The sequence below is a fragment of the Heloderma suspectum genome, chromosome 2 (assembly GCF_057233095.1).
Source record: "Heloderma suspectum isolate Gila_16-S chromosome 2, 16-S_ref, whole genome shotgun sequence".
In the NCBI taxonomy this organism is placed as follows: domain Eukaryota; kingdom Metazoa; phylum Chordata; class Lepidosauria; order Squamata; family Helodermatidae; genus Heloderma; species Heloderma suspectum.
The window spans coordinates 281,737,652-282,891,084 of NC_139459.1; the positions used below are offsets into that span (position 1 = coordinate 281,737,652).

Here is a 1,153,433-nt window from a genome sequence, read left to right on the forward strand (position 1 = left end):
CCTGGAACTGCATAGAATTGCACCCTAAAACAAAAGAATTGCTCCAAACCACGGGAAATGGCAAATGGGGTTCAGCATAAGCAAGAGTAAAGTGATGTACAATGGAGCAAAAAAAATCCCAACTTCACATATATGGATGGTGATAGGAAAAGGTTCTTGGAGTTGTGGTGGATAACGTGAAGATGTCCACTCAGTGTGCAGCAGCTGTGAAAAGGGCTAGTTCCATGTTCGGGATTATTAGTAAAGAGACTGAAAATAAAACTGCCAAAATCCTTGTGCTTTTATATCGATCCATGACTCACTTGGAAAACTGGACAATTCTGGTCATCAGACCTCAAAAAGGATATTGTAGGGCTGGGAAATGTGCAGAAAAGGGCAACTAAAATGTTCAAAGAATTGATGCAACCCTTTGCAGAAAGCTTCCATTTGGGGGCTTTTTAGCACAGGAAAAACGTGAGTGGGGGACATGACAGTGATGTAAAATTATGCAGTCTGAAGAAAGCAGACAACTCTTTCATAACACTCAAGCCCGGGATCATCCAATTAAGCTGAATGGTAGGAGATTCAGGATAAATGGAAGTACTTCTTCACACAGTACATAAACTATGGAATTTGCTATTGCAAGATGTAGTTGTGGCCACCAATTTGGATGGCTCTAAATGGGGATTAGACAAAGTAATGGAGAATAAGGCTATCATTGGTTACTAATCCTGAAGGCTATTTGCTACCTCCAGTATCAGAGACAGTTTGCCTCAATACCAGTTTCTGAAGAACGTGAGTGGAAGGGTCCTATTGCATTAATGACGTGCTTGTGGGCTTCCCATTGGGGCATCTGGTTGGCTATTGTGCAAACAGAACCCTGGACTAGATAGGAGTTTGGTTTGATGCAGCACTGCTGTTCTTACATTCTTTAACCCTCTTCCCCTTTTTGTCACTATACTTGTGAGAAGTGGGGGTCCAGAAAGGGAACTATCACTCAGTGCTAGACTCACCCAAAAGAGAATCTCTGAAGGAAGGGGCATCAACTGAGATGTGAGGTGGATGGCGGTAATGCACAGTGGATGAAACACTAATGAAACACCTCTTGATCAGTGAGGTCTCTGAACCAGTCTGCCTCTACATGCTGGGGTGTTCACATGGCATGACAGCTGACTGTGGGTTATTTAACCCATGGTGAGGCTGTGGCATGTGCAGGCTATGTGCGGCCGCCATTTTGAATATGCAACCCCTGCTCAGGGGTTGTCGTGTTGTACAAACCCAGCAAGTGTGAGTTATGTAAGGATTAAACAATGGCATGCCACAGCAACCCCAAGCAGGGGTTGCATATAGAACCTGGCACCCACAGGCACTGCAGCTTGTCCTGGGTTAAATAACCCAGGACAAGCTGCAGGATATTGTCTGAATCCATTATGTGACAAAACATTCAGAGGACTCACCTTGTCCTGGGCTGGAATCCACTTTAATTCCAGAAGGGGGTTTTCAGGAATGTATACACTGCTTTCATATTCTAATTCTGCAGAGACCACCTAGACCTAAGGATTTCTTTTGCAGAAGTGGTTTTGCCCCAGCCACAGCAGGGCCTCCAACAGAGAGACAAAATCCATTTTTTCTGTGGTTCCTAATGTCATTGGAGCTCCAGCACCTTGGAGCTAGTGTTCTCTTGGATCCTACCATTGCTCCTGATGTAAGTTTTAAGGCAGTTAGGAAGGCTGTCCTACTTGGCTAGAAAGTTCCCTCAGCTGTACAAAGCAGCTGGGATCCTTGGGATACAGCAGGAGGCTTTGACTGACAGGAGGGAGTATCTGACTAAATTAAGTGCATGGGGGAGAGCCAGCCTGCCAGAGAGAAATCCTGGCTGAGGACACAGCATGACTGAATCTGGATAGACAGCTTGAGTGTACAGCAGGACACCAGACTGCCCTCCTCAGCCAGAAACTAGTCACAGAGAGACATAGTAGAGAGGTGAGCACTTAATAGAGGTTAAAGGAGTGGTGGTCAAATCGTGGTTCTTGCAGCCTTCTAAAATAGTAGTTACGGAGGCCAGCAGCCCTGGCCATCTTATAGTTCAAGTACTGGGTGGTAAGGCTAAACCTGCATTCTTATGGAAACATACACATAAGTCCTATTGAACTCAATGGAACATTTGTTGTTGTTTATTCACTCAGTCGCTTCCGACTCTTCATGACTTCATGGACCAGCCCACGCCAGAGCTTCCTGTCGGCCGTCGCCACCCCCGTCGCTCCCCCAAGGTCGAGTCCGTCACCTCCAGAATATCATCCATCCATCTTGCCCTTGGTCAGCCCCTCTTTCTTTTGCCTTCCACTTTCCCTAGCATCAGCACCTTCTCCAGGGTATCCTGTCTTCTCGTAATGTGGCCAAAGTACTTCAGTTTTGCCTTTAATATCATTCCCTCAAGTGAGCAGTCTGGCTTTATTTCCTGGAGTATGGACTGGTTTGATCTTCTTGCAGTCCAAGGCACTCTCAGAATTTTCCTCCAACACCACAGTTCAAAAACAACTATCTTCCTTCGCTCAGCCTTCCTTATGACCCAGCTCTCGCAGCCATAGGTTACTACGGGGGATACCATTGCTTTCACTATGCGGACCTTTGTTGTCAGTGTGATGTCTCTGCTCTTCACCATTTTATCAAGATTTGTCATTGCTGTCCTCCCAAGAAGTAAACGTCTTCTGATTTCCTGGCTGCAGTCAGCGTCTGCAGTAATCTTTGTGCCTAGAAAGACAAAGTCTGTCACTGCCTCCACGTTTTCTCCCTCTATTTGGCAGTTATCAATCAAGCTGGTTGCCATAATCTTGGTTTTTTTGAGGTTTAACTGCAACCCAGCTTTTGCACTTTCTTCTTTCACCTTCGTCATGAGGTTCCTCAGCTCCTCCTCACTTTCAGCCATCAAAGTGGTATCATCTGCATATCTGAGATTGTTAATGTTTCTCCCAGCGATTTTAACTCCAGCCTTGGCTTCATCAAGCCCAGCACGTCGCATGATGTGTTCTGCGTACAGGTTGAATAGGTAGGGTGAGAGTATACAACCCTGCCATACTCCTTTCCCAATCTTAAACCAGTCCGTTGTTCCATGGACTGTTCTTACCGTTGCTACTTGGTCGTTATACAGATTCCTCAGGAGGCAGACAAGATGACTTGGGATCCCCATACCACCAAGAACTTGCCACAATTTGTGATGATCCACACAGTCAAAGGCTTTAGAATAGTCAATAAAACAGAAATAGATGTTTTTCTGAAACTCCCTGGCTTTCTCCATTATCCAGTGGATATTGGCAATTTGGTCTCTAGTTCCTCTGCCTTTTCTAAACCCAGCTTGTACATCTGGCAATTCTCATTCCATGAATTGCTGGAGTCTACCTTGCAAGATCTTGAGCATTACCTTACTGGCATGTGAAATAAGTGCCACTGTTGGATAGTTTGAACATTCTTTGGTGCTTCCCTTTTTTGGTATGGGGATATAAGTTGATTTTTTCCAATCTGGTGGCCATTCTTGTGTTTTCCAAATTTGCTGGCATATGGCACGCATCACCTTGACAGCATCATCCATGGAACATACTTGGGAGTAAATATAGCATTGTGCTGCATAGAGGTTAACCCCAGATCTCAGCAGTTATCCAAGCATCACCTTTTCCCATTTGAGCCACCATTAGAGTTTGGTGAGGCTGTTGCTGGGTGGCCAGCCACTGATACCGAACCAGAAAACATTGTATATTATCTGTGAGTGGCTTGAAATTCTAGCCGAGTAAGTACCCATGGAGAACAAGCAGAAAAAAAGTGTTCACACAGACAGTCAAGAAGGGAACAAGGAGTGTAAAGGAATTTTACAAACTGATTTGAACTAAAAGGTCAATTCAGTTATGGAGAAAGTTAAGGCAATGACCAGGTCAGGCCATACTGGTTTTGCTCTGACCAGCATCAATCTGCATAGCATGAGTGAGCAGCATGGTAAGGTGCTGCAGCAGCCTTTGTTTTGCTTCCTCTGCCCCAGCAGGTCTGCCCTCTGAGGAGAAGAGGTGTCATCACTGATGTGGGATTGTGGCAAGCACAAGTCAGCTCAGGCCTCACCTGTCTTCCTGAACTATAAGCCAAGTTGTGGCCTTTAGTTTTTACAATTAGTTCATTAATTAACAATTAAAGGTTGCAGTGTTAGGAAAGAAGGGTAACAAACTGGTCAGTGTAATATTGTTGTAAACCATTTATAGTCTGCTCTGTAGGACAAAAGTGGATGGGAGCAGCTGTAAGGGTTTAGTACCAGTGCAAGATTGTACATCTGACGTACTGAAGCAGTAACTTAGGACAGCAAAACCATGGTGGTGCAGCTGCCAATGCTTTTCTCAATTAAAAAGTGGGAAACCAGGTAGAAGGCAGGATCATCTTCTCTTTCACAATAAGGCCAATGAGACCCTCACTTATGATACTACAGCCAGAATCCAAGTGGCAAGGCTATATTCCAAATAGATCTCTGAATATGAAGCAGGAAAATGATACTGACTGGTTTGCATTAATGCAACTGCTGCTACAGCACTCTGATGCAGACAACAATAGGCTGTAATTTAGTGTGCTACGTAAACAATGCTTCTTGGTCAAAAGAAACTGTCATTCAAGAAATAAAGTTTGCCTATATTTAATTATTTTTTTTAGAAAAGTTATTAACCAAACCTTCAATGACACCACTAGGACACTTTCAATTTCTGCTACACTTTTATATTAATTGTTAGGCTGCAATGCTGAACAGAGTTAAATTCTGTTGAAGTCAATGGGTCCTGTCTTTAAACAGACATATTTGGGAGCAGGGTGTAAACCTTTAGTGCAGGAAACTAAAGCCAAAAATGACTTCAAAACTAAAGAATGAGTCCACAGTATGTGCAGATTCAAGCCAATCTCTATTGCCAGGACCATACCAACTATTTCCATGTAAATATATTTAAGACTGAGATGTAAAAGAGGACATTGTCAGCACCCCTCCTTTTCCTCAGCCCCTTGTTCTTTAGTAGAGCTGCACTGAATGTTCACCTCTTTTGATTTTCAGGCCAAACATAATGCTTTCAGGGGCAGGGTAGAATTCCCCCAAGCCCTAAATTATGCAGACGATCCCATTTGCTGTCTTAGTTCCTTGATCTGCACCTATCCCCCCTTATAATTACTTGGTTGTCATCTTGCTGGGAATAATCACATGGACAATCCCAGCCAAAATGACAATCACATAATGAATGAGATGGCATAACATCACCAATAAGTTTCAGAGCTAGTTCAGAGTGAGAGCAATGGTTCCTGAGCTGGAGAACATTTTTGAGCCCTTTCATAGCAATCATAACAAGGACACTTTTTGAGAGTGCCAAAAATGTTTGAGACGCACCCCTGTGCAAGCTGTACAAATTGAGCTCACACTGGTAATTGTATTGAAAATGTTTTGGCCAAAAGATGGCGCCCAGCCCACAAGCCTGACAGAGAGCAAGCACAAGGGAATTGTTTGGCCAAAAGGCAATAGGTCTGGCAAGAAGAAAGAGGTGCCTTGGCAGCACTTGGATAATGGCAGTGTCTCTGGTCTTCAGGCAGCCTCTGTGATATCCTGGGAGTTCACATGGAGTCTAGTGCAGCTTTAGCAGCAAACTCTTGACAGCCAGCAGCCACAAAGGAAGATTTCCTCTGGCAGCTGAGATGTCTAGTAAGTAAAGAAAACTTTCGTGACTGGGCTTGAACTGCAAGACCTGATGGAAGTGGCCTGCTGGCCCCGACAGGCTGAAGGAGAGCATTGTTGGAAGCAGCAGGCACCGAGACAGCTGTGGGAGATATAATAGGCTTATTTATGCAGAAATCAATCCATTATATACATACGGGTGCTGCCATCAACCTTTAGAGAACTGGGTTTATATTCTGAATTAATATTTTTTTCCCAACTTTAAGGCTCATTCTTTGTGAAAAGCATCACCACACATGCAAGTTATAGAAACCCAGCTCTCATTCTGTATAGCACAATATCTTAGTAAAAGTTCAATGTCCTATGGAGTCCATAGGACTCCGCACCAACCCCCAATTCTAAGCAAGGCATTCTGTTTAGGGCTCACCTAATCTGTTGATAGTCACCTTAATGGCCCATTGCTTCTTGCTTCAAAACCCACCATTTAGGAATCAGAAGGGGCATTTAGCAACAGAAAATAATTTTGGAAGACACCAAGGGTTGGATTTTAAGGTCTCTCTCCTGGATATCTACATCAAATTGAAACAAATTTAGGTTTGTGTCATAATCCTTTTTTTATCACATTCCCATGTTTTGACTTGGTATCAACGGCATCGTTAGAATCTGATAAGCAGCAAAGGGCCAAGATAACACACACCATGATTAGGATCACAGTGAGAGAACTAGACTTGCCACTGCAAGCAGATTCCACTAATTTCTGGAGTACAGAATGAGTATATTGTTTCAGCAAGAAACTGGTTCTAAAGCAGCACATACACCAGGCATTTCTCACCCTTGAATCTTTTATTGATTGGTATACAAGCAGCACCATTCATAAGTTGAGCCCCCAAGGCTTTTATCCATTGGGTTCTCAAGACAGTCAAGTTAAGAGACAATCCCAATTTTAAATACCAGAAGGGTCAGTCTATACTAGTAGGCCCAGTTTCTTTTGAGGGCCTGCTCTGGAGAATGTATTTGACTTTAAAAACAGACCATTTACAGCAGGAGTACACATGCCCCCACACCAAGGAACTTCAACTACTACTCAGAGAATTTCCTGCTACGTCCTGCCCAACTCAAGGATGCCCCCCAGACATACACCAATGCCTCGCTCATGCATGTAAATGCACACACACAAAACAAGGGTGGTCAAAGCTATGGCTGTCTTCAGCAGAAGAGAAACCTGAATCCTGAGATGTGTTATATCCGTGGTCTCCATATTTTCAGTACCAAGGGCTAAATAAAGGGCAAGAAAAGGTGTCTCTGTATTTCTTTCTCCATGGGGTATTTTGGTCCCTTGAACATTACTCATACAAGGCTGCTCCTCATTATATTGCTTTTTACTGTCCTTGTTTCTTCAGAATCAACCATAGCCCAAACAGTAATCCTAGAGTAACCACTGGAATTGCAATAATGATGTGTTTTGCTCTACATGTTATTCCCTGTATATCAGAAAAATCACCAAGAATTCTCCTGCTTTTCTTTGGGTTGTGTTATTGTAGTTTTCCTTGGCATTTTGATTTTGACCACATGCAAACAAGGTTTCTGTCCAATTACTCTTTTCTCCTCGCTCAGATCCATCTGAGATCGAAGGCAACAGACGTTATTCTCCATAGTTTTGTATGACCACAGTCTAAGCAATACCTGCAGGCAGAGGGTTCCACTTTGTCATCAGTTTTACTGTTATGTGGACCAAAACAAAGACAGATTAAACCAGGGTTGAGTAGATTAGACCAATCCATGGGCCTCCACAGTCAGAGTCCAAGAGAAATTAAAACAAAATTGTTTTCGAAGGAAGGTGCTTGCCAAGGACACCTCTCTTCTTGGGAATACATCTGAGTTTGAGGCCACTTTGGTTGATCTTGTCTATGTTAAAACAAAAGTCATCTCTAGATCCAAGCCCAGATAATACCACTCAGCCAGTCCGTAGGTACCGTGGGTACAAAAGTGGCATTAGCATCTTCGCACTTTGACAGCAGCTGCTACAATAGTACTACTAAAGTTCCCATCTTCAGACACATCCCACAGGCACCTCTTTACTTCCCTACCTGATCCCATTGTGTCATGCATGCAACAACTCTATTAACCACTCACTCCATGGGGAGCACACACACACATGCACCAATCATGGGCTCACAAAGAGATCCACACATCCCTGTTGTCCCTTCCCCACCCCTCCAGAGATACATTCAGCCCACAGACAGTCCCAGGATCACTTCATTCATAGTCGTCTTGGCTTCACTGCTTCTCTGCATCTGGTATCTTATATTTACTGGAGTGCTGGGTCTGGGATGGGGCACTTTGTCAACCTGGAGTGCGAGTGGCTAGAGCCTCTTGCATCTTTTGGCGGCAACAGGTATATTTCTGCAGGATCTGCCGAACATGCTCCTCTTCTTCACGCTGCAAGATGCGCAGGAAATTCTGTAGCTCAGGCATGCTAAAAGCATCCCACTGCAGAAGTGTGAGAGAAGGAAAATAGTGACTGCAGTGTTGATGGCAAGAGAGCTCACATTATGGAGTCCAGAAAAAAGAAGCAGAACTTTAATAGTAACTAGGGAACCTAGACTTGGGTCAAGAGGTGCAAGTGATCAACAGTGTATGTATGTATGTATGTGAGGGATTATGCAAGGTTGGCATCTGTATTTCACAACTCAATGCTCATGAGCTGTTTTGAAACACCTACACAGGTAATTAGTGTTCTCAAGCTTCCAGGGAAGGTTTTAGTTTAGAGAGTGCATTTGGTGTTAACAATAAGTGCTAGGACAATCCTATGGCCACTGTAGACCAGGCCCTTGTACAGTAGTTGACATTTTTTGGTTGGCTCTAGGAACTACTTTACTGAATGCTCAGCCCTTATCCTCAGGACACACATCTTCTGGGAGACATCAGATGAATGGATACTTGGAAATGAAGGATAGCAGCTGCTCTTAACCAGTGAGCTGTATCTGCCACTTTAGTTCCCAGTTAGAAAGCCATAACATGGGCTTTTCTGGAAGGTTCTGAATCCCTAAATATGACTGGGATCCAATTTAGCATGTTTGATTTCAAGTTTTTCCAACAGCCAGAATAGGACTAAACTATTTGATTAAGAAAATGTTTTAGGAAAACAAAAACAGTAAAGGGAAAAATCCATAAAGAACATTTGATGTGATTTAAACATTATATTCAAACAAATGCAAAGCTTTACTTGGAAGATTTTTAAAAATTGGAATGCTTATAAATATTTTAAGAGATAACGCCATAGCACACACTTCCCTCATTATTTAATTTTTTTAATTAAAAATTAAGGCACAGGAAGCTGTTAACATATTAATTTTTGCCCAAAGAGCTGTGCATAACGTGTGTAGACACGTCTTAGGAACAGTCACCTGAAAAAAGTTAATTGCAACACTGAAATTGCCAAATGTTATTTGTATTGTATTCATTCATGTTATTTTATGGAATACATTTTTAGATATTTGAAGTTTTCTGCAGAAAAAAAACCACAGTACTGGAAATTTTCTACTCCACATCACTTGTTATAAACAATCATGCAACTGGAACTAGGAGCCCAAGGCCCAGTACCCATCTCTGTCTAATGAAGTCAAGACAAAAGCTGCACAGCTGCTTGACAGAAGTACTTACAGACTTTGCCTCACTACCAGATAAATCAGTAGCCAGCCCCACATGACTTGCCACAGAGCCTCCAATACGCCATCAGTAACTATACTCACATTGACTTCTCCTGTCTCGTTCTCCTTCAGAACAAAGCTGAGTGCCTTTTCACTAGGGCCAGCTAGCAGTCGGAGACGCAGGGGCTGCTCCTCATCAGAAAGCTTGCGGAGATATACTGATAGACAAGAACATCAGAAAGGGAATTAAAGAATTCAATCCTCTGGACAGGACAGCCTGGCCCTTATCTACTATTTACTTATCAGTCTATTGTCTTCCAGGAGAGGGTGCTGTTAACACACTACTTTTCTGTTTCCAATTTCTCTCAAAAGAGAATGGCTGTTCACACTACACAACAGCCTGTTGTGGGTTATTTAACTTGCAGTAAGGCTGCAGCATGTGGGGGGTGCATGCGGCCAGTGCACGCGGCCACCACTTTGCATATCCAACCCCCATTCGGGGGTTGTCTTGTCATGTGAACCTGACAAGTGTGAGCTATGAGAGGGTTAAACCCAGGACAGACCATAGGTTATGCGATGGCTGTTTAACCCCTGCATAACCCATGCTCGCTGGGTTTGCATGACACCTCAACCCCAGAGTGGGGGTTTGATAAGAACAGTGGTGGCTACAGGTGCTGCAGCTTGTCGTGGCTTAAATAACCCACAACGAGCTACACTGTGTTGTGTGAACCAGGTCAGAGCTACAACAAACAGGTCAGGAGAAAAAGATGTGAGGGAGATTCAGCTACTCTTCCTTCCAGCCCATCTCAGAGGCAACATAAAATTATAAGACAGACTCTAATGCAGGTTTGTAATTAATAGTAATAAAACCACATTCTTAAATAGAGCTTCTCTTCTATACCAGCAGATAGTTTACAAATGAAGTCAGGATTGTACTTACTATCTTCAAGAGAAAGTGAACAAACTTGCCCTGGGTGATCTATGTACTGTCTTCTCCCAGTCTTTTATTCTAGAGCTCAATGCATTAGATTACATCACCTGGTTGCTGACAATGTATGAATAAATCAGCCTCACAAATCAGTCTGCAAAAGTTACTGACCCATAAATTTTACTAGGCTGCCTGCCCACACATACTTAAGCTGGTAATTCATGGCATTAACAGCCTAAACAAAGAAACAACTCTCTTCCAGTTAATAAAACCTTTTCTTCCTAGCTGCTTGGAAGCAATTCTTACTTGCTGCAGGGTACCAGGCAAGTGGCTATTTACAAGCCTGGAATAAGTTACATGCTGTTTTTTCATGGAGTTGGAAAGGAGAAAATCAAATACCTTGGTCATCCTTTTCAGTTCTCTCAAAGAGGGCAAACTTGCGAGGGTTGTCAACTACCATGAATTTCTTGAGCAGGGCCTCAATGACTTCACTGGCACGTGTACGAGATATTATATGCAGATGCTTGATTGTGTCCTTGGGTAGGTAGAACGAAGTGCGGCGCTTTACAGCCTGGCTGCGCGAGGAGCTCTTCCTGGTGTCCTGGATGGAGGGTGCCTTCTTATTGGCAGGTACTGAGACAGGCCGGATTAGCTTTAACTGTACCTTTATGAAGCCAGTGTAGGAGCCATCTTTGTTCTGTGGGAGTAGAGGTACAGTGAGCTGTGCAGAGGGATCACATGGCAGCAAAACTCAGCAAGAACCAGAACAGGCTTTAGGTCACAGCCTCTCTGAGCAGCAAAGAAGGCAAGATGAATTCCCACAAGTTCTAGAGAGAGCTCTACATGTAGCTTTTGGGAGAGGAAAAATATGGACTGGGTTTTTACACTTGCTGGAACAAACGCAAGATGCCACAAAGTTAGAAGTATACCATACCATAACCTTGGAATGATTACTATATAATATTTTTAAAGGATGCAGTGGTGGGACTGGGAAGGCAGAAACAGGTGTTTGAAGCTCAGGTGTCAAGTTATTCCAGGGCCCCAAGTTATAACTCTCCTGAAACTTACCAAGCTCATGAAGAGGTTGCTGTTGATCTGGCTGTTATATTCTTTTATCTTCTGCTCAATCTCCGCTTGGGACAGAACAGGTTTCTCCCAGTCAGTCTGCTCATCCTGTAGAAGAGTTGGCAATCGGCAATCTTGAATTAGTCTACAGCTCAGTCCCTTTCAGTCCAATCCTTGGGGTGCAAAGGAAGGACAGAAAGAGCGCACTCTTGACGTTCTGCTAGGCCACTATGATCCCTTTTGGTAATACTGTGAGGCTGATTTTCCCATGATGTACAGCATAAATTCCCTTGCCTGCTTGCCAATGGCAAGCCCCTCCCCAGCTGAGTGTTCCAACACTTCCACCGAAGTGCAGTTTCTGTGAGAAAGAATCTACTCAACTTTTCCTTCTCCCCAACTATACCTTGCTCCCCCCAAATTTTCCATGGAGAAAAGGAGGGGTGGTATCTCCCCCACAATCTGGAGTGTTGCAGGAGACTTCAGCAGCACCTCATTGTTGTTCCTGCCACCACCTCCTAGCATAAGAGAGAGAAGCCATCCCTCCTTTTCCTCCACAGAGGACAAAGAACAGAGGAGAAAAGGAGAGGTGTGTTCTTTCCCTCACGCTGAGCTTGTGTGTCAGGCAGCAGCAAGGTGTTGTTTGTATTTTCTACAAAAGCACAAGGACAAAACCCCTTTCCACAAATTCACTGTGTATGCCATGTAACTCTTGGAAGAGAGGGAATGGTGGCAACCATAAATAATACCTTGGCTAGTAAGCCAAGATTTGTGGACCCTTTCTATACATTAATTTATAGGTTTACTATTGAACACACTATAACCCAGGGGTGGAGCCCTCTATCCAGATATTTCCTTTCAAAAAGCCAGGCAGCTGTCTGTGATGCGCAGTCTTACTAACATAACCTCTTCTCAGGTCTCACAGCTGCCCTCAATTCTGCTAGATTATGACACCAATTATACTTGCAATTTAAAAAAGCATCTGCACTCTTACATTTATTTAAAGTATTGATACCCCACGCTTAAGCCAGAAAGGCTCCCAGAACAGCTTATAGATCAATAAAGTCCCTGCCCTCAAGCTTACAAACTAAAAAAGACATGGCACAAAAGGAAAAAGGGATGGGATGGGAAAAGGAAAACAAGGAAACTCAGGCACCAGTTCTTAATATTTTGTAGTTTTTATAATGATTAGCTGCAATGCAGCCAAAGGTACTGGTTTACTTATCACTACCAGCTTAAACAGTTCAAAGAGGAAGAGCAAAACATTGTTGGTCTCTCAGCTGAGCCAAGGGAGTGGACTTGATTCATATTTCCCTCTCTGCTGCAGCCCAATGAAATGGCTGTTGGATGATAACTTATACAACCTGGACTCTCAGAAGGTGCCCCTGCAGAATCCCAGAACTGCATTTTAAACTTCCTTCGATTCAAAATGCAGCTTGGAAATTTGACAGAAGTGCTATTTGGTGTGAGAATAGCATGTGCTCACCAGGGGCATTTTCCTGTTAGAAAGCACAATACGAAATCTCCAAACTGTTTTTTTTTAATTCAGGGAAATTTAAGGAACAGTTTGGGAGTTCTATACTAACCTCCTTGGAAAGCTAATCCTGAGATCCAGGTGCATTTGCAAAATACATGCGCACTCCCCTTTGGATGATGAACTTAGGTAACAAAAGTGCACCTATCATGAAATACAGTGGTATGAGTTGAGGGGAACAGCATAAACAACACTAGTTTAGCTATAAGCAATTAAATGATACAATGGACCAGATGTCAAGTAAAATATGGATAAATTGCCAAGAGAAACTACAGGCCTCAGGCAAAGCCCTAATTCTACATTCCATGCCACCCCACTCCTTTGCTTGTCCCAGGGTTGATTAACTCACTGTACCAAGCTGCAATTCTTGAACAGCTTCCTGATTTCCATTCTGTTGCAAATGGCATATGACAAAATCCTTCTGTGTATGCATCACACATGTGGGTGTCAACAGAGAAACTGAAATAATCACACCACACCTTCATTTGGTGTTATGGCTACCCAGTTACATGACTACATTGGCCTCACAATTAATATGCAAAAGACTGAGGGTCAGGACCCTATTACTACCAGAAAGGCCACAAGGTATACTTATACTGCAGATTGTAGCATCTCACCACCACCTCCATTCCTAGAAACTGCAGAATAGGTATTCAGTACACGATAACCATGAGTAGAGGGGGCCTATTTGTACTTAATCGGTTGTAGCCGTGCAAATAGAGCATTAATCCACTTGCTATTTTAATAACTAACCTAGCACTAGCGTTTCTTATTTCTGGTAACTAATGAGGCAGAACATGTTGCTTGAGAGTACCCTGAGTGAGGACTCCAAGACTGCTGCACTCATCTGCCTTGAGTCACTGCTGTACATAGCAGGCTGTTTGTAAAGGCAATACCTGTGAATACACACACTAGCATCGTACCATCATGAAAAAGTAGTTTTGTTTCTATAGAATGGTAATATTTAAACTCCAAGGGATTTCACAATATGGCAAATAGAATATTTTGTGTAGGATAGAGACATGGTGCTTTAAGAAGCCACCACTAGGCATAACGGGAAGCCATATGGCACTGAATCTGCTTCAGCATACAGAAAAGGTAGTCACCCTAGTTGTGAAGTACTTGCAGGATTTATCGGAGCACGCTGCAAGATTTTCTGTTCTGGGCCAAAGCATACAAAAATGGAAGGAAAACCATTTTGAACTTTTACAAGGATGCAACCTGTGCTTCAGCAATTGTGAACTGTGTGGTATAGCTATTTTGTGTAGCTCCTGCTTTGTACTTCAATGCAGTTTGCCATGATTTTGCCTTTAACTGTGGTACAATGTGGGTATTTGTTCCAAGGATCTGGAGTTACTTTGAATATTGTCACCATGCACAGTAGTAGCATTTCCAAATAGTATCTGGATGATCATAACCTTCTCTGGTCTCCTTTGCTAATAAATGTAAGAGGAATATTTAACCCTACTCAGCTTCTTAAAGACATTAAATCCTCACATTAAGAACTAAATGTACATCCCTCCTCCAGCTGAACACCAGGAATCTCTGCTGTATAAATTCTATTGCATCAAGAACACAGCAGTACCACTCCTAAAGTGCAACTCCTTTCCACCTATAGAATTACATGCACAAAATGCAAACCCTCCTACATGCCTACCCAAAATTGGTTTCTCTTTCACAGCTTTTCAGCAGAAGTTAGTTGCTCCTGGTTGCATCAGCCTTTTTTCCTGTTGACATCACTCTCTTTGGTGGGGGAAGGGAGACTGTGGGGAATTCCAAATGAGATCACCAAAACCCAATCAAAAATCTCCAGGGACTACAGGAAACCACTTCCTTTCTCACTGCAAGAGTAACACATGAGCAAACAGAAGTGGGAGAGATCGGTTCCCATTTCCAGGAATATGTAATCAAGCTACACAGTATACATATGTTGGAGCTGCACACCATTAGGCATTTAATTTCTGTCTAATTAAAGCCAGTGTGGCACAGTGATTCAAGTGCTGGGTTTGGATGTAATCCTAGATTAAAATCCCTATAGTTTGTGAGCTTTGGGCAAGTCACTATCTCTCAGCCTAACTACCTCACAAGTTCATGAGAGACAAAATTACTGTGAGTTCCTTGGAAGAAGGGTGGGATACAAACCTTACAAACAATATAGATACATTTAGCTGGAGACATGGAGCCAAGCAACTATGTGTTAGCGAGGCACTTACAATTTGTTCAATTAATAAGCTTATATACCCCTTTTCAACAGAAATCAGGGCAGTTTCCAATAAAAGATACATAATAAAAACACTAGTAGTAAAAAATGAACACAAACATCAACTACAATAGCAACAACAGCAAAGTACCACAGAGAGTATCAACACTGGTACTAAAGTTCCATCAGATTTTAAAAGCCTGGGAAAATAAAAAGATCTTTGCCTGGCAGTAAATGTAGGCACCAGGCAAGCCTCCCAGGGACAAGAGTTCTCTAGATGGCATGCCACCACAAAGGAAGCACTTTCTTGTGCTGCCCACTTTACCTCATTTTGTGGAGGCACCCTGAGGAAGGTCTCCGAAGCAGACTGCAGCACACAGGCACGTTGCAGTGCATGAGGGGGAGCCGAAGACATTTATGTGGGTAGCTTAGGCCCAGGTCATGTAGGGCTTTAAAGATAAACACCAGTACCTGAACTGTGCTCAGAAGTGGGCCAAGAGTCAGGACATTTCCCTTCACCCAGTCTGTTAGCAACCCAGTGGCTGCATTTTGCACTAATCTACAAATTTTATGCTTATGCTACAGTAGGAATTGTGGGTAACTCCCAGGGAATAGTTCCCCTTCCAAATCTCAGCAGCAATGTCCTGAGAGATTCCATGCAAAGGGAAATAGACTGATGTTTCTTGGATATACCTCATCTGAGTGGCTGTTCCTCCCAGCATTGGCCAAGACCTTTTCTCCATGCTGAAGTGTCTTCCAGCATGGAGAAAGTCAAAATGAGCAGTGGACAAGGCAATGGCCATGTCCACTTATGTCACCTGGCCTGCAGAGGGCCTGGCAGGGGGTAATGTGATTCTCCACCTGAAAACATTTCTGCAGCCCTGTGGTAGACATTGTTTACTTGGACTTCCAAAAGGCTTTTGACAAAGTCCCTCACCAAAGATTCATGAGCAAACTTCGCATGTATGGGATAAGAGGAGAGGTCCTCCTACGGATCAGTAACTGCTTAAAGAACAGAAAGCAGAGAGCAGGAACAAACTGTCAATTCTCACAATGGAGCGATATAAACAGTAGGGGATTACAAGGATCTGTATTGGAACCTGTGCTTTTTAACTTCTTCATAAGTGATCTGGAATTAGGAGTCAGCAGTGAGGTGGCCAAATGTACTGATGACACTAAATTATTTACAGTAGTTAAAACAACATGGGATTGCAAATGCTCCGAAGGATCTCTCCAAACTGGGAGAATGGGCATCGAAATAGCAAATGCGGTTCAATGTAAGCAAGTGTACAGCGATCCACATTGGGACAAAAATTCCAACTTCATGGATATGCTGATGGGATCTGAGCTGGCGGTGACTGACCAAGGGAGATCTTGGGGTTGTGATGTTTGATGTCAACCCAGTGTGCATCCTCTGTAAAACTTCTCTCTCTCTCTCTTGGCAACAGCAGAAGAAAATAGGAGAGGCAAGAGTGTGAGAGCATCATGAGAGCCTCCTGAGCACACTTGTGATGGGAAACTCCTGCTAGAAGGAAACTGAAAACCCTACCATTTGTTCTATAAACTGATGGAAGGGGATTTGGTAAAAACTCTCAGGAAAAATACTCTGCTCCTAATGAAGTCTTGGGAGTGACCATTTAACCCTGCACTTCAGTGAAAGGCAGAGACAGAACCAAGACTGAGAAACCTGGTTTGCACATTATGGTGGCAATTCCAATTGTTTAACCTAGGAATTGCAGGGACGAGAGGAGTGCGCAAGTCACGTGCTTGTCATTTCTGCTTTTAATTAACAACCCAGGAATGCTGGGGTTGTTTCATGACATGCAAATCCAGAACCTCTGTGTTGTTTAGAGTTTCTGGGTTCACACAGCACCAAACAGCTTCCTGGGTTGTTAAGTAAAAGTAGAAACAAGCGCGGGGCTCACATGCCCCCATAATTCCTGGGTTAAGCAACTCAGGAATTGTGCTGTGACATCCGAGATTTCTTCCACTTCCAAAGGACATGTTTATTTCTGATTTGCCCTACCATCAACAGACGTGGGAGTTAAGCCTTTCCTACCTGCTCCATTCTTTCGCTGTCCATCAAAGGCAAATTCCATCACGGGAATGATGCTGGACGGCACAGGTGTTTAGTCTGATCCAACAAAGCTCTTCTTATGTTCTTACTTTTCAATTTCCCACCCACCCATCCCCACCATAATTCACATTTTATGACTGGAGAACCAAGGCTGAGAGAAACTAACTTTCCTTTCATAAGAAACCTGCTTATCAGTGGCCTTCAATGGCAACAGGACTTACTACATGTTATGCCACAGAAAGTTTTGTAATACCATATCCCCTTTAATGGTACCATGCTATTCCCCCTCTCCCATTATGATTGTGTTTCACATCAGAGTCTGGGATGATTCCACTTTAGTTCTCTTCTTCTGACAGAAGTAAAGAGATAAGGAGGCATCAGAAGACAACAACAGACTAAACAGAACAACTAATTATCCTAAGCCTTGACAATTCTGTTGCATTCTCCTAAGGAGTTCTTTTGCTATTTACACCAGTTGCTACATCCCACAGTGGGAGGAAATATATTTATCCTGAGGCAGAATACTGGACATTTATTATTCTTGTGTATGGGACAAGACTGGCATTTGCCCCGTCTTCCTCTTCAGCAACTACAGGATTCCTTGTGTGCTGTTGTGGTCAACTCCTCCCATGTTTTGCTGCCCATCAGTTAACCAGGCACAGATTACAGTCTTGATGTAGGAAGTTCTACAGAAGAGTTATTTGCCTGTTAATAGACCTGCCATTCACCACTCTGCAGAAGCTTATAAGGAATCTGACAAATCCAGTGAAGCCTAAATCATGGCTCAATTGTGGGAAGCTGGGTGTGTCAGGGTGAGGTGCATTTCCCATGCACAAAGATATAACCCAAGAAACAAAATGGGAAGCTGCTGCATCCTGTGGAAAAGAGCAAGAGGAAATCTGCAAGGGTGGAACGAACAAAGGGGAAGATGGCTCTGGATAGGATGGGAAGGGCTGCTCTCTCCCACCCTCCGCCCCCCAAGCTAGGGAAGTCAGGGACACAGGCATCCTGTTTACAAGACAAAGAACTGTCTTTAGAACCCAATCCCATTTTAAAAGTTAGAGCACACTGCTTTTATGAAGACAACCGTGGCCTGTATTACTATGGTATCTGAAGCACCTCACAAATTTCTTTACAATAAATAATACAAGCCAACATTAGCTAATGGGCAGAATGTCAATTTGGACCTGGCTTGCTTAGGCATAGATACCCAGGACAACCCATGTTCTGGTAGTCTCCAGATTAGACTACTGCAATATGTTCTACGTGCAGCTGCCTTCAAAGATCTCTGAAACTTCAGTTAGTCCAAAATGCAGTTGTCAGGGACCAGCTCAAAGGAACATATACTGCCAGTTTTAAAACAGTTACAGTGGTGGCCAGTCCATTTCTGAGAAAAATGCAAAGTGCTGGTGCTTACTTATAATGTCCTATATAGCTTGAAACATAGGTACTTGAAAGACCATCTTCTCCCACAAGAACATGCCCATGTACTGAGGTCACAGTTAGAGGCCCTCCTCTGAGTGCTCCAGCTCTCTGGAGTTAGGCAGGTGGTGACTGAAGACAGAGCCTTCTCAGCTGTAGTGCCCTGTCTTTGAAAGACTCTCCCCAGGGAAGCTAGCCTGGCATCCACTCTTAAGTCTTTTCAGCACCAGAGAAAAACACTTTAATTTTCTAAGGCCTTTTAAAATGTCATCTCTTCTGGTTTTATTTTGCTGCTATGAATGATGCTCTTATGCTTTTAATGGTTCTGCCATTTTAATGTTTTTGACAAGCTGATCTATTGGGTTTTTTTTAATTAGCAAACCTAAGAGTAGCATACTAAAGGGTTGGATATACTTTTAAAAATAAAAAACCAACCGGTAGTAACCTACAACAGCTAATGTCACAGTATCTTTTTCTTTAAGGTTACACAGTACTGTAATTTTATTTGGCCTCAGTTCTCCATCTCTGAAGGATAATAATGCTCTATATCAAGTATCCCGGTGAGAATTAAATAAGGTTTATAAAATGCAAAAGCATCACAGGATTACTTTCATGATTTGATAGACTGAAGCAGAAGGAAATTGGGCTCTTTGTAAAGAATGGTCAAATACTTGTAATTGAAACTGTGATATTTATTTAAGTAAATCACCGTTATTTATAAGGAGAAATAAGTTCTTCTTATTTCATTACAATAAGCTCCTCTGAAAATTTCTTCCACAAGTATCAGAACTGAGTGACTATCAATTCTGAAATACATTCCAAGCTATGGCTATATTTTCAAATTTGTACCCGCTGACATTGACCTAGTTTGGACCAACAACAACCCAACAAAAGCCATGGCCAAGTGGGTGATCATGCAAGTTGCATCCGGCACACACTGTGGTTTAAACAAGCCACCGTGGCTTTTTAGCCAGTGATGATTTCTGAACTGGCCTGTGTGCCTATCCTGAACCAACTATGCAAAAGGGTTGTTTTATTCCTAGAAGCCTGGGTAATCAAGTTCCTGGGATATTTTTGGGTCCAAGTATGAATCTTTTTTTGTATGTAAAGGATAACTTAAATGTGCAATCCTATGGGATTGCCACACTCTAGACAGAAGCAATCTTGGATGTTTCTGGGTATCCTATGCCCTGCCAGGCTGCTGCTAACAGGATGGGAGGAACAAAAGAGGTGATTTTCACCTTTCCATTTCCTGCCCCCCCTCTAGACATGCCTCTGAGGAGTCTACAGGAGTCACGAGTGGGCAGGGATAGAGCTGGAGAGGCTACAGTACAGATCCGACCCTGGCCTCTCCCCTCCCCTCCCCTTTTTGACCTCTACAAGGTCATGCAAAGTCGCTTTTGCGACCTTGGAAAGCAGGCACCGCAGCTCTTTCCACAGATGCTGCGAGGAGGTGGGGGTGGGATTAGATCTCAGATAATCCCCTCCCAAAGTCATAGGAGTGTCTATGGCTTTTGGAGGGGGACTGTGACATACCCTATTGTCCCTGGGACACTCTCCCAGGGACCATAGGATTGCTCTCTAAGTTTTGAAAATTCTGCCCCACTATACCCCTGCTTGCAATGAAGATTCTCTACTACCTGCATGCTTCTGTTTACAATTAGACCTCTTCCAAAAGACCCATGTTTTTTAGACAGACAATGGGCTCCTTCCCACCGGGCTTTTATCCTGTGATTGAGATGGCTTCTTCATGGAAGTTTGCAGGCTCTTTATATAATGCAGTGACCCTGCTGTGACCCTCCTGCACTAAATGCCCTTTGTTCCATTTTTAATAATTGCAGAGAAACAGCTATCAAATTACCCCGTTGTGTTCCGCTTCCTCTCCCCACTTCCTCTTCGTTGAAAGCGCAAAGAGTTAAAGCACAAGAAGAGGCGTGAGATCAATGACAGATAATGAAAGACTTGGATGACAGGGTGGAGGGAGAGGAAGCGCATGTAAAGGGAGTCAGTTGCGATCCTTCATTTAAAAGGGAAGCAGAAAGCCCTGTTTTAAATGCAGGATTTTAGCCTGGTGTAGAAATGCCCACTAATTCATGGGGTTGATTGCACCATAGGTTAAAGCAGTTGAATACCTTACCCTATGAAGGAAGAATTCAGGAGTGTTCTCTCATATGCCTTTAAAAATGTTGAAAATTACTAAGCAGGAAAGTTAACCCCTAGAATGACTAGGTGAACTTCCAGGTGTTGGCATTTGTCACCAATACAGGGAGCATGGGACCATCAGCAATTGCCCTACAAAGATCAAGCTCTCTCAAAAAGGTCCCCACTCATTCACAAAAGAAATGTTAGCTCTGGATAATTGCTGGACTCCAATTTGATATAGCCTCTTGGCGTTAAACAGGGATGCGTCATTGCTCCAACCTTATTCGCTATCTTCATCACTATGATTCTACGCCTGGTTGAAGGGAAACTTCCCACTGGCGTAGAAATCATATATCGAACAGATGGAAAACTTTTTAATCTCAGTAGGCTGAAAGCAAAAAGTAAGGTAATTACATCCTCTGTCATAGAACTTCAATATGCTGATGATAACGTAATCTGCGCACATTCAGAGGAAAATCTCCAAACTATCCTAAGCATCTTCACAGAAGAATATGAAAAGTTCGGCCGCTCAGTTAACATCAAAAAACCCAAAGTGCATTACCAGCAAGCACAAACGAATCCCTCTGTAGTGCCATCAATGCAGCTTAACAGTGTGATGCTGGAAAATGTCGATCACTTTTCTTATCTTGGCAGCCATCTCTCCACAAAAGCTGACATCAACGCTGAAATTCAGCATCGCCTGTGCCCTGCAACTGTAGCATTCTCCCGAATGAAACGTAGAGTGTTCGAGGATCGGGACACTCAGAGGGAGACCAAAATGCTCGTTTGCAAAGCCATTGTACTACCGACCTTACTGTACGCCTGTGAAACATGGACCATCTATAAATGCCACTCCCAACTTCTTGAAAAACTCCACCAACACTGCCTCCGAAAAATTCTGCAAATTACTTGGGAAGACAGATGGACTAATGTGAGCGTACTGGAAGAAGCAAAGACCACCAGCGTTGAAACAATGAGTCTCCAACATCAACTTCGCTGGATCGGCCATGTTGTTCAAATGCCTGATTATCATTTTCCAAAGCAGTTACTCTATTCCCAACTTATAAATGGAAAATGGAATGTTGGTGGACAGCAAAAGAGATTTAAAGATGTTCTTAAAGCTAATCTAAAAAAATGTAACATAAGCATTGAGAACTAGGAAGCTCTAACTCATGAGCATTCCAACTGGAGGTCAGCCTATATTAAAGGTGCTATGGACTTTGAAGAAGCATGAGTACAGAGCGAAAGAGAGAAATGAGCTCAGCGGAAGGCACGTCAAGCAAACCCTCACCGTGACCGCCTTCCACCTGGAAACCTACGTCCTCACTGTGGGAGGCTGTGTAGATCCAGAATTGGCCTTTACAGCCACCTGCAGACCCACTGCTAGAGATTAATGTGTTGATTGACCTATCTTCTATGAATCCGTCTAATCCTTTTAAAGAGTTATCTATATAGATTCTATTTTTGGAAGACAATCTTACTCGGTCACAAGTGATCGCCATGATGATGATAGCCTCTTGGCTGCTTTGCTCAGGCCAGGCCTGCTTTGTTTTTGCTGTATTTCTTTAGAGCAGTTTTGCACTATATGTGGCTCATCTGCAAAGAAAAAACAATGAAGATAGCCTGTGGTAATCACCCTCAGTGACCCTCACTGGTCTGTCTTTTTAATACTACAGGGTTGTGCAGGCAAAGTAAAAAGGAACTCAATTTCTACTGAAATAAATAGCCACATATGCATAACAGCCCTGCTGGATCAGACCAAAGCTCTATCTACACTAGCAAGGTTATTTCCCACAGTGGCCAACCAGATGCCCCTGGGAAGCTCCTGAACAAGTCATGAGGACAATAGCCTTCTCCCGTTGTTCCCCACCAAGCCAATATTGTTCCATGCTAGTGGGTGGGCCATAAAAATGATTAAAGGGGCACAGAGGTTGGGAAGCAAACCTGGAATGAAACCTGCCCTACTTTCATGACCGTGCATCAAAAATTAGGTTAATACCAAGCTGAAAGCCTCTAGTATGTATACATGGGAACTACAACCACCCCCTTTGTATTTGGGCTGAACGCTCTGTGGCTATCCTATCAAAGGAGGGTGTTCTCACTAGCAACTTCTGAATAGATCTGTGGCTACCTCACCTATTGGAGTTCTCATTAGGTTACCTGGGCCTGGTTCTAAAGAGACTGGGTGGGTTTGCACGTCACTTTAAGCCATGGTGATTTATAAGCTACTTACAGTAGCTTATTTTGAAAACAAGCTACTGTGATCCCTCACACGATCAGACAATTAAGCTACACAGCATGGTTTATTTCCCCCCCTCGCCCCTCCTCCCTCTATAGTCCTCCTGCTCAGCTGGGATGGTATCCCAGTTTCCTTTGTGGTGGAACTCATATCTTGCCACACTTCCAAGCTTGATTTCCAAGCCTTTCACTTATTTCCAGCTGCATGCACCAAAAAGGGGATGGGGGCTCTAAACCCTTGAAAGTTTGCAGGAATGGGACAAAAATTCATACACAGCCTCCCCTCATGGGAAGGCACCTGATGCACAACCCAAACCCTGCGCAATTACAACACATGTGAGCGAAACACCTTGGCACCAAAAAGGGGGTAGCGGCTCTAAACCCTTGGAAGTTTGCAGGAATGGAACAAAATTTCATACACGGGTTCTCATTGCAGGGAGGCACCACAGACAGAACTAAAACCCTGCATAGCTATGCCTCTCTGTGGGAAATGTGGGGGTGACTCTTTGGAGTTTGCAGGGCACACCACTGAAGGAGGGGAAGGGGCGGAGACAGGCAGAGGGTGCAATCTGTTGCTAGGCAGATCTCTGAAACAGAGATCACCTGAGAGGAACAGAGTGAAGGCAGTGGTTTTGACTGCTCTTTCCAGGTGACTCTGTTGGTGATCTGTTTAAACCACTCTGGAGCACTAGACAACATGATAAGCCATGATGGTTAAAATAAATCTCACTGCAGACTATGGCTTATCAGGGTGGCTTATTTTGGCTAAATAAACCACTGTGGTTGGGGAAAATCGCTCTCAGATGACACGATAAACCATCATGGCTAATTCAGAAAAATAAACCAGCGTAGCTTATTGTGTCACATGAACCCAACCACTGTGTGGAAATCTGGCAATCCCAAGGGCTTTTCAGCCAAACCAATGACTTGTTTCACTGGAGTTAATGTTTCAAGGGTGTTATGGGTGTTCATAACTGAAGATGATTAAAGGTAATCTGGCCAGCTCAGGTAAAAGCTAGGTCAAAAATGTGATCTCATTCAAACTTCACTTATCTGCATTTAAGTTCTAGCCTAAACTTGCAATGCTTTTTAAAAGTATTGCCCTTTTAAAACTTACTTTTAACTAGGTCTTGAACTGTCATGATAGATTGTGGATTGACATATATTCTTATCTGTTAGGATTAACATGACAGATGCAAATGATGCAGAGAAAGAAAGTTGTGTGTTCCATGACTGCACCATGAGCAGACAGAAGACATAGCACTCACCTTAGTAGAAGAACATTTGAACTATTTCCTAGCTTACAGCCGACAAACCTGATTTTTCCCTAGAATATTCTGTTACCTGGGGTTTTGTTAACTTTTTGTCAGTTTCAGTTTTCACTGTATCCAAAAGCTTGGTTTACTCTGCAAATCACTAAAGTTTCTTTGCAACCAGAAAGACTAGAAAGGCCAATGGCCCCCAAATTAATCACTAATAGCTCCTCTTTCCTGCCCCCTGGAACTATTGGTGATACAACTTCCATTTCCTTGCCACTCCCTCTTCTTTGCTCTCCTGACTCCAGATAAAAACATGTTCAAGTTCTTTCAAAAACTGAACTTTGGCAGAATGAGTCAGGCACATAAATCCATTAATTGCCTTATCAATGCTTATTACAGGGTTCAGCTTCCTTGATGAAAAAGGTGTAGAGGCTCTCTGTCTTTCTCTCTCACAAACAGCTTTCTAAAGTTTATTTCATAATCCGAGAGGCCAACTCAAGAGATTGTAACTCTTCAGAATCAGAAATTCCAGGGCATTTGGTCCCTCAAGAACTGTAATTGCTGTTAAAATTATAGAAGTTCTTCTATCTACTACAGTACAATTATCTGATGTAACATGTACTAGCAGAAATTATCGTTGCTCATGCACACTCAGAAATAACTATCAGAAACATCCCTCCCTCAGTTCATATATTAGTATGAAACCATTAGCTATGGCCTTCTGGCCAATTCAGCTTTCCAACACAGCCCTATTATAAAAAAAAGCTGCTCACCCCTTCTACAGGTAAACTAGTTCATACATGACATATCAGCATTAAATACCTCAGTCATCTCCTGAGGCTCAATATTTATTATTTATGTAGTATTTAGACTGTATTTCGTATTTAGACTAGGGTATTTAATACAGAGATGTCATGTATTAACAGTTTATAGTAACTCCTCTTGTGATCCAGTGTGGGCCTTTTATTATACCTTATGATAAAAACTCATTTCTGTTGCCCAGAAACCAGTGCTGGAACTGTTCCCAAAACAATCTATTTGACCATATACAGACATACATGCCAGATGAAATAAGAATAGTATAGGTTAAGCCCTGCATTCTATGCCATTAGGACACTGCCTTTCTGCATGAGGTCGAGGAGACACCCAGAAACTAATGTTTGAGAGACTTGCAAAGCAAGCTATAGCCAACATGCCAATTCTGTTTTGTCCAACTCCACAACGGAGCCTCTCTCACTGCAAGCAAACCAAAGGATGTCTTGGTGCCCCAGAAGATTATGCTGGAGGCAGACTCAGCATAAGTTATCAGCAGATAGCAAGCTAACCAATAGGGACTAAAGAACATCTCAGTTTCCTCTTTCACTGGATCTGGTGTGCCTGGAGGAAAAAAAGTGTACATATTTGAGAAGTCTAAGATTGGATCTCAACCAAAAAAATTTACTCTGTACTACCCACATCCCCTGGTTAATGAACAGGGCTCAGTGCAGGAATTCCAGACATATTTTCCCTATCCTGTACAGATTAGACAAGTTGTACATCTCTCTTCTGAACTTTAGAATAGCAAGTCATAATGGTTGAGTTTTACAATACCAAATGTCATGCTATGGCCAAGGGAGTGTAAATGCATGTCCATTTCAGCCCTTCTGAACCACTCCATGCTGAACTCATAGTAGATGCTATATTAATGGGTTAACAGTTGCTAATTCCATTTCTCAGGTCTGAGAGACTTGCTAGATCTGGACATTAAAATGCATCTCTGATCCTCTGCCAACTTTCCCCCCCCCCCGCTTTCCCATTCTTTTGTTCCTCCCACCCTTCTCTTCATCTGATGCAGATGGGCTGTATTACCACCCTGCTCTATCATCCTTAATCACAGATGACTAACACTTCCCCCTTCCAAATCTGCCTTCCAAAGGGACCTATTGAATCTTTATCACACTCTGGTCATACACATGGGGATCCCATTTAGCTGTTAATCTCATTAACTCCAATGCAAATAAATCAAAAGCAAGATCCACTGGGAGCAGAGACAGAATTAAATGGCTCTTCATCTCCAGAAAACATTATCTTTGGGCTCTGTACCCCTCTAGGGAAGGCTCCAAGCAGTTATCACCATGCAGACAAGCCCAGGCTGCCTTTGGATGCATCTTGCACCTGGGTGCCCACAGCCACATTGGCTCTGAATCCTCAGGCAGGCTCAGCTGTTGATGGTTACACAATAGCAGCAGCCAGGCTGCTTTCTTTCCTGGCACACTGGCAAGGAGCATGTGGTAGTGTGGAGGAAAGGTGCTTTGAAGGCACTGCCTTTCTGCAACCCCCCTCCCCAAATCAAGCAAAACCATTCTTAATATGGCACCACTCTGCATTTTCATAGTATTACTTAATGCCCTTAAAGGAAGTTTAATAAGTTCACCCACTTCTTTGTGTAGGCAGTCATATGACTATAACAATCTGAAGATTTCCAGAGTGAATTTCAACATCACCGATTTGTATCTTGCCTGTACCTATATATAAAAGCCAGGTCCCAGGTGTCTAGCACAACCAAGAAACAAACCCACTGTTTGGCTACGCAAATAACAATCACTCATTGTAAACAGCAGAGGTCAACTGGAGACAGTTTAACCCCCATGCCACTGCCATCTCTGAGTGTAACATGTTACTTTCTCCCATATGAATGAATGGTTGCTCTTCACTCCTACGGGAAAGTAAAGTGCTAAACTTGAGCATACTTGCAGTGAGGGCAAAAACCTATCACCGAACCATGATGTTCTGTAGCCTAGCTCCCAATGACAGAAGTCTTACAGGTGTTAAGAGTGTCACACTGATTTTCCTCAGCAGCCCTTGTAATATACAAGCACACCATGCCCATAATAACTATACTAGTTATCTGATGACACAAGATATTATCTATGGCAGCCATATTCCTCACAAATAGTACTGACAGCACAACACTGGGAGACAGAGAGAAAGAGAAGGGAAAGCAATGGACTAAAATATAAAAGGCATGTCTTCAGATCTTGCAAAGTATACTCCTGTGTGGGACCTGGACTCATTTGCGATGTCCCATAATACGTATTTTCAGGAGAGCTCTACTACCATTTCACAAAGACAAAGTGCAGTGCAATCACGAGCAGGACTTAATTTGCATACCCCAGAATCTGTTCTGGAAGCTCCAGAATATATACATTAGCAACCAGAGCGTGGGATGAGGGACAAGGCTTCCACCTTACAGGGTGACTGTATTCCAGGCAGGCTTGAGCCTATGGTTGTTGTTGTTGTTGTTCAGTCGTTAAGTCGTGTCTGACTCTTCGTGACCCCATGGACCATAGCACGCCAGGCCTTCCTGTCCTCCGCTCTCTCCCGGAGTGTACCTTTCCTTTAAGAAATTAAGTACTAATTCTAAACAAGGTTTTAGAATTAGTAAACACCATGAGGAAGAGGAAAAAGATGCAGGTATTTTGCAAGAACTGAGAACCTTAATAGGCTATATAGCTGTAATATGCATTAGCATCTTTGGTAATGGACAGCTGCTATCTTTACAATTTTACAGAAGCATGTCTGAGGCACCAAGCCTGCCCCAAGCCCAAAGTTTGAATCAGTGGCAGAGCTAGAAATAAATTTGATTCCAGGGTTCTTGGTCTCTACCTTATTTTGGCCTCTGGACAATGCTCTTTCCTGCCAGCTGATATAAGCAGAGTCTTGTGTGAGATATTGACCATGGTCATCCCCAAACAGCTTACTTATTGTGTAGAGCTGGGTTTGAAAAATAAGCTAATTTTCAATACTTCATATAGGCAAAAGGCACTGGCAGTACTTAGGTGGCAACAAGTCAAGGGGTTTTCCCCTTGGAGATCAAATATATTTCAATTTCCAAGTTGCAATGCTTTGAAAATGGTGTAACAAGGCACCACATATCTGAACCCAAATAGTCAGAAGAATAGTAAAGTGGTTTCCAAAAAACTAGAAAAACCTCTTGGGCTTTCATTTAGTGGCTGCACATATCCATGGATATCTTCATTCCAAGCTTACGTGGGGTTACCCTTGAAGACGGTTCGGAAACTGCAGCTGGTACAGAACGCGGCGGCTCACCTGATTAAAGGCAGCCGCCGGCGAGATCACATCACTCCAGTGCTGAAGGAGTTGCACTGGTTACCAGTTGTTTTCCAGGCCAAATTCAAGGTGTTGGTTTTGACCTTTAAAACCCTATATGGTTCCGGCCCAGCCTATCTTAAGGAGCGCCTCCAGCAGCACCAGACAGGCCGCTTAACAAGATCAGCCTCAGATGGCCTTCTCTCTGTCCCATCAGCCAGGACAGCTAGACTGGTGGGGACGAGGGAGAGGGCCTTTTCTGTGGTGGCCCCCACTCTGTGGAACTCCCTCCCTAGGGAACTCCGCCATGCCCCCTCTTTAATGAGCTTCCGTCGTGCATTAAAAACGTTGTTGTTCAGGCAGGCATTTGGGGTGGGTTAGGGTATTTTAGAAAATGTTTTTATTGTAGAATTTTATTGTTTTAAACTGTTTTTATTGTATGTTGTACATCGCCCAGAGTGGCTGGGTGACCAGCCAGATGGGCGATTAATAAATTTAATAATAATAATAATAAAAAAAGCTTATCTCATCATACATAAACCTATAGCAGGGAATGTTGCACAACAGATTAGCTACGTTGATCTTCCCACCCACATATTCGCTAGGGCCTGGCCCATCCAAAATGAATGTGAATGACAGTTATGTCAGCTTGTTGTCATCATATTGTAACACCGTGTGGTAATCTCATCTTGTCCCCACGTGACCATTCACTTATTATTCTTGAATGAAGTCTGTTAAGTTGCGATAGTGGCTTAAGGCTTTCCGGATGTAGACCCTTCTAAGCCATAATCTCACACCTGTTAGTCCCTCCTCCTCCTAGTCAGTGTGTTTCTCCTTTGTGGTGGTGTCTGGGCGACACTGTCTGAAGTGGCAGAGGAATTTAACTAGCACAGAGACAAAACCCATACAACTGTCCCCTTCTCAGTTTACTGCCATATACATACTACTCGTTTTCCCACCTTGAAGTGTAAGAAAAACAAAGGTGATACAATCATCCAGCTGGGACAAAACTAAACACGGTACCAGCAAAATCAACATTAACCTCCATATCCGTTTATCCATTTTGTCCCCATTTCATGTGCTTTGGAGCGCAGCCATTGCTCTCTCAGTGGAGCTCTACCAACACTCCACATAACTCTCCCATCTGGTATTCAGTTCTTCCTTATTTAATGGAAATTGGTACCCTTAACTTAGAGACAGCCTCCCAACACAAATACGTTCTGGCAATCTCTTTTGACTGGACCTGGAAACTAGCTACCTACTACCAAACTGCTACTGTATGTAAGGTAATCAGTCATGCCCCCCCCCCCCCATTGGCACCTGAAACAGCAGACAGGCCACACTGACCATTTCTGAGCCAGCTTTAAGCTGGAAAAATAAATGAAGTTACCTCTCCCCCCATCCCCGTTCACTCCTGCTTTGTCTTTTTTCCTGAGCTGTTCTCCAGGGAAGGTTGACCCTAGATCAGCAGGAGCTCATTCACTTTAATTAATCGCTGTTGGGGTGGGGGTGGGGTGTTACACTTTGAAATTCCCGGTGATTTTGTTCTTTTATCGGCTTTCTGGAAAACCAGGTACACGTACAAGATAGCCACGAGCGGGTGTCTATCTTTTACGTGTATCTCCCCCCGCCCCCCCGTAATCGACTATACTCGGGAGTTGGGAAGGCCTTAACACGGCGGGGGAATCGATTGCGTTCACGGCAAGATGTAGGCGGGATAGTCGTGCGGGGCGCATCTCGCACAGCCAGCCTAGAACGGCCTCTTTCGGAGACCAGTGGGGAGAGCGGAGGCACAGACGCCCGGGTCTCAGCAAGGGGAGGAAGAGGAGGGAAGCAGCGCGCGCGCCTCACCTTTTCCTTGTGGGGCTTGCGGATGAAAGAGGTTCGGGCCGTGAAATACTGCTCGAGCTCCGAGTCGGAGTCTTCTTGGCTGCAGTAGCCACTGCTCGTGGTGCTGCTCCAGGTCATCTCGAAAGACGGGGTGGTCGCCGCCTCACACTCGCTCATGCCCAGCTTAGCCGGAGGAGGAAGACTTCTCTCTCGCACTCCCGGCTACGCAGAGGAACCGGTTCTCCCTCGCTCTCTCTCTCTCTCTCACACACACACACACACACACCGGTCTCCTTCGTCCCGCGCTTGGAGGAGCCCCGACCTCACCCACAGACCAAATTTCTCCGCGTGGCGAGGACCCCGCACTGCGCCAGAGAAGGCGCGCCGGCTTCAAGCCCTCCGGACTACCGCCGCAATCTCCTCCTCGCGGCGAGCGGGCAATTCAGCGGGCTCCCTAGGGACGATAGCGCCGGGAAGGACAAGGCTGCTGTACCTGCCGCCTGGGGACCCCCGACAATGCGACGACCGCGCGCTCCCGGCCGAGCTGCTCGAGCGGCACACACAAGGGTTCCCTGCGGGAGCAGCGTCAGCGCCGCACCCCCCCCCCCCCGGCAGCCGTTGGGATTGAAACGTATACAGTCTCCGCACGCGCCTGCCTGATTGGGCGAAGGGCGGGGCAACGGGAGCCGCTTCCCTGGCGCGGAGCTCGCGCGCCCCGCCCCTTTCCTCTTCGCCGCGGCGGCAGTGATTTCATCCCCAAACCAGCCGCGCGAGGTGGAGTCGCGCTTACTGGCTTTCTCTTCAGCGCGCCTTTCAGGTCCTCCCGGAATAGCAAGCCTTTCTCCCTCGCCCCCGCCCTCTCTGCTCTCCTCCACGGTTCTGCCAATAAAAGTTTCAAGGGCTGCCGGCTGTAGGACCAAGAATTCTGTGCGTGCGTGTGTTTGTTCAGCCTTTCAAAAGCCCACGGATTCTCCTTCCTGCTCATCGGGGACAGATGTTTTCTAGCACAGCATGGAGCCTATAGAACATCATTTATTGTGTTTTTCATTATTTTCTGTAACAAATGGGACTATTGCTGCAACGCATCTATATCTTGCAGTCATTCAGTGTACTTGCTCCAACAACCAACCCTATTTCCAGTATATAGACTGGAAATCTATAACTTGGAAATAAATAACTTGTCCAAGGCCAAACAAGTCTGGTTGGTTTACACATGCACAGAATGAAGTGGTAGAGTGGTCTACACCACTTCAGACTGCAGGTATTGGATACATATTTCAGTGCTCCCCCACATAAACAGCTCCCTGCAAGAAGAAAACTAGTAAATCAGGACAGAAGTTCTAGTCCTGAGTTCCTTGCGAGAGGGAGAAAGGCGGGGTATAAATGCAATAAATAAATAAATAAAATAAATAGTCCATACCCATCCCTCTCCCTGCTGTGCTAGTGATCTGTTTACGGGTAAATTTTGTGCAAGGGAGCATTAAAAATGTGATCACAGACCTGCAGTTAGAAATGATAAATGTTCATTCTGCTGCTTTATGCATGAGTAGATCCAGCCATGGATTTGTTGTAAAGTAGCAAAGGTTCCTTGTGACACAGAGAATTAAATCCAGATGTCTCCCTGCCCCTAGGTTGCACTATGACTGTTCCACCATTCTTCTATAACTAGCTCCATGCTGGCTGCGGTTCTCCAAGCAATTCATGGAAACATGAACAGTGACAGGAAAGGAATTCCAAGCAAGAGGGCTTTTAAGGCATAGTGGCTTAAATTACAGGACAGGGCATAGCAAGAGGTCAAAGAGATAGAAGAATATAGGACATAGAACTTTGAGGGGTACAATCTGGGATTTCCCCCACATACATTTCCCTTGTGTGTGCATGCCTATCTGTCTTGGGAAGTACTGTTGCTAGGCAGTGTGATTCCACAGCAGAAACTTTTACTCCAGCACATGGCCAAGGGTTAACTGGCAATGAACAATCTCAGCTGAGCTAATGGGTCTTGCATCTCTAAGTGCTTGCCCTTTCAGCACTCCCTGTCCCCAGGGACATGTTAGCAGCATCCAGCCCCAGCTGTAGCAAGAAGCACTGCCATAAGAGGATGGAATTGGATCTGCCAGGACCATGTTGAAATTTATGATCCCCTCCCCTTTTCAGCTAAGTCTGAACTTGTACTGAAAATGCAAGCTAAATTCTGTGTATAGTGAGGGAAAGACAAAGGTTTCCCACATATCCCAATAGGAAGATTTTCTCAAGCAGACAGGCCAGGCACTGATAAAATCACCTTCCATTGCTTACAATGTGTGCCTGTTGCTATACTAAATATAAGAGAAGATGAGAGAAACATGGCAGTGCAGATACAAAGGAAAAGGAGTACTTAGTGTAGAGCAGGGATGGGGAACGCTGGCCCTTGAGATGTTGTTGGACTGCAACTCCCATTAGCCCCAGTCAGCATAGCCAATCATGAGAATGATGATGGGAGTTGCAGTCAATATATGGAGGGCCACATGTTCCCTGTTTCTGGTTTAGAACGTTCCTGAACATCTTAGAAGGATATGCATACCTGGATAGTACATTAAAAGCCCACTTTGCAGGGGCAGGTGTAGTTCCCTGCTTTGGTACAGACTTCCACATTCTTAATGTTAATTGGTAACATGCTTAGCCCTGCTTTTTCAGTGGTATGGCATTACTAAGGTTGTTATTTGACATGATCCATTCAGACATTTGTATCGCGAAGAACCCGGTGCAAAAGTTACATATTTATGTACAAAACCACCTTACTGGGTCAGACTATTGACCCATCTAGCCTAGTATTCTCTACTCTGACTGGAAATGGCTATCCAAGGTTTCATGCAGAGGACTTTCCCATCACCCGCTACTGGAAATCCTTTATCTGGAAATGCCAGGGATTGAACCTGAGATCCTTTGCATGGCCACATGCAAGTTCTTGTTATGGAGAGTACCCTGCCATTCCAGATACATTTTCTTCAGTGCAGAAGGAGCTCATTGTCTTTTTACAGCTTGCATAAGAGTCAGAACTATTTGCTTACCACATTGGTGTCCTTTTCCACTGTCTGCTCATTGCATTCATTCTGATCACTGTCTTGATATCTGGGGCCACTGCAGTCAAGCCGGATTAGGGCACGGCATCGGTAATGACAGATAAACTTGCAGTCTACGGAAAATAAAAGGAAGAGAAGACATAAGGCAAGAGGGGCAAGTTCAGTCAGAAAAAGAACCCACAGGTTTAGTCTGTGAAAAGAAATGCATTTCCCAGGACTCTGGGAGTCACCATGTGCCAGATTTCTGATGTGTGGGAAAGGGGAGATCAGATGTCATTTCACGTTACACAAACTTTGCAGCTGGGAATAAGCAGGAAGGGGCTTGGGGGCAGGGGGAAATGATACTAGAATCAAGTAGCAATTTGTCAATTAGGTCTCAAACTGCCCAGCACCTCCTTTCATCTAATTCCCAGGAAAATGCTAAGCACTGAGATATATTATAACAAGGGCTAGTATTCATTTATTTTAAGTCTTCTAGCCTGCCTTTCGGTCATCATCCCCCCCACCCAGCCACCCCAAACAAGGACTCAAGGCAGCTTATACAACCTACAGATCTGTATACCAGTCATCTGCTCTTGGAGGCATGTGATTACACCAAAATCCTGGTTAGCATTTCATTTTTACCATCTCTGTAATTTTCATTTTAAACTTCTCTGCCGTCACACTTAATATGCAGGCCTAGTCTCCAGGGCACTGCTTTAATGGGTCCCTGCGCTATAGTGATCCCCCACTCTTCAAAGAAACAAGCATGAAAGAGCCTCTCTGTCCCGAGGCATCACCTTTCCTTGGCAGGCACTCTGCCGCCTGCCAGCATAAAGGCCTCATTTTAAGAGGCAGCCTGCACTGATTATTCTCTGCTTGGATGGGCTGGAACTGCTGCATGGGATACATGCTCATGTGAGAGGAATGCCTAATGCCAGTCACATGGTGTTGGGGCACAATGCTGCCCTCAGCAGGAGCGCTCCACTTGCCTAGGGCTCAGTATCTACATTCTGGATAGTCTGTGCTTATATCTTGAACTGGCCAGAATAGAATTGTAACTGATCACATACACGCATGGGCTTGTCCATCCCTCGCCCTCCCCTGCCCCCATTTTCTTATGGATCCTTCCATAACACAAGATAACAATGGTACAAGCACGGGTGGTTTAGCATACACTTTCTAAGGGCATTTCTTCAGCAGCCTAAAATCCTGCATTTAAAACGGGGCTTTCTGCTTATGTTTTAAATGCAGGATCACCACGGACTCCCTTTACATGTGTTCCCTTTCCCCCCTCCCCATATCTGAGTCTTCCATTATCTTTCATTGATCTCGCTCCTCTTCTTGCCACTTTAACTCTTTGCAGGGAAGAAAGTGAAGCGGAACACAACCAGGTTATTTGATAGCTCATTATCTGCCATCTATTTAAAAACGGAACAAAGGGCATTTAGTGCAGGAGGGTCATGGCAGGGTCACTGCGTCATGTAAAGAGCCCGCAAACTTCCATGAAGGAGCCATCTCAATCGCAGTCTGTTTCCCGCCTCCCAGCTGAGCACAGCAGAGCAAGCTGCTCCAGCTGGTCCAGGGACTACAGAAGCAGGCAAGCTCCCAGAGAGAGAGCGAACAGGGGGAGCAAACAGGAGTTGGCCAGAGGAGTTGCAGTGGTTGAAGAGACAAAGGAGACAGAGGCTAAGAGGTAAGTGGGCTGCAAGAAGCCCAGGGGGCTGCCCTTTATCCTTCTGATTGGCTGTGAGCTCACCAGGTGCTTCTGAGAAGCTCCAACTGAATAGGACGGGTGTGGCCTGAGTACTCCCAGCAGCTGACTGGGCGGGAAGCTTCAGTCTGTTTCCCGCCTCCCAGCTGAGCAGAGCAGAGCAAGCTGCTCCAGGGACTACAGAAGCAGGCCAGCTCCCAGAGAGCGAGCGAACAGAGCGAGCAGACGGGGGAGCAAACAGGAGTTGGCCAGGGGAGTTGCAGTGGTTGAAGAGACAAAGGAGACAAAGGAGACAGAGGCTAAGAGGTAAGTGGGCTGCAGGAAGCCCAGGGGGCTGCCCTTTATCCTTCTGATTGGCTGTGAGCTCACCAGGTGCTTCTGAGAGCTCCAACTGAATTGGGGGTGTGTGGCCTGAGTACTCTCAGCAGCTGACTGGGCGGGAAGCTTCAGTCTGTTTCCCGACTCCCAGCTGAGCAGAGCAGAGCAGAGCAGAGCAAGCTGCTCCAGTTGGTCCAGGGACTACAGAAGCAGGCAAGCTCCCAGAGAGCGAGCGACCAGAGTGAGCGGACAGGGGGAGCAAACAGGAGTTGGCCAGGGGAGTTCAGCAGGGGAGGTCAAGGGGGAGGCCCCTAACTTTTTTTTTTAATTTTTAATTTTTTTAACTAACTTTTTTCCATTTATTTGTCTTGTAACACACACTTTCACACCAGTGGGACTCTACTTTTAACCTCTACTGAGTAGAGGAGTAGGCACAGGCTAGTCTAGAACAATCACAAAGCTAGACATAAAAAGGGAAAAGAGGCTATGGAAGGACAAGACTCTCCAGTGGTGGTGACCTGCAAGGTGTGTGCAATGTTTGTTTTCTTGCCTGAGAACAACATGGCCTACACCTGCAACAAGTGCAAGTTGATCACGCTGCTGGAAGAAAAAGTAAGTGGCCTCGAGCGGCGACTGTCAACCCTCCGGGGAATAAGAGAACATGAAGAGCTCTTAGACAGAATGGGGGAACTACAGCAGCAAAGAGAAGACCAGAAGCTTGAAGAGCAACAGCAAGATGAGGCAGTGGGAAATGCTGAGGTGAAGAAAAATGGAGTAGAGGATACTCCTTGGAAAAGGGTGACAGTTAGGACAAGAAGAACTAGATGCCACTCTGCACCAGTGGAAGCAGCAGAGCTGTGGAACCGATTCCAGGTACTTGCGGATGAGACTGGAGGACAACCTGCAGAGGAAGAATCACAGGGGAACCTGCACGAGAGTGAGCAAGAGGCTGAAGGTCAGTCAAACAGAGGCGATGAAACCCAGGCCTACAAGAAGAAGAAGAGAAGAGTGGTAGTAGCGGGAGACTCCTTGATGCATGGGATTGAGACCCAAGTATGTCGCGAAGACCCGTGGACTCGCCAGGTATGTTGTCTCCCGGGAGGACAGATTAGAGACGTGACTGAAAGGTTGCCTGCACTCATAAAGCCCACTGACAGGTATCCCTTTCTTCTCATCCATGTGGGAACAAATGATATCGCCAAGCGGAGCTACGAAGAGATCACGTCAGACTTTGAAGCTTTGGGAAGGAAACTCAAGAACTTTGGGGCCCAGATAGTTTTCTCATCCATCCTTCCAGTAGTTAGAAGAGGGATAGAAAGGGAAAGAAAAATACTCCGGGTGAATGACTGGCTACGAAGGTGGAGCCGACGAGAGAGATTTGGATTCTGGGACCACGGGCTATACTTCCTGGAAGATGGGCTGTTGGCTAGGGACGGGTTGCACCTCACAAAGGATGGGAAGAATGTGTTTGGCCACAGCATGAAGAACTTCATCAGGAGGGCTTTAAACTGAATCCTACGGGGAAGGGAGATGTAATGTTAGGGGTAACAATGGACGTAGGCGCATGCACTGCAACGGAGAGAACAGCTCTGATAGTGCCCAATAATAGTCTTCAGACACATGTAGGAAGAAAGCCAGACTATGAAGCACATGGTCTTCGATGTCTATATACTAATGCCCAGAGTATGGGAAACAAACAGAACGAACTTGAACTCTTAATACAAGAAGGAAATTATGACCGGATAGGTATAACTGAGACTTGGTGGGATGATTCTCATGACTGGAATACAGCAATTGAAGAATATAACTTGTTCAAAAAGAACAGGAGGAACAGAAAGGGAGGTGGGGTTGCACTGTATGTGAAAAATACATATCTCTGCACAGAAATACAGGAGGAGGAGCTTGGTAGCCCCATTGAGAGCATCTGGGTTGAAATAAATGGAGCAAATAATAAAAGGAACCTGGTGGTCGGAGTCTACTACCAGCCACCCAATCAAGGAGAAGACAAGGATGAAACTTTTGAAAAGCAAATAGCCAATGTTTTAAGGAAGCATGATGTAGTAGTAATGGGGGACTTCAATTTCCACGATATTTGTTGGGAGACAAATTCTGCAAAACGTGGCCACTCCAGGAAATTCCTCGCTTGTGTGGCGGATAACTTCCTCCTACAGAAAATAGAGGAAGGAATTAGAGGATCGGCTATCCTTGACTTGATCCTAACCAACAGAGATGACTTAGTGGATAAAGTAGCAGTTACAGGAACTCTGGGGGAAAGCGACCATGTTGTACTTGAGTTCTTGGTTCTAAGGGAAGCAAAAGCTGAGTGTAGTCAAATGCATATCCTGGATTTTAGGAAAGCTGATTTTCATAAACTCAGAACAATGATCAGTAAGGTCCCATGGCAAGCGACGCTAACGAGAAAAGGAGTCCAAGATGGGTGGGAGCTTTTAAAAAAGGAAATTCTCAAGGCACAATCACAAACAATTCCAACAAGAAGAAAAGGTGGAAGACAAAAGAAGAAGCCAATGTGGCTTCACAAAAAGTTTAGCGATGACCTGAAAACAAAAAAGGACACATATAGGAAGTGGAAAGAAGGCCAAGTAACAAAGGAAGAGTACAGGCAGGTGGCACAGAATTGCAGGGATGGCGTCAGGAAGGCTAAAGCTAAGAATGAGCTGAGGTTAGCGAGGGATGCTAAAAACAACAAAAAGGCTTCAGCTACGTGCATAGTAAAAGGCAGAGGAAAGAAATGGTGGTTCAGCTATTAAATAAGGATGGCAAAATGGTAACAGATGACAAAGAAAAGGCAGAGGTGCTCAATTCCTACTTTGGCTCAGTCTTCTCCCAAAACAGGGTCTATGACCCCCCTGGCAAAGGCGAAGTACAGGCTGAAGGGGCAGGATTGCAGCTTGAGATCGATAGGCATATGGTCAAGGAACACCTCATTACTTTGAATGAGTTCAAATCTCCAGGGCCAGATGAACTGCATCCTAGAGTCATAAAGGAACTGGCAGAAGAACTCTCAGAACCGCTGTCTATTCTCTTTGAGAAATCATGGAGGACGGGGGAAGTGCCAGATGACTGGAGGAGGGCTAATGTAGTCCCTATGTTCAAAAAGGGTAAAAAGGAGGAACCTGGGAACTACAGACCAGTCAGTCTGACATCAATCCCTGGGAAAATTCTGGAGCAGATGATAAAGCAATCCATCTGGAAGCACCTTGACAACAATGCAGTGATTACTCGAAGCCAACATGGATTTGTCAAAAACAAGTCCTGCCAGACAAATCTGATCTCATTTTTTGATCAAGTCACCTCCCTTGTAGACCGTGGGAATGCTGTAGACATCATATACCTCGACTTCAGCAAAGCTTTCGACAAAGTGCCCCATGATATCCTGATGAGCAAACTAGCTCAAAGTGGGCTAGATTAAACAACGATCCGTTGGATCCACAGTTGGCTACAGAATCGGATTCAAAGAGTGCTTATCAATGGGACCTTCTCAAACTGGGGAGAGGTAACGAGTGGGGTACCGCAGGGCTCAGTCCTGGGCCCAGTGCTCTTCAACATTTTTATGAATGACTTGGAGGAGGAGGTGCATGGAATGCTGATCAAATTTGCAGATGACACCAAATTGAGCGGGATAGCTAATACTTTGGAAGACAGAAACAAAATTCAAAGTGATCTGGATAGACTGGAGCACTGGGCAGAAAACAACAGAATGACATTTAATAGGGATAAATGCCAAGTTCTGCACCTAGGAAAAAGAAACCAAATGCACAGTTAAAAGACGGGGGATAGATACGTGGCTCAACCACACTACAAGCGAGAAGGATCTTGGAATTGTTGTCGATCACAAGCTGAAGATGAGCCAACAATGTGATGTGGTTGCAAAAAAGGCAAATGCTATTTGGGGCTGCATTCATAGAAGCATAGCTTCCAAATCCCAGGAAGTACTAGTTCCCCTCTCCTCAGCACTGGTTAGGCCTCATCTGGAGTACTATGTCCAGTTCTGGGCACCACACTTGAAGAAGGATGCAGACAAACTGGAGAGGGTTCAGAGGAGGGCAACAAAGATGATCAGGGGACTGGAAACAAAGCCTTATGAAGAGAGACTGAAAGAACTGGGCATGTTTAGCCTTGAGAAGAGAAGCCTGAGGGGAGATATGATAGCGCTCTTCAAGTACTTGAAAGGTTGTCACAGAGAAGAAGGCCAGGATCTCTTCTTGATCATCCCAGAGTGCAGGACACGGAATAATGGGCTGAAGTTACAGGAAGCCAGATTCCGGCTGAACATCAGGAAAAGCTTCCTGACTGTAAGAGCAATACGACAATGGAACCAATTACCTGGGGAGGTGGTGGGCTCTCCCACGCTGGAGGCCTTCAAGACGAGGCTGGCCAGCCATCTGTCAGGGATGCTCTGACTTGGATTCCTGCATTGAGCAGGGGGTTGGACTCGATGGCCTTGTAGGCCCCTTCCAACCCTACTATTCTATGATTCTATGACAAAACCCTGGTGTGAAGGAACCCAAAGTGTGTTGCTTAATGTAAAATATCTTCCACTGGTGCGCGCACACACATTGTAAGATGGCTTCTGTTATAATGTTGAAAGGGCAACACACTCTTTTCAGAGAAGGCACATGTTCATGCAGGGGTGGCCATCCATATAGGTGAACTAGGCAGTCGCCTAGGGCTCTGAGTTAAGTGGGGTGCCAAATTTGAAGGAAAAAATACATGTGCGTACATAAGGAATACGACTGAGGCTGTGGAGGGGAGCGAGGTGATGCGGGATATCTTCCTGTTCTGCTGCTGCTCTCAGTTGGAGGCAGGGAGCAAGAGGCTCCTCAAGAGCAGCTGCTTCCTTTGTCCTCAGAGGGCTGAGCCTAGGGGATGGCGGCACCTTGCTGGCCATGTTGGCCAGAGAATGCAGCTGGGACCCTTCTTCCAGGGACTTCCTTTGGGCGTTGTGGATAGGACTTCTGTTCCTTCACAGAGTGGATGGCTGCACTCGTCTCTTTTGTTGATTTTATCAGACCCTCTGTGCTGACACAGCGCTTAGTAAAAAATTTTTTAAAGGGGGTTTAATATTATAAATGATAATATTTCTGATTCCGAAGATGCGGGGGTGGGGTTGCCTCTTTATTAAACAGAAAATAGGGGCAAAATGTTTCCCAGTTTACCAAAAACCTCATCCTAGATCTGCGGTTGGGGGGGGGGGGCAATTGCATGGCAATTGCCTAGGGCAGCAGCTGCTGGCCACTAGGCCAGATCTACACCTTGTGTCATACCATTACCCATCATGGTAACGCTATATCCCTCTTGTGCATTTATACCTCGTAGGACACACAGTGACGTTTATTGCAGTATTTTGGATAATGTGGACTAAAAAGCAGGAAATAAGAACATAAGAAGAGCCATGCTGGATCAGACCAAGGGTCCATCTAGTCCAGCATTCTGTTCGCACAGTGGCCAATCAGCTGTTGACCAGGAACCCACAAGCAGGACATGAGTGCAACAGCACCTTCCCGCCCATGTTCCCCAGCAACTGGTGTACATAGGTTCAGTGCCTCTGGTACTGGAGGTAGCCCATAGCCATCTAGTAGCGATTGACAGCGTTCTCCTCCAGGAATTTGTCTAACCCCATTTTAAAACCATCCAAATTGGTGGCCATCATTACTTTCTATGGTAGCGAATTCCATAGTTCAACTATGTGCTGTGTGAAGTAATTCCTTTGATCTGTCCTTTTTTCCAAGCTAAACAATCCCAGCTGTTGTAACCTTTCCTCATAGATGAGATGCTCCAGCCCCTTGATCATTTTAGTTGCCCTTTTCTGCATTTTCCAGCTCTACAATATCCCTTTTTTGGTATGATGACCAGAAATAACACTACAATAGCAGTATATATATGTGTAATGTGCCCCAACAGTTATCAGTGCTCTTCAATACCACTATAAAGCAGTAGTGTAGATCTAGCCATAGTCTAGAGCCGTCCCTGGGTTCATAGAAGGCACACTGGAAGCAAGCTGGGAGAAATATGGCACAAATTTCTGGAAATCAAGTATAGCATATTCACATCTTGTGAAAATCCGTGTCCTCAAAAGATTATTCTTCTGATGGATTCTATTTCCAATCCTTGTCTGGCACGTAAAGAACTTCCCTCTCTACTATGCTGGTATAATAGACAATGCTGTAAGCGCAAAACCTTTCAGTATCTGCAGTTTCAGCAGGGCTTGATTAATCATTATGCTACGTGCAAATTGGAGTCTTTTGTCCACTATGATTATCGGAGAGCCTTTCCAGATGTGTTTTTTTCATGCAGGATCAGCATAGCTATTACTAAACAGTTGAGCACAATCCAGATGGCACCTCTGCAATAAGCACTTTTGTTACAGAAGAATTGCCCTTTCCAACCATTCAAACACTCTATTGAGTTGCTGGGGAAATGCAATTATTTCCCCAGAAAGCACATTTTCTAGGATTGTAAGTGCTGTGTGAAATGTGGCATTGACACCCATCAGCTAACTCTGGTGACAGCTCTGCTTCCCAGCAACACAATTCTCCCCACCAACCCAGCACCATTTTGTATACTCTTTAAAAACAATGCTATATTATTTTTTTAAAAATCTTAAGAAGTTGAGTGCTCCCCAGCTGCACTGTTAGACTGAGCTAGTGCTCATCTAGCCTTTTACACTCACTCTTCCCAAGGTGATGAACAGGACTACCAGCAAAACTACTCCCTGCATCATAATCTCCCTTCCTCCCCTTTTCTGCTCTGTGCACTGGTTCTATCCAGGTCTGCGGTGGACATGCCCCTTGTCTATTTTTAAAAGTAGAACTATATGCAGCATGGCTATACTCCTTCCTCACCACAGTGGAAATGTGAAATCATGGCACTAACACTGAAGATAAGAACATAAAAGCAATGGGATGGAGTGTGGGGTTAGGGTTATAAGTGACTGGTGAATGGCCATTCAGACGAACCCCTCGACATTTCATCACAATAAGAAGTGCTCTGCTGGATCAAAGCAAAGGTCCCTCTAATCCAGCTTTCTGGTTCTCACAGTGGCTACGACCAATTAGATACCTCTGGGAAGCCCACAAGCAGGACATGAGGGCAATAGCCCACTCCCATTGTTGCTCACCAGCAACTGGCACTCAGAGACATATTGGGTGCATTCACACAACACGCTAACCCACACTCAGTGGTTGGGCATGGGTTGTTTTGAACCGCAGGTTCTTTGTTGAAACATGAGGTAGTATGTTGTCCGAACCCAGGACATTTTCTGCAGGGTGGCTTGTTAAGCATGCAGTGTGGCTTATTTTTCTCGAACAGCCCATGGTTTGTTGCTGGGTTGTTCAGGGTGGTTAACAAGCTACACTGCATGGTTAACAAGTCACCCTGCAGAAAATGTCCTGGATTCGGACAACACACTACCCCATGTTTCAACAAACAACCCGCGGTTCAAAACAACCCGCGGTTCAAAACAACCCATGCTCAATCACTGAGTGTGGGCTACCATGTTGTGTGAACCCATTGCCTATGAATGTAGAAGTTGCATATTAACTATCATGAATGCAGAACCACTGACAAACTTATTCTCCATTAATTTGTCTAACCTTTTAAAGCCACTGGAAGACCTGCCTTCTTATTGCTCTTCCATCATTTAAACTACGAGACAGAACAAAATGGAGAATGCAGGAGAATGGATCTAGATTATATTTCATACAAGAGGTTTGTCACACCCTTGACCTGACTGTCTTAAGCCAGAAGCTTCTAGTTCCTTCTTATTAAAAGGTTTAGAGCACAATCCTATGCATGTTTAGACAGAAAAAAACTTACAACCCTCAGCATTTCCCAGCCTACCATGTTGGCTGAGGAATATTGGAAGTTGTAGGCCTTTTTTCTGTCTAAACATGCACAGGATTTCACCCTTATTGGCATTTTCTGTCAAATACACATATACTGTTTAATCAAAATATATTGTTTTATCAATGCTGGAGTTACTTTACATGGACAAGGTTTCACTGTCTGTTGAAGGAAAGATTATTGCTAATGGTCCTGGCAGAAGTTACCATCTACCACTGAACTTGACAGTTGCTATTGATAAGATTAATCAGGGCTATAGGAGAAAAGAGGTGTGTGTGTGTGTTTTAACTTTGGAACTGTGCATTAAAGACAGTTTGGTTAACACTGTATGTTTCTTGCTTAAGAAATTGCTCACAAAGATTCTATTAACCCAAAAGAATAGAAGGAATTTAGTAGTTAAGGAAACTGAGTTGACTTTCACATCAGCTGGAATCTATCACTCTTGTGCAGAGACCATGACTAGCCATCATCAACTCCTCTGGACTGATGCCCTCAGCTGTCTGTGTTCTTAACTATCTCAATAAAGCTAGAGCTGCCTTTATCTGTGGTTCAGTGGTGTCTGGACAGATTTATTCTTTCATGAACTACAAAAGTTGCAGAGATCAGGCTCTGGGCAATAGCTGCTTCCACCTCAAGAACCATAAAACCAAAGTTTAATAAATGAATGCCTCTCTCACCTACCCATTTTGCAAAAACAAATCTTTATTTTCCCCAAGCAGTCTTTATCGCCAACACAGATGCTGATTGCAAGCCTGTCAGATCTTTGGTTTTATAGCTTTCTTTTCAGAAATTGAATCACAGTTAAGTTTACTTTAATAAAAAGGATCTTTTTGGCCTATAGGATGGTGAAGAAAATAATGAAAAGTGAAAGCAATGTGTGCCATCAAGCCTCCTAAACCAGAAGGCAAATATAATTTAATCTGGTCAGACCAACTATGATTTTGGGGCTTAACCCAATTTGTGAACGTCAAACTGCAGGTCCATCACTAGCCACAGACCTCACAGGGGTGGGGTCAGAGAAGATGAATCACACTGAATAATGGAACCACAGAGGAATAGCCCGACTACATCAGGGTACCAACAGGGTACATCAGGGTACCAACAGCACAACAGTGCAAGTACTGGTGCAGCAGAACAGCCCCTTTTACTATGGGATTGAGCTGCCAGCATGATCTTCAAAGGGATTCTTTTAAGAAACTCTTCAGCGGCAGAAATGAAGGTCCAACAAGCTGTCAGCCTTTGCATCATTCAAGGCCAGTGAAGCCCAGTTCCACACTGCAAACTGCTCAGCTACGTTAACTCGACTTTGCCTATTCTTTGTCTGTTAATTTCTAGAGAAAACACTCTGACACCCTCTAGTGACTGAAGCAGTGACTTCTGCTACAAAGCATTAAGAGCATGCACTTCTATTAGTATACGCCCCACTCATTAGGATGCACAAAACTAGATTGCTTTATTCTGGATTAGTTAATCTGGAATAGTTTCACCTCTCAATCCATATTCATAATCACGAATAGATTAGCATCAAAAGGAATAATCTACACTACAAATCTAATTTACACTGGACTAATCAACCCTTTTAAAATCAAATGTTTATTCTACCCGCACTCTGGAGGCAGAACTGCTCTTAACTGAAGGATTGCCTCAAACAACCACTTCTAGGACTGAGTACCCAAAAGTATCCCAGGCAATCTGCATTCTTATGCAAATCTGACTTTATCTACTATTTCCGTCTTCCCTTCTGGATCCTGAATCAATTTTTTAAACCAGCGATAAAGATCCACAAAGATTTAAAAAAGCAACTCTAACAATTCCACTATTAGGTCCAGCTTTAAAATTATACGACCAACTTGGATGGCATTTTACAAGAGGTGGCAAGTGTGCTGCAGCAATTGCCTCACAAATCTGCTGCTGCAACTACTACTGGTCAACATGTATTTAGCAGCAACTGTGTGCTAGAAGCTGTAGAGAATTGTTAGCCAATAACAATCTTGAAAAACTAGAGCAAGTTCTGCCGAGGATCAAATATAGAGATACCAGGCAGACCCATGTAACTTGGGACAGAAGGCAGAATAGACAAGAGTCAAGAAAGGGTTCACAGGGTGTATGGCAAGCAAAGGCAAAGTTCTAGAAACAGGTAAACTCAGGAGTAACGTCTGCTAACATGCATAGTTAAGGAGCTCTAAGTAAGACCCTCTGATCACATTTCCAGTAGCCATTTCCTTTTGCTTGGCATGCTGGAAGGTTGTGGCCAATGAAAGTAGGACAATCAAATTAGTCTCAACCATTCCTCATGTTGGGTGCAGCTGATAAGTTTGGAAGCAAATCCTAACTAGACCATACCATTTATACTGTCCATGCTCATACTGTCTTTGCAATAGATGGACAAGACAGAAGAGATGCCATCTTTGTTCTTGACAGAGGTTTTGTGCCTTTAACAGTTTTTTGTGTCATAAGAACATAAGAAGAGCCATGCTGGATCAGATCAAAGGTCCATCTAGTCCAGCATTCTGTTCACAGAGTGGCCAACCAGCTGTTGCCTAGGAATCCACAAGAAGGACACAAGTGCAACAGCACCCTCCTACCCATGTTCTCCAGCAACTGGTGTACATAGGTTCACTGCCTCTGGTACTGGAGGTAGCCCATAGCCATCAAGACTAGTAGCCATGGACAGCCTTTTCCTCCAGGAATTTGTCTAACCCCCTTTTAAAACCATCCAAATTGGTGGCCAGCAGTACATCCTGTGGTAGCGAATTCCATAGTTTAACTATGTGCTGTGTGAAGAAGTACTTCCTTTGATCTGTCCTGAATCTGCCACTAATCAGCTTCATGGGATGACATTGGGTTCTAGTATTTTGAGAGAGGGAGAAAAATGTCTCCCTATCCACATCCACATGCATAACTTTGTACACCTCTATCATGTCTCCCCTTACCCTCCTTTTTTCCAGACTAAACAATCCCAGCTGTTGTAACCTTCTCTCACAGGGGAGATGCTCCAGCCCCTTGATCATTTTAGTTGCCCTATTCTGCACTTATTTCCAGGTAGAAATAAAACAGGTGCAGCTTTCCTAGCCCCTAATGCACCACAAACATGCAGACTCTGGGAATACCTGGATTTGCAGCAAGTGTTCAGTTCATCACATATTCACATAGACTGCAGTCACTGTCAAGAGTATTTCTTTGACATCAGTGAGGTAGATGGATTTGCCTCTGCTACAGATATTGTCATCACCTTGTAACAAGTAATAAATAATTATCTCCTGGGTTTGCCAGTGTCCTGACGTCTCTATTAACAGAAACAGAGAACCCAAACCCCCAAAGCTGTTGTTCCAGACTAGGATAGTTGAACTGTTATGTTTTGAGCTGTCTATAGTTCAGTACTTTGGGAGCTTTTAGCTGCCTGTTTACTCCCTATATTAACAGATTAAAACACTTTTAAACAAGTGTACGCTCAAGATTGTTTGGTGGGTTGCAATCCAGGTTTAGTACTAACATTAATTATAGTACAGGAATCTTTGAATCTCTTTCTTTTATTGATACAAATATACATTCCCAGTTAAAATACAAGTAGTGAAGTATTTAAAAGCAATTAAAGCTATATTTCCTAAGCATTTCTTGCTGTTACAAAAGAGAGCATTGCTGAGTCAATTTTGCTTACCAAGACTTCTCTATATAGTTGTTTGGCAGTATCACAGCCAAGGAGCTTCAATATTAAAGAAGCTATCTGACCCCCGAATCAGACCATATTTATACAGTTTCTAAAATACTACTTCACTGCCAATATGGCAATATTAAATGCTGTTTCATAAATCTAAGTTCACAATCTTGATTTCTAAAAGAATCTCTGGTGATCAAAACACACAAAGAAAAACTTAAACATATACTTTTCAAGTTAAATACGATTAATTTTGATATATGCCTTTGGCAAAGCCATTTCTTACTCAGAGTTTACTAATTAAACCGAAGTACATAATTTTTCTAGTCATCAATATGTCAGATTTAATGTTTATACCTTTGTTGTTCAGTCGTTCAGTCATGTCCGACTCTTCATGACCCCATGGACCATAGCACGCTAGGCCTTCCTGTCCTGCGCTCTCTTCCGGAGCGTGCTCAAGTCCATATTCATTGCATCGGTGATGCTATCTAACCATCTCATCCTCTGCCGTCCCCTTCTCCTTTTGCCTTCAGTCTTTCCCAGCATCAGGGTCTTTTCCAGAGAGTTTTCTCTTCGCATTAGGTGGCCAAAATATTGGAGCTTCAGTATCTGTCCTTCCAATGAGCAGTCAGGGTTGATTTCCTTTAGGATGGACTGATTTGACCTCCTTGCAGTCCAGGGGACTCGTAAGAGTCTTCTCCAGCACCACAGTTCGAAAGCATCGATTCTTCGGCGCTCAGCCTTCCTTATAGTCCAGCTCTCACAGCCATACGTTACTACTGGGAAAACCATAGCTTTGATTAGACGGACCTTTGTCGGCGAGGTGATGTCTCTGCTTCTTACTATGCTGTCTAGGTTTGCCATAGCTTTCCTCCCAAGGAGCAAGCGTCTTTTAATTTCATGGCTACAGTCACCGTCTGCGGTGATCTTGGAGCCCAAGAAAATAAAATCTGTCACTGCTTCCATTTCTTCCCTTTCTATATGCCAGGAAGTGATGGGGCCAGATGCCATGATCTTCGCTTTTTTAATGTTGAGTTTCAAACAGCTTTTGCACTCTCCTCTTTCACCCTCAACAAGAGGATCTTTAGATCCTCTTCGCTTTCTGCCATTAGGGTGGTATCATCTGCATATCTGAGGTTGTTGATAATTCTCCCGGCAATCTTAATTCCGACCTGTGATTCATCCAACCCAGCATTTCTCATGATATACTCTGCATATAAGTTAAATAAGCAGGGCGACAATATACAGCCTTGTCTTACTCCTTTCCCAATTTTGAACCAATTGGTTGTTTCATGTCCGGTTCTTACTGTTGCTTCTTGACCCTCGTACAGGTTTCTCAGGAGACAGGTAAGGTGGTCTGGTACTCCCATCTCTTTCAGAATTTGCCACAGAATTTGCCACACAATCAAAGGCTTTAGCGTAGTCAATGAAGCAGAAATAGACATTTTTCTGGAATTCTCTTGCTTTCTCCATGATCCAGTGAAAGTTGGCGATTTGATCTCTAGTTCTGCTGCCTCTTCGAAACCCAGCTTGTACTTCGGGTAGTTCTCGGTTCACATACTGCTGAAGCCTAGCTTGTAGGATTTTGAGCATCACCTTGCTGGCATGTGAAATGAGCGCAACTGTACGGTAGTTTGAACACTCTTTGGCGTTGCCCTTCTTTGGAATTGGAATGTAAACTGACCTTTTCCAGTCTTGTGGCCACTGCTGAGTGTTCCAAATTTGTTGGCATATTGAATGCAGCACTTTAACAGCATCATCTTTTAGGATTTTAAATAGCTCAGCTGGAATACTGTCATCTCCGCTAGCTTTGTTGTTACTAATGCTTCCTAAGGCCCACTTCACTTCACTCTCGAGGATGTCCAGCTCAAGTTCAGTGACCGCACTATCATGGCTATCAGGGACATTCAGATCTTTCCTGTATAGTTCTTCTGTGTATCCTTTCCACCTCTTCTTAATCTCATCTGCTTCTGTTAGGTCCCTGCCCTCTTTGTCCTTTATCATGCCCGTCTTTGCACAAAACGTTCCCTTGAGATCTCTGATTTTCTTGAAGAGATCTCTAGTATTTCCCTTTCTGTTTTCCTCGATTTCTTTGCATTGTTCATTTAAAAAGGCCTTCTTGTCTCTCCTTGCTATTCTCTGGAACTCTGCATTCAGTTGGATATATTTTCCCCTTTCTCCCTTGCTTTTCGCTTCCCTTCTTTCCTCAGCTACTTGTAAAGCCTCATCAGACAGCCACTTGGCTTTCTTGCATTTCTTTTTCTTTGGGATGAAAGAAAAACCTTGCTGCCTCCTGAACAATGTTATGGACCTCCGTCCATAGTTCCTCAGGCACTCTGTCTATCAGGTCTAATCCCTGAAATCTATTCCTCACCTCCACTGTATATTCATAAGGGATATGATTGAGGTCATACCTGAATGGTTTAGTGGTTTTCCCTACGTTCTTCAATTTAAGCCGAAATTTTGCAACAAGAAGCTCATGATCTGAGCCACAGTCAGCTCCAGGTCTTGTTTTTACGGACTGTATAGAGCTTCTCCATTTTTGGCTGCAAAGGACATAATCAATCTGATTTCGATATTGACCATCTGGTGATGTCCATGTGTAGAGTTGCCTCTTGTGCTGTTGGAAAAGAGTGCTTGCTATGATCAGTGTGTTCTCTTTGCAAAACTCTATTAGTCTTTGTCGTGCTTCATTTTGTACACCAAGGCCATGCTTGCCTGTTATCCCGGTTATTTCTTGACTTCCTACTTTAGCATTCCAATCTCCTATGATGAAGAGGACATCTTTTTTGGGTGTTAGTTCTAGAAGGTGTTGTAGGTCTTCATAGAACCGATCAACCTCAGCTTCTTCAGCATCAGTGGTTGGGGCATAGACTTGAATTACTGTGATGTTGAATGGTTTGCCTTGGATTCGTACTGAGATCATTCTATCATTTTTAAGATTGTACCCCAGTACTGCTTTTCCCACCCTTTTGTTGACTATGAGTGCTACTCCATTTCTTCTAAGGGATTCTTGCCCACAGTAGTAGATATGATGGTCACCTGAATTAAATTCGCCCATGCTTATCCATTTTAGTTCGCTGATTCCCAAGATGTCGATGTTCAATCTTGCCATCTCATGTTTGACCACCTCCAGCTTACCTTGATTCATTGATCTGACATTCCAGGTTCCTAAACAATATTGTTCTTTACAGCATCGGATTTTCTTTTCACCACCAGACACATCCACAGCTGAGTGTCCTTTCGGCTTTGGCCCAGCCGCTTCACTCTTTCTGGCACTACTTGGAAATTCCCTCTGCTCTTCCCCAGTAGTATATTGGACACCTTCTGACCAGAGGGGCTCATCTTCCGGCGTCATATCTTTTAGCCTTGACACACGTTCCATGGGGTTTTCTTGGCAAGAATCCTGGAGTGGGTTGCCATTTCCTTCTCCAGCAGACCACATTTTGTCAGAACTCTCTGCCATGACCTGTCCATCTTGGGTGGCCCTGCACAGCATAGCTTATGGCTTCACTGAGTTAAGCAAGCCCCTTCGCCACAACAAGGCAGTGATCCATGAAGGGGCTTTATACCTTACAAATTATTTTTTACTCATTAATTGATAAGCAAAATCTTTAAGTTCACTCTGACCCTGAATAATACAGTTTGATGTCTCTCCATTTCTCACATAATCCTTTTAATTTCTGGTGATTAATTATAATTTAGCATTCTCTCTTTGAATATTAGCCAAACTGCTTTGCCAATTTCATTTTGATAACAATTACCTAAAGTTCATGGTGAACTCACTTTGTATCCTCCCTGTTGGTACTAGTTACCTTATTATATAATTCTCTTTATTCCTAATTACTTTCTATGCAATGTGCTTATTACCTGGGGCTTGTAGCTCCAAGACAAGACAGCTTTTGCTTGTGTATGTGTCTGTGTGTGTGTGTGGGTGAACATATTGAGAACTGTGCCACCAACCTTTTGTGGCAGATCCATGAGAGAACGTACGTCCCATTTAAATAAATGGGGCAAGTTAGTCAAGACTCATCGATTTCAATGGGACTCAAATTCAACTCACTTAGTCTGGATCCAACCCATTATCCTTTTGGGAAAGGGGATTAGCACAATTGCAATCTGAGGCAAAACCATTTGGATACAGAAAGTATGAAGAATGTTAACTACCAGTGAACTAGAGAAGCCAGCTTATTTCAAAGACCTTCCTCTTACAGGGAGCATCCTAAATACATCATAAGAACATAAGAGCCCTGCAGGATATGATTAGAGGCCTATTTAGTATAGCATTTTGATCACACAGTGGTCAATCAGCTGCCTGTAGAAAACTCACACGTAGGACATGAGTGAAACAGCCCCATCCCAGCTGTGTTCCGCAGCAACTGGTGTACATAGGCATACTGCCTCTGATACCGGAGGTAGCATGTAGCCATCATGATTAGTAGTCATTGATAGCCTTATCCTTCATGTAGTAGCTGCCCTCAGCAATAAATCAACTCTGACACTACAAGCCTTCAGAAGAAAGGGAACACACCTAGGATCTACAACAAGAATGCACACCCTCTGGCTCCCAAGGCCTTTACTGCAGCCCCTCACAGGCATCCTGTCTCTCACACACACTGAATTCCCCCTGCCTGTACACTCTCCTCCCTCCCCAAGAGATCCTCATACAGATTGCTGTTTCCCCACCACTGCTAGAACCAAAGAAAGAGCTATCAGTATCAGGATTGCTAGAATATATGTGCAAGTGTGTGTGTGGCCCCTGACCTCCAACTCAATATTACATCAGCCATTTAGGGCTGAAAAGGTTGTGCACCTCTGATCGACAAGAGCCCTAAAACTCTCCCAAGCACCCAGCTGCCTTCTTTGAGAATCCAGTGCAGAAATGAAGCCATTTCTAGACTTCAATATTATGCCCTGAAATCCCATCTGTCTTCATACATATACCCACACATATCCCCCAAACACCATCTTTCAATGGCAGATAAAAAAAGACTAGCATATCTTGATTCATCTCTGATCCAAGCAAACTTTGTTCAATAAACCTTCTTTCCCCAACATATGCTCTGATTGGTAAGACAATTGCAGGAACTTCTAAAAGGGTAGCAACTCCGGTTCCAATCATGTCATGAAAATGGATGCGGTCACTTGGCTAAGTGTTGCCATTGACCTTCAGAATTCTGGGACCATTATCCTTTTGTCTGGATTGCAAGATAGACATTAGTTGTGGATTCTCTGTAGTCTCACAACTGGGAATACCTATGACTGTAGGTCATTTGAGGCGTTATAGCCAGGATTTACCAGGTACCACCATATTGTGATGATCATGAGCAGCTAGACTGTAACAAGCATATAAATTCTCATCAAGGATGTTCTGCACTGCTGTTAAACAGAGGAACCCTACCCCTTAGAAGAGTTAGTCAGTAACAAAGGACGATGTTGAAGAGGACCCAGTTCTGCTACAGTCTGTACAAACCAACTCCCAAATCACAAGTTGATCCAGATGATCAAAATTGTAATCAAGAATGAATGTATTGGCATGAACCCTAAAACTGAATTAGATATAGATTAAAGTCTGTATTCATTCAGTCATTTCTAAATATGTGTAGCTGCAGTATATTATACACTAATTAGATTTTTCATGCATAATGAAACACAAGCTTCGTACACATTTTTCTAAACTTGCATAGGAAAAGTGTCACATGTGAACTGCCATAGGGCTGTGTTTTTAAGAATAGGTGAAAAGTGTCTATCTTAGTCTTTGCTGTCTGTTTAGAGCTGTAATCCTATGCATATTTTCTTAGAAGCCTCCACTGACATCTTTGGACTTCTGGGTAAATAAACATGCTTAGGAAAGGGGTACAAGGAAGTACAAACTTTTTAAGCTGTAGGCATTCAGTTAAAATCAGTGGTGCCAATACGGCAGAAATTTGGGGCAGAAGTTCAGAACCCCTCTGAGCAGAATGAGCAGGACAGCTCCCAAATACAAAATGTCTTACCACATTTTGATGCTAACCCAACACCAAACCATGGTTAACTGCTGGTTATTTAGCCCCTAAACAACCCAGTGGCCCAGGACTGGACAACACACTCAGCAAACTATGAAGGAGCCGCCTATGGGTTGCTGAGTAAAAGCAGAAGTGGCCGATGCATGGGAAAGAGTATGCCCGCTCTCTCCCACTCATGCACGAGAGCCCATGGGTTAAAGAACCCATGGGCTGCCACGTCGTGTGAACTAGGACATTACCATCTAAAGAGGGGGGCCTTGCAAGTCCAGAATATAAAATTACCTAACTGCGCTACTCTGTGTATTATTTGAGGCCCAAACATCAGTGCCTCTGGAACGTAAGAACTTTCCAAGGTGTGTGTCTTTCAAGCATCCTTGAGCCAAAATATCACTTATTTTTACCTATCCTGTCTCTCTCTCTCTTAGATTTGTTACCTTTAAAAATTGTATTTTTTTTTTCTTGCAGGGCTCTTATACCTTTAACAGCTGCAGGGCAAACAAAGTTGCATTTTCTTTCACCAATTTGAGAAGTGATGGGGAAGCTTCCCCTGTTGAGTTTCTGGCTGTACTACACAGCTGTTACAGGAAGCCGGCCGGAAAAAAGGTAGCAACCCGATGGGGGCTGTGGAACCAACAGGGCTACGATATTCTGAGCTACCTGTTACACTACTGCCGCCTCTGCTGCTGCTGCTGCTACTAGTTCTCCATTTGGCAGCCGCACGCAAGCTCTGCGCCTAACACTCTCTGCCCTCCTGTTTCTCCCAGAACCTCCTGCGACCACAAGCCTGGCGAAGGCCGCCACGTGCGGCGGGAGGCTGGTACTCACGGACGCATTGCAGGCGCTTCTTGTAGACGCCCCAGATGAACTCCCCGCACAGATCGCACCAGGTCGGCTGAGTTTGCGTGCAGGGCCTGAAGACGTGCCCCTCGCCCAGCTCCTCGGTCAGTTTGGGGTCTCTCTGGCCGCCCAGGAGGCGGATCTGGCGCACGCGGCTCAGGATCTCGGGCACTTTCCCCGGCGAGATCCTCAAGGCGTTGGCCCGCTCCAAGCGGACGGGGCGTTCGGACGTGCCTCTCGGGCCTCGGGTAAGGTCCAGCTGCTTCTCCAGCCCCAGGTTCTTCAGCTCGATCATCTCCTGGTCCGTGGGCCGGTTCATAGCCACCTCCTGGGCCGAGGACGTTAGCGAGGAAAGGGCCTGGAGACCAGCTCAGTGCCCCCATCAGGGGCCGAGAAACATTCCCACCCCGCCCGCGGTGCTCGGGAGCCCGGTCGCTGCGCGGAGCAACACAGCCTCCTTCCCTGCTCGCTCCTTCCTCCTTCCACTTTTTTCAGTCAAATTTCACTCTTTTTCTTCTCTCCGCCCGTCCCGTCCCCCTCCCTCCCCCTCCCTCGGTTTTAAAGCAGCCAGAAAAGTCACAGGCGATCTAATGGTCGGAAAGATTAGAGCTCAGTGGTGCCTCCACCCCCCCACCCCCCAGCAAACGGGAGAGCTTTCTTGGCTTCACAGCATCGGCCTTCTCGGTACAATAATCGTGCGCTCTGTAAGAGAGGAGGAAGCCGGCGAGGATTACATTTCTGCAGGCTGCACGCAGAAGTGCTGCCGCTGGAGTCGTTGCTCTTTCTTGCGCGCAAACAAGCAAGAGGAAAAGCCCCCGCTCCCCTCCTCCTCATTCATGTCTCTCCTCCCCACGAGTGGAAAAAAAGAATGTACAGGCGGTGCCGCCTCAGCCTCGGGGGTGCCGCTCCCCTCCCTCAGTACTCGCCTTGGGGCACCTCTGGAGCAAGAGCTGAAGCACGGGCGCCCCAGCGCAGGCTCACGGAGAGCGGCAGCCCGAGACAGCCCTCCCTGGACAGCTGCGCGGTGTCGTTTGCGGGGGTTAGACCGGCAGAGGCTGTCCGCGGGGCGGGGGGATATATTGTGCAGGGGAACGAAAAAGGGCGGGAGAGACAGACAGACAGAGGCGTGGAGCGGCGCGGAGAGTTTAGCAAAGACTTGAGAGTTTTAAGATGAGAGGAAGAGGAAGAGAAATACTGAAAGGCTCCACAGGAAAGCAGCGGTGCTTCCAAATGTCCTTCATCCCGCCAACTGCATCAGCGGGAAAGACCCCTCCAGGGAGGCTGCTATTTCCCGCGGCTCCTCAAGCATCTCTTTTGCGGCGGGCGGGGGTCGAGAGATTCCCGCCTCCCCACTGCGTGTGGCCGTCGGCCTCTGCTCGCACCGAGCGAGGCTCTTTGGCTCGCCCTCTGGCAGCTGCGTTTCTATAGCGATGCCGCTGGTTTTGAAAAGCAGGCGGCCGCAGCGCTTCGAGAGGCCAGAGCCTGACGTCAGGTCTGGAGAGAGAGGGAGCCAGCAGGACGACGGCCCGGAGAGACAGGCAGCAAAGGACCCACCTACCTTTAGAGAGCAGTTTGCCGTGCTTGGGTGTGCGAGAGTGAAAGAAACTCTTCTGGCGATCAGTTTGGGCTTCAGCTGGCAAAAACATAGGCCCCCTTCTTACTCCTAGGATTGGCCCTCGGGGGTGGCAAGGTCAGGCGCTTGCTGGGGCATCAAAACTGGCAAAAGGACCACTACCACCTAGACAGCTGCCGTTCCCACTTTGCATAGCGCATCCAAGAAAGTCAATCAGGATTGCTTGGTCTGCACACTCCACTTCTTCCAAGTGTAGGGACCCACAAAAGATGCCTTGACTGAGGCCCACCAAATCCTGGGGCTGGCACAGTTGCTATGTTTTTTCCTCTCTTGCTTTGAATAGCTTTCCCCCCTTTAAAAACACACACCCCAAATCAACCAAACAAACATATAAAGGAAAAAGATTTTTTTAAAAATCTCTCTTGTTTAGAGATTCAAAATTACAAGGCACATTTCAATATGCAATAAATGGCATCAATTATTCAGCTAATAAAACTGGTGAACATATACAATCCATTAATTTCTCATTTCAGTTATCTCAAGAGATCTAATATGCCATTCCTTTGTTCTCTCACAGAAAATGTTGCAACAAGTTTCTAATGTCTGCAGCAATTTAAAAAAGTGGCAACACGTTTAACAGCTCTTTTAAAGCCACCAGCTTTAATGAAACCAAATCCCTAATCTTGAAAAATTCCCACACGATTTGTTGTGCAACTTGTACTGCATAATGTCTCACTACTGAATCTCTATTCTCTTCAGACTTCCTGATTTTGGAAATCATAGAATAGTAGGGTTGGAAGGGGCCTATAAGACCATCAAGTCCAACCCCCTGCTCAATGCAGGCGAAATGCTGAATATTTCCAGCACTTTTGAAAGGTCCCAATCATAAAGTAGGCATGTAGAACCTCAGGGCCAGAGACCAAATCCAGCCCTCTGGGGTTCCCCATAAGGCCACCCACCCACCCCCAATGACCAATCATTTGGTGGTTTCCTGGCTTTTGTTCAGTTTTTCTCCATTATGAAAGATTGAAATGCCCATCCTAAGGCTTCATTACTGTCAGTAAGAGCTTTAGGGAGCAATTCTATGGCTGCTAGACGCTGTCTAGAGGGCTATAGGATATGCTCTTTTCCAGGAACCGACCTCGGAGCCCGCACTCCAAGGTCGGTTCCCGGAAAACCTACCTACCCCCATATCCACGCTGCCTCCGTGCTTGGAAGAGGAGTGCAGAGTGACTGAAAAGGGGTGGGGGTGGGGCTGGGGCTGGGGCTGGGGGCGTCCTGGGGCAGGTAGAGTGGAGCTGCATGTACAACACATCCAATGTGTGGTACAGCAGCCTCCTCTCCCAGTCAGCCGCCCCGCCCCCCCGCAGCTAGACAGCCGAAAAGGGCTGTCTAGCAGAAAATAGCAGGGCAGGAGAGGCACGGAGGGAACAATCCCTCCGCCCCCGTGCCTCTCCTGCCCTGCTTTGGGTAGGTGGTTGCCTCTGAGTTCGGAGGGGACTGCCTATCTTGATAGGATTGTGTCCTTAAGCTACAATATGTTGCCGTTTTGGCCCCACTGAGCACCCCATTTGCCTTCAGCCCCACCCACCACTGGAATGCAACCCCCAAAGCTTCTCTGAAATGGAATTTGGCCCTCCAGCTTTACATCAGGGCTGCTTTACCCCTGATGTAAAGTTGTAACTTAGCAGGAAAATCGAGTCCTCCTCCTATATTCAATCTATACATCAGGATCTTTTCAAGTACTGTTTACTCTCACAACTACATTTTTATGAAATAGGCTATCTGAGCAGCCTCTAGCTGAGCTGTACAATTTGCGGCAGTAGGAGGACTACCAAACCATTTGTGGATATTTTGTAATTGCTTACCTATTCCTTCATATAAGTGATTATTGTGTAAATCTTACCTTTGTATTTTATATGACTGTTTTTCTGAATGGATTTGTTTTACTATATTCAACTTTGTATTAGCAGTCTTATTTTACTACACTTTACTTTGTATTTGAATTACTGTTATTAATATAACATCACAACTCCTCTTGTGTAATAGATATTAGCCATTGCCTATTATAATAATTTAAGGTGCAATCCTATGTATTAGACAGAAAAAGTCCTCCAATTCCCAGCATTCCCCAGCCAGCCGTGCTCGCTGGGGAATGCTGGGAATTGGAGGACTTTTTTCTTTCTAAATATTTATAGGATTGCACCGTTAGATGCTTACCCTGCTCTTATTTTTTGTCCTTGTGAGCTTTCCTCTCTCATCCCTGTTTTCCCAAATAAATTGTAACTGGCAGTGCTGTTGGGACTGCATAGATGTAAACAATTCTTGCCTAGTGCACAAAGAAAGCCTCCTGTTGTTCAGCTATAGAGACAAGTGTCAGGGAGCAAGCATCATAGCGGCGTTTGAATAGGACTCTGGACAGTATCTGTTAAAGTGATGGATCTCGATAAATTACCTGTCATGTACATGCTAAGAGATGTCACCATCTGGAATGATTGTGCTCTTGCTGCTTGCATTCTACCGAAGTCAGAAACCAACAAGCAACGCATGGAGATTTTGGTCAACATCTTTATTCCCTCCCCACAACACTTCCTGCCTGTAAACAGATCTCTATCCTTTGTCTTTGCTTAAAACCATTGTCTCATTTTTTATCCCTTTCATGTAGTTATAATACTCTGGTCTCCCTTAAGTCTTCTATTAAAGCGTCTCTGTGGTGTATAGATATATCATTTCCTATTGACTTCCTGAAGTCAGGGTTGCTCCTCAGTCTCATAATTCCCCCTGGTGGCATGCAATACCCCAAAACAGAATTACTAAGGACACTTCTGCACGTAAAGTCTTTTGGACCATGTGTGAATTAATCCAGCATACTGAACCACAAAGTGGTTCATAAACAGCCTACTTTTAGGGTACTGTTTCACATTATTTCAGTAAATGCATGTTCCTATATCCATGTTAATGCAAGGGAAGGGGACATTACATAGGTGGACTGGCAATTCCCCATGCAAAATAGCCTCCAAGGCCATTCTCCCCACAACCAGACTTACTTCTGATTTTAGAACTGACGTGTGTGTGTGTGTGTGTGTGTGTGTGTAGAATCTCAATAACAGCCTTGGGAGGCATTTGCAGGGAACAATCCTCAGGTGAGCACTCCTGCCCCGCCTGCTCATTCTCCCCTGCAAGACCCCCTCCCATGTATTTGAATTTTGAGGAAAACGCAGGATTGGGACCACCACATTTCCCACATAACATGTAGTTCTGTCCTTAGTTAGGTTGCTGAGGGCACATGAAAGCCTCAAAGCTGCTACCTAGCCTTTCCCCCTTCGTATCATGCTGTTCTGGTAACACAGTGGTATAGCTGGAAAAGGTGAGAAGAATTAATTGGCTTTGTCAGCCCACTCCACACATAGACCGAGTCTGAAGTGGTGCCACGGATCCATACATTTTGGCTGGCATTTGCTTCCAGCCAAATTTGTGGTTGCTATTGTTTGTGCGGCTGTGCCTGTCCCCGTTTTGTGGAGAGTTTTTTTCATTGACATTGCACTGGGCTTCAGATACATCCAGAAAGAGTAAGGTCATGGGCATGGTGGGCTTCTGAGGTGCTCAGAAGCAGCCAGTTCCTCTATAGTGTAGCATGGAGGGATGACTGTTAGTCCTTCTTCCAGGCTTGAGCTCTTGGTCCAAAGACAAGAGTGACTAGGAGGATGAGCTGTCCCATCTCTCTCCCAAGCCTGGGAGAAGGGCTGGATCTCTTACATCACTCCTGTTTTAGCAATATGCTGTAGCCTTGTTGTCTGGTGTACACAATGGCACAGCTTGGCTTGAGCAGCCCCTTGATGGATGAAATCACTCAAGCTGATTTTTATGCTGCTGAGCAAAACCCTTGGCAATGTTCCTGCCAAGACCCTATCGCTGAAGGTGTTGACTGCGTCTCATCCATAACAGGCTGTTGCTGGTGGTTACCATGGAACTATATTGTTGGGTTTGCTTCTTTCCCTAAAAATCATCTCCCAGTTTGGAATGGAAAAAAAAATTAAGCCAGAGAGAATAATACAGGCTTCTTCCGTTTGCTCCAGGGCACTGCAGTCTGAACTCTTGGAAGAAATAGAATGCATGTGAATAATTCCAAAAATACTCTATTTTTAGAAATTGAGAGGCTAGAAATTGTTCTATTTTTGCCATTTCCTGGGAGTAAGCATCTGCCAGGGAAAGATTACATTTGGAGGGATTTCAGTCGTGGACATTTTAGTAATTTGGCTGGTTTTCCATGTGTGGAGACTTTTATTTGTTGCCCCTTATAATCTCAGGATATTGAGAGGATTGTTTCCTTCCAAACCATGCAAGCAGCTTTGTACTTAGCATTTCTGAGCTATACATTTTTTAGGTATTTAGTGATTGGCCCATCATCACAGCAGATGTATTGATTATGATAAGCAATGTAATATTTTATAACATTGTATATCCATAATAATGACTGACTTTAATGTTGCAGACTTTACATGGAGAGCAATCAGTGTCCACTTAGTATGTTTATACAAACACACACACACACACACGGGTCAAAATCCCATGTACTGTACATATATGGTACCACTCCTAGAGTTGGAGCTCCCACTTCCTGTGCTTTTATCAAAATGTGTGTAAGTTTAACAGTGCAATTCTATGCACATCCACTCAGAAGTCACATTTAGTTCAATAGGACTTATTCCAAGGTGTGTATAGGATTGCAGCCTAAATATATTTATTTAAATACCCACTATTATGCATATAAATGAAAAATAAAAGAGGTGCATTTGAGATGTCAGAGTGTGCTGGAAGTACTATCGTATCAGAAGATATATAAAGAACCCAACTTTTACTTAAAATAACCTTTCATTTTTTGATTGAACAATTATTTTAATATTCAGAGGTAGCAATTGTGCTAGGCTAAGCTAGACTGCCATTTCCAGATCAGGGCTATTCCTGCCATGGGATTCCTAGGCTAGTGCAGATTGAAGGCATTCTACTCACTGAAGCAGACTGCATTTGCCCTCTTGTCCACACTCAGCTTCTCTGCCTCTATTGCTTTAAAGCAGGGATGGGCAACTTGTGGTCCTCCAGATGTTTTGGTCTATGACCCATCAGCCCTAGCCAGTATAACCAATGGTAAGGGACCATAGGAGTTGTTGGTCAAAACATCTGGAAGCCACAGGTTGTCCACTTCTGCTTTAAAGCCATGTTTTAAAGTCTGTCTGTTGCACATGGTTCAAATAAATAGAGCAGCAACCAGATTATATTAATACCATAAGGTCCACTAGGAATAAGTTGGGACTATGCACCCTTGGGTCTAACATGGAACATTCTCCTTAACCAATTTTCTCAGCTCTAAAGCAAGGGAACATAAAAAGAAAAGGAAAAAGTTATAAAAAGGAAAGGAAAAAGTTAACCTGTATTATGTTGTGTGGGTGTGATGTGAGATGGACATCTTTTATAATTTGATTGCTTGCTAATGGAGAATGATAGCAAGCAGATAATGTAGATGGCTGGTGGCTATTAGCTAGCAGCTGGGACACACTCCACATATCTGGGTGGGGGCTTGGGAGAATGTTGGGAGTTTAAATGTAACCAGCAAAGGAAACAGAAATCTGAATTGTGCAGCTGGCTGAAAGGAAGAGCCTGGGATAGGGTTCCAAGTGCTGTTTTGCTTTTGTGGGAACTGATGGCAGTTCAAAAACTAGTGCTGTCTGGATGCTTTCCTGCTCAATATGAATCTTTAAGTTTATTTTTATATGGTTGTTAGCATTTACTATGTAACAAAGAAAGCTGCGAAAAAGCCACTATAAAAATCCTAGCAATGTAACCAACATATATGTTTGTATCTGTTCATCAACAGATATCCCAAATGCTTCGCTTTGAAGAAAAGCAAAACAAATATACCATGCTGGCAGCAGCAGCCATGTCACTTCAAGGTAGCAGCAATTGGTGATATGTGAAACCACTGTTGTGGCAGTAGCAACACTTTAAATGTCCATTTTAACATCAGCCAAGCCAGCCCACTCCCATGTCTCAGCTAGAAAGGACTGAGGCTTTTAACATTAACACAACTGTTGGAACGTTATCCCCTCTTGTGGCTTGTAGTTTGGCTGTCCCCTTCCTTCCTTCCAGCTGGCTAATCTGTTAAAAACCTATTTACAAAACAATGACCTCTAGTTTGCTGTTCTCCACTTTCTTGGAACAAGACATGTTAGCAGCATATGTGATGGAAGCAAAGCGGAAATTGATAAAGGAAGAGATTTCTATTATATGGTATTATGTGTGTGTCACTCCTTATTTCCCTGCCAGAAAACAATGCTCGTTGCTTACACAGATGATATCCCCCGAAGACCTTAAATTGTTTCATAATGGAACAATGTCTTGTTATCCCAGTTATTGTAATGTAGAAAGCTGAGGCCCAGAAAAGTAATTTGCCAATATATAAAGAGATACCCTGGAGTGGAGTCAAATCTAGAGCCTTATGATTCCCAAATTCCCTTACACTATTTCCCTGAATGTAGCAATTCCCTTTAGGTGGGGTGGGATGCAGTGTGTGTGTGTGTGTGTGTGTGTGAGACAATAACAGCCCCAATTTGTTTTTGCTTTTTTACTTCTACTGCCTCATAAGTATTGAGACTTCACAAATCTCCAGGGCCAGATGAGCTGCATCCTAGAGTAATAAAGGAACTGGCAGAAGAACTCTCAGAACCGCTGTCTATTCTCTTTGAGAAATCATGGAGGACAGGTGAAGTGCTAGATGACTGGAGGAGGGCTAATGTTGTCCTTATCTTCAAAAAGGGTAAAAAGGAGGAACCTGGGAACTACAGACCACTCAGTCTGACATCAATCCCTGGGAAAATTCTGGAGCAGATGATAAAGCAATCCATCTGGAAGCACCTTGACAACAATGCAGTGATTACTCAAAGCCAACATGGATTTGTCAAGAACAAATCCTGCCAGACGAATCTGATCTCATTTTTTGATCAAGTAACCTCCCCTGTAGACCGTGGGAATGCTGTAGACATCATATACCTCGACTTCAGCAAAGCTTTCAACAAAGTGCCCCATGATATCCTGATGAGCAAACTAGCTCAAAGTGGGCTGGATGAAACAACTATCTGGTGGATCCACAGTTGGCTACAGAATCGGACTCAAAGAGTGCTTCTCAATGGGATCTTCTCAAACTGGGGAGAGGTAATGAGCAGGGGACCGCAGGGCTCAGTCCTGGGCCCAGTGCTCTTCAACATTTTTATTAATGACTTGGAGGAGGAGGTACAGGGAATGCTGATCAAATTTGCAGATGACACCAAATTGGGCGGGATAGCTAATACTTTGGAAGACAGAAACAAAATTCAAAGTGATCTGGATAGACTGGGGCACTGGACAGAAAACAAAAGAATGACATTTAATAGGGATAAACGCCAAGGTCTGCACCTAGGAAAAAGAAACCAAATGCACAGTTACAAGATGGGGGATATGTGGCTCAACAAGACTACAAGCAAGAAGGATCTTGGAATTGTTGTCGATCACAAGCTGAAGATGAGCCAACAATGTGATGTGGTTGCAAAAAAGGCAAATGCTCTTTTGGGATGCATTAACAGAAGCATAGCTTCCAAATCCCGGGAAATACTAGTTCCCCTCTACTCAGCACTGGTTAGGCCTCATCTGGAGTACTGTGTCCAGTTCTGAGCACCACATTTTAAGGAGGATGCAGACAAACTGGAGAGGGTTCAGAGGAGGGCAACAAAGATGATCAGGGGACTGGAAACAAAAGCCCTATGAAGAGAGACTGAAATAACTGGGCATGTTTAGCCTTGAGAAGAGAAGACTGAGGAGAGAGATGATAGTGCTCTTCAAGTCCTTGAAAGGTTGTCACAGAGAGGAAGGCCAGGATCTCTTCTTGATCATCCCAGAGTGCAGGACACGGAATAATGGGCTGAAGTTACAGGAAGCCAGATTCCGGCTGAACATCAGGAAAAGCTTCCTGACTGTTAGAGCAATATGACAATGGAACCAATTCCCTAGGAAGGTAGTGGGCTCTCCCACACTGAAGGCATTTAAGATGAGGCTGGACAGCCATCTGTCAGGGATGCTCTGACTTAGATTCCTGCATTGAGCAGGGGGTTGGACTCAATGGCCTTGTAAGCCCCTTCCAACCCTACTATTCGATGATTCTATGAAATAAACTGGCAGCACAATCCTATACAATGACCTGGTTCACACAATGGAAAAAGGACCTGTGGTTTATTTAAGCCACAGTGGACTGCAGTGCATGACAGGCAGGTTTTGAATATTTGTGTCATCCAAACCCAGGGACCCAGGTTTATGCAAGGGTTGTTTAATCCATGGTTGTTTAATCCATGGTCGATAACCCACAATCCCTTAATTTGGACAACACAAGTTGCAGCTGGGGTTTGAATATTCAAATGACCACCTGTACACACATGTGAACTGGCCAATGGGGCTTGCTGCTAGGAAATTTTATATAGGATTGCAGCCTAAGTCTTGAGCTATAGAATGGAGACAGGGAGGAGAGCAAGTTAACAAAAACATTTAGACTCTGTAGAGGAAGTACAACTCCAATATATAATATTTATTTCCCCCTTTGTAAGCAGAAAGTGTGCAGTGGACCCCTCAAAATCAAGACTTGCAGCTAGAAGGGAGAGGTTGTTGTACACCCCCAAAATAATGTTCACATGTTTGCAGAATGAAATTAAGTTTAGACAATGAACTCTTGGGATAACAAAGGCGTTCTCCTTCTGCCACCACTGGAGCAGTGCTCCAGAAACAGCTCCATCTCAGGGGTGAAGCAACTTCCCTAGACTGTAAAACAACTTGGGAACTAAAGAAGCTGTGGAATAAATAGATTCTGTTTGATAGCTTTTTACTCAGTTAAGACTAAGTACCTGGATTATACAATTATATCATGGTTGAGTTAACCAGTTCAAAAGCACATTTGGCACTAGTTAAATGGTCAACTGCTTCTTTTGCTCCACACTTCAATATAATTTCACTACTCTCAAAGCGCAGCACAGAATTGGATAGTCATGGAATTTCTAAATTAAGTCTGAGCTGTGTAAATAGTTTGTGCATACCCACCCTCCCTCTAAGGGTGAAATACATAAAAACACAGCAGGGACAGCTGGAATACTTAAGTAGACAGGGGTAAGAAAGGTACTAGAAATCTGGGAAGTTATATGTAGTTGTATCATCATCATCAAAAGCTGTGTGAGCTACAGGTGGCTCCTTTATCACTGAAGACATCAAAGGAAAGATGAAATAAATAAAAATATTATAGTCTTGGTCACAGGCTGGGTTCTTCTAGTGCTCATAGCTTATTAGAACAATGAACATACATTTTCATAGTGCCAGGCTAAAAAGAAGCATCATCAGCAGAGATAATGAGAGCTTCAAAAAGAATATTTTCTGTAGGCAGAAAATGTATTGCTCACAAAGAAAAATGAAAGGGTAGAAGAGAGGCAGCCGTTACTCAGATTCTGAACAACAACCTCAATTGTCATATGAACTTGATTTTTCCTTAATATGCCAACTGTCAAGACAGTTAGATCTGAACAGGAAATTTAGGGGAAATTCCGGTTTGGATTTAAATTGATCTTGGTTTCTATCAGTGTTATAATTAGCCAAAGAATTAATTCACCTCCAGTGCTGAACTTAATTAGACAAGCTCAAATTTGCCACTAAACCTCAAAACAAAACATCCTTTAAAAAGTCCTTTCATCATCTTCCCCACATAAGATTATCTGGCCAGTATGATGGTTAAATGATGAAAACTGGGCAGTGCGGCCACTGAGGTCAAGAGACCATGAAACAGCAAGTTGACCACTTGTTTGCTTTATGTGTTGCAACATGACTAGTCTTTGGGTACTTCCGCACAGATTGCTCTTAGCATTACCAATCAGAAGACATTGTACAGTTATTTAATCTTTCCCTCCTTAATGGCTTTTTTGTGAAAATAGATGGAAGAAGCAATGGAAAAACCCTGGAGGGTTACACACAGAAGACAAAGATGTCCGGACTTCCCATAAAATTCTGTGTATGAGGCAATTGCACAATGAAAGCCTAGTCTGGAGGCACCCTTAGTCTCAATGGGCAAGAATATAGTTCAATGCATAGATTCAGAGTTGTCAACCCAAAAGATCCTCTTACCAAACTCCTTGATCAGACACCATCCACTCACCAGTTGTCTACACTCTACCAATCCATCTGTAGCCCCAAACTGTGTGCTACAACTGGATGTGAGATGCTTACAAAGCAAATATAACTCAAGCAAGCCAAATTAAGCCCCACACTATGAGGGAAGGCAGTGTCACAACTCAATCTGAGAATTTGTTCCTATCTCCCCAAAACTTCCAGAGCCACATATATTTTATGCATGTTTCAGCTAAGTTCACATATAAGGGGCGGGCGGTGGGTCTACTCTACACAAAAACTAGTGGGAAGAGGAAGAGATTGAAAGCTGCCCCTCAACTACCTTACCCAGCTTTGTTCTACCTTGAAGCAATTTTCTTCCTGCTTGGCAAATACCTGGTATCAAAACAAGGCTGGAGAAAAACTGCTTAAAGCAGTGAGGCATAGCAAGTCAAGGCAGGGAAGGGTCAGGTTTTCTCCCCTCCCTCATGCGGTCCTTTTTGTGTAAAGTGCCTGAGCACAGTAATGGACCAAATGAGGGCCCATAAACTGAGACTCAGTCCAGACAAGATGGTGGTATTGTTAATGAGTGCTTTGTCTGCCCAGCTAGGTGGCATTCAATCTGTTATGGAGGGCATTGCATTCCCCCTAAAGGATCAGGTTCACAATTTGGGAGTGCTCTTGGATCCAGCATTGTCACTGGAGGCACAAGTGGCCTCTGTGGCTACTTTTTATCAGGTTAGGCTCATATACCACCTACAGCCCTATCTGGACAGAGATAGCCTTGCTACAGTTATCCACGCTTTGGTAATCTCCCCGTTGGATTCCTGCAAAGCACTGTATGTAGGATTACCTTTGAAAATGATCCAGAAACTTCAGATAGTCCAAAATAGGGCAGCAAGACTGTTAATTGGGGCTGGACAATATGAGCATATTACACCTGTGCTTTGCCATCTGCACAAGCTTCCAGTCCATTTCTGGGCACAACTCCAAGTGCTATGATTAACTTTTAAAGCCCTAAATGGCTTGTGAACAGGTTACCTGAAGGAGTGTCTCCTCCATTCTATACATACCTGGACTGTAGGGTTATCTTCTGAGGCCCTCTCTCTGAGTGCCTTGCCAAATGAAGGGCCTTTTCAGATTAGGAAATGTCCTCCCCAGAGGTTGCAGAAATAAATAGGTGACACCCCCATCCCCCTGCTGTGAATAGGGCAGACACATGCACAGATGTCCTGATGAGTCTGAGCAAAACTGATCCAAGGGATCAGTTTCCAAGAGCAATGGGCAGCAGTGGTGGTGGGGATTGATAGGATTCTTTGGCAAGCACATTTAAGTAACTGAAGAAAGTTTTGTTTCTTTAGATCCTGGAAATGCCTAAGCCAAGAATCAATATTAAGCACTTCTTTGGTATTCTTGAACAAGAATTCACTTCATTCCCATGGGACTTCTTGCTTGAGGTTGTAACTGACATATAGCACCATACTCCTAAAAAAATCATAAATAGACGATTATTTGTTTAATTTTTAACAAAACAAGGAATAAATAACAATCAGCTTTCTCAGCAGCAACGAAGATGTCATGTGTTTTACTCTCAACTGTGAAACCATACAGCTCAGAAAACTGAACTTCATTAATTAACCACATCCTTTCCCCTTCTCCTCCCTTAGCTTTTCACTCAGTGCTTCTAAAATAACACTCTGCAATTCAGCAGCTAGATGGGATGGTCTGTAAAGCTGCCTATCAGCTCCCTCCACTCTTCTCACCTCAATAGTACAAAAGGCACGAAAGGTAGTTTGACACAGGAAAAGATTTGCAAATGCCAAGGCCTTGATCTGGAAAAAGTTAATTGCACTTAACATTCTATTGAACTAATTGGCTTACATTAAGGCCAAACTACATGTCACACTCAAATGTAACTGTAGTCCTTACAAACATATATTTAATGCTGCAGAGGCGGCGGAGGTGGGGGGGAGCTGTGTAGGTGGCTGGTAATTTTGAGCAGGTTAAAGATTGGGCACTCCCCCTACCTGTTGCTTCTCTGCTTCCAATCATCCCCCAACCCCCCAAAGCAGCTTTTCCTCTCCAAAAAAGGGTCACTGGGCTACAATTATATATGTTACATGTAAGACAGGAATTGGTGGGCGCATGCAGGAGAGAGCAAGCATGTTGCTCATCACTTCTGTTTTCAATAAACAATACAGAAGTGACCTGTTCCTGGGTTATTGCAGGACATCCAAACCCAGACACTCTGCGTTGCTTAGGGGTTAAACAACACAGAATTAACCCAAAAATAGCCTATGGCAAACAACCCAGGAATTGGCTGTGACATGAGAACCGGGTCAGAATGTGCCTGTATATTCCACTGTGCTGAAAAGTGGGTTGAATCTGAACAAGATTCATGGTACTGTAAGATTTTTTTCTCATTGAAAAACCAGACAGTGAAGTCTGATCTTGACAGTGTCCAAGAGCAAATAAATGCATGTGAAAAACAGTTCAGAAGAGGGGATCTGGTTTTAGTGACGACAATCTTTCAGAAAGGCTCTTTTAAAAATTAAAGGCAGGGTTTTGTTCTCAAAGCAGATACAATGGGCAGCAGCGAGTGCATCTGTTCAGAAGAAAAGACTTGCAAGTCAATTTCATCACTTCTGCTGTTATTTACTGTTGCAGAAGCTCTAGTTAGTTTTCGTGCCATTGGAATGTGGCAGGCCCTTGATCTAAGGCAATATGCAAAATGACCCCCAAAGCTTAAGAATTCTGAATGACAAAATGAAGAATAATCTCTGCTTGAAGCACAACTAAAATTCAGCTCTTCCAAATTCCTAGGGAATTCAGTACTAATCAGTATTTGTCACTGGTGTATTTGGAAATAAACTAAATCTGCAGCTCTCAATCACCAGTGTAGGAACAGTCCAGCAGCAATTCATAACCTCCACAATCCAGGAGACACATGCAGCTGTGATATCTTGAGATTCAACTGGCATAGGAGAGAGACCAAGCCTTATGACCCTAGGAAAGTTTCTCTACTAAGTGGGCTCAATTTGATCTCTTCTAATGTCTGAGAATCATGTTCCTCCTTTCCAGGCTATATTTGGCTACGGTCTGTTGAATCTGATGATCATGAGGCTTCCTGTATATGTTGTTAAATGAAATTCTGAATTTTGCCTATCTATTTTGTCTATCTGCCAAAGGAGGAACAGGAGAAAAATCTTCTGCCCACAGGAATTAATTGGTGGGTGTTGCCTGTATTTGTACATCTTCCTGTATTTTCTTCAGGGTATCAGCCATCACGTTGCAAGCTTTCTTGTGCTTCTGCCAGTGCTGCACCTGACATTCTCTGCAAAGGTAAAAGAGATAAAAAGAAATGATGATGATGAATTTCTTGGACTCCTTTGTCAAAAAATACTCAAGGTGACACAACAAAATAAAAACATACAGAACAATTATCCACAGCATATATATCCATCCCATAAAACAATTAGATCATCAGTGACAACCACAGACAATTAAACAACACTACCTAACCTGCTGCATTAAAACAGCCCATCATATGCCATCAAATGCTTGGGAACAGAAGTCTTGACATGGCAGTGAAAAGATGACAATGTTGGTGCCAGGTGGGCCTTGCTGGGGAGAACATTATTATTATATAATGGGGCGGTGGGGTCACCACCAAAAAGGTCTTCTCTCTTGTTGGCATCCACTGAACCTTCCTCAAAGGAGGCACTCTGAAGAGGGCCTCAGACCTTGATTGTAGAGTACAGGTTCATACCGGGAGCGGCGATCTATAAGGTATTGCAGTCCTGAGCCATATATAACATGTGTGTAGCAATAATAATGAGCATGGGGTTCAGAATTGACTAGATATACTAGTGTGTAAACTATGAGAGTGGAGCCTCCCTGACAATTTAACAGCTGGCCATTCCACCAGAGGTGCTATGTCTTGCCTTCAATGCCCCATTGGAGAACCTTTGTAGAACATTCTTGAAATGGAATTGTCTATTATTGAACTTAATGTAATTTTAAATATTGCTTTATTTTTATATGTAACCTTGTTTGAGCTTAGAAAAAGTGTTGTATAAACATTTTAAATCAGTATTTACCTCTAGATTAGCTGTTTATATCTCGTAGTGGTCAAAATATATTTTCTAATTCTGGTTCGGATGGATAGAGGAAAATTGGAACTGGTGCTGTGCCAGCTATATCGAGCAGTGTCTCATTACTGTCAATCTCAATGTAAGTGTCAAGGAGTGAACTGGCCCAGGAATATATTCCTTCCCTATTAGGGTGACTCCATAAATATGTTCATTTGGGAATGGGGCACCATGTTTGTGGTTTTTAAACTCACATACAGATAAGAAGAAAGTCTGTTATCCATCACATACACCTCCCCAGTCAGCACAATACACATTATTATGTTTTTTTAAAAATAAGTGTAGTTTGTGGCTAAAAATATAGGCTATCATGAGCCTGGAGTTCCATGGTTCAAATTTCCTCTCAGCCATAAACTCACTGGGTGGCATTAGACAAGTTACTACTGCTCAACCTCTGTCCTTCATGTGCAATGTGAAGATAATAATACTGGCCTACTTGACAGGGGTGTTGAAAAGATAACTGGGATAATAATATTAAGTGCTTCGAGCTCTTTGGGAAAAGAATTAGATAAATATCAAGCATCATTAAGAAGATTTCTCCTATGAATAAGTCTTCTATTCTGGTTTGTGGACAAAACTGCCTGGGAAAAGCAGAATCCAGGGGGAGATTCATGAGGAATAATCTGCAACATATGACCTGTGTCTTCCACTAAACCTTGTCTGGAAATGTAAGTGTGAAAGTAGTGGTAACAGTGAATTTTATTATTGAAACATGACACACAGGATACTCCACCTACTGATCCAGCTAACTGAACAAGGGGCAGATAGCAATACCATTAATCTGTACCACTGGCATGACAGATAAGAGAATCACAATGGTGTACTCTAAAATGTATTATCATCCCTGTAAGACATGAGGCATAGTTAGTTCAAGTGGCTTCCAATATATGTCATCTATTAATTAATGTTTACCATTTGAGCTCTGTTTGATGAGCAATGGGGGGGGGGGCACAAACTGGGAAACTTAGGAGAATGGATCTGAATCATTTCTCATATAAAATACTTGTCATCCCCTTGTTGCTATGAAGAAAAAAAGGACTGTAACTAGCTGGGGTCTCCCCCAATGGAAACTTAACAGTCTGCATTAGTGACATGGTTCTGTCTGTGAAGCAAGTAGGAGGAACAACCCATCTCAATAGAGATCATAACATTAAAAACATCCTTACAATTTAAGGCAAACCCACTAAACATGAAAACACAAAACAGCAGCAGAAACAGAACTATGATATATTTAAAATATTTAGAAGACAAAGACAAATTAGAACAGCATATTAAAAATTACATATTAAATGGTGTCCTAAAAAGGAAAGTCTTCATCAGCTTCCCAAAGGTCATTAATGAGGAAGTGAGATGGGTCTTCCTTAGAAGGGAGTTCCAGAGCATATGTGCAGAAAAAAATGGTTCTCCTTCATGAACTACTAAGTTCCAGAGCTCATGCTCTGGGCAACAGCTACAGTAAAGTTAGAGCTTTGCACAAAGTAAATTTCACAACTAATGAACCAGGGAAGCAAGTTTTTGCATTAATTGAAAGTTAGTAAAATACCCAGTGGTGTTTACAACACAAGCTTCAAATTAATGGCTTCTGCTTTCACTGATCTTCCAATAGATCAGTAAGGGCTCAATCCTATGGATCCGCCCTTGATACGCATAAGCCTCTGAACTTGGAGACTTATGAATATCCAGTGAAGAGTGGGAGGTGTGGCGGAGATGATCCTTGCCTATGCCACATCTCCCATTCTGCATTTCAGCTAAACAGGCTTTTTCACTGAAGCTAGCATACGCCGGCCTCTCTGGTCCCCTTCCCTCCCCACCCATTTGAATGTGCTCTTTACCTCCTCTCCAAGGTCGGAGAAGCCGTTGGTGCAGTTCTCTCTGTGCCAGCTGCGAGGGATAGGGGTGGGGAGCTTAGATTCCTGGATCCGAGATCACAGCACTGTCTCCGACCTCAGATCCAGGAATCCGAAATATCCTGTGGCCCCCAGATTCTGTCTAAGAGCCATAGGATTTCTCCCTAAAGGATTCAAGATAATATGGCACATCTCTGATGTTAGGTGTACTTACCGTCTGCAATACCATTCGTTTCGGCAACGGGAGCAGCGTTTTGCTGCCTCACAGCCACACATTCCACACTTAGGTTTGTCTGGGATCAGGGCTTCTATTACATCTAGGTTGTATGTCTTTGCCCATCTGATTTAAGACAGAAAGCAGTTTTCAGAAAAGTCTACATAGACAATTCCAACAGTTACTCAGTTTTTGAGAACTACTACAGGTTGGAACTTATCCATCTAAGGGTGAAAAAGTTGTAGGACTTTTTTCTGTCTAAACATGCACAGAATTGTGCCCTCAGACTGATATCACATCTAGTGGACTATTAAGTGGTATTTAAGGGAGTTGATAACTAGTTGAGTTTAGTGCAATATGAGGACAAAAACATATATACATTATTCCCAATCTCGAGTTAAAACAGTGTAATAATTTATACTATTGTAGGCTGTGTACACAAAGACACCACATCACTGAGAAGTGTCTTTCCAAATAGTTCCTTACATCTAGAATAGTGAACTAGTATTCAGAAACACCACCAAATTAGAAATAATTAGGGATTCTTGAAGATGTTCAGCTAGAAGTGAAAGAAGCAAATTCAGGAACCATTTCCTAATTCTAAAGGAGCTTTTTTGCTTTGGACGCTTCCAACTGCACCAGATTCTATACTGAGGACAATAATGTAGTCTACAACTTGGTCCTAGAAAAACAATTACCAGACCTGGATCCTGCCATGTAAGCAAGGTGTGTGTGTGTTCATCTTGGGTGTCCAGGTCCAAGGTGGCAAGACCAGGAGAAACAAGATGATACATCCTGTGAAGGAAGCCTGTGACAGGGAGCCAACTCCCTTTGTCAGAGAAGCTTGTCATGATATGTTATGGCCCATTGCTATTCAAGAGTCTCTTATGGGTCTGGCTATTGTTCTTGCATCCTTAGGTAATGCACAGGTTAAATTCCTGTTTGACACTTTCAAAGGCCCAAGTGTGTCAATTTTAAGTTCTGACAGACTGCAAACAGAATTCTCTAAAGACTGCTTTCTGCATGATATTATTCCTACATGAAGGTAATCTCACATGTGTGAGGAGGTCTAAGATTTTCTAATTTGACTACAGGAAGTCAAATTGCAACAGTGGTCTCTAAACCTAGCTGAATTTTCATTTTTTAGTATGTGAGCTTTCAGGTAGGTTCTGAGCATCTAGTGGGCTATAATGAAGACTGGCCACAACAGTAGTTTTGACACAGTAGGAAGTTGAGTATGGTGAAATCTTACCTGCAAGCCTGGCTTTTCAGTTCCTCCTCTGAAGGGCTAAACATATTGTTTACCTGGTGCTTGGCAATTGCTTGCCATTTTCCAGAGTTCTCTCCAACAACTCGGTCCCAGATTACAGGAACCTACCAGGAAAATAATGAAAGGTGTATCTATCTCAAGCAAGGGATCCAAAAGTAGTAATAATTCCTGGGATCTAGCAGAATACAAGTACATCTGTAGTTGAAAAGCATCAACTTACATCAAAGAAAACTGCAGGATGAATGTCCTTGTTTAACTGATAAAAGGAAAAGGCTAATGATATATCTGAATGGGGTGGGACTTGAAGGAACATTGAACAACTTTATGTAATAGTGGACAAAAACCAAACAGAAGAAATTGCAGTATACTTCTTTAAGATGCCACATCTTTCTTCTGAATCATTAAATGTTTAACAGCATGTTCTCCTTTTCTTGCTGAACTGCTTGTCCATCTCTGCCTACTTTTCTGAAACTTTGTCCTTGGTTTTTATCTCCTAAATTCTTGTTTTCCCATCAATAGACACCATGCCAGCACCAGCTTAGGCCACAACTAGCATGCAGCTTTCTAAGCTAGAAATGCTAAACTAGAAATGAGGGAAGCCCTGCCCAGAAAAAAGAAGCACCGAGTGAAAAACTAGATGCCCATTTACCTATTAAACAAGAGTGGGTAGGGGTTTAATTTTTATATCAAAATGAGCATGGGGGGAGGGGATTGAAACCTGCTCCTCCCCCACCTTACCTTTTCCCCCAGCCCTTCAGGTATCTCTTCTGATATTGGAGCTGGCTCAGGAGAACAGCTTAAAAGCTTCCAAGGGCAGCAAGTTAAGGAAAGGAAGGGGGTAGGTTTTGCTCACCTCCCACCACATGCTAATTTTGATATAAAAATTAGACCCCATCCCACCCCTGTGTTATAGGTAAACTGGCAAGCATGTGCAGATCTGGTTTGCCCCTGTTGAGTTTTCCAAAACAATTCCTAGTTGCACTGTGCCAAACGTATTCCACAACATGGGGACTAATAAAGTCCTTGGGAAGCTTGTGAACGTCAGGTGTGCTGAATCAATCAAGGCTACGGCTACTAGTCATAATGCCTATACATCACCTCCAGTATCAGAGGCCGTATGCGTCTGAATAGCAGTTGCTGGGAATCATGAGCAGGAGGTTGCTCTAACTGCACTAATGTCATGTTTGTGGGCTTGCCACAGGCAACTGATTGGCCACTGTGGAACAGAATACTGGATTAGGTAGGCCTTTGGTCTCATCTAGCACAGCTCTTTTTACGTTCTTATGAATCACTGCGCCAGACATCAAGATTCACTGAACATTCTAAAGCCATCTCAGTGCTGAGCCTACACAGCTTCAATTGTAAGGAGACAGAGAGAGAGAGCACGCTCTACAACTGGTGGAGTTGCTGACTTAGGTTACACCACTAGTGTTTTTTTTAATTCTTGTGAATATGTCCATGGATGAAACAGGGAAGAAAACAAAACGTTTATTATAAAAATAAAATATAAGGGGGAAAACCACCCCCAAAACAGCCAAGTGAGGACCAAGCATGCTGAGTGGCTACAGAATGCTGTCTGTGAGGGGAGGAAAAAAACCAGAAAATGGAGAGAGAGGGAATAGAATGGAGCATGGCCGGCTGGCAAGCACAGTGAACAGGAGAACTCTGTAGTGCAACATTTTATTGCAGGTTCCACTTGTAATAATATATTTGCAATCAGTGGTGGCACCAGGAAAAAATTCTGGGGGTGCACAGAAGGGGCAAAGTATATTTCTAGGTGAGCGAGCTGTGTCCCATACGTTAAGATTTCTGAAAGAAAAATAATGGTATATTTACAATATAGTTTGTAGTGTTCAGACCTTCAGAAAACACAATACCTGAATGCTGCAGAAGTGAGAATTCAGAAACAGGTCTCAAATACTGTAAGTTTAAAATAAATGATGAGAAATGTAGCCTGGAAAATGGGCTTGGTAGGTCTCAAAAATCTGCCACATAGCTAAAATGTACTTAAAATAGAACTTTCTGTAATTTGTCAGTTCTCTGCAAAGGAACACCCAGTCGTGGGCTTTCAAATATGAGAGAATATTCTGGCAAAAGGCAGCTGTGATGAAGTTCAGGCTTTAGAGGAAAAGTTGCTGTTTCAAAAACGCTAATGCCCCTACTGAATAAAAATAGCAGTGCAGAGACTAAGAGTAAAGGACTGCTCTGTAGAGAGCAAGAAATGGAAAAAGGCCTTTTCATAATTGCTTGGCATGCAGATAGTGGGTGAGTTCATGGCTTGCTTGGAAGCTTGCCTTGCCAGGATGTGCATAGTATAGCTGCAGCCATCTCTCTTTCTCCCTCCCCCGCCCTCCATCTCTAAGAATGCTGACTCTCAGTTACTGGTACCAATGTAAACTAAGAGGAGAATGACAAGACTAGAACTGTCCAACAGTTAAGAATTTTGACACAAACACACTAGATTCAGCAATTTTGCTGCACATTGCATATTTTAACTATTGAATCAAGAAGTGCTGTAATTCTGATTGTGTTAGGAATAAATGCATAGCTACGTTTGATATCCAGTTGGTCTGTTCGTTTCAGGCTTCCTCTGGGAAGTGCTAAATCTCTGTTGCGCAAGAGGTAGGTCCTGCTTGCGCAATGGAATTGGCAGGACCCACCACTTGCACAACAGAATCTGTGGGGCACAAGAGAATTGGTGGGGGCATAAGTTCACCATTGGATTCTGCCCTATTTAATGACAAAATGAAGCAAAATTTAGGAGGCGGAATAGGAACATTAATAAGATGTGGCACTGAGTATACCTGCTCTAGTATGAGGTCCTTCTTGGGTGGCTCAGGATCTGTCACAGCAAGATGGCTCAGGAATCTCTGCATCTCTAAAAGATTGGGGAATTGGTCAATGACGACTTCAGTCAGGAAAGCACGGAGCTAAACGTAGAGATTATGATAAGATAAAACATAAGCATTAACAAATGATTAAAAGCACCTGCATGAAAATATGCAGCTCTGTTTTTTTCTCTTCAATCTAGGTGCTGGTTAAACAAAACAATGAATTTGGCGTTAGCAAATCTCCGCTGCTCAACAAAAACCTGAAAACAACAATACAAGGAGGTAAAAGTTCACCACACACAGAATGTTAAAGAAGCCATCAGTTAAGAGTTCTGCAGTAGGAAGCTTGCTATCATCATCTTTCTATGCAAAAAGGCAGAACTGATACAAGCAAACAGTCCTCCAGCTCCCATATTGAGCTGATGGAGTGGCAGTCAGGGAACTGAAACACCTACATTTTTACATCCATGGTAGCTTGCCTTATCCTGCCATTCAGTCTCAATCCTGACTGTAGGGAGAAGAGCAGCTTCCTTGTTTATTCAATCCATGGCCATCTAGACTGAAGCTCTTCCTGCACATTCAATTTTTTAAAAGGGCAAAATGAGCATTTGCTTCTCATTTACTTATGTTTCCTTCCAAGGTACTTTGTTGTTGTTGTCAAAGTACAGCATTTTTTGGAGCACAGAGTGCAGTCCTTATACCTGGGAAAACACAATATTGTTCCTGGATGTCACATTCACTGATATTGCAATTTTTGTAAACTATGTTTGCACAACTATTATGGGCACCTATTACTACTGAAATTACTGATGAGTGACACAACTTGCTTCCCCATGTCTGGGACATTTTGTGAAGCTTGTTTTACATTAAAAAAAAATCTTAGGAAGCTGTGTGCTCCCCTGCAGTACAATTTCTACACAGAAGTAAATGCTGCTTTTGAGTGTATTACAGAGCAATTCTAACTGGGTGAGGGGTGGACTGAAGTAGTGCATGATCCACCACTTCCAAAGCCTTGCTAGCTTGTGCTGACTAGGATCGGAGGTGGTTTGTCTCCTCTTTGTTCTGGCAGTTCTTTATTTTTAAAAAAATTAAAGTTAACTATGCCAGCTCCAGGCTAGCCAAGTTGAGGGGCCTGATCCTGGGGAACAAAGGGGCGTAAGAAGCAAAATGTAAGAAACAAAAACTGTCATACATTTCTAGAAGGAAAGACCATCTTCAATAGTTGGTATATCTTCAATGTTTTCTTTTTCTGTAACAAACCAGAACAAAACCAGCCCACTCCCCAAATAAATAAACAATAATGCCCATAAGATACAGTCCAACAGGTAAAAATATCCTCAACTAACTGAACAATTAAATGTTTAATTAATTAATCTACCAATTACCAAAAGGCTTGCAGCCCTTTATTAGTCTCAGTTGTGATAGGTCATTTGATGAAATATCAATCATTCCTAGTCCTGGTTCCTGCTACACTGTTTAAAGCTGGAATTGTATATCTAAGTATGCCAGATTAAACATGATGAGAAGAACACATATGTAGTCTGCACGCCCTGCAGTCCTGTACCTTCAGGAGCTGGCCTTTGTTGAAGTTATTGAAGTTGTACTTGCGCTGGCATTCTGAGCTAAGAAGCATGTTATATAGAGCGATCCACACTTGCCCATCTAACTTAGTAATCTTCACATGGTCTTCAGGGGGTACCTCATACCAGGCACCATTCTCAAACTTCTTCAGCTTCCCTGGGAAAAAAGAGCTGACTGTAATACAATAAGATCTTTTACTACAAGAAACTGTTTAAATGTGATAGATACAGAACAAGCAGGTAAATATTCATCCCAAGAAGGATGAAATGTTGTTCATGCAAATATGACTGCATTAGTCTAAATAGAAAGTAAAGGTATCCATTCCAGGTTATCAGTATGGTATAATTTGCACAGTTGTTCATGTCCAGTTTGTTTCCTATCCCTTTATGAAGTCCTTCAGGGGCTTAATGATCACAGGAATGTTTTTCTAGTTCTGCAGCTGTGTAAGGGGAGCAAGATGCCTCCTTGTTGGGGCTTCCCTTTTGCAGAACTGAAGCATAATTTCTCCTCAGTTTCTCACAAGCTGGATGGTTCAACATCTTCCAACATGCCTTTGCATTCTAGATGTTTTTCTTAAAATTTATTTGAAACCTCAACTGAAATTAAAACTTCACATAGAAATAATAAATGGCCATTCTAGACTCCAACTTCAGTTCTAGACAACTGGATTATCATCAAGATAATTCGCTAAGGGATTCTTTTAAGGTTCATTTCAAGAGATTGTGAACTTCAAGCTCCCCCTTCAGGTCAGAACAGCATGTCCCAGTATGGGAATGCATCTTTAGCATGAGTGACAAATTATACTATGCATAATAGAATGTGACTCTCCACAGAAAAGAAATGTTTAAAAGCCTCCAGGTATAGTAATGCAAGCTGACTCATTGTTGAGCCTTAAGAGTATATTGAAATCAGTGCCCCAGTCAAATTTCATTTCATTTCAGTCTGTCCATTGGCATTCCCAAACATCTCTTATATATACATGCTTCCTCCTCTCATGATTGCTTGATCAGCCAATTTTTAAAGTGCTGAACATGCACAATGACAGCTTGCTTCTTGAAATGACAAACTGCACACTCATACATATTTGTAAGGGAAACTTGAGTAGGCACCCCAGCTTGTTTAGTGGACGATCATTTTTGTACGTCATTGATCTTTTTATCTTTGTGTGTGTATTGTAAACACATAAAAGGCAGTACATGAACAAAGAAAAGGTCAGTAAAAGATAGCAAGGGACAAATAAAAATAAAACAAAGAAAGAAACCAAAACAAAAGGGCTCTGGTAAAGATAGGCCTGATGAATCATGCAAAAGGAGCAGAGATATAAATTTTGGACAGTGATGGAAAATAAGTTACAAAGGCATTTCGTAGGCATAATAATGTCAACACATCAGTTGCCAGAAGGGCAAAAGGGTAGGGGGAGGACCCTGGGGTTTTGTGGAGGAGCTCTGTGATGTCCTAAGGTCAGCCCACAAACAACAGAGGACTCAACCAACAGGAATACTTATCATCCTTTAGGCAATAAAAGGATCTACAGGAACAAGAACAGCTCTTTAAATCGACCCCCTTCTTAATAGACCAAGAAACTGGAATCATGGCAATTTTCACTGTTCCATCTAGGTGTTGATGGAGACAATCTCCAATCCATAATACACACCTTCTTCACGATAGCTCCATGGACAATGCTCTACCAACTGTACCAAAAGACATGGAAAGTTGTGGGTATTCAGCATCCTTGTCACAGCACTCACTGGCAAACTGACAAAGAATATGGGCAGAGAAAAGGGATGTGTTAAAGATGGCAGTTCTATGCAATACAGCAGCTATTTTTCCCCTCAGGTTTCACAATTCTTTAATTAATATGCAAAAAAATTAAGTGACAAAAAGGAGGACCTCAGATGTAGTTCCCCTTCATGGATCACTGCCTTGTTGTGGCGAAGGGGCTTGCGCAACTCAGTGAAGCCATAAGCTATGCCTTGCAGGGCCACCCAAGACGGACAGGTCATGGCAGAGAGTTCTGACAAAATGTGGTCCACTGGAGAAGGAAATGGCAACCCACTCCAGGATTCTTGCCAAGAAAACCCCATGGAACGTATCACAAGGCTAAAAGAGATGACGCCGGAAGATGACCCCTCAGGTCGGAAGGTGTCCAATATGCTACTGGGGAAGAGCAGAGGGTATTTCCAAGTAGCGCCAGAAAGAGTGAAGCGGCTGGGCCAAAGCCGAAAGGACACTCAGCTGCGGATGTGTCTGGTGGTGAAAAGAAAATCCGATGCTGTAAAGAACAATATTGTTTAGGAACCTGGAATGTCAGATCAATGAATCAAGGTAAGCTGGAGGTGGTCGAACATGAGATGGCAAGATTGAACATCGACATCTTGGGAATCAGCGAACTAAAATGGACAGGCATGGGTGAATTTAATTCAGGTGACCATCATATCTACTACTGTGGGCAAGAATCCCTTAGAAGAAATGGAGTAGCACTCATAGTCAACAAAAGGGTGGGAAAAGCAGTACTGGGGTATAATCTTAAAAATGATAGAATGATCTCAGTACGAATCCAAGGCAAACCATTCAACATCACAGTAGTTCAAGTCTATGCCCCAACCACTGAGGACGAAGAAGCTGAGGTTGATCGGTTCTATGAAGACCTACAACACCTTCTAGAACTAACACCAAAAAAAGATGTCCTCTTCATCATAGGGGATTGGAATGCTAAAGTAGGAAGTCAAGAAATCACTGGGATAACAGGCAGGCATGGCCTTGGTGTACAAAATGAAGCAGGACAAAAGCTAATAGAGTTTTGCCAAGAGAACATGCTGATCATAGCAAACACTCTTTTCCAACAGCACAAGAGGCGACTCTACACATGGACGTCACCAGATGGTCAATATCGAAATCAGATTGATTATGTCCTTTGCAGCCAAAGATGGAGAAGCTCCATACAGTCAGTAAAAACAACACCTGGAGCTGACTGTGGCTCAGATCATGAGCTGCTTCTTGCAAAATTTCGGCTTAAATTGAAGAACATCGGGAAAACCACTAAACCATTCAGGTATGACCTAAATCATATCCCTGATGAATATACAGTGGAGGTAAGGAATAGATTTCAGGGATTAGACCTGATAGACAGAGTGCCTGAGGAACTATGGACGGAGGTCCGTAACATTGTTCAGGAGGCAGCAACGAAATCCATCCCAAAGAAAAAGAAATGCAAGAAAGCAAAGTGGCTGTCTGATGAGGCTTTACAAGTAGCTGAGGAAAGAAGGGAAGCGAAAAGCAAGGGAGAAAGGGGAAGATATACCCAACTGAATGCAGAGTTCCAGAGAATAGCAAGGAGAGACAAGAAGGCCTTCTTAAATGAACAATGCAAAGAAATCAAGGAAAACAACAGAATGGGAAAGACTAGAGATCTCTTCAAGAAAATTGGAGATCTCAAGGGAACGTTTTGTGCAAAGACGGGCATGATAAAGGACAAAGAAGGCAGGGACCTAACAGAAGCAGATGAGATTAAGAAGAGGTGGAAAGAATACACAGAAGAACTATACAGGAAAGATCTGAATGTCCCTGATAGCCATGATAGTGCGGTCACTGAACTTGAGCCGGACATCCTCGAGAGTGAAGTCAAGTGGGCCTTAGGAAGCATTAGTAACAACAAAGCTAGCGGAGATGACAGTATTCCAGGCGAGCTATTTAAAATCCTAAAAGATGATGCTGTTAAAGTGCTGCATTCAATATGCCAACAAATCTGGAACACTCAACAGTGGCCACAAGACTGGAAAAGGTCAGTTTACATTCCAGTTCCAAAGAAGGGCAACGCCAAAGAGTGTTCAAACTACCGCACCATTGCGCTCATTTCACATGCCAGCAAGGTGATGCTCAAAATCCTACAAGCTAGGCTTCAGCAGTATGCGAACCGAGAACTACCGGAAGTACAAGCTGGGTTTAGAAGAGACAGAGGAACTAGAGATCAAATCGCCAACATTCGCTGGGTCATGGAGAAAGCAAGAGAATTCCAGAAAAACGTCTATTTCTGCTTCATTGACTACGCTAAAGCCTTTGATTGTGTGGATCACAACAAACTGTGGCAAATTCTTAAAGTGATGGGAGTACCAGACCACCTTACCTGTCTCCTGAGAAACCTGTACGAGGGTCAAGAAGCAACAGTCAGAACCAGACATGGAACAACCGATTGGTTCCAAATTGGGAAAGGAGTACGACAAGGCTGCATATTGTCACCCTGCTTATTTAACTTATATGCAGAGTACATCATGAGAAATGCCGGCTTGGATGAATCACAGGTCGGAATTAAGATTGCTGGGAGAATTATCAACAACCTCCGATATGCAGACGATACCACCCTAATGGCAGAAAGCGAAGAGGATCTCAAGAGCCTCTTGTTGAGGGTGAAAGAGGAGAGTGCAAAAGCTGGTTTGAAACTCAACATTAAAAAAACGAAGATCATGGCATCTGGCCCCATCACTTCCTGACATATAGAAGGGGAAGAAATGGAAGCAGTGACAGATTTTACTTTCTTGGGCTCCAAGATCACCGCAGACGGTGACTGTAGCCATGAAATTAAAAGACGCTTGCTCCTTGGGAGGAAAGCTATGGCAAACCTAGACAGCATAGTAAGAAGCAGAGACATCACCTTGCCGACAAAGGTCCGTCTAATCAAAGCTATGGTTTTCCCAGTAGTAATGTATGGCTGTGAGAGCTGGACTATAAGGAAGGCTGAGCGCCGAAGAATTGATGCTTTCGAACTGTGGTGCTGGAGAAGACTCTTACGAGTCCCCTGGACTGCAAGGAGGTCAAATCAGTCCATCCTAAAGGAAATCAACCCTGACTGCTCATTGGAAGGACAGATAATGAAGCTGAAGCTCCAATATTTTGGCCACCTAATGCGAAGAGAAAACTCTCTGGAAAAGACCCTGATGCTGGGAAAGACTGAAGGCAAAAGGAGAAGGGGACGGCAGAGGATTAGATGGCTAGATAGCATCACTGATGCAATGAATATGAACTTGAGCACGCTCCGGGACAGAGCGCAGGACAGGAAGGCCTGGCGTGCTATGGTCCATGGGGTCACGAAGAGTCGGACATGACTGAACGACTGAACAACAACAGATGTAGTTATGCTAGGATGCTTACAACCTGTTACCAATAATGAAGAATGCACACCAGTAGATATTAGTGCCAAAACCCATACTGCCATACTCTGTGTTCCAGGACTAAATATACTCCAACACTTCAGTTGATGCATACTTCAAATGCTTAACACCATTATTCAATGAATACAATAAAAGGTCACCACTATTCAGACGAGGATGTCATCAAGACTTTTTCTGGTGGTATTTATACCAATGTTAAAAGTCAGATTTTTAGGGAACAATTAGAAGACTGTGCCACCACTCTATAATGAAGATCATGGGCCCTAGGTCAGGGCCTTACTAGCATGACTGATAATCCAGACCTGGTCATAATGACCTCAATCTTCCATCAGTCCAAACACTGGAAAATATAAATCAAATTCAGGGTCAAGTACAGCTATTCTTGACTGTGCCACAACCTTTCCATGGACCATCAGTGGTCTGCATACCACAGTCTACGAACCTCTGAACTAGGGAATTTAGACAGGGGAAAACCTCACCTCTTCTCCCAAATACTTACCTTAGTTCCTCCAAGAAAACTCAACATACCTCTCTACCAAACCAGTAATGAAACGGAACACAGATAGAGCTTTCAGTGAGATCTCAAACTCCATCTCTTCAGCTTGCTTCTTTAACTCCTGAAAGCAGCAAGAGTCAGAACACTTTTTATCTGGGCAACTGTAACGTGTTGTACATAGGGCTTGTAAGGCTGGATCGTTATGCAAATAGGACGTAGATAATGCTGACACCTTTAACAGCTTTAAGGTGGAGGTCATAGGACCCAGACATAAGGGTGTGTTTTGAAGCAAGGGGACCCAGGCTAACTTTCAGCTAAAGGCCTTCAGTTAAACATCAGAAATGAACATCTAGCTAAGCAGAAGCACTTTGTCCCAGATGTGTTAAAAACAAATGTCAGCAAGTAAATTAGACAGTGTCATGTAATAAGATGGCCTAGACTAATCAGAGGAAACGGGGGAGAAGTGGGGACTGGAAAACAAGAGACCACAAAGGCTAGAGAATGGTGGGGGGAATGGATATTGGCAAGTCTCACTGCCATCTGTAACCACAAATAAAAAGCAACTGAGATATGTGGGGGCAGAGCTTTGCATATAGGGGAATGATCTTGAGGGTCCCCAATAACCAATGAGGGAGCTTAAATCATTTTATTACAATTTTCGGCTCATGGGATAGGGGCTAACAAAAGCCCAATAACATAAAAAGTAGTGTGCCTGACTTTCAGCATCCTGTTCCTGACTCTTGCTTAAGGAGCGCGTCATGCTTACTCTGAGTCCTGGATCAGTGCAGGACCTCTGTTGACCGATATTTCAATTTGCTACTTGAAAAGAAATTGTAAGACTAACCTCCTTTCCTTCCTTCCCTTTCTGTACTTGTATGAGTGAATTCTTTTCTTCTGTTTTCAGTAAGATGTATCTCCTTTTAATCAACCTTGCTGTAGAAGTGCATTCTTTCAGTCAAAAGGGTAGTTCTCAAATCCTGAGTCCATCTTTATTCTCCTTGGGCAGGATTGTAGGGTCCCCAGTGGGACTTTGAAGCATAACAATCAAAACCAACCCAAACAGATATACTTTATTTCCCCTACAGACTGCCTTTTAAGATGGTCTGGAACCTTCAGCTAGGGAAGAATATGGTAGCAGGAGTTTTAACTGGGACCAGATGTTATGAGTAAATTACACTAGTCTTTTCTCACTGTCACAGGCTTCCTGCACAAGCTCTATGCAGCTTGGGACCTGATGTAACACTTCCTCCCATATGCACCTACCTGTTCCTTAAGGTCATCTATGAAGGCCCCTCAAGTTCAGAGGGCAGCCTAAGACTTTTATTTTTTATTTTTCCAGGCCTTATAAAAACTATCATGATCCTGTTATTTATTTTAATATCTGATGAAGATATTCATAGAATGTTTATATTTCTAAAGATCTCTTATATATTTTATTTTCTGTGGTACTGATGCTCCTGTCATTTCTTGGTTTTTAGGTCCTTGATTTGCATACTATCTATTGCACTGGTATTTGTGTTTTTGTACAGAGTCTCAGGATTTTAAAAGATTTCTATGTTGGATTTTTATTGCATTATTGTGATGTTTCAGCCAATATTACTAGGGAATTTGTTTTAATAATAAATATAATATAAATATGAATATTAAATTTACAGCATGGAGACATCACTTGAATTTTCCATCTTGGGTGTCAAAAACATCTTACATTTTCCATTCACCCAAAGAGATCATCTAAAAGTGAAGGATTATGCCTTTCACCCACCTGCATTGATGCGGGGTTGGCAAGATCTGCAGGCTGAAGCTTCTGTACCATTGGTACCGTTCCACTGGCACTTTGAGCTGCTAATAAGGTCATCTTCCGATGGCTGTAATCTATCAAGTCCAGAATGGTATCCTCTGCTGATTCACAGATTTCCTGTACAATGACAAAAAAACTCAATTCTGCAGAAGAACTGGAAACAATCTTCCAAAATAAAGGCACATGACAAGACCACCTAACAGAGCAATCTTATGGTCTCTGGGAGGGTGTCCCAGGTATGCTGGGAGTCAAATTGTGGCTGAATACGTAAAACTTGCATTGTGAATTCACACAGAATGTTATACAAGTTTGCCAAGCTTTGCTTGGATTTGAGAACATGGTTGCAGCCAGCTCATGGAGGAGCTCTAAGCAGAAGAACGATTTTTTTGGAGATCCTACAACGTTTTTAAATAATAACATTAAGACGTTTTTCAGCACTAAATCACAACATGTAAGTAGACATTTTAAACATGCTCTGATGAAGAGTGAAGCAGAGGCAGGAGAAGTGACTTGTAAAATAACAGCTGGAAGCAAGATGGCATGCAGACTGCTTTAACTGGCTTTAACTTGCCATTTTCATATAATAAGATATGTAGTCTTTCAAACTTCATTTAAAACTTGTAATCGAGGGATTAGAAGGATTAGAGTCTAACACTTATCCCCTGGACCATATTACTGCACTGAGATGTCTCCACTCAGAAAATTATCATGGTTCATCTGCAGTGATCTAAATTATCATTTGGATTTTTCTTGCTGTTCAAGACCTTTGACATAAAGTCTAAACTTTCTGCCTACCTTGTGAAAGAACACTGTCTCCAAGAGATTAATAACTGAAGCTTCATGACGCAGCTGAGACAGAGAGAATACAACAAAGTATGTTGTCATAAAACATTGGGAATATGCAAGCATTGTCATAATACAAGGGAATATGCAAGAGGAAATAAGAAATAGCATTTCATTTTGTGCCATGTTGGTGACGTAAACTATCAGAGGGCACAAGGCACACAGATAGTCTGGACATCACACAAACCACGAATGAGCCGCAGTACTCCCCCGACCCCACCTCTGGCACAGCCACAAGGAGCAGTTCAGAAGCATTTGCTTCTGTTTTTGCTTAACCACAGCTTCTTGTGTTGTCCAAAGTGACAAACTGTGATTAATGTTAACTATGATTTGTTTGCAACAGGCCAATTTGTATTACATACTGAAATCCAAACTGTAAACTGATTTTCTGTATTCATAACAAGAGATTCTCTCCTTGATTTGCACCCAAATGAGGTGCTGCTGTCTGGAAAGGGATAATTTGCTCAGGCAATTTAGAGACTCTAGCTTTAACAAAATAATTAATTTTCACAGAAACTTATTTGAAACTTACTTGAAAAAGCCTTGTAAGAATTCTACATCAATTTTCTTACCAGTGATCATTCTGGGATGCGCCAGGCCAAGCTAACTAGCTGAGGCAGAAGTAACATTTTGTGAAACCATTTTACAGAGTGCTCCATGCTATAAACAGCAGTATTATGCAGGGTTCCATCTAAACCCTTCCCACACTTACCACTAAGTATATGGGAAAGGTGCTTTTTGGTTTGAAATCCTCCAGCCTGCATAGTATAGGGAAGATCTTTTGCTTCCAGATCTCCACAGTTATTAATTCCTCAATGAGAACTGGGATCTACACAGAAAAAATACTGAGCGTTAGCAAGCTCTTTCCAGCTTAAATATAAGGTCTACAAGGTCTGGGTCAGAATCAAATGCCAGGAAAAATGCAGGACTTTGGCTATATCCCTCTGCTGTTTTACACTCACACAGAAAACTGGTCCAATGAAGGCAGAAGGCATTTTCTCACTTTACTTCTACTTCTGTTCACGTGATAGACATTATTTGCAATGAGGAATAAAGGCACATACCCCTTGGATGGAACATGCATCCAATATTCTCTTACATTCTGATCCTAAACAATTTCTCACTTAGAACTGCAGCCTTAGGGTGCATAGATAAAATCACGGAGGAGCAATCCTATGGCTGCTACTCAGTGGCTAGACAGCCATAGGATATCTTGTTTTCTGGGAACTGACCTTTACCCTCCTTCCACGCTGCCTTGCAGGCAGCGCAGAGAAGCCTCGTGCTCCACGCTCGCAAGAGGAGCGCAGAGAGGCCGAAATGGAGGGTTCTGGGGGGCATTCCGGGGAGGGCGGAAATGCCTGCACGACACATCCTATGTGTTGTATTGCAGCCTCTTCCCCCGCACTGCCCTCCCGTCACTAGACAGCCAAAAGTGGCTGTCTAGTGACGGGAGGGCAGAGACAGCCAAAAGTGGCTGTCTAGCCGAAAATGTAGGGCAGGAGGAGACGATCCCCTCCATGCTTCTTCTGCCCTGCATTGGATAGGCGGTCACCTCCAAGTTCGGAGGCGGCTGCCTATCTGCATAGGATTGCGCCCTTAATGGTGTTACTTCCTAATACTTAACCAGGGATGGGAAATATATGGCATTCCATATGTTGTTGGACTGCAACTTCCATCATACTTCATCACTGGCTAGGGCTGATGTGATCTGCAGTCCAACAACATCTGGAGGGCCATACATACTACACACTCGTGTAGTCACACTCGGTACTTAAAGAGTGCTGAAGAAGTAGACTATTTCTATCCTGTCAATGAATGCTTACAGGTGAGTGGAAATTGTAACCACCATTTATGGTTGCAATTATAGGTTGCAATTATAATTATAGAATTAATGGTTCATTTATCTGGAATACAAGTGTATAAGCTTGTGCGTTTCTGAGTGTAAGCATACCAAAACACATAAACAGTAAGTGAAAGCAGCTCTCTTGAGCAACTATACAGAAGTACCAAATAAAACACAGTTCATCTTTGTTCATGTGAACGTAGCATCTGTTATGTGCCAATGATTTCCTTTCGTTCTTACATTTCTATACCGCCCAATAGCCAAAGCTCTCTGGGAGGTTTTCTTGTTCTTCCCAAGATGAATGTACCTTACCTTGGCATTGTTAACCAGAAGCTCAACGAGGAGCTGCTCATGCCCAGAAGAAGCACTCAGTATGGCCTGCATGTTCAGCTTCTCAATGTACTCATGTTGCCGTAGCCACCTAGAAAGTAGAGTGAGAACAGTTACCACTTAGATTCTATCCCTGACTAGTGCTCCATCTCTTCTCAACAACCACTCTTTTTACATTCTATTGCACAGGACTATACCTCTCAAGTGTACCTGATTTCAGGGGCATCCCTAATTTAATACTGGACAACCATCCTTTGTTAAATGATTGCTTGTTAATTAGTCAGGAAAATTTCCTGAATGGGAATTAATGACTAGAGATTTCTCTTCCCTTCCTTTGGAAGGTAAGACCCTTCAGCTAATGGGAGAGGCAGAGAAGTTGTTGTTACAGTTCTTAATTGGGAGACAGAGCCAACAAGGCTGTGAGTTTAGCTGAATTGGAAGCAGTAGGGAGTGGGGAGTCCAAGGGTCCAAGCAGCTGCTCTCCTTGGGAATCTCATGCAGGACCAGTAGTTTTGTTGCCTGCTATAGGAGTATATTGCTTTCAATGTGCTTGCATATTTGTAAACTAACAAATGCTGCAATGACACCATAATTCTTTCATCTGAAGGAAACTAGATCCTGTTGGAGTCCCCTTGGACTTTTCTCTACTTGGGGAAGTGGGGAGCACTTAACACTATTTTTAGAACTTTACTTCACTCATATTTATAACCACAACAGCTGAAGACAGGAACAAGAGTGGATTTGCCCCCATATTTTCACAATGCTTCTGGGTGAAATGACAAGTTCTAAATCGAGTTTCTCACTACCTCCCCAGGCAGGGCTCCTGGGCTCTCTGTCCTAGCATGAGGAGACATGGGAAGGTGCTTTATACATTTAAAGCAGCGATGGGGAACATACGGTCCTCTAGATCAGGGGTTCCCAACCCCCGGGCGGCGCACCGGTACCGGTCCATGGCCTGTTAGGAACCTGGCCACAGGAGGGGTGTGTGAAACCCCCTTACCTTGAGTCCGTTGGGGGGGGGGAGGTGATCCGTCCTTCCCCCCCGGAATCCTCCCCGGCCCCAGCCGGCTCTGCTCCACGGTGAGTCCACAGAGCTGCTGGCCAGCTCCGGTCGCTGGCGGATTTCCAGCCACTGGGACGCAAATGGCGTCCGAATAGCGGACGCCATTTGCATCCCTGTTCTTCGACCTGTTCTTCAAGTATTACTGCAAAGAAAAGGGATGCAAATGGCATCCGCTACGTGGATGCCATTTGCGTCCCAGTGGCCGGAAATCTGCTGGAAAACCATCCCCCCCCCCCCCCCCGTTCCTTGGAAAAATTGTCTTCCACGAGACCGGTCCCTGGTGCCAAAAAGTTTGGGGACAGCTGCTCTAGATGTTACTGGACTGCAAGTCCCATCATCCCTCACCCTTTAGCTATGTTGCCCAGGGCTGATGGGAAAATGCAATTTCTGGAGGGCCGCATGTTCCCCATTCCTGGTTTAAAAAATAATGTTAACAGTTATATGTCAGGCAGCAATCCAACTAACCTGTAAATCCAATTACAGGCAAGTCCAGTTGTTCAGTTGCTACCTGTCATGCAGCTGTTAAAGGCACAGGAGCCCCGCCAAAAAGAAAAGAAGTGGTAACTGTAAGAACCAGCGGGGTAGCTGCTCTGGAATAACATGCCACGCAAAAGGGAAGCCTCTCTTCCTCGGCCTGCTCAGCCAGCCTGGAGATACGCTGCGTGTGTTCCTCCCAGAAGCTCCTTCCCCGCAGCGGGAGAATAGTTCAAATCTCCCCAGCCTCCTCGTACCCATAATCTCCGATATCCCGCAGCTGGAAATTCCTCAACGACTCTACCAACGCTTCGGCTTCGCCGGGCAGCAAGACGGTGGGCAGCAGCTCCTCCATGGAGGCTTCGAGAGAGACCCAAGGCCTGACGCTGTCACCATGGAGACGAGCACGGCTGCTGCTGGAGCCGCGCCCTCCAGCGGCGCGTCCTGGCCACGGGGCCCGCCGGCCGAGCCGCCAGCTACGTCGGCGGGCGGGGGAGAGAAGGAAGAATCCTCGAAGCAGCCTTCCCCAACCTGGTGCCTTCCAGATCCTACAACTTCCAGGATCCCCTTAACTGGCTGGGGGTGGGGTTTCTGGGAGTTGTAGGCAAACACACCTGGAGGGCACCAGGTTGGGGAAGGTTGCCTCGTCCACAGAAGGAGGGCAGCCCAGCAATTACTGAGGGTTGCAGTGTGCTGTAGGGCAGGGGAGACCCGGATTCAAATCCACACACAGCCATGAAGTTTGCTCCTTGACCTGGAGCCAGCTACTCATTACTTCAGCTTAACCTATCTTGTTGTGAGAGAAAATGGGTAGCAGGGGGAGAGTTCCTTGAAGGAAGGTGGGCCGGGGGGTGGGGGATAAAAATGTTCTGAACATACAGATTTAACCAGTGTTTAAATCATACGAGGAAAGGTGACCGGTTTAAGCTGAACTGGGAGTCACACTGAAGCCCTGAATCTATTAGAACCATAAAACCTGCTTAGATCCAAGGGAGGAAAAGTCTTCCCTCCCAGCCATAGTACAGATTTCAGAGATGTCAACATTTCCCTCTCTCCACCCTGTCTGGGCTTTGAATCTGAAGTATCCTATTTACTACAACAAACTGAACCAGCACGTTCAACTCTAGAAAACAGATGTAGAGGATCACTGAGACTGGAAGAAAGGCTCAGTTTGAGGTCCAAAATCCTTTCCCTTCTTAAACATCAGGGCTCAGCTCTGGAAATAAAGAATAACATATTATCTGAGCATGTACAAAATGCATCTTTCCTCAATCAGAAAGTACAACCAGCTCAGATGCAGTAGGGCAGGGGTGGCTAATTTCCAGGGGTTGGGGAGTCACATTCTCCTCCCCCCGCCCCGAACCCACCAGGGGCCTACTGTATTTGCCACCAAAATTGCAGCGAGGGGGGCAAAATGACAACTTTGCTGGGAAACAAGGAATGTGCTTCTGGGAGTGTGAATCTGCTTCCAAACAAGGGACACAGTACTTTAGCAGTGGTGGGGGCTGTGCCTTACCCACCCTTGCATTAGAGAGTACCAGTGTGCAAGAGAGTTCTATAAAGGAGGATACTGACCTAATATATTTCATATAACAATGCTTCAAACCCAGAGGTTTGGATATACAAGTTGTGATTCATGGATAAAGCAACATCAGATCTTAAATTACAGACTCCAAGTGATGAAACATGGACCGCTTCTATTTCAATGCAAGATTCAACATTTGGTTCCTCTCTTCACTGCTGCTGTATTTACATTCCTAATCCCATAGAAAAATTTTTGATTTACATTAGCCTTATCAAATACAAAAAGATGTCCATAATAATTCTTCATCACTATCAGCAATCCATAGGAAGTACCCAAAGTAAAAATGAGAACAGCACAACTATAACAAATATAACATTTCCAGCTTTATTTGTACGATTTTATTACAATACTTTTTCATTTAGCACTTGAAGGAGAGGAATCATCTGCTTGCTTTTTACTTACATGACAATGCTAGATTCTTTACAGCAAATCAGCCTTCCCCACTCTAGTGCCTTCCAGATGTTTTGGATTACAGCTCCCAGCATTCCTGATCATTGGCTATGCTGGCTGGGGCTGATGGGAGATGAAGTCCAAAACTTCTGGAGAACACCAAGTTGGGGAAGGATGCAAGAGATGTTTGGCCAGAGTTAGTAACCTTTTTTGCTAGAAAGGCAACAAGAGAAAGGATGAACTGTGAACACTGGAAGGAGCTCATGATGAGATGGGCCATCCTGACTATCTGTGTTAAAAAAGTTGGATTTTGCAGATGGACACTGTTCATTTGCTAAAGGAAAAACAAAGAGGGGACAACAATAAGTAGGTTAGCCTTTTCTATCCCTTCAGGACAAACTACACTAGACTTTGAGCAGAGAAGCAGCAGGTTAAGTGTGAGGACTTAACCCATTCCACACCAGCCATTCTTCTGCTCCAAATTCTCCTGAGCTTCTTTTCCCCTTATGGGGGTTGCAGATGCATTTTTTCCCCTTGTGAACATGCATCTGGATCCCCCATGGGGTAGAGCAGCTATGGGGTTTTGAAGAAAAAATACCAGCACAGAACAGAAGAAACACCCACCTACCACAGTGCTCTAAATCATAGCCCTCCGAAGCTTTGTTTTATTTAAAAACAAAAACCACTTCTTCATACATATTTGTGTGCTTTGCTCCTCAGCGAAAATGGGATCTATGCTCATCTTCACTAAGCAATTCAAAAACATCCAAGTCCATCTAGCTCACTCTTTCCAGGCATTACTGATCCGAAAAATGTCTATCATGCCATACAGTTTGAGCCATGTGCTTTTCATGATCTCAGAAGAAGATCTGAGGCAACCTCAAAGTCCCATGCAGCCCAATAATTGTTAATAGAACATGATAAATAATTGTCCTGTTTCTTGGATTCATTTCCAGCAAACAATTATATTGGGATCATTCTCCAATCTTTCATCCAACTCCCGATAGCTCATTCCTAAGGAGGAAGCACAAAATAATGGTGAAAAGATATTTAGAGCTAACATGACTCTATCTGAAGACTTTAGATGACATAAGCAGAGAGAGAAGCCAATTTCAGAGAGGCTGAAAAAAGTTAAGCATCCAGCTCACGTCAAGAGTGTACCTCGCTATTCTGACTTGTTTTCATTCAAGTTAGAAGTTTATTTTACTTCTTCATCAAAGCCATCAATTTATCCTCACCTATTTTAGTGTTTAACTCTATTTGTCTGCCAAGTGGCAGAAAGCATGCTGCCTCCCGCACACTCGTCGTTTCTGCTTTCAGTCAACAACCCAGAATGCCCCATTCCTGGGTTCTTTACGTGACATCTGAACCCAGAACTGAACCCTGTTTGGGGGCTAAACCCTTCTTTGTTAACAAGGGAAAGACAGCTGCTTCTCTTTTGTGCACCTGGACGTCGCCATTCCAAGACCATGCTACCCTCTTGTATTCTTTAAGACTAACTCCCTGAACTCAAATGCGATTCCAAAGGCCATGCTGCTGGCAGATGCTCACCTATGTTTAGTCGGCTGAGACTCAGTTCTAGTACCTCTGAACCTCTGAACTCAAGGTGATTCAAAAAAAGGGTCTTGCAATGATAAATGTAGCCTGACTTTGGAATCTCGTCTTTGGGTGCCCTTTATCTGCACTTCCCCACTGAGACAAAGTTTTACTGCCCAACAGAATGGGAAAGACTAGAGATCTCTTCAAGAAAATCGGAGATCTCAAGGGAACGTTTTGTGCAAAGACGGGCATGATCAAGGACAAAGAAGGCAGGGACCTAACAGAAGCAGATGAGATTAAGAAGAGGTGGAAAGAATACACAGAAGAACTATACAGGAAAGATCTGAATGTCCCTGATAGCCATGATAGTGCGCTCACTGAACTTGAGCCGGACATCCTAGAAAGTGAAGTCAAGTGGGCCTTAGGAAGCATTACTAACAACAAAGCCAGCGGAGATGACAGTATTCCAGCTGAGCTATTTAAAATCCTAAAAGATGATGCTGTTAAAGTGCTGCATTCAATATGCCAACAAATTTGGAACACTCAACAATGGCCGCAAGACTGGAAAAGGTCAGTTTACATTCCAATTCCAAAGAAGGGCAACGCCAAAGAGTGTTCAAACTACCGCACCATTGCGCTCATTTCACATGCCAGCAAGGTGATGCTCAAAATCCTACAAGCTAGGCTTCAGCAGTATGCGAACCGAGAACTATCGGAAGTACAAACTGGGTTTCGAAGAGGCAGAGGAACTACAGATCAAATCGCCAACATTCGCTGGGTCATGGAGAAAGCAAGAGAATTCCAGAAAAACGTCTATTTCTGCTTCATTGACTACGCTAAAGCCTTTGATTGTGTGGATCACAACAAACTGTGGCAAATTCGTAAAGAGATGGGAGTACCAGACCACCTTACCTGTCTCCTGAGAAACCTGTACGAGGGTCAAGAAGCAACAGTAAGAACCAGACATGGAACAACCGAGTGGTTCAAAATTGGGAAAGGAGTACGACAAGGCTGCATATTGTCACCCTGCTTATTTAACTTATATGCAGAGTATATCATGAGAAATGCCGGGTTGGATGAATCACAGGTCGGAATTAAGATTGCTGGGAGAATTATCAACAACCTCCGATATGCAGACGATACCACCCTAATGGCAGAAAGCGAAGAGGATCTCAAGAGCCTCTTGTTGAGGGTGAAAGAGTGCAAAAGCTGGTTTGAAACTCAACGTTAAAAAAACGAAGATCATGGCATCTGGCCCCATCACTTCCTGGCAAATAGAAGGGGAAGAAATGGAAGCAGTGACAGATTTTACTTTCTTCGGCTCCAAGATCACCGCAAACGGTGACTGTAGCCATGAAATTAAAAGACGCTTGCTCCTTGGGAGGAAAGCTATGGCCAACCTAGACAGCATAGTAAGAAGCAGAGACATCACCTTGCCAACAAAGGTCCGTCTAATCAAAGCTATGGTTTTCCCAGTAGTAATGTATGGCTGTGAGAGCTGGACTATAAGGAAGGCTGAGCGCCGAAGAATTGATGCTTTTGAACTGTGGTGCTGGAGAAGACTCTTACGAGTCCCCTGGACTGCAAGGAGGTCAAATCAGTCCATCCTAAAGGAAATCAACCCTGACTGCTCATTGGAAGGACAGATACTGAAGCTCAAATATTTTGGCCACCTAATGCGAAGAGAAAACTCCCTGGAAAAGACCCTGATGCTGGGAAAGACTGAAGGCCAAAGGAGAAGGGGACGGCAGAGGATGAGATGGCTAGATAGCATCACTGATGCAATTAATATGAACTTGAGCACACTCCGGGAGAGAGCGCAGGACAGGAAGGCCTGGCGTGCTATGGTCCATGGGGTCACGAAGAGTCGGACACGACTGAACTACAACAACAACAAAAGTCTTGCCTCAACCAAAGACAGTCTCTTCTTCTGACCTTCTTTCTGGATTTACCCTGACATTAAAAATTCCTGCATCTCAACCCAGTGCTCTGAATGAAGCATAAGGAAGGAAAAGTATAAAAGAAACACACAGAGCCAGCTTTCCAATTTCCACTGTGTCTCCCCTCCCTCCTCCCGCCGCAAACCTGAATCTGGTGGTGCCAAATTTGAGCAACTCCTTCCCATGGGAGGCCTGCTAAGCTACATCTTTGAATAGCTTTAAACAGCTAACAAAGACATGTGTGTTTCAGCAGGCTTTTGGAGTGCAAGTTTCATTGTATGGGTTTATATGTTGTTTTTTCTGTTATGGGTGCTGGGGAAATTTATTTACATATTTATATTCCACTTTTTAAGACAAGCATTCACAAGTAGCTTGCAATAACGTAACAAATACAATTGTAATTTAACACAACAATCGATACGCAACCATTTCATGAAAGCAAGCTAACTATAATTACAACTAACCCAAGTATTATTGCCTTTTAGCCATTTCTGCTGCTGACTATTTTATTGCTATTTTACACTGTTTTTTATTTGATTTTGTTTCCTGCTTTATTGACTATACACAACTTTGTATGTTTTTATGTGTAGACTGATGTAGACATATGTTTTACCTTACCTGTTTTACAGCAGATCTCATCATAGCTATGACAGCCTGTGTACAGCCGTGCTGGATGACTTCTTTCATCCCGGGCTACTTTCACAGGATACTTCTGGAGTCGTCGAATAAGGCCCTTCATCAGACCAAACTGGATGAGCTTCCTGAGGAGGAATAGAATATAAAACAAAAGCAGACAAACATAAAAAGGCTGTGGAAACCAACACTTAAGGCTAATTCTGTCTTTTCTTGACTATCGGAGTATCAAGTACCATAGGCAGCATGGGAACTTGTGCCGGGGGGGGAGTGCTGTTGCACTCATGTCCTGCTTGTGGGTCTCCCATGGGCAGCTGGTTGGCTGCTGTGTGAACAGAATTGCTGGACTAGATGGACCTTTGGTCTGATCCAGCATGGCTCCTCTTATGTTCTTAGGCTACTTACCACACAGAACATTACTTTTTGTATTTTTGCAACTAGTAGAGTAAGAGTTTTATCCCCAAAGAGCAGTGTTCACATTATGGGAAAAGAGGTGTGTGTGTGTGTGTGTGTGTGTGTTGGGGGGGGGGGGCTTAAGGCAGGGCATGCACCCCACTCACTGGTTCCCTCCAGTTACAGCCAATTCATGGCACCCTGTAGACTTTTAAAAACAACGGCTAAGGGGACTGTTACAAAAGGTAGCAGGGCTGGCCCCCTGTAATTCAAGCAGTACTGAATAATTCTTAGGGGAAAAAAGCACCTTCCAACCTTTCATCTACTCTCTGGAGTTGGAGGGTATAGCGGCAAATGAGGTCTCGAACAGTTGTGCCAGGGCTCAACCCACAGTACAGCTGGAAAATGTCTCTCAGGCTGGCTCGCTTGTGACCTATACAAAAGTAGTAAAATAAAACCAAGAAAATATCCTGAAATGTCTGGCAATCACACCTAAATATATCGTAATGTTACTTTACAAAATGTTAACAATTTATCACGGAATTTATATATATCGTATGCAAACTAGCATTTGCAACTGAATGCCATTCATGAGCAATGACAATAAGATGTGCAATGCAGACAAAAATACCCTACATATATAGAGCAATCTAAAAAATATCATTCAAAAGTGCTATACAAATGGCATTCTATAACAATGGGGGCTAAAAATAACACACAAAATATTCCAAAGTGTCAGGCTAGATGCAAATTCATGAATGCTGGCAAATGTAGTCCATAGAACTGCTACTGTCGACAGCACTGCCAACAATTCAATAGATTCATTTGAATTTCTTCGTTTGGATCTGAATGTCGGCCAGTAGCCAATGTATTCATTTTAAATGTGATACATTATTCATACAATTATTTCAGAGGTGGACTGACAACTGTATAAATGCAAACATATACTAGAGTATCTTAGTAAAGAGCCCCTTACACAAGTAAGCCTTTATTTTATGCTAAACTCCCCAAACCATATAAACTCCAGGAGGAGCAGCTGGGATGCTGGTCAAGGATAACTACAAGGTCATAACAGATGATTCCAGACTACTACAGTCCTTATTAATCTTAGGCTGCAATCCTATACATCCTTTCCTGGACATAAGTCCCATTGCACTCAATAGCACTTACTTCTGAGTAGATACATATAAGATTGCACTGTCAAAACCACCTCCCATACCTGGTTTTGTGACATATGAAAGACATTCATCTTGGAGACATTTATCATCCACCAGGTCCTGGACTCTAGGTGTTGTGCAATATACATTTGAGTACTGAGGACAAAGTGGGAAGTATCAGTAAGCCAGCAAGGGTCATGCTACCACTAGAATTCACACTGATTGCTAGACAAAAATATCTTAACAGCAGTATACAGTGGCATGTAACCAGCATGACTGCTAGACTGAAGAACATCAACATTAAGATTACATGGCAAAGTGCATCTAACAGCAGAACAGGATACTGGCACTTGGTCTAGCATCTAATGCTAGGTTTTCTTTAAAAATTAATTTTAAAATTTCACTTTGCTGCCACAAATCATTTATCTTTTGGGTAATTTTACCAACACCTCCTGCTGAAAACCCCCTTAAAGGCAGGAGAATCATGAGGCCCCACTTGTGTGGTTTACATTCATAATGAGAAAAATTAATAAAGGGGTTGTGATAAGATTTGCCCTGAGTGCTTTCAAACAGCACATAAGCTTTCACAAAATGATGTGAATCAATGTTTTAAAATTAAATACAGTTTTGATGGTCACATATTGAGGCCTTAAATAGTATAATTTATTTTTGCTTTAAGATGTAGAACTTGGATTCTTGAATCAGAGAAATGTTGCCCTGTGGCCTAAAACCTGCAATTATGAACATGCAAGTTTTGGTAACTAAGTTAGACTACTCTAGCAATGGACAAAAAGCAACGAGATAATTGCATGTACTTTCTAATTAAATGAACGTGGTGAATGTGGGAAATTAAAGTATTTCTCTATCAAAGACCATTTGCCCACATATATAATTTCTTTTAAATGGGTTTTGATTTGTCCCATTTTTCTAACCTTTAAAATATCACCGGCCATACTACCAAACTACCAACATGTGCTGCATTACAAGTGGGGCTCCCTTCTTTATTTAAATCAGAAGCTGGTACTTTAAGAAGTCAATTAATCTCAATTCTTCTATTTTGAAGTTTCAATAGTAACCCATTACAATCAGGGACTGAGTCTGAAAAGAGGAGAGAAATCAAATCCACGAGATCAGTGCCCTCTCTTGGGATAGGGGTCCAATTCACACATGCATGTACATTATTTAATTTATCATCACTTGATTACTTTGAGCTGAATGTGCAAACTGACTATTGAAAAGCAATCGTCTGATATGATATGAAAGTTCTACCTTTGCAGTTTTGATCTGTGATGGCTCACTCACATATGCAAGTCACCACTTGTTCTTGCAGTGATCCAGTGAACCAGACATTCCATTGTTTAAAATCCAAATTCCCCAACCACATTGAGACACTTATCCATTACACTCACCTGAAGGATAGAAACTAAAGTCACTACTCCATAGTATCTAAAAAAAAACAGGAAGGCCATTAGAAATTAACCAACACACTGAAGTTAATGCATGTTATGAAGAATAACAAGAGCGCAGGATCTACTGGTATGCAATGGTGAAAATAGTATCTGAGATAATTTTGATACAGATCCCATAGTAATTTTGTTGGGAGTATTTTGAAGATTTGGCATTTGGACACAATAGATGGTTTATTTATAGGAAATATATTAGCTATGGCCAAAATAGTGTTAGGGGGGTGCTGGAAAAAAAAATTCTGCAAACCTCAAAATAGCCAGAACTTACTTTCTAAGAGGGTTGTGGTCAGAGTTTGTTCTTGACTGGAATTTGCTACATTTCTTGACATGGAAGCCTTTCTCCCTAATCTCAGACATGAACAGGCTTCCTGTGGTGAATCGCCACAAGGAAGGGGGAGGCTGCAAGTGAACATAATGCAGCAACAAGAAATGACTGGTATGTGGAAACGAGAGCCAAACGAAAATGTGACATGAAGCACATGACTCAGAGCATGTCGGGGTTGTTGTTTTTAATTAAAAATAATAATCAATAGCAGGCCACCCCTTTGGTTTTAATCTGAGCTGCAGCATACAGGGTAGGGAGGGTTTGACCCTTCCCTCTCCAGTTCACCCCCCCCCCCCACTATTGCCCCAGGAAAAAAGCTCACATTGATATCGATGGGAACCTTTTCTCAGGGCTGATAGCAGCATGGGGAGGAGGAAGGGAGTGGTTTTCATCAAGATTGTGGCTGGGCAGGGAAAGGTTAAACCTGCCCATGTACGGTTGTCCTGATAAAAAAAAATCAGGCCCTGCACACACCCCATTAAAAAGGAACGTGCTTTAAAGTCACATTTCTGCATCACATCTAGTGTGGCCCATTTTCAGAATAAGAGAGTTTTTTGTTTTGTTTTACAGAACAGACTCTGAGAGGGGGCGGAAAGAAGACTGAGCAAAAGGACAACAGGGCTAAGATTTCTTGTACATAAATATTCTAACTTGTTTGTGATCAAGCTCAGTAGCCCTTCTTTTTTTGCACCTGGCACTTACAACAGGTTCTGGATGGCAATTCGGACCAAATTGAGCTCCACATCTGCTTCAGCTGATATTTTCTGAACATGCCGAAAGCCATCAATGTATGGGAGGATCTAGGAAGAGAGTGTGTGTATATAATGCAAGGCTAAGGAGAGATGCATGCACATATGCGTAATTTTCACAACATTTTCACAAGCTAAACTAAGAAGGAAAGATAATCTCATAACTGGAAGGCTGACATTTATGTAGAAGTCCAGAGTGACATCTCAACTCCCTCTGCAAAGAGATATTACCTTACATTTTAAAATATGATCATTCACCTGGAAGCTCAGGCACAGGGCAGCAATTATACAGTAAGAACCATATAAAGCGGGTGAACAGGCCTTGTGGGACCTTCTTTGTTTTTTACTAGAACCCTTACAATTGGAGAATTCTGAGCCCAAGAATTCATTTTGCATACCAGAAGCGAACTGAGCTTACATTCCTGAATGGAGTTTACAAAATCCACTCCTGGTTACTTTTAGCTTTCCTCATTTCAGCAGCATAATGGGGGGGGGGGGATTTTGTGGCTACTATGGTTAAACAGATTGGGAGTCAGAAATCTGTGTTGATCAACTGCAAGCTGCCCGGAGATCTACCAGCAGATCTAGATCTACCTTCTGCCATCCGTGGTATAAAACATACTGAATATGTGAACGTTTAGCATCTAAGAATGTTTGCATACAACTGCGTTATTTCTTCTTCTATAAAACTGAACCTACAGGATACCGTTTCTAGTGTGTACTGTGAGAGATGTGCGATCCTGCCCAATGGCCAAGCAATGTGAAAAGGGGGATTTTACTCAAGAAGCAGTAATACGAAACGAACAATATAAATACATTTCAGCGGTATTTAGAGCTGCCTGTGAAAGCTTATAGAATCCTGTTATCAGAAACCCTTCTCATAGTTAAATTCTGGTGAATAAACTTCCTATTTGTAGGAAGATGTGTACTATTTGTACTACTCCATGCTGATTTAGAAAGTGACCCAGTAAACAGAAGAATTACTGAGACCATGAGCTTCTGTTAAAGGGATAAAAAAAACACATATACACGGGGACCTGGGTTGCATGGAATGATGGTGAACTGTGGGTAATTAACCTAGGATTTGCTGGGTTGCATGCTGTGTGCGAGCTGCTTCTACCTTGCATAATCAAAGAAGAACTAATCTAACCTATGATTAGTTTTCAGGTTAACTTTGGGTTGTTTAACCCACAAACAACCCAAAGTGTCTGGGTTTGCATGATGTCAAGGAAAAGGGAAGGAGGATCCCAGCTGCCGGGACTGGCCCCAACCTCCCTGCAAGGGAGGACCACTCAGGACCCAATCTTGGGGTCCCCTTCCCAAAAATAACAGTAGCCACCACCTTAGGTCAACAGGCACTGAAATTAGCATTGAGGTTATGCAGAGAGATCACACCAACTAAAGGTTGGATAAAGGTTTATTAAGATCAAAATAAAGGGGTAGAGGGAAAGGGAAGAATGGAAGTAGCAAGTTACACAAAGCCAAATCACTTAACTATAAACAGAGAGCTTCATGAATGCACACCCAAACCAAAATAATAAATCTATCTGGCCTATCCTTGCATACCGAAGTATGGATCTCCCTGGATAGCAACCAGCCGTCTGTAGGTCCAAGACCACCAGGATGGAGACCCCATGCCTCGACTTCAGCCCACTTTTAAAGCCCAGCCCTGGCAACCCAGGGCAGATTTTGCTTCAGCCAATCACTGGCTCAGTCCCTGGGTGGACCGCCGGGGCCTCCGAGAGGCTGGAACCCCCCCCCCACCTACCTCCAGCTGTTGGCGCTTTCTAGTTAGCAGGGGCTGCGTCTGGCCTTGGGCAAAGGGCTGAGGAGCCTCTAGATTGCACACAATCCCAGGTGGTTACCTCTGACGTGACAGCCTGACCCAATCTTAATTTATTTATTTATTTATTTATTTATTATTAAATTTATTAATCGCTCATCTGGCTGGTCACCCAGCCACTCTGGGCAATGTACAGCATATAATAAAACAGTTTAAAACAATAAAATTCTACAAATAAAAACGTTTTCTAAAATACCCTAACCCAACCCAAATGCCTGCCTGAACAACCACGTTTTTAATGCACGACGGAAGCTCATTAAAGAGGGGGCATGGAGGAGTTCCCTAGGGAGGGAGTTCCACAGAGTGGGGGCCACCACAGAAAAGGCCCTCTCCCTCGTCCCCACCAGTCTAGCTGTCCTGGCTGATGGGACAGAGAAAAGGCCATCCGAGGCTGATCTTGTTAAGCGGCCTGTCTGGTGTTGCTGGAGGCGCTCCTTAAGATAGGCTGGGCCGGAACCATATAGGGTTTTAAAGGTCAAACCCAACACCTTGAATTTGGCCCGGAAAACAACTGCTCACCAGTGCAACGCCTTCAGCACTGGAGTGATGTGATCTCGCCGGTGGCTGCCTTTAATCAGGCAAGCCGCCGCGTTCTGTACCAGCTGCAGCTTCCGAACCGTCTTCAAGGGTAACCCCATGTAGAGTGCATTACAGTAGTCTAAACGAGAGGAGACCAGGGCATGTACTGGCGGAAAGCAGGCCAGTATCCTTGACACATGTCATGTGATAACTTGCAATTGGCCCGATTGGAATTTGATTATGCAAAGCGGAAGCTGCTCACGCCCGCGGCACCATTTGTGCTATTACATGTGAACGGACCCACATACTGTAATCTAGACCTAAACCAAACCTAGGAAATTAAAACTGCACTCTTATGCATGCTTGCTTGGAAATAAATCCCATTTAACTCCCATTGTTAAATGAAAATCATCACTGGGAAAATGTAATTTGGGCAGTCTGATCCTATACATACTTATTCAGAAGCAAGCCCCATTAAGTATGTATAAGATCAAATTGCCCAAATTACATTCTCCCAGTGATAATTGGCCAAACTCATGAAAATCTGAGGCCAAGTAGGATTGGTGTGTGTGTGTGTGTGTGTGTGTGTGTGTGAGAGAGAGAGAGAGAGAGAGAGAGAGAAAGAGAGAGAGAGTCACCGGGGGGGGGGGGATTATCTCCACCTCCCCAACACTGCTTCCGCGACACTGTTCCTGCCCAGTTGTGTGGACCAACCTGCTGAGTGGTGAGGTCCCACTGCGAATTGAAGAAGTCATCCTTGTCTTGGGTGAAAACAGGAACATCATATTCCTGCACAATGGGGGGATCTGGACGTTGCTCAATCACTTTCAGGTGAATGGTGTTGGATTCGTCTGTAAAAAGGAGCAAAGTATTTGTTTATGTGTTTATGTGTTTGTGTTTATGTGTTTGTTTATTAATCGCCCATCTGGCTGGTCACCCAGCCACTCTGGGCGATGTACAACAATAAAACAGTTAAAACAATAACATTCTACATTAAAAACATAATAAAAAATACCCTAACCCACCCCAAATGCCTGCCTGAACAACCATGTTTTTAATGCGTGGCGGAAGCTCATTAAAGAGGGGGCATGGCGGAGTTCCCTAAGGAGGGAGGTCCACAGAGTGGGGGCCACCACAGAGAAGGCCCTCTCCCTCGTCCTCACCAGTCTAGCTGTCCTGGCTGATGGGACGGAGAGAAGGCCATCCGAGGCTGATCTTGTTGAGCGGCCTGTCTGGGGTTGCTGGAGGCGCTCCTTGAGATAGGCTGGGCCGGAACCGTATAGGGCTTTAAAGGTCACAACCAACACCTTGAATTTGGCCCAGAAAATAACTGGTAGCCAGTGCAACTCCTTCAGGACCGGACTGATGTAATCACACCGGCGGCTGCCTTTAATCAGGCAAGCCACTGCGTTCTGCACCAGCTGCAGCTTCTGAACCATCCTCAAGGGTAACCCCACATAGAGCACATTACAGTAGTCTAAACGAGAGGAGACCAGGGCATGTCCTACTGATGGGAGCAGATGGTTGGGAAGGTAGGGGCGCAGCCGCCTTATCAGATGGAGTTGGTACAGTGCTGTCTGGCTCACGGCTGACACCTGAGCCTCCATGGACAGCTGGGAGTCTAAAATGACCCCCAAGGCTGTGGACCTGGTCTTTCAAGGGTAGCCGTACCCCATTCAACACCAGGTCAACATCCCCCAAACTCCTCTTGTCTCCCACCAGAAGTACCTTGGTCTTGCATGATAGAGAGAAGTCATTACAAGGTTGTACAATCACAATAGGCGCTGCTAGAATCTGGAGACATGGGCCTCTGCACTGCTCTTTGATACAAGGACCTTCTCTACATGGCACAACCACACTGGCTCCACTACTGGAGCACCCAAGTTACAACCACGTTACTGATTATTACTAAAGATTTAAGCCAAAAATATATTAGCTGAATTCTTTGAAGTCTGAATTTGAGGGCATTGCTTGTTTCCTAATCAAAGAGTGGTCAACTGCATGGCCAGGGACAGGTGGTGTGAGCAAAAAGATGCCTAGTGAACCCAGATGCAGACTAGGTTGCCTGACAACACAGAGCAACAGGAAATTATTAGACCTATTCTTCTCAACATCAGATGGTGTGAAGTTCTGATTATTCAAATAAGGATAATCAGCAGATCCCCTTTTTTCATAGTCATTTATGATGAGAGCCAGAGTACAGCAAAATAAAGGGTTCTGCACCTCACAAATATTTAGTTACAAGAACTGACTTAAAAAGGACCAAAGTCCAACTTTTCATGGATCTTTGCATTGTTCTCTTGAAATTAAGATAAACTGTGGGCATCAAGGCAGGATTTAATATTCACTTCATCCCCCTTTCCTTCTCTTCAGCAGCACCATATTCTATAGTAGCCTTCCCCAGCGTGGTGCCCTCCAGATGTTTTGGACTAAAACTCCCAGCATTCCTGGCCATTGGCCCTGCTGGCTGGAGCTGATGGGGATGAAGTCCAAAACATCTCAAGGGCACCAGGTTAGGGAAGGCTGTTCTATAGTAACCAGACTACTTCTAACTTTTAATACCCGAGGGACAGAAAAGGAGGGCCAACACCACAAGGTGAGTGCTCTCATGTCCTGAATGTGCCACGCTGCCATCTTCCCCTGCATTTCCCCCAAGAACCACAAGCTTGTATTTTGATATGCTCCTTTTCAAGTTACAACGAGTCTGTTGACAATACCTATCGGCAGGGTGCACTTGCCCGTGGCATTCAGTTCCTCAAGTAGGATGGTCATGATGGGGATCAACTTTTGTTTGCTCTCGTCATTGGAAATGAAGCCACTCTCAAGCTAGGAAAGAACAAAGTCTATGCTCAGCCTCAACCAAACCTTAAATATGCCATCACTAGCGTGGACAGAGTAAATCCCAGACTCGAAGAAAATAAGCCTTCTTCGTGCAGAATACATTTGTATATATTTTCAGAGCAATAACAAACATGTTTATACAGTAATGGAAGCAACCTCTCCAACTCTTGCAGGATTGGTACAGATGCTACTATGGCATCGTACCAAACTTGCAAGAGTTGTGTGATATTGGTACACAAATGTAATGGGGAGCGGGTAGGAAGAAGAGATCCTTGCTTCTAGGTGAGCAGTCTTGAAGCAAGGTAAAAAGCTGTTTACCTTTTTAAGCAAACAGAGAAATAAACAGGAGATGTGTACTGGCTATGGAGTGATGGAGAAAATATACAGCCTTGAAATATTTTTTTTTTAAATCAAGGAAAGGTTCTTGAAATGGCAGGACACTGTTGTAGGGAACAAGGTAACTGTGCACTGTTTCTTTTTAACAGGCTACAAGAGAACTCTTGGGGTGAAGCAGATATGCACTCACACTTTGCCTGTTTAAAAATAATCCCAAAACTGCATCAAGAAGGGACAGTGGAAGTGTTGTGCCTGGCCACCAGCAATGACACTGGTGCTGTCCAATAGGTGCCTGTGACAGTCGCACACACCTGTCACAATATCACTGGTTCCATGTTTGGGTGGTCAGTTTCAGTTTTTATCAGGTGCCACCCAGTGTCCTACACAAATTCTGAAAAATCTGGCTTGCCACTGACCAATATACTACAGAAGAAATAAAGTGGGGGAGACAAGGGAGCTTCCACGTTGCTAAAATATATAATCTGTACACAACCTTGTGTAGAGAAGCATGGGACAGAATACTTATCCTATGTCTAACCTCTAGAGTGGTAAGATAACCTGCCAGTTTCTTCACAATAGGTTCCAGTGCACAGGTCTTAGCTCTAGCATCACAAACGAAGCCAAGGTTGAAAAGCAAGGCATTCCGGCTATATTTTTTATGTTCAATACAGACTGGGCAACCAATTAGCTTTTTTTCCATAGCTGTACTGTGAGAGAGAGAGAGAATGTTTAAAAGGTTATTAAATGTAATTTGTATGGCACTCTGCAGCATACAAAATGCTGTGCAACTGTATTTCATTTATCACGTAATCGCTCACTGTTGTCATACATTTGTCCCTCTGCAGAGGCCATCCAACTAGTTTTACACACTGATGGTCCTTCCCAGGAAGAATAAAACGGCCTTGCTATCAGCCTTGCCTAACCCAGTAACTCCAAACTCTTGTTCTCAGTCCAGCTATGGGCCATGCAAACACAGAAGCAGGCTTCAACTTATGTATCCCTAACCGGATGGGAAAATTAGGTGCACAAATGGGTGCTGCAGATGCAATTCCCATGTTCAGTCCAGCAGCCAGGACTGTGCGTGTGCAGACTTTCCGAGCCTGGGGATGGATTAGTCCTTTCCAAGTGATCAGCCAAATTGCTGATTATCTGACAGGACTACATGTACACAGGGCCCTGGCTGCTAAGTGTGCTTCGACGGATTGGGGCTTGTATTCTTTGAGTGGATCCCCCCAAGTGAGATTTGCTCACTCCAAGATGGCAATGTTTCTTCATACCACAAATTGGCACTTGCTTCTTACTGGATTCCTAATTTATTCTGGTTTCCATTATGTTATCACATTTCTAGATAGCCAGAGTGTCCCTGTGCTTGATTTTAGATCCCTAGTTTTAACCTCAAGCAGTTTACTAGACTGGCGACATGACAAACCTGGAAACTCATCTCCTTATGGCCCAGCTTTATCATGTCTACTCAGAAATAAGCCCCAAACAAGTCAATGGGATTTCCCTTGCCCAAAGTGATGGTATATTAAAAAATGAGGGCAGAGTGCTTAATTTCTAATAAGAGAAGTGCAGGCAAGGAGCCGGGCCATCTGCATTGGAAGGAGTAAATAATAAATTGATGGGAACAGGCTCCAGTTGATTCAGAGGTGGGGAAAACCTCTGCATACATACTCAAGGAAGATTCTTATTATGTCATACCTTTTAAACAGGGCCAGTCGAAGACACTATCACTTGAGGCATAGTAGCAAATGGCACCTGTCACATACCCAAGTCAAGGTTGGGAGGGACCGTAGCTCAGTGGTAAAGCACCTGCTTTGCAAGCAGAAAGTCCCAGGTTCAATCCCCAGCATCTCTAGGTATGGCTAGCAAGGAATCCTGCCTGAACCCTGGAGAGCTGCTGCCAGTCAGCACTGACAATACTGGGCTAGATGGACCAAGGGTCTGACTCAGTGGGCCAGTTTGCATGATCGCTGCAGCCCACCATGGCTTATTTAAACCACAGTGGGTTGTGGTGTGTGCCAGCTGCCCTTTCAAATATTCAGGCTGCAGTGGGCGGTCACTGTGGCTTATCGTGTCATACATGTGGCTTATACAAGTGTTAAACAACGCTCACATAACCCTAAAACAGCCCATGTATAAGTCACCCTCACCGGGTTTGCATGACACAATAAGCCACGACGCCCGCCCACTGCAGCTTGATTATACAAAAGTATGACTGAAATGCGCTGTTACTCACCGTGGCTTAAATAAGCCAAGGTATGCTGCACTGATTGTGTGAACCCGGTCAGTATAAGGCAGCTTCCCATGTTCCTAAGGTGCATGCTAAGGCCAACTAAGTTATTTTGGCAAGCAAAGGCAGAAAGTCCCATCAACACCTCTCCCCATTCCTTGCGGTAATACAACCACCACCACTACCAATTTTTTAATAGTATTCATGTTGCCTAATAGTAGGGCTGGTCCTAAGAAGGGACAAGGCCAAAGATGGCAGAAATGGTGCTAAATGGGCATGTTTAAAGGAGGAAGGGTGAACTACCAGACTCACATGGTAGTATCTGCAAACAACGTTTTCTATTTACATTACTGCTGGGTAGCACTTACACTGTGATAAGCTTGTTTTGCAGTTCAGGTTTGGTGATGATATATACCTGAACTGTATCAAAGAGCTCTCGGGAAATGAAATCCTCTGGTACCTGTGGAGTCAAAAGAGACAACTGCAAATCAAATGAGTGTCAAAAATGCAGATGTACCGACTCCAGGGAAAGCCCAGTTCCTAAGCTTGGGCAGTGTTGCCGAACATGTTTTTGTAGATCCATGTTTCCTTGTAGTCTGAAAAAGCCTTAGGTATTTTTATTAAGTGGTGTAAGAGTAAATACTTTGTTTCAATGCCATGCACATGTGTGGTTGCCTTGCTGCTCAGGGAAAAGCCATGCTGCAGAAGGAATCACTTATTTGTGAGGAGGTAGCAGCTTTGGTTTTTAAACAAAGGCGGTACGTTCTCCAGCACTGCAAAAGGAGAGTGTACAGTTTGAAGTAAAAGAGGAGAAAGATTTTAAAAGTGTGTGTGTGTGTGTGTGTGTGTGTGCGCGCGCGCGTGTGTGTGTATGGGGGGGAGAGATAGCTGCAGAAAAGGGAGTCACTTTGGCGCAGTTTGTGAAGGACACTTCATTAGTGGAGGGGCCACAGCTCAGTGGGAGAGCCCGGGGTTAGCATGCAGAAAGTCTCAGCTTCAATATTTGGTACCTCTGCCAAAAGGAACAGGTAGCAGGTGATGGGAAAGATCTCTTGCCCATGATCCTGGACAGCCACTACTAGTCAGAGCAGGCAATACTGGGCTAGATGGACAAACAGTCTGACCTGGTTGAGGGAGCTTCATGAATGCCCCACATCTGTAACTACATCATTCAATTTGTAACAAAATCTCTAGTACCACTGACCTGGTATGTTATTTTAGGTCCAAGGGTCGGGTGGAATTCACTGAAAAAGATACACTCAATTCTGCTACTGACTTCCATGGTGATATCTGCAAAAGATCCAGTACGCAGGACTCAAATAGTGGAAAGAGATACACACAATACACAGAACCGACAAGGCAAACACAACTCTGAAAGGTACCAATCCTTGGAAGAAGTTGGTAGGTTCATCTACCAAGGGAGCAGTTCTATGCATGGTTAGACAGAAAAAAGGCCTACAGGTCCCAGCATCCCCCAGCCTCGTGCTGGGAGTTGTAGGCCATTTTTGCTCTCTAAACATGCATAGGATTGTGCCCTAAATCATGCATGATAAACACTGTTCCAGTACCATATCTGTCTTTTGAGCTGGTTAGAAGCAACCAGGTGTGATAACTTTCACAAGAAAAACCTCTTAACCAACATTTTCTTATGAGTCTGCACGGTGCTGGTAGACATCCCTCACTTCTAGATGGAGCAGCCTAGCTTGGACAACTGGCTTTGTTCATTAATTATAAGCGAGTCTGTTGGAATCATCCATTCCATTTAATACCCACACCATACCACCACCAAAAATAACTGCTAGTAAAGAGGCAGGCAGATCCCTTCAATTCTTTTTTCTCCTTAGTCCTGACAGAGGTATCTCAAGGAACCCTACATCTCAAAGGAATTATCCTTAAAGGGATATTATTAAACCATTTTTAGACATACCTACAAAGCCTACAATTACTGATCAAGGAGGTCTGGTGATTTATGACTGTGCCTCCATTTACAGTCCACTTATGACATATACAAGTGGGATCTGCAGCAGAATGTGGCAGTACCCTCATCCACTAGCACAGCCTTCCCCAACCAGGTGCACTACAACTCCCAGCATTCCTGACCATTGGCCATGTTAGCTGGGGCTGGTGGGAGCTAAAGTCTGGAGGTCACCAAATCTGGAGGGCATGAAGTTGGGGCAGGCTGCACTAACAGGAGGAATCTCATTCAGGGTTCCAGACAGCTAGCTATTCCCTCTTCCAGAATATCAGAAACTGTAACTCTGTATAAGCTGAGAAGTCTGTTATAGGGTAGCCTATAAATAAAGAAACCCTCTTTCCTAGTTATCTTTTCCAGCTGACACTCTGCGTTCTGAGACTCCTGGAGGCCAGTGAGCACGCTCAGTCTTCACTAGGATTTTTTGGGGGCAGAGGTTGCCCCGTCTGAGACTTCAAAAACATATTTTGTAACTCTACATACCTTGAGGTTCACCCAAGCGTACCAATAAAAAGGTAAAGGTGTCCCCAACCAGTCGTGTCCGACTCTAGGGTGCGGTGCTCATCCCCGTTTCTAAGCCGAAGAGCCAGCGCTGTCCGAAGACGCTTCCGTGGTCATGTGGCCGGCATGACTGAACACCGAGGTGCACGGAGCGCTGTTGCCTTTCCCGCCGAAGCGGCACCTATTTATCTACTTGCAATTTCTTGCTTTTGAACTGCTAGGTTGGCAGGAGCTGGGACTGAAGACGGGAGCTCACTCCGCCACGCGGCACTCGGGTCTTGAGCTGCTGTCCGACCTTCTGGTCTGCAGTTCAGCTCAGCGCCTTAACCACTAAGCCACCGCGGCCCCTATAAGCGTACCAATACCTCCCTCTTATTCCTGGCCCTGCTTTCGCTGAAATCCTGCTAGTACCTGAGTTCACTCTTAGAGGGCACAAGTGGGCCCTACAATAAAACGTGCTCCTAGTCAGAGTTCCTTTCAGTCAGCCAGACAAGCCCTGCACCAAGATACTCCATTCCGCCGCCCCCCTCCAATGGACCATCAACATTCCGCGGCTACTGAGCATGTTCAGTCCTCATTGGGCTTGCTGGAGGCGAGTTTCTTTTTCACTCCCGTAGGTTTTATTTTTTTAAGATTTTTTGTACTTCTGCAGACCTCAGCATTCCTCTGAACCTATCAATACCCCCTCTTGTTTCTCAGTGCTTTGGCTACATAATCATCAGCGCTCATCATCTGAGTTCACTGTTAGGAGTGACTGATGATCTATCTAGCTAGGTTTACCAAGCCTTCACGCCCCTGACGAACTGCACACCTGCTGGCCTTTATTTAACGTGCCTCCAGACTCTGCTGCAACAGACTAACACAAATACCTAGGTAATATCCCACGTTAGTGCTACATAAAGTAGTCCCATTGAAATGAACGGGGCTTGAGCGAGCTGTCTAGAATCAGCCTCAGAAAAGCTCCCTGACCCTGAAATCTTTAGCCAGGTGCGGGCACAACGCCGAAGGGTGGAAGGCCCCGGAAAGACCCGCTCCCTCCTCCCCGGGTAGCCAAACAGTGAGACTGAAGGAAAAGCTCACCTATTGCCAAGAGAAGAGCTCGTCGGAGACGCGCATGCGCAAACTTCACTCCCAGCGGGCAGAAAGAGCGCATGTTTTTTCTACTCAAGTGTGCGAGTGGGAGGGCGAAACACCGGTGTTACAGCGCATGCGTATGTCACCGCCTCGGCTGGCCTAGTAAGAAGATGGCCCTTCCGCGGATATGCGCACGCAGATTTCTCTCTCTTTCTTTTCGGGTAATAATGCTAATAAACGTGCCTCCTGAGCTTGACGGCTTGATTTGACAGGATTCCCCTGTGATGGACAGCACGGCTCAGCCTCTCAGGCGCAGGGGCTGGTAGGAGGGGAGGACCGGCCCTAGCCAATCAGAAGGCGGCGTTTGCTTCCTCAGCTTCTCCCGGAGTTGCCTCTCCCTTGCGATGCTGCCGTTCCAAGAGCAGGTGAGTGAAGCCCGCCTTCCTTGGGGGCCTTGCTCGGTCACTGTCGGAGCCGGGGAACCCCGACTGACCGGCGGGCAGCCTTGGTGGAGATCTCTTCCCTCCACAGCTGTTGGGGCGGGTGGGGATATTCCTGTATCCCAGCCTTCCCCAACCTGGTGCCCTCTAGATGTGTTGGACGTCAGCTCCCATCATCCCCAATTAGCATTGGCCATGATGGCTGGGGATGATTGGAGTTGCAGACCAATACATCTGAGGGCACCAGGCTGGGGAAGGCTGCTGTATCCTCTATCCTTGCTTGGAATATCTCCAGCACTTGAAACCCAGATAGCTCTTGCTACTCATAATCCCGGATTAGTGGAAGGGGTGGTCTTGTCTCATCCGAAGACAATGGACAACAGTCCTCGGACCCTAGGGAATTTCGGACCCGCACTCCCAAACTGGGTCTAGAAAGTATGCACCCTCTGCTCTGAAGGATCCGTGGCTTTTTGTTCTTTGGCAATCCTTGTATCCTTCCTTGTACCCCCCGCCCCGAAACCAAGTGAGTCTGTAGCAAAATTGGGCGTGAAGTGATGAAGCACACGGATCTCGCCCTCCCATCCAGAGGGAGATGTTGATCAGGCACTGAAATAATAGATGGTGAGGTTGGAGGGGCGGGGAGGGGCATGGGGGATGGTGTCTATCCACCTCCTCTCCCTAAGATTACAGAGCAGGATTGTTGCCCTGATACGATGACTGCTGCTGTATTTGTGATGGCAGGTTTAAATTAAAGGGATGGATGGTAAGGGCGAAAACAGTTGATTTCCGTCCTGGAACTGACAGTGGTCTTATTACTGCTTTAAATATGCTAAAATGTCATCCGGTTATTACAAGATCAAACGTAGAGGGTGTGATTTTAGCATTTAGAGCTTCCTGGGTTTGAACGCTTGGCTGTGCCAAGCGAGGGAGATGAGCTTTCTCCCTCTGAAAGGGGAGTGTCCAGTCTGGCTGACAATGTAATTCTGTGTTTGAAAAGATGTCCTCATCTTCTCCCAGCTGGGCTGTAGCCTCAGTGTGGCCTAGCTCCTTTTGTGTTTATCAATTCCATTCTCATTCCTTTGTTAATCCCACAATGTTGTTCAAGTAAGTAGGTGCATAGTTAAACTATGGAATTCGCTAGTAGTGATGATGGCTACCAGTTTGCGTGGCGTTAAAAGGGGCTTAGACAAATTCATGGAGGATAAGGCTGTTAATAGCTACTAGTCATAACAGCAGTATGCCACCTCCAGTATCAGAGGCAATATGCTTCACAATACCAGTTGCTGGGGAACATGAAAGGGAGGGTGCTATTGCACTTGAGGGCTTCCCACAGTCATCTGGTTGGCCACTGTGCAAATAGAATGCTGGATTAGATAGGATTTTTGTCTGATCCAGCAGGGCTCTTCTTAAGGTGGATCTGTAGAGGGTGCAAAGGATGGAGTAGCTGGGCTTGGACCCAGTTCAGTTTTCCACTCAGGGCCACTTCACTTGTTACAAAATCCCTGTAGAGAAAGCAGTGTTGTGTTGAAATAGGTGTCCAAGCCACGTGTATATAGTCATTTAAGATGATTGCAGTTGTGTGAATGTTGCTGCATTTATAGAAACTGGGAACCTCTCGTTGGCCACAACTTTCCAGTGTGTGCATATGCAGCAAAATACATGTACATATGATCACCATATGTTATTGGTCATCTATCTGTTCAGGATGCATATTTCATTGAGGGATTTTGTGACATCTGAAGCGATCCTCAGCCCATGATGATTACTGAGTTACCTTGGGCAAATTTCTGCCTCTCATCCTCTTACAAGGCTGTTATAAGTATGAACTGAGCTACTGAAACATTAGTAATAATCAGATTAGTATTGTAGTTCGCAGCTTGTGTAAAAGTTGGGAAGAATCCATTTGGATGTTCCATTCATGCTTGTGGCTGAAGATTTGTTCAAAGCACTTCATTATCTTAAATAGGGAACCCCATGAGAAAAGCTAGTGTGCCCTCCCCCTGCTCTTTGGTTCTATGCTGCTCAGATCTAAATATAAGCCCCTCTGTGGACTAACAGTATGCCTTCACATGACAGATGCCTGCACATGTTAATAGCATTACACCCTGGTGCAGTCCAAGTATACAAGATTCTTGCTGTAGTGAAATGAAATATGAATGTGAGTCAACAAGCTTTCTATACAGAAACCATTATTATGCTAAAGTCAAGACAAACATTTGCATTCAGAAGCCAGTAATAACAGAGCTATAATGCTCGTAGTGTTTTCTGCTATACTGGCTTTGTTGATTGCCAATGTCTCCTTGTTTTTCCATGGTGGGAGACATGAATCCCACACTGCATGGCTACTTCTTCTCACTTGTTAGAACAGCTTGTTTGGAAAGGTGCCTGTTTCTATCAGGGATGCTTCTGGTTGTGCACTGACAGTGCAAGAGACGATAACAGCAGCTTGTTGAACCCTAACGTTGCAATTCTAAACCTATCTGCACCTGAATAGTCCTCCAGTTGGTGACGAGGAGCTACTCTGGTCTTAGTAGTTTATCTCAGCCCTCCTTCAGCCACCAAACTTTCAGTACTAATATTTAGCCAGTTTAATTCTTGACAAGGACGAAGCATCTGCTTAGATTTGTGGCCCATCTCATGCCAAAGGTGCAGGGTGGACAACAGCTTCACAGGAATAAAGGATGCCAAATAGATCCTGGTCCTGAAGGCTCCCAGTCTAAAGGCCACAGCAAAATAAAGAGAGGGAAGCATCAACAGAAGGGGTAAGGGGCAGCTGTTCTCCTAAAATTATTTATGCACATGCAGGACAGAATTCTGCATAGACAAATGTTTCCCTAAACAGTCAGTCCCTCTATTTCTGATCTGCAGGTGTGAGTGCCAATGCATATGTAGCCAAAACAGCACCACCCACACACAGGATGGAGGTATCAGCAGTCTTGGTGGAGCCCTGAGGTTTGCAGAAGTACAAAAAAAAAAAAAAAACTGGTTAAAAAAAACTTCTAGGGAAGTGTAAACCCCAAGGACAGCCCACTGAGGACTGAGAGTGCTCAGTGGCCATGAAATGCTAACTGACTGGGATGGGGGACAGAAAACTGGGTGGGAGGGTGGAATGGAGTACCTTGGAGGAGGGCATTGCTGGCTGAATGGAGCACTAAACTAAGTATTCCACACAGACACATTTTGTTGCAGGTTCCAGTTGTCTACGCTAATAAGTGTTCTCAGTTCTCCAAGTGCCAGTTCTTTTGCAGCTAAAACAGTACCATCCAGGAGGAAGGGATCAGCTTGCCTGGGTAAATACCTGAGGTTTGCAGAAGTATAAAAAATCCTGAATTACTTTTCTAAGGGGGCAACAAGCCCCCCCCCCCACAACCCAATGAGGACTGAGCATGCTCAGCAGGTATAGAAAGCTTACTGACTGCTGGAAGAAAAAAGTGGAAAATCAGGGAGGGTGAATGGGAATGGAATTAAGCAGCTGGAACCCTGAACAGAAGCACTCCACGCTGTGATATTGTTCTGCAGGCCCCACTTGTATCATAACATTACAGCACAGATGTTGCCATTACAAGGAGAGAGGGAGGAAAAGAAGCACGGCCATGAAGGAAGCATGGATATGAAGGAAGAGTTCAGCCACCCAAAGTTAGTGACTTTTGTGGCAGATCGCCTAGGCACTGATGTGGCAACTCTAATGTGCAATGAGGACCTCTCCTGGTCACCTGGGTGTTTCTTTGGTTTGTCCTTAAAACTCACCAGTGAAACTTATTTCTGGGTTGCGCTGTTTAATGACAGCTTTTATTGAGCAACTGCTTTTCTTAATATTCTCTTCCCTTCCCCCCCCTTTCCACCAGAGAACTAGCAAAAGTGTGAGAAGAGTGATACGTTTGTTGCTCTAAGGAGATAGTATTGTATAGCTTTCTTGTGTCTTGATGTGCTGGGGAAGCTGATCCGTGCTGCACACAGCATCAGGAAACCCGGAACTGGTGGACAGTGGAAGGTCAACATCTTGTAGAGCGTGGCGGAGAAGACATGGCTCTGACCATTGAAACGGAATCGCGGATATACCGCTCCCTCAGGGCTGCCTTTGGTGTCGCCGCACACTTTGTCTCGCTTGGATTTACCGTCTTTGTAGCTGTGCTTGCCAGACCTGGATCAAGTAAGTAGGGAGTGATGGTAGATTCATGGATGGGTACTCTCCAACAGCAGTTCATAAGGTCGAGAAAACGAAGGCGTGGGCAGGAATTTAGGAAGGAATGCACCTATGCCAAGTTCTGTCCCACATGTGCATCAATAGTGTGAGCCATTTGAAAGTCAGTAAGACTTACAGTCCAGTCCTTCCAGAGCTGATTTCAGTGGGCTTAGGCCTAACTCTACACTGGATCAAGCTGTTAGGCTTTTGAATCACCTAAGTGCTCTTTGACATTCCTGCTCTGAAATAGGATTGACATAAAACTGCAGGGCCTAAACCAAGGGTGGGCAACTTGTGGCCCTCCAGATGTTGTTGGACTTCAAATCCCATCTTCCCTTCCCATTGGCTGTGCTGGCCAGGGCAGATGGGAGTTGCATTCCAACAACATTTGGAGGGCCACAAGTTGCCCACCACCTGGCTTAAGCTGACCCATTCCTTGTCAGCTTATGGCTACTGCCAGACATAATGCATAGGATAGCTGTCCCAGTCCAGCAAAAGAGACATGATGTACATTGGAATATGCACCTCCCCATCCTGATGCTCTTCCAAACCGTTTGATGCAAACAGGGACATCCAGGGCCAGCAGTTGTGTTATGTGTAACCACTGCCTGTGACAATGGCTAGACTGGGGTCACTGTAGACTGGCTTGTGAGAGTTTGGCCAGTACACTTTAGTACCAAATAGTGCTGCATTTCTGTTTTTCCATTACCGAATGCAATAAGTGAGCTTTGTCACAGTAAACTGATCCTTCGACTGCAACGTCTCCTATTATCCAGTTACAGACCTGGATGCTTTGCGAGAATAAACTTTCAGCTTCTCTCAATTAAGTCCCTCAATGAAATAAGAGTCTTAAATGCAAGCAATGACTTTAGATGAGATCACCTGGGCCCATTGCCAGTGATGACTAAGGGTGCAATCCTATACATGTTTAGACAAAAAAAAAAGTTGTGCAACTTCCAGCATTCCTACAGCCCTACAAAAAAGTCCTACAACTCCCAGCATGGCTGGCTGGGGAATGCTGGGAATTGTAGGACTTTTTTCTGTCTAAACATGCATAGGATTGCTCCCTTAGGAACTTTGGCACAGGCCATTGCATACCGTGTTGCAATGTCACAGGACACACCACTCTTGCACAAAATAATTTTTCTTTAAAGGGATATGCAAGTGGTGTCATATCTATGTTAAAAAAAGCAGGCTTTTGTGGCGCCTTAAAAAACAAAAGGATTTAGGGTTGGATCCTGGATCTGCTTTCTGTTTGTGGAAGGTCCCTCCACCTGATTTTTGGGGATCTCCCTCACACACCATAGTTCACCCCATTCAGTAGGTTCTCCTGACTCTGTGTAGCATTTCCAGGGGACGGGGCGGGGGGCTGCCCTGGGAAGGAGAGGCTGGGGAAGTCTGCTTTCACCAGTGCAGTTAATCCAGCTTTAATCTCGATCCAACGTTTATTGTGCAGCATAAGCTTTCATGATCTAAAGACAAGCAGTTTATGCCACTGTAAATGTTAGTCTTTAAGATGCCACATGGTGCTTTGTTGTCTTTACTGCTACAAACAAATATGGTCACCCTTCTGGAATTTATACAGTTTGTTTGGAGTGGGTTCCCCACTTCCGCACAGTACTTGTGATTTTATAGTCACTTTATGTCTTTTTGGGGGAGCACAGGTTTTGTTTCTCCCTCAGCCTCATGTGAGAGGGAATGGCAAAAGTTATTAGATCCAAAATGGAGGCACCCAGCAAATTTAGGGTGCTTCTAGGCAAAGTTTTTAGTGTGCAATTGCTCTACCTCAAACACAGAATTTTATCAGGGCTCCAGATGTTGTTGTCTTCCACCTGTACCGCTCTCAGTGTTTTCCCACTGCTTCTTCCATCATTTTCTTACTTATCCCTCCACCCCGCCACACACAAAATGTTAAGGAGGGAAAGACGGAATCGCTGCACAGTGCATCTTGACTAGTAGTGCTAGGAGCCCTCTGTCTGGAAGCACCCTTAATAAAATGTGACAGTGTTTCTCTTCAGCAGTAACAGTGATTTGTGATTTTGGCACACTTAGGATTTTCTTGCTTGTAAGCTTCCCACAGGCAGCTAGTTGGCCACTGTAGGAACTGAGTGCTGGACTAGATAGGCCTTTGGTCTGATCCAGCAGGGCTCTTCTTGTGTTTTTATGTCACACAAGTAGGTTACATCTAAGATTCAAATGGATGTATCTCACTGGAAGAGTAGGCAGTATATTTTCAGCTGTATGCTAGTTGATCAGACTGCAGGGACTCATTTTGCTCTCCTTTCTTTCCAGGTCTGTTCTCCTGGCATCCTCTCCTAATGTCTCTTGCGGTAAGCCAAGCCAAAAGCATTCTCTGCCACCATTTTCCCAAATAACTAACTATAATCCCTTATCTTGTTTGTACTGGGGGCTGTTCAGTTCACTGAACATTCTGGGACATGGGTAGTGAGGGGGATTTGTTACTAACTTATTACGGAGTCAGAAGATGGTCCAGGCACCAAGGAGCAGAGAAACAGGGAGGTGATGCAGCTGCTCCTTCCTGTTTGTGGGTCTGGAATCCAGAATTCCCTGCTGGTAGTTTTCTAGTTCAAAGCTATGATTAAAGCACGCGATAATTATCCCTAGCGTCTATCGCCTCCTATTCTGAGGGATGGGGCTCACTGTAAAAGTTGTGTGCCTCCTTGAAAGAAGGGAGCAGCCTATGAGAGATCAGTGTCTGGTCAAGTATCTGATGGAACTCTCCAGGTTATCCTGATAAGCTAATTATTGGGGGAAATGCTTACAATGGAGGATCTCTCTTTTTGGCTTCTTTGGGAATGAGAGCCCTTTTTAGTGGCTAACTTTAAGCTGGCAAACCATGGTGATCTGTCTCCTTCTGCCTCTCCCCAGTTTTCCTTCCTGATGACAGAAGCCCTGCTGGCTTTCTCTCCGGAGAGCTCCCTGCTCCGGTCCTTCTCCCGGAAGGCCAGGGTTCGCTTCCACTGGGCTTTGCAGCTGCTCTCCCTCACCTGTGCTCTGCTGGGCTTGGCCATCATCAGCTATAACAAATACCTCAACGGGAAGGACCACTTTGTCACCTGGCACAGCCAGACTGGCTTGCTGACGGTGCTGTATGCGAGCCTGCAGTGCATGGGCGGGCTGGCTCTGCTCTACCCCAAGCTGCTGAAGAACTGGACCCTGACCAAGCTGAAGCTTTACCATGCCACGTCGGGGCTGATAGGGTACCTTCTTGGCTGTGCCAGTCTGATGCTGGGGCTGTGCTCCTTGTGGTTCACCACATCGGTGACTGGCGTCTCCTGGTATCTGTGTTTGCTGTGTCCTGTCCTCACCAGCCTGGTTATCATGAACCAAGTGAGCAATGCCTACCTCTACCGCAAAAGGATCCAGCCATGACAGCCATCCTGGAACAGACCCCTTGTGGGATCCTTGAAAAGAGCTGCAGTGTTCCTGCTGAAGGGCGCTGGGACTGGAACATCTCTTTTTACCCGCCTATAACTTTGAATGGCATTTTAAAATCTAGACTGACTCTCCCCACCCCACTGTTTAAATCCTGGAGATGCCTATACTGTTGAACCAGCTTCTTTGCAGCACCAGGGCCCATGCAGTGTTTTGTGCGAGTATCTCTGGAAACACAGCCTTGCCAGTGCTGCGTAGTAGTCCAGTCGGTGCCTCCGTGCAAAAGAACGACAGACGTATCGCTGAGATGTTGCCAGATCTGGCTAGCGGCTGGAATGGAAAGGAACCTCATCTTCTGCACGGGCACACATCTCTCTTGCCCTAGCTTCCTTCTGCCTGGGCAAGGGTTTGGGCTGCAGAAGGGATGCAGGCTTGAGGAAGGGATAAGCGTTTTTTAACATTCCATCTGAATGGGGAGAGGGCTGGCTTCTCTTCAACACGGTGCTGTTGGTTTTTTAAAGTGAACGTAAGAGCTTTTCCTTAAAAAAACCACTTGTGGACAAACTGTATGAAGTAAGCAGCATTACGAGTGACTATGTAATGACTTGACTCATGCAACAGCACAGCCCGCCGCGGCTTACTTTACCTACGGGGCGTGTCACATCATGCTAGGCACCTGTGCGTGCCATTTTTGCCTGCTGCTTGGCTTGCAAACCCAAGCAGCAGGGAGTGTTTGAAGGTTAGACAACCCTTAAATGACCCCTGGCTTGTTTTGGGGTTATTTGAGGATTGTCAAGCAATCCCTGCTACCCGGATTTGCACAACACAGCAAGCAGGGTGCCTGGCATGATGCGACAGTCCCATGGGTAAATTAAGCCATGGTGGGCTGTCGTGATGTGCGAAGTGGCCCAATGCATGCTAGTTAGGGGCTAACACCACATTACATGTGGGGGTGCAGGGGAAGCTAGAAGAAAAAAGTGGCAGAGGAGGAGGTGGGTGCTGAACCCTTCTCCCATCCATTGTTTTTCTGGGTTTCAAGTGCATGTAGGGCAGCCTTCCCCAACCTGGCGCCCTCCAGATCTGTTGGACTACAATTCTCAGCAACCACCAGCCAGCCATGCCGAGAGTTGTGGTCCAACACATCTGGAGGGCACCAGGTTCGGAAAGGCTGATGTAGGGTCTTGTTACTTTCTATCTCCATATCATTTTAAAGGGGGTGCCCCAAATGGTTTACTTTCACAAGTTTAAGATCCCTCCCTCAACCTTTCTTAAAATAGCAAAGTGTCTGTGTCAATGCAGACAGCCCACCTCACTGGCTGATCAAAGGACTGGGGCAGAATCTGTTTCTCTATTGTTTCTTCCTCCCCATTCCTCAGGCATATTCTTTCTGTTATACATCTTTCCCACCCTACCTCTCAACCTCTCTGGTGTTTTCGGCCTTTCTGTGTCATCTGCCACTAGAGAGAGTTACAGCCCAATCCTATACATTTTTACACAGAAGTTAGATCCGTCATTCCAAAGATATGTCCCACTGAGTTCAATGGGGCCTATTCCTGTGTAACTATACATGGGAGTGCAGCCTTACTTCTTTACCTGTGCCTGCCTCAAGTTCCATCTGGGACTGGAAAAAATGGTGAACCTGCTGCTGTCGTTGCCAGTGTCCCCTCTCCATCTGCCACCTCTGTTCTGGTCCCTCCTTGGTTGTGGCCTTGATGTTGTTGTATTTTGCAGAGAAACCAATTGTCTGTTTCTCTGACAGAATCATGCTACTGCATGGTTCTGCAACAAGAAATGACTTCTCTGTGAAAGATAGCACAACTCCTGGAAAGAAGAGAGGGAAGTCATAGCAAGAGCTTCTCCTCCATTTCCCTACTGGAGACTATGTAGAATGGGCAGAAGTTGTGATCCTGCGCAGTTACATGAAAGTAAGCCCCACTGGCTTCGGTATTTCCAAGTAAACATGCATAAAATTGGGGTATAATCAAATCTCTTGTCGTCCTCTCCTACACAGTTCATCTTGGGCTCTTTCCTTCCAGTCCGACTGACACATGTAGTGTTCATGGTGAGGCCAAAGGCATAATACTAGGTAAGATTAGGACTTCCTCCCTGAACCTCTTCCTTGGTGGTGTGTTGAATTTGGAAGCGACTCACCAGCAGGCTGCAGCTTGGTCAGTTATAATCTCTCATGCTATATGAAGTCTACAAGGGCTAGCCTAGTCTGCTGTGTGAGATCTTGCATGGTTAAGGGGAACAGGGGCCCTGCGATCACATATGCCCAGCTCCCCCTCAAGGGGAAAAGGGAGGTTTTGCTCAGCTCTTTCCCTTCTGGGTGACCAGAGACCTTGAATCCTGACTTTCACCTTCATGTTGTAGGTGAATATTGGCCTCGTTTTACATAGTGGTAAAGAGGGCTGATGTTCAATGGTTGCTCAGTAAATCAAGGATAGAGGTTAGAATAGTACCTGCATGTGTGTCTTTCGGCTGCAGGCCAGAGACCAAAGCTCCCAAAAAATTTAGGGCACAACCCTATGCATGTTTTGACAAAGAAAAGGCCTACAACTCCCAGCTGGCTGGGGTATGCTGGGAGTTGTAGGCCTTTTCTTTGTCTAAACATGCATAGGGTTGCGCCCTTAATTGCTCAGTGCTTGTTAATAGGCAGCCCCAATAGGTCCTGCAGCCATAAACATAGAAGCACAGCACTATAGTACACAGAGGTGCTCTCCTTTCCTCACAGACTTAGGACTACAGCTTTCATCACCCCAGCCAATGTAGCTAATGACTGTGCTGGTTGGAGATGGTGGAAACTGCAGTCCAAAACATCTGGGAGGCACCAGGTTGGGGAAGGGTGGGTAGAATGTGCTGTATGACAAGTACACATGCAGCAAAATGCACTTGTGTGATCAGCACTTTTGTAGATCTACACACTTAATTCCTACATAGAAGGGCTTTCTGCACAGGTATGGCGAGACACATGAATGGGCCCTCAGCACAGACAAGTTTCTATGGCTTGTGCTGAGTAAGCTATGGGCTACAAGTCACCTTATTGGATGGTACTTTCTCCCTTGTTCTTGCAAGGCAAGGATCAACCCCAGTTGCTTCCTTTTTTTTTTTTTAATAATTAGCTATCAGGACAGCAACCTGCTTACTCCCTGCTTTCTTTTGTTTACTGCAAGTCAAAGCATCTTCAATAGCAGTACACCTGAAGGCTCCTGCCAGCCATGGCTCCTGGGAGCTGGTCAAGGAAAGGTGTCTTTGTTTTGCCTGCATTCTCTGGCAAGAAAAAAGGGAGAATGGCCATTGTAAGGCAGGGGGAAAATGTGCAAAGCCGAGGCCCTTGCTTAATAGGATGAAAAGATCATAGTTGCAAAAAGGAGTTGAGACGTCAGTCCTGGTCCAACTAAAGTCAGTTGTGGTTAATCTTGTTGAAACCAATGAAACAAGGTGACTACCTGGTCCCATTATTTTCAAGATGATCTGCATTTAAATGTCTGTAGCTTGCAGCAGCACGCACCTTAGCTATCCTGTGCAACATCTTTTGTTGCAGTGTACACTTTGCCATGCAGTATTAGGGAAAGCTCCCACCAATCTTCAAAAGAAAAGCGGGGAGGAAGGGTACCTGGTGATCGTTACTAGGGAGGGGGCATTGTCTTCCCACCATTTCTTTATGTGTGTGAGACCAGTTGTCTCATTGACAGCTGCAATGGGCATTATGTCGTTTGAAATGCTTCTTTCACCCTCATTACGCATAGTCATTAATCTGGCTGAAACAACAACCCCTGCTTCAGGAAGAGCTGACACAGCCTTGTCGCACATGCCCTCTGGCGACCTGACAAAAACAGTTGTTGGTGTGATGGGTCTGTCTGCCAAGCCTTGAGCCTGATCAAGGAAAGATAATTTGTATTCAAGAGTGCTCTATCAAATAAAGCTTTTAAACAGCTGCAGTGGTTCTGGCGTGTTGCTAACTTGTTCATTTTCATTCCCTCCTGATCCACTTGGCATTATTGCGCAGTGATGGGGGAATGTTGTATCGCCAGCTGGAAGGGGGCTTCTAGCCATTATGGAAGTGTAACAACCTCTTAGCTAGTCATTTCCATTCAACATATTCCCTTTAATTTTTCAAGAATCCTGTGCTCAACCCTTCTCACACATACTCTCTTTTATGAGCACAGTAAGTTGCATTTTAAGAAACCTTTCATTAAGCACTTTCAAGGGATCGAGTAATAATTTAGCAGTCAGATTGGCCAGCTACAAAATTAGTTTCTGCTCATCACAGGCAAAGGATGAATTCCCATATATCAGCTCCTCAGGCTCCTTTGCATGATAAGCAGAGGTAGGGTTGCCACTTATCAGCAATTTTCTGCCTAACCACTATTAGGTATTTTGTTGAACACAGCAGGTATTTTGAGTGTGAAAAAGAGAGGCTTTTACGCTGTTATCCACAACCACCAAAACTCACCAGCTCCTTACCAATCAAAATTCCTCCCATCCCTAAGATGTGAGCTAAGCCACAGCAACTTGAAAACTAAAATTATTAAAAATGCATTCTGTCAAAACCTAGAGGAATGAGGGGGTTGTCATTTCCTGACTTGATTTCAACCAATATGGAAGAGTTGGTTTAAAGTAGCACAGATTAAAGTAGCACAATCACTTGGGGAAAGTGTCCTCATAAGGTTGGAATTCATGATCTTATGGAACACTAACAGAGAGTGTAGTTGAGCATGCACCTTAAATTTCAGGAAATATGCTATTAATAAGCTCAAGGAAATGCTAGGTAGGATTCCATGGCTTGATGTACTAATTTGGAAAGGAGTCCAAAATGGCTGACAGTTCCTGATGAAGGAGCTACAAAAGGCGCAAGCACATACAATTCCAATGAAAATGAAAAACGGGAGACATCTAAAAAATACATGGTGGGGCTGCATAAAAAGCTTAGTGATGAGCTGAAAATAGAAACAACACATATAAGAAATGGAAGGAAGGACAGGTAAGCAAGGATGTGTACAGATGAGTAGGCCAGACTTGTAGAGACAGTGTCTGAAAAGCTAAAGGTCAGAATGAACCAATGCGAGGGATACTAAGAGCAACAACAAGGGCTTTTCAGGTATGTTCAGTGCAAGAGGAGGGAGGAAACACTAAGCCCAATGCTCTGTAGGTATGGTGATATTGTCAGGGTTGGATTGGAGCCCAGAGAGCCCCAAAGCAGTTCTGATTCTGAGGAAGAGATAGAAACCATGGGAGAGGAACCCACGCGCTGTTCAAAGGAGCAGCCAGGGGGAGAGCCCCTCCCGGTACACATTCCTGAGAATGATAGTGACCTGGCAGGGAGAGGGAGGCGCAACAGCAGTTTCTGGACGCTAGGCACCAGCGCAGCATCAAGCGGAAGATGGTGGGCGCTGAGAGGAGGCGCTCAGCCCGCTTGGTGCGACGGCAACAGTGGCGCCCCGATGCCCCACGGGAAAAGGGTAGACTCTCTCCTCCTAGTCCATAAGTACAGAGGTTTCCCGCCTTCCCCTTGAAAAGGAGATCAACCGATTCCTAAGGTTAGAACTCCCGAGTAGGCAGCTCTCTTAAGTCTCACTCGTAGGATCAAGCAATTAGCATCTGTAAGCGTCATTAGGTTGAATGGGAATAAAGCCTTGGAAAAGAGCCCTATTGTCTGCATGTTGATTTTGGCTACCTGAGGATTTCAGAAGGCAGCAGGGGCGACCTCCTGACAGCTTGATCTCCCTTTCGAGGGGAAGGCGGGAAACCTCTGTACTTATGGGCTAGGAGGAGAGAGTCCACCCTTTTCCTATGGGGCATCGGGGCGCTGCTGTTCCTGTCACGCCAAGCGGGCTGAGTGCCTCCTCTCAGCGCCTGCCATCTCCCGCTTGACGCTGCACCTGCACCTAGGCTGCAGAAACCCAGGCTGCAAGTAACAATGAAATTCAACAGACAAAATGATATCTTTTTACATTTACGGAAAAAAATCAAATCTAGGTTGAGGGATATCTAGCTTAGCAGTAGTACATGTAAGAAGGATCTTGTGATTTTAGGCTGCATTAATAGGACCAGAGTTTCCAAGTCATGACTTTATTCTGTTGCACTAGTTAGACCTCACCAGGCATACTGTGTCCAGTTTTGAATGCTGCACTTTGAGGATGTAGACAAATTGAAATGGGTCCAGAGGAAGGAAACAAAAATAATCAGTGGTATGGAAAACCAGTTGCATGAGGAAATGTTATAGGAATTCAGTATGTTTAGCCTAGAGAAGACTGAGAGGAAAAATGATGGCACTCTTCAAATACCTAAAGGACTGCTCTCACACAAAAGAGTGGTAAAACATGTTCTTTGCTGCCCTAGAGGGCAGGTCTAGATCTAATAGACTGAAAAGTTACAGGAAGGTACATTTTGGTTAAACATTAGGGAAAACATCTTCACAGTAAGAGCAGTTTGACAATTATATTTATTACCCAGAAGGGGGGCTCCCTTGCTGGAGATGGAGTTCACTATCAAAATATGTAGTGATGACGATGACTTCTAAAGGAGGCCAAAATAAAGGAGAGGGGACTAGCTACTAGTCACAATACCTATAGTATATACTAGCTCCAGGATCAGAGGCAGCATATTTCTGAACACCAGCAGCCAGGGAACAACAGTAGGAGAAGGCCATTGCCCTCACATCCTGCTTGTAGACTTCTCAGAGGCATCTGGTTGGCCACTGTGGGAAACAGGATTGCTAGATCAAACCAAAGATGAGATAGGTCTTTGGTTTGATCCAGCAGGGCTCTTCTTATGTCCTTCTGGGGTCTTCTAGTGGAGACTGATCTGTTAAGGATGCTCCAGCTCTGGATTTCCTGCAATGCGCAGGGGGCTTGGACTAGACGGCCTACAAGGTCTCCTCCAACTCTTTTTCTATGAATGTATTCCTTGATCTACTAACGGAGAGTTTCTCCACTAGTAATCATCATGCCCAATATTACCAATAGATGGCACTACAACAGTGAGTGATGGTAGAGATCTAACAACTATTTTTAGCACTGTGCAGAAAAGAGCTGTACTGGGAAGCCTGTGGTGCAAAATTCTCCAATGCCTTCAATGGTGCTCCTTCGCGAGTGTTGTGATTGAAAGACGATAGCAAAATAACAGGAAGAGCCTAACTGCTATTAGAAGCATTCATCAAATGCAGAGGGGTTTTGCAGCTGCTCTTTTAATGCCATGACAATTCTCCTTGGTACTTCATAAAGGATGGGATGCTACTGAGGCAGAAGTCAATGGCAAGGAGACACTGGCTAGTTTGAAGATACCTGCTGGTGCTGAGAACTTTTTCCTTACACAGTAGTCCAGAATCTCATTTTTTAAATGACAATTCAAGCTGTATTTACTCAAGTTTCTTCCTGTGATTTTACTAGTTCCTCTTGGTTATCGCTAAGGAAACACCAAACAAAACAGTGAGAGTACTGCTGGCCCATAGGAACCGATGCACCACCTGCAATTCAAACATCCTTCATAAAATAACTTTCTATAGGACCCACTGGTATGAACAAAATTTCATCCACAAGGTAAAGTTGTAAGGTTGTATAGATGGATGACTTCTCACATACATTCTGTTCTCTTGTTGCAACAGAGCAATATTAGAAAAACCTCAAATGATTTCGTATCATTCAGTGAAAATTTAGGTAAGTTGACAGGGATTTGCTATCCACGCTAGACCCCTTCATTAGTGAGAGTGAGAAAAGACTTAAAAAGAAGGATCCTACAGAAATAAGCTCCAGGCATATGTTATTAATATGCATCATTTGGGCTTCTAGGCACCAGAATTTCAAGAACAGGGCTTTTGGGCTTGTTGTTTATTCGTTCAGTCGCTTCCGACTCTTCGTGACTTCATGGACCAGCCCACGCCAGAGCTTCCTGTCGGCCGTCACCACCCCCAGCTCCCCCAAGGTCGAGTCCGTCACCTCCAGAATATCATCCATCCATCTTGCCCTTGGTCTGCCCCTCTATAGCTTTTGGGCTATCCTGCTCCTAAAATGGGCCCCCAAAGTCCTTTTCAGAAGATCAAACTATTAGAACTCCAAGACCCCTGCCCAGCACTCATCACCAAAGCATCCAGCCCGTCATATGAAGCTGCCTTATGCTGAAGCGGTCCATCTAGACGAGGATTATGTACTCTGACTGGCAGCAGCTTTCCAGGGCCTCAGGAAAAGGCCTTGCTGCTCCTCTATTTTTTCTGAACTAGAGACACTTGTCACCTTCCGAGTCAGAGAATAAGGACCCAGCAATTGGGAAGCACAGAAGTACAAGCTTCAAAACACCAAACTATTCTTTTGAACCCAAACAAAGATGGTGTTGGAGGGCAACCCTTTGCCTTGCAGCATGCCAGCTGCAACAGTCATTTAAAAAAATTCTTATAAAATGAAAATCAGGAATGGCAGGGATCCTGGTTGGTGCCAAGAGAGGGTGTCTGTGGGCACTTTCATGCCCACGTGCACCATGCTGGAGACCCCAGTAACACAGTATCGAGGCAATTGTCGCTACTGTAACATTATGTTGGCACAGCTCCCTGGTATTGTTCTTGGCTTCCTTGCCCAGCCTTTACTATCTGACCAGTTTACTTAGGTCCTTGTCAGCTCACTTCTCTGGACCATGTATAACCACTGGCCACCAACTGCCCTGGATTCCCCTAAATCCCCATTGGCTGGGTTGTCTGGAAGAAGACAGAAGAAAAACATTTTTTTGCTTTTTTCTGGGAAAAGAAAAAAGGAAAACCTATTCTTCCTGTTTTTCCCTTAACCTTCACATCTCTAGGCACCTGAAAAGCCAGACATCTGCACTCATGTGATTTGCTGCCTCAGCACAGCCAAGATCAGATACACAATTTAGGAATTGTAAATTTAGGCTTTTTGTAACTTAAACCTAGATCTAAGGACCAAGTGCTTAAAGTTAGGCTCTGTCAGTGTGGCAGTTTGAAGTGCCTTGAAATTAAAAATGGAATTAATCCTTCCATGTAGGACATTGTTTGCATTAAGTGGAAGGAAGGAGTATCCCAAATGTTTAAGAATAGTATTCTTCGTCTCCTTTTTGTCTTTCTATTAACCTACCAAAGCACTTTATGAACACCATAATATCCATAAGTACACAGCTGTCTTTTACCATGTCACTTGCCAAAGGAAATGTGTACTGTGTGAAGCAGCACAGAACAGGTGCCTATTAAGCAGATTCATATCAAACTCTGCAACATCTAGGGCTCAATAAGTGTGTTGTAGTAGGTAGACTTGGACTGGGGAGACCTTATTTCAAATCTCCACTCAGGCTTGAAGCTCCCTTGGGTGAACTTGGGTCAGCCTAGCTCACCTTACAGGGCTACTGTGGGGAAAACCCTATGTAGACCATCTTGAGCTCCTTGGACCAAAGCAGATTAGAAAGGTAATAAATAATTGAAACTAACTTTATCTGAAAAAAGTTTAAAGGCTTCAGAAATGAACCAGCAGTCCTTCCATCTTCTGTCCCAGTAAATCTAATCCCTACTCTAACTTTGTTCCTATTTTCAGCCTCATTTCTGTTCTCCAGTAGGAGCTTAGACTTAAACAAAAACCTGACTTGTGCAAGGAAGCCCACTGAAGCAAGCAAGACTCAACATTCAGGAGCTTTAAGAATAGACTAAAAATCTAAAACTTTGTTATTGCGCTTAGTATTGCAGTATCGGCTGCAATTAAAGTGCTTTGGTACTCCCAATAAGGAGTTTATATGATCAAAGAAAGGTAGGTTTACAAAGCCAGCCAAGAGGCACTCTTTGAAAGAACTGTTTATTGATACTGAAATTTGTGTATTTCCTGGTTGACAAAAAACCTTCTCATGTGGTCCTTTAGAAAAAAAAATCACAACATTGTCTCTCACTCTTTTCCCATTCTGCTAAGTGTCCCCCCTACCCCCAGTCCTCCAGCTGGGAGAGGTGTATGTTTTGGGGGCTAGGTGTCAAGGCAAAACATCTTAGGGCTTGCTGCCCCGCAAAAAAGCATCTCAACCCAGAGGAGAGGAAGAGGGCAATGATCTAACCAAAGAGAAAAGGCAAGCATCAGAGGAGTTGTCAAGAGGCCCACAAAAAGCACCTTTAAAAATAAAACAGAACTACCAACATATATTCTACAGTAGCAAAAAATTCATTCTGATAGCCCCTGAATGCACTGGCACCCCACCTAAGACAGAAGCTGATTTACCACTTGAATCACTGCAAAGGGAAATGAAGAAAAACCAAAGGTTAAAGAACAGAAATAAAATTAATTCCCTCTAGGAGTCCTATGGAAAGTCTCAGATGATGCTTTTCCACATGGTAGTTCACATACTAGAAGCAAACTGCTCTGAATTCCTAAAACCTTCACTTTGAAAAATGCAAGGGGTGGACTTAAGTGGTTACGCTGTGATTAAAAGGCTTTTAACTGCTGGTCATGTGAAAGCATAATCCAGCAGACTATTTTGGCAGGGCTCACCAGGGTTACCAAATATGGGGGGGGGGGGAGGAAGAAGGGGGGAAAGGTGAATACAGTAAAGGATTTGTAAAGGATTTTTTAAAAGAAATACTTGCTGATTTGATCAATAACAAAACCAACTCTGGAAGGAAAAAGGGAAGCTATAGTTATTTTTTGACAACCACCGCTACTAAGATAAAATGAAATCGAGAGAGAAAGTGCCGTATCACTTGAGCTTGCTCTGTGATGCCTTGGTGGGGCTAATATAATAGCCTGGCATTTAGAGCTCAAAACAGGAGCTGATTCACCAGTACAGGGCCCTACACAGATCAACCAGAACTGCCACCAAAAGGAGCTACGCACAAACATACATGTGTTAATAGCCACAATGGCAGCTACTGGTTAAGGGTGATTTTGCAGGGCTTTTTATTCAGATAGATGCTCTTTACTGAGCTGAAGAGATGTGCATTCTCCCTCCTTCCCTGCCAATTCTGAGTAATTCTCAATGTCAACAGCCCCTATGAAGAGAAGAACCAAAATCCCAGGTGTGTGCGACAGTTAACAGTTTTCACCAGAAGAGTCCTGAGACCTGGCATCAGCCACCTGTGGCTAATAAATGCTGAAAGGAAGGAGGTAGCCTCTCAGGACCAGTAGACATAGTGTTGCTCCCTGAAGAACAGGCAGCACTGTGAGGGAGAGCATGTGAAGGATCATTAGCAGCTCTGACAGACAGGAACAGGCAGGAGAAGAGAGTAGATACTTCATGGTCACAACTGAGAGGGGGCATCCTCAAAGGTAATGATGCTGGATTCCTGGCTGGTGGCTTTTCCTGCAGTGACAAAGTCCCGGCTCTTCTCAGCTAGCAATGGAGTATCGGCCTTGAGACTTTCTTCATCATCGTCCTCCATGCTGGGCCACGCCGACTGATCTTCCACACGCTTCAACCGCTCATTCAGTGCCTTCAGGGCCAACTGTCTACAGAATGAGAAAATAATCTAAGTTGAATGCAGCTTAGTCTGACTGTTATGTGATGTGTTTCACGAAAGGCAAGTCTAGTGCCAGTCACCAAAACAGCCCAGTGCCCCTCTAAAGATGAGGGGAGCAAAACTACTCCAAAATACCATACGTTGATCCCGGATCACTATTACATCCCTCCCCTACACTATTTAATCCATCCACTGCAGGACTAGTTATTTACTGCCAGCGTTAACATATAATGGACCCACATGCAAGAATCTCAATTTCTGATCAGGGTTTGGAAGTTTGTTATCTACCATTGCTTAAACATTTCCATAACTTACAGAAGTGTAATACTAAATAAATGAGGAAAAGATGTGGTATAAGGGGACAAAAAATAATTTAAGGGGAGGGGGAGTGCAGGAAGGGAGGGTTCCAAACATTGTGCAACAGTGTAGTTCTTTCTTCTCCTTTTATTAGCCTGTCAAAGCACTCCAACTTACTTGGTGCATGCATAATTATATATTCTTATATAAGCTGACCACTTTTCATTTATGTTCTATGACCCCTTTTTAAAAATAAGTTCACAAACTGCAAAATCTGATGGTGTTCCTGTACATTCAATCCTGGGTGGCAACTTCTTCTCTTCCTTAAATAAGATATGGGTAAAGACAAAGGAACGGATGTAGGAATGGACAAAGGAATGGATGTAGGAATGGACAAAGGAAGGCACAAGAAATAAACGAAGTCAGAAATGTCAAGTACAGTCACAGGGGTCTACAATTTTTAGTTGGACATCCCTGTCACTCTGCTGACATGTTCAGATGGAAAGGGCGGATGTGTGTGCGGAAAGGCTGTGTGTGCATATATTCATGCACCACCAGGCACCAGTGTCCAGCGCCCCTTCCCAGTCTTCCTGGAGGAAAAGGCTGTGGGGAGGAGTGTGCACTTTTGGGTGTCCTATGCTTTTTCAGGCTGCAGCATCCAATGTTCTCCTCCCACTTGGTCTTTCTAGAGGGAAAGGCGCCGGGGGGGTGGGCGGGAAGCATGCATTGTTGGCGGTAGCATTGAGCACTTCCCCCTTCTTGCTCTGAAGCAGAGAAAGTCAGCAGGGGGTAGGGGTCACCAGTTTGGCCCTATATGGTTAGAGTTGCTCAGCACCTTCACCACACAGCTGAACAACCCCCAACCTTCCTCCCAACGTGGGTAGGTGGCAGGGATCACTGCGCAACCGCTTGGATGATCTGGCCCACCCCTGCAACTTCAACGTTGTGAGGAAGGTGGGCTATTCAACATGCTTGTCAGAGAGCAGCACCACACTCATCATGGCAAGCATATTTGCTGTGGCCTGATCACCCAAGCAACGTTTTTAGCTTGCTCAACTGCAAGCTAAATCTTATTGTCCTCACCGATGCTTCGGAAGAGGAAAATATAACCCAGAACACCAGAATAATGATGGCAGAAAACAGAAAAATCAGTGAATGGTAGGAGCAACATGACTGATAAATTCAGGAAAGAAAGAAAACCTGGGGATGGGGGAGAGAAGGAGACAGAAAGAGCAAAACTTCTAGTGGAGGAATCTAGTGATGCAGGTTGATAATTCATAAGCCTTCTACAAATGCGAAACTACAAACCAAAATTAACATGAAATCTCTGTATATGTTCTTAGCCCATTATATCCTCCCTCCACAGCAGATAGGCAGTAATTTCAAGCCCGCATGCAGCTATACAAACTTCTGGTTTAGATTGCCGTGTAAAAAAAAAAAAAAGTTTCTTATTTAAGTTCTGTTTCAACACTGATGGAAATAGTCCCTCCCTTTTCCCTTCAGGTACACGATCTAGCACTCCACCCTTTCAACCATTCATTCTGGATCTACACCCAGACCACCACAGCAGCTTCAGAAATTGTGCATGTTTGCAAAAGCCTTTCATGCCACAACACACTCTAAAGCTCTAATTCATGCAGTTTGATACAATGGGCCTGTTTGCCTGATCAAACAAGCCATGCTGGGCTGCAGTAATCGTGCAAACCAGGTCAATGGCATACACAGGAAAACAGGGTTAGTAACTCTTTCTTCCAGATGTGCATCTCTTGTTATCCTCCAACTCTCCCCAGCCTCTGACATCAACAGCTCAGGATGGTAGTTCTAGGAATATCAACATTTGATTTGCTGGACAAACAAGTACCAAAAGCCAATGAGTAACCCAGCTCTTAACTTCAAGCCCAAAAACATAACATGGAAATAAATCCGACTGAAATCAATATGGAGATTTACTTAGGATTCAGGGCAATCTGACAATATTTATTTAGAAATTTGATATCCCCTCTCTCTACTGTTAAAAACGGCACTCAAGGTGGTTCACATCAAACTTGGAAACAAAATATTAAGTTCTTCTGATGATCTATCAACTTTGGTAAAAGAAGAAAAAAAAGATGACCTTTTGCTACATTCTGCCTACTTCTAACTTTAGTAAAATCAAATATTAACTTCAACCTCAGCACCACGTAGCATAGTACATTCCAATCAGACTCAATCCTCCCATCTGTTCTGGTCAGAGTACTGTGTCCCTAAACTGTGAGCTGCACAATAAAGACTTGTTATCAATTACTTCAAGCAGGTAATTAGCTCTCTTTAACCCTGAACCTGTCAAGGTTTGAAACTCATTTAAAGCAAGGCTGAGCCTCCAGCCTTGTCCCCAGGTGGAAGATACATATATAGGTGTGGCAATCACTCAGATCACTGACCTGCTTTAGACAATGAAAGGTTCAGTATGAATTATAATCCTCAAACAGGACTAACCAGGATTAATGCAAAGAAAATTTGCATTTTTTTAAATGTGTGCCAGAAGTCTATGAAAAGCTTAATCAGATTTTAAAGTGGACACTCACTACTAGCTTTTAACTTGAGACTTTGCAGAAAAAGTTTTGCAGAACATGAATTCAGTATATGAACCAAAAACAGCTTTTACAATTTTGCTTTTTTATAAATATTATTTGGGAGCGAATGCAACTACGGCTGCAATTCTACACACACTTATGTGGAACTAACTTAGTTATGACTAGACATGTATAGGATTGCACTGTTACGCTCACCAATTTGATGCAGGTTTCCAAAGGAGTCTAATTTTATTTCTTTACCTTCAGCAGTGCTGTTCTCATGTTTAGTTAATTACACATGCTTTTGCTGGAACAGGCAAATAGTTAAGAAACAACTTTTAAAAAAGAGTTTGCGTTTTAAAGCGAGTATCTGGATGGCTCAAACATTTTGGTATAGATTCTGTGCACAAACGTCCAGCAGCTTTTCTTTTCTTCATTGTTCTTAACTAGATACTGTATTTTCAGGGCTGCTTCACTTTGTTACAGACAGCCCCTCCATTTCCATAGCACCATTCTGCAATATGTGAAAGGGAGACAACTATGTAAGTATATGAGAAAAACCTCAGACGGGACCTTGGTATTAGCATACAAAGCCTTATACAACTCAGGACCAGGTTACCTTACAGAACATCTCCCCCTATACAAACCTCCCAGGCCACTACAATCTTCAGGGGAGGTCGTATTGTCCATGCTGCAGTCTATGGTTTTTCGTTTGGCGACAATACGGAGTTGGGCCTTCTCTGCAGTGGCACCTGATCTCCCCCTTAAGTTTATCAAGCCTCAAAACTGGTGTGTTTTAGGCACTTCTTGAAAATGTACCTGTTTATTTTGGCTTTTCCCCAGCCACAAGCTATCTTTGTACCAGCTTCATATTATTTTGTGTGTGTGTAGTTTTTTTTGCTTGTTTTTAATTTTTTGTAAACTGCTCCAGGATTTGTTTCAAATGAGAAGCAGTATATAAATATTGCTAATAAATAAAATAAAAGTAATATTGACAAGTAATATTGACACATGTCTGATAGAATTTTTGATGCCTCTTCAGATGAGTGTATGCAACCAGATGGGGAACACCCACCTAGAAGCTGTGGGTGTTCCCCATCTGGTTGCATACACTCATCTGAAGAGGCATCAAAAAATTCTATCAGACAAGTGTTCTATGTTGGGACAGGCCAGCATATGTTGTTAGTTAAATCATGGGACACACAAAGGCATTTTAAGTACATCAGACTGAATCCTGAAAACATATAGGTCAACTCAGTTCTTAGTCTTGTACAAAAATGAAAACATTAAAGACCACATTAAGTACACTGGGACAGGAAGTTTAAAAAAGGATTATTTAAAATCTAAATTGTATGATTTAAAAGTTTAAATCTATGTCCATTATACATCCAAAAAAATTAAGTTTGTGAGTAGTACCCAAGGGAGTAAAAAAGACTATGATTTTTAACATGGATAAATCTGAAGTATGGAAACTGACACTTTCAAATAAAATTATATTGGAGGAGAGTTTGTAATTAGATGAGTTCCTCCCTCCATTTCCTCTCCATCATTTTTCAACACTGATCACACGTAGCCTCCAAACTAGTTCTGTATTTCAGGAAAAATTACCTCCTTCGTTCTGCATCCTGAGGATCTGTTCCAGGCAAGCTGATAGTAATGGACGAAGGGGCACCAACATCATAACGTTTTACTGTTTTCCGACAGACTTTCACTTTCACCAAGATGCTGTGCACAAGGTTTGCCAGCAAGCCAACTACTGGTTGGAGGATCTCAGGGAAGAATGTGGCAAACGCAAAGTGGTCTGACATATCACCACGTCCTCTGCTGTGCCTCTGGTAAAAACGGAGATATATCCAACTGGAGAGGGCCCCAAAACCGTAAGAGGCCAAGACATTGCTTTCAATGAGGGTGGTCAATCTCAAAACTGCCAGGATCAGGAGCAAGAGCATGGGAACAACCTTCATCCGCACCTGAGGTATCTTCAAGACAGTACTGTCACCCATGGTTTGCTTGAGGGCCACTAAGACACCACCAAGGAAGCCCAACATGCCATAGATGCGAACGGTAAACAGGTAAGAGAGATTGAATGAAGCCATATAGGTAAGAAGATAAGCAAAGGCCCCCAGGAGTCCAACAGAAACATTCACCACTGCAAAAAAGATCAAAAGTTCCAGGGCTCCCCATAGTGGCTCCAGTAACCTTCCTGCCACAACTATAGTGGCTAGGCTCACACCTACATCCCAGATATGTTTCTCCACAACACTGTGGGTTGCCAACGTCCAGATCCAAAAGTTGGGTGGGAATAGATAGCCTGGTGTCACCCCAAGTCCAAACACTGTGTCCACAGCAAAGGAGAGAAGGTAGAGCAGAATGACGATGGCACAGATGGACTTCACCACCACACTGGTGCTGGCTAGTGCAGCCAGGAAATGTTGCCGAGCTACTGGAAGGTATCTGTTCATGTTTATACCCGAAAGGCCTGCCCCACAAGTCGGGGTCCTAGATCCCAGAGTCTTGGATTAGGGGCAGGGGAAGGATCTAGTGGGCAGGAAACCCCACTCTTTTATTAGCGCAGATTCACTATCAACTCCATCGTCTTCTTCCACATACCACCCAAATGGGGTTGACAGCTGCTTACGCCACCGGCCTCTATATTCGGAAGGGGGAGATTACCCTCCTTATCCAGCCTGGCCCCAAATAGAAAACACCAGCGCCCCCCCTTCCCTTGTTCCTGGACGCACGGGACCCTCTCCCGCACCACGCTTACGACCTTGCCGCACCGAAGGAGCCTGGCACCGCCGAGAAGGTTTCCTGCGGAGAACGAAGCGAGAGGAGCGGCGGCTTCGCCGCTCACCAGGCGGCGAGGTGAAGACGGCGGCTTACTTTCAGGAGCGGGCGCAGCCGAGCCTCTCGCAGCCCCATTCAGTCCGACGACGGGGGCGGAGGGCTGTCGAGGAAGGCCTCACCTCAGCCCCTCACGGGGCTCTTCCGCCGCCGGAAGCTGACGCCTCCCTCACCCACCCTCTGGTGAGGCCGACTCCCAGCTGCGCCCCCAGGTAGGCGCCCTCACCGCTGCGGCTGCTTCCTCCTCCAGGCCGGGACTCCTCTTCTCAGGGCCTCCACTCAGACGCAAACAAACAGCGCGACTGCGCACGCGTGGCTGTTCTGTGTGCTGCCCGGTGCACGCCGGGAAATGGAGGTTCAGCTCCCGCGTACAGCCAGGGCTGCCCGTGAAAGTAAGACTACCAGTCCCAGCATGCACTGGGTTACAGCGGCTGCGTATGGAAGCGCGGGAGTGCTGGGTGGGGACAAAGAGGAATCTGGGCGGCGGAGGTTTCTCTGGCCACCGGATTGTGAGGAAGGGAGGCCGGCGGGGGGGCCTGAGCCTGATTGGCTGCTCAGCAGTGCTGTGGGTGTGGCTGCAGCAAAGAGGCTGCTGGTGCGCTGGGATCCTAGGCACGCCTGCTCAGAAGTAAGCCCCGCTGAGTTGCATGGGACGTACTTGCAGGTACGTGTGCGTGTAGGACCGCAGCCTGAATCAGGCGCCGCTGGGCGGGGCGCGGTTGTTCCGGCCCAAGGCGCGGTGTTCTCTGGCGGACAGCTCAGACCACGTAGCAGAGAGGCGTCACCCACGGAGGGCCCCTGCCGGGGGCTGTCGTTTCCTTTGCCTCCTCACGGCAGCCGCTGGCGGCGGGGAAAGCGCGCGTGGGCCGCCTGGCGAGCGACGGACCCTTCGCGGGCCGCGCTTGCTGGTGTGGGGCGGAGGCGCAGGCGGAGCGAGAGCAGCCCCGCGGGCTTTCCTTGACGAGGGGGCGACGGGGCATGTGCAGCCGCCGCTCGAGCGCATGTAAACCCCTCAGAGTTTCGTGGCACCTCACTCCCGAGGTCAGCGTCTTAAAGACGGACGCATTGATTCTGGCATAAGCTTTCGGGGACGATAGTCCCTTTCATCAGACGCATGGAGGAGCTTCATGGGGAACTTCAGAGTTTTTTATTTAGCACATAGGGTAGGTGGGGCGGGATTGTAAACAGTGAGGTCAGAAGGAACTTCAGTGGGGCAAGTACTGATGGTGACAAGCCCTTTATTAACCATGTTCATTTACAGTGCAGATGTTGCTGACAACTGACTCACCTGGTACCGGGATGTTTGTTAACATGTGTTGCGATTGTCACTGTCTGTACCTTCTGCGCTGAATTTCCTTCTGACCTCACAGTTTATCATTTTTCCCCACCCATCTTATGTACTGTATAAAAATCATAACTCTCTCCAGAATACTCCATGCATCTGATGAGGTGGACTACAGCTGACAAAAGTTTATGGCAAAATAAAGCGGTCTTTAATAAGGTGCCGCAAGATTCTCTGTTGCTTTTGCTGCAATAGACTAACATGGCTATCCTCTGGAAATCACACCCAAGGGTAAATGTGGATCCGTGCCTTAGGTGCTCAGCAAGAGAGAGTGAGGAATTTCTGAGCAGAGCCAAAGGCTGCAGCACTAAATTCCTTGTTATCCATACTTATAGCTGTGCATTTCCTGGCAAGTCCTATCTTTCAAATGCCTGTACTTCTTATGCTGAAATCCTGGGCACGCTTACTTGCCAGTAAGCCTAACTAAACTCAGTGAGACATACTTTAGTGTAAACACACATAGGATTGAGCTGTGTAGGATACAGGAGCTGGCTTCAAAGACGGTTATTCCAAATCTTCATTTTTATCTGACACATGAGGAGTAAAACTGTGAGGTTTTCAGGCTGGTGAGGAAAATGAGGCTCAGAAATGCTTTTGCTGCTGTGCTGTTACTTTCAGCCCCAGCATGAACATACAGGGTTTCCCTTGCTTTTAAAGAAGTGCCCAAATTTTCAGAACAGCACAAAACTCCTGAATCCAATGGACCTTGGAGCAGGCACCACATGGGGGAGGGCGGGGGGGATGTAAGCAGAAGTGGCATTTCACAACTATAAGTGCTTGCGCAGTCGAGGCAGGCTGGGGGAAAACAGCGGGGTGTGAGTGTGTGCAATGTGGAATGAGGACACAGGGGAAGGGTTAAGCAACCCCTCTGATTCTTCCCTGCTCCAGAGTTAGCGTTGTGTCCTAAGCAAGCTTCATGAGTTCTCTTGGTCAAGATATACCTTTTATTTCAGTTATTCCTGATGAATTGCCCCCTGGTGGATGTAATGGCCACTAAAAAGTTTGTGTCTGTAAACCCTTTGCATGGAATGCAAAAATCTATGTATCTTAAATATGCTTGCTTTTTCTGTTATTTGAGGAGGGAAGGGAAAGCACAATTGTGAGCTAAGTTATAAAGCTGCTTATTAAAAAGAGATAGAAAGTTCTGGTTCTGGCTCACTGTGAGAATGCAAAGGTGTATACCCACAAAATACATTTCCACAAAGATAAGGTCCAAACAGAAATGGTTTCAGCAAAGGTGATTAATAGCATGATTCTTCAGCTCCTGGAAACACACAACAAAACATGTGATATAAACAGCAATCAACAAAGAGTCTTGTGGCACTTTAAAGACTTATTGTGACATAAGCTTTTGTGGGCTGGAGCCCACTTTGTCCAAGAAAGCGAAGTTTATGTCACAGTAAATCTGCCACAAGACTCTTTGCCAGTTTGCTACAACAAACTTAACACAGCAGTCCCCTTAGAGGTTAAAAAAAGAAGTTTGATTCCTCTTCATTGATTCAAAATCCGTTCCCCAAAGACTGGATTAGCCAGTATGCTATGGAGTAGAGACCAGCCCAAGCTGGGGGCCCTGCATTTCTCTTGTCTGTCTGGGAGTGCCTAGATGGAGAAATACTATGTTTTCACACAATGGGAGAAAAGTGGGTACATTCTCTTACGTTGTGGCAAATTTCATGTTGTGTGAGACATGAACGATGCTGGTGTATGTTGTGTATGATTCATTGTGTGTGTTGTTGGAACTCTGTGTTCTGATATAGTAATAGTTAACATTTGCATGTTAACTTTGAATGCTCAAGCCACTTCACACATGTTATCTCAGTTTAGTGATGTGGATGGTTAAGAGGAAGGTAGCTGACAAGTGTGTGTCCCTGTCCCTCCACCCCCCACAAAATTTGGTTTATCACAGGCTTTCTGTGTCCTTTAAATGAGCAGTGTTCATCCCTCATTCAACAATAACATCTCCTTCAGCACTTAACCACCAAGGAAGTGTTTAGATGTCTGTCAATCCATGCTGTCTGCCAACAGAGCTCTCAAGTGGAGATCCTTCTGATTCAGCACCTCTCAGTTATTCAGTTATAAGGTAATCCTATTATCTGTGATATGTCATATATACAAGACACTGAGCTGAAGTGATGAATTGTGATCCTTTAACAAGTGAAAAGAAATAAAAGAAATCATGACCTAAATGTCCAGGGTATGGATGCTTACTAGCTGGAATCTTGAACATGGATCCAGATATATTTAATGCTACTCCTTTAGTTACTTTTGTTACTAGCATTAGCCAACAAAACAACATCTGGTATGAAGACAGTTGCAAAAATGATTTCTTTCTCTGAGACTTCTTTCAGTAGCACTCTGTTCTCTTGACCATATTCCTTGAATCAACAAAAAATACTGGAGACTATGTGTAGCTTCTGTTTTGATTTGTGCTATGCAACTGAAATTAGTTCAGCATGGATATAGAAATGTGAAGGTCCAGAAAAAACCCTGGAAACATTTGGAAAACAACCGGTGTTTTTCCAAGGACTGTTTTTGTTATTTTTCTGAAAAAATTGAAAAATTGAACAGCTTTAGATTATGAAATATTTTCTTTTAGCATTTAAGACAAAGTATTTATATATTGTTAGCCAGCCTTTACTCCCCGAAAAAGATTTCCAAAACTGTGTAATAAGAATACTTTTACTGAAAGACTAGCAATATAAATTGTCTGGAAATAATGAAGCCATGGGGAAAATACATTTTTTAATCCTTTCTGTAAGATTCTCAGCATATTTAGTTCTTTCATTCCTTATTAAAATTATTGATCTAAAGTGTATTTTACTGATAGACATTTAAGCTTAGTTTCCCAACATTAAAGTAGAGTTGCATGTGCATTCAACCATTGTGCATTCTTGACAGTAAATGTGCATTCTTGACAGCTTTGGTTTTGTTCTATATAATCCTGTGTTTCTGATGTTGTAGCAGTCATTTAATGTAGCTCTAATCTATTCAGACAATAATTACAAACTTCATGAGTTTACTTTCAAAAGTTTTAAAATATAATGATAATTTTATGAGCAAACTTAGGGCGCAGTCCTCTGTCCGCTAGACAGTGGTTAGATGGCCATAGGATCTTTTGGTTTATGGGAACTGACCTTGGAGCCAGTGCTCCGAGGTTGGTTCCCAGAAAATTGCCTCCCCACCCCCACCACCTTGTAGGCAGCACAGTTCGTCCCCGGCTCCGTGCTCATAAGAGCAGTGTGAAGCGGGGGAAAAGGGGGCATTCCTGGGGGTGGGGAGGGGACAGCTGGAGCATTGGTACAGCGCTTCCTATGCACCGCCCTGCCTCCCCCCCCACCCCTGCCCTGGCTAGACAGTTGAAATCGGCCATCTAGCTGCTAATGCAGGGCGGCCGGAGTGCAGAGGAGTTCCCCTTCACATTCTGCTTGCCCTGCATTGGATAGTTGGTCACCTCCGAGTTCGGAGGCAGCCAACTATCCCTATTGGATTGTGCCCTAAGTCATACATAAAATAACTATAGGAAAAGAAAGGCTGCTTTATGTTCCTGAAGTACCCCTCCCCAACCTGGTGCCCTCCAGATGTTTTGGACTACAGTGCCCAGCATTCCTGACCATTGGCCATGCTGCCTGAGGCTGATGGGAGCTGAAGTCCAACATTTCTGGAGGGCACCAGGTTGGGGAAGGCTGTCTTAAAGCAACAAAATGACTTTAGATCTGTAAAGAGTGCTAAAAAAATGCTTATTTTTCCATTTTTCCAAAATTTCAAATCCCCCCCCCCATTTTTTTCCCCATGGCCTCAAAATTTCTGGAAATTTTACATCTCTGCATGGATGTCTAGGCATGTAGACATGTGTTTTCTCTGTAGCTTTTGTCCAAACAATTGTCTTACTACTGTTTAGACCACTGTGACCAGATTTGTCTCCAGGAGTTTTCCTATGGGAACAGTTTTTGCATGAGAAATGAACATTAGTTTCTCATTTGTTACACACAAGTTCTCAATGCTGCATGAGCAGGCAGGAGTGGTTGCATTTTATAAGCACCATAGAATCATAGAACGGTAGGGTTGGAAGGTGCCTACAAGACCATCGAGTCCAACCCCCTGCTCATTGCAGGAATCCAAGTCAGAACATCCCTGACAGGTGGCTGTCCAGCCTCATCTTGAATGCCTCCGGTACGGGAGAGCCCACTACTAAAAGCATTATGCTCTCTCCTCAAAAAAATAGCCATGTGTTTGCCTGAATGTCATGGGCACCTGTTTATTAGTGTTTATAATATTAGTGACAAGCTACACTTCACAAATGTGCCTGTACAATTATGTGAATTTTTAAAAGTTTTATTATTTTTAATATTATGTGGAGGTATGTAGTCTTTTGCAGAATAGCTCCACTGCATAAGTAGAAACCAAAAATGTATTTCTTCATTTCTTTATTACAAAAACCAGCAAAGCTACTGTCATCAGTGCTCTATTATTTTATTAATCTTTTTAGGGCGCAATCCGATCGGGATAGGCGGCTGCTTCCGAACTTGGCGGTAACTCTCTATCCAATGCAGGGCAGGCGAAGCATGGAGGGGATCGTCTCCTCTGTGCTTCAGCTGCCCTGCATTTACAGCTAGACAGCCGATTTCGGCAGCGCAGGAGAGGGTGGAGGTCAGTTCCCGGGAAATGACCTGTCCTATGGCCGTCTAGCCACTGGCTAGCGGCCATAGGATTGCTCCCTTAGTATATTTTTGTTTATATGTATACCATTCTTTGGCCCAAAGAGCTTCCCAAGCAGTGGGCAGCATTTCCAGTTTGTTTTTAGATTATGGGGCAGGCAACTTTATGCTCTCCATATGTTTTAGACTACAACTCCCATAATTCCTGACTATTGTCTGTGCTGGCTCGGGCTTATGGTAGGTAGACCAAAACATCTGGAGGACATCAGGCTGCCTACCCTGTCCTCATGCTTGTTATATGGCAGTCCTGTAGTGGTTTGCTCTGCTCTCTTAACTAGGCCTGCATTGACAATATCAATTCAGTTTCTGTCTCATTTTATTACCATGCTAATAGTTTCTCTTTCAGAGCTCAACCCCATATGTTCGAAATGTATTCTTACTGTGCAAACAGCGAAGAGAGCTAGTTAATGGCTCAGTGGAGGAGACAATCTACAGAATTTGCCTTGAATGCAGATTTGCAGTCTAGTTTTGAGACGCATTGATAAAGTGACAGTATAATGCATTCAGACTCATCAGATCCTTCAGAAAGCCCAGAAGAGGTGGCTGAAGCTTGACGGGCTCTCATTATACTTTCCAGGTCCCAGGGACTCAAATCTCTTCTTGTTTGGGGCTTATCCTATATCTGCTTGAACTCATGAGATGCTTGCCACGAGTTTCAGCAGGAAGTAAATGGGTTCCTTGGCCATGGCTAACATTAAGTCAATATAGTTCAGCTGATCCAAATGATGCAATCAAGCCCTGGAATTCAAATTCATCCTCTTTCTTAAACTCCACTACAGAAACCATTTTATGTGAAGACAAAGGTGCCTCCATGAAACTGCTGTGTCACCTTTTACTGTCAGTTTTTAACAGAAACAACCTCATAAAAGATTGCCAAACCCAGGTGACTAAAATTATCCTGATTTTTCCCATCTCTGCCTCCAGGTGGCTGGGCAGGGTAGCTATAAAATGGAAGATAGGTGCTCTCTGCCCCCTGCTACCACTGTGTTACCAATGAGTAGCATAGGTGAGTGTGGACAAGTCAGTTGCAGAGCAGATAAAACTTAAACACCATCACCATCCACAAAATAGCATCTTATTTTGGATACTTCACAATAATCTCCAAAGAATGTTTTCTGAAAATGTCAAATTGCATGATATTTTACTTTTAAACCTGTATCTTTATATATTTACCAGTCTGCTTATGTAACCAGCCTGCTTGGCAAGTCTTTTGTGTACCTCAGTATGAAAGGAAAGCACTTCTAAGTTGTTCTAAAGTTCTGGGCAACTATTTCAGCGTTTTAAATTGGAGGGCAGTGGGGGCCAGTTAGTGGGCCAGGGCTAGGGCCATGAAACCCTAGATGCTTACTTACCTGTTTCTGACAGTGTGGTAAGGTGGGGGAGGAAGGGAAGCAAGATTCACCTGCAAAGCTGGCTCAGAAGCTGGGGAGAGGAAGAACGTGAGCTGCACACCTCTTGTATTCTCTTGGCCGCCGCCGCCTCTCTATTTTTTAAAAAAATTCTTCTTGCCTGCTGTGATTACAGAGCCTGCATCTGTTCGCTAAGGGGACTGAAAAATGTTGGCCTTAGAGAGGAGTGCCTTCTAGTCCACCCCCTTTCTTTCTGCCAAAGAACCTGCCTCCTAATGCCTGGATTGAAGAACACTTATGTATTTGGATTAGTGCCAAGTAGGGAGAATATCCTCTATGTGGGGGTTAATTAACCAACACAAATAAAACAGTCAGCCCCAGATCAAGTATGGGTTTAACAGAGGGCTAAAATAAATCACCTCCCAGCATCCCCACCCAGTTCGGAAAGTAGACCGCAGCTTGAAATAGAACCCAAGAGTCCTTTCTGAAGCTGGAGCCCGAGACTCCATTTATTCTTATTATTTTCCCCCTCATGATTGTGGCATGAGAAATCAGCAGCAGTAAATGTGAGAGCGCTAGACAAAAATGGTACCCTGCCCATCTCACACCTTTGTAAACCAGTAAAAGAGCCACTGCATTTGAAGTGAAAATATGAACGTTATTTAATAACTGATCCTCTGTAATAAACAATTTGAAAATATTTTACAAGGAATCACACACACAATATTTTACAAATATTTTAGTCTTTTTTTAAATTTTCCAACTCTTCTGTACAAAAAAAAAATTAAAATAATAAAAAACCTTTTGAATTAATGGAAAGAAAACTTTTCAGATGAATAGTGATAGGAATAGGATCCCAGCAGCTGTTAAAACAGCTACTTGTTGTTTTGCTTTTTTTCTTTTGTTTTTTAACTTAAAATATAATATATATATATATTTATAGTTATGTATATTTCTGGTTTTTTTTTCTTCATTTTTCTCAAATGAGCAGCACCCAACTAGACTACAGATTTACATACACTCCTGGTAACACAGAGCCAGCCATCTGGTCAAAGCACAGTTCCCATAGACATAACCAAACATACATTGAAAAAGCTACAAGCAAAATGACCTTTAATTAATCTTGCTGTTATTGTTCTCCTCCCTGCCCCCTTGGCTCTGGAGTCAAACTTCCAAGACTGTGTCAGGGTCATGGACTTCCCCCTCCCTTTCCCACCCTTTTACCCTACCACAAATGGTTTTGCTCAAACAGGTTTTAGAACGGACTAGGCATGTTGAGTGGTTTGAATCACTGCTGTGTCTCACCACTGGGAACCCCAAGAACAAACTGGCGCATAGGAAAGACTGGAGCCTAGCCATTGCCCAGTCCTTTCAGTTCTGCTAGACAGAAGGTCCCTAGCTGGGACTGACTACCTGAAAGATTGTACTGGCTGCTTCCAACTACAAACGTACTGGCCAAGTCTGCTGCCCCCAAGAGACTCCTACGTTGTTCAGCTTCATCCTCTGTCAAGCTCCTTTCCTACAGCCCAGAATTTAGGAAATCAGCTTGATGCCCAAGTCCATGACTAGAAGCATAGCCTCCCCACTACTATTTCCGAAAGCCTTTCTTTGCTGATTCTAGATATTCCTCTATTTCACGTTAATATTCCTTTATTGTCTCCCATTTCATGCTCTTTCACTTCCTTTCCAGATACTGTTTCTCCATCTGAACAGTTTGGGAAAATACTGCCATTCCTTTACTACTATAGGGTCATTTACTACATTCTCCGAGGCTACCCATTTCCCTAGGCTGGAGATAAAGACCAAGCAACCCAGTCATGCTCTTGGTTTCCTTTCTCCATTCCCAATCTGTCTCCCCTCCTCAGTACCATCTCCATCAGTGGTACTCTCCGGTGGGCAAAGCTGAAATGGAGACTAGAAGAAGACTTAATGATATAGGGGTGATTCTGACTGTTGGGGACATAGTTCTGACCACTTGGACACTAGGATCACCTTCAGATAATACGTACTGTGCTGGGAGTGGGCTTTCCAGCCCTCATTTACATTTCTGAACAGCTACTGCCTAGATCCACCATGTACACTTATTTATACGTATACCTGAAGATCTCAGTCTTAACAGGCAAACATCACTACTGTAGCAGGGGACTAACCAAGGTACTTGTTTCCATCTTCAGACCTGCACATATTGCAATGCCATCAGCTCATGCACAAACACCAATCTTCCAGCAAACAAAAAACTTGAAAAGAACCATCCACTTGGATTGAAAATAGGAGCACATTTTCTCATTTTAGGGAATAGTTCACCATCCAAATACTTGCCCTCCTTGGCTCTGAAACCCAGAGAAACAAGGCCTTTGTTTCATCCTTGTAACCATTATGAAAAATGTGAAGAAGGGGTACTGTTGGACTGAGGGATGAGGAATAGGAAAGAGAGCCCTTCCAGCCCAGCTCCCTTTGGCTTTAGCCCTGAACAGTGGCATCTAAGCATGGCTTCCACAGACCTCACAAATGAAAGGAGTTGGAGGCAGGGCAGCATGTCCATCACATCTGGCTCCGCGACTGGCCAGTCAAGAGGCTGAATCCCCTCTGATGCTCAGGTGTGCTCAGGGTAAGTGCTAAAAGTGGGAAATGTGCCATGTTGCAATCTGCTCTGCCTGGTGGGCTATGTGGAGATCTTCCATTCCATCTCCAGTGCTCTCTGTTCAGCAGTCTTCACTCCCCTCTGAAAGGGAGACTAAAGCCAGCTTCTGGTAAAGTATAGAGCTGTCATTAGGAGAGAGATGCTACAGGGAAATACAGAAACAGGCTAAGCTTTTACCAGATAATTCATCTTCCTACTCTCTGCCAGGTGGCCTGGAGGTTTAATGCACTACAACTTCAGTTGAACAAATGCCATAGTCATTAGCAAGGATTAATTGAACTCTCTAAACTACAAGTAAAGCAGAGGCCCAAAACATATAGGTAGCAGTCTTTAGGACCGGAACAAGTCACTGGGAGACTGCCTAATTTGTGATGTCGAACAACTGCTGCTCCATCACAGCTAGAATGGATCTTGGGTGGATCTTCCATCAGCAGCTCCCACAATCTCTGTGCTTTGCCCTCCAACTGTAACCCTCGGTGTGGAAAGTAGGTCATTGCCTTAGGCTGCATACAGATGTATATGTGTGCTTCAGTGCTGAGCCGCCTGTTGAAGCACACTCATTATGTTTTGTTCAGATGTATTCATCTCTCCCAGACTGAGCTGAGGGGGAACCAGTTCTACATAGTGGTATCAGAAGCTGGCTGTATATGGCACTGATTGGCTGGAACGCGATGCCACTAAATCATCTCCCGTCTTGAGCAGTTTTTCAACATTTAAAACATTGATTCTGGTTTGTTCTTTGAAAAAGGGGATGAATGTACATTTAAGATTTTTTGAAAACGCGGGGGAGGGGCGAGCCTGAGGACTGATTCAGTGCTCTAATCAGTGGCACGTGTGCCCTCTTCACAGCAAAGGTAGGTGGAAGCAAGGTCAGCTCAGGGGAGGAAAAACTAGGGGAATTTGAAGGCATGTTTGTGCAAATTATGGTGGCAAAGCACCTAGCTTTTGCTTTTCTTTCTTTTTTTAAATCCAATCCTTGGGTTTGCAAGGGCTCAGCTAGACTTCATAGCACTGGTGCTGATTTATATGAATGGCAGAGTGTGACACATTGCAAATTTGTGATGAGGCTTTGTTAGTGGAGTACAAGTTTGACAACAACATCAGCCAAAGTTCAAACACCAACAAAAGATGTCATTTTGATCCCAGTGGACATTAAACTAGGTCTTGAGTGACTGTGTGACAGCAAAAACAACTGAGTCTTTATCTGTCCATGATGTGGGTATACATACTGCCGGTGTGGTAAGGTATTCATAAGCAGGGAAAGGCCCTTTTACAAAATCAGCTCTTGCTGCACAGATGACAAGCACTGCAGGCCCTCTTCCATCTCTTGTAAGTACATATGCTCTGAGCCTCAGCTTTCTCCAACCTGATCACCGTATCTGTTACTATGCAGTACACCCTACGAATGGGGGCTCCATAGCACTAGCTGAACAGAGTCACAGACAAAGTGGCATAAGGGAGACTAGGGTGGAATGAGCCTGGGGGATTTCAGCCAAGCACACTACAGACATCACAAAACAACCACAATTTGGCACAATTTGGTAGTCTCTGCTCAGGAGAGACCAGCGAGATCGTGGGAGGGTATCCACGACCAGTACAACTGATCATTACTGGGAGTATTCAAGCAAGAATGGTACTCTCTCTACTGAATGTCAGGTAGAGTCAGCTATTTATATCTTCCCAGTTTACATCTCTAGAAAACTATACAAGGCCAATGAAGCAAAACTATTACCCTTAGCACCAGTGGTATTTCATTGTATATATAAGCCTGTTGGAAAAAACAGTGAGATACTTGGAAGGAGAGGTCTTTTCAGCTGCTGATTTGGAACACTGGACATTCGGAGACGGGGGAACCACATGTAGACAGAGAAATTGGGTTGAAGCTGGTTTTTGAGAGATTAAGCAACTAGTTCCTTCCTGGTCTCAAGCACAAGAATCACTGGAATGAAAGCATATGCACCAAAGTATGGCTGCCAAAGATCTACTTCTATATCTCTCAAATACTTTTTCTACATTAAGACAGTTTCCAGTTGCATGTGTTTGTGTTGTACTATCGTATTTATTATAGCAGTGACGTGACATCCCCTTCCACCCCCTTTCAGTTCATACCGGACCAAGACTAGCATTCTCTGAGGATACACCTCCATGGCCTACTTTGGGACTGTTTGAGCCCATCAAAACTTCCCCAGATGTACCACATTTGTAGGGGTCCATTTCCCTGGCAATGAAACACAGTTGTGGGGTGACTACAAGTGGCAGACTCTGCATCACACTTCAGATGTGACCTGTGGATGTTGCACCTCATTTTTGGCAGGAGATTTACCCCCAAGCTCCTGGTTTAGTATTAAGGCACCAAACCAAGATCATGAGACACACTGTGAACTTGTTAATCGAACTGGGTTGCTTTCCTTGCTTGCAAACTTAGATTCAAATAACGGTGATGATATTGTTTGCTTTCTAGATTTCCTTGCAAAAAGCAAATGAAATTCATAAAACTTGGATTATTCAAGACAGGTAGTATGTCAAGGTTTGGATTAACTATCTCGAACAGACTTGTTAGAGGAAATGAGCAGGTGAAGTCGAAATGAGGCACACCATTGTGCACAACATTTCAGATTGCTACCATCACACTAAGCTGCAAGGAAAGTTCATCATGGTTACTGATGTAGTAATTAACTGCTTCCCACTGATGACGTTGCATCGCCCTGTACTGTACACTGCTGCAGCTCTTCACATTGCCCAGAAACGAATCTCAGCTTGTGGCTCTCACGTAAAGCAGAAACAAGAGGATCCTTCCCACTTTGCTGGTTACTCCCAAGTGCAGAGGCAGTGCACTGGGGGACATTTGGCTGAAGAGAAGGAGATTCTGGAGTTATCTGGGGACTGAAAACCAGTTTATATTAAATGACAATGTATGTTTATTACTGTGTGTGCACAAGTAACAGGCACAAAGGCTGGTAACTTGCCCAAGGCAACTTCTAACCAACAGGCAGCTTTTGAGGAGAGTGGGTGATGAATTTTAGCTTTACTCTTGTTTTCAAATCTGCAACAGATTGTCTGGCTGCTGTCAATAGTAATAATCCCAGACATGGAATGTCTGAAGTGTTCTGTGAGTTTGAGCTGAGTGGCAGGTGTCACCTTAACCTTCACTAGCATATTTACCTGCTAAAGTACTTAGACATGAAGATGATCAGCTCTCTGCAAAACAGCTGCTTTTAGAAGCCCCAGTTGTGCCCCATTCATCAACACATAAATTCCAGTACTAGATAGATTGAGGGCACTATAAAGGTGCAGTTAAGTTTCTGCACAAAGTCCAGGAAAAAAACCTTTGGCTATCACCATCTTAGTTTGGTTTGGCACAGATTGCTGCTGCCAGTGTGGTGGAGAATATCCTTTAGAAGAAAAGGGACAGTGTGAACTAGAAAGAAGGTCCTCTTTATCTTGGCCAAATCCACTGTTGGCCCATCCCAAGAGCAGGATACTGCAGAAGTGAAGTCTTCACAGTGATATGTGGAGCACAATAGATCATCTTGTTTTCTTGATTGATTCTAATGCTTCTGGGCCCAGTAAGGAAGAAACAGGAGAAGTAAGGAAATGATTGGAGGCAGGGATTGCTGGGTTTGGGCCATTTTGGTTGTCCACTGGAATTACTCTACCTTGCTGTTCATTTTGCTAAAGACGGTGAGAGCCACTGTACCTCCAACCACGCATGGGCTACTAGAATGGCGTGTTCACACACTTCATTCTCCCCTGCTTGCTCTCCAAGTCCTCTTAGTATGGAGTTAATTGGTTTAAATAAATAATACCATAAAATTCAAGTCAAATCCTTTTTTTTCTTTGTGTCTGTGTTGCTGACAATAAATACTATAATTTGTCAGGCTAAAATGCTTGGAAATTAGATGTAGAAAGATCTAGCTTAAAATCTTCAGGCTAAAAATAATAATTTAAAAATTGGTCTGAGATGGGATCTAACTATTGAGAGAGTCCGCAATGATGGCCTTGGAAAACACAGAGTGGACTGGGTGGCATGGAGATGCTGTGGTGACATCCTAGGATTACTTTGAGTTTGATAAGCCATTGGAATTGGCTGAAAAGTTAACTAGACTACAGAATCAATTTGGCAAGAATATACCATTTTTTCTGTTCTATTGATTTTTGTTGCGGTTTCTGTTTGCATGATTGGGATGGGAAGACAGATTGTTTCAAACACAATAGTAATTTGTCAGCATTGTTGATTAAATACTTTTAAGACAATAAAATGACGAGAAATCTTTTGATGAAAATCGACAAAGGTCTCCCAGAATTCCACAGATTCAATGGGAAAAAAACCAAGAGGCCACTGTTCTTTGTATTTGGCCAACAGCTCAGTGGATGGAATGGGGAGCAATGAACCAAAGCTCAAGGAGGTTCACTCTCTGGAGAAGGTCACGATGGTTCATGCTTCCCCAAGTCTTGCTCAGAGCTCTGTGTTTGCACAGATGTGCAGAGACACTGGAAGGGCAAGGAGAGGATGAGGAAAAACGAGAAACAAACAATGAGAATAGCTTCTGGATTTCTGAGTGAAGAAAGATGGTCCTCATGAGTGAGTGCTGCGGTGTAACTAGAGTTGATGGGACTAGGCAGCTGCCCTCCTCTGGCAAGTCTGGAGGGGGATGAAGATGGCGCATAAAGCAAAAATGGATGGGCTAGAACTAAATGGATGTTTCAAAGGCAAGACGACAAAGGCAGTGGATAGCGACTGGCAGTCAAATAGAGGAGGAGGAGCTGCAGAGATAACAAGATATTCAAGGAAGGTCTAAAGGAGGCCCCTCTGCCGCAGTCCGAGGTGTTTTCCTGTGGAAACAAAAGTGAGAGATTTGTGAGATCTGGCCATCCTGTGCATGGTCAGGGATCAGTTACTTTTTTGTTGCCGCTCCTTGCACATGTTACAAGGTGATTTTCCTTTTGCAAGGAAAAAGCTGTTTTATCATCAATCTTCGCATGATTCTGCGGAGATATGATCTTAGGACATATAATCTCAGGAGATAGGATCTCCTTAATATGCAATCTAAATGTCTGGGAATTTGTACTGAATATATTCACAGTGGGGAAGGAAACTTCCAATTTTTTAAAGGTAGAGCACTGAAGCACAGTAGGATTAAAAGGACATGCAGATCAGCTTCTCTTAGGAACAGCTGGTTAAAGTCTTTTCAGATGGAGTAACAGCTTAGAGGTCCATTTCTGATTTTGTCAATAGAAATGAAAAATGAGTATTTCATTAAAGAGATACTCTTCCTCCTTCCCAACACCCCTGTTAATGTTTCCTGAGGTACTGAGGTATTGTTCTTGAGAGTCAGAGTGGTATGGTGGTTAGAGTGTTGGACTGGGGAAACCCAGATTCCAGTCAGCCATGAAGCTCACCGGGTGACTTTGGGTCAGTCACTGACTCTCAGCCTAACCTACCTCACAGGGTTGTTTTGAGGATAAAATGGAGAGGAGGAGGATCATGTTCACCACCTTGGGCTCCTTAGAGGAAAAGCAGGATATACATGTGACCAATAAATACTGGGACAGAAGTTGCAGGGAACATTATTCCACAGCAAATTTGCACCTGAATGAGTAGGCTTGGCCTTGAGCACTTGTTCATGAGTAGATCAGCTAATGGGCTAGTGCTCCAGCTTGCCATTTCAAGTGGTGAACTAACGGAAGCTCTCCATACCAGTAGATTGGTTTGAGAAGGGAAGCTCCAGCAGGCTGTTTCAGCCCTTGGCTTCTCAGATTCTAGGGTATCCCGCCCCTGGGGAAAAGTCACTTCAGATGTATCCATGCAGTCCTTGCACCCATAGGGCAGTATTTTTTTCTACGTACCGTTTTATTGTAGTCAAAACAAACATGGGGACCTTTTCGATACCGCGGCTTCTCTACTAGCTCACATTGATTGCGATCTCCCGGTGGAGCTTTGCATTGTCAAGGAAATATAGCAAAAGGCAATAAACATGCGATAGAGCAATGTCTTAAAATTCGTTTAAAATAATAAGATTGAGAAATACAACACAAATTTAGCATTTTCAAATGTCTCCTAGCATTTGAGACGGCAGAGTTCACCCTCTCGAACTATGAGGGCTAGTCACTTTGAAGTGGGGCCTGCAACAAAATGTTTCAGGATAGAGTGTGCCTGTTCAGCGTTCCAGTCAATCAGCCAGCCAGTGACCTAGCTGTGCACTTTTCCGGAATATTCCTTTCCACCCCACCGCGATTTCTCATTCCACCCCCTCCATCAGTCAGCCAGCATTCTGGGGCTACTGAGCATGCTCACTTCTCATGGGCTGTTTTTGTCCCCCCCCACCCTCCTTTAGGGTTTTTGTTTTTAAGAAAACGTACTCCTGCAAGCCCGGGAGGGTTTTTGAGCCTGCTGATTCCTCCCCTCTTATGCATGGATGGTGGTGTTTGGGCTACATAAGGTCCAGCACGAGGAGAACTGAGTTAACGAGGAGTATCTAGTGAACCGTACAAATGGGCATGTTGTGATTTTAGCATCTAGGGCCCTTGGAAGAAAAAAGTGTGAAAGTGCTACCTTGTGAATATTCTCTATTCTCGGTATGTTTCAAATGGTTCCCTATATATATAAACCAGCCTTCCCCAACCTGGTGTCCTCCAGTTGTTTTGTTCTAAAATTTCCAGTATTCCTGACCATTGGCCATGCTGACTGATGATGGGAGTTGAAATCCAAAACGTATGGAGGGCACCAGGTTGAGGAAAGCTGATCTAAACCATGCTCAATATGACAGCAGAGGTCAGCAGTACAGAGGGTTGATTTGACTGACACATGGCCCTACTGTTCTGCTGGTTCCTTCTGCATAGGGCACATTTTACTTTCTGCCCTTTCCCCGCCTCTCTGCAGTGCTGCTCTCTGCAACACTTCCTTTGTCTCTGAAGGCCAATTCCAAAATTGTGAGTAGCACCACATTCCCCTGATACGAACTGGTAGAGCTCCTGTTCACACAGAGAGCTTCTCCACACGAGGTTAAAACCCTGCACCCTTACCAAGGCTTCTGCTTCCGGATTCCTTGTGGGATTAAGATCACCTCTTTTACACATGGTTGTTTTCTGAGTTTTTTCTTTCTGTGCAAGGTCCATATGTTTCATTATGCAGCCGCTAGATGGCACTGTGATAAAGTGGGATTCTGGAAATTCACCAGAAATTTATTGCACTTCAAAGTGTGATAAAATCTCTTATCACGTTATCCCCGTTGAAAATTATGCCGCTATAATGGCAAGAAAGCGTAGGAGGGGTCTTGGAGGTTGACGTCGTTGTATAAAAGACCTGCAAAAAGCTGTGAATGACCAGTCACAAGCGCACAATAAAAGCCTTGTGTAGAAATGCCTGTAGTTACAAATTCCCCTTCCACATCTATGCTACAGAATAAGATCTATAGGTATGGAGTCTCCATGTTTCCCTTGTGGGATCCTGTTCATGTGAATGTAATCTAAAGATCAGAGTTATCACATGAAGTCTATCCAAGGAGGCATTTATAGAAGCACAACAAAAAACCATTGGTGGATGATCATTCTCCCTGTGAAAAAAATGCCATGCCAGTGCCATTGAAAGTGATCAGTCTTGTGCAGCAGAGCTGAACATCAAAGGATACCCTTTATCTGTGCTTGGAGAAGCTTGGTGGATTCACACTGACTGCATATTGGCTTTTCTGCTACAACAAACAGAAGGTTGGTGCTAGCCAGCCGTTGCGCATGGAATAGCCTGGAGAAAGAGAAAGCAAAGGGTGGGGGTGGGAGGATGAAGTGCTGCTATCATGCCATTTTTGCTACTATTACTTACTCCAGATTGTCACAACTCAGCTCACACAATGAAGGCTAGAGTTACATTTGATCTTATGGCAGAGTACACATGTCCAAGTACAAAATACACGCAGATCATGCCAAATATGTGTGGCATACATGTTTATTGTTATCTGCTGCGTTCCCATCCTAAAAACATGCCACTGGTACTGGAGGAGGGATTGGGACCCACTTTCTATTTGGACAGAAAACATGACAAATGATACATGCATACACCATTTCTATTTGCTCAGGGTTATGCTTGCTTCTTTATAAATACAGATTTAGGGCAAAACTATGTTAAATGCATTAATGGATTGTAGGGATATAGAATTAACTGGTGATTTTTCCTTAAACCACCTGTTTAAAATGACCAGTTCCCAGTAGCTGTTTACTGAAATGTGGGGTGGGATAGGAGACATGGCTGCCTTGGCACTGAGTTGCACTGACTTCCACACCCACAGACAATGGTTTAAAATACAATATAATTTTTTTATTAGAAAAAACTAGCATACACACATGCCTTTAATACTTAATACAGAAATCAAAAAATAGAATAATCTTACTATATTCACTGATGAAGGCTCTGTCTTACTTCAAAGAACTTTTGTGTAGGCTTGGAAAAGACCCTAGGAATCTTGAATGAAGGCAAAACATGGCATCTGGGCTGAGGCTCTGTTTTATATCCTTGTGCTCTGCCAGTTTCCATGCCTATTTCCATACTTGGCAACTACTATGTTTTAAGCTTGCGGATTGGTTATCATAAGGTAGTCTAGCTCCTTCTAAGCTCCTTCTAAGCCCCTTACTCTAAATCTAAGTGCCTCCCATGTACCAATGTCATTGTTGATGTCTTTGTTAATTCCAAAGGACCTCAACCTCTCCTTAAGCATCCTGTCTTTGCACCGTGCTGTTGGCAACTTGTCTATTTAAAAAAAGGTGTACCAAGCACAAGCATTTCCCATAGGCTTCTTCCTTCAGCAAAGTCAAATGACTCTGCTACCCAACAATCACTTCCTGAAATTCACTCTGGATCAAAGTAGGCCCATAGAACTAATCTTTGGCTCTCTCAGCTATTCCTCCTATGCCTATCTATACTGTGTTATGCTATCTATGCTGCTCTTATTTGTAAGCAAAACCGTAAATAAGATCAACTACAGTGCCTTTCCCCTTCATGGATCACTGCCTTGTTGTGGCGAAGGGGCTTGCGTAAACTCAGTGAAGCCATAAGCTATGCTGTGCAGGGCCACCCAAGATGGACAGGTCATTGTGGAGAGTTCTGACAAAATGTGGTCCACTGGAGAAGGAAATGTCAACCCATTCCAGTATTCTTGCCAAGAAAACCCCATGGAATGTATCACAAGGCTAGAAGATATGACGCCGGAAGATGAGCCCCTCAGGTTGGAAGGTGTCCAATATACTACTGGGGAAGAGCAGAGGGTATTTCCAAGTAGCGCCAGAAAAAGTGAAGTGGCTGGGCCAAAGCCGAAAGGACACTCAGCTGTGGATGTGTCTGGTGGTGAAAAGAAAATCCGATGCTGTAAACAACAATATTGTTTAGGAACCTGGAATGTCAGATCAATGAATCAAGGTAAGCTGGAGGTGGTCAAACATGAGATGGCAAGATTGAACATCGACATCTTGGGAATCAGCGAACTAAAATGGACAGGCATGGGCGAATTTAATTCAGGTGACCATCATATCTACTACTGTGGGCAAGAATCCCTTAGAAGAAATGGAGTAGCACTCATAGTCAACAAAAGGGTGGGAAAAGCAGTACTGGGGTACAATCTCAAAAATGATAGAATGATCTCGGTATGAATCCAAGGCAAACCACTCAACATCACAGTAATTCAAGTCTATGCCGCAACCACTGATGCCGAAAAAGCTGAGGTTGATCGCTTCTATGAAGACCTACAACACCTTCTAGAACTAACACCCAAAAAAGATGTCCTCTTCATCATAGGGGATTGGAATGCTAAAGTAGGAAGTCAAGAAATCACTGGGATAACAGGCAAGCATGGCCTTGGTGTACAAAATGAAGCAGGACAAAGGCTAATAGAGTTTTGCCAAGAGAACACGCTGATCATAGCAAACACTCTTTTCCAACAGCACAAGAGGCGACTCTACACATGGACATCACCAGATGGTCGATATCGAAATCAGATTGATGATGTCCTTTGCAGCCAAAGATGGAGAAGCTCTATACAGTCCGTAAAAACAAGACCTGGAGCTGACTGTGGCTCAGATCATGAGCTTCTTGTTGCAAAATTTCGGCTTAAATTGAAGAACGTCGGGAAAACCACTAAACCATTCAGGTATGACCTCAATCATATCCCTTATGAATATACAGTGGAGGTGAGTAATAGATTTCAGGGATTAGACCTGATAGACAGAGTGCCTGAGGAACTATGGACAGAGGTCCGTAACATTGTTCAGGAGGCAGCAAGATTTTTCTTTCATCCCAAAGAAAAAGAAATGCAAGAAAGCCAAGTGGCTGTCTGATGAGGCTTTACAAGTAGCTGAGGAAAGAAGGGAAGCGAAAAGCAAAGGAGAAAGGGGAAGATATATCCAACTGAGTGCAGAGTTCCAGAGATTAGCAAGGAGAGACAAGGAGGCCTTCTTAAATGAACAGTGCAAAGAAATCGAGGAAAACAACAGAATGGGAAAGACTAGAGATCTCTTCAAGAAAATCGGAGATCTCAAGGGAACGTTTTGTGCAAAGATGGGCATGAGAAAGGACAAAGAAGGCAGGGACCTAACAGAAGCAGATGAGATTAAGAAGAGGTGGAAAGAATACACAGAAGAACTATACAGGAAAGATCTGAATGTCCCTGATAGCCATGATAGTGTGGTCAATTAACTTGAGCCGGACATCCTCGAGAGTGAAGTCAAGTGGGCCTTAGGAAGCATTCCTAACAACAAAGCTAGTGGAGATGACAGTATTCCAGCTGAGCTATTTAAAATCCTGAAAGATGATGCTGTTAAAGTGCTGCACTCAATATGCCAACAAATCTGGAACACTCAACAGTGGCCGCAAGACTGGAAAAGGTCAGTTTACATTCCAATTCCAAAGAAGGGCAATGCCAAAGAGTGTTCAAACTACTGTACAGTTGTGCTCATTTCACGTGCCAGCAAGGTTATGCTCAAAATCCTACAAGCTAGGCTTCAGCCTTGTGATACGTTCCATGGGAGTACCAGACCACCTTACCTGTCTCCTGAGAAACCTGTACGAGGGTCAAGAAGCAACAGTAAGAACCAGAGATGGAACAACCGATTGGTTCAAAATTGGGAAAGGAGTACGACAAGGCTGCATATTGTCACCCTGCTTATTTAACTTATATGCAGAGTACATCATGAGAAATGCCGGGATGGATGAATCAGAGGTCGGAATTAAGATTGCCGGGAGAATTATCAACAACCTCCGATATGCAGACGATACCACCCTAATGGCAGAAAGCGAAGAGGATCTCAAGAACCTCTTGTTGAGGGTGAAAGAGGAGAGTGCAAAAGCTGGTTTGAAACTCAACATTAAAAAAACTCAGATCATGTCATCTGGCCCTATCACTTCCTGGCATATAGAAGGGGAAGAAATGGAAGCAGTGACAGATTTTACTTTCTTGGGCTCCAAGATCACTGCAGATGGTGACTGTAGCCATGAAATTAAAAGACGCTTGCTCCTTGGGAGGAAAGCTATGGCCAACCTAGACAGCATAGTAAGAAGCAGAGACATCACCTTGCCGACAAAGGTCCGTCTAATCAAAGCTATGGTTTTCCCAGTAGTAATGTATGGCTGTGAGAGCTGGACTATAAGGAAGGCTGAGCGCCGAAGAATTGATGCTTTCGAACTGTGGTGCTGGAGAAGACTCTTACGAGTCCCCTGGACTGCAAGGAGGTCAAATCAGTCCATCCTAAAGGAAATCAACCCTGACTGCTCATTGGAAGGACAGATAATGAAGCTGAAGCTCCAATATTTTGGCCACCTAATGTGAAGAGAAAACTCCCTGGAAAAGACCCTGATGCTGGGAAAGACTGAAGGCAAAAGGAGAAGGGGACAGCAGAGGATGAGATGGCTAGATAGCATCACGGATGCAATGAATATGAACTTGAGCACGCTCCGGGAGAGAACGCAGGACAGGAAGGCCTGGCGTGCTATGGTCCATGGGGTCACGAAGAGTCGGACACGACTGAACGACTGAACAACAACAACAACAAGGCTTCAGCAGTATGTGAACCGAGACTACCAGAAGTACAAGCTGGGTTTCGAAGAGGCAGAGGAACTAGAGATCAAATCGCCAACATTCACTGGATCATGGAGAAAGCAAGAGAATTCCAGAAAACGTCTATTTCTGCTTCATTGACTACGCTAAAGCCTTTGATCGTGTGGATCACAACAAACTGTGGCAAATTCTGAAAGAGATGGGAATACCAGACCACCTTACCTGTCTCCTGAGAAACCTGTACGAGGGTCAAGAAGCAACAGTAAGAACCAGACATGGAACAACCGATTGGTTCCAAATTGGGAAAGGAGTACGACAAGGCTGCATATTGTCGCCCTGCTTATTTAACTTATATGCAGAGTACATCATGAGAAACGCCGGCTTGGATGACTCACAGGTCAGAATTAAGATTGCCGGGAGAATTATCAACAACCTCAGATACGCAGACGATACCACCCTAATGGCAGAAAGTGAAGAGGATCTAAAGAGCCTCTTGTTGAGGGTGAAAGAGGAGAGTGCAAAAGCTGGTTTGAAACTCAACGTTAAAAAAACTAAGATCATGGCATCTCCCCCCATCACTTCCTGGCATATAGAAGGGGAACAAATGGAAGCAGTGACAGATTTTATTTTCTGGGGCTCCAAGACCACCACAGATGGTGACTGTAGCCATGAAATTAAAAGACGCTTGCTCCTTGGGAGGAAAGCTATGGCACACCTAGACAGCATAGTAAGAAGCAGAGACATCACCTTGCCGACAAAGGTCCGTCTAATCAAAGCTATGGTTTTCCCAGTAGTAATGTATGGCTGTGAGAGCTGGACTATAAGGAAGGCTGAGCATTGAAGAATTGATGCTTTTGAACTGTGGTGCTGGAGAAGACTCTTACAAGTCTCCTGGACTGCAAGGAGGTCAAATCAGTCATTCCTAAAGGAAATCAACCCTGAGTGCTCATTGGAAGGACAGATACTGAAGCTGAAGCTCCAATATTTTGGCCACCTAATGCGAAGAGAAAACTCCCTGGAAAAGACCCTGATGCTGGGAAAGACTGAAGGCAAAAGGAGAAGGGGACGGCAGAGGATGAGATGGCTAGTTAGCATCACTGATGCAATGAATATGGACTTGAGCATGCTCCAGGAGAGAGCGCAGGACAGGAAGGCCTGGCGTGCTGTAGTCCATGGGGTCACGAAGAGTCGGACACGACTGAACGACTGAACAACAACAACAATGCCTTTAAAGCTTCCTACAGTATTTAATGTGACTATTTTTTAAAACTAAAAATAGCTGGCCACCATGGGTTGGAGAAGGATCCGAATAAGTGTGTGTGTGTGTGGGGGGGAAGTAACCATTCCCCTCTGCCATGGTTCTGACAAAAATCTCTCTGCCCCCCAGCTCCTATTTGCAGAGAGATTTTTGTCAGGACCATGGCGGCAGGGGGGGGAATGGTTGAACCTTCCCTCCCTCCCCAATATGGTTCTGATTGCCGCTCCCCCCACCCCCAGCAGCTATTTTTGTTTTAAAAGTTAATCATATTATATGCAATAATGTAGAGAGCCAGTGTGGTGTAGTGGCAAGAGTGTTGGACTAGGAGCTGGGAGATCCGGGTTCTACTCCCCACTCGGCCATGGAAGCTCACTGGGTGACTTTGGGCCAGTCACAGACTCTCAGCCCAACCCACCTCACAGGGTTGTTGTTGTGAGGATAAAATGGAGAGGAGGTGGATAATGTAAGCCGCCTTGGGTTCCTTGCAAGAGGAAAAAAGGCAGGGTATAAATGCAATAAAATAAAAATAAACGTATAGTTTGGCTCTCTTATTGGTTTAACAGTCATTCTCTCCCCCCAGGGCACCCTGGGAAATGCAGTTCTCTGATGGGGGGCTAGGGGCTAACAGAATCTCACCACCCGCACCAAACTACAATACCCAGGATATTTTAAAGTGTATCAGTTTGCCACATAGACATCCCCTTCAGTATTCAGAGCAATATTGCGTATGACTGGACAGTAATCCATCTGCAAAACCCCAAGAAGGACTCTCTGGGTGCTCCCGGACAAGACTTGTATTGTGCAATCACCCTGCTTCAGTCACTGCATTTTACAGGGGGTGGAGGACCAGATGATATTTTCCTCCAGTTGCAACCTTCCCATGTTTCCCACGGCTTCTTCCATCTTTTCTCCTTCCAAAAAAAATCTGCTAAGGAGGAAAAGATGAAATAGCTGCACAGTGCCTTTTAATTGATAGCACTGGAAGCCTCCGTCCGGAAGCACCTTCTGTTATTTTGGCTAAACTTCCAGTCACAGCTCTCCATCAGTTTCTGCGATGGATAGCGCTAACCCTGGTGGCCATCTTTTAGTCCTGTTTAAAAAGAGAGACCTGAGCCAGGGCATCTTACCACCTTCTGGATATCAACAGCTTTGGTGAGCTACTATGAACCTTTATATCAGGGACATCTTCCACTGACCTGGAGCAATTTCCACAGTCAATCATGGTGTTGTAAGTGGAGTCAACTGTACTGAAGTAGTATTGGGTCTGCTTCATGATGCAGCTGGTCTCTTTGGACTCCACGCTATCTGCTGTGACATCCTCTGTTAGGACACACAACACTTATAGTGGGATGTAATGGAAATAGACACTTGGTTTATCCTTCCTAGCTCATTTAAATTAATAGTGCACAATACACGTTTACTCAGAAATAAGTCCCAGTGAGTTCAGTTAGACTTACAGGTAAGAGTGTATAGGATTGCAACCTAACTGTTCTTCTCTAAGGTTATGTCTGAGCTACTGACTTTTTGTGGAATCTGCTACTGATAATTGTGCAAGAAGGTAGACAAAGAATCACACTGCATCCTGTGATCTGTCACCTGCTCTTCCAGTTTAGCCTACCATTTGTCACCTTACACATAAGTTGGTACCCTACTGACAAGGTATACACATTGCTGTGATTGGTCTAGACAGATATTTTGCATTTTCCATCAACCTGGTAATTGTTTCACCTGACCTCCCCACCCCCCAATCCATTACCGAGTCCCGATATGTTTCTAATGGTGAATGTGTGCCACTAAACCCATTTGCCATAGACATCTTGCTTGCACCTGCTAATTTTTTTATAGCAGAAGCTAAATTCGGGTACTTCATTATCTCCTGCCCCTCACCCCTTTTGGCACATTACATCAGGTTTACTGGGGTGAAAATTCAGCTGTATCTGAGAAATATCTATGCCTGTAATTCTGGGTGGAGGAAGTATGTATATATGGAGAATTTGCATTATTACTGGGGCAGTGAGACCAAAACCTGAGATGAAATAAAATGCAACACAAGGTCAAACCTTAAAGCAGGCATATCAAATGCTTGGGGACCTGATAAAACACTTTAAGGGTCCTTAATCAGCCTATAGGACATTCACCACACCCTACACAAATTACTGAACCATTTTGAGTGCCCGGAGCTGGATTTCCTTAGTAGGCCAGAGGCCTGACTCACTCGTAGCTGCGACTAAATGCCACACTAAAATGTTACCGTTGCTGTATTTGTGCTATAAATGTTTAGAGAATAGGTAACTCGTCATAGCTGCAGGGACCATTTATAATGCTTCCGACTGCACAGTCTAATAGCGCAATTGTATACATGTTTACTCAGAATGTATGTTCCATTATGTTCACTACTAGGTATCATGTTTAGGATTGCAATCCAGTTGAGGTAGAACTGATGCTATGAGTTCTACCTCATAGTCTATGGATTATAGATTTGACACCTTGATGTCTACTGGATAGGGAATTTGGCCCTTCAACCCCATTTGAATTTGACCAGTAACCATTTTTTCCTAGATGTACTCCACGCAATATTTAAAGACACGAATGTGTGCTTTTCTGCATTGTTGATTAATAGCTTTAGCAATGAATCCAAGTTCTTGGTAATAGGGGAAAAGCTGGCAATTCCCTACAGTTCAGTATCATTTTCCTTTTCTGAATCTAATCCAACTATATAGTTAACCTATAGTGCTCCCTCAATGCCAACTCATCTCTTTGAATGGAATAAACCAGCAAGGACCACTTACCTGTTTGAAACCAGCTGTTGTAGGTTAGTCCATACAAGAACTGCTGAAATAGAGACCTTGTGGAAGGAAATGGCAGAAATGTTAGCTGATACTAGAAGAAAATCAGTGCATGTCACCAACAAAACCAGGTTCCTTGACTTAAGCAACTAAAAAGATATGATGATACATATTTTATTAATATAGGCTCCAAAGCATGTAAAAAGCCAAGGAACCCCTAGATCTCTACTGAACTTTTTGAAATATTGACTTTGCAAACCTAGAACAGCTCTACTACATGCTTCCATCTGTGGGCTCTATTATTATTATGCCCAATGTGCTGCAGTTCTGTTTTGCTATAAAACCTAAGCTTCTTCAGCTCATCCAGTAAATTGCAAGGGAAAGACTTACCATGCAGCTGCTGAGGTCCACCAAGCCAGGTTCAGAAAATCTGCCATGGTTGGCTGCATATGAAGGGACAAAGGAAATGTGGTTATTAAGAGAACAGTAAGCGCAAGCCCAATGTTATGCAGTTTCTCACATGCTCAGGACCAAGCATGGAGCCTGGAGCATTCTGTAAAGGGTTGATAATTCCTCAACATTTTATTGTATTTCTGTGTACCTTGACTGGGTATAAACATGATCTGTGCTCATATTGCGGGATGAAAACTGATTTCCACTAATGGTGCTTTGTTATTGATAAAGAACCTACAAATAATTATACATAGAGATCCACTGGATCATGAGGCAGAGAGGATAAGAAGTTGATGAGAGTTGGAGTGACCCAACCACGAGCATGGCAAGGACAGCAAGGCTTAATATTAGCAAGATGATGGAGGGCAAATATTGTAGTAAAGTCACCGTACCAGGCATTGTATTTCCTGTGACACAAGAGCCCGAGTACTGATTTTACTTTACTAGACAAAGATCAGATACTTGAAACATCTCAGTGATTAATAAACTATGGTCTGCAGGCACCAGCGGTCCCTTGTGTCAAATGGTCTGTGCTGTGTGCCTGTAATGGGTTGTATCCAATTTAATCCTACTTAGAGTAGACCCATTGAAATGAATGGGTCTTACATTAGACTAACATTGGATACAACCCAATGAAACTAATAGAGGATTGTTCCTCTTATTAGTTTCATTGGGTTGTACCCAATGTTAAGTTTAGTCCAAACAAGAATGAACTATGATCAATACAAATGTAAAATTTCTGCACTCTGATGCAACTGCACTGAATGCACGGAATAAAGGGGATAGGGAAATGCTGCTGTGTAATGGGTAGGCATTGTACATGCTCTGAATCACTGACAGTTGTCTCAGTCAAAACGCTACTATGCAGGCCCAAAGCAATTCTTATAGCCGCCATGTGGGAAATTGTTTGAAAGACTGCCACATATTGGCTGCTTGATGCAGCAAATGTGATGTATCAGAGCCACTCATCCTATGGTTCGCCTGCAATCCACGCCACTACCAATTGCGATGTATGTTACATTTTCATATAACATCTTCCAAATTTCAAATCAGCTTTTTGTTATCTACACGGTGGCCTGCAAAATTGCTATGGGATTCCATATGTTCAGACCTCAAACAGAATTCTCAGGTTTATACTCTGATCTTTCACAAACTGTAGTATTCATCTCCCTATCTAAAAAGCGCAGTGATCCCCGTCCCTACTAAACTTTACATTAATACCACTGAACATCCTTCCTCTGTTTTTTGTAATAGGAGAACCTCTTGTTGTTCTAAAAAACCTTGATTTCCCTGAACAGTGGTTACTGTGGCTGCATAATACCAGTTGTTGTCTAGATCTGAAGGAAATTCCCACTTATGCATCCAATGCTCCAACATGCAGCGAAGGCTTCACAGCATAAGAGCCATGACTCACCACATATACCCTGTGTGCAGCACCTCCTGTATTGCTTGGGGCTTCCGGATCACAGGCAGATTGAAAGTCATATGATTCCTTCCGTGTGAAGAACGAATTGTTGTAGAGAGCAGACATCAGGTGAGCATCCACCTCGCTGAAGAACTTTCCTACCTGCAAAGAAAAAAAGAAAGGAATACTCATCTGCTGTATCAAGACTGCTGTGCATTTCCCCACCAAGTTACTTTTTGCAGCAATGCTGTCACTCCTCCATTTTCATACATAACACAATTGAAATGGTCTTAAACAGGAAATAAGGAGTAATGAATGAACTGCACTAAACATGTAGGAAATAATTTTTGAATATGCATAATTAAGACATTTGGCTATTAGGCAGGAGTCACAGTGGAATAAATAAAACATTCACTTCTGCATAACTGAAGTGTGTAGGAGGCCCTGCTTTTGGGAGCACCATCGAAACACTTTCCTACAGAAAAAGAGCAGCTTACCTGGAACCAGTAATCTTCCTGGTTGGAGAGCACCAAAAAGCCCCCATCGTCAATGAGCACACAAAGGAGGTCCTGCAAGAGTGAAAAACACTTGTGTTTTGCAGGGCAGCGACTTCTAAATTCTGGTCCATGGACCAGCATTAGCCCTTTAGCAAAGCACTTGCCGGATTGCCTCTATATGGAGCACAGGCAACATCCTTGCAACACCAATGGGCATAGCTCACTGAATATGTGATTTGTATACATAAAATCACGGGTACAATCCTTGCATCCCCAGCTTACAAAAAAAGGATATCAGGTTGCAGAGATGGGAAAGACTGCAACTTGAAACCTTAGAAAGCTGCACAGTATGCCATACTGGTTAGATGGATCCATGGCCTGACTCTGTATAAGGCAGTGTCATGTGGCTTTGTCTTTTTAGTTACATACCAATCCAAGAGAAAAGATGGACATAAGAAAGAGAAGGGACACCCTTCCAGTGTTCAGGCCAGTCAGGTTTCAGAAAAACCACAGGGTAGGATCTTCTACTCATCTATTCTTAATCCATTTATGGGGCTTGCATGTGTGTAAGGATCAGGAGAAAGGTAGTCTATGAGGAAGCAAATAGTGGTGTTGGAAACGGAGCCTGGCAGGTAGGGGCATGTGTGTTTGTAGAGAATTATTGTGCCTATGGCAATATGTACATATCTCCTTGAAACCGTTTTCTTTCAATATGTCACATAATAATCACATTTTAAAAAAAATCTGGTGGTATATTATTATTTGTGGTGGTATATTATTATTTTTGTGGCCCTATTAAACATTTCCAGTGCCTCGCTTTAAATGGTTAGTTTAACTTATATACTCTAAACTCGAGTGGGTTTTATGGTAGTCCTCTGGTTCAGGAAGTAGTTATCTAGCTGCATTTCCCATATGTACCTTGTAATTAGCCTCACAGTCCATCTCACAGCTTGTGGAGGGGTCGCACTGCAAAACCAAAGAAGATAAGCAATGAAATTAAGAGAGATCTAAACACACATTCAAAGTGGTTTACTGCAACCCAGAACATGAAAACATATCTTTCAGAATCACAGATCAACAGATTTTATAGTCAGAAGGGGATTGTGAGGAAGTAATGAGGATGATTTGACATCGTTATCCATACTCTGATAACATCCAGATTAGATTGCTAAAATGTATGTGGGGAAGCCTTTGAAGACTATTTGGAAACTTAAATTGCTTAGGAATATGGTAGCCTGGTTGTTAACTGGGACTTGCTGAGTGCAACATGTCTTAGTAGTGTTGAGGTCTCCCCAAACTTTTGGGGTTGATGGGCATATTTGGAACTTTGATGGAGTGTTATGAGCACTCTCACAAAATGGCTACTGTGCAGGGCAGCTTGCCCATTCATAGAATGGCTGACATGGTGGCCATGGCTAATCACAAAACACCAATTTCCCAATGGCAAACTGGTGAGACTAAAAGAAAAGTAACCTGCTCAAGAACCTAAGTACAAGGCAGAGGTGGGGGCTGAGCTCCAAAATAGAAAACTCTTTTAACCCCAAATAAAGATGGCACTGGGGGGCAGCATTTCACTTTGCAGCATGGCAGCAGATAGTTAAAAAAAAAATCTTAAACAAAAACTAAAATCAGAAGGGTCAGGGAGCCTAGCAGGTGCCAAGAGAGGTGTCTGTGGGCACATGCGTGCCTACGGGCACCACGTTGGAGAACCCAGGGTTAAAAGATCTCCACTGGATTCCAGCTCATTTCCAAGCACAATTCAAAGTGCTGTTTTTGAGCTACAAAGCTCTAAATGACTTTGGACTAGGAAATTTGATGACAGAAGACCTTTGCACATATGAACCTGCCCATCTTTTAAGATCCTTTTCCAAGGCCCTGTTGTGTGTGTCCCAGCCTTCAGAGGCTAAGCAGTTGGCTACCAGGAATCTAGGCCTTCAGTGGTGGCACCCTGTTTATGAAATACCCTCTTCAGAGATATTAAGGTGGCTTCAACTTTAACATCTTAACACTCTTTTATTCATACAAGAGGGTGTTATTGGAAAGAACTGGAAGATAAAGAGGTGTTGCTATGAATAGGCGGCCTCTTTCAAGAACAGTGATATAGAGATAACCTCTAGGGATTCATACAACATCAACAGAGAGAAGCTGAAAAGTTCGTGATGATTGCCATGCTGCAGCGCTACAACATGTGGGGCCCAGCATGGAATTCTGAGTGCTCCTCAGCTCCAACCACAGCATATACAAAATACAAGTGCCCAGCTTCTTTCCCAGGAAGATGTTCTCCACCACCTACTCTTCGTGTTCCCAGCTGATCCCTTTCCGTTCGGTTACTTGCAAGGACTTTAAATTTTTCTGCCCAGGCCTCCAGGTCAAGTTTCACTCCAACCACTGGGGAAAGAAAAAGATCTTCAGCTTAGACAAATGTCCTTCATTTTTTTGTCTAAAGACATAGGCTTGGTTCCTGAATACTGCAATCATAAGACAGCTTGCGGAAGAAGTCTTTCCTGCCCCTGTCTCCTCACTGAAGCTCCCAGAGTTCCCCTGAAAAGCCTCTCTGGAGGGTCAGGAGATTCTCCTGAGCAGAATGGGAGGAGGGGCTGCTGGAGAAGGGCAGATCACCCAAAACCAGGTGGAGGAAACTTGCACGAGTACAAGCCAAAGGCATGCACTCAGCTTCTATGCCATACTCTGGCCTTGGTCACATCCTTGTTTCTTCCTGTCTGTCTATGCAAGTTGTAGACAACTGGGATATCTTTCTCAAACCCAGCCTGCATGTAATATTTTCACTGTCACTTCTTCCTTCAGTGTATGCTTGTCTCCAAACCAAATGCAGGAAGTGAAATTAATTCCCAGCCATTCAAGACTAGAGAAATGAGGAGACTGAAGATCAGCTGTTTGTGTCTGCCTGGAACAAATTACCATTCTAGGTTTCAAAGCACAGCTATTATTTGGCGAGGATTTTTTTTAAGGCTGTACATTTTAACAGAGTTTTGTTTTCTTGTGAACTAAATTAAAAAGGACTGAAACCCCTTTACTGAACTACAGGGAACCTAACTTATGAAGGAATTTGTCTCAGGACTATCTTGTAAAATTCCTCTTTCTGTTTCTTCAAAGCTATCATAATTATTTCAGAGCATGACAAGTTATATCAGGGCCACTTGTACTTTCAGCCTAATGTAAGGGTTTGTTAACAATAGTCCAGAGAAGTCCAAGCAGTTGTTGTTCAGTCGTTCAGTCGTGTCCGACTCTTCGTGACCCCATGGGCCATAGCATGCCAGGCCTTCCTGTCCTGCGCTCTCTCCCGGAGCGTGCTCAAGTTCATATTCATTGCATCGGTGATGCTATCTAGCCATCTCATCCTCTGCCATCCCCTTCTCCTTTTGCCTTCAGTCTTTCCCAGCATCAGGGTCTTTTCCAGGGAGTTTTCTCTTCGCATTAGGTGGCCAAAATATTGGAGCTTCAGCTTCAGTATCTGTCCTTCCAGTGAGCAGTCAGGGTTGATTTCCTTTAGGATTGACTGATTTGACCTCCTTGCAGTCCAGGGGACTCGTAAGAGTCTTCTCCAGCACCACAGTTCGAAAGCATCAATTCTTCGGCGCTCAGCCTTCCTTAGAGTCCAGCTCTCACAGCCATACATTACTACTGGGAAAACCATAGCTTTGATTAGACGGACCTTTGTCGGCAAGGTGATGTGTCTGCTTCTTACTATGCTGTCTAGGTTTGCCATAGCTTTCCTCCCAAGGAGCAAGCGTCTTTTAATTTCATGGCTACAGTCACCGTCTGCGGTGATCTTGGAGCCCAAGAAAGTAAAATCTGTCACTGCTTCCATTTCTTCCCCTTCTATATGCCAGGAAGTGATAGGGCCAGATGCCATGATCTTAGTTTTTGTAATGTTGAGTTTCAAACCAGCTTGAGATCCTCTTCGCTTTCTGCCATTAGGGTGGTATCGTCTGCATATCGGAGGTTGTTGATAATTCTCCCAGCAATCTTAATTCCGACCTGTGATTCATCCAACCCGGCATTTCTCATGATGTACTCTGCATATAAGTTAAATAAGCAGGGTGACAATATGCAGCCTTGTCGTACTCCTTTCCCAATTTTGAACCACTCGGTTGTTCCATGTCCGGTTCTTACTGTTGCTTCTTGACCCTTGTACAGGTTTCTCAGGAGGCAGGTAAGGTGGTCTGGTACTCCCATCACTTTAAGAATTTGCCACAGTTTGTTGTGATCCACACAATCCAAGGCTTTAGCGTAGTCAATGAAGCAGAAATAGACGTTTTTCTGGAATTCTCTTGCTTTCTCCATGGTGCAGCGAATGTTGGTGATTTGATCTCTAGTTTCTCTGCCTCTTCGAAACCCAGCTTGTACTTCAGGTAGTTCTCGGTTCGCATACTGCTGAAGCCTAGCTTGTAGGATTTTGAGCATAACCTTGCTGGCATGTGAAATGAGCGCAATTGTGCGGTAGTTTGAGCACTCTTTGGCGTTGCCCTTCTTTGGAATTGGAATGTAAACTGACCTATTCCAGTCTTGCGGCCATTGTTGAGTGTTCCAAATTTGTTGGCATATTGAATGCAGCACTTTAACAGCATCATCTTTTAGGATTTTAAATAGCTCAGCTGGAATATTGTCATCTGCGCTAGCTTTGTTGTTAGGAATGCTTCCTAAGGCCCACTTGACTTCACTTTCTAGGATGTCCGGCTCAAGTTCAGTGACCGCACTATCATGGCTATCAGGGACATTCAGATCTTTCCTGTATAGTTCTTCTGTGTATTCTTTCCACCTCTTAATCTCATCTGCTTCTGTTAGGTCCCTGCCTTCTTTGTCCTTTATCATGCCCGTCTTTGCACAAAACGTTCCCTTGAGATCTCTGATTTTCTGTATCCAAATTGGAGATCCAAGTGCTTCTAGATGGAAGGTTCTAGTGCTATTAATCAAAAGTCTTTGCAACTATTCTATCTTTTCCTACTTAACAGATTTTTTTTTTTGTAGAAAGAAAAAGGGTGGAACAAGCAGTGGGAAAACATAGTATCACAGAATCATAGGGTTGGAAGGGGCCTAAAAGACCATCGAGTCCAACCCCGTGCTCATTGCAGGAAGCCTGATTCCCAGGCGGTCTCCCATCCAAGCACTAACCACAGCTGACCCTGCTTAGCTTCCGAGATCAGACAAGATGAGAGGGTTACGAGTGGATGTCAACTGGACCTAGGGATATCGGAGAAATCCACAATGGAACCAAATGGGTTTGGATTTTTATGAATGCGACCTGCAGATTCCATAGCGGACTGGCTTTTCCCCTGTTGGGTGGATTCTGTGGACTTGCAGACCATTTTTTTAACCTTTGGGAATTTTGCACAAATTCTGTAGTAGAAAAATATGCAAAAATTAAGAACAGCTGAAAATGCACATTTTCCCGTAGGCTAAAGTGTGAAAATGCACATTTTGGGGGAATTTGCGCAGTTTTGCGCAAATTCAGAAACTAAAAAAAATCCGATTCCATCAGTGGGCAGATGATGGAACGAAATGCACCTGACAAAACATAAATGGAACAGATTTTACATAATCCATACATCCCTATCTGGCCCCCCTTTGAAATTTTGTGTATGAGACAGGGCATTTGCACAATAAAAGCCTTGTCTGGAAACACGTCAGTGCACTGGACTTTATGTTCCTAGTAGACATCTAGAGCAAACCAAAGACTCTGAGACAAAGATCCAGACAGAACAGCCTGACTTTCTTACCTGCAGGTTTCAGGTGCCTCTCATCAATGTTGAGCTCCACCGCTGTACTAACAAGGATCCCAATGGTGTTGTTTTCCAGCTCCAGCCCTCTGTAGCTGGCTATAGGGAGAAGAGGAAAAGAAGATCTGCCATCCTGTTTGCTATGGGGGATGGGAATGGTAACATGACTGCTATTAAGAACTCTCTGGGGTCTGTGACAACGCCATCCCTACCTCTCTTCATGGATTCATGAAGGGTGGGGGGCTGCCTTTCTGCCAGTGCCCACTCCCCTTTCACCTTGGTGATAAAAAAAAAGGCTGCACTTTACTTTTTATGAACCTCCTATCTAGTCACCTATGAAGACAGAACACTTTACTGCTCGGGCTCTGCCCTCTGCACATGATGCAGATAGTAACCATCCTATATGGCAAGCAATGTACCACATTCTTCCATTCATTTTCTACTCAGTAAAGATCCCTAATGCAAAGTGGCGGCTCCCTTATGGGGCAAGAAGCTTCATTTGGGAAGACCAAAATTACTGATCTGTAGAAATGATGGGGATCATATTCTAAGAGTTCTTTAGGAAGCATGGGATGATCCAGATAAGGGAAAGCACTATGTAAACACTAAATATCACTGTTTTGTCTTTGCAATAAGCCCTGTGTCTCTTAGTACAGAGCCAGACGCTTAGAGGGAGTATCCAAGTAGAGGGCAGAGGAAATCCATCCCAACTGTCTGGAGATCCTGTGTAGAGTTACACTTACACTCCCGGAAAGGTGGTTTAAAGATGTAGCCTTTGTTATCTAGGCTCCTCCGATAGAAGCTGGCATTGAAGGGTTCCTGTTTTTCTTCCCAGTCTTCAGCAGCTCTTAAATGAAATCACACAAAAACAAGAGAGAAATGATTCTTAAAATGCCTGAAATATTCATTCTGCCCCACACATCACATACCTTTGGCATAGATTTTATTTTCCATAGAGGTCAATCCCTAAATGAAGTGTATTCAACATGGCTAATGGCTATGATCAAATATGATCGAAAGCTTTTACAGTGGTGATCTCCCCATCTGCTCTCAGGGTTACAAAAGTTGAAATGTACATATGTTCATATGTTTGATATAACATTTTCAGAATGTAAACAAACAATATATTTCACCTCTGAATGTATAGGATGGCATTTAAGCCATAATTCCCTTTAATGAGAACTAGAATCTTGTCTTTTGAAAACTGAAGCTGAATTAATTATTTTTTAGCAGGCCTTCACAAACCGAGCAAAATGAATGCGTTGCAGCCCACCAACTATTTACTGTCACCATCGAATAGTTTTCATTGTGCATAGAGATGAGCACTTAACAAATCTACTGTTTTTGCAGCCCCAGGCATACAGAAAACTGGAATGTTTATCAAGCTCCTGACAGGCTTGGTGAGTCACAGGTTATGTGGCTCATTTTATCGTCTCCTGGTCAGGCTTTATAGATAATTATCGGCTTTCAGAAATCTCTAAAATCACAAGGGTGATGGTTAAAACATAACAGCTGGCAGCCTATATTCCTTTGAATGCCAAGGGCCTCTAATCTTCTTCTGAATCTTTGCAAGCTCAGCTATATTAAACAACCAATAATAATATCCCTCTGAAGAAAGTAGTTCGCGATACAAAGGAATTACACCTCAGGAGTGACCTTCAGTGACACAAGCAGTTCAGTAGAGGAAAGGACCCCTAGGAGTCTATGAGGTTTTTAGTGGCCACACTCTGACAGTCCCTTTTGCTCAAAAAGAAGCTTCTTCAGCATCTTTAAAGGGCAGGTCTGCAAACTGAAATGCATGGCCCTGCTGGTTACCCAAGAATAGGGGTGGGGAACTCCCCCCCCCAGCATTCTATTCTGCATTCCCTCTAGGTAATCTGCCAGGGGCAGCATGCCAGTGGTGATCAGGACCAAAGACACCCCCTTCCTCACTTTCTTCCTGCCTCCCCTTTTCTCCCTGCCCCTTCCTCCCTGCCCAGCGAGGTCTGAACTGCTCGCTTGCAGAGGGCTTTTGAAAGTAGGCTGAGGGATGCAGGATGCCCACCCCTGCCCAAGATAATGGTTGGGGATTAGCATTCTGTCTACCTCAGTGGTTTATGGCATAATTATTTTTTCAAAAAACCATTCACATGCCAGTATGTGCTGGGACACACGCACTTGCTTTACAGTTAAGCGCATGTTGAACTGGCCCAAATCCCTGGGACAGTTGTCCACAATCTCTATGCTGAAGCATTAACTAGCCAATGAAATGCATGGTGTGCTGTGGGTAGAGTGTGCACCCATAAGCAAGTGACCTTTGGGATCTAAATGCACTGGCCCCAATACAACTAGCCTTGACTACGTTCCATCAAAAGTAATTCACTTCTTCTGTTAGTTTCACTGGAGCAGGCAGAGCAATCCTACCCCCTTGGATGGCCACCCGAGAGGGTTTAGGATGGGGTGTAGGTCCCACTCCACCAGCCGGGAACAGTTCTAGCTGCCCTAGAGGACCCAGTTAAGCCCACTGAAAGCTCTGTGGGTGTAAATTTACTGCTGGTGGTGTTTCCACCAGCAATAGGCAGCAAAATGTCTCAAGCGGGGTGATCTGGGGCTGGGGCAGGAGGAGGACAGAGGCAGCCTTGCATGCAGAGGATCCAAAGCCCCTTTGTCAGCCAGAGAGGTGCCAAGATCAGCTTCTCCTGCTATCAGCTTCTCCTGCTATCCCAGCCTGGAGCTGGCACAACAAATTTGCCTCCTCAGTGGTGGTGGGGAAACGAAGAAAAACAAAACCATACGGCACAGAGAGCAGCAAGTCCACCTGCCCCAGGCCGCTTGCCTTGGCTGGCGTGAGCCGGCAAGGGTTTGGGCGTGGTGGACGATAGGACACTTTGCACTCCACTCCTCCCCAATTTGGGATTGCACTTTCAGCCATGACTAACTTTGGTTGGATCGGGGCCACTAATTGCTAATTTCAGGTGACATCTTCTGGAGGAAATGTGCACCTCTAGTACTCACAGGTCAAAAACTGTTCCATGTGCACCAAGGGGAATAGACTATGAAGAGTGAGACAGAGCAAAGTACAGCTAAGAATGCGCAGGGCCTCAGAGACAAAAAGCCACTGTGGGCTGCATGTGTCCCCTGGACTACTTTGTAAATGGCACTGATCTAGCCAGCGATAAAGGGTTTTCATTCATATATGATGTTATACAGAGCATGCTTCCATGCTCCAGTCAATTCTGCAATTTAAATAGTAAGGTCATTAGAGCTATGTCTCCTCCCAAATCAGATGTAGGTAACAGCAGGAATTAGGGAGGTGGCTCAGCATATCAGTCTATGATCTGCAAGTTCCCTTAGAGATTTTATTACAGTAAGCAGTATGTAAGTACTACTACTACAAATAAATATAAATATAAAATAAATACAGAGTGGAAGAAGGGGAGAACTATACAATACACGTAGTTCCATGATTATTCCCAGAGGGCCAGCCTGAGTTTCAAGGGCAGGAGGAAGGAAGCTATTTAACCCCTCCCTGTCTCTAGACATCCAGTTGTATACTAGCACCTACAGATCACAAGGCAAACAAAAAGGGCCACTTACTTGTTAGGGAAAACGCGGGTGATGCCACCATCAGTTGCAACAAACACAGCTAGGAGGCTATACCTGCAATGAGGCAAAGACAGGAAGTTACAATAGCAAGGAATCAGCATTAGGCCAACATCCCACTTCTCGCTGATACATCTTTGTAATGTAAGTTCAGCAAACATGTTGATCCTTACAGCTGTAGTATGTGCAGCAAGCTTCCAGTTAGCGGTGCCTTGCCTGTACCCATGGTGGGACTCTTAGCAGCACATGCTTCCCACCAGCAGTGCCTTTGCCACACCCAGCGCAAACCCCTGTGTAGCGCAACCTCTTTCCTGGAAATTTCCTGATCCTGGTGTTTACTATGACATGGTAAATTCACATTACCATAGATCAGCAGTAGGCAACTCCCAGTATTGTTGGGCCGCTGCTCCCATGATCCCTCACCTTTGGCCATACAGCTAGGGCTGATAGGAGTTGCAGTCCAGCAACATCTGGAGGGCCACAAGACACCCACCCCTGCTGGAGATCGTTAAGGTCTGAACTCCCTGACCACTTGAGGCTCTCCGTGCATTGTCAACTTGATCTCCAAGGCTTTGGGTTTTACCCATTTGCATGGGCCTGCTACATTTGCATGGCAAAAGAGAGTTTTGGCGTGAAGCCTGCACTGTAAAAAAGATGTATCTGTTCCCTGTTGGAGGATCCTTTCCTTGGGGTGCCAAAACACCCCTAGAGTATCTGACATACTACTGAACTGAAATTGTATTTACGTGTTTAGGTCTTGGTCCTTCCATACTCTTTCCACCAGCTGTTGGGTGATCCCTGTGTCCAGGATAAGGTTGTGAAGAAGGAAGTTATCACCTTGAAAGAGAAAGAGAAGATGCATGTTCCCAACCCAGAGGCTTGCTTATCAGATATTCATGAGTACAGTTTCTTGTCATTTTAAGGGTCGTGGGGAATCCATCTTGCCACCTTGCTTGTCTTCCTTTCACCTTGAAATGTTCTCTTTCCACTTGCTTCAGCAGTGACTAAACTGTGGCACAAAGCCTGCAAAGCATGGTGCGGACACTCCACAACGCTCACTAAGTAGTGGTTTGGATGTCCTACACAGGTGATGTTTGGGTGAGAGTTATGGGGTTGCTGTGTGATCCTTATCACTTTATTACTAATCATATATATTCACTTGATGTATGTTCACTACTGAAATAAACTCTAGAGCAGATGGGTAGCTCTGCAAATATATTCCAGTACTTCCTAGTTATATGCCATTCCTCAAAATGTTGTCTGTGACTCTTCTCAGCATTGTCCTCTCTGCTCTCCCAATACTGGAAGTCTACCAATTCTGCTGGTACCTAACCAGCTCAAAGCTATTGGTCCTAGTGTTGTTCCAGCCCTTGGCTTCTCATGTGGCTCACAGTTTAGAATGCACCCTTATAAGATCACTAGCTAAAAAGTCTTAGGTAGCATGGGGGGAAACGGGCTCCATATCTTTCCTCCTTTCATTTCATATTCCCTTTCCTCCTCCTCTTCCCATCCCACCCCTTTTGTGTCTTGTCCTTCCCCCTTATTGAAGCTGTGAGCTTTTCTACGTGAGGCATTTATTGTGCACTTGTCATTCCCTACTCATGTTGTTTATGGGTTGTTTAGATGATGTCATGACCTGCCAGTTTCACTTCTGTGCCTAAAGAGCACTTTTGGCAAGTTTTTTAAGAGCAGGGAAAATGTGGTACTATTTGTGAAAGCGAAAGAAAATGCTTTTTCCACTTGTGTAATTACCCTATTCCGCTATACCACAGTGCCACCTAGAGGTTATATAGCAGAAAAGCAGGAAAGGAAATGCTCTTCATGTAGTGCTTGGAACTCACTTCTGTGATAAAACTGAAAGTAGACACAGCAGATTAACAGCTTCATGTAGAAAAGCTCTGTCTCTGGCATCAGTGCCATTTTCCACACTACTGCTTTCACATGGAGGCAAGTACACATGTCTTTTCTCTCCTTGCTTGGCATAGTGGTGGTGGGCAGCAGTGGCAAGGAGGCTACAGGCCAGGGTAAGCAACCTGGTGCCCTCCAGATGTTTTTGGAATACAATTCCCATCAGCCACAGCCAGCATAGCTAATAGTCAGGTATCAGGAGTTGGGATAGGTTGCTGTAAGCCTTGCACAAAACATGGCCTAGAGTAGGTGTAGGCAACCTGGTGCCCTTCAGAAGCTTTAGACTACACTTCCCAGCATTCCTGACCAATGGCTATGTGGTATATTGGTTAAAGTGCTGGACCAGGACTCAGGAGATGTGGGTTCTAGTCCCCACTGGGCCATGAAGCTTACTGAGTGACTTTGGGCCAGACAACGACTTTCAGCCTAACCTACCTCACAAGGTTGTTGTGGGGATAAAATGGAGGAGGGCAACCATGAGTTCCATGCAACAGCAAAAAAGGTGGGATATAAATGTGGTAATAAATGCTGGCTGAGGCTGTTGAAGTCCAAAATATCTGGAGGGTACCAGGTTGGAGACAGCTGGCTTGGAGCATCCCTCTCATGGCACAAATAAGTCCAATAAGTCCTCCTTCCCATTTTCTTGCCCCATGTAGCAGTGGCAGTACGGAAAGGAATACGCTGAGCTTTCCCCACCCTCGCTTGGTCCATGTAGTTATTGGTGGTGGTGTTGCTGCTGACGGAGACATGCAAAGCACAGAGGTAGATTCCTGGAGTGCTTTCATTTCTTGGGCATGTTAAGAATATAAAAAAGAAACAGATGTCTCAAACTGTTATTTCTATTATACACAGGGTTTGGAAGGGGACCTCTAGGTCATCTCGTCTAAACTCTCTCTCAGGAAATATACTTTAACACCTGAAGTATACTTGAGAGGGGCTGTCCAGACCCTTTTCTTTTTAACCCACTGAGGAAGGACATTCCATAGCCACCTTACCTATTTTATTATTTATTTTTTACCACGGAATTGTTTTATCGCTAGAAAAAGTAACTCACATTTAATAAAAACATACACCATGTTCTTGCGATGTAATCTCACTCCTTTTTCTGCTATTCATGGGGAATGATTTGTTTGCCTTCTGGATCTTTCTCTCAGGATCAGATTGGCTGTATATATGTGGTGCTTTTGTGAAATGTACCACTAGCAACAGAATCCAAGAACACCAGAATCTCACATGGGCCATGACCCAATTCAAACCAGGCCAAGATTGGAGAGAGAGTTGTGTACCTGGTGGCATATTCATGCTTGGCAAGCAACATTACTAAGTGATTGCTGTAATCCTATGTACACTTCCTGGGCGTGAGCCCTGCTGAACTCTATGAGGCTTGCTTCCAAGTAGACATACACAGGATTGCATTGTAATCAATTAATCCTGTTGGATATTACCAATCATTTATTCTCCTTTCATGACATCCAGCTGATACTACAGTCTTTCCCAGAGGTAGGTTTGTGCTAAAATAAGCCACCTTAACTTTTCTTCAGACACAGTCATAGAGCATGTTCTGTCTAAATCAGGGGTGGAGAATCTGTGTCCCTCCAAGCAACACTGTACTCCAACTCCCATCACCTTGACCATGGGCTATACTGGCTGGGGCTGATGGGAGTTGGAATCCAACATCTGGAGGCCCACAGCTTCCCATGTCTGAATAAAGTTTTAGTGAACACAAATGTTGCTCCATTAAAAAAAAAGTGTATATTTTATTTTAACACGTATCTTTCAAAACAGTAGTAATCCCTTCTTAGTTTTTCCTGGCTTCTCTCACCTAAACAGTGCGGAGTGTTTCTTGGGAGGAGGCTGTCTGTCCAGGGCATGCCCCTGTGGTACTTACATTGCTTGGAGTCAGGCGTCACCTTTTCCATGAGGGCGATAAAGTTTTCCAGGAATTCAGTGTTGTTATCCGACAGGTTGAGGTCTTTGCAATATTCTCTGGGGTTATGATGAAAAGATTTGTAGTTTGGAAGGATGAAAAAGTTACGGTCAGTTTTCTCTCTCTTAGAACTGGGATAATAATGACTTTGTGTGCAACGTGGGTGAGGCAGTTACCCAGACGTGTTGCTGTTGTGCATTAAGAGCACCTGTTCAATAATGTCTGCCTACATGTTTGAGATGAGGGATGTAGGGATAAGGAGAATTATTTAGTAACATTCATATCCTGACCTACTCAATAAACTCAGGGGAGCGGTTTCCAGTTCGATGCGCATTGTGTACAATGAATTATCAATACCTACATGTAATTGGAACATATTTTTTATAGATGCCTTTAAATGTCCATGGGAGGAGGGAGTAAGTGGGGGAAAGGCACATATGCAAGAGACTGAAATATCTCCCAACAGATCTCTACATGGAACATACAAGTGTGCTGTTCTGTGTGACGGGGGCCTATTCTGATGCAAATGGTCACAGGATAGCAGCATGCTTTAAAAAAAGGGTGATATTGGGTATCTCACGCTATTATAGCACCTCTCAGGAACAACCAGAAGACTATAAAATAATATGGAGTCAATTTATGCAGGAACAGCAGGCAGTCTTTGGGAATTTATTGGCCATATAAAAATCTGAAGCATTCACTCATTTCTGTTGTTCACTGGTGCTATCAAACACCATCTGAATGGGCTCCTAATGCCACCTAAGGCACACCAGCATTGTGCGAAACCACACCATGACTGCTTTCTTGAATTTGTGCAGTAACTATGCTGCCCCTCTAAGGATTCAGTGGCTAAATTAAATTCCTTTAAGAACTGGGGCTTAATTATACATGTGGCTTCATTAAACTTCTTTAGAGACTGAAAAGATCTGTAGCAAAAGTAGATCTTCCTTCCTTCAACCTGATCGACTTCTGTGAAGTTCCAGAGATGCCTACTTTTACTCTGACTTGCAGTATAGCCCTGGGAGATAGCTTTGTGATGACCCTAATTACAGAAGCTTTTGTTTTTCATCAAGCAACTTTGGAAAAAAGCCATGGGATCTCAAATAATTTTGGTTTTGTGATTGTTCTCTTCTGATCCTCCTTTTTCTTTAGCTTTGGTCATAATTTTCTTTGACCCCTTTCTCTTTGGTTCCTTTAGAAAGATGGGGCCTATAGGGAATCATAGAATCATAGGGTTGGAGGGGGCCTACAAGACCACTGAGTCCAACCCCTGCTCAATGCAGGAAGCCTGATTCCCAGGCAGTCTCCCATCCAAGCACTAACCAGGGCTGACCCTGCTTAGCTCCCAAGATCAGATGAGATCGGGCGCATCCAAGTAAAGGTATTCTTTGGTGGAAAGCCAAGGGTGCAAAGGTGATGTTACTAAAAGCCCCATTTACTCTATAAGTAACAACTGGTTTCTCTAGAGCAGGGGTGGGGAACGAGTGGCCCTCCAGATGTTGGACTGCAACTCCCATGATCCCACACCATTGGCTGTGTTGGCTAGAAATCATAGAATCATAGAATAGTAGGGTTGGAAGGGGCCTACAAGGCCATTGAGTCCAACCTCCTGCTCAATGCAGGAATCCAAGTCAGAGCATCCCTGACAGATGGCTGTCCAGCCTCGTCTTGAATGCCTCCAGTGTGGGAGAGCCCACCGCCTCCCTAGGGAATTGGTTCCATTGTTGTATTGCTCTAAGAGTCAGGAAGTTTTTCCTGATGTTCAGCCGGAATCTGGCTTCCTGTAACTTGAGCCCATTATTCCGTGTCCTGCACTCTGGGATGATCAAGAAGAGACCCTGGCCTTCCTCTCTGTGACAACCTTTCAAGGACTTGAAGAGCGCTATCATAGCTCCCTCAGTTTTCTCTTCTCAAGGCTACACATGCCCAGTTCTTTCAGTCTCTCCTCAAAGGGCATTGTTTCCAGTGCCCTGATCATCTTTGTTGCCCTCCTCTGAACCCTCTCCAGCTTGTCTGCATTCTTCTTAAAGTGCAGTGCCCAGAACTAGACACAGTACTCCAGATAAGGCCTAACCAGTGCTGAGTAGAGGGGAACTAGTACTTCCTGGGATTTGGAAGCTATGCTTCTATGAATGCAGCCCAAAAGAGCATTGGCCTTTTTTGCAGCCACATCACATTGTTGGCTCATCTTCAGCTTGTGATCCACAACAATTCCAAGATCCTTCTGGCTTGCAGTGTTGTTGAGCCACATATCCCCCATCTTGTAACTGTGCATTTGGTTTCTTTTTCCTAGGTGCAGAACTTGGCATTTATCCCTATTAAATGTCATTCACAGTCCACAAGGGAGGTTACTTGATCAAAAAATGAGATCAGATTCGTCTGGTAGGATTTGTTCTTGACAAATCCATGTTGGCTTTGAGTAATCACTGCATTGTGTTCAAGGTACTTACAGATGGATTGCTTTATCATCTGCTCCAGAATTTTCCCAGAGATTGATGTGGACCTCAGTAGCACCTGGAGGGCCACGCATACCCCATCCCTGCTCTAGATTGCACATTCCAGTTGTAAAAACAAGAGCAGGATAAAACGTTCTTCCCTGTGAGGCCTCAATTCTGGTTAATAGTGTTTGATGGCATGCATACCACAGTGACTTCCATTACATACTAATGGAAATTAGGCACCTGAGCTCTAGGTATTATGAGTGATAGAACACTGTAATCAAACAAAATCTTTGGGAATAATATACCTTACAGTCTCCTAAATGAAACTGTCTCTGACCTGCTCTTGTTAGATTCTTCTTAAAAGAGAAAATGTATCCTCGAATAAACAAAATAGAGGGACATGAGGATAAGTCATAGCTGCCTACAAACAAAAGAGGTATACACAGTGACAAAAGAGGTATACAATTATGTAACGGGCCAATTTATGCAGCCCTAAGCCTTAACTCATTGAGATGGCTCCTGCCAATTATCTTGCCAGGCTCACTTTAAGCAATCACTCCAAGATCCCTTCCTTGCAAGCTGCTCTTACAGGGCATTCACTGCTTGTTTGCAATACAGAATGGGCACCCTAGGGTGGCCGTTGCTTTAAACAATGTCACCACAGACCTTTCTGCATGTCTGCATATAATTGCTTTTGACTCATCATACTAAATGGCAACATACAGGAGATAAGAGATAACTGTAGTCATCTGCCAAGAAAGCAGGCAACAATAACAGTTAAATGTTGGCTTAACATTAACAAGGGGTTTCTGGAGTTTGAATGGACTAAGGGTGGAACTACAGGTTAGCTTGGCAAACCCTAGTTTCCCCCCGAAATGTATTAGCCAGTTAACAGTAATGCCTTGGGGGGATTTGCTGGGGAAAATAAACAGGAGGGAGAATATGGTTACTTCTTCCTCTGCCCACCTATTCACACCTGCAACTATTCCCACCTTCACTTAATTTATTTCTGCCTAGGAAAAATAGGTGGGGGCAGCCAGGGAGAAGTTGTAAGGAACACCCCCTTCCCGCCACTGCTCCTTAACTGCAAATACGCTTCCCGGCCTCACATCAGCACTACGAGACCAACACAGGACTGGAAACCCTGTATTTCCTCCAGAACGCATAGCTTCACCCCCCCCCCTCCCCCGCCGCCAAAACCTGCTTGGATTAAATATGAGTGGACCACACTGTAATCCAATAGGGCGGAGAGAGGTCATGAGTAGTAGCAGCAGCAATTTTCCAAGGAGAAAACAGAGGAGACCACCAGTTACGCACTGGGGTGACCGGAGTCTGAAGAACTCCCTCGAGGGCACTGACCTTGAAGGCAAGACTGCCCAGCTTCCTTCTTGCATGACTTCCCCATTGACCTTGGGCTTGTGGCCAAATCCTTTTCCCTTGGAGGTAAATTCCTTTTGTAAAAGGGGGATACGGGTACTTACCTGCCTCTTTAAAGGGGGAAGAGGCGATATGCTGCTCAGGTGACTTGTGAATGGAGCTAAAGAGGATTACCCTCGCTATCCTGCTTTAACCCAGTGGTTTGTCTCCTCCAAAAACAAGATAGAGCAAAAGCTGCAAACTCTAATAATTACATCTTTTTTTGTATTCACCTATGCTCAGTTCCTGTCTTTTGTGGACAAAAATCTCTGGTGAGTCAGCTGACTTCATTTTGAATCATATTAAATTTGCAAAATGCTTCTCCCCTAGAACTCTACTCTTTGAGGAAATTGGGAGACAGGAGAGGAGGGAGTGGAGAAGGAAAGCATGGGAGAAAACACCAAGGATCTGTCTTATTTGTGGAACAAATCGATATTCCACAGTGCACAGAGATTGTCTGGACGGTCACAGAGAACTGCTCTTCACCATAGCAATAAGAAAATGAGATGGCCAGCCATGCTTTACTTCAGAATTATGCATGGGAAATACTGCTACACACATTTACGCATACAGACTCTAGACAGATCTGTACCCTTCATTTAGATAGATAGGTGCTGACTCTTGACCGTAGGAGGACACATATATTCAGTGCAGAATTGCATTACATCTCATATTACAAAAACAAAAAAAGCACCCCTATCCAGATGAAATTTGATGCTCTTAGAGACCCCACTCTTCTAATGGGTTGCTTTATATGAGTGTAAGCCTCTATCCCTGTGTGTGCACATGTATATGGAGGATGGTGAATCATTCATAGAGCCTGCTACAAATAACAGATCTATCCCTGGCCCTGTGCCAGTTTACTACTGTCTCTGGAGGATTTGCATGAGCTGCAGCTGCAGAGTTCTAATGAACATTGCTGGCTTTGCATTGCCAATAGCTAATGACTAAGATGGAGACCTGCATGCTTGGCCCCACTCCTCATTGCCTCCCAAGAGTAAGTGTAAAGGCACACTTTCATTTAGGGGCTGATTTCTCTGGGTTCATGGCAGTGTCACGTTGGACTTCCTGAGAGGGTGGCCAGATGAAGAAGCGGACAGGGCTCTTGCACCTTCAGTTGTTGTGTAGAAGAGGGAATTTCAGCAGGTACAGCTTGCACGATAAGCTACACTTGCTGAAATTCCCTCTTCCTCAAAACTGTTGAAGGTGCAGGAGCCCTGCCCACATTCGCATGTAGCCCACCCTACCTGTTGCTGGAAAAAATGCTAATGAGTTTGCCAAGCACAGCTCCAGAGGCCTCAAGAGTTTCCTACTGTTGACACTAATGAAAAATAAAAATAATACAGGAATGGAAAAATGCTGTACCAAAAACATCAGACCGGAAGGATTCTTCATGGGGGGCATCCAAACACTGGAAAATTGTAGCTCTTTCTGTACAGTGGAGATAACTCACAACCCCCTTTTTTTGGAGTTAATTGCTCATACAGAACAAATCATGTCTGCTATTGAGCATGATAAATACTAGATGAACTGGGCCATGATTCTGATCAAATAGCTGCTCTGGCATACCTTGAGGCTCAAGGCAGCTAAGCTGCCTAGATGGGTGCTGCACCTGTAGATGTTTAGCTGGGCTAGATAAGGCAGGAATGAGCCCTGCCCTGCTCTGCTCAGCATCTGCAAACTGCACACAGAATCAATTCAATGTATACAAACATAATCTCAGCCTTGGCTGTTAATCACCTGCAATAAATCTTTAAAGGAGCCAGCCTGCAGTCTTCGAGAATTGCTCTTTGCCAGTAATGTTCGTAGGGCAAAACTCCCAGCCATAGACACTGCCCCCCCCCAAGTGTGAAAGTGCTATGGAGAAACTCTAAGCAAATGTGTCTTACAACTGCAGGCCTCCCTTCTGCTAAAAGATATGCAAGAGACCAAAAGAAACTGAATATAAGGAGGCTTACATAATGGGTGAGCAGTGCATGAATTCTTAACACACGGAGCAAGAACGAATCTAGTTTATTCCCTATTGCATCCTTTCCCAACCTGGTGCCTTCCAGATGTTTTGGACTTCAACTCCCATCAACCCCAGCCCACAAGCCAATGGTCAAGAATGCTGGGAGTTGTAGTCCAAAACATCTGGCAGGCACCAGGTTGCAGAAGGCTGAGCCCGATTATATCATAGTTCTCAAAGGTGGGTAATGCATGGATCTACCTTGTAAACCTTGCCTTTCCCAAAAAGCTCTATCACCTGGGTTCAAGTCCTGACCTGAAATAACAGTGCTGCAGTGTTTTGGTGACCAAATAATAAATTATTCAGCAGGTATGATGCATCCCATAATTATAGCCCCTAAACCGATCAAGACAAGAAAGCTATATTTCAACCCAAGAAGCTGTATTTCACTTATAGTGAGTGGTAGAAGGGCCAGGTTCTGAGGCAGACGGGACTCTTGTACCTTTAATAGTTGTGTAGAAGAGGAGATTTCAACTGGTGTAGCTTATTATGCAAGCTACATCTGCCGAAATCCCTTCTTCTATGCCCCTATTAAAGGTGCAGGAACCCCACCCTCTTCTGCATCCTAGTGACTGGACTATTAACTGTTGCACAGTACTAGCATTGTGAATCACTGGAGGAAGGTGAGCTCTAGTTCCATCAGTATATGTTGGACCTGTTATTTGGTTCAAACTCACTGACACACTGTAGTTGAGTCAAACTCTGTAAGTGACACACTGCTTTTGTGCCTAGAGGGCTAAGAAAAACAGCAATGTAGATGCATAGATAGACAGTGCACTTCATTGAGACCCCATGATTGCTCTGGACAAGCCTTTCTGTTGGGCAGACACACTGTGGAGTCAGGTATTGGTCACAGAAGCCTCAAGGCAACTGTTCGTGCTTTCCACCCATTAGATGCCAAAAATGAATTTGCATTAATGCAATAGCACTTAAAACAGGTTTGTATGAAGAGTTTGGCAAAGATTCTGGGTTCACCTGTAAATGTGTATAATCACATTTTAGCAGAGACAACTGAGAGGCAGGTCTATTCTGTACTGTTAAGCTCTTGATTTTGCATCAATATATTGCACGTGCTTTTGCATGAATATAAAATCATCCTTGATGCCCACAACATTTTGTGTGTCAAAGACCTGCAAATACACAACACTGCATCCACCTATATATCTACACAAATGTATACAGATATATGTGCTTGCACAACCACAAATAGATCATTAGTGATATATGGTTTCTGAAAATTACCGTGGGCTATTGGCCATATTAGTGCTGATGAGATATCATACAGTCTCATTAGCAGATTGTCTGGTATTATTGGTGTTGAAGGGCTAACAGATGAACCTAATGCACATATTCATTTTTTTATTGCCTACTTTGCATTATAAAATAATCCCATGACCCTATGGATTATGACTTGATGGCACAGGGAGTTTATCTCTCCTTATATAGCAATAGATAGCCTGATTAGACATTGGGCTGTAAGGACCGTTTTCAGGAGAGGGGAAATGTTTTTCTTCAGTCTTCCCTTTCATATTATTAAAAAAGCCTAACCAAAAAAAAGAATTTTTTTTTAAAAACAAACTAACATTAGAGTCTTGTTTACATTTCATAATGGATGAGATTTTAAACACGTATTTGGATCCTGAATGTATAAAACTCTCCACTTATATGATGTATGCTTATGATGGATAGCTCCTTAGAGCAGATAAACAAGAACCTTGATAACCATCTGCAGTCACTAAAGCTATTACATCTCCTGCTCGCTTCTAATACTGGACAGGATGTACAAATGCTTGGTATAAGAGCAGTGTACCTTTGGCTGCAATCCTATATACACTTACCTGGGAATAAGGCCCACTGAACTCAATGGGGCTTACTTCTGAGTAGGCACGTATAGGAGTACACTGTCAGACTGATCCTATCGTTGCATAAAGAAAAGTTAAAACAGCTACATTCCATTCTGTATTATTATAATCTGCAAGCTGAATTTGTGAGGCATTAAATTCATTTCCATTTTCTCAGCCCATATTAAAAGAGAGGTAGGGTGGGCAGATGCAGCAGAGGACAGGAATTTTGCATCTTTAACAACTGTGTAGAAGAAGGAACTTCAGTAGGTGTCACAAGAACTAACACCTGCTGAAATTCCCTCCTCTACACAACTGTGAATGATGCAGGAGCTCTGTCTTTGGCTGCATCTGGCCTCCTTAGGTAGGAAGGACCAATAGTATCTTACTATTGACCTTCCACAAAGCACTGGCCATTCTAATTTCATCCAGAAATTACTGGTATAATGTAAGCTTGTGACTGACATTACACTGTCAATAAACCTCACAGTATTTGCTTATTTGTTTCATTTTCAGTCCACCTTTTCTCCAAGGAGCTTGGAGGGTTCTTGCCCTGTCTGATTTTACCTTCACAACAACTCTGTGAAGTGAGTTAGATCAAAAGATAGCTCAAGGTCAATCATGGCTGAGTGGGGATTTGAATTTAGGTCTCCCCAATCCTAAATCCCAAACTCTAAACATGACTCCACACTAGATAATATACTTCCTCTTAAAAGAATTTAGGGAAAAATTGATTCAGAGGAGTAAACTTATAAAAGATGGCTGTTGTGATTTCTTATGTATTGCAACAGAATATGTTCTCATTACTACTGGATTTCATATGACCTCAAAAAAGGTCAGTAGCAATACAGTGTCTTTTTGATCCATGTACATTTTAAAATAATTTCTGCACAACAGTGGCTTTCTAAAAACTTAGTAGCATTTTCACACACACAAAATGGTGCAGCAAATATTTGTGAAATTCAAAAACAGATAAAAGTGAGCCAGATCTATCATTTCTTTTAAAGAAAACATGGGCAAAATGCCATTTTGGTGTTAAAAACTGTTCGGTCAACAAATCAGAATCAATAGTGTGCAATACATGCCCTAGCCAACCAAGCTGAATAATGGGATATTCAGTTGCAAAATACTGGCTGAAATTATTCGAGAGGAAATCTAAGTAGAGTTGTATGAACTACTTTCCTGCCTTCTATAGGGCACTTTTGGCTTAGAGAAAATGTGTTTATCATATACATTTTTGTCGTTGCGCTTTGTTTTGTTTTTTGGAGATTTAACTAACACAGTGTCAGCAAACTCAGCAAAATCCAAACATGGCTGTCTATTGTTTTATGAGGATTATTTTCAGAAACTATACCTATATGTATGCATACATATATTTTTCATACGCAGGCATACATATATATATATATATCTATGTAATCTTCTTATGTAGGTGAGTGAACAGAAGGCGGGACCACTGTGCTGCCAACCACAGTGGTGTCTCCACAAGGTGCAGGTGGCAGCTGTAGTCTTGAGAGTGGCACACAGGCAGACGACAGACACAGAAAGAAGGGGGGAGAATGATCAAGACTTTGGCACAATGAGGAGCTGTCAGCTCTAAGAGAGGTGGGAGTGATGGAGTAGAATGCTTAAAGGTGCAGCAGGGAGGGATGTGGGGATGAGAAGGGGAGTTGAACCAGTCCCGGGATCGGTGTTGGGGGAAGAGTGGTTGAATGGACACCTCAGCAAGCTCACACGCAAAGCTACCTTGGAGCAATGAATACATGTCCCTCGGACTCAAAGCTGTTTGGCAGCAGGTATTCAAAATCTGCAACAGAAAGGGAACGTTATCCGGCGGGGGTTTGAAATGGGGGAAGAAGAAGGCTTCAGTCTCAGGATGTGACAGAAGAAGAAGAGAAAGAGAGAATGGGGTGGGGAAGAAAAGGAGAGAGAGAGAGAGAAGTATAAACAAAAGAGGCAAAACATCTGACTAGTTTTAACAAGAGAGAAAGGAGAGAATATTCTTTGGTAACTAGCATTGTACAAGAAGGAAAGTTATAGCCAATATGTTGCCAACATTTGGAGGATTTTGATATTTGATTGCATATTCGTTAAATTCTATAATCTGAAATTAAATATATTTGATCAGTTGTATATGTATTGCTTTGGGGCTAGACAGTTACATATACACATGTACACACATATATATCCTCATACTTATATATGTATGTTGGATAGGTTGTATGGGCATCTCTCTCTTATTATGATATTAACAAAGAAAAGAAATCACATGCTCTGCTCATACGGAAAGAGAATTACTAAAACAATATTTTCTAATAAAAATTATTTTTCAGGCATCAACATGGCCAAACCAGTGTCCTTTATGAAGACAGTCCAACCAAAGACTTACCCATCGGATAGAGGTAAAATGCAATGCATTGTAGAGGGTGCAGCAACTGCCTTCTGGCTCAGAGTGGTCTCAAAGCACTACAATAGCCATCCTTCCCTTGTCTGAATATGAAACAGATCCTCCTGGATTTCATAGGAGTAGTCAGATATAACCAAAGCATGTGGGGAATGGTCCCTGTGCTGTTCCATGGTATGGGCTGAATGCTCATATTCTGTCTCTCAGTTTCTGAGAATTTCTGGCGGCGGGGGAGCTCTATTACACCCTTGCCCAACCTGGTGCCATCCAGATGTTTTGGACTACAACTCCCACCAGCCCTGACCTTGCTCCTGCCAATTGTTTTAATTGGATAATTAAAATTAAACAAAAATGAAACTTGTGGAGTGGGCCCTTCAAAACACAGTCACACTTAGCAAAATATTACTAGTCAAACGTGTAAGCATTTTTTAGGAGGTGCTCTGTACAATAGTAGCAATTTCCTGAAAATAATCCAGCTGAGGAGAAAAATAAAACAGTAAAAAAGACGTTTCTGTTGTATAAATTAGAAGTATTTCATGGCTTCCCTGGATGGCTGTGGACTGGTTGCTTCTTCAACAGCTGTGTTAGTACAGCTGAGCACCTCTTGCACATGCTTTCTTCTGATGTTGCTTAATCTGATATGTTCCCTGTTTGAACTTCCAGCCTTCCCCAACCTGGCACCCTCCAAATGTTTTGGACTACAACTCCCAGCATTCCTGACCATTGGCCATGCAGGCTGGGGCTGATGGAAGTTGAAGCCCAAAACATCTGGCGGGCACCAGGTTGGGGAAGGCTGCCCCAGGTAAATGGAAATTGGGCTAGACCAGTGCCTTCACCACTTGGAAAAGCTCAGCTGGTTGAGACTGTGTGGACACAATAGTCAAGAAGTAAGATCTCATTGCTTATACCAGTGCCACAGAACAGATTTTCACATGGGCTTGAAGTTACATCTGGTCAGATTCATTGTGAGTTTTCCTCCACTTGTCCTCTAGCCATTGTCCATGCTGCCGCATCAGGTGCTTCCCAACATACAACTGAGGGCTTGAGCTCTGGCTAGACAAAAAGGGCATCTAGGAGCTTTTGTGTCACCTGCCCAAATTAGTTACTTATTCCAGGATTCCAACACAGCATTAACAGGATAGCTACTGGAGGCAGTCAGATACTCCCCCAACATCTGTGGAAATAGGATGAATCCATTAACAGTTGGGGCTGGACCATCCTAACTGGTCTTCCACATCTCGAGAAGTTTATAATTATTGTGAACCACACCATAACAAGGTGGTGACAAGCTGTCCATGACAAAGACAGAATCACCCACACTCACAGCTCATCCCCAATCTGGTGCAGAACACCAGGTCCAATGTGTGATTGCACCTTTAATGCACACTAGGCCAGGCCCATTGTTGCTATGACATACTGTGCTGTAGCTCTTAAAAGGGACTCGGCATGAAGGTTGAAGGGCCCAGAACGAAAAGACCTGAGACCACTTCTGCCAACCCAGCCAGGGGGGCAGAGGCAGACAGTACACTCCTAGAATGGGGGGGGGGGCGGGGATAAATTTTTCTATCTTACTATTCTGCCCCCTCCCTTCCCCTAACCCAGCCACATTTTGCCAGGTCCATAAACACCAGCCTCTGCCAGACACATCTGAGCTCTAATCACAATCCCCACAGCACAGCACAGCAGTTAGCAATAATTAATTAACATTCTAAACTTGGCAGCAGGACAGTGACAGCTATTGAGAACACACAGAATTAATTGCACACTAGAATTTACTCTAAATTAATGGCTTAACTAAAAAAAAAACCCTCCAAGGCATGTAACACTGTGCCAAGCAAGGATTAAAAAAACAGTGGAGTAACAAAAACAGTTTTGTTACTGGCAAAAATAACAATAATAACCACAAAGGAACACCACCGCCCCTGCTCTTTCCGAAGTGGAATTAATCAGTGATATTACCAGGATGGACTATATATACCACTGTCACTGGGTAAACCTACAGTGGTAAAAGCAACTCACAGAGTAACACATCACCCACTCTCGCTGGTTGTACTGTAACTCAGTCCAAACAGAAGCTGAATACTTATCTTAATCAAAGGAAAGATTCACAATAAATAAACTAACTGCCAAACCACGCCCACTGAACATCTCTAATGGAAGGCCCAAAGCGATGGTCCCCTTAGGCCAGGGGTGGGCAGAAAGTAGATCTCCAGATGTTTTGGGCTTCAGTTCCCAGCATTCTTGACCACTGACTATGCTGGCAGGGGGAGGGGCCAGAGCTCAGTGGTAGAGCCCTTGCTCTGCATGCAGAACGTCCCAAGTTTGATTCCAGGCATCTGCAGGTAGGGCTTGAAATAGTCCTGCCTAAAACTCTGGAGAGCGGCTGCTGGTCAGTGTTGATAATACTGGGCCAGATGGACCAATGGTTTGCCTCAGTATCAGGTAGCTTCCTATGTTCTGGGAGTTGAAGTCCAAAACACCTGGAGATCTACCTTCTGCCTACCCCTGCCTTAGGCAATACTCTTTCAGTGCCAACCTGTTGGCACCAATGCCTTTGGCAAAGTCCTCTGATTTTAACTGCCCTTTCTGGATGCACACCTGATCAAACTAACCTGGGGCACCTGCAGACCCTTTCTAGTAGGGCAAAGGAATGGAAGGGGTAGACTAGGGTGTCCAAGGAGGACATGGATTCTGCAGCTCTAATAGTTGTGTAGAAGAGGGAACTTCATGAAAAGCTACACCTGCTGAAACTCCCTCTCCTGCCAACTATAAAAGATGCAGGAGCCCTGTCTCCCCTGTATCTAGCCACCCTGGGGTGGATGCTGACTTGCAGCTGCCTGTAGGGCCAGGATAGAGAGGCAAGCCCCATGGAGTAGCACCTGGGGGTGGGTATCTCAATATTGAGTTCCTGCTGCCAGTCTGCTATGTCTTCCAATGGCCTTGCCCCCTGAACCACAATGAGTGCTGGTAGGACTTCCACTGGGCCAAATGCTAGCCAGTGAATCTCCCAGCAGAATCGCAATACTGCTGCCTCTTCTGCATCTGAAAACAGAATACCTTTGCACAGCTTCCACTAAGGAGCAGTGAAATGATTGAGTCTGATGCTTTGGGGGGGGGGAGGCTGTTGATATCTCCAAAGGAAACTGTGGGCAGTTACCTGGGGATCAAGTAGCAGTTTAACACACTTCTCAGTTACATACATCCTTCACCACTGTGCAGAGGCAGAGTACAGGAGCTGGTTTTTAACCATGCTACAAACTACATGTATTAACTCTGACATAAAATTCCATTCTTCATTTGTTCACTAGGCTATTTTTATTGTCACAGCAATAAACTGGAATATTTAGAGTACTGACTGTACTAAACCTACACAGTTCAGTAGGGGCACGACACATTTCGTATACAAGACTTTCTTCTCCTGAACACTGATGCACTGACTTACTGATGCGCTACTTTGAAGACTGGAGTGAAAGGAAATCTTAGCAACTCAGCAACATTTTATCCAGGTGAAGCAGATGAAGCACAGTTTGCCTTGGATACATTTATAGGATTCTTACTTAACATTGTATAAGAACCTGTAGTAATCCAATTCAACTGCTTGTTTTTTAGATCTTCTTTCTACTGAATTGCATAGCATTTTAGCTCTTCATTCAGCAGCCTGAAATCTTTTGGCTTGATGTTGCCTGACTCACCATTGGTGTTAAAAAGGAAAAGAAAAGAGAGGGATAGCTGTTGCAGGCTTTCCTCTGAAGGACACCCACTCGCTTTTAGTTCAAGCAACTTCACCACAGTGGTATTTTTGTATGACCTGAAAATTGTCCCTTCAAATATACCAATATAAAGAGACTCCTTGTGAGACCACTAAAACGCCTCTCCTTCCCCCACCAATGTCTCCCACAATGCATTGCAAAACATATGTGGCCCTTTGTCAGGGCAGCACAGCCATAGGTTGGACTGTTGTTTTCGAACAGGACTGTAAGGCAGGGTCTGAATACAAGCCAATGAGAGGAGGAAGAGGAAAGGAATACAAAAACACTAAGTAATTATTCCATCAGCATTGCCATTACAGGGTCACCGGGTGCAGGCAGCTCAATGCTGATAGAACAGGGCTGAGGACAACAGACAGCACCCTAGTGCTTGAGACCAGGTCTCCACTGATAACTCCTTAGTGCCATCATGTATGAGCTACCCATGTCGGATGGTGTTGCTTCCTTTCGCTATGTGTTTATGGAATCTATTTACTTTTTCATCTACCTGCACAACCCACCCTTCCAGTGATTAAGCCATGAAACCGTACTTGGCTAGGCGACAGAATCAGTATGGAAGTTAATGCACTTTACTGGAACATCTCAGTGATTCTTGATTCACTGGTCCAGGCAGTAGGAATGCAGCTCTGGGGAGGCAGGGATAATAGGGTCACATCTTTGGTTATATGGAGATAGCTCTCCATTTCAGGTTCATTTGCTCTTGTGTGGCTCACAGTCAAATAAGGAACCTCTCCTAACTGTCCTTTCATGCCACATAGCATGTGCTGTTAATTGATCACATGGACTTTGCCATCTCAAGCTATTTTAAGTGTCAGATTTATATGGGTATTACTGACTATGGAGATCTTGAATCATGGGAGTAATTGAGAGCACAGCTGGCCCTGTTTCCAGTTTCTCTCGACAAGATTCGATTCCAATCACTGTTTTCATATGTCTGAGACCATTATACATTACAGTACCTTATGACTGCCCTGTTTCCCATTGTCAGCTTTTTGCTTTTGCTACTGAATGGTCTATACGAAATCTGTTCTTTTTCTGTTCGTGTCACATAGCTGGATGAAGTGCTGCAGCAGATGCTGAGGGTGCACATTCATAACACAGAACCCTCATCAGGGATGTATGAGAATTTTGTTTATGTTATGTCCTATTCGCAACTTCAAATTGCAAATGCAAGCAGGAGAACATGTTCTCTGAAAATGTTTGCAAATTATTGAATTTGTGTTCACGCTCACAAAAATGTACATTTTCACATTTAACTTTATGGGGGGAAAGTGCGCATTGTTGGTATGCTTTTTTAAAAAAAACATGCATTTTCCCGTTCGAAATGCGCATGTTTCCTGTTTGAACAAAATGAAAAAAAGCACAACCAAACACAGGAAACAAGGTGGGACAAGCATCAAATTGGTGTTCAGATTATCTGGGCAATTGTGAAAATCGCTTGCTCTCCCATCCCTAGTCCTAACAACACTGGTGGGAAACATTCTACCGCAGTGTAAACCTAGGGCAACAACCTACCCCAGGAAGGTTTATGAACTCTGTTATTAATCAGTTGACCTTGGAATTTCATTGTGCAAAGCTTCCAGGTCTCCAAAAGGTCTCCTTCTATTTGTAAGTCAAATGTACACATCTCCATACATGTGTGCAGGTGTGTGTGACACCAGTGTCTGCAAATCCTATTTTGTGTTTAAACTGAAGTGTAGTTGCTCTGCAATTCTTAGGACATGACTCACAAGAAAAAAAGGAGGAAACAGAAATCTATGAAGGTTCAAGCTCTATTCACAATGTCCACCCTTCTAACTTAGTTTTCTCTAGAGGATGCAGAGCAGTTCCAGCCCAGTTGCCCAGTTCATGGAACTACGTTGCCAGAAAAGGATTGTAATTGGATTCCAAAGGTGCTGGAGCAAGTGAATTGTGAGAAAAAGTACCAGAACAAGTTTCATTTAATTGTCTTGGTGCTGTACCCCCATCTCTCCTGGAGGAATCACTGGGAAACTCAGGGAAAGTGAACGCTAAGGAATCATGGCTGAGACTACTGTTAATTATGAAGCCTGCCATGGAGATTATGACTCTTTGGGAACAACTCTGACCTGCATGCAGTGTGGACTGTCTGAGATTTCTGCTTCTCCTGTGTTCACTCAGTGTCTCCTGCACTCAAGAAGCCTTAACTATTTTCTTGTGGAGGTGATATTCCAAACACTCCTGAGCCTGAAGGTCTCTGCACAGCCCTGTCCCATTCAGATTGAGCTGTCTTTAAGAGGAAGGTAAGCACAGGAACAAGGATAGGGTAAGATTTGTTGGGGAAGTGTGAGACAGGGGAGGAAAAAAGGAAGACAGGGTGGGGGAGATCTTTTTGAAGGGAGGAAGAAGAGCAGGATATTAAACTAGCTACAAAAAACCTTTATTGAATTCAAACATAACAATTCCATATGAAGTTGGCTCGTCTTTAACGATACCGGATTGAGTCTCTGAGCAATGCACAGGGAAGGAGTGGGGAGATCAGTAGTGGTGAAGCTATTATGAACATAACAAGACATGTTGCTTTCAAATAAAGGGTGAAGGAATTTGAGGGAGTGGAGGAGGAGGAGAGCAGGGGAGGAACAGTTTGGTGGTGGTTTGCAAGGTTAGGCGTGGCAAACGGGCAAGGTAATGGGCAAGCAGGCCGGGTGAGTGGCAAGGGGGAGCGGTGAGGTCTGGAGTGAGGGGTGGGGGGTACTGGAGACGGGTGGGGAGAACGGGGTGGTGGAAGGGTAGTGGTCTAAGACTGAAAATACTTGCCCTTCAATTTGCTTGGTACTGTGTGAATCCATCAGAGAGAGAAAGCAAGAAAAAACAAACAAAAAACAGAAAACAAAAAAAGGGGGGTTGGGTGGAAAGGGGAAGGGGGTACAAACAATATTTTATTCAATTTCTGTTTGAATAAAAATATTGTGTATCATAATCATACCAAAAGGAAACCTCTTGCAAAAAACGACATGGAAAAGAAACCAAAAAAAGAAGAATAAGAGTACCAATAAAAAGGCCACAGTAATAAAATAATAAAAATGTATAGATATAACTAGATATATAGATATATATTATATAACCAACATAAAAAATGAAATTCAGTAGCAAACAGTTTGCAACAGTCTTGATATAGAAATGTTCTTACTGAGTTAGCAGACCATGCAAAATTCAAGATTAACGAAGGACGCACACAGAGACGGAAGGAAAGGAAACAAAGGGACAGAGGAGAAGGTTAGGGTATAAAGGGACCAGTGCCTATATGGGAAGTGTGTAGGGTGTGGTTGTCTTTAGTGAGAGGATCTAGGGTGTGGAGGAACCGTGGACGCAGCTCCACTCGCAGAGAAGGCTTGATTTTTCAAAAAATGGTTTAATGCTGATTTTATTTGCAAATAAAGCCAAAGAGATCAGGCCTTGCTGTTGTTCATGGGGAAACAACGTTTTATGTCAGCTATGATAACTTTAAAAAGAAAAACCTACTGAAAATTTGTGAGCGACCTTCTGAAGAGGAGTAGCAGCAGTGTAGTTGAGGAGGGAAATGTCACATCTGCATATTAAACAGAATGCAACATTCAGGGGAAAAGCTGTAGCTCAGAGGTAGAGGACCTGCTTTCTATGCAAAAGGTCCCATGTTCAATCCCCAGCATCTCCAGGTAGGGCTGGGAAAGACTCCAACCTGAAACCCCGGAGAGCTGCTCCCAGTCATCGCAGCGACAATACTGAGCTAGACAGACTCTGTATAAGGCAGCTTTCTATGTTCTAACGTGCAGGGACGCTGTGAGTACGAACTGCAGGCTGTCCCAGTTAGGCTGGATTATTATTATTAAAACCATCAGTTTTGAGTGGTGGGTGCTGCTGCTCAATTGGAAAAGGGAACTGAAGAGTGTTGGCAGCTGTACATAAAGCCCTGGGCCAGGTGCCAACTCTGTGCCAATATAGTCATATCAGTTGCCATCCTGGTCTGGTTATGCTGTTGACAGAGCCTTTCTCTCTAGTTCCATTACTGAACTTGAAGCAGTCGACTGCAGATTTCAGAGAATGAAGGAGGGGAGCAACTATTGTGCCATTTAGAATGCATTCTCAGAAGTCAGGGCCCCAGGCAGTCGCTCTCCTCTATAACGTGTAGCACACAGACATCTTATTTGAAGGAGATGACAAAAAATCAGAGACAGTCACCAGAGCAGGATCTCATAAGGAACTCATAAGGATCTCATAAGACTTCAGGGAGAAAAGCCTTCTTCTGTTCTAGGTATTTGTGAGGGACGCTTTCTCCCTGAGATCAGGTGGTATGCCATGACAGGAAGAAAATAACTAATCCAGTGGAACACACACAGGAAACCCCATCTGATTGCTGCTACAGTCCTCTCATGAGCATGTGTCACCTCAGAAAATATGGGGGAGGGATCATTTTGTCAAAGCAGCACCCACATCAAAATGTACATGGAAATTTGGCAGGCCAGGGAAAAGACTTTGCTAGGATCCTTCTGCCTTATGTGGTAACTTTCTATGTGCATACAATGCGTAACATCACAGTATTTTCAAAACAGCAATTTGTGAGGACTGTAGCATGTGCACCTTAAAATGTTTGAATGAGCGTAGACCCACCCTTTGTGCTTTGGACAACTTGAATATAAATTCCAGAATACAGATTGATCTTTGTTTTAGAGATATATGATACAGCAGGCAGGGATGGTGAGCATACTCCTGTTTAGTTGCCAAAACACCTTTCTGTATGTAGATTTTCAGAACATGTGTTACAATGGAATCCTGTATATGTTTACTCAGATGTAAGCCCTACTGAGTTCAATGGGACTTACTTTCAGGTAAGTTGGTATTGGACTGCAACTTAAGGGCACATTCTATGCATGTTTAGATGGAAAAAAGCCCTACAGCTCCCAGCATTGTGCAGCCAGCATGCTGGGAATTGTAGGAATTTTTCCATCTAAACATACATAGGATTGCATTCTTAATGTCTCTATGTAGATGGGTTAAAGCCTATTTAAATAAAAGCAAACAAACTGATATCAGGTCAAGGCTACCGAAACATTCTGGAAGATATTGGCACAAGGTAATGCTAAAACTGCATCATTTAACATATAAGCTACTGAGTAAATGTATTCTACTGAAGAGAAACTCCACTCAGCATGAAACTTTGAGTAGCTACAAGTAATGTGGTGTGGGTATGGAGTAGGGGACTTAAGGGTAAGGGAGAGAGAAAGAGAAAGAGACAGAAAGAGAAAGAGAAAGAGGAGAGAGATTACAGAGCCAGAGGGATAAACCCAGGAAGAAAATGAGTGGCAGTCAGAATCACTCAGAGCAGGCTGTGAGAAACTCCCATGGAAGACCCTCACACCCTGTGATGAGAGAGCTGATCCCAGGATCACACACAAGGGGAGGCTAACACACAAGTACACAGATTAACCGTAAATTAGTTAGGAAAAAGAAACCCAAAATTGAAATTAAAAAATAATAATGGTTTAAAACAAATATAAAACAAAACAGAAAGAAACATGCGAACTTTCCCAGCTTTCAAATTAACTGGCTGCTACAGAGTTTATCATCTAGTACATAAAAAGCATATAAAGCAGCAACTCAACCTCATCTCCCCTGGATGTTTTTAAGGTTTTATGCAAAGTATCATGGGAAATCTTCACATCCCTGGAAAGCCTGCATTATTTTTCCAGGAATAAAATAAAACCTCCTTCTATGTGTAGGGTTGCTGTTGTTCTTCATTTGATAAACTTTTTAAAAACTGGCTTTTATATCATAAGTTTGGCATTTCATTTTCTCCTGTTAGTCATCCTTAGGCTAGCTGGCATGTTCAGGGTTAAAGGGCATGTGAAAGGTCAACAGGAAAAGGAAAGTGTCTACTTACACTTCACCTGGAGAATCTGGTCACTTAGGTTAGCTCGGATGTAAAAGGTGCTGTAGCGCGGCAAGACTAAACCTAGGCTGGTGAAGGGGAAGGGGGAAAACAGCATTTTTAAAATGGCTGCGACAGCATTTAAAATAGTTTTTCTAGATGCCAGCAATTGCGAATTTAAGTCTTGGGCAAATGAAACCATAGAGATGTAGCATATTGACCACCCAATCTAGCACTTCAGTGAGCTATTGATACAGATGAGCAAATCCTAAGATGGCCTTTGCTTACGTCAGGAATGGAGCATAGATATGCTTGATGTACCAACATCTGAAAAAATGCTTGCCCAGCGGACAAACTGGATATTTATCTAACACACAGAACCTGCTGGGAACACACTGGGTAGCATCCAATGTTAGTCATATGTACAGTAGACCCATTGAAATTAATGGGACTTAAGTTAGTTGTGACTAATTTAAGCCTCATTCATTTCAGTGGGTCTACTTTACATAGGACTAACACTGGATATCACCCAGTGAAGCCATGTGCTGGGTGCTATGCTGCTATTGTTGCCTCTAGTTATTCCTCTGGGTTACCTAGAGATTGCCAGGTTGCATGTGGGAAGCCTACGGCATTGGTCTAACAAAAGTCACATTCTTCTGCTAGGTATCCCCAGTGTGCTTCCTTCCCTGGCAGGAGTGTTGTAGGGCAGTGATGCAACCCTCGAATACAGGGAGGCACGGGCATAGACTATGGCATGGGAGGCATGCTCATGGGAACATGGTGGAGCTGAAGAAGTAGAGGCATAGATCAGAGGAGGGCACACAGGCCCAGAGCTCTGTCTGGGCAATCCAAGGAGCGATGTTTTGCAGTGATCTTATGATTGGGTCCATTAGCCATCCTATGCACACAGCTCATCCTAAGACTCAGACTCACAAACGTTTTGTGCAGCAAGTCTTAGGGAAGAGTGTATCTGGAGACACGTGGCAAACACAATAGATTTCTTATTCTACATTCTGATTCTTTAGGGCAAGAAGTCCTGAAGGATCAGATAGCTTGGCTAGATGGGTTTTTCTGCCTAGATTGGGTCAGGCAATCATTCGGCTATATCATGTCAGATCAGCTGCACTAGGAAATCCCTGGGGAATATGTATATTTGCAATAAACAGCTATGCACTAGATGGCAGTCTCTCCCAATATGTTCAGGTTTCAGAGCTCAAACAGTTGGCACATGGAGCTGCCTGATGCTATTCAAGTAGGCCAGCTCCCTCATTTAGGTCACAATTTGAAAACATAGAAATATGCCCATGCCTTAAAATACATGATTGTCCCTTGGGAAGGGTATTATGCACTGGAAATGGATGCATGTTACCTTCAGTCATTACATTTCTACACAACTTAAGACATGGGTGTGCACATAATAATATGGAATGCACATCCTTGACACAGATGCTTAAGTATCTTATATGGGTCAGCATTCTGCAGGTCAAGAAAGGCCACCCCCACAGCACCTCTTCTCTGAACTGTCCTTCACTCACTGCAGCTGAATAACTGCCTTTGCCATACTGTCTGATGCTCCATTGGTTTTTGTATTAGTCTTGCTAATAGTGTGTTGTATCCCACCTAGAGCTAGAGTTTGTTATCGAAAGGATGGTCTGGAAAATACCATAAAGGCAATTGCCCATTGAATCCTTTTTATGTGCAGGGGCAATTTTTCAAAACAACTAAAAAGGTCATACAACTGTCCCACTACAAATCTTATGATAAAACCTCTTCGGCTAACATTTAATACCACCTCAGCAATGGGCATTATTGCCAGGTCCTTATAATAAATATTAGGTATGTAGGATTCTGAAAACCAAGATCAAATGGCAAGATCAAATTTATTCCTTCTGCCTCTCTTGTCTGGATAGGAAAGCTGGAAAATATGACAGCGGTGTGTGTCCTAACGCAGGGGTGCAGAACCTCAGGCATGGGGTCCCAATCCGGCTTCTGGGTTCCCAAGAAGGCCACACGCCTTCCTCCTGGTCCCACCCCTTTTCCCCAACCACTGAGCATTTGGTAGTTTCCCAGGTTTGTGTAGTTTCTTCCTCCTTCTGAAAGGTTGCAATGCTGCTCCTAAGAGCTCAGCTACTGGCAGGAAGAGCTTTACGCTACGATATGCTGGCATTTGTGGCCCTGGCCATTTTGCCTTCAGCCATGCACACCATGGGCATGCTTCTCCAAGACGGAATCCAGCTCTTGGCCTGAAAGAGCTTCTGCACCCCTGCCCTAAAGGCTGAGACACATGAAAGTAATAAGCTGAACTTCCCTCTGTCCGTCGTTATCTTACAAACCTTGCTATTTTTAGGTGTGGATGATGCTAGTTAGATGAAAGTCAGGATCCTTGCACATGACACATGGGCAACAGTGGCTTAGAGAGTGAAGGCACAATTCATCAAGTGCCTCTGCACACCTTCAGCAGTAGCCTGGGCTCTGACTCCAATGAGGAGGAGCTTGCCAGATCTGCTGGACCAGCATCACTGGAGGCAGAGCTGCTGGAAAGTGACCCAAGTCCCAGCTCATGACCAGGCTGAGCCTGTTGGATTGGAGGCCCTTGAGCTGGGGCAGGGGGCTGAATTGGGACCTCCACTGTCTGAATCCTCAGACCCTGCACCCCAAAGAAACCATCTCCCTCCACACTAGGGACCCTATGCACTCCCATGTTGGCCTGTCACCACAGGCAATATGCCTGGAGGGAATTGCCCAAGACGAGGCGGAGTGCTAGGCTCCAAGGCAGAGGTCTGATCCTTTAAGGCCTTCTACACCTCAAGAAAGGGGCAGAGCCTAGGAGGTGTGCTCTGGCCCTCGAGGAATAAAAGGCTCCGGTGCAGGACTAGATCTGTCAGAGCAAGTTGCTCACTTGGAGCTCTCCACTGCCCAGGTCAGGATGCTGTCATTTCAATGGGGCTTGGTAAATGCCCTTGCAAACCACATTCTGATGCAGAGAGGATGTACAGCGGAAGAGTTTGGTGGATTATGTTCCTGTCAGGCAGACTGCACCATCTAAGCCAACTATAGCATTCCCAGTTCTTATCCATAAAATGATCCTTCCTTCACCCACACCTCTGATACCCTTTAGCCCCCCGCCCCTGCAGAAGTAGGCAAGTTGTGAACCTCCAGGTGTTTTGGCCTACAACTTCCATCATCCCTCACCATTGGCTATGCTGGCTAGGGCTGATGGGAGCTGTAGGCTAAAATATCTGGAGGGCCACATGTTGCCCATCCCTGCCCTAGGGATTCCCATTCTCAGGTATCCCTTAAAATTCTGAAGCATTACATTGATCACCATCCATGGTGGAGGCTCAGTTGAATAGGACAGAAGAAGCCATTACTCCATGCTCTTCCTTGCTAGTTCCTTACCTGTAGTTTGTGCTTTTGATAGGTGCCCAGGTATAGGTCCTGAGGACTTTGTCTATGTATCTCTGTAGGTTCAAAGGCGAAGAGATAGAGTCAGGATTTATTTATTATTTAAGTCAGGACTTTTTTATTCTTTACATTTACTAATTATATTTATTCATTTTAAATACTTTAGGCCATGCTTCAATAAAATTATCAAGACATCTTACAAAAAATAATAAAAATGTAAATATAAAACCATGATTAACATTCAAGAACTAGTGAGATATGTTCAGTGCGATCAGTCCCAGCTAGTAACCTTGCTGCTGTATTTCATGCCAATGGAAATTTCCAAGAAGTATTCAGAGCGAGTCCCACATACAATGCATTGCAGTAATCTAGTCTTGAGGTTACCAGTATATGGATAACAGTGGTCAGGTGATCTGTGTTTGGGAGGGGTAATAACTGAGCACCAGTCTAAACTGGTGTAAGACACTGTGTGCCATGCAAGCCACTTACGCCTCTAGGGACAATGCCAGATCCAAGAGAACCCCTAAGCTATGAACCTGAGTGTTCAGGGGGAGTGTGACTTCATCCAGACTAGATTATCTCCCTCGTCAGGTGAACCTGAATCACCTACCAGCAGAACCTCCATATTATCTGGCATGAGCTTCAGTTTATTGGCCCTTATCCAGTCCATTACTAATTCCAAGCACCAGTTCAGCATTTACACAGCTCCACCTGAATCCAATAAAAATAGAGCTGGCTCTCATCAACAGATTGATGACACTGCACCCTAAATCTTTGGATGACATTACTCTGTGGTTTCATGTCAATGCTGAAAAGCTTGAGAGATAAGATGGGTCTCTGTGGGACCTCTGTGACAAATTCCTATATTCTGAATAGGTGAACAGTGCCACCTTGAGTATCTACAATTTGGCAGTGCAGTGAAATCCTGACTCCTGAATAGACAGATATCATGTGTTTTATTTCCCAATACACTTCCTCAGGTTAATCCTCTTTTCCCCAATAGTCTATGTGGTTGGAACTGTAATCGTTTTGTAATATAAGTTCAATATCCTTCTGTAATATAAGGTTAGAATCTTTAAATAATCTTTAGAATCTATTACTGACTACCTAGTCCACTTGTATCAGAGATGGAGCCTCTTTCACAATTAGTTTCCAACAACAATCTGTCTCCATTAGGAGGCTGGCTTTTACTGGCCTCAAATCCCCATAACAAGGTGAAGCATCACAACACATTTTTGTCCAAATCTGGATTCCAAAGATGCTTGCGTGTTTCCTCAGATTATTTTTCCTGCAAGGAACTCCACACATGATTTGAAACCCATGATTCTACTCAGGTAAATATAACTAGCTAGCTTAAATTGACTTTTCTGAATTTTATTTACATGTCTCTGTGTGTGAGAGACTGTTGTCTCTGCCTCCACTCCATTCCCAGATAAAATTATTTACATTTTGGCATTTGGCTTCATTGGTTTATAAAGGTGTTCCTCTCCGGAATTTCTCACTAAAATCATCTCCCTCTGCTAAGACTGCACAGTTGTTAAGCTACCCACTTCGTGTTCTAAGAAGACTTCACAATGTTCTGTAAGTTTTGATATCCTCTAGACTTCGGGAAAGTAAATCCAAAACTCTTTTGTTGTTTCTCCTAGGGTTGGGCTGAAGGGAGGGGACATTTATTTATTTATTACATTTCTATACCGCCTCATAGCTGAACCTCTCTGGGCAGCTCACAAAAATTAAAACCCCAAGGTACCGCATTAAATGATATAAAAGCTTAAAACTACAATATAAAAGTAGAACCACAATAAAACCTAGCAGGAATGCAGAGATTTAAAATACAGATTTAAAACAGAAGAGCTAAAAGAGCAGAATGCTAAAATGCTGGGAAAATAAAAAGGTCTTCACCTGGTGCTGAAAGGAGTACAACATGGGTGCCAGGTGAACCTCTCTAGCTGCTGAGTGTTCAGGCTCGGATTAGCCTGTGGGAACCCTTTCAGAAAGAAGGTCTGCAAGTAGGGAAAGCTCCCCACTCCCATGTCTGCCACAATCTCATATTACAAGTACCAAGGGGCTGAGCAATAGTCTCCAGCACTCCCTTCTGGAATTGAACATCAAAGCAGGAATGAAACCACCCAAGTACAGTTCCTCCAGTTCCCAACCTAGCTTATCCAGAATAATACTATGCTTGATGGCATTGAAAACCACCGACAAGTCCAGCTGAACAAGGAACGTCACACTCCCCCATCCCTCTCCCAGCACAGGTCATCCATCAGAAAAACATAGGCCTGAAACCAGACTGAAATAAAGATAATCAGTTTCATCCCAGAGTAACTGGACTTGCCCAACAAGCACCCACTCAAGCAACTTGCCCAAGAAGCGATATTTGTGAGTGACCAATAGTTATAATATTTGGAGTCCCGGGAATGTTTCTTAAGGAGTGGTCTCACCACTCCCTCTTTTAAGGTAGGGACCACTCTCATAATGAAGCACTAATCACCTCCTGGACCCAGCTGATCACTCCCTTTCTACAAGATGTGATAAGCTAGGAAGGACAAGGGTTAAAAGTACAGGTGGTTGACTGTACTCTCCCAAGCACCTTGTCCACATCCTCAGGCTTCAACAGCTGAAATTCATCCAACAAAATCAGACTGGACACTGGACACATCTAAAGACTGTACTGAAGAATGAAAGGTGTTAAGTTTGTAGCAAGTGCAAGCAATTTTAAATTCACAAATAAGTCACAGAGGGCTTCTGCGGGTTCATCCTCCCCTGACAGTCAAGCTGGAGAAAACCCTGAACCACATAGAAAAGCACTCAGAGGATGTAATGCTGGTGAAGTATTGCTTCTTAACCACCATCACCAAACATAAACAGGCTTGATAATGAGCTCTTACTTATGTTCCATTGGGCTCACTGTGAGTCTTCCAACATCTGTATTCCAGCCATCTTTCCAACTGCTTCATTGCCTGTAGCTACTCAGAAAACCAAAGAGCAGATTGGGCTCCAGTCAAGAGGAGAGGATGTTTAGGAGCAATTGCATCTACCACCTGAGTAATCTCCATATCCCACAGGGTGCCCCAGGCTTCAATAGGAGCAGCAGCCATGCCAGTCACAAACTCTCCAAGGGCTCTCTGGAATCCATTTGGATCCATCAGCCTCAGAGGGTGGACTACAGAGGAATAATAACTGGAAGTTTAAATCTCAGTAGGAAGTGATCTGACCATGACATGGAGGTAAACAAAAAATCCTCTAATCCAGATCACAATCCTGTTCAGCCAAAACACCATGTCCAGTGTGATCTGCCAAATGTGTTCGGCCAATAGCATGTTGGGTCAGCTCCATGGATCTTATGGCAGCCAACACTAGGACTGGCAGAGATTTTTGTTCAATTTGCTTTTTGGCAGGAACTGACCAAATTTGCTCTTCATGAATATGTGAATTTCTGAATTTGAACCCAGTTTTCCTTTGGTTTTCACACTTCTGAATATTTTGCAATGCAGTTCTCTGTTTAAAAAATGCATACAAAAACGTACACATTAGAGAAAATTGCATACAAAATGCATACACTATGGAAAATAGCATTCCAACATGCATTCACTAGGAAGAACTGCACACAAAAATGTGCAGCTTAGAATAGCATATCAAAAGAAAATCATGTATTTTTGTCCAAACCTTAAAAAGAAACTTTGCAGATTGATGCAGAAATGAGACAGAATGAACTTGTGATTGAAAAAAAATCAGAAGTGAGAGAAAGTGGTATGGACTGATTTGTTCATTCCTACCCAACACCAGTGATAAGCTCTTAAAACTGCACCCAACTGGACATGAACCCTGGAGAAGGAGAGGAAATCTTTATAGACTACAGAAACCCCACCCCTGCCCCACTGCTGGTTCTTGGCCTATGTTGATGCTGTACCAAAAATAAGACGGACAAAGGTGAGGTAATCACCTCCCAGCTTGTCCACTCACATTTTGGTAATGTAAGCCAGGTCAGCCCTCTCATCTAGGATCATGTCCTGGATGACTATCATTTAATTTGAACTGACCTGATATTAAAGAGAAGCACCACAAGGCTGGAAGGAAGATCAGCACAGCAACTGAGGAACTCAAGTTCCCTTGGCTGGAGGAAGGACTGGAAAAGGAGAGGAATGTCATGACCTCCTTTCCCCTTGAATGGCATGTCTAATCCCTACTGGTCTATCTACCTGAAACAACCTGAATAGGGGCACCTCTATCCCCTCCCAGATCAAAAGTGCCCAAGCACAAACTAACTGCTCTGCTGAACAAAAACTCCATAAGTTGACGATCATAAACTATCAGGCCAGGATGCCAGATTTCCTTAGGGACACTGTAATGAAATCTTGGTTGTAATAGGACTTATCCCAAGGCACCGCCAGTATTTTCATACCAGATGTACTCAAGGGAGGGACCATATAGCTCCATGGTAGAAGACAAGCTTTGCCTGCACAAGGATTCACGTTCAGTCCCTGGCATCACCAGTTAAAAGGACATCAGGCAGCAGGGCTGGGAAAGGCCTTGGCTTAAGACCTTGAGAAGCCATTACGAGGCAGAATAGAAAATGCTGGGCTACATCAAGGCTAGGCAACCTGGTGCCCTCCAGATGTTTTGGACTACAGCTCTCATAATCCCCGACCACTGGCTATGCTGGCTGGGGCTTATGGGAGATGTAGTCCAACATTTGGAGGGCACCAGGTTGCCTACCCTTGACCTAGAAGGGCCAATAGTTTAACTTAGTATAAGGCAGCTTCATAAGTTTTCATGTTTAGTCCCAGCCTTCCTGCATCTCTTCTCTATTCAGTATAGTAATAGGCTAACTATAATTCAGTCTTTTAAAAATCTGACAGCACAGACCATCCCTCTCATATTGTCTTAGCTTTCCCAAGGTCCACAACAGGCTTTTACCTGATCTTGGGACTTGATCAGAGTCCTGATGTATCGCTGATCTTTCATTCCATCTATCATGCTTCTCCGGATCTGGGGGGAGAGAAACATGAAGTGGGGTTGGGTACCACACAGTGTTGAATGCCAGAAGTAGCACATGGGAACTGGACACACCTCTTACCCCTCTCTCCTTCACTTCACCTCTCAAGAAAACCTTGACATGGGCAATGAAAATAGAAAAACTTTGCCTGTATTCTCCAACCAGATGCTGTAGAAGTCAAGAGCCCTGGCCTCATTGATGGAGGTAGGATTTATACCCTTGGATGTTCTCCACTCAGCCCCTTCCCTCCCTCCCTCTGCTGTTTCTCTGAATTCTGTCAAAATCTCAGGGCATACGTATGCTATTGGCCAAAGAACAGATCCTATCTACAAGCTCTGTGTAAAATGCATCATGATTGTAACTCTGGAATAAGTGGACACACCTTTAAATGCAGTTTCACACATGACAAATTTCCTTTGCAGGTTATCATTCTGATGTACCAAACTGCATGTGCTACCTATATAGACACTGCATGTACATGTGGCAAGAAGCCATGTTTAGTGGTGGATTACTCTGGCATGTGACAAAGTAGCCACGTATGTAATTGTCACACATGATGGTGTATATCCAGGGAATATGCCATTTCCTACGTAAAAATGTAAGAAATGAATCATGTATGTATATGTGCAGAGGTCATTGCCAATTGCCACCATTACTGGTTGGCTCCTGTTGTAATGACAGCACCTAGTTGACTAAGGAAGATGCATTGGTGTCTGATACAATATTGGGGCATATCTGGAAAGGTAACAATGGTGGAATCTTTCTTTGCTGCAGTGAGAAGAAGGCTATAGTGATGCCATTAGCACTTTACATTTGGTGTAGAACTTTGTCCACATGGTAAGAATTAATGTGTTGCCTGCATTTATCTGCCATCTCCAATGCACCACTTACGTCCTCTTTGTTCTCATCCTCTAGTTCAGCATCAAGAAAGTCTAACGTCACAGGTTCCTGGAAATTGATGATCTGAAAGGAAAATGAGATGGTGAATGGGTGAGAATCTCAAACCATTGTCTGGTGCGCTGTAAGTATGTCAAAATTGTCCTCGTTCTAGACCTTCTCACAGCATGGATAGTATGATGCCTTGCCATTCATCACAAATTATAATGTTCAGCCATCTGAAATGCTGGCAGGTTGTTTTTAATTCCCTCATTGGAGCATTTTTTCCTGCAACAGTGGAGAAACAGTCTGTTGACAGAAAGTCTCTCTCTCTCTCTCTCTCTCTCTCTCTCTCTCTCTCACACACACACACACACACACACACACTATCCCCTTGCTTGCATCTCAGACTGTCAGTTATAGGGGGAGATTGAACTGGAAGGATGTGTTAATTTCACAAATAAACGCATCCTTCCAGTTAGATCTCTGGCTATACCAACTTTTTTGTGAGCTGCCAGAACCCCTTGAAGATCAGGTGGGGTGTAAACGTTTTAAAATAGATACCTATTTCTGGCCCTTTGTGGTGTGAAATCACCCTCTCCCACTCGATAGTCTCAGATGCAGGCAGGGGTGTATGTTGTTCTCTGCCAAGTAGTCCTATAGGTGCGGGAGGGAGGACTTAAAAAGGACACTCTGTTCCACATGTTCCAAAACCTCCATGGCAGGAAGGGAAAGACAAAAATGTCTCTCCTGCCTTGTATTGGAGGCCTCCCTGTATTCCTGGATCAGCCTGGAGCCCAACAGAAAGCAGCAGGCCCTGGATCCATTCTGAAAATGCTTCTGCTCCTGCCAGAAGACTTGGTGGGGAAACAGGGCAGAATTCTCCACCATCCTCACATTTTGCTGTTGAGGAAATAGAAGCACGGAACGTACATCATCTGCTGAATCATTCTGTTCAGTGTTGTCAAGACAGCACTCAGAGGAGACCCTGACAGATCAAGATGTCCAATTAAAGGTTGTTTTGTCAGAACCTGGCCTAGAGGTTCCAGAACAGGGTTTTGTATGTCAAATGCTATTCAGCTACAAAAGTGAAATAATAATTCCATACTGATTTCTCTGTAGGTAAAATATCCAAACTATACAAGGGATCAGTTCTGGGAGATGTGGATAGAATTCTTTCCCATCCCTGTTTCATTCCCCTCATAACACTCGTAGAGACCAGAAACTGGCCTTCAGATCTATCCCCCCTCCTCAATGCTGCACCTACATTCAATTGCTGGAGTTCGCTGGTGGTTTTTTTTGGAAGCAAAGCAGAACCATTCACAGCTAGATAGATTCCACAGGTGTCCAGAAAGACACCATCCATCCATGTGCCAAGAGAACCCATCACCTAGAGTTGTGTATGTCAAAAGGGAATAGTGCCTCTTCTTGAATGGAGGTATTTCTGCAAAAGTTGATTAAGTTCAGGCCAAACACACAGAAAATGCAAGGAGTCCTGGCTGGTGGTGGTCCTACTGCACTGAGCAATTTAAATTGTTGTTGATCAGTGCAGGACTGAGGTGACTAAATAAATTGCTGCAGTTTCTGTCCATCTCTGCCACATCACCTGCCTATTAATAATGCTAATGAACTGAGCTGGAAGTTTCTGCCAATGAAACATCTCTCACTTTGATCGGTGCCATTTCTCAGTGCCCTAATTCCTGGCTGGCCTTTTAGTGATAGATTTATTTGACTAGTATCTGAGCTGGAAGCCAGTTTCCCTTGACCCACCCTGATGGATACAGAGCTTCCCCCAGGGTAAATTAGCCCAGGGTTCCTCATTCATTCCTTTTCTTTTGTTTAATATCCCAAGGATGTAATATTTCATACAGGGGTCCAGGTAATTCTTGTCTACACCTGCCAGGAGTGGAGAGGAAGTCCATATATCATATTCTCAAGACATGCCAATTAGCGCTTTGTCGCTGACAGGAACACCATTTCCTGCTCCACATTAAGCACAGCAAATGGGCCCCAACACTGGAGTGGTGAATAATTAGATGAAAACTAGATTCACTGAATCCCTGAGTGCCTTGGGATCAACCCTGCTGTCTCTCCAGTCACCATTTATCAGCCATGTTAGATAATCATGTTGTAATAAACTGGTTTTGTGGGATAGGTTCCAGCTTCTTCCTTCTGATGAAGTGGACAAGGTGCTTTCATCTGTAAGGCCAACCACCTGCTTACTTGCTCCTTGCCCATCTTGGCTCATTATGAGCTGCAGAGAGAGGCTGGGTGAGGGGAGCAGGGTGGTGGTGAACGCCTCCCTTGAGGAGGGAGTGATGCCATCAGCTCTCAAGGAGGCAGTGATAAGACCGCTTTTAAAAAAGCCCTCCTTGGGTCCCCAAGTTCTGAACAATTTTCGCCCAGTCTTGAATCTGCCATTTGGGGCAAGGTGACTGAGGGGGTGGTGGCGATGCAGTTGAAGGCACACTTAGAAGAAGATGATTATCTAGATCCATTTCAGTTGTGCTTCAGGCCTGGGCATGGGACAGAAATGGCCTTGGTCGCCTTGGTGGATGATATGAGGAGGGCTTTGGATAGGGGCGAATGCTCCTTCCTTGTTCTCCTCGACCTCTCAGCGGCTTTTGATACCATTGACCACGGTATCCTCCTGGACCGCCTGGAGGGGTTGGGCATTGGAGACACTGTATTGCGGTGGTTCCGGTCCTTCCTCTCCGGCAGGTACCAGAGGGTAGCACTGGCCGCTCACTTATGGGGTGCCACAGGGTTCCATCCTCTCCCCAATGCTATTTAACATCTATGTGAAGCCGCTGGGGGCTATCATCAGGAAGTTTGGGGTGTAGTGTCATCAATATGTGGATGACATGCAGGTCTACCTCTCGTTTAATTCTTCACCAAGGATGGCTGTAGAATCCCTATCCAAATGTCTGGAGACAGTGAGTGGCTGGATGGGGAGGAATAAGCTGAAGCTGAACCCTGACAAGACCGAGGTACTTTTGGTGGGAGACCAAAGGAGGTTGGGGGATGTTGACCTGGTGTTGAATGGGGTACCGCTACCCTTGAAAGACCAGGCCCACAGCCTGGGGGTCATTTTAGACTCCCAGCTGCCCATGGAGGCTCAGGTGTCAGCTGTGAACTGGACAGTGCTGTACCAACTCCATCTGATATAGAGGCTGCGCCCTACCTTCCTGACCATCTGCTCCCATCAGTAGAACATGCCCTGGTCTCCTCTCATCTGGACTACTGTAATGCACTCTACGTGGGGTTACCCTTGAAGATGGTTCAGAAGCTGCAGCTGGTATAGAATGTGGAGGCTTGCTTGATTAAAGGCAGCTGCCGGCGTGATCACATCACTCTGGTGTTGAAGGAGTTGCACTAGTTACCAGTTGTTTTCCGGGCCAAATTCAAGGTGTTGGTTTTGACCTTTAAAACCCTATATGGTTCTAGCCCAGCCTATCTCAAGGAGCGCCTCCAGCAACACCAGACAGGCTGCTTAACGAGATCAGCCTCGGATGTCCTTCTCTCTGTCCCATCAGCCAGGACAGCTAGGCTGGTGAGGATGAGGGAGACGGCCTTCTCTGTGGTGGCCCAAACTCTATGGAACTCCCTCCCTAGGGAATTCCGCCATGCCCCCTCTTTAATGAGCTTCTGCCATGCATTAAAAACGTGGTTGTTCAGGCAGGCATTTGGTGTGGGTTAGGGTATTTTTAGAAATATGATGTTTTAATGTAGAATTTTATTGTTTTAAAACTGTTGTATTGCTGTACATCGCCCAGAGTGGCTGGGTGACTGGCCAGATGGGCGATTAAGAAATTCAATCAATCAATCAATCAATCAATCAAACAAACAGGGTACCATTGTGCAATCCTATGCAAGTCTATGCAGAAGGAAGTCAACTGAGCTCAATGGGGCTTCCTCCGAGGCAAGTGGGTATAGGATTGCAGCCTAAATCTTCTACTTTTTGGAAACAGAGATTTTGAAAATGGAGACACTTTTTGAAAACAGAAAAGGGAGCTAAATTTCATATATTGATTCAAAACAACCAACCAAATCTTTGGCTACAGGCCTAATTTAAAACATTCTATGACTGATCATCTGCTCTCAGCAGATATAACATCCATGAACGTTCTGTGAAAGACATCACAGCATGTTTCTGCACTTAATAATTTAAAGGAATACTTTGTAAGTCTGTGCATCTACTGTGAAAACAGTGGAAGGTCAGTGTGGTTGAAGAAAAATATTCACATATGGCCTGGGTTAGAAAAAATTGTGTTGCAAGGAGGCTAGAAAAATAGTGATCTAGGGATGCTAATGGCTAGAAATTGAGAGGGCAGAGAACCAAAGAGACAGACGGGGGCCAGGGCAGGGGGGCTGAGGTCTTCACAAAGATCCCAGGGGAAGACAGGGCTGTTGTGTTACATTGACAGACAGGGGTGGGGCCAGATAAGTGCAGAGGGATACATTTCACATACTGATTTTAAACGATTAGGCAAAGTTTTGGCTGTTGGTCAATAATAACAACCATCACCTACACTCTATAGGCAGGGAGCACTGATGCTTTCGGATATCATATTTGCTTTGTAGTTAAATGGTGGCATATGGTGGTAAATCTATGGCTCAGTGATAGATAAATATGGATGGTGCCCTTTGTTTGGGACAGCTGTTTGTATATGCTTTCAATCTGATGGCAAATTGCCACCACTAACATTTCCACCCAACTCATTAATTCCCAGCTAGACAGCACTAAGTAGCCGCCGTTAGGCAGATGCATCCATGATTCACACAACGGCAAGAACATTTTGCTGGAAGAATGAAATGGGTCACTCCTTATTACATTTAAATTTGAAGGAAAAAATGTCAGTGGCCTATGGATATTTTCGTGGGTGCATGTCATGATGAAAAGTGGAGACAGGCAGCAGATAATGCCCTACAGACACACACGAAGACATTTTGTGGAGGCTGCTAATGCTACAGGGCATATGGGATGAAAGCGCACATAATCTTTTGTTGATGATGGTGGGTGGACAATGATATTCAGAGGAGAAGAAACTGCTCTTACCTGGGGTCGTAGATTTGGGTGTAACAATACATATCCATTCAGATCAATAGCAAATACATAGCCGTTAGCCCCTAACTGGATGGGAAGACAAAACAAGAAGGGTTTTGAGAAACAAAACGAGAAACAAATGACAGCTCAAATAGAAAAGAAAGAGCTGAATTGCATTAAAGTTCCCTGCCATGATCACAAAGAAGTCTACAGATCTCTGTGCCACCACCTCTATTGCCTCCTCCTCTAAGACCCAACCCTGAGCACAGAACAAATGTTTATAAGGTATTCTAAACCAAAGGAGCAGATTTCCAGTTCTGTTCCTACAGAAGAGGTCCCATCAACAGGAGCTAGGTGAGGATGATTTGGAGTAAAGAAAGTAATTAGGAGAATTCTGTGCAAAGATAAACCTCATGCTAATTCTCAAAGAAGTCCGTCTTCCCTGCCTGCCTGCTTTTATCATGGCTGAATCTGTGGGGAGGCTGGAGTGTGTAAGAATCCCATTCTGAGGGAAGGGCATCTATTCTTTACGCACATTGTATCGCGGTGTCAGCTTCTTAATATCATTCAGAGCTACGTCAATCCCCACAACACCCAGGATGAGCTGGTTCTGCAAACATAAAAACAACAAAGATAGTAGTTACATTCAAATCTGAAATCATGCTAAACAGGCATAGTCTACTAGAGATGTACTCTCTATTCCAAGTCTTTGGTCAGAAGCAGTGCTGGGCAGCCTTTTTCCTGTCAAGGGCAATCTGTCGGGGGCCATCAGTGATGGGCCCAGCCTAAGTCACTGCCCACCGGTGGGTAGGGCCACAGCCAAAAGTGTGTCAGTCATTCCTTTTCTCTTTCTGCCACCCCCTTTTCTCTCCTTTCCTGCCCAGTGGGCTGCCAGGGAAGGGACAGATTGCTCTTGCCAGAAGTCGGAACTGATCATGTGCAGAGGGTTTTTGAAATGAGGCCGAAGGCCACATGAAATTAGATTGAGGGCCACATGCAGCCCCAGAGCTGCAGATTGCCCATCCCTGGTCTAAAGATAAGGACAGAACATGGCATAGCTTAGCTACATAGCAAAAAGTCTAATACTCATGCCAGAAAAAGAAAATCCAAGTTGAAGAGGGTGGTAGAATGACACTTCACACTCCCAGAGGTTTCATATCTTGATCTCCTTATTACTGCCCCTTGTGACTTTCTTTGTTTTTTCACATGTTGAACTAGTCTTGTACACTAGTTCAAGTACACATCTGGATTGCACAGTCTCCCCAAAGGAAGTAAAATTATGACATGGTGAGCCAGTGACCATAGGTTTGAGTTCATCCAGGACTAAATCAACATATGTGATAACTTAACATCACCATGTAAACAAACTAATATGTCCCTTGGATCCATGTTATAGTTTCCACTTATCAGACTTAGGTAAATGTGATGTCAATAGCATCCCAGAACTCCTAGGAGACTGTCTACCCTTCTACTGTTGAAAGGGGAAATCCGCACCACAAGCTATGGGAGGACAGAGAAGTTCTCCAACAATCCCCTGCGGAAGGAAGCAGCGGAGGAGGGCACTGGGGCCAATAGCAGCCCACCCCAGTAGCAAATGGCACCTTTGCGGGGGTGGTGGGGGTGGTACGTGTCTTTGGTCAGGACTGCAGCACAGGTGGAAAAATTTAAATCCACCTCACCATGTGCCACGGTCCTGACCCTGAGTAAGACCCCTTATTTAACAAAAACCAAAATACATAGAAACAGAAAGAATCGTGCATTTCATATATTGTCTGGTTTGGCCCTTTGTAGCCGTATTCCAGGATATGCCATTCCCAAACCACTCAGGAAAGTACATTATGGTTGTCAGAACAAGTCTGCAGAAGTCAGTTGTTGCTCTGTAATGTTACTGGAATCTCTTATGAACTGAGAACAGTGGGTGACTCAGTCCAGTTACATTGGCAGTGAAGGTTAATTCTAGAGTTATCTGTTGCCAGTTGCTGCTTTTCACTTGATACTATGATTTTTGAGGATTTCAAATTCTCTGGGATGAAATTCAATCTCAATCTGAGACCTGCATTGCGCTGTGTGATGCCTATGTGCTGTTTTCCACAGGACAAAGGAGTTTCTGGTCCCTGAACAGATGCAGACTGAGTCTACCAAGTTCTAACCAAAGTCTAGGGAAGCTGAGGAAGACTGCTGCACGCTCAGGCATCCTCCTGCCTATGGGAATTGTGATGGAAGAACCAGCGAGAAGCACCCAACCCAGTCCAATAACATCCACATGCTTCAGGGTTGCTAGATTTTATAATGTCCTGACATGAGCAGCAAAGAGAGGTGGCCTCAGCACTCACACTGGAGAGCCATGGGAACCTAGAGGGTGAAAGCTAATTTCCTGCGCTACACAATTCAACCAGTAAGTGACCCAGGTAATCAGACCTGGCACTGTCTAGACTGGCTCTCAATCTATAGGTCCAGGACAGAAGAGAGAGTCGATCTTGCTTGGGACAACAGAGAAGCTTAGTCCCTAACCCCCAGGCAGGATTGTTCAAGAGGGCTGTATGTCTGGCACATGGTCTTCTGGGATGTAGCCCAAAGCAAATTGATCCCAGTAGCTGTGCAGTGCAGGGCAAACAAGGGCCTTCCCCAAGATTGATGGGGACACTGACGTCAGTCCCTTCTCAGGCTCTCCTGTCCTAAATGCATATCGCTTTAAGTACATCCTTCTTTGACAGGGACACCAATGCCTGCACCTGCAACAAGCCACCATATCAAATGCTACAATGCACAGCATGGGATAATTGTTGCAGTGGAGCTGCCATGCTGCTTTATGAGGCAATAACCAGGCTCCCTGGAGAATAAATGGCTTGGTCTTTGGCCTTGTCGCTTACCAAGTTGAGAAACAGATCATTGCCTGCTTAAAAACAAGCTGACATCAAATGCCATGGCAGCTCTATTACTGCTAATAAATCTAAACAAACACGAACGCAGGAGCACAAGGCAGCTGAGACAGACAATGGACACATGCTGGTATTCTACTCACTGGGGAGAAGGGAGGCATTTCTGATCTTTTTAGTGAAGCTCATTTGTCTGGGAAGTCAGCTGCCATTGTGAAGTGTGACAAATGTCCTTGAAATACTAAAGGCATAGACACTGCTGCTATGTTGTTGTTGTTGTTGTTGGCTTACATGGGGCTCCCACTGATCTCCAATCCAGGTACTGAGCGGGTCCATGCCCTGCTGACCTTTGGCAATATTGCAGCACAGGAAGCTCCCAGACCATTCACACAAGGCCCATGTCTTACGTGTCTCATCGCTAATTTGTGCTCATGTGTTTTGGATACATCACTGCACATTCTCTGAACGACAGCACAACAATCCTATTGCTTCTCCCTTCCTCCGGTGATATAACTGTGGGCTTAAAATGAGGTTAGATGACTTGACAAGACAGTATTTATCCAATGAAGTTGGCATTTAAAACAGGAATAACTGGTGAAATTCTTTGTCCTGCCTTATGCAGAAGTATGGATTAGAATCATAGAATAGTAGTAGGGTTGGAAGGGGCCTACAAGGCCATCGAGTCCAACCCCCTGCTCAATGCACGAATCCAAGCCAGAGCATCCCTGACAGATGGCTGTCCAGCCTTGTCTTGAACGCCTCCAGTGTGGGAGAGCCCACCACCTCCCTAGGGAATTGGTTCCATTGTCGTATTGCTCTAACAGTCAGGACGTTTTTCCTGATGTTCAGCCGGAATCTGGCTTCCTGTAACTTGAGCCCATTATTCCGTGTCCTGCACTCTGGGATGATGGTGAAGAGATCCTGGCCTTCTTCTCTGTGACAACCTTTCAAGTACTTGAAGAGTGCTATCATATCTCCCCTCAGTCTTCTCTTCCCAAGGCTAAACATGCCCAGTTCTTTCAGTCTCTCTTCATAGGGCTTTGTTTCCAGTGCCCTGATCATCTTTGTTGCCCTCCTCTGAACCCTCTCCAGTTTGTCTGCATCCTTCTTAAAGTGTGGTGCCCAGAACTGGACACAGTACTCCAGATGAGGCCTAACCAGTGCCGAGTAGAGGGGAACTAGTACTTCCCAGGATTTGGAAGCTATGCTTCTATGAATGCAGCCCAAAAGAGCATTGGCCTTTTTTGCAGAAACATCACATTGTTGGCTCATCTTCAGCTTGTGATTGACAACAATTCCAAGATCCTTCTTGCTTGTAGTGTTGTTGAGCCATGTATCCCCCATCTTGTAACTGTGCATTTGGTTTGTTTTTCCTAGGTGCAGAACTTGGCATTTATCCCTATTAAATGTCATTCTGTTGTTTTCTGCCCAGCACTCCAGTCTATCAAGATCACTTTGAATTTGGTTTCTGTCTTCCAAAGTATTAGCTATCCCGCCCAATTTCGTGTCATCTGCAAATGTGATCAGCATTCCCTGCACCTCCTCCTCCAAGTCATTAATACAAATGTTGAAGAGCACTGGGCCCAGCCTGAGCCCTGCGGCACCCCACTCATTACCTCTCCCCAGTTTGAGAAGGTCCCATTGATAAGCACTCTTTGAGTTTGATCCTGTAGCCAACTGTGGATCCACCGGATCGTTGTTTCATCTAGCCCACTTTGAGCTAGTTTGCTCATCAGGAGATCATGGGGCACTTTGTCGAAAGCCTTGCTGAAGTCGAGGTATATTATGTCTACAGCATTCCCACGGTCCACAAGGGAGGTGACTTGATCAAAAAATGAGATCAGATTCATCTGGCAGGATTTATTCTTGACAAATCCATGTTGGCTTTGAGTAATCATTGCATTGTTTTCAAGGTGTTTACAGATGGATTGCTTTATCATCTGCTCCAGAATTTCCCAGGGATTGATGTCAGACTGACTGGTCTGTAGTTGCCAGGTTCCTCCTTTTTACGCTTTTTGAAGATAGGGGCAACATTAGCCCTCGTCCAGTCATCTGGCACTTCCCCCGTCCTCCATGATTTCTCAAAGAGACTAGACAGCGGTTCTGAGAGCTCTTCTGCCAGTTCCTTTATTACTCTAGGATGCAATTCATCTGGCCCTGGAGATTTGAACTCATTCAAAGTAATGAGGTGTTTCTTGAGCATATGCCTATCGATCTCAAGCTGCAATCCTGCCCCTTCAGCCTGTACTTCACCTTTGCCAGGGGGATTATGTGTACATTGTCTCTTCTGGTATGTTTTTAAATACTTATTGTTCTTCTCTTATATGAAGGAAGAATTTACCTCCCTGTTGCTATACCTAACTTCAGGTTCCTTTACACTTAATACATTGGCTGGGTATGCAGCCTTTGGATCTAATTTTATAATTTTGTTGTGCAAAAGCAATGAAGATAGACAGGACAAGATGGTGGTTGAGTGATGGGTTGGGTGGCTATATTTGCTCCAGAAAAATCCCATCCAACTGTCCCTCTATCACATGGGCAAGCAGCCTTTTTGGGCCACATTTGGCAATTGGAGAAACTGTCTCAGGCACCAACACAAAATGTCTGCCATGAGAGGCATGGCTAGTCACAAAGGGCAAGGAACTTGCCCAAGAGACTTCGCAAAGCAGAGATGGGGTCTGAGCTCAACACACTGAACAAGTCCTATGAACCCACAGTTCAGCTCCAAGAGAAACCCATTTCACAGAAGGCAAACTCTTTTTCTCTTCCCACCTTCCTGCCAGACACCTCATTCCTCCCTATCTCTTTTTCTCTTCCCACCTTCCTGCCAGACACCTCATTCCTCCCTATCTCTTTTTCTCTGTCACTCTGGATCATCACCCATAGACACACTCTCTCTTTGTCTTGGTGACACCTTGGTGGACACCAGGAAAGCTATCCAGGGGCACGCTGGTGCCTCTGAGCATCACATTGCCTATTCCTGCTCTATCAGTTTACCATCTTGCCCCATGCTTCCTACTTTTGCATGTCACAAAACTGGTCAGAGAGACTGAATACTGGGTTGATTTAGAACTGATTTAATGACATGTGAAAACACCCTTTTCTGTTTACAGTTGTTAGGGTACCATAGGCATGAAAGACAAAGAACAAAATAAACCTTTGTGTAGACACTAGTTCCTCTCCCTCCCTCCCTGGATGCTTCCAGACAGAGGGCACCTAGTACTATAAAGCAAAAGATATGGTGTAGCTATTCCGTCTTTTCTTCCTTAACAAACTTTTTGTGGAAAGAAAAATGATGGAAGAAGCAGTGGGACAATACGAGGGGGTTACAAGTTGAAGATGACGTCATCTGGACCCCTGTAAAATTCCCTGTGCATGAAGCAGGACAAAAGCCCAATTTGAAACTCTCTCTCGTGCATGCGTGCATGCGCGCACCCCCCCCTCCCAGGAAGCGAACTTCACTAACCATTGTGGATCCCTGATCGCAAGTTTGGAGCAAGGGTAAAATCAGCTATAAGCCAAAGTTGAGATGGGGGCACCTTGCAAGGTGAAAACATACCTTCTGTCCATTGCTGCCATCCTCAGTGAGGTTGAACACTGGCAGAGTGCCTGTCACCACCAAGCCCAGACCCTATCAAGAGGAAGAAAGTATGATAAACACCAGGAACTGCCCACAGGAGACTGGCCAGTTCAGGAGGTATAACAGTGTCATTGATGAGCGGAAAGCGGAGCAGGCACAGCCTGTTTCCTGAAGGAAATCGGGGAAGAAATCAATCTTAGAATGCTGGGGTGGGGACACTGAAGGAGCCCATGACAGCAAGTAATTCCATCTAATTGAGTTGCAACGCGCCGACCAAACCAGCAAAAGAACATGAACCTAGAAGGCCAATTGTGGGACCTTGCAAAGCTGTTTTTCTTACCAGAGCATCCTGATAGACATTAGTCCACTGAACCTGTTTTGCTTTGTCCCCTGCCAAGACCATGGGTCTTCCAAGAACATCCAGGTATTCCTGTAGGAGAAGGGGAAGAAAGACACATACATACATTCACCTCATGGAGGAAATAGGATGTATAGCATCTATACTCCCTCTTTCTCTCTCTATTGGTGCCACTCTTGAAGTGAGGAATATTTGGTCACATTAATTCCTAGCTTGGGAAAATACATCATTGGCATAACTGGAGGAGCAGACTGCTGGTAACAGTTTAGAGCGCCATCGGAGGCTTGAAGACCACTTCTCATCCCAGGACAGAGGCCTGCTTGCTGTAGCAAGAAGGATGTTATCAGTGCCCTACAGCAGAATGCATTTAAAGCATCATGGAAAAGCATTACAAAAGGATGGAAAAGGAGAATGAATTGGCCAAAAGCCTGACATGAAGCTTTCGGTATTGCAAATTGTCTTTCATACACAGCCAAGTGTATTGCTCACTTTTGCTTATTACCACTGTCTTTCCATGCTCATAGCTGCAAGTGTATTGGAAGTAGAAATCTTTTCAGCAAAGAAGGGGATTTTCTGGAGGACAATCCTGTTTCACAAGGCTAGAAGCATCCTCAGAAAATGAGTCCAGCAGTGGGCTTGCTAAGTACTTAAAAGGCCCAGGGCTCAGGCACATGGGACACAAATTTGCATAAAATTTGCTTACACTAATTTGTATGGCTAGAAACACATTTAGGACAGCTTTCAGAGAAACAAGCCCCCACCCAAAAAACTCTGGTTCTTGCTGTCATGGCTTACTCTGAGCTATGGGGTGCTAGCAGGAATGTTTGGCCCAGTACACCGTAAGCTGATTGGGCCCTCCATCCCACCTACAATCTGTTGTCAAGGACTGCTGCTTAAGCATATATTAAAACTAAAACAAGTCTTGTCCAACATGGCTTCTCTCTCTCTCTCTCTCTCTCTCTCTCTCTCTCTCACACACACACACACACACTCAGTTCTACTCCCTCACCCCATCCAGCTACTGCATGTATGTACTGAGAAATTATAACCCAGTCTTCTCTCTCACTGATTTCCAGATGTGGGGACAAAAAACAGAGGAATACTATTTGTAAATTTCCCAGATATATTTTACTATTTTGCTGTTATCCTGCCCATTCCTCAAGGAGTTCAGGGCAATGTACACGGTTTTCCCCCATGCCCATTTTATCCTCCTCACAACAACACTAAGAACAGTGGATGATCTTAGACCCTGGACTTAGAGACCAATCCTATGACCTCTGGACAGCATCTGAGGGGCCATAGTACATAGTGAATCTCCCCCTCTGGGACCAGAGGCACAGCTCTGACCTTGGAGGAGGAGATCTGGCTGTAGATCTTCCCCCTCCATCCTCCAAGCAGCTACAAGCCACTACGGAAAGCTGTGCAGTGGCTCCCTCTCCCAAGGTTGGGAGAAGGAGGGGCTCTGACCTCAGGAAAGGATGGAGAGGCTAAAAAAGACTCCATCACTCCTCCTACCCTGCCAGCAAGAGCCTGGCAGGGCTTAGGATGGACTGCGGGCTCCAACATCAGAGCCCTCCATCCTTTGGGTGTTTTTCTCATAGACTCTTAGAGAACAATCCTATGGTCCCTGGGTGAGCATCCCAGGGACCATAGGATGGCTTTGATTACCCCCTCCAAGGTCAGAGACAGTGCTCTGAAGGGGGCATCAGCAATCTGTCCCCACCCTTGCCCCCTCACAGCCAGCACAGAGAGAAATGCTCTGGTTGCTTCTCCAAGGTTGGACAGTCGACCTTGGAGTGGGGGAAAAGGGGGCATTCTGGTGGGCAGGGAGGGGAGGAAGCTGGAGAAGCCAGGATATGATTTATCCTGCGCCTCCCCCAGCCTCCTTCCCCACCCCTCTGAAGCCCTCTCACTAGATGGGCTGATATGTTAGAGAACAACAATAACAACAACACTGTTTGACAAACTTGATAAAAAAATATTCGGAGCATGTACAATTTTGCATTTTAAATTAACTTAAATTATAGCACTAACATGACTACAGGAATAAAATGGAGTTTGCTTTTACTGCCTTCATCACCTGCCATGCTCTGGGTGGACATTTGTCCCTCTGCCCCCGTGCCCTGGCTTGCAGGGCCTTGTGAGGTGGGTTAGGCTGCAAGGTGACCAGCCCGAAGTCACCTCATAAACTTCATAGTTGAGCAGGGCTTAAGCACTACACCTTATTTGGTTGACTACTGTCAGAAACAGAATGTTAGACTAGAGTGAAGAGTGAGTTGCCCAAGGCCACCAAATGCAGACAAGGCAGTGTGTGTGTGTCTCAGTCTCCAAACGTCAGACTGCCTGTTGACCCCACATAAGTTGTAACACCACAGCCATTTTAGAAAAGGCAAACTCATTAATAAGCCACACATACCCACTCCATTCAAATCCATTCCTTTCAGTTGATTTACTCCCTTCCCCATTAAATTATCTTGCATATCTTCCCAACCCTTCCATTTATTCATCACTCAGTTAATTCAGGATGTTCCCAAATTCAATCTCCTTTCAATGCATCTGCTGAAAGACTGAGAGCCACCTTCCTGCTTGCTTCTCCTATTCCTCCTTAGCAGATGCTGAATTACAGCAAAAGAAAGAAAGAAACAAATAAACAAACAGAAATCAGTAGTGCACACAGCTAGGGGCACTATGCAACATATCTGAGGCATATGTTCCATAGTGCCTCCCCCACCCCTCAGCAATGCCTCTGAAGTCCAGCATGGAATTAGGGTGCAGCTAACTATAAAAAAGCTGGGCAACATTCGATGACAGTCTGAAAAATCCAGCCAGAGATGTCACTCATCCCTCCTGCTTTCCCCCCAAATGAACTGGCCTTTTTGAATGCTTCAGCTGAACACTTGAAAAGCCTTGTCTTTTGTTTTTGGTTTAGTGTTCAGATGGAATACCCCCAAAGCCCAGTCAAGCCACTGCTCCTCCTTCCCTGTTTCCCCTTTCCCCAAGGCAGAACACGCACACACATTATCCTAGGGAAAAGGGAAGGGTATGGTAAAGGGCGTGGTCTCTTCCCTCTGTCCCACAGGCAGATGAAGATCTGGTAGACTTCGGCTGTGAGCCTCAGTTTAAATCAGGCCATGCTGAAGAGGGATGGGCCTGATTTGAATTGGGCTGCCTTACTCAAGGGGAGTTTGCATTTTGAGCTTTCTCCTCTCGAATACTCACCCCATCTCTAAACCCAACATTTCTCTCTAGAGGTAATGAGGCTGGGTTGAAAAGCACATATATACAGCTATTGAACCATAGTTCAAATGTTGCTCAGTTAGCCAAGGCTAAGCTCTTGAAGGCAGAACACCAGAAAAAGAAAACACAAAAGGGACAAGATAAGAAGACAGCTCATTTCGAGAGAACACAGCATTTTAAAAAAAATGGTGTGAAGGCAAATCTGGGTTAAGGAGTAAGAACGAGAACTGTAGGCTGGGGGAAAAAACCTTGAGGAAAGAAACCTTGTATAAAGGCTAACTCAAGATGCAAATGGAAGAGAGGCTTCACTATAGAACAATAGGTTGACCCTGGAACTGCAGGCCAAAAACTACTGGATTCTGTATGTCCCTGAGAGACTGTTGTTTTGTTCTGGGAGCGAAGAACGTAATTGTAGAGGTTGGCTTCTGTTCAGAAAATGCAAGTCAGCTGCAAAATACTATTTCTATTGTGAGTCCAAGAGGAAAATCCTTATGAGTGGAAATAACAAGTCCCTTACACACATCTCAGCTATCTCTGCTGCACTGCTAATAATACCCTGAGCTGAGTGGGGATCAAGTATCTCCTGGGTCTTTAATGGGACATCTGCCATGTGGAATATTGAATGGCGCTCCATTATTTCCACCCTTCAGATTGTCTCTGTGTAGACAAGCTCAACCACTAGAGCAGACACTGCGCCACAACTGGCGTGGTCTACTGTTTAGTGATGTCCACGTAGTATGTTACGATACAGGCCGAAAAGGAAACAGCAACCATACAAAAAGAACTAACCTCTGATTCTTGGACATAAAAGACGACATAACCCCAAAGGCATGAATCTCCAAATCACCATTACATGGTGTCATGTAAAATAAAAATTGCAGCAACATCCACAAGTGATCAGCGCTGACCCCTTGTGCAGGCTTTCAAAAGCAGCAAGCGCCCCCCTTCTTTCGTGTATCTCACAGAGGACACTTGGACAGATCAAAGCTTTCCAAAACAACTGAGATCCTGGTTGTGTAAGACTGGGCTTCTTCCAACAAGTTTCAAAAGGGCAGCTAAAATTTCCTGCCACCATTCTCAAGAATGCTAGCCTATCTTCGAAGTACTTTGTGTGTGTAAAAAAAGGGTGAGACTTAAGTGCTTGACTCCTTCTCATTGAAGGACACTTCAAATGTTACAAAAATCCCACCAGGGAAAGCATTTTGTACATGTATGTATAATGGGGGAAGCATGTCTGCACAGGAATTAGCATGCGATTCAGGTGTGTAGGCTGTCTCGCGTGGCAATTGTATGTACATGAGTTACACTGTATGTATATCTGCTGGAAAGCTACAGACCACTCTGACTTTCCAGTGTGTGTACTTGACAAGGAAATACACACCTGTGCAGTACTACATGGGGGTTGCATACTAATCCCTGCATGGAAGTAGGAATTTTGTCATACTTGAAGCAGTCCCAATACTCTGCATTTCCGGCACTTCACGGATGTAAACAAAGATAGCGCTGAGTAATGACCAACCTCCTTTTGCTTCATTTCCTAACCTGTTCAGCTTCAGGAGAAAGGTTAAAGCCACTGAGTGAGCACATGACTGCTGAAAAAACCACAAGGGTGATGGAGGGAGAGCAGAAGAAAGAGACAGAGGGCTTCTTCACACGGAGCTTTTATCCTGCTATTGAGATTGGCTACTCACAGAAGTTTGTGGGTCCTTTAGATGATGTTGTCGATCTCCAGGGCATCTCCCACACTAAATGACCTTTATTCCGTTTTTTAAAAGATCGGAGATAATGAGCTATCAAATTACAGCACTTGAGTTCCCTCGTGAAAAAAGAAAATCCGCAATAAGAGGAGCTAGACCACAGCCCCATCTAGTGGCTGTGTAATGAAACATATGGAAGACTCAGATAAGGGGGGAAAGGCAGGGGGAAAGGAAGCACAGGTAATGGGAGTCTGTAGTGATCCTGCATTTAAAACGGAAGCAGAAAACCCTGTTTTAAATGTGGGATTTTAGGCTGGTGTAGAGATGCTCAGGGAGGTGAGCCCTGTGCTGATGTGCACTGGAATCTGTCCTCTTCATGATCCCCAAGGAATGCTATGTAAGCAATGGGGAGGGCTGGGGGGAACGAATGGCAACAGTGCTTCCATGTGCTGAGAGCTGTATTTGCCGCCTGTTTGTCTTTTGTAAGATGTTAAGGGAGAGTATGCGCCAATCAGTCCTCGCTGTCAGCATGAAGGAAACACGCCCTTTCCCCAAATTGATTAACCCTCCCTGCAGGTTGCCATGGTGAAGTAAGGCAGACATGAGCTTCAGCCCTGAAGCACTAGGGGAATGTATTATTTCTGGATGATTTAATACATGGGAGAGAGAGATGTAAAGAGAAAACAGCATCCCAAGGAGAGGACGGAGAGACACAAGCAGAGGAAGGAGGAGTGATAGGAACAGAATTATTGAACGTCAGTGTAGAGGGAAGAGTTGGTGAAAAGGGAAAACTTATACCACATCCTTGAGTTCACACACATGTAGCTTGGGTTTATTATTGTTCTGGGAAAACTAACATCTCACCTTCTTCCTTCTGTACACTCACAACCAAGTTATTTACCTACTATTGCTGTTCTTCAAGAGTAGGTGATACACCATCCTATATACTGTGCCACCACAGCCAGCTACTTGGAGGAAAACCCTTCTAAAGCTGTGGAGAGGCCCTTCTCCCTAACTGGAACATAGGAAGTTCCCTTACACGGAGTCAGACCATTGGCCCATCTAGCCCAGTATTGTCGACACTGATGAGAAGCAGCTGTCCAGGGTTTCAGGCAGGATTCTTTCCTGGTTCTACCTGGAAATGCTGGGGATTGAACCCGGGGCCTTCTTCATGCAAGGCATGTGCTCTACCACTGAGCTCCAGCCCCTCCCTATACTACCAGTAGCCTGAGGTATGTGGGAAAGTATATATGGGGTGAAGCCTTTATCTCAACCTTCATCCAAGGAGCTCAAGATGGTGTACATGGTTGTCTCGCCATTTTAACAACCATGTGAGGTAGGTTAAGCTGAAGCGAGAGATGGGCCCAAGGTCATCCATTGAGGTTAATGGCTGAGTGGGGCTTGAACCCTGGTCTTTCAGACTAGTCCAACACCCAAATGAGGAGATAGGCCAGAGTATGGCTTCGAATGTGCTGTTCTTAAAGACCAAGTTACAGCTAAACAAATTTTGTTTTCTTTGAGTGGTGCTGTACACAGTGACACCTATGGGTGACTAGCAAATTTCCAACTGAGGAAAGTTGAAAAGAGCCCATATAGTCATGGACTCCAGGAGGCAGCAAAAACTCTTAACGTGTCTCAGCGACATATTCATAGAATCATAGAATAGTAGGGTTGGAAGGGGCCTACAAGGCCATCGAGTCCAACCCCTGCTCAATGCAGGAATCCAGGTCAGAGCATCCCTGACAGATGGCTGTCCAGGGATGTAATTATTCCAATGATAGCATAATAAGAATGTGCTACTAGACCTGATGGCTATAAGCTACCTCCAGTATCAGAGGCACTCTGCCTATGTACACCAGTTGTGGTTTTTCTGTGGGCAGCTGGTTGGCCACTGTGTGAACAGAATGCTGGACTAGATGGACCCTTGGTCTGATCCAGCAGGGCTCTTCTTATGTTCTGATGCTGCTGCTCCAGCAGTGGCAAGTAGGAATGTGCTGTTCCTCCCACCTGCATCTAGAGAGTTCCTATCAGTGACTAGGCACACTTAGACCTGGGAAATGTAGTTTTCCTCAAGTGCTATTGTGTATGTCAGTAGCGCTTGGAAAAGCTAAATTTCCCAGCTCTATTAGTGGAAGCACCATAAGGGAGAGGGGACATCTTTCCATTCTCCCCTCCTGCTTTCTGCAGCCATAGCAGCACGAAAGGAAGTGGGCAGAGAGATGGGGAGGGGGTTGGAGGCTTGCACTGGGTGGAAAGAAGGGAGGGGTGCTGAAGATTCATGGGTGGCTTGATGGGTGGTAGAAATGATTCTCCCTTCCTGCATTTGGGTTTCCTGAACTTCCTTGGGAAAGGCTAAAACAAAAACAGCCTCCGTCTGCCCACGCCACCCACCCAGGATTCTCTGAAAACTAAATGCTTTCCAAGCAAGCTGTAGGGATCTTGCTATCACTAATTTGAATATCACTTGTAAACAGAGTATAGGGTTGCTCCCAGACAGATGGCTCTTAGTGCTAATAAATCATTGCACTTCCACTGTAAGCTACAAACAGAATTGCAATCAACATCCCACACTAGCAGGAGATATTAAGGCACTTTCAGTGTGTATATCTGTTCTCTTTCAGCTGATGAGCCCAGTTGCACTGAGGGCCTAGCTTCGCGGAGAGCCTAGCTTTGCTGGGCACTATGAGTCCCAGTTCATACAGAGGACATGGGGCAAATCATGTTCCATGGATTCTGACCAAACAGGAGTTAGGTTCCCAGAGAGAAAGGAGCACAAATACAGCAGCACCATGGAGAGTTCCAAGTGATGCTGGAGCTGGAAGCTGGACAAGATGATCTGCATGTTGCTACATCAAGAAGCAGATCGTGACTGAGCCTTAGGTAGAGTTCTGACTTTCTTTAGGCTGGCTAGCCCACCTCACTATTGACTGAGCCCTTCTCCTTTAAAGGGGCCTGGTCTGTTTCAGCTGCATTGGGCTGTGACAACACATAATTGCTAGATCCTCAGAATCTGAGGATGACAACATGACTTCCTGTGGGCACAGGGGAGCTGGTCCCTGGGGCCTTCCTGAAGAACTAGGTCCTAAGGAGGTGGGAATGTCATGATGCCCTTTTGTTACCAAGCCCTCTCCCATGTCTGTTAACTCAGGAGCTTTGTCCTCGGAGGATGAGGGGTCAAGGTCCTGGATGATGACAACATCCCACTATTTCCCATCCACACCAGTGTCTTTATTGCTACTCCGCCAAATTTTTTTTAAGGGGCATGGTTTTGATGTGGATAGTGACTTTTTGGGCAGCTGGTACTATCACAGCTCAGCACACATGCACTAACCTCTTTGCAGTGGGTGCCATTTTTATGCTTTCTGGCTTTAAAAAAAAAAAGTACAATAGCAAAATACCAATTAAACGAAAGGGTGCTATAGAGCTATACTGTTATAATTATATGTAACGGCATACACACATAAAACTGATGGTGGGGAAAATGCTTTGTTATCTCCATTTTAGCAAGGTAGTTAATGGCACTGACTGGAAAGGGTTGCCCCCTCCATCACTTATTAAATCTATATATTGCATTATGGGGGTGTAATGCTATTACTTTTATTTAAGCGGCATTTTGCTGTTTAAATATATATATCTATATTGTTGTTCAGTCGTTAAGTCGTGTCCGACTCTTTGTGACCCCATGGACCACAGCACGCCAGGCCTTCCTGTCCTCCGCTCTCTCCCAGAGTGTGCTCAAGTTCATATTCATTGCATTGGTAATGCTGTCTAGCCATCTCATCCTCTGCTGTCCCCTTCTCCTTTTGCCTTCAGTCTTTCCCAGCATCAGTGGCTTTTCCAGTGACTTTTCTCTTCGCATTTGGTGGCCAAAGTATTTGAGCTTCAGCTTCAGTATCTGTCCTTCCAATGAGCACTCAGGGTTGATTTCCTTTAGGATTGACTGATTGGACCTCCTTGAAGTCCAGGGGATTCGTAAGAGTCTTCTCCAGCACCACAGTTCGAAAGCATCGATTCTTCAGCGCTCAGCCTTCCTTACAGCCCAGCTCTCACAGCCATATGTTGCTACTGGGAAAACCATAGCTTTGATTATGTGGACCTTTGTCGGCAAGGTGATGTCTCTGCTTCTTACTATGCTGTCTAGGTTTGCCATAGCTTTCCTCCCAAGGAGCAAGCGTTTTTTAATTTCATGGCTACAGTCACCGTCTGCAGTGATCTTGGAGCCCAAGAAAATAACATCTGTCCCTGCTTCCATTTCTTCCCCTTCTATATGCCAGGAAGTGATGGGGCCAGATGCCATGATCTTTGTTTTTTTAATGCTGAGTTTCAAACCAGCTTTTGCACTCTCCACTTTCACCCTCAACAAGAGGCTCTTTAGATCCTCTTCACTTTCTGCCATTAGGGTGGTATTGTCTGCGTATCTGAGGTTGTTGATAATTCTCCCTGCAATCTTAATTCTGACCTGTGATTCATCCAAGCCGGCGTTTCTCATGATGTACTCTGCATATAAGTTAAATAAGCAGGGTGACATTATGCAGCCTTGTCGTACTCCTTTCCCAATTTGGAACCAATCGGTTGTTCCATGTCTGGTTCTGACTGTTGCTTCTTGACCCTCGTACAGGTTTCTCAGGAGACAGATAAGGTGGTCTGGTACTCCCATCTCTTTCAGAATTTGCCACAGTTTGTTGTGATCCACACAATCAAAGGCTTTAGCGTAGTCAATGAAGCAGAAATAGACGTTTTTCTGGACAGAACTCTATTAGCCATTGTCCTGCTTCATTTTGTACACCAAGACCATGCTTGCCTGCTATCCCGGTGATTTCTTGACTTCCTACTTTAGCATTCCAATCCCCTATGATGAAAAGGATATTTTTTTTGGTGTTAGTTCTAGAAGGTGTTGTAGGTCTTCATAGAACCGATCAACCTCAGCTTCTTCAGCCTCAGTGGTTGGAACATAGACTTGAATTACTGTGATGTTGAATGGTTTGCCTTGGATTTGTACTGAGATCATTCTATCATTTTTGAGATTGTACCCCAGTACTGCTTTTCCCACCCTTTTATTGACTATGAGTGCTACTCCATTTCTTCTAAGGGATTCTTGCCCACAGTAGTAGATATGATGGTCACCTGAATTAAATTCGCCCATGCTTGTCCATTTTAGTTTGCTGATTCCCAAGATGTCGATGTTCAATCTTGCCATCTCATGTTTGACCACCTCCAGCTTACCTTGATTCATTGATCTGACATTCCAGGTTCCTAAACAATATTGTTTTTTACAGCATCGGACTTTCTTTTCACCACCAGACACATCCACAGCTGAGTGTCCTTTCGGCTTTGGCCCAGCTGCTTCACTCTTTCTGGCGCTACTTGGAAATTCCCTCTGCTCTTCCCCAGTAGTATATTGGACACCTTCCGACCTGAGGGGCTCATCTTCCAGCGTCATATCTTCTAGCCTTGTGATACATTCCATGGGGTTTTCTTGGCAGGAATACTGGAGTGGGTTGCCATTTCCTTCTCCAGTGGACCACATTTTGTCAGAACTCTCCGCCATGACCTGTCCGTCTTGGGTGGCCCTGCACGGCATAGCTTATGGCTTCACTGAGTTATGCAAGCCCCTTCGCCACAACAAGGCAGTGATCCATGAAGGGGATATATCTATATACACACATGCATATATATGTGTGTACGTGTGCGTGTGCGCGCGCGTGAGAGAAACACAGGAAGCTATGCACTAAGGGCTTCTGCACATGTGGAGATTGCATTACTTTTCAGTCCTTCTAAAAACAGTCAGACTTCCCCTGATAAAAAGAAAAAAAAAGATAGAAGCAGCACAGGGAAAACACAGGTGAGTTACAAATGGATGATGAAGTCATGTGGACTCCCCCCCACACCATAAAATGTGAGTAAATGAGCCATGGTGATTCCACAATAAATTCTCATCTGGAAGCCACCCAAGTGGCCGGCAGCTCACCAGTCCTATCACACTTATGCTTTTAGTGAACCAGGTGATTGGTCTATTTTAAAAATACAAACATTGTGGGCAGAATTATTCATTTCAGTTTTTCCATGAATCACTTTGCAAGGGTTCTTGAGTAAAACCCTCCCTGCTCGCTGTCAGAATAAATACCTGATGGTTGTCAGAGGCTTTGGTTTTGTCAGGCATATATTGTGTATTTGGTTATTCCAAACAGACAAGTAAAGGCAAGCGGCCTTTAAAAACATACTTAATAGCAGGCACAAATGAGGCCAATAATTTAACATCTGGCACTGCTGCATGGCAGCCTCGCTTTACTACACTAATTTCTACATTGTAGCAAATGCTTCAGATCTGGGATATAAATGGCCCCATTACTCTGCCTGATCTGCTTCTCTCTGAGACCTCAGGCAGATGAAATCTGACGTTTCTGATGACAGGCTGTTTAATCATAGGTTCCCATAATTGGACTAGAGACTTAAGGCAGCTGAGAGTCCAGTTAAGTGTGATTATTCGATGGGCATGCTTGTTGTCTCATTTGCACATCAGTGGAAGACACACAATGGCTGCTTGCTGATGCAAGGGGGCCTCTGAGAGACAGACTGATTAAATGCCATCAGTGTCTATTGCTGCCATAGCATGTCTTTGGGCATCTCCTCTCTAATAGGTGTTAAAGGTGGAAGGAATTAAGCAACGAATATTGTACAATAAAATGGTCACAACTGAGTGACAGTAGCTGAGATATTTTCCAAGATCGTGTAAATCTGTTTACAATTCCTGCCAGATCTTCAGCTGGTATGAACTAGTACTGAAGCATGCTTTTTAAAAAAATCAGTGAAGGATCTGGGCTTTACCTGCTTTTCCAATTAGTGGATACACCTATAATTAAGGGTACATAATAGCCGCCTTCAGTGCCAGTTTTCTTAGTAGAAAGGCAGGGAATAAATCAAATCAGTAAGATACATCCTCATTATACATTTAAACAGATATTAACATATTTGTATCCATCATCCTCAAAAACCATGGTAGGTTAATTTTTGGTAAGGGTGCCGAGACTTTCTTATTAGAGATCCCCAGCTGCGATCCCTAGGGCTCCTAGGTGGAAAGCTAAGCTGCAGTCTTGTGTAAACTTATCTGGAAGTAAGCCAAACTGAATGAGTGAGGAGGGTATAAATACCTGAACTACTTGTTCATAAGAATGCTACCACAGTAGGGCTGTCTCCACAACTTAGCCCTCTTGAACAGTAAATAACCCCTGCCTACAATTTCTCCTTTATGTATTATGCCAGGGGCGGGCAAACTGAGCAATCAGTTCATACCTCTGGCAAGAGTGATCTGTCCCTTTCCTGACAGCCCACTGGGCAGGGAGGAAGAGGGAGAGGGGAGGGGTGTCGGGGACAGAGGGAGGGAGGGGGAATAGGGTGGTCCCACCCACCAATGGCTTCCGTCCCAACCACTAGTGGCATGTGGCCTCTGACAGATTATCCTCAAGGGAATGTGGCCCTTGACAGAAAAAAAAAAGGTTCCCCATCCCTGTCTTATGCCTACAGGAGCAGCAGTTTGCAGGCTGGTAGTTCAGGTTTGTGTGTATTCATAGTATATCAACACACACTACTGTTTAGCATGCAAGCTGTAGTGTATCCACAGCTAGCTGAAACTGGGGGTTTTTTGGCAAGCAATTTAAGCTTTGGGGGGGATAGGTAATTCAATATTCATCCATTTTGTTAATTATCCTGGATTTTTAAAATGCTAGATGTTTAATGCTCCATGCATTTTTATTTTAAGAAAAGGCTGGTGGTGGGATGGGTGTGGGGGAAACATCCCAAGAGTTTCTAACACCCTACACAAAAGCTAAACATCATTTTTTTAAAAAAAAATTCTGGTCAGTTTTGAAGAATCACAGGTTCCTCTCTCCCATGTTTTGTCAGAGAAGGTTTCATATTGTCTGACTGGGCCTATGGAGAGATGGACAGACACTTAAAGATGCTGCTGAAAGAAAGAGGGCATTGTGCCACAGACTACAATGAGGAATCAAACAGCTAATTTTCTGGCAATTCCCACCGGAGCCTTAGAAGCCGGGCTGGTGGGGAGTGTGCATATTGGCCCAATGCGAAGTCTATCCCAGGTCTCCAGGTGGTGCTCCCAGTGAGGGGCAGCAGATGTTCTACACAGGAGGAAGGGTTCATTAGAACAAGCTCCAACTGTACACATAATTATCTACGATGCCCTGCAGCTCCCCATGCTTCTCTCTTCTCATTCCAAAGACACTTTCATCTTTAAAGAGAGCAGTGCACAGCCAGGAAAAGAAGTGAGGAGGATGGTGGTTCAGAGCTGTGCAATTTGCAGCTCAACTGAGAAAAAAGCACATTTACTGGCTGACTTAGGAGTGATGGGGTCTCTGCACAGGCGTGTGACTGAAGGCAATGAGGGTTGCCAACACCCATGTTTCTGTGCACACTTATATACCTATCCACGTGTACACACACAATCATGTCATTTAACTTTCATGTAGACACAGATATGTTCACATCAATCAATATGCATATGTCAGTATTTGAGTAGGCACTCATAAAGGAGCAAATGCATTCATGTACATGAAATATTTCAATACTGAAGACAGATACACATATAATAATAGGTGAGCACCAATATAAATAATATACTAAAACACATGGTTGCACCAATGTGCCCAGACATTTAAGTGATCATAAAGACCCATGCAGGTGCTGGCAGCTGACATGTTGTATACACCCACGCTAGAATCCATATCAGCACTGGCAGCTGCCGCCCAAACGTATTGATTATTGCACTCTTATCTGTCAAGATAAAAACAGACCTATTTATCCCCCTAGCTTGTATGCTGTTAGAAATATTAGGTAGAGGCCATGGAGAGGCAAAAACCTGATACCTACCTATTGGGAGCCAGGAAGTGTAGCCACAAGGTAAATTTACACATGCATGATCATAATTGGTCAACTGCAACATCAAGTGATGACTTAATATGTGAAATAGCCATCACCAGTCAAAGGACACAAAAAGAATTTTCATATTACTTGACGTCACTTCAAACATCACTTTTCAGTAGAGGCGGTTCACACCTTCAGTGCCGAGTTATCGAATAATAGATGGTGAGATATCAAGCGATGCACATGAATGTATAAATCAGTCCTAGGCTAAAGAAAGACTCAGTTGTTCTGCCCGAACAAAAGGATGCTGAAGAGACAGCTAAATAGTCAGGCTATGTTCCCATCTGGAACTCACAAAATCTGGGTGGGCTCAATTCTTAATCTGCCATATATTTTTCTCATTCGACAGGCATTCTGATGAATGTGGGACTGGGAAGAAGCAGAGATGGCTGTGTTCTCTATGGTAGCCAGTACATCCACATTACTACTAGGCAGTGCCTATCTGTGCTACATACTGGCTGTATTTGGACAATCATACTTTGGCTTAATGTCAAGATATGAATGAGCTTTTTGGCCATGCATGCAGCCCCTTCACTTCTCTCTTTGTGTGGGCAAACAAGCAAGCCAGGAAGCTGGTCTGGGACTGTTTAGTTTATGGAAAAGGCAAGTGAGAGGAGACATGACAGAGGTATACAAAATTATGCATGGTGTGGAGAAAGTTAGGGAGTTTTTCTTTCTCTGTCATAATACTAGAACCTGGGATTGTCCCATGAAGCTGATTGGTGGAAGATTCAGGACAGATAAAAGGAAGTACTTCTTCACACAGCGTATAGTTAAACTATGGAATTCATTACCACAAGATGTGGTGATGGCCACCAATTTGAATGACTTTAAAAGGGGATTAGACAAATTCATGGAGGAGAAGGCTATCCAGGGATACTAGTCCTGATGGCTATAAGCTACCTCCAGTATCAGGGGCAGTATGCTGGGAAACATGAGCGGGGGGAGGTACTATTGCCTTTGTCCTACTTGTGGGTTTCCCAGAGGCAGCTGGTTGGCCACTGTACAAACAGAATGCTGGACTAGATGGACCCTTGGTCTGATCCAGCAGGGCTGTTCTTATGTTCTTAAGCCTTCCATTAACTATAGTTTCTCATTTTGTCCAAACTGAGATCAATAGTGAATGGCTTTGGAGCAAGCCAGAATATGAAAGCATGAAGTTGGCTTAATAACATGACTTGTTCTGTGGCCATTAACCATAATTTACCAGTTCAGACCAAATGGGAAATTATAATTTATTGAAAAGTTCCTGGTTTGTTTGCTCCCCCTGTGAAGGGAGAAGGGGCTGCATGCACCCCAAAAGGCTCTTTCATATCTCAGCTTATGAAGTCCAAACCAGCAAACCATCCCAAGCATCTTAAAACCTGACCTGAGCATGAACCAGCCATCAGCTGAGTCATAAGCCTCTTTGGGGTTAAAAAACAGGCACTACTAAAAGAGTATCTCAAATATGCGCCGTCTTAGACAGCCTCATGCCATCCACCCAGAAAAAGAGAAACAACAAAAGAAACAAGTCTATCTGATAGCTCAAGATGAAGACTAGACAACATTTGGGTTGGGGCGGGGGGGGGGGGCTGCAATGGTCATGCGCCAGAGGGGGGAGAGACACCAGAAGACCAGCCCTGCTGGGAATGGATAGAAACAAGGCGCAGGGAAGCGTGGCGGATGCGTCTGCCCTTGCTTTTGCAGGCCTTGGGGGAGTGGCTTCAGCAGCAGCAGCAGGAAGAGCCAGCTGCAGCACCTAGGGCTGCTGCCTTGTTCAAAGAAGAGGGAGCAGGGGAGGTCCTCGGGGAAGAAATGGAGTATTGTGAATGTGCAGCTCAGACACCTGGGGAGTTCTTGTAAAACACCAGATCACAAAGGAAAGCCTTTAGGCCAGCAGTCCCCAACCTTTTTGGGACCAGGGACCGGTCCGTGGAAGACAATTTTTCCATGGACCAGGGGGGGATGGGACTGGGCTGCAGTAGGGGTGTGGGAACCCCCCTTACCTTGGGTCCACGGGGGGGGAGGCAATCCATCCCTCCCCTCCCCCCCTGGGATCCTCGCTAGCCCTGGCTGGCTCTGCTCTGCAGCAAGTCCGCAGAGCTGCCGGCCGGCTCCAGCCGGGGGAGGACTTCCGGCTGCTGGGACGCGTAGCGGACACCATTTACGTCCCTGTCCTTTGCAGTAATAGGCTATTACTGTAAAGAACAGGGCTGGAGCCAGCTGGCAGCTCAGGACTCGCTGCGGAGCGGAGCCGGCCAGAGCCGGCGAGGATTCCCGGGCGGGGGGGAGGGACGGATCGCCTCCCCCCCCCGCAGACCAAAGGTAAGGGTGGGTTCCCACACCCCTACTGCGGCCCGGTCCCTAACAGGCCACGGACTGGTACCGGTCCGCGGCCAGAGGGTTGGGGACCTCTGCTTTAGGCAACGTCATCCTCCTCCAGGGCGTCTCCCATGCTTTGTGACCATGATCACAACTTTTTTTCCTAATGAAGTAAGTGTGGCATTTTTTCTACATGGCTTCTATAACACCATAGAAATCTCGTGGAATTGTGCAATTCTGCTATACCACAGCACCACCTAGTGGTTGTATAATGGAACATATAGAAAGGCAGAGAAAGAAAAACCCTGGAAAAAAAGTGTAAAAGAACCGATCTTATTCCTGCAATGAATCCAGAAGCAGAAGGCCCGGTAAAGGTGCAGGCTAAAAGCTTCATGTAGAAAAGCCCTTTGTCTCTGAAGTGAGCATGGTTAGGAGGAGAGAACTTGGCTCAGTTAAAGTATGCCCTTTTGCATGTTGTCTTTGAGCAGTTTCCTCCCTCCCACAGTTGCTTCAGGGACAACAGGAGAGACCAACCATCCCTTTATCCCCTGATGGGAATGGGAGAGGGCAGGATTGGACTCCAAGACTGTGCATTCTTTTGGCATGTTGTCTCTAAGCCCAGCTCCCTTCCTCCCAGCAGTTGCTTCAGGGATGAAGGGAACATTCAGTCTTCTGTCCCCAAAGTGAGTATGGGAGGGGGGATTCGGTCCTCAATTGACCCTTCCAATAGCTGATTCATTGTGGAGTAAAGGAAAGGGGACAAAAAAGGGCTCCTTTGCCCTCCTTTCTTTCTCCTGCAGTTCTTTGCATCTGTCTATGCAGAAAGCCAGTTCCCAGAGTTCTGCATGTCACAATCTATCATCACACCAAGCAATCCGGGCTGTGGGGAATGCAGCAACAGGCAAGTTCAGTTCAGTTCTCAGTGACTCCCACTGTGTTCTGTGGAACAAAGGAAAAGGGATACAATCTGGGACACACTTTGTGGGGATGAATCTGGTGGGGATGAGGGAGAGGGCCTTTTCTGTGGTGGCCCCCACTCTGTGGAACTCCCTCCCTAGGGAACTCCGCCATGCCCCCTCTTTAATGAGCTTCCGTCGTGCATTAAAAACGTGGTTGTTCAGGCAGGCATTTGGGGTGGGTTAGGGTATTTTAGAAAATGTTTTTACTGTAGAATTTTATTGTTTTAAACTGTTTTATTGTATGTTGTACATCGCCCAGAGTGGCTGGGTGACCAGCCAGATGGGCGATTAATAAATTTAATAATAATAATAATAATAATAATACTTGAAAAAGGTCAAAAGCTGACCCTTACATCTGGTCCCTGGGGACAGCAGGGGCTGTCAAGCAGAGGAAAAGCAAGGACTCACTGGGAGAACTCATACTAGCCCAGGCTGGCAGGTCTCATCTAGCCCCATTCTCTGAACACCAACACCATTTGTACTGTAGGACATAAGCTCCCCAACAGAGAGGCAGTTCTCTCTGGGTACTTCCAGACAGACAATTCCTAGTGCTACTGGTCATGCCCTGCTAGAGGATTCCTCCTCAGAGGAGGACCCAGGGCCCACACTCACTGACAATGCTCAGGAGCCACCTATAACAGCACTCCAGGAGGCCCCTGGGCCCTCAGGGGAGACTGCTGAGGGTCCACTCCCCCCCCCCCGGAAGAAGGGAGCTCTGCTTCAGAGGCAGGATGGCTACCAAGCCCCATGGAGTGATGACGCCTGAAGCGGCAGGCCACCGTCTCTTCACCAGCTTTGGACCCAGCTACCTTTCCTCCCTAGTGCTCATTCTGATGGAACTCCTGTAAATTAACTTGGACTGCCTTTGACTGAAGTTCTTGCTGAATCCTTTTCTGCCATCCCTAGAGCTCCCTCTGACAGGATTCCTGTAATGAACCATGGACTGCCTTTGACTGAATCCTTGTCTGCCACTGTACTCTGGGAAACTGTGCTGGCCTTGACCCTACATTGCTTTAACCTCACTCCCTGCCTGCTTTTTGACTGGTCTCTGAGGACGGTGTGGGCTTCAACTGTGGGCCATTGATCACTATCTTAGATCCTCTCCAAGTCCAAGCCTTTGTAAACAAGACACTACCAATCAGAGACATCGTGCAGCTATTCTGTTCCCCCCCCCCTTTGATCGTTCGTGGGGAGGGGAGAAAAAAAGACAGAAGAAGCAGTGGGACCATATGGGAGGGCTGCAAGGTGGAAGATGGCATTGTCTGGGGCCCCTGTAAAATCCCGTGAATGAGGCAGGGCGATTGCTCGATAAAAGCCTCCTCTGGAAGCACCCTTTGGAGGCAGCAGGCTGCCTCCAACAGAGGCTCTGTTTTGGTATCTGTGATAAGAATGTGATTAAAAATACCAGTTTTATTTGCTCTAGAGGATACATTTAAGCTGAGGAATTACAGGGGTCAGGTTGCTTAACCCTTTCCCCTCCAGCTGTTTTCTCTCAGTGGGAGGAAATGTAGAGGGGAGATTTTGACTAGAAAAACAGCTGAAGGGGAGCAGTCTTCACTATCCCTTTGCTTAATTGGCAGGCTCCAAAGCATCCCCCCCCACCCCCACACACATCATGGGGGAAAGATAGATATGATTGTGTGACACATATTAAGAAGAAGTCAGACACGATTCTCAAGGTGACACCAGGGACTTCCAAGAGATAATGGCTTACAATGTTGGGAGAATCCCACCAGATGGCACTCTTGCACTGTTCCAGACTCTCCCTAGTAGTAGCATTCAGTGGAAAATGCATCAGCAACCCATAGGGGAAGCTCCTGTCAAAATCCAGACTCGAGTCACCAGAAATAAATATTTAGTAATGAGCTATTAACCTTTATGGTTCCCTAAGGGGGAGTGGACATGCTAAATACCCTGCCTCAAAACTGTGCAGGATCCTGCTGAGCTACACAGAAATGCATCTTGCCAGGAGGCCGGAGGGACCAGCATGGAACTCCAGAGTCGGCTTGGGCACGTGCTGGGTAAGAAGGAGAGTTGGACAAATTTACTTCCTGGAAGAGCTGGGAGCAGAGGACGTCGCAGGCCTGTGCTCAACAACAACAAAACAAAAGGGAAGAGAAAGGAGCCCGGACTGATTCTGTTGAGCTTTGGGCATCAGACTACAGGCAGGGGAAGAGACAGGTCTGCTGGCAAGACTCACACTGGTTCAGGATGACTGATCCCAATTCCCTGTTTTCTGTCCTGCAAAGCATTGCCCATGTCCTGACTGTAGCTCCTCCCCTCCCCCTCCCCTACACTCTAGCCCCATCAGAAGCACCACAAGGCCACCGAATTAATCCCCCCTGCCTCAAGGCAGCACTTTCTGCACACCAGTCTCTTGCCTACCAACTCTGAATCACATGCCCTTTTCCACTCTGCTCTAAACAACAGTAGGCAGGGTTAGCACTCTCTAAAAAAACATGCTAAAAAAGGCAATTCATCTTGCCTTTTGAATTCCTTCATCCGCAGTGTCTACATGTTACGACACTTCAGGTTTGCAAGAGGCAAACAGATGCCTCAGGTTTGCAAGAGGCAAACAGATACCTCAAATCAAGGATGTGAACTTTAGTCTTCCTTCCCTCTGCAGCTACAGGCCAGGCACACGTCTCCTTTCTGCCATTCTTTCTCCAGGTTTTCCTTCCCCTCACAGAGGTCTTCTGCTCTCCATTCATTCTTCTTAGCCACTACCTCTCCCAGCCTTATTTTCCTACCTGGCCTCTACGTCCCTTGTTCTGCTGCTTTCTCAGACCCATCCCTCTTTACTCCAGCAACTTCCACTCCCCCCCCCCCGTGGTTTTAAATATATATATTTTTAACCTTGCCGCACTGCCAGAGGCTTCCCCACCACTAGCACCACCACAAAAAGCCCAGGCAGAGCAATCCCACCAGCAGGGCCAGGGAGATCTGAAGGCGGAGGAACTACACTATCAAAAGTCCTTCTAGGCACACACTGGCAGGGTAGAAGGGAGGGAGGAGCGGCACTTTCCTTCCTCCCTGTTCTGAGTTCGTGGTGTGTTTTTTTAAAAACAGTACCGCCCTCCCATTGGAAACACTGGGGGGGGGGATTATGTATGACAGCTCTAGCGCTAGCATACATTTCCCTACCTCCATGTTGGGGGCATGTCTGGGAACCCCAATGTCCCCTGATACTGGGGTTCTCCCTGATCTACCCATTTTGCCTGTATCATAATCAAGGCTCTGACATCAGAGAGGCATGGATGGTGGAGGTCTCCGTGCGGGCTGGGAGGGTATATCTGAGGTCAGATCTCCCCCTCCAAGGGGGGGCCCTTCTCTCCATCCTCGGTGGGAGAGGGCCAAACCATCCTATGGCCCTGGGATCCTTTCAGGGACCACAGGACTGCAGCTTTGATAGCTTTACCATATTTATTTATTGTTCCTTTTGTATTCCAACTTTCCTCCAGGGAGATTATGCTTTTAATCCTCACAACAACCATGGCAGGTAGGCTAGACTGAGACTTGACCAGAGCCATCCAGTGAGCTTCAGAGCAGGGATTTAAAGCTCCAAACCGGTGTAGGCTGGTAGCTCCGATGTCAGTGGGGCGGTGAATCCACTCCAGGTTTCAGTCAGAACTCTGAAGGAGCTACCCAAGGTGTGCCTTTGATAGCTCCTTTAGAGTTCTGACTGGTTTTGACTGAAACTGGGAGCGGATTCACCGCCCCAGGGACATCAGAGGCACATGCCTCCACTGGTCCAACCCCAGTACTCTGGCAACAGCATTTCACTGGCTCTTCAAAGATTACATGGTTGTGGCCTTCCTGTGGAAAAAGAAAGAGAGAGGGAGCATCTTGATCCTATCCCAGTTTGGGGCTTGGACATAGCAATTCCACCCTGAGTGGCCTTGATGTGCTTCCCCTCTTAGGGGAAGAGGGGAATACCTGGGTCTTAGGTATTTACTTTAGGTAGTGTGGAGTTTGGCTATTAGATGTGGGATGGATAATCCCCCCACCCCCAAAGAGACCACAAAATTTCAAAGAACAAAATTTTACGATTTTACTGAATACAATGTTATTAAAAAGTTTAAAAATCTGAATGGAAACACATACGCACAAAGTACACACAAAACCATATAAGGAACAGGGTAACAAAACAACGATGGATAAATGCATCCAGCTAATCTCAGTAGACTATGTCCCTACTTTATCTAGGTCCCTTATCCAAGCCATATCTTACAGTCATTGGTCCAGCTTCCTCTCTCAACCAGTTCTCCAGTTCCAGCAGCTATTGACTCTTTCTTTCCTCCAAGACCGTGTCTTCTTTCCTTCCTTCTTTTTGCTTCTCTGCCCCTCTGTCTTTTTTCCTTAGGCTTTTATCTCTTAAAATTAGTTTCTCTCTCTCCCCATCTCCAACCAATCACAAGGGTAGTTTCTTGTTCATTTCTGCAAACTAAGTTTCTATTTCCTGAGTTAAAAATTCTCTCTCTCTCTCTGTCTCACATCCTCCAAATTTCTGTTGAACTGTATCCTGGCTTCCTGAGCAAACTTCCTGATAGGTCTAATTCTAACCAAACTTTTGACCCCTAAACTATTAACCTTTTCATTGAAACTGGCTAGCACACATACACACACACACAAATGATTTAACCCCATAATATCCTGAAACCAAATTAAATACAAAACAGAGGACAGTTCTGTTCCTTCATAATGGCATAGGAAGGGAGGGTTCAGCTTTCCTTCTCCCCAGGACAGGAGATTATCTCAGCTTGCATTAATTCTCTCACCTGTCCACCTTTGCTGCCTTTTATTAGAATACTACCTGCACCAGTTTCCAAGAATCTAACAGCTGGAAAAAGAAGCATACAGTAGCTGTCACAGGGGCTAATATGCTGACAAATTTTCGCACTAAAAGCAACAGCTTGTATTGCTGCTACTACAGCCAAACTGCCTTGTTATCTACAGCTAGATAGTGTCAAATCTGTATATTCTCTTCCAGGGCTTGAGAAGCAAGGAGAAAGGGTCAGAAAAACACTATTGAAAATAGGCTCTGGGAAGAGATTAGGACAGAAACTACAGATTGTTCACTGACTGGAACAATTGACTGAAACAGTCCTTAAACTATATCCATTCTCTCTCTCTCTCTGTCTCTCTCACCCCCACACACACACCCCTTTGCCCCAGTATAAGCTTTCTTTCTCCATATTTTCACCCTTCTTGTCTCTGTCTCTCTCTGCCCGCCCCACCACCCTCACTCCCCATTTTCCCCTTGGCTTTTGGCCTGAAGATTTAGGCATCATTTGAATGGAAAGCTATTAGCTCTGCCTCGTCACCCCATTTTCAGGGTACTAATAACTCATCCCATGCTCCCTCTCTCGCACACCGCTTGTTGGCTCTAATAGCTTGATAGATCGAGCCGTTTGGCTTGCTCCTCTGCGTGCTGATCCAAGCACGAAGTTTTAATAATTAACCACATAAATACAAGTCCATATAACAAGCATGTGAGAGTTTGCCCCATTGACATATCTATGCAGGAACACCAGGGGGCCTTATAGGTTAGATATTACCAGAGCTTTGTGTGAATAATATGAAGGAATCTGGGGCCGTTACAAAGAGGGCATATAACAATTTTCTGTGAGCCAAGAAGATGCAGTGCTGGAATAACATGGGCTTGCAGGTTAGTAATGCAGGCACCATGCAGAGCAATGCAATCAATACTCAAACCCAGAATAATGGGGTGTTCACACGACAGCTCTCCATGCTTTCAACTTGGCACTATAATGCTAATTTGGAAGCACAGGGAATGTATAGGAAGATTCTCTTAAAGAAGCGGCTACAATTCAGTGGCAGAGCACTGATGCTTTGCATGCATGAAGTTGCGGGTTCAATTCTTGGCATCTCCAGTTAAAGCAGCCTTCCCCCAATCTGGTGCCCTCCAGATGTGTTGGTGGCTACATCTCTGCTGAGGGCTCGGGGGTTTCTCTGCTTCCACCTCTGAGGCAGAGTCCTTGTCCTCCACAGGTGATGTCCTCATGGTAGCATCCCTGAGGGCTGGGGCTTCTCCTAGTCTACTGGCAGATCCTGAGCATTGCTGGTGTGTGTGTGTGTGTGTGGGGGGGGGTTTCCTGGTCCTCCAGCTATTCTTCTGAGAAGGAGTCTTCCAGTGGGGGCATGGCAGGCTGAGTTAAAGGATTTCAGGTAGCACAGCAGGGAAAGACCTTTGCCCGAGACCCTGGGAGAACTGCCACCAGGAGACAGTAATGGGACAGACATCTTCTTATTTTTATAAGAATAAGCCTGTTCCTCTGGGTAGATAGAGGAATACCAGCCATGTCTTTTGCACAGTTCATGATGCTACTGGGCTGACCCTCTCTGTGGGGTGTGGACTGACCATCAAGGACATGGAAGGGGGCAATATCAGCCTTTCAGTGTGTGTTGGCTCTTGGCTGTGGGGATCAGACAAGTCTTAAGTGACATTCTGAGCCCTTTTAAAATGGACATTAAAATGTCCCTGAAGAGGAGATCTATGGTTGCAAGCAGCATTGTTTGCTTTTCCTCAGGAGCCTGGTTTCAAAGGACACATCACTTCCTCATCTGCTCTCAGTTATGCTCTTTACATTCCGTAATAGTGGTGTTCCTCCCAAGATCCAAGAAGTGCAGACTAGATTTTTTATTCCTAGTTAACATCCATGCCGGCTTTTGGCAAGATGGTAGTAGAGCCCGATGAAGTAGGGTACTGGCCATGGCACACCCTCCACTGAAGGCAATCTTTAAACCCAAAGTGCATAAAATATGCACACTAACCTAACCCGAAATAAATACGCTTTGATGTAGGTCATTTGATTACGGTCTTTGCCCTTTATTATGCAAAATGACAATACAGATGGAGGCAAAAGTCCTTTAAGCTAGGAAAGAATGCGCATATGTTGGACATGCAGGGTTGGACCCAGACTTGTGCTCAGCCAGCTGGAGAAAGAGTGCAGGGTGGCAATGTTCTTTGATGCCCCCTTCCCTTTGCAGCCCCCAGTGCCACGTCCCAGGCTGTTCTGGAGGGTTGAGGACTCTTGGGGAAAGTGTGGGAGGTGGCGCTGAGGGCTTCAGGGGAACTGGGGGGAAATTGCTGTCCCGACCCCTTCCTCCAGTGGGAAGCCTCCGCTGTATCCTGGCTCCCTCTTCAAATGGAAGGAGCTCTTCTGTTCCCTGGGGCATGTCTGGATCCAATCCACAGTGTTTTTCTTTGTTTTCTTACCTGTGTGTTGATTCGGATGGCCCCAATGGAGGGAATTTCAAAGTAATAACCTTTAAAAATGAAAAAAAATTAAATAAAATTAAATGACACAATGAACTTTAGAAATGCCTTTCAGTATGGCAATTTTTAACAAGCTTTCAGCACTAGCCCCTCCCCGCTGTTAATCCAACCATATTCAGCATCCCAGATGCAAGCCACAACCCAGCAAAGAGTTAAGTGTGTGTAAGTCCATTGATTTCAGTAGCCTAAAGTGTGGAATGGATGTGACCTGAACAGCTTACTGTTTCAGATCCCAAAGCCTGTTAGCATAAGTCCAATAAATGCTGCTAGAACTATTTGCGCATAACTCTAACAAATTTCAGGGGCAGTAGACCTATGTTTGCAATAGTTGGGAGCAGAGGCTTCTCTTTCTTTTTGTCATCTTTAAAGCAGCTTTTACAGCCATAGGGAAGTAGCAGTGGCAGGCCTAGCGATGTCTTGGGCCATTTTGTCCCACAGTGCGTCTGCACCTCCCAGGGGAGGTATTGGGGCTGCTCCCATGCAAATACTGGAAAGAATAAATAAATAAGGCAGCTGCCAAGTGTAGTAGCCAGATCTGGAAAGAGCCACTTGCACTATGACCTGTCATAGTTTAAACTGCATTACGGTCTCAAGCTACGTGTGAATGAACACATAGTACAAAGCCGGTGTTAGGCAAACACTGAGATAAAAAAGACCTGAGATAAAAGGGGCCCAGCTCAGCTCTCAGAGTGGTGGTGTAAATTCTGTGATGTCACTCTAGCAAATCTAAAGCCAACGAGAGTCTCGCAACAGAGTTTGCATTTCCCTGGAGGTTTGTAGGATGTCTGAAGGATGGTTACCCAGCACAGGGAGATTTTCTTTAACGGGGGGAAATCTCCAGTTCATTTCTCTCTCTGAAGGAAAACTTGGCCAGAGGCCTGGTTTCTCTTGCAGGCAGAAACAGAATGCACACCAGACAACAGGTGTTGAGCCTGTGGAAGCTGCTCTGCAGCTGCTGTCCAGGACGGCCTCTGCAACCTTCCTCATCTTTCCAGGGGGAAGACTGCAGGATGGGAAAGGCATGAGGCAGGCTAGAGAGCGGCAATAATAATAATAATAATAATAATAATAACAACAACAACAACAACAACAACTACAGTCCATTTAGCACCCGAGGCTCTCAACGCAATGTCTGTTGCTCTATCCACCAATCCATGGCATCCATCCATCGAGCACATTAGCGGCACTCTACCCAGTGCAACTATCAGCCTATCTATCGCATCTGTGAACCTGGCTGTCTACAGTGCAATCCATCACTCGACAGCATCTGCCTATGCAGTTACCATATCTGTTTAGATGTCCCCATACAAACTCTATAGTCCTATATTACATTGTTATGTGTTTCTCTCTGGCTTTCTTCATTTTCAACTATTTCATCAGCAATAAATGACTTGGTGTGCCATTATGTTCATTTAATTTTGTAGATAGGGAAACCGAGATATTAACAGCCATCAAGTGCCAAATGATGGCTGATCTAGTAAGATGTGGCAATTTCTCTCCCACAATTCCTGTTCAGGCAGCAGATTTAATTAGCAATCTGAGAAAAGTTGGGCCACGCAGCAAGTCAGATGGGCTTCTGTTGCCACATTCTTGAGATGTACATTTGGCTGTAAGCAGCGTGGGGCTTACTATGATCCCAGCCCCCACTGTACCGCTGTACAGAAAGACTGCTACAGAAAGACTGCTCTAAGCCTGGCTGCCCAGGCCCATCTGAGGGTAACGTGACAATGTAGTCATATAAACCCAAGTGCCACTGCCTGCAAGAAAGGGTGAGTCTTTCTCTTGGTTCTAATACAATTATTGCTACTGCTGAGCATCCATTTAGTGCCAACGGTGGGGTCAGTACTGAATAGGGGTACTCTTCTTGCAATCTAGAAGAGATGTAGAAAACAAGGATGGGGGAAACACCAGGAATTGCAGGAGAGTACAGAGAGAGGTAGGGGAGTCTCAGATGACACAGGACAAAAGTGTGTCACATACGTGGGCCAGGTCCATACATTGCAAGAGTAGCATGGTAGCCACTTGGCTGTGGTGGATCCCATGCTACTCCAGTAACATTTTGAAGGCAGAAATCACATGGGACAGGTTGATCATAAGAGTATTAACCATGCCGGCATCAGTGGCCTGTGTAGGATGGGGGATTATGGCACAGATCAGCCCCCCCGCACATGATTCCAGACTTCAGATGTTTCTAGGAAGCTCTGGGATCCAGCTATAGGAAAGTGGTAATCATGCCACTCCAGTGATGTATTGTTATGGGAATGCCCTTCTCTCATACCACATTACGGGGGTTACTATCTTCCTAGGCTTTTCTGGGCTTGACTGACTGCTTGACAGTGTTTTGATGGCTAGTGGCAACCAGCTACTTGACACCCCCCTTCTGATATGGTAAGTAACAGCTTGGCAGTTTGTAGGCAGTGAAAGGAGACAGAAGTCTGAGTTTTTGTCTCTGAATGGCAAGGAGGATCTTAGGGGGACCAAGAGCATGCTGTGGCTGCTACTGTGGTAGTGATGCTGCTTTACAAGCCACCAGTACTGCCCATCTAGATGTGTGCCCACTCCACCTTCATTAATGTCCTTAAATCTCAAGTATTCTCTTCTCACGTGAAAGGCTGCTCGTGGAACTTCCTGATGCTCAGGGAACTGGGAAGCTTGAAATACTATGAACTGACCCTTACATGTAATGGGTGAGAAGGGTTCTTCCAGACAAGACTTCTATGGTGCCACCTGGCCTCCTTCACGGAATTTTAAAAGATGAAGTTGGGTACTGCTTCAAGATGAGGCTTTCATGGCACCATCACCCTGTCTCATTCAAAGAATTTTATGGAAGATCCAGATGTGGTCTTCCACTTGTAACTCTCCCATGTTTTCCCATTGCTTCTTCCATCTTTTTTTCTTACCGCAGAAAATCCATTAAGGAGAAAAAAGACAGAAGAGCTACAGAATGCCTTCCTCATTGATAGAGCTAGGAGCCCTCTGTCTGGAAGCACCAAAATTTACGTGTGTGTGTGTGTGTGTGTGTGTGTAGGGAGTCAAGAAAACCTGACTCCCATTTATGCTGCTTTCACCAACAGAAAATATTCCCCCTCTCAATGCTTAGATTTCTGCCCTAGTGCTCCTTGTCAACTAGCTAATTTTTGCACCTCACTGAATTACTGGAATAGAAAAAGTGGGATCCCTCTTCTCATAGTCTTAAATTATACGCCCTTTTTATTCTTGTTGATAAACTTAAGGCGGCAGCTGGCAATATCTAACAATAAGACATTCCTCTTGCTATATCTGCCTAAACTCATCTCTCTCTGTTTTGGGACCTCCTACTGTTTTCAGTGGAAGCCCTTCCTACCTGTGATGTCACTACTGCTCTCCAAGTGCCTTTGACGTCAGATACAGAGGCCTGAGGGACTAGCAGCATGAGAGGGCAAAGCTCTCAAGGAACAAAGCTCTTCCTCCTCATGCCATTCAGAACAAAGGGCAGAGGGAGAGAAAAGTCAAGAACAAAACCTTCATAGGAAAGGGTGAGGATACCAAAAAAGTTCCCAAAGAGTCAGCGAGAAAATGGAGAAAGACAAATGAAAGCTGCAGCTGGGTCAAATGTTCACCAAAGATTAAAATTAAAAACAAAAACAAAGCCAAAAGGAGCTTCTTAGCTTAAATGGTTGCCAAAATCTTTGCCTTTTTAAGGAGCTCTCAGGAATAAACTAGATGTTACGTGCAATTTGCATCTAATGAAGATTTGATCTTTTTTTTAAAAATGAAAATTAGCCTTGGGAGATACAGGTTTGAGTGAATGAGCTGTATTTACAAGGGCAAATAAACATCAGCAATCCAGTGGGTGGAGGAGAAGCAGCTGGTGGGGGCAATTCTCAGCACAGAAGTGGCTGGTGGGGTATTAAGCACCTCCCCCCCGCCTCTGCTCAAACCCTTTGCTTCCCAGGGCTGCTTTTCATTAAAAAAATGTACCTCTGTTTTGGGGCTTCAGCACAGGTATTTGCATGTAACATGTAGTTTAACCATTACCACATGCACCACAGTACTGAAGGTGTTGGCATTCATGTCTTCTAGAAACCTATAGTCTTTAATCTAAAGGCCCTGCCAACCAATTCCAGATGGGTTTGACAAGCATTATTCAGTGATGAAGGCACTCCACTCATGCTGAAGTGGGATAAATCCCAGATGGGCAGCCATGTTTCAGTTTGTTGTATAGCAAAAAACAACCAAGAGTCTGGTAGCATATTATCGTAGACTAACAAATTGATTGCGGCAGAAGCTTTCCTGCCTTTGCCCTCTCTTCTTTATTATTACTTCAAATGCCCTGGAGCTGAGCACTGACAACAGGTTCTGGGGCTAAACCCTGGTGAGTCCTGGCTCTGTACAAATTAATTAATCAAGTTAAGCAGTTGAGGCAGGAAACGGTTGTGCTTCTGGTGTGGAGATCTCCATGCCTGATTTAAAAAAAAATAAAAATAAAAATGCTGAAAGCAGATTCTGACAATTGCTTATGACATTATTTGACTTGATGTGTTCTGGAAAAAAGAACATGTAAGGAACTGGCCAGGAAATGGCAGTAGCCGCATGTCTGCCTGATGTGAGTCTATGACACAAATCTAGCAAAGCTCTGAGAAGCTTCTCTTCACAGCTCCTCCAGTGGGATGAAGCAGAAATCAAAACACTTGCACACATACAACAATGTGCAATGAAGGCTGCTAAGATGCCCTGACACAAGCACAGCAAGCATCTTTAAAATGTAACAGGGATTGTAACATCTGAATCACAATGAGAATTAGCTACTACATGTACAGCTTATCTAAAGTCACCAGTCAGGTGAGGCTCAAAAGGGCAAGAAAGCAAAGTAGATGAAGAGGAGAAGAGGAATTTGGGCATGAATGACCAACACTATTCCCAGAGGACAGGACAATGGGAAGATGGATTACTGTAAACCAGAAGGTTCCCAGGCCTCTGGCACCTGCTGACAGATACAGGAGGTGTAAAAGGGAAGCCTGGGCCGCTGCGCAAAAGGGCACTGAGACAGTCTAGGAGCAATGAGGGGCAGAGACAGGAGATTTCAGATACAGAGGATGGTGAGCAAGATGAAAGGGGGCAGAAAGGGAATGGGAGGGGAGGACAGCTTCAGAGACCTGTGTAAGGTACAGGCAGCGGTTGCCACGTTGGCCTCAGAGAATCAGAGATAAAATAGGTTAAGTGATATCCTATCTATTAGTAAGACAGCACACAAGCTTTTAATGGTAGCAGCCACATTAAAACCTTTAATTTGTGTGACATATGATCTTGCATACTGTTACTCAAGCAGAAAGTTACCCACTGCGATAAATCACCCAGGGTGCTTCCAGATGAGGCTATTATTGTGCAATCATCCTGCCTCATTCATGGAATTTTACAGGGGATCCAGACGTTGTTGTGATCCACCTGTAACCCTCCTGTGTTTTCCCACCGCTTCTTCTATCCTTTTTCTTTCCACAAAAAAATCTGTTAAGCAGGAAAAGACAGAACAGCTGCACAATGTCTTTTGACTGGTGGTGCTAGGAGCAGTTCACCTAGATAAGCCTTCCCCAACCTGATGTGTTTGAGATGTATTGGACTACAGCTCCCATAATTCCCAGCCAGCATTGCTAAAGTTATGCTGGTTGGGAATTATGGGAGCTGCAGCCCAACATGTCTTGAGGGCACCAGGTTGGGGAAGGCTGACCTAGATTCAAGCTCCCTTCATCTATTCCCCAGTCTTCCAGCTGATGGAAAAGCATATGCATGTCTTGTCGACTGGCAAACGATTATTCCATATAAATTAAACTGGCAAAAGATAAGCAGCAGTACGCTAATCAATTGATCCTTCATATCTGGGCCCATGAGTTATGTGATATGTCCCCTCCAACCTAGAGGCATGGGGACATAGGAAGCTACAAGGTGAGACTATTTGCAACAGACACATTAAATGCAACTGTGCATTCAATGTATCATCTAGTTTGGCCACAAGACTCTTTGGAGCTATATTTAAAACTCCAAGGGCAGCATCCAACAATGTCATTCTGCAAACTCAAATAGCACTAGTAGAGCTCTGCTGAATCTTTCCATTGTGCAAGCAGTTGCCTGTTATGCTTGTGCAAATGGTTGCGCAAGTAGTTGCACAACTGGTTGCACAATGCATTGTGCAAGAATTGTACGCGACGCATTGTACATGGAATAAGAAAGGTTGAATAAGGAATGTCGCACAATGGGTTGCACAGAATAAGAAATGTTGCACAATGGGTTGCACAAGCATAATGCACCACCGCTTGCGCTACCGTGTGCACGCAAACATAACTTCAGTTGGATTCTTCTCTTGCACATAGTTCAGAACCTAGTTTCTGCTAGCGCATTTGCAGTAACAGAATGACACATTTGGATACTATCCCAAACTTTATCATTTCTTTAAAAAGCAGATAGCAGATACTTTCCAACTCTCACTGCTGCCAAAATTAGCCTAAAAACAAGATTTACAAAGCTACTTTATACCAAGCCAGAGCACTGGTCCATCTAGCTCAGCACTGTCTCAGTACTGACTAGTGGTTCTCCAGGGTTTCGGAGAGAGGAGTCTTTCCCGGCCATACCTGGAGATACCAGGGATTGAACCTGGGATCTTCTGCATGCAATGCATGTGCTCTACCACTGAGCTATGGCTTTCTAAGTCCATTGGATTTGGAATGAGGGGAGGGTTGACTCAAGATTTTTCACATTTGAGATTACCAGAATAAGAAATGTTTTTTTTTCTGTATTCATGCAGATGTCACTGTGTTTACTGGGTGAATTCGCACATCACGCTAAGCCACCCTGAGAATAAGTCACAGGGGATTGCTTGTTACTCCTGACAGACAATCAGGCGCTCTGTGGCTTCCCATGGCCTGTTTCCCCGCTCAGTTCTTCCACCTGCCCCCGGCATGTATCCCAGGCATCTTTGTGGCAGAACTCCTTGTTTCCTTATTCCCTGCGTCAGCACCCTTTCTGCAATTGGTTCACTGGGCTTGCCAGCTCATGAGGGAAACTCCGTCCATCCCGCCTAACATTGCCAAATGCATATAATTTTCTGAGCTTTTGTGAACATCATAATGCATTCACAAACTTAAAAAAAAAGGGTCTTGAGCACGTGGGCAGGAGCGCAAGACCACTTGTCTGCTATTTAGCTCAGCATACCAATAGCCGTCTCTTGTCAATGTCCTTGTCAATTTCATCCTCCAATTCTGTGCTTGCTTTGCTAGTGAATACACCCTCACCCCCACCAAGGCTGCTTTATATACTACCAAAATAATTACACTGGCCCAAAAAACTCTTTCTCCTGCAGCTCCCCCTGCCCCACTTCGTGCTTACTGCTTCCCTCCACTGGTCTCTCTTGCTACCTGTCAGATATACATCTGGCTTACACAGCAGTGACGGGGATTAGTAAAGAAACACACATTTCAAGGCAGACAAATGAGGTGGATTGGTAAATATACACAAATTTAATGGCAGAGCAGTAAAGCGGAGGGGAAAATTGCACAAATTTCATAGCAGCAGACTTTCAAATTTGCACAAACCCGATTTTTTTAAAAGGTTACGAATGTGTTCAGGATGTCCTTCTCAGCTTTTAGGAGCACAGAGTGGAGGGCACTGACAAGGAAAGGAGGATGGTGGTGGCACTAGTGAGATTCTGAGGCAGGGGTTTTACTGCTCTTGTTGGGCAGCTCTCTAGCCATTCCCAACAACCCATGATGAAGTTACCGTGCTGGGTTTGGACATCACAACCAGCCACCTGAAAAGAAGCCACCCTGAACAACCCAACAACAAGCCATGAGTTCTCAGGTTGGCTTATTTGTGGAAAACAACCCACGATGAAAAAACCACTCTGGGTTTGAACACCATGACAGGCTACCCCGAAACAACCCACGGTGACTACCCCGCAAGGCCTATTGTGTCATGTGAGACAGGTTATCATCTTCATGCAGAAATTAGATATATTAATCATGCTGATTACATAGAATTAAGCTACAAAGAATAGCTGTGGCCTCCTGGCTCAGAGGAGGAAGTTGTTTACCTCAATCTCAATCTCTGGAAAACTGAAAGTTCACTTTCCCCACCAGTCTTCTGCCAGCAGAGAAAATGTCCCTCTCTTCCCCCGCCTCCCATAAGAAAATAAGAGGACCCCTACTGAATCAGACCAAAGCCCTATTTAGTACAGAATTCTGTTCACACAACAGCCAACCAGCTGCCTTTGGGGACCCCACAGGTAGGATACGATAGGCTAACTAGTGGTAATTCTGCCTAACTCTCCCTACCTTTGTTAGCACAAGCCATCCACTGCAGGGGAGTGACATCATAGTTATGCTGTCCGACAGAAAAGGTGAATACTCGTACCTGTGAAAAAGAACAAGGAGGATTTATTTTTAATCAAGGAAAGGAAACTGGGAGCATCCATCATTAAGCACAGAGGCTTCCCCAGTACCCTCCCAACCCATAAAACCAATGACTTTGTTTGAAACACAAGCACACGTAACCTACAAAAAAGAAATCCATTGAAACAACAACAGATGCTCTTGTCAGTTGGAGATCCTTTAGCTAAGCCCGGAGGTACCTACTAGGGACCTGTTTGTATGACTGCTATCTGCATAGTAGCTGCTTGTCAACTGCCTCCCTGTGGCTAGCCAGATGTGTGCAGTCCCACCACACACCAAAAAGTTATTTTTTGAGCACTTGCTAAGATGGCACCTCAAACACTATCATGTGTCTGATCTCGCCTGATCTCGGAAGCTAAGCAGGGTCAGCCCTGGTTAGTACTTGGATGGGAGACTGCCTGGGAATCAGGCTTCCTGCACTGAGCAGGGGGTTGGACTCAATGGTCTCATAGGCCCCTTCCAGCCCTATGATTCTATGTGCAAAGCATCTGATCTTGTGCATGGTGGTGGCTGGCTGCACCTAACCAACTGGGTAGAACCAGGAAGCCAACACACACAGGAGTTTTCAGGGGGCTGCTCTGCGCCCCAGTGCCTCACACGCAAATGTGCTAAATTGGCTGTGCCTGAAGAGTATATTACATGCTCTGCGGCAGTGTGGCTTGATGAGCCCTGCATGTAATTTTAAAACCTGGTGTTTGGAAACTCAGCTCATGATAACTGTCTATATTGCATTTAATTAGTAAAACAGAAATTAATTGTAAATTTGTACCCTGCCTTCTCCAAAATGCACAAGGTTGGCTCACAACACTGTAACAGCCTTGACAATATTAAGTTTTTGATATATTCAAACATCAATTCCCACAACTACTGGGTGGGTGGTAGTGCAGGAAAAAATGCATGAAAATGTGGTTGCATTTTAGGTCCTGCTCATTGATTGTGCTTTCTTCTGTAGTGGTGTGGCAGAAGCAGAACCCTGTGGATGATGGCAATGGCAGTGTTTTCAAGCAGCTGTCACACGCCCAACAGACACATGGATTGACCCTGAGAGGAAGTAGAGCTTCAAGACTTCAGCACATCTCAATTCATTTTTATAAAATGCCTAAATTATGCTGGGCATTGTTAAGCAGTGTTCTTATGGAACAACACATCTGCACAGCTTCATGTTACAGAAAGAACTCATGGGCTTGGCTGCCATAGCCAGGAACCCCCCCCCCCCATGAACTGTACTTTAAAAATACCCAAGATTTCAAGCAAAATGAATTTGGCAAGCTGGAAACAACAACAGCAACATGACAAGTTGACCAAACAACATTTCTGAATGAAACGTGGTTGGGATCTAGGTTTACCTACATATGCGCACAAATGGGAACCTGAGAGGAATGACAGAGGGGATGCAGAGAGAAGGGAAGAAGGAGATACCCTTCCTGGGGCCTCCTACCCTACCAGGGATCTTTTCCTCTTTACCTTGGAAGGGGGAAGGCAGAGGCAAGAGCCTCACCCGCAGTGGCATCATGGAGCCATGGAGCCAGGACTCACAGGGACGCAGGCCCCACACTTTTCTTTATTAGCAGGGATGCTGACATCATCTGCCACCCCACTTCCCCTCAGAATTCCCTGTTCTTTCTAAGCTTAGCTCAGCCCTCTGAGCTTAGCACAGTAGCTATAGGGAAATGAATTTTCCCAGCAACAATATATTGTTCCCTGTTGTGTAACGCAAAGTACTTTGGGGTAGTTTGGTCTTGAGTGGGCAATTAAGACCCATTAGCTTTACAAAAGACCTGCTCCTGGTGGAGATGAACACTGCTAGAGCTGGTTTGTTGAGATGGATCAATACAGCTGCTTGTGTTTTTGGCCTCTCCTTGGGGGAGTGCTTGTGGGGACTGTCCTGATGAGTGCCGGAAGATGAGCCCCTCAGGTCGGAAGGTGTCCAATATGCTACTGGGGAAGAGCAGAGGGTATTTCCAAGTAGCGCCAGAAAGAGTGAAGCGGCTGGGCCAAAGCCGAAAGGACACCCAGCTGTGGATGTGTCTGGTGGTGAAAAGAAAATCCGATGCTGTAAAGAACAATATTGTTTAGGAACCTGGAATGTCAGATCAATGAATCAAGGTAAGCTGGAGGTGGTCAAACATGAGATGGCAAGATTGAACATCGACATCTTGGGAATCAGCGAACTAAAATGGACAGGCATGGGTGAATTTAATTCAGGTGATCATCATATCTACTATTGTGGGCAAGAATCCCTTAGAAGAAATGGAGTAGCACTCATAGTCAACAAAAGGGTGGGAAAAGCAGTATTGGGGTACAATCTTAAAAATGATAGAATGATCTCAGTACGAATCCAAGGCAAACCATTCAACATCACAGTAATTCAAGTCTATGCCCCAACCACTGAGGCCGAAGAAGCCGAGGTTGATCGGTTCTATGAAGACCTACAACACTTTCTAGAACTAACACCAAAAAAAGATGTCCTCTTCATCATAGGGGATTGGAATGCTAAAGTAGGAAGTCAAGAAATCACCGGGATAACAGGCAGGCATGGCCTTGGTGTACAAAATGAAGCAGGACAAAAGCTAATAGAGTTTTGCCAAGAGAACATGCTGATCATAGCAAACACTCTTTTCCAACAGCACAAGAGGCGACTCTACACATGGACGTCACCAGATGGTCAATATCGAAATCAGATTGATGATGTCCTTTGCAGCCAAAGATGGAGAAGCTCTATACAGTCAGTCAAAACAAGACCTGGAGCTGACTGTGGCTCAGATCATGAGCTGCTTCTTGCAAAATTTCGGCTTAAATTGAAGAACGTCGGGAAAACCACTAAACCGTTCAGGTATGACCTAAATCATATCCCTGATGAATATACAGTGGAGGTGAGGAATAGATTTCAGGGATTAGACCTGATAGACAGCGTGCCTGAGGAACTATGGACGGAGGTCCGTAACATTGTTCAGGAGGCAGCAACTCAATCCATCCCAAAGAAAAAGAAATGCAAGAAAGCCAAGTGGCTGTCTGATGAGGCTTTACAAGTAGCTCACGAAAGAAGGGAAGAGAAAAGCAAGGGAGAAAGGGGAAGATATGCCCAACTGAATGCAGAGTTCCAGAGAATAGCAAGGAGAGACAAGAAGGCCTTCTTAAATGAACAATGCAAAGAAATCGAGGAAAACAACAGAATGGGAAAGACTAGAGATCTCTTAAAGAAAATCGGAGATCTCAAGGGAACGTTTTGTGCAAAGGCGGGCATGATAAAGGACAAAGAAGGCAGGGACCTAACAGAAGCAGATGAGATTAAGAAGAGGTGGCAAGAATACACAGAAGAACTATACAGGAAAGATCTGAATGTCCCTGATAGCCATGATAGTGCGGTCACTGAACTTGAGCCGGACATCCTAGAGAGCGAAGTCAAGTGGGCCTTAGGAAGCATTAGTAACAACAAAGCTAGCGGAGATGACAGTATTCCAGCTGAGCTACTTAAAATCCTAAAAGATGATGCTGTTAAAGTGCTGCATTCAATATGCCAACAAATCTGGAACACTCAACAGTGGCCACAAGACTGGAAAAGGTCAGTTTACATTCCAATTCCAAAGAAGGGCAACGCCAAAGAGTGTTCAAACTACCGCACAATTGCGCTCATTTCACATGCCAGCAAGGTGATGCTCAAAATCCTACAAGCTAGGCTTCAGCAGTATGTGAACCGAGAACTACCGGAAGTACAAGCTGGGTTTAGAAGAGGCAGAGGAACTAGAGATCAAATCGCCAACATTCGCTGCATCATGGAGAAAGCAAGAGAATTCCAGAAAAACGTCTATTTCTGCTTCATTGACTACGCTAAAGCCTTTGATTGTGTGGATCACAACAAACTCTGGCAAATTCTTAAAGTGATGGGAGTACCAGACCACCTTACGTGTCTCCTGAGAAACCTGTACGAGGGTCAAGAAGCAACAGTCAGAACCAGACATGGAACAACCGATTGGTTCAAAATTGGGAAAGGAGTACGACAAGGCTGCATATTGTCACCCTGCTTATTTAACTTATATGCAGAGTACATCATGAGAAATGCCGGGTTGGATGAATCAGAGGTCGGAATTAAGATTGCTGGGAGAATTATCAACAACCTCCGATATGCAGACGATACCACCCTAATGGCAGAAAGCGAAGAGGATCTAAAGAGCCTCTTGTTGAGGGTGAAAGAGGAGAGTGCAAAAGCTGGTTTGAAACTCAACATTAAAAAAACGAAGATCATGGCATCTGGCCCCATCACTTCCTGGCATATAGAAGGGGAAGAAATGGAAGCAGTGACAGATTTTACTTTCTTGGGCTCCAAGATCACCGCAGACGGTGACTGTAGCCATGAAATTAAAAGACGCTTGCTCCTTGGGAGGAAAGCTATGGCCAACCTAGACAGCATAGTAAGAAGCAGAGACATCACCTTGCCGACAAAGGTCCGTCTAATCAAAGCTATGGTTTTCCCAGTAGTAATGTACGGCTGTGAGAGCTGGACTATAAGGAAGGCTGAGCGCCGAAGAATTGATGCTTTCGAACTGTGGTGCTGGAGAAGACTCTTACGAGTCCCCTGGACTGCAAGGAGGTCAAATCAGTCCATCCTAAAGGAAATCAACCCTGAGTGCTCATTGGAAGGACAGATAATGAAGCTGAAGCTCCAATATTTTGGCCACCTAATGCGAAGAGAAAACTCCCTGGAAAAGACCCTGATGCTGGGAAAGTCTGAAGGCAAAAGGAGAAGGGGACAGCAGAGGATGAGATGGCTAGATAGCATCACGGATGCAATGAATATGAACTTGAGCACGCTCCGGGAGAGAGCGCAGGACAGGAAGGCCTGGCGTGCTATGGTCCATGGGGTCACGAAGAGTCGGACACGACTGAACGACTGAACAACAACAACAACTTCAAAATTTACCATGACACCTCTGCTCACCTGATTTTCTTTCTCTGTCCCACCCTTTCCCCTCTCCAAGGGGAGGTGTGAAAACAGTGGGGAAGTGGCTTGCCTTCCCTCCTCCTTCTTCACTCATTGGTTGTTATGGGTGGGGTAGTGTTGGGGAGGGAGTCCCTGTAATGTCGCCCTCCCCAACCCGGTGCCCTCCAGATGACTTGGGACTACAACCCCAGTTCGACATATCTGGAAGGCACCAGGCTGGAGAAGGTTGCTGCAATGGGTTGGGAATGCTCAAGCCACCACTAACCCAGAATGTATTTTAGGGGCTTGAGGCTGGGCTCGCAGACTGACCCATTCCCCCCCTGAGTGAAAGCCACATGCACAATGATCACTGGGGGGAGGGTCAGTTAAGCAAGCTAAACTGACTGCTGCTCCAGGATCCGTTATGGGTGTGAAGACCCCCTTTCTTTGCCTCCACCCTCAAACAGTGTGTCTGTAGGACAGAGGTTGAGCCAATCCCCAACCTCTCCACAGAATCAACAGGTCCACAGGGAGCCTGTGCACCTGTTTATAGGTTATCTGAGAAGGGTTTGATCCAGGGGTCCCCCAACATTTTGGGTCGGTGGGCACATCTGGAATGTTGGGAAAGCGTTGTGGGCGCTCTCATAAAATCGCTGCCATGGTGGGCATGTCTGATCACAAAACACGCACTTCCCAGAAGGCAAACTGGTGAGACTAAAAGAAAAGTAACTTGCCCAAGAATTAAGTACAAGGCAATGGGGGAGGGGTATGAGCTGAAAAACACAAACCCACTCTTTTGAACCCAAATAAAGATGGTGCTGGAAGGCAGCCCTTTGCTTTGCAGCATTCCAGGCTCTCGGTTAATTTTTTTTTTGGGGGGGGACCACCAAACCTTAAAAAATAAAATAAAAAGTTAGGAGGGACAGGGAGCCTGATGGGTACCAAGCGAGGAGTTCCTGAGCACATTGGTGCCTGTGGGCACTGCATTGGAGACCCCAGGTTTGATCACATCAGTTGAAGGACTGAATTCCCCACTGAATAAGAATTTGGGGAGAGAGGTATATTTAACTCCCCCCTCTACAGTTTGGTAATGGATGCTACCACTAGAAACAACCCTTTGCTGCCCCTGCTTGCCCCCACACCCAATTTCTGTCCTCGCTTGTCTGCATGCAGGTGAACTGAGTTTGGAAAATAGGATATTAACATGCAAAGGTGATTTTCCAGGTCCAAGGAATCAATCTGAAGGTGTGAGTGCTTTGCAGCAACTGTGCTAATACTGGGTAGCAGTAGGATTCCTATGAAGCATTAGTCTAGTAGGCGAAACATCTGTGAGCCAAAAAGTGCAGTGTTTGCTTTGGCAAAGCACTTCACTGCCCTTTAGTATTCTGCAACCTGGGGTAGAGCAAAAGGTGCTTTAAGCACACTATCCCATTTCTCACTCTTGAGAAACATTCTTCAAACCAAACTCCATATTACGCTAGTCATGAAGCGTGTAGCTGAGGGTTAGCTTTTTATTTACCCTAGTGTAAGCATGCAGGCTCCAATTCAGCTTGGGATCCCCCCCCCACATTCCCCCCCCCAAATCTGCCCCCTATGGGGAGGTTAAAAAAGAAAAATCTCCATTGGCGACAATGGAGTGGGGGAGAATTTCGGGGAAAAGATTTCAGGGAAAAAACAGTGTAGGTGTGTGGTGGAAGATTTAATTCTCTCCACTCCTGTTGTATGGTGGTCTCAGTCCAAATTGGGGCTGGACGCACTTAAACTAGAATAAAAAAAAAGCTAACCCTGAGCTACATGCTTCACGATTAGCATGTGCTGCTCGGCTCTAAATAAGAGCATCTTTTGTAGAAGATGTCAGAGGGCGACACCCATCTCCTTTCCCTCTTGTGAATAAGGAGGGAGAGAGAAGTGTGGAGGATATAAAAGTTACCCTATTCTGAGTCCAATCTACCCAGCAGGCTGACACTTCTATACACCCTTAATTCCTAAACCCAACAGTGTTGAGAAAAGTACCCTTTTTTCCTGTAGTAACAGTCTGTGAAAAGTTTCACAGGAAGTTCTGTCCACCTTCTTTTCTGGCACTTCAAGGTCGGTGCAGGTAATAAAACCAGTGCCAGCATGTTAGACGCACCATTAAAGGGGCAGTGGCTCAGTACAGGAGCAGACAGGCAGGAAGATCAACTGTCTAAATAGCTCACACCAAATGAGGCGGAATTCAGCAATAAAGCATGAGTTAGCCACTTCCCCTGTCCCCGTGACTGAACTAATGCTCGTCACCCAGCTGGTTCCTCAATTATTTGGTCATGTTTCTCGACTCATTTATAATATTCCATATGCAAACATTTGAGGGTGGGCTGACGCTGCCTTCCACCCCTCATTGGCTCATGCACAGATTCTAGCTGGGAAAGCTCATCACAGATTAAGCAAGTGAACAAGAGGCACATTATGACTTTGCCTGCTCTCCCTCCTAGCCTAGTTCAGGGCTCCATATGGTACATTAGGAAGACGCACCATGTGATGGAGGCACAATATATGCTATTCTGTTTATTATGTTTGGTACTTATCTTGGCCACCATACCAGATAATTGTGTAATACAGGCCTGTCAGAGCCAAAGGCTAAAGTTGCAGCCTGTGAAAACACTGCTGTGAAGTATGTATCGGGAGCTGTTCAAAAGAAGCCCTTTGGCCACTGTTCTGTTCAGTTTGGCATTTTCTGTCAGATAGTAGGAAACTTGTGGATTTCACCTATTTCCTTTTCCTGGCACTCAGACAGAACCGAATTTACAAGTTCAGTCATCTTTGTTGAATCCAACATGTAACCAAATGCCTTTGCGCTGGTTAAAAAACTAACAAACCCTGACTCATAAAGTCCCTAGCTATTGAAAGGTTTTATGCTATCAAGGAGAGTGGGCTCTTTCCCTCACCCCCCTGGTTAGGAGCAACTTGGGAGAGGCCATTTTGGAATCCAGCCTGTCAGACGCTGTGAGTGAGAGGCTTGTTTTGCTCTCTAACCGACAGAAAGCCAACAACACTTATCTACAACAGTATGGTAATTTTCTTTATAACTAGCTAGTTACCTTGACCTGAATAGTATTTTCCATCTGTAGCTAACAGATGCTTCATACATTATGGCATGGAACAGCTTTACATGTTTATATTAGAAAGGATGCTATTTTTGCATTAATTTTTTATACATCTGACTTTACGTTCTGTTCTAGTTTTCCTGGATGAGTCTGCTTGTTGTTTAAATTACTCATGTCCTATGAGATTCAAAAACTCATATATCTGATGTTGGCCTATGTATGTAGTGCGTATGGGGAGAATTTGGATTCCAGGGTTTCAGTGAGGGAATAACTTGCTTCTCCTGGCCCAGGTTCAGTGTTGTCATGGAAGGCTTAGAGGATATACTAGTCAGAAAGTTAGACCAAGCACTTTATTGTCTCTCTTCAACAAGAACAGAACAGACACAGAAGACTCCTGAATGCAGCCAGATACAACTAGGTCCAGTGCCACCTAATGACTATACTATGTAGCGACACTATCCACACAAATGTGAATTCCCTCAAACCTTGGCTGTAGATCTACGGAGAATGAGGGCTCTGTGTGTGCAACTTAAGTTAAGTTGCAGTGTGCAGCTGCCATCAGCAGCTCAGAAAATCAACAACTCCTGGGACGGAAGAGAAGACTGAAAATCAGCTCTTGCCTGCTAACTGCAGATAATATCTGTATATTTAGTATCTGCTTTTAAATGCTGAATCACATTGCTGGCCAGCCGGCCAGTGGGGTGAGGCTGTGGGACTCTTGGCACAAGCAGACTCCAAAAGGCTTTCCCTGGCTTTACCAGCAAGCAGCTCCCACTGTACACGCTGGCACTGGAGTTGCTTGGCATTTGCACCACGGTGGAGCCTCTATGTTCCCTGCTAAAAAGAGGCTGACTTACTATGGAGGGGTCTGTGGTCCACAGCAACACACTAAAACATGGCCACAAACTTCAGCAGCATGGAATCACCACAACCCTTTCTATTGGTTATGAAGTAAGAATCTACTCCATTTTATACCATTGGAACAAAGCAGTGAATGGAACATGTGGTCTTTTCTCTTACGGGCTTAGAGCAGGAGTGGGCAACTTGTGGTCCTCCAGAAGTTTGGCCTACAACTCCCATTATCCCTCACTATTGCTTATGCTGGTAGGAGTTGAAAGCCAAAACATTTGGAGGCCCACATGTTGCCCACTTCTGGCTGAGAGCTATCAGAGAGCATAATTTCCAGGAGTATCGGTGTGTATGCACGCTCTGGAGGATGTGACGTGTTCTGACAAAAGACAGCATGCGTTTCCCCTGGGACAGCCCTGCGGGAAGCACAGGAAAGCTATACTACCTGCTCCCTGTTGCAGCACTCCAAAACCCTGAAATGAAGGTATGTGCGAAGGGCAGTAAGAATATCAGCATCCCCATCCCACCTGGGACATGATCGGGTGACCTTACAAGAGCAGCGTCAGGAGCGCTGTGGCCAGGCTGGGGAGACTCACCGTCTTGTTGGGCCAGTTGTACTTCTCAAACACATCCTGCACTCGATCTTCCCCTCCATCAGTGAACATCATGATCATCTTATTGCAATTAGCCCTTGTGATGTTGGACTGAAATGAAGAAACAATTATCTGAGTGAATACAGCACTCGAAACCAAGGACATGGCACTAAAAAAGCATGATGGGAACAGGAGGCCAAATATGCCTGTACATTTAACATTTGCTGGTTAAAATACAAGCATGGGCAGGCAACATCAGCGTTGTGACTGTATTATTCAGAGTAACCATCTGGCTGGGGAGAAAAAGAATGGGTGTGGTTGGGTATGGGTGTATGTCCAAACGCAGCTGCCCTCTCTGGGCTTGAATCGGGCTTATTTGAGACTACTTTGGACTGTTACTTTTAATTACCTGAAGGAGGAAGGGAACAGGAGAAAAAAAGACTGATGCACCCATGTTAAAATCATGTACATGTAGACGGAAGCCACACCTAGCTGCACACTAGTAAAACAGACAAGAAAGCAGTGGTGGTGTGTGTATGCATACACACGAGAGTGTGCTTCCTTATGTAGGTGTGTAAGTACACACGCATTATGCATATGGCTGTGAGCAGAAAACCTTGAATCCTGGAGCTGCAGGTTTCTGCCTCGTTCCCACCCCCATCCTCAGTCCAAGGAACTGGCAGTGAGGGATCTGTTTTCTTTAGCTGCTTCTCCAGGGGTGAAGGTGGTGCAGATGAACGGGGAAAAGGAGGGGCTGTCGGGACAGAAATTATGTGGTGGCTATTACCGCACAGCGATTAATAGGGCTATTCATCTTTATTTTGCCCAACGTCACTGCAGCCCATCTGATCCAATCCCTCTCAGGTGGGCCCTGCTAACTTTCTAAGGAAATGTAAGAGGCAGCTGCTTCCACTGAAACTTAAGTATCGGCCGCTGAAGCTTTCCATTTATCTAGGGAGAAGCATACAGCACCAGTGCCCTGTCCCAACAGAGCCCTATGCTCTAGACACAGTGATCCACACATCATGAAGAAGAATTCTGATGCTCCCAGCCCCATCCCCTACGTTGCAATCACTGTGTCATTGGCTAAAAGGTGCTGGGAATGTGATGCAATAAAATATATGGATGGATGGAGCGCTAGTTATGGAGGAATTTCCTCCAGTTCCAGCATCCCTCCCAGAAGGCAATACCCAACATGGTAGAGCGGCTAGAGTTTCAGACTATGACTGGGGAGACCCAGATTCAAAGCCCTGCTCAGCCACGAAGCTCTCTGGGTGACCTTGGACCAGTCACTCCCTTTCAGCCTGAACTACCTCACAGGGTTGCTGTGAGGATAAAATGGTGTGCAGGAGAGCCTTTTATTCCACCTTCAGTTCCTTAGAAGAGAGGCAGGATAGAGACCTAATAAATTAATGCATCTCAATATATACAATGTGCCTGTGGTGCTGTGGCCGCACTTTAAGCTGTAGCATCTTTGTTAGCAAGAGAGGCTGCACTCAATTTTGAAAAGGTTCCTGCACATCAGGCATCTTGGTACTTGGAGCTGAGTGAGGAGATAATGGCAGACTTCAATTCTATTTAAGATGGTGCTGCACAACGTCATTTTATCTCTGAAGCTTGTGTCAGAAAGGCTAATATTTTGGGCTGACGTGTGATACGAGTGTGTGTGTGTGTGTGTGTGTGTGTGGGGCAGTGGGTAGGTGGGTTGGGGAACTTCAAAGAGAGCAGAGAGGTCCTTATCCATGTGATTTGTTCCAGCGTTTCCATTGTGTGCAGCCACTTTTACTTAAGAGAAGCTGGTGCTTGGATCTAAGGTGGGGTCCCTTATTAAGACCTGCCTTTGGAGACAGAAGCTGTGGTGAAGATGAAGAGCACAGAGCTGCAGTCGGAAGACTGAAAGACTGAAAAAGCGAGCAAAGTGAGGAATTTGTAAATGCCACCATGCATTTGTCTGCATGGAGAAAAGGGACAGCATTTAGTGAAACTGCTGCCCTCTCGTTGCTGCAGGGTCAAATAAGTGATTACTGGGAAGTGACTGATAAAAATGGTTAAGGAAACACTATGGGCAGAAACCCATGTCCAGTCCATGGAGTTCACTGAAAAGGATCCACTGAACAGAATGGACACAAAAGTATGAAGCTAGATTCATAAACAACTGCTTTTGGGGGGCTTATGCTAACCCCTGACAGCATTATTTATTCCATTTTAATCTGCTTTTCTCTAAGGAACGTGGAGCAGCATGCATGATTCCTCTCCCCATTTTATCCTCACTATAACCCCGTAAGGTAGGCTAGGGTGAGAGCTGGCGACTGGCCCAAAGATACGTGGCGAGCATCATGGCGGAGTGGGGATCTGAAGCCGAGTCCCTAGTCCTGGTCCAACGTATGTTCACTCAGTGTGTCGCCAAAGGAGATGTGAACTAGTGGACGAGACCTACAGGGCATTTCTCATGATACTTTCCCCCACTTTGTATGGGGAAGCTTTTGGAAAATGATTCACATGGTAATATAGGAATAATACTATGTATGTCTGACAACACCTGCGGCCCACAACGTTCCAGGGTGCTCCTCTGTTGCTCATACATCTTGGGGCCAAATCAGACACAACATCAGAGATGTGTGAATGCATTTCGAGTATCTTCCCTCCCTGCTAAAAGCAGCTATCTTGAGATGGGCAATCTGGATAGGGGCTGTGGAGTGGGGGAGACAGTGGGGTTCCCTGCACAATACAGCAACAACACTTTTAAGAAAAAAAAAGGCACTGGAGATTAATTCACACGTCGCCAACATCACATCTAGTCTGACCTTCCATCCATAGCCCCTCAGTCCCCCCTAGGGATGTACAAGAATTTCGTTTCTGCTCACAGGCTATGCGAGTTTGCCCTGTTCGCAACCCTGAATGCAAGCGCAAGAATGTGTCCACTGAAAATGTTTGCAAATTACCAAATGTGTTGGCATTTGATTTGTGCAACTTTCCCCATTTGATTTCCAATTTCCAAATTTGCACCAATTTCCAAACCAGCCCCGCTTTAGACTATAGGGGAAATTTCTGCAACTTTGGAAATTTGTGCAAATGTAAGTTTTTTGTACAACCTTCACATTTGATCACTGTTTTGTGCCATCTTCCTGTTTGTGCAGAATGATCAGCAATGGCGAATGAAGAATCCTGGCAAATTCAAACGTTGCTCGTTCAACCATCCCTAATCCCCTCCATACATTTTATTTGAATTCTAGGTTTCCTCTCCTCACAATCATCCCACCTACTCCAGCACATACCTGAACCTGAACCCTGTGCTTACATTTTGCAGCTGTTCGAAGGCATACTCAAAGCCTGCCTTGTAATCAGTGGTTCCTTGAGCCCCCATTCCTTCCACGTCCTCTTTGAAAACCTTCTTGTTGCGGATATTTGCCTGGACTAAGTGCTTGAAACAGGAGACAGGCTGTGCCTTTTGGTTAAACTGGAAAGAAGAGAGGGAATTGCAATGCATTAGAATAGGCAAGAAGACAATGCAAAAGCCATGAATTTGATGTCCCCCCATCCATGTGTTTAATGCAGCCTTCCCCAACCTGGTGCCCTCCAGATGTTTTGGATTTCAGCTCCCATCAGCCCCTGCCAGCATGGCCAATGGTCAGGAATGCTGGGAGTTGTAGTCCAAAATATCTGGAGGGTATGAGGTTGAGGAAGGTTGGTTTAGTGAATAGCAGAGCCATGCATGTTTTGAACAATACAAAGACAAGGCTATCTTGATCCTATTGGTGAACTCAACCATCTATGCAGACTGCTGAGAAGGTTACCAGCACACACATTCCAGCTCAAGCTGGGAAGGAAGGGAGCCAGGCTGGTTGAGGTATGTGTGTGTGAATAGGGTGCAAGGAATGGCTTGCTCCCACCACAGGGCTCCCACTCTATTTTGGGAGTGGTGATCAGCTGAAGCCAGCTTTGGGAGGAGGTGCCCTGATACTGTGAAGCTTAGCTGGTACTGATTCTCTGCCCTCAGGTTGTGGAGGAAGACTAGTGAGCGGTCATGGCCCTCCAAGATATACCACCACTTTTTGCATCATTGGGTGTATCTACACTAAAGATTTAAGCTGAATTAAATCTAGAAGCCCTGGGAATTGTAGTTCTTTTGGGAGGGGAGGGAGCTAGGGACCCCCAACAGAGGTTTATCATTACCTCGGCAAACTGCAATTCACAGGATTCTTTGGAGGAAAGCACAACAGTTAAAGGGACGTGAGATGGTTATGTTCGTAGCACAGATATGCCCACTATGTTCTTCCTCCAAGACCTTTGTTTCCCTTTCTTTTATCTTCACAAAAATCTTGTGAGGTAGATGAGGCTCAGAGATGGCGATTGGTGCAATGTCCTCCAGTAAGCTTCATGGTTGGGTGGGGATTTGAACAAGCTCTCCCTTAAACTTGGCCTGACCGTGAGCTTTCAGTGTTTCTCAAAGAACAAATGGTCTGGGGAAGATATTTATGGTCTCCCCATGCCCCTTCTGAATGCAATATTTGCAATTCACTGTCTGAAATGCACAAGGCAAGAAGGGGAAACAAACAAAGAGGTTTAGAACAAAACCTGTGAGAACTGGGGGAAATGGATGGCTGAAATCAACAGGCTTCTCTTTCCCTTTGCAGAAGGCCAAGGCCTTTTTATCGAGGGGGCCCAATCCTGTACCCAGGTTTCTATGGGACTGTGGAGGAGTTCACTGGCATCAATGGAATGATGTGATTTTTCCTCTCTCAGTGTATGACTGAGAACAGAAGGAATTTGATGAGAGCACAGCTGTGATTACCTGAACACCTCCAGGCATGCTTTCTGCAGGACAATTCAGCACCTTATTACAAGATCACAGGCCCAGTTAAGTGGGCACCCTGCACAAAGCTCCTGTTCAGAGAGGGCTGACTTCTCACTCCGAGAGTTTGGCCAGGCGGGCGAAGTGAGAAAGCTCATTTTTGCTTATGGTTTAGTTTGCTCGAAATATGGAACATTCATTTAGGGGGCAGTGATCCAGCAAAAGTAACGAGGCTAGACTTGTTAATTAGCATAGGCATGTTCCTTGCCAGACAGCAGGCACATGATACAGAGAATGACGGAGCTCTTCATTTCCTTCTGATATGCCATCTCTTTAGGCTTGTAAAAAGCCTCTTTAGGGAAAAATAAAGTTGCCAAACTTTTACCAATGAGGAAGAGGAATGGATTTAATTTGAGCCAGGGTTCAAATTAAACAGGGCTTAATACTCATGCTAGATGTTAGGCCTAAAGCAACCTTCCCCTACCTGGCGCCTCCCAGATGCACCGGATTACAGGTCCCGGTATGCCCAGTCAGTATGGCTTGGCAGAGGGCGATGGGACTTGTAGTCCAACACATCTGGAAAGCGCCAAGTTGGGGAAGGTTTCCCTAAAACATGAAGTAACTAGGAACTAGAGGATACCTTTGTGTTGATGAAAACTGCCTTTCCCTCATCACTGACTGACCACAGTCAGCCATATTCATCTGATATTAGGATGTTGAACATCCAGAGCAAAAAGGGCACAATGCCCCCGCCCCTCACCCCAACAATTTTGCATCACAGGAAGTTAGCACTGGGCATGATGGCTCCACTGCCTGGGCGGCAGGCATCCGAGACAAGGCTGCCCTGAACCACTCCTCTCCATTTTGCCCTTGAATCATAGAATAGTAGGGTTGGAAGGGGCCTACAAGACCATCGAGTCCAACCCCCTGCTTACTGCAGGAATCCAAGTCACAGCATCCCTGACAGCAGTCCAGCCTCATCTTAAATGCCTCCAGTGTGGGAGAGCCCACCACCTCCCTAGGTCATTGGTTCCATTGTTGCATTGCTCTAACAGACAGTAAATTTTTCCCGATGGTCAGCCAGAATCTGGCTTCCTGTAACTTGAGCCCATTATTCCATGTCCTCCACTCTGGGAGGATCGAGAAGAGATCCTGTCCTTCCTCTCTGTGACAACCTTTCAAGTACTTGAAGAGCGCTATCATATCTCCCCTCAGTCTTCTATTCTCAAGGCTAAACATGCCCAGTTCTTTCAGTCTCTCCTCATAGAGCTTTGTTTCCAGTCCCCTGATCATCTTTGTTGCCCTCCTCTGAACCCTCTCCAGCTTGTCTGCATCCTTCTTAAAGTGTGGTGCCCAGAACTGGACACAGTACTCCAGATGAGGCCTAACCAGTGCTGAGTAGAGGGGAACTAGTACTTCACAGGGTTTGGAAGCTATACTTCTATTAATGCAGCCCAAAATAGCATTTGCCTTTTTTTGCAGCCACATCACATTCTTGGCTCATATTTGCATTGCCCTTATTTTCGCCGTAGTCTACGTAAATCTTTATGTAGACTAGATGTGCCAAACTAAGGAATGCAAATGGCGGCGCCCCATAGGCGCCGCCATTTGCGTACACGCTTTTTTTTTTTTCAAAGTCACCCGTGATAGGCTACGTGACGATTTACATAGCCTATCACGGCTGACTTTGGAAATCTAGCCGTGATAGGCTATGTAAATCGTTACGTAGCCTATCACGGGTGTGTGTGTGTGTGTGTTTTACTTTACTTTTTTTTCGCAGCCGGGGAGACGGGGCGCTCCTCCCCGGCCTAAATTTCAGCGGCGAGGGATGGGGCGCCTCCCCCCCAGCCTGAATTTCGGCCGGGCGAGGCAGGGCGCCTCCCCCCCCTCGCCTGAACTTTGGGGGGAGAAACGAAGTGCCTCCCCCCCACCGCGAAGCAAGCTGCGGGACAAGGTAAGTCCCTTTCGTCCATCCCTATATTCAGCTTGCGATCTGCAACAATTCCAAGATCCATCTTGCTTGTAGTATTGTTGAGCCAAGTTACCCCCCCCCCCATCTTGTAACTGTGCATTTGGTTTCTTTTTCCTAGGTACAGAACTTGGCATTTATCCCTATTAAATTTCATTCTGTTGTTTTCAGCCCAGTGCTCCAGCCTATCAAGATCACTTTGAATTTTGTTTCTGTCTTCCAGGGTATTAGCTATCCCACTCAGTCTTGTTTCATCTGCAAATTTGGTGGCCATTAAGACCTCTTTACCTGTGTTTTTTTAGGTGTACAGCTAATATGTTTCATGTGTTCACTCCTAAAAATGTAAAGGGTGACTGCAGCAAACCCGTTTGTAAAAATCTGTGCTATACAGGCAGCTGAGATTGGCTGGAGCTCCCTGTTGAGTGGACATGCAGTGACAAACCCAAGGTTTGCTGCTGTGTAATGTGACAAATGGTCCTGAGATACATAGACCTAAAGAGTCCTATCCTGGTGTCACATTTTGAATGAGCAGCAACTCTACCCATGATGTGCCAGCCTATGAGATCCTAGCCCACTCTGAGCTCAGGAAAATGGCTGTTTTGCCCCTCAAGATTCTTTTTCAGTGTTGTTATCCTTGGTGTCTAGAGTAGAGCTGGGGAACCTCAGGCCCAGGGGCCAAATCCAGCCTTTCTGGGTTCCCCAGGCAGCCTTACCCATCCTCCTGGCACCCCCTTTCCTCCAGCCACCATTTGTTTGGTGGTTTCCTGGCCTCTGTGCAGTCTTTCCCCCTTTCTAAAAGGTTGAAATGCCTCTCCAGAGGCTTTGTTACTGGCAGGAAGAGCTTTAAGCTACTGTATGATGGTATTTTTTGCATTTTGGGTCCCATCCCTTTTGCCTTTGGTCCACCCACTACTTGAACACAGCCCCTGAGAGCTTCTCTGAAATTAAATGTGGCCCTCGGTCTGGAAGGTATTTCCCACCCCTGCTCTAGAGGAATAAAATTCACAAGGGGCTGTCAAAGGAAGGGCAGGTCATAGATGGTTATATTATCTCCAGACCAGCTCAAGGTGAAATGGATTTAGGAAAAAAACAGAAGAAAGAGTGAAGTACCCTGCAGGTCATGGCTGGGCATCAAAGAGGGTTGTGTCCAGTATCAAGAACTAAGAATGGGAAGGATGCTGTCTAATGATGGGATGATGGATGAACACAAATTGACATAGCTGAGAGGTTTGGACAGCACATCATAATTTCAATTCTTTCTGCTGAAATGACATGTTCTCTAATTGCAAAAACAAGAATGCTTCAGATGTAGGTAGGTGCTTGACCAGGTTGTGGCAGCTCCTCTGTGGACATGGCTGGATGACATGGATTATCTGATTCCATTTCACAGATTATCTAGATCCCCCCCCCCAAAATCTGCCTTTTGTCCTGGTTTTGAGGTTGAAACTGCCTTGATCACTCTCTATATTTCCAGAAGAAAGATACAAAGGAGTACAACTCCATTGATTTTCCTCAACCTCTCAGTAGTTTTGATATAATCAACTGTAGTACTTTTCTGGAATACCTGTTTAAGATGGGAGTCGGGAGTACTGAACTCTGATGGTTCTGTTCCTGCTGGTAGGTTGACTCCAGGATATGATACTGGGGTGGGTGACTCAGCTCCATGGCACTTATGCTGCGGGGTGCTACAGGGTTCTGTCTTGTTATGCTATTTAAGTGAAATCACTGGGTAAGGATGTCTATGGATTTGGAGCGAGCTGTTATCAATATGCTGATGACACCCAGCTTCTTTTCTCCTCCTCCTCCTCCTCCTCCTCAAATCCAGGTGATGTGGCAGTTATCCTTAACAGGTGCCTGGAGTCAGTAATGGGCTAGATGAGGGATGATAATTTGGAGCTCAATCCAGGGGTGCTGTTAATAGCTGACACGGTTGGCCGTGGAGGTGGTACTTGGTCTTTTCTGGATGGTATTGCACTCCACCTTAATCATGCATGGGAACTGGTGGCCTTAAGGGTCAGGCTTGTACCTGGAGGGTGCTTTTAGAAGTAACCTTACTAATGGACACCCAAGTGGAGTGCCTTTTACCAACTTTGCAATGCTAGCTGTGACCTTTCCTAGAAAAAAATATATACATATATAGTCAGTTATCCATGTCCTGGTAACTTCTAAGCTACAATTACTGCAATGCACTGTCTGTAGGACTGCCTATTAAAAGCATTTGGAAGCTTCACCTGGCCCAAAATATGGCCACCAAGATATTAATTGGGATCCACCACATTGATCATATTTCACCCATGTTGAAAGGTCTGCCTTCACTACCATCTGGTCTGCTTCCACAAGCAACTAAAATGACCTTTACAGGCAATGCTTTTAGCCTATCAAGATTTATAACAGCCTGGAGCCAAGATGTCTGAAGGACGGCCTCCTTCTGTATCAACCATCCCCATGAAGGTTCCTCTTCCTTGGGCTGTTTCCAGCAGGCAGTTTCTGAGCGAGATGAGAGCGAGAAGCAAGGCCATTCTACTAACCCTGCTGAAAGGCTACTTAATTTCTTTCCTCTTCCCATACCATTCCCTTTTTTTGTTATCAACTGAGGCCATGCTCTGAATGTCCACACCTTGAGCAGCTAGTTAGGTGGCCACCAGGGACAAGGCCATCTCAGAGATGCAGTCCTGATTATGGAACACCCTTCTTGGACATATCCACCTGGCACCTACATTACTATTTCTTAGGCAACAACATATGAAAGCTGTTCTGTTCTCCAAAGATTCTGGCAGAATATAACTACGGAATGGTACATAGTATTTTTAATTAGTTATTACTTGTAGTGATTTTAGTCTTATTTTGTATTTTTTCTTGGATTATTTTCATTTTGTTTGCAAGTTGCCTTGGAGACCATTGGGGGGAAGGTGGGGTATGCATAAATAAATAATATTGTGACTCTCTTTGCTTAAAATCCATGACCCTTCAGCCCAGCCTGCCTCAAGACTCTCATGCATGGAGCAGGCCTGGTGTTTTCCTCCCTGAGGACTGAGGTTTTATTTTGGAAGCATTTGAGTAGTTGATGTGATGCAATTTGACAGATGATTACAGTATTGCTTCTCTTTGCCACTTCAGCAGAGCAGAATCCTAGGGAAGACCAAACCTTTGCATTCACATCCTCCTGTGGGATGAGCTGAGGTTGAAAATATCCATGAGAAGGAACGTGGAAACCAATCATCTTATGGGTGTGGGAATGCCTCACCCATGTGGACTAAATCTTAGGTGAGGGATGGGAATATGAACAGGCAGAAAGAAGCTGCCAAATAAGGGGCTGTAATCCTCAGATGTTGCCCCCCACTGATTCATCCAGTCTATTCAAACCTTTTGAGAAATATAGCATAAAAGCTAGGGATGTACGAACGTTCCGCCACGGATCTCGGGGAGGCTGAATGCCAGCACATTTGGCCCCCCGAAATCAGTGGCGGAACGGCCTGCCCCCCCCCGGAACGGGACTTACCTTGGGCGGATCTTCCTGGCGGCGGCAGCTCTGGCGGTGGCTCTGGTGGCGGGTCTGGCGGCGGTTCGGCAGCCGGTCTTCCGACCGGCTGCCACCGCCACCATTTCCAGGTTAAAAAAAGAACAACAACAAAAAAGTGATAGGCTACGTAAAGATTTATGTAGCCTATCACAGCTAGATTTTAAAAAAACACCGTGATAGGCTACGTAAATGTTTACATAGCCTATCACGGCTGACTTAAAAAAAACCCCAAAAAACGCGTGTACGCAAATGGCGGCAGCCATGGCCGCCGCCATTTGCGTTCCTTATTTTGGCATGTCTTAGTCTACGTAAACATTTATGTAGACTAAGACGGTGAAAATAAGGGGAAAGCAAATAGCATAGCGTCTACGCTATTTGCGTTCCCCTTATTTTCGCCGTCGTAGTCTATATAAATGTTTACGTAGACTAAGACGTGCCAAAATAAGGAACGCAAATGGTGGCGGCCATGGCCGCCGCCATTTGCGTACGCGCATTGTTGTTATTCTTTTTTAAATCAGCCATGATAAGCTACGTAAACATTTACATAGCCTATCACGGCTGACTGCAGGGACACAAACGGCAGCAGCTACGGCCGCCGCCATTTGCGTCCCTGCTAGCCAGCGGCTGGATGTCCGGCTGCTGGCGGAGCCGGCCAGCGGCTCCGCAGAATCACTGTGGAGCACAGCCGGCCAGCCAGGATTCCGGGGAGGGGGGAGGAACAGAGCGCCTCCCGCCCCCCGATGAGGATTCCGGGGGGAGGGATGGAACGCCTCCCCCCCATCAGCATAATCCCCGAAAGGTAAGTGATTTTCGTACATCCCTAATAAAAGCTGCCATTTTGCTCTCTGAAGACATGATGTCTGTAGAATGAAATTATCCAAACATACTAAGGGTCATCTGTATGCACTCTAGCTAGGGCGGGGCTGACTCTTTAGTTCTCTGTACAAATACCAGATTCTGTGCCCTGCCCTCCTTATTTCAGGTTCTGCAAACATGGTGTGAGAACAGAGATACAGAGGGTGCTTCCAGACGGAGGGCTCCTAGCACTACCAACCAGAAGGCATTGGGCAACAATTCTGCCTTTTTTTCCTTAACAGATTTTTTGCCATAAGTGGAAGAAGCAGTGGGAAAACATGAGAGGGTTATGAGAAGATGACAACGTAATTTGGACTCCTTGTAAAATTCTGTGAATGTGGCAAGGTGATGGTGCTATAAAAGCCTCATCTGGAAGCACTCATAATTTGAGCAGTGGAACCACTGCATACTTTTGGTCAGATGTAAAATCTCTGGGACTGAGAGGAGGGGGAATTGGTATTGTCAGTTTGTAACAGAAGCCAACTGTGATTGGCTGGTGCCTGTGACATCACAGATCCACCACCTTCTCCATGGAGCAGATCTTCAACTCCAAGATGTGCTCCAGAGTCTCATGCAAGATCATTAAGTGAATTTCATGACTGAGAAGGGTCAGTCCAGTCCAATTTTTTATCCATCCCACCGCACTGATAACACTGGACCTGGAATATGCCAAGTATGTATCTACATGCATCCATCATGAGCTTTAGTAAGGAATGAAGTGACGAAAAAGCAACCTGTGTGGATCTCTTGAGTCATTAACATCCTTGAAAGGAAATGTGAATTTAATGCCATTCCTTAAGACCCTGGGACAGAGGGTGTAATGCACCATGGGTTTCCTAGGTGCACAGCAGAAAAGTATCCATATGCTCTAAACTACTCTGGATTGCTTAAATATACTAAAGGGCTGAACTGCAGTATCACAACTTGTCCCAAGAAATACATTTGTCTGGAAGGAGGTCAGCTCTGCTAATGATGCCTATTTTATTCCTCATCTTCTGTGTGAAGGAAACAAAAACACATGCCTGCTTCTAGGTATAATATTGCCACAGTCCAGGCCTAGGGACTCCATGGACTCCACAGCTAGCTAGCCACATGCTTGTATGCCAAAGTCCTCCCTTCGTTTACCAACATCCCCCCAGCCTTCACCACAACGCACCACCTCGTGCAAACAGAATAGTCCGTCAAAGCTGGCATGGGGAAAATGGCAGTAGAAGGATGTAATTTATTTCTTGCAGGTGTGTTTTGTCATTTGCAATCGATCAAAGGCAGAGAGCAGCCGGGAGTGCGGGAAAAGGAAAGGTGACAGAAATGGTAAACTGGGCTGCAGGAGCCGCATGAGGCAGAGGCCAGTGCCTCTGATGGGCGTTTCCCTCGTCTTTCCCATTATACACAGAAATAAATATAGCAAAATAAAGAGCACACTTGTTTTCACAGGGCTGATGTGGCATTTGGGCTTGAGATGCTTTCAGAACTCATTTTCTAGAGAAGCAGTTGTTTAACTCCTGGAGGCTGGAAAGTGCAAGAGCAGGCATTAAAAGCTCCACATAAAACCCAGGAGAATGGCCTATCTCATTATGAAGCTCACCTCCCTGTCTCTCTACTGAGTTGCTAGTCATTCCACCCTTACCTGCCCCCGCCAGCACCATCATGCTTACTTATTATGCCTTTTCATGAACCATAGAGGCGGACTGAAAGAAGCCCTGAGCAAATGCTACATACATGGACCTCAGCGTGAATTGTGGTGCTCAGCTTCTCCAAAATGGTACTCATTATCAACAACAGGGAGAATTAATTAGTGAAACAATCTATCAAAGGTTTTTATCTATATTTTATTATTAATTATTATTATAGAATTAATGTGAACCACTTAGGGATTTAGTGTATTAAGGTGATATAAAAGTATTATTTATGAATAAATGAATAAATATATTATTTTCTTATTATGACAATGTAAATGATCACACATCATTATCTATGGTACACTTCTACTGGTTGTCTTTCTGTGTGGAAGATTTGCTCTAGTTCAATCAAATGTTCTGCATTTGATGCAGGAATGACAGCATTAGGGTGTGGTCTGGACTGGTAAATATTATGCATTGAGGAAAAACACACAGATCCAGGATCTGTCTTCTGTGGACGGAACAGCTCCACTCGCAGAAAGTGCCTCCACCTGATTTTCAGGGATCCCCCCTCTCCCTGTACCACAGCTCACCTCATTCAGCAAAGTCCCCCAAACCCTCTGTGTAGCATTTTCAGGGAGCTGGAAGGGTTGTTGTGAGGAGGAGGGGGCGGGGAAGTCTGTCCCACCAGCCCAGTTGCCTGCACCTAAGTCTGGATTAACTCAATAAAAAAGATTCACATTATATATTTTAATTGGACAGACTGCCTTGACAGGATAGGGTAGCAAACATTACTCAGGGCAAAATAACTCAGAAGTGTTATGCTTTACATTACAAAGCAGTTGGGTTCTCTGTGAATTGCTGGAATACAGATTGCTCACCCAAGGCTATGTTAAAGTGCAAACCTGCAGGCCAGGTAGCAACGGTCGACCTTCAGATAGACTTGATAATTAGAACTATCATTGGAGAATTTCTTTCAGCCATTAAGGAAAAAGTGCCTATCACCTTGTGGTCACAAAGATGCCTCATGCAGAACATGACACATGGACAAAATGTCAAGCTCATGGACCGAAGTCCTTTCTCTGAGATCTAAACCAGACTCTCTCACTAAGTTACAAATGTCCTGACATTCCAATGCCATCATGCTGCAGCAATGTCAAAGCCTTTCCCCAGCTGATTATCTTGTGGTGACTCACAATGGCATTGGACACATGCATCTTTACTGCCATACTTGGTTTGTTTGCATTGAGGAAGCAGACTGCAATCAGAGGGCATGAAATTGTGGCACACAGAAACTGCCACGTAACGATTCCTTATAGACTTGTACACACAGTTCTCATCTCCGTTACACTGTTATTTAGCAGCTAAGGTATCCACTGTAACTTAGCATGGAGGAACAATGAGGTTAGTTGTCCTTACCGAGTATCTATATAACAATTATGGTGTGTTGGCTAGCAATGAAGAAAGGTTACAGCATAATTAGTCCCATTCAATTTTCCTCTTTCCCTGAGAAAACCACACATACTGTATATATGACCATCAGCGTGTGCACACAGCTCAGTCTACAGGTTGTGTAATATGGGCCAAACCCACCTTTGCAGCTGTAAGCTATAGTCAGATGAGGATGTCTAAAATTCTATTCTTAAAAATATCAGATTGTACATCCTGAAAATTGAATTCACTCTTGGAATATTTTATGCAAATCTGTATAGACTCTCTTGTTTTGCATGCATTTCCCCCGCTTCAAAATCCTAGTTGATCATTCCTATTTTTTTTTGTCAGGGACTGGGATAAGGACTGGGAAAGGAAGGCTGGGACAGAAATAACAGGGAAGGCAAGAAGCATATAGGACAAGGGGAAAGAAAAAATGGAGCAACTATAGCCACGTTACTGATTCACCCAGAACCTACTGTTACAGATGCCAGGGGGCACATCAGGTCCATGGGCACTACTGATACTACGGGGCACATTAGCATTCACCGCCTCCATATCATATCTTTCCTGCCTCTTGTTCTCCCGCCAACCACAGACAAAGCACTCACTGAAGCTACATTAACGTAGTCATCATCCGAGAGTGTGTCCAGCATGTCATAGACTGACGTCTTCATCAGCTTCAGTGTCAGGCCACTAACGCTGCCGCTCCTGTAGCAGAAGAAGAGAAGACACAGCTCATATTGCTTCTCTAATAACTTCCGGTGAAAACAAAGTCTTCTGTCACTATCTCATGGGGGGGGGGGTCTTTCCTTGTTGGTTAGGTGAATGTCCTGAACACTGACACCTTTCCTGGGCCCCCCACATGCCTTTGAAGTGCTATGGCCTTTTTATTGGGAGACATCTTTGGAATGAGCAAGTGAAAATGTCACTGAAAGTAGCTACCTCTGGGGCTAGCTAACACTCACACGTCTACGATGATCACCATGTCCTTTGGAGACGAGGCCCCCTGGATGTACCTGCATGAAGTAAAGACATGGCTAAAGTCAGAATCAGGTCCCCAACAGCCTTTGGGATCCGTCAGAGCACCACAACTAATCATCACTTTATTTTAATATGTTTAATGCTGACTTTTAAAATCATATTTTCTACATTTTTAGTTGCTCAGTTATTTCTTTCTTTTAAATGCTGGATTTTTGTTGCTGCTTTACAAAGAATACTTTAAATGTGTTTTGTCATTGGTTTTATTGTTTTTGCTTTCATTATGAACATCACCCTGAGAGCTTTGGATACAGGGAGACTCATACGCTGAATGAAGGAAAGCATAAATAAACAAATAGATAGTTCAATCAAAGGTTTAGCAGGCTGAGGCAGCTTACCTCAGGTGGCAGGTTTCAGGGCACTACTAAAGAGAAGTAGACACCAATTATTTAGTTTATTATTCTTATATGTACAACTTGGTTGGCTTTTCTGCCTCAGGCACCAATATGCCTTGGGCTGGGGTGGCACTGCTAAAGGTAGAGATGGCCCCTAAACATGCTAGAAAAAGAAAGGTGCTGCTACCAGCACAATAATTAGGGAAGTTGTGTATATAGTATTCATGTGGAGGTGTCAATTCACATAAAGAGAACCTCTACTTATATTCAGTGAGGCTACTAAAGGCTTGCCAGCAACCAGACACGCCCTTAAAGCTGAGGGAATCATGGGAAGTGGGGTGAGGAAGAGGAAAGTGCTACCTCATGACTGAACTGTCCCTTAGAGGGTGGAAATGGCAGCAGTTTAACACAGTGGATATGAAGGAGGAATAGGCACACTCCTTTCCATTTGGTCTCTGATCCATTTGCACATCCTCGCCTTTATAATCAAGAAGCTTACAAAAATGACGTTTTAAAAATTGGAAGCAGACACAACCTTGCTTTTCATATGAGGTTATCACACGACTAACAATGAAATTATGATAGGTTGCAAACTTGTGCCCTCCTGATGTAATCCTATCACATAGTGGTCTTTCTCTCCTCTCAATAAATTCATGCTATGGCAACAGCAAATGCTTTTCTTCTAGTGATGTAAGACTCACTGCAGTCCAAACTATGGAGGTGATGAAAACTGGATTGTCTGAAGGTGGAAGAGTATTTAAGTACGATGTCTATACAAAACTGATTTATTTGTGTTCCAGATGAATCCCAAGTGTGAGAACAATGACCAGACTCTCTCCTGCCACACCTAATTCTTCATCGGATTATGCTCTTCTTTGCACATGCTCCACTACTTTGTAGGGCTTTGTAGCCCTGAGACAGAGAGCCTCACAAAATGGAAGGTTCGCTTATGAAATAAGCCTGAACGTGTAATTTGGACTGTGGCTGCTTTTATAACGAAAATTTACAATAACGAAAGGTTATTGTATGCACAAAAGTGGAAGAATGAAATAATACCAACTGCGAATGAGTGGATTATGAAAATGATGGAGCTGGCAGAGATGGCAAAACTGACTACTACAATTAAAGAAGGATCAACAACTAAATTTATGTTAGACTGGAAACCTTTTATAGAATTTGTACAAGAAATAGAGAAAAATGATATCTGTGTATCTGGATTTTGAACTTTGAGATGGTTAACTCTCTTTTATTGTTGTTGTTAAAATTAGGAGAGAAATAATATGTCTGTGAACTCAGTGTATGATATACAATCAAGATAAGAATTAGAGAATAATAATGAGCATTTGTTGTGTAGGTGGAGCCAAAGGTAGATACCTTATAATCGTAAGAGATATTTTACTGTATGTCTATTGTGTATTTATGTTGTTGTTTTGTTTTGTTTAAAAAAAAAAAAAAGCCTGAATGTGTCATTTGGACTATAGCTGCTTTAGCTCCATTGGCAAACAGTTAAGACTGGTATAAAACCAGATTTCCTATGAAATCCACCCAATTTTGTTAATGTGTTATCTACTGATCAATTCTGGAAACATTTAAATGCTCTCTTTACTAAGCAAACTTTAAAAAAATTGAACAGCAACCCTTGAAAAAGACATTAAAGACAAAACATATAGTTCACTTACAGGTATTTAAAAATGTAATTTAAAATACTATTTCCTATTTTTTATTATTTTTATGTTAACATTTGACAAATAAATCAATGCATTTCTTTATTATTATAATAATAATAACAATAATAATAATAATAAATCAGCTGTTACCTCTGAACAAACATTCCCACCTGAAAGGTCAATTCAATAAACGTATTTGCTATTTTTTTGCTGTCATAGATTTACAGGTGGGAAAACCCACATGTATAAAACATTACTGTGCAATCAAAGTTATATATAAAATACAATAAAGCATCCCTAAGATTATTAAATTGTGGGTTTGCTATACCATCATAAAATATTCAGATACTGCAGAGATGACAAGAAGTATGTGCTTTGGAACTATACTTAATGTTAGTATGAAGAAAGAAAATACAGGTTTCTTTGTCAGAATTTCTGTATAGATTTTTATTGTTCTTGCCTACAGTAAGTGAATGGCGATGGGTGGAACCCAAATTTGTGATTGATGAACATAACAACATAAGAAGAGCCATGCTGGATCAGACCAAGGGTCCACCACCTCACTGCTCACTCCTAATTCCAGATCATTTATGAACACGCTGAAAAGCATTGGTCCCAATACAGATCCCTGTGGGACCCCACACTATTTACTTCCCTCCATTGGGAGAATTTACCTCTTATTCCTACTCCCTGCTTTCTGTTCTTTAACTAGTTACTGATCCATAAGAGGGCCTGTCCTCTTATTCCATGACTGCTAGGTTTGCTCAGGAGTCTTCGGTGAGGGACTTTGTCAAAAGCCTTTTGGAAGTCCAAGTAAACAATGTCTACTGGATCACCCCTATCTACATGTTTATTGACACTCTCAAAGAACTCTAAAAGGTTAGTGAGACAAGACTTACCTTTGCAAAAGCCATGTTAATTCTTTTTCAGCAGGGCTTGTCCTTTTATATGTTTATTAATTTTATCTTTAATAATGCCTTCAACCAATTTACCCAGAACAGACATTAAGCTAACGAGCTTGTAATTTCCTGGATCGTCCCTGGATCCGTTTTTTAAAATTGGTGTTATATTGGGCATCTTCCAGTCCTCTGGTATAGAGGCTGATCTTAGGGACATCTTGCATATTTTGATTAGAAGATCAGCAATTTCATATTTGAGTTCTTTGAGAACTCTAGGATGGATACCATCTACGCCTGGTGATGTATTTGCTTTCAATTTATCAATAAGATTGAGAACTTCATCTTTTGTCATTCATATTTGCCTCAGTTCCTCAGACTCCCTTCCTGAAACCATCAGTTCAGGCACAGGTATCTGTCCTATATTTTCTGCAGTGAATACAGATGAAAGGAATTCATTCAGCTTCTCTGAAATGTCACTGTCCTCCTTCAGTACGCCTTTAACTCCATTGTCATTATCATCCAAGAATAAGTTCATACTCAGAGTGTTCTGCCCTATGGAAATCCATCTTGTGCATACCATAACCAGTATAATGCACTCTCAGAGCTGAAGTCTTAATTTTGTCATGCAGTGCATCTCTTGCTGACTATACTACGTCAGATTGCAGGTGGAAGATCATATGTCTGGATATTCCTTTACATCACAAAAAATCCCTTAGCATGGTAAGCTAGCATATAGGGAGAAGGTTAGGCTGGAACATATCTCCATGCCGTGCCAGTTTTCTTTGTTTTCTCGATGTAGCATGTTTTCTTTGTTTTCTCCCTGGTGCCCTGGGAGACTGCAGAAAGTGCGCAGGGAATTCAGAGAAAGGAGGGAAAGGTGGTGGTGGTGGTGGTGATACATTTTGCTTAAACTATGCCAGTCTGTAACACAGGTCCTCCATACAACATGTGAGCAAATTATGCAGAAATTGATATTTGGAGTACTACTGTGATGAAGAGACACACACTCCCACTTTCCTTATGAGGTAGAACAGGCTAAGAGCTGCTTCCTTCTTAATTAATCAACAGCTACAGCACCCACATCAATTCACCTTAGACTGAAAATATGGGACTTCAGACTAAGATTTTAGGGAGCGGGGGAGAGGAGGACTGACCTTTCAGCCCCCTATAAGTAACCAAGCAACTTCAGACATGAGCAGCCAGCACATGTGTGAGACTGTGAGCAATGCTGGCTGGGAATTATGGGAGTTGCAATCCAACATATCTGGAGGGCATCGATTTGGGGGAAGGCTACTGTATGGTCTCTGTCACCAGTCAGGAGACCAAGAGCCACATGGAGGCTACACCCTCTGCCTCCTGGCATGTTCATCATAGCAAAGGAGAGATCAGCCTTGCCCCATCCATCAGCCAGAGAAGGAGCAGCTGCAGGGAGATGCTCTCCCCTCTGCCAGAACGCACATTTATAACAACTTTGTAACTCAGAACGAGTGTCTGGGTTTGCTTTTTTTATTCCTTCCTCCCAATCCCTTTTCCTTTTGTGTCATGTCTTGTAAGTGTGAGGGCAGGGATTGTCTTTTGGTTGGTCATTGTAAGCTGCTCTGGGAGCCTTTTTCTGCTGAAGAGTGGGGTAACATGCTTCAAATAAATAAATACATAAATATTTATTTGGATTGCAGCATGTGCCAGCAACCATTTTGAATACTAAATCCCCTGTGAGGGGCTGCCATGGTTTGCTGTACCATCCAAACCCAGGAGGCAGGGGTTGCTGGAGGGGCAAACAACCCTTAAATACCCCTACAACAGATCGTGGTTATTTGAGGGTTGTTTCCCCCTGCAGCCCTGGTTTGGAAGAAATGGCAAACCACAGCAAACCCCTCCCAGGAGCTGAATATTCAAAATGGCTGCCAGCACATGCCACAACCCACTGTGGCAATCCTGTGAACCCAGTCACTGATTCTAATCAGGCCTGCACAACTTGTGTCCCACCGAGCCAAATGCAGCCCATCAGCAATATATAATGCCCTGCCAGGTACATAAGAGCCCCCTGCCCCCTTCTTTTGGTATTTCTAAGCAGGCAGCAAACACAGAAGCCTCTGGTGCATTTCCATACATAGCTGGTCAGCTGTGTTTAGCTTGGTGGGCAACAAGGTGTTCTACATATAAGGCACTACTGGTCTGGTGGTCATTCTTCAGCTGCGAGAGGCTCGATTGCAAGAAGCATTTCAGAGCCACCTCTGTACAATTCAGCCTGATAATGCACAAGGAGCTATCTGCGATGGACCAGTGCAAAAAGCAGTGATGGAATTGCAGGGCTCTCCCACTTACCTTTTAAGACAAGCCCCTTTAGCTACTCTTTTTAGAAGGCTACTAGGGGAGATGGATTTGGCTGAGTCAGGGCTGGGGTTTGTGGGTTTCAGTAAGGGCCCTCCTACCCTTCTCCCTCAAATCTGAGCTCTTTGAGAGAGAGAGAGAGAGAGACAGAGACAGAGAGACAGAGAAGTCATGGAGTTTTCATCACTGTCCTTTGTATGGTACAGACCATAGAGGGACATAGCTTTAAAAGAGCATTATAAAGCCTATAATTGTGCCAGAGATACACATTTCCAGAACAGTCGAGACACGGGCTGTTAAGAGCACAGTGGTCAATAACGCTGCTATAAGTGGATAATGTTATATTAAATTTTGGAATTGTTACATACACCGATGAAGAACGTATACCAAATCATCCATATATTAACCCATGGCCCCAATAAAGCAAGCAAAAGAGAAGAAGCCAGAGGGCAGTGCTAGATTTCCTTGAATGACAATAAAGAGATGTGGAAAGACTCTGCAAAGTGATAGTGACCTGCCGCTCAACATGGTGTCAGCTTAATGAGCTCTAAATGCTAAACTCTTCCATCATTGCAATTCCTTTTTTAGCAGAGATGATTGTGCTGACACATGTGTATATATTAAGATTCTATTTACCCCCCTGATGTTTTCAAAGGCCAAACCTGATTAGGATATTTTTAGCTATTGGGAGGAAGAAAACCACCTTTGCCTTTGTAAACAATGAAGAAAACCTTTTCAAATCACCTCTATTTTTTTTTAAAAGAGAGAACGCATTAAACCTAGTTATTAGGGATGTGCACTGAATTCAGCTGAAGCCTGAAGCCCAAGCCAAATTGGGCCTCTTCAGACCATTTCAGGTACTTCTTGCAGCAAAGCAGGCTTCCCTCCAAGGAGAACAGAACCGAAGCTGTACCCTACATGAGGCTCTTGATTTGGCTTCAGAAAGGCAGACAGCATGTCTCCAAAAATAGTGTCTTTTGCTTTCTCCAAATGCTGATGCGATGGGAGAGTAGGGTTGAGTAGCTGACGTAGGGCACATTTTACCAGAGGTATCCAGTCACGGTGCTTTGGGGGAGGGCAAGGATGGGACAGTCAGATGGCCATTCTTCCAACACCACCAGGCTTCACTAAGAAAAAAGCTTTAAACTGGGGTTCAGTCATCATAACTCTCTAGCCTCTGCACCTATCTTACTGACATTTTGCAGGTTTCATGCCTGGAGACACCTCTATGATATTTGCTGTTTTCATACAAGTTGCCAGAACAACCACACAGGAAGGGAAGTGGAAGCAAATCAGTTCTCCCCTCCCCCAGATTTGAGGGGCCCCCCACATGAACTGCTGCACCTATCCTTCTGAAACTTTGGGTTTTTCTTCTTCTTTTTACTTAGGGGCACCTTTAAACTGTCTCATGTTCAGAACAGTGGTCTATAAAGAACGTAGAGAGATAAGCACATCCTCTTTTGGATACCCTCAAAATGTCAAGGCTGCTGTCACACAAAACCCACTGTGTCTATTGACTTGAAACTTGGCAGGCTTGAATCTCCTCAGAGGGAGCAACTATCTCTCCAAATGTCATCCAATTTTGCCAAGAAATAAAACAAGTTATTGGTAATGATTTCTGAATTTGCATACAGGCATATAAATTAGCCTTATATAATAAGTTTGTAAAATTTATTATAAAATAAATTTGTGCAAATTTGTGACCTCTTTTGTCTTGTTGTTGTTGTTGTTGGGGTAAATCATATTTTTTAGCAATAGAAAAGTGGCCACTCTGTCATGAAGCTCATTGGATAATCTTGAGCTTGTCACTGATCCCTCAGCCTAACCTATCTTACAGGGTTGCTATGGGGGTAAAAAACTGGGGGGAGGGAAGAACATGTCACCAACCTTGAGCTCCTTGGAGGAAGGGTGGTATAAAAATGTGATCATAACTAATAAGGTCTATCCTGGGATGTATTAGAAAGACAAGCAGAAGGAGCAGAATACTAACCCGTTACATGGTCCTCACCTGTGCTGTATTGACATATCTGTAACTATATGTATATCTGTCTACACACAGAGAGACACACACAACCTGTCTCTAAGAAGGCCAACGACTGCTGCATTTATTTGATTTTTACCTTTAAAGGTGGCCTAAACATATTTTAAATTAATAAAAATAAATATTGCATTCTTTAGTTTTAAAAGCTCAGAAAAGAGAAAAGAAAATGGTAATAGTAGAGATTATACATAAAATGTAACCTTCTTAATTTCCTCTTCAGAAAGAAAATTTGAGAATTCAAACACCTGTTAACCAACATCTGTGGCCACAATATAGGAAAGGGAATTTATGTATGCAAAAAGGGCTTTCCCATCATTGGCTATCAAGTTTAATCTATATGTAAGTGAAAAATTGCCAAAGAAGTTCAATATAGCCAAATTTGACTTCAAAAGGAAAAAAAAAACTTCTCTGAAATGAGGGGTCTGGTATAAAGGAAGTTGACAAGGGAAGTCAAGAGGGTCTCTCCAGAATGCTTGAGGGTTACTCAAAACCACAATATCAGAAGCTCAGCTAGCATGTATACACAGATCAGGAGAGAAACCACCAAGTCCAAGAGGTCACCAGGATTGTTAATGAGCAGCATCAAGGAAGATATTAGAAAAAGAAGGCTTCCTTCAGAAAATGGAAGTCTTGCCAAAACAAGGAGAACAAAAATGAACACAAACTTGAACAAAGAAATGCAAGCAGAGAGTAAGAGATAAAAAATGCTTTTTGAGGAGCATATCATTAATAACATTAAGAACAACAATAAAAATATCTTTAAATACTTTAGAAGCAGGAAACCAGCTAGGGAGGAAGTTGGACTATTGGATGACAAGAGGGTTAAAGGAATACTAAAAGAGGATACGGAGTTTGCAGAGAAGCTGAATTGATTTTTTGTGTCTGTCTTCACTGCAGAAGATGTATGACAAATACCTATGCCTGAACTGACATTTTCAGGAAAGGAGTCTGAAGAGCTAACAAGTGATGGTATTAGTGACCAGTGATGAAGTTCTAGACCTTATTGACAAAATGAAAATAAATCACTAGGTCCAGATGGTATCCATCCAAGAGTTCATAAAGAACTCAAACTCTTCTAATGAAGCTGCTTGTTTTGAATGGGGCGGGCGGGATTGCATTTCCTCTGAATGAGCAGGTACCTAGTTTGGGGTGCTCCTAGATCCCGCTTCACTGGAGGTCCAGGTAACCTCAGTGTTATGGAGTGCCCATTACCAGCTTTGGTTGGTGCACTAACTATGCCTGTTCCTGGGTTGGGGTAGCCTAACCATGGTGATCCACACACTGGTAACCTCACAATGGGACTGCTGCAATGTGTCCTATTTGGGGCTGCCCTTGCACCTGGTTCGGAAGCTTCAGCCAGTGCAGAATGCAGCAGCTAGGATGCTCTATGGTGCACTAGCTATACACACACTACATCTATATTAAAAGAACTGCACTGGCTGCGTATTAGCTACCGAGCCATGTTCAAGATTTTCTTGCTGACATTCAAAGCCCTAAACAAATTGCGGCCAGGATACCTAGCTGACTGACTTCTTTTTGAAGTCAAATGTGCTTGTGTTGGATTTCCTTGGCAATTGTCCACTTACATATACATTAATTTTGATAGCACTGATCAGTTCAATAACATTTATGTCTCATGCCAGGTCCTATATGCCACTTAGATTTAAGTCGCCTCTGGTTGGTTCCATGACCTACTGTTCTAGGGTACAGTTGTTTAGGGTAGGGGTAGGCAGCAGGTACATCTCCAGATGTTTTGGTTTTGAACTCCCATAAGCCCCTGCCAGCATGGCCAATGGCCAGGAATGTTGGGAGGTGAAGTCCAAGACATGGAAGATCTATGTTCTGCCCACCCCTGGTTTAGGGTATTTAGAGATTTCAGCTATTTTTTTTAATGCAGCTTGAACACTCCTTTACCTAGTTCACATTTTCTCCTTTGCATGTCTCCCTAATTTCATTCTTATCTCATGATTGTTGCAGAACCCAGAGTCAGAGAGACCACGGAGTGAAGGAAAAAGAGATTCTTTATTTAACGCGCGGGCTTAAGGCTGGAATCGTTTCCAAAGAGCCAGAAGCCCCGATTTACATTAGCACATTGGTTTTATAGACATTGTGACACATATGAAACGGCTCCTCCTCCCCCTCCCGCATGGGGTTGCAATCCTCAACATTTTTCCTCCTAGCACCATTGTTTATAATACAAGAACTGGGTTATAGGGTAGCCATGATAAGGAGAGAACAGAAGAGAACAGCAGAGAACAAGATATACAGTTGTATGACCTTTGACAAGATAAGGAATTCCTGTGTCTCGTCAGCTTACAACAATATATTCAAGGGAGAAAGAGCTCAGCAAGAACATGAAGCATGAGACTGCATGAGGCTACTTAGTCTGACCCCGATATGGCTGCTACATTCCCCCCTTAAATGCATAATTTCATTACAATTATAGCATTTCTGATAACTATACAAAGCTTTTTGTGACATACATATTACTTAGCCTCTTGTTGGGCTATTAGAGCATAGAGGGCAGCAGTTTTACTAGCTGAGACATAAAACAGATTGGTTAAACAGCGCATAAGACAAGGAACGCAGAGACATAACAGAACTTTTATGAACAATACTGGTAGAATTAGGATGAACAATGCTTTTAAGCCAGCTAAGATCTGGAAGCCAAAGGGTCAACTAATTGAGCTAATTGTTTTGTTTTATTGTTTTGTAAGCTACTATATTGTGCAGCTTGTTGATTTGTTTATTTACAGCATTGCCATTATCAGTTAAGTTAAAACAACAGAGCTTTTGGTGTGTCTCACAACTTAAATGATGAAGAAGGAAGAGGTAATCTATACCAGCTCTATTTTCTAGAACTGCACCTCTTAGATCACGCAACTCTTTATTTAACAATGACAATGCTCGTGAGGTGGCATTTATGCTTTTGGCTAAGCTGCAAGCTAACCAGTTGTTCTTTAGACCATTAGCCAAGGCTAAACCTGGAACCCCAACTAGTGACATTGCTAAGGCCAATTTTTCTGAGTCAGAATATAACTGCACATGACCATTACAATTTTTAGTTAGTTGGAGTGCTCGAGGCTGCCATTGACGGATTTTCTCGGGCTACAGGGGAAGAATTGGCACCAGTTCAATTGGCGGCTGAGGCAACATGGGTGGTTATCAGACAAGTTGGCAGGAATGAATGACCAAGTGCGGGAATTACATGTCTAAAACCATCCATGAGGCAAAAGTATGTGGGCATCATTAAAAGATATGTTTTGAATTTTATTACAGTGGAAGGGGGCCAGGGATAGCTTTGTATTTTCTGGAAAAATTTTTGACAATTAAGCATTTGTGCACACGTAGCATTTGTTTCAGCAATGATGGGGGTGCGTAGAGTGAACTCTGTAGGGGGTAGGATCTTTGCAACTACGCCCCAATTAGCATTTTGGGAATAAGTTAAACTTACACCATAAACTCTTAACATGGTATCTTTTTGAATTTTCCCAGGATGTCTACAGACAGGTATTAGGCAAGAGCTAATAAGCCTGTTTGCAGGTATACCTCTTGGCAAACAAAAATGTTTTACTCTCGTGATGTTAGCCAGGTGAAGCCAGTAATTATCAGCAAATCACTGGGACAAACTTCTTTTTCCAGGGGCAGACCCCCCTTTTTGCACCTTATTAAGAAAACACAATGCAACACTACTAACACTACAACACGCATGTTTGATCTTCTTTGGGATCTGACCGTACGCTGGGCAGCTATTCACCTGGCAAGCTGCAGTAGGGTCTAGTCCCCTTCTTCAATTCTCCAGTTGCAGGTCTGACCGTACGCAGGGGGACAGTTTCCCGGTGTGTCCACAGTAAGGTCTAGCCTGAGTCTTCTTACTGCTTTTTCAGAATGATTTTTAAAGGATTTTTAGGATTTCTGTTTACAGTCTACTCTCCCCCTCTCGCTCTCTTGACTCGTGTCCAATGTATCTAGGGTTTAACTCTAGCTGCTTTCATAGCTGTGGGGGTGGAAAGTATGACAGTTCTGAGTTCTTTCCATCTGGGAGTCAAAGGGTTATTTTTTCCTCTTTAACTCATACTTTAACTCTTGGTTGGAAAGGATGAACTTCTGTGATGGGAATGGCTTATTTTCTAAGACAAAGCTACGCTGGGCTTGAAGAACTTTGTTTAGTGTTTGGACTTCTTGTTTAAGGCTAACGTTTGCTTGCTTTTGATGCTGCTCCAGTGTCAATCATGAAGTCAATGTCACTGCCCCTCACAGTCAATGTCACGGCCCCTCTCAAGCTGTCTCCCTCTTCGCCCATTCTGGCCTCTTTGGTTTTTTTTCCTTTGTGTATTTGATTTATTTTATTTGGGCATTCATGCCACTAATGTCCATCTTGTCCACACTGGGCACACTGGTTCTTTTTTTAAGAATCTTCTGCCTCTGCCGGGTCTTCTTCTTTTTTTTTTTTCGTTTACGTCTTCTTGGGCCTCTGGGTCAAGGGGGGTGTACTGGCGATAGGCATTTGAAAGACGCTCCAAGTACGCTCTGGGGCCTCGGTGGCACCTTGCAGCACTTTAGACACTTTGGTCATATTAACTGACTTCTTCATACCTGCTTTCATGGCTTCTAACAGCAGGGTTTGATACTGGGTGAGGCGCTCTAGCCCAACTTGTGTTTTGGGATTCCAGCAGGGGGGGGTTACTTACAAGGAGACTTTATTGGGTAACTTACAGCACACAGGCGTACTTAATTTTTGGATCAGACAGCTTCTCTGAACCACGAGCTATTGCACTAAATGGGTTTTTATACTATACATGTTACCCATAACACTAGCAAGCATTTTCAGCATAGGCTAGAAGTGTTTGGTTCTCAGGCACAGCTTCCTGTAAACAACTTCGCTTCCCAAAGTGCTTGATAACACTTTTTATTTATTAGTATGGGAAGACAAATTTTTTCTCTTTCTTTTGCTTTCTTTTTCTTTGCTGATCTGCCTGTATTGCAGATCATGTTTCAAACTTTTTATATAAAACTTTCTGCTCCATGCACCAGCCTTGTCTCTTTATTTGTCTTTTTCAAGTTAAACTTACTTAAACTTTTCTGCCTTACACTAGTCCCACTGACACACATTTGGGATAGGCCCCTCCTCTCCCTCTAGCTACATCTTCTTCATTTTAAAGAACTATTACATTATTGTGGCTACTTTACCCCAGGTAATAAGCTCCAGGCACAATCAGCTGCTTTTAATTTACCCTGGGGGCAACTATGGCCACGCTTCTTTTTTTACAAATGTTTTTTCTTTGCCTTTTGCCTTTTCTTTTTCTCTTTTCTCTATCTGTCTTCTACTTTCTCTATTCCTTCTTTTCTACTTGCTTTTGTCTTTTCTCTTCGTCATCCATTGGGAACCACACTTAGTATCATTTGGAGTTGCAACTAACACTAATCTGCAAATATCACATATACTTTATGATATCTAAGAAATCATAAAATATATACAACAAACTTTTTCTGCAATTTAACACAATGAATGGAAAACACTTCTTGCATGGTAAGGCATGATGGAGCAGATCCAGCAATCATACTGGTCTTCTGGCTGAAAGCTCAGGGCCCATTAAAATCAAGGGACGGGCATACCCACACACGCAGAGTTCTAGGTCACCATTTTTGCATCGGCAACTCTATGCTGCATGAGTTCTGGCAGAAGGAAATCTAAAAGTCACAGATCAAACTCAGCCTGCTGTACACTGAGCTGACTACAAACATAGACACACGGTCCACAGCGATGAGAGTTCAAGTTTATCAAAAGCTTCATAGCACTGTCCATGGCAAGTCTTTGACAATTTAAAATTTTAGTTCATGTGCAGAGTGTCTCTAAAAAGCCCAGACATTGATGGAGGCAAACAGAGAAGGCTCTGGGCAATGAAGATGCGATGTTTCCAGCAAAGGCTCTCCACTTTTGCATCAGTTTAAAAAGGGGAAGTGTGGCCCTACACCCCTTCTGACAGACAAGGGCCTTTAACTTTTTAGCAAGGCCTCTGTCTAAACAGAGCGGCACAGCTCAGCTCTCTAGCCGTGACACTTTAACCTGGGCAACTCCTTTGTAAATTTTATTTTACTTCTGTCAGGTTCTCTCACAGACATTTTAAAAACTTACTCTTTTTTTTTTTTCTTTTCTAACCTGGTACACGAAAGCACTGAAACACTGAGTGCCGAAACTCAGGACGCTGGGGGGTGATGGGCATCGCCTTATACTTGCATTTTTCAGGCAGCCATTAATCTTCGTGGAGGCGGTGGGGTGATTTGCAGGACTTCAAAGGCAAGCTTCTCAGTTTGTTTGTATTTGTAAATCCCAAGCTTAAAACAGGACACGATGAGGTACAGGGCAGCTAAATTCTTGCTTTGGCACGGGCAACAAATAACTCGGGTTAGCTTTCTTCGCTGGGGTCTCAAACAGGAAAACAGTCTTAATTTAAAGTTGTAACATCACTGACAGCGTCAGCCAGCCAGCTACACAGATCTCATTGTTTTTTAAGACAGTTGCTCCAATATTTTCTTCTCAATCAGGTTGGGTCTTTCAGCTTACACAGTTTATTGCAGCTTTCAGGAGCATGGCAGTAGCGTGATTTTGGCTTGGCCAGGAACATGCTGTCTGGTTTCTCGGTCTCTTTAGCACACATACTTAGGCAGTGTAACACTGGACACTCAAATCAGTGAGATTTCTTCATTGCAGGGAATCCCACGGCAAAAGCTTAATGGTTACGCTCTTCAGAAATCATATAGCTGATGGTCAGTAGCTACAGGCTCTATGCAATTTTAACACAGTTCAAAGCTAAACATGGTTACCTTGACAGAGATCTTCAACATGGTCTTTCCGCTTCATTCTGCTTTGGGACAGTCTTATGGCACACTTTTCACTCGAAGAGGGGTCTAGCCTGTGCTCTGGGGGCTGATTCTTCACCTTTATTTTCTATTTTGCCTTCATCTTCTGAGTCTTCATTTTCAGTTTCCATTTCTTAGGGATTTTATCTCAATTAGGCGAGGTGATGATGTTGCACAACTCAGAACGTTGTGGGCAATTTTCCTGCCCCCCCTCTCTCGGCGCGCTAGGCTAACAGCTACTTCTTCGGCCTTACACTCTCATGCTCCCACGCTTTGTTAAAAGCCAGACTGTCCTGCAACATTTTTCTAATTAACAGCCTCATATCTTGTTTTTTTTCCTCTCAGCTCGACCTTGAGCTTTTTGCTGTTTTCTCTCTTTATTCTGAATCTTTTTTTAAAAAAACCTTTTTCCTTCTTTGTTTGACATACATCTCAAGGGGGTGCAAGGTTTGCTTCCCCCACCACCCATAGCCTCCCTCCTAAATTGAAGACAGACACAATTAGGGAATGGGAATTGGTCAGTGAGTAAGGGGTCTCACTGGCCGACACAAGAGGATTTTTCACACCACGCACTTTGCTACTGGCCTGGGCACCCGGACGGTCAACGGTATGCGTCAGAAACCGCAGTAGCCACTCACACAATCATCAATCTCTCCACTACATCCATATGTCCCTGCCACCCACTTTTCCCACTTTTTACCAGAGCGGAAAACGGCTTCCCCAGCTTCCTCAGCTTCCTACTGAGTACTGGCGTGCTAGGTACTGGCGCCCACTCGGGGGTGTGATCAGGCCCCCCTTCTACCCGCAAGGAGTAGGTTCTTTTGTATACGTATACCACCAACACTGACCTTCTTCATAAGGCGGGGCCCTCTTTTTTTCTGCCCAGTGGCCTTTCTCCCTAAAGGCGGGGCCCTCTTTTTCCCATATACTTGCCTTTCTCCTGAAGGCTTCCAATGTGGGTTTCAACTCAATTGCAGCTGCGATACAGGCAGGGCTCAAGTTCCTTCCTCCGCTTCCCAGGGTTCTCTTGCTGCTCACTACCGTTTGGGCGATCCCGGTGCAGGCTTTCTCCCATTCACTCGACAAAAAGGTCGGTGGCGCCAAGAAAGGGAGGCATGCGCCGAGCTCGTCCTCCTGGTGCGGCGATCAAGAGCAGGCAACTGCCACCTGTCTGGCTCAGAGCCTGCCACATCCGAGTCACGGCACCATTTATGTTGCAGAACCCAGAGTCAGAGAGACCACGGAGTGAAGGAAAAAGAGATTCTTTATTTAACGCGCGGGCTTAAGGCTGGAATCGTTTCCAAAGAGCCAGAAGCCCCGATTTACATTAGCACATTGGTTTTATAGACATTGTGACACATATGAAACGGCTCCTCCTCCCCCTCCCGCATGGGGTTGCAATCCTCAACATTTTTCCTCCTAGCACCATTGTTTATAATACAAGAACTGGGTTATAGGGTAGCCATGATAAGGAGAGAACAGAAGAGAACAGCAGAGAACAAGATATACAGTTGTATGACCTTTGACAAGATAAGGAATTCCTGTGTCTCGTCAGCTTACAACAATATATTCAAGGGAGAAAGAGCTCAGCAAGAACATGAAGCATGAGACTGCATGAGGCTACTTAGTCTGACCCCGATATGGCTGCTACATGATCACCCCAAGCATTTTGGTCAGGGGAAGTGACTGTATGTTCCCAGTACTTTGAAGGCCTGATATTGCTACCCACAGTGATTCTGTGGCCATCACTACATCTCCACACCATGCATACTTTTGTACACTTCTATCATCTTTCCCCTTTACTCACCTCTTTTCTTAGCTAAACAGTCCCAGATGTTGTAACCTTTCCTTGTAAGGGAATTGCTCCAGCCCCTTAATCATTTCAATTGTCCTTTTCTGTACCTTTTCCAACTCTACAATATGCTTGTTTAGGTGTAGTGACCAGAACTGGACACAGTATTCCAAGTGTGGCCGCACGCACCACAGATTTGTATACGGGCGGTATGATATTGGCAGTTTTATTTTGAATTCCTTTTCTAATTATACCAAACATGAAATTTGCCTTTTTCACAGCAGGCTTGACATTTTCATCGAGCTGTCCACCACAACCTCAAGATTTCTTTCTTGGTGAGTCACCGCTAGGTCAGATCCCATCAGCGTATATGTAAAGCTGGGATTCCCCCCCCCGCCCCCAAGTGCATCATTTTACACTTGCTTACATTGAACTGCATTTGCCATTTCGATGTCCAGTCTCCCAGTTTAGAGATATCCTTCTGGATCTCCTCACAATCCCTTTTTGTTTTAACCACCATAATAATTCAGTGTCATCAGCAAACTTGGCCACTTCACTGCTCACTCCTAATTCCAGATCATTTATGAACAAGGGAGATGGTGGGGAGGGGGGATTGATTTTCCCAACAACAATATATTGTTGTGAGCTGTCTCTGTGTAATGCAAAGTATTTTGGGGTGTCTTGCTCTTGAATGGGCAATTAAGATCCATTAGCTTTACAAAAGACCTATATAATACACACCTGCATAGGAGAGGATGGGTGGGTGGGGGTGAGGTGTGTGTGTGTGTGTGAGCGTATATGTAAAGTTGGGATTCCCCCCCCCCCGCCCCCAAGTGCATCATTTTACACTTGCTTACATTGAACTGCATTTGCCATTTGGATGTCCATTCTCCCAGTTTAGAGATATCCTTCTGGATCTCCTCACAATCCCTTTTTGTTTTAACCACCATAATAATTCAGTGACATCAGCAAACTTGGCCACTTCACTGCTCACTCCTAATTCCAGATCATTTATGAACAAGGGAGATGGTGGGGAAGGGGGATTGATTTTCCCAACAACGATATATTGGGAAATGGGTGGATGGGTGGATGGGTGGGTGGGGGGTGAGGTAGGTGTGTGTGTGTGTGTGTGTGTGTGTGTGTGAGAGAGAGAGAGAGAGAGATGGAGATGAATCAACATAGCTACCTGTATGTCTAGACTCTGCTTGGCTGTGTGGTTATGGGGACTGTCGTGATAAGCACTTCAAAATTTACTACTACGCCACTGCTACACCAGGAAGATGAACAGGGAATCATGTCAAGGAGAATCCAGGAGCATGGCCATCTATTAGCTAAGGTTTCGGTACAGAACTCTTCTACATGCTGCTAACACTGGGGTCTGGCCATTCCTCTGCTGAGCCTCATTTAAAGGGCTGCTCCAGTTTCCACACACGTTGTAGCCTGTCTGGTAGATTTTCTTTCAGCTGAATCTTGTAACATCTTCCCCAGCTTAACCACTTCCTCCAGGGTAATAAGGGGTGAGTGTGTGCAAAGTCAGTGGAGTGAGGCGACAATCAGGAATGCTGGCTCTAGGGGATGCATTTTTCCTTTTGATGCTCGCAAGTAACTGACAACCCAAGAATGGATTTTTAGTTCTTTTACACTCTCTGGTTTGCTCTTACACTCAGCTCATCCCTCTTTTTACAGCTTCCTCATTTTTATGTGACAGAAGACACCCTCTGGAAAGTTGCTCATGGACCGAGAAGCATACAGCAGTACTGTCTGCCTGCCAAGCTGAGTTACCCCTGACACCACCACCATTAGAGCACTCCCCATTAGAGTGCAAAAACGCACTCCGAAGCATGAACAATATTCAGTCTCTGCTATGGAAACAGCACACCCAGATGCACAAACCAATATGCATGCACAGAAATGCACACTCTAAGCTGTACTAAGAGTCAAAGTAGAGTAGAGTCTAGGATATCTGCGATGAGATCTCAAATGGGTTTCCTTTTGTAAGTTCAAAGCATTTGGAGGGAGGCTGAATTGGATAAGAGGAATTACACTGGGGAAGGGGGTATTTAACACTTTCTTCCAGTGCCATTTTCCTGATCTATGTCACCTCTGAAGCCCCGTCCTGTGTCCTGTATTTGTCCTGTGGGAGAAAACATTTAGGTATCTTTGTAGTTTGGCCTGGTACCACTATATTCCACCAATACCATACTATATGCTACCAAGAGTATTAGTATACCATAATAGCTAAGAGTCTAAGCTACATACCAGGAAGTCCCAGGTTCAAATTTTGCTACAAACCCATTGGGTAACCTTAGCTAAACTACTATCTCCCAGGTTCATCCCCCTAACTGAAATATAGGAATCACAGTACTGATTTACCTTACATGTAGATTATTATATATATTACAGCATGATGATGTATTCGAGTCTGAATATTTGAAAGTGCTACGCAAATACTGCTGCTGCTGTTTACACTGTGACTTCTTTCCAAAAGGGAGGGGTACATGTAAGCACATATATATCTCCTAGCCTTCCACACGGTATAGAAATACTATGGGTAAAATATCAGGGTTGTAGGAGCTCAAAGTGCTGCCCCCAATTTTTTTATACGGGCCCTGGGCATTGTAAACACTGATTCTTTCCTCTTCCAAGAGAGCTGCTGTATGTAGAACAGCTGGTGTTATGAATGAAGCGTGCAGGTTGACTAAGCCAGACTCCCAAGAAAACTTACTTGTAAGTGTAAGTCTGACTGCACTTAGTAGGGTTTACTTCTGAATAGATGTGATGTAATATACACAAATATACATAGGAGGCATAATTTATGCAAGTCAGGGAATTTGGGTTTTTGAATTCTAGGATCTGGAGTTTCAGTGCAGAATTCCAGGGACGCTCATAGGTAGGGCACTTCTCAGCTGGTATGCAGGAACAGCACTATTCGATATTCACCTTGACAGAGCATAAAGGTTCCCAAGGTGTCATTTTATGACCTCACTATACCAAGCATATACAGTACAGCATACAAATGCATGATGGAAGAAATATTTCTTCACACAGGTGCACGGAATCATAAAAGCTGCTCAGACTCTGCCTGATGCCTTCATACTATTACTTCTTGAACTTTATCAACTGAACCAGAGGATGCCACTGTTATGGCTGTAATAAGCAGGAAGGTTATCTTCCAACAATCCAGAAAACTATAACCACTTTTGTGTAGGTGGCTTGGTACGATAACAGTATTTGGAGGGGCAGAGTAGAGAGGGAGAAGGGCACGCACCGCCACACAGGCATAAATCCTGGGAGCACATGAAGGGGAGTAGTTTTGGTATCCACCCTTGCAGTGCTACCTATGACTGTGTGTTATTTGCTCCCTAAGAACTACACTTCATCTGAGTGCTGATCAACTGCATATCAAATATGAGTACATACGAGGAGGGTCATGTCAAGGAATGCTCCACTTAGCTCTGTTAAAAATTCATGATGATGTTAAATTATAAGTAAAGCTTGAGACAGCCCTGGCTGATGTTTCCTCCCATGTCTACACAGACCCTGATCCCTCCTTCAGAGAAGCTAGAGGGAGATTTGATGGCGCTGACTGGCTCAAACAGGATCAGCCCCAGCATGAATTAATTAGTGCTTAATTACTGTCAATTACTCAGCATTACTGGGAATTGCTTGTAAATGGACAGCCTTTGATTGCTAATCCCAATTACTAATGTTATCTAATTGGGAGTGATTATATTTTCTTTGGGTATGATGCTGAGCTCTATGCCTCATGTATAGCGACGAAACACATTGCTCTCTCTTCATGCATTATGGCATGCGATTTGCAGCTGGAAATAGACCATCCCACAATCTTTTTCTCTGCCTGTTCCCTCCTGGGACAGGAATGCAGTGTCACTGAACTTGTGGGAGTTGACTAGAACCAGAGAATTGACCCTTAAAAGAGGTTTTTAATCTAATTCAAAACTGAAACCATGCTCCAGGAACAGGCCAAGGGGCCCAGATCATATCTTACCGTAGGTGTTTGCATGGTGGAGGAACGGCACCCCCTCCCCCACACAGAGGCAGTGATGTATGAGCCAAGGCTTTCAGGTGTGACTGTATGATTGCATGAAGTCCTTGTTTGTGCATCCCATCTCCCCTCCCCCCTCGCGCCAATTTTAAGGGACAGAAATGGCATGAATTGGGCCTCAGCATGATCAAGAATTTGTGTAGAGGTTCTGGCTTATACATTACCCTAGTGGTGGGCAACCTGAGGTCCTACAGCAGCATGTGCTCCTTGGCCCAATTTCAAAATACCTCTGTGAGCAATCAGTTCAGATCTCTGGCAACAGTGGTCTGTTCCTCTCCAGGCAGACTACGGGGTGGGTAGGAAGTGTGGGGGGGAGAAGAGATGAGAGAGAGAGGGAGAGGAGGTGGGGGCTCCACCCACCACTGGAATGCAATGCCTGACAGAGCACCCCTTAGAGAATGCAGCTCCCAAAACAGATCCCTCTCCCTTGCATTAGTTCCTCTGGTTGGTGGAGGTGAAGGGAGGATGTTGCTTCTGCATCATGTGAATGCCCCAAGAAATGTATGCGCTAGGAAAATAAATTTGGCCTGCCTGTTGAATTTGAACAAGAAGCAGAACTAAGGGAATAGCAGAAAGTACATGTTAAAAGCTATGTTTATAATTTTGTACACTCAAAACAGCAAAAATGGAATATTCCTTGTTATTATCAAATATATCAAAATAATGAATAGACACAGCATTGCACCCAAATGTTCTCCTGCCCAGATTCATGAGGAAAATAAGGAAACCAACCCACAATAGCATAGATTGGAAGTGAAGAATCCCTAGTTCAGTCTACCAAAGAATGCAATATTAGGCTTAAGACAGTGATCAAATTATGTCATTGGGTCCCACCAGGTAGAGAAGTGGGTGCCACAGTAATAATAAACATTACAATATAGATAACCTTATAATACTTTTAAAAATAGGAAACACCTCATCACCAGCAGCAGTTAAGAGCTGTCTCCTTCCCAAAATGTCATGGTTCTTGTAGAAAATTATACCACATTTTGGCCACAAAAAGCTACAGCTGGGTAACTTTAATCATTAACCTGCATACATAAGCCTCTAGTATAGAAGTAAGTGTGCTGTATTTAGTAAATGACTTGCTCAAGGTCATCTTTCCCACACATCTTCACAAAGATGACAAGGGGTGGGACCATATTTAATGTAGTAAATCTTCATCATAATTAGCACCAAGAATAGACAGGCACTTTCTGTACTATGTCTCTCTAGAGCCATAGATGGAACTGATTGCTACAGAACAGTCCATTTTCCCTTGGCAATATTGGGTGTGGGCTAATTCTGTTAACATATTTCTCCCACCAGCATTTTTATTTAATGCTTCACATGAGGGCCAAACTAAATGTGACGTAGAGTTCCCCATCTCTCTCCTCATCTCCTTTAAATGAAAAGTAGTCTTAGGAGGCTGTGATTAGTAGAAGAGTGGGGGGGGGGGTAATCAGTCCTTACACTTCCTGATATTTTGTCTGGGAAAGAGCTGTGGCTCAGTGTGGTACAGCACCTCTGTTGCATGCAGAAGGTCTCAGGTTCGATCCCCGGCATCTCCAAGTAAGGCTGGAAAAACTCCTGCCTGAAACCCTGGAGAGCTGCTGCCAGTCAGTGTCGACAATACTGGGCTAGATGGACCGAGGGTCTGACTCAATATAAGACAGCTTCTTGGGTTCCTATGTTTGCTAAAAGTTATCCCTGGCCGGCTGCTCCACGGAGCTGCCACGGAGCACAGCCGGCCTTTCGAGGATTCCGGGGGGAGGAACGGAGCACCTCCCCCCCGGCCAGGATTCTGGGGGGAGGGACGGAACGCATAATCCGCGAAAGGTAAGTCACTTTCGTACATCCCTACTGATTACACCATCATAGTTCAATTTGCAAAAGTCTCCACAAATAATTATATCCTGCACTTGGCAAGGGAGGTTGGAAGCCTTGCCAGGAAACAAGATAAAGTTATGTTATTCTAAGACTACATCAAAGAGGTGGCGAATAAAAGAAGGCAATTTATCAATGCAAAGAATATGGCAAAACAAATGAACTTATAATATTACTTAACATATCCTGCTATACTTTGTATTGTGTCTGAAGGTCAGATGAAGAAGTTTTTAAATCATGAAATGGCGGAGGCTTGGCTTAACGTAAAAATGTGTGAGAATTCCGTTACAACCCCATGAACTGGAATCCTTAAACAAGCTTTGTTAACTGTTTGTGCTTAGTCTATATGACTCAGGCTAATTCAAAAGATAAATGATTATATTTATATTGGTTTATTCTCCTTTATCTTTTATATTTTCTCGCTTTTCTTTATATTTATTTTAAAATAGATAATATATCTAGTATAAAATTTGTTACTGATGGTTGAAGGTATATATTAAGTTTTATATATATATTTACTATATATATATTTCATTATTATTATTACTACTACTACTACTACTAATATAGGCTTTTAGGAATTAATTGTAGACCTGTTTCCTTGATATAAGATTGATGATATGATATAGAAATGTAAGGATGTTTATTAAACTGTAAGATTGTTAAGGTTATAGATACAGTTTTTAAAATAGAATGGCATCGGAGGCCGGGGGGTGTTGGAGTTTAAACTTAATTTTTTAAGGGGGAGGGAGAGGGGGACGGAAGGGGAGGGAATTTTTTTCCTTTTTTTTCTTCACTTCCTTTCCTCCTCCCTTTTCCCCTTTTTCTCTTTTTTTCTTTCTCTCTTTTTTCTTCTCTCTTTGTTACTGTGGTGTCCTCATCAAAATATTCTACTGTTGGGAAACTGAAGTATTGATTAGGTGGTTGGTAATTTTGGTGTTGTTTATTTCATTTATAAAAATAAAATTAAAAAAATTTAAAAAAGAGAAAAGGACTCTTTGAAATTTGGCAGGTTCAGTCAGCTCCATAGGAGCTGCTATGTCTCCAAATTCCATGCACTTATGTGGAAGCACAAAAAAATTATAGCTCTTTGCTTTGTCAGATTTTTTTTTGAAAAAAGCCAATTTTACCTGTGGCTAGCACAAAAGCCACTGGACCTAACTGTGTGAAATTTGGCAGGTTTAATCACCTCCATAGGGGCTGCCAGCTTACCAAATTTAATGTATTTATCATAAAAACTAAAAAAAAAGGCCATTTCTGTTTTCCAATGCAAGTCAATGGGAAAACGTAAAATCCAAATTTGGATTTCTGAATCTTGTGTCAGATCTGGAGTCCAAAGCAGGTTGGATCAAGTCGAAATCAGTCCAAAGTGGACTGGGGCCAAATCCAAAGCTCCAAGTCAGTCTCTGAAGTGGGTTGGGGGGAGGTGTCCATGCACAGCCCTACTAACATCATCCTTCCAGTGCAAGCCAAAGAGAGCCTAGATCTCTATGAGGATGAACCAAAGAATCACAGAGTTGGTGGAGCCTTGGAGGTCATCCAGTCCAATCCTCTGCTTGATGGAGGGAATCTGTAGCATTCCCAACAGATGGCTGTCCAGCTTCTGCTTGAAGACCTTCAGTGAAGGAGAGCCCACCAGCTCTTTAGGTAATTGTTTCCATTGTTGAACTGGACTTCCTGTTAGGAAGTTACACTTAGGGTGCAACCCTATACATGTTTAGACAGAAAAAAAAGTCCTACAACTCCCAGCATGGCTGGGGCATGCTGGAAGTTGGAGGACTTTTTTTTGTCTAAATATGCATACGGTTGCACCCTTCATGCTGAACTGTAATGTCATCCTCCTGTAATGTGACCTGAATAGATCTAGTCCTGCCCTCTGGGACAGCTGAGAACAAGTCTTTGGCCTCTTCTATGTGACAACACTTCAGGAAATTTAGGAGTGTTATGACGCCCCTCCCTGCGCATGCCCCCCCTTTTCCTCTCCAGGCTAGCCACCTCCAGTCCCTTCACCCTTCCCCACGGAGTTGCTTTTCATTCCCTTGACCATCACTGTTGCCCTCCCCTGAACCCATTCCAATTTGTCTACATCCTTCTTAAACTTGACAGTTGTCACATTTCCCTTTGCCCCTGCTGTAAAACTTCAAAAGCCAAATCAAAACACAGACAAGAGACTTCAATTCCAAGGCTTTTTAATCCACTTAATTTAATGGATCATTGAGATGCTAATTGTCAGTGACCCACAGTCTACAAAGGAATACCTTCAGGGAGTTCAAAGGAAAACTACGAAACCTGCCCATGCCCACCGTTTGAGGAACAAGCTTGCTGTCCTAACTTAAGGGGTGGAAGTGGGGGATCTGTCTCTATCTTGTGAGGACTCTAAGCGCAGCTGTTCCCGCCGGGCCAATCGGGCAGATGGCCTAACCTCCGCCCCTGCCATTTCTCTCTTGTCTCTGCGACTGCGTCTAGTGTCTAAGAATTCAGGTGATAGCCCCCCTTCTCCCTGTTCGCTATCTCTCACAGGGATGGGTAAAGAGGGGCCCTCTCCATCCAGCTGTGCCTTTGAAGCTTGAGGAGTAGGCCTATCCATCTCTGTCCAGGCCTGGGAAATTTCCTCCCCCATGTTTTGCGGTTCCTCTTCAGACTCTGAGCTACTCTGCCAATCGTTGTGCTCAGGGGCAACCCTGATATCAGTATTGATATATTTTAACTCTCACCCACTGTAACATTAAAGCTGATTCCTCAGTGAGAGGAATCTATTCTTCCTTTTTGTCTAGGGAAGATAAAACCAGATTAAAAATAAATATAATTTAAACAGACACAGGCAAACTGGATTATATTCTCCTGTATGGACATTATGCTTCAAAGAAAGATGAAGTTATCTCTGTATTATGTACCACACAGAACCATGTTAAACTAAACCCCACAAAACTGTACTTTGTCTGAATTAAGTGCACATCAGATCAGTCCTTAAATCAGATGCATCTAACCGAACCAATACCATTTCAGTTAAACACTGTCCACCCAACTCACAGTTTCTGTTGCATAACTCCTCCTTGCCCTAGTGTGAGAACAAATATAATATACTAGAAGGCACTGGTGCGTAAAACACTAGGTTGTATATCTCCACTTGGAGTAGGCCAATGCCAGAAAGCATTCAAAGTGTTGATAGCTGGCCAGTGTCTGCACTAACAACCTCACAGGTGGTCTGAGTCTCTGAGAAATTAAATGGATGGTAAGGAAATATGGGGACAGATGGCTGGCATCAAAGGTGAACCAGTCAGGCCTTGACCTGTGCCCACAGAGGGAGGGGGGAAACCACAGAATGGGAGAGGAGACATCGCATGTACTCCTCTCCTGAGAAACGCTCCTTGGCAAGGCAGGGAGGGCAGAAGAGTTATGCCCTTAAAGGCTGACTAAACATAAAATAAAGTTGTTGGAAGGGGATGGTTATTTTAATCCCCTTCCTTCATGATCATCATATACCAACCCCTCACTTTGCAAGGAGTGTCTATCAGGTGAGAGGTGGTCTTTGCACTGGTGTGGAGCAAGTGGGTGAAAGGGCCAATGAAAGGTCAGGTTTGAGAGATCCAGGTTCTAGTCCCCACTTAGCCATAAAGCTTACTGGGCGACTTTGGGCCAGTCACTGACTCTCAGTGTAAACTAACTCACAGGCTTGTTGTGAAGATAAAATTGAGAGGAGGAGGAGGAGGTTAACTATGTAAACTGCCTTGAGTTCCTTGCAAGAGAAAGGTAGAATAGAAATGTAATAATAAATAACTAAAGAGAAGGAGAAAACCCAAGAGAGAGAGAGTCCACAAGAGAGAGCGCACAAGAGAGAGGGTGAATGGAGAAGAAAAAAAGATATGCTGCAAAAAAAGAAAACAAAGTGGGGCTCATATTACAAGGTGGGATTAAAGTTGGATTGTGTATCTGAGAAGACTGAAGACTAGTCTGCTGAATATAAAAGTGCTGGGGAACGCAATTCGGAATGACCTGGCAGAATGGACAAACACATCCTTCAGTGGGATGCAGGTATAAGCTAAAACACCTTGCTCCCTCCAGGAACTCCAACACAATTACCCAGCAAGCTTTATGCACTTCAGTAAAGGCCTCATAATAGAATGCAAGGCCTGTCAGTCTTCTCTCCACTCTAGCCCTAATAACCTGCAATTGAGGAAAGTTAATAATTAATGTGGAGCAATCGTCAACAATTAACCGGAATGGCGCAGTCATTAATTTTCTCCCAAAGGAAGTCCCATCACTCTGAATGTTCCTTGCCACTGCTCAGTCCTGTTTGTCAAGGAGGTGACATACCATGGCTTAAAGTACAATTGCTCGTTTGGCCGGCTAGTGTTTGGAGATGAAAGACAAGTGAATATGTAGACAAGGGAAAACTCATGAACATGTTTTGGTTTTTAAGGCATCATCACATGTGCTGAGCTGAAGTCATCTAGAAGTCCTTGACTTTACACAGAGGTTGCCCAAGATCTATTCATTCATTCATTCATTCATTCATTTCATTTCTATACCATCCAATAGCCGAAGCTCTCTGGGTGGTTCACAAAAATTAAAACCAAGGAGCACACAATAAAACAATATAAAATATATAAAACATTAAAACCACAGTGTAACAATACAACCAGACTAAAATCAGACTCAAACCTAGCAGCAGTGCAGTAATTTAAAATACAGATTTAAAACAGCAAAGCTAAAAGTCTAGTTCATGAGAGTAACCTGTAGCTGCATAGTAAGCTTGGAACAAACCATCTTACATTCCACTCTCACAGCTAAATGATCATATCAGCCTATGTATAAGTTTTCTTTCCATCATTAACTAAGCATGTCCCCACAGAGAAGCTGAGCAATAAATAGGCTGTGGTTGACCAAATTATTTGCTGTCACCTAGAGCACCTCCAAGGACAATGTTGATAAAACTAGCCTTGTGATTCCTTAAAATATCTGTATTGCATTGTGTCAGAACAGAGACCCTCAAAACAGAGGCTGCAATATCCCATCTTTGCTAAGGTTCTTTAAGAAAATCTGTAGGAAGTCGCTGCTCTACAAATAACCATATGAGATGTCTTCAGTTAGAAGAATGACACATAAAATGAAACAAAGCCGACAGTGAAAGGAAAGGGCTGGAAGGTATTTATTTACGGTTCCTAGGCAGCAGCTTTTCAAGGCAATTTCTAAAGTGTGCTCTTAAGAGAAAGAAGATTTAAACAAGGGAACTTCCACTGCTTGGAGAAGAACAATCTAATTTGGTGCTTTACAATATACGTGTGCGATATAAGAAGTGTTGCATTTGTGTGGCTGCCTACAGATTATCTAGGGTGAACTAAGAACATAAGTGCCTGTTGAATCAGACCAAAGGTTTATCTAGTCTAGCATCCTGTTTCCCACAGTGGCCAACCAGATGCCCCTGGGAAGCCCACAACGATGAAGGCAATACCACCCTCCCATCTGTGTTTCCATCAACTCTTATTCAGAAGCATGGTGCCTCTGATCCTGGAGGTAGCATATAGTCCTCATTACTAGTAGCCATTGATTTGTCTTTAAGCAGATAGACACACAAAGCACAAAAAACCCACGTGCTCATATGCAGATTACACTCCTAAAACAAATCTAGTGTGCGTGAGAGAGAGAGAGAGAGAGAGCGAGAGCGAGAGAGAGAGAGTTTCTCTTATATGGCTTAGCCTGCAAATTAATTTCTTGGCTTTTCCTTATGGACCATGGCTAGGAGACTTCTGCTCAAGACGATGGGCAGTTCTTGCCAGTCAAGGTTTGCAATGTTGACACTGATGTACTACTGGCCTCTGACTCACTATTAATGGGCCAATTTTCACATATTGGCAATGGTGCAGGATATATTTTCTTGTGGCTTCTTTCCACATTCTTTCAATACATAAAGGAACCATTTGTTTATTTATTTAAAACGTTTATATTCTGCCTAACAAATTTCATGGCAGCTTACAAAAGGGAAAAGGGTGTATATACAATACAATAAAATACACACACACACAACACTAAAAGCACTATTATTATGCATATCTGTGTGGCCAATTATGTGGTTCCTTCCTGCACAACAGTTGCCTGAGGGCCACATTCCCAAAGTAGTGTGGGACAAAATCAAAGCAGGGACATTTTCATGTGCCTTCCAGTAAGGGAAAATTGGCCTTTGACCACTAAATACTTAGATAAGCATTTTATATATTTTACAGTTTTATCTTATATTTTATACAGTTTGACTGGGTTCATTTTCTCTCATGTTCATATAATTTCAGGTCCCATATGCTGAGATAATTTGAAAATCAGGCTGGATGCGATTCCAAGAAGAATGACTTTTACCTGGTCTCATTTTGGACAGAAACTAAACTGTTGTGAAATTTCAGCAATAATTCTTTGTAGGGTCAGATGTAATGATCCAGCTGCTAATAGAAAGATTGCCTTTTCAGGTGATGTGTAGAGGTACCTTCTCAAGACCTCTCTGCCTGGAGCCTGCGCTTTCAACTCCACCACCCTGCTGCTGCATTAATGCACATGCAGAATGAAAAAGATCAGACCCGCATTGCACAGCAGAGAGAGTCTTATCCATCCTGCAGGCAGCCCTGTGGTGACTGTGCTTTGTCTGTCTCCAGATAAGCGGGGACCTGAAGTTTAAAGGACAGACTTGAAACGGAGCTGCTGCTGTTTATGCAAATGAAGGCTATTAAAAAGGAAGGAAGGAAGGAAGGAAGGAAGAAAACCATCTCTGACTCAGATATTTTCCCCCTTTGCTGCCCAGCCAGGGCTTCCTGCTCAAGATGTGCCCCCCACTCCCGCATGGCTGGTAAATACTTGTTTGAACAAGGAATGCAGCCTGTCAGGTGAGAGAAAATGCAGGTAACAAAAGGAAAGTCATTCACCCCATGGGGGAGAAACAGAGAGACCTGTCTTGGACACAGGCAAAAAATCAAGCGTGAAAAGAAGGATGTTTGACTACAATCTAAAAGTGGCATGTTGTAAAGCAAAGGTACCGTCATTTCTATAATTTCCCCTGCACACACACACTGTAGGAAGCCAGAGCTGTTCTGCCGATTTACAAGAGCTCCAAAACAAAGGGAGGAAAATTAAATCCTAAGTACTCTGCACTTGCACAGGCATAATAATTAGTGCTGCCAACCCAGTGCCTTTTACCTGGACAAATCATAACTGATTCAATCATGCTTAACTTGGTGTGTGGCTAAATGGATGCTTGCAGCTTTCACATAAATGCAGCTTGTTGTTGTGTGAAGCATTTATCTCTCTGTCCTTCTGGATCTGATTCTTGGGAGTCATTTGTTTTTTGTTTTTTCTCCCCCGACCTCCAACACAAAAAGCAGATAGCTCTACCAAAGCTGTCTCTGAATAAGGACTAAATGTACAGCTGCAGCTTCAGTGGGAGGGTGGAGGATCCCTGCCCCATTTATCTGTATCTAAGGTTATAATCTATCTATCTATCTATCTATCTATCTATCTATCTATCTATCTATCTATCCATCCCTCCCTTCTCCAGATACGCAAAGGGAGGGAGGGAGGGGGAGAAGCAGACGAGTGCCACAGCTTGGATGCCCCTGCCTGTGTTATTGTATCCATTTTCCAATGGCAACGATGTGTGAAATGAAAATTGGACAGAGCTGGCTGCTCACAGACCTGGAATTTCATACAGACTGGTTGAGGGAAGAGTGTGGGGGTTGGAAGCAGAGACACAGAGGAGATGTCAGGGATGGGAGGGAAAGGCAGAGAGTTTGCTGGATGGCTGCATGCACCCATAGCCTGGGCAAATCCCGCTCTGGTTTAATAGACCCTTGCAGTGGCACTGCCGGGCATACTTTGCTCATTTACATTTCATTACTCAGAATGCTCTGTTAGTTCATCATAGTTGAGACAATTTACAGGAACAGAAAGCCTGAAGACAAACTTGAAGGTGCTCAGGAGTCTCCACCCCTCCCCCGCCCACACACGCCTTTTGCTAAGTTCCAACAGCCTGTCTGCCATTTTACAAACACCTCACAGCAGTCAAGCACAGGATAATCTGCCCCTGTGCACGACAGATTCTCTGCCTCATGCGTGACATGTACTCTGTCATTCCTGTTCTCACTCTCACACACGTTCCTTATCTCACAAGCCATGGGGCTAAGGCAGGGATGAAGAGATGGCAATGATTCTATAGACAATGGTTGTCCTTCCCCCTCATTCTTACCTCTCTTACCATACCCAGGGGGGTGGCAATATTGGAAAGGGCAGTCTAATCCACACAGAACCCCTCTCTTGCCTGCTCCTGACAGAGTTCTCCTCCTGCAGCAGTACTACTGAATATTCTTTTAGGCTGCTCCCAGCTCCGTAATTCCATAAAATCACAAAGGTCTCATTTGGATGTCATGGTAGACCAGGAATCCTGACTTAATCAGCCATGATGCCCCCGCTTCACTCCTTCCCTCACACAATCAGGTAAATAACAACCTGGAAAAGGGTAGCTTCTTAACCATAATCCTGGGTTAGGGTGTAATGCAAAGCTATCCCTTCCTGGTTTCTTTAGGGAGAAGCAAAGCAGGAGCAACTGGGCTACGTGCACCAGCTCAGTGCTTGTTCACATTCAACACATTAAGCCAGCATTCTTGGCTTAATGTGTTGTCCAAATGTTGACAAACACATGATTATATCATGACCTCTGGTTTTAGAATTTTCTTTACAACTACATTGGTGTGATTGTGGAGAAAAAGGGTGAGCATCTCAAGAGAACTTGAAGACAAAATTGTAGCATGTGCTCAATACTCAGAAACCCAAACACTGACATAGGCAGTTAGATGCCATTCCTGCTTCTTTTGGAAAGCTGAACAAAGACAGATTAATGGGACCTTGCCCATTTCTGACAGATATGCATGCATGATTATTTTCTTTGACACACTACTTTGAGGGCCCATTCAGACAATCATTTCTTTGCATAATGAATATATGAACATATTGCTCATTTGTTGCAGGGCATCCAGAGGTTTTTCACTCTAGGTAGCACTTTTATTGCATTTTTGTAGCACACAAACGACAATATATTGTTGCTGAGAAAATGCAATGCGCCCACTCCAAGTGAATGCTGTCATTGCTAATGCAATCGTTACGTTAAAACGATTACGTTAAAAGTGGTTGCCCGAGTGTCACAGACACCTATTTGTAGTGACGTAATTCTGCCACTCTCTCAGTTCACGTGTTCCGCTCTGTGACCTTTCCCCCTCCGTTCTTTGCTGTTTCATGAGCCAGAGGGCTCACCCACATATGTGCTGTGATTTAGCACTGATGTATGTTAGCCTCCCCTCCCTTCCAAGTTCCTCCAGTGGCTGTGCATTCCTCTTCACCTGTGCTGGATCACAGAACCCTACGAGCTTTGTTTCCTAAGGTGAATAGCAGCAACAGAGTTCTTCCTCCATGGCAAGGCTTTTTCCCTACTGTGAGGCTGTTGCTTCTATTGCCTGGTGCCCTCCCAGATGTTTTGGACTACAATTCGCATAAGCCCCAGCCAGCATGGCCAGTTGTAGAATGTGTGGACCTGATATCAGATTATGGGAGAATATTGTGCAATTGGAAGTGTTGTTGGGATAACCACTGATTGATCACCTGGGTAAACCTTAATAATGTATACAGTTCGACCTAGTGGGTTCCAGACACAGGGCTCCTAGCACTAACAATCAAAAGGCATGGTGCAGCTATTTCTTCCTTAACTGATTTGTTTCCTGTAAGAAAAAAGACGAAAGAAGAAGCGATGGGAAAACACACAAAGGCGAAGGTGAGAAATTGAAGATGACACTGTCTGCACAGCCCCCTTGTGAAATTCCATGAATGAGGCTGGGCAACTGCATAACAAAAGCCTCATCTGGAAACACCCCTGGGCAATACAGGAGGGCGCATGATGCTGTTTATGCTAAAGCAGATCTTAACTCAACCCTGGCAGTGAGAGAGTAAGAGATTTCCTGGAAGTCCCAAGAAAGCTAAGCTGAACTTCCCCAAGGAAGAACAAGATAGGGATGGGAGACAAATTCACTGGGTTTGCATGAATGCACACAAAAATGCATACAAATTTTCATGCCAATTTGTAAAAAATTCTCAAAGTTTGAGACAAACCGAACATCAAACTGGAAAAATTCTCAAAGTTCAGGACAAACCAAACTTAAGATGAGAAAAATTATAAACTAAGAGAGACTGAAATTGATAGATTTGTCCATCCCTAGAACAATATACAACTATAAATAAGGACACGGGAGATGTGCTTGACTGTAAATTTTTGATGCAGGCCCACTGCTAACAACTCTGAGGCTAAGGTGTGCCACTGTTCCTCGGGTATACAATTTAGTGCCCACCTGTTCCAGTTTGGCACTTTTACTTTCCACTTACCATGGCCTTCGTCGGACATCGTACAGGTCAATCTTATTGGGTGCCCTCCAAGGTGTGGCTGCAATGACAACGGGAAATAACAGCTGTGATATTTTTGTAAGCACAGAAGATGTTGATACAAATATATATGTGCCTTACTTGTTAAGATTTATACTTTAGTTTTTCCTTCCTCTGAGAAACTCAGGGGGTTGGACTCGATGATCTTGTACGCCCCTTCCAACCCTATGATTCTATGACTTCTATGACTCCTCAGAGCACCATTCTCAGATTAGGCTGAGAAAGAATGGCTTGCCCAAAGCCAATGTGTGTTATCACGAATATCATTCTAGGCCCAGGTTTATCAGATCCCATCCCTAAACCTTCTATTCATGACCTACCTTGCAGGGTTATTGTACACAGGAATGAGAGAAAGATGGTAAGAAATGGAGCAAATTAAAAATGTTAGGAGGTTGGTGAAGAGCAGTGGGGAAAATAAAGGACTGAGGACAGTTGCAATACTGAAGAGGAGCCAAAACAGGGTGAAGGCAGGTGGCAAGACAGAGAAAAGGGGAAGAGAGCAAAGAGCTGAGCGTAGAAAGAAAAGCAAGGATGTTGCACAGTTTCCTGCTAAGAGGCACTCAACACATAGCTTTAAGCGCACAGAGCTGGGAGTTAGCTTCAAGGTGGGCATCAGTGACCACCGCTAGGCACCTCGTACTTTGGTAGGCCCTCCCCAGCAGGCTTACCAGGCAGCTGAACCAGCATCAGATGGACAGCAGTGGTAGGAATGTTTGAATGCACTGAGTACCTGGCCAGGTTTAGGGAAGAAACCATTCTCAGAAGCTTTTTGCTTTCTGGAAGTCAAATGTCCTTCTTCAGGGGCAATCGGCAACCTGCGAAGGTGAACTGTTTTATGGGAATAAAAATGGCAGTTCCCACGCAGCCAGCCAGGTGGTCAGTGTACCAGAGCCCTGCATTTTTTTCAAAGGGGGGCCAGGAAAAAGAAATTAAAGGGGCGCCTAGGTCAGGCAGGCATCAGTGGTGGGCCCTGTTGAGACCTTGGTACTGCCCAAGGATGTCAGGCCCTGCTGCTAGACCCGTTATCTCATTGCTTACATCAGCCTAGCTCTTAGGATCAGCAAAATGCTAAGCTGGTTGGTGGACAGGACGAAGACCAATGGTCCTTTTTCTCAACAAACTGCAATCACATCTGCCAGGTAGCCCATACTGTGAAATCCTGGATAGAAAGAGAGGGCAGGAAAGGAAGGGATGTGCAGCCATCATTATCGTCCATCTAAAGATGCTCTTGGCAGTGCTAGTACTGGACCTCATTGCACCAGTCTTAATAGGACCAATCTTTAACAATAATGGCACAGGACAAGTGGGAAAAGTGTTCATTTCTACTGTGAATTACTGAGAATTACGCTACTGTCCCTACTACATCAGGCACACCTTCTCCTTCAAATCATGTGTCACTGCTCAAATCCATAATTGCTTACTTCCCACCTTTCACTTTTGAATGGGACAAACCTGGGTAGAAGCGTGTCACACCTGTGGCACTACCAAAGACCTGCCACAGCAGAGATGGGTCTTCTTTTCGGTTTTCAACAAATACGTCCTCCAGGGCTTCAGTCCAGTTTAGCTCATTGAGGATTACAGTGGCTGTAAGAGACAGAGATGGAACAAATTTGGAGACCAAAAGGTGGATGTGATCATTCACTGTCATTTAAAAAACATAGGATGCTCCCATGAAAATATTTAGACACAGTGGTGCTGACCTCTATCCACATAACCCCGTTAGTAGAGCTGTGAAGACTGACACTAGCTGAGGAATTGTTGTGGACAATACACGGCATCCCTTGTTGGGCTGATCGTCATCAGTTCCATCACTTGAAGGAGCTGCACAGGGAACGTATCTGGTGTGTTCATGACCACTCCCTCAGTTTTTATTTATTTATTGCCATTGTACCCTTGCCTTCCTATAAAATATGTCTAAGGTGGATACTGACAGTAAAATCCACAATAAAAAATGAAATATAACAATATAAAACCATCTAAAAATCAAATAAGAGTATATCAATACAGCAGCCAGTTAAAAGGCATTAAATAAAAATACAGGTTAAAACACAGAGTAGCGGAGAAAACAAATCAGCTCTGTAGGCCAAATGCCTGCTTAAATAAATGCAGGTTTTGCCTACTGGGTGGAAGATCATGCTATTATCTTGATAATATCTTCATTAATACCACCTATAAATGTGTTTACATGACCAAACAGCAGCCCATTAATTTAAAAACCACAGTTGGGCAATATTTTTTATTAGGACTAACCAAACTTCCACAAAAATATGCAAGCTTTCAAATTCTCTGGAACTCTTCATCAGGGTAGAGAGTGCAAAAAGCACGGGGGGGGGGGGAGAAACAGACATTCCAAAAATTGGGTGAGATGTGATAGCCATGTGGTCTACAATTTAGATAGACCCAGCCTCGAAATGGAGAATGGCAAAGTGAATGAATGAGTCAGTGGCAGGTGTTTTAGGTATCAGATTACACCTAGCTATGCATTTTGGGAGAGAGGCGCAGAAAACCATTTCTGAAATCACAAAGTCTGCTGACTCTGTAACTCTGAACTGCCTCTTGCTTTGAGCGAAACACCATTGCTACTCCTCTCTCCCAAAATGCACTGCTAGGTGTAATCTGATACCTGCAATGCTTACCATGGACTCATTCATTCAGTCCTAATAAAGGTATTGCCCGACTGTGGATTTTGATTTTTTTTTCTCATGGACCAGCATGGCTATCTTTGCCATTTTATTTATTTACAGTAGTGATAACTGGATAACTATGTGCAGGACATAACGTTATAAGACATGGATGGTATAAATCATATCATCATTTGACCCATCAGATTCAATAAATAGTATAGAAAAACATCCTAAATAAATCTATATGACTTCTCTCTAGACTAGAATAAAACTAAATTGATGGTATTTTATTCATTCTTTAGTGTCAAAATGGAGGTAACTGTAAAAACAAGAAGAGCATTTACAAAATTAGATCAGTGGATCTGCCTTCTTTTGTGGCAAGTGATGTGTTATATACACAGATAAATGAACAGGGAAAAGTGGAGTCCATCCACGTCATTTGTACCCATGATTAGGAAGCTGAACTCAGTCTTACCACCCAGACTTGAAGATTAATTTGGAGCTCTTCCTTTACAACTTGCAGATACACACTCAGTGGCTTGCTCTGCTCATGTCAAGCCTGTCCACAGCCAGACACAGCACAGACACACGTGACTGGATGGAAATTTTATTCCAGGCTCAAAGAAAATCAAAGCCTCCTGAAGAATAGGAATCAACACACCATGAAGCACATTTGTCCCCCTGGCCACGTGCAGCAGATGGGAAAGAAATTGCCTGCATCCCCTTTAGGAACCACATCCAAGCTTCTCCCCTATAAGCCAGTTCCAAAGAGACACCAAATGAGGGGCGGGGGGAAGACCCTACTGGGGTTGGTCCCATTCTGCATTCATGGTGGCTTCGTGTCTAATGCAAAAGCAATTAAGACGCCGGCAAACAGAGGTTTTAAATTATTCAGCTATTAAGGAAAGTAATAAGCTCAGAGGAGCCTGACTGTGATTAATCAGCTGGGGCCAGGATTTAAGGAATGTTCGGAAGTACAGGCATTTGGTTACTTGTCGCCGCCAGTCTGTTCTTTTTCTCTTTTTTTAAAAAAATGACACCCCCAACTCCGCAAGAAGCCTCTAATATCAGCACTCAAGGGGAGAGAATCAAATGGAGAGGAATTTCTCGAAAACTGTAGACTCAGCTGAGGTGGGGGAAGATGGTTTTGGAGTGCAGTGGTGGTGTGAGCCCCACAGATCATCAGCATTCCAGTCAGTCTCTCATATTCACTTTGAAGATCACATGTTGTCCTCCTGTAGAAGATTTCAGAGCGTTCTAAGAATAGTCCAGAAACACACTTGACAGGTTTCATCAGCTGAATTGTCATAATTTCTTAGTCAAGAAAAATGGAACATCTAGGCAGGCTCAGAGATGGGTCCAAGGTATCACAGAGAAGCATCACAGTGTGTGCTACCAGATCCTGGAGATGTCTAAGGTGACAGACACAAGAGACTATGTCATGCCTTTGTCAGCTCATACTAATAACAGCTCCTTCCCTTCTAGACCTTTGGAAATGCTCCCAGCTCAGATAAAATAACCAATTCCCCGCCTCCCTTTGCAGCTCCTGTGGGGAAATGCTTGAGTTTTGTCGTGAATGAACTCTGGCCCGATGTCTTTCATGTTCTCATACATATATCAGTCCTTCCCTGTGGCTTTCCCAGCAGCTGTATCCATTATCATGCACACATATTTCCGAGATTGCAAAGTAGGGATGTCAGAGAATTCAGCCACGGATCTCGGTGAAGCCGAATGCCAGTGCATTCGGGCCCCTGAAATCTGTGGCGGAACAAAGCCCTTCGCCCCCCCGCCCCGTGAAAGGTGCACGAAACAGGACACCTACCTGCTGCTGTTCGCACTGCTTTGCGAATGGTGGCCGCGGCTGCCATTCGCTTTTTCATTAGAACCGTGATAGGCTACGTAAATACTTACATAGCCTATCATGGCTAATGCAGGGACGCCATTTGCGTCCCTGCGGAAACCGTGATAGGCTGCGTAAGTATTTACATAGCCTATCACAGCAAAAAAAAAAGGGAACGCAAATGGCGGTGGCTACGGCGGCTGCCATTTGCGTTCCCTTTTTTTTGGCCATGATAGGCTATGTAAATATTTACGCAGCCTATTACGGCAAAAGAGAGGAGCGCAAATGGTGTAGTGGCTGCCATTTGCGCCCATCTCTTTTGCCATAATATGCTACGTAAATATTTACGTAGCCTATCACGGCCAAAAAAAAAGGGGAACGCAAATGGCGGCCGCTGTAGCCGCCATTTGCGTTCCCTTTTTTTTGCCGTGATAGGCTATGTAAATATTTACGTAGCCTATCACGGCAAAATACAGGGACGCAAATGGCGGCTATGGCAGCCGCCATTTGCATCCCTGTGCAGGCTGCCCAGCGGCCGGATGTCTGGCTGAGGGCGGCCCCGGCCGGTGGCTCCACAGAATCGCCGCGGAGTGGAGCTGGCTGGAGACAATTTCGGGTGGAGGGACGGAGCGCCTCCCCCGCACCGCGAATGTCACCCTTCGAAAAGGTAAGTGACTTTTGTACATCCCTATTGCAAAGGCACCCCTCTGTATGCCCAAATGAGATCACTCTCCCCACAGAAGGGGGAAAGGATGTGACCTTCTCCCTTCAGTGCTTGGAACATGACTCAGAAGAGATTTCACAAAGCTCACAAGCCTGCCAGAATGTTAACACAAAACATGGAAATGCTCTTTTCACTAGCCACTGCCACAGAGTTTATACCCAGAACTGGAGTGTGGTAATATCTGAAAATGGGCAAGCACCCCACACTGTCCAACTCTGAACATAGCTTTTGACAGTGGCTTAGGAATGGTGGATGTTAAACCAAGTGGCAAAAACACAAACGTAGTGCTGGGGGAATGTGATGGGATGGGTGGGGGATATTGGTGCTATGCAAAGGCTAACTAAATGGTTATTATTTCATGTGCTCCTAAATGCAGGCATTGCTTAGGTAATGTGCTACTGTGTTTGTGTTCAGTGGATAAGAGAACTACACTTCCTAATGGAAGCAAGCCAAGATTACCATGCAGCACAATGGATTGGAGTGCAAAGCTGAGATCCAACTAAATTAGCTACAACCTGTTAATGTTATCGCTCAGCTCACTCAGCTCGGTTTCCACTCCAAAGATGGACTACCAGCCTGATGGGTCCTGCCTTTCTAGTTGCTACAGAACTACATGGGCACAATCTCATTCCTTCACAGACAGCTGGGCTTTTTCCCTATGGCAAATCTTTATTCCACACTTTCACAGTGAGCCAGTTCCATGAACAAGGGAGAAATACATTTCTGTGGAGTTCCCATAGCTTGAGGACAATTTGGTATTCTTTTCCCAATTGTTTCTAGAAAAGTTTTACACATAACTCTTTCAACTCTTTCTAATCATTTTGTGATTGGTCAGATATAATAAACATTGTGAGATCCTTTCAAGAATCTCGTATAGTAGTTTATTATCCAAGAAAAACAACAACAACAACATCTGTGTGGACAAAAAAGAATTTTTCATCTCCAGCATGTTTCTGCCATCAGTCGATGTTGTCTGATCCCCAGAGTTTGTTTATGCTGCTGCTGTTTTTAATAAGGTAGCTGTTTGTTTGAAATTAATGTTGAGTTTTATGATGTTGTAAGCTGCTTTGTGGGCCCAATATGGGACAGAAAAGCAGCACTGAAAGATTTATGAGAAATAAATGCCTAAGGCTTTCCAAACTGAAGATAAACTCCATCTTGGCTGACTCAACAAGGACTGAGCTGAAGAGAGGGGTGGTGTCAAGGTTCAGCATAGTCGGGCACTTGCTGAGGGCCCTCACTCCAGAAGGGGGCCCACTGACGAGAGCTCCTCCTCTTCACCACTGCAACCTGCTTGTTCGCCAGCCTCTTGCTCTGGCCCAGGCAACGGTGGTGGTGAGGAGGAGAAGGAGCAGCGGGTGTCACGGCCTGTTTGCACCCTGGCTCTCTGCTTGGCAAGCAAGCAAAGGATAGCAATAATGCAGAGCAGCAGCAGCAGGCGACAATGGCGGTGAAAAGGCAGACTCAGTAAGGGAGAGGGAAATTAAGGGTGTCTTGCCCAAGGTCCCCCCAAAACCTGGAGTCAGCGCTGCTGAACACTTTGGTTTGTTGGTCCTGTGTAAATTGGGATCGGAAGAAGGCAGCAACAACAAGGCTTCCATACAGCATACTAGGTCGGGTATCCAGTGGGACACTTGGCCCTTTCTGTGAGCAGAAGCCTCAATGGGTAGCCAGTGACCTCTATCCAGGCATCGTTCCTCCAGTAATACGAACTGCAGATCCTTAACGTAAGTTTGACTGAAGCAGAGGGTGCAAGAGAGCTTATTACAAAGATACTGTCCTCACAGGCTGTGGGTGGAACTAAGCGAACAGTAAAGCAGCTCCTGAACAAAACAAAAGCAGACTGGATCACAGTGAATAATGAAAATGCTCTTAGGGCCAGTCGCTTTCAAATGTCAGTGCTGTCAAGAGGATGGATTTGTGGAGAGGGTGACGGTTGCCCAATAGGATTCTTTCACACAGCCGGGGAGCTTGCGGCTTGCTGCAGGAGCTTGAGTGTATGAATTGAAAGCATTACATGTAGTGGGTGTCATCAATCCTATCTGCTTCTTTGAGAGTTGACGCGTGGAGGGCTTAGTCTCTGAGTGCAATGGATTCCTCCTGTATTTCAAAGTGTGTGTTCATGTGTGTGTTGAGGGACACTTCTGCGCTTACACCCCCATTGCACATACATGGGAAGCCTGCTTATGCGGGAGTGCTGAGTGTGCATCAGAGCACCCACAGAGCTTTAGGCTGGGGGCACAGTCCTTACTTATGGGACATCATGTTGTTTCTCATTCAAAACCCCATGTGAAATGGCTTCTTTGACTCTGGGTTAGCCTTTATTTCAGGCTGCTGAAATAAAGGGCATGATATTGCATTATGTATTTTGAGAAACAGTGTATGATCTCTGGTATATATTTAGCTCTTCCAGAAATTCTTCCTGCAGCAACCTCTCCTCTATTGAACTCTGTTATCCTTACTACCCTTTGATCAAAACCCTAAGGATCATTACAGACCACATACTTGGCCAGATGACAAATGAATCACACACCCATTTTTGTTTTAATTCTACTTTGAAAAGAAATAACTAATAATTTCCTTCTGATTACCAAGACAATTCTAATAAATGTCAGGGGTAGATGGATGGATTGGGTGTGTTTGTTTTCATGTTCAGGTTTGGGTCAGATTCCTGGTGATAATGTTTACAGATAACTATTTAGGGTTGGGATTTTTGTTGCTTTTTAGTCAGAATATGTTTTAAATATTAATAAAAAGAGATCAGGTAGAAGCCCTCTTATCAAAACCTTTGGAATACAAATCTTTTGGTCCTACAAATTTGATGAGTTACAGAAGGTCCTCCCTTAACCCAATATAACATCATATGAAAAGTATGTACACTACAAAAATGAGGTTTAATGATCACATGACTTGGGCCTTTACACACTGGCCTCTGTGTGTTGGCCCCTTGGAGCAACAGGCCCATGGACAGGGCAAGCAGGTGCAATTCCTATCCTCCATTTCATGTAGAGTTTGAGCATCCACAGAGGGTTTTTCTGTCTGATACAGGGTGGCTCTGTTTATACTGGTCTTCTTCAGTCCCTCAAACAGAGGGTGATAAATGGCCTGTGCATTTTTGTTAGCCCTCGAAAGTTTTATTTATTTATTTTTATTTATTTAAAATATTTCTTGGCCGCCTTTCAGGGCAGAAAATTTGATTCCATGGTGCACAGCAGGGGCAGTGACTTTTAGCCCTCCAGATGTCGCTGGACTGCAATTCCCATCAGCCCCAGCCAGCACAGCAAATGGTGAGTTGTAATCTGGAGGGGCACAAGTTGCCCACTCCTGGTGTAGAATCTAGACTAAGGGTGGGGAACCCCAAGCTTGGGGGCCAGATCTGGTATTCCTGGTATCTCCAGGGTACCCCAGAAAGCCCTGACCTTTTCCCCCAACCACCGATCGCTTGGTGGTTTCCCTGATTTTGTTCAGTTTTTTCCTCATTCTAAAAGATTGCAATGCCTCTCCTAGGGCTTAGCTACTGGCAGTGAGAGCTTTAAGCTAAAAGGTGCTGGCATTTCTCCCTTTTCACCTTTGGTTCCACCCACCACTGGAATGCAGCTTCCAAGAGTCTCTCCAAAACGGAATTCGTCCCTCGGGCCAAAAGGGGTTCCCCAGCTTTGATCCAGACTTTTGCACTCTTGCTAGGTTGATGCACATGCAGCTGTGGATGTGAATCCCATAGTATCCCAGGTCAAGAGGGAGCTGAGCCTGTACCGTAGAACTTACACCAACTTTTCACTGATCAATATTGAGTTGGCAGGCTACATCTCACTCACCCTGATCCACTGAACTGGGACAGTCAGATGATTTGCTGGTCTGGTAAGCAGATGCTGAGAACAAAGGGAGGGCCAGCTTGGGAGCACCCATAGGCATCTGGCTAGGTGCTGTTGGACACAGAATGGACTGGACAGGTCTTGGTCTGATGCAGCATGGTAATGTTTGTGTTCTTATGCTTCTTATGTAGTGTATGAACAATGCAGAATGGAACCATGGGTAATATGCACCTGGTCTGTATTACTTGCATTGAAGCATAGCGTACTACCAATACTGTGGTTTTTGGGGTTTTGTACCTGCTTTGGGATTATTTTATAATGAAAAGCAGGTATGTATAACTAATTAAAGCAAGCAAGCTTATCAAGGACCTGGCTGCCACAGTCATGTGCAAGCTAGAGGACAGAATCTGGGCTTGGTCAAGATGCTCCCCCTCTATTACCAGCTACACCAGGGGTGTTCAACTTCCATCCCACTAGAGGCCCCAATCCAGCCTGTGGAGGTTTCCCTCCGACATCCTGTCCCTCTCCATATGTAGACAGGGGTGATCCGGTAGACATTGTTTACTTGGATTTCCAAAAGGCTTTTGACAAAGTCCCTCATCAAAGACTCCTGAGCAAACCTAGCAGTCATGGAATAAGAGGAGAGGTCCTCTTATGGATCAGTAACTGGTTAAAGAACAGAAAGCAGAGAGTAGGAATAAATGGTAAATTCTCCCAATGGAGGGATGTAAACACTGGGGTCCCACAGGGATCTATATTAGGACCAATGCTCTTCAACTTGTTCATAAATGATCTGGAATTTGGAGTGAGCAGTGAAGTGGTCAAGTTTGCTGATGACACCAAATTATTTAGGGTGGTTAAAACAAAATGCGATTGTGAAAGCTCCAAAAGGATCTCTCCAAACTAGGAGAATGGGCATCCAAATGGCAAATGTGGTTCAGTGCAAGCAAGTGATGCACATTGGGGCAAAAAAATTCCAACTTCAAGTATAGCCTGATGGGATCTGAGCTAGCGGTGACCGACCAGGAAAGAGATCTTGGGGCTGTGGTGGACAGCTCAATGAAGATGTCAACCCAGTGTGCGGCCACTGTAAAAAAGGCAAACCCCATGTTAGGAATAATTACAGAAGTAATTGACAGTAAAACTGCCAATATCATACTGCCCATTTACAAATCGATGGTGTGGCCACACTTGGAATACTGTGTCCAGTTCTGGTCACCACACCCCAAAAAAGATATTGTAGAAATGGAAAAAGTGCAAAGATGGGCAACTAAAATGATCAAGAGGCTGGAGCCTCTCTCTTATGGGAGAAGGTTACAATAGCTGGGATTGTTTAACTTGGAGAAAAGGAGGGTAAGGGAGACATGATGGAGGTGTACATCCATCATGCATGGTGTGGAGAATGTGGACAGGGAGACATTTTTCTCCCTCTCTCAAAAGACTAGAACCTGGGGTCACCCTGTGAAGCTGATTGGTGGGAGATTCCGGACAGATAAAAGGAAGAACTTCTTCATACAGCGCATAGTTAAACTATGGAATTTGCTACCACGGGACGTAGTGATGGCCACCAATTTGGATGGCTTTAAAAGGGGGGTGGACAAATTCCTGGAGGCTCTCAATGGCTACTAGTCCTGATGGCTATGTGCTGCCTCCAGTACCAGAGTCAATTAGCCTATGTACACCAGTTGCTGGGGAACGAGGGCAGGAGGGTGCTGTTGCTCTCATGCCCTGCTTGTGGGTTCCCGGTCGACAGTTGGTTGGCCACTGTGTGAACAGAATGCTGGACTAGATGGACCCTTGGTCTGATCCAACGTGGCTCTTCTTATGTTGTTAAGTCCTTAGAGGAATCCCCAATGTTATCTCTGATAGGAGGCAGCATTAGGTATTCCTGTTTGTGTGCTACGCACTGCCTCCAGGGGGATGGCACATGAAGTAAGTGCCTGACTCAGCCAGTGCACAGAGTGACTCCTCCATGCACTGGCTGAGTGATCCTTTGCTTGCTGCCTCATGGGGACGGCACGCGAAGGAAGCACCCGACTCAGCTGGTGTACAAGTCCCATTCTCTGTGCTGAGAGAGACACAGAGCTCCATGCAGCTCTCAGCACAGAAAAGAAAAATGGACAGGGTGGATGATGTCAAGGGAGAACAGGGGCTTGCAGGGTGGAGCCCTGTCCTCTAATGTCATTCTGCATGCTGGGCTGGTCGGGGGAGGGGCAATTTGGTCCCTGGGCCAAAACTGGTTTGACATAATTGCCTTAGGGCTAGGAAGGTTCAACTGCTCTCTTGCAGCCTGGACACCAGGCAGAAATATCTACCTGGAGAATGAGAAGCTCTAGCCCCAGAACCTGATAGTCTTGTTGCTATCTTATGGATAAGACTCCCATTTATTTGAATATCTGATTGTGGGGAAGGAGGGGTGGATATATCACTCTTTCACCTGAATAAGCAATGCTGGATTTCTGTGAGAGGGCTACTGCAGTAAAATTTTGATTATATTTCTGTTGTTGTGATGTTTTGTTTTGTTTTTAAAAAGGAAGCATATGAGAGTCAGTCTATCAGGGATGTATTCTGTACAAGTCTCTTTTAAATCACTGGGAGCTGTGAGATGTCTTGTGCAACTCTCTGCTGCATTTTGTTTCAAGTTTACAGAGCACCCATAATTGCAACAGAAGTCTAAATGCTGCTTTCTGAAAGAGTTCAGAATCTTAGAGATGTGCCTTACCACATCTTTTGCTGCAGTCTCAAATATTTAGCGGCCTTTTGTGCCTCATTTCCCCTAATGACTGTGGTGTTGTGCCTCATAGGCATGATTTGATGATAAATGCGTTAATATTTGTTTACCAGCCATTGCTGTGTGAAGCACCTTTTAAAAACTCCTACAAATAAAGGAAATCCTTTACATTTAAATAACTCCATAGGCACATTTCTTCCACTTGGGAGATACATTTTTAAAATAATTACTATTTAACTTCTGTTCTCTGCCTTCCCAGGAACCTGTGTGTTTTGCCCAAGGCAAGAGACAGATCTCAGTTACAAGTGGCCTTTATGTTTTCAGAATGGGGCTCAGTCATTGCTTCTTTGTCCCGGAATGCTAGGCGTACTCTGATACCTGCAACACCCACCAGTGGCTAATGCATTCAGTCTGCAATCTCCATCTTGAGATTGAGTCTAAGCTGCAGATGTCATGGCCACAACATTTGGCCTAATTATTGTACCATTTTTTTTCTTAAACACACACACACACACGCACGCACACACAGAGTTTTTGTAACATCTAGCCTGATGAAGAGTTCTGGAGACCCCGAAAGCTTGCACAGTCTTTTGTGACATTTTAATTGGTCCCAATAAAGGTATTGCCCAACGGTGGATTTTGGTTATTTTTTCATGGACTGGCATGTCTATCTTTGTTTTTTTATATTTAATTCAAGTATGCAAGACACAAATATAGAGCATGTCTCTTCCTTTATAACACTGATGAGTTATGGGGTGAGCAAAAAGTACTTTTATCTGTTCAGGGTTGGATGTGGCCTAGCACCTCATTTAAAGGGTTCTTAACCTGTGTATCACACAATCCATGCTTGCAGATCACTGATCTATTCCAGGAAAGCATATTTGCCCCTTCTCATAGCAGCCAGTGAGGGGGGGGGGATTTTTATGGGGACCACATCAGCAGAGGAAAGAGCTAAACATTCACTCCCCATGTGCTGTGGTTCTGATGAAAATAGTCCCCCAAGTTTCTATTAATGAAAAAACACCCACCCACATATGTGGTTGCTAATGATGAGTTCAGTGTCATGTCTATTTTGGCCGCAAATGGGTTTCTGTGTGAATAAATGCTTTGGTTCATGCTGTGTCTTCTGGAACAAAACAGCCCCTACATGAAAATATATGTTAAAAGACACAGATAGCCCAGTATGTTAAAGAACTGTTTTGCAAGTGTTCATTCACATTCCCCTGCCCAGAAAAAGAGTATGATCTGAAGACATTTTCCCTTCCCAACATTTGGTTAGCAGTTGATGTGGAGCAAAATTTCACACAAATTCTAAGTTTAGTAAGGTTTTGGAATTCAAATTCTTAAATATTAAACACTTTTCAAATTCAACTTCGAGGGAAAGTTTTCAAGAAAACCTAAACATTTACTCTTCTTGATGAAGTGTAAGAGAACACTGTTAACTTTTAGCTGATTTCTAAACTCAGCAGCATGCAACAATTGGGGAGAAAAGTGAATTTCCTTAAACAATTTTAAGCTCAGAGTTTTGCTTTACAGTTCTTTCTCCAACGCTTGTGCAGTTCTCTAGTACAGTATCACAAAGCATGTGTGTTGTTCCTAGGCTGTGCATTGCAGGCAAGTGAGTCGATTAAACTATGTAGGGGCAGTCTGCCATTTACCTGCACAATGGACTAGCACTATGAGATGATGGGCCAGTCATCTAGAGTCCAAGCAAGAGAGCTCTGGCCAAAAGAGGGCTTCCTGATATCCCTGATTAGATTGAAGAAAACAGGCTCCAGGGCCTCTGCAGTGGGGTGGAGGCCTGAAGCCCTTCTTTGTCTTCTTAGCATGCCTTCACTTTTCTCTTCTTTGATTTTCCTGCCTCCTGGCAGTCAATCAATGAGACATTACACAGCTTAAGATTCTGCATTACCAGGGCTAAGAAAAATGCTTCATGTATTGATTACCTTCAGTCTATACAACAGAGTGGAGGAGGGAAAACAAAATATTAATCTCTCCAAAGTCTCCCACAGCCTCTCTCTTTACATCTGGTTAAAATGGGCAGTGAGCACTGTAGCTTTAATACTCTCAAGTAGAATATCAGCCCTGTGCAGAAATTCTGATCTATTTGTGGGATTTGTGATCGCGCTGCCGCCCAACCCCCTCGCATGCTTTATGTCCATGTGTTGGATGGCACTTGTGCACAGAGGCCAACACAAATAGGCTCCAATGTGCATCGGCTCTGACTGCACAAATTGTACCCACAAAATTAGAGAATGGACAGTCTTTAAAAGAAAGCTCCATTTAGAGAATGTTACAGCAGTCAAGCCTGGAGGTTACGAAGGCATATACAACAATGGCTTGGTCACTGTTCTCTAGGACTGGCCACAGCTGATCTATAGTCAGAGCTGATAAGAAGAACTCCTGCCACCTGGGCTTTCTGGAGCACATCCAGATCCAGGAGGATCCTGAAAAGTAATAAAGATGTGCACAGCTGCCAGGTTTATCTGAAATAATGAAAGAGGATGTCTGTATGTCAGTCCAGTCTAAATGGATGTTTGTGGGCACACACAGTCTGGACTTGGGTGAGAGATGGATAGTCTTAAGTGAAGTGTACATCACCTTGAGTAGAGGGGCAATCCAAAAATATTCTAAAGAAATACATAAATATGTGCATTGCACATCACACTCTTTCCACAGCTCTAGAAATGTGATAGACTCAAGTTTTGTTTTGTTTTGACTGGGTTTTTTTTTTAGTCTAACGGCCCTCATATATTTTATTGACTTAGAGATGAATCCCACCTTGACACTGAGTTTGCTTTATACAACTAGTTCCCTTCTCTTTCAGGTTTGGTCCTGAATCATTTTTGCAGTCCTATGCATTACACCAGGAAGAGGATATCATCTTTTTGCTGGCAGATGCAGCTGAGAGCAATAACTACTGTGCCACTATCTCAGAAGCTGTTTCTCAGTGAAATACACACCCATCCTAATGTTATCAAGTATACTTCGTATGATTCCTTGTTTTACTCTATCTTACTCTATGGGCGTTTTCCATAGGGAAAAGTATTAAGATAAAATGGCTGATTTCATGAGAAGGACTGTTTTGATGCACTCAGAGATGGAACTGACATTAACTCTTGGCTTACAGACATATCTTCATATCACTATTTAATACTATTTTGGTAGCACAGAAGAGCCAAGCAGGTCTGGATACCAACAGGAGATGCTGAGCATATCTTCAGTAATATATAGAGGAAGACTTTCAAAGCTACCTGTGCAAAAAAATAAAGTTCAGATTTTAACTCTCCCTATGTACCCTCAGCCAATGGCAATTTCCAGTGAAATCCAGCAACTGTGAGTGTGCTGGATAAAATCCCCTAATCCCTTCTGTCAGATATGGCCAGAATTTCAGAACAAACACAGAATGCCACTAATTTAAGGACAGTTAAATCCTGTGAGAATTCTAGTAGTTAATTTCCCAAGGAATATGTGTTATCTAGTGATCAATCACTGCATTTTCCCCGTAACACTGTGCTCATGCAAGCTGCTAATGGTGTGATATGCAGATGATACACCTTACCTAGAGAGAGGTGGGCAGGGATATGACAGGTGTGGGGAGAAAACCTTGCACAGTTGCACTGGGTAGACAGCCACAAGACTTTTTGACACCTTCCCTTGCCCCAAAGAAAACTCTGAATGTTAGACATCCATCTCTTGGGAAACTCCACTTGATTTTTTTTTAAGAGGAGTTCTTCATACTTGGAGTTTTCATGCTCAGAAATGCCTTTCAAGTACCATCTGTTGCCTCGAGCCTCACTTCATTGAAAACATAGCACAACAGCAAGATAATGAACTCCCCTGCCTGAGATGCCATTCTAAACCCTTGTTTGTGACAGCTCCTTTCTAATCCATAAACTCCTTAGGTACTTCTCTATCAAACCTCTTCTTGAACATGGCCCTTGGACCCTTTGTCCACCTTTCTTGTACTCCTTTCCCTCAGAAAGGGCCTGGGGGGGGTAACCTGGACAGCTCAAACCAGCCCCTCCACCCAGGCAGAGAGACAGACTCCAGGCCACGCCCCCCTCCCCACCCTTCTCTGGGAAGTGATTACAGATTTAATTAAAACTGGCACAGTAAATAAAACACATATAAAATGCAATTTGTGTGTGTAGTGACGGGTGACTATGGAGGGTGTTATATTAAATGTTTTAATTAGCATGCCAGCTAGAGATAGTGCCCCTCCATTGCTTCAGTGCCAAAATCCTCGGATGAGGGTGGAGGACTAGGAATGTGCCATACAAGCTCCAGGTTGGCAAGTCAAGAGGAACAGCTTGTTCATTTCAATCCCATTACAACCTCTGCTTGTGTCTCCTGCAAAAACCACTGCTGCTGCCTACCACCTATAGCAGGGAATTGAGGGATAGTATTAGGGAGATGCTGAAATGGGTTTTACAGTTCAGCAGTGAGAGTTTTGAAAACCTAATTCTGTGCATAGGCTAAGATCGTGGCTTGCTTTTACAGAAGCAATTCAAAATCAATATCAAATAGATCACACAGAACATCATATTTATATAACAAAGAGTCTTGTGGCACCTTAAAGCCTAACAAATTTATTCTAGCACAAACTTTCGTGGGCAATGTCCAATTCAACGCTGTTAGTCTTTAAGGTGCCACAAGTGTCTTCGCTGTTGTCTTCGCTGCAACAGACTAACCCTCTGGAGAATACATTTACATATACAGCCAAGATATCATGTATCCATCCCATTTTCAGCTGCTGCAGATTCCAGCTCTTTATTCATAAAGTCATAATCTGCCAGTCAAATGGCAAGTGCATTAGCCTCCACCTCATCACTTCCATTCGGCACATAATAACACTTAATGTCTGTATAATGCTTTCAAGAGTTCAAAGCACTTCAAATGCATTATCTAATTGTAATCCTTACAACAACCCTGCAAGGTAAGTCAGTATTATTGTCCTCCATATTGCAGATGGGTAGGGGTCTGAGGCTGAAACCAAGCGGCTTGCCTAAGGCCACCTAGTGAGTCCATGGTGGAGGATGGATTTGAACCAGGAACTTTCTGATTCACAGCTCAGTTTCTTAACCACTATTCTACACCAGATCTTTATAGCTCTACCTTCCCATCTGTGTTGCAGGTTCACATTCCCTCCCTCCTTGCCTCCCTCCTTCTGTGCCGGTCATAGCCGTGCTTCTGTCAGAGGTGGATGTGGCTTCTAACATGGTTAGCTTACATGCCACAGTTCTCTCCATTGTTGTCAGTCAGCAGCTTCAGGGGGACAGAACATGCAGGCGGGGAATCATCACAGACAGGGCCATCTGGGAGGGTTGCCTGATTTTGACCAGAATATATCTAGCTACGAGATTCTAGCCCAACACCTTACAGAGAAACAAAGCATACTGTTTTAGGAATAATTCTGTGGATGAACCTAAGGTACAGGTAGGTATATATGGGAGGAGGCATTCCATCAGGTACCAAGGGCTCAAGCCATGAAGAGCTTTATAGGTCAAACCCAGCACTTTGAATTGGGCCCAGAAACAAATTGGGAGCCAGAGAAGGTGAGAGATGACTGGCATAATGTGATCATAATGCCTGGTCTCAGGCATAAAATTCCCACAGCCATCTTTTGCAGTAAGTGAAGTTTCCAGATCATCGTCAAAGACAGGGCCACAAATAACACATTACAATAATCCAATGGGAGGTTACTAGGGCATGAATAACTGCAGCTAGGCTATCCAGCTCCAGATAAGGTTGTAGCTGGGATACCAACCAAAGCTGGTAAAAGGCACTCTGTGCCACAGAGGCCACTTAAGCCTCTAATGACAGTGATGGATAAGGAGCACGTCCTCCTCCCCAAGCTATGATTTTTTCAGTGGGAGTGCAACCCACTTTTGAACAGTTTAAGCCCCACTCATCAGGTCTGAGGAACTACCCACAAGCAGTGCCTCTGACTGAGCTTCAGTTTGTTAGCCCTAATCCAATCTATTATCTTAAACAGGCACTGACAAGTCCATCACCCCCACCACCTCACCTGGCTCTGAAGAGAAGTAGAATCAGAGCTACATGTCATCTGCATACTGATGACAACGCACTCCAAACTCCTGAATGACCTAACTCAGGCATTTCATGTAGATGTATGGTAGACAAGAGATAAGCTGTCAAAGAGGACACTTTATGGAAGCAGAGTGGTTAGATTAAGCCTGCAAATTTGTAGCAGGAAACAGTCATTTGGAAAACCAGCAAGATTCCAGTTTGGCATATTGCAGACACAGAGAGAATAGATCTTCCTGGGTATATTGTAAAGAGCCACAGAGATGGCAAGAACAACAAAGTCTTATGGCACCTTAAGGACTAAGACATTTATTCTGGAATATATGGGTGCTTTCCAAGGACCCAGAGAAGAAAATATAAAGAGGACCTGGGAGGAGTTCTAACTGGGAAGTCTGAGTGTCCAGGTTCTAGAAAGAGGTACCAGAAACCCCAAATAGAACCAGAACAGCAGCTCAAAGTCCATGCATCCTCTCCAGTCCAAGAAGTTGCACAATTTTCATTGCCTCTCTCCCAGTAGTCTTATCTTATACAGATTTCCATTCAGTGTAGAACTAGTTTTAGTTCTTTCATTAAACAAAACATGTCAGTTCAGATAGTTCCTACCAAGGCCAACTGAGTGTCCTCTCAAATGCATTTAAGAGATTAGTACAGATGTATCTAGATTCTTCATGGATCACTGCCTTGTTGTGGCGAAGGGGCTTGCGTAACTCAGTGAAGCCATAAGCTATGCCATGCAGGGCCACCCAAGACGGACAGGTCATGGCAGAGAGTTCTGACAAAATGTGGTCCACTGGAGAAGGAAATGGCAACCCACTCCAGTATTCTTGCCAAGAAAACCCCATGGAACGTATCCCAAGGCTAAAAGAGATGACGCCGGAAGATGACCCCTCAGGTCGGAAGGTGTCCAATATACTACTGGGGAAGAGCAGAGGGAATTTCCAAGTAGCGCCAGAAAGAGTGAAGCGGCTGGGCCAAAGCCGAAAGGACACCCAGCTGTGGATGTGTCTGGTGGTGAAAAGAAAATCCGATGCTGTAAAGAACAATATTGTTTAGGAACCTGGAATGTAAGATCAATGAATCAAGGTAAGCTGGAGGTGGTCAAACATGAGATGGCAAGACTGAACATCAACATCTTAGGAATCAGCGAACTAAAATGGACAGGCGTGGGCGAGTTTAATTCAGGTGACCATCATATCTACTACTGTGGGCAAGAATCCCTTAGAAGAAATGGAGTAGCACTCATAGTCAACAAAAGGGTGGGAAAAGCAGTAATGGAGTACAATCTCAAAAATGATAGAATGATCTCAGTACGAATCCAAGGCAAACCATTCAACATCACAGTAATTCAAGTCTATGCCCCAACCACTGAGGCCGAAGAAGCTGAGGTTGATCGGTTCTATGAAGACCTACAACACCTTCTAGAACTAACACCAAAAAAAGATGTCCTCTTCATCATAGGGGATTGGAATGCTAAAGTAAGAAGTCAAGAAATCACCGGGATATCAGGCAGGCATGGCCTTGGTGTACAAAATGAAGCAGGACAAAAGCTAATCGAGTTTTGCCAAGATAACACGCTGATCATAGCAAACACTCTTTTCCAACAGCACAAGAGGCGACTCTACACATGGACATCACCAGATGGTCAATATCGAAATCAGATTGATGATGTCCTTTGCAGCCAAAGATGGAGAAGCTCTATACAGACAAAAAACAAGACCTGGAGCTGACTGTGGCTCAGATCATGAGCTGCTTCTTGCAAAATTTCGGCTGAAATTGAAGAACGTCGGGAAAACCACTAAACCATTCAGGTATGACCTAAATCATATCCCTGATGAATATACAGTGGAGGTGAGGAATAGATTTCAGGGATTAGACCTGATAGACAGAGTGCCTGAGGAACTATGGACGGAGGTCCGTAACATTGTTCAGGAGGCAGCAACTACATCCATCCCAAAGAAAAAGAAATGCAAGAAAGCCAAGTAGCTGTCTGAGGAGGCTTTACAAGTAGCTGAGGAAAGAAGGGAAGCGAAAAGCAAGGGAGAAAGGGGAAGATATATCCAACTGAATGCAGAGTTCCAGAGAACAGCAAGGAGGGACAAGAAGGCCTTCTTAAATGAACAATGCAAAGAAATCGAGGAAAACAACAGAATGGGAAAGACTAGAGATCTCTTCAAGAAAATCGGAGATCTCAAGGGAACGTTTTGTGCAAAGACGGGCATGATAAAGGACAAAGAAGGCAGGGACCTAACAGAAGCAGATGAGATTAAGAAGAGGTGGCAAGAATACACAGAAGAACTATACAGAAAAGATCTGAATGTCCCTGATAGCCATGATAGTGCGGTCACTGAACTTGAACCGGACATCCTAGAAAGTGAAGTCAAGTGGGCCTTAGGAAGCATTACTAACAACAAAGCTGGCGGAGATGACAGTATTCCAGCTGAGCTATTTAAAATCCTAAAAGATGATGCTGTTAAAGTGCTGCACTCAATATGCCAACACATTTGGAACACTCAACAGTGGCCGCAAGACTGGAAAAGGTCAGTTTACATTCCAATTCCAAAGAAGGGCAACGCCAAAGAGTGTTCAAACTACCGCACAATTGCGCTCATTTCACATGCCAGCAAGGTGATGCTCAAAATCCTACAAGCTAGGCTTCAGCAGTATGCGAACCGAGAACTACCGGAAGTACAAGCTGGGTTTAGAAGAGGCAGAGGAACTAGAGATCAAATCGCCAACATTCGCTGCATCATGGAGAAAGCAAGAGAATTCCAGAAAAACGTCTATTTCTGCTTCATTGACTACGCTAAAGCCTTTGATTGTGTGGATCACAACAAACTGTGGCAAATTCTTAAAGCGATGGGAGTACCAGACCACCTTACCTGTCTCCTGAGAAACCTGTACGAGGGTCAAGAAGCAACAGTCAGAACCAGACATGGAACAACCGAGTGGTTCAAAATTGGGAACGGAGTATGACAAGGCTGCATATTGTTGCCCTGCTTATTTAACTTATATGCAGAGTACGTCATGAGAAACGCCGGGTTGGATGAATCACAGGTCGGAATTAAGATTGCCGGGAGAATTATCAACAACCTCTGATATGCAGACGATACCACAGAAAGCGAAGAGGATCTAAAGAGCCTCTTGTTGAGGGTGAAAGAGGAGAGTGCAAAAGCTCGTTTGAAACTCAACATTAAAAAAAAGAAGATCATGGCATCTGGCCCCATCACCTCCTGGCATATAGAAGGGGAAGAAATGGAAGCAGTGACAGATTTTATTTTCTTGGGCTCCAAGATCACCGCAGATGGTGACTGTAGCCATGAAATTAAAAGACACTTGCTCCTTGGGGGGAAAGCTATGGCAAACCTAGACAGCATAGTAAGAAGCAGAGACATCACCTTGCCGACAAAGGTCCGTCTAATCAAAGCTATGGTTTTCCCAGTAGTAATGTATGGCTGTGAGAGCTGGACTATAAGGAAGGCTGAGCGCTGAAAAATTGATGCTTTCGAACTGTGGTGCTGGAGAAGACTCTTATGAGTCCCCTGGACTGCAAGGAGGTCAAATCAGTCAATCCTAAAGGAAATCAACCCTGAGTGCTCACTGGAAGGACAGATACTGAAGCGGAAGCTGAAATATTTCGGCCACCTAATGCGAAGAGAAAACTCTCTGGAAAAGACCCTGATGCTGGGAAAGACTGAAGGCAAAAGCAGAAGGCGACGGCAGAGGATGAGATGGCTAGATAGCATCACCGATGCAATGAATATGAACTTGGGCACGCTCCGGGAGAGAGCGCAGGACAGGAAGGCCTGGTGTGCTATGGTCCATGGGGTCACGAAGAGTTGGACACGACTGAACGACTGAACAACAACATCTAGATTCTGGCCTCTCACAGAGAAGAGTTATGAGCAGGACACACCAGTGAGCGGCACATCTAGGGAAGGGTCAAGTTTTGGAAATTAGACTAGGTCTTCCATAGTGCTATGCAGAATATTGCATAAAAGAATATGTAACAAGAAATATTCCACTGAGAGCCAGTAGTCCTGGATTTGTACCATGGAGTCTCAAGTTCAAATTCCAGCTCAGCCACAAAGCTCACTGGGTGTCTTTTGGACAGTCATTCTCTTTCACCCTAAACTCCTGAGGATGAAATAGAGTAAACTGCTATGAGGAAAAAAAATGGGGAAAATCCATGCACACCATTATGAGCTTCTTGGAGGAAGAGCAGGATATAAATGTGGAGTTGGTTTAATGCTGTCATCAAATGCTATCCCTTTCCAGAGAGCCATAATGAGATGAGTGAAGGGTGTGGCTCTCTGAAACTGAGTGAGGAAGCATTATTTGTGATGTGCCAATAAGGGGAAGGAACCATAGTCCAGCAATCTGAGTACACATTTGAGAGCCAGGAGAGATAGGGTTTTTCTCTTTGGCCAAGGACTTCTTCTGTGACCCCAGGCGTACTAGCTGGGAATGATGCGAGTTGCAGTCGGTTGGGTGCTCTCCAGATAGTTTGGACTAGGATATTGCAAGTATGGAGGGCTTAAAGACATCTTAAAGGCAAGTATGATCAGCCATGATAATTGAAGTATCCCAAACAAGAAAACATGTGGAAACTCACACAAACCTCTGGTGATGTAGGAGTCACACCTCTGTGGTACACTCCCACACCATTGCAATATATATATATATATATGTGAATATTGGAACCAAATGGGTGGATCCAGTTGTGTGGGAGGGAAGGCTATGGACAGTTAGGAAATTCCTATGTGATTGTCCCCAACCATATGATTCCAGTATTCACACAGATACTGCAATGGCATGATACTGTATAACAGAAAAAGTGCCCATGCCTCTTAGAGGTATGTGTAAATGGGTCTTTAACTTTTCAAGCTAGGGTGCTTGCTAAATGTTTCTTTCTTGACATGGTTGGCCACTACTGAGAATTAATAGCAAGATATAACAATTAAGTTTTCTGCTGAGTTCGGCCACTAGATCAAACAACAATTATCTCACCAATGTAAGGGATATAGGATATAAAAAAGGCATAGAGAGAGTTAAAAGGCAGGGGCTGTCCTTGGTGCTGAAAAAAGACAGGCACAGCCCCCTAGATGGCAAAGCACTTCCCTTCTGAAACAAGATGCAAGTTTAATGAGGAAGAACTCCATCACGGACTGATGTACTCATGATTTTCTGGCTCATTTAATCCTACTACTTAGAATGTCTTTGTAGATAAATGTTGAATACAGCCCACACAAACTTAATGCCACCTGGCCAGTGACCCAATTCTCAAGGGATAGAAAACCAACAACTTTCAAGTGGTCAGTGGAACAAAGTGGCTATCTCAACATGTGGGAGAGAAGGGAGTTTTAAACTTGCATAAAATATGGAGCTGAGCCAAAACAGACACACACACGTGTACCATTTTTGTGCTTCACACAAAGACATCACATTTTGGGGAGGGAGCAAAGGTTGCAGAGGTCATCACTTTTGCTAAGGCAACCAAGCCAATGTTCCCTGTTTTGCTATACTGTACCGCAAAGGTGGACAATGAAACAGCAGCATAGCACAGAATGTTGACTCAGTTGTCTTGACAACAGGGATGTAATCCATTCCCCACTCATGGAGAGTGAGGGCAAACCAATTGGCTTCATTTGCCCTCAGTGACATTATCATGCTACCAAATCTGATTAGCTGCATGATACTGTGAGGACACTGCATTTCCTTCATGGTTCTCTGATTGGGAAAGAAGAATGCCAGAGCTAAAAAAGAAAAGAAAGAAAAGAAAAGAAAAAGCAGCATCACCAGGGAAATAAGAATGGCAAATTAGTACAAGCAGCAGCTAATAAGTTACAATCTGGGAGTTTGGGGAGGAAGATTTTGCACCCTCCCCAAAACCCCCTCCTTTTGTCTCAAAAATGTTTGAGGGCAAAAATTCAGCACAGACGTTAATATATGCCACTATCCATTTTAAAAAATAACAATTTTCTTGCACAATTCCTGATAATGGACTGTAACAAAATTCTGTACTTTTCAGTTTTTGCCAAAGAAGAAAAAGCAGGCTGTTTCCCTGTAAGCACTATCATTCAAAACATGTTGCCTTCAAAATGTATAAATTCCACATTATTATTCAAGCACAGTAGCACCAGAATAATTAAGGTTGCATCAGGAATATAATGGGGGCTAAAACATTTAATATCTCCAAAAATACACGATCAATCTTAATGAAACTTTCTAGGGGGTTAGTTCCAAGGACTTTTCAATTTTCTAAATAGTTATGGTTTACAGCGCTTGAATGTTAAGGGGCATGTGCTGGGGTTTTGAAATATGAGAAATGTGTCCCAATTCGCTTTTAAGCATTATTTTTGCAAAATACTTAAAGAAAATGCTCCAGGTTTGTTTTGTAGGAGCCTTATGGCAATAGTTTAATTTACATGGTGGTTTCAGTGAATTTCAAGTGGGCACAAATGTCAACTATAGGCATTTGTTTTCTATGCTGAAAACAGTGGACCGAGTTCTTCAGATATTTCCCATAAATAATTTTGTTGGCATTATTCTTTGAGTGGAAAGAGGTGACCACTTGCTATGTAGTAGCAGCTTTACAAATTACTGGTGTGGCTTTTCCTACCTGGAGAAGGTGGTCATCTGTAGCTTCTGAGTCTACATTCCCATGATCTCACCACTGATCAGAAATCTAGAGAAGTGAGTGGTGGTAGAATAATGCTGGTTTTACTGTGCGGTTAGAAGCTACAAAAAAGCACCTCACCACTCAACGAGTTTTGAAGCACCTATTATATGGGTAGTGGTTGTCCATTCCTACCATTACACTGTCTACAAGAGGGAGAAGCAGAAAATGGAACCAGTCTTCTCAGGTCTACTGCAAAGGACAACCTGATGACTGAAGTAATGCCAGGTTGCAGCAGAAGGAACCTGAATATTCATTAAGTGAATGCTGAAATGGCATGGGATACATCGTTCTCATTGCTTTCTTTCCCCCTGCCCCCACTGCAAGAAAATCAAGATTTTGCACAACTTGCTGCTTTAAAAGGATATTTATATCTTTAAAATAAGTAACTTACAACTAATGAGAATGCTATCAGAATTAAATTACGCTGCTCCTAATGCTCAGTTTTAAATGTCATTACGGGTGTATACTGAATTGGTCATGAGCAAGTAGTCAACTTGGTAAACGGAGCTCTCTTTTAAAGTTATTTTCTAGACATGTTAACATTGTACCTGGGGGCGGATTCCAGGGATGGGAAGCAGAAGTGCATTCCTGTGTGCTGCCCCCTGTGCCAGATCAAACCGTAAGGAGGAGGAGCCCCACAAGGGTTAGGGAACTTCTTGCAGCCCTCACAAGAGACCTTGACTTAACAACTGGGCTTGGGAAGCTGGAAGGGAGGAGCCAGATGGACTGAGGTGCACTGCCCACCCCCACCCCAATACTGCTTAGAGGACTGCCCTTCTTGGTACCCTCCCCTTCCCCCTGCCTCAGCCTTGCATCACCAGACCAGGCCTTCCACTTGGATGGACACAAGCAAGTGGAGCTTCTAAACCAGCCAGCGATCGCAGAGGGAGAAGTGAGTCTGCATGCAGAGGCCTTCCTATTACTATTCCATGGCCAGATATGAAGTGGTGCACCCAGGCTGGAGTAGCAGCACATTTTTTTCTATATGTACACAGGGCGGGAGCTATGAGCAACGCTTGCATCTGGCCACCAGAAGACCTCTGCACCTTGTCTTCTGTGCATGCACCCAGTGGTGTGGATCATGCTCTTGTTGTTTTAAAAGTTCAAGCTGGAGTTCGGTATTTTCATCAAAATGTTAAAACGTTTTAAAATCTCATGTTTTCAGGGACAGGTTGAAAACTATCATCCTAAAATGGTTTAGTGGTTTTATGGTTCATGTGTATTGCTTTGATTGGAGGCTTTTTGGTTCTAATGTATTAATTCTATTTTACTGTACTGCTATTTTTCAGCTGTGGAGTTTGAATATCATATGTCATCTCAGATGCCTTTGGGCAATTTTGGAAGTATTAAGGCTGGCCTCCTCCATTCTAGAAATGTTTACCTTTCTCGCTGAGATGCAGGAAATATATCGGTACTGCTCACAACAAGGAACATGAATAGGTTTCAGACTTATACAAGAAGTAGTATACTAAGGTTAGCTTTTAACACTTGTTAAGTACCAACAGTGTGCTAGGCAATGCAGAATTCAGTGTAGAACAGACACAATTGACTGTGTTGAGAAATTAACAGTGAAAACAATTTTTGTGGGAAAGGAACATTCTAGAAGATTTTCTCCAACAATGCACTCATCACATTTTGTTTTCGTCTCATTTGGGCACTTGCATCCTTCTCTGCTTTCCGATTTACTACATCAGCCTTCCCCAACCTGGTGTCCTCCAGATGTTTCAGACTCCAACTCCCAGAAGCCCTAGCCAGCAATGTCAATGATTAGGAATGCTAGTAGTCATAGTGCAAAACATCTAGAAGCCAGGAGGTTGAGAAAGACTGTACCACACTGTGATTTAAAGCACAGACTTAGACATGCCCACTCAGAAACAGATCCCACTGAGTTCAGTGGGGCTTACTCCTAGGTAAGAGGGTAGTTATAGGATTGCAGCTTCAGCTGCCAGATGGTGATTTAGTTGTAGCAGCTAAAATCTATTTCTTCTCCTACCTCTGTCAGGGCTGATTCACATTTGCGTGCACATTCCTTGGCAACTCACAATCCAGTATGTGAACTGCCTCCATTATATATATTTGTAGTGATTCTTGGTTACATAAAAACTGTGTCTATGGTGTTTGTTCTGTGATAGCTCTTTCACACATGTAAGTCATCAGTTGATGTAGCAATGATCAAATAACTAACATGCATGTGTGAACACACCCACACTATTTCCCTTATATACATATGTACATGAACACAAAGAAACAATGTGAAGATTGTTGGTATGCCTCAAATTATGGTTTTTCTCCTGCTCATCCAGACACTTCACTGGATTGTAAATCCCTCCTCAAAACACTCTGCGATGGTTGCTCACTTTCCTTCCTTCCTTCCTTCCTTCCTTCCTTCCTGCTTTGCCTCATTCTATTCTGAAAGTCCCTGATCATATATAATTTGCTTGCTTTGGAATACGGACCATAGTAATTCACCTACACTTTTTACAGGCACCACTTTAAAACAACAGCAAATTACTCACATTTCCCCCCCTCTCTCTTAAAGACACTTGTCAGGTAACAAGAATGACACATAAGCTCCAAGGAAACACGTGCCACTCTTCACTGCCCCTTGCCAAATTCTTATGTTCTGCCTAACCTGTGTCTGAGAACAAAGCCGAAACCATGACCTCTGTCTATATGCTTAACTGCAGTTGATACAGTTCCACACCGAAATCAGTGAAGCCGCTTTGATGGGAAGCAGCTGAGAGTATGTCCAATTAAAGGGTCACACAAACTTGTCAGTTCTGTAAGCCCTGCCTGTGACTTCTTACAATCTAATTCCAAGCCATAATAAAAGAAAACTGGATCTAGGAACAAGCTACATCAATGCCTATTCACATGATTTGTCAGCCTACACCAGCTGCTGCTTGCCCAAAAAACCTCAATCCAGCTTTTGACCCCAAACATCAGCTGCCAATCAAATGGTGGTTCTCTACAGCTTTTGACTCTATTTGGTTGCCCTTGGACCTCTTCCTCACTCTTCCATCACTGATGGCTTAATCTAAGCTATGATGAGCTAACTCTGAGCCCTGGAACACGGAAACAGTAACACCAAACAAACCTCATCTTTCTGAGATTAGAGCTAAGGGCTTCCAGAGGAGAGGGCAAATGTTTCAGGCAGGGCTGGCCAAAGATATTTTGCTGCCAGAGGCACAGCAGCAAATACCTCCCCCTCCCCCAGCCAAGTGCATAATACCCAAGGCCAGCCAACTTATTCTGGCACTGGAGGCAGAAAATACCACAAGCACCTCTCCCCCTCCCTGGCAGTAAAAATATATAACAGCAACAACACTAGATTAATACATTAACCAACTGACAATTTGCTGTCCTTTCATGACACCCCAAACCAGCTGCCTAAGGTAGCTGCCTCACTCTGCCTAATGGTAGGCCAGGCCAGGCAGACTTGAGATGCAGTCAGCTCTGTAGCCAAGGTGGGACAAATGGGTGCATCGTCCCCACCAAGAGCTGTGCTTTACCTCCTCACCCCCAGGATTTTTAAAAATTGTCATTTTAATTTGTGACATGACAGACAATGAGCCTCCATTTAAAGAATGACAGCTGGCTTTAAGAACAGGAGCAATTTAAGAATTGGACCCTCTGAAAAATTCAGTGAATAAGGCAGGGTGAATGCACAACAAAAGCCTCATCTGGAAGAACGCCCCAAAATCTGCTCACTCGAGACTTTCCCTGACTGAGGGTGGATTTTTCAAAATCACTTAAGTGATCATGAAAAACCCACACAGCCTGTATAGTAACATGACCCTTGAAGACTTAAATATTAGAAGTTTGTATTATGGGATAGAGTTAGACTCCACTCCTTGGACTTTCCTTAGCTCTGCTTTTCAGTTTCAGTTGTGTTCGCTACCCGGCCAGCAATAAAGAAGTATGTTTGTTTGCCTGCAGTAAGAAGAAAAAGAGGTTGTTTATTCTGCACTTGTTATGATGAGTACAGCAGGATTGGGGGCTTATTGCTAAAGGGTGAAATAAAGAGATAACTCAAAGTGAAACTGAAAAAATATCTACCCTAAATTACTCTTTACTCTTTTAAAGCACTCACTGTACTCACTATCATAGCAGCTATTTTTTCTTCTTTTTCTTGAGTACTTGATGGCAAAGGATGGAAACAGCCCTAGAGGGGGCTGTCTTCAAGAGCGATTTAGTGCCAAGTTAGGGCAGTTGAAGTTCCTTCATGACAGATGACGTCATCACCAATCCGCTGCCGACCAGCCACTTCCCTCTTGAAAAGCCGCATTTTCTGAAATTCCTTTTATTCTGACTTTTTTTTACTGAAAGCGGCTCCCTCGTAGTTTTAACACAGTGTGCTATGTCTGCCCCCCCCCCTTAAATCTGGGGTGTGCCTCTGTGACATGGCAGTGAAGTGGTCAAGGGGGTGGGATGCCCCATTCCCTCTTGTTTCCCCAATGGAAGTAGCTTTTCCCATTCCCATTGAGAAAATCCCCAGTGACCCTCACATTACTACAGTAGTGCGGACACTTAATCACCTTAGGTAGCCTGCTTTTAATCTTTAACACATCCCCCCCTTTTGTGCATGTTCACTCAGAAGAAATAAATCTCACTCCTATGCAGTGAAAGCGTTAAAGGCTAACTTTAGCAACTTGTCCTAAAACTCTTTCCTGATGCTCTCTTAAATTGCTATTGCTATGTTGTGTTTCTTTGATGTTCTGTAGTTTCTCTGTTGCTATGTAAAGTCCCTTTTCTGCTTTATTGTAGTAAGGATCTTTCAGGTTTTAGGGAGCTTCTCAGTGTGAGCAGGGAGAAGGAAAAAGGGGGAGGGTAGAAGGGGGTTGGAAGCAATAGACAGCAATGCACACATGGGGAAAAATGGGGTGGGAGCAATAACTCCACAGCAGATTGCTGGGATGTGGCGAAATTGGGGTGGGGTGGGGGAGCTCTCAGGAACCTTCAGATGCTACACTGGAGAACTGGGGATTTTGGTTTCTTCAGGGAAATCTGCACACATGGGGAAAATTAGTTGCTCTCCATTCATAATGTAGTAGCAGCAGGGAGCCTGGACAGGTCCAGGAAACAGGGCTCTCTCATTGGTTGACCATCCCCTGCCAGTTTGATGATGTCCCGTTCTACTCACCCCCCCCCCCCAAGTATGTTCCTTTCAAGTGCTGAAAACCAGATTTTAAAGTTACACTACATCCGGTTTATATTACTTCTTGTGTCCCTGACAGAACAAAGCCGATTCCATGAAAATCCAGGTAAGATTTCAATGCGCTTCTCATTCATTTGTCATGAAGATCCCCCCAGGAATAGAAACACTGCTGTGTGCACTACAGTTTGCTGGCTGGCTGGCCGGCCACCTAGGCTGTAACTAAGGCCTAATTTCTGATTTTCCCAATGTGTGGAGCTCAACATGAGGCCTTTTCAAGATTGCTGAGCAGAAAAATCAATCCAGCAACTTGTTAAAAAAAAAAAAATCCAATTGCTTTCCACAATTAGTTTCCAATCACTTAGTACTTTATATAGCAAGCAGTTAAAATGTTTTCCCTTGATTGTCCAACAGGAAGGAAAATCTGAAGGTCAGGAACAAGACTAAAAGGAGGATCCTCAAGGAGGAGTTAACAAACACACCCTAAAGTATTTATTTTCTCTCTGCTCTTCTCTCAACTTGTAGCATGGACAAGTTTGTTTTTCAGGTGGAATCTAAAAGTGATACATAATCCCAGATCAAAGCCCAGCTCAGGAGCTTACTGTGATTACCAAAGTAGTTCAGTTTATGAAGAATTAGAACACAGCAAGAGACCACAGGGAAAAGAGGACTGTAGCTATAGGCAAAGCCAAGTTTTTGAGTCTGGTATTCCTGAAGATCTTTCAAAAAAAGGTGAGACAATTTCAACAGATTAAACTTCATTCATACCCAAAGAACACTCTCCACCTTTGTGGGGGAGGGGGTTGGCTGCAGCTATGCACCTCCCTCAACACAAAATTCCCCACCTAGAAATGTGGCTGCCCCCACCTAACAAGGAAGGCTGGCTACTGGGCTGGATGCAGTACATTTTATTTTTGGGATTGGTCACTGCTTGCACTGTGATAAGTGAGATATTCTTATGTCAAAGACGAGTGAACTAATTTTTCTTCTATGGCATGCTGTAGTTTTATTGGCTGAAATACAGTGGCATTCATTTTCATGGTATATGGGGAGACAGCGTTTGATGCATAATCTTATTTTCTCTATCTTGGAGGCCTCACTGAACTTTCCAGTGGGTATATGAGCATCCTATACACTAGCTGACAATGCATACAAGTTTCTAGTGCTGTGTGTGACTTGGTCTCAAACCTCTCTGTCCTTGAAGAGTTGAGCTTGTATTCCTTCCCACCTAGTGCAGTCTGCTGCAGCTGTCCTCCATCAAGATCCTCAGAGCCATTCTCATTAGTTAGATGGAGAAAGCGATTTCTTGGTGCCAGTGGTTCAGAATGCCTTCTGACTCCCCTGTTCCTGACAGTCACAGTCTTCCATGCAGTTTCTCCCCTGTTACACTTATCTTCTTCCCTTTCAGCCTCTTTGTGCTTCTATTTATTTATGTATCATTTTTATATGGCCACCCATTATCACACGTTCTCTGCGCGGCTTACAAAACGAAGAATAAAGTACAATATTAAAATACAATGCAATGATTAAAATACAATAACCCCCTCAGTAAAATGCATTTTCTGTCTATAAAATACTGTCTCCTGTCCAAGAAGTCCTCATCTTCTTTAATGAGGCAAAGTCTGGAAACCTGCTCCTGCAGTCCTCTTACTTTCTCTTCCCGCAGAGCAAATAGCTCGCCTGTGTTTCAGGCATGGTCCCTTGTGCTTTTAGGCAAGAAAATCAACACAGCACACACACTGCAGGTTACTACCAAAGAGCCCTCGTTGCCCACCTTCTTAGCTCTTGTTTATGTCTTAACCTTGGCCATTATTAATGAAGTAGCCTTTGCTTCTTCCTTCATTCACTTATTGCTTGAAGATTGTGTGAGTTCCTGCAATGTGCTGCTGATCTGACCTGCTGGTGGGGAGAGCATAAGGGTGGCAAAAAGCCCGAGTTCCAGCCAGCTCACAGCTGTCTCTGGTGTCTTCAGCTGAGGTTGCTCAAATGGTATGCAGAGGAGCTGCTACCTCCACCGACCTCCTGTATACAAACACGTAAGCTATGGATATTGCTTTTGTTATTACGAGTGATGAACTGCACATCTCCCTTCCCATCCTTGTGCTATTTTCTGACCATATTTGTAGTTTTCATTTAAAATACACTGCAGATTGACCAGTGCCATGCTCTCCGGGAGAGCTCACATAGCCTTAAAAAGAGGAAGTCGGGAACACTAACAAGACTACCTCTGTAGCAATGCCTGACCATTTTAAGAAATTGTGCAATCACCTTTGCAATGCTGAAGGACAATTTTTTTGCCCTATTTAAAAAAAAAAATGGCACAAACATGATTCCCTTCTCCCACAGCAAGACTACTCTTCTGCTCCCCCATAAATTATGTCTGGAATCAATGGCCAATCTCACAAAATCTAAAATGCAGTGAGGATGCCCTTTGACACTGTCCCAGTAAGCCCTAAAAAAGAGATCTTGTGGGCTGAGACTTTTGATTCCCCCCCCCTTTTTCTTATCTCTACTTTTTGTCTTTGTACACAGAGCATTTCCTGAAACTGTGACATTGTTTGGAAGTGGGTTCTGGGCTATTATCCAGAAATAATAGGCAAAAAGGGCATAAAATAGAGTGTCATGCTTCCTTTGCTTCCTCAATTATATTTTCTACTCTAATTTTCTTGTTCGCTTCCTAAGTTTACATTCCACGATTTCCCAGAGCAATAAGCTGTATGCTTCTCAGGGTCAACATTATATTGCTTTAGGGTTCTTATCAAGCACTATGTAGTTATTTGCACTAGAAATTGTTACTATTAACAACAGTTGTATTCATGGGACCTTGAGTCCCAGCAAAATTAATATACATGGAAGAGCAAGGCATCAACAATTGATTCTTGCAATAACCTTATTCCTCTGACAGCTTGCTACTGAGAAGAGGATTGAGACAGGGTCACACTAGAAACATGTTGGTTTTGCTTTTGCATTGTTAACTAGTGTATAGGACACTCCTATAACCATTGGTAGTACACAAACTCAAGTAGAAAGTTCAGGAGTCCTCCAAGATAGAGAAAATAAGATTCTGCATCAAACAGGCTGTAGGGGGCGTGTAATCTTCCTTACTGCTTTTCAAATGATGTGATCACCAGGTTAATACAAAGCCAAGGGGCAAACATTTGCTGGGATCCCATTTTCACTCCATCTGCAACAGTCCAGTCCAGAGATGGAGTTTTCCAGTTATTCATTCTATCTCCTTTTCACACATGAGAACAGTTTTCCCCAGCATGGTGCCCTCCAGATGTGTTGGAGCACAAGTCCCATTTCAGTACAAACACTCCAGGTGTAAGAGACCTACACAACTGCACCAGACCAGTTAATTACAAAATGTGTAGTGATTAGTGGTACAATTAAGCCAATTGATTTTTACAAAACAATTATAAACAGTCAAAATTTCAAGACAACTATATCAGTTATGCTCGTCAGTCTACAGAACCCAGAACTTCAGTCGAAACAGAAATGCACAGAACAGGTGTGTTTCTGTTTCAACTCTATAAAGTCTTCATAAGGTACTCCTGTAGACATAACAATAATAAATTGCAGTATCTGATAACGTTGAAGAAGAAGAATTTCACTTCCTGAGTGGCAAATTCTTTCAGTGGTATACTGAAGGCAAAATAGCCTCCTTTATTTGTGGTTTAAGAGTAAGGTAATCCCTCTGATTTTTTCTAGCTCACCCTTCCTAGAATGTGTAGATACTCTCAAGACCAGTCACCAGACAGACAGGAGATGCTGCCCCATCATCCCCAGCCAGCATGGCCATTGGGAATCATAGTCCAACACATCTGGAGGGTACCAGATTGGGAAAGACTGCTCTAGAATCTTTCACCAGTTCATTCTTCAGGAGAAATCTGCATCTTTCTGAAGATCAAAAGAAGAGCTTTAAACCAGGCCCTCCAAGCAAAACAAACTGGCATTAATGAAGATCTGCTCATCCTCTGGGCCTTCCTATGTGTATTCAGATCTCTTTACAAGGTCTACTCTGCAAGGGTCTGTATCCTACATTCTAATAATGATTCTCGTCAATCACTTTAAACTTGAGTGATCCATAGAAAGATACAGAGTGTTTAGTCTGATATCAGGAATTTCTGCAGGTGGTGGATCAGTGATGTCAGTGCTAGGGCAGCACTGAATTTTCATTCATGTAAACGTGAGGCAAAGGGGGGCTTTCATGGGTGAACAACCTCTCCCTGAGAAACAAAACAATATGTCCGCTGCAGCCATTCGCTGTGCTGGTTTTCCTTGTGTGCTGCTGTTCCAGTGCCAATTTGGGGAGTGGGGGGAAGCAGGCTCCTTTCTCCCTAAGTGATCCCAGCCAAGGAAACCATGCTGGGAGCACAATGACATCTTGGCATCATGCAATCGATCAGAGATGGCTTTCTGACATCTGTTAGGGCAAATGAAGCCAATGCTTAGTTTAAATGTGGATTGGAGGGAATCTCCTAATGTCGGATGCAACTACACTGCATTTGGACCCATTGCTTTGGCGGCAGGGAGGCAGTCCCTCCCCTGGCAAACATTTTTGTCACACTGCATCCTCCCTCGAAGAGCTGGGAACCCAAACATCATTCGGTACAGCCCTCCTGTCACCTGCCAGCCAGCAGCCCCTCAGTAACACATAACCTGTCTGGCACAGAAAGATTAAACACATCTCTGCCACTTCACACCTTCCCCAGGTAAAGGCTGGTGCTAATTGCCCCATCCTGAGCATCCCCTGCCTTCCTGCCACAAGGGCTGTTGGCTAACTCCATGATAGGTGTGTCAATCAAACCCACCCCTTGCCAAATGGCATAAAGCATGGCACAGTGCCCATTTTGAGCTGTTCCCCTTTGATCCTCTCCATCTGTCACAATGCCTTAAGAAGCACCAGGAAGCACCCTGTAATGTAACGTAAGTTACTCTGATTTGCTTATTCACTACAGATCTTAGCTAGACTAGGATACCTGGTGTAGGATTTGTTTTCTTGTATGTTCTCACTACTTTCTTTCCCCTATTCTAGTCTTGTCCTTTACTTTAATAAATTTATTTAATTGGATTACTGGGATGGATTGCTGTTCCTATTTGCAACTTCAAGGGGTTGGTAGTTCCTCCCCCACCCCCAATGCTGCCTAGACCAATTCAGTTACGCTTGCTGAGTAACAAGGCAGGCTGAGTGCTGGCCAGTGAAGACTGCGGCTCAAGCCTGCTGCCTTCCTCCTAAGTAAATGCTAAAGAACAGAGAGTCTCTGCTTATTCTCCATGTGAATTACCTGGTGAGGAGGTTTTGTAAACCACCCAGAGAGTTTCGGCTATTGGGTGGTATAGATGAATGAATACTTGAGGAATGGTGGTGGCAGCACGTAGAGAGCTCATGGGGTACATCGCTTGGTGTCCTACCCTGGACAGCTACTGCTGAGTTACTGCCATTGCATGGATTCTTGACAGTACCCTTCTGAGTTCTCTGAACAATTGCTGAAAAAGGGAAGCTTTTGGGGCGAGGGTGTTGGGGTTTGTTTGTTTTTTTGCACAAATGTTTGCAAAACTCAGTTCCCCCTTTCAGCTCAGGTCTAGTCAATACTCCAGGAATGAGTATGATAGTGGGAATATACTCACAACAGACGGGCTCTCTCATGCATGCCTAATTCAAGATGGTATTTACCTTCTACTTGAGCACATGAGGACCCAATTCCTTCTATCCTTCCTTTTTCTTTTTAACTAGGACTGAGGAGAAGAGTAGCCAAGTTGGACCTGGCAATTTTTAGCCCCTTGCTTTCGCATTATTGCATTATCGCATTATGCATTATTATGCACTATGCAGAACAGCAGGAGGGCTTCATGAAAACAGGATGTGAAGATAATGGGCGAGATCTCTTGGTTAACAAAGCAAGTTTTGCCAGGAGTCACTCCAGGGACCACAGGACACATTAAGATAATATGGTGTACGTGAAGCTTGATAAGGCATATAATACAAATTCTCAGGAGATCTTCTCAAAATTAATACAGCCTGCCCTAATATCAGCAGCATCACATAGAATGCAAAAACTCTTGGAATTACAGTGATGTATCAGAGCGATGCACAAACCTTTGGTAGGTGACAAAGCTCGCTGGCATCATTGGTAGTTCAGGCTGATATGATAACAACTGCATTAGTAAACCTGCTGATAAGTTATACTGTGATTCTCAGATAACAACAGTGAATTAGGAGGAGCTGCAAGCACTAATCATGCAGGAAAAGCAATAGAAAGGGATACCAGGTACATTAGAGCAAACATTATTACCAGTCTCTGGATTCAGAAAAAAAGAAATGAGACTTGTCTGCCTATGGCTTATGTCAATCTTGCCCTGGAGAGATCATTAGTACAGTTTGGACCAAGATGCCATTGAGCCAGATGCTGTCACTGACAAGTACTACAGGTATATCAGTATGGCCACAGTCTCTTAATCCATATGTGAATGCATCATTCTTACAACTCTTTCTCATACTTTTTTTCTCTTTTTCTCTTTTTGCACACTACTCTAATTTGTTATTGTCCCACTCATAATTAGTTTGTACACCAGTCCAGTGCTCTGTTCTGTCTGGCATCTTGGGGTTCTTCTAAACAGGAGTTTTTAAGAAACAAAGATCCCTTGCTGAAACCCTCTCCAACTCTACAATTCGATTGTTTTCAGAGCTTCAAAAGTCCTTCCTAACTCCCTAGTCAAAGCCAACAAAAATGCTGTTTCACAAGATCAACAAAGCCATATATACTGGACAACTGATATTGTTGCCACAGATCTATGGCAACCCTTCAGATTATCCAAACTGACCCCCAATGCCGCATACAGCCTTGTAGCCAGGGTGGGGCCGGTGGGTGCAGTGCCCCACCTAGAGCACTGCTTTGCCCCATCTGGGATTGGGGGAGGGGGGAGGAAATGTGCTTTTTACTTCAGTTCTAATTTATGACAGCTTCCATTTAAGGCAGGGGTGTTGAACCTCTTTCAGCCTGACAGCAGAATTCAGTTTTGGAGAAGCTCCTGGGGGCAGCATTCCAGTGGTGGGTGGGGCCAAAGGAAAAAGGGGTGGGGCTTTAAGTAAGAGCTTTAAGCTACTGTACTGTACCTTAAGAGAGCAATCCTATAGCCCCTGGACAGTGTCTTGCGGGGACATAGGATTGTCCGGTTTCCTCACTTGGAGCCCGTAGACAGGGCTCTGAGCTGGGAGCCAGGAAACTGCGGTCCCCGCCACCTCCCCTTCCCCCTCGTAGCCAGCGCGCGGAGAGAACTGCGCTGGCTACCTCTCCAGGCTTGCAAAATGGAGCACAGAGATGGGGAAAAGGGGGTGTTCCTGGGGACAGAGAGGGGAAGAGACTGGGGACATAGGGCTATGAGGTATCCCCAGCTGTCCCCAACCTCCTTCCCTCCCCCTCCTCAAGGCCTCTGCCAGACAAGCGAAATGCAGACCGGGAGGTGTAGTGTGCCTCCTGCTCTGCATTGGATACTCATAAGCCTCCCAGTTCAGAGCCTTACAAGTAGCCTGGATGGATCCCATAGGATTGCGCCCCAAAGCTCTTGCTGCCGTAACAAAGCCTTAGGAGAGACATTTCAACTTTTCAGAATCGGGGGGGGGGCTGTGCAAAATCCAGGAAATGGCCAAATGAGAGGTGGTGGGGCAAAAGGGGTGGGGACAGAGGGAAGGGACGTGGCCACCTGGGGATCCCCAGAGGACCAGACTGGGATCCCAGGAGGGCTAGGTTTGGCCCCAGGGCATGAGATTCCTCACCCCTGATTTAAAGAATGACAGCTTGTTTTAAGAACAGGAACAATAGTTCTTCAAAGAAGGAATAGTGGGTGGTGCTCCCTCCAAAAGTACAATATGACTCTAAAGGTCTGCTCACTCAAGATTTCCCCTGACAGGGTTGGCTTTTCATCATCCCAATCAGCCTATTTTTACTTAAGTGATCCTGAAAACATGACTCTTGAAAAGTTAAATATCGCAACTTTGTATTATGACTCCACTCCTAGGGCTTTCTTTTGCTTTGCTTTTCAGTTCCGTTTCTGATCTCTCTGCCCAACCAGCAATAAGGAAGCGTGTGTGTTTTTGCACATGAGAAGAAGTGAGTAACAGCTTGTTTCTTCTGAAGCGGTTATCACAGTGAGTAGTGCAAGGTCAGGTGCTTAAAGGGTGGAATAAAGAGGTAACTTAAAGTGATCTGGAAAAATACCTCCCCTAAGTTATCCATTACTCTTTTAAAGCATAATATACTCTCAGTCTTAGAGGATTTTTTTCCCCTGGAGCGCTTAGTGATGGCAAAGGGAGAAAACAGAGCCCTAGAAGAATAGAAACACTGCTGAGCACACTACAGTGAGCCGGCCGTCCACCTATCCTTATTTCTGATTTTCCCCTGAATGTGTGCACAGCACACCTTTTCATGGCTTCTGGGCAGAAAAATCTACCCAGCAACCAGTAAAACATTTTAATTGCTTTCCAGTTGCTGAGTTACTCCTTCAGACCAATTTACACAATTTAAACCAACAATACCTTTGCTCTTATCCTCATCTGAATCCTCTCTAGGAGCCATCCTCTATGTGGCAGTTGCTCTGTGACTAGGGATGTACGAGAGTCACTTACCTTTTCATGGATTCTGTTCATGGTGGGGGGGAGGCGTTCTGTCCCTCCCCCCAGAATCCTCGATGGGGGGGGAGGTGATCCGGTCCTTCCCCCTGGAATCCTCGACGGCCGGCTGTGCTCCGCGGCGGCTCCACAGAACAGCCAGCCAAGCCCAGGCCAGGGCCATCCGCAGCCGGATTTCCGGCCACGGAGGGCTCTGGTAAAAAACAAAACAAAATGCGTATGCAAATGGCGGTGGCTACAGCCGCCATTTGCGTTCCTTATTTTTCTTCATCCTAGTCTACGTAAATATTTACGTAGACTAAGACGAAGAAAAGAAAGGGGAACGCAAATAGCGTACCGGGCGCTATTTGCGTTCCCCTTTCTTGTCTTCGTCTTAGTCTACATAAATATTTACGCAGACTAAGACAAAGAAAAATAAGGAATGCAAATGGCGGCGGCCGTAGCCGCCGCCATTTGCGTATGCGTTGTTGTTGTTTTGTTACCCAGATGTGATAGGCTACGTAAGTCTTTACGTAGCCTATCACGTCTATGGGGAAAAACAAACAAACACAGACTGCAAATGGCGGTGGTGGCAGCCGGTCGGAAGACCAGCCGCCGCCGCCACCACCACTGCCGAAGCCGCTGATGGAGCTGCTGCTGTCCGAAACATCCGCCCCAGGTAAGTCTCGTCCCGGGGGGGATCGCGGGGGGCGGGGGGGTGGCAGGCCGTTCCGCGATTGATTTCAGGGGGCCGAATGCACTGGCATTTGGCCTCACTGAGATCCGTCGCAGAATTCTCTGACATCCCTATCTGTGACTATAACACAGGGGTGGGCAAGCGGAGGCCCTTGACCTAACTTCATGTGGCCCTCAGCCTAATTTCAAAAGCCCTCTGCATGCAATCAGTTCAGACCTCTGGCAAGAGCAATCTGTCCTTTTTGTGGCAGCCTGCTGAGCAGGAAGGCAGTGGAAGAGAGAGAAATGGCAATTCTTTACTCACTTGTGAATTTCTGTTCTCATCGAGTGAAGGAGGCCAGCTAGTACGGGGAAGGCCCTGCCTCTGGGGCCAAGAAGGCAGTCTCCAAGAAGAACTTCCAGTGGAGGCAGGGCCTTCCCCAGGCTCACCAGTTAAGTCTTCCAAGTCTTTGGAACTCCTCGGAAGCCCTCTGTCCTGACGGACTTGGACTGTGAACCTTGGTTGATGAACAGGCTGAGGAAGCAACAGTGCTAAAGCCTGCCTAGCCTAAGAATCACCTAGGAGGTGGCCGGCCTGGGCGGGCCTGGCTGGCCTCCTTCACTCGATGAGAACGGAAATTCACCAGTGAGTAAAGAATTGCGTTTCTCCCGCCGAGTGCAGGAGGCCAGCCAGTACGGGGATGTGACAAAGCAGTTCATCCCCAGGTCGGTCAACAAACCCTTAGGCCAGCCCCGCCTCTAGGGTTGTAGAACCCTCTGGAAGACCCTCCTGCCAAAGGCACCCTCTGCAGATGCAAAAAGTTTGATTTTTAGTGACATGTAAATGCATGCACGGATGACCACGTGGCCATTCTGCAGATCTCTTCTAGCGGAGCCCTCCCCCAGAAGGTTGCTGCTGTGGCCATCTCCCTAACCGAGCAGGCCAATATTCCCTCCGGGACTGCTAAGCCTCTGGAGGTGTAAGCCAGGGCAATGCACTCACGTAGCCAGTGTGCCAGAGAGGCTACTGACATCTTCTTGCCCATGGAGGACAGTCTGAAGGACACAAATATGGCGCTATGTTGCCTGTGGGGCCTGGTCCTATCTAGGTAGAACTTGAGGGCTCGCCTGGCATCCAGAGTGTGCCACTCCCTCTCCTGGGGGTGGAAGGGTGAGGGCAGAAGGATGGGATGAGTTCCTGGGCTCTGTGGAAGTCAGAGTTGACCTTGGGGATGAAGGCTGGGTCCGGGCAGAGGGCCACCTTGTCCCTGTGAAAAATACAAAGCTCCTTTTCCACCGAAAGAGCCCCCAGCTCAGAGACCCTTCTGGTGGATGTGATAGCCAGAAGGAAAATCATTTTGAGGGTCAACACCTTAAGGGTGGCAGCCCCTAGGGGTTTGAATGGGCTTTGGACAGTTCCTTGAGAACAGCCTTGAGGCTGCACGTGGGGAACCTCCTCACTGGAGGACAGTTGATCAGTGAAGCCGCCCTAAGGAACCTCTTAATATGGGAGTGAGAACCTAGCCCCCCCAACTCCCCTAGTATGGACCCCAAGGCAGAAACCTGCCTTTTAAAAATACTTGTTTTGAGGCCTGCTGACAGGCCCTCCTGGAGGAATTCCAGGATATCGTCTATGCTGGTGCCTAATGGGTCCCTCCTTGTAGCCTGGGCCCAGAAGACGAAAGCCCTCCAGGTGCGCTCATACGATCTATTAGTGGAGGATTTCCTGGAGGCTAGGAGGGTGGAAACCACCTGTGAAGAATAGCCCTGGACCCCTAGCAATTTCTGCTCAACTTCCAGGCGTTTCAGGAAACCTGGATCTTGGTGAGTGATCAGGCCTTGAGTCAGTATATTTATTTATTTATTTGTTTGTTTATTTCATTTCTGTACCACCCAATAGCCGAAGCTCTCTGGGCGGTTCACAAAAATTAAAACCAAACAGCACACAATAAAACAATTTAAAATATATAGAACATTAAAACCACAATATAACAATACAACCACAATAAAACCTAGCAGCAGTGCAGGAGTTTAAAATACAGATTTAAAACGGCAAAGCTAAAAATTTAGAAAGCTAAAATGCCTGGGAAAATAAAAAGGTCTTCACCTGGTGCCAAACAGAATACAATGTAGGTGCCAGGCGAACCTCACTAGGGAGCTCATTCCAGAGCCGGGGTGCCACAGCAGAAAAAGCCCTCCTCCTAGTAGCCACCTGCCTCACTTCCTTTGGCGGGGGCTCACGGAGAAGGGCCGCTGATGATGATCTTAAGGTCCGGGCAGGCACATATGGGAGGAGGCGATCCTTCAGGTAACCTGGCCCCAAGCCGTTAAGGGCTTTGAATGTTAACACCAGCACTTTGAATCGGGCCCGGAAATGGACTGGCAGCCAGTGCAGCTGGAAAAGTACTGGCGTAATATGAGCTCGCAGGCCAGTCCCTATTAACAATCTTGCTGCCCTATTTTGGACCAGCTGAAGTTTCCGGACCGTTTTCAAAGGCAGCCCCACGTATAACGCATTGCAGTAATCCAGATGAGAAGTTACCAGAGCATGGATAAGTGTAGCTAGGCCATCTCTGTCCAGATAAGGGCGTAGTTGGTATACCAGCCTAAGCTGATAAAAAGTGCTCCGTGCCACTGAGTTCAGTGCCTCAAGTGGCAGTAGGTCATGCCGGGGCGGCAGGGTTAGTAGCTTGACCATGGATAGGTTTATAAGGTCGGTGTACCATGGTCTCCTCAGTCAATTGGGTGCTATCAGGATTACTTCTGCCTGCTCGTCCCTTAGCTTCAGTATCACTTATGGGATGAGGGGCAGGGGAGGGAAGGCATAAAGAAACCCCCCGGGCCAACTGCTGGTCAAGGTCTCTGGGAAATACCTCCGAAGGGAAAAGACAGCCTTCCTGGGGCTTTTCCTTGGGCTTGTCTTCCTCTGAGGGGTCTCCCTCCTCAGATTCAGATGAGCTTGCTCTGGGGGAAGGGGATCTGGAGCTTTGGGAGTCAGAGCAGTAGGCTGGGGATGAGGATGGGGATCTGGCCCTTCACCTCCCTTCTCTACATCTCCTTTCTCTGGGTAGATGGTGACAAGGATCTGGAGTGCTTCCTCCCGGAGGAGCCCCTGCTTGAGGTGGAGCGGGACCTGCCCGAGGCCTCCCCCCTCCCCCTCTGCCTGCTTCTCCTGGAGTGGGTGCAGGGGGTGGAGGGGGCATCTGCGCCTCCATTTGGAGCGTGATCTGTTGCGCTGGATGTTCATGGAGCTGTAGCTGGAAGAGTGCGAGTGGGTGCGTTGCTTGCGTTGGGCCCTTTCCCCGGATGTGTTCCTGTGGGAGTGGTCTCTGCATCTTGTCCCCTCCATGTGGGGAGGCCTTGTGTCTGATTTGGCAAATGTCCTCCTCTAGCAAATCCAGCATAGATCTTTCCCTCTCCTGGATTTGGGGGGGGGGGGGGGCTGGCCCTCAGGGTTGGGCCTATAGCTGGGCTCCAGGCCCCTTGCACTTTCCTCCAGGGGCTCCTGTGATGGGGAAGGCGGTGGACTGGATTCCTCCATTTCCCACCCTTTCTAGGGCTCCTAATGGGGGTGTGGACCTTGAGAGGCTTGCCCTGGTATCCCTTGCCCAGGTGGGTGGGGGGAGAACGGGGTGTGTGTGCGAGGGGCCTTGCCGCTGCCTGACTCACCCTCTCCAGGCCGCTCCTGATCCTTGGAGGGAGGGGGGCAATGGAAGCCGCTGTTGCCGACCCTTGCGGGCTCCGGTGCCTGGTGAGGTCTCGCTCCACCACATCCACATGGTTGTTGGTGGCCAGGGGGCTGATAGCAGCACCTGCCTTGACCGTGGCTGAAGATTCTCTCTGCTTTGCGGGGGCGGGGCTGGAGCGCTGAGGCTTCCCCGGCATCTGTGCAGTGGCGGGTAAGAAGCCCAGGGCTTCTTCCATGAGGCAGGAAGAAAAGCTGGCAAGCATGAGGGAGGCCCCACCTCCTCCGGAAGTTCTTCTTGGAGGCTGCCTTCCCAGTCCCAGAGGCGGGGCCTTCCCCATACTGACTGGCCTCCTGCACTCAGTGGGAGAAAAGGAGGTGGCAGAAAGAGAAAAGGGGTCATCCACCCACTTTAGGCTCTGGTTCTTCTCACTGCTGGCTTTGGCCCTGCCTGCCACTGGTGTCCCCCGCCCCACATTACCTGAGAGGGTAAAAAGGCTGCCCACCTCTGCCGCCATGTAGCTGAATTGCCAAGCAAATTGCTCTCATAGTGCGGAATGTTTTCATGTTACCATCAGGGACGTCTGGCAGTGGAGTAGCGACTCTTCACATTTGGTGGAATACCCATATGACAAGAAGTTCCATGTGGTGGGTTGAACAGGGAGACCAGCCCTCATTCAAAAGTGTTTTGAAACCATTGTTTCCAGATGGAAAATCCAACCCCCCTTGTTATCCTCCATGATGATGATGATGATTAAATAAACAGGCTATAAATCCCAAGTGTGAGTTAATCTCCAATTTGATTTTGTTCCGCAGCACTGTGTTTTGATTTATGTGGGTTTGGCAGGGCATCAGTGCTGGTTCTGCATTAGGAGCAGGAGGCTGAAAATCATGAATATTTCATCCTGCTCACCCACCCTGAGGTCTCCTCCCCCCAAACTCATGATTTGCTTCATTAGCTGCTCGGCCTGGACTAGATAGGTAATAAAACTAATTGCCATTTCTAATCCAGTGATGTCAGTGCAGTGAAATTATTCCACTGATGTGGTTCTCCATTTCTATACATTTCTGTTTGCAACAAGTCTATATAGGTACATGTTGGAACGTGTTGTTAAACATGTTAGGCAGGACAGAGACAACCACTGTGAGATCTCAACAAGAGAAAGGAAGGGATCATGTGTAGGTGTGTTCGTTTGCACTCTTTGTTCAGAAGTAAACCAGAAATGTGTGAGTTAGACCCACAAGGATCAACAATCAAACATTTAGAACATCCCTGCATCAGGAGACAGACCGACTTTCAAATCCAGGAGATCTCTAGTTTGACTCAGCTAGCCAAGGTTAACTCCATGCCTTCTATCACTGTTAAATTAGACGGGATTAGCCTCTCTACACAACAATGTTAACTTGAGTTTAAAATGGAAACACACCTTCTCAAGCTTATAGTCTGGCTGAAAGGCAATAAAAGTTAAGCTTCTGTGTCATTTTGATTAGGTTCCTAAGTGACTTAATGGGGAATTTTTAAAGGCATATTCAAGTCTCAAAGCTAGCATGTGCAATCCCGATATTCAAAGCAGCCACTAAAGGGAGACCAAGAGCTATACTTCCCACAGAAGGCAGGGGACAGGGATTTGAGCTCCCCCACCCCATGGTTGGAATAAGGTGTGAAAGGAGGGGTGATGTGAACTCAGTGGGCAACTGTACACTGAAAGGCTTTGCGGCACACCTGGCAGGGGAGCCCACATCAGCCTGTGAATAGTCTGTGCGCACATTCCCACCTGCTGCTGCTTGCCCCGCTTGCCTGAACTATGCCTGAACATCAGCATCAGCAGCACAGAAACATAATCAATTTAAACAATGCTCTGGCTGCTGGCGAGAGTGGAGGGAAAGGGCCACAGACCCTTTCACGTGGATTTTCCAGTGGATAAGAACAACAGCACGGACTATGTATCAGTCATAGCACACAGTGTGAAAGGGTCACATCTCCTCTACGAGCTCATGACAGCTTGCGTTCTTCGCTAATAGTTGTGAATGGGTGCAAGCATACACTGACTCATTAAACAGGCCTGGGACTAGGCAGGCTCTTTTTATTACATCTGAGTGAATGAACACAACTAACGTCTGCGCCTTTCTCCATTCAAGGGATCACTCGGAAAGAGGAACCCTGTTGGACTCCACTACATGCATACAGACGATATACAGCAGCCTTCCCCAAGCTGCTGCCCTCTAGACATTTTGAACTACAGCTCCCAGCATTCCCGAGCATCGGCCATGCTGGCTGTGGCTGATGGGAATTGAAATACAAAAAATCTGGAGGACACCAGCTTGACATACAGGCTCAGTGCCTTAAGAAGAGCTGTAGCAGCTCCCCATGACCTACCCTCCTCCTGGATGGGGCCAGGGAAGGCTGGCATTTGTCATCCTGATTCTCACCCTGCTTTCATGGCCATTCCTATTTGTGACTGCGCCATGTCGAATGCTAATGAAAAGTAGCTTTCACAAACACAAGCAGAAAGTTGGGCTTATACAGTACATTTTGACGCAAACTCCAAGAGCCCGCTTTGTCTGCCTGCAAAGCTCCCTCAGACCCAAGCAAGTTCACAGCCTTCGTAGGCCCCAGTTACCACCCGGCCCAAGAAAAGTTTTCCCCTTCTACCTTCCCATGGCAACACAGAGACAATTCCTGAGGGGGTAACAAAGGATTCAAAGCTCCCAGTGAAGATTCAAGGCCCAGCGGTGGCTGTTTCAGAGCTAATGAGAAGGAATGAGTTTTCTACCCACTGATGAGCCATGCAGGGACAAAGCACTAATTGGACTGCAAACAGGCAGCAGCACTAAGCACTTTTGAAAACACCTAGGGCTTGTTCCCAGAGGTCTGTACATCTGTCGGAACTGTTTACACCGTGAAGGTTTTCCAGCGCGAAAAACCTTGTGATGGGCGAGACTAGATGGAGAGCTTCAGCTCTCGAGTGCCTGTGCAGGAATTTTAAGACCCTAATGACCCCAACAAATCTCTTTTTCATACTTACTCATGTGCACAGCACATGCAGGCACATCATTCCACAGCTTTCCAGTTGCTAGAACACTGCCAGATAGCAGGGCATGAATTCGAGTGGACTGTATGAAGAGACCGCCCTCTCTGTGCATTATCTTACCTCTCTATAAAAATGCACAAAGCCTGCAATTCTATGGATTGGGCACTGCAAGTTACCACCTGTAATCTGTCATCAGTTTCTCTTGTTTCTTTGTCTACTCCCCTAGTTCAAGAGCTGAGATGTATCTGTTCCCTCTGGGATAGGCCAGCTACTTCACAGTTACACCCGCTCCCCCCCCCCCATGTATAATACCAGCAGACAGAAATGCAATGTAAGCAAAGCAGACCGGGAGTGTGCCAAATAGAAACTAGACTGCCTGTAGTGCAAATTATACATGTAGCAACCTGTTCTGGAACTCAGCATTTACTAAGACAAGCTTCATGCCTTTCATTCCAAGAAAGGAAGCAAAAGTCAGAGGGAATGACCGAGACAAGGTCAAAGTAGCAGCCTCAGATGCAGCGTGATGATACCAAAGGCTGCACACACGAAGACAAGCCATCAAGTGCGGCACTGTGACACACAGGACAGGCATTTTCAATATGGTGTTAGGGGAAATGGCTGGGCCCCATATTAATTAGAATGGCAACTGCACCTTTAAAAAGCCAGAAAGAAGCCGTTATTTGGACTACTGCCTAGGCCAAAACCATTCTTTGTAGCTTGCATGGGAAGGAAGGCTCAGTATGGGTGTGGGACTTTTAAAGGCAGAGGAAGATCAATACAGGTCTCAAAGATGATCAAGATGCCAAGATCACCAAGGGGCAGGCAGCTCATCATAAAAAGTGATGTAGGTCATCATAAAAGTGATGCAGGTAACAGCACCAGGATAGAAAGCAACGGCTGGTTTTGGTGGAGGACAGCTAACAGTCTATAACAGGCCCCACTACTGTTTCTTTAGGGCTCTGAGAAATGGACCTTTAGGGGGCCTCTAACATTTGCCTGCAAACCCTAAATTCAACCTGGTGCCCTCCAGATGTGTTGAGCTATAAATGCCATCATCCCCAGGCAGCATAAACCCACAAAGTTTTGAAACTCATCAGGGGCCGATCTACACTGCGCCCGCCATCACAATGAATTTGGTGTCCTGTCAGGTTAAATGCTCTCGCGTTAAAACACGATTATCCACACTCACCCATTTTCCCCATTGCAGTGCTTTAGCAAATGCATGAGCTTGGTTCACACTCGAGTGCTGTGCTGTTTTCCTGCTCTTAAAGACGGAGGCTCTCATTGGAGGATCAGAAACTCTTCCTGTTTCTGCTGATTCCACACCCACCATGCTCACAGCTCTCGAGGGCCCCATGTTGTCTTCCAGCTACTGATCGCATAGCTTCCTCAGCACTCAATGTTTCCTCAGCAACAAGCAAAGGGCTGGATGTGCACGCACTTATCTGATCTTGGAAGCTAAGCAGGGTCAGCCCCAGTCAGTAGTTGGATGGGTGACCGCCTGGGAATCAGGCTTCCTGCACTGAGGAGGGGGTTGTTCTATCCCTCCAAAAAGACTAAGTTTTACCCCCTTCTATCCCCCACTTCAGCTGGGTTTTTTTTTAAATTAAGGCATTATCTTCGAAGAATTGTGGCTTCTCCGTGATTTTTTTTTTCTAATTCAGGCATGGTCTTCGAAGATTTGAAAATTCGAAGATTCAAAAATTTGAAGTTTTGAAGCTTCAAATCTTCGAATCTTCAAAGATCATGCCTGAATTAGAAAAAAAAAATTGTGGAGAAGCCATGATTCTTTGAAGATAACACCTTAATTTTTTTTTTAAAAAGCCAAAGCGGGGGATAGAAGGGGGTAAAACTTAGTCTTATTTGAAGGGATAGAACAACCCCCTGCTCAGTGCAGGAAGCCTGATTCCCAGGCGGTCGCCCATTCAACTACTGACTGGGGCCGACCCTGCTTAGCTTCCGAGATCTGACAAGCGCACGCACATCCAGCCCTTTGCTTGTTGCTGAGGAAACATTGAGTGCTGAGGAAGCTATGTGATCAGTAGCCGGAAGATGACATGGGGCTGTCGAGAGCTGTGATTGGACAGGAGGGAAATACAAACACCACTCAGTATGGACAGGCAGGGGAGGGGCTACAACCAGATATGGTAGCGAAGGCGGAAAATCAGAGCACATTAAGGGGAAATACCGGGATACCAGGGTATTGAAAGCGGGAGCACGGAAGTGGGAAATTCTGGTTCCAATTCGAGGCGGCTACTGTGAAAGACGGGCGGTGAAACCTCATTGGAAGCGAAAAAACCTGTAAGTGTAGATCGGCCCCAGGTCTGGCAACACTGAGCTCAAGATTTGACATTTGGCTCAGGATTTTCCTCCTCTCTTGCCTGTTATGGTAGCAAGATGCCCATTTCCCACTACAGCCAACACCAGGCTTGACCAGCACATTAGGGCCAAGGTATTCTTCTCCTTCCCTGCATTTTCAACCACTGGAGCTACAGAAGGCTCTTCTTCTTTCTTGCCAGAGGCATGCTCTACCTCCTTATGTGTAGTTCCTAAACATTAGGATCAGCTCTAATTAGTATTTTATGGCCAAAGGGGAGGAACCAAAGGCAAAAGCAGCAGGGCCAAAATACCAAAAATACCAGCATATTTTATCTTAAATCTCTTACCTCCAGTAACTAACCCTTAGGAGAGGCACTTTAACACTTCAGAATGGAGAAAACACTGCACAAGAGCCGGGAAACCAGGAAACGTTTGAGGGAAGGGGGTGGGGCCAGGAGAAGGGGTGGGGCCATTTGGGGAACCCTGGAGGGCCAGATTGGGACCCCAGGTGGGCTGGATTTGACCCCTGGGCTTGAGGTCCTGCGCCACTGATCTAGGTAGTACAATGCCTTTCTGCAAGACAGCGCCGTCTTCTCACCAGCAGTCCAGTCTGTACAACCAGGCAATGGAGAGCCATAAGCAGTCAACCTGCGCCACGCCTGCCCAGAAACAGCCCCAGAGCACTCAAGCACAGGGCAAAAATCTTTGGGTTCCTTGGTGACCTTTCAATGACGGCTGGATTTGGGGTGGGGGAGCAGATCTGATCAAGCTCAGTTAAAGTTTTTCTTCAACAAGGCGCAAGGATATATTAATCAAATTCTCTTGTCTGTATTACATAGGAAGCTTGAATAGTTCATCTATGGTGTTGTCTCCAGTCTTAAAATGAAGGGTTCTGTGAAAAGGGGGAACTCACAGCCTTTGTAGATGTCTGTAGGTATCTGCACAGCAGCATAGGAGTAGTTAACCTTGGTTTTAAAGTTGTCATCATCTGTGAAATCCAGCTTCAAGGAGTTGGACTTTTCCCTTTCAATTTCTTCACCCTCCGGATCATCCTGGGGAAGGAAAAGCAGACAAGTCATAAAAATGGGGCGGGGGGATCTTCTCAACAGTGGAATGAGAAGTGCATTGCAGTATTATCTGGATTTCCATGGAATCGGCTTTGGTCCATCAGGGTCACTCAAAGCAAGATAAGCCGAGTATACCATACCTTTAAAATCCAGTTTTCAGGGGTCACACAGCGCTTGAAAGGAACATACTTCCAGGTGGGGTGAGGGGAGTAGAACTGAACATCATCAAACTGGCATGGGCTGCTCAACCAATGAGAGAGGTTTGTTTCCAGGCTCCCCACTGCTACTACATTATTATGAATGGAGAGCAACTAATAAGCTCTCTATCAGAGCATCCCCCCCCCATTTCGCCCCGTTCTACCAAACTGTCATGGAATTATTCCTCTCTCTCCTGTTCCCAATGTGTACACTTTTGCCTTGAGAAGCCAAAATCTCCAGTTCTCGCTCCCCCTGAGAGCATCTGAAATAGACATCTGAAATGTTTTAACAGAAAATGTTAATACAGTAGCAAATTCCATTTGAACTTGTTGGATGGATGGGAGGATCCACAGGAAACTCCCCTCGCCAAGTAGGTCAGTATTATTTTTAATGCATCCTTCTAGTGTAAGTGAGTGTATCTCCATTAAAATCTGATTTTTCTCACAACAATTGTGCAAGGTAGGCCAATAATGATGATGATGATAGGGAACTGAGGCTAAGAGACAAGGGCTTGCCTAGGGCCATCCAGAATGTACCTGGCTGAGTTGGGTTTTGAGCTGGAGACATTCAGCTCATAGCTCAGGCTCTTTAATCCCTACACAACATGCCACCACTAGCAGCATTTCCTCGAAGCAACGGTCTTGTCCCATTCCTGAGAGAGTGTGTTGCTGGGAAACTGGGACGTTTACTCCTGAGCCCTCCTCAAGCAAACTCCATAGCAACAGCAGGAGCAGCAGGAGCTCTGGCTAGAAAGTGCTGGGACTGGAATAGCTGCTAAATGCAGATTTTCTACATCAGGCAGAGGTGGCTTGTAAAGCAAACTGGTTGAGAAGATGCTGATTCCTGGCTCATTTCGTGGCTCTGTTTAACCTTGCCTCTCTGTTTTCAGCATCTCGGCAGGTATTAAATCAGACAAAAACCTCTTGAAAATCAATTAGCAGCAAAAGGCGACTATCAAAGAACAAATTAAAATGGAGTGGAGCTTAGTGCTCTGTCAATAAGCAATGCAAACAATATTTAATTATGGTAGACAGAGATGGCAAACTCCCCGCTGCTGAGGCTGGAATATGCGCCTGCTCTTTCACACTCCACTTCTCTCTCCCCCTTCCCTGTACAGATTGCCACAGCTTTGGCAGTCAAAGTGAAAGAAGGGCTCATTTCTTCTTTATAAGGAGATTTAATCTGTCTGGAGAAGCAAAATATGTTTTCTTCTTGGAGCCTCAGAATGAATCGTCTGTACAGGCAGGGATAGGTGTAATTGAGAAGAGTAGGATTGCAATTTTTGGACCCACATTTTCCTTGACATCAGCCTATCTGGGCAAAATCTTGCAGGGGGAAAAAAGGCTTGTGGGGAGAATTTGCATGGAAAAGTAGCTAGCAGTGAAAGAGTTAAAGCCTCCTCTCTGGCCACTTTTCCACTGAAAATCCTGCCTCCTGAAGATGCATTCTCCTCATGCAAGGGCGGACAACTTGTAGCCCTCCAGATGCATTAGCCTACAATTCCCATCAGTCCTAGCCAGTATAGCCAATGGTGAGATATTATGGGGGTTGTAGGCCAAAACATCTGGAAGGCCACAAGTTGCCCACCCCACCAACTGTTGGCATTTGATTTACACTTGTTTGGTGTGTTAGATCCAGAGATGGCTTTAACAATAATTAAATAAATCCATAAAATTATACATGTTTGAACATGGGGATGTGTTAGTAAGCACCTGGAAGGCAACATGATGTGGTGGCCTGGCTTGGGTCACAAGCTGTGCAGGCCTTGGCTAACCCAGATCAGGAACTGTATTCTTAAATGTTCTCCATCACATTATCTTAACTATGAACAGGGAGACCATGCTGTATTTGAAAGAGGATAATTCACGTGGTTCTTTCTAACCCTAATATGGGCTGTTTCTCACACTATTTTATAGGGCAAAGTGTACTTTTGTCTGTTATGATTCACACATGTCTGAAAATACTTATTGTAGTGTTAAATAGTACAGAAGAGAATGAGAGAAGGAGGAGAAGGAGAAGCAGCAGCTTCACAAATGTGCCTTCTGTTGGTTAGTACAGAATATTTTAATGAATCCCCTTGTGCACATCTGCATGGAAGCCTTCTGCAGTTATTTTTCTAACTTGGAGAAGGAACTTATATAGGACTTGTATGCATGTATACAAGTCCCTTCTATGAACCATGGGCATTCATGAAGAAAGCCACTGCTGCACATGCACAGGAGGGGCACAAATGAGGTTTGTTCCTTTGCGACTCCCTTTCGCACTTCCTCTTCTTTGGCTGGGACTCAATGAGATGGAAGAGAGGACAGCTGTGCTGACACTAGCAATTGCACAAAGCATCCAGCGGGTGGAGATGGGGTTGAGAGTATGTTTGGGAGGATGGAGAAAGAGCTTGGCCCAGGAAACAGGGGAAAGGTATGAGAGGAGATAGGACCATGGCCTCAATGGCCCAAGATGTGCGAAATCTGTTTTGGGCTAGTATTAATGATAGGCTACATTATCTCTGAGAATCAGTGTCTAAATCTGATCAAACATGGGTCCAAGATTGCAGTATAATGCGTTGGAAACTCAGAAACTATGCCATCTTACTATCCAGCCTTTTTTCAGATTATTACATTGTGTAAACCCGAAGTGGGCAACCTATGGCCCTCAGCCTAATTTCAAAAGGCCTCTGCATGTGATCAGTTCAGATCTCTTGTAAGAGCAATCTGTCCTTGTCCTGGCAGCTTGCTGGATGGGAAGGAAGAAGGAGAGAGAGAGAAAAGGGGGTAGCAGAGAGAGAAAAGGGGTGACCCACCCACTTTTGGCTTTGGTCCTGCGCACCACTGGCTTCGGCTCCACCCACCGACCTGCCAGATTATCCAAAAGGGAATTGACAGAAAACAGCTTGCCCATCTCTGATATAAAATAATGCTCCACTGTGAAAACGAACTACTTATCACTCTCATTCCTTTATTTGTACATCTGCTTGCCTCTCCCCATTCCACTCCCCAATGCCTCTGGTCCATTGGTTAAGGGTTCTGAAAATCCAAGCAGACAGGTAGGTCTACTGGAACATGTTTATCTGTCTGCTTGTTGTCATCTTCAAACAATTCCAAGATGAATGTCTTCCATTTACAAAAGCCATGCCTCTACCCTAGCATATGGCATTTAAATAAGAGGCTATTTGTTCTAATGTTTAATAGAGCCTTTATTAATTTGCCTGGGTGCAGCAGTTAGGCCTGAAGGACTAGGACTAGGTTTACCTCCACAGTCCCTTTGAAAAGGTTGGTGTTATATTAGCTACATCCCAGTCTTCTGGTACAGATGCTTCGTTTAGTGAGAAGGTTATATACTGCAGTTAGTTGTTTTGCCATTTCATATTTGAGTTCCTTCAGAGCTCTCAGATGAATGCCATCTGGTCCTCGTGACATATTACTCTTTAATTTATTTGCTCTAAAATACTTCTTCTGACATCAATTTATGACAATTTCTCTGCTGCTGGTATCTCCCTGATGTCATCTGCAGTGAAGATTGATGCAAAGATTTCCTGTAACAGAGGTTCTCTGTATTAACCATAACTTTCTTTAATATGCTTTTACTCTGTAATGGTCTAATGGCTTCAGCCATTTTCTAGCAGACTTTCTGTTTTTGATCTACTTTGAGAAGGCCGGGGGGTGGGGGGGGGAGAACATAAAGGTTTCTGGTATCGACTCTTGAAATGTGCTTGGCCTCTGTTGGCCCTTACTATAGATACACACCTGCAATAGTTGGTCCTTACAGAGCACAATCCTAAGGGAATGCTGCTCGATAGACAGAAGACCCTGAGATCAGAGCCCTCTGTCTACCCTATGCCTGGCTGGCAAGAGCCAGGCAGTGCAGGAGGAGGATGGAGGCGAAATGCTTCCTGTTCCTTCTTTACTTTTACAGCTAGATGAGTCAAGAGGCTCGTCTAGCTGGTTTACCTCTTGGGGGACAAAACAGAAGATGGAGAGGCTTTAGAATCCTGCACATCCTGCTCTGTCTTCCTTCCTCCCCTCTCTGCCCACCAGCATGCCCCCTTTTCTCCCTCTCTGACTTCTGTTAGGATGTCACTGTCGCAACTGTGAAAATGAAGCTTTCTGCAGTGGCTGGAGGTAGGGTGGAGGGGGAGATCCACAATAAGATCTCCTCCTCTTCAGTAGTTGTAAAAGAACGTAAGAAGAGCTCTGCTGGATCAGACCAAGGGTCCATCTAGTCCCTCATTATGTTCACACAGTGGCCAACCAGCTGCCCACGGGAAACCCACAAGCAGGACCTGAGTGCAACAGCATCCTCCCACCCATGTTCCCCAGCAACTAGTGTTCATAGGCATACTGCCTCTGATACTGCAGGTAGGATACAGCCATCAAATATATGCTATAAGATATATACTATATCTCTGACAATGGTCGTGGAGGAGATCTGCACCATCTTCTGGCTCCCCAGATGCTGCCTGGGAACCACAGGATTGCTCCGTTAGTCATTCTTACTGGTGCATGAAGTCTCTTTTAAAATAGAAGTTCCCCAGCCTTTGGCAGTCTCATTTCACTACGGCTGATTCTTGCTGGAATTCTTTCAAACTGCTGGCAGGCTTCTTTAAAATCTGAGGTGAGTCCTTATTTAGATCCTGGGTTATGGTGTATTTGTGTAGTTCCCTCTGCGACTTGCAATCATTTTGCCTTTGTAATGGCTCCTTTTCAGTTTTCTCTCCTTACATGAAAGCTTTCTGAGAATGTATAGCGGGAGGCTTTTATCTGTGACACTGAAGGCTAGAAATATTTTCTACACCATTAATAGCCAAAATCTCCTTCGTGAAAGGGTCCTTCTGTGAAATAAAAAATGGAGACGCTATCTACAGATGACCTGCATTTCCCAGCTATAGTAGCTATGATTTTAAGAAAGCAACTAAAATGATAACTCATTGGGCACCAACACCACCCCGGGGACGTAAGCTTGTTTTCTGCTTTTGCACAGCAGTTCATAGCTTTAAGATTTGGGCTGGAGAAATACAATGGGACAATGATTACATATCAATTATTTCTTCTGCGGAAAACCTCCGTTCGTGGCAGAGCATCTGCAAGCTTTCATCTGCACCTACCCAGTTCCAAGACATGCCTTGAAAAATCTTGGCATAGGACCCAAGAAATGGAAAACAAATGTATTTTATTTGCTCCCTTGTTTCCAGTCCTTTCATATTTTACTATCACATGTGTGAGACTGCAATCATGAGGGCTAGAAACACTGTGGTTGGGATTACTGGGATTCTAATGAATGCTTATAACTAGTGGATCACAAGGGGCAATCTCCCCTACTCGGAAGCATCTTATGAGGAACACAGGACAATGTTTCATCTACTCATTGGTTTATCTACTCACTGTCTGGCAGTGGCTCTCCAGGATTTCAGGCAGGGGTCTTTCCCAGCTCTACTGGAGATGCCAGAGATGCTCTCCCAATAAGCTATGGGCCTTCCCTGTTATAAAGCAGTATGGTCACACAAAAACAGTGCTTTGGCACCTGGCAGGCCACAATACATGGCCAGTGGGCTATATTCAGTTTGGCAAGTCATAAATTGGCCAGGCCTAAATTAGATTCTGAGACAGTGGGCAGGGACTTGTTCATTTTTTTAAAAAAATCTATGCCCAGTGCCCAGTATATGTTAGAAGAGACACTTTTGCAAACATTGGATTATTATTTTACAACAAAATGTTCAAGGGCCTTCTTTGCTGACAGAAAGCAAGACTGATTGATACTCTGCTGTATTCAGACATCATGTCCTTTGATGCTAGAGGTCACATACTGAAATCATAAACGATATTGATGGTACTGAAGCAAGGGCTAATTTTAGCCTGATGAAGTATGACTATGCATCTCCCAGCAGAGAACCTCTTCTTGAAGAATGCTATCTTCACAAATGACATGTTAGAGTCCTATTTATTCTTTTCTGCTTTGGGTCATGATGAAATAATAATAACAGTAACAACAATAATATAAATTTAAAAATGAAGAGGCTGACTTAGGTGATCCTGAGCCAGCATAATATTGTGGCACAGTACAGAGCAGTCAGATTCTAGAGAGAATTTATCTTTCCTAAATTCTGGCCCTTTGCTGTGAGAAAAAGAAGCACTCTGTTTCCCTGTGCATGGCTCCTGCTTTATGACAATCTGCTGTGTGAGACTGTGAGAGGTTTCCAGGGCAATTTGGCTGGCAGCTGAATCCTTTCTGTACATCATATCTTCCCTGTTCCAGCACATCTCTTGAGAAACTGGAGTGTGGTATTTGCAAAATCCAAGTATTTGAGAGTTAGCTTCCTGCCAGGCTTGTCTAGTGCCAGGGATCCAACCAAAAGTGCCATAAAGCCAAAAAAAAGAAAAAAAAGACACAGAGGGCCAGTAATTATTGTGAGTCCACAGGCTAAAATACTCATCTAGTTTCTAAAAGCTTCTCTGTTTCTTCCAACCACTGAATCTTTCCTGAAGTAGGAATGCCAAGAGGGGCATTAGAAACAAAGGTCTATATGACATAGCCCCTGCTTCCAATCTTCTCCAAGTACATTTCACACCTGATGGTTCTTTCTGATTGCAACTGCAATTATCAGATGTATTGGAGACAACAGAAGCAGGCCTGAGGTCAGATCTTCAAGAGAACGTAATAACTGCTTTCTTTGATGAGACAGAAAGTCCATCTAGACTCCTATGGTGGCTGGACAGATGCCATCTCAGACTGATATTGCATGATGGGTAGGAAGAGGATAAACAAGAAAGCTAGAGGACCTTCAAGCCTATTAACTGACAAATAGAATAATACTCCATAGTTTGATGGCGGTACCTTTCAGAAACATGACAGTCAGAAGAAAACAAAATGTCCTTCTACCATAATGTTGTGGAGCTGGGTGAGGATACAGCAGTGCAACAGAGTCCCACAGAACTAACAAATACCACAGAACCTTCAAAGGCTGTTAAAGGCACAGCTCAGCATTTCTGAAAAGACAAACACTGGCCTGGTTCATATGTCACAATAAGCCAGAGTTCCGGGGGAACCCTAGTTTATCATTTACGAGATTGCTCCCACTATCAGTGGGAGTCAGTAACCATCTTATAGACCTTCTGTCCATAGTTGGTTTACTGTGACATGTGAACCAGGACCTCTGGCTTGTCTCTTCCCTGACAATGCTGAGAAGTAATCCACAGTTTGTTGTTGGGTTATTTCTCTGGCTTGTTGGGGGAGAGAGACAAGCCAGAGTTCCTATTTGGCACATCATGCTAAACAAACCATGGGCAGAAGGTCCATGGGTTATTTAGCCCAGGAGCCACTGAGCAGTGTTTATGAGCACACTGCTCATAAACAATAAGGCAGGGTTCTTCTGGAACCCTGGCTTATCGTGATGTGTGAACTGGGCCACTGCCTGTACCATTCAATTAAATGCACCACTGCTCTGTGACAGAGAACATTCATTATACACCTGCTGAGGAAATACCCTAGGGCAGTACATTTGTATTGTCTCGTGTGATTTAGCAAGAGGACACTTAACCCCAATGTGGGCAAAATGCATCACTGCAGCTGCTAATTTAAAGAACACAAAATGCATAACACGGAGGGAAGGAGTATGGAGCTCTTTAAAGTTTCACATCTACCAAAATATTCGCAACAGCGGTATATTTTATGGAATTATATAGAAAAGTAGTTTCAAAATTAAAGCTTCCCTGTTAAAACAATGTAATGAAATTGGTACACAGTAAGTATAAAAGCTGCATAGTAAAAGTAGATAAGGGTTTTTTAAAGTACAGAAATGGAAGTGTATGTATTCATTATGCATCCTCTGAACAATGACATCTGCATAAGCCTATGCTATTGATTGGTTGGATGTAGACTATTTCTCTGTCTAAATGTTCTTGTTACTCACAGACCTGGTCCGCACAGCACAGCAGGACTCATTGTGGGACCTGAGGCACCCACAGGCACCACTTTGAAATTCAATCACCACTTGGGAGTTGTTCTGTCATGTGAACCTGGAGAGTGTGGGTTATGCAAAGGTTAACAACCCTCACATAACCCATGGTCTGTTCTAGGGTTATGCAAGGGTTGTTTAATCTTCGCATAATCTATGCTTGTCAGGTTTGCACAACGTGACAACTCCCGAGTGGGGGTTGGATATCCAAAATGGTGGTCACACAGACCCTGCATGCACTGCAACTTCACTGTAGGTTGAATAACCCACAGTGGGCTGTCATGAAGTCTAAACTGGCCTGTAGTAATGGATTCAGCCATTCTTGTATTTATGCAGTTTGTCTAAATGCTTTTGTGTAAAGGCATACAAAGCTATATGACTGCCGCATCGCTTACAGAGCCTCAGTTGCTAAAGCATGGGGAGTAGACAAAGGTGTGTGTGCCACGCAGCCTCCCCTGCACCCGAAAGCTAGACTGCTGCCCTCACATGCAGTGGAGGGTGCTGTCCCATTACCACTGTCGAAGCAAGACTCATCGGCCCATCTGGTTGGCTGTTGTGCATGGAATGGAAGAAGGCTGCCAATTCAAGCAGGAATTCAATTCAATTTCAAGCAGGAAAATGTGTTAGGCCAGCCCTGATCCCTTATCAGAAATAGTGCCAAACCACATCAAATTCTCATCTTGCATTACCCCTTACACCTTATATTGTACTCCTGCAACATGATGCACAGAGTTTGATCCCTGAAGATGTTACAGAATGGGCTCAAAGCCATACCGTCTTTGTTTTAAGCAAATGGTTAAAAACCTAATCTTAAGCATTTGTGCAAGCTTATTTTATTGTTATACTGGCATTCACCACAAAGCTAGTGTAACATTATATGAGAATGGTGAAATGTATGGATGCAATGGTTGATAACCCCATCCTAGGATCAAACCATGGCATCTCCAGGTAGGACTTAGAGCCACCCTGTCTGAAATCCTGGAGAGTTTATGCTAGTTAGTGTAGAAAAGCACAATGCTAGGTGGACCAATGGTCTGTCTTGGTATAAGGCAGTTTCTTATGTTTCATCCCACATAGCAAAATTAAAACCCTTGTCACCTAACACAGCACCTAATTTAATATGTTTCTATGTGCTTACAGAGATATTTGTCAGGTAGGGGGTATGTGCAACATGTGGCAAAAGGCCACATGTTCAGTGCTACTAATGAACCACATCTTCCCTCTTCAAAATAAGCTTTTAAACCCTGGGGTACACGCCATACAAAATGCGACTGGAATTAAATATAAAATGTGGATTTCTAACACATCATAATTCTACTGAGAAGGATTATGAAATGCTTAAACTCCATGTTCTATTGTTCAGTATAGTACTATATCCACTGAACTTGAGACTACTTCTCTAAGACTACAAACCTAAGCTAGCTGGGTAGGGAGAAAGTCCCATTGAACTCAAGGCCATATTCATAGTAAACATGCTTAGGATTGTGCCGCTCATCTCAGAAACTGAGTTGATGTCAGGAGTGCCCTTGCTGCCTTCTGTAATCCTCAAGTAGCTAGAATCAACACGCAGACAAAAGGGCTCTTTTCCAAGGCTTTATTTCCATTCAACCTAATGACGCTTACAGATGCTAACTGCCTGAGCCTAAGTGGAAAACTCAAAGGAGCAGCCTACCAGGGGATTCTAGCTTTAGGGAATCAGTTGGTCTCCATTTGGAGGAAAAGTGCGGCAAGCATCTGAACTTAAGGAGTAGGAAGGGAGAGTCCACCCTTTTCCCGTGGGGCATCGGGGCGCAGCTGTTGTCATTGCGCCAAGCAGGCTGAGTGCCTCCTCTCGGCGCCCGCAACCTCTTGTTTGTCTCTGTGCCTGCGCCTCGTGTCTAGAAGCTCAAGTTGTCCCTCCTTCTCCCTGCCAGGGTCACTGTTGCTCTCAGGAATGTGAGGGGGGGGCTCTCCCTCCAGCTGCGCCTCTGAAAAACGAGCGGGTTCCTCTCCCACGGATTATATCTCTTCCTCAGAATCAGAACTGCTTTGGGACTCTATGGGCTCAGATCCAACCCTGACAATTGATTGACTGGTGCATCCTCTTGGACAGCAGACCTCCACAGTTCAGTGCTACAGAGTAATGGAAAGTAAAATGCTGCTTGCTCCATATGTGCAAAAGGGCTGCAGAGTGGTGAGTTGGACCCATAAAGACTGGCAGAGATGTATGAAGGGAACCAGGAGTGGATTGATGAGAATACGGATCAGAGCTTAGAGGTGGCAACACAGACATGCAGGATCAGCTTGCTCTCTTCCAGTTTGGCTCTCACAGTGTGTAGCATAAACTAATCTTGTTTCTATTAAAATCTTGAGTCTTTGATCTTTTACACGGGTCTCATTTTACTCTGACCAACTCAGTTGCAAAGGTGCAAAATTTAACTCAGCTAACACCACCACATTAACAGCATACACATAAAATCACTCTTACTGCCTTGAAGACATCTTGGTTGATGCAGCCTTGTGCAACAGGCTAGTGATCCAAAGTGCCTGTCACATGCTTGCCTGTATGGATCCACAGCTAGAGCATCGCCTTGCTTGCAAGCAGCTTATTTATAGCAGGTGACATTTCCGCAGGTACAAGGTTGCCACTTACACCAGAGGGAGCGAAAGTGTTACATTCCTAAAATCAGCCCCTGCCCTCCTTGCCACGTCATGCCTGCCCCTGACAGGTGCCAATTATGGCATCTCACCACTGCAGACACAAGCAAGGGGGCGAACCTCCCACTCTGCAGTTCGTCTCAGATGACAGAGTCTAACGATATAATTGGAGCGATGTTGAGGAGGAGAGCAGAAAAATAAGAGGCAGCAATTTAATCCTGCAGGTGTGTAAAAGGGGGACTGTGGGGAGGGAGGAAAGACAGTAGGCAGTTCTGTGTATTGCTTCTGCCAATCAGACTACAGAGGAATGACTGGCTCTCAGGGAAGCTGCTTTGCCCCCCATGGTGGGCAATGGCCATCTCTGAGGGAGGCCAGCCCAGCTGTGACCACAAGGAAGGCAAGAACGGGCATTACAGGCAGGTGGGTGGAGTTAAACTGGCATGGCACAGTCTCATAAGCACCAGCTCATTCTCCCAAAGCTCCCTTGTCTTATGAAAATTAGTGCTTAAGTTATAGCAGATGAACAGTGCAAACCTAAGTGGAGTCGGGGAGGAGCAAAGCAGTGGGTCAACCACCTCATTCCAAGCCCTGCCAGCCAGGACAGAGGTGTGTATGGAGCAGTTTCGTTGGGCTTTTCAGCTTGCTGGATCTTTTTATTTTAACCCCCCTCCCCCCGATTTGGAAACAATGGGGGGAAATTAGCTATGACAGCTCCAGGCTGACATAGCTAAGAAGCCCAATTTTGGTCCCTTTTGTGGGGAATAGAGGAGCTTTGGATCAAGCAGATCCAAAGCCAGCTCCAATCCACCCCCAGAACACCCTATTTCAGGGCCTTATGTTTCCTACTGTTGGTGGAACTATTTCAGGGCCTTATGCTTGCTCCTGGGCCACCTGGGCAGATGGAGCCTCTCTCCAGCAGAACTCCTCTCCCTAGCAGGAGGGCACCTCCACCCCATCTTAATCCTTCCCAGCTGGTGGGTTGGAAGTCCTTTGCCCCTTCTGAAAGAAAGACAAGGTTTCAATCTTAAACATACTGTTACACTAACCCCAACTTCCTTGAGCGGTGAGCCAGGGGCGCAGGCGCTCATGTGGGATTGATTTCCTTTGGAAGGAGGTCACTGGAGACTTATGGCATTTGGTTGAAGACCCAGCTATGGCCAGTCATCTCCATGACAAAAGATGTACCTGGTAACTTTTCCACCTAGATAAAGGGAGTTCCAGTAATCCTTGGGACTCCATTTACCCTCTCCTGTCCAAACGCCCGAACAACAACAATACTCATTCGGAAGTGGTTCCTGCTAAAACCAACTTATTTCTAAGTAAATTTACCTCTCGCCCATAGAGAAAGCATAGAATTTTTGTGGGAAATGACAGATCTCTTCAAATGCTGAACATTTTGAAGAGAGGCAAAGGCACTTCTTAAATCTGCTCTTTCTGTGAAGCTAAAGAAGAGCCAACTACTGAAACACTACAGTGAAACAGAGTCTTTTCCTATTACTCTCTTTCCTAGATCTTTAGTCTTGAGAGGAAAGTCAAAAAGTTAACCAGACTTTTTGTTAACCAACTCCCAGCATTCTTAAAGGGTCTACAGACCTATGCATCTCCCACTGTAAAATCAGTCTTCCCAACTGGAGCACCTGGGTGGAAAGAACCAAGGAAAATAGGTGAGTTTTACTCTGTACCTATGACCTACAGATATGGAGGCGCAGATGATTTCCAAAGTGGTCTTCATTATCTCTGCCCTACTCAGGTGTTACCAGGTATTCGTTTGAGCCTACAAGAGTGACCTGCTGGAGGATGTACACTATATTTCTAGTGCGGTGTTCGTGAAAATGATTCAGCAGAGCCAACATGCCTTGTGATGATCAGACTGAAATTTCTCTCAACAACACTGGGCCTTGTTGAAACTGTTGTGTTTCCCTCCACCACCTCTTCCCATGTCTAAAACAAGCAGCATTTAATTTTGCTTTCAGTATAACGGGGCCAGAGCCTTATTGCTGTCACTTAATAATCCCCAGCTCTTTGTGTTTTCACACTGCGAATGGGTGAAATGAAAGAAAGCAAAAGCACTGCAAACAGAAATACCTGCAATCTGCTTTGGGCTGATTTCAGGAATGGGAACTTCCACTTTTGATCTATGAACATGAATCTATTTAAGGAAGAGATTTTGTCTTGCAGAAGAATATATGCGCCCTGTATAGGAACAGAAATTTTCTTTCAGGATCTTTCCACCAACACAGACTTTAATGTTAGAAATGGGAAGTATATTTACCTCTTTAATGAGCTTCTGCCATGCATTAAAAACGTGGTTGTTCAGGCAGGCATTTGGGGTGGGTTAGGGTATTTTTTATGATGTTTTTAATGTAGAATTTTATTGTTTTAACTGTTTTGTTGTTGTACATCGCCCAGAGTGGCTGGGTGACCAGTCAGATGGGCGATTAATAAATTTAATAAATAATAATAATAATATATTGTGAGGAGCCATCAGCCAAAGGCGGAAGACATCTTGCTTCCACTAGAACTGGGGTATTTCTAGCCTTCTTTGAGGTGAGAGAGGGCCAGCCAACTTTAATTTCTCTTAATATGCACATATTAAAATGTATGAATAAGCATTCACCTGCACTCAGAGGGATCAAGGCTGTTTCCCAGCACAAATGCTTCCTCCCACTTGCAATGGGAGACAAAAGACCAAATTTCCCTTGTGACAGAATTCTTCACTGGGGGTGGGCTGGGGATGGTCAAGCCTGTAACAGACTAATCTCTTTGGTAATTTGGAAAAATGATGGGCCTCTTTGGGTCAATGCTCCAAACAGCACGAGATCTCAAACCAGATGTTGCAGCAGGCGCCTCGTGAAGCCCCATCCGATCATTGACTCACAAACCTAACAAACCCTAGATGCCAAGGACTCGATATTCTCTAGGTCAGTGATTCTCAGCCATTGGTTTCATGGCCTGCATTCAGCTCACAGAAGAATTCTTGGCTTGGCAGGCACATACTGTCTTCACCTGTATGGCTTTCCTGTTAACTGGCAAGTACCCTTTCAACCAGTATGAAGCACAAAGAAGACTGCCACGTCTTACTAGCTCCTGCAAACTATGTACTGGGAGAGAACAGAAAGGCTAGTTTCTTGTGCTTGTCTATTCCCAGCAGTTCAGAAAAGAGGAGAAGTATCCTTTCCACTGGTGTTTCTATGAGAGGAGAACAGGAACTGTTTGTTCCATAGTTGGTGTTCCATATGGAGGAAGCATCCAATATCTATACCATATTATGCAAACTTTGGGAAGAGGTTAACTCTATCAACACTAGGATGGTGCCAGATACTCTGCACTTTATGTATTTTCTGGTCTAAACCTAGCGATTTCAGTGGCATGGAAATTTCTTAGTGAAAATTGCATTTCAGACAGGTATTTTTCACTTTTCCAGTCCTGTTTTGTATGATTTTTGCCCTGACTGTGGCTTCTTCAGAACCACTTTCATCCAGTAAGAAGGAAGAAGCAATCAGGGGTAGCAACTTGGGTGTTTCCACCTAAATGGCTTGGCCCCAGAGGCTCTGAAAGACTGCCTCCACCCTTATCAGCTTGCCTGAAATCTGTGCTCACGCTTGTTGTGTGTCCTACCTCATAGAGAATTCAGGCTGGTGGGCACTCATAACAGGGTGTTTCGTGTAGCAGCACCCCAGCTGTGGAACTCCCCACCCGCAGCCCCAGGGAGGTTAGGCTAGCCTCCTCCTTAGTGTCCTTTAGACAGCTCATGAAAACTATATTGTTCCACTGAGCTTTTAATGGTTAATGCCACTCTCTGTTTTTATCATTAATCCACAGTTTTAAAATATGTTTTCAGCTTTTGCATTTTGTATTTTACTCTTTGTATTTTTACTACATTGCCCCAAGCACTAATTAAGTGGAGGGGCGATCCAAAAATATTCTAAATAGATAATAAAGAAAGAAAGAATCAGGAACCAGGTACTGAACAGGAAGATGCTACAACACAATGTAGTCAATCAGATTTGGCTATGTGAAAATGCCACTGAACAAAAGTGAGAGGAATTGCAAAGCAATAGCAAATTAAACAAACCTTTGTTGTTGTTGTTGCTGCAAGAAATGCTGAAAAAATGGTTAAATGTGGAGGCAGTTTTTGGCACTGCCAACAAACATTTGGGGAAAATAGTGAGCACTTGGCTACAACCTGCATTTGGTTGTCTTGCTACTAATAAAGTGAAAGAAAATAGTGAGCAGGTCTGGTTCAGCCTTAATTGAAACCATTTTCAAATAAAAGAAAAACAGATCTCTAGGATCAAGCCATGATAAATGAAGACCCTTATTTTATTTTTGTTCTTAAGATCTTTGTCTGAGAAGGGCCTTGTGCAGATTGGCAGGTTGAACACTTCTACACTGATGTCAGTCAATAAATGTTATCAGGCACAACCCATCAAGTGTGTCTCCATTTCACATCAATGGGGACACAAAAGGGACTTGCACTCATCATATTTATGTCTTAGGTCTCTTGGCTGTCATTTGAAGGCTGCTTTGCTACTTCACTTCAGATAAGCATCCTCAAATTCCACTAGGAACCAGCATCTAGTCACTTCTATTCCCAATAGAAGAAAGGAGACCAAATAGAAAAACCTTTCTGTATTATAGCCTGCAAGCATAGGAATAATGTTCTCCCAACACTACAAATGTAGCAATAGCTTTCTCCACAGCAAGGGAGAATAATAGGTTGGATATGCAATGTTTACTTTTTAATTCCAGCAGATGTACTCAGTGTAAATGCACCATATACAAGGGTCTTAATGGAGCAGCTCTAGTAGCTTGGAAAGATTCAAAGCCCAATTACGTTTTCAGGAGCCTCTACCAATATACAACACAAGAAACAGCTGCAGTTCCCCTTAAGGGGCAATTCAGTAAGCTAAATATAACAATGTAATAACACAGAGCTAAATTCTCATCTTTGCTATATTATTGTACTGTATATTTAGAGAACAGAACAATTTGAGATTTCATAGGCAAGGAGCCCCCTAGGTTATCTAATTTGCCCTCCTCCATCCCAAAGGTTACACCACTGTACCCTGCTGTTGATGAAATAAATAAATACAAAAACGATACAAGCCAAAGAGAGGGAAAGGAGAACCATGGTGAACTAATCAATGCACCCACCAATACTGAAGATGTAAAAACAAATGACATTACAAAAGGGCAACTTCTTAAAAACAGACCATTATACAACTCTAATTGGAATCAGGAAGGCTATTACGTTTTAGAAGTCTGCATTGTTTTCTTCTAATTTATTGTTCATTCTAGAAGGACAATATGTGTTTGGAAAGACTGGACTCGCTCTATAATGTTGGAAGCTTGCAACATTCTTCATTCACTTTGACATTATTTCTTATGACATACGTGATGTTTTGAGTTTCAATGACATATCTGTGTAATTATTTATTAAATAATCTGATTTGCAACATTTTTCACCGGTGTGGCCAACCTTTTTGACAAGTGAGCCACAAATCAAATCCAGAGTATGAAAGAGTCCCTCTCTAACGTGCTTAGTATATATATAGCACCCTCTGCCTTTGTGTACTTTTGCCTCTGAGCTGAGGAACAGGCAGTGATACAGTGCATACAGTGTGGGCCTAACTCTATGGCATAGCCAGACAAAGGGGGGATCTTGCTCCTGTCCAAGGATACCCCAATCCCCCGTTGCCTGTGCCACCTCTGGCACCTCTGCATTAATATCTCTTTTCCTCCATTTTTACTTCACTTGTCTAAGAACTCATCACTCTGTCATGCCTGTTCCATGGCTAAATATGCTCTCCTCATCACTACTGTTCCTGCTGCTTTCAGTGCTAAAAAGCAAACGTTCATCATCTCCCCCCTTCCCCCCAATGTTTTCATTTTTTATTCACTACTTCCAACGTGCTGGAACTATTGTGTGTAATTACAGACCCTCAGTTCATCATTATTCTGTTGCAACATTCACTTCTAAGTTGTATTCTTTAGGACTTGCTGCAATCTGACTGTCTTCGTTCATATGGGAAGAAAGGGAGGGAAAATACTGGAGCTGAGCTGACATTTTCAGAGCCTTAACTTTCAACTGGAAACCTTATATTTCATGGAAGAGGTAATATCATTAGAATTCCCATATGATCTAGAACAGGGGTCCCCAACCTTTTTGGACCTGTGGGCACATTTGGGAATTTGAAAAACTGCTTTGGGCACCACCACAAAATGGCTCTCACAAAGAATGTGGCTAATGGCTGCCATGGGGACGTGGCTTGTCAAAGGTGAGCTAAGGAGGTGTCTCGGGGAGAGAAATAGTGAGGCTATTGCTGGGAGGGAGGGGGAAACAGCAAGGCAAAGGGATTGAGGGGAAAGCAAGGCAAGAAAGAGAAAGACTGCCCTAGTATTTTCCAAACTTTTGATTAAAAAAAAATTGTGAAGGGGGCAGAGAGTGGAAAACTTTGTGGGTGCTGTTGGAGGTCCTCACAGGTGCTATGGCATCCATGGATGCCATGTTGGGGACCCCTGATCTACACTGCTTGTGCCTCCTCCACAGTGGTTATGGGAGAACTGTCCTCCCATGCACACCTGCAGTCTGAAATGGTACAGTCCAAGGAAGACAGCACTATGTTATTTCTCATCCTGTGTAGAGCAGCCCTTATGGCAGGGTTGGGCAACCTTTGGCCCTCCAGAAGTTGTAGGACTGCAAGTTCCATCAGCCCTAGCCAGCATAACCAGCCACACTTTTCCCATCCCTGCTTTACTGGTTAATGAGGCATTTTCTGGATCTGGTGGGTGAAGGAGGACCACATGGTGAAGTCTCCAAGTAGTCACTGCAACAAAAGTCACAGTGCTCAGCCTCAGCACTTCTTTTTTCCTATCTGCCTCTCGCAAGCTTTATTTACACACCACTTGAGAATGGAAAATGCACTACACATTCATGATGGTGGCAGTACAAAGACGGAGCAAGTAGATGAAGTTGTACCATGCATACAATTCCGCCAATATGGAAAGAAAGACTAGTAAATCAAAGGAACTGCTTTGCTGATCTAAGGTTACTTCCTCCGTATGTGACATGAGGTGTCTAAAGGTGACGTCTCATGGTGAAGTGTTATCTGCTCTTATTGAAATGACACCTAAGTACATACAATGGAGCCTGTGTTCATTCTTCCCCTGTTTATCCTCACTTGCCTCTTCCTCCTCTATCAAAATCTAAACTGTAAGCTTCTTGGGGAAGAGACCTGCATCTCTCTCTCTCTCTCTCTCTCTCTCTCTCAATTTGTGTGCGCTAATGTTACTTGGTAAAGTGCCATGCATATTGATAAGGCTAAATAAATAAATAAGCTCCCTAAACCTTAGTGTCTAATGCTTTTAAATGATAATAGCCTGATCCTTCCTCTCCATGTGATTGAATATATTTTGACATATGAGATTTATAAGGGTGATATTTGGTGATGAAATTTTATCTTTTTGAATCTCAATATCCATTGATATTATAAAAAAATTATGTCCTGATGTCCACAGTTACTTGCAACCAAGAAGCTTAAATTCAAATATCAATACCCATCAAAATGGCTAAACATGCACACAAACACACTGAATTCTCCCAAGCCTAATTAGGCTGCTGGCAGTAGAGTTGTAAGTTGGCTGACAGCAGCATCATTTAAAACTTGTATTTCTCTGATGCTTTTGCCAACTACCTGGTCTTTGTCAGGTATAGATTTCTTCTAAGTGATGAGCATCCTCTCCAGTAATGAATTAGTCCTGATCCTAAAAGTGCTCTAATTTGCCTTGACGCTGCCTTTGATTTTGACACCTGAACAGGCTTTACAGAAATCACCTGTCTTTCTTCTATCACAACTGTATTGCTACAGGAATCCCCAAAGACAGACACTGATGTTATTATAAGAATTAATTTAAGCTAGTAATGAGGAAGTGAATTCTAAGTGAGAAAAGAAACAAGGGTAAATTTTTCCATGTGTAAATTGTAGATTACTCTGAGGGCTCAGTCGCACATTACAAATCATGGAGAGATGGGATAAAGATTTTTTTTCTTTCCTTCTCTCATAATAGGAGAACTTGGGGTTACCTAATAAAACTGCCTGGTAAGTAGGTTAATAAGGTCAGATGAAAAGAAGTGTCACAGTGCCCTCAGCCTGACAAAGCTGACATTTTAGCTTTCCATGTAGTGGCTGTAAACACTGCCTCCATTTCACACAATCCATCCTGTCATGTCTAACCTGTAGCCCCCCTCAGATACATATAGCTGTCTGGCTGGGAAAGATTAGGCACATCCCTGCCATTTCTCACCTTCTCAAGGTGAAAGGCTGGCACTAACCGCCTCTTTCCTGAGTATCCTCTGCCTGCGTGACTCAGGGCCCACTGGCTAATTCCATGGCAGCTGTCAATCAAACCCACCTCTTGCAAGACAGAATAAAACATGGCTCCATGCCACCTCCATCCACCTCAGCCAACTCAAGAAGCTCTAAGGAATGTCAACAAGGGACCTTGATGTAAATTGTTCCCTAGCTTACCCTACATAGATCTTAAGAAGACGAGGTTCTTGGAGCAGGATTTGTTTTCTTGTGCATCCTCACTACTTTTTTCCCCTCTCTTATTTTTATGCTTTAATAAATTTACTTAGTTGGATTATTTGGCTGGATTAAGTTCCTTATTTGCACCATCAAATGTAGATTGCTTTCCCAACGCCTGGGTCATGCTTACTGAGTGCCAACTGGAGCACTCAGTTAGGGAAGGGAGGATGGGTTAAGGATCTGGCCAGCAGAGACTGGGCTTAGCTGGCTGTCCCCACTCCAGGGTGCATGCTAGAGAATGGAGAGTCTCTGCTTGGTCTCAGTGTGAACTAGCTGATTAAGAGCAGTGCTGGCAGCAAATGGTAGAACGGTGCAGTGTCCTACCCTGGAGGACTAGCTCTGGGCACAGCCACTGCATGATCTTGACAGGAAGTACTTCTTCACACAATGCACAGTTATCATGAAATTCATTGCTACAATGTGTGTTGATGGCCATAAGCAGTGCAATAAAAGGCTTGCTCAGCTTTACGTTTGAAAAATGTTGCAGTTCATCTCCATGGGGTACTAATAGTGTTAATGATGTCTCATTAAATGGCAACACTGAAAACAACTGATTACTGGTTGTGTTGGCAGAAACAAGGTTACTTCTGGGGGAATGTGTGAAGGGCAATATATAAAAATGGAGTTACACAATTTGATCCCCCAAAAAATCAATGGATTAGGCAGGTGACTTATAGTGAACGATCTGAAAGCTTCAGCTGCTGCAGAGTGTAATGACCTCTTCCTTGTTAGGGAAGGAGAGATGTGATAATCTCCAGCTAAATCTGAAGCAATTGTATGAGTTGCCAGTTAGCTTCTAGATGCAATTCAATGACAGTGCAATACTATACACATCTGCTCAGAAGTAAATCCCATTATGTTCAATGGGATTTACTCCCAGGTAAGTTTGTATAGCATGTATAAGATAAAGTATTAAACATTCTGGGTTCTTGTGGAGAATCAAGGTCTGAGATAAAAAAAAAACTATTTAAATGTTATGTAAATATAAATCCCAGAATGTTTTATGGCATGTACTATTGGTTTGATTATATTTTGGTTAACAGTGAGAGGTTAAAAGGTTATCTCCAACTGAAGTACAACTGGTACTTTATATGCAAGGCTTAATGGTGGCAGCCTGCTGTCAGTAAAGTTGTTACAATTACCTACAAGGAAACTGTTATAGGCCTTAGTGGTACACAGTTAATCTTGTCAGTGTATATACTGGATGGAAGGATCCCAAAGGTCAGGTTTTGATAGGCCTGTTAACAAACTTCTATTGACTGTCATTGGCTCATAAATATAGGCCAAAAAAACTGAAAGATATTGAGGTGGTAGATCATTGGTCAGAGGGTCCTGACTGAGAGAGTACAAAAGGGGCAGTCCCAAAACTGCTGAGGGCCAGTGTAAGCAGTTTGGCCAGTATAGGCAGATAAGAACCTGAGGAAAAGGGAAGCAATAGCAGTAGCAGCAAGGCCAGGGGAAAGGGAAGGAGAGTGGCTGGAATCAGTGAAGGCAGAAACTATGAGAGCTAGTGAGAAGATGATGACTCTGGAGGTAGTTCTCTGAGAAAACTTCTGGCCAGATGGATAGTGAGAGACAGTTGGCCTCAAGAATCAAGAAGACTTTGAAGGATGCAACTAAGTGACTTCTTCTTTCCAGGTCCTGGTCATCAATTTCCTGACAAGGAAGACTTCAGGAGAAGCTGAAGCAAGCCTACCTGAAAGATCTTTCTTCTCAAGTATCTGAGAGTCCATTGTGAGAGGCAGCCGAGAGACCACCATAAGAGATAGCTGAAAGACTGGCTGGGTTCACACAACAGGACAACCCACACTCAAGTTTGTGTATGGGCTGAACTGTGGGTTGTTGCTGATCTGTGGGTTGTTGTTGAACTCTGGGCGGTTGTGTTGTGTGAACCCAGCCATACTAACAAACTATGATTTGTTAGCATGGATAGTTTCAAACAACAGAACAACCCACATTTCAAAAACAACCCACACTTAACCCATACTCAACATTGAGTATGGGATGTCGTGTTGTGTGAACTCAGTCACTGTGTTCAACCCTTATCCTTCCCATGTGTTTTGGACTAAAGGGAGAACTTCAGGTCTTATCTTCCTGCTCAGTCTGAGAGAGCTAATAGAAGAAGTAGGAAAAGGGTAGTTGGAACTAGATTTTAATTTGGGAAGTGAATCCGGATAAGGTTATAATAGTTTCCTTAAAGAACCAGTACCACTCTAAGGAGCTAGTAGAGTATACTGATAACATTTAATCTTCTATATTAGGCTTTTGTTGTTCAGTCATTCAGTCGTGTCCGACTCTTCGTGACCCCATGGACCATAGCACGCCAGGCCTTCCTGTCCTCCGCTGTCTCCCGCAGCGTGCTCAAGTTCATATTCATTGCATCACTGATGCTATCTAGCCATCTTATCCTCTGCCGTCCCCTTCTCCTATTGCCTTCAGTCTTTCCCAGCATCAGGGTCTTTTCCAGAGAGTTTTCTCTTTGCATTAGGTGGCCGAAATATTTCAGCTTCAGCTTCAGTATCTGTCCTTCCAATGAGCACTCAGGGTTGATTTCCTTTCAGCTTGACTGATTTGACCTCCTTGCAGTCCAGGGGACTCGTAAGAGTCTTCTCCAGCACCACAGTTCGAAAGCATCAATTCTTTGGCGCTCAGCCTTCCTTATAGTCCAGCTCTCACAGCCATACGTTACTACTGGGAAAACCATAGCTTTGATTAGATGGACCTTTGTTGGCAAGGTGATGTCTCTGCTTCTTACTATGCTGTCTAGGTTTGCCATAGCTTTCCTCCCAAGGAGCAAGCATCTTTTAATTTCATGGCTACAGTCACCGTCTGCGGTGATCTTGGAGCCCAAGAAAATAAAATCTGTCACAGCTTCCATTTCTTCCCCTTCTATATGTCAGGAAGTGATGGGGCCAGATGCCATGATCTTCGTTTTTTTAATGTTGAGTTTCAAACCAGCTTTTGCACTCTCCACTTTCACCCTCAACAAGAGGCTCTTTAGATCCTCTTCACTTTCTACCATTAGGGTGGTATCATCTGCGTATCGGAGGTTGTTGATCATTCTCCCAGCAATTTTAATTCGGACCTGTGATTCATCCAACCTGGCGTTTCTCATGATGTACTCTGCATATAAGTTAAATAAGCAGGGCGACAATATGCAGCCTTGTCATACTCCTTTCCCAATTTTGAACCAATCGGTTGTTCCATGTCTGGTTCTTACTGTAGCTTCTTGACCCTGGTACAGGTTTCTCAGGAGACAGGTAAGGTGGTTCTGAAATTCTTTCAGAATTTGCCACAGTTTGTTGTGATCCACAACAAACTGTGACTACGATTTAGCGTAGTCAATGAAGCAGAAATAGACGTTTTTCTGGAATTCTCTTGCTTTCTCCATGATCCAGCGAAAGTTGGAGATTTGATCTCTAGTTCCTCTGCCTCTTCGAAACCCAGCTTGTACTTCCGGTAGTTCTCGGTTTGCATACTGCTGAAGCCTAGCTTGTAGGATTTCGAGCATAACCTTGCTGGCATGTGAAATGAGCGCAATTGTGCGGTAGTTTGAACACTCTTTGGCATTGCCCTTCTTTGGAATTGGAATGTAAACTGACCTTTTCCAGTCTTGTGGCCACTGCTGAGTGTTCCAAATTTGTTGGCATATTGAGTGCAGCACTTTAACAGCATCATCCTTTAGGATGTAAATAAGATTTAACTACAAATAAATACATTGCTATAACAATTAAATCTGTATCTGTTCATCATATGCCTATAACTTCACTATTACATAATTGATAATGTGCTTTAGAGGATACAGTTTTATTGGAAATTTTATGGTGGCAGCAGAAATGTAAGGGATAGAGAATGAAGATAAATTTATAAAATACTTTAGGAGGTAGGATTAGTGGGCCAGATCTTCCATATTTGCTGAGATATAATTCCCTGTTTCTCCAGTTTTGTGGGAATTAAGACTCTCTCCTTGAGAGTCCTGCATACCTGAAGGACTCCATCTCCTCATATATGCCCACCTGTTTTTGAGGCCTGCTCAGTGTTCAGTCATTATTCAGGGCAGATACTTCAATGTAGTGGCCCCAACCTTTATCAAATCAAATAATGATGTAGATCTATCTTAACCTTAAGGATATTCTGCAGATATTGTAAAATGGAGAGCATTAAATTTGGCCTAGATTATATAAATGTTAGATTAGGATATTTTTAGATGTTTTAAAAAATAAAACAGGTTCAATAGTTTTTTTTTTAATAACCTCACACCATGGTGGACAATAGGTAAATAGGTCGAGAAGGTCTACCAAAATGGGCGTGCAGCAGAGGGATAATGACATTGTTGGATTTCAGTTTTACCACATTAAGGTAAAATGATATGAAATGTTATTTGCCTAGTTTTTGACAAATTTTGTTGTTAGCCTGAAGCCAGGTAAGAACAAGCTGCTTGATACAAAGGTCCATCTAGACCAGCCTGTTGCTTCCTATAGTGGCCAAACAGATGCTTCTGAGAGGCCTGCAAGCGGGGCAAGAAGGCAAATACTCTCTCCCATCGTTGCCCCACAGTGACTTATATTCAGCCTCTGAATCTTTGGGATAGACCCATAGCTCAGTGATACAGAGCACATGCGTTGCATACAGAAGCTTCTAGGCTTAATGTGGATTGGCCAGGTAGCAGGTGATGGGGGAGATTGCGGCCCAAGACCCTAGAGAACTGCTGCCAGTCAGAATAGACAATACTGGGCTAGATGGACAAAGAATCTGACCTGGAACAAGGCAGCTTCCCATGTTCTTAACCTGGAGATTGCATACAGCCATCATGGCAAGCAGCTATTATCTTCCATGAAATTGTCTTATCTTTTAAAGATGGCCATCCCCACATCTTGTGGCAGCAAATTCCACAAATTAGTCATGCATTCTATGAAGACATACTTTCTTTTATCTGTCTTGAATCTTCTGCCAATTGGATTCACTGGATGACAAAGAGTTATAGCATTGTCAGAGGAAGAAAAACGTGTGACTGCTTTCTCCACACTATGCAGCAAGATGGAGAGCCTTGGACCAAAATGAAGAACCATCCCTACTGATGCAGATTTCTTCTTCTTCTTCTTCTTCTTCTTCTTCTTCTTCTTCTTCTTCTTCTTCTTCTTCTTCTTCTTCTTCTACACTTATAAAGCACCTAATATTTTCAAAGTGCTGTACAGATACTGAAAGATAAAACAGTCCCTGCCCACAATCCAGGCTCACAATCTAACAGACACGATACACAAGGAAAAAGGAATAGGGAGGGAAGAGAAAGGAAGCATTGGAGCAACAGCTCCTTCTCTGGCTGATGGATGGGGCCACACTGGTCTCAGTTCTAATAGGTGTACTTCCTTGAAGAGGAGGGTGAAATAAGCTCCACACAGCTGCTCCTTCTCTGGCCAATATATGGGGCCAGTTGTTCTCCCTCTTGCCACGATGTCCTTCCTGGCAGGCAAGGGATGCAGCCTCCCAGTGGCCCTTGTTCCTCTGGACAATGGATGAGGCCAGCATGTGCTGCCTTTCAGGCTTCTAGTCCCAAGGCAACTATCAGTTGGAACTGGGGAATAATTCATGAAAGTGGTAGTTTCTCTTGAATAAATAAGACAACAAATAATCTAGGTAACAACTGATAGCCTGAATCACAAGATGGACTCCATCTTGCTGCATGGCTGCCTTGAAGTCTGAAGTTCTGAATGCTCTCTTGCAACAGACAACTCTGTTCAAAAAATAATCCAAACAATTCATGCTTCCTCCTAGGGTTAATGGATTAATCAACTCATTCTACCACCCGATTAATGCTTTAACCAGCATTTGCCCTAATGCATCTAGCTTCAGAAGAGCACGCTACACTGGAATTTCAGCTAGTCACAACACGCAGAAACACTGTCTCAGCTCTTATAGCTGCACAGGTTATAAATAACGATCAGTCTATCTCGCTTGTTTGCTTCTTTAAAAAAAACTTTGCCAAAGGTACTGTTTAGAGATCTTTCTAGACCATTTATTTTTAAATTACCAGCCAGAGGAGAGGAGGAAAAAAAAAAAAAACTTAGACCGATTGCTTATCAGAATGAAATCCAAATGTCACATTAGTTGAGAAAGTTGGGAGATTAAATTTTCCAATGCCCTTCATCTGCTGCTGACATTTTGGGAGCTTTCCTCCCCCTCCCTTTAGTGCCTACTTTTCAGTCTTAACATCTTAAAACACACACACACACAACCCAAACAAACGCTGCAAAGAAAGCCGCTCGACAGACTGGGCTGCTAGAATGCTTCTTAGAAGTTAATTTTTCTGTAGGCTTTAGCTTTGACCTTAGGATTGCAGCTGGCTCTTTGCATGCATATGCAAGGTATTTCTTGTAGGCTTTGTGGAATAACATTTTAACTAGAATGCTTGCTTTAAAAAAAGCCATTAATTTAAGCAGGTCAACTGTTATTATCATTTAATGCGTGTTTACTGGCTTATGGCCTGTGGTTCTTTCTTTCAACATGTTTTCTTCCATCTGTTGAAGACCCACAATATTGTTAAACCTGACACTACAAAAACCATCTCCAGCCCATAACCTTGTCAGAATTATTATTATTTTTTATCAGGTTGGTTTAAAATAATAATTCAAGAAGAAACGCAACAAGTGGTTGTTAGGCTTCTTTCTTTCTGTCTTTCTTTCTGTTTCCTCTTTTAGGCAATAGGGGTAGCCACAATCAATCCTACATGAGAATCAAAGATGCCAATGTATTAGCCAATCAAAAGAGTGATATCACTTTATCACATCTACTGCGAATACAATTCAATAATGCTAAACTATTTCGAGTTAAGTCCTGTCATGCCAGATCTTTTGTGGGAGCAGATTTTTATTGCTGGTTCTCTGCTTCAACCTGGCAACAGGCTTGGTTTCAAATGCCTGTGTGTATTGTGACCAACTTCAGTTGCGATCTTCGCAGCTCGCAGAGGAACTCAAGACTAGGGATAGTGGATAAATTCTAGACGGACTAAAATGAACTCGGATTTCTAAGAAACCAACCTGCGGAATCTGCTGTGGAGTGACCCCCTCAGGCTGCGCGGAGTCTGCGGACTTTGGGATTTTTTTTTACTTTCCTAAAATTTACGCATATTTCTTCATAGGAAAATATGCACATTTCTGGTGAATGGGGGTCAATATGCTAAATTTTACATATTAAGGTAAATTATGTACATTGTTACAAAACCTCTTGTGCAATTATTTGTGTATTTTTCTGCATGATGGGAAGAAAAATCACACCCGTCTGTGAGCGGACAACGGAACAAAAGGTGCTTGACAATCTACGAAACGCAGATGGAGCAGATTTTACACAGTCCGTACATCCCTACTCAAGACAAAACTGTGGAAACAAAATTCTCAGAGAAGAACCTGATCCTAACACAGGGCAATCCTAAGAAGGCAATCCTAAGAGGGGCTGGGGAGGGGAATGAGAAGTAGAGGATTCCCTACTATTTCCCAAACCTTGCTAGCCAAGGTGGAAGGAGTGTGGGGTGGTCTTACTTGTCCCTAGCCCACACAGATTTTTTCCCTTCTCCCTACCCTATTGGAGGGATGAGGAAATTACCTGTACCAGCTCCAGGCTGGCACAGAAGTGGGATCCAATCCTGAGGTCTCACCGGCAAATGAAAGGTTCTGGGATCCTGAGGAACCAAGGCCAACTCTGTCCTACCCCCCACCCCCCACCACATCCCATTTTACAAAGAAGCAGCAATACTGTTAAGTAACAACAGAATTTAGTCCAATGTAGCATCCCCGTGCTTGCATATTACACAGTGTTGCCTCTAAGTATTTGGACTAGAGGATACACCTGGAGTAAAGCACACGTGTTTACCTTCTCTGAATGGCTATCCTTATGGAGACTAAAAGAGAGTGCTTGCCAATTGATGGCTGCTTCCTGTCAAACCCACCATTGAGCAAGCAGCATTTTCTCTCAGTCTCCCTCACCATGGAATGCAGTGAGAGGCAGGTGAACACGCCAGCTTGCTCTCTCCAAGTTGACAATTATTAACCATTCTGAGAATGGTCCATCTCCTCCTAATACAAAACTACCTACAGCTACTTGTCAATCATTCTCCTCCATCATACCTACCTATACTAACCTGTTACAGCACTGTGTACCATACAGAAGGGGAAAGCCACCATGAATATGTTGTTTATGAGGGCCGCTTACAGGGGGCATGTGACTGCCTTGCCAGGCTGTTGGGACCAGGGAGAGGGACTTCTCAGTAGCCGTGCCAAGGCTCTAGAACCCCCTGCCAAAGGAGGGCCATCATTCCCTCTCCTTAATCTGCTTCCCACAGAAACCTAAAACCGTCCTGTTTAGTAGGGCATTGGGGATACGAATGGTTTCAAGCCCTGTACTAAACTGTGTTTTAATTTGCTACATTGATTTTTTTTCATTGCTGATGTTTAATTGTTTTAATGGCTGCTTTTTATCTTTTTTTGTTGTATTTTGCTTTAAACCAATTAGGGCGCAATCCTATAGGTGCTAGTCAGTGGCTAGACGGCCATAAGACTGGAGAACTGCCCTCCTGGAGAACCGCCCTCTACCCCCTCCCGTGCCGCCTCGTAGGCAGTGTGGATTGGCCCTGCACTCCATGCTCAGAAGAGTGGCATGGAGCGAGGGAAATGGGGCATTCCTGGGGGCAGGGAGGTTGGAAGTGCTGGTACGACACTTCCTATTTCTCATTGGGCATCTCCACTACACACTCTGAGGTCTTGTGGCTAGACAGCCGAAATTGGCCATCTAGCCACGACAGCAGGGCAGCTGGAGCACGGAGGAGATGTGCTCCTCCTGCCCTGCAGTGGATGGGCAGTCGCCTCCGAGTTCGGAGGCACCCCCCATAGGATTGCTCTCTCCAGGTGCAATCTTATGCATGTTTAAACAGAAAAAAGTCCTACAGTTCCCAGCATTCCCCAACCAGCCATGCTGGCTGGGGAATGCTGGGAGTTGTAGGACTTTTTCCTGTCTGAACATGCATAGGATTGCACCCTTACAGCACAATCTGATGCATATTTACTCAGAAGTAAGCCCTGTGAGTTCTATGAGGCTTACTCTCAAGTGAGTGTGCATAGGGTTGCATTGTTAGTAATTTTGTTTTTATTTGCTTTTAACTTGTTGTTAGCTTGAGATTTTAAAGGAAAGGCTGGATGTATATGTTTTAAATATATACATTAGAATGAAGAGTAATTTTTATCATCTTTGCGAGGCAATCTCTGGCCTCTGTACAACATATATTGTTTTTGTGATTTGGCTGGTATGTGTTTCCCTGCCCCATGACATGTTGCTTTGCGTTGTTCTTTTAGTGGGACTAGGACACTATCTCTTGAAGGTTTGCTGAGTTTATGTTGCTGGTATTAAGAAGAACTGACTGGTTGTTCTTACAAGCTCGCTACTATGTAGAATGAGAAGCCAACTCCAGCTATAGCACCATGCAGAAATAATGTCATTGTTTCTTGTGTTCAGAAGTCTGGTTTCTTCATCAAGAAAACAGCACACGTCTCAGTAGTTTGGCCTGGAGAAATGGTTAGACCCCTGCAATTATTGCTTTCCCTCAGTGCAAAGCATACAGTTTCATGAATTCTGGGAGTGACCCAGTAGAACTGAGTGAAAGTGCCCCCTAGACACTTTCTGCACAATCCTATGCATGGCAACAAAGAAAGAAGTCCCATGGAGTTTAGAGATGAAGAGATTCTGGAGCAGATGATAAAACAATCCATTTGTAAGCACCTTGAAAACAATGCCGTGATTACTCGAAGCCAACATGGATTTGTCAAAAACAAGTTCTGCCAGACAAATCTGATCTCATTTTTTAATCAAGTCACCTCCCTTGGAGACCGTGGGAATGCTGTAGACATCATATACCTCGACTTCAGCAAGGCTTTCGACAAAGTGCCCCATGATATCCTGATGAGCAAACTAGCTCAAAGTGGGCTAGATGAAACAACGATCCGGTGGATCCACAGTTGGCTACAGAGCTGGACTCAAAGAGTGGTTATCAATGGGACCTTCTCAAACTGGGGAGAGGTAACGAGTGGGGTGCCGCAGGGCTCAGTCCTGGGTCCAGTGCTCTTCAACATTTTTATGAATGACTTGGAGGAGGAGGTGCAGGGAATGCTGATCAAATTTGCAGATGACACCAAATTGGGTGGGATAGCTAATACTTTGGAAGACAGAAACAAAATTCAAAGTGATCTGGATAGACTGGAGCACTGGGCAGAAGACAACAGAATGACATTTAATAGGGATAAATGCCAAGTTCTGCACCTAGGAAAAAGAAACCAAATGCACAGTTACAAGATGGGGGATACGTGTCTTAACAACACTACAAGCGAGAAAGATCTTGGAATTGTTGTCGATCACAAGCTGAATATGAGCCAACAATGTGATGTGTCTGCACAAAAGGCAGGTGCTATTTTGGGCTGCATTAATAGAAGCATAGCTTCCAAATCCCGGGAAGTACTGGTTCCCCTCTCCTCAGCACTGGTTAGGCCTCATCTGGAGTACTGTGTCCAGTTCTGGGCACCACACTTGAAGAAGGATGCAGACAAACTGGAGAGGGTTCAGAGGAGGGCAACAAAGATGATCAGGGGACTGGAAACAAAGCCCTATGAAGAGAGACTGAAAGAACTGGGCATGTTTAGCCTTGAGAAGATAAGACTGAGGGAAGAGATGATAGCACTCTTCAAGTACTTGAAAGGTTGTCACAGAGAAGGCCAAGATCTCTTCTTGATCATCCCAGAGTGCAGGACACGGAATAATGGGCTCAAGTTGCAGGAAGCCAGATTCTGGCTGAACATCAGGAAAAACTTCCTGACTGTTAGAGCAATACGACAATGGAACCAATTCCCTAGGGAGGCAGTGGGCTCTCCCACACTGGAGGCGTTCAAGACAAGGCTGGACAGCTATCTGTCGGGGATGCTCTGACCTGGATTCCTGCATTGAGCAGGGGTTTGGCTCGATGGCCTTGTAGGCCCCTTCCAACCCTACAACTCTATTATTCTTTCACGCTTAAGGGAAACTGTGAGGTCACCACTCTTTGTGGGAATACTATTTGTATGAAGAAGGCTCCTGTGTGACTGAGGCAATTTTGACCAAGTCAGCTCAACCCTGCTGTAAAAAAAGGGAAACAGAGGTGTTGTGCTGGTTTGGTTAAAATAGCCACACCTATGCAAGGAACTAGTCCCAACTCTTCCTCTTGATAGGGCTTCATTTTTGAAAAATGACATGCTGAGCTGGGGTATTCTCCAGAATTTGCTGATTGAAGCAGACTGCTTCAAGTCACTTCATGGTAAAGTTGATCCTGCACTGATCTTCATTTTTCCTCCTAAAATAGTGCTTTGATCTTCATTAACAGAACTGGAGCTGTTTATGTCCCCGGTGTATCAGAGAAGACTAGCCATAACTCACAGGGCTCCCCAACGTATGAAGTATTTATATCCTGCCTGACATGTTGTTCTATCTGCACTTGATATGCCATTAGCAGAGTGGTAGAAATATTATGATTTATTGGCAAAGTGCTTTTTTATATGTATTTCCTGCTGGCCTGGTATAAATATCTGATATTTATAATAATTACACCGACAGCATCAACTCATGATTCCAAGGAGACCGTCTGGCTGCCATGAAATTGATCACATTTATGAGCTCCGTTTGCACACTGGCACTGACAGCTCCAGCACCTCCCATTCTCAGGAGTCCTTAGCAGTGCAGTTCATAAACTCCTGCTGATTGTATGGAAACCCATCCATTTGCATTGCTTAACACACCCATTGCTGTAGCGCCTCCAATGCATCAATCACATTCTTTGTGCCTTGAATTTTAAATTCCTTTATAAGAAATGAAATGGAGGGGAAAAGCCATAGAGTAACACCCATTTGCTCAATTTTCCAGCAATTTCTCTTGTCCTTTCCCCTGCATTGTTATTCTCCATCTCTGCCCCCTGCATTGGAAATATGTGCAAAGCTACCCCATTTTTGCCCTATCCTAACAGCCCAATTTTAAACATGTTTACTGAGATTTACTTCCTCGAAAACATGCTTAAGATTGCAGCAGCTGTTAGGGTGGGACTGCCTATTATGTCACACATAGTTCCTAGATTCTTCCTCTTTCTTAGATATAAAATTGTTGCTAAGGCTGTAATTCGATGGCTGATATGGGCGGGGGTGGGTGGGATGGGGGTTTTAAACACTTTTCACTAATGTAGTTTTCCTGCTGAAAATAAGCCTCCCATAAGCTGCTGTTACTCCTGCTGGGGAAAAGTTGCTTGCATCTTTCCCTCTATGGGGGCAATTTTCAAAAAAACTCCATGCAAGGGGAAAGGGTTAGGAAGCCCCTTTCCCCCATATCAGTCTTCCACGTCAGATTTCAGCCTCAGCAGCTGTGTTGCATAAAAGACAAAACCATCTAAAAAAAGAATCACACAATGATACATAACATGAATTCTGCCATGACCCTGACGCTGATAGCAAAAGACAGACAGCCTGTTAAGAGGGAGAAAGATATATACAGATTCTATTTGATTGCAGAGATCAGTATGATTTTAGGAAGGTCTTTCTTCCCTAGGACAGATTTTCCCTCATAGTCAGAAGAAGCTAGGAAAATAGAAACAGAAACATCTCTGAATGCAGTGAAATTTGAGAAGCCTCTAGCTATTACTTTCAACTTTTCAAGTTCAACAGCTTGTGTACGAAGAGTCAAGCTTCCAGGCTGTGTCTGTGTGATCCCTCACATCAGATAGCCATTTGTACCAGCACAGGAGGCCACCAAAAATGTCAGTAAAGTGAATGAAATACAAAGCTTACTCATGTTTCACTAAAGAGTGGAACTAGAATGCCCTGTGACTTAAAAAGATCAGACCTTAGGAATGACTGATACAAAGGTGTCCCCCATTTACACCGTAGAACACGATATAACTGCATCAGTCCTGCCACAAGGGGAGGATCAGCTGAGAAAGAGGCTTGCCTGATATTTTTTTTTATATCCTAGGACATTAATGGCATCACTGATCAGACAGAGAAAATGAAGACCTTTGCATATGGAGCAGTGGAAATCAGTGCAGTTCTAGTAACATCAGTGGAATACGGCCAGTGTAAGACAGCTGGGGATCTGGCCCAGAGAATTTTGGCCTCTATTATGGTTTAAACACTGTCTTCCAACCATAAACATAATAATAAGGCTTGAAAAAATAACTGCAATTTCCTCCCATTCTGCTGGTGGAATCTAACAGACAATGTTAGTTAATGTGAACACTTTCTGTGGATAAACATTGAGACCCTCTCCTACTGGGAGAGTAAGGAGGATTTTTTCAAAACATTTAAAAACAAATCTTGCATATCTTGAGTTCCCATGTACAAGTAACCTAGCATCCATTATCTTTTAAAGATTTAGATGTTTTTTAAAAGAAGAAGTCCACAATCAGAATTACAGTGGACTGAACCACAAGTGCAATGAATAGAAATCTCATTTCTATTTCTCTCCGCGTTTATATCTGGCATAAGCTTCTTGAATAAAGTCACAGTTTTACTGAATAGGCATTGTCTGTCTGAACTAACGTCATCTGAGGAAGATCATGCTCAATTTAAATTTTAAAATGGATGTTAAGAAAAATGGAGGATCTGTGGTTTTTCTATTTAGCTCACTGCACACAATTTGGTATCTTTTTAATTTCATCATCATCACCACCACCACCATCACCACCACCTTTTCTTTAGTGTTGGAATAAAATTAACTGGAATATTGCTGAGAGAAGTAATAGGGTGTAATAGAGTCTGAGGCACAGAGAATGCTACATGTGTTTTTAATAGGAGAAAGACAAAAAAAACCCTAAAAACTGATAATACATAACGCAAATGTGTAACGATTTCAGGCATCATCATCAACAAGCAGAAAATGGAGTGCTTTGGTCTATTACTAGCTCTGGATACTGATTTGCTAGTCTTCCCTCTTTCTTACGGCCTAGAGTTCATGAACTATCAGAAGTCTGATTAATTTTTAAATATTTGGAGAGTTCATACTCTAGCATTAATGAGAGCTTCTGTCCTCTACAGAGAACAAAATGGAAGTTGACAGACACCATGGGGTAGTATCCAATGTTAGTCCTATGTAGAGTAGACCCATTGAAATGAATGAGACTTAAGCTAGTCAAGACTTACCTGTCCTATTCATTTCAGTGGGTCTACTCTACATAGGACTAACATTGGATACTACCCTATAGGCCTGCCACTGATGGCTCCCTGTGGAAAGGTCCAAGTCAGGTCTCCTTGTGGACTGTATTCTTTGCCAGAGATGAGTAGTTTGCCTCATGCAGTTAGGACCTTCTATTTTAATATGATCTTGTTATGTTTAGTGTCCCACAGGTTTCTTACACCACAACCCAAGCCTGCTTTATATACCTTATCTTTGAACCTCAACGCAAACAAACATAGGGTAGAATCCAATGCTAGTCATGACTAACTTAAGTCCCATTCATTTCAGTGGGTCTACTCAACATAGGACTAAGATTGGATTCTACCCATAGCTTCATGGACTGATGTAATTTTCACTTCACAGTTTCCTCAGGCAACCTTAGCACAGAAGTAGCATCGTAAAGAGCCATGTCCAGGAGCCAGTCTACATGGAAACAGGTTTTGAGGCAATTCTGTTTAAATACGGATTTTCCTGATATTGAGTTTGCTCCTCCCGGGGCAAACGGTAGCCAGTAATGTGGTGTATACATTTATAAAATCCATTTGCATGGGACAAACAAGTAGAACTGAATGTCATCAAATGGGTAGGTGCGGGAAAGCGTGGAGGCTTGGTCTTTGCTCCCTGTGCTCAGTGAAGCTTTTAAAATCAGTAAGGGACAGGCAGTGACTGAGTGCAGGGTCAAAACGGCATCTTTTCAAAGCAGCTCCCCTTTCCTGTGCTCAGTGAATATTTAAAGAGACAGGCAGCAACTGAACACAGGGTTGAAACAGCGTCCTTTCAAAGCAGCAGGGCTGACTCCCATCCCCAAGGCAATGAGTTACTTCTGGGTAGCCATAAGCTTCCGCCCCATGCAACATCTACATGAAACCGTTGACTGTGGTCATCCAGAGATTTGGGGTGCATTGTCATCAGTACGCTGATGACACACAGCTCTATTTCTCCTTTTCATCTTCTTCAGATGAAGCTGTGGATGTGCTAAATTAATGCCTGGCTGCAACAATGGACTGGATGAGGGCTAATAAACTGAAACTCAATCCAGACAAGACTGAGATGCTGTTGGTGGGTGGTTCTTCTGAGTGGGTGGAGGGTGCTCAACCTGTTCTGGATGGGGTTGCACTCCCCCTGAAGGAGCAGGTTTGTAGCTTGGGGGTTCTCCTTCAGCCATCTTTGTCACTTGAGGCTCAAGTGGCCTCGGTGGCACGGAGTGCCTTCTACCAACTTCAGTTGGTGTCTCAGCTATGCCCCTATCTGGATAGGGATAACCTGGCTTCAGTTGTCTATGCTCTGGTAATCTCCAAGTTAGATTACTGCAATGCACTCTACATGGGGCTGCCTTTGAAGATGGTTCAGAAGCTTCAGCTCATGAAAAATGTGGCAGCCAGATTGATAATGGGGACCAGAAGGTCCAAACATATAAGACCGACTCTGGCCTGCTTGCACTGGCTGCCTGTATATTTCCAAACCCAATTCAAGGTGCTGGTTTTAACCTATAAAGCCTTACATGGCTTGGGACCACAATACCTGATGGAGTGCCTCTCCTGACATGAACCTACCTGTACACTACGCTCAACATCTAAGGCCCTCCTCCGGCTGCCTACATGGAGGGAAGCTCAGAAGACGGTGACAAGGGAGAGGGCCTTCTTGGTGGTGGCCCCCAAATTATGGAATGATCTCCCCGACGAGGCCTGCCTGGAACCAACATTGTTATCTTTTTGGTGCCAGGTTAAGACCTTTCTCTTCTCCCAGGCATTTGGCAGCATATGATTAGTTTTAATTGATCCTGGAATGTCTTAGAGTTATGATTGTTTGTTTTTGAGATTGTTTGTTTGAAGTTGTTTTAGATATATGTTTATTTTGTGTATATTGTCTGTTCATGTGTTTTTTATGTAAATGGTTTTTAATCTCTGTATACTGTATTTTTAATGTTTTTAATCTTTGCAAACCACCCAGAGAGCTTTGGCTATTGGGTGGTATAGAAATGTAAATAACAACAACAACAACTCTTCCCTTCCACAAATCAGCACCTCTTCCACCATTCCGTGCTGAAGCCAGCTGAGGAAAACCTGCCACAAAGAGTTTCAAGAAACCTCAGATTTAGGGCAAGAAATGCCACATTAGCTATGGGGAGGGGCGTGTGTCATCTGACATTATTGACTTGGGGGTGGAGCAGAACCAGCGTAAAAGCCCAGCATAGTACATACAGCTCAGTACTAGCCACATTTACTTGGGAGTAAGCCCCACTGCTTGCAACTTAAATGCACAAGTGTGCAGCCTAAATCACTGCTGCAAGACACAACAATGGCACAATGGAAATGGAATCCTGTGACAGCCTCAACAAGAGATGGTAGTGAGCTCATCACAGGCATTACTGTCATGGTGCTTAGTTGACTGCTAAGGAGTTGTGAAGCAAGCTGGCACAGTTGCAGAGAAACTTGCCCAACTGTCTTAATTCAACTTGGTGCTTCAAAACCTTAATTCACCACATCCACTTTAAATACTTGTCAGCTCAGATTTTTGAAAAAAAGGAAAAAAACACTTTTGTAAGAGGAGCATAGCATAATTCCAGAAATACAGGGTAACTCCTATCTACGGATGTCAGAGAATTCTGCCACAGATCTCGGTGAGATTCCGAAATCTGTGGCGGAACAAAGCCCCCTGCAAAATGGGCCTGGAAAGGAGCACCTACCTGCTGCCGTCTGTGCTGCATTGTGAACGGCGGCCGCGTCTGCGGCTGCCATTCGCTTCTTCCATATAGCCGTGATAGGCTACGTAAATACTTACGTAGCCTATCACAGCTAACGCATGGACGCCATTTGCATCCCTGCGGAAGCCGTGATAGGCTGCGTTAAGTATTTACCTAGCCTATCATGGCAAAAAAAAGGGAATGCAAATGGCGGTGGCTATGGCGGCCACCATTTGTGTTCCCTTTTTTTTGCCGTGATAGGCTACGTAAATAGCCGCCGCCATTTGAGTTTGCTGTTGTTGTGGGTTTTTTTGCCATGATAGGCTATGTAAATATGTACGTAGCCTATCATGGCAAAATACAGGGACGCAAATGGCGGCAGCTATGGCAGCCGCCATTTGCGTCCCTGCAGGCTGCCCAGCGGCTGGATGTCCGGCTGCGGGTGGTCCCGGCCGGCGACTCTGCGGAATCTCTGCAGAGCGGAGCCGGCCGGAGAGAATTTCGGGGGGAGGGACAGAGCACCTCCCCCCCACCGCGAATGTCACCCTTCGAAACGGTAAGTGACTTTCGTATATCCCTACTCCTAACCCATATCTGACAGAGCAGCCTTCCCCAACCTGGTGCCCTCCAGATGTGCTGGCTTGGAACTCCCATAGTTCCCAGCCAGCATGACCAATTCACTATGACGAAGTCACCTTCCAAAGGCCACGCTGGCTGGGAATGATGGGCACTGAAGTCCTACACATCAGGAGGGCACCAGGTTGGGGAAGGCCATGGTAGAGGGTTGTTTTTGCCCTAAAACTGATGGCTAATGCCCTTCATAATTCTAATCCCATCTTACGTAACTGTTGATAATTTAGTAGAAATGTTTCATATGAGAACTAGCAGTCAACCGGACAAGTTTTTTTTTAAATTAGTAGTTCATGACTAGCATGATTTCTTGTTAATTAGAGAAGGAGGGGCATGTTAGACAGAACCAAGGCATGTTAGGAGGAACTAAACATTGCATTTCCATAGGCAGGAAATATTTAACTTCTGTGCCATTGGTGAAATTGCTATAGGAGTTAAGGTATCCTGGTGTCAAAGAATGCTGATAATTTGGAAAGAGAAAGGAATGATAAATGGTATGGAAAACAAGCCTTAAATGAGCAGCGGATAATGAAAAAAATTATTTATAGTGAATTTGGAAGGTGAATCTCCACCACTGATTTACTCTGAGCTAGCTGCGTGATGAGGTCGTTAGGGATACATTACATTGTGGCTATTCAGCAGCCACCCCGGAGCTTATTAACTGGATTTCCTGAGACTGCTTTTCCTTAAGTCAGGTTCTCTGTGGTATAGTTGCTGTGTGCCCCAACCCCTGCATTTACCTCGGTAGTGTCTACTCAGAAGTAACTCCCATTGTGCTCAATGTGGCTTGTCCCCTGAATGCCCACATCAGAATTTAGAGATCCCCCACAACGGAAATAGCAGATTTTAAAGCACTAATTCCCTAAAGGCTGTAAAGTGCTTTACCAAAGCTGTTATTCTCCAGTGTTTGGTTCATTGCCTTCAAAAGTAATTAATTCACACCTTTGTTACAGCGATTCTGTGCACCGTCAGGTTAAAATGGGAGCTGGTTTCCCTGTCCCCCTGTGTTTCCTGTCCCTTCCCAGTGCAAACCAATTAGTGTCTACTCAGAAGTAACTCCCACTGTGCTCAATGAGGCTTGTTCCCAAAATGCACTCCCAGAGTTACTGAGATTCCCATGAATTGAAATAACGCATTTAGAAGCTGTGGTGTCAAAGCTGTGAAGCTTCAATTGATTGCAGAGGAGCAAGGTGCACACTGTGTCATTATTGTTGTTGTTTTAAGGAAGTAACTAATGCTGGAAAAAAAAACTCTCTGGAAAAGACCCTGATGCTGGGAAAGACTGAAGGCAAAAGGAGAAGGGGACGGCAGAGGATGAGATGGCTAGATAGCATCACCGATGCAATGAATATGAACTTGAGCATGCTCTGGGAGAGAGCGCAGGACAGGAAGGCCTGGCGTGCTATGGTCCATGAGGTCACAAAGAGTGGACACGACTGAACGACTGAACAACAACAACAACAACAACAACTAATGCTGGGGGAGAGAAAGACAGATTGTTCCCAGCTTCAACAGCTTCGAAGCAGAGAGAATACTGAGTTCTTGCACTGATTGTTGTTTTAAGAAAGTAAGTACTGTAAGGGTGGGACAAGGGAGAAGGAGATTGATTTTTGACACAGGAGGAAGATTTTATCAAAGGAGGGGGGGGTGCCTGGATGGGAAGGAGCCTCTTTTATTGGTCAAGCAGCCTCTGCCTGTCAGATGATGTTTATTCCAACCCCCCCCCCCCCCCCCGCGACTCAGATGTATATTATGTGAAGCAACTTAGAACAGAGCGATGCACTGGGCCCTGCCCAGACAGAAGCTAGCGCCTTGAAAAATGTGGGTAAGCCACTCCTTCCTTCTCCTTCCGTTGTTGTGGAGACACAGTCTTTGTCACAGTAAATTAACACCCTCCCAAGAGAGAGGGAAGTACTGTATGAGCTTGATGTTTGAATGGAAAAGTATAAAATGAAATGGTATCTGGAAGCGAAAGTTAAAGAAACTCAAATTAGAACAAAACATTTTTTTTAAATCGAGGACAAATAAATACTTGCTAGTACAATCAGGGTAGGCTCCAGATGTTCTGTCAATACTGGTTGTTGTTGTTCAGTCATTCAGTCGTGTCCGACTCTTTGTGACCCCATGGACCATAGCACGCCAGGCCTTCCTGTCCTGCGCACTCTCCCGAAGCGTGCTCAAGTTCATATTCATTGCATCGGTGATGCTATCTAGCCATCTCATCCTCTGCTGTCCACTTCTCCTTTTGCCTTCAGTCTTTCCCAGCATCAGGGTCTTTTCCAGAGAGTTTTCTCTTCGCATTAGGTGGCCAAAATATTTGAGCTTCAGCTTCAGTATCTGTCCTTCCAATGAGCACTCAGGGTTGATTTCCTTTAGGATGGACTGATTTGACCTCCTTGCAGTCCAGGGGACTCGTAAGAGTCTTCTCCAGCACCACAGTTCGAAAGCATCAATTCTTTGGCGCTCAGCCTTCCTTATAGTCCAGCTCTCACAGCCATACATTACTACTGGGAAAACCATAGCTTTGATTAGACGGACCTTTGTTGGCAAGGTGATGTCTCTGCTTCTTACCATGCTGTCTAGGTTTGCCATAGCTTTCCTCCCAAGGAGCAAGCATCTTTTAATTTCATGGCTACAGTCACCGTCTGCGGTGATCTTGGAGCCCAAGAAAGTAAAATCTGTCACTGCTTCCATTTCTTCCCCTTCTATATGCCAGGAAATGATAGGGCCAGATGCCATGACCTTATTTTTTTTAATGTTGAGTTTCAAACCAGCTTTTGCACTCTCCTCTTTCACCCTCAACAAGAGGCTCTTGAGATCCTCTTCGCTTTCTGCCATTAGGGTGGTATCGTCTGCATATCGGAGGTTGTTGATCATTCTCCCAGCAATCTTAATTCCGACCTCTGATTCATCCAACCCGGCATTTCTCATGATGTACTCTGCATATAAGTTAAATAAGCAGGGTGACAATATGCAGCCTTGTCGTACTCCTTTCCCAATTTTGAACCACTCGCTTGTTCCATGTCCGGTTCTTACTGTTGCTTCTTGACCCTCGTACAGGTTTCTCAGGAGACAGGTAAGGTGGTCTGGTACTCCCATCGCTTTAAGAATTTGCCACAGTTTGTTGTGATCCACACAATCAAAGGCTTTAGCGTAGTCAATGAAGCAGAAATAGACGTTTTTCTGGAATTCTCTTGCTTTCTCCATGATGCAGCGAATGTTGGTGATTTGATCTCTAGTTCCTCTGCCTCTTCGAAACCCAGCTTGTACTTCCGGTAGTTCTCGGTTCGCATACTGCTGAAGTCTAGCTTGTAGGATTTTGAGCATCACCTTGCTGGCAGGTGATATGAGCGCAATTGTGCGGTAGTTTGAACACTCTTTGGCGTTGCCCTTCTTTGGAATTGGAATGTAAACTGACCTTTTCCAGTCTTGCGGCCATTGCTGAGTGTTCCAAATTTGTTGGCATATTGAGTGCAGCACTTTAACAGCATCATCTTTTAGGATTTTAAATAGCTCAGCTGGAATACTGTCATCTCCGCTAGCTTTGTTGTTACTAATGCTTCCTAAGGCCCACTTGACTTCACTCTCGAGGATGTCCGGCTCAAGTTCAGTGACCACACTATCATGGCTATCAAGGACATTACTATCATGGCTATCAAGGACATTAAGATCTTTCCTGTATAGTTCTTCTGTGTATTCTTTCCACCTCTTCTTAATCTCATCTGCTTCTGTGAGGTCCCTGCTTTCAGTCAATACTGGACACTCCCTTAAATGGTCCACTTTAGCCAAATACAGTTTAGTAGCTGTGAATGTCTGTGTGCATACTCATAGAGGGGTGTTGGCAGCTCTCATCCTGGGGAAAGTATTCAGCTTCCACTGAGACGCTAAGGAGAGCAGGGATGGACATGCAAGGCTTGACCAAAAAGAAGGTAAGTGAGGCAAAGGTGGCTGATGATAGGGGTTGTGGGTACTGTACACTGAAGCTCAGGTATTAGGGACAGAATAGGAAGTGGCATCACCATGCTCCTATGGTTATAATAAAAAAAATCAAATGATCAATAATCAAACTATGTATATTTTTGGGAGTAAGATCTGAGATTGCTTGTGGCAGGTGTGGAGGTCAGGAGGCATGTCCTTGTGCCAGAGCCACCACCTATATCAGCGTGAATCTTTCCAGCCATGAGGAGGGTTCACAAACTTCCCTGGTAAGTGTTGGTTTGTGGGGAAGATAGCAGGGAGCGAATTCTTCCAGCTTAGCTCAGGGGATCTTTGCTATTTTTTTCCTGCCTGAGCCAATGCTCAGCTGGAAAATGTGCAAGACTCACTGCTCAGCATTGACCTGGCAGAGAGTTCAGTTGTAAAAACAAATACTAGTAGAAACTCAAATATAGACAGATACTAACTAGAGTTAATACAGACACAGCATCAACCAATACTAAAGAGAAGATAGGCCTAAATGATGTCAGTAATCCTTTCTGACCTTAAAAATCCATCTATTATTAAACCAATCAACTGTAAGCTGTGTTTCTTTAGGAACTCTTACATTTCTGTCCTTTATAGCACCATAAATTCTCAAGAGCACGGGAACAGGCATGCCTGGGACAGAGATTTACCACCTTGTTCTCAAAACTACTCATAATTATGCACATATCTGAATGTGCAAAAAAGGGAAAAGAAATAAAAGTAGAGGCTCTCTTTTCACATGCTATGACTTTTGGGTTCAAGGCCAAAAACACTGGCTGAGGAACTCAAGCAAGACTGAAAACAAATGAGAAAAAATGCATAATGAAGAAAGAGATTGAGAGCAGAGGAAACATGATGAGGCTGTTATTAATGGAAACAAGAGTGTTTGCCTTAGAACAGGTTATTAGATTGCCTTCTCCAGATGCACTTGCATAAGATGAATGCTAGAAACTGGAGGAAACATAAGTAAGAGGGTTTGCAGGCCAAACTGTAGGTCTTGTATCATGGGGACAAGGATAGAAGAAGACCTCATGCCTTCCCATGGCTTCTATATGAGCATCCTCATGTTTAGTCCCCCACACTGCCACCACCATTTTCAAGCTGCTTCTCTGCACAGGTTTGACTTTTTCTGGTGTGTGTGTTTGTACACACAAGCATGTGTGACATAGTAATCATTCCTCTCAGGCATTTAAATACTTCCATCTTAGAAGAAACATCCCACTCCCTATTACATTTGTAAGGTGGAAAACTTGCTTGGTTGTTTGTTTACTTAATTGTATTCAGTAGTTTTGATGTTGGTCTTTTATATTGCTTGGATGATGCATTGTTACCTGTGATTCTCCAGTATCAGGCTACTGGAAATCTGAGTTTACCCCAGCCCAATCCTAGCATTGTTAGGATTTCTCCTGGGAAAACAGGCTGACCGCTCAAACTCCAAATCTGACTTTGGGCAGGTCTCAATCACTGCTCCTTGTCTTCAGTTACCAGAACAGACCTTTACAAGCTGGGTCAGTGGTATTTCCTCATACTTTTACTTTGGGCATCTCCTTATGACAAACTTATGCACTATGGCCTCAGATTTTTGTTGCTTTGTCATAGCATGCAGATTGTTCTTTCTAAACTTTTGTTTACTGCTCAGCTTTCCTCATTTGGATTTTAGAAGGCTATTGTTCATAGAATCAGAGATGAAAGAAATCTCTGAAGACATCTATTTCAGCTCCTATAGCAAGGAGTTGGTATCAATTCAATCGTAACAGCACAACTTCTTTTTAAGGTGATCACAGTATTCACACAGGACTCTGTCCTTGCCGCACAGATCTGTCACTAATAATCCTATGAAGCTTCAGGGACAATAGCTTTCTCAAATGTAGACAACAAGTGCTTTGCGTTCTGTCACCATGTTGAAATAGTTCAACTTCTGTTCTTCTTGTTTTTGTTGGCCATTTGAGGGGGCCCAGGGACCTCCATTGCACCAGCATTTATTTTTCACCCAGAAAGACCCCAAAGTGCTCTGCAAACACTCTATGGACAAAACAATGCACCCAGTTCTGAGATGAGTTAAACCAGCGGCTGATGCTTGTGAGTTGTTTTGAACAGAGCTCTCTCCAAGTATTCACATTACAAGCAGTAACTAGCAAAGGCCTATATCCTTGGGGAATTGAAGCTCTCTGGTTTATACTTAACATGCTGATTGCCAGAATTACAGGATGGCTGTGCCGGGAGGAGGGTAGAGAATTAGATTCTGTCTCTAATTAGATGTTTGCTCTTCATTTGAATTTCAGATGCCAGCTTTAATTTTAGAAACTTTCCCAGGAAGCAAAGTGACTTTCTCTCGCAAAAGTGCACCTGGCTCTTTCAGGCTTTGTCTGATGGGCTGTCACAAAGTGAGCACAGAGTGGGCCAGCCACTGTCTCTTCTACTGTAGGTCCAAGGGGCAGGCCCACTGCCTGTCTGTTTCCAATGCACAGGAAGTCCATGCAAAGATCTCTTTGGCCTTACCTTATCCCAGCAAACGTATGACCTGCCCCATGCAATGTGAAAAGATCTTTCAGACCAACGGTGCCTTACTCAACACAGAAAACCATCTCTTCCAGATAGAAAACAGTCTATGCTGGGATAATCAGCTGAGAGGGAATATATGACAGTTTGATTATGAAGATTTGGCAATGTCATCATCATTACATGAAACCGAATGTAATCTTGTAGAGAATCTCGAGCACTCAAGGAGATAGAAAGCTGCTATATCCAGCCTGCAGTTAGTGAGAGAACACGTTTTCACTAGCCTCTAAATTCATAATGAGTTATGGGCTTTTCAGGAGAGAAAACGTTTTTATCGGGATGCTAATCTATTGTCTGAAAGTCTGATGAACATGATTTGGCATCATGTTCTTAATTTTAGAGCTTCACAGTGCAATCCTATGCACATCTGCTCAGAAGATGGTCCCACTGAATTCAACTAGTTTTACTCCAGGTAACAATGTTCAGTAGACTTCTCCAACCTGGCATGTTGGACTACAACTCCAATCATCTCCAGCCAGCATACCCAATGGTCAGACTGGCTGGTGTTGGTGGGAGATATAGTTCATCACATCTGGAGGGCACCAGGTTGGGGAAGGCTGGCGTACAGGATTGCAGCCTCAGTGTGAATTCAGCATTTCCTACCTGCAAGCATTGCCACCGTAGGTTTGCAATCAAATGACATGAGAAAAGGGTGGAACAGACTGGAATCTATGTTTTTCCTTCAGTATCCAAAGCACAACTCCATTTCCCATCATGCACTGTAATTTCTCAAGCGATTTCACTGTGATATCCCATGCCTACATCTAGAGTACCTCAGTCCTCTCAGTAAAAACTACATTTCTTACGTGTCTTATTATTTTTCACAAGACTTCACGGAAAGGCTTCAGTGCTTCTTATCTGAACACAGTTAAAAGCAAAAACAACAACAGCCAAATAAAGTTTTAAAAAGTCAGATAAAGGTGCCAAATCTTTTAGAAAATGAAAACATGCACAAATGTATTCCTATTTTGACCCCCGACACACCCACCCCCGTCGAGACTGATGAGCAATTTTTTCCCACTTCTAAAGTGCTGGGGAATATTTGTAATAAGTAAAAAGGAGTTCTTAACTCTGTAACATGTTGTTCACCACCTTCAGTGTAGATTCTGCATTTTGGAGCCAACAGAATAAGTGTGAACTTTGAACATTTGGGGGCAAAGAAGACAGCGCCATTCTAACTTGTAGGAATTAACATGGAACCCATTTACTACATAAAGCAGAAGTGCTGGACAACGGGAAGGTACTTACGTATTCCGTGTCAGCCTTGGAGTCATAGTATTCAATATCCTCTTCCTGCAGAATAAAGGGAAAAGATATAAGTATGGAACAAGGTCCCAGAGGGAGGTTTTCAATGTGACCACACCAATAAGGTTGGCAACTTTTTATTTTAAAATGTCTGCTATTTAGGTGAAGTTCCTGGTGAATTCTAGCAAATCAGAGGTGAAACCCATAGCAAAAGCCTTTGGATCAATTCTAAAGCTGGTGCTGGGACAGACAGTGGGCTTGTTTTCCACTGATGGGTGAAGGAGCCATGCAGGGAGGCAGCTGTGATGGGAGTCTCCGCAGAGGCAGCTGCCATACAACCACATTCTCCATTTTGTGTTTTTGGGCCTTTGGCTTCTCTGTATCTCTTGGCTCAACAGAGATAGTAGAGCAGGGACAGCTACAGATCAACCACACATACAAACAAACAGCAAACTGGCCCTGGCAGTTTAGCACATTCCTGTTGCCTACACAGTTAAAGCATGTACACAAAGTAAACATGATTCTGTTTTTGTTTTCTGTAAAATAGCGATTCTGCTTTTACCCCCAAACATCTAGCAATCAAAGCCATCATACCTAGCTTTTATAGAACTTTTTTGTGGCAACTAACCCAGAGATAAGGAAGAAGGAAAACCAGCTGGGCCATTTTTTCCTTAGTCAGTTGGCAACCCCAGTGCTCAGACAGAACATGACTTTTTGCTAGACATGGTAAACAGAGTGGGCTGATGCCAGGAATTGAACCAGGGGAGCTTTTCTCGGCAAAGCACGTGCTCTGCCATCAAGCTACAGTTTTTGCCTTGGTCCTGCTTTGCAAAGAAGCAGTGGCCAGACTTTGAAGCCATGGGATGGAGCTGGAACGTGTAGTTCAGCCCTTGAGAAAAAGGCATCAGCATTCATCCAATGTTTATCACAAAACAGGCTGTGATACACCTCACTAGAGAGCTCCACCAGCTCAATGACAAGCAATCCAGGCAGGGATGGAGGGGTTACATTTCCAAATCTGTGCTACTGTATGGAAAGTTCACTATAATCCCCGTTTGACTGGTGGGGTGTATGTGTGTGCACTAATGGTGGAGGAGATCTGAGATGCTAATAACCACTTCTCCTACTCACAGCCACTAAATAGGCAATGAAAAATCAGGGAGTTATTTCATCATTCCAATGAAAAACTGCATGTCATTCATTTGCAGTATTTAGAAACTATTTACATAGAAAGGTCTATTTCAGTTCCTCTTACCCAATGCTAAGACATGCGGCAGCTGATAAAATCCATAAAGGGACAGGCAATTCCGAGAACAGTAATACTGTCAAAACAGGATTTTCTTTCAATTCCATCGAAAGGGGTAATTAACAGGCACTCAGCTTCTCTATTCTGCATGCAGGAATGGTAGTGGAAATGCAGCAATGCAGCAGCAATGGCAGGATATTTGCCTTCGGCAGCATGCTCAGCGCCACCAGAACAGCCATTCCACAGCACAATGGAATCATCGAAGGGCCCTGAAATTCTGAGACAGAACTATTCCCAAGCAAGATCACTCCTCCTGCTAGGAAGGTGGGTACCCTCCTGCACGAGGACATGGGAGGTGGTCTGATGTGGTCAGAAAATGGGAGAAAGATCAGGGCAGAAGGGGTTTCCTGCATAATCAGGGACCTCTCAAGCTATGCAGGAAATTTGTACTTAAAAAACAAAGCACATAACAGGGTGCGACGAGCGATGGAGGGCGTGGAAAGGAGGCATAGCGCCTGTTTGGCACGCAAGCAACGGCTGCCTCCCGCGGAACCAAAAGAATCCTTTCGTCTGTGTCTTGCGTTGGCTATTGGAGTAGATTGAAAGAGGCCGCTAGGGCGCTCCTGACAGCTTGATCCCCGTTCCTCTTTTCTCTCTCTCTCTCCTCCTACTGCCGAACGGAGGGTGCCAGGGACCCGGCGGTGCAAGCTCTGGCACAAGAGAACCAGATGCTCCGTGATCAAGTGGCTCAACTGATGACTGCCATGCTTCCACCTGCCAAACTCAATTTTTTGCCAATTTTGGTTACCACCCCAAGGCTTTCCCGTCCACCTTAGCTTCCTCTTCGGTGCCAGTGGCCCATGACATTTTAGAGGAGTTGTGAGCGGTACACCACCTCTTACGGGACTCCCTCAAGCAAGCCAAGAAAGCCTACAAGGCCTCTGCAGACCGGCGGCGCCAGCTGGGTCCATCTCTGCAACTGGGGGACTGGGTTTGGTTGTCCACCCAATACCTCCCCTCTTGCTTGCCCGCAAGGAAGCTCGCGCCTCGCCGCATGGGGCCTTTCCAGATTACGGCCCAGATTAACCCTGTTGCTTTTCGCCTGGCTCTCCCCCCCTCCGTGAAGATCCATCCTGTTTTTCATCGGTCCTTGCTGTCCCCCCTGGTTTCTGGTGACCCTCATCGCTCGGTCGGTTCCCCCCCCCCACTGCCAGTGCTGGTGGAGGGGGAGGAGGAGTTTGAGGTCGCGGAGATTCTAGACTCCCGCCTTTCTCATGGTCGCCTGCAATATCTAGTGGACTGGAAGGGGTATGGGCCAGATGAGCGAACCTGGGAACCCGTGGAAAATGTGCATGCTCCATTGCTGCTGAGGCGCTTCCACCAGCTGTAACCCCACAAACCTGGGGCCCCAGGGGAGGAGCACGAGGGGGGGCCTCATGGGAGCGGGGATGATGTCAGGGTGGAAACTGAGCTGATAGAACCCCAGAGCAGTTCTGATTCTGAGGAGGATCAGCAATCCGTGGGAGGAGCCAGCTCATCCCTCACAGGCACAACAGCTGGCAGAGATTCCTCCTGCCGGCATTCCTGAGATAGCGATCCTAGAAGTGAGAAAGTGTGGGAGGAGGGCTTGCTAGATGCTTGATGCAGACGCAGGGAGTGACGAGCGATGGAGGGTGTGGAAAGGTGGCATAGTGCCCGTTTGGCGCGCAAGCAACGGCCGCCTCCCGTGGACCCAAGGGAAAGAGGGAGGATCTCTCCCTAGCCCATAAGTTCAGGGTCTTCAAGTGATTTCTCCTACAAACGGGGATCAACTGCCTACTCGGAGCATAGGCTACTCTGCTGTTCATTGCTTAGTTGCTGGTGATTAGCATCTGAAATGAAATTACAACTCATTAAGTTGTAAAAGGATTAAAGCCTTAAAAAGAATCCTTTCGTCTGTGTCTTGAGTTAGCTATTGGAGTAGACTGAAAGAGGCCGCTACGGCGCTCCTGACAATCGCCTCCTTAGCCATAGTTGTTCTATTGCCAATGTCTAAAGATTCCTTACAAGCAGGTGTGTGAGTCTCGTTAGAACGTGTGCAAGATTGTACACGGGTCTAACTAGAGCACATCACGTAACACCTGGCACAGTTAAAAATCAACTGAACCATGTGCATGTAGCCATTCACACAAATGGTTTACCAGGTAAAGCTATGTCCATTTAGTTGTTTCATGAGTGTCATGCCACATGGGTGGCTGAATCTCTGGACTGGAAGCAGTAGAAGTTTCTGGGGAACCCTTAGATCTAGTCTGACCAATTCCACTTCAGGCCAGACCTGCTTTATCATTCCACTTTTATGCTCCTTGCCACTGACCAAGAATCTGCGTCACTGGATGCTGATCCCAGTCTACACCTACTCAACAATGCTATTACCTTGTGAACCTCACCAACCTCACCCAGATGCCAACCTGTTGGCTAGCCTGGTAACCATGCTCATAATGATTTGGGGGCAGTGCTCAGGGGGTAATCTCACATCACATACCTCTTGATGTGTGATTAATTGTAGAGCAAAGCATGGCCCTCCATTTCTTCATCATGCAGCATTACGTTAACGGCAATGGAGGAAGTATGAATAAATTGACCGTATAATGACTGGTATGCGGTCACAGTTGTGCAGAGGAGAAAAGCCACCTTCACACATCATTCACATGAAGGGCGTGCCACACAGAGAAGGGGCAGTGGGGCTGCACCAGTGCCCCTAACCCCAGTATCAAGCAACTCCCTGCCCCCACCCCCTAACATCCATGTGTTGAGGATGGATGACTCCCTGCATAATGGATGCTTATGTTCATAGGCTTCCATGTGATCAGGAATCCTGATCATGCAGGATTCCTGACTGCATGGAAGTCTACCAAGTAGGCTTCCCCTGTGCAGACATCCATGCTCACACACAGTCATCAGCGGGTGGAGAGCTGTGCAACTGCACTGGCAGTGAAGCAGTGGCACAGCCCTGCTACTCTTTCTATGGACGGAGCCCCCATCATGCAAATAACACATGGAGGGGGCTAAAGAGAAGCCAAAGTATGGTTCCATGAACTTGAGTGAACATTCTGCTGCATAGCTCAGTCAGCACTGGCAAAAGATATGTCATTTTATCCCCGAGTGAGCATCTTCTCCCACATGCTGATTGAGTTTAATAATGAGACCACCTTGACCAGAGGTTAGATTGGCCTCTACAGTCAGTCAAGCTTTTACCATATGGGAATAAAGTCATCTCTTTTAAGACAAGTTTTTCATCTCTAAATGAGCTGGGAGTTGACTTGGTACTCTGTGTTTTTGTAGTCTGCTAGATGAGTGGAATCATTGGATTTTTTTATTATTTTAATCGCTGTTTTATTAAGTTGCATTTTAAATGTTTAATTGTTCTCTGCTTCGCTCATTTGTATGCATTGAAAAAGTGGACTCTACATTATCTCAATAAACAACAACAAAAATTATTCTAGGAGCTCATGGCTCCCTTAGAACTTTACAAAAAATACTGGACAACGATTTACATTATTGACCACAAGTTCAATTTTCATGTACACATACATCTTAAGATGCAAATTCTCCTACCCAGAACTCCATGCTTTGTCAGTATTACCAGCTCTGTCATGCTGAGCAACTTTCACAATAAACTGAGAGAGACTAACTCCTCATTGGAGTTATCATGGAGACAAAACCTGCTCAGCTAAAGTGATTTCCTTTTCCTTCTGCCGGCTGCTAAAGCTGCTAAAACTCAAGCTGACAAAAATGCTTCAGCTTAAGGCGATCTGTGCCAATTACTTAGGCAGAGAGCAAGAAATTCATCAATGGAGAGATGTTTGCTAGCTGGATATAAAGGACTAGGCATAAGCTTATCTTTAACTTTTGGCTGGAAACTCACCCTCCTTAACAGAGATTACCATGTTTTCAGAGTCATGTGCCTCTGACAACTTCTAAATGTATTCACTGATTTAGTCTGTGCTTAGTTATAGTTTGGAAAGGAGATTATTGGTATTTAGATCAAACTGACCCTGTATCCAATGTGGGTGAGCTAATCTATGGGAGACAGAGGTTAAATTCAAGGCTGGAGAGGAGATGAAAGTGAAAAGGAGTGACTTGGAAGACATAAAGACTGGTGGTCTTAGGGAACTGACTGATTTTTAGCCACAATCCCCCATCTTTTAAAAGGGAATACTGGGAACTGTTGGTTTGAGGCCAGTTCACAAGGTCAGAGTGACAATATCAACTGATAAACTACCTCAAGAGGTGGGCAATGAACCCAGCTACACTCCTAAACTCACTTTGAGAACACTGATTGAACACGGATTCTCAAAGTGAATTTAGGAGCATACCAAGTTTCATCTTAATCTAGGCAGGTGATGGTTACACACACAGAAAGTGGTTAGGGCAGTGGAGGCTGGTGGCTCCAATTTCAGTGGGGCTATGAATCCATTCTGGGTTTTAGTCAGAACCAACCAGAACTCTAAAGGACCTACCCAAAGTGCTGAACCCTACCCACCAATTGGTTTCAGCACCTTGGATAGCTCCCTTATTGTTCTGGCTGGTTCTGACTAAAGCCCAGAATATATTCACAGCCCCACTGAAATTGGAGCCACCAGTCTCCACTGGGTTAGGGTGTGTTTGGGGGAGGAATTCAGGCTTTTGAAGAAAGGGAGGTACAGGGGACAGATCTGCAAGATTGTGCACCCTGCTTTCTATCCCTAATCTCAGAACCAAGCTTTGGTGTAAACACATAGGGGGAAAAAACACAATTTGAAGAATCAGTTTCTCCAACCAGTACAGTCTAAAGCAATCTTCCCAAATGCGGTGCTCTCCAGATGTGTTGGACCACTGCATGAGTCTAAAGCATGAATGGACAGAAGGCAGATCATGGTCTATGGATGGACCACTGACCACTTTCCAGCGGGCCATTTTAAGCGTGCTGGTTTATAGGAGTCTTCCAAAAGATCCTCTCTTAGGTGAACCTTGATCTGATCCAGCAAAGCACTTGTAATGTCCATAATCAAGAATGCATGCTCCGGATCACAAAACACAATTAGCATGCCTTAACTGAAGAGGTCCTGAGTATGAATCCTCTCTTTGTCAATGTGGAGGATGCACTTATGGACTGGGGAGGGGGCAGGGGGAATTTGCGGGGAGAGTAATCTATGTAAGAGTGACTAGTCTCAAGTGTAGAAATACTATTGACTACATCTCAGTGGAAATTTCTCTCTGCTGGGGAGATCAATGGCTAGACTAAATCTCCACAAACACCAAGAACACAACAGTAAAAAGTAACAGTGCACTTTTTGTTTTTAGAAATATATAAGAAACTGGGAGAAGACATTCCCAAATGGATGGATGCTTAATTGTGCTGCAGTTTGTGTGAAGGGAGGGTTATTTATATTTATTTATTGCATTTATATCCTGCCTTTTTTCTCTTGCAAGGAACCCAAGGCAGCTTACATTATCCTCCTCCTCCTCTCCATTTTATCCTCACAGCAACAACCCTGTGAGGTGGGTTGGGCTGAGAGTCTGTGACCGGCCCAAAGTCACCCAGTGAGCTTCCATGGCCAAGTGGGGACTAGAACCCGGATCTCCCAGCTCCCAGTCTGTCACTCTCACCATAGGGTGTCACCATAGGATTTTTTTTAATGGACATTTAAATATTGAGAACATATACCTTTCAGATTATGCTAATTTCAAAATGGCCTGAATTCCTAGGCATTATATTTTTCCCGTCAGAAGATTTAAAACATGCTGTTTTCAATTTTGTTTCTTCTTCCAAAGCAGCAGAACTTCTCCATCTCTGGATCATGGAGATGGTATGCCAAGGACCCCTCATGTTGCAAATACTTCCTCTCTCCTAATCCTCAGATGGACTTTAATATTTCTTGCTTGTATGGTATGTGATAATCTGTGACTGGCTGCCTCTGAGTCTTTGTGCTGTGCTAATCCCTCAGCAACTGAGATTTGTGCAATGCAGTCATGCTGTGAGATCAGATCTAATGGAACCAGAGGTGTGTGTGTGTGTGTGTGTGTATAGGGGAGATTTGATTGGGCAGAAACATGTGGAGACTTTGCAGTTGATGGGGTTCTCATTGCCAAACTGGTATCCCTCCTCCCAGGTTCTGCATTGATACAGAACATGTAGCCATGCCCATATACATTTTCATACATGCACGAACACTCTGAAAACAAACCTAAAAAATGGTTAAACCATTAACCAAAGTTAAAAGCAAATATGTTGTTTTGCGAGTGAAATATTGGCCTTCCCCAGAATACCTGTCATAGGAAACTTTCAGAATTCCTATTGCAACACTCCTGTCACTGCCCAATTTTGGACATTGTCAGTTTCAGCTCAGACTAATATTTCCCATGGGATGTGGCTTTAGGCCTCCCAGGGTACACTGGCTGATCTTAGCAGAAGTACATGGAAATAAAACAAAAATTACAAGATGCTATGCATTTGCACTTGAGGTTGCACTTCCGACAACATATTAGAATGTTAGAATTATAATGTGAGATGAGGATCTCTGCTGTGACATAAAGAGGCAGAGTTACCCAGGAAGCGTGTAAAGTTTGCATTTTCCTGGTTTGTGAGGATTTAACCCACTGGCAGACAACATCCCCCTAACACTTCTCTGAGTCCCATTTGCCATTGATTGTGTTCTATTAAATAATGGTAGATTGTGATGCATGCCAGCCATGGTGCTATCACACCATTCAAATTAGACAATACAGAGCAAGACTTAATCTATCCCGTGCTTGTAGCATAGGGCACACACAATATGCAGAACATATTAAGCTTCTTGATAATAGATTTCGCCATGCACAGTGTCCTGTCAAATCACCTCTTTGTAAAGCCCTGTTAAGCACTGGCAATAAAGACAAGCCAGGTCCCAAAATCTGGCACCTGGCGTGGGATTTACAATATCACTCTACATTTATTTCATCTGTTTGTCCTCTCAGCATGGGGGAATATATGTCATAGGCTCTCTGCATGGGGTGTGCGCAAGGACAGTTACACCCATACACCTGGGTTCTGGTGTTGGAAATAAAACTGCAGCACTGCAGTCAGCTGTGGCATAGATAAATTATTTATTTATTTATTGCATTTATACCCCACCTTTTTTCATCTTGCAAGGAACCCAAGGCGTCTTACATTACCCTCCTCCTCTCCATTTTATCCTCACAACAACAACCCTGTGAAGTGGGTTGGGCTGAGAGTCTGTGACTGGCCCAAAGTCACCCAGTGAGCTTCCATGGCCGATTGGGGACTAGAACCCGGATCTCCCAGCTCCTAGTCCAACACTCTTGCCAATACACCACACTGGCTCTCATAAATTATCTCCTCTTCCATTTGATGACATGGAAGGATGGAGGCTTCCATCCCTGTTGAAGACCTCCCAGCAAATTTCTGAAGGTCTAGGTGTGAAGAGGCCTTGCTGCCATATCATAGTACCACCCAAATAGGGAAGCCCCTCTTCCTGCTATATTAAATAGAGAGCTGGTGTGGTGCAGTGGTTTCAGCACTGGCCTTGGACTTGGGAGACCTGGGTTCTAGTCCCCACTTGGCAGTTAAGCTCACTGGGTGGCTTTGGAGCAGTCACTAACTTTCAGCCTAACCTACCTTGCAGGATTGATGTGAGGATAAAACGGAGAAGAGGAAGATCATGTATTCCACCTTGGGCTCCTTGGAAGAAAGGCAGGATATGAATGTAACTAACTAACTAACAAATAAATAAATCACCCCTTGCCACCTTACATATATAGTCGCATTAGTACCTAGAGGCACACCACTGCTAGCTGAAGCTCAGCTAGTAAATGGAAATGAGAGGATATTTTCCCATCTATTTGAACTGCAGCTGGTGGAATCTTCAGGAGCCTCAGTGCTACTTTTAGCTTCTCTGCAGCACATTATCAATTCGCCTGTGTGGGACTCACCTGTCATCATGATGAAACAGAATGACAAACTGCAACTTTGCTGCTAAGTGGGGGCATCTGCTTCTAATTACACAAGTGTATGCTGGACTGCCGCACTGAGCAGTGAAGGACCCCAGTGAGGCACAGGGGAGTCGTTGCAGACATCAATGAGTGATAAAAGAAGGAGCACCACTTCAGTAATAAATTGTCTCTCCCTTCCCCCAACACTGCTCATATAATGCATACAGAGAGGTATAGAACCATGTACACACTGTCTTGGCAGTCATCCAGTCACTTCACTACATCAGAATCGCTGTTGGTAGGCCTGGGCGGGATTCATATACTGTATTATACATTTCTAAACATGTTACCTGGAACCAATGGCAATTTTCAATTTAATACTGAGGCCAAAAATCGGAACCGCTCTTTCTCTTTCCCCCCAAAGTGCGGCTGCCTTCACATTTCCATTATCATCAGTAGATCCACGCCAGGGAGCTACCTGGTTCCTCAAATAGAATATTTCCTATATGAAGAAGGATCAGCGAGCTGAGAGCTTTCTCTGTTGCCTTGATACAACAGACAAGATGATACAATTGGGGGGTGGGTGGGAAAAAGGAAGCACTGGCTTTCAGCATGAAGCCCTACAATGGGTCTGGTTCTTCCAGCAGCCAGAGAGACTCAAATTTGCATTATAACGAAATACTAAAAGGGAGAGAGAAAATGAACTGATGCTGCATCTTCCAATTCCTGCTGTTTAAAAAACCTAGTCATTAAAGGAAGTGTACTTATTAATTATCTGTGATTTGTTGTGAAATGCTGTGGGGTTTACAACAACACGGAAAGTAAAAGATAAATTAATTTATATTCCCTTTCCTTCCTTAGACCATTTCTGAGCATCCCCCAGCCCCACAGGCAGTTCTGTGCCCTTTCCCAAAGCTGCTGTTTTCCCAGGTTCTCGGCCATCTGCACTTCATAATTAAAGGAATCCCCGGGGGACCCGTAACACAAATGAGCTAATTTCATGTTTAATGATCTTTAATCAGAAGTGAGTGTGACTAACAACAGTCATCCAGAAGGTGCTTTGTTGTTCATTTTATCTTCCATCCTTCCCTCCAAAACCCCTAAATTCTACTCTGATGTGTGATGCCACAGCTTCTACAGAGGCACAGAATAAAGCTGGGAGCAACGCAGCCGCAAAAGGGAAGTGGTGATTAAAGAGATGTGCAGTGACAAGCAGGCTGAAAATATCCAACAGGCTATGTCGAATCCCAGCTCTTGCTTCATCCAATGCACTTGCGGTTTGCAGAATTTTCAAAGCAGGCCCACACAATTTGAATGCATGTGAGGCTGCCTTATACTATTAGACTATTGGTCTACCCAGCCCAATATAGTCTACTCTGATTGACAGCCACTTTCCCATATCTTTCCCAAACCTGGTTAAAAGGACTTGAGGTCCTTTTAACTGGAGATGAACTTTTTTCTTTTTTCTTTTAACCTCTGAGCCGCAGGCACCCTCCAGGGACACTATATACACTTCCTGTTTTCTGTTGCTTGGCTGAGAATGGAAAAACGGGAGGGTTGACAAGCACAAGGCAAGCCATAATACAGAGATGGTGGGCTGCATTCAGCTTGGTGGGTCGCAAGCTATGTACATGGGAATGTTATGCTGGCTAGGTTAGTCATGTAACCTTCCCAGGGATGGATCTCTGAGTAGGTGTGTCCTACATTCCTATGTATGTAATTCCCTTCATGGATCACTGCCTTGTTGTGGCGAAGGGGCTTGCGTAACTCAGTGAAGCCATAAGCTATGCCATGCAGGGCCACCCAAGACTGACAGGTCATGGCAGAGAGTTCTGACAAAATGTGGTCCACTGGAGAAGGAAATGGCAACCCACTCCAGTATTCTTGCCAAGAAAACCCCATGGAACGTATCACAAGGCTAAAAGATATGACACCGGAAGATGAGCCCCTCAGGTCGGAAGGTGTCCAGTATACTACTGGGGAAGAGCAGAGGGTATTTCCAAGTAGCGCCAGAAAGAGTGAAGCGGCTGGGCCAAACCCGAAAGGACACTCAGCTGTGGATGTGTCTGGTGGTGAAAAGAAAATCCGATGCTGTAAAGAACAATATTGTTTAGGAACCTGGAATGTCAGATCAATGAATCAAGGTAAGTTGGAGGTGGTCAAACATGAGATGGCAAGATTGAACATCGACATCTTGGGAATCAGCGAACTAAAATGGACAGGCATGGGCAAATTTAATTCAGGTGACCATCATATCTACTGTTGTGGGCAAGAATCCCTTAGAAGAAATGGAGTAGCACTCATAGTCAACAAAAGGGTGGGAAAAGCAGTACTGGGGTACAATCTCAAAAATGATAGAATGATCTCAGTACGAATCCAAGGCAAACCATTCAACATCACAGTAATTCAAGTCTATGCCCCAACCACTGAGGCCGAAGAACCTGAGGTTGATCGGTTCTATGAAGACCTACAACACCTTCTAGAACTAACACCAAAAAAAGATGTCCTCTTCATCATAGGGGATTGGAATGCTAAAGTAGGAAGTCAAGAAATCACCGGGATAACAGGAAAGCATGGCCTTGGTGTACAAAATTAAGCAGGACAAAAGCTAATAGAGTTTTGCCATGAGAACACGCTGATCATAGCAAACACTCTTTTCCAACAGCACAAGAGACGACTCTACACATGGACATCACCAGATGGTCAATATCAAAATCAGATTGATTATGTCCTTTGCAGCCAAAGATGGAGAAGCTCTATACAGTCAGTCAAAACAAGACCTGGAGCTGACTGTGGCTCAGATCATGAGCTGCTTGATGCAAAATTTCGGCTTAAATTGAAGAATGTAGGGAAAACCACTAAACCATTCAGGTATGACCTCAATCATATCCCTTACGAATACACAGTGGAAGTGAGGAATAGATTTCAGGGATCAGACCTGATAGACAGAATGCCTGAGGAACTATGGACGGAGGTCCGTAACATTGTTCAGGAGGCAGCAACGAAATTCATCCCAAAGAAAAAGAAATGCAAGAAAGCCAAGTGGCTGTCTGATGAGGCTTTACAAGTAGCTGAGGAAAGAAGGGAAGTGAAAAGCAAGCGAGAAAGAGGAAGATATATCCAACTGAATGCAGAGTTCCAGAGAATAGCAAGGAGAGACAAGAAGGCCTTCTTAAATGAACAATGCAAAGAAATCGAGGAAAACAACAGAATGGGAAAGACTAGAGATCTTTTCAAGGAAATCGGAGATCTCAAGGGAACGTTTTGTACAAAGACGGGCATGATAAAGGAAAAAGAAGGCAGGGACCTAACAGAAGCAGATGAGATTAAGAAGAGGTGGAAAGAATACACAGAAGAACTATACAGGAAAGATCTGAATGTCCCTGATAGCCATGATAGTGCGGTCACTGAACTTCAGCTGGACATCCTAGAAAGTGAAGTCAAGTGGGCCTTAGGAAGCATTACTAACAACAAAGCTGGCGGAGATGACAGTATTCCAGCTGAGCTATTTAAAATCCTAAAAGATGATGCTGTTAAAGTGCTGCATTCAATATGCCAACAAATTTGGAACACTCAACAATGGCCGCAAGACTGGAAAAGGTCAGTTTACATTCCAATTCCAAAGAAGGGCAACGCCAAAGAGTGTTCAAACTACCGCACAATTGCGCTCATTTCGCATGCCAGCAAGGTGATGCTCAAAATCCTACAAGCTAGGCTTCAGCAGTATGCGAACCGAGAACTACCGGAAGTACAAGCTGGGTTTCGAAGAGGCAGAGGAACTAGCGATCAAATCGCCAACATTCGCTGCATCATGGAGAAAGCAAGAGAATTCCAGAAAAACATCTATTTCTGCTTCATTGACTACGCTAAAGCCTTTGATTGTGTGGATCACAACAAACTGTGGCAAATTCTTAAAGTGATGTGAGTACCAGACCACCTTACCTGTCTCCTGAGAAACCTGTACGAGGGTCAAGAAGCAACAGTAAGAACCAGACATGGAACAACCGAGTGGTTCAAAATTGGGAAAGGAGTACGACAAGGCTGCATATTGTCACCCTGCTTATTTAACTTATATGCAGAGTACATCATGAGAAATGCCGGGTTGGATGAATCAGAGGTCGGAATTAAGATTGCTGGGAGAATGATCAACAACCTCCGATATGCAGACGATACCACCCTAATGGCAGAAAGCGAAGAGGATCTCAAGAGCCTCTTGTTGAGGGTGAAAGAGGAGAGTGCAAAAGCTGGTTTGAAACTCAACATTAAAAAAAATAAGATCATGGCATCTGGCCCCATCACTTCCTGGCATATAGAAGGGGAAGAAATGGAAGCAGTGACAGATTTCACTTTCTTGGGCTCCAAGATCACCGCAGACGGTGACTGTAGCCATGAAATTAAAAGACGCTTGCTCCTTGGGAGGAAAGCTATGGCAAACCTAGACAGCATAGTAAGAAGCAGAGACATCACCTTGCCGACAAAGGTCCGCATAATCAAAGCTATGGTTTTCCCAGTAGTAATGTATGGCTGTGAGAGCTGGACTATAAGGAAGGCTGAGCACAGAAGAACTGATGCTTTCGAACTGTGGTGCTGGAGAAGACTCTTACGAGTCCCCTGGACTGCAAGGAGGTCAAATCAGTCCATCCTAAAGGAAATCAACCCTGATTGCTCATTGGAAGGACAGATACTGAAGCTGAAGCTCAAATATTTTGGCCACCTAATGCGAAGAGAAAACTCTCTGGAAAAGACCCTGATGCTGGGAAAGACGGAAGGCAAAAGGAGAAGGGGATGACAGAGGATGAGATGGCTAGATAGCATCACTGATGCAATGCATATGAACTTGAGCACACTCTGGGAGAAAGTGAAGGACAGGAAGGCCTGGCGTGCTATGGTACATGGGGTCACGAAGAGTCGGACACGACTGAACGACTGAACAACATTCCTATAGGGTTTGTTTTTTGTTTGTTTTTTTCAAAACAACAAAGATAATTGGTTTTAATAAAATTTCCTTGTGCATGCACAGACCAGATAATGTCAAGATGGGATCCCATGAGAACCAAAACTTAGATCAGAATTAGACACCAGGGCTAGATTTACACTAGTGCTTTTTACCAGTACTGAAGTGCAGGGATAACTGTTGGGGCACATTACACATTCCACTTTTCTAGCATTGTTTCCCGCTTTGTATCCCATGTTATCCAAAATGCCACAACAGCTGGTATTGTGTGAGCTATGAGGTACGGACGTGCAAGAGGGACATAGTGTTACCATGACGGGATTACATTGATATGACACGAGGTGCAGATCTGGCTGTGGTTGTACACGCTCATGCATTCAACCTTATACAGAGATGTACACGCCTGTAAGTGCCAGTGGGCCTGAACCAGGGAATGTGGCAGCAGGTTCCAGGCACCTGATTCTCTGCATCGACAGACAGCTCACAGGGAGAAAAGCTGGCTGGTCTGAGCCTTGCTGCTCCATGGTCAGAAAGACAGATACTGAAGCTGAAGCTCAAATATTTTGGCCACCTAATGCGAAGAGAAAACTCTCTGGAAAAGACCCTGATGCTGGGAAAGACTGAAGGCAAAAGGAGAAGGGGATGGCAAAGGATGTGATGGCTAGATAGCATCACCGATGCAATGAATATGAATGGGAGAGAGCGGAGGACAGGAGGGCCTGGTGTGCTATGGTCCATGGGGTCACGAAGAGTTGGACACGACTTAACGACTGAACAACAACAATGCTGCATCCTAAACCTGTCTTATCCATGTACATCCAGGCATGAGAGAGGAAGGGAAGGTAGCTGTCCTGTGTGGGCCCAGATGGACTTTGAGCTCCCAGGGAAGTGAGCTGCAGCACCACATAACCAGGTAGTGTTGCAGCAGATGCAGTACCATCACATTCACCAAAAGCAGGTTCCAGGAAGTAAAACAAAGGGAAGCTGAACAGAGTAAAATCTGATCAGCAAGGTTCAAGCTAGACAGAGCTGATCAGGACCTTTGACAGACCACTAGCTGAAGGCTTCTCACCTACAGCAAGGGGAGCTGTTGCTTCAGCACAGTGCAGAGGCCTTGTTAGTGGTTATAAAAGCTGGCCAGCCTCTACTGGGAAGCTATGTGGGATCTCAAAGGGACATGCCTTTATTCAATATTCATGGACTCTAACAATGAGGGAGTGATGGTAGCTGCACCAGGAGAACGTCCCTTAATCCTATGGGCCAGGTAAATCCAAGTCATCCTCCGAGCTGGAGAGAGGGTTGAGACCATTGAACAGGACCATGGCCAGCTGCCTTGGCAATACCCTAGGAACCCAGTACACCATTTCCACTTACAGGGGCTTATGCAGGGATAGGACAAGGTATGGTTCCACAGACCTTACAAGGAAGTTGTCAATGCCAATGGGCAATCACCCCTTGCTGGTCATGAAAGAAACAGTCTGGAATGGGAAATATGTTGATGTATTCTCACTCCTAATCAGGGAACTGGAAAGCAAGAATAAAAGCTAAGGGGGACACTAAGTATTAGGAGAAGGTCAGGCTAAGCAGGCCAATCACAATTGGGCTAGTTGACTCTTGGGGTTCATTACTTGTACAGGCTCAAAAACATTCCCTCCCCTTGCCTTAGAGTTTGAAGGTGTGTGTGTGTATGGGGGGTGTTTGTTGACAGATAAGCCTCCAAGGATTATTGGGCTCGAGGAAAAGGGACTGGAACACTCTTGAGGGCAGCCTGACCCACCCACCCACCCAAAGCTCATGGACCCCAGGGGTGATGGCATGAACAGTTCTCTCTCTAAACACATGCTGTATCTATAAAAAGCCCAAATTAGTGCTTGAACTGATACTGGGATCTGAGCCAGGTGGGCTCGCCCTGAAGATAGGTGATGATGGCGCATCATGAGAACATAAGAATATAAGGAGAGCCCTGCTCAATCAGACTAAAAGCCTATCTAGTCCAGCACTCTGTTCATACAGCGGCCAACCCAAGAGCTTATGCCTACACTGAAGGTTGGGGTTAAGAACTAGTTATGACATTGTAAACAAGACCCATGTAAAGCCTTGTAATGTATTTTTAAAACTGTCCCTTATTTGAACTCAATACTGGTGTTGTCGTCTCTTTGCGGTGTGTGTGTGGGGGGAGGTTGTGGGCATTTAGAATATCAGCAGGCTGCCTCAGTGCAGTGCAGCCTGGAAACATAAGGCAGACTCTCACTAAAGACAAAAGATGTGTCTTAACAACAGACTTATATTGGTTGCTTGCCACTTCAACTGTCATGGCTTCCTTGTCCTACATTTACAGGAAATGTGGTATAGTGGAAATGCTGAGAATTCTTTGTGAGATATCCCTAGCCTCAATCCCTTAAAAAAGTATAGTTTCCATGGTTCTATGAGGAGGGATATTTAAATGTTTCTATGGGGAAATCAGAAATAAGGAAGTCTTCACCTGGTGCCAAAAAGAGCACAAGGTAGGCGCCTGGCAAGCCTCTCTGCAAAGTTAATTCCACTGAGAGCCAGTGTGGTGTAGTGGCTAGAGTGTTGGACTGGGAGCTGGGAGATCTGGGTTCTAGTCCCCACTCAGCCATGGAAGCTCACTGGGTGACTTTGGGCCAGTTACAGACTCTCAGCCCAACCAACCTCACAGGGTTGTTATTGTGAGGCTAAAATGGAAGGATTACGTACACCACCTTGGGTTCTCTAAAGAGGAAAAAAAGGCGGGATATAAATGTAATAAACAAACAAACAAACAAACAAACAAACTCACTCAGGTGCCACAACAGAAAAGGCCCTCTTCTTAGTAGCCACCCACCCCATTTTCTTTGGTGGGGGCTCCCAGAGAAACACCACTGGAGACCATTTTAGGGGCCAGGCAGGTATATATGGGAAGAGACGATCCTTCAGGTAACCTGGCCCCAAATGGTTTGGGGCTTTGAATGTTATTACCAGCATTTTGAGTTGGGCCTGGAAATGGACTGACAGTTACTGCAGATCTAAAAGTACTGGCATAATATGATCACACTGGCCAGTCCCTGTTAACAATTTCACTGCCCTTTTTGGACCAGCTGAAGTTTCCAGACTGTTTTCAAAGGCAGTCCCATGTATAACAAATTACAGTAATCCAGATGAGAGGTTACCAGAGCATGGACAACTGTACTAGGCTATCTGTCCAGATAAGGACATAGTTGGTATATCAGCCTAAGCTGATAAAAGGTGCTCTATGCTACCAAGTCCACCTGTGCCTCTAGGGACAATGCTGGATCCAAGAGCACCCCCAAACTATGAACCTAATCCTTTAGGTGGGAGGGCAACCACTCCAGAACCGGTTGAAGATCACTTAGCCAGGCAGATGAACTACCCACCTACAGTACTGCCATTTCGTCAGAATTGAGTCTCAGTTTATTGGCCCTCATCCAGTCCATTACCATGCCCAGGCACTGATTCAGAACAGCCGCTGCCTTACCTGGATTTGATGAAAAGATAGATAGAGCTGGGTGTCCTCTGCATCGTGATGACACCTCAGTCCATGATCCAGATAACCTCGCCCAGTGGTTTCATATAGATGTTGAACAGCATGGGGGATAGAACAGAGCCCTGTGGAACCCCATAGCACTGCTGCCAAGGTGTAGAGCACTAATCCCCCAGCACCACTTTCTGGAATTGGCCATCCAAGTAGGAGCAGAACCACTGCAATGCAGTGCTGCCAACTCTCAACCCAGACAACCAGTCATAAGGATACCATGGCTGATGGTATCGAAAGCCTCTGAGAGGTACAAGAGAATTACAGGGATGCACTCCCCCTGTCCTTCTCTTGGCAAAGGTCATCCCACAGGGTGACCAAGGCAGTTTCCATTCCAAAACCAGGCCTGAAGCCCAAATGAAATGGAGAAAAACAGTTAGTTAGGAAAAACAGTTAGACAATTAGATGTCTCAGTAGACCAATTCCAGTGTTAAAAAGTGGCAAGTACAGAGGATAGTTCAGCACTCAGGGATATAAGCAAGATGAGAGGAGACTGAGAAAGAGCAAATTCAGCTGCTCTAGTATCAGAAAAATATTATGAAAGGGATTTCCCCAATAGGATCAGGAGTAACATTCAATTTTTACTAAGGAAAAATAGTTTCGAACTGAGGAAGAGAACAAAAAGGTGTTAATAGCAAACTGGTCCTTCCCATAAATATAGTACAGCTTTATCTTGACAGACTTCTGAGATACCTGGCTGAAGGGGTGTGTGTGTGTGTGTGTGTTTGAGAGAGAGAGAGACAGAAACAGAGAGAGACGGAGAGAGAGAGACACTATTTGTTAGAATTGGGTAAGACTCGCAAAGGCTGTCATGCCAATGAAGGTCTCGCAGAGGTGACTTGCAGAGAGCACCAGCACAGAGGTGAGTAAACAAGAGTCTTTGTCTTTGCCCTGATGATGTCATGTTCAGCAAGCACGGCAGCCTGACACTTAAATCTGGTGAGTGCTGTGGCCAAGCCCTGCAAGTTGGCGGCTGTGCTGGTGACAGCCGGCGACTGCACGCTTGTGCCTACGGCAGAGTAATGAGGTGGCAGAAGAGTGAGCAGTGGTGCAAAGCAGAGATTTCCTCTGCTACATATCACCACCATCCATTTGCAGCTGGTTATCGGAGGACCTGGCAGGCAGTGACACTCCCCGCCTGTTATCTCTCCAGCAGCAGTGGGCTGCCCTTTGACACATCCTCCCTCTCTTTTTTCCTGCTTCTAGATGCATACAAACATAGGCGCTGGGGATGGGACCTCAGATTAATAGAAAGGACTGAAGGGAAGGAGGAAAGGTAGCCAAGGGAGTTGGCATTCCTTCTTTTCTCCTGCAGTCCCTTTCAAAGCTCTAACGCTAACCACCAGGGAGCAACCATTACCTCCTACTTTCTGGCTAAATACCTGGTTTCCATAGAAATCTCTCACTTTTTTCTTTTAAAAGAGCAGAAAAGGAAATGAAAGAAAGGATGGTTTAGGCTATGCCTCCCTCCTGCTGCACTCTTGCAAGAGTAATAGCCATTGACTGACATAACATGGCACGGGGTATCCAGGAACGGCTACATTTCCCCCCACTGCGCAACCCCAGCTATGCTCAGCTGCCAAGAATCCTTGGAAACTGCTACCTACCTATGCACCATAAAGATGTCTAAAAGCTTTCAAAAATGGATTTTCCATTTCATGTAATAATCAGACTCTCATTGTAGTCCACAGACATTGCACAACGGTGAGAAGCAAAAAAAAAAAAAACACCCCCCCACCCCAAACCATGGCATCAAAAATTCAGGAGGAAAAAAACGCATTTCAAACTAAAAAAAGGTGTTTGCTTTTTTAAAAACAAAACTTACAAATAAAACATTTGGACGTTGTGAACTGAAATGCTGTATTTCGATTTCACTTTGCGTCACAACACTTCCATTTGATTGACAGTTGAAAGAAAAAAAGTTTTAAAATGTCAACTGAAAAGAAAAATAGCCTCTTCTAATTCAGGTTTAAAATGGATACATTTTTGAAGGTGTAATGTTTATATGAGGTCCTGAAATAAGATTACATGGAGATCTGAAGTGCTGATGAAGCTTAGCAACTCTTTCATTTTCTGAACGTGCCTCTGCCTTTCCTGTATTTATTTAGATTTTAGCTGTGAAGGTATCAAAAGCTAATGATGTTCAATCTATTGTCTTAAATCAGCCTTCCCCAACCTGGTGCCCTCCATATGGGTTGGACTGCAACTCCCCTCTTTCTCAGCGAGCATGGCCATGCTGGCTGGGAATGATGTAAGCTGCAGTCTGACACAAGTAGAGGGAGCCAAGTTGGGGAAGGCTGCCTGAAACACTTCTCCTGGTGACACATACATGAACCCATATCTATTTTAGTATGCCCAAGTATATGGGGTTGAAAGGATATGGGGGATCCTCTGACAATGCCTCCTACACAGCAGCTGGGTGGAGCCCTTTGGCACGTGACAGGAGGTTGTGCCCTTGGCCAAACAGCCCTGCAGCATTCCAAGCTCAAGGCTAACCGAGTGAGAAGGAAAAGACAGGGAGGCATGGCTCCATTGCCACACAGACGTTTCCTCCCCTGCCAGGAAGCCTGGATATGCCAGGGGGTGTCGACAGGAGGTGGGGTGCTTGTCAAGCCTGTAGTCAGCTGTTTGTAAGCCATCCAGGCACCACCCCCAGTGAGGAGCTGAGGAGAGAGGGGAACTTGGAGGACTCAGGGTGATTTAACCCACCCCCCTTTCATGACTGAACAAAATGGGAAGTTAGCCATGGAGGAAGTCAAGCTAGCTACTCCCATTCATCATTAAGGAGAGAACATATGTAAACAGATGCACTTTTCCAAAGGTTTTGTTCCTGATGTTTCAAACAAGTGATCTAGTCATTAGGCTGGCATAGCACAATGGGCGGGTTCGCACATTACGCTATGACAACCTAGGAATATACCATGATGGATCGGTTGTTCGCTCAGACGATCAGGCGCTCTGTGGCTTGCCATGGCTTGGTTCCCCCCTCATTCCTCCTGCCAGCTCCCAGCATTTATACCAGGTGCCTTTGCAGCAGAACTCCTTGTTTTCAGTCCTTACATCAGGACCCTTTCTACAATTGGTCTGCTGGGGTTGCTAGCTACTGAGGGAGACTCACCCCCCCCCGCCCCGCATCCGATAGCCAAATGGTTGCCAGCTGCCACACATACATTTGGATTACAAAGCAGTGGGTGGGATTGCTAGATACCCAAATGCCATGGCAAAGCAATAAAACAGGGGAAAATTGCACAAATTTCAAGGCAGAGCAGTAAAAATAAAGGGACAATGTGCAAATCTCTGGGCAGAGCAGTAAAACTGAGATGTGAATTGTACAAATTTCAAGGCAGAGCAATAAAACTCAGGGGGAAAATTACACACATTTCTCAGCAGCAGGCATTCACTCCTGTGCACTTGCAATAATAAAACTAAAAATAAAATAAAAATAAAACTTGCGAACATGTTTGGGACACTCTCCAGTATCCTTTCTTCTTGATGTCTAGGATCTCAGGGTGGAGGGCACTGAGAAGGGATGAGGGAGGATGACGGTGGCGGTAGCGAGATCATGAGGAGTGGCAGGAGTTTTCGCTGCTCTTGCTGGGCAGCTCTGTAGCTGTTTTCAACAACACACGATGAAGTCTCTCTGCTGGGTTCAGACATCACAAGAAGCCACCATGGGTATGAGCAACCCAGAAACAAGCCATGAGTTCTCAGGGTGGCAAGTTTGTGAAAAATAAGTCACCCTGTGGAAACCACATCAGCTTTGCACAACACCACAACTCACCATGGCTGATTAGTGTCTTCTACATGCAAAGACGAACTTGGGCATAAAGCAACATCCATCCAGTGAACACCCCCCACCCATCCCACAGAATACCAGGCGGGCAGCAAGTCCATTCCACCCATCATCCCATGTTGAGGTGTGGAGAGAAAGTTAAGAGGCTGTGGCCTGAAGAGGAAGGTATAAATACCACAGATAAATAAAGTGTGGCAAACTGTTCCTGATACGACTGGGCTAAAAATGAAAAGGAGAAAAAGGCTTAAAATTCTCATGTCTTCCATACATAGAGCTGTATCTTCAGCCTATCACGTGGCGGTGAAGGCAGCAAAAAAGGAATATTATGCTGCCTCCATCGCGTCTGCAGAGTGCTGCCCCAGGAGGCTGTTCCAAGTGGTCCGGAGCCTGGTCGGTCCTGTGGCTCCGGAACCACTGGAGCATTCTAAGGCCTCCTGTGAGGCTTTGGCAAGGCACTTTGCAGATAAAATTGATCAGATTAGGTGTGTTACTCTGCACACTGTGGATACAGTTAGTGAGCAAGAGGCGGCCTGTGGCAAACCGGTTTTGTGGGATCGGTTCCAGCTTCTTCCTCCTGATGAAGTGGACAAGGTGCTTTCATCTGTAAGGCCGACCACCTGCTTACTTGATCCTTGCCCATCTTGGCTCATTATGAGCTGCAGAGAGAGACTGGGTGAGGGGATCAAGGCGGTGGTGAACGCCTCCCTTGAGGAGGGAGTGATGCCATCAGCTCTCAAGGAGGCAGTGATAAGACCGCTCTTAAAGAAGCCCTCCTTGGATCCTCAAGTTCTGAACAACTTTCGCCCAGTCTCAAATCTGCCATTTTTGGGCAAGGTGATTGAGCGGGTGGTGGCGGTGCAGTTGAAGGCACACTTGGAAGAAACTGATTATCTAGACCCATTTCAGTCGGGCTTCAGGCCTGGCCATGGGACAGAAACGGCCTTGGTCGCCTTGGTGGATGATATGAGGAGGGCTCTGGATAGGGGTGAATGCTCCTTCCTTGTTCTCCTCGACCTCGCAGCGGCTTTTGATACCGTTGACCACGGTATCCTCCTGGACCGCCTGGAGGGGTTGGGCATTGGAGACACTGTATTGCGGTGGTTCCGGTCCTTCCTCTCCAGCAGGTACCAGAGGGTAGCATTGGGAGAGGAGGTTTCGGACCCGTGGCCACTTGTGGGGTGCCACAGGGTTCCATCCTCTCCCCGATGCTATTTAACATCTATGTGAAGCCGCTGGGGGCTATCATCAGGAGGTTTGGGGTGCAGTGTCATCAATATGCGGATGACACGCAGCTCTACCTCTCATTCAAATCTTCACCAAGGTTGGCCGTAGAATCCCTGTCCAAATGTCTGGAGACAGTGAGTGGCTGGATGGGGAGGAATAAGCTGAAGCTCAACCCTGACAAGACCGAGGTATTTTTGGTGGGAGACAAGAGGAAGCTGGGGGATGTTGACCTGGTGTTGAATGGGGTACGGCTACCCTTGAAAGACCAGGTCAGCAGCCTGGGGGTCATTTTGGACTCCCAGCTGTCCACGGAGGCTCAGGTGTCAGCTGTGAGCGGACAGCGCTGTATCAGCTCCATCTGATACGGCAGCTGCGCCCCTTCCTTCCCGACCATCTGCTCCCATCGGTAGTACATGCCCTGGTCTCCTCTCGTTTAGACTACTGTAATACGCACTATGTGGGGTTACCCTTGAAGACGGTTCGGAAGCTGCAGCTGGTACAGAACGCGGCGGCTCGCCTGATTAAAGGCAGCTGCCGGCGAGATCACATCACTCCAGTGCTGAAGGAGTTGCACTGGTTACCAGTTGTTTTCCGGGCCAAATTCAAGGTGTTGGTTTTGACCTTTAAAACCCTATATGGTTCCGGCCCAGCCTATCTTAAGGAGCGCCTCCAGCAACACCAGACAGGCCGCTTAACAAGATCAGCCTCGGATGGCCTTCTCTCTGTCCCATCAGCCAGGACAGCTAGACTGGTGGGGACGAGGGAGAGGGCCTTTTCTGTGGTGGCCCCCACTCTGTGGAACTCCCTCCCTAGGGAACTCCGTCATGCCCCCTCTTTAATGAGCTTCCGTCGTGCATTAAAAACGTGGTTGTTCAGGCAGGCATTTGGGGTGGGTTAGGGTATTTAAAAAAAAAAAAATATGGTAAAATTTTATTGTTTTAAATTGTTTTATGGTGGGTTGTACATCGCCCAGAGTGGCTGGGTGACCAGTCAGATGGGCGATTAATAAATTTAATAAATAAATAAATAAATAAATAAAATACATTTATTCAGCTCTGTTTGGGGGAAGGAGGTTGGGGTGTGTGTGTGTGTGTGTGTGTTTTTAATATCCATGACTATTATAGGGAAATTACTCCAGAATGTTGCTGCTCAGACTAAAAACTTAACTAAACAGTATAATAAGAAACTAGATTATTGCAGTGCACTTTAAACAGTGCACCTATTGCACTATTAACCTTTGCAGAAATTGCACTATTAACCTTTGCACTATTAACCTTTGCAGAGGCTATACATGGAGCCAAATTCCACAGCTGGTTGCTGGCAGAACACTGTGCCAGTGCTCTCTCATATGTGCTAGTTTCATGGCACTGTTTCTGACCTAAAAGCCCTAATCAGCAATAATATACTAAGGCTGCAATCCTATACTAGGGATGTATGAGAAATTTGTTTCAGTTCATTTTTGACCAGAATTTACCCAGTTGAAACCTCCTGGACCTGAATGCGGAAATAAGTGCACTCTGTGGTCAAGGTCTATACATTTCCAAGCTTGCAATGCAATTTGCAGAATCAAACAGAAGTGTTTAAAAATTTGTCATTTCAAAAACGTGAATGAAAAAATGTGTAGTTTTGAAAAATGCACTTAAAACACTTTAATCAATGAACAATGTATACATTTCAAAAATGCATGCAATTCCTACATTTCAAAAATGTGCACATTGAAAAATGTGTATGAAAATGCTCATGAATTGTGCAAATAAAGTTCACAATCTGATATGGACACAACTGGGAACAAGCCTCAAAGTGGAATTCAGAGAACCTCAACAAGCTCAAATTTTGCTAATTCACACATCCGTATCCCCTACACACCTACCTGGGAGAAAGCCCAAATGAACATAGTGGGATTTACTTCTGAATAAACATGCATGAGATTGTACTGTTAAAAGACTAGTTCACTTCCTGAGCAACATGTAAGATTAAACAAGAACAGCTTCATTGAGGAGAGGAAAACAACAGGGAGACAATCCTACAGGATGCTTAATCCACTGTGGAACTCCCTTCACTAGATAAAGCCAAACTCTGAACATCTTCTGGAAGTATATTAACTTGTTATCTGGGCTAGATTATTTTAATGACTAGAATTAAGATATTATAGGGTTATAGTTGGAGTAACTATGCTTAACTGGATTTCATGGGTTTTTCTCTTGCTATACATAAATGCACATAAAGATAAAGGTTTACAAAATACAGTTAAGCGGAGTATACAAACACAACACAAGCTAGCCACAATTAAGCACTTTTATTCTATGCATTCCAATGGACAAGTTAAGTGTGTGTGTGTACCTCACACATAGTATGTGTGTGTGTGTGTGTGTGTACACAGAGAGAGAGAGATACACAGAATTGGAATCAACCATCAGCCTGCAGGATAACAATTAAAATAACATAATGAGTCTCCTACTGCCTCACTATCTCTCACTTCTTTCCTGATCCTTTTCCAACTCTGCTTTCCCTTTTTAGTTTCATGTTCAGCTTATTGTAGGTAAACCCATCCATTTAACGTCGATCTGTTTTGTGTATGTGTGTATACTGGTCCCACTGTGAGGAGGAAGGTGTGGGGACTGTGGTTACATACAGAGCAAAGCAACCAACTGATGGTTGGAGTTGCTCACGAACACTCTCTGACTGAGATGCTTGAACAGCACAAGCCGCAGCCAGCCCTGCAGGGCCCAGTGACGCCAGCCAGCCAACGAGACACTCGGCCAAGATATCCTTAGCCAGCCAAGACACCTGCTACCACCAACAGAACTAATGGAAGCAGTTAGACGTTGTGATCCTTGCAGGTTAAAGCACAGGGATGGTGAGAGATTATACGTCGTTTTCTCCTCTTTACAGGGGGCTCAGGGAGCCAGCAAGATATTTAAGAATGACACCACCAAAGCTGATTGGGGATGGAGCTATATGAAGGGATGTGTTACCTAGTGCAGCCTAATGGATTTAATGGCCTCCCAAAATGTGTATGTGAATAAGCGCGACTAGAGGGTGGAATCCAAGGGGGTGCTTATGCCCCCGTTGATTCCTTTCTGCAGACCTGCCTCCTACCAGAATCGAGCATTTCTGCTCATTTCAAGTTGCCCCTGGAAGAACTAAATCACTGTTGGCAGGGGCCGCATGCGGAACACAGTTGGCAGGGCAGAAGAGAATCGGCAGGGGCATAAGCGCCTTGCTGGATTCTGCCCTATGTCTTAGTTAGGCAAGTCTCTCTAGCCCTGTTCAGGCATTCGCCTGAATGTGTGAGGGCTTAAAGTTGGTAGAGGGTCAGAGTCTAGCACTCTGGCTCTGCCTCCTATGCCCCTAGATGTGCTTCAGGCAAGGTCTGAAAGGGACCTTCATTCACTTGAACATGCGCAAGACTCTCCAGGCAATCGGGACCCCTGAGAAGGCAGTTCAACTGAATGCGAGCAGGGCTCCCTTTCAGACCTTGCCAAGTCAACACGGCAAGGTCTGAACTGAAGGGGGTGGGCCCAGCATGCCTGGAGATGTAGGGGGTGGGCCAGCATGTGCAGCCCCAACTCTCTAACCACTTCAAGTCCTCCCATGTTCAAGGGAAGGCCTGAACAGGACTTCTCTCTGTCCGTCATTCAGATTTACTAGACAAGTATATAAGAAAGGGGACTAACTCCTAAATGAAAATAAAGCTGTGGCTTTGTAAGCTTTACAGAAAAGGATTTTATGCAATTCTAGGGAGTTCATTTACAGATAATGATAAAAAAAATTCTTAATTTAGTACATTTCTTAGTTGCTTTTCAAGACTGCCATCATCCAGTGCACTAACCAGGGTGGCTTATAGAACGGTATGAGCTGCTAATATTATTATTATTTATTTATTTACAATATTTATATACTGCTCCACATCAAAAGATTTCTGAGCGGTGAACGGCAAAAAGAATAAAACACCATGTTAAAACAATTAAAACATTTTAAAAAGAAACAAGTTCTGATAAGACTGAATTTAATAAACTGCAGTTGGTCACTCAAGGAAGGCTTTCTGAAATAACAATGTCTTCTGGAGGCTCTGGAATCATCACAACGTTAGTGCCTGCCTGACCTCCAAAGGCAGGGAGTTTCACAGGAAGGGGGCCATCACACTGAAGGCTCTTTTCCAGGTAGAGTCCAGCCGGGCCATGGGCCCATGTGGAACCACCAGGAACATGCCCTCTGATGACCTTAGTGACTGGGCAGGTTGGTAAGGGAGAAGGCGCTCTCTCAGGTATCCTGGTCCCAAGTTGCTTAGGGCTTTGTACACTAGTACTGATACCTTAAACCTGGCCCAGTAACTAATAGGTAGCCAGTGCAATTCCCTCAGCAAAGGAGTTGCATGCTGAAAAGGGGGTGGCTCCTGACAACAGCTGAACTGCGGCATTCTGCACTAGCTCCAGCTTCTGGACCAGCCTTAAGGGCAGCCCCAAATAGAGCTCACTGCAGTAATCCAGTCTTGAGGTTACTAATGTCTCTACCACCGTGGTCAAGCTATCCCTGTTCAGGAGAGGCCATAGCTGGCAAACCAGGCAAAACTGGTAAGAGGCACTCTGAGCTGCTGTGGCCACTTGGGCCTCCAGCAACAATGATGGATCTAGAAGTACCCCAGACTACGGACCTGGTCTTTCAGACGGAGTGCAACCCCATCCAGAACAGGCAATCAGCCTAACTCCCGGACCTGGGAACCACTCACCCACAGGGCTTCCATCTTGCAAGGATTCAGCTTCAGTTTATTGGCCCTCATCCAGCCCATTACTGAGTCTAGGCACTGATCCAGGACTTGTACAGAGATTCAGATCTTTTGATTCAGATGTCACAGAGAGACAGAGATGCGTGTCATCAGCATACTAATGGCATTTAGCTCCAAATCCCCTACTGACTGTTCCAGTGGCTTCATACACATGTTAAACAACATAGGGGACAAGATGGTGCCCTGCGGAACCCCATAGCTCAATTGCAAAAGGGCCAAGGAAAAGTCACCCAATGTTACTCTGTGAAATCGACCCCGCAAGTAGGACTGGAACCACGGTAGCACAGTGCCTCCGATACCCATCCCACGGAGTTGATCCAGGAGAACACCATTGTCGATGGTATCAAAACTAATGAGAGATCGAGCAGAATTAACAGGGTTGCACTCCCCCTATCCCTCTCTTGATAAAGGTCATTCATCAGGGCGACCAAGGCTGATTCAGTCCCATAACCAGATCGAAACCCAGACTGGAATGGGTCTAGATAATCAGTATCCTCCAAGAGTGCCTGCAGTTGCTCCGACAAAACCCTCTTAAGTGCCTTCCCTAAAAAAGGGGTATTTGCGACTGGGCGATGGTTGTCTAATATCATTGGGTCCAGAGTGGGCCCACTTGTAGGCACAATTAATTATGGTCCCTGTTACCAAATGCCTTCTCCATGCACATGTACAAGCATACACATATTTAGAGATAGACCTGTGTAAGGGACCTTTGAACTTTGGACATCGTGTGTCTTGGCAGAGGTGACCCAATAAGGCATACATACACTGGTCTCTTCAAAAACAGGTGGATTTTACAGAATGCACAAGAATAAAATATACACAGTAATTACTCTTTGAAATTAGCTGGTTGGCACAGGCACTATATGAGCTTTAAAATGGACCAATTAGCTCGTATATTATAAACAAATGCATACATATTAAGCAAATGAAACAAAAGGCAAAATGAATAACATAGACATCCATGCACCAGTTTCAAATCGTGGGGAAATTAGCTCAAAGCCCTGCTTGGCAACTAAACTGAAGGCTGTGGTACACAGAAGACAAGGCCACAGACATGCATGGAGCATCCAGGTTGGACTGGCCTGAACTATGGCTTTGAGGAAACTGCAGGGCTAGGAAAATTGGGGGTCCTAACAATGCTAGGAGAGAGGGAAAAAGAGAGACAGAGACAGCATGGTTCAGAGAGGTGCAACTGCAAGAGCAGAGAAGGGAAAAGAGCTCACAGATGCTTGTCTTTAGCAGTGGGCAGTGTGCCAAGGCAGTCTTTGTGCACAGTTACCATGACAAAAGAGGAGGGAAGGATTTGGGTTACCTAGATCCAATACACAGACGCACTCCAGCTTCCAGCACACTGTGTGCTATCTGCTCCCTGCTGTTTCCTCTTTCAGATGTTTATTGTGCAGAATGGACTCTGGAACACATTGCGTGTCAAGCCAACTTCTCCAGATAATTTAGCTTGTTCACAATGGAGATGAAGAGGAAACAAGTGGGATATCGTACAAGGGAGCCTGGCCATAATCTTTCCCACTGGATGACCAGGGCAAGGCTGCAGTAAGGTGGCTTCCAACCAAAAGCTGGTTTTAAAATAGGCTGAATCACTAAGCACATTCACTCAAACACACAACAGGAAAGTGGGTCCAGGAGTGGAGGCTACACTTTGTAGAGAAAGGGCTGCTAGAAGACAGAATGGGGCTGAAATATGCCTTTTCAGTGATCCCAGTGGATCATTCTTGAAGATGGTGCTGTGTGTGGTGTGGAGAAATGCCCGAGGCTGCAGGAAAAAGGAAGGCTTGAGAAAGGCAGCAGTCGGGTCATAGTTTCAGCTAGAGTAGGGACCTTGGCTGCCAGAGTGAGTGCCTGGGAAAAGGGGTCTGACCAGGTTTGGACAGAACCTTGGGTTTTATGGCTTAGAGTGATTTGAGTAGAGGAATGAGAGCCAACAGATGCAGTCAGGACAACTGAGCTTGTCACACAACCAAAGTGCTTTCAGCAAAATGCTACCTTGCCTTCAGATAGCTTCAGACCAAGTGGTTTCTGCAGCAAAGAGGTACCTAGCCCTTGGGTGGACAGGAATGTTGTAGATCTGAAGTCTGGGGTTCTTACAGAGTTTAAACAAAGTCTACAAAGGGACAAAAGTTCTGGATCCAACCAAGGCAATAAAACAAAAGAGGGGAGAAGACTTTTGGGAACAGTGAATATTGGTTTCAGACAACTAGAAAAATGGGCGATATGACTTGTTGCTAAAGCCATCAGGGGTCTCAAAAAGGCTAGTTTAGGACAGGCAAAATCTAATCAAAGCAGTGCCGTGCAGAAAGTGCAGTGCTTCAGGTTGGGGAGATCCCCATCCAACTACTGTACTTATCAATAATTATGCCAAACCTGGAGGGAAGTCACTCTGTGCCTGGGGTATACTCATATCTAACTTCCTGACTGCTGTGAATGATCTAATCATGGGGCATTTAATCTGTGCGGCTTGATTAGATGGTCTTACTAAATCTGGGCCTGGGTATACGACCAAGGGTTAAGAACATAAGAAGAGCCATGCTGGATCAGACCAAGGGTCCATGTAGTCCAGCATTCTGTTCACACAATGGCCAACCAGCTGTCGACCAGGAACCTACAAGCAGGGCATGAGCGCAACAGCACCCTCCCACCCATGTTCCCCAGCAACTGGTGTACATAGGCTTGCTGCCTCTGGTACTGGAGGTAGCACATAGCCATCAAGACTAGTAGCCATTGAGAGCCTTTTCCTCCAGGAATTTGTCTGACCCCCTTTTAAAGCCAACCAAACTGGTGGCCATCACTACTTCCTGTGGTAGCGAATTCCATAGTTTAATTATGCGCTGTATGAAGAAATACTTCTTTTTATGTTCCTGAATCTCCCACCAATGAGCTTCATAGGATGACCTTGGGTTCTAGTATTTTGAGAGAGGTAGAAAAATGTCTCCCTATCCACATCCTCCACACCATGCATAATTTTGTAGACCTCTATCATGTCTCCCCTTACCCTTCTTTTTTCCAAGCTAAATAAAAAGCTGTTGTAACCTTCTCTCACAGGGAAGATGCTCCAGCCTCTTGAAAATTTTAGTTGCCCTTTTCTGGCAACTAAAATTCTGCCCTTTTCAGCTCTACAATATCTTTTTTTAGGTGTGGTGACCAGAACTGTACACAGTATTCCAAGTGTGGTTGCACCATAGATTTGTATAGGGGCACTATGAGGTTGGCAGTTTTATTCTCAGTTCCTTTTCTAATTATGCCTAACATGGAGTTTGCCTTTTTTTATAGCGGCCGCACACTGGGTTGGCATCTTCATTGAGCTGTCCATCACAAGATCACCCCAAGATCACTTTCCTGGTCAGTCACAGCTAGCTCAGATCCTATCAGGCTATACTGGAAGTTGGGATTTTTTGCCCCAACATGCATCACTTTACACTGGCTTACATTGAACCGCATTTGCCATTTAGATGCCTATTCTCCCAGTTTGGAGAATAGGCATCCTTTTGGAGCTCTTCACATTCCCTTTTTGTTTTAACCACAATAATTTGGTGTCACCCACAAACTTGGGCACTTCACTGCTCACTCCTAATTCCAGATCATTTATGAACAGGCTGAAAAGCATTGGTCCTAATACATATCCCTGTGGGACCCCACTATTTACTTCCCTGCATTGGGAGAATTTGCCATTTATTCCTACTCTCCACTTTCTGTTCTTTAACCAGATCCTGGTCCATAAGAGGACCTGTCCTCTTATTCCACGACTGCTAAGTTTGCTCAGGAGTCTTTGGTGAGGGACTTTGTCAAAAGCCTTTTGGAAGTCTGGGTAAACAAAGTCTACTGGATCACCCCTGTCTACATGTTTATTGACACTCTCAAAGAACTCTAGAAGGTTAGTGAGAGAGGACTTACCTTTGCGGAAGCCGTGTTGATTCTTTTTCAACAAGGTTGACACCCTCCTGGAAAAATCACTGGCTAAATGCCTTACTGTTCAGCCTGTCCTGTAAGTTCTCCATGCTTTGACTTACTCTGTACTAGGCTGAATTTCTTAAATGCAAAATTCCAGAGGTTAGCCAGAAGAGATAAGGAATTATTTTTCAACAAGCAATGCGCGGAAGTGGAAGAAGATAATAGAATAGGAAGGACAAGAGACCTCTTCCAGAAAATTAGAAACATCAGAGGTAAATTCCAGGCAAAAATAGGTATGATCAAAAACAAAGATGGCAAGGACCTAACAGAAGCAGAAGAGATAAAGAAAAGGTGGCAAGAATATACGGAAGATCTGTATAGGAAGGATAATAATATCGGGGAAAGATTTTATGGTGTGGTCAGTGAGCTAGAGCCAGACATCCTGAAGAGTGAGGTTGAATGGGCCTTAAGAAGCATTGCTAATAACAAGGCAGCAGGAGATGACGGTATCCCAGCTGAACTGTTTAAAATCTTGCAAGATGATGCTGTCAAAGGGATGCATGCCATATGCCAGCAAATTTGGAAAACACAAGAATGGCCAACAGATTGGAAAAAATCAACTTGTATCCCCATACCAAAAAAGGGAAACGCTAAAGAATGTTCAAACTATCGAACGGTGGCACTTATTTCACATGCCAGTAAGGTAATGCTCAAGATCTTGCAAGGTAGATTCCAGCAATTCATGGAATGAGAATTGCCAGATGTACAAGCTGGGTTTAGAAAAGGCAGAGGAACTAGAGACCAAATTGCCAATATCTGCTGGATAATGGAGAAAGCCAGGGAGTTTCAGAAAAACATCTATTTCTGTTTTATTGACTATTCTAAAACCTTTGACTGTGTGGATCATAACAAAATGTGGCAAGTTCTTGGTGGTATGGGGATACCAAGTCATCTTGTCTGCTTCCTGAGGAATCTGTACAACGACCAAGTAGCAACGGTAAGAACAGACCACGGAACAACGGACTGGTTTAAGATTGGGAAAGGAGTACAGCAGGGTTGTATACTCTCACCCTACCTATTCAACCTGTACGCAGAACACATCATGCGACGTGCTGGGCTTGATGAAGCCAAGGCTGGAGTTAAAATCGCTGAGGAAACATTAACAATCTCAGATAGGCAGATGATACCACTTGGATGGCTGAAAGCAAGGAGGAGCTGAGGAACCTTCTGACGAAGGTGAAAGAAGAAAGTGCAAAAGCTGGGTTGCAGTTAAACCTAAAAAAAACCAAGATTGTGGCAACCAGCTTGATGGATAACTGGCAAATAGAGGGAGAAAACATGGAAGCAGTGACAGACTTTGTCTTTCTAGGCGCAAAGATTACTGCAGATGCTGACTGCAGCCAGGAAATCAGAAGACGTGTACTTCTTGGGAGGAGAGCAATGACAAATCTTGATAAAATAGTGAAGAGCAGAGACATCACACTGACAACAAAGGTCCGCATAGTTAAAGCAATGGTATCCCCTGTAGTAACCTAGTGCTGCGAGAGCTGGGCCATAAGGAAGGCTGAACGAAGGAAGATAGATGCTTTTGAACTGTGGTGTTGGAGGAAAATTCTGTGAGTGCCTTGGACTGCAAGAAGATCAAACCAGTCCATACTCCAGGAAATAAAGCCAGACTGCTCACTTGAGGGAAGGATATTAAAGGCAAAACTGAAGTACTTTGGCCACATAACTAGAAGACAGGATACCCTGGAGAAGATGCTGATGCTAGGGAAAGTGGAAGGCAAAAGGAAGAGGGGCCGACCAAGGGCAAGATGGATGGATGATATTCTGGAGGTGACGGACTCGACCTTGGGGGAGCTGGGGGTGGTGACGGCCGACAGGAAGCTCTGGCGTGGGCTGGTCCATGAAGTCATGAAGAGTCGGAAGTGACTGAACGAATAAACAACAACAAAATGTCTTTGTACATGCTTTGGGCTGAGCAGCTTACTAACATCCCATGAATATTTCTTAACATCACAAAAGCTCAAGCAGTAACTGGGGATGTGGGTTGTAGGTGAAATGTATTAATCTGGTACTAAAAGGGTTAAGTAACATTGCTAACAAAGAGTAAAGATGGTTAATTTGATCTGGAATGGTTGAATGACCTGAGTGAGGGTTTTGGGGAGACCTACAAGAAGAGCCCCTAAAAGACCCCAGACTCATATTTAAGAATCAGGTTCTGAGGTTAAACAGGGCTGAATTTACAAAAGGAAGGTGACAGCTTTTGGTCCAGTCTAAGATAGTAGTATATTCACAGTCCACAGGCTGATGAGCAGGCCAACAGGCTTTGAATGATATCTGGTTGATGCAAATTCATTGAGGGGTTTCAGAGCCTTTTGATGAAAAACTATTAACCACAGCCCAGACCAATAATACTTCCTGCATACGATATGATAATGAGGCAAACTTCCATTCCTATTTATTTCCTGTGTCTTATATCCATAAAGAGGCTCTCAAGCCACTGTAATTCTGTTTCTTCTACATTTCAATTTCTGCCCTGTGCTGACCTTCACGACAGATGCAAAAGCGCTAATAGGCAATTAATTAAAAAGAAGTGAGAGCATTCTGTAGAAACTGCAGGGTGGCCCATTTTGCCTGCTAGTCAGATGAGGCTCATATTCCAGTCAGAGCTGTGTGAGACACAAGCTTTGACTGAGCCTGGCAGAAGCTGGGACTGCCTAGGAAACTCTCCAAGCAGTTGGACCAATCCATGTGGTAAACAGCTTTCAAACTTTTAGGCCAGTGCCATTGGGTAGTGTTTCTAACACAGTGTTTTGTGTCTTGTGAAGCAGCCCACAATGAAGGGAGGAGAAGGGTAGCTGTAAAAAGTGAACACTCCAAGCAAAAATAACCAAAGAGGAATTTGTGATGAAAACGTCACTCATATGCTACAAAAGTCTCCCACTTGTTCTCAGGGAGGCAAAATATCTAGCCTCTGGATGCACAAGATCATGGTTACTTTGGGGTAATTTGATTCACTGAAACATTTTTGTTCTGTCCCATAATCCTCCTGTGAAAGCATTCATATCTCTTCAACAGGAACACTATGTGTCATAGATGGTTACAGAAACTTTGGAACTGGAATGAGGATTGGCTAAACATTGAACATGTGAAGAAGCTGCCTTATACTGTCAGACCTATGGCCCAGTTTCTATGGTCTGCTCTGATTGGCAGTGGCTCTCCAAGGTCTCAGGCAGAGATCTCTATCAGCATTGCTTCCAGGGGCCCATCTGCATGGGAGATTTTCTCTGATCCTGCTGTGGCTTAAAGTCATTAGGGACACGTGACATCGCGGCCACTTTGGAGCCAGCCTGGGGTTTACCTGTGGGGAAACCACATTTTTGCAGAGTACTTTTACTGTGTTGTTTTTCTTAAATTCAGCTCTCCTGTGGTTCAGCTACTGTGTGCCCATCCTTCCACTTTAAATTGGGTATGGTCAGGGCATTCCTAAGGGTGTGTTTTTCACCTGGCCATGCCCTTCATAACCTAGATAACTAAAATAACGCACCTGCCTTTCCAGCACATCAAAGCCCTAGAGCGCTCTTTTAAGCCTTCAGAATCGCCCTGCACTTCCATTTTGCCAGTGGGAGTAATTAGCCTCAGTGATTATGCACTTCTCTGATGTTTGTGTTACTGCTCTTCCCCAATGTTGTGTTAAATCGCCTTCCCAAGTCACTTCTCTGATGCATAAGAGGTTTACTGGAGTGGTTATCTGGTGAGGTCTCAGGATCATGGAAGCCTGTCATTGTGAACAGGGAGAAAGTGCTCAGAGAAGGGGAAAGGGGGGTGGGAAGCTATAACACCATGACAGTTTGCTGGAATGGGGCAAAATTGGGAGGATGCGCTCAAGGTGAGCCTTCAAGTGCTGCACTGGAGAATCAGGGATTTTGGCTTCTTCAGGGAAATCTGCCCACATTGGGAAAAATGGGGTGGGAGCAAAAGCTCTGCAACAGTTTGCTGGAATGGAGCAAAATTGGAGTGGTGGGCTGCTCTCATAGGGAGCCTTCAGTTGCTGTACTAGATAATTGGGTTGTTTCTAGAGAATTGTGAATTAGTTACTCTCCATTCATAATAATGTAGTAGCAGGGGAGACCCTGGACATTGCCTGGGAAAGAAACCTCTATCATTGTTTGAGCAGCCCCTGCCCAGTTGATGACGTTCAGTTCTACTCCCCCCACCCAACCCAGGAGTACGTTCCTTTCAAGTGCTGTGTGACCCATGAAAACCGGATTTTAAAGGTACAGTACACTCATTTTTTCTTGCTTCATGTGTCCCTGACGGACCATAGCCACTTCCATGAAAAGTGGATAATACTCCAACGTGCTTCTCATTCAGTTGTCGTGAAGATCCCCCCCCCCCCCCGGCTCTTTAACTGGAGATGCCAAAGATTAAACTTAGGACTCTGTACATGCAAAACGTGTGCTTTGCCTCTGATCTATGGGCCGTCCCAAGTGCTACAGCAACACTATATGTGGAAGAGATGGGAAGGAGCGCACTTTATGACTTTTAATTGTTTTTACTGTTATAGTGGTCTAAGGAGTTGAGTTCATGGCAAAATGGGGATTTTTTGTTTTTATTAAAGCTCAGGTGATGTTTAGTGCTGGGGTTAGCAGTACTGATGGTGGAATGTTACGGTAACTGAGCTTTATTCCTGGACTGGAATAAGAGGGTTTTGACAGTTAAAGGGGAGAGAGAGATGTTTTATGACAGTTGGAAGTTGAAGGGAGGAGTTGGGCTGGAAGCTGAGGGAAAAGGCGTTCAATATCTTTGTGTGTGCTGGTTTGATTATTTACTTGGCTTTGGAGGAACATGAGCTGTTAATGTTACTTTATAAGAAAATAAAGACATTGTTATTTATCCAGCGTGGCTTAATAGAGATCAATACCCACATGAACTAGAGCAGGCAATTCATATAACAGCAACATAGTTGCCCTGTTATACTTAAGGGTACAGGGTAATGAAAGAGAAATACCTCAGGTGTATTTATAGCTTTGTTGGTTCATGACAATTTTGTGAACTCCCAGAGAGCTTTGGCTTTTGGGCAGTATAGAAATGTAATAAATAAATCAATCGTAGTGGGCTGGTAATTCCAGTGTTAGAATTCTCACTTCCACAGGATGAGGCATCATAGAGATTTCTGGGACAAGGGATGAATGGAGACTGTATTGGAAAGAAACATGAGTTGGGGCAGGAAAAGGGTTGCCCAGGGAGGAAGATAATGAAAAAAGAATAAGAGGAAGATGGGAAAGGTTAGAAATGAGTTTGTACTTGAGGCAGAGGCAAAATACTGGCAGAGAGGGTTAATGTTGGGGGGTGGTTGCTGTTAGGAATGTTAGATTACAATCCTATGTACAATCCTATCTTGGAAGTTAACCCCATCGCACTGAATGGGGATTACTTCTGAGTAAATTTATGTAGGATCAGCTTCCAGAGGGGTAGCCATGTTAGACTGATTTGGAGCAAAACAACAACAACAACCAAGGAGTCTTGTAGCACTTCTGAGACTAACAAATATATTATGGGATAAGCTTTCATTGACCACAATCCACTTCCTCTGAAGTATTTTATGAAGCAGATCCATGAAAGTATATGCCATAATACATTTTTTTAATCTGTAAGGTGCTACAAGATCTCTTGCTTTTTATGCACAGGATTGCACCACTAATCTTGTTTCACTGTATTTAATTATATGTTAAACACTGAAAATATTGCAGCCCATTCTGAGCCTTTGGGATATATTGAGATAGAATGTGAACAAACAAACATTTGTTGGAGTTGCTAAAGCAAACAGCCCACAGTCATTGAAAAAAAGAGGTAACAAGACATGACTCCCTACCTCTTCTGGACTTTCTCCCCTGGAGCAAAGCAGCCTGCCATATCCATTTTGCACTATTGTCCTAAAGGACAATTCTGCAAAAGTAGTTGAGCCAAGCTTCCTGTGACCATCTGGAGGTCTGCTCATATGTGATATGCAGCTACATACAGTAAGGATGGCAGAGCCTATGGCAAGATAATGGGATAATATCCACAGATTAAACTCCAATTTCACACTGATTTTGAGGGGGAGGGGCATGGATCTAAATACTTCAATACAATTAGTTCTTAGCTGTACAAGTTATATTACAATTAGGAAGGGATAAAATGTGATAATAGCTTTTTCCTGCCACAGAGCTTTTGTATGAGGGTAAATCCTTTCAGGACTGTAAGATACTCAGACACTTAGAACCATTCAGCATAGACAGCTTAGAATCAGACTCTGCATATATTCATCCCAGATATCTATAGACGAGACTTATAGTGAGGCCAGTTCATGTAGATTTAAGAATGACTGTCTTGTGATGCTTTTCTCTTTGTTGACTGAGATCCAGGGTGGTGCTGCACACATTTCTCTATTATCTCTTCTCCTGAAAGGCCAAACTAGATAATCCTTTGCTTCAGGTCAATATATCTTCCGGGGAGTTCTCCCTAAGTCCTAAAGGGTCACACTGCTCATCATAGACTACTATGTAGGCATTTTAGCAATCAATCTGGATGATTCCACTAATTCCTGCTGTGTTGTATTGATTTGGGTCTCTTCCATAATCTCCAGCTACGGGTTTCATTCGCCCAAGTAGCATGGCCCCAGTATATACAAAGCTCTGAAGATTTAGCCTCTGTAAAGACTTAATTGGCTTGCAAAGGGAACCTTAATTTTCTTTTGATTGTCCTGGTTAAAAGGAAAGGCAGACAAACAAACTCTGGCTCCCACAGCTAAGCTCAGACTTTAGTCTCAAACTGCTAACTCCTCTTATTCTTTCTACACACCTTTAGAAAGGATGTCCCGGCGTCACAGTCATACAGGGACAGTGAAGAGTTTCACAGTTCTTTGAAAACCTATAAACCAGCCTTCCCCAACCTGATGCCTTTTCCAGATGTTCCAGCTTCCAGCATTCCTCATCATTGGCTATGCAGGCTGGGGCTGATGACAGTTGATGTCCAAAACATCTGGAGGACATCAGGTTGGGGAAGGCTGCTATAAACAGATTTGCCCCCTTGCTCCCTAGGGCATCCGGACCACAACTGGAAACAAGAAGTTGGGAGATGGAGTTTTCTCCCTAAAGTTTCCTTCCAGAGGAAGCCTCTGTAGATCAGTTGTGCTTGCACTCGGAGATTTTGGGGTGGGAATGTCAGAACTGGGAATAACTTCTCCCAGGTCAGATTAGTTAATCATAGAATCATAGAATAGTAGGGTTGGAAGGGGCCTACAAGGCCATCGAGTCCAACCCCGTGCTCAATGCAGGAATCCAAGTCAGAGCATCCCTGACAAATGGCCATCCAGCCTCGTCTTGAAGGCCTCCAGTGCGGGAGAGCCCACCACCTCCCCAGGTAATTGGTTCCATTGTCGTATTGCTCTTACAGTCAGGAAGTTTTTCCTGATGTTCAGCCGGAATCTGGCTTCCTGTAATTTCAGCCCATTATTCCGTGTCCTGCACTTTGGGATGATCAAGAAGAGATCCTGGCCTTCTTCTCTGAGACAACCTTTCAAGTACTTGAAGAGTGCTATCATATCTCCCCTCAGTCTTCTCTTCTCAAGGCTAAACATGCCCAGTTCTTTCAGTCTCTCTTCATAGGGCTTTGTTTCCAGTCCCCTGATCATCTTTGTTGCCCTCCTCTGAACCCTCTCCAGTTTGTCTGCATCCTTAAAGTGTGGTGCCCAGAACTGGACACAGTACTCCAGATGAGGCCTAACCAGTGTTGAGTAGAGGGGAACTAGTACTTCCCGGGATTTGGAAGCGATGCTTCTATGAATGCAGCCCAAAATAGCATTTGCCTTTTTTGCAGAAACATCACATTGTTGGCTCATATTCAGCTTGTGATCGACAACAATTCCAAGATCCTTCTCGCTTGTAGTGTGGTTGAGCCACGTATCCCCCATCTTGTAACTGTGCATTTGGTTTCTTTTTCCTAGGTGCAGAACTTGGCATTTATCCCTATTAAATGTCATTCTGTTGTTTTCTGCCCAGCACTCCAGTCTATTCAGATCACTTTGAATTTTGTTTCTGTCTTCCAAAGTATTAGCTATCCCTCCCAATTTTGTGTCATATGCAAATTTGATCAGCATTCCCTGCACCTCCTCCTCCAAGTCATTCATAAAAATGTTGAAGAGCACTGGGCCCAGGACTGAGCCCTGCGGTACCCCACTCGTTACCTCTCCCCAGTTTGAGAAGTTCCCATTGATAAGCACTCTTTGAGTCCAATTCTGTAGCCAACTGTGGATCCACCGGATCGTTGTTTCATCTAGCCCACTTCGAGCTAGTTTGCTCATCAGGATATCATGGGGCACTTTGTCGAAAGCTTTGCTGAAGTCGAGGTATATGATGTCTACAGCATTCCCACGGTCTACAAGGGAGGTGACTTGATCAAAAAATGAGATCAGATTTGTCTGGCAGGACTTGTTTTTGACAAATCCATGTTGGCTTCGAGTAATCACTGCATTGTTGTCAAGGTGCTTCCAGATGGATTGCTTTATGATCTGCTCCAGAATTTTCCCAGGGATTGATGTCAGACTGACTGGTCTGTAGTTCCCAGGTTCCTCCTTTTTACCCTTTTTGAAGATAGGGACAACGTTAGCCCTCCTCCAGTCATCTGGCACTTCCCCCATCCTCCATGATTTCTCAAAGAGAATAGACAGAGGTTCTGAGAGTTCTTCTGCCAGTTCCTTTATTACTCTAGGATGCAGTTCATCTGGCCCTGGAGATTTGAACTCATTCAAAGTAATGAGGTGTTCCTTGACCATATGCCTGTCGATCTCAAGCTGCAATCCTGCCCCTTCAGCCTGTACTTCGCCTTTGCCAGGGGGGTCATAGACCCTCTTTTGGGAGAAGACTGAGCCAAAGTAGGAATTGAGCACCTCTGACTTTTCTTTGTCATCTGTTATCGTTTTGCCATCCTTATTTAATAGCTGAATCACCATTTCTTTCCTCTGTCTTTTACTATGCACGTAGCTGAAGAAAGCCTTTTTGTTGTTTTTAACATCCCTTGCTAACCTCAGCTCATTCTCAGCTTTAGCCTTCCTGACGCCATCCCTGCAATTCTGTGCTATCTGCCTGTACTCTTCCTTTGTTACTTGGCCTTATTTCCACTTCCTATATGTGTCCTTTTTTTGTTTTCAGGTCATCCCTAAGCTTTTTGTGAAGCCACATTGGCTTCTTCTGTTGTCTTCCACCTTTTCTTCTTGTTGGAATTGCTTGTGATTGTGCCTTGAGAATTTCCTTTTTTAAAAGCTCCCACCCATCTTGGACTCCTTTTCTCGCTAGCATCGCTTGCCATGGGACCTTACTTCTCATTGTTCTGAGTTTATGAAAATCAGCTTTCCTAAAATCCAGGGTATGCGTTTGACTACACTCGGCTTTTGCTTCCCTTAGAACCAAGAACTCAAGTACAACATGGTCGCTTTCCTCCAGAGTTCCTGTAACTGCTACTTTATCCACTAAGTCATCTCTGTTGGTTAGGATCAAGTCAAGGATAGCCGATCCTCTAGTTCCTTCCTCTACTTTCTGTAGGAGGAAGTTATCCGCCACACAAGTCAGGAATTTCCTGGAGGGGCCATGTTCTGCAGAATTTGTCTCCCAACAAATATCGGGGAAATTGAAGTCCCCCATTACTACCACATCATGCTTCCTTAAAACATTGGCTATTTGCTTTTCAAAAGTTTCATCCTTGTCTTCTCCTTGATTGGGTGGCCGGTAGTAGACTCCGACCACCAGGTTCCTTTTATTCTTTGCTCCATTTATTTCAACCCAGATGCTCTCAATGGGGCTACCAAGCTCCTCCTTCTGTATTTCTGTGCAGAGATATGTATTTTTCACATACAGTGCAACCCCACCTCCCTTTCTGTTCCTCCTGTTCTTTTTGAACAAGTTATATCCTTCAATTGCTGTATTCCAGTCATGAGAGTCATCTCACCAAGTCTCAGTTATACCTATCAGGTCATAATTTCCCTCTTGTATTAAGAGTTCAAGTTCGTTCTGTTTGTTTCCCATACTCTGGGCATTAGTATATAGATATAGTATATATAGTTGGTGGGCTTACAGGGAGAGATGCCTTCCCTTCTGGCATGTTGATTGCAGATTTAAATTGTACAGATTTGTTTTGAATTTAATAATCAGAAATGAGATATTATATTTTGCTTCATATTATTATCTTATTGTAGTTATTTACTATGGATTGACTGATACTATTTTCCTATTAATTTGGTGTCTTTAGTATTTTTATTTCTAGACTTTTGTGATAATTGTTAGTGAATTGTCCAGCTGTAGTATACTACTGCATTTATTAATATGAGATGTTTTGATGGCGTATTGAAATGCTGATATGTTTATATTTTGCTGTTACGTTTTGAATTGTTAATTAAGGGCGCAATCCTAGCCAGCCATGTTGGCTGGGGAGTGCTGGGAATTGTAGGACATTTTTCTGTCTAAACATGCATAAGAATTTACCTTAGTTGTCTTAGAATACTTCTGTTCTATTTTATTATGTATTGTTATCTTAACTTATTATAGTACTTTATTATGATGCTTTTGTGAGCTCATTTGGGGATGGTTTACCATGAAAATGTAGCATCCACATAAACTGATGGTAATGATGGTGGTGGTGATGGCGGCATGTAGCTTAGCTAGCTTGCTTGAGTAATTCAAACTTATTGTTCTGCAGTCACTTTCTGTGATGCATCTGCACTTAGGTTATGTTCTAGATTATGGACATGGTAATTTGGACTGGATGGTCTTTTTATTCCTTCCAACTTTTAAAAATGTTACCATTTGATTACAGTAGGCATTAATTATGATATTTTAAAGTTATTACATGCTTGGAAGCATTGGGTGCACTCTGACGGAAATGTGAAAGGTTTCAGATCATTAGAAAAATCTTTCTAAACAGGTACTTCCAAATTTGCCTCATAATTTCATTTTAGGTGAAACTCAGTGGCCGCTAGGGGATGTGCAAAATCCCACTGAGGAATACTGCTAGTCTTGAAACTCTTTTTGCTTTGCTTAGAATTCCTCTGTTGTTTTACCCCAGCTGGAATCTCAATCTTTTTCTTTAGCCCAGTCTTCCCCAACCTGCGTCCCTCCAGATGTTTCAGACTACAATTCCCATCAGCCCTAGACAACATGACCAATAGCCAGGAGTAATGAGTGTTGTAGTCCAAAACATCTGGAGGGACACTGTGTGGGGAAAGATGCTGAAGGCAAAATCAGATGGCAACTCTAACTAGGGATGTCAGAGAATTCCGCCACGGATTTCGGTGAGGCCAAATGCCAGTGCATTCGGCCCCCCGAAATACGTGGCGGAACTAAGCCCCCCCCCACAAAATGGGCCCGGAACGGAGCCTACCTTGGTCAGCCGTTCCGGTGCTCCTCGAATGGCGCCCGTGTCTGCAGCCGCCATTCGCGCATCTTTCGAATGGCCGCAACAGGCTACGTGAATACTTACATAGCCTATCACGGCTAACGCAGGGACGCCATTTGTGTCCCTGCGGAGACCGTGATAGACTACGTAAGTATTTCCGTAGCCTATCACGGCAAACTAAAAAAAAAACAGCGTCCGCAAATGGCGGCTGCTATGGTGGCCATTTGCGTTCCCTTTTTTTCGCTGTTTTAGCCTACGTAAATAATTATGTAGGCTAAAACGGCGGGAAAAAAAGGGATGCAAATGGCGCCCACTATGCTATTTGCATTCCCTGTTTTTTTCGCCGTAATAGCATATGCAAATATTTATGTAGGCTAAAACAGTGAAAAAAAGGGAATGAAAATGGCAGCCGCCATAGCCACCGTCATTTGCATACGCTTTTTTTTTTTACCTGCAGGCTGCCCAGTGGCCGGATGTCCGGCTGCGGGTGGCCCCGGCCAGCTGCTCTGCGGAATCTCCATGGAGCGGAGCAGGCCAGATTAGGATTTCGGGGGGAGGTGCGGAGTGCCTCCCCCTCACCGCGAATCACCCCGTCGAAAAGGTAAGTGACTTTCGTACATCCCTAACTCTAACCCAGAATATAATGCATATGAATAAACTGTGGACTGTGGATCACCATCACCAGAATGTTATATTTTCTCTTTGAGAAGATCTAGGAGCCATTTATATCTGAAATCTGTCATATTTCCACTAGAACACATCCAGTGCTTTCAAGTATGTAATATTTTTGGACACTCTCTGCATCTGGGTTTTAGCCAGTTTAGATTTTATCTTGCACCCAATTGAACTAAAGTTAGTTGTGCTAGTCAGTGCAAGCCCAATAATCTATACATGTCTACTCAGAAGTAAGCACTGCTGACTTCAGTGGGACTTATTCCCAAGTAAGTGAATATAGGAATGCAGCCTGTGTTCCACTGAAATCAATGGGAAAAAGCCATAACTAACGTACTAGTGTTTTCCAGTGGTGCGCTCAGGGCATGACTTTGGGGCAGAAGCTCAGGGCCCCACTCAACAGAACAAACAGAAGAACCCCCAAATGCAGCAGGGCTGGTTTACTACATTTTGAAATGACCACCTAAAGATAATTAATTCCAGAATCTGAAATTACCTCAGTGCACCACACCAGTTGTCAACGGAGTTCCCCATCATGACTAACAATGGATGGATTGGGGTCATATTATTTTATTGTTTTAAATGTATGAATATGTGCAGCTGTAATCTTCCTTGGGTCCATTATATGTAGAAAGACAGGATATAGATGGAGTTAAATAAGATTAGTTAAATGATGAACTCTCAAATCCAATTCAGTGTTTCATGATTGATAAGAGTCTGGCTTATAAACATAACTAAACCCACTGACTTGAAATTGTATCTGTTCAGTGCAGCACTTTAAACAGCTTGTGAAGCTAACTCTCATGTCCAGATGTCAAGATTGCAATGAAGATGGGCATCCACTGCACTGAATACCTCACGTGTCCTATCCATCAGTCAGCGGAGACATGTGATGGGTTCTGGCATGCCTTGAAGATATAACCTGGCTTATTCCCAATCAGATCTTTTTTATTATTATTACTTTTACACAAATTGATCATGAAAAGGTAAATATGGAGGTGTTTGCCTCTTAGATAATTGTTATGCCCCACAGGACTAAATAAGGAGCAGGGCAGAATTTAGCTTATGGTAGTATATTTGCTATGCAAGATGCTTTGCAAAATTATGTGTTTGATAGTGACATACTGCATGGGCAAACAGTGTAGCTATTATTTGTACAGCTGTAACTCTCATGTTGCCTCAGGCATTAAATGCTTTAAAAATAAAAATGGGATGAGGGTAGGGAAAAGAGCGAGGCAACTGGCCCCAAAGTGTGGGTAAATGTGACACACAGCATTTCGATGAGAGAGTCACTGACTCATGTCAGGAGTGACTGAAAGCAATTATCAGATGGCCTATGGGAAATCAGTGGTTGCTCCAGAGTCTTTGCCCAGTTGCCAAGAGATGTTACTGTCGCACATACATGATATCTTAATTGCCCTCTTTGTTTGATAGACTTAAATTGTAAGTGAAATGCTGAATATTTGGATCTGGACACATGAGAGGGTGTGGAGGTGAGATTCTGGAGTGGATAGTTTTACACTAATCTTCCAATTGTCCAGTTTTTCAGTTTGATCAACTTTATTTACAGCCACACAATGGAGAAATGGACATTTGGCATCCACGATTTTTATTTTCTTCAGAAAGACATGTCATGGCATTTTGGTGGCTTTGCATTGTATGGGTCTGCTGTTCAGCAAGCAAGCAAGAAGTGTCTGAGTTGAATGTCATTCCTTGCCTGAGGACTGCAAACATTGGGACGTGCACAATTTCTCCAGTCAGCTGAATGCTCCCTTTCCCTTGGCCAGCATTTCTAGTTTGCAAAGTTCCACCTTTTAGAATTAGGTGCTTATCTGTTCCATTTTCTTTCTCCCATTGTGTTAAATTTTGGACATCCTCAATGAGGAATAATTAAGGACGCAATTCTATGCATGTTTAGACAGAAAAATGTCCTACAGCTCCCAGCATTCCCCAGCCATAATGGTTGGCTGGGGCATGCTGGGAGTTGTAGGACTTTTTTTTATGTCTAAACACGTATAGGACTGCACCCTAAAAAAGGTTGTTGTCTCTGTGTGGGTTTTACCAGAGACTTCAGGAGAGTGGTTGAGCTCCACTGACTACTTTTCATAATGCCCTCCTGAAAATGTAAGTCTTGAGAGCATCCATTTATTCTCAGTTATAACTGCTTGCTGCAAAGTTTCCAATTCTATTTAATAATTTGCTTCATGAGTAAGATGCACCTCACAGATTTATTCTCCATCTCTGCAAACTTATAAAAAGAGAAGATCTAAAGAATTATATTTGTTTGCCCTTGATGTTTTAACTGTAAACTGTTTTATCAAGTGGCGCCATGCCAAGTTTGAATAGCAATGGCTATCTTTCCTGGAAAAATATGTTGGCCACCACTGAAATGAAATCCAAATTAGCTATCAGCTACTATGCAGAAATATTTGAGAATCCATGAGTTATTTCAGATTCTGCCATGAATGAAATGGTTTGCTAAGTGCTTATACATTTAGGTAAATGTAATCTTATGCATGTTAAGACAGAAAAATGTCCTATAACTCCCAGCATTCCTCAGCCAGCCATGCTGGCTGAGGAATGCTGGGAGTTGTAGGACATCTTTCCATTTAAACATGCATAGGATTGCACCCTTAATAATTCCAATTTTCTCCTCTTCTCGCAGCGCATAGACACACACACACACACACACATATAGGAGCTACTACTGTAACTACTGAAGTCTGATATGTTGCTAACAGTATGAACTAAAGGAACTGGAGTGATCTTTGCAGGATCAAGGGCAGGTTGAGAAGATGGAAGAACTGGGCCCTTGCTGAGATACACTGTAGGAAGAACTTTATTTTAGGCCAAGAGATCAACCCAGAGAGTCATGGCAAGAAGGATATGCCCTGAATGGCAAAGGAATGAAACCTGGGAGGTGGGTTGGATGTCCAGGGGAGAATCATCAGTAGGAGTGGAGCAGGACAAGTGCAGGAAGGTTGAACAGGATGTGAGGCAGCAATATGAGTTAAGTAAAGCTGGATGTAGGAAGACTTGGCTGGGAGAATGAACAAGAGCAGCAGCAGAAATGTCAATATACACTGTACTTGGATCTAAAAGGGAAACAAAGCAGGATAGAAGGTTGTACATGTCAGGGAACCTCATGGTTTGAATCATAGCCCTACTTTGATGTGCTACTGAGGGACAACCTAGATGTGACTGGGCAGACATGTGTAGTGTTATGTATGCATCTGCCTGCTCACATATAAAGCAGAGCTGGAAGGGGTGGGTGGTTTCTAGTCTTTACCTGAAAATATGCACAAAGTAGAGATAAGCAAAACTCCCCTGCCTTACCTCACTTCCCTGCTTCAAGGGATTTTCTCTCTGTCCAGCCCATATTGAAGCAAGGGTAGGTAGAAATGATTTAAAGCAAAGGAGTGCAACATCGTAAAGCAGGAGAGGGGGAAGTTTTCACTCTCCTCCCTGGCATGCTCCTTTTAATGTACAGACAAGATTCTCTGCCCCATTTTATAGGTGAAAGAGGCAGACACTTTGGCATAACTGAAGGCTGCATCTAGTTTAGCCCAGAGACTGTGTGTGCCTACGGGCTTCTTCATGCTGAGCTTTTATCCTGCTATTGAGATTGCTCACTCATGGAAGTTTGCGGGTCCTTTTCATGACGTCGCCAACCTCCAGGGCACATCCAGAGGTATTTCCTGGTTATTTCAGGATCCAGATCTAGAATAGATCCAGAAATAATGAAGTACTAAAATACGTCAGATTGTTGCACTATTAAAACAACCACCAGATGGCGCTGTTTCATTGAGTGCTATAGAACCTTGAAAATAAAAACTTCCCCTCTCAACAATCATGTGGTCACTGTCTGGGAGCCTACTGTAAACGCGGAAAGGCTCTATAACGATAGGACTTCAGATCTTTTCTTTGATGTATAGGCAGCCACAGTCTCAGAGCCCTCTTCAGGCACAGAAGGGAATTTTGGTGCGCAATATTGGCTCCTGCTTGGCAGGCAGTATGACATTTATGAATTGGCCGGGCTTGCGATTTAAGCTAGAGGAGCCTCATCTTCTGCCCTAGCCTGCTGTCCTTCACTTTCAGTTGCTTCCACTTGTTTCCAGCTGCTTCATACCCTCCAGGCCTGAAGTCAGAAATGGTTGCAAGTAGAACTGGCCAGATCCTGACAACACAGGAGAGTTGACTAGGAGGATCAGCTGGTGGCTTGCTTCACAATGGGGAGACTCTCTTCTTTAGGGGGCAAAAGGATCAGAGTGTGGGTTTTGATTGCCCGTCAAGGTAAACACCCCCCGCCCCAATGGCCTATCAAGCTGGGTATCTGGCTGAAGACTGGAGGACCAAATTTCATTGTCTGAGATACCCACATGCAGCGGACAAACAATACTAATGCAGTATAAATCTGACCCTATTGCAAGATGCAAAGTTCAAAATTAGCCTGACATAGCACAATACTTTGGCTGAAGGAAATCTGAGGACGGCAAGAGCAGGGGCTTAAATCATGCCTGCCTCTCCCCCAGATTCCTGCTTATTATTTCCTTTCTGCTGCACTCAATGACATGAAATGCAAAATGTATTGCCACACACAGGTGGAAACAGCTGGCATAATCCACTTTGGCTTCTCTTTTTTAAAAGCAATTTTCTCTCTCTGCTTCTCTGACAGAGCTAGAAAAATATTTGTGACCCATCAACAGGTTTTTTCTTCCCTTGGAGAGGGCATTTTATCTGATCTTCACTCCTGACTACTTTTTCTTTTAATGGAGTCTCTCTATGTATCAGCTTAAGCCTTGCTAAGATGAAAAATAGATAATTCCCTTTATGCGACTCTCTTTTCTATAATATGTAATGCATCTTGCTGTAGCTGTCTGCCAATAAAGTGTGGGGTTTTGTTTAAAGCCAGCCCTAATTTGACTGGGTTCATACTGCTACCTTGTAAAACCGGCGATCAGTCTTCCTCAGAGCAAGACTGGGGCAGCAGAGACCGCTACTAGTGACATCCATTCCGAAAATTCATCAGTGCGTGCAAATAATTTCCAAGAAGTGAAATAACATGAACATGTAAGAAGGCAGAAGATAGGAAAACAACACTGTAGTTCTAAGAGAATCTTGTTTATTGGGTAGTATGTCCTCTGGCCTTCCCCTGATTATGTTTTACTGCACTGTTCTGGTTTGTAGCTGCAATTGTGTTGTAGGTTTTTAATCCTGTCTAGGGCAGGTGTTTTATTTCTGGTGTTTGTTGTTTTTTATGATTTTTTTGCTGTTTTATAACTATCATTTTTATTATATGGGATTTTATTGTTCTGAGCCACCTGCCCTGAAAGGGGGCCTACAAATATTTTAATAAATAAAACAAAACAAACAAAACGAGTGACAAAAGTGTTCTGTGTAGCATGGAAACAGCAGAGGGCTTCCTCTCATACCACTTGCTATAAAGGTGGTTTCAGGTGCATATCCATCAGTGACGACTGCATCACCATCAGGTGACAACATGCTCATGTGAATGAAGCATCACAGATCAAGCTCTACAAACAGAAATTTCAGATTACCTCAAAGACTAATGCTTTTCAAAGAAAGCAGTTCACACACTCAGTTGTGAGTCACCAAAACACTAAGAAATAAAATGATGTATATGTAGGTGTGGAACAAACCACATTTTGAGATGATCACCATAAAGCAGTCATTTTAAAAGGAACATAAATCTTCTATAGTAAGCAGATAGACAAATGTCATTCTGCCTTTTGCATATAACTGTTCTCTTATGGCAAGGGTGGGCAACCTGTGGCCCTCCAGATGTTGTTGGACTGCAGTTCACATCACTCCTGACCATTGGCCATGCCGGCTGAGGCTGATGGGAGCTGGAGTCAGAGAACATCTGGCTAACCACAGGTTTCCCATCCATGGTTAGAAATGGGGGTGTCTCGGACCATGTTCCCATGCCAGCAACATTGGTAAGTAGCTTCTTCTCTGTTTCAAGAAGAGAAGGAAAAGCCCCTTCCCTGATGTATTTCATTTTCTCTTAAAAGTGGATGCCAAAGTCGTGGGTTTCCGCCCTCCCCACAAATGATTTTCTTGTTTTACTTTCAGTCAGAATGATTCTACAGCATGGTTGGTGCTTTAACACAGGAATTTGCAGTGCGCTCTCATGGCATAATGAAAGCTGACATTATATCAAACACAATAAAGAGTCTCAGTTGATGAAGATCATTCCTGAACACACAAACCTATTAAACCAAAGGAAAAAAATATTAATTCTACACACTCGCCAGCCAAAAGAAAATGTGATTTGTTATCTAAAAGGGAGTTATAAACACAGCTTCAATGCACTTTTTGTGCTGTAATGAAAACTGGGTTTGAAATGGCAAGATGATTGCAAATTAGAGCATTTGGTTTTATTTTCTAGCTTTTTAGGTAAACCTTCCACAAGGGCAAGTGGAAGGTTAAAGAGACAATCTTTCTGTTCTCTGCCGATAAGTGGGCTCCATAATTAAGGGAGAATAAAAAATGAAATGGGGTGCTGAGCTGCATTTGCCCTTCTTAACATGCTTTGAACACAAAGGATAGACTACAAGTAATACAGCTCTGGAAATAGCGCGATGATAGGCATCATATGTATATATACATAAATTAGCACATATGCCCTATATGCCTACTATATATGGTATGCATATTTGACACACATTTTAGACATTATCGATATAATAATTCTGTGACAATCATAAACTATTGCAGCTACTCTGTCCAGAGAATGAAATAAACCCTGAAAACTGGACTGAACTGTGATTTTTCCCAGAACTGGAACAGATCCTGCACCATTATTTGAAAGTCTCTGTTGAACCTGAATTGTATCAACATCCCTCAAGCATTTCAGGTTGCCAGTCAGCATTACAGTGTGACAAAAACAGTGATAAGAAGATACACACCTTGGTCACATGCATCATGAAGATTTTCATGCACTTGGGCTTTATCTAGGCTTCTCAATAGTTGTGTCCAGACTTTGGGACTTTTAAAATTAACTCCCTTTTTTCTTTAAGCAGGCGTTTGGCCTAATAAGCAGATTTGTTTTTCTCTGCTGCTCTATTTTAATCTGTATTTTTAAAATTTAATTAGGTTTTTAACTGGCTGCCCTTTTTATTATAAGATTACTTGCTCTTACCTGATTTTATAGTGCTATGTTGCTAATGTGACATCGCAAGAAGGCAAACATCAAGCAAACTAGAAACCTGAAAAGGGGAAGACTCTTCCACAGAATCACTATAGGTGACCGGGCCCCCAAAATAATTTAGTACTGGGACATGCTATTATCAAGAGCAACTCAAGGTGATCTTGAGATGGAGAATGAAATCAGGGAGGAATCCAAACGAGGAAGTGTTGTAGTAATGGGTGACTTCTATGTCATGCATGGATAAATGCATGTTCCAGTCATGACAAAGAGGTTACATTTCTCAATATGTTAAACAACTGTTCCCTAGAACTGTGTAAAATCTGCTCCATCTGTGTTTTGCGGATTGTCAGGTGCCTTTCATTCCGTCATCCACCCACAGACGGATGCGAATATTTTTTTTCGTCATGCAGAAAAATACCGAAATATTTACATAAGTATTTACATAAATATTTATGTAAGCATTTACATAATTTACCCTAGTATGTAACATTTAGTGTATTGTCCCCTATTCCATTCTACATTTCCTCAGCAGAAACGTACGTATTTTTCTACGGATTTATATGCACAAATTTTGGGAAAGTAAAAATATCATCCGAAAGTCCACGGACTCTGCGGGTCGCTCCGCAGAGGATTCCACAGGTCGGATTCTTAGAAATCTGAGCTCATTTTAGTCTGTCTCGAATTTCTCCAGCATCCCTACCTAGAACAAATGGTCATGGAACCAACCAGATGGGAGGTAACCCTGGACTTAATCCTAAGTAGTGCTGCTCAGGACCTAGTGCAAGATGTGAGTGTTGTCAAACCAACTGGAAACAGTGACCACAGTGCTATAAAATTTAATTTATATCTAAGTGGAAACACTGCCATAGAAGTCCAACACAGTCACATTTGAGTTCAAAAGGAGAAACGTCTCTAAAATGAAGGAGCTGGTAAAAAGGAAGTTTAAAGGGGAACTCAACAGGCCTAGAATCATAGAATCATAGAATAGTAGGGTTGGAAGGGGCCTACAAGGCCATCGAGTCCAACCCCCTGCTCAATGCAGGAATCCAAGTCAGAGCATCCCTGACAAATGGCTGTCCAGCCTCGTCTTAAAGGCCTCCAGTGTGGGAGAGCCCACCACCTCCCCAGGTAATTGGTTCCATTGCCGTATTGCTCTGACACTCAGGAAGTTTTTCCTGATGTTCAGCCGGAATCTGGCTTCCTGTAACTTGAGCCCATTATTCCGTGTCCTGCACTCTGGGATGATCAAGAAGAGATCCTGGCCTTCTTCTCTGTGACAACCTTTCAAGTACTTGAAGAGTGCTATCATATCTCCCCTCAGTCTTCTCTTCTCAAGGCTAAACATGCCCAGTTCTTTCAGTCTCTCTTCATAGGGCTTTGTTTCCAGTCCCCTGATCATCTTTGTTGCCCTCCTTTGAACCCTCTCCAGCTTGTCTGCATCCTTCTTAAAGTGTGGTGCCCAGAACTGGACACAGTACTCCAGATGAGGCCTAACCAGTGCTGAGTAGAGGGGAACTAGTACTTCCCGGGATTTGGAAGCGATGCTTCTATTAATGCAGCCCAAAATAGCATTTGCCTTTTTTGCAGCCACATCACATTGTTGGCTCATATTCAGCTTGTGATCGACGACAATTCCAAGATCCTTCTCGCTCGTAGTGTGGTTGAGCCACGTATCCCCCATCTTGTAACTGTGCATTTGGTTTCTTTTTCCTAGGTGCAGAACTTGGCATTTGTCCCTATTAAATGCCATTCTGTTGTTTTCTGCCCAGCACTCCAGTCTATCAAGATCACTTTGAATTTTGTTTCTGTCTTCCAAAGTATTAGCTATCCCTCCCAATTTTGTGTCATCTGCAAATTTGATCAGCATTCCCTGCACCTCCTCCTCCAAGTCATTAATAAAAATGTTGAAGAGCACTGGGCCCAGGACTGAGCCCTGCGGTACCCCGCTCGTTACCTCTCCCCAGCTTGAGAAGGTCCCATTGATAAGCACTCTTTGAGTCCGATTCTGTAGCCAACTGTGGATCCACATGATCGTTGTTTCATCTAGCCCACTTCGAGCAAGTTTGCTCATCAGGATATCATGGGGCACTTTGTCGAAAGCTTTGCTGAAGTCGAGGTATATGATGTCTACAGCATTCCCACGGTCTACAAGGGAGGTGACTTGATCAAAAAATGAGATCAGATTTGTCTGGCAGGACTTGTTTTTGACAAATCCATGTTGGCTTCGAGTAATCACGGCATTGTTGTCAAGGTGCTTCCAGATGGATTGCTTTATGATCTGCTCCAGAATTTTCCCAGGGATTGATGTCAGACTGACTGGTCTGTAGTTCCCAGGTTCCTCCTTTTTACCCTTTTTGAAGATAGGGACAACGTTAGCCCTCCTCCAGTCATCTGGCACTTCCCCGGTCCTCCATGATTTCTCAAAGAGAATAGACAGCGGTTCTGAGAGTTCTTCTGCCAGTTCCTTTATTACTCTAGGATGCAGTTCATCTGGCCCTGGAGATTTGAACTCATTCAAAGTAATGAGGTGTTCCTTGACCATATGCCTGTCGATCTCAAGCTGCAATCCTGCCCCTTCAGCCTGTACTTCGCCTTTGCCAGGGGGGTCATAGACCCTCTTTTGGGAGAAGACTGAGCCAAAGTAGGAATTGAGCACCTCTGCCTTTTCTTTGTCATCTGTTATCATTTTGCCATCCTTATTTAATAGCTGAACAACCCTTTCTTTCCTCTGCCTTTTACTATGCACGTAGCTGAAGAAAGCCTTTTTGTTGTTTTTAGCATCCCTCGCTAACCTCACCTCATTCTCAGCTTTAGCCTTCCTGACGCCATCCCTGCAATTCTGTGCTACCTGCCTGTACTCTTCCTTTGTTACTTGGCCTTCTTTCCACTTCTTATATGTGTCCTTTTTTGTTTTCAGGTCATCCCTAAGCTTTTTGTGAAGCCACATTGGCTTCTTCTGTTGTCTTCCACCTTTTCTTCTTGTTGGAATTGTTTGTGATTGTGCCTTGAGAATTTCCTTTTTTAAAAGTTCCCACCCATCTTGGACTCCTTTTCTCGCTAGCATTGTTTGCCATGGGACCTTACTGATCATTGTTCTGAGTTTATTAAAATCAGCTTTCCTAAAATCCAGGGTACGCGTTTGAGTACACTCGGCTTTTGCTTCCCTTAGAACCAAGAACTCAAGTACAACATGGTCGCTTTCCCCCAGAGTTCCTGTAACTGCTACTTTATCCACTAAGTCATCTCTGTTGGTTAGGATCAAGTCAAGGATAGCCGATCCTCTAGTTCCTTCCTCTACTTTCTGTAGGAGGAAGTTATCCGCCACACAAGTCAGGAATTTCCTGGAGGGGCCATGTTTTGCAGAATTTGTCTCCCAACAAATATCGGGGAAATTGAAGTCCCCCATTACTACTACATCATGCTTCCTTAAAACATTGGCTATTTGCTTTTCAAAAGTTTCATCCTTGGCTTCTCCTTGATTGGGTGGCCGGTAGTAGACTCCGACCACCAGGTTCCTTTTATTCTTTGCTCCATTTATTTCAACCCAGATGCTCTCGATGGGGCTACCAAGCTCCTCCTCCTGTATTTCTGTGCAGAGATATGTATTTTTCACATACAGTGCAACCCCGCCTCCCTTTCTGTTCCTCCTGTTCTTTTTGAACAAGTTATATCCTTCAACTGCTGTATTCCAGTCATGAGAGTCATCCCACCAAGTCTCAGTTATACCTATCAAGTCATAATTTCCCTCCTGTATTAAGAGTTCAAGTTCATTCTGTTTGTTTCCCATACTCTGGGCATTAGTATATAGACATCGAAGACCATGTGCTTCATAGTCTGGCTTTCTTCCTACATGTGTCTGAAGACTATTATTGGGCGCTATCAGCGCTGTTCTCTCCATTGCAGTGCATGCGCCTACGTCCATTGTTACCCCCAACATTACATCTCCCTTCCCCGTAGGATTCAGTTTAAAGCCCTCCTGATGAAGTTCTTCATGCTGTGTCCAAACACATTCTTCCCAGCCTTTGTGAGGTGCAACCCATCCCTAGCCAACAGCCCATCTTCCAGGAAGTATAGCCCGTGGTCCCAGAATCCAAATCTCTCTCGTCGGCACCACCTTCGTAGCCAGTCATTCACCCGGAGTATTTTTCGTTCCCTTTCTATCCCTCTTCTAACTACTGGAAGGATGGATGAGAAAACTATCTGGGCCCCAAAGTTCTTGAGTTTCCTTCCCAAAGCTTCAAAGTCTGACGTGATCTCTTCGTAGCTCCGCTTGGCGGTATCATTTGTTCCCACATGGATGAGAAGAAAGGGATACCTGTCAGTGGGCTTTATGAGTGCAGGCAACCTTTCAGTCACGTCTCTAATCTGTCCTCCCGGGAGACAACATACCTGGCGAGTCCACGGGTCTTCGCGACATACTTGGGTCTCGATCCCACGCAGCAAGGAGTCTCCCACTACTACCACTCTTCTCTTCTTCTTCTTGTAGGCCTGGGTTTCATCGCCTCTGTTTGACTGACCTTTAGCCTCTTGCTCACTCTCATGCAGGTTCCCCTGTGATTCTTCCTCTGCAGGCTGTCCTCCAGTCTCATCTGCAAGTACCTGGAATCGGTTCCACAGCTCCACCGCTTCCACTGGTGCAGAGTGGCGTCTAGTTCTTCTTCTCCTAACTGTCACCGTTTTCCAAGGAGTATCCTCTACTCCATTTTTCTTCTCCTCAGCATTTCCCACTTCTGCCTCATCTTGCTGTTGCTCTTCAAGCTTCTGGTCTGCCCTTTGCTGCTGTAGTTCCCCCATTCTGTCCAAGAACTCTTCGTGTTCTCTTATTCCCCGGAGGGTTGACAGTCGCCGCTCCAGTCCACTTACTTTTTCCTCCAGCAGCGTGATCAACTTGCACTTGTTGCAGGTGTAGGCCATGTTGTTCTCAGGCAAGAAAACAAACATTGCACACACCTTGCAGGTCACCACCACTGGAGAGTCTTGTCCTTCCATAGCCCCTTTTCCCTTTTTGTGTCTAGCTTTGTGATTGTTCTAGACTAGCCTGTGCCTGCTCCTCTACTCAGTAGAGGTTAAAAGCAGAGTCCCACTGGTGTGGAAGTGTGTGTTACAAGACAAATAAATGGGAAAAAGTTAGTTAAAAAAAAAAAAAAATGTTGTTAGGGGCCTCCCCCTTGACCTCCCCTGCCGAACTCCCCTGGCCAACTCCTGTTTGCTCCCCCTGTTCGCTCGCTCTCTGGGAGCTTGCCTGCTTCTGTAGTCCCTGGACCAGCTGGAGCAGCTTGCTCTGCTCTGCTCTGCTCAGCTGGGAGGCGGGAAACAGACTGAAGCTTCCCGCCCAGTCAGCTGCTGGGAGTACTCAGGCCACACCCCTCCAATTCAGTTGGAGCTCTCAGAAGCTCCTGGTGAGCTCACAGCCAGTCAGAAGGATAAAGGGCAGCGCCCTGGGCTTCCTGCAACCCACTTACCTCTTAGCCTCTGTCTCCTTTGTCTCCTTTGTCTCTTCAACCACTGCAACTCCCCTGGCCAACTCCTGTTTGCTCCCCCTGTTCGCTCGCTCTGTTCGCTCGCTCTCTGGGAGCTTGCCTGCTTCTGTAGTCCCTGGACCAGCTGGAGCAGCTTGCTCTGCTCTGCTCTGCTCAGCTGGGAGGCGGGAAACAGACTGAAGCTTCCCGCCCAGTCAGCTGCTGGGAGTACTCAGGCCACACCCCTCCAATTCAGTTGGAGCTCTCAGAAGCTCCTGGTGAGCTCACAGCCAGTCAGAAGGATAAAGGGCAGCGCCCTGGGCTTCCTGCAACCCACTTACCTCTTAGCCTCTGTCTCCTTTGTCTCCTTTGTCTCTTCAACCACTGCAACTCCCCTGGCCAACTCCTGTTTGCTCCCCCTGTTCGCTCGCTCTGTTCGCTCGCTCTCTGGGAGCTTGCCTGCTTCTGTAGTCCCTGGACCAGCTGGAGCAGCTTGCTCTGCTCTGCTCTGCTCAGCTGGGAGGCGGGAAACAGACTGAAGCTTCCCGCCCAGTCAGCTGCTGGGAGTACTCAGGCCACACCCCTCCAATTCAGTTGGAGCTCTCAGAAGCTCCTGGTGAGCTCACAGCCAGTCAGAAGGATAAAGGGCAGCGCCCTGGGCTTCCTGCAACCCACTTACCTCTTAGCCTCTGTCTCCTTTGTCTCCTTTGTCTCTTCAACCACTGCAACTCCCCTGGCCAACTCCTGTTTGCTCCCCCTGTTCGCTCGCTCTCTGGGAGCTTGCCTGCTTCTGTAGTCCCTGGACCAGCTGGAGCAGCTTGCTCTGCTCTGCTCTGCTCAGCTGGGAGGCGGGAAACAGACTGAAGCTTCCCGCCCAGTCAGCTGCTGGGAGTACTCAGGCCACACCCCTCCAATTCAGTTGGAGCTCTCAGAAGCTCCTGGTGAGCTCACAGCCAGTCAGAAGGATAAAGGGCAGCGCCCTGGGCTTCCTGCAACCCACTTACCTCTTAGCCTCTGTCTCCTTTGTCTCCTTTGTCTCTTCAACCACTGCAACTCCCCTGGCCAACTCCTGTTTGCTCCCCCTGTTCGCTCGCTCTGTTCGCTCGCTCTCTGGGAGCTTGCCTGCTTCTGTAGTCCCTGGACCAGCTGGAGCAGCTTGCTCTGCTCTGCTCTGCTCAGCTGGGAGGCGGGAAACAGCAAATCTCTTCAAAATGCATTGAGGTTTCTTAAAACCACAATAGTAGAAGCTCAGCAAGAATGTATACCACAGATTAAGAAAGGTAGCGCCAAGTCTAAGAGGTCACCAGAATGGTTCACAAGCAGCGTCAACGAAGCTATTAGAGAAAAGAAGGCTACCATTCCACCAAATGAGGAGAACAAAAAGGAACACAAACTCACACAAAGGAAATGCAAGCAGACACTAAGAGGCACAAAAACATATTTTGAGGAGAATTTAAGTCAAGGCTAACAATAAAGAATTTTTTAAATACTTCATAAAGAGGAAATCAGCTAGAGGCAGTTGAACTGCTGGAAGACAGTGGAGTTAAAGGAGTACTAAAGGAGGATAAGGAGACTGCAGAAAAGCTGAATGAATTCTGCAGAAGATGCTGGGTGGATACCTGTCCCTGAATTGATGGTTTCAAGAAGGGAGTCTGAGAAACTGAGGCAAATAGTGGTAACAAGATATGAAGCTCTAGAACTTACTGACAAATGAATCCAGATTGCACTTCCAGAAGTTCTTGACAAAATCCAAAGCATCAGGGGTGCAACTTGTGATATGTGTACATAAAACCAAATTCTGAATTATGCAAATACAAAGTGAAAATCCCATAGAATGAGGAGGGATACTTCACCAATGCAATCCTCACCAATTTTAATACAACTCGACAGCACAGACCTTTAGCTAATGGATAACACATTTTAAAGGACTGAATAAAGATGGTTTAAAAACCAAGCTTTTCTTGTCAAAGATGGAACAATTCACCACTTCCAAGTGGAAAACATGCATGAGAAACTGCAACTGCTTTGAGTTTCCACCAAGCCTCAGGGATGACAAGGTCTGGGTCCCAAACATTAGTAGGTAGCTAGGACATCTTCCTTATTCAACACATACAAGGAAATGAAGCAGCTTACAGGGATCTGCCAAGAAGAAAGAATGGTTTGCTTTGCTGATGTACAAACATCTTGTCTTAAATCACCACTGTTATTGAAAGAAAGTAGTCTGACATTTCTGAGATACTTAGAAACCTTTCCTTTCATGAGAGCTTCAACCTTTTATCATTTTTGACAACATCACATTCAGAATGGAGTTCAGGTTTGGGTGTACCTGCAGTCAAGACTGTGCACAATCATTTATGTAAGATTCCCCAGGTATTTCTGCTGGTAACTGTCCTGGTAAAATTCCAGTTTAGCTAATTATAGTGTCAACCTAATTCCTCCCAGCAGTATCAGATGGATGAGATGCAATTTGTCACTACATCACCTGGACTGTTGTGTGATGTACTATTTAATAGTTTGCTGCATTCTATTACAGAGAAAAGGGATTCCTCTTTGAGTTAGCATGTGATTAGAAAGTGTGTGAAGTCCCTGAAGGACCCCATATACTGACTTGTTATAAAAGACATCTAAAGTCCAGTTCTGATGTGTATGGACAGCTGTACTGTATTCCTGGCTTTAAACCCAATATGAATCTGGAATAGCTCCCTGGTTTTAATCAGAACAACCCTGGATTTTTACAAGGCATAAAGTAGAAGGTATTCTTGCTGACCATAAAGATGAATTTGGTAATCATATGAACAAGACCAAAAAAGTGATGTTTGATGAGCACGCTTTAAATTGATATTTGCAGATGTACATCAGCACAGGCAATGAATGTTTTGAAGTCCCTAGGGTAGGGGTAGGCAACATGGTGCCTGTGAGCACCAATATGTCCCAAACATCTTCCTGGGTGCCCACGGAGACAAACTACTCCTCCCATTGTTTATTTTTAATTTTTTTAAATTATTTCTTAATGGCAGCTGGGATTGCTCCAAAATGACATGGGAACCTCTAGTTGCTGCCATCTTAATTACCCATGAATGCCTCTGGGGGGGTTACTTGTCCTTTTGAATGGCCATGCCCATCCGTCGCAACCATTTTACAGCTGTGCTCATGACAGTTTCTCAAATTTCCAGATGTGCCCATGGACCCCAAAGGTGGCCTACCCCTGCAATCTGTTCCCTTTTAGGGGTTCACTCTACATTTACTATAATGAAGCCTCTTCAAATTTGGCTAACATACTTTGTAAAATATGCAAATTAATATGATTCAAATGAAAAATCTCACTACTACAGGGTTTCTATATACCTATGGAGAAAAATATGAAAGATATATAATATATAATGCTGCAGAATACCTCCTGGAAATCCAGTGCAGGAATTGGTTGATAAGCAATTTCCAGATTTCCTGGAAGTCCTGGAAGTACAATGACAGTAACTACTACCACCACCTCCTTCTCCAAACTCCATATTACAAGTTTCGCCCATGAAATTGAGGCTGCAATCCTATACACACTTATCTGGGAGTAAGACCCAATTCAGTGGGATTTACCCCTGTGTAAACATGCATAGGATTACATCTGAGGTCTCTTTCCCACCTAATTCCAGTGGAACTTCTAAGCGTACAGTGTCTTGATCATTTTCCACAGGATAAAGCAACCAGCTGTGTGTATTGCAAGATGACACAATGTCTATTTATAATAAGGGGATCTGTTTGGAAAGATCAGTCTGTTAAGGCAAAACACAATTCAGCAAATGTAATATTCCAGATCTGCTAGGAGAATGCATATACTGTAAAATATTGGTGCATGTGTACATGTTACCATGGAGTTCTTACTATAACCTTCCTCTGTTTGAGTTCCTTACCTAATGAGAACAAATACGTTAGTGAAAGCTGCTCATTGGGATACCAAGGAAGTGAGTTATGTTCAAAAACATATTGTTTTGCTCCATATAAGACATTCACATCAATATATTTCTTCATGGATATGATCTGGGACAAGAGAGATTGAAAGGGGAGCAGGATTGGGAAGACTGGAGCTTGGAAAATGAAGAAGGCAGTGGAGAAAAGCAGGAGAGAAACAACAGTAATAAACATGTTAAGCAGGAGAGAAACAACAGTAATAAACAGTACTCATCTGGAGTACTGTGTCCAGTTCTGGGCACCACACTTTAAGAAGGATGCAGACAAGCTGGAGAGGGTTCAAAGGAGGGCAACAAAGATGATCAGGGGACTGGAAACAAAGCCCTATGAAGAGAGACTGAAAGAACTGGGCATGTTTAGCCTTGAGAAGAGAAGACTGAGGGGAGATATGATAGCACTCTTCAAGTACTTGAAAGGTTGTCACAGAGAAGAAGGCCAGGATCTCTTCTTGATCATCCCAGAGTGCAGGACACGGAATAATGGGCTCAAGTTACAGGAAGCCAGATTCCGACTGAACATCAGGAAAAACTTCCTGAGTGTCAGAGCAATACGGCAATGGAACCAATTACCTGGGGAGGTGGTGGGCTCTCCCACACTGGAGGCCTTCAAGACGAGGCTGGACAGCCATTTGTCAGGGATGCTCTGACTTGGATTCCTGCATTGAGCAGGGGGTTGGACTCAATGGCCTTGTAGGCCCCTTCCAACCCTACTATTCTATGATTCTATGATTCTATGTTATGAAGCAGAAAACAGCTTATAAAGAAGTCAACTTTTAAAGGCAATTTATATAATCCTGCCAAGTACATATAAATGGGGAAATAGCTCTCTCTGCAACCACTAAGCATTTCTTTAAATGGGACAAATAGCTTCAGAAAAGGGTTTTGAATGCTCAGACAAGCTTACAAAAAATAACACTGATAATGATAGGCAGTCCACTTTCAGCACTGAAGTCGGGCATCTGGAGATGCTGAGTATGTATTTGATGAAGGCATATGAGGATATCTAGTTTCCACTGAGCACTCTTCCCTCTTTCTCAGTTTCCCGTTGGGTTGAATGGGGCAGAGACTGGTCAGTGTGGCCAAAGAGACAAAGACTGTTGTTGTTTGGGTTTTTATTAAGCTAATTACTGCAGTTGTGTCTTAATGCCTCCCTCTTGGCTTTCTAGTGCATCTCCTTCTGTTTTATGAGTGGAGGCGTGGGGGCTGATATTCTTGCTGTCAAGCTTTGTAAACATCAGTAATATCATCCCAAGGTAGTAAAAATGTCTGCATTTTCTTCCAGCTACTCAAATAACAAGATCCTTAAAAACAGGAATAACACTGGGTAATTTTTATGTACCCTTTTTGGCATCGAGGCTTTAGAGATTAACTTGGAGTCTTAAGTTATTTATTTCAAAATGTACAAAATGCTTCATAGCTCCTATCTAACGTGTGCATTTGAACAAGGACGCCTTGAAAACCTTTCTGAAGTTGTATATTGGCCTTCATTCATAGGAACATGTTTTAAAATTGTTTTAAGCTATCCAGACAATGGCTAGAAATGTTCTTTCCAGGAGAAAAAAAAAGACTCATATTCAGAACTAGAATTTATTGGGTAAAAAAGTCAATAAAGCTTTAGGTTGGGAAGACCAATATGTCTCCAAGTATAATGCTCTCTTGAGAATAGGGCCTTCTTCTGTGGAAGCACACTTCTCTAAATAAGAAGTAAGGTGTGTAGGATATCCTAAAACTGGGTGAATTCTGAAGTTCACCAGTGGAGATTTGGGAAAGGACCTCTGTCATGGTGGCCTTTACTGGGCTTGGGCATGTGAACTCAAGTCACTGATGCCATCAACCTGCACACTGTACAAGGCTTGGGCTTAGGGCAAGGGTGGCCCTGGTCTGCTATACGTTTGGATGTACCAGTTATCCTCAGCCAGAATAGGTGGGATTTGCTCATCTGTAGAGGTGTGCAAATCATTCCTTCCCTTGCTTCAAATTCCAGGTGATGGTGAGTGTGCATGCCACATGTTCCTTTGTGAAGCCTATGCTGCTCCACTGTAGGTTTTGATATAAATTCCCTACTTTAGCAGGAGTTGAGGGTGGAGATGCTTTCCCTAGGAATGCTAGCTCACTCTATGATAATGTTGTATACCTTTGATTTACATTCATTTTGTGGTTTAAAAGTTGCCCTCTGCTGGTGGAGACTATATTGAAAACAAGATCTCTGTGTTTTTTTTAAATACTAAGGAAAGGCCTGCTAACAATATAGGCCCTTGGGAGGGGGGATGGGCCCCGATGACAGTGTGGATTGCCTGATTCTATGGTATTCTTAAGGAAAGGGCCATGGCTCAGTGCTAGAGTGCATGCTTTTCATGCAAGAAGCCCCAGGTGTAATCTCTGGCATCTCCAGGTAGAGGTGGGAAAGACCCTGGCCTGAAACCTGGGAGAGCCACTGTGAGTCAATACATAGCAATGCTGGGCTAGACAGACCAGTGGCCTGGCATGGTATAAGGCAATTTCCTATGCTCATAGGGTTTCAGCTGTTGAAAATCTACAGAAGGCTGCCATAGTGTCCAAGCTGATATCAAAAATCACAGCGGCATTCAAGATATCAGTTGACCCCTGACAATTGCCAAAGCAGTGCCTGACCAGCTGCATCTCCTGACTCAGGCATCCATAGCTCTGATTCCTGCTGGGCAGTGCAGACAGCGTTCAGAGATGACTCACATGCCATACTGTTCTGGGCCCCTTCAGCTCCAATGAAGTGCATTTCACTCCACTTCAGTCTGCCCTGCCACAAGTGCATACCAGCTTCAAGACCTCCTCTCTCACTGAGGACTTTCCTACGGCAGGCTCAAGCCCCCAAGGAATCTCATTCATTAGTGTGGACTAGGACAGTGCACATGCTCTTCCTACAACGGGGCAAGGAAAAGAACGTATGTGACGCTCCCCCATGAGCAAGCCAGACACTGAAAGTCCAGCAAGCCCAGAAGTAGCTTACAGGTTGACACAAGTCTAAACCCACATGCAGGTGCAGTCATGTGGAGGAAAACTGAGAGCCAGTCCGGCGTAGTGGACAGAGTGTTGGAGTGGGGCTTGCGAGAGTTGTTGAGAGGATAAAATAGAGAGGAGGAAGATCACTTACACCACTTTGGACCCCTTGGAGGAAAGGTGGGATATAAATGTAACAAACAAACAAGCAAAACCGTAATACAGGGAAGTGAGCCTTAGTGTGCAGAATTCATCAGAGGGGAAACCTATGCACAACAGAGGCACTGGCTCCCACAGAATGCTTTTAGTAGGTTTAGCTGTAATAAGAAGCAAAGAACTGATGGGCAGATATCTTTGATCTGTAGCTTCTGGCTGGAAGCCACCAATAAGAGACTAGATGGCTCTTCAGCTCTGCGGTGTTTGCTCATTTGCAAGGGGCACATAAAGGAAAATTACAACCCCCCCAAAAGCCACCTTCTTTAATTTTTATAGGTACATTTTGCACCTGTTCCTCATCTAAAAGAAATGGTAAATGGATGGCTGAAATCTGGAGAACAACACTGCAGTGCTCACTCCAGATCAAAAATATCCAATAGACCAGCTGTCCAGGAATATGCAAGAGGAGTGGGGAGTGTTACTGCTGCTTTGGCCTCTTTTAACCTTCCTCCATTTCACAGCGGTTTGCTGCTACTGAATTGGTTTTAGAATCAGAATGCTTCCTGTGTGCAGCTACAGCACTGGTTATGTATGAATAAAGATTAGCTAATAGTACCAGAACTACAGGAATATACCTTCTAAAGTAAATAACGAAAAAGAACAAGTGCTTGAAATGGTTGGAAGTTCCAGTTCTCCCAACTGGGGAATGTTCTGTTTCTTATAGCTGAAACGTTCAAGGAAATGCACAGGGTGGCAAACTCTAAAGACAGGCAGTGTTGTTACAATGGAAAGAATTCCACATCCAACCTCTTAAGGTCCCTAATCTATGGTCCATTTGTCCTTTTATGGTCCATTTGTCCTCTCACTCCCAAGAAGACATGGAGCTGGAGTCTCACATACCAGCCGACAGGAGTGGTTGATGGATTGCAGCAGCACCCCTCACTCAGACACAGAGCCACAGGAGGGAAACAAACAAGGTCTGTCCAATTGTGTGTGATTCTAGTAACTTTTCCTCTCAACTCACCTGTGTCCACTGACTACAGAAGAAGCTCAAGTCCCATATATGTAACTGACAGCCCTATGCATTGGGCACTTACTCCTCCAATGAGGGAAACAAAAAGAAATTCTTAAGTGTTAGAAAGACTTCCATTCCATCTGCTGATCAACTAAGGCTAGAAATAGACATTACAGAGGATATGTAGCTACTGCTGAAAACAACAGATCCAAGTCGTGTTCTCCTCCTTTCCTTGGGAATGTCTGCTAATACAAAATGCATGAGGTGAAGTCATCTCCTCGCAAGTTCACTCACTCCTGCAACCTGCAGCCAACGAAGTAAAGCAGGGATGGGGAAAATTTGCAACACCATAACATTACATCTTATGTTTTCTATCACTAGAGTGGGGGAGGCACAGGGCTGCTGTTTTATCCTGTGTAATTCCAACCTAGAATGTGCACAGATTTAAGGGCAAGGGAAAGCCACCCACCCTTAACTGCCTTTTCACATTAATTTATGGCCTCAAACTGGGAATTGGCTCCCAAGGACTTTTGCTGTAGGAAGCTCTTTTTAACCATCCCAATGCTCTGTCTTTATGAAATAAATAGTTCACTTGTCCTCTTACTACAGAAATGTCGGGTGGTGGGGGCTGGGGTGGTGGAACAGAACACATGTGTGCAAGTTAGAATTCAGAGGCCTGTATTTCTATGTAGCCGGAGTGCAGGGAATGCCCTTCACCCCTTTCTAAGCACACAACTGAAGGTAACTTCAAAGTATGTTGCTCTTGTAATCAGAAACAGAAAATGCTGGTTTGTGGTTAATATAGGGGGGAATGAGGGGGCGAGTAAAAGAAAATGGAAGAAACTTTCCATGTAGGGATCACGGTTCTGACTGATTGCCCAGCCGATGATTGCTGGAAACAGCCTACCAGTCGCTTTCACTCCAGCTCTTGTTTCATTTCCCCCTGAACTTCCATAGCAACCCATCTGCAGTGAGTGACTCTAATGTTTAATGGTCCTGCCATTAGCACTAATGCATTCCAAACACTCAGCATCTGCTGTCGCGCATTCAGATGGAAACACAAAAATAACCACGTTCGGTGCAATCTGTCATAAATTCCAGCTTGAGGTTATAAAATGACATACTGGGAGAAGGAAAGAGAGAAATGGCCAAAATTAACAAGTCACTTGGTTAAAAAAAAAAAGGAAGAAAAAGATGGGAAAGTAAATACACAATCAATAAATAAGGAAGATATACATGGTGTAAAGGGTCATCAGGAAAAGAATAGGTTTGGTAATATCTACCCAGAGCTGTCCAGAGGGAAAAAAAGCAGAGAGATTCAGCTCTCCAAGGTACTGAGTTAATATTCGCTGGTCATGCCAGTCAAATGTGAATAGAACCTGGAACACAAATAGAGGCCACAATTGTTTGGAAATAAACTATTGTGGCATAAATAGCCTCTGACAGATAACACCAGTGGATGCAAAAAGTTGAAAGCACTCTGACATGGTCACCTCTTCTAAAATAGCTGCAGATCAAGGTGCCACCCTAATATCAGGACAGGACTGGAATATAATGTTAAGCAATCATAAATTAAAGTTAGAATTAAGGTGGCTTTCCAGGCAGATACTAATAGGATAATATAACCTAGGAATAGAAAAAAAATACTTTATTCAGTTGATGTGAAAAAGAGGACACATATGAGGCAATTCAGCCTCTGTTCTTTGGAAAGTTTTCCTGAAGGCGAATGAAAATATAGTATGTCCTAGCTATTAGTATCTAAGGCCTACAACACCTTCCCCACACCAAACCCAGCATTTATTCTCCCCCAGTTGTCATTCTGATGTTTGCATTTGCTTTTTCCCAGTAAAGAGACAACAGAGATCATAATCACAGGATGCAGGTAATAACAGGATCTTTTATAATTTGAAGGGTTCCCCCTCCCCTTTCAAATAATGCTCATAGTGGCTGTGGGAGAGATGGAGGATATGTATACACTTGATTTGCATAAGAACCTAACATTTTGTATATGTTGGAAAGCTTCAATAATAATTAAAAAATGGCACAATTGTGAGAATGGGGTGAGGTTTCTACTTCTAATAAAACGTAGGACAGGAAAATATATGGGTTGATTTAGGCAGGCCATTCAACCGTCTGATATATTATCTCTTCTGATTCTATTACTAGATATTTCACAGAAAAATAAGGTTCTTTCCTATTTTTAAGATTGGTTAAAAGGCCTGTAAGTTTATAAATATGTTTTCTAATATGAAAGATGTTAAAAGGGCTTCCTCTGTTGGGGCACCCAAGCTGTAGAATGGTCTTCCCAGAGAGGCTGGCCTGGCATGGAGTGTGCTGCCTTTTCAGTGCCAGGTGAAGGCCTCTGGTCTTTTAAGACCACAAGTCTTTTACATTTGAAATGTGCATCTGTTTTATGTTCTGTTTTAATTTCTGCTGTTGTTTTTCATTTGTTATGAGGTTGCTATTGTTTTTGCCTTTATTATTGTTATTGCCTTTAATGTTTTAAATCACAGATCATGTTGCTATCACGGTTCCTTGCTTTTGTTTTGAGCAGGGGGGCGGGCGGTTGCCTTAGAATGCAGTCTTAAACAGACTTACTAGGGAGCTCCATGGAACACAGTGAGACTTACTTTTGAGTTAGCTTTCATATGTTTAAGCTGTAACATTATGAGATTGGCACCATCTTTAGGCACTGGCAACTGAGATGCTGTGAAACGTAAGTATCTCAGATAATTTATTTATCTTAAAGAATAGATGTTCAGTTTTCTCACTTAGCCAGCAAGATACGATTGCAAAACCGGCAATGAGTGCTTGGATGAACTACATATACTGCACAATCCTATACAGAAGTAAGTCCTATTGTTCTCAATGAGGCTTACTCCCAGGTAAATGTGTATAGGGTTGCAGCAGAGATGCCCCTCGCTCCTATGCATTTTGCGGGATCATAATAAAGGAATTGCCAGCTCTTGCTTTGCTGAGCTGCAAATTATTCCAGCCGCACCAGTTGGGGGGTTGGGATCAGTGGATGGGGTATGCTATGAAGAGTGTCCCAGGTATGCAAGAGAACAGCTCTGGGCTATCCTGATAAAGCAGCTCTGCATTCTGCAGGGAGGTGCCAGAGCATATCGGATTTGGGTGGCTTGTTCCTAATTACCTGCGTCCTGATTAACTGGTACGATTGGTACCATTAAAAATATTTTCCTGAGAATTTCTGAACAGTTTGTAGCATAAAATAAGCTAGCAGCCCACAGGCATGAAAAATCATTTTAAAGAAGATAATTAACCTTTTTATACCCCTCGCAGGCACTGAATCAGATACGGTTGATGCTGGCAGTGACCAAATACCCCTTTCCATCTGTGTGATGCTTAGTGGTCTGTGTGGAATGAGGCTACTATGGCTATCAGTGGAGCAAGGGTGGGTTTCTAGCCTGCTGGTCAGCACATTACACTTGCCTCTTTCTTTGTGCCTGATCCACAGAAAAGGCGAATGTGATACAAATCAGGCATAAAACCCTGCATCTTTCCAGCTTATGTTAGAGTGATTCATGCTGTCTTGTGGGTTACACACAGTCAATCTGTAAAAGCTGGAGTCCATGCAGGGTTACTCAGAAATATAGCAATAAGTTCAATTTGGATTGGGGCTGGGGTTTTCATGCACAGGACTGCAGTGCTACTGAAACAAAGGTTATCTACTTGTAGGGGGTCTGAGCAGAGAAGCAGCGTGCTGAGTTGCTCTATCTAAACTCTCTATAGCAGAGTTTGCTCTATCATCTAAGCCAGTCTTCCCCAACCTGGTGCCCTCCAGATTGTGCCAGACTACAACTCCCATCATGCTCTGCTGGCTGAGGATAATGGGAGCTGTGGTCCAATACACTCTGGAGGGCACCAGGTTGGGGAAGGCTGATCAAAGCCTCTCCTTCAGGAAAGACTGCACACAGACTGTTCCTACTGGGGACTGGCATAGACTATTAGGTGGTCAAATCAGCCCCCTTTCCTTGTAGTAGAGTCACCTGAGTTATAGGCTAGCACAGCGGGCAGGTCTAATATTTTATTCAAAGTGTTGCACTCAGTTACTGACAAGTCTCTCTGAAATTATTGCCATTATATTTAGACATTGGGAGAGGGGAAGGATATCTCAGATCAGGAGTGATACTCTCCGGGGCAGAGGAGGACCAAATGAGCATGAAGAGTTGGAGGCATCACCTGCCAAATTTGAAGGAGGGCACCCACGGTCTCAACGAGGCTCTCCTGTGATGCATTCCCAGCTTCTCAGTCAGGGTGGACAACCTTCTGGGGACCATGGGCACATTTGGCAATTTGAGAAACTGACCTGGGCTCAAGCACAAAATGGCTGCCATAGGAGGCATGGCTAGTCACAAAGGACAAGTAACCTGCCCCAAAGACTAAGTGGAGGTAGAGGTGGGGTCTGAGCCCCAACAAACTATACAACCTCTTTAAACTCACACTTTTCAGCGCCATTAGAAACCTGTTTGTTAATTAAAAAAAAAAATGTTGGCACCAAGAATGGTATCCAGGAGCACACTTTTGCCTGTGGGTGCCATGTTGCCTACCTCTAGGTACTGCTGCTTCAAAGGAACAAGGATTGACAGGGACTCACCTGCAAAATACAGGATTTGCCCTTTTTCATCATGCCAATTCATTGAAACTATTAGCCCATCGCCTGGCCAGCATGAGGCTGGGGTCACAGGTGACCATATCCAGATCCAGACCTGCAGTCCACATTTTTCCAACTCAGGGATCTCAGGGGTGAGATGTATAGTCAGCAGAAAGTATTGCACTGATGAGCAGGCAAGGTCAGAAGGCCAGCACCCCATCCAGAGGTTTCCTACTGTGGGCCAATCTGCACATCCAGGGCTCATCCAATTTTGGCTGGCTTTAGTAGCCAGACAAAATGTGTGGCTGCCAGAACCCTTGCCCATGTGGGAGCAGGATGGAGGCTTGTCTCTAGCTTCAAGCTGATGAGGGTGCTGGGCCAGAGACCATCTTCCTCCACAGTGCCAACCATCTTCCTCCACAGTGCCAAACTGTCAAGGGCTCCTTGGAGGCCTCTCTCAGTCTAATCCAGTAGCCAAGTCCAGACACAGACAAATGGATTCCTTTCAAAGCTTTATTCTTCTTTTACAACTTAAGAACTCTACTGTTAGCAACTAGATCTGAGCAGCAGAGTACCTATGCCCTAAGTTGGAACAGTTGGTCCCCGTTTGAAAGGGAATTACTGGCAGACCCCTGAACTTAAGGACTAGGGAGAGTCCCTCCCCTTTTCCCTTGGATCCTCTGGGTGCAGCCGTTGTTTGTGCGCCAACCGGGCACTACACCTCCTCTCTGCGCCCTCCGTTTGGCGTCGCTCTCTGCATCGGCGTCGCGCGTCCATCAAGTCTGCTTCCCGCGCTCTGTCACTCCCAGGACTGCTATCTAAGCTAGGAATGCTGGTGGGAGGAATCTCCGTCAGCTGTTGGCCCTGGGAAAGAGGAGCGCGCTCCTCTCCCAGGAGCGACTGCTCTTCCTCAGAATCAGAACTACTCTGAGATTCTATGGGCTCAGTGTCCACCCTGACACAAACATGCAGTATGACACAGACTAGCCTCAGCCTTCCTCTCCAGAGCTGTGCTGCAAGAGAAGGTGCTCCAAGTGGCAGAGAAGCACAGCACGACATGGATAAGCCCCAGCCCAATTCCCAAAGGTGGGAGCTGAGGAGAGAGCCTGGAGTTTCTCCCCAAATCCCACTGTGCTTCTGAGGCCCTGGGAGTGCCTCTAATGTGCAGTGCAACTCCCCCAACCCCCGAGGTTTATCATATTCACCAGAGAGGGAGAGACACCAATAGTAAGAGTGAATTTGCAGACAGCCCTCTTCCCTGCTGCACCTAGAAGGGCTGGGACTGGACTAGGGATGTATGAGAAATTCATTTCAGTCCATTTTTGATCAGGACTCACCCAGGATTCAAGCCTTCTGCATCAAACAAGGGCTCAAACAAAATTTGTGGTTGAAGTCCGTTCATTTCCAAGCTTGCAATATGATGCACCCCCCTCAAATGTGTTCGACAGCATGCGTACGTTTGGAAAATGCACATGAAAGTACACACGGATTTTGATGCGAAAACAAAAGAGCAAAGATTGCAAACTGACATGTATATGAGATGGAATGAGCTTCAAGGTAGAATTTGGAGAACTTCAACAAACTCAGGTTTTCCTTGTATGCACACCCCTAGCCTGGACCGTGGGGCACACAGTCCTGGGCAGCCCATTAGACTGTAGCACCCCAGACTATCCCATCATCACTTTGTGGGACCATGCTCCGGGATGACAAATCTAAAAGGTGGCCTGAGCTACCAAGGCCAGAAGTACCAAGGTAAAGCATGGATGAAAATGCTAACATCAACGAAGCACTGGGGAGGAAGAAGACAAGAATAATGACTTGAGAAAGAGAAACAGCAGGAAACATGCATTTTTCCAGGACAACGTTATGAACAACATTGATTTTGAGCTGAGGCCATAACTGTTCTTCCTTGTTGGGAAACAGCTTGAAGAACGGAGGCATAAAATCAAAGTTTTATTCTCATACTAGCAAGAGAGCAGCTGTTACCAGCCCAGGGGAGAATGCTTGTGTCCAAATGAGGAAAGGCGGCCCATGGTGGATGCATCTTAGAAAGCACCCCTGGCTCTGCATTAACACAGCATGTCCAGCTAGCATAAATTTTGCATACTTCGCAGAGGCATTCTTAGAAAATAAAGCTGGTCGGTAGTTCTTGCTCGTTGCTTTGTTCTGAAGTGTGCCCAGCCACCCAGAAAAAGGTATGCTGGGCGTGGTTGGGTGTGTCCTGAGGGGCTAGGGGAGGTGGTGGGGAACAATGGGGGTGTTCTACCTGTGCTTGGTGTGTGTGTTGCCTTTTTAAAAATGTTCTGTATGTATGTGTATGCTTTAGCTGATTTGTTTTGGCATGGTGTGTGCTTTCTCTGGGTTTGTGTGTGTGTATATGGAATGTGTGTTTTCCCTAGGGCTTTTTGTGTGTGGAGTGTATATTGTGCCTGGTTTGTGTGTGCGTCTTTCTCTGAGCATCACCCATTTGTCTTCAGTGAAATGGATATTTAGTTGTGCTTCCTGGGAGCAAATATGGGATTTGCCATTTGGGGTCAGACCCCACCTCTGCCTTGGACTCAATTTCCTTGCCAAGTTACTCGACTCTGAGCCTTATCAGTTTGCCTTTTGTGAAATGGGCATTGGAGCAGAACATTGTGAGTACAGAAGAATAGGTCTGTGTTTTGAAACTCAGACCTCACCTCTGCCTTGTACTTGTTCTTGGGCAAGGTACTTTCTTTTAGCCTTACCAGTTTGCCTTCTGGAAAATGAATGCTTTGTGACTGGCCATGCCTACCATGGCAGCCATTTTGTGACAGCAACTACAACACTCTCCCAAAATTCCAAATATGCTCACTGGCCCCAAAGGGTTGGGGACCTCAGGTCCTATGCATACTTACTCGGGAAAATCCAAAATAAATGTATGCATATTGATGTGTCAGTACCTAACGTGTACAATAAGCATATGAGCCCTTCTTTGTCTAACCTTTCTATTTATATTTGTAAACATTAAAATCTGTGAGGTATTCAAATACTTCAGCAAACAAAGCAAGATTAAATATATACCCTCACAGAGCATAACAGTTAGCTTTAGCTATTCATACAATCTCATACATGAGTTCCTTTTTGTATCATTACTGCCATCCCCTCTTCCCCTGCCCCCACTCCACAGGACTTGGAGAGAGAAAAAACTGTAACCATTCCTCAGAAAAGAGTCTGGTTCATTCTCTCCCTGTGCTCTGTAGAGAACCAATGTAGATAAGCTTCAAGATATCTTGCATCCCAGTTCCTCAACTAGGGAATGGAGACGAGCAGCACTCTCTGTCTATAGAAATATGCATAAGAGAAAAAAGATCCTTTACTCTAAGCATCTAGTCCTTTGGACTGGAAGTATAGATCAGCTGGAGAAGTTAGAGCTGAGCCAGAACTTCCACCCAGCCTTTTTTTGGCACAGTTAGTGGGGTTTGTGAGGAGAAAAACCCGCTCGGGTCCTGAAGTTCAGTCCATGGGAGATAGTAATCTTTTGTCTTTATAATGCCTTTGTGAACAATGCAGCCAAGCCTCAAGAGGGACAATGGAAAAAGGTCTTGGATGACCTCATGTATTCCTGAACATACTAGTACCCCGTCATCTACCCGGAAAGCAAACAAGATCACCCTACTACACATGAATGTCCCCAAATTCCCTCCCCTACCAGCAAAGGTGGAGTGGGATGGGGGCCTTAGGTGAGGTAAAGCACTAATAAGAAGTACTCATACCACGTCCTCCAACATTTCACAGCTGGAATAGGGATAGCTGTGTCCTTCTCACACCAAGGATCACTGCTTGAGCACCCCCACTCCACTATCACACATTGCTGATGCCTTTTTCTCCCTCTTGTACATTGTTTACTCTGTAACTGCCCTGCACTGGCTTCTGGAACAGCTGTGATAGTAAATTGAGTGCAAGAGTTCACTTAAAGGAACAACAACTCAAGAATGCTTAACAGAATGTTTAATCTCACAATGCATCTCTGGTTGTACTTTTATAGAATAGCCACTACAACCTACAAACTTCCAGCAATATTTTCTGTTTTGATACGCAGTTATTTGGGATGGGGGTGGGGGAGATGGGGAATGAAAGGAAAGCTGTTAAACTCTACAGCATGTGTGTGAATATAAGCAATTAAAAAGGCACCCTCAAATTCTCTACAAAAGGTGAAATACGGAGAAAATGGGGGCACTGATTTATCAGGGAGAGATAGCAAAAAACAGAATCTGCCTGTCCTTGAAAAATATGCCAAACAAAGGTTCTACGTCTTAGCAGGCAACAGTTTACAAAAGGGTGAAGATTTTTACCAGTCACAGTTGGCATCCCTCTCCCTGCACATTACATGGAGGTGGGGGAGACTGACAGGGTCCAGGGCACTGAGGGAATGGGAGGATGGCCAAAGACACCTAAAGGAAAAAGACCTAAGATTCTGGTGATAAATAAATATAGAGCAAGAGTTATAGAAAGGAGTACCCGTCTCCCTTCTCTCCCTCCACTCAGAACCTTTTCTGACCAGCTAAAAAGATCTCACTTAATACTGCAGCACTGTGCTGTGCAAAATCTATGAAAGAGTGTAGCAGGGCCTTCCCAACAGCGGCCACAAGATTATGAAACTCCCAACTGAATGATTTTGCCTGTCCAGTCTGAGCCCAAGCTTTTTATAAAACACTGTAAAATATTTCTCACAATGGTCTTTAGTGGTGGTGCTTGTTACTGTTAATGCTAGCTTTAACAGATGGTTTTATATTCTGTTGCTGTCACATATTTTATTGTCACTTTTTTAAAAAATGGCTGAATTTTTTATTACTTTTGCTGTAAGCAACCCTGAAATCTAAAGAACTGAACTCGATATAATCTTTTGTAACAGTCACAAAAGCAGCTGAGTGCCTGGGTGTGACTGGTGAGATCATGATGAAATACCTGCTTATTGATCTGCATGGCCTAAAGACATCAGCAGCCCTTTTCCATGGGCTGGTGTGAAATGAATCTGCCCTACAATGACTCAGGCCATGCAGGCAGAGGACGGATTTTGGAGCCATCATCTGAATGTTGCCTTTTGGTACCAGAGGAAATTTTCTTCCACTGCTGCTTATCTGTAATTCTGCAGAATCAGCACCATCTCCTGCTAATCAAGGCAGGCAGCTCCTAGGACACTCAGCATGCAGAGCAAGGGGACCACAGGATGTTCTAGCAGCGGAGAGCAGCTGCAGCAGCAGCAACTGCAGTAAGAGGATTTTTAAATCATTGAGGGTTTTTTCTGAGGTTGGAATGCCAGGATGAGGTGTATATATGGGGGGCTGGGGGAGAGGGAAGACTGAGGAATGAAGGGTGGGAATTAGAGAAGAGATGCCAGAGAATTTCTCTTTCCTGTTCATTCCTTGGTTGCCTTTTTATTCCATTTTCTGCCTGAAATTGTAGCAGGACTGAGATAAATCATATGCATCTCAGCTTGTCCCATATTTACTTTTCTGGCCATAGGCTCGTGCTCAGTGGACACAGCGATGCCCAAAGGGTTATCTGGAGTTACTGCAAAAGAAGGACGAATGGAGCAGAAACAGTCCCCAAAATGAGAAAGGGGAGGGAAGACTCCAGGGCATACACAGAGTGATCCTCTCTTAACTGCAGATGCTTACCAGACCCCCCCCCCCCAACTCTAGTTAAGATCCACACCAATTGGAGAAATGGAGGTCAAGTCCAGGGAAGATGCCAAAAGTTTAATCTGGAGCTGGTGACCTCCCAGAGAAAGGGAGGGAAATAAGGGTTGCAATGATACTGGAAGCACTGCAGAGGGCTAACCATTCCCAGCTCTCCAATTCTGATAAATTGCTAAGCTTCTGGCTTGCTCCCAGTCTTCAAAGACAAGCTGGTTCTCTTAGTTCCTTTTGCTGTGCCTCATGAGGGTCAAAGTCAGGCAGCATCCCCTTGGAGCCACAGTACCACACATGACAATTTCCTAAACTCCCAATATTTTTGAGGAAGAAAATGTTGAGAAATAGTATTTTCGAGAAGGAGACAAATAGGTTGGAAGTGGCACAAGAAGGATGAGCTAGCTAGCCATGCATATCAGAGATGATGAAGGACAGCCGGTGTGGAGTCTTTAAGCTCCTCTTTATACTGGGGTTTCTGAATGTTTGAGATAACAGAGATGAAATATGATTTGCTAATGTTTGCATGATGGCACAACGCCCCATGGGTCTCAAACAACAGGCAAGGAAACATCTATGGCTTAAGGGGAGAAGAAAGTCACAGACAGAGGCCTTTGCATTGTTCACTGAGGTCAGTGCTTTTTGCTGTCACCAGCACAGGAGGAAGTTTAGGTACCTGCCAATGGCAGATAACAGCAGCCAGCATGGTGTCACCCTACTGAGGCTGTTTTGTTTACTTCACTCCATAGCAAATCTGCCCCCTTCCCTTGCAGCAGTAGCCTGAGACACTTTGATTAGACTTGGCTGTGCACAGGCAAAGAGGGGAAATGGGGTGTGACCTCAAACTCATTCAAAGCATTCATCCACCAGGTGCGTAAACTGGGCTCATAGCAGTTAAACATATTGCTATGGCTAGAAGATTTGCACATCCATGGGAAAACTCTAGGATCACCCAGCCTGACCTGCATAATGCCAAGAAATTCATTAAGTGACTCTTGAATCAATCCTATTACTCATGATTAGACTTACGTTTCAATAGAAACGTTCAGGCCCAATGTATTGATTGATCTCCCTTACTGGGTAGGCTGCTGCAACTGTTAATCATTTTCAGGCTTTATAATTTGATATCATAAAATTAAACCGGTTAAGATTCAAGTTCCATACCTTGAATCTATCCCTCCTTGTTTCTTTAGAAACAGCCATGAAAAATCCTTAATGGCCTCTGGGGGAAACTAAAGAGGAGAAACCTGTGTTGTACCTGCTAAAATGTATATGCAACTCTGGCTGGAATCAACATATCATATGGTGGCTGCTAAAAGAAAAAAATCCCACATGGCACTTCTGATCATGCAGGAAACTTAGGAAGGGGCCGTAGCTCCATGGTAGAGCCCCTGCTTTGCATGCAGAAGGTCCCAGGTTCAATCCCCGGCATCACTAGGTAGGCCAGGAAAAGACCCCTATCTGACACCCTGGAGACAACACTGCCAACCAGAGTTAAAAATACTGGGCTGCATGGACCAATAGTCTGCCTCAGTATAAGGCAGCTTCCTATATTCTTATCTCTTATATTTGTAGCTTCAGGGGAGATAGTATAACTGAGCATTACCATGCCCACTGCTTACTCAGATGAAACGCCCGGCTTGTCTTTGGGCCACTAGTCACGGATGGCCAGCATTCCATGCAGTTAGAGCCGGTGCAGAGCATATTTTTTGGCAGCAATCAGACAGTAAATAGTTGTGTGCTCTACACCAGCTCTGGAATGGTGCTGGAAATGGAATCTCCCACACCAAAACATTCCCTTCTTTTTGAGTGCAGAACGGTCACTCTTGAGATCTCCTGCTTCCTGCCACATTGGTGGGGCAACCATGGAGATAGAGTCCCTGCCTGAGTATTGCAAGTCTCTCCCATTTGCCCTATTAATGGCAGCCACCCCCATGCCCCCGATGCTGGCAAACCAATTGCTTGAGATGTTTAGTATGACCAGAAACTACAGTTTTGTATGTCATGAAAAGAAGGCTTTATATAAACTTGCCTCAGATCTCAGAAGGATTCGGACATCTAGTTTTGGTAAGGTATTATGATCATTATTTTGAATGGCAACATCCTCCTGCTGTATCAGTGATAACCTTCCATTGCTGGCTTTTGGTGCCCTCCACATGTGTTGGACTACAACTCCCGCCATCCCCAGCCAGTAGAACCAATGGTCGCTTGGCTGGGGACGATGATAGTCCAAACATGTCCGGAGGGCACCAGGTTGGGGAAGGCTGCTTTAACTGGTGTCCTGAAAATCCAAAACCTGTAACGGTGTTGACAAAAGTTTGTAACTTCCTAATGTGGAACATACACTGGGTTACTGGCCATCATCAGCGGCCCTTCTCCGTGAGCCCCTGCCAAAGGAAGTGAGGCGGGTGGCTACTAGGAGGAGGGCTTTTTCTGTTGTGGCACCCCGGCTCTGGAATGAGCTCCCTAGTGAGGTTCGCCTGGCGCCTACATTGTATTCCTTTCGGCGCCAGGTGAAGACCTTTTTATTTTCCCAGGCATTTTAGCATTTTAGCTTTCTAAATTTTTATCTTTGCTGTATTTTAAAATCTGTATTTTAAACTCCGGCACTGCTGCTAGGTTTTATTGTGGTTGTATTGTTATATTGTGGTTTTAATGTTCTGTATATTTGTATACACAATGTTTTATTGTGTGTTGTTTGGTTTTAATTTTTGTGAACCGCCCAGAGAGCTTCGGCTATTGGGCGGTATAGAAATGAAATAAAATAAATAAATAAAATTACTGCATCTAAGAAAACACCGGGCAACAGCAGGCCAGCATCCAGGCCATCTAGACTGATGGTGGGAGGATACAGATGGATCTAAAGCCTAATTGCTATATTATTACTGAGTTCCAAGCAACTAGGCTGGTGTCCATTATAAGCACCAGATTGTAAAGCTGAATGGTCTCTTTGAGGCACTGATGCTGCCAAGCTGGGCTAGGCTCAGAAGCAGGCATATCAAGGGACAGGTCAAGGTGGAACATGCAAACCTTGGTGCTATGGGGTTGATCTGTCTTCTCTTGAAACAATAACTTTTGCTGCTCTCCACATGTCCGCTGGCAGCCTTGCTGTTTGGAAATGCAGAAAAGCACTGTGGCTGCTCTCTGGCTCCCTGAGCTTGTGCTCTAGTGATGTTAATAATATCTTGATGGGAGCTGAGCTACTCCTGTGGGAATCAGGGCTCAGAGCTAGCGGTTTGGAGTTGCCAATGAGGCGACCTTGGAGGCCAGACACGTTGCCTGCCTTCCAAGGAGAAAATGGGCCATCTGTGGGCATTTCTCCAACACGCTGAAACAACAAAATCCACATGCTTTGGGATTTGGTTTAAAGGAAATGGGAGATGGAAATAGGGAAGCCTAACCTAAGTGGAAGGGATTGTCCTCTGTTCTTGCTATAGGCAGCAGAAGCTCAAGGCCATCTTTGCTCCTAATATATCTTTAGTCAACTAATACTTGGGGTATGTCCACTGCTACTGAACCACATACAGTAGAGACAGAAATAAAATGTGGTATCTACCCTATCATTGGATTAGTTGTGAGACCAGCTGAATTGTATAGGCTTAAATAAATGCTATTTCTTTTCTGAAGTTCACCCACTTGTTTGTAAAACTGAGATTTTTAGAATTATCATTATTATAACAATATGATGTACAACACCACAGACAGTAAGCATATACTTAATTTTGAGCTTGGAGAAACATGAAGACAGACTGAAAAGCCCAGGTTTGCTAAGCTCTAGAAGAAAGAGCACTAAGTGGAGTTATGATAAAATATATGATATTACCAAAGATATTGAGATGGTAGACCAGAAACCACAGTTCAGCCTGCCTCATAATGCAGGAACAAATATATACTGATTTAATTAAAATAAACAAATTCCAAACTTATGTAAGAAGATTATTTTTTCCTATGAAGACTGTAGCAATATGCTTGAAGTATAGAACTCAGCAAGGCTCACATAGAATTCTGATACAAGGATACTGAGGTTAACCAGAATTAAATAAGTTTCTCAGTTTTGAACAGTGGTTCTGAATCTCTTACTTCATGGCTTTAACAAGTCCTTAATCACTAGGAATAGATTGATGGACATCAGTGGAAAAGTTAATTTCACACCTGCTCTTCACAGGAATCTTATCCCTTCTCTGGATGGATGGGCAGAATCACACATGACAAGTATTCCTCATTGTCAAGCATGGCTCCCTTTTTGAAAGCTGTCTCCACCATTTAGGACTGCAGGGGAAGAGGTGACGGGTAGGATGCGATTCCAGTAAAAAGCCAACTAATTTTTTAAAGCTTAAAATTTGAAAGCCAGATTGCTTCAGCAGCATTTGTTACGATCATTTTGTATGTTTTAATAATTCATAGTAATAGCAAAATTACCCAGCATAGGAAAATAACTTCTGAAGCAAAGATGTTTGTGACTTTGGCATGCTAACGAAGCACTGCATAAATACAGGCTTATAAGACAAAATGCAGAGAAGTCAAGCACAGTGGATAGCAAACGCTGCCTATCAACAGACAGCTGCTGCTGGTGTTCATGTTAAGGCAGCAAGTTTATGGTGATAAGGTGTGCAGAGGGAGCAGAGGCAAGTCACCATGCCTGTGACACCGGTGCAACCACCTTCCACACAGGGCTCATAATGGAAATGGAAGAACTAGCGGGAGGAAAAACATTGTCATTTGAGCCCTAGGAAATGCAGTCACTCCGCAATGGAAGCACATCCTCTGGGAAACACCTCTGGCTCCTGTGCAATCATGGTGCACTCACCATACATAATGCTCCCCTCCTTCCCTAAATAGAGCATCGCTTCTGATTGATTTATTATGACTTACTTATTAAGGCAGTTGGCCATGCTGCTGGAGGATGATGGGACTTGTACTCCAACATACCTGGAGGGTATCAGTTTGGGGAAGGTCATGTTGGGGCTCCTCTGAGTTCCATTATTCTCTTACCTTTTTCCCCACCCTCCCTATTCCTCCATCCACTACAGGCCCTGTCCCTGCCTTGTTTTTCCTCCTTCCCTAACAGAAATTTCAAGTGAGCCATCAGAGGGCATGGTGGGTTACACATTGCCATTCGGCGTGTGTCTCACCCCTTTGTCTTTTTCCAAAATGAGACTCTGGTTGAATCTCAGGTCTCGAACTCACTCAGGTGTAAAGTTATAACAACAGACTAGTAGTGCTCAGAGTGCTTGCCCTTTGATCCTTGAAAGAAGTAAAAGGAATGTCAAGTTGCCTGGCTAAAAAAGAAGGTGTCTTGCTGGAGAAAGCAGAATGGCAGGTTGTGGGATGAGCCCAGCGCTGCCGTAGAACAGCTATCAGGGTGGGGGCAGGTGGAATTTCCAGCCCTTTAAGGTTTTTTACAGTGACCTTCAGTTGTTGCTCCCTCCAACTCTCTCCCTGTGCTCTAAGTAAGCTTAACAAAAGAGATTTTTTTTAGAGGCAACCAAGTGAAAAAAGCATACTTTCAGCAATGAATCCATTTACTGACAGCCAGGTCAGGATTTGATTCTGTTGATGAGGGTCTCTCTCAATATTCCTGGGTACTCACTGGGTGACGGTGAACAAGTCACTACCTCTAAGACTAACCTACCTCACCTGGTTGTTGTGAGGGTAAAAATGGCACAGGGAAGCATGTACACAACCCTTAAATCCTGGAGGAAAGGTGGAATATAAAAGTAATAAAGTGAAATAAAATTAAACATACATACACAGAGACACATACATACACAAGAAAAAGTATCTTACAGTATGTTATAAACAGTTCAAACTAAGCCTCCTTAGCATGTAAAATGGCCAGCTGTGCATTGCATATTTCTTACCGTGTGTGCACCTTTAAATACATGCACTCTAAAGACAAGAGGCAGCCCACCAAGCCACTTGGAAATTAAAGACACAGACACCTGTGCACACTTGCGTGGAAGTAAACCCCACTGAACACAGTGGGACTTAGTTCTAAGTAAACATGCCTAGGATTGTGCTATAAATCTTGAACATTGCTTAGGAAGCAGTTGCTGCTGTGAGTGGTGCAAATATCATGTTAAGAGTCTGGACACAGTGCTGTCACAATCTCTCTCTCACTCACTGACACACAGACCTGGTTCGCACAATCACAGGTGCGATAGAGTACTGGCAGTGGTGGGCCAGTACTCTACTGGCCTACAGATGCCCTCCCTAGCATCTAGAATTGGCTAGTGAGGGCATGGTGGCTCACAGGCTCGTTAACCAGCCTGTGCATGCCAGTTGCATGCCAGGGGGATGTGCAGAATTACCCTTGCTGGTGCAATTTGTCGTGTTATCTGAACCCAGCCAGAGTGGCTGCATGACTTGGGTAACAAGCCACTCAGAAACCATGGGCTGTTGTAGGGTTATGCTAATCCTTCCTCTGGCACATGCAGTGGGGGAAATAAGCCACCGCAGCTTATTTCCTCCTCCATGATCGTGCAAACTGGCCCAGAGTCTCTCTTACAGCTGTCCCCTCCCACCTCCCTCATTCTCTTTCTAGCATAGAGAGGCTAATTGCCTTCCAGCCAATGCCAGCTTGTGAGGCTCCTTCTGCCAGGTACACTGTGCTGCTGCCTCTTCCCAGCTGCATCTGCATTATCCCTCCTTTAACCTTTTCTTTTTGTAATTCAGCTGCTGGGCACATGCTGCCTGCCCTCATAGCTGCTGGAAAGCTCCATCATTGACTTTTGCAGTTGCTGCCTCTCCTCACAAACCCCAGCCTTGTCTCTCTTACTACTTTCTCTCGCTCCAAGCCAAGGGAAGGGTAGTGCATTCTCAGTCTGACAGGGAGAATTATGGGATGGATGGATGGATGGCTATTTCATCCTATTTGGTCTTGGTGGCTATGGTTTGTCCCATCCTCTGCTTATTCTGCAGGATGCGGGCTTGGGGACCTAAGATTTCTGCCCCAAAGTTACCATCACTGCCTGGGAAAGTGAGGTCTGTCTAGGGATGTATGAGAATTTGATTCTTGCTCACAAAACATGCAAGCATCTCCTGTGGACAACTCTGAATACAATTATGAGCATAAGCATATGTCTGTTGAAAACGTTTGTAACCAGCTGAACATGTGCTCACATTTGATTTGCACAAATTTCCTAAATTAATGCAAATTCTTAAATTTATGCAAATTTCCCCCTGTAAACTGAATCAGCCCCACTTTAGTCTATGGAGGAAATTGTGTAAACTTAGGAAAATTGCACAAATAGAATGGGGGGAAGTTGAGCAAATTTCATATCTAATCACTGCTCAGTTTGCGCAATTTCCCCATTCACGTAGAGTGAGCAGTGAGTGCGAACGTGAAAGGGAACCAGGCACAAGGCGAACAGCAAGACGATGTTTGGAGGATCCTGGTGATCTTGAACAGTGCTCATTCACCCTTCCCTAGGTCCATCCAACAGGTTGTTCATTCACCCATCCCTAGGTCCATCCTACAGGTGAGTCATCTCATCAGGGTTCAGCCCTGATGTGGTGACTTACTCCTTGGACAGACCCCAGCTTCCGTGGGCAGTGGTGGGCCAGTACTCTAATGGCCTATAAATGCCCTTTCTAGCATCTAGAATTGGCTAGAGTATGAACACAGACCCTGAGATAGAAGGACTATTGGCAGTTCCCAGTGATGCTCTTCTATAGACTTTTTCAAAGTGCTGGTATTAACCTTTAAAGCCCTAACTGACTTGGGCAAGGTTACCTGAAGGAGCTTTTCCTCCAGCATATACCTACCTAGATCCTAGGTCATCTTCTGAGACCCTTCTCTGGGAGCCTCTGCTGATGTCAAAGATAGGGCCTTTGTGGAATGCCCTCTTCAGTGAGGCTCACCTGGCATCCACATTGCAATCTTTTCAGCACCAAGTGAAGACTTTTTTTTTTTAATTCTCCTAGGCTTTTTAGTCTTTTAACTCTAAAAATGTATTAAAGTGTTTTAGATCCTTGCATTGCTGTTGGTTTTACATTGGTTTTATTCTGTGGCTGTTTTAATTTGATTTAGATGTTACATAACATTTTAGTATGTTTATATTATGTTTCTCCTTGAGAGAGGGAGAGGTGCCAGCCAATTTAAAGGAGGTGGTAATTAGCCCTAACCTGGAAGATGGTAACAACTATAGGCCAGTTGCCAATATCCCCTTCCTGGGCTTGAGTGGCTGGTTGCTGGCCAACTCCAGACACTCTTGAATAAAACTGATTATCTAGACCCATTTCAGGCAGGCTTCAGGTCTGGTTTTAGAATGGAAACTGCCTTGGTCACCCAGTGAGATAATTTTTGCCAAGAGAAGGAGAGCAGAAGTGAGACCCTGTTGATTCTCTTGGACCTCTCAACAGCTTTTGATACCATCAACCACAGTATTTTTCTGGACAGGCTATCTGGGCTGGTGCTGGAGGTACTGTGTTGCAGTGGTTCTGCTCTTACAAGGATGGGTGATTCCAGAAGGCGGTGGTGGGGGATTATTGCTCGGTCCCTAGGCAGTTATGCCATGGGGTACTACAGAGCTCTGTTCTATCCCCCATGCTGTTCAACATCTACATGAAACCTATGGGGGAGGATATCTAGGGGTGGGAACTGAGGTGTCATCTCTATGTGGATGACACCCAGCTATATCACTCCTTTTCAGCAAAACCAGGTGAGGCAGTGGCTGTTCTGAATCAGTGTCTGGGCATGGTAATGGACTGATGGAGGTACTGTTATTGGACAAGATGGAGGTACCGTTATTGGGTGATTCTTTTGCCCGGATGAGTGATATTCAACCTGTTCAGGAGGGGGTTGCACTCCCCATAAAGGATTAGGTTTGTAGTTTGGGGGTGCTCTTGGATCCAGCACTGCCACTGGAAGCACAGGTGGCCTTGGTGGCATGGAGCACCTTTTATCAGCTTAGGCTGATATACCAACTGTGTCCTTCCCTGGGCAGAGATAGCTTGGCTACAGTTATCCATTTTCTGGTAGCCTCTCGTTTGGATTACTGCAATTCATTATACATGGGGCTGCTTTTGAAAATGGTCCGGAAGCTTCAGCTGATTCAAAATATGGCAGTGAGATTGTTATCAGGGACTGGCCAATTTAATAGTACTATGCCAGCTCTTTATGAACTGCACTGGCTGCACTGGCTGTTTCCGGGCACAATTCAAAGTGCTGGCATCAACCTTTAAAACCCTAAACTGCTTGGGATCTGGTTACCTGAAGGATTATCTCCTGCCATATATAACTGCCCAGACCCCAAGATCATCTTCAGAGATCCTCCTTTGGATGCCCCTGCCAAATGAGATAAGGCAGGTATCGACTAATGAGTGGGCCTTTTCAGTGGTAGCACCCTTAATATGGAAAGGTCCTCCCAGAGAGGCTTGCCTGGTGCTTATGTTGTAGTCTTCAGCACAGGTGAAGACCTTTCTATTTTCCCAGGCTTTTTAATCCTTCAGTTCTAAAACACTGTGTTAGTGCATTTTTAGATCTTTACACTGCTGCTGGATTTTATGCTGGTTTGTACTTTGGTTTTATTCAGTTTTAAACTTTAAGGTTTTCACATTATGTTTTACTATGTTGCATTTTATGGTTTTAAGTTTTATTTTATGAACCATCGAGAGAGCTTTAGCTAGAAATGTAATGAATAAATACAATTATTATATGTGTGTGATTTTTATTGGTTTTAACCTTTATTTTGTGAACCGTCCAGAGAATTTTGTGAACCACCCAGATACTAGTGCGCAGTATAGAAATATAGTCAATAAATAAAATCTGGAGACTATGCCAGGACGAAAAGGAGCCACTAGCATCAGGGAGATTTCCTTTCTGCTGCCCCTTCCCATCTGTCAGGATGAGTGGCTTGGCTAGTTTGAGTTTCTTTGGGGAATTTATTTGCACTAATGCTGCCTCTGAAAGGAAGAGAATCTCTCTTTCCTTTTGTCTTGCTGTTATAATCTGAATGCATTTCCAAGCAGAATACCACAATTCCTTGCTTTAGTGCTGCCATAATTACAAAGTCAAATGCAATCATTAAAAAGCAACATTTACTTGACACCATCTTAGATTGCTTTTCCTCCCCCCACTCCTGAACCAACCCCAACCGAAATGAGTTGCATCAAATAATATACAAATGTGAACGCCAAGGGAAATGCCTGGCTACCACTGTCCTCTTGCACACAAGAATCACGTCCCATCCTCCCCGCAAATGAACTGAGCAACCCCCCCCCCCAAATGTAGGGCCACCTCTGACCACATAATGCCTCTTGGGCTACTAAGATGGCAAGGTGGTAAACCCTTTGAGGATCTCTCTGCAGGAATGCGAAAGCAATGTTTTTAACTGTTAGCTTGACCTTCACCTTCTGTCTTCTGACTAGTCTTATTACCTGTGCATGTAGACAAAGGCAATACTAAAAATGAGCTCAAAATGACTTCATCCACTTTCATTATGGCAGGCAGGTGCCAAGGGACTGACAGACAAGAAGCAGGGCATCCGTGTATGAACTTGAGAAGACAGAGCTTGCTTTAAAAATCAAGGAGCTATAAAGGAAGGGGAGTGGAGGCACAGAGGAAGAAGAGAAAGAAAGTAGAGGAGAGAGGGAATGATAACACAACGGCTGTTTGTGAAGAAGTGTGAGAATAAAAAACAGAGGGGGACCAATTTATTTTAAGCACATGATTGCGTCCAAGCAACTTTTTATCTGATGCCTTAAAAATATTTATCTGATATATTTAGGGCCGCACATTGTTCACTTATGTTTTTAATGGACATGGGCTAGGGATGGCCATTGCAGGGAAATCTGGCCCTTTTGGGGCTCACTGGATTTCCCCACAGCCCCTGGTTCGGCTTGCATTTGCCATGGGCTTTTTCATTGAAATCCAAGGATTTTCTCGGATTTTTTTTTAAATCACAATTTACGCAAATGGCAGGCGCAGTTGGTGACTTTATGCAAATTTCAGCCATAATTTGCTTAATTTGTGCAAATTGCAGCTGCTTAATTTTGCACAGACTGCGCCTGCTATTTGCGCAAATGGTGGGCACATTTTGTGCAAATTAAGCATATTATGATGGCAATTTGCGCAAATCAAACAAAATGCAGTCACGTTTGCACAAATTAAGCAAGTTACCGGTGCAATTTGTGTAAAATACGTGAACTGCAGCCGCAATTTGCATAAATGGCGACTTTAAAACAATCAAACAGACCTGAAAATCTACAAGCTGGCCCAACTTGATGCAGATAGAGTTGGGACAGCTCGTGAGTAAGCGATCCAGAGTCGGGAGGGGGGCACAAGCTGCTGAATGCTCAGCGAACTTCACCCTTGGATGGATTCCTCCGACATCCCTAACTGACAGAGTCTGTGACTGGATTCATGTGCAAATACAGAACTACAGTAAATATTCCTGTCACTGAAACAGCAATAGACAGCTGTGGATCATCTCCTCCACACCTGTAGACAGAGCTATAAGTCGAAGAGGGAGAAAAGAGGGCATGCTGATGGACGGGGAGTGGAGAGGGGAGGCCGCGACATGCAATATTTTATGGGATCTCCAGCCCCTCCCCACCCACCAAAAGGAAAGTCAGCTCAGGGGCCCATCTAGCTGCCTTTTACATTTTAAATGGAGGAACAGAGGCTCTTGCTGGCAGGGCATAGGATAGGCAGAGGGCTCTGAACTTGGAGCTCTGTGTCTACTGGGAATGCAACCCATAGGAATGTGCCCTGAAAGAAGACTTGTGAACTCCAGAGCTGCTCCTGGAGTGTCATGACCATTCATAAAACTTCTATCACACAGACATATTTATCAGAGCTTTCACATAAGTCATACTTACTTCATATTAGATCTGCACATAAAGACTCATTGCAGCAGTTTTTTTAAAAAAGTGCACCTGTGAGAAGGAGTCTTTTCCACAGAAAAGAGATTTGGAGACTCACCCTGATGTTGTCTTGCCAACGATGGGCCTTCTGAAACTTTTCTGCTGCATCAGCCAGCCTCTGAAAGCAAAAGAGGAGAGAAAGGGTGAGTCCATAAAAAGGAAATGTGGATTGCAATAATGTATGGGGACTTACTTCAGCCCTGCTCTATCACATGTGAAACTCACTACAGCATTCCTGCAGCTTATGAGGTTGCAAAGCATTTTCAGCATCTCTACTAAGGCAGCTCTGCTATGAAAAGAGATTAACTGAAGGTTGATGGGTTCCCATGACCATCTTCTATATGCAAATCTGATCTTGTTTAATTAAATGCATGCTCAAAGTGGTTAAAAAAACCCCTTGTGCTTTGATTGTTTTGTGGCCTGTATTTACTTCTCTTTGTAAGAGTAATTGGCTTCCACTGGCATATGTGGTGAAAGAGATAGACTGCAGAACGTGTCCCCTAGTTCCAACACTGGAGTCTAGAATGGGGTCCAAGATCTGCTATCTTCTCAGTAATGGCTGTAACTGTAGCCACTTCATTTCTTCTGTGAAATGGAATGGCTCTGATTAGATTCTATGGAAGAATGTAAAGTGGCTGTAGTTTAGAGATGAACCCAAAGTGTGTGTGTGTGTGTGTGTGTGTGTGTGTGTCTGGGGGGGGTTGCCATATTTGAACCTTGTCCTTAACTGTAGCTCTATAACTATCTTCCCCAGAAGTCAAATGTCATTTCACTCTATGGGACAAGTCATTTTATTCCATGGGAGAGTGTGTGTACTAGTTAAGTCAAGTCCGATTTGTGCGCTTTTTCTGCAATTGCTGCACTCAAAGTGATTCACACTAAATACAAGTGCACTGATGATAGTTGTCCTATTCTGGCATTACTTACTCAGGTGAGGGGCTGCCCACCCCCAATGTCTACACATTGAGCATGGATGTTTAAAGCCTGCATGCATAGATTTCCCCTCCTCAGGCATTCATGCTTAACAAGCAGACACGGTGGGGGCAGGGCTGGGGGGCATGCAGTGGCAGAGGTGGTGCTTGTCAGCAAAGCCCTATACCCCACTCACACATTATTTCTACATGCGAGTAAGAAGTGCTTGAACAGGGCTAAGATCATTCCCAGAAGTGTACTAGAATTTGGAACCCTCCATAGGAGAAGAAAGCAAACTGTACCAGAAGTTCATCCAGTCCAAGAGGTACACCGTTGAACTGACACCTGTTGACCTAATCTTAACATGCTCATTTCCCTCCAAACTGGCCTACTGTGACACCTATGTGGCAGTGCCATCAGCCAACATTACTCCAGGTTAAGTAGGGGGCAGGCGGATCTTCAGGACCTGTGCCTCACTAGCCAATTGTAACCCATGGCCAAAGGGAGGTCCTGTGGCTCCTTAGTTTACTGTGAGGCCTGGTGGAGAACACCCACACATACCATGTCTGTTGTGGGGATGGAGTGACAGTCCTGCCAGCCCAAAGGCTCAAAGTGATTTTGTACAATTCATGTCATAAATGACTGAAGAGCAGATTTCATTGCTTAACAGGAAGTTATAGCTAGAACCAAGCCAGCATGCTGAGTTATTGGTGAAAATAAACATCTTTCAGGGTGTTTCCATGACAACAGAAGGAGAAGGAAATGGAGGAGTACAGGATTTTTTTTAAAGGAATCAGCTTTGCTGCGCTTTGGTCCATGCGGATCTCCATGAGCGAGTGCTCCGCACCAGTAAAAAAAATAGCTTCACAAAACATACACCCAAGTGGGGGCAGGGGTTGGAGTGAACATCGTCTGACTGGCTGGGGCTGCTCAACCAATAAGAGAGGCTTCCCCCCTCCTCCCCTTTCTCCTTTCCCCTGAAGGTCCAGATGCACCTACATTTCAGGAGCAAGCCTCATTGAGCACAATGGGAGTTACTTTCGAATAGACACATATATGCTTGGGCTGGGAAAGATGGGGGGAAGAACACAGGGATGAGAAAACAGCCCCCTTTCTAACCAAAGCGATACTGCACAGGATCTCTGTAACAAAGCTGTGAAGTAGTTTCTTCCTAAGGCAATAAACCAAACAACGGAGAATCAGAGCCTCCAGACAGCGCTTTAGAGCATTTAGGGAATGTGCTTTAAACTGTGCCATTTCAACTGGCGGCGATCTCTGTAAATTCTGATGTGGGCATTCTGGGGACAAGCCTCACTGAGCACAGTGAGAGTTACTTCTGAGGAGACACTAAATGGTTTGTGCAGGGGTGGGAAGCACACAGGAAACACCCCTTGACCAGGGGTGAAAGGCGCACCCCTGGGCAGGGCTAGCATACCCGAGGTCAATGCGGGGGTCGGGGCACACAGCAACTATACCACGGAGAACCTGACTTGAGGAAAAGAATTGGACTTTAAGCAGTCTCTGAAAATCTGGGCTCGAAGTAAATCACTAGTGGAGACACCCCCTTTGTCTACGCAGAATCACTCTAATTTGGTGTTTATGGGCTTTAGCAGGGTGGTAATTTTGGCCAAGCCCTATTTAGTTTTCCTTCCCTTTGACAGATGATTTTTACACTGTCAGTTCAATCTCTGAGGAAAGCCAGTGTGCGCACGCTCAACATCCATCCAGTCGCAATGCACCAGCCATTCTTGGGAAGCTGCTGAAGGGGGGTGGGGGTGAGGAATCAGGTAAGGTATCTGAACAAGCTCTTCCTTTAATTACAGGCTGCAGCAAGAACCTCCAGGCTGAGATAGCATTTAAAGACAGCCTGACAAGATCTAATCAAGCGGGATGTTAAATGCAGATGCAAGATGCCAGCTTCTTTACTTAAAATGTATGAGATTTAAAAGGAGGTGAAAGAAAGAAAAAATATCCAAAGCGATTTTGTAGAGTTTGCAGTTCAAGTGATTGCAGAAGCATGCCTCATTACTTAGCAGGAAGCCATGGGGCAGGATTTCAGCACTGTCAAGAGGGTACATCATCTCCGTGCTGCGTCTCATCATCCCAGCAGCCCCTTTGGCCATCAGGAGCTTGAAAAGGCAGGAGGCTCAAGTGTTCTTGGAGAAGGTCAGAGACAATATTGCTATGGGTTTTCCTATCAGATTCCCGTGAGAAGGGCTATTCTACTTGGACAATACCTGGCCAGCCACTTAGGACCTGACAAAACAATGTTCACAGCCTAGTGATAGATTGCCATGGGAACTAAATAGTTGGCCAGTTGCTTCTGGATACAGGTTAATCTTGGGAATATCTTGAAGGGGAAAAGCTCATCAGAAAAAAACCATTCCTTTCTTTCTCCCTCCCACTAGCCAGGGGGGAGGGCAAGGTGTCAGTGTGAAGAAAAGACTGTAGAGAGAAACAGAGAGTGATTTTTGGGGCTCTGGAAGCATCTTAGGGTGCTCTTTCCCTCCCTAGAGATCTGATTTAGGAACAGTGGACTTTGGCTGTCTGTCAGAGGGTTTAAGCCAGGGTAGGCAACCCAGTGCCCTCCAGATGTTTTGGACTACAACTCCCATCAGCCTCAGCCAGCAAGGACAATAGCCAGGGATTATAGGAGCTGTTGTTCAAAACATCTGGAGGGAACCTGGTTAGCTACCCCTGGTTAAAGCTGTGTGTCTCCTTATATCCACTTGCATACTTGTAAGTACACACAACTATTACAATTACTATTAGATTCTGGTAACCTCTTCCCAAAGGAAGCCAAATCTGGGTAAGCGCTGTGTCCCTACCACTCAAGAGAAATGTGGTATGTGTAACAAACAATACATTGTTCTCCTCCTAGGGGTTCAGCACTCACCTATCGTTTAATTTTTTATTTTAGATTTATTTACACCTTTCAGAATAATAATCCTCCCAAAGCAGCATAGAACAGAATAAATAACAATAAAACCCACCCCCAAACCATACACCACAGAATGGCAAAAAAACAAACAAAACGCAGCTGCTGTAAAATATACATGAGCCAGCCTACAACCAGCAATAATGACGTTTTCTCATGTTCAGACAAGAAAAACAACAAAATAAAATAGGGCTTGCTTCCAGGCAGCAGACTACTAAGGCAACACTGTAGCTTTGACCCTTCAAATGGAGGATTCAAACATTCAAGTTCTGGGCTGGGAATGTTCAAGCAAGACATCTCGTGCCTGGCAGGAGCTATTCCAAGTAAAGCTCATGGAAATTGTTCTTGACACTGCCTCTTAAAAATGCTTGTTGAAAAGTTTCCATAGTGCAAAGGAGGGAGGGAGGCGTTTGAAGGAAGACATGGAAGGTTTCCAGGAATGCACTACTCTGTTTGACCCTTTCAGCTTTTCACCAGTCCCCAACCCTTTTCAAACCAGTCAGGAATGTCAGGCCCTTTTCTCCACCAAATATTCGCAATTGTTATCTCAGTCTCTCCCTGTCTCTCTTTTGCTATCTTAATTGCAAACATTTGGGTATTTAGTATCAGTTCCAAAGAGACATCACTGTGTTACGGGGGTGTGTGTGTGTGTGTGATGGTGTGCGTGTAACCTTTCTACTATCATTCTTGCTTCTTTAAGTGCTGTTTGTCCTCTGGTTAAGACTGACTGCTCCATGGAAAAATATCCCTCTCTTTTGGCAGTGCTACACATTGCAACTGCTGTGGGAAACACCTGTTACACTAGAGTTTTCTGCAAGAAACGCATACAGTATGGTAATAACATATGGATCTCTCTATCTGCATCTATACATAGTCTTTAAAGACTGGGAAACCTGGAATAACAACAACAACAACAACAACATGAACTAGGCCAGAGAAAATCCTTCAGCAAAACCACACTTCAAAACATGGCAAAATCAACAAGATTCTATGCCTTTTCTTGAAGAAACTACTGTAGACTGTTATCTGAGGCATTACATTACTTATATAGACATCCTTGTCTATTTCCAAACTGGCTCAGTCAGAAGCAGAGCACAACCCTGACATCTAAATATCACGAATCTGCCCCCAACATATCAGGATATTTTCTTAAAATTGTTACAAACAAATGGTTTTTAGTAATTGTTTTGTTGTTGTTTTTTTCTAATTTCAGGCTTCTAATGCTGGCAGAAATCATATTTTCAGATTTTTCTCCATAGCCCTGAGGGCTTGAAACTCACATTTAAAAATAATACTCAGGTCTCAGCAGACAAGACAATGAGGATGTTTAAAAGCAGAGTATAGTGAATACCACCAAGAGAAATTACAGTCTGAAAGTGTCAGTCTCTTTTGGTCAGGGAATCTCCCTGTGGCTGGCATTCAAAAATAGAAAGAAAAAGAGATGCAGTTGCAAAAGTATATGATTGGACATTAAAATACTGTTCAGAGATATTCTGTGCAAATTATTGTCTTGCTTTGTTTTAATATTCGATTGTTGGTATCACTACCCACTACACCTCATGCTCTGGAGTCCTTTCCCTGAATTGGAGCAAACATGTGGACTAGCTACAGGAACAAGAGTCAAGGCAGGGAGGCGGGTAGGGATGGATCAAAATGAACAGAAGCTACTATGCATCCTAAACATCCTAGGCACAGAAACCCCCTACATTAACATGCTCTTTGGGCAAAAACATGATGACTTGCAGGGCAGCAGGAAGAACAAATCTCATGCTTCCTCTTTGCATTTCTTTCTAGGGTCAAAAGCCAAACTCAGGAAGGGGAGAATGTGTCAGTTCTTCAGAAATCTGAGCCCCATTCAGTTGTTCAGTACCTGTGGGTACTAAATGCATGAAGGGTCCAGCATAATTGCATGGAGACAGCCTTGCCCCTTCAGCCCCCAGGTGATTTGTTATCAGCATGAGCCTGTAGGGGGGACTCTTCTACATGTGTAGGTTTCCATGTTGGAAACCCTGTGCATCCAGAAGCAGTCCCCTCCAGAAGTATGTTGGTTACATGTCATTCAGTGGGGCCAAAGCTGGTGTCTGTGTGATCATTGAGGAATCAGGGTAGCCCTGTGCATTCCCACTGGCCCCTTCACATATTTAGAAATGAATATCTGAACAGGGCTGAGGTGAGCAGAAATCAGTTGTGCTTCCCCTTCCCTCGGAAGGTCGTAATGTTTAAAGCTACCTTTTCTACAATCTGATCAGAAGTAAAAACCTGTTAGCTGTATGACATATAATATGCACGGGCACATAAGGGGTTCTGCGGCTCTGAGAGTGCAACTTCAGCACCAGGACTCCCTGTTTATGACAGTTTTGCTGCCCATCATTTAAAGTCAAATTATGTCTTGAGGATTTGGGTAGTTCTTGGTCCATAGGGGCAGGGACCTCCTGATCTACAGGTCTCTACAGCTATAGTACAGAGAGAGTACCCACTGCAAGACACAGTGCACACATAACGCTAACCCATGGTTTATTTAACCCATGGTTTGCTGTCCTACCCAGAGTTTATCTGGCAGATGATCGAACAAATCATGGTTTGTTCTCTCAATCCTTTGCCCTTTCTCGCCCTGTTTCCCAAATGCCTTTGCAGAGCTATAGTGGCTCTACAGTAGTAGAGCTGTAGTAGCCGTGGTGGCTTAGTGGTTAAGACATTGAATTGCAGACCGGAAGGTCAGCAGGACAGCAGTTCGAGACCCGAGTGCTGCATGACTCAGTGAGCTCCCGTCTTCAGTCCCAGCTTCTGCCAACCTAGCAGTTCGAAAGCAAAAAATTGCAAGTAGATAAATAGGTACTGCCTCAGCGGGAAAGGTAACAGCGTTCCGTGCACCTCAGTGTTCAGTCATGCCGGCCACATGACCACAGAAGCGTCTTTGGACAGCGCTGGCTCTTCGGCTTAGAAATGGAGATGAGCACCACACCCTAGAGTCGGACATGACTGGTTGGGGACACCTTTACCTTTACACCTTTTAGTGGCATATAGAGCAGTTGTTGTTGTTTTTGTTTGCTGCTTTTGCCTGCTGTCTCTGTAGCCTGGCAAAACAAACCATGAAGAACCTATGGTTCTGGATTTACACGTAATGACCATCCATGGTTTAAACAATCCAGAATTCACAACCCAGCAACAAACCATGGGTTCTCTTTCTGGGTTGTTTGTGGTTAACAAATCATATTTTGTTAGTGCAGCTTGATTCGCACATCACAACAACCCAGAATTCAACAAACCATGGGTTAAATAAACCACAGTCTAGTGTTATGTGCGAACCAGGTCAGTATATAGGTGGATCAACAACTGCACTATGTACCAGGATATCACCTAGAGCTTGGAATTTTCTCCTAGATATGGTGCTCTTAAATTCATATAGGATAAGGCTAGCAATGGCTACTAGCCATGATAACTATATATTATGTCCAGATACACACACAGAAAGCCTTTGAATACCAGTAGCTGGGGAATATGAGTGGAAGGGTGGTATTGCATTCGTGCCCTGCTTATGGGCTTCCAATATGCAACTGGCCACTGTGTGAACAGAATGCTGGACTAGATGGGACTTTAGTTTGATTCAGCATAGCTCTTCTTATACTTTTGAAGGTACTACAGTTGTTTCTAGAGGACTCTCTGTTTCTGAAATGAAAAAAAAGTTTATATACTGTGGCATAGAAATGGGCAGATTAAGGTTTCTGTCATCTAGGAACTACTTTTTCCTTCTCTGCTGTCCAGCCAAAAATGTTCTTTCTCCAATACGTGCAGAAGAGAGGTGTGTGAAATCTAACTGAAATCCATCAAACCTTTATTTGGCACCCAAATGCAGGCAACTTATTTTAATGCTTTCCATGGGCTGCCATTTTGTTGTCTGTTGTTCAGCTGAATGCAAATGCATATGGAACCATTTCAAAGGCAGCCCATGGCAGATAGCACAGTTCCCCATAATCCTATGCAGTAGAGCCCAACAAAAGAGACATGGGTGGGTGGAGGGGAAAAGAGAATTAAAGTGCAGATAATTGATTTGTATAATGAAATTGCTCAGAAGTAGCAGTAGTTGGGGTTTTTAATTACGCTGAAAGGTGTGAATGTACTGAGGCCAGAGACTTCCGGAGGGATCAATTTTGCATCAGCAAGTAAATTAAAAACAGAAAGCAAAATAAATGACAGCCCCCTTCTGGCACCATCAGCTTCTACCTTGGTTCAGAGAAGTGAATGTTGTCAGGTAAAGAGAATAACTGCAATTGTGCTTGCAGAGCCCACCTTAACCTTCGAGGGTATGCAAGTCAATCAGTGAGGGCAAATGTGTTTATGTCACAAGGGTGTGTATTAGAGAAGAAGAAAATTAAAGTGTTTGTTTATTTTATGGTATGGATGAAAGGTCACATTGAAAGGCTAGAGAGTGGAAAAGAGGGTAGAGGGGCTACAGAGACAGAGCTTTTTCTTTTTTTAAAAGTACTTTTTTTTGTGATTACTCAACATTAACATCATATATATAATGTCAGTTCCCAATTCTTCAACATGCTGAATTCATCTAAAAATAAAAAAGTGGGGATTGTATGTGAACTTTGCTTTTGAAAAAAAAAAATCTATCCCTTATTTTAGTTCCATGGTAAGTTTTTAAACATTTGGGCCTGGTTTGAAGATCAGCTCCTATAAATGCTCATATTTCACCCAACACTGCAAATGAAAATGGTTTAATTTGATTGCTGCTTTTTTTCCAGTACTGAAATGCCATGAGGACAATCTTTCTCATGAATATCCTCACTCGGCAAGCTCAAGGCAGCGTGTTGTACAAAGTATCTAACCACATGTGCGCTGTTTCACTGTAAGCCTTGTAAAATTGGGCACAACTCACAAACACACACACACACACAGATGTTTGCTTTGGCATGAACATCTGAGAACCTCGCACAGTGCTCTATCTGGAGCTCTGCAGTTAATCCATGTAATGAGCAGGACATTGGCTTGGAGGCCACCAAGACAAACATATTGCAAGGAACCTACTTAACACATTACTGCTGCAGACCTCCCTGGAATACATCAAGGTTTTGGACACCATAGGCTTCCTCTCGACTGCCAGCAATGACAAAAAAGCACACACAATACTATGCACCTCACCAACTATCTTTTGTGATCTGACAGAAACTCCGCCCCACCCCTCACAGCAGTTCCAGGCAGGGCTTTATCGCGCTCCAGTATGCCACTGGGCTGTGTTTGGCTTGGTAAGTCAAGATGTGCAGGCATGTTCCAGGCAGCGCTCCTCTGTAGACCAGACCTTTCCCACCCAACAATCTTTTCTCCCTTTGCCCATGCAATTCAGACCACAATGTGCAGCACAGGCAGCAAGCAGGTGCACTCCAGAACAAAAGTTCCTGCAAAACAAAATGTTCCTGATTACTCAAGCAGGTCAAACAAAGCCATGTGCAAACATGCGCATCTATCAGGGACATGAACTCCTCTGACTATGGGAAAAATTAATTCCGGATTCCCAAACTGATCAGTCAGAGAACTTAAGTGTGAGCAAAACTACTTCACTGTACCTTCCAAAAGGAATATTTTGGAGAGATGCATTTCTATGCCCCCAATATCTTATTGTTAGTTCTGGCAGTCTCTAACGTCCAGTGGATGGAGGTGGAAAATGACAAGCTGTCTGCAGATCTGCAAGTGATTACCAAACACTCCTGGCTATCTCTCCATAGATATGACCACCACCCCTTTTAATAGGATAGAAGTTCCTCGGATGTAGCAGCTTAGGACTAAAATTTGTGCATATCTGGAGCAAACATAAGTTCACTGTTGTTTTTTCTCCCATACAGAAAAGCCCATCCATGGATCCTCCCCACAAGGGATATATTATTCAGACACAATAAGACAGCCATGCATGGTAAACTAAGAAGTAATTAGAACCGCCATGAATTAACAATTAATGCTAGTTCTGAGGGTAGTGATAACATCACTGTTGCATTAGTAATTGGTAGTGTTAATAAGCAAAATATTCTACATTCAGCTGCAAATGGTCATTGGTATGTGTGTGTGTGTGTGTGTATGTGTGTGTGTGGTGGAGATATAGCTGAACAGCAACCATTTCAAATTTGCCAGGGGCCATAGGATTTTTTGGAGAGTGTGTAGAGAGAGGTCTGCCCTTGGAGAGGGAGACCTGAGCTGGCATAGTTAATTTCCCTCCCATTAGAATCAAAGAGAGGGAAAAGAGAAAGAAAGAAAGAAAGAAAGAAAGAAAGAAAGAAAGAAAGGAAGGAAGGAAGGAAGGAAGGAAGGAAGGAAGGTCGGTCCAAAATGACCAAATAAAGAGGAAAAAAGCCATCTATCCGTCCCCCCCCCTCAAATCCAATAGTATTCTAGGTACCAGCTGAATTCAAGGTTTAGCTAAAGTCAGGACTCCTTTGGGAATTATCTATACTGATATCATTTTCATAACATTCTGTCAAATATAGGCATGACCAAGAAACAATGGACTCCATTGCATTCGATGGCATACAGTCAATGAGATGAAAGTTCAGGTGGGGCAGAAACAATTGCCACTGCTTCTTGGCCTTCACTGCCCTCTTAGGTTTGCCATACTTCAATACTGCAGTGACAGTACAAGCCATCACCGGCAGAAATCCACTGCCAGGGTCTGGATTCTAGTCCTAACAACTCCTCTCTTTGCCTACCCACTTCCTTCTACCCAGTCGTGCACGGTTCCTCCTAGGTCAATGGGTAGTTTTGTCTCAGCCCTACTTTATTTCTGCCTCATCCATTCTCTGAATCAATAGACCTTCTCCATTATTACTGAAATGTGTGGCTGGGGAATCACATGCACCCAACCCACATGCTCATTTTATAAGCCTTAAACAACTTGAAACTGGAGATCATTTCCTCCTCTTTAAGGAGCACCCCTCCTAAATGAACCTGCCCATTCATGGAGATCAGTGGGAGAGGTCCTTTTGCATATTTCACCACTGCCTGAAGTGTGATTGCTGGACATGCAGGAAAGGGCCTTCGCTGCTGTGGGATGGAGGAAGATGTAGAATTTCATGGCTCAGGAGATCTGTTTAGTCCTTTCTTTATTGGCATTCTGCCATCAGTTTAAAATTCTGCTTCAGGAGACCTTTGGCCAGATTTATTTTGTTTCCTCCAGAGTATGTCTTCTTAAATGTGCCACTGTTTTCTGTGTTGTGTTTTCTTGTATGACTTAAAAGTATTCCATTGTGTGTGTGTGGGGGGGGGGGGTGTTGCTTCGCCTCATCCTCTAATGCCACAGGCAAGGTACACCAGTGAGGTAGCTGTCATAGGTTTGTCAGTGGCCCCATCTATGGGTCCCTCAAGGTCCCTTATTGCCAAAGGGCCTAGTGTAGCCTCACCAGGGATGTAAGGGGTGCCTATGGTGGGGTTGGGGGGGTCTTATGGGGTTTTCAGCCTCAGAACCTTCATCTGGGGGGGCCTCCTGGTCTCAGGCTAGGACAAACATGACATTGGGCTCCTGACAGTGTGACAAAAGCCCTCTGTATGTACAGTTGTAATCATGGGGTGGGGGTGGGGGGTGGGATGTCTTTCAGAACTTATAGAAAATGTGTGGAGATAGGGCATGTGCAATCCTGCTCTAGGGATGTGCAAATCAGCAAAACTCGAGCTTGCCAAAGTTCTCCGAATTCCATCTTGACGCTCGTTCCGACTAAAGTCCAGTCATCTGGCACTTCACTTGTCCTCCATGGTTTCTCAAAGATAATAGATGGTGACTCTGAGAGTTCTTCTGCCAGTTCCTTTATTACTCTAGGATGCAGTTCATCTGGCCCTGGAGATCTGAACTCATTCAAAGTAATTAGGTGTTCCTTGCCTATCAATCTCAAGCTGCAATCCTGCCCCTTCAGCCTGTACTTTGCCTTTGCCAGGGGGGCCATAGACCCCCTTTTGGGAGAAGACTGAGCCAAAGTAGGAATTGAGCACCTCTGCTTTTTGTCATTTGTTATCATTTTGCCATCCTTATTTAATAGCTGAACCACCATTTCTTTCCTCTGTCTTTTACTATGCACGTAGCTGAAGAAAGCCTTCTTGTTGCTTTTAGCATCCCTCACGAACCTCAGCTTGTTCTCAGCTTTAGCTTTCCTGACGCCATCCCTGCAATTCTGTGCTATCTGCCTGTACTCTTCTTTTGTTGCTTGTCCTTCCTTCCATTTCCTATATGTGTGCTTTTTTGTTTTCAGGTCATCTCTAAGCTTTTTCTGAAGCCACATTGGCTTCCCCTGTTGTCTTCCACCTTTTCTTCTTGTTGGAATTGTTTGTAATTATGCCTTGAGAATTTCCTTTTTAAAAAACTCCCACCCATCTTGGACTCCTTTTCTCATTAGAGTCACTTGCCATGGGACCTTACTTATCATTGTTCTGAGTTTATTAAAATCGGCTTTCCTAAAATCCAGGGTACACGTTTGGCTACACTCGGTTTTTGCTTCCCTTAGAACCAAGAACTCAAATATAACATGGTCGCTTTCCCCCAGAGTTCCTGTAACTGCTACTTTATCCACTACTTTATCCATTCTAACCAACATCTCTGTTGGTTAGAATCAAGTCAAGGATAGCCGATCCTCTAGTTCCTTCCTCTACTTTCTGTAGGAGGAAGTTATCCACCACACAAGTCAGGAATTTCCTGGAGGGGCCATGTTTTGCAGAATTTGTCTCCCAACAAATATCAGGGAAATTGAAGTCCCCCATTACTACTACATCATGCTTCCTTAAAACATTGGCTGTTTGCTTTTCAAAAGTTTCATCCTCGTCTTCTCCTTGATTGGGTGGCTGGTAGTAGACTTCGACCACCATGTTCCTTTTATTCTTTGCTTCATTTATTTTAACCCAGATGCTCTCGATGGAGCTACCAAACTCATTCTCCTGTATTTCTGTGCAGAAATATGTATTTTTAACATATAGAGCAATCCCACCTCCCTTTCTGTTCCTCCCGTTCTTTTTGAACAAGTTATATCCTTCAATTGCTGTATTCCAGTCATGAGAGTCATCCCACCAAGTTACACCTATCAAGTCATAATTTCCCTCCTGTATTAAGAGTTCAAGTTCGTTCTGTTTGTTTCCCATACTCTGGGCATTAGTATATAGACATCGAAGACAATGTGCTTTATAGTCTGGCTTTCTTCCTACATGTTTTTGAAGACTATTATTGGGCACTATCAGAGCTGTTCTCTCCATTGCGGTGCATGAGCCTTTGTCCATTGTTACCCCCAACTTTACGTCTCCCTTCACTGTAGGATTCAGTTTATAGCCCTCCTGATAAAGTTCTTCATGCTGTGGCCAAACACATTCTTCCCATCCTTTGTGAGGTGCAACCCATCCCTTGCCAACAGTTCATCTTCCAGGAAGCATAGCCCGTGGTCCCAGAATCCAACTCTCTCTCGTTGGCATCACCTCCGTAGCTAGTCATTCACCTGGAGTATTTTTCTTTCCTGTTCTGTCCCTCTTCTAACTACTGGAAGGATGGATGAGAAAACTATCTGGGCCCCCAAGTTCTTGAGTTTCCTTCCCAAAGCTTCAAAGTCTGATGTGATTTCTTTGTAGCTCCGCTTGGTGGTATCATTTGTTCCTACATGGATGAGAAGAAATATAGAAAGGGATACCTGTCAATGGGCTTTATGAGTGCAGGCAGCCCTTCAGTCACGTCTCTAATCCGTCCTCCTGGGAGACAGCATACCTGGTGAGTCCACAGGTCTTCACGACATACTTGGGTCTCGATCCCACACAGCAAGGAGTCTCCCACTCCTCCTCCTCTTCTCTTCTTGTTGTTGTAGGCCTTGGTTTCATTGCCTCTGCTTGACTGACCTTTAGCCTCTTGCTCGCTCTCATGCAGGTTCCCCTGTAATTCTTCCTCTGCAGGCTGTCCTCCAGTCTCATCCTCGAGTACCTGAAAATTGTTCCATAGTTCCAATGCTTCCACTGGTGTAGAGTGGCTTCTAGTTATTCTGCTCCTAACTGTCACCCTTTTCCAAGCAGTATCCTCTACTGCATTTTTCCTCAGCTCAGCATTTCCCTCTTCTGCCTCAGCTTGCTGTTGCTCTTCAAGCTTCTGGTCTTCACTTTGCTGCTGTAGCTCCACTGTTGTGTCCAAGAATTCTTTGGAGGGTCAACAGTCGCTGCTCCAGTCCTCTTACTTTTTCTTTCAGCAGCGTGATCAACTTGCACTTGTTGCAGGTGTAGGCCATGTTGTTCTCAGGCAAGAAAACAAACATTGCATACACCTTGGAGGTCACCACCACTGGAGAGTCTTGTCCTTCCATAGCCTCTTTTCCCTTTTTGTGTCTAGCTTTCTGATTGTTCTAGAGTAGCCTGTGCCTGGTCCTCTACTCACTGGAGGTTAAAAACAGAGTTCTGCTGGTATGGAAGTGCATGTTACAAGAAAAATAAAGTAAAAAAAAGTTTTTTTTTTAAAATGTTTTCATGCGTATTTTTCCAAATGCACGCATTAATGATGCATGTTGTTGAAATGTACATATTCTTCTCCCATTGATTAAAGCATATTTGTGCACAGTTTTCAAATATATGCATGCTGTCAAACACATTTTTGGGGGGTCTGCAAATCACATTACAAACTTGGAAATGTAAGGACTTTGACCACTGATTGCATCTGAGTCCGTGTTCAGTCTGGAAGGTCCAAACTGGGTAAATCCTGACCAAAACAAACTGAAACACATTTCTCATACATCCAGTCCTGCTCACCTCCACATGTTCAAATAATGCCTGAAAAGTGCTAGGGCAACACACAGTCCACAGGTTGCATATGGCCCCCGCTGCCCTCCAAAATTGTAGTTTGCCAACATTTTGGCAGCAAACTTCCCCCAAAGGGGAAAATCTAGCTTGAAAACATCCTGAATTTGTCCTTTTTAGCTCTCCCTAGTAGTTTGCTTGCAAAATTCAGCATCAAGCTGCCTTTTTTTCTTTTGTCGCTGCTGATGTATTCGACAGCACTGGCAGGAGTGTGGCCCATGGGGGGGGGGCTGAAAGTGGACCCCAGGTTCCCCAAAGACTATGGTCTCAACCACAATGTTTCCACAGGCACCTTCTTTTCAACAGATTGCCTACTGAGTCGTTCTTCCTTTAGCCAGACTCCCCAGCACTCTGCTTCACCTCTCCCTATTCCATACAGCCTTTCTTCATCTTATGTGCTATGACATTTCTGTGCAGCTCCCTCTATGATTACCCCTTCTTGCCTCTCCTCTGCCTCCTGAGCCATCATTCTCCACCTACCCTCCCTTCATGTTTCATTGCTTATTTAGCATAATTCCTTCAGCTTTCTTATGAGCTCCCCCTCATCCCTTACCTAAGTCCTGAGGTTCCTTCCCAGTCATCAGCCATCTCCTGTGTGAACTGACAAACATCCCCAGCCAAACTAACTTCCCTTTCCTTCACAGAAGTTGGACCACAAACTCCTTTGCTCTTTGAGCAATGGATCATTCAGAACTATCATATCAGCTCAACCCAGCAGCACCAGGCTTTACCAAGTGTGATACAATGTAGATGCTACTACAGTTATATAGATTTATTAATGCTAGAGCAGACAATGCTCCCCCTCCCCTCACAGTGTTGGAGGAGGTATGATCACCCGCACGTTTTTCTCTGGTCAATGGATTTGCAAGTTTCTGTAGTGCTCCAAAAACCTCCAATATTTCATTGACCAGAGACAATAGGAAGGAACTGTGAAGGCATAAATATACAGCATGTTCTTTCCTGTTCCATGAACTGCTCCTCACTGCCTTCTACAACTTATAACTTGGACACATGCTTATATTAAAGTATCTTACTCCTATTCTGCCAATATCAGCTAAGGGCATACCCCATAATATGGGATAATTCCTTGAAGTAAAGACATCTCTCCCTCTCTCTCTCTCTCTCTCCCTCCCTCTCTCCCTCCCTCCCTCTCTCTCTCTCCCTCTCTCTCTCTTACACACACACACACCTTGTGTTCATAAAAATCTTATTTCATTTTATTTATTTTTTTGTAGTAAGAATAAGGAACTAATGTAGAAAAGAAGATGAACCTTAATATTTTTTTGTAATTAGATGTCATGTCATTCCTACATTTTGGGATTAACATGACTTTATATGCATGCATTTGAGGCCTGGAAAATAAATGTTATTTTTCATACCATTGATTAAGTAAATATTCTCAGATTATTTAGAACCTAAGTGTCTGTCTATTTATTTATTGACCATAATAAAAACAAAACCTTTCCCTTCTAAATACTAATGCAAAGAAATGGCTCTCCTAAATCTAGGGTTGGTTTTTTTTAATGTTATGTAAAGCTAAAAATCAATTGTTCCGGTACTGCAGACAAACATACTTCCTGGATAATCAGTTCCCTGGCATAGTTCACCCCCAACTCACCTTTTCCGTGCCTACATTAATGTAGGTGCCTACATTAAGCCCTTCCCCTTCCCCTCCCATCCATGTTCCCTTTCTGCTGCACATGCTAGTGAGCTTGGATCACTCAATGGGAAAAATAAACATTGAATAGGTAAGGTCACTGTAACTCTCACACTTCCCATTTATAAAGTACACTTTATCCTTATCAGCAATAAAGAAATGCATATTTCATCTTCAAGTATGACATCATTTTTTTTATTTGTTTAATGGTTTTATTTTGTTATCGTTTCTTAGTATCTAAAATACATTTTCTTCCGGAGCTACAATTGGCTGGGAAAATATTAGTTAATATATTATCAACTGACAGCAAATTTGGGGGCAATAAGTACTTACGATTTCAGTTTCTGGGAGAATAATGCTGTATGCAGCAAGCAGTCTAATAGGAAAAGCATCTAACTACTGATTTGTGGCCCTATTGCGTATGCATTACACTCGCACAAAGGTTTTGTGGCATTTCTAGTATCTGTATGTATTTGTATTTTTAATGGATTTTTTTTAGGGGGAAGGTATCGGAGTGCGCTGAAAAGTAGTGCTACTACTTCAGCAGTTGTAGGATGGAAAGATGAAGATGTCTATTACAGTTTCTACGAAGGAAGGATTCTCACAAACCGCTATTTGTGAAATAGAAAAGTACAAAAAGATTGCAGCATAGCCTCACCTTCTAACAGGGGTGCTTCTATTCAGGGTTACAGCAGCTATTCCCTCCAAACAGTACATGCCATTCTCTCCACCTTCTGTTTTTCTTTTCTAGTGGATACTCACATGCTGTGGCTACTGAACATGTTCTTCATTGGGTTGAGGTTGGCAGGGGCTGCTCCCTTAGGTTTTTGTTTTTAAAGATTTGTTAAAAGGTTTGTACTTCTGCAAACTTTAGGGTTCCCCTGAGCATGCTGATATCCCCCTCTAATTTCTCAGTGGCCCAGTTTTGGTTCCATTTCTGTCGGCACTCACCACCCAGTTCACTATCAGAGGGAGTGATGTGTAGTGTCAAGGGCTCCTTGGAGGCCTCTCTCAGTTTAATCTAGTAGCCAAGTCCAGGCACAGACAAAGGGATTCTTTTCAAAGCTTTATTCCTCTTTTACAACTTAACAACTCTACTGTTAGCAACTAGATATGAGCAGCAGAGTACCTATGCCCGAAGTTGGAACAGTTGGTCCCCGTTTGAAAGGGACTCACTGGCAGACCCTGAACTTATGGGCTAGGGAGAGGCCCTCCCCTTTTCCCTTGGATCCTCTGGGCGCAACCGTTGTTTGCGCGCCAACTGGGCACTACACCTCCTTTCTGCGCCCTCCACTTGGCGCCGCTCCCTGCGTTGGCATCGCACATCCAGCAAATCTTCTTCCCACGCTCTCTCACTCCCGGGACTGCTATCTATGCCAGGGATGCTGGTGGGAGGAATCTCTGCCAGCTGTTGGCCCTGGGAAGGATGAGCGCGCTCCTCTCCCAGGAGCGGCTGCTCTTCCTCAGAATCAGAACTACTCTGGGATTCTATGGGCTCAGTGTCCACCCTGACATGTAGGTTTTTAAGGTGCTAAAATCTTGGCATGCGTTAATGTAATCAGACAACCAAAGCATTTGGCCTTCACCACCACCATGTATTTAATTGACCTTGCCCCCATTGCACTGCCATACGTGAGACTGTTGTAAACATGGATGTAAACAGGCGGAGACTCAGACTTAGAAAGGCTCAACGAGGAAGTCTCCACAACCTCTTCTCCTTGAGAGATGTCTCCAGAAAGCAAATGCTGCCTTGTGCTTCTTTTGTAGATGTACATCTTCTGAAGAAATAGCCATGCGTATTTCACAAGGCAGAACAAAATAAACACATAAATCACAGACAGGCATCCTGTACTAAGGTAGGATAAAGACCCTTTCAGAGAACTTCCTACTTTCCCAGGTATGTCTGTATATTTTAACAACCATCCTTTAAAAATTACACCACATTAAAAGGCCATTCCTTATTTCTGAACATCACCATCCAATGAGAAAATAATGGAAGCCCCTTATTTCCATCATTTTGACACTTCACACAATGCAACTTCCAAGTGGCCCTTGGTAGACATCTGCACTGGGCTTTTTTCAAGGCACAAATGTGGAAGGAAGGAAATTTTGATCACACGGTGGTTTTGCCAGCAAAGTCTCCTTATGCAGCTCTTCACATGAAATTGCGAAGTGAATTACTTTAAAATTTTATTTTAGTTCATTTATATCCTGCCTGTCTTGCATGGAACTCAAGGCAGCATACATTGGGTTCCAAGATGGTCCCCCACCCAGGCACTGACCAGACCCAAATGTGCTTAGCTTCAACATGATTTCTGCATCATGACTTCAGATGATATCCTGGACTTCATCTGCAGGCTTCCATGTTTTGAAGTTCGGGCATGTACTTGCACAAATTTTTCAAAAAGCAAATAGACCAGCAGACTGAAATCCCAGAATGAACAGAGATGATGTCTGTCACCATGCACCATCCTAAAGCCTTTCCAGTCACCACGAAAGCAAGCTACATCCATGAAAACCTCTCCCTGGGAGTATGCTGATAGAAGAGGACTAACAAATGTGCAACATCATGGCAAAGGCTTGTCTAGGATGGAGAGGGAGGCTTGGAGTTGATTTACACATCATGGAGGCTGCTTTTAAAAGGTGCTGTGAGAAACCATTTGTGTGCAGTGGTTCACTACACTATCTCAGCCCTTTCTTGTTAGAAAGTTGTGGTAGCGTGGTAGATCTTGCTGACCTCCACATTCAGCCACTGCACATAGTGACAGCCTCCATGACGTAAAGTAGCCTCATTCATTCATTCATTCATTCATTTATTTTCCATGCAGTGACTGTAACATGGAAACTAAATCTATGCAAACGAGCTGCTTTATTTTCAGAGCTATGAAGAGTCCACAACTTCCACTGGAACATGCAGGTGCTCTGTAAATCCAGTCCATCTCTTCAACCTGAAATACACTTTGCTGATCTGGTTCCCCTTGGTTACCAACCTCCTGACCTCAATCTTACAGGTACTGAACCAGCAAGAACTAAAGCTACAGGTGTTCAGAAATTATTCAAACATGGACTTCTAATTAACCAGAATAAACTCTAAAAATAAACAGATGGTATTTTTTCTCAGTCACTCACTTGAGATATAGTCGAGAAGACATTTGTATTTACCATGGTGTGAAATAAACATTTATTTGTACTGAAATAGGGCCTGCTGCTGTAAAAGAACTTATACTTCAAGGCATTATATCTGGGGTGGTGGGTTAATATATGGCTCACAAGCGGCCTACATTTTGCCTGGCCATAATTTGTGACCAATTGGCCTTAGAAGTGCATAGGTTCAAACCCTCTCAAACTATACATGGTCGTGTGTAAACCATGGGATTTCCTTAGGGGAAATAAAAAAATTGATGGAGTAGTTATTTAGGAAGACCAGCAGCCTGCGGACTTGAAATACAGGTGCCATGAGCATTTGAACAGGAAGAGCGCTCACAAAAGGGAGCTGCCCTGCTTGTAGTCAGGATCAAGGTCAACAGGGCTCTCTTCAAACGTTTGCAAGGAAGAACAAGGTGAGGTCTTGCATATACCACCACTGCATCTTCTTTTCCGACAGCCCCTAAAAGTAGAGGATTCTCCCCTTTCCCCTGTCCTCACCCCCACCCCCCACCCTGACGTGGGACAGGGGAAAGCAGTGGTGGATGCTCCCTAGGCCCCAGAGTAGTATCTTTTCCCCAGGGGATGGGGAAAACCCCCAGTAGGAAACTGATGTTTTTCGCAACATCTCTGCAGAAAAGAATACCTGCCTGGGGAACATCCTTGCTAGTTTCTTCCCACCTACTTCACCTACCCTTCTTTTTTCTACTTCTTATGTCCTATTCTCACCTTCAAATCCATGGTGACTGAAGATAAAAGGGCAGGGGGAGTGGCCCCCTGCATGTAGCAGGTGAGAAAAGTTATATATCCTGCTCCATATCCTACTGGAGCAGTGGGGAACCTCTGGCCCATGGGTTGAATTCATCCCATGGAGGTTCCGTATCTGGCCATGGAGGAATCCATGGGCTCTTGTGTCATGTGAACTGGCTCTATGTATTAATGTACAATAAATCACCCATATTTAATTGACACATTTCTGGACAACTTCATTAAGTTTCCAAGAGGATATTTAGGTCAACGGGGAAAGGTCACAATGGCAGAAGACAGAAAACAATATGTGAGAAATATGGGCAGTGGTGAGACAGGGAGATATTCAGCAGGTATAAAATTTCTGGTCAGAGATTAACTGATGGGGGCAATCTACACCTCTTGCACTTCTCTCATGCAGGTGTTGAAGACACCTCAGGGAAAAGTCGTAAGTATGGTTAAGTGGGGAAGGGAAACCTGCTGGCCCCTGACCCCGCTGGTTAAGTACAAGGGGTCAGACCTCTTCCATTATGGAATAGTAAGGAAGAAGCTGAGCAGAAGATTGTAGAAGTCTTTTGAAAAGGGCACTTGTTTGGGATATCAAGGGGGAAGCTTCCAGATGGATGGTCCTAGCAGTAACAGTCAAAAGACATTGTGCAGCTATTCCATCTTTCTCTCCTTAACAGATTTGCTGCAGTAAGAAAAAAGATGGTAGGACACCTCCCCCCCGACCCCAAATAAAATTCTATGAATTAAGCTGGGTGATGATTGCACAATAAAGGCCTCATCTTGAACCACCCCAGACAAGGTACTGGGGAATAAGATGGTTCGCTACTAAATTCAAAGCAAAGGTATGCTCCTAGACCCTACCAAACCACAGCTCCAGTGATGCCTCCAGTGCTCACTCATTTGGGGCATTTCATCTAAATCCCAAGCTCATCCCACTCACCTGCAGTCTGATATTCTAGCCTTCATGGCCTCATTCTTTAGCCAAGCTTACCAATATAGTTGCAATGAGTGGTGGTCTTTTAATAACCAAAAACCCAGGACTAAAATGAGATGACCCAATTCAGTCTTAGCAGCTACCTAACAGCCACTTTCCCCCTCCCTTTCAACTTAGGAAAGCACCTAGTAAATCACAACAGGTTCCCCCTGGAACTGCAAGCAGTTCTCGAGAACATCCATGTTAATGCCAAATGAGTTTATCATGAATAATCTTATCATGATCAATATGACCAAAGAATTACTTTTAAGTCCTAACAATGATTTTGTTGTTGTTCAGTCATTCAGTCGTGTCCGACTCTTCGTGACCCCATGGACCATAGCATTAAACCATTACTTTTTAAACTGTGGCAGATCAATCGGTCCATCTCAAGGTGAGTCATGTGCAAGACACATGGGAACCAGGCAGCAAAGCTCCCGGTAGGAAAGAAAAATAGTCCCCATGCTTCCTTAACTGGGGGTTGATGGCAAAAAGAAAAAAGGAGGAAAATGCTGCTCCAGTGCAGCTGTTCTGAAGAAAGGAGTGGTACAGGGAACTTGCTTGTGTAAGAACAGAACCAAAGGGACTGCAGAATTAAACAGAAGGCATAACAGGTGATATATGCAGAGTTCATTTCAGAAGGCACACAGAAAGGCTGCTTCTGGGGAGCGTACAGGGATCTAGTTAATCACGTCACTGTCCTAAGTGGAAATACCCAAAGCATATTTCATTCATCCAGTTCTCATAACTATTCCACCTAGGCGGTTATTTAGTGCCAATAGTGTGTTAGGTGCTGCATGGAATAGTAAAGACACACATACTTTATTGACACACTATTAGGAGTAGAGGAAATTCACTTGAAGTCCATTTTGAGGAGTAGAAGAATTTACCTTAAACACATGCCCATGTGTTCCATTCCTGTTGCAATAACAACTCATTGCCAAGGCATAGCAATCCAGATTTTCTCCTTTGGGGGAAGTTAACATATCCTACTTTTGGGCACATCATAAAAAATCCATCCCTAATAGCCATATGGCTCTGAATATAAACAGAGCCAGCATGTGCCAGAAGAAAGCAAACACACTGACAAAATATTTGTATGCAGATGCCAACACATTTACAGGCACATGATACTCATGATTAAATACCGCCGTTTCCTAAGCTCAATATGAATCAACACAACACAGAGAATCCACTACCAACAATTTACAGACTATAGGCTGATGCAAGAAAGACCTTTTCATCTTTTCCAACAAAAAGAGGATTGCTTTGGGTGTTGGAACTATACTCTCTTTAAGGTTTGTTAATCCCCAATATAGACCAAGGCACACAAGCTTCTATTGGAAGCTATTTATAATGCTATTTGTTGTTTTATGTTGTTTTAATTCAGTATTACTGTTTTATCATAATTTTGTAAGCACTCCTGGAAATATATGTATTGAAGGTAGGGTACAAATTTATAAAATAAATGGGAAAACATCTTAGCAAATGAAGGTTTGCATTGGCTCTTAGACCTATATTAAGAAGAGCTGTGTTTTTATCTTCATGTAGCCAACTTGGATTAGCCAATTTAGGTTCTCATTCAGAGGGAAAGACATGCTTCCTATACTCCAACCTTAGATTTAGGTTTACTATTTTAAAAACAAGCATTTGTTCCCATTTGTTCAGAACATACTCTCATAAAATCTAGGAAGGCTCCCATGGCAAAATTAGGTCAAAATAACAAGTGCAAGTGTTTAAATCAGGCTTCACAAATCTTGTGTTTATTTGATTTGTGCCCTGCCTTTCTACCAAAAATGGCACCCAAGGTGGCTTACAGCCACAATTAAAATTGATTAAAACAATGCATCAAAATATAATAGAAACATAACAATGACAGTATAAAAATACCCCCCCCCCCAAAAAAAACCAGTACCCAACCCAACAGACCCATTCACAGGCCAAAGAGCTTCTTGAATAAAGTGGTCTTTGCCTGCCAGCAGAAGGACAGAAAAGAGGGAGCAACCCTAGTTGCTTTGGGGAGGGAATGCCACAGCCTGGGAACAGCCACCGAAAAGCTCTCTTGGGTCACCACCAAACGTGCCTCTGAAGGTGGCAGTCTCGAAAAAAAAGCCTCCTCAAAAAATCTTAAGGACCAGGCAGGCTGACATGGGAGAAGGCCATCTTTCAGGTAACCTGGTCCCAAGTCATATAGGACTTCATGGGTCATAACCAACACTTTGAATTCTGCCCAGAAACAGACTGGTAGCCCATGAAGCTGCTATAACAAGGGAGTCACCTGCTCCCTATAACCGAACCCTGTCAACAGTCTGGCTGCAGCATTCTGGACCAGCTGAAGTTCCTAAAAGGTTTTTGAAGGCAGCGCCATGTAGTGTGTGTTACAGTAGTCAAAATAAGACGTAACTAAGGCACGCTTCACTGTGGTCAGATCAGATACCTCTAAGAATGGGCACAGTTGGTGCACTAGCCTCAACTGTGCAAATGCACTCCTGGCCACCACTGAGACCTGGGCATCCAGGTTCAGGACCAAGAGCAAACTCAAACTGTGAGCCTGAGGCTTTGGGGGAGTGTAACACCATCCAGCATGGGTAGAATCCTACTTCCTGATCTGCCTTTTGACTGACCAAAAACACCTCTGTCTTGCCTGAATTAAGCTTCAATTTGTTTGCCTTCATCCAGTCCATTACCAACAGCAGGCACCGAGTTAGAACCAGAACAGCTTCTTTGGATTTAGATGGAAAGGAGAGATAGAGTGGAGTGTCATCAGCATACTGGTGGCACCAAAATCCAAAACCCTGAACAGTCTCTCTCAGCAGTTTCTTGTCTATGTTAAATAACATGGGGGTAAGATGAAACCCAGAGGGACACCACAGGCCAACAGCCACAGCGTCGAACAGGAATCCCCCAGCACCACCTTCTGAGATCGCCCCTCCAAGAAGGACTGGAGCCACTGTGTAAGAGGGCCTCCCAGTCCCACCTCAGCCACATGCCTCAAAGGATACCATGGTCAATAGTAAGCCACTGACAGGTCCAGCAGAACTAGCAGGGACACACTCCTCCTGTTCAGTTCCCAGCATAGATCATCCACCAAGGTAACCAAAGCAGTCTCTGTCCCATAGCCAGGCCTGCAGTTAGACTGAAATGGATCTAGATCATCTGTCTCATCCAGAAATCCCTGGTGCTGAGAAGCCACCATGTGCTGCTGCACCTTGCCCAAGAATGGAGTACTGGAGACCGACCAGAAATTACGGAATACAGCGGGGTTCAGGGAGGGTTGTTTTTTTTTTTAACAAAGGACTTGCCACCACCAGAATCATACCTTGCCATAAAGAGGTGTTCACCACTACTCTTAACCACTCAGCCAGCCCTCCCTCCCCACTCCGGTCACTTTTATAAGCCAGGAAGGGCAAGGGTCCAGCATTCAAGTGGTGGGCCTTACCTCTCCAAGGATCCTGTCCACATACTCGGGCTGTACAAATTGAAAATTATCCATTATATCTGGACAATCAGGAGCCAAAGTTACATCCACTGGACCTGTATCAACTATGGTATCCAAGTTGGCATGGATATGATCAATTCTATTTGTAAAATGTCATGCAAATTGATCACAGTGGGCTCTTGAGTGGTCCACCTCTTCTTCTTGTGGACCAGAGCATAACAGGCCTCTGACCACCCAAAAAAGCTCCTCTGGGAGACTCTAAGCAGATGCAATGGTGGCAAAGTACTAGTTCTTCGCCACCCTCACTGCCATGGAGTAGGCTTTCAAATTAGCTCTAGCCCATGTTTCATCGGATTCATTCCAAGTTTTCTGCCAACATCATTTTAGTCGATGTCCCATTTGTTTCATCACCTGCAGAGCCCTGGAAAACCAGGGACTCATTTGGTTCCACTCTGTGGGAGGGGACACTCAGGAGTGATGGTGTCAACTACCTTGGTCATTTCTCCATTGCAGAGATCAACCAGGGTTTCAACAGAATTGCCTGACCAGGTAACAGGAAAATCCCCAAGAGTGTCAGAAAATCATCTGGATCCATTCATCTCCTGGGGTGGACCATCTTAATCAGCCCCTGCCCCTGCAGGAGCTTTGTATCCCAGAAAGTCTAAACCCCACCAGGTATTGAACTGTCAATGACAACAGAACTATAGAAAGTTCCTCCATCTCCAGATCATCAGCATCCCACCCTACACAGAAAACCAGATCCCAAGTGTGCCCTGCTGAATGAGTGGGGCCAGATACTAATTAGGACAGACCCATGGTTGCCATTGAGGCCATGAATTCCTGAGCCACTACCAACAAGGTGGCCTCAGCATTTATGTTGAAATCCCCCAACACAACAAGGTGTGGAGACTGCAGCACCAAGACCATCTTGGTAAGCTCAGAAAAGGAGACTGTTGAGCAGCGAGGTGGGTGGTACACCAACAGAATCCCTATTCTGTCCAAAACACCCACCTTCAGTTACACACACTTGAAACTGGAAGGCAGTGGGATAAGGCACTTGGGCAGGAGGATAGAATCACAACTGACCACTGCAACTCCACTTCCCTGCCCCCCAGGTCTTGCTGCAACACAGGGAACCCAGGTGGGCAAAGCTGGGAGAGATTTACTCCTGAGTCTCATCCAACCAGGTCTCCATGATACAGGCCAGGTCAGCACGCTCACCCAGGAACAAGTGCTAGATGGTGGCTGATATTTTCCCATTCACCAACCTGGAGTTCAGCAGCAGTACTTTTTGCAGGACAATGACTCCTATCATCCCCAAGTAGCATGTCCACTGCTGGCTGAGGATGATGGGTCATAGTTCCACACCTATGGAGGATGACAGGTTGGGGAAGGCTAGCTTAAATGATTGCTTGGGAAACCTCTCCCGCTTCATTTAATGGATATTACCCACATTCACAAGTTATGTTTTTCGCCACTTTAAATGTCACCATATCCCCTTCAGCTGGTGAGTGTGGGGTGGGGGTGGGGTGGGGGACAGGTGACTTGCCTATCCTGGATGGCAGCCCATACTACTTGGGGATTCTGTTGCCATCCCATCATGACCCGTTTGGTGACAGTCTGATAATGAAAAATGCCCCTGCTTTCATTAACCACCCTGCCCACCCCACCACCATTTCCTCCATTGTACTGGCAATTTAGTGAAATTGACAAGGTGTGGGAAATCCCTGTCAGTTTCTTTTCTTTGTTTTGGAAGCCATTATCACTTTTACCAGTACACACTTCTGGATTCTGGCAGAGCTGATGAACACTAGAATGGAGTAAGGGAGCCTTGTCAATTTAACCTTGCTTTTTTTTTTGGAAAGGACATATATACTAGCATTGGTGGACTGATAAACCCTTAAAAAATATAAGATGAGGCATCAGTGAAACTGACATGGTCTTCCCTGGTCTACTAGTTCACCTGTCTCAGTGAAATCGACAAGAATTATCCCAGTCTGTGTCAGTTTTGTTGGAGACGAATGTATGTGCATGCGTGCGTGCATGGGGGGAATAGCAATGTAGGAGATGCCCACAGTCATGGGGCCATCTGACCAAAGAGGCATCTGTACAGGAAAGGGAGTTAAAATATCAAAGAAGCCATTCCCAAATGTGTGCCACTCTACGGAAAAAATGTGGGTGGAGAAGCAAAAATGTGGTTCAGATAGAACACATCTATTCACAGGTGACACAAAAGAATGAAGGAAGTTTGAAATGCAGTTGTCAATCCACCTTCTTGCATGGCTATCAGTCAAACCTAATACAAGTGCATTTAAAACTGCACTTCTGCCTTTCCCATTTGCATGTCACCAGCAGCAGAGAGACTCAAAACCACGTTAAGTGACACATGTGAAATTGTTTTTAGAGAAAAAGCATGCTGGTTCTAGAAGAAATGAAGGTGCAGATTGAAATGGGCCATTACTGCTCTATCCATTCTTACAGCAGCCCTTCAAAAGTCAGCTATTCTGTCAGAAAACATCTTGACTCGCACATTGCCCTTTCTGCATCTTGAACAGTTTGCGTGCAGTGCTTTAATTATCTCCATGGCAATATATAGACACATTGTCATGTCCAGACTTCAGACAGCAAATCTCTTGATTGCAATGATCAAATAAAAACAAAGGGGCTATTAGAGGCTTTAAAGAAGGGAAAGTGCTAGAGTGAAATATCTGCCAACTCAGCCAAATAAAAAGGCTAAATCTACAGCATGCTAATGTCCAACACATTCCATGACCTCCCTACAGAATTATTTTTTTCAACAGCACCACCGAGGACTAAGAAGAAGAGATTTAGAGACAGAAAATAATGAATTTACATGAGCCAGCAGATCAGAAAAGGCCAATCAAAAGCAGGGATTTATTGGGTGTGTGTGTGTGTGTGTTCAGTTTTTCAGTCAGCAGGCAGCTTGCAAGGGCCTAATTCTGTTGTAGTTGAGTGGGTGCAAAGGGCATAAATGTGGTTACTCTACTGCATCTCTATGCTTTAATATTCTTCTCATACCTTCTCGACTTCATTCCTTACCTGTGCAAATCCAGTCTGAGCTTTCTATTCAGAGTTCCAAGTCCAGGATTAAAGAGTATCAGAGCAAGCATGGATTCAGAACTCACAGACAATGACAAATGGAAGAAGCTAAGTTTCTGGAATTCAGCTGAAACCCATAGAATCTATATGATTGTCCTTGCCCTTTAAGACAAACAGTAGGGGAGCAAAAGGAGAAGTGAAATGACTGACTGCACCTACAAAATAAGGTGCTATTCAAGACAGTGACGCTCATTACATGGTGCCTACCACAAACCAGCATCGGATGTGAATAATAATAATAATAATAATAATAATAATAAATTGTTGTTGTTGTTGTTGTTATTATTATTAAAGGCAAATTATCTCCCATTGGGTGAATTATCAGGGTGAGTTCTGTATTCCTGTTATCTTTAGTTATCTTTACTTGTGAACTGCGTAGAGAGCTTCGGCTGTTGGATGGTATATCAATGTAATAAATAAATAAATAAACAAAAAGTTTACACTTTATTAACTTATCCTTAATCCATGTATGTATGTAAACGGTGGCTGGGGAGGTGGGGTGAAGGGTAGTATGAGACTGCCACTGCTGAGCAGGGAGGGGAACTCAATGCTCTTACAGGCAGGTGTTGCATAGCAGCAGAAGTGTTGCATAGCAGCCTGACACAGCATCATGCGAGCGAGCACACTGCTACTGAATGGTTAGCAGCTTGGTGTGGGGCAACTGTAACATCAACCATTCCTTCAGCTGCCTCTGGCCTCCACTGCTGCCAAATGATGCCTGCTAGTAAAGGTGTCAATCCTCACCCTTCAGTCACAGCTCAGGAGCAGTGGCTTTGTACTACTCACACCACCTAACCACCAGCCACTGGTGTATAGAGCCAACCACCTTATCAGTCTACTTCACACATAAGGCACAGTCCATAATGGGTTATGAAAAATTCATGCCACAGCAAACTAGTCATTCTTTAACGTTCCACTTCATTCCCATGCTTGCATTTGCAGAAACAAAAGAATCTGCCCTTGCCCCAAGGAAGAGCTGCTCCTGCAGTATATTTATTGTCCAGATGTAACTACATGGCACTTGCTTCTTTACTGTGCTGAGGAGTTCAAGCTGATCAGTAAACATTGCGGTTTGGCTTACAGAAAGTGAGACACACAGTTCAGTTTGGTTTCCCTTGTGGGAAAACTTACCAGGAAAAGAAATAAATGTCTTAATGGGCAGTTGTTCTGAAACAGTGAGAGCCAAGATTAACTGCCTCCTCCTTCTCTTTCTTTCTTTTATCAGTGACTCATGAGAGTAAGGCTATAATTATATGCACACTCAAATAGAAATAATGGCTGGGTATGATGGGAGCAGTAGTCCAACACATCTGAAGGACACCAGCTTGGGGAAGGCTATCTAGACTTCTTTGTACAAGCAAGAATTTGAAATGGGCCAGCAATTGGCTGGTTTTAATTGGACTGTACCTGTTAAATCAAGGAGTGGTTGTGTAAAAATTGCCCATTCTGCAGTAACTCAATGTACTCCACAATGTACGCTAGAGTATGCTGCATTCCTTCAGGACCTATACATGTAATGCATTAATTTCCCCTCCATTGATCAGAAACAGAAGATATTAATCTGGCCCTGCCAGGTCCAAAGAACATGAGGAGGTGGCTGTTTATTATTAATTGTTGTTATTGTATCAGCAGTGTGCTTGGTGCTTTGCAGAGTAAAAATGGTCAGGTTCCTGCCACGAGGAGCTTACAATCTAACATTAGACAGAGGGGAAACAACGGGAGAAGAAGGGAGAAGCAGAGGCAGGGGTAAACGGGCAGATTGTGTGTGATTATTTCAATTATGCATAGTTAGGCTTAGTTACAGTAAGGCATGGGAACTCTAGTTTTAATAGGGCATGGTAACATTATAGAAAAATCTTGTTCACCTTTAGTTGATGAACCTAGCAATAAAGGTTACAAGTGGGTCCAGCAGTAAAATATTGCAGCCAGCCAGCCAGCCATTTGGCATTGTCTGGGGATACTCCATTCCATTCCTCCTCCTCCCCCACTCCCCAGTTTGCCATCCCTCCACTCCAGCAGACACTGAGCATTCTATGGCTTCTGAGCATGCTTACTCCTCATTGGACGGTGCGGGGTTTTTATTTGCTCCCTCTCTTTGCCCTCCTAAGATTATTTTTGTACTTCTGCAAAATTAGTATGCTGATACTTCCCTCTTATTTCTCAGTAGCCTTGTTTTGGCTATACAGCTATCACAACTCAGCACTTGAGTTCACTATTAGCATATATTTCAACAAAACTTCAATGAAGTGTTACAGTGTGAACTGTTCCTGTTCATGCCTTCTTCCAGGATACTCTATTTCATCCCCCCCTACTGTTGGTTTTCCATGCCCCCCCGCTTCAATAGTCAGCCAGGATTCCATGATCACTGAACATGTTCAGTTCACATTGGGTTGTTTTTAGGTTTCTCTCCCCCCTCAGATTTTTATACTTTTGTGAACCTTGGGGTTCTCACAAGCCTGCTAATACCTCCATCTTGTGAGTGGATGGCGCCATTTGGGCTACATAAAGATTGGCACTCAGGCAACTGAATTTGCTATTAGTGTATAATATGTTGATATATGATATGATAACGCTTCAGTACACAATTGTATAGGAACAGACCTTTGCTAAGTGTGCTGCAAGATTAAGTGAATGGGAAGGATCAAGCATAATGCTATGTTGAATATTCTCTGCTTTGCAATTTCAGATAGAAATTTGCCATTTTAGTGGGTAACCCCCCCCCCACACACATATTTACATTGCACAAATAATGTTCACATTTTAAAAATTCTGTTTGCTGCTCTTGTATGCCCTGGGGGGGGGGGTGTTTCCATGGGGGATTTGCTGTGAGCTGGCTGTGTTTGGAGGTCGTTCGGGGCACATGACATCATGGCCATCCTGCTGCCATCCTGGAGAATTTTGTGGACAAACCGGTTTTTCTGGGACTACTTTTAGTCTGATTGTTTTCCTTAATTCAGCTTGTTTGTGCTTCTGTTGCGGTGTGTACCAACTCTCTGCATTTACTTAGGGATGACAGCCCTGCCCAGGGGTGTGTCTTTTACCTGGCCATGACTTCAGTGACCCCTGTCAAGGGGTGTTCCCCCAATGTTTCCCCTCCCAGGGTATCCCCAATATTTCCACCATTTTGCAGCTGGCCCTTTAGGAGTTCTGAGCTACCTCATGGTATTTACTTTGCCTTGCCTACCACTAACCTCTGGTGGCCATCCCCCCCAAAGTATAGGTGTGCTCTGCTCTGCAGCCTCTAACTTTAAAAAAATCCTCTTAATACTGTGTAAAAGTGCAACATTGAAATAGCGCATGGCCGCTACATCCTGAACCCAAAGTAAGAGCTCCATGTTCACCAACCACAGCCACCTGGGGGGAGTGGGGTTATTTACAAGTGGGGTATGGGGTAGGTGGACTTACAGAAAAAAGGTGGGGAAACCAATGAGTGAGGCTTGTTTCCCACCCATCCCTTTCTCCTTCCCCTGCTCACAATGAGTAGTTACTGCAATAAAGCGATAAAGCAGAGAAGGGATTTTACATAACAGAGAACTACAGAATATCAAAGAAGCACAACCTCAGAACAGCGATCTAACAGCGCAGTGGAGAAGCAAAAGAGCATTTTAGGGCAAGTTATGAAAGTTAGCCTTTAACCCTTTCACTGCAGGGGAGCAAGATTTATTTCTTACTTCTGAGTAAACATGCACAGAAAGGGGGGGTATGTTAAAGACTGAAAGCAGGCTACCTAAAGTGATTGAGTGTCCCCACTACTGTGGTAATGTGAGGGGTCGCTGCTCCCTTTCTCCTTCCCCCTGCTCACAGGCTCTCCATTGCTACTACATTATGAATGGAGAGCAACTAATTTTCCCCGTGTGTGCAGAATTCCCCGAACAAACTAAACTCCCCAGTCCTCCAGTGCAGCATCTGAAGGCTCCTGAGAGCTCCCCCTGACCCCAATTTCACCATATCCCAGCAATCTGCTGCAGAGCTATTACTCCCCACTGCATTTTTCATCATGTGTGCACTTCTGCCTACTGCTTCCACCCCCCTTCTCCCTTTCTCCTTCCCCCTGCTCACAATGAGAATGAAAAAACGTTACTGCGCTAAAACAATAAAGTGGAGACGGGACTTTACATAACAACAAACTACAGAACATCAAAGAAGCACAACCTTGCAACAGTAATCTAAGAAAGCATTGGAGGTACGAAAGAGTGCTTTAAGGCAAGTTACTACAGTTAGCCTTTAATCCCTTCACTGCAGGGGAGCGAGATTTCTTTCTTACTTTTAAGTAAACATGCACTGAAGGGGGGTATGTTAAAGATTGAAAGCAGGGTATCTAAAGTGACTGAGTGTCCCAATTACTACAGTAATGTGAAGGGTCGCTGCTGCGCTCCTAGGGATTTTCTTAATGGGAATGGGAAAAACTACTTCCACTGAGGAAACAAGGGGGAATGGGCAAAGTCCCCCTGGAAAGAGGTACTCCACCTGATGGTTCTAGCACCCCAAGTAAAATGAAATCAATGGGTCTGCTCATTTAGTCCCCTCGCTATTGCGCTATTGCAGCTTTAGAGGGAAAATCAATTTTAACAAATTGGGTGGGGACTGTCGGACATAGGATGGGGAGGGTGGGGGTGCTAACACACACACACTGGCCAGAGAAAGCAGAAGGGACAGAACAAGGTGAGAGTGGGAGGGAGGGAACAGGCTCTGTAAATGATGACGTGGACGAGACTCCACCCAGTAGCCACCCAAACAATTTGCAGTAAACTGCTGTGTGACCTGCCGAGAGCCCCAGGCTACCTTTGGGATAATCTGAGTTTTCTATCTTCATGTGTCCCTAGACAGAGCATATTTGACTCCAGTAAAAAGTGCAGCGAAGTGAAAAGCGAGCTAAGCCAGTTGCTGTGGAGATACCCCCCGCCCCCGGCTGCTGTTTCTGCCTCCTTTCTGGTCACATGGGCAAGCCCACACAATGAAAAATCTCACAATGAACAGGACAATTTCATAAAATCAACCAGGTTTGGCTATGTGATTACATCACTGAGGGCAAATGAAAGCAAAGTAAATGAACAAGTGAACATTTTCACAAACAGTACTGAAAAATAATTGAAAGCAGGAAGTGTTTGTCAGCACTGCTGAAAACATTTTCAACCCTCCCCACACTGCCCGAAAGCTATTTTGGCTTAGCTCTACTCAAGAACAACCTACATAGAAAATTGTAGAACCTGTCCCTTTATTTCTGCAGAGTTTCCGCTAGTCCACCATATGACTTTGAATATCCACTTCAGATAACCAGGGAGTTTCTGCATAATGTGTGCATGAGTGCATCTCCCCCCCCACCCTGCACTATCAAAAGCTATTTGTTCCCTCACCACTGGGGGAGGTTTGTGCATCCAGCTGCTGGTCCTGGAAAGTTCAGCTCTAATTACACATTATTTAGTCCCAAGGCTAAGAGCAATGGTGAAAATGATAAGCTTTCTGACCACTTTTGCTGTAAGCTTGGAAAGTCTCTTTACTGCAGAGGTGAATCTAACAAAGGGTTCGAACCCTTTACTGATTTTAACCTCTACAGTGAAGGAGCCACTTCTCTGATCAAGCTTGTTAGTTTTGCAGGCGCTCTTTGCAGTGAAACTGACAAGCATCTCCCCACCCCACTCCCTAAACCATTGCAGCAAGTTGGAAGAAACCCTTTGCTATGGAGGTGAAAATGACAATGAGCTTAAAACCCTTCTTACTTTCACCTCTACAATCAGCCATGCTTCAGAGGTGAGGGGGACACTTGTCAGTTTCACTATTAGGCTTTGAAGCCCTTTGTACTCAAATCTCAATGCTGGTGCAAGATGTTGTCCCTTGAACTGGATCTACTTCATTTTCTGAGCAGACAGCAAAAAATTGTCTGTGCATCCAGCCACCAATATATTTCCCCCAGTGGAAATTAAACTGGAAAAAATCAGACAAAGGAAGGTCTGGCATACTTGTCTACACTAGTAGAACTACAATATCCGCATCGGAAATCGAACCTGCTGGATTACCATGACAACCCTAAATCTAAGTTGCCTCCATCTCTTTCTTCCATTTTCACTTTCTCCCTCATTAGATGCTGTGTTATATACCTTCCCTTTGCTTGGAGCTATGATACAGGCATCATAACTTGATGAATCATAATATAACCTCCCCTTTTGTAAGTCTGAGAAATGAGGCTTTCAAAAAAAGAGAAGAAATTGTAAGCAACCCAAGAATAGGCACTCTTCAAATGAAAAGACATTAGATATTCCTTTACTATTGTTGTTATTGACAGTACAAGTTGGCAAAGTGAACACAGCAATAGCTAAAGGAGACGGCTACGGCTTGTTTTACAATGGAGGTTAGACCGCACAGTGACAATAGACATTATCTGCAGCTCTTCGTGTTTGTGCTAATCTAAAGAACTGAGCTACCAAAAGAGAACAGACAGTTCACTTCATTGTACAAGTCACTTTTAAAAGCAGATACTTTCACATAGGGTTATCTCTGATGACAAAAGCTTGGGCTATTAGTGTGTGTTGCCCCTTATGCTGTGAGTGGACAAAAGGGATTTCCCTTTTATGGCTCAAAACTCAAATGTGCAATGAAGTCTTAGAGAAAGATTTAAAGAGCATAAAGTTGCAGAGCACTATTTAAATTAGTGTATTTTTAAAAAATGCATGTTTGTTGATGGATCTGACCATCATCTTCTATCCATGTCATCACACTTTCTATGACAGAAGCAACACAAGGTCACTAATAAAATATTATCCCAAATTACTTTGAAGTGCTCTTCATCCTTGCTAGGATCGAGGGTATAGGAATGACTTGCATCTCTTGCCTTTGCTGGGAAAGTAGCAGGTAAGAAAATTAATTAAACAAGTGGCTGGATAATTGATTTGTGCTTAAATAAGATAAAGCCTTGTGTTCTTGGCAAGGAGGCAAGTCCCTCTTTCAGTGAAACGGCCAAACTAATTTTCAATATGGAACAACAGTAACTGTCTCATACAAGAGATCATTATGGAGGGATTACAGACCCTTCTGGCACAATACAGAAGGTCCTCAAGAGAGAGCATTACCAGGTGTTACAATGGGAATTTTATAGATAATATGTCTTTGGCATTATTTGCTGGTCTGGTCCATAGTCAGTACATAAAGCCCCCTTTGGAGAGGCTGGGATGCCTTGCCAAGGTGGGTGGTAATCCCCCAGAATGCTTCTCCTGAAGGATCACCATTCCTTGCCAAATTGTGTTCTGAAGGTCCAGATAACTCATAGCCTCAAAGACAGAGCAAAAGCACCATATATATGGCTTCATGATGATTCAGCATTCCAAACGGCTGTGGCCCCACCAGTTAAGGAAAGAATGGCATTTCTTTAATAGCTCATCATGGACAAGAGGAAGGAGATGGGGCCTCTAATATTTTCAATGAATAAATAAGAAAATGACAGTGATGGTGTATAAATAAATGCTTGTGACTAATTCTCCACCCCAAAAAGTAAACAGTGCAATAGTCTCCATCCCTGTTTACCAGCCAAGGAGTAGAATGCTTTAAGAAGCTGGCAGAATGAAGCATACCAAAACCAGGAATGATTAAATAAGATGAGGCGGTAGAAAACTGTTTCAAAAAGTGTGTGACACAGCAGATTACAGAAAGCTCTCCTGTAAGTGGGTGCTGAATGCTTCCATCAGTTCATTTAGACATGGAGAAATGAATTTTAGACAACAAAATTGAGTTAAATTTGGAACGAGTCTTTTCTGTATTTATTCCCCCCCCCCCAACCACATACAAACACACCAGGAATGAAGACATGAAACATGCATTGAGGTAAAATGAGCACAGGTTTATGAACTTAACAGAAACAGCAGAGAATAAACACAGTAGCAAACAGATAACAACGTTTCAGTGCCTGCATCCATCAGCAGAATGTGGATGGAAGCTATCCTCTTGCTGTTGACCCGACACGAGCAAATACACCCTGGCTCCAAGTGCCTGAGTGATACACTGCCTGACCTACTCACCTGCTTATCAAGTCCCATGGCACCATGATGGTGCAGCTCCCAGATATAATGAGCTTGCCTGAGCCCCAGGGCCACTCCCCTTGCGTATTTCTTTTTGCCAGCCAGCTGCGAGGGGTTGGTCATATAAGCTCCCTTCAACCTTGAAGTGCTTCAGGGTGCTCACCAAGGTAGCCTCAATTTCAGACCCTGTCAGGCCACACTGTAGCCTGTGCCTGAAATGAACACAGATCACCCAAACTAATGCAAGACCCTACCCTCATGCATAACAAGGAATAAGCCCCCTCTCAATGGCCAATTCAGAGTGAATCGCCCCAAATCCTACTCAGCTCTGTTAACCAGTGACTAGCTAAATCCCTGCTGAGCATTTTAAAGAGACAGACATGTGCTTGGAGAAATGCAAGGGGACACCCTTTCAAAGGAACTGTTGTAGCCAGAGCCAACTGCCTCCAGTTTCCTCCTGATGCAGCGAAGGGGCAAACCTGTTACATGCTCAATGAACAACCAGGTGTGGCACCATTTCTACCATTCTATTCCCCCCTTTTCCTAAAGAATAGAACCCCCTCATCCCGAACTCATCCCATCTCCTGTTGCTTCTGGTGTATCTATGTTTGTCCAATACACATTTTCTTTGTTTTGTAATCACAATCCTTTGATTTCTGCATTTGACAGACTCTGCAGGTGCGTGTGCTTTAAAAAAAAATTACAAAAAGAAAATGTATGCAAAATCTCAAACAAACAGTAATGATAGGGTAACAGCTACCATTTTTTAAAAGTATCAACCAGCAGCAAGAGGAGAGAACCCCATTCTGTACACATAGGGAATACAAGTCTTCAGTAAACACTGCAAAGCAGCCAACAATCTCCTCCTGTAATAATCTCTGTGACAGCTGATCCCAGGGCTCTTATTAACCATGTAGCCCTCATCTGAAATCCACTAGACAGCAGGTTTAGCCATAGCTGAGTATTGATCAAGGAGGCAGTTTCACAAAATGCTGCCACATTTTTCTTTCAAGGCACTAACTTGTTTGTCAATAACCCTCTCTTCTGCTGGTAAAGGCTGGGTTGGAGAGGAAGTTGTCTAGTTCGGATCTGGATTTATAGCCCTTTGCCACACATTAATCTTGTGTGGCAAAGCTGGATTCCAAGTCAGGATGCTCAAGGGTTTTGTTCAGTCCACATTTTTAAGTGAACCAACTGGATTATCCTTTGATTTTTTAACTGTCCTGAATTTTGCAATATGGTCCTTGGCTCAAAAAACATACCAAAATGTGTTTAAAAATGTGCATTTTAGATTAAAATTCATAGAAAATTTTGTATTTTAGAGTACAGTGCATACAAAAGTGTGCCTTTTGTGTAAAAACAGGTCTTCAATTAATGGGGACACATTTTCATGCAGTTATAAAAATTAATATTGCATGAGAAACTAACACAGCCTCGAAATAGACTGATTTGTCCATCCTGAATCCCAAGAAGTGCAAGACAATGGAAGCTTGCCTAAGGGGACTTTCCTGGTCCCTCCACCACTACGCCATGCCTCTTCGGAGGGTCCTGAACAGTGAAGGATGGGGTATGGGTGCAAGTGGGGAAGTGAGGAATCACCAAAAATTGGAGGCACCTTGCAAAGGTGAAAGGGCAGGGGGACATACAGGTAAGTACCCTTGCACAAGCTTCCTTCAACTCGAGCTACTTGGGGTCCAAGCTGTTATATATGCAATTGACATTAAAGGCCTATGATCTTCTGGCATGCAAAAACAAGCCCAAACCTATCAGAAAATGCTTAGAGGATGCTGAACGTGATGTCCTTGTCAAATACATGAGGCCTACTGTCTATAGATGGTCAAAGTTAAGTTTAGCTGGGGATACTGTTTGCTAAAGAGAGATTATTCTAGTGATTCTTGCAAAAACTCTCATGAAGAAATAAAAAAATTACACTAAGGTCACGCACTGATCAAAGGTGTATTAGTAGAAAGACAGATATGACATATGACTATTCCCCCTAAAATGAGTATTTCAGCCTGTTAAAAAGTTGAGGACTAGTTCACTACATCCTCAAGTTAACATGTGAAAGATACTGGTCAACAAGAAGCATTGTTCAGGCTTCTTGCTGAAGATGGAATATGGTTCTTATTTGTTATTTGACTATTGTTTCCTGAACTCTGTAACAAACGCTGCACAAAAACATGCTTGAATTATGGTAAAGCATGGGTAGGAACCTGCAGCCCGCCAGATATTGCTGGACTATTTGCCATGCTGTCTAGGGCTGATGGGAGTTGGAGTTCAACATCAGCTGGAGGGCCGCTAGTTCCCCACCCATGGGCTAAGGTTACCTCAATTGAGGCACTTCAACACTGACACAGTATGATGTGTAATTTTAATATGCAACTTGAAAACTGACTTGTGGGATCATATTTATAAGAAATGGCTAATATGTCACCTCACTTTGATTCTCCAAGATAAAACTCCTTTAAATGAACTTCTGAAGTCTCTGCCTGGGAGGCTGCTTTTCATAAGAATGGAATTCTGTGGCTGGAAGTAGGGTTGTATGAGAAAGTTGTTTCAGTTCAAGAATTAACCAGTTCACAGATTCTGGACTGAACATGGACCCAGATGCACTCTTCAGTCAAAGTCCATACATTTCCAAGCTTGCAAAAAAGAAGAAGTTCTCAATAGCATTTGAAAAATGCACATGAAAAAATGTGTACCTTTAAAAAATGCACATTAAAGCATATAACAAAAATATGCTTTAATTAATAGGAGAGGAATGCATACATTTCAAAGATGGACACAATTGATGCGTTGTTGTTGTTGTTCAGTCGTACAGTCGTGTCCGACTCTTCGTGACCCCATGGACCATAGCACGCCAGGCCTTCCTGTCCTCCGCTCTCTCCCAGAGTGTGCTCAAGTTCATATTCATTGCATCAGTGATGCTATCTAGCCATCTCATCCTCTGCCGTCCCCTTCTCCTTTTGCCTCCAATCTTTCCCAGCAATGCGTACATTTGGAAAAATACACATGAAAATATGCATGGATTTTTATGGGGGGGGGGAGCTCACAATCTGATATGGACTCAAGTCATAACGAGCTTTCAGACAGAATTCAGAGAACTTCAGAGAGCTTCAGTTTTGTGGATTCACACGTCCCTAGCTGGAAGTCATGCAGCCTGAAGGACCATAGATTGTGAGAATGTGTACCCCATCATTTCTGACATAAGAGGCTTCCTCCCTCTTAATTCTGTGCTTCCTTTTAATGGATGTAGCTATTTATTTTTCTGTTGTAATTACGGAGGGGATGGGGTTGCTTCTGAAGTCAGCCATAATTTGCTTACCTCCTCTTGTTTATTGGTGCACAAATGAAAGCACACTCCATTTGGTAAATGGCAGGCAGCCACAATCACAGCCATCCTACATGGCTTGGACTGACAAAATGCAGTTTGACAAAATCACACAGGAAAGCCAGTACGGATGAACAACAAGAAGCCATGGTGCTATGATATGCAGCCTTAAAGCTCTTACACAGTCTTGGGGACCTCAACTGTCTTGGCATTAGAAAGGAAGCTTCTAACTCTTATGGCTGTGGTGAACAGGTCTGAAAGTGTGATGGTAATGTAGCACAACTGTAGGAGGTAGATATCAGAGTGTCAGGTACTGCCTCATCCACAGTTTTTGGTACCAAAAAAATAAAAGATTTGGGACTTTCTTTGCTCTGGAAATAGGACTTCAAAATAGCAAAGACTGAGAATACTTCTTATTAGCCTTTCCAGTTAATGTGAAATTAAATTATTAGTGGAGAGGAACACAAGCTTTGACTTCATGTAAGTTATTTCAGATGAAAAGCATAATAAAAAGTGCTCTCTCATCTTTGGGAGTTTTTACAAACAAAAGGTTTTCTGTTAACACTCTTGATATGGCTGTTTGGAAGATTCTGATAAACTCTTATTACCTGATTTGATAATACCTGGCACTGACAAAGCTTGGAATCTGGCTTCTTAAATGTACTGTTATTATCTATAAGATATTAACAGGGTGTGTGTGTGTGTGTGTGTGTGTGTGTGTGTATGAGAGACAGAGAGAGAGATTCAAACTTGAAATCCACATAACTAAGAACAAAGCATGTGGCTGTGGAATTCTAATTCTGCAGGGGCACCATCCTCAGAATCAAAAGATGCATCCTCAAGCCAGGATGGTAGACAAGGGGCCACTGAGGGCTCTCCCTAAATTGTGGTGACCTGTGATCCATCTGAATCCGAGTCCTCCTCAGGCTAATGTGCATCCACAGAAGCCAAGAGCATGACATTTGATGACACCGAACTATTTAGGGTGGTTAAAACAAAAAGGGAATGTGAAGAACTCCAAATGGATCTCTCCAAACTGGCAGAATGGGCATCCAAATGTCAAATACAGTTCAATATAAGCACATGTAAAGTGATGCACATTGGGACAAAAAATCCCAACTTCAAGTATAACCTGATGGGATCTGACCTAGCGGTGACTGACCAGGAAAGAAATCTTGGGGTTGTGGTGGACAGCTCAATGAAGATGTCAACCCAGTGTGCAGCCACTGTAAAAAAGGCAAACTCCATGTTGGGCATAATTAGAAAAGGCATTGAGAATAAAACTGCCAATATCATACTGCCCTTATACAAATCTATGGTGTGACCACACTTGGAATACTGTGTCCAGTTCTGGACACCACACCTAAAAAAAAGGTATTGTAGAGCTGGAAAAAGTGCAGAAAGGAGCAACTAAAATGATAAAGGGGCTGGAGCATCTCCCCTATGAAGGAAGGTTACAACAGCTGGGATTGTTTATCTTGCAAAAAGGAGGGTAGGGGGAGACATGATAAGAGGTCTACAAAATTATGCATCGTGTGGAGAATTTTTCTTCCTCTCTCAAAATACTAGAACCCAAGGTCATCCTATGAAGCTCATTGGTGGGAGATTCAGGACAGATAAAAAGAAGTATTTCTTCACACAGCGCATAATTAAACTATGGAATTTGCTACCACAGGAAGTAGTAATGGCCACCAGTTTGGATGGCTTTAAAAGGGGGTTAGACAAATTCCTGGAGGAAAAGGTTCTCAATGGCTACTAGACTTGATGGCTATGTGCTACCTCCAGTACCAGAGGCAGTGAGCCTATGTACACCAGTTGCTGGGGAACATGGCTGGGAGGGTGCTGTTGCGCTCATGCCCTGCTTGTAGGTTTATTAGTTTAAAAAGAAAATACAGAGAGCTATAGATCTCCAGTTTTAATGTTAGAACATATTTGGCAGGGGAACAGAACACAAATAAAGGTGACAAAGAGCTAGTCTCAGGTGCTATGCATGCAACTGTAATATAGAATCATAGCATTCTCATTCATTTTTCCCTCCATGCTTTCTCTCACTGCACTAAGCAATAACTTCTGAGTGTAGTGGGCCTTTAATATTAGTGGCTCAGCATAAACAGGTTTGCAAAGCCTTCCCTGTGTATGATAAATCCAATCATTACAATTTCAAAGTGTTCTCATTTCATTGCTCTCACAATGCTCTGGCATGTAGATTGCTGCAGTGAATTCTTTACAGCACTCTTATCCCCACAAAGCCCTACGCAGTTTCATCTGCTGATTATATGGTATTTATAATGAGTGTCATGCTGGTGACCTGGCTCCGCTGGAGGGTGTGCACATGACAAGTTGCAGTGGGACAAACTATGAGATATATGTAGACATATCTGCATGGTAGTATTTTAGTAAGCAAAATCTAAATATACTAGTGTAAATCCTATGTCGCCATGGCGCTAGTAGTTCTCCTCCTTTCCTGCCTTTTTGCCCCTCAGTCCTCTCACTACAGAGGGACTCATGAATAATGCAGATGTGGCTCATGCATAGTGAATCCCCCCCTCCAAAATTTGCATGTGGCGCAGCCCCTTCCCCTTCCCTATTGGCCACTTCCATTCCTTTCCCCCTCCTCGCTGACAGCGACAGGCTAATTGCACAGCTGCGCCCAGGGTCCATCTTCGCACCACACTGATTGCCCAAGAGCTGTCCATCATCCTGTTGGCAGAGGGGCTGCCCTGCCTGTTTGGCACAGAGGAAATGAATCGTTATTAACGCTCGAGCTTTGAATGTTTTTGAACTTTCAAAATTTTCTGCATGTCTACACTGCTCAAGTTTCAGCTTAGAACAAAAATGAACAAACTTGGTCTGCTAGATCTCGAGTAATAAGCCTTACACTACCGTATTCTTATATGGTAACCACACAACACTTATATGAAGCTAAGCCTGCAATGCCCCTAGGTGGGAAAAGAGAAAGCTCATGTTATAATTTGGTACTTACAGGGTTACACTCTCCCCAAAACCTACTAAGAGTATGATTAGGCCAAAGGTAAACACATTCCATTGAAATAAATGGGAATCAAAGATGCTTAACTTTGTGTGGATAATATACCACCCTTTTAAAAGTGAAACCAGGGAAATGCCAAATTCCAAAATTAGCTTTCCCCCCATCTGGTAGCATTATTGGAAGGAGTAAGTGACAATCCATACTGCAAGAGAATTTTCACATTCTTACTCACACCTGCTGGGTTTTCTACCTCAGATTACGAACACTGACCACACTGCATTGCATCCCTAGACTCTACCATGGCAGCAGTGGAAACAAGAGTAGTTCTATAATATCAAAAACAGGTTGTGATCTGATGAGTTGCAAATCTTTGTCACTAGAGGCTGTATGTTGCTGAACATGCTATATTATTGTTCCCATATTTAGTATTTTACTGCGTGGAAAGACAGTACACTGTGTTTGGTACTACACAGACAGAAATACAAGACCCCAAAGAAGATAAATAATAACTTATCCCTTTCTGACATTTCTAAAATAGATTTTCTGTCGGCCATAATGTCTCCATATTTAGGTATGAAATCTGCCAGGGCTAGAAAGAAATGCATTAGCCCATCAGAGGAGGGAGATTCTCAACAAAGAAGACCATCAGAATCAATATGAATAGGTCGTTTTGAAAGGCAGATAATTTGAAGAAGAACCAGGCTTAGGCTTTGTATCACATTGCTTACAACTAACAATATTGCTGACCATCAGCAGGACTGCTTTCCCTTTGCTGGCTTGGGCTGGATGCCAATTGGCCACAAAGGTCATCAAAAGGCCTGCCTAGCCTAATTTCTTGGAGCATTTGACTATTCCTCATATGATTCTTTCTCAAAAATGCCTATACTTCAGGCCAGTTCACCGAATGTGCACACATTGAGTTCAGTTGGTGGGCCACTGTGTGAGCAGAATGCTGAACTAGATGGACCCCTGGTCTGATCCAGCATGGCTCTTCTCATGTTCTTATGTGCCCAACAAGATGCTGGGGCCTCAGGAGATGCCCCAAAGTACTGACCTCTGACACCAGCCCAGAATGCCAGGTCAGTTTCCAAGACAACAACAGTATTGCAGGACTTGATCCTTAAGGAGAGAGCTAACTTGGCTTGTATCACCATGATCTGGCTGGGTGAACGAGGGGGTTATGCCTGTACTGGCCCAGCTGCTTCCAGCCATGTACTTGGTAAACCATCAGCATAAGTGGCGGGGCGGGGGGGCAAGGAGGTCGACTGGTGGGCACTGATCTCTTGGCAGCAGCAGAGATGGCAAAAGACTCAGGATGAGTGAGACCAAACATGGCTTTCAGCTCATTTTAAGAGCCTATTCCATTGTGGAGCTCATTTAAGAGCCTATTCTATTGCTGGAGTTAAAGAAATCTTTATTTTGGCCCAAATGTTGCACCCACAAAGGGCCATCTATCACAGTCATACTGGCTCCATTAAAGAAATGTGTGGAGCTGTCAGAAGCCTGCTCTTTCTCTTCAAGAAGCAGGACCTTTTCCGTTGCAGCACCATACAGTCAGGGCCAGAAATATTGGAACAAGGGTAACCGTTTTGGCAGTTGGCTTCTGTACACAACCATATTGAAGTTGAAAGGAAACACACTCAGATGGGAGCAAAGTCAGGACTTTCAGCTGTAATTCAAGGGGTTTGACAAAAGTGGGGCACTAACCATTCAGGAAGGACAGCCAGTGGCATACACACACACCCATCGTTGGTGGCTCATAAGTAATGGAAGGAATGGCTGACAAGCAGCTGCATGGCCAGGTGTGGCCTGTTTCCTGGGCACCCCATGACCAATCAAGCAGATAAAAGACCTGAAGGTGGTTCTGAGTGTTACATCTGCATTTGGTAGCTGTTCACTGGAACTCCCAACATGAGGTCCAAAGAGGTGTCCATGCGAGTGAAGGAGGCCATCATTAGGCTGAGGAAACAACATAAACCCATCAGAGAGATAGCAAAAACAGTGGGAGTGGCCAACGCAACAGTTTGGAACATCCTGAAATAGAAGGAATTAACTGGCAAGCTCAGCAATAGCAAAAGGCTTGGAAGACCACGGAAGACAACTAAAGTGGATGACCGCAGAATTCTGCTCATGGTGAAGAGGAACCCTTTCACAACATCTAGCCAGGTCAAGAACGCTCTTGCAGAGGTAGGCATGTCATTGTCAACATCTACAGTCAAGAGACGGCTTTATGAATGTAAATACAGAGGCTTCATAACAAGGTGCAAACCACTGGAAATACTCAAGAACCAAAAGGCCAGATTAGCCTTTGCCAGCAAACCTAAAAAGCCTGCTCAGTTCTGGAATAAGATTTTTTGGACTGATGAAACCAAGATTAACTTGTACCAGAATGATGGGAAGAGAAAAGTATGGAGAAGGAAAGGAACAGCTCATGATCCAAAGTGTGCCACATCATCTGTCAAACATGGTGGAGGCAGTGTTATGGCATGGGCATGTATGGCTGCCAATGGAACCGGGTCACTGGTCTTTATTGATGACTTGACTGCTGATAAAAGCAGCAGGATGAATTCTGAAGTGTATAGGGCTATACTTTCTGCTCAGATTCAGCCGAATGCTGCCAAACTGATAGGACGCCGCTTCGTATGGCGGATGGATAATGACCCAAAACATACAGCAAAAGCTACCGAAGAGTTTCTCAAGGCAAAGAAGTGGGATGTTCTTCAATGGCCAAGTCAGTCACCTGATCTCAACCCAATAGAGCATGCTTTTCACTTACTGAAGACAAGACTGAAGGCAGAAAGACCCACAAACAAGCAGCAGCTGAAGGCAGCTGCAGTAAAGGCCTGGCAAAGCATCTCGAGGGAGGACACTCAGCATTTGGTCATGTCCATGGGTTCCAGACTTCAGGCAGTCATCGACTGCAAAGGATTTTCATCCAGGTATTAAAGGCGATCCTTCAATTTGAAATGATGTTGGTTTGTTCCATTACTTATGAGCCACCAACGATGGGTGTGTGTGTATGCCACTGGCTGTCCTTCCTGAATGGCTAGTGCCCCACTTTTGTCAAACCCCTTGAATTACAGCTGAAAGTCCTGACTTTGCTCCCATCTGGGTGTGTTTCCTTTCAACTTCAATGTGGTGGTGTACAGAGGCCAACTGCCAAAACAGTTGTCCTTGTTCCGATATTTCTGGCCCTGACTGTAACTCTGGAATGCTTCCCTGTTAATTTTCCAGAGGCAAGTTAATTTTATTATTTTATTTTATTTATTACATTTATTAATCGCCCATCTGACTGGTCACCCAGCCACTCTGGGCGATGTACAACCCACCATAAACAATTTAAAACAATAAAATTTTACCATAAATTTTTTTTTTAAAAAATACCCTAACCCACCCCAAATGCCTGCCTGAACAACCATGTTTTTAATGCACGACGGAAGCTCATTAAAGAGGGGGCATGACGGAGTTCCCTAGGGAGGGAGTTCCACAGAGTGGGGGCCACCACAGAGAAGGCCCTCTCCCTCGTCCCCACCAGTCTAGCTGTCCTGGCTGATGGGACAGAGAGAAGGCCATCCGAGGCTGATCTTGTTAAGCGGCCTGTCTGGTGTTGCTGGAGGCGCTCCTTAAGATAGGCTGGGCCGGAACCATATAGGGTTTTAAAGGTCAAAACCAACACCTTGAATTTGGCCCGGAAAACAACTGGTAACCAGTGCAACTCCTTCAGCACTGGAGTGATGTGATCTCGCCGGCGGCTGCCTTTAATCAGGCGAGCCGCCGCGTTCTGTACCAGCTGCAGTTTCCGAACCGTCTTCAAGGGTAACCCCACGTAGAGCGCATTACAGTAGTCTAAACGAGAGGAGACCAGGGCATGTACTACCGATGGGAGCAGATGGTCGGGAAGGTAGGGGCGCAGCCGCCGTATCAGATGGAGTTGATACAGCGCTGTCCGGCTCACAGCTGACACCTGAGCCTCCATGGACAGCTGGGAGTCCAAAATGACCCCCAGGCTGCGGACCTGGTCTTTCAAGGGTAGCTGTACCCCATTCAACACCAGGTCAACATCCCCCAGCCTCCTCTTGTCTCCCACCAAAAGTACCTCGGTCTTGTCAGGGTTGAGCTTCAGCTTATTCCTCCCCATCCAGCCACTCACCGTCTCCAGACATTTGGACAGGGATTCTACGGCCAACCTTGGTGAAGATTTGAATGAGAGGTAGAGCTGAGTGTCATCCGCATATTGATGACACTGCACCCCAAACCTCCTGATGATAGCCCCCAGTTAAGACTTTTCTTTGTTGTGTTAGGCATTTAGTTGATCTGAGGGTTTCTGTTCTGCTGAGCAGCTATTTTAGTAGCTTTGTGATTTTTTGTTTTGTTTTAAAGTTTCTGTACAATGCTTTGGGAATCAATTAACAGAGCTAAACAAATACATGGCAAAAATTCCATTGCTTCAAAAAAGGGTGCCTGTTCTGTGCTCATAGCACTGATTGTTTTTTGAGGCCTCTCTCTCTCTCTCTCTCTCTCAAAGAGATGCCCTTAAAACTACATTGTTTTCCTGCTATTTAACTTTGAATATATCCAAGAGTAGACCAAGAGACTGACATTATGCCCCTCACTCTGTCAAGAGGCACAGTAGGAGGATGCAAGGATGAGCTTGCTTCCCCAGTTCCCCTGGCTGGCAGTGGTCTGAACTGAACACTTGGAGAACCACCGATGTAAAAGGAGCAAGTTTACTTGGAAAGACAATGCAGAACAACGATGCTAATGAAACTTCCAAGCTTCCACCTCATCCCACCGTCCAGGCTCCTATGGCTGGAAGCCTGCCTTCTAATGAGAGCCCAGCCAAAGGAGTTCATGGGAGCTGGCTGTGAGCTAAAAGCTTATGGATGGCTCCTATGCCTGAGCTCTCATTACAAATACTTAAAAAGTGATGAATACTCTTTTTCCTGTAGAGCAGGAGGAGAATGGGATGTCCAGAGGAGCCCTTTATTCATGCTCAGTTTCTGAGTGGCAGATTCTTGTGTTGGCAAGTGCTAATCTAGCCCCCCTGCTCCTCCTGGCCACCACACTTAGCTCCTTCGTTTATTACAGTCATTACTTTTGCTAAGGGGGACACAGTGCATGTGTCTTGCCTTTCATATGCCAGCAGCCACACCCGGCCTACCCCCTGCCCCCTCCCTCCCTCTTTTCACCAATTGTTTCTCAAGCCCACTCCTGCCACATTTCATTTGTTATGGGCGGGCAGGCACTGCAAAAGGTTTTCATTACCCATCTTGCTATTTCTGGCTAATTTTTCACAAATGACTCCTTTCGGAAATATGCTGCCAGAGAAATAATAAAACTTATAGAACTTATCAAGAACCACCAGTCTCTCTTTTCTTCAAAGACCACTTGTCCCAGGGGAAAGAAACATGTACCAGTCACCACTGCTCCCCTGGGCAAAGTGTCGGCTCTCCTTGAGTAAATAGTGTGATCGTGTTCAACTGGTAAATGCACCACATCGCTGAATGGAAGGGTTTTTTGGTGGGGGGGGGGAGTGAGGGGAGGGCATGATTTCTGTTGCAAAGCCTTGTTGCAAACATTTCAGATTGTGCAAGGAAGAGGTGATTATTGTTGAATCACAACACTGTTCTGCTCCGCAGCCTGTTTAACCTCTTGCCCACTATAGAGCAGCAGTAATTTTGGTTAAGGAATTGACCTTGCAGCCAGAGCAGGAATTGAGAGTCAGTGTTTCTAGATCTTACCTTCACTTTGGGGTAAGACTAAGAGAGGGAAAAGCTTATCATAAAATGGCTTCTCAGTTCTATACAGTGAAATCAATGGAGTCAGTTCAACATAATGGGCAAGATCCAATCAGTTAAGCAGTTGTAAGTCCTACCAATTTCAATAGGAGTGTTAAGGATGTGTTTCTATCCCCCTCAATGAAATCAGTGGAAACTAAAAGTGCTTAAGGGGACAGTCCAAGAGTAAGTCCCGGTCAATATCCCAGAAAACAGAGAATGGGGCAAGTCAAAAGCACTGAAATAACTCCTGGTCCACAAGTTTACATTTTCACTGAGCAGCAAGGCCAGCTGCAGGGTTTTGTGGGCCCCTTGGCATGGTGCATCTGTGGTCCCCCTCCCAGGACAGCCACCTTTATCCAACAGTCCCTCCTCCCCTCTATTTGTTGCCCAGCTTGTAGGACTATCCAGGACTTCTTTCAAATAAGAAATGGTTTATGAACATGGTTAATAGCAATAATGATATTTTACAAATACTCCTAAAACACTGTAACAATTGTTAACAGCATTACAAACCTCACATTCAGATTAACCAGCCATGTCTCCCCTCCTGTCTTTCCACATCTTTGTTCAACTGCTGCCCAAGTGTTCCTCAAAAGAAGATTAAGTAGTTATATCTTATAATGCCATTACCCATCCTTGCATTGGGATGGGCTGCAAAGAAATACATCCATGTGGATGAAAAATGTGCACAGACAAGCCCACAATTGGGCCCCAAACCTGTTCTCTATCCTAACAAATGCTGGACACTGGATTTACTCAAAGGAAGGCATATGCACCAGTAGTTCTTTGCCAAGCCTGTTCTTTCTCCTACCGAAAAGGCTGTCCTACTTGGCAAGAAATGTGAGGTCGGCTTCTGAAATGTCATGAATCAAGAGGTGAGAGAGAAATGCACACTTCACCTGCCTGAGAGGTTAATAGAGTTCATTTGGAAGGAGGCAAGAACCTGGGGTGCTAGGCTTGCAGAGCAGTCAGCACCTGGAGCAGGTGCAAGAAAAAAAAGGTAGGGATCAAGCTAGTCAGCATTTGGGGCCATTTCTCCTTAGTCAGAAAAAACTAATTCACAGATAAGCTCAAAGCATTCAATCCCACAACGCTCCCTAAATCATATTAAAATAATCTGTGGCACTCCAGTTGTGATCATCCAGTAGGACTTGTCACAGTTCAAAATCCATTACAATAACCACAAGGCATTTCAAGCTGCAATTATAAGAGATAGTTTCACTTAAAAATCAATTTTACTTTGCGCTCAGGGAAAGAGTTCTTTAAAAAGTGATACACAGAGCCTGCCTTTTGGGAAAGAGAACAAGGAATATATCTAGGTGGATCTTATAAAGAATATGATGCATTTAGATTAAGATATAGTACAATATGGAACAAACAATTTGCCCTTTGAAAAATAATGCAATTTCTTTTTAAAATGTGCAAAAGTGACTTTTCATAATAAAATAACAGGAGTGAAATAAGAATCTAATAGCAAATGAATAACAGGAATGTCATGTGCCTGGAAAGTTAAACCAGGTCACCTAGACACTGATCTCACAGCCTGGAATTTTCATGGATGGGTTGTCATTTGCATGTGTGTCTCAAACTGGCAGTTCTTGATTACATGCTGGCAACTGTCATTTATCTTGTGTGAACTTTGAATATGATCATTTGAGCTGACAGCCTGTTATTACCAACAAGCTCCAGAGGAGACTATTAGCAAACAACAGTTAGGCAATTGGAGGAATGGCCTTTATATCACCATGGGTACCACTGAGCAATTAATAAAGAGGTTAGTTCAGGATACTTTACTATTTATTCCCAACAGAAGCCAGCAGGAGGGTGAAGAGTGTATAGGGCCAGCCATCTAAGGGAAACAGTAAATGCTTCAGAATCTATCTGCTCCCAAGTGCTACCATTGGGTTTTGCATGGTGATGGGCTTGAAATCAGATATCATATATTTAGTTCCTTCCGAGATCTCTCATATATATATATATATATATATATATATACATACATACACACACACACACACACTTTCCCACTGCACTATAAAAACATTAAAGTCTTAGGTGTGTCTTCATTATAAAAGGTTTTTCTTATGACCTAGGACTGGTGAACTCTACATCGTAAAAGGAGCTAGAGCTCAACAGCGGACAACTTATATGGCACTAAAAATTATATTCGATTTTACCATCACTAAACATCTCTGAAAGTAGGCTAGGTATTTAATGTTTAATAGCACCTAGGTAACACTGCTGGTCTTTGACAGATCTAAGCAATCTCTTAACCACTAGAAACAATAAATATCCCATAAGAAATGTTAAGTATCAATGGGATATTATGCTCTCACTTTCACACAAGAGCTCAATTAACCTAGGAGGCAAAAAAGTAAGTATGTTCGATGCCATAATTATTAAGGCTAAAACATTTAATCAATTTATTTATTAAATTAAACGTTTGGAAACATTCCAACTAAATTAAAAGATGCTCCAATTAGGCAAATTAAAAATATTATTAATACATGTACTTATAAAAACTAGAGAGACAAGCACCATTTTAAGAGACATTCTCCCCTTTCCCTTCCACAGGGGTGAATGCCCCTGATGATATCTGCTATGACACATGCATACATCACCTAAAAGATCTCCTTTTGTTATTATTTTTACTTATACGCTAATGTAATCCTAATACCCATTAAATTAATTAACTAATATTTCTTTAATAATTTATTTAAAGACAACCCTACTGATTATATAAAAGCTTCTGTCAATAAGACATCAGCTTCATGGACCTTCTGCACAGATACATAAATTATTCTGCACAGATACAATTGGTTCTCAATTATTTACAGGCATCCACAAATCCCCTTGCTAGTGGCGAGTGCAGCCAGACTTCTGGCATGCAGAACACTCAGTACTACCATGATGGTCTCATTTCCATTGCAGTTTTTGAGCAGGGGGGAAAAAACAAAACAAAACACGGGAGTATGTTCTGAGCAGTAAGAGACACTCCCACTAACTCAGTTCGCACATAACACAATTCCTGGGTTGTTTAACCCAGGAATTGCCATAGCCAAGTGGGAAGCGAGTGAGTGGGCTACCTCCCGCATGCTCGTTGCTTCTGCTTGGCCATGGCAATTCCTGGATTCAACAACCCAGGAGTTGTTGTTATGCACAAACCAGGTCACTGTTTCTTGCCTTCTTCATTGCTCACACAAATGAGGGATGAACCTGCCTCTTTCCCAAGCCCTGTCTGCATGCCAGATGACTCAAATGAGGGAAGGGGATTGGTGGGGTCAACAAATGAGGACTGGCTAGTAAGCAAAATCAACATTTGTGGAGCACTGAGTGCCGGGCAAAGACCTTTTCATTTTTCCCCAGGTCCTGTAAACTGTGAGTGATTCTTTGATGTTTTATCCTGCTGCAGTGTTTTTTTTTTAATTATTTCTTTGTTGCTTTTATTTTGATATGATTTTATTATTCTAATTGTCTGATTTATAATTTTACTGTTTTGATGTGACTATTAGCTGCTCTGGGAATAGAAATACTGAAGGGTGGGATGTAAATATTTTAAACACACAAAAACAAGAATATCTCTGAGTAATGGCCAATCAAATTCAAAATCTTATTATACTTTTAAAAATCCTAATCAATCACACACAAAAATTCCCCTAGCCTACATAAAGCATGTATGGCTTCTCTTTCTCTTCCTTACCAAATCCTTAACATTCTACTCCATTTCCAAATATGGCAACTGGTTGGACAACTAATTCATCAAGCCCACCCCAGACTGCACTTTCCTAATATGTCATAACAGTCATCGCATCCAATATGTCATTTTTACTTCCAGCTATCTGAAAGGGAAAAAATATCTATATTTGAAAGGGGCAAAAATCATTTTCAGAAGGAAAATATTCTCCTGATGTGAGTGCAGTATTAAGCTATGATTTTTTTTAAAAATATAAGAAATGCGTACAGTTCATTTTAAGAAAAAAATGTGCTTCCAATGCATTTAACTAGAGGTGGACAACATGCAGGCTGCATGCAGCCCTATATGCCCCCCACCCGCATGTTCCCCACTGCTGTCCCATTGCCATTGAAAACACTGCCCTGAAACATCAGGCTCTTACCAGCAGCTGGCAGGAGGCCAATGCTGCAGGGAATGAGGGTGCCCATGGAGTCACCCCCAGGTGTTCTGTTTCCCTGGAGAACTGCTGTGATGCGGGTGAGATTAAGGCCTCCTTCCCACTGTGGCAATCTTCAGCAGCGGCCCTGCCATGGGGAGGTTGTTTTAACCTCACCACCATTGCAGTGATTCTCTAGGGAAAGAGGGTGTGTGAGGAATCATGCCCATCTTCCAATGTTCCCTGGAGAATAGGGATGTCAGAGGAGTCTGTTTCAGGGGGTAGAGCTCAGCAAGTTTTTGCCAGCTCAGCACCCCGGACTCCGGCTTGCCAATCCCCAAGCTTGCCCAACTCGTCGCATGGCGAATCATGCAAGCTCACAGTTTTCCACTTTTTTAATGTGCACAAACAGCGATTTGTGCAAAATCGCGACCTTAAATAGCACAATGTACACAAAATTGCAAAGGTGTCCCCAGCCAGTCGTGTCCGACTCTAGGGTGCGGTGCTCATCCCCGTTTCTAAGCCGAAGAGCCAGCGCTGTCCGAAGACGCTTCCGTGGTCATGTGGCCGGCATGACTGAACACCGAGGTGCATGGAATGCTGCTACCTTCCCGCCAAGGCGGTACCTATTTATCTACTTGCAATTTCTTGCTTTCAAACTGCTAGGTTGGCAGGAGCTGGGACCGAAGACGGGAGCTCACTCCATCACACAGCACTCGGGTCTCGAACTGCTGTCCTGCCAACCTTCCGGTCTGCAGTTCAGCGTCTTAACCACTAAGCCACCGCGGCCCCTTTTTTTTTACACAAAATTGCAATTTTGTGCAAATTGTGCTATTTATGGTTGCAATTTTATATAAACTGCAATTTCTGTAAATATTTATACCCTCAATTTTGCTCAAATCTTGGCTCATGCATATAAAAGTTTTGGCGCAAATCTATTAAAGAACAGATGTTGGAATATTATGTTAGGTTGGATCTTAAAGCAATTAGGGTATCCAGATTTCCTCTTGTTACCCCTCCCTAAAAACATACCATGGGGAAGAGAAATGCCTGTCTGAAATCACGTCTCGCTTTCTTCGCGAGGCCTGTATAGCCTTGTGCTTCCAGACAATGAAAACTAATTTTAGGGAAGGAAGATATAAGAACATCGCAAGGGAACAAGATTTCTGTATTTGTGGCAGTCACATGGTTGAGGATAAAATACGCTATGTGCTACATTGCAAGTTATATAAGATTCCAAGGGATAAATATTTAATGAGATGTTTAGCACCTGTAGCTAACCTTAATGGTATGGATAAAATCAAATATTTGTTGTCAAGTACATCCAAGTTTGTTAGGCTTAACACAGCTAGATTTGCGGTCAAAGCAGCCCAGCTCAGAACAGCCCAAGAGGATAAATGTTTTTCTTAAGAAAAGTGGTCTCTGCAATCACATATTCTTGTAAAGCACTGAGTATTTGTATACTGTATATTGAATGTTAACCTGGTGATAGAATTTTTATTGTCAGTACCCTGTATTGTATTGATATGTGTCTGATGTTGATCGCTTTGGCAACCTGTACTTGGTTTATTAGGCAACATGTACTTCGTTGCCTAATAAATAAATGATGATGAAATTATGATAAAAGTTTCAGGAACTGGCCTGCTGCTTGGCTCGCAAATGCATGCCGAGTCGGGGACGCTGCAGGGATCTGTCAAGGCAAAAGTGATGACCATCTCTACTGGAGAATCAGGATTCCACCCACCCCACCAAACAACTGTTTAGCAGACTGGCTGGAGCTTGATGCTGTGGGGGAGGAGGGAGGAAGAGGAGCCATCGCTGCATACCCCCTTCCCCTTGGGAATCGCTGCAGTGGGGTCAAGGTTAAAGCCTTCTCCCCACCCCAGCAATCTGCAGCGGGTTTTAAGGGGTGGTGTGTTTGTGTGTGTGGTATGATATGTGTGCATGTGTGCAAGGGAAGTTGCCCACCCCTGCATTAGATGGATCAACAGAATAAAGTGTCTATATACCTCTCTGTGCGCACAACCCATTCAGAAGTTCTCCTGTGCATGCCCATTCAAGGTGAATGGGAGCTGCCAGGGTTGGTTCCAGGCTTTAGGAGGCCCTTGAGCAAGTTGCCCTCAGTGCTCCCTCCTTCTCACCACTGTCAACCTCTGTTAGGCCCAATTTTCTGTCACATGCTGGCCACCCAACACAGAACACGAAATATAATGAAACTATTGCAGCAGATCAGGTTACTCAGACCAGCTGCCCAGAGCTTGTGGCAAAGCTTATAACATTTGTAGACACCAATAAATAAAATGGGCAGAGGCTATTGGCACGTTGCTTTGTTTAGGAGAAAGTTCCAAGGCTAGAATCTACACAGAGTCAGAGATTAAAGAAACAGTCTTAACGAAACAAGGCAGACAGGCGTTCAAGTTCCATGAAAAGTCAAGACAAGGAAGTATTCTGGACAATTAATACATTGTTCTCAGCAAAGGCTCTTCAGTCTCTGTACTGGGTTAAATACAGGGGAGGGGCTGCTAGAGCTCCCCTTCTGATGATTTATCCTGACAAGGGAATCTGGCCCATAAGTGAGCTCTGCGTCTAAGAGGGCATCTCAGTTCTGCCCTCTTTAACTGATGCCGTAATCGGGGTAACACCTTGAAGCCCCCTCCCCTGCGGAATCCTCCCCCTGCTCAGTTCTCAAAATCCCAGGCTGCAAATCAGAGGCCTCCCTTCAAGGCCACATATTGCAGCTGTGGCTGATAGGGAGTATCCCCCTCCTTCGGCCTTCAATCCAATGGGACACTAGGCAAAACTAAGCTCCCAGGCCCTGAGCTTCTCACGACTGGACTGAGTACCCAATCATCCTGTTCAACTTCTGAATCAGACTCAGGCTCCAGAGATGCAGGGCCCACAACGGCGCTTGGGCTAGGCCTGACACCCCCTGCCTATCCACTTGCAGTTTTTCTCTGGGGCAAATCCGCACTGCTGCCCAAAGGCTGCCCCTCCTTTTCCTTGCTCCTGTCACTGTTCACTCACTCAGAAGGGCCAGGTGGCCTCACAGGAAGAAGGAGGGGAGCAGCAGCGGAGGGCCAGAGGGCTCTAGGGGTTGGCAGTTGACCTCCTGAGGGGCATGAGCCTGAGCCTGCTGACGTCTGACGCCAACCCTGGAAACTGCTTAGGAGCACAGTGGATTGCGCCCTTGTGCAGCTCTGCTTTATTTCATTGGGCTTTCTGTGGGAGTACTTCCTGGTGGATTGTGCCCTGTGTGAGTAGGCAATGACATGTATTACGTGTGTGTGTGTGTGTGGAGGGGGCTTCTCTAGAGAGTCAAATACTTGGCAAGCTTCACACAGGCATTTAGTGAAACCTTTCCATGTGAGCAAATATATTTATTTGAAAAATCGTATGGGGGTGGGGGGAAGGGAAATCAATGGTCTCCTAAAGAGGTTTTGCACGAAATCCAGCAGCAAAATTCAGCCACTACAATGTGGAACAGTGGGAGTTCAGTTCTATAAATAATAAAGCAGCCTTAAGTACGGTATTGCTCCCCATGCTTCTGTGCCCCCCACACACAGCAGCAGGGCAGGCCTGGTCTAATTGCTCTCTATGGAATCCATTTGGGGGACCCAGTTGGGATGCTTTATACATTTCCCGTCACTGTACTTCCTGAAACAGACAAGCTGAAGTAAACACCAGAAAGGGGGGGGACCACAAAATTTTAAAAAGCAAAAACATGAACAAACAAAAACAAAATAAGGGAACCAACTGCTTGGAAACAAGTGAAAGAATAAAGAAGCTAAATTTTGCATCTAATGTACACAGCAGAGTGGAGATTCGTAGCCATTTCAGAAGCATAGCCAGGGATTGGTACAGAAATGTGAGAAATTAACTCATCAAGCCCAGAAAAGTTGTCCAGAAAAAGACGGAGAACATGCTTAAATTCTGGCCAGCCTGATGGCTTCAGTTGTGCCTGCAGTGCAGAATAGGGATGGACTGGGTGGGCAAGGATCAAGTTAAGAAAATGGTCTTAAAATAGCCGTAACTTTATTGGTTACAGTTTATACCAAGGGGTGCACAACCATTTCTGGGAGGGTGATGGGTGCATTGGGTGTCGGCGATCTGTCAAGGGCCACATGAGAAAAGACAGCCTGTCCTGAGCCAAAAGGGGATGTGGCCAGAGCCAAATTCTCTTGGAAAACACACCGTTCCTCCCTGATTCTCTTTCTCTTTCTGGGTGCCGTTGCGGCAAACAAATCTAGCAATAAAATATAATTCCTTACTACCTCCGTTATTTTTCATTTATTCCATTCTTTTCTTTTTAGATAAGCTCCACTGAACATGGTGATGAACACCCCCCCCCCCTCCATCTTCACCATCTCCTCCAGTGGCAGTCTTTCATTTCTTATTATTATACCTTTGATATTTTCCCTTTTATTCCCACTTAATGATTTGCTTTTCATTATTTTCCTTTTAGATACGTAATTTCAATTGCTATCCTCCACCTTCTACATTTCCCCCCAATTAGGCAATGAAAAGCCCCCATTATATTGTATTAGATTTCTCTTTTTTCCCAGTGTAATTTATGTCATTTATTTAATTTATGATGTAAAAATTTCCCTCAGGCACCACCCTGCACTGCACTACTGTGAGGTCTTGCTTACTTTTAAAAGTGCTCTTCCCTCTGTCTCCTGGCAGCAGCAGAGACAGCAGAAGTACTCAGAGAGACACTCAGATGACAAATAGTCATAGGGCCCTCTGACAGTGGCTACCAGGATGTCCTCTAGGAGACGATCTGGCACCCACTCACAGAGGGCTCTATGTGTCCTGCCCTCTGACTGCGGCTTCTAGAGTGCCCTCCCAGCAGTGGGAGGATGCTATACAACGAAGGAGGTGAGCTGGGAGTATGGGGGGAGCAACATCAGGGATTGCTCAGCAATGGAGGCACTGGGGAGCATTAAGTGTGGTTCTTTAAATGGCGGCAGTGGTTTTCATAGCAGTGGATGGAGGACTTCAGGGCCACACAGCAGGGCTTGGGGGGTGGTCTGTAGGCCATGAGTTGTGCACCCCTGCCTTATGCCACTTGGCATAGCACAGGGCAAGGATGCAGACACTGGACAGCCCAACTGTTGACCAGTGAAACCACTTAGCCTGAATGCTGGGGAACGTCACTGGGAAGAAGTCAGACATGGCCCACCATCGCATGGGCCAATGCCATGGCCAGCAAAGCTGGGTGTGTCAAGCATGCCAGTCACCAAGCTAGGTTGGGTTTTGAAGCAACACACCAGACCCCTCAAGGGGGACTCCGGTAGGATGCAGGGAGATCACCCCCTGCTTCCCTGGCTATGGATCCTACCCAGTGCTTCCAGATCCCACCAGAAAGTCACGACAATACTATAGTGAGATGTAATTAAACACACCACAAAAGAACATTGCTACAAGGAAGGCAAAATCTTCACAGTGCTTAAGCCAACTGCGAACTGTGGATAAAATTCCCAACAACTGTCAGCTAACCTCTGTCCATGGCAAAGTTTTGAATGCTTCAAGACAATGGCAGATGGGAAGGAGGTTGGCACTGGTAATGCCAAAACCCAGGCTAGGCCTCTCTGGTCTCCTCCTAAGTCTCAATTGGCTTGCACAGCCAGGGTTATAATGTGGCCAGATGGTGGCTCAACCAGAACACTGACTGGCTGGCACCCAAGAACATCTCCTATTGATCTCTACTGCCATGCACCAGGCACATCTGGGGCAACCTGCATGCAATATGTATCCCATATCAGGGAACAGTTCAGCACAGTCTCCCACAGACTGTTGCCCTCCAGATGTTGGAGTACAAATCCTACAATTCCTGACTATTGAACATGTTGGCTGGGGCTGGTGGGAGTTGTAATCCCAAACATCTGGAGGGCACCAGGTTGGCTGGGGCTGGTTTAGCATAATTGCCTGGGCTTATAACGAAGAGTAATGGAACAAAGATGAGACAAGAACATTGTCAGAGCCAACACAGCATATATGCATCTCAGAGGAACACACAGCAACAGTAGGATCAGAGAAACTGTCCCCGGAGGGAGCATAGATGTCCTATCATTTGAGACGTTAAAAAACTATACTGGACATAGTGCAGAGCATCCTATTCCTGGGAACGGCCCTGCAATAGCTGCAGAGCACAGATTGCTTGACCTATTTGACATCTGACCATCTCTACAGTTCTCTGTTAATAATACATAAAAATGCTCAGACAACCTATCGAGTAAATCGTGAGTTCTGCTTCTAAAAGTCCATTATTATGAATGTACACAATAACTGTATCTTGAACCAGTATCTGCATTTTGTTTTTGCCATAAGTTATTTTGTTGGTAGATTCATGGATGCTAGCGGATCTAAGACCTAATTTTCAAAACCAATTTCACACATTGAACATTTCGTCTGAATATGCATTCACGTTGTGATAGCAGGTGTTTACCACGACAGAGCGAGCCACTGAAAATTGAGGTTAGCTCTGGAGTGAAACACTTCCAAAGAAATTTCAACATGTGAAACTGACATGATTAAACATCAGTTGCAAAACAAAGTAGAAAGGATGTGGTAAAGTTACTGCTGGATGATTTAATCAAATTAAAAAGAAATAAAAAATGGCCCTTAAAACCAAAATATCTGGCTCACAGCATACAATGACATTAAATGAGAAGGACATGGGAATGTCTGCAGAAAGGAAATGTAAAAACAATTTGTGCAGCCAGGCAAAAGATCACAGTGGTGTTCTAAAATCTCCATCCAACTCAGGCAAATGTAGTCAGGAACCATCAATAATTATTTTTAGCTGCTTTAAGTCTTGAATGATGAATACTCATTTTGTAATATCACGGCGAAAACCACACTCCTATTTCAATATGCCTTTGCTGACAAAGCTTTCTTACTTTCCATTTGCTAATTAATATATCTGAATGAATATATCCCTGACAAGCCAGATTTGGAACCCAGGATTTAATCTCAGGTTCCAACTCTGACTTGTCAGAAGAGCCAGAGCTGTGGGTTCAGACATCGTGCTAAACAACCCAGGGACAGAGCATCCTTGGGTTGTTTAGCATGCTTGCTCATTCACGACAACCCAGAGTTTAAAAACAAACAAACCTGGGTTGTCATTATGTGCTCACCAGGCCAATTGTGAAAGTACTCAGAAAATGTCTGGACTCCTATACAGGGAATGAATATGCCACCTGGATTCTTTGCTTTCACTGTAAATTCTTCAGTGACTACATATACTTAATGTCCCCTTCATGTAATTCTTACTCAGTTGTTTATAAATGTATGATCAAGTTCTGTCTTGATTTTTTTTTTGGTCTTCTTAAGGAAGATAAGATTCTCCTGCTCTGTTGAGAATTTAACAGCTGAGAGAGCTTCGGCTATTGGGCAGTACATACATACATACATAAATTTTAGCACTGCTCATTTAAGGAATAATCCTACCCTACAGACATAGTGCTAAAAAGGCTGTGACGGTAATAATGAAGCCCGTAATGAGAATTCAGATCCCCCTGCTTCTCTTTTTGCAAGTTTGATTGCATCAAGTTCTGACGTCAAGGGATATGGACATCCCACAGGAATGTGAGGCTTCCATCTATGAATTCCATCGTGGACCTCTTCATTTTTAAAAATTATTTATTGAAAGCATTTCTATCCTGCTCTTAACTCAGAGGACTCACAGAGGGGCTTATAGAAGTCAATGATCAGACCTCTTTCTAAAACAAACTCCTTAAAGGAAGACAGCAACCTCCACAGCTGTCTTAGATTTGGTGTAGAAGCAGGACCTCGAGTGGAGCTCTCACCCTCAACGGCTTGCTAAAATGGAAGAAGGGAAGGAATCTACTTCTCCAATTATGTCCTTAATTTAGATACATAAGTTACCTAAGGGTGCAATCCTATGCATGTTTAGACAGAAAGAAGTCCTACAACTCCCAGCATGCCCCAGCTGGCAAGGCTCACTGGGGCATGCTGGGAGCTGTAGGACTTCTTTCTGTCTAAACATGCATAGGATTGCACCTTAAGTGACCTGTACAGCTGAAACTTGCATCTGAGCAGCTAAGACACATACCAGAACCATGGGAATAACAGTTACTGAGATTGCATTGCTTTAAATTTCTACCCCATACAACGTAAGATGCAGAACCTTTCTGGAGTAACAGATTGTTTGCTGGAATGTTAATTTTTCCTGCCCCTGGTTAGGCACAGGCTCTTATTTGTCCGATTAGTTTAACATGCTGGTTTTTACCTAAAAATCCCCAAATGGGACAGGCACATACAGAGGCAGCCTCTTGTCCAAGCACATTCTGTATGATCAGTTTAGTAGCATTTTGTATTTGAGGGTAAACAAGGGAATATTTTTGGCTAGCTGGCTGGACAAATAGATAAGATTAGTTTCTGGGTTCTGTCTCTTTGTCACACTCTAGTGCGACCAGGATAGAAAAAAGTGTCTTGGTTCTCAATGAGCTTTATGGAACAAAAATAAATATGGCTGCAACCTGCAGCACATCTAGACAGAAAAATCAAGATACTACTGCCAGTGGTGTGTTTCCACGCTATTGGCTTCACTTTGTTTGCAACTTTGTTACGATGTTTCCCCAACTGCATCTTCTCATTTGCCTGTTTCCACAGTCCTTAAAGACCCAGCTTATCATCGCTATAGTATGGGGCTCTGTGCTGTTTCCACTGAGCTCTAATCGAATTATTTTCTTGATGGCTGATGTTGGGTCTTATTACTTCATGGTGTCTGGGTTGGGTCTTATTACCTCTTCAGTGTTCCCGCCCCCTCCTCTTGCCGATTCCTCCTCCCTCGTCCCCTTGTGCTGTGCTCCAGTTAGTGACTGCCTCTCTATCTCCCACTGTTGTTGCTCTTCCCCCTTATTCTGGCTTCCCAATGGCCCTGCAAGGTGGGCTAGGAGAAGAGATAGTGGCTGGCTTCTCCCACCCCCGGTGCTGTTGTTGCTCTTCCCCCTTATTCTGGCTTCCCAATGGCCCTGCAAGGTGGGCTAGGAGAAGAGATAGTGGCTGGCTTCCCCCACCCCCAGTGCTGTTTTTGTTCTCTCCCTTATTCTGTCTTCCCAATGACCCTGCAAGATGAGCTAGGAGAAGAGATAGTGGCTGGCTTTCTCCCCCACCCCAGCGCTGTTGTTGATCTCCCCCCTTATTCTGGCTTCCCAACAACCCTGCAAGGTGGGCTAGAAGAAGTAGTAGTGGCTGGCTGGCTTCCCAATTGAAGGCACTTTTAATACCCATTGAAATCCTAACTGTCAAGCCTTTTTCCTGCGTAGCTGAGAAGGGAGACTCCAGTTAAATGCATTGAAGGGGATGCACTCCTATGCATGCCTACTCAGAAGCAAGCCACACAGATTTCAATGGCACTTACTCCCAGGAAAGGAAAGCTGTAGAGCCAATGAGTTTACGCAGAAGTAACACCCCAGCACATGCCCACATAAAGTGGGACAAAGTGCTAAAGGGGAAATACACGGGGAGGAAATGGTAAACAGAGCCAGTGGATGATATACTAGTTGTGCATCTCTTCATCTCTGCCTCCCTCACCCCCACCTTCTGCTCCGCTTCAACCCTTTTGTTCCCCCCCTCTAAAGTGAGTTTTAAAGTGCACCTTCATGTTAACAAAGGAGTAAAAAAGCTATGTGCAGCATCTCCTCCCCTTTTAAACCCTGTCTTCCCCTAAAGCCGGGATGCAACTTAACGACTCTCAATGACCCTCTGTGTGAAGCCCTCTTTGCAGCTTTCCCCATTTCCCTGCCACCACCTTGACTAGGAACTGCATAGGGATACCCAGGGTGGGCAGACACTGCACTTGTATGTCAGGGGTGCATATGAGTGCATATCTTCATCTCTGCCTGACTGCTCTCTCCACTATCATCTCCCTGTAAACTGGGGATGCGCCTTAACGACTCTCCATCTCTCCATGAAGCCATCTTTGTGGCTCTCATGATTTCCCTGCTACCACCTTGACTTGGAACTTCATAGGGATACCCAGAGTGGGAGGACACTGCACTTCTATGCCAGGGGTGCTTATGAGTGCATCTCTTCATCTCTGCCTGATTTCTCCCTCCAGTATCATCTCCCCCTCTCCTTCACATGCTGCTTCCAGTGGGGTCATGGGCAGGTGAGCGACACACCCACAAGGGCTGGGCTACACGGCCCAGGGGCAGGACTATGATACTGAACCCAGTGCAGTTGTGGAAACAGGTCAGTGATGGAGCCGAAGTAAGCAGGAAAAGTCGGACTGTAACCAGTCTCAGAAGAAGCGTTTTTTCCGTGATAAAACGCGGAGCTGGTGCTGAATGGCCAAGATGTCATGGAAACACAGAGACCTCACCGCGCAGCTGGGTAGGAGTAAATCGCTGGTGGAAACACAGCCCAGGAATCTCTTCAACATATGGTCACTTCATCTGCACTTACCATATCACTTACCATTACATCCCCTTCCTGGGCAAGGTGCTTGAGCAGGTGGTTGTAGGACAGCTCCAGGCACTGTTGAATGAAACGGATTATCTACACCCATTTCAATCGGGCTTCAGGCCTGGTTTTGGAATGGAAACTGCCTTGGTCGCCCTGTGGGATGACCTCTGCCGGGAGAGAGACAGGGGGAGTGCGACCCTGTTGATTCTCCTGGACCTCTCAGCAGCTTTCGATACCATCGACCATGGTATCCTTCTGGATAGGTTGTCTGGGTTGGGAGTTAGAGGCACTGCACTGCAGTGGTTCCGCTCCTACTTGGATGGCCGATTCCAGAAGGTGGTGCTGGGGGATTACTGCTCTGTGCCATGGCAATTGTGCCATGGGGTTCCACAGGGCTCTATTTTATCCCCCATGCTGTTTAATATCTACAAGAAACTGCTGGGGGAGGTTATCCGGAGGTGTGGGCTGAGGTGCCATCAATATGCGGATGACACCCAGCTCTACCTCTTTTTCTCATCAAACCCAGGTGAGGCAGTGGCTGTTCTGAATCAGTGGCTGAACACAGTAATGGACTGGATGAGGGCCCATAAACTGAAACTCAATCCAGAGAAGATGAAGGTACTGTTAGTGGGTGGTTTGTCTGCTCGGCTAGGTGATATTCGACCTGTTCTGGAGGAGGTTGCACTCCCCCTAAAGGATCAGGTTCGTAGTTTGGGGGTGCTCTTGGATCCAGAACTGTCACTTGAGGCACAGGTGAACTCAGTGGCACGGAGCACTTTTTATCAGCTTAGGCTGGTATACCAACTATGCCCTTATCTGGACAGAGGTAGCCTAGCTATAGTTATCCATGCTCTGATAACTTCTCGTCCGGATTACTGCAATGCGTTATACGTGGGCTGCCTTTGAAAATGGTCCGGAAACTTTAGCTGGTCCAAAATAGGGCAGCAAGATTGTTAACAGGGACTGGCCAGCAAGCTCATATTACGCCAGTACTTTTTCAGCTGCACTGGCTGCCAGTCCATTTCCGGGCCCGATTCAAAGTGCTGGTATTAACATTTAAAGCCCTTAACGGCTTGGGGCCAGTTAAGGGCTTTAAATGAAGGATCGCCTCCTCCCATATGTGCCTGCCCGGACCTTAAGATCATCATCAGCGGCCCTTCTCTGTGAGCCCCTGCCAAAGGAAGTGAGGTGGGTGGCTACTAGGAGGAGGCTTTTTCTGCTGTGGCACCCTGGCTCTGGAATGAGCTCCCTGGTGAGGTTCGCCTGACACCTACATTGTATTCCTTTCGGCACCAGGTGAAGACCTTTTTATTTTCCCAGGCATTTTAGCATTTTAGCTTTCTAGACTTTTACCTTTGCTGTTTTAAATCTGTATTTTAAATTCCTGCACTGCTGCTAGGTTTTATTGTGGTTGTATTGTTATATTTTGGTTTTAATGTTCTATATATTTTAAATTGTTTTATTGTGTGCCGTTTGGTTTTAATTTTTGTGAACCACCCAGAGAGCTTCAGCTATTGGGTGGTATAGAAATGAAATAAATAAATAAATATAAAATCAAAAGTGAATGTGAGAAGCAGGCCTCAGTATGAACGTACCCTGCACAATGACTGGAGAGTCAAGCATTCAAGTCATTCAAAAAACCAATCGGTTAAATAAAACCTTCCTATTATATCTTTTTATTTGCAAATATAGTACCTCATCTTGCATAAACAGAAGGCATTGCAGGTCTGAACCCACTGCAACAGGAATGGAGTTTCCCAGTCTCTCTCTCTTCAAAGAAAAATTCAGTGTTACTGTTAACGTGTGAAAAATCAAGCACCAATTGGCACATGCATTTTACTTTAAAGGAGGGAAGAAATGAGAGGAGAGAGAGAATTCCCCTCAGGGAAATGCCATCAACTGAAACAAGATTTCTACAACTACACATTCCCTGACCTTTTCCAGAGTCATATCTTTAATGTTTCACTGGTGAACTTGATAAAAAGAAAAAATTAATAAAATAGATTTCATTTTTTAAAAAAGGTCAAGACATGTGTTGCTGGGGAAAACTCATTTACGTTTCTACCTTCCGCCTCTCTCAGAAGCAGAAATCTGCTTCCCTCCTCCCCAGGAGACCTTTTCCAGTCTGGATTGAGTCATCGATTTTTGTTTGTTTGTTTCCAGCATGCTCCATGCCTGAACAGGTTGGGTTGGCTTTTTCCACCAGCCAAATGCTAATTAAATAACCAGTAGTAATCACTCAGAGGCGGCAGATAAATGCTGGGGTGCGTCCCATAACTAGTGAAATGTGGCTGACAAACACAGGAGCAACAAATAATGAATGCTGGGGAGCAGCCAGTTATTGATGAAGGCACAGCCACTTTCCATCAGCAGCTGGTGGCCTGCTCCCATCACTATCAGATGGTGTGTAGCAACTGCCGAGCAAGTGTTTGGAAAGCCAGCATGCATTGGGCCCCAACTCAAAACAAGCTGGTTGCGTCTGTCTGCTACAGCACACAGGTTTTGGCTCTTAGCAGGCACCTGCAGGCATCAAAATAAGCACGCCTTCCAATGTCTGATGAAAGCAGAATCCTGAGCATAATATTGGCTCACCACAGGGCAGGAATGGCACATGCAACCTTTTCCTCCAATTGTCAGCACATCTAGACAATAATGTCAGTAGGCCCTCGCATGCAAGAGATGCTGACCAAAAGCATGGTTTCAGCCAACAGAGGTTTTCAACCATTAACCTGAGGTGTAAAATAAATACCCAGTAACATATATGAACATGAGGGAGCACCTCATGACTTTAAAAACATTGGTGGGGGACCTTCTTTGTCCTGTGGGCTGCATTGGCTCACAGCAAACTCGTTGTGGGGTACAGTCCAAAGTGGGCATGGCCAGCTCCCGCTGCTGGCACATGGCCCCCTACGTGCTTGCCCTGACACACAGCCCAGCCAGCCCTTTCATACATACACATCCCATTCATACAAGTGCGTGCAGATAGACAGCCACACACACTTGTGACTTCAGTGTGGGGATTCTTGCAAGCACTTTTCTTCCTGTTTTTGCACACACTTCCTTCCCCCGCTTTTTGTTCAACGCTATGGCTGCAGTCCTACAACCACTTAACTTGGAAGTGTGCCCCAATGAAATCAGTGGTACTTACTTCCAAGTAAACATGCCCAAGGTCAGCCAAGCAATAAAGCAGGAAGGCTGGACATTCCCATGCAGATTGCATTGAGAATCCTTCTAATTGTATATTCCTGTTTGATCCCATATCAGCTTAGCAGCTAGATAGCAGGCACAGAGGGCCATTTTCTACTGATGCACTGAATTTTCATGAGGGTCAATTTTCACAAAGAAAGTTGCCACGTTGGGGGGCATGAAAATGTTTCTGGAAAGACCTTACCTTCCACTCTTCTGCACATTTTTGGCACCTATTCACATTCACAGTCTTTCCATACCATTGGTACTTGAGGTTGGAGAGAGGGGATTCTTTCTCATTGGCAAGGCCCCAGTGGGGCCCATGCTTCCTTAGATTGGGATGTGCATCTCAGTGAGAGGGAATGTCAGCCCCAACACTTGCCCCTTGCAAACAGTTTCACACTTTTCACAAAGGGGTACAAAACATTGCCAAAAGGGGAGCACTCATTTTGCATGGAGCCAAAATGTTTTCAAAATATGGCCCCTCTGTTTTGTTTCAACACTTGGCTCCTATATCATGTTCTCTCTATGGAAGTGCTTTTAGAACAGTTGTTGTGAAGGCATGCATATATTGCAATTGGCCATCCACATAGCCTGTTCAGGAGAAATTAGTTCCAAGTTGAAACAATATACTGCAGAGTCCCAACCCTTTTGGATTGGTGAATGCATTTGAGTTTTCAGCGTGTCATTTTCACAAAATGGCTGCCATGGGGATGCCTGCTCATTCATAAAATGGCTGCTATGGTAGGTACAACTGATCACAAAACACTCATTTCCCAGAAGCCAAACTGGTGAGATTAAAAGAAAAAATAACTTTCTCAAGAACCTAAGTTCAAGGCAGAGGTGAGGTCTCAGCTTCAAAAAATAAACCTAATCTGTTGAACCCAATTAAAGATGGCACTCAAGGGTAGCACTGTGCTTTGCAGCATACCAGCCTCCCAATTTCTTTTAAGTTTTAATTTTTAAAAATCTTAAGAAATAAAATAAAAAACAGGGAGGAGAAGGTGCCTGAATGGTAACAAGAGACGGCCCTGCAGACACTGTGCTGGAGGCCCCACAACTATTGTTTCAGTTTTACTTTTGTTGAGAACACTTCTGCTTTCCAATGTGCTTTCATGTTGTTGTTGTCCAAGTTGGACGCTTGAAGTAACTGCAAAAGCTCCAAAAACTGAGTGTTACAGCTTCAGGAACTATGCCCGGGAATGGCCTGAGTTCTGGGAAGAAACAAGCTGTGCAATCTCTGAATTTGTTACACAGAGTCCCTTTATAAACTGTATACCCTGCATAAGCCCTCCCCTAGCCCTGTTTACAGTCACAAGGCCTGGTGGGAGGGATTAAGCAGATTAAATAAAGGCACTCTGCCTAAACCTTGGCTTAGTCAGGTTGGAAAGCTTTCTAGAGCTTGGTCAGTCAAGCTTGGGAATTGTATAGTCTTAGAAAGCAACCTTTCAGAGGATGCCAACACAGCTCCCTCTGAGCTGTGATTAAGACGCAGGACTTGAATGAAAAACAGGAGAACATGTTTTATTTTAATGGAATTTGCTTAGTTATTTGAGAGAAGGGGTTTTTTTAAATCACGAAACATGCAAATTTCAGTACAAAAGGTAGTTACAAATTTACAAATTTAGCTCAGCTCTACTCAGGACAGTAGGGATGATCAAGTACTTGGTATGCAATCTTACGCTCCCTGAAAGGATGTAGACAGGGTATTCCACCCATGAAGGTCCTCCCTGGATGGCCATGGAGTTTTCTACTACCATGACTTCCGCACTGGTGGTGGGGCTGAAAATGGACAATTTGGGGGGGGGGTTGTTGGGACACCCCAGGAGAATCCTAGGCTCCCTTGTACCCCTTCACACTTCACCAAACAAAGCTGGAAACTATGCCAAATAAATATCCTCCCATTGGAGGCAATGGGGAAGGGGAAAACACTCCCCCACACTTCTGCCCTGGCCTGTGTGAGGCAGAAGGACTTAACAAAGTTGTAGTTGCTTTGCCACAGAACTCCCCACCGCCACCGCCACCGCCACCACCTTAGGATTGCTCTGTTAGGTTACTGTATCTGTCTACAGAGCTGACTCAGTAGAGAAGGACTGAGAGCCACTTCACTATAATTTTAATATGTACCGAGTACAGACACATGCTGTCTACTTGCCATGCAAGCTGCAAAGTTTGAAGGTCGCAGGTGTCTTTTTTCTTTTTTACCTCAGGTACACCAGAGGAACACTATGTGTGAAGTTGGTGGGTCTCTGAGGTGTACATAAGGTGAAGAAAGCACTTCAAACACATATGGATTTCAGAGATAACAGCTTTAGGGCTCAATCCAATGCATGTGTGGACAGGAAAAACTCCTAAAACTCCCAGCATCCCTCTAGCTAGCCTTGGAAGGGCTTCTGCCCTGAAAGGCAGCCAAGAAATGTTTTAAATAATACATAAATAAATTGTTGGACTTTTCTCTGTCTAAACATGCATAAGCTTGTGCCCTTAGCAATAAAGCATAGCTCTATGCCTGTGCCCATTTATAGCATAAGGTTAGGACACAGTAACGCTCAAGCATTAGTTTTCTATGTTATTCAATTGTCTGCTGCCAATGTGAAAGTACTGACTTGTGGCCTCCTCAGAATGGCCATTAATTTTTGAGCAAATAATTTATCTGCTGACGGTAGGGTACAGTGTTTGCATGTGTGTAGCATTTTGCAAAATTACAGCCAGGACATATACAGGTTGTGTTTTGTAAGAGTTCCATTACTATCCATTTCCTTTTCTACATTTACCTTAAACGTTCACAATTTCCTAGCCTAGAAAATTGTAGTTTTTTTTATTAAGGTCATCATGGTGATTTTCAGGAGAATCCTGATAAGATCAGTTGTCCAACCAACACTCCAGCATATAAAAGAAGTCCCCTGCCCCTTAAAACCAGTTCTTAAGTTCCTTCTATCACTCCTCCTCTAGATAATCAAAATTTAAATTAATTTTACTATTTTCAATTTACTGCTTCTCAACAGCCATTTAAAGCAAACTCATTTATAGACTAGAAACTTAAAGAAACAGTCTCAACGTGGTTTTTTGAAAAGTTAAAATTATATTAGACTAGTGAATTATATTTTTTAAACTGGGGCTAGCTTCTCAGGCTATTTTAGAAGCACTTAAAAAATAATCAAAGCCATAGAATCTGTCAGCAAAGTAGCTGATGTGCAAGTAAAAGGAGACTTACCTGATTCTTTAAAAAATCTACATTCTGGATTTTTTTTTATTGAATTATAACAAAATGTAATTCATTGATGTTAGTCAAAAATTACACTGATAACATCATGCCAAGTTATTAAGCAGCAACAGTGTGGGGGGAGAATTACAGAACATCATCTGTTATACAGTACAGCCATCAGGATGAATCAAAGTGAAAGCACACAATGAATGGAAAGAACTCATTAATCAGAACATTAGTGTAACAGAATATAATACCTGCCATTCAGACTAGGTATTTATCACTATGCTCCATACAGTCGGCTGCAGAGATTGAAGTCAAGAATGATAAAACAGGGTGAGCATGGGGGTGCAGTATCAGTGGGAAAGATGTATCCACTTCTATGTGTCACCATCATACCATAGATATTCTCATGGCCCACTAGTGCAGGAATACCCAGTCAGTCTTTTAATTTGAAATCACATTTTTATTTTAAAAAGATACTGGGGAAACTTAAAATCTTGAGATGCATTTGGTGTGTTTTTATTGGCTTCTGATTACTCAGCCTTTGTATTCAGTTCACATCTTTAACTTTTTCTCCACACTCCACAAGTAGAAGAGGATGGACCAACAAACATTCACAGTTTCATCTAGTACTATCAGACTGTCAACAAAATGGCAGGAAGTGGCAACACTACAGCAAACACAGACCTGCTGTAATCTCCCACCACATCAATCCTATGCATAATCCACAATATGCTGCCATTTGAGGGTTCAAGGTTATCAAGCATGCACACATCTTCAGTAAGTGGTGTGTGTGTGTGTGTGTGTGTAAAAGCAAATCAATCTTCCTTTCTAAACAATGCCAGAAGAGTATTATTCACCTTTGTGCTTCACCAATAACCAGTGCAATGAAACTTTAATCATTATCTGAACTATGATTACGATTACTGTATTCACATTACATCACTGGTTACTAGGGTAGAATCAAGTGTGTGTCCAACCAAACCCAATCTTTATTTACTTGTTTAGATAGGCAGCCTGCTTCATTCAAAGAGCTGAGGGCCAACTAGATGGCACGAAAGCCATGATAAGAGCTCCTGTGCTGTTTTTTAGAGAAGTTTATAGCAGCTGCAAGGTGGCTATAAACCTTCATACTTCATTATTTCTCACCCCATAATTACTCCTCTCCATCTCCTCCCCGAGCTGGTTTTCTCCTCTCAGGGTTCCTGGATGCACATTTGCTCCGGCTGCAGGGAAGGGACTCCAGTAGGTTTAAGTATCCTTCCTTCACCCACTGTTCCTCCCCTCGAAATCACTTCCTTCCTCTGCATTTTAGAGGTTCAGCAGAGATCCTCATTAACTTCCCAGATCTAGTCTTTTGCAAGTACCTAGTTTGCCCTTACCCTCAGTTGTTCACTCCTAGTTACAAGAGCACTCTGGGAGGTGATGTCAGAGGTTCTCTGTTTTATTTGAATCTTGGCACTATAACAACGTCTCTCTCTAACTCTTCTAGATGAGAGATAGGGTTAAGAAGTCCTGCTTTTTATGTTGTTTGATTACAGGGAAAAAAAAAAAAGAATAGGTATCCTGCTGACAGCTTTGGGAATGTGTGTGTGTGTGCATCTGTGTGTTTTTGGCCAAGAGTAGCTTCCTTTAATCTTCCCTAGCATGCTGTTTTCCCAATTAAAATCAAACCAGCCACTCAAAGATGCTGTCTGTCTTGTGGGGGAAAACATACATGTGTTGTATGAGTACATGCTTTCCTCCACAGGGAGAATAGTTTGGAGGGTTTACAGTTAGGAAAATGATGCAAGAAAAAGGGTTAACCCCACCCTGTTCTGGTATTGCAGTTCCAGTCTAAGCAATTATGTTCTTCTATATTACTACTGCAATTTACCTTCTCACTTTTGGCTCTCAGCTATTAACTTTGTGTTGGCTTGCTTTAAAAGAGAAAAATGTGTGGCTACTAATGTAAGTTTTATACCATGATGGCAATTGTTTATTTTCACATTTAGTTCTTGGATTTTTTAACCTCTAGAAAAATAGAAGGCAACAAATAGAGGGTTACACTATTTACATATCAGCAGTTGTAATACAGTAGAAGCCACCCTTGCCACCAGCACCACTTTGGAAGGAGCAAACATACATCAGTGCTTGGTCCTCTCCTTGATTTGTTCAATGTGTACACAACAAGCAGTGGTTAGATCTGTATCTGAATACCCGTTTGGTGTGTGCTCTGAGCAGTTTGCAGAGATATCTGACTTTGTGAAGGCTTGTTTAGGTACCAAACTTCAGTGCGTGCAGTGCAATAAAAAACACACAACCCTCAGTTCAGAAAAGTCAATAGGCAGTTCATGAGCAGCTTGTAACCCACTAAGCCAAATACATCTCCCCACCTATGCATGATAAAACTATGTACCATATGTTGCACCTGTTCCCCTTGCTGCCTGCTTAGAACTTCAAAGGGGGGTGGGGCTTGCCAAGCATCTGGCAGGTCATATTCATAATATATGATGAGTGGGCAGCATTCAGCTGGGGTGTGTGGTGTGTCTGTGCCTGCTATAGGCTGACTGCGGGAAGTCACTTACGGAGGCGAGAGAGAAGCCTACGTACTTTAAATTGTGGAAATGCTATTTTTTATCATGTATTATTTATCAAGCGCTTCAACTATTGCTAAAAGCTGGAGTGGAGAATATATGGGACCCTGCCATATGGCTCACAGACAAAAGGGAAAACAAAAAGGGAAAAGCTTAGTTAAGGAAGAGGAGCAAATGTAGGTGTCAACTCTTCACTTAATCCATTTCACACAACCATTGGCCCACACAACAAAACCCTGCAGTGTATCCCTGGTGTGCATGTGTTACCTGAGCCTGTGGTTCAGGGGACTGGGGGGGAAAGGTTGGCATCAAAGACAGGATCCCTTGCTCTAAATTGGGCCTAACTTTATGTGCATTTTTAAAAAGTTTTTGACCATTTAAACGTGCAATTACTCTGCATGAAAGTCAATGGAGCATTGCATGCCATTGACTTGCATGCAGAGTGACTGCACTCTGCACTTTGCACATACATATGTATATGTATGTTGCCTTTCAGCCCAAGTAGGGCCCTCAAGGCCACTTACAATTAAGACTTAACACAATTCGAAAATGTTATAAACATCACTAACAGCAGAAATAAGAGCAGAAGAGACCTTAAAAAATAAGAGTGTGGAGCTTGTTGTTGTTTATTCGGTCAGTCACTTCCGACTCTTCGTGACTTCATGGACCAGCCCACGCCAGAGCTTCCTGTCGGCTGTCGCCACCCCCAGCTCCCCCAAGGTTGAGTCGGTCACCTGCAGAATATCATCCATCCATCTTGCCCTTAGTCGGCCCCTCTTCATTTTGCCTTCCGCTTTGCCCTGTCTTCTCATGATGTGGCCAAAGTACTTCAGTTTTGCCTTTAATATCATTCCCTCAAGTGAGCAGTCTGGCTTTATTTCCTGGAGTATGGACTGGTTTGATCTTCTTGCAATCCAAGGCACTCTCAGAATTTTCCTCCAGCACCACAGTTTAAAAGCATCTATCTTCCTTCGCTCAGCCTTCCTTATGGTCCAGCTCTCGCAGCCATAGGTTACTATGGGGAATACCATTGCTTTAACTATGTGGACCTTTGTTGTCAGTGTGATGTCTCTGCTCTTCACTATTTTATCAAGATTTGTCATTGCTCTCATCCCAAGAAGTAAACGTCTTCTGATTTCCTGGCTGCAGTCAGCGTCTCAGTAATCTTTGCGCCTAGAAAGACAAAGTCTGTCACTGCCTCCACGTTTTCTCCCTCTATTTGCCAGTTATCAATCGAGCTGGTTGCCATAATCTTGGTTTTTTGGAGGTTTAACTGCAACCCAGCTTTTGCACTTTCTTCTTTCACCTTCGTCATGAGGTTCCTCAGCTCCTCCTCGCTTTCAGCCATCCAAGTGGTATCATCTGCATATCGGAGATTGTTGATGTTTCTTCCAGCAATTTGAACTCCAGCCTTGGATTCATCAAGCCCAGCACGTCGCATGATGTATTCTATGTACAGGTTGAATAGGTAGGGTGAGAGTATACAACCCTGTCATACTCCTTTCCCAATCTTAAACCAGTCCGTTGATCCATGGTCTGTTCTTACCGTTGCTACTTGGTCATTATACAGATTCCTCAGGAGGCAGACAAGATGACTTGGTATCCCCATACCACCAAGAACTTGCCACAATTTGTGATGATCCACACAGTCAAAGGCTTTAGAATAGTCAATAAAACAGAAAGAGATGTTTTTCTGAAACTCCCTGGCTTTCTCCATTATCCAGCGGATATTGGCAATTTGGTCTCTAGTTCCTCTGCCTTTTCAAAACCCAGCTTATACATCTGGCAATTCTTGTTCCATGAATTGCTGGAGTCTACCTTGCAAGATCTTGAGCATTACCTTACTGGCATGTGAAATAAGTGCCACTGTTCAATAGTTTGAACGTTCTTTGGTGCTTCCCTTTTTTGGTATGGGGATATAAGTTGATTTTTTCCAATCTGTTGGCCATTCTTGTGTTTTCCAAATTTGCTGGCATATGGCATGCATCACCTTGACAGCATCATCTTGCAAGATTTTAAACAGTTCAGCTGGGATACTGTTGTCTCCTGCTGCCTTCTTATTAGCAATGCTTCTTAAGGGCCATTCAACCTCACTCTTCAGGATGTCTGGCTCTAGTTCACTGACCACACCGTCAAATTATCCCCGATATTATTATCCTTCCTATACAGATCTTCCGTATATTCTTGCCACCTTTTCTTGATCTCTTCTGCTTCTGTAAGGTCCTTGCCATCTTTGTTTTTGATCATACCCATTTTTGCCTGGAATTTACCTCCGATGTTTCTAATTTTCTGGAAGAGGTCTCTTGTCCTTCCTGTTCTATTATCTTCTTCTGCTTCCGTGCATTGCTTGTTTAAAAATAATTCCTTATGTCTTCTGGCTAATCTCTGGAATTTTGCATTTAATTGGGCATATCTCCCCCTATCACTGTTGCCTTTTGCTTTCCTTCTTTCTTGGGCTGCTTCCAGTGTCTCAGCAGACAGCCATCTTGCCTTCTTGTTTTTCTTTGGGACGTTTTTTGTAGGGATGGACGAAAGTCCCTTACCTGTCCTCGAAGCTTGCTTCGCGGTGGGGGGGAGGCGCTTCGCTTCTCCCCCCAAAGTTCATGCGAGGGGGGGGAGGTGCCCCGCCTCGCCCGGCCGAAATTCAGGCCGGGCGGGAGGCGCCCCATCCCTCGCCAGTGAAATGCAGGCTGGGTAGAAGCGCCCCGTCTACCCGGCCGCGAAAAAACAAAACAAAACCACCCCCGTGATAGGCTCCGTAACGATTAACGTAGCCTATCACGGCTAGATTTCCAAAGTCAGCTGTGATAGGCTACGTTAATCGTCACATAGCCTATCATGGGTGACTTTGGGAAAAAGAAAAAGCATGTACGCAAATGGCAGCCCCCATAGGGAGCCGCCATTTGCGTTCCTTATTTGGTCCCTGTAGTCTAAGTAAAGATTTACGTAGACTACAGGGACCGAATAAAGAACGCAAATGGCGGCTCCCTATGGGGGCCGCCATTTGCGTACGTGCTTTTTTTTTTTCAAAGTCACCCGTGATAGGCTACGTGACGATTTACGTAGCCTATCATGGCTGACTTTGGAGATCTAGCCGTGATAGGCTACGTTAATCGTTAAGTAGCCTATCACGGGTTTTTTTTTTTTTTTTTACTGCACTTGTAATGGCGGCGGCGGCGGCGGCAGCCGGTCAAAAGACCGGCTGCCGCCCCCACCCCTGACGAAGACCTGATGAACCGCCGCTGGGACCCGCCACCGGGAGGGACATTTGTGAAAGGTAAGTCCCATCCCGGGGGGGGGGCGCAGAGAATTTCACCGCCGATTTTGGGGGGCCGAATGCGTTGGCATTCGGCCTCACCGAGATTCATGGAGAAATTCTCAGAAATTCTCCGCCATCCCTAGTTTTTTGTTGCCGCCTCCTGAACAATGTTGCAAACTTCTGTCCATAGTTCTTCTGGGATCCTATCTACTATATCTAGTCCCTTAAATCTATTCTTCACCTCCACTGCATATTCATGAGGAATATTCGTGAGCTCATATCTAACTGATCTGTGGGTCTTCCCTATTCTCTTTAGTCTGATTCTAAATTGTGCAATAAGAAGTTCGTGAGCTGAACTACAATCAGCTCCAGGTCTTGTTTTTACCGACTGCATAGATGTCCGCCACCTTTGGCTACAAAGGATGTAGTTAATCTGATTTCGGTGTTGACCGTCTGGTGAAGTCCATGTATAAAGTCGTCTCTTAGGTTGCTGGAAGAGAGTGTTTGTTATGCACAGTGAGTTGTCTTGGCAAAATTCTATCAGCCTATGTCCTGTTTCATTTTGTTCTCCCAGACCATGCTTGCCTGTAATTCCAGGTGTCGTTTGACTACCCACCTTAGCATTCCAGTCTCCTGTAATGAAAAGAACATCTTTGTTTGGCGTACAATCCAGTAGGTGCTGCAGATCCTCATAGAACTGATCTACTTCTGCTTTTTCAGCATCTGTGGTTGGGGCGTATATTTGGATCACTGTGATGTTAAATGGCTTACCCTGAATTCGAATTGAGATCATTCTGTCATTTTTTGGACTGTATCCAAGCACTGCTTTAGCCACTTTATTATTAATTATGAAGGCTACTCCATTTCTTCTGTGGTCCTCTTGTCCACAGTAGTAGATCTGGTGGTCATTTGATGTGAAGTGGCCCATTCCAGTCCATTTCAGTTCACTGACATCCAAAATGTCTATATTTAGTCTTGACATCTCCCCAATAACCACATCCAATTTGCCCTGGCTCATAGATCTTACATTCCAGGTTCCTATGGTGTGTTGATCTTTAGAACATCGGATTCGTCGTTCACCACCAGCACCATCAGCTGCTAGCCGTCCTTTCAGCTTTGAGCTAGCTGCGTCATCACATCTGGGGCTACTTGAACTTATCCTCTGTTCCTCCCCAGTAGCATTTTGACCATCTTCCGACCTGGGAGCCCCATCTTTGGTATACCGACATATCTCTGGTTGCACTGATCCATTTAGTTGTCATGGCAAGAATACTGGGGTGGGTTGCCGTTTGCTTCCCCAGGGATCGTATTTAGTCTGACCTCTCTGCCATGACCTTCCCGTCTTGGGTGTCCCTTCATGGTTTAGCTCATGACGTCACTGAGGTGCTCAAGCTCTAGCACCATGACCAGGTAATGATCTCCTTTGCTGAAGGAGTGTGGAGCTAATACATTTAAAATACTAAAATGTCATACGAAAGAAAAATGTTTTGACAGCCTGCCTAACGGAACAAAGAAGGGGCCAGGCTAACCTACTTTGGGAGAGAGTTCCACAGGTATGATACGTCTACATGCACCTGAGTGCCGGATTTAGCTTGGAAGGTTGTCTCAGGAGGCAATTTAAGAAGATTAAACCACCCCACCCCAGATGTCTTGCTTTTTTGCCCCTCTTTCACCATCCCCTCCCCAACCCCACACAATTCCATGAACAGGTTCACAGTGGATCTCCAGTGAACACAAGGTCCGCTCAGCAGCTTCAGATGCTAAAGAGGAGCAGCAAGAGAGTCATAGGTACTTTAACAAGCAGAGACTATATCCATATGGGTGCTGTGTGATTTTAGGGTACACAGTTCCGCTCATCTTCAAAGGCAGCTGCTGGTTTGCTGTCATTGTCAGGTCTCTGGTTTCAGCAGATGGGACCCTGGCCCCATCTACACTGGGCTTTTACTCTGGGGCGGGGGCGAGTTGAGGTCCCTCATGATAGATGACACAGTCGCGACCTCGCAGCCGCCCGTGGTTTTCGCCTGGAAAATGCGGAGTTCCAAGGAGTCATTTTACTGTGATTTTTTGGGTTTGCTGAGGGTTTCCCTGCAGTTATGGGCCGTCTGTCCCTCCCCCGAACTGACTTCTCATTTTGCAGTGGGCATGTTGTAGGCATGTGTACTGCCTGTGCCACTCTGTGACACCCTTTTACTCCCCCTGTCCCTTTGCAGCTGCGCAGTTACAGAGGCACAGAGGGGTGTTTTCATCTATTTAATCACACTTTTGCACAGTTTTGCAGCTTCGTATCTTCACAATAGTTGTGGACTCAGTACCCAAGGGCCGGGGGGTGGGGTGGGGAAGTGTTCGGGGAGGACCAACATCGCTCCAGCCACCATTTCAGAGTGATGGCTAGGCACGTAGTGCTCATGCCTGTGAGTGTGAACCATCGCGAGAGTCTTGGGCTGGGGAACTGTCAAACTGATGGTGTGGAAATGAAGGAGCACAAAACACCCACTTTTTACCTAAAAAGGGACGGAAAGACACAGCAGAGCCCCTCAAGTACAAAACAGCCACTGAAGTGTTGTGCCCCCACACTCACAGGACTGCACAGCTGCGCATTTCAGTAAAATGGCAAAAAAAAGGGCATGGCGAGCCTGTTAGGGAAGTGCACAGTACATCGCAAGTGTATTGAAGGCATGCCGACTCGAAGCCGCATTGCTGCGCAGTTGTGACCGGGGGGGGGGGGGGTCAAAGCGGTGCCATATAGATGGGGCCCCTGACTCACAAAGCCGAACTATACAGCAAAAGTGGCACAAGTGTTTGTTCTGACATGTGTGATATAAAAACACAGTCAACAAACTTTTTTGCCGCTGCAGTCAGCCTGCTGACATCTTACATCTGTTTAAGCTGTATTGGGGAATGTTTTGAGACATTTTCAAAGTAATTGCAAGAGTTTTCTGTTTGTGCTGAGCAGCTAATTAAATGGATTGTAAACAAAGTGAAATGGCAAACTCAGTTTCTAGTTTCACACATCTCCTGCTACTGATATGCTGTGCATGTGAATGAAGGCGCCCCCTGCTGGCTCAGCGTTCCCAATGTGCATGATAATGTAAGCAGTTTGGGAACAGGCGCAAAACATGCCTTTCTCTTAACTGTACATGCACATACTGCCTCAAATGTACATATTGGGCATATTGAAACTGATTTCAGCTGAGCGCCACCAGCTTCAGTTTCCAAAACGAAGCCACAATAGCACCACCCCAAAAAGCACGGTATTGGCTAACTTTGCATTCAAACTGGAAGGAAATGTGATTTGAGCTTTTCTTTGTTTTATACCTAACTGATCCCAGCAAAAAGGGGAAAGAACTAAAAGGGAGGTGGTGGTGGGGAGAGAGGCAAAAGGAGGTGGGTAAGGGGAAGAGCGGGGACAAAAAGCAGACAGAGGAGGTCAGTGTCTATAGGTTCAGCTTGTTGCCTTTCTGTTTCATTTTAATTTAATTTGGCTCAGCGTGGCAGCACTACAGGTGCAGGCCCTTGAAGAGCAGTATCAGCCTGCCTGGATATTTTCAGCTGACCTCACAGGCCAGCCCTTGCTCGTCAGGCCCTACAAAGCCCTGGCCTCAGAGCTTGCTCCTCAGACTGAACAGCTTTGCCTGATGGTGAGGACTCTGCTGATACGTCTGCTCTCCCTGCCTGCCTGCTGTCTTGGATCAACATGCATGGCTGATGTCGCCTCTTGGGAACCAGCACAAAACAAGTCCTTCATAAAAATAAATAAATAAATAAATGAATGCGAGCATCGAAACTACAAATGGCTATTAGACAGGAACACAAATTGATGTGATATACCTCTGAATATCAAATGCTGGGGACACAGAGCAGGAGAGAGCCGTTGCCTTAAAGCCCTATTTCTGGGCCACCTGGAACCAACTCCCTGGACAGTGTTGGCAACAGTGTGCTGGACCACGGCTCTGATCTCGTAGGACTGCTCTTATGTTCTCAGGCTATAGGCCTAATGCAGTCTTGCAGGACTGCTCTTATGTTCTTACATCAGGCTATAGGCCTAATGCAGTCTTGTAGGACTGCTCTTATGTTCTCAGGCTATAGTCCTAATGCAGTCTTGCAGGACTGCTCTGTGTTCTTACGTCAGGCTATAGGCCTAATGCAGGCTTCCACAACCTGGTGCCCTCTGGATGTGTTGAGCTCCAACTTGCACCAGCATGACCAATGTCCATGCTGGCTGGGGATGGGGAGTTGGGGGATTGCAGTCCAACAGCCCTGGAGGACACCAGGTTGGAGGAGGCTGCCCCAGTGCATTCCTATCAAAGCAGCCATCCATACATTGCATTAACAAGAGATCAAGATGACATATTCTTATAGGATAGATGCATTTTTACATCAGAAATAACAAGGAATACAATTAAACATAAAAATTTGTTTTTGCGGTGCCTCACTGGAATATCATAATTCATCCTGCCTGCAGCCTTAGAGGCCCAATTCCACCCACAGTAGGCTCCTTCCACTAGAATGCTTTCATGGTAGCGATGTATGAGAATTTTGTTTCAGTTCACATATCATCAGAATGTACCACAATTGAAACCCCAATGCAAATAGGAGCACATGTTTTGGGGAAAAGTTCACACATTCCCAAACTTGCAATTGCCTTCAAAAATGCATAATTTTTGAAAAATGTGCTCTTTAAAATGTGCATTTCCACAAAAATTGTCATTTTCACACTATAGTTAATTGGGGGAGAGTGTTCACTTTTGAAAAATGTGTGTGGAAATGTGCGCTTTCCCCATTCAAAATGTGTACCTTCCCCGTTTGAATGAAAAGCATTTTGCAAATGAAAATGTGAGCGAGGTGAGCTGAGCTTGAAAGTGGAGTTGAAAGAATCTCAGTGAACTTGAGCATCCCTGGTTCTGTCATCCCTATTTAATGGTGATTAATTCAATATCTTCGTGAAATGTTTAAACAAAATGTATAGGTGTATATCAAAGCATCCAGCATTCTTGCCTGAAAGGATCCATTTAAGATGCTGAACTGCAGACCGGAAGGTCGGCAGGACAGCAGTTCGAGATCCGAGTGCTGCGTGATGGAGTGAGCTCCCGTCTTCAGTCCCAGCTTCTGCCAACCTAGCAGTTCAAAAGCAAGAAATTGCAAGTAGATAAATAGGTACCGCCTCGGCGGGAAAGGTAACAGCGTTCCGTGCACCTTGGTGTTCAGTCATGCCGGCCACATGACCACGGAAGCGTCTTCGGACAGCGCTGGCTCTTCGGCTTAGAAATGGAGATGAGCACCACACCCTAGAATTGGACACGACTGGTTGGGGACACCTTTACCTTTTTTTTTTTTTTTTTTTTTACCTTTTTAAATTAATCATCATCTGAATCCATCTCAGTCTAGTTTCAGAACTAGTTTTGACTCAGAAAGTGTCTTGGTCATCCTTATGGATGACCAGAAGGAGGACAGAGATAGTGTAAACCTACTAATTCTCCTAGTTCTCTCAGCAGCTTTCAATAATACAATTGACCATGGTATCCTTTTGTATAGGCACTCTGAGGCTCTCTGATTTGGGAGTACCTGGATCTGTTCCTGCTGCAGCACCACTTCTTTAAAAAAAGAATTTCTTTACTGCATTATCTGAGCCAATCAGGAATCATGGAGTGGCCAATTAGCTCCACATAGACAGCCAAATGAAGCCCTCCCATTGCCCTCACTCTGAATTAGTGGGCAGGGGGGAAGTGCCCATGTTCCTCAGGCAATCGGGCTGGTACTATTTGTATTGCTATCCTGAGCTGGTAGCTCAGTGCCCACCAGCATTGCATTACAAGACTTTTTGTTCTCTGCAGATGCCATCCAAACAGCTTGCATTACTCTCAGTGGGATGCACATTTGAATGTACATCCCTATCCTTCCCCAAATAGTCAACTATTCACCCCAGGATTGGGGGGATAAAGTATTGGCTCAGTTGCCTTGGCAACAGCAACACAGTAGCAACAGCAACACCAGCCTAAACAAAGTAGGCGAAATGCACAAGTAAGGTGCGGGGCCATGCACATAGGCCCTGCCTCCTATGCCCCAGTGTGTGCTGGCCCCACCCCCCTCCGTTCAGACTGTGCCATGTTGAGAGGCAAGATCTGAATGGGAGTTCTACTTGTGTTCACTTGAACATGAGTAGGCTTCTCCATGCGATCAGGGACTCTGATAAAGCTGTCCAGCAACTCAAAAGCCACTTGGTGATCAGCTTTCAAACTGCTGCAGCCCAGGTGCACAGCCCCTACAATGTGGGGTGCATGACAGTGGAAATCTTTTCTCACTGATGGCAAAGATGGCAAAGAATTGGCAAAGACCTGCCTGGCAGCCAGCATGCTATACAATACTGAAGTGATAAAACCTTTAGACTCTGTGTTGCCCCTTCCAGTTCAGATTATTACTATGCATCACCAATGCCTGTAGTAATGTAGGGATTTAAATGCTTTCCTTTGAAAAAAGGAACTCCATCTTTCCTCTAGATGCTCCACTTTCATTTTGTTATTGTGTCATAGCATTAAAGCTATCTCTATACCATTTCTCTGGTTAGAGACATGGTGCCTTTTCCTCACTAGTAAGCACATATCCTGACAGAGGTTGATAGCCCGGCCACATGTAAATGCTCCCCTCTGGATTAGAGATATTTGGTATTTCCCCCTGACCCTCTTTTTCCAAGGCCACAGGTATCCTTCCTACTACCATAGTTTTCTTCTCTCACCTTCTGAGACATTATTTTTACACTTCTGTTAAAATACAACACTAAGAGAGGATTCTTGACTATATTAACATTAGGAATCTAATCAGCAATCAGGCAGCTCATAATTTTCTGATTAGCTCTGATTATACTCAATCTTTGGAAAGGAAAAAAAGAAAAGAGAGAAGGAACAGAGGGAAAGAGACACACACACACACACACATTCCTTGCACATTTCACCATTTTAATGCCCTCTAAAAGGGCCTGATCACGGCAGAAACTTAAGCAGACAAAATGTCACAGTGACCTAATAAGCCAATGTGGCTGAATAATCCAGGCGTGCTATGGACCTCCTTTTCAAACTGTTTGCTACATGGTCGGTCGATAGTCAAAATGCTTGTCCCATGTCTAAAACCTGAGCTTGAGATGATGTATCATCTCTACTCCTTGGCCTTGTGATTTCAACTACATCTTCTTTTGGGAAAGAGCACATTAGTTCCTTATCATGAACTACCCAGCAGACTCTTCTACTGTCTATCTACTCAAATATCTTGTTTCCAGTCAATTTAGATCACACTGTTGGCTCATCTCTGTCTATACATTGCCTCTGGCTGCAGTGGTTAATATGGTAGCTGATGTTCCAGAGAAAGGATATGAAAACAATGACAATATACCTAACCAATAGCACAAAGCCATACACAGCAGATTCATTTCCAATTGTAGTAAGCAGTGCTTTTGCATTGAAGCATGAGATTTGAGTATTCATATCTATACAAAGCCTACATAAGCATAGACATTGCTAATGGTCATCAAATTATGCAGCTGGCTTTTAAAAACCAACCTCAGTGCTAGTGGATTTCATACCCTTTTTCAGCAGCCACTTCTACAGGCGAATAAACCGGGGAATCAAATGAGTAAAATAGCAATACCACCACTGTTGCTTAACAATTGACTACGGCTTTTGACTTCTGGAAGTTCTCATATTCTTATAAAAGTAGCACTAGATATCTCCTGCTGTGGTTTCCTCACACTTTAAAAAGTTGTTTTCACTGAGAATTGTTCTGATATAGTTGAGCCTGATTAAAACGCCACATTATTTATCCATCATGTCAGTGGGGGGCAACACGTGGCTCGGGGACCGTGTGTGCCCCCTGGGGCTTCCAGTGTGGCCCTCGCCACGGCACGCTGCTGAAATTTGGTGGCAATCCACAATGGAGGGGCAAATTTAAATTAAATTAACAGGGACAAATTTAGCTTGAAAACAGGAGGGCATTGGAAGCTTTTGCTTCTTTTTTCACTTGACTATAGTTTGATATTATGTTCTGCCCTAAATTGTAGTTAACCTTAACAATGGTTAATTGAAACAATCCAGCTTCATACACCACAATTTGAAGCTGGCTTTTTTCAGTAAAGCATAGAGAAAACTAATCATGTTTTGTAAAGGTTCAGACATAATGTTAAATTGCAGATGGTATAAAATGGAAGCAAAATCTTCCAATCTCCTCTTCGAGGCCATACTGGAAGAGGAGAGGGGAAGAAGGAGCGTGCCGGTCTGAGACTCAGCTAGGCTCATTCACAGAACTATAAACCTTTGGGGCCTGTGGGCACATTTTTAAATTTGAGAAACTATTGTAGGTATCATGACAAAATGGTTGCCATGGGGCCCTGGCTAATAACAAAAGTCAAGTTATTTGCCCAAGAAACTGAGTACAAGGCAGGACTGGATCTGAGACCCAAATACCAAACCACATATTTGACATTATCAAAATGCCCATTTCCCAGAAGGAAAGCAGGTGATATTCGCAGAGACACCCCGCCCCCCAACACACACACTCGGGCAGCAACCCCCAATAACTGCCACAACACCCAGGTAGCGACCGCTCCAAACCCTCCCCACACATACCCAGGCAGCAGCCCCCCTCCCAACACACGGAGATACCTAGTAACCCCCACCCCCCAAACCCAGGCAAAATACACACCAACACACCCCAAAAGTTAAAAAAACAGACTTCCATATACTCAAAGCACCCCACTGCCCTCCCCAGCCCGACCCCAAAAGCTCAAAAATCTCTGTGTGTGTGTGAATACGCACAATTAAAAATTGAGAAGGGAAGGAAACATTGAGGTGTCTCAGGGGTGCCAGGGTGCCTGAGGATGCTGTGTTTGAAACCCCAATAATACACCCTCATTTAACCATAGCAATAAACCAGGGGTGGGCAATATGTGGCTCATGGGCAACATGTGGCCACCCTGGCCTCTAGTGTGGCCCATGCCACAGCAGGAGTGAGGCCTATGGGGGGTCCCGGAGGATGGAAAGTGGAACCTAGAACCCCTAAAATTGTCTACCCCTGCTATAAACTATAGTCATAGCCAAAGAAGCAGTAATGGCTGAACATTTAGATTTTTTTTCTTTGAAAAATTAATGGGAGAACAGCATTTATTGCTTCTTTGTTCCAGTAGTTGTTGGTAAAACTTGAAATCTGTTTATCCCTCACTGGGGATGTCAGAGAAATCTGTTTGGGGGGTGGAGCTCAACGAGCTTCCCTTGGCTCACCCCATGCGCCTGGACTTCATTCTGTTTTCCGGGACCTGGTCCAACTCAATCTGCATCAAGTCGGGCCAGTTTGCGAATTTTCCATATCTTTTTTACTTGCACAAATACAGGTTTGCACAAATGCAGCTGAAATTCACACAAATTACATGAATTGTGCCCGCAATTTGCGTAAATCTCTATTTGGGCAATTTTAAAAAATGAAAGAAGTTCCCAGATTTTGGGAAAAACCCACAGCTCGGCCCACAAATGTGAGCCAAGTCGGGTGGGTAGTGGAAGTCCATCGAGCCCCCAAAGAGTCAGATTTCTGAGCGACAGACATCCCTACCCCTCACAAGGGCTAGTCTAATCAAGTTAGCACAACTCTTCCAGTGCTCCATCTTAAGATTTTATAAACTACAGACCTTGGAGCTGTAACATCACGCATTACTTCCTCTTCCCTCCTCACCCTTTCCATTTTGTTTGGCACCGAGTCTGAAGAATCATTCTGGAAAACTCAAAAGCTTGCTCCTTACTTTGTAACATTTTGGTTGGTTCCAAATACAACCAATACAGTTATATATAACCAATACGGTTGGTATAACCGTATTGTGGCTTTTCAGTGTTTTCTGAAATCCTTTTCGAAGTCCACTTCCCATATACTATAAACTTTCTGAAATATAGTTTTTCCAATCATCAGGTCCAAAATATTTTATGGGTTGAAGTTCTATAGCTATACCATTATTATTATTTTTTGCCCATTACATAGAGGAATAACTATGGAAAATTCCATTAGATTGGAATGCCAAATCCATCTGAAGCACACTAGGCAGAACTCCTTGTTTCCCACTTGTAGATTTTCCATTTCAGCGTAACATTTTTTTTACAGGTATTCTTTACAGACATCCATCAGTGAAATCAAAGTATTATGCCAGAATCAGTTTTGGACTAAACCTCTTTCATTACATCAGCTACAATTTGGGCAAAATTTAAACTCCCATGATGAATGCTAGAGAAAGGATTGGAGGTAGAAGGGCATCAAGATGGAGTCAAGAAGAAGAAAACCCTGGAATTGTTAAGAGTTGGATGATCCTTCTACATCAGAGTATGAGAGATTCATTTTGATCTGGATACATTAAATTCCAGCATAAAATTGCTCCCAGCTGGAAACTGGAACTTGGCATGAGGCAAATGTATGATTAGAGGATGGACTCTTTTGTTTATTTTCAATGACGCCTGAACTTTGCACATTGCTGTTGTTGTTGCACTCGACACAAGCTCCATATTCTAAAGCCCATATAAACAGAACCACATGTAAGACTCCTATAATTACAGTACCTGAATTTATGCATTAAAAGCTAGCCGAGTTCACGTGGATAGTGGCCTTTCCCCCTCCCTCCTCAGTACTGGGAAATCTCCTGGTTGCACTTCAGACCCTGTAATCACATCCATGGAGCCTCTTTTGTGAAGCAGCATTGGGGATGTAATTAGTCTGAGGTGACCTCTAGAAGAAAAAAAAGTTCAAGTTTAAAAAGAAAATACCTCTAGTTAATGCTATGCAAATTACCAGAGAGGCAATCAGGCTGACTTTTTAAAAGCTAGCCCCTCGCCACAAACACTTGCAATATGGGCTTATTGTCCTTTTCCCAATTTGCATCTCATTACCCAGAATCCTCTGTTCTTTGGATGTAACCTTTATGAGGGGCACACTACAGCAGAGTGGAGGCTTGGGATAATATGGTTACAGGAGTCGACAAGGGATTTAACATAGAAACTCTGGAAAGAGTCTGTTTCCAGATCCCCTTGATCCATGTAAATTGCTCTGATATGCCAGGCTTAGTTTTTGACCACACATTAACTGAGAAGTGGGTGTCTTTTTTTAACCAGCCCTACTGATGTCAAAGGCAAAACCAGAGCTGTTTTGGACTACAGCTCACTGTACTCCTGACCATGCTGTCAGGGGCTAATAGAAGTTGAAGTCCAAAACATTTAGAGAAGACCAGGTTAGGGAAGGCTACTCTATGCGCATGCATCACAGTTGCCAATGCCTGTCAATTCACCTCTGTGATGGAGCTCCTGTTTTATTTTATAGTTTGTAGGGTCTGTCAGGAAACATACCTGCACTGAAACAACCACCCACTTGAAACCTATATTACAGCCCTAGCCCTGAGCTCCAACAGCAGTTGCAGCCAAGTTAAGAGACACTTTGACCTTACAACCAGGCTGCTCTGACTTGGAGTCTTTTACACTGTAAGCAGTGATGGAAGTATAGCAAGAGTAAAATAGGGCATCTCTGTCCCATGTACAATCCTCTAATAATTTTCCATCCCCCCACTATATATAATATATTTTATGTGCAGTACAGGTTGCATGTAGGTTGGGAAGAGGATACTAAGCAAAATGCCATCCTGACTAGGCATGAGGCCCAGGGGAAGTGGACTGCAACATGGCATTCATTGTCTGCCCTGGGTTGTATCAAAACTTTGGATAGCACACAGCAGGCATATTCTCCCATAGGGAGCTGTTGTCCCAGCAAAGGACAGCAGCCAGCAGAGGCTTTAAGAAGGCTAGCAGAGCCTGGTCTTTCAGTGGCGCCACCTGCTGGATGCTGACTGCAGTTCTTAAAGGGCTAGTGCCTGTCTCTGCAGTCTCATGCTCCTGCATGAATGAAGGACAGGAGAAACTGCAGGGGAGTCATCCTCAGGGTCAGGCATCAGTGGGAAATCCATGTTCTTAGGCCAGGAAGGCACAGAAGGGGGCACTGAAGGCTCCTGCTGAAGTGGGGTGGCCCATGACGTGTCTGAATCTGAGTCCTCCTTGGGGTAATGTGGAGCCCCCAGAACCAGGGGACATGACAAATGCCACAGGTCTGATGTGCTGTGGTATTAGACTTGTGCATTTGCCTAGATCAGGGATAGGCAACCTAGTGCCTTCCAGATGTGTTTGACTTCTGCTCCCATAATCCTTGACTATAGGCCATGCTGGCTGAGATTTATGGGAGCTGTAGTGCAAAATATCCAGAGAGCACCAAGTTGCCTACCCCTGGCATAGATCATCACTGTCATCATCAGGTGCAGTGCTATGAAACTTGAGGGAAAGTCTCACTCAACTCAGTCAGTAGGACTTACTTCAGAGTAAGCATACAAAGAATCAAGAATCATGTTATATTTATGCAGTGGTTTTCCTGGTCATTATCTCAGCAATCCTTGCAACTTATGCTAGTATTGTCTTCTATATTACAGATATGGATGGGAGATGGTGATTTGGCCAAGGCCACCCACTGAGTTCATACCTGAGATTTGTATTGGGAGCTTCATGATTCGCAGTTCACGCTTTAAACCACAGCAGTACACCAGCTCCCAAAACTCTGTTTCCAATTGGTTACAATCAAGGGACATTTTTCATGTTAGAAGACATGACAACTGATATATTATTTATTTATTTATTTATTTATGAAGCTTATATCCTACTTTTTTCCACCGAGTAGACCCAAAGTGGTTCACAAAATAACATCTTAAAAACAGGAATTGTATTGGATGGATATGTGTGGCGTACTAGTGTTGTGTGGAGAGCCAGTGTGGTGTAGTGGTTAGAGTGTTGGACTGGGAGTGAGGAGATCCAGGTTCTAGTCCCCACTCGGCCATGGAAACTCACTGGGTGACTTTGGGCCAGTCACAGACTCTCAGCCCAACCTACCTAACAGGGTTGTTGTTGTGAGGATAAAATGTTGAACAGGAGGATTATGTACACTGCCTTGGGTTTCTTAAGGAGGAAAAAAAGGTGGGATATAAATATAATAAATAAATAAATGTGTTGTGTTCTGTCATAATTAAGAGAAATTATTCAGGTCAGTTAGGGGGAAATGCATATGGAAATCTATCATGTGACCAAGCTCAGCTAACCCTGCTAATATTCAGATTCTCAGCAGAGGTGGTCATTCTCCAGGTAGTCCAAGTATAGGTTAATCAGTTTTGTTGCTTAGACTTGTGAAAGTGATTACCAAAGGAAGCATTTATAAGAATCATGGTAAGTGGGAAACAAATGAGAAACAAATTCTCATTCATCGAGCTTCTGTCCATTCCGAACGGGGGGATGTCACAGATTCCCCACGAAAGGGGACTGACATCATGGAGTTGTGGCAAGGAAACAACACACTGCTCTTAGAGCACCACGAACCTGTTTGGCATAACTACACAACAGCCTGGTACCTCTGACACTATCAACCATAGTTTTAAAGCAACTAGAGCTCTCTCCTACTGATAGGACAACAAGAGTTGCCCCATGCCAGTTGCAGTTTTACTCTGTTTTTATTTATGCATTACTTTTACTGTTGTGTATGGTATGGCTTCAAACTATTACAAAAAGAAATGTTTAAAGAAGTTCATACATAATAAATAAATTAATAAATCAGAGGTGATAGTGTCTGAATGCACTGCAGATACTTGACATGCTAGATGCCAAGAGGCATTCAAGAAAAACCCACAACTGGTGGCATTGGAGGCATAATCCAAACAGACTAGAACTTGAATTCATTTATTCAAGGAGTTTCTGGTCTACCACTTCTAGTATATTTAGACTGCAGTCTTATCAACACTTACCTGGCATTAAATCTAATTGAACTCAGTGAGGCTTATTTCTGTGTAGACATGTATAGGATTGCCCTGTTGGCCGATTTTGTTTAGCTGGGCATGGAGCCTGTCTCCTTGCTGGCTCAGCATCAGAGGGTCTTTCAGTTTTCCATAGTTACAAAGGCCAGTTAAAGAGCAATTGAGCCAAATTTTCACACACTCTTTTTAAAAACAACAACAACAACAACAAGTAAACTTTTCCATTTTAGAAGCTTTAGAGATGTGGTATGTTATTATTTCCCCCACATTTTGTTTCCTAGGAGATGCCTGTAAAGCATCTTTCTTTAGCATCTTGTTCAAGCAGCGTAGAACTTCAGCGTTGCTAAGCACTTCCAGTGGCCTGGAGCCAATAGGAAGACGCCACATCAGTCATCCAAGCTAGAGGTGCCAAGACTATAAAGAGATTTTTAATAGGCAAGAAAGCACCACTGTGATGAAGAAAATGTGATCATTTAAAAACCCTTCTGAGTAATGGGGCCACCTCCCTGCTGCTCAAATCAACCACTGCATTTGGTTATTATGATAACTAAATATGGCTGATTTTAACAGCTGGAAACACAGCGAAAATATTTAAAAGAGGGTTTTTTAAAATGTCAAGATTGTATTAAAGAACAGTAATGGGCTATTTAAGATACATTGTTTCCTTTTTGCTGCTATTTTCACATCATGCTGGTCGGGCTGTGAAGCCAACACTTGCCTGGAGATGGCAGGCACTTAACGCCAGTGTGACAGGCCTGTTGAAAACTGCATGCATATAAGGAGTTGGCAAGGACACACAGACATTACAGCTTATTCTTTATGCTCCCTCCTTGCTTCCTAGTTACATTTCCTTGATTTTGGCCATAGGCTAGAAGAAATCAGAAACTGCTGCAAAGTATGCCAGGGGCTACAAAGAACAACTCCAGAACTTATTGCCAAAATAAGACATGACCCAAATCCTCTGGAAGCTCAGTGTCAAGCAAATCTAGTGGTTTAAATCAACATTAAAACAGTAATCATTTTCAGAAGGGTTTCTGTGTTTGTTGCTTTTGCTGCACCAAACTATGAGTTTTGTGGCACTGTACATTTATTATCATGCAATGAATATGAACTTGAGCACACTCTGGGAGAGAGCGCAGGACAGGAAGGCCTGGAGTGCTATGGTCACGAAGAGTCAGACACGACTGAACGACTGAACAACAACAACAACAAATTTATTATCGCATAAGCTTTTGGATGCTGGTCCATAAAAGCTTATGGCATTAAACATGGTTAGTTTTTACGATGCCACAAGACGCTCTGTTGTTTAAATAGTTGTACAGTGGAAACAGCATAATTATCATGATGGAAGATACCAGCTGTTTATGAGGGAAAACAACATGTGATACCATAGTTAAAGCTTATTCCAAGTGCACGCATTAACTATTAAAGCCTATTTACAATGTCTTTAGTGGTTAAAGACGCTGAACTGCAGACCGGAAGGTTGGCAGGACAGCAGTTCGAGTCCTGACTGCTGCGTGACGGAGTGAGCTCCCGTCTTCAGTCCCAGCTCCTGCCAACCTAGCAGTTTGAAAGCAAGAAATTGCAAGTAGATAAATAGGTACCACTTTGGCGGGAAAGGTAACAGCGTTCCGTGCACCTTGGTGTTCAGTCATGCCGGCCAAATGACCACGGAAGCACCTTCGGACAGCGCTGGCTTAGAAATGGAGATGAGCACCACACCCTAGAGTCGGACACGACTGGTTGGGGACACCTTTACCTTTTTTTTTATTAACGGTTAACTATTAACAGTGAATGCCTATTCGAAGTTTAAAACCTTAGGATTGCTTCTTAGGATACTTTTTGTATTTGAGTACAGCTCGGGGGTGGGGAGAATGCAAAATTTACCCATTCAGAATGAGGGCAAGAAGTATTGCCCTGACTCTGATTTGGTTTTGAGCTGATATATCTGATTGGTTATGTGGCATCATCATGAAGCCTATTCAGAGTAAGGGCAAGGCTTCCTGTCAGTCCTGATTTAGCTTCATGATGCCATCATCTAGCCCAATCTGACTGGCTAAATGATAATATTATATTAGATTACATATTTGTTCCCTGGTTGGCTATGACTGTCTTAAAAAGAAGCTCTTGCTGTTGCTGTTTTCTTTTAATTGGCAATGAAGCTGCAGATCAGCAATTGCAAACAGGCAGTGAATAGCATACAGAAAAAGTAAGAGAGGGTGGATTCCTAAAACTTTACCCCCTGAGAACCCTATTATAGAAATACTGTTTTTTTACTTGTGTTCCTGTACAAAAAGTATCAAATGAAACAAGCCTTGGAAACTTTCTGGCAAGCTTTATGGCAAATATAAGATTTTAAAGTAGCATTTTACAGTGCTCATCTCAAGAGGTAACAAATGTAAACAGGCCATGTATAAACAAAACTCTAACAAACAGTATAGGTTATAGGAAACTTTCTCTCTCTCCCTCCCCTCCACACACAGGTGTGTTAAATATACAAACAATTCTAATTTAATACAATTTAAATATACTTGCCATTGTTTTATTCTATTACTTGCTTGTCGTATTTTAGTAATATAGTTTTTCTAATGGCATATTCAGGATTATTTTATTGGTACCATGTTTGTAAGCAGTTGTTCTCTGTGTACCCTACATGGGCTTAAAATCTTTTTGGCTTCCTGGTAAGTATGTGGCTTTAAAATTTCTTCAGGCTCCTTGACTTTGGGAGTAATACTTTCAGTATTAGATAATTACAGGCACTTTCCCTTTGCCAAATTGACAATGCACCTGCACTGAGCCTTGATTAAGGCCTTTATTTAGAAACCCAGTTTACAATAGTAGATGGCTACTCACAGAGTACAAGCCATATGGTGGAGTGCTAAAAATCTTTTTTTTTTTTGAAATAGAGCTAGATACAGTTCTGCTTAGTATACATTGATGGAAGAAATTTACTGTCTTGGGTAAAGTTTTAAGGGTTTTTAGCTGATGGGTTGTTCTTGTTGTAAGGGATTTTTTACTGTGGTCTGATAACCTGGGAATTTTTATCAGGCATTTTGTTATGTTTTAGGTACGGGAGGAAAAGTTTATACTCCCCTATTCAGCAGCTATACATAAAGACCATTTGGAGAGAAGCCAACAATCCCACTAGTTTAAACATTGTTGGTAAATATACCTTTTACTATTTTTAAGCTATTAATTGAATCTGTGATATTTTTTTAGATATATTTAAATCTGTTGATTTTTGTTTTACAGGCTTTAAGTAGAATTTCTGCAATTATGAGATATTAGTTGTAATAGGTGATTATATGGGCTGTAATTTATGTTTATTTTTTCCCGCTGATGAAGACCATCTAGATTGAAATGTGTATGGGATGCAGAGTATGGGTACTGCAGAGTTTGTATAGCCCAGTATAGATACCAATTATCATAATATGTACGTAGGGAATACTTGAGGACCATTTACAGATTTTTTTAACCTAGTTTGTAATATTTTATTAAAATTTTGTTTTTAACTTTATATTAGAATTGTTTGTATATTTAACACCCCTGTAAAACAAATACACACACACACACACATATATATATATATATATATAGAGAGAGAGAGAGAGAGAGTGTTTCCTATAACCTATACTGTTTGGTGGTATTTTGTGTGGTTTAGGATATTACCTTTTTTTGTGAATATTTGTGCTTTTGATTAAACAAAACTCTAACCGCAAGTATATAACTGCCTTCCATGATACAGTGTACATACACTGTGCATTAATAAATTAACAGCACAATCCTATACATAATTATTCATTATGTTCAATGGGGCTCACTCCCAGGTAAGCGGGTACCAGATCGTAACCTAATTACGATGTGTGATTTAGATCCCACATTTCTTCATTCATGGCACTCAAGGCAGTGTAAGTAGGGTTCCCAGGTGGTCTCCCATATAGGAACCAACCAGTCCCAGACCTGCTTAGCTTCAGTACAGTTCCTGTATCATGCACTTTCAAACAACAGGATATTAGAAACAAGACAAACAAAAATGCTAATAAGGCTTCACAAATTTCCAAGGAAGATACATTCAGATTTTTACCAATGCCTATTTTATCAAGCCAGAAGCACTGTAATTAACACACGTGCTCTTTATAACACATGAGTGCACATTCTCCTCCTCCAAGTCTCCAGGGACCATGCATCTTGGGAGGTTCATGTTACTATAAATTACTTGCTCTTAGACAATGTGTAGAGTATGTTAAGGATTAAAAATATTACTGAAGCCTAGACAACGGGAAGAAGGTGTACAGTTTATTTTTATGGGTTTTAAACAGGGTCATTGTTTTACTATGTTGCAAAATCAGTTATCAGCTTGGATCTAGAAGCCATGAGATTTTATTGTAATTCATAGCCACTTCAGGGCTTCCAAGGTGGACCCGATTCAATGTGGGTTGATTTGGGGCACCCCAGATGAGCTTCAGCCTCCAGAGGATTAGGATGGCCATATCCCGGTTCATCCCCCTGCCATGCTACAGGAGCCTCCTTACCTGGGCCTTCAGGATGTGCTCTGTCTTATTGTTCTGAGGAGAAGGAGTTGCTGCAGCCACCAGCTCCTGGGCCTTCAGGACACGTGCTGGCAGCCATCCTCCTGTTCCAGGGGGGAGGCTATCGCTATACGATTGTATATCTGTGCCAGCTGCTGGTGAACTGAATTGTTGTATATCCCTTAGATACGTGTCCCTATCAACTAGACCTCTCAACGCCACTACACTGCCATGCTTCCATGCCCTTTCAGGATGTGATGCAACTGGAAGGTTGGCTGAAAACACTAAATCATCTTGCCGGAAGGCATTTCATTCTGCTTCTGAGGACTCTCTCCTTGCTCTGAAACTGCTTAGGAGAAGCTCAAGGAGTCATTAATAATGAGTTGACATAAATGTACTAAAGGCATCCATATGCCAACTTTACCATTTGGAGATTAATGTTATGACACTTGCTGAACTTAGTTAGTGGATCTTTTCAAAGAAGTAGATTGCAGGAGGTGACTGCTACTGACAAGGGGTTAATTCATACCTCCAATCAAGTGGGCAAGCTAACAAGCAAAGGAATGGCTCCAGAATATCCGTAGTTACCTTCCCCTATTGGGACATAGATGATTGTGTGTGAAATACCATGTGCTACTCAAATCATACACCTAATCTAAAGCTCTTTCACAAGATCCAGATGCTTATCACTTTGCAAATGTTTGCCCAGCAACGTTCTTCCAAGAGATACTAGAGTGCAGTGCTGACATGGACAATATGTCTAGTAGTGGGGCCTAACCTGACCAATACTGATGACAATATATTATCATAGAATTACAGAGTTGTAAGGGGCCATTTTAAACCAATCCCCTGCTCAGTGCAGGAATCCAGTTTAAAGCATCCCTGACAGAAGGCTGTCTAGTCATTGCTTGCATATCTCCAGCCATGGAGAGCCCACCACCTTGCTAGGCAGTTGGTTCCATTGTCTGACTGCTTTGGCCATTAAGTTTTTCCTGATGTTCAAGTGAAATCTGCCTTCCTGTAGATTAAACCCATTATGTTATCATAATGTCTAACTGAATCTGGGGAGGGGGCAAAGCCCTCTTCTATCACACTGCAGGTAATGACAGAAATTCTGGTTCAGAAGATTTTTCTGAAATCAGCTGACATTTTCCTTCTCTTTCAATTACAAATTTGTAATTGTCTATGGAATCCTATTTTAGTATACTATGTTCCCAGATTATGTGTCGATAATGTGATTGAAGTTCAAAAGGAAGTGACCTCAGAGCAAGCTAAAATCTTACAACAAAAGTAGGTGTGACTCATTAGCCCCAGCACTGACAACTGAACAAGGAGAAGACCGCACACCTTCAATCATACCAATAGGAAGATAGGGTAGGGATGGGATGCTTGAGCTCACTGAAATTCTCTGGACTTTACCTCAAAGCTCAGTTCAGCTCTCTCCCTCTCTCATTTGCAACCTCTTTTTTTGGTTGGTCTGAACAGGAACAGTGCACATTTCTCAAAAGTGCGCACTTCCCCCCCATTGGCTAAAGCATGAAAATGTGAATTGTCATAAAAAATGACAACTTTAAAAATGCACAATTTAAAGGGCACATTTTTAAAGTGCATTTTTAAAAGTGCACATGTTAAAATATACAGATTTTGTGAATGTGGACGCAAGTTTGGGGATTTGCAGTCATTGTCAGAGATGAGTGCTCTCGTTTACATTCGGGGTTGAAAATGGGACATTTTCAAGTGATTTGCAAACTGAAACAAAATTCTCATACATCCCTAAAAGAGTGAGAAGAGTAACTGAATAACTGCCTTAGCTGTCCTAATCCAGCAGCTTACCAGGAAGGTCACAACGGAGACCATACTTTCCCACCCAAGTAACTTTTTTTTTTCTACCTTAGACCTGAGCCAAATGGAAGGTGCCTTCTGTAAATACTTTTGGAAGTGGTAAAAAGTAGAATACCTTCACAATGATTTCTCAGATGTTTCTCTGAAAAAGGATGCACCAATGAAAACATTGGAAGTATTGCCCTTACTTTCCATCAGTTTTGTGACATTGTCACTTAGGCAAATGTGATTTGTCTACATAGAGTTATGACATCATCATGCTCAATAGCTGATCCAAAATTGGCCTTTTAGTTTGCATGTTCTACCTGACTTTTAGTTTTTCTACTGCTCTGCTTTGTTGAATTTATTGTGTTTTTATGTATTGATTGTTTTATGGTAACTAACATACAGGAGTCAAAATAATTGGTTGAGATGACTATTCCCAAGAAGACAATGATTTGTTTTTTAAAAATATGGGCGGAGCTAGTAGCATATCAGAGAAAGAATGACAGTGAATAGGCAGCACACAGGGAAAGTAAGGGGGATAGTTGGGGAAATATTTTGGCCCCCTATAAAGCCCTGGGTTTACCCTGAAAAATGAAATGGACAAACATTTGCAACCCGTCTCTCTAGCAAGCTCCAACTCATTTTTTGAGAGATTACTCTATAATCCAAAGGCATGCATTTATTTTAGTTATTATCTGAGCTTCTTAAAATACAGTGCCTACAACATCTCTTTTTGTTGGATGCTATTAGTAAAAGTGCTGAGTCTTAAGTGGGCTAGGCCAGTTTTTAAAGTAGTTTATTTCTAGTGATGCAAAAATATCTCTGTATAAAAGCCCCACACGTTGCAGGAGATAAAATATAACACAGCAGGAGGCAGAAAGACTTAAGGATATAAAAATAAGAAGTTGTGGGAGCAATCCTATGGCCACTAGACACTGTCTAGAGGGCCATAGGGTATGCTCATTTCTGGGAACCGACCTCAGAGCCTGTGCTCTGAGGTCGGTTCCTGGAAAACTGACCTCCCCCTTTGTCCGCACTGCCTTGGAGGCAGCATGGAGAAGCCCTGTCCTCCGTGCTCATAAGAGAAGCATGGAGCGACTGAAAAGAGGCGGGGCTGGGGGGCGTTCCAGGGCGGGGAGAGCGGACCTGCATGTATGCCACATCCTATGTGTCATACAGCAGCTTCCTCTTCCGGTCCGCCCCCCACGCTGCTAGACAGCTGAAAATGGCTGTCTAGTGAAAAATAGCAAGGCAGGAGAGGCACGGAGGGGACAATTCCCCCCATGCCTGTCCTGCCTTGCTTTGGAGGCAGCCACCTATCTAGTTAGGATAGCCCCCTAAGAGAATGAGAGAGAAAGCATATCAGACAGATAGGAACAAACAGCAAGGGCTGAGAAGAAAAGGAGGGAGGGACTTTTATTCAGGCACTGACCCAGGAGAAAAGTGTTATTTCGATGTCTCGTTCATGGGCACTGGTGACTTTCACCTTGATGTCCATTTAATGTTGTCCTATTCAGCAAGTGTTCCTATGATCTGGTAATTATCTTTCACTCACAAAAGAGCATCTCTCTGTTACAAACACTCCCCTCACCAACTCTGCTATAGATCAATATCTCCTTAAGGCCTTGTGCTATTGTTTGGGGGAATGATATTGATTTCTTCAAGGAACAAGGGATGATGTGTGTGTGTGTGTGGGGGCGCAATGTTGAAGATGTGTCTGTGCCAGACTGTAGCTGAAGTATGTCCTACAGTTGGGAAACAAATTGTGTTTCTTGGCATCCTGACTGACAGTGTCATGTTTTGTATTTTTACCATCACTGTCCACCCCTGAAGAGGGAGAGGGAGGAGAATTCAATCGCTGCCATTCACAGTCCAATTTATTTACATAGAGGCTTTCTATTTGCTTAAGTTTCTGTGGAACAAAACTTATAAAGCATAGGCTTAAAATCTCTTTGAGTATGCAAAGCTTTTGCCAAATTGTGACCTAGATAAGTAACTAACCAATAAGGATTCTTAAAAGAAGAGAAGTGAGTAGGAAGGACAATAGAAGGTGGCAACAGAACAGACAAACAAGTTAATGTGAAGAAGGGTCTGCCCAGAATCCCCCCTCCCTTTGCCCAGCTTCCACAACAGACCACAGCCTAGCCGCCCTCTGTCCAGGCTCCGATGAGGAGGAAAATGGTCTTTATCATTTTTGGTTGGGATTTTAGTCCTCAGAACAACAGGAATAGCAGCCGGTAACAATTCTGGCAGGTGAATGTGATGGAGGAGGGCACATTCACCCATGGCCAGGGCACCTGTCTACATAAGCTCCATCCATTGTCTTGTCGGTGCAGCAGAGTGGAATCTGGCTTCTCCCCTAATTCCCCAGAGTGAGAAAGTACCGAATATCACTGCTGGAAGACTTCTGGACCACTTTATAAGAGGAGCAAAGGCAATGGCACATTGAAGGCAAGCACTGAAGGGTGATGGCAAAAAGGAAAACATCCCTGTGGTCCTTGAAAAGATGGGATGGCTTAGGGACTGGAATGCAAACATCCAAAGGTCAGCCACTAAAGATTAGAGCATATCAATGTGCTGCAGTATGCTTACTTAAAAGGACATCTTCATGGTAGCTCTTTATGCTTTTTACTCTTATTTGCCCTATCTATGAGAGAAGCAACTGTGGTAAATGCAGACATTTATGCTTAAGGTTCAGATCAAGCTTTTTGATCCCAGTCATGGACAGTTGGGAAGTTAGGGGTTAAATTATAGAAAATGCATATAAATGTGTAAGAAAATGCATATAAATATGTAAGCTTGAGCTTTTGTTATATCCAGACCCCAGTGTTTTTTCCTGCTTCTCTTCCTGAGGGGGCAACATATTGCAAGCAGGAGTGATCTTTCTTTCACACTTTCTAATAACCTGAAGTTGGGCTTCCAACTGTGTCAGTTACTTGTTCCTATAAATTAAGGAGTTATCCAACTTCTGGTCTCCAGTTTTTAGTCTTAACTTGGAGCTAGTTGCCACGATCTCTGAAATCTATGTTGTTCCTCTGCCAAGAAGATACAGACCTTTTGATGAATAATTGTTTCCTAGAATTGAACTTCTGCAATATGTAAGGAAGAAAGTATCTGCCTATTACATCAGGTAGGACACATTTATAAGTTTACAAATGTATAATTCCTAAGAGTTAGGAACATTTTATTTGTTTGTTTATTTAATGGACTGCAAATTTATGTTTTTGTATTTTTATTAATAAATATATTTTCTGGTTAAAGTAATTTAATATTTTCTGGTCTGGGTAGATTCTGAATGAATATTGCTATGTTATTGCCTTGGGGTTCTCAACTAAGCTACTAAAGAGGTATATGTTAAATGTACAGGCAGTGGGATGGGCAAAGATTGGGAGTCAGCAGAGTGATGATTGGGTACACCCATCAGATCTCTCTTACAAGATGCGTAAGAGTCCTACTGCTACATTAATCCAGTAGATAGTGGCAGCTACTAATTTGTTGGGATATTTCAGGGTAGGTATAGTCCCAGTGAGCTAGAGCAACTCAAAATCCATTTCAGTTGGCTTACATAGTGATCCCATGGGATGCTAGGTTAAAAGAGAGGGATAAGGATTTTTTGAAGGACTGCATGGTACATCACAATTCCATATTCAAATTTCTGCTTTTTGGGGACATCTTAGATAAGTGACCAAAATCAGAGGAAGTGATAGAAAATAATGTCAAGCCCAATGTCAAGTGTTGGTAGAACAACAGTAGGCATATCATACACATGGCAGCCCAAAGGATAACCATGAGTTCTGATGGTCCAAGAAATGTTAGTAACTCACATAATATTGCAGTGAGATAGGAAGCAAAAAGAAACCAAGGGACCAGCATTTAAGGGTGCAATCCTATTCAGATAGGCGGCCTCCTCTGAACTCTGAGGCGGCCGCCTATCCAATGCAGGGCAGGAGAAGCACAGAGGGGATTGTTCATGCATGTTCGGCTAGACAGTCGATTGCGGCTGTCTAGTGGCGGGAGGGCAGAGCAGGGGAGGAGGCTGCCAGATGACACATAGGATGTGTTGTACAGGCATTTCTGCCCTCCCGGCCCCAGAACACCCTCTGGGAATGCCCCTTTTCGGCTGCTCCACGTTCCTCTTGCAAGCGTCAGAGGCAGCGTGGAATTGCAGGGAGGTCGGTTCTCCAGGAACCAACCTCAGAGTGGGGCTCTGAGGTCAGTTCCCAGAAAACAAGATATCCTATGGCTGTCTAGCCACTGTCTAGAGGCCATAGGATTGTTCCCTAAAGAACTCTGAACTGTATCTGCAAATGCTACATTTTATATCCAGCCATCTTCTAATATGATGGTGAGAAAGAGGAATGAGCTCAAGGGAAAACATCAAATCAGAGTAAGAAATACTGAAATTAGATAACCTCTTAGTAGTTCCTAAAAGCCCTCCTGAAATACAAAGAGTTTCTGCTGAACGTTCACTAATGTAGCCTTGGCACAAGTTCTCTTCTCAGAGCCTTCAATTAAAGGATCCAAAAGGTGAATTTAGATTAACATTTTCCACGTGGTAATTACTTGCTGTATCATGTATACAACCATGAGGGAGGCTGGTTATCTGTAACATCCTGCGTGAAGAGAACTTTACCACTCACTGGATGCAGATGTGTGGTGAAATTCTTTTCACCACCTATGTGCATATATTGGACTACTTTGACTGACAGCAGACCTCCAAGCATCAGGCAGGAATCATTCTAAGCCTTGCCACTTAAGTTCCTATTCATTCACTTAAGATTCTTTTAAGTGGAGAAGACAGAGATTGAACCTGCATGTGCTCTGAACTTAGGTTCTCCCCCTCCCAGCCCAGCTGGCAAGTATTTATAGATGATGAAATTATCAGGCGATAAAAGGTCCTCTGTAGCCACCCAGATGCTACAGGGGTGGGGAATCAGGGCTGTAGCCAGTGGGCAGAAATTGCAGGACTGCATAGTTCTCTCTCTCTCTGTCACCCACATGAAATTAGGCCAAAGGCCTCATGTGGGTTGTGAACTACAAGTTCCCCACCTCTGGCTCAAACCTTATGGCCATAGAGGTTATTCAGTGTTCTAGTCTTGTCTGCTTTAGTTAATTTCTTCAGAAGATCTTCTAGAGGATGAAGAACTTCTGTACTTTTCCAGTATAAATACTAGAAGAAAAGTTAGCAACATTATAGTTAACTCATTGTAGAGCTGCCTGAAGTTGATACAAACATCACTATACAGGTGCTAGTGCAACACTCTGGATTCTTCTCAAACTCCATTGTGTGCCATCCATTTTGAACTGGGGGGGGGATTAAAACAAATGTTTCTTTACATCATATAGCTCAGACAGTTTAAAATAATTATGTCATTAATCATCCTGCTTCCTTTGTGCCATAAAAATATACACTTAATTCATCAGTGAATATCACTGACTGGGCAATATTAGCTTGGCTAATCTTGATAAGATAAGAAGAAAAGAGGCATAAATGGGTAATACAGTGAGGAACTCTGTCACATTCACGGGAATATAAGCATTTCCGCTTTGTGGCCTTCTCAGAGTTAGGGAAATTTCCTTTTTGAGCCCATTAGCATAGGATGAGACATAGTGAGTGTTCAAGCTCGTTTCTTCAGCATCTGGTTTAGGTACTGTGGGAAACTCAAGATAATAGAATGAACAGGGGCATTAGACTGTTCTGGTATTGACTTCTGAGTCTCTAAAATGGGATTCTGGGTATGTGCTAACAGAACCTACTGTGCCTCTCCTCTTTATGGGATTGTACCACTGTCATAAATGGCTCCTTGTGCCAACTACAGACACCACTCCATACCCGCTGCCTTATCCCCACTGTTAAAATTAACAAGCACAACCATTTACTTGCTAATGTAACCCGAACTCTGCACTTTTATTTTGTCCACATGATGCTCTGGACATCAGTCCCCTTTACAGGAGTGTAAATGAAATGTAAAGTCTCCTTTACAAGGTTGTCTCCTGCCAACCTAGCAGTTCGAAAGCAAAAAATTGCAAGTAGATAAATAGGTACCGCCTCGGTGGGAAAGGTAACAGCGTTCCGTGCACCTCGGTGTTCAGTCATGCCAGCCACATGACCACGGAAGCATCTTCGGACAGCGCTGGCTCTTCGGCTTAGAAACAGGGATGAGCACCGCACCCTAGAGTCGGACACGACTGGTTGGGGACACCTTTACCTTTTTTTTTTAATGAAATGTAAGGTTTCGATTTCCACTATTTATAGAGGCAAGGCTTTTAAAGGCAGAATTCAAGTCTGCACTTCTAAGGCTGCTCTAACTTTCCCAGTAATATTCATCAGTGGAAAGAGAGTGAAAACAAATGGCTACCATTTTCATGGGTGCTGTTCTGCACAGGCAATAAGCTTGCATTTTGGCCAGTTTAAAGCAGCCTGGATACAATTTTGCTATCAGGGCAGAGACGGCTGTTACAGCAGCCTAAAAATTAGGCACAGAGCAAAAATGAGTGTGCATACATTAAAATAATTCACATATACATAATTAGCATTAACCTTCCTTTTTATGAGAAAAGTTCCAAGACTGACCATGATGTATGAGACAACAAAAAGTCAGGGCAGGACCCAGTGTCTGTTGTCTCCATAGTTACATGACGATTCTTTGTTGGCAAACAGTGGGTTGAAGAGAGGGAGTTTCCATTCTCTCACCATCAATGTGATCTGCACAGTCTGAACCTTATCCAAATCTTACTTTACCTAATAACAGACTATGCCAGAGATGGTTTTCTTGGGCTGCTGGACAACATTACAGTCATCATCAGACCTTGTAAAATGGTATGCCTATGGCAAACAACACAGCACAAAAACAAAAACAATCCTGGATCTGTGTGTGCGCACGCATGCGTCTATTTTAAAAAGCACTTGCAGGCATATGTAAGGTTGATCTGCGGTTTGCTTACACCCTTTTTACAGAGGTTTCAGAGGTTTTCATCCATCAGGTTTCTTCCCACCCCACCCCCACGAGATAAGAAAATAGAGCAAAAATGCAGAGAACTGTGGTAAATAGTATGGTTTCTCAGTTAGTAGCTTTGTGGCTTTATATCATGAATTTTTGCTGCCACTCGAATATAGTATCAAACCCAGGAAAGTAGAATTAGTGTCGCCTTGGATAGGATTTTGGTCTGGGATTGATTGATTGATTGACTTATGGATGGATGGATGGATGGATGGATGGATGGATGGCAGTGCTTTAAAATGCTCCTGAAGCTTAATGCATTGCAAACTGCAAAATCCCAATTTGCCATTTAGGACTGAACACAGGTTGTAGAAAGACAGCCCCCACCTTAGCTTTTTCTCTTCTAACATGTGACATCATCATCTCCTCCTGAGATGTCTTGAAGGTTTTTGCATTAGTTTGCAGAATTGTAAAAGATGCCCAAACAAAAATGTGTATGAATTTTCATGTGCATTTCTCCTAATCTATATATGTTTGTATGCAATTTTGCCTAGTATATGCACATTTTGCAAACAAGATTCCATAATATAATGCATTTTTGTACATTAGTTTCATTAATATATGCATTTTTGTGCACACTTTCCTGTAATATATGCATTTTGCATCCATTTTTCCATTGGAAAACTATATTAAAAATGGGGAAAGTGTGAATACTGAAGGAGAACTGCATTTCAGTTCATGTATTGGTTCAGGAAGTTTGAATTAGGTAGGTTTGCATTAAAATGCAAACTGAATTAATTTCTCCCCATCGTTACTGTACAAACAGTGTCATTTATCTCAGCAACAAAGATGCAAGACTACTAGGACTGAAGGCCTGCTAAAAATGTTGAAGTGATTCTTGCAATAACTTCTGATCTTCAGATTGACCTAATCAAAGGGCATCTCCACACTTCCCTGTTTATGCAGTTGTTTTTGACAGTCCAGTTCTTTGACTTCCCTTTTTTCTGTGTTCTCTAACATAAACGCCTGATTCCTCCCACAATCTCTTGATGGCTAAAGTTTTAAGACATCACAAGTAGGGGGAAACTAACAAAGAACTATTATTTATTTTTTGTAATCTTATTACAAATTCATCGATACAGAGTTGAAAGGGAATCGCTGGTCATCTAGTCTAATCTATATCATATACCTACAGCCTCTTCAATAAATATCTCCTCTCAAAAAAGAGATTCAACAACTTCTCTACAGTATAAAATTAAGCTCTCAGTAGTCAGAGAAATACCATTTCAGGCAGACCAAAGTCTCATTCAAGAATCAATTCCTGCCAGTCACCCACATAGCTACATCTTCAGAGTCTGTGCACAGAGTGGATGTTACATGGATGGCCCCCAAATTAGTAATTCTCTTTCTACCAATTATAAGCCATCCTTTTCTCTCCTATCCATGTGTATTCTGGGCTCAGTGGGTGGGGAAGTAACACCCTCCAGCAGCTGTTTGAACGCACCAAAATAAATTACAGATGCATTGAGCTCTTTTGTATCTTGTTTTGCTTCCATTTATTTATTTATTTATTTCATTTCTATACCGCCCAATAGCCGAAGCTCTCTGTCTTCCATATACAGACATATCTTGGCATCCTGTCTCCTGGCCCATTATTTAAGTGGAAATGGAATCCCCAAAATGAACATCCTTTAAAATATGCATTTGATTGTCACCTCTCTCCAAAAGGAAAAAAAAAGTGGCCAGTTACAGCTAAATTCATTACATTAAATTATGTGCATGTATGCACACTTTGTCATTGACTACCCTAAAGCCTTTGATTGTGTGGATCACAACAAACTGTGGCAAATTCTTAAAGAGATGGGAGTACCGGACCATCTTACCTGTCCCCTGAGAAACCTGTACGAGGGTCAAGAAGCAACAGTAAAAACCGGACATGGAACAACCGATTGGTTCCAAATTGGTAAAGGAGTACAACAAGGCTGCATATTGTCGCCCTGCTTATTTAATTTATATGCAGAGTACATCATGAGAAACGCCGGGTTGGATGAATCACAGGTCCGAATTAAGATTGCCAGGAGAATTATCAACAACCTCAGATACGATACCACCCTAATGGCAGAAAGCGAAGAGGATCTAAAGAGCCTCTTGTTGAGGGTGAAAGGGGAGAGTGCAAAAGCTGGTTTGAAACTCAACATTAAAAAAACAAAGATCATGGCATCTGGCCCCATCACTTCCTGGCATCTAGAAGGGGAAGAAATGGAAGCAGTGACAGATTTTACTTTCTTGGGCTCCAAGATCACCGCAGATGGTGACTGTAGCCATGAAATTAAAAGACACTTGCTCCTTGGGAGGAAAGCTATAGCAAACCTAGACAGCATAGTAAGAAGCAGAGACATCACCTTGCCGACAAAGGTCCGTCTAATCAGAGCTATGGTTTTCCCAGTAGTAATGTATGGCTGTGAGAGCTGGACTATAAGGAAGGCTGAGCGCCAAAGAATTGATGCTTTCGACCTGTGGTGCTGGAGAAGTCTCTTACGAGTCCCCTGGACTGCAAGGAGGTCAAATCAGTCCATCCTAAAGGAAATCAACCCTGAGTGCTCATTGGAAGGACAGATACTGAAGCTGAAGCTCAAATGTTTTGGCCACCTAATGTGAAGAGAAAAGTCACTGGAAAAGACCCTGAAAGATTGAAGGCAAAAGGAGAAGGGGACGGCAGAGGATGAGATGGCTAGATAGCATCACCGATGCAATGAATATGAACTTGAGCACACTCCTGGAGAGAGTGGAGGACAGGAAGGCCTGGCGTGCTATGGTCCATGGGGTCATGAAGAGTCGGACACGACTTAACGACTGAACAGCAACAACATGCACACTTTGACAATATTAGCCAGGATTGAGAACTAAACAAAGAAACAAAAAAACACCCACCCATGTGGCAAACATAAATATGACAATTTCTGGAATTGTTTTGAAATGGCATGATATGGAGTTGCTCTGATGATGAATATTCTATGATTCTATGATGCAAAATGGAGGACATAATTCTAGACATATTATCTCCCTTGCAGAATATATCTTCCATAGTATACTATGTTGTGAGCAGATTTTTCAGAATCATTCTGCTACTTCTTATCCTAATAGCATCATCATTGCTGTGGATTCATTGGGGCTAGGAAACTACGATTGTTCTTGTAGTGCTACTCTTTCAGAACCAACAGCATGAGAAAAGAAAATGCACTGCAGAGAAGAATGCTTTATTTTGCTCTCCAGCTCCTTCTGAATCTCAAATGCATTTTTCCCATTACCATAACTCCCCCTCCCCCATTCATTCCAACATCCACAGGAAAAAATTGTGCTTTAAAATCTTCCTATAGGCTTTGGGTAGCTAAGTGACTCTACTCTCTAATACTTATTCTCTCTGTAAATAACCATTCTTCAACAAGTTGGAATATGCCACAGTGGATAAGGCTAAAAGCAGGGCACCAATGGGATGATTCATTTTTATGTACTGAGGTGGAGTCATGAAGTCCCACAGAGAAAGATTAGGATTCATTTGCTAGGGGCACTCCACATATTATTTCTTCCTGCACACATTCTGAAGACACAGGTAGGGAAGTGGCCAAGGTGATAAGGTCACTGAAAATTAGGAATGCACTTCTTTTGAAGATCCCTCTACCAAATAGATTTTATTAAGTTTTTGGGATGCAAGTCTGAAATGTGCATCCAATTTTTTTCAAATTCCACATCTTTCTTAAGCTACCCTGCAAGTATCTTCATAGTGCACGTAAGAAAAAGTAACGTGAGAGAAGTGGCTTTCAGAAGTAGTGTGGCATTATCTCAGATTGCTGGGGGCAGTTTGACATCACAGAGTTCCATGCCAGAACCTTGCGATAAACAGTACAAGATGAAGTACTGAGTTTCAACACAACAGTAGTTTATTTCGCAGCAACAGAATCTGGGTCTGGGTTCACGGCACCCTTAACACGATGATCTCTTATGGCTCTGAATTGCACCTTGCTCAAAGTCCCTTAGCTCTACATTGCTGTATTCATTGCCATTCAGCACTTTTTTGCTTCTGGCAGAAACATTCTGGATACTGTTGTAGCAGCTTTTGATCCTGCAGCCTCTCTTTCCTTGGGCCCAACTACAGATGCCACTTTGACCCTAGCATGTGGGCCTGTGCATTCTTACTCTGTCCTGCTCTTGTTCAGCATAGTCCCTCTCTTCTCATTACTTTCTGTTCCATCTTTCTTCCCTTATATACTGCACCCATTGACTCCACCCTTCATCCTGGCTTGCTTCTGCACTTACCCCCTTCCTAGTCCTTTTACTTGCCCATAGCTGGTCCCACTATTGTCCCATGTCTCCCGCCTCGACTTCCCCTCTTATGTTGTCACCAGGTTCACAAGTATGGGAAAAACATCTTTGTCCTCCTGTGACTCTTACGTAATTCTTAGGGAAGCGCAGAGGGCCATTTTTCCAATTGTTGGTAGTAATGCTGGAAATCAGAGTACATGATGTATGTTCAGGCTCACAAACAGAAGTCACCTGAAACCACATCTGTTAATGAGCGAGGGCTGTACTGAGTCCAAGACAATGGCACCACAAAAGCCTGTTAGAATTAAGCCCAGGTGGACTGAATGAGAGCAGGAGTGTGGTAAGCAGAGGCGTGTCAGGACCAGGAGGGGCAGCTTCAAAGAATGCTGGGAAAGGTAGATGGAAGGAGAAGGACTTACAGGATAAAGACTGCAAGGGAGGAAATGTAGCACTGAAAACATGGGAAAAGAGGACATACTCTTGGAGTGGTTAGTTGATTTGTCGATGGAAAGGGTGGATGGACTTAAACCCTCCCCTGTGATGAGCTGGGGCTCCTAGGTCAAAGAACAGATACTTGGAGTGGGTCCAAGTGCCTTTCTCAGTTAAATGGGGGTACCTTTCTGTTTGATTAAGAAGGTTGTTAATCAATTAATCTAGCAAACAAATTAAAGATTACAGTCCTAACGACTGCCTGCTCAGAGTCCTTAGGATAGGGCAGAATAAGTATCTAGATCAATTGTGTGTATAAATAAATTGTACATACACACACGCATGCACACACACGCACATACACACACCTAGTGGCGTCTCACAGTCTTGCTGTGCGGAAACATGGTTTTCTCCTTACAGAAAAGACCATGAATATCTAGTGGAATTTCCTTCTTATATGTCCAGACATAACGTAATGGACAAAATACACACCCATGTTCATAAAGACAAGTATTGGGTTCTTTTATTCTATGTTGCTCTTCACAACATACAGGTTGTACATTATACAGGTAGGGGAGCAGGTGCTGCTTGCATACTCTACAGTAAGGGTGCAGAACCACATTCAGCCTGGGAAGCATTTTTTAATTTTTTTTGCGTTATTGTTATTAAAAGTCCTTTTAACAACAACAACAAGAAGAATAAAAATAAGAACAAATTCTCTTTCAGCTTTCAGGCACTCAGCAGGCAACAGCATTGGAAAGCCCCAAGGGAAGAAGTCTTGGCTAAGTCCAAGGGGCTTTCTGAGAAACTCATGCAGCTGGAGAGGCTGTGAGGACAGAAAAGGAGAGGGAATAGTAAAATAAAGAGCACACCTTCCCACCCCCACCTCCTTACAGCAAGGTAAGCACTGAAGCCCTGCACCATGAGAAATTTCTCTGAAATTCTTACCCCTTCCCACAATTTTTGGGTGCAATTTATATTTGCCCCTTCCCCCAATGAATAGTTGAAACTCTAAACTGCATTTAACCTTAACTATGGTTTATTGAAACAAACCAGCTTCATTACCTACAGTTTGAAGATGGCTTGTTTCAACAAGCCATAGTTAACATTAACTACAGTTTATTCAGGTTCAGAAATTGTAAGTGCAGTTAATCTGAACTGAAAAAGAAGTGAACGCTGCTGAACTTCTTACTGTGGCTTGTTGTTCTAATGATCAAACATGGCCTAGCATTATGTACTGACAAAGCCATTGTCTTATTTTTAGGCCAAAACTAGCAGTTTTAATGTCTCCCATTGTATGCCTGATGATGGAAGGACTGGACTTTTTTCACCATAAAAAAGCATATAGCACACTGAATGATATTTCATATTATGGCATCCTATTATCACACAGACCATGTATACTGAAGTAATGCCTCGTATTTAATCTGTGAATAGCTTATATTTCTCTTATATCTTTTATAACTTACTCCGTCTTGACAGAATGAATGAAGAACAGCTAAACAACATCTAAGTGGTATAATCTTGTGGCTGAAATTCAGGAGTAGGATGGTTAAATCCAGTTCAGAAGTATAAGAGGTAGTAAACAGACAGAAGAATACAGTAAACTTTCTTCAAAAGGTCTTTTTTCCTTTTTGTTACCCTAACAGTCCTTTGGAGAGCATACTGTTGGCAGAGCTCTTTGCTCAAGAGGCCAGTTTTGTGTAGGCACAAGGCAATTTGCAAAAGCAATAAACTGACATTCTGTGAAAAAGCCTGCCAGAAAGATGAGCCATTAGCAAATCCCCCTATATATGCATTGCCTGAAAGATAATGGCTTTAGTACACAGTTAAAGGGGAAAGAAACCAAAATAAAACAATGCTGACACCTAGAACTTAATGTGGCATCCTCTACGAATACATGATGCCTTTCCTTCAAGCTACTGCTCTGATGGTTCAGAGTTGCCTGAACATGGAGGCTGGTATGGAAGATGTATCTTGATTACTGATCAATACCTAAATGCTAATTTATTTATCAATGAAGGAAGTGACTCTACAATTCTTGAACTTCTGTGTGGCTCATGCTGCTCTTTCTGACTCAGAGAAATACTGGGGCTGAATCCATTCCATTCTTTCCCCCCATGTGCTTATGTAATATGTATTACATCCCACAAATTCCTCCTTGATAGTGCATAAGAAAGAAGAAGCCCAAGACATTACAGAGTCATCTGTTGCTGTATGATTCAGCTAATAAAGTAGTATGAGACACCTACTTGCTTCCCAACAGGTGCATGGCACATATGAATATTTAACCATGGATAAAGCTACTTCCTGATGCAGAAGTGCTAAATTACCACTATGTGAATGTTACAGTTCAAGGCGAGATAGCAAAGCGTAATGATCTAACCACACGTCAAGGTGGCAGGCCAATGAATTACAACACAGGTCATGCCTAACAACTGTAAAATGGGGTGGAGTTTAATTCTGATTTGGGAAGGGGGTGCTGAATCCTTTCCCCAACCACTGTTTTCCCTTCTGCAACCCTTCCCTTCTATCAGGGAACCAGGACCCTTTGGCCTAATTTCATGTGGCCACTAGAATCATCCAGTTCTTTGGATGATGTAGACTAGGATTAACTTGTGGCCCTCCAGATGTTTTGGCCCACAACTCCCATTAGTCCTAGACAGCATAACCAATAGTGAGGTATCATGGGAGTTGTATGCCAAAGCATATGGAGGGGCCACAAGATGCCCCTGTTGTACTCTCAGTATTGCTCTCTGGACTGCTCCTCCAGCAATCATTTCCTCTTGTACTTCATGTGTACATGAGAGATATAGAAGAGATGGGGTGGGGGAAGGATTAGGCACCCTCTTCCCACCTCCTGCCAAGAATCATGTAGTCCAAGAGTGCTGCAAATTCTGCCGACTTTTGGCTCTGGCTCCAATCCATCCACCATCAGTTCTGAATCTGCCCAACCACTGATTACAGCCCCTGATTGACTTTCCCTGTGGGTCAATAGACGTTCATAGGAAAAAGGTTCCCCACCACTGCCCAACTCCTTCTTCCCTCTTTCAGATCCAAGAATCAAAATAAACCCACTATATTGCTTTACAGTGCTTCAGCACACCCTGGGTTGGATCCAGTGCCATCATTTTGCCAGTGGAAGGATACCACTAGCAGAAGGGGACTTCCGCATCCTTTGTCTCTCTCTCTCTCACACACACACACACACCTGCAGTCACCTATGCAGCCTCCAAATATCCTCCGGAGGATTTCCCAATCTTCCAGAACAGATTTGGAGGGTGTGTGGGAGGGGAGCTGCAGAGGGAGGAGAGGATGTGGAAGTCCTGTCCCACCAGCAGAACAAAGATGCTGGATCCATGCCCCTTTGTTCAAACACATAGGTCTGCCAACACAACATACAATTAGACCAAAATCTATCATAAAACATCCCAAACCACAATACACAGGATTGTGGACCACTTATCTGGTTTGCATTTTCTTTGCATGCACATTTTTTTTGCTTTACAATCACCGCAGATGCTTTGGAAGCATGCAGAGTACAATGACTACCCACTACCTACTCCACTCTCCTTTTTCCTTTCATCCTGGATCTTCCTTCTTTTGCTTGTCATACAGTATACAGGCTGCAGTAAAGTGTATTTAGGGCATCTCTAGACCAGCCCCAAATCCTGCATTTAAAACGGGGCTTTCTGCTTCTGTTTTAAATGCAGGATCACGACGACTCCCTTTTCTATGTGCTTCCTTTCCCCCCTCCCCTTTCCCCCTCCTTCTCCCTGAGTCTTCCATTATCTTTCATTGATCTCACTCCTGTTCTTGCCACTTTTCCTCTTTTCCTGGAGGGAACTCAAGCAGAACACAACAGGGTAATCTGACAGCTCATTATCTGAGATCTATTTAAAAATGGAACAAAGGGCATTTAGTGCAGGCGATGCCTTGGATGAGCAATCTCAATCGCAGGATAAAAGCCCAGTATGAAGGAATCCACAGTGTTGAGTTTCAATTTGTTTTTCTCTCAGTAGTGATTGTTCTGGAAAAAAAGCCCCTTTCCCTTTTATTTTTCCTTTCTTTTGCTTCCTTTCATCATAGTCTTATGGACCACATCAAAGTACCAGATAGTCAACTGGTCGCCACAGAAAGTTGCCTTTTATTGAGTCAGATCATTGGTCTATCTAGTTCAGTACTGTCCACGCTATTTATTTTAAATAAAGTGCCATACAAGAGGGTTGCACTCCCCCCGCCCATTCTTCACTGTAAGTCATCCACCAAGGCTGTTCCCATCCCAAAACTGGGATTCAATCCGGATTGGGATGGATACTAACAATCTGCATCATCCAACACTGCCTGAGTTGAGAAGCCACCACATGCTCCAACACCTTGCCCAGGAATGGAAAATTAGACACTGGCTGGTAATTATCCCACTGGATAATTACCAGTGATTTCATTAATAAAGGCCTCACCACTGCTTCCTTCAAAACAGCAGGAACTGTGCTATCCATCAAACAGGCATTAGTTGCTTTCAAAGTCCATATTCTCATACCAGCCCTGGCAGATTTCAATAGCCAGGACTGGCAAGGATAAAGGGAACATGTGGTATGCCTCAAACCGCCAAGTAATTAGTCCATGTGCTCAAGCTGTACAAGTTGAAAAGTATCCATAACAACATGACTACACTAGACTCTAGCTCCATCCATATTGGATTTGGTCAAAACTATGGCATCTAAGTTGGAATGGATGCAAGTGACTTTATCTGTAAAATGTACCACAAACTGGTCACAGGGTTCCAGCTCCTGCTGAACAAAGCCTATACCAAGAAGGCCCTTCACCACCCAAAAAGCTCCTTTGAATGACACGGATTGGCTCTCCAGGGTTTCAGGCAGGGGTTTTTCCTACCTGGAAATGCTAGCAATTGAAACTGGCACCTTCTGCATACAAAGCATGTACTCTAGTACTGAACTATAGCGCCTTCTACAGACCACAGTTTACGAATCCATGGTCTAAAGTAAGTATTTGAACACAACAGTGCATCTGAGTCATTCAATGTAGAAACATTCAGCAAGCTGCACTTTGACTCCATAGCAGAAGAATTCATATGGATATGTTTAGGAATACTACTACTGCCTGGCATTTAGATAGCATTTCTTGAGTGTTCAAAGCACATCAGCAATCCTGACAACAGCCCTGCAAGACAATCTGTATTATTGTTGACACAGTGGAGGTGGAAGAGTTGGGGCTGAAGCTGAAAACTAGAAGCTTGCCAAAAGTTTATGGCTTAGGTAAAACTTGAACTTTGCAGTCCATTACAGCAGCTCTAATCCTGATTTCTTCTAATGCATTAAATCAGGAATAAAGAAACTGAGCTATACATTTGCTATCAGCCATGGCCTGTGTGTGGGTGTGATATGGCTGCATACAACTGTGGAATTGCTATGCAAATCAGCTTTAATCCAAATTTAGTTAAAGCACATAAAAAGGTATGACCTTAACCCCAGTTCGCTAACTAAAGCAGAGGCTGTTTACATTCGGAATTTTAAATCAAACAATTATGTGAATCGCAGATGCCATTGCACAAAACACACACCAGTGCCCATTATGCTACACACTGTACAAAGAGGGGAAAATGCATATTTCTTGTCTCAAATGGTTTAACATCTACCTATAAGGCAAGAGGCTATTTTGAGCAGTATGTACAATGTTACACCAGGCTGCATTCCAGTGGACATTTGTGTGGGACAAAGCAGGAGAAAATAAACTAGAGCTGGTCAATATACAAGGAGTGCAGGGATATTTCCTGTGAAAGTCTTTCCCCACAAATAGGTCCCTGCTCCCAGCCAGTAAAAGACAGTGTTGAATAAACACTGAGAACAAGTAGGGGCAAAGGTCCACCCATTGTGCCGGCCTCAGACATTTTTGCACCTGAAATAATAATTCAAAATTATACCCACTCCCCACCTCTGCTTTGGACTGGAGCTTTTTTTCTTTTCTCTCTTGCAGAGCACATAAAAATGGAAATGAGTGGCAGGAAATCAGCAAAATCCTTAGGATCGGCTGACCAAAGCAGTGGCTGCGTGACAAGGATGGCTCCGCTTGCCTATTAACTTCTTCCTTTAGCTGCACTTCTTTTTCAAGCAAGCCACTTATAGGAGAACAAAGCAGAGATGGAAAGCAAACTGGCAGTCCTTCTGGGCCAGTGATATCCCCAGCTATCCCAATCACCTTCCATAAACATATCACAAATTACTGGGACATATCTTTCTATTTTCTTGCATGTATGTCTGGACTACAGTTTTTGCCAGGAACATGCCTAAAAAGGATACCAGGAACAAAGCAAAAAAGAAAAAGACAGGGCACAATCCCATGGCCGCTAGACAGCATCTAGACGGCCATAGGGTTTTCCAGTTTCTGGGAACTGAGCTCTGAGTCAGCGCTCCAAGCTCAGTTCCTAGAAATCCGACTCCCCCCCCCTCCCCCGCCGCCTTGTAGGAAGCATGTTTCATCCCTGGCTCCATGCTCGGAAGAGCAGTGCTGAGCAGCCGAAAGGGGGCATTCCTGGGGGCAGGGAGGGGACCGAGGAGAGGATTCCCTCTGTGCTCCACCCGCCTTGGATTGGATAGTTGGCCGCCTCGGAGTTCAGAGGAAGCCTAATATCCCCATAGGATTGTGCCCTTAGATACCTAAGTAAAAAGAAGAGTGAAAGACGTTCCACTGCTCCAACCAGAAATGTCACCTTGAGCTCTGATGCTATGCTTCTCACCAACACCTTACTACTGTCTAGGCATGCATTTACTACTCAGAAGGTATCTAGAAAGATTTTAGAAAAGATGGCTGCTGCAGAAGGGTCTCCCTTGAGAAATCCCTTAAGATCACTCAGGGAGCATTAATGGCTCTGACAAAAGCCAGAATACATCAATGGCATCCACAGCAGCATTGGAAGACCTACAGAATACAATGTCTGCTTTGCAGTCAATTAAATATTAAATTAGGATCGGCCCAGCTGCCTAGACAAAAGACCTGTCTAGCCCAGCATCCTGTGGCCAAATAAATGCCTCCAGGAAGCCCACAAACAGAGCATGAACACAATAATTCTTCCTGACTGTCGCCTGCCAGCAACTGGTATTCCATGCATACTGCTGTTGAATATGGAGGCTCCCTTTAGCCATGATGATTAATAGCCATCAGTTCACTTCTATCCTACGTGAATTGACCTTTTAAAGGCACCTGAGTTAGTGGCCATTGCCACATACCATGGTAATGAATTCCATGAATCAATTCAATGTTGCATGAAGAAGTACTTTCTTTTTTCTGACCCTTTTGTCAGTCAGTTTCATTGATTCATGCCAAACTGTAGTTATGAAGGAGGGAGAACAAATTATCTTTCCACCCTTTCTGCACCATGCATAACTTTAGTCACCTCTATCATGCTGTCCTTTTTCTAAACTAAAAAGCCCCCAAACCTTTAGCTTTTCCTTAGAGGGAAGGTGCTTCAGTCCTTGATTTTTTCAGCTGCTCTTTTCTACACCTTTTCCAGATAGATAGATAGATAGATAGATTTAGATGTAACAACCAGAACTGGACAGAACTTTCCAAATACAGCTGTGCCACATTTATATAAGGGCATTTCTTTCCCATCAGCTTCCTAATAATCCCTGGCATAGAGCTTGCCTTTTTCACTGCCACCACATACTAAGTTGATGTTTTCATTATGCTATATACCAGCGGTCCCCAACCTTTTTGGCACCAGGGACCGGTTTCGTGGAAGACAATTTTTCCATGGACTGGGGGGAGGATGGTTTTGCTGGTGGACGTCCGGCCACTGGGATGCAAATGGTGTCCGCATAGCGGATGCCATTTGCGTCCCCATTCTTTGTAGTAATAGGCTACATAAAGATTTATGTAGCCTATTACTTGAAGAACAGGGACACAGACGCCATTTGTGTCCCAGCGGCTGGAAGTCCGCCAGCAGCCAGAGCCGGCCGGCAGCTCTGCGGATTTGCCGCGGAGTGGAGCCGGCCAGGTCTCGCGAGGATTCCGGGGGGGGGGGAAGATGGATTGCCTCCCCCCCCACGGACCACCGCAGACCCAAGATAAGGGGGTTTTGCACACCCCTACGGCCCGGTTCCTAACAGGCCACGGACTGGTACCAGTCCGCAGCCCGGGGGTTGGGGACCCCTGCTATATACCATGATTCAAGATCTCTTTCCTGGTTAGTCACTGCCAGTAAGATTCCTGCAGTACTAGTGTTCTAAAGAAATTAAAGTAGATGACAAGAGTAGTCTTCTCCCCCTTCCTCTCCTTTTAGGCTTGTATTGCCAAAGAGGGACTGAGTCCTCTTCCAGGATACCTGTCTTACTACTCAGGGTGTCCTTTCCCTCATTTCTGCAAACCCAGGACAATAGGTAGTTGGTGCAAAATTCCATTTCTTTAATCTTTCATTTAGCTCTAAATTAACTTCCTGTTACTTTCTTTTGTACAATACCATTCAGCCAGCCCAGATTCACATTTCTCTTCATTCCATACTACCTGTTCGTACCATGATATGGTATGGCTCCATTGTCCCTTTCATACCATTCTCATTACAGTCAAAATTCCCCTGAGATTCAATAAAAGCCCATCACTGCAGCATGATGTAATCCATCTCACATTCACATTGTATAAAAGGTTTATCTGGATCCCTTTCATTCTGGTTTCAGGCCTGTTTTGGGGACAAAAACTGCTTTAGTGGATGACCTATGCTGGGAACTGGACAGGGGAAGTGTGATTCTGTTGCCTCTGCTGCAACTTTGTTTGTTTGTTTGTTTGTTTCATTTCTATACCACCCAATAGCCAAAGCTCTCTAGCTGGTTCACAACAATTAAAACCATAAAATACAATATGATGAAATGCAATATGAAAGTTTAAAACTACAAAACTTTAAAACTATAGTATAAAATAAAAACCAAAATAAAACCTAGCAGCACCACAAATATTTAAAATACAGTAACAAATTTAAAACAAGAGAAAGACTAAAACACCTGGGGAAATAAGGTCTTCAACTGGCGCCAAAAAGAGCACAACGCAGGTGCCAGGCAAGCCTCTCTGGGAAGCTCATTTGACAACCAGGGTGGCTACAACAGAAAAACTCCTCTTCTTAGTAGCCACCTACCTCACTTCCTTTGGTGGGAGTGCCCAGAGAAGGACCAATGAAGACAATCTGAGGGTCCAGACAGGTATATATGGGAGGAGACAATCCTTCAAGTAAATTTGTTGTTGTTCAGTCATGTCCGACTTTTCGTAACCCCACGGACCATAGCACGCCAGGCCTTCCTGTCCTGCGCTCTCTCCCAGAGTGTGCTCAAGTCCATATTCATTGCTCAGGTAAACTGGCCCCAAGCAATTTAGGGCTTTGAATGTTAATACCAACACTTTGAATTGGGTCCAGAAATGGACTGGCAGCCAGTGAGATGGAAAAGTAGTGGCATAACATGATCACACTGGCGAGTCTTCATTAACAATCTCACTGCCCTATTTTGGATCAGCTGAAGTTTCCAGACCATTTTCAAAGGCAGCCCCATGTATAACGCATTGTAGTAATCCAGGAGAGGTTACCACAGCATGGATAACTGTAGCTAGGCTATCTCTGTCCAGATAAGGACACAGTTGGTATATCAGCTTAAGCTGATAAGGTGCTCTGTGCTACTGATTCCAGCTGTGTCTCTAGTGCTAGATCCAAGAGCACCCCAAAACTATGAACTTCATCCTTTAGGGGGAGAGTAACCTCCTACAAAACAGGTTGAACATCACTAAGCCAGGCAGATGAACCACCCACTAAAAAACAACCTCTGTCTTGTCTGGATTGAGTCTCAGTTTATTGGCCCTCAACCAGTCCATTTTCATGCCCCCAGAACAGCCACTGCCTTACCTGAATTTGATGAAAAGGAGGTAGAGCTGGGTGTCATCCACATAGTGATGACACCTCAGTCCACACCTCCCGATAACCTCCCCGAGCTATTTTTTGTAGATGTTGAACAGCATGGGAGGTAGAACAGAGCTCTGTGGTACCCCATGGTGTAGCTGCCAAGGGACAGAACAAAATCCACCAGCACCACCTTCTGGAAAAAGCCACCCATGTAGCAGTGGAACCACTGCATCACAGTGCCTCCAATTCCCAACCAAGACAACCTATCCAGGAGGATACCATGGTCGATGGTATCGAAAGCAGCAAAGGGATCCAAAAGAATCAACAGGCTTGTATTCCTCCTATCCCTCTCTCGGCAAAGGTAATCCCACAGGGCAACCAAGGCAGTTTCTGTTACAAAATCAGGCCTGAAGCCCGATTGAAATGGGTGCAGATAATCCATTTCATTCAAGAGTGCTTGAAATTGACTGGCAACCACCCACTCAAGCACCTCTCCCAGGAAGAGAATGTTGGCTACTGGCGTATAGTTGTTAACATAATCTGGGTCCAGGTTAGGCTTTTTCAGGAATGGCCTAATTATTGCCTCCTTTAAAGAGGCTGGTACCACCTCTTCAAAGCTAGTGCAAAAATCCAGCAGCTAGACTTTTGTCAGGAGTACACTTTGTAGACCACATTATGATTTAGATCTGCAACTGTAGACCAGCACAATTCAAGGTGCTGGATTTTACCTACAAAGCCTGGTGCCTGATAAGCAGTGTGTGTGATTTGTACATTTAATAAACGAAAACACACACAACCCATTTACCTTGCACCCACATGTCTGCCATTGCTCCCTGCCCATCGTACCATCCTGCGCCCTAGTTCTCCATTCCATAACAATTGTGATCCTGCAGAATCCCATCTCACTACCTCATTCTCCTCTAGAGATAAAATATCTGATGCTTTTATTTACCTGTATGTGATGGGAGGGGGTACCATGTCCTAAACATTATTTTTTTATATTTAATCTCCTAAAGCAGGGGTGGGCAGAAGACAGATCTCCAGATGTTTTGGACCATTTCCCACAAGCCCCTACCAGCATGGCCAATGGTCAGGAATGCTGGGAATTTATGTCCAAAAAAGCTAAAGATCTACTTTCTTCCAACCCCTGTCCTCAAGCAATAGGCAGCTTTGTAAACAATAGGGCAGGACAGGCAAAGCCCATGCTCTTCATTTCATTTCGTTTCATTTCTTACATTTCTGTACTGCCCAATAGCCAAAGCTCTCTGGGCAGTTTACAAAGAATAAAAACCATTAAAATACATTACATAATATAAAAACCCATTTACATACAGACACCACACACACAAACACACATTCATCTAAACAATTTTTAAACAATAAGAAAAATCCAGGACTTGATTAAAACCTCATCATATGCTGCCAAATGCCTGAAAAAAGAGAAAGGCCTTAACCTGGTGCTGAAAAGATAACAATGTTGGCACAAGGCAGGCTTTGCCAGGGAGATTGTTCCATAATCGGCGGGCCACCACTGAGAAGGCCCTCTCCCATGTTGCCGCCTGTCAGGAGCGCCCTAGCTGCCTCTTTAAGTCCCCTCCAATAGCCAACTCACGACACAGACGAAAGGGATTCTTTCCAAGGCTTTATTCCATTACAACTTAATGACTCTTTCAGATGCTAATCACCAGCGACTAAGCAAGGAAACGCACTGGGGTAGTTAGCGGAGTAGCCTAAGCTCTGGGTAAGGCAGTTAGTCCCCGTTTGAAAGGGAAGAGTGGGAAAACTCTGAACTTATGGGCTATGGAGAGGTCCTCCCTCTTACTCGGGGATCCTTGGGAGGCGACTGTTGTTTTAGCGCCAAGCGGACAGAGCGCTGCCTCTCGGCTTCCTCCATCAGGCGCCACTCCCTCTGTCTCCGCAGAGCGTCCAGCAAGATCCCATCCCCCGCTCTCTCACTGCTAGGGTCACTACCTCTCTCAGGAATGCAGGCAGGCGGACTCTCTCCCTGCCGCTGTACCTGTGAGAGATGAGTGAGCTCCTCTCCCACGGGTGGTTGGTCCTCCTCAGAATCAGAACTACTCTGGGGCTCTGTGGGCTCAGTATCCACCCTGACAGTGCCTTCCAAGCCTCCTTTGGAGGAGGCACCTGCAGGAGGACTTTAGATGATGAATGTAGTGTACGGGTAGGTTTATGCCGGCACAGGCACTCCATCAGGTATTATGGTCCCAAGCTGTGTTAGCTTTTTTAGGTCAAAATCAGCCCTTGAATCGGGCTCGGAAACTTACAGGCAGCCAGTGGAAACGGGCCAGAATCAGTCTTATATGTTTGGACTTTCTTGTCCCTGTCATCAATATGGCTGCCGCATTTTGCACGAACTGCAGCTTCTGAACCATCTTCAAAGGCAGACCAATGCAACGTGCATTGCAGAAATCTAACTTGGAGGTTACAACAGCATAGACAACTGAAGCCAGGTTATCCCTGGTACAGATAGGGGCATAGCTGGGCCACCAACTGAAGTTGGTAGAAGGCACTCTGTGCCACTGATGCTACCTGAGCCTCAAGTGACAGAAATGGCTCCAGGAGAATCTCCAAAGCTACAAACCTGCTCCTTCAGTGGGACTGCAGCCCTATCCAGAAACAGGGTTGAACACCTTCCATCCAGTCAGAAGAACCATCCACTAACAGTAACTTGGTCTTATCTGGATTGAATTTCAGTTATTAACCCTCATCCAGTCCATTGTCACAGCCTTTCAAAACTTTCTGAAATAGCTCAGGGACCCATGTGTGCCAAGGACTTCAGGCTCCCTTTGGACAGAAAGTCAGTTTTTTTGTAGCCTGACTGACAGAAAAATGAGGTAGGATTTGGGGAGTAGAACAAAAATCCTGGCAGTACAAAGGGGGGGAAACACTGCTCAGGAATATTGTTGCCAAACATAGCTAGATCTCCTTTCTGGTGGTGCCCTAGAACAGCCTTCTCCAACCTGGTGCCTTCCAGATGTTTTGGATGACAACTCCTTTGGCTGCTGGTCAGTGATGTCATCCCAAACATCTGGAGGGCCCCAGGTTAGGGAAGGCTGCCCTAGAAAGATATATTATCCACACAGTCTCAAAGTCTTATTTGTAACTAACCTAACTGTACTTCATTCAGAGGAGAAAACTTTTTTTCAATTTCTGGTTCAGTTCTTTGAGTACTTCAAATGCGTCCTGTAGTTCTAGCACTGCTAATGAAGCCCTGTCCTATGATCCCATCACCTTAATATTAGAGGGGCACTTCTGTGAGTTCTGCAACTTCAATACAGCCAACCAGTCCCCCTTCGGCTGCCTGCTCAATGAACAAAAGGGAAATAAAAAATAGCTTAGAACAGTTTATGTTGTGATTTGCTCCTCCTCTGCCCAAAAGGGGGCCACCTTGCAAGAGAAATCTGTTTATTAAACTATCCTTTTACATGTTTCATGTTTCTTTTTTTAATGTTTTATGGAGCTGTCAGTGTGCAAAATGATTTTTTTTTCGTACTCTTTGAAATAAGGATGTGATGTGGGATCAATTTTTTATGGTAGTAAAGTAAAAGGGGAAAATAGGAGCAATTTTCTCTTTCGAACATGCCCTATTTAATGGAATGGATGTCACAGTGAAGCTTTATCCTAGGGAGATGCAAGAAGAACCACAAAATGATACTGTGGTCAAAGAATTCCACACTACACATTTCCCTGTTTCTCCTTATCTCTTCTGCAGCCATTTAAGATATATCCTTCTTTCCTGGGCTTCATTTCCCCCCCTTCCCTTTGTTCTGTAGGCCCAAGGAAAAGCCAACTAAACAAATGCATAAAATGGAAAAGTTTGATCTTGCGATCCTGGAATAAAAAGCAAATGCAGAGCACAACTTCTCTTCTTGAAAACTGCCGCCAAATCATATCACAATTAACCTCTGCCTGCACCTCATCCTCCCACTCCACCCTGCTCACTGCCATCTACACAAACAAGATGGCAGTGACCAGCACTGAAGGAAAATTTGCCAGCATCAAATCTACACTTAGTTAAAACACCAACCAACATGCACAAGGTTTATGCTTGTACACATATGAGACCTCCACTCTAATGTTCATACCATGGCTGTGCGGTATGAAACTCCAGTGTTCAAAAATCTGGAAACTCCAGTGTTCAAAATACACTATTTTTAAAAAGAAGGGGTAACAATCTTGAATGCCCGATTGGGGGGGGGGGTTTCAGCTGCTCTTCCCCAAGCTACCTTGGAAGCAGTAATATAATTTTGCAGGCAGTAAAACCAAAACTAGTAGGAAAAATCCACCTCTGTCCATACTGGAGATTCTAGAAGGTTGTAGGTTTGCGTTCAGTAGTCCCTCATGCCTATTACGGGAAGATCTTACCAATGGTCACTTTTATCCAGGAATCTTTATCCGGGATACTTTCCTAGCAAGGTACTAGGGTGCAGTGAGACTAGGCATTCATACCGTAAAGGTATGCTGGTGCATGGTGGGACACACATATACGCACACGGGAAGCAGAACCCATCGTCCTTATATGAATGCATCGCAGTGACAGTGTACTGATAGGCAGGGAAGTGCAGCTGCACTATTATTGTATCCCTTGAAGGCACTAGTAAGACAGGCATGTTTTTAAAATCATGGACCAATGCTTTTTCTCTCCGCACTCCTACATGTGTGAGAACACAGGGGGTCCTGTTCTAAAATTAGTTGTGTGGGGGGCGTGGATGGGGATGTGGAAGAGCAAGGAGAGATGGGACTGGTTATAGGGCTGAGACTGCTTTAGTCACCATGATGGGTGATCTACACCAGGAACTGGACAGGTTGTGTCCCTGTGGGTTCTGATCGACCTTTCCACTGCTTCTATACCACCTACAATATACAACAAAAGAATTACAATAAAAAGTATAAATTATAAAATAATACAACCACAATACAAATATAAATTATAACTAAAACAATCAATTATACAATAAAACCAGTGCCCACAAATTAAAAGTAATACAGATAGGTGTCATGGATCAATAAACACCAAGGTGAACGAAGAAGATCTCAACATGCACCTAAAGCAGGGGTAGGCAACCCTTTGGGGCCATGGGCATATTTGGCAATTTGAGAAACTATTCTGGGCACTGCCACAAAATGGCTGCCTTGGGAGGCATGGCAAAAGACAAGTAAACTGCACAAGAGACAGAATATAAAGCAGAGGTGGGGTCTGAGCCCCAACAAACCAAACAACCCATTTGAACCTAGTTTTCAGCACCAACAGAAATCTATTTCACAGCAATTCCAGCTGCCAGTAAAAAAGTGTTGTTTTTTAAGTTGGAGCTGTATGGTGACTTAGTGGGTGCCAAGATATGTGTCCAGGAGAGTATTGTTGCCTATCCCTGGCCTAAATTGCAATATGGTTGGCTAATGTTTTATTTTTTTGGGGGGGGGTATTCCAAAGAATGGGCACCACCACAGAAAAAGCATTCTTGCTGGTTGACACCAGATGGACATCTGCAGGATGTGGCATAACGAGGAAAGTCTCTGATGAAGATTGCAGCAGTCAAACTGATCTACATGGGAGATGACATTCTCTCAGATAACCTGGTCCCAAGTAACATAAAACCACCCCCACCCCAAGTTCCTGCAGATCCTAGGGCATTTTGTTTCTGATGATTAGGCAGAGTTTCCATTGTACTATATATCAGGACTAAGATCAATGAATTCTTCATTAGGAAGTTAACCTATGAATCCTGAGACATTTGCTCTTATCTGGATGCAACTTGTGCTTGAAATGAGAAGGATATGCAGTAATTTGCAGTCCTTCTTTACAAACATGTTACATTATAAAAATGAATGATCATCGTACTTTGAGATGATAATATTATGAGAAACTATGGATCATACCCCCATCTCCTTTCTGCTTAACATATAGATAAGGGGGAGGGGTGTGTCTATTGGGCATTTATACAAACCAAGAATCTCATCATGCAATACTATGCAGGCACACTAAGAATTAAGTCCCATTGTGTCCAATGGATATTACTGTCAGGTAAATGTGTAGCTTCAGATTTATAAATGCAGAGAACTAATTTGAAATCTATCCACCACCAAAAGTTATTGCCCCTTAATCATTCCTCTTGGTATTCACTTTATGAAGCCAGTTTTTCCATATTCTTCCCTCTTGATCATCTGTCTGACAACTGGAAGAATGCACACCTCATGGTGTTAGCAAATACTTGAAGAAGTTCTGGCAGTAACAGCATGAAAAGGGGTTGCTAAATGTTGAGAACTTATTGGATTTAGACTTGGCCTGGTATGTCTGCAGCGATGAGATCCCTACCAGATCTGTTCTCATTATTCTGTCCTTTACAAAATCCCTTTGTAACCTCTCTGAGCTGCCATATAGCACTGTTAAAAAATTATTCTGATGCTACGATACTTCATTAAAAATAGTATTCCCTAGAATAAAGAAGAATTCAGAATTCATTACTTTGATATTTTCTAACTGCTTATATTCAAAGAACCATCTTTGACCAAAGGTCCAAGAATGCCTTGGCATGTATCTTGGGAGGGAATAATATATGTTAAAGGGATTTACTTGTTGTTCAGCACTGCACCTGCTTGTTAGCATCTAAAACATTTTTAAATATCTAGCATTTGGCTAGAGTGGGGGGAGTAAGCACAGAGTGGATGGTGAGCAGCCTGATGAAAAAGCTCTTCAGACACCTACTGACATGGCTTGAAATAGCAAAAAAGGTGTGTATTGTCCGCTACATGCACAGTACATGTGTGTTTACACACATGCATGCATGCTTGCATGAACCTTGAGATACAGAGGAATATTTTATTTATTTATTTATCACATTTCTATACTGCCCAATAGCTGAAGCTCTCTGGGTGGTTCACAAAAATTAGATTTAGAAAGACTCAACTGCAAGAAAAGAACTGGGAAAAGACCTCAAAAAAAGCAAAGGAAAAAATGACATAGTATTGTGGCACTTTCAAGACCAACAAATTTATTATGGCATAAGCTTTCATGGACTGGAGTCCACTTCCTTAAAAGTAGACTCTACAAAAGCTTGTTAGATGCCACAAGATTCTTTGTTGTTTTTGCTGAAACAGGGTTAACACCGCTATTCCTCCAAAAGTAAAGGAGAGCAGGATGTGTACGGGTGAGCTCTTTCACTGCTCCTGGGAAGAGGGAAAAGAATTTATGCACCTTTTACTCTGTGGTATGAGCTTTATAGCATTCTCTCTCTCAGTGTGCACAGCTTGCTTAGCTTTGTTCCACAAAAGTAATTGGAAATTAATTTATGCATTGTCTCCCATGGAGTCAGGAAAGCTTACGAAGTTTGTTCTCAGGCATCAAGCATATCCAAGAGTTGGCATATTCAATTCAGAAACACACCGCTTGAGCCCTACTGTCATAATTTGAGCCCCGTTATAGCCCCTTGCCTAAGGAGATACAGAAAATGTAAACTATGCAAAGGCACTAGAAACTGGTACAGATTCCCATATGAAAGAGGAAAGAATATCTTTCTAACTTGGCACAGCATTTTTCATGTTTAGAGGGGGGAAATCTGACAACTCCTAAATATAGACTTCTCCTATCATAAAAGGTAAAGGTGTCCCCAACCAGTCGTGTCCGACTCTAGGGTGTGGTGCTCATCTCCATTTCTAAGCTGAAGAGCCAGTGCTGTCCGAAGATGCTTCTATGGTCATGTGGCCGGCATGACTGAACACCGAGGTGCACAGAACGCTGTTACCTTTCCCGCCGAGGCGGTACCTATTTATCTACTTGCAATTTCTTGCTTTCGAACTGCTAGGTTGGCAGAAGCTGGGACTGAAGACGGGAGCTCACTCTGTCACGCAGCACTCGGGTCTCGAACTGCTGTCCTGCCAACCTTCCGGTCTGCAGTTCAGCGTCTTAACCACTAAGCCACCACAGCCCCTCTCCTATCATAACCCAGATACATAACCTAATGCAGCAGCTCAAAGGTCATAATTCATCAGTGATACTTACACATAAATCAACAGTGTTATAATCATTCAACACGTTGGCTGCATTCCCCCAAAACGCTAAGCCAGACTTCTTCAGAATCCTGGCTTACCATTCACAAGCGAGCATGTTGGTGCATGCTGCCTGATTGTTCCCACTTGACTCCTCCTGCAAGTAGGAGAGGCTAAACTAACCGGGAATGTACCAGGACAGAAAAGTTTATCATTGCATTCAAACCATGACTCCTGACTTGTCACTCCTCTTGCAAGCTAGGGTTTGAAGTGAGGGTTTGAAATTGGCTTCCAGATCCAGGCTTCTTAGAGGAGAAACAAGTCAGGGTTGAGGTTCCCTTGCAGGAGGAGCCAAGTGGGAGAGATTGGGCAGTGTGCACCAGCACACGTGCTCACTGACAATAAGCCAGGATTCTGATTCTGGCTTGGCATTTTGGGAAATCACCACCACAGAAACACACCACCCAGTTTCATTGCCTGGCAAAACCCCAAAGGCACCCCTCCAACGTGCATTGCTAATAGGGTTCTACAAGTCTTAGTTATCAGGGCAGGGCTGCTCCCACCGATTTACTGAAGGGGGGCAAGGTGCCAGATGTGCATCCATCTGTGAAGGACCTTACTATGAGTTGCATAAGCAAGAGCTACAATGTCACATTTGAAGATGGGTTTGCATCCATAAGGTGTAGCGTACATGGGTAGAAGCCAAACAAGGTACGTCTTATACAAAATACACTATGGCAGCAAAACTGGCGAGGAGACACATTTAAAAATCAGTGTTAAGTGGCAGACTTCAGCAGCGTCAGTGATTACATTGCCAAGTTCTCTTTTAGTGTACAGTAGGCATAAGTGATTCCAAAAAATCTAAGTTGGGCATAGCCTGATATCATTCTATTGAGTGGAATCTTTTATTCAGAGGGACACAGTGAGGCATGAATAAGGTTCGGAAAGGCTGTGCCAATCATGGATTTGAGTCAGGTCCCATCATTGGTGCCAAGGGACACACTGTCCCATTGTGCTTGTATTTGGACCACTTGGCTTGACCCTATGATGCCTCAGTGCACCACACAATCAAGCAGACAAGCCACAACTCTCAAGCTTATGCTTCACATACCTAAGCTCCAGGAATGTGAATAGGCCATGCAAGGCTTTAAAGATCAGCCTGAGGGAGAGTGTGGAGGGCTTGTGCCTGTGAACTATGCCTAGCTATCAGTTTTAGATGGAGAGCAGCCTTTCCCAAGCTGTTTCCCTCCAGATGTTTTGGACTACAACTCCTATCATAGGACCATCGGCCATGCTGCCTTAGGGCTTCTGGGAGCTGCAGTCCGAAACATCTGGGCTGTGTTTCCACCAGCTGTTTACTCCAACCTGGCTGCACGGTGAGGTTGTGTTTCCAAGACATCGTGGCCATTCAGCACCAGCCCTGCATTTTATTGCGGAAAAACTGCTTCTTCTGAGACTGGTTATAGTCCAACTTTTCCAGCTTACTTCAGCTCCATTACTGACCTATTTCCACAACTGCACTGGGTTCGGTGTCATAGTCCTACCCAAGGGGCATGTAGCCCAGCCCTTATGGGTGTGTTGCTCACCTGTTTGTGACCTCAGTGACCCAACCCTTTCCCTCCCTGTTTTCCAGAAGTTTCATCATCATTTTGAAGCAAGATGCCAAACGACCAGCTTTTAAAACATCATTGAAAATAAGCACTAGGTCACTAGTGTGTACAAGCCTGCTATCAAGGGCAACCAATTACACCTACTACAGCCTGAAAATCAGGCTTATCTCAGGTCACTTCCCCAGAACTACACGTGGGGAGCATCCATGGCTAATATTCTTTTGTGCCCTTTGGACCAGGGAAACAATGCTACAAGCATCATAGTCTAGTTTTCATATTACACGCTAAGTTTTATTATCACACTATTGCACAGGTCTTCCATCCATATGCATGCCCTCTATGTCAGTATCTTCCTATGACTCTATCAGTCAATTGCAAAATAGCACTAACAAGCATTTGCGCTATTGTGTGATAGCGCTATTGTGCGATAGTGCATTTTCCAGAACAACCCTACTTGACCTCAACAGGAGTCAGCAGGCACCCCTGGACTAATGCGCTATCACGCAATAGCACAAATGCATGTTAGTGTTATTTTGCAACTGAGCGATGATAGCAACATACTGATGTGGAGGGTATGCGTACTGATGGAAGACTTCTGCAATAGCGTGATAATGCGGTAGCCTTAGGGGTAAGGATGGACGGAAGTCCCTTACCTGGTCCCGCGGCTGTTTTCAGTGGGGGGGGAGGCACTCCGGTTCTCTCCCCGAAATTCTTGGTGGGTGGGGAGGCGCCCCTCCCCTCCTGGCCGAAATTCTGGCCGGGGGGGAGTGCCCTGGCTCCCCGGCCGTGAAATAAAAAAGTAAACTGTAAAAAAAAAACATGATAGGCTACATAACGATTTACGTAGCCTATCACGGCTAGATTTTCAAAGTCAGCCATGATAGGCTACGTAAAGATTTACGTAGCCTATCACGGCTGACTTTGAAAATCTAGCCATGATAGGCTACGTAAATCGTTATGTAGCCTATCACGTTTGTTTTTTTTTACTTTACTGGGAAATGGCGGCAGCAGCGGCCAGTCAGAAGACCGGCCGCCGCCGCCGAACCGCCACCAGGACCCGCCGCCGAGAGGGACATTCACACAAGGTAAGTCCCATCCCGGGGGGGGGCGCGGGGGGGTGTCGGAGAATTTCCCCACCAATTTCGGGGGGCCGAATGCATTGGCATTCGGCCTCCCGGAGATTCATGGAGAAATTCTCCGACATCCCTACTTAGGGGTGCCTCCTAATGTGGTAGCCTGCTATTTAGAGGGAAAGGAAAAAAATGAGCAGAATTGGGCATACTTTTTGTCCGGGAAGTCTACTCAGAAGTAACTCCCGTTGTGGTCAATGAAGCTTGTTCCCAAGATGGTCATTAAGGGGAGTAGAGCCTGGAGGGGGGGAGCCTCTCTGATTGGTTGAGCAGCCCCTGGCAGTCTGATGACATTCACTTCCAATCCCCCCACCACACCTTGAAGTATGTTTCTGTCAGCGACCTATAATGGTGCGGAGAAGTCGTGAAGTCGTAACTGGAACAGAGCACTGAGGGAACAACGGAAAGGGTTACAGTGCCTGTTAATGTGCAACTGCGCCTTTGCCTTTCACTCCTCTTCGTTAAAGCACAATTGCGCTTTAAAACTCACTTTAAAGGGGGGAAAGGGTTCGGAAGGCAGGGAGGAGACTGGACAGAGCGGGAAACTGGAGCGGAGCAGAAGGGGGAGAGGGAGGGGGGGACTCAGCAAGAAAGGAGGTGGGAACACGGATGAGGTAATCAGACCCAACCCAGACTCCACCCAGCCATCAAGAAAGTAATTCAGTTAGAGCTCAGTGGAAACAGCAAAGAGCCCCTGGCCACAGCGATGATAAGCCGGAACTTTAAGCACTGTGGAAACTGGAAAAGGAGAAGATGTGCGACTGGAGAAACATCGCAAGAAAGTTACAAGCCAGGTGAAGCCTATAGCGTGGAAACACACCCCTGGAAGGACACAGGTTGGGGAAGACTGATGTAGAGTCACTCTGAAGTAAAGGCAAAATGAAATCAAAATGCAGTAACTTTGGTGCAAGGGTGTGGACCATTTTGCTTAGACATAAGAAAAGCTGCACACAATTTTGGGTGAAAAACCCATCAAGACGATTTCCATTCAGACCTGGAATCCCCCACCAAGCTGAAGGAAAGAGTGTGCTGATCACTGAAGTATGAATTAGCCAAAGTGTCCCCAATTTACACAAGCAAGCAGAGCCCACATGTGCTGCAGGCACTGGAGAAAAGCAAACAAACAGATGAGACCAGAAACACTATCTGGCAACAGACACATCCCACTCCTCATTCATAGCTGAGCTTTTGAAATAATTAGCAATTCTGAACTACAAAACATTGTCCCAGTGGGATAATAAACTCTAGCATCTGTCAGAAAAGCAAGTGCCTATCAAATTGCCAAGAGAAACATTTTTCTCCTCATTCAATTCACATCTAAATTGAAAACAACCCCAGAAAGTATCCAGTGGCACCAAATCACTATATGTCTCTGAGAGGATGCAAGCTGTTCACCATCACAGACAAAGCTCCCCAGCCATGCAGCGATCACTCACCCAAATTAACAAATCATTTAATTTAGATAGGGAAAGAATTTGTAATTGACTGATGATGCGGCCCCATATGGCATTGTAAACTGGAGGAGAAGTTTTAAAAACTAAGTGCTGTCACCCCCATCAGAATCAACACTGGGTACCCAAATAAGGCGGGAAATGGCAGAAAGAAACACAAAAAGTATCAGCAAATATCAGCAACGCATCCTTGGAGAGGCATGGGGGCAATTCTAGTTAGTCTCTTTTCCTTGGTTTCAGCGTCCATCACCGTAGAGCAGGGATGCACAATCTGTGGCCCACAGGCCATTCCCGGTGAGTCCCATGAAGCCAGCAGCACCCCACCCACTTTCTCCCACAGCCCAGCTCATCTGCCCACCAGCTTCTTCCCCAGACCCCACCCACTCTCCTGGCAGGAAAAAAACTTTCATCTCAATCAGCTGCTGATCAAAGATAATTGATTTTCCTTGAAGGGAAGGAGGTGGGGATTAGGGAGGAAACCCTGAGTGATTCAACTTGCCCTATTTCTGAGTAGATATGCAAAAGCTTATCCTGCTTGCTTCTGAGTAGACATACTGCTCATGCTTACTTCTGAGTAGGCATGCAGATACTTGATATTTAGGATACAATCTCTCTCTCTTTCTCTTAAAAAGTGTTACCATTTAGAGGGTTTTAAGGGAGAGAGCTAAATTTTTAAATATCTTCAGGTTAGTGTGGAGGAGCTTTTAGAAAATCCTTCCTTTCTCATATGAAGGATGGTGATATTTTAAAAGCCCTTTTGCTTTTCAGCACTTTAATGGTATTTGTACATCTGTGGAAGGCTCTCTCTCTCTCTCTCACACACACACACACACACACACACACACTAACACCATTACATTCATAATCTGGCTGGCATTGAGTAGTGGTGTTTATTATTTATTTCTCATATTTCTACCTTGTCTTTCAGCCAACTACTCCGCAGGAAGCTTAAAACAGGCATGTAAAGTACCTTAACAATAAAACAATTTAAATCCAATCAATAAAACCAATCTCTGTAAACAATTCAAAGGCCATTTCAACAGTAATGAAAAAGATCTCCCACCATCGCCTACTCACCTTCAAAATCTTGGCAAAACAAGCACTTCTTAACATGCTTTCTGAAAACCATAACCAACAAGGAAGGAGCCCAGCAAAAATCTGGATTCCAGAGAAAGGATGTCATGACTAAAAAACCCTAGCTCTTAATGAACACTGACCTAACTTATCCTAAAGAGAGTCAGAGCAGAGACTTACCAGAAGAACTATAGACACTCTTGGAGATTATGTACCCCCTGGTTGTTCATCCCTTTAAATATTTTAGATATGTGAAGGTGGATTTAATATGTTGGAGAGGTTTGTTTTTTAAAAAGCATTTGACCTTACAGAATATTAATGATTTCCCCCCTTTAAATTAGAACCTGTCATTTTCCAGCCATGGTAAGAGCTTTTAAATGTCTCCCCTCCACCACCACCTTGACTCCATACCTGTCAGATTAAGAGAGCCAATCTTGGGGTGTGTGTGTATAAACTTGTTGGCTGAGAAAAGCCAAAACTTCCACCGCCATTTGAAAAGAAACAAAAAAGAAAACTCCAAAATAAGGAGTCCAGTTTTTTCACACTTCACAGGATCATGCCTACAGCTTAAAACCTTCTCACCTTAAAAGTTTATAACATAGGAGACATGTTTTACAGTCATAACTTGCACTCTTGACATGTGTCTAGATGGTGTCACCATAGGAAATTATAGGAACTGTGAGATGAATGTGGCACTTTACATCTCTCCAAGTCACTGGTTAAGGAGCTTGCAAATTCTGACAGGTCTCTATGGCCATTTGTGCTGTGTTCATTTTTTTTAAATGTTCACCACATCTTTTCAGCACTGCTGATTAATTTAAAGTTTTCTGTCAATGAGCTCTGATGCTTTTAATTGATTAGTTAAAACAAGGGCAGTATTTCAGTGTAGGCTTTACAAGTATAATTTCTTTTTCTTTCTTTTCTTTCTGGAAAATCATCTTGAACACATTAGCTGAATCACAACGTTTATACATAAACTGTTTCAATTACAGCATGGAACAACTTTCCACAAGTTAATCAAATTAAAAATCCATTGTTTAACCTCTAATTAATAAACTGATTCAGTGATTCAGTTAAATGAAAAGGTGTTAAGACAAAAGAGAGAAGAGGGCCATTTTATTTTCAACTAGAGGTAGTGAAATATCTTAGGAGCCTTAGAGCGCAATCCTTTGCATGTTTAGACAGAGAAAAGGCCTACAACTCCCAGCATGCCGCTGCCAGCCATGCTGGCTGGGGCACGCTGGGAGTTGTAGGCCTTTTCTCTGTCTAAACATGCATAAGATTGCGCCCTTGGACATCAGATAATAATTTTTTTAAGCTTAACAAAGCAAGTGTGCAGGAACACTACCTGCTGGAAACCTCAGGTGACTCATTGCAGAGACAGCAAATGTCTAAATTTGGTAAACGTCCAGAAACAAGTATGGTGATAGAAACATTTCCAACATTTACCACTGGTCTGAAATCTTACAAGTAAATTCAAACATTTACCAACTTTGTGACATCTACTGCAGTGTATATAAATTAGAAGTGGTGCCTCCATCCATAAGGCCTCAAGATCCTTATAGTACACATCTGTAGTGTGATGATGCTATGAGAGGAGAGAAAGAATCTAACTTTAAAACAAAAAACAAACAAAAAACAGCCAATAAATTAGTTTTCATTTGCAGACAGTATTTGTCGGCACTAGAAATAAGTAATGAAATAGTTGCTCACTTTCATTTATTTGGTCAGCTGTATTTGTTTTTCCAAACATGGACAATGCTGGACAACATTTTTCTCCTTGCCCCAAATGCCAAAATTGTTGTGACTGTATGGTTGGAAGCATTTCATCAGCAAAAGAAAACTCCTTCCAATATCTGTCAACAGAGTGAGCCCCAAGGCTCCTATGAAGAGTACAGCTTGGCCTGACATAATGTTTATCACTACATAAAGAGAGTATAGAAAGGAAGGCATATTTGGATATTTCTCCCCACAATGGCCTTCTTTTTTGATCTGTCAAAGAAAGTCAGTTTAACAAAATGAGAAAGAACAGAGCAGGGGAAAGCCCTTACTGAGAGCTCTCTTTGGTTACAGAGAATGATGCTGCCCTGCAGGGTATAGAACAGGCATGTGAGATTCCTGCAGACATCCACCCACAGTCTGGTCTGGCACCACTCTTGTTCTGAGCAATCAGCATCTGCCAAAATTACTGTGCACAAGCAGTGACACTCCTTGGAGACAATCCTCTGACTTTGCCTAGTGGCTGCTTCAGGTACTCTCTCAGCTCAGCCAGAAAAAAGTGATGGCTTTTCTGGTTCACAGCTCAATCTCTTAGTCACTACAAAATACCAATTGTGGATGTCCTCTTGCTCAGTTAAAGCAGTTAGTAACAGGAAAAAGGACTGGTATATATGAAGAGCTGATCAGAGAAAGGAATGACAAATGGTTTCTTCTTACTAATACTTTCAGTTATGACAATGGATTTCAAGAAATCAAATAGGAATAACATAAGGAACACACTAGTTGAAAGGCTTATTGATGGGATAATGTCAAAATTAAGGGATGATGTCAAAATTATATAACGTATTGAATGATATAACTTGGACAGAATGAGTCAGATATTGTATTAAATGGGATAACAACTAAGCTGAAGCTATCTCTGAAAATAGATGGGAAGAGGAGTGGATGGCTGGACTAAGGATATTTCCAAACAGTAATCTAGTAATTTTCAGTCTAGCTATTAACTTAAAATGTAAGTTACTAGGTAGGTGGTAGCTGACACCAAATGCTAATCCAGTTTATTGAAAATGTGGACATTACAGAGGAGATTTAGAACTGTATCTATGCTCAAAGCTATTGGAACAGAAACAGGTTATTTAAGATCAAGGAAATAACTGATATTTCAGTTCCAATTAAACTTAAATGACTAGAAAGACCACACATCAAAACAAGGAATTGAGCTAATGTCTGTCTTACTGAAGAAAGCAAAATAACACAATACCTGAAGGTTAACCTACTCCCACAAGAACCCGCCTATCAGTTGCAGTTAAGAAAATAAGAGCTGTGCTGGATCAGACTGAAGGCCTATCGAGTTTAGCATTCTGTTTGTACAGTGGCCAACCAGATGCCTACAGGAAGCCCACAAGCAGGACATGAATGAAGCAGCACCCTTCCAGTGGTCATCAGAAGCCCTGCTCCGTGATCTGCTGTCAAGGGAGGTAAGCTTGGCAGTGACACAAGACAGGGCTTTTGATGGCACCACCACAGTTGTTGAACTGTCTTCGGAGAGGAGTTCAACTGGCCCTGTCTTTGATGGTTTTTAGGTGAGCAGCCAAGGCATTTCTATTCCTTCAAGCTTTTAATGGTTCTTAAATGGTTGTCAAGCTTTCTCTTTTGATACTGATCTTCAACTGATTGTTTCTAAGATTTTTATTGCTCTTAGTTTTATTGTACCAAGATGTATATTTAGGGCTTTAAAGCAACTTGGGGGCCCTTTTGAGGGCTGAAAGGTGGTGTGTGTGTGTGTGTGTGTGTGTGTGTGTGTAATAAATGAATACATTAAAATATATTAAAACAGAAAGATATGCCAGCAATTAAAATTTGGGAGAATACACGTTGGGGTAATATCAGCAGTTTGGAATTGCTGTATCATGTTAGATACAGAAATGGTAGGATTAGCGATATAAGGAACTTTGACATTCATGGTAATTTTTTTCCAGAGGCAGAATTTTGGATATAATTGCATTAAGGTAATGTAAGCATGGATATGAAATACATTTGGTAATCATTTAGGGAAGAGGTAAAACTCAGTGGCAGAGCACATGATTTCCATGTAAAAGGTCCCAGTTTCAACCCCAGGCATCTCCAGGTAAGGTTGGGAAGCCTCCTGTCAGAATGCCTTGAGAGTTGCTGCCAGTCAGTATAATTAATATGAACTAGATGGACCAATGGTCTGTCTCGATATAAGGTAGCTTCCTGTGTTCCTAGATTTTAATAACACTGTATGATTATTAAATTTTAGCTGCCTTGGGTTCCTTGCAAGAGGAAAAACGGCGGGGTATAAATGCAATAAATAATAATAAAATAAAATTTTGCAAATCTAACTCCTGTTAAGAATTTTTTTAAAAAATGATGGGTTTTAAACTTCTGGCCAAATGGCTGATGGAAGATGGTCTATATTCTCCTGGGTAGACAACAGGACACAATGTAGACAGGGCCGGTGTCAAGGGTAGGCATGATCAGGCACCTGCCATGGCCTCACACCCCAGTGGGGACCCACTGACAAGAGCACCCTGGAGTTGACCCTCCTCTTCACCACTGCAGCCTGCTTTTTACTTGCCCCTTGCTCTGGCCCAGACAACACTGATGGCAAGGAGGAGAGTAGATGTCACTGCCTACCTGTTCACTGGCTCTCTGCTTGTCAAGAAGTAAGTGGTAGTGATAATGAAAAGGAAGATGAAGAGCAACAGCAGCTGGTGACAATGGTGGTGAGAAGGTCCACTCACTGAGGGAGGGGGGCCCACTGAGGGTGTCTTGCCCAAGGGCTGGCAAAACTTGCAGCTGACACCAAGCACAGACCTCAAAACCTACTTCAAGGAGGGGAATAAGAGCAGAATACATATCAGACTTGCAGCAACTGATGCAGCAAGTTTGCTTTGCCCTGCCTAAGCCAGTTCACATAATGTACTCTTCAGCTTGCTACTCATATGTGATGGCTGCATCTTTTGAATAGCTGCTACCTTCGATCCTAATGACCAAACGAATGTGTCTGTCTCAGAGATGAAAGAGTTTTGTTAAAAGCATGACAGTAATTATGTTCACATTAGTCTCAAAACACTGCATACTCCTAGAGGTTTCAGATAGGTGTCTTGTCGATTCTATTCCCCCCTCCACTTTGCCTCACTAATTTGTTGAAATTGGTAATGAAGTTGTGCTTTTTCCTGTACCCCCAACTACCCGAAGTCCCACATTTAGCCAAACTCAGCATTGCTGTTTCTACCAGAACTGCTGACCACAGCACAAAGCTGAAAAGTCCACTAATAGTTTCCCACTGCACAAGGATATTTGCAGCTGACAGACATGGAAAGCTGATAAAATGAAGAAAAAGAGAGTGTTCAAATGCAATGAACATATTTCTACCAAACTGCTTAAGCCAACACATTTCAATTGGGTTTTCACAGAGGACAACTATTCTGAAATTGTCACGGATCTAGGGTGTTTCCAGATGAAAATCCTTAATGGATTGTCTGCGGTGGGGGAAAAAATGGTGGGAAAATATGTGAGGGTTATGAGTGGAAGATGACAATGTCTCTACCTCTGTAAAATTCTGTGAATGAGGCAGGGTGATTGAATAATAAAAGCTTCATCTGGAAGCACCCCAAGGCAGTTCCTGTTGTGACATGTACAAAGTCCTTTGGAGGTACCACAAACTTCATCTGTTCCAATGTATTAATATTCCTGCTGCGTTTCCCCCCAAATGTTCATTTCTGATGTCTTTCATTCCAAAAGTCAGTCTTTGCAGTCCAGTTCTGGTTCCCATGAGTAACTTAATATTGTTCTCCAGTGTACTGTCTACTCACTATGTTACAGTAATCCTTCTCGAGTAAGCATTAGAGAGAGTACCAAACTTTCCCTAATTTATAAGCCAAGCTTACCAGCAAGGAAGTCCACTGACCTCCAGCTTTTCCTAATCTAGGGATTTTCAGTTGGAAAAAGCTACAGGGAAAGGAAGGAGGGAGAACACTGCTCCTCAGCAACATATTCTACAAAAAGATTGCAAAGCTGCCAAAGTGCTCCATTTCTCAGCACATATGTTCTTTAAAAGAAATTAAGTATCATTGAGAGGCCCCTGCAGGCAATAGGGAATGGGCACAGCAACAGGAGACAAATCAGTGAAACAGCTGTTCTCCCTATATTCCTGAGATAGCAAATGTGTGAGCCCAGAACACAGTACCAAGTTGGCAGTGCAAACCTCTTCCAGAGTATTCACTCAGCTCTAAAGAAACTGAACATCAGATTACTGCTAAAGAATCAGCTACATTTATAGGAAAAAATATGCTGCCCATTTCTAGTCTTGAACCAAATTTCAGTGGTTTCAGGGGGGCAAGCGGTGTAATTTGGTGGGGAAGTGATTTCCTCAGCTTTCTGGTACTTGTTTCCAGCATCAGTATCTACCTGTCCTCTTTCTCCTAATCTCATCCCTGCTATTTGTTGCTTGCCACCCTCCCTGTTTCCCTTCTACTGTTTCCTCTGGAACTTTTCCTCACCCAGAAAGCAGTCATCCTCCTTAACCCATTATTCTTTTGATCCTTCCAGCTACTTGCCCTCACTAAAACCTGGCTTGCTGCTCTCCACTGCTACTGACCCCTTCTTTCGTGATCCTTCTTTCTCCCACTCACCCTCATGGTCATGGAAGTGATGGCCTCCTTCTTTCCAAGTCCTGCCAATTCCAGCCCCTGCCCGCCCACCCCCTCACCCACCCCATCCCATAGCTTTTCTACCTTTGAAATTCATTCTGAGAGGCTCTATCCTCCTTTGCATCTCCATGTTGCTGATCTGTATCACCTTACTGGTTGCCTCTTAACCTTCATCTCAGACTTTGGTGCCTGGTTTATCTTCTCCCTCTTTGACAATGCCCCAATAGAAGGAACAGAAGTTAGTGATTTCAACACTCATGTTGATAATCCCTCTGACCCACCTGCTTCATATCTCCCCTCCCTTACTTCTTCTTTCATCCTTCATTTCTAAACTGATTCTTCCATAGCTACCTTGGGCACTCCAGCTGTGGAATTCCCTCTGCCTGATCATTATCTTCCTTCAACACTGCACACAATCCACATTCCCCATGTTTTGCCTCTTGTGCCATCCATGACCTCTGGTCCTTTGATCCAATTGCCTTCTCTGAAGTGCTGTCCTCTTCAATGTTGCTTGCTTCTGTCTGCTCTGTAGGCTCTGGAATTAGCACCTTATATTCATACTAATTATAAAATCTTGACATGTTTGCCCTGCTCTCCCAACAACGTTGCCCCTCCCCTCTCCATCCTGGAGGTTCACTAGCTATATATATATGCTCATGTTATCATGCAGCAGGACACCTCTGGAGGAAAACAAAATAGATGACTGACTTCATCTACTATGACTTTATGCTCTCATCTGCTCTCATCATCTCTCTGATCCACATCAGCTCTAGGAATCCTCAACACCTCTACCTTTGATGCTCTGCTAAGGCCTGCCCTGTTGCTTCCACCCTCCTTACTCTCTGCCCAAGACTTTGCCTCCTTCTTTAATGCTAAAAGTGAAACAATTCACTCTGATCTTCCTCTTTCTCCCTCTCTGTTAGTTATCCTCCCTCCTTTACCTCCCTCTAGACTTTTTCTCTTTCCCTTGTCTTGCTTGATGAGTTTGCTACCCTACTGTTCTCGTCTAAGCACTCCACATGGCCCCTTGATATCATCCCCTCCCATTTCCTGGTTGCCATCTCCCCTACCATTATCCCTCCTCTCTTCCACATAATGAACATCTCTCCTCTGGATACTTCCTACCATATTCAAATATGCTTCTGTCTCCCCTATTCTTAAAAAAATAAAATAAAATAAATCCTCTGACCCATCCTCCCTCTCCAAATATAAAGTCATTTCTCTTTTACCCTTTACCTCAATACTCTGGGAGTGTACTGCTTACTCCTGGTATCTTGACTTTCTCTCCTCCAAGGCTGCTCTCAACTTCCTCCAGTCTGAATTCAGTCCCCTGCACTCTACTGAAAGTGCCCTGAAAAATATCACTGAAGACCTCCTCACTGCAAAATTCAGTCCTCATTCTTCTTGAGCTTTCCACTGCCTTTGACACAGTTGATCATTCTCTCCTACTTGATTCCTTTTATGCCCTAGGTCTCCATAATTCTATCCTTAACTGGTTCTCCTCCTACCTGTATAATCATTCCCCCCACCATGTTTCCTTTACTTTCCCTCACTGTTTTGGGGTCCCTATGCAAGTCTCTCTCTCTCTCTCCCTCTCTCTCTCTCTCCCCCCACTGTTCCTGGGTGTTCTCATAAAATCCCATAGTTCTGAACACCACTTGTATCCAAGTGATACTCAGCTCTATCTACCCCTCAATTGGCCCTCTCACTCCAATACCTCATCTTCAATTGCCTTGCTGATATTTCTGCTTGGATGCTTTGTCATCATCTATACACTTTGTCAGTTCAGTATATCCCAGACTGAACTTCTTATCTTTCCTCCCAAGCCCTCCTCTTCCCTTATCACAAGGAATACACATGCCTTATCCCTTGACAATGTTATTTGTTTATTCATTTAAATGTATATACTGCTTTTTCATAACAAATCACAAAGCAGTTTAAAAATAAAGTTAACAATACAAGATACAAGCAATAATAAAACAATGCTATTAAAATTCTGAAACTTCATTAACTTCAACCAGCAGTGAGATAAAAACATACCAAAGACAGTTCAACAAAAGACCCAAAGGTCTCATCAAAAAGCCTGGGTGAAGAGGCTACCATCCACTCTGTGGAACAGGCATGCAGCCTTGGCTATATTTTTTATTCTTCTCTCTTCTTTGTTCCATATATTTAATCTGTAGCAGAGTTGTGTCACTTCTCCCTTTATAATTTTGCAAAAATACAGCCCTTCCTCTCTGTCCGGTTCGCAAAAAATCTGGTCAATGCCCCAGTCATCTCTCACCTAGACTACTGCAATCATCTCCTTTCTGGCCTTCTGTTGTTTCGCCCTTGTCCCCTCATGTCTACCCAGCACTGCTGCCAAAATCACCCATCTCTGTGGTCACTCTGATCAGATGATGCCCCTCCGTAGATCCCTACACTAGCTTCCTGTCCACTTCTGGTCCTTACCTTCAAATTGCTCCAAGGCCTTATCTTTCCATGTCTCCATCTAATATCTGATATATTCCTGCCCATGAACTTTGTACCTCCAGCTCCATTACCCTCCACCACCTGAGGCTCCCTCTGAAGTCTTGGCCCTTTCTCCCTTACTGTTCCATATGCTTGGAAATGCCTCTCAGAACATCTTTGTGATGCCTCTTCTTTTACTTCCTTCAAATCCCTCCTGAAAATGCACCATTTCCATGAAGCCTTTGGCACATGCCTTAGATCCCCTGCCCTACTGTAACTCACCCTGTAACTAAGCTTAAGCACCTGCAGCTAAAAAACCACATAGTGGGGCTGTTTGCACAACATGACAGCCCACCATGGGTTATTTAACCTACAGTGAGGCTGCAGCACATGCAGGGTCCCCACGGGATCTATGTCGCATAACCCTAAAACAGACCATGGGTTATGTGAGGGTTGTTTAAAACTCCTTGTAAGCTCCTCAGGACAGGTACCTGTCTTTTTGTACTCTGTAAAGCACAATACACACTGATGGAGCTATATGCACAACAATATATAACCAGAATAAAATGACTAGAAGTGTCCAGAAAGGGCTCACTGAGGGTTGTATCCAGTGCTAGCCCTACTTAGATCCATTAAATTGAATAGGACATCAGTTAGCCATGACTAACCTAAGTCCCATTCATTTCAAGGCATCTACTCTAAGTAGGGCTAATATTGTATATAACCATGAGAGCCAAATCAGATATTACTTTAAATCCATATCTAGCAGCTACATCTTTTATTTTCACTCTACTCTAGGCATGGAGAGTGGGGGAATCTATATCTTAAGAGCCCCCTATCCTCCATGCCACTGTCCTGATCTAGATTGGGTGTGGGTGGGGTGGCGTTGCGCCTACTGTAGAGTAAAAATGAAAAAAAAAAACATAGCTTTTTATGCAGAGATTTAAAGTAATGTCTGCTTTGGCCCTGAATTGTCCCCCAAAGCCAGTGTAGGTCAGAGGCAGAGGTAACTAGAAGAAAAAACCTCATTGAAATTTATTAGGAATGAGTTCATGGCTGTGTTTCCACCAGTGATTTACTCCAACGTGGCTGCACGGTGAGGTCTCTGTGTTTCCATGATGTCGTAGCCACTCAGCACCAGCCCTGTATTTTAATCCGGAAAAAAACGCTTCTTCTGAGACTGGTTATAGTTCATTTTTTCCAGCTTACTTTGGCTCCATTACTGACCTGTTTCTACAACCACACTGGGTTTGGTATCATAGACCTGACCATGAGGCATGTAGCCTGGCCTTTGTGGGTGTGTCGCTCTGACCTCAGTGACCCAACCCTTTTCCTCCCTGTTTTCTGGAAGTTTCATCACAGTTTTGGAGCAGGATGCCAAGAGACCAACTTTTAAAACACCATTGAAAATAAGCACCAGAACACAACCCATGACCCCAGTCAAGGGGTGTTTTCTCCCATTGTGCTGAATGACGCTTGCCCTCTCAATGACCACAGAAATAACAGAGAAGCCCCTCAACTGACACAGCACATATCAAAGCCCAATTCCTTAAATGAGATTAAGCACGATCTTGAGGCTCCGGTCCATTGCCTTAGGACGTAACTTCTTCACAGCTTTCATACAGAGATTCTGTGCATTAAAATGGGGGCTGGTTTCAGTCTCTTTCCCACAACAAACCCATTAGTGTCTCCTCAAAAGTAACTCCCATTGTGGTAGATGAGGCTTGCCTTTGAATGCCCACATCAGAACTTATAGAGATTCCCCCTCAATTAAAATGGCACCCTTTAAAGCCTTTAAATTGCATCCTTATGTGCAATTAAGCGACCAAATGGAATTACAAGGTTCTGATGAATTGCCTTAGGAAGAAAGTACTTCACAGCTTTGTTATAGAGATCCTGCGGGGCTGGTTTGAATGCGGCTTGCCTTTGAATGCCCACATCAGAACTTACAGAGATTCCCCCACAATTGAAATGGCACATGTTAAAGCCCAATTCCTTAAGTGTGATTAAGTGACCAAGCAGGATTATGAGGCTCCGATGAACTGTCTTAGGAAGAAAGTACTTCACAGCTTCGTTAGAGATATCCTGTGGGTTACAATGGGGGCTGGTTTCTGTCTTTGTGTTTACTGATCTCTTTCCCCCAACAAACCCATTACTGTCTCGTCAGAAGTAACTCCCATTGTGGTCAATGAGGTCCCCTGGGTTAAAATGGAGGCTAGTTTCCCTCTTTGTGTTCTCCCCCCCCCACTTTCCCAGCACAAACATATGTGTGTCTACTCAGAAGTAACTCCCATTGTGCTCAATGAGGCTTGTTCCTGAAATGCAGGTGCATCTGGACTTTCAGGGGAAAGGAGAAAGTGGGGGGGAGAGGGGGCAAGCCTCTCTTCACAGCAAAGCTGATTCCATTTAAAAAATCCAGTACTCCTCCATTAGCTTCTCCTTCTGTTGTCCTGGAAACACGGCTAAGGAGGCGGGAACGTTGATGAGGTGATCAGACACAACCCAGACTCCACTCAGACTCCACCCAGCCATCAAGAAAATAATTCTATTAGAGCTCAGTGGAAACAGCACAGTGATGATAAGCTGGGTCTTTAAGGGCTGTGGAAACAGGAAAAGGAGTAGATGCAATTGGGGAAATATTGCAACAAAGTTGCAAACAAAGTGAAGCCCATAGTGTGGAAACATACCCCAGTAGCGAATGGAGAGCACCAAGAGGAATGGATCACAAAGATTCAACGATGTCTTTTGTACCTAAGGAGATGCAGTGACTACAATTAGGTACTTGCCAAGGCTTCAGGAAACAGCATCATTGAGACCAGGGGACAAAATTAAGCTCACACCCATTTCACACACACACACACACACACACACTTATGAATATGTTGATCTGGCATACATTTTTATCTATGTTTTTTGGTTGGCTGCAGAGAAGAATGCACATCCATATTAAACCACACACAGTGGCTAATTTTAGCAATACAAAAAGTATCCATAAGAACATAAAACTAATCTTCTGGTTTTGCATAATTCTCCTGGAATTCAACACATGGAAACTCTTTATATGAAATGCATAGGAAACAGGAGCTAAGTGTCATGTAAGAAACATTTTTAATGTATAAACTGTCACACACAGATGCTTTAGAATTAAGTGATAAGGGGGGGGGGAATATCTTGCCTATATAACTCCAGAGCCTAAGAATGTTTTGTCTGATTCCCCACCCCCCACCTCTCACCCTATTGCAGAGCAAATATATCATACCATAACACAGAAGTGGAATATGTTCAAAGACACAAGACAAAATGTGCTCAAGAGCACCAAACCCGTGAAATGAAAAGCAGTTCTCTGGTAAGAGTTTTTTAAAGCCACAGCTTACTTAAGCAAAAAGGCAAAAGCAAAAATCAGCTCTAAAATATTTCAGCCTTGAAGGCTGTTTGTGCTTACATGTTTAAGGGAAAATATAAATGGAAATTACAACATCTCAATAAAGAGGACTACACTGGAGTATTTGCAAATTATCCAACCTGATGTTTCTGCCTCCGCCATCCTGCCCCTCGCCCTCCATGGCATTCTGTGTGAAATAGATTAAAGTTGAAATCATATGCTCACTTACTTGGGCATAAGCCCTACTGAACTCAATGAGGCTTACTTCAGAGTAGAGACACAGAGGGTTGCACTGTAAATCATCTGTAGATGTTGGCTCCATGCCAGAAAAAGTTGAGCTTCACTGGGACAAGGTAGCTGCCACTAATTTAAGTCCATTGATTTTAATGGAACTTAAACACAGGTTCCATTCTCTAATTAACTTTCTCTATTATAATAAACTTCCTGGATCTGTTATACATAACAGGTGGTACAGAAATGTTTTAAAGTAAATAAATATATCATGGCCATACAGGGGTTTTGTTTTTACACAAACATTGTTCATTAAACTGTGACTTGATTGACTTGATTGTGCAAATTCACGTTTCTGTTCTTATGTTATGCAGAAAATAATCTACTCCCATAACTGGTAGTAAAAAATTGGTGGTGGACTATATAAAGTCAGTTAATACCTGTGTTTTAAATCCAAACATGTATTCATACTGCACTAATGCAGTTTGCCCAAAAGATAAGAAAATCTTCACCAGGCCCCCTCTCCGGGAGACAAAGGTTGCTGAGTGCATGTACTGGAGGTTGGGCCCGAAGGGCAGTCTGGGGATTCTGCTCGTGTACCGTCCACCCCGCTGCACGACTGACTCCCTGGCCGAGGTGCTGGAGGTGGTCTCTGATGTGTGTGTACAGTCCCCTAACTTATTGGTGTTGGGGGACTTCAACGTACATTCAGAGGCCATCCTCACAGGAGCACCTCGGGACTTCATGGAGACCATGGCCTCATGGGAGCTGCACCATATTCTAACTGGGCCCACCCATGTAGCCGGTCATGCACTAGACCTTGTGTTTGTTTCTGAGAAGTGGGGAGTGATCTGGAAGTCGGGGGTATATCCACCACCCCCTTGTCATGGTCAGATCACTATCTGGTGACGTTGGACTTCTCGGTTCCACAACCCTCCGCAGGGGTGGAGGACCCATTAAAATGGTCCGCCCCAGGCGTCTTATGGATCCAAATGGATTCCTGAACGCGCTTGGGGATTCTCTGGGGCACGCCAACGGCCACTCGGTTGAGACCCTGGTGGGTGACTGGAATGCCGCAATCACTGGGGCATTAGATCAGGTGGCTCTGAAACGCCCTCTCCCCCTGAACAGGGCTCGGACTGCACCATGGTTCAATCCGTGGTTACGAGCTCAGAAACAGGAGGTGAGACGGCTGGAGCGCCGGTGGCGGAAGTCTCGCTCCAAGACGATCAGACACGGGCTAGAGCTGTATCTTCAGCCTATCACGTGGCGGTGAAGGCAGCAAAAAAGGAATATTATGCTGCCTCCATCGCGTCTGCAGAGTGCTGTCCCAGGAGGCTGTTCCAAGTGGTCCGAAGCCTGGTCGGTCCTGTGGCTGCGGAACCACTGGAGCATTCTAAGGCCTCCTGTGAGGCCTTGGCAAGGCACTTTGCAGATAAAATTGATCAGATTAGGAGTGTTATTCTGTGTGCTGTGGATACAGTTAGTGAGCAAGAGGCAGCCTGTTGCAAACCAGTTTTGTGGGATCGATTCCAGCTTCTTCCTCCTGATGAAGTGGACAAGGTGCTTTTATCTGTAAGGCCGACCACCTGCTTACTTGATCCTTGCCCATCGTGGCTCATTATGGGCTGCAGAGAGACACTGGGTGAGGGGATCAGGGCGGTGGTGAACGCCTCCCTTGAGGAGGGAGTGATGCCATCAGCCCTCAAGGCAGTGATAAGACCGCTCTTAAAGAAGCCCTCCTTGGATCCTCAAGTTCTGAACAACTTTCGCCCAGTCTCGAATCTGCCATTTTTGGGCAAGGTAATTGAGCGGGTGGTGGCGGTGCCGTTGAAGGCACACTTGGAAGAAACTGATTATCTAGACCCATTTCAGTTGGGCGTCAGGCCTGGGCATGGGACAGAAACGGCCTTGGTCGCCTTGGTAGATGATATGAGGAGGGCTCTGGATAGGGGTGAATGCTCCTTCCTTGTTCTCCTCGACCTCTCAGAGGCTTTTGATACCGTTAACCACGGTATCCTCCTGGACCGCCTGGAGGGGTTGGGCATTGGAGACACTGTATTGTGGTGGTTCCGGTCCTTCCTCTCCAGCAGGTACCAGAGGGTAGCACTGGGAGAGGAGGTTTCGGACCCGTGGCCGCTCACTTGTGGGGTGCCACAGGGTTCCATCCTCTTCCCGATGCTATTTAACATCTATGTGAAGCCGCTGGGGGCTATCATCAGGAGGTTTGGGGTGCAGTGTCATCAATATGCGGATGACACGCAGCTCTACCTCTCATTCAAATCTTCACCAAGGTTGGCCGTAGAATCCCTGTCCAAATGTCTGGAGACGGTGAGTGGCTGGATGGGGAGGAATAGGCTAAAGCTGAACCCTGACAAGACTGAGGTACTTTTGGTGGGAGACAAGAGGAGGTTGGGGGATATTGACCTGGTGCTGAATGGGGTATGGCTACCCTTGAAAGACCAGGTCCGCAGCCTGGGGGTCACTTTGGACTCCCAGCTGTCCATGGAAGCTCAGGTGTCAGCTGTGAGCCGGACAGCGCTGTATCAACTCCATCTGATACGGGGCTGAGCCCCTTCCTTCCCGACTATCTGCTCCCATCGGTAGTACATGCCCTGGTCTCCTCTCGTTTAGACTACTGTAATGTGCTCTACGTGGGGTTACCTTTGAAGACGGTTCGGAAGCTGCAGCTGGTACAGAATGCAGCGGCTCGCCTGATTAAAGGCAGCCACCGGCGAGATCACATCACTCCAGTGCTGAAGGAGTTGCACTGGCTACCACTTGTTTTCCGGGCCAAATTCAAGGTGTTGGTTTTGACCTTTAAAATCCTATATGGTTCCGGCCCAGCCTGTCTTAAGGAGCGCCTCCAGCAGCACCAGACAGGCCGCTTAACAAGATCAGCCTCGGATGGCCTTCTCTCTGTCCCATCAGCCAGGACAGCTAGACTGGTGGGGACGAGGGAGAGGGCCTTTTCTGTAGTGGCCCCCACTCTGTGGAACTCCCTCCCTAGGGAACTCCGCCATGCCCCCTCTTTAATGAACTTCCGTCGTGCATTAAAAACGTGGCTGTTCAGGCAGGCATTTGGGGTGGGTTAGGGTATTTTAGAAAATGTTTTTATTGTAGAATTTTATTGTTTTATTGTACGTTGTACATTGCCCAGAGTGGCTGGGTGACCAGCCAGATGGGCGATCAATAAATTAAATAATAAATAATAAATAAATAAAAATGTCCTTGACCAATATGTTCTGAATCCATAGTAGTAAACAGAACATACAGCATCTGTTTAATGCTTCCATTTTACCTGCAGGCTTTGAGGCATCTTCTACCTCTGTTGCTACAAACTGAAAAGAAAACAATATCTTCTATTCTCTACTGGCAAATAGTTGATGAAATCTGGAATTGTTTATACCAGGGATGCAAAATGTGCAGTACTCCAAACCCTATCTGGCAGCCCCCCAGAAGAGACACACTAGAACATACTCTATGGTTCTTGCCATAGAAGCATCATTCCAAGAGTATCCCCCGAGTGTCCTAGGAAGCTGTGCTTGAAGGTGCCTATCTTCTTCCTAGGATGCTCTAGGAATGCACCTTCTATTGCAGGAACCATAGAGCCTCATTCTAAAGTGCCCCCCTCCCCATTTTTCTGGGTGTCTTTTTTTTTCCTGAAAAAGTTCTAGGTAGCAGAGTGGTGTGTGTGCGTGCGTGTCAGAATTCTTCAGCAACAGAATGGATTAGAGGGGGGAGAAGGGCTAGGAGCCAAGATTCCTGGATGGCTGGGTAGTTTGAGAACGGAGGTTTCTGGTGTAGGTTTTATCTAATCAAAGCAGGTGCCAGGCCTCTGAAATGCTCTTGGACAGGAGCTGGATTTGAGTGAGTGAGTGAGTGACCGGATGGATGAGTTGTATGTGCGGCCCCCACCACCCCAGCAGACAACCTTGGGGCTCAAAAGTTTGTGTACCCCTAGTTTACACACTAGGGTGCTTTGAGATACTCCCTCACTAGTGTTTAATCAGTCATGTGTTGATGATATGATGCCACTTAGAGGCAAACTGAAAACAAGAAAAGGAGCCTGTTAATAATTAGAAGCTCCTTCTAATTACGTGTATTGGAAGTGTAGCATGGTTATTATCTCAAGTATTAGCCAAATGAGGTTCAGAATTCACTGCAAACACAAAGATATCTGGGTTACAAAGAAAGGGCCTAAGACTATACAATAAATACATTTTGTATTTGAGTCTCTCCTATTAGAGTGTATTCTAGTGCTGAGACACAAAAATCAGTATAGCTCCTTCTCTAGTGTCTCTGTACTTATTTCTGTAGCTACTTAAATATCTAAATAAATATTTTGGGGGGTTGGACTCGATGGCCTTGTAGGCCCCTTCCAACCCTACTATTCTATGATATGATCACGCATACAACAGTATTGCTGCAAGATTAGGGGTTTGGACAGGAAAGAGTTAATGGGGCCAGATGTACTGTTGAAGACTGACCCAGGTGAAGATGACAAGTATCTCCTTGGCTGGGAAGATTACAAGTTAAATGGCCCACAATGGCTAGGCAACAGCTGGAGACTCCTCTAGAAGCTGGGAGCCATTTGGGGGAGGGCAGGGGAGGAAGAGCATGCCTTTCTCCCTTCCCCCTCCAAGGATATTGTAATGTAGGTTTCTATGTGTGAAAAGAACAATCTGATTGCAGCTTGAGTCAGACACAGAGGAAGAGATAAGGACAGCTGAGTTTGGGAAGCATAAAGAGCTTAGGGTAAGGTCTCCGCAGAGTGTGGAGACCTGATGTGTGAGCAATGGACACTGGCTGTCCGTTGGAGTGTTTAGGCTATGCCTCCACCTATGCTCAAGCTGTAATAAACACAACCATTACAAAATGTCAAAATGAGCTTCTCTACACCAGCAATTTATTGCACGTTGGTGATCGGCCACTCACGGAAGTTTTCAGGTCCAGTACATGACGCCATTGACATCCAGGGCTCCTCCCATGCTTTTTCAGGTTTATTCCACTGCAAAAAACACTGGACTAAATCAGGTGTTTTTTTTAAAATGCACAGAATCGGTAGCATGTAATGCCTCTATAGCACTATTTCTCAGCCACTAGATGGGGCTGTCTAAAGGAAAACATAGGAAAAGTGCAGAAATGGAAGGTTTCAATTCAAACCTCGTGGTCGCCCCTATAACAAAGCCAATCGTAATCCCGCAAAGGTTCCAGAAGCAGATAGCCCTGGTAAAGGCAGCGGGATTTTCTATTAATGTGGAGAAGCCCTCTGCCTCCAGAGACCTCCTTCTAAAAGGAACCAAACCTGTGTAAATGATAGAACTTTTCATTGCCCAGAGAATGTGGGTGAGTGTAACTGTGTGTATCCATGCTAATATAACACAGAAAAGATGGTTGTACAGAGAATTGCACCTTCTCATGCCTTCCTGTTGTTTCAGAAAAATAAAAGGCAACCCACTTACTGTTACTAAACTACTAGAAACAAAGTGTAGTGATTAAAAAATAAATGATTAAAATAACGCAATTTTGTTAACAATAATTAGCAATATGTAATATTTGGATAAATATGCCAAATCATGAACTATCATGAATTTTCAAGTAAGAACATCACCTTCCCCACTGCCTCCACCCTGCTGGCTTCCTTCTTTTCCCGTCATTAACGTCGGCACAAAAAGCACTTTGGCGACCCCTCTTGTGCCATTTCTACTGCAAGCTTGGTGCAGCATAAAGAAATCGGCAATCTCCTTGACCCCATTGGCAGCACTGAAGCATAAACTGATATTGTATGAATTGTTCCTTAAGTGCAGTTATTGCTCCTTCTCCCAACACTCTCTCTGCTTCCCTTTTTCTTTCTCTCATCCTCCCTTGATTTCTAGGGAAAGGGGGGAGGGAGAGAAGGGGAGACGACAGATGCAATATTTCGCAAAATGAGATAATTATATAGCAGCCGCATGGGGAGATTAGATTAGTAAGAGATTTCAACACAAGGACATTTAATAAGAACGAGACACAGGTACATGAAAACCCAGACAACGCAAAGGTCATCATCATCGCCATCTTCTTGAGATTATGAAACAAAATGCTTATGACCTACGCAGCCTGCAATATACGCTACAGCAATTCTGTTGTTATCGCCAACGCAAATATTAGGATTATTTTTGTACAGATGTGTATCTTCTTTCTCTCTGACTCACTCTCACATACAACTTTCCAACCCCGCCCCCCAAGGGCAACTATGGTAATTCAAATGCGGCACTGCATTCAAAATACATTTGCCATTCCACAGCCAATACTGCCGAATGACACAAAGAAGGATCCATCAGGCACCTCGCCCACAAATGGGGACTTTACTTGCTACTGATATAAGCCTCACCCAGTAATGTAAATGCAACAAAACAAAATAAAAACAAGTATTTTAAGAGTACTTGTTGTAGTTACCCTTATACAGCTCACAGCTTTCATTTATTTGTTTGTTTGTTTAATTTATTAATCACCCATCTGGCTGGTTACCCAGCCATTCTCGGTGATGTACAATAATAAAAACAGTTTAAAACAATAAAATTCTACATTAAAACATCATATTTCTAAAAATACCCTAACCCACCCCAAATGCCTGCCTGAACAACCATGTTTTTAATGCGTGGCGGAAGCTCATTAAAGAGGGGGCATGGTGGAGTTCTCTAGGGAGGGAGTTCCACAGAGTGGGGGCCACCACAGAGAAGGCCCTCTCCCTCGTCCCCACCAGTCTAGCTGTCCTGGCTGATGGGACAGAGAGAAGGCCATCCAAGGATGATCTCGTTAAGCGGCCTGTCTGGTATTGCTGGAGGTGCTCCATAAGATAGGCTGGGCCAGAACTATATAGGGTTTTAAAGGTCAAAACCAACACCTTGAATTTGGCCCGGAAAACAAGTGGTAACCAGTGCAACTCCTTCAGCACTGGAGTGATGTGATCTCGCCAGCGGCTACCTTTAATCAGGCAAGCTGCCGCGTTCTGTACCAGCTGCAGCTTCTGAACCATCTTCAAGGGTAACCCCACGTAGAGCGCATTACAGTAGTCTAAATGAGAGGAGACCACGGCATGTACTACCGATGGGAGCAGATAATCGGGAAGGAAGGGGCGCAGCCACCATATCAGATGGAGTTGGAACAGCGCTGTCCGGCTCACAGCTGACACCTGAGCTTCCATGGACAGCTGGGGGTCTAAAATGACCCCCAGGCTGTGGACCTCGTCTTTCAAGGGTAGCCGTACCCCATTCAGCACCAGGTCAATATCCCCCAACCTCCTCTTGTCTCCCACCAAAAGTACCTCGGTCTTCACAGGGTTCAGCTTCAGCTTATTCCTCCCCATCCAGCCACTCACCATTTCCAGACATTTGGACAGGGATTCTACAGCCAACCTTGGTGAAGATTTGAATGAGAGGTAGAGCTGCGTGTCATCTGCACAGTGATGACACCGCACTCGAAACCTCCTGATGATAGCCCCCAGCGGCTTCACATAGATGTTAAATAGCATCGGGGAGAGGATGAAACCCTATGGCACCCCACAAGTGAGCGGCCACGGGTCCGAAACCTCCTTCCCAGTGCTACCCTCTGGTACCTGCCAGAGAGGAAGGACCGAAACCACCATAATATGGGTCTCCAATGCCCAACCCCTGCAGGCGGTCCAAGAGGATACTGTGGTCAATGGTATCAAAAGCCGCTGAGAGGTCGAGGAGAACAAGTAAGGAGCATTTGGCCCTATCCAGAGCACTATAGCAATGTTATCCACACAGGTCAAACAGTCCCACATCACCCCCAACCAAAGGGATTGTGTGCTTTTGGTATGCAGTCCTAGTACGCAGACTCATTTATTATGTTTAAACAACAGTCACTCATATAGAACCAGCAAATTGATCAGAAATATGCATGCCTTGAAGGAGTAATCACATTTCATCTGAAACGTGGGTGGGTGGGAGGGATCCCTAAATGGTACCACTGCAAGACTGCTCTGTGCATGTGTGGGTGTCCAAAAGGTCCGCCATAAGGAATGGGCTTCCCCTACCCTCAATTTTACTGTGCGTCTCCTCTCCCCGCCATTTTGCCCATGCAGCCATGTCATATCCCTCCACTGAATCTAATGGAATGATGTCCCTCCATTAGACTGAAAAGGAGAATATTTAACAGGCTACAGGGATAAAATCTGATGGAGGAATCCCATCACCTGCAGGGTGTCCTCCATAGTGGGTTGTTTACCCTCCCTCAGTTGGCCCCTTTGCAGTGCTGCCAAAGTAGCCATTCCAATCTTGAAAACTTTTGCAGGGCTGAACTTTCTGCTTTGACAGCTGGAGGTTACCCATGCTGGCACAGCTGTTAGTCTCTCAACCATTGGCTGCCAAAGCCGCCATGATTCCTGGCTAACTAAGGCTTTGACAGAGACTCTCTCTCCAGTGATGCTGGGCATTTGTCACCTTCTCCTTTGAGGGGAGCTTTTACAATCTCCTGAATTTCATCCCCTAACCCATCTTGGGAGAACTTGAGTGGCAATATAGGCCAAATTTGCTTCCTACAATGAATGTCTTCTACACCTATCCCCTACACTTTCACAGTGCTGATAGTAATTGAACCTAAGAACTGGCTAGATAGTATCCAGAAACGGATTCCCACTTTTTTCTGAACAACAACCTACCTTGAAAGAAATGTCAGCCAGACACTGACAGCACATGTAATAACAGGAAAATATTGTGTGAACCACAAGGAAGAATCAAGTAACCCATCTTACCCTTCCTCCACCTCTACTTCATCCTGTAGAGTCTTCATGGATAAAGCAGGTTGGCAACTTTTTGTTTCAAAAAATATGAACACCCCAGGGGCTAAGTGCCTCTAAACATATATAGACTGAATTTTCTTTATGAAGGGAACACTCCCTTATCTGCCCAGGGACTTGGAATCTGCTGTTTTGGGCCTTGCAGTCTGCCTGCCTGCTTAGAATACCAGATGCTGAGAGCTGGCCCAGGCACAAGATAGCAGCCAATCACTTGACTGACCAAGAGAAGCTTGGGTTTTGCATTGACTCATCTGCACTGGTGGAGTTGACTTGTCCGCACTGGGATGGTAGAACATATGCTCTTGTGCACCTTCCACAAATTAAATTGGGAAAAATTGTGCAGTTTTCTACATGCCACATATTAAAGGTGTGTGAATATCCCACATTGTGATGGCACCCACACAGATGAGCAGCCACTCCGCTACCACCATCAGTGAAGGAGTGTGCATTGTCAGCCCTCATATATGCACTATCTGCAAAAATGGCTCTGGTGGAGTCTTCACCCAGGCCTTACACTCTCCAACTGTGGCTGATGGCCAAGACAAGAACATTCTGACCGGCCAACAGAATTATGTCTAACTGGCAACTCTAACAATACTAAGAGTGAACCTGAATATCTACCAAGTCCATTTGAGGATTTTACTACCGAGTTGCATGCATACAGGTATGCTAGATATAATATTTCAGACCCTTAAGGAAGGCCCTCAAAACAGATCACATTTTGCAGCTGATTTGATGACCCTGTTCCCCAACTAATTGTAGTCTAAAAATCACCAGGCCTTTTGATTGTGTGATGAAATCATAGTCCTCAAGGGGGCAGCATATATTTCACAGGCTACCATGGAGTGCACTCTCAGGGGAATGAATTTGTTCAGACATATTTGGCACAAAATCCTGTTCTCTAGTCCGCAGTGCAGATTTCATATGCACTCAGCAGGTTTGGGGGATGCAGCTCTCCCCCTGCTTCCCTCCAAGGATATCAGAGTGCTTTACATACATGAATAAATGAAACCTGCACACACTGGAAATGAATTACAAACCCATTTCAGCAGAGAGTATGAGATTCATTACTCAGCTCACAAATTGCTTGTTTCTAGCCTAGTCAGAAGTAAAACACAGTGTGGCCTCTTCTCTCAGCATCAGCATCTACTTACTTCAATTCTGCAGATGTCTGTAATTCCCTGCAAAATGGCTTTTAACTTTTAAGCAATGCCACTGTCAGCACCTGACCTACTCAGACAGATGCACGGGTCCCCAACACTGGCAAAAGTTCCCATGCAAGATTTATTATTTATTTAAGATATTCCTATAGTGCCCTTCGATTAAAAAGATCCACACAGCAGTTTACATTAAAAGAAATACTAAAGCAATTAACATACTAATAGAACAGATCCAAACAGTCATAATAATAACTAGAGAGCTGCTTTGCCAGATACCAAAGATCCACATGGCCTAGGATTCAAATAGTGGCCACTGGTCAGCAAGATGTCCTTGGGAAGCTCTAAGGTAGGGGTGGGAAACTTTTATTTATATTATTTATTTAATTGATTTATATCCCGCCTTTCTACCAAAAATAGCACTCAGGGTGGCTAATAATAAAATACAGATTAAAAACAAAACTTAATTAAACATAAGGTAAAAACAAATACCCCTTCATGGATCACTGCCTTGTTGTGGCGAAGGGGCTTGCGTAACTCAGTGAAGCCATAAGCTATGCCATGCAGGGCCACCCCAGACAGACAGGTCATGGCTCCGGGAGAGAGCGGAGGACAGGAAGACCTAGTGTGCTATGGTCCATGGGGTCATGAAGAGTCGGACATGACTTAACGACTGAACAACAACTGCTTTTCCCACCCTTTTGTTGACTATGAGTGCTACTCCATTTCTTCTAAGGGATTCTTGCCCACAGTAGTAGATATAATGGTCACCTGAATTAAATTCGCCCATGTTTGTCCATTTTAGTTCGCTGATTCCCAAGATGTCCATGTTCAATCTTGCCATCTCATGTTTGACCACCTCCAGTTTACCTTGATTCATTGACCTTACATTCCAGGTTCCTAAACAATATTGTTCTTTACAGCATTGGACTTTCTTTTCACCACCAGACACATCCACAGCTGAGTGTCTTTCGGCTTTGGCCCAGCCGCTTCACTCTTTCTGGTGCTACTTGGAAATACCCTCTGCTCTTCCCCAGTAGTATATTGGACACCTTCTGACCTGAGGCGCTCATCTTCTGGTGTTATGTCTTTTAGCCTTGTGATACATTCCATGCGGTTTTCTTGGCAAGAATACTGGAGTGGGTTGCCATTTCCTTCTCCAGTGGACCACATTTTGTCAGAACTCTCTGTCATGACCTGTCCATCTTGGGTGGCCCTGCACGGCATAGCTTATGGCTTCACTGAGTTACTCAAGCCCCTCTGCCACAACAAGGCAGTGATCCATGAAGGGGGGGGGGCAGTACTGGGGTACAATCTCAAAAACAACAGAATGATCTCAGTATGAATCCAAGGCAAACCATTCAACATCACAGTAATTCAAGTCTATGCCCCAACTACTGAGGCCGAATAAGCTGAGGTTGATTGGTTCTATGAAGACCTGCAACACCTTCTAGAACTAACACCAAAAAAATATGTCCTTTTCATCATAGGGGATTGGAATGCTAAAGTAGGAAGTCAAGAAATCACTGGGATAACAGGCAAGCATGGCCTTGGGGTACAAAATGAAGCAGGACAAAAGGTAATAGAGTTTTGCCAAGAGAACACGCTGATCATAGCAAACACTCTTTTCCAACAGCACAAAAGGCGACTCTACACATGGACATCACCAGATGGTCAATATCGAAATCAGATTGATTATGTCCTTTGCAGCCAAAGATGGAGAAGCTCTACACAGTCAGTCAAAACAAGACCTGGAGCTGACTGTGGCTCAGATCATGAGCTTCTTATTGCAAAATTTTGGCTTAAATTGAAGAACGTAGGGAAAACCACTAAACCATTCAGGTATGACCTAAATCATATCCCTGATGAATATACAGTGGAGGTGAGGAATAGATTTCAGGGATTAGACCTGATAGAGTGCCTGAGGAACTATGGACGGAGGTCCGTAACATTGTTCAGGAGGCAGCAACTCAATCCATCCCAAAGAAAAAGAAATGCAAGAAAGCCAAGTGGCTGTCTGATGAGGCTTTACAAGTAGCTGAGGAAAGAAGGGAAGCGAAAAGCAAGGGAGAAAGGGGAAGATATATCCAACCGAATGCAGAGTTCCAGAGAATAGCAAGGAGGGACAAGAAGGCCTTCTTAAATGAACAATGCAAAGAAATTGAGGAAAATAATAGAATGGGAAAGACTAGAGATCTCTTCAAGAAAATCGGAGATATCAAGGGAACATTTTGTGCAAAGATGGACATGATAAAGGACAAAAAAGGCAGGGACCTAACAGAAGCAGATGAGATTAAGAAGAGGTGGAAAGAATACACAGAAGAACTATACAGGAAAGATCTTAATGTCCCAGATAGCCATGATAGTGTGGTCACTGAACTTGAGCCGGACATCCTTGAGAGTGAAGTCAAGTGGGCCTTAGGAAGCATTAGTAACAACAAAGCTAGCGTAGATGACAGTCTTCCAGCTGAGCTATTTAAGATCCTAAAAGATGATGCTGTTAAAGTGCTGCACTCAATATGCCAACAAATTTGGAACACTCAACAGTGGCTACAAGACTGGAAAAGGTCAGTTTACATTCCAATTCCAAAGAAGGGCAATGCCAAAGAGTGCTCAAACTACTGTACAATTGCACTCATTTCACATGCCAGCAAGGTGATGCTCAAAATCCTACAAGCTAGGCTTCAGCAGTATGCAAACCGAGAACTACTGGAAGTACAAGCTGGGTTTTGAAGAGGCAGAGGAACTAGAGATCAAATCGCCAACATTCGCTGGATCATGGAGAAAGCAAGAGAATTCCAGAAAAACGTCTATTTCTGCTTCATTGACTATGCTAAAGCCTTTGATTGTGTGGATCACAACAAACTGTGGCAAATTCTTAAAGTGATGGGAGTACCAGACCACCTTACCTGTCTCCTGAGAAACCTGTACGAGGGTCAAGAAGCAACAGTAAGAACCGGACATGAAACAACTGATTGGTTCCAAATTGGGAAAGGAGTACGACAAGGCTGTATATTGTCACCCTGCTTATTTAATTTATATGCAGAGTACATCATGAGAAACGCCGGGTTGGATGAATCACAGGTCCGAATTAAGATTGCTGGGAGAATTATCAACAACCTCCGATATGCAGACGATACCACCCTAATGGCAGGAAGCGAAGAGAATCTAAAGAGCCTCTTGTTGAGGGTGAAAGTGGAGAGCACAAAAGCTGATTTGAAACTCAACGTTAAAAAAACTAAGATCATGGCATCTGGCCCCATCACTTCCTGGCATACAGAAGGGGAAGAAATGGAAGCAGTGACAGATTTTACTTTCTTGGGCTCCAAGATCACCGCAGATGGTGACTGTAGCCATGAAATTAAAAGACGCTTGCTCCTGGGGAGGAAAGCTATGGCAAACCTAGACAGCATAGTAAGAAGCAGAGACAGCACCTTGCCGACAAAGGTTCATATAATCAAAGCTATGGTTTTCCCAGTAGCAACGTATGGCTGTGAGAGCTGGACTATAAGGAAGGCTGAGCGCCAAAGAATTGATGCTTTCGAACTGTGGCGCTGGAGAAGACTCTTACGAGTCCCCTGGACTGCAAGGAGGTCAAATCAGTCAATCCTAAAGGAAATCAACCCTGAGTGCTCATTGGAAGGACAGATACTGAAGCTGAAGCTCAAATATTTTGGCCACCTAATGCGAAGAGAAAACTCCCTGGAAAAGACCCTGATGCTGGGAAAGATTGAAGGCAAAAGGAGAAGGGGACGGCAGAGGATGAGATGGCTGGATAGCGTCACTGATGCAATGAATATGAACTTGAGCACACTCCGGGAGACAGCGGAGGACAGGAAGGCCTGGTGTGCTATGGTCCATGGGGTCACGAAGAGTCGGACACGACTTAACGACTGAACAACAAGAAAAACAAATAAAAACACAATTAAAAACACAACAATAAAACAAAAAGTAGCTAACCAATTAAAAACCCCTTCATCAGCAGACTAGCTTATATACATACCAAAGGCCTGCCTGAATAGAAATGTCTAGCCTCCCTCAGCAGGGAATTCCAGATCCAGAGAGTGGCCACTGAGAAGACCCTCTTTTGCATCCCCTCCAGGGCAGGCTCATTTGGGAGAAGGCAGCCTTTCAGGTACCCTGGTCCCAAGCCATATAGGGCTTTATAGGTTATAACCAGCACTTTGAATTGTGCCCAGAAACACACAAGTAGCCAGTGAAGCTGTTGTAACAAGAGTGTCACATGCTCCCTGTAACCAGCCCTGGACAACAGCCTGACTGCTGCATTTTGGACCAGCTGAAGTTTCCGAATAGTTCTCCAAGGCAGCCCCATGTAGAACACAATTCAGTAGTCTAAACAGGATGTAACTAAGCATGTGTGACCATGCCCAGATTACACATCTCCAGGAATGAGCACAGTTGGTTCACTAGCCTCAGCTGTGCAAACATGCTCCTGGCCATTGCCAAAACGCAGGCCTCCAGGTAAAAGGCTGAATCCTGGAGTATATCCAAACTGAGAACAGGAGTCTTTAGGGGGAGTGTAACCGCATTCAGCACAACTTGAATGCCTGTTCCCTGATCAGCCTTTCAACTAACCAGGACTACCTTTATCTTGTCTGGATTAAGCTTCAATTTGTTTACACTCATCCAGTCATTACTGACATCAGACACTGATTTAGAACTGGAACAGCTTCCTTTGATTTAGATAGAAAGGAAAGATAGACTTGGGTGTCATCAGCATACTGGTGGCAGTGAACCCCAAAACTCCAGACAACTTCTCCCAGCAGTTTCATGTATATGTTAAATAGCAGGGGGGACAAGATGGAACCCTGAGGGTCATCGTAGGCCAATGGACGTGGTGTCACACAGGAATCCCCCAGCACCACCTTCTGAAATCACCCCTCCAAGGAGGACTGAAACCACCTTACAACAGTGCCACCAAGCCCTATCTCAAACAGACATCTCGGAAAGATAACACAGTTGATGGTATCAGAACACTTAGAGGTCCAGCAGAACCAACAGGGACTCACTCCCCCTGTCAATTTCCTGGTATAGATCATCCACCAAAGTGACCAAAGCAGTCTCTGTCCCATAACCAGGCCTGAAGCCAGATTTAAATGGATCTAGGTAATCTGCTTCATCCAGAAATCCCTGAAGCCACCACACACTCCAGCTCCTTGCCCAAGAATGGAATATTGGAAACCAGCCAAAAAGAATTCAACGTGGTGGAGTTCAGTGAAGGTTTGTGTTTTAGTTTTGTTTTTTTAGCAGAGCTCTTACCACCACCTCCTTTAGGCAAGTCAGAATAATCACCCCTTGCTGTAAAGGGGCATTTAACCCTTAACCCACTTGTCCATACCCCAGCCGCATTTATAAGCAAGGAAGAGCAAGGGTACAGCACACAAGTGGTAGGCCTCACCTCTCCAAGGATCCTATCCACATCCTTGGGCCGTACAAATGGAAAATTATCAATTATAGCTGGATAAGCAGAGACCAAAGTTACATCTCTTGAACGTGTATCAACTATGGCACCCAAACTGGCACAGATACAGTGGATTTTATTTGCAGGGTGTTGGGCAAATTGGTCACAATAGGCTATCAAGTGGTCCACATTTTCTTCTCATGGGCCCGTTATGTAATATGCCTTTGACTGCCCAAAAAAGCTCCATTGGGCAACTCTGTGCAGATGCAGTGGTAACAGAGAACATTTCTTTGCCACCCTCATTGCTACAGAGTAGGCTTTCAAACGATCTGTAGCCAGTGTTTGGTCAGTCTCATTTCATTGCCCCCAGCTCCCTGGAAAATCTGGGAGGTCATCCAGCTCTACTCAGCTGGAGGGGATACTCAAGAGCGATCATGTCAACCATCTTTGCTATTTCCTTCCCAGAGGTCAATCAGGGCTTTAACAAAATTGCCTGCTGAGGAGACAGGAAAATCCCCGAGAAATGTCAGAAAAACACCGATATCCAGCAGACCAGCTTAATCATCCCCCTGCAGTGGCTCTTAGTTCCAGTAAGTCAAAACCACACCAGGCAGTGATCTGTGCATGACAAGAACTGTATAAACTTTCTCCATCCCAGACCACCCTCGTCCCACCCAAATCAGAAAACCAGATCCAAAGTGTGATCTGCCAAATGAGTGGGGCCTGATACTGATTGAGACAGACACATGGTTGGCATGGAGGCCATAAAGACCTGAAAGACCACTGCAACTCTGCCTCCCTGACCCACAGGTCTTGCCCACTGCAACATGGAGAACTTAGGTAGGCAGGAGTGGGAGAGATTTACTCCCCCAGCCTCAACCGACCAGGTTTTCGTGATACAGTCCAGGCCAGCACGCTCATCCAGGAGCAAGTCCTAAATGGCGGTGGTTTTCCCATTCACCGACCTGGCGCTCAGCACCATTGCCTTCAATCCAAGGGTACTGTCACCAAGGTTACTTAGGCTCTCTGAAATGGGAGACATCTTTGCATCACAGTTCAGCAGCCACAGTCAGAAATTTCCAGTTCTTGGCTTCAAGGTTGATTTTAAAAACACAACCACCCTAAATCTGCAAAACAATGGGAAAAAACCTTTTTGTTAGTATGATAGCCTATTGGAATTTTTATAACTGACAATATCCTGATAGTTTAGATCTTCAATTTGAAAGGCAAAGTAGATATTAATATAACAGGACAAATGGTTGTGATAAAATATTCAAAATATTTTCCCCATTCTAAAAAATGCTTAATACTATTACCAGATGAATCCTAACCAGTGAAATGATTAAAACTGCTAAGGCTGGCAAAATATATAAAGCTTTGAAGAGCACGTATCAGAATGGATTCTACCATGCTGGAGTCAGCCTCGGGCTTTGCAAATCCATTTCTTCCTACATTTGTGTTGAAGTGCTAGTTTATCTCCCTTGTTAAGTAACCTGTATCATAACGATCTTCAGAATATTTTTGAAGTTTCTGCTGACCCAATTCAAAATAACAATGTGAAATTTATTAGTCTCTGCTGGGGCACAGATCCGGGGAAAAGCATGCGTCATATCTGGACAGGCTCTTGTATACACCTTCTTTGCAAACTGCAGTTAAGACCAGGAGCCTGACATCAGTGACAAGAGCTGATAAAGAAAGTACCTTTGCGCCATTCTCCTGTTTGCAATTCATTTATTTCCCCTACCCTTTTGTCCCTTGTCTTAGAACAGAAGTTTGAATATTTCACATGCAAATATGCTTCTTGCTGTCAGAGTTACGGGCTCAGTTTTGTTCTACCTAAAACAATTCATTTGGGCAACAGCTATCACATATCTACACCCCAGTACAACTGATGCTGTGTGCCAAAAGTGGGAAGGAAAAGCTGAGATGGTGTCATGAACTAGCAAACAAGCACTGTAGAGAGTTAGAAGGAGCACGGTCAACAAATGGACAAGACTGCCAGACCACAGCCAGGTGGGATCCATCGTATGTGCTACAGAGAACCACACATACAGACACGTTTTGCTTGCTATTTCTTTTATAGCAATTCCCACTTCTAAAGAGACCAGTCATTTTTAATTGATCAGCAAGTTGTCGTTTTGGTAATTAGCCATTTGTCTTCAGTGATTTCTGTGAAGAAAATCTCATCCATGCACATGGTTCTTGCCTGAGTATGTATATCTCCACTTTGGAACCAATAATTATAAAACTACCTATTCTTCCTGGTTTTGCTTTCATCTCACTGGGTAACTTGGGCAAGGAACATACTCCACATCTATACATCACAAGACAACATTCTTAAACTCCTTCTGTAAAGCATTGTATGTGCAGTAGGGATGTCACAAGAAACCAAGTAGGGCTGCTTGTATAAGCAAACCCCCCTGTTCAATTTCTGTGAGCACATCACGGTGGCAGCACAGCCCACTTCATGTGTACTGCCCAACCCATGCAGCCTGGATGAAAGGCCTTTGAAGGTATGGACTGCATATGTTGTCAAGCCCACATGATCCACCCCTTCAAAAGCCCTCCATCCCAGACTGCAAAGTGGCCCTGTGTGGGGCAGACCCCTAGACTGGGATGGGCTGTCTACCTTCCTGCCTTTGGAAGGTTATCAGTCTGTGTGATCCTTGCCTTCAACAGGCAGAAAGCCACCGCACCTTGGCTCATAGCTTGGAGTGGGCTGCCTTTGAAGGTGGGAATCACACAGGCCTCACCACTGAAAGCAGCCAGCCACCCACTTCAGGCTGGAACGGTGCTCCATGCAGGGCCGTCTCACAGCCTGGAATGAAGTGCCTTTGAAGGCATGGATTATACCAGCTGGCAGGGGGAATTAGGGCCCTTCAAGCATTCTTTTGAACTCTGAAACCATTCCTGAGGATTGATGTTCTCTTGGCCTGCTCAAGGGCTTCCAGTTCATTTTCTGGCAGGCAGCCTTCTGCTTACCCACTCACAGTATACATTAAAGAATCTATGTGAGTTATACAATTTATTATTAACAACATTATGACAATAATTGAAAGGAGTCATTTCAGCCAGAGTCAAGAGACATGACTGAATTTAGTAAATGGGATAACTGCTTCATTTTCAAAATTGGGACAATGAAGGAGGGGGGAACCAACTCTCTCCAAAATAAGAGAAATCTCATCCCCTTGTCTGCTACAGTTTTCTTCATCATGACTATGGGTAGTGAGCGTCTACATTTCACCATTCCCATAGAACAGAATGCCCTGGTCTGGAAGTAAATGTACGTTCTGGGTTTAAAGAGATCACATTTTGGATAATGTTCATTTTAAAAAGCCGCAACAACAATCCCCGTTTTACCCCATTTCACCCTGCCAAATCACACAGCGGTCCTGCCAGAAATGAACTGTAGTAACAAGTAATAAAAATAACGTACAACCGCAATGGCCTTAGGCAAAAGACAAACCTATCTTTGTCCTATATTCTGTGAAGAATGAGAAAAAACTAAGCAGCTGTTAAAATTTCACTTGTGTTAATCATATTCTGCTCTTAGATGTTTCTCTTCATCTGGGCCTTCTCAAAGTGTCTTTGCTAAGAAGAATCAAAACTTTCATAGACTAACAGAGAACAGGGAATAAGCGAAGTCCTGAAAATGGCAGGATCTCAACTCCCAATCAGGACAATGTCTTGGTATTTGTAGGTCCCAGGCAAGAGACCTCCAGTTATCCCCCTCCCTCCCAGTCCTTCATCACCTCTCCTTATTGCTTCATTACAACAGGGATCTTCCAGGGATACCCCCTACAAGATGGGACTGGAGGATATGAGATATCAATTACAAGAGGGGGAGTAAACTTACAGTTTCTTCTTCCCCTTGCAACATCCTGCTTCTCAGCTGAGAGGTATGTTCTATGGCATGGGTCCCCAACACGGTGTCCATGGGTGCCATAGCACCCACAGAGACCACCAATGGCACCCACTAAGCTCTCCACTCCCTGCCCCTTCAAAAAATTATTTTTAAATTAAAAGAACTTGGAAAATGTTAGGGCACCAGGTTCTCCTTCCCATTCCTGCCACTGTTCAGTGGATAGGAAGAGAAGGAAAGTGTTGCTTCCTGGCCCACCCAAACTTCATCCTTCCACACAGACCTTTCTCCTTTGCTCTGTCTCTCTCCACTCCCAGTCTCTAGCCTCACAATTTCTCTCCCCCAAACCCCTTTCCTTGCTATTTCTCTCCTTTCCCTGTCCCTAGCTTTCTTCTTCTTCTCCCTTCCTAGCCCCTAGCCTCGCTCTTTCTCCCCCACTCACCCTTTTATCTTGCTGTTTCTCTCCACTCCCAGCCTCTAGCCTCAGTATTTCTGCTTCCGCTCTTTTGATTAGCCAGGCCCACACAGCAGCCATTATCTGACTAGCCACATCTTCCATGAGAGCCATTTTGTGGTGGTGCCCACAGCAGTTTCTTAAATTCCCAAATGTGCCTACAGGTCCAAAAAGGTTGGGGACCCCTGTTCTACAGGATGATGCAAGAGGGCTACGTATAATATTGGAGGTTATTTTTTTTCCTACCACACCAAGTAGATTGCCCCTGCCCCTGTGGACTTGGAAGTAAGGCCTAATCAACTCATATCCACATGCCAGCCCTGTTCCAAGCTCAGTGCAAAAAAAAAAAAAAACTAATTCTGAAATGTGATTCCATACTTATTTCATTCAATCTGCTTCTCGATGCAATGGCAAATATTTAGCGCTTGCCTTTATACATTCATGAACCCGCTGGATCTTACAGCTCAATGAGGCAAGCTTGCTATCCTGGGATTATTTTTAATTTTTTTAATGAAAAAAATTAAGACCATCTCAGAAGAAACCTAGGAGAGTGTTTGACAGTGCTACATTGCCATCTACTGGTACTGAAATAAATCAGTCCCTCTCTAGTTCCCCCTGTGGGAGAAAGAAAAGCTGCCTAAAGAGGCAAGAGCAAAGCAAGTGGTAGTGATGACAATGTCAGAAGACATCAATCCTCCAGTGTTCAGAATTATCACCATTTGTCTGCAGGAAGAGAAAAATTAGAATAGCATTCTTCTCTCAAAATATCCAACATGCTGGGTAAAAGAACTGGATTCCTCCACAATATACATTTTAGAGATTTTTTTTAAAACAGAGGAATAAATTTCAAGGTCATCTCATATTGCAATATCACAATCGTTCAATTGTGTGCTGTGGATGCATAAGGATCCCATCATTGGTCTGCATAAATTCCACAAAGGTATAATAGGAAACTAAGGCTGCAATCTTATACTCACTTACCTGGAAGAAAGCCCCACTGAAAACAATAACTTACTTCCAAGTAGACAGGTATAGGATTGCATTGCAAATTAAAGTGTGCAAGAAGATATTGGTGGCTATTCCCTATATAGTTTAAAGTAGGGGTGGGCAACACACGTCCCTGCTGCTCCCCTAAGTGCTGAATTCAGTAGCAGTGGCAACCCCCCCCCCACACACACACAACAAACAAACAAAAACCCTGCCAGTTTACCACTATGGAGTGGTAAATAGGTCAAATTTAGCTTGAGAACAAGCTAAATGTGACCTTTTCTCAATCACTTTGTAGCAGTTTGCTGCCAAATTTTGGTAGCAAACCACCGTTCCCACCGCCCCCTGGTGCCACTGAATTCAGGGTGGGTAGGCAGCAGAAGTGTGGCCTGCAAGGGGGCAAAGATGGTTCCCAGACACCCTGGTATTGCCCATTCCTAGTTTAAAGTAACAAAACAAAAGCATAAAATACTAAAACCATACACTTTATATTTCCACATAATGTGTTGGAGGTAATCCACATGATTGATTGATTGATTGATTTGATTTGTACCCCACCTTTCTACCAAGAAAAAGGCACTCATGTGCTATAGGAATTGAGGATATGATTGAAACCCGCACAGCCTTAAAACTTTCCAATATAGTCACAATTGCTATGGTATGATCAATTATACCAAAGTATATTTTGGAGATACATATCCGAGTAAAGACTGGACTAAAGAAGGATATAGTTCGAAAGAAAATGTAGTCGCAGGTTCCAAAATACAATTTCTAAAGAGAGGTACCTATTTAGTCTATCTTAAATTGCAGCCCTAATTGAAGATGCTTTATAGATCGCATGTGTGAGCGAACTCACAGGAACAGCTTTGTGGAAGAAATTAAGGGCAAAAACCTCCAAGCTTTGAGTGATGTAGACTTTTCCAGCGACCCATGGAAGCAGAAAACAAATAATGATAACAACTGAGATTCGGCAGCTTTCAAGAGATGTATCAAAGTCCACTAAAAAGAGTCAGAAATGATACCACAACCTTGACATTTCCGGGATTACTAAATAAGCCTCCAGTGAGCCAAGGACAAGCACAATATCAATCCTTCACTCCTCAGGGACAAACCACATTGCTTCCAAGGCACCATGGTACCTAGCATGACCAAGCCTGACTTAAGAGCAGGTCCTGCCTCACAGAAACATGAACTGTTTGATATCATATTGGCCTGGCTTTGTATGTGTAATAATTGGTGCACCTAGTAATAATTCTTATTACTAACCCTGTTCAGGAATAGAGCTCAAAGTATTTCATTGCATGACAGGGTTAGAATAGACACAAATGTCATCATGTGCAGTCCCCACTCTAAAACAGGACCCTCCACATATCAAATGAAATCACTCTCACTAGAGGATTCTCCATACCTTCCAGATCAGGAGCAGACAACTTGTCCAAAGGTCTAGCAGGTGAGGGGACATCAAGATATCCTGATGAGCAAACTAGCTCAAAGTGGGCTAGATGAAACAATGATCAGGTGGATCCACAGTTGGCTACAGAATAGGACTCAAAGAGTGCTTATCAGTGGGATCTTCTCAAACTGGGGAGAGGTAATGAGTGGGGTACCGCAGGGCTCGGTCCTGGGTCCAGTGCTCTTCAACATTTTTATTAATGACTTGGAGGAGGAGGTGCAGGGAATGCTAATCAGATTTGCAGATGACACAAAATTGGGTGGGATAGCTAATAACTTGGAAGACAGAAACAAAATTCAAAGTGATCTGGATAGACTGGAGCGCTGGGCAGAAAACAACAGAATGACATTTAATAGGGTTAAATGCCAAGTTCTGCACCTAGGAAAAAGAAACCAAATGCACAGTTACAAGATGGGGGATATGTGGCTCAACAACACTACAAGCGAGAAGGATTTTGGAACTGTTATCGATCACAAGCTGAAGATGAGCCAAGAATGTGATGTGGCTGCAAAAAAGGCCAATGCTCTTTTGCGCTGCATTAATAGAAGCATAGCTTCCAAATCCTGGGAAGTAATAGATCCCCTCTACTCAGCACTGGTTAGGCCTCATCTGGAGTACTGTGTCCAGTTCTGGGCACCACACTTTAAGAAGAACGCAGACAAGCTGGAGAGGGTTCAGAGGAGGGCAACAAAGATCATCAGGGGACTGGAAACAAAGCCCTATGAGGAAAGACTGAAAGAACTGGGCATGTTTAGCCTTGAGAAGTGAAGACTGAGGGGAGATATGATAGCGCCGTTCAAGTACTTGAAAGGCTGTCACAGAGAGGAAGGCCAGGATCTCTTCTTGATCATCCCAGAATGCAGGACACGGAATAATGGGCTCAAGTTACAGGAAGCCAGATTCCGGCTGAACATCAGGAAAAACTTCCTGACTCTTAGAGCAATATGACAATGGAACTAATTACCTAGGGAGGTGGTGGGCTCTCCCACACTGGAGGCCTTCAAGATGAGGCTGGACAGCCGTCTGTCAGGGATGCTCTGGCTTGGATTCCTGCGTTGAGCAGGGGTTGGACTCAATGGTCTTGTAGGCCCCTTCCAACCCTACTATTCTATGATTATATAAGAGGCAGATATGCAAACTGACTTGCTCAGGTTTATCTAGCAAACCTGTGATTGAGCTTGGAATAAAATAGGTCCGGACTTATGACATCTGTCAAATAAACATACTAAAAGTTCTATAGTATCAATGGTCTGGACAAAAAAAAAGCTTCAAAAAAATGAATTACGCAAATTAATTATGTTTCCTCCATTTTCCATAATTCTTTATTTTTCAAGAAAGCGGAGGAGATGGAGAGGGGAACAATGTTAATATGCTTCCTTCAAAGTTAGTGTGGACTGTCCCCTCCTGACCCAATCCCTGAATTTTTCTCTGCCCCAAGTGGAATCTGAAATGGCACTACATGTCACATTGACCAGGAGGTATGGCTGTTATGCAGGAGAACATGGGAAGCAAGCTGCCCCACACTAGGCCAGACTGTTTGTCCATATAGTCCAGTATTATCTACTCAAACTGGCAACAGCTGTCCAGGATTTCTGAGAGAAATCCTTTCACTTCACCTGCTCTCTGACCCTTTTAACTGCAGATACCTAGGATGGAACCTGGGACCTCCTGCAGGTTCCCTGCCCCTGACATAAAACATGTGCTCTACTCCTGAGCTATGGTCTCCCCTCAAGGGACCAAGGATGCAGACCAACAATTCTGATCAAATGCAGAGAACAGAATAAATTGCTATTCTGCAGTCTAAAGGGCCAATCACCAGCTCTTGATTGTTTAAAAAAAAAAAAAAAAGTATGCAAAAGTGTGGCACGTTTTTGGAAGGAGTGACCTTCATTTCATCTATTGTCACTTTTCTTCATTAGCATTTCCTGCCAGAGAGACTGTAGGGAAGATTCAACAGTATTTTTGTGTCATACAAGTTATACTGATCTGGCCTCACCTCTGTCTAGGATAAACTGCCAAGATCACCTTGGTAACTTACAGCGTGCAATTCTATACATGTTTACTTCGAAGTAAACTCCACTGTATCCAATGCAGCTTAATTCCAGGCAAGTGTTCATAGAACTGCAACCTTAAAGGAAAGTAGGGTTGGGTCTCTTCATGAGAAGTGAAATCGCTGGTCTTCTAGCAATAATATGTCTTTAAGATCAACACCTGTACCAGAGGACTGGAGTAGGATCAACGTAACACCAATTTTAAAAAAGGGATCCAAGGGGGATTCAGGAAATTACAAGCTAGTTGGCTTAATATCTGTTCTGGGTAAACTGGTTGAAGGCATTATTGAAGATAAAATTAGGACTGGGACTTGGGAGATCCGGGTTCTAGTCCCCACTCGGCCATGGAAGCTCACTGGGTGACTTTGGGCCAGTCACAGACTCTCAGCCCAACCTACCTCACAGGGTTGTTGTTGTGAGGATAAAATGGAGAGGAGGAGGAGGATGTAAGCCGCCTTGGGTTCCTTGCAAGAGGAAAAAAGGCGGGGTATAAATGCAATAAATAAATAAGCCCTGCTGAAAAAGGATCAATGCAGCTTCAGCAAAGGTTAGTCCTTTTAGAGTTCTCAGAGTGTCAACAAGCATGTGAGACAGTGTGCCCCTGTGTACCAGTCGTTGTGGAACAGCAGTGGGAAGAACACGAGAGGGAGGAACACGAGAGGGAGGGTGCTATTTCACTCATGTCCTACTTGTATGTAGACTTCCTGTAGGCATCTGGTTGGCCCCTGTGGGAACAGTGATAGGCTGGACAAGATAAGCCTTTGGTCTGATCCAGCACAGCTCTTGTAAACATTTATAGATTAAATTAGAATGAGGAGAGTTATCCCCCCCCCCCCGAAAGTCCTAAATGTCAGCCCTGAAGTCTGGCAACATGCTGAAACTGTCTCTAGTAGATAAGTCACAGCACATTCCTATGTAGACATTAATTTAAACACAGCCTGGATTCTAGTTGTTTATATCCAATGTAATACATCTGAAGTACCAACAGGCATATTCAGTTTAACTGAGGGCAGGCTACATGATGTGTATATTCAAGCTCTAGAGGTTTCATTTCAAGGGGAAAAGAGAACAAGAGAAGGAATTTTGTGAGGGTTGACCAGTACTGTGAAATAATTCACTAGCATGCATATTTGGGCAGTATGATGGTTAACAAAGAGACCATTGCCCGGCCCACATTATTAAAGAAGCTGAATCAATCCAGTTCAGTTCTTCACGGGAGAAAGCTGTCTTAATATATTTAGAAAACACAAACACTGCAAGTGTTCTGCTCCTGCAACAAGAGCTTGAATGTTTTAATCACTATGACTGTGCAGGAATGGGACTTAAATTAACGGTAGAAAAAATCTGAAGAATTCTAGCAGTGGGAAATGAGATATTTCAAAAGGTGAAGTTAAATACTTGAATCCATGAAAACAAAAAGAATACATATAGCCAGTCTGAGAATATTCAGACCAGAAGGATTCTCCAGAATTCTCCACCCCACTTAAAACAAAACAAATCTTTTTCAGTACTGTATCCTTTTTTTGGCCTCAAGGGTACAGCATGGAGCATATGGAAAAAATCAATCTGGCCTGGCCCACATAAAGAGGGGGTCCAATTTCCAGCATGTAACCTTCATTATATAACCACACTGAATATCCAGCTTAGGTAGCTAAGATCTATACGGGTCATATAATTACATATACAAATCATGAGAAGAAAAAGAAAATCCCTAGTAATTAATGCCAGAATGATGTATGCCTGACTTGTCTGCTTACAAAGCAGAGCAAGTGGAGGTGTCACACTCCACACCAGAAAGTATTGACAGAGACAGGCCAGCTTGATCAGGGCTATAGGTGTCCCTACTGATACCTTGGTCTGCAGGGAGTGATATCTAGGCCTGGGTCACTGCAAAACACACAGGAGTTGGCACTTGGACATGAGCTGGGGCCTTACCTATGACAGGCAGGGGGGTCTACTCTGTTGACCAAGCTAAACAGAAGGCCTAATTACTGCCTGCCTATCGTAAGGGCTGATGTTGGACAACCTTGTAGCCAGTTCTGAGAGGCCTGGTCACCAAGGGTTTTAGGCAGATCACAATGCTCGGTCTCAGCCTCAGACCCTAAAGTTCCCATTTCAATCCCCAGATTCCCTGACAAAATTACCTTTACCTGTAACCATTGCTTCTCAAGAGGCGCCATACTAAAAGAAGAAGTGATCCTAAGACTTTGATATTTCTACAGGCTCATACTGCATGACAAAGGGAAAGAGTTGTTAACATTTCTCCTGTCCTTTGAGGCTTGGGCAGGTGGCAACCCTGATGTTCAGTAGGTACTTTCAGAGCAGAGACTGACAGGTCTCTGGGTGGCTGCCTGCTGCTATTTGTTCCCTGGCAGCAGCACCAGGTTCCATTGTGACCTGAAATCAGTTTTGTCACAAGAAACACAGGGCAGAGAGCCATATGACCTATAATACCCAAGGAGGCCTTGCACAATAACTAGAGGCTAGCAAAAGAGAAAGGGAATGACATCCGTCCCTTCCACCCATTTTACAAAAGCTCTTGCTTGTATTCATATACTGACAAACAGAAATGCCTGCCCATAGAGGGTTAATGCTGTATTTACATTTCTCCACTACTAATGATCTCTTGGATGCCCAAAATACAGCACTGCAAGCTTACAATCAATGCTTGGTTCTGTATTGTGGATATACATTTCATGCAGATTTGAGACTGTAGCTTCATCAAGGCCTGCTCTGCCTGTTCTGCTATTTGTAATGCGAGATAGACATAATATACAAGGATCCTCAACAATAGATAACATCTTCCGATTCCTCTTGCAGCAGATAATAGCCACAGAAAACCCCAGTCGAACAAACAGTTGACATCTTTGCAGAGATTTAACTTCCTTTCTGGTTTTCAAGTCCAGAGCAGAAAATGCAGAGTCCTGAAATGGCCATTAAAATATCAGTTAAAAAACACACACAATTATTGCTTTGAATTCTGAAGTTTCAGCTTTTGGACTTTGTCACCCACCTATTCCTAATGATGTGGCATCCGCATTCCACAATATAAGTTCCTCATATTTGCTGGAAATATTTACTTTTTTTGTTCTTCAGTTTTGTTTTGAATGTATGTTGTGCTTTATATGTTTCCCTGCTGCTGGTTTTTACTCTGGTTTTATTCCGTTTTAAACTTTTAAAGGTTTTGTATTATGTTTTATCATGTTGTAATTTTATGGATTTAATTTTTGTAAACTGCTTCGGCTATTGGACAGTATAGAAATGTAATGAATGAATGAATGAATGAATGATGAATAAGACAATCCACAGCATTAGAGAATGATAAAACACTTTTGAAGAGTTCAGTGTTTTCAATGGTGTTATAAAATTTAACTCGATATCCAAATACGCTACTAGTCATTAATACTGTGACTATTTCATCTAAATAATATGGTTTTGTTTACTACAAAATTTGTGGGTTTTATTTTCAACTTTTATTTTTTCTTACTTCCCAAATGGCAAAAACTAAGATATACAGGGTAGAGCAGTTTGCAGCTCTGTCTCTTGTATTGGGCATATTTACTACTTTGCTTGCACAAAACTAAGGCATTTGTACTTTTGAGGCTGCAATCCTACCTGTGCTTACCTTGGAGTAAGCTCCAGTAAAAAGAGTGGGTCTTATTTCTGAGTACACATGAAATAAGATACCTTTATATACACTTTGTGATGGGTTTTGCCCTAAAAGGAAGCTTAACATATTTAAACAAATAAATAAAATTGATCTGAAAATTTCATAAATATGTCAAATAGTACAACTGTATATGCTATAAGTTACTAATTATGCATTTAATGTTAAAGAAGCAAAATAAATTTAGGTTTGATAAGAAAATAAATATTGCACATATTTCTATTCCCCCCCCCCCAATTTGTGTTATTTCCAGACCCCTCCTCCTCCGAAAACCTCCTAGGTTTTTTCCCATGGCTTCAACATTTTTGGAAATGTTTCATCTCTAGCCCGCACTACATTTGGAATCCAAGGTTATGTATCCTCCTAAAAATATTCAAAGTGAAGAACCTGTTACATCGGTAATTTCTCATCCATAGCAAGCGACCTACAACAGGTTGAGAAGTACAAATACCAGCTGTAGTGTGCCATATTTCTGACTAGCAGAACAGTACAACTGGCTATAGCAGTGCACAGGAACTGGGTAAATCGCTTCTGGCAGCTATGGTGAAGCTCAGCTGAACTCAGAGTTCAAAAGCTGCCACAATAGCTGCCCACGGCAGCAATGCAACTATATTTGGATCTTGCCTATTTGTATTTCGAACAACTGTGTTTATCAACTGTAATAAACCTATGTTGGCAAACCCACAACAGAAGCATTCCCTGAGGCTGCATGATTCCTGAATGGGGGATGCTGGGTAATCAATGGTTAAAAGGAAAGAAACCATTTCTCTGACTCAATTGTTTTGCAGCTAAAAGAAAAGCACTTGCTGGTTTAATAAAATATACAGTAACTTATTTTCAGATTAGATATAGATTCTGAGCAGGGATGTGAATGTTGAGAGCAACGCTCAGAAATTATTGCAGCATGCTTGCAAAAGGGCAAGGAACAGCTCCAGTCAGAGCAGCCCATCAGGCAGCAGAATGGATCAGAAGATGCAGCAGCGATCAGAAGATGCACTGCCCGCCCCTTCTCATTTCTAAAAGGATGCTGCTCTGTTGTACCCATGCTACCCTCATCCCCAGTATATTAGAGGAGTTCACTAATAGTATGCGGCACTGGCTCCAGTGCTCCCTCTATGCCTAACAGCAATGCTGGATGGAATGCATCAAGAGTCAAATGGGTTCTATAACTAAGAACAGGCTGGCATGGTACTTCAGATGCACTCCTTGGAGATATACTCCAGGAAAAGAGGAGAAATATGTGACTGTGTGTTTACTTTCTTTACACTATAGTGTAAAGCATATCTAAAGCAACACAATGCAATAAAAAAAATATATGCATTTAGATTACGTCTGCACACACAGTATACCTTTTTCACTGACATCAGCAGTCAATGCAGTGTCAATGTGGTGTAGTGGATAGAGTGTTAAACTTCGACTGATGATGACATGTTAAGTTCAAATTGTGCAGAGGTGCCTAACTTGTCTCAGAGGAGTCGCAGTACACATAAAATGTGTGGAAGCCCTTGTATGCTGCCTTGAGTTCTTTAGAGGAAGGTTGGGGATACAAGTGTGAGGTGAAGTACTGATGCATTCTGATAGTCATATGCTCTGGAATGCCTTCATGTGGAATCACCTCTTTCCCTAGTGCTCAGCCTTGATGCTACCAAGTCCTCTAGCCTCAATGAAGCAAATAATTTTAGCATTTGTTTCATAGCATAACTGAGTAAATGCACCTGTTCATAAGCTTGAGGGGTTAAAATGTGGCTATGGAGCTGAGATTGTCAACTTGCAGGATTAGCCCCAGTGAAAGACTCCTGTTCCCAAAGCAAGCCAGCCAGTGGTCCAAAATATGGGCATATAAAAGTAGAGACTCCTTCTGTGGTGCAAGATGTCCACCTTATTGACAGAGGATACCATAGATAAAAGTAAATAAATATCTATGGCTGCCATGCACTGCTGGAACAGGAATGAGCTGCAGGGGGTGGGGGAGAGAAGAAATTCTTCCAGTTACTGGCATCAACCTGTCCCAATAATTTCACACAAGTCTGTCACATCTGCCAGAAATGATCTGCTCAAAGAAGAGCAGGGAGGAACGTATAAATAAAACAAAATAAATAAAGGACCTTGAAGAATCTTAAAAGACTGCTTGATGTGAAACAAGACCCCCTGGGTAAAGGTAATTGGCAGCAGCCTTAAGCTACCTCAAAGGGGGTGGTGGGCTCAGTGTTGTCCCCAGTGCCCTGACAAGATCACAATGGACAGAGATACTGAGCAGGTGGGGCAGGTGCACAGGAGGTATGGACATGTTTCCTCCTTTTCCTTCCCTGTACATCGTGACCTTCCTGTTAGTGCTAATTATCTTTGTAATTGTGGATTCGAGGAAGAAACCAGAACAGATAAACTTTCCACCTTATAAACAGCAGAAGCGGAGAGGAGGGGCAAGAGGGAGAAAAGCAGTCTAATGGACTGATGCTCCAGTGCTCACTGGAAATGAAGTTAACAGAGGAAGGTGAGTGTGGGGGGCTGTTTGGGGAAAAAAATACACCACTTCCCACCCAGGTGGAGAGCAAAGGCAATCGAAAGCAATTACACGGGCCCCTCAAAGTTTCCACAGGGGGTGCTGGATGAATGGTATGCCAATTAGAAGGAGCTGGATTCATCAGGAAAACAAGGCGCTTCAAACAATGGTTGCCCACAAAAGAGAAAGGAAGACTGAGATGAAAGAATCCAAGCTGATACAAACAAGGGAGCCTGCAGAGCCCAGCCAAACAAACAACTGACATTGTCTGTGCAGCAGGCTAGAATAACAACATTTGATACCCGAGACACACTCACTGCGCTTTAACTATTGTGCCACTAAGAAGCTGCAACAATACAAGGGAGAAGGATGCTATTGCAATTCAGAAAGCTGAATGCCATTCAGAGTTCATAAAATCCAGCAAATTGGGGCTATTCTGTAGTTTTACTAAGCATTTTCACACAATTCCCTTTGGTATCTTAAAACACATATTGAAAACACCACGTGAAAAAAAGTCACTCATGGGCTTATTTATGACCTGAGACTCATCCACAGGGGCATGATGAACCTGACCTTCAGAAATGGTCACTAGCATTGTTAGTTTGTTGAGCACACAGTCAATTAAAATATCGCCCATTAATCAATCAATCGAGTAAATAATTATAAAGTCTCAAGAGAAAAATAAATCTGCCAGCACAACAGACATAGCACCAATATTAACGGAGTGCTCAGCCACCTATGTCACAAGAACATCTGCAATACAGGATCTTGCAGGAAATGCTTAAGGATACTACAACGATTCACTGGAGACAGACATGAAGCACACGCTTATCTCTGCCAACAAAACTGACACCTGAGGGGTACTGTTTTGAGAAACAAAATTGATTGGTCCTTTATACACAAAGAGAAAGTGTGTATGTGTGTGTGAGAGAAACAGACAAATAGACACAGAGGTAGATTCTGTATGTAATCTGTGCCACTAACCATTCTGTCCATTTGACTGTTTCCCTTCACAAAGCTGACTACAACAGAGTGACACAGAGTCTGCTTGACACTGAGGGAACAAATTATTCACAAAACCTCTGCAAATTGTTAAGCCATGTGGCAGCGCATATAAAATGAGAAAGTAAAGAGGAAAACTCAATCCTCTGCCTGGCAAAGTGATCAGGGGAAAGCACTAACTGGAAAAGATGAAAGATTAAAAATGTCACCAGGAAAACATTGCCGCTAACACTCATCCATGTTACAATCCAAGAAGCTACCTGACACATCGACACAAACCTGCAAAATGAAAGTGCCTCAGAAGGGTAAACCTGTCGCTTTAGCAAACATTGGTTCTGTGCCCACATTTGTTTACAGTTGTAACAGAGTACTCTCCCATATAGACACATGAGCCAGCAGCAACAATACAAGTCTATTAGACGTCTCTAATCTTGTGGAGTCACGACTATACCTCCCCCACCTTGCTCACATACATACTTCAGTAAAGGATTAGAGAAACAAAATCCTTCCAGTTTTGTTTTAAAAATGGATTTGGTTTTGTACGTGCAAGAGAAACAGATAAAAACGGTTTAATAGGCCTACAACAGAGTTTTACCATTACTCAATAACTAACAGATGACAAAGGAGTATGGTAGCCTTCCCCAATCTGCGGCCTTCCAGATGTGTTCATTCTAGGGATGGCAGAGAATTCCTCCACGGATCTCGGTGAGGCTGAATGCCAGTGCATTTGGCCCCCCGAACTCCGTGGTGGAACGGCCTGCCCCCCCGCCCCCCCGCGGATCCCCCCCAGGACAAGACTCACCTGGGGCGGATCTTCCGGGCGGCGGCGGCTCCGGAGGCGGCGGCGGCAGCCAGTCTTCCAGCTGGCTGCCGCCGCCGCCATTTCCACTCTGGTAAAAAAAAAAGAAAGAAAAAGAAAGACGTGATAGGCTACGTAAAGATTTACGTAGCCTATCATGACTAGGTTTTAAAAAAAAAAACCCACAACGTTATAGGCTACGTAAATCTTTACGTAGCCTATCATGGCTGGGTGGGTTAAAAAACAACAACATCCGCGTACGCAAATGGCAGCAGCTACAGCTGCCGCCATTTGCGTTCCTTATTTTTGCCCTCTTAATCTACGTAAATATTTACGTAGACAATGGCGGTGAAAATCAAGGGGAATGCAAATATCGTAGCAGGCGCTGTTTACGTAGGCTAAAACGGGGAATCAAAAAGGGATGCAAAAAGCGCCTGCTATGCTATTTGCGTTCCCCTTGATTTTCACCATCATAGTCTATGTAAATATTTACGTAGATTAAGAGGGCAAAAATAAGGAATGCAAATGGCGGCGGCCGTAGCCACCGCCATTTGCGTACATGGTTTTTTTTTTTTTACCCAGAGCCCTCCGAGGCCGGAAATCCGGCTGCGGATGGCTCTGGCCTGGCCGGGCCTGGCCGGCTGCTCCGCAGAGCTGCCACGGAGCACAGCTGGCCGTGGAGGATTCCGGGGGGGAGGAACAGAGCGCCTCCCCCCCCGGCGAGGATTCCGGGGGGAGGGACGGAACGCCTCCCCCCCACCATCAACATAATCCACGAACAGGTAAGTGACTTTCGTACATCCCTAGTTCATTCATTGACAGTATTCTTACTCCACTCTGGGGATGACAGGACTTGCAATCCAACACATCTGGAGGATGCCAGGTTGGGGAAGGCTGGAGTGGAGATGTCTGCCCAAACAGAAACAGTGATGCTGTGCCAAGTGTTTTAGCTTTCCAACTGATGTGATAGATAAATGCCTTAACGCAATTTGATAAGCAAAAATTAATTGTTACAGCCCCCACCCCACTCCCAAATTTGTTTCAGGTGTTTCTTTGGTGCTTCCTTTTTTTGGTGCTTCCCTTTTTTGGTATGGGGATATAAGTTGATTTTTTCCAATCTGTTGGCCATTCTTGTGTTTTCCAAATTTGCTGGCATATGGCATACATCACCTTGACAGCATCATCTTGCAAGATTTTAAACAGTTCAGCTGGGATACCGTCGTCTCCTGCTGCCTTGTTATTAGCAATGCTTCTTAAGGCCCATTCAACCTCACTCTTCAGGATGTCTGGCTCTAGCTCACTGACCACACCGTCAAATCTGTCCCCGATATTATTATCCTTCCTATACAGATCTTCCGTATATTCTTGCCACCTTTTCTTGATCTCTTCTCTTTCTGTAAGGTCCTTGCCATCTTTGTTTTTGATCATACCCATTTTTGCCTGGAACTTACCTCTGATGTTTCTAATTTTCTGGAAGAGGTCTCTTGTCCTTCCTATTCTATTATCTTCTTCCACTTCCGCACATTGCTTGTTTAAAAATAATTCCTTATGTCTTCTGGCTAACCTCTAGAATTTTGTATTTAATTGGGCATATCTCCCCCTATCACTGTTGCCTTTTGCTTTCCTTCTTTCTTGGGCTGCTTCCACTGTCTCAGCAGACAGCCATCTTGCCTTCTTGGTTTTCTTTTTCTTTGGGACGTTTTTTGTCGCCGCCTCCTGAACAATGTTGCGAACTTCTGTCCATAGTTCTTCCGGGACCCTATCTACTAAATCTAGTTCCTTAAATCTATTCTTCACTTCCACTGCACATTCATGAGGAATATTTGTGAGCTCATATCTAACTGATCTGTGGGTCTTCCCTATTCTCTTTAGTCTGATTCTAAATTGTGCAATAAGAAGTTTGTGAGCTGAACTACAATCAGCTCCAGGTCTTGTTTTTACTGACTACATAGATGTCCGCCACCTTTGGCTACGAAGGATGTAGTCAATCTGATTTCGGTGTCGACTGACTGGTGAAGTCCATGTATAAAGTCGTCTCTTAGGTTGTTGGAAGAGAGTGTTTGTTATGCACAGTGAGTTGTCTTGGCAAAATTCTATCAACCTATGTCCTGCTTCATTTTGTTCTCCCAGACCATGCTTGCCTGTAATTCCAGGTGTCGTTTGACTACCCACCTTAGCATTCCAGTCTCCTGTAATGAAAAGAACATCTTTGTTTGGCGTACTATCCAGTAGGTGCTGCAGATCCTCACAGAACTGATCTACTTCTGCTTCTTCAGCATCTATGGTTGGGGCGTATATTTGGATCACTGTGATGTTAAATGGCTTACCCTGAATTCGAATTGAGATCATTCTGTCATTTTTTGGATTGTATCCAAGCACTGCTTTAGTCACTTTATTATTAATTATGAAGGCTACTCCATTTCTTCTGTGGTCCTCTTGTCCACAGTAGTAGATCTGGTGGTATTTGATGTGAAGTGGCCCATTCCAGTCCATTTCAGTTCACTGACACCCAAAATGTCTATATTTAATCTTGACATCTCCCCAATAACCACATCCAATTTGCCCTGGCTCATAGATCTTACATTCCAGGTTCCTATGGTGTGTTGATCTTTAGAACATCGGATTTATCGTTCACCACCAGTACCCTCGGCTGCTAGCCGTCCTTTCGGCTTTGAGCTAGCTGCGTCATCACATCTGGGGCTAGTTGATCTTATCCTCTGTTCCTCCCCAGTAGCATTTTGACCATCTTCCGACCTGGGAGTCCCATCTTCCGATGGTATACCGACATATCTCTGGTTGCACTGATCCATTTAGTTTCCATGGCAAGAATACTGGGGTGGGTTGCCATTTCCTTCCCCAGGGATCGTATTTAATCTGACCTCTCTGCCATGACCTTCTTGTCTTGGGTGTCCCTTCACGGTTTAGCTCATGACGTCATTGAGGTGCTCAAGCTCCAGCACCACGACAAGGTAATGATCTCCTTTGCTACCCATTTTACCCTCACAAAAACCCTGTGAGGTCAGTTAGCCTGTGAGAGAGTATTTGGTCCCAATGGGCTCCGTAACTGAATGATGATATGAACATGGCTCTTCCCATTTGTAGTCTGACCCTTAAACAAGGGGTGGCCAACATGTGGTCCTAGGACCTTGGCCTAATTTTATGTTGCCTTTGCAAGCAAGCAATTCAGGCTTCTGTCAAGAGTGATCCAGCAGCCTGCTGAGGTGGGGAGAAAGAGGGGAAAGGGGTGGCAGAGAGAGAGAGAGAGAGAGAGAGAGAGAGAGAGAGAGAGAGAGAGAAGCTCTACCTACTTTTGGCTCTGGTACCACCCACTGCTGAGTTTGGCCCCAGCCACTGGCGGCAAGAAGGTAGCTTCTGAGACAGATTAGCCCTGTGGCCCTCAACAGTAAGATCATTGCAGCACTCTGACAAAGGTGGTACGATTCCCCAAATTTAAAATGATTTCCATGTTGAGTCAGAACCAAGGTCCGTCTGGCTACATTGTGCCTCCAACAATAGTGATCCAGATGACATGAGGGTGTTCCCAAACTGAGCATGGCAGTGATAACCATATACTCTTTTAGGTCTTCAGTGAGGAAAGCTGAGCTCTTGGATATCAGGGCTAACAGGTACGGAGACAGCGAAAGATGAAGTGTGGGGTTTGCCATTTCTCCAGCACTTAAGAAAGAAGTCATGCTAATGGCCATCACAGCATTCTGCAACAATACGTTCCTTAGAATAATTATGCATTGTGTGAAGTCTTTCTCCCTTACATTTGTCAGAAACCCACAACCTATCAGTTTCAGGGGAGGAAGACATTTTGTACTTTGAATGCTAAAGAGAGGGTAATTTTTCCTTCCACATTTTCTCCATATCTGTCATTCATATTGATAAAAGCCAACTCCCAACATTCTGTCCCTCTCCCCTAATGTTCCATAACACTCTAGTAGGACCAAGGAAAAGAATCCAGGATAGAGCTGTGCCTTTCAGGGATAGCATGATAGGAAGGTTACTGCTGTCAGAAGCAATATGTTCAATGACAGGCATTTTGCTTGACAAAAAAGTTACCATGGAGATGAGGGGAGTGGAAGCCCCAATAGGTTTTTGTGAAAGAGCCCTCAGTCATCTTTTTCCCATGCCAAAAGCCCCAATCATCATAGTTTTTCCTCATTTAGTTGCCCGCCCCGCACTTTTGACTGCCTCTATTATACTTTCTTTTTTGAAGAGCAGGGACCAAAATTGTATACACCATTCTGAACAGGCAAGTTAAGATGCCCTCTGTGGCCATTTGCAGAACCCTAAAAAATCACATAAACACTGCTTTATAAAGTTAAATGCCAAAAGTATTTTTAAAGCCTAGTATGCATACAGTCTGGGACGCCTAGATTCATTTCTGTTCTGCCATTGCCTTAATGTGTGACCTTTCAATTCAATCAGAAGTAGATACTTTGAAGCTACAATGGGCCCTTGGGCATTTGAAAATTCACTAGACCTATGGGTCTATCCATGCCCTTTTAACCTTTGAAAAAATCTTTCCCTTAATCTTGCTGCCCTTTATTTCCCTGGCTACAAAAAGGGGAGAAGGGATTTACTTCATCTCTCCCACTGGAGACTGTAAGGACAAACACATTAAGTGTGACTGTGACGCTCACGTACACTAAACTTTAGTGATTACAATAACAAGGGGCAGAGAATATAATAGATAATACACTCAGAGGTGGAAGTTATCTCACAGGCCATCCAGTCCAATTCCCTACATTGGGCAGGGAAGACTACTGAACTTTTTGCTAGTCACTTTTAAATGGAGGAAAACACAGTGTACTCATGAGATACCCTTTCATGCATGCCAGGCTTCTCATATGTGTCCCAGTTCCATCCCCAACTGGTAACTGGCTACAAATTGGGCTAAGCACAAATCAGATAATCTCATTATCTGATAAGCTCCCCTAACAGCCAAGTGGGTAAGTAGCCTGTGGAAGGTGAAAGTGATGGCCATCAAGGTACAGCCTACAAAAGGGCAAAAAAAGCGGGGGGGGGGAGGGAGACATGTATTTGGCTTGGGTAGAGAGGATGCTGGGCTGAAACATTCTGAGAGAAGTGGAATTAACAGTGTAACTGTCTAAGATAGGTTGATGGTGAACAAAGCCGGGAAGGGGGGGGGGGGGCTTATCTAAGGCTACCTAGTTTGCTCAAGACCAAGGTGAGATCTGAACTAGAGATGTCCTGCATCATAGCTCATTCTCTCCCCTACTATGCCATTAGCTCTCTGATAAAAGTTGTAAGAAAAACTAGCTCACGGTTTGCGAAAGCTGGAGTCACATTTCTGACAGCCAGGTGAGACAAGAGCTTGTTTATGCAGCTTTGGGTGAGCAGTAGGTCCAACCAGATTGAAACTCAGTCCATTTGGTACAAAATGTTCTTTACCCTCAAAAATAATTTAAGTATCAAACCCAAGACTAGTGAATCATACCTAAATATGTCAAATATGTGTCACAAAACATGCACATTTAGTAACTGCTTGAGTGAACTCCAGCAGTTACATATATATTATTTCTTGAGCCTATTCTTCTCTCCCTCCTTCCGTTGGTAGCGTTGGGATGCCCTGCAAACCTTAAAGGATCTCATTTCCATTGAACCTTGTAAGGTAAAATCTCAGTGCCCCAGTCAATAAATCTCATTCTCCCCACTAACGAATTATGAAGTTGATAAGGGGTTCCTCAATTGTATGGCTTTTTCCATTGGGACAGGAGGTTTGAGGGGGTTTCCAAGAGTGCAGCAATGGAAACACAACCTAGTGCAATGCTAATACACCTCTGAAAAGAAGCTCCTTCCAACACAGATCTCTCAAGCAGAATTCCAAGGTGGTATTTCACTCCTACCGAAGCTCCTTCTGGAACTGTAGACACGGGGAGAAAGCTGTGTGTTACGGGGGTGGGGAAACCACTGGTCTCAAAGAGCACACCAGAGTTCAAATAGGGTTGTATCCAATGGTGTTCATCTGCCAGCAGAACAGACACTGCTTGCAAAACAATTCCCCCTCCCCCCTGCACCCTCCCATTTGTTCTGGGGGGGGGGGTGTTGGAGGGACACGAGTGAGAAGAAGGGTAAGTCCCATTGCACAAGCAGGCAACATTGGATGTTGCCTGAAGTCTGTCACATGCCCATGAATTGCATCCCCAAGAAAGCAGGAGGAGTTGAATACAAACACTGTACCAGGCCCTGAAGATCCTTTCAGCAGCCCTTTGACTGCCTTCCACATGTAACAAAGGTAATCAATGCACAGAAACTGGTCTCCATGTTTGGTTCATACATTACACCGAAGTGGGGAAAGCAAGTGCAAGTGACTTGTGCCTCTTTTCTCCCGCTTCTGTTGCAAAGTAGGAGGTAAGATCTGGTAGCCTCAGATTAGAGAAGAAATGCAGAAAGATGAAGGATTCATAATTCGTGCTTCACTTCCTGTTCGCCCTCCCACTTCTGTATAATGTAGGAACCAGCCCTGTCTAACCTGAAAATGAAAGACTCTCCATTGTAGTGTAGAGATGTTTTCCCCCAAATTTGGGAACAGCATTTCTATCTGGAATGGGGTTGCACTCCCCCTGAAGGAGCACGTTTGCAGCTTGGAGGTGTACTTGACCCAGCCCTGCTCCTGGCCCCTGAGGTGGAGGCAACAGTGAGAAGTGCCTGTTATCACCTTTGGCTGATACACCAGCTATGCCCACTCCTGGAATATGTGGACCTAGTAATGGTGGTGTACACACTGGTAACCTCTAGGCTTGATTTCTGTAATGCGCTGTACTTTGGGCTGCCTGTATATTTAGTTTGGAAATGTCAACTGCTACAAAATACGGCAGCTGGGTTGGTCTCTGGGACATCCCGTGGAGACCACATTACACCGGTTCTAAATCGTTGCACTGGTTGCCAATTTATTTCTGAGCAAAATATAAAGTGCTGGTTCTTACCTTTAAAGCCTGACATGGTCTAGGTCCAAGGTACCTTAGCGAGCGCCTTCTCCCCTACATCCCAGTCCACCACCTAAGGCCCTCTGAGAGCTATCTGCTGCAGCTGCCTAATGTGAGATTGGCAGTCACAAGCAGCCTTTACCGCCTGCTCAGTTGCGGAATGACCCGCTGGTTGAAATGCACCTGCTGACCTCTTTGAAGGTTTTTTAAGCAGACATTAAAGATGCTGTTATTCCAGCAGGCCTTCCCTTTTTAGAACTCTTGTTCCTTTTGCTGACTCTTGTATACTGTTTTTAAGCTGTGTTGTTTTAAGCTGTGTTGTTTTATTTTTGGATATTTTTTTGTTAAATTGTTTTTAGCTCAAAGTTTCTTTTAGTTATATGTTTTTTGTATATATTGTCCATATTCTTTTAAACTTTGTATATTGTATTTTAATGTTTTAACTTTTGTAAACTGCCCAGAGAGCTCTGGCTATGGGGTAGTATATAAATGTAATAAATAAATAAATAAATAAATAAATAAATATCTCCATAACAAGAATTTCTTGATTTATAGCCTATTTTATGTGCTGCACAAGTTCACTGGGATTAGAGAAACTAGCTACATCTGATTCAAAGAACAATGAATAATTCTTTTATTATGTCAGAAAGGTGACTGGAACAGAAAAACAAACCATGAAATTGCAGAAGTGGCTCTTCCCAAAATGCTAAGAGCCACTTGCATAGCATAATATCTCAAGTAGCCCCCAAAGCACAAAAGACATTGTAGAAAAGGTATGATATGCACTCTTCTGTACATCCACTTTGTCTCTTGACCAAAATAAAACCATTTGGAGGTAATGCCAGGCCTGGCTATTCTTTATGATTTGCTATATCTTACACCTATCGCCTGATTATAGAATCTTAGCTGATTAATCATATGTTTGATCAACTAACAGTGCAATCCTATGGATATCTACTCAGATGTAAATCCTCCTGAGTTCAATGGGATTTACTCCCAATGGGCCTTACTCCCCTATCTGGGAGTCTTTCTCACTGAAGAAATTTACTTCTTACTTCAGTGATTTACTTCTGAGTAGACATGCCTAGGATTGCACTGTAAGTCTTCTTTAATGAGGTAAAAAAGACAGCTGCAGTAATAACTATAAACAATATTAGAGGTCTGGAGATCAATTCTAAAGTATATTTCTATATTTTTGAAGTAACTTTGTCAAATTTTGAGTAATCAGATTCGCTATAAATCTACAATTGATGATTGCAGTCTAAATCCAGCTTCTCTAAATTAAGCCCAAGTGTGAACCCCAGCTGGTTTATTCTCTCCATTTAAAACTAAGAAGTCATTCAGGTCTGGGACTGAGAAGTGTGTTGGTTCAACAAGATCAGCTCATGTGTCTCTAGAAACAAAGTGAGATATGAAAACTGCAAATCTCCATCATATTGGATTAGATACAGGGCATTTTAATACAGCTTCATTTTGTTCAAGTCATGCAATTTTTCATTAAATAGCAAGGTCATGTCCACCGACATGATTTTCTCTCAGGTTGTTTTACATAAGCACTGAAAGAGATTGCCAGACAAATGGTCAATCATAAATACAAATAAGGATTGATCTGCTGGACAGATGCTGTCTACGATCATATGACATGTCATTAGTGAGTTCAAGAAGCCTGAGTAACTATATTTTGATTGTTGCAATAAATAGCTGACACAAAATTATAAACAGAAGCATACGCTTGTATCTCTCCAAGTGTATCTGACGACTTTTCAGAATTTGAGACAACAGCATGGCATATTTAATGGTTCAGAAGGGCATCTTAGAAGCTTCATTTCTGAAATATGAACTAATGGCTGGATGCCACAAAACAAAAGAGTTAGTTATGTGTTTGAATGCATGTGCGCATTTGTATGACTACTTTAATTATTAACAGTGTGCTGAGATGCTCCTCGACAAAGAGACTGCATACTCTGTGTGTCAGAGCTGAAGTTAAGATTTTAATTAGCTAATATGTTTTCAATAAACACAAATAAAAAGTGGCTTGCAGTCCACATTACAACAAAAGAGATATGCTCTTAACAGAGGCACCCTCAGCTTTCAGAACAATTCCTAGTTTGCACTCTCATTATACACGCTCACAGCTCCACGCTCCCACTATGACCAATAGCAACTCTGTGCTTTTACACATGCTTTCTTCCATATCTCTCTTCAAACTGATCAGCCCAAATGAATGCTCAGAGGAACACAGACTGAGTCCAAAGGCAAATGCCTTTACCCTTTTCACAAGTTCAGTGAAGGTGTGAAGGGTGTGTGTGTGTCTGTGTGTGGGAAGGGGGGATCGGGATCATACCCACTGTCCCTGCTCCTGTCCTCCATGCATCCAGCTGAAGGTCTGAATAGAACTCATTCATTTACAAGCAAGGTAATACTGCAGCCACCTCCATGCATTCACTGAAGGTGGATATGTCATGTGAACAGGGCTAGTACATCAGGACTTGCAGCCTGGAGGAGAAGCAGAGTAGAAAGGTGAGCTGAAAAGCCAGTGAGCACAAAGCTGAGTCAGAAAAACAGGTAGACAGAGAAGCAGAGGGGAGTAGTCTGATGACAGTTTGATCACGTTGCTCTGAATGAGGAGTGAGGCCACAGCAGAGGCTTAATAGTGCCAGACAGGCCCCTACTGGCCCCTTATGCTATCCGATGCACCTGAGCTAGCGACTGCAGCACTGCCTTCTCAACATCTGCAGTGATGTTTCCTGTGCACAGCAGAGAGCAGACCAATCGCTCTCTCATCTGGCAAGTTGCCATTGCGGCACAAAGACTAAAGCTCCTGGGTCTAGCTGCCAGAGCCCTCGGTCCAAAACCCCTGCCACCTTACACAACATACTTTAAACAACAGGCCAAGCAGTAATGTTCTTCAGTCCACAAGGGATTGCTTTTCTTGCCAATGCATTTACATGGAGAGGGATTCGAACCTATGGTGACAGACAGCAACACAAAGATTAAACTCCTACGTAAAAGTGGAAGGCCCCCTGTACACGTGTTTTCAACCTTTCCTTCCAATTTATTTATCTTAAAATGCTTTCCCCTTCTACAGACTGAACTATGAAGAGAAACGAGACCTTAATCTGCTTGAAGATCCTAACAGAAAAGAAAGAAAAATCAGTCAAATCAAGCTCTTCACAGATTGCTGTTAGAAAAGCAACCATGAACAAGGTCTGTGAAAAGAAAACAGGAGAAAACATACTTGGAAACTTTGACAAATGTTGTTTTAAATAAAAAAGACAATAAACATAAGTTAATGGTTACTCCCGTCATAACATCTTAAATATTTTGAGCATCTATGGCATTTACCTCTGGGATGTCTTAGTATCTTCTGTGGTGAGACAAATATAAAGGATTCTCTTAAACTCAAAATGCTCCAATTTGTCTTTGCTTCTCAGCACGGAGATGAGCAACACAGACACATTCCCACAAGATTCAAGCCCTGAACTCTGGCTCTTTTTTCTGTGTCCTCAGCAAGCAGGCACAACATTCTCATTACATTGGGTAACATGAGGATGGACGTCTCCGACTTTACAGACAGATGCTGCGCACATAGAGTAGGTTTCATGATGATGGACCCCTTCATCTGCATCTTAAATAGGCAGGGGTGTATGGTGATGAAGGTGTTCTATTAGGTCAAGACTACTGGCATAATACCCTGTCCCTATTGGACATAATGATTTACCACTCTTTTCTTAAATCCGCTGGCTCGCTCAAATTATGCAGTTTTAATGCCTTACTGTTTTTAATGTTATTATTTTTATTGTTTTTATTATCTATTGTTTTAAATCATTGTGCACAGCCTTGATGGCTTTTTAGCAAATAAGGCAGCATATAAATCTTATTAATAAATGAATAAATAAATTGCTAACCCTCTCAGACCTCATGCTCCTTCATAGATGCCCCTTTTCTTCTAAGCTACGGCTTTGCCCTCATATTGCTCTGCTGTCAAAACTACACAATTTCTAGTCCAGGCTAAAGCAACTGCAATCTGTATTTCAGCTTAGCACAGGAGCCACCTGACAGGCAGATCCTAGAAGCCACTGATATTCTCTTAGATTTTAGTTACTTCCCATGGAAATGGCTACTTCTTATAGCCTTTTACTCCGAGACACTCTTTATTCAGAAAGCTGCAGGATTAAAAGGTACCCAGCCAGTTTGCTTTTATCTCCTGTACAATAGCTCAAGATTTAATTCCCTGTCTCCATTCTAGACTTGTACATGCACTCAACCTTCCCTAATGTTTTTAGAGGGAGATAAAGGAGCAAATAGGATCAAGATGCTACTGGAATGTTTTGTACTTGTGAGCTGCTACTTAGTAGGCAAGGCCCTTTGCAAAAGAGGCAGTTACATTATTACTATGATATAGTACACAAGTTTATTCAATGTAAATTTCATCTCCTTTAAGAAAAGAAGAAATGCTGCAGCAACTGTGGAGGCACTCTCTTTTCTCTAGCTGAGTAAATCTTTGAACTAGCCCAAATGAATGGCGTTTTCCACCTACCTCTCTAACAAACACTTCCTGCCCTAGGTTCATCCAGAACTACTCTACTGGACATCCTCTGGAACTTTCTCCATGCAGATCCACCTGCCTACTTGTGGAAGTTATCACAGTGGGCGACACATATGCAGTGTTGCTACAGTCCCAAACAATAATAATTATCAATCTGAAACAAGATTTTCAAGTATATTTCCACTCACTGGGGGCATCTCTACACCAACCTAAAATCCTCCATTTAAAACGGGGCTTTCTGCTTCCATTTTAAATGCAGGATCAAAACAACTCTCTTTTTCACGTGCTTCCTTTCCCCCCTCCCCATTCCCCCTCCTTCTCCCCGTATCTGAGTCTTCCATTATCTTTCATTGATCTTGCTCCTTTTCTTGCCACTTTAACTCTTTTCATGGAGGAAACTGAAGTGGAACACAATGGGGTAATCTGATAGCTCATTATCTGCGATCTATTTAAAAATGGAATAAAGGACATTCAGTGCAGGAGACACCCTGGAGGGTCAAGGGCAGGGTCACGGCATCATGTAAAGAGCCCACAAACTTCCACAATGGAGCAATCTCAGTTGCAGGATAAAAACTCCATGTGAAGAAAGCCTGTGTCATATTATATAGGTTTTAACTGTTCATTTGTAATAATTAACAAAATAGAGCCTATACATAAAATAAACAGGAAAAAATCTATAGCACAGACAGTAATGCTGTGATTTTATTTTTATTTTTCTCATTATTGTAAAACACTTAGAGAAATTTATTTCATGAAGTGTTCAATAAATTTAATAAGTAAATATAATATATATAATAAAAATAAAATCAGTGTCATGTAAATGAAGTAAGATATGGATCATTTATAGCTAAGACATGGCTGGTTACCTCTTTTGATAGTGAAAATAAACTACAAAGTTAAGAGAGAGACCGAAATTAGAAGGTTAAATATATACTGCATCTTTGATATTTTATTTTTCAGGCTGTGCTCCTGATCTGTGAAGATCTCTGGAATATGCAATAAAGGAACCCCAAGTAAGCAAAAAGGTCTCTGGTTCAGCTTTGCCCATGCTAACTTTTAATGTAATATGTTATCTTCTCAGCAATGAGAAAAATCTCACACTCTGAAAGCCTATATCTGGAAATTCAAACTGCATCTTACACAGTCATAAAGGCTCATAGCCAATCTACCACACACAATTCTGTGGTGTTTCTACAGGATTCTGAACATTTTAATATCCCCAAATACAAATATATTGGGTAAAATCCAACATAAGTTTTACTTACTGAATTGTTGTAAACCGCCCAGACAGCTTTGGTTGTGGGGCAGTGTAGAAATGAAGTAATAGTAATAATACTTACAGTAGACCCATTCATTGCGTCTACTCTAAGTAGGACTTATATTGGATTTTACCCATTTATATTCATCAGTCTGATAGCACCTAAATTACTGATGGGACATTAATGGACTACAAATTAGTCAATAGATGGAGATGTGACAACCAATTGTTTTCTGAAAGCCCCCTCCCACAAGTGTGGTGGCAAAAATATGGCAAGTTTGGCCAATGAACATTTGTGTCAAATGTGAGCCAAAGGGACATAGTCTGAACCATGATCTTTGTGGGCAGCAAAAACCAAAGGAGAAAATTTTTTTCACAGGTGAATGTTGCAGAAAAATCAGAACCATCAAATCAGATTCAAGTGATGATGTAATGGTTGACTGCTACAGCCACAGAACATTCGTACACTTTCCAAGCTACATGAATGTAGGCCTAGTCCTTAATTAAAACACACACACACATCCCTACCTTTAAAAAGGAAGCAAAGTTGCCTTGTTGTGGCAAGATGACTATGACCAGGTTCACACATTAAACTAACCCATGGTTTATTTAACCCATGCTTTGTTGCCCTACCCAGGGTTTGTCTGGAAAATGATCAAACAAACTGGTTTGTCTTCTCAATTCCTGGGTTGTTTGTTTCCCTCCTCCTTCAACCGCTCCCTTCCTGTATTCCAAATGCTGTTCTGGTGTTGTATATGCTATACTGGCATATAGAGCAGCTCTGTGTGTGTGTGTGTTTTAACTACTGTTGCCTCTGTAGCCTGGCAAAACAAACCATGAACATCCCACGGTTCTAGGTTCACATGCAACAACACCCTATGGTTTAGATAACCCAGAGTTCACAACTGAACAACTAACCATGGGTTCTCTTTCTGGGTTGTTCATGGTTAATAAACCATGGTTTGTTAGCATGGCTGGGTTCACACATCATGATAACCCAGAATTCAACCTATGGGTTAAATAAACCATTGGTTAGTGTTATGTATGAATCAGGTCTATCTGTGAATCCGATGATGATGATAATGATGATGATGAATTACATTTCTATACTGTCCCATAGCTGAAGCTCTCTGGACAGTTTACAAAAGTTAAAACATTAAAATACAATATACAACATTTAAAAACTATTTACATAAAAACATATGGACAAACAACATATAACTAAAAACAACTTTGAACTAAAAACAATTCTTAAAAAATCCAACAATAAAACACATCGTAAAACAACACTGCTTAAAAATAGTATACAGAAGTCAGCAAAAGGAATAAGAGTTCTAAAAAGGGAAGGCCTGCTGAAATAATAGTGTCTTTGAGTAAGGAAATTCTTTGAGTAAGGAAAAAAGACTATGTCCTACATCAGTAGCTGATGCTAAAATTACACATGAATTTCATTTAATCCAAAACAAATGACAATGCACATGCATCCTTAACAAAGCTTTTAACCTCAGGACGCTTGTTTTACAAGATGTATTGCTCATAGTGAAAACACTGTCATCGCTGTAATGTAGAGCTGCAGTAGCAGAACGTGGTCTCACATAATGAACTGAACCAAAACAAACCCACACGTAATAGTATTAATGTTATTTAGATATTAGGTTTTGTTAGCAGTTTTATTTAGCAAAGAAAAATTCTGTAGCCCTAGTTCTTCTGACTCACAGTTTCACATGGGTGGTAGTATTTGAATTTCTATGAAAGCAAGGCCATATTTTTAAACAAGCCATAGAGGAAATACGTTTTGTGTAAAACACAGATTGAAGGGGAAAATATCCAGATCAAATCAAGCAGCTGTCACAATTCCCTTGGCCCCCTCTTTCCTTCAGCAATCACAAACACACAAAAGGAGAGGCTGCAGTCTCATGCCTGTAATTCATTATTCAGAGGTTCATTACAGATGCAAGTCCTCGAAGACTCTCTGGCTGCAAAGGAATGCCTCCAGGGGATTCAAATGGGATCACAGAAAGTTGCCCGCAGTTTAAAAGGGCGGTGATCTGGTTAGGCCAGCTTAGGGAGGGAGGTCCCACCCCTTGTGCGCTGCTTCCCTGCGTAGCCTCTCACGCATCACTAACCGGTTCGACTGTCTGAGCTCCGCCCCAACGTTTCCCTCTTAGTTCTGCGCCTCCACCTCGCGTCTCTTAGGTCACAGTCCTCAAGCCCCTCCTCCTCCTGCTCGCTGCTTCTCACAGAGGGGGGCAAGGAGGAAGCTTCATGCCCGGCCATCTGGGAGTTGGTAACCTGAGAAGCACGCCTACCCATATCTGAACTGGCTTGTGAAAAAGCCTCCCGCAGGTCTGGCTGCCCCTCTTCTGAATCTGAGCTGCTAACTTTCTCCCTGCGCTCAGAATCAATCCTGACAGCAGCATAGTGAAAAAGCACAGAATACCACTGGCATTTATTCCTGAACATGAGATTGGTTTTAAGAGAAGGCGGGAGAGGCTGAGACTAGGATGGCAGTTCTATGTACACCTACCTGGGAGTAAGCCCCATTGAGCTCAGTGGGACTGTGCTGCAAGGGTGCAATCCCAAGCATATTTACACAGATGTAAGTCCCTCTTAATTCAGTAGTTTTGTTCTCCAGAAATTATGGTTAGGGTTGCAGTTTTAATATTAAATCGCCACCTTTAAAACCACAATTATCCTCATAAAGAGCATCTAAGGGTGCAATCCTATTGGGATAGGCAGTCACCTCCGAACTCGCCAATGCAGGGCAGGAGCAGCACGGAGGGGATCATCCCCTCTGCGCTTTAGCTGCCCTGCATTCACGGCTAGACAGCTGATTTCTAGCCGTGGGAAGGCGGAGTGTGTGGGTGATGCCGGACGCCGCCTAGGAAGCACTGGAATGGCACTTCCGCCTTCCCCTCCCCTCCCCCAGGAACGCCCCATTTTCGCCACTCCACGCTCCTCTTACAAGCACGAAGTATGTGGCCGATCTGCGCTGCCTACAAAGCAGCACAGGAGGGGGTAGAGGTCGGTTCTCAGGGAACCGACCTCAAAGCATGGGCTCTGAGGTTGGTTCCTGGGAACCGACCTATCCTATGGCTGTCTAGCCGCTGACTAGCGGCCACAGGATCACACCCTATGTTTTCTATACATCCACATATGGATATAACCGGGGGGGGGGGCATATCTGCCGCCCATTTTAGGATATGGAAAAGGATGTCTCATTTTTCTTATCCACGTATCCATACATCCCTCCTTCTGCCTCGAGCAATCTTTACACAACAGTAACCATCAAGTTTGGGTTAGGTGGAGAAAGGAGTCAGAAGTTGTTCTAGAATGGGTGTGCAAAAAACTGTACAAAGTAAAATGCAAATAAGATATGGAGCAACCAGTCAATTTAACTCAAAATTAGGAAATCTTTCAGTGGAGATGCAATGTGGCATTCTAACTAAGGGACACCTATGGATGTGCAACTCAGCAAAACTTGAGTTTACCAAGATTCTCCAAATTCCACTCAAAGCTTGTTCCACCTTGTGTCCATAACAGATTGCAAGTTTGGGGTGGAGTGGTCTGCATGAAAATTCATGTGTGTGTATCTCAAGGCATATTTTTCCAAATGTATGCATCAATTGTGCATATTTTTTAAATGTATGCATTTTTCTTTGATTGACTAAATAAAGCACGTTCATGAACATTTTTCAAATCTACACATCCTTCATGTGCATTTTTCAAATGTGCACATTTTTGACAACTTTTTGATGATGTTATGTGAATCGCATTGGAAGCACGGAAATGTATGGATGTCAGACCACAGATCGTGTTCTGGTTCATGTTTGGTTCCAGGAGATAAGGAATAGAAAAATTCTGGTCCAAACTGAAACAAATTTCTTACCCATCCGTAGTGACAACAAGGTACATAGCTTCTGGCCTGTATGGAAGGCAGTGATGAATAAAGATTGCCTCTAGTTTTTTGTCAGAAGGTGCCCCTTTCTGTGTGCCAGTGTCTGCCTTAGATAAGAAATTACTACACTATGCATAGTACTCTGTGATGTTTGCCTGATTTAAGCATAATCAGACTTAACTGCAAGCAATCAGAGAGAAACTGTCTTCACAGACACCTAATTTCCTGTACTAATTGGCACAATGTCTTACTTTTTCTTCCAGGGGAACAGTTAGGTCAAGATCTTTAAATGCATAAAATGAATGAAACGCACACTCAGAAAACTATCTTTAATTTCAGAGAGAAAGGATGAAAAATAAACGTGAAGCAAGGAGGGAAAGCCTAAAAACCAATTAGAGCAACTTTAAAAAAATGTATTGCCCCCAGTTCATTCCATGTTGAGCACTACTCTATAGGAAAATGAAACAAATCTAAATTCCACAAGACATAACAAGTAAGAGAGAGCAAAATTCAGGGCATAGTCTGGGGGCACATGATGTAGCCACCTTGCAGTAGCTAAGCAGATCTCAATCTGGTTAGTGGCTCGATGGGAGACTGACTATGAGCCTGATGAATGCCGCCTTGAGTATCATGATAAAAGGAAGCTGGGATATAAATGTTCTAAAAATAATAATAAATTACTATCTCAAACCCAGAATCAAGGAGTACATGCTTTCTCAAAAATTTCTTACAATTTTTCTTTGGATGAGGGCTACACACCCATTGGCTTCCTAACCTGTATATTTGTGGCAAAATAAAGACTCATGCCTGCTTCTTATATATTTACTCTACTTTTAACTTTTGCAAATCAACCTGAAAATTGTAGATTGAATGACAGTATAAATATCTCATAAGTAAATAAATATCCCCCTACCCACACACACAATGTAGTTATCTTTATGTAGGAAAAATGTCATGTAAAGGAACTCTTAAAACACAGAGAGACTCTCTCTAATACAAAAGACCATCATATGGAATATTGGAAGCCAAGAAGCAATTTCTGTTTGGCCAGACTGGGGAGAAGTAGTTCCAGCAAATTAGTTTGGGCTCTCGTAACACATGCAACATTGTGGGAATGGGATAACTGCTAAGAGGCTGAACACACTCCCAGGCATTTTAGAGACCTAGTTCTAGATTTTTCTGGCTGTTTTACCTATTCCTGTGTTGTTTTTGTATTGTATTGTATTGTATTGTATTGTATTGCATTGCATTGCATTGCATTGTATTATTTAAAATATATTTACTGTATTTTATATTTTTAACTGTATGGCAGGGTACTCTGTTTTCCCCAACAGAGCCCTCACATTACACTCAGGCCACAAGTGTCAGTGTTTTTAACTGTAAGGTTATTTTTTGTCCTCACTTGAAAGTACTGAATGAAGACCAATTCATACGTAATAGTCCCAGCGTGAATGCTGCTAGAAAGTGCTTTTGTGTGGTAGTGTTCCGCATCCCACTCCGCAAGATTAGTAAGCATATTACTGTGTGCGCCAACTGGACTATAGGGAGAGTCCTCATGTCAACCCAGCATGTTCCTGACATCTGCTAGTGTGGAGATTCTGGCTCTTGGGTGGCCATATGAAGTAAGAGGCTTATATATAGTATGGTCCCCAGACAGCACCAGCCCACAAACATGGTTTTTTGCAGACGCTATGTGGGAACTGGAAGATATGAAATGGAGTTGTGGAATTGTTACAAAGAAGCTGACTGCTGTCCCTTAACCCTTTTTTTTTTGTTTGGCTTGTTTCTGTAAACCATTCCATCAGGTTGAAGCACAGGGAGATGGGAAGTAGTGCCATTCTATCAGCTCTGCTGAAAAACCAGCTCCATTGGGTTCCTTCTCTTCCTGAACTATTTCCAGCTGGCCATTATAATTTTAACATTACTATTTAACATTAAGAATTGGTGCCTGGGTTTGCTTATTTCCTCTTCCCTTCCCATTCCTCTCCCCCACTACTGTGTCATATCTTTTAGATTGTAGGTCTGCAGCAGGGAATGTCTTGGGTTTTTTTATCATACGTAAGCCTCTCTGGGAGCATTTTCACCTGAAGAATGGAATAAAAATGCTTTAAATACATGCATGCATGCATGCATGCATGCATAAATAAATAAATGCTTTTCCCATTTTCAATGTGCTTCAGAAGAAAAAGCAGGTAGCTGCCCCTACAGTAATGCACTATGCTATATTTTCTGTTAGGACATAAGGGGCGGTGTGTGTGTGTGAACTAGGGCTGTGCACTGCCTTGTTACGAAGCCCGAATAATGAGGCAAAGTGGGCTTATTCAGAGCAAAATCCTTGTGATATGAGGTGGGTCAGAGCAGTACTGAGGCGCCCTGGGGTGCATCCCCCCCCCACAAAGCACCTCCTCTGCTCCTTATATTCAGAGCCCTACTTAATGCCTGAGCAGTCCAGACAGGCTGTCTCCAAAATGTATCAACTTCTGAAGCTCACTGGGAGGGGCATGAGGAGGACAAGAAGGGAGGGGGAAGGTGAGCAGATGAGGGAAGGCAGGGGGAGGCGAATGCAGGAGGAGGAGGGAGTGTGCTTTGGGAACAGGAACTCTCAGCCAGAACCAACGCCAGCAGTCTCCAATCACAGAGAGTGGTGGAGGAAGGGGGTATATATACTTCGGCGAAAGGCTGCATTTGGTTATTGCACTAGCTGTGTCTGTGGGAGAGGGGACTGGTGTGGGTAGATGATCATGCTTGTGTGCGCGCGCGCATCCATTCCTAGGAGTTGTTCCTTCAATTTCTTCAATTTTAATCACCATTAGGCTTTCCTCAGAATTTAAATTAAAAGGAAACAGGGTTAACCCTCAAACAACCCCTGCCACTCAGGTTCAGACGACATAACAAACCATGGCAACCCCCCCACCAGGGGTTGAATATTCAAAATGGCTGCCCACACATGCCTCAACTCACCATGGCTTAAAGAAGCCATGGGGGGTTGCGGTGATTGTGTGAACTGGCCCAATGGGTTTAATTATACTTTAAGGGGGATGTGTGCCCTCTGCCAATCCACATCTCCCTGGAAATATTTCATTAAACTAGATTTGTGACAATGTTGTTGTGTTCAGTATTTTCCCAGCCCTGCTCTGTTTCACTTACTGCCACTTGCAAGAGAAAAGGAAATTTGGGTGTGGTGATGTCACGTCACACATTGTCAGGGTGGAAACTGAGCCGATAGAACCTCAGAGCAGTTCTGATTCTGAGGAGGAACAGCAATCTGTGGGAGAGGAGCGCGCTCATCCCTCACAGGCACAGCAGCTGGCAGAGATTCCTCCTGCCAGCATTCCTGAGATAGATAGTGATCCTAGCAGTGAGAAAGTGCAGGAGGGGGGCTTGCTAGACACTCGACGCAGAGAGCGACAAGCGATGGAGGGTGCGGAAAGGAGGCGTAGTGCCCGTTTGGTACGCCAGCAACGTCCGCCTCCCGTGGACCCAATGGAAAGAGGGAGGATCTCTCCCTAGCCCATATGTTCAGCGTCTTCAAGTGATTCTCCTTCAAACGGGGATCAACTGCCTACTTGGAGCATAGGTTACTCTGCTGTTCATTGCTTAGTCACTGGTGATTAGCATCTGAAAGAGTCATTAAGTTGTAAAAGGATTAAAGCCTTGAAAAGAATCCTTTTGTCTGTGTCTTGAGTTAGCTATGGGAGTAGACTGAAAGAGGCCGCCAGGGCGCTCCTGACAGCTTGGTCCCCGTTCCTCTTTTTTTTTCTCTCTCTTCTCCTACTGCCGATGGAGGTTGCCAGGGACCCGGCGGTGCAAGCTCTGGCACAAGAGAACCAGGCTCTTCGTGATCAAGTAGCTCAACTGACGACTGCCATACAGAATCTGCAAGCTGCGGTTCAACCCCCACCACCTCCGATTCCCCCCCGCCACAAGTGCCTGGTGGCTCTGCTAGAGAAGTTTTCTGGTGAGAAAGGACTTTTTCAGATTTTTCCGGGCCCAATCGGAGCTGTACATGTGCCTCTGACCTGAGGATTTCCTGACAGAACAGGTTCGTGTGGGCTTCATCATTAACCTACTTTCAGGTGTGGTGGCTAAATGGGCTTCGGGACTTCTTCTCGCTAATGACCCCCTGCTTGGGGACTATCAAGTTTCATGACAGCGATGGCCAGATTTTTCGGTGACCCCCTGTGCACGCAGACGGCTTCTCGGGAGATTCGCTGCCTCAGGCAGGGCAAGAACTCAGTTTCCAGCTATGCGACGACTTTTTGCTTGCTGATGCAGGATTTACAGTGGAATGATGCCGCGCCGGTGGCTCAGTTTTTGGACGGTTTGAACGACAAGATCTTGGATGAGTTGGCGCCCGCCTAGCCCGCCTACTTTGGAGGACCTCATCCAGACATGCCACCAGATAGATAGTCAGGTGGAGGGGCGCCGGCAGACCTGGTGGGGCGCCGAGGGCCGAGATTTCCCTCCTCCCATTCCCCGTTTCCTGCCCCCCTCCCCCACCCCCCGCCCCTGCGGTGGGGGCAGAGGGGTCCCCGATGCAGCTGGGAACTACCTGAACTCCACTGCCGCTGGAGGAACTAGAGCGGCAGCGTGCTGAGCGCCGATGCTTTCGGTGTGGAAAGCTGGCACATTTCGCCAAAACCTGCTGTGCTAGACTCGCAGCTCCACTGCCTCCCCCTCCTCTCCTTCCTCCTCCTCCTCCTCATCCCCAGGCCTGACTAGGCTGACTGCCAAGCCTGTTGGGGTTCTCCAGTGTGGGGGTCGGTTCCACACCAGGTGGGTGCCTTCCGCAACCCCCCACCCTCACATCTGCTATTGCGTATTCACCTCCACTCCTCCCAGTGGGGTGGGGTGGAGGCCCTAGCTTTAGTGGAGTCTGGGGCTATGACCAGTTTCATGGACGAAACATTCGCCCTCTTCCACAAGATTCCTACCCTGCCTCTTCCTGCCCCCTTGGCAGTGGAGACCACCGATGGGCGTCCTCTTTCTTCGGGCGCGGTGACCCGGGTTACAGCTCCACTCACTCTGCGCGCCCAGTCCCACGTTGAGCAGATTCAGTTTCATTTGGCCAAGGTTCCCCAATACCCAATCGTGCTGGGTGTTTCCTAGCTCTCTAAGCATAATCCTCAGATTTCTTGGGGGCTTCAGCAAGTGGAGTTTGCATCTCCCTACTGCTGAGAGCATTGCCTCCCAACCAAGGCGCCAGTCCAAGCCCAGGCCTTAACTCTTTCCTCCCCCTCCTCGTCTGCTTCTGGCAGTTCTTCAGCTACCGTGATCCTCCCAGAGAAGTATGCGGCTTTTCGGGATGTTTTCGACAAGAAGGAGGCCGACCAGCTCCCCCCTCACCGCCCTTTTGACTGTGCCATTAACTTCATTCCTGGGGCGACCATCCCCGCTGGCCGGCTGTATTCGATGTCAGAGCCGGAACTTGGAGCTCTACGGGAGTTTTTGGACACAAACCTCAGATATGGCTTCATTCGCCCCTCCTCCTCCCCCACCTGCGGCCCTACCACCTTTGTGTCCAAAAAATTGGGAGAACTTCACCCGGTGCACCATTACAGAGCATTGAATTCGGTCTCGATCCCCGACAAGTACCCCCTCCCCCTCATACCTGAGATGCTGGAGTGCCTGGGGTGAGGCAAGATTTTCACAAAGTTGGACCTGCGTGGTGCCTACAATCTGATTCGCATCTTGGAGGGGGATGAGTGGAAGACATCTTTCGGGACCCGGTACGGAGCGCATGAATAGTGATGCCGTTTGGGCTTGCCTGTGCCCCCCCCCACGTTTTCGCATTTATGAATGCCATCTTCCAGGACTATTTGGACACTTTCCTCGTCGTGTATCTCGATGATTTACTTATATTTTCTGAGGACCCCCATGCCCATCAGCACCATGTCTCTGCTGTCCTCCAGCGCCTCCGTGAGAACCATCTGTATGCCAAGCTGGAGAAATGTGCATTTGACCTAACCTCTTTGGACTATCTTGGCTCAGCTGACGGTATCAGGATGGATCCTGCAAAGGTCCAGGCTGTCCTCTCCTGGCAGGCTCCATCCACCAAGAAGGACTTGCAACATTTTCTGGGGGTTTGCTAATTTTTACAGAAAGTTCCTCCCCAGCTTTGCTCGGGTGACATCTCCTCTCACAGACCTCCTTATAGGCAGGAAATCTCCTTTTCATTGGATGGCATTGGCCCAACAGGCTTTCGAGGAACTTAAGGAGCTTTTTAGTTCTGAGCCGATCCTGTTGCATCCCGACTCGAGGAAGCCTTTTGTAGTGAAAACTGATGCCTCTGACTTTGCGGTGGGGGCGGTGCTTTTTCAGCCAGATCGGGCGGGCAGCGGGTTGCAACCCTGCGCCTACCACTCCAGGAAGCTGAACATGTCTGAGAGAAATTATACCATCTGGGAGAAGGAACTGTTGGCCATCAAGTCCACTTTGGAGACCTGGTGTCATCTGCTGGAGGGGGCACAGCACCCAGTTGAAGTTAGAACCGACCATCGAGGAATTGGGGCTAGCCTCTGCCCCCCCCACTCTACCCCCTTCTCTTTGCGAGGTGGCCTGCTTTACCATTTCGGTCGGGTCTATGTGCCTTCTAGACCCCTCCACGAGTAGGTCCTCCATCAGTGCCATGACTCCCCCACAGCTGGGCATTTTGGCTTCGCCAAGACCCTGCACCGAGTGACACCGGATTTTTGGTGGCCTCACATGTGTCGGGACGTCAAGACCTATGTTGCCTCCTGCCCAACCTGAAGGCCCCCTCAGGCAAGCCCACAGGCTTGCTTCACCCCTTGCCTACCCCTTCAGGACCTTGGATACTTCTCTCCCTTGACTTCATCACTGACTTGCCTCGCTCACATGGTAAGACCACTATTCTGGTGGTGGTGGATTTGTTTTCTAAGATGGCCTATTTCATCCCCTGCTCTGGGTTGCCCATAGCCAGGGAGATGGCGGAATTTTTTTTGGTGAATGTTTTCCGGCTCCACAGATGGCCTGAGGGTCTCATTTCAGATAGGGCAGCCCAATTCACTGCCCATTTCTGGAGGGAGCTACTTGGGCTTCTCCATGTGACGCTCCGTCTTTCCTCCACCCACCACCCACAGACGGATGGTCAGACCGAGCTCACCAATGTGACTCTGGAGCAATATTTGCGCTGTTATGTCAATTACCAGCAAGATGACTGGTTTTCCTTGCTGCCTCTCACAGAATTTGCTTATAATAATGCCTGCCATGCTTCCACCTGCCAAACTCCATTTTTTGCCAGTTTTGGTTACCACCCCAAGGCTTTCCCGTCCACCCTAGCTCCCTCTTCAGTGCCAGCGGCCCATGACTTTTTAGAGGAGTTGCGAGCGGTACACCACCTCTTACGGGACTCCCTCGAGCAAGCCAAGTCAGCCTACAAGGCCTCTGTGGACCAACGGCGCCAGCCGGGTCCGTCTCTGCAACTGGGGGGCTGGGTTTGGTTGTCCACCCAATACCTCCCCTCTCACTCGCCCGCAAGGAAGCTCAGGCCTCGCCGCATGGGGCCTTTCCAGATTATGGCCCAGGTTAACCCTGTTGCTTTTCGCCTGGCTCTCCCCGCCTCCATGAAGATTCATCCTGTTTTTCATCGGTCTTTGCTGTCCCCCCTGGTTTCTCGCGACCCTCATCGCTCAGCCAGCTCCCCTCCCGCCACCAGTGCTGGTGGAGGGGGAGGAGGAGTTTGAGGTCACGGAGATTCTGGACTCCCGCCTTTCTCATGGCCGCCTGCAATATCTAGTGGACTGGAAGGGGTATGGGCCAGATGAGCAGTCCTGGGAACCCGCGGAAAATGTGCATGCTTCCTTGCTGCTGAGGCGCTTCCACCAGCTGTACCCCCACAAACCCGGGGCCCCAGGGGAGGAGCACGGGGGGGGGGCCTCATGGGAGCGGGGATGATGTCAGGGTGGAAACTGAGCCGACAGAACCCCAGAGCAGTTCTGATTCTGAGGAAGAACAGCAATCCGTGGGAGAGGAGCGCGCTCATCCCTCACAGGCACAGCAGCTGGCAGAGATTCCTCCTGCCAGCATTCCTGAGATAGATAGTGACCCTGGCAGCGAGAGAGTGCGGGAGAGGGCCTTGCTGGACGCTCGACACAGACACTGGGAGCGACAACAGCTGGAGGGCACGGAAAGGAGGCGTAGCACTTGTTTGGCGCGCAAGCAACGGTCGCGTCCCGAGGAACCAAGGGAAAGAGGGAGGAACTCTCCCTAGCCCATAAGTTCAGGGTCTTCCCGTGATTCTCCTTCAAACAGGGACCAACTGCCTAACCTGGAGCATAGGCTACTCTGCTGTTCCTTGCTTAGTCGCTGGTGATTAGCATCTGAAAGAGTCATTAAGTTGTAAAAGGATTAAAGCCTTGAAAAGAATCCTTTTGTCTGTGTCTTGAGTTAGCTATTGGAGTAGACTGAAAGAGGCCGCCAGGGCGCTCCTGACACACATATTTTTTCAAACACCTGGGACACTTCCCCATTCCAGAGATCAACGAGGACACTGACAGGATCATAATTAAGTCCAACAGGAAAATTCCCAAGGGCTGTCAGGGAACCATTTGGATTCACCAGCTTGAAAGGGCAGGCCATCTTAATGTTCATCCCTGCAGAGTCTGGACTCCCTGAGAAACTAAATCCCACAACAGGTAATTATATGTCCATGACAAGGGTACAGTAAAAGGATTTCCCTACACCTATATATCACCATATTCCCACCCAGTTCAGAACACCAAATCAAATATTTTACCCATCTAATCAGTAGAGGCAGATATAATTTAGGGCAGACAAAAGTATTATTGGGAAGCCATGGATGGGATACCTGGACAGGTGGATGACATCACCATACACCACAACAACTCTGCCTCCCCAGCCATTGAGCCTGTGACACTACTATATCAAGAACCCTGACGAACATAATTGATATCCTTCAAGGTTATAAACAACTTCACCATCTAATCAGATTTTAGTGAAATATGGGGTTGCCTCTTCCACCCAGGATTAAGTCCTGGATGTCAGTTGTTACCCAATGTAACAGTCCTATTAGGTCTGGGTGTCCCTTACCCAGAGATGATACACTGCAGTTGCCTCTCTGCACAATGGTGGTTGTGTTTAGAGGAGGTAGGGAGACACAGATGTTATTTGCAGGGGTAGGCAACTTTTTAAGGCTGTGGGCACATTTGGCAATTTGAGAACTTGTCATGGGTGCCACATAAAATGGCTTCCATGGGAGGTGTGGCAAAGGACAAGTAACTTGCCCATAAGATTGAGTACAAGGCAGAGGTGGGGTCTGAGCCCCAACACCAAACAATTCCTTTGAACACTCAGTTTTCAGCACCAATACAAAACTTGTTCACAGCTATCCAACTGCCTGTAAAAAAATGTGTGTGTGTGTTACGTGGGATGGATAGAGCACCTTGGTGGGCCCCAAGAAAGGTGTCCAGGGGCACACTGGTGCCCACAGGCACCATGTTGCTTACTCCTGTTAGTTGCCTTTTGCTGCCTCTGCTGTTGCTGCTGTTTGACTGGTTGCAAAGGAAGTGGCAGCCAAGAAGGGAAATATTCACCCTTAAAGGTGCTATTCTGACATTGGCTTAGGTAGCAACAGAACAGCATAGTCCTATTGTGGTGCAGCTTCCTTCACTAGTCAAGGGACAGTTTACAGCAGGGGTGGGGAACAATATGGGGTTTGGGGGCCAAACTGCCCGCCCTGAACCCACTGTGGGCCAGATGATGGCAGGGGGCAGGGGAAAACGTGGGTGCAGCAAAGCCCACCGAGGTGCCGGCTTTCTTCCTCCTTCACATTCCCTGTGGGAGCAACAAGCAAAGTGGGCTCTGCTGGTGCCTCAAGGAGCCAGCTGAGTGCAGCACAGCATCACTGCAAAGGAACAAAGCAGACCCGGTCAGCGCCTTGAAGCACTGGTTGAGGGCACAGGCGGCTTCAAACCTCCAGCACCTTCCCTACATGGCAACACCTTTCCCAAGCCCCCATAGGCTGGATCGCCAGGCTGGTGAGCCAAATTTGGCCCACAGGCAGGAGGTTCCCTATCCTTAGTTTACAGATATATTAAAATGAAAATGATCAAGGAAGAGTGAAATTTAGTTAGAGAACCTAGGGTAGGTGTTATTCAACCATAACATTCATATATTATGCTGGAGGACATGGGCCTAATGTCAGGTCGACTTTCAAAGCTACCAAGCATGAATCTGAGGCCTAACATCCTCATGGTTGATGTAAAACCATTAACAGAATACTGATCTGAAGATTATGGTCATCTCTAGACCTGTCAAAAGTTACTGAGCCCATTGCAATATTGCAGATTGAAGTATTTGACCTATAGGCTTTTATGGTGAGAATTTTTTTTAAAAAAACTAGAAGTACCTTTGGCCATAATTAGCATACATTTCTTTAATTGATCTAGCTTCCATATTCCTGTCACGGATATATGGCTAAACCAAGTCAAGATCCTGGCTCTTCTTGACTCACTTGTATAAAAATCACTCTGAGGTAAGAGCTGTAACCAATTACTAGTTTAGATTTCCTACATCTGTTAGACGAGACTTCTTAACTGAGCTAAAGATACAGAGTTTTGAAAAATGGTTCTCAGCCTCTAAAGGGAACGCTGTAACCTTATCCTGAATGCAACGCAAGCCCATCATTTAATTGAATGCATTATCTCAGAAAGCTTAGACAAGGCAGCTGTCAAGAAGATCTGATTCCTTAGCAATTCTGCTATCTAGTGGAACTGACCCATTAGTACTTATAAGGTGCATACCTCTCTTACGTATTGCATTCATTTTAGCCATTTTCTCAGTTCAACCTGGTCAGCATGACCACTGTCTTCATGGTGTTTCAAAAAAGAGCTTCTGCTATATATCTAGTCACATTGGTGGTGGTAGAAGGACATCATTGGGGCTCTTTTTGTCCCACACAATGAAACATTTCAAGGTCACTGTCTCCTCACTCAGTATTCTTCCCAAATGTCTGCAATCCCATCAGCACTACCGCTCCTTCTCTCTCTTCCCCTGTGATGGATTCTGCTGCCCTTTTCAGTCATGCTGTGTTTGTAACAGCACTCTGAATACATTGCTGATGACTGCCTGGCATTACCTGTGGCCCCATTTAGTTTCATTGCATTCTTTCTCATGCCCAGTTCTTCCACAGAGAGCTCAGCCCAGTAAAGCATAGCTTCACCAGGCTTCCACTGGATTTCCTCATAACAGTAAGAGTGTTTGCCTTGCATCTTTCAAGCTGTAAATACCAAGAAGTACCTCAGAGTAGCTTGAATAGGCCTGCTCACGTTGGTCATGATTCTGATTAAGAAAATAATACTTTTAGTGCCTTGTGGAAGAGAAATACACTCCATATGAATTCATGTCTAGGGGAGGAGAATGTGTAAATTGTGGCAACATTTTCTACTTCTATTTAGCTTAAGTACTATTTAGTGCGGCATCTTGGTATTGCCATATCTATAGTTCTTCTAAGCCAAGGGTTTCCAAACTTTTTCAGCAGGAATTTTGGGAAAATCTCGAATTTTGAGAAAGTGCCATAGGTTCCATAACAAAATAGCTGCCACTAGGGTTTCCCTTTTACAAAATGTCTGTCATGTTGGAAGTGCCAGTCATGAAACACCTGTTTCACAGAAAGGCTAACCGTTGAGGCTAAGAGACGAGTAACTTGTCTAAGATCCTGAATATGTGGCAGAGGTCGAGACTGTTCCCCAAACATTAACCCACTCCCTTGAAATCACCGTTTTCCGTCTCTGTCTGTCTGTCTTTCTCTTTCTCTCTATCTCTCATATTCTAGATGATTTCCCCCCACATTCTCTGTCACAGACTCCTAGCACAGAAGATCCACTAATCGGGTCACTCATTTCTCTCTCTCTTTTAGGATCACCCCCCCAAAACACACACACCCTCTCTGCTTCCCCTCTCCACCTGGTCAGTTTGTCTTTTGGCCTCTGTAACCCCTTTGCTGTTCTCTGAAGCCCTCCCCACCCTAGCCCCAGGCTCCTCACTTCCTTCTCCCCTATGTCAGCCATATAAAAAGGAATGGCTGATATGCAGGGGGAGAGCGCAATAGGGTTTATTGGGGAAAAATAGGAAAAATTGGGTTACATTCAGTATGGCTAGTGCTTCAGTACTGATCAGAAACCACACTGGATATTTTAGCTGGAAATAAATATATGTCATTCTACTGATACTTCTGGGTATCACGGGATTTGCACAGTAACATACTGTGTAACATGAACAAATAACTTCAGTTTGCCAACAAAACATTTAAGCCACTGCATCTCAGCTAAAACCCTTCCCAAACTGATACCAATTAAGAGTCCCACTCAAAAAGTATAGTTTTCTATGCATCTGTCTCAAATATCTAAAGGATTACAGAGAGGCCTTTTTAAAGCACCTGTATTAATTCTGCTACAAGAATACAAAAAGAGGGAGAGCACAAATGATTTTTCAATATGGAGTGGTTTTTAATATGTTGATTTCCCTGAGTAAAATGTAACCTATGAATGATGATACTTGAGAAATTCCTAGCAATAGGCATTTTATATTCCTTTACTCTTTTGCCCCACATCCCCACCCCTACCTCATTCGGGGTGGGAAGAACAGAATCAGAAGCAAGTAAAAATATATTAAAAAGAAGCTCAAATAGAAAGAGGGTGAGCAGGTCGGGGGGGGGACAAGATGAGTGGGAAATCAAGCTGTAGAAAAATCAAGTCTGCTTCTGCCTCTCATGTGCACTCTCCCACTTTCTCTTCCAATATAAATTGCAGCTGCAGTGTGATGACAGAAGGCACTTTAGAGTTTCCTCAGAGCTGAGGATTAAGTAAATTAGCTAGCAGCCTTCCGCAATAATGCATCCAATCAATCCTTTTGCTTTTTGCCTCATCGTCAGCAGCCATCAAGAAGTCACATGATAAAAGCTGGGTCAGACTGAAAGTACTTGGATTCTTATAATGCCTGCCCCCCCCCATGGGATTTTAGAAGCCCCTGATCACTAAAGGGTTAATTAGCCAATTTCACAAGTAATTCCCAAACAGAAGGATGGAAATCTGCCCACATCTCACAAATTCAAGAAGAACAGTAATAACTATGGAATAGGATACACAGGGCAATCTCTCTCCACCCCAATACAGCAAAACCCTTAACTACAATAAACTGCTCTGTGTTCCACTAAATAATTTTTGTGAATGCTTCCTATTCTGAACATTTCATATTTCTTTCCATTGACTGCCAGAGACAATAAATAGCCATGGGACTACACAATGTGAAATCAATAGCATCAGAGATGTTTATGCTGTCTGCCGCCTTGAAACAATGTCAGCAGGCACATTTATGTTTACAACCTTCTGTCACAATGCCAAAATAGCATCACCTGTGTGGAGTCATCGAGACTAAAGGTTTGTTTTGGCTCTACCAGGCCATGACCACTGAAAGCTTGTGTATAATGCATAACAGAGAAGGGCAGCTCTGATCCAATTTATTTTCCCTTTTCTACCCAGTGACATAAACCATCTGTCAGGGCAAGGCTACAGCAAAATACATAGTTCCACCCAGATTCAGCAGGCATATGGCATGATGACAACATTATTGCACAGTATGGGAAGGGGTCGTTTCCTACTAAAATGCAAACTGAACCTCCAAATAGCAATACACAAATGGAGAGCTGCAAGTAGTCAAGAAGTAGGAGAGCAGAGGAAGGAAACTCCTCCTTTTCCTTTCTCTCCATGCTTCTCCCAATGCCCCCCCCCCCCGCACGCACACAAGAGCAGTCACATGCATACATTCATATATACATAAAGAGGAGAGGTAGATGCCACCGCCTATTTGCTCGCTAGCAAGCTGCCTGGCAAGACTGCAGATCATAGCAATGATGAAGAGGAGGAGGAGTAACAGCAGCTGGCAGCAATGCTAGTAAGAAGGTGGTCTCATTGAGAGAGGGAGCCCACTGAGGGTATTTTGCAAAGGGCCCACCAAAACCTGGAGCCATCACTGCTTGACATGGTGGCAGATCAAGGAAAAAGAGTTTGCCCCCTTTGTTGAAGGACTCCCCTTTCTCAAGCACATGCATGCATTCCCAGGTACAGGAACGTGCATGAGATGCATTCACACATGCATTAATTGGGATAAATGGAGGGAGTCATGGAGAGGAACAAAGTGGATTTTTTATATATATAATGGGAGAGAAGCAAATGGTATTAAAGGAGTCGGACAATTCATTATGCATAGATTAGGGCAGAAATGGAACTGTTACCCAAGAGTACAGGAGTAGTATTCTACATAAGTAATACTAAGTAGTTGATTAATCAACTAGAAAAGCTATAATCAACTGATAGCCCTTTTAGAGATTGTGACTTTGGCATTGTTCATTTGTGTTAGATTGTGTCTTTGACACCTTTGTTTGACAATCAAGAGACAGGGCAGCTTGGGGGGGGGGAAGGGGAGGCTCAACAAGGTATGCTTCCTATGAGGCCTCCTGCTCTCCACTGGTTCCACCCTCGGCAGGCCAGGCAGCAATCCCTTCTCCCCCTTGCCCAATCTGCCACCCAGAGGGAGAAGGCAGTGGCAGTAGTAGCTCCTCCTTGCCTAGTCACGTCCCTGTCCAATCACCCAGAGACAGAGGGCATATAAATGAAATGGTCTGGTGGTGGCGGCTGTGTCTTAGCAGCAGCACGTCAGGGGTCATGAGTGTCGTCCCCCTCCCCCAGGTGCTGCTGGGACCTTGCCAGCTGCCCAAAGATGCCAATCCCCGATGCTGGCACTGTCAGAAGGAGAGTGAACTGAGTAAAAAGTAGGTTACCCTAACCTGAAACATCCAACAGTTCAGGGAAATGGTTAGTCAGCCCTTCTGAAATGACCTGAGCACCCTTGTTGTTGAAGCTTCTTTTGCTGAAAACTGTAACGTAGTAAATTGGTGTTCTAAATATTACTAAAGCACTGGCTGGCATGTTTAATAAACCTTTCCATTTGAGAAAATTAGCACTCATCTGGACAAGTACTGAAATGATGTTACTTAGGGAGGGGGTAGAATTCAAGGATGTGAGTCTAATTTAAATAATTATCAGCATATTTCGGCTCTTGGTATATTGCTGACATCACAAGGCAATTCAATGCAGTCTGAGCCCAAGAGCCTTTTGTCTGTGTATAATATATTGATCCCATTTCAATTGGTCAGGCTTCTTAGCCTGGTCATTCCACTGACTGTGTTTTTTCACACAGTAACCAAAGAGGGCTTTTATAGTCATAGATAGTAAAATCAATAGCAACTCAGCTACTTGTGTGGATTTTGACAGGCAGTGCTGACCCAATGCCCTCTGCATTGGTTAAATCTTAAATCAAAGGTGATCCTTCTGCCTCTAGATTTTGCTGACTATTTTCTGTGTATTCATTTCATGTGAACCTCACTAGTGAGCACATACTATAATTGATTTATGGCCTATTAAATCATATACCCAGTCTCTGCCAATACCCAAACTGGCAAATTTATAATCAAAAGCGGTTTATAGCAATTTGGCATTCTGGATTCATGAAGCAGAACTCAACACAATCTCGACCAGAAGCCATATCTAGACACTGGAGAAGAACTGAGAACAAGATGGAACATTTAGAAACATTATAAGAAAGGTCTTGCAGAAGTAATAAGCACCTAACTATCACTACCCTGCCAAAATGAATGAAACCAATGGAGAAGCAGTCCTATAAAAACTCTCCCATAGTCCCAGTTTAAAGGTTTAAACAGGTCAGAGTCACCTGTGATAGCCTCAAATGAAGATTTAGTACCATACTCAAGTTGAAAACAAGATTGGCTTTGGTTTGGGAGTCTGACATCATCCAGATGTGTTGATAACTAAGTGACCAAGAAGAGACTGTTGGGAAACTATTATCAAGACATTTTTTTAAAGCAGACAACAGACCTAAACATACTAAAAGCTGTTAAGTACCCTGTGCCCTAGAAGGGGTGTGTGAAAACAAACATGGTAATCAACAATCCTAGCTTCTCTTGGCTAATATAATAGCCAAGACTTTGTTTCATTTATTATATTTCTATACTACCCAATAGCCAAAGATGGGAATGAATCCAGCCAACAAATGATCATTCATTCCACACACAGATTTTACCACCAAGGCAACACTTTCTGATTCAGTCTAGTTAAACATTGGATATTTGAAGTCAGACTCAATAGGCAAACTATCAGCTCCCACAGGATATCAATTGTCAATGTTTTTCCTTAAAAGTAAGTGGCAAACTCATCTCAGGTGAAATAACATCTCTGGACTGGAGTTACAACAGCCCCAATTATCAGTTCCCAAGACCCCAAATCATCCATATCCATGCCCTGCTTCCAGCTAGGCTACCTGTTCCTTTGCAATATCTACCATGTGCATGAGCACAATATTGGGGAAGGTAGGCAATGCCAAGTGAATTGTAGCAACCGTGGACTCTTCTCACTACATGCATATTGTCTGGTAGAAAACAACCACACAGATGAAAGGTGTGGAAAGGAGAGACTAAGAACTGATAAAGGGGTAAAACAGATACAAAAAGGAATCTCTTCCTCGTCACTCACAAACCCAGACACATTTAGCAAAATGATCCTTCCTTCTGTATATAGCTATATTGAATGAAAAATCCCTAAAGGGGGCATTCTGCAAGCCACAAAGACTCATCAGTCTTGGATCTCATCAAAACAGGACCAGACGCTTAGCTCAGGCTTAATGGAAGCAGCAAAAGAGCTATACCTATTCCATGTTTCCTGATAATTGTGGTGATGCCTGAGGCTAGTGATAATGTTACCAAGAAATAAATCTGAAGTGATACAATTAGCAGGAATAGTGTTATGGCCCAGATTTTACAATTGCTGAATATATATGGAGTAAAGCCTACTCGGAAAGGGTTTAATACAGTTGAAGTTAGATGCTGAGGGCAGAGGGAGGTGTTTTGTTTTATCTTGGTAATATTCAAGGGATGGTTCAAGGTACAGATATCCTTGAGTGGCACGAATAATTCTCTCCAATTCACCTTTTGCCATTTTCTATTGTTCTTGAACTGAATACAGACACATTCAGACCAGTGTAGGTTCACAAAGAGATATGAGAACACTGTTCACCCCATTCTATTAATATTTTAATCAACTGCTTGTCTTTCCAGGCACCAGTTGAGCAAAAACATACAGACAATTTCTAAAGGCCTAGTTCACATATCCATGTTAGTTACTCACTGACTTCTTTGTGTGAATCGAGACCACAGATTAATCACCACAGATGGAGATTTAATCTCTAGTGCCAATACAAGCATAATACTTTTCAGCAGAGGTAGTGCACACATTTTGCCAGGAGTAATTATCATGGTAAATTATTAAGTGATGAACATCCATGTGTAAATCAGCCCTTAGAATTGCCCCCAACTATACATCACCTAAATCAAACGAGGGGATTAGAACTACCAGTGCTGTGGATCAGTCCAAAAGTTCACTTAGCTGAGCAGCCTCTTCTCACCAGTGTCTAGTCGAATGCTTCCAGGAAGTCCACAACTTGTTAAAATGCTCCAACTTTAAAGGTGTCTACTGTCTAGCAAAAAAACCCAACCCATTTGTCTGATATTTGACACACTTCATCCCTTCAGAAGGGGCTGCCTGGAAAATCCCATCCACTTATGTTATAAAATGAAAAAACTATGAGCATATTGTGATTTTCCCATTTAAAATCAAGGCAAACACAAACAAAGCCTCATTTACAAAACAAAGCAACCCTACCAAGTTAGAGGAAAAAATGAAGCAATATTCGCCCGTGAAGCTACAAAATGAACCAGCTTCCCAAACAAAGCAACTAATACGTATCTAAGCCATTTTTTGAATGTCCAGCTCTAACAGATAGATATATCAGGGAGACATCATCATCCTTCTCGATTTTGAACCCAATTTAAAGACCCAATAGTGGAAGCACAAGGAGGTAAGAACTTCAGAAAGTTGAAAAGCCACAGCCATGAGCAGAGTGAATGAGACCAGAAGTGAGAACAAAGAGCAGGTGCAGGTGCAGGAGGACTGGGAGACATGTGCTGGGAACAGAAAAAAGACAGGGCAGAGAGCAGGTTTTGGGAGAGTGAGCCTGATGGATCTCTACACATAGCAGCTCATAAAGTGAGCTACTCTGCTGCAGGGACAAAGGCTCTCTAACAAAAGTCATTTTATATTTCAAAGGACCAATGAGTGCCAAACATTTGACCTGGAAGTCCCACAACCAGATCTTCTGATTTATTTAATTTTTAAAGCATAAGAGCAGCCAAGTAGAATTGGACTGGAGGCAGCAGTACTAGGGTAAGTTTTCCCCCGTACACCATTCCCCTGATCAAAATTGCCCATCCTCAATAGAACCTCCAGAAGCTATTCTCCTTAACAGGGGACACAGCCCTGTATTATGCCTGCCTTTTCTCAAGCAGACTAATAGCAGCTTCAGGGAGGGATTTTCATCAGGGGAACAATGTAGAAGGAAAGGGTTAATCCCCACCCCACAGCTCTGCTGCCCCAACCCACACACACCCAGATGGCTGCTTTAAAAAAATGTTGGAACATCTGATCACAAATCCATGTGATAGCATCACATGTAGTTCAGCCCTAAGAGGGCAGATTATTGCTGTCTGCTCAGGAGGTAATGGATCCACTGTACTATTGATCCACTGTACTTGAAAGTGATTCCCCAGAATCGGCATTCCAAAGGTTGAACTCTTAAGACATTGGCACCCCTGTTTATACTCTGCTTTTCCAAGTGGCATGGTCCAATTGCTAATGGCTGGATTTAAAGTTTTCTCACCAGTTTTTCAGCGTAAAAAAAATTATTTATAAGGTGTTTAATAAATTAAATTAATAAATACAATACAAATAGTTGACTTACATGTTGTATAATACTCAGTGCTCATTAAAGACTGTTTTTCACATCAGTATGATCTAGCTTATAGACAGTCTCTTCAGGTTGGCTGATATATTCTAAAGGGTTTTGCTCAGGCATTTTGGAATTTACTAAGCTGTGCTGCACTCTGTTAAAATCGTGTTTTTAATTATATTTTGTTAGACACTCAAAGGTCTACAGGCTCAGGCAACCAGTAAATAAATAGAAAAAGTAGGATATTATTGTGATTATGGCAGTCTGACAGGTTTTTCACTAATCTCCAGGAAGCAGAGTGTGTTTTGAACTAGGGGCTGTGGATTTACAGATGGTTTGTACAGAAAGCCCAGACAATTTAAATACTTTCTGCTGGCTAACAAGGATTGCTTTTTAAAGAATGGATCACGGAGTTTGGCGCTAAACGTGCATTAAACTGATACAATCTCTTTAATGTTATCTGCAGCTTTTCATCACAATTGCATGTGCAATTTACATACTTGTCGGCTCTAGGTTTTTTATTTATTTATTAAGATTTAAAAGATACCCAACTCAGATATTTCATACATTGTTCCAATGTCACTCAAAGATTTAATGGACATCAGCTGCTGAGGGAAGAGAGAAAAGCTCTTCTGTCATACTAGGATCAATGTAGTCCTGTTTCGGGCTCATGTGTTTTAGATTGCAGAACAAGCAAGAAAAAGTATGTTTATGGGCCAGTTAGTAGTAGCCACCATAATAAGATAAATTTATACTCAAATGGGATGGGGGTGGGAGGGTTGGCTGCCAGCATGAGCTATAGTGGCAGATTATGGGGATGGCTGACCTGTGCTCACTTTTGGGGACATGAAGCACAAAAAGTAAAGCAAATGATAACAACTATCCCTATTTTTCTTCAAGGACATATTATTATTATTAGCATTAGCATTTCTATACAGCCCCCCCCCCCCCCCCGCCAGAGCTCTCTGGATGGTTTACAAAGGTTAAATAACCTTTGGATACATAAGAAGACATCCTTCCTCTACCCTGCATTTAGTTATGCCTGTCCAGGTGCCAACAGTAAGGATAAATATGTGGTTTCCTTTTCCTTAGTGTCCCATGTTAGCTATGCTCTGGTAAATCCACAGAAGGAAAAAGAAAGAAAAGAAAGAAAGGCAAGCACAAAGTGACCCCCTGGTCCAACTAAGTGCAGTGGCTAACTGGCTGCCTGTGGGAAACCCACAAGAAGGATATGAGTGCAATAGCACCCTTCTGCTCATGTTCCTCAGCGACTGGCATCAATAAGCATACTGCATCTGACAATGGAGGCAGAATATAGCCATTAGGACTAGTAGCCATTGATAGCCTTAGCCTCCATAAATTTGTCTAACCCCCGTTGAAAACTGACCAAATTGGTGGCCATCACAACAACTTGTGGTAGCGAATTCCATAATTTAATTATGTGCTGTGTGAAGAAGTACTTCCTTTTATCTCTCCTGCACTTCCCACCAATCAGATTCATTGGAAGACACCGTATTTAATATTATGCGAGAGGGAGAAAAATGTCTCCCTTTCCACTTTCTCCACACCATACATAATTTTGTACTCCTCTATCATGTCTCCCCTCACTTGCCTTCTCTAAGTTAAACAGCCCAAGATGTTGTAACCTTTCCTCATAGGGGAGTTGCTCCAGCCCCTTGATCATTTTAGTTGCCCTTTTCTGCACTTTTTCCAACTCTACAATAACTTTTTTAGGTGCATTGACCAGAATTCTACACAGTATTCCAAGTGTGGTCACACATAGATCTGTATAAGGAGAGTATGATCTTGGCAGTTTTATTTTCCATTCCTTCCCTAATTATGTCTAACATGGAATTTGCCTTTTTCACAGCAGCTACACACTGGGTCAACTTTTTCATTAACCTGCCCACCACAATCCCAAGACTTCTCCTCCCCTCAATGATGCTCCATCTGATTTGGCTCCTGGAATCAACAGCTCATGACAACTGGAGAAGAACATACATGTTGGGAACAACAAAAGAACTTCTTCATTATTGTTTTTAACTGCTACAACTTATCTCCATATCCTACCAAAAACTCTACATGTCATTGCATCAGAGAATAATAGCAATTTCAATAAAGTCTGTGTGAGCTTTTGCCTATTGCAGCAATAAAAAAGATTTACCTTAAATGAGAACCAGTCCCTGCATTTAAACCAAAAAATGTTGAGGCTCTAGTGTTTCTTTAAGCCCACTGAGACCTGTAGAACACAAAACCTCTAGATGCAATTAAGCAGTGGTGGGTGATAGCAAATCTATTACATTCCATAATGCCTGTCAATGCGTATCAAATGTAAGAATCAAAATCCTTCAGAAGAAGGGAAAATGCTGAACCACAGAGGTCATCCTGCAACAAACTAAAAACCATAGACAGATGGAGAGAGAGAGATGATAGAGCAGATTAATTATACTGGAACAGTAAGAGAAGGAAGCCACAAATGAAACATGGAAATAGGAAGAGAAGATCAGAATCATTGTCTATCCATTCATGTATCCTTTCTAAGAGCTCAGCCAATATGCACCACTGGAGAAAGCATAAGAGCTATAATAGCAAAGTGTAAATATGCCAGCTACTGGATTAGTAGATGTTTTGTGTTTGTAGATGCAGTACTTTTTTATATATATATATATATATTTATTTATTTATTTATTTATTTATTTTATCTTTATAAATGAAATAAACAATACCAAAATTACCAACAACCTGATCAAGATTACAATTTCCCAACAGTACAATATTCTAATGAGGACACCACACTAACAAAAAGAGAAGGAAAAAGAAAGAAGAAAAAAAAAAAGGAAAAGGGAGGAGGAAAGGAAGTGAAGAAAAAAGAAGATTCTTTCCCCTTCCCTCCCGCTCTCCCTCCCCTTTAAAGAATTAAGTTTAAACTCCAATACTCCCCGGCCCCTGATGCCATTCTATTTTAAAAACTATATCTATAACCCTAACAATCTTACAATTTAATAAACAACCTTACATTTCAATATCATATCATCAATCTTATATCAAAGAAACAGGTCTACAGTTCATTCCCAGTAGCCTATATTGATGATGATGATGATGATGATGATGACAATAATAAAAAATATAGTTTATAATAATAAAACTTAAAATAAATCTTCAGCAATCAATAATATATTTTATATATAAATGCATGTGCACAATTACCCTCAAACAATAAATTTAAATACAGCATACCATATCTATTTTGAAATAAAAAATATAAAGAAAAGCAAGAAAAAAAGAAAGGTGAAAGAGATTAAATGAATATATGTATAATCATTTATCTTCTGACCTAGGCTGGATCGTGCAGACGAAACACAAGCAGTTAACAAAGCTTGTTTAAAGATTCCAGTTCATGGGGTTGTAACAGAATTCTCACTCATTTTTACATTCAGCCATGTCTCTGCCATTTCATGATTTAGAAACTTCTTCATCTGACCTTCAGACACAAGACAAAGTGTAGAAGGATATTTTAAGTAATATTGTAAGTTCATTTGTTTTGCCATATTTTTTGCTTTGATAAATGTCTTTCTTTTATTCACCACCTCTTTGATGTAGTCTGGAAATAACTTAAATTTATCTTGTTTCCAGGAAAGGCTTCCACCCTCTCTTGCCAAACACAGGATATAATTCTTTGTGGAGACTTTTGCAACTTGAGCTATGATCATGTAATCAGTCACTTCAGCATTTGGCACATGAAATGCCTGCTCAATGTCAAGTAAATAATCAGATGAGATAGGGAGTATCTCATGCAAAAGTTTATCCACAAAAATTGGCAATTTTACATCATTAGACAGATTTTTAATCCCAATAATCTGTACATTGGATCTCCTCGTGAAGGCCTCCAGTTGAGAAATTCTATCACAGGCATTTTTAAAACAAATTTGTGTCGTAGTTTCATTTCCTGCCACTTGGTCTTCTAGCTCATTTATTTTCGTCTCCATTTTTGCAATGACAAAATTAAATCTACAGCTCCTTGCAAGGCGGTGATGGAATTTTGGATTAAATCCAACCTTTTGGCTTGCTCCGTAAATTGCAAAGATAAAGTCTTTATCAGAGTAAATAATTCCCCTATATCTTCTGTTCTCAAAACTTTTGACACAGGGGGTGCGGGGGGAGTTGATGCCAGCTCCTTTCTTCTCTTCGGCGTAGACATGTTTCTCTCAAACAGATCTTGCAGGTCCTCAGATGTTCTCAAATATTGTTAACATTTCTTAAATCATCCCTCATAAGTTGTTGATATTTCTTAAAGCAGGTATTATTGTGGAACACGTCAGCCCTGTTTTCTCCTATGAAATAGGAGTCTCAGTACAGCTTTTTGTGTTGGTAAAGCTCTGGAGAGATAATCCTGGAATCCAGCCCCCCCCCCACTATCTTGAGGGGGGTACTTTTCTCCAAGATATTATCCAGATGTTGCCTTGCCCCCCTTTTAATTCCAGGGGGGAGTGGAAAGGTATTTCAACCTTTTAAAAAGCTGTTTGAGAAAGCTCCCATGGAGCGCTACCGTAGGATGCTACCAGAGCGACATTGGTTCCAACCGGAAGCGTAGTTGCAGTACTAATAATAGCTGGCTTAGGTCACAATCCTATGGGGATAGGCGGCTGCCTCTGAACTCAGAGGCGACCCTCTATCCAATGTCTAACCCTCCGCACTTCTCCTGCCATGCATTTGTGGATACACCAATTTCGGCTGTCTAGCCACAGGAAGGCGGAGTGGGGGAGGAGGCTGCCAGACAACACATAGGATGTGTCGTACCAGCATTTCCGCCCCCCATTTTGGCTGCTCCACGCTCCTCTTCAGAGCACGGAGTATGGGGCTGTTCCACACTGCCTGTGAGGCAGCACAGAAGGGGGAAGGTCAGTTCTCCGAGAACCGACCTTGGAGTGCGGGCTCCGAGGTCAGTTCCTGGAAAACCAGATATCCTATAGCCGTTTAGCCGCTGACTGCCAGTCATAGGATTGCTCCCTTATTTGTTTAGGACAACACAAAGAGGCAAAGCAACTGTCTATGTTTAATCTATCTGTCTATCTTAACATTTATATATTACCATTCAGCCCTCAAAAGGGCCCCCATGGCAGTTCAAAACAATAAAAACACAACCCTGCTACAATAAAAATTGAGGACAGTAAAATCAGTATAACCCCCCCCCCCACGAAAGAACACCAGCCAGCAAAGTTAACATATAGTTGAAACCCATTAAAAGCCTGGCAACATAAAAACACCCTGACGAACTGCCTAAAAATCATCAGAACGGGTCCAGTCAAACCTTTCCGAGGTAAGAGTCCCATAACAGGGATCCTGGGTCTGAGAAGGTCCTATCTTACATTACATTACCACTAGTTGCACCTCCCTTGGCAGCGGAACACAGAGCCGGGCCCCTAAGGATTTTTTTTTAAAATCATTTAAGGATGACCATAATCAATGAGCAGATTCACAAGGAAGGAGGTAGTCCTTCAAATATCCTGGGCCAAACCCATTTAGGGCTTTATAGGTAATACCTGCACCTTGAACTGGGCCTGGAAACAAATAGGAAGGCAGTGCACGTAGAACAGGATTGGTGCTATATGATCTGAAATGTGGACTCCCAAAAGCATTCTGGCTGCTCCATTTTGCGCCGACTGCAGTTTTCCAAACACTCTTGAAGGGCATCTGCAAGTAGACAGTGTTGCAGTATTCTAAACTGGAGGTGAATAAGGCACCTCTGCCCTCTCCATGGAGAGAGACAGTTGGCACACCAGTTAAAGCTGGGCAAACAGACTCCTAGGCACAGGATGCTACCCAGGAGCAATGCTACATCTAGCAGCACCCCCAAGAATGGGTTGCTGCTGTACCTCCACTCACCGGATCTTTCCTACTACTGTATTCAGAAACCTAGTGGGCGAAATTGACCCCTATTAATCCCACAACCATGTTTCTGTTACACAGACAGCCAGCTCAGGAACCAGAATATCCGTGGCCCACACAATTTTGTTCTAGCAACTAGGAAAACCTGGCTTTTTCCTTAACTAACTCCTAAGCACAGGCCTGGATGTAAACAAATACCAAGCATTTCTACACCAGGCTAAAATCCTGCAACTTTACCAGGGCTTGTGCTTTTGGATTCCTTGCAGGATTACAATCAGCAACTTTCCACATGGGTTTTTCCTCTCTTTTTTTTGGTCTTTCCCTGCAAGTTCTATATGTTTCATTATAAAGTCACTAGATGGCACTGTAGTATTATTCGTGTTAAAACACCATCTCATCAGTATATCATAGATTTACTGCAGTTCACAGCGGGAGGAGGGGAAATGCTGGACTTTTGTCAACATGAAAAACCAACAAGATAAAGGTTGTAAAGAACGGGAGGTGCTCTGGAGGATGACAACATTGTGTATAGGACCTGCAAACTTCCATGAGTGACAAATCATGAGCACATGATAAATGCCTCACGTAGAAACAGCCACCATTTTAAGATATGCAGATAATGTGCACCAGGTTTAATACTGCCTGTAGCAAAACAAAACACACACACTCTAGCTACTGTACATTTACTTATTCATTCTCAAGCAACATCTTCCCTTACTCAAGAGTGCCTTAGGGCTCATAGATGAATGCACATGGTGAGGAATCCCTCTCCTTATTAGGCATCCCCTTAGGTGGGTAATGGTTTCAGTTCTGCCCTCCGGGGCTGAAGCTGAAATATATCTTGAGTGACCTAGAAAACAGTCATCCAAGACTGTCCTGGAGACCTGTTTAACAAAGAGCTAGAATTGCAGGAGTCTATTCAGCCTCTTAAATGCCTGTCTATGTTAATGCTTTGGCCCATTAACAGTTTTTCTAAGGACTATGCAGACATGATAAAAAAAGAACGTGTACAATAGCCTCTGCAGATTCTCTCAGCATCAGAATCCTCCTTGAAGTAGTAAAACTGGCAGCAGAGAGGCAGGTGCCTAGCTGTATCCTTGCCTGAGAGAAACCCCAGCATACACAGCTTAGATGCATGGCTTTCGGCAGCAGTGTCTCCAAGACCCTCCACTGCCCAAGGGAAGAGGGGAGTCAGAGGGGCACAAAGCGTGCACAGACTGGGGGGAGGGTCAAACCAGCTGATTAGCTTCCAATATGCCCGTATATGTTTACAGTTATTCTCTACCCTCTGGGGATTCTCAACTGGATCCCAAAGCGAAAGAGGAATCTGCTGTACTGTACATCAAAGGTGAGGCATGGAAGATAGCATTTGGGAGCCCAAAGAAGGGGATTTCACGTAGCACAGTTGTGTGCAAGGCACTATGTCCCTGAACCAAAGGGAAATGAGGGCGCTAACATTGTAAAGATGATGATTCTAGATCAGGAGAGGAGGCATGGAATTCCTTTTTAGGAGTTAGCCTTTCTAGAGGATTTGATCCTTTACAACAGTTTTATGGTCACTGCACATTCCCGACACAAACAGACTTCTCCCCACCGCCTGACCATGTTACCTAGAGTATCAGCGGCAGGGGAATTAAATTTTCCCAGCACTGAGCCCTGTATTTGTGATTGTTGAGGAAAACGATTTTTTCGAACTAAACAGTGCTTTGAATTTCCCCCATTCCCATTACCCCAGTCTGGAACGAAGGGGTGTGGCTGGGGAGAAATCGCCAAGAGGGCTTCAGACCCTTTAAAAGCTGCACAGCCTCTGAAAGCTGCAGCATTCCCCATACATTCTTTCAACATTTGACTCTTCTGGTGCACATGCACCCATAGGGGGATAAACCAATTTCTACGTTTAGGGGCTTGTCCCAGTGGATAAACCCAATCCAACCTCAGGCACATGATTTAGCTCCACGAGAAAGATGAAGACACAGTATCACTCATGAAACCACTATAGGGGGGAAATACATATTGACTACAGGAACCGTGCCATTTTGGGTAGTCAAAAAAACTAACGTGGATAATCCCCAATAGAGCATGAAGTTATTTATGAAGTTTTAAAAGTAAAATGGGTTAGGCTTCTGCCATGCCTGCCCTGGAGAAGAAAGGAAAATATACAAGCTAATCTGTACGAAAGTGCATGAAACCCTATATCACTTTAGCATTATTAGAAGCCTGGTTACACTGCTCAGCAAAAGGGCCCAATGAAGCTTTGATAGACTTGTTACAAACATATGATTGCCCCTGATTAGATTAAACAATAAACTCCCGTCTTGGTGTTTGCATTGTTCAACTCCCACTCTGCAATCTGTAAATTAGAATTCCAGACCTCAGAGATGGGATTCAAATTGGATTACTGGATCTGGTCCAGCTTCAGGGGGGAAAAAAAACAATTGAGAGAAAACAAGAGGGATGCATGGAGCCACACACTTATGCATACACACACACTCATAGGCTAATAAAATAATTAAATATATATATGCAGACAACAACCAAGAATTTGATTAGGAGTAAATTAAAAATATAATTAAAACAAAAACAACCAACCAGCAATTAAAGACGAAGTGGGAAAAGGGATGAATTCTCACTATTAATTAACAAAGCAGGGAGATTATACCTTTAAATGTTGTTTTTCTCTAATTTAGGCTGTGTGGGTTTTTAAGACAAGTGCTCAGCAGAAGAGACTAATTTCCATTTCTATTGTTGGTGGGTTTATGTGCTGCATGCTGTGGATTGCCTATATATACTATGTCAATAGAATCTCTGTCTCCAAGTTTCATGAGAAACGTAGGGAGAAGAAAAATATGTTTTTCTCCCTCACTCCAACTGAATGAGATAATGGAATCTCATGCAAAGTCTAAATTCTATGCTGGAACTCTGGCAGCTATAGTTCTCTCCTAACCTGCCACCACTGGCCTCCTATGTAATCTTGATAAAGTCGCATAACCTTTCTGTGCCACTGCTTCCTGCTATTTCTCCTTGTGTCTGACCTATTTAGATATACTCCACTGCCTCTCACATTCTGGATGTATAAAGCCAGTAGGCTCTCAACTGGCAGCTGCAAAACAGAATATAGTTATTTATTTCATTTATATCCTACCTCTTCTCCAAGGAGCACAGGACAGTTTACATGGTTTGCTTCTTTTATTCTTAAAACAGCCCTGTAAGGTAGGTTATGCAAAGACAGAATGACTAGCCCAAAGTTACCCACTGAGCTTCATGGCTGAGTGGGGATTTGAACTGGAGTCTACCTGTTGCAGAACCCAGAGTCAGAGAGACCACGGAGTGAAGGAAAAAGAGATTCTTTATTTAACGTGCGGGCTTAAGGCTGGAATCGTTTCCAAAGAGCCAGAAGCCCCGATTTACATTAGCACATTGGTTTTATAGACATTGTGACACATATGAAACGGCTCCTCCTCCCCCTCCCGCATGGGGTTGCAATCCTCAACATTTTTTCTCTTAGCACTATTGTTTATAATACAAGAACTGGGTTATAGGGTAGCCATGATAAGGAGAGAACAGAAGAGAACAGCAGAGAACAAGATATACAATTGTATGACTTTTGACAAGATAAGGAATTCCTGTGTCTCGTCAGCTTACAACAATATATTCAAGGGAGAAAGAGCTCAGCAAGAACATGAAGCATGAGACTGCATGAGGCTACTTAGTCTGACCCCCGATATGGCTGCTACATTCCCCCCTTAAATGCATAATTTCATTACAATTATAGCATTTCTGATAACTATACAAAGCTTTTTGTGACATACATATTACTTAGCCTCTTGTTGGGCTATTAGAGCATAGAGGGCAGCAGTTTTACTAGCTGAGACATAAAACAGATTGGTTAAACAGCGCATAAGACAAGGAACGCAGAGACATAACAGAACTTTTATGAACAATACTGGTAGAATTAGGATGAACAATGCTTTTAAGCCAGCTAAGATCTGGAAGCCAAGGGGTTAACTAATTGAGCTAATTGTTTTGTCTTATTGTTTTGTTAGCTACTATATTGTGCAGCTTGTTGATCTGTTTATCTACAGCATTGCCATTATTAGTTAAGTTAAAACAACAGAGCTTTTGGTGTGTCTCACAACTTAAATGATGAAGAAGGAAGAGGTAATCTATACCAGCTCTATTTTCTAGAACTGCACCTTTTAGATCACGCAACTCTTTATTTAATAATGACAATGCTCGTGAGGTGGCATTTATGCTTTTGGCTAAGCTGCAAGCTAACCAGTTGTTCTTTAGACCATTAGCCAAGACTAAACCTGGAACCCCAACTAGTGACATTGCTAAGGCCAATTTTTCTGAGTCAGAATATAACTGCACATGACTATTACAATTTTTAGTTAGTTGGAGTGCTCGAGGCTGCCGTTGACGGATTTTCTCGGGCTACAGGGGAAGAATTGGCACCAGTTCAATTGGCGGCTGAGGCAACATGGGTGGTTATCAGACAAGTTGGCAGGAATGAATGACCAAGTGCGGGAATTACATGTCTAAAACTATTTATGAGGCAAAAGTATGTGGGCATCATTAAAAGATATGTTTTGAATTTTATTTCAGTGGAAGGGGGCCAGGGATAGCTTTATATTTTCTGGAAAATTTTTGACAATTAAGCATTCGTGCACACGTAGCATTTGTTTCAGCAATGATGGGGGTGCGTAGAGTGAACTCTGTAGGGGGTAGGATCTTTGCAACTACGCCCCAATTAGCATTTTGGGAATAAGTTAAACTTACACCATAAACTCTTAACATGGTATCTTTTTGAATGTTCCCAGGATGTCTACAGACAGGTATTAGGCAAGAGCTAATAAGCCTGTTTGCAGGTATACCTCTTGGCAAACAAAAATGTTTTACTTTCGTGATGTTAGCCAGGTGAAGCCAGTAATTATCAGCAAATCACTGGGACAAACTTCTTTTTCCAGGGGCAGACCCCCCTTTTTGCACCTTATTAAGGAAACACAATGCAACACTACTAACACTACAACACGCATGTTTGATCTTCTTTGGGATCTGACCGTACGCTGGGCAGCTATTCACCTGGCAAGCTGCAGTAGGGTCTAGTCCCCTTTTTCAATTCTCCAGTTGCAGGTCTGACCGTACGCAGGGGGACAGTTTCCCGGTGTGTCCACAGTAAGGTCTAGCCTGAGTCTTCTTACTGCTTTTTCAGAATGATTTTTAAAGGATTTTCAGGATTTCTGTTTACAGTCTACTGTCCCCCTCTCGCTCTCTTGACTCGTGTCCAATGTATCTAGGGTTTAACTCTAGCTGCTTTCATAGCTGCGGGGGTGGAAAGTATGACAGTTCTGAGTTCTTTCTATCTGGGAGTCAAAGGGTTATTTTTCCCTCTTTAACTCATACTTTAACTCTTGGTTGGAAAGGATGAACTTCTGTGATGGGAATGGCTTATTTTTTTAAGACAAAGCGACGCTGGGCTTGAAGAACTTTGCTCAGTGTTTGAACTTCTTGTTTAAGGCTAACGTTTGCTTGCTTTTGATGCCACTCCAGTGTCAATTATGAAGTCAATGTCACTGCCTCTCTCAAGCTGTCTCCCTCTTCGCCCATTCTGGCCCCTTTGGTTTTCTCCTTTGTGTATTTGATTTATTTTATTTGGGCATTTATGCCACTAATGTCCATCTTGTCCACACTGGGCACACTGGTTCTTTTTTAAGAATCTTCTGCCTCTGCTGGGTCTTTTTTTTTTCTTCTTTCATCCATGTCTTCTTGGCCCTCTGGGTTGAGGGAGGTATACTGGCGATAGGCATTTGAAAGACGCTCTAAGTACGCTCTGGGGCCTCGGTGGCACCTTGCAGCACTTTAGACACTTTGGTCATATTAACTGACTTTTTCATACCTGCTTTCATGGCTTCTAACAGCAGGGTTTGATACTGGGTGAGGCGCTCTAGCCCCACTTGTGTTTTGGGATTCTAGCGGGGGGGGGGGTACTTACAAGGAGGCTTTATTGGGTAACTTACAGCACACAGGCGTACTTAATGGTTGGATCAGACAGCTTCTCTGAACCACGAGCTATTGGGCTAAATGGGTTTTATACCATACATGTTACCCATGAGGCAGCACAACACTAGCAAGCATTTTCAGCATAGGCTAGAAGTGTTTGGTTCTCAGGCACAGCTTCCTGTAAACAATTTCGCTTCTCAGAGTGCTTGATAACACTTTTATTTATTAGTATGGGAAGACAAATTTTTTCTCTTTTTTTTGCTTTCTTTTTCTTTGCTGATCTGCCTGTATTGCAGATCATGTTTCAAACTTTTTATACAAAACTTTCTGCTCCATGCACCAGCCTTGTCTCTTTATTTGTCTTTTTTAAGTTAAACTTACTTAAACCTTTCTGCCTTACACTAGTCCCAATGACACACATTTGGGATAGGCTCTTCTTCTCCTTCTAGTTACATTTTCTTTATCTTAAAGAACTATTACATTATTGTGGCTACTTTATTCCAGGTAATAAGCTCCAGGCACAATCAGCTGCTTTTAATTTACCCTGGGGGCAACTATGGCCACGCTTCTTTTTTATAAATGTTTTTTCTTTGCCTTTTGCCTTTTCTTTTTTTCTCTTTTCTATTTGTCTTCTACTTTCTCTATTTTTTCTTTTCTACTTGCTTTTGTCTTTTCTCTTTGTCATCCATTGGGAACTACACTTAGTATCATTTGGAGTTGCAACTAACACTAATTTGCAAATATCACATATATTTCATGATATTTAAGAAATCATAAAATATACACAACAAACTTTTTCTGCAATTTAATACAATGAATGGAAAACACTTTTTGCATGGTAAGGCATGATGGAGCAGATCCAGCAATTATACTGCTCTTCTGGCTGAAAGCTCAGGGCTCATCAAAATCAAGGGAAAGGCATACCCACACACACAAAGAGTTCTAGGTCACCATTTTTGCATCAGCAACTCTATGCTGCATGAGTTTTAGCAGAAGGAAATTTAAAAGTTATAAATCAAACTTAGCCTGCTGTACACTGAGCTGACTACAAACATAGACACATGGTCTACAGCGATGAGAGTTCAAGTTTATCAAAAGCTTCACAGCACTGTCCATGGCAAGTCTTTGACAATTTAAAATTTTAGTTCATGTGCAGAGTGTCTCTAAAAAGCCCAGATGATGATGGAGGCAAACAGTGAAGGCTCTGGGCAATGAAGATGCGATGTTTCTAGCAAAGGCTCTCTACTTTTGCATGAGTTTAAAAAGGGAAAGTGTGGCCCTACACCCCTTTTGACAGACAAGGGCCTTTAACTTTTTAGCAAGGCCTCTGTCTAAACAGAGCGGCACAGCTCAGCTCTCTAGCCGTGACACTTTAACCTGGGCAACTCCTCTGTAAATTTTATTTTACTTCTGTCAGGTTCTCTCACAGACATTTTAAAAACTTACTCTTTTTTTTTTTCTTCTAACCTGGTACACGAAAGCACTGAAACACTGAGTGCCGAAACTCAGGACGCTGGGGGGTGATGGGCATCGCTTTATACTTGCATTTTTCAGGCAGCCATTAATCTTCGGGAAGGCGGTGGGGTGATTTGCAGGACTTCAAAGGCAAGCTTCTCAGTTTGTTTGTATTTGTAAATCCCAAGCTCAAAACAGGACACGATGAGGTACAGGGCCACCAAATTCTTGCTTTGGCACGGGCAACAAATAACTCGGGTTAGCTTTCTTCGCTGGGGTCTCAAACAGGAAAACAGTCTTAAAGTTGTAACATCACTGACAGCGTCAGCCAGCCAGCTACACAGATCTCATTGTTTTTCAAGACAGTTGCTCCAATATCTTCTTTTCTTCTCAATCAGGTTGGGTCTCCCAGCTTACACAGTTTATTGCAGCTTCCAGGAGCATGGCAGTAGCGTGATTTTGGCTTGGCCAGGAACATGCTGTCTGGTTTCTCGGTCTCTTTAGCACACACACTTAGGCAGTGTAACACTGGACACTCAAATCAGTGAGATTTTTTCATTGCAGGGAATCCCACGGCAAAAGCTTAATGGTTACGCTCTTCAGAAATCATATAGCTGATGGTCAGTAGCTACAGGCTCTATGCAATTCTAACACAGTTCAAAGCTAAACACGGTTACCTTGACAGAGATCTTCAACATGGTCTTTCCGCTTCATTCTGCTTTGGGACAGTCTTATGGCACACTTTTCACTCGAAGAGGGGTCTAGCCTGTGCTCTGGGGGCTGATTCTTCACCTTTATTTTCTATTTTGCCTTCATCTTCTGGGTCTTCATTTTCAGTTTCCATTTCTTAGGGATTTTATCTCAATTAGGCGAGGTGATGATGTTGCACAACTCAGAACGTTGTGGGCAATTTTCCTGCCCCCCCTCTCTCGGCGCGCTAGGCTAACAGCTACTTCTTTGGCCTTACACTCTCACGCTCCCACGCTTTGTTAAAAGCCAGACTGTCCTGCAACATTTTTCTAATTAACAGCCTCAGATCTTGTTTTTTTTCCTCTCAGCTCGACCTTGAGCTTTTTGCTGTTTTCTCTCTTTATTTTGAATCTTTTTAAAAAAACCTTTTTCCTTCTTTGTTTGACATACATCTCAAGGGGGTGCAAGGTTTGCTTCCCCCACCACCCATAGCCTCCCTCCTAAATTGAAGACAGACACAATTAGGGAATGGGAATTGGTCAGTGAGTAAGGGGTCTCACTGGCCGACACAAGAGGATTTTTCATACCACGCACTTTGCTACTGGCCTGGGCACCCGGACGGTCAACGGTATGCGTCAGAAACCGCAGTAGCCACTCACACAATCATCAATCTCTCCACTACATCCATATGTCCCTGCCACCCACTTTTCCCACTTTTTACCAGAGCGGAAAACGGCTTCCCCAGCTTCCTCAGCTTCCTACTGAATACTGGCATGCTAGGTACTGGCGCCCACTCGGGGGTGTGATCAGGCCCCCCTTCTACCCGCAAGGAGTAGGTTCTTTTGTATACGTATACCACCAACACTGACCTTCTTCATAAGGCGGGGCCCTCTTTTTTTCTGCCCAGTGGCCTTTCTCCCTAAAGGCGGGGCCCTCTTTTTCCCATATACTTGCCTTTCTCCTGAAGGCTTCCAATGTGGGTTTCAACTCAATTGCAGCTGCGATACAGGCAGGGCTCAAGTTCCTTCCTCCGCTTCCCAAGGTTCTCTTGCTGCTCGCTGCCGTTTGGGCGATCCCGGTGCAGGCTTTCTCCCATTCACTCGACAAAAAGGTCGGTGGCGCCAAGAAAGGGAGGCATGCGCCGAGCTCGTCCTCCTGGTGCGGCGATCAAGAGCAGGCAACTGCCACCTGTCTGGCTCAGAGCCTGCCACATCCGAGTCACGGCACCATTTATGTTGCAGAACCCAGAGTCAGAGAGACCACGGAGTGAAGGAAAAAGAGATTCTTTATTTAACGTGCGGGCTTAAGGCTGGAATCGTTTCCAAAGAGCCAGAAGCCCCGATTTACATTAGCACATTGGTTTTATAGACATTGTGACACATATGAAACGGCTCCTCCTCCCCCTCCCGCATGGGGTTGCAATCCTCAACATTTTTTCTCTTAGCACTATTGTTTATAATACAAGAACTGGGTTATAGGGTAGCCATGATAAGGAGAGAACAGAAGAGAACAGCAGAGAACAAGATATACAATTGTATGACTTTTGACAAGATAAGGAATTCCTGTGTCTCGTCAGCTTACAACAATATATTCAAGGGAGAAAGAGCTCAGCAAGAACATGAAGCATGAGACTGCATGAGGCTACTTAGTCTGACCCCCGATATGGCTGCTACATACCTAGTCTGACACTCTGACCACTAAGCTATACTTGTTTATCTCTATTCATTGTTCCAGAATAACTGCTGTATATTTACTAAGGGACCCAAAGATGCAGCACAAACAGCCTGTGTTGGATTCATGTTGGGATTTTTGTAGGAATGAATGCATTAGTCTATTTCTGGTCCATGTCAGTTCTGCATGTGTTCATTCATAATTCCATTCTGTCCCGTTTCCACATTAATCTGCAATTAAAAAAAAACTGCACAAAAATGTATTTAAATATATATTTTTGAAGAAATTTCCCCACAAACTACCCATTTCCAAATGTACTTTACCGTAAAATAACATATTCTGGTATATTTTTCGAGCCAAGGAGCACATCACAAAATTCAGAGTCATACAAAATCCAAAGGATAACTGTGTTCTGATCTGTACATTAGTCCAGGAGGTACTGATCAAGTCAGTTCACTTGGAAATGTGGGCTGAATGAAATCCTCAAGCATCCCTATCATCAGTGCTGCGCAGCCTCCATATCCTGCTCCTCCAACAGTTGCACGCAACCCCCCCCTCAACAAATTATATATGAAAACCGGCAGAACCAGAGAGAAGAACATGGCTTCATGCACAGACTAACATGAAGCTGGCTGCTGTACCCTACTTAGCAACACAATTATCTCTGAAATAAGCCTGATGCTTAAGAATGTAAGAAAGTAAGAAGAACCACACTGGGTGAGACCAAAGGCCTATCTAGTCCAGCATTTTATTTGCACAATGGCCAGCCAGATTACCCAATCAGATGCCCAGAAGCGGGACATGAGTGCAATGGCATCCTCCTGCTTGCGTTATCCAACAACTCATAGTCAGCAGCATACTGCCTTTGATACTGGAGGCAATATATTGTCAGGAGCGCCCTAGCGGCCTCTTTCAGTACACTCCAATAACCAACTCAAGACACAGACGAAAGGATTCTTTTCAAGGCTTTAATCCTTTTACAACTTAATGACTCTTTCAGATGCTAATCACCAGCGACTAAGCAAGGAACAGCAGAGTAGCCTATGCACCGAGTAGGCAGTTGATCCCCGTTTGAAGGAGAATCACTTGAAGACCCTGACCTTATGGGCTAGGGAGAGATCCTCCCTCTTTCCCTTGGGTCCACGGGAGGCAGCTGTTGCTTGTGCGCCAAACGGGCGCTACGCCTCCTTTCCACACCCTCCATCGCTCGTCACTCCCTGTGTCTGCGTCGAGCGTCTAGCAAGCCCCCCTCCCGCACTTTCTCACTGCTAGGATCACTATCTATCTCAGGAATGCCAGCAGGAGGAATCTTCCTCAGAATCAGAACTGCTCTGGGGTTCTATCGGCTCAGTTTCCACCCTGACATATATAGCCATCATGACTAGTAGCCATTGACAGACTTATACTCCATAAACTTGTCTAATCCCCTTTTAAAGACATCCAAGTTGGTGGACATTTATTCACAGGAAGTTTTCAGCTGCTAACCATGATATGGTCACAAACCACTCTTCAGACAGCCAAGACATATTCTGTTCATGACCATTTTTTCAGTGATTTAAACAACTGAATCCTTTCATTCTTCCTGTCAGGTTGCTGAAGGACAGATAAAGACTCCATTTAACACATACCTATCAGGAAAATAATACAGTTATCAGAGCTGTTAAAAGGATACACCTGCGCAATAAAATCCATTCCGCATGTATGAAATATCCTCATGCAAGCCACAGAAGCCCTGTTCAGGCATTCTATATGACGATAAAGCAAACGCGTGAAGAGACAGAGAGCTCTGGCCCCACCCCTCTCCTTCATTGCATTTGTCACCATCAACTCATGGAGGGTAACAGTCTGAAGAGGAGAGCCTCATCTATCCGTAGAAGCTCTCCACGAGAGCCAGAAAAGGAGGCTTTCCTGTTTAGACTGTCACCCTTCACAAGTTGAGGGTCACAAATATGTCAAGTGAAAGAGGTGGGGCTGGAGTGTCACTTCTACTCACGCATTTGCTTTGTCCTCATATAGGGCTAGAGTGAACTCAAGATTAGTTGCAACTGAACTGAAACAGACATAGCTCATAGCAGGTTTCTACTTCAGGTGACTCTTCTGAAGCTACAGCTGGTACAGTCCACATCCTGGGATTGGGTCAGCAGGAGCATGTCAGTCACACCAAAGCACCAGCAACTGTTCAGAATCTGTAGGGTCCAATTTTCCTATGTGGCCATCACTTCTTCCCCAATGTGCCTTTACAGTCTGTAAATTCAACTCTAAGACTACAATCTTATGCCCCAGTGAACACAGTAGGATTTATTTCCACAAAAGCATGCATAGGATTAAGCTGCAAGAGTACCCTTTTAATGGTATGATCAGGTCAGAGTTTGTCAGCAACCAACTCTGACCTGATGGTACTGTTAAAAGGGTACTGTTAAAAGAGACATTCAGAGTGGAAGACCCAAGCAAGCACTGTAGAATCTTGGCTAGAGCCAAAGCAGAAACATCTTTCAGAAGTATTACAACACATTTTTGCTAGGCTGGTATTTAGAGCCTTCGCTAAGATGCTATGGGGTGATGGCATGGAATGCTTTCACTTTTCACATATTTATTCAAAGTAAACAGATTACACTACAGCATTTTGTATTCTACTGTTACCAAGAGACAATTTATACAATCAGCATGAAGAGGATCAAGTGATAATCTATCACTATCAACCCTATCTTCAAAAAGGGTAAAAAGGAGGAGCCTGGGAACTACAGACCAGTCAGTCTGACATCAGTCCCTGGGAAAATTCTGGAGCAGATGATAAAGCAATCCATCTGGAAGCACCTTGAAAACAATGCAGTGATTACTCGAAGCCAACATGGACTTGTCAAAAAAAGTCCTGCCAGATGAATCTGATCTCATTTTTTGATCAAGTAACCTCCCTTGTGGACCATGGGAATGCTGTAGACATCATATACCTCGACTTCAGCAAAGCTTTCGACAAAGTGCCCCATAATATCCTGATGAGCAAACTAGCTCAAAGTGGGCTAGATGAAACAACGATCCGGTGGATCCACAGTTGGCTACAGAATCGGACTCAAAGAGTGCTTATCAATGGGACCTTCTCAAACTGGGGAGAGGTAATGAGTGGGGTGCCGCAGGGCTCAGTCCTGGGCCCAGTGGTCTTCAACATTTGTATTAATGACTTGGAGGAGGAGGTGCAGGGAATGCTGATCACATTTGCAGATGACACCAAATTGGGCGGGATAGCTAATACTTTGGAAGACAGAAACAAAATTCAAAGTGATCTGGATAGACTGGAGTGCTGGGCAGAAAACAACAGAATGACATTTCATAGGGATAAATGCCAAGTTCTGCACCTAGGAAAAAGAAACCAAATGCACAGTTAGAAGATGGGGGATACGTGGCTCAACAACACTACAGGCGAGAAGGATCTTGGAATTGTTGTCGATCACAAGCGAAGATGAGCCAACAATGTGATGTGGCTGCAAAAAAGGCAAATGCTCTTTTGGGCTGCATTCATAGAAGCATAGCTTCCAAATCCCAGGAAGTACTAGTTCCCCTCTACTCAGCACTGGTTAGGCCTCATCTGGAGTACTGTGTCCAGTTCTGGGCACCACACTTTAAGAAGGATGCAAACAAACTGGAGAGGGTTCAGAGGAGGGCAACAAAGATGATCAGGGCACTGGAAACAAAGCCCTATGAAGACAGACTGAAAGAACTGGGCATGTTTAGCCTTGAGAAGAGAAGACTGAAGGGAGATATGATAGTGCTCTTCAAGTACTTGAAAGGTTGTCACAGACAGGAAGGCCAGGATCTCTTCTTGATCATCCCAGAGTGCAGGACACAGAATAATGGGCTCAAGTGACAGGAAGCCAGATTCCAGCTGAATATCAGGAAAAACTTCCTGATTGTTGGAGCAGTTCGACAATGGAACCAATGACCAAGGGAGGTGGTGGGCTCTCCCACACTGGAGGCGTTCAAGAGGAGGCTGGACAGCCATCTGTCAGGGATGCTCTGACTTGGATTCCTGCATTGAGCAGGGGGTTGGACTCGATGGCCTTGTAGGCCCCTTCCAACCCTACTACTATTCTATGATTCTATGATTCTATAAAGCATTTCCTGGACTCTAGTATTTCAGGCAGGAATGTTGCATATCTAGCCTTCTGGCTACTTTTCTTTGTGCAAGGATTTTTTTCTTCATGGGGGAACATTCAGACATGCGCACATGCGCGCGCACACACATACATACCTGCAGCCTGAAGAAGTACAATTAAGGCAGCCAGATGCAAAAGAGGGCAGGGCTCCTGCACCTTTAATAGTTGTGTGTAAGAGGGAATGTCCGCAGGTGAGGTTGTCATGCAAGCTATACCTGCTGAAGTTCCCTCTTCTGCACAACTGTTGAAAGCGCAGGAGTCCTCTTCTCTGTTCCAAATGGGCATTCTAAGTAAAGTCCCGAGGCTGTACCACTTGATTCTAATGATAGCAAACATTTTAAAAACAGAGCAAGGGTGCTTTTAGACAACACGTTTACCTCTTAGTGAAGTGTGAAATTGCCTCTCAAAGTGCTTCAGTTACGGCATCCATTTTGATGGGGTAACAATTCATGCACTTGAATCGCTTGTTTAGCCAGAAAGACAATTCTGGGCTGGTCACACAAGAATTCATGGACTGAATAGTGATCCCCAAACTTTCTGCATTTACACTTGAAACATAGAAAAATTAGAAGCAGGCTACACATATTGGAAGGTTTAACAAATTCCCTATGATTGGGCAATGTAGGTGTTAGTTACTTACTAATTAGTTGCATGGGATCCAGGCATCCTCTCCCAAGGCAGATCTTCTGTTTCTGGAATATCACATTTTCCGGGCATCCAGAGTACACTATTTGTTACTGGGGGAAAAGGCTGAGTTCCCACTACTGAAGGACTTGCACTAGAGGTCCAGCTATTGAACAGACAGGGCCAGAGTGACTCTGCTGAACTCAGCTGCCAAGATGGATTAGAGAGACAGAGGGGAATCTTGAAGGGAGCACAAAACACCCAGAGCCCTTTTGTTATTGCCCCTTTCTGCACTCCCCAACTGCTATATCTCATACTATTGGACAAGATGAACTCTGAGATAAAAACATCAACTTAGCAGTCTTTATTCAGGTCACGGTACAGAAATTGCACACTTCAAGGCATAACCTCCAATAAACTACGGAATATGCAGCATTCATATGGCAAAGAAAATTGTGGCCAGGCATATTATAGGAAAAAGTAATAGGCATCATCTGTCAAACAAGCTGTTGGAGTGGAGGTGGAGGAAGGAGAATTCTATTCACTTCAGCACATATTTAATTCAGAATTTTAACTGTCCACCTGGTTTCCTTTTGCACAACTCCTATGCAACATGTGGATGCAATCCTATACACACTTACCTGAGAGTAAGTTCCATTCAATTCAATGGGGCTTACTTCTGAGTAAACATGTACAGTGTTGTGCTGTTACCCTAAGGTTTCTTCAGGAATAGCTAAAAGCAGCCCACTCTTAGCAACATTGGTTGGTCAGCATTTGTTTAGTTTTTCAGGAGAGCAGGGAGATGGTAAATATTAAAACAATTCTCAGGATTCAGTTTAATAACCTTTAATCTGGAGGCACTGATGTTTTGTATTGAAAGAAAAGGCCTAAATGCGCTGGATCTCCCAGTAGGAGTACAGCTCCTATTTTGACTACTACTGCCTATATGAGACACCTCTTTCAGTAAAATAACCCTCCAGTTCCTGCAGCAATACAGGAGGAGAGAAAGGTCTGCCTGGATTAGCTGAGGTGAAATATACTGATGTCATCAGAGCTGATCTTATATTACCCACCCCCATTCACTTATGCATTGCTCATCAACCAAAACTTGACTCAACTGCAAATAGTAATTAAAAAAAATCACCACTCTGATGAGTCACTAATGGAAGGAAGAGATCCTGGAAGAGATGATTTAACTGAACAGGATAAAGGGAATAAATTCTAGATCAGCATATATCCCCTTGGAAAGGAGGCAGTTCAATAAAAACAGCACTCTTGTTCCTTTGGATTTATAAGCTAAGGAAAGACTCAAATCAGCTGCATTCCTCAGCAGCACACTTTGCAGCAGTGTTGAAAAAAAGAATTCAAGATAAAGCAACCATTGTGAGAGGAGAGGATAATAACTCTAGATCTGATTATCATTTTCAAAATAATAACAACAACAACGGATTGGGGTAGTGGTTGTTATTTTCCCATATGCCTTTCGTCTGAGCTGATGAACCAGCCCTGAACAAATATTTCTTCCAAGATATGCCAAAATCTAATTCAGTGAACTACATAATCTAGTTGTGTATAGGGTGGTCAAATGTAAAGAGAAAAGGGCTACTGTACCTTTAACAGTTGTTTAGAAGAGAAAATTTTGACAGGTGCAGCTTTTCTCACTGCTTCGTGACAAGCTACATCTACCAATTTTTCCTCTTCTATATAACTCTTAAAAGGTTCAGAAGCCCTTTCCTCCTTTTCCTCTGATCAGCAACTAGGGTCTAATCCAGCCCCCAACAAATACCATCTGTCCTCATCAACTGTCAATCCAGAGGCAAGAGGAGCATGTTGTGCCACAATGGTGACTGTTGCAACAGGAGATGCCGGCAGTCAGAGGAAGCGGGGGAGATGGCTCATCACCCTTGATCCCTTCCCCAAACTAGTTTCTGACAAGGGCTCTAATCACATACTCTGTAAGCATAAAGCTGGTTATTTCATACTGTTCTTTATCTGTAACTGGACAGAGTTGCCTAGAAACCTATACAAGGCAATGTGCATTTGGTACCATGTAGGTCACTTGTTACAACATGAGCCATCTCAGCGTGGGACGGTGTCACTTCTGTGTCTTGTACAGTGCCAAGTATACTGTTGGCTCTAGATAAATGTTAGCAGCAGTTGTAGCAATTATTAGTAATATAGGAGGCATTGCCTCCTTTCAAACATGCCCATAACCTAGGTATAAAGAAAGAATGTTATGAGTCATGTTTTCTGGTATCAGCACCACTAGTCACCCTCACTGTTCCTTACACTGGAGTCAATGAAGTCAATGAAGCTTTGCCAGGCTTGAGTAGCCCATGATATGAGAACAAAGACAGTGGCCAATGTTCTTACAGCACAATCCCATACATATCTACTCAGAAATAAGTCCCACTGGTTGAACAGGCCTTACTCTTGGGTAAACGTGTACAGGATTGCATCCTGGCATGAAAGGTGGTATGGCGTGTGTTACGACTGCCTTGGGTAGGGACGTATGAAAATTTTGTTCCTGTTCACAAATCATGCAGACATGTCTCATTCATAACCCTAAACGTGATTCTGAAGAAATTTCTGCAGTTTCCCAAACTTGTGTTCGTGTTTGAAAATGCACATTTGCAGAAATGCACAAATCACCCCCAAATCAGCATTTTCACACTTTAGACTGTGGAGGGGAAAGTGCATTTTTCCTAATCGAAAAAAGATGCCCTCGTTCAGGAACGCAAACAAGGCGAAATGAGCTTTGAGGAAGAATTTGGAGAAGCTGAACAAGCTCGAATGTCACATGTTCGCCATCCCTAGCCCTGAGTGAGAGATAGGGAAGGAAAGCAATTTGGACTTCTGCTGAGTTTTGAAAACTTCCATTACTAGGTTGATTGATACTTACTGCATGTTTGCATAATTGCTCTTTAACAGTTATGCACTGGTCTTGATGCTTTTGAGGATTTTAATCTGTATTCTTGAACTATTGAACTATTACATCTATGCACTTCTATTACTACTATATTTTTAGAAATTTGGGGGTTTAACGTTTATTGAAATGCTGATACTGTATTATTAAACTGAACTGAACAGCATATTTATTAAAATGCTGATGTTTTGATATGTACTGTTGTATTATTGCTTTATTTTCTGAGCATTGTGAGGCACCTTGGGCACAATTTTTGTGGGAAACCGGTATACAGATTTCATAATAGTAAACAACTTCATAATATTTGAAGTTTAAAAAAAAAGTGAGTCTACACTCAAGGAATTTAAACAGATTGTCTGTCATCACACAAATATAAAACCCCTTGCTAAGCCCAAGGCTCTTGGGTTGATGATTTCTATATGAAAAAGTAAAGCAGAAATTCCAGATACTGTATATTATCACAGAGAGGGTCAGGTTCAACTAACATCAGAGATTAAACATGCTGAGTTGCTCTGACACTAATATAACAAGTTCATTCAGGAAGGAAGTGATACAAAATGAAAAGTTAGATTGAAAATATACGCCAAAGTCCAAGCTAACTACACCTTATCACAGCTCAGAATACTTTCTGCCCCTCTCACCCCTTGCTTGCTTACATATGAACGTTTTGGATTGCAGCCCCGAAAGGGGTAGAAAGGGCTACTTCTCTGAAGAGGTCACTGTAGAGCGGAAGCTGAGATAATTTAAACATGTCAGGGAGGAGAGGTGCATTGGTCATGTTTCAAATTGTCTCTGATTGCATCCCATGCGTGACTGAGATACCAAGAACAAAAAACTGAATAGCTACTACTCTGGGAATATCTTAAGACTATACTCAGTTCTCTCAAAAATTCTGTGAAGCAGTTTGAGTGAAGTATTCACCAACAGACCCAGGCACTATGCAAATACTAGAATGTCATCATACATACCAATTCCTTTCTGCCGACTCCCTGCGTTCCAACAGATACATCAAACTAGGCTGGAGTTCCAGGGAGCCACCTTACCTTTAATGCCTGGACTTTCTTGGCCAACAGACTCTCAATGTCCCCCGCCACTTTTTCCACTATTTTCTCTGGGACGTTCTCTCTTACTTCAAACAGGTTCTTTTTCTCATCGTAGATCTGTTGAAAGATGTTAAGAGGGAGAGAAATGGGTATTTTGACAAATCAGCATAAACCTCCGAGACATCCAAGAAAATATCATTAAAACGAAAAGAAAAATAGAATAGACTAAGTATTTAGGGTACTGAGATCCTGTTTCATCCCTCAGTCCATAGCAATATTCTTGCACTTAACAATTTACTTAAGGATATTTCCCCTTCCCACTACAAATAGTGATTATGTGTCAAGATTTGCTAGCTTTCATTGAAGGTGACTTTAGAAATGTACCACTATTCTGCCTTCTCACTGGTAAAAAAAAAGGCTTATCCACCATATCCTTCTCTCACACAAGGGTGGGGAAGGGAGTAAATAAATTAATGGCTGTGAGATGCTCAAATACATGATAGCTGTCATTGTAGTTTTATTATGATACTAGAAGTCAGCTGAAATGAGCTTCACCAACAACAGACACAAACCAGCTAGTGCCAAGCGTGAAAAAGAGTTCAGAAATACCCCTATGGAACAGGAGGTTCTATCTGAATGCTTGGTCAGCTTGTTAACCTCTCTGAGATTTTCAACTTTTTCTCTATTCAAAGCATTTCCCCACTGTTACAAGCTGAGCATGTCACACAGTCAGAAGCCTTTGAAACTGCGTTTCTCATTTTCTCAGGATATTCACAAATTGCCCCCAAGCCTCAATCAGAACTGTACTTCATGAAATCCCACATATGCCCAACCCAACCGATGAAAACTAGCATACTGCCCCCATCCCTCCCACTGTGCATATAATTCAGTGGGTACAGAGACTAGCAGCAGATGGTACATGGCTGAAGGTGATGGCAGAGTCAATGGAGCTCAAAACAGACACAGAAACAGACTGATATGATAAAAAGTCTGTAAAAAGAAGGGAAGGAAATGTTTAGGATAAATAAATACAAACAGTGCAGTGGTAATTTGCCTGGATTCTTAAAACACATAAGTCCTACTGCTGACATACCACCTGGGGCATTATGTGATGATGGCCACTTGAACTATTATTGGGACAAATTCAGTGCTGAGTGCAGTGAACTTGCAGCGAGGGTAGAAACTGCAGTGTAAACCAGGGCAACCAGTTCATTCAGCAAGCTAATAGACTCTGTCTACATTGTTATCATGAGGCTTCAGATCTAAAACAGACTCTCTTTGTTTACATCCACATGACATATATGCACACACCATTTATGGGAGATTGCACCCATGCTTAGGCCCAGTTCATCTCCAGGCATTGGCTATAACATGTGATTTTTATTTTTTACACACACACACATACACACACACACACTTCAATGCATATAAACTTGATAACTTGCAAGATTCACGTGTGTGACAGAGGGAAGACTGTAAATTACTGAGTCTACACACATTGGACTCTAGGCACATATGCCTCACTTATCCATTACATTTAGTGTGTAGAGGTCAGCCTGCCAGAGTACCATCCTGTTTCTCCACTGTGCATCGATTATACTCAGTTTGCTCACATGTGAATAGGACTATTGTTTCAGCATAAAGGAAAGCTTTCTGAAACAGTTACAGAAATAGATTTTTGAAGGTTGCAGCCCCAAGCAGTTCATGGAAGGGTACAAAATGCCCATCATGGTAATGTGTTTCAGTTGTAGGTTTCTAGTTACCTGTCCCTTCCATACCTTTTCTTAAAACTGCCTTTGACCTGCTGTGTGGAATGGTTGTTCGGCAAACAGCAAGCTCCATCCTAATAATGTAAAGGCAGCTGGAGGTAAACTGATGTCCCTGAATACCAAATCCTAGCCCATCCCCCTTGTCAAACAGCAAGGTATGCATGCCAGAAGAGGAGGAAATGCTTTGCAGAAGCGGTTAACACCAGAGAACTGAACATAACTGATTCTTATAGTCTCTCTTGCTTCTTCTCTCTTCCCTTCTCTTATTATTCTTTGGGTAAGTAACAGCATAACAAAATAATGCATTTGGAAGGCACAGTGGCTCCAGCTGAGCAGCAGCAATTAGGGACGCAATAGAAAAGGAACAATCTTCAAGGAGAAAGCTTTGGATGCAGAGGGCATCCTGACACCAGAACTTTCCTATAATGAAATGGCAAATCAGTTCCCATTGGTCCTAGCTGTCCTTGCCCACGAAAATAACTAGGGTGTCCTGTGTTTTTGCCACATCATGCCCTAATGCTTGCAGTCTTAAATGGCAAGTGAGGCCTTAGAATTTATCAGACTTCTTTAGAACATTTCAACAAGGTGACAGTGACCAAATATGATATCCATTTTCATAGCGGAAACCAGCTATTTTATAACAGTGGAGTATGCTCATTATTGCAGCACAGATGGCACTTATTTAACAGCCAATCATGTGGATGCAAACACAGAGAAAACAACACTCATGCTAGCTATGGCTGTTTTTGCTGAGCACGTCACTAATCCTAATCCTTAATGTTAAATGCCCCCCAAACCCGACTTTCAAAATATTTTTGACAAAGTCCCTAACAATTATTCAGGGTGGAAAAAACAAAAATAGATTGTGATAAGCTCCAAAAGGATCTCTCCAACCTGGATGACTAGGTATTAAAATGACAAATACAGTTCAGTGTAAGCAAGTGTAAGGTGATGCACACTGGGGCAAAATATATACACTGATGGGGTCTGAGCTGGCAATGACTGACTAGGAAGGAGATATTGGGGGTGTGGTGCATATCTCAATGAAAATGTCAGGTGAAGCTGCTGAAAAAAGGATCAATAGGAAATGGAATGAAAATAAACCTGCTGTAATACCTTTATACAAATGTATGCTGCTTTCAGGGCCCAGCTTCCGCATTGCACTGAGTCCTGTAGTTTATAGCTAAGTTTTGATTAGAAGTAGCCCGGAAGGGCTTGGGCCTATTCAGCCTCTGGAATGTCAGAATCCGTGTGAGCTTCCCTCTGTCAGTGTTCTCAGAGCATAGCCAGAGGGAGTCACCCAACTCCCTGTCCACCTGCTGGTCTGGCCTTGGCAGGCAGGGAGGCTGGAAGCTGTCCGGGAAAACCTGACAGAGGTGGGTTTGCAGAAGGGTCGCCCAAGTTGAAGCGTCAGTGCTGGAGGGCTGAGCAGTGACACCCTGTTTAGACTGGGGCCTTGCTGAAAGGCTAAAGGCCCTTGTCTGTCAAGGGATCTGGAAGGGGTGTTTTACAGTCATGTCTTTCCCTTTTAAGCTGATGCAAAGGTGAAAAGCCTTTACTAGAAATATCTCATCTTCATTGCCCGAGCCCTCCCTGTTTGGATCCATCATCGTCTGGCTTTTGGAACTACTCTGCACATGGACTCTCCTTAATTGGAACTATGGATTGCTAAAGACTTGCCATGAAAAGTACTGTGAGGCTTTTCATAGACTTCAACTCTGGTTTGCTGTGGATTGTGTGTTTTTGTTTGTTGTCAGCTCAGTGTACAGGCAGGCTGGGTTTGATCTATGACTTTTGGACTTTCCTCTGTCTGGACTTAGGCAGCGTGGAGTTACCAATGCGAAAGCAGTGGCACGAAACTCCTTGTGTGTGTGAGTTTACCCTTCCCTTGGTCTTGATTGGCCTCGACCATGTAGCCTGGAGTGACTTCCGGTTGGAACCAGTCTCGCCCTGGCAGCATCCCACGGGCTCTCCACGGGAGCTTTCTCAAACAGCTTTTTAAAAGGTTGAAAAACCTTTTCATTTCCACCCTGGAATTAAGAGACAAGGCAGCATCTGGATAACATCTTGGAGAAAAGTACTCCCCACAAAGTAGCGGGGGGGGGGGGGCTGGATTCCAGGATTATCTCTCCTGAGCTTTACCAACGCAAAAAGCTGTTCTGAAACTCCTATTTTATAGGAGAAAACAGGGCTGACGTATTCCATTGTAATATATGCTTTAAGAAATATCAACAACTCCTGAGGGATGATTTAAGAAATATTAACAATATCTGAGAACATCTGAGGACCTGCAAGATCTGTTTGAAGAGAAATATGGCTACATTGAGGAGAAGAAAGGGGATGGCATCACCACCAACTCCCCCCGTACCTCCTGTGTCAAAAGTTTCAAAGACAGAAGATATAGGGGAATTATTCACTCTGATAAAGACTTTATCTTCGCAATTTACGGAGCAAACCAAAAGGTTGGATTTAATCCAAAATTCCATCACTGCCCTGCAAGGAGCTGTGGATCTAATTAATGCATCTTGGCAAAAAATGGAGAAGAAAATTAACGAGCTAGAAGACTGAGGGGCAGGGAATGAAACTACGACACAAGTTTGTTTTAAAAACGCAGATCCAATGTACATATTATTGGGATTAAAAATCTGTCTAATGATGTAAAATTGCCTATTCTTGTGGATAAACTTTTGCATGAGATACTGTCAGGAGTGCACTAGCTGCCTCTTGCAGTCCCCACCAATAGCCAACTCAGGACACAGATGACGAAGAATTCTTTCCGAGACTTTATTCCTTTATTACTTCATGACTCTTTCAGTTACTAATCACTAGCGACAAAGCAAGGAACAGCACTGGGGAAAGAAAGCAGAGTAGCCTAAGCTCCAGGTAAGGCAGTTGGTCCCTGTTTGAAGGAGAACCATGGGAAGACCCTGAACTTATGGGCTAGGGAGAGATCCTCCCTCTTTCCCTTGGGTCCTCAGGACATGACCATTATTTGCGCGCCAAACGAGCGCTACACCTCCTTTCTGCGCCCTCCATCTGTTGTCACTCCCTGTGTCTGCGCCGAGCATCCAGCAAGTCCCCCTCCAGCACTCCCTCACTGCCAGGGTCACTATCTATCCCAGGAATGCTGGCAGGAGGAATCTCTGCCAGCTGCTGTGCTTGTGAGAGATGAGCAAGCTCCTCTCCCACGGATTGCTGTTCCTCCTCAGAATCAGAACTGCTCTGGGGTTCTATTGGCTCAGTTTCCACCATGACATCATCCCTGCTCCCATGAGCCCCCCCCTCATGCTCCTCCCCTGGGGCCCCAGGTTTGTGGGGGTACAGCTGGTGGAAGCGCCTCAGCAGCAATGGAGCATGTACATTTTCCACGGGTTCCCAGGATCGCTCATCTGGCCCGTACCCCTTCCAGTCTACCAGATATTGCAGGCAGCCACGGGAAAGGCGGGACTCCAGAATCTCCGTGACCTCAAACTCCTCCTCCCCCTCCACCAGCACTGGCGGCAGGGGGGAGCCAGCCAAGTGAGGAGGGTGGCCAGAAACCAGGGGGAACAGCAAGGACCGATGAAAAACAGGATGGATCTTCATGGAGGGGGGGAGAGCCAGGCGAAAAGCAACAGGGTTAATCTGGGCCGTAATCTGGAAAGGCCCCATGTGGCGAAGCGCGACCTTCCTTGCGGGCGAGTGAAAAAGGAGGTATTGGGTGGACAACCAAACCCAGTTCCCCAGTTGCAGAGATGGACCCGGCTGGCGCCGTCGGTCCACAGAGGCCTTGTAGGCTGTCTTGGCTTGCTAAAGGGAGACCTGTAAGAGGTGGTGTACCGCTCGCAACTCCTCTAAAAAGTAATGGGCCACTGGCACCGAAGAGGGAGCTAGGGTGGATGGGAAAGCCTTGGGGTGGTAACCAAAATTGGCAAAAAATGGAGTTCGGTGGGTGGAAGCATGGCAGGCATTGTTATAAGCAAATTCTGCGAGAGGCAGCAAGGAAAACCAGTAATCTTGCTGGTAATTGACATAACAGCACAAATATTGCTCCAGAGTCGCATTGGTGCACTCAGTCTGACTGTCCGTCTATGGATGGTGGGCGGAGGAAAGACGGAGCATCACATGGAGAAGCCCAAGTAGCCCCCTCCAGAAATGGGCAGTGAATTGGGGCCCCCTATCCGAAATGAGACCCTCGGGCCATCTGTGGAGCCGGAAAACATGCGCCAAAAAAAGCTCCGCCATCTCCCTGGCTGTGGGCAACCCAGAGCAGGAGACGAAATGGGCCATCTTAGAAAACAAATCCACCACCACCAGTATAGTGGTCTTACCGTGTGAGCAAGGCAAGTCAGTGATGAAGTCAAGGGAGAGCAGTTTCCAAGGTCCTGAGGGGGTAGGCAGGGGGTGAAGCAAGCCTGTGGGCTTGCCTGAGAGGCTTTCGCCCGCTGGCAGGTTGGGCAGGAGGCGACATAGTTCTTGACGTCCTGACACACACGAGGCCACCAAAAATCCCGCGTCACTCCGTGCAGGGTCTTGGCAACGCCAAAATGCCCAGTGGTAGGGGAGTCATGGCATTGATGGAGGACCTTCTCGTGGAGGGGTCCAGAAGGCGCACAGACCCAGCTGGAATGGTAAAGCATCCTCCACTTTTGTGCGGACAAAAGCATCCTGAGCCTGTTCAGAGTGAAGGAGCTCCTCCGAAGAGCGAGCCACCGCAGCTGCTGCCAGGCTCTGGGGGGAAAGAATCAGAGGAAGGGATTTCCCTCACCCCCTGGCTGGAGGTCCGGCTTACGAGAAAGAGCATCTGCTTGTAGGTTGTCGGAGGCCTTCACATGGCAAATCTTAAGGTGGAACCGGGGGGAAAAAAGCAACCACCTAATCTGCCGCTGGTTTGAGGCACAGGCTGTCCGAAGATGTTCCAGGTTGCGATGGTCGGTTCTAACATTGACTGGGTGCTGTGCCCCCTCCAGCAGATGACACCAGGTCTCCAAAGCGGACTTGATGGCCAACAGTTCCTTCTCCCAGATGGTATAATTCCTCTCAGATATGTTCAGCTTCCTGGAGTGGTAGGCGCAGGGTTGCAACCCGCCGCCCACCCGATCTGGCTGAAAAAGCACTGCCCCCACCGCAAAGTCAGAGGCATCAGTTTGCAGTACAAAAGGCTTCCTCAGGTCGGGATGTAGCAGGATCGGCTCAGAACTAAAAAGCTCCTTAAGTTCCTTGAAAGCCTGTTGGGCAGATGCCGTCCAATGAAAAGGAGATTTCCTGCCCTTAAGGAGGTCTGTGAGAGGAGATGTCAGCCGAGCAAAGCTGGGCAGGAACTTTCTGTAAAAATTAGCAAACCCCAGAAAACGCTGCAAGTCCTTCTTGGTGGATGGAGCCTGCCAGGAGAGGACAGCCTGGACCTTTGCAGGATCAATCCTGATACCGTCAGCTGAGATAATGTAGCTAAGATAGTCCAAAGAGGTTAGGTCAAATGCACATTTCTCCAGCTTGGCATAAAGATGGTGCTCACAGAGGCGCTGGAGGATGGCAGAGACATGGTGCTGATGGGCGTGGGGGTCCTCAGAAAATATAAGTAAATCATCGAGATACACAATGAGGAAAGTGTCCAAATAGTCCCGGAAGATGGCATTCATAAAACGCGAAAACGTGGGGGGGGGCCCCCGCAGGCGAGCCCAAATGGCATCACTAGGCCTGCCACCCCCCCACCTCCCCCAGGATGAGACTTACCTGGGGCGGATCTTCCAGGTGGCGGCGGCTCCGGCGGTGGTTCAGCGGCGGCGGCTGTGGCAGCTGGTCTTCCAACCGGCTGCCGCCGCCATTTCCAATAAAAAAAAAAAAGACGTGATAGGCTACGTAAAGATTTACATAGCCTATCACGGCTAGGTTTTAAAAAAAAAACGTGATAGGCTACGTAAACATTTACATAGACTATCATGGCTGACTGCAGGGATGCAAACGGTGGCAGCTACGGCTGCCGCCATTTTCATCCCTGCTAGCCAGCGGCCGGATGTCCGGCTGCTGGCGGAGCTGGCCGGCAGCTCCGCAGAATCTCTGCGGAGCGGAGCCGGCTGGCCAGGATTCCGGGGGGAGGGATGGAATTCCTCCCCCCACCATCAACATAATCCGCGAACAGGTAAGTGACTTTCGTACATCCCTAGGTATTCATACGCTCCGTACTCGGTGCCGAGGTCTTCCACTCATCCCCCTCCCAGATGCGAATCAGATTGTAGGCGCCACGCAGGTCCAACTTTGTGAAAATCTTGGCTCGCCCCAGGCACTCCAGCATCTCAGGGATCAGGGGGAGGGGGTACTTGCCGGGGATCGAGACCGAATTCAATGCTCTGAAATTGTGCACCGGGCGGAGTTCTCCTGATTTTTTGCGCACAAACATGGTAGGGCACAAGTGGGGGAGGAGGAGGGGCGAATGAAGCCACGTCTGAGGTTTGTGTCCAAAAACTCCCGTAGAGCTCGAAGTTCTGGCTCCGACATCGAATACAGCCGGCCAGCGGGGATGGTCGCCCCAGGAATGAAGTTAATGGCACAGTCAAAAGGGCGGTGAGGGGGGAGCTGGTCGGCCTCCTTCTTGTCGAAAACATCCCGAAAAGCCGCATACTTCTCTGGGAGGATCACGGCAGCTGAAGAACTGCCAGAAGCAGACGAGGAGGGGGAGGAAAGGGTTAAGGCCTGGGCTTGGACTGGTGCCTTGGTTGGGAGGCAATGCTCTCAGCAGTAGGGAGATGCAAACTCCACTTGCTGAAGCCCCCAAGAAATCTGAGGATTATGCTTAGAGAGCCAGGAAACACCCAGCACGATTGGGTATTGGGGAACCTTGGCCAAATGAAACTGAATCTGCTCAACGTGGGACTGGGCGCGCAGAGTGAGTGGAGCAGTAATCCGGGTCACCGCGCCCGAGGAAAGAGGACGCCCATCGATGGTCTCCACTGCCAAGGGGGCAGGAAGAGGCAGGGTAGGAATCTTGTGGAAGACAGCGAACGTTTCATCCATGAAACTGGTCATAGCCCCAGAGTCCACTAAAGCTAGGGCCTCCATCCCACCCCACTGGGAGGAGCAGAGGTGAACATGCAACAGCAGATGGGAGGGTGGGGGGTTGCGGAAGGCACCCACCTGGTGTGGAAATGACCCCCACACTGGAGACCCCCAACAGGCTTGGCAGTCAGCCTAGTCAGGCCTGGGGATGAGGAGGAGGAGGAGGAGGAAGAGGAGGGGGAGGCAGTGGGGCTGCGGGTCTAGCCTGGCAGGTTTTGGCGAAATGTGCCAGCTTTCCACACCGAAAGCATCGGCACTCCGCGCACCGCCGCTCTAGTTCCTCCGGCAGCAGCGGGGCTCGGGTAGCACCCAGCTGCATCGGGGTCTCCTCCACCCCCACCGCAGCGGCAGGGCAGTGGGGGAGGGGGCAGGAAACGTGGGGGAATGGGAGGAGGGAAATCTCGGCCCCCAGCACCCCTCCGGGTCTGTCGGAGACCCTCCAGCCGACTATCTATCTGGAGGCAGGTCTGGATGAGATCCTCCAAAGTAGGCGGGCTAGGCGTGTGTGCCAACTCATCCAAGATCTCGTTGTTCAAATCGTCCAAAAACTGAGCCACCAGCACAGCATCATTCCACTGTAAATCCTGCATCAGCAAGCGAAAAGTCATTGCGTAGCTGGAAACTGAGTCCTTGCCCTGCCTGAGGTGGTGAATCTCCCGAGAAGCCGTCTGCGTGCGCAGGGGGTCACTGCAAAATCTGGCCATCGCTGTCATGAAACCTTGATAGTCCCCGAGCAGGGGGTCATTAGCGAGAAGAAGTCCCAAAGCCCATTTAGCTGCCACGCCTGAAAGTAGGTTAATGATGAAGCCCACACGAACCTGTTCTGTCAGGAAATCCTCAGGTCAGAGGCGCATGTACAGGTCCGATTGGGCCCTGAAAATCTGAAAAAGTCCTTTCTCGCCAGAAAACTTCTCTGGCAGAGAGCCACCGGGCACTTGCGGCGGGGCGGAATCGGAAGTGGTGGGGGTTGAACCGCAGCTTGCAGACTCTGTACGGCAGTCGTCAGTTGAGCCACTTGATCATGAAGAACCTGGTTCTCTTGTGAGAGAGCTTGCACCGCCGGGTCCATGGCAGCCTCCAGAGGCGGTAGGAGCAGAGAGAGAAAAAGAGGAACGGGGAATGTCAGGAGCACCCTAGCTGCGTCTTGCAGTCCCCACCAATAGCCAACTCAGGACACAGATGGTGAGGAATTCTTTCCGAGACCTTATTCCTTTATTACTTTATGACTCTTTCAGATACTAGTCACTAGTGACAAAGCAAGGAACAGCACTGGGGAAAGATAGCAGAGTAGCCTAAGCTCCAGGTAAGGCAGTTGGTCCCTGTTTGAAGGAGAACCACAGGAAGACCCTGAACTTATGGGCTAGGGAGAGATCCTCCCTATTTCCCTTGGGTCTTCGGGACGCGACCGTTGTTTGCGCACCAAATGAGCGCTACGCCTCCTTTCTGCACGCTTCATTGCTCGTCGCTCCCTGCGTCTGCGCCGAGCGTCCAGCAAGCCCCCCTCCAGCACTCTCTCACTGCCAGGGTCACTATTCTATCCCAAGAATGCCAGCAGGAGGAATCTCTGCCAGCAGCTGTGCCTGTGAGGGATAAGCTGGCTCCTCTCCCACGGATTGCTGTTCCTCCTCAGAATCAGAACTGCTCTGGGGCTCTATTGGCCCTGACAGATACTTCCTGTCCCATCTGATTATTTACTTGATATTGAGCAGGCATTTCATGTGCCAAATGCTAAAGGGACTGACTATACGAACATAGTCCAATTTGCAAAAGTCTCCACAAATAATTATATCTTGCATTTGGCAAGAGAGGGTGGAAGCCTTTCCTGGAAACAAGATAAAGTTATGTTATTTCCAGATTACATCAAAGAGGTGGTGAATAAAAGAAGGCAATTCATCAAAGCGAAAAATATGGCAAAACAAATGAACTTACAATATTACTTAAAATATCCTGCTACACTTTGTCTTGTGTCTGAAGGTCAGATGAAGACGTTTCTAAATTATGAAATGGCAGAGGCATGGCTGAATGTAAAAATGCGTGAGATTTCTGTTACAACCCCATGAACTGGAATCTTTAAACAAGCTCTGTTAACTGTTTATGTTTAGTCTACATGATCCATGCTATGTCTGAAGATAAATTATTATACATATATTCGTTTATTCTGTTTCACCTTTCTTCTTTTCTTGCTTTTCCTTTTTATTTCTTCATTCCAAAATAGATATGATATGCTGTATTTAAATATATTGTTTGAGGGTATATTGTGCACATGCATTTGTATATCTAGTATAAAATATAGTACTGATTGTTGAAGGTTTATTTTAAGTTTTATTATTATATAGCACTATATTTCATTATTATTATTATTATTAATAATAATATAGGCTACTGGGAATGAACTGTAGGCCTGTTTCTTTGATATAAGATTGATGATATGATATTGAAATGTAAGGTTGTTTATTAAACTGTAAGATTGTTAATGTTATAGATATAGTTTTTAAAAGAGAATGGCATCGGAGGCCAGAGGGTACTGGAGTTTAAACTTAATCATTTAAAGGGGAAGGGGAGGGGGAGGGGGAGGGAAAGGAATTTCTTTTATTTTTCTTTACTTCTTTTCCACTTTTCTTTTCCTTTTCCTTTTTTTTTCTTTTTCTTTTTGTTATCGTTGTGTCGTCATAAGAATATTGTATTGCTGGGAAACTGTAGTATTGATCAGGTTGTTGGTATTCTTGGTATTGTTTATTTCATTTATAAGGATAAAATAAATAAAAATATATTTTTTAAAAAAAGACCATGTAGCCTGGAGTTATCAACAAAAGATTCAAAGTTGGACGAATTCTCTGTGGGTGTGGCTTTGTTTAGGCCTTTCAAGAATGTACCCTTTTGATTGCCTGAGGGATCATTCCAGGAATCATTTGATGTAAAACACAAAATCTGCAAACTGGCCCAACTTGATGCAGATTGAATCAGGCTCCGCAATGGAAAGTGGAGTGAAGTCTGGAGGCCCAAGCCAAGGCAAGTTCATCGAGCTTCACCCCCCCCCAACAGATTTCTCTGACATCCTTAAGTTAACCATGGAATTCACTTCTGCATGATGTGGTGACAGCCACCAACAGAGATTTGTTTAAAAGGGGATTAGGCAAATTCATGGAAGATAAGGTTACAAATGGCTACCAGTCATGATGGCTATATGCTCCCTTCTGGATCAGAGGCAGCTTGCTTCTGAATGCCAGGTGCTGGGGAACAACAGTGGGAGAGGGCTGTTGCCCTCATGACTTGCTTGCGGGATTCCCACTGGCCACTGTGGGAAACAGGATGCTGGACTACATAGGTATTTTGTTTGATGTTGCAAGGTGCTTTATATGTGCTATTGACAGTGAGTAAAGATGTGGGCCACTGCATTTCCCTGAAGACATGCCACTACCTTGTGGTGAGAGATAGTAGGGTGTTATGGCCTAAGAAACAAGAAAGGAGATATCTGTGAAACCCAAAATGAGGAAAATCCCCCCCCCCCGGAAGGCCAAACTGTATAAATGACAAGAGGGAACAGACAAGTCTCAAGCAAATCAATTATACAGTTGAAATTATTTGGACAGTGTCGAACAGGACACAACTACTAATGTAAATTACGCTGTGCTAGTGTAAACTACTCTAGCACAATGCCAATAGCATTTGCTGATGCGCCAATTTGCCAGGGAAATCAGCACCCCAGCTAATACTGTTAGTGTTGCGCTAGAGTATTTAACATTAGTGCAATGTAATTTATATTAGCAGATGTGCCCCATCGGATGCTGCCCGTAGTCTTGTAGAGGATGTTGTTATGAGAATGCAGTAAGTGTTTGAAAATCCTGACACTTCAAAATATTTGTATCGCTTCAACTTCTGCAGAGAGTTTGGAAGTTTTCAAAAGGCTTTGACAATTTTCCAAAGTTACAAATCTCAGTTTCTAAAAGCCAAAGGTTTATGTAAAACTGCTAGGCCTTTTCTCAACCATGTATGAGGGGGAAAAAAAACCTTCCAGGTGTCAAATTGGCAATCCTCATGCTTCTCTAAGGAAAACTATTTTAGGCAAGACCTTACTCAATTTCCTAACCCGGGGTGGGCAACTTGTGGGACAGGTGTCCAACGGCCATTTTACACACACACAGCAGGCTGCAGGCTGCTCTCCACAGGGCACCCTGCATTCTATGGGGTGCTGGGGAAAACAACAACAAAGTTTACTGGCAAACTTTAGCACCACTCCGTAGTGCTAAAAGGGCCAAGTTTAGCTTCAGGACAAGCAAAATTTGACCCTTCAAGAGCCGCATAGAACTAAAAGTGTTAGTTTTTCTCCCTACATTGGCATCACAGTGGGAGGTGGAGGGGGGACGCAGGCAGCCTGCGGGCCACATGTTGCTCACCCCCTTCCAGACAAGAAAGCCCAAATTTGCAACATCTGAGTTTGGCATCTTTGGAAATATAATTTACAAAGTGTTTGTTTGTTTTTTTAAATTCAGCAGATATTTAAAAAGTCCCCCACACACACCTAAGTGGGAGAATTAAAAAGACTGACAGTCCAATTCTACACATGTTTACTCAGAAGTACATTCCACTGAAGTGGGGCTTCCTCCCAAGTAAGAATGCCTAGGATTGCACTTGAGTTTAGCAATCTGTTAATACGTTAATTCTATATATACATGGATGATTTGAGTAAGCAAATTTTGCAATACAGAAAGTGATTTCCTCTACCTCTTTTTCAAATACAACTCACTGAATAACAGATTGTAATAGATTTGATTCACGCAGTGCGGAAAATAGCTTTAAAAATAGGTTTTATTGTAACAAAGCTTACACTATAATAGCTGTTGAAGCGCACAACCACATCTTTTGAAGGCCTGCCTGAGTTTCTTATGAAATGACACAGGAGAGCGGTGGGCTTTGTTGAATTGAGGCTGACCCAAAGGGTGTTTGCGACCTGTTGTAGCCTCTCTTATGGCATAACCATACCAGCCTCCCAATATTGGCTGCTTCTGACTATTCTGACTGAAGAAAAATCTTGACATAAAGACTGCCTCCTTATGTCCACAAATTTCCAGATTCTGAGATCTTCTGGGACTCCTCACTTTCTCCTACCTTTTAAATCTTACGTTGGAAAATGCAGGTTTTCTGCCTATTTCCTGTATTCTAGTTCAAGGTAATAGAACACCTCGAGCCACTTTCTAAACCTGCAAGAAAGGAAATGGAAGTCTTCCCTGTATCTAGTCCCCATCACCGTAGTACAGTTGAATACTTAACTTCTGTTGTCAACAGCTTATAGCTCAGAATCCTGTATGAGGCCCAAAAGGAGAATATTCCAGCCACAAGCCCCTCAAATAAACAGGATTCAGAGGCAGAAGAGCTATTTGCCATTACAAAAAAAATTACAGAAGCCCTCCAACTCTTAGCACCATTCACCTGCCAAGACACTGATGGGGGCATATAGAAACCAAAAGGGTCAATGTTGCAAAGAATATGGATATCACTACCACAAGCAGAGCCCAAACATGGGCGAACGAGTGGAGGGTACAATTTACCAAGGCCACAAGATCCAAGGGGCCTCAGTCCAGGATGCAACCCCATTGCCATGAGGAAGAGGCTAAGATTATGCTTGAGGATATTTATAGAAGTTTGCCTGCATTGCAGAACCAGTAGTGTTCTTAATGGTGAGTTTTCCAGACCCTTCTGTAGAACAGAGAGAGAGTGCACTAGAATGTGTAATTCGAGAGTCAGAGACTGGTGAATGGCTGCTCTCTCAAGAACTACAAGCCCCAGAGCTCCATGTGCACAGGCAAGAGAGAGCAACAGTTGGTGGGAGGCGTACGCGATGGGCTTGTGTTACAAATTTGTACTCCCCCCCCCAAGGTGCTTGGTCCCTGACTAAAAGATGTAGTCATGGCCACCAGCTCAAATGCCCTTAGAACAGGGGTGGGGGAACCTGTAGCCCTCCAGATGTTGTTGGACTTCAACCCCCATCAGCCCCAGACAGCATGGCCAAGGGTCAGGGATGATGGGAGTTGTATTAATCTAGCAACATCTGGAGGGCCACCACTGCTTTAGAACGATCAGTCAAATTAATGGGGGAGGAAGGCCATCACTTTCATGCCCTGCTTGCCAGTTGCTAAGGGCATCTGGCTAAACCTCTGCTAGAAACAAAATGCTGGACCCCATGGGGATGATTGTGGACATTCTTCTCTCTTATTCAGTCACACTTCGTGAATCAGCTTGAGCAGCTGGCAGTACATATAATACTCATTCTCCAGGCCCTCCTCAGAGCTGAGTAGCAGAGGTAGAATTCAGTACCTCAGACAAAGCCAGAAAGAGTACAATTCCCATTTCATGCTTGCTCCTCAGTTGCACCTACTGTTCTTACATTTCATTGTCTGGTGCTTATATTTCATGGTACGATTCTAATCATAGTGCTGTCTCTATTACATTAACAGTATGTCAGCTTCTGTGTAGCATCAGGAATAATCAAGCAGGCAGTGACGGGAGTGACATCAGGCCTCACTGTCAGCATCACAGAACAATTTGTGCTGTCGGTAGTAGGCTGCATGGAAAACATCGTACGCCACTGTAGCAAATTGGGGTGGGTGTGTGGAGAAGAATTCAGCACAACTGAGATGGAGGCGTAAGGTGATGGGGAGCAATGAGAAGAGAGGGACTGTGTATGGTAAGGAAGCAATGGCCAATAGGAAAGGGAAATAAGCAAACAAATGCATTTTGGAGAAATGCCGAAGGGGGACAAAGCCAGTGGGAAGGTTAGACAGCTACAGTCCAGCCAGTGCTGTTCGAGGTAGGCAGTAGAAGCACCATTTCAGTGGCATCATGTGACATCAGCCCAAGCTGCAGCAGTGTTGCAAGTCTTCCAGTAATCTCAACCATGCTGTTCCAAGACGCTGGCTGCTCGCCAATCTCCAAGGGGAGTAAATAAACCCATTTTTGACAGGATGCACATGTTGCTCAACAGCTAAGTACTGGCAGACAACAGACCTGGAGAATGAAGCTGAAGCCATCTTACCCTGCTTATAACCTCTAGCATGCCCCCAAATAAAAATCCCTGGTCTCACAGAGCTGGAATGTCCATGAGAGATAAAACATGAAGGTAAGGGGGAGGCTGTCATTAAAATCTCTCTCCTCTCTCTCACTCACTCGCTCACCTTGCAAGCAGTTTTCCTGCTACCTGCTAAATAACAACAACCAAAAAAACCCAACTGTCCTAGTAGTTCTTTGCAAGAGAGGAGTGATGGAGCCAAGTGTGCAGTTAAGCCGATCCCCAGGGACAGCCAGCTATAATGAAGCAAACGAACTCAAAGAACAAAAAGAATCCTGCAACCCTAATGAAAACACTGTAAAAAGCAGTAACCGGTGCACAGGAGCAACAGAAGATGCTAGAATTTGCTTTACCTAAAACAATCATGCTTTTTCCTACACAAACCCATGCTCTTACTTTTTCCTCACTCCTTATATTTTTGCCCAAACAGCAAGTTAATAATATTGTAAATTCTCTCCAGGGGAAGGAAGGGCCATTGTTTATTTCATATATATTTAAATATATACAGATGAACATTTGCTCACTGCCTACCATAAGACTGAGTACCAGCCAAGATACAAAAGCTACAGGTAGGTCAATTTAAAATGTCACCAGATGACAATGGTGCCTGTGCCTATGAAAGTGACAGTCAACAATACTTGAACTTATTAGTATGAATAATTATTAAACATTTGTTCAGTACTAAGAGTGGACTAGGTGCCAGAGTGCACACAAAGGTGGTGCTGCTGTTCACCCATCTGGCCTTGGAATCTAAAAAACTGAAAATAGTAAAAGGAAGGGGGCAAGATGCTAAGAAGGAGTAATGCGGATGGGAGAGACCACTGAAGGAAGTCTTGATTCAGCCAGGAGGATGCTGAGAGCTGTAGTCCAACTCACCTGAAGGGCATCAGGTTGGGGAAGGCTGGGTTAATGGAAAGTCAACAAGGGATAAAAGTTTCAATAGTGAGGAGGGAGTCTGGTCAAAAACATGGGCTTCTGAAGAAGGGGTGTTTTTGTTTTTTAACAAGGTTTGATGAATTAGCCTGTTCCCCTGTATAGAAGTAACAATGCATGTTGGGAGTGGGAGAAATGGGTACAAAGAGCACAATTATTTGTGCCAAGAAGAGGGCTGTGAGATGAGAATTGAGGACAGACTGTTGAAATGTTAGGACTTGGGTTCTGAAACTGAAACCTAAGTGATGAACCTGAAATACATACACCACCCCACCATTAATTTGCTTGGTTGCTTACAAAGGTTAGGGATAAGCATGAAGTGTCTGTCCTCAAGATTAGCCTCTCTCTCTCTCTCTCTCTCTCTCGCTGTCCCTCTCTCTCTCGCTGTCCCTCTCTCTCTCTCTCTCTCTCTCTCTCACACACACACACACACACCTGTTTCTTATTATAACATATATACTAATAGCAAGCTCAGTTATCCTAGGGGCACTCCTTATATAGCAAAAACAGCAATACCCACACACAAGAAGGAGCTACAGTCAGGGCCAGAAATAGTGGAACAAGGATAACTGTTTTGGCAGTTGGCCTCTGTACACCACCACATTGAAATTGAAAGGAAACACACCCAGATGGGAGCGAAGTCAGGACTTTCAGCTGTAATTTAAGGGGTTTGACAAAAGTGGGGCACTAGCCATTCAGGAAGAGCAGCCAGTGGCATACACACACACCCATCGTTGGTGGCTCATAAGTAATGGAACGAATGGCTGACAAGCAGCTGCATGGCCAGGTGAGGCCTGTTTCCTGGGTGCGCCATGACCAATCAAGCAGAGAAAAGGCCTGGAGGTGGTTCTGAGTGTTACATTTGCATTTGGTAGCTGTTCACTGGAACTCCCAACATGAGGTCCAAAGAGGTGTCCATGCGAGTGAAGGAGGCCATCATTAGGCTGAGAAAACAACATAAACCCATCAGAGAGATAGCAAAAACAGTGGGAGTGGCCAACACAACAGTTTGGAACATCCTGAAGAAGGAATTAACTGGCAAGCTCAGCAACAGCAAAAGGCCTGGCAGACCACGGAAAACAACTAAAGTGGATGACCGCAGAATTCTGCTCATGGTGAAGAGGAACCCTTTCACAACATCTAGCCAGGTCAAGAACGCTCTTGCGGAGGTGGGCATGTCTACAGTCAAGAGACGGCTTTATGAATGTAAATATAGAGGCTTCACAACAAGGTGCGAACCACTGGTAATGCTCAAGAAGAGAAAGGCCAGATTAGCCTTTGCCAGCAAACACCTAAAAAAGCCTGCCCAGGTCTGGAATAAGATTCTTTGGACTGATGAAACCAAGATTAACTTGTACCAGAATGATGGGAAGAGAAAAGTATGGAGAAGGAAAGGAACAGCTCATGATCCAAAGTGTACCACATCATCTGTCAAACATGGTGGAGGCAGTGTTATGGCATGGGCATGTATGGCTGCCAATGGAACCGTGTCACTGGTGTTTATTGATGACTTGACTGCTGATAAAAGCAGCAGGATGAATTCTGAAGTGTATAGGGCTATACTTTCTGCTCACATTCCGCCCAATGCTGCCAGACTGATAGGACGCCGCTTCATATTGCAGATGGATAATGACCCAAAATGTACAGCAAAAGCTACCCAAGAGTTTCTGAAGGCAAAGAAGTGGGATGTTCTTCAATGGCCAAGTCAGTCACCTGATCTCAAACCAAAAGAGCATGCTTTTCACTTACTGAAGACAAGACTGAAGGCAGAAAGACCCACAAACAAGCAGCAGCTAAAGGCAGCTGCAGTAAAGTAAACTGCAGCTGCAGTAAAGCCTGGCAAAGTATCTCGAGGGAGGACACTCAGCATTTGGTCATGTCCATGGGTTCCAGACTTCAGGCAGTCATTGACTGCAAAGGATTTTCATCCAGGTATTAAAGGTGATCCTTCAGTTTGAAATGATGTTGGTTTGTTCCATTACTTATGAGCCACCGATGGGTGTGTGTGTATGCCACTGGCTGTCCTTCCTGAATGGCTAGTGCCCCACTTTTGTCAAACCCCTTGAACTACAGCTGAAAGTCCTGACTTCGCTCCCATCTGGGTGTGTTTCCTTTCAACTTCAATGTGGTGGTGTACAGAGGCCAACTGCCAAAACAGTTATCCTTGTTCCGATATATCTGGCCTTGACTTTATCTGCAACCCAGGGTAGGGGTGGGGAGATCCCAAGGGTTGCAAGCATACACACACACACACACACACACACCTCATGTATATCTATATAGACACATATATGCAACCCCCATATTTATTGGCGGGATGACAACGGGGGAGTAAAATGAATTCAACCCAAATGATGGCTGAGCATGCTCAGTGGCCATGAAATGCTGACTGGCTGTTCGTGGACAATGGGAAACTGGATGAGGCAGAATGGAATGGAATACCATGGAAGAGGGCATTGGAGCACTGAACAGGATCACTCCAAACTGCAACATTTTGTTGCAGGTCCCACTTGTATAAGGATGCTTCTAGTGATAAATGAGCTGTTTAAGGCTCTTTGACTTTTAGGGAAGAAGCTCATTTTGTCTCAAAGCTCTTTCTTACAAGAATTTATTTTGGGGGGCTGAAAAATCAACACTTTTTAAAGAAATCTGTGCAATACATGTCTGTAGTAGCATAGTATGTTTTGTAAACAAAACATTCTCATGCAAGACTTTACTATGTTTTTGGCCTCCAACCAATGTGTGCATTTTTCTGATGCTCTGAGGTATTCATAGAGGGCATGCATCACTTCACTTCATCACTTCAATATGGCATAAATGAGTATGCACCAGCTCTCACAGCATCACTGACAACCCCTAAACTCTGTCCAGCTGCACAAGTGTCACAGATGCAGAGCCACAATTTCCTAAACTTTGACAATATCCATGAAGTCGTCCACCAACAAAATTTTAAGGCCCAGCTGCCAGCTAGAATGGGAACAACAGCTCTAACTATCAAGTTCAGCTGCATATGCCTGAAGACAGAAGACTTTTTTGGACTTCGAAGATTTGTCCCTTTTCTAGTTAACAAGCCATTATGTGCTACTGACTCATCAAGAACCTATAAGGAGGTGAACTGAAACCACCAGATATCCGTAACAACCACAGACAGGTGGTGGCTGTGTCAGAGCACTGTGTCAGCTTATGGTGTTACATTCTCCTCTTTGCACCTTCTGCCACTAGAAGCCCTGAAACTGTATGATTATTTGCTCCTGTCCGGTGCTCCTTAGCTGCAGATTCTTCCCTGGCTAACAACAGGTTTTTCTTCACTTTTCTCATCTGATGATATATCTATCTTTCTAGTAACCTTAATGTTGCTTGGCTCCCTCGGACTGGCCCTAGGTAACAAATGTTCCCTGACTGCCATTCCATTTCTGAGCACAATTCAAAATACCGGTACATACCCTTTGAAGTCCTATATGGCTTGGGACATGAATAACTCAAGAATCACCTTCTCCTGTATGAATCTACTTTTATGTTTTTTGGGTGCCAGACCTTTTTACTTAACCAGACCTTTTAAAAAAGTGTACTGAAATTGATTTAATCTGCTTTTAAATCTGCTTATTATGGTTTTATTCTGGACTACTTTTTCTGTTTTGATTGTTAGCTGTACTCATACTTAGATAAGGAATAAAAAACCAAAAAAACAAATATGCAGTGGCCTGTGATATGACAACAGCAGAGACTACTGCAGTGCCATGAAATGCCCCCAAGTGCCATGGAAAGCCATCTACTATCATTAACTATTTTCAATACTTTATTAAATGTTATTTATTTATAAGATTTTTATGCTGTCCAGCAGTTAACAAGAAATTTTCAGACAGTTTACAATGGAATTAAAGCAGCAATAAAAACATCATAGAATTAAGAAAGCAAAAAACTATCCAGTAAAGATAAAAACAGCAACAAACCATGTGAAAATAAAAATGTGTTCACCTCGGACCTAAAAGCTAACAGCGGAGGCACTAGGCAAGACTCCTGAGGGAGCAAATTCTACAAGTGGAGTGACAGCCAAGCAAGACCTCTCTCCAGTCACCACCTGCTTCACCTCAGATGGGGATGCTCAGAAAAGGGCATCTGAAGCAGATCTTGATACACAGGCAGCTTGGTGTGGTAAAAGATATTCCCTCAGCTATCTGGATCACAAGCAATGCAGGGCCTTAAAAGGTGAGAACCAGCACTTTGAATTGCACTTGAAATGGACTTGGCGCACTAATATGATCCATTTCCAATGATTGGTTAAAGTTAGCAGACTACTAGCTCTAGTCTGAACTAGCTACTGCTTATAAGCAGTCTTCAAAGGCCCCACATATATTGCATTGTAGTAGTCCCATCTGGAGCTTACCATAGCTTAGGCAGAGTGAGGCAAATGCCTCACATGATGGATATTGGGTGGTAGGGCGGTGGCCTCCCCTGCTGTTTTCCCTGAATCCCCGAAGCTAGCCTGTTGCCCTCAGGTGTGGCGGTGGATGCTGTCCTGTCACCAGTGTTGAAATAAGGTTCAACTGCCAGTCTGGTTGGATTCTGTATGCAGAATGGGGAAGGGATTGCCACCTTGTCCATTGCCTCAAACAGAAAAATGTCTTGTGTTGGCCCAGCCAAAGCACAATAATTATGGCCAGTCTGTTGAGGAAGGGTCACAGCTAGCATACCAGCCTCAGCTAGTGAAAGAAGTCACTTCGTGACGTGGAGGTTGCTTAGGTTTCCAGCTGGCTCCATGAACACCCCCAGACTACTAACCTGATCCTTTAGGTGGAATACAACCCAATCTAGAATGGGTTGAACACCACCTCCTCGACAAGATGAATCACCTACCAACAGGATCATGTCAGGACTGAGTTTTAGTTTGTTAGCACTCTTCCATTACTGATTCCAAGCAACAGTGTAGCATTTCCACAGCCCTGGTGTAAAAGAGAGGTTGAACTGAGTGTCAACCACATCCTGATGACACCCCACGCCAAACCCTCCAAATGAGCTCACTGGATGGTTTCATGTAGATCAGGGGTGGAAAATTTGTGGCCCTCCAGATGTCTTTGCCTACAACTCCCATCAGCCCTAGCCAGCATAGCTAGTGGTGAGGAATGATGTAAGTTGTAGGTCAAAACATCTGAAGGGCCACAAGTTAGCCACCTCTGATGCAGATGTTAGAAAACATGGAGTCCAAGGCAGAACCTGGCAGGATCACATAGCATAAGATCCATGGGGTAAAAGTGTCATCCTCCAGCAACACCTTCTGGAATCAGCTTTCAGATAGGAGTGGAACCACTAAAACCCCCACATCCCAACCCAGAGGTCCTACCCTAAGGTAACCATGGCTGACGGTATCAAAAGCTGCTGAGAGATTCAAATAATTAATGGAGTTAATGGCTGATTAATTTGAGGATGACTTGTTTTATTTTCCTTTAATTAGTAAAAAGGGAAGGATAATGAAACAAAAGAAAGTTTATATAGTGCAAGAGATAGCTACAGTGTGTCACAGGATATCACACATGCTGTTCATCCCTTTACACTAAATAGCTAGACCTTATTTCTGCACCAATTTTTCATTTTTGGTCAAATTGAACACACATTGTATGTATCTGTTCCTGCACGGTTTACACAGATGTTTAGATTATAATAGTACAGATATAGATTTAATGTGCTGGAAACTGTACCAGACTGAGAAGGTGCTAATTTCCCAAGGCAATTTACCATGCTTCATAAATGTGTGTGGACAGAAAACTCACAAATGGTACATTTATTAATATTATTATTGCCATTGTTATTACACATAGAATTACAACAGGCATATCACAACTGTCATTAGTGAACAGTGCTAGTCATTTTCTCATTATCTCCAGTAGTCCTCATGTCTTTGTTTACTCTTTGGTTCAAATGGTGGCTTGCTATTTTAATTTCTTTTTTACATTCAGGTGAGTGCCCAATCATACAGATGAGTTTGATGAGCCTTAATAGTCTCCACAGTGTGAAATAACACTGAAAATATAAATATACTTATTTAAAAGGAGGAACCATTTTGATGCATGGATGAGCAATTTTCAAGAGCTTTGTAAAGGTAACTTAGGAGGATTCAGGTCACACATTTAATGCAGAGGCAGTTGAGATATTCCAGGGTGACTATATGTGCAGATGGAAAACTTTTCATACTGGTGGACAAAAAGGAACAGATAGCCAGAAAAAAGTCTGCTGCAAGCAATGCAAACCAACATTGCATCAGATAGAAATGAGATAACCCCCTCACCCACAGCAAGTAGACTCTGCTTTAGCTTCCACTTCTGATTAAGGCCACAAGTGGTAAATTGAGTGGGTGGATTCCTTTCTAGACCTCATTTGGAAGCATTCCCAAATTACCAAGTGCATGACTAAGTCTTGATTAGAGCTGAAATGAAACATCTAAAGCCACTGCTGAATTCCACACATTTCACAGATTTGCAAAATAATGTATTTCAAATCCTTTGGAAAAAGTGGAGTTATGAAACTAAAAAAAGTAATGAGTTTTTGGAGATTACTATACTTTTATTAGTTAAGTACTGTTTTCCTAATTCATTCATTAATTTGTTCTATTTTTGAGATTAGCGACTGGTTATGAAGCTTACTACTGTGTCTTTTCCCTCAGCCTTCAAAGCTCAATGCTGCCACTTACAGACCTATAATTCTGGGTGCTTTTCTATATGAGTAGATTCTATATGCATCTACTTTCAGTTTCATCACAGAATTGAGATCTGAGCACTACAGGAGGAGCATTTCCTTTCCTGCTTTTCTACTACATAACCTCCAGGTGGCACTGGGGTATAGCAGAATAGCACAAATACACAAGAGAAAATTGCGCTTTCTTTCACCATCAGAAAAAAAAATCCCATTTTCCCCACTCTTAAAAAATTCATGGAAAGTGCTGTTTACAAACAGAAGCAAAACTGGAGAGTCACAACGTCATCTAAAGAACCTGTAAACAAGCATGAGTGGGGAATGAAGAGTGCACAACAAATGCCTCCTATAGAAAAGCTCTGGGAAGTGCCTCCTATAGAAAAGTGGAATGTGGGATTTTTCCAGCCTTGAAAGGCTTGGATGGATCTCATAGGGTACACAGCTCACCTTATTATACCTTTTAGCAGGCTGTGCTCTGATGAATCAAACTCCCCTCACTCCTCATTCCCAGGACAATGTCATCCTGATTGTTTGGGCATTTAGTTAAGTAATGCACAAATTAATCCTCAACATCACTGAAGAAATACAATACAATCCTGAGTCATGAAGGTTCTTGGCCTCATATTAGAAAACTGGACAACATAAAAGTGTCTGGGAAACTTCTCTTGAATTCATGTAGATACAATCAGGGCCAGAAATATCGGAACAACGATAACTGTTTTGGCAGTTGGCCTCTGTACACCACTACATTGAAGTTGAAAGGAAACACACCCAGATGGGAGCGAAGTCAGGACTTTCAGCTGTAATTCAAGGGGTTTGACAAAAGTGGGGACTAACCATTCAGGAAGGACAGCCAGTGGCATACACACACACCCCCATCGGTGGTGGCTCATAAGTAATGGAACAAACCAACATCATTTCAAACTGAAGGATCGCCTTTAATACCTGGATGAAAATCCTTTGCAGTCAATGACTGCCTGAAGTCTGGAACCCATGGACATGACCAAATGCTGAGTGTCCTCCCTCAAGATGCTTTCCCAGGCCTTTACTGCAGCTGCCTTCAGCTGCTGCTTGTTTGTGGGTCTTTCTGCCTTCAGTCTTGTCTTCAGTAAGTGAAAAGCATGCTCTATTGGGTTGAGATCAGGTGACTGACTTGGCCATTGAAGAACATCCCACTTCTTTGCCTTCAGAAACTCTTGGGTAGCTTTTGCTGTATGTTTTGGGTCATTATCCATCTGCCATACGAAGCGGCGTCCTATCAGTTTGGCAGCATTCGGCTGAATCTGAGCAGAAAGTATAGCCCTATACACTTCAGAATTCATCCTGCTGCTTTTATCAGCAGTCAGGTCATCAATAAACACCAGTGACCCGGTTCCATTGGCAGCCGTACATGCCCATGCCATAACACTGCCTCCACCATGTTTGACAGATGATGTGGTATGCTTTGGATCATGAGTTGTTCCTTTCCTTCTCCATACTTTTCTCTTCCCATCATTCTGGTACAAGTTAATCTTGGTTTCATCAGTCCAAAGAATCTTATTCCAGACCTGGGCAGGCTTTTTTAGGTGTTTGCTGGCAAAGGCTAATCTGGCCTTTCTGTTCTTGAGCGTTACCAGTGGTTTACACCTTGTTGTGAAGCCTCTGTATTTACATTCATAAAGCCATCTCTTGACTGTAGATGTTGACAATGACATGCCCACCTCCGCAAGAGCGTTCTTGACCGGGCTAGATGTTGTGAAAGGGTTCCTCTTCACCATGAGCAGAATTCTGCGGTCATCCACTTTAGTTGTCTTCCGTGGTCTGCCAGGCCTTTTGCTGTTGCTGAGCTTGCCAGTTAATTCCTTCTATTTCAGGATGTTCCAAACTGTTGCGTTGGCCACTCCCACTGTTTTTGCTATCTCTCTGATGGGTTTATTTTGTTTCCTCAGCCTAATGATGGCCTCCTTCACTCGCATGGACACCTCTTTGGACCTCGTGTTGGGGGTTCCAGTGAACAGCTACCAAATGCAAATGTAACACTCAGAACCACCTCCAGGCCTTTTCTCTGCTTGATTGGTCATGGCGCACCCAGGAAACAGGCCTCACCTGGCCATGCAGCTGCTTGTCAGCCATTCCTTCCATTACTTATGAGCCACAAATGATGGAGGGGGGGGGTGTATGCCACTGGCTGCCCTTCCTGAATGGCTAGTGCCCCACTTTTGTCAAACCCCTTGAATTACAGCTGAAAGACCTGACTTCGCTCCCATCTGGGTGTGTTTCCTTTCAACTTCAATGAGGTGGTGTACAGAGGCCAACTGCCAAAACAGTTATCCTTGTTCCAATATTTCTGGCCCTGACTGTATCTTAGGATACAATCCTATGTATGTTTAGACAGAAAAAAGTACTACAACTTAGCTATGTTAGCTAAGGAATGCTGGGAGTTGTGGTACTTTTTCTGTTGAAACATTCATAGGATTTCATTCTTAGTAATGCTCATAGCTGTGCCCCCCTTACTTTGAATAGGAAATAATGATCAAGAGGTAAAACTTGATAAGCTTGTTCAAATAGAAAGATGGAGATATATTAAATGGCAGATGCCCTGATGATCTGTATGAACAGTACCAAGGAACAAAGGGAATAGATGTTGGGTCCACAGAATGGATATCAAATTCACTTAGCATCCAACTGCATTAACTCTGAACACCTCAAAATCTTTCAACAGTCCAAAAGGAAGAATATTAATGATCTTCATTTTAATTGTAACATGGATTTTTTTTTTTAAAAAAAAATATTTTTGCTATTCTAGCAACTACAGCTATATGGTTAAACCTTGACCTGCAGTTCTACCTGCTATGGGCTCTTCTATTCCTTACAGCTGTGCCAGTGATTTTTAAGAAAAATTTATGACAAATTCTATTTCAGTTCTGCACCTGTGCCTCCCCATGAATTACCACTACAACATACTGAAATTGCTACACTTATTTCATTTATTCTCTGCCAGACTCCAAAAGCAATTGTTAGAAGCTATGGTCACATGTATCAGAAAGCCAGGATTTGTGGATTATTTTTTCTGGGCTTGCCAGTTCTTTGCCAAATCATGACCTCTATGTAGGTCAATTTCCTCATTTTGGAAGTGAGCATTAAGTGATGACCCCTCCTAAAGTGTCAGTATCATTAGAGTCCCATCCCCCTCACTCCTAAAAAAGGAAAGAAAAAAGACAGACACAAGACACTATCATGTTGCAGTCCTAAACAGACTTACCTGGGAGTAAGCTCGATTGAATATAGTGGGACCTACTTCCAAGTAAACATGCACTGGGTTGCTCTGCAAATGTGCTATATATGACCATTCTGCTGCAAATCTCTAGAGCTAAAGGATGAAACCTTAAAATAAAGTTTCTATAAGGATTATAGAAAATTCTCATGTTTTCCAAAATGGACATATGCACACACACGTTTCTTTATGAATCTAATCCAATAAAACATTTGTCTAGTGCTGCCTCTTTAATGCAATACAGGACAGAAACCAATTAATGGAGAGCAATGTTGCTTAAGGTAGCAGACATGGAAAAAAACCCATACCCATGTTTTGGTATTACTCTCCAACAGTTCTACAATGAAGTTAATCAGAAGCAGAAATTAATTCTTCTTGACAGCATGTCGCTTATTTCTGATTTCACCCTTACTTGTCTTGATATTTTTGTCAAGTGGATGAGAAATGTGTCACATTAACCAACTTAGCTACACACTTCGTTCTTTGTCAAAAAGCACACAGATGACTACAGATCTATATGACGACTCAGCCGTAGGATTGCTTAAGGACACAAATAAATTCATATATTCATTCACTCATACGGACAGACACAGATACGGACATCTATACTGGCTCATTCAGACTTAGCAGTCCAATTCCTGCACACATATTTGTGCAGAAATTCATTTGCCCAGAATGTTAACTAGTACTATTCTAAACATAATAGATTAGACCCAAGAATGTTCTGGCCATTTTAAAGGAACAACTGGTTCTCCATTCTTTTATCAATATAAGATAGCTGGGCTACAAAATAAAGGCAAATGAAGTCCAGCAGCTCTCGCCATTCTTCTTTAAAATGCTAAATTTTAAAACTCTAATTTGAATTCAAAAATAAACATAATGTTGTCCAAGCAGATCATCATTTCTCAGAGCCCCCAAATTCTGATAGGAAGAGGCAAAGGAATACAGTGTCCTACTTTCCATACTATATCACAATGGCCTTAAAATTGGCAACAAGAACAGACTGGCCTCACTCCAAATTAAGGACCCCTAGCCAAAGCCTCCCAACAGGTGCTCATCACTACATCTCACAGCCTCGTGATCCAGCTTAATGTTCTCTCCGTACCCTTCCAGGCCCCATGATAGTGCTTCCCAGGCTTCTTATAGCCCTGGATGGCCAGATACTAAGGAAGAGAAGGATCCTGTATCTTTAACAGCTGTGATAGAGCAAGAATTTCAGCAGTCACAACATGTCATGCTGAGATGAAAAACTTTCATCTGTCCAGATTCCCACTTCTTCCCAGCTAGTGAAGATAAATAATCCCTAGCTTTCTTTGCATCTACAAAAGGTGCAAAAGCAGGAGAGCATCCAAAACAGACCCAGGAATGGAAGAGAAAAGTCTCAAGATGCTGGAGCAAAGATTTTATTTGTAAAAAAAATTAGTAGGAGACATTCTTTCAGGAATTTCTGCAGACGTTTTTATAACCTCTTGAAGAAGGCTTTAAAATAGAAATAGGCCGAAATGCATTGGGCTTTATAACAAATAAAATCTTTGTTCCAGCTTTTTGAGACTTTTCTTTGCATCTAGTCACCTTGCAAAATCCCTTCCCTGCACATAAACTAGCCATCTGATCTTCCAGCCTTACCTTGTACTGCCTCTTCATCCTTACCCCTCCAAGCCAGGGAGCTCAAGCAACCATGTCGGCTTCTCTTCTTCCTCTCTGTTCTCCTTCCTACTTCATGAAAGCATAAGTGCTAAGCTTTAGACAGCTGAAACGTTTCTTAAAACAAAACAAACTTCTCCTCCTGTCACCAAACTGCACAAAACCTAGGATTAGGCTGGCACCGTGATTGTACTAAGCGCCACATATTACAATTTAACAGTCCAGCAATAACACAAATTGTATCTCAGCTAGAGCACCACAACCTGTTCTACCCAATCTTGCACAAGCCTCATGGGTAGTCAGGTCAAGCTTTTTTCCTAAAGTCTGAAGTGGCTGGCCATTTCTGTTCTATCTGAGAAAGCTTTTGGTTTAATCATTGTTTCTTGCATGCTCACAAAATGGAAAGTTACAATTGCCACTTTGTGACCTGATAATCCAGAATGCGGGGAATTATAGAATCTAACAGTTATTTACAGCACTGCAGAGAGAACAGTCACATAATAAACTCCAGACGTGGCCTTAAGTTAGTGCTCAGTACATTACTGTAGAGTTACTTATGTCTGAATTGTCATGTGGCATCTCCAAAGAGCTGAGCAGTTGAATGGCAGAATGGACAGCTACTCTGGGGTTGGGGAGTAGGGAAGGAGGGGTGCAGAAGGAATGATTATACCTGAATTGTAAATGAATTGTAGGCCTGCTTCCTTGCTATAAGACTGATGACATGATAAGATTAATCGTGCTGTATTGAACTGCAATTTTATCAATGTTATAGGTATAATTTTTAAGTGAATGGAATCTGAAGCCCGTGTGTACTGGAGTTTAAATTTAATCATTTTAAATAATTTTTTTCTTCTTCTCTTCCCCCCCATTTTTTTTTTGCTCCTTTCTGATACTGTTGTGTCCTCTTAAGAATACTGTATTGTTGGGAAATTGTAGCTACCGGTTAGGTTGTTGGTTGTTTATTTCATTTATAAAGATAAAAAATAAAATAAAAAGTATTTAAAAAAGAAAATACTTTTAATTTTATTTTTATGTTTATAAATGAAATAAACAACACCAACAACCTAATCGGTAACTACAGTTTCCCAACAATACAATATTCTTAGGAGGACACAGCAATAACGAAAAGGAGAAGAAAAGAAAAGAAAAGAATTTTTTGCTTTTTTCTCTCCCTTTCTTTTTTTTTTTAAAGAATTAAATTTAAACACACACTTCAAATCCCATTCTACTTAGAAATTATACCTATAACATTGGCAATATTACAATTCAATACAGCATAAATAATCAACCTTACATTTCAATATCACATCATCAGTCTTATAGAAAGGAAGCAGGCCTACAATTCATTTCCAGTAACCATATAATGCCCTTAAGTTAGAATATAATAATAAAGCTTAACAATTTTACCAGCCAAAAATCTTACTAATCAGTCTTATAGTAGTGATAATAAAAAAGATTAAAAAGGATAAATAATAATAACAAATCACTAATAAATTTTATAATGTTATATAATAATAAAGCTTAGAAGCAACCTTACAACACTCTAATATATTTTATACTAGATATATAAATGAGTGTGCACATTTCTATACACCCTCCATCAATATATTTAAGTACAGTATATCACATCCATTTTAAAGATAAATGATTTTTAAAAAAAAGAAAAAAGAGGAAGGTGAAAGAAAACAAACGGATATATGTATAAGCAATTATCTCTGACCCAGCCTGAAAGTTAACAAAACATGTTTGTAGATTCCAGTTCATGGGGCTGGAGGAGAAATCTCACACGTTTTTGCGTTTAGCCACATCTCTGCCATTTCATGATTTAGGAACTTCTTCATCTGACCTTCAGAAACGATGCAAAATGTAGCAGGATATTTTAAGTGATATTGTAAGTTCATTTGTTTTGCCAGATTTTTCGCCTTGATGAATTGCCTTCTTTTATCAGCAACTTCTCTGATGTAATCTGGAAATAACATAACTTTATCTTGTTGCCAAAAAAGATTTCCGCCCCCTCTTGCCAAACACAAGATGTAGTTTTTTGTAGAGATTCTTGCAAATTGGACTATAATCGTATAACCAGTCCCTTTGGCATTTGGCACACAGAATGCCTGCTCGATATCAAGTAAATAATCAGATGGCACAGGGAGTATCTCATGCAAAAGCTTATCTACAAAAGTAGACAAATTTACATCACTAGGCAGATCTTTAATACCAATGATATGTACATATGTTCTACGTGTAAAGGCCTCCAGTTGGGAAATTCTGACAGAAATTTTTTTGAAAAAAACTTGTGACGCAGTTTCATTCGCTTCCACCTTATCTTGCAGCTCGTTAACCTTCACCTCCATTTTTTTCCAAGAAGTGTTAATTAAATCCACAGCCCCTTGCAGGGAAGTGACGGAATTTTGAATTGTATCCAACCTCTTAGCCTGCTCAGCAAATTGCGAAGACAAAGTTTTTATCTGAGTAACTCCCCATCTTCGGTTCTTTTTTGGATTTGTTAAACCATTCCTCAGATGTTGTTGGTATTTCTTAATCCATAAATTGAATGGAGCCCGTCAGCCCTAATTTCTCCTATTTAAATAGGAGTTTCAAAACAACTTTTGGCGATGATTAAGCTGTGGGAGGGAAGTCTTGGAATCCAGCCCCCCTGCTGCTTCACCGAGGTGACTAATTTACCAAGACTTAATCCAGATGCTGCCTTGACTCCTCTTTTCATTCCAGGGGAGAGATAAAAAGATTTTTCAACCTTTTAAAAAGCTGTTTGAGATAGCCTCCCGCAGAAACTCCATGGGGTGCTGCAAGGGCGACATTGGCTCCAACCGGAAGTCAGGTGTAATAATTCCTTCTGCACCCCTCCTTCCCTTCTCCCCAACCCCAGAGTAGCTGTCCATTCTGTCATTCAACTGCTTAGCTCTTCAGAGGTGCCACATGACAATTCAGACATAAGTAACTCTACAGTAATGTACTGAGCACTAACGTAAATAAATTGTAAGTTAGTGCTCAATACATTATTTGCATTTGTACTGAGCACTAACTTACATAAATTGTAAGTTAGTGCTCAATACATTTATTGAAAATAAAAAGTATTTTAAAAAAAAGGAATGATTAAACCTGTGCCCAACAGTGGACAGGCTAAGGATGACTATGCCAACCAAAAAGCAAAACAACGCTGTCTTTGAAGAGTCTCATTATGTTGTATATATACATCTATAACATATATAGCAAGTCATGTGACTTCTTCATTTAGTTATCTTAAAAGAAACAAGACAACTTGACTATTTCATAGAAAAGTGGAGTTTAAATTTTGATAATACATAAAATAATGTGCAAGTAGGTTGGGGTGGGTGGGAGAAAACCCGAATTCCCTTGCAATGTTTAAACAGAAGTTAATATATTCCTGAAAAGTCATAAAAAATAAAAAAGAATAAATGTGGAAGTACTAAAAGATGAGGTCCATAGGTAATGTAATTTAAAAAAGAGAGTAATTGTTAACAGCAAATCCCTTCCTCGAATTTGCATTTGGACACTGTAGTACATAGAATCATAGAATAGTAGGGTTGGAAGGGGCCTACAAGGCCATCGAGTCCAATCCCCTGCTCAATGCAGGAATCCAAGTCAGAGCATCCCTGACAGATGGCTGTCCAGCCTCGTCTTGAACGCCTCCAGTGTGGGAGAGCCCACTACCTCCCTAGGTCATTGGTTCCATTGTTGTATTGCTCTAACAGTCAGGAAGTTTTTCCTGATGCTCAGCTGGAATCTGGCTTCCTGTCACTTGAGCCCATTCTTCTGTGTCTTGCACTCTGGGATGATCAAGAAGAGATCCTGGTCTTCTTCTCTGTGACAACCTTTCAAGTACTTGAAGAGTGCTATCATATCTCCCCTCATTCTTCACTTCTCAAGGCTAAACATGCCCAGTTCTTTCAGTCTCTCTTCATAGGGCTTTGTTTCCAGTCCTCTGATCATCTTTGTTGCCCTCCTCTGAACCCTCTCCAGTTTGTCTGCATCCTTCTTCAAGTGTGGTGCCCAGAACTGGACACCTCTCCCCAGTTTGAGAAGGCCCCATTGATAAGCACTCTTTGAGTCCGTTTCTGTAGCCAACTGTGGATCCACCGGATCGTTGTTTCATCTAGCCCACTTTGAGCTAGTTTGCTCATCAGGATATCATGGGGCACTTTGTCAAAAGCTTTGCTGAAGTTGAGGTATATGATATCTACAGCATTCCCACGGTCTACAAGGGAGATGACTTGATCAAAAAACGAGATCAGATTCGTCTGGCAGGACTTGTTTTTGACAAATCCATGTTGGCTTCGAGTCATCACTGCATTGTTTTCACGGTGCTTACAGGGATTGCTTTATCATCTGCTTCAGAATTTTCCCAGGGATTGATGTCAGACTGACTGGTCTGTAGTTCCCAGGTTCCTCCTTTTTACCCTTTTTGAAGATAGGGACAACATTAGCCCTCCTGGCACTTCCCCCGTCCTCCATGATTTCTCAAAGAGAATAGACAGCGGTTCTGAGAGTTCTTCTGCCAGTTCCTTTATTACTCTAGGATGCAGTTCATCTGGCCCTGGAGATCTGAACTCATTCAAAGGAATTAGGTGTTCCTTGACCATATGCCTATCGATCTCAAGCTGCAATCCTGCCCCTTCAGCCTGTACTTCGCCTTTGCCAGGGGGGTCATAGACCCTCTTTTGGGAGAAGACTGAGCCAAAGTAGGAATTGAGCACCTCTGCCTTTTCTTTGTCATCTGTTACCATTTTGCCATCCTTATTTAATAGCTGAACCACCATTTCTTTCCTCTGCCTTTTACTATGCACGTAGCTGAAGAAAGCCTTTTTGTTGTTTTTAGCATCCCTCGCTAACCTCAGCTCATTCTCAGCTTTAGCCTTCCTGATGCCATCCCTGCAATTCTGTGCTACCTGCCTGTACATAAATGGTAATCCTTTCATTCTAACAGATAAAATGCCACAAAGCACAGTAGACAACCTGGACCACTTTGGAGAAAGGTAAGGTGGCCAGGAGCTATGGTGATGGACCCCGAAAGCAGGGGGCGGGGGAGAGGAGATTTAGGCAGATGGAACTGCTTCCATGTTTTATGCTGTCCAGTAACACAGTTTAACAAAGCAAAGATAACGCAGCCACATTCCAGTCTTGTATTCCATCTCCTCAAAAGTATGATATACAGAGATTAGCTGCATTTCTAGCAAGAGTACATTCTGTGAGCTTTTTGCTGTTATCTTTAATGCTGAAAGGAAATAATGTAGAGAGGAGTGTCAAAGGGAGCATTATTTGAAAAGAAATAATGTAGAGAGGAGCGCCAGAAATTCAAATGTTTAAGAACCACTAGAGGAGATGAAATCTGTTTCTTTCTCATTTCCAGCAGCAAAGAAATGGCTTGCTGCTTTATTTTCACATTAGTTTTACCTGCTTTCCTCCCCCATCACTGGTCTGGCACTTGGCACTTGCACTGTATTACAGCTCAAAGCCATCAGCTTGGCTTTGACACAATTTGGGTGTCATCAGGTGACTACCTCCCATCTCTTCCTTCAGCATGGCCTCTGTTGACATAAGCTGGACAAATTATTCCATTGACTCTTAGTCCTTGCTCCTGATCCAAAGTTGCAAGATTTCCAAAAAGAGATTTAAAGCAAAAATGATTTTACAGCCAAATCAGGCTTTTTATTTGAGTCTGCTATTACAAAACTGATTCTAGTTTCTACAAATTAAAAATACTCTCAACAGAGTTGTCCATTTTTCTTTCTCCTACAGTCTTTATAGCCTTACTAATGAACTAACCCAACATAATGCCAGATAATTCCCAGCAGAGACTGATCATAAAGCTGATGAGAATTTTATAGTTGAGAGTCAGAAAAAAGCTCTCTCTTTCCCCCAACCCCCAGCACACACACTATTTCAATATGAAAGTCTCACTGCAAAACATACACAAAACCAACCAACAAGATGCGTTCCCTATTCTCCCCCCTCCATCTAAAAAACAGAATAATATCTCCAGGCAGGAGATGCCTTTCTTAGCAATGTTCATTATTATTGCCTCTGCGTGGTTTCTAGTTATGTGAGCACTGGAAGAAAAAGGAAACAGAAAATGCCCAAACTCATGCCATGCTTGTATCTAGGCCCCAAGATGCCTCTGAACATTTTGAATTAAATGACCCATAAACCTTTTAAGTGATTAAGTGTTTATTAACTCAAAGAGCAAGTCACATTAAAAAACTTAAAATAGAACAGCAGAGACAAATCCTTGTAAGTACTAGGGAGTTTGTGATCTTTCTTTTTCCTCCCATTTTTTCAAGACCTCCTGTCCCTTAGCTGCATATAACACTATATACATGCAGTAATCACTTCTCAGATAAAGCACATTACCCTTCCAACAATAACTCCAGACATTGGCCGAGTTCACACAACACAATAGCCCAGAATTTCAAAAAGTTCGGAACTATTTTCAGTGAGTGAGCGAGTTAGTGCATGCTGCCTGATCACTCCTACTGCAAGTGGAAGAGGCTTAAACATGTTGTTGGTCATGACATGCTAACCCGGAACTCTGGCTTGTCTCTCCCCTGACAAGCCAGAGTTGGAATTCAGGGTTTCATGTAAATATTGGGCCGGTTTGCACAGGTTAAACAACCCTCTAATAACCCTAGAACAGACCATGGAATATTTGATGGTTGTTTAACCCTCAAAAATTCTGCTGCCTGAGTTCAGACAACATGACAAACCATGGCAATGCCCCAGCCAGGGGTTGAATATTAAAAATGGCTGCCAATATGTGCCACAACCCACCATTGCTTAAATAAGCCACAGTGGGCTGCAGTGATTGTGTTTGTTTGTTTATTGCATTTATATCCTGCCTTTTTTCCTCTTGCAAGGAACCCAGGGCGGCTTATATTAGCCTCCTCCTCTCCATTTTATCCTCACAACAACAACCCTGTGAGGTAGGTTGGGCTGAGAGTCTGTGACTGGCCCAAAGTCACCCAGTGAGCTGCCATGGCCAAGTGGGGACTAGAACCTGGATCTCCCAGCTACCAGTCCAACACACTCACCACTACACCACACTGGCTCTCAGTGTGATTGTGCAAACTCAGTCATTAAATAACATGCGGGGACAAGATAGGCCAATGGCCACTGAGTCAAACAGAAATCCCCCAGTGCCACTTTTTAGACATGACCTAACAGAAAGGGCCAGAACCACTGCAAAACAGCACCCCCAAGGCCCAGCCCTGCCAGGCTACACAGAAGGATAACATACCTGGTGTTATCAAAAGCTGCTGAGATCCAGGGGAACTAATAGGGTTGTGCTCCCTGCACTCCAGTTCCCAGTATAAGTTAGCCACCAAGGCAACCGAAGCCATCTTAGTCCTATATCCTAGCAGAAAGCCCAATTAAAATGGGTCCAGATAATCAGTATCATCCAGATGCAACTGGAGTTGTGACAGCTGCACCTTCTTGATCATCTTAGCCAAGAATGGTATATTTAAGACTGTCCTGAAGTTAAACAAATCTCCTGGGTCAAGGGAAAATGTCTTTAATAAAGGTGTTATTACTTCCTCTGTTATGCAAGAGGGAGCTGCCCCCTCCCACAATGGAGGGAAGCATTAATCACTTCCCTTAGCTATGGTATCGTTCCTACCTTGGCCAATTTAATCAGACAAGAAGGGCAGGGATCAAGTACAGAGGTAGTGGCCATCCCCAGTCCAGAACCCCTGTCCCCATCCTCGAGATATACAAGCTGAAAAGAATCCAAAACAATAGGACAAGCAGTTCCTGAGTTTACATCAATCTAACCTGTTCCAATACTGTAGTCCAAGTCAAGGTGAATCCAAATGACCTTATCCACAAAAAACAAAGCAAAGCGTTCCCAGGGAGCCACTGACTGCTCCAGCTCCCCATCTCTAACCCAGAGAAGAAATTCATTCACAGTACAGAAAAGCATCACTGGTCTATTCTATGCCGGTGCAATGGGGTTAGAGAAGTAAGCTTTCTTCGCTGCCCTCACTGCCAAGACATAGTCTTTAAAGGGTCTTTCGCCCATGTTTGGTCAGATTCATCCAGAATTTTTCTCCAACGGTGTTCTAGACGATGTCCCTCCTGTTTCATTGCTCTCAACTCCCTGTTAAACCAGGGGACTCAGAAACAGTAAATGTTCCGAAATAGTAAATGTCTGAATACTCATACCAAATGTCTGAGAACCAGATACCTGGGGAAAATCACAGGGGTGGATGTTGCCTTCATATCCTATCTCTACGTTTCCAGAGATATCTGTATGAGCACTGTTAAAGGCAGAATACTGGACCGGATGTGCCTCGGTTTGATACAGCAAAGCCCTTCCTATTTTGACATTTGTTTAAACTGCTTCTCTTTGTGGGGGGAGAGGGAATTTGCAAGCCTGACCCATAGTGTGACAGTTCACAATGAAAAAAAATGGGGTGAGGACATGAGGGTTAAAAACCTCTGTTGGTTTAACACAATCCCACCTTTCTCTGCACAGAACATAGAAATACCCTGCTACTAGCACAGCAGCCCTTGGAAATGTAAAGAGGCAGGTGGGAATTACAATGACAAAAAGGTAGGAATGTAGAATACATTTCTAGAAATGTTGAAATGCCAAATACATGCCTCCTACTTCCTTCAGAGTCTCCAACAACAAAACAGCTAAGATATTTTTTAATAACTGTGACACTAAATGATGTAATGCATATAGTATAATTATGCTTAAGTGCTTTCCATGTTAAATGTCATTTCAGTTATCACTTTTTAAATGCATTTTTATTGAGTGCACAATAATAATTGCACTAGCATATGAACAACTTACCCAAAAAAGGGAGCAAAGCTAGGTTGGGGAGACCCGAGACACTATCATGAAATGCACTGGATACACAAATATGCTGTTTCTGAAAGCTTTAAATAATAAAAAGAGCCCAAAATTATAAGGCTGCCAATTGTAATAAATTACAGCCTCTACCAAAGCAGATAATGGAAACTGAAAGGGTGAGGGAGGGGAGGTGGGAGAGAAATCTGCATAATTTGCCACTGCTGGCCCAAGATGGATGTGAAGCATGGCAAATACTATGATATTTCAGATAGCAGAATCATAGCAATCCCCACAGGCTAAGAAGGAAGCTAGGAGGATCAGGATAATTCTTTTGATGCATCCAGCAGCAGGGAAATATTGCCAAAAGATTTAAAGGAACAAATTGGTGGCTTCAGATGATCTCAAATTACATTTATCACACATCATATTTGTATTTTGTCCTTCCTCCCAGGAACTCAGGGCAGCTGACACAGAGTCATACCAATTTATCCTCATAGCAACCCTGCAAGACAGATTAGGCTGAGAAATAATGGCTGCCCAATTAGTTTCATGGCTGAACCAGGGTTTGAACTCTGGTATCACTCATCTAAATCCAATCCTCTAACTCAGGGGTTGGCAAGCTGGTGCCCTTCAGGTGTTTTGGAATACAACTCCCTGACAATTGGCCCTGCTGGCTGGGGCTTATGGGAGTTGTAGTCCAAAACGTCTGGAGGGCGCCCAGGTTGCCTATCCCTGATCTATCCACTTTCTTTCTCACACACACACCCATCATGAGAAAAGATAAAAACTGGAAAAAGCAGAAACTCCATAAAACTGGGCTCAAAATTGCAATTTGGTTAAACCGAGTAGGAGGACAGAGTGGTATGTGACAGGATGCCTTTGCAAGTCCCATCAAAATCCAATATTAGCACCAGAAGCATTCTCTTCTCTAAGCGTTCTCTAAAGCAGCAGCAGAGATGCCACACCTGGAATGGCAGGAGCAGCCTTGTGGATGGAAGCCCGGAGAAGCCTGCAAACCCCAGCAGGAGCCCAGAGGTTTCCTCACAAACATTGCAGGGGGAAATGAAACAACCCCTTCCCTTCCAATAACATCCAGAGCCAGAGCCAAGCAGAGCCGCCAGATGAAAGGGGGAAGAATTCTCATAGCTGTCAGGAAGAAGCACTTATACTGCACCCATCAGAATGCCCCCATGACTATAAGTAACTGGTTCAGGTCAACAGGCCCAAGGCCCTTCTCTAGAGGATAAGTAAGTACCCATCACCCATGTAGAATGGGGATACCAGGGGAGTGAAAGGGTATGAGATGATCTGGTACATCCAACTCTGCTCAAGTTGCTCCAGATTATGCATGAATTGCATAAGAGTGTGTGCGTGTGAAACCTGCTAGTGAAATTAGTTGCCTACTCACAGCCTATGCTTGCAAACATGCCTTCCTACCTTGTCTTGGCCTTTGCACCTTATAGAACTGTGCCTATAAAATAAGGCTTCGAGGACACACTGTTACGTATTAAGAGGCGGCCTGACTTCCATGAGGGGAACTATGCTCACAGGATGCACCCATTTGTAGGGGGGGGGGAGTAATTTCCACGGATTTCCCTTCCCCCTTTCAAGCCCTTATGCCCTCTGAAAATCCGTTCCAGGGGGTTACGGGGCTTCTGGAGCAGCACAAGAAGCAGTGCTGGAAGCTGCAGGGGGGAAACCGGTGAAAATCTCCTCCCTTTGCTCCTTTGCCAGCAGGAGCCTTTGAGCCACTGAAGGAAGTGGGAGATAACTTACAATTTAATAATTTCTTTTTCATTCCCTATTATGATAAACACCATAACCAAAATAGCTTTAAAAACCAGGACCTGTCCTTAAGCCCCACCAATTAATATTGGTTTGCACTAATCAAAAGCAGCTACAGTTGATTAAGCTGTATTTGATTTGTAAACCCACGGCCTTTGCTAGCAGACTCTGCTGCATCCATTGCAAGCTATTTCCGGAAAAGTACTGCAGCCAAAACCCTGGGGAGAGAAAGGAAGGGCAATATTCTAAACTAAATAATAATACCTAAAGCCGCAGTACCTCAAGCTGGGTGTATGTGCTTTTCCCTTAAATGTGTGATCATGGATTCCTGCAGTAACAATTTTGGGAACTCAGCCCCTCGGTGCCCGCAGAACCTCCCCAGCCAGCATTAGTTAGCTCGGCCACACGTGGGGCCACACACACCAACCATTACATGAGCTGTACCCTTCCCACTGGGCTTTCATGGGTGTAAGCAATAAAACCTAAAGCCGGATGAATTTGCTTTTCCCCTAAATGCGTGAACACGGATTCCTGCAGTAACAATTTAAGTCACTGCTCAAGGCACCTCCCCAGCCAGAATTCATTACCTTGGGTACACCCAGGAGCACACACAGCAAGAATGTGATGCACTGTACACTTCCAGGTGGCTGGTGTTCCTGAACCGTGACACTTACTTCAGATGCACGCAGTTACGCCAATGCGCGATCGTGACTTTACGCTTTCCCACCTTATCCATTTAAATGGGTGGGAAAAAAGGCTTCTAAGCTGCGGTCACGTACTTCTGCACGGGTGGCTGATGGAGGTTAGAGGTAGAGAGAAATCAATTACGCTGAGTGGTGAACTAAAGCTGTGTGAGCAGGCATGGAGAAGTAAATACCATTAGGTAGCTCTGAACTCTGGAATGGCCAGCTGCAAAATGACAGAAACCTTGAGGAAACAAAGGGAGGGGAAACTCCCTTTGACTGGGATCAGTGAGGTCAGGGCCAGATGAAAGACACACCCCTGGGCAGGGCTATCATGCCAAAGTAAATGTGGAGGGTTGGTGCACACCACAACAGAAGCACAGACAACTCAAATTAAAGAAATGGACTAAAAGTAGTCTCAGAAAATCTGGCTTTTCCACCAGAAATCTCTGGGGTGGCTGCAAGGTGGCCACGACGACATGTGCCCTGAATGACCTGCAAATGCTCCCAATTCACAGCAAATCCGCCATGGGGGCAGCCCCTTGGTTAAATAAGAGTGCTTTCCCTGTCTCTGGGATCTTCTGCTAAATCAGTGGGATGCAGGAGTGCACCAGAGGAATTAACTTAGCTAGCTAAGGCTGCAATCTTATGTACACTTACCTATGAGAAAGACCCATTGAACACAGTAGGACCTACTTCCAAGTAAACACATACAGGCTTGAACTGCATGGCTGTAATCTTACATTTATGTTCATGGAAGTAAGCACCACATTTCCAAATGGATGATTTAAGGACTGAGATATATTTAGCTAATTTAGCTAACTTAATGAGTAAATGAAACTGGAGACCCTAATTCTGACCCCATTCAATTTGGAAATGATCAGTAAAAATGGATTAATTCAGTGGACATCAGCTGCACATCACATTCTTTTCCAGAACATTTCCATATCAACCCCATGCATGCTCATGATGGGAAAATTAGGAGTACTGTGTGGCTATAGGGTCTCCCTGCAACAAACACCCATGCCAGCATGAATATGACTTACCCCATCATTCCTCACTTTACAGGAGAAGAGAGAGCAGTGGAATGAATCTCATCCATCCCAAGAGGGACACTGAGTGCAAGCAGACCTTGGATGCTGTTAACCATCTGCACAGGAATGATGCACCCAGGGCAGCTGGGCATAATGGGAACTAAACCTTGTGTAGTGCCCCATCGTTAGCTGAAACTGCCAATGATGCCAATAGGAGAAGATATCAGCTGGGAACACGTTTTTATTAGGAATGGTTACAAAAAGCAGACTGCTCTAGCAAAAAAAAACAACCACCCTAAAAGAATATGCTTTTCAGGTTAGATTGATTTCAATCACACTTGCAGCAGGGATCAACATTTCATTGCATCTGTTTGCCGGGGGAGGGGGGTGCTAGTCTTGCTGCTGCTTTTGTTTTCAACATTTAAAAGGCTACAGGAATATCTGCACTCCTGAGTAGTACAACACAGCAAAGGACTTTTTAAAACAAGAGAAGGCACCTCCCTGTGTTGGCTTCTTTACAAGAGGGCCCCATCTCCTCCTCAATGCACTCACCTCAATGGTCTTCTTTAAAACACATTTTAATATCTTTATTAAATAGATATTAAACATTTACTATCTCACAGGAGAGCTTCGATGTTCAGAGGTTTCTCCTTGGCCCATAATTAGCCTTTTACCACTTCTTCAGACAGAGATGTGTCTAAAATAAGACAGACTAACCAAACATTTGGCAGTTAGGAATTCCAGAACTCTGAAAATAAATACTTTTTAAAAGTTCATAAACTTGGGACTGGCTTGGTGGTACCAATCGTGTTGCTCATCGCTGCTGTTGAGGTCATGGACACCCCAACAGCACAACTATTATATTGTAAGGGGAGCAGGAATCTCCTGTAAAGGCTCTGTAACTAACTCTGTTTTAAGCCTGCCTTGCAATTTGCTTTGGCAGATTCCTGAGGATAGATATTCAGGATTTTATTAACCACCAAAATTCAGTGAGTCCTGTAAAGGCCCATAACCCCTCTTAAATGGTCTCTGAAAGCCCACAAACTTGTCTTCAGAGAACATGCCTGCAAAACTTGTGCTTGATGTCCTTAGGATTAATGACCCACAGGCGAAACGTTAGCTGTCTGAAGCAGCCCACCAAACCTGGCCAATTTGCCGTGAGGATACTTCAAGTTCCAAGCAGGACTCGGGGCTATTGATACAGAGAGATGACACAAAGAGGTGCTCTGGGCCAAACACTGTGTTAGCTTTTATAAAAGAGAGACAAATAGTCTCTGGAAGGTGAGGGATTTGCAAAAGCAGCGCTTGTTCTCCCTACTCCCTGAGGGTCCTCACCTCCTGTGCTGTGTAGCACAAGTGGCTAATCAGGGCACAGAAAGATCAGGAGCAGGCACAAGCTGGTCTCCAGCATTTTCTTCTCAACAGGAGCTGAATGCCAGCACTTCCCCTGAATTAGAAAGGAACAGCTTCAGTGTTTCACATGAGTACAGAAAAGAGGCTTCAAAGGTTTCCAAGGGAGGGCAAAAATGAAATACAAGGTTAGGGAAGGTAATTTCCAAGCGGACGGTTAATGCAAGTGCCAGATGAGGCCTATTCCGCAGAGCTTGGTCTTGTGTTCTGAACACCCTTCTATATGCTCAGCTCTTGGGCTCAGAACTGCACTGCAGCAGCTCCCTACATTTCCCTCTTTACCCTCAATTATGCTTTCCCACCTGCATTACAGTAGCCTGCAGCATAACCAAAGCACCTTTAAATGTCTCTCCAGTTTCTCCCTGTCCAGAGCACAAAAGAGAGCCCTTCCTTCCGTACACCATTGTCACCCCTCTGCAACCCAGCTCTGCCTTGCAGAACTGTGAGGAAAATCCATGCCCCTCCAGTTCTGACTGGCACTTTCTCCTATAAGATCATCCTCATCTTTCTTCCTCCTCTCTTCTGGAACTTCCCGGCTGTGCCTGCTCTCACCTCCCCTTTTGTCGCGCTCCCAGCTAGTGCCTGCTAACAGGAGCAGAGAGTGCCCCTTGAGCTTGTTAAGTTCATTATACAAGTGGAACATGGAATCACTGAACTTTTATTAGAAGAACCCAGAGGTGCTGCTGGCATGGCCATGGCACCCCAGCAGACAGCCACGTCTGCATATGCCAGCAGCCATTAGGACAACTGGCTTATCCTACTTAGAAGTACCAACACCAATCTGCATGGAGGTGGCAAAGGGGTTGACTGACAAACTCCCTAAAGCACACATGGCATGGAAGCAAAGAGAAGATATTTACTAGAACACTGAACAAATGCTGCCCACCACTGCTTCTTCCTCTCCCCTCCCCTCCCCTCCCCTCCCCTCAACCTCGCACTCTCTATCCTGGTGCTAACCACAGATATCTCACAGTCCTCAAAATGTTCATTCAGTGGACTTTGCATTTAGTTGCCCTTTCTAGCACTCTTATTGAGCACACAAAATAGAAGGGCGTATCCTGTACCTGGTTAACAAACTATAAACTGTGTCCCATTAACTACAAAAGAATTTTAAATTATTGGAATGCATCCTACTATTCCACTATTAAATACCACATACTTAAATAAAGAAGAGAAGGTAGCTTTCCATTGTAGTTTCTAGGTTGCCATGTAGGTAGAACAAGCATATAACCCAGCAGTTGCATAAAGATTGTCGCTCTTTCTAGATTCCCATTAGGCAAGGTACTGCAGCTCTCTAAATATATGTGACCTTAACAAAACTTATTACACTCTGGCTACTTCTCACATGATAACAAGGGACTACACTCATGAGACATGGTTCCCTACAATTTCAGAGGTTGTCCTGCAATTTTATTGATTACACACTTGCATGAAACATGGACATTATTGTGAGTATACAGCTCAATTGCCCTGAGAAACCTACAGTGTTGTACACCAGGCAATTCACGACAATGGGTTTTCCATTCAGTGTTGCTGATGTAGAATATGATTGGCAGTTTTTAATCTCTGGCTCACCAACTGACATTATAGCCACAGAACACCTTGGAAACATGCTGAACGGAATAGTATCATTCGATCACAGTAAGTGAAAAGTAAGGAGAGTGGCATGGGATGGGAAGCAATCTTAATAGACCAAGAATGGAACGAGAGGTGGATCTATGGCTTCTGTAGGATTTCGTCATCCTAATTATAGCCCCAACACCTTCTGCTGTCAGAAATTCTTAACTTTCTCTCTTGGAGCTATTACATTTGTACTCATCTCTCTCTACTACCAGAAAAGCCAACAAACAGAATCCACCCACCAGCTTGGGTTTTAGAGAACTTATGCCTAGGAAGAAACATTTGAAATTACGGAGGGAAATTCATTTTGAGAGAATGAGATTTTTAAAAATCACACACTGAATGGAGCAAGAGAAGGCACCTATGAATGAGCACTGGGCACTCCATTAGTGCTATCTGCCCCACAGCACAGCATGTCAACCGCCTACCATTAGAGCAATGATGGTATTGATCAGGACTGCCAAACATTCCCAAGAAAATGAGCTGTAATCAATGAAGTGCCATTGGACCCCAGAGATAATACTATCTAATCAAACTGGCTAAGGGGAAACAGGGTCTTATGGGCCATAAAACCGTCTGTCACTCCTATTCTCCCTTATAAATAATAAGCTGTGTTGTAGCAACAGCCTTTAGCTCTTATTGCATCTCTTTTCTCCCCCCACTTGTAGACCTTCCACTTGAATGCTTCAGTGCCTACTAATGACTCAGAGTAAGATTCAACCTCTGGCTGTCTAATCAAGGTTATGCTAAACAAGAAGTTATCAGTTCCAGTTTGACCCTAGATCCCTTTCTCAGGAGGGGAACGGATGACACCACACTACAGACAGGCAAACAACCAAGAGTAGCTTTTCCCATATTGCAACAATCTGAAAAAGAAAATAACATCAAACAAAAATAAAAGCAATCATAATTGTCCACGTGGTAAAAAATGGTTAGGAAAACAGGAAGAAAACCAATAAATCAAGACGGGGGGGGGGCACTGAATGTGGGAAAATCTGCTCTATTTTAGAGTGTCTTAAAGTTCTCCAATAAGAATATATAACAAATGCTGAAATCCAGTGTTGCATGAAAGGACTTCCACTTGCACAACAGGACATCCCCTTCCTCTCCTCCATTCCATAACTCATGCCCCACAAATGTGCCCCAAAGGGTCCTCCAACAACCCAAAGCAGATTTTTTTTTGGGGGGGGGTATGCAGGGAGTTTCAGGGGACATCCATTCTGCCAATGGTGTCCATTCTGCTGGTGGACGGACACTTGGATTTCACTCAGAGTGAGAAATACTTTCCCTCCACAATATTCTCTCACTTAATAAGTATTTTCAAATATCACCAGTTCAAAAAGAATTGGTATTTACAAACTGTGAAATATGCAGATTTCAAGATGTTAAAGGTACTCGTTGGGGGGGGGGGGTCTTTTCATTTTAAAAGTTCTATGTTCATCATTTGCCAGTGTTCCTTATGGTTTCTGATTATTTAAACAGTTAAGAAGAACATAACTTAAAACTCAGTTTTTCACAACTCAGAATGTTTAACATTTTACCCAGTTAAAAATGTTTACAATAAATATTTCAACTGATGACTTTTACAACCTATTCTACACCCATTCAGTCTGCAGTACAGTTCCTCGTATACTATCATGCCCTGAAGTATATCAATGTGAGCATGCACTGAGCATTTTTGGCCAACTGCATGGAGATACTGAAATATTTCCACAATTAAAATATCTTGATTTTACTTGTATGTTGCATTTGTACTCCACTCATCCAGAAGGAGGTTTGGCCATTCACAACTTCTGTGAAAATACATGCAGAAACCCAGTGGGAAAAACTAAATGCCCTAACTTAAATGTGGACCTCAGGGAGGAAATCACATACATACTTATTTAGGAGCAAGCCCCATTGAATAAAATGGGATTTACTTCTGAGTAGACAAACACAGAATTGCACTGTAACACTCTTAACATTTGACTATGGATTAAACCATACTATGATCCATGAGATGGACAAATTCTTTTAGCTTTCTTTCAGTAGCATCTGAAAATGCTCTAAGCATTCAAACATTTCAGACAAACAGATGCATAGAAAATTGAACTGAGGACATATCTACAGTGGTGTAACCTTTCTCAGGAAGTCTGTGCAACCCAGGGAAACTGCACCATGCTAGAGCTATACCCACTTACCTGGGAGTAAGCCCAACTGAACTCAATGGGACCTACTTCTGGGTAGACATGTATAGGACTGCACTGTAAGGCTCTAATCTGGGGGGCTCAATGTTTTTGAGTTCTCCAGAACTCTTCTTCACGCAAGGTGGTAAACAAAGCAACAACAACAAAAAAGCAGGGGTGGGGGAAGGGATGTGGCTGATGTTCAAGCCATGGAGTTTACATTTAGTTACAGGGCATTTCTACATGAAGCTGTTATCCTAGACATTTTCCGGGGCTTCTGCTTCTGGATTCTTTGTTGGATTAAGATCGGCTCCTTTACACATACTTTTTTCCAGGGTTTTCTTCCTCTGCCTTTCTATATGTTTCATTATACAGCCACTAGATGGCACTGTGGTATAGTGGAATTGCGCAATTACATTAAGCATTTAATGGAGCCATTCAGGATATACCAGACTTTCCCCATTAAGAAAAAAACTGCGATAATGGTCGCAAAGCATGGGAGAGGTTCCGGAGGATGGCGACGTCAAATAAAAGATCCACAAACTACCATGAGTGAGGAATCACGAGTGCACAATAAAAGCCTATAGGCTCACAGTCTAAAGTTGGAACGTGGGAGAATGCTGTCTTTTGTCATGTATACTGAGCACCAAACAGAAATCTATCCATTTCACTATTTCCCACCTTGTCTCTAAGCAGTTAATTCTGTACTACAAGAGCCACATGGACAAAACCCTGTTTCAGATTAAACAACGGGGATGCACCAACTAATCTGCATGGACATCAAGGGACAAGCCAATCTGGCATGCTTGATGTATGTGGGTGAGGCTACTCAGTATAGCTCTACTTCTTGTTCACATGTTGATTCAACATGCGACCATTTCTTCTGAACAGGTTTTAGATGTTCAAAAGGTTTTGGATGATACTCCTTGGATGGATAAAGGCTTTGCTTAGTTATATGTTTTAATTGTTTTTAGCAACAAATTACTATGAACCCCCTTCTTCAGGAAATACATGAATTACAGAATGGGATAATTAGCTTAAAGCAATTGTTTTAATTGGTCCTTCTTTTCTTTATGATTTAAAACTTCACCCTGCTGCAGTCCAACCAGGAAATCAAAACTAGTCTGGCCAGGGCCAGTTTTCTTTGGAACAGTTGGCAGAAAAGTAAGAGGCAAAAGTCCTTTTCCCTGAATGCCATACCATTTAGGTGAATCCACAGTTTTAGGCTTGGCGCCTGGATTTTCCAGAAACTGCTGAGCTCTGCCTGGAGGTCCTGTCCCCTTACATATGGATCCTTACATATTCAGGTCCCACTCCATTAATGTTCCATGTAATATAACTGAAACTCATTTTGGTAGGATTCATCAGAAGTAGTAACAGTGCCTCTTCCCCTACCCATTTAAGTTTTGGTGCCTACACATTTAACTGCCCTTTTGCTTGGCACAACATTTGTAGTGCCTATACAACATTTATCTGTCCTCCCTATGTACTCTAAGAGGAAGAAATATCTCTGTCCTGCCCTGCCCCATCCCTTTGAGCAATAAGAAACCCTAAGTGGCATGAGGATGGCAGAACAAGAAGTGGTAGCTGGAGGAAAAACCCTTCCTGCTGCCAAATGGATCCTATCATATAATAGGTTCTAGAGGCCCCATCATGGACAAGAAATCCTACATCTTCTGGAAAGAGGATAGAAAAGGTAAACTGAAAAATAATATAAGAAAGCATTGCATAATTTGCACATTGGGCCAGTTGGCAGAAACAGCTTTAATGATTCATTCATTGCATTTATATCCCACCTTTTTTTCTCTTGCAAGGAACCCAAGGCGGCTTACATTATCCTCCTTCTCTCCATTTTATCGTCACAGCAACCCTGTGAGGTAGGTTGGGCTGAGAGTATGTGACTGGCCCAAAGTCACCCAGTGAGCTTCCATGGCTGAGTGGGGACTAGAACCCGGATCTCCCGGCTCCCAGTCCAACACTCTAGCCACTATACCACACTGGCTCTCAGTCATTTAACAGTTTTAATCCTTTATCAGATAGATGTTCACCCAAGAGGATTTTATGTGCATAGAAGATTTGGAACAAATTTATTTGCAATAAATATATTCACTTAACATTATAAATAGATATTTATTAGACACAGACACATGTTATCCATAAGCCTGGGGAATCACTCACTAAAATCTTTCTTGAAACAAAGGTGGGTGTTAGTATAACCATCTGCTGAGGAGAGTTTCACCACTTTATCAAGCACAGAGGCTTTTTATCCTACCTTCTGCATCCAGTTTCTCAAAAGCTAATACCACCCGGTAGGCTATCTGGAGCCATGAACAGGACCACGCTTCTAATGGGGTGGGAATACACTGCAACATGTTTTTGCAGGTCCCACTTTTATGAAACATTCTTGAATTTTTGTTTAAAAACGGATAGGCAGTGGCTTACTACAACCCAGCTACATTGCTTCATATAGGTACACCAAGCATAATTCCCTGAATGTCTGGGAGTGACTGTAGTGTTTCAGTAATTTACTGTGCTGTTAAGTTAATATGCCTGTTTCATATGAGAATATGATTGCCATAACCCCCATCTCTTTTCATCTTCTTCTCTCTTTGTTCCCACTGTAGGCACTGTTACCCTCACCTCTTTTTCTTCTTCTTTTTTGGCCATCTCTGCCCATTTCCTATAGTATAATAATGTCTTTGAACTTCTAATTATCTACAAGTCATCTCATCCTTTCCTCTTCTTTTTCTTCTCAATATGAGCTTGAAGTCCAAATCCTGCATGGCCATCTTAGCCCTGATGGGGCAAAAGCCTTCCGAGTCAGGACTGGGACTAAAGCTAAGCAGATGGGTGATGAAGCAGAAAACATATCCACTACCACTCAATCAACAGGGCAGATTTACCAGCAATCTTTCCCTACTTGAAAAAGGTAGCATGAGCTGCACAAGCCAGGGGAAGGGCCTTGTTGTACTTATACGTGGGCCATGTAGGTTTGCAATGCTGGTCCACTGACCAGTCAAACCGTCAATGAACCAGTCAGTTACACTTCCCGGTATTTAACCATGGCCAAATGCAGTCAATTATTCCATGAAACCATGATGCTGATAATGCTTAGAGAATTAGCCTGCTGCCTACTAAGCACAATTGTCTTTAAAAACAGATTTTTATTTTTTAATGGTTGCTATTATTTCATTTTATTTCTGTTAATTGCAATTAAAAAAAAAGTTAACTGTAGGCTGAATCTGGTGATGCTGGATGAAGGCCAAAGAGAAGAACCGCTCAGTGAATATCTCATATTTATACCTTATCTAACATTGGAAAAAATATGATAGTTCATTACATTTTTTAAGAAGTTAACTTTATTGCTTCAGCAAAGTTAACTAATTTGTTTTCATAATTAGGATACGTATCAACCGTAGTATACTTTTGTGGTTCGAAAAAAGTTAATGCTTTAAAACAGCCTTCCCCAATCTAGTGCCCTCCAGTTGTTTTGGACTTCAACTCCCATCAGCCTCAACTGGCATGGACAATGGTAAGGAATGTTGGGAATTGTAGTCCAAAACATCTGGAGGGCACCTGGTTACTTCATCATTTGTTAATATTTCACCAGTTAATTGATCAGATCTTCTTTGATCAGTCAAATTACCAGCCCTAGCCCATAATCCATTACCTACATTAGAGGAATCACAGTTTACCATGGGAGTTTTTTGCTAAACCAGTGAGTGTTTTACCCATTCTTCATAGAACGTGAACCATTTACGTGCCAACCAGCTGCCTGTGGAAAACCCACAAACAGGACATAAGTGCAATAGCACCCTCCCACTCATGTTCCCCAGCAACTGGTGTACATAGGCATACTGCCTCTGATACTGGAGGTGTCATATCTCCATTAGGACTAATAACCATCAATAGCCTTATCCTCCATTAATTTGTCCAATCCCCTTTTAAAGCCATCCAAATTGGTGGCCATCACTACATCTTGTAGAAGTGAATTCTTTGTGCTGTGTGAAGAAGTACTTCCTTTTATCTGTTATGAATCTCCCACCAATAAGCTTCATGGGTTGACACCCCAGTTTATAATATTATGAGAGAGGGAGAAAAATGGCTCCCTATCCACTTTCTCCACACCATGCATAATTTTGTACACCTCTCTCATGTCTCCCCTTGCTCAGCTGTCTTCTAAGCTAAACTGTTCCAGAAGTTGTAACCTTTCCTCATAGGGGAGTTGCCCCAGCCCCTTAATCATTTTGATTGCCCTTTTTTTGCATATTTTCCAACTTTACAATATCATTTTTTTAGGTTTGGTGACCAGAACTCTACACAGTACTGCAAGTGTGGTCACAGCATAGATTTGTGTAAGGGCAGTGTGAGATTTGTGCAAGGGCAGTTTTATTTTTAATCCCTTTCCTAATTATGCCTAACACAGAATTTGCCTTTTTCACAGCAGGCATATACTGGGTCGACATTTTCATCAACTTGTCCACTACACCCCACAATCTGTCTCTTGGTCAGTCACTGCTAGCTCAGATACCATTCACATACACTTGAAGCTGGTGTCATTACTTCCCCTGACACCACAGCCTCAGAGAAGGAATCTGATTCAGAGACAGAAGAATCTGATTTAAGGCCTAGCCAAGATGTGGAATGGGAATTTGTTTCTGGGAATTCATTTTTGCCTGGTTTCACAGAGATATGCAGTCATGGTGAGGCAGCTACTCCTTCTCAACTGCAGCCAAAGCTAGCCTGGGAAGGAGAACCCTATTGTAATAAAGGAGTTCACTGTTTCTTTAACATGTATGTGGTTGCTGACGTTGTGAGGCAGCTGGACCTTGCAGTTGGGATTTTTTGCCCCAAATGCGTCAGTCCGCATTTGCGTACACTGAACCACATTTGCCATTTTAATGCCCATCTGCCCAGTCTGGAGAGATCCTTTTGGAGTTCTTCACAATCCCTTTTTGTTTTAACCATTCTAAATAATCTTGCATCATATTTTATTTATTTATTTATTTATTTGGCGCCCATCTGGCTGGCTACCTGGCCACTCTAGGTGGCATACAATACAAATAACAACACAAAATACAACGTAATCAACTGAACAAAACAACATTGCTCTAAAAAAAAACCTAACCCACCCCAAATGCCCACCTGAACAGCCAGCTTTTCAAAGCCTGGCGGAAGCTCATCAAAGGGGGGGCATAGCAGAGGGAATTCCACAGAGTGGGAGCCGCCACAGAAAAGGCCCTCACCCTAGTCCTCACCAGCCTAACTGTCCTGGCTGATGGGACAGACAGAAGGCCTTCCGAGGCCAATCTCGGTGAGTGGCATCCCTGCTGTTGCTGGAGGCGCTCCTTAAGATAGCACTGGAGTGATGTGATCTCGCCGACGACTGCCTTTAATCAGGTGAGCCGCCACATTCTGCACCAGCTGTAGCTTCCAAACCACCTTCAAGGGTAACCCACATAGAGCGCATTACAGCAGTCTAGGTGAGAGGAGACCAGGACATGAACTACTGAGGGGAGCAGATGGTTAGGGAGGTAGGAGTGCAGCTGCCATATCAGATGGAGTTGGTACAGCACCGCCTGGCTCACCGCTGACACCCGAGCCTCCATGGACAGCTGGGAATCTAAAATGACCCCCAGGCTGAAGACCTGGTCCTTCAGGGACAGCTGCACCCCATTCACGACCAGGTCAACCTCCCCCAACCTCCCCTGGTCTCCCACCAAAAGTACTTCGGTTTTGTCGGGGTTCAGTTTCAGCTTATTCCTTCCCATCCAGCCACTCACTGACTCCAGACACTTGGACAGGGTTTCTACAGCCACCTTTGGCAAGAATTTAAATGAGAGGTAAGGTGTGTTATCTGTATATTGGTGACACTGCACCTCAAACCTCCTGATGATAGCCCCCAGCAGCTTCACATAGATGTTAAATAATATCAGGGAGAGAATAGAACTCTGTGGCACGCCGCAAGTGAGCAGCCAAGGGTCTGAAGTCTCCTCCCCCAGAGCTACCTTCTGGTACCTGCCAGAGAGGAAGGAACGGAACCACCGTAATACAGTGTCCCCTATGCCCAACCCCTCCAGGCAGTCCAGGAGGATACCGTGGTCGACGGTATCAGAAGTCACTGAGAGATCGAGGAGAACAAGGAAGGAGCATCTGCCCATATCCAGAGCCCTTCCCATATCATCCACCAAGGTGACCAAGGCTGTTTCTGACCCATGCCCAGACCTGAAGCCCGATTGAAATGGATCCAGATAATCAGCTTCTTCCAAGTGTGCCTGCAACTGCAACACCACCCCCCGCTGTCATCAGTAAACTTGGCCACCTTATTGCTCACTCTTAATTCCAGATCATTTATGTGGGACCCCAATGTTTACATTCCTTCATTGGGAGAATGTACCATTTACTCCTACTCTCTGCTTTCTGTTCTTTAACCCATTACCAATCCATAAGGAGACCTCTTACTTCATGAGTGCTAAGTTTGCTCAGGCATCTTTAGAAGATATTTTCCACCTTGTACATTTCCATGTACAAAATACATTTCTTTGGAAGATGCATTTCCACTTTGTATTTTTCATCCTGGAATGTTTACTTTCAAAGTATATTTGGTAGCATAAATCTTTAGAAAAAAAGATTTAAGCAAATAACATTAAAACAATTAGCACATATGAGCAACAGCATGGATTAATGAGAAGTTCATACAACCTGTGGTTCACTATGTGAAAAATAGAACTGAATTTTCTTTTGTAAAAGAATGAACATTCCACATGTATTCAAAACAGTAAGGAAAAATATTTTAACTAAACAGAAAGTCTATTTCCCAACTAGCCATAGCAACAACTCATTAACCTTATCTGTTTCTGAGCACTCTCCCTCTAGCAATCATGCAGGAGCTAAGAGGAAGAGAACAGCTGTGCACTCCACTGGTTTGTGGCCAGATCTTATGATGCAGACTTGGCATCCACATTGCTCTTTCATATGTTTAAACAAATATTCCAGTTTCCTACCCAAAATGGCATACTACATTGAAGGCTTTGCATGCAATGTTTGCAGAAATGTTTCACTCCCCTTTTGCTTTCAAGGCTGAATTCCACTGAGGTCTTCTTGCTGGAACAAGATAAACAAGATCAAACAACATACTATGCTGCAGGCACGTGTGAACCAGGCCTACATTTGGATCATATGTAAAACTTGTCCTTTTTTCCCAGGGTTACACATTTTTGTTCTAAAAGCAAAGACTACATCTTCTAATAAATCCTTGTTTCTGGAAATCTGGGAGAAGGCACAATATGCTAAGGGCACTGTTCTTGCTGGTAGGGCAGAACACTTCTATTAAATGTTATGAAGGTAACTTCACTCTACAACATGGCAACTTGTTCCAAAAATCTCTTGAGCAGATGGGCTATTTCCACCTCTGCATTCACAGCCAGATCTTTGGGTGTTCAGAAATATTTAGATTTTCTCCACCCTAATCATGATGCCAACCAGGAGCAGCAGCCAGGACTCTGACACAAGAGGAAGAGGAACTACTTGGATCAGGAAGACCAGTGGTGGAAGCCATGGAGGTGCTGAAGCTATGGAAGTGCTGAAGCCAGTCCCAGGTCCTGACAACATGCCACAGCCAGTCAGCCAGGAGTCTCGTAAGCCAGAGTCCCCCAAGCAGGGACTCCCAAAGACTACACGCCTTGAGCCAGATTCCCCTAAAGAACGGGTTGTCATTACACCAGGGACCTCAAGCTCCCTGGTGCCTGCTCTCCAGTGCAGACAACACACAAGGTGGGAGTTGAATGAGTGGCAAAGGAATACCAGGCTTCAGGCAAAAGAACTTGCCCTGGTAAAAAATCATTCAGTCATCAAAGGTAGCATAGATACATGATGGTATGGTTTCACACTCCCCTTCATGGATCACTGCCTTGTTGTGGCGAAGGGGCTTGCGTAACTCAGTGAAGCCATAAGCTATGCCGTGCAGGGCCACCCAAGATGGACAGGTCATGGCGGAGAGTTCTGACAAAATGTGGTCCACTGGAGAAGGAAATGGCAAGCCACTCCAGTATTCTTGCCAAGAAAACCCCATGGAACGTATCACAAGGCTAACAGATATGACGCTGGAAGATGAGCCCCTGAGGTCGGAAGGTGTCCAATATACTACTGGGGAAGAGCAGAGGGAATTTCCAAGTAGCGCCAGAAAGAGTGAAGTGGCTGGGCCAAAGCCGAAAGGACACTCAGCTGTGGATGTGTCTGGTGGTGAAAAGAAAATCCGATGCTGTAAACAACAATATTGTTTAGGAACTTGGAATGTAAGATCAATGAATCAAGGTAAGCTGGAGGTGGTCAAACATGAGATGGTGAGATTCAACATCGGCATCTTGGGAATCAGCGAACTAAAATGGACAAGCATGGGCGAATTTAATTCAGGTGACCATCGTATCTACTACTGTGGGCAAGAATCCCTTAGAAGAAATGGAGTAGCACTCATAGTCAACAAAAGGGTGGGAAAAGCAGTACTGGGGTACAATCTCAAAAACGATAGAATGATCTCAGTACGAATCCAAGGCAAACTATTCAACATCACAGTAATTCAAGTCTATGCCCCAACTACTGAGGCCAAAGAAGCTGAGGTTGATCGGTTCTAGGAAGACCTACAACACCTTCTAGAACTAACACCAAAAAAAGATGTCCTTTTCATCATAGGGGATTGGGATGCTCAAGTAGGAAGTCAAGAAATCACCGGGATAACAGGCAAGCATGGCCTTGGTGTACGAAATGAAGCAGGACAAAGGCTAATAGAGTTTTGCCAAGAGAACATGCTGATCATAGCAAACACTTTTTTCCAACAGCACAAGAGGCGACTCTACACACGGACATCACCAGATGGTCAATATCGAAAACAGATTGATTATGTACTTTGCAGCCAAAGATGGAGAAGCTCTATACAGTCCATAAAAACAAGACCTGGAGCTGACTGTGGCTCAGATCATGAGCTTCTTGTTGCAAAATTTCAGCTTAAATTGAAGAACATAGGGAAAACCACTAAACCATTCAGGTATGACCTAAATCATATCCCTGATGAATATACAGTGGAGGTGAGGAATAGATTTCAGGGATTAGACCTGATAGACAGAGTGCCTTGAGGAACTATGGACATTGTTCAGGAGGCAGCAACTCAATCCATCTCAAAGAAAAAGAAATGCAAGAAAGCAAAGTGGCTGTCTGATGAGGGTTTACAAGTAGCTGAGGAAAGAAGGGAAGCGAAAAGCAAGGGAGAAAGGGGAAGATATATCCAACTGAATGCAGATTTCCAGAGAAATAGCAAGGAGAGACAAGAAGGCCTTCTTAAATGAACAATGCAAAGAAATCGAGGAAAACAACAGAATGGGAAAGACTAGAGATCTCTTCAAGAAAATCGGAGATCTCAAGGGAACGTTTTGTGCAAAGACGGGCATGATAAAGGACAAAGAAGGCAGGGACCTAACAGATGCAGATGAGATTAAGAAGAGGTGGAAAGGATAGACAGAAGAACTATAAAGGAAAGATCTGAATGTCCCTTATAGCCATGACAGTGCGGTCACTGAGCTTGAGCCGGACATCCTCGAGAGTGAAGTCAAGTGGGCCTTAGGAAGCATTCCTAACAACAAAGCTAGCGGAGATAACAGTATTCCAGCTGAGCTATTTAAAATCCTAAAAGATGATGCTGTTAAAGTGCTGCACTCAATATATGCCAACAAATTGGAGAAAATAGAACCAGGGAGGGTTCTGCCCAGAAACCCTGAAAGGGCCTCATGCTGAGCTGCACACATTGGGAATACCAGAAATTAGGCCTGAGTTACAGCCTAGGTAGCCAGCCAGCTAACTGTAGTGTGCGCAGCCATATTTTTATTCTTCTTGCTTTCATCCTTTGGCATCAAGTACTCAAGAAAAATAAGAAAAAACATCCACTATGATTCTGAGTATAGTGAGTGGTTTAAAAGGGTAAAGGTATACTTAAGGTTTTTTTTTTTTCAGTTTACTTTAAGTTAGCTCTATATTTTGTCGTTGTTGTTGTTCAGTTGTTAAGTCATGTCCGACTCTTTGTGACCCCATGGACCATAGCATGCCAGGCCTTCCTGTCCTCCACTGTCTCCCAGAGGTGATGCATGCCATATGCCAGCAAATTTGGAAAACACAAGAACGGCCAACAGATTGGAAAAGATCAACTTACATCCCCATACCAAGAAAGGGAAGCACCAAAGAAAGTTCAAACTATCGAACCGTGGCACTTATTTCACATGCCAGTAAGGTAATGCTCAAGATCTTGCAAGGTTGTTGTTGTTGTTGTTGTTGTTCAGTCGTTCAGTCGTGTCCGACTCTTCGTGACCCCATGGACCACAGCACGCCAGGCCTTCCTGTCCTGCACTCTCTCCCGGAGCGTGCTCAAGTTCATATTCATTGCATCGGTGATGCTATCTAGCCATCTCATCCTCTGCCGTCCCCATCTCCTTTTGCCTTCAGTCTTTTCCAGCATCAGGGACTTTTCCAGGGAGTTTTCTCTTCGCATTAGGTGGCCAAAATATTTGAGCTTCAGCTTCAGTATCTGTTCTTCCAATGAGAAGTCAGGGTTGATTTCCTTTAGGATGGACTGATTTGACCTCCTTGCAGTCCAGGGACTCGTAAGAGTCTTCTCCAGCACCACAGATCGAAAGCATCAATTCTTCGGCACTCAGCCTTCCTTATAGTCCAGCTCTCACAGCCATACATTACTACTGGGAAAACCATAGCTTTGATTAGATGGACCTTTGTCGGCAAGGTGATGTCTCTGCTTCTGACTATGCTGTCTAGGTTTGCCATAGCTTTCCTCCCAAGGAGCAAGCGTCTTTTAATTTCATGGCTACAGTCACCGTCTGCGGTGATCTTGGAGCCCAAGAAAGTAAAATCTGTCACTGCTTCCATTTCTTCCCCTTCTATATGCCAGGAAGTGATGGGGCCAGATGCCATGATCTTAGTTTTCTTAATGTTGAGTTTCAAACCAGCTTTTGCACTCTCCTCTTTCACCCTCAACAAGAGGCTCTTTAGATCCTCTTCGCTTTCTGCCATTAGGGTGGTATCGTCTGCATATCGGAGGTTGTTGATAATTCTCCCGGCAATCTTAATTCCGACCTGTGATTCATCCAACCCGGCGTTTCTCATGATGTACTCTGCATATAAGTTAAATAAGCAGGGCGACAATATACAGCCTTGTCGTACTCCTTTCCCAATTTTGAACCAATCGGTTGTTCCATGCCCGGTTCTTACTGTTGCTTCTTGACCCTCGTACAGGTTTCTCAGGAGACAGGTAAGGTGGTCTGGTACTCCCATCTCTTTCAGAATTGCCACAGTTTGTTGTGATCCACACAATCAAAGGCTTTAGCATAGTCAATGAAGCAGAAATAGACATTTTTTCTGGAATTCTCTTGCTTTCTCCATGATCCAGCGAATGTTGGCGATTTGCTCTCTAGTTCCTCTGCCTCTTCGAAACCCAGCTTGTACTTCCGGTAGTTCTCGGTTCACACACTGCTGAAGCCTAGCTTGTAGGATTTTGAGCATAACCTTGCTGGCATGTGAAATGAGCGCAATTGTACGGTAGTTTGAGCACTCTTTGGCATTGCCCTTCTTTGGAATTGGAATGTAAACTGACCTTTTCCAATCTTGTGGCCACTGTTGAGTGTTCCAAATTTGTTGGCATACTGAATGCAGTTAAGGTAACTATATAAAATATATAGCCTAAATTAAAGTATTGTACTTAATATTATTATTAAAACATTACACAAAAACCATCAGTCATTATTTATATCCTTTTTCCTGATATTCCATACTACAACTAACAAATGGACAAGGGCAGCTGGATCTTGATACATATGATATGTAGTTTGTGCCTTCTGTAACACAAATCAGGTGTTTGGTCACTCAGAGCACTTTTAATTGTTTCATTTTGGAGCTGCTTTTTTTTCTTTTTAAAAAATAAGAGGGATGCTCCTCAACATACATATATGCCAACATGTAAACATGTCTATTTTAAACTTCTGGTTGCAGCAACAGCAAAGTTCAGGAAGCAGGCGTAGCACAAAACAAAACAAAACAAAACAAAGGCCTGAATGGTAGGAAAATAAAAATGCAAAGCCACCGTGGATCATGAGGTTTCATTTCAACATCACCCGGCCTTCTCAGGAGATTCAGCCAGCCAATCTCCAATTCAACTGCTCTTTTCTAACCCCAAAACAAGTTTTAAAAAACCAACAGTGTCAACCTCCTTAGAATGGAAATTAGGCAAGTCAGCCTGATGCTGGACTCACATCTATCCTCATAGCCTTACACAGGAGTAGTCCTGAGCAACATAAACATAACATGGGAAGCACACCTCATACACACGGAAGCTGAAAAGCTTTGTTGGTAGACCACAGTTTATCCCAATCAGCTCTCCTAGTGTTTCATGTTTTGACAGCCTCTTTATATGTTATCTTGAAAGTCTGTGCTACTGTGAACAGAAATAGCAGAAAGCAAACCTTAAGGCCCCCAGCCCCACCCCAGAGGAGACGTCTGAAGGGAAACATTTTAAAGGATTAAGGTTTATAGGTAAAATAATCTTCAAGGTATATGACAAGAAGCAATCATATCAGTGAAGTATCTGGGAAGAGCTGTGCCGCTAAAGACATGGAAATTAGGCGGGATTTCAGAGACTTATTAAGTCAGTCAGTAACATCCTACCTGTTTTGACAAAGAGCTGCCATGCACAGGAGACTGGCTGTAAATCTACCTTTCCAAATAGCTTGAAAAAAACAAGTAAGAGTGAAATAAAGCTTTCTAATTGACTAAATTTGTTACGGAAAATTTTACCAATACCCACAGCATAAATCATAGTACAATATTAGAAAGCAAATAGCCCTGTCAAATTCTCTGAAATTTTCAAGATAGGCTTCTTGAAGGTAACTGAAATAAAGGAAGAAGAAAACATTTAAACTGTGATCATGTTTCTCTGACTTACACAGTTTGGTTTCTAAGACGTTCTAAGATCCTTGCAATCATTGTACATCAAAGCCTGCACTCTATAGGACTACAAGGCTCAAGGTTGCACATATTCATACAGTTTTGCAAGTACTTAAGGAAAAAAATATTTTTCTATTGGGAAAAAAAAACTGGCCATTTTAGTAAATAGGCACCAAACCCATGTCCTCAGCAATGAATATCAGCTGCACATCCATGTGCCTCAAAGGATCCCAGCTGCATCCTACTTTAATCACTGTCATTAAATCTGCCCAGCTTCACCACACGGTCTCTGATTTGTGAGGCAAAAGCAACCTTATCTTGCTTCATTCTCAGTCATTCCCTGTCATGTCACAGTGGTGAAGGAAAAAGCACCAATACAGCAGCTGTATTAGTAGCCTTCAAACTTGGAAAATGAAAACAGAGGTTTAAAGTTGGACTGATGCTCTTTCCTAGAAAAGTCAGTATGAAAACAAATTCTGATTCCTAAACAACTTCAGGTATATGAGCATTTAGGATCTGAAATGTTTTTATTACATTTATATCACACCCTCTAAGTAACTCAGGGGTTTCATAGAATCATAGAACAGTAGGGCTGGAAGGGGCCTACAAGGCCATCGAGTCCAACCCCCTGCTCAATGCAGGAAATCCAAGTCGAAGCATCCCTGACAGATGGCTGTCCAGCCTCATCCTGAATGACTCCTGTGTGGGAGAGCCCACCACCTCCCTATGTAATTGGTTTCTTTGTCGTATTGCTCTAACCGTCAGGAAGTTTTTCCTGATGTTCAGCTGGAATCTGGCTTCCTGTTTACATGGGGCTGTCCCATTTTTTTCCTCACAACACCACTGCCAGGTTAGTTAGACTCAGAGAGAGAGACAGAGATTTGCCCAAGGTCAGCCAATGAGTGAGCATCATGTCTGAGTGGGAACTGAACCCAGGTTTCTCCCATCCAACAATATCTACTACTCCACACTCACTAGATAAATTACCTTCCAAAAAAGTTCAATCTGATTCACAACACATCCTATGACTTATGCCCCCCTCTTCCCTATACACACAGGTTAGTATATACAGGTATGTTTCACACTGATACACATCTATATAAGAATTCAGTAGCGTACAGCTTATTACTAGAGATCTACCAGACCGATTTTGCTCATTTTTTAAACTGCAGCTTGAGCAGCGTAGACGTGCAGAAAACTTTGAAACTTTGAAAAAGTTCAGAGCTTGAGCTTTAATAGCAAAACAGTATGTTTCTTGGCTCCACACTAAACAATCTCCTATTGCTTTCTTTGAGCTTAATATTGACCCTAGAACAGATCTCAACATTATCATTATCATGCGATTCCTAACTAGTTCGTCTGGGAAAGAAACCAGTGGAAGAAAAGGCAATGCAGAAGAGACGTTGTCATTGCAAGAACATATCTATCACGTGTCTCCTGACTGCTACTTCTTGCTCCTTCTATTGCTTCATGTCTGACATCATATAAGGAACTGAAAATCATCAATGGCTGCCTCTACCCAACCTTCCTGGAAGCAGCTAGGGCTCGAAAACTCTTCACAACAACACTTCTAAGAGTTGCTACCTAGAAGAAGCACCAATCATTCAGCATCCAAAACAACTGTGATTTCTTTTTCGCAGTTATCTGTGTCACTGCTGAGCAGCTGATGGACCATATGGCTCTATTTGAGCAATTTGAAACTGACCTTTTTGAAGATTTCAGGCACCAAGGGAAAATCTATGGACAATCCAGAAAACTCTGCCTTGCTGACACACTGAAGCAATGCTTTTGATGAATGGCAAATCATGAACTCACTATGGTCCTCCCTTGCTTGCCACAGTTGTTTCCCAAGACGATGTTGCCTATGCCATAAGGAAAGAGGCATTTGAAGTTTCTAATCTTTACAACCGACTGAACCCTTGCCAAAGGGCAATTGTTGACAAAATAATGCAATCAGTGTCTCAATGTCACCCCAGCATTGTGTTCATGGATGGTACCGAAGTTTGTATATCAAGCACTACTTCACATGGTGCGTGGTTTGGGTAAGATAGCTCTTGCTGTGGCTCCAACTGGCATAGCAGCAACTTTTCTACCTGGTAGACAAACTGTGCGTTCTCACTTCAAGTTGCTTGTTCCTTGTCATGTCTCTTATTTGAGTCTGGACTCCCCTCATGCAGAAGTTCTGAGGAAAGCATCATTGATACTGTGGGATGAGGCACTGATGTCTCCCAGCTTCTGAGGTCAATCAGTTGCTGAAAGAAATCTGTGCTAATGATCAGCTGTTTGGTGGTAAAACGATTCTATTGGGTGATTATTTTAGACAAACTCTACCTGTTATTCCTAGCGGTACCAGGTCAGCTATTGTCAACTCCTGTTTGAAGAGGAACTCATTCTGATCCCAAATTTGCAAAGTACATCTGCTTCAGAACATGCAAATGGAACAATGTGAGAGTTCGCTGATTGGCTCATCAGGCTTGGTGACAGCTCTTTTGAAGTACCCAGAGATGGTCTTGAACAGATGGTTAAGATCCTTGAAGAATGTGTGATTGATCAGGCAATTGAAGACTTTGCTTTCAGGGCTTCTTTGGATCTCCAGACTCCAAAACATACAGTCAGAAAATTATCCTGTTTCCAACAAACAATTGACTGTTTACAAGCTGAACAACAAGATTGTGAGGAAGCTGCCTGGAGATGCTACCCAGTACTTCAGCATTGATCGAGTTGAATGTGATGATCCAGCAGAAGGTGCTAACTATCCTACAGAGTATTTGAACTCAATCACTTCATCTGGGATGCCTCCTCACCAGCTGAATTTGAACCTCGGTGCAGTTCTAATCCTTCTTAGGAATCTCAACACAAAGAAAAGCCACTGCGATGGTACCTGAATGACTGTTCGCCAGCTCCATACACTGTTCCTCAATGTCACCATTATAACTGGACCTGCAGCTGGTGAGGGAGTTTTCATTAGGGCTGTGCATGAACTGCCTGATCCACCTTGGAGGCCACTTTGGGGCTTCTGAGGCAGGCCTGATTTGCTTCGGGCTGATTTGGGGGGCCTCAACCTGCTTCAGCCTCCAAACCAAAGTGGGATTTGGACATCTGAATCCCACTTGGGGGGGGGGGGGTTGATACACCGCCCAGCCCCCAGCTCCTTACCTGTGCCCTTGGACGTGTGCTGCCAGCCATCTTGTTGTTCTGGGCGGGAGCCGTCCCCACTGCAGCTGGGCCATCTGGATGCATGCTCGAAGTTGTCTTGTTGTTGTGGGGGGTGTGCATTTTTAAAATGGCGACTCCCAGTATTTCCAGAAATAGATCCTACAGATCCTGGGCAGCAGCAGCACAGCTGGACTGTGGGTTGCTCTCCCCATCTGTCTGCATGATTAACTATGTACATTCAGTGACAGGGGGGAGGAGGCATGGATGATTTAATGACTTCACTTTGTAATTTACTTGGGCTCTTTATAAATCGCTTATCCATTTCAGTGTTTAATATTCAGCTCTTTCTCCAATTAGAAAATCTCTAATCTGCTCTGTAAAATGTTGAAGTGAGCCTTGCTTGTGAACAGAAGCAGAATTATATACAAGCAAAGTTTTTGTAAATAATCTATTAATGTCAAGGATCCTTTAAAAAAATCTTTTTATCTACAAGTGGTATCATATGTTGTCCCACTGCATCCATACACAATCACTGAACAGCGTCAAAAGAGTGAACAGCATCATAAGAGAGATTCACCTTATTAGATGTCAGCCATGCACAGACATTGTGTTTAGATTCCTCACCTGCTCGAAGTCTTTTCACTTCTTCTACTGATGCCCATGACAGGGACCAATGTTCATGTTTAAACTTTTGACCTTCTCACCCTCCCTCACAATGAGTACATTTTCACCACTACGCAGTTATTTTCATGTGAGAGCCAAAATGCACATGATGCCAAGAGATCCACAATCAATCCCCCCTCCCTCCCCAAATTTTGTGTGCGTCTGTTTCCCCCCATAGGAAATGCAAGCTTGGTGGGCTAGGAATTTGATCACAGCAATGGCCACAGGGGAAGGCTTAACTCTTTCCTGTTGCCCATTTGGGGGGGGATAATTCCCCCCCCCCGAACTGCTTTCCCACTAGTGGGCAGGGGGAAAGAATAAAGGACTTAATGGGATCACATATTATTTCTCCTGTGGATAAGAAAGCAGTTGGTGGGGAGAGCAATTTTTATCACAGGGAAAGGGTTAAGCATCCCTTTCCCTCAACGCAGCCCCCCATCTACTTTTCCTTAAAGGTCAGTCGTGGATCTCCCCGCACCACATGTAGTTAGCCCCTCAGATAGACCCAAACTGGGTCAAAAACACATTTAATTTGATTTTGTAAAAAGATGCACTGTGCCCCCAAAGCCAGTTTCTGAGAGTCCCTCAACTGATATCTCAGGATTAGAGATGTAAATTTCCAGAAATTTTGAGGCCATGGGAAAAAACGTTTTTTCAGAAAAAAATTGAAATTCTGGGAAAAATTGAAAAATAAGCAGTACTCTTATTTTAGTGCTCTTTACAGATCAGACTTTTTTCTTCTTTTTTGCTTTAAGACCGCTGTCCCCAACCTGGTGCCCTCCAGATATTTTAGACTTCAGCTCCCATCAGCCTCAGGCAGCATGGCCAATGGTCAAGAATGCTGGGCACTGTATTCTGGAGGGCACGAAGTTAGACAGTGCTGCTTTAGGAACATAAAGTAGCCTTTCTGTTCTTACATATAACTGGGTTTTCTCATAAAATTATAATTGTATATTAAAACATTTAACAGTAAACTCAGTTAGTAAATGCGTAATTACTGTCTGAATAAACTATACTTTTACATTTAATATACTAAATTTGATAATTTTATGAGCAAATCAAGATATATGTAACATATTTTAGGTTCCTATTTAACATTTGACCAGCGGGAACATCAGCAAGTAGTCCCTGAAACATCTGAATCATCCTAGAAGCCAGAAGAAGCAGGAAGAACTGGAGGCAGAGGAAGACTGGTACACAGTATTTGTTCCTATTTGTAAGGAAGTTTAGGAAAATTCTGAAAACTGTTCCTGTTTGTGGGGTGGAGCTTAGGGAAACCTGATCTGAAGAAAAACTATTGAGATTTTATTTAGCCAGGAAACACTCAGCTTAGGAAAGTCTATCAGTAAAATTAAAAATGTTAATAAGGAATGAAAGAAATAACTTCTGCGAATCTTACAGAAAGGATTTAAAAAAGGCATTTTCCCTGTGGCTTCATTATTTCCAGACATTTCCATCTCTAGTCTTTCTATAAGAGCGTTCTTATTACATAGTTTTTAGAAATCATTGGGGGGGGGTGTTAAAGGCTGGGTAACAATATATAAACACTTTGCCTTAAAGTCTAAAAGAATTTTTTTTGTAATCCAAAGATGTTCAATTTTTCGGGAAAAACAAACAAAAATTGTCCTTGGGGGGAAAAAAGACAAAAAACACACACATTTTTCCCATTTTTTTTCCAGGCTTTCACATCTCTACTCAGGATTTCTGATCTAGAAGTTTCAGATTTCACAATTAACATAAGCCATGAGTGATCCAACCTCTTAGGGTGACTCTGAATCTCCCTTGAGAAGTAATGGATGACCAACTCACATGTGCCCTTTCAGGAAGGCAGAGAGGCAATCAAATGTGATTATTTTTTTCAGGAACATTTATATCTCTGATCAACTCATAAGTTCTACACACTGGGTGAATGTTGTAATACACAACTGAACAGGCCTATGTACTAAACATGCATGTCAAAGGCATAATTGTCTTTTTTAATGTCATGGGATGCTTGCTTGTCCTGTATTGGACACATTGCTTTTTTTTTTTTAAGAAAACCCACACCCAATCACAGTAAATGCTCTAAAATATTTTGCTTTTTTGCAATGTAATCTTGAATGCATCGAAGAACAGGTCCTTAGAACTTACTGAAACTCCCTCTACATCCACCCAATCTCTCTGCCTATCCCAAGTGAAATCTGAAAGGCACTCATGCTGCAACAACACTATGCCTCCCTGATGCCAGATGCAGAGAAGCAAAAGAAGAGTGTAAGGCTGCTCTTCATCCTAGTTAGGCCAAAGATGAAACTTTACTGGAAACTCTGCATATGCGTACGACACTCACCATCTCCAGGAATTCCTAGCTTTTGAAGCCAAAGCATTCAGACAATCTGAACAAGCGGTTGTCTAGTAGCTCAGTGCCTGTCTCTTTCATTTTTCTCTAGCAGTAAGCCAGAGGAAGAGCCAAATGTCTTCTCCTTGGCTTGAAACAGCACTTATGAGCTCAGCTGAGCCCTGGCCAGTGCTGCAGCAACATCTCTGTTGCGTAGCTCCTGGAAGTATCTAGTCTTTGCATATATTAGAACATGATGATCCATGGTCAGCTCAAACTCTTGCTGCCTAAGGAAAAAAATAATCACACACACACACACACACACTATCTTGTTTCATGCTCGACAATACAACATTGACAAATTAATGGATTTACTGGGATGCTAGTTTTAGATTCATTTTAAATTTCAGTAAAATCACTCCTAATACCAACTCAGCTGCTGAGTGCCAACACGATTCTAGAAAAAGCGAGGCCACTGAAAAAGGTATCAACATGACAGAGGAAGGTAGATCCTCAAGGTTTGCAGAAGTCCAAACAGTATTTAGGAGCAAAAGCTAAGAAAAACCCCAAAACAGCCTAATGAAGACTGAGCATGCTTAGTGGCTACAAAATGCTGTGTGTCTATTGGTGGGGAGGAGTGGGGAGACAAAAAACTGGGAGATGGGATGGAATGGAGTATCCTAGAAGAGAGTATGGCGAGCTGGCATAATGAACAGGAGCATCCAACACTGCAGGGTTTTTTTTTGTTGTTAAATGTCCTTTTTGTGGGAGTATTATCATCAAGCTGGGAGCAACAGCAGAGAAAAGCTCTAAATTCAACAAAACCATCAGGTGCATTGAGAAGCCTGGGCAGCAGGAAATTAAACTTGGTAAAAGCAAGAAGTTACCTGTTACATATTAATAGGGGAAGGGTTTTAAAATGTATTTCTATTATCTTGTACATGGGACTTTAAATAGATTGTTTGTCAAATTATTCTTAATCTGAACCATCTTCCTTTTATTCTTTAGTCGCCAGAGCAGAATACTAAAATGCATTTTAACAAATTTGGTAGCATAAGAACACAATTATAAGATTCTGCCCTGCATTGTTTACAACTGACAAAAGTGAAAACAATGCCATCTGTTCTACAAACTTTGATCCTTAGTGTGTGTGTGTGTGTGTGTGTGTGTGTGAGGGCAGGGGGCAAGTTGAGATAACGAGAAGGCCATCTGCACATGCTCAGATATACTTTTACATATTATCAATTTACATATTCCAAGGTTCAGCCTTGGTGGTGAAAGCATATTTTAGTATTCAGCCCTGATGGAAAAACAAACAAATTCTAAAAGCTGGCTAGCCCCCTCTCTTGCATGTTAGAATACAAGCACGTGGTTTCTTTTCCCTCAAGATTGCTTATCAATACAGTTTGAGATAAGTCTATGAAATTAGGTTGCTACAAACATAGTCTAGTTAAAAATAAAATAAAACATACATTCACATTTCAAGGACAAGCTTTTACATTTTTTTGTATAGATTTGGGCTAATAAAGGCTTATCAGGTTGCTTCACAAGCTGGGCAGCCATCTGTCAGGGATGCTCTGACTTGGATTTCTGCACTGAGCAGGGGTTGGACTTGACGGTCTTATAGGCCCCTTCCAACTATTCTACGATTCTATGATTGCTTGGCCGATTTATTTGTACAAATTCCTTTTGCATTTTCCTTTAGCCTCCTCTCTTGCGCTATTCCACAAAGGCAGCAAAGAAGAAACACTTCCCTGCCCTGAGTGAGCTGTGTGTTAATTGAAGGGGAAAGCTGTGGAAAGGTTGGTAGTAGACCTGGGAATCAAGAGCAGATTTTTCCCCATCTCCCACTCAGCAAAACAAAGTTCTCTCTCTTAATGAAGTGTGAATGATTTAGAGAGGACGGCAAGGAAGGAGCCAAACAATTGCCTCTCTACCAAAGGTTCCCCATGTGCTACAGATACTGGGCTGCCTCCTTCTCACCAGTTGCTCTTGCCCTCCACATGATCTAAACATTTCTAAACAAGCTTTCCCTGATTGACCACCCACAGTTCTATTGTTATAATCCAATTTTAAATATTTTACTTTTGTGTTTGAGTCTGTTTTATTTCTTTTATTGTTCACCGCTCAGAAATCCTGTTGGATATAGAACAGTATATACGGTACATTGTATTTTAAATCTCTGTGTCGCTGCTAGGTTTTATTTCGGATTTTATTTTTATTTTAAACTTTTGGTTTTAAAGTGGTTTTAAACTTTATATTGTCTCTTATGTTGTATTTTATGGTTTTAATTGTCGTGAAGTGCCCAGAGAGCTTCAGCTATTTTGGCGGGGGGGGGGGGGAGAAATGTAATTAATAAATAAATATAAATCTTGTAAATAAAAAGAAATAAAATAAATATTCTAGTCAGTGTTTCTATTGCAAAAGGAAAAAGTCAGTGGGTCTTGCATCCTAACTACAGATGCAGCCTCCTTACCCACTCTCTACCTATTCTTTGGAACTCCCTCCAAAGGGATGTCCAGCAATGCTGGCTGGGGAATGCGAGTTGTAGAACATTTTTCTGCCTAAACATGCATAAGATTGTGCCCTTAAGCTCAAAGTGAAGTCTGTCCTGTTTAACAAAGCCACTGAGGTTCAGTTGATTTGGTTTCTGTATACACTGTTTGCGTTGTTGTGTCGTTGTCACAATGGTGGTGGTTTTGCTCTGCTTGCTGACTCCTGAGATCATTTTGCTACTGTAATTATCATGAATGTTTTAAAAATTCAAATTCGTTTTAAGCTGGTTTCTTTGTGTGGGGCAGTACCTAGCTGGGTCCAGGTAGCGAAGAGAGGGGAAAAAGAATTAACTGATGGGTAATAAATCTGGCCACAACCTCCCAGCCTGGATAACTGGCGCCCAACTTCTGTCCACCTATTGCTGCCAGGGGAAGTCAGTAATGGCAATGCCAAAGGGGAAAGGTTTCCCCTCTGATCTACCATGTGGCCCCACCCTGTTGAGCCAACTAGACCCCCCAACTGGTGATTTTGATATTGCTTTTATTTAGTGTTTATGTGGGGAGGTAGTTACATTGTACTTTTGGGATGGGTTGTTTTAATTATTCATTTTGTTAGCCTCAACTCCCATTTTTGGCAGAAAGGCAGCATATAAATATTTTAACTGATTAACTGCATTGCTTTGCCTAATGTGTTATGCCATCCCAGTGAGGGCTCCAGCTTGGTTTGAAATGTATCTTCTGTTTGATTCTGTTGTTAGGCCTAGATCTGTGTGCGCAGCCTCACGGCTTCTGCTGCAGCCAGGACATAAAGAGGACAGAATGAGTAAGTGGAGGTGATTTGTATGTTAAAGCCTCCATTCTTGCAAGGACACGTTAGTACAATTACTAAAAGTGAAACATCTCAGTCTCTTCATGGAGGGCACACTCTTCCAAATTAAAACGTGTTGGGGGTGGGGTGCGATTAGGAGCACACCAATAGCAGAGATGCACAAGACTGAAAAAAGCGATTGTGGTATCTCCTATGGGAAAAGCCTATGCATAGCAAGAAGCAAGTACATGCTGAAATTGAGAGAAAGTGAATAAATCTAATACAGTTTAAATTTGGATGGTGGAAAAGTAAGCGGAAGCATCTGCTAGTCAGTACCGCCCTGTGCATCAGGAATTCACCGCTCGCTTGGAAGAAGAGATAAATCTGGCCACCCTGAAGGTCAGTTGTTGGTTGTCCCAGACAGAAATGTCCAGACAGGATGATTCATTGTCACCTTCTACAGAAAGAATCACATTAAGCAGGTAGTAAGATAAGATCACAGGGTATTAGGGACAATGTTACATGGTCTCTGGTTCAACACATCACAGAAACAAACCTGACAGAACTCAGTATGGGGAGGGGGGAAATCACTCCAGCATTCTTTGTATGTCTAAAATATGGTTCAGAGCAACAGTAGAAAATTGGACAGGAGAGCTGTAGACTCCTGGAGCTCAGTTATTGTAGCTTACAGCTGTTTCACACATTAAGAAAATATATGTGGAATCAAGTCTTTTTTGCCCTGCTTTTATGCTTTTAGTCCATTTTTATTCTACTTAATTGGATGTTATATTTTGTTATGTTATTTGTTGTTTTTATTATACTGTACTGATGTTTCTGTGAATAGTTTTATTCACACCCTTGTATAGCACCCTGCAAGCCTTTCACTGCAGGGTAGTTCAGAAATATCTTAAATAAAGTATTTTGCTACTTATTTCTCTGTGGCCTTAGCTCCCTGAAATTCTCTCCCAATAGAGCATGATTACTGACACACAGAAAGTTGAGCAAACGTTTTAATTATTATTTCCCGGTAGTCTTGAATCCTGGTCTTGCACCTTGCATCAGTGTTAATATTGATTTTAAGTCTTATTTGTAGTTCATTGTAATTGGTTAAGTCAGTGTTGTGTGTTTAATTAGAAATGTGAACACTTAATATATAATGTTTTTCATTTATGTCTGTGTTGGATTTTACTAGCCATTGCATGAAAGCTGTGTGTCGACAGCAACCCACTCAGCTATCTGCATGCTGAAAGGAAAAAAATGAAGAATCTTCTCTGTGAGGAGTGAAGAGCAAAAGGACAAAGGCAGTGGCCACAACATTAGCGCTCAAGGAAAATCTGGAAAGGGATTGGGTCCCTGTTTGTCTGCTCAAAGGAGAGCCATTATAATATTAGCAAAGCTGGCAACTGGTAAAGTGACGGAAGATTTCTGCACACTCACATTTACTGTTGGACGAAGGAGAGTAGTGGGAGGAGTTCTCTTTATATTTTTAAAATATGATTCTAAATAATATTTCTGGAGCCACGCCCCTGGTCAAATACTGCCTCACCTCTATTCTAACCAAATATATATGTTTTTCAATGTTCCCAGCAACCGCAAGAAGCCTTTGGAGGTAAATATCACCTAACTGTGCACTTAGGTACCCAGGGCTAGATGATATAGTTGAATTAAACTATCACAGTTATCTACCTAACTGATGCCATAGTGAAAATTGTTTTCATTACACTGGGTGCTAAGTGGAGAGGCAATCTAGTCATTTTAATAAATATATAAATAAAATGACTAAAATGATTTTGGGATGGACTAAAGGGTTGCATGTAAGTATGGGCAATAGATGCAATCCATAATCATTAAATTCAAAGGGAGTTTTGTCACTGGATTTGATGGGATGCAGATTACTTTGAAAATCCGTGGAGTGCACTCTATTTTTCAGGAATGTAGGCAAGAGTAAATTGATTTATCCATTATATTTATTGTCATGGCAGGAAAACCTGCATCTGCTTCACAGGTATAATGCTACACTAACTGATGGCTTGCTGCTGCCCAAATGTCAAGCGAATAATAATTAAGTCTGCTCATACATTATTAAAGGAATCCAACATCTTCCTTTACATGAAAAAAAAAATGTAGGCCAGGATCTAAAGATCCCTGTGCTTGCACATGTACATGCAGTATATTTGCCAAGTTTCTCTTTGGACTGCAGCTCCTGGTACAACATCAGATTCTGCTCTAAAGGGTCTCCTAATCTTCTGGAATGGCTCTTTGGGAGACACAACAGGCTGTAGTGGGAAGGAAACAGAAATGTCCCAGTGCACAACGGGGGAACACTGCACATGGCCCTTTGGGTTCCAAACATATTACTTTATTTTGCAATGATCTGGTCACTTCACAATTTGCACCTCCCTCTTAACCGCTGCTGGTTGATAATATTGTTATGGCTAGCTGATCATCCTTTATTAGATAGATGTATTTCCTCCATAGAAGTTAACTGTTTGGAGATAGTTGGCAATCACCCTTGAGTGTTTTAAATGGGAAATCCTTCCAAGACTGTGATCCTTCCAAGACCAGAAGTCCAAGACTTCCCAGAATGTGACCTCCATCTAGGGGAGGGGCTAATGTGTGAAGAAACAGCAAGCTAGCAATTTTTAAAGCAGAAACAGAGGAAGGAACAGAGTTGGCTGAAAGCACCTTGGGATACATGATACCTCTTATCTAAAGATGTGATGGCTGGACTGCTGCCTTGTAAAACTGTGCATGCTGCTTGCCTTCACTTATGCTGTCCTTGCATAACTGTAAATAAAACAAACACTGCAAGAACACCAGAAGTATGTAGTACTCTCCAAAGGTAACCAAATCCAAGTGGCACAGCCTCCAAAATTTCTCACTGCTCTTGGAAGTAAGAAATGCACAACAATGTCTAAGAAGGTCTGTTAGCCCATTTCTGTGCTCTGCTGTGGGAGAGTTGCAGAGCATAGATCGGGTACAAGGATCCAGTGCCAACTCCAGGTTTTTGATGGCCCTTGGGCAAGACACCCTCAGTGTCCCCCTCCCTTGGTGAGTCTACCTTCTCACCAACTCCTATTGCTTTTCATCCTTGTTCTCATCATTGCTACCACTTGCTTGCTTGTCAGGAAGAGAGCCAGTAAGCAGGTAGGCAATGGCATCTACTGCTCCTCCTTCTCACTACCACTGATGTCTGTGCCAGAGCAAGAGGCAGCTGATCAAGCAGGTTGCAATGGTAAAGAGGAGCAATTCCAGGAGGTTCTTGTCAGTGGGCCATTGCTGGTATGTGGGCCCTCAGCAAGTGCCCGACCACGCCAACCCTTGATGCTAGCCTGGCAAGGATCCCAGGACTAATGCCAGGACACAGTGCACTAGGATTGCAGCAGAAGCTCTTTTTTCCAGTTGCTGGTACAGAAACTATATCAGCAGTGAGAAAAGTTTCTATGCGCTACAGAAATGTCATATGAAAAAGAAGATTGTGGGTGGATGGGAATGGTACAAGTGGGGACATCAGATCCTATGGAGAGCAGCTCCATTCTCCTATAAATCCAAACTATGTTTTGCTGATGAAAAGGTACCAAAAAAGGTTTTAATTCATTTTTAGACGCATGAGTTGGGCTGCTCTTTATAGCTCTGCCTTGCATAGGAAACCATTTTAGCCATTGCATTGCATGTTTCTGCTTGAACTGGCATTGCAGCTAAAGTACAGTGATATAGAGTGGAAAATTTCCCAGAAAAAGTTCAGGTGCTTTATTTTTCCAGGGAAGTTCTCTGTTTCATAAATTCATTAGCAAAGATGAATGTATGCCAATGTATGCCAATTGCAAATACAATCTTAGGCAAGATTGGCACTTTCAACTTGTAATTAATGTTTTTCAGGTGGTTATCCTTAGCAAGCATTTGAGAGAATACATATATGTCTCAGATTGAAATGGAAGTAATAGTGACAGTGAAACTGAAAGTACCCCAATATCCTTAGTAGAAGAGAGTTGAACTCCATTGAAACAGAGGAATGGCTGTCAGCATATCATGAAAATTTATTTGGGTTGCTAAAATTTATTGCTGTGTCAACTGAGAAGTACATACTATTGTCTTTAATTTTTTGAAACTTTTACTATACATTTTTCTACAAAATACAACATTTAATACACATGGAGGGAGCAATCCTGTGGCTCCTGGACATTGTCTGAGGGGCCATAGGATAGTGGGGATTCCACCCTCTATTGTTGGAGACCTTGGAAGAGGGAGTCGGAGATCTGACTCCCCTCCCCCTTGCAGTCAGCACAGAAAGAACCATGCCAGTTGGCCTCCAAGGTTGGAAAAGCAAGCTTGAGGAGGGGGAAAAGAGGGCATTCTGGTGGGCAGGGAGGGGAGGAGACTGGGGAGGCCAGGATACAAGCTGTCCTGAACCTCTTCCAGCCTCCTTCTCTCCTCCTTTGAAGTGCTGTCGCTAGACAGGGAAAAAGCCCATCAAGCGAAAAACACAATGATAGGAGGATGGGGAGACCAAGATCACCTCCACTGCTCCTCCCACCCTGCCAGCTTTGGAGGCTTCTGTCTTGCGAGGGCCCAACCCATAGCATTGTGCCCAAGAGTCCTTCAATTTTTTCCCTCAAATATTTCAGGTCAAACACTTGTTTGTACTGGGACAAAAAATTAACTCAGGGTACTTTTTTTTAGCTTTGTTTACTTAATATAAGTAAAATAAACATGCTAAATTAGATCTCTCTAGGACAGCAGTGGGCAACTTGAGGCCCTCCAGAAGTTCTGGCTTATGGCTCCCATCAGCTCTAGCCAGTACAGACAACGGTGAAGGGAGCTGTAGGTGAAAACTTCTGGAGGGCCACAAGTTGCCCACCCCTGCTCTGGGGCATAATTTTCTGATGCAAACTGAAGAAATTCCTATGCAAACGACCCTATGGAAATTAACCTAATTTGCACTGGAACACGTTTCAATTCAGAATTTTCCAGAAAACCCACATCTCTACTAAAATGTAAGGTAGAATCAGACTTCCTGGCTCCTTTATGTATTCTCATGGCTTTATGGTCTGCATACTCTCACTCTTCCTATGGGCAATCCTAGACTGGTAATGATTCACTACAGTTATGTATCTGCAAGTAATTCTGGTTGGCATCACAAGATCTCTAGAGAGGTCTTTGCAGGTTTTCCCACATCTGCCATGAAAGTATGTTAGCTGGGAGACTTCTAAAGAATTAAACCAGAGTGACAGAACAACAACTGTTGCTTGGTAGTATCATACAAATACCATATAGCCTACAGAGGCACCCGTATGTGGCTGGTGGACAAATGATTCCCTAGTTGAACCAGTCTCTATCCATCTATGCATAGCAGCACAAAAACCCAGCATTGTGAGGAAATCTATCAGGCAAAAATGCAACAAGTACTGCTTTTACAGAGACAGAACATACTAGGTGATAAGACAGAACATTTTATTAGCACATACAAATACATGGGATTTGCTTTGGTTGGTGCAATATGATGAAGTACCTACAAATAATCTGAAGCAATACTCAAGAGAAAACATTGTGATGTCTGAAGGTTTAACAAGATCCAAAATAGTTTGAGTAACTGAACATTCGTATTGATTTCCCCCACCCCCCTTCATATCTCCTGAAAGAAACTGAGAGTCTGCCTTGTACACAGCTGCCATCATAAACCTTCTTTGCCAAACTGCCCTGCTTCATTATAGCTTGTGGCCTGATCAGGGAATTCACTTGTCATGAAAATTTTCTTTCCCACTTAACAACTTCAAACTCAATTTGAGTGTTTCACTCAACAGGTTAATACACTGGCCTTTTGTCTCTGAAGGTCTGGCATACAAGGTACAAATGAGAGGGGTTCAACAGGCTCTGTCTTCTGCCATAGCACAAAATCTACACTATTTTCCTGCTACAGTTAATGTTGTCAGATTCAACAAAAGTATTTCAATGTTTACACGCCATGTGACCTTGACCTGTGCGTAAATATGTTGACAGTCTACTCAGATGCTTTGCTGACTAGATGAGAGGGTGATTTAAAAAAAAGAATTTGGTGGAATTTGGTGAAACTGGAAGAAGAGGAAGATTTGAACTGTATTCAAAACACAATGAACTCCTGCATTAAGTCCAAGAAGGGCCGACTACGCCAAACCGCCCAGAGAGCTTTGGCTATTGGGCGGTATAGAAATGAAATAAATAAATAAATAAATAAGAAGGGGAGAGGATCACACATTGCTGTAAGTGAGCCTTCCCTAACCTTGTGCTCTCCAGATGTTTTGGACTATAACTCCCAGAAATCCTGAACCTTGGCCATGCAGCCTGGGGATGATGGGAATTGAAGTCCAAAACATGTGGACGGCACCTGGTTGGAGAAGGCTGCTGTAGGTTGCAGCTGTAAGGGAGCATCCCTAAACTTGAGATCTGCTGGCAGTGGGGCTTCAGAATTACACAGAAGCCCTGCTGTGCCAGTGGAACTCCAGATACGCCACTGGCATGACAGACATTCTGGCGGAAGTCCCCGACAGGCCAGCAGAGCTGTTCCACCAATGAAGACGTGTTGGAGAAGTGACAAATGGGGCAGAGCTGTGTGCTCTTCCATGCGTCTCCCCTGCTTTGCTGTATGTGAGTATTGTGTCTTGCCTGCACCGCATTGCTCTTGCACTCCAAAAGCAGGAAGCAGAGTCTCCGACACATGGAAAAGGCACTCGCCCCCACATGCAGGTAAAATCTCTGATGGCAAAGGACAAGCTCTGCCAACACTGCCTGAACATTCATAAGCACTTTTGCACTGCAGGATCACAGCCTGGATACATGGAGCAGGCCTCTCCTCAGGCCTCCTGCCCAGGGAGCTATGTGGGTGCTGTGTTTTGTGGGCTCTTCTTCCTCCTCTTTGTGTGTTGCGCTCCAAAACAGTGCTCATGAGGATCCTAAGGGGATTCAAATCCCTGCTGGTAGTCACTGCTGGCTATGCCGGTGGGCCTAATGGACTGGGGGCACTCTGGCATTGCCTCGTGTGTGGGATGATGCAGGGCCCTGTGCCTGTCACTACAAGTGCATTAGCTCCCAGCATGTGTGCATGGCATCTGGATCTCATCACTAGCACAGTCCCTGATGGCAGTGTTTCCTGGGAGCATGTCTGCCCTTTTTGTATTTTCTCAGTGTTGTGTATTTTCCCCTCTGCTCCCAGGCTGAGCATATGTAGGATACAGTAACTGTTTCACTGGCACAACAGTGGCTTATCTCCAGTCCTAACATAAATAGGATTGCTCACCCCAGGAGGTAAAGACTTTTACTCCTGTTTATGTGTTTTCCCTCAATAAGATTGCTGAGATAGGGAAGGGCTTCCTTAGGAGCCGTATTTTCACATTTGAGCCTAAGTACTTTAGATGTTTGAGCCTATGGGCCATGGGCAGTGTTAGTGGAAGGCACCAAAGCATGGGCCCTGGATCTTTTTTTGAGCAGTGGCCTGAATCTTTAGAGCTGCTCCAATTGCCATAGTCTGCCTTAACACAAGCCTACTTCTTCCCTCTATGCACTGCTTCTTCCTCCTGAATGAATATACAGCTTTCCCTGGCTTGCTGGAGTGTGCCTAGAGCACCTTGGCTCTGCAGTCATTTTTCTGGAGTGCACCTGTTTTTTGCATGATCCATGTGCCAGATTCTGCCTGGTCCTCCTTGGCATCAGTGGTTTGAACTAGGATAGAGAAAGGTGAATAGATGTGGGAGAAGAATAGGAGCTTTTTGCTCTTTTGTGTTCAAAAGCCACAATGGCTTGTGGCACCTTAAAGACTCAAATTTACTGTGGCATAATACATTTTCATGGACAGGAGTCTACTGTACAGAAAGTTACTTGGAAAGGTGTTGCTTTTCATGTAACTGGAGAAAAATGGCATTTGCTGAAATAAAGGTATAGGGGGTCTGATGATCTCTGTTGCATCTGATCTCCCTGGATTAGCTGGCTTTTTGCCCACATGTGCTTCCCCTCATGTTGCTTCCCTTAAATCTTTCTGCCTGAGATGTTTTTCTGAAATAAAATGCCTTCTCCCCATACATGCCATTTTACAAACATGGGTGTTCTTACAAGACAGGTTCCTTTATTTAGTTTATGTTATTTACAACGTTTGTATACCGCACCCCATCCAAACAGATTCTGGAGTGGTGATAGTACAATAGTAAAAAAAAGTACAATAGTAAAAAAAAAGATAAAAGATTAAAACAGCATACAAAAATATTAAAAACAGAATGCCAATAAAAACTGTGGCTGGTTATTTAAGGTAGGCTTCCAGGAACAGAACTGTTTTCAGGAGTATTGGAAGCGACACAGTGTCGGTGCCTGCCTGACCTCCAGGGGCAGGGAGTTCCAAAGAAAGGGGGACACCAGCTCTTCTCCTGCTGGACTCCAGTTGGGCCATAGGTTCATGTGGAACCACCAGGAGCATGCCCTCTGATCTCAGTGAGCAGGCAGGCTGGTGAGGGAGAAGGCACTCTCTCAGATACTCTGGTCCCAAGTTGTTTAGGGCTTTGCACACTAGTAATAAAACCTTAAACCTGGCCCGGTAGTGAATGGGCAGCCAATACAGTTCCCTCACCAAAGGAGCTGAATGCTGAAAAGGGGCAGCTCCCAACAACAGCCGAGCTGCTGCATTCTGCACTAGCTCCAGCTTCCAGAGGAGCCTTAAGGATGCATTGCAATAATCCAGTCTTGAGGTTACCAGCTCCTGTACCACTGTGGCCAAGCTGTCCCTTTCCAGGAGAGGCCATAGTTGGCGAACCAGCAGAAGCTGGTAAAAGGCACTCCGGAGCTGCCATAGCCACTTGGCCCACCAGCAACAATGATGTATCTAGGAGTACCTCCAAACTACAGACCTGATCTTTCAGAGGGAGTGCAATCCGATCCAGAACAGGCAAAGAGCCTATCTCCTGGACTCAGGAACCACTCACCCACAGGGCTTCCATCTTGCCAGGATTCAGTTTCAGGTTACTGGCCCTCATCCAGCCCATTACTGCAACTAGGCATTGATCCAAGACTTGTACAACCTCTCCGGATTAAGATGTCACAGAGAGATAGAGCTGTGTGTCATCCGCATACTGATGGCACTTGTCTCCAAACCCCCAATGACTGCTCCCAGTGGCTTCATATAGATGTTAAACCACTTTGGGGACAAGATGGTGCCCTGTGGAACACCATAGCTCAATTGCCAAGGGGATGAGGAATGGTCACCCAATGTTACTGTCTGAAATCGGCCCTGTAGATAGGTCCAGAACCAGTGTAACACAGTGCCTCCAATACCCATCCCACAGAGTCCAGGAGGATACCATGGTCGATGGTATCAAAAGCTGATGACAGATTGAGCAGAATTAACAGGGTTGTGCGTGCATGCCCGCGTGCGCGCGCACACACACACGCACACACAGAGTCCCTCTCTCGATAAAGGTCATCCATCAGGGTGACCAAGGCTGATTCAGTCCCATAACCAGATCGAAACCCAGACTGGAATGGGTCTAGATAATCAGTATCCTCCAAGAGTGCCTGCAGTTGCTCCGACAAAACCCTCTTAAGTGCCTTCCCTAGGAAAGGGGTACTTGTGACTGGGCAATAGTTGTCTAGTACCATTGGGTCCAGAGTGGGCTTCTTCAGGAGTGGACGTACTTTAGAGACACACGGACTTTAGAGCCTGAGGCAACTGCCTCAGACAGCTGATTTGGGATGTCATGAAAAAGCAGCAAATTATTAATTATTTAATTTATTAATCATTATTGTGTATTCATTGCCAGGGAAGTGGAGAGAGGTGCTTGTAGCATTTTCTGCCTCAGGGGCCAAAACAACTTGACTGGCTTTGAGTATTTATATTTTTTATTTATTTACAATATTTATATACCGCTCCTCATCAGAAGATTTCGGAGCAATGAACATGATAAAGAATGAAACAATGGTTAAAAGAGTTAAAACATTAAAAAAAAAAACAAATCCCAATGAAGTGAATTTCAACAAACCACAGCTGGTCATGCAAGGAAGGTCTCTTGAAAGAACGTCTTCAGGAGGCACTGGAAGGAATATTTTATTTTTATTTACAATATTTGTACTACTATGCACCTTGACTGGAGTGGGGGGCATGGGGGTGCCATTTGCTGCTCTCCCTAAGGCAGCAAAATGTCTTGGGGTCAGTCCTGGGCATGGTTATAGAGACCTGTGGGGTGGGAAAAGGTAGCTGAGATAGTACAGGAAATTATGTGGGATAGGGAAATAACTGAGGGTACAGAGAGATCTTAGAGGTGGAAACATGATCAGGATTACATCAATTTACTGTATAATCCTAAACAGGTTTACTCAGAAGTAAGTCATACTCAGTTCAATGGGATTTACTCCCAGGTTAATATATGTAGGATTGAAGTCTTACTCCTTAGTAGATGTGCTCAGAGCTGCAACTTGCCTTATCAACCCTGAAGATCTTTCAAATATTTGGATCTAGAGAGGACCCTAGGGTTGATAACTTTGGTAATTTAAAGAACAAACAAACAAAAACAAAGATAACCATACTGATTCATGAGACTGAGACATAAAAAGACTCTCTCTGCCTCTTCACCTGGTCTGAGGACCAGGAGCAGCAAAGCAATGTACTCCAGCCCTGAGGCTTCTGTCCAGTGCTGTTGAGCTTGTTTGGGGGGGGGGGGTGAAGAGCAAGCGAGGATTTATTCAGCAGTAAATCACACTACATTTAATGGGGTTACTCCCTAGTAATTATGTATGTTTGCAGCATGGTTTATTAAAGTCTACAATATATTCCCACACACTCCCTTGCCAGTGCCCCATGTTTAGTTTGCAATTAATCAGTAAATGTTTAAGGTGCCATACAGCTCTTTGCTGGTCCCAGGCACTCCATCTTGCCCATCTGGATTTGGGCCTAGAAGACCAGGGAAAGGTGCAGGCACATAGAGGGTAAGTTTTAAGCAAGCACAATTTGGTATGTTGCACAGATCTGTCCTGAAAGCAAACAGGTTAATTAGCTTGCCTTCTATAAAATTTAAATTACAGTAATTATGTCTAATTATGCAAATATATTTGCATATGTGAATTAGAATGTCCAAATTTATGCATTTTTTTTGTCCTATGGGCCTGAGCCCTGGACCTTTTTGGTACCTAGCACCGCCCCTGGTAACGGCACAATCTTCTGCATGTTTACACAGAAAAAAATCCTACAACTCCCAGCATTCCCCAGCCAGCTAGCAGGGGAACGATGGGAGTTGTAGGACTTCTTTCAATCTAAACACACAGTGGATTGAAATGTTTGAGCTTAAGTACTTTAAATTGTTCTCTGCATAGCACAAATTTGTGCTTACACAGGACTGCAGTCCTATACCCATTTTGTGGAAGTATGGTCCACTGAACTCAATAGGACTTACTCCTGAGTAGATGTATACAGGATTGCACTGTAAATGTTACTAATATATCCCAAGCCCTCTACCCATTTCCAAGAAAAAAGAAGTTAACATCAGTTAACTTCTATGGAACCTCTTTTGGATCAGGTAAGAATCTGAGGTTTCATACAATAAAAATCTTTAAAATGAATAGGGCCTCAATGCATCCAACTGTTCACATCCATCCACCTACCTACCTACCTCACACACACCATACACAGGATAATCACAGGATAAGCTTGATCAACACCTTTGGAAACACCCGGCACTTTTACACCAACATCTGTTGGACCTGAAGACAAAGATTATCTAGCTCCAAGACACCATTATCAAGGAGAAACTGAAAAACATTAATGAAGAGACCTTACCTTGTCTTTCACCTTGACCCTAAACACACTGTCCTATTGATGTCAACTTCAAGTGTGTTTAGGATCAAGGTACCCATCAGTCTGACATAGGCATGGATTATGTTTCCAGATCTACCATATAACGATACCAAGCCAAACTACTAAAGTGTGGACTTGTGGTTTATTTTTTACTCACTATTTAAAATGATTTCACCCAAAATCACCACGGAGCTAAAAATACATCTTATTCCAGACAGTATCATACTAAGAACCTAGATCTTCAAATTAGGACTTCTTGCAAATGAAATTCCTAATGGTCCAGTAGTTCCAATACATTCATTAAATCCAGGCAATATGGACTTATTCCTGCAGCCACTGGCTGCTCCCTCTGCCAGAGATCTTTAACTTCCTAGCAGCCCCACTAAATCAGTTACATCAGAAACCAGTTCCTCTCTAATTGGTTTATAAGCCAGCAGGTCCTTTTATTTCTAAATGGCTGATTAATTACCAACCCGCACAGTACAAAACTGCAATTTGCCTGTTTCTAGCTAGTTATTTAACAGACTGGGGCTAAGGCCTCCAAGTGTAGCAAAGGGATCAGCTAAACTTACTTAACTACAGTTCTTTTAGCTCTTCAAGGTAGTGTAAGGGATTTGTATTTCAGCCCAAGCTAAATTAGTTACTGGCCTTTTTGGATAATCTTTCTAAGAGATGGAACAGATTAGTCTGTTATGGCAATTTTTAAAAAGCAATATATTTCAGCAGTATTTTGCAAGATGGAAATTGCTTGTTGTTTTTAAATGTAGTACTCTCTGAGCAAAGCCCTAGTCACCATCACCATTTGTCTCCCAATCAACTGGGCAGAGAAATACAAAATGATGGATTTGTATCTACAGAATCAGAAATGAACACAAAGCTGGACTCAATAGTGCAGTTTTCCATGGCACTTCTTTCCCAGTTTGTTTGTTTTATTTGCAGCCCTCTTTAAGCAGCTGAGTCTTGAGCTACTATAATCCTGGTTTTGTTCTGTTCTACTCTATCCCTGGCAACTGATTTCAATTAACATTTTCATTCCTCTCCCCACTGAAAATAACCACTTGGCAATTGAATTGCTCAAGTGTAACAAGCAGTGGCTATTTAGCTTACTCCTATCCTGGCAGCTGGGAAAATCTGGGAAGCATTGTAACTCAAGAAATCTCAAGTTCTAAAATCTGAAAAGAGACTACAGCGCTAACTGCACAAAACAGAAGGCAACCTGAATAACAACAGAGAATGGAGTTTATTAAACTGCTGGAGATCTGGCTATTTGTGTGTGAGTAAAGGACTAAGCATGGATGACAAACAAAATCACTGCATGCCTTGCCATTACCTTATAAGGGAATATCTTACCCTGTGGAAAGCAAACAAAATGTAGCCATTTTGATCTGGTAGTCTTTGAAATACATTTTGCACATATGGACACAAACAATTATTCTAGAGCTAAGATCAAAATTAATTCAGCCTCCTATGAACGTGTGCCATACACTATGCAAGCATTATACAGGAGCCAGAGGAGTATACCTGCAACAGACCTTGTACCTCAGACTCTCACTGATCAGTCACTGGCACTTTTCAAGCTACGTTTACCTGAAGAGCTTATGCACTTCACCCAGATTCTGACCTACACATGTCCACAATCTACTCTTCTGCTTCTCTTAGGCTGCAACCTTACATACTCCTAGCTGGCTGGGAGTAAGCCCCATTGAACTCAAATTGAGTGCTTGAAGTCAGCTCCTCAGAAAAGCACAATGGTTACAGAAATTATGTTTATGTTTAGCATACACTGCAGTTGTTATGGCAGTAAATGTAACAGAATTCTTTAGAATAAAACTTAGGGCGCAATCCCATCAAGACAGATGTCAGCCTCCAAATTTGGAGGTGACGCTTACCCAATGCAGGGTAGATGGAGCACGGAAGGGATCCTCTTCTCCATGCTCTGCCCACCCTGTATTCTTGGCTAGACGTGCATTTTCATGTGTCTAGCCACAGCTTTGGGGAGGGAAGGAGCCCAGAGACCTGACAGGAAGCTGTCTAAAGTGGCTTCTGTGGTCTCATCCCTTCCCCGTCCCAGGACCGCCTCCTTTTCACCCTCTCTGGGCTGCATTGCAAGCATGGAGATGACAGTGGTGCAGAAAGAACCGTACCAGCTATGAGGGGGTGGGGTGGGGGGCATGGTTTCCGGACCTTGGTTTCCAGAAACTGAAAAATCCTATGGCCATCTAGACAGTGGCCAGCGGCCACAAGATTGCTCTCTTAGTGTGCTTGCTACTAGTCGCATATCCACAGCCACTCAAGAAAGAAGTTTAGTAAGTAGTCTGACAAGCGCATACAACCCCGATTTGAATGGGTTTCAGTAACTTATAAAACTTTAAAAACTTATATCCTGTTGTATTTCCAAAAAAAGGAGCTCAAGGTGACTAATAAAAACAAGAGTATCATGTCATATTTAAAGGCAATATATCACTCCTCCCATTTCTAACAATACAAATCATTTTAAAAATGCTATGTTTAACATAATAAATGAGAAAACAGCAACAATGTTTGAGTACAGCAATAAAAAAGGCATCTATAGTAAAAAAGAAAAGACAACCAAAAGATCAGCTAAAAACATTCTTTTTAAAGCCAAATTTGTACCAGTGCTGAAAACAGCAGAATTTCAGGCTGTAACAGATCTCATGAGGCACAGCATTCCACAGGTTAGGTGCCACTACAGAAAAAGCCCTGCCCCTGGGAGACACTTACCATACTTCACGGGGTTGGGGGAAATGAAGAAGTCACTCAGATGATGACTGGAGTGTGCAAAAAGGAACATATAGAAGAAGGCAGTCCTTAAAGTTCCCAAGCTGTTTCAGGCTTTAAAGATTAAAAGAAGCACCTTAACTTGAGCCTGAAACAAACCAGCAGCCAGCACAAAACAAACAGTTTAGGCATATATTTAAAACGCTTAGGTCCTGGCCACAGTATTTTGTACCAGTTGCAATCCCTGAATGCTTTTCAAGGCAGCCCCATGTAAAACGCATTACAGTAGTCCAATGTGGAGGTAACTGGGGCATGAATGACTATGGCAAGGTCTGGAAAAAGGCGCCCATTGCCACTGGCAACATCTGTGCATCTAACAGGGGTGCCAGGTCAAGGAACACTCCCAAGCTACAGATCTGATCTCTTAGGGAGAGGACAACACCATCCAGAACAGGCTGTACACCCAAAGCTGAGTCAGACGATCAGTGAGTTAGGCAAAGCCTATCTTCTAAAGGAGATTGTTTCCTGAAATGTATACTTTTATTTGGCACAAATGTTGTGGATTTGTTTAAGTATTCACATTCATGAGCTTCCATTTGTGTGTGTGTGTGTGTGTGTGTGTGTGAAAGAGAGAGAGAGAGAGAGAGAGATGTTCTTAGTTTTTATTATAGTTACATTTTGCAAGCTGCTGTGAGAACCTCTCAGCTGAACACATGGAGTAAATGTTTACCTATATACATGTGTGTACACACGCTCGCACACACGTGTGTGTAAAAAATGCAATTTTACATTAAAAATTTACTTTTTTAAAACACTTTTTTTAAAGCAAGCTCACACAGCCCCCACCTCTGCCTTAAACATTGTGTGTTCCTCTGCCAGTAGCATTTTACCCTGTTCTCTCTCCTTCGAAGCTTCCCTTTGCCCACTGTTAGCCTTGGATTTCTCATCAGCATCAGGTCCAGCAACAAGAAATGTCTCTGAATATACCCTTTGCTGAACTCCGGCCTAGGGGCCCAGAAAACAGCAGAGATGGCAAAACTGGAGCTGGCATCTCTGCAGCATAAAGTCCTGCAAAACATTCCCCCCCTCGGTTTTCTCTACCCTTCTACCTTCCTAGCAAACAACACAAAACCGGAGCGTAACAAAAGAAAGGGCAGAGCTGAGTAAATGCCAGTGAAGCATGGGAAAGAAAAGGCAAGGGCACGTGCGGAAGGAAAAATGTCCTCTATAGGCAAATCTAGTTGCTTTTAATGTACAACAAATGTGCCAAATAAGCTACAAGAACAGTTACCCATTTCACTTATCCTATGCCACTACATTCCCCAAGAGTTAACCAGAAACTTACGGTAAAGAAAAGGAAAGTAGGAAAGAACCAAAGAAAGGGCAAGACGAATGGAGAGAGAGAGAGAGGGACAAGAGAGGGAGAAACAGGTGACAGGTAGGCAACAAAGAACTAATGGGAGCTCATGACCTTGAATACTTAAACAAATCCACATTTGTGCCAAACAAAAGTATGTATTTCAGGAATCTCTCTCCTTTAGAAAAGCTGTTCCTAATTCACTAATTTTCCTAATTTCCCTCCTACTCTTTGCAAGAGTTCCAGTGTTGAAGTACCAACCCATATACTACCAAAGATGATAAGTGAACCTATAAAGCATTGTATTTAGAAAGTGGCCATAGGGATGGAATATAACCCAAAACCAAATGATTAATGGAAAGTTATAGACATAAGGGTAAAGTAAAATCCAAATTTGTTTTGCATGAGTAACTTAAGAAAAATCAGTAATCTTACGGCAGCTCTAATACATATGCACAGAAACTACTTATTGTGTCCTGCATCTTCAGCGTCTACTGTTCATATCAAGGCCATATTTGCGAAAGCAAGAATAGAAGGCCTATGTGAATGGAACAGAATTTTTGGTTGAAGTAGGTAAAATCTGAGGTCCAATTAAGCTTTCCTCCCTTCAAAGTTGCCTTCCACTGCATGAAAAGGTAAATAGCGTTATAGAGTTGTATCCAATGACAGTCTAACTTGAAGTCCTATTCGTTTTAATGGTCTACTCTAACTAGGACTAACACTCGATACAAACCATATTCTGGAATTAGTGCCATATGTAACATGCATTGGATATATATCCAATTTCATTTTATCCCTAGTAAGATTATATATCTTTACAGCTGGACGAGGTAGTCTGTCCAAAGAGAGAAGACACTTCAATGGAGAAATGTTGAACCATGCCATGGCCTTGGGCCAGACTTTGAAACCAGATAGTAAATTGAACAGTTTGTTTATTATTTTTATTAGTTGCCTTATAAAATACAATTTCCTAAGTGACATACAAAATCAAGTATAAAATTAAATTCAAAATATAAAATGCAACAGTTAATAATAGAATCTGAATCCAGCATAAAGGCGTGGAGCAATAAAAATATCTTAGTTGGGTGTCAAAAAGATTTTAGGGCAGGTGCCAGGCAAGCTCGTCTCAGGGCTGCATTCCACAAATAGATAGTCACCACGAAAAATGCCCTCTCCCTGGTGACCACCCTCCAGACCAGACTGAGGGGGCATTTGAAGATGGTCCTCTGCTGAGTTTGTTAGGGCACAGGGAGGTACATATGGGAAAAGGAATTCCTTTAGGTGCCAAGATCCCAAGCTATGTATGACTTCAGAAGTCAAAACCAGCACTATGAATTAAATCTGGAAATGAATCCAGAGCCAGTGCAGGTAAGAACATTATGTAACATGTTCACAATGCCAGTGTCCTGACTTCCTGTTAATAAGCTCACTGCCATATTCCATACCACATGCAGTTTCTGGACCGTCTTCAAAGGCAGCCCCATGCACAACACAGAGGAGATAAACTCCTCCTGAAGTTGAGGCTAGCCCTTAACACTGGTGGACAGCTCGGTGAAAATGTTGACCCAGTGAGCAGCTGCTGTAAAAAAGGCAAACTCCATGTTAGGTATAATTAGAGAAGGAACTGAGAATAAAATTGCCAAGATCATACTGCGTTTATACAAATCTATGGTGCAACCACACTTAGAATTCTGTGTACAGTTTGGGTCACCACACTCAAAAAAAGATATTGTAGAGCAGGAAAAGGTGCAGAAAAGGGCCGCTAAAATGATCAAGAGGCCGGAGCACCTCTCCTACAACAGAAGGTTACAACAGCTGGGATTGTTTAGCTTGGAAAAAAGGAGGGTAAGGGGAGACATGATAGAGGTCTACAAAATTATGCATGGTGTGGAGAAAGTAGATAGAGATACATTTTTCTCCCTCTCTCAAAATACTAGAACCTGGGGTCATCCCATGAAGCTCATTGGTGGGAGATTCAGGACAGATAAAAGAAAGTACTTCTTCACAGACTGCGTAGTTAAACTATGGAATTCGCTACTTCAAGATGTAGTGATGGCCACCAATTTGGATGGCTTTAAAAGGGTTAGACAAATTCCTGTAGAAGAAGGCTTTCAATGGCCAATAGTCCTGATTAAGGATGGACAGATTGCTTACAGCCCAATCCACGGTGTTGTCCGCTGGGGGGGGAGGCAATCCATTCCTCCCCCTCCCCCCTGGAATTCTCCGGAGCGGCTCCACTCCACGACGATTCCACAGAGCCACACGCCAGCTCCGTACCGCTTCCGGTACGGTAATGGTGGCTGCCATTACCATATCGCTTTGAGGAATACAGCCACAAATGGCGTAGTGCATGCCTTGTGACCGTAAAGCCCTTAGTTTAACCTAATTGCAGCCATTTTCCACAGCTGATTTGAGAGATACTAATTATTCTAAACACCCTTCCCTCACTATCTTTTCCCTCCCCTCTACTGTTGCTTTTGAACAACCACAAAGAAACCTTGGGTTACTTCAAGCCGGGGGTGTTGCTAGGTTCTTAAAAGATATGGAGCACAGGCCCATAACACAAATTTGCATATATATATGCACCTCTAATGTGTGTGTGTGTGTGTGTGTGTGTGCGCGCGCGCTTATGTGTGTGTATAAATTACATACATACACAAGAAGTGTGCATTGACACCCCCACCTCCACTTCAACTCAGATCCCGATTCAGCGTTTTGGAAAACATTCTGCTTCTGCTCTGGCCAATTTGTAGTCAGACCAGTTCAGCTCAACACCAAACACCAAACCTGAGCCAACATTAGAAAAATGAGTTTTTATGCTTCCTGTTGACTCCCATGGGAAATTAGGAAGAATTTTTTTTTTCTCTTGGTCAGAGCTGGATGATATTTTCAGGCATATTAGCCCCCTAGAAGGGGATTACACCTGCCCAATGTCAGAAAAATAGGTGCAGGGTTTGTATTTTGATTTTCTTTTAAAGGGAACTGCCAATAACATTTTTATTACTTGGAAGAATTGGATACAAATTTCAAGACTCATTGCCCCATCAGAGCCACATTTCAGAATGATAGCCATAAGGATTTTTGTGCAAGGATGGCCTTGACATTTTGAGGTCTCCAAAACCGGACATACTTATCTCCCTATTTTCCTTGTGGACCATTGTTCTTAAAATTACAGACACCCTAGAGTTGTCCCTAAATAAGAAATCAGCAAAGTTTCAGAAGGATAGGTGCAGCAGCTCATGTAGAAGGAGAGTTCTCCAATTTGGGGGAGGGAGAGATTTGCTTTCCCTTCCATTTACCCCTTCCCCAATTGTTTTTGGGTAAATTTGTATGAAAATGCACAGGTCATTAGAGGTGTCCCCCAGGCAAGAAACCTGCAAAGTTTCTGAAGGATATACATGCATGCAAATTTAGAATTACTAGAATTTATTTGCATTTCACCAATGTTTAGCAGCAAGGGAACATGGGTGGAAAGGTGCTATTGCATTCATGTCCTGCTTGTGGGTTTCCTGAGGGGCATCTGGCTGGCCACTGTGTGAACAGAATGCTAGAACAGATGGACCTTGGTCTGACGCAGCACAGCTCTTCTTATGTTCTTAAATAAAGAGTGCCTTTGAGCATGTGCAGAATGCTTTTCTTTCACCACTGAGCACTTACATTCTCCCCCCTACCAATTCTATTCCCCTCCATGCAACCATCCTTCATCATCCTACCATCCTTCAGCAAATCTTCATAAAATCAGATGTCTTGTTTTGTGCAACTCTCCTCTACCTCGTCCTTGTTGTGCACAAGCTCTCATTGTATCTTCCTCCCCATGACTTAACTTGTGCCAAGACTTCACCAGGATTCAGCCAATGAGCCTGTTTTCAAAACTAGGGCTAAGTTCTGGAGAAACTCTGAGCATGTACTAAGTGCCTTTCCCTCACCAATGAAGCTAGAGTTCATGCAACCCACACCCCCATGACAAAACATGCATAGGACTGAGCTGAGAGGCTAGTCAGTTCATTAGATGGAATTGGGTAGGCACTGTATTAAGCTTGCAGTACCATACTCACAACTCAGGACTCAGTAAACGTGCAGAACATCCCTGCAAAAGTAACTTGTGCTGGAATCCTATGCACACTTTCCTGAGAATAAGCCTCATTAAACATAATGTGATTTCTCAGTAGGATTGCATAAATTAAACATAGGATAAACATAGGATTGCATAAATTAGCAATATTTATCTCCCCTCCACTTAAAAAACAAACAAAAACCTCCTATTTCTATTAAAGCTTTCTGTTCAGAGGAACATAGGAAGCTGCCTGATACCGAGTCAGACCATGGGTCCATCTAGCACAGTATTGTTGACACCGACTGGCAGCAGCGGCTCTCCAAAGTTTCAGACAGTATTCTTTCCTAGCTCTACCTGGAGATGCTGGGGATTAAAACCTGAGACCTTCTGCATACCAAGCATGTGCTCTACTATTGAGCTACAGCCCCTCCTTATTGCTGGATAATGGCAACTGACAAACAGAACACCCCCAGATTTGTTTCTCTGCAACCATGTGAACCCACTTTTCTTGAGTGAGAATGAGGAAAACAAACCCTCTTCTCTGTTTGTATAAAGTCAAATACAGTTAAGAGCTTCTCTTGCCCACCAAAGATAATTCCCCTTAAGAATTCCCCAAGATATGCTCTGGGTGGGATAAAGAAGAGAAAGGAAGAAAGAACAGGATAGGGGAGAGAAGAAGAAAAGAAGAATGGTGATTGGAAATGTGCGCGGGGGTGGGGGGCAGAGAGAATTCCCTAAGCCAAATGGCTCCTTTCAGAGAGGTAGTACTTCAGAGGAATTTAGGAGGCTGTGGGGGGGTTGTAAAGATTGCATGTACTTAAATTAACTTTATGAGATGAGGTAGCCGAGGGCTTTTTCTAGCTTTTTAAAAAAATGTACAACCTATTTAAAAGCCCCACCAGTTTCTCAATCATGACGCCACATAGTCCTAACCCTCCCTTTGGAATAATTTGAGTCCTACAGCTATTTAGGAGAACTTAAAGTGGAGGGGAGAAAGACATTGTGGAGGCTGATTGGATCCTTTGCTGTACTGAAGCTACAAAACTTCTGCAGTAACCAAAGATTCCAGTTTGGGGCAGTAAAATCAGATGCTGTGAGAAATACCAATATTTCACATGGAGCTCTTTCTTTCCTTCCTTCTCCCTCTTCAAAATGTCATTGCAAGCAAGCTCCCAACAGTGGGCATGTAACAGCAGAAAAGTAGGGGGAGAGAGGTTTTTTACACCTCAGAAAAACTCCACACCTAGGGATGTACGAAATTGCCCTTACCTGGCTCCGCCGGGTTCTGCTGGGGAGGGGAGGCGCTCCGTCCCTCCCCCCGGAATCCTCCCCCCCGGAATCCTCGCCGGCCGGCTCTGCTCTGCGGGGATTCCGCAGAGCCGCCGGCCAGTTCCGCCAGCAGCCGGACATTCGCCGTTTGTGTCCCTGTAGTCAGCCATGATAGGCTACGTAAATCTTTACGTAGCCTATCACGTCTGACTTTAAAAAACAAAACAAAAATGTGCATACGCAAATGGCGGTGGCTACGGCCGCCGCCATTTGCGTTCCTTATTTTGGGCCGTCTTAGTCTACGTAAATATTTACGTAGACTAAGATGGCGAAAATAGGGAGAACGCAAATAGTGTAGCGGATGCTATTTGCGTTCCCCCTTATTTTCGCCGTCTTAGTCTACGTAAATATTTATGTAGACTAAGACGGCCCAAAATAAGGAACGCAAATGGCGGCGACCGTAGCCGCCGCCATTTCCGTACGCGCGTTTTGTTTTTTTTAAAAGTCAGACGTGATAGGCTAAGTAAAGATTTACGTAGCCTATCATGTCTCTTTTTTTTTTCAACACTGGAAATGGCGGCGGCGGCAGCAGCAGCCGGTCGGACGACCAGCCGCTGGAGCTTCCGCCGGAGCCGCCGGCGCCCGGAAGATCCGCCACAGGTAAGTCTCGTCCCAGGGGGGATCCGCGGGGGGGCGGGGGGGGCAGCAAGCCGTTCTGCCACGGAGTTTGGGCGGCCGAATGCACTGGCATTCGGCCTCACCGAGATCCGTGGCGGAATTCTCTGACATCCCTATCCACACAATTAGGAGATAGTAACCTCCTAATGGTCACCTTAAACACCTTCTGATTAGGGTCTCTAATCCCATGTATGGCTTGACAGTTTTTACTTTTTGTTTTAGTCTCTGAGAAAAGAAAACTTTAGTCATGGGTAGCACCAAAGCCACTGGACCTAACTGTCTGAACTCTGGCAGGCTCAGTCATCTCCATAGGGGCTGCCAAGTCCCCAAATTCCATGGATGTATGTGGAATCACAAAAAATATATAGTTCTTTGCTTTGACACATTTTCTTGAAAATAGCAGATTTTACCTGTGACTAGCACAAAAGCTACTGGACCTAACTGCCTGAAATTTGGCAGGTTCAGTCAGCTCTATAAGGGCTGTCAGGTCCCCAAACTCTATGCACTTATGTGGAAGCACAAAAGAATTATAGCTCTTTGCTTTGACACATTTTCCTGAAAATAGCCAATTTTACCTGTGAATAGCACAAAAGCCACTGGGCCTAACTGCCTGACGTTGGGCAGGTTCAATCAGTTCCATGGGGGCTACCAGGTCTCCAAATTTCATGTATTTATCACACAAGCCAAAAATGTTGTGGCCGTTCCTGTTTTGCAATGCAAGTCAATGGGAAAATGTAAAAAATATGGCAATTAGGACAGCTCAAAAGATCCAGGGCACAGCTCAAAAAAAGATCCCAGGCCCGTACCCGCGTGGGGACCCCCTAACAATGCCCCTGCTTCAAGAACTAACATAACTTCACTGAAACAACTGCTAACTTGCAGTTCCCTGTTCTTTTTTCCTTCTACTGCTCATCTGATGTTTGAGAACTTATCTTAAAGTGATAGATACACTTTCTAAAATCATCTCTTTACATAGGACACTACGTCCCCTATTGCTACAGTGTGAAGCAAGAGGCCACACTGAGCAGTGTGCTTGTGGATTTCTATACTTGTATGTGCATCCTTTGCATTTTCAAATTAGCTTTTCAAATTAGCTATGCTCGATATGCTATATGCTGCATCCCCTTTAAGAGCTTGTGATTTTAAACAAAAATAGAGCATACAAGTGACTGCCTTGCTGCTGATTGTGGTGTATTGTTTTCTGAGTCCCAAAAAAGTGAATGGATAAGTAAGCAGTTTCATGGAAATTTAATTGGGAAATGAGAGACAAGCACAATAAATAGCATTTTCCATCTATTATTCCTTCTCTTCTTCTTATGTGTACATAGAGGTTGGAAATGGGTGATGTTTCCTTGTAAAGTTTTACATATTCTACCCATATTTTAGAATCAGAAGTCTTCAGTTTAAGGGTACTTCTAGACAGAAGGTTCCTAGTGCTACTAATCAAAAGATGCAACTATTCCATCTTTTCCTTGTTAATGGCCTTTTTGTGGAAAGAAAAAAGATGGAATAAGCAGTCAGAAAACACGAGAGGATTACAAGTGGAACATGACACCAATGACTGGGCCCACCGTAAAATTCCATAAATGAGGAAGGGTGATTGCATGATAAAAACTTCACCTGGATGCACCCTAAAAGAAAATGTGCTTACAAATTCACTCATGAGGAAAAAAACATGGAAATTGTCCTTTAAGAAGCCCACCTTAACATCTACATAGGGATATACAAGAATTTTGTTTATGTTCGCAAATCATGTGAACATGTCCTGTTCACAACCGTCAATGCAAACAACAGGATCGGTGGGGCGGGGGACAGGGAGAATTTTGCAATTTCCTGAACTTGCATTCGAAAACACTTCGAAAAATGTGCACTTTAAAAATGCAAATTCTCCCCAAAATACTCATTTTCACGCTTTATGATTTTTGGTGCACTCTTTTAAAAATGTGTATTTTTCACAACTGAAATGCACCCTTTTTGAACTAAATGAAAACAGAGCGCAGTCAAGCACAAGAACTGAGCCAAGCCAAGCTTCAAGCTGGTGTTTAGAGAATCTTGATGACTGCGAAAATTGTTTGCTCATCTCTACTTCTGCACCATGCAAGCAGTAAATCGTTTCTACAGTCTTGCTTATTGTGCCTGCTTACAACTTAGCCTCCCACAGTTTCCCCGGATTTTCCCTACTGTCATTTCCCACTGTTTCTGGAAAAGCAAGAAACCTAGGTCAAAGAGCTCTCTTTGTTCATACACCGAGCCACATAGGAGCTGCTTCCCTGTGGTCCTATCCCATGTGGCTGCAGGTGTGTGTGTGTGTTTGTGTGTGTGTAAAAGACAGAGAATATCACAACTGCATGGACAGGGCTGATCAGCTTAGTCTTTCCCCCCTGACTGGCAAAGCAATGGGAAAGCGGTTGATGGCTGGATTGGGGGGGGGGGGACACAGCTACTTTTTCAGCTGCACTGCCTGCCAGTCCATTTCCAGGCCAGATTCAAAGTGTTGGTATTAACATTCAAAGCCCTAAACAGCTTGGGGCCAGGTTATCTGAAGGATTATCTCTTCCCATATATACATGCCCAGCCCCTAAGATCATCTTCAAGGATCCTTGTCCAGGAGCCCCTGCCAAAGGAGGCGAGGCCAGTGGCTACCAGGAAGAGGCCCTTTTCTGCTGTGGCATCCCAGCTGTGGAATGAGCTCCCTAGAGAGGTTTGCCTGGCGCCTACGTTGTGCTCTTTCTGGTGCCAGGTGAAGACCTTTTTATTTTCCCTAGCTAGCGTTTTAGCATCCTGTCCTTTTAGCTTTGCTGTTTTAAATCTGTTACTGTATTTTAAATGTCTGCATTGCTGCTAGGTTTTATTCTGGTTGTATTTTTATATGGTAGTCTTAAGTTTTTATATTTTATATTGTTTTTATGCTGTACTTCGCGGTTTTAATTTTTGTGAACCACCCAGAGAGCTTCAGCTATTAGGCGATATAGCAATGTAATACATAAATAAATAAAATGTGCCCAGCTCCACATATGTGATTGCAGTATTCATATACACCACTGCTGTGTGCGACAGCACTGCAAGGAAGTGGCTTCCATGTGGCTGTGTATTTGTGAGTGAGTGAGACTTAGATATGACAGAAACTGCTGCATGAATCTTCAGCAACTGAAAGGCAGCACATTCTCTCCTATCTGTGGCTCAGCTGGCCCTAGGGATGTACGAAAGTCCCTTACCTTGCCCGAAATTTGATTCGCGGTGGGGGGGAGGTGCTCCGTCCCTCCCGCCGAAATTCTGGCTGGGGGGAGGCGCCCCGTCCCTCCCACCGCGAATCCTGCCGGCCAGGAACACAAATGGCGGCGGCCATAGCCGCCGCCGTTTGCGTCCCTGCAGTCAACCGTGATAGGCTACGTAAATGTTTACGTAGCCTATCACGGCTGAGTTAAAACAAAAAACAAAAAAAGCGCGTACGCAAATGGTGGCGCCCATCGGCGCTGCCATTTGCGTTCCTTATTTTGGCACGTGTAGTCTACGTAAACATTTACATAGACTACGGCAAAAATAAGGTGAACGCTATTTGCGTACGCGCGGTGTTTGTTTTTTTTAACTCAGCTGTGATAGGCTACGTAAACATTTACGTAGCCTATCACGGTATTTTTTGAAAATCTAGCCGTGATAGGCTACGTAAATCTTTACGTAGCCTATCACTTTTTTTTTTTTTTAACTTGGAAATGGCGGCGGCAGCCAGTCGGAAGACCCGCCAACGCCACCGAAACACTGCCGGAGCCGCCGCCACCAGGGAGATTCGCACAAGGTAAGTCACGTCCCGGTGGGGTGGCGGGGGGGGGTGGCAGACCGTTTCGCCACTGATTTCGGGGGGCCGAATGCGCTGGCATTCGGCCTCCCCGAGATTCGTGGCGAAATTCTCTGACATCCCTAGCTGGCCCCAGTCCTGTGCTTAGCAGCACCTATACCATCTTCACTCTCTTTTCTGCCCATAAACCTTGTAATTAGGTTCATGGCATCTCAGGAAAAGCCAAACAGCTTCAAGTGACTTTATCCTCCTCCCAGATCTCATGTTGCCCCCATCAGATTCCTTGCAGCCACCCAAGGGATCTTTGGGAAACGGCGATCTATCAGTGAGGGAATTAGATTAGTTCTCAGGACAGCTGGGTTATATTTCCATCAGTTTAATAACCTACTGTGGGATCACTGACCTGTCTTTCCCTTTCTCTGCATTGACTCCTGTCTTCTGCTAAGTTTATCTATTTTGCATGCTGCCCTATTTTTCCCTTTTATTAATTGTCCCCTGGAACAATGCAGTCCTCAGTCTCTGAGAAGCCTGGTTATTAGAATTACGATTAAGGAAAGGAGAGAATTCTACCTTATAAAATGCTTTCATAAGCCTTTTATGTGTCTCTCATTAAAAAAAATTATCCCAGTTAGCTCTCACATCCAGACTATAATGGAATAAGCAATATGGAAGGGCAATAGTGTACACTGGGGCAGGGAAGGCATAGCTTGATATTACAGTATATTAAAACTAATTGCCACTATAGCCAAATGATGGTTTTCTATACCAGTTACAAAAAAAAGACTGGCACATTAAATAGGAGGCTTCATTTCCAAGACATCTCATAAATACTTAAAGAGAAAAGGGGGATGAGGGGAGGAAAGCTATCAGCAATTTGGGTTTAATGATGTATAGGGCATAAGCCTTGGGGAAGGGGCAGCTCGCTGCCAAACCATTATATCTTCAGCATGCATCTAAGATCAAACTTTTCTCCGGCCAGGTCTGTAACATGATTCTAGATAATTGGTAGATCCAATAACTTGCTACAAACAATACTTTTTAAATTGCCAAATATAACATAACAGCCAACTCCACAATTCTTACTAATTGCTTTAGGGCCTTTCTGCATGGACACAAAACTGAGGGTCGGTTGGATATCAGCTTTGGTACTGGTCCATGCTGTTTGGGCAGACTCAGCCTGGAGCAACAACCAGTGCAATAACTGCAGCCTAGACAAAGTTCATGTCACCCTGTGCCACATCACCTTTCCTTGAAGTGGCACAAAACACCTCATAGTACCTGCTGCATTGGAGCAGTGGGAATCAGAGACGCAGCTAGAAATTCTCAGTTTTGAACTAGGAATATCCTGACTCCAGCATATCATGGCTAGATTGATCTAGGACACTTTTTCACCATAATCTCCTTTTAAATTACTCCACAAATCCCCCTTCCATGTGTGTATTATTGTGAGCAGCATAACCCCAAATTATAAACTTTGCAACTATGACTCCATTCTCACCCAGCAATTCAACATAGTCAAAATCCTTTTTCTTAACTAGATTAGCCTAGAAAAAGGAAAAAAAGCTCACCAAGTTAGTTTTAAGAGGGAATGTTATCTGGCGCATTCCCATTGCCTCCATGAGCTCCCCACTAAATGATGGCTGAGATGCTGCAAAAGATTGGCTTTTAATAATAATAAACACAGGCAAATTGCATAGCTAAGTAAAGTCCTCAGCTTGCTCTTCCTAGGGTTGGTGGCAAGGCAAGTCTGTCACAATCTCTGCCTACTTTAGGTCAGAATATCACCTGTCCCCATTCCCTCTTTGGAGAATTGTGGCAATTCCTGTATCTGTTGTGTAGCCTGAGCTCTACTTGATAAAACTGCTCTGCTGAAATACAGTTATGCCTGGACTGGTAACAGGGGGTCAAGGAAATGATAACTGGAGAAACACAGGAAAAGGAGATGGATATGTGGTCATTGCAGGTTGCCATAAACATAGCTAAGTGAGGGAGGTTATCCAAGTAAGCAGACAACAAGAACACCTTTCACACAATTAAAGCGGCAGCAGGGCCACATTGCTTAGCCCTTCCTCAACATGGCACGGCTTTCCTTGGCCCCACCTCCAACATTGACAAGTTAGGTGTGGACATCTGCAGGGGGAAAGCCTGCATGCCAAGACCTATATGCAGGAGCAGGAACCCTGATCATACAGGGCTCCAGTACCCAGGGAAATCTACATGTGTAGGCATTCCCCTTGCAAACATCTATACCTAATGCCTGGATATTGGGAGTGGGGCCAGCAGCAAAGCCCCACTGCCCCTTTAATTGCATGGACTCTTTTCCATGCACATGAAGGTAGCTAATGAATTCTGCAAAACATGTTTACTTGACCAAACCTAGGGATGCACATCCAAAAATCAGCAAAAGGTAAAGTAGAGGAAGTCTGAGAATAAGCATGGATGTGTGAGTCATGCACCTATAAAATGACAGCTGCCTAGAACTAGCAGAGACAAAGGAGATGTTTGTAAGGAAGGCAGCTTCTGACACATAATCAGAAAGTATAAAATAGGAGTAAGAAGAACTGTATGTTGGAACTTATTCCTAGAACTCAAGGTACCAGTTCAAATTTTTCAAGATTATACCCACAATAGATCAGGTGTGGGATGCTGGGAGCCTTTGGATAGAAGCAGCTCAGGTTGACCACCTGTATTGCTGTCTGAACGCTGGAAATAATGAGACTTCATGCTAGACTTGCTATAACTATAATGGTCAAGCAGCAGAACAAATTAATAAAGAAGTTCTTCTCTATTAAAAAATCTGTGTCTCAGTCTCTTGGTTAAAAAAAAAGTTGCAGGTTGAGAAGTTTTGCCTTCCCCAAATACTTCTGATAATAGTTGGGGACTCTATCCTAACCCAAATTGCAATCCCAGAGAATTGTTACCCACCTGCTACAGCCACATCCACTCAAAGGGCCTGTTGAGACACAACCCTAACCCACCACCAGGAGCCCAGTTTGGCTGCAGGGACGCTGGGATGTGGGGAAGAAATGCTGGAAAACCCAGCAAGTAACCTTGGAGGGGAGTGGTTAGCGGAACCACATGGTTCCATGATTGTGTGGTAGGACCATTGGCAGTGGTCCTGCTACCCCTCCCCTCCGATTTTTTGCAACCCCTCCTTTCCCGTGCATGTCTGAACAGGCCCAAAGTTTCCTCCACCCACTTCTCTTAATTCCTCTCTCCTGCTCAGCTGACTTTCATGTCCTTTTGAAGACACTAAAGATTGAATGCCCTGATTCTCTTTCCACCTCTGCACCAAGCCAGCTGGTGCCCACAGATTCTATGTCTACCCATGGCCTGCTGGTGCCCACAGGCAGTCAGGTCTACTCCTTGAAGACATAGAGATTAGGGACAGGTCTCCCCCTTTCAGATACAGATAAGCTGCTAGGATTCTTGTCTATCTTGACAATATTTGCCTTTACTTAAAATGCTGGTTGGAATCTAAAGAGAATTGTCAGTGCACACAAGCCTTTCTGTACATAAATCAGGGCTTCTCAGAGTGTGTCAGGGGCGCTTGGTCAGAAGGGGAGGGGGCCTCTGAAGCCTCACTGTTTAACTGGTAGCTCCCCATAGGAGCCTTTGTTTTATTAACTTTGACTCTGCATCTGAGTGTTAAAAAGCAGCTTACAGCATACACAATAAAGCCACAACATATTATAATATATATTGCCATTACAATAGGAGTCCATTTAGATCCCAGTTGATACATCTGAAATGGTAGAGTCATTTGGTAGAAATCTGTTGGACAAGTATATGTTATTAGGAGGTTAATTTCAAAGAGAACAAACAAGAAATGATGCCCCTGTGTATCAATATGTGATGCCTTAAGTACCACAGCCTCCTGTAATCTGATTTTTCACATTACTCAGTTGCTTAATAGCAAAGTGCTTTTAAAAAATTAAGCTTGCTTTATATATCTATGTACAAAGGCTTTAAAAACTGCAATAATTAAAAGAAGATAAACAGGCAGGCAGGCAGAGTCTCTACATGGACCACATTTTTAAAGGATACAAGTTTTAACCTCAGATATCAACTCTTGATATAGCAGTATGCCTTAGGTTATTGTCTCTTCGCATACAACTCTATGGGTTTCTCCGCATTGGGCTTATATTGTGCAATCAAGATTGATTACTCACAGAAGTTTGCAGGTCCTTTATACAATGTCATCAACCTCCAAGGCCCCTCCTGTGGTTTATGACCTTTATCCTGCCTTTGTAAAGTGCAGCGGAAGTCCGATTTTTCTCTAGGAAGCACTATGAAGTGCTTTACTTCCTGAGTGTACCTCCATAATGGTGCTATAACAGCAGCACCATCTAGTGGCTGTAAAATGAAACCATATAGAACTTGCGAAGAAATACCAAACAGCATGTGTCAGCCTGTGTAAAGGAGCCGACCTTAACCTTGCAAAGAATCCGCAAGCAGAAGACCTGATAAAGATGTGAGATTTTTAGCCTCTTGTGGTGAAGCCCTATGTGTGTTGGCTGCATTACAAAGGGATAGTGTCCACAAGGAAACATGCGAGAATGTAGCACACCACATCTGTCTAGGTAGACCAGGCTCTCAGCCTAAACATTCTTCAGCTTTACTTCAGCAGGCCTATCAAGAAACATACAAAAGGCGAAATAATTCTACTGAGATGGAGAGGGAGAGAGAGAAAACACCTGGGCAAGCTTGAAGAGCCTAGAAATTCCATAATAAGGAGCATAGCTGAGCTAACTAAAAAACCAATTATGTATTCCAGATCATCTTTACTAACTTGTTTCTTGTCTGTATAAACATTGGCCCATCAAGTTTCTTCTCTGCCCAAGAAATCAACTGTTCGGGAGCAAGAAGATTTCATTTTCAATTGATATGGTCTGGTCTGGTTTTGGCCCCCTTCTGATGATTGCCACTTGCCATCCTGCTGTGGTAAGGAAAAAGAAGAGCTATACAGAAAGTGGTAATGCTCTTGCATGGGTCACTGAACACCTATTAGTCAGTTACTACCATCTCACAATTAACTAGAACAGATCTCAGATGGAAGTGAGAAGAATGTCTTTACATCCTATGTCTGATTTATCTTGTACCATTTGTAAGAATCAGACAAGCTTTTTTATCAGTTAATCAGTGAAAGTGCAGATGAATAAAAGAACAATTGTTCTGAATTGGGGAAAGCATACTTTGTTTTTCAACTATGCATGCCCACGTTGCAGAAGATACTTAGAAGAAAAATTATCTGTATATTTGTCCTAAAATACTTTCCTTTAAAAAAAAGTGTGTTGCCTGATTAATCAGGGGAACCATTTTATTAAAATGGTTTTTAAACAATTAATCTAACTAAGTAATTGATTAAACAATGCAGTGCCAATAAAACATATCTCCTGGAATTAGGTATTCTAACGCCACACAACCCCGACATACCTTGGAAACATTTGAAAATTGTCACTGTCATGCATATCCTGGGCTGTTGCTTTCCTTTTCCTCTACCGGAGGGAGGTATTTGCTCAAGATCTGAAAAGTCTACCTGGAAAATGGCTAGTAGGAACATGTCACTTAGTCCAAGGAAGGGACTAGGTAAGGTGACCAACTGGACAGAAGACAATTCATGGATGAGAAGCAAGGAATCAAGTATCCAAAATCAAAGTGACATGTGAGCAGGGACTAAAAGCCAGTTTTGTGCAGCCTCATCAAAGCATAGACTAGGGATGTGCAAATCAGCAAAGCTTGAGCTTGCCAAAAATCTCTGAATCCCATCTCAGATCTCATTCCGATTGTAGTCTGTATTAGATTACAAGCTTTGTTTTTTCTTTTTTGCATGAAAATCCAAGAGTATTTTCATGTGTATTTTTTCAAATGTATGCATCAATTTTGCACATCTTTAATATGTACACATTCTTCTCCCATTGATTAAAGTACATCTGTGCACATTTTTCAAAAGTACATATTTTTTCATGCACATTTTTTCAAATGTACGTATGCTGTCCAACACATTTTTCTTGGTCTGTGAATCACATTGCAAGCTTGAAAATGTACAGATTTTTTACCACAGAAAGGTGCATACTGGGTTGGATTCCTACACTGAGCAGAGGGTTGGACTTGATGGCCTTGTAAGCCCCTTCCAATCCTACTATTCTATGATTCTATGAAAACCTAATTAAAAATGAATTGAAACTAATTTCTCATATATCCCTAACACAGACAACAAGAATTCCAATTAAAAGTAGAAAGCCAGTTCTAAAGAAGAACATTGTTTTCCATGAGCTATGTAGCATGGAGTTGGAGGTGGTAGTACTGAAGACAGGAAGAAAGTAGCACAATCAAACAAAGGAACTGGCCATAGTACAAAATAGGCCCAATGGCGTATGCCAGGTAACAATCAGGTTGAACAAATTCATGCTGTTTTCTGCTGACTTTGATGGCAGCCGCCAATGGCAAAACTCCCTAACCACCCATGATATGGCATGATGCTTGCAAAACAGAAGAAGGTGAAATTCCTGAGGACCAATACACATGTCTTATATTGAGTCTATTGTAACTGGGGATCAGTGCCCTGCAGATCAAGTTTTAAACTGATCTCTTGGATATTAAACTGTCACAAAAGCAATCTTAGTATTGCCAGTTGTATTGATCTAATTGGATCAGGTATTCCTGGGCTTCTTGAAAGCAGTGCTGCAATTGCCAAAGAGTAATTCTATTAAAACAGAAACTGCAGAAGGCTGCTCAGGAACAAAGAAAAACTGTAAATGCCAAGCAGGGCAAAATCAGACTGAAACCACATGTCTCATTTGCAAAAATATAAAATACCACTAGAAAAAAACTGAACCCCTGACACAGGAAGAACAGGTCCAGGTGCTGCCATGATTCTGCTCCAACTCCCTCCAGGTCACCCATATTACAGTGCCATCTTCCATCGAATTGTTTTCAGTCCTCATCCTGTATGTATTCAGTTTAACAAAATAATATAAAACATACATTCTTTCTATACTGAAGCTCACATAAACTTTCTGACAAGGTCTAGAATCCTGAAGCACCAGCATCTAGCGACTCTTCTCTCCTGCAAATAAACATCCAAATTTCATCAGCCATCTCCCACAGACAAACGGGGAAGTTTGAGAGGGGAAAATGGTATGCTAAGGCTGTAATCCTATACCTCCTTACCTGGGAATAAGTCCCATTGAACTCAACGGGACCTGCTTCTGAGTAGAAACGTACAGGACTGTGCTATTAGAGTATTGGCAATAGAAATCTCTTTCTTCCTTTCATTTTCTTCTTATGGAAAGATAAGACCCACATAGCAAAAGCCATGTTTATGATAATACATGCAGTATGGTAGATGTGTGTTCCTTGCTGCAGGACACTGCTGCACATAGTCACAGTGCTGATCCACTTACTTGCAGTGCTAATCTTATGCCACAGTTATTAGTAACATTATTATCATTATTTGTAAAGTATTTACAATGACTAGAGGCTTTACATAAAATAAAACACAGGCCCCACCCTAAGGCTTATGAGCTAAATAAGAAAAGACAAACAAGAGAATGGAAATGGAGGGAAAGGGTGGCTGTATGAGATTAGAAAACGACAGTAGGAAGAGACAAGTATTTATCAAGCCTTTAAATACACCAATGGAAGGATGAAGAGAATCCCAATAGCAGGAGGCAGCAAGGGAGAACTAGCAAAATTGGGAATGGAGGGAGTTATCTTTGGTTTGTGGCAGACAAGAGCACCAGAGGACCAAAGGAACACGAAGAGTAGAGAAACAAGCAAATAAGTGGAAGCAAGAGAATATTTAAGTGTTACACGTTTAAATTGAATACAAGATGAATAAGGGAAAATGAGGAGGAACCTGATCTCAGCAGCAGACTCACCAAGCTGAAGAATTTGAGACACAGGAAAGAAATTGGTGGGAAGAAGCAATAACTCCAATAAAAAGAGTGTTGAAATATAGACAATGTATACTTTATTTACAGTGACTCAGAGGCACCTGCATAAGCAGACTGGGGAGTGACAGCTGGGAGACAGGGCAGTTGGATGCAGTGACTAGGACAGCATGGGTTTAGGGACAATGATCATGTTATAACTATTGTTTATGTTAAAATTGCTGTTTACAGTTTCTAAAGTAAGTTGTTAATTTAAATTTTAAATGGTTAAAATTTAACCACCTCTGCCACCGGCCACACTGTATTACCAATGCAAGAGATAATGAAAGAGTGAACAAGACTTTAGTTGCATCAAGAGAGCAGAAAGGACAAATGTTATAGGTATTACAAAGATGAAAACAAGATCTGGCTACTGAGGATATGAATGAAGAATAAAAGACAGCGCTAATGTTATCAGCTTTAGGGAAGGAAGAAACAATATATTTATCTAGAATGGAAGTGAGAGAAAAGAAAAATTATGGGAAGGCATGAAGCAAAACAGAAGACCTGAAGACTAGCTCTGGAAACCAAAACAAAAAACAAAAATGCTGTGAGTTGTAGGACTTTTTTCTGTCTAAACCTATGCAAGATTGCGCCCTAATACAGCCTAGAGAGAGAATATAAAAAGGTAAAAAGAAGGGGATCTAAGACAGAAACTTGGAGAACAGCAACAGAGAGTGGAAAAGATGAAAAGGAAGAACTGTTAAGAGAAACCTTGAAGGAGCCATGAGACAGATATGACTAAAACCAGGAAAGAACAGAACCAAGGAAACCCAGCGAGCACAGAGAAATCACCATCCATGGAGTAAAAAGCAGAAGAGGTGGAGAAAACAAAAGATCATAAGACTTAGCACGGAGGAGATTTTTGAGTTTGATTTGAGCAGTTTCTGCTGAATGAGTAGATCAAAACCAGACTGATAGGGATCAAGGAGAGAATTACCAGAGAAAATATTTAAGAGCCTGATAATGGACTTTAGAGAAAAGTAAGCAAAGAGATAGCATGATAGTTAACAAGAAAAAGACCAATATGGAAAGGTGTCCTCTAAGATTTGGAGAGACAAAATCATCGTTAGACCATGTGAAGCAGAGAAGGTAAGACAGCAGGAGCTATTTATTTAAAAGAGTAGGAGGGAACAGGTATTTTTATACTTCATTTTGCCACAACACAATAAACTAGTGGTTAGGCAAGACACCTATGAATGGACCAAAACCTTGAATTGCCAGGCAAAGCTTTAAAAAAAACACCAATTATTTATTAGGAAACAGAAGACTAGAGATACATAAGCAAGTGTACAGAAAAATAAGCAGCACACACTGTGACTTGGGCTATATTGATAAAACTTTGAAGAGCAAGGTTCTCAAGCGCAATTATAATTATATTACCAATAGAATCAGCAACAAGAGTACAAATTCATGTGGGCTGCTGCCATTACCATTAGTCACATCCCAGAAGTCAGAAGGTAGCTTCCCAATGCCACCAATCTTAAGCAGTTTTTAGTGTGGTGGGTCTGTTATCTGGTTTGTTTGTTTTAGCTTAGTATGGGTTTTAGCTGGTGTGTGTTTGATGGTGTGAATCTTTCTTTGAGCATCACCAGTTTGCCTTCTGTGACATGCGTGTTTTGTTGTGCTTTGTGAGGGCAAAAAAGTGATTTGGCATTTGGTGCTCAGACTCTACTTCTGTTTTGTTCTCAGTTTCTTGTCCAAGTTACTTGTCTCTAAGCCTCATCATTATGCCGTCTTTGAAATGGGTGTTGGAGCAGATAACTTTAGGTTCAAAAGAGTGGGTTTGTGTTTTGGGGCTCAAACTGTACCTCTGCCTTGTACTTAGCTTCTTGGCCGAATTACTTTTCTTATAGTCCACCGGTTTGCCTCATAGTCTCACCAGTATTTCTTCTGGGAAATGGGTGTTTTATGACTGGCCATGCCCCCCATGGCAGCCATTTTATGAATGGACAAGCCACTTTGGCAACCATTTTGTGAGAGCATCCACAACACTTCAAAATTCCAAATGTGCCCACCAACCCAAAAAGTCTGGGGACCCTGGCCTAAGAGATTCAGCTATGAATCAGGGCTTCCCCAGTCCATATCTCATTTTTGTCATGAAGTCACTAGATAGAATTGGAAAAGTCATTATCACCGAGTCTCATTGCCATTCATAATATGAGTGTAATCATACTGACCTACCTATACTTTACTCAGTTTTGCTAAAAATTACAAGAAGATAATGTATGTGACATGCTTTGAATACTCTAAAAGAGCTATATTAATACTTGTTATTATTATTATTATTAAATTAATGGACACAGTTTTAGGGGAGAAACAAAATGGCTCTCTATTTAAGTAGAGATACAAGTATAGAATTAGCTGTTACCTGGAATTACCTAGTTTCTGTGACTATTCTTGCTTTGTTGACTATTCATGCTTTGTCTGAATGGCGGTCAGACGCAACCATGGTGGGTTATTAACCAGAAACAAACTGTGCTCAGTAACCACCTGCTGCAAGATGGTTAGCGGCACTAATCATGTCTTAGTGTGATATCTCAACAGACTCCATGGCTAATGGAGTGCTTCCATAGAGCTCCGCAGCAAGGGCAGCCAAAAATGGCCATTCCAGGAGAGGGGCTGTTGATGGCCATTGGTGGCCATTTTCTTCCTTCTTTCTGATTCTGTTAGAAAACTAAGCAAAAACTAAATAAAAACACCAAAAAATTGTGCAAAAATACCATATCGCTAAAATATGCATTTGCGCAAAATCGCCGTATATTGCTAAAACATGCATTATCCCCATATATAGCCAAAATACACATTTGTGCATATACGCATATGTGCAAAATTGCTATATTGATATAACATGCATATCGGGATAATGCGCATTTTAATTATATATGGCAATTTTGAGAAAATGCACATTTTAGCCATATACAGCGATTTTTGCACAATTTTTAGCATTTTTATTTTTTGCTTATTTTTATAACAGAAAGAAGGAAGAAAATGGCTGCCAATGGCGAGCAGCCACCCCACTCCTGTAATAGACGTGTGAACCGCTGAAGCAGCTAGTATGCGTGATGGAGCAATTGGAGGACTGCAGGAAGGAGGGTGGTTAGAGAGTGGTTAGGCTAACCACACTGCGGGCCATGGTTAACTGCACATCTGCCAGGGGCTCTCACAGTGGTTAGCACTAACCACCATGCACCATGGTTAGCCTTACCACCCTGCCCCAATGTGCGTGTGAACAGGGTCTGTGTTTCACATTCACTGCCAAGTTCTTGCTAGATATCACAGTCCAATGTGCTGTCTGGAGGGGGGGCGGGTCCTGCTGTGAACCACTGTTTTCTGTCCAGAGTCCAACACCCCAAACCCCTTATTCCCAGTTCCAAAATAGGACAGAATCAGGAATAGATTCCAGAGTTTACAGTTCATTCTCCAGTGATTTGTTATGTGAATAGTTAAATACATTGCCCTATAGAAAGAAGAGGGAAACTGCTTGAGTGTAGTACCCTGACTAGCAGGAATCCAGGTCAGAGCATCCCTGACAGATGGCTGTCCAGCCTCGTCTTGAACGCCTCCAGTGTGGGAGAGCCCACCACCTCCCTAGGTCATTGGTTCCATTGTTGTATTGCTCTAACAGTCAGAAAGTTTTTCCTGATGTTCAGCCAGAATCTGGCTTCTGTTCAGGTGGAGAGGATGTTTCAGAGCCACCCGATCTAATGCTCCAGTGATTGCAGCATTCCAGCCACCAACCAGGGTCTCGACCGAGTGGCCGTTGGCGTGCTCCAGAGAATCCCCAAGCGCGTTCAGGAATCCATTCGAATCCATAAGAGGACCATTTTAATGGGTCCTCCACCCGTGCGGAGGGGTTGTGGAACCAAGAAGTCTAACATCACCAGATCGTGATCTGACAAGAGGGTAGTGGTTATATCCCCGACTTCCAAATCACTCCCCACTTCTTCAGAAACAAACACAAGGTCTAGCGCATGACCGGCTACATGGGTGGGCCCAGTTGGAATAGGGTGCAGTTCCCAGGAAGCCATGGTCTCCATGGTTTCCTGCATTGAGCAGGGGGTTGGACTCGATGGCCTTGTAGGCCTCTTCCAACCCTACTATTCTATGATTCTATGAAGTCCCGAGGTGCCCCCGTGAGGATGGCCTCTGAATGTACACTGAAGTCCCCCAACACCAATAAGCTGGGGGGACTGCACACGCATATCAGAGACCACCTCAAGCATCTCGGCCAGGGAGTCAGTCATGCAGCGGGGTGGACGGTGCTTCGGGGACAACCTCCAGTACATGCACTCAGCAACCCTGGTCTCCTGGAGAGGGGGTCTGGTGAAGACCAAGGACTCCCAGTAGATAACAACCACTCCCCCTCCCTGATCCCCAGCCCTCGGCTGCTGTGCGTATGAAAACCCAGCACGGCACATGGCCGTAAGAGTTGGAGCAGCGGCCTCAGCAAGCCAGGTCTCCGTAATACATGCCAGGTCTACAGCCTCATACAGGATCATGTCATGGATGAGGGATGTTTTCTGGGTAACAGATCTGGCATTGCAGAGCAGCAAATGAAGGCCAGAAGATGGAGCCACACCTCCCCCAGCCATCCTTTGGCTCTGGACTGGCCCAAACAGGGGACAGATATTACACATCTCTCCCTTGCTTCCCTTACCTGGCATAGCCTGCCCCTAGCGCTCTGCCAGTGCCTGCCACCCAGCCTCGGTATCTGGCCCCCAGTGCTCCCCCCACTGCTTCCGTCAGATAGACACATGCCCCCTCGCTCCGGCCTATCAGGCAGGCTACCCACCCCTAAAAACACAACAGAATCCCCCCCAAAAAAAACTCACCCCCTCACCAATAATTCTTTTTTTTTTTTAATCCCCTTTAAAAATACTGCCAGGCAGAAGTCCACAGTGGTGGGGGTGGCAGCGGCGGCAGGCAGCGGCAGCAGGAGCAGGAACGCCCTCTTCCCTGGGTGATGGTAGCTTCTCCTGCAGGCCCTGGCTCTCCTTTTAAAAGCTAAATTTGAAAGATGCATCTTCACACCCTTTCCGAAGGCCAAGAAAGTGGGGCCAATTGTAGTTCTCGAGGGAGCATATTCCATAGTTATTTCATGGATCATTTTCTATGTATCGCTTTACCATAAATTTTGTGAACTGCCCAGAGAGCTTCAGCTATTGGGCAGTATAGAAATGAAATAAAAATAAAATCAATAAATCAAACACACCAGAGACTTTAAATACCTATCTCCAAATAGGATGTGTAGAATATTCTTACAAGCTATTCTGATGTAGCAAACAAATAGCAAAACTTCACTATACCAGAAGTACTAATGAAATCACTTTGCATATGATAATGAACATTTCTCCCTGCATCTTTCTAGTGCAGTTGAGCTGGCTGCAGAAGAAGGGGAGGTACTAGCCACATGCATCTCCTACTGAGAAGAGAAGTATACTGTCAATCAATCCAGTGAAACACCGGTCTTCAATCTATGACTGTGCAAACACTAATACCGCAAAAGCTAATTTTACAGAGTTCCACTCCGAGGACTCCTCTTTGTCCCAGATTCCCACAGCTTGGGAGATTAGCACTTCAGAGATAGAGAAAAGAGAAGTTATTTTAAAACACAGCATAAAATTCTCGGACTCAGTGAGCTAAAAAAAACTGATTGGAGTTTGTGAGGGGCAAAGGGGATTCAAATAAATGGGGAGAGAAGGAGATTGTTGAATCTGCTAGTTTGGAAAACTGGAAATACTTGTTTTCATTTTTTTTCTCTACATTCCATGCTCCTTTGGAGCAGGATTGTTATCTTCCAACCACCTGTGAGATCTCCACATATTGCTCTTGGTCTAAACTTTCTGCCCAACGTGATTTCATACGGATTCAGCACATCAAGCCATTGAGGGGATATTCAGATAAGAGGACAATGAAGGTTAGCAAATACGTAACAGCTTGCCCAAGTTGAATTCAGGCCCTTCATGTATGTACTCAGTGGGAGAAATGGAAATTCTTTACTCACTGGCGAATTTCTGTTCGCATCGAGTGGAGGCCAGCCAGTATGGGGAAGGCCCTGCCTCCAGGGCTGGGAAGGCAGTCTCCAACTTGAACTTCTGGAGGAGGCGGGTTGTCCCCCCATGCCTGCTCATTGAGTCTTCCAAGTCTTTGTAACTCCTCAGAAGCCCCCAGTCCCAACAGTCTTCGATCGCGTACCTTGAGTGATGATCAGGCTGAGGAAGCAACAATGGTGAAGCCTGTCTAGCCTATGAGTCACCTAGAAGGAGGCTGGCCTGGCTGGCCTCCTTCATTCGATGAGAACAGAAATTCACTGGTTAAGTAAAGAATTTCCATTTCTCCCACTGAGTACAGGATGCCAGCCAGTATGGAGATGTGAAAAAGCACTTCATCCCCGGGCGGGCCAACAAACCCTTAGGCCGGCCCCCTGCTAGGATTGTAGGACCCTCTGGAGGACTCTCCTGCAGAAGGCGCCCTCTGCAGGGGCAAATAGGTTGATCTTGTAGTGGCGTGTGAATGTATGCATGGACGACCACATGGCCGCCTTGCAGATCTCCTCTAGTGGAGCTCTCACCGAGTGGGCCAATATTCCCTCTGGGACTGCTAGGCTGCTGGAGATGTAAGCCAGTGTAATGCACTCACATAGCCAATGTGCCAGAGAGGCTACTGATACCTTCTTGCCCATGGAGGATAGTCTGAAGGACACAAATACGGCGCTATGTTGCTATCTAGGTAGAACCCGAGGGCCCGCCTGGCATCCAGAGTGTGCCACTCCCTCTCCTGGGGCTGGAAGGGTGAGGGCAGAAGGACAGGATGACCAGCTCCTGGGCTCTGTGGAAGTCTGAGTTGATCTTGGGGATGAAAGTTGGGTCCAGGCAGAGGCCCATTTTGTCTCTGTGAAAAATGCAAAGCTCCTTTTCTGCTGAAAGAGCCCCCAGCACAGAGACCCTTTTGGCAGATGTGATGGCTAGAAGGAAAATTGTTTTGAGGGTCAACACCTTAAGGGTGGCAGCCCCTAGGGGTTCGAATGGCTCTTTGGAGAGTGCTTCGAGTACAGCGTTGAGGCACCACATGGGGAACCTTTTCACTGGGGGAGGATTGATCAGTGAGGCCACCCTGAGGAATCTGTTAATGTGGAGGTGAGTCCCTAGCCCCCCCGCCTAACTCCCCTAGTATGGACCCCAAGGCAGAACCCTATCTTTTTAGGGGGGTTGTTTTGAGGCCTGCTGACAGGCCCTCTTGATGGAACTCCAGGATGTTGCCTTTGTTCGTGGCTAAGGGGTCCCTCCCGCCTGGGCCCATTTGAGGAAGGCCCTCCAGATGTGTTCATATGACCTGTTAGTGAAGGAACTCCTGGAGGCCAGGAGGGTAGAAACAACCTTTGATGAGTAGCCCTGGTCCCCTAGCGGTTTCTGCTCAACCGCCAGGTGGTCAGTTTCAGGAAACCCGGGCCTTGGTGCGTGATCGGCCCTCGAGTCAGCAGGTCAGTGCCAGGGCAGCAGGATCAGTGGTCTGACTGTGGATACGTCTATGAGGTCGGCGTACCATGTCCTCCTTGGCCAGTTGGGCGCTATTAGCATTAGCTCTGCCCGCTTGTCCCTCAACTTCCAGATCACCTTCGGGATGAGGAGCAATGGGGGGAAGGCGTAAAGAAAACCCCTGGGCCACCTGCTGCTCAGGGCATCCATGAATTCGGCGCCTCTCGTGAGGTAGTGGGTGGCAAACCTGGGGAGCTTGGTGTTCTGCTGAGAGACAAAGAGGTCAAAGCAGGGCAAGCCTAACTAGCTCATCAGCCAACTGAATGAGTCCAGCTGGAAGGACTATTCTCCTGGGTCTAGGGACGTCCTGCTGAGCCAGTCAGCCTGGATATTCAACATACATTTTAGGTCCTTTGCCTTGATGGAGCAGAGGTGCTTTTGAGCCCACCTGAATAGTATCGTGGCCTCCTTCTCAAGGGATTTGGATCGAGTTCCTCCGTGTTTGTTCACGTATGCCTTCACTACCACACTGCCTGTTCTGATTAGGATGTCTTGTGACTCTAGCTGTGGAGCTGGGTGTCTCAGTGCCAGGCAGATGGCCCTCACTTCCAGTAGATTGATGCTGAGGTGAGATTTGTCCTTGGTCCACAGGCCTTGGGCATGATGGTCCTTGCAGACAGCGCCCCATCCTGTGAGGCAAGCATCTGTGGTTAGAGTGGTAAAAAACAGGGTCTGGATGGGAACACCTTCCATGAGGTTGGGTGGGTGTGACCACCAGGCCAGGGAGTGGGAGACTTCTGCTGGGAGTGCCACCGCTGGGTTGTGGTTGCATGCTACTTCCATCTGGAAGGCCAAGAGAAACGGCTGTAGGGGTCTTGCATGGAATCTTGCCCACTGGAAGGTCTCCTGACACGAAACCATCATGCCCAGAAGCTTTGCCAGTTATCTGAAGTGGAACTTCTTGGTCTGCATCCAGGCCACCAGACTGCTTACTGCAGTCTGCCTGTCTAGTGATAGAGTCATGATATCCTTGGTTGTGTCCAAGGTCATCCCCAGGTGGGGCAGGGATTGTGAGGGTGACAAAGAGCTCTTCTTCTTATTGATTACGTACCCTAGGGTTGAAAGAGTGTCACTGGTGTCTTGCATGCACCATTCTCATGATGGGGAGAGGATCAGGATATCATCCAAATAGGGGTGTAGATGGATTCCCTTTGACCTCAGGTGGGCCACCAGGGCCAGAAGGACCTTTGTGAACACCCTCGGAGCTGTGGCTAGGCCAAAAGGATGAGCCTTGAATTGGAATTGTTTTGTTCCATAGCTGAAGCACAGGAACTTGCGGTGGGATGGCTGGATGGGGATGTGCAGGTAGGCCTCTGACAGGTCCACCAAGGTCAGGAAGTCCCCTCTTTGGAGGCTCTCCTTTATGGATTTGAGCGTCTCCATTTGGAATTTCTGTTTCCTCAGGTAGCGATTGAGCCTCTTTAAGTCCAAAATGAGTCTGGTCTCCCTGTTCCTCTTCGGTACTGTGAAGAAGAGGGAGAAGACACCCTGCCCCCCCTCTCTCCGTGATACCTTCTCAATGGCTCAGATCTGTCATAGGTGTCGTATGCAAGAGTCCTCAAATGCCCAGCTGGGTTCTTCCAATGGGGATTGCTGAGGAAGCACTCCCTGGGTGGCCTCTGGAGCTCTATGGAGTAGCCCTCTTCCACTGTTTCAGAACCCCGCTGTCCAAGCAGAGCCTCCTCCAAGCATCTGAGAGGTCCCGCAGTCGCCCTCCCACTGGCGGGGATGGCAATGCATGCTGTACCAGGATTCTTACCATGCCAGTGGGGGGTGGTCCTCTGTGGGTGCCCGGCTCGGCCCTAGTGTTGTGTTGTCACTTGGGTTTTCCCTCTCTGGGCATGTAGGAGGAGGGGAAGGATGGCCTGAAGGGATGAAAGGGCTTGGGCTTTGCCTGGAAGCACTCTGTTTCTTTCTTCGATGGGTTTGGCAAAGCTGTTTTCTTTTCCTTTGTCTTCATGAAGAGCTTGTCCAAGGCCTCTCTGAACAGGAGCTTACCTGAAAAGGGAATGCTGGCCAGACTGGATTTAGTTTTGGTGTCCACTCCCCAGTTGCATAGCCAGATGTTCCTTCTCGCCACAACATTAGCTGCTGTTGCTTTTTCTCCCAGCTGGAAGGAGTCTAGTGAGGCGTCAGCAAGGAACAACACTGTCGTCACTATATCCTGTACGGTTTCGTGAGCCTCCTTCCCCAGGTCTCTGCCGTGGAGTAGTTCATTTGCCATCATGAAGATGCCCCTAGCAACGATAGTTGATGTGGTCGCTGCTCGCATGAACATGGCTGAGGCCTCAAAGCCTCTGCCGAGTGCTGCCCCAGCCCTTTGGTTGTGCTGGTTGGAGGGGAGCTCATCTCGTTCTGAGATTAGGAGAGCCTTGGAATTGAGAGCTGCAATGGGTTTGTATACTCTCAAGGTGACCAGGTCCTGCATGGCGTCCTCATGTAGGCAGTAGAACCTTTCACTGTGGTAGTGGAGCGTCCTAGATCTGGTTGGCTTAGACCACTACTTGCACAGTATCTCTTCCAGGCCTAGTGGGAGTAGCACATTCGGGTGAGGAGGGGCTGATGGGAAGGCTGCTGCTGCCCCTGCCCTATTTGCCTGGCCCTGGGAGGAAGGGTGTTGTGGTTTCTTCCTGCCCTGAAGCTCCAGGATGTTGAGGAATTTGGAGATCATTTTGGTAAAGGCCTCCAAAGGGAAAGGATGGCCTGGGGGGGGGGCTTGCTTCCCTCTGAGGGGTCTCCCTCCACAGATTCTGATGAGCAGAAGCAGAAGGGGATCTGGAGCTTTGGGAGTCAGAGTGGTAGGCAGGGGATGAGGAAGGGGATCTGTCCCTCCACCTTCCCTGTCTGTGCCTCCTTGCTTTTTTTTGTTCGAGGGTGATGAGGATCTGGTGCGCTTCCTCCCAGAAGGGCCCCTGTTTGAGGGGGATTTGGATCTGCCTGAGGCATCTCTCCTCCTTGCTCTCTGCCTGCTTCTCCTGGAGTGGATGCAGGGGGTGGGGATGTAGCTGCGCCCCTGTTTGGAATGTGCCCTGCTGCACTCGTTATCCATGGAGCTGTAGCTGGACAAGCGAGAGCAGGTGCACAGCCTAAGTCAGGCCCTTTCCCTGGACGTGCTCCTCCGGGAGCACTCTTTGTGCCCGGTCCCCTTTCGGGGGGAGTCCCTACATCTGATTTGGCAGATGGCCTCGACTAGGAGTTGCAGCATGGACCTTTCCCCTCCTGGAGCTGGCTGGGGGGAGGCCCTCTGGGTTGGGCCTATGGCCACACTCCAAGCCCTCTGCTCCTTCTTCCAGGGGCTCCTGTGATGGAGAACACAGGGGACTGGAGTCCTCCATTTCCCGCTCTTTCTTAGACTCCGAATTGGCTGGGCCTTGCAGGCCTTGAGCAGTTTGTGTCCGGGCGGGAAGGGAATGGGGAGGGAGGCCATCAGGGTCCCTGTTGCCGCCTGGACTGACCCTCTTCGAGCCGCTCCTGCTCTCCTTCGAGGGAGGAGGGGCAATGGAAGCCGCCACCAGCCCTTGCAGGCTCCACCGTTTGGGCAGGCCTCGCTCCGTTGTGCCCACGTGGCTGTTGGTAGGGGAGGCCAGCAGCCCCACAGCAGGCCTCAATCCCATGGCCGTGAACTCCCTACAGGGTGGGGAGAATCGGAGTATTGGGGCTTCCCCAGTGCCTGTGCCAAAGTGGGTGAGAAGCCCTTGGAGTGGGGGCCTGGATCCGTCTCCCCTCTGCGAGCTGGCCCTCTGTGTGCCAGAGGAGTAGTCACCTCCCCCATGTCGTGACCAAAAGTCGCCTCTTCTCTTCTTTCTTCTTATTCTTTTTGTTCATTTCTCTCGCTGTGCGAGAGCCTGGAGAAGCTGCCTCCCACCACGAGGCAGGAAGTCAAACTGGCGAGTGGGAGGGGAGGCCCCGCCTCCTCTGGAAGTTCAAGTTGGAGACTGCCTTCCTGGCCTTCCCCATGCTGGCTGGCCTCCTGAACTCGGTGGGAGAACACTCCCTCAATGATGTCAATCTACCAGGATGTCTGGCAACTCAAGGCTGGCCTTAGATTTTTTTGAAACAGGAAGAAAAAGTCAAAAAGATATCCCTCTCTTTTAGTTTTTAGAATAACATTTCTTGGAGGCTGGAATCATAGAAATGGCACCACCTGTACAAGCTGCTGCCTTAAGTGACTACTTCACCTTGCTTCATGGAAAACCCAACCCTGCAAGAACTTATATTATTTATTTATTTAAACTACTTATATACTGCTTGATATCAGAAGATCTCTGAGTGGTTTACTAGAAAGATAGGGAAGCGTTGGGAAGAAGATAAGGGGCTATAAGGAAAGCTAGTTTCCAAAACAACAACCACAAAGCCTTGAACAAGCCACTCTCCCAGACTGTGGAACCAAGGATAACCACACTTGTATATTCCAGAGGAGGAGTGCTGTGGGGCTAACTTCATTAAAGTTTGTAAAGGGCATCAAGATCTTCCAGCAGGAGAGCTGAACTGGAATCTCAAATAAGTAACACACGTGCTGATGGCAGTCCAAACAGAATGAGATTTCAGAGAAGAGAGATGTGCAACAAGAAGAAGAAGAAGAAGAAGAAGAAGAAGAAGAAGAAGAAGAGGAGGAATGGCTTCTGCTGCAGTTCATTACACTTGTTTATCTTCATTTTGTGTGTAACTTATAAACAGCATAATGTCTCTGGCTTTCGTGGATGCCACAAGCCCAAAAACATCCTAATGAAAAATAAATGTATTTACAGGGAGATGTCAAAACAGCCCAAGACAAGTCAAAGTAACGTGTCTGCATTGGGAATGAGTGCTTTTATTTCTTCGCTCTGCTATGGCCTTCAAGCAGATCACGCAGCGCAGAGAGATAAATATTTTAAATAGCGACACTTCAGCAATGCACGGGTGTGCTAGACAAGGAATAATTAGAAAATAAATTACTTTTTTTTAAAAAGCACAGCATTACCACCAAATGTCGAATGAATTAGATTACTGACAAACTCCTGTCCCTAGCAGGGCTTCTATCAATGCTGAGGGATTCCTATGCAAATCGGAGCTTGGATAAAAATATATTAAAGGAAGGTTGGGGAAACACAAATAAATGCAGCTCCATGAAAGTGTTAGAGATCTGCCCGGCAACTTTCATAAATCTAAAAGATGTATCGTTTCTGCTGGCTTCACACCAACAGTTTGGTCTAAAAATAGCTTAATCTCCTTGAGAGAAAAAGGAGCAATCAACAAAACAGTCACACACTCCCAGCACACATATTTGCTGGCAGTCACCTCGCAATCTCTCTCTCTCTCTCACTCTCTCTCACACACACACACACAGCTTTTTTTTTCATTGTTGCTTGAGATAAATAGTTTTAGAGGTCCACACATTTTGGTTGGCCTTGGCAGCCAGCAAACCTTTTGCATCCCAGAGAGCAGGAAGTGTTGGGTGGGGGTCTTAACTATGATGTCACACCACTGAGTGATTGTAGGAATAAAACCACCTGCCCATCTCCCTAAACCAAACTCATAGGGGGAATGGGGGCTTGTCTCTGTCACACTGACCCTTGGAGAGGCTCAGAAAGCCCTGAGATGTCTCCCTGCTTTCTGAACCTCTCCTTGGGCTCAGCTTCAGGACATTTTGGACCCCTGGATGGCTACCACTTCCCCAGCACCATAGTGCTCTAGCTTTATTCATCTTGAGTTCACAGAACATCTTAAGTTCTTCACTTCACAGAATTGCAAAATGGATCTGTCCAATCAGGGTCAGGTAGTGAACAGGTGAAATCACAACACTATACAGCCAATCAAGTTTGGCTATATGATTATCTCATTGAGGGCAAGAAAGTGCAATAGCATTTCAGCATTAAAGTGAAAGTATCAGATGGAAAGGCAAATGTAAAAATTCTCGAAAGAATATTAGACTTATCAATGTATTAATTTATATGTTGGACCAGCACTAGCTATCAGAGAACTAAACTTTTGGGTGCTTTGGATCCAGGCATGATATTTGCCTATGTAAGTAATAATTACCAGGATGAAGAGTGGGGAGTCCCACTTGCATGTAAGACACAAGAGAAGATGGGGTGGGGATTGTGTGTGCATGCTTGCTTGCTTGCTTGCTTGTTTAAAAAGCAAAATGTGAACTTGGATTGGGAATCAAGGATAACAACAGACATAGGTAGCAAAATTATTAGAACATAGAGAGAAAACAAATATGGCTAAAGATGAAAATGAAAACAAAAACAAAATGGGAAGTCACAAGGGGTCAGGAACCTTTTTGTCTTCCAATTTTTAATTATTGTATTCTGGATGGGCTGCCTGTATTAGACTATAAGCCTTATTTGTGCAGGTGCTATTTTCTTATGCATTCTGTTACTGTATGGCACACATAGGGCAGTTGTAGCCATGTTTACTCCTAAGCAAGCACCACTGTATTCAGTGAGACCTGTTAATGGCATATAGGATTGCAGTGTTTGCCTTTTGGGTGCTCAAGATATATTTTATTATTATTTCTCACTCAAATAATCCTCACTAGAAAAACACCAATTATACAAATGTTTTGCTGTTCCAACTATTAATAGGAGTAGAAATATTGTGTCATATATTATTCTGAAGTAAGCAGAAAACATTTGATAACAAGGAATGCAGTCAGAGAAAATGTAGGGGGCACAATAGAAGCAAAGTGTAAGCAAGTTAACAATAAAGGGATAACATCTGCTACAGGCCCCAGAGAGACTGCCTAAAACTCTAGGAGTGTTTTGCCAAGATGACAAAAAATACAATAAACAGATCCAACTGTGACCTCTTCTGAATTGCAGTGTAATTAAGTCTACACAATGGAATGTAACAACCTAGGGTCACCTCAGTCTTTCAAAGCCAACATTCTGACAACCTCCAAAGGCAGAAGGTTGTCCTCATCTACATTTTTTTTTAATGGATGGCTTTTCATTGTGGCAGTGACTTCTATATCACCTGTTGATTTATATTAAGGTAACACACAGGCATGTATGTGCATGCAAGCCATACCATTTACCAGATAATTCTTTCCCTTTTGGACCTCTACATGAGTGTTAATAGCTTGGGGGTGTGGAAGGGACCTTACAAAGTAAAATGGCCCACTGAAACCAATAAGTGTGTGTATCACCGGACTACAGTCTTATCAATTTGAATGTACTTAGTAATCCATGTCGGAAGTTGCTTGCTCAAGTGAAGCATGGTTGACATCAGAAATTCAGACTCACAACTTGTAAGCAGTACAGCAGCAACTGGGAGAAAGCTCATATTGAAGTACAAATAGAGTGTATCTACAGTAGCAGCTATGAGAATACATAAAAAATTACTGACAAAGTAATTGCTTTTTGTATAAACGTTCCTTTTTTATTAAATAGTTTTACACAGCATGGAAGTCTCTCTTTTAAAAGGAATAAATTTACTGCATGCCAATTTATTCACAGCCTGTAGATTCAGCATAATGAAATCCTCCTAGGTAAACACCTGATAAAAAGAGCAAATAGGTAGCACTTGAACCCAGGAGTTGCGTTTTCTTGACACGGTGCTCTAATGCAAAACAGCAGGAACCTCAGAGCTATTGGCACATGGAGTCAAGAAAATAAAACCTTTGTTGAGAGGGAGGGCTCTGCTCCTAGGAGACCTAGTGGCAAGAGTTACAGCACACTATATCAGCCCAGGATGAATAAAGGCAAAACTCATTTCATATCTGTAATTCCAATTGTCCTGGCAGCTAAAGCCCTGCACCTTTCATCAAACCAAAAAGATGGCTTGCTGTAGGATATAGAAACATGGGGATATTCCTTTGGAGGGTGGAACACCACTCAGTTGTGTTTTACAACATGAAAGATGTGTAGCATCTGTCCCCACTTTTCAGCTGAATTGCAAATGCTTTGGTTCAAAAGACTCATTTAGTACCACTGGAGAATAAGAAGGCATTAGCTATTGTCTGCAGCTAGCATCCCAGGTAGAGAACCACTGTTCAACACCAAGGGCCATCAAAAAGAATTTTATGACTTCTCTGTCAAGGGAAACGAGAACAGGGTGCTTATAAGGGATAACCATTTACTTTCTCTTGCATACAGCCCTACACAGGACTTTGATGGACAGCTCTTATTCTGTGAATCCAAGCCCATGAGTCTACCTAAGTGCAGGATTTATGTATTGGGTGCAGATTTTAGCATCTCAGCTTTCATTTAGGAAAAATGAAACAGTATGTGACTGTGAAGAGAACAATTTGAAAAACTGAGGGAAATGTAGTGATTTTTATCCTGCTATTCCCCAATGAGGTGAGGTCACCATATATGTTGTTCTCACAAAACCCATGAGGCTGGTTACATAGAGAGATAGTAATTGGCCCAAGGTCACCCAGTGGGCTTCATGGGCTGAGTTGGGATTTGAGCCCTGATTTTCAGTCCTAGTCCAACACTCTAGCTACTAAACCACATACTCTCTCTGATGTTCTTAGAAGCAAGAGGCAGGGCCAAGTAAGATTTCTAGGAGCCAAACCTTCAGTACCCTGCATAGGTCCATAGGTTTCCTCTAGCAACCCCCTCCCCACCCCCAATTGGGCAAGTTATGTTTGTATAAAGCAAAATAATTAAACCTTTCTTAGTGCAGAATGTGTTATCCTAGTAGAGAATCCACACAAACAGAAAGAGCCCTGCTTTCACCGAGGAACTTCCATCCTTTATCCTATATTACAGCACATCTCAATATTTCTGTGTAAATGTTGGCATTCTTCTTCCATCGCTATTACATCACACCATGCACAAACTACCTGATCTTTCTACTTGCTACAAAATGTAATTCTGCAGAATCACAGCCCTTCCAAATATGTGAGATTCTTCTGCAGCACCTAGAGTTATGCCTTTACTGCATTAGGAGAACTGATTATCCACATAACTGACTGGGCCTTAAAAAGCAATGAAACCCCAGGTGCTCTTATACCTTATTAATCAGCTTGCATTTTACTCAACAAGCATAGATTAATTCCTTGCTGTCGTAGAAATCTACCCTCTCCCAATTAGAGAGTGGGCAATTGAGACAATTGGCCCCAGGGCACCACAAAGAAAGACTCCTCTGCCTTAGGCCCTATATGTCCCACTGGTGCCTTCCCTAGACCTGCCATGTTGCTCACCAGAGTCCTACACATGCACAAGTCCTTGTAGAGAGCAGCAACAGGGCCCCACACATCATATCTGCCCCATAAAGCCTGTGGGCAGCCTGGGCTAGTTCCTGCCATCCAGTTTCAAGGCAAGTACTTCTGGCAAACCTTTGTATCCTGGGGTTTGCATTACCACCAGACTGCTGGAGGGATAGGAAAAAGAGTTCTCCCTGGCCACTAGCTCTCTTCCTCTCTGCTTTTCCCTCCAACTTCCAAGCTGTAAAAATGCAACAAGGAGGAGAAGCCATTCCCCTCTGTCCTATGCCCCCTTCCAGCATCCATCAGCAGGACTATGTTAAGAACCACATCAACGTTCTTAGGGTCTTTTCCAAGCACAGTTTGATGAGTCTGAGGTGAGTGGTCTATTCATGGTATTATCAGCTCACTGCCACTCACTTAGTCTGAAGGACTAAGTAATATGGCTGCCCTCTCCCCGCTGCTGTGGGGTAGCTACTCCTTAAGGGAATGGAGTGGACAAACCCCTCCCTTGGGGGGGCTATAGGAATACACCATAGCAGGGCCGTGCCTAGGGGTGCCAGTGGACATGGCTTTACTCAAGACTGGGCAGGCACAACGTGTCCAACTCTGACAGCTTGAAGGCTTTGTGGTATCAAATGAAGGACTCTTCCAATCTGTGCATTTGCTTGTGCACTGTGTCCATTTGCTTGTGCACATCCACACTCACATACTGTAATCATGATGCAGTTGTGTAGGACGTACCCTTGAAAAAAAGAACATTTTACTTGGTTCTGTGTTGTTCCTATCAGCCTTGTTGAATGCTAGACGATCAGTGCTGGTTGGGTTAATCACTTGTGGGGTGCAGAGACTGTATGCACTAGTTGAGTATATTCAAATATAAAATGATCAGACATGTAGTGAGAGAAAGAAGGAAGCTTTGAGGTTGGATGTTTTTTACATGAGTGGTGTCAACCTTTACTTATCGCGACCTTTTCATACCTTCAGCCAAATCTGCTACAATGTAGCTGCTTTTCATATTTCACTATATTTGTTTGTTCTCTGTCTCCCTCTTGCTCCCTGTTTCCTCCTTATCTCTCTCCATGCCCCTCCATCTTCCTCCTTTTCACTTCTCTTTAGTTTGTTTTTAAAAGAACCCCAAAGAAAGCATTGGGTTTGCCCCTGTTGTGACCCATCTTAGGCCATCCCACAGCCCAATTTTGGGTCCCAACCCAGAAATGGATCAAAGTCCTATACAATGCTTGGATTTTAGTCTGATAATTTATTATTGTCATCATTATACTGCATAATGGTAGTGTCAGACTCATTCGCAGCACTTTAGGAACATTTATATACTAATGCCCAGAGTATGGGAAACACAAAGAACGAGCTTGAACTCTTAATACAAGAGGGAAATTATGACTTGATAGGTATAACTGAGACTTGGTGGGATGACTCTCATGACTAGAATAAAGCAATTGAAGGATATAACTTGTTCAAAAAGAACAGGAGGAACAGAAAGGGAGGTGGGGTTTCACTGTATGTGAAAAATACATATCTCTGCACAGAAATACAGGAAGATGAGCTTGGTAGCCCCATCGAGAGCATCTGGATCAAAATAAATGGAGCAAAGAATAAAAGGAACCTGGTGGTCAGAGTCTACTACTGGCCACCCAATCAAGGAGAAGACGAGGATGAAACTTTTGAAAAACAAATAGCCCATGTTTCAAGGAAGCATGATGTGGTAGTAATGGGGGACTTCAATTTCCCCAATATTTGTTGGGAGACAAATTCTGCAAAACATGGCCCCTCCAGGAAATTCCTGACTTGTGTGGTGGATAAATTCCTCCTACAGAAAGCAGAGGAAGGAACTAGAGGATCGGCTATCCTTGACTTGATCCTAACCAACAGAGATGACTTAGTGGATAAAGTAGCAGTGACAGGAACTCTGGGGGAAAGCGACCACGTTGTACTTGAGTTCTTGGTTCTAAGGGAAGCAAAAGCCAAGTGTAGTCAAACGCGTACCCTGGATTTTAGGAATGCTGATTTTAATAAACTCAGAACAATGATCAGTAATGACAAGCGACGTGAACGAGAAAAGGAGTCCAAGATGGGTGGGAGTTTTTAAAAAAGGAAATTCTCAAGGCACAATTACAAACAATTCCAACAAGAAGAAAAGGTGGAAGACAACAGAAGAAGCCAATGTGGCTTCACAAAAAGCTTAGAGATGACCTGAAAACAAAAAAGCACACATATAGGAAGTGGAAAGAAGGCCAAGCAACAAAGGAAGAGTACAGGCAGGTAGCACAGAATTGCAGGGATGGCGTCAGGAAGGCTAAAGCTGAGAATGAGCTGAGGTTAGCGAGGGATGCTAAAAACAACAAAAAGGCTTTCTTCAGCTAGGTGCATAGTAAAAGGCAGAGGAAAGAAATGGTGGTTCAGCTATTAAATAAGGATGGCAAAACGATAACAGATGACAAAGAAAAGGCAGAGGTGCTCAATTCCTACTCAGGTGCTCAGTCTTCTCCCAAAAAAGGGTCTATGACTCCCCTGGCAAAGGCGAAGTACAGGCTGAAGGGGCAGGATTGCAGCTTGACATTGATAGGCATATGGTCAAGGAACACCTCATTACTTTGAGTTCAAATCTCCAGGGCCAGATGAACTGCATCCTAGAGTAATAAAGGAACTGGCAGAAGAACTCTCAGAACCACTGTCTATTCTCTTTGAGAAATCATGGAAGACAGGTGAAGTGCCAGATGACTGGAGGAGGGCTAATGTTGTCCCTATCTTCAAAAAGGGTAAAAAGGAAGAACCTGGGAACTACAGACCAGTCAGTCTGACATCAATCCCTGGGAAAATTCTGGAGCAGATGATAACGCAATCCATCTGTAAGCACCTTGAAAACAATGCAGTGATGACTCGAAGCCAACATGGATTTGTCAAGAACAAGTCCTGCCAGACGAATCTGATCTCATTTTTTGATCAAGTCACCTCCCTTGTGGACCGTGGGAATGTTGTAGACATCATATACCTCGACTTCAGCAAAGCTTTCGACAAACTGCCCCATAATATCCTGATGAGCAAACTAGCTCAGAGTGGGCTGGATGAAACAACGATCTGGTGGATCCACAGTTGGCTACAGAATCGGACTCAAAGAGTGCTTATCAATGGGACCTTCTCAAACTGGGGAGAGGTAACAAGTGGAGTACCGCAGGGCTCAGTCCTGGGCCCAGTGCTCTTCAACATTTTTATGAATGACTTGGAGGAGGAGGTGCAGGGAATGCTGATCAGATTTGCAGATGACACAAAATTGGGTGGGATAGCTAATACTTTGGAAGACAGAAACAAAATTCAAAGTGATCTGGATAGACTGGAGTGCTGAGCAGAAAACAACAAAATGACATTTAATAGGGATAAATGCCAAGTTCTGCACCTAGGAAAAGGAAACCAAATGCACAGTTACAAGATGGGGGATACGTGGCTCAACAACACTACAAGTGAGAAGGATCTTGGAATTGTTGTCGATCACAAGCTGAAGATGAGCCAACAATGTGATGTCGCTGCAAAAAAGCCACATCACATAATAATAATAATAATAATAATCACATCACATAATTTGCCATAATAGCAAATGCTATTATGGGCTGCATTAAGAGAAGCATAGCTTCCAAATCCCAGGAAGTACTAGTTCCCCCCTACTCAGCACTGGTTAGGCCTCATCTGGAGTACTGTGTCCAGTTCTGGGTACCACATTTTAAGAAGGATGCAAACAAACTGGAGAGGGTTCAGAGGAGGGCAACAAAGATGATCAGGGGACTGGAAACAAAGCCCTATGAAGAGAAACTGAAAGAACTGGGCATGTTTAGCCTTGAGAAGAGAAGACTGAGGGGAGATATGATAGCGCTCTTCAAGTACTTGAAAGGTTATCACAGACAGGAAGGCCAGGATCTCTTCTCTATCCTCCCAGAGTGCAGGACACGGAATAATGGGCTCAAGTTACAGGAAGCCAGATTCCAGCTGAACATCAGGAGAAACTTCCTGATTGTTAGAGCAATATGACAATGGAACCAATTCCCTAGGGAGGTGGTGGGCTCTCCCACACTGGAGGCATTCAAGACGAGGCTGGACAGCCATCTGTCAGGGATGCTCTGACTTGGATTCCTGCATTGAGCAGGGGGTTGGACCTGATGGCCTTGTAGGCCCCTTCCAACCCTACTATTCTATGATTCTATGAACCAAATAAATCATCACTCCCTCTCAAAAGACTTGTGGCCTTACCTACTGCAAAGGCACAGGAAGTGTGGTGGAGAAAAAGCGAACACAGACCATGAAAACAGACTTGTGGCACATTCCCCATGATTTGCAAATGGTTAGTTTTACAAGAGGCAGAAGACTTATGGGGATGAAACATTGAACCAAGGACTGCAATGGTAAATCTAGTTGCCTAACATACTGAGGAATCACTCCCCTAATAAGGAACCCAGCACAATGGTATGTAGCTGTACTGCTTACCACTCATTTAATTAGCAAACACTGAGAAGCATATGTACCAGCCTTCATATACCCAGACAATGACAAGGAAAGAAGATATTGTATCAGCTCTATTTGCATCTTTATCTAAGGTAGCCTGACAGTCTGCTGGGTAATATTTATCCTGCATTTATGCTTGTTGAAGCGTCTGGGTGCATTTGTAATGACTGTTGCCACAGAGATCGAGACTTCTTGGTACCTCTAATTAATTACTTAAGTAGTTTTCTACCATCTCTGTGACACAGACCTATCAGCATCTATTGCTCCCCTCCACTTAGTGCTTCTAATGTTGCTTGTTCTACCTGAATAACCTACCAAGGCCAGCCTCTTTCTAAGTATCACTTTTCACATTTGCAGGCAGGTTGATAAGAACTAATCTGCATGGCTAATACAATCAAGACCACCAAAAAATATCATTCTTTACCTCTGCCATTTCCTCCTCCATTGAGATTAGCAGCAACATTAATCTGCTTCAAAATGAAAAGTATGCAGTGTCTTGAGGACTGCGTGGGGTGGGGGGACTTCCCTCAAATCCATTTGACATTCACAGTCTTCTGGGAATGAAATACTGAGCTTCCTTAATTACAGTTTGCAAGCCGTCTTTTCTAGAATTCAATAAAAAAAACCCACTCCATTCCCAACTTTGCTATCAAGGATTATCTAGATACAGGTCTGCGCTTTGCTTGTTTTGAAACTGTATTTTATTAATAAAATTAGTTATCCTACATTAAGCTGACCTACAGCTATCTCTCACAAAATATATCTAATTAAGACTGCAATCCTCCAAATACTTATTAGGAAGTAAATCCCATTAAAGTCAATGCAACTGACTTCAAAAAATATAATCAGGATCAAACCGTTAGTTTAATTTTGTTTTGTTTTGTTCTGTTTCATAGCAAGTTAAGCTAATTTGGCTGGTGATGGGAGCGGGGAGCGACTTACACCATCCAAAAGAAATGGTAATAGCCTTTGGACACTTCCTACCACATGTATAGATCTATATGGCAACTTCAATTTACAAGTATTAGAAGTAAGACTTCCTGGCAGCTGAGAGTGCGAGGCTGCTGCATGAGAAGTCCAAGCTTAATTCCCTTCCCACTGTCTGGTAGTGTGCAACCATGCACAAACCAACAAGTATGTTAAACAACAGCACTAACAACAAAACCCATCATACCTTGATTCACTTCATAATCCAAATCTAATGTCTCATTTTGTAAATCCACCTTTGCTTGGCCATTTGTTAGTTCCCATGAGGAATGTTTTCACAAGTAGGTAGTTAGTTCATGTTAACTTTCTATGGTTGACTAGATGGCCTTTTGGCTCTATGAGTAGTATCCAATGTTAGTCCTACTTAGAGTAGACCTAATGACATGAACGAGACTTCAGTTAGTCATGACTAACTAAAGTCCTATTCATTTCAATGTGTCTATTCCAAGTAGAAATAACACTGGATACTCCCCTATGATTCCACAAGCAGTAGGCCCCAATCCATATATAGTTGTATGTATGCAACAATACGTATCCAGCCCAAGACAGCAACTGGGGCTGTAACCTCTCATTTGTATTGCACTGTGGATAGAAATCTGCACATCTACCCACACCACATAACACCACATTCAATGGCTGGTGTCTGAATATATATAGCACAAGGAAAATGCGTAACTGAATGTGCAACTGGATCCAGTCTGTACATGTGATTCTTGATTCAACAAGGAAATCCACATGCTGAAGCTGCCTCCCTGTTTCTCTCCCTGGTTAGATCAGGATGGCAGAGTTTTATCTCACAAGTTTTCAGGACAAGATACACATGACTGCAAAGCACTCAGCAAATTGTAAGTGCTGCACAAATGAGTTATAGTGGTAATAAGGTATTTGCTGCCTTGTTTGAAACTACATTTCAAAATGCATGTGAAATTGAAACACAGCTTGAACTCCTACTAAGTGTGCTTACCAGAAATGTTACTATGATATTAAGAAAATCAGAGGAATCTGGATAGCCTCTTTTTCCACCACCACCACCACCACCACCACCCCATTAACAGAGTCTTGGCCCCTAAAAAACCATGCTAACTGGGCTCAAAATGTCCCCCTCCCCCCAGCATTTTTCAAGGTAGCATGTCAGTAGCAATAATAATGCAGCAGAAATGCTACAAGAGCTGGAGATCAAACTCTGTACATCAAACTGTCTTTGTTTCCTCCAGCCAGTGCCTGCAAGTCAGGACTGAGGTGCTCCCAGGGATGCTTACCCCTTATGCTGTACCTGTGTTGAGCTGAATAGAGGCCATTGTTTCCTGGGGCCATAATTTCTTAACTTGTGTTGGTCACCTACTTTATTTTTCATAGGAAAATGAGACTCTCTGAAAAGGTTAGTGCCCAAGCAGAGACCTGGAGTGATGTTAAAAGGTACTCCCTTCTCCCTTTTATTTTTTTACAGCTGCAATAAATGTGAATGAGCACTAGAGGTTTTTTAAAAAGTATTTCCTATGCCCGGCTTTAATAAATGCTGCACTCATAAGCACCCAAAGAATAGCGGTGGTTTGTCAAACCCAATTGATTTTCCTCCCCAGAATGCTTTAGGCTCCTCAGAATGTTGCTGAAGAGCTACTACATTCAGAGCAGGACAGAAAGGCAACAGTATATACTTGCTGTGACTATGAAACCAATGGGTTGAATCCAGTGCTGTTGTTTCACTGATGGAACTGCTTCTGTCAGTGGAACTGAAAGGGGGCAATTCCCTCTTCCCCCATGGCCCTTTGCACACCCTCAAAATCTGTTTTGATGGGCTGGGAAACCCTCTGGAGAAGATCTTCAAGTAGCATGGAGCAGTGGCATTGCTAAGTTCTTAAAAGATCCTGGCCACAGGCCCATAACACAAATTTACACATGGGTATGTGTGTGTGTACATACACAGATACATAAATACGTTAGACCGCCCCCCCCCTTCAACTTGGACCACGATTCAGCAGTTCGGACAACATCCTGCTTCTGTTTGGGCCAATTTGGAGTTGGTCCACTTCAGCTCAGTACCAAACCCAAGTCAAGGTTCAGAAAACTGAGGCTTTGTACTTCTGGTGACTACCACAGGAAATTAAAAAAAACAATGGAACTTTTTTCTCTCAGTCAGACTTGGATAATAATTGAAGGCATAGTAGCCCCCTAGCAGGGGATTACACTTGCCCAGTGTCAGAAAAATAGGTGCAAGGTTTGTTGTGCTATGTGTTATATTTTTATTTTCTTTTAAAAGGAACTGCAGAATTTGATGAACATTTCACAATTTGTTGCCCCATCCAAGGGGATCATGTCTGCCAAATTGCAGAATGATAGCCACAGCAGGAGCAGGTTTTTGTGCAAGGGTAGGCTTGACATTTTGAGGATCTCCAAAAGACGACATACTTATCTTCCTATTTTCCTTGTGGATCATTGCTCCTAAAATTACAGACAGCCTAGAGGTGTCCCTAAGTAAGAAACCAGCAAAATTTCAGAAGGATAGGTGCAGCAGTTTATGTGGAAGGGGAGCTCTCCAATTTAGGGGAGGGAGGGATTCGCTTTCCCTTCACTTCACACCCCCTCCACATGGTTTTGGGGTAAATTTGTATGAAAATGCACAGGTCATAGAGGTGTTCCCAGGCAAGAAACCTGCAAAGTTTCAGAAGGATAGGAGCAGGGGCTAGGGAATTATGATGCTTGAAATCCAGTTTAAAGCTTTTTCATAATGAGGTGTGCTGGCATTGGAAGAATGGCCATCTCATGGTCCCATCCTTGCCCTCCCCGAAAGCAGAATGATGGGAGCCCATTGTAAAAATGTGCCCTACGATTATAAGGTGAACCTGTAAGTCACTGAAGAACACTCCCTCTCTCCTCCTGCAGCACTTAGTGAAACTAAACTAAAATGTGTTATTTTGAGACATAAAGACTGCCTGATTCTGCTTGGGTTTCAAACTTGGTCCAAATTCAATGCACATCTGTGTGTGTGTGTGTGTGTGTGTGTATACACATTGCATTAGTGTTAGGAGAAGGGGAACATAGGTGGAAGGGTGATTTTACATTCATGTCCTGCTTGTGGGTTTCCCATGAGCAGCTGGCTGGCCACTGTGTGGGCAGAATGCTGGACTAGATGGACCCTTGGTCCGATGTAGCACAGCTCTTATGTTCTTAAATATAGAATGCCTCTGAGCATATGCAGAATACTGTTCTTTCACCACTGAGCACTTACAGTCTCCCACTCCATACCACAATCCCTCTTCAGTCCTCCAGCAACTCTTCAAAAAATAGATGTTTCATTTTGTGCAACTCTCCTCTACCTCCTTGTCATGCACACGCTCATTGTATCTTCCTCCGCATAACTTCATTTGCGCCAAGTTTTCACCAGGATTTAGCCAAGGAGTCTGTTTTCAAAACTAGGACTAAGATAAGGAGAAACTCTGAGAATGTACTAAGTGCCTTTCCCTTGCCACTGAAGCTAGACTCCATGCAAAATGAAAAAAAAAACACAAATGACAAAACATGCATAGGATTGGGCTGAAAGGGCAGTCAGTTAACTGGACTGGAATCAGGAGGGCAATGAATTAGGCTTGCAGTACCATGCTCAAAACTCAGAACTTATTTCTGAGTAAACATGCGGAAGATAAGGCTGCAAACCTCCCTGCAAAGTAACTTGTACTGGAATCCTATGCACACTTTCCTGGGAGTAAGCCTCATTAAACATAATGGGGCTTATGTCTAAGTAGGCATAGATAGGATTGTATAAATGAGCAGTATTTATCTCCCCTCCACTTAACCCCCCCCCCTTATTTATATTGATGTTTTCTGTTCATAAGAACATAGGAAGCTGCCTTATACTGAGTCAGGCCCTGGGTCCGTCTAGCCCAATACTGTCAACACTGACTGGCAGCAGCGGCTCTCCAGGGTTTCAGGCAGGATTCTTTCCTAGCCCGACCTGGAGATGCTGGGGATTGAACCTGGGACCTTCTGCATGCCAAGCATGTCCTCTACCACTGAGCTACAGTCCTTCCTATTGCTGGTTAATGGCAACTGACAAACAAAATAGCCCCAGATTTATTCCTCTGCAACCATGTGAACCCACTTTTCTCAAAGTCCCGGGCGAGAAGGAGAATGAGGAAAACAAACCCTCTTGTCTATTTGTATAAAATCAAATACAGTTCAGAACTTCTCTTGCCCACCAAAGAGAAATGTCTTTTAAAATTCCCCAAGATATGCTCTGGGTGGAATAAAGAAGAGAAAGAAAGACCAGGATAGGGAAGAGGGAAAGAAGAAATGAAGAATGATGATTGGAAAGGGGGGGGAGGGAGAATTCCCCTAGCCAAATGGCTCCTTTCAGGCAGGTAGTACTTCAGAGGTATTTAGGGAGCTCTGGAGGGTTTATAAGGATTGAACATACTTAAATTAACTTTATGAGGTGAGGTGGCTGAGGGATTATTCTTGCTTTTTTAAAACTGTAAAACCCATTTAAAAGCCCCAGCACTTCTTGGATCATGACATCATATAGTCCTAACCCTCCTTTTGGTGTAATGTGAGGCTTGCAGCTATTTAGGGGAAATTAAAGTGTGGGGGGAGAAAGATGTTTGTGGAGGCCGATTTAATCCTTTGCTATGCTGAAGCTACTGAACTTCTGCAGAAGCCAAAGGTTCCAGTTTGGGACAATAAAATCAGATGCTATCTGAAATACCAGTATTTCAGATGGAGCTTTTCCTGCCTTTCCCTCTCCCTCTTCAAAATTTCACTGCAAGCAAGCTCCCAGCAGTGGGCATGTAAGAGCAGAAAAGTAGAGGGAGAAATGAGCAGGCTGTGGAAGGAAAGGTGGCAATCTCCCTTCTAGTTTAAAAGGCTGGTACATTCACTCTACACTCCCTATTGGTCTGCTAAGGGAGCAAGTCCTAAGGTCTCCTAGTACCTGCAAGGCTAGTGAGCTCAGAGGGAAGACAGAGTCTTGGATTAAGGCAGATGATGGCAGCTGGGGCAGCTCTGATCATCTGGGGCACAGCCCAGAAGTTCCAGGGGCCATCCCAGGTAGGCCTCCTCCATGATGCCCATGGCATGCTGGGCTGCAGCTGGAAAGGAGAGTGGAAGAAAGTCTTATAGGGCTAGCAGATTTCCACTAGTGCAACATTGGATTTAACCTAATCATGGCAGAATGCTGTTCCTCTCAGCTCCTCATGAGCATATTTTAAAATGTTTGAACCCTCAAGGTTGATCAGAACAATACTTAAAAGAGCATTAACCGTAACGTAAATAAATTAGAAAAGAAGATAACATCAATAAATCAGTCTGAAACAGCAGGACAATACATTCCATCCCCAGGTTTAAAAACCACTAAACAAAAACAAGTTAACCACTGCCCTGAAAGCCTGTCAGAATTTTACTGCTGTCCTGAAGTACGTAACAGGATGTACTTCATCCAAAATGGGCTTGTCAAGGTTCCCTGAGCAGGGAATCCCAGAGTGTGGGTGTCAACAGTGAAAAGTCCAGGGGAGGCTGGCGGCTCCAGTTTCAGTGGAGTGGAGATTACATTCTGGGTTTTAGGCTGAATCTACACATAGCAGTTATACCGTTATCATACTGCAGTGATAACTATTGGTGTCCATTGGTATACTTCTGGGGAATTTCCTCTACAGAGGGCCATGCCCCTTTCCCCTGACCACCAGTTGTTAGGTAGTTTCCTGGCTTTTGTGCAGTTTTTCCCCATTCTAAAAAAGTTCAAATGCCTCTCCTAAGGCTTAGTTCCTGGCAGGAAGAGCTTTCAGCTAAAAGATGCTAGTGTATTTGGTCCCACCCCTTTTGCCTTTGGCCCTGCCCACCACTGGAATTTGGCCCCTGAGAGCTTCTCTGAAATGGGATTCGGCCTTTGGGCTGAAAGAGGTTCTGCACCCCTGGTTTAAGGAGCATCTCTAAGACTGAGGCGTTGCATCAGGTTTAAAAGAGATGTAAATGGGGAGGGTGGGTTGATTTACTACTGCTTAGGGATGGACGAATTGTTCATTTTTGCTTCCTCCTGCATTCATATTTTTCAGATCTGAAGTTCTTTCTGTCCCCAATATGAAGATATCTCTGAATTTTGGTAAACCCTTATAAAAAAAGAACTGAAATGAATCAGAGTAGGCCTGTAATTAGAAGTCAGGACTGACATTTTCTCTGAGTTGCCAGAAAACTTCAGTAACACAAGCCCCACTAAAAGTCAATTCAGGACTACTTCCAACATGATCTTTTGCGGTTCGAGTCCTATAAAAACTGTTACCATGAGCAGAATCAATGTCTCTTACACATACATGCATATGCAGACACATTTTCTTAGAACACCCAATGAAAGGGTTGAGGCGATTCCTTCTCCATCTACCCGTCCCTCCATAACAACATCATCAGGCTTGCACATTAATTGTGGGAACCCATCAGATGGGGACCCCAGAATGCCCTTATCTGGAACAAGTGATTCAGGAAAGGAGCCTATTTTCCAAAAAGCCATTCTGTCCTTCATAATGGGGACAGCATAGGAAGCCAACTCACATAAAAATCTCCACAATTAGGAGGCTGTATACTGTATGACATACAGACATAGGCTCATTTGAGAAATCATGCCAAATGATGGTTAAGAAAGCTTAAATACGGTTTGGCATAATCTCTCAATTGACAAACCATGACTTGAAGTGGAAGTTGTGCTAATGACAGTTGGCCTTCATGTCTGAACTGACAAACCATTATTATGGCATGCGGAACAGATGGGAAATGCCAACAGACAAGTGGCTCTGAAAGAATGGTTTGGTTTCCTGCAGGTTTGGAAGCTCAAATCATGGTTTGGTTTCTAATGGCTACTGCAAAGCTTGGTTTAGCAGGATGTCTGAATTGTGACATAGCTTGGATTCATCTGGAAAAATATGGATATGACTTAACTCCCATACGGATTTGTGGCTCTGAATTTAAGATACACAAATTACCTTCTTTTAAGTATACATTGCATGTACTGTGTGAACTCAAGGCTTGTATCTTTGAGCTTCATTGAAAATTTTAGTTTAGATTTCCTTCTTGATTCAACAATACTTTATATTGCTTGTGTTAACAAATATATACAAAGACTTTCTAACTGAAAATGGGCAACAGGCAGAAGAGTGATTTTGATCAAACACGAAATTTATGAGAACAGTCCAAGCAAAAATCCCCTCCTCTCTCCCATGTTGAGGCTTTCTCCCACCCTGCAACAGGCTTACTAACCTTTGAGCATTATCTGGCATTCAAATAAAAGTCTCTTTAGTATAAAAGAACAATCTTGTGCCAAACAGTCTATTCAGGGTATTATCTTCTTCCTTTGTCCTTACTTGCTTTTCTAGATTCTGCATAAGATTGTGGAAATCTCATCTGGCTAGCTTTTTCTCACAAAAGGAAAACTTTTGTTTAGGGTCTGTAAAAACGAAAACTTAAGCTTCTTTCTGTCATGTACTGGAGGGGTTCTGGACCTTCCTTGCAGGGTCAGGCAAATGTATCCAGCTGAAGAACTAGGCAAAACCACTGGTCAGAGGAAGGCTGATGTGTGTTCACAAAAGGCAAATCAGACAGGCAAGGGAGGTGAGGAAGGAAAAGCAAGGAACAGGTCTGGCACAGGCAAGAAAAGGGCAGACTAAAAGTAAGGGTAGAGTGCAAAAGAGAATCTGTGAGCTGCACATAGGTGTTCTGTTGCATAGATAAAGGCTCCTAAAAAGAAGAAGTTCTATAAAGGCAGGAAATGACAAGAACCTAAGTGCAAGGCAGAAATCCCTGTAGTCCAGCATCCTGTTTCTACCAGTGGCCAACCAGATGCCTCCAGGAAGCCCACAAGCAAGGCATGAAGGCAGGAGCCTTATCCTACTATTACCTCAGCATTCTGTCTCTGAACCTGGATCTTCCATTTAGCTAACAGCCACTGATAGACTTGTCCTCCATGAATTGGTCTAATCCCCTTTTAAAGCCATCTAAGCTAGTGGCTATCACACTACATCTTGTGGTAGTGAATTCTATTGTTTAACTGTGTGCTGTGTGAAGAAGGGCATCATGATCCTGAGTTCTAGTACTATGAGAGAGGCATGTGTTGATCTGGGGTTCTGACTCTGTCAGATCCCAGTCATCAATCATTCTCTTTTGATTACCAAGATGAAACAAGCCACTTGTACAAAAAGATGACAGTTTATTAATAGAAAATGGATGCAGAATATATTTTGTTGTTGTTTATTCAGTCGGTCGCTTCTGACTCTTCGTGACTTCATGGGCCAGCCCATGCCAGAGCTTCCTGTCGGCCGTCGCCACCCCCAGCTCCCCCAAGGTCGAGTCCGTCACCTCCAGAATATCATCCATCCACCTTGCCCTTTGTCGGCCCCTCTTCCTTTTGCCTTCCACTTTCCCTAGCATCAGCATCTTCTCCAGGGTATCCTGTCTTCTCATTATGTGACCAAAGTACTTCAGTTTAATATCATTCCCTCAAGTGAACAGTCTGGCTTTATTTCCTGGAGTATGGACTGGTTTGATCTTCTTGCAGTCCAAGGCACTCTCAGAATTTTCCTCCAGCACCACAGTTCAAAAGCATCTATACTCAGCCTTCCTTATGGTTCAGCTCTCGCAGCCATAGGTTACTATGGGGAATACCATTGCTTTAACTATGCGGACCTTTGTTGTCAGTGTGATGTCTCTGCTCTTCACTATTTTATCAAGATTTGTCATTGCTCTCCTCCCAAGAAGTAAACGTCTTCTGATTTCCTGGCTGCAGTCAGCATCTGCAGTAATCTTTGCGCCTAGAAAGACAAAGTCTGTCACTGCCTCCACGTTTTCTCCCTCTATTTGCCAGTTATCAATCAAGCTGGTTGCCATAATCTTGTTTTTTTGGAGGTTTAACTGCAACCCAGTTTGCAGAATATATACATACAGAGAAAGTTCACACCCCTTTTCAGGTGACAAAGCAGATCTTTGCCTGATAGACACCCTGAATGTCTATCTGAGTCCCCAAGATAGACGAAGGCCATTCCTCAGGACTACAAGTTTCTCTAGGCCAGTAGCATGCATATGCCTCCTCAGAGCAAGACCAAACGGTAGGCCAGCAAGTTTCTTTCTAGCCCATGAGCAACATGCCTCCCCCCACCCTCTCAAACCAACAGGCTAACACACACACATACACACACACACACACACACACACACACGAAGGGGGGTTTCTGTCTTACCCAAAAGGTTCTCAAAACATTTAGCCTGGGAAACTAATTGCAAAGAGAGCTTCAACTCTTGGGAGGGGGCTCCCAGCTCTTCTGTGAGAATCAAGGCAGCACGTCCTTATCTCTTCAACTGGGCAAAGCCCTAGCAGTGTTCAAATGTTAACATATAGAGCTGTACTTGCTGGGAACGAATTAAGGCCTGGTATAAAGACCAGCTTAGTTAATGATAAAACTGCTGGTTAAGCTAAATTACACAGGTCTACTACCAGCATTTAAGAACTCTGTTTAGTCCACAGTTTTGTTCATTAACCAACTCAGTACAAGGGAGAAGAATCTCTATCCACTGCCACACTATGCACAATTTATAAGCCCCCCCCCCCCGCTCTCTCTCTCACACACACTTTATTTTTTGGTTGTTTATTTGAAACATTTTTATCCCATCCTCAGCCAAAAAGGCTCCAAAGAGCAACTTACATACAATATTGGCTTTAAGCAGCAATGCAATCCTATACCTGTCCACTCAGAAGTAAACGCCACTGAGTTCAATGGGACTTTCTCCCAGTTAAGTGAGTATAAGACTGCAGCCTTAAGGTAGCTTGTACTTGGTGCAAATGGAAAATAGCTAGTTGCCCTAATAAACCTTTCCACTCACTGTCAGAATGGTAGTTTCCTCTCTAGAACATTAGAAAATTACCTCACACTTCAATTCAAGCCAATGAAAAGCTAACCCATATTTTATCACTTGAGAGAATAGAAGAGTGTCTCCCATTTGGAGAGCAGGTTCCTTGCACTTGGCAACAGGAGCCTCACCAACAAGAACAAAAACACATTTCCTTCCAAGTAGCATTCTGCCAGAGGAGGAAAAGAGTTAGCCATGCTGGAATTTTGAAGTTTTTATTTATTCTGATTTTTGACCAACAATAAAGCTGCATTTTCAGTTATCAGCATAGCTCATAGGAATTTGCATCCCAAGCTACATCAGTTCCCATGCTGAGCTCAAAGGAAAAGAACCATATGGAGAGAATAATAAGGCAATTAAATATCCATTAAAGAACAATATATCTGTGTTTTTAAGGAGGCAAGCTTTACTGATGGCACAGTATGCATCTATTTGGTTTTTAAGGGGCTGGAGTAAGAGTAGGAATTCTGCTTCATTTCAAAAAGTGGGTTGGGTTCAGGCATTGTGGATTAGATGTATCTTGAATCTTGCTGCAGAAAAACATTACGTTTTGCAGAGCTGATCTTACCATGAAGCAGTGTGGAGCACTTGCTTCGGAAGTGAAGCCGAAGCAGTGTGGAGCAGTTCCTTCCTCCAACTTTCATTTTTGAGAAGTTAAAAATGAATTTCAACTGAAAGCAAACTATGGAGGGTGGATATTGTGTGTGAGTATAACTGAGATGGACTTTTTACTTCAGGTGCAGAACTGGCTGAGGTGGGTACTGATGTTCTGTGGACCCATGAACAAACCCAGAAACATACTAAAGGTCACAAATTTTTCTTCAAATGTAATTTTCAAAAGAAATTCCACTTCCTTTCCAAGGGTCACATGCTCCTAAATCACAAATATGGTTTTGTAAACCTCAAACAATTTCTCAAGCATCAAAGGGGATCTGGGGTACAGCAATATTAAATAAACGTTACATTGACTATTCATCATTGCACCGATGGGCCCGTTGTCAACTCAACAACTTTATTAACTGAACATGAGGATCTTCTATATATTGTCATGGAAAAAAACATAATATTTTCAATCATGAGAAGCTTGAGTCTTTAAAAATAGCTTTTTCCCCCTTTTCCCAAATGTATCTAGTACAGTAGGAGATGAACACTCAAACAATTTTCAAATATTTACACAAAGTGAACATGAGATCTTAATAATCTGGTCAAGATTTCTTTTAAAGGAAAGTTCATCCCTTCCTGCATACTTTTAAAAATATATAATTATGTTGGAGAAGTTCAGACCCATAGATGTGTTGTGTACTGATTAAAGTGCTAGATGTGGACCAAGAAAGCTGGGGTCAAATTCCAACTCAGCCACTGAAGTTCACTGGGTAACCTTGACTCAGTCAAGGCCAGCCTAGTCTAGTTCCCACAGCTGCTGTGAAGTAAAATTAAAAAAATGGGATAACACCAAGCCTGCCATCATGAGCTCACTGGAGAAATGCATGGTTATAAATGTAGCTGCTGCTACTACTAATAGGAATAATAATAATCGTGTCATACAATATTTATTTATTTATTTACAATATACCACCCCACATCAAAAGATTTTGGCGCAGTGAGCAACAAAGATAAAAGAATAAAACACCATATTAAAACAATTAAAACATTAAAAAAACAAATTCTTAGTTTAATAAACCATGGCTGGTCACTCAAGGAAGGCCTCTCAAAATAACAATGTCTTCAGGAGGCGCTGAAAGCAACACAACGTTGGCACCTGCCTGACCTCCGACGGCAGGGAGTCACCACACTGAAGGCTCTTTTCCTGGTGGACTCCAGCCAGGCCATGGGTCCATGTGGAACCACCAGAGCCATGCCCTCTGATGACCTCAACAACTGGGCAGGTTGCTAAAAAAGAAGGCACTCTCTCGGGTATCCTGGTCCCAAGTGGTTTAGCAGGTTTATCTAATATATAGATAGGTTTTTGGCTAAAGTGCTCCAGTTGAAATCTGGCACTGAGTTTAGGCTTCCATGATCAATTCCAGATCTGCATGCATTTGAATTTTCCTTAATAACAACTGAGTGGTTGCTGTACAAACAATCAGCTTCTATAAAGCTTTAAGCAAAGCCCTTCACCAAAGGCTCCTGTGTAAATTTAGCTGTCATGGGAAAAGGGAATGGGTCCACTTCTGGATTAGTAACTGGTTAAAGAACAGGAAGCAGAGGATAAGAATAAATGGATACACAAGCGATGGAAGCAAGTCCCAGCAAAGGATCTGAGTGAATTCCCCAAGGATCTATATTGGGACTGGTGCTATTCAAAGTGACCCACACTCAGGAGCGAGCAGCGAGATGGCCAAGCTTGCAGATAGTGATAGTGAAAACTTCAACCAGACTACAAAGAGTGCCAAAGAGATCTCTCCAAACAGGAAGAATGGGTAGCAAAATGCACACAATGTGCATTGTAAGCGTACAATGATATATACTAGGGCAAAACACACACACACACACACACCACTTTATGCATACATGGATGTGATAAAAACTGGCTGATGATCAAGGAAAGAGATTTTAGGGACTTGTGGATATCTCAGTGAAAACACCTACTCACTACCCGGAAAGAGCACAATAGGCAAATTCCATGCTAAGGAATGAAATTGCAATACATGGAACACTGGTCACCCCATCTCAAAAAGGACAGCAGAATTGGAAAAACTGTAGAAAAGAGAAACACAATCAAGGACTTGGAGCACCATTTCTATGAGGAAAAGCTAAAGTGTCTGGGGCTTTTAGGGTGGTGTTTTGTTTTGTTTTAGTAAAGGGCCATGTGATTGGAGTTTTATAAAAGTATGAGTGGTGTGAAGAAAGTGGATAGAGGATTTCCCCCCTCCTCCTCTAATAGTAGTAGAACGTGGGGTCAAGTTGTTTGCCCTGAAGCTAATGTCAGAAAAAAATTAAAGTAGTTCTCCAAACTACACATAAAGGTATGGAATTTGCCACTTCAACATGTGGTGACAGACACTGAACTGATTAATGGCTTTAAAAGGTGATTTGATGCATTCTTGGAGGTTGCTGGGACAGGGGCTACTGGTAGGAGTCAGGCTATTGCCTCCATGCTGCCTGCCTGTGAGCTTCCTGACAGCCTCTGGCAGGCCACTGTGGGAAACAGGATCCTGGACTAGATGGATCCTCAGTCTGATCCTGCTAAAATCACCTGCCAAGGATCTCATCTTTCACCAGAATTCAGGTTTGGAAGAGTTATCGGCTGCTATTCAGCCCTCGGATACACATACCCATATTTACCCGTGATCAGTTGTTACAGCAAGGCAACTCGCAGAGGGGAGGGCATGCCTCATTTTCAGTTTTCATAAACTCTTACAATATTTTAATTATCAGATTTTATACCTAAGAGCAAAAGTAGTGTAATGATGTAAAATCCAAGGCAATCAGATTCCTTCCTTGCCTCAAGTTGATGATCCAAAACACACTAAAACTACTATTCACTCCTCCTCTCGTAGGAGAAGGATTCACTCACCACATTACAACCATAGTATTGTGGTTGTTACTCCAGCAAGAGCTCAGAAGTCTTCTCCATCAAAGAGGACACCATCAGAGAAGCCTACTTGCATCTACATTAGTGCCAAATGGCAACTGTGCTTTCCTTTCTCTTGCCAAGTATCATATAGTACAGGATCTGCATCCCTAACTAGGGATGTACAAGAATTTTGTTTGGCTTTGTTTTTGACTTGAATTATTTTTCAGGAAGAGCTTGCATGTTCCTGAACTTGAGTTGAAAAATGTGCACTTTTAAAAAATATTTTTTAAAAAAGAAAACACCACCCTTTAAAATGCGCGTTCCCATTCCTCCACCAAAAAAAACCATTTTAGTCTATGGGAAAGAAAGTGCACATTTGGGTGCTCACTTTCAAAAAATGTGCTCTGAAATGTGCACTTTTCCCATTCAAATGAAAAGAAAAACAGATTGTAATCTAAAAAAAACAAGGAGAGAGGCAGACCAAGTTCCAAACTTGGAGCGCCTTGACAAGCTCAGGCCTCGATAATTCTCCCATCCCTACTCCTGACTGGAAAGAATTTAACAAGGGGCACAAGCACCACACAGAAAACCTTTCCATGCAGATTATCTTTATGTATTATGCATACACATTAGCCTCATTATGCAAATGAACTCAACGTTAGAACATGTGCTCTCCTGACATCTCCCAAGATGGATAGCAATTCACTTCTAAGTGGAGGGAAAGGACGAAGAGGAAGGAGGTGAGATTCTTCCACAGCTTCTCTCACGCAGTACTACAAGGCCCTCCTTCTCCTTTCTAATCAAGCCAATGCAAGAAAGGGAACAATTAGGATCTCCTACTTAGAAATAGCCTGGAAACAAGAATTCAGCAGGGTGGGGTGAGAGGAAGGGGATGGATTATATATCTGTTATCACATGCATCCTCTTATCAAAGCGGATGATATCAGATCTACAGAGGCAATGGCAGGTCACTGATGTTGGATAGTATTGTCTGCATTGAATATATCTATATCTATATCTCTATGAGAAGAACATCTAGGATTAAGCTAAGTCCCTCTCCAGGGTTATGACAGGGAAGGGATAATTTTACTAGAACGATCTGGAGTTGCTGCATACCTCCTAGAGCCAAAATATATGTTACCTTAAATGCATGGCTGCCATTAACAGATATCTCTTCCCCATATATCCTGGTAATGTTTAGTTAAATATGACATGCTGTAACTGTGCTCAACATTTCTCTGGCCAATAAAGCGGAGCACGAAATGCTAAGTGGATGACCACATCACATGCCTGTTTTAACTAAGGGGAGGAGATATAGAACAGCAATGGTAACACGTTTAAGATAACATCATGTAGTTGGCTCTCAATTGAGAAAGGAAAAACACATTTAACTGAGGGAGAGCCTGAACTAGACAGGTAGTTGAAGAATGAAAGACTCATACACCACACTATACAAAATGAAGAGAAGCATATACAAAAGCAGCTTTTCCTATACTTTAGCACTTTGGGCTGCAAGGGAGGGGTTGTATATCTGAATGTTTTTTCTCTGAGGAAAAAAACTGCACACAGAAAACATATTATGGCGATGCTCTTGTTTAGTCTTCTCCTGACATGCTAGTTTTCCATGTGCAGAATTTTTTTTTTCATGAGGTCGCATACAAACATGCAGCCCCCACCCCGTGATACTGTCAAGGAAAAGAAATGCCATGCAGTTGACTGCATTCATTGTTCCATATAAATCATATCATTTATAATAGGGGTGGGGAATCTGTGGCCCTCCAAATGTTTTAGCCTACAACTCCCATTAGCCCTAGTCAGCATAGCCAACGGTGAGGAATCATGGATGTTGTGGGCCAAAACATCTGGAGGACCACAAGTTGACCACCCCTGGTATATAGGTTGCAGTGGTGGGGCTTCTCAACTAGTGTTCAAAACTTTAGCCTGCTGGTGCTGGCTGGAATAAGTCCTGGGAGCTATTTCTACAAGTGCTTCAGGCTGGGAGTGGGTGTTATCAGAGTTTTGGCACAGCACTAATTGCACAAGAATACTCAAGGCAAAGGACAAGGGCAAAGACTGTCAGTCAATCTGCATAGATCAAATGCAGAACACCCCCCACCCTAACCATCCTATCTAATCAAAGCTCTACTGAATGATAACGTTAGGACCTCTTACTGGCCCCAAGTCCACCTATTCAAATAGAAAGTAACAGAATAAAAGCAAACATTTCATCAGCTCTTAACACCCCCTTAGAATCTTTTGCTTCAGGATTCAGGGTCACAAGTAAAGCAATACCTGGATTCAGATTAAGTCTCCTGCTAGACAAATATCATAGTTATTTCCCTGAATTATTACCATTGAAAAACTGGATGTCTGTCTTCAGCATCAAAAGAAGCTTTATCATGTGAAAAAAATGTGTTTTCTTTCTTTCTTTTTTATCAGTATTCTTACAGGAGCTCTAGTGACATTGGGCCGATGCACTTGACTTTCAGCTCTGCAGAGCCACATTTTATGTAAACTGTCCAGAATCCATCACCCATTTTACCACTTCTCTAATTTAAAGTTTCACTTCAAGAAATGTTCAGAAAGATAAGACTAGAAAGAATGAAGGGGAAGTTAAGTTGCTGAATTAAGATGAATCTGCATAGCAGATTATTGTGTTTTGTCAGGGCTTGAGCCCACAGCTGTTCTTGTACTTGGGACATCAAGTCTGTGTGTGTGTGTGTGTGCGCGCGCGTGCACGCGCGGGGAGAATTCGGCATATGTATCACCAGGGAGTTCTGGCCAAAGGAGGAAACCACAGGGGTGATCAGCCAGAGCAGGAAAACACACATTTTAACCACAGTTGTTGTTGTTGTTCAGTCGTTCAGTCGTGTCCGACTCTTCGTGACCCCATGGACCATAGCACGCCAGGCCTTCCTGTCCTGCGCTCTATCCCAGAGCGTGCTCAAGTTCATATTCATTGCATCGGTGATGCTATCTAGCCATCTCATCCTCTGCCGTCCCCTTCTCCTTTTGCCTTCAGTCTTTCCCAGCATCAGGGTCTTTTCCAGAGAGTTTTCTCTTCGCATTAGGTGGCCAAAATATTGGAGCTTCAGCTTCAGTATCTGTCCTTCCAATGAACACTCAGGGTTGATTTCCTTTAGGATTGACTGATTTGACCTCCTTGCAGTCCAGGGGACTCGTAAGAGTCTTCTCGAGCACCACAGTTCAAAAGCATCAATTCTTCGGCGCTCAGCCTTCCTTATAGTCCAGCTCTCACAGCCATACATTTGTTGTTCAGTCGTTCAGTCATGTCCGACTCTTCGTGACCCCATGGACCATAGCACGCCAGGCCTTCCTGTCCTGCGCTCTCTCCCGGAGCGTGCTCAAGTTCATATTCATTGCATCCGTGATGCTATCTAGCCATCTCATCCTCTGCCGTCCCCTTCTCCTTTTGCCTTCAGTCTTTCCCAGCATCAGGGTCTTTTCCAGGGAGTTTTCTCTTCGCATTAGGTGGCCAAAATATTGGAGCTTCAGCTTCATTATCTGTCCTTCCAAGGAGCACTCAGGGTTGATTTCCTTTAGGATGGACTGATTTGACCTCCTTGCAGTCCAGGGGACTCGTAGGAGTCTTCTCCAGCACCACAGTTCGAAAGCATCAATTCTTCGGCGCTCAGCCTTCCTTATCGTCCAGCTCTCACATCCATACATTACTAATGGGAAAACCATAGCTTTGATTAGACGGACCTTTGTCGGCAAGGTGATGTCTCTGCTTCTTACTATGCTGTCTAGGTTGGCCATAGCTTTCCTCCCAAGGAGCAAGCATCTTTTAATTTCATGGCTACAGTCACCGTCTGCGGTGATCTTGGAGCCCAAGAAAGTAAAATCTGTCACTGCTTCCATTTCTTCCCCTTCTATATGCCAGGAAGTGATGGGGCCAGATGCCATGATCTTAGTTTTTTTAATGTTGAGTTTCAAACCAGCTTTTGCACTCTCCTCTTTCACCCTCAACAAGAGGCTCTTGAGATCCTCTTCGCTTTCTGCCATTAGGGTGGTATCATCTGCATATCGGAGGTTATTGATAATTCTCCCAGCAATCTTAATTCCGACCTCCGATTCATCCAACCCGGCATTTCTCATGATGTACTCTGCATATAAGTTAAATAAGCAGGGTGACAATATGCAGCCTTGTCGTACTCCTTTCCCAATTTTGAACCACTCGGTTGTTCCATGTCTGGTTCTTACTGTTGCTTCTTGACCCTCGTACAGGTTTCTCAGGAGACAGGTAAGGTGGTCTGGTACTCCCATCACTTTAAGAATTTGCCACAGTTTGTTGTGATCCACACAATCAAAGGCTTTAGCATAGTCAATGAAGCAGAAATAGACGTTTTTCTGGAATTCTCTTGCTTTCTCCATGATGCAGCGAATGTTGGCGATTTGATCTCTAGTTCCTCTGCCTCTTCGAAACCCAGCTTGTACTTCCGGTAGTTCTCGGTTCGCATACTGCTGAAGCCTAGCTTGTAGGATTTTGAGCATCACCTTGCTGGCATGCGAAATGAGCGCAATTGTGCGGTAGTTTGAACACTCTTTGTCGTTGCCCTTCTTTGGAATTGGAATGTAAACTGACCTTTTCCAGTCTTGCGGCCACTTTTGAGTGTTCCAAATTTGTTGGCATATTGAATGCAGCACTTTAACAGCATCATCTTTTAGGATTTTAAATAGCTCAGCTGGAATACTGTCATCTCCACTAGCTTTGTTGTTAGTAATGCTTCCTAAGGCCCACTTGACTTCACTCTCTAGGATGTCTGGCTCAAGTTCAGTGACCACATTATCATGGCTATCAGGGACATTAAGATCTTTCCTGTATAGTTCTTCTGTGTATTCTTTCCACCTCTTCTTAATCTCATCTGCATCTGTTAGGTCCCTGCCTTCTTTGTCCTTTATCATGCCCGTCTTTGCACAAAACGTTCCCTTGAGATCTCCGATTTTCTTGAAGAGATCTCTAGTCTTTCCCATTCTGTTGTTTTCCTCGATTTCTTTGCATTGTTCATTTAAGAAGGCCTTCTTGTCTCTCCTTGCTATTCTCTGGAACTCTGCATTCAGTTGGGATATATCTTCCCCTTTCTCCCTTGCTTTTCACTTCCCTTCTTTCCTCAGCTACTTGTAAAGCCTCATCAGACAGCCACTTGGCTTTCTTGCATTTCTTTTTCTTTGGGATGAATTTCGTTGCTGCCTCCTGAACAATGTTACGGACCTCCGACCATAGTTCCTCAGGCACTCTGTCTATCAGGTCTAATCCCTGAAATCTATTCCTCACCTCCACTGTATATTCATAAGGAATATGATTTAGGTCATACCTGAATGGTTTAGTGGTTTTCCCGACGTTCTTCAATTTAAGCCGAAATTTTGCAACAAGAAGCTCATGATCTGAGCCACAGTCAGCTCCAGGTCTTGTTTTGACTGACTGTATAGAGCTTCTCCATCTTTGGCTGCAAAGGACATAATCAATCTGGTTTCGATATTGACCATCTGGTGATGTCCATGTGTAGAGTCGTCTCTTGTGCTGTTGGAAAAGAGTGTTTGCTATGATCAGCGTGATCTCTTGGCAAAACTCTATTAGCTTTTGTCCTGCTTCATTTTGTACACCAAGGCCATGCCTGCCTGTTATCCCAGTGATTTCTTGACTTCCTACTTTAGCATTCCAATCCCCTATGATGAAGAGGACATCTTTTTTGGGTGTTAGTTCTAGAAGGTGTTGTAGGTCTTCATAGAACCGATCAACCTCAGCTTCTTCGGCATCAGTGGTTGGGGCATAGACTTGAATTACTGTGATGTTGAATGGTTTGCCTTGGATTCGTTCTGAGATCATTCTATCATTTTTAAGATTGTACCCCAGTACTGCTTTTCCCACCCTTTTGTTGACTGTGAGTGCTACTCCATCTCTTCTAAGGGATTCTTGCCCACAATAGTAGATATGATGGTCACCTGAATTAAATTCGCCCATGCCTGTCCATTTTAGTTCACTGATTCCCAAGATGTCGATGTTCAATCTTGCCATCTCATGTTTGACCACCTCCAGCTTACCTTGATTCATTGATCTGACATTCCAGGTTCCTAAACAATATTGTTCTTTACAGCATCAGATTTTCTTTTCACCACCAGACACATCCACAGCTGAGTGTCCTTTCGGCTTTGGCCCAGCCGCTTCACTCTTTCTGGCGCTACTTCGAAATACCCTCTGCTCTTCCCCAGTAGTATATTGGACACCTTCCGACCTGAGGGGCTCATCTTCCGGCGTCATATCTTTTAGCCTTTAACCATAGTAGGTGAGAGCAGATCAGAGAACACTCCCTGACCCCTATAAAAGCATCCAGGGAATTCTGCTTCTGGCTTCAGACTATCTTTAACTTACCCCACCTCAAGTCGATGGGATCAGAGTCTGACAGAATCAGATCAGCAGTACATCACCAAAATGAAAACCCAACTATCACCCTAAACTGGAGGTTCTGAGTGTCTCTGCAGACTGATATTGTTTAGTGGGTTGTACAGACTACACACCCTTGGCTAGCCCTGTGTCCTCCCACTCCACCACGCACACATGGGGTGGGTGAACACTGGCTGAATCTGAATGCATGTAGCCAACAGGTATCAGAGGTGTTCACTGGTCACACCCAATTCCTCTCACCCCAAATAAGCACTGTGCCAAAATGTGCCCTTAAATAAAGGGAAAGAAAGCCGGGCTGGGGCACATTGGCAAGATATCTGAGATTAAAACAGCAGGTGGAGTTGTAGGTCAAGACCAGGCCAGGGCAGTTTATTTACATGCTTTCCGAACCCCGAGCCAATACTTTTAATCCTCCCTCACTTTCATAGGCACCAAAATTAATAAAGAGCAGAGCTACATGTCAAGTAGACATGCCAGTCTGTCAGCATGAGGCAATTAGCCAAGGAACGGAAACCACAATAGAGAATAAAAGTACCGATGCAGTGAAAAGCCACTTAAGAGAAATGAAATGTCAAGTCAGCTAGAGAGGCACTCCAGGCAACACCCTCCAGTCCCCCACATTCACCACTGGAGCCTCCTGAGAGAGGATAAAAATGGCATGGCTCTCTAGCATAAGGCCTCCTTTTCAAAAGGAAAGAAGGAGCTTGAGCAGTCCTGGCTAGCAACTGCTTTCCCTGTGTGGTTTCCTTTGAGCTGCAGTAACACCTGTTGAGGAGGATCAAATGTTGCTCAGCTGCAGGATAGCCAGCTGTTGAGCACTGCCAACAAGCTGCGCACCACTCCCAACCAATGGCACATGCTTTCAGGCCATCTGGACCTCTTTATGGACTGGGTGTTTTCCTCATCACAGTGCAGGAGAAGATGCCAGTGCTGTCCATTACTCAGCAAATTACCACTGGATGATAAGGACAAAGAACCAAGCCAAATAGCAACACTGTTTATGCCCCTAGTATCCTTAATAGCAGAGAAATTTTTTAAACCCAAGAAATCAGGCATGCTACGCTCTACAACCGACTGTCAGATATGCATATTCCACTAAACTGTCCATATGGGAAAAGAGGAAGGTCTGTGTAATTGTTACATTCTCCCCTTCTCCCTTGTTACATTCTCCCCTTCTCCCTGCAAACTCCTTCTGGCAGACTCATATTAACATGGAATGGGCTTTGGAATACAGTGATCTTGCATAGTGATGGGTGGATATCCCCAGCCCTCCAAGTCACTCTGGAAATAATTAGCAAAACATGGATTATTTGGCCAAAATCATTTCGTCGCTGATCTGGTGCTAGAGTGGACTGTATCCCTACTACAGTGCCTGACATAATCCGTCCCCACCCCACTGCAGGAAGTTAGAGGGAAAGGGGTGACAATGAGGGCTCACATCAGTTGGGGGCACATAAAGAGATCCAGTTAGGATCCCAGGATCAGATTTCAACTTTGGAGGAGTTTAGGTCCAATCCCAATTGGAGAGTGGAGTGGAGAGGCAATCATGAATCCAGTGTCAACCCCTCCCGATTTAGCATTCCATCCCTTCCCTAGTCTGACATTAAGCTCTTGAGCTTGTTACTATGGCATATCCTTTGGCTGGCTGTGAAAAGCAAGGTAAGTGGCAATAAAGAATGAAATAACCATTTTCCATCCCATTTTGATGACTCCCATTTTCAATTACCCTTTCAATGGCTGCTAAGAAACACTCCAATTGGTTTGAGAAGGTAGGTGAAGAATAGCCTCTGGGGCTATAGTATAGGGCTAGAGCTTGGGAGGCTGGGTTAAATTCCTTATTACACCATCCATCGACTCCCTGCTCGATTTGGAAGCAGCAGTGCTTTTGTGCCTCAGTTTCTGTATGCACATAATTGGAATTAATAATTGTGAGCTGTACTACAAATACTAAACAGATGAACACACTGCGCTGGTTCACACAATCAAAATAAGCCACCATTAAATAAGCCACAGTGGCTTGTTGTGAGCCACGGTGCATGCCGGGTGGAATTTGTATAATTACTGCTCAGCTGCAACTTATTGTGTCATCTGAATCTGGGCAGCATGGCTTGTTGGAGGGTTAAACAACCCTCGAATAACCCTACAACAGCCCATGGCTTGTTTAAACCAAGATCCCAAGATGCTATGGTTTACACATAACTCCATCGTTGCTTTTTGTAACAAATGAAACAAGTTCAGTTTTTCATCAACAGATTTGTTAATATCACAGTCTATAATTTCTCACGCAGAAGCCCACAATAGCAGATGGTTGGTTGCAACAACTACTGAGAATTGTTGCTACAACTGGAGAGAGTTTCCAGGACTAGACAGGGTATGCATCTTATTTTTTTCAGTTAACAACTAATTTTGCCCAGCACACAAGACATTACCCCAGCCTTCCTCAACATGGTGCCTTCCAGTTGATTTAGACTACAATTGCCAGTATTCCTGATTATTAGTCATACTGGCTGGGGTTGATGGGATTTGAAGTCTAAAACATCTGGAGATTATCAGGTTGGGGAAGGCTGCATTTTCTTAAGATTTGGCTACACCAACGTGTAATTGCTTAGGATGGTGTATATCAACAACAAATGTGTACAGCAAAAACACCACATTACGCCTCACTACACAATCATAAAGCCATCAGAAATCCTAGGTTCTTCATAAAGAGACTCTTCATCTTATCCACCTCGTAGATTTAAACTGCACATGACAATATGCACATCTGGAATCTTCTTAAAAGTCTCCAGGAAAGATGCCCCTACGGCATCTCTGACCAGGCTGTCCTTTGAAACTCTTTCTATATCCAGCCTGTCAGGATTGACTACCAAGGATGTTATAGGACAAGATCAGGATATCTGCCATATCCATCAATGGCAGTCAGCTATCAGTATTCATCCAGTTCAGACAATGGTCCACAGTACACAGGGATGACATAAACGCAGAAAGGCTCTGAAGGTCAGGACAGAGTTATATGGGCAAGATAAAGGGGAAGGCACCTCTGAAGTTTACTCACCTTGATTCCTTCTTCACTCAGATTATTACCATGATATTATCATCATAGGATCTTATAACCATTTAAAGAGGCAAAGAGAAACAATACCCTCAGAGGTTCATCCACATGTGGCCTTTCCACCATTGCCAGTTGAACAATTCTGTGCCAAATGGAATATTTCCTGCCCCTACATACAAACAAAGTAAGCTGTGCTATGGCAGCATTCTGTGCTGACACTGTATTTTAGTTAGTACATTTCTTATCTGAAGGGGAAAAGATTCATTTCTTACATGAAGAGTGAAAGAGCTAGGACTGTTGTGATCTTATTACTAAAGAATCCTGTGTACACATTTACTGAGGTGAAGGCTGATCTGCTAGTTTGCCCATCATGTTGAGTTTTATACCATTTATCCTGATATCTCAGAATCTGTTGGATGAGGATCACTGACATATGTCAATGAATTGGACACTTCACACAACACCCACTTCACAGTCCTCTAACAGATTCTCTTTCTATGGAATGGGATATAACTGGCCTGGAACTGATTACATCTGGTCCATCTTCCTTGGAATCATCAGAGCTGGAAACTTGCTTTGTTGAAAACGAAAACAAGTAGATGGTTAAGAAATGTGCCACAGAAAAATGCTAGTAAGTGTTGCTTATGATTCCCAGAAAGGAACACCTCCTAAGGGGATAGCAGCATCCCCTAGAAATGACTAAAATGTTAAAAATCATTTTTGTGTGTGCCAGCAGACAGAGAAAATACTCAGCACCATTACATTTTCTGATGCCATATCTCTGACAATAAATTTCACGCCTCATGTGGCAGAGCAGTTATGAGATTTCAGTCAATAACCAAAGCACAGACCCATATCCACACATAGCAAAGAAAGAAAAATTTAGAAACAGAACTCAAAAAAGTCAAGGATGTATTATTAGTATTAGAATTAACTGGTATGTTAGCCAGGCCTGAATTAAAAAGGTAAAGAAGCATCTCTACCTCCCAGTTTGTACACATTTATTTCTCTGTCTCTTATTCTGACACACACACGCGCGCACACACAAAGCTACGAGAAACAAAAACTGAATTGAAAACTTGCAAATTATGTGACAGGTCTGTAGGTCTGAGACCTTTATCTCGTCTGACATCCTGAGTGCTATTTTTAATCGCCAAGACACAGAAGACTGAGTCACAACATTAAGAAAGGACAGTGTGAGTCCCAGGGCACCCAAGCAGGTATCGTGGCTCTGACTGTGCTAAGTGTCATGTAGATGCACAGGAAAAGAGCCCTATTAGGGCTTTGCTTAGGGGCAATTGTTAGAATTCATATTTCTAATACTGTTACTTCTGTTTGTCTTAGCTTGTTTGGATTAGCAATCCTTCAAGCCAGACATCAGGACCAAGATCAGGAAAGAACTGTGCTGTTCACCCTGTCAAACTTGTGCTCAGTGTAAGGCTCTCCGGAGAGTGCTCAACTTAACTCATTGCCAGTGTTTCAAGCCCAGCACTTAGCTGAACCAACCACAGTTTCAGATCCTAGCTTGTTCTCACAAACCATAGTATAAAAAAGCATAGTTCCCCAAGTTCAGACATTGTGAGTAACTGTGGTTCATTTAAAACTGGAATGGAACGCTTCCAGTCCCTTCCACACAGGCACGAAAGAGGGGAGGGGAGGGTGAACACATGAGCCTAAGGCAGGGCTGGGGAAAGTCTTCCAGCTGAAGGGCTAATTTAATTTCAGAGACGCCTTCAGGAGCCACATTCCTGTGGTGGGCAGGGCCAGAGGCAAAAGACCAAAAATACCAGCATATTTTACCTTAACCCTCTTACAGCCAGTAACTAACACTTAGGAGAGGTATTTCAACCTTTAAGAATAGAGAAAAAATGTGCAAAAGCTGGAAAACCACCAAATGATCAGTGATTAGGGGAAAGAGGGTAAGCCCAAGGAAAGAGGGTGTAGCCATCTGGGGAACCCTGGAGCACCAGACTGGGATCCCAGGAGGGCCGGATTTGGCCCACAGGCCTGAGGTTACCCACTTCTAACCTAAAGCTTGCTATGGTTCATTTACATAGCGGAAGCCTATGATTTCCCATTACATCTGATAGTCTGGTACTAAGCAAAGGGGTGTTTTTAGAGACTATAAGAGAACACAGTAAAGGCGATGATGGTGCCAAATGTACATGATCTAAGACTATTAATAGTTTATTGACCAAAACAAGTACCATGAATTGTTCCTTGGTGGCAATAGGAAGTCAGATCCAGAATCACTCCACGACTGCGATCCTGTATGACTACTTTTATATTTTATACTGTATTTATTCTGTCCTTTTTCGTTTTAATTTCTGTGAACTGCCCAGAGAGCTTCAGCGAATGGGTGGTATAGAAATGTAATAAATAAACAAACAAATAAACAAATACTATCCTTAATGAATCCCCACTATTCCCTGGATGTAGGTAGCTTTATCCAGAAATATCATCACAGAGAAATAAAACAGAAGGCGAGAAAGAGACAAAACTTACCCGTTTGAGCTGCTGAACACCACCAAATATCCTCATCACTCCATCTATCTCTTGCTCCAGCCTTCTGGCCCAGTACTGCATCCTGCAAGAGACCAGGCAGAGGATACGGTGAGTCAGTTAAGGAAGTATGCGAAGGAAGATGGTTACAAACCAGTGCCTAGAGCTTAGCTTGTACATTCTCCTTCTGATGTTCCAGCTGTGGGCAGAATACCAAGCATGCCTGACTTCTAAGAGATATGACTAAGATGATAAGCTTATCAGACGACCAACTTCCAATATTTCACGTTTATTTATTTATTTATTATTAAATTTATTAATCGCCCATCTGGCTGGTCACCCAGCCACTCTGGGCAATGTACAACATACAATAAAAACAGTTTAAAACAATAAAATTCTACAATAAAAACATTTTCTAAAATACCCTAACCCACCCCAAATGCCTGCCTGAACAACAACGTTTTTAATGCATGACAGAAGCTCATTAAAGAGGGGGCATGATGGAGTTCCCTAGGGAGGGAGTTCCACAGAGTGGGGGCCACCACAGAAAAGGCCCTCTCCCTCGTCCCCACCAGTCTAGCTGTCCTGGCTGATGGGACAGAGAGAAGGCCATCCGAGGCTGATCTTGTTAAGCGGCCTGTCTGGTGCTGCTGGAGGCACTCCTTAAGATAGGCTGGGCCGGAACCATATAGGGTTTTAAAGGTCAAAACCAACACCTTGAATTTGGCCCAGAAAACAACTGCTAACCAGCGCAACTCCTTCAGCACTGGAGTGATGTGATCTCGCCAGCGGCTGCCTTTAATCAGGCGAGCCACCGCGTTCTGTACCAGCTGCAGTTTCCGAACCGTCTTCAAGGGTAACCCCACGGAGAGCGCATTACAGTAGTCTAAACGAGAGGAGACCAGGGCATGTACTATCGATGGGAGCAGATGGTCGGGAAGGAAGGGGCGCAGCTGCCGTATCAGATGGAGTTGATACAGCGCTGTCCGCTCACAGCTGACACCTAAGCCTCCATGGACAGCTGGGAGTCCAAAATGACCCCCAGGCTGCGGACCTGGTCTTTCAAGGGTAGCTGTACCCCATTCAACACCAGGTCAACATCCCCCAGCCTCCTCTTGTCTCCCACCAAAAGTACCTCGGTCTTGTCAGGGTTCAGCTTCAGCCTATTCCTCCCCATCCAGCCACTCACCATCTCCAGACATTTGGACAGGGATTCTACGGGCCAACCTTGGTGAAGATTTAAACGAGAGGTAGAGCTGCGTGTCATCCACATATTGATGACACTGCACCCCAAACCTCCTGATGATAGCCCCCAGCGGCTTCATATAGATGTTAAATAGCATCAGGGAGAGGATGGAACCCTGTGGCACCCCACAAGTACGTGGCCATGGGTCCGAAACCTCCTCTCCCAGTGCTACCCTCTGGTACCTGCTGGAGAGGAAGGAACGGAACCACCGCAATACGGTGTCCCCAATGCCCAACCCCTCCAGGCGGTCCAGGAGGATACCGTGGTCAATGGTATCGAAAGCCACTGAGAGGTCGAGGAGAACAAGGAAGGAGCATTCACCCCTATCCAGAGCCCTCCTCATATCATCTACCAAGGCGACCAAGGCCGTTTCTGTCCCATGCCCAGGCCTGACGCCCGACTGAAATGGGTCTAGATAATCAGTTTCTTCCAAGTGTGCCTTCAACTGCACCGCCACCACCCGCTCAATCACCTTGCCCCAAAATGGCAGATTTGAGACTGGGCGAAAGTTGTTCAAAACTTGAGGGTCCAAGGAGGGCTTCTTTAAGAGCGGTCTTATCACTGCCTCCTTGAGGGCTGATGGCATCACTCCCTCCTCAAGGGAGGCGTTCACCACCGCCTTGATCCCCTCACCCAGTCTCTCTCTGCAGCTCATAATGAGCCAAGATGGGCAAGGATCAAGTAAGCAGGTGGTCGGCCATACCGATGAAAGCACCTTGTCCACTTCATCAGGAGGAAGAAGCTGGAATCGATCCCACAAAACCGGTTTGCCACAGGCCGCCTCTTGCTCACTAACTGTATCCACAGCGTGCAGAGTAACACTCCTAATCTGATCAATTTTATCTGCAAAGTGCCTTGCCAAAGCCTCACAGGAGGCCTTAGAATGCTCCAGTGGTTCCGGAGCCACAGGACCGACCAGGCTCCGGACCACTTGGAACAGCCTCCTGGGACAGCACTCTGCAGACGCGATGGAGGCAGCATAATATTCCTTTTTTGCTGCCTTCACTGCCACGTGATAGGCTGAAGATACAGCTCTAGCCCGTGTCTGATCGTCTTGGAGCGAGACTTCCACCACCAGCGCTCTAGCCGTCTCACCTCCTGTTTCTGAGCTCGTAACCGCGGATTGAACCATGGTGCAGTCCGAGCCCTGTTCAGGGGAACAGGGCGTTTCAGAGCCACCTGATCTAATGCCCCAGTGATTGCGGCATTCCAGCCACCCACCAGGGTCTCGACCGAGTGGCCGTTGGCATGCCCCAAAGAATCCCCAAGCGCATTCAGGAATCCATTTGGATCCATAAGACGCCTGGGGCGGACCATTTTAATGGGTCCTCCACCCCTGCGGAGGGGTTGTGGAACCGAGAAGTCCAACGTCACCAGATAGTGATCTGACCATGACAAGGGGGTGGTGGATATACCCCCGACTTCCAGATCACTCCCCACTTCTCCAGAAACAAACACAAGGTCTAGTGCATGACCGGCTACATGGGTGGGCCCAGTTAGAATATGGTGCAGCTCCCAGGAGGCCATGGTCTCCATGAAGTCCCGAGGTGCTCCTGTGAGGATGGCCTCCGAATGTACGTTGAAGTCCCCCAACACCAGTAAGTTAGGGGACTGGACACGCACAACAGAGACCACCTCAAGCACCTCGGCCAGGGAGTCAGTCGTGCAGCGGGGTGGACGGTACACGAGCAGAATTCCCAGACTGCCCTTCGGGCCCAACCTCCAGTACATGCACTCAGCAACCTTTGTCTCCCGGAGAGGGGGTCTGGTGAAGACCAAGGACTCTCGGTAGATAACAGCCACTCCCCCTCCCCGATCCCCAGCCCTCGGCTGCTGTGCATACGAAAATCCAGCTGGACACATGGCTGCAAGGGTTGGAGCAGCAGCCTCGGCCAGCCAGGTCTCCGTAATACATGCCAGGTCTGCACCCTCATCCAGGATCATGTCATGGATGAGGGAGGTTTTCTGGCTTTACACACAGAGAACAAAAATTAAAGTCAAAATAAAAACTGCAAAGGGTTGACTTTCTTCTCTGCTAAGAAAAACGTCCTGCAGAACTGGAGCGACTAGGTAGCCCAATTCCCTCCAATTAAGATGGTTCTTCTGTATCCAACAGTCTTAATTTATTTCCCTTTAATAGCAAACTCAGATGGCTGAGTGCCTATCAGTTTGGAAGCAAAACAGGGCCACTCAAAAATATGGTAGTGACTTCTACATACTTGTGCAATGCCCTAGGTATGCAACAGTACACATGTTTGCGAATTAAAAGAAAATGACATTTAAAAACAACAACAACCCAAACTGCCTGACAGGAGCTTGTGAACTTACAGAATGCTGAGGGCAGTTAAGCCATGACCCACAGAGAGAGAAGAGCCTAAATAAATGAGAAATCTGGAAGACTGTGTCAGTCTAACAATTAAGTCTATGGCTGAGATCAGCAAAGTCATGGAATGTTTGTGTGTCTGCTGAAATGGGGGAGTTAGGAAGGAAAATGGAGGGCAGGGGATCAGAGGGGATTGACCTACTCAGGCATCCTGGAGGAAGGGGAAGGAATTATGGGTGGAGGGGGGGAATACATGCTCTACAGTTAAAAAACACACACTGCCTCTTGCACTATACTGAGATGCTTAGTGGACATTTTTTTCCCTTTCCCAATCTCCTGAACTGGATGTTCTCTGTCCCTCACTATATAGCTATAAAACTCTCAGTGTGGCAGCAATCAAGTCCTATATAGCATAGCAAGGGAAGGCCTGGAGAAGGGAGGTGTCCTTTATCCCTTCACCAATCCTGACACTACCTCCTCTGCCCCCCCACCCCGCCATCCTGAAAGCCCTGAACCTTGAACAAGTGCACTCCTCTTAGTGGATGAGAATACACCATGAATGTTTGTACATATTTGTACATAATTAATTCAGACCTACATTTATACAAGTGGAACCTGCAAAAAGATGTTGCAGTTTATCCTTCCTCCCAACAGAAGTATTAAGGGTTCCAACCGCAACAGGGCACTCTGCTCTCTCCACCATTTGCCATTTTTCTTTTCCACCTGACATTTTTAATTCTGTGACTGCTGAGCATGCCCCATCCTCACTGGGCTGTTTTGTGAGGGCAGGTTGCTACCTTCGAATTTTTTTAAATATATATTTTTGTACTTTTGTAAACCTTGGGGTTCCCCTGAGCACACTGGTATCTCCTTCTCATTCAGTGGTCACATTTTTGCTCCATTCCTGTTGGCATTCACCAAATGAGTTTGCTGTTAGAGAAAGTGATGAATAATGACCAGGAGGGAATGTGAGATATCGGGCCAGGGGGAGCCATAGAATCAATTTAGTAAAACAAGTGCACAACATTCAAGCAAATTATCTATGTAGTGCTCTACAAGGAAACTCCCCTTCACAAAATGGATTTCCTTTCCAAAATTTTTGTCAACCCCAAAATGAATTGTTCACGCTTGAAGCTTTATGAAGTCTGACTTTCTACATAGACTTATGTGGCTATAACCAAATGTAAAAAATAACCTATTATATTTCAGGTACACCCTATGAGGAGCCAGTCCTTGCTGGTTTGAGCAATGCACCACCACCACTGGCTTGTAAATAGCCACTCTTCTGCAGTAAGAAACAAACAGGTAGCAAAGTAGGTATGGTGTGTATGTGTGTGCACATGCACGCACGCACACACATGCGCACACACATGTTATTTCTTTCAGGCTGCTGTGGTAAAAATGATGAACACTGGTACGTTTCAGTGGCCAGGCCTATAAAATACATTGTGGTGTAGTGATGTTTTTGTATTCTCTTGCAAGGCTACATTACCAGATGTGGGAGGGGAGGGAAAGAAGAGCTGAGTAGTTAGAAACCCAAAAATGACAATTGGGGAAACACCAGTTACATTTGTTTTGTTTCTCTCTCTCTCTCTCACTCACTTTTAAGTCACTCCCTAGATTTGGAGTCTCCAATGTGGTGCCTATGTGGGCACCAATGTGCCCACAGACACCTCTCTTGGCACTCACCAGTATCTTCGCCCCTCCTAATTTTTATTTTATTTTTTAAAAAATACTCTTTTTTAATTGGGACGCTGGCACCATCCTCCGCACCCTCTTTATTTGTGTTCAACCCTCTGCTTTGTACGTAAGTTCTTGTGCAAGTTACTGTTCACCAGTTTGCCTTTTGGGAAATGAGTGTTTTGTGACTAGCCATGCCCACCATGGCAGACATTTTATGAATGGGCAAGCAACCCGCAATGGCAGCCATTTTGTGAGAGTGCCCACAAGACTTACTCAAAATTCCAAATGTGCCCACCGACCAAAAAAAGTTGGGGACCACAGATAGAACTGAAGTTTCCCCTGGTCAGGAACATGCACATAAATATGCAGACACCACAGTCCTGCTATTCTGAAATCAGGGAAGACAAAAGGAATTATTCAGCTAAGAATGTAAGAGCTAAAAACATCTATATTTGATTTAAATCAAAAATATAGGCAAAATATCATTCTACAAGCAGACTAAAGTGGGTTCTATGCGATATAACAATGTTATAGTGAGCCATTTACCCCAGACAAATAACAATTCCACCTTAGCAAGTATCCACTGCTCAAGCTACATACAGTTATGTGTAGGCATGTGGTCTGTTAATGTTTTTGCACTTTTCTGCAAGGAGATTCTCTAATGCACAGGCCACCGTCCCATGTCTCCTGGAATGGGAATTAGTCACTGCTGGATTTGTCAGGGGTGAGAGAGGCCCATGTTTCTTCAGGCTGACTTTGTTGCCATTTGCAATACTGTAGAGGGAAAATGTTTTTAAAAACCCAGCAACTAGTGCTTATGCCTGTACACAATTAAACAGACATTTGAAAGCAGACATTAATATGATGATTTTGGGCCCTTTGGCACTTGAGAAGGAAGGAGGATATAGATGAGTGAGAAAGCATGCACCAGTGCAGTTTCCCTGAGACGTGGGGAAATAAAACCACACAAACCATTGCACTGCAGTAGACAGCAACAGATTTTGGAATGCCTGTAGCAGGACTGAACAGCTGGCAATTCCCACTGAGATCTATCTACCTGTAGAACCTATGCACACATCAACATCTGTCTAGCCCTTTCCTCTCTAAGAACACAGGTTGTTGTACCTGATCAGGCCAGTGGTTCATTTATTTCTGTATCTATTCATCCTTAAAAATCATTTCCAAATTATCAAGTGTACAAGATGTCATTGTCTTTTAATTATATGGAAGACCAAAAAGGAAAAAACAACAACAGACTTATGTGAGTATTAGGATGATTCAGTCTTTTAAAAATGATAGGTTATCAGGGCCATTTCTTTTTAAAGATTCCCCTTTCAAGTTAATTTTAACTCACAGTCATTTTGAAAAAATGGTCCATACCCTAGGGAAGAGGTACACAAGCAGCGGGTGATTACGTGTGCAAATGAGTTGCATGACAGCTCCAAGGGATTGGAAAGCTCTCTATTACACCCATCAAAACATAATGTGATTGAGAAATAAGAGAGCAGAAAGACTTGTGAAAGAGTGTAACGGGAACATGTTTTCTCTTCATAAATTAAAAAAAAAATCTGTCTAACTGAGCAGTTCATTAATTACTGCACCATGAGGCATTCAGTACAAGTGTTGAACCATATGACTCCATAAGATTTAGAAGACAGTGAATCCCATGACCAGGCAACTGATATTATCACTTTCTGTATCAGTTGCAAAACACTGACAAAATTATGACTATTTTAGTCGTTATTCCTGTTCCCTCTCATCTGACCTGTCACCTAGCTATTTACTGCACTTTAAATGATATGGAAAGTGAATAAAGTCAAGAGGAAAAGGGCAGAAGAAACAGATATGCAATTATGTACATGGGCTTTTCACTTTGAAGCAACTCTGTATGGAAACTGTAAGTGATAAGACATGACAGTCATTGCCTTTGGGGGGAATTATGATATGCCTTGGGTGGTATTACAAGGTGAAGGAGCTATCATTCCTTGAAATTTCTTACCACTTTGTGAAATCTCATTTATGAATAATACATAAAGAAAATAACCAGACCAGGTCACTTATTAGGATGAGCCACCAACACACATGCAGTTTTGTAGTATTAGTTTTTAACTCATTGAAAATGGGGTTGGATCCAGATTTAAGTGCATGCCTCTGCCAGTTTTCAGGAATTCCCTCATTCTCCCCACACCACAGCCTGCACCATTCATCGGGGTTCCTTGAGTCTCTATGAAGCGTTTTCAGGGCGCTGAAGGAGCTGCCATGGAGAGGACGGGGTGAGGGAATCCACTTCAGCCAGCTCAGTTGCGCACACCTAAATCTGAATCCAACCCATTGTATTTTATCATATTGGTACCCATCCTGGTAACTTGCTGACATTGAAGGTGCAGGATACAAATGGAGTAAAATAAAGAACTAAAGTTGCCACTCAAAACCAGTCAGAAAGCTTTGTCTGCATCTGGCTTACTGGAGCATTCTCCAAAGTTTAAATAGAGCTACAGCCTGGAACCTCTGAACCAGCAAGTTTTTGTGTGTGGAAAATGACACCAAATTGGACTTGAAAGCCCACTGCTCAAGACACCAGACTCCATCTATAGTTCGTACAGCCAAATATAATGTGAGATCCACCAAGGACTCACAACCAGCCTGTTTACCAAGACAACCCAGTCCCTCTACACTAGTGAGCAAACAAATGCCACACAGCCCAAAGCCCACAACTAGGGCATGAAAATAACATCCCTCCTTTGCAATTGCCCACCAGCAATTGGTAATAGTTAGTGGCACATTGGCTTTGAATATGGAGATTCCATTTAGCTCTCCTTACCAATAGCCATTGACAGATTTCTCCTCCATGAATTTGCCTAATCCCATATTAAATCTATCTAAATTGGAGGTTATCATCACACCTACAGAAGCTAATTCCATGACATCATACTCTTTTGTGTGTCTGTCTGTCCTGAATCTATATGAGCCTCGTGTGGCGCAGAGTGGTAGGCGGCAGTATTGCAACCGAAACTCTCCCCATGACCTGAGTTTGATCCCAGCGGAAGCTGGGTCTTGAGTAGCTGGCTCAGGTCGACTCAGCCCTCCATCCTCCCGATGTTGGTAAAATGAGTACCCAGCTTGGGGGAAAAGTAGTCATGACTGGGGAAGGCAATGGCAAACCACCCTGCCATGAAAATGCCCTCTAGAAAGCAGCGTCCCTCTAGGAGTCAGCAATGACTCAGTGCTTGCTGGGTGACCATGAGTTCTAATATTTATTTAATATTTACACGTTTTTTGGCCCACATTCCATTGTGGCTAACATTCCAGGGCACTCACATACATACATACACACACACACACACACACACACACACACCCATTCTCACACAAACCAATGTTCATTTACACTCATCCATTATTGGAAAATGCTTCCCATTGGAGATAATGGGAGGCTTTTCCCAAGCTTAATTCCTGTATGGGGGCTGGAGGGTTTTGTGGAGGGTGGGTTGCAGCACACAAGGATGAGAGGGTTAACCTTCCTGTCCCCAGCTGTTCCGCCCACCACCACCACCACCACCACCACCACCACCAAATCTCTCCAAACAGTGATTAGACATGGAAAAAAGCCTCCCATTGGTGCCAATGGAAGTTTTTTTCCAAGCCCAATTGCTATGCATGGCGGGTGAAGGAGGCTGTGAGCCAGTTGAGGAGGGCCTGTGGGCAGGATCTGGCCCATGGGCCAGAAGTTCCCCAGCCCTGCTTTATACCACTGTAGAGGATTATAACTTTATAATCCTCTACAGTGTCCTGACTTAGTCATATCATTTCTAAACTAAATAATTGCAAATTGTTTAGCTTTCCCTCATAGAGAAGGAGCTCCAACCATTTGATCCACTTCATGCTGCATATTTGAAATGTAGCATGAGGACAGGGACAAATGGAAATTTCTGTGCCATTCCTCTCCAGTTTGGAGTTGGTGGGCATTGGCAGAGGAATGTGGGCATTCCTGATCTCTGCTGGGCAGTTGGAGCTCCAACCACCCGGAGGCAGCAGAAACAAACATTCCTACCATGGAATTGGCTTTTTTCACCACTGCACATTAGGAGATGGCTTTTCATTAAACTTTGCTGCCATGATTGCTTTCTTGGTTAAACACCACCAGTTCAGACCCCATCTGTGTGTATGTGGCATGTATAACCAAGACCTGGGTGGGAGATCAGGGAGAAGTTAGTCTCTCCAAGCTGTGGCCACCAGGGTACTTGGTTCAGCATCAGGGTAGACTTGAAGGCTGGGGAGGGAGGACTGCTGTGGCCTATAAGAATTCCATCTCCCTCTGTAGGCAATCTGTCCATCTCACTTCTAATCTGGAATGTTTTCACCTTGTCTTGGGACAGCAGGACAGACTGGGGTTTCTGCTGGTATACTGTTCATCTCGCTGCCCAACAGTCTCCCTACATGAGCTGATGGAGGTGGTCTCAGTTGTGCTGTTGAGATCCCCCAGACTGTTAGTTCTGGGACACATCAACATTCATGCTGAGGGCACCTTGTCTGAGGCAGCTCAGGAATTCATGCCCTCCATGACAACCATGGGACCGTCCCAACATGTCATCACCCAACACATATAGCAGGGCATACTCGAGACTTGTTTTTTTCAGCTAGCTATGAAGATGGTGATCTGAAGGTGAGGGACCTTGAATCAGTCCCTTTGTCATGGTGAGATCACATCCTGTTGAGATTTAGACTTACAGCAGCTTTTCCCTTCTGCCAGGGTGGGGAACTATTAAGATGGTCTGCCCCCAAAGGCTAATGGATCTTGATGGCTTCCAGACAACTCTGGCGGGGGTGGGGGTGGGTCCTGGCTGACATGGCTGGCTTTCCTATTGAAATCCTGGTCTATTTGTGGAATGCAGAAACGACCCAGACGGTTGACATGATTGCTCCTAAGTGCCCACAGTAGAGCTCGTACAGCTCTACTGTGGTACTCCCCAGAGCTGAGAGCAATGAAACAAAATAGGAGACAGCTTGAGTGCAGATGGAGGAAAATGCCTGACAGATGCTATCAAACACTAGTGTGTGCCTATGGTCGGGTATATTCAGGGGAAGTGAAGGCAAAGAAACAGTATCTCTCTGCCTCTGTTGAGTCCTCTATGTGCCACCCAATGGAGCTTTTCAGGGTTGTCCAGGGCTTATTACATGCTGGCCCTAAGGACACTGTGGATCCATCAGAGGCCTGCTGTGATATGTTTGCAAGGTACTTCCAAGACAAAAGCTCTTGCATCTGCCTGGACCTAGACTTCAGTGTTAATAGCAGGTGAATCAGTTGAGGTATCTAGAGCACAGCCTTGTCCAGTTTTCTTGGATTAGTTTCAGTTGGTGCAACTTGAGGACATTGACAAGGTGCGTGTACAGGTTCAAGCAACTACTTCCATATTGGATCCTTGCCCCTCTTGCAAGGAGCAGGGAGGAAACAGCTGGCTGGGCCAGAGAGCTGATCAATGCCTCCTTGCAAGAGGGAGTGGCCTTGGGCCACCTGAAAGAGGTGGCAGTGAGACCATGCTTGAAGAAATCCTCCCTGGATGACTTCAATAACTTTAGGCTGGGGGCAAATATTCCTTTTCTGGGTAAGATCCTTGCGCAGGTAGTTGACAACCAGCTCTAGAAGCTCTTGAATGAGACCAGCTGTCTGGATCCATTTCAGTTGGGTTTCAGGCTGGGTTTTGGCATGGAAGAAGCTTTAGTTGTCCTGTATGATGACTTACTGTATGTCACAAGAGAAATGGGGAATGTGACCTTTTTGATCCTCCTTGTTGTGGCTTTCAATACTATCAACCATAGTATCCTTCTGGGATGATTGTCTCAGATGGGAAGGGGAAGTACTACATTACAGTGGTTTTGCTCCTACTTAGTCAGCTCCAGAAGATGGTGCTGGGGAAATATTGCTCGGCCCCATGAATTCTCCAGTATGGTTTTGTCCCCTCTGCTATTTAACATCTACATGAAACTGTTGAGTGTGGTCATCTGGAGTTTTGGAGTGCTGATGACATGGAGCTCTATTTCTCCTTTTCATCGTCATCAGCTGAAGCTATGGATGTGCTAGATCAGTGCCTGGCTACAACAATGGACTGGATGAGGGCTAATAAACTGAAGCTCAATCCAGACAAGACTGAGATGCTGTTGGTGGGTGGTTCTTCTGACCAGATGGAGGGTGTTCAACCCATTCTGGATGGGGGTGCACTCTCCCTGCAAGAACAGATTCATAGCCTGGGGGTTCTCCTAAAGCCATCATTGTCACTTAAGGCTAGGGATGTTGCAGGAGTCTGAGAGGGGGGTGGAGTCCAGTGGACTGCCCCCACTCAGTCCCCTGGACCCCACTCAACGAGCTGCAACCACTTACTGGACTCATTCGCTAGGAGCTCGTGTGGTCCACAAGCATCCAGTGGCCGCCCATCCCTTAGCAAGCTGCCATTTTGCTTAAAAATGGCAGCTCAGGTTTCTCCGTAAAAGTAATGTTGCATAAATGGTTGGTGTGAAAGGGCCATTTATGCAACATTACAAGCATAATGGTCCATTAATTACATGAAGCTCATTTGCTTGTACCCTGTTTCGGGATTATTTTAAAATGAAAAACAGGAAGAAATTTCTTAAATAAATAAAATGACATATTTTTTGTTCCCCAAATGGCAACTCTTTGTGGATGCGAAAATTAAAATGAAATATTTTGCTTCTTATCCATGTTTGTGTCGAAATGTTAATATTTTACTACTGTTTTTAAACTAAGGTGTAGTAATAATGTTACACAGACAGATAACCAGTGCTGAAGGATCTGTAATTCCTTCCCCCCTCCATTAGTATTTGCAATTTTGGCATCCTTTAAACATTCACATTTTGGACCAGAAACCTACATGAGATCTTTGGCCCCTCAAGAGCTGGTGCAAGATCTGCAGGTACCTTTTCAGCTACCTTTTATTCACTTCTGACAGAAACACAGGCTCTAAGCACAGAAAATAAATACTTTCAAAAGCAGACGCTTCTTGTCTTTGTTTTCAGCAACAGCTTTTAGTTCATTTTAATAGACTTCATTGCCTATGTGCTTATTGTAAGCTGACGAAGCTTCTCCAACCCTGTTTTAGATGGGGAAAAAGAATGAAGTGCAGACTGATACAAATCACGTTATTTTTCTCACCCTCTCTCTTGCAGCATAACCCTAAGGTACAACAGCTGAGGCATGGCAACCAGCAAGGTCAACAGCCTTGTATCTTCACCTCCTCTCTCTCTCTTGCAGAGTGTTTCACATGATGTCATGCAATACATTGAAAGAGTTTCACCATCCCCTCAAGCAGCTGATTAATGTCTTTATTAGATAATGTTTGAATTCACAACCTAAAAGATAGGTAGTGAAGCAGCGTGTATCATTCCTAGAAAACACAGGTGCATGCTGTTGCTGCACATCCTCATTCACACAGACATGCAGCTACCATGGATACATGTTGAATGACCAACGCAGGTCTAGGAGGGCCTTTAAGCCATGGTGTGCACACAGTGGACCTACACAGTGTGCTCCTACTAAAGTGGGTAATAACTATTACTCATATGGGAAAATTAGCTCAAACACCCATTTAAAGTCCAGAAACATGAACTTTACAGATTTTTGTTCTCGAAAACACATGCATCCACATTCATTACAGAGGAGAAAACTGGCTTGATTAGTATACCCACTGCCTAGCACGTGAATCAGTATGCCAGTTCTAACAGGCCTAACTTAGAAAGTAGGAAAATATTAAGTTTGGAGGAAATTAATGTTTACCAAATAAGGAGGTGAAGGTGGCTGTATAGAAATGGTGGAGCAGGGGATCGGAAGACTAGACTACCAAGAAGCTCACGTGCTGGTGAAAATGTTGGGCCACAGGGTTAGAAATGGGAAGATTCAAAAGAAATGGAAAAGAAAGAGGAGTGACTATAATTACCTGAGGAGGAATGGGAGCCCAAAGAACTTCACTTCCTGATTGCAAAAAGCTAGGAATTACAGAGTATAAAGATAACTGACCCTTCAGCAATGGTTATTTGTCTGTGTAACATTATTATACACTTTAGTTTAAAAGCAATAGTAACATGTTTATATCTAACTATGCTCTAGATACCTCACCTTGTGCATTGCCCTGGTATCTCCAAGGATGTAGGGCTGTTTTAAAATGTTATAATAAATAAATCTTTTACCAAAGCATCCTTTAACCATTACTATTCATTTGTCCATTATTAAAATTAGATTTGACAAGGCTGGAGGGGGAGTAGGAAGAAGGGTGTGGATATTATTGCAAAATGCAACTGAAAAAACTGGAAGGACTGGAAACTGGACTTTCGACTTCTACCAGCAGCTTTGCTTACTTTCTAATTGTATGACTTCAGGCAACTTTTCTGTCTCTGTGCATCTAGTAAATATTCTGTATGTCCCATTTGTATTTCACATATTGAAGTGAGATCTTTGAAAACATACTAACTTGCTGTGAGGTCTAGTAAACATCTAGCAAAACAGCACTGATATTGGCTGTGAGTGTCTGTTGTCTTTGTTATAGTAATTAGATGACACTTGGGAAAACAGCTTTATGGCTTGCTCCCCAAAGCTGGGCAAATAAATACTCTGTCACATTTTGTTACAAATTCACTATAGCCATGTTCAAATTCACTTACATTTTCTTACCATCAAAATGCTAAACATTCTGAAAGGGAGGTAGTTTTAGGAAAGCAAGGGAGGAGATTCATGGAAAACAAATTTCAAGGTTGAAAACCAATAATTAGACCAGAAATATCACCTAACAGGTACACATTCAAAAAATGTCCACTATCAAACCACAAATTATCAGAGAGTCAATATTTAAGAATGTAAGAGCCTTCCTAAATCAGACCAAAGGTCTTATCTTGTCCAACATCCTGTTTCCCACGATGACCAACCAGATGCCTATGGGAAGCCCACAAGCAGGACAGAAGGGAAATAGTTCTCTCCCACTCCTGGTACTGTTCCTCAGCAACTATTGTTCAGAAGCATATTGCCTCTGATCCTGGAGGTAATATATAGCCATTAAGACTCATAGCCACTGACAGCCTTATCCTCCATGAACTTATCTAATCCCCTTTTAAAGCTGTCTAAGTTGGTGGCCATCACCACATCTTGTGATAGTGAATTCTGTAGTTTAACTATGACCTGTGTGAAGTTCTACTTGTTTTCATCTGTCCTGAATCTGCTTTGCAATTCTATTGATCCTAAGCACCAACAGCGTGGTTCCATTTTGGTTAGATTGAAGCATGCCCCTTTTATAGAGGCCCAGCTTGTCCCAAAAAGTTCCCCAGTGCCGAACAAATCCAAACCCTTCCTCTTGACACCACCATTTCATCCACACATTGAGACCACTGTACTGTGCCTGTCTAGGTGACCCTGCACATGGAACAACTAGCATTTTAAAGAAAGATACCTTGGAGGCCCTAGATTTAAACTTCTTACCCAGCAACCTAAATTTTGCTTCCAGGAAAACACACAGCTACATTTCCCAACATCATTAGTATTTAATTGGGCATATCTCCCCCTATCACTGTTGCCTTTTGCTTTCCTTCTTTCTTGGGCTGCTTCCAGTGTCTCAGCAGACAGCCATCTTGCCTTCTTGGTTTTCTTTTTCTTTGGGATGCTTTTTGTTGCCGCCTCCTGAACAATGTTGCGAACTTCTGTCCATAGTTCTTCCGGGACCCTATCTACTAAATCTAGTCCCTTAAATCTATTCTTCACCTCCACTGCATATTCATGAGGAATATTGGTGAGCTCATATCTAACTGATCTGTGGGTCTTCCCTATTCTCTTTAGTCTGATTCTAAATTGTGCAATAAGAAGTTCGTGAACTGAACTACAATCAGCTCCAGGTCTTGTTTTTACCAATTGCATAGATGTCCGCCACCTTTGGCTACAAAGGATGTAGTCAATCTGATTTCGGTGTCGACCATCTGGTGAGGTCCATGTATAAAGTTGTTTCTTAGGTTGCTGGAAGAGTGTGTTTGTTATGCACAGTGAGTTGTCTTGGCAAAATTCTATCAGCCTATGTCCTGCTTCATTTTGTTCTCCCAGACCCTGCTTGCCTGTAATTCCAGGTGTCGTTTGACTACCCACCTTAGCATTCCAGTCTCCTGTAATGAAAATAACATCTTTTTTTGGCGTACTATCCAGTAGGTGCTGCAGATCCTCATAGAACTGATCTACTTCTGCTTCTTCAGCATCTGTGGTTGGGGCATATATTTGGATCACTGTGATGTTAAATGGCTTACCCTGAATTCGAATTGAGATCATTCTGTCATTTTTTGGATTGTATCCAAGCACTGCTTTAGCCACTTTATTATTAATTATGAAGGCTACTCCATTTCTTCTGTGGTCCTCTTGTCCACAGTAGTAGATCTGGTGGTCATCTGATGTGAAGTGGCCCATTCCAGTCCATTTCAGTTCACTGACACCCAAAATGTCTATATTTAATCTTGACATCTCCCCAATAACTACATCCAATTTGCCCTGGCTCATAGATCTTACATTCCAGGTTCCTATGGTGTGTTGATCTTTAGAAGATCGGATTCGTCGTTCACCACCAGCACCCTCGGCTGCTAGCCATCCTTTCGGCTTTGAGCTAGCTGCGTCATCACATCTGGGGCTAGTTGAACTTATCCTCTGTTCCTCCCCAGTAGCATTTTGACCATCTTCCGACCTGGGAATCCAATCTTCCGATGGTATACCGACATATCTCTGGCTGCACTGATCCATTTAGTTTTCATGTAGCCAGAAGAGATAAGGAATTATTTTTAAACAAGCAATGCGCAGAAGCGGAAGAAGATAATAGAATAGGAAGGACAAGAGACCTCTTCCAGAAAATTAGAAACATCGGAGGTAAATTCCAGGCAAAAATGGGTATGATCAAAAACAAAGATGGCAAGGACCTAACAGAAGCAGAAGAGATCAAGAAAAGGTGGCAAAAATATACGGAAGATCTGTATAGGAAGGATAATAATATCAGGGATAGATTTGACGGTGTGGTCAGTGAGCTAGAGCCAGACATCCTGGAGAGTGAGGATGAATGGGCCTTAAGAAGCATTGCTAATAACAAGGCAGCAGGAGATGGTGGTATCCCAGCTGAACTGTTTAAAATCTTGCAAGATGATGCTGTCAAGGTGATGCATGCCATATGCCAGCAAATTTGGAAAACACAAGAATGGCCAACAGATTGGAAAAAACCAACCTATATCCCCAGACCAAAAGAGGGAAGCACCAAAGAATGTTCAAACTATCCAACAGTGGCACTTATTTCACATGCCAGTAAGGTAATGCTCAAGATCTTGCAAGGTAGACTCCAGCAATTCATGGAATGAGAATTGCCAGATGTACAAGCTGGGTTTCGAAAAGGCAGAGGAACTAGAGACCAAATTGCCAATATCCGCTGGATAATGGAGAAAGCCAGGGAGTTTCAGAAAAACATCTCTTTCTGTTTTATTGACTATTCTAAAGCCTTTGACTGTGTGGATCATCACAAATTGTGGCAAGTTCTTGGTGGTATGGGGATACCAAGTCATCTTGTCTGCCTCCTGAGGAATCTGTATAACGACCAATGGTAAGAACAGACCATGGAACAACAGACTGGTTTAAGCCTGGGAAAGGAGTATGGCAGGGTTGTATACTCTCACCCTACCTGTTCAACCTGTACGCAGAACACATCATGCGACGTGCTGGGCTTGATGAAGCCAAGGCTGGAGTTAAAATCGCTGGAAGAAACATTAACAATCTCCGATATGCAGATGATACCACTTTGATGGCTGAAAGCAAGGAGGAGCTGAGGAACCTCATGACGAAGGTGAAAGAAGAAAGTGCAAAAGCTGGGTTGCAGTTAAACCTCAAAAAAAACCAACAAGATCATGGCAACCAGCTTGATTGATAACTGGTAAATAGAGGGAGAAAATGTGGAGGCAGTGACAGACTTTGTCTTTCTAGGTGCAAAGATTACTGCAGATGCTGACTGCAGCCAGGAAATCAGAAGACGTTTACTTCTTGGGAGGAGAGCAATGCCAAATCTTGATAAAATAGTGAAGAGCAGAGACATCACACTGACAACAAAGGTCTGCATAGTTAAAGCAATGGTATTCCCTGTAGTAACCTATGGCTGCGAGAGCTGGACCGTAAGGAAGGCTGAGCGAAGGTAGATGCTTTTGAACTGTGGTGCTGGAGGAAAATTCTGAGAGTACCTTGGACTGCAAGAAGATCAAACCAGTCCATACTCCAGGAAATAAAGCCAGACTGCTCACTTCAGGGAATGATATTAAAGGCAAAACTGAAGTACTTTGGCCACATCACAAGAAGACAGGATACCCTGGAGAAGATGCTGATGCTAGGGAAAGTGGAAGGCAAAAGGAAGAGGGGCCAACCAAGGGCAAGGTGGATGGATGATATTCTGGAGGTGACGGGCTTGACCTTGAGGGAGCTGGGGGTGGTGACGGCCAACAGAAAGCTCTGGCATGGGCTGGTCCATGAAGTCACGAAGAGTCAGAAGCGACTGACCAAATAAACAGCAACAACAAGTACAACCACAACCACTGACTCCTCCCCAGCACTATCTAGACAAAGCATCTGTTGCGTTTACAATATGCAGATAAGTCACCAAGCTGTCGTCGTCGTTGTTGTTCCCGATATCCAAAGCTCTCTGGACAGTTTACATACCTATCACAAACCCTCCTCTCTGTTTCTAAAGATTGAATCACCCACTACTAGAACTCCCCCCCCCCCCGCATCCCTTGAGGATATAAGTTCATCCCCTAATGAATGGGTCTCTTCTAAGGGATCATTTCCCTCTTCCTTGGAATGACCCCCCCCCTTTCCCAAGATCCTCACTGTCCATAACAGCAGAGCAGTTGACACCCTGGGAGTGGTACACAGTATCATGGCCCCAAAGGCCTTGTCCACAAACTTCTCTGTCTCTCTCTTTCCAGGTCACCAGCCAGCCTCGGCCTCAAGGGAATAAACTTATTCCATGAGAGCCTCAAGAGCTCATTGCATCAAGCACTTTTAGTAGGTCAAGGCACAGTAATTTAGACGCCCTACATTACACCCATGGTCCTACCACATCCTTGTCAGATCTGGTGGAACTCTTACAGCAATACAGTGACTTCAACTTGCCACCAGTGTTGAAGTCCTCTACCCATCCACCATTCAATAAGGATTCAATTAATTATTAATTAATTAAAGCCTTGGTTTTCTTGGTATATAATGTTATTGTGTCTTCTCAGACAACATTTGAGGAGGAGGAAATTCAGGAATTCAAGCTTCCTGAATTATTAATGTGAGTAAATAGTTTTGCTAACAGAGGTGCCTGCCACTATCGACTGCTCTTAAAAACCTCTGGTAGGATCATATCCTCCCCAGCTGCTTTGCACACCACTAATGCAGTGTGGATAAGTTTACTCACTTCTTATTCTGTAACTGCAGGCCATTCTGGTTGTGCTGCCAAAACCTGGATAGAGATTAAACCAGTACTGCCAGTACTTATATCATTTCCAACAATATTACTAAAATAAGTACGCCAAATACTAGGAGGAATACATGCTTCCAATGCAAGGTTTGATTCATTATATTTTATAATATAAAATATACTATATACTAGAGAGAGAGAGTATAGTATAGCTGCCTTGAGTCCCAGTATTGGAAAAAAGGCGGGAAATAAAATGAATGAATGAATGAATGAATGTAATCGGGTTCCAAATCATTCTCTCATTCCATTTCTATAGCTGCAAAACCAAGCTCCTCCCACTGAGCCATAATAAACATTGCAATTTTGTTCCCAAGACTAAGCAACAAGAAGACATACATTCCAAATCTACTTTCAACTGCCTTACCTTCCTAATTAATTGAACCAAGTTCTTTTTAATTTGTCTACATTCTGTACCACATCACCCAACTTTGTGAACGGCCAAGCCAAATTTATGAAATTTCCTTGTTAATAATGGCCTTAAGGCTTTGGCTCTAACTAAACAACCATCATTAGGATCTAAGTGATCTTCAACAATATTTTGGCATACCTCTAAAAGGTAAAGGCCATTAAAATGATCCTGGGCTGATTTGCTAACTGAGGTAGACCATCTCAAACGTTCCCTCTGTTGTTCCCTTACCACTGGTAAGGGAAGCTTTTATATTCTGACATGAACAATCTTACTGAATTATCACCAAAACTTTACAGTGCATATGGACCAGGCAGCTGCTCTCCAAATATCAGAACACATGTGGGGTGGGCTTATTGTTTGCTGTAATAAATAGTTCCCTATTTAGATTTTTAATTTTCTGGATCAGATTCTTTGAGTTGTCATTTGATAGCTGTTTTTTTTTTTTTAACTACCAAGTGAACTTGAAAGGATTCTGTTTCTTTCTTAAGATGGAGAGTTCTTTATAAATCACATGACTGCAGAAAATGGGATTTCAAGGGAAAGAAATAAGATACAGCATGCCATGCAATAATAATGAGTACAAATTCTATTAAACATTGAATAAGGCATTTTGTGGCTGTCTCATCAACAGAAGCTCATTGATAAATAAGTGACCATTATTTGCTATGTCACTGAAAGTTTGGCAGTTTTCTCATCTAAAAAGTTAATCATTATTAAGTCCCATTGAAATCAATGAGAATGGAACAAGATTAATTTTCTTTGGACAGAGGCCAGAGATTCCCACAATCTGATCACTCCAAAATTACTGTAGAGACAGACCAATCCTTGTTACCTTTTCCAGGCTTTTTTCGAGCTAGGTTGAATTTTCCTGTCAACCCATTTTGAATCAATATGTGGTGACTGGTTCTGTGAACACCTTTGCCATGAGCCCTAGCGCCCTGATGTTTGTGCACGATACTGTGTAAAAAAACCCTAGAGATTTGTTGACCTTCATAACACCTTGGATTGGAATATAAACAGTGGGTAATGCACCCTTCAAATATGAGGCAAGCACTATGAGAGACACACCCTCAAAATTCTACCAAATAACAACTTCACATTTATCTTCCCCATGAGTCTCCCCATTCCATCTCCACTCCAATCTATCCACCCACAAGTCTCCAAAGCCCCATCCAAACCCCACCAACTTGTGAGCCTCCAGTCCTCCCACCATCCCACCTTTCTGCTCTAGCTCTACTAGTGGAAGTAGGAGATAGGTAGGTTCATGGGGAGTTTGGGAGTGACTTTGCACATCTGGTGGGGGATGTGAAAGGGAATAAGCTATTTCCCAAGGTTTGGGGAAACAGCTCAACTTACTGATATGACAAATGAAACACAGCACGGCATCTTTCGGAAAATGAAGCAGGGGCACCAACAGCCACTCTGTCTAATAGTGCAAGTCTGGTAAGCACAATGTCCGTTTCTAACCTTGTGATACTTTGGAATCATGCCAGTGTCCCCTCCCAAGGCAATTACCAAATTCAAGCAGTAAAACACATTAGTTGTACCAAATCTCATAAACCCCTGATCCAATATATGGATTTGCATTGCTCCTAATGTGCAGTCAATTTCCCCTGGACCCTTCCAAAATTATTGATAATGGTCACTGGGCTGCTGTATGTGTGTGTGGTGTGTGTTTAGCAGACTAGCCTTCCAAAGCTAGCTGCTTTGGTAGACACATGTGCAAGGTATTTTGCACATTTCTTACAATGTGCAAGTATTGTATTTTGCACATTATTTTGCATTTTGCACATTATTTGTATTTTGCACATTACTTGCATTACTTGTATTTTGCACATTTGCACATTTTGCCCTTACTCTAGTAACTAGAGACTAGTTGAAACTCACTGCAGTTCACATGAGAACACTTAATTTATAAATCAGTAATTTATTTTATTTTTAAAATCTCACCTTGGTCTCATAACAGACATGCAATTATTTTTACTCACAAGTTACAAGACCAAAAACCAGATATCATTGAAACAATAAAATACAAGGAACAATAACATCATATAATACCATTTCAAAAGCCACGTAGGGACAAAAGAATTCATGACCCAGTTATGCTATGGACCTGACAAAATAATAACAAAATCTTCAGTTTGCCTCAAGGGAGGGTGCCAGGCCTCCTTGGGGAGACAGCTGCACAGCCTGGGTACTGCTATGGAGAAAGCCCCCTCCCACATCACTAATCATACTTCCGACGGTAGAATACCGAGCTGATCTTTCTGTACTGATCTGTGTGGATGACAGTACTATATGGGAGTAGACTATCCCTCAGGAAACCTGGTCCCAAGTCATTTAGGACATAATCCTATGGCTGCTAGACAGCGTATAGTCGGCCATAAGATTTTTCATTTTCTGGGAACTGAGCTCGCTCCGAGGACAGTTCCCAGAAACCTGACTTCCTGCTCCCACCCCCGCAACCCCCTCGTAAGAGCAACACAGAGTGGCCAAAAAGGGGGCATTCCTGGGGGTAGGGAGGGGATGGCAGAAGCACTGTTATGATGTTTCCTGTGCGCCATCTGGCCTCCTCCCCCCCCCCGGCCCCTGCTCTGAGTCACCCTGGCTAGACAGCCGAAATTGGCCATCTAGCTGCAAATGCAGGGTGGCTGGAGTGCAGACGAAAAGTTCCCCTCCGCACTCCGCCCACCCTGCATTGATAGTTGGTTGTCTCCGAGTTCAGAAGCGGCCGACCTTCCCTATAGGATTGCACCCTTAGGGAATTAAAGGTAATCGCCATCACTTTGAATTATGATTGAAAATGGACTACAGGCCAATAAAGTTGGTGTAATAATGGAGACACATGCTGGACAAAATTGACCCCGCTAAAACTTTTGCTGCTGCATTTTACACAATTTGAAGTTTCTGGACAATTTTAAAAGGAAGCCTCACATAGAATCCATTACAGTAATCCAACCTCAATATAACTAAAGTATGTGTGAGTGTGCCCAGGACTTTCTTCTTCAGGAATGGGCATAGTTGGCACCCCACCCAAGTTATGCAAAGGCACTCCTGGCCACCTGAGAATCCAGGAGCAAAATGAAGTCTAGAAGGGCTCCCAAACTATGAATCTGATTTTTCAAGGGGGTGCAACCCCCTCCAACTACTGTTTTGTGTGCTTAAATCATCCTTTGCAAGCTGCCATTCCCTCTTGAAAATCTCATGCCCAAACATCTGTGCAATTTATAAAAACAATGACATGTTCTGCCAGTCCTCCTTCATGCAATTGCACTGTTCTACAACTGGACTCAGGAGAAAGGTGTATGCAGCCAAAAAGCCTGTTCTGATTTCTCGTACTTACTAAAGGTAGGTGATCAACCATCATATGACCGACTAACCATTTCTACTGAATACGTTCTTGATTGGTGCTGCTACTCCTGGGTTTGGTTTTGCAGGCATTATTATTTGTACCTTATTATTCTTTTACTCTATGGCTATTAACCACCTTGAACTCTTTTGAAGAAAGATTTGTGCTGCACTGGATGAACACTATGCTTAGTTGCAAACCACTATAACAACTAGTTATTATGCATGTTTCTTTAGCAAGGGCGCAATCCTATCAAGATAGGCGGCCACCTCCAAACTTGGAGGCGACCACCTATCCTAAGCAAGGCAGGAGAGGCACGGGGGTGGGGGGGATCATTCCCTCCATGCCTCTCCTGCCCTGCTATTTTCCACTAGACAGCCATTTTCAGCTGTTTAGCTGCAGGGGGCCGACCAGGAGAGGAGGCTGCATGTACGGCACATAGGATGTGTCGTACACACAGCTCCGCTCTCCCTGCCCTGGAACACTCCCAGCCCCTCCCCTTTTCAGTCGCTCCACACTCCTCTTGTGAGCACGGAGGACGGGGATTCTCCGCGCAAGGCAGGGCGGAAGTGGGAGGAGGTCGGTTTTCCAGGAACCGACCTCGGAGCATGGGCTCTGAGGTCAGTTCCTGGAAAAGAGCGTTTCCTATGGCCCTCTAGACAGTGTCTAGTGGCCATAGGATTGCTCCCTAAATGTATTAATTATACAGTGGGAACATTAATTTAAACCAAGTATTTACATTATTATTTTCTACTGGCAATTTAAATAATTATTTAATGCAATCCTAAACATACCTACTAGGCAGCATGCCTCTTTGAACTCAGCAGGACTAAATTCCAAGGTTGCAGTCCTATGCACCCTTATCTAGGAATAAGGCCCACTGAAATTCTGAGTAGACATCATAGGATTGCACTGCAACTAAACATGCTGAGGGTGCTGTGCAATCTGGCAGGGAACGAGGAATAACTGTTTGAGAAGCCTAATTCTGAAGACTGCAAATGCTAGTGGAACGGTGAGACTTAAGAGATTTAAAGGTGGGGGCTGCAGAGACAGCACATGATTGATTGATTGATTGATTTATAGCATTTATGTACCCCTCCACATCTAAACAGATTTTGGAGTTGTGAACAATAGAAGTTAAAATGATAAAAAGATAAAAGAAATAAAACGTCATGTTAAAATTATTATTTTTAAAAAATAGAGTAACAATAAAACTAGGGCTGGTCAGTCAAGAAAGGCTTCCTGGAATAAAGCTATTTTCAGGAGGGGCCAGAAAGAACACGGTGTTGGTGCCTGTCTGACCTCCAGAGGCAGGGAGTTCTGTAGAGAGGGGTCACCACACTGAAGGCTCTTCTCTGGGTGGACTCAGGTTGGGCCATAGGTCCATGCAGAACCACCAGGGCATGCCTTCTGCTGACCTCAGTGGTGGGACAGGCTGATAGGGGACAAGGCACTATCTCAAGTATCCTGGTCCCAAGTTGTTTAGGGCTTTATACACTGGTAACAATATAGCAATCTTATGCAATCATTTTGGGTGGTTTACAGCTGTGCTCCATGTCTTGCTGGGTATTCAAAGACTAGGGGGAAAGGGACACAATTGTAGTGCTCTCATGGAGCGTTTAAAGACATGCTTTAAGGATTTAAAAAATGGGAATAATGGTTGGTGGATAAAAGCAAGCAGGAAAGTGTCTAAAATTGAACTATAGAATGTGCTGCTGATCTGGAGAGCTGGGGTTGGCGCTTCAAATGTTGCTTGCTTCATTGTACGCAGTGGGACAAATAATAGGTTAGGTCACCCAGCTGATCACACTATTCTTGCTTGGCTCATAAGGCAGTGGTAAACACCTCAGAGGTTGGAAGGTGGCTTGCAGAAGGGAAGGGACCTCCTGATGCATCAGAAAATCTGAGAAAGAAATAGAAGAAGAGGGAGTAATAAGTACTGAAGCACACTACTGTTCTCAAGTTAGCACAAACATTTGTGCTGGGAGATCAGACCCAAAGTTAGATTAACCCTCCCCGCTCCCAAGTAATACTCACCTTCTTCCACAACATGTGCCAAGAGAAAGAATATTCTAATGCACGCTGAAAGCTGGGGTACAACCACATCACAAAATGTGCTTGCAAGTGACAGCTTATTCAACATCTGAAGGAGGATGGGGTTCATGTCCTCTTCTTGATTACCATCTCTCTGGTTTTGCTAATGGCTTCCAGAATCTACGCAAAAGGGGGGAAGGTGAGGATGGTGGCATTTCTCTTTTTTCATTCACAGTCACATCAGCTGTAACAGGAAGTCCTGGCATGTGTGCTGGGGACAGCATCCTACTATTGGTGGAAACATCTATGGAATTATAGCTCGATGAAGGCAGGGAAATTGGGGTCAGACAAATGTAGAAGTCTATCATCCTCATCTTCTTGTTTTAATGCTGGCAAGAAGATTCAGACAAAGAAAGTGAAACCCAGTAGTCAGACAACTTCTCAGTCAACTTGAAAGATAACGAGCCTACAATTATGCCTGCAGCCAGGTGGGGTGTTGATTGACCAGTAGCAACGGATGTGGCATAGGTTTCCATTTCACTCAAATCACAACTCCAAGCTAGGTAGAATTATTAACACCCTCCTCCATCCCAGCATCACACTGTTCCATATTAGCTGCTTCTTTAAAAGAACATGGTCTGCGTTGGGCACACAGACACATCATATCACACATCTGAGGTTATTATTAGAACACTACTGTGATGACCTGCTAGCTTTCATAACTTGCTGCTACTGTTTGCATGCATTACTGCAGCCATCATAATGCAAAGTGTGCACACATGCTGCCACAAAGAAACATAAAGCCTGCAGTGTCATCAGGTGATACATATACTACAACAATTTCTGTTGTGCAATAATGGGAACATCTATGAATGGGAGTCTATTTCCAGTCCATTTCACTTTGACATGTGCTAACCTTAAGTCTGTTTTGTCCCATTTCCATATTAATTTGTCGGGGTGGGTTTTGTTTGTTTGTTTAAATCTGCAGACAAAATCATATTTAAATACAGACTGTAAAACATATCTTCCCCCAAAATACACATTTTAAAACTTATTTTGATATGTTTTTTGAGCCAGTAACTGTGTCAGAACATTCAAGAAGAGTAAGAGCTGGTGGATAACTAAGTTCCAATCTGCACATTAGTCTGGGAGGTGTGGATCAGGTCAGTTCATATTAGCATTCTCGAATTCCTCACGCATCCCTAAAGCACCATGGGAGATTTGCCATAGGATTACATTTTACTCAGTTTTGGAGAGAATAGTATGCAGACAGCATTATATTTTACTTCTGTTTCAAATGCCTGCTCCCTGCCTCATAGAATGCATTTTAAGATACACAGAGATGAAATTTAGTTTTTAGGCAAAGATGTATGCAGGCACAGTAACTCACTAACACTGCATCCAATATGTGTCTACTCAGAAGTAAGACCCATTGAATTTATTGGGACTTGCAATATTGAAGCCTAAGCTGATGTGTGCAGCTCAGTCCTATTGGAAATGTCCCACTGTGTTCAATGGCGCTTACTCTCCAGTTGGTGTGCATAGTATTATACCTTGCTTTTTATTTAGCCCATCCTTGTGAAAGAGAACTTTTTTCCTGTTCACAGAACTCACTACAACTGCATTCTATTTCAGTATGTTTCAGCAAATATGAATCCCCCTTTAATGTCCCCTCCCAGCAAGATGTTGCTCTATTTAGGCAGAAAGTTAAATGCTGAGTTTTAGTTTTGGCTTCATAAAAAAAAGCTTCACTTTGCTTCCGTTAACATCCACACAGCACAGGCACACAGCCAATCACAAGGTGTAGTGTGACATAAGCATAAAAAACACCTCATGTGCCTCATGATACACCATGCTAGATGGTATATCTATGTGCTGCTGTGCCTCATGATATACCATGATATGATGGAATCATATCATTTATAGAGCCACCTTGGGTGCCATTTTCTTGGGAGAAAGGTGGGATAAAAGTCAAATAAATAAATACACACACACACAATAAATCCAAAGGAACAATGAGATAATGTACATTTGCAAGGCACCATCAATATGTGGCAACATGATGAAGCAGAACAGAAATCTGGCTTTTCCCAGTTGCATGAGAAATGAGCCTAATAAGCACAGACCACAAATGAATAAGACCAAAGAAGTCTGCCTATCGCTAAACACAGTGAACAAATACACCAAGAGGGGCCAACTGTATAGTAGTCATTGCCTGCATAGAGTTCTCCTCTATTTTCAGTTACAGCTTGACACCCTTTGCATACTTCAGTGTAAGCCAATGGCAAATGGTTATTTCAAAGCTTGCCTCTATGTATTACTTCTATTCTTATGACTTTCAAGAGGATGGTGGGGTTGAAAAACTCTGAACTCTTAGGATGAGAAAGACTGAGGGCACTGGGAATGCACATCTAATGGAAGCTCAGCAAGAAGCTTGAATTATTAAGGCACTTTCTGGTGTAACGATAGACACACCAGACTATTTGTTTGTTCTGTGTATAATCTGTAACTCCCTTGGGAGGTGGAAGAGGAACATAAGGGTCATCACAGAAAGTAACAGCATGAGAAAGCTAAGCAGTCCAGAAGAACAGCCCAATTTCTACTAAGAGGGGCTTGGGAATTTCTTGTCTCAGGCAGGATGGGAACACAGAAGCCACAGGAACTAGCCAAGTGAGGATTCTGGCACTGAGAATGCTGGCAAGAGCTCAGACGTCATGCCCATGCCTGGCAGAAGCTACTACTTCCTTAATAGTTCTGCTGGTCAGCTCTTTTGCACATCTATAATGATGTCTGCAATTGTGGCAACTGAAAGTTCCATAGTGATGCAATTATTAATTGTAACATGGCACTCCAGTTAGGTCCCTCCCCAAGAAGCCGCTATTATTTACTGCAGTGAGTGGCAGCAGCTGTTTCTTATTTGGGTATTTTAGGTTGGATTTAGCTCTAGTAGTAAAACTGGAGCAACAAGATACCTATTTATCTTCTCTCTCTCTTTCTCTCTCTCTCTCTCACACACACACACACACACACCAGGATGCCAGGGCAAAGAAGTGGCAAGGTCTTACCAAAGGGTCCCAGGGATGTCACAAAAAAACTTTCAGCATCTATACCATTAACTATGAGAAGTTGGTGCGACATGACTGAACAGTATGAAAGCTTTAATAAAACTATTCTTGTGCAATTTCAAATAGACTGGGAGATTCCAGACAGTGACTAACAATTGCTTGGCATCGCATGGGACTAGGGATGGTGGAGAAATCCGCCACGGATGCCAATGAGGCCGGATTCTAAAGAATCCGGCACCCCAGAGTCTGTGGCGGAACAGACTGCTCCCCCCCGCCACCCCACAAAGCCCAGTCGGGACAGTCCCTACCTGGTGCCAGCCGGTCCAGTCTGTCCTCTTTGTTCCGCAGCGAGCCGCTGCCGGGCTGTGGCCGCAAACGGCATCCGGCGTAGCAGATGCCATTTGCGTCCCTGCCCTTTGCCGTGCTTGGCTACATAAATATTTACGTAGCCAATCATGGCAAAGAGCAGGGACGCAAATGGTGTCCCCTACGCCGGATGCCATTTGCGGCCACAGCCCGGCAGCGGACGGAAGTATGGCTGAGGGCGGCCCCAGCCAGCGGCTCCGCAGACTTGCCACAGAGTGGAACCGGCCAGGGAGAACTCGCCTCCCCTCCCCCAGTGGGCCCCGGAGTGGAATGGTAAGTGGGGTTCGTACACCCCTACATGGGACTTTCCATCCTCCAGGATTCCATCCTGTTCAATATGTTTGCGGCATAGTAATGTATAATTGTATACATCTAGTAAATGTGTATGTTTTAATATTGTATGTTAGCTGTCAGATACAATCAACTGTTGATCGAAGCATGCATGACACTGCTGAATGATATTTATCAAATAATTTATATGAAGTTATATATAATTAGTTTTATCCAAACAGGCAAATGTTGAATTTGCCAGATTTCAAACTTTTGTGAAACTTCGTTTTGGATCTAGGATGCAGATAGGGGTTGAATTACTGGGAGCACACTGCATTAATGTTCCAATATCTGCTCTCCATGCACCATGTCTGGACAACAATTGCTCAAAGAGAGGAGTCCCCACTAACTGTTCCACAATTATAGTAACTCCCTCCTCTTGAAGGCTTGCCAAAGGCCAAGCCTGAGAAACACTTCGAGATCATTCTGTTCAGTCTCAGTTTTATAGGGCTTAATCTGACATGTTTTAAGCTATTTAATTCTATTTTAATTGTATTTTAACAAGATATACAGGATTTCTTACCCCTACGAGGACATAGATGAAACCCATCTAGAAGATATGGGGGCAGGGTATACCTTAAAAAATACATGGTGACAAGAGGATTACATATACAGTTCCTCTAGGAACAGGTCAGGTTAACACCTTCTGCATAAATACTATCTCACCTGACGTTTCCTATCATTGCAAAGAAACATAATTCTGAAGGCAACAGCTACAAGGAGTCACACATATATCTAGAGAAAATATACCTACTGCCAAATCCCACCTTTTAGACACAAAGGCGGCCCCGTGCAAAAGGCACATGCATGCAAACACGTGCACATATACATCAGCTAACCTGGCATGGGGTGTCTGAAGTGGTTACTGGGACTTTAAAATGCAAGCCTCCTTCAAAGACTGAAAGACATTCAGTGTGTAAAAGGCCTAGCAGCAAGACAGAACTAAAGAAGATCTGCAACTATAAACTTCTAAGCAAACGCCTCTTGTTCAAGTTCATAGTTTCAACGGATTTATGGCCAATTAACATGGTTGGCCCGAATAAGCTTCCAATTACACAGATCCATTGGCTACTGGGCTGGTTTGATTCCTCCCCCTCCCCAAACCTATGTATCACACATTCCTGAAACTTTGAGTGCCAACCTGCTTGATACATCCTTTGTTAATCTACCAAACCCTCTCCCCACCACTACTGCACTGGGAAAAGTTCCTGGCTCCTAAGAACAGCATCATTAAGAGAGGGTGGTATAATCATAGTTATTATAAAGCACTTAGCAATGTTCACTCAGTTCTCTCGATAGCCAAGCATGCAGAACCCTGTCATTTTACATACAGGGTACTTTGTTCGTAGGAGAAGTCTGTGGGATTATTACTTTCAAGAAAGGGACTATGGAGAAAGAGAAAAAGTAAAGGGAAAATAATGTACTGAATGTTTGATCAGTAACACTGCATTTCATGTGCATGGCATCTTTACATCATGTAAGATAGCAATTCATTGCAATTCAAAAAACTAATGCCTATGACCCCAGTATTCTCCAATATGGCAAAGATCTTGGGGAGAGCTCAGCTTTCAATATTCATCACAGAATCCTGACCTTGGGCAAAATGCTCAGCCTCATAAAGTGAAAGCAAGTAATGAACATGATCTGTCTCCAATTAGGAGTGTGAGTACAGCAGAAACCAAGGTTAGTCCACCATACCTAGCAGGTAATCAAACTAATCTGGATGCACAGGAGCCCAAAATGCTAATTTGCAAAGGGCTTCCAGGGATCAGGCAGCTTAGAGAACAGCCTGTTCTCCATATGGGTGGATTTCATCCAAACCAGGTGCACATAATTTGATGCCTATATCAAAGTGGAGCATGCCAAATAAGAATAGAACCATTGAAACTATTTTCTTTCAGTAGCCCATAACCTAGAGACATACTTTCCTCTTTTGTGACACAGGAACAATGATGCTGTACAGAGATAACAACCCAAGTGCCGCCTAGATGCAGATGGCTCCTTCCCAGAAGCCCTTCACCATGTAAATATAAGTGGTTGCTATGTTAGTTTTGTCACAAGCTAGGCTTCAGCAGTATGCGAACCGAGAACTACCGGAAGTACAAGCTGGGTTTAGAAGAGGCAGAGGAACTAGAGATCAAATCGCCAACATTCGCTGCATCATGGAGAAAGCAAGAGAATTCCAGAAAAACGTCTATTTCTGCTTCATTGACTACGCTAAAGCCTTTGATTGTGTGGATCACAACAAACTGTGGCAAATTCTTAAAGTGATGGGAGTACCAGACCACCTTACCTGTCTCCTGAGAAACCTGTACGAGGGTCAAGAAGCAACAGTAAGAACCAGACATGGAACAACCGAGTGGTTCAAAATTGGGAAAGGAGTACGACAAGGCTGCATATTGTCACCCTGCTTATTTAACTTATATGCAGAGTACATCATGAGAAATGCCGGGTTGGATGAATCAGAGGTCGGAATTAAGATTGCTGGGAGAATTATCAACAACCTCCGATATGCAGACGATACCACCCTAATGGCAGAAAGTGAAGAGAATCTCAAGAGCCCCTTGTTGAGGGTGAAAGAGGAGAGTGCAAAAGCTGGTTTGAAACTCAACATTAAAAAAACTAAGATCATGTCATCTGGCCCTATCACTTCCTGGCATATAGAAGGGGAAGAAATGGAAGCAGTGACAGATTTTACTTTCTTGGGCTCCAAGATCACCGCAGACGGTGACTGTAGCTGACTGTAGCCATGAAATTAAAAGACGCTTGCTCCTTGGGAGGAAAGCTATGGCAAACCTAGACAGCATAGTAAGAAGCAGAGACATCACCTTGCCGACAAAGGTCCGTCTAATCAAAGCTATGGTTTTCCCAGTAGTAATGTATGGCTGTGAGAGCTAGACTATAAGGAAGGCTGAGCGCCGAAGAATTGATGCTTTCGAACTGTGGTGCTGGAGAAGACTCTTACAAGTCCCCTGGACTGCAAGGAGGTCAAATCAGTCCATCCTAAAGGAAATCAACCCTGACTGCTCATTGGAAGGACAGATAATGAAGCTGAAGCTCCAATATTTTGGCCACCTAATGCGAAGAGAAAACTCCCTGGAAAAGACCCTGATGCTGGGAAAGACTGAAGGCAAAAGGAGAAGGGGACGGCAGAGGATGAGATGGCTAGATAGCATCACGGATGCAATGAATATGAACTTGAGCACGCTCCGGGAGAGAACGCAGGACAGGAAGGCCTGGCGTGCTATGGTCCATGGGGTCACGAAGAGTCGGACACGACTGAACGACTGAACAACAACAATGTTAGTTTTGAGCAAAATCAATGCTGAGAATGCTTTCTCACAAATTTGGGAAGAGCAGCGATGCAAGACAAAAGTGCTGTGGCACTTTGGAAACTCTGATTTATTGTGGCATACAAGGCTAGGGCCTATTTCATCAGATGCATGAATCAGGTTGAGACAGTGATGGGCATGGATTCATAGAGGATAAGATGAAGGAAAGTAATCAAAGTGAGAACTAAAGAGAATGTGGATGCACAAATGAGACAGCCAAGACACTAAACATGAAAATATAAACAGTTTCTAGAGCACAAAATCATCAATACTGCACAGTTGCCATAACTCCACATGGGGGATATCTGTAATCCTGATTTAAACTCTGTGAGGAATGCAGCCCCTAAAGATAGCTTAAGCCAAGTGTTATATGGATTGTCAGGACGCACCTGCTCATTATTCATTCTTGACATCAGGCTATATGGGTAAATTGATTTGAAGCTGGCAAGAATGGGCTGAAGGACCGATCCAGCTGCATTTCTTGCTGGTCTTCTAGCAAAATTCCTTACATAAAAACATATAATTTCTCTAAAAATGGAATTGACACTCAGCTGCATATATGCAGTGGAGTTACAAAATATGCACAGGGAAAAACCTGAAGAGAAACAAATTGTTTCTCACTGTGCCTCTGATAGTGCTTTTCTTACCATACTTCCAATAATATTTATAGGTTTTGCTAGGTCTATATCGGTCTATATGCTAGGTCTATATTGGAAACTGTGCAGCCTTTCATTTTTTTCCTTTGAGAATACCCACTTCTTGAGGGGGAAAGTTTGTTTTGCTTTCCATAATGAAAAAGCTGTTGACCATCATCTTACAACATGGTAAGCATTCCAAGTACAGTATGTCAAGTTAAAATGCTGTAACTTCCTTGGGTCTAATCAATCCTAACAGAGACACTTCAGAAGAGAACTGTAATACTTCTGTCTCAATTAGAGCTTCTTAACTCATCTTGTCTGTGAGAGACACACACTTCCATTACATAAGCAAATCTCAAGAGAATCTTTAGATGCGCAATCAAATCCTTAATGTTGAGAGATCTCAACCTTTTTTCCCCAAATGTTAGAGTACCACCTGCAAATGTCTACTGTTATAATCCTTTTGCATGCATGTGCAAGTGTGTTTGTGTAAAGTGGAACAACAGCAAAGCACTGAGGAGGCACTGGATCCACTATGGATGCAGCCAGTCTTAAGCAAAAATATGTAAGAAAGTTAGGTAGACTAACAAGAAAGTACTTTCAAAATATTTTAGTGCTACCCTCATCAGAAGCCAAACATTTTGGCTTCTACCCTCATCAGAAGTTGCGATGAAATAACAAAGGACACTGACATGCTTGACAGAAAGGAAAACTTCTGGATCTATAGACTCAGAATTTGTTCTGTATGGCCTTGACCTGGAGCATAATTCATCAGCTTTCTACCACTCACACCCCTGTTTTTTTCTTTCTATGAATTTTCATCTCCCAGCACTCCAAATTGCCACTCTTGGTAGCGACTTAACATCACAGCTATTGATGAAGGCAGAAGCCGAAACATTTAGCACTGAATATATTTTGATAGTAAAGGACCACAGGCCCAGGTTCCTCAAAACACCAGCAACCAAAGCATGTTAAGAAACAGCAAACTCCCTTATTATAGCAGGACACAAACACAAGCATCCCACAAGAATCTGTGGATCATAGAGAGCCCAAGTTCACATAAATAGCCCAAACAGGAGCCAGACACAGGGTCTTAAAGTCCAGTAGTAATATATATTCCAAGACAGGTTCCCAAAGCATGGGATTCAGGGCATGCAATAATTCAGGTTTCAAGAGTAGTCCAAGCAAAGGAGTGTCTGGTACCAACAATGTTGTACCCACAAAGCTCTTCTGCCTCTGCATCAGCTTTTATGCGGGGGCAGGTCAATTAAGAGTTCCTCACTTGTCAATCTAGCCCTACAGAACATTTTAGCCTGGAGTGGAGAACACCATCTAACTGGGTATGTTTTCTCTTGCATTTTCAGCTACTGACATTGCCTAAGAGACAGCCTTGGGAATGCCTTTTCCTCGACTGAGTTTGCCTACTGGCCATTTATCACAGAATGTCTCTAACATACCATTTTGGGGCAAGGTATTAGAGCATGTGGTGGCCTCCCAGCCAAGGGTTCCTGGATGAAATGGATTATCTTGATCCATTTCAATCTGGTTTCAGGCCTGGGACAGCTTTGATCCCCTTGGTGGATGACCTACGCCAGGAACTGGACAGGGGGAGTGTGTCCCTGTTAGTTCTGCTGGACCTCTCAGTGGCATTCAATACCATCGACCATGGTATTCTTCTGGACACTTCACTGGGATGGGACCTGGAGGTACTGTTTCACAGTGGCTCCATTCCTTCCTAGCAGAGCGAACTCTTGAAGGGGGATGCCTCTTCAACACTGTGGCTGTTAGCTTGTGGGGTCCCTCAGGGTTCTGTTCTGTCCCCCATGCTATTTGATATCTACATGAAACCGCTGGGAGAGGTTGTCCGGAGTTTTGGAGTTCGGTGCCACCTATATGTTGATGATGCCCAACTCTACTACGCCTTTCCACCAGATTCCAAGGAAGCTGTTTCTGTATTTAACCAGTGTTTGGCATCAGTAATGGACTGGATGAGGGAGAACAAATTGAAACTTAATCCAGACAAGACAGAGGTGCTTCTAGTCAGTCAAAAGGCAGATCAGGCAATAGGGATTCAGCCTGTATTGGATGGGATTTCACTCCCCCCGAAGACTCAGGTTTGCAGTTTGGGGGTGCTCCTGGATTCAGCCCTAAGCCTAGATGCTCAGGTTTCAGCGGTGGACAGGAGTGCCTTTGCACAGTTAAAACTAATGTGCCAACTGCGCCTGTTCCTGGAGATGTCTGATCTGGCCATGGTGACACATGCCTTAGTTACATCCCATTTGGATTACTGCAATGCACTCTACGTGGGACTCTATGAAGAGTGTTCAGAAACTGCAGTTGGTTCAAAGAGCTGCTGCCAGACTGTTGACTGGGGCTGGCTACAGGGAGCATACAACTCCCTTGTTAAAACAGCTTCACTGACTTCCAGTCTGTTTCCGGGCACAATTCAAAGTGCGGGCTTTGACCTATAAAGTCCTATACGGCTCTGGGCCAGTTTATCTGAAAGAATGTATCCTCCCTTATGAACCTGCCCGAGTTCTGATATCTTCTGGGGAGGCCCTTCTCTCAGTCCCATCACTGTCACTGGCACGTTTGGTGGGAACCCAGGAGAGGGTCTTCTCAGTGGCTGCCCCACAACTGTGGAACACCCTTCCCAGGGAGGCTAGGATGGCTCCTTCCTTGATGTGTTTCCAAAGGCAGGCTAAAACATTCTTGTTCCAGCAGGCGTTTGGGACATAGTTGGAACCTGGAGGTAAGCTGCTAAAATGCCGTTTTAAAATGCTGTTTTAATATAATTTTAATTGTATCGTTGTTTAATTTATATTTTAACTTTTGTATATTTTCATATGTTTTAATTGTATATGTTTTAATTTTTGTAAGCCACCTTGTGTCCCAGTATTGGGAAAAAGGTGGGGTATACATGATGATGATGATGTTCCTCAGGCTGTGGTGACTCAGGTGCTTTTTCCCAGACTAGCTCTGGCTGTCGTTGAGAAGGAGTAGCTGCCTCCTCTGACAGTGAAAGGAGGCAGAGACACATTCTCAGCACCCTGACATTCCATTCTCTGGATCAGATTGTTCCTCTGAGACTCCAGCATCAGGAGAAGGTGTGACATACAGAGCGAAAAGCTACCACCACCTGCCCTTCCTCTACTTCTTATCAAGGTGCTTCAGAATTTCCAAGCAGCTATAATAGTCAAAGAAGGTTTAGGTCTGGCTGCCTGGACTAGGGATGGGGGAGAATTTCTCCCCGAAACTTCGGGGGGCCAAGCGCCAATGCATTCGGTCCTCCGAAGGTTGTTCGGGGAGAAATTCTCCGCCCCCCGCCCCCTCCCCGGGACGGGACTTACCTTTCACGAATGTCCCTCCCGGAGGCGGGTCCCGGCGGCTGTTCGTCGGGTCTTCGTCAGGGGCGGGGGCGGCAGCCGGTCTTTGGACCGGCTGCCGCCGCCGCCATTACAAGCAAAGTAAAAAAAAAAACAACGCCCCTGTGATAGGCTACGTAACGATTAACGTAGCCTATCACAGCTAGATTTGCAAAGTCAGCCGTGATAGGCTACGTTAATCGTCACGTAGCCTATCACGGGTGACTTAAAAAAAAAAAAAAAGCGCGTATGGCTAATGGCGGCCCCCATAGGGAGCCGCCATTTGCATTCCTTATTTGGTCCCTGTAGTCTACATAAAGATTTACGTAGACTACAGCAAAAATAAGGACAACGCAAATAGCGTTGCCCTTATTTTCACCATAGTCTACCATAGTGAATTTACCATAATTCACTATGGTATAATCACCATAATTCACCATAGTGAATTTCGGCCGGGCAAGGCGGGAAGCCTCCCCCCCGGCCTGAATTTCGGCCGGGCGAGGAGGGAAGCCTCCCCCCTGTCCTGAACTTTGGGGGGAGCAGCGAAGCGCCTCCCCCCCACCACGAAGCAAGCTGCGAGACCAGGTAAGTGACTTTCGTGCACCCCTAGCCTGGACTAATCCCAGCGGGGTTCATATTTGCACTGCTCAGCTCTGATGAGGAGCCTGGGGGCAGAGAGAGAAGAAGGATGGGAAGACAGGAACAAATTGCTTCTGGCAGTCTTTCCCCTTCTTTGCCTCAGCTTCTGCGCATAACTAACTGCTGCTCCCTACCACAGGGCTGATTAAGGGCAAGACCACAAGAACCCTCCTGGATCAGACCAAGGCACAACTTGCTTCCCCACAGAAGTCAACAACATGCCTCCAGGAAGCACACAAGGAAGATGTGGAGGCAAAAGCATCCCCAGTGCTGTTTGTTCTCTGTATCTGGTATTCAGAGGCATGCTGCCTGTCAAAGGTCCCACTGTGTTTGGTAGGCCCCTAGGCAAGGGCCCTTCTTGTGTGGGGGCAGGCACTCTCCTGGCTGCTCCCACTGCTACACAGCTACATGCAACAGCAACACTCTCCTCCTCCTCTCCCTGCTGTTTGCTGGGTTGCTGTGCTGGTCAGTTAAGGCTGCAGCTATGCGTCATTTTAAATGACAGTAGTTCTCCAAGTGTGAGAGTTGTATTGAGCTAAACCGATCAGACACTGCCTTTGACAGCACACAGCCAATGAGGACCCTGTATTGGTGAGGAGGTGGGCCTTTCCTCACTCTGGTGCCTTCATTGGCCACACTCACCCTAAAGCAGGGGAGGCAATGTGGTGCCTGTGGATACCAGCGTGCCCTCAGACACCTTTCTTGGCCCCCACTGAGGTGCCCTACCTCTCCTACTTCACACATACAACTTCTTACAGGCAGCTAAGATCACTTCAAAGCAAACAGAGGGTCCCTGGCAGTTCCTATCTTCTTTTCCCATGAAATACTTCCATCTAAAATGGCTCTTGGCTGCAGCCTCAACCAGTGCAGCACTTTCCTTTACAATGTGCCACTGGCCTGTTGGCATTTGCTGCCTGTCTAGGAGTCATAGATCTAGGATCTCTTCTTGATCATCCCAGAGTGCAGGACACGGAATAATGGGCTCAAGTTACAGGAAGCCAGATTCCGACTGAACATCAGGAAAAACTTCCTGAGTGTCAGAGCAATACGGCAATGGAACCAATTACCTGGGGAGGTGGTGGGCTCTCCCACACTGGAGGCCTTCAAGACGAGGCTGGACAGCCATTTGTCAGGGATGCTCTGACTTGGATTCCTTCATTGAGCAGGGGGTTGGACTCGATGGCCTTGTAGGCCCCTTCCAACCCTACTATTCTATGATTCTATGATTCTATGATTCATTTGGGGCTCCCCCGAACCATGGGACCTTGGACCTGTACCCTAGTGCCACCACTGCTGCCTCTGGATATGAAGGTACCGTTCAGCTAGTTGATGACCCTATCCTCCATAAATTAGTCTTATACTGGTAAAGCCATGTAAGCTAATTTGCTATGGGTTTGTAGGCCCAGAGCATGACCGTTTCCTCTCACAATGTTTTTACTCCAGAATGTGACTCGCAACATCAGTCATCGCTTGGCAGTGATGAAAGGGTGGTATAAGAAGGTATCAACTCACATATGGAGGACAAGAAATTGAGAAGGGACAGAGGATGGTGGAAGAAGAAATTTAGAAAGGCATTTTCAGCACAGAAGACTCCATCCCACTGTCACTCACCCCATAGCTCAAACTCGAACTGGTCCCCACAGTGACTAATCTACATGCATAAACTCAATCAGGGAGGAAAAGGGATATTCCTGCATTGGCCAATCCCTTTCTTTTCCAGTATTTTCACTCCACTTCTAGTCACATTTCAACTTCTGGCTTCCATCCTCCTCAGCTGCATCCTCCTCCTCTTTGTGAGGGCTGGAGGTGGAAGAATATGGATACTGTTCATAGTAATTTTTTTAAAGGTTGATCTTTCCAATCTGTTCTGCTCACATTAAAAAATACACGTGACTTCAGGTGCTTTAAGATGGATAGCTTCTAGCACTGCCAATCAAAAGGCATTTGCAGCTATTCCATTTTTTCTTGCTTACCAGCTTTTTTTGTGGAAAGAAAAAGAAGGAAGCAGTGGGAAAACATGTTGTTGTTGTTGTTGTTCAGTCGTTACATCGTGTCCGACTCTTCGTGACCCCATGGACCATAGCATGCCAGGCCTTCCTGTCCTCCGCTGTCTCCCGGAGTGTGCTCAAGTTCATATTCATTGCATCGGTGATGCTATCTAGCCATCTCATCCTCTGCCGTCCCCTTCTCCTTTTGCCTTCAGTCTTTCCCAGCATCAGGGTCTTTTCCAGGGACTTTTCTCTTCGCATTAGGTGGCCAAAATATTTGAGCTTCAGCTTCAGTATCTGTCCTTCCAATGAGCACTCAGGGTTGATTTCCTTTAGGATAGACTGATTTGACCTCCTTGCAGTCCAGGGGACTCATAAGAGTCTTCTCCAGCACTACAGTTTGAAAGCATCAATTCTTCAGCACTCCGCCTTCCTTATAGTTTGACCAACTCCAGCTTGCCTTGATTCATTGATCTTACATTCCAGGTTCCTAAACAATATTGTTCTTTACAGCATCAGATTTTCTTTTTACCACCAGACACATCCACAGCTGAGTGTCCTTTCGGCTTTGGCCCAGCCGCTTCACTCTTTCTGGCGCTACTTGGAAATTCCCTCTGCTCTTCCCCAGTAGTATATTGGACACCTTCTGACCTGAGGGGCTCATCTTCCAGCATCATATCTTTTAGCCTTGTGATACGTTCCATGGGGTTTTCTTGGCAAGAATTCTGGAGTGGGTTGCCATTTCCTTCGCCAGTGGACCACATTTTGTCAGAACTCTCCGCCATGACCTGTCCATCTTGGGCCTGCACAGCATAGCTTATGGCTTCACTGAGTTACGCAAGCCCCTTCGCCACAACAAGGCAGTGATCCATGAAGGGGTGGGGGGGAAACATGGGAGGGTTACAAATAGAAGACGTAATCATCTGGACCTCCTATAAAGTTCTGTGAACAAGGCAAGGCAATTGCACAATAAAAGCCTCACCTGGAAACACATTTATTGTGCTAGAATATAGTTTGGCACAGTATGCGCACCCCATTGAAAACAATGCAACATGGATAGGCAGCATCCATACTATAACACACATGTGGATGCACGTTTGATGTTTGCCATTGTTTCCTGATTCGGCAAGTAATGCATGCATGGAGTCTGCTTACCTGTATGGATCCCCTCAGATGAACTGGGGCTGTCTGGGAGAGTCAGAAGGCAAAAGCTGGAAACTTTATCAGCAGTGGTGGCACTATGGGGCAGTAGAGATCAGGACAGCAGTTCCCTCAGCCTGTAAGCTGCTGGTGTGCCCCCACTGCCAGAGTCTTCAGTTCAAGACCTCCAGCGCCTTATAAGGAGGGTTCCAGATCTACATGGAAAGGAGCAAGGAAGGCTGCACAAAAGACTCATGGATTCCTCATGGAGTGCTGAGCATGTGCCATTCAGCAGTACTAGCTGCTTCCAATATTACCCCCAGCTTACTTGACCTCCCAGCAGGTCAAGAAGAAGCGACACATCAAGAGTGGGAGAGACACTCAGTTCTTACTGAATGAGTTAGCATGCTGCACTGCTTCTTTCACCAATTCTCCTCACAACCAGCCTCATAGAATCATAGAATAGTAGGGTTGGAAGGGGCCTACAAGTCCATCGAGTCCAACCCCCTGCTCAGTGCAGGAATCCAAGTCAGATTCCTCCTCCTAACCAAAGGTGCCTTTCCAAATTGCCAGCTGCTATTTTTGCCACAGTGAACCTGAGCACACTCTGGGAGAGAGCAGAGGACAGGAAGGCCTGGCGTGCTATGGTCCATGGGGTCACAAAGAGTCGGATACGACTTAACGACTGAACAACAACAACAACAACAATTTTTGTCACAGCAGTCCTCATACTACATCCATGTTTTCCAAGTGGCCAAGGAACTCTCTGCATCACACTAGTAGTTGGCATGTTCCTTCACTCTGTTATGGCTCTCTTGTAGCTGTACCTGCTTTCTCCCCCAGGTACATTATGCTATAGGAACAGGGAAGTCATTTGGGAAATTGCTACAGACAGAAAGAAGGCTCAGCTTGTACAATCATAAAGCACTATAAAAATAAAAGAGTTCTGTGCTACATCTACAGAATTGTGCTGTTTCCTTAACTCATAAATCACTCTCATGGGGATAAGCTCTTAATGCTGCAAAATTCTGAACCAGCTTACATGATTTGACTTCAGTCCTCTACTTCACTCCCATTGAGATCCTCGCATTCAACTACTCTTGACTTTTCTAAATAAATAAGTTAAGCTCTACCAGATTCTGAATAATACTGTGACTCCTTTAAACTGAGAGGTTCACCTGGACCCACTTTTGTACACATTACTTCAATATGGAAACTTTAGCTTATATTGGTTTTTCTTGTTCTACGACTTGTTGTTCTGGAACTGATTGCACCAGAGGCATGATGACCAATGCTGCCATATATGTGAGATGGGAATGGGGCTTTTGGAGAAAGAGAAAGATAGCTCATTCCATTCCCCCTCTTTTTTTCCACTGCAGTCAACAGTGACTCAGACTCCTCCTCCTCCAAGCCAGTGATTCAGACTCCTCCTTCCTCCAACTCCTTCCATTCCAGCCAGGGTGATTCATCAGCTGCAATCAAGGACTAGGAAAGGGGGATGCAGAATGGGAAAACTGACTACATTGCCCCTCTTGCATGTATAGATGTGAAAGTGACTGAATGGTAGTGTGGCAGATCTTTGCAGAATCAGGACTCATGACCTGAATACTGGAGCAAAAGTGTGAGGATCCAAAACCAGAAATAATTAAAGGCAAGAAACCAGGCAGAGGGTGGCACCTGGCAGCAAGTCCATGTCACAAGACTGAAACTAGGGATGCTGCTGAAATGTATCAATAGTGGAAATCATGTTGAATTCTGCCATTCTGCAATATGGAATACTGCTATGCAAACTCAGGCAGACTTTTTGAAATCTGCAGTGCTTTCATTAAATTTGCTGCACATTAATTCAGAAAGTTTTCAATGCCACACCAATGAGCTATTCTATATCTTGTGATTTCTGACAATATTTCTGACAATATTCTCACACTTTTAATTATTTCAAGCCAAGCCTCCTCTTATAATTGCATCCAACCCCATCTTTTTGTACCAACAAGAATCTTGGATATTTGGTCAGCAATTCACTTTTGTTCTATTCCAAGCTAGAAGAGTCCAAGATGCAGAGTGACTTCAAGCAAAATGTGTTTAAGTAACTTTTAAGAACATAAAATCAATGATGTAATGTGGCAGGGGTGGGGGGGGATATATAGAATATCTAAGCCTGAATTAAACCAAAATTCTGAGACCATCATAAATGGAAGCACACAGAGAACCAGGTAAATTTCAAATCGTAAAAGATTTTTCCACAGAAATCTATTGCTTGGGGCTAAAAAAAAAGAATCTGGTGATGGAATTCATGCTATCGGTTTCATTCAAAAGCTGAAAATAGGAAGTCATCTCTTTTTAAAAGAAGTTAAGTGGTTGGTTTGAGGATTCATTCTAAACCAATAAAGAATGGGCAGACCAATCCTAGAAGTTCCTCTGCTCTAGCGGCCACTACACCATGGCTAATGCTGGTATAATATAGATTTGATCCTATGCACTAATAGCAGCAAAGGAGAAAGCAAAACAATAGGTGAAAAAACATACAGTAAACAAAGCAACAGCAACAGCCTCTTCTAAGTGGTACCAATTAATGTGCAGCAGCAGCACAAATACGATGATGGATGTCACCAATCCATTACACATCCCTATAATCCAGGATTTACACTCCTGAGAACAGCACTCAGCCACAGGAGTAGACAGAAGAAGACAGATCTGGAATGTGATCTATGTGGTGTCCCAGGTGCCTGGCCCATGGTGTCCCCCTCCTTCCCCCTCCCAGCCCCATGCACTGAACCACCCAGTGATCCCAGCCATATAGCCCAGCATAGAAGGGGCCCTACGTGGAACTGGAGCTCAGTGGAAGGAGCTTAGCATACAAGAGCTCCTGAGCATTCGCTAACTACAGACCTCTGCAGAAAGGGCTGGGAATATCACATGTGCACCAACAACACCCCTACGCCTATCTGAGGGTGCAATGTGATACCCAGTGACCATTAGTCTCAGTCGAGTGACTGACATTTCTGCTCTGGCATGCCTTGCATTTTAGGAATGAGAGGTGCCATCTGGATCTCTCCACTGACTTCAACTGGCACATTTTACTTATATCACCTCTTTCGCAGGAGTAAGTTCATGCTGGTACAGGAGGTGAGATTAGTCCCTGAGAAAGCACAGGATCTGGACAAAACCCTGCTAATGCCCAGTTTTGCCCACTTTGCCCAGTCTTTTCCGCCTTTGCAATGGCAGTATTTCACAGGCATAAGGGTTCCTCCAGCAGTGGAGGCTGCTGACATACTTTGGCCTCTGCTGGTACAGGGGGAAATTAACCTTGCCTGGTAAGTGTCAGCTGGGAACAGGATCACACTGTAAGCCAGGTGCTGGAAAGCTAAAGCTACAGAGTTTGGAAAGCTATGTGATAAAGGCAGCAGCTAATCCATGTGATAATCTGAAAGCAAACTGTGAAACTCCATATATTCAGTAAATTTATTCGGACTTCTAGATTTGATGTATTATATGGCACAAACTTATATTATCTAAAGATAAATTCTTAAAACCAAGTTCTTTGCCATCCTTAACAATTTTAGCAGATTAACTGTGCATACACAGATACACCAAGGATAATTTCTTTTTCTGTTTTTAGCACCAATACTTTCATAAAACTAAAAAAACCTCTTATTTTTCAGATAGCCAAAGATCTTCTTCAGATAATATTCTGAGGTTTTCCTTTCTTTTCCAGAAGAGAGACCAGATTTTAATGTGGTCCTTCCTGAGGATTCTTATGACATCATCAAGCCTTTCTATTTAGAATAATGACTTCTTCCACACACCAAGAGATTTGAAATTACCTGTGAAATATATTTCCCTAGGCACAGGCTCAAGAAGCATGTAAATTACCCAGCCTAATGGCCTCTGGAATTTTTCTCTCTCAGTCACACATACTAACGCAAATCAGATATGTGCAGAAAAGATCACAGGACCCATACTAAGAGAGTAATATGAGCATATGATGATAACAGAGTTGCTGGACTTTAGGCCCTCCCAGGATAGATCTGGTTCCTTAAGAGGAAAACATAATCATAGCCTCTTATTTAAAAAAAGAAGAGAAAGATAACCTGATAGGAAACAGATGCATCATTGGCACAAACTATTTTTTTAAGCACCTATTGGAGGAGGGAAATGCCAAACATAATTTACACAGCATGCAATAGCCAAGTGTAAAATAGCTTATGCTGCAGAATTCACCCGTTTAATTTACAAAATCTTAGCATTGCGGCACATTGCATAATTGTCACTAGATAACCTGGATCTTTTTCTAGCTGTATAATAACAACATTATCAAAAATTGTACTGAATTATGAATATCACAATTCAGGTGATTCCCGAACTTATACTCATCCCCAAATCCCTTCTCCTCAAGAAATAATGACTCAGTAGTGCTCATATTGAGTTATGGTGGTTGACCTTAGTCTTGGTTGTTGAGCATATCCACTTCTTGGCACTTACAGTAAATGTCTGAAATTACCCAGTTTGGAATTCCATGAACTGGATTCTACTCATGGTTAAAATTGTAAGAAACTGAGCTTCACATTTCACCTTCAATATCAAAAAACCTACAGAAAATCTCAGTTTTAGAATATATACAGGATTCAAGTTAACAGCAGATGCTGAAATGGTTGACCTTGTGGAAATTGTTGGTGAATAAAAAAATGTTGTTTTAACAGCAAGTAAGAACTGCAGTGGAAGGAACAAATCTAGGATGCAACCTCAGATTAAGAAACTATTTTGGCTTTATACATGGAAAGTGTGCACTTTCTATTTCTGGATTACTACATGTGCAACCATGCAGATGATACCACTTTGATGGCTGAAAGCGAGGAGGAGCTGAGGAACCTTATGACAAAGGTGAAAGAAGAAAGTGCAAAAGCTGGGTTGTGGTTAAACCCCCAAAAAGCCAAGATTATGGCAACCAGCTTGATTGATAACTGGCAAATAGAGGGAGAAAACATGGAGGCAGTGACAGACTTTGTCTTTCTAGGCACAAAGATTACTGCAGATGCTGACTGCAGCCAGGAAATCAGAAGACATTTACTTCTTGGGAGGAGAGCAATGACAAATCTTGATAAAATAGTGAAGAGCAGAGACATCACACTGACAACAAAGGTCTGCATAGTTAAAGCAATGGTATCCCCCGTAGTAACCTATGGCTGCGAGAGCTGGACCATAAGGAAGGCTGAGCGAAGGAAGATAGATGCTTTTGAACTGCGGTGTTGGAGGAAAATTCTGAGGGTGCCTTGGACTTCAAGAAGATCAAACCAGTGCATACTCCAGGAAATAAAGCCAGACTGCTCACTTCAGGGAAGGATATTAAAGGCAAAACTGAAGTACTTTGGCCACATCATGAGAAGACAGGATATCCTGGAGAAGATGCTGATGCTAGGGAAAGTGGAAGGCAAAAGGAAGAGGGGCCGACCAAGGGCAAGATGGATGGATGATATTCTGGAGGTGACGGGCTCGGCCTTGGGGGAACTGGGGGTGGCGACGGCTGACAGGAAGCTCTGGCGTGGGCTGGTCCATGAAGTCATGAAGAGTCGGAAGCGACTGAACCAATAAACAACAAACATGTGCAACTTTCAGAGCACTTGAGTGCTGCGAATTAAACATCTTAAAGATTAGAGTAGCATAGACAAAAATATATCCTTGGAACTTCTTCTTTTTTGTTTTTTTAAATAACAAGCGAAGTTTTTAGGACTCAGGATCTTTGAATGTCCAACCACCTAATCTGGCTGCATCTTCCTCTACTCAACCAAATTTAGTGGAATAGAAGCTAACTTTTCCTTGAGATATAAAGCTAGCAAACAGAGTGTCATGCAGTGTGAAATGCTTTCCCTCCAACACCAAGAGACATAGTTATTCTATTCGCCCTTACTTGGAAGCATAGGGTCTGTATACCTTAGTGATTAACTCAGTGAGATATGCTCCTGAGTTTAGGAGTTTAGACTGTAAAGGTGCTAATGTTTAGTTCAAGTCAGTATGAATGCATTTTTCAGGCCTGGATGTTTGAGAATATTGATGGGTCTTAAAGTCATTTATGTTAAAGCCATTTTGGCTCTGGTGTGCTAAGTGTAGTCAGAAATATTCTATATCCTCAAAATTTGATGAAAAAGGATATAAGATCACTTTTCCATCTAACATGGATTGGTAGCATTTTATTGACTAAATTAAGTTCTCACACATGTAGGAAAAACTGTCCTTTTCCTTTAAAAATCCATTCTGCGGTATGTAAAATATATTCAATCAAATCATAAATTAATCTGTTGAAAGCCAAATTTAAATAGATTAAACCTACAATACTATATATATACTTACCTGGGAGTAAGCTCAACTGAACTCAATATGGCTTACTTCTGAGCAGACATGCACAGGATTGCACCATAAAGTCTTTAATCAATCAACAACTCTATATAAAATCCCTAGTGCAGGCAAAACTTCCAGTGAGATCATCTTAAAAAGGCACTATGCATCCCAATGACATGGCTCACCTACCACAACACTGGGATATTGTTAATTTCGAAGCAAGTTAAAGACGATTATTGAAACAGCAGTATTATACTCTGCAAACATTTTATCTATCTGTAAAAGTAGGAAAGAGTCTTCCATGCTTTTTCAGTCAACGCTCAGGATTCCTCCTGGATTCTGAAGCACAACTCATTGTCCTCAAGCAGTGAGCTGATGTATACTGCCCTATCACTTCGGCTTGGCTCCTCCTGCAATGAGGAGTGGCTGAATAAACCACAGACCTTCTGTCTGTAACTTATTTATTGTTATGTGAGAACTGGAAATTCTGGCTTGTCTCTCCCCTCTGGATTGTTCTGTGGAAAGACAAGCAACAGCTCCTGGTTCACATGCAGGTGAATGAGTGGATACATCTGAGGACAGTTAGGGGTGTCAGAGAATTTCGCCACGAATCTCGGGGAGGCCAAATGCCAGCACATTCTGCCCCCCGAAATTGGTGGCGAAATGGTCTGCCCACCCACCCCCCGAGACGGGACTTACGTTGGGCGAATCCTCCTGGCGGCAGCGGCTCCAGCGGCGGTTCGGCAGCAGCAACGGCCGGTCTTCTGACCGGCCACCGCTGCCACCATTTCCAGTGAACCCCCCCCAAAAAAGTGATAGGCTACGTGATCTGGCCGGGGGGGAGGTGCTCCGTCCCTCCACCCCCGAATCCTGGCCGGCCGGGCTGCAAATGGCGGCAGCCGTAGCTGCCGCCGTTTGCATCCCTGCAGTCAGACGTGATAGGCTACGTAAACATTTACGTAGCCTATCACGGATGACTGCAGGGACGCAAACGGCGGCAGCTACGGCTGCCGCCATTTGCAGCCCGGCCGGCCAGGATTCGGGGGTGGAGGGACGGAGCACCTCCCCCCGGCCAGAATTTCGGGGGGGAGGGACGGAGCGCCTCCCCCCCGACCAGAATTTCGGGGGGAGGGGGGGAGCACCTCCCCCCCACCGCGAATCAAATTTCATTCAAGGTAAGTGACTTTTGTACATCCCTAATTACAGTACTGGGGATGCATGAGAAATTCGTGTCAGTTTCTTCTTGATCAGGATCCTACTAAAATGCATTCAACAGCATATGTAATTTGAAAAATGTGCACAAATATGCTTTAATCAATGGGAGAAGAATGCATACATTTCAAAGATGTGCACAACTGATGTGCATCAATTCAACTTATGCTTGGAACCCTTGGCGTGTGCTATTAGACCAAATAGTAGTATTCACGGCTTTGTGCATTCTGGCTTAGAATTTAAAATTAGCCTTTATGCTGATGATCTGCTGCTGTTTATTTCAAAACTCCAGCTGTCGGTTCCAGCATTGATAAAATTGATTAATACTTTTGGTGATTTGTCTGGTTATTCAATTAATTGGTCAAAGTCAAAAATAATGCCGATTGAAAACTCTATCTTCACTCTAGTGTATTGGCAGTTTCGACGGTGCCCAGATTTTATTACTTATTTGGGAATAATTATCCCTAGAGATATATCTCAAATGATTAAGTTAAATTTAAATAAGGACACAATCCTATGGCCACTAGACAGGAACTAGACAGCCACAGGATTGGTTGGTTTCCGGGAACCTGAACTTGGAGCCCGGGCTCCAACGTCGGTTCCCAGAGAACTGCCTCCTTGTAGGCAGCACAGATCATCCCCAGGCTCCATACTTGTAAGAGCAGTGCAGAGTGGGGCAAAAGGGGGCGTTCCCAGGGTGGGGAGTGCAGAAGTTCTGGTACAACACTTGCTATGTGCCATCCGGCCTCCCCACCCCGGCTCCAAGGTCCCGCAGCTAGACAGCCAAAATCGGCAATCTAGCTGCAAATGCAGGGTGGCTGGAGCGTGGAGAAGAGGATCCCCTCCGCACTCCTCCCGTCATGCATTGGATAGGCAGCTGCCTCCGAGTTTGGAGGTGGCTGTCTATCCTGATAGGACTGCGCCCTCCATTGATCAAGGATATTTCATGAGATATAGATAGATGGGCATCTTTAACATTGAGTTTATGGGGGAAAGTTAATACACTTAAGATGAATATTATACCTCAAATTCTTTCCATTATATCCCTTACTTATACCTGGCAAATATTTCCAAAAGCTTAATGCTTTGTTTCGTAAATTCTTTTGGGGCTCCTTTCCACCAAGAATATATTTGAAAAGGATACAAGTTCCATTTAAAGAAGGTGGGTTTGGTTTTCTGGATCTTGCTACATATCATAGGGCTTATTTGCTGACCTGTACTAAATTTTGGTCTTTTCCACTCAGATTTGATTTTCCACCTTGGTCAGTTTTGGAATCTTCCTGTCTGGAGCCTCTCTCCAAATGGATGGTATTAGGTTCCTGGCACATTAAGGCGGATAGAGCTCCTCCCACAATCTGGGTAGTTAGAGATGTGTGGCTTATAATGTTTCACCCATGTTCCCATGCCAAATTGACTTTATGGCGAAATCCAGATCTAAGAATAGGAAAGAAAATGTTTCTGTTGTGGACCTGGACAGATAAAATGATCTTTACCCTAGATCAATTATTGGGTGTTGATGATAAGTTTTTGCCATTTTCAGCTTTGCGAGATAAACTTGATTTGCTAGCTACAGTTGAATGGCAGTATTTGCAACTGAAACATTTGTTAGTGTCTAGATCCGGTCTTGCTGCTTTTACTGCCTCGGAGTATCCTTTGCTATTGGAAACACTTATTGAAGCTGACCAGTACATCGACACACAATTTATGTTTATACATACTTATAATCAGTGAATAAATATGATATACGGGGTCTACAGCAGGAATGGAATAAGGAATTGGAATCTCCTATTTTGCCTAATCAATGGACTGCCATTTTGGCATCTATATCTGATATCTCTATAGACTGCCAGTTACGTCTTATTCAGCAAAAACTGTAGTTTCGGGTTTACTGGATGCCACGACATCTATTTAACAAAGGTTTGTCAAACTCAGCTAATTGTTGGAGGTGTAATGCAGTTAATGCTTCTTTTATTCATATGTTTTGGAAATGCCCAATAGTTGCCTCCTTTTGGGAGGAAGTTATCTTACAGATAAACTTTGTATTGGAAAGCTCTTTAAAATTTGCTGATGTACACGTTCTCTTAAACTATTTACCTGCTTTTTGGAATGTAACAAACGGTCAGTGTAAATGGATTTTTTCTGTCGTCTTGGCTGCTGAAAGACTGATACTACAATACTGGAAGGATAAAAGCTCAGCGCCTATAATGCAATGGATTGAAGACTTAACAACACTAGCAACATTTGAAAGAGTGCTATATAGGGATCACTTGCGAATGGACTTATATTTGGATATCTAGTCTGCTTTTACTGAAGTTTCTGTGTAATCTATCCTATTCGTTTTTCCTCTTTTTCTCCCTTGAATGTTGTATTATTTGAAACTGAGGACTTTAAAGTATGTTGTGATATTTTCATATTTTTTTTGTTTTATTATGTTTTTGTTTTGTTTTGTTGAAACTCAATAAAAAATTGATAAAAAACAATTGATACATACCTTTGGAAAATAAACACAGAACTACACATGTATTTCTATGCAAAAAGGGAAAAAAACAACGCTTTCGATCTGATACAGGTTTGAGTCAGAATGAGCTTTGATATGGAATTTTGATAACTTCAGCGAGCTTGAGATTTGCTGATTCGCACATCCCTAGATAGTAGATTAAGCCACCTACATGTGCATTTTGGCTGTAGGCATATCCTCCATTCATCTGTGATTCCCATATGACATGGCAGACCGACTTCCCAACAACACAGCCATATGTCTACTTTCCCAAAAGCTGCTACAGAACATATTTGTTAACTGGCTCTTTTTAAAACCAATTTCAGTGCAACTAATTGGAGCCACTGACTGCCTGAACTGGCCAAGCATTAAGTCAAGGAGTCTTACTTTAAAAGATGTAAGGAGGGAAGAGATATTTCCTCTCACTATGCACATACCCCTCCTCTCACACAGGCCACTCTCTATGCAGAATACTGGCCTCTATATGCATTTTATCCCTAACTAGATAAGATCAGACCTCCCACAAGAAATGAAGCATAAATAATACTGTCAGGATCGCGTAGCGCAGAGCCAAGAGAATAATAAAAACATTTATCCAGACAGGAATGGTAGTGAAATCTAGACTATGTTTCAAGATAACTTGGCTCTCAGATGCTCTTCTTCTACTTTTTATCAGTGGTGCCATTAATACTGGACCTTGGGGAAAAAGTTCTGAACCTGCAGCCCAGAGGGCCCCCAAACAACTCCAGGGAGGTGGGCTACAAGCAATGTATTACATCAGCCTAATGTGAAGTATTTCTCCCATTCTGGGAGACTGGCACTGAGCTAAGCCAATCAGATTCTTATCTTTTGGGGCACATGGACAATGACAGCATTGGACCAGTGAGGAGGTGAGTGTCTACCTGGCTGGCACAGGCTAGGCCTTCCTTGCCAAGGAGAAGTAAAGTAAAAGTGGGGCAGTAGTGGGTCAGAGAGGAGGGAGGGAGGGAGGGAGGGAGGGAAGGAAGCAAGCAAGCAAGCAAGCAAGCATGGGGCAGGGGAGGGAGAAAACAGAAAGAGAAAGGCAGCAGCAGATTCTGCTGAACACCTACTTGGGAGTAAATACTGTTGAATTTACTGAGAATTCAATCACCTGATTATTTTTAGGTTTAGCGTGTCTGGTTAAACCCTTCTGTGTCTCTGCTTACTTTTTCTCCACTGTGTTGAATTGACATCAGACAAAAACAGCACACATATCCAAACACACACATCAGCCCTGTCCCCATGAAATCAGCAATCTCTTTCAATTAAATTGGTTCCCCTTTGACAGAGAGCATTCCACCCTGTCATGTTAGATATGAAAACCAAGCCAGAAAACCAAGGCATTGGTGATGCTGCTCTTCTCCTCCTCTTGTAGGGAAGACAAAAAGAGGGCTTCTGAGAGTTTTCCTTCCACGAACTTCTCGAATCCTCTTGTTCATTCACAGTGCAATGTCCACTTAGAAGTAAGCCCTACTGAATTCAATGGATCATACTCCCAGGTTTATAAGATTACAGTAGACAGTATTGCAGCCTTAGTTCCATTTCAAGCCCACCTCATCCAACCACAATGGCAGCAAAGAAGGAGCAAGCAGAGCATTTCTGTTGCCCAACAAAAAAACAGGGGTGCAGGAAGCATCCCAGAAGCCACCTTGTCCAGAGCCCCCTCAAACCTGGCAGTGCTTCTTTTTATGAGAGGGTATTACAACTTTGCCCACATTAATGCAACATGAGAAAAGCAAACAGGAAGTCCATAGGGCCGACTGAACCAGGGGTTGTGCACTCTCAGGGAAGAAAATACAAATTCTACTCCAGGAAACTCCAGAACATAACCATGCAAGTAGATTATGCAAATTAGCCAAATGTGCTTCCTTTACTTCTTTTTCAAAATTGTGCTTCAGCTACCCAGTACGGGAGGAACAAGGAGCTATGCAGAGCACCAGAGCCCAGCCTCTAGAAAACCTGATCCACCACCTCCCCTGCAATTTCACCCACTTCAACAATCCTACAATAGTCAGGACTGAATCTCAAATTCTGCATGGTGGTAGTGAAACTGCAGTGATACTCAATACACAGAAGAGTATATATTCAAATTCCCCTGAGATGTCATCTCTGCAAGATGAAGGCCACCCACTTACTATCTAGTACCCATGCATGCTCAGACCCAAATTATTAACATCTCCATATATAAAGTATATTATATTTCCTTTATGAAAGGAAATTAACTCAAAGCTCATACTTTCCAGCCCATAAAGGAGATCCTCTTGGGAACTTTATGGAATCCTAGACAGTCACAGAGCATTCCTAGACGAAAATGGGTGACGTCTGTCATTGTTTAAATAACGTTTCTAGGAGGGAATTGGTGAAGTTTCTGTAAGTCACAAGTTCAGGCTGTAAGTGTGCCTCACAGAAGAACTAGGATGGCTGCAGTCTTTATCTATTCAAAGCAGTGGAGGCTGGTGGCTCCAATTTCAGTAGGGCTGTGTATCTAGCCTGGGTTTCAGTCAAAACTGCCAGAACTCTAAAGAAGCCATCCAATATGCTGAATCCTATCCCCAAAATAGGTCTGGCACTTTGGATGGGTCCTTTAGAGTTCTAGCTGGTTCTGACTAAAATCCAGGATGAATGCACAGCCCCACTGAAATTGGAGCCACCAGCCTCTACTAATTCAAAGGGACAATGCTGCATTCATTATAGGTACAAATTCACCAAGATGAGCAAGGATCATAATCAACATCAGCTTCCTAAAACATCCTGATGACTATATACTAAACACTGAGCTTTACCATTTAAGTACAACATAAGAGACCGGAGAAGAATTATTCTCTGCAGCGATGCTCCACTACAGAAGGCATAGCTCAACTGTGAGGTAGACAGATTCTTAGCGCACTGTTTGTGCATGCTCATCCATGTGTAGGCAGAAATGCAATTTCTATTGAGTTCACAGTGATTCATTCCATCCCTGAGGTTTCATGATCAGCATCATTCATTGGTAAGGAAGATACATTTGGTTACCATTATACATGCAGTTACTAAAAAAAAAAACCCCAGAGTTCTGTCGAGTGTAAGCATTTTCCAAAGAGTACATATCTGGCTCTGCAGCACGAGAAAGAGGGGGAAAGGCTGATGCACTCAGTGAAGCTGCTGTGCTCGCCTAAGAGGCTTTAGGCTCACAGTCCCGTAATTCTCATAGGTTTCCAGGCCTTGACTAATTAAGGGCGCAATCCTATGCATGTTTAGACAGAGAAAAGGCCTACAACTCCCAGCATTCCCCAGCCAGCCATGCTGGCTGGGGAATGCTGGGAGTTGTAGGCCTTTTCTCTGTCTAAACATGCACAGGATTGCACCCTAAATGTGGTTTTCTCTGCTATACTATGCGTGATGAGCAGCTGCATGAGGTTTACTTCTACAGTGAAAGAAAGCCCTTTTCGAAAGAACCACTTTACCTTCCTAATGGAAATGCATAGGATTCTACCTTGCCTCCGAGATGATGAAAGCAATGTTGATAGCAAACACTCAGAATATTTTACTCCAATGTGACAGTGTTTTGGGCTCCACACAACTGCAGTGTTAATTACAGAGCAATAAAACAATAGCGTAACAATTCACAATCCAGAATTTTGGCTGAACGTGTTAACACCCAACTTTGCATAGCAATATTCTTATCTATGAGGGGAAAAAAGAAACATAAAGTGGAACTCCTCAGAAAAGCAGCTACACAAACCTCAGTTTCCCCCAGACAGACTGTTGTAAGCGTGTTTAACAAAGATGTGCTCTTCTGTATCAGAAATCTAGTTGAATAGATCTCTATAGTTTTATGTATGTAGATCCAGATTATATGAAGGAGAAAGAAGAGGAGGAAAAAGAGCCACCGCTCTAGACCATTCAAAAAGTAGTCCTGATTTTATAAAATGGCAACAGGGTACAGAAAGAGTCTGACTTCCAAGTGTTCTGTTCTTAGAATGAAATTGGCTCCAGCAAAATTAAAGAAGCCCATAGTTAGAGTCATTTCCTCACTTGATGTTTTAAATAATATGTTCTCCTGATGTTTTTTACCCATTTTTGAAGAGGAATGTTTATCCTCTTAGGAATGCTGGAGATCTGAGGATACCTCTATTTACTTAACAAAATATCAGTGCAACCTCTACTGTCCTGCTGCACAACAAATATATAGCTCTGAACTGAGGTAGGGTGATTTACTAGATTTTAAAGATTCCATGATTATGGCAGAAAACCCCCAGTTTCAGATGCCTTGAGTACCTTATTTTGAGGCAGAAAGGAAAGATAAAAATGAAAGTAAATTAGGGCACAATCCTAACTAGATAGGTGGCCGCCTCTAAACTTGAAGGCGACCGCCTATCCAAAGCAAGGCAGGAGAGGCACGGGGGGATCATTCCCTCTGCGCCTCTCCTGCCTTGCTGTTTTTCGCTAGACAGCCATTTTCGGCTGTCTAGTGGCAGGGGGCCTGACTGGAAGAGGAAGCTGTCATACAACACATTGGATGTGTCGTACATGCAGCTCCACTATCCCTGCCCCGGAACGCCCTCCAGCCCCACCCCTTTTCAGTCACTCCATGCTCCCCTTATGAGCATGGAGGACAGGGCTTCTCCACGCTGCCTCAGAGGCAGTGCAGACAAGAAGGGAAGTCGGTTTTCTGGGAACCGACCTCAGAGCGCGGGCTCTGAGGTGCGTTTCCGGAAATGAGCATATCCTATGGCCTGCTAGACAGTGTCTAGTGAGCCATAGGATTGCTATCTTAAGGGAGCAAACCTATGGCCACTAGACACTGTCTAGAGGGCCAAAAGATTTTTTGGTTTCTGGGAACCAAGGTCGAAGCCCTGGCTCTGAGCTCAGTTCCCAGGAACTGGGCCTCCTGCCCCCTCCTCCATGCCCACATAGCTGACATGGTTCTTCGCCACCTCTGTGTTCAGAAACAGAGCATGGAGAGGGCAAAAAGGGGGTGGTCCCGGGGGCAGAGAGGGGAGGAGACCATAGAAGCCTCTTTACGAGGCTTCCTATATGCTGCGCAGCCTTCCTCCACCTCCCACTCTGAAGTCCTCAGGTAGACGCACAAAACTGCACATCTAGTTGAAAATGCAGGGTGGCTGGATCACAGAGGAGAGGATCACCTACATGCTCCAGCTGCCCTGCATAGGATATTTACCAGCCTCCAAGTTCAGAGGCTGACATCTATCTCCACAGGACTGCGCCCTAAGAAAATAATTTTTAAAGAAAGATAAATATAATAGTAATAGTGAATGGTGGTTTTGAAGGCCATGCTATCAGCCAATCTGTGTTTGCAAGGAAATCTTTTCCCTTAAGGTTTTTGTTTCCATCTGAGGCATTAAAAGAGGTTGTGGAATTGAATGGAGTGATATTAATGCTTCAAGGAAAATTCTTGATGGGCAGTGGTGTTTAGGAAAGAATGATGACATGTTGGGGTCATGAAACACTTTTCTCTCAGTTTAGATTGATTGGAGACTCTTGGCTTTTTGGTCTACCAACATGACCACAGAGATTTGTCCATAGACCATGTCTATAACATGACCATGTAGATTTGCAAGATTATATCACATAAGAAAAGCAAACTGAAGGCCTACACGTGCAAGTTGTATTATCACTTGTTTCCAGCCATTAGATCTTTTTATATGATTCCCTTCCACCCAGACTGGTAGCCCAGTGCCCCACGCACACATATTTGGAGATGTGCAACAAGCATTCAACATCTGGAAAGCAATAGACGTGCACTCAACAGAATACACCCTCTTTTCCCCTCCCATCTATAGAGCTGGAGGGGTGCATGCTCCTGACAGACAAAATGCAACAGGAATACCTGAACTTCCTCTTTCTCATAGCACCGATAGCTGCATCTGCATTGTCCAGAGGTACAATATATATTGCTACAAGAATAGTTAAAGATCTGGAATTCATTTATGAAAACAATATGAAGACTGAGAAGTCTGCAAGTCACTGAAGTACTGATGACTCTGCCTTGAATTCATAAGCCCATATTGCCTTCATGACTTTAAAAAATTGCAGATATACTGTAAGATGATAATCAGGGTGGTCCTAAAGTATAATTCATTATACTGAACTTATCTGCTATTATATATTAAGGATCCAAACCTACAGTTTTAATTCTCTGCAATGAAAAGTTCCCGTAAGATATCGTGTGCTTTTTGTTGTTTATTCGGTCAGTTGCTTCCGACTCTTCATGACTTCATGGACCAGCCCACGCCAGAGCTTCCTGTTGGCCATCGCCACCCCCAGCCCCCCCAAGGTCGAGTCTGTCACCTCCAGAATATCATCCATCCATCTTGCCCTTGGTCGGCCCCTCTTCCTTTTGCCTTCCACTTTTCCTAGCATCAGCATCTTCTCCAGGGTATCCTGCCTTCTCATGATGTGGCCAAAGTACTTCAGTTTTGCCTTTAATATCATTCCCTGAAGTGAGCAGTCTGGCTTTATTTCCTGGAGTATGGACTGGTTTGATCTTCTCGCAGTCCAAGGCACTCTCAGAATTTGCATGTGCTACACTTAGCATAAAAAACACTTTTAAAAACACACACAGAATAAAAACACATACTACTTTCATTTGTGGGTCAACCCACAGCCAGTTCATGAAAATGAAAGGTTAGGGGACACTGATATATTATATTTAACTTGATACAACAAAAAAGATATTTCACTCAACTAAGTAGATACAGAAGATTAACAGCCATTTGTAGAAAAGCTCAATAGTGCATTTTCCCCACTCTAACCCCCCGCCCCTGCAAAAGTGCTCTTAAAAAACAGAAGTGAAACTGGAGCATCACAACATCATATAAAGAACCTGTAAACAACCTGAGTGAGGGATGACAAGCACACAGTAAATGCTCCTGTAGAAAACCAGTCTGGGCAGAACTCCACTCATAGAATGCTCCCATTAGTGTAAAAGAAGCTGGATCCAACCCAAGGCTCATGGGCTGAGTTTGGGCTCATCAAAAATTCAAAACCTAGGTAGGAAGGATTGTCAAGCAAATGCCAGGCCACAAATTGTGCAGAGTTTTTTAAATAAATAAATAAATCACATAATGCAAGTTTTTCTACCACTGCAAAGGTTTTTGCTTGGGAGTTTACTATAATGCTACTTTGGACCTTATTTCATTTCAAACCCCATCAGCTAAAAACTAAAACTGAGGTTCATCCTTATTCATTCACCCAGTTCTCATCAAAGTGCTTGCATCAAAAGGAATGAGAAGGCTCAAATTACCATGTCACTTTTATTAACTTTACTATGGTGAGCATTTTGAAAACAAACAGGAAAAAAAATCAGATCACAATGGGTATTCCATTAGTCATATTAGCTTGGAATAGAACTTAACATGGTAGTTAAGCACAGTTATTCTGGAAGGCCTGTGAGGTAGCAGCTGATTTGGTTTTAAATGTTTGTGGCTATCTTTTACATACTACTTTCTATTGTGTAATGCTTTAGTGTAGGTCACTACAGCCATTCAGAAAAAAGTGGTTGTTTGAGAAGCAAATGAGGCTCATTAACTCTTTCCAAAAGCCCTGTAAGATAGATTTATTATTATTGCCAAACTGCAGATGCAGATGAGACTATGAGAGTAGTGCCTTGCCTACAACTACCTTGTGAGTTTCTGGATGAGGTGAATTCTAAACCACAGACTTCTTGGCTCACTACAGCAATTCTCAAAATTGTTGTTGCAATCCTACATGTACATGTTCAATCAATCAAATATGTGCAACAGTATTCAATGCTGTGAAATGCTTGGAGATCGTTACCTTGTCGTGGTGCTGGAGCTTGAGCACCTCAATGACGTCATGAGCTAAACCATGAAGGGACACCCAAGATGGGAAGGTCATGGCAGAGAGGTCAGACTAAATACGATCCCTGGGGAAGGAAATGGCAACCCACCCCAGTATTCTTGCCATGAAAGCTAAATGGATCAGTACAACCAGAGATATGTCAGTATACCATCAGAAGATGGGACTCCCAGGTCGGAAGATGGTCAAAAAGCTACTTGGGAGTAGGGATGGCAGAGAATTTCTCCACAAATCTCCGGGAGGCCGAATGCCAACGCATTTGGTCCCCCGAAACTGGTGGTGAAATTCTCCACCACCACCCCCGCCACCCCCCTGGGATGGGACTTACCTCCTTCGAATGTCCCTCTCGGCGGCGGGTCCCGGCGGCCTTTCAGCGGGGGCGGGGGCCAGTCTTCCGACTGGCTGCCGCCGCCGCCATTACAAAGTAAATTTTAAAACACACACACACACGTGATAGGCTATGTAACGATTTACGTAGCCTATCACGGCTAGTTTTCCAAAATCAGCCATGATAGGCTACGTAAATCGTTACGGAGCCTATCATGGGTGACTTTGGGGGGGGGAAGCGTGTACGCAAATGGCGGCGCCCATGGGCGCTGCCATTTGTGTTCCTTGTTTGGGCAGGGGTAGTCTACGTAAAGATTTACATAGACTATGGCGAAATTAAGGGCGCCGCTATTTGCGTACGCGCTTTTTTTTTTTTTCCAAAGTCACCCGTGACTTTGGAAATCTAACCATGATAGGCTACGTAAATCGTTACGTAGCCTATCACGTGTGTGTGTGTTTTAAATTTACTTTTTTATTTCGCGGCCGGGGAGACGGGGCTTTCGTCCCCGGCCTGAATTTCGGCAGTGAGGGATGGGGCGCCTCCCCCCCAGCCTGAATTTTGGCCGGGCAGGGCGGGCGCCTCCCCCCCCCCAGCCTGAACTTCAGGGGGAGAACCGAAGCGCCTCCCCCCCACCGTGAAGCAAGCTGCGGGACCAGGTAAGGGACTTTAGTCCATCCTTACTGGGGAGGAACAGAGGATAAGTTCAACTAGCCCCAGATGTGATGACGCAGCTAGCTCAAAGCCGAAACGACGGCTAGCAGCCGATGGTGCTCGTGGTGAACGACGAATTCAATGTTCTAAAGATCAACACACCATGGGAACCTGGAATGTAAGATCTATGAGCCAGGGCAAATAGGATGTGGTTATTGGGGAGATGTCAACATTAAATCCCCTTCATGGATCACTGCCTTGTTGTGGCGAAGGGGCTTGCGTAACTCAGTGAAGCCATAAGCTATGCCGTGCAGGGCCACCCAAGATGGACAGGTCATGGTGGAGAGTTCTGACAAAATGTGGTCCACTGGAGAAGGAAATGGCAACCCACTCCAGTATTCTTGCCAAGAAAACCCCATGGAATGTATCACAAGGCTAAAAGATATGACGCCGGAAGATGAGCCCCTCAGGTCGGAAGGTTTCCAATATACTACTGGGGAAGAGCAGAGGGTATTTCCAAGTAGCGCCAAAAAGAGTGAAGCGGCTGGGCCAAAGCCGAAAGGACACTCAGTAGTGGATGTGTCTGGTGGTGAAAAGAAAATCCGATGCTGTAAAGAACAATATTGTTTAGGAACCTGGAATGTAAGATCAATGAATCAAGGTAAGATGGAGGTGGTCAAACATGAGATGGCAAGATTGAACATCGACATCTTGGGAATCAGCAAACTAAAATGGACAAGCATGGGCGAATTTAATTCAGGTGTCCATCATATCTACTACTGTGGGCAAGAATCCCTTAGAAGAAATGGAGTAGCACTCATAGTCAACAAAAGGGTGGGAAAAGTAGTACTGGGGTACAATCTTAAAAACGATAGAATGATCTCAGTACGAATCCAAGGCAAACCATTCAACATCAGTTATTCAAGTCTATGCCCCAACCACTGAGGCCGAAGAAGCTGAGGTTGATCGGTTCTACGAAGACGTACAACAGCTTCTAGAACTAACACCAAAAAAAGATGTCCTCTTCATCATAGGGGATTGGAATGCTAAAGTAGGAAGTCAAGAAATCACCGGGATAACAGGCAAGCATGGCCTTGGTGTACAAAATGAAGCAGGACAAAGGCTAATAGAGTTTTGCCAAGAGAACATGCTGATCATAGCAAACACTCTTTTCCAACAGCACAAGAGGCGACTCTACACATGGACATCACCAGATGGTCAATATCGAAATCACACTGATGATGTCCTTTGCAGCCAAAGATGGAGAAGCTCTATACAGACAAAAAACAAGACCTGGAGCTGACTGTGGCTCAGATCATGAGCTGCTTCTGGCAAAATTTCGGCTTAAATTGAAGAACGTAGGGAAAACCACTAAACCATTCAGGTATGACCTAAATCATATCCCTTATGAATATACAGTGGAGGTGAGGAATAGATTTCAGGGATTAGACCTGATAGACAGAGTGCCTTGAGGTACTATGGACGGAGGTCCGTAACATTGTTCAGGAGGCAGCAACTACATCCATCCCAAAGAAAAAGAAATGCAAGAAAGCCAAGTGGCTGTCTGATGAGGCTTTACAAGTAGCTGAGGAAAGAACGGAAGTGAAAAGCAAGAGAGAAAGAGGAAGATATATCCAACTGAATGCAGAGTTCCAGAGAATAGCAAGGAGAGACAAGGAGGCCTTCTTAAATGAACAGTGCAAAGAAATCGAGGAAAACAACAGAATGGGAAAGACTAGAGATCTCTTCAAGAAAATCGGAGATCTCAAGGGAACGTTTTGTGCAAAGACGGGCATGATAAAGGACAAAGAAGGCAGGGACCTAACAGAAGCAGATGAGATTAAGAAGAGGTGGAAAGAATACACAGAAGAACTATACAGGAAAGATCTGAATGTCCCTGATAGTCATGATAGTGCCGTCACTGAACTTGAGCTGGACATCCTAGAGAGTGAAGTCAAGTGGACCTTAGGAAGCATTACTAACAACAAAGCTAGCAGAGATGACAGTATTCCAGCTGAGCTATTTAAAATCCTAAAAGATGATGCTGTTAAAGTGCTGCACTCAATATGCCAACAAATTTGGAACACTCAACAGTGGTCACAAGACCGGAAAAGGTCAGTTTAAATTCCAGTTCTAAAGAAGGGCAACGCCAAAGAGTGTTCAAACTACCATACAATTGCGCTCATTTCACATGCCAGCAAGGTGATGCTCAAAATCCTACAAGCTAGGCTTCAGCAGTATGTGAACCGAGAACTACCGGAAGTCCAAGCTGGGTTTCGAAGAGACAGAGGAACTAGAGATCAAATTGCCAACGTTCGCTGGATCATGGAGAAAGCAAGAGAATTCCAGAAAAATGTCTATTTCTGCTTCACTGACTACGCTAAAGCCTTTGATTGTGTGGATCACAACAAACTGTGGCAAATTCTGAAAGAGATGGGAGTACCAGACCACCTTACCTTGACTGCTCATTGGAAGGACAGATAGTGAAGCTGAAGCTCAAATATTTTGGCCACCTAATGCAAAGAGAAAACTCTCTGGAAAAGACCCTGGTGCTGGGAAAGACTGAAGGCAAAAGGAGAAGGGGACGGCAGAGGATGAGATGGCTAGATAGCATCACTGATGCAATGAATATGGACTTGAGCACGCTCCGGGAGAGAGTGCAGGACAGGAAGGCCTGGCGTGCTATGGTCCATGGGGTCACAAAGAGTCGGACACGACTGAACAACAACAAGATTAAATATAGACATTTTGGGTGTCAGTGAACTGAAATGGACTGGAATGGGCCACTTCACATTAAATGACCACCAGATCTACTACTGTGGACAAGAGGACCACAGAAGAAATGGAGTAGCCTTCATAATTAATAATAAAGTGGCTAAAGCAGTGCTTGGATACAATCCAAAAAATGACAGAATGATCGCAATTCGAATTCAGGGTAAGCCATTTAACATCACAGTGACCCAAATATACACCCCAACCACAGATGCTGAAGAAGCAGAAGTAGATCAGTTCTAGGAGGATCTGCAACACCTACTGGATAGTACGCCAAACAAAGATGTTCTTTTCATTACAGGAGACTGGAATGTTAAGGTGGGTAGTCAAACGACACCTGGAATTACAGGCAAGCATGGTCTGGGAGAACAAAATGAAGCAGGACATAGGCTGATAGAATTTTGCCAAGACAACTCACTGTGCATAACAAACATTCTCTTCCAACAACCTAAGAGACGACTTTATACATGGACTTCACCAGACGGTCGACACCGAAATCAGATTGACTATATCCTTCATAGCCAAAGGTGGCGGACATCTATGCAGTCGGTAAAAACAAGACCTGGAGCTGATTGTAGTTCAGCTCACGAACTTCTTATTGCACAATTTAGAATCAGACTAAAGAGAATAGGGAAGACCCACAGATCAGTTAGATATGAGCTCACCAATATTCCTCATGAATATGCAGTGGAGGTGAAGAATAGATTTAAGGGACTAGATTTAGTAGATAGGGTCCCGGAAGAACTATGGACAGAAGTTCGCAACATTGTTCAGGAGGCGGCAACAAAAAGCATCCCAAAGAAAAAGAAAAACAAGAAGGCAAGATGGCTGTCTGCTGAGACACTGGAAGCAGCCCAGGAAAGAAGGAAAGCAAAAGGCAACAGTGATAGGGGGAGATATGCCCAAGTAAATGCAAAATTCCAGAGGTTAGCCAGAAGAGATAAGGAATTATTTTTCAACAAGCAATGCACGGAAGTGGAAGAAGATAATAGAATAGGAAGGACAAGAGACCTCTTCCAGAAAATTAGAAACATCGGAGGTAAATTCCAGGCAAAAATGGGTATGATCAAAAACAAAGATGGCAAGGACCTAACAGAAGCAGAAGGGAGCAAGAAAAGGTGGCAAGAATATACGGAAGATCTGTATAGGAAGGATAATAATATCAGGGATAGATTTGACGGTGTGGTCAGTGAGCTAGAGCCAGACATCCTGAAGAGTGAGGTTGAATGGGCCTTAAGAAGCATTGCTAATAACAAGGCAGCAGGAGATGACGGTATCCCAGCTGAACTGTTTAAAATCTTGCAAGATGATGCTGTCAAGGTGATACATGCCATGTGCCAGCAAATTTGGAAAACAGAAGAATGGCCAACAGATTGGAAAAAATCAACCTATATCCCCATACCAGAAAAGGGAAGCACCAAAGAATGTTCAAACTATCCAACAGTGGCACTTATTTCACATGCCAGTAAGGTAATGCTCAAGACCTTGCAAGGTAGACTCCAGCAATTCATGGAACGAGAATTGCCAGATGTACAAGCTGGGTTTCGAAAAGGCAGAGGAACTAGAGACCAAATTGCCAATATCCACTGGATAATGGAGAAAGCCAAGGAGTTTCAGAAAAACATCTCTTTCTGTTTTATTGACTATTCTAAAGCCTTTGACTGTGTGGATCATCACAAATTGTGGCAAGTTCTTGGTGGTATGGGGATACCAAGTCATCTTGTCTGCCTCCTGAGGAATCTGTATAACGACCAACAGTAAGAACAGACCATGGAACAACGGACTGGTTTAAGATTGGGAAGGGGGTATGGCAGGGTTGTATACTCTCACCCTACCTGTTCAACCTGTACGCAGAACACATCATGTGACGTGCTGGACTTGATGAAGCTAAGGCCGGAGTTAAAATCGCTGGAAGAAACATTAATAGTCTCCGATATGCAGATGATACCACTTTGATGGCTGAAAGCAAGGAGGAGCTGAGGAACCTCATGACGAAGGTGAAAGAAGAAAGTGCAAATGCTGGGTTGCAGTTAAACTGCAAAAAAACCAAGATTATGGCAAGCAGCTTGATTGATAACTGGCAAATAGAGGGAGAAAACATGGAGGCAGTGACAGACTTTGTCTTTCTAGGCACAAAGATTACTGCAGATGCTGACTGCAGCCAGGAAATCAGAAGACGTTTCCTTCTTGGGAGGAGAGCAGAGACATCACACTGACAACAAAGGTCTGCATAGTTAAAGCAATGGTATTCCCCATAGTAACCTATGGCTGCGAGAGCTGGACCATAAGGAAGGCTGAGCGAAGGAAGACAGATGCTTTTGAACTGCTGGAGGAAAATTCTGTGAGTGCCTTGGACTGCAAGAAGATCAAACCAGTCCATACTCCAGGAAATAAAGCCAGACTGCTCACTTGAGGGAAGGATATTAAAGGCAAAACTGAAGTACTTTGGCCACATAAGAAGACAGGATACCCTGGAGAAGATGCTGATGCTAGGGAAAGTGGAAGGCAAAAGGAAGAGGGGCTGACCAAGGGCAAGGTGGATGGATGATATTCTGGAGGTGACGGGCTCGACCTTGGGGGAGCTGGGGGTGGCGACGGCTGACAGGAAGCTCTGGCGTGGGCTGGTCCATGAAGTCACGAAGAGTCAGAAGCGACTGACCAAATAAACAACAAATTCAATGCTGTAGATAAATTAGATATAAAAAAGGTAAAGGTGTCCCCAACCAGTCGTGTCCAACTCTAGGGTGCGGTGCTCATCCCCGTTTCTAAGCCGAAGAGCCAGCGCTGTCCGAAGTCACTTCCGTGGTCATGTGGCCAGCATGACTGAACACCGAGGTTCACGGAACGCTGTTACCTTTCCTGCCGAGGCGGTACCTATTTATCTACTTGCAATTTCTTGCTTTCGAACTGCTAGGTTGGCAGAAGCTGGGACTGAAGACGGGAGCTCACTCCGTCACGCAGCACTCGGGTCTCGAACTGCTGACCTGTCGACCTTCCATTCTGCAGTTCAGCGTCTTAACCACTAAGCCACCGCGGCCCTCAAATTAGATATATATCATCATAAAACCTCAGTTATTTCTTGTTTGGCTTTTAAAACTCCATAATCAGAAATATTTATGATAAAATTGAAATTTTATCTACAGCTGTAGAATATCTCCATAACTAGAATATTTTGAAGGAACTTTAGACAAAAATAAAATCTTCCTCTGAATCAAGTCTCAGAAGAAAACAAAAAAAAAGTATTTTAGCACCTTAAAGGCTAAACAATATATTATGGCATAAGCTTTTGTAGACTAGAATCCACCAGCTGCAACTTAAGGCAGACAAAAAGGTTTATTCCTTTACTGTTACACTAGCTACTCAGTGAACTAGTCTCACTCTCAGTGAGACATGCTCCCAGATAAGTGTGTATATAATTGCATTCTAAAAAACATATATCCATTTTCCCAGAATGCAATGCACTTAACTGTATTGCATACTGAAGTAATTAAAAATAGTTCTGTCCTACCAGGTCTATAGAGCTAAATGTTTAGGGTCTGCATAGTTCAAGGGATCCACTGCTAACCCACTCAAGATGGAAAAAATAACATCTTACATGGTTATTTTATCCATGTCTGGGTCATTTTGATACATGCTAAACTCCATGAATGAAATTGCCTTCCTTTTCTCACCTTCCTAAGAAGGCAATAGTATAATGTTAAACCAAGGATTGTGCTGAGAATTTAAAATGAAGAAAAACTAGTGTTTCATTAGAATTATCCACGTCTTTGCCAGTAACTTGATTAAACAGCATATACTTTGGTATTATAATCAATATCATTTCTGTATTGATTTTGTTTTCTGAACAAGGGTCTTAAATATACTCATATCTAAAACAAGTTTGAATTGAAGTGAAAGAAAAGGAGATTTAATGAAAAGGTGGAATATTGCAAACAATTTTTACTGTCTACCTTCTTTGTGTTTGGGCCTCACAACTGCCAAGCTTCTCAACAAACAGATATGATGATAGCTTCTAGTGGACCATCTTCTGTTGATAAGAGTTTACAACCTTTCAGGTTTCTACAAAATGCTCCTTTAGGCAGAGCCAAGATTCTCACAAATACCCGCAGGAGTCTCAAAGTGCTACAAGAAGGACATGCCCTTATTAAATTCAAGTTCTTCCCAAATGTTGTTCAATCACAGGACAGGCATATACTGTGCATCTGACATTCAGCTGTGAAAGAGATAACTCCAACCATCAAACGTGTCCCAACTCTGCATGTCATCCAAAAAGCAGGTACTATCTATCAATGCAGTATTATCAGTACACTGTTAAGACAATAGGCATAGACACAGGATGTGATATGGACAGACGCCCTCTACTGAGGTAACAAACAATATGCTTCCTTCTGATCCTTTTTGCAACCCTATGGTTCCTGGTGGACATGTCGGTAATCTATCAAGCTTGTCAATGCATAGTAAAACCACTGCCATCCCAGATATAACCCTGGATGAGGATGGCAACCTAGCCAATGTTACAGAGCCCTGGGTGGTGGAGGAGGGATTAGTTTCTCTCATCTTTGCCCACCATGTTTCCAGGTGCAACATCAGCATCAAATTGACAGATGAGGAGTGTTGCCCTGGTCCATTAAGATTCCATCCCACTGACTGGGTACCCTGTCCAACAGTCCACTAGATATGACTTTCTGCATGTAGTGTTGGGTTCTTGAGACAAAATAGGGGTTCAACTACCATATCACTTGCCATGCTGCCCACAAATTTCCCTTCCTAAACTGATGGAGGCAGTCTCAGAGGTGATGTTGAGGATCCCACAATGTATAACCTTGGGGAACTTTAACGTCTATGCCCCTTGTTGGGAGTAGTTCAGGACTTTATGGCCTCTATGGCAACCATGGACCTCCCTCAAATTATACTTGGCCAGACACACTTAGCTGAGGAAAGTCTAGATTGACTGTTCAGTTCAGGTCAGGTCAGGATTATGCTGATGTTTGGATGGGGAATCTTCACAGGTTCCTTTGTTAAGCAGGTATTACCTGGTAAGATTTGGGCTTTTGGTGACTTGTGATTAATTAAGCTTATCTGCCCCTGAAGGCTTACAGATCTAAATAGATTCCTGATGTCTGTTGGGATTTTCCTACTGACTTCTCTGGTGGTTCTTCCATAGTCCTTGTTGATCTCTGGAATAAGGAAATCATCTGGGCTATTGGCACATCCATTCCTAAACATCCTCCCCTAATTTGTAGAATTCATCCAGTTCCTTGATCTTCTGAGGAACTGGGAACAATGAATTAAAAAAGGGAGACAACTAGAGCATAAATGTCAGAAGATGAGACAAATCTGACCAGCACCCATATTAAGGCCTATTCTGTGGCAATGACAACAGTAAAGAAGTCTTACTTCTCCCCCGCCATTGCATCTGTACAGTATCATCCACTGGTGCTCTTCCAGGTAGTGAAAGGCCTTCTACAATCTTGCTGAAGCAGGGAATTGATAGAACCACCAGTAGCCTGCTGTAGCCATTTTGCAAGGCATTCTGTGGATAAAAATCATTTGAATCCATTCTGACTTGGACTCCACTTTTGAAACAAGAACAGAGAAGGAGAGTGCTGTAGTGCTGTCTGGATACCTTTCAGATTGTTGGCCATGAGGACAAACTCCTTGAAGAAGAGAGGCCAAACGTCTGAATGCTTGACCCTTGCCCATCTTGCCTACTTAAAGCAACAAGAGCCAGCATGCTTAATTGAGTCTCAAGAGGTAGTCAATGACTTCCCTAGAGAGTCATTCACAAAGTTCTAAAGGAGGCTGTGGTAAAACCCTTATTAAAGAAATCTACCCTTGATGCTGGTGATATTATCACCTTTTTTTCCATCTTTCATATCTGAGTAAGGTGTTCAGACATGAGGTTGCCTCTCAGTTCCAGGGTGTTCTGAATTAAACTGATTATTTGTATCTATTCCAGTGTTTTATTAAGTCTGGTTTGGGGATGGAAACTGCCTTGGTCTCCCTGGTGGATGACCTTTACCAGGAGATGGCCAGGGAGGTGCTACCCTGATGATTCTCTTGGATTTCTCAGTGCCTTTCGACACCATGATTAGTGATATATGAGAAAATGGTTCAGTTTGTTTTTGATCAGGATTCATTTAGTTCATACTTCCTGGACTGAACATGAACTCAAATGCAATCTGAGGACAAAGTCCGTACATTTCCAAGCTTGCAATGTGATTCCGAAACCCAACAGCATGTGTACATTTTAAAAATGTGCATGAAAAAGCATACTTCTGAAACATATGCACAAATATGCTTTAATCAATGGGAGAAGAATGCCTACATTTCAGAGATGCAAACAACATACATTTGGAGAAATATGTGTGAATTTTCATGCAAACCCCCCCAAAGACCACAATCTGAATGATACAAACACAAGATGGAACAAGCTTCAAGGTGAATTTGGAGAACTTCGACAAGCTCAAGTTGTGCTTGTATGCACATCCCTACACATGATATCCTTCTGGGCGATCTGGATGGGAAGATCCTACTCTTCAGTGATTTCTTTCCTATTTGGAAGGCTGGACTTAGAAGGTGGTGCTGGGAGACTGCTGTTATGTCTTATGGCCTTTGGGGTACCACATTGTTCCATCTTGTCTCCTATGCTTTTTAATATCTACATGAAACTGCTGGGTGAGGTCATCTGACAATTCGAGCCAAGATGACATCAGTATGCTGATGACACACAGCCCTCTTGTTCCCGTCATCCAATCCCAGGGAGACAGTGGAAGTAATAAACTAGTGTCTAGAGTCTGTTCAGGAGTGAATGGGGTTTAAATAAGCTGAAACCTAATTAAAAAAAGATGGAGATATTATCAGTTAAGAACACCAGTGATCTAGGTGAGGCATTCCAACTGTTACAGATGAGGTTGCATTCCCCTTGAAGGAACAAATACATAGTTTGGGGGGTATTCCTTGATCCACCACTTTTCCTGAATGCTCTGGTGGTGGTAGTTGCTAGCAGTCTTTTTTATACACTTTGGCTAATATGCCAGCTGTGGCTTTACATGGAGATGGTAGACTTGGCTTCAGTCATCTACGCTTCAGTTATAGCCAGACTGGATTATTGTAATGCATTCTACATGGGGCTGTCTCTGAAGACAATCTGGAAGTTTCAATTGGATCAAAATACGGCAGCCAGACTTTTGTCTGATGCTCACAAGTCAGATTATATAACTGATCTTATGTCAACTCCATTGGCTTCCCATTGGCTTCTGGGCTCAAGTCAAAGTTCTGGCATTTTGAAGCCCTAAATGTCATGGTCCCAAGTATCATGCCCTCACTGGAAGAATCCTCTTCAGAGGAAGAGCTAGTGCTCCCAGAAGCAAACTGCAGTGAAAAGCAGCCCATGCCTGGAGACCAGGAGACAGATCAGGAGGAGCCTGGGTCTTCAGGGGACATGTTCGCAAGTCCATTCCTGCAAGAGTATGGGAGTTCCACCTCTGAGACAGAGGCTCAGTGACCATCTAGCTCCCAAGAATGCTGTCATCTCAAGAGACTGGCCAGACCATCTCTATGAGAAGAAGTGCCCAGTTGCAGAGGAAGGCTCCTTGTAAAGAGCTCCTTGTGAGCAGGTCACTCCTCATGAGGAGGACTTCTTGCAGAAGCCACAGATGCAGTGATCTAGGGTGGAAAATTTTCTAAAACTTTCAAAAAATTTCCAGTGTTTAATTTTTCTGCCAAAAAAAATCAGTTTCATAAGGTCATTGCTAACAATAAAGGGAGGGGAATTGCAAATACAATATTAGGCAAGCTTGGTAGTGTTAAAGTATTAATGTTTCTCAGGTATTTATCCCTAGCAAGTATGTGAGAGCATACATATATGTCAATGAAATACATATATCATGCCTCACTGTGAAATGGTATTAATAAGTAGTGACAGCAAAACTGATGGTGCTTGAGCCTTAGGGAAAAAGAGGTGAACTCTGCTGAAATAGATGAGTGGTTGTCAGCATAACATGCACAGTTCTTTAGGTTCCTACAATTTATTAGTGCGTTAACAGGTTTCCTTACCTTTTGGTTTTTTCCTTAAATGAAAAACAATGTAAGGGAAGTACATGCTATTGTCTTTAAATTTTTACAAGTATTCTGATAACAATTTCTACGTAATATAACATTTAAATCACATTGTTTGCTTTAATATTTTTCCTGAAATATTTCAGTGAACTACTTGGAATGTACTGGGACAAAAATTAACATGGGGTACTTTGTTGTTTACACATTAAAATAAACATGCTAATTTAGATCACTCTAGGGCATTCCAGGCAAAAGGAGAAGGGGACGACAGAGGATGAGATGGCTAGATAGCATCATGGATGCAATGAATATGAACTTGAGCACGCTCCGGGAGAGAGCGCAGGACAGGAAGGCCTGGCGTGCTATGGTCCATGGGGTCACGAAGAGTCGGACACGACTGAACGACTGAACAACAACAACAAAAGGGCATTCCAAAAAAATCTAATGCACACTGAAATTTTTCTGATGCAAATGACCCTATGCAAATTAGCCTAATTTGCATAGGAAAATTTTCCAATCCAAAATTTTCTGAGAAAACCCACATCACTGCTCAGATGTTCTGCAACTGGGTGAGGCTCTGGAAGTTTCAGCTTATAAACTTCAGCTGTCTTCACACCACCTCTGGTCCCTGATCTTCTTGGCTTGACTTCCGAGACCTCCACCACCACTGCCAGACCTCCTATGAGTAGCTTCTGAATTGCCTTGTGATATTGCGTTTGGATTATTCCTTGCCAGGTATTGTACTCCTTGTGTGAATGCTGCTGGCCTGATCCAGGGCTGCCTTTGACTCTGCATTAGTACCTTCTCCAGCCTTAACCTGCATAAAGCTGGGACACATAGGCAATCCTATGGCCGCTAGACAGTGGCTGGATGGCCATAGGATTATTTGGTTTTCGGGAACCAACCTTGGAAACTGCACTCCACGGTTGGTTACCAGAAAACCGCCTCCCCACCCCCACTGCCTCGTAGGCAGTGTGGATCACCCCAGGCTCTCGCCTCGTAAGAGCAGCACAGAGCAGGAGGAAAGGGGGCATTCCCAGGAGCAGGGAGGGACGGAGACCTCAGAAGGGCCGGTACGATGCTTCCTATGCACTGTCTGGCCGCAACTCCCCTGCTCCGAAGCGCTGTGGCTAGACAGCCGAAATCGGCCACCTGGCAACAAATGTAGCGTGGCGGAAGCAAAGATCCCCTCCATGCTCCACCCACTCTGCTCTGGATAGGTGGTCACCTCAGAGTTCGGAGGTGGCCGCCTACCCCTATTGGAGTAGTCCCTAAATGGTTTAGGACCAAGTTATTTATTTATTTTATTTATTAAATGTATTAATCGTCCATCTGGCTGGCCATCCAGCCACTCTGGGCGATGTACAGCATATAATAAAACAGTTTAAAACAATAAAATTCTACAATAAAAACATTTTTTAAAATACCCTAACCCACCCCAAATGCTGAAGTTACTGAGAACCTCAGCCATAATTGCTTTTAGTACACATGTAGTCTATTTGGGAGCCTGGCAAGCTACAAAGCAAAGTGCTGCCCTCCAGCATCGTCTTTATTTGGGTTCAAAAGAGTGGTTTTGTGCTTTAGAGCTCAGACCTAACCTCTTCCTTGTATTTAGGTTCTTGAGCAAGTTACTTTTCTTTTAGCCTCAACAGTTTGCCTTCTGGGAAATGAGTGTTTTGTGACCAGACATGCCCACCACGGTAGCCATTTTATGAGTGGGCAATCCCCACCCCATGACAGCCATTTTGTGAGAGCCCATGATACTCTCTCGAAATTCCAAATGTGCCCACTGACCAAAAAGGATTGGGTACCCCTTTCTACCCAATCCTGATTCCTCCCAAAGTTGTTATCCCTTTAATTGCCAATGAGTCTAATTGCCAATGAATTTGGGGACACACTGCTGTTTTTGATCATGGAACCCAGCATGGACAGACCCATTGACCTGGTTTGCATGATCAAAACAAGCTACTGTGGCTTAAACAAGCATCCTGAGTGCAGTTTGTATGATCACCACCCAGATGCAGCTTATCGTGTCATCCAACCCTGGGTGGCATGGCTTGTTGGAGGGTTAAACAGCCCTCAAATAACCCTACAACACCCTATGGGTTAAAAATGGCTTCGTTTTGATTGTGTGACCTGCTCACTGTCGCATAGCTCCAAGAACCACCCAGGCTTCACTTGGCTCTCAGCTTATTCCTTGTGATACCTGCTAGCACCCGCCTTCTCCTACTTAGGTGCCTAGCCACTTTTCCAGGGCCAGAGCTTTTCCTCACTCTACTCACTTTAATCACTCTGCTGGCTATATTTGCCCAGATCCTTTGTGGTCACAGAGCTCAGACCTAACCTCTGCCTTGTATTTCACCCCTTGTGGAGCATCCATTGAGACTTCTTAGCCAGCTTCCATTCTGTGGCACAGCCCAATCACACTATGAGCTCAATCCTTCTCCATAGGGCACCTGTGAGCCACCTGTTCTGGGCACACAACCACAATTTTGCAGCCACTGCTCTTTTGCAGGCCCATGAGAATGACTGCCTTGCATTGGGGTTGTTTCCCTCTCTATGAGTTGTAGACTCTGAGCCCAATGGCCTACTGGCTCAGTGGGCAAGCTGAGAACCTAGGGCAGGCTTCCCCAACCAGGGGGATGTCCTTAAGGGGGATTTGCTGTGAATTGGGAGCATTTCGAGGTCATTGGCGGCAGATACCAATCTGCAGCCACCCCAGAGATTTCCAGTGGAAAAGCCGGATTTTCTGAGACTACTTTACTCTGTTTTATTTCTTTAATGTGGGGTCTCCACGCTTCTGGTGCTGTATGCCCCTATCCTCCGCACTCACTTCAGCATGATAGCCCTGCCCTGGGGTGCGTCTTTCACCTGGCTCACTGAGCCTTTCTAGACTTCAGAATCACCTTGCACTCCCATTTCACCAGTAATTAGCTTCCATGATGATGCAGTTCTCTGATGTTTACATTACTTTAACCATTGTTGTGTTAGATCACATCTCCAATATTGTGTAAAGTCGCTTCTTTGATGTTATGTAAAGTCACTTCTCTGATCTGGTGAGATCTTGGAAGCCTGTCATTGAAAACAGGGAGAAAGTTCCCAGAGAAGGAGAAAGGCATGCGTGCACGTGTGTGTAAGCAATAACTCCAAAACAATTTGCAGGATTGGGGTGAAATGGGGGGGTGCTCTCAGGGGGAGCCTTCAGAGGCTGCACTCGAGAACCAGGGATTTTGGCTTCTCAAAGGAAAAGTGCGCATACTGGGGAACAGAGGAGAGAGGAATAATTCCACAATAAATTGCTGGAATGCGGTGAAATTGGGGCAGGGGATACACTCATAGGGAGCTTATTAGTTGCTCTCCATTCATTAGAATGTAGTAGCAGGGGGGAGCCTGGACAGGACGGGAAACAAGCCTCTCTCATTGGTTGGGCAGCCCCTGCCAGCTTAATTATGTTCAGTTCTACTCCCCCCACCCATAAGTATGTTCCTTTCAAGGGCTGTTTGACCCCTAAAAACCAGTTTTTAAAGGTACAGTACACTCGGCTTATCTTGCTTCATGTGTCCCTGACAGACCAAAGCCGATTCCATGAAAATCTAGATAATACTCCAACGCTTTTCTCATTCCATTGTCATGAAGGATCCCCTCAGGTGTCCTTCAGATGTTATGGACTTCGACTCTCAACAGCCCAAGCCAGCATGGCCAATGGTTGGGAATACTAGGAGTTGTAGTCCAAAATATCTGGAGGGTACCAGGCTGGGGAAGGCTGGCCTAGGGCATTGTGCTGAGATTTTTTCAGGGTCTTAAGTCAAGTGTAACCACACAAACACACACTTGACTTCCCTATCTTGCCTCCTTCCCCTAAGTTCCCTTGAGTCTCTCCATGTTTGCAGATTAGTCAGGGTTCAAGGAGAGATTTTTTAATTTATTTTTTATTTATTATTAAATTTATTAATCGCCCATCTGGCTGGTCATTCAGCATATAATAAAACAGATGTACAGCATATAATAAAACAGTTTAAAACAATAAAATTCTACAATAAAAACATTTTCTAAAATACCCTAACCTACCCCAAATGCCTGCCTGAACAACCACATTTTTTTCGTTTTTAGGCTCTACGTTCCAAACACTATTTATTTATTTATTTATTTATTCATTCATTCATTCATTTCTATACCGCCCAATAGCCGAAGCTCTCTGGGCGGTTCACAAAAATTAAAACCAAACAACACACAATAAAACAATTTAAAATATATAGAACATTAAAACCACAATACAACAATACAACCACAATAAAAACTAGCAGCAGTGCAAGAGTTTAAAATACAGATTTAAAACAGCAAAGCTAAAAGTTTAGAAAGCTAAAATGCTAAAATGCCTGGGAAAATAAAAAGGTCTTCACCTGGCGCCAAAAGGAATACAATGTAGGCGCCAGGCGAACCTCACTAGGGAGCTCATTCCAGAGCCGGGGTGCCAAAACAGAAAAAGCCCTCCTCCTAGTAGCCACCCGCCTCACTTCCTTTGGCGGGGGCTCACGGAGAAGGGCCGCTGATTATGATCTTAAGGTCCGGGCAGGCACATATGGAAGGAGGCGATCCTTCAGGTAACCTGGCCCCAAGCCGTTAAGGGCTTTGAATGTTAACACCAGCACTTTGAATCGGGCCCGGAAATGGACTGACAGCCAGTGCAGCTGGAAAAGTACTGGTGTAATATGAGCTCGCAGGCCAATCCCTGTTAACAATCTTGCTGCCCTATTTTGGACCAGCTGAAGTTTCCGGACCGTTTTCAAAGGCAGCCCCACGTATAACGCATTGCAGTAATCCAGACGAGAAGTTATCAGAGCATGGATAACTGTAGCTAGGCTATCTCTGTCCAGATAAGGGCGTAGTTGGTATACCAGCCTAAGCTGATAAAAAGTGCTCCGTGCCACTGAGTTCACCTGTGCCTCAAGTGACAGTTCTGGATCCAAGAGCACCCCCAAACTACGAACCTGATCCTTTAGGGGGAGTGCAACCCCCTCCAGAACAGGTTGAATATCACCTAGCCGGGCAGACGAACCACCCACTAACAGTACCTCCGTCTTGTCTGGACTGAGTTTCAGTTTATTAGCCCTCATCCAGTCCATTACCATGCCCAGGCACTGATTCAGAACAGCCACTGCCTCACCTGGTTTTGATGAGAAAGAGAGGTAGAGCTGGGTGTCATCTGCATATTGATGGCACCTCAGCCCACACCTCCGGATAACCTCCCCCAGCGGTTTCATGTAGATGTTAAACAGCATAGGGGATAAAATGGAGCCCTGCGGAACCCCATGGCACAATTGCCATGGCACAGAGTAATAATCCCCCAGCACCACCTTCTGGAATCGGCCATCCAAGTAGGAGCGGAACCACTGTAGTGCAGTGCCTCCAACTCCTAACCCAGACAACCTATCCAGAAGGATACCATGGTCGATGGTATCGAAAGCCGCTGAGAGGTCCAGGAGAATCAACAGGGTCGCACTCCCCCTGTCCCTCTCCCGGCAGAGGTCATCCCACAGGGCGACCAAGGCAGTTTCCGTTCCAAAACAAGGCCTGAAGCCTGACTGAAATGGATCTAGATAATCCGTTTCATTCAACAGTGCCTGGAGCTGTCCTACAACCACCCGCTCAAGCACTTTGCCCAGGAAGGGGATGTTGGCCACTGGCCTATAATTGTTAACATCCTCTGGGTCCAGGTTAGGCTTTTTCAGGAGTGGTCTAATTACTGCCTCTTTTAAAGCGGCAGGCACCACTCCCTCTCTCAAGGAGGAATTTACAACCTCCTGGACCCAGCCGGACAACCCCTCCTTGTTTGATTTAATAAGCCATGAAGGGCAAGGGTCAAGCACACAAGTGGTCGATCGGACTTGGCCAAGCACCTTGTCCGCATCCTCAGGCCTCAGTAACTGAAACTCATCCAATAAAACTGGACCAGATTGTGCTCTGAACGCCTCTACCAATGGAACTGCATTAATGGTGGTGTCCAATTCATGACGAATCTGAGCGACTTTATCCTCAAAGTGCCGTGCAAACTTGTCACAGCGTACTACCAAGGGTTCGACCGTCTCTCTCCCTGGCCCAGAATGTAACAGGCCGCGAACCACTCGGAAAAGCTCCGCTGGATAACACTGAGAAGATGCAATGCTGGTGGAAAAGAACTGTCTCTTTGCCACCCTCACCGCGACAGAGTAGACGCGATAGTGGGCTCTTACCTGTGTTCGGTCAGACTCAGCACGAGTTTTCCTCCACCTGCGTTCTAGCCGTCTCCCCTCTTGCTTCATTGCCCTCAGCTCAGGTGTATACCAAGGAGCTGGCCGGGCTCTGCTCAGAGGGAGAGGGCGCTTGGGCGCGATTGTGTCAACCGCCCGAGTCATCTCTGCATTCCACAGAGTGACCTGAGCTTCGACAGGAGCACCAGCCATACCAGCAGGAAAATCCCCCAGAGCCCTCTGGAATCCATCGGAATCCATTAATCTCCGGGGACGGACCATTTTAATAGGTCCCCTACCCTTGCAGAGGGGAAAGGCCGCAAGGAGTCTAAACCTCAGCAGGAAGTGATCTGACCATGACAAAGGGACAGATGTTAATTCCTCCACTTTCAGATCACCATCCTCCTGCCCAGTCGAGAAAACCAGATCAAGCGTGTGTCCTTTTATATGCGTTGGGCCGATGACATGTTGGGACAGCCCCATGGCTGTCATGGCGGCCATGAAGTCCTGAGCCGCCCCGGATACAGCGGCCTTGGCATGGAAGTTGAGATCCCCCAGGACCATCATCCTGGGGGTCCTCAACACCAAGTCTGAGACCACCTCCGTCAGCTCAGGCAGGGAGTCTGATGGGCAGCGGGGTGGGTGGTACACCAACAGAATCCCTAATCTGTCCCGGGTACCCAACACAAGGTACAAACACTCAAGATCTGCACTCGAATGAGAAGGAAACCTGGAGAGGGAGATTGAATTCCTATAGACCACGGCAACCCCCCCTCCCCGACCCTCAAGTCGGTGTTGGTGCTGCACCGAGTACCCAGGAGGGCACAGCTGGGAGAGAGTGACCCCTCCCAGTTCCCCCACCCAGGTCTCAGTAATACATGCCAGGTCAGCCCCCTCATCCACAATCAAATCATGGATGAGGGAGATTTTATTTTGGGCCGACCTGGCATTCAGCAGCAGCACCACCAGACCCGAGGGCAGACTGGTAAGGCTGCCAGGAACCATCAGGTTGGGGGAAGAACCAGAAGAGGGGACAGCTGTAAGGTGTCTAGCCCCTCTTCTCCTCAGCTGGCCTGTTAATCCCCCAACGCCATACCTCCCCCTGCCCATAGAAAAATTCTATTTTTCCAATAAGATTAGATTTTGGCTCTGGGGTCCCTAACAACATCTTAGCTGGCCATTCAGTTTTCCCATCATCACCTTTGGCTCTTGAACCCAACCAATGTTGGATAGGCAAGCTTTTGAGCTGTTTATGGACAGCTTGGTACAGCAGGTTGCTTAGACAGTTGGTGTCACAAATCCCTTAGCCCCCTCTATCCTTAAGCACTCACACACACACAAATAGAGAGGCTTCAGTCTCACGTTTGTAACTCATTATTCACGGGTTCATTACAGCTGCAAATCCTCAAAGACTCTGTGGCTGCAAAGGAATGCCTCCAGGGGATTAAAATGGGATCACCGAAAGTTGCCCGCAGTTTGAAAGGGAGGCTACCTGGCTAGGCCAGCTTAGGGAGGGAGGTCCCACCCCTTGTGCGCTGCTTCCCTGCGTAGTCTCTCACGTGTCACTAACCTGTTCGACCGTCTGAGCTCCGCCCCTGAAGTTCCCCTCTTAGCTCTGCACCGCCGCCTCGCGTCTCTTAGGTCACAGTCCTCAAGCCCCTCCTCCTCCTGCTCGCTGCTCGCTACAGAGGGGGGCAAGGAGGAAGCTTCATGCCCGGTCATCTGTGAGTTGGTAACCTGAGAAGCACGCCTACCCATATCTGAACTGGCTTGTGAAAAAGCCTCCCACAGGTCTGGCTGCTCCTCTTCTGAATCTGAGCTGCTAACTATCTCCCTGCACTCAGAATCAATCCTGGCAGTTGGGGTAATTACCCCATTGTGAATTCAAGACCAAAAGCCTATACACCAGAGGGTAGCCTGTGCCCACTGTGAGTTCCTAAGCAAGTCTGACCAACTGGGAAGTAAGGTCCTTTGGGTTCCCCTTACAAGGTAAATCTATCCAGTTTGGCTCTGTTTTCCCCCCTTTCTCCTAGAATTGCTCCAAATCTATCCATTCTGCCCTCACATGGCCCATCCTATACAATCAAAGCTTGAAGAAGCCCCTGTTTGGTATAGTCTCCTAAGCCCTCCCTCACCATTTCCCAAGCATTCTCCCACTCCTTATATGGCATGTTAATTCACCACCTCTGTCTTTCTCTGTCTCTATTACTAGAAATAGTCTGCCAGTCTAGACCTATGGGGTTGGTATACTAATCTAACCTTTTTCTTTCTGTAAACATTTGTGGTAAAATAAAGCTTACCACATAAAGCTAATAAATGTTGTTTCCTCATAATCTTCCTCAGTGAGCTAATGTCCCCACTTTGTTGGAATATAATGCATGATCTGCTGTGTGTGTACCATGCCAATACGAAAGATCCCTAGATTTCCAAGTTCATTGGATGCACACATACTCAAGCATTTTTATGCACGTGTGAATTGGACTATCTGATAACAACCAGGTCACCTTAGGGACTGCTTGCTCCTATATAGGCTTTTAATGTGTAAAATCTAGTCTAGTTTTTAACACTTTTAATGAGTAACATCTTTTCACTTTTGCTGCTGCTAGGTTTATGTAAAGTGTTGGTTAGATTTTGTTTTTGCTTTTTGAAACTGCTTGTTGTACTTGTATCTAATTGATGATATTATATGACTATAATTATGCTATAATTATGACTATAATTATGCATTGGTACTATGTACTTTTAGAAGAACAGCAAGATACAAAATAAATAAATAAATCATTTTTAGTATTAATAATACCAAGTACTAGTATTTAGGGACAACTCTAGACTTGATTGAAAAACAAAATTAGCATTTCCATTCAAAAGTGTGAGGCCTTGTCATATCTAACACCAAACAAAAAAGGCATTTCAAACTTGTGTGCCTAACACTGCTCCCAGTTTTTTTTTTATAACTACCATGCTTCCCATAGAAATAAATATCTAATAGTGAGCAAGGAACTGAACCAAGTTAACAAACAAATCACAATGACAGACAATGGAATTGGCTAACCACATCTTACATTTATGGATAGCAGTACAAAGCATGCTCTGCTCTATAGCGAAAGAGCTTCCACACCTTCCAAAATATCTTTCAAATTCAAAGAATAAACAACCTTCTTACAGAGCAAAGTATAAGTTTGTTTCTTTAAAAGCCTACAATACTAATAACAATTTATATTTTCTAGATTTGGTGAAGTGGGCTCTAGCCTATGAAAGCTTTTTTTTAAAAATTATTTTTATTATTACATTTATATCCCACCCTTTTTGCCCTTGCAAAGAACCCAAGGCAGCTTACATGGTCTACCTACTCTCCATTTTATCCTCACAAAAATCCTGTGAGGTAGTTTAGGCTGAGGGTCAGTTACTGGCCCAAAGTCACTCAGTGAGCTTCACGGCTGAGTCGGGACTAGAACCTGGATCTCCTGAGTACCAGTCCAACACTCTAACCACTACACCACACTGGCTTTCCACAACAAGAAATAAGTGTTAACCTTTAATGTGCCACAGGACTCCTCATTGTTTTTCCTGAAATGGACTAACACAGTTACAGCTTGGGAATTTATATTCCACGTATATGTTATATTCCACGTATATTAATTCTCATTAGCATCTCACAGAAGTTAGATATGGGCCCAGACAAGAGAACAATTACTTACATGATCAGTTGTTAAACAGGATCTTCTTTCACCATAAGAAATATATGTGGAATCATGCAGAGGTTGCTGACATACCTCCACAAGATCCTGCTTCTATTTAGCACCAGTTAGCCAATGCCGAAAAGTATTTAAAAGAGGAATCAGCATCAAAGAGCAAAGCCCTTAATCCCATTTGTGTACACAGGCATACCCACTCACCAAAAGCAACCTGTCAGTCAAGTGGATACCACCCAACATGCCCACCCAACATGAATAGGCCTGTTCCAGTCTGGGATTTTGCTTTTTAAATCTCGATGAGAAATTCCACGTTAGACAACAAACTGAGCCAAGCCTTCCTTAGCTCTGTATAAGGTGGTTAAAACCGTGCTGCCCAGGAAAAAAGAGATAATATGAAACACCAGAGGTTTTCTAGGGAACAGAACTAGGAAGTGATATGCAAAACCACTGTGAACGTCTAAATCATATCTGAGGTTCAGCAATCCAAATGCAAATATTCTAATCATTCTGCATGCTCCAGGCAAGACAGCCAGCCTCCTGTAATGCAAGGCAACTCTAGGACCAGTTATGAAGGCAAAAGATATTACACTGGAGGATTTACATCTCTCTCTCTCTCTCTCTCTCTCTCACACACACACACACACACACACACACAGTGAGAGAGAGATTTAGTGAGAACAATCTCTAAAAGTTGAGGGATTTATTTATTTATTTATTTATTAAATTTATTAATCGCCCATCTGACTGGTCACCCAGCCACTCTGGGCGATGTACAACCCACCATAAAACAATTTAAAACAATAAAATTTTACCATAAATTTTTTTTTAAAAAAAATACCCTAGCCCACCCCAAATGCCTGCCTGAACAACCACGTTTTTAATGCACGACGGAAGCTCATTAAAGAGGGGGCATGACGGAGTTCCCTAGGAAGGGAGTTCCACAAAGTGGGGGCCACCACAGAAAAGGCCCTTGTAATAGAAAAGGATTGTAATAAAAAGGCTCAGCATCCTTCTCAACTGATACATGTTTATCAAATATTCATTCGAACCTTTCCTCAAAACCCAACTTTTCCACAAGGCCTTTGGCTTAAACCTGTAATCATCATTCCTAACTGTAAGCAAGTTTAAGTACATATAATAACTGCATTTCCCCACATCCACCACTTGCCACCTTTCTCCCCCCCGGCCCCCGCTTCTGTTGTTTTCCATTGCCTATTTTAGACTGTAAGCTTTGTTGGAGTTTCTCTATGAATCCCTATAAGGTGTCACGTACACTGTTGTGTATAAATAAATAGAAAGCTTTGTCTAAAATAATGAAAAAAGTATCTCGCACTTGGAAGATCAAGAGCTTCATTTTGTTAGAGAAATGTATTTTTCCCCGAGTAAATACTGTAAATTTTTACCAGCTCAACGAATTCTGGGGGTTTTTTTATATGAGGCTTGTAAAAACTATTCAATGGAACTATTACATTTTTCTTCTCTTGCAGCATTTCTGCTTTTAAGCATTAGGCAGTACAGTGCTGGGAGCCCTGAAGAGCAGCATCTACCAGTACAGCCCACATGTTAAAGGGCATTCGCTTCATGCCTTTTTCTTTTAGACACACACAAAAACCAAATCTGGGAAAACCAAAGCAGAAAAAGGGGCAAACCAAAATCTGTGTGCTATTTTGTTTTCATTTGTAACATCAGCTAGCATAGTTCCCAAGAAGCATACACATACACGGTATATTGGTCATAACGCGCCTCCCCCCCCCCCCACAGTAAAGCGAAGTTTGAATTGGTAGATTATTCCTACCAGGCCAATCCTGCACTGAATTTTAGCACACCTAACAATCATTGATTTCTATAAGGGTTTGAAGAGCTTTAAGAATGCAGAATCAGACCCTTGACATTATTGTAGAAGAGCTGATAAGGAAATGCATTTTGTGCAACCCAATTCTACGCATGTCTGTTCAGAAGTAAAGCAAGTCCTATTGGGTTCAGTAGGACTTACTCCCAGGTAAGTGTGCATGGAATTGCAGCTACAATGTCTGTTTTTCAATAATTTAGGTACAATCCTATACACAGTTACCTAGGTGTAAATCCTACTGAACTCAGTGGGGGTTACTTCTGAGTAGACACGTATAGGATTGTGCTGTTAATCTGGTAGGATTTATACTGAAGCATGGCACAACAGATCTTACTATATTTCTGACTTTTTTGTGTATGAGAAAGGATGCCTATATGCTCCTTGAATTGTAGTTCCTATTTAGATTTGTGTAACTACAACAAAATAATTCCTTCTAAATTAAAAGTGTAACATTACAAATTCAGTTTCGAGGGAAATAGTGACACATTATTATGGTTTAAGGGTTGGGGCTATTTCTGTGATCATTCAGAGAGGAATAAACTGATTATTTCTAAAGGGACTGCTTGCATGAGTAAGGATTACTCATGCACACAGGAAGACTGCAAGATCAAACCATAAACATTTATAACTGAACAAGTGTAAGCTTTTTGTCTCCCTCACCCCAGGTAGAAACCCTTCTGAACTTCATATCCCAGTGGAATTTGTATGCATGTTTGATAGCCAGATTGACAGGAAAAGAGAGCCCAGCGGCTGAGTCTCAGAGGTCAATAGTGTGTGGAACTCAGAAGGATGGAAGCAATGTTCCACGATAGCTCCAGAGGAATGTGAGCATGTGTGTGTTTTGGTAGGCTAACAAATAACACAGGAAACTTTGAAAAGGGGAGCACTGCAGACCATCATGTTAGACTGCAACGATTCCACAGGGCTAGAAACGGTTTCATTTGGGGGAAAGCACGCATTACCTCTTTACATGAGTTTATAAGCACACATTCAACAGCAGGCATGCCCTTCAGCAGGTCATACACATTTAAAATCTTTCATCCAGTCACACTTCCAAAATATTTATCTTTTTACATGGAATCTATACTAAATGAAGTCCTCTGCAGGGTTTAATCTAACAAAAATACCAATAGGAAGTTAAGGTCAACATGTCTTGATGGTCTGAAGCAATAATAGGCATTTCTTCACTTGCAGAAGTAGATGACAAACAGACACACTTCCCACCTTCATGCCGAATCACAAGAATGGCACCGATTTATGTCCCAGATGCTGCATCTCATGCAATTACCAATCACAGATCAGGGCGATTTAAGGAAAGATGCTTTGAATGAATGTGGCATTAAATGAAAATCTTCCTAACAGCAAACTGTTTTCTGCTGATAGACATTTGACATGTTGCCTCTCACCTCCCAGTCTCATAGGATGATTTCCAATCTTCTGTCTCAGCAGACTGGAATCCATCTGTGTCAGTACAGGCATTGCAATAGTAATAATATTAATAAAGCAGCTGTAGATAGCCTGTGGCAGTGCAGTTATCAATATGTTATTAGTTTAGACCTCTGCTAGGTTTTCCTGGATTGTAGAGTTCGTTGTAGGTACACCTATAAGCCATAAAACCCATCTCTGCTTCTTTCGTGGCTGAAATTAAAATTTCATTCGGTTTCTTTTAAGAAACTGAAAAACTTGGGAACTTCAGCAACCTTCATTCCATCTGAGAGGCACACACCAAGTAAATTTATAGAAAGGGGAGCAGTGGAGAATGCAGAAACTGATAAGGCCACAGGAAAGAGGAGTTTAAAAATAGAAACTTGCTGTTGCCAACGTTTACACTGAAATCTTAGCTATTTCTAACACTACTGTAGTTGTAAATAATGGAGCTCAATTAAATATGCTCATTACTACTTCATTGTGATACTTTCAAACTTTGCACATATTAAGAGTTCTCCAGCAAACTGACAATATTAATATAATTTTCCTATGGGTCTTCTGCTTGTTTGCTCGCTGGTTTACTCAGTCCTATACAGGAGTTATGCTATGCAAAGGATTTCTGAGATGTATCTTTTGTTTTAAAATGAGAGAGAGAGAAAAAGATGGTAATACAATCTTCTCCTAGCATTTGAAAAACAAACCAAAAACAAAAACCCAACCCTTAATCCCGCCACTTTGGCAATGAGGTTGAGTCGGGTAGAATCCGGTACTGCACTTGACTGTGTCTAAACGTGTAGGGCAGCGGTAGGCGGAGGAAGAGAGAACCTGTGCGCGAGCCAAATTCCCCCATCCTCAACTAAAAAGGAAAAGGAAAACGGTCCGACATCCAACCAATGCAAACCGGGTGTACTTAAAAAAAATAAATAAAAATAAAAAGGACGCCATGTCGCCGAAGGTATTCGTGGCGGGATAAGCGCCAAAGCGCTCGCCACCAGACACAATCCGAATCAAGTTGCGAGGCAAGTGCCTGCCAGGTAGCCGAGGCTGCACTTCCCCGCGGCGGCGGCTAGTGCCGGGTGCTGCCCTGGCAGCCTAGGTGGGTGCGGGGCTCCTACTTACGTGTACTGCTGAGGGAAGCTGTAGCCATCCGCGGCGGGAGTCGAGAGGACGAGGAGGCACAGGATTATTTGGCTGCACAGAGCCGGGACGAGGCAAGATGCGCCGCAGGTCTGTGCCGAGATCGCCATTTTTCCATTAAAAATTCAGCGGCGGCACCAACTCTCCCCCTCTCCCCGGCGGCGGCGGCGCTGGGCTGGGCTGGCAGGACTCCCTGGCCCCCGCTCGGGCGGGGAGCCTGCGAGGGGCTTCTTGGAAGCCGGCGGCGCTGGGTGTCCTCCGGCTACTTCAGAGAAGCGAGTCAGCTAAGCAGGCGGCGGCGGCGGCTCTCGCCTCGCTTCGCTCCCCGCACTAAAATGTCACGAGCGGGGCAGTTTTCCGGAGACCGAGGCGAAGGGGTGGGGAGAGCCGGGGCAGCTCCGCTCGGGCTCCCTGCACAGCCAGGCGGGCTGCTGCTGCTCGCTCCGGCCCTCGCGCGGCGGGCTCAGCTCCGTTACGGCAAACACTGAGCGAATACAAACTGCTACTTTCCCTCAAATAGGCGGCCAACCTGCCCAGCCTCCTCCCCTCGCATCCCCCCCGCCCCGCTGCATCGCTCTCCTCCCGCCCGTTCGGAACGCTCTCCATCCTCGGCAGCCACCACAGCGCATGCTCCCCAGGCGACCGGCTGGCGAGCGAGCGCGCTCGGTCTCTGCACCCTTCGCTGGGCCCAGGCTGCCCGTGCAGCGCGCTCCCCGCCAAAGCACCGCGCGGCGCCCCTCGCCGCCTCTCCGGGGCTGGCGCGCGCTTTGGGCCACCACGGCACGTGCCGTCGTCCGGCCTGCCACATTGGCCGGCTGGCCCTTCTCAGTCGCGCTCTTCTCGGCCCTGCGTGCCACCCAGATTGCTTCCCTCCGCGCGCGCGCGCACACACCCTATTCCTACCCCTGCCAGTTCCCTGTAGGGGTGACCCAGTCCGATGCAGGCACTCTGCTTGAATCCGCGCCCATGCTGGCCTCCCCTTTCCACAGCAGGTTGCACGCGACCCCAGGAGTCCCTCCAGTCGTCTGCTTGGAACACCTGCAGACCACGTTGATTCCTCAGCTGCAAGCTCCTCCAGGCTACTGTAATAGGAAAGGAAAGGTGGAGGTGGGATTTGCGGGCAACTGTACCGCATTTGAGCAAGGAGGATCAATGGAAAGGTAGACCTAGACAGCTCCTCTGAGCCTCCCTAGGAGCTCCTTGCAATGTCATTAAACTGAGATTTTAAAACTTGCTAAATTTAGAACCCCGTGAGATAGTGCAGTGCATGGATTCATGGAGCCTAGAGACTGGTGGTTTGTCTAGCTTTAGCCAAACTTGAGCAGTTCCCTTGCCTAAGGACTCCCTTAGGTTAGAATTGTCCTGACATCATTACCAATCTCAAATATGTTCCTGAATATACTTACTTTCAAATAAATATACACAGAATCAGGCTACGTACATGCCATGCTGAAACTGGTTTAAGAGGCTGGTATTAGATGTTACTTTCTTCCAAGACACAAGTAGAGAAGCAGGGTGGGGGTGGGGGTGGGGGTGGGGATGCGGGTGGCTGAAGACATGAGGTTTCATTGTAAAATACAAAATTATCTCACAATTTCTAATCCTGAATAGGACGAATTGATTCCTTTGACGAAACTGTACTGGGTGCATAATATTAAGGTTCCCTGGTGGAGTGGGGCAATAGTGGGAAACAACTAACCTGTACTGAATTTTCCAGGCCATAGTCAATAAGGTATTTAGTGGTCATTTAAAACTGGACAAGTGCAAACTCTTAGGACTAATAGCATTTACAGCACTAAAAGCATCTTAGGAGGCTCTTTGCAAATGAATCCCAGTGATAAAAAAAATAGCAATGTACCAATTTAATAGGTATAGTAGGAGGATATAATAGTGATTTCACTCTGGCCTACTAAACAAATAAAGTGCTCCAAGGGACTCTCTTTAAATGGTGCTGCCTCAAGAGTCTGTCCTACATATTGCCAGAGTCAAGTGCTGCCTCTGGAAATATATGCATAATTCCTTAATTTTCTTTTCATTTGTTTTGCAGGAGCCCAGCTGGAAGCGTGGAAAGGTGGCAATGCTTTGGCACTCCACACAGAAATTAACTCGTGTGAGTCAAGAAAGTGAGTGACAGATAGCCTTCAATCGGACAGCTATTAAAAAATGTGATCGTGCTACTCCAAGCTCCGCTAGGTCCAACTTGGCTTGTGCTTTGTGAGGCCTGAGTTCCTCTCTAGAATCTGTTTAGACTTAACTCTTTCTCGGTGTGGCAAAAGAATAAACTGCAATATCTTCTGAGCCTCACTTATGGAACTCCAATGAGAAATCTCCCAAATAATACTAAGTCTGTATGTGGCATGTAAGGAATAAAACAGGCATCTTCCACGCTAGAGACTATCTTAGATTAAGATTATTTTTTATACCACTTGATATCATAACATCTCTAAATGTTTGTCTAAAAAATAAAAAAATAAATACAAACTTTTGTATTCCCTACAACTGAGCAGCCAAAGGAAGTGAGGTGAGTGGCTACTAAGAAGAGGGCCTTTTCTGTTGTGGCACCCTGGTTGTGGAATGAGCCTCCCACAGGGGCTTGCACCTACATTGTACTGTTTTCGGTGCCAAGTGAAGATCTTATTTTTCCAGGCATTTTAGTCTTTCAGTTTCTGTTGTTTTAAATCAATTTTAAATCTTTGCACTGCTGCTAGGTTTTATTTTTATTTTTGTTTTTTATTTTATACTGTTCGTATTTTATCATTTTGTATTTTATGGCTTTAATTGTTGTGAACCACCCAGAGTGCTTCAGCTATTGGGTGGTATAGAAATGTAATAAATGGATAAAACTGGGGACTAGTATCTGACAAAGAAAGGTCTCCCACACCCTCCCCACAAGTCCTGCTATAACTGGAGCTCACTATCACCTACCACCACAAGCGAATCTTCTATGATTCCTCCTACCTTCTATTTAATGACTGTAAGCTGAGTTCGCTTTCATTTTCTCTTTCTCCCTCAACACTGAAAAGCTGACAAACCCTCAGCATTGCTTACATTTTCAGTGCAAATGGAACTTACACCCTTGTACAATGCGGCTTCCCCTCCCTGCAGCCCCCTGCAGCCCCAAATCTCCAAGGAGTCCCCCAACTCTATGAAGCAGATTTGGGGGGTGCATAGGGGTGGGTTTGCAGGGCAGGAGGTAACTGGTGAATCCAGCCATTGGCTACAACCCATAGAAATAACCTAGTGGGTCTCTTAAGAGAGAACATCCTTGATGTGACTCCTAGACATGTGGTTGGATCCAGGATCTGCCTTCTGGGCCTCTACCTGATTTGGGGGAATCCCCCTTCCCCACACATACCACAGCTCACCCCATTCAGCAGGGTCTCCCAACCCTCTTTGTAGCATTTTTAGTGAGCTGGAGCAGCTGCTCTGAGGTGGAGGGGTAGGGAGAACTGCTTTTGCCAGTCCAGTTGCATGCACCTAAATCTGGATCCAACCGATAGGCTCAAGCTTGTTGTTTCCCAAGGTGACGGTGTGTGAACTTCCTAGTTCTTCTTGGTGTAGTGGCTCTTACTCTGGCCTTGGTGGACTAAAGATGGAAAGGGATTGAGACAGGGACACAGCTGTGCCATCTCTTACCTGATTCCCACCACCATCCTCAGGCACCTTTTGTTAATCTCTTAGGAAGCAATCCTATGCATGTTTAGATGGAGAAAAGTCCTACAACTCATAGGATGCCCCAGCCAGCTATCTGGCAGGAGTGCATTTGGGATGGGGCAGAAGGAGCACAGGGAGAGTCATCCCCGTATGCCATCCTCCCCATGCCTCCCCATGTGGCCTGTGGACCACAGTTAGCCCACATGTGCTATAGGCTAAATGGCAGACATGCTTGTATATACAACAATCATAGCAGGGTGGGGGGAGTTCCTAAGCTAAACTGCTCTTATAAACCTCTTTTTCCCTTAACATGAAATGCATTCAATTGCTGTGCTCAATTTTATTGCCCTTCTCTAGACCTCTAGTAATCACATTTGGGATGGCACAAGCAGAATCACTCAAAGATCTAAAACTGAGGATGCATTATATTTTCTGCATTATTTTCTACCCTTCACATCATAAATCCTAAGATTTTATTTAACTCTTTGAAGGCTATGACACACTGAGCAGATGTTTCCAGGGAGCTATCCAAAGGATTCCAAGATATATTTTCTTGAATGGCAATAGTTTTCATTCAATATCCAAACACAGCATAGGCCTAACTGGTGTTATTTTTCAATTATGTATCATTTTAATTCATCATCGTTGCATTTCATTCGCTATTGCATTGCTTCTTCTCCTAGTACCATCCTTCAGCAGTATGTTTCTAATTACTTCAGATCTAATCGATCTATAATTAAGACGATCTGAGAATTGTAAACAAGACTTCTGGGCACAAAGCTCACGATAAAGTCATGCTAAAAATTAAACACTTTTTGCTAGCATCCAATATACACTTACTTGGAAGTAGATCCCACTGAACTCAGTGGGACTTGCTGCAAAGTAAACATACATAGAGATCAATCTGAAGAAGACCCATTAATTTCAATTAGCATTAAGCACTTAACTTTAACTGAACTGTGCCCAGAGTGATAAGTAACATGATTATGAATATGCAAAAAGGGATGTCCTATGACCTCACAAGCACTCTTTTAAAGAACATTTGTCCATTTCAGCAGTAGGCTTGAGCACCTTAATCTGTGTGAACAAAACTGACCACAGTTTTACAGTTCTTTGTTAGAAACTGTGTGGAGCCCTAATCTATGCATAAGAGTTTGGAGTGTCCCACTCCATAATGTGTCCCACTAAATTAAGAACATAAGCAAAGCTGTGCTGGACCACACCAAGGGTCCATCTAGTCCAGCATTCTGCTCACAGTGGCCAACCAGCTGCCCATGAGAAACCTACAAGCAGGACATGAGTGCAACAGCACCCTCCCACCCATGTTCACCAGCAACTGGTGTACGTAAGCACACTGCCTCTGATACCAGAAGTAGTATATAGCCATCAGGACTAGTAGCCATCGATAGCCCTATCCTCCATGAATTTGTCCAATCCCCCTTTTAAAGCCATCCAAATTGGTGGCCATCAAGTTCAATGGGACTTACTTCCAGGTATGCATGCTTACCTGTGAGAAAGATCCATTGAAAATAGTGGTACATAGCTCCAAGTAAATAAGGATAGGATTGGGCAAATACTCTCTGCTTTTTGAAATTAAGAATGAAAAGCCCATCTATGCCATGATGACAGAGTGCAAGAGTGGAGTTGAAAGGTTGTTCTAGTGGTCCCATGGTCCAGTTCATGTAGCACAAACATGACTGTTACCAGGTTCCTTATAGAAAAAATTAGACCAGTGTTTTGTGTTCAGCGCTAATTTCCAGAAATGCATGCCATGAAGGCAGAAAAGCCTTTGCTGACAAACTATACCTAAGAAGAGGGTATTTTCTGTTGTGGCAACCCGTTGTGGAATGAACTTCCTAGAGAGGGTCACCTGGCACCTACGTTGTGCTGTTTTTGGCACCAGGTAAAGATCTTATTTTCCCAGGCATTTTAGTCTTTCAGATTCTGTTGTTTTAAATGTGTTACTGCATTTCAAATATTTGCACTGGTGCTAGGTTTTATTTTGTAGTTTTAAATTTGTAAACTTTTATATTGTATTTTATCATGTTGTACTTTATGGTTTTAAGTGTTGTGAACGGCCCAAAGAGCTTCAGCTATTGGGTGGTTTAGAAATGTAATAAATAAATAAAATAAATAAATAAAGTTACTATTCATTATGAAAGAACATTGAGCAATTAGTATAACAACACTAGAATACCAGTACCATGTAAGCTTGTAGAAGTTTACAAGCAATGTCTCTGCGCCAGAGTAATCTAGAAGTAATGTGTAGCCAAGATGCAGTATGTTAGAAAATAGCTCTGGGAGTTTGGGTACTATGAAAAATACAAAAATGATACACTTTTGCCACCATTCAGATCTCTCTAATGCTATTGTTTCTGCTTGCTGGGAACTGCTATTGGCTTGTTTCCTTGAAAACAAAACACAACTGATTTGGAAGATTTTTCTTAGAAGTCTTGCTGCATACTTAAGTTGTGTACTTATCTAGGTGTTTTCTCCTGTCAGTCCCCGCCCCCGCAATTAATCATACAGTCCTTTGCACTTGCAATTGTAAATACTGTTAACTAGGTTATACTTTGTTTATTTTGAACGTGGCAATTTAGGAGCAGGCAATCTGTGCAGAAAAGAAACTGTTTGAAAGTAATCATGAATATGTCAGGAGGGGGATGGAAGGATTAGTTAGAACATATGACAGGCAACATGCTGGGTTTACACCTGCTTGTTTCTAGATTAGCCCCAACATTGCACACAGCCACAATCCATTGTCCAGGCTGCAAATGTGAATTAATGTATCAGAGGGTTTCATATACTGTCATATTTACAGCTATATAGACAGCTATACACCACACCGACTTTGTAAGTTTATAACCAATCAGTGTGTTTAAGGGAGCAACATCCATTGCCAACATAAACGTTGTATAGAATTTAGGGATCCAATGTTACTGACATCCCTCAAATATAACCTAGGCTGTTCTGACATAGCTAATTCATCATTCCTGTTGAATGGGGTGGGGGACTGGAAACACTTCCATTGAGCTTGTTTACTGCCTAGGTTCTGAAATGGTTGGTAGGTCCCACTTGGACGATGCAGAATATGTAAAAGGGAGACACAACTTTCCATAGAAGGATAGGCTTCAAGAGAGATGGAGTCCATTGGCAGAGGAGTGAGCCATATTGGATTCGTGGGGCAGGGGGCATAACCTCTCTGCTGTCCTTCATTCCAACCCAGCTTGGCAGCATAGAAAAGCATGGCTTTATTCTAATGACATTTCCCTGTATGTGGTTTTAGAAGGGGTTGGGAATGTGTTGTTCTAGTCCTCTTCGTTTGGAGTACTTAGTGCAGTGGAACTGCATGCAAGGATGTCCATGCGATCAGCTGTGGAACACAAAGGTGACGCTTGATGGGGATAGCTCAGAAGGCCGTCAAGTTAGAAGAAGGGCCTGAGTATGCATGTTGGAGGCAGGGCCAGCATAATTAAGATGCCAGGGCTGGTGAGTTTGGGCAGTCAGCCAGTGCTCCATTCAGTCCCAGCCCTCTCATGTTGCAGCCAGCCAGCGAGCCATGGCTATGGGCTGGCAAGCAGCCCGGTGACTGCAATGCTAATGATGATGTACCTGACAGCAGTGCAGGTAGCAGTACTGGGACTTGCTGGATTCCCAAATTTGGCGTGTGCTGGTGCTGGGCCTGGAGTCTTGCAGAAAACAATGAAATACATTTGTGACCAAGGAAAGATTTGAAGTGAGGCTTTTCTGTATGTATATAAAGTATTGATGAGATGAACAAATGACCACACACCAATTTCATGATAGGATAAGAAGACAGACTTAGTAGATCTTCTTGGGTGGTGAGCCTAGGGTGGTGACAGCAAAGGAAACCCTATGAAAGTAGTTCCAGCTGACAAAGAAGGTCAGCAAAAAAGAAAAGAAACTGATTGTAATGTTGATTCATAATTATGTGACCATAAAGTGCCTTGGCTGACCACTCATGTCATGTGTCTCAGAGATGGAGGAAGCATGTATCAGGATGACAGATACTGCTAAAGTTCCTGGTGTTACAGGCATGGTCATAGCAAGACATTCTCCGGCCATCTTTTCTCTGTTTCCAGTCTACATTCACTTTCACCATCTCTATTGAGATAATGTATGCTAAGTAGCAACAAAATAATGAGGTAGGGAACTAGAGGTGGGGCTGCAACCATCTCAGTGTCTTTTGGGAGTAGGCTGCTTATGTCCATCTGTGACTGATAGCAGGGATCCTGGAGTTTCACAGAGATCACAGTTCAGCCTTCTACTTACCAAGAACCAGGGGCTGATGTAAATGTTACTCCTTACCTTTGCAGGCTCCCAGAAACTGTTACTTGTGATTAGGACTGTCACCCAATTAAAGAACTATTAGGGTGCAAACCTATGCACGTTTAGACAGAAAAACATCCTACAACTCCCAGCATGCCCCAGCTAGCATGGCTGGCTGAGGCATGCTGGTAGTTGTAGGACATTTTTTCTGTCTAAGCTTTCATAAGTTTGTGCCCTTAGTTGATAATAATTTAGGTTTTAGTTCAGGGGTGGACAACTTGTGGCCCTCCAGATGTTTTGGCCTACAACTCCCATCAGCATAGCCAATAGGAAGGGATCATAGAATCATAGAATAGTAGGGTTGGAAGGGTTCTATAAGATCATCGAGTCCAACCCCCTGCTCAAAGCAGGAATCCAAGTCAAAGCATCCCTGACAGATGGCTGTCCAGCTTCATCTCGAATGATGAAGACAGAATGACAGAACTGGACAGCCTCGTATTGTGTCCAGTTCTGGGCACCACACGTGAAGAAGGATGCAGACAAACTGGAGAGGGTTCAGAGGAGGGCAACAAAGATGATCAGGGCACTGGAAACAAAGCCCTATGAAGAGAGACTGAAAGAACTGGGCATGTTTAGCCTTGAGAAGAGAAGACTGAGGGGAGATATGATAGCGCTCTTCAAGTACTTGAAAGGTTGTCACAGACAGGAAGGCCAGGATCTCTTCTCGATCCTCCCAGAGTGCAGGACACGGAATAATGGGCTCAAGTTACAGGAAGCCAGATTCCGGCTGAACATCAGGAAAAACGTCCTGACTGTTAGAGCAATACAACAATGGAACCAATTACCTAGGGAGGTAGTGGGCTCTCCCACACTGGAGGCACTCAAGACAAGGCTGGACAGCCATCTGTCAGGGATGCTCTGACTTGGATTCTTGCATTGAGCAGCGGGTGGACCCGATGGACTTGTAGGCCCCTTCCAACCTTACTATTCTATTATTCTACTACTATTCTATGATTCTATGAGTGCTATCATATCTCCCCTCAGTCTTCTCTTCTTGAGGCTAAACATGCCCAGTTCTTTCAGTCTCTCCTCATAGGGCTTAGTTTCCAGTCCCCTGATCATCTTCGTTGCCCTCCTCTGAACCCTCTCCAGTTTGTCTGCATCCTTCTTAAAGGATGGACACAGTACTCCAGATGAGTCCTAACTGCTGAGTAGATGGGAACTAGTACTGCATGGGATTTGGAAGCTATACTTCTATTAATGCAGCCCCAAATAGCATTTGCCTTTTGTGCAGCCACATCACATTGTTGGCTCATCTTCAGCTTGTGATCTACAACAATTCCAAGATCCTTCTCACTTGTAGTATTGTTGAGCCAAGTATCCCCCATCTTGTAACTGTGCTTTTGGTTTCTTTTTGTTAGGTGCAGAATTTGGCATTTATCCCTATTAAATGTCATTCTGTTGTTTTCTTAGGAGTTATAGGCCAAAATATCTAAAGGGCCACTGATGGACCAACTCTCATTTAGTTGATTGATCTATCAATTAAATTTGAATAAATTTTCAGATGGGCAAAAATAATAGTTCTGAAGCAAGAAGCATACTTTCTCATTTTTTAGAATATACATGTAAGAGTTCCCATCTACTTAAAAAAGGAAATTCTCAAGGCACAATCACAAACAATTCCAACAAGAAGAAAAGGTGGAAGACAACAGAAGAAGCCAATGTGGCTTCACAAAAAGCTTAGGGATGACCTGAAAACAAAAAAGGACACATATAGGAAGTGGAAAGAAGGCCAAGTAACAAAGGAAGAGTACAGGCAGGTAGCACAGAATTGCAGGGATGGCGTCAGGAAGGCTAAAGCGGAGAATGAGGTGAGGTTAGCGAGGGATGCTAAAAACAACAAAAAGGCTTTCTTCAGCTACGTGCATAGTAAAAGGCAGAGGAAAGAAATGGTTGTTCAGCTATTAAATAAGGATGGCAAAATGATAACAGAGGACAAAGAAAAGGCAGAGGTGCTCAATTCCTACTTTGGCTCAGTCTTCTCCCAAAAGAGGGTCTATGACCCCCCTGGCAAAGGCGAAGTACAGGCTGAAGGGGCAGGATTGCAGCTTGAGATCGACAGGCATATGGTCAAGGAACACCTCATTACTTTGAATGAGTTCAAATCTCCAGGGCCAGATGAACTGCATCCTAGAGTCATAAAGGAACTGGCAGAAGAACTCTCAGAACCGCTGTCTATTCTCTTTGAGAAATCATGGAGGACCGGGGAAGTGCCAGATGACTGGAGGAGGGCTAACGTTGTCCCTATCTTCAAAAAGGGTAAAAAGGAGGAACCTGGGAACTACAGACCAGTCAGTCTGACATCAATCCCTGGGAAAATTCTGGAGCAGATCATAAAGCAATCCATCTGGAAGCACCTTGACAACAATGCCGTGATTACTCGAAGCCAACATGGATTTGTCAAAAACAAGTCCTGCCAGACAAATCTGATCTCATTTTTTGATCAAGTCACCTCCCTTGTAGACCGTGGGAATGCTGTAGACATCATATACCTCGACTTCAGCAAAGCTTTCGACAAAGTGCCCCATGATATCCTGATGAGCAAACTTGCTCGAAGTGGGCTAGATGAAACAACAATCCGGTGGATCCACAGTTGGCTACAGAATCGGACTCAAAGAGTGCTTATCAATGGGACCTTCTCAAGCTGGGGAGAGGTAATGAGTGGGGTACCGCAGGGCTCAGTCCTGGGCCCAGTGCTCTTCAACATTTTTATTAATGACTTGGAGGAGGAGGTGCAGGGAATGCTGATCAAATTTGCAGATGACACCAAATTGGGAGGGATAGCTAATACTTTGGAAGACAGAAACAAAATTCAAAGTGATCTGGATAGACTGGAGTGCTGGGCAGAAAACAACAGAATGACATTTAATAGGGACAAATGCCAAGTTCTGCACCTAGGAAAAAGAAACCAAATGCACAGTTACAAGATGGGGGATACGTGGCTCAACCACACTACGAGCGAGAAGGATCTTGGAATTGTTGTCGATCACAAGCTGAATATGAGCCAACAATGTGATGTGGCTGCAAAAAAGGCAAATGCTCTTTTGGGCTGCATTCATAGAAGCATCGCTTCCAAATCCCGGGAAGTACTAGTTCCCCTCTACTCAGCACTGGTTAGGCCTCATCTGGAGTACTGTGTCCAGTTCTGGGCACCACACTTTAAGAAGGATGCAGACAAGCTGGAGAGGGTTCAAAGGAGGGCAACAAAGATGATCAGGGGACTGGAAACAAAGCCCTATGAAGAGAGACTGAAAGAACTGGGCATGTTTAGCCTTGAGAAGAGAAGACTGAGGGGAGATATGATAGCACTCTTCAAGTACTTGAAAGGTTGTCACAGAGAAGAAGGCCAGGATCTCTTCTTGATCATCCCAGAGTGCAGGACACGGAATAATGGGCTCAAGTTACAGGAAGCCAGATTCCGACTGAACATCAGGAAAAACTTCCTGAGTATCAGAGCAATACGGCAATGGAACCAATTACCTGGGGAGGTGGTGGGCTCTCCCACACTGGAGGCCTTCAAGACGAGGCTGGACAGCCATTTGTCAGGGATACTCTGACTTGGATTCCTGCATTGAGCAGGGGGTTGGACTCGATGGCCTTGTAGGCCCCTTCCAACCCTACTATTCTATGATTCTATGATTCTATGAGTTATAGCAGGTATCATCTTAGAAGAAGCATCCCACACTTAATGAGAAAGGGGGGCAATACCTTTTTAAAGATGGTGCTTCCCATTTACAGTACTTATAAATGCTTGTATTAATTTTTTTTATCTGTTGCCCAATTAATTGCTTCTTACCGAGTTCATCACCCAGTTATTTGCAAAGTTTGTATGCTAATTGTAATATACCCATAGTGGTGGAGGTACACTGCAGATTGGTAAGAATTTTTTGGTAGGATCAGGGGGACTTATTTCCAAGTCAATGTTTTTAGGATTGAGCTATAAATTGCTCTGATTCTACATAATTCTAGAATAACTCCACTGAAGTGTCCTAGATTTAGAACAGGATTTGTCCCTGTGGCTAGGATTTAATTGTTTATTTGGATTTTTAACCTGTCCTATTTCCAAAAGCTTAGGGTGAGCAATACCAATTAGAAACAAGCAACTAAAATACTTGCAAGTATAAAAAATATGTACTTTAAAGAAAATCAGCTACTAGAGAACACTGTACTCATCCTCAGCCTCAAGAGAGAATGTTCGGACAAGAAGGTGTTGTCTCACTTCCAACATTTGCAAGTATAAGTACCACAATCTCTTGGGCATGTTCAGTGAGAGAGTAGAAAATGTTGACTGGCATACTACTAAAAACTGACACACATAAGAATAGGAAGTAATTAAGAGTAAGCAGATGATAATAGCTAACACATATTTTGACTTGGAGGCTTACTCTTCTTACTCACTGCTCTCGAACCTCAGTGCCTCGGCTGAGTATATATACAGACATACAGTGCACAGTTAAACTTTGGAATTAATTGTCACAAGATATGGTAAGGGCCACCAACTTAGACTGCTTTAAAAGGGGATAAGACAAATTCTTGGAAGACAGGGCACAGTCCTATGGGTTGTGCCCTGGGTACTCGTAAGCCCTGAACTCAGAGGCTTGTGAACATCCTATGCAGAGCGGGAGGCGCAAGGTGCCTCTCGTGCTGCACTTAAGCTAGACAGGCGATTTTGCCCATTTGGCAGATGCTTCAGGGACAGGGAGAGAAGGGGGCTGGGACAGCGATAGGAAAAGATGCAAGCCAGCCACCCTGGTTTCCTCCCTTCCCCACCCCCAGGAATGCCACCTTTTCCCCCTTTCCATGCTCCGTTTACCAAGTGCAGAAAGGTAGCTGATGTGGTTCTCTCCACGCCAGCTACCAGGGGAGGGGGAGGGGGTGGGGAGGGCTGTTTCCTGGCTACGAGCTCGGAGCCCTGTCTCCAACCTCGTATCCAGGAAACCGAAGAATCCTATGCTGTCTAGGGGGCATGGGATTGCTCCCTCCAGCTATCAATGGCTACTAGTCATGATGATGGCTATTCAGCACGCCTCTGAATACTAGTCATTGGGAAACAACGCTGAGAGAAAGCTATTGCCCTTAAGTCCTGATTGTGGGCTTCCCAAAGACATCTGACTGACCACTGTGGAGAACAGGACACTGGATATGATAAGCCTTTGTTTTGATGCAACAGGGCTCTTCTTATTAACTGTTGCAGTTCTTATTAACTGTTGCATGACAAATATTGGTGTTTAATAGAGTGGGGAAGGGGGAAAGAGTGCACTCCACGTTACTAGAAGCATAAGCAGTTGCTGTGCTCTATTCTGTGTTTGAAGAGAGTTCAGGAAAAGTACTATTGTGACATCTGTTTGCAAAGTTTTTGTATGGTTCAGAATGATGGGTAAACACTAAACTATGGGACAAAATGACAAAATACAAGAGAAAACACAGGGCGTAGCTACCAAGAAGGAAACAGAAAAGCCTCACCCAAGTACTCTGTGAAAGAAAACAACTGCAAGGTTTAAGGGTCCTGCCTAAAGTCTGCTGCAAATCCCTCCAAAATACACTGCTGTCAGAGCCAGATGGATAATGGCATTGCAGAACTTCTAAGTTCCACATTTCAAAAGGACGAATCCTTACATATATATGCTGTGAGACTTACTGGGCAAACAGTGATAGAAAATGCAATTGGGTGATGTTTGCTTTAGTATACAGTGAATCCAGTCACTCAGTCAGAATTCCCAAACATATAACATAAAACAATGGTCATCTGCTTTAGCTATAAGGGGAGGAGGCAGGAATGGAACCACTCCATACAGACACAGCAGGTGCCTAAACACACAGTCACAGGAATAGACAAGAGAAATGCAGACATGGGACACTCGTTTTCCCACAGCCACCCAAACCACAGAACCATATGAACCAGGACTGAGGTGGTGGTAGATCAGAACAGAACAGATTAAGCATGCATAAGGACCCATGCAGGGCCAGCTCAGCCCCACTGTCCTTACCTTGAGGCACATGGATGCCAGCACCAAGAAAAAAAACCCTGTCCAGTGTGGCTGCTGGCACACGCTTTTTCCTACTGCTTAGCTACTGCTCAGCTGGGCAGTGGGCCCTCCACAGCGCTGAGGACATCAGCAAGTACCCAACAGTCTCCACTGAGTCCAGACTTTCCCAATAGTCCCCAAAGGAACCTGCAGCTGCCACCTACTGGTTTACAGAGAGCCGAAGGACTCTACCTTTTATAGAATTGGCTGTGTACTTCAAAGACAGCCCATGGGGCGAGATGTGCTGCTAACCTGAGAATCCACCCATATGCAAATATAGGTAGTTAAACCAGTAAACATATATTTATTTATGGAGCCTAACATTCAGAACAAGTAGTCATTTGATACAAAATATCAAGTAAGTGTTCTATCTAATCTAAGCTAACTGACTCCCCTCTTTCACTGAGTTCATGACCACCTGCCTTTTACCTCATCATCCACTAACTGTCTTCTTACCAAACCTAGATGTTCACCTTTGCCCAAATTCTCCAAGCATCAACTTGATGTCCATCTCTCCTTCAATTCCCATGAGTGCTTGCGATCACTGTTTAATTTACACAAAATGGAAAATTGTGCAAATTGAATGCAATTGAATGGGAGAATTGCACCAAAAAATGAGTATTTTTCAAATTTGTGCAACTGCTGCCCATAGACTAAAGTGTAAAATTGTGCATTTTTTAAATTGCTCAATTTTGAACTGATTTTTTCTCTGAAATTTGTGCAATTTTTGTACATGAGTACATCTTTGAGAATTTGTGAACATTTTCAGAGAACATGTTCTCCTGCTTTCACTTGCATGTGAACAGGGCATGCCTGACTGTTTTCCAAGTGCAAACTAAATTTCCATACACCCCTGTTCTCTACCTGCCACTTTCTCTGACTCTGCCTACCATTCCACTATGTCAGTCATTCCTCTACTTCCTTCACTCATCCTTCTGTTACAGGGGCCCACTAGAACAAGAGGAATAGCTGGGCACGTACCAGTCATTGCTGCTTTTGGTCTTGCTGTAGGTCTCACTTGTGGCCTGCATATCACTTCTGGGAGCCATCCTTGTCTTTTTAACTGTTAGAGAGCTGTGTGGAAAGAGCCAAGGAAGGTATGCAGGGGCAATAATGGGTAATGATCAGCAGCTGCAACAGATGGTGCATAAACCTAGATGTCGGTGCTGGAGAGTGAGTGAATTAGAACGGTGCTATTGGAACAAGGATAACTGTTTTGGCAGTTGGCCTCTGTATACCACCACATTGAAGTTGAGAGGAAACACACCCAGATGGGAGCGAAATCAGGACTTTCAGCTGTAATTCAAGGGGTTGGACAAAAGTGGGGCACTAGCCATTCAGGAAGGGCAGCCAGTGGCATACACACACAAACACCCATCGTTGGTGGCTCATAAGTAATGGAACAAACCAACATCATTTCAAACTGAAGGATCGCCTTTAATGCCTGGATGAAAATCCTTTGCAGTCGATGACTGCCTGAAGTCTAGAACCCATGGACATGGCCAAATGCTGAGTTTCCTCCCTCAAGATGCTTTGCCAGGCCTTTACTGCAGCTGCCTTCAGCTGCTGCTTGTTTGTGGGTCTTTCTGCCTTCAGTCTTGTCTTCAGTAAGTGAAAAGCATGCTCTATTGGGTTGAGATCAGGTGACTGACTTGGCCATTGAAGAACATCCCACTTCTTTGCCTTCAGAAACTCTTGGGTAGCTTTTGCTGTACATTTTGGGTCATTATCCATCTGCAATATGAAGCGGCGTCCTATCAGTCTGGCAGCATTTGGCTGAATGTGAGCAGAAAGTATAGCCCTATACACTTCAGAATTCATCCTGCTGCTTTTATCAGCAGTCAAGTCATCAATAAACACCAGTGACACGGTTCCATTGGCAGCCATAAATGCCCATGCCATAACACTGCCTCCACCATGTTTGACAGATGATGTGGTACACTTTGGATCATGAGCTGTTCCTTTCCTTCTCCATACTTTTCTCTTCCCATCATTCTGGTACAAGTTAATCTTGGTTTCATCAGTCCAAAGAATCTTATTCCAGACCTGGGCAGGCTTTTTTAGGTGTTTGCTGGCAAAGGCTAATCTGGCCTTTCGGTTCTTGAGCGTTACCAGTGGTTCGCACCTTGTTGTGAAGCCTCTGTATTTACATTCATAAAGCCATCTCTTGACTGTAGATGTTGACAATGACATGCCCACCTCCGCAAGAGCGTTCTTGACCTGGCTAGATGTTGTGAAAGTGTTCCTCTTCACCATGAGCAGAATTCTGCGGTCATCCACTTTAGTTGTCTTCCGTGGTCTGCCAGGCCTTTTGCTGTTGCTGAACTTGCCAGTTAATTCCTTCTTTTTCAGGATGTTCCAAACTGTTGTGTTGGCCACTCGCACTGTTTTTGCTATCTCTCTGATGGGTTTATTTTGTTTCCTCAGCCTAATGATGGCCTCCTTCACTCGCATGGACACCTCTTTGGGCCTCATGCTGGGAGTTCCAGTGAACAGCTACCACATGCAAATGTCACACTCAGAACCACCTCCAGGCCTTTTCTCTGCTTGATTGGTCATGGGGCACCCAGGAAACAGGCCACACCTGGCCATGCAGCTGCTTGTCAGCCATTCGTTCCATTACTTATGAGCCACCAACGATGGGTGTGTGTGTATGCCACTGGCTGCCTTCCTGAATGGCTAGTGCCCCACTTTTGTCCAACCCCTTGAATTACAGCTGGAAGTCCTGACTTCGCTCCCATCTGGGTGTGTTTCCTTTCAACTTCAATGTGGTGGTGTATGGAGGCCAACTGCCAAAACAGTTACCCTTGTTCCAATATTTCTGGCCCTGACTGTATGTGCTCTTCCAGTGCCTTTGCCTGAGCTTTCTTTGTCATGACTGTGGAGGTGGTAGGAAGTAGCAGGGGCAGTGGGTTTTGGCTCTCCCATTTCAGTGGGAGTGTTTTAACACATACCACTTCTTTACCATTTTGGGGGCTGGAACCAGGGTCTTAGAAAGCTCAATATGCTGACGGCCCCTCTCTTCCTCCACAACACCCCTGATGCTACCCTTTTGGGTCCCAGTGCTGGCAATGTTGTGCCAGCATCAAGATTGCACTAGTGAAACCCTGATTCCAGTGCAACATTCCCAGTGTATGGACTTCAGATCCTAAGGCTCCCTAGCTGGCATAATTGGATCACAGGATTGCACTATTTGCCTGTATATTGGCTATACAACGATGATGAAGAAATAGCTTTTAAAACAGCTTGCCATACACATTTAGACAGAATCCAAGGGGCCCTGTAAACTAAAAAATATAATTTAAAAAGTGATCTAACAATAGGGTAGCATCTAAATGGAGCTATCTTACGGAAATGCAATAAGTGATAGGTTGAATACAGTGTATGTTTTATCTTCCCCCTCACCTCAGGTCTTTCTGACATTCTCTAGCTATTTACTCCACCATACTGTTACAAAGAAAAGACGTTTCTAAACAGCAAAATGATTCAAAAGCCTAGGAGACTGCCAGAAAGAAAAAGGGTATTTTCTGAATCAGTTCCCCATGAAATCGCTGAAACTAGATTTGTCCTGGGGGATAACAGAATGGATCATTAGGTGCCTCAGAAAATTCATACTGGATTTTGAAGCCACCCTGCAAGCTGAAATATCAGCATTTTAAGTATATAAAGAAAAGCACTGTGGTCCTTTTGAACTGGAAAAATGCAGGGAGTGAAGGTGGGAAGAATTTCTTAGGAAAGAAATGTCACTCTCCACTTTAAAAATATACAAGGAAGTAAGGTCTGAAAATTGTCCTATCTTCCTCTGGTGATCTAATCACATATGATAACTGTATAAATCAAATTTCCCTCATTCCTCTCAAGTATGAATTAGTTCATAATTAGGCCATTGGACAAAAATTCCAGTTAAAATGAAATTCATCTTATTAATAGGTTGTAATATCTGTTGTGATGTAAAGGTTAAATCATCTGTCTCATGCAAGCACATCAGGGGCCAATTTTAGCCTCATTCTCAGTGGTTTGACCTCAGTAACTCTCATTACTTTTTCCTGCTTCCCATGAATGCAGGTCAGCAGTGGCTTGTGCCACCAGCATTCGAGTTCTCAGCATGGCAGAGAGTGCCAGCCCGAATGCCACTATATTGCAGTTTTCATTCTCAGGAGTGGAACTGGCAAGTCATTTCCATGATAAAAATTGTAGAGAGGGGAGACATCTATATACAATCTCCTCACAATACACATATGGTCATGTTGAGAATCTGGAAATGGCCCAGTGCATCTTTGTCCGAATTATGAATAGGCACTGATATAAATCTTTTTCTTATAATTTTCACAAAAGTAACTTTCAGGAGCACCATGAAAATGGTATTGTTATATGTTTGCTATCAGATTTCTGTGAGTGATGCTATCAGTGTGAGATGCCCTGAGGCAACAGCTGACCAGAGCCTCAGACTTGACAATAGGGTGTTAATAGCTTGGCCATAGGAACTAGTTGTTAAACCATTTCCCTAAAGTTCTCTGAAAAGGGACAAAAGGTGGATCTTCCCCTCTCTCAGCTAAGAATGTTATAACCTCTGTGAAGAGAGACTGCAGTTTGATAAAGACTGAGAGAGAAGTAGAGAGCTGAATTTGGGTTCTGTAAGCATCCTAGGGTGTTAGCTGTCTCCCTGGAGAGCTGATGGGAGTAGTGGATGGTGGCTATCTGTTGGGAGTGTCTAAGCCAGCCTGGCCCAACCTGGTGCCTTCCAAATATGTTGGACTACAACTCCCGTCATTCGTAGCCAGCATGGCTTCAGCCTTCCCTCATCCTCAAACCCCATCCTCCCTTGCTGGCTTTGCTCTACCATCAACCCCCCTTCACAGACAGTAACTTACTGATTATGTCTACCCTTGCCTTCCAACCAGTGGAAGCTGGTGGCTCCAATTTCAGTGAGGCTGTTAAGCCATTCCAGGTTTCAGTCAGAACCAGCCAGTATGCTAAAGGAGCTATCCAAGGTGCTGAACCTATCTTGGGATCAGGTTCAGAACCTTGGAAAGGTCCTTTGGGGTTCTGGCTGGTTCTGACTGAAGCCCGGATTGGATTTACAGTACCACCAAAATCAGAAGCACCAGCCTCCACTGCTTCCAACCCATTCAGATTCCCGACACATAATGTACATACATGAATTTGCCAGATGACAAATATCCATTACAATGGGGAACATTTGAGTGGTATACAAAAATGGTTTGTTACTTATTTATCAATAAGTTATTTATTTTACTCCATGCTTCCTCCAAGAGGCTCAGGGCAACCATATGGGTTATCTTATGGAAGGGTGGTAGGTTAGGCTGAAAGAGTGTACCTGGCCAAGGTTACCCAGTGAACCTCATGATTAAGCAGACCCTAATCTGAAGCCCAAGTGTCCACTGTCAAGGAGAAGGAGGGGAAGGAGGATCCCTGCTGCCAGGACCAGCCCCAACCTCCCTGAGAGGGAGGACTGCCCAGGACCCAATCCCCGGACCCCCTTCCCAAAAACAGGACTGGCCAAACCTGGCCTTTCAGTCCCCCAAAATACCCAGTAGCCACCCTCGTAAGCCAAGAGGCACTGAAATTAGCACTGAGGTTATGCAGAGAGATCACACCAACTAAAGGTTGGGTAAAGGTTTATTAAGATCAAAATAAAGGGGTAGAGGGAAAGGGAAGAATGGAAATAGCAAGTTACACAGAGGGTAGAAAGCTAAATCACTTTACTAGATACAGAGAGCTTCATGATTGCACACTGAAGCAAAATAATAAATCTACCTGGCCTATCCTTGCATACCTAAGTATGGATCTCCCTGGATAGCAACCAGCTGTCTGCAGGTCCAGGACCACAGGATGAAGGGAAACCCCATGCCTTGACCTCAGCCCACTGTTAAAGCCCAGCCCTGGCAACTAGGGATGGAGGAGAATTTCTCCCCGAAACTTCGGGGGGCCGAGCGCCAACGTGTAGACTACACGTAGATTTACGTAGACTACAGCAAAAATAAGGGCAACACTATTTGCGTTCCCCTTATTTTCGCTGTAGTCTACGTAAAGATTTACGTAGACTACAGCGACCAAATAAGGAACGGGAATGGCGGCTCCCTATGGGGGCCACCATTATCCGTACGCGCTTTTTTTTTTTTTTTAAAGTCACCCGTGATAGGCTACATGACGATTAACATAGCCTATCATGGCTGACTTTGCAGATCTAGCCGTGATAGGCTACGTTAATCATCACGTAGCCTATCACGGGGGCGTTTGTTTTTTTTAAAAAAAACTTTCGAGTTCATGGCCGGGCGAGGCAGGAAGCCTCCTCCCCGGCCTGAATTTCGGCCGGGGCGAGGCGGGAAGCCTCCCCCCAGCCTGAATTTCGGCCGGGGCTAGGCAGGAAGCCTCCTCCCCCCAGCCTGAACTTCGCGGGGGGAGCAGCGAAGCGCCTCCCCCCCACCGCGAACAAGCTTCGACGACAGGTAAGTGACTTTCGTTCACCCCTACTGGCAACCCAGGACAGATTTTGCCTCAGACAATCACTGGCTCAGTCCCTGGGTGGACCACCCTTGCCTACAAAAGGCTGAAACCCGCCCCCCAACTCCAGCTGTTGGCACTTTCTAGTTAGCAGGGGCTGCATCTGGCCTTGGGCAAAGGGCTGAGGAGCCTGTAGATTACACACAATCCCAGGTGGTTACCTCTGACATGACAGCCTGACTCAATCCTATGACGGAAAGCAGGCCATTATTATCCTTGACATCCACAATCCAAGTCCAGGACTGTATCTGCTACACATCACACTGACTGTCTTATTTCTTAATAAGAGTTGAGCCCCATTGAAAAGGGGTCTTGTCTAGATGAGCACTGGGTTTCAGATTATCCTAGTAACTGAAGTTATACCAGAAGACTTCAAAATGTGGTTGAGATATCTTTTGAAAGGGTGACTCCTCTTTTCCGAGTCCTATAGAGTAAAACCAATTTATTCATAAAAAGGAGGTTTTGCTGGATACTATGTCACTGAATAAATAAAGCCAGATACTGTTACAGCATGTAACAGACTTTACAACACTGCAGCAGAATTCAGGTTAAGCCTCATCTGGAGTACTGTGTCCAGTTCTGGGCACCGCACTTTAAGAAGGATGCAGACAAGCTGGAGAGGGTTCAGAGGAGAGCAACAAAGATGATCAGAGGACTGGAAACAAAGCTCTATGAGGAGAGACTGAAAGAACTGGGCATGTTTAGCCTTGAGAAGAGAAGACTGAGGGGAGATATGATAGCACTCTTCAAATACTTGAAAGGCTGTCACAGAGAGGAAGGCCAGGATCTCTTCTTGATCATCCCAGAGTGCAGGATACGGAATAATGGGCTCATGTTACAGGAAGCCAGATTCCGGCTGCACATCAGGAAAAACGTCCTGACTGATAGAGCAATACGACAATGGAACCAGTTCCCTAGGGAGGTACTGGGCTCTCCCACACTGGAGGCATTCAAGATGGGGCTGGACAGCCATCTGTCACGGATGCTCTGACTTGGATTCCTGCATTGAGCAGGGGATTGGACTCGATGGTCTTATAGGCCCCTTCCAACCCAGTATTCTATGATTCTATGAGTGTATGATTCATAAAGCACACTAATTTCATACTAGCTACTGTAAATGGGATTAAGTTAGTAGATCCTTAGTCACGATTCAGGCAAAACAAGTTTTCTGTTAAACAACATCAACCCAATAAGTAAAATGTGAATAACTGTAACTGCATCATATATTGTGCAAACAAAACAAACTGCAGAATGAAAATAAAGTGCTGAATTATTTGAGCTCTCTTCAAACTCCATTTAAATTTCACCCACTGCTGAGGCCTCCATTTACCAGCATCATAACTAATAACAGAAATGTTGCTGAAACATCAGTTTTCACAAGGAGCCCATTAGGAGAATGAGAAAATAGAGACATCATACAAGAGAACCAGCTTTTTTACAACATAAATGCACAAGGAGGGTGGGTGGAAGTAATAACAATGCAGTGAACTGACTGTTTCAAAGCCTACTCAGTAGCTAAAACTGCATATAAAATTATTAAACTGGAGCATGGAGTGGGAGAGGGTTCCCAGAGCCAATGTTGTTCCAGGTAAAAACTAATTGTTGGATGGGTCAGAGGTGTACATGCAAAAGGATCAAGGGACCTTGCATTAAGTCAGTCATCTGAAATCTGCATTGGTAAGTCCCCCCTTGACAGTTACTTCCATTTCAAGTACATGCAGTAACCAGCTGGATAGGTATTCATTGTTTTAGAAATTGTAATTTAATAGAGAGGACAGATGAGACCAGGTTATGAAAATTACCATTTTCCCAACCCTTAGAAGGGCTTAAAATCCTCTATATGATCTTAAACCATAATCCCTATTCTCTGGAGGCAAGCAGCCAACTGACAATAAAATATGTATGCTCATAGCTGAGTAGCCAGATCTGCATCTTCAGCATAATACTACTTATTTATTCATACATACAGAAAGTCATTGCTGTACACAGTGCCTTCCACAGTATCCCTCCTTTCTTCCCACACAGCTTTGGAGCACATGGGGATGGGGCAGTGTTGCATCTGGCCTTGTGGAGAGGCAAGGCACCTGTGTGGGGCCAACAGCCAGAAGCATGGGCCGAGATGGCACCAACCAATGTAGGCAACAGATGACAAGACAATGCTACATCAGCCATGTACCTGTCCCCTATTGGTGCCTTTCAGCACCTACCCACCAGCCTTGAATATAGTGCAAGGTTAGCTGGTAGCATTGGACAGAGTAGGCATTTCCTCCGCTTAATCTGGATTGGCTGTGTATAGACTAAGGTTTTTTGTTTTTTGCCTACTCTGCACAATCTAGTCAAGGGTGAAGTAGTTAATGGAAGGCATGATGCTGGCTGGATAGGTTACGCATATCTGATCACAGTTGAGTGGGTAGTATGGGCAGTGGTGTAGTGAAGCCAAGGCTCACATGGACACAACACCAGCGCTTTTCATTAGCAGGGATGCTGACATCATCTGCCGCCACCACCACCCCTCAGAATTCCCTGCTCCCTCTGAGGTTAGCTGCAATCCTCACAGTTGCTGGGGGGAAATTAATTTTCCCAGAAACAACGTATTGTTTCCTGATGTAATGCAAAGTATTGGTGCGTGTGTGTGTGTGTGTGGGGGGGGGCTTCTTGGTCTCAAATGGGCAATTAAGACCCCATTTGCTTTACAAAGACGTGCTGCTGGTGGAGGTGAAAACTGCTGGGTTTGTTGATAGGGATCCACAAAGCTGCCTGCATTTTTGGACCCCCTTTGGGAATGTGGCTGTGGAGACTATTACATATATTTCACAATTTTCACTACACCATCAAGTACAGGGATGAAGACGAAGAGAGAACAATTGCTGGTGAGCATCCAGAGGCACTAAGAAGGTGAAGGGGAATTCCATAGTTCTTCAGTTCAGGGCTTTAGGACCTGGGGAGGAAGGAATGGAACTCTTTTGTGGATTGCAGTTATCAGACACCCAGAGCTTTCATGCTTGAGATGTGGGGATGCAGGCAAGCATCCCTCAGCACAAATTTGCAAGTCAGAAGTACCCAAGCACAGCTGCTCAGATTCCAAGATCTAAGTGCACCCAAAATTAGATCACTCAGCTAGAAAGTTAGCCCACGCTGCAGCTCAAGATTTGCTGCACATCTCCTATGTTAGAATCAATCAAGTTCTGGCCCTAGTGACATGTGCCTTGCCTTTTATTACCAGTGTGGATGCAATTACTTATGTGTAACTCCTGGCCCATTCAAGTCCTGGGTTCATAAATAGTGAAGGATTTTTCTTCCTTCCCTCGGTTCCCAACCAGAAAATCTGGGAACCAACTATGACTGGGTGACATGCCACACAACTCATATAGCAAGAGTGTATTATGACTGGCCATACATTTACTTCAGGCGTAAATGGGAAATCACAATTTCCAGCTATGTGAATAAGCCTGCCTGTGTATCGGGCTCATATGCTCTCAACTCCCCCATTCATCTGCCAGAAGAGGAGATCTGAAGATTCTGCTTCTTATTTTAAACCACAGTTCCCGGTGATGTTAGAACTCACGGAACTGTAGTTTGTTGAAACTATGGTCAGTGAGAACAAGCCTGAGGTGGGAGAGAACACAAACCGCTGTAGCATGATACCCCTTCCCACTGCAGCATCGCACCCCCCTCCCCTTACATTTGCCTCCACTGCATCGGCTCTGTGGAAAGCCATGTGGCCAGAAGTGGCTTTACGTGATAGTCTGGGGTTTCATTCCAGAGCTTTAAAACCACTGCAGGGTCTGGATTTCAGCTTTCTCTTTACTTCTGTAGTCTAGTAAAGATCTCATGATATATGTCCATTGTTTTTAAAACCAGACATTATGGCAAGGGTCGGCAGCCTGTTGCTTTCTGGTACCATGCTGGCTGGGGCTTATGGGAGTTTTAATCCAAAACACCTGGAGGGCATCACGTTGCCTAGCTCTGCTTTACGACATTCCTTCTGAATGCTTAGAGCTGGCATTCTCCTCTAAGCATTATTGTAAATTAACCATAAGATACAGATGTTGAACTGGAGTAAGTTCTATGTAGGCTCAAAATTAACAATGCAATTTGAACAATTTCAAAAAATGTATTCCCTTTATAAGCTTGTTTAGCTCTGGAAAATCGGATCTCAGATTCCTTTCCAGTGCCAAAGTGTTCCATTTCCTTTATATAACACTGTCTATAAAAAGTACTACACATTTTTGTTTACCAAAAGGGCTGACCATTTTTCATCCCCTTGCTCAAATGTATTTAAAGCTTTCTTGATCAGAAATCTAATATGATTTTAGGAATCAGTATGATTTTTCTCATGCTAATGTCCAAAGCAAATATTACTGGGGATTGCATCCTGCAGTTACCTAGAAATGTGCTTCTTTTCCTCCACTGCTGGGCTGGGGTACAACAACCTAATAAGACCTGGAATGGTGGTGGCTTTGCCACGGGCATCTAGAATCTACTACTATGGAAGCACTACCTCATTTCCTTTCCATTCTTCGTAAAGCTTGTGACCAAGATGTGCTCCATTTGTCTAACATGGCTGATTGGGGGGGGGGGTGCTGTTCAAAGTGGCACCTCCCCCCCTCCAAAAAAGTTTTATTGTCCGTATGCAGGCCTCTGCCCATATGTTGGTAGGGCTCTCTGGATTTGGGACAAAGGTAGAAACTATAAAAACAATGCTGATTGCTGCTTTGCTTTTTGGAATGTCGTTCCATTGTTTGAAATGATAGGGTAGACTAGGGAATCTGTGGCCCTCCAGATGTTGTTGGATTCCAATTCCCATCAGCCACAGGCAGCATGGCCAATGGGCAAGATAATGGGAGTTGTAGTAGTCTACAACATCTGCAGGACCACAGGTTCCCCACCCCTGAACTATAGCCCATCCTTAGATCCAGTAGTTCCCTAGGATCCCTGAAGCTATGTTGGAGAGCATCTCTGGACTTTTCCATTCCTCTTACTCTGTTATTTCTGTGGATAATTCCCAAGGCTTCCAACTTTTGTTTCTGAAACTTGCCAAGCTGGACTTATGTTGACATCCAAGGTGCTAGAGTGAGAAATCCCTACATCTGCTTATTAGTTGTTTGTTTGTTTTTATTACCTAGTAGGGGTGTACACCACTCACAAGATTTAGTTCAGACCTCAGTCTGTCAATTCAGAAAACAGCTTGATTTGTCTCCGACTAATTTCAAGGCTGCCCACTTAGACTTGGGCCCAAATCTTGGTTCAGAAATCCATATTTTCATGCCTCCCATTGACTATCACTGGAAATCAATAAATGGCTATAACTATTTATTTTTGCTACTTGTATACAACTCCTAAGATCTCTAAGTGGTTTGCATAAAATTAATTGCATAAAATACAATATAAAAGCCAATATAAAAACAGTATAAAATAATAAATACATTAAAACATTACATAAGCATAACGTTTTGTCAGAACTGGATAAAATTTGCAGTGATCAGGAATTATGCCTGCCAAATGTAAGTCAAATAGATGCATGGCATTTTTTGCTATGCGCATTTTTAAATTATGATTTTTAAAAAGGGGAAACTACCAATAACTTCTTTATTTCATATGAAATGGATTACATTTGCAGGGATAGTTGTTCCTTCTAAGGGAGCCAACCTGACAAGTTTCAGGTTAATAGGTACAGGGAGCTTTATGCAAGAGTATCTTTTACAGTGTGGGAGTTTGCAGAAAAGGATGCCATTATTCCTGTATGTTTTTGTGGGCAACTGTTATGAAAATGACATACAGTGTAGAGTTGGCCCTAGTTAGGGAACCTGCAAAATTTCAAAAGCATAGATGCAGCATTTTTATTTTTATTTTTTGGTGGAAGGGGAACATTCAAAAATGGGGGGGGGGATTTTTAATCCCTGCATGGGTTTGGGGGTAACTTTTATGAAAATAATATATGTCGTGAAGGTGTCCCTAGGCAAGAAACCTGCAAAATTACAGAAGGATAGGCATAGGGGCCAGGGAATTATGACAAATAAAAACAGTTTAAGATGTTTATTTTCTGCTCAGTTGGCACCAAGGTAACAGAAAGTGAAATAGGGCAGGGGTGGGTGATGAATGTGAAGCATAGAGTGGCAGAAGAACTTGAACATCCAGCATTTTCCAGGCAAGCACCCAATGCTACACCATCCCAGGTCTCACAGACTCCACCACGCCTCCTTTAACATCCTTGCTCCTGTCCTGGGACAGAGAACTGGCAAAGAGCCCTGAACACTGGAACTATCCTGCAATATATTACTTCAACATCTCTCCCCCAAGGCACTGGGTTTGGAGAGCCCTGGTAAAAGTATTCGCTGTGAAGAGAAGCTGGAGCTGCCAGTCCCAAAACTACACCTCCCCCCTCTTCCTTCCCCCAGCCCAGTGTTTTCCTTATACAGAAAGCATGGGAAGAAATGTATCAGATTTTGGAGAAACGCTGTTTATGTCTTTCATGTCCTTCCAAATCCCACATCCTCAGGAGTGTTGAGATTTGGATTTGGTCTGCTAATTGGAGAAGCCCCGCTTCATTTCGGACATCTCCTCAATCTGTCCGAATCAGCTTGATTCAGTCTGGGATTTGGCCAAAGCACATCCCTATTATATAGTATATATTAGGTATATCTACACTATGCATTTAAACTATTTTGAAGCTGAGTTAATTCTTTTCCCATAATTGGTAGCTAGACTTTTGTAAGGAAGCAACAAAAATCTTGTTAGAGAACTCTAACAAAGGAGCCACCTTGGGAAGAACTGTAGCAAAGGAACAATTTTCAGGGTTCTTTGGATAGGAGCGAGGGATGGTGTGTGTTGCAGGCCACCGCCGCCACCACCACGCAGTGAAAATAAGGAAGGAGCTTCTAGTTGTTTCTGCTTGTTGTTCAGCAGCCCTGAAGCCTGTAGGCCAGTTGGCTTTCTTAACTGATTCATCTGCGTTCAAGCTTACTCTCCCAAATCTTTCACACTCCATTCAGGCATTGTTAGCAGCTGCTACCACCATGTCCTCCAAGTGGGCTGGGTTCTGTATGCTGCAGCCAGCTTTTCTCTAAGATGTTAGATCAGACAGCAGTGTGACAATTCAGAAAGCCTTTTATCAATATTATTCAAATTTGTATAAAGGACAGGATATCTCCCCAGAATTAATGGATAAATATATTCCTAAACAAAATTTACCAAAAATTACTAAGGAGCAAAAAGAAATGATGAATGGCCTAAAAACAGTACATGAAATGGTGGAAGCAATAAAAAAATTAAATTGGGAAAAACTCTGGGACCAGATGGAATATCAGGATTATATTATAAGAAGTGTGAAGAAGAAATTTTACAACCATTGAAAAATATGATGAACAGTATTTTAAAAAGGGGGGAGATACCGGAAACATGGAAAACAGCATATATAACATTAATACCTAAAGAAGGACAGGATTTAACCTCGACAAAAAACTACAGGCCAATCTCATTATTAAACAATGACTATAAGGTATTTGCAACAATTTTGGCAGAAAGGCTCAAGAAAATATTGCAGGAGTTTGTATATGAGGACTAAAGTGGTTTCTTACCAAGGAGACAGATGAGAGATAATGTAAGAACGGTCTTGAATGTGGTGGAATATTTGGAAAAACACCTAGAAAAACAAGCATCTCTGATCTTTTTAGATGCAGAGAAAGCGTTTGATAATCTCAACTGGAAATTTTTAATTAAGACTTTAGAAGAACTGGACTTTGGAGAAAACTTTATGTTGTTTATTCGTTCACTTCTGACTCTTCATGACTTCATGGACCAGCCCACGCCAGAGCTTCCTGTAGGCCGTCGCCACCCCCAGCTCCCCCAAGGTTGAGTCCGTCACTTCCAGAATATCATCCATCCATCTTGCCCTTGGTCGGCCCCTCTTCCTTTTGCTTTCCACTTTCGCTAGCATCAGCATCTTCTCCAGGGTGTCCTGTCTTCTCATTATGTGGCCACAGTACTTCAGTTTTGCCTTTAATATCCTTCCCTCAAGTGAGCAGTCTGGCTTTATTTCCTGGAGTATGGACTGGTTTGATCTTCTTGCAGTCCAAAGCACTCTCAGAATTTTCCTCCAACACCACAGATCAAAAGCATCTATCTTCCTTCGCTCAGCCTTCCTTATGGCCCAGCTCTCGCAGCCATAGGTAACTACGGGGGATACCATTGCTTTAACTATGCGGACCTTTGTTGTCAGTGTGATGTCTCTGCTCTTCACTATTTTATCAAGATTTGTCATTGCTCTCCTTCCAAGAAGTAAATGTCTTCTGATTTCCTGGCTGCAGTCAGCGTCTGCAGTAATCTTTGTGCCTAGAAATACAAAGTCTGTCACTGCCTCCATTTTTTCTCCCTCTATTTGCCAGTTATCAGTCAAGCTGGTTGCCATGATCTTTTGAGGTTTAACCGCAACCCAGCTTTTGCACTTTCTGCTTTCACCTTTGTCATAAGGTTCCTCAGCTCCTCCTCACTTTCAGCCATCAAAGTGGTATCATCTGCATATCTGAGACTGTTAATGTTTCTTCCAGCGATTTTAACTCCAGCCTTGGCTTCATCAAGCCCAGCATGTCGCATGATGTATTCTGCATACAGGTTGAATAGGTAAGGTGAGAGTATACAACCCTGCCGTACTCCTTTCCCAATCTTAAACCAGTCCGTTGTTCTGTGGTCTGTTCTTACCATTGCTACTTGGTCATTATGCAGATTCCTCAGGAGGCAGACAGGATGACTTGGTATCCCCATACCACCAAGAACTTGCCACAATTTGTGATGATCCACACAGTCAAAGGCTTTAGAATAGTCAATAAAACAGAAAGAGATGTTTTTCTGAAACTCCCTGGCTTTCTCCATTATCCAGCGGATATTGGCAATTTGGTCCCTAGTTCCTCTGCCTTTTCGAAACCCAGCTTGTACATCTGGCAATTCTCGTTCCATGAATTGCTGGAGTCTACCTTGCAAGATCTTGAGCATTACCTTACTGGCATGTGAAATAAGTGCCACTGTTCGATAGTTTGAACATTCTTTAATGTTTCCCTTTTTTGGTCTGGGGATATAGGTTGATTTTTTCCAATCTGGTGGCCATTCTTGTGTTTTCAGAATTTGCTGGCACATGGCATGCATCATCTTGACAGCATCATCTTGCAAGATTTTAAACAGTTCAGCTGGGATACCGTCATCTCCTGCTGCCCTGTTATTAGCAATGCTTCTTAAGGCCCATTCAACCTCACTCTTCAGGATGTCTGGCTCTAGCTCACTGACCACACCGTCAAATCTATCCCTGATATTATTATCCTTTCTATACAGATCTTCTGTATATTCTTGCCACCTTTTCTTGCTCTCTTCTGCTTCTGTTAGGTCCTTGCCATCTTTGTTTTTGATCATACCCATTTTTGCCTGGAATTTACCTCTGATGTTTCTAATTTTCTGGAAGAGGTCTCTTGTCCTTCCTATTCTATTATCTTCCTCCGCTTCCGCACATTGCTTGTTGAAAAATAATTCCTTATCTCTTCTGGCTAACCTCTGGAATTTTGCATTTACTTGGGCATATCTCCCCCTATCACTGCTGCCTTTTGCTTTCCTTCTTTCTTGGGCTGCTTCCAGTGTCTCAGCAGACAGCCATCTTGCCTTCTTGGTTTTCTTTTTCTTTGGGACATTGTTTGTTGCCGCCTCCTGAACAATGTTGCGAACTTCTGTCCATAGTTCTTCCGGGACCCTATCTACTAAATCTAGTCCCTTAAATCTATTCTTCACCTCCACTGCATATTCATGAGGAATATTGGTGAGTTCATATCTAACTGATCTGTGGGTCTTCCCTATTCTCTTTAGTCTAGGGATGTACGAAAATCACTTACCTTTCAGGGATTATGCTGATGGTGCGGGGGGAGGTGTTCCGTCCCTCCCTGCGGAATCCTCGCCGGGGGGGGAGGCGCTCCATTCCTCCCCCCCCCCCCGGAATCCTGGCCAGCCGGCTGTGCTCTGCAGCGATTCTGAGGAGCCGCCGGCTGGCTCCGCCAGCAGCTGGACATCCGGCCACTGGCTAGCAGGGACGCAAACGGCGGTGGCTGTAGCCACCGCCGTTTGCATCCCTGCAGTCAGCCATGATAGGCTACGTAAATGTTTACGTAGCCTATAATGGCTGATTAAAAAAACAACAACGTCTACGCTATTTGCGTTCCCCTTATTTTTTCCATCTTAGTCTACGTAAATGTTTACGTAGACTAAGACGTGCCAAAATAAGGAATGCAAATGGCGGTGCCCATGGGCGCCGCCATTTGCATATGCGCATTTTGTTTTGTTTTTAATCAGCCATGATAGGCTACGTAAACATTTACGTAGCCTATCACAGTGCTTTTTTAAAAAAATTAGCTGTGATAGGCTACGTAAATCTTTACGTAGCCTATCACGTTTTTTTGTTTTTTTAAACTTGGAAATGGCGCCGACGGCAGCCAGTCGGAAGACCGGCTGCCGCCGCTGCTGCCGCCACACCGCCACCGGAACCGCCACCGCCAGGAAGATCCGCCCAAGGTAAGTCCCCTCCCGGGGGGGTGGCAGGGGGTGGCGGCCTGTTCCGCCACCGATTTCGGGGGGCTGAATGCGCTGGCATTCGGCCTCCCCGAGATCCATGGCGGAACTTCCGTACATTCCTACTTTAGTCTGATTCTAAATTGTGCAATAAGAAGTTCGTGATCTGAACTACAACCAGCTCCAGGTCTTGTTTTTACCGACTGCATAGATGTCCACCACCTTTGGCTACGAAGGATGTAGTTAATCTGATTTTGGTGTCGACCATCTGGTGAAGTCCATGTATAAAGTTGTCTCTTAGGTTGTTGGAAGAGAGTGTTTGTTATGCACAGTGAGTTGTCTTGGCAAAATTCTATCAGCCTATGTCCTGCTTCATTTTGTTCTCCCAGACCATGCTTGCCTGTAATTCCATGTGTCAGGAGCGCTCTGGCGGCCTCTCCCAGTAGATCCCAATAGCCAACTCAAGAGACAGATGAAAGGATTTCTTTTCAAAGCTTTAATCCTTTTACAATTTAATGACTCTTTCAGATGCCAATCACCAGCGACTAAAGCAAGGAACAGCAGGGTGGCCTAAGCTTCAAGTAGTCAGTTGATCCCCATTTGAAAGAGAGTCACTTGAAGACCCAGAACTTATAGGCTAGGGAGAGAGCCTCCCTCTTTCCCTTGGGTCCATGGGAGGCGGCCGTTGCTTGCACGCCAAACAGGCACTATGCCTCCTTTCCCCACCCTCCATCACTTGTCGCTCTTTGTGTCTGCGTCGAGCATCTAAGAAGCCCCCCTCCCACATTCCCTCACTGCCAGGATCGCTATCTATCTTAGGAATGCTGGCAGGAGGAATCTCTGCCAGGTGCTGAGCCTGGGAGGGATGAGCTGGCCCCTCTCCCATGGATAGCTGTTCCTCCTCAGAATCCGAACTGCTCTGAGGATCTCTGGGCTCAGTTTCCACCCTGACACCATGAGTCATTTGACTAACCACCTTAGCATTCCATTCTCCTGTAATGAAAATAACATCTTTGTTTGGCGTACTATCCAGTAGGTGCTGCAGATCCTCATAGAACTGATCTACTTTTGCTTCTTCAGCATCTGTGGTTGGGGCGTATATTTGGATCACTGTGATGTTAAATGGCTTACCCTGAATTCGAATTGAGATCATTCTGTCATTTTTTGGATTGTATCCAAGCACTGCTTTAGCCACTTTATTATTAATTATGAAGGCTACTCCATTTCTTCTGTGGTCCTCTTGTCCACAGTAGTAGATCTGGTGGTCATTTGATGTGAAGTGGCCCATTCCAGTCCATTTCAGTTCACTGACACCCAAAATGTCTATATTTAATCTTGACATCTCCCCAGTAACCACATCCAATTTGCCCTGGCTCATAGATCTTACATTCCAGGTTCCTATGGTGTGTTGATCTTTAGAACATCGGATTCGTCGTTCCCCACCAGCACCATCGGCTGCTAGCTGTCCTTTCGGCTTTGAGCTAGCTGCGTCACCACATCTGGGGCTAGTTGAACTTATCCTCTGTTCCTCCCCAGTAGCATTTTGACCATCTTCCCACCTGGGAGTCCCATCTTCCGAAATCGGTATATACCAATCAAAAGGCTCAAATAATTATAAATGAGGATTTGACTAAACCTTGTGAGATACAAAGAGGAACAAGACAAGGTTGCCCATATTCACTGCTATTGTTTATATTGGTTTTAGAACTATTGAACAGAGATATAAGACAAGATGATCGAATTACAGGAATAAAGGTTAAAAGGGAGAAATATAAGCTGAGGGCCTTTGCAGATGACTTGGTATTTATGTTGAAAGAACCTTTAAAGGGAATTGAAATTTTAATGAAAATTTTAAAGAATTTAGAGCAGTGGCAGGGTTCAAAGTTAATAAACAGAATGCAAAAATTTTAACAAAGAATATGAATGTTCAAGAAAAAAAAAGTTGATGGATAAGACTGGCTTCCAAATTTAAAAGAAAGTAAAATATTTGGGAGTCTTTTTGACAAATATGAATTGTATGTTTTTTCAAAATAACTTTGTTAAAGTGTGGAATGAAATTAAACAAGACCTATTAAAATGGGAAAAATTGCAACTATCACTTTTAGGAAGAATTGCAATGATCAAAATGAATGTATTACCTAGAATGTTATTTTTGTTTCAAATGATACCCATTATTACATCGGATTTACCTTTTAAGCATTGCCAGAGAGATATAACGAAGTTTATATGGCAAGCAAAAAACCCAAGAGTTAAAATAAAAATTTTACGACATGCAAAGGAAAGAGTTGGCTTGGGATTACCAGATTTTAAAACCTATTTTTCTGCCTGCTGCTTGATGTGGATGAAGGAATGGGTGATGTTGAAAAACAGAAGACTTTTAGAACTAGAAGGACATGAATTGAGATATGGGTGGCATGGCTATGTGTGGTACGATAAAACAAAAGTGAATGTAGATTTTAATAATCATTATATAAGAAGGGCTGTATTAAGAATTTGGAATAAATATAAATTAAGGTTCTGTCAAAAAATACCACGTTGGATATCTTCACAAGAAGCAACGCATAGAAGAGAATTTGATAGCACGCATAAATGGATAAGATATAATAATTTACTGGAACTGTCACAAGGGGAATATAAGTTAAAATCAAGGGAAAACTTATTGGAAGAAGGTCATGTATGTCAGTGGTTTTCATATTTGCAAATTAAAGAAAGGTTTAAAATAGATGAGATAAATGGTGGATTTGAACAAACAGAATCTGAGTTTGAAACAGCACTGTGTACAAATGATGAACATGTTATTGCTAAACTGTATAAATTATTGTTAAGGTATGAGACAGAGGCAAAACTGAAGTACTTTGGCCACATAATGAGAAGACAGGACATCCTGGAGAAGATGCTGATGCTAGGGAAAGTGGAAGGCAAAAGGAAGAGGGGCCGACCAAGGGCAAGATGGATGGATGATATTCTGGAGGTGACGGACTCAACCTTGGGGGAGCTGGGGGTGGTGACGGCTGACAGGAAGCTCTGGCATGGGCTGGTTCATGAAGTCATGAAGAGTCGGAAGTGACTGACCGAATAAACAACAACAATGAGACAGAGGATGAACAAGTAAAAGATTGTATGATAAAATGGGCACAAAACGTTGGTCATGACTCATAATATATCAATGGAAGAGTGGGAAAGTATGTGGAGAAAAGATTTAAAATTTACTTTATGTACAAGTCTTAAAGAGAATTTTTATAAGATGATGTATAGATGGCATATGTCACCATTTAAATTGTCTAAAATGTATAAAGGTGTTTCTGGAAAATGTCGGAAATGTGAAGATCAAGAGGGAACGTTTTATCATTTATGGTGGACTTGTAAAAAAGCTAAAACATTTTGGAAACAAATACAGTCTTTAGCTCAAAGAATATTAAAGACTACTATAGAATTGAAGCCAGAATATGATAGCGCTCATAGAATCATAGAATAGTAGTAGAATAATAGAATAGTAAGGTTGTAAGGGGCCTACAAGGCCATCGAGTCCAACCACCTGCTCAATGCACGAATCCAAGTCAGAGCATCCCTGACAGATGGCTGTCCAACCTCGTCTTGAACACCACCAGTGTGGGAGAGCCCATTACCTCCCTAGGTAATTGGTTCCATTGTCGTATTGCTCTAACAGTCAGGATGTTTTTCCTGATGTTCAGCTGGAATCTGGCTTCCTGTAACTTGAGCCCATTATTCCGTGTCCTGCACTCTGGGAGGATCGAGAAGAGATCCTGGACTTCCTCTCTGTGACAGCCATTCAAGTACTTGAAGAGCACTATCATATCTCCCCTCAGTCTTCTCTTCTTGAGGCTAAACATGCCTAGTTCTTTCAGTCTCTCCTCATAGGGCTTTGTTTCCAGTCCCCGGATCATCTTCATGGCCCTCCTTTGAACCTTTTCCAGTTTGTCTGCATCCTTCTTAAAGTGTGTTGCCCAGAACAGGACACAGTACTCCAGATGAGGCCTAACCAGTGCTGAGTAGATGGGAACTAGTACTTCATGTGATTTGGAAGCTATACTTCTATCATTGTAGCCCAAAACAGCATTTGCCTTTTTTGCAACCACATCTCATTGTTGGCTTATCTTCAGCTTGTGATCGACAACAATCCAAGATCCTTCTCACTTGTAGGATTGTTGAGCCAAGTACCCCCCATCTTGTAACTGTGCTTTTGGTTTCTTTTTCCTAGATGCAAGTCTTGGCATTTATCCCTATTAAATTTCTTTCTGATGTTTTCTGCCCAGCACTCCGGTCTATCAAGATCACTTTGAATTTTGTTTCTGACTTCCAGGGTATTAGCTATCCTGCCCAATTTTGTGTCATCTGCAAATCTGATCAGCATTCCCTGCACCTCCTCCTCCAAGTCATTAATAAAAAAGTTGACGAACACTGGGCCCAGGACTGAGCCCTGCGGTATCCCGCTCGTTACCTCTCCCCAGTTTGAGAAGATCCCATTGATCTCTTTGAGTCCAATTCTGTAGCCGTAGATCCATCTGATCGTTGTTTCATCTAGCCCACTCTGAGCTTGTTTACTAATCAGGATATCATGGGGCACTTAGTCAAATGCTTTGCTGAAGTCAAGGTATATTTATGTCCACAGCATTCCCACGGTCTACAAGGGAGGTTACTTGATCAAAAAATGAGATCAAATTCATCTGGCAGGATTTGTTCTTGACAAATCCATGTTGACTTCGAGTAATCACTGCATTGTTTTCAAGGTGCTTACAGATGGATTGCTTTATAATCTGCTTCAGAATTTTCCCAGAGATTGATGTCAGACTGACTGATCTGTAGTTCCCAGGTTCCCCCTTTTTGCCCTTTTTGAACATAGGGACAACATTAGCCCTCCTCCAGTCATCTGGCACTTCCCCCGTCCTCCATGATTTCTCAAAGATAATAGACAGTGGTTATGAGAGCTCTTCTGCCAGTTCCTTTATTACTCTAGGATGCAGTTCATCTGGCCCTGGAGATTTGAACTCATTCAAAGTAGTTAGGTGTTCCTTGACCATATGCCTATCAATCTCAAGCTGCAATCCTGCCCCTTCAGCCTGCACTTCACCTTTGCCAGGGGGGTCATAGACCCTCTTTCTGGAGAAGACTGAGCTGGAGTAGGAATTGAGTACCTCTGACTTTTCTTTGTCATTTCTTATCATTTTGCCATCCTTATTTAATACTTGAATCACCATTTTTTTCCTCTGCCTACTATGCATGTAACTGAAGAAAGCCTTTTTGTTGCTTTTAGCATCTTTCGCTAACCTCAGCTCGTTCTCAGCTTTAGCCTTCCTGACGCCATCCCTGCAATTCTGTGCTACCTGCCTGTACTCTTCCTTTGTAGCTTGTCCTTCCTTCCACTTCCTATATAGTATGTGTGCTTTTTTTATTTTCAGGTCATCTCTAAGCTTTTTGTGAAGCCACATTGGCTTCTTCTGTTGTCTTCCACTTTTTCTTCTTGTTGGAATTGTTTGTAACTGTGCCTTGAGAATTTCCTTTTTTAAAAACTCCCACCCATTTTGGACTCTTTTTCTCATTTGAGTCACTTGCCATGGCACATCCAAGTGCCACTTAATTTTATCTAACTAATTCTGACTGGTGGTGAAGTGTAGGCACCTCCAATATACCACTAAGGGCTGATTTACACATGAAGAATTTATTACACAGATGCCACTTCCTTGTAGCAAATTGTGTCTGCTCCATATCTACAGTGTCACAAATGATGAATACACACACATTTCTATTTAGCTGTGTATACATACCAATGCAAGCCTTGATTGGCAGTGAATCCCTGTAGGTTGTTCAGTGGAGAAATATATGTGTGTGGCTTCATCACACATGATGTACAAGCAAGGAATACACAATTTCCTACCCAGAGGTGACATCCATGTAAGCAATCTTCATGCATGAGGAGTCCTAAGTATGCCTCAGATGCATTACCAACATGTGCACTGTCAGATCATGCTTCTGAATTCTCCAATTAATCTGTCTCCAGCCCCAACTAAGTGGAAATAAGGTTTATTCCCCTAACTTATGTAGATTTCCAAAGTTAAATCTTCAGTGATATACAGTGCTGTCACAGTAGCATTAAGTGTTTAGAGAATAATTGTTCTTGGAACACTTCCATTTCTCAGACTTTCTGCTTCTAGAGAAAGGTGGGGAAATAAATGAAAACACTGAAGGGTAAACAAAAACCTTGGGAGTTTTTGAAGAGGGACCATTTCAAAAGGAGAAGCAACAGCTCAAAGCAATACCTAGTACCATGACAAATATTTTTTTGAGTTTTCTCATAATGTATTTTACACGATAATAGTAATTTGCCTTATGAAAACTCCTATGCCTAACAGTCAAAGAGCTCCTGAAAGGAATAACTCCTGAACTGTCAAATATAATTCTGAAAAACCTTTCTATTTAATAAAAAAAGGAGACAGGTTAAATTAGTAAGAAATATTCCTTATAAATGAGATTATTGTAAAAGCACTTACAATATTATCAGATATTTTCAGTAAATGAACAGCTGTCAAACAGCATCATTTGTATCATTTTACTCCCTCTCCCTTTTAAAAACCCCATTTTATTCCTGGTCACTTATTCTGTGTGTGCCAAAATCCAGAGTCACAACTCATTCATAATTGCGTATTTACGAAGGGAGATACTTGTCTGGCTAATGGGTGAGCAAAGTCTTCCCTATGTTTATATATTTTTTAAAATCCCTTTCAAGTGTATGGCTGTTGCCTCATGTCATGGCTAAATTTTACCCACAGGACAGACCCAGACTTCTGAAGAGGGGGAGACACCATGCTTGGACTGAATGCAGACTCAGGTACCAGGGAGGATGAGGCAGTCATGAAGGACCTGCAAGGCCTAGATGAACCAACAGCACAGACAGAATGGGGAGGATCAGGCTGCAAAAATAACAACAATGATGGCCCTGGACTCAATCTCCAAAGCCAGCAGCCCTCCCCTGCTCCCCTCAAACTGTCAGCCAAAGTCCCTTAAATGCCTGGGGCTATCTTCCCTAAGCAGGTGCCCTCCATATGTATTGGACTACAACCCCCATCATCCCCACCATGGTGGCTGGGGTGATGGGGGCTTGAAATACAACACACCTGGCAAGCACCTGCTTGGGGAAGATTGCCTTGGGGGTTAGGAAAAAAACCACATTCATTACCACAAAATACAAGATCTAACATCAAGGTTCAAACATGGCCCCTGCGTAAAGCCCATTCTACTCCTTACCATGAACCAGTTGAAAGGGGTAACGGATCTACCTGATCAGTTATGATCAGGGACCAATAAGTCAAACAACTTACTTGTTTTAAAATAACCAGCACACAGTTCAGGGCTGGGGGAACTAGATTACCCTCTTCCACTCCTGCCCCTCTACTATCCATCAAACAGATAACTTACAAAGCTCCAACTACAATGTTAGCATAGATTAGCAGCTACAGACAAAAGCATACAGCCATACACCAGAGTGGGGTGGGTGCCAAATATCATATTCAGACCCTGTTTCATAAGCAGTAAAGCAGTAAAGTTCTATATGGATCAAAAATTAAGTTCAGCAGACAGCATCTTATCCACCAGCATTGCCCATCTCATCGAACGTGTCTGCCAGTTCCTCATCTTATGCCAAGCGAATCAATGACTTCACAGTCACCTTGCCTCCAATATATGTTGCTGGTCTTGGCTTCTGTTGGAATGGTTTCATGCTGGCAGCTGCACCTTTGCATTCTGCTTCTGCCTTTTATCGCAGGCCAAAATCCATTCAGTGAGATCAATCTCCATTGCAGTCTGTTCACCATCACCCAGCAGATTAGGAGGTAATTCTAGAACCACATCCACAAGCATTTTGCAAGTTGTTCTGTTATGACTAACAAGCAGTTTGAAATGAAACCCCATGTATATTTCTGACCAGCATTTTGGAGGGCGGGGCTTAAGGGTCAGAGGAGAACCTTCTACAAAGATTCTCTTGAGAGAGGTCTTGGACAATTTGTATGATTTAGGGCACAATCCTATCCAAATAGGCGGCTGCCTATCCAAAGCAGGGCAGGAAAAGCACGGAGGGGATCATTCCCTCCACGCTTCTCCTGTCCTGCATTTTCAGCTAGACAGCCGATTGTGGCTGTCTAGCCACAGGAGGGCGGAGCGGGGGAGGAGGCTCCTGTATGACACATTGGATGTGTTGTACAGGCATTACTGACCTTCCCACCCCAGAACACCCCCTGACACACCCCTTTTCGGCTGCTCCACGCTCTTCTTGTGAGTGCGGAGGATGGGGCTGTTCCGTGCTGCCTCTGAGGCAGCGCGGAAGTGGGGGGAGGCCAGTTCCTGGAAAACAGGATATCCTATGGCCATCTAGCTGCTGTCCAGTGGCCATAGGATTGCTCCTTCCATCGTTATACCTAAACTCAAAACTTTCTGTTTTTGTTTTTGGGCTTTTTAGTTATGAGATGCAGAAATTCTGCAACGAAACCTCATGGATTGTTAGCTCAAAGAGGGAAGAAAAAACTTATGGGCCATCTCAGATCAGATCTTACAATTGGGATCTCAGGAACAGTACTTAATTCATTTGTCTTATTACTGATGTCTTCAGCCTCCATTTCAGTATTGGCAAGAAGTGCTGCAGCATCTATTTCAGCATCTGTGTCTCTGGGGTAGGCCTCAGATCCTGGTACTCAGCACTTCAGCATTTGGTTCCTACTGGCCAAAGGCCTGAACCTTTGGGAGTCTCATCCAGGCACTGGAGGTTCTAAATGTGGCTGCTACCCCATTTAAACATTCTAATTTCACTAAGGGTTGAGCAGGAGGAAAGCCCCAGACTGTCACCTTGTCTGGTGACCATACCACTCAGCAATTCACACATTCAGCTCTAAGTCACCTAGTGATGGTAAATCAAAGGATATAGCTGCACTTGTGAATCAGGCCTAAGGGATAAATGAGACATATTCTACAAAGTCTCTTCTCTTCTGCTTGGTGTTGTCCAATTATGCAAAGAGGTGGTCACTGGAAACACAATATTGCACCTTTCCCCAAAAACATATTTTACAGTACCCAGAGGGGACATGGTAAGGGCTCCTCTCTTTCTCTCTGGCAGTGTAAACCAGAAGTGTTCTAGTATAATTGGGTTTTGGTTTTTATTTTATGTTTTTAATTTGTACACCATCCAGAGGACTGAGAGTGGTTTTAAAATGTAACAAATAAATAATAAATAAGTGTATTATGGAAGCTGGAGTATTGCACCCCATATGACGATCCTTCTGCATGGAAGGGAGCAAAAAGCTGTTAAAGAAGTCTGAAACAGCCATAGCATTTTTGCCATTAGCAGAAATGGAATTTAGATTACATTACATACTATTGCAACAAATATAGTTGGCACACTTCAGAGCTGGCAGATGTCCCTTATTTGAAATCTTGCCTCTTTTGACACTTGCTTTTTAAGTTACAGGATTTATTCAATATGTTAGAAAACATGGGGGTGGGTCAAGAACCCCTACTGTAGTACTGAAAAGCCACATCATGGCCTCCCAGGAAGGAGTCATGAGAGCATTTCTATTGCACTGTCACCCAGAAGACAATGCTGCTGAGCTGGCACTGGAAATGGCATCGCTTAGAGCCCTGAAGTGTGGTACTAAGCATTCTGACATCAAGGGCTCTCTCACAGTTAAGCTACGAAATCTCAAGGCTTGTTAGAGAGGCAGGAGGTAGAATAGACATAGTTGCCAATGCTAATAACCAACAGTGATTAAACGCCTGCCTTCGAAGTAATTGGAACAAGATAGCCATATATATTGGTCCTAGTTCATTGTGTTTCCGTTTGTGAAAGCTACCACATTTTCATGCCTTCTTGTGCAGCTGGACTGTCTAGACGTCCCCTTCAAATGCAAAGAAAAAGATACCACAATTCTGGGGTTCAATTATGCCCCTGAATCAGACTGGGAATGAGCCTTCAGCCTGCATGCTCCCACTTGGGCCTTGCTCCACCCCTTCCCATCTCCCTGTGCATGCTTGGCTTCAGCACTGATCTCCTTGTTTGTTGTACCAACTTTTCTTGAAGATCCAACCATGGAAATTGATTTAAGGGCTTCCTCCAAACCAGGATACCAAACCAGGATCAGATCCTGATTTTTAAGCAGCACTTAAACCACACTTTCCCAGTCCAGATGTTCCTGGAAACTGGTCCAATAAGCAGGGATATCAACACTGAAACCAGGCACTCACAGAGAAGAGGAATCACAAGGCTCATTCTGGTCCAATACAATATGGTTTATCAGGCTGGGGTCATGATGTCTGATCCTGGCCAATATTATTTTGAAACTGTAGTTTTTTTCTAGAGAGATCTGTGATCTTAGATTGCTGCTGTGAGTGGTTCATTGGTTTAATTCTTTAATAGTTATGTGAATAACCAATTTCAACAGAACATTTCCATACAAAAGACTACTTTAAAACATAAATTCATGAGCACAAAATGTTGGAAGAAGTCTTAAGAAATCACAGTTAACAATGAATACCTTTGTTCCATTTTCCAGCCTTCCCCCATCTTCTTTATCTGACTCCATTTTTTTCACTTTGTTTCATGACAAGAAAGTCAGATGCCATCAGCATTGCATTTTCAAATCAGCTCTTCTGATCTCTCTTCCCATTAAATAAACACTGCATACCTACCATTATAACCAGCTTTACTACTATGATGATAATTATTATTATTTCTCTTATTTATCACAGAGGGCCTACAGGGAGAAAGCTTTTGTTATCAATGAATATGAGGCACAAAGCAACCTGCACTTATCTTATTAATTACTCCAGCGACTTCCCAAATCCTATAACTTGGCTTGTTATTAATCAGCTGCTACAGTTGAGGCTGCATGCTGAATGGCTTCTGTTCACAGAACTGCAGCTCTTACAATTGCTGACTTGGCCCCAGTAGGAGACTCTCTCTCCATAGCTTGAGATTTGGGCATGGTCACACACGCTTGCCCAAATTGTACCACTTCAGATTGCAGGTGGTGAATCACATTTTTTAATGCTCTGCTATGTGAAAAACTCCCTGAAAGCAGAAAACTAACACAACAGGGTTGTACTGAGCTACATATAACCTTTCTCCTTAATGTGCTAGGTTTTCTTTTTTTACTTGCAGGGAGCTTTTTACATGGGGGACCATTAAAAATGGTCCTACCACTTCAGGATTGTACCCCTTCATTCTGCTGCATGTGTAGACTGGGCTTTAGGTTGGATCTGAACAAAGAAGCAAAATGCTGAGGGGTAGTGGAGGCTGGTGGTTCTGATTTTGGTGGGGCTGTGTATCCATTCTGGGATTCAGTCCAAATGAGCCAGAGTTCTAAAGGACTTTGGATAGTTCCTTTAGAGTTATGGTTGGTTCTGACTGAAACCCAGAATGGACTCACAGCCCCACCAAAATCAGAGCCACCAGTCTCTACTGCTGAGGTCGTAGAATGGACTGTACTACTTCAGAGTAGGGATGGGCTTATTTTGTTTCCCTTTGTGGGCTCGTTTGAATTTCGGGTGGCATTTCAGCTGAAATCCTGAAACAAAACAAAAGGAGAGAGTGTGAAATAGTTTGGGGCAGGGGGCTGAAATGATTTTGGGGGAGTGGTCTTGCAATGTCAGCAAGCGGGGGGGGGGGCTTCTCACCTTTATTCTCTCTCCCTCCCTTTATTTGGCCTTCTTTTTTCAACAATCTCTCTTCCTCCTTTCTTGTATTAATGTTTAAAGCTGCTTGCAAAGTGAAAGGCTTTGTAGGGAGGTCTGGCAGGGGCAATAAGGGAGCTCTGGCCACCACCATTTGAAAAAAGAAGAACACAGAAATGGAGAAAAAGGCAAGAACCCCATGCATACTGAGATTATCAGCTCCTTCCCCTGAAACCATTTCTTTCAAACTGTTTCAAATCAAAGGTCGTTTGGTGGATCGAATTAACACCCCCCTGAATGACATCCAAATGAGTGTCACTACTTGCAAATGGGGTAGCAAATTTGGCATGGCCATTTTGGTCCACCCCTAGACTATAGGTGGGGAAATCACATTTTTAATGCTCCCTGGCATGAAAGATTCTCTCTACAGGTAAAAATAAATAAATAATGAATACAATAAGCAGAGCAGACTAAGCTAGAATCTTTCCCCTGATCTGTTCGCTTTCTGCTTGCAGATGGTTTTTATGTGGAGGAGGGCTACTAGAAAATAGCATCTCATACTCTAGTCTTAAGTGTGCTGTCCATTCTAGCATCTGCATGTGTAGATGAGGCCTTAGTCGTGGCTATTAGTGGGTATTCCTACAAACTGAACCTGCAACTATATAAGAGTGAGAACAGCAGATCTTTTCACAGTACAGGAGTCCTGCAAGAAAAATGGTTGGCAGCCTATGTCAGCCTAAATCCAGGGAATTGTCTTTCTTTTTTTTTAAAAAAAATCCTAGGCTCCTATGCCCAGCCATTACTGTGCCCAGTAAATTTAGAGATTAGAGCCCTCTGATTATCCTATGCCCTGCTGGCAAGAGCCAGGCAGGGCAACACAGAGGCCAGTCTAGCTCACTTACCGGTGGCAGGTAGGGGCAGGCTATGCAGAGGCCATATGATCCTGTGGATACCAGCCTCTCCTTTCCCTTCCTTTCCCTGCCCAATGAAATGCCTCCTTTTGGATGTCTATGAGGTCATCTGAGGTCAGTTTTCTGACATTGGAAAGCAGCCACTACAGTGCTTTCTGCAGCAGTTGCAAGGTGGAAGGGGAGGGGGTAGGCTCTGACCTCGGATTCCCTCTCCTGAGGTTGTCGGAGTGTCTATGGCCTTGGGAGAAGGAATCCAAAATATCCTGTTATCCCTGGGATGCTCTTCCGGGGACCAGAGAATTGCTCTGCCTGGCACCTTATAAATAAAATACGATGAAGATTACCTTTCTTCCAGTCTACCATATTTCCAGTCCATCATATTCCTTGCCAATCCATATAAAATAATAGAGAAGCATATTTCTTCTCATTATCCTGTAAAGAGACATAGTAAATACAAACACTGCTATCCACAATTCTTTAAAACCATGACATGTTTTTAGTCATCTAATGATATATATTTACCAGTCATTGAAACAGCTATAAAAAAACAAATACTTTCCTAATCAGAAAGTTGAAATTCTCAAGATCTTATTAGGTCTCATGATTTTCAGGGCTACAGCATGTGATAAAATCAGGAGAGTTAGTGACCTTGTGAATACAACCCTCTATCTCTTTGAGCAGTTCTTTTATATTCAGATTTCCTTTGAGAGGTATGTTTGAAATCACTGGGAAATCATCTTTAACAGAAGCCCCTGAGATTTCAGATGCTAGCATAGATCATGCTGCATGCAAATCTTCCCTTCTAGAATGATTCAAAGTCTTTATTGAGTTTTTTTATGACTTACATATAGTGTATTATTAATAGGAGGAATTAATAGCGTAAGTGAATAGAGACAAATGAACTCATAATGAGACCCTCTTCAAGAACTGTGTAGTTTTTATCCCCAGGTAACCAGGACTGGACTAACCATTGAGCATGCAAACTAGTCAGTTAGGATGTGAATTATCTGAACCCTTGTCCATACTTCCCCCAGCCCCATTTTAGAAACCTTTATCAGGTCTGCCCTCTCTCACATTGTAGTTATTTCCACCAAAGTGTTCCTCACTACTTTGTAAATCAAAGCTATATCTACAACTAACAAAAATGACTGCATAGGCATTGCCATTACAATTTACTTGTGTTTCGCACCAACGCCCACTGAATATGGTAAAACCATGCATAGAACCAAGCCTTAATTTTATAAATGGAATTTTAATTTATAAATATATGTGGGGAGATAGACTGATGATACTGTGTTTCAGGAGGCTCTTTACTAAAATCAGAAATTGTGACAAATCAGTTCCTTACAGAACATCAGCATGGCACTAGGAAGAATTGGAGTGAGTGGCTGGGGGTGGCTGGTTGGGAGATGGGAGACTATGTGAGGGAGGGGAAGAAATGATAGTTAAAGTAGGGAGTTGGAGAATTATGAGAAGTTCAAAGAGGTTTGAGAAAGGGGGACTGTAGAGTTTTAACTTAGTGCATATGATTTATTATGTCATTTCTTAATTACTGGTTCACTCACAAAGTCTGATTCTTTTATCCCCCAAATAAACCCGACCCCTATTTTTGGAAAGACTCCAGGCATGCTTGATTTTCTAGCCAGAATTCATGAAGGCAGGGTTTAAGCACAAACCTCCTGGTGAGAATATTTTACACAGCTATAATGATTACCCATTCCAAACATTATCCAGAATTATGTAGACCAATTTCTGACATAAGAAAATAGTAGGCTACTTAACAGGAGAACTAGATCAGAATTTGAAACCATTTTCTGCCATATTCGTCAGGTGAAGAACTGCTCTGCTCTCTGCTGCTTCACAGCCTGTACAAATTGCTCCAATCAATGAAATCTGTGCATCGTGCTATTTTGGCCACAATTATTCACAGCTGTTACCACCTGAACATATGTAATGCAATCTACATGAAGGTCCCAAGCAGCCAAAATAGTTCCTCTTTGTTTGTAGAATTTATCATAAAAATCCTGCCAGTTCTTTGGAATAACACAGTCTGAAGCGCTTGACTCTTGGGCTAAATCTACACCTTGTGTCATATCAGTATGATCCCATTATGGCGATGCCATATTGCTCTTGCACATTTATACCTTATAGCACACACAAAGACATCTGTTGCAGTATTTTTGATAATATGGAATAAAAAGCAGGAAATAACACTAGGAAAGTGGTATATGGAATACATAATGTGCCGCACGGTTATCAGTGCACTTCAGTACCGATAAAAAGCACTAGCATGGATCTAGTCCTGGTGTTGCTTTGACCTCCCTTTTGCTCCCTTGCATGTCCGTAATACATGCAGTGATGTATCTATCCCATACAAAGTCAATTGGTTTTAAAAATGCAGACACACGGTTGGAAAGTATAAAACAAAAACATTCTTGGATGTCTTAGATGTGCATGATCTCAAAATATGGACCAAGATCTGGAAATGACACTGATTCTCCTAAGCTGGAGAAAGCAAGCCTCACCACTTGCCTAACAGCTGCTCTACTGAGAGAATAATATTCATGAGTCAGGTACATGCCAATCATCCCCATCACCTGAGGATCTGTATGCACTTTACAAACAGGGATAAATTAAAATCCGAACCCTTGCTGATAGGCAAACAAGTAATAATGAATGTCCCTACTTTGACAGATAAGAAATGCAAGGCACTGAAAGGTGAATGGATTTGCTCATGTTCGTAGAGTGCATGCCAGAGAAAATAACACAGATTTCTCACACACGATTCTGATTGAACTAGTAGCTCCATGCAAATGTACGCCATAGTGTAGCCTTCCCCAACATGATGACTTCCAGATGTTTTGGACTATACCTCCCATTATCCCCAAACCATCAACAATGCTGGCTGGGGTTGATGGGAGTTGCAGTACAAAATATCTGGAGGGCACCATGTTGGGGAAGGCTGCCATACTGCCCTATCAGGCAGTTCTTCTGGGCTGCTGACCACTAGTGGAGACAAGATCATAGAATCATAGAATAACAGGGTTGGAAGGGACCTATAAGATCATCGAGTCCAACCCCTTGCTCAATGCAGGAATCCAAGTCAAAGCATCCCTGACAGATGGCTGTCCAGCTAGGGATGGCGGAGAATTTCTCCACGAATCTTCGGGAGGCCGGGTGCCGACGCATTCGGCCCCCCAAAAGTGTTGGGGAAATTCTCCGCTGGCCCCCCGCCCCCCCCAGGATGGGACTTACCTTCGGCAAATGTCCCTCTCGGCGGTGGGTCCCGGTGGCGTTTCGGCGGCGTTTCGGCAGGGGCGGGGGCGGCGGCCGGTCTCCCGACTGGCTGCCGCCACCGCCATTACAAAATAAAAAAGTACAGTTAAAAAAACAACAACACACACCCATGATAGGCTACGTGACGATTTACGTAGCCTATCATGGATAGATTTCCAAAGTCAGCCATGATAGGCTACGTAAATCGTCACGTAGCCTATCACGGGTGACTTTGGGAAAAAAAAAGCATGTATGCAAATGGTGGCGCCCATGGGCGCCGCCATTTGCGTTCCTTTTTTGGACAGGGGTAGTCTATGTGAAGATTTACGTAGACTACGGCGAAAATAAGGGAACGCTATTTGCGTTGCCCTTATTTTCGCCGTAGTCTACGTAAATCTTTACGTAGACTGGATGTGCCAAAATAAGGAATGAAAATGGCGGCGCCCATGGGGCGCTGCCATTTGCATACGCGCTTCCCCCCCACCAAAGTCACCCGTGATAGGCTACGTGACGATTTACGTAGCCTATCACGGCTGACTTTGGAAATCTAGCCGTGATAGGCTACGCAAATCGTTACATAGCCTATCACGGGTGTGTGTTTTTGTTTTTGTTTTTACTTTTTTTTCGCAGTCGGGGAGACGGGCACTCCTCCCCGGCCTGAATTTTGCTGGCGAGGGATGGGGCGCCTCCCCCCCCGGCCTGAATTTCGGCCGGGTGAGGCAGGGCGCCTCCCCCCCCTCGCCTGAACTTCGGGGGGAGAACCGAAGCGCCTCCCACCCACCGTGAATCAAACTGCGGGACAAGGTAAGTCCCTTTCGTCCATCCCTATGTCCAGCTTCATCTCGAATGCCTCCAGTGTGGGAGAGCCCACTACTTCCCTAGGTCATTGGTTCCATTGTCATATTGCTCTAACAGTCAGGAAATTTTTCCTTATGTTCAGCCGGAATCTGGCTTCCTGTAACTTGAGCCCATTCTTCCATGTCCTGCACTCTGGGATGATCGAGAAGAGATCCTGGCCTTCCTCTCTGTGGCAACCTTTCAAGTACTTGAAGAGCGCTATCATATCTCCCCTCAGTCTTCTCTTCTCAAGGCTAAACATGCCCAGTTCTTTCAGTCTCTCTTCATAGGGCTTTGTTTCCAGTCCCCTGATCACCTTAGTTGCCCTCCTCTGAACCCTCTCCAGTTTGTCTGCATCCTTCTTAAAGTGTGTTGCCCAGAACTGGACACAGTACTCCAGATGAGGCCTAACCAGTGTTGAGTAGAGGGGAACTAGTACTTCATGTGATTTGGAAGCTATACTTCTATTAATGCTGGAGATGATCCTCCAGACCAGTGCTGGTTGATGATTCCAGTTCTGGAGGGGTTGTGATTCCAATCCAGGGTTTTAGTTACCACCAGCCAAAACTCTAATGGGCTGATGTATCCAAGGTGCTGAACCCAGTTTGGGGATAGGGTTCAGCACCTTGGACAGCACCTTTCAGCACCTTGGACCAGTGAAAACAAGAAGCTACCACCTGGTGGAGAGGGTGCACAATCTCTGGACTCAGGGATGGGCCAGGCTCACCCTCATCTAGTTAGGAGGGGCCAGTGGTATTAGCCTCCTGCTCTAACAAAATGTCCACACAGTTTGATCCATTGCAAATATCCTTTGCTGTAAAGTTAATAAAGTTGTGGCCCTAGTTAACCCAATGTAAAGTGGTGGTGGTGGGGGATCCATTTGTTCTCATGGACCAATGGAGCTATCTTTGGGTTGGATCCAGATCTTACTCAGATCTTAGTCTTACTCAGAGGAGACCCATTGAAATCAGTTGGGCTTAAATTAGTCATGAGTCATGACTAATAAGCTCCATTGACTTCAATAGAACTCCTCTAAGTCAGACTAGATCTGGATCCAACTCTTGTTTCCAATGTCAAGTGGCTCACTTCCTTATTCTGGGTGTGGGCACAATTCCACATCTTTGCGGTAAGGAGAAAAAAGAAAATGCACATCACTACTGAGTAGTAAAGAATGTTTTTGAGCCCCTATAAGTAAGAAACTAGGATCTGAGGGAAAAGGATCTCATGTGATTCAATAATTCAATAGGCCAGTAAATCTATTGCCAAAATGACATTACTGTGGCCCTATTTATTGACTGATGTAATTTATTATCCACTTTTCATCATAAAATAAACCCAAAGTGGGGTACAACCAATAAAAACATGATAAAATCATACAGCTTTGACTGAAAAACGACAAAACGGGAGAGGAGTAACAGATAAATAACAGTTTACACACAATGCAACAAAAAAAGAAGGGAAAAAAGCTGCAGTTCCAACAATTCCTTATCAAATTTGTGAAGAACCGGTCTATGCTGCTGGTCACAATTCTTCTTTAAATGTCCATTTTTAGGGGCAGTAGAGCTCTGAATACAAATTGCTCAGGGTCAAACAATGGCAGAGGGCTATTTCCTTCATGCCCTGAGCATGGGTTTCCTGGAGGTATCTAGCTGACCAACGTTGAGAAACAGAATGCTGGACTAGGTGGATGCTTTGTCTGATCCAACAGAGCTCTGTTCTTCTGTTCTAGTATGACATGTCACACATAGAGGGTACAGGTTTCCAGCAAAAGTGGTTGGGTTTTATTGGTAGACATAGCCTTGCCGAAGCAGAAACTCTACTCAGCATGAGTTGCATGGCTAGAAACAAACAGCTGTGATTCAGCCTTGAGTGTAGTCATCTTCCCACTTCTCCAAACGGAAGTTCCTTATGTCACTTCATGGGTGGGGCAGAAGCTATTTTCAATCCTTAACTTTCCCGCAAAGAGGAATAGGGTGATACCATCAAGAGTGGTAGTGTAAATGCTAAGGAGCTGTCTGGCATTTTAGCAGTCCGCTCTTTAGCATTGCTAAACTACTTGCGCAGCCTTCCTCAGTCCTTGCTGCCTGGGAATGATGGCAGTTGCAGCCCAACACATCTAGAGGGCAGGATGTTGAGGAAGGCTGCCTGCACTAGTGTAATCCCTGACTAAAATGGAAGGGGTGCCGGTTTACAAAGGACTGAATATTTACTTGGTACCATAATTGTAGCAGCCATATCGGGGGTCAGACTAAGTAGCCTCATGCAGTCTCATGCTTCATGTTCTTGCTGAGCTCTTTCTCCCTTGAATATATTGTTGTAAGCTGACGAGACACAGGAATTCCTTATCTTGTCAAAGGTCATACAATTGTATATCTTGTTCTCTGCTGTTCTCTTCTGTTCTCTCCTTATCATGGCTACCCTATAACCCAGTTCTTGTATTATAAACAATGGTGCTAGGAGGAAAAATGTTGAGGATTGCAACCCCATGCGGGAGGGGGAGGAGGAGCCGTTTCATATGTGTCACAAAGTCTATAAAACCAATGTACTAATGTAAATCGGGGCTTCTGGCTCTTTGGAAACGATTCCAGCCTTAAGCCCGCGCGTTAAATAAAGAATCTCTTTTTCCTTCACTCCGTGGTCTCTCTGACTCTGGGTTCTGCAACATAAATGGTGCCGTGACTCGGATGTGGCAGGCTCTGAGCCAGACAGGTGGCAGTTGCCTGCTCTTGATCGCCGCACCAGGAGGACGAGCTCGGCGCATGCCTCCCTTTCTTGGCGCCACCGACCTTTTTGTCGAGTGAATGGGAGAAAGCCTGCACCGGGATCGCCCAAACGGCAGCGAGCAGCAAGAGAACCTTGGGAAGCGGAGGAAGGAACTTGAGCCCTGCCTGTATCGCAGCTGCAATTGAGTTGAAACCCACATTGGAAGCCTTCAGGAGAAAGGCAAGTATATGGGAAAAAGAGGGCCCCGCCTTTAGGGAGAAAGGCCACTGGGCAGAAAAAAAGAGGGTCCCGCCTTATGAAGAAGGTCAGTGTTGGTGGTATACGTATACAAAAGAACCTACTCCTTGCGGGTAGAAGGGGGGCCTGATCACACCCCCGAGTGGGCGCCAGTACCCAGCACGCCAGTACTCAGTAGGAAGCTGAGGAAGCTGGGGAAGCCATTTTCCGCTCTGATAAAAAGTGGGAAAAGTGGGTGGCAGGGACATATGGATGTAGTGGAGAGATTGATGATTGTGTGAGTGGCTACTGCGGTTTCTGAAGCATACCGTTGACCGTCCAGGTGCCCAGGCCAGTAGCAAAGTGCGTGGTATGAAAAATCCTCTTGTGTCGGCCAGTGAGACCCCTTACTCACTGACCAATTCCCATTCCCTAATTGTGTCTGTCTTCAATTTAGGAGGGAGGCTATGGGTGGTGGGGGAAGCAAACCTTGCACCCCCTTGAGATGTATGTCAAACAAAGAAGGAAAAAGGTTTTTTTAAAAAGATTCAGAATAAAGAGAGAAAACAGCAAAAAGCTCAAGGTCGAGCTGAGAGAAAAAAAAACAAGATCTGAGGCTGTTAATTAGAAAAATGTTGCAGGACAGTCTGGCTTTTAACAAAGCGTGGGAGCGTGAGAGTGTAAGGCCAAAGAAGTAGCTGTTAGCCTAGCGCGCCGAGAGAGGGGGGGCAGGAAAATTGCCCACAACGTTCTGAGTTGTGCAACATCATCACCTCGCCTAATTGAGATAAAATCCCTAAGAAATGGAAACTGAAAATGAAGACCCAGAAGATGAAGGCAAAATAGAAAATAAAGGTGAAGAATCAGCCCCCAGAGCACAGGCTAGACCCCTCTTCGAGTGAAAAGTGTGCCATAAGACTGTCCCAAAGCAGAATGAAGCGGAGAGACCATGTTGAAGATCTCTGTCAAGGTAACCGTGTTTAGCTTTGAACTGTGTTAAAATTGCATAGAGCCTGTAGCTACTGACCATCAGCTATATGATTTCTGAAGAGCGTAACCATTAAGCTTTTGCCGTGGGATTCCCTGCAATGAAGAAATCTCACTGATTTGAGTGTCCAGTGTTACACTGCCTAAGTGTGTGTGCTAAAGAGACCGAGAAACCAGACAGCATGTTCCTGGCCAAGCCAAAATCACGCTACTGCCATGCTCCTGGAAGCTGCAATAAACTGTGTAAGCTGGGAGACCCAACCTGATTGAGAAGAAAAGAGGATATTGGAGCAACTGTCTTAAAAAACAATGAGAACTGTGTAGCTGGCTGGCTGACGCTGTCAGTGATGTTACAACTTTAAATTAAGACTGTTTTCCTGTTTGAGACCCCAGCGAAGAAAGCTAACCCGAGTTATTTGTTGCCCGTGCCAAAGCAAGAATTTGGTGGCCCTGTACCTCATCATGTCCTGTTTTGAGCTTAGGATTTACAAATACAAACAAACTGAGAAGCTTGCCTTTGAAGTCCTGCAAATCACCCCACCGCCTCCCCGAAGATTAATGGCTGCCTGAAAAATGCAAGTATAAAGCGATGCCCATCACCCCCCAGCGTCCTGAGTTTCGGCACTCAGTGTTTCAGTGCTTTCGTGTACCAGGTTAGAAGAGAAAAAAAAAAGAGTAAGTTTTTAAAATGTCTGTGAGAGAACCTGACAGAAGTAAAATAAAATTTACAGAGGAGTTGCCCAAGTTAAAGTGTCACGGCTAGAGAGCTGAGCTGTGCCGCTCTGTTTAGACAGAGGCCTTGCTAAAAAGTTAAAGGCCCTTGTCTGTCAAAAGGGGTGTAGGGCCACACTTTCCCTTTTTAAACTCATGCAAAAGTAGAGAGCCTTTGCTGGAAACATCGCATCTTCATTGCCCAGAGCCTTCACTGTTTGCCTCCATCATCATCTGGGCTTTTTAGAGACACTCTGCACATGAACTAAAATTTTAAATTGTCACAAACTTGCCATGGACAGTGCTATGAAGCTTTTGATAAACTTGAACTCTCATCGCTGTGGACCGTGTGTCTATGTTTGTAGTCAGCTCAGTGTACAGCAGGCTGAGTTTGATCTATAACTTTTAGATTTCCTTCTGCCAGAACTCATGCAGCATAGAGTTGCCGATGCAAAAATGGTGACCTAGAACTCTGCGTGTGTGGGTATGCCCGTCCCTTGATTTTAATGAGCCCTGAGCTTTCAGCCAGAAGACCAGTATGATTGCTGGATCTGCTCCATCATGCCTTACCATGCAAAAAGTGTTTTCCATTCATTGTGTTAAATTGCAGAAAAAGTTTGTTGTATATATTTTATGATTTCTTAGATATCATAAAGTATATGTGATATTTGCAAATTAGTGTTAGTTGCAACTCCAAATGATACTAAGTGTGGTTCCCAATGGATGACGAAGAGAAAAGACAAAAGCAAGTAGAAAAGAAGGAATAGAGAAAGTAGAAGACAGATAGAGAAGAGAGAAAAAGAAAAGGCAAAAGGCAAAGAAAAAACATTTGTAAAAAAGAAGCGTGGCCATAGTTGCCCCCAGGGTAAATTAAAAGCAGCTGATTGTGCCTGGAGCTTATTACCTGGGGTAAAGTAGCCACAATAATGTAATAGTTCTTTAAAATGAAGAAAATGTAACTAGAAGGAGAAGAAGAGCCTATCCCAAATGTGTGTCAGTGGGACTAGTGTAAGGCAGAAAGGTTTAAGTAAGTTTAACTTGAAAAAGACAAATAAAGAGACAAGGCTGGTGCATGGAGCAGAAAGTTTTGTGTAAAAAGTTTGAAACATGATCTGCAATACAGGCAGATCAGCAAAGAAAAAGAAAGCAAAAAAAAGAGAAAAAATTTGTCTTCCCATACTAATAAATAAAAAGTGTTATCAAGCACTTTGGGAAGCGAAGTTGTTTACAGGAAGCTGTGCCTGAGAACCAAACACTTCTAGCCTATGCTGAAAATGCTTGCTAGTGTTATGGGTAACATGTATAGTATAAAAACCCATTTAGTGCAATAGCTCGTGGTTCAGAGAAGCTGTCTGATCCAAAAATTAAGTACGCCTGTGTGCTGTAAGTTACCCAATAAAGTCTCCTTGTAAGTAACCCCCCCCTGCTGGAATCCCAAAACACAAGTTGGGCTAGAGCGCCTCACCCAGTATCAAACCCTGCTGTTAGAAGCCATGAAAGGCAGGTATAAAGAAGTCAATTAATATGACCAAAGTGTCTAAAGTGCTGCAAGGTGCCACCGAGGCCCCAGAGCGTACTTAGAGCATCTTTCAAATGCCTATCGCCAGTACACCCCCCTCGACCCAGAGGCCCAAGAAGACGTAAACGAAAAAAGAAAAGAAGAAGACCCGGCAGAGGCAGAAGATTCTTAAAAAAAGAACCAGTGTGCCCAGTGTGGACAAGATGGACATTAGTGGCATGAATGCCCAAATAAAATAAATCAAATACACAAAAGAAAAAACCAAAGGGGCCAGAATGGGCAAAGAGGGAGACAGCTTGAGAGGGGCCGTGACATTGACTGTGAGGGGCAGTGACATTGACTTCATGATTGACACTGGAGTGGCATCAAAAGCAAGCAAACATTAGCCTTAAACAAGAAGTTCAAACACTGAGCAAAGTTCTTCAAGCCCAGCGTCGCTTTGTCTTAAAAAAATAAGCCATTCCCATCACAGAAGTTCATCCTTTCCAACCAAGAGTTAAAGTATGAATTAAAGAGGGAAAAATAACCCTTTGACTCCCAGATGGAAAGAACTCAGAACTGTCATACTTTCCACCCCCGCAGCTATGAAAGCAGCTAGAGTTAAACCCTAGATACATTGAACACGAGTCAAGAGAGCGAGAGGGGGAGAGTAGACTGTAAACAGAAATCCTGAAAATCCTTTAAAAATCATTCTGAAAAAGCAGTAAGAAGACTCAGGCTAGACCTTACTGTAGACACACCGGGAAACTGTCCCCCTGCATACGGTCAGACCTGCAACTGGAGAATTGAAGAAGGGGACTAGACCCTACTGCAGCTTGCCAGGTGAATAGCTGCCCAGCGTACGGTCAGATCCCAAAGAAGATCAAACATGCGTATTGTAGTGTTGTAGTGTTAGTAGTGTTGCATTGTGTCTCCTTAATAAGGTGCAAAAAGGGGGGTCTGCCCCTGGAAAAAGAAGTTTGTCCCAGTGATTTGCTGATAATTACTGGCTTCACCTGGCTAACATCACGAGAGTAAAACATTTTTGTTTGCCAAGAGGTATACCTGCAAACAGGCTTATTAGCTCTTGCCTAATACCTGTCTGTAGACATCCTGGGAACATTCCAAAAGATACCATGTTAAGAGTTTATGGTGTAAGTTTAACTTATTCCCAAAATGCTAATTGGGGCGTAGTTGCAAAGATCCTACCCCCTACAGAGTTCACTCTACGCACCCCCATCATTGCTGAAACAAATGCTACGTGTGCACGAATGCTTAATTGTCAAAAATTTTCCAGAAAATATAAAGCTATCCCTGGCCCCCTTCCACTGAAATAAAATTCAAAACATATCTTTTAATGATGCCCACATACTTTTGCCTCATGGATAGTTTTAGACATGTAATTCCCGCACTTGGTCATTCATTCCTGCCAACTTGTCTGATAACCACCCATGTTGCCTCAGCCGCCAATTGAACTGGTGCCAATTCTTCCCCTGTAGCCCGAGAAAATCCGTCAACAGCAGCCTCGAGCACTCCAACTAACTAAAAATTGTAATAGTCATGTGCAGTTATATTCTGACTCAGAAAAATTGGCCTTAGCAATGTCACTAGTTGGGGTTCCAGGTTTAGCCTTGGCTGATGGTCTGGAAATCAACCGGTTAGCTTGCAGCTTAGCCAAAAGCATAAATGCCACCTCACGAGCATTGTCATTATTAAATAAAGAGTTGCGTGATCTAAGAGGTGCAGTTCTAGAAAATAGAGCTGGTATAGATTACCTCTTCCTTCTTCATCATTTAAGTTGTGAGACACACCAAAAGCTCTGTTGTTTTAACTTAACTGATAATGGCAATGCTGTAGATGAACAGATCAACAAGCTGCACAATATAGTAGCTAACAAAACAATAAGACAAAACAATTAGCTCAATTAGTTAACCCCTTGGCTTCCAGATCTTAGCTAGCTTAAAAGCATTGTTCATCCTAATTCTACCAGTATTGTTCATAAAAGTTCTGTTATGTCTCTGCGTTCCTTGTCTTATGCGCTGTTTAACCAATCTGTTTTATGTCACAGCTAGTAAAACTGCTGCCCTCTATGCTCTAATAGCCCAACAAGAGGCTAAGTAATATGTATGTCACAAAAAGCTTTGTATAGTTATCAGAAATGCTATAATTGTAATGAAATTATGCATTTAAGGGGGGAATGTAGCAGCCATATCGGGGGTCAGACTAAGTAGCCTCATGCAGTCTCATGCTTCATGTTCTTGCTGAGCTCTTTCTCCCTTGAATATATTGTTGTAAGCTGACGAGACACAGGAATTCCTTATCTTGTCAAAGGTCATACAATTGTATATCTTGTTCTCTGCTGTTCTCTTCTGTTCTCTCCTTATCATGGCTACCCTATAACCCAGTTCTTGTATTATAAACAATGGTGCTAGGAGGAAAAATGTTGAGGATTGCAACCCCATGCGGGAGGGGGAGGAGGAGCCGTTTCATATGTGTCACAAAGTCTATAAAACCAATGTACTAATGTAAATCGGGGCTTCTGGCTCTTTGGAAACGATTCCAGCCTTAAGCCCGCGCGTTAAATAAAGAATCTCTTTTTCCTTCACTCCGTGGTCTCTCTGACTCTGGGTTCTGCAACATAATAATGCTGCATAGGGAATTACATGATATATGGGCCAAGGCCAGACCTTGAGAGTTCTCCCTTGCTTTATTCAGTAAGTACTGTGAGAGCTTAAAAAGTCCATCTAGCTGGGGTCTAGCTGCTAGACCTGCAGCAGATGGGGCATAAAGTTAGCCACCATTTCAACAGCAATGGAGTTTAGTGGAGTAGGACACTATACACAAGCAAAAGCATTTTGACATTTGTGATCAAGAGATGAATGCATGAACTAATGGATTGCACACGAACACATAAGATACCACATCATGTACTGGATATGTCAATCACTTCTGCAGGAATTTTAAGGTGTCCTAAAGCTATTAATAATTAGGGTAGAGTTTAAGAATAAATCTTGCTGGAATTATGTTAATGCTGTACACTATATCATCAGCGGACTTGATTTTCCTTTTGCTCATATTGGTTACTTCTGGATTCATTTGATGCAAATGAGATCAGAATCAAATACAATGTTTAATAACGTTTTCCAATTCAATTTGCTTCCTTCTCCACAGGGGATTCGCTGCCTAGACAAATAGCTTCCTTTGGGTCTCGCGCTATTTCCAAATATAGCATCTTCTGTGGAATTTGCAGGTCCATTGCCAGGATTCTGGATTGTAAATGGTAATTTACTGTCAGGTTCCCATGTAGCAGTTGGTAATTGGTGGCTGATTGTCAAGGTTACATGGATATGGTCACCAATCAAAATGTCTAAACTGGGGGTCACTGTTGAGCAGTGTTCCTGGGAACAAGCACACTTCTAGAAATGGGATGTGTTAGTATGATTTGTTTCTTCCCAGGTTTCTGCCTTTGAGAGCTTGATACCACAGAATGACTGTCTGAGGGACAGGGGCATTGGAGTGAGAAGGTTAAATAAATGAAATAACCTAATTGTGCCCAAGCCCAAAAATACATGAACAACAAAAGGACTGGTGACTGGGAGCAACTGGGAGAAATACCGGGTGAAATGGCTATTTGGGGATGGGCAGAGCAATGCTATGCCACCTAGACAGTGCCTGGGTGACATAGATATTTCAGTTTCCTGGCTCTGAGCTCAGAGTCAGGGGTCCAAGCTTGGGGCCAGGAAACTGCGCTCCCCCCATCCCCCACCCCCCTCCAGCCAGCGCAGAATGAACCACACTGGCTGCTGCTACCACCTTGCAAACACAAGCTCGTAGGGGGTGAAAGGGGGTGTTCCCGGGGGCAGGGAGGGGAGGACCCTGGGGACATGGGGCTATGAAGTATCCCCAGCTGTCCCCAGCCTCCTCTCCTCCCTCTCTCCAAAGCCTCCACTAGACAGGCAAAATTGCCCATTTAGCTGAAATGCAGAGTGGGAGATGCAAGGCGCCTCCTGTTCTGCATTGGAAACTCATAAGCCTCCACGTTTGAAGGCTTACGAGTACCTAGGGTGCACCCTATAGGGCTGTGCCCTAAGAAGAAGGTACACGTGGGGTAGAAAGAGAAAATCCAAGGATTGTTGTAAGACTTTAAGGAATGCCTAGGTTAGACAGTGCTGTGACCAAGGGCATAGAGACTATACTCTGAGAAGGGGTATTTACTTAGGCATTTAATGTCACATGTTGGCTCCTAAATTCTTGAATAAACAAGTAAAGATCATTACGTTCTTTGAAAGTCTGGATTAAGCAGTAGCTGCAAATCAATTTGGAGTACAAATTAATACCACAGCTAAGCTAAACTTACCAAATGGATAATCTCTGAATTTTGTATTCATGGGATAACCAAGCTATTGCATATCATACCTTCTCTGAAAAACCTCTTGTTGGTTACACACTGCCACCAGAATGTTCAGTTCACTCAGGTTCTTTTATGTTTCTCCTCCAGCCCTACAACTATTGTCATATTTAATTGTACTGTTGTCTATTTTATTGTTATAGTAGCAAAATGCCCAACTTTATGATAAGTGGCTTTTGTGCACATGCCCATGTATATTGCAAGGCAGACCCTCGGGAGGTATAATATGTTTCTCTGTGGTCTGCACACAGATACACTTTGCACTTTTGTCAGTGGGAGATGGCCTACCTGGTATCAGAGTGGATAGACAGCAGGTTGTTGCTCTCACTGCAACTGGCCCCAAATGCAGTGCCTTCCTTTTTCTTACAGGAATAAATGGTAGCCATTCCCTTACATGTGTAGAAGTAATGAAGTGTACATGGGAAGACACCACTGTGGTTGGGGATAAACCTTCTCTCTGCTCCAACTGAGCCCAACTGTTAAGTATCCAGTCTGCTTTTATCTGCATAGCCAAATACTGGGTTCTGCTTTTTGGTCATGCCACAGTGAGACAGATTGTTGTGGACTGGCTATTACATATATAGAGATCTTGCAGGAAAAGGGGAGATTGCCTCATAAATCATGGCATAACAATGCACTTCTATATTTCTCAAAGAACTATGTAAGGATTATATTGAACAAGTGTATATTTTCCAGTTCAAAGATTTCAGCACATCCAGCTTCTGCATAGTGATTGCCCACAGAGGAAAAGAAAGCAAAAAGATTGTAAGAAGACCTTCAGGGGCCAAAGTGAGAACTAACTTATGCAAAGTATAAGTGGGCACTTCTACTCTTACCCAGTGAGCAATTTCTATTAAGGCTCATTCTTGCCTATTTTACACACTGTAGGGGCTGCTCATTGGTAAGAGAGAAGCACTTTGCATTTGCTCAGAGGTACCCTCTTTGTTATCAGTTCACATGTTCCAGAACTGAGCTATGGCATTCAGATGTATTTATTTAAGTATTTCTAGGCCACCTTTCAGAGTAAAAGCTTGTCACAAGTCAACTCACTATATATAAAATACAGTAGACAATCATAAAAACAGAGAATAAAATTATCATAAGCAACTATTTTAAAATAACAATAAGTTGACAGCAGATAAAACCTATCATTGTAGCTTGGCTAAAAGATTTCAAATAATTTCCAGAATCAGCATCATGATAAAGCCATCAGGAAGAGCAAGCTGAAAAAGATGGCTATTTAAAGCCTGTTTAAAAACCTGAGTCCAAGGGTCCAGTTTCATCTCCATGGGTAAAGAATTACAGTAAGTGAAAAGGTAAGTGCTCCAAATGTAAAATCAGTGATTTATATAAAAGCGTAGTACAAAAAAAAACTGTATATGCACCACACCCCTGGTGAGGTTCCTTTTTGGTCCTGTGTTCCATGTACATATAAAACTTGCATGTCAGGGTTCACATGTAGGTGAGGACATGCAGCAGCAGTTCTTGGTGGCTGCTCCTGCCTCTGCTTTCCATATGTCCAATGGCTCTATCCCACTCAACCTCTGTGCATTCAGCCAAAAGTGAGAGTGTGTTCTGCACACACATACAGTTGTATGAGCATAGGATCTGTAAGCATGATTGAGAACTCTGACACAATCAGTGTTCTCCAATCATATATATACCCTATTTTTATATTTAGTCAAATATATGTTTAAAAGAGCAATTTCAAAATTTGAAACAAATAAAATCAAAGATTCGGGGATCAAGGATAGAGCTAGCAGATGCATGGAAGCTGGGGGAGCAGCCAGATGAAATAACACCATTCTCTTCTCCATGTATTCATCCTACACATGGAAATCAGTTGAGAAGACACCTGATTACACATGGTCTGAAACACACTGTCCATATGTATGGGGATGCCCCCTCTCTCCTACCTAAAGGGCACCCTTGGTTCCAAGCCTAAGACCTGAGGGATCATGAGTAGCTAAAATTTTAAGCTAAGTTCTTCCTTGCTACATCCCCAAATGAAACCTTACTTGTCAAGCCAGGGAATCTAATTTATCTTTCCAACATTCATATATACAGTCTAATACATTAAAGTTACAGTTACAGCAGAAACACGAATTTCTACAGAGAGAGTTGAAATGTCAGATCATAACAGCATCAAAGTCTTCATGGATGTGAACTGAAGAAAATGACAAATATGCAAATGAAGTGTGTCATCAGCTACGTAGCATTCCCGTTGTTCCCTTTCCTTCTACAGAAGGCAGAGACTCCCTGTTCCCTGCACGCCTCTTAGCTCTCAGGATTAATTTTACTTCCATAATGAGGCTCTTTTGTCCCATCTAGGGGCATGCAACTGTTTCCAATTTGGTGACATTTGTTTAACATTGCATAATGGTTCTGGATATCACAGAGGAATAAGCTTAATCACTCAGTAAACCAACTGGGAAGGTTTCACTAGGTAGGCAAAATACTTGAGTTACAACTTGCCTACTGGGCCAAATGCTTGTAAAATCTGTCAGTTTGCAGGAAGCTACAGTGGAATATTAGTTTACTAACTCTCCCACAAAGCCCACAAACACCTTCCTTGCTGGCACAACAGTAGCCCATCAGATGGTTTAGGCAAAAATGCAATGGGCAGAATCCACTGGGGAAATCTCTGGCAGAGCAGTCCTATTGTGCAACTCCCATTCATTTCTCATCTATGGGGCTTGTTCAGGAGATCTTGGCAGACTGTGAACGTGAGCAACGCCCCCCCACAACAAAAATGTCTGTAGATGGGCATATGGTGGACACAGTTTGAAATCTTAGGCATTCGAAGTTGTTGCCTCTCCCAGAAAACAATTGAGAGAAAGTCCATTGCTACTTTGCATATGATATTGTTTTGATGGTAAAATTTTACTGTTTTAAATTGTTTATGGTGGGTTGTACATCGCCCAGAGTGGCTGGGTGACCAGTCAGATGGGCGATTAATAAATTTAATAAATAAATAAATAAATTGATTTCAAAAACATAAAGAGAGCCCTGTTAGATCAGGCCAAAGGCATAACTAGTCCAGCACCTTGTTTCCCACAGTGGCCAGCCAGATGCATCTGGGAAGACCACAAGGAGGACTTGGGGGCAGTGTCCCTAACGTACTGTCTGCTGCCCTTCCGCCGTTTTTATTCAAGACGTTTTCATTCAAGCTGGCCTTTGGTGTGTAAGTGGGTCTGTTGGGTGTGGTGCCATCTTTATAGTGTTACGGTTGCATTTTTAATTGTGTTTTAGGAAGCAGTCCTATCCAGATAGGCGACCACCTATCCAAAGCAGAACAGGAGAAGCACAGAGAGGATTGTTCCCTCCGTGCTTCTCTTGCCCTGCTTTTTCGGCCAGACAGGCGATTGCGGCTCTCTAGCCGTGAGAGGATGGAACAGGGGAGGAGGCTGCTGTACAACACATAGGATGTGTCGTACAGGCATTTCTGCCCTCCCCACCCCAGAACACCTCCAACCACCACCCTTTTAAGCTGCTCCGCGCTCCTCTTGCAAGCTTGGAGGACAGCTGTTCTGTGCTGCCTCGGAGGTAGCACGGAAGTGGGAGGAGGTTGGTTCCCAGAAAACAAGATATCCTATGGTCATCTATAGTTGCTGTCTAGCGGCCATAGGATTGCTCCCTTAATGTATTTGTTTTCTTATTGTTAAAATCAAGTTCTATTTGTCTATAATTGTAAGCCTCCTTGAGTGCCATTTTCTTGGTAGAAAGGCAGGGTACAAATCAAATCAAATAAGTACATAAATATTTTTTAAACTAAATATATCCTCCATGTAAGAGGATATTGGTTCATCTCCTATGGTTCAGGATCCCTTCTAAGGTCCTGTGGGCCAAAACAGACATTACTTTAACTCCGTATCTAGCCACTACATCTTATTACTATTATTATTATTATTATTATTGGTCTAGAGTAGGCACGGGGGGCCTGATCCAGATTTTAAAAGCTCCCCCTTACATCCACACTAGGGTCCCAATCCAGTTTGGGCCCCCTGCACCTGCTCTTGAGTAAAAATGAAAGAAGGACATAACTGTTAAATATGAATTGAAAGTACTGCCCGCTTTGGCCCCTAGAAACCTTGTTTCCTGTGACAGCAGAAAAACCTGGGACTAGGACACCATTATCACATCCCTGAATGCCTCAGCAACAAAGCTCTCTGTCTCTCTCAGCTTCTCCAGGTCCCCTTGTTGTCTGAGAGCCAGGAGCTCACTGCACAGAGCAGACACCCACAACATTTCCCCAGTTGCCACACCTCTATGCCAGGGGGCAAAGGCAATTCTAATTGCTTCCTTGAGCAACTCATTAAAAATGAGCAGGGAATTCCATTTAAAATGAGGAAAGATGTTTTTATTTTATTTGTTGATCAAAATACTTTGCTTGCTTGTTTGTTACATGTATATCCCGCCTTTCCTCCAAGGAGCCCGAGGCAGTGTACGTGATCCTCCTCCTCTCCATTTTATCCTCACAAGGACCCTTGCTTCATGGCAGAGTGGGGACTAGGACCCAGGCCTCTCCAGTCCTAGTCCACCACTCTAAACACTACACCTCAGTGGCTTTACGCCCTTTTTAATGTTTACAAAAATCTGCACAGTGGCTAAAGCCATTAAAATACAAAATGCAAACATAAATTAACTAAAACATCAAAAGAGCCTCACACTTTATAGCAGCAACCAAATTCCAATTCAAGCCAGGTTCATCATGCCAAGCCCAAAGCCTGTCAGAGCAGCATAGTCGTGACCTGCTGCCTAAAAGCCACAAGGGAAGGAGTGTGGTATGTATCTCTGGGAGGCAGCTTTGTAAGATCAGCACTACCATGGAACGGTGTATTGGCTGGCTACATTTTTATCCTCTTTGATCAACCAACGAATTTCACATGGAAGGAGTATGCAGAGTAGGGCCCCCAAGGAAGATCTTAATGTATAGATATGGGAGAAGACCGTCCTTCGATCATTTGGGAGTCGGGCCCTTTAGAGCAGGGGTGGACAACACATATGCCCCCTGGCTTCTAGCATGGCCCCCACTGCCCCTACACTGCTGGCAAAAAAATCGATGGTTTGCCCCCTAACTTTGGTGGCAAACTTTAACAAAGACTTAACTGAAACAAATTTAGCTTGAAAACAAACCACATTTGTCCTTTTTAAGCCTCCATTGTGGTTTGCAGCTGAAATTTGGTGGCAACCCGCCAATGTTTTTGCTACCACCCCCCCCTACTGAGTTTTGGTAGTGCAATGGTGGTGGCAGCAGTGGCAGCAGCAGGAGTACAGCCTGGGGGTAGTGGTGTCTGGGGGTGGAACATGGCCCCGGGCTCCTTGAAGTTGCCCACCCTTGCTTTACAGCTTTAAAGGTCAGTGGTATCGCTTTGTTGAACTGGGCCCAGAAATGAATTGGGAGCCAATACAACTTTTGTAAAATTGAGAGTTTAAAACTTCACCAACCAATTTTAATCATCATAATGACCTAGAAGATGAAAATATAGAACTATTTTTTTAAGGATGGAACTAGGGAATGCAGAAGTCATAGAGCTGCTGTCAAAACCGGAATCCCTAGGTCTAATTTCCACTCCTGCCTGTAACATTTAGTAAAACTCACTCCATAATATGATGTCATCACGCTGTGACTTCCCCCAATCCCAAGGCTGGCAGTCAGTGATGTGGGTGCAGGGGAAACTCACAGCATGATGTTGGCACATCATGGGAGAGAAGCGAGAGTTAAACACAAGGATCTTGTTTTGTGTGGCAGCCTCATGACTTTTGTAATGTCTGCCCAAAATGATGGCTCTGACTGTTAAAAAAAAAAAAAAAAGGCAGACAAAGAGAAGAATTACAGTTAAGTCCATAACATTCTCTTGAAAAATAAGCCGAGTTCAGTGAGACTTAGGGCACAATCCTATACATGCTTAAACAGAAAAAAGTCCTACAACTCCCAGCATCCTCCAGTCAGCCATGAGAATGCTGGTAGCTGTAGGACTTTTCTGTCTAAACAAGTATAGGATTGTGCCCTTCTTACTAGTACCTGGATCCTGTTAAAAACAAGGCAACCCACTACCTCAGAAATAAATGTTTATAAAGAGAAGGCATGACCCTGAGGGGTGGGCAGCACTTTGAGCTTTAGATGCAAGTGTGAATTGAAAGGATAGCGAGAAGCACTTTTAAAAATAGATCCATGTGCCATTGTTTGCAAAAAGTATCTCAGAAGCTTGAAAAATGATTTCTTTTCCCTTTACTGATTTTGTTCTTTTCCTTTTCAGTAAGCAATCATTATTCCCCATGTCTTTTAAATGAAGCTGAAATTAGCTTGGTTATTTTTGTTTAACAACAACACACTCCATCTATGTGGTGCTTTTATCCTGGGGGGAAAAAACACCCAGCTTTGTTTGTTCGCTGGCATCGGTGATGATGTCAGCAAAGCTCCCGGAAGAGTGGCTGTTGTTTGTTAATTGCTGGCTGCCTCACAGTCAGCAAGAGGAGTAACAAAGTGATGTTCTTTTGGAGGCCCTATAAAAATGTCCTCAAATAGGTTTCATGTTAAAAAACAAATATTAATCATGATCCAATATGGCAGCCACCAAAGCCCTTGATCACACTGGCCTTCTGAAGTGGCAACAAAGTGACTTTGACCTCCTCAGGCCCTGCTTCCAGGTCTCATAGGAAGAGCTGGGAGGGATGAGTATATCACAGAGAAACATACATTTTGTGCAAGTATCAGGAGTATGCACATTTTGAGTTGGGGGATCAATCCATTCCCCCCATTCACATGCAACCCAGGTGAAAGGAAGTATGATACCGCCACAGAAAATCCAAACCTATCATTTGCTTAGCCAAAGAGCCACACCAACAGAACAACAGATAACAGAACATTAAAACACCAGGAAACACCCAAAGCAGAGTCTATGGCAAGCAACGGTGCAGCTCATCTGCCCATTCCATCCCACACGCAGTATTCCTGGGTCAATTATAAAGGAAAGCACCAGTGAGGATGCTTCAGTGTTATTCATGTATTGCTGGTAGTTCTTGATGTGTGTCCTCTTCTCCCCACCATTACTGTGGCCAATAGGATTTGCAGGGATGGGGAAGAGCAGCCAGTCCTGGTGTCACTGGTTTGGGCTACTACAATATGAAGTTGAAGATCTGGGTTCAAATCCAGATTCATTTCTTTTTGTCAGTTGCAATACTTGCTTACCTGTAATATTTTCAGTACAACTAAATCAGTCATTATTTAAACATCTGGTTTTTAATGATAAAGTTTGGGGATATAATAAAAAGACACGATGCGTGGTAACTAAAGGAAGATTACAAGTGCAAGGTCAAAGGAGTCGGTCTGAGCTCTGGCTGGCTGGCAGAGGAAACCCTGTAAACTGTAGCACTGGGCATTGTTGTGTCTTGCTGCTGCCTATATTATGGTTCTTGTTGCTGTTTGGAATGATATGTTTTGTCTAGCAGGAGACAGCACAGAACCAAAATTCAGAATTTTACAATGGACAGACTGGCTCAGTAGATGGACTCTGAAGCAAAATAAATGGATGCTCCATCTGTATCTGTTCAGTCAGATTTCTCAAATCAAACGCAGATCACCTCACAAGGCTGTAAAGAAGTGTTCACTGGTGTTACTTGAAGCACAGGTATCCACAAGCAGCTAGTCTTATTGCAATGGAACCTTCTGGCATCCAGTTTAGGACTTCTGTCCCTTCAACACATACAGCTTCCAGTACAGTGTGTGCTCCTGCCTCTAGAGCAGGGGTGGGCAACATGTGGCCCTGCAGCTGTTTTGGCAGCCCCCATCAGCCTTGCCACAAGTTGCCCACCCTGCTCTAGGAGGTGTGCCCACTTCAGAAGGTCTTGTGTAGTGAAGGGACAGGAGAGGCAATGCACAGTCTCTATAAGCTTTACCTACCATGGCAGCCCCCTGGCATGGCTGTGTCAAGTAATCTCTGGTTTTGATTTTTGGATTGAAAATAATGACATTGATGGGGTAGCAATATTTTCTAAAAACATTTTGTGCAAATATTCATTTAAAAATCCATTCAGTTCTATGGTTTTCTCTAGCTGTTTCTGCATGCATGCATGCATGCACGCACACTCTGCTTCTTTCTCCTTCCTGGACCTAACACAGTGAATGGGATGATATTATGGTGCTTCACACCAAAACAACATTTGGTTATGTAGTGAATGTCACTGAGGGCCAAGAGGATTGAGTAGCGTTCTCTAGATCAGTTACATGGGTGATCCCAGACAATCGGGGAACACAGAATGAATGGACTGAGATTAGAGTGATATAAGGCCAATCAGATTTGGCTGTCTGATAACATGTCACTGAAAACAACTGGAGTAAAGTAAAAATGACACAAACTCAGGGCAATATAAATGAACAGGCCATTATTTCTTAAGTTGTGCTAAAAATAATTGAAAAGGGTGGCAATTTGTTGACACTGTTGAAAATATTTGCAGAAAACTGTGGGTGTCTGCGGCTCAGCACTATGCAATATGTTTTAATTCTGTGATTTTCTGCCTTGATCTTCTGGTTCAGAGAGAGTTAAAATATAAATATATAAATAATGTTTCTATTCCAGGAATGATGAGCTATTTGATGTAGGAAATGGGTATTTTCAATCACATATTAACAAGGAGAGGCAAACTAAAACCTTGCTAAAAGGAAAAGCCTTACAGGATATATATATATATATATATATATATATATAGAGAGAGAGAGAGAGAGAGAGAGAGAGGTGTAAAGTGGCACAGCAGCAAAACAACAAGGAAGCTCTGGATCCATTGCAGGATGCAGTCAGTCTTAAGGTAAAATATCTATCTATCTATCTATCTATCTATCTATCTATCTATCTATCTATCTTTCATACATACACACACACACACACACACTTTCTGCAACCCATCCCATTCTGATTTCACTGACTTCAACATGCATGACATAATAAAAGGACTGAGGGCAAAACATAGCCCTGGGCAAACACTGCAGAGGGCAGAAAGACAAAAGGAAACATGTTTCTTAATTCCTGCTGGCAGCACCATCGTGCCATGGCACACAATGAGCTCACAACTGTGATGCCCAGGCCTCGTTCATTTGTTCATTCATTATATTTCTATACTACCCCATAGTCGAAGCTCTCTGGGCAGTTCACAAAAATTAAAAACCATTCAAATACATTATATACAATATAAAAACTATTCACATAATTACATAAAACAAATAACACACACAATAACAACATATATCTAAAACAATTTAAAAACAATCAGCCAAAGACAATCAAGAGACTCATTATATGCTGCCAAATGCCTGAGAGAAGAGGAGGCATGCATTTGTCCCTAAAGTCAGATGAACAGGAGGACAGGAGCTCCTGAGCTCCTGCCGATGTCACACTCGGGCTTGTGCTCCAAGGAGTTAATTCCCCCGCCCCCTGCTGAATCTCATCAGCCACTCTCCTTTGATGGAATCCACATGTAGATTCTCTAGCAGTGAGAAAGAGGGCAGGTTTTTCCCTTCCAGGCTTTCATTATATTGCAGTTTTCATGATTTTCCAAAGCTGCTGGGTTCATGAAAATTAATGCAATTCTGCCAGACTGTTTCCTTTGCATCTGATGTGCCCTGATGCATTATGAAATCTCTTCAAGGGATTGAAATTTCCCTTCCGCTGAGTGCAAACCATCAGAGCTTAATTCACACAGTTCTGAGATCCTTGTCCCTGACCTGAGCGCTCTGGTAAGTGGTCCAGCTGAATAAAGTAGAAGAGCCTTCCATAAGCCAGAGTGTTTGTTCAAATGCCTCTTCCAGGTTGATGGCATCAGCTCATTTGCTATGAAATGCTGTGCCGAGTCAACAGACAGATTTTGCAAAATATGTCAATGCTGTAAAATGTCCAAAGCATTTGCTATCTTTCCTTTCACTCCTGGCCAGTGAAAAGGAAACAGATTCCAGATAGGAAATATTTGCCACATGGGAGCTGTGAGAGGCCATAACAATGAATCGTGGTGCAGCAGGCCAACAGAAGAGATTATTTGTCCTTTTGCCTGCTGGAGTCTTGCAAAGCACTCTTCCAACACTAGTAAAAAAAACACATAAAGTATTAGAGCAGTGGGCAGCTATTGCATAGGATGTAGTAATGTACTTTGATTTACCCAATATAACATTGATTGTTTTAAGAGGGAGCTTTAGTCAGGTGTTAAGGATAAGAATAAATAAATAGTGATAAGAAAAAAAATACTTTATATTAGTATAGTTTCAGATATTTTCTTATCTTTGCTTGATTCGTTCTGCTTTGATTAACCAGTTTCTCCTGTAACAGGGAATTTGGGGCCAGGGAAGAGGATGATAAGGGACTGTCAAACACAGTGACATTTGTACTGCAAGCACGAGGTCTAGAAAATAACTTTTTGAAAAAAGCTGAGATGTATAGGATGCTGGGACTGTTTCATACTGCAACTTCTACATGGTAAAGCTGCAGACATGTAAAATATGCACTGGGGCTGTGCACCACTTCGGCCCGAGGTCCAAAGCCCAAGTTAAATTGGGCTGCTTTGGGCAGCTTCAGGCCCCTTCCGAGGTGAAGTGGAGGGAGCATGGAGTGACCAGAAGTGGGTCAGGGGCTCTCTGAAGTGCTTCAGTGTGCTTCAGAGCTTTGGCACCCTGGCCCAGCCGTGCTGGCGTCTCCAGGTCCTTACTGGCACCACTGCCTCCATTGCTGCTGCCTCCGCCTCTGCCCTGGACGTGCACCGGCTCTTGATGCAGGGAGTCGCCATTTTTAAAAGCTGGCAGTGGCAATGATTGTGGTGGTGATAGCAGTTGTGGAAGCAACAGCAGCAGAGGTGGCAGCAGTGGTAGCCCAAGTAAGGAGCTGGAGGTTTGCGCAGGGGCATCAGGGGGCCCCCAAAGCAGGATCCAGCCATGCGAATCCTGCTTTGGGTTCGGGGCTGAGGTGGGGTTGGGTCCCCCTGAATCAGCCCAAGCCAAATCGGGCCCTCCTCGAAAGCCACAAAGCGGTTTCTGAGTTGGATCGGGGGAGGGGGCAGGCACAGCCCTGATAGGCACTACTTTGGTCAAACCACATATTTCCACAATACATTTGCCGAGTTTTTGGTTTCTACTAACTACACTACATCTGACCACAATTTCCATAGCTTGCTATGTGATCACATAAAACATCTCTGGCCAGCATGCATGAACACCAGGTGTTCCAAAATCCAAATAGCTCTGTCTTGGCAGATATAATAATATGCAGTAGACAGAATGGGGGGAACTTGCATGGATCTCCCCTCTCATCCTATCCCCTTGTATGCTAACATGATGGAGAGACTGAGAAGGGAAACAACTGCTTTAAAAGCAGTGCTGTTTTGATGGCACAATCATGGCTAAGATTCCAAGAGACAATTAGGCTGGAAAATGTCATTGCTAGTCCTCTTATGGTTTTGAATCTTGCAGCTCTAGCTTCTTGAAATCCTATTCAGCACACAGCACCTTTCCATCTTCCCATTTAATCTAATTCATCAAAGCATTGACTGCCAGCTCACCAAGGAAGACAACTTGCCCAAACACTAAAGACAAAATAGAATGAAATCCAGGGGCTCAAGACTAGCATGTGTATAAAGCAGCAATTTGCAAGAGGCAAATCCAGGATTTAAAGTCAAAAGCCCAGCTCTTGGTCTCAGAATTGTTTTCCAGAAAAGGATTCTAGACAGGTTCTGTTGTTAATAACAGTTAGGGGGGAAGGACTACTTATCCTACAACCATTGCCCAGTGCTAAACCATCTGTTATATCCAATGCATTCCCGTACTGAAATGATCTTTTTCAATTGCATTGACCTAGACTGAGATACCTGTGGTACAATCCCATCTGAAATTATCCTCAGAGATACACACATCATCATCATTATTATTATTATTATTATTATTATTATTATTATTAAATTTATTAATCGCCCATCTGGCTGGTCACCCAGCCACTCTGGGCGATGTACAACATACAATAAAACAGTTTAAAACAATAAAATTCTACAGTAAAAACATTTTCTAAAAAACCCTAACCCACCCCAAATGCCTGCCTGAACAACCACGTTTTTAATGCACGATGGAAGCTCATTAAAGAGGGGGCATAGTGGAGTTCCCTAGGGAGGGAGTTCCACAGAGTGGGGGCCACCATAGAAAAGGCCTTCTCCCTTGTCCTCACCAGTCTAGCTGTCCTGGCTGATGGGACAGAGAGAAGGCCATCCGAGGCTGATCTTGTTAAGCGGTCTGTCTGGTGCTGCTGGAGGTGCTCCTTAAGATAGGCTGGGCCGGAACCATATAGGGTTTTAAAGGTCAAAACCAACACCTTGAATTTGGCCCGGAAAACAACTGGTAACCAGTGCAACTCCTTCAGCACTGGAGTGATGTGATCTCGCTGGAGGCTGCCTTTAATCAGGCGAGCCGCCGCGTTCTGTATCAGCTGCAGCTTCCGAACCGTCTTCAAGGGTAACCCCACATAGAGCGCATTACAGTAGTCTAAACAAGAGGAGACCAGGGCATGTACTACCGATGGGAGCAGATGGTCAGGAAGGAAGGGGTGCAGCTGCTGTATCAGATGGAGTTGATACAGCGCTGTCCGGCTCACAACTGACACCTGAGCCTCCATGGACAGCTGGGAGTCCAAAATGACCCCCAGGCTGTGGACCTGGTCTTTCAAGGGTAGCCGTACCCCATTCAACACCAGGTCAACATCCCCCAGCCTCCTCTTGTCTCCCACCAAAAGTACCTCGGTCTTGTCAGGGTTCAGCTTCAGCCTATTCCTCCCCATCCAGCCACTCACCGTCTCCAGACATTTGGACAGGGATTCTATGGCCAACCTTGGTGAAGATTTGAATGAGAGGTAGAGCTGTGTGTCATCCGCATATTGATGACACTGCACCCCAAACCTCCTGATGATAGCCCCCAGCGGCTTCACATAGATGTTAAATAGCATCGGGGAGAGGATGGAACCCTGTGGCACCCCACACGCGAGCAGCCACGGGTCCGAAACCTCCTCTCCCAGTGCTACCCTCTGGTACCTGCCGGAGAGGAAGGACCGGAACCACCGCACTACGGTGTCCCCAATGCCCAACCCCTCCAGGCAGTCCAGGAGGATACCGTGGTCAATGGTATCAAAAGCCGCTGAGAGGTCAAGGAGAACAAGGAAGGAGCATTCACCCCTATCCAGAGCCCTCCTCATATCATCTACCAAGGCGACCAAGGCCGTTTCTGTCCCATGCCCAAGCCTGAAGCCCGACTGAAATGGGTGTGAAGAGTCTGTGTCAGAGTAGCGCCTGCCTCACCAACCACAATGCAATATGTGATGCACTCTTTCTGCTGAAGAACTACCTGTCCAATGTTAGTTTAACAGGTTGTCATGTGGTGGTAACATACCCATGCATGTATGTCGGTCATGGGTGTCCTCTCCTAAGCAGTGGGAAGTTCAGGAGAGTCTTAGCAGGGTCAGTTTTGACCATTTCCCTTGGAGGAGGGACTTACATTTTATCTGGTCTCTTGACAGTACAGGCTGGAAAGAAATAAAAGAGAAATTAGTGCAGAATCAGTGCAGACTCCACAGTCTAAGAAGCTCAGAGTACACAAGGCTGCTTTTACCAGGTCTCTGATCCCAGCAGTTTTTCTTCAGACCCACACCTAGCCTCTGTTCTTAACTTCTGGGAATTATCTTTTTTATTTCATAGAGTCATCCAGCAAAACATTATGGATGTTTCCATTGCAAGCAATGTTGCTTGCTTTTATTGCCATTTTATTTGTTCATTAATAACCAGGACCCATACTGAATTGCTAAACCTTAAGAGCAATGAATGAGTCCTTGGCTGTACGTGGCAAATCTAATCTAGCAAGTATGTTAGCATACTTCTCTTTCCATCATACCAAATTCTACCAAAACCTGAAGGGAACCTACATATTACTGTGAGTCACCCATAAAAACAGGCAAAAAGCTAGGGTAAAATAACATATTGAACAGACTCCCAATTCATTTTTAAGAGGCTGCTATAACATAAACAATACATTTTATGCTAGCTTTCCCTGAAGTTATTTCATGTGTATGAAAACACTCCTCTTCAATAGGGTGCCTTGATGCTGTAATGACTTACTGTAATAGTTTCATTTCTGTCATACAATTGTGCTGTGTATGATACTCTGTAATGTGTTATTATTTAAGGGGTTAAGAGGGTAGGAAGTTCTTTTTTCAAGTGGGCAGTAGAAATTGATACTTTATATCGAACTGCCTAGATTTAAGCAGTAACGAGATGCTAGAAGGTAAGAGGATGACTGCAATTTGAGTGGAGACTCAGTAGACCATATATAAAAAGGAGAAGAGATGGGCAAGCAAGCAAAGGGGGCAAGACAAACCAAGATATTGATCAGAATTTAAAAGGTTATCCATTCAAAGCAGAAGAATGTCCAAATTGTTTTTGCTACAGGAAAGCACGCCACTGCAAAAAGAGGATTAAGAAAGTAACAAAGTTTACTCTCAACTCCAGAAGCACATGGCATCAGTATTAATAATAAGAACCTTCTATTTCAGTAATTACAATCTTATTGTGATTCAGAGTGCAGATATATACTAGTTGACAGGAAGTTATTTTCAATACCAAAGGATGCCTTCTAGGTACGGTTAGAAATCCAGGGGGTGGGGAACACACTTTTTATTTTGGAAATAGCTAACAGCATTTTCTAGTGCTGCAAACATCCCAGAAATGTTAAGACAATAACACCATGCTACTGTAGCATCAGGCAACAGGAACTTGGTTATGGATCAAATTATAGAAAAATCCCATTAACCTGGATGAAGATTTCAGGATTCAATAAATCATCCTTTTCCCCAGGTGGAAATTGTTGAATCAGTACATATTTGGAGACTGAAGCATCTTGCTGCATGCAACTGTTCTTACACTGCAATCCTATACATTTCTACTCAGAAGTAAGCCCAACTGACTTCAGTGAGACTTAGGGCACATGGCTGGCTGGAGAATGCTGGGAGTTGTAGGACTATTTTCTGTCCAAACATGCATAGGATTGCGCCTTTTGTTGTTGTTGTTGTTTATTCGTTCAGTGGCTTCCGACTCTTCGTGACTTCATGGACCAGCCCACGCCAGAGCTTCCTGTCGGCCATCACCACCTCCAGCTCCCTCAAGGTCGAGTCCGTCACCTCCAGAATATCATCCATCCATCTTGCCCTTGGTCGGCCCCTCTTCCTTTTGCCTTCCACTTTCCCTAGCATCAACATCTCCTCCAGGATATCCTATCTCCTCATGATGTGGCCAAAGTACTTCAGTTTTGCCTTTAATATCCTTCCCTCAAGTGAGCAGTCTGGCTTTATTTCCTGGAGTATGGACTGGTTTGATCTTCTTGCAGTCCAAGGCACTCTCAGAATTTTCCTCCAACAGTTCAAAAGCATCTCTCTTCCTTCGTTCAGCCTTCCTTATGGTCCAGCTTTCAAAGCCATAGGTTACTATGGGGAATACCATTGCTTTAACTATGCGGACCTTTGTTGTCAGTGTGATGTCTCTGCTCTCCTCCCAAGAAGTAAACGAATTCTGATTTCCTGGCTGCAGTCAGCATCTGCAGTAATCTTTGCGCCTAGAAAGACAAAGTCTGTCACTGCCTCCACATTTTCTTCCTCTGTTTGCCAGTTATCAGTCAAGCTGGTTGCCATAATCTTGGTTTTTTTGAGGTTGAACTGCAACCCAGCTTTTGCACTTTCTTCTTTCACCTTCGTCATGAGGTTCCTCAGCTCCTCCTCGCTTTCAGCCATCAAAGTGGTATCATCTGCATATCGGAGATTGTTAATGTTTCTTCCAGTGATTTTAACTCCAGCCTTGGCTTCATCAAGCCCAGCACGTCACATGATGTGTTCTGCGTACAGGTTGCATAGGTAGGGTGAGAGTATACAACCCTGCCGTACTCCTTTCCCAATCTTAAACCAGTCCATTGATCCGTGGTCTGTTCTTACCGTTGCTACTTGGTCGTTATACAGATTCCTCAGGAGGCAGACAAGATGACTTGGTATCCCCATACCACCAAGAACTTGCCACAATTTGTGATGATCCACACAGTCAAAGGCTTTAGAATAGTCAATAAAACAGAAAGAGATGTTTTTCTGAAACTCCCTGGCTTTCTCCATTATCCAGTGGATATTGGCAATTTGGTCTCTAGTTCCTCTGCCTTTTCGAAACCCAGCTTGTACATCTGGCAATTCTCATTCCATGAATTGCTGGAGTCTACCTTGCAAGATCTTGAGCATTACCTTACTGGCATGTGAAATAAGTGCCACTGTTCGATAGTTTGAACATTTTTTGGTGCTTCCCTTTTTTGGTATGGGGATATAAGTTGATTTTTTTCCAATCTGTTGGCCATTCTTGTGTTTTCCAAATTTGCTGGCATATGGCATGCATCACCTTGACAGCATCATCTTGCAAGATTTTAAACAGTTCAGCTGGGATACCGTCGTCTCCTGCTGCCTTGTTATTAGCAGTGCTTCTTAAGGCCCATTCAACCTCACTCTTCAGGATGTCTGGCTCTAGCTCACTGACCACACCGTCAAATCTATCCCCAATATTATTATCCTTCCTATACAGATCTTCCGTATATTCTTGCCACCTTTTCTTGATCTCTTCTGCTTCTGTAAGGTCCTTGCCATCTTTGTTTTTGATCATACCCATTTTTGCCTGGAATTTACCTCTGATGTTTCTAATTTTCTGGAAGAGGTCTCTTGTCCTTCCTATTCTATTATCTTCTTCCGCTTCCGCACATTGCTTGTTGACAAATAATTCCTTATGTCTTCTGGCTAACCTCTGGAATTTTGCATTTAATTGGGCATATCTCCCCCTATCACTGTTGCCTTTTGCTTTCCTTCTTTCTTGGGCTGCTTCCAGTGTCTCAGCAGACAGCCATTTTGCCTTCTTGGTTTTCTTTTTCTTTGGGACGTTTTTTGTTGCCGCCTCCTGAGCAATGTTGCGAACTTCTGTCCATAGTTCTTCCGGGACCCTATCTACTAAATCTAGTCCCTTAAATCTATTCTTCACCTCCACTGCATATTCATGAGGAATATATGTCCTTCTTCATTTTGTTCTCCCAGACCATGCTTGCCTGTAATTCCAGGTGTCGTTTGACTACCCACCTTAGCATTCCAGTCTCCTGTAATGAAAAGAACATCTTTGTTTGGCGTACTATCCAGTAGGTGCTGCAGATCCTCATAGAACTGATCTGCTTCTTCAGCATCTGCGGTTGGGGTGTATATTTGGATCACTGTGATGTTAAATGGCTTACCCTGAATTTGAATTGAGATCATTCTGTCATTTTTTGGATTGTATCCAAGCACTGCTTTAGCCACTTTATTATGAATTATGAAGGCTACTCCATTTCTTCTGTGGTCCTCTTGTCCACAGTAGTAGATCTGGTGGTCATCTGATGTGAAGTGGCCCATTCCAGTCCATTTCAGTTCACTGACACCCAAAATGTCTATATTTAATCTTGACATCTCCCCAGTAACCACATCCAATTTGCCCTGGCTCATGGATCTTACATTCCAGGTTCCTATGGTGTGTTGATCTTTAGAACATCGGATTCATCGTTCACCACCAGCACCATCAGCTGCTAGCTGTCCTTTCGGCTTTGAGCTAGCTGCATCATCACATCTGGGGCTAGCTGAACTTATCCTCTGTTCCTCCCCAGTAGCATTTTGACCATCTTCCGACATGGGAGTCCCATCTTCCGATGGTATACCGACATATCTCTGGTTGTACTAATCCATTTAGTTTTCATGGCAAGAATACTGGGGTGGGTTGCCGTTTCCTTCCCCAGGGATCGTATTTAGTCTGACCTCTCTGCCATGACCTTCCCGTCTTTGGAGTCCCTTCATGGTTTAGCTCATGACGTCATTGAGGTGCTCAAGCTCCAGCACCACGACAAGGTAACGATCTCCTTTGCGCCTTTACTTGTATAGGATTTCAGCCTTATTCTTCACCATTCATATTTTACTTCCTAAGAAGTGTATTAGCACTACCTTGAGTACCATTTTCTTGGTAGAAAGGTGGGATACAAACCAAGTCAAATCAAGCATTAAATAAGTTATTGGAGTTCTTTAAAAAAAACCCCACAAAGAACTCTGATCATTTTCCAAACGAATCGAACACTTGGAAAATTACCACCACTACCACCACTTGCCAGCCCTCCTCGGCCCCCAAAACTCCGGGCTGGTTCGCACCATCACACAGCTTAAACAAACCACCGTGGCTTAAGTCACGGTGATCATGTGAACCAGATCACTCTCTCCCTTCCTTTCCCTTATCTTGCTAGCAGCAGCAGTTGTAGTAGTAGAAGCAGGGGTGAGGCACAAGGAGCTGTGGTACATTCAGGTAACTTTAGACTCTTGGCCTTGGTCGTCATACAGGACCCTTTGTTTCATTTTCTTCAAAATGTGCTAAGCCAGTCTTGCTGCATTGCGGGTGGGGGGGCACTTTCTGTTCATTCTGCAGAGTGAGGCCTTGGTCCCCTCCTCCATAGTCCTGTCCTGATAGCACCACTGTCAGGGAGAGGGCAGGAGGCAGGCCTGTCCCTTTCCCCCTCCCCCTCTGTTTTCTGGTATGCAGCATAGCAGTGTGCCAAGAAGAAAGACACAGTGGTTTCTGTGAAGACCCTGAAGTTCTTTTCTGAGCCAGGCTCAGGTGAACTTCACCAGCATCTCCAATAATAATGAGGTAAATTATAGGACAGTTGTAAGGATTTCTGGGGACTCTCAGTACACTCACTTTGTTACAGTAGTAGCTTGATCACTCTCCAGAAACTTGTAGTGTTTGGTCTCTCTGCTCTATTGTGTTTTAAGATTGAGCACTCTCTCACTTAAAGTAATCACAAATCTCTCCACAGCTTCCCATTTCTGTCTGGCAACTTGTTCTCCATTGCTGTGGCTCAGCAGAATCAATGAGGAATCATTAGGAAGTCGCAGAAGGACTCATTCTTTCTGAAACTTTTCTCCCTCCATGTCATTAATTGGCTCACTTGTAGCCAGTGGGGATTAGCTCTGCTCTGCTGCCCCCATGGCTAGGAAAATAGGAGGAGGAGTAAAAGGCTGGGAAGATAATAAATCATACAGAGATGCAGACGGGGTTGTAATGATCAATAAAACAAACAATTATCCTGTCATTACCCCAATGCACCATTGCAATGGCTTGAAGCTCTAGCATGGAAATATAAATAATAACAATCATAAAGAGGAAGGAATTAGGACCTGTAAAATGCTGATCTTTTCACAGGTCAGTGAGGGGACGGCATTGCAGTGAGGGAGCCAGTGCAGTGCCAGCAAGCAAAAGTTACACCATTCATTTATTATTGGAGTAGGGTTCTTAGGGACACCAAACAACATCAAGGCCTTATTATACTGGGCATAACAAACACAAGGGTTACTCTGTTGAGTTTACAGACTGATATCTCCTCACTGGACCAAAAGCTTCCTCCAGGCAACTTCCTGAGGAAACCCTGAAGCATTCGGTTTTATGAATTTCATGACAAGGAGTGATCACATTCAACCAGTTCCCTGCTGTTGTCATGGTAGCAAATCAAAGGGTTGTGCACATATTTTCCTGGGGCAAATATTCCCGCATAACTTTGGCACATCTCTACATTTAGAGCTGGATTAAGATTACTGTTTTTCTGGGCCACCTCTAGTAGAATGATTGTAACGGGCCCTGGGAGTGGGGAAATTACACTTTTGGAGTTGTTCTTGTAGATGTTTACATGAAAGAGCATTTGGCCCCTCCCTCCAGGAATGAAGCCATGAGACATATATTGGGTGAATGAGCAATTGCTTTATTGAACCTGACAGAAAACTACAACATGTACACCAATTAGCAACAAGCTAATGTCTAGAGAGGGTGGGCCCCTACACTTTAGGCGAGAGGAGGGAGGAGCATTCTCCTGCTGTCAACTCGTAAAGAGCAATTCCATCTTGGCCTGGCTCATAGCACCAAGCCAGTAAGCTGTCTGATCTAAGCTTGTCCTCGCCTGCCCACCAGCAGTTGCGCTGCAGAGGCCCAGACAGTCCCATGCCTGTACAGCCCCTAGATGTACTGAGACTGCATAAGCACCAGCAGAGCTCACCCCCTGTATTCCCTCTTGCTGGCCACTCGGTTGGTTAAGCATCTTACACCCTGACAGTAGTTCAGAGTACTCACCAGGGTAGCCTCAACTTCAGACTCTCCCAGCCTGCACTGTGCCTGCCATGTAGTGGTGCAGTGGTATATTTTGAAATGCAGACACTCATTGTGACAGTCTCCAGAGCCACACCCCTAAGGCAGCCTTCTCCAACCTGGTGCCCTCCTGATGTGTTGGACTACATCTCCCAGCATCCCCAGCCAGCCATTGGAGTTGTAGCCCAACCCCTCTGGAAAGCACCAAATTGGAGAAGGCTGTCCTAAAGAGAATCCAAAAATTCAGACAGGTGTGATGATTTATACTCAGTTCTAGCAGAGTTCATCTCCATCAAGAGCAGGTCTTTTGCCAAGCCAATGGAGTCTTAATAGGCCATTCCGAACCAAGACACCCTAAAATACTTTGCATTACAACAGAGAACAACATATTGTTACCAGGGAAAATTCATCTGTGCCCCACCTAAAGTGAGGAGCTTAGGGGGAACAGGGACATCTGTAGGGTGGCAGCGGCAGATGACAACAGAGTCTCTGCTAGTAAAAAAAAATGCTGGAGCCGCACCCTGCAGGTCCTGGCTCCACTAGACCACTGCTGGCATGAAGGGAGTCGCCTTGGGCTTGGCTTCCTTTCCCCTGCCTGCCAGCTATGAAGTCACACAGGCCATACTGCAGATCTGTCAGGAACAAGTCACACCCAGCTCGGACATTGGGATATAGGTGCCCATTCTGCTGCTACACCAGTTCCTGGGGAACATGGGTGGGAGGGTGCTGTTGCGCTCATGCCCTGTCCTGCTGGTGGGTTCCTGGTCGGCCACTGTGTGAACAGAATGCTGGACTAGATGGACCTTTGGTCTGATCCCGTAAGGCTCTTCTCATGTCTTTTTTGGTGCCAGACAAAGACATTCTTATTTTTCCAGGCTTTCCAGCATGTTGTATAGTTGATTTTAATTACTGTTTTATGTTTCAAGCTAATTTATTGAATTGACACTTCTATATCTGTGTTTATATTGTTTTAGTGCTGATTTTTTTAAAAATGGTACTGTTTTATGCCTGTAACTATATGGTGTTTGGGGAGCTTATGCTAAAGTAGGCATAGGCAACACATGGTCTGCGGGCTGCATGTGCCCCCTGACCATTTTTGTGGTCCCTACTGCTCCTGCTATTTGGCAAAAAATTGGTTTGCCACCATGGCATTGGCAGCAAAGAAGGAGCTATTTTGCTGGACAGCAAGTCGTGTGGAGAACGCTCACCTTGTTGTCAAGCTTTTTTTTGCCACCGAATTTCAGTGGAAAAATTGGTGGTGGTGCCGTGGGGGCAGTTTTGGATGCTGAAGCTGCCCACTCCATTCTAAAAGGGCAGCTTGTCAATTCCCCCAAGGAGTGAATACATCCCACTGAGTTCTGTGAGATTTATTCCCAAAGAAGTGTGTGTATAGGACTGCAGCCACAATACATGGTCTTATTTCCCTACCACCACCAAAGAGACTCATAAATAAGGCAGTAATAAAAGCACTGAGGAATAATGTAGCAGGTGAAACCACACACTTTGGGCTCACCTCCAGCTACCGTGCACATAGAACAAAAAGACATTTTCTGGATGACAATACCACCTCTTGCCCGATCCTTCCATTTGCTCTTGCATTATGCCCACAAAGGCACAGTATACCCTGGGGATGTGCTGATAAGCCCCTTGAGTCTTCACAATCCAAGAGAGAGACAAAGGCAGACGCAGAAAAGTGGGACATGCCTTCCCTATCACTGCACAGTACAGCAGCTGATAGGTGAGCTGGAAATAAAGCCCACAGCGCCTGGATCTGAGTCCTCTAAGCAAGCCACTGTCTTCCTGATATACCTGATGAATCAAGAGAGGGTGTTTCCAAAGAGGGAAAGGCTGGTGTAAAATCTTACTGAAGACAGGCCTTCCCTCCCCAGCTGCAGGAGATCAGGCCTCTGGCGAAGATATGAGAGTTCTTAATTGAGAGTTAAGCCCAGCATCTGTTCTCATTAACTGCAAAGCCTCCACCTGGGGTTTCCTTGTGTCGGCTTCAGAGAGGGAGAAATGCCAAGGAAGTGTCTCTTGCCAGTTCTGATCTACCCCTCCCACCATTTAAGGGGATGGCAAAAGCCCCTGTCGTTTCAGCCGAAGCAGCAGGCGCAGGGCCAGGATGGCATTGGGAACGCTTGGCATGAGCACCAGTATTGGGGTGAAAACACCTGCTTCCATTTCAGTGCCACTGCAAAGCACAGAAGGCATCACTGAAAAGGGTCCAATAGGGCCAGATGTTCCCCTTGCTACCTCTGACTTAATGGCAATTCCTATCATTGCCTTGCCCACAGATTCTCTCAGAACTCCGCTGAAGGAATGTTTAAGAATGAAGGAATCATACACAGTTCATTCACAAGGCCATTGAGCAAGACAACCCCACCCCCACCGCTCCTTTGCCTGTCAAGGGTTTGACTATGTCACTGCTTTGCCGTTCTTCCATCAGAGGAAAGCGTAGCTATGGTCATAAGAGCTTCAGAGTCCCTATATTTAGCACGCAAGAAAATGTCTGTTCAAGTCAAGGTGCTGAAAGGGAGCAAAGCGGCACTTCAGACTTTCAGCAGTCCCCATGCAATTGCTTCGGGGAGGATATGGGCCACCGGCAGATCCATAACCAGCAGGGATCGTGGCACCTCTCCATGGGCCCTAGGAATGCGATGACTGTGATTTCTGGGATTGTGGTGGTTCAACAATGGATGGTTGAAACTGTACAGATTGCAGCAGCAGGCCCCACATGAAGTGCAAGTTCGTGGAATCAGCACAGCCCTGCCAGACTGTGGGCCTGGTGGCAGCCCTGCGTATTTCAGTGAATGACCACTGCCTAATTTTGGCCTTTGTTGCTGGGCAGAAATTTGCCACACTCCACTAATTGGTTGCATTGCACAGAATCATGACTCCAGTCCATCCTTCCTCAAAGCGTCTCTCCAGGGAAGGTGACCTCCATCTCCTTGGAAATGGCTTGGTGCTGCTCTGCCTGAGCTCAGGTTCTTCTCCAGAGTGGTGGCTACAGTCACTCTGACGGCTGGTCTCAGTTGAAGGGTGATGCCATGGGCCTCTGGGTGAGTGAATCATGAACAAGACCAGTGAACGCACATTTGTAATGCTGAATTGCATAGAGATTGAAGGCAAAATTAGGAAACCAGCCAAATGCTAATTCCTGTGCCTCTGTTAGTTACCTTATCTAATTTCAGAATGCTAGATTAAGGCAGCCTTCCCCAACCTGGTACCCTCCAGATGTGTTGGACTACAACTCCCATAATCTATGCTATCTGGGGACTATGGGAGTTCTAGTCCAACACATATGGAGGGTTCCAGGTTGAAGAAGGCTGGACTAAGGGATGACATATGTCATGTTGTTAAATGTACAGTTTTGTATGTTTTCAGTAACAACAACAACAACAACAACAATATTCTGCTTCTCTAAATCAAACATGAAGCCTCACTGTGGGTATTACTTTTAATTATTTTTATATTTTATTACAAGTATTTATAGGTCACCTTTGAGGGTAAAAATCCTCTCAAGGTGACCTTTATTCATACATGCACCCAACATGCCCCCTGGGTACCATGGCAAAACTCATCTTCCCTGTTAACAGCTGGGAAAATACATAATGATGCTTTTCTCTGAATTCAGCACAAATCTGCCAGCACAGCAGTTTACTTTGAGACCAGCATAGAAGAAGTTAATGCAATCCAGGCAAGAGTAAAATGACACTGAACTTTTTACTTATGCATGTAGGTCTTACTTTTGAAATGAAGTGTTTTAAAATTATATATATATAAACATCTGGAGTACTGTAACGATAGGATTTTACAGGTTTATAACGTGGAGTAAAGTGCCACTACCAAGGAAAGATAACAATGTCACATTATTAGCACCTTTGCCATAAATGTTTGTAACATTGGCATATAGCTTGCAAAGAGCAATTTGAAAATGGTTGCTTAAATTTTTTACCATTACTACAAGCAACTACTACTATTATTACTACACCATGACTACTGCCTCTGTGACAACCACAATGACTATGTCTTCTGTTATTATGGAAGTGATACGTATTACTAAATTTCTATCAAAGAGGCAAGATAAGCAACAGAAGCAAGGTAAATAACATGACAGAAGAGGAGTGGCATTATAAGAGAGCAATGTGATAATTCTGGCCAACAGAACAGGCAGTATCTGATGTATCTGCATCCTGCCTGGGTGCTGGAGCTGATTGCAAACACAAGGATCCAAACGTAGGACCCTATATTTAAGGGTCCTGAGAATCAGAACACAAGAACATTTGGTTTACTTTGGCCTAAATGGGGGCTGGGGGCAGGGCAGGGAGAGCAACCCAGGTGCCTGAAGTCCTTTGACCTCAGCATATACCTCCAAAGGTTATGGGTGTAATTTAGAAAACTGGCTACAAGTAACCCAAGATGGGAACCTCCCTTGTGTTGGAGAAGCCAGGTGTATGGATGAAAACTTGCTCACCTGTCCTGTGAGCCCTGCAAGTGCCATGCGTCTGACTTGCGGTTGAACTTTCTGATGTGATGAAGGCTCTTACTTCTGGCTATTTTTAACCAATTTGCATCTTTAAGATGGGATACAACACTGGAGCCGGCCCTTACACCCTGATAGTGTACCCAAGAGATGCTCAGATTATTCCAGACAGTATGGGAACAAGGGCATTTGATGAAGAAAGCAGAGTCAACAATAACAATGATTCACCATCCTACTCACATTAATGTTTCTCTTTGCAAACATGCACCCCCACACATGAGTGAATGGAGAACGTAGGCTGTGGGTGGTGGGGAACATGAATGGATGAGCTGGCTTTGTTGCATGCTGTGGATCGAGATGACATAGGCTGATTTGGGGGAAGTCAATGAAAGCACAGTCCTGCTTCATAAATGTAGCCTGAAGATGGACAAAATGACTGTACATCCAAGCCAACCTTATGTTTATCAGCTGGGTCCAAATATTAGAGCAGGAGCTTTCTTTCACTAAGCTGCTGAAAGCTTCCATATTACTCTCTTATTAAGACTTTTACTCCAATATTTTTTTCTACAGTAAACCCCATTTAAGTGCCCTGGCAGAGCTGGTATTATCATCCTGACAATTCTCACTATAATTTATATTTTTGCTTGGTTGCTACAGAGATGTCAGAGTTGTGGGGTGTGTGGGTTTTTTTTTTTTTTATGAACTATACATATTGGGTGAGATAAGAATTTGATCCATTTGACACATTGCTGCATAATGTTGCCTTGAACACCTTTGTGTAGGTGTGACTTTTCACATATGTCATGAGATTTCCCAGCGACACTGATTTTCACACACAGAGTGCATGCACAAAGAGATGGGAGCATCTTGAATGGTAAACAAGCCCAGTGCTGGGATTATCTCAGGAGTGCAACCTGATGGGACAATATACTGGATAGCTAGACTCATGTCACTATATGTTACACTGATTACGTCAACCTCAGGGCTCTTTCATACTTTAATATTTCAACTTCAGTGGATCCGAGTCTGATCTGACAGGGATTCAGATCAAGCACATGGTAGAGTCAGAAAATGAGGTTCTGACTTTGCCCCAATGGGTGAGAGAGTGTAACCAGAGCCGACTTAAAGCTACTTAAAAGTTCAGTATGTTTGAAAAGATATTTTAAAACTTGATCAGGAAAACAGTGAATACTCTTTCAACTTGTTAAACAAATGAAACATGCCGCACAGGAAGTCTTAAGATATGAATGGTTTATAAAGAAGAGTAAATGAGAAAGAACATCACATACAGACATAAAATGTGAAACATGCAATGATTACAAAGAAATACATGTATACAAAATACACTGCAGTTTAACTCTTGCTAGGGCCTATTAGAAAACAATGGTAGAAGAACTGTATTACAGGATCAAATAGAAAAGCTATGACATATAAAAGTTATAGTAGGCCCAATTAGCAGCCATTTGAATTGTTACCTCACTTCACATAAACCTCCACCAGTCCAAACTAGTTAAATGCAATGTTTAAAGTTTTCAGCTATATAGCAGTATAGTCTAAACCTTCAGAGAAAAGAAAGGAAGGTGGTGGCAGGGGGAGAGAATTAAAGAGAAGTTATAGCTACCTAACCCAAGCAGAGATCTGATGGTCAGGCTTTTGTAGACCTAGAGGAAGGGTGAAAGAGACCTCAGCAAAGTCCAGATAGGGGAATTAATCCAGGTAGGAAGTAGAGATAATGTTTCAAAATGGAAAAGGGTATTGATGTCTGAGCCTCACTAGTGGGTAAAATAAAACAATAGATGAAAACTGAATCAAGCTGCTTAGGAGTTAGGCATCTAGCCCCCAAAAGCTAGTTCAGAAATGATGGCCAGCCGCAGCCTTAAAAACTGAAGAAGGGACATAGTCAAAGCATGACTATGCTTTGTTCTCTCAAATATGCTTTGAGATTTGTTCTCTCAAAAAGAAGGCAAACATACAAACTATGGCCGCAACCCGCCCCCACCCAAACTAGCAAAAATCTGTTAGCAAAACCTGGAGCTGTGCAAAACAGAAACAAACAACAGAAGAACTGAACAAAAGTCCTTCTCCTGGAATTTAGTCACTTCTTGATTCATTGATTCCCCTAAACGTTTTTGCCTTCTGACTGGTCCTTTTCCTTATTTGCAGTTATCAACTAGAAAATTGATTCTGGACTGGTGAAAGACATATTAGGTGGGCAGAAACCTGCAAAACTAGTATTTTTCAAAGTTTCAAGCAGCTGATGTTACCTTAGGCCTTATCGGGGTGTACAGGAACATTCCAGACTCATGGAGCTGCTAGCTGCGAGGAGTAACAAACACTGCAACTTCTTCTCATGGTGGCCTGTTGTTCCACAACTTGACTGCTTTGTCAGCACAATTGCCTGCATCTTAGATTCCAGGCAGCAAAAATGTTCTGCCCTCGAGGAAAGACAGGCCTGCTTATGAACCAAAGTTTCACTGTTACTCCATTCCATAGCTTCCTTCTGAGCCCTCTGTTCCCAGCACTTGAACCCAAAAAGGGACCTGAGTAACAGAGTCCTCTTAGGTTGGTATCATTCAAAAGCTGAGTTGAGGGTCAGGGGGAGAGGATGCATCAGTTCCCCTCATCACAACTGGATGATGAGGTTGTTCAATGTTCCTGCCATGCCACAGGATTTAAAAAAACAACAGCAACAACTGTAGAACTTACTGCTGTGTGATTAGTTGATTGCAAACAGTAAAACTAGAGTTTAAGAACTTGAGAGCCAGTACGTTGTAATGTGTCATAACGGACAAAGTGTGGGAAACACAGATTCCAAGCCTTGCTTAGCTACGAAGTTCTCTTGGAGGCTTTGGGAAAGTTGCCAATTCTCAGTGTTGATGTGAAGCTGATACACACCACTCGGGCTTCTTGGCACAAGGTCTATATCCCTTTGTATCCAATAAATAAAAACTAAGTGAAATATACTAATATCTGCATAAGCCATGATGAGCAGTGACTGAAGGCTCAGGGTTAATATGGTTTTCTTCATGAATGATGTGTTTTTCGGAAGAAATTCTCATTTTATGCATTTACCTTTAAAAAATATAAAGCATATTATGCAACTAGATTAGTCTGGATCTAAACTAGAAGAGACACCAAAACTTTGTGATGTTACCATAACTGGGCAACTTCTTTCTAAATTAGTATTGTACTGATGGCAACAGAGATCTTTGGTGCATGTTGTGTTGTGGGAGAGCTGTCCTTTAGATAATATTTAAAATAGTTGGAGAAGTAATTACATTTCATTAATTTCCAGATAGTGGCAATCATCACCACAGTGTCTTAGTAGCTAGAGTATTGGGCTTGGATGTAGGAAACCCACATATCAGTCTTTCTTCAGCTTTCAGGCTCATAGGATGACCTTGGCAAATTACTTTCTCTCCACCTAACTGACCTCACAGGGCTTTTGAAAGGCTAAAGCATGAGTTTTAATATTGTGGGGATGGGTGAGATACATATATGATAACCAAAATAAACATCTTAAATGATTTTACTTAAAACTTCTGTTTCTGTGTGATTGTCCTTTCCAAAGGCAAGGAAGGTAGGAGACTTTTTCAGGTGCTCATTAATCTAGAATGAACATGAGCATGGAGGCGCATCATGGTGTTTCCAGCCCTATTCACATTCATTCAGATCTTTGGAGAGCTCCTGTGCATACTGCACACATGGGGGGCTCCCTATGGACTTTTGAATGAACATACAAAGGTAGTGTGTGTGTGTGTGTGTGCCTGCCAGCCACCACAATGTTGCCCTCTCATGCATGATCTTTCCACAACAATGAACACCTGAAGGGGGCTATCATTTCTTAAGTTATCTGCTGATAGATTCGATGTTCAAGGAGATTTGCATGCACCTAATGCTCATTACAAATTTCTCTAGCATAGATCAGGGGTAGGCAATGCTGCACCTGCAAGCATTGATTTTTAAGTGCCCCTCCCACTTAAAAACAAAACAAAACTTATTTTCTTACTGGCAGCTGGGATTACTATGAAATTGGTTTCTGTTGGTGCTGAAAACTGTGGATTCAAAGGAGTTCTTTAGTGTGCTGGGGCTCAGACTCCACCTCTGCCTTGTACTCAATCTTTGTGGCAAGTTATTTGTCTCCTCCACAACTCTCATGGCAGTCATTTTGTGGGGCCCAAGATAGTTTCTCAAATTGCTCATGGGCCCAAAAGACTGCCTACTCTTGGTGTAGATCATGTGTGTGACTGTGGGGGAAGGGGCTCTGTATACAAGTTGTTATCTGGCCTACTGTTTTAGAACTTGCACAACATTTTTTTCCCCTGAGACAGATTTTTGGTCAGTACAAAAGGCCTGGCAAATGATGGAAAATATGAGCTCTTTAAGCTGTCCTGCTCCAGAGAAGGGAGGAAAAGGCGGCGGCGGGGGGGGGGAGGGAGAGAGAGAGAAATGTGTACTATTTACCATCACCTTGCAAAAATAAACATACCTTGACTCATGCTCCAGAGAAGTCAGCAAGGATTACGTGGACCTGAGGACTTTCCATATGAATCGAGTCAAATTAACTAAAGGGGGGGAAAAAAACCCTCTTTGAATCTAGCTGTCCAGCTGTCAGCATGTAACCTTAGGTCACCTGCTCTGTGTAATATGCCTCTGACAAGGACCAAAGGAAAGGCATTTCCTACCTCCTGCTGCACCCTCCACTCACTAAGCTCCTGCCTGCTGATCCAACTCTATCATTGTCTTCACGTCAAAGACCGAAGTGTCAACGGATGCTAACTTCTCTCTAAGGGACATGCTGTTACCTGCTAACACCCGCCCATGAGCCCTCCTGCTGTTCCACCAGAAATATGTAAAAACTAAATATTCTGCAGGGTTGCTGGCTCTTGCAAGTTTAACACAGCTTTTGTGATGCTGGATGGTTTCTTACAGCCCAGAATGATGAGATGTTATGAACTTGTGACAACCTCAACTTTAAAAAAAGAGAGCATACTTCTAACACTCATATTTTGTAGAAAAATGTGAAAATAGGTCTGCACCCTGCTCCAAAATCTCAGAAGCTAGTAGAAAGATCTATAAGTAAATAAATCTGTGGATTACTGTTTCAAAAGTGATTTGGGAGGGAGGAATATGGAAGGAGTAACTCCGAGAAACCCATTCCCTGTATATGCTAAAAGGACAGTTCAGAAGGAAAGCTATACTCTGAAAACTCACAGGAAGAGCCAGATGGGGGCAGCTGCAGAGCCAGTTGACACAGCCTTCAGCATGTGGCCATGTGAGGGGGAAGCAGTGGAGGCTGGTGGCTCTGATGTCAGCGGAGCTGTGAATCTGCTCTGCATTTCAGTCAGAACTGACCAGAACTGTAAAGGAGCTATCCAAGGTGTTGAGCCCATTTTGGGGAGAGAGTTCAGCACCTTGGAGGGCTCCTTTAGGGTTTTGACTGGTTCTGACTGAAACCCAGAGTGGATTCACAACCCCACTGACATCAGAGCCACCTACCTCCACTGGGGAGAAGGAGATGTGCACAGGAACCTAGAAAGCTGCCTCATACCGAGTCAGGCCCTTGGTCCATCTAGGTCAGTACTGCCTGCACTGACTGGCAGCTGCTCTCCAGGGTTTCAGGTAGGAGTCTTTTCTGGCCCTGCCCCCACAAAATACAGCTCAGGGGAGTTTGTGGGCAGGGAGCAGGGCTGCGATAATTAAACTGGTTTCAACCTTGTTTAGATTGGTATCATAGGTGGCTACTAGTCATGATGGCTACATGCTGCATGCTCTAGTAATAGATGAAGTATGCCTCTGAATACCAGTTGCTGGGGAACTTTAGCGGGAGGGTGCTGTTGTACTCATGTCCTGCTAATGGGCTTCCCTTGGCATGCTTTTATGGGAACAGAATGTTGGGCTAGATAGGTCTTTGGTCTGATCCAGCAGGGCTCTTCTTATGTTCTTAATATATTAAGAATGTGCACTTGCTATATTCTCCACTGGGAACATTTGAGGATCAGAAGTGTCTATGTGCAGCCCCCCTTCTATCAAGATTAACAACACCTTTGAAATGTGCAGTTGGGCACACAGCCTTCACCAGTTTAGTATATTTCCAGCCATGTCCCGCAACACTAGGCCTGATGCCCTGAGTGAAATCTCCTTCCATCAGATGAACCAACACAAAATGGAACATGATTTATTATTCTGTACCATTATGCCTCTTTCCAGAGAAACTAATTATTCTGCATTGTTGTATTAGATACTTTAAGAAAGATTACATTTTCTTACTTTAGGCTGATAAAAAAATTAAATCCATCAGTTTTCCTAAACACATTCGAGTGAAGACAGAATTTCTGCTTCTAATTATTAATCAGTTGGATTTGAGGACACAGAGTATTTGACTTAAGCTCAATATATTCACGAACAATGTCCCAATATCACATTTTGTATTGAAACAATTTTTCACTTTATTAAAGTCTTTCAGAGATGGACCCACGCTGCAGTTCCCGCTCAAGGTCGTGAAAGCTTAATGGGCCTCTTCTGTAAAACACTACCTAAATGTTATCTCCAGCTGTACAGGCAGCAGAGGCATTCTCTGTTCTTTTCCCAAAGTCTTGGTGTGCCTAGACACCATGCAGACAGAGTAACAAGCCAAGAACCCCACTTGCCTGTCATATACACTACTGGTATTGGAATGTTCTCTATAGGAAGATCGACAGGCAGGGTTTAACAGGGGCAGAGTTAAGGTTAGATCAGTGTAAGGTTTTAAGTGAGAAAATCTGCCTCTTAAAATCCTGGATTTCAGAAGGTGAGAATGGCTTTGCTAGATCAGTCTAAGGCCAAACTATCCTTAGTGACATGGGAGACTTGTGATTAGTCTCCTGAGAGAGAGAGAGAGAGAGAGAGAGAGATTTGCAGAAGGCTACAGATTTGGTTATAGTAATGGCATAGGAGAAGGAGATGCTTAACCATTTTCCAAATCAAAACCACACAGACCTAGCTGCTTTCCCACCTCTAAGGGAAAAGATACAGGGATCTTGTACCTTTTCTCCCGTGGATAGTTAAAGAGCTGGTGGTTAATCAGAAAAATGGCTCTCACCGCTTTACTGATCAAATCTGCCTCCTGCCTCCCATGCCTTCATTAGTAAATTAAAAAAAAAAATGTGGGAGACTAATCATATTTCTCCAATGTCAAATGCAGTTTCACCTTAAGGCCCATTTAGTTCAGCAGCCTGTCTCCAACTAGACTTGTATTCTCCCCTTGTGTCTGATGATCTGTAGAGGACATGCAATGCTGTGTATCTCCACTGTTGAGAGTGGGAAGCTCAGACAGCAGCAGGAAGGCCCAGGGTCTCTGTGTTGTGGTTTCCTGGCTCTGGCTTGTCACCTGGTTGACCTCCCTTCTGACATTCAGGAACAAGCTGCATGGGTTGTAGGAACTCTGTGCTTAGAACTCCCCGTGTCTTTTTCTTTCTCAAAAAAGTGCTGCAGGGAAGGAGCTGTTTAGACAGGGGCCATGGCACTCTGGCTGCAGCAGCCCCAATCCAAATCACCTCCCCAAAGCTGCTTCTAGCCATCTTGGGAACTGTCAATTTTCCCCTCCATTGCTAATGACATCTTGGTGAAGGTGGTATTGGGTTGTATCCAATGTTAATCTGACTTAGGCCCCATTAATTTGAATGGGCATACTCTAAGCGGGACTACCATTGGATAAAACCCTATGTAAGGGAATTGGTGCAGGGCTAACAACCTTCCTCACATGCTCAGCCCCAATTCAGATTGTTGTGAACTGCTCAGAGAGCGTCAGCTATCGTGCGGTATAGCAATGTAATAAATAAATATAAATAAATCTGCCCCCTCCTCCACAGCTGCTTTTCAGAAAGATGTGTGGAGCCACAAACACTGAGTTCCCACATTTTGAAGACATTTATGTTTAGGAAGCCCTTTGGATTTCTAGAGGGGTGATAAGGCTAGTTTACATTTACTACTGCTTGCTTGAGCTGTTTGTGTAAGTATGTCTGCGTGTTAAAAAGGGTTTTAAAATTGTTTTAAATGTTTTTACATTTGTGATATATAGATACACACGTGCACGCACACACACAAATATATATATATATAATATTTGTGATTTTTGTTGTATTCCACTTTGAGGGTCCAGTGGGTAAGCAGTGTTTAAATTTTAATTAAGAACACACACACACATACCAGTGTTAGGCATTTTTGTACTATTTTTGAATTTATTTATTTATTTTAGATTGAAAAGAAATCAATAAACCATGGCCAGTCAGATATTCCTAGGAAGCTCACAGGCTCTAATTCAAGGTGCTATGCCTGATCAGGTAAAGGGCCAGTTTTGGCTAGAATTACAGTGGCTTATAATTGGAGAGGGGGACATGCCTCCTATTAAGGTGTAGATCATGGTTAACTACTAAATCATGGTTAACCATGACAACAAATAAAAATCCCTATGAAATAAATGCTTGAGGAAAGGAAAAACAAATGCAAGCTCTTTCTTTGATATATGGAAACTTTCCTTTAGTTACTGGAACTCTAAAATTCTATCCTATAAAAAAGTTCTGTATCTGAATTTTCTTTTATTCTTCTCTATACATCTGTGCATATTGTGTATTGTAAAAACGGTACAAAATAGATTTTTAAAAAGAAGAAGAATCCAATCTTGATTTTTCACATGAAAAGGGCTCGGTTAGTTTTCCTATATCCCTAACTTTGTACTTAGTTGTTAGGTCTCCTTCCAGAATTACCCCAAGGTATGGACATTCAGTGTTTTGAGGTACCAAGCATGATCATTTTGTGTACACTATGAGCCCATTCATGTGGCCAAATGGAACAAGCTGTCTTATCCTGGAGTAAGTTGATAATCTGTACAATCCCACCAAATAGTACAGACCATTTTATGACATATCATGCCCAGACATATGGTCAAATGGTTGACCATATGGGAGCTATGAAATGCAAACCAAAGGTATCAGAAATGGGTAATAACAAGATAACTGTGAAAGAGAAATGTCACCCAGAGAGTCAGTACTTAAATAGTAAAGTTATGAGTTAGAAATGTACTTAAATACCTGTGAATGTGGACTTCCTTAGCAGGGAGAAAGGAGACTAACCACAACCCTACAACGCTTATGGGACCTAGTTAGCTGTTGGGGTGTCAGTTATCACTCCTAATGCTCTTCTAAGCCTTACTTGCACTTGAAAACTGGCTAGAATTTCCCTGCAGCACTCTTTCATATTAGGGGGCAGGATTTAGCCTTTCACATATGAATTCTCTGCTCTTACCTTGAGTGTGTGTTTAGCTTATTGCTGGTGAAAAAAATTCTCCTCTTAATTGTGTATTAACCATATTTGTGCTGGAGGGTTACATTTTATCTATACTTCAGTTTAGTCTCCAAATGGTTTCTGGTAGGGCTGCGCATAGCTTTCATGCTGAATCTGAATTCCAAAGCGAATCAGGGTGCTTTGGGGTGCTTCTGTGTGAACCAAAGGAAATCAGACCAGCACTGAGGCACTCTGAAGTGAAGCGGGTCACCGACGAAGCGACTCAGTCATCCTTGGTGATTCGGAGCTGTTCTGATGCCTTCTGAAGCTCAGGCAGCCTGTCTCCAAAATGTATCAACTTGAGAAAGATCAGGGAGGGGAGGGGAGGAGGAGGAGGAGGAGGAGGGAGTAAGCTTTGGTGAATGGCAACTCCGGTTGCCAAATAAGGGCTGAACATAACCCAGCGGTCTCCAATCAGTGACAGTGGTGGCGGTGGTGGGGGAATACCGGATATATTGGAGAAAAAAGCTTGCATTTGTTCATTGTGAGAGAGAGATCTGGTAGTGTTACTGGAGAGAGCTCTGAAGTTATTTGGCTAGATCTGGGGGGGGGGGTGTTGGACTCTTTCCCACTTTTTCTTCATAGTTTTCTGGCTAGATCCTTTTTTAAAAAAACACCAAAAATATTAAAAAGTACTTTCCTTTCCTTGTTCTTGGCTCTCCCCACCCCCCACCCTTCTCAATTTCTGTATTCCTTCCCTTCTCATTTTTGAACTCTATATCTTTTCCCTAAAAAAAACACACAAAACCCTTTTTCTTTGCTTGTAGTTACTTCTGCAGTTACTTTTCTTTTGCTTGTGTGTGTGTCTGTGTGTATGCTTGTGTTGTGGTCAAGCAAAGCACTACACACGTCCACATTTCAAAATACAGTGGGCAAAGCATTACATTTATTATTTCAATAGTACTACACTGTGTGGAAAAGCATACAAGCCCAATATGAGGCATCTTTGGGGTCTTGAATCCATTGCAGATTTCTCCAACATCCCTACTGTTACAATCAGAGTACTTGAGGGAGAGAGTGAGAAGGAAGTTATATGGATTTATAGAAGATGGAGCTAGGCACACTAACTTGATCAGACTTTAGAAATCCAGCAAATTTTTATCACAGGGCAGTTGTATGAATCAACCATATCTTAACTCCAAGATGGCAAATTGGCAGTCTACAACCTGGTCCCAGATTACCAAATGTAGTAATACTAGGGGAGAAGGGTTATTTGCACTTCAAAGAAACCTACAGCAGAGTTTAGGGATAGTGACCTCCCCCTAATCACTTTTTAAACCCCTAACTTCTCTGATTATCCCTTTATGACCTTTGGTTTGAGTATCTGAGAACAGCACATTTTATCTGTGCCTAGCACAAAAACTACTGGGGCAAACTGTCTGATATTTGGCAGGTGGGATCCCCTTTGGGTGACAGGTCCCCAAAGTTCATGTATTTATCATGAAAACTGAAAAAGTTATGGCCACTTCTATTTTCCAATGCAAGTCAATGGGAAAATGTCATATATCAGAATGATTCAGATAAATGAATCTCGCTTTGGATCTGAATCCGAAGCAAAGCAGATGGGGTCTGAATCAGTTTGAAGCAAAGCAGGGCTGCTTTGGAAGGTCCGAAGCGGCATCCAAAGTGAAGTAGGGCGTCCGTGCACAGCCCTAGTTTCTGGGAACTCAGATTTCACAGTTCCCATTATTTAAGTCAGTCCCTGACAAATGTCATTCTCATTTCTCATTTGAATAGGATATTTATTTTAAGCATATGCAAATGAATATTGTCAAGTACTGAAACTGATCTAGCAGTGCAATCCTATGCACACTTACTTGGGAGTAAACACCTAATGGGGCTTACATCTAGGATTCCACTGTAAAAATAGCATCCAGAACCCAATCTAAATAAGAGAACAAATGACCTTCAGATAATATTAGACCAGTTGTGAGGTGGCAATTCTGCTTGGTGAAATTTGTTTGATTAATCCTAAGAAGGGATTGAAACCATGATCATAAATATGTTAGTTGGAATGAGGGGCTCAAACATACTTGCTCATATTGTTGCTCCATGCAGAGAGCATTCATGTGTAAGAGTCTATTAGCCTGTGCACTTGCAGATTCCCCCTTTGCTTAGCAGCCCCTAGCACCACCTCCCTCTCTGTTCTGGATGGTCCACCAACTCTCTGGAGCAGATTTCTTGGAGGAGAACAGGGGACTGCAGGGGGAGGGGGGAATTGAGAAGGATTGCCTCCTCCCCTGTTCCACCAGTGGAAAGGCTCTGCCTGGATCAGAAGCCTTCAACGGACAAAAGGAACCCTTCCAACTGCAGAAGGAAGACCCCAGGCCCAAGCCTTTGTATGTAATTAAGTATATAAATGCATATTTAAAAACCAAAACCAACAACAACTAACCCACACCCATACAAAAATAGGCCCTGTGTTCCACTGAATTAAGTAGGACTTCCAAGTAATATGTTTAGGGTTGAGGTGGTAAAACAGTATCTTAAAAGTTTCTAGATTTTGCTTGTTTTTCAGGGTTATCTCTTATTCCACTGGAATAGTTTTCCAGTGAAGAAAACTAGTTCAGCCATATAGAACCTCAAATGATTTTCCTCCCAGAACATTACCACAGTAGTAAACTCCAAAGAAGAGACATAATTTCCATAAATTTTCATTGGGCCCCCTGCTCTGATTCTAATCATGGCCTGCAACAATGATTAGGATGTGTAAAGGCATTTGGTGAGCTTTACTGTTTGTTTTCTGGCCTGCCCTTCCTCCAAGGAGCTCAGCACTGCATACATGCAGTTTTCTCAGTTTGAGGCTGGTGACTGATGGAAGGTGACTCCTGGGAGTTCCATGGTTGAGCGGGGATTTTGTCAGGGGTGGGTGGAGTGGGTGGCAGCTGTCTGAGGTGAGCGAGAGTCAGGAACCAGGAGCCATGGGACAAGCCAGTAGTCAGGACCAGTGGTGAAGGGGAGCCAAGGCTCACAGCACACACACAGGACCAAAGTGCCAGGACGTTTTGATCGACCGGGATGATTACATTATCTGTCACCCCTGTCAGAGTTCCCTGTTCCCTCTGAGCTTAACTAGAATCTTCACAGAAGCTGGATGGGGTGGGAAGACACAGATTTTCCCAACAACGGTGTGTGTGTGTGTTATGTACGCATACTTGCATATCACACGCGCACGCGCACACACACACACAGACAATGGAGGCTGATGGCTCCGATGTCAGTGAGGTGGTGAATCCACTCTGGGTTTCAGTCAGAACTAGTCAGAACTTTAAAGGAGCTTTGCACCTTGGATAGCTCCTTTAGAGTTTTGACTGGTTCTGACTGAAACCCGGAGTGCATTCACTGCCCCGCTGACATTGGAGCCACCAACCTCCACTGGATATAGATATAGATCAATACAGCTGCCTGCATTTTTGGACTCTCCTCGGGAGTGTGGCTATGGAGACTGTCATGATGAGCACCTGCACTCCAAAATTTACCACTGCACCACTGGTCAGGAGGACTGAAGAGGAAGTCAGGAGGAGCTAGCCAAAGGTCAGGACCAAAGACTAACCAAGAAACACACCAGAGCTCAGGAAGGCCTCACTGCTTCCTGATGCAAGTCTTATCTGGAACAGGAAGCCCTCTTATACTCCTTTCTGGCCAAGAGGACCCAGTGGCCAGGGTTGGTGGGTAGAGTCAGTCCAGTGCCTGTGGTCACTACATAGGGCAGCAGTCCACAGACCACTTTAGCTCTTGACAGATTTGAACCAATCCCCAGTCTATGGCCAACCCTTTGCCTCCTATACCTCACAGACCTAGGCCCACCTTCCTCATCAGCTAAGCATGCCAGAGAATTCTATTTATACACACATACCATGATTTACCAGGAAATCAACCCTGACTGCTCATTGCAAGGAAATCAACCCTGACTGCTCATTGGAAGGACAGATACTGAAGCTGAAGCTCAAATATTTTGGCCACCTAATGCGAAGAGAAAACTCCTTGGAAAAGACTCTGATGCTGGGAAAGACTGAAGGCCAAAGGAGAAGGGGACGGCAGAGGATGAGATGGCTAGATAGCATCACCGATGCAATGAATATGGACTTGAGCACACTCCGGGAGAGAGCGCAGGACAGGAAGGCCTGGCGTGTTATGGTCCATGGGGTCACAAAGAGTCGGACACGACTCAACGACTGAACAACAACAACAACCATGATTTGCGTAGAATTTAAAAATAAATATCTTAAGTTTCTAACGTCTGATAACAGGTATGTTTAAATATTGTGAAAGTTACACAACATATAATGCATTTGCATTACACTACTGTTTAGAAACAACAAATGTTTTTATGGCTTTAAAAAATAGGGTCACATGATAGCTCATTTGGTTGCCTGTTTCCTAAAGACCCCTGTCAACATGGGACTTGGCACACCAAGATTAATGGCAGCACAATGCAGGTCTATGTCAGTTCCATTTTAATTCTCATCTGTGTTTTGCTTTGCATGGAAAGTGTCACTCTGATGTAAAATATGGAAGCTGACACTTTGTCACTGCTATTAGGCACAAAGCATTGTGGGAAATCCATGTAGACCTAGAGCCATGTAGTCATTTTATTTTTGAAAATATCTTCCTGCAGCAAATTAACTTTTATTAACCTGTCAGACACTCTTCCTGTATCTGCCTTCTCCTGTTGCTCAGTTTGAGAAATGTTTTGCTTGGCATAGGTTTCAGCCCGTATTTCATGGATACATTGCAATTGGCTAGATGGACATGGTGGACCTGGAATGTAATTCACACACAACCAGACATGTACACAACATTTCACAGCAGCCTCTGGTCATGAAGTCCACCCTTCCCTGAGCCAATGCAGCTGTAAACTGCAATACTGCAGACAGACCGAAAATGCTCCCCCCCCAAACACATACACATACATTGACTGAAAACTGGATTGATTTGCATGCTTCATGTATCATGGGCAACACAGAAAACATCTGTGCTATGTCTGTTGTTATTTGTCACTGATTTCCCCATTCTTCTTACTGTGTTGATCCATGTTTTCCTCTGTTTTGTGTCTTTTGATACATTAATGAGCAATTTATTGGGAACACATTTCAATATGTTCATGCGCAGTAGAACTATACATGTATATCACTTAGTGCTTTCTAGGTCTTTCCATCACAACAGACTTAGCATAGGTGTTCATGATACATGAACTATGCCAGTGTACCCAGTTGTCACAGTTGTTTTACTGTTCACATGGTAAAATCTTATCTCATTACAAAGAAGCTCATTACATGGATGCATAGTCATTTGTGTTCCTATTTCCTTCCCTTTTCATAATGTCTCCTTGCATAGTTTCTGCCAGCAGTCACACTAAGCCTGAGAGATGTGCAGATGGAGACACACACAGGAGGAGGAGGAGGAAGAAGATGCAATACCAGGTCTGTTACTCAGAAAACATCCCTCATCCATGACATGATCCTGGATGAGGGTGTGGACCTGGCATGTATTATGGAGACCTGGCTGGCTGAGGCCGCTGCTCCAACTCTGGTGGCTATGTGTCCAGCCGGGTTTTCGTACGCACAGCAGCCAAGGGTTAAATGCTCTCGCATTAAAACATGATTACTCACACTCACCCATTTTCCCCGTTGCAGTGCTTCATCGAATGCGCAAGCTCTATTCACACTTGAGTGCTGTGCTGTTTTCCTGCCGTTTTCCTGAGCACACTTGTCTGATCTCAGATGCTAAGCGGGGTCGGCCCTGGTCAATAGTTGGATGGGCGACCACCTGGGAATCAGACTTCCTGCACTGAGCAGGGTCTTGTTGTATCCCTTCAAATGAGACTCAGTTTTACCCCCTCCTATCCCCTGCTCTGGATGTTTGTTTGTTTTTTTTAAATTAAAGTGTTATCCTCGCAGAATCGGGGCTTCTCTGTGATATTTTTTTTTCTAAATGAGGCATGATCTTTGAAGCTTCGAAGTTGTGAAGCTTCATAACTTCAAATCTTTGAAGATCATGCTTCAATTAGAAAAAAAAAAACATCACGGAGAAGCCCCGATTCTGCACAGTCCCCTAAAGGTGTTGGGGGACTTCAACGTACATTCAGGGGCTGTCCTCACAGGGGCACCTTGGGACTTCCTGGGAGCTGCACCATATTCCATATGGGCCCACCCATGTAGCCGGTCATGCACTAGACCTTGTGTTTGTTTCTGGAGAAGCAGTGAGTGATCTGGAAGTCGGGGTAATATCCACCACCCCCTTGTCATAGTCAGATCACTATCTGGTGATGTTAGACTTCTCGGTTCCACAACCCCTCCGCAGGGGTGGAGGACCCATTAAAATGGTCCGCCCCAGGCATCTTATGGATCCGAATGGTTTCCTGAACGTACTTGGGGATTCTCTGGAGCACGCCAACGGCCACTCAGTCGAGACCCTGGTGGGTGGCTGGAAAGCTGCAATCACTGGGGCATTAGATTGGGTGGCTCCAAAACGTCCTCTCCCCCTGAACAGGGCTCGGACTGCACCATGGTTCAATCCACAGTTATGAGCTCTGAAACAGGAGGTGAGATGGCTAGAGCGCTGGTGGCAGGAGTCTCGCTCCAAGACAATCAGACACGGGCTAGAGCTGTATCTTCAGCCTATCACGTAGTGGTGAAGGCAGCAAAAAAGGTATATTATGCATATGCTGCTTCTATTACATCTGCAGAGTGCTGTCCCAGGAGTGGTCCAAGTGGTGCAAGTGGTCCGGAGCCTGGTCAGTCCAGTGGCTCCAAAACTGCTGGAGCATTCTAATGCCTCCTGTGAGGCCTTGGCAAGGCACTTTGCGGATAAAATTGATGGAATGAGGAGTGTTATTCTGTGTGCTGTGGATACAGTTAGTGAGCAAGAGGCAGTCTATAGCAAACCTGTTTTGTGGGATAGGTTCTAGCTTCTTCCTTCTGATGATGTGGACAAGGTGCTTTCATCTGTAAGGCTGACCACCTGCTTACTTGATCCTTGCCCATCTTGGCTCATTATGAGCTGCAGAGAGAGGTTAGGTGAGGGGATCAGGGCAGTGGTAAATGCCTCCCTTGAGGAGGGAGTGATGCCATCAGCTCTCAAGGAGGCAGTGATAAGACTGCTTTTAAAAAAGCCCTCCTTGGATCCCCAAGTTCTGAACAACTTTCGCCCAGTCTCGAATCTGCCATTTTTGGGCAAGGTGATTGAGCGGCGGTAGCGATGCAGTTCCCCTTCATGGATCACTGCCTTGTTGTGGCGAAGGGGCTTGCATAACTCAGTGAAGCTATAAGCTATGCCATGCAGGGCCACCCAAGATGGACAGGTCATGGCGGAGATTTCTGACAAAATGTGGTCCACTGGAGAAGGAAATGGCAACCCACTCCAGTATTCTTGCCAAGAGAACCCCGTGGAACATATCACAAGGCTAAAAGAGATGACGCCGGAAGATGAGCCCCTCAGGTCGGAAGGTGTCCAATATACTACTGGGGAAGAGCAGAGGGTATTTCCAAGTAGCGCCAGAAAGAGTGAAGCGGCTGGGCCAAAGCCGAAAGGACACTCAGCTGTGGATGTGTCTGGTGGTGAAAAGAAAATCCGATGCTGTAAAGAACAATATTGTTTAAGAACTTGGAATGTAAGATCAATGAATCAAGGTAAGCTGGAGGTGGTCAAACAGGAGATGGAAAGATTGAACATCAACATCTTGGGAATCAGTGAACTAAAATGGACAAGCATGGGTGAATTTAATTCAGGTGACCATTATATCTACGACTGTGGGCAAGAATCCCTTAGAAGAAATGGAGTAGCACTCATAGTCAATAAAAGGGTGGGAAAAGCAGTACTGGGATATAATCTCAAAAACGATAGAATGATCTCAGTACGAATCCAAGGCAAACCATTCAACATCACAGTAATTCAAGTTTATGCCCCATCTATTGATGCCGAAGAAGCTAAGGTTGATCAGTTCTATGAAGACCTACAACACCTTCTAGAACTAACACCCAAAAAAGATGTCCTTTTCATCATAGGGATTGGAATGCCAAAGTAGGAAGTCAAGAAAAAACTGGGATAACAGGCAAGCATGGCCTTGGTGTACAAAATGAAGCAAGACAAAGGCTAATAGAGTTTTGCCAAGAGAACACGCTGATCATAGCGAATAACCTTTTCCAACAGCACAAGAGGCGACTCTACACATGGACATCACCAGATGGTCAATATCAAAATCAGATTGATTATGTCGTTTGCAGCCAAAGATGGAGAAGCTCTATACAGTCAGTAAAAACAAGACCTGGAGCTGACTGTGGCTCAGATCATGAGCTTCTTGTTGCAAATTTCGCCTTAAATTGCAGAACGTAGGGAAAGCCATTAAACCATTCAGGTATGACCTAAATCAGCACTGTATCAACTCCATCTGATTTGGCGGCTGTGCCCTACCTTCCCGACCATCTACTCCCATGTACTACTGATGGGAGCAGATGGTCGGGAAGTTAGGCGCGCAGCCACTGTATCAGATGGTGGCCAAATTCAAGGTGTTGGTTTTGACCTTTAAAACCCTATATAGTTCTGTCCCAGCCTATCTTAAGGAGCACCTCCAGCAACACCAGATAGGCTGCTTAACAAGATCAGCCTTGGATGGCCTTCTCTCTGTCCCATCAGCCAGGACAGCTAGGCTGGTGAGGACGAGGGAGAGGGCCTTCTCTGTGGTGGCCCCCCTTCTGTGGAACTCCCTCCCTAGAGAATTCCGCCATGCCCCCTCTTTAATGAGCTTCTGCCACGCATTAAAAACATGGTTGTTCAGGCAGGCATTTGGGGTGGGTTAGGGTATTTTTAGATATATGATGTTTTCAATGTAGAATTTTATTGTTTTAAACTGTTTTTATTATTGTACATCACCAAGAGTGGCTGGGTGACCAGCCAAATGGGCAATTAATAAAATAAATAAATAAATAAATAAATAAATAAGAGGCACCATAGGTCAGGTCCTCTGGCTTGTTCAGAGGGGAGATGGAGGCCTGGTTTATACACGTAGCTATTATGAGTGTCATGTGGCATTCCAAACGAAGTGTGTGTATGTGTGCTCTTGTTCCTCCACCTCTGATGTCACTGATGTAATTATGGGACTGAATTCTGAGATGCAGAAACAAACCCTATTCAGCAAGAAGTACTTCCTGCTGTGGGACTGGACAGCTACCAGCATTGTTTGGCAGTAGCTGTGCCGCTTGTACTGAACCTGCTGGTCTAGGGATAGGCATATATGTGGCACCCCAGATGTTGTGGGGCTCAGCTCCCCTCCCCACTCCTCACTGGCTATGCTATCTAGGGCTGATGGGACTTGCAGCCAGCCAACATCAGGAGGACCACACATTCCCTGCCACTGTGCTAGTCCATGTGGACTATCAGAGAGCAGCATGGGAATTATCAATCTGAATGTATGAATCCTCTGATTCAGAGCACTGATGATCCACAGAAAGGACATGATATCTGAGAGCATTATACAGTTAAGAACATAAGAAGAGCTGTGCTGGATCAAACCAAGGGTCCATCTTGTCCAGCATTCTGTTTGCCCAGTGGCCAACCAGCTGCCCACAGGAAACCTACAAGCAGGAGATGAGTGCAACAGCATCCTCCCACCCATATTCCCCAGCAACTGGTGTACATAGGCAAACTGCCCCTGATACTAGAGGTAGCATATAGCCATCAGGATTAATAGCCATTGATAGCCTTATCCTAACAGCCAGGCTGTAATTACCGGTGGACCACATCCTCTTATTTTCAGGCATAGCTCAAATTTATTTTGACTCCCACTCTGATGAAATGACCACAAGCAACCTCCAAGGACAACCTGCAGGTCCTCAGAAATGAGGCTTCTGCCATCTAGAAGGCCAGACTACCACCTTAAGGTAATATACCAAAAAGAAAGAAAGAAAAGCTGGCATCCTGGGCCCTGTTGGCCTTCTCTGATGGTGGTCATTAGATTGCTGTGACACTTTTGATGGTGCATTTGGGGAGAAAGCTGGTATCCATAGACTTCCTTTGGCTGAATAACCTTTTCTTCTTTGGTTTCTTGCATTGAGGGAAGGAATCTAACCCATCACCCTGTATTTACATCAAATTAACCAGTCACCTTCATACACCTTCTCACTGTACTTTCCTGACTGATTTACCTTTAACTAAAACCAATTTGTGTTTCCAACATCTGTGCAGATTTCTGCCATCTTCCTGTGGGAATGTATTCCAGACACGAATACACTAAATGACCCAGGTAGCATTCTGAGTGCTAAAGAGGAGAATACATAGATAAAACTTTTGCAGAAGCAGAAGCCTTTTAATGCCAAAGCATTCACACATTCTCCCATTTTGCTTGACAAAGACAGAGGAGCACTGTCAAAATGCTTCTAAGAACCATTTCCGTGCCTCTGCATCTATCTGTCGATCTGCTCCCTTTTCTTCCTCTCCATCCTAGCGCTTCCTTGCCTGCTATATATAGACTCATTGCTTTCATGATTTATATTGTCACTTTGCATCCTGTATAAAAAAAGAAAAGAAAATCAGGTTGTGCACAGCTTGGGGTGGTTTATAGACTACCTGCATGGATGAGAAAGAGTGAGTGGGACTGGCACTTGATCTCCACTACTATAGATTCTCCCCTACCTTTGGGGAGTTGGGGGGTTTCTAATTGGAAATCATGAGAATCGGAAGAAAGATGCAACTGTGGAATTGATAAATTTGCCGAACTGGGTCTTGTAAGAGCATACAGCAGAGTAGCCAGCATCTTCCATTAGGTATCATTTGCTTCAGATTTTGGTTGCCTCTTAGGGAAAAATCATGACCAGTATGATTCCAAATGCTGTCACTTCATGCAAGCATTTCTCTACATTTGACAGATATCATTTGGCCCATACAGCGGGGGCTGAGCTGTTTTTCACCATGAAAGAATATGATTCAGAAGCTAGCTTAAGGGATTTGGATTGGCAGGAATGAGTAAGAATGATCATATAGCTCTGTGACCTGCAAATTCCACAGGAGACTGGCTTTTTCCGAGTCTTGTGTATTCTGTGCACTTGCAGACCAGTTTTTGATTTGGGGGCATTAGTGCAATCTGCATTAGTGTTAATGTGCATATGCACTACTGTGCATTAGCAATAATGTATATAAGCACAAGTGTGCATTAGAGCTAACGAGTGCTTGCGCTAATGTAGAACAAAATTATCTCAAGAAACAACAATTTCGTCAGTAGGCGATGGAATTAAAGATGCCTGACAATCCCCGAAGCACAGATGGAATGGATTTAACAAAATCTGTACATCCCCAGTTGGAGCATGTAGTACTGGCAAGATGGACCAGTGGACACCATTATAAGACAGCTTTGTATGTGTATTATTCAGCCTTATAGCTTTAGAGTAGGGATGTCCGTCTCAGGGAAATCCAACCATCTTGGGGCTCAACGGATTTCCTCGGAGCCCCCGCCTCAGCTTGTGCTTGCAAGCTGAGCCAGCCAGAACTTGCAGATTTCCCTTTGTTTCTGTAAAAGGGCCAAGTTACGCAAATTGCAATTACAAATTGCATAACTTGGGCAAATTATGGCTGTAATTAGCATATTTTGCACAAATTGAGACCGTACAGTGCTTAGTTATGCACAATGCAATTTGCACATAATGAAGTGCTTTACGGCCACAATGTGTGCAGATTACACTATTCACAGCCACAATTGGTGCAAATTATGCTAATAGCAGCCGTAATTTGCCCAAGTTATGCAAATCATGGCTGCAATTTGCGTATCTTAGCTTTTTTACGGAAAAAAATATAATGCTGCTGCCATGAACAACTCTCCTGCTCTTGCTGCCAGGGCCCAGAAGGGAGACATTAGAGTTGCACGCGGTGGTGCTTGCAGCAGCAGGAAGTGGGGGAAGCACCGTGGCTCCCCCCCATTGCATTACTGCCACCGGCACTGTTGTCGGTGCTGCTGTGCACAGTTCTACCACTTTCTCTTCTGGCACCAGCAGCAAGTGCGGGAGAGTTGTGCGCATGGTGACAGCAGTGGCAGGAAGGGAGGGGAGCCATGGTGCTGCCTTCCCTTCCTGCCGCTGCTGCCACTACCATGTACAAGTCTCCTGCTCTCCCTGTCAGCACCAGCAGAGAGAGGAGGAGGGTTGTGTGAGGCAGTGGTCGCAGCAGAAGTCCATGACCTGCCCAACAGAGAGCCAGTGTAGTGTAGTGGTGAGAGTGATGGACTGGGAGCCGGGAGATCCGGGTTCTAGTCCCCACTTGGCCATGGAAGCTCACTGGGTGACTTTGGGCCAGTCACAGACTCTCAGCCCAACCCACCTCACAGGGTTGTTGTTGTGAGGATACAACGGTGAGGAGGAGGATAATGTAAGCCGCCTTGAGTTCCTTGCGAGAGGGAGAAAGGCGGGGTATAAATGCAATAAATAAATAAATAAATAAACTTGTACAGAATGAGTCGGGTCAGCCCGCAGGCTGTCAAGTTGGAGTCCAGGGGGCCGAGCTGCAGGAAGCTTGGCAGATTACACTCCCTGGACAGAATCCTCCAAGATCCCTACTTCAGAATTTTCCTTCTAGAGAACTCTGGAAATTTTGCTGAGAGACAATGTACTGGTAATCCTGAAGCTTTGGATTTGGATTCCAGTATATTCAGAATATTCTTAAAGCTCTAGCCTGGAGGATGCATCATTTTAAAGGATAATTTGAGGAGCTACATTTTCTGTGGATAATGAAGATAGAGATGATTTCCTCCCTGGTCTGCTTTTCTCTGCAAGTTCACCAGGGCTACATGGTTTCTTTAATGCCGTATTTCCCAGATCAGCACCTGAGGGGCTGATATGGCATCCCCCCATCATAAACAAGGGGTGCAAATGGCTGAGTCAAATTACTGAAAAGTAATTAAGGTTTTTTATAATGGACACAGCTGTGTATAGCACCAGAGAGTAGGGAAGCAAGCTTGCATGATTGGCAGGTCCTATCAGAGCTCCCAAATGCAACAGAAAGCCAGTGTGGTGTAGACAGCCAGGGTGGTGTAGTGGTGAGGGTGTTGGACTGGGAGCTGGGAGAGCTGGGTTCTAGTCCCCACTCGGCCATGGAAGCTCCCTGGGTGACTTTGGGCCATTCAGACTCTCAGCCCAACTTACTTCACAGGGCTGTTGTTGTGAGGATAAAATGGAGAGGAGGAGGATAATGTAAGCCATTGGGTTCCTTGCAAGAGGAAAAAAGCTGGGATATAAATGCAATAAATAAATAAATAATTGTTGGATTCTCAGGCGGTGTATCAAAGCACTCTTTCTTGTGGTTCTGCCAGTCTGTTTCTTCCATTGTTTCTGATGAGAGAAGTGTAAGGGAAAGTGACTTCCATCATTCTTTTCATTTCTAAAGGATGATTTTCTTTTTAAAGTTTGATCAGATTTGTCAACATTCTTTTAGCTTTATCCAGTCAGTGGATAAAAGTCAGTGGGAAAAAAGATTTAGCTTTAAAAGACAATGCACAGACATCATATAACTGGGATCAACAGATAAGGGCAAAGAATCCCTCTTCAGTACACCAGTTAATTAAATGACATAGATAACCTTGTGCATGCCCACAGTATGTGTACAGTTTCTTTCTGAAATCATATTGGTAGTTGAATTATCCCAAGGCTTGCACTGACATCATTTTGAGCTGAACTTGCACAATGTTTTATTAATTTAAATAAAAACAAAAAAACTGGGAGTTGTAGAACTTTTTCTGTCTAAACATGCATAGGATCGAGCCTTAAAGACTTATATATTGTCATTTCACCTGAACTTCACAATGTAATAAAAATACATTACAACCTTAAAACAATAAAATCAACAACATATTTTAAAACTTAATAAAGCACGCACACACACACACACACACACACAAATACAGGGCCTCTTTAACCCCCATTCTGCACAAACGCTCTCTGAAAAGGAGTGCTTTTGATCTGTTTCCCAAAGAGGAAGGACAGAGCCAACTGTGTCTCCATAAGGGGAGTGCATTTGTTTTGGAAGGAATGAAAAATGAAGAGACTAGGACCTATTTGGTTCAACTTTCATTCATTCCAAAACAAATGCAGCGAGTAACCAATGGGCACAAGAGGGTGCCGCTTTTGCTATCTCATTTGTACCCTTTTGTCCCTTTTGTTCTGGTGGGGGATGCTTACCTTTCTCTACTGACCCTTGTGGCTGCAGAGCTGATTTCAGCAGATTTCTGCTGGAGGCCATAATTTTATTTTCCTAGAATGCATCATTCCAGTGTATTCCAGGAAAAAATTATGGCTACCAGCGGGGGCCATTATATCTCCATCCCCAAATGCTCCAGGATAATGCAATGTCCTGAGCAAGCTGGGAAAATAAAATGCTGGTAACCAATAAAAAGGGCTCCATCCTTAAAGACAGCCTAGAAATAATTTTAGATAGTTTAGGTAGATAGATAAACTTCCTGTTGAAATAAGCTGTTTTACTCTTGCCAGTATAGGCAAGAACAAAATAAATGGAAAAGGGGGAAATAGAAAAAAGAAAGTGGGGGATAAAAAATCTAAGTAACAAAATGAATGGGATTGCAATGAATCAATAACACAGCAGCAGCAACAACAGGAACAGCAACAACTAATCTTGCACACTGCTACTTCCTGGTGAGGAAATTCATAAAGGTGGGGCTGGCAAAAAAAGGCCCTGCTTCTGGTGAAAGCTAACATAGCTTGGGAAAGAGATGGAACAAGAAACAGTTTTACAGATGTAAGGATATCCCTGATATTGTGTAGGGTTGGTTCCCATAATCTTCAGAGTTCCATGGAGGTTTTTTTTTTTTTTTTAACTAGTCTAGTCTAATCTATCTAACCCCCAATAGGAAACAGAAAAAACAGGATTAATCTCTGTCATGTCAGGTGAAATGAAGGGACTTTGGTGGCCCACCAAGTCAGTGGCAGAAGAGAAAATAAAGCACCACTTTCCCCAGATTACAGGCCCATGCCCCATCCATGGGGCTATTCTGCACCTCATAATAGGAGGACATGCTGCTGCTGCCACTGTTTAAAGCTAAATAGTGGCACTTGAGAGGGAGCTGTGTTGTGATGCCCTCACTATCTGTTGCCTTAACAAGGGTTGTTTGAAGCCCTTCTGTCCGTTGGTGGGCTTCACAGTTTTAAAATTACATTTTCTAAAATAATATTCTTCTTGAAATTCTTATGCTTTATAAGTAAATATTGGGGAAGGTACACATGATCTGTCCAAGTATCCCTTTATATCAAGCCCTATGTTTTGAAAGATAGTGGCCTAAACATTTTAATTATGCCCTAAAGCCTGCAGTAATTTTAGTGGAATTTTGTTGTCATTTTCATTTTACTTCTCTGAAGAATGACACTAGCATATTTCCCTATCCAAACTTGCAGAACAAAAACATTCTGTTTTCTTTTCGGTACATTTTTCTGTTGAAAAATGGGAGGAAATGGTTTAAAACTATCGAAGTGGCAGTAACCATCCCTGTTGCTCGTACATTGGTTTTGTTTCTAAAAATAATATTTTTAAAAAGTGGTGTCATAATTTGAGGGCCTTTAGGGCACTTTCTGGAGAGGGCTGGGTATATTCCCATGGTGCCTGTATGCATGCTGAGGGCGAGGGCCCTTTGCCAGCTGCTTTTCCTGCATTAAGTGCTCTGCCCACTCTTGTGCATATTGGAGTGCATTATTTTCTCTGTTCGGAGAGCTGGCAGCTGGTGTTGAGATCGTACACACAGCAGCATGTACAAAAGCTAGCACATGGTTTACATCACACTTCTTCCTCTTCCTTAATGAAGCACATTGTGATGTGAAACATAAGCAGCCAGGAGTATCACTCATTTTGCCTTCACCCTACAGTGCTTTGGCAGAATTCCCCTCACATCCTTCTTCCTTTCTGCATCCTGAAACAGGCAACACTCACGTGACATCCTCCTATTGCCAAAGCAATGACTTGGAACACTGGTCAACATCGTATAGCTGAATCACACTCATCTGTCTATCATCTATCTATCTATTGCCTTTTTCCATAAAGTTCAAGAAAGCCACATTTAAAAGATGTCAAGTTTAACCAACAGCAAGATATTTGTGTGTGCGTGTGCATGTGCACGTGGGTGCATGTGTTTCTCTTCTCTGCATGCTCGTAACTATGCATGAGAGAGTAACCTGTTTGGTGTTTTGCTTTGTTTTTCTGAAGTGAGCAGGATGTGTTGGTAGGAATCCATTGACCATATATCAGAACTATATTTCAGCCCATTCCATCTTTCTTTGAGATATAGACTTTTCCACTCTGGGGCAATGGATAAGAAGATGCTTTGTTGTTCTATTTCCCAGTGGGGCCTGCATTTTTCCACTTTTGTGTATGTGCCTGCATTTTTCCAACATTGCCTTGCCTTCATTCTGGTTTTCTGATGTTTGGCAGATTTTACTCAGTTTTTCTTGTAGCAGGGTTAATAGTAAAATTTTCATCAATTTTCATCAGGGAATTGCTCTGCAGTCTTTAACCTCAATGTCAGTTGACTGGAACATGAGTGGAAGGGTGCTATTGTGCTCATGCCCTGCTTGTGGGCTTCCCATTGCAATATCTGGTTGGCCACCATAGGAACAGAATGCTGGACTTGATAGCCTCTGGTCTGATCCATCAGGGCCCTTCTTATGTTCTTTCATGGTCCTTTGAGCAACAAGCCATCCCTCCCTCCCCATCTCCAACCCTTCTGTCCTGAAATGCTTGTTGTGGACTTGCACATAGAACCTCATCTCTGGCTAACCTTCTGTAAAGAAAAAAGGGGTGGGCAAAAACCTGAAGATCTCTTTTGCCAAGATGAGATGTCTCATTTGCTTGCATGAAGAAGCTGGGGGAATGGGGAGTGAGAGATAATACAGCTACTCTGCTCTCAGTAGGTTGTCACCACAGAGCTGGTAGGATAAGATGAAAAGCAGCCTTCAAGTCTCACTCTTTCTCTGATCTAAAAAGCAGGTGCAGTTGGGCACATCACCATGCAATCTACCTCCTTGGGAATTCAGGTCACGTTCCTTGCATCTTCAAGGCATCGAAAGTGGTAAACAGACAGCTTCTTAACAGTGCAGGTAATTCTGATTTTGGACCTTTTGCCTATGCTGAAAAGCTGACCCTGGACTTAGCTGAAGAGAAGCGGTCCCACTTCTTAAATCAGCCATGTTTACCAATCTCCCCTCCTCCAGATTACAAGGCTCCTTGGCTACTCTGTGACTTCCCATTGTTTCTGAATAGAACTTGTCAGCCTTCCATCCGTTACAGAGACTAACTGCAGGCTGAGAAAATGGGAAGGGTAGGCTGGGGGCTGGAGCCATTTAAGCTGTCACTGGCACAATCAGCACATTTAAATCACTGACACAGAATAACAGTGCTATATATTGAAGCTAAAAAAAACCCCAACCCCATCACTAGAAATCATCCACAGGACAGAATAAATGAATTTCCCAGTCCTGTTGATTGATTGCTGTTAGAGAAGAATACAAGCTCACACATCTAGACACTAGTGGGAAAAGCTAAGAGTGCATGTGTGCATGTGTGCGTGTTTGTTTTCTTGCAACACTCTGTAAGTTCTGAACACATCCCACATTATGCTTTTATAACAAGGGGGTGTTCCTGCAAATATTCCCTCCATCTGTTGGGCTGCTTCACACATTATGTTTTCCCTGCACTAAGGTAATCCTCCTTTTTATAGGAGGGAAGAATGTACTCCATTTTGTTTGAATGTGACATGTTCATGTGCATGCAGTTCCTCTGGTTTACTATATGTTATTGGAAACTTGTTTCCTCCAGATCTGTTTCATGAAATCCCTGGGTGAGATTCTACAGAAGTTCTCTAGCATGACTATGATCTATGCTACACACATACTCCAGCTGCCTTTTTAGCTACATAAAAGTGATTGTAGTAATTTGAGTTTTGGATGTATCCTATTCATTTTAACTTGGGAAACTTGTACAAATATTGCCTCCTTGGCAAGCAGAAGACTCCTGGACTGAATTCAAAAAGTGAAAAGCAATCACTAAGTCAAGGGTGGACAACCAGTGGCTTTCAGCCTGATCTCAAAAGTCCCTTGCAAGCAACCAGTTCAAACCTCTGGCAAGAGCAAACTGTCCCTCCCTTAGCAGCTCTTGGGGCAGGAAGAGAGAGAAAAGGCCCTCCCCACTTATGACGTAGGCCTTGCCCACCACTAGCATGTGGTCTTCAACAAATTATGCCTGAGAGAATGTGGCCATCATCACGAAACAGGTTCCCCACCCCTGCACTAAGTAAATACAGAGCTGTCATTGGGATAACCCAGGGGTGAATGGCACAGGTCTCCAAAGGTCAAGACAATGGTAGAAATAAGGTCCACTTTACATAGGTCCACATAGTGTATTGGGTCCTAAAACCATGCACTGAGAGTCTTGTGAGTTAAGGACATAATTTTCCTAAGGTGGTCGTTAGGACACATCTTCTGGACCAAGCACAGTAGGCACTCACAGGGATGTGGGAGAAGTCTGCTGCAGATTCAGGTGAGATCAGATACCTGTGGATCTGCCCTGTGGATTCTGCAGTGGACCAGCTTTTTCTGAGTTGCACAGATTCCATGGACTTGCAGAATGTGTTTTTACTTGGGGGAGGGAGGAGTTGCACAAGTTTGCATTTGCAAACAAACCAGCGGGTGGCTGATGGAATGAAAGATGCCTGACAATCTGTGAAGCACAGACGGGACAGATTTTACAAAATTTGTACATCCCTAGGCACTCAACCTTCTCGTTGTTTGAGGTGGTACGCACTGCCACCAACTATGGGGAAGCGGCTCCTTCACTGGGCAATCGCACCTATGAGGTTTCTTATTTAGAGCAAATGCTTGTATTTCAGGGCCTAAGGAATGCTCTGCCACTATAACACAGAGATCCACAAGTCCCTTTTCTGCTGCCACCAATTCTGTTAGAATATTTTAAAACCTGCTAGTAGCTGGTATAAGAGGCTTAGGCATGAGATGCGCACCCATGCTAGAGACAAGATGAATGATTAAACAAGTAATTTATTAAAGGGATATTTTGTACATAAGGAATTACTAATATTTCCTTAGGGGCTTTCAAAAGACTTCTTAGTGAGAATTTTTAAGGACTCAAGAGACGCTGTTGCTGCTACAAGCCTCTTATTGACTTCTTTTACCTCAGACAAAATTTCCTAAACCTCCCTAAGACAAATACACTTAAAATCAGGTCCAGCTCAGGTACAGTCTTCCTCTGACATGAAAGCTACTCCTGTTGCATTTCTGGCTGCTTGGGCTGTTTATCTGGGTTTTTACTGCCTGCTTATATAACCTTCTTCTGACAGGATCTTAAGGCAGCCTCCTGACATAACACAGCCACCTGCTCCCTACACCTGATCTTCACCAGCCACGTATGGTTTTCCCACTGAGACGGAATAGCTTAACATCCAGATCTTAGCTATTCGCTTTCTCCTAGTCCTTCTAAAACACCATCTACCACCCACCACCCAGGCGTTCTCCCTCGCAGACTAACTACCAATTTAACTGTCAACTGTCAGCTACTTAACTGACATTTCCCAGCTGCTCTTTTCCACCTAGCTAGAATCCCCCAGCCAAGCAGAATCAAATTTACCTTATTCAGACAGCATCTAACAATATTCAAAGCAATTGTCTCTCCCTCTCCCCCTTCCAAATATCACTGAACAGCTACTACACAGTAACAAACCAAGGCCTCAGGCCTACTCAGATACATTGTAGCCTCAAAAAGTACAGGCCACAAAAAGTTAACATTACATAATAGCAAATTATATAGAGAGAAGACAGTGGGTGGTGTTTTGTGCCACTTGTTAGTAAAATAGGCAAATCATAAAAGCATGTGTGAGGGATGGGTTGATACCCATATGTTGTTTGGTGACACATGGGAAACCTAGTTATAGTAAATATTCTTTGTGTTCACCTTTTGAATCCTAGCAAGAAATTGAGGACAGCATGGAATAATCTCAAGGAGGCCCCACTTTAATCTCAAACCTAGTTTTGTCAAAATGATTCCCAGTCTACTCCACATAATTGCTCAAAGGCTAATCCCATAATACCATGGGATCTGGATTTGTTAAGCAAGAGACTACATGAGAAGTGGCACTGGGAATGAGCTTGATGTGGACTTTTGCTGATTAATCTAACCAGAGACATTTTTCTGAGTCACCATTATGATAAATGTTTACTCACCTCACACATTTTGAAGCTGTCTTCCCTACCCCATATTCACCTAGTACTGTTTGTATGATTTGTCAAAGTATGCAAAGTGAGCCTTCTGTAATAAGAAAGAGATGCAACGATACACAGGGAAGAATGTTACCCTACTTTGTGCTCAAACAGCTCATTCCATTTGCCACAGATTTTTGCAAATGCTATGTTAATTACTTCAGCCTTTTAAAAAGCGATAGACCTTTAAATGGGATGGCTTTCATCTTATGGACTCTACCAGTTCTGACTCTGGATAACAATTCTTTCCCAGAACCAAGGGCCATGATTAAGAGACAGGATTGCTTAACTCACAGAAATCCTGCCATGGTCATTGATTGCATAGTATTAACTGTGTAAAATTATACCCTTTCGGAGCTGCATGTAAAAATCAAATCAAATAAATGACAAAAGAAAGAGAAAATATAGATGCTGGAGATGGTGGAAACAATGGCTTCATTAAATTGAAACCTTTAAACAACAACAAAACAAGCCTTTATGTGGAGAAAAGAGCAGGCGAGGAAGAAAAATGTGATGTTCTTTTCTCTTGTACAAAGTACCAAAATAATGGAAATAATGGGGGAAAGCTGGAAAGGAGGAGTATGTGAATAACAAGCGCTGACCATGGTACTAAAATGTGATTCATTAGCAGGCATCTGCTCTGAACCTGCAGATGTGCATAGCAGAGCTGGAGAAAACGAGAGGCTCCCAATATATATCGCTTCACCCAGTGTGAAGCAAATGGTAGCCATCCATCGCGCTGTGTAGCCTTTTAAGCTGGAATCCCATTTGGTCAATTTAACTCAGTTGCACCGGTGGTGCAGGGATGCAGCGATATTGGTTCTGTGATTGCTGAAAGGATTTTAAGGGCACAGTCTTATGCTGGCTGGGGAATGCTGGGAGTTGTAGGACTTTTTTCTGTCCAAACATGCATAGGATTGCACCCTAAGAGTAGGCACAAGTAGCCCGTTTCCAGCTGCACCTCACCCCATTCTGCCATTTGCCCTCCGTACCTTTCTGTGCCATGTTTCAGCTTCACAGTACATACCATCCCTGTGCCGCACCTGGCAATGGTTGCTGTTGCCAGAGCAAGTGTGCCAGCCTTGACTTTTGCACTGATGAGTTGGCTCATGATGGCAATGCAATCCTGCAAGCTGCGGCATTTTGTCAGCACAGCAGCCCCAATGCCCCGTGCTACCTACTTCATTCTTTGCCAACCCAGCAGCTCAGAGGATTTGGCTATAAAGCACCATCTGTATTTACAGACAGAAAGAAACAGCAACTCAAGTCTGCAATGACAAGGTCTGATTTACCAGAATGAAGTAATTTGTGTGGTCTCAGTTCGACCTCGAGCATTGAGCCACCAATGTGCATTGTCCAGGCTGATTAACTCCCCACACCCTGCCACCCCATGAAGTAAGAAGGGAAACAGATCCTTTAACCTGGCCTAGATCTACGCCTCTAAACAACCACTGAAATATTATTCTTTTTCTCCATTTCCACACCCAGGAATCACACAGGCCTTCCAACACCTTTGAGAGCTAAAGAGGCAATAGAAGTGATGAGATGGGGATAACTCTTCATGCTCTGGTTCAGTAATGGCCTGCTGTAGATGACCAGGCTACAGAGTGGGTGCTCCATTCAACACAGCCACACAGAAGCTCAGGTAGGACGGGACTTCCCTGCTGTAGCTGTCAGAGTCCAGTCCCTCAGCTCAGCAGCAGGGCACACATCTTATAGCACTCTGGCAAGAGGATAATTTCACTTCCATTCTTCTGAACAGGCAGGGTGTCATTCTTCAACTCTCTTTAGCCTGGAAATGGCACGTTTGGGTTTCTCATCCTCTGCAAGTTAGAATAAGCTGGCATTAAGACCATGCTGTTGTGCAGCCTTCTCCATCCTGGTGCCTTTCAGCTGTGCTGGACTACCACTCCCATGATCTGCAGCCAGAATGGCCATTACATGTGTTGGAGTCCAATACATCTGAAGGGCACCAGGCATGACCCGCCCCATTTCAAAAGGGCATGACCTGCCCCATTCCAGAAGCGAGTGTTTCTGCTAATTTCTGGTTGCCCCAGAAGTGCTAAACCTTCATTCTGCAAGCAGCGGGTGCTGCTTGTGGATGGGAGTTGGCAGGCCAGAGGAGAATCAGCAGAGGCATAAGCACCCCATCGGATTCTGCCCAGTAATTGTGTGGGAACTGAGATGACTTTGACAGATTCTCAAAGAGCACTCCTGGAGGAGTGCCTTTGGGGGGATCTGCTGGAGCTTAGATTAGCAGAGGACTGTACTGCCTTCCCAGTGCTGGCTCCAGGTTGGGGGGGGCCTTGGGCAAATTGCCTTCAGTGGACCCCCTCCCTGTGTGGTCTGCCTCCTCTTTATTTCTGGCCCACTGCCCTGTTCCCTTGCATGGCTTCCTGGGTCTGAACAGTACAACTACCCAGAAGCAAAGCGCAAGGCATGCAACGGATGGGGCCCGTCCTCCACCCTCTCATTTCTCGTTCCTTGCGTACCCCAAGAGGGCAAGTGAACAGGCTGCAACAGCAAGAGAAAGAGCTGCAGGGCCAGGAGGCTTCGGAGGTTGACAGTCGGCCCCCTGCAAGGGTGTGGGTCTTGGCAGGTGCCCAGCAATGCCTACCTGTGATGCCGGCACATTGGGTTTCAGTAGTACATAGGCTTTGAAGCTTCAGAGTCGCAGGCTTCTTAAACAAATATACGTACTTTAACATTTTTACCTCGAGGTCTTTTTTTTATTTCATACTTAAAAAGAAAACAGTTTTCACTTTATGGCTGCTATTCCATCAGCACAAGACTGAGCTATAAACATGAAACACATGCGTGCGCGCGCGCCAATGCAGTGGTAAGAAGGAGTTAACCAATTTCTAGCTGACTGTGATACAATTTGCTTGAGTAATAATATAAAAAAGAACAATAGTGGGAAACATAATTTTTAAAATGAAGACTACTAAATCAATAGGCGGTACATGACTAATCATTTCCTATTTACTCAGAGCAGGAAGGTAGAACTGTGATCAGAAATCCAAAGCACAGATCTGAGACTGCTCTGCTGGAGCCATGATTACTGTAACCAGAGAGAAGATGGGCTTCCAATGCTGCAAAAGGGACCCAAGGCTGGCAAAGGGCACAACAGTGGCAAAGAGGTGGTAACCCGGTATGTTTTTCAAGGAGTTAATGAGACCATTTGATACCTTAAGACAGGGGTAGGATCCTCGGGCCCAGCAGCCAAATCTGGCCCTCTTGGGGTCCCAATCCAGCTTTCCAGGATTCCCCAGATAGCCCCTCAACCTTCCCCTGGCCCCACCCCACCCCACCCCTTTCCCCCAGCCACTGAGCATTTGGTAGTTTCCCAGCTTTTGTGCAGTTCCCCCTGGCACAATCTAAAAGGTTGAAAGGTCTCTCCTAAGAGATTAGTTGCTGGCAGGAAGAACTTTAAGCTACATTATGTTGGTGTTTTTGCCCCACTCCTTTTGCCTTCAACTGCACCCACCGATGAAATGTGGCCCCCGAGAGCTTCTCTGAAATAGAATTTGGCCCTCAGGCTAAAGAGGTTCCCCACCACTGCCTTAAGAGGAATGGACACGTTCATTCAAAAAGACTCATACTTCTTACAGACCCATGATGGTGTGTGTGTGTGAGTGCGCGCGCGCGCGCGCGCATATGTGTATGTATATGAAATTTATATACCACATATCCCATGGTAGTTTACATAAACTTCTCTAAACTGCCCAGAGACTTTCGGCTATGGGGCTATATAGAAATGCAAATAGCAACAACAACAACAATTTCAAGCCCTAGGGAGGGAGTCCCTTAAGTGGGGCACCATAGCTGAAAATGCCCCTCCCCAGTCACCCCCCATCTCAACTTTGATAGTGGGGACACCTGAAGAAGGGAATCAGTAGGTGATCTTAACACCTGAGCAGGTTGAGACAGAGATAAGCATTCCTTTAGATACTTGTGAGGCACAAACTATGTAGGGCCTTGTATACAATGCTCACCATTATACTAAGTGAGCATTTCATGTTTTATTATTTATCTAGGGGTGTAGCCAAGTCTACCCCATATGCTCAAGATGGCCAATATTATTATACAACTTGAAACAAAATGATTACCTGGCTGTCCTGAAGGCTCACAATCTGCATGAGCTATTATAGATGCTCAGCATATCTTAAGCATGCTACCAACCCTATTGTATCAAACAGCTGCTTAGGTACTCAGCAGTCCACAGATGCAGTCAAGGTATGGCAGCAGCCAAAGAAATCATGTTGGGCACCTCCCGCAGAATCACCCATGGAAAGTTGGGCAGTGGACCACTGGAATGGACTCACTGTCCCAGCATTGATGTATGGAGACACCTTGCTGCCTTTCTGCAGGACTGGAAAAAGATCCCTCCCCTGCCTTGTACCATCGCTTCAATTTCCCTGCAGTCCCATCAGTGCCACTATACTAACATGGGAAAAAGCTCCTACAGAGCACAGAAGGGCTGCTTAAGGGGCTCTTGCCACAAAGAAGGGATGAGGTCACTGGGGCAATATGTGTGCCTAAGCCTTAGGGCTCAAAAATGACCCCACAGCCACAGCCCTAGCAATAGCACACGCAATATTGTGAGGGACTCCAGTCCTTTCTGTGTGCACGTGCAAGGAAGCAATGTGCTCTACTGCCACTGAGCTTTGACCTGTCCCTGGTGCTGCAAAGTGTGGTCTCCTGGAGCAAGCCTAAAAATCCAGGCAGTTTCAGGGCCCAGGCAGCCCAATATCACTGTATATTACAAACCATTGCACATCAGTACACATGCTGAAGCCTGTGCCAGTATGGGAGAGAGGGGGCAGCCCTCATTCTCCAGAGACCCTTCAAGAGCAGAGAACAGTGAGCCAGCACCCTTCGGCCTGCGGCTTACCTAGCAACCAGAGTTGTGCTGAAGAATTTCCTAGGAAATACCATTTTAAAGCCATTTTTATGTGAAAGCTGTAATAAAAATGAAATTGCTCTTCCTCAGGAAGCTGAGAGTTTATGTAGAACTGCAAGGTGAAGAGCGACAGTTTAAACCTGATGATAAATAAGTTAATAATACTTCTCATACACAGGTCTAAATGCTTTGCCCAGCAAGAGGGTTTTTTTAATATCTATCTATCTATCTATCTATCTATCTATCTATCTATCTATCTATCTATCTATCTAAACTCCCTCCCTCCCTCCCTCCCTCCCTCCCTCCCTCCCTCCCTCCCTCCCTCCCTCCCTCCAGGATACATATCACAGTATTCCTGGGAAACAGATATGAGTGTCCAGGAGAATAGAAGCTGTAGATCTCTACAGTCAGCAGTGTAGTGGTGAATTCTGAAGTGCAGGTGCCCATCATGAGAACCCCCATAGCTGTGCCCCCAAGGAGAGTCCAAAAATGCAGGCAGCTCTGTTGATCAATGCTAACAAACCAGTTCTAGGAGTTTTTATCTGCTAGGAGCATGTCTTTTGCAAAGCTAGTAGGTCTTAAATGTCTACTCAAGACCAAGACCCCCCCACACACACACAAATACTTTGCATTACAACAGGAAACAATATACAATATACAGATACTTTGCATTACAATAGGGAACAATATATTGCTGCGGGGAGAATTGATTTCCTCTCAGCTATTTGTGAGGATTGCAGCTAAGCTCAGAGGGAATAGGGAATACTGAAGGGGTTGGCAAATGATGCCAGTGATCCCTGCTAATAAAGAATCATAGAATCATAGAGTAGTAGGGTTGGAAGGGACCTACAACACCATTGAGTCCAACCCCCTGCTCAATGCAGGAATCCAAGTCAAAGCATCCCTGACAGATGGCTCTCCAGCCTCTTCTTGAATGCCTCCAGTGTGGGAGAGCCTGCTACCTCCCCAGGTAATTGGTTCCATTGTCGTATTGCTCTAACAGTCAGGAAGTTTTTCCTGATGTGCAGCTGGAATCTGGCTTCCTGTAACTTGAGCCCATTCTTCCGTGTCCTGCACCCTGGGATGATCAAGAAGAGACCCTGGCCTTCCTCTCTGTGACAACCTTTCAGGTACTTGAAGAGTGCTATCATATCTCCCCTCAGTCTTCTCTTCTCGAGGCTAAATGTGCCCAGTTCTTTCAGTCTCTCCTCATAGGGCTTTGTTTCCAGTCCCCTGATCAACTTCGTCACCCTCCTCAGAACCCTCTCCAGTTTGTCTGCATCCTTCTTAAAGTGTGGTGCCCAGAACTGGACACAGTACTCCAGATGAGGCCTAACCAGTGCCGAGTAGAAGGTGACTAGTACTTCCCGGGATTTGGAAGTTATGCTTCTATTAATGCAGCCCAAAATAGCATTGGCCTTTTCTGCAGCCAAATCACGTTGTTGGCTCATGTTCTGCTTGTGATCGACAACAATTCCAAGATCCTTCTCGCTTGTAGTATTGTTGAGCCAAGTATTCCCCATCTTGTAACTGTGCATTTGGTTTCTTTTTCCTAGGTGCAGAACTTGGCATTTATCCCTATTAAATGTCATTCTGTTGTTTTCTGCCCAGCACGCCAGTCTATCAAGATCACTTTGAATTTTGTTTCTGTCTTCCAAAGTATTAGTTACCCTGCCCAGTTTTGTGTCATCTGCAAATTCGATCAGCATTCCCTGCACCTCCTCCTCCAAGTCATTAATAAAAATGTTTGAGAGCACTGGGCCCAGGACTGAGCCCTGCGATACCCCACTGGTTACCTCTCCCCAGTTTGAGAAGGTCCCATTGATAAGCACTCTTTCAGTCCGATTCTGTAGCCAACTGTGGATCCACCTGATAGTTGTTTCATCTAGCCCACTTTGAGCTAGTTTGCTCATCAGGATATCATAGGGCACTTTGTCAAAAGCCAGCACTGCATCCCGGTGAGCTCCAGCTCCACTACATCAGTGTCTACAATACTGTATATCTCATTAAAAGAAGTGAACAAAAGCCTGGAACATGTGCACAGCCTCTGCACACTTTTGTCTCCTGGGGAAGAGTGGAAAATGCATTAGACAGGTAGTAAAGCAGTTAATTTTGTGGAGTTCTTAGCTTTCGAGAGTAAGGAATATTGATTTGGGCTGCAGTCCTAAAAGTTCTTACTTGGACAGAAGTCCTATTAAAATCAATGGAGATTATTTCCATGTCAGACATGTTTAGGATTAGGGTGTTGTTGAATAAAACTCTCCCCCCACCCTCACTAAGTGTTACTATTATTATTAGAGTTGTTGCTGTTGCCATAATTGTGTATGGTGCATATAGGAAACTATGCATTCAATGTGGAGATTCAAAATTTGCATATTGGAAACCATGCATTTAATGTGGAGATTCAAAATCTGCATACTGGAAACCATACATTTAATGTGGAGATTCAAAATTTGCATACTGGAAACCATGCATTTAATGTGGAGATTCAAAATTTGCAAGACATTCACAACAGCTGCAATATTTATTCTAAATTTGTAATTTGGTATTACATAGTAAACTTTGAAAACAATGGAACAAGTTAGTCATGGCTAACTTACATCCCATTGATTTCTAACTTACTTAAACTAAGTCGGGATCCAACCCAATATGTGTTTACCTTGGACAAGGCACAAATCTGACATGAATATCCCCACTTCAGCGATATATGGGCCACCTCCAGATACAAGACAACTCAGGTCTGAAGCAGTTTGAGGTGAAGTAAGCGGGTCTTGAGGCTTTGGACTCACCTTGGAGTCCAAAGGGTGTGGTTTTTTTGGTCCCAGTATGATACATATTTGAACTTTCCACAAGCTCTCCACAAATGGAAAATGCCAGATTGAGGGTGAGGTGTAAGAGAGGGGAGAGTGTGTGTGTGTAGTTTTGTGACTGACAGCTCTAGCTCCCAATCAGGGAATTACTTTACCAGAGCTCTCCACTCAACATACTTTGGGAGGGATGATGAGGTGGCATCTCAGAATCCGATTCAGTGACTGCCTTGTGCATGTTGTGTGTCTGTTAGGAGCAGTGGCAGCCAGGCAGCATCTAAAGAGTTTGTGCAGTGATGGTTGTGGGTTTGCTTTTGTGATCTTTCTTTATTCCAGTACAGACCAATCTTTTCTAGAAACCCAATCCCTTCCACCCTGTTTTTTTTTTCTTTGCTGTTGCTATTGTTTATGTCTGCCTTGAGTCCAAACTGTGTTGCTAGTTCTTATGGAGTCACTTCACCCCCACCTCCACTCTGGCTCTAGTCATGTTTGATTTAACTTCAGTGTTATTTGTAAGTCTGGATGTATCTGTAACTGTGAGGGTATTATTAGGATAATATATCTATCTGACGCCGTCTCTGTCTCTATTCTTGGGTGACAGTTTCACACATGCCATGTTATAGTGTGCACCATATAAGCTAGTGTATACTTTCCATTATTTTAAATATAAAGCAGGGCCAGCATCAAGGGGTGGGCACAATTGGGCACCTGCCAAGGGCCCACACCCCAGGTGGGCCCATTGACAAGAGCCCCCTGGAGTTGCTCCTCCTCTTCACACTGCATCCTGCTTGTTCACCTGCCTCTCGCTCTAGCCTGGACAATGCTGGTGACGGTCAGGAGGAGCAGTGGATGCCGCGGCCTGCTTGCTCCCTGGCTCTCTGCCTGCCAAGCAAGCCAGCCGTAGCAATGATGAGAAACAGGATGAGGAGCAATAGCAGCAGGTGACCACGGTGGTGTGAAGGTCCACTCAGTGAAGGAGGGGGACCATGGAGGGAATCTTGGTGGCACTGATAAAAAAGTCACATTCTGTCCATCTATCCCATCAAGGATGAAACAGGGGTGTGCAAAGCTCATGTTTTTATTCTCCCAGCATTTTAGCATTTCAGCTTCCTAGTCTTTTAGCTTTGGTGTTTTAAATTTGTATTTTAAGTCTTTGCATTGCTGCTAGGTTTTATTGGTCACACTGTTATCTTGTGGTTTTAAGTGTTCATATTTTATATTGTTTTATGCTGCACTTCGTGGTTTTAATTTTTGTGAACTTCCCAGAGAGCTTTGGCTATTGGGCGGTATAGAAATGAAATGAATGAGTGGGTGAATGAATGAATGAATAAAATGTTGCCCTCATGACAGTTTTAGGGAGGGGTGAGAAAGCAGAGGTGGTGAAAACAGTTCTCCTCCCACCCCAAATCCGGGGTACCCAATTCACTGCAGGTACTCATGAGATCCAGTGGGGAGTGCCCATTCCTAGAGCAATTGCAGCAGGCAGCAGGAGCTGAATGGCACCAGTAGGAAGGGATGGCATGCTGTTGGAAGGCTTGGAGATTCTACAGGAGATCTCTGAGATGGTGGAGAGACACATATGCAAGGGGGAGATCTTCAACAACCTTTGGAGCTGCCCTGCAAGAGGAAGAACTTTCACTGCATGTGATGGGAAGGAGCAGGCATGCCAAATACCCAGAAATGCTGACCTTGCTCCTGTGGTGCCCACCCAGAAGAGTCTGGATTGTGGCAGAAGCAGCAAGCGTGGTCGGGGATCAGCAGATCACATTTATATTACTTGCCTGCACTGTGGGAAGGGCAGCAGCAGAGGCAGGATGAGATGGCCTTGCATCATGTCCAGTGTTGTCCTGCACTTGCACAGGCAGCACAGCTCAGTCCTGAGAGAGGCAGTGGCATGGACAAGAATGCAGGAGCAGGACAGAGAGAGAGAGAGAGAAAGAGTGCAAGGAGCCCCCCCTCACTCTCAAGCTTCCCCTCACAACAGGCAGAAGAAGCTTCAGCAGGTTGCCACAGAGGACTGGGGGTGGGGAAAATGTGGTGACATGAGATGGCGGACGGCAGCATGGAGTCAGATCACCAAGCGCACAGGTGAAGTGGTGGTGCTGGATGACCAGCATGATGCTTCAGCTCTGATCAGGTGCCTGTGCCTGGCAAAGGCATTTCAGTTTGCTGTGGTGGCCTCTGCCTCTCTCCTGCTGTTCTCCAGAAATGCCCGCCTGCCTCTCTGTCTGTCTCTCTGATCAGGCGACAGTACCTGCCTGATGCTAAAGGCACAAGTGCTTGGCACTTGCTTGGAAAACAGGATGTGCTTCTGCCTCATGCCCACATCTACATCCAAGTCCATAAATACATTCACTTTATAGTTTCTGTGACTTTGGTGCCAGTTGAATAGAAAACACAAAAAAGCATCAGATACATGGTTTTAAAAATTCTTAACTCCATATCCTGTACTTATCCTTCTGACATGTTGCAGGGAACTTACTTAGGGATGCCTCCACATTGTATGTCATGTTCATGCACATTGCCCACAAAAGGACAGAGAAAGCAGGGCATCCCTTAAAAATAAAAATACCCTCAAATTGCAGTGGTGGCTAGCACAAAATCCCCTTCACTTATTTATCTGAAATGTGCTGGCTTAATTCTACCAGGCTAGTGTGTCTGCAAATCTCATCTGGTTCTGACAAAACATTAAAAAAAAAAAAAAAACCAGCTTTGGTTGATTTTTCCTTTCTAGTCAGTGGGGGAGGCATGCAGCACGTTGGAAAACAAGGCAAGGTAACACTCTGATTAGGGCTGTGCACAAATGGCCTCTCAAAATTCTCCACCTTAGTTGTGGGCAGAAAAGTTTGGGAGACAATTTCACTGAATTTCTCCAGGGGCAGGAGAAATTCTCAACAGTTTCTCTCCCCATTGGCAGGGCTTGTAGCACAGCTTCTTTCTTCTTGGTAAGGGGCTTGGGGGGTTTTTGTGCTGCAACAGCATCAGCTCTCTTGGCAGGCTGGCCCCAGTTTGCATGCGTCACAATGCAGGTGAGGGCAGTGTTGTGTCCAGCTCCAGGGATGAGATGGAGTTAGTCCTCTGCCAAAATCTGTCCTCCAATTTCCTGAATGTTTTCTCCCCCCACAAAAGAGGCTTTCAATGTTCTGCCTCATTTAGGATGTTTTATTGTTTATTTTTGTGGTGTTTTTGAGCTTATCTATTCACAGCTAGCCTCCCAAGTGTCAGGGTGGAAACTGAGCCGATAGAACCCCAGAGCAGTTCTGATTCTGAGGAGGATCAGCAACCCGTGGGAGAGGAACCAGCTCATCCCTTACAGGCACAGCAGCTGGCAGAGATTCCTCCTGCTAGCATTCCTGAGATAAATAGTGATCCTAGCAGTGAGAAAGTGCGGGAACAGGGCTTGCTAGATGCTCAACGCAGACACAGGGAGCAATGAGCGATGGAGGGCGCGGAAAGGAGGCGTAGTGCCCGTTTGGCAAGCAAGCAACGGCCACCTCCCATAGACCCAAGGGAAAGAGGGAGGATCTCTCCCTAGCCCATAAGTTCAGGGTGTTCAAGTGACTGTCCTTCAATCGGGGATCAACTGCCTACTCGGAGCACAGGCTACTCTGCTGTTCCTTGCTTAGTCGCTGGTGATTAGCATCTGAAAGAGTCATTAAGTTATAAAAGGATTAAAGCCTTGAAAAGAATCCTTTCATCTCTGTCTTGAGTTGGCTGTTGGAGTCTACTGAAAGGGGCCGCCAGGGCGCTCCTGACACCAGGCTGCCTGCATGTCCTGATCTGAAAAAGCCCTATGGGAGAAATTGCCTCATGGTGCCTTAAACTGGGCTTTAATTGAAGTGTAGGAAGCTGAGGAGGCCACAGGCTGCCAGAGAGATGGTTGTACAATGAAAAACAGGATACTTGCACTCACTCCTCAGCCACCTCCTAAGTAAGGAAAGCCCCAGAAACCCAAACTCAACCCATGAGAATTTCTCCAAAATTTCTTCACCATTGAATTTCTTTTTCAAAGTAATTTCCCTTCTATCAAATTGAATGAAAATGGTAAAAAAAAAAAAAAAAGTGAGAGAAATTTTTGGCACAGCACTAACTCTGATTTGGACCTGAGGTGAAGTGCATTGTCAGTCCAAGGCTCCAAGCTGAGGCAGCCCTCGACCAAGGCAACAAGATTGGTTGTGAGGTAAATATGGGATTTATATCTGAGTAAATGTGTACCGCATTGATCTGTACTGATGAGTGATGAGATAAAGCAAGAGTACACAACCAAGTGGCCAGATATTTGGGCTCCCATCAGCCCCATCCATCATTGTCTATGATCAGGAATCATGGGAGTTGTCTAAAATACCTGGAAAGCACCAGGTTGCCTATCCCTAAGACAAAGAGTAGCAAAGCGCTCTGCACATTGCAAAGAATGACAGACATGCGCATAACAGCGATGAAGCCACCATTGCTGAGAACTTGTTTCAGAAAGTGTGTTTTTAGGAGATTATTCCTTATTAGTTAATAACCTTTGATTATGTTTACTCTTGCAGCTGATGTGCTCAGGTGTTTGGCACATAAAAGCAGAAATAGGAGTCAGCGGCATAGCCTGTTCCTGTGTCAATCTTCAGAGTTTAATAATTTCGTGGCAACAGACTGGTTGGTTTGTTTTAATAATTGCTCACACTCTTAAGAGTGTCTTTCCTGTAAGTAGCTTGATCACTTTAAAAATAAATACTAATTAAGGCTTGTGTTGCCCTGTGGAGTTACACAGTGCACTAGAACACTAAGCAGATAAGTATGTTATCCAAGGTCAACCATGGAGTAGGTGTCAGGGCTTTTAATCAGCAACAGAATCCTGTAATGTTGATTTGTCCCATTAGATCGTGTTTAAAAACATCCCTACTTTCATTTTTAAAGGACTTTATAGGTATATTACAATGTATTGATGGGAACTAAGTTATAAAAGCCTAGTTATTATGGGCTCAGTGATGCAATTACAATGATGACATGAAACTGTGAATCATATAAATTGCAACTATGGATTACAATGATGCACCACTTAGTGTGTTTGCTTTACAGTCTAACCAGCACAAGCATATAGCTGCATCCCATCCTGAGATCAAATACTGCTCAACCAGCTGCTGCTGTTGTAGGAACATATCATGGAACCAGGAACTGTTTTAGTGGGATCTTTCCCTATCCACATTCAAGGACAGCCCTGGTGTAATATTACTTGAAAACGGAAAGGACTGGACTCATCCTCTTTAATAAAAGCACCTTGATCTCAAAGGGTAACCATGCTGCTCCCAATGTTCTACTGAGAAACCCCAATCTGACTGTCAAATTAGATGTTCTACACACAAACAAGGAGGGTTACTACAGTGGCTTAAAAAAAATCAACAGCAGCTTTGAGAGGGAACAATTTGGGAGTGGGGACCAAATTGACCAACTTAAGGGAGCTTAATGCTTTCCCCACTGACTATTTTTTGTCTCCAGGCTAGCCTCCTTAGGTTGCTTCTATCACCCTCTCCCATGGTTTTGCAAACTTGAAAAAGTCTATTTGATACAACAGGTAATACAAAATAGACTCAGGGCAGAAAACAGTAACTACTCACTTCTTTTGGAAAGGGGTCAGATTCATTCAGAAACACCTAAACCCACCAGAAACCTTCTCCCTCAGAATTCAGTGGGAGATTTTAGAGCTAAGATTTAGCTGCATGGCCCTACCAATTTAGCTGCATTTTCCTGCCTTGGATTCTGTAATGATAGATAGAGATAGATAGATAGATAGATAGATAGATAGATAGATAGATGATAGATAGATAGATGATAGATAGATAGATGATAGATAGATAGATAGATGATAGATAGACAGATGATAGATAGATAGATAGATGATAGATAGATAGATAGATGATAGATAGATAGATAGATAGATAGATGATAGATAGATAGACAGATGATAGACAGATGATAGATAGATGATAGATAGATAGATGATAGATAGATAGACAGATGATAGATAGATAGACAGATGATAGATAGATAGACAGATGATAGATAGATAGACGATAGATAGATAGACGATAGATAGATGATAGATAGATAGATGATAGATAGATAGATAGATGATAGATAGATAGATGATAGATAGATAGATGATAGATAGATAGATGATAGATAGATAGATGATAGATAGATAGATAGATGATAGATAGATGATAGATAGATAGATAGATAGATAGAGGCTACTTTATTTTTACATGGATATCAGATGACTTAGAAATAAATGAAGGAAAACATGTCTAGCTGTAACAGTTTATTTCACCACCACCACCTTCAGATGATATTTTGAATACCTGGGGATAAAAGGAATCTATCAGTGGAGTACATTTCACACAGTATAGTACAGATCCCATGGCTAGGATCTGAAGAACATGAAGCAAAGGGAAGTATCATGAACAGTTTGCAATAAGACATGGTGGTGCTCAGCTATTCAAAGAACAAAAACAATATTTAAAAAACCCACTGGGAAAATGGAAGCCCATTGTATGACTCTAGCAGCTTTTTTGATCCAATCCTACGTAAGGTGTATTCACACTTACCCACCGAAACACCTATCCTTTTCTCCAGCAGTAATTTTGGCTGTAAAGTACTTCTTTCTAGAGCTGTGGACATACTAATTAAACAATGTTGGCATTGTGCAGAATATAGATGAGACGTATTTTATTGCAGTGCTGTTTGAGAATTTAAGTGTGAAGCAAACAGACTTTATTATGTTTCCATCCAAAGTAAAGAACACAATTTCAGCACTTTGGATAGCTCCTCCAGCCAGAACGCTCCTGTGCGGTGGAAAACCTCGGATACCCCTTACCAGCCCCTGCAGAAACATCTGCAGCTCTTACATCCAAGTTCCAACACTGGGAGAGACAAAAAATGTGGAGGATTGGGGCATGGTGCCAGCACATCAGGGGAGGCTTTGGATCTTGCTTGGAATAGGAGGGTAATGGTAAAAAACCCAACAAACAAACAAAAAAACCCTGATGAGGAAGTGAAAACAACAACAAAACACCTCTCTTGTAGGTAGGCTTGTGCTGACAGGGCTTTGGATGTCTCAGGGGCTCTGGTATTGGAACTCTCTGAAGAGCAGGTAGGTTTGCCCTGCCCATAACTTAGGTTTTAAGCTGAACACCATTTAAATGTGAGGGATATCTGGGCAAACATGCATACCTGTGCATGCAAACAGGGACTGCAAAATGTGCCTCTATAAACAGCATCTAACAAAAGCTAGTGACAGAGTGATAACAAGCTGTTGATTTCCTGCTGGGATGAACAGTGAATGGGAGTTGTTGTTTTCTTTATTTGATTCCCTCTGGAAAGTGATGCCAGGCTGAAAATTTCTGGCAGCATATGAGCATTGCAGTGTAAATCATTAGCAGAGGGATTGTGGACAATTATGTTTAATAAACTGATTAGAGTGATAAACCCCAGCACTAGAAGCAGAGTGGCTGCTGAATATTTTCTGGTCCATGGAGGGGAAGCAATTTTGGTATATCACATTGGTTGGGGCAATGCTGGAGTTTCTCAATGGTGAGATAGAATGGGCTGATCATTTCCTCCATACCCCAATATACAGTTGCTGAACAGACAGAAAACAGGGCTGCTCTGACTTTTAAAGGTTAATAGAGAGGCTACAACCACTTCAAATTAAATGGGTGCAACTGGGTCAAAAGGGTGCAACTGGGAGGGGATGCTTGTCAAAGCAATACCTGTCTGAATCTGATCTATCCAATATCTGTTGCCAATCCTGCCACATCTCTTCTGGTGTTGAAGAAGGCCCTGCTGGGTACTCAACCCCCTGAACACTAGGATTCCAGGTATATGAAGTAAGCAAGACCCCAACAGGGTTCCTTTCCCCAATCCTGAGTCCCAAAGCCCTGAGTGACAAGCCTAGGGGATCCCCACTCTCCATCTTTGTCCTTCAGATGCTCACCAGTTACTGCACAGACCTGCCAGTTGTGATCAGATTCCATCTCCAAATTACTGGCACCTCCCCCCCCTGCCACACACACACACACACACACACACACACAGAGTAATTTCCAATTTCCCTAAGATATACAATGCAGAGTACGTGAAAAAATCTGCTTTGCGTGGCCAATATTTATTTATTTGAATATTTATAAGCCACCTTTCTGGACCCGATCCATCCAAGGCAGTGAACAAAAAACAAGCTAGCTAACATAAAATAATTTGGGTTGTGTGCCAAAAAATAATCCCATTCATCCTTTCTATGACCAGCTATTTCTACACTGCAACCCAGGGCCAACACCGATAGAAGGCAATGAAGGTGGGTGCTCAGTTTATTTAGCCCATCCTTGCCATGCCCCTACATCAGCTGACGTGGCACTGAGGCATGCAGATGCACACTAATATCTTCATGCCATGCCCCTCAATTGAGGGTGGATGGAATGCTGACACCCACACACCCACACACACATAATATTTTCAAGTGGGAGCAAGGATCAATTTAATATTGCTAATGACTTATTTCCACCTAGGGTTTTATAGTGTCATCACTGGTCCCAGCATTTTGAAATGAGAGAGATTTGGATTAAGTGCCCTGTCTACAGCTCACCGAGGAGAACAACAAAAAGGTTTCTTTAAAAGGTTGATGGAAAATCTTTAAAGGTGGAAGTGAGGGCTGCATCAGGAAGTATATCCCTGCAGGAATATACCAAACCAAAGCTTTTTGATTGTAGCCTCAGTGTCTTAAGGAGTCATCAATTCCCCAGACTCCTCAGGAAACTGTGACACTGTCCCCTTAATCTTCTGCATTTATAGTCAGGATACTGTCACCAGTTCCCTTTCAAATATATCTTCCTCAAAGCCACACACACACACACACACACACACACACACCCTTTTGAAATTTCTTGGATTGACTGCAAGGTGCTCTCTTTAAGATGTGCTTGGAAGTATGGCCTAACCCAGAAAGAGGCTGCCTAATATCTTGACAGGTGCTGTGCAGGGCCATGACAAACCATTCCTCCTGTCTCTGTGGTAACTTTGAAGCCCTTTCCAGGCTGAATGAAAAGTGATGATTTGGCAGTCTTGTGGAAGTCCACATTTACAAAAATAGAAAAGCTGGAGTAGGGGGGGGGAGAGAGACAGAGTGGAAAGGTAGTGTAAATAAACTTCTCTCTTATAGACTAAACATACCATAATGCACCGATGGAAAGTGTATGGTCCATGGAAGGCAGTTTCTGTGCAGCTTCTTAGCTTATAAGCACTGGCTGTACTGAGAGGGACCCTGGACATCTCTATGCCAAAGCCCTAAAGGTGTCCTTGAGAACAGCTGCAGCAGGGAAGACATTTTACAAGGCTAGGTGGACTCATTTTATGGGTATGGGCAGGAACATTTTATGGAGTCCATGAAATCATCACAAAGGGGCAAACAGCTTGTCCTTGAGTCTTCCCAACTAGCCTCACACAGCCTTTATTGGGACACTGGTGGTGATGGGGAATATTCAGCCTGAACAGCCCAACATTTTGGCCTTGGTAAAAACTAGGGATGGACTAATCTTTCTGTTTCACTTTCTATAATGTTCACATTTTTTAAAGCACAAGTTCATTCCATTTCATTTCTATATCACTTTGCAATTTAAAAAACAAACTGCACACAAAAAAGTATGCATTTGTGTACACAGTTTCCCCTAATGTACACATATCGGTATGCATTTTTTTTATTAAAGGACTGCAGCACAAAATGGAGAGAATCACAAAAAAACAAACAATAATTGTGTTCTGGTTTGTGTATTTGTTCAGGAAGTATGCATTAGGTCAGTTCATCTTAAAATTTGAACCAAACACATTTCTCCCCAATCCCTAGTAAAGTCCTTTGGCCAATACCAGGCATGCAGTTGGATGAATATGCAATATATCCTCTCTAAGCCAACTAGATTCTGCCCTTGCAAGGGAAAGAGATGGATAATGTAATAGGGTTTCTCCAGCTTTTTTGTCTCCCACGATACTAGAAGAGAAACTTGGGAGGCAACCAGATTCTATATAAAGAGCTGCTAATTCCTGTTTAATTTTCTCCCCTTTATTACTAATCATATCACTGCAAACATAGTTTACAGCAATATAAATAGGAGCTGTAGCTGGAGGGAATTGTGCAGCTTCTGTCAAGTTTTCAGCACCCAAATGCGAAACAGAAGCAATTAAACTCTGAGGGGAAAATGTAACAGCGTGGAACATATCAAAAACCGGGTCATGAATTCACACAGATGGGAAAGCCAGGAAACAGTGGGAAAGCAGGATCTGATTGACTCACCGTCAACAGCAAATGAGCCATTGGTGGTTTACTGTCAATTTTTGGCTTTTTAATCCACAAGTTCCAGAGGTGAAGTTGCCCTCCCGTCTGTGTTTTGGGGAAGGAAAGAAAAAGACAGAAGAAACAAAATGCAGGAAATGCAAGTAGAAGTAGAGGCAGGCTAAACGCTTGTGTAATTACAGTCTTGGCTGAATTTGAGGATTGACTTAATGTGTCCTTACCAGGTCCAGTGGCAAGGGTAGGCATGGCCAGGCACTTGCTGAGGGCCCAGCTGGGCCCACACTCCAGCAGGGGCACATGAAGAAGGGCCTCCTGGACTTGCTCCTCCTTTTCAGCATTGCAACCTGTTTGTTAAACTACCTTGCATTCTGGCCCAGACGATGGAGGTGGTGAGGAGGAGGAGCAGTAGATGCTGTTGCCTGCTTGCTCCCTGGCTCTCTGCCTGTCAAGCACCAAATGGCAACATGTGGCAGCAGTGATGAGAAAGAAGATGATGAGCAACAGCAGCTGGTGACAATGGTGGTGAGAAGGTTGACTTGCTGAGGGAAGGGGGCCATTGAGGGTGTGTTTCCCAAGGGCACTCAAAACCTGGAGCTGGCACTGGTCTTCACAGTAGATACTGTAGCTGCCATTGGTACTTTGTCATGGCTGTGTCAAACCTACCTCCCCCACAACTGATGCAGCAATCTATGGCTATGAAAAATAGAGTCAAGCAACAGCTTTTCATAGAGAAGGGATTCATGTTTTCTGTGATGTTCTCTGGTTTTGTGGATTTTTTCCATAGTTGAGTTATACCCTGGAAAAGCTGAAACTAGCCACCACAAGTATTACCAGCACTACTGCAATAGATGTGTCGAGGATTTGGTGTGATGCTCAAAGGCACCTATTGAAGAGCACCCATAATACCTATTATGGTACACTCCATACATAATGGCACACCTGATACATATCATGGCATGCTTCATGAAAATGCAATGCCATATTGTTTACTTTATTATATATAACACTAGACTGCTGCATTAGCGGGACATTGCCACAGCCTTGACATACTTTTGTCCTCTTTACATGCCCAGAACAATTGTGAAACCCTTTTTTCTTTTTTAAAAAAAGGGGGGGAAGCATTGTAATTGTTTTCAAATGTATCTCCCTTGTTGACCATGGGAATGCTGAGGACATAATATCCCTCAACTTCAGCAAGGCTTTCGACAAAGTGCCCCATGATATCCTGATGAGCAAACTACTAGCTCAAAGTGGGCTGGATGAAACAATGATATGGTGGATCCACAGTTGGCTACAGAATCGGACTGAAAGAGTGCTTATCAATGGGATCTTCTCAAACTGGGGAGAGGTAATGAGCAGGGTACCGCAGGGCTCAGTCCTGGGCCCAGTGCTCTTCAACATTTTTATTAATGACTTGGAGGAGGAGGTGCAGGGAATGCTTATCAGATTTGCAGATGACACAAAATTGGGAAGGATAGCTAATACTTTGGAAGACAGAAACAAAATTCAAAGTGATCTGGATAGACTGGAGCGCTGGGTAGAAAACAACAGAATGACATTTAATAGGGATAAATGCCAAGTTCTGCACCTAGGAAAAAGAAACCAAATGCACAGTTACAAGATGGGGGATACGTGGCTCAACAACACTACAAGCGAGAAGGATCTTGGAATTGTTGTCCATCACAAGCTGAATATGAGCCAACAATGTGATGTGGCTGCAAAAAAGGCCAATGCTATTTTGGGCTGCATTAACAGAAGCATAGCTTCCAAATCCCGGGAAGTACTAGTTCCCCTCTACTCAGCACTGGTTAGGCCTCATCTGGAGTACTGTGTCCAGTTTTGGGCACCACATTTTAAGGAGGTTGGAGACAAACTGGAGAGGGTTCAGAGGAGGGTAACGAAGATGATCAGGGGACTGGAAACAAGGCCCTATGAGGAGAAACTGAAAGAACTGGGCATGTTTAGCCTTGAGAAGAGAAGACTGAAGGGACATATGATAGCACTCTTCAAGTACTTGAAAGGTTGTCACAGAGAGGAAGGCCAGGATCTCTTCTTGATCATCCCAGAGTGCAGGACATGGAATCATGGGCTCAAGTTACAGGAAGCCAGATTCCGGCTGAACATCAGGAAAAACTTCCTGGCTGTTAGAGCAATACGACAATGGAGCCAATTCCCTAGGGAGGTGGTGGGCTCTCCCACGCTGGAGGCATTCAAGACGAGGCTGGATAGCCATCTGTCAGGGATGCTCTGACTTGGATTCCTGCATTGACCAGGGGATTGGACTCGATGGTCTTGTAGGCCCCCTCCAACCCTACTATTCTATGATTCTATGATGCTGCATTTTGATATCTATTTGATGTTTATTGTTGGTCACTTTCTGCATGGTCTATGTGGCATTCCTGCTTGGGTTCCACCTTTTCCTCAGCCTCCACCTCTGAAACTGAGAAGCAAGGCCTGCTTCCACTCTGGGACAGCTGTACCCACTGTCACACAAGCTTCAGTCCTGGCTTTTACCCTCTCTGGGTTCCAGAGAAACTCAGTATGCTCAGTTGGTTCTCTCAACCCACTGCAGGAGGAGTAATGAGGGAATAGGTAGCATAAAGGTAGCGTAAAATCAAACAACACATGGGAATTTGGATTTTTAAAAACAAATGAAGATTTATTCAAAACATGAAAAGTTATTTTGTATTATTATTAATCAATGCTTGTTCCTAACTTCCATACCTACCCCACCCTCTTAAACTCCCACACACAAAACCCACTACATAGATGCTGCTGCTTCAATTCCTAAACCCTATCTGACTGTCAGTTCATTCCTTTTATCACCTCAGAATCCTCACACACACTCAGGCTCCTCCCACCTTTTATTCACTCTCTGGCACACTGCTAACCCTATCTTACTTGGGTTATATTTAACAATATAAAAACATACATAATAAAACAGGTAGATGTTACAGTCTATCTTGGAAAAGTGGCATATATATAAACTAAACTAAATTAAGCTAAGGGTGCAATCCTATGGCCCCTAGACAGTGTCTAGATGGCTATAGGATTTTTTGGTTCCTGAGAACAGAAACCTGACTCCCCACCCCCTCTCCCGCCACCTTGTAGGCAGCATGGTTCATCCCTAACTCCGTACTCATAAGAGCGGCGTGGGTGAAAAGGGGGCATTCCTGTGGGTGGGGAGGGCAGAAGACCGCAGAAGTGCCATTATGACACTACCTATGCACCATCTGGCCTCCCCACTACCCATTCCGATGTGCCTTGGCTAGACAGCCAAAACTGGCCATCTAGCCACAAATGCCGAGCAGATAGAGCACGGAAGAGAGGATCCACTCCATGTTCCATCTGTCCAGCACTGGATAGGTGGCCGCCGCTGAGCTCGGAGGCAGCCAACTATCCCCATAGGATTGCTCCCTAAAGGGATTTTTCAGTATATGAAAGCATTTGGTTTCTATCCACAAACCTGCATGAACAGTGATGCAGCTATTTAAAAAGAAAAAGAGTGCAAAATTTCATCACCCTTTCTACAAGATCCTAACATTAAAGAACAGGGCTTTTTTTCCTAGGACTGTGCACCGCTTCGGTTTGAAGCCCAAATAACGAGGTGAAGCGTGCTGATTCAGAGGCGCCTCGGCGTGATACGAGGTAGATCAGAATAGCACCAAGGTGCCCTGAAGCAGCTCCTATAGAAGGCACCTCAGTCTGCCTCAGTGATTTGGTGCTCTTACGATGTGTTCTGAGCAGCTCAGGCAGCCTGGCACCAAATGTATCAACTTGTGAGAGATCAGGGAGGAAGAGGGAGGGGGAAGGGGAAGGGGAGAGAAGAGGAGAGGAGGAGGGGAAGGGAGTGAGCTTTGGCAAATGGAAACTCTAGTTGCCAAATTAGGGCTGAATGTAACCCAGCAGTCTCCAATCACAATCAGTAACAGTGGTGGAGGAGGGGAGGGAATACTGGAGTGGAGAGATCAGCCTGCTTGCTTGCTTTCATTTCATTGTGGGAGAGGGCGCACACTGGTTAGGTGGTGGTTTTGTTGTTAGAGAGAGACTAGAGAGAGATCCTGTGTGTGTAGCTTTGTGTGTCTTTCTTTATTTTCAATGAATCCAATCCAAATTCAGTTATTCTCTTTCTTTCCTTTGTAGCTTCTTTATTTAAAACACCAAACAGTTAGTACTGAGTTTGAGTTTCCTCCCTGTTCTTTGTTTCACCCAACCCCACCCTTCTGTAATAGGTTTTTACCTTTCATTCTTCTTGTTTGTTCATTTTAAAAACCAGAAAGTTTCACTTTAGTTGCTTAGCTTCCCCCCGCCCACTGCATCTTTTCAGTCTGTAGAGCTCCATTTGCTCACTGCGAGAGAGATCATTCTGGTGGTGTTACAGGGCTTTGTCTGAAGTGATTTGGCTAGAGGTGTGAGTGTGTCTGTGCACGCACACACATTTGTCTCAGTTGAACTATTCTGTTTTTTTAAAAACCAAACATTTAGTACTTACTTTAACTTACCTCCCTGGGCCTCTCCCCCCACCCCACCCTTCTGTAATAGGTTTTATATTTCATTCTTGTTTGTTCATTTTAAAAACCAGAAAATTTCACTTTAGTTGCTTAGCTTTCTCTCTCTCTCTCTCTCTCTCTCTCTCTTACACACACACACACACACTCACACACTTTTTCCATTCTCTCTCAACCATATATGTATATACACACACACACACACACACACACACATATATATATATATATACACAGTTTGGGCCAGAAATATAGGGATGGACGAAAGTCACTTACCTGGTCCCGCAGCTTGCTTCACGGTTGGGGGGAGGCGCTCCGTTCCTCCCTGCCGAAATTCTGGCCGGGGGGGAGGCGGCCCGTCCCTCCGGCTGCGAATCCTCCTGGCCGGCCGGGACGCAAATGGCGGCAGCCGTAGCCGCCGCCGTTTGCGTCCCTGCAGTCAGCCGCGTGATAGGCTACGTAAATCCTTATGTAGCCTATCATGGCTGACTTTGGGGGGGGGGGAAAGCACGTACGCAAATGGCGGTGCCCATGGGCGCTGCCTTTGCATTCCTTATTTGAGCACGTGTAGTCTACGTAAAGATTTATGTAGACTACGACCCTTCTCCGTGAGCCCCTGCCAAAGGAAGTGAGGCGGGTGGCTACGAGGAGGAGGGCTTTTTCTGTTATGGCACCCCGGCTCTGGAATGAGCTCCCTAGTGAGGTTCGCCTGGCACCTACATTGTATTCCTTTCGGCACCAGGTGAAGACCTTTTTATTTTCCCAGGCATTTTAGCATTTTAGCTTTCTAAATTTTTATCTTTGTTGTTTTAAATCTGTATTTTAAACTCCTGCACTGCTGCTAGGTTTTATTGTGGTTGTATTGTTATATTGTGGTTTTAATGTTCTATATATTTTAAATTGGTTTATTGTGTGTTGTTTGGTTTTAATTTTTGTGAACCGCCCAGAGAGCTTCGGCTATTGGGCGGTATAGAAATGAAATAAATAAATAAATAAGGGCAATGCTATTTGTGTTGCCCTTATTTTCACCATAGTCTACGTAAAGATTTACGTAGATTACACGTGGCCAAATAAGGAACGCAAATGGCAGCGCCCATGGGCGCTGCCATTTGCGTACGTGCTTCCCCCCCCCCAAAGTCAGCCGTGATAGGCTACGTAAGGATTTATGAAGCCTATCACGGTGTTTTTGGAAAATTTAGCCGTGATAGGCTACGTAAATCTTTATGTAGCCTATCATGTTTGTTGTTGTTGTGTTTTTTTACTGGGAAATGGCGGCGGCGGCAGCCAGTCGGAAGACTGGCTGCCGCCGCCGAACCGCTGCCGGGAGCCGCCAGCACCAGGGACATTCGACAGAGGTAAGTCCCATTCCGGGGGGGGGGCAGGGAGTGTCGGAGAATTTCTCCACCAATTTTGGGGGGCCGAATGCGTTGGCATTCGTCCTCCTGGAGATTCGTGGAGAAATTATCCACCATCCCTACAGAAATATCAGAACAAGGATAACTGTTTTGGCAGTTGGCCTCTGCATACCACCACATTGAAGTTGAAAGGAAACACATCCAGATGGGAGCGAAGTCAGGACTTCCAGCTGTAATTCAAGGGGTTTGACAAAAGTGGGGCACTAGCCATTCAGGAAGGGCAGCCAGTGGCATACACACAGCCCCGTTGTTGGTGGCTCATAAGTAACGGAACAAACCAACATCATTTTAAACTTAAGGATTGCCTGTAATACCTGGATGAAAATCCTTTGCAGTCAGTGACTGCCTGAAGTCTGGAACCCATGGACATGACCAAATGCTGAGTGTCCTCCCTCGAGATGCTTTGCCAGGCCTTTACTGCAGCTGCCTTCAGCTGCTGCTTGTTTGTGGGTCTTTCTGCCTTTAGTCTTGTCTTCAGTAAGCGAAAAGCATGCTCTATTGGGTTGAGATCAGGTGACTGACTTGGCCATTGAAGAACATCCCACTTCTTTGCCTGGAGAAACTCTTGGGTAGCTTTTGCTGTATGTTTTGGGTCATTATCCATCTGCAGTATGAAGTGGCATCCTATCAGTTTGGCAGCATTCAGCTGAATCTGAGCAGAAAACATAGTCCTATATGCTTCGGAATTCATCCTGCTGCTTTTATCAGCAGTCAGGTCATCAATAAACACCAGTGACATGGTTCCATTGGCAGCCATACATGCCCATGCCATAACACTGCCTTCACCATGTTTGACAGATGATGTGGTACACTTTGGATCATGAGCTGTTCCTTTCCTTCTCCATACTTTTCTCTTCCCATCATTCTGGTACAAGTTACTCTTGATTTCATCAGTCCAAAGAATCTTATTCCAGAACTGGGCAGGCTTTTTTAGGTGTTTGCTGGCAAAGGCTAATCTGGCCTTTCTGTTCTTGAGCGTTACCAGTGGTTTGCACCTTGTTGTGAAGCCTCTGTATTTACATTCATAAAGCCGTCTCTTGACTGTAGATGTTGACAATGACATGCCCACCTCTGCAAGAGCATTCTTGACCTGGCTAGATGTTGTGAAAGGGTTCCTCTTCACCATGAGCAGAATTCTGCGGTCATCCACTTTAGTTGTCTTCTGTGGTCTGCCAGGCCTTTTGCTGTTGCTGAGCTTGCCAGTTAATTCCTTCTTCTTCAGGATGTTCCAGACTGTTGTGTTGGCCACTCCCACTGTTTTTGCTATCTCTCTGATGGGTTTATTTTGTTTCCTCAGCCTAATGATGGCCTCCTTCACTCACACGGCCACCTCTTTGGACCTCATGTTGGGAGTTCCAGTGAATAGCTACCAAATGCAAATGTAACACTCAGAACCACCTCCAGGCCTTTTATCTGCTTGATTGGTCATGGAGTGCCCAGGAAACAGGCCACACCTGGCCATGCAGCTGCTTGTCAGCCATTCATCCCATTACTTATGAGCCACCAATGATGGGGGGGGTGTATGCCACTGGCTGCCTTTCCTGAATGGCTAGTGCCCCACTTTTGTCAAACCCCTTGAATTACAGCTGAAAGTCCTGACTTCGCTCCCATCTGGGTGTGTTTCCTTTCAACTTCAATGTGGTGGTATACAGAGGCCAACTGCCAAAACAGTTATCCTTGTTCCAATATTTCTGGCCCTGACTGTATATGACATATACATATATCCATCCGTCTGTCCCTTGTTCTTGCCTCCCCTCCCCGCCTTCTCAAATCCTGTATTCCTTCCTTTCCCATTTTTTATCTCTTTCCCCTAAATAAATAAATAAATAAATACCCTTTTCTGTTAGGATTATAGTTAGTGTTCCCCCCCACCCTTTGCTTGTAGCTTAGTGTTTGCTTTTCTTTTGCTCTTCTCTCTCTCTCTCTCTCTCTCTCTCTCTCTCTCTCTCTCTCTGTGTGTGTGTGTGTGTGTGTGTGTTTGGACAAGCGTGTGCTGTGTGGCCAAGCAAACAGTGTATGTTAAAGCACTACACCATCCACAGTCCAAAAACAGTGGGCAAAGCACTACACACATCAACAGCTATTATTTGAATTATATGCTGCTATACTTGTGGCAAAGCAAGCAAGCCCAATATGAGGCATCTTTGGGATGTTGCTGGCAGGGGCAGAGGTGGGCGAGGTGCCACTGGGACTAGCAGCAGTGGTAGGCAAGCTGGCTCTCCTGTAGTCTGGATAGTGTGTCCCAGCAGGCCGGCAGCAGGGGCAAGCTGAAGGCTGGTAGTGCCAGAACTCCTGCAAGCTCTCCATCTCTCACCCCCAAGAGGCTTAGGCAGGCCATCATGGAGGACATGGGGTGGGGGAAGTATGGGTCCACCAGATGGAGGTTTCCATAGTTCGACTCGATGTGCCCTCCTGGCAGGGTTGCTTGCTGTGGCTTGCTGCCTCTGTCAGACAAGAAAACAGAGAGCTTGAGGTCATGGCTGTGATTCTGAACAGGAAACTACTAAGGGAAAGGAGTTGTTTGCACTTCAAAGAAACCTACAGCAGAGATTAGGGATCGTAACCTCCTCTGCTTAAAGACCTAACTTCTCTGATTATGATCCCTTCTGAATTTGGTTTGAGTTTCTGAGAACAGCACATTTTACCTGTGTCTAGCACAAAACCTACTGGGCCAAACTGTCTGAAATTTGGCAGGTGGGATACCCTCGGGGGGGGGGGGCTGAGAGTTCCCCAAATGTCACGCCTTTCTGTGCAACCAAGTGAAAAGTTATAGCTCTTTGCTTTGAGAGTTTTTGTTGAAAAAAATCAAATTTTACCTGCACCTAGCACAAAAACTACCAGGACAAACTGTCTGGAATTTGGCAGGTGAGATCCCCTCCATGGGGACTGAGAGTTCTCCAAATGTCATGTATCTATAATGAAAACTGGAAAAGTTATGGCCATTTTTGTATTCCCATGCAAGTTAATGGGAAGATGCCAAAAACTAATGATTCGAATGTCTGGATCTCACTTCAGATTCAGATCTGAGTCAAAGTGGATGGGGCCCAAATCTGTCCGAAGCGAAGCAGGGGGTGTCCATGCACAGCCCTAGTTTTTTTCCCCTTACTTGTGTGAAATTGACTATGACAGAAGCTGCTTGCTATCCAATCTAGTCAGTTTCATGACTGCTCTGATTTATACTGGACTAGGAAAGGTAGCTACAATTAGGAATTAGGAAATGAAGGAAACAGCCCTTCCTCCAGCAGTGTTCCCTTACTCCCATTATCAAGCTAACAAAGCTGTATGGTAAGAGAATATGAGAAGTCATTTCTCACATTATTGTTTGTACACAGCTTAAGTAAGGGCCATTTGAGCAACCTTTGCTTATGCGCGCCCTCTCTCTCTCTCTCTCTCTCTCTCTCTCTCTCTCTCTCACACACACACACACACACACACACACACACATCAAACATAGAAAGCAGAGCAGAGCCTTGGATAGCATTTTATCTGTGGTGGCACAAGCCATTGTTTGCACTACAGCAGATACAGATGGTATTTAGGGTCAGGCTGTAAGATGTGTGCGTGATGGGCAGAATGGACAACAACATTCTGAGTTTTTCTGGGTGCTGATGTTGGGTATTCCCATATTGGTCTTCTGCACACTGTTAAACTGGTTTAACATGAAATAGCCTCCTTGTCCCAACCTATTTAGGGGTTTAGAAGGGATAAACCACCATGAGTGCCATTTTTCTCAGCAGAAAGGCAGGGTACAAAGCAAAGCAAAGCAAAGCAAAGCAAAGCAAATGAATAATCAAACAAACAAACACAGCAGCCTGGAAGCTCCCTTTGCGTTTATTCCTGGAGGCTGTTAATCAATGATGTTCTTTTAACACACTGTGGATTTTAGGCAATGGGGGTTCTTTTAGCCAACTGGGATTTCACACTTTAGACTAGTTGCAGTTGGGGTGTGTGTGGGGGGGAGGTTAATAAAAAACATTTGTGCAAATTGCAGCTATAATTTGGGCAAATTTGGCAAATTACAGCTGAAATTTGCACAAATTATGCAAATTGCAGCCACAATTTGTGCAAATTTCTTTTTATGAAAAAACCCCCCAAACCATGGAAGAATCCATGATCTGGCCTGTCTTAATGTGGATCTATTCAGGCCACCTTGTGGGGGAACCGAGGCAAAGCCTAGGGGGCTGAGCTGCTGAAACCTCAGTGAGCTTCACCCCCTGGACAGATTTCTCCAATATCCCTAGAAGTTACCAGTACATGCATGAGATTATCCAGGTCACACTTCATCATAACACCAGTTGAACCCCAGCCAGAAAATTCTGAATTCTATCCTGCATGACACTGCTGGAATGCTGGTAATGACCATTACATTACATTATATAGCAACATAATCAGTCTACTAATAGTCAACTTGGTGATCCAGTGCCTATCAGCAAGGCAGTGAAGCAAGGCCACCCACACATAGCCCCCAAACTCACCAATTGTGCTACAATACTATAATAGGTCCCCTTCATGGATCACTGCCTTGTTGTGGCGAAGGGGCTTGCGTAACTCAATGAAGCCATAAGCTATGCCATGCAGGGCCACCCAAGACGGACAGGTCATGGCAGAGAGTTCTGACAAAATGTGGTCCACTGGAGAAGAAAATGGCAACCCACTCCAGTATTCTTGCCAAGAAAACCCCATGGAATGTATCACAAGGCTAAAAGAGATGACGCCGGAAGATGAGCCCCTCAGGTCGGAAGGTGTCCAATATGCTACTGAGGAAGAGCAGAGGGTATTTCCAAGTAGCGCCAGAAAGAGTGAAGCGGCTGGGCCAAAGCCGAAAGGACACTCAGCTGTGGATGTGTCTGGTGGTGAAAAGAAAATCCGATGCTGTAAAGAACAATATTGTTTAGGAACCTGGAATGTCAGATCAATGAATCAAGGTAAGCTGGAGGTGGTCAAACATGAGATGGCAAGATCGAACATCGACATCTTGGGAATCAGCGAACTAAAATGGACAGGCATGGGCGAATTTAATTCAGGTGACTATCATATCTACTATTGTGGGCAAGAATTCCTTAGAAGAAATGGAGTAGCACTCATAGTCAACAAAAGGGTGGGAAAAGCAGTACTGGGGTACAATCTTAAAAATGATAGAATGATCTCAGTACGAATCCAAGGCAAACCATTCAACATCACAGTAATTCAAGTCTATGCCCCAACCACTTTGGCCGAAGAAGCTGAGGTTGATCAGTTCTATGAAGACCTACAAGACCTTCTAGAACTAACACCAAAAAAAGATGTCCTCTTCATCATAGGGGATTGGAATGCTAAAGTAGGAAGTCAAGAAATCACCGGGATAACAGGCAGGCATGGCCTTGGTGTACAAAATGAAGCAGGACAAAAGCTAATAGAGTTTTGCCAAGAGAACATGCTGATCATAGCAAACACTCTTTTCCAACAGCACAAGAGGCGACTCTACACATGGACTTCACCAGATGGTCAATATCGAAATCAGATTGATTATGTCCTTTGCAGCCAAAGATGGAGAAGCTCCATACAGTCAGTAAAAACAAGACCTGGAGCTGACTGTGGCTCAGATCATGAGCTGCTTCTTGCAAAATTTCGGCTTAAATTGAAGAACGTCGGGAAAACCACTAAACCGTTCAGGTATGACCTAAATCATATCCCTGATGAATATACAGTGGAGGTGAGGAATAGATTTCAGGGATTAGACCTGATAGACAGAGTGCCTGAGGAACTATGGACGGAGGTCCGTAACATTGTTCAGGAGGCAGCAACGAAATCCATCCCAAAGAAAAAGAAATGCAAGAAAGCAAAGTGGCTGTCTGATGAGGCTTTACAAGTAGCTCACGAAAGAAGGGAAGCGAAAAGCAAGGGAGAAAGGGGAAGATATACCCAACTGAATGCAGAGTTCCAGAGAATAGCAAGGAGAGACAAGAAGGCCTTCTTCAATGAACAATGCAAAGAAATCGAGGAAAACAACAGAATGGGAAAGACTAGAGATCTCTTCAAGAAAATTGGAGATCTCAAGGGAACGTTTTGTGCAAAGACGGGCATGATCAAGGACAAAGAAGGCAGGGACCTAACAGAAGCAGATGAGATTAAGAAGAGGTGGAAAGAATACACAGAAGAACTATACAGGAAAGATCTGAATGTCCCTGATAGCCATGATAGTGCGGTCACTGAACTTGAACCGGACATCCTCGAGAGTGAAGTCAAGTGGGCCTTAGGAAGCATTAGTAACAACAAAGCTAGCGGAGATGACAGTATTCCAGCCGAGCTATTTAAAATCCTAAAAGGTGATGCTGTTAAAGTGCTGCATTCAATATGCCAACAAATCTGGAACACTCAACAGTGGCCACAAGACTGGAAAAGGTCAGTTTACATTCCAATTCCAAAGAAGGGCAACGCCAAAGAGTGTTCAAACTACCGCACAATTGCGCTCATTTCACATGCCAGCAAGGTGATGCTCAAAATCCTACAAGCTAGGCTTCAGCAGTATGCGAACCGAGAACTACCGGAAGTACAAGCTGGGTTTCGAAGAGGCAGAGGAACTAGAGATCAAATCGCCAACATTCGCTGCATCATGGAGAAAGCAAGAGAATTCCAGAAAAACGTCTATTTCTGCTTCATTGACTACGCTAAAGCCTTTGATTGTGTGGATCACAACAAACTGTGGCAAATTCTTAAAGTGATGGGAGTACCAGACCACCTTACCTGTCTCCTGAGAAACCTGTACGAGGGTCAAGAAGCAACAGTCAGAACCAGACATGGAACAACCGATTGGTTCAAAATTGGGAAAGGAGTACGACAAGGCTGCATATTGTCACCCTGCTTATTTAACTTATATGCAGAGTACATCATGAGAAATGCCGGGTTGGATGAATCAGAGGTCGGAATTAAGATTGCTGGGAGAATTATCAACAACCTCCGATATGCAGACGATACCACCCTAATGGCAGAAAGCGAAGAGGATCTAAAGAGCCTCTTGTTGAGAGTGAAAGAGGAGAGTGCAAAAGCTGGTTTGAAACTCAACATTAAAAAAACTAAGATCATGGCATCTGGCCCCATCACTTCCTGGCATATAGAAGGGGAAGAAATGGAAGCAGTGACAGATTTTACTTTCTTGGGTTCCAAGATCACCGCAGACGGTGACTGTAGCCATGAAATTAAAAGACGCTTGCTCCTTGGGAGGAAAGCTATGGCCAACCTAGACAGCATAGTAAGAAGCAGAGACATCACCTCGCCGACAAAGGTCCGTCTAATCAAAGCTATGGTTTTCCCAGTAGTAATGTATGGCTGTGAGAGCTGGACTATAAGGAAGGTTGAGCGCCGAAGAATTGATGCTTTCGAACTGTGGTGCTGGAGAAGACTCTTACGAGTGCCCTGGACTGCAAGGAGGTCAAATCAGTCCATCCTAAAGGAAATCAACCCTGAGTGCTCATTGGAAGGACAGATAATGAAGCTGAAGCTCCAGTATTTTGGCCACCTAATGCGAAGAGAAAACTCCCTGGAAAAGACCCTGATGCTGGGAAAGACTGAAGGCAAAAGGAGAAGGGAACGGCAGAGGATGAGATGGCTAGATAGCATCATGGATGCAATGAATATGAACTTGAGCACGCTCTGGGAGAGAGCGCAGGACAGGAAGGCCTGGCGTGCTATGGTCCATGGGGTCACGAAGAGTCGGACACGACTGAACGACTGAACAACAACAACAACAACAACTATAATAGGTTCAGGGCTAGGTAGGTAGGGAGTTACTGATCTGTCCCTGGAGCTCAGCAGTCTCATGCGATTGTGCAATGGGAAAGGGGGACATTCCTAGTTGTTTACTCCCCTGTGATTACTTCTGTATCCATAACTTGCTTGCGTAAATGTTCAGTCTAAGGATTTGACTACAGGGAGACTGGGGAAATACTCCCTAATGATAATTTGTTATGCACGTCAATCCTAAGGAGTCTGGCTTAACATTAATGTGACTCCACTGAGCAACAATTTAACCCAGTATGAATGCTAAGATAATCATACCATCTCCATAATGTGTAATGTGTTAATTGTGCCAAGTTTACTGGTGATGAGAATTATCTTCCTCCATGAAAAATCTGAGTGACTTCTGTGGGAGTACAATTCACAGAATATAATGTTTAATCAACATGAATGAGTGTGGCAAAATCTGGGCATTATTGCACTTTTCATATAATGAACTCCATCTGGCCTATGCACGATATGAGCTGTGAAACATGCCTCTAAGTTTTATAGGACAAAATTGCATAGTACTGGTTGTGAAATACTATGTGATTGTGTATAATTAAAGGTGCTTATGTGGTGCATGCGCTGATGGGTTGGTGTTGTGTTGTGAGTATGCAGCTTCTAGTAGGATTTTAATATGTAGGCCCATGCATCATCAGTATTATGACTGAAAGAAGAACACTGGAAAATTTATGTTAAAAAAGAAAGAAAAGAAGAAGAAAATGCCCTCCAATGGACTGGTTACGTTATTAGGGCAGGGATGGGCAGAAAGTAGAGCTCCAGATATTTTGGACTTCAACTCCCAGGAGCCTCTGCCAACATGGCCAATGAATGCTGGGAGTGGAAGTTCAAAACATCTGGAGACCTACCTACTGCCCACCCCTGAGGTAGAGAAGACCCTTTCTACTTTCATTCCTGTGAAGCCTACCTGTTGCTCTTTGGAAGCGGCCTATTGGACCCAGGTGCTCAATATTTGTGGCCAGAGGTCCTGGATTCAAACTGAGCATCTGACACGGCATACAAATACCTGTAGTGCATTGTGCAATGTGTCTCCTACAGTACTTTCATATAAGAAGCAGGCTCTTGTTAGAAGCCTAAAATGGCAGCTTTCACTTTTAAGTATCTGCAAATTTAGATTGTACTACCAGTAGTTCTCGGTTCGCATACTGCTCGAAACCCAGCTTGTACTTCTGGTAGTTCTCGGTTCGCATACTGCTCGAAACCCAGCTTGTACTTCCGGTAGTTCTCAGTTCGCATACTGCTCGAAACCCAGCTTGTACTTGCGGTAGTTCTCAGTTCGCATACTACTCGAAACCCAGCTTGTACTTCCGGTAGTTCTCAGTTCGCATACTGCTGGAAAAGACCCTGATGCTGGGAAAGACTGAAGGCAAAAGGAGAAGGGGACAGCAGAGGATGAGATGGCTAGATAGCATCACTGATGCAAAGAATATGGACTTGAGCATGCTCCGGGAGAGAGCAGAGGACAGGAAGGCCTGGCGTGCTATGGTCCATGGGGTCACGAAGAGTTGGACACGACTGAACGACTGAACAGCAAAAATTTAGATTGGAAATTGGAAGTGTTTAGATCAAGGGCCAGACTAAGTTTCTAAATGTGCTGACAAAAATGCTAGATCATAAACAAAGGCCAGTATTTTAAGAAGAAAAGAAATCAAGTTAAATGTTATTTCTGTTCCTCTGGTTTCTTGTTGTTCGTTTGTTTTCTTTCAAGGATTTTCAGTTGCTGATTAGAGCTTTTTTCCATATTTGGTGGTAATGTATTCTGAATATTGTAGAATACTGTCTTCATTCTGTAAGTTGATACACTGTTGCTCATGAGTATGTGCTAAGACATATTTAGCTACTTCAAACATGAACACGTGATTCTGGAACCAACTGCCAAATCTCACTGAACAACCCTAGCCTGCAATGGCCTCTTCCAGTCAGTGTGACACCTTCCCTCCACCAAAGCCCAAGCAGCTGCTTTTCCTAGGGAAAACTAGTTTGGGGAGGAGTGGAGAAGTGGTGGAAAGAAGAGGCTGAACATTTCCTTTCCACCTTCCCTACTCTGCTGCAAAATCCCTCTCCCAAAGCAGCTTTTCTCCAGAAAAAAAATTGAATGTGCAGCCCTGTCCTCAAAGCAATAGTCATGCTGTCTCCTCTCTCTATATGGGGAGCTACATTTGGGGACTTCAGCATCAGAGATCTGATGACTGGGTCCTTGGGCTCTTCACTCCCCCTGGCACTGCACAACTAGTGATTTTGCACTGGGGGCTGGGGCCAATTCCAGAGGAGGCACCAGAACTGCTACACTAACCATTATTCCTAGTCAAGCAGGTGTTTGCCTAAAATGGTGTTGTTTACTAGATTATCCTTACTACCCACCTTCCCAGAAGCAGGGGAGGGCCACCTATAGGATGACCCATAAGATGACCGCTGCTCCCACTTGTGGGCATCAGACAACTGCTGCCTATGTTCAAATAGTCCCAATCCATAAGAAAACAAGGTTAAACCATGATGACAGTCGATACTGATTAAAGGTTCCTGGAGATGGGGGCCTGACCTCCCTAGATGGCTTCCCAGTGACAGCCACCTGCCATAGCACTGTGCTGTGGTTCCCTGGGCAGGGCAGCCAGGATTGTTTGAGGTGCTTGTCCCAGCTTTAAAGGACTGGAGAGCTATGGTGATGGCAGGAAGGGTCCACTGTACAGCCAGGTAGCAGCAGATATAGCAGGGTGGGCATGTGTCCTCTTTCACCCGAGAAAGTCCTCTGCCAGAGGACCATCCCCCGTTTTGAAGGTATTCTCTATTTGAAGGACACCTTCATCTACACATCCAGTCCAAGTCTGGTTTAAAGAGAAAGAAACATCAGGAGGAAGAGCTGGGCCTTGAAGTTGCCCATCAACAGCAGCTGGACTGCAGACTGGGCAAGACACACGGGTCACCTGTCACAGTCTTCCACGTGGTGGTGAGACATACTGTTTTTCTGTTTAAATTATCTAAATTTGCATCTATACATACAAATTAGCATATGCAAAATTTATGCAAAGCAGTGTCCTCCTTTGTTCTCCTATTTGACCACCCTAAGGTATAGCAAGGAGGGAGGAAGAAAGGGTGGGGAGGAAAGAAGCAGGGCCTGTTTTTGTCTTCATCAGGGCCCAGTAGTTCTCTTATGGTCTCTGCAGGCCGAAGCCTGGATCCTAGTTATGGGTCCCAGACCATTATTTGGGAACCACGGCTATAGTCCAAAGTTCTAGTGTGCTCTCTCACCCCATACTGGACTTACAGGATATGTATGTGAGCCTGGTGCAACATTACTCCTTAGCACAAGCTGTAGAAGGACTCAAGCTGTTTAAATGCCCATTTCAGTTCCTCATACAGCAGCTGCTACCTGCGTACAGAGCCAATGAATCGATAGACCTGACAATTAGGTGAGAACAACCAAATGTTCCATTCTTCTTTCCTTTTGTTGTTCCCTTCAGTCTTCATGTAGTTTACATATGGCCATCTGGGGCGTACACCAGAGCCGTGCTCATATCAGGTATGCCCCAGCATTGCACAAATTGCATGTAATTACACAGAGTGAAAATGAGAACCAAATGGGGAAAACACTGCATTTACAATAATTCCCTCAACCATAACAAAGCACATTAGCAGAAATGGATGAACATATTGGAGGGATCCTCTGGAGCTTCAGGGGAGAGGAAGAGAAAGAAAAGGGTGTCCACCTCCCAGCCAGATGCAGGGCAGTTGCATACCGTGAAGGCAGCCAGCACTTAACATATTCTGATTTCACAGCCTATCCATATCAGAATATGAATATATATATATATATATATATATATATATATATACAGAGAGAGAGAGAGAGAGAGAGAGAGAGAGAGGAACTCAGAATTGCTCATCATCACTGACTGCATTTCCACTTGAGAGGTTTTCTGTCTTATTTGTCTCCACTGGAGAAAACACAAACACTGGTAGACCCTGACTTTGAGGCCTTTTGAATGATATGCCTTAATATCCGAGCCCATTTCACTCAGTGTTTGTCTCACTATTCCTTTCTTATTCATTTCGCTGTTGCTATTGCTTTCTGGTTTCCTAACCAAATGCTATGGAATTTTATTGGAGCATTTTTTAGCCTTTAGCAGTGGAGGGTGGTGGCTCCAATTTCAGTGGGGTAGTAAATCCGCTCTGGCTTGCAGTCAGAACCTGCCAGGACTCTAAAGGAGCTATACAAGGTGCTGACCTACTTTGGTAGTAGTGTTCAGCACCTTGGATAGATCCTTTAGAGTTCTGGCTGGTTCTGACCGAAACCCAGAATGGATTTACAGCCCCACCAAAATTGGAGCCACCAGCCTCCACTAGCCTGTAGGGATATGTCAGGGTGCTAGCACTGTTTGTGGAACACTTCCATGAAACAAAATGGACTGTGAATATGGCTGCAATCCTATGCATGCTTACTTGAAGTCCAAGTGGCTTACCAAAGGACCACGGTGCAAAGGACCAAGCTGCATAGGAATAGTCTGACCAGATCAGGCCAGCCCTGTAGTATCTCATTTCTAATAGTGCAGGCTTCCCCAGCCTGGTGTTCTGCAGATGTGTTGGACTGCAACTCCCATAATTCCCAGACAGCCTGAGGTGGTGGCCCTGATGTGCTTGCAAATGGAAAATGGTATGAGTGAAGGCTTCTTTTTTCTTTTTAAGCAGAACCACTTTGTTTCTAGAATGGTGATGACCTCACTGAAGAAAATGGAGATACTTTTCTTGCGTAGAGCCCCATTTCCACACCAGAGCCCCACACTCTGAGCATCAGATAATAGATCAAAAGTCAAATATTTACACATACACAGGATGCTCCTTAATATCTTTAGACCTCACTTCCTTTGGCTGATTCCCCTATCCCCCATTAGAATTAAACTGGCTACGATCTACAGCAGTAAAAAAGCAAAAACGAACTTTAAACACCTGGTCCATGGGGTCACGAAGAGTCGGACACGACTGAACGACTGAACAACAACAACAAAACTATTTTAGGCTGCCTTTAAGAGTGGAATCCTTCCAAGGCACCATAAATGTTATGCAATTTTGCAACAACAACAAAATCTGTATTACATCTGCATGTAACTAAATTGTTTGGATTCATTATGTGCTATATATATATATAAAACATGTAGTAAAACAATTTCAGACATCCCTCACTGCTTAAGATTTCATTAATCTAAGCATCATAAAATGAAATTAGTATTTCTCACACACCCCAAATTACAATCACCTGTGTGGTCCCAATTCCCATCTGTAAAATGGACACAGAAGGATGTGCCCCAAACATGGAGGAAAATGGGGAATTGTGTCTAAGACCTACTTAAATTGTGTTGGGGAATCTTCAGCTGAAAGATGCTGTACATTTACAATGTGCAGCTGTTGGAAATCAGGTTTTAAAGCACTTGGGGACACACCATTCAGAATGCACCACTGCCACTATTCGTATTTTTCAAATTGAACAGAATATGCAGTTGCAGAGAATCTAGGATTCACTACAGGGCCTTCTGAACTCAATGTAGGTCAAGTCCCTGCTCTCTCCTTAGTAGTGGGCAGCACTCTGTCCCCTTTGCTCCTGCACTGCAGCCAAGCATGGTCATTATGCAGGCAATAAGCCACATGGCTTTCTTAAACACCTTTGGGTTGTATTCACAGCTTGAACATCAGTGACAGAAGCCTCTTCTTTGACTAGTGATGTGCAGAAGCCTACTGCATGATTTGACTGCATTCCTCTTTCACAGGCATCTTTTCCCTGAAAGCGTTACGCTTCTGTTTCCCTGGGTGTATTATCTTTTGCTTTTGGCACCTCCAAATATTTCTCTCAGTAACAATGCCCTGAAGAAAAAGAGAGAGTTGTGTGTTTGTAATCAGGATGTGAACTGAAGGGGGTGGTTAAAGATGTAGGTCAAAACTGGCTGCAGCCTGCCAAAGGAACATTGAGCAATCCAGGTAATGGGGCTTCTCAGTTATTGTTTTGCCCAGCATTTTGAGAAGGTGTGTAAAATGTAGGGCAGGCCCTCAGTGGCTGAAAGAAATATCCCATGAGGGAGCATAAGAAGTATTTGAATGTTATATTTAGGGGAAGTGTTTCTAATACACTGTCCTGTAGCTACTTATTCTCCCATTCTCTACACCAGGTAAGCACTGATAGTAGGCTAGTTTTTCAGACTCCAGAATTATGCTACTCCCCAGCCTGTGGCCCACATTTGCACAGAAAAAACAACATAAATGTTTCCATCCAGTGCTCAAACTACAGGAGGGGGAGGCCTTTTGTGATTGCCCCCTTGGTTATTATTTTAGAAGACTCTTCAGGCATGATTGGCCCCCTACGTCTGTTCAAGTCCCTCCACCATGGCTTCCCTGCCTGGATCTCTCCAGCCTCACCCTCTTTGGCAACATACTTCCATCCCTCTTCAGAGAGTTCCAGTGGTCTCAGGATTTTGTCAAAAGCTATTCTTTGATTCCCACACTTTTCTAACGGAAGATACAGATGTTTAGCTGATTTATAATGAAAGCATGTTTTGAATGCTAGTTTCTCAAAGGCATCCTGGGAAGGCTTGTTACAGGGTGTCATAAGGCCAGGAAGAAGAAAGAGCTAGGGATGAAGGGCTTGTTCACTTGTTTGGATAAACCCTACAGGGCTGGCTCTGTCCTTGAATATGTTGGACAAAGTTTACAGGATCATATGTTGTTGTGAGAGAATCAAGTACAAAGCATCCTAGGTCCACACATGCATCCATGTCTTCTGGTGGAGCTGAGGCTTGGGGACCTCTACTGTAACTTCAGAAAGGGTAGTCGCATCCCTTACTTTGCCAGATTAATCTATTACTTACCTGGAAGGTCCTACCTGGCTGAGTGGCAGTGTACTGCATGATCCTCCACCTTTACGAGGATTCACTAGACCTGCCTTCCCCAACCTGATGCCCTTCAGATGTCTTGGACTACAATTCCCAGGATTCCTGCCCAGCAGTCATGCTGGGTAGGAGTTGAAGTCCAACACATCTGGAGGGCACCAGGTTGGGAAGGCTACACCAGACTCAGTGCCTAATGTTTCTAGTTCTTTTTGAGCTGGGTGACAAAGATGGGCACTTCTACTTAATTTAATTTTTACTGTGGCACCCCCTATGCAGAATTCTTATCTCAAGATAAAGCAGGGTTCTGTGCTACAAGTTTGGTCTGGGAGTTTCAAGAAAGGCAAATTCTTCAGTTAACTCTGTTATGGAGGGGGCGGGGGAATTAAACTTGAGATTTCCGAGCTAAAGTTTGACATTTTGAGTCCAAGTCCCAAAACATATGGATCTGGGTCTGCAATAAGTTTTCATGAGTCCAAAGCCCCAATGGATTTCTTCAGTAAATACTATTTGTGCTGACAGGATCCATCCTGTTGAATTTCAGATATTCCTAATATTTTCTGACATGGGCCAGGGACTTAGTGTCTGTCCATGCTCTGGATTATTTTGAGGTCTTTCCTATATATCACTGACTTCTTATTTATTTTACTGGCTGCTACTTCCCCAGAAAAAGAAACACAGCACATAGCATTCCAGTTATAACCGTTTGGGGCAACAGTGGCGTTTGGATAAGGGATTCAGTTTTACTGCACAAAAAGGCAACATTGAGCTGTGCTGTAAATTGTTACGTCCATCACTTAGCCACTTAAAAGGTTCCTTTACAAATATCTCTCTATCTGTGTTTCTAAAGTCCCAATCAATGTAGCAACTAGACAATAACAATTAATAGTCACACAGTACATACTATAGACACCACAGTGTTATTCATTCTGTTTGCTGCCTTTAAATGGGATAGTGTTTTAGCTGGTGTTCCTAAGAGAAAATGCTCGTATGACAGCCATAAGGCAGAAAACATCAATGTGAAGATTTACAACTAAGATGTTCGAAGAGAGTGGAAGTTTCTTGGCTGAGTGTACATTACTCAGTAATGATTGTACATTACTCCTGAGTCAAATAACAGAATAGTGCAACTGCCAGAACGTTGTTTTAAAAAAACAGCTGTACATTTTGGACATGAGATTTTTTTTAAAGAGGCAATGGTGGTGCACGAATTATTATTTTAATCATGCAAAGCAGGAAAAACATGCATGGCTTGGTACATTCAATGTCCATTTCATCAGCTCCTGGGAGCTCCAGGGCAACAAATACTGTCTGCGCATATGCTCAGCAAAGCAGTTGGCTTTGGGCAGCTGGTTTGCTGAACAGACAGACTATGCTCATGCAGCAGCCCCACTATGGGGAGGAATGGTGGCTGATTAGTAAATTGATGGTGCATTATGGGGATAGGGGCAGAAATCTGTATTCTGGACCAGGTAATCTGGGGTTTCAAAGGCAGTGGTGGTTGGGGATATACAGATTTTTTAATTATTTTTTTAATGTTCTGTCTGCATTTCAAGCATTGTCAGGTGCCTTCTGGATTTTTTCCAATTTCCTGAATTTGCACAAATTCACATTTGCACAAAGTTGCACCTGCAGCATTGCCCAAATCCCACCTAAATGCAGAAATCCCCCCAAATGCACATTTTCATGCTTTAGCCAGTGGGTGAAATGCACATTTTTGGCCAATTTTTTATTTTACATATTTTTCTACAACTAAATTTGCATAAAATTCTGGAAAGTAAAAAAAAAAAAAAAAACCAGTCCACAAAATCTCTGCAACTTGAGAAAAGCTGATCCATTGTGGAATCTGCAGGTCAGATCCACAGAAATCCAAACTCATTTGATTCCATTGTGGATTTCTCCAACATCCCTAATGGCAACACAAAATATTTTGCTGCCTGAGGTGGGAGGAGGTGTGCTGCTGCCCCTCTACTGCTGCTGCCACTGGCACCCGAAATATTTCCACCGGTCAGGCCTTGAACCCCCCTCCCCCAGAATGAGAGATTGGGCGGGTGGCTGCTCCAGAGAGTCATGTTGGCTACTTTGTGTGGCTGACACAACTCTCCAGAGAGGCTGTCTGCACAATCCCTTGCTTTGAGAGAGTCCTCAAAGTCAGAGGTTGGGAGCCAGTCTCTTCAGAGAGCCCACCTGCCCAATCTCTCACGCTGAAGACACTCCCAAAGTGAGAGGTCAGGTGGGCGGCCTGTCCTTGGAGCAACTATTCCCTCTCTCTCCCACTCTGGTAGAATATTTGCAGCAAGAGATGGGGGGGCTGCTCCAAGGAGCCCTGCTGGCTGCTTGCCTGCTGTGGCATTCACTGTAGCAGGTGAGCAGGGTCGATGTGACAGCAGTACTCATGGGGCCCTCCTGGTGGGTGGGAGGGCGACATGATCTGCCACCCCTATGGATCCATTGCCTGAGCCAAGGATTCACCCTGCCTCATGGGAGGGCTGGCCTATCTGCACAAGTTATCTGATGCTCCTGGGTCCTCTTTGGCAATACTGAAATGTTGATTCCACACTGGATGGTGCAATACTGTCTCTGTGCCTCACACAGGGAGAAAACACACACGGCAAAACCAATAAACCTACAATGCAATTAGATCTGCAGGTGAGGTGAAATTGGGTGATAAATTAAAAGTGGGTCCTGCTGGAAGTGTCCCCAGTGGGTATTGATCAGCTTCAGGTGATCTCAAAACTACCACAGTGGGAATTTATTAATTAGACACTGACATCCAATTCCCTCTTTCCATTCCATGCCAGGGCTAGGCTTCTTGTTTACTTGTTCCATGGGCAAAGGCAGCAGGTAAATTTCTTTAACCTTCCTTCTTTGTCTATGTCAAGGGAGCAGTGAAGTGGAAGCACAAAGCCTTGGAAAGCTCATTAGATGCAAGAGGGAGGCCCTTTAGCTTTGGTCCCCACAGAGATCATCTGGTTTCCCTAGCACCCTTAATCCTGTAAACAAAACTCCCCTATAATATGCATATTCAGGATTCTGGGGGAAATGAATCCCAGTTGAGGCTGATGGCTCAGATTTCGGTGGGGCTGTGAATATACTCTGGGTTTCAGTCAGAACCAGCCAGAACCCTAAAAGAGATATCTGAGGTGCTGATCCTATTTTGGGGGTGGTTTCAGTACATTGGATAGCTCCTTTAGAGTTCTGGCTGGTTCTGACTGAAACTCAGAGTATATTCATTGTCCCACCAAAATCAGGGCCACCAGCCTCCACTGATGAAGTGGTTTCCTTAGTTTAGTTCTCACTGGGATGGTAAAACCATATCCAGGCTATGCTGCTTCAGAATATGCAAGAAGGAGTTGACATGAATAAGTGTTCCAGCAACAAAAAAATCCAGTCCAGAGTGAAAATTAGATGTCACGGAATAAGCTCTATTCTTCTCCCTGCCATGCTAGTTTCTATGTACGGTAGCTTGGATTCAAAATCCAACAGCGGGTTGAAGCTCACATGGTTGAATGTTCCTCCATACCTAAATAAATAAATAAACAAATGCTGCATTAGAGCCAGAATCCTTGTTCTACCAGCAAAAGAATGCGGCTGGCAGAACAGGAATTCCACATCCTGCCCTCCCCACTGCAACTCCACCCTCCAGGTCCTCTAAATGTGCTCCAAAGAGTGTGGAAGGCTGCAGGGGGAGGAGAGGATGTGGAAGTTCCATCCTGCCCATCTGATGGCACAGCCCAGACACAGGTTGGCCACCTCAGTAAAAACTAAGCCCGCATGTTCTGTTAGTGGCAGAAGGAGACAGGTGCCCTCTTCACAATGCATCACAAGTATCTTTTCAACGATCTGCCATTCAGTTACTCTCTGGGTATATCAACAATGCTGCTGGAGAGAGAGAGAGAGAGAGAGAGAGATGTATATATGTGTGTGTGTGTGTGTGTGTGTGTGTGTATATATATATATATATATATATATATATATATGTATATGTATGTTTATTTATTTATTATATTTATATCCTGCCTTTTTTCCTCCTTAAGGAACCCAAGGCAGCATACATAGTCTTCCTTCTCCTCCATTTTATCCTCACAACAACAACCCTGTGAGGTGGGTTGGGCTGAGAGTCTGTGACTGGCCCAAAGTCACCCAGTGAGCTTCCATGGCCGAGTGGGGACTAGAACCCGGATCTCCTGGCTCCCAGTCCAACACTCTTGCCACTACACAAGTGTGTTAGGTATAGCACATGGTTTTATAAGCAAAGGAGATGGTGAGCCATTATTTTGGCATATACACAGCATTTTTAACATCCAACCCACACTTAATTCAGGGTTGGATTGTGGCCCCTTGCTGCAGTCCTATGAATGCTTTCGCTGCTTAACTTCCATTGACTTCCATAGGATTTAACCAGTCTAACAGTGTTTAGGATTATATCCCATGATTCTTGCTACCAAGTTTGATGGAAGACAAAGTCATCCCCCCCGTCCCCATTTGCTTTCATTAAATATAGAACCAACAAAACATCATGAAGCTTTTCCTAAGATTTATCTTTGATGTCCAGTTAGCCATAGGGCCTGGTGGTTTCCCTAGGAGATTTATGTATCTTTTCACAGGTCCTTAAAGTTAATCTGTTCCCTTTAGCTGTCAGCAACTTGAAGCAGGGGTGAAAAGTATGAACAACTGGAAAGTGCTAAAACTCTCAAAGCTTCTGTGAAACTACCAGTACTGTTGTCCAAAAATATACAAAGATATGAGGGGACACATTGGCACCAACAAGTTCACACAAACACCACCTTCCTCCAAGCAAGAATGGAAGACAAATTATACAATTATTATAAACAATTGGTTTGTATTTCTTTACATTCTTTTTGATATTTGATTCTTTTTAGGTTTTGATTTATGCTTTTCTAGGGATGTGCGCCAACTCAGAGGCTGCCTGATTCAACTTGGGGCCAAATCTGAAGTGAGATTTGGAAATCTAAAGCTTCATGCCTCCCACTGACTATTATTGGAAATTCACAAATGACTACCTACCTACCTACCTATACTTTGTAGCAGAATTGGATGAGTGTTGTTGCCATAGTAGATCCTTCTGAAGGGTGAAGCCTCCCAAATTTCAGACTAATAGTTGCAGGGTTTCTTTGTGCTCAGTTCCTTTAAAGTTTAATTTTTATAAAAGGGGGAAAAAGGAAAGCATCTCTAACTTTTTTTTTGTTTTTTGCAGAACTGGATGGAACTTGCAGGCATAATAGCCCCTTCTGTGGGGAGAGAGCCTGAGAAAGTTCAGCTGTATCGATACAAGGTAGTGTTCAAAGGGAGTCTTAACAGTTTGGGGGTGGGTAATAAAATCCCACTACTCCTCCCTATTGTTTGGTATGCAGTATCCATGAAAACATGTTAGATGTGCACCTTGGTAAGAAAATGGCTAAATTACAGATGGATACATACAGGGGCTTTTGTGCTGGACACCATCAAATTTGATTTGGTGTGGGGAAGGGAACTATAAGGGATTTGCTTCACCTCACCCTACCCCACCCCAACCCTGTGGTTGTGTAAGCAAGTTGCTTGACAACACTGAAGGAGAGAGACTAACAAGAAACAGGAATAGTACATGAGACAATTTAACTTCTAGAGGAAGGATCCAGGTGTGAATGAATGGATAGGGCAGGAAAAGGAAGGATTCAGGAAAAGGACTGGAAATATCAAATGAGGATTAGGAAGAGATTGGTTTGGATAAGAATTGGAATAAGGATTAATTAGAACACAAAAAGACCCCCACACACACCTCCCCACCCCAGTCTCTCCAAGCTCTTTACAACACTCCTGCTCAGTTGAGTCAGGACTAACAAACAGCAGAGAAAAGAAGTGTGTGCAGCAAAGCATGACATAAAACTCAACCTCCCTCCCCCAAAGCACTGTGTTTGAAGAGCCCTGGTAAAGCATTCCCTGTGATTTGAAGGTAGACCTGTCAGTCACTTAGCTCCTCTCCCTCCCCTCCCTCCATACACTGGCATTTTCCATATATGGAAAAGTAAAAGTAGTGAGTGTGTGTGTGTGTGTGGGGGGGGTTGCCTTGTGCCCCTCTGCAGTGCTTCTTAGACTTTAGGGAAGTCCAGATTATGTTCCGGCTGCTTTGAAGAGAATCTCACGTTACCTCAGAGGGTCAACAAATCTCTCCGAAGTGGCCTGACTCAGCTCAGGATGTGGGCGAATCTGATGCACATCCCTATCAGATTCTCTCAGGAATCATGAAGATTAGACACTTACTGCCCTGTCCCAAACAGGCTTACCCAGAAAGAAGTCTGCCTTCCCCATGCACAGCCTGACATGGGATCCAGCTGTGCTTGAACAACCAACCATTCAGGAATGTATGGGAAATACAGATTCACAGCTCTGCCTCCAGTGCAGGGATGTGGAGGCAGGTAGACAATAGTACTGCATACAGTGGAAGGTCCGGATCAGCACCTTGGTCAGTTAACTGTGGGAGCCAAAGCCAAGACTATGTCGGCCAGCAGAACATCTGCCAGAGGGCCAGTAAACTGGTGTATTGTTCTAGCATTATGGTCCAGAGCCTACAGAGGACTGAAGAAGTCCTGTGGGGAGTTATGTCTGTTCTTCACACACCTCCCTACAGCACTTTCTGAGAGAAGCTCTGTGGTCAGTTAAAGGGATAGTGCTCTGTTCTTGACATGTGTGTTCTGGTGGAGCTGTGAATTGCCAAGCTGCCTCTGGGACTGCTGGCTGTGGGGTGGGTGGGTGTGCATGCATGTGTGTATCAGTATTCCCAGAGCTGAAGGAGTTTCTGGGGAGGAGGCATGGGTATCTGAAGAGATGGGCAAGGAAACCTCCTCAGGAATGGGGGGGGGGGTGGAGGCATCAGGATCTCTAGCTTTCGTTCCTCATCTTCTCCTGTGAGAGCAGAGTTGCTGCCTCAGTGGCCACTTTGTGAGATGGTCCAGCAAGAGGTTTTCCCCCATCCTAAAGGTCTCAGAGCTCCTCTGCTGATGTAGAAGTGCCTTGGCCTGGGTCAGAGACCCTGACAGCTACATGCAAACACAAGACCATCTCAGAGCCTCTTCTTACATTACAAGAGTGATGTGATTGCTGGTTCCATGTAGTTCTTTCCCATACTACTGTAGTATAATTGAGCCTGGGGAAAACTGAGGGCATATTATCAACACTATTAATTGCTGTTGGTTTTATACCAGTTGACCTGTCATAACTCTCCTCCCCCCCCCCCCAAAGTGCCTTCAGAAATAGAGTTTGGTTAGAGATCTGTAAGCCTCCCTCAGAAAACTACAGTTCCCAAGGTTCTGTGGACAGTGGGCATATTTAATTTTATAGTGTGGATATGCCTTAAAACACAACATGGAGAGGAGTTACCTTTGTACTTGGTCTTTGATAGTGCTCCCCTGACCAAGTGTAACACTGATGTGGGAGCAATCTTTCATTGACATCAGCTGGAGAGAACAGTTCACATTATAGGCAATTTTAGCTGCTAAGACCAGGAACTTTGCCTTCAGCATTATTCTTCCTCCATGTACTTCCAAACACAATTCTGCTTTAACAAACAAGCCAAGACTCTCCCACATGAGAGCAGAATGTACATAGGCACTTTATTGATCTGGGGCCCTGATTCTGTCAGGTCCCAGTCAAATTCCACTTTTGGGATTACCAAGGTGAAACTAGACCACTTGTGGGGCGGGGGGAGATGCTTTATTGATAGAAAATGGAGGCAGAATAAATATGCAAAAAAAACTCATACCTCTCATCAGCCAATGAAACTAGAGCTGGCAAAAGTCCTCCAGGCCAGCAGCATGCAATTCCCCCTTGGAGCAAGACCAGAAACCAAAACCAGCCTGCTTTATTTTACAGGGTTCTCTCTCTAAGCTGAGGAGTGGATGGGGAGAAGGGTGGCTTTCCTTCCCACAGAGAAGCAAAGTTATCTCATCTTCTAGGATGGGATCATCCAGCTGACCAAAACAGCTTCAAGGTGAAACTGTGAATTACTAGCCTGTGTGAAAGGGCTTCTTAATTAACTATAAAGCTGCCAGCTAGGCCAAGCTGCACAGGTCTCTAGGTAGCTACCAACAGCATATTGGAATGCTGTGAAGTCCACCTTATTGCTCACCAACAAACTCACTACAGACACCAACACAAAACCTTTAATGGGGAGCTATTCCTCAAAAAAGAAATCTTTCACTGTAGAATAATTTACCTTATGAGGTTGTGGAACACACTAGATTACAACACTGTATTTCCAAGAAACTTTGCAAGTGAGTGAGTGAGTGGGTGGGTGAGTGGGTGGGTGGACAGTTAGCCAACAATGAGGATATCCGCACCAGATGTTAGAGTCTGCCTAATGGCATCCAATCTCCTTTGACCTTTATCAAACTAATTTTGGGGATTGTAGTTTTGTGAAGGAACTACAAATTTTGTTCAAGACCTCTGTCCTTTCATAGAGCCATGGCCTAGCCAACTCTGCTCCTGTAATAGCAGGATTTGGGAACAGCACTGTCAGGTGACAGAGCACAAGTATCACTGCAGGCTCAGGCACTGATAGGCATTTGTGCCATTTGCACAATCTGCCTGTTCGAAGTGACTGATGCCAACATTATCAGGAATTCTGAAGGTAAACAGAACTATTCCATTCGAGTGAGCAATGTGTCAGGAGGGAAGGAGTGGCAGGTGATTTTCTCAAAACCAAGGTGACAAGCAGCACACTATTCTTTGACCACTGATCTGGCCGGGGACTGCTCATCCATGCAAGCAGCTGCAGTAGGTGGACAGAACACACGGGGCACCAGGCTATAACTCTCTTCCACTTAATACGTACACACACTCTCGGCTTTCTTTTGGTATCTATGCCCAGTGATGCAGCTAGGGTTGATGTCTGGTGCCTGCCACCCCAAATGACCAGCCAGAGAGCAGGAGCAGCAAAGAAGCCCAGCAGCAGGGGCATGTTGAGTCCCACTGGGGCTACACTGGTTGCCACAGCATCCTTTCCTCCTTGTTTTTTAAAAAAACTTTTTATCCAGGTTGGGGGGCAGCAGGCCAGATGTATGTGGCCACAGATGCTCATTTTATTATTTTTCCTTTTCAAATATGCTCTCTTTCTAAAACAAAATTGACTTATTCCCAAGTAAATTACTTTAGCATAAAGGAAGCAGAAGCAAACTCCATGTTATTCCTGTCAAGGTGCTATGATTTAAGTGACTTTAAAGGCACAATCCTAGGCATGTTTAGACAGAAAAAAGGCCTACAATTCCCAGCAAGACCCAGCTAGTATAGCTGCCTGGGGAATGTTGGGAGTTGTAGGCCTTTTCTCTGTCTAAACATGCCTAGGGTTGCGCCCCTAAATGCAAAACTGCCTATGCTCAGAGTCTTTTTCATCAGGGTTGGCAACAGGTTTTTTTTTTAAAAGCTTGAATGTATTTTTTAATCCCAAACATGGGATAGCAATGGGGGGATGGAGAGGGAGAAGAGAACTGTTAATTTCGTTCTTCACAACTGAAGGTTGTATTAACCTTCATTAACCTACATGCATTAACACAAGGCTGTCTAAAGCCACCACCACCACCACCACCACCACTAAGACCATTAAAGTTCAATCCCCTGCAAGTTTGGACAGAAAAAATGTCCTACAACTTCCAGCATTCCCCAGCCAGCATGGCTGGCTAGGGAATGCTGGGAGTTGTAGGACGGTCTTTCTGTCTAAACATGCAAAGGGTTGGGCCCTAAGGGTCTAAGATGACCTAGCTGCCTAGCTGACTATTATACGTGCCCCAATTCCCCTTCAATTAACACACTCCCCTCTGAGGGTAGAGAGTTCACTCCTCTCGGCTTTTCTTGTTTGCAATTCTTGTTGAACAGAATAATAAAGGAGGCTAAGGAAGTATGTTTTGCTTTTGCTTCTCTTCCAGAAGAAGACATAGCAAGAAGATACAATGAACCTTCAATTACAGTGAGGATATCTATATCTATCCAGAGGGGTTTTCAGGGGGCTGCAGGAAGGTGAGGAAGAGATGGGAAACATTCCTTCCATGAACTTTCTTAAGTTAACGTAGCTTAGGATCCAAGCCAATGTGTGGCAGAAGATTGCTTCAATTGTGCTGTTTATACCATCAAATAGAAATATGCATTTTAGTATTCTGCCATGATGTGGAGGGGAAGTATAATGAAAGATGGCTCAGATGAAGTATATTGTTTGTTTGCCAAATGACTCTTAAAATGCAATGCACAAGATAATAAAAAGAAATTCTAAAGGAAAGGAAAAGAGCCATTCCACTACATAGAACAGGCAGCGGTTGATTTTTGCTTCCATTACAGTTTAGTTCCCTGGTTGTTGCTGCCGGATGCTTTCCTTGTGTTCAGTCCCATCTTATCAGTAGCACTACTAGGTTACTGACATTTTAAAAGGAATCTAAAAACAGTATCGCAGTGAACTTATGAACTCATTAATGTGTCAGTGTTATATTGTTCGGCATACAACAAAATGGTTGGGAGGAGAAAAACAACCTTAACTTTTGCCCAGGGCAGTAAAACAAGTGTAAGCCCACTCCACCTGGGCCTGAGCTATAATGCTTTTAAAACGGCCTAGATGGCTCTTCTCTCCTCAGAAAAGATTTGAAGAGCAAAACAGGGATGGATCTCTCTCTCTCTCTCTCTCTCTCTCTCATCCCTATCAGTGGAAGAATACTAGACAAACAGAGAACACAATTACTCATGTGGCAGTCACTGAAGAGAAACAGCATCAGAGCTCTCCTGGGATGCTAAGCAGCAGTGCTGGCCAAAAAGAAAAAGAAAGGGGGGTTGGGTGAAGATGGGAACTAGGTAGGTTTATGACTTTCTTTATGGAGTCCAAAAAGCCTGAATGCCTGGATGGGTCTTGCAGCTGATGTTTTAAAAAGCCATTTACATTTCATGTACCCCAGGGTGTCTAAAGCAAAGCACTTTGAGGATGTGATCCTGTGCATGTTTAGACAGAGACAAGGCCTACAACTCCCAGCATGCTCCAGCCAGCAATGCTGGGAGTTGTGGGCCTTTTCTCTGTCTAAACATGCATAGGATTGCACCGTAATGCATAGTAGCACAAGTTCAGTCTGGATGGTAAAATTATTTAACGGGCACTGATGGTGGAGGCCATACCAGTGATGAGTATAGTGGAGGCTGTACTCAGAGAGACAGGGGCATGCTGAGTGATTTTTTTAAATTATTAGATTTATATCCCACCTTTTTTCCTCTTGCAAGGAACCCAAGGTAGCTTATATGGCCCTCCTCCTCTCCATCTTATCCTCACAACCTCAAGACTGGATTATTGCACTGCACATTACATGGGACTGCTCTCAAGCTGCTCCAGAAGGTAGAGCCAGTGCAGCAGCAGCTCGGCTGTTGTCGGGAGCTGCCCCTTTTCAACACGCAACCCCTTTGCTGAGGGACCTGCACTGGCTGCCTAGTCACTACCAGGCTAGGTTTAAGGTTCTAGTACTAGTGTTGTTGTCGTTCAGTCATTAGGTCGTGTCCGACTCTTCGTGACCCCATGGACCATAGCACGCCAGGCTCTTCGAAACCCAGCTTGTACTTCCGGTAGTTCTGTTCACATACTGCTGAAGCCTAGCTTGTAGGATTTTGAGCATAACCTGTTGTCATTAAGGGTAAAGAAAAGATAGCCCTAAGATGAAAGACTGAGAATGTGTGCAATGATATCACAGCAGAAGAAGTACAGTTCATTCCTGAAGTAAAGACAAATCTGCTGAGAGTATCCACACTGACAAGAAAAGGGTTTGATGTACACTTTAACAAGAAAGGTTCTTCTGAAGATCAACTATTTGCCCGAGGCTTCGAGAAGGATGGAGTCTTCGAACAAGAATGCCAGGAAGAAAAGGCTAATGCTGCCAAACAATGTACAGCAGAGGATTGTTGAGCAGTATATAAATGTAAATAAAGAAAGAATTTTTTTTGATGCATTGGCTGTTTTTCTCTGATAGAGTCTCATGCAACTTTGGTTGTCCTCATAAGCCTGTATAGGTATGGGCTCATCAGCTCCCAAGTCTTCAAGTAGTAGCTTATGCCATAAGACATACACGCTTCTGCAACTGATACATATTCAGCTTCAGTGGATGAGTGGGTGACAGTGGACTGTCTGTGGCTTCTCCAATGCACAGCTCCACCCCCATAGAAAAATATATGTCCACTCATGGATTTGTGGTCTGAAATGTCTTCAGCCCAATCTACATCCATGTATCCCCCTAATTTCGGGCTACTGATGGCTGGCAGCCTTAGCTTTATGTGTGCAGTCCCTTCCAGGCATCTTGCTACCCTTTTGACTGCAGTCCAAACTCTTTGGCTGAGTGAGCTGGTTTTCCAGCATAGTATCTCTCCTGCAGTGGCTGTGTCAGGGCTAGTGGTTGTGGCTAAGTACAAAAGCTTCCCTATAGCCTCTCTATAGCGGTTGTCTTCTGGTAATGGCTCACTGGGTTCCTTTTCTTTATGGAAAATGTTTCTATCGGTGTAGGCATTGGATTAGCATCTCTTAGTCCCAGGCTCTCTAGCAACTCCAGGATCTTTTGTTTTTGACTAAGAAGATAACTGCCATCTCCGTCCCTATCAGCTTGTGTGCCTAAATAGTAAGTGGCATCTCCTAGATGTTTGACTTCTTTGTTTAGATGGAGTACAGTTCCTACACTGTCCTTTTGATTGTAATGTCATATAATCAGGTCATCGATATAAGTCGGTATACATGTCCATCTCCCTTCTCTATAATGTACGTAGAGGCAGGGGTCTGCTTTACCTTGCCGAAAGCCTTGGCTGAACATCCTCTTATTCAATTTTTTGTTCCACGCTCTCCCTGCTTGCTTTAAGCCATAGATCCCCTTCTGCAGCTTGCACGCGAGATGCTTGTTTTTGTTACATGTGAATCCTGGGGGTTGCTCCGTGTATAACTCTTCTTCTATTTTTCCATGCAAAAATGCAGTCTTCACATCAAAGTGTTCTGCGGGCATGTTTCTTGAAGCTGCTAGACTTAAGAGCACTCTTATTGTAGCATCTTTCACAATGGGTGCAAAAGTGTCATCATGGTCTTCATCATGTTTTTGGGAATAGCCCTTGGCAACACACCTGGCCTTGTATTGCTGTATCTCTCCTTCTGTACTCTGCTTGGCTTTAAAAACCCATTTGCAGCCTATGGCCTTTTTGCTGACTGGCAGTTTTGTAAGAGTCCACATTTTGTTTTTGTGTAGTGCTTCTAATTCTTCTTGTGCTGCCCTTTTCCATTTGCTTGCTCCTGCTGCAGATATCTCCTCTCCTTTTTTTCCCATGGTGTTGGTTCTTGAGGCAAAGACAACTTTGTGAGGTGGGTGAGTCATTTGACTGGAACCCCTTAGTTGGAACATGATGAGCATCTGGGATTTGGTTCAGGAGTATCGTCTGCTTCCACAGCAACCTCTGGCTCTTCTGTTTCATCAGCTGGCTCTCTGAGAGTTTCTGTTTATACTTCCTCATCTGGTTGTGTTTGGGTGATGGCTGCATCTCTGGGTGACAGGCAAAACTCTTCTAACTGTTCGTTGTCACTGTCACCTTTGATCCCTTTGTAGTCATCACCAGCACGGCTCTGGTCACTTTTTTCTTGTTCATTGAAGTACACCATTCTGCATACAGTTGACTTGTTTGTCTTTGGGTTTAGGATCCTGTATCCCTTGCTTCCTGGAGCATAGCCAACCATGATGCGTTCTTCAGCTCTGGAGCCCAGTTCTGCTTTCCTGTGATGTGTGTATAGTCCTGGCTTCCAAACACTCTCCGGTGCTCTATGCTCAGCTTCCGCTGATGCCATAACTCATATGGAGTTTTGTCAATGGCCTTGGTGGGCAGTCTAATTTGTAAGTACCTGGCTATCATTACAGCTTCTCACCAATGTCTGTGGGAAGTTCTGCATCTAGCAGCATACACCTCATTATGTCCATTAGTGAGCTATTTTCTTTCTTTCTGCAGCCACATTTTGTTCTGGGGTGTATGCAACTGTGAGTCTATGCTCTATTCCCTGCTCTCTCAAATATGCCTGTGTGTGATGCAATACGTAGTCACCACTGTTCTCACTTTGAATAGCTTGAGGCTTCCTTTTGAACTTGTTGGTCACTTTGGCAACATACTCTTTCAGCATGCATGCAGTTTGGGACTTCTCTGTCAAACAGTACCTGGAAAAATCATCTATAAGGAAGTAAATATATGTTCCCTCCAGCTGAGGCTGGCTGAATGGGAACCCACAGATCAGTATGAATCACCTCAAAAGGCTTGCTTGAGTGTCTCTGACATTGCTTGGGGATTGGTTGCTTGGTTGCCTTTCCTTTTCTGCATGTCCCACATTTATCATAATTATGCACCCCTTTATATCAATGTTTCTTCAGCTCCAGAATTGCACTCATGTCACACTGTGCAAACCAGCTGTGCTACAAATAGAGCAATCCTCTGTTGTACATTGTTTGGCAGCATTAGCCTTTTCTTCCTGGCATTCTTGTTCGAAGACTCCATCCTTCTCGAAGCCTCGGGCAAATAGTTGATCTTCAGAAGAACCTGTATAGCCTTTCTTGTTAAAGTGTACATCAAACCCTTTTCTTGTCAGTGTGGATACTCTCAGCAGATTTGTCTTTACTTCAGGAATGAACTGTACTTCTTCTGCTGTGATATCATTGCACACATTCTCAGTCTTTCATCTTAGGGCTATCTTTTCTTTACCCTTAATGACAACAGGATTTCCATCAGCTAAACGCACGCTCCCATTTGCATCTGGGTTTAGTTCATAGAATAAGTTAGCATTAGAGGACATGTGCAAAGCTGCCCCACTGTCAATCAGCCATGTATCTTTGGTATTTCTTGTCTGAGTTATATTAAAAGTTCTGTGACCTTTATTTTTATGCTCATTGTAATCCTTTTGGTTCTGTGTCTCCTTGGAGGAGTTAAAATTGCTCCAGCACTCCCTCTGGGGGTGGCCCTTTTTGTTGCATTTAAAGCATGTGGGTGGCTCTTTTCTTTGTGTTTGCTTGCTTTGCCTTGATTGGCTTTCAAAATGTCCACCTTTGGGCTTGTTTTTGGTGTTCATGTAATTTGAGCCACTCTGTGTTTCAGTTTCCTCATGAGCCTTTTGTCTTAGTGCTTCTTCCCTTATGGAGCTTAGTAAATCACTTAACGTTCTTTCTTTTGCATTAAACTTTGAAATGAATGTGGAGTAGCTTCATGGAGGGGAGCTTAGAAATAGCCCAGTTCTTAGCTGATCATTTAATATTTGCCCCAATGTGGCTAATTTATCTAGTATATTTAGTAGACTTGCAATATGCTTATCAGTATCCCCTCCTTCCTTTAAGCTTGTAGAGAATAATCTTCTGAACAATAAAACTTGTTTCTGGGTCTCATCTTCCCCATATAATTTCTGCAGTGCCGTAAGCATATCTGCAGCCATTTTTTATCCCTTTATATGCACAATGTGATCATCTAGAAGCATTGTATTAATACATTTCTTGCCTATATGTGTTTGGAGTCCCATCTCGCAATGGCTTCTTCTCCTGTCCCGGGTCGCTCTTTATCCAATGCTTCAAGTGTCCCATCCGCCTCGAGTTGGTTTCTAAGTCTGAGGCACTATACATTATAGTTCTCTGCATTTCATTTGGGAGAGTTGGTTTCTCAGTCTGAGGCACTATACATTATAGTTCTCTGCATTTCATTTGGAAATCACTGTTTACTTTCTCTCAACTGTGGTACCAATTCAAAAACAATCTCAAGCCTCGTTTTGCTGTGTGTGTGGCTTCAGCTGTTAAAATGACTACACATTCAATCTCTAGTTATTTAAAGAAGGAACAATTGCTTCCTGGGCCCCTGACCCATATTGGAAAGTCTGGTGTGACTTACAGCAGAGTTGCTTTATACAAAGAAAGCATGGTAACACATCATTTAGTGTTAGTGGAAATAAAGGCAGGCTAGAGCCAGTTCAGAAGAAGTTCAAATCAACTTACTTTATTAGTGCTTTCATACACATCACTGAAGAAGGCTATCTTCTTCTTCAACACTATTTAACTTCAAGCACCCTTTAAAGCTGGGTGCATGACTGTAAGTAAGTGAAGGCATGAGATATAGTTACTTGCGTTCCTCAGGGAGAGAGCTCATGTTGCCTGTTGCAGAGGCAAAGAGGGAGAGGAAGTGGAGGGAATAGGAGAAAGGAACTGATCAAGTTACAGGACAACAAGGGAAATGAACAAGACAAGCAGCTGTTGATACAACACATTCTTTATCGCCCCCTAGTGACTAGAAGCATGCGGAGTTGTTCCTATTATCCAAGAATAACAATAACAACCCTATGGGGTAGGTTAGGCTGAAAGATGGTGTCTTGCCCGGGACCACCTACTCAGCTCCATGGCTGAACAGTATTTTTCATCTGGATCTCCGGTGTCCAAAGCCAAGTCTGTCTATGCTCACCTAGTGGCCTTCATGCATACAAATCAACACACAGTCAGGGGCAGAATGTAGCGTTTTTTAAGAATAAGGCCTGGAAGCCTGCGGCTGATAAAGAGGATGGAGAAGAGGGGACATGTAGATATTACTTGGAAAGAAAGGTACAATTTGGCATGCTGAATTACAGCACAATCCTTTGCCTATCTACGCAGAAGAGACTTGCTCAGTCCCAGGTAAGTAAATATAGGATTGCAGCCTCAGCTAGTGAGGGCATAGGAATGCCAGACTACAGGTGATGTTAAATGCATGGAAACATGGAATGTGATTTTTGAAGAAAAGAAAACACCTTTAAACAGAAGGCAAGCAGGATCGGAACCATGTTTGAACAGAGGAGAGGGTCCCTGTTCAAAAGCCCCCACACTGAAACTGCTATTAGCCTGGCAGAGTCCATTGCTTTTGAAAGATTTGGGGAATGATATGTGCTAAAGAACACAATAAAAAAGGAAGATGTCTGCCAGTAATCACTCAAGTTGATCAGCCACAGGCAATTCTTGCCATTGTATATCCATGCTGCCAAAACTCACCTGCCAAATTTCTACATATCATGCAGTTGTTAAAGACACCGGAGTCTTGCGGGGGGGGGGGGATTGGCAACTCTCCTCTGAACTGCTATTTAATTAAAAGTTTTAATTTTGTTATTTGATTATCAGAGTAACTATTATTGGATGGTGGCACAGTCCCCAAATGAAGCAACAACAACAGTAACAGTAATCTTGTGCTGAAGTAAATCCACCCCGGGGCTTGCATTCAACTATCTGAGGGTGCAATCCTGTGCATGTTTAGACAGAGAAAAGTCTTACAATTCCCAGCATGCCCCAGCCAGGCATAGGATTGCAGCCTGAATCTCTCCGTTGTGGTTCAGCTGCCCACCCACCCCCACTGCACATTTTTAACATTATTTATTTAAAGGCAACTTGTTAACATGAATTATTACCAATGTGTTCCGATTCCAGAAAAGGAAGATTAGCATGTACCTGAACCCTGCTTATCCCTGACGAGGCACAGGAACGTATTCACAGAAGCTCAAAGTCAAGTGCAGCTGTCTGGACTTGGATGTCCGTATGTTTGAGAAACCCGTCCCCACACTGAGACAGGGAATCCCTCTATATAGGGGCTATTCAGTGGGGGCTGGTGGCTCTGATTTCAATGGGGCTGTGAATCCATTCTGGGTTTCAGTCAGAACCAGCTAAAACTCTAAAGTTACCAAACCCAATCCCCCAAATAAGTTCGGCATGTTGGATAGCACCTTTAGAGTTCTGGCTTGTTGTGACTGAAACCCAGAGTGGATGTGCAGCCCCACTGAAATCAGAGCCACCAGCTTCCAGTGCAATAAAGGACAGGGCTCCTTTATATTTAATATAGTTGAGTCAAAGAAGGAATTTCATCAGGCGCTGCCCATTCTGTCGTAGTCCTGCAGGAATCAAAATGCTGCCACTGCCAATGTTTCCTGGAGGTCTGAAAGATGCCCACGTCCTCTGTGGTCACCCTACCTGTTTAGTCCTGCATCCATTCCTATGCCTCAGCTCTGCCCTTCCCTGGCTGCCTTGAAAGGCCTTCCTGCTCTCTTTCATCCAGAAAATAGTTGATTTAACCTTGACGGTCGGCCGCTTATCGATTGCATCACTCTGTCGTAGCTGCAAGAGCGAAATTGTTTTCCATTGTCTGTGAATTGAAAGAGGCAAAGGCTCCACTGAGCATAAGTTTAGAATTACACTTTAATTCATACAGCTTGTGATCAAAATGCAACAGGTAACAAAAAAGCAGATGCACATCTTTGCCAACGTACCATCTACTCCCCTGGCTCCAGGAGATGGTATGAACACATCAGCTTCTAGATTGTTGTTTTTTTTGCAGGCAGGATATGGCACCCCGATTCTTAACTCAATTCATGCTTGTGTCTGGATGCAGCATCCAGCAAAGAACAAAAGCCTGTTAGGAGTAGAAAGGTCTGAACAAATAAATGGCGGGGGAGGGGGGAGGAACAATCAACACCATTTTACTAGAACTCATTGTTTATTATCTACGCTTCCCCCTCCCCCACTGCGGTATTTTAGGATGGCCATCTGTCCCAGATTGGGGGGGGGGGGCTTGCTCTGGTATTGCTTGTTTGTATATCTTAAGAAATGTATATTCATGCAAATCAATGCAAATTTGGAACAGCTGATTGCTTAGTATTGTGATTGTCTTAAACAACCACCACCAAAATTGGCTACAAGGCAGTTCTGAGTGACAGAATCCCACAGCTCAGACTCAAACTCTTTGATATTGCTATCATCCCCACCCCACCCTGCCAGCCAATTGCTAATGCATGTTATCCCCTGACCTATTATTGTGACACATCCCTGTGCTTCTTGGTCACACACACACAGGGCACATTCCCTCAGGAAATCACGGGAACTGTAGTTTGGGAAGTTGCTGGGGATTATCTTTTTCAGCTCTCTGCTAATCAGTTCCCTTTGCATAACTGTAATGTCAGGGTTTCTTGGGAAGAAATGCTATCACTTAAACACCTATTTGAATTTCTAGAGTCTAAGGGTTCTTCAAGACTTAGATGGACAGCTTCTAGCACTATCAATCAAAAGACAGTACAGAACGATTCCATCTTTTTCTCCTTAACAGATTTTCTGTGAAAAGAAAAGAAAAAATGGAAGAAATAGCGGGAAAGCACTGGAGCATTACAAATGGCAGAGGATGTTGTAGGGACTGCCCATAACATTCCGTAAATGAGGCAGGGTGATTGCACATTAAAAGCCTTATCTGGAAGCATCCTTAGACGCAGGCCCCAGCCCCAAATGGAATAATCAAGCAATGAGTCAGGTAATGGCACTGCCATACACTCTCTCTACCTTACAAGCCTGCCTTTAAAAAAAATAAATTATATATACATTATTATTTTACACAGTTTCTCAGTACACCCACTTATTATGTCAGTAACAAGAGCATATACATTTCTCTTTCTAAAACAATAATGTCCTCAATACACATAGTTATTATATTTCTTATCCCATATCAAGACAGAGAAAAATAAATAACATATCCATTCCTAGTTCTTGTTACTATTAATTCTTCCTCATAAATTCAAGAACTCAGTCCAAGTATTGGCAGCTGTTTTCCTACTGTTCCAGTATTGAAAACATTTATCAGTTCCCTTCAATGAATTTTCACTAGTGATAGTAAGAATAACTTTCAGTTCAACACTTGTGAATTTTGTTAATGAGAGACAGAAACTGGAACAGAGCCATTTAAACATTAAAAGCACAGGATAAGTCAATGCAATATAAAACCCATTATTTCAGCCCACTCCTAAACATGTTGACTCAAAAGTGTTTTTTTTAATGGGACTTGAAACTATCGGCATACCAAGTTCCAATTCATGCATTGCCATGGTGGTTGGGAGCCATTTCCCCATGGCTTCTTCCCATGCCGCTCTGGTAAAGTATGCATCAGGAAACTGTGCAGTCACAGCTGAGTCCTTGGTTCTGGATGTTGCCGCTCTTATGCTGTGTTTCCAGAGATGCTGGGAAGGAGCCAAGAGCAGTCCCCTCATTGTTTTAAACAGAACAGCAGCCAAGCACTAGTACAAAAGGACCACAACAGAATGAGCACTAAGAATAACTCCTGGGAGCTAGGCAAGCCAGAGGACAGGATACCATAGCATATCATGGCATAAGCAGGAGTGCAGGACGGTGACCACAGTAGCTGAATCATAGGATCATGCTGTGTCACTTGTGTGCCACTTGTGAAAACAGTCTTGTTCCTGCGAAGTTTGCCTTTCATGATCACAAATTCCGTACTTTCAAAGCTATGGCAGTCTAGTAACCTGACAGTGATAGATGAGTTATAAGCTATAACATTTACATTATCAATGTATAAGCAGCACATTTGATTCCATATGGCACAGGGGTGACATTGGGGCAGGAGAAGGCCTGGCTCCCACTCAAATAGCTTGGCAGGGGAACATGTTGGTCATACCTGTTGTATGGAAAATACCTTCACCAGTCTATATTTCAAGGAATAGTATTTTCTATGAACCTCAAAGCTTGATGAAGCAACACTTGCAGGTCTTCCACGGTTTTTCACAACGTATACATTGGGAATAGCAGCAGTATTTATCTGAGCCATCGACTATCAGTATGTCCTCTCCTCCCCAACTCTGCTCTTTGATCACAGCACTTCCCTTTCACATTTTCACTTTCTCTGCTGTTGCCCAGAAAGAAAGGTCAAAGTAAATCAGCAGAAGTGGGAGGCTGGGGGATAGCAGAATGTGGTCTCAGCTGGGTGCCAATTAGCAAGAAGTGCAATCCGCTGCATGCAGAAAGTTATAGAGACATTTTGCCTTCACTTTTTAATTCCCTTAGGAGGAGAGAGCAGCAAGTGGTAGGACCAGGGTGGCCAGCTGTCCTACTTTACAGCAGTCCTCTATTTTGGAGAGCTTGCAGAGCGCAGTCTTGCGGAGAACAGTCTTCTTTTGAATGTTTCCCTTAGGCTGTCCAGTCCAGCTCTGGTTTTCAGCCAAAGAACTGTAGGAAGGGGAGAAGAGGGGCCTTCAAGTTGCCCACCTACAGTTGGCACCTGGGAAGCAGTCTGAGCAGCCACACGGGTCACCTGGTCACAGTCTTCTCCACTGCGGTGACATGTCACCAAACCTCTGCCCCAAGGGACCATTTTCTGCAATGGCTTTAGAAAAAAAGGGGATATCTGGCTGCAAAGAACAAGTCAACTGACATGGTCCTTTGGATATTCCTTAGCACATTTTTCTTCTCTTAAGTCAGTACCTGCTCCAGCACAACTTGTTGTTGCTGGCAAAGTTGAGAACCAGTCCTCAGTAGTCCATGGTAACATTGGATCATAATCTCAGGTTGCACCTGGTAAAGAGAGCCCTTTACCTCATTTCACATGTCAGCATTGCTAAATGTTTGACAGCACGAAACCGTCATCTCCACTTGCTATTTCTTTTACCATCTTTACCTACAATGGCAAGACTAACAAGGAACTTTTCTACACGAGGCATTTATTGTGCATTCATCATTCTCTACTCATGGTTGTTTATGGGTTCTTTAGATGACATCATGATCCTCCAGTTTCACTTCTGTTTTTTAAGAGCACTTTCCCAGGGGTTTTTTGAGCAGGAAAAATGGAATATTATTTGTGAAAGTGAAAGAAAATGTGTTTTCCTACTTGTATAATTGCATTATTCTGCTATAGCCCAGTGCCACCTGGAGGTTATATAGCAGAAAAGCAGGAAAAGAAAAGCTCTTTATGTAGAGCTCCGATCTCAATACTATGATGAAACCAAAAGTAGATACAGTGGATTAACAGCCTCATGTAGAAAAGCTCAAGAAGCTGGCAGATTCCAGTTAGGCTGAGGCCTCACCATCTAGGACCAATGACTTTGGCTGCATTACAGCCATTTCAAGGAAGATCTGATAAACAAGCTACTTCTTGGAAGCTCACTGAGGTCTGTTTCTGAATGTTTCCAGTATGGCAGGTCATTATAACAACTGTATAACATTAAGAATTGATGCCTGTGTTTTCTTGTGTTCCATCTCCTTTCCCATCCATTTTTCCTTCTGTGTTGTGTCTTTTTAGGTTGAAAGCAGTGACTTTCTTGTGCTTCTTCATCTGTAGCCTGCTCTGGGAGCCTTTCTGGCTGAAGAGCAAGGTATAAATGCTTTAAATAATATAAATAAATGCACCCTGCTATCCTGGATGTTCATTGTAGGAATACCATATACTGTTCAGGACTTTATATTTGTGGTGCAGATGTCATTGAAGAGATTCCTCACTATTTATTCCATTATTTTATCTGGGGGGGGGACATTGAGTTCCCTCCCCCACAGCTCCTGGTTTTCTTCCCATTTTGAATTCTGGTTAAACTTACAGAAAACTGAGTTTCTCTTGCATGTGGAGAAGTGAGGTAGGCAGAAAGGAGTTTCATTGGTTAGTGAAGCAGAAAGACTACATCAGCCTTCCCCAACCTGGTACCCTCCAGATGTGTTGGAATGCAACTCCTATTATCCCCAGATAGCATGATGGGAGTTGTAGTCCAACACATCTGAAGGTCACTTACCCTGCAAGCCATTCATTCATGCTGAGAAAAAGCAGCATTGTTGAGTTTCTACATGCCATGCTTCTGGGGCACAAACCCTTTGTTGCAGGGAGGGGGAGTAGCAACCATTCTGTCGTTATAATATTTTATTTAACTATGACTGCAATTCTCTACACACTTACCTGGGAGTAAGCACCATTGAACTCCATGGGACTTAGTCCCCAGTAAATGTGTGTAGGATTGCACTGTAAAAGAGTGATAATCCTCTGGGACTGCAATCCTAAGGTAAGTGAGAATTATGCATGGTGTAGCTAGGCATGTCAGAGAAATTGGAAATGGATTCAAATGACTTGGCATTTCTATGAATTCGACCCGCAGATTCCACAGCAGACTGGCATCCTCCAAATCATGCGGATTCTGTGGGCTTGCAGGCCATTAAAAAAAAAACTTTCTGGAATTTTATGGAAATTTAGTCATACAAAAATACGGAAGTTACTGGAAAATATGCTAATATGTATAAGCCATTTTAAAACACGCACACAACATTTTATATGATTTCTCTGATCGTTCTGCAGACTCTGCTATGTAACACTCTTTCTTCTTTGTCTGCTCTGCTCACTGAATGTATGCTGAGCTAAGAAAAATATGTCAAATGTTATGTGCCAGCAGAAGTGACGTAAATTGTGGCAGACTTTTTTGCGTACTAAATGGGGAAAAAAAATCTGAGTCTGTCAAAGACTGGACTATGGAACAAAAGGCGCCTGACAATCTGCAAAACACACATGGAACAGATTAAACAAAATCCATACATCCTTAGGTGTTGCCTTAGTCCTTTTTTGGACTCTGCATTTTGACCATGCTATGAGGGTGCATATCCTCTCCCACACCTGATGCTGGCATATGCGTGGTCATTCCTATGCTGTGGTTAATTACTCACATTATGTACATGCAGGGAGTTTCCCTGGGTCTCCAGGTGGGAGCTCAACAAGACATGTTCACTTTAAAGGTGAGCTGCAAATTAAAATTAATTAAGAGGGAGATTCATGCTGGCATAAAAGGGCCCATGCAGTGGGTTGTATTCCACTTTTGCTCTTTGTAGAGAGGATGTGCTGTATATAGACCAATCAAATATGTATCTTGGTATAATTTGTATCTGTGTTTGCCATGGAAACATTACAATGAACATAGTTAGGGTGTCCTAAAAAGCATTACTAAGGGTGCAATCCTATGCATGTTTAGACAGAGAAAAGTCCTACAATTCCCAGCTGGGAGTTGTAAGTCTTTTTTCTGTTTAAAGATGCATAGGATTGCACCCTATGTCTCTAGTACATTTGTCTTAGAGCAGTTCCAGAAGCTTAGATCCTCTTTTGCAAATGGAATAATGTTTGAGAAATGTGGGATGATGCCTAATGGAGTATGAAACAAGAAACTTGAAGTTCTACTCCCATTCCTTCTTCTGCCACTCACCTGACCACTTTACAAGAATCACATCTCCTGTTTAGCTAGAAGGAACACTAGGGCAAGAACAAGTCTACATAGATATTGGAGCCCAGATCTCAGTTGAAATGTCTTATCTAGGTTCTGCAGCAGTAAACATTATTATGAGATACTTAAGGATGGCAGATGCATGAGATGGTGGGTTTTGCCCATCTCAACAGCTATATTTGACTACTGTACTTTGCCTTTATGAGGCTGATGTGAAACCACGGGGTAGTGTTGGAAAACCTGCAAATGCATTGCTATTTTGAACTAGGACTTTGCATTCTGTTTGAGTACATCCTTGATGGGCTCAAATTGCCCTTATTAAGGATCTGGATTCTCCAACCTGTCCCACAATCTGAATTCAGAGATACAACTTCCAGTTTCTGCATCCAGGCAAACCCTGCTACCCCCTCCCTTGCTTCTGCTTCTGCTACAGTTTTGATCTCATGAAAGTGCTGCATTTGGTAATTTTGATTTCCCTTGTCCAGCTTGTCTCCCATATTTATTTCAGAAGTGACCTATGGTTTGTCTATGATTGATTAGACTATAGAAGCTGATAATGTATTCACCTGTGATTAGCAGCCAAATACATGGTGTACTATTGCTACTCTGACTTGGAAAATAAACTCTACCTTGGTCTACTAGCATAGTCTGTAGCTCAGAATGCCTGGCTAAAGTGAGCCTCAGTGGTGCTCTCCAGATGTTTTTGGACTCCAACTTCCATCAGCCCCAGCCAGCATGACCAATGGCCAGGGATTATGCAAGTTGTAGTCTAAAACATCTGGAGGGCATCAGGTTGGGGAAGGCTGGCCTAGGCATGTGCCAAGATGCCGCTTACATGGCTATGATTTGACTTTCAGGGGCTCAGGCATAATCTCCTAAATACATGCACATATTTCTGTGAAATGTTGGAGCTCACTGTCAAAGGATTCAGTTAAGGGCAATCAACAGACAGCAAAAGCTTTTCCTGTTGAATTTTTGCATGTCACACAGCTGTTAAAGGCATGGGAGCAATGCCACTAAAAAAGCGAAATCATGCATTTTTTCCTGGAAATTCCAGAAACATCTTGGCACACCAATTCCAGACACTGGGGATCAGCTGTGGTTGCCCAGTGATGAGGGAAATATACTCTGTACATGCTTAGGGTCACTTTGCAAAACGCAAAGGTCCCAGTTGATGTATAATAGGAGATGCAGGGTACTGAAATAGTTTCCAGGAATGAGCCTTAGTGATTCCATACTGAAACTAAACCCTGGATATCACTTTAGAGCACCCCTATCAGGCAGAGTTAAAGAATCCATCCTTTGTGGTCTCTGTCCATTCTGAACCCATTTAGATTTTAGATAGAGTCCAGTATCTGTTTATAAGCTCTAACATTCACACACAGTGCAAAAGCAGTAGGCAAAATATAACTCATTTATAAAAGAACATTCAATTGCACCATCCATCTTAAGTAAAAATTCAATATTTCCCAGTACAGGTCATTTTGATTTGATGAATGAGGGAAATCATTCTTTCTACATCCCCCAGCATCTCTTATTTGTTAAGGCAGATTCCTTGTTCAAAGAAATGTTAGCACAGGGGCTGGAAATGTGCACACATACTCTGAAGAGTAAAAGAGGATGAAGGATAGATAACCAAAAGGTCTCTGAGCTCCTACTCTTGCTTAGGGCCAAGTTTAAGATTCCCATTTACATTCTTTATGGGGAAATGAGTTTTCATCTTACCACTGGCAACAAGGACTCCCATCTGACAAGGATATACAACTATAGTGAGGGGAAGATGTGTGTGGATGGGTAAAAGAGGATTGGAGAGACATACAACAGGGAAAAAGCAGTTTTAAAAGAATAACAAGGTAGCGTGACAATATTTGCATTTCAGTAGAAACATCATGTTGTGTTCTGTTTATTCTAGCCAGCACAGACTGGTTTCCTTCTACTCATTCCTGGGGCCCCAACACAATCTAAACTTCTCTCTTATGATGGAGCTTGGAGAGTCTTTCCATTGACATATTTTTTTGTCTGAGAGCCTTCCAGTGCATATTTTGGTCCCAGTAGAGCAGAGACATGTCAGAACAGCTGTGAGAGATTATCAGCTGCCAAGGCCTTCAAGCAAGAAGGCCACTTCCTGTGAGCCCATTCCCTTGGGGCTCCCTTACTTCCCACCTCCAAAAGTTAGGCCAGAGCAAGAGTCCCTGAAATACTGTTGCCTGTGACAACAGTGGTGCTTCCTATGGGGAATTCAACCAAGAGGTAGTTAACTCTGCTCGTCTTGATGGCATGGAGTTGACCACATACTTTTGGTGGATCCAAGAGGTTCACAGCTCATGGGACCCAGGAAAACTGAGGCAAGGCTAGCAGTAACCCCAGAGGAGCCAAGCTGTTTTATCAGACAGCCCAGACCAAGAAGCACAGGGCCTACAGTTAGCCTTAGTGTATGTGTACTCCCTCCAGTGTTTTTCAGAAAAAGGGACTTGTCTGAGGGCAAGTGAACAGATGGGCCACAGTGTGATAGCAAACAAGTTAAATGATGCTCCCGGTGGGTCTTTTGGCATTTATTTATCTTATAGTACACTTTGTGAAGTAAAATGCCTTTCAAAATATATCTTTGCTGATTCATAGATGGATACCCTAAAACAGTACACATTGCTGTACATCTCATTTTGGTGGTGGAGCCCACTTGCTCTCCTCAAAGAGGTTCACCTGTTGCCTACCTTATTGCCTTCTCACTGCCGGGAATAGACTTTATTTTCCCAAGCTTTTAGATACCGTCAGGCAGCAGATTGCAAAGGGTGGCAGAATGAGCACGCACGCACACACGCATGTGCGCGCGCACATACACACACACCTCCCTGAGCTGCTGAGCTGCTCACGCTGCAGGAACAGGCATAATCTGTGGAGCACCGCTCCTGCACCACCCAAGCCCCACCAGCACACAGCTGGCTGGGCTGTAGAGCACCGCTGGCGGACTGCTTTCTCTTCTGAGAGAAGGGCAGCAGCTGCCACACATCAGACAGAATAACACCCAAGCAGTGGCAGCCTGACCAGGCACTCTGGAGCTGCCAGCGTCTGGCTAGGCTGGTTGGCAGTTGTATCACCTGCCCTGCAGCTGCCTTCGACCGTCTAAGGGTGAGCTACATGGGGAGAGATCTTATACAGGCCTCCGCCAAGTCTCTTGCCCAAGTAAATCTCACAAGACGTAACGAATTCTCGCGATACTTCACCAAGTCTCGCGGTGCTTCATCGCAGGCTTGGTAAAGTCCTGTGAGATTGGGGAAGCTTCTCCACAAGGCCCAGTGAAGAGCAGCTGGCTCCGGCAGTGCAGGGACAGTGGCAGCAGGCCTCTGCTCAGGGCAGGGTGTTTCATTTCATTTCATTTACTATATCTCTGTACCACCCCATAGCTGAAGCTCTCTAGGCCGTTCACCAAAATTAAAAAAAAAACACACATTAAGGGTGCAATCCTATCATGATAGGCAGCCGTTTCCGAACTCGGAGGCGACTGCCTATCTAATGCAGGGCAGGAGCAGCACGGAGGGGATTGTCCCCTCCGCGCTTCAGCCGCCCTGCATTCGCGGCGACACAGTCTAGTCTTTGGCTGTCTAGTCGCAGGAAGTCGGAGCGGCGGGGATGGACCCCGGACAACACATAGGAAGCATCAGAATGGCATTCCCACCCGCCCCGCCCCTAGGAATGCCCTATTTTCACCGCTCCGTGCTCCTCTCACAAGCATGGAGCGCGGGGCTTATCCGCGCTGCCTACGAGGCAACGCGGGACGGGATGGAGGTCAGTTCTCAGGGACCTATCCTGTGGCTGTCTAGCTGCTGACTAGCGGCCATAGGATTGCACCCTAAAATACATTATATAAAGTATAAAACCATTCACCTAATCACATAGAACACAGAGACGCACACAACAACATATCATTTCCATTGGGGTTTGGGCTAGCCGTGGATAAAGTTTAATCTCGCTCACTGTCTTACGCTGGTTGTGTGGCTTTGTTAGCTTATTATTATTTATTATTTTTGTGCTAGCATTTTAATTCTTTCTTTTTTGTGTATAAACTATGATTGAATGGGGTGGGGAGGGAGTTATAAAAATACCAGTGGAGGCTGGTGGCTCTGATTTTGGTGGGGTGCAGATCAATTCTGGGCTTCAGAACCCAGCCAGAACTGTAAAGGAGCTATCCAAGGTGCTGAACTCATTTTGTGGCTGGGTTAAGCACCATGGATAGCTCCTTTAGAGTTCTGGCTGGCTCTGACTGAAACCCAGAATGGATTCACAGCTCCACCAAATCAGAGCCAGCAGCCTCCACGGCAAAATACCTGAAATAAAAATCACATTCAGATTTGCAATACATAGGACAACCTTGTTGTCCTAGCTAGCAACCTTGTCAAGTCAAGTTCCCAAGTAAGGCAGGCACATGATGTACCTGACCCCTCCTAAGTTGTTCCTGGTAGTTTCATTGATTTATTGTTTGTGCTATTTCTATACTGCCTTTCTGAAACCAACCAAATTACAAAATGTTCAGAATATAAAAACGTGATCAAATAAAAACAGAGTAAAACATTAAAAACAATCATTAAATCCATAATAAGCAGGTAGTAGGTAGGCTTGGCCCCAGTGTTGGAAACACACTTCTAACATGCACACGTTGTGGGGAAATGGGTAGAGCTGATGTTGTGTGTTTCCCTCTCCCCTAGGTTCCAGGGTGGTTGCAGGCCAGGGAAACTGGGACAATTTGCCCTAGCCCCCCCCCCTCCAATCAAGTGGCCCCTGCCTTGTCTCCTCTGCGCCCCTACCACATTCCTCCCCAGAGCTTCACACATGCACATAGGTTTGCAGTGGGCTGCAGCAGGGCCCCCAATATCATACCTGCCCCAGGCCCCATAAACTATCTGAGCACCCCTGGATGGCTGTAGGACCTGAGTTGGCTGCAAGGAAGTTGTTTCCACAGAGAGATTTCCTTATCATCTCCACTCTGTCATGAAGTCTCCAGAACTGGCAAAGTGGGGGATGTTAGAAGTGCATGCAGGAACAGATCCCCTCTTCTTTATTTGGCATGTTAACCAAATGCTTGCCCACCCTGTCTCTAGGAGTGGGGGGGGGGCCTTGTATTGAAGTAAAATTGCAAGGCCTTCATTGAGATCATGTTCCTCCCTGATAAAAAACCCTACTGGCTCGGTCTCAATATGGGGGCATGCTTATCTAGTAGCAGAAGTTCTCTGGCCAATGCTGATTTGACAAGCACTGACTCCCGCCACGCTTGGGTGTGAAAGAAAGGCCAGAGACCACAGCAGGGACAGAGCAGATTCCTCAGTGTGACACATCAGTCACTTTTGCAGGGGGCAAGGAAGAGAAAGGATAAGAAAATGGGTAGCAGAGTGGTGGGGGGAGGGGGGAAGCCACATCTTCGTAAATGCGTGGCACCATCTTAGCAGTCTCTGAAGCCTTGGTGGAGCCAAAGAAGACAATGATCAAATCTTAAGCTGATCTCAGGCAATGCAGTGTGATGTCCTATGGCAATTCCTTAGTCCATATAATCGGCTGAATTGGGTGCTAAGGACAAAGTTGTGCCCACCATAGTTTACTTTACTGAGCTTGAAAGTGCCCCCATGAAAGTTTAGCAGGAAGCAGGATCCGGCCCCTGGTCTCAGGCAACAATACTGCAAACCAAATGATGTCGCCATGGCAACATGCAGTTCAACTTTAAATTCTCTAGCACATAAAAAGGCAATTTCCTCTCTACCTCCCCCCGCCCCGCATTTTTATATATTTCTGCGGTTTATAATGGCAATCATGGCCTCAGGTCCTTGCCTCTGTCAGTCAGTCACTAACTGCCTGGAAACGCTGACTTAACAGCTCAATCTTAGAAGCATGCAGGGCAGACTCCACTGAAATGGCTGGCGCTGGCTCTCAGAGAGCATTGCTACATGGCAGCCCCAGGGGAGTCCGCACAAATGCACTGGTTAATTCCAACGGTAAGTTAAGACAGCTGCCTTCTTTGCTGGCCCAGCTGCTCTGCCTCCAAGGTGAAATTAAGCAGGTGAAGCTTCTCCTATCAAGTAATGTGGGGGTAGGCAACATGGTGCCCGTGGGCACCAATGCGCCCCCAGACACTTTTCTTGGAGCCCACTTCAAAGTGAAGTCAGGGCCATCCTCATTTCCCATGAATGTCTCTGGCCACATGTGAGGCTCAAAGAAATTCTTAGAAAATGAAGGGGGCAGCTGCCGGGCGATGGTTTCCTTTGCAGCACACCCTGCCACCAGGAACAAAAAGCGAAAAAAGAATAAAGGACCCCTGTCGGTGCTGTCTGGTAAGTTATTATTGTTATTTACTATTATTTATTCAATTTATAACCTGCCTATATACAAAATACTCTAGGTGGCGTACTAAGTTGAAAATAATTTAACAAAAAAACCCAACAATAAAAACAATACAGTATATAAACAATATCTAACAGTCAGCAAGGAGGAAGACGAGTTCCAAAAAGGGAAGGCCTGCTGGAATGATAGTCTTTAATTCCCACCTTAAAACCGTCAAAGAGGTCAGCAGGCACATCTCAACCGGCAGGTCATTCCACAACTGAGAAGCGGCAAAGGAGAAGGTCCTCTTGCATGTGGCTGCCAATCTCACATTAGGCAGCTGCAGCAGAGAGCCTTCAGAGGGCCTTAGGTGCAGGACTGGGACATAGGGGAGAAGGCACTACCTAAGGTACCTTGGACCTAGACCATGGGCTCCATCACATGGGTGGAGAAATCCGCATCAATACTGGGGCGTTTTCCATCCGGTTTCATCACAGGATTACATCAGGTTCCTTTACACAGTTGTTTTGATCTCATTATATTCCATTTCTTACCTTTCCATGGGGTGGCTACTTTTCCACAAAAAGCCATTACATGCACTGAGGGCATCGTGAAATTTTTTCCCTGGTTCCTGCCCCTTTCCCTCCCCTTGCAGGTTACTGGTGGTTTGGTTGTGGTTGGCATGCAATGCGGGTGGACAACAACCTCCACCGAACTATCCCGAACCCCGCCCCACAGGCACTGGCTTCCCAGGGAACTGCTGGAATGCTGGCATGCCGGCCATTCTGTGTTGTGGAGTGAGCAGTCCAAGTCAGGAGCAAAAGTTGGTGCATTGCATTTAGTCACGGCAAGCTGGCGTGGCAGCAAGCCAGTGTGGCAGCAAACCGGCAGGTCAGTATGCTGACACACCCAGCGCCCCAATGTCTCTGCCATTGTCATCATGACCACACCCCCAGCAAACCAAAACAACACCCCCTAGCCATATACAAAAAGTGGTTTCTTCATTTAATGGGAGAAATACACAGGGAGGTCATGGTGTTTCTGTTGTGCAGGCTGAAAAAATACTGGATTTTTTTCCATTTGGAGATAACGTGGGATAGGCGAGGGGAAATGGCGGGAAAATCACTGGAGGATTACGACATCATGTAATGGATGTGCAAACTTCCATGAGTAACCAACCATGAATAAATTGCAGGTGTAGAGATGCCCCATGTAAGGCTTTAAAGGTAAGAACCGGTACTTTATGTTTTGCCTGGAAAAAGTTGGAGGGGGTCTAATGAGAGCAGTAGGGGGGCTAGGGAGAACTGGGGGGGCTAGGAAGGGTAGCAGTAAGTCAGCAAGGGAGTCATGGAAGTCGTGAGGAGGGAGAGCAGCAGGATGCCAGGAGGCGGGGCTGTGAGAGCCAGCTGGCAGCAACCTGGAGGGGTGGGTAGGAAGGGTTATGTTCTTATATGTTTGAATGGGTGGAGGTGCATGATGGTGAGAAGGAGAGAGGGTGAGAGAAAAGGTTTGGGGGGGATCCGGGGGAGGGGTTGGAGGGTTCCTGAAAGAGGCTGAGTGGTTTTTAATGTCCTTGCAGTGAAGAGAAGAGAGGGATATATGCATGATGGATACATGGTGTGTGCGTGTGTGTGCTTGTAAGAATGGATGGATGGATGACTGTGTTGTGTGTGTGTGTGTGTGTGTGTGAGAGAGAGAGAGAGAGATATTTCCACAGGGGTGATGCATGACCATGTATGTTAAAGTAATTTGAGTCAACTGGATGTGGTGATAGCCAGATAAGAGGCTTGGATTTTTTCTTTCTTTCTTTGCTGGGCATTTATCAATATTTTTTACAAAGTGATAAGAGGACAGATGAAGAAAGTGTATTGTTTTTACTCACATCCATTTATAATAGCTTTGAAAATAGGTCAAACTGAGGTCCTAAACTACTTGACTGTCTGAGGCCATAAGCTATGATGACATTAAAGACTGGCATCTTTTGCAGAAGGTCACAAATGAGTGCATTGGATGACCCTGGGTGGCCAGGTGGGATACAGAAACAATCGCAAATGTCAGCAGATTGAGCTATCAGCATCCATCTTTTGCCCATCTCTCAGCTGTTGCAATATGAAGCCATTTCTCCTAAGACTTAAACCAACTGGGGCCAAACCACAAAAATGCTGGGTGACTAAATTTTCCAGAGAAGGTCTCAGTCACGAATGACTAAAAACAAAATTATAGAGCAATCTTGGCTGACTGAGAGCAGAATGAAATGTGATTCATTTTCCTTTGCCTGGCAGGGACTGCAGCAAAAATGACTAACTTAACCCTTTCCCTTCTGCTGATGCATTTGTTCTTAAGGTCTTTTAAAAAGAAAAGAAAAAAAGCCCTGCTTGCACTGGATGAGTGGTAGCAATAGCAACGTAGTCTGATGATCACTTCAGAACATGCAATTCTTAGTACTGATGTGGGAAAGAAGGGCAGTAGAGAGTACTGCTACATTATTGCTTGCACAATGGTCAGAGTGTATTGTGGTATTTTTATCCTGCTTGTCCTAGTAACCACCTTGTGAGACTGGTCACTACTATTCCCACAGATGGAGGACAGAGGCTAACAGATGGTGGTTTGGCTGTGGTATCCTCGAGAGTGAAGTCAAGTGGGCCTTAGGAAGCATTAGTAACAACAAAGCTAGCGGAGATGACAGTATTCCAGCTGAGCTATTCAAAATCCTAAAAGATGATGCTGTTAAAGTGCTGCATTCAATATGCCAACAAATCTGGAACACTCAACAGTGGCCACAAGACTAGAAAAGGTCAGTTTACATTCCACTTCCAAAGAAGGGCAACGCCAAAGAGTGTTCAAACTACCGCACAATTGCGCTCATTTCACATGCCAGCAAGGTGATGCTCAAAATCCTACAAGCTAGGCTTCAGCAGTATGCGAACCGAGAACTACCGGAAGTACAAGCTGGGTTTAGAAGAGGCAGAGGAACTAGAGATCAAATCGCCAACGTTCGCTGGATCATGGAGAAAGCAAGAGAATTCCAGAAAAACGTCTATTTCTGTTTCATTGACTACGCTAAAGCCTTTGATTGTGTGGATCACAACAAACTGTGGCAAATTCTTAAAGTGATGGGAGTACCAGACCACCTTATCTGTCTCCTGAGAAACCTGTACGAGGGTCAAGAAGCAACAGTAAGAACCAGACATGGAACAACCAATTGGTTCCAAATTGGGAAAGGAGTACGACAAGGCTGCACATTGTCACCCTGCTTATTTAACTTATATGCAGAGTACATCATGAGAAATGCCGGGTTGGATGAATCACAGGTCGGAATTAAGATTGCTGGGAGAATTATCAACAACCTCCGATATGCAGATGATACCAGCCTAATGGCAGAAAGCGAAGAGGATCTCAAGAGCCTCTTGTTGAGGGTGAAAGAGGAGAGTGCAAAAGCTGGTTTGAAACTCAACATTAAAAAAACTAAGACCATGGCATCTGGCCCCATCACTTCCTGGCATATAGAAGGGGAAGAAATGGAAGCAGTGACAGATTTTACTTTCTTGGGCTCCAAGATCACCGCAGACGGTGACTGTAGCCATGAAATTAAAAGACGCTTGCTCCTTGGGAGGAAAGCTATGGCAAACCTAGACAGCATAGTAAGAAGCAGAGACATCACCTTGCTGACAAAGGTCCATCTAATCAAAGCTATGGTTTTCCCAGTAGTAATGTATGGCTGTGAGAGCTGGACTATAAGGAAGGCTGAGCACCGAAGAATTGATGCTTTCGAACTGTGGTGCTGGAGAAGACTCTTACGAGTCCCCTGGACTGCAAGGAGGTCAAATCAGTCCATCCTAAAGGAAATCAACCCTGAATGCTCATTGGAAGGACAGATCCTGAAGCTGAAGCTCAAATATTTTGGCCACCTAATGCGAAGAGAAAACTCTCTGGAAAAGACCCTGATGCTGGGAAAGACTGAAGGCAAAAGGAGAAGGGGACGACAGAGGATGAGATGGCTAGATAGCATCACGGATGCAATGAATATGAACTTGAACACACTCCGGGAGAGAGCGCAGGACAGGAAGGCCTGGCGTGCTATGGTCCATGGGGTCACGAAGGGTCGGACATGACTGAACGACTGAACAACAACAACAACAAATGCAAAGGCAACTCTCTGTTAAGTACTGGCCAGTAAGTACACAGAAGTTAACCACTAGGTGTCTTTTAAAAAATGGGCACAATGTGACAGGTTATAAATATATTGCTGAGCTGAAATCCTCACAGACTAACTTCAGCATCCTATTCTCAGGCAGCAAAGTTTGGTAGTATTTTAATGATTGGGTGTGGGGCATGAACAAGGGCAAAGTATAGGGTGAACTTACTGGTGGTAACAATTTTGTTACTGACTAGGGACTTCTCTCTCGCTCTCGTGCTCTCTCTCATTTTTTACCCCTAAGACTTTAGAGTGAGGGCAGAAACTATTCCCCACACTCTCATTTGGCCTAATGATGCCATGTGATGGCACTTGAAGCCAAATCTGAGTGAGGGCAATCTTTCTCTCCCTCACTGACTTCACAGATTGAGATCATGATCACTACTACAGATAAAACCATAAAGCAGGTTGTAACAGTGGCAACAAAAAAAAAAAAGTGAGCAAGAGGCTGTTTCACAAAACTTTCTTACCCCTCCCCCAAATCCTCTCTTGCAAGCTGAAGAAGTTCTTAAAAATAATGTTCAGCTATTCCCTAATAAAATATGATAGCGGTTCAAGGTTAAAGAGCACTCTTCCTTAAGGACCTTTGTTAGTATGGTTTTCAGTCTTCTTTCCCAGAGGACCCATGTTTCTTTAAGTCAACACATCCTCTCTTATAGTGTACATTTCACTAAGAATACTTCCTTGCCTCAAAAGTAGTAGTCATATGGTCAGTTCACATTGGTGACAGCCATGCTGAATATCTTGCATGCACACATCATCAGTTTAAGTGACTGCATTTGTGTGCAGGAAGTATTGCATGAATCAAAAGGACATGCTTCCCATGTTAAATACATTTTCAGCAGTTCCCACAATTGCAACAGCCCCTTTCTTTAGCCACCACAATCAGAGGAATCATAGCAAGGCAGAGCAATTATATGGGGTGGGGAGAGAGAATCTGTAGCAGAAGAATCACCTGGTCCTAGAGCAGGGGGGGTCCTTTCTTTCTTTCTTTCTTTCTTTCTTTCTTTCTTTCTTCCTTCCTTCCTTCCTTCCTTCCTTCCTTCCTTCCTTCCTTCCTGTTGGCTGCAGACATCTTTTTTTATTTTTCCCGATTGCTTCCAATGAGAGGGAAACTAGCTATGCCAGCTCCAGGGCTAGGGTAGCTTCCCCACACACACACACACCTTTGTCAAGGACATGTCAGGAGGAATTAGAGGACTTTGGATCCTAGGCCTCCCCAGATCCTCCCCCGATGTGCCCCTGACATGCTCCTTTTCAGGCCCTACCTACCACCATCTGAGCTCTGAAAGTGAAGGAGAGGTGGCAGAGGAGTTTCCGGCCACCAGAACAAGGAGGCTTCTGACAGCAGACCTCCTCCTCAGCCCATGGACTCCCATCTCTACTCACAGATGGGGAGGTCCCTCTTTGCTCATGGAGGGGAAGGTCCACCATATCCTATGGCTCATGGAATGCCCTCCCTGGGACCATAGGGCTGTACGTCTAATGTAATGGAATCTGTGGTTCTCCAGATGTTGTTGGGCTCCCACTCTAATTAACCCTTCTCATTGGCCATGCTGGCTAAGACTGATAGGAGCTGGTGCCCAACCACATCTGGAGGGCCACAGGTTCTCCATTTGTACACTTCATTTCTCACCAGGGGCCAAACTAGACTTGGCATTAATTGACAGGCCTGGAAAGCGTCAGGCCCAGGCACTCAACCTGGCTCTCTGAGGTTCCAAATCCAATTGTTTAGTGAGTTCCTGGCTTTTGTGCATCCCCCCCCCCTCATGCCATGCCACACCATTCTATAAGGCTGAAATGCCTCTCCTCAGACTTACTTACTGGCGGTAAGAGCTTTAAGCTAAAATACACTAGTATCGTTTTGTGTTTGGACCCCTCCCCTTTGCCTCTGTCCCTGCCCACCACTGAAATCTGGCCCCCGAGAGCTCCGAACCAGAATGTAAGATCTGGCCACATCCATATAGCAAATGGGAGGTTTTATAGCTCCCCCTGCTGCCTCACCTCTTCCTGGAGTATCTGTGGGATACTGATCCTGCTTCATGAGTCCTCCTCCTGAATATGGTTTCGAAACAGAAGGCCTCATGCTGCCAGCTGGGTGTGGCACCTCCTGGGCTTCAGCTTGGATTCATTACCATCTCTGGAGGCCTTATCTGTTCACAGCTATGGGCATAGATGAACAGCATAGTATAAAATAGTATTCATCTTGGTTTCCAAAGTGTGTCCCATTACCACTTCAGAAGGGTGTTTACTTAATCCCATATATAAAGTATAGCAGAAGGCAGGTTTTAGCTTGCCAGGACAACATTGTATTTGCTCTCCATAGCACAGCAGCATTCCCATAACAAAATTAATGTTAAAACAGGTCCAAGAAGTTACAGGCTGCTCTGGGACCAAGGCTGCTAAATGAAGGGGCGGTGGCAGTGGCGGTGGCGGTGGTGGTGGTGGTGCAGGGCTGGGTGGGAGGATGGGAGATAAATGAAAATTAGGCACTGTTGAGAATGATGGCCTCATTTTCTATGATGAGACTAGGGCCCAGGTGTCATGTCCAAGGCAACCACCTGGAACTGTGTGTTATTGGGAAGCTCCTTGGCCCTGCTGTTCAAGGCCATGCTCAGTCCTCGCTAATTGGGAAAAAGATAACAGCTGGGTTTGGTGGGAACCTTCTGCCTCCTTTGGGGTGAGGGTGGTCCACCCTGGGGCTGAGCTAGTGATTGGCTAAGGGAAATCTGCCCTGGGTTGCTAGGGCTGGGCTTTAACAGGAGGCTGAGGGAGAGGCATGGTGTCCTGGTGGTTTCTTGGACCTGCTGACTGCTGGATGCTATCCTGGGAGGCCCATACTTTTGTATGTGTAAGGAGAAGCTAGCTTTGTAGGGTTGGAATGAAGAAAGGATCTCCTCTCCATTCATGAATATAATGGAGCAACAATTCCTGTAAATATCAGGAACCAGCACAAGGGCCTCAGCTCAGGTACATGTAAGGATGCCCTGATAGTTCTTGTGAATTTACTAAGCACATAGCAAAAAATGGAGACCACATGGAGGGGGGCGTTGGGGTTGCTGTACAAACCCCAATGTGGAGTATACTTTGCCAATTATCACCAATCCACTGGTGAGTAGTAAATAGGTAGGATATTAACTGAGCCAACTCTCCCTGTTGAGCCAAATGAATGAGATCTCTCTTCTGGTGATGTGACCTCTGACTTATTCCTAAATTGGTTGTGTATGAGGAGGATTGCAGTTTAATATCGCATGTTTTCTGCTTTTGGTTCTTGTTCTGTTTGGCAATGCAGACATCAGGTCACTTCACATGTAACAATCCTAGGCAACAGGTTAGGAAGCCAGAAGTGAGCATCAAGCCCACATTCACACCTTCGCCTCTGTGCACCAGCATTGATTTACCATTTCAGTTGGCTTAAACTACAGTTCTCCATGTTGCCCAAAATGGGGGGGGAGTTAATGTTGTGGTTCTAATGACTTCAGTAAACCAACATTAAACCATAATGTTAGTAAACCAATATTAAACCACAGTTCCCTGTTTTCAGATGTAATGGGGAACTGTAGTTTATGTGAACCAGGATTGATGCACTGAAGTCAGAAGGGGAGAGCTAGCGTGTGAGCCTAGCACTTGTTTCTGGCTTGCTAAACTTTGGTTCAGCAAGCTGGGAATATTATATCTGAACTGGGTCTTAGACATTTGCTACTTAATCACAATGATATATTATTTAGTGATCTTCCAAGAGAGCTAGTGTCTGTGTCTATCTGTAGTCTTAGATCTGGTCACCTGCTGGACCTAGAGACTTACAACAGAAACAATGCCTGATCAATATCAATGAAAGAAAGGAGAGGGAGAGAGAAGTTAAGCACTGAAAGGTTGCAAAGAAAGCATATTAAACTGGAAAAGCCACATTGAACCAGGCGGTGGTTCATGCTGCTTAATATACAGATGAAGGTTTTTCAGATGTACTCTAGCAACCTAACCTCCAACTGAAATTGAATCAATAAAACTCCCATGGATTTCAGTGGATACAATCAGAGCATCACTGAGTGCTTTTGAGAATCCTATCCAGAGTGCAATGCATTATTATTTTGGAAGATATTTCTGACTGTTTGCCTGTAATACGTATTTACCTTATCTAGCTGTGCTTTTATACTATTATCTCCTACTAGCCTTACTTTGACTAGGCATCTTGAATTGCATCAGCCCAGCGCAAAACATCCAGAAAAAGAGTGTTCATTTCTTGCATTATGTTTGGCCATTTCACCCCAAAGAGACAAGGACTCCTTCCTGGCAGGAGCATGATCACAAAACCTCAGGTGTCTCTAGGTTAAATTGAACTAGGCAGGTTTTTAAAACTCCTAGCAATGCCATTTAATAGGTTGAGGCAGGTAGTCAAGGCAAGACATTGTCTCCAATTGACACAGCAGGATGGATATTTGAAGGAAGGCAGTGTACAATTGCTCAATTAGAATGTAGCCAGTACATAGTGACTAACAGCCTCGAGCCAGTAACATCCCATGCAGGAGCATGTGTTGATCTTCCAGGCTGTCACTGCTGCACTGTGGCCAAGGAGGGGAAGACCTGGTCTGCATACCATAGGCACTATGATACCAGGCAGAGACCTCAAGCAGCATGCACCAACTTCATTCATTTTCATTCATTCATTTCTATACCGCCCAATAGCGAAAGCTCTTTGGGTGGTCCACAAAACAAAAGCACAGTTAAAAACCCCTTAAATGTGCAAAATGTAAAAACAATTTAAAACAGAGAAAGCCTAGTTGCTGTTATCTATGCTCTTGTAACCTCTCACCTGGATGACTGCGATGCGTTATACGTGGGGCTGCCTTTGAAAATGGTCTGGAAACTCTAGAATAGGACAGTGAGATTGTCAGCAGGGAGGGACTGGCCAATGTGTTCATAAATTTTTTCTGGCATTTTTCCAACTGCACTGGCTGCCAGTCCATTTCCTGGCCTGATTCAAAGAGCTGGTGTTAACATTCAAAGCCCTAAACTGCTTAGGGACAGGTTATCTGCAGGATCGTCTCATCCCATATATACCAGCCTGGACCCCAAGACCATCTTCAGCAATCCTGCCAAATGTACTGAGGTGGGTGGCTACTAGAAGAGGGCCTTTTCTGCTGTGGCTCCCCAGTTGCAGAATGAGCTTCCCAGAGAGGCTTGCCTGGCAATTACATTATGCTTTTCTTGGTGCCAGGTGAAGACTTTTTTTTATTTTCCCAGGCATTTTAGTCTTTTAGGGTCCAATCCTGTTGAGATAGGCAGCTGCCTCCGAACTTGGAGGTGACCGCCTATCCAATGCAGGGCAGGAGAAGTGCAGAGGGGATTGTCCCCTCTGCACTTCAGCCGCCTTGCATTTATGGCTTGACAGCCGATTTTGGCTGTCTAGCCATGGGACCTTGGAGCACAGGAAGCGGCAGCCAGATGCCACATAGGATGTGTCACACTAGCATTTCCTACTTCCCCACCCTGACATGCCCCCAGAAACGCCCCATTTTTGCTGCTCCACACTCCTCTTCCAAGCGTGGAGCATGGGGCCGTTCCGCACTGCCTACAAGGCAGCGCAGGAGGGGGTGGAGGTTGGTTCTCAGGGAACCAACCTCTCCTATGGCTGTCCAGCCACTGACTAGCACCCATAGGATTGCGCCCTACGTTTCTGTTGTTTTAAAACAGTTACTGTATTTTAAATCTTTCACACTGCTGCTAGGTTTTATTTTGGTTTTTATTTTATTTTTTATACTGTCGTTTTAAGCTTTTAAACTTTTATTTCATATTGTATTATGTTGTATTCTATGGTTTTCATTGTTGTGAATTGCTCAGAGAGCTTCGGCTATTGGGCAGTATAAAAACGTATTCAATAAATCATGATTAAAAAGCAGTTACAATAAGCTTGTGCAAGTTAGGGGAGGCCTCTACACAGGATCGGCACTGCAGCACCTGCACTTTGTGAATGAGGCTCTTCCCCCTCCTCAGTCGCTTCTTAGCAATCGCAGCTGGTATATGGCACAAGATCAGGGCCGGGGTCAAGGGTAGGCATGGTCGGGCACCTACCAAGGTCCCACACTCCAGCGGAAGCCCACTGACAAGAGCCCCCTGGACTTGCTCCTCCCCCTTCATCCCTGCAACCGTCTTGTTCCCTTTCCTCTAACTCTGGTCCAGTCAGTGATGGTGGTGTGGAGTGCATTGGCTACAGTGCATTGTAGCCATTCACGGGGATGACTTGCCACTGCTGATTTGCTCCCTGGCTCTCTGCCTGTCAAGCAAGCGAGCGGTAGCAGTGATGAGAAAGAGGCTGAGGATCAACAGCAGCTGACAACACTGGGGTGAGAAGGTCGACTCACCGAGGAAGGAGGCCCATTGAGGGTGTTTCACCAAAGGGCTTTCCAAGCCCTGGAGCTGGCACGGCATAGGATCCCTCCCCCACCTCAGCCTCTACTCGGTGGGTGGTGGCCTGGGAGGACCACATGCATTTTAAGGCACAGGCCATGACTGCGCGAAGATCAGAATGGCTGTGGCATTCGTCCCCTAGCCCATCAGCATGAAGCAGTATGGTTTTTGAAAATCAGAACTTCTTAAATTGGATCTTATTTAAATGCTGTTTGGAAGTAGCCGGTTGCTATGCACTTGAAAATGCCCTCACCACTTCCTGCAGCACCTGCCCTTTCCTGTAATTTCCCATCTAGCAGAGCCTGGGTCTGATACTAATTAACTTGGATGATCTGACACATTCACAACCCTGGGTGGTCTGGCTGTGGCTTTTGCTGCCTTAGCTTTCAATCACTGTTTATCAGGACGCAGCAGCTCCTCCAGTGCATTGCAGCTATTCATGGGAATGACTCGCCAATTCTACAGATGGGCATGCGACCTGATCTCCCTCAAGCCCAGGCCAGCCTTCATGTGAAGTGACACACGCAGTCTGCTTTGGGCCACAGATTCCAGATGTCATAGCCTTTTTCCTGCCCCCATCTCTGAGTCCCATTTTCAAAACTGGCTCCAGGCCTGATGAGTGAGGTGGGGTGGTTTGGAAGGGTCACTTCTTGTGCTTCGGGTGGAAAAAGAAGTCCAATGCCAGCACCGCCGTAACTTTGCATATTTTTGTATGTTCGTCTGATGGCCTTTAGGAGAACAATTTGTGATTCCTGGGACATTTTAGCTTGGATTTATGTTCTTGTGACAAGGGGAGCAAGGAGCAATGTGCTTTCTGCACAATGCTTGCCTGGTTGCTGACCTTACAGAACATTTCTAAAGCACAATCCTAGAGGTGATTGTTCTGCTGCTAAATCTTCCTTATCCGTTGGTGGCAGTGATAGGAATATGTATCACAGTAACAAGGCATTTGCTAAATTTCATAAACACGTCTATCCATTCCAGTAAATATAAAAGGCATATGTCAGAGGCCTTCCTGTTAGCAGCATAGAGCCTTGGCAACCCAGCATTAAAAAGTAGTATTTTGCTCCTGATTTAAGACTCTAATGAACCTTTGACAAAGCCATGCAAGTCCTTCATAGAGCCAGAAGTCTGCCTGGAGCCAGCAATAGATTAAACAGAAAGAGAAGTCTCCCAGGGCCAAGCAGCACTCTGGCAGTTTGTCAAGGTAGAGTTCTGCAGATGAACATGCTGCCAGCCTCGGAAGGTTTGATTTGGGAGCTGCTCTGTGTTATTTACTGGGTATTTGCAAGCAATGCCTACAAGCGGGGCGGGGTGGGGGGAGGCCGGGAAAGACTCCAAGGTAGAAAAGGAGACAGAAATATACAGCAAGGATGCTTCCAGATGATGCCTTTATTGTTCACTTACCCTGCCCCATTCGTGGAATTTTACAGGGGTCCAGATGTTGTTATCTCTGATTTGTAACCCTCCTGTGTTTCTCCACCACCACTTCCATCTTCTTTGTTACTACAGAAAATCCACTAAGGAGGAATTGATGCCATAGCTACACAATGCCTTTTGAGTGGAAGCTCTAGGAGCTATCTGTCTTAAAGCGCTGTTACTCATACTTAGAGTAGACTCACTGAAATCCCACCAGCAGACATTTGCCAGCAAAGTTGTCTGTAAGAGCCTTGGTTGGTTGAGAAACTAACCTGACAGACTAACGATCAGGGTTAGGATTTGTTTGTTAGGGCTGGTGTTGACTAGCGATTAAATCCATATGCTGTTAAATAATAGTAAACCCCAAGTCAGAATCACAATTATGACTCCTCCTTTGCTTGGCCAGGCAAGTACAGATGTGTAAATCATGATGATCCATGGACAGTGTGAGCAGATAAATAGACCAAAGTGTTCTGCTATAAAGAAACTGGGAGTGAAAGCATCATTGGTGCTGTCTGAAATGGAAAGATGAAAGAGATGGTTATCTACCACAACTATAACCTTACATTTGTAGCAAGTAACCAGATAAAAATGTCCCAGTGTTTGGAACTGATCGCTACATTTTCATGGGGCAAAATGAAAGAACTCTAAGACTTGTACAGATATTTGTGATATTTTAAATTGACTGCCAAACCATCTCCTATTAGTTTGCCCTGTCCCGTGATACTGCCCGCTTGGACTGAGCCTATTTAAAATTGTGAACGTTTATTTAATTAATGTTCTGGATACATTTTAAGACTTGTGTGATGTGGTACAGATGCAGAACATATACTTGGGATATAGTACAGCCTCAAGCAAAATACACATATATGGGAATGCCTAAGTGTAGCTTGAAACCTACAAAACCCACAACAGATTGAAACTGGGACCAAAAACATATGTATAAAAAACATTCCAGAGCTTTGAATTGGAATGAACAAACCGTGAAAGCAGAGAAGACTAGAAGTCCATATATGACCAGTCAAATTTGGATTTAAGCAATGTCTGTTCCACAGAAATCCCTGTCTAGGAGGTTTAGCAAAAAAGTATGCCTAGAATACCCTGGAGTGTATGCATGCATGCATGCGTGTGAGCGTGCATGCGTGCATACACAGAGCAATCCCAGAACAATAATCCTCGATTCTGCAACAAGATCCCTGTTAACTGGTTTGTCTGATATTTCAATGTACAATATTTGTGTGGGGTCTACCCTCTGGGTTTCATTTCAGGGATTATGTGGCATAAGAGGCATTGCAACAGAGTGAATCCCAGAATATGGCTGTGAGAGCTGGACTATAAGGAAGGCTGAGCGCTGAAGAATTGATGCTTTCGAACTGTGGTGCTGGAGAAGACTCTTACGAGTCCCCTGGACTGCAAGGAGGTCCAATCAGTCCATCCTAAAGGAAATCAACCCTGAGTGCTCATTGGAAGGACAGATCCTGAAGCTGAAGCTCCAATATTTTGGCCACCTAATGCGAAGAGAAAACTCTCTGGAAAAGACCCTGATGCTGGGAAAGACTGAAGGCAAAAGGAGAAGGGACGGCAGAGGATGAGATGGCTAGATAGCATCACCGATGCAATGAATATGGACTTGAGCATGCTCCGGGAGAGAGCGCAGGACAGGAAGGCCTGGCGTGCTATGGTCCATGGGGTCACGAAGAGTCGGACACGACTGAACGACTGAACAACAACAAAGAATCAAGATGTCCATGAACAAGAAAAGATCTCCCCTATGCGTTCTGCCATGTGAACCCAGAATGTGAGTTGTTTCCCTTTGGGGCTAAATGGAGAGCCCATCCTCATGGCTCTCCACAGAATGGCAGCCACTGTGAGTGCAAATCAATCTGTGCTGAGTTCCTGGTGCCCAGCCAAACACTGAATAGGCTATGTTACAGGCCAATAGCGAAGCTCAGCGTATTGGCTTTTTCTACCACAAGCATAGGTTTTGAGTTTTTCTACATCAGGCATTTACTGTGTGCTCACAATTCCATACTCACAGTTATTTATAGGTTCTTTAGATGATGTCATGACCCTCCAGTTTTTCTTCTGTGTCTAAAGAGCACTTTTGGCAAGGTATTTTTAGAGCAGGGAAAATGTGGGATACTTTGTGAAAGCGAAAGAAAACACTTTTTCCACATGTGTATTTGCACTATTCTATTATTTCACAGTGTCACCTGGGGGGGGGGGTGTCTCCATGAGTGATTTACTCCAAGCTGGCTGGGTTTGGAGGTCATTAGAGATACGTGATGTCGTAGCCATCCAGCAGCCACCCCAGAACTTATCACAGAAAACCGGATTTCCTGAGACTGCTTAAAATCTGATTCTTTTCCTTAAGTTGGGTTCTCCCCAGTATAGTTGCTGTGTGCCCCAGCCCCCGCATTGACCTCGGGTATGCTAGCCCTGCCCAGGGGTGTGCCTTCACCGTAACCCTGGTCAAGGGGTGTTTCCTGTGTGTTTCCCATCGCTACACAAACCAATTGCTGTCTACTCAGAAGTATCTCCCATTGTGGTCAATGAGGTTTGTCCCCTGAATGCATGCACCAGCATTTACAGAGATCCCCCTCAATTGAAATTACAGATTTTAAAGCACGAATTCCCTAAAGTGCTTTCCCAAAGCTGTGATTCTCTGTTGTTTGGTTTATTGCCATTTGGAAATAACTACTTCCACCTTTGATCACAGGATCCTGCGCAGCATCAGGTTAGAAAAGGGGCTGGTTTCCCATCCCTTTGTTTCCCCTCTGTATTTCCCAGCACAAACATATGTGTGTCTGTGCAGAAGCAACTCCCATTGTGGTCAATGAGGCTTGTCCCCGAAATGCACACTCCTGGAGTTACTAGATCCCCATGAATCACAATAATGCATTTAGGAGCTTTAATGTCAAAATGTTAAAGCTTCAAAGCTTTGAGTGATTGCATCATCAGCTGATCAGGGCAGAAAGAACATTATGTTCGTTTAGTGATTGTTCTTGGAGCAATCTTGGAGCAATCTTGGAGGGCGCAATCCTATTGGGTTAGGCGGCCACCTCTGAACTCAGAGGCAACCACCTATCCAATGCAAGGCAGGAGCAGCGCGGAGGGGATCTTCCCCTCCATGCTTAAGCCGCCCTGCATTCACGGCTAGACAGCCAATTTCTGCTGTCTAGCCATGGGAAGTTGGAGCAGGGGCGGATGCCGGACAACACATAGGAAGCATCGGAAAGGCACTTCCGCCCTCCTCACCCTCCCCTGCCCTCAGGAACACCCTATTTTGCTGCTCCGTGTTGCTCTACTGAGTGCAGAGCACAGGGCCGATCTGCACTGCCTACGAGATAGTGCAGGAGGGGGTAGAGGTCAGTTCTCAGGGAACCAACCTATCCTCTGGCCATCTAGCTGCTGACTAGCGGCCATAGGATTATGCCCTAAGGGAGTAAATAATGCTGGGGGGTGGGGAGAGAGAGAAGGAGATTGTTCCCAGCATTGTCAGTTTCAGGGCAAGGAGCACACTGTGTTCCTTTAATGATTGTTCTTCAGTGGAGTAAATAATGTGTGTACATTGGGGGGGGAGAGGAGGAGAGTGATTTATGTAGCGACACAAGAGGAAAACTGGGATTTTATCAAAGGTGAAAAGGAGAAGGGAGCCTGGAGGGGAGGGAGCCTCTCTTATTGGTTGAGCAGCCCCTGCCCGACAGATGACATTCACTCCAACCAACCAACCACCCTACCCAGAAGTATGTTCTGTGAAGAGACTTTTACTGGTGCAATACACTTGCTCGTGGAGCCCTGTGTGGAGCAAAGCTGGCTACTTGAAAAATTCAGGTAAGTCACGATTGGCTTCTCCTTCTGTCTCCTTCCATTGTCATGGAGAACCCCCCCAGACATTATGTAGTGGAAAAGCAGGGAAAGGAATGCTCTTCGTGTACTGCGCAGATCTCAATTCTGTGATGAAACAGAAAGTAGATACAGTGGGTTAACAGCCTCATGCAGAAAAGCCCTTTATCTGGAGAGTATCCTGTTTCATACTGACTTGTGGAAGTGGCATTGCCCTCTCACCATGTGGCAGCAGCAACTGGGCTGACTTCCTGGGGGATTCAAAAAGGGTGGTTCCCATGTACGAGAGAATGGAACTGTCAGGGTTGCCTCTGAGTATATAGAGTGGCAGAGCAGTTCAGATTCTGAGGAAGAGCTGCAAAACGTGGGGGAGGAACTTTCCCAGGCTTCAGAGGCACAGCTGGATGGAGAGGGGCCCCCTTCACACATCCTTGTGATAGATAGTGAACAGGGGAAGGAGGGGGAAGGACAACCTGAACTCTTAGATGCCAGGCGCAGACGCAGAGATAAGAGGGAGATGGCAGGGGCCAAGCTTAGGTGGTCTGCCCGATTGGCTCGGTGTCAACAGCTGCGTCTAGAGGTGTCACAGGAGAGAGGGAGATCTTCCCCTCCCACCCC

The 1,153,433-nt window shown here is 44.1% G+C and overlaps 6 protein-coding genes and 1 long non-coding RNA gene across 15 annotated transcripts; 2 read left to right on the forward strand and 5 right to left on the reverse strand.

Moving 5' to 3' along the window:
• Positions 1–6,482: 6,482 nt before the first annotated feature.
• On the reverse strand, positions 6,483–54,891 carry RASSF1 (Ras association domain family member 1). The gene is made up of 6 exons (XM_084839640.1): positions 53,506–54,891; positions 33,135–33,259; positions 11,303–11,407; positions 10,634–10,931; positions 9,409–9,524; positions 6,483–8,146 (listed from the first exon to the last, which is right to left on the reverse strand). The coding sequence occupies exons 1-6, from the start codon at positions 53,834–53,836 to the stop codon at positions 8,000–8,002; spliced, it is 1,122 nt and encodes a 373-aa protein (XP_084695766.1). The 5' UTR covers positions 53,837–54,891; the 3' UTR covers positions 6,483–7,999.
• An 11,851-nt stretch (positions 54,892–66,742) lies between these two features.
• Positions 66,743–89,741, reverse strand: ZMYND10 (zinc finger MYND-type containing 10). Of its 4 annotated transcripts, none has more exons than XM_084839643.1 (12): positions 89,149–89,593; positions 87,603–87,711; positions 86,160–86,276; positions 85,400–85,453; positions 84,569–84,721; positions 82,839–82,927; positions 78,800–78,900; positions 77,129–77,301; positions 75,538–75,663; positions 72,716–72,837; positions 71,464–71,589; positions 66,743–68,585 (listed from the first exon to the last, which is right to left on the reverse strand). In XM_084839643.1, exons 2-12 carry the CDS (start codon positions 87,672–87,674, stop codon positions 68,474–68,476), a joined length of 1,245 nt encoding a protein of 414 aa, XP_084695769.1. In that variant the 5' UTR covers positions 87,675–87,711; positions 89,149–89,593; the 3' UTR covers positions 66,743–68,473. The 4 variants fall into 4 exon arrangements, with proteins under 4 accessions (XP_084695769.1, XP_084695767.1, XP_084695768.1 ...); XM_084839641.1 differs by having other exon boundaries at positions 66,744–68,585; positions 89,415–89,741; XM_084839642.1 differs by lacking the exon at positions 71,464–71,589 and having other exon boundaries at positions 66,747–68,585; positions 89,415–89,741.
• A 1,301-nt stretch (positions 89,742–91,042) lies between these two features.
• NPRL2 (NPR2 like, GATOR1 complex subunit) lies at positions 91,043–110,689 on the reverse strand. Of its 4 annotated transcripts, none has more exons than XM_084839648.1 (12): positions 110,660–110,689; positions 108,311–108,396; positions 107,522–107,566; positions 105,412–105,580; positions 104,414–104,522; positions 102,411–102,547; positions 99,288–99,385; positions 98,204–98,240; positions 96,857–96,950; positions 95,953–96,070; positions 95,230–95,372; positions 91,043–92,146 (listed from the first exon to the last, which is right to left on the reverse strand). In XM_084839648.1, the coding sequence occupies exons 4-12, from the start codon at positions 105,571–105,573 to the stop codon at positions 92,079–92,081; spliced, it is 966 nt and encodes a 321-aa protein (XP_084695774.1). In that variant the 5' UTR covers positions 105,574–105,580; positions 107,522–107,566; positions 108,311–108,396; positions 110,660–110,689; the 3' UTR covers positions 91,043–92,078. The 4 variants fall into 4 exon arrangements, 3 of the variants coding, with proteins under 3 accessions (XP_084695774.1, XP_084695772.1, XP_084695773.1); XM_084839646.1 differs by having other exon boundaries at positions 107,475–107,566; XR_014788477.1 differs by having other exon boundaries at positions 91,046–92,146; positions 95,945–96,070; positions 107,475–107,566.
• A 311-nt stretch (positions 110,690–111,000) lies between these two features.
• On the forward strand, positions 111,001–120,655 carry CYB561D2 (cytochrome b561 family member D2). Of its 2 annotated transcripts, none has more exons than XM_084839649.1 (4): positions 111,001–111,078; positions 114,939–115,243; positions 117,569–117,606; positions 118,166–120,655. In XM_084839649.1, the coding sequence occupies exons 2-4, from the start codon at positions 115,117–115,119 to the stop codon at positions 118,667–118,669; spliced, it is 669 nt and encodes a 222-aa protein (XP_084695775.1). In that variant the 5' UTR covers positions 111,001–111,078; positions 114,939–115,116; the 3' UTR covers positions 118,670–120,655. The 2 variants fall into 2 exon arrangements, with proteins under 2 accessions (XP_084695775.1, XP_084695776.1); XM_084839650.1 differs by having other exon boundaries at positions 111,017–111,078; positions 115,031–115,243; positions 118,166–119,288.
• A 7,788-nt stretch (positions 120,656–128,443) lies between these two features.
• On the reverse strand, positions 128,444–136,083 carry TMEM115 (transmembrane protein 115). The gene is made up of 2 exons (XM_084839651.1): positions 134,561–136,083; positions 128,444–130,092 (listed from the first exon to the last, which is right to left on the reverse strand). Exons 1-2 carry the CDS (start codon positions 135,412–135,414, stop codon positions 129,885–129,887), a joined length of 1,062 nt encoding a protein of 353 aa, XP_084695777.1. The 5' UTR covers positions 135,415–136,083; the 3' UTR covers positions 128,444–129,884.
• A 170-nt stretch (positions 136,084–136,253) lies between these two features.
• Positions 136,254–143,976, forward strand: LOC146354726 (uncharacterized). 2 transcript variants are annotated; one of them, XR_014788479.1, is made up of 3 exons: positions 136,254–136,460; positions 139,107–139,218; positions 142,200–143,976. It is a non-coding gene; the product is annotated as an uncharacterized LOC146354726 (long non-coding RNA). The 2 variants fall into 2 exon arrangements; XR_014788478.1 differs by having other exon boundaries at positions 136,362–136,460; positions 139,045–139,218.
• Positions 143,977–150,124: 6,148 nt separating this feature from the next.
• Positions 150,125–956,159, reverse strand: CACNA2D2 (calcium voltage-gated channel auxiliary subunit alpha2delta 2). Its single transcript, XM_084839654.1, has 38 exons — positions 955,416–956,159; positions 871,981–872,062; positions 722,477–722,593; positions 488,263–488,322; positions 401,824–401,868; positions 356,996–357,134; positions 309,600–309,731; positions 308,091–308,148; positions 275,759–275,809; positions 275,402–275,501; positions 263,903–264,061; positions 260,608–260,715; positions 251,045–251,123; positions 242,685–242,734; positions 218,293–218,382; positions 217,932–218,003; positions 212,032–212,106; positions 211,509–211,583; positions 206,465–206,536; positions 205,495–205,566; positions 200,569–200,630; positions 197,182–197,258; positions 186,882–186,942; positions 177,391–177,488; positions 174,341–174,431; positions 173,589–173,651; positions 170,756–170,859; positions 170,013–170,111; positions 166,568–166,662; positions 165,193–165,240; positions 164,275–164,346; positions 163,787–163,939; positions 162,310–162,362; positions 161,923–161,978; positions 160,330–160,453; positions 153,472–153,581; positions 151,691–151,779; positions 150,125–150,676 (listed from the first exon to the last, which is right to left on the reverse strand). Exons 1-38 carry the CDS (start codon positions 955,541–955,543, stop codon positions 150,548–150,550), a joined length of 3,348 nt encoding a protein of 1,115 aa, XP_084695780.1. The 5' UTR covers positions 955,544–956,159; the 3' UTR covers positions 150,125–150,547.
• Between the last annotated feature and the right edge of the window lie 197,274 nt (positions 956,160–1,153,433).

What these genes read in the sequence shown, in the direction of transcription:
- NPRL2 (XM_084839646.1), bottom strand. Translation starts at nt 108,388, where the DNA reads ATGGAAGTCAGTAGCAGAATTGAGTGTATCTTTTTCAGTGAATTCCAC. An exon ending in GACCTAAAATAACATACCAG is followed by an intron (nt 107,567 to 108,310) that starts GTCAGTGGTACT and finishes TTGACTCCACAG; the next exon opens with GTACCAGAGGATTTCATTTC. An exon ending in GGGACCTCACCACTCAGCAG is followed by an intron (nt 99,386 to 102,410) that starts GTTGGTCCACAC and finishes CTCTCTTCCTAG; the next exon opens with ATCCTCCCATACATTGATGG.
- TMEM115 (XM_084839651.1), bottom strand. Translation starts at nt 135,414, where the DNA reads ATGAACAGATACCTTCCAGTAGCTCGGCAACATTTCCTGGCTGCACTA. An exon ending in CAGGATGCAGAACGAAGGAG is followed by an intron (nt 130,093 to 134,560) that starts GTAATTTTTCCT and finishes CTCATTCTGTAG; the next exon opens with ACAGTTGGCCCTGAAGGCAC.
- CACNA2D2 (XM_084839654.1), bottom strand. Translation starts at nt 955,543, where the DNA reads ATGGCGATCTCGGCACAGACCTGCGGCGCATCTTGCCTCGTCCCGGCT. An exon ending in GTGTTCAGCAGCTCAAACGG is followed by an intron (nt 722,594 to 871,980) that starts GTAAGTTTTGTC and finishes ATCTTTCAACAG; the next exon opens with ATCTACGATGAGAAAAAGAA. An exon ending in TGGACCTCAGCAGCTGCATG is followed by an intron (nt 161,979 to 162,309) that starts GTAAGTCTTTCC and finishes TCCTTCCACAAG; the next exon opens with GTCTCTATTTCAGCAGTTCT.
- ZMYND10 (XM_084839641.1), bottom strand. Translation starts at nt 89,512, where the DNA reads ATGGAGGAGCTGCTGCCCACCGTCTTGCTGCCCGGCGAAGCCGAAGCG. An exon ending in AGACAGTGTTCTTTCACAAG is followed by an intron (nt 84,722 to 85,399) that starts GTAGGCAGAAAG and finishes GTCATTGTACAG; the next exon opens with GAAATCTGTGAATCAGCAGA. An exon ending in AGGACCTCATACTAGAGCAG is followed by an intron (nt 72,838 to 75,537) that starts GTATACTCAGTG and finishes TTTTCCTGGTAG; the next exon opens with GTTCCTGTAATCTGGGACCG.
- CYB561D2 (XM_084839649.1), top strand. Translation starts at nt 115,117, where the DNA reads ATGGCTCTGACCATTGAAACGGAATCGCGGATATACCGCTCCCTCAGG. An exon ending in GCTTGCCAGACCTGGATCAA is followed by an intron (nt 115,244 to 117,568) that starts GTAAGTAGGGAG and finishes CTTTCTTTCCAG; the next exon opens with GTCTGTTCTCCTGGCATCCT. An exon ending in CTCTCCTAATGTCTCTTGCG is followed by an intron (nt 117,607 to 118,165) that starts GTAAGCCAAGCC and finishes GCCTCTCCCCAG; the next exon opens with TTTTCCTTCCTGATGACAGA.
- RASSF1 (XM_084839640.1), bottom strand. Translation starts at nt 53,836, where the DNA reads ATGAACCGGCCCACGGACCAGGAGATGATCGAGCTGAAGAACCTGGGG. An exon ending in GAAGCGCCTGCAATGCGTCC is followed by an intron (nt 33,260 to 53,505) that starts GTGAGTACCAGC and finishes TATTTTCCGTAG; the next exon opens with ACTGCAAGTTTATCTGTCAT. An exon ending in TGGAAAAGGACACCAATGTG is followed by an intron (nt 11,408 to 33,134) that starts GTAAGCAAATAG and finishes ACTCTTCTACAG; the next exon opens with GATGAGCAGACTGACTGGGA.